The sequence below is a fragment of the Falco rusticolus genome, chromosome 3, assembly GCF_015220075.1.
Source record: "Falco rusticolus isolate bFalRus1 chromosome 3, bFalRus1.pri, whole genome shotgun sequence".
NCBI classification, from domain to species: Eukaryota; Metazoa; Chordata; class Aves; order Falconiformes; family Falconidae; genus Falco; species Falco rusticolus.
Genome location: NC_051189.1, coordinates 85304470 through 86457902, shown reverse-complemented (window position 1 = coordinate 86457902; position 1153433 = coordinate 85304470). Strand labels below are relative to the sequence as shown.

Here is a 1153433-nt window from a genome sequence, read left to right as displayed (position 1 = left end):
TGAAGAGATTTAACTGAGGTCACAAAATCCATTGAAGCCAAGCCCAGAGATAGAACTTGACCTTTCTGCATCCCTTTGAAATGGTTCCTTATGGCTGCCTCCCTGTAGCATCAGTTCTCAAGGCTGTAAGACTGAACATATTTAAGCTTTGCACTGAAATGTTCTTTAAAAAAGAGAGTTGTGGCTAATAGCTAAAGTGTCTTTCACATTAAGCATGCAGAGCTAAAGACATGGATGTAATGCAAACATCAGGTGCCCAGATTTTTTATAAATATAGGTACTTATTTAATAAACAGAAAACTATGTCCTCATCATGGACCTAGGTTTGCAATTTAAGAGTTCAACTGTACAAAATAATTCTTTTTGGGCCAGACTGTAAGAATGTTATGGACAAAAATCTTCTTGTTTGCACAGTGGAGACTGATACACTTATGAGTAGGATAAAATGTCCTTGTGATGGATTCAGTGGTCATGGAGAACCTTTCCATTTGGAATACTTCCTATTTTTGTGCTTGCTTCCTTCTTTTTCAGTGATTTGCAGAATAATCAATAGTGGTACTTACCTATTGGCACCCCAGTTTCTCCGTTCTTAAAGCAGAAATGAGAGACAACTCTCAGAACCTTTTAAAAATTAGTTGTGAAAGGCAGATGTACACTACTGCCTAATTTTTCATGTACCTTACTAAATTTAGAAACTTGGCTGAAATTTCAGAGGATAAAAAAGAACTTGCATGTGAATCCTACCCTAAAACAAAGAAGTGGAGAATAATGCATTTATATCTTCTTTAAAAAGATATTTTTTTAAAAAAAAATAATCGGTGCTTAATATTTTTTTATCAGCTTGAAGATGAGAAATGGAGAAATCTTGCTCTTTCTTCTGTTAGGTGGTATGGAAATCCAACTCAGCAAGATTGAGCTCATTTCTCAGCTTTGTGCATCTTTTGACTTCTCTTAACACTTCTAGGTGTTGTTTCCCCATGTATGAAATTAGGAAAAAACCCCAAACTACCCTTTTCCTCCTTGATGTATTTTATCTGCAAGCCCTTCCAGACAAGCACTTTTTGCTTACCGTGGATATGTTCTGTAAGCAGGAAAAGGGTGGAGTTGAACCCTCAAACAGACATTTACCATCAAGAAATTTACCTCTGTCCATTAGATATAGCCATTTTGTTATATAATTCAAATGTAAGTCAATGGGAGGAAAAGTCTGTGGCAGGTGAACCAGGTTGTAGCTAATGTTTATGGATATATATAACAGCCTGTCCCAATCTGGTAGCACCAGCTTTCTCCCAGTCCAAGATGGCAGGCGTGAAATGGGTGTTAATATTCTGAAGATGAAAAGCAGACAGAGCAAGCCAGCAATAAATGTGGAATAAATACGGAGCAGCCTGGTTCTACTGTGGACTGATTTTAAGATTTCATCTGCTTTTCAATGAATTGCAAAGTTAAGCTGCTCTAGTAGCAATTGGGAGTGTCAGAGAGAGATGTCACATCTGTCCAGAAAATCAAGGCCACATTGCATTTTGTGACCACAACAATATTTTTTCTAATGATAAAAGAATGTTTCTCCACAGAGCTTCGGTGCTGATGGGACCCAGTCAGCCTCCAGAGGCGATGGGGATATGAGATTTCACAACAAGAGGTTCTGAGCACAATGGTTTCCTGCTGACGCACCGTTTGCCTCTTGCCACAGTGTGACTTATGCAGGGAATTGTGCTCATCAGTCCTGGTTCGTTTCACATCCATCTCTGGACAGAGGAGGGTGGGATCCCTCTGACAGGTTGATTTTGAATTGCTTCCACAGCCTTCGCTGACACCCAGTTTCCAGGTGATTTATACAGTAGCTTGGTGGCAGCTTGTTTATAATGCAATGTAGTCTAAAATGATTTTGCTTGCATCTGAAAGGGAGCATTCATCCATCAGTGCACCCACGGTCGCTCCCCTGGCCCCTACAAGTGCATCTGAAAGGTGTCTTTGCTATGAGGTGTCTCAATCCTGTTCACACACATTTTTTAAAATATTGAATTAGAATTAGTTAGAATGCCATATTTTCAGCTGGAGTAACACTGAAGGAGTCCATCACAAAGGATCTAGGTCTCTGAATCCTTCTGTAATTACATATCACTTGCTGGGGAAATCACTTGAATCACGTTTTTTAAAGTGGTTTAGGGTATCAGGGTGCCTCATCTTTCTACTAATTTTTCAGATGTGCTCAGAGAGAGAGACAGATAAGTATCTAGACACAGAGACTGATAGTGAGGATGTACCTGGCTGTCAGAAGTATTAAAACTTCTGCAAAGTCCACTGAAAGTTACACATTTGAGTCCATACCACAGCTGTATGCATTTTTATCAACTCTCTTCTATCAAAGAAAGATAAAGACTGAATCAATGCATCTGAGCATCAAGATTGTAAGGTTATTTCAAAATCAACCAATTTAGCATGTGGCTGTTCTGCAAAGATTACTGCCTAGTGGAGTTCTTGTTTGCTATTGCTTAAGAGTCAGTCTTTACAGATTCAGAACTTTCAAGTAATTGACAAGCATTTTCAAACAGAGCCATATCTAGGAAGGCATTGTCATGACAGAATATCATCCTGGCACTGAATGACTTAGAGTTTAAAAAAAAATGAGCAAAGGACATGAATAAAAAAATATACAAATTCTTCCTGTAAGAGCATGTCATTCCTCTTCTTGTAGCTGACCACCAAATACAAAGGGCAACTGCTTGGCAGAAAACATGAATTGGAAACTCTGCTTTCCCCCACCAAACTACACACAGCATTCCCGTGGGATACCTGCCCTGCAAATGCTCCTCTCAGCTGGGATGGGATGCAGTGGGCTTTCTTTTACCATCACCAAGTTCTGTATGTGGCTCCGCACATGAAGTATCACAAACTCCTGTAAACCTCACAGGGTCTATCATGCCCGCTGAAGACTGGCTTGACTCTTTTGACTCTGTGGAACCAAAATGCCACTCTAAACTTGGCACTGAGCACACTGAAATGCCACATTTTATCTTACTCCTTCCATTAAAAATGTGATGGTCCAAACAAGAGAGGGTGCTTGGACAGTGGGAGGTAAGTGGGGAAAAAATGTGTATCTCAGTGTACGGAGCATTGAGGATTGGACAAAATATGGGTTAAAGCAAAATTTTTTGTGACACTGTGAAATGTTGAAGCCCTGTGGTGAGGCAGGAGCTAATTTGCTGTGCCAGGCTCTAGTCAGGGCAGAATTACATACTCTAACTGTACAGAGAAGAAAGTCACTTTTCATGCTCATGCATCAAGGGTTTCAGGCTTCTGTCAGTAAGTGAGGAGCTTTACCTCTCTGAGAGAGCTGAGAGAGCTCATTTTGCACGCAGAGCTCCCCAGCTGGCATACTGTACCTACCTCCATTTTTACCTCACTAGGAAAAATCAGGGAAATACCCTTGTTGTCCAGTTTTGTGGAGACGAAACAACTTACAGCTTCCCGGTTTGTAAGAAAACTCTGTGCAGACCCTTTCTGAGTAGAAGAGATCACTGTTGCTGTTCAGAGCATTGTTATTTCTTCCTGACAGATGCTGCTCTGTTTATTTTGAAGATGGGTGGAATTTTATCTTTTATCTTTCACATTATTAGCAAGAACAAGTTGTCCATTCACACTTACAGAAGGTAGTTTAATCAGTTGTTATTGACTAGATAGGTAATGCTAATCAGTGTGTCTGGGTGTCTTTACCCAAATAAACTCAGTTCTAGTGGAGTATGTGGGCCCCCTCATACTTTCCTCACTTCATACATATATGTGTATATGCTTCTGTATATAAAGTTTATATGAATTTAACTGTGTACTCTGAGTTGGCTAACCCAGGGGACCTGTTGTACTTCCTACAGGGTGAACATAGAACTGGAAAAAAAAAAAGGCAGAAAAAAGGAAAAGCATCTCCCTACCCATCCAACAAGACAGTCCGGAACTGAAACTCCAATGGCTAATGTCAGGACTGTGTGTGGGAACACACAAAATACTCCAACAGCCTTCAGAAAACACTGCCAGAATTGCAGCAAAAATTAAATCTCTCCCTTGTGGATGTCTGAAAGGGCTGTTTCTGCAGCAGATGTCTTTTAGGGCTCCATAACTTATCCTGTCCCCAGTCCCTCTGTGGACACAGCTGGAAGAAAGTGGTGCTCAGTCTAGTCCCAGGGTAGAAAGGGCAGTTGTCACCAGGGATGATGCCTCCAATAAGACTTGCACAATTATCCCTACCTTCATAATTTTGCTTGTCCATAAAAAACTTGCTTAAAAAATCATTTGTAATTATTATTTGCCTGGCTGCGAGTACTATAATTGTTAATCAATCTTCATTTTTATGTAGTGATGTGTACTTGCTTCCGGGCTAATATTTTAAATTGATATTGTGATGTTTTGTAATTTTTAATAACAATATTTTTATTTGAGCATGATGATTGTGATTAGAGGTAAATGCAATTTCCCAATGGAAAATTATTAAGCTAAATATACCAGCTTCGTCAATTTCCATAATTTATGGGGACACCTTTGCAATTAATTCTGAAAGTGATACTTCAAATTAAAATATAGGATTTATATGCTAGCTTTTTTCCAAGCAGAAACCTCCTCTCATTGTCATAAAATCTAAGTAAGTGAGCTGTTTTAAGAACAGCTTATTGGTCATACTTTGGATCACTGTTGCTAACTGATATGCAGAATCATGTTTCTTTTCGAACAAAATATGTTTCTAAAGGAAGACAACTGTCAGTAAAAAGATCAGAAAACATGAGGCCCCACAGCTCGTGCTCCACCTTCTCTCAATTTGTTTACCATACTCTAGACCATCTCTGCAATACTCTGCATCGTGCAGTGACATCTGGTGTCTGGACTACATAATGCAAATAAACATATAATTAAAGGCTTTGCCTAGGACGTTAGGCAAAGACCAGAATAATTTTCCAGTTTTCATCAAATGTGCCATGAAAAAGGAGAAAAGCTATTAGCTCTATGCTCTAAATTAATGTTGGCTCCTACTTTTTGAGATTTTGTGGAAAAAACTCCTAACCATGGCAGAGGCTTTTTCAGTCTCTATGACTGATTCAGCTCTAAATCTCGTATGAAAAGAGTAAAGTTTACATGATGCATACTGGTAATCAGATGCCGAGAGTTCTTAGATATACCAGATTCATAATATCTTTCATAACTCTCAGGCTCTGAATTGCTCTTCTGGTCCATTCAAGAGGTCTGATTCACTTGAAGATCATCTTTCTTCTCTCCTTCTTCTGCTTCCATGTGTGTGTTTAATATTTTATAACAATTGACTGAGAGAAAATTTAATATTTCCCTCTGCCACCAGCAGGATATTAAGTTTTCATTAAATATGTCAATTAGTTAATTCTTTGCTTCATCAATATGCATTTGTCACTGGAAGCATTCACTAAGCCAGACCAAAACGCAATGAGGACACTCGCTGTCTAGAGAGTCTTTCAGCCTTGCAGCTGTTTGGATTCCACTATAGGAAGCTTAGACAACATATTAGAGAAATAGGTTAATTAAAACATAACTCCCAGATACATGGTGATAGATACTCAGGCTTGCCGTGTTACTTCTGCTTTTGGGTTAGTAAATCACTGCAATGATAAAATTGTTTTCCTCAGCATGTGTGGAGGTGAAAAGATTTTTGTAGTACATTTATTAAGAAACACTCCTTCAGAATTCAACTTGCTTTCTCGAAATCCTAGTAACTTCAGTTTCCAGGCACTGAACTTGACTGAAAGAAATTCTGAATCCCATTTGGTCCTGTGAATGGACATAACTGGTTGGCCAGCAGGTTAGGCTTAATTTATTAATCAGCTGCACATAACAGATCATATGATGCAACTACTGACACTGATAATTGCCTTTTGTCAGGAGGTGGTGGTCTGACTTTGTTCACCTACTCTTCATTCAGAAACCTTCCTTAAGAATCCTCAGAATGTGTAAGTAGTTATTTATATGGCACTTCAGACATTTACATAACAGTCATGCACAATTTATCCAAAAGCTGCAACACCCTCACCCCCTGAACAAATGGGTAAATATCATGGCCGCCAACCATTTTACAGATGAGGGAAGTCAAAACCTAGAAGGTAAAGCAAGGACCCTAAAGCTGTCTACCAATTAAGCAGGTGAAAGGAAGCATCTTGTTTTTCTTGCTAAAAAACAAATTCTTAAAAAATTTAACTTTCATGGTGACCACAATTATTAGTGAATGGATTGACTTCAGCAAAGATTGCCACTTTAAAAATGTGCAAGGAACATAATGGAAAATATATTTAATTTCTGCAGCTCGTAAAAGGTCATAATTTTTTTATGATTTATTTTATTTTTTAGGCAGAAATGATGTTTTTTCTTAGGCATTGATTATTTTTTGTTTAGGAAGAAAGGAGAATACTTAAAAATAGTCTGAAAACAAAATGCCATATCCCAATTTTCATCAAAAAGAACATTTTATTCATCCTGGCACAAGAACACGTAATTTCATTTAGATTTTGTTAAGAAACAAAACAGAACCAAAATGAAACCTTTCTTATCCTTAAACACCAGTTGGCTCCTAAAAAAAGATTTCATTATTTTCCTGCTTTTAACAACTCTTGTTCCATCAAAAGGATTGCTGAATGACAGTTTCAATGTTTGCTGCTCATCATTGAAACAATAGGCAGTTTTCTTTCCATCAGGATGTTCTTGCATCAGATTGATGCTTTCCTGACTTTTCCCCTTCTGAAGTTTAGACGTGTGTAAATTATTTCCAACTCTGTCCTGTCCAGGTAGCAGTTTATAGAGTTGGATAATTTCAAGTCCTTCCTTTTTGTTTACTGACCCATTAATTTTAAGCCATGTATTTTCAGCGTGATGCCCTCTCCAACCCCACTCCTGCCCTGGTACACAGCAAGGTTTGTAATTTATAGATAAAGGTGTTCAGCTGAAAGTTAATATCTGTGAAGGAGCCACTGGACAGCTATTCATCTTGGCACTGGCCAAGCATGCAGCTGGGCCTGGCTGGGCCAGCAACTTGACACTTCATTTTTATAGATGCTACAAAAATTACCTATCTAGTCCTCTTTCTTCTGCTTCACAAAGCAGTAAGGGCTTGTATTATTTGCATGACCAGATGCCTTAATAGCATTGGGTGCACCTGCCTTGATTTTATGTTCTTCCTCTTTTCTCTGTGGGCCTCAGATCAGCTCTTGAGTATTGACCTAAAAGAAGATATTGCTCCATCTGATTTTCACCCTTTCTTCCCTTACATCCTTGGTTCCACAAGAAAGTGACTGCATGGGGGGATCTTTTCTATAGAAGGTTAATAGAAATGTATTATATTTCCAATATCTATTTCTTCCATATGACTAGCATTTTCACAGATTAATCAGACACCATGTGAAGAACTACGTGTTTGTGTTTTAAGTCTGCCTCATGCTATCTTAATTGGATGCTTCCTGGTGCTTGTACTTGTGAAAAAGTGATCCTCTGGCCCTTACTCCCTCTCCCCATGTAATTTCTGATGTTATGGGCCTCTGCTTTGTGATCTCTGTGCATTTAAGTGTATAGGTATGATCTATACCTTGCAATCTGAAGAATCCTAGTCCACTCAGTGGTTCCTTACCTGAAGAACTCTACCTCTCTGAGTTCCCTGCCTTTCATTTCTATCTGTTGGACTGTATGCAAGCTGACAAATCAAGAAAATAGTACTGAGTCTGTGTTTTTGCACAGACAAGTGGCATGTAATAGACACTCCATCCCATGGGTGTGCAGCTTGCACTGCAAAGCATCCTTTTAACTATTAGCGTAAATAATCAAAAGCCACAGAAACTGCAGCCTGCTAAAAGAATAGCAGAAGAGACACTGTAAATACATTAATTAGTGAGTTATTTTACTAATATTATTCTTGACAGTAGGTTTCTGTCTGGGAATTACCAGACGTGTGTCTGTGGCAGGGAGCTGTGCTGATTTTCTGCCAAACTTAATAATCTACAGTGATTTTGGGGACGTGAAGTTTTTTTAATGTGTTTGTTTTCACATTCTTTTTATCCATTCTCTAAAATGATAGGCGTAGAACTAATCCCATAGACTGATGGATGCCGGAGCAATAGAGTAAGAGTTGTTCATTTTGACAGACTTAGCCACTATTTTTCTGAACTCAATTCAAACCCATCAATTAAAAACTGCTCTGCTCAGGGAGCCCAGATGTAGTACTGTGAGTCCATACACTCAAGCCATGCATAAGAAGTTGCAAGATGAGATAAAGGTGAGCAGTGGCTTTGTGTGGTCAGTAGTTATAACAACCTTTCAGCAGCCAAGTAGAACAGAGCTTGTTCGCAAAGGTAAGCCATTGTAAAAAATCTCATGACAACGTTACAGATTACTGGTGGACAGGAGACCTTCGAGCATTTGCCCAGTCCCACCATATAAAAGATGGTCTTTGGTGGTCATTTACTCCTTTCTTGCATTTGAGCATCACTTTTCTCTTCCTTATATGCTCTTCTTATTGTCAGAAGGGTTTAATCAAAACAGTTTCAAACCACTCTGGTTTTATATACCCCTTGCCTGCAGTTTCCACTGGGAGATTAAATAAGGTTCATGAGATAAGGCAATGCTTGTTACCGGCTTAGCGGTGGGAGAATAGCCAAGGTGAAGCCTTCATCTTGAGTATGCATAGGTCTGGGAGAGGCACTATTGTGTTACACTTTGCTATCCAGCTAAAAGACCAGCAAAAGGCTTTCTGAAATGAGGGGTATTCAGCAAATAGTTTTGTTGGAGTTAAGTGATATTTTCCAAAACAAGGAGAAGTTTCATTTCTACGTTTTACGAATAAGCCTTTGCAGTGTTTCATTCTAAAATGACATATTTTTCATGTGCAATTTGACTGAAAGGGAGAAAGAAAGAAGGAAAGAAAGAAAGAAAGAAAGAAAGAAAGAGAAAGAAAGAAAGAAAGAAAGAAAGAAAGAAAGAGAGAAAGAAAGAAAGAAAGAAAGAAAGAAAGAAAAGAAAGAAAGGAAGGGAGGCAGGGACGGAGGGAGGAAGAAAAAAGAAAGGTTAGATGAGAAGGGGAAAAGTTTGAAAGAAGATTGAATGACCTGAAAAAAAATTTGGTTGTTGGTGAATAAAAAATGAAAGACAAATCAGGTAGTTAACCTGTCCATTACTACTCATTCTCCATGAGACTCAGTGAATTGGCCCTTCTCCTCTCCTCTTTCAACTGTCATGCCACCATGTCTGCATTATCCTATGTTCTTGGCCAAGGGCCATGACATTGTTCCCATTCCAGCATGGTAGTGTGAGAACACAGAGCAGAACAGAGGAGGCAGTCTGCTGCCAAGCAAGACCCTATGCACTACTCTGAGCCACAAATTTCTGGCTCCGGCCCAGCATCAGCCTTTCTCCCCATTGTAACTGAGTCAGCTGCTAAGGCATCTGATATCCAGTATCAGCACATGATCTGACATTTGGCATTCCACCCACTGGGACTTCAGGAACATGAGAGGCATTTCCAGCTCTTAATCATTCTCAAAAAGGGGTGCTAAAATCCTAGTAAGGGTATTCATGGTCAGGGGAAATAGAGTATGAAATGGATGGTTTGGGATTTGGAAGTCTTGAGGAGGGGTCATAGCTTAATTCTGAAGACAGGATGCATGTAGCATTTTGGAAGATCCCCCAGGTCCATTGTCAGAAAAGCACTTTAAAATGTTAATACTGTTCTGTTTTCTCCTTGTCAATGTGGCTTTGCTACAACCAACAGCAAGGGGTGTGGATCTCCATCTGTAGTGTATAATAAAAGGGTGTTTTACATTCAACAAACAATATGATTTATATCCAAAAGGAGAGAGATGCCACAGATCCTTGTGCTCTTAGGGACTTTAATTTATTGCCTAATTAAACATTTGCTGCCAAATTGTCCGTCCTGTCATTTTTAATTCCTGGTCTAATATTCCAGACAACAGAACACTTAAGGAGGCTACCTTCTACAAGCGAGGCTTAAATGAAAAAAGATGTTCATGTGTGTTTCCTAATCAAAGTAAATAGTCTATCAGGAGTAATTATTCTTTAGCAGGTCTGTTCTGGCACCATGCAATGTGTATGAATCTGCCAAGGTCTGTTGACACCTCATCTCCTTGCTGCAGAGGCAGAAGTCAAGGCCAGCTCCTCAAAAGTGAGGGAACCCCTTGGGAAGACATCACCATGCACCACTGTGAAGAGCCTCTCTGTGTCTTGATGATCTCCCCACAGGTACGGACATGCTGCTTTTAGGTCCCTTCAAAGTTTTCATTTCTCTACTGTAAACAAACCCAGTTCTCTCACTCTCTCCTCACACCATGGGATCATCTTCTTGTCCACCTTCTTGTCCTTCTATAATCCCTTATAGATCATATGAGTCTTTCCTCTGTAATTGCCTCAGGAAACGAGGGGAGGCTGACCATCTTGTAGTTCCCTGCATCCTCCTTCTTGGATGTTTTGAGGACAGACATATTACTTCCTTTCTCCAGGCTTGAGTAAGGTCGATAGCATCTTGTCTTGGCTTTCCCTTCACTGCATATCCCTTTGCCCAGTGTCTCTGTGGACACTTGTGTTAGGTTTGCATGGTAGAGATTTTAGTAACAGGGGGGCTGCAGGGGTGGATTCTGCGAGAAGCTGCTGGAAGCTTCCTCTATGTCCAATAGAACCAATGCCAGCCGGCTCCAAGACAGACCTGCTGCTGGCCAAGGCTGAGCCAGTCAGTCATGGTGGTAGTGCCTAAGGATAACATTTAAGAAGGTGTGGGGGGGGAAACTTAAGCAACTGCAGCTGAAGAGAGGAGAATATGTGAGAGAAAGAACTCTGCAGACACCAGGGTTGGTGAAGAAGGGGGAAGAGTTGCTCCAGGTGCCGGAGCAGAGATTCTCCTGCAGCCCATGGTGAAGACGATGGTGAGGCAGGCTGTGCCTTGCAGCTCATGGAGGACCTCACGCCAGGGCAGGGGGTGCCCGCAGGGGGCTGTGACCCGCGGGCAGCAGCGCTGGGGCAGCTCCGGGCAGGGCCTGTGGCCCCACATTGGGGCTGGAGCCAGCTGGGCCTGAGGGGCTGCGCCCACAGGGGAAACCACGTTGGGGCACGGTGTGAAGAACCGTAGCCCATGGGAAGGACGGTGAGTGATCTCCCTGTCGTTATCTTGACCCACAAGCTTTTTGTTATATTTTCTCTCTCCTGCCCAGCTGAGTTGGGGAGCAATAGAGCGGCTTTGATGGGCACCCTGCATCCAGCCATGGTCAACTCACCACAATACTGTATCCAGCATGTCAGCAAATGCACGTTCAGTTTCTGTGCCTCGAGTTTTGAGGCTGATTACCCATTGTGAAAACCTCCTTGCAGACTCTCCCACCCAAACAGGAAGGAGTCTGGGAATGCCATGGCCATGGACTCCTCTTTGGATCCAGCATATCACAGTAGCAGGAAAAGAAGTTTGCAATGCCTATGAAACTGTCTCCAAGTTCAGGGACAACACAGCTGCCCTGTATATTAGTTTTTTGTGAGGCATTCATCTCCTGTATGTCTCTTTCCTTCTTTATTCCTCCCTCCCTATTTAGCTTTTATTATTTTATCCCTCAAATTAGTGAAATAATATTTCCTGCCTCTGTTTTGTTTCACAAGCCAGCCTGAAAACTGGCAGTATGTGGATCTGGTGTATGCTGTTCTAATTAGCATCCTCCGATAAACCCAGTAATATCATATGACACAATTTACATCCCTATTATAACCAATCCCTATTCATAGTACCTCTTAGTAATTGCTGCCTGTAGATTTTTTGTCAAAAAGGTAAGCAAAGACCTATATATTTGTGTCTGTGTGTGAATGTGTGTATGTGCACATAAATAGATGTTATTTATCAGGATTTTCTTTCCTGTAACTTTATTTGTCTAATGACATTTCAATATAATAAAATAATTTTCTCCCCACTATTTATATTATTCTTTGTGACTTTTCTAATCAAAAAGCTGTTTATTTTTTATGGTTTTTAAAGCAGCAGCAGAAAAAGCCAATACCACTGTTACCTTCCTTACTAATGGCATGCAAGACCTTTTTCAAACAACGCTTTCTTTCGTTCAAAGCTTGCAACATCCCTTTAGGTTGGCAGACTTGGTGCTCCCTTTCTGGAGTAGGACTATTCAGCATGTCCTGATCCATCCTTCTACCTAAGCAAATGCAAGTGTCTGCTTAGGGTCAACTGAACACTCACTGAATGGGTTTCAAGTCTATTGCCTGAACAGCAGCAATTAGCTTCATTTGAAATGACAGAGTATCACCTCTCTCTCCTAGTTCTGAGGCCTCCTGCAGGTACTTTGTCCTGCCCATCAGCTCTATGCCAGACCTTAGATATTTTGTCTCGTATGACTATGGCCACATATGCATGGTTGGCTGAAGCAGGCACCCTGTCTACACTGCTGTAATGTTCAGACACCTAACACACTTGCAGACCCTTGTGTTTAGACACCTGTTTCATGAGTATAAGACTCAATGTGTATCCCACTTAGATACTTAACAGCAAAAGAATACTGCTCCACCAGTTCCTGTTGTATCCCGTTTCCCTGATCTTATATCAGTTTTGCCTCTATAAGACAAACATTTCAGATTATGATGTTCTGCTCTATTCTGAACAGTATCTGTATAGCTATGACAAAACAGAGCCTCGACTTTAGCTGGCATTACTGTAATAGAGACGTTTCTTCCCAATAAATTCTTTGTTCTACCCTTTGTCTTCTCTGTTCTGGTGCAAGCTCCCCCTTTTACAGTAAGAAGTTTATGAAACAAGACTTGACATGTCTACCTTTGGGACAACAAGGTGCTATTGAATGAAAAACAGATTTCCACAGGGAATTAGTTTTACCTTTCCTCCTTTGCTGGTTAAAAAAAAAAAAAGAAAGAAAAAATATTTAATCTTCACCCTTAGCCCTGAGGACCCCATCCAGCAAGCTACAGAGAGAAACCAACTGTAAGGACTTGCAGAGGAATTAACTGGGGAATTGTAGAGAGCAAGATAAAAGAAGAGATGTCATGGAACTGGAGCTGTAATAACTAGAGGAAAGAAACTGTGTGACTTTGCAGAGACCTTTTCCTTAGGTCCAACCTGCCATTCATTGCAGGTCCAGTAGCTAAGCACTGTTGTATGGATGGAAGCAACGTTTAATTGAGCTGCTGCCTGTGGGTCCAAACCAGCCTTCTTGCCAATGTGTTTCAAAAGACACCTGTGAAGTTCAAGTGTTTTCTCCTTACTTCTTCTGCATGAATTTTGCTCGCAGGTGTAATGAACAGACACAGTATTCCAGCCCTACAGTATATGGATGGATGCAAGACTTCTGTGCTAGTTCAGAGTTGTGCATCCCCTTGGCATCTTGCTGAAATTCTAAGCTTATCTTTAAAGCTTTTTTTTCCCCCTAGGTGGTTAGCTTTGTGTTTCTACCTCCTGTGACCCACTCTACATCACAGGGGAAGAATATCAGAGCAACCCCATCCGTATCTGAGTGGTACTACATTATGCCATGTACACAGGCATGAAGATTTGTATGGGATAGCATTTCTGTTCGCTAACTTTAGGTGTTTACAACGTGTACATTACATCTAAATTACATAGGCCTCTGTTTGAGTCAATGGAGAACCAGTTACTATACTGAGTGGACTTAGGTTCCATTCAGTTTACCAAAAAATGTGTCTTTGTTAGGACAAGGTGTGATGTCACTCACTGTGTTGAATCTGTTGATTTGCTGTCTGACTTCCTCAGATGTAGATGCCAACGTTGCAGACCACTGCATTTAATCAGTTCAATCATACCTTTCATAATGAGCGCAGTTGGGGTTTGCTTTAGAAGGCAATGAAGACATGGTACATCCAAATTCATTTTCCTGATGCCTGACTAAACACTCATGGGAGGGCTTTTCTTCCCTTTATTGCCAGCTTGTGCTGGAAGGCCAAGAAGCCCTGCTTCTGCTATGCAGTCCCTGGAGGAAGAAGAAATCCTTTTAGAGCTTTGAGAAAAAATACCTTTCTCCACAAATTTGCTAACCCTTTACAGGAAAACTGTCTTTTTTTGTTCATCCTCCAGATGCAGCAGCTAGTAAAGGAATGCCTAAATTGCCACTAGTCTTTGATGTTTCTCGGTGTCTGTAGTACAGAGATAGGGAACGCTGCAAGCACCAGATTCATGCACTTGTAAATGATCAGTATTCAGAACCACACATTTTCCCTTGATATTTTTACCTAAATGGTGTTCCAAGGATAGACACAACAGATAATATTTTGCTCTGTTCTCTCACCACTGAAATGATGCTCCACAGACTTACAAGGAACAGGATAATATGGAACTTAGAAAACAGCCAGAGTGCATGAAAGAACTGTGAAAACAGGTGTATTAGGACTTGTGAAGTACTCAGCAAAGTAGCTAGAGAAACCCCAAAGAAAGGAGAAGACTAAACTAGAATTGCAGTGCAACCTTTATTGTCCTCTGGAATATAACTGCATAACACTGAGAAGATTAGAGTTATTAGTTTAATTTACTTTTGTTTTCATTGTCCAGAAGAAGTTCTTTTGTGCTAATAGATTGTTTTCATTCATGGCTGCTACAATAATTTACATAAGTTTTAAAGTATTAAAAAGTGATGTAGTGAATAAGATAATCAGAAATATTAATGGAGTCTAGAGACAACAAGACCAAAGCTAGGAGGAAAACCCCAAGACTCAACAATGTGACACTGGAGAAGTAAAGCAAGTGTATGGAAGTTTGCAGAAAAGTGTAGAAAAGGAATTTGAAGCAGTTAACTTAAACCTGAGCATGCATAGAAATCACGTGTAAAAAACCTGAAAAAACATCCCTAGTTCATAATTTTTCCAGGGAATTTTCTTTACTGTGAGGGTGGAGAGACACTGGCACAGGTTACCTAGAGAAGCTGTGGATGCTCCATCCCTGGAAGTGTTCAAGGCCAAGTGGGATGGAGTTTTGAGCAACCTGGTCTAGTGGCAGGTGTCCCTGCCCATGGCAGGGGGTTTGTGACTAGATGATCCTTAAGGTTCTTTCCAACTCCAACCATTGTGTGGTTCTGTGAAATGCTGCTTCTCTGAACCATTCAAGAGAATTTTTCTCCCTCCTTCCAATGCACATCAAAGCTTTCCCATGCCTCCCAGAGTTTCTCTTTTAGGATTTCCTTTCCACTCTGTTGCTCCCCAACAGCTTGAATCCCTTGGCTTTCAAGACATGCTGCAAAACTTAGTTCTATCCAGACTTTGGGATGATTTTTTATAGATGTAAGGACTGGACTTCCACATACTTTGTCTTCGCAGTAGATGCAGAGATACTGTGAGCATAGTACTACCTCCAGGAACTTGGCAAGACTTACTTACAGGAGTAATTAGCTGCTAGCCAGGTTTAATAGGTCAGGTGCTATTAAACTGTGTGCTGACACAGTTTTACTACTTCCAGACTGGAGTTAATTGCCCAGACCTTTCTCAGTGTCCTTTGGATGCCTAAGTCAGACATCTTTGCATGTAAAACTATTGCATAGTAAAGATCTTGTCTGTCTTTTTTTTTTTTTTTTTTTGGTAGGAAACATCAGAGTCTAAGAGGTATCAGACTGGACTTAAGGCAATTCTGATTTTGTGCTGTGCCCTATTTCTCATATTAGTGAGAAATGGACATTTCAGAGGAAAGTGTAAGAGACACAGATTTCCTCATAGTATGTAAACTAGGCATGGGCCTCATGTATGCTCTTGACTTTCCATACATGACTCATGGACATTAAGGATGATGGTTTTGATTCTTTAACTGACAGAATCCTGGAGTACCTTCAAAAGCTAAACAAGAGAGCAAAGAAACTTATACCTATTGTTTGTAATTCAGCATAGAACAACTTGTGTTCTCTACCGGTGAGTCTGCATACCACAAGTGGAGCTTCTGGCACTCTTCCTCCTGACTGAGAAGTGTCACTCTGTGATTCTCCACTCAGTAACTCTCACTACCCCCAGAGGGTCTAAAAGATAGAGGAGGCATGAGAGGAGCAGCCCTTGCCACAATGTGAAGATGGGATTATAAATGGGTGGGAGAAGGCAGCAGAGAGGCACATAGGAAACAAGAGCATCCTCAGAGCCTGAAAGAAATTTGAAAGATGTGTAGACATGGTGCTCAGGGACACGGTTTAGTAGTGGACTTTGCAGTGTTTGGTTTGTGGTTGGACTCAATGTTCTTAAGGGACTTTTTCAAACTAAATGTTTCTGTGATTCAGTGATGCTACGGAGAGAAGCAGTTGGGATTTAGCTGCTGGCGGTTCATCTTCCATGAATTGATGTCCTGTCCTCAGCTGGACATCATTCTCCAAGGACCTTTAGGTGGCTGAAGCTTGTCTTTCCCTCTCTGGGTCATGATTCTTCCCCACCTGAGGAACAGCAACAGGGCGAATCTCATGTCTTCTCTTTCGGCCTCAGTTCCAATACCTAAATTGGTTAAGGAAAGAGGGGCCCTGGAGAAGGGCATAAGTGTCAGTCCAGGGATAGAAATGGATGTTGCCACATCAAAAAATCTAGCACATGAGATAAAACCTAAATTATGGTAGCTGGAGCTTAAAAAATCCTCTCTCTAATATATGGTTGGGAAAATCCTTTCATGTGCACTTACCTGTGGATGCCCTATATAAGCAGGAGAAGAATTTTGAAGTCTGTAAAGCTAGACTGGGTTTGGCTCTGGATTTCTCAGTTTTAGCAAATTCTCAGTGAGCTCTCCTTTCACACAATGTGCCTTTGTGGACCACTCTACCAGTGTTAGATGAAGATCCTGACTCAAGAAAAAGCCTGTTAATCAATCTCTTATGGAAGGAAAGCAGGTTTTGTGGCAAAGTCATGCCATGCCTGTGGGTTCATTTGAAATCCTAACTTTAAAGTCACATTTGAGAAAGCACCATCTTGCCTCCCAGCTGTGGTCACGTGAACCTAGCCTGATGAGTGGAGGAGAGCAGATTTTTCAGCCCCAAACACCATTCCTCTGCAATTACTGACATGACAGCTCTGTGGTTATTGAGATGATGGCTAAACCCCATTATGCCATGAAAATGCCATTCATTATGCTCTACCAACTTCAATTTTTGCACTGTTCTCAGAGGAATGACGTACCAGGGTGCATCTCTGTTGTGAAGAGCAAACAGTGCCATTACCTCCTGGGTAACAATAAGAAGAAAACAAATAGAGGCTAAAATATGAAGTGCCATTATAGGAAATTGTTGATTATTAGCCCGTATTTGCTAGTGCAGTTATAGAGCTCAGCTCTGTACAAAACCAGGAAACACAAAGAACAGAAACACAGTTTGTGGCTCAATTTTCAGATGCATGCTGGCAGCTTTTGGTACCTGTGTAATTGTCAGTGGAGTCCCCACGGACTTCCAGCCTTGGATTTTCTTGGCAATAACTTGGCTGACCTAGAGGCAGTGGGTTAACTTTGATTTATGTGACTCTGCTTCAGTTGTTACTGTAAATTAAACATTTTGTCTGCAAAGCTGAAAAGAAGCTACCTGTTTCAATCAGAAGTTTTCTGGGACAAATAGTATTTCTCACTGTGTACCTAGCACAATAAGCATTGATCTTAGATGGTGTCTTGCTCTAATACAGTAATTAATGAAACAGTAATGATATTTCCTTTGTGCTAAGATCAGTGAGCAGGTTTCCGTGGCAACAGTCCATGCACAAGCTTCTGGCCTGTAGCAAATGTGAAGTTATTTGAATCATTTAAATTCTTTTAAACAAAGAGAGGACTGGTGTAACTCTAACTCAGATTTACCGCAAGATGAAAGTATACACAGGGGCAGTTACTTCAGGTCTGCTGATGCACAGAAACTTTTTACCCTGCATTAACTCACTGGTGTATTTGAATCCTTCAAGCAACCATAGGGCTTGTATCTCAGAAATATATGTATTTTCACCACATTTACTTTTTTTCTCTCTTGCCATTTTCTGCCAATGGAAACCATGCCCATTTTACACTAGGATAGTAGTCTGCATCAGATCTTCATCTTTATAGTCCTGAGAGGGAAGGAGAACATATTCTTGCTTGACTTCTTCAGTGGCTATAATGAATGAGCAGACAATCCCCAGGCTGAATAAGAGGTAGAATAAACAGCAGGAGGAACTCTCTGCTGCTTCATCATTTCTTTGTTTCTTTAGGAACCAAGGTCTCCTTAGAAATAAAATCGTACTGGCCATGGGTTTGCTGGGGTGGAACATATCACTGGAGTCCTAAGCTCAAAGCATGCTGGGTATATGAAGACTCAGTGCAAAAGGTGTGTTTAATTTGAATGTGTGGAAAGAGACAGAAAATAGCCAAAGAATTTTGTATTTATGGATGACAAATGGCTGGACTAGTGGACCTGCTGTTTTGACATACTGGTAAAGCCTCTCTGCCTGCCCATTTTTGTTGGTCTACTGCAGGGGCAAAGAAGGATGAGGGACATGGAACCCCATGCAGCATGATCCTTTTTGGCTGCTGATCCCCATATGTCTCTTCTGCCAAAAGATAAGTTCCTCATGAGCAGATGGTGAGGCAGTTCTATAAGAGAAAGTTTGGGATGGGGAGAAGTATTCTAGGCCTAAAGCTTTTTTATAATTTATTTGCTGTATCAGTGAATACTTTCATAGCCAAAGAAAGGCAAAGAAGTAAGTGGTTTCTGGAGAAAAAGGAAAAGTATTAATTATAATGCAGATCTTTTAGGCATGCTTTTTCTAATGCATGAGAAAGTGCCTCAGCAAATCAAGAAACAGACAATATCACTAATCACTTGATTTCCCTTCCAGTAGGAAATTCTGGTGAATTAATCTTTACAAGGCTTCAATATCCAATTTTTAAGGAAAAAAACCCAGCAAATACTGCTTCCACTGGTTTTGTTCTTGTATTCATCCACCATCATAGCCTAGAATTGTTGCTTGGAGATACATATATATATATATATATATATATATATGTAAGGCCTGTATAGACCTGATACTTTGGGCAAATCGGTACTGCAGGGATGTGAAACATGTTGAACTAATTGGGATATCAGCAAAATTCATGACTGGGACCTGGTCTAGGATGGAATATTAGATGTGGATAATCTAATTTTGTCCATTGGTATTTAAAATAAAAACACAGGTTTATCACCTTGGCAGCTTGGTGGAAGAAGATTCTTGGCCTTTCCTGAATGTAACGACATCTTCAGCTAAGTATTGAATTTAAAGCCAGACTTGGTAGAGGTCAGAATGAGACTTCTGATACTATCAGTTGAATTCTAGTCTGTGAGCCATGGATGTCTTACACCACTGTTGTTCCAATGTTTTAGTTCAGATCACTCCTAGAGACAAGGCATTGGGCTAGATGGACAATGGAACCCAACTACTAGGCTCATTCTTCACCCATGCAACATCTGGAAATGTGGCCTACTAAATTTGGGCCTGGAGAAGGTCCACATGGCAATGTCCCTAGAAGAAAAGAGAAAGCTGAGTTATTCAAAAGCTCCCGCATTGTTTACTTTTTCAGGTCTAAAAATACTTTTATACAAGAGACTTCGAACTGTTTTTTGTGCTAAACACACAAATGGAAATCTCACCACACTACACACATTATTTCATGAAAATAAATATTGTTGCCTTTAATATTTAAAAAGATTTTTGAAATAGCCACAGAGGATGAAAAATACAAGCCAGCTAAAGCACTCCATGTCTTGGAGACCCACAGAGGCATATTTCAATTCTTCTGCTTTAATTTCCTTAGGTCTCAAGGAATTCTGAGGTCTCTGAAATGGCATGCTGGGCAGGGAAAGGAGAGCTGTTGTCCCCAGGGCTTCTTTGGCTCTGTATTATTCACCATCACAGAATTTTTGTTCGGTGTAGGCTGAGAAACTGCATCAAGTACTACTCCTCAAAGCTGTTGGAGTAGCAAATACACTATGCCCACGGTATCCCAAACACCAGCAGGCACTAACTCTTAAGGTAGCCCAGGGGACATGGGATTTCCTTAATTGTTTGTGGAACTCGAGCAGAGTTCAGCGTCTGTTTTAGGTAATAGGAACTTTGCTGTTGGCTTTCTTGGGATGAGGGGAATTGATATGAGCAGAGAGTCTTGTGCTTCACAGGCTCATTTCAGATTAATTTTCTTGTCTTAACCCTATACCAGATACTGCCAGACCTGTCCCTCTGTGATGCTGAGGACACAGTCAGGGTGCCACACAGTAAACAGCAAACCTGTACTCCAAACACCTGCAGCTCCAGGTGGATTCCCTGGGACACTCAAATTTTATGCATGTCAAACTATACAGGTGGATGATAAGCTTAGAAAGCTGTGAAGGAAGCACGTGGGCTAATTCTCAAGCAGTGGATGACAGGCTAAATCCAGAATGATACTGAGTGTAGTTCACGGATCCTGCAGCCAGAATTGCTAGCCAAAAAGCAACCACCAGTTCTCTGTTGGATGCCCCTAATTTCTTTTATGTTGCATATAGTAAAAGGAGGGAGAGATAACCCATTGCTAATTCTGAACAGGTGAACTATGAGAGCTGCTGTCATCAGAAAAAAAAAATCTATTACTTTGGAGACTAAGAAAAGTGGGAATACCCATATGGCTCAAGTTCATGGATGCATACACATCTGTACCTGTGCTTGGCCATTTTTGAATTCTGTATTTCTGAATTAATATTCTGAGACTTGATTATTCTCTTGGAGTTCTCCCAATGTAACACTGGAGTCACACTGTGATGAATCAGATTCTTTCTGTGCACAACACGCACAATCAAATATAATGCAGGCATCATAGTCAGTGAACGTAGGGCTGCATTGCAAAGTCCATTTAAAGCAGAATTCAAATGCCTTTGCTTCCTCAGTCTGTTTCTCAATTATTGCATTTCATTGTATCAGTGATTATGTATATTCCCCACATCTGGCACTGTAGTCTTTCCTAAGGATCATTTTGTAATGCCCTCTCCCATTTAACTGGAAAATTTCCTCTCTGTTGAGCAGCAGAGGAGCAGCAAAGGAAGGATTGTCAGAAAAGACTCATTGGGGGATTGTTCTTCTCCGTTATTTTCTACGGACTTACATTCTCACAAAGTCTTATCTTACAAGCAGTCAGAGAAAAGAGGGTTGAAAGGCTGCTGGTAAGGTTATCTACTCCAGAAGCCTGCCCTAGGGCAGAGTAGACTACCTTTATGGTTTGTTTAACTATTCTTTTATGTAAATTTCTCAGACAGTTTTATCACATGGGGCCAGTAGTGCCAAGCACACACTCAGGAAGACATTCCATTCAGATTTTCACTGCAAACCCCCCTCTTCCTTCTCAGCCCCTTGTAGATGCTCCAGATGATCTCCAGCACTTAGAGATCACACATACCCAGAACCCTTCTCCTGTATTGAGCTCACCAGGCAGAGGGTGGCTTTTATTCTCATCACTGAATTGTCTTGCTGGCCAAAGCAGGATAGATGCATCCAAACTGCCTGTTGGGAACAGTCCCTGTCTTGCACCAGTGCTTCAGCTTTGTGCAGAAATTGTGCAGGAGACAGTTAGCTAGTCCAGGCTGCAACAGTACCAGGGACTGTTGTAGTGGTTTAGCAGAACAGATAATTAAGTTTGAGTGTTTAACAGTGTCTCTGCCACTGTTTATTGCTAGTATAGGTTCAGCTTTGGAGTTTTCCTTCACTACATGCTGAGCAGTCTGATCTTGGTCCACACATCATCATGCTATAAGCCCACCCATGTTATGTCAGTGTGTGGCTAGGAAATACTCAGGTTTGGTGACTTCTTAGCTAATTTCAGTTGCAAAATGTAAGTTTTCTTTTCAGTTCCGATCGTATTTTACTGATCTGATTTTGCTGAGGAACAAAGGAGAGGTGTTCACCACAAAGCACTGCCTGAAAGGAAATTCTGTGGTTAAAAAGGGTGTTATATCTTGGGACAGATGCGGCTGCGTTTGCCCTGTGCAATGATGTAATGCAGGGTCCGAGCTGATTGCATTGCAAGGGAATATTGTTTGCTGCTGATGTGACAAGAGACCTGAGCTCTTTGGGGTTGGGGATGTCCAGGCTGTCTCCCTTGTGCTGCTGCTGCAGCAGGCAAGCACTGGCATGCAGGGTGCATACTGAAGCATTTTTCAGTGCTTGCTGCATTACTATTTATACAGCAAGCATGTCCCCATCGCCTTGCTGTTCTTCGATCCTGCTGCCACAAAACGATGCCAGAGAAGGGTTCAGCTGGTTATTAAGAATCTGCTTCCCAGCTTTGCTTTCCCAGCCTTTGCCTTTCCTGCTAAGGGGGGCCTCTCTGCTCTCGGTGAAATGATGCAATTAAACCTCCTCAGCCTTCTCCTAACTGGCCTCTTGGTGGTAGTCTTAACACAGCATATTCACTAGCTGCTCTGCCTGCCTTTAACTAAAGGCATCGATCTCCACCCTGCTCTAGGAGAACTAACGTTTTTTTAAGTAGATACTAAATATATACAAAGTTTATGGGCACAAAGCAAGATTTTAAAAGGATTTTCCAGAGATACAGAAGCCCTGCATCGCTGATCCATGCTGACCTACTTCAGGGCTTCACCTGTTATGCAAAGCCTGGTGCCGAGATCTGTCAGATATCCGCGAAGAACAGATATTTGGATCCAGTGCATACAGCGAGGCAACGAAGGCAAAAGGAATAGGGAGGTTGTCATTTGCATACTTAGCAGTTTGTTTAGTGCCAGGCAAAAGGAAAAAAGAGTCACACTGCTGTCAGCAACGTGCTCTAGTGAATACCGTGGCAGGATTGATTCAGTGCCTCCTTTCTAAATGGAGTCCCAAATGGCCAAGGAACAGCCTAACAGAAGGAAACACCATGTGGAGTCTGAGGAATTCAAGGTGTATGAGATTTGTTGAAGCCTTCCTGCAAACATTGATCCTGTATGTCAAAACACAGTTAAGGTCTATGTACATATTTAGAAAATCCCTGAGAAGCATCTAGGTCAGGATGACAGTAAGGACAGTTTCAACTAGTGGTTAGAGTCAAAGTCTAAGTATGGGATCTAATCTTGTGGTAAGGCCATCTTAAGTGCCCCAAGCTCAGCTTTTGATCACCAAAAGGCCATTGGCAGATAGATAAAACTGAGCTCAAAGTTTGAGGCATTTGATTAGAGTAAGTAGAATTATGCATTGCAAGTTAAGTTACTCAAACACCCTGTGGATCGGCTATAAGCTGCAAATAACGTATTATTTCTTTTCCCTAAACATTTGTTGATGGGTTTAGAGCCCAATTCATGCTATGGATCTTCTCACAGTTCTCTTTGGTGGCTGCCTTGGCCACTCAAACTAAGTACAGCTTTGCTCTGCAATGAATTAAATGAAGGCTTTTCTAAAGAAGAAAATAGTGACTAAGGAGATAAGACATAGCCAATATGTATATATCTATAAAGATACGTGCTAAATACATATTATATACTGAAGATATTTAATGTGGCTGCATTTAGGCTGAGGGAATTGCTGCCCCTTTCAAACCAGGCTGAGCAGGTATGAAGCTGGATGGCCCTCAGTGCAGGGCTCCTCTGGCAATTGATATGCTCCTGCAGTTGCAGCCTTTCTGACAGATCTTCAGTCTCTCCCATGTTTCAGCTATGCTTTTTACAGGTAACAGCAGATGACGGTTAACAGCTCTTATACTGGTGTCCACTAGCCTGAACTGTTAGATTCCCCAAGATTTCCCAAAGATATGACTCAGTTTTCCCATTCTGAGATCTTGGTGAATAATTTCACACATTTCTTCCCATTTACCCTGTAAGGAAGAATAAAAAGAAAGACGAGTGGAGATGAGAGAAAGAAATACAGTCAGACATGACTATCATGAGGTAGACTTCACAATTACAGAATTAGAAGCAAACAGCATTACAAATATACTACAGAGTTATGTCCAACCCCTTCTCTTCTACTAGCCCTGTCAGGCAATGGTTTAAATGAAGATAAGTGGTTCTTATAATCTTTTGTCATTCTCTTAGACCACTAAAATAGAAAGTGTCCAACATCTGCTGCAAGCATTTTAATAAAGAGGTGAAAAATTAATCCCTACAAGTCTTCAGAGTTAACTCTTCCCTTCAGCCATTTTCAACTAGTAAGAAAGAAGAATGCTGCAGGGAGAAACAGAATTTCAATATCTGCCCCACGAGGTCCCTTTAGAGATCATAATTGCTGGCAGGGTAATGATTAGGACATGGGGATTTTGCTTCACTCTGTAGTGAAGCACGGAGCGCTGTGTGTAAAAACACTACCTTTGTCACTAGTAGAGCAACGAGGTGTGGAAAGGGGCTGCAAAGACCCCTTCTTCCTTGTGCATTCAGGATAGGCTACCTTAGTGGCCCAAGCATCACATATGGGAGACAGGAGATCTGGTTTCTGTCATTTTCTCACTAGCTGGGTCGGGTTAGCCAGCTGTTATCCCATGTCTCTGCCTTAATTTCACTTACTGTAAATGCCTTGAGTAGGACATCATTTTCAGTAAATGCCTTGAGTAGGACAGATTAAAACTGCTCTCTTTGAGGTTTCACCTCCATTATTTATTGTAAGCTAAAAAAAAATCAGTATTTTTGCTTGTCTGCTGTTGGTACTTTAATTCTTCAGCCGTTCTGAGCTCAGTCTTTAAACCCGCAGCATGTTGGCTTGACACTTGCCCACTGCAGAGTGGCTGCACTGACGCCAGGGAGGCTCAGGCACTGCCCCCAGGTCTGTATTGCGGTGGCCTCTTTGGAGACAGCATAATCCCAAACACCAGCTCCTTTCTCAGGATCCCTTCTTTTCTCCTCCCCTATTGCTGGCTCCAGGCATGTCCCCTTGGAAATATGAAGAACCATGGTGAAGGCAAGAACAAAGACACCAGGTTTAGCACAATACCCCCAAGGACCCTTCCTTATCTGCTACTTGCAGTCTGCCTCTGTTGCCTTGGCACACCTCGGGCTGCCCAAATATGAACAATGTCAGCAAGACTCCATTGGAGCAAAGGAATCATTTTTACCTCATTTCTCTGGGGAAAAGCTCTTTTTACCTGGTGACCATCCATTCCCTTCTATGTCTCTCCAGCATGGAAACAGCTTTGAGTGAAGCTTGAAAGCAAAACCTCTCTGCTGTCCCTCAACACTGTTGGCTTTACCTTTACAAGGGAACAGGGCAACAGCTCTCTGGGGCCTCACTGGGAGTGGAGAAAGGCCTTTTTCAGAATTACATTGTGAGCAATGTGGGCACAGGATGAAATCCAGCAACTTCATGCATACCCAGCTGAGCTGTTGTAGAAATGAAAAGTTGATCAGACTTCTTTCTCTCTCCTTCTTCACTTTCTTCTGCTGGAACTTTGAAGCTCAAGCAAATGGGTGCTATTATGTGCTCCAGGTGATTTACAGTAGCAGAAATGAAGCAAACTGCCAATTAAGGGTTACAACTGCTGGAATAATGGAGTCAAAATAGTATCTTCCTCAGGTACCTCACTTTGTGGCAGCAGCAATGTGAATATATCCCTGCAGACTGCCACATCAGACTGTCTTACTCCTCCATGGGTTGCAGGGGTTGTGGCACAGGGGAGCTAGCAGGCAGGTCCTGGGTTGTCTTGTGATGCTGCTGACAGTTCCCACATTGCGTCTGGCCAATGTCAACGGCAGCGAAGAGTTTCTTTAATCAGTTGATGGTTGCTTTGCTGTCTGCAAGTGGGATGAGCTGTCCACATTCAGGTCTTGGCTCTCCTATAAAAATCCTTATGTGAACTTGGTAAGGCAAGTGCCTCAGTTTCTCTTCTGTGCTACAGAAACTATGCTTCAGTTGTCTGCTGAAAAAAAGGGGCAATAGCATTGCATATACTTTGCTGGAATAGTTAGTTTGAAAATGCTTCCAGAGTATGAAATGTGACTGTATTATTACTTGCCCTCTCTGTGGTTAAGAATTTTTTGTTTGTTTGCTTGCTTTGTATTAGTTTCTGGCTGCAATAGTAATAATTCCACATGAGACCCCATTCTGAGAAAAGTATTATCCCTTATTTAACTCAAGTTGGCTGGGAAAGATAGTCTTGGAAGGGTCTGCCTGCACTTGGCACTCTTCAAATATTGGGCATTTGGATGAATGAAAAGTTGCTGAAGCTAGGTACAGCTCTGCCAGGAAGGTAGAGTACATAAATGTTGCATTGGTATTTTATTTTATTATTCCTGTTGCACCATTTTTCATTTGAGTTTGGCTTTCTATAGATTTCTGACTTGAGGGCTAGCTCTTGTGTGGACTCTAATATATAGTAAAGGTTGAGCTCACAGTTTACCTTTTCCTACAATGTAGGAGTTAATAAGGACTTTTTTGTCTACCTGGCTGCTTATATTCATGAATCTTGTAAGACAATATTTTTGAAGTCTCCATCCCTGTGCTAGACTTGATTTATGTTCATCACAAGGTGAAAAAAAAGTAAGACATATGTATGCATAGAGGCGGAGGGCTCGTGTGCAAATCCTGATGTATCTAAAGGGAAAGAAATCCTCTTTTTGCCAGATTACAAAGGAGGGAGAAAGGGGAAATGTGCTTTTTAGGGAAAGGAAATCTGGTCTGCAGCACAGCTGTCTAGGAAAACGGAGCCAAAGTCTTATCCCAATTCACAAAACCATGCTTCCTGACATAGCTGCTGTACTGTCTGAGTGGCAGAAAGGTGTGCTTTTTTCTGGAGAGGCAGCCAAGTGGAACAGGAAAGTTTAAAATGTAGTTGACTTACCTACTCCTTGTGACCACATGAACATCTTGTTGGTGGCACTAAGAAGTTCCTGGATATCTGCTTTTCAGGATTCTCTACCCAACCTTGTCCAGTAAGGACAGAGATGTCTCCCTAGAAATGTTCTTAGAAGGATGCTGAGATGAGCTCATTATATTTGCTATTTCAGTTGGACTTCCATCTCCAATTGGATAAATAGTGCAGTTAAATGTTGGCTTGATACAATGTATCTCCAAACCTTAAAGAAGAGAGGCTTAGAATAATTTAATAAGGCACCACTAAAGCACCTGGTAGGGAAATGTTTGGTGATACAGCTACTGTGACCGAGGGTCTCGTTTCAGCTTTTAATACTGCTTTTACAGTAACAAACCTAACATAGTTATTTGTTTTCCGAACATGCCTAATTTTGCTCCCAGCAATTTATGAAGCCTGTTTTGTTTGATAAAGAAACCAGTTTGTTTGGGTTTTTTTCTTGCAGTACTATTTCTTGGTGAATATTTCACACTACCGTAGCTGATGTGATAAGCCAAATATCACTTGATTGTACTCTATGGCAGACCATGGCATGCTATGGCTGGATTTTCAGTCTATGCCCATATCTGATAGCGTAACTGGTCCACCAAAACACTTGGTGGTCTTATGATCAGAGCCCTTTGGTAAAGATGAGTCTTAATTTGTTGGTCTTTTTTCCTAAATAAAGTATTTAGTAATGATTGCCAATAAAATACAATAATTGTGGACAAAGGTGTTACTCATATTCAGCTATGACCCTCTCCACCATTAATTTTCTTCTACTACTTACTATGCAGTGACTTGATGAGAAAGGTGTAACCTAGTTATGAACTTTTCCTCCATTTTACACCTAATAATAAAATGCCCTTTTGTGAGCAGTTTGATAAAGTTATTAAAGGCATGTTTGTGACAATCTGTAGCTTCTGCAAAACCTGATGTTCTGAAACTTGCACAAAAGCCTTTAGGGAGCAGACCAGTGAAAATGAAATTTCTGAACATGAATGAGTGTATCAGAGCAGCGGAGCTGGTGTGCAACCAAGTCTCTGCTGCACTGTTCTCTGTAACCACAAAGTAAGGCAACATCCATTCATTGAAGTGTCCATTCATGGGCACACAAGGGAGAGTTATGGAAAGGAATGAGGCTATGCCAAACAAGAAGATTGGGGGACTGAATGTTGATCTTTGGAGCCCTTGATTAATCCCCAGCCTGGCTTGCTTTCATAGTCTTTTTATATTTGCACAAATGGATTTCTACATGTATCATTATCCACATTTTCACAATTAAAGATCCCTTTTCCAAACTCTACCAAATCAAACAAACTGGGCTATTAAGAGAAAATACTCATAATACCTGATAGGGATGTAAGTAATTGAACTTTGCATTATTCTAGGCTCATCCATTATTTCAAGGATAATTCCTATTTGCCTTAGCTTTATTTTTTTTTTTAAAAAAAACACAACAAATGTAAGATTTCAAAATATATATCATCCCATGTCAAGATCTTTTTCAAGGATTTTTTACAGAAAACATTCATAGAGTTATTGCAATTTTCTATTAAAACCTTCTATTAAACTATCTTTTTCTAGCCTGGAATTTAACGAAGCATGTATATGTGCACTGCAAGCAGTATTACAGTTCCTATTGAAAGTATTTATGAACAGTATTAACCAAATCCTACCTAGATCAATGGTACACACTTGTGTGTGCTTGTACACATTGTACATACTTGTACACACTGCATATGTGTGTGAACATACATTAAGTAAGCCCAGTAGCTTCTAGAATTTACATTTCATGACCTTGGTTATGAGCTGCCCATTTGAAGAGCAAAAGAGAAATGTTCTCATCTGTGAAAATAATAAAATAAACAAAATGAAACAGAACAAAACAAAACATTAAATGTTATACCTGTTTAATGATCAGTAAAAAAAACCAGTGAGGATAAATCTTCCTTTTATGTTTGGTCTACTGCACTCATTGTATACACATATATACCTATTGCCATCTAATTTTAACTTATTAAATCACTTTCTTTGATATTTCCATTTCAGGAATAATTTGCAAGTGATAACTTTTGAGAATGCCCATCATTGTTTGCATGGAAAATGTTCCCTGACTTGAAAGGTGGAAAGATCATCACACTTCTGGGACCCACTGGCTTCTTTAGTACATAAATTCCCCCACTGTTGTGTCTCCAGAAGGAAGACAGTGAGTCCTTCCAAACCCCTGGGAAGGAAGATATTGGAAAAGGGATTACACCTGAGATTTCAGCTTTTCAGGTGAAAGGAGCCCAGGCTCAGCTGGTGCCCAACAAACCAGCTCCAGCAGCAGTGCTTTCAGCAGAGCTTTGCTGGCTGACATCAGCTAAGGGCTGGAGGCAAAAGCAACATCCTTTGCTTGGCTAGCATTTCAAGAGTAAAAGCATCGGGTGTCATTCAACTTTATAATGTTATACCTAGAGTGGGGAGCAGCCAACGCTGTTTTTTCCATGCATATTCTGGTGACATTATACCTTTTGCTCTTGCAGACAGCTTCTGATGCCCAGACTGACCAAATAAAATATATGTCTCAATAGTTCCTGGTACACTCTGTGACATTTCTGTCCATCTTGACTTTAACTGAAGTTTATTTCTTCTCTCAGATGGAGGGCTCCTGGATGACTCAGAAAACTGTTTTGCTTTTCATTGCCACTGTTGCCAGCTGCTGCAGGCTCACAACACAATGAAGGGGCTCTGAGCCTTGTGATCTCTTCTACCTCAGCTTTTTCTCTGTGTACTTGCATGATGTTAAAGGCATGTTTAGGTGAACCAGGATAAGAGTTTCCCTGCAGGATTGATGAACAATGTATTGGAGAAGTGTCACCAACACCACAATATCTCCTGTCTGCGTAGGTAGTGGAAAATTCACGGCAGCAGGCAATTGGCATTCAATTCCAGTGTCCCACATCCTATATGAGACTGCTAACCCTAAGAAACAGAGACAACCTTTCTAGACCAATGGTAAAAAAGATTATAAAATGGTCCAACTCCAGCATGGAAGGCAATGCAACTTGTTCCTGAGAGCTTGTAATGTAAGTGAATTGTTTCTTAGGATGGATGAGGACTCCAGGTAGATGCTGAACTTTATGCTCATCCCTTGTTCTGCTTATTTGATGGACAGTATCTGTTTTAAGTGATGGGGGGTGCTGGGACCTCAGTTCCAGATATTTATCTGTAAAACCATCCCTGGGCTTACCCACATATTTAGCAATGACTCAGTGACAAGCTGTATTTGTCCTTCTTACAGTATAGAGGATGTCTGTGACCCAGTGTAAAGTGTGACTTAGTGTAAAGGATCTCCTGTGCTTGGGCTAGAACATGGAAAAGGATGGGAAATTCCTCACTAAAGAAGGCTGTTTGGTCACAGGACTGCATTGGCACCAGCCAGCTTGGTGATGTTGGACACTGGAGGTCTGTGGTCACTGGTGGCGAATCAGACATTCCCGTTGGCATCTTTCCAACTTAATGTTCAGTAGAGAATAAAGTTGCCTCTACAGTCTATTTATTTTTCTCTGCAGTTGGGGGGGGTGGGGTGGCGGGGGCATGGGGGCAGGGAGGTGAAAAGTATGTCTTCACCCAAAGACTGATAGAGATTTTAGAACGGGATAAACTTCTCTCTGGAGACATCCATTTGTCTCATTGACTATGGCAGGAGCTGAGGGTGTCTTTTCAAAGAATCTGTTTTCAGGTGAACCCTCCCCTGAATATGTGCTAAAATGTGGTGAGATATGTGTTACAAACCCCAGTTTTTAAAGGCAAATGGGCCGTAATTGTTGGAGGCCAGTACTTAGAATGGTGTTTAAATGTTATCTTTTGAAGATAATCTCTAGTTCCTCAGCTCCCTTCTTCAGGGTTTAGGTAGTACTGTTCCCTCTGCCTATTTAGATTTTCTCTTGAGTCAAGAAAAGTGTCCTGCTATGAGGAGCTGCTACAGTGTTTCTGCAGGGCTCATGGTCGCAGAGTAAAGCCAGCTGGGGGGGGGGGGTGGGGGGGGGGGGTGGTGGGCGTGGGGCGGTGTGAAGCAGCAAAATTCTTTGTCTTGGCAAAACTGCAAAACCTGCAAGGACAGGATTAGATCAGCGCTAAATAATTCAGGCCTGAGTCCAACTGTCTCTCAAGTGTGCAGCTTTAGCAGAGTGGCTGTTCTTAACTATTCTTGAGATATTGCTTTAGGTGGCATGCTGATTATCATAAAGGTTTACACTTTCAGCAATGAGCAAAACTCCCAACAATTTCTTGGGCCTTGAGTTTGAGGCACTACTAACCTGCTTATGTTATTATCTTCTGTGGGTTTTTTTTGTTTGTTTGTTTGTTTTTTTAAATATTTCTTCAAGCATTCATGAGTCTCACTTTTTTATAGTAGATATCAGTGATTTCTGTGATGTGTGTGTTTCCTATTATCCACTTTGCAAAATACCAGACAGTCAAGAAAAAGTTACAATAAGTTGTCCATGTGACCCATATGCAGATAAACTGGCCTGCCTTTCAGGACAGGCAAGGAAAGATTGTGTAATTTAAAGGCAAGTCTGAAGTTATCTGTTAATTCAAATAGATAGAATAATCATCTGCTAAAAGTTCATGTGCTATTTGTGCCAGGGAATTGTCAGTCACCAGGGACTGGTGGTGGGCTCATACGTAAGAGTGCTGTTTATGTGCTATTTTCTTTTTATAGCTTAAATCAATAAGCTGATTGACCTGAGCTGGATCGATCCTTCTGAGTTTTATTTACAATTATCCTTTAATGGTTAATACAGTAGTGCTCTAAAACTGAACACACTACAGCAATTCTTTTTGAGACAATGTATCTTCAGCCCAGTCTGAATCCTGCTGAATTCAATGTGTTTATAGCACTACAGCTGTGTTTAAGCCCTTTGCTAAATCAGGACTTACGCAACGATTTGCGAGGTGGTGAAGGATACTAACAAAGGTTCACGTTAGTCAAAGAAGGACAGCCACACAATGTTCTCTCATTAGTGGATGGAGAAAGAGCCTCCTGCAGAAGGCAAGACAGTGCAAGGCTAATTTTCTGAAAGGACTTCTGTTTGTTATTGGATGAACCCAAGAAAAATCTGCTGCACCCAAGCTTAGTCTTTTGTAAACACCTTTCTTAGCAGAGAGCCTCTCCTTAATGAACAGCCTCTCCTCTCTTGCCATGAACACCTCCCCTGTTTGTCCAAAGCCATCCATGCCTGCAGTCCTGTGTTGATGTGCCAGCAGTTAGGGATGAGAACTGCTTATGAGAAAAGTAAAACAAGAAGTTGAAAGCAAGCATGAAATAGCTTGCCTTTCCAAAGGTCCCCATTTCTTTCACCACCACAGAAGAAGCTGTTCAGGATGTTTGTGGGAAAGGGTTGTTAAACTTCCCATCACAGAGCTCTCTTTTTAAAATGGTTCTAGTGTAACCTTTATTAATTAAAATGCTAGGTTAGTGATATTCCAAAACCACAAAAACAGATACTGAATTCAGTTTTGTGTATAGAAATCTGGGTTACATCCACAGGTCTCAGTTCCATAAATGTATGCTACTGAAGATGAGACACTTGTCTATGTTCTCTAGATATGCAAGGAAGATGATTGCCTGAAGTTAACTAATGTACAACTAGTATTGAGAATCCTCAAACTTTTCTGTAAGTTTGAACTAGTTTATTCACATATGCTATAAAATGCACAACATCAAGATATCAGGTATCAGAACCAGAAGTTTCCCATTTCATGGAGAATTAAATTTCAGCCTAATGAAATCGGAGACAAACCTCTTCGTGCTTCCAGCTGGACTCAAGTACCATCTTCTGGAGACTTTAAACACCTTGCCAAGTACAACTTGTAAACCAACAACAGCCAAGAATAGACTTAGAAGGCCTGAACGCTGCTGCTTTTCTTTTGCCATTAAATCTTATGTCTTTCATAAAGGTGAAACCATTCTTTATTTTCATAGAGTGGCAAAAGAGGTGAGTCTAAAATACAGTTAAATCAAAAGGAGTCCAACATTCAGTGGACAAATCCCTGGTAAGGCCTCTTCAAGTCAACAAAGTCAACACAGGAGATGGCCACTATCTCTTGGCAAGTGTAAGGACAATACCAGCCACTATTTATGCCTTTGTATATAGGAAGAATAAAAGAAAATAAATGTTGGTCACACTCCCAATGAATTCAGTGAGAAAAAAAAGTCCCATCAAGGAACAGTTTCCCTTCAGTTTCTGGAAAACCAAGAATTCTTCATGGGAATGTGTCAACTGTGTTAGATTTGACAGGATATTAGTAAAATTTTACAATAGAATCATTTAGTTTGGAAAAGACCTTTGAGATCATCAGGTTCAACCATTAACTCGGGACTGCCAATTCTATCACTAAACTATGTCACCAAGCACACCGTCTCCACATACCCAAACTAAACCTCCCCTGGAGTAACATGAGGTCATTTCCTCTCATCCTCTCACTAGTTACCTGGGAGAAGAGACTGACACACACCCTGCCTACAGCCGCCTTTCAGGTAGCTGTAGAGAGCAACAAAGTCCCCCTGAGCCTCCTGCTCTCCAGACTAGACAAGCCCAGCTTCCTCAGCTGCTCCTTACAAGGCTTGTGCTCCAGACCCTTCACCAGACATGGTGCCATTCTCTGGACATGCTCCAGCACCTCTACATCCCTCTTGAAGTGAGGGGCCCAAAAAGGATTCGAGGTGTGGCCTCATCAGTGATGAGTACAGGGGATGACCAATTCCTGAGTCCTGCTGGCCACACTGTTTCAGATACAAGCCAGGATACTGTTGGCCTTCTTGTCCACCTGGGCACATGATAATATAGATATATCCTCAACAACAGAGATATATTTAGTTTTGATTTCATCATACCATATAGTAATTGAAACTAGAAAGTCAGGGCTAGAAAACAACAGTTTCTGGGTTGTGGTTTTTTTGTTGGTTTTTGTTTGGTTTTTTTTTTTAGTAGTTGAAGCTTTACAGCTTGTTTTCATTTTGCATCTGAACAGATGGCAACTTTTGCTGTTATAATTTTTCATCACAAAAGGCTGATTGATTCTCTACTTGTTAGGGCATTTACCTCTTACGAGGAAAACTTAAGTTCAAATTCCTGCTTTGAATCAAATAAGGCAGGTTCTTGAACCTCTGTCTCTTTCTGTGCTAACCCCTAAGCTATCATTTTTTAAAATCTATTGATTTTTTTTTTGAGTCGGTATCCATCTCTATTAAAATTCTGTTCCATATATGAGAAACCTTTCTTGAGAAAAGTTTAACTGAATTTTGTCATATACAACCTAAAATTTCAATACTGGCTTTTTCTGATTGGAGGATTTTATTTTGATGATGATCATGTAGACCTCTCCCTCTGTTTAGGAAAAAAAAAAAAAAAAAAAAAAAAGAGCAAAACCATGGCCAATTCTATCCCTTTTTTCTTTTTCCAATGCCCACAAAATTACTGTCTTCAGTAAAAATGAATATGAACATGAGAATTATCTAGGAGAAATTTTGGACAGCAAGTAAGTTCCAATCCATAATTTGTTCCAGTTTCTAAACCAAGGTCTGAAACTCATTTAAGCTCAGTAATTCAGGAGCTGAAACAAAAGGGAAATGGAAAGAGCATAAGCACGAAAATCTACATGTGGCTTTTTCATTTCACTTGCTATAGCAGTTTCGTTACTGCCATTTTGCTTTTATGAAATGAAATACCTGATATTTAAGATTTAGCATTACAGGAATTCTCATGTCAGATGTTACTGCAAATATTGTCTGTCATGCTGATGTTACTCCTATATCCATCTGCTTTTTTTCTAGTCCTTCCTCAGTATCTTCAATTGTTGGGTAGGTGTGTACAGGTAGAGACACTTTCACAGCTAAATATCAGAAATTTACCTCAGCTTTCCCTTCTGAATATACCAAGGAACTATGAAAATAATTTGCTCTTTTTATCTGCTATTTAAGCAACTATGAATTCGATTTCTAGCTTTATTTCTAATCATGAGAACTAGAAATATTTTTTACTATTTTAAAAAGAATACTAAAATTGTTATATAGTAATTTGGTTCATGGGAACTGGAGATTTATGAAAATAATAAAGCCAAAGCCAACAAGGTAAGCCTGCTCAGTTGGGATAGCTGTTAAAGCTGCATGCACCTTTTCTTAACTTCAAGGAATTCCCTGGTATGCTTGAGATGTCCCCTCTCTAAGAGGAACTGCTTGCTGTCTCCCTGATGCCTTTTACGGAAATTGTCTAGAAGTTTGACCTATTGAAGAAGTCCCATTAGAAAGGCCATTGGCCAAATTAATCCCTGAGGTCTGGGGGTTTTATCTTTTTTTCCCCCTCCCTTTGCTTTCTGATAACACAAGGAAGATGGTCTTTGCCAGGACAGGTCAGAGAAATAAGATAGGAACTTTCTTTTTAGAAACTTGCATTTAAATCTTGCCGCATGTTTCTAAAACACAGGGGCCTGGTGTAACCTGCACTGAAGTTGGATTTTTCTTTGAGAAAGCTTTGAATTAGACCCTATTGATGTATAATTGCTTAGAAGTTGAGTAAAGCAGTGTCTGCCCAGGACCAATTCCAACAGGATCCTGTTTCCTGAGAGTCGCTCAGGACACTCTGGAGGAGACAGTTTGCTTTCTGATCTCCCAGCTGTGTGATGTTTTTAACACCTTCAATAAATTGTCATTTGCTTACTTGTTTATTTTTGGAATCTGTTGACACATGCATATAAAACAGAGCAGAGCATGGGGTGTGATCTGTAGGTAAGAACACAATAAGAATCATAGAATCATTTAGTTTGGAAAAGACCTTTGAGGTCATCAAGTCCAACCATTAAGCCAGCAGTGCCAAGTCCACCACTAAACCATGTGGCCATACACCACATCTATGCTTTTTCTAAACACCCTCAGGGATGATGATTCTACCATCTTCCTGGGCAGCCTGTTCCAATACTTGACCACCTCTTCCATGAAGAATTTTTCCTAATATCCAAACTAAACCTACCCTGGTGTAACTTGAAGCCATTTCCTCTTGTCCTGTTGCTAGTTACCTGGGAGAAGAGACTGACACACTCCTGCCTACAGCCTCCTTTCAGGCAGTTATAGAGAGTAATAAGGTCCCCCTGAGCCTCCTCCTCTCCAGACTAGACAACCCTAGTTCCCTCAGCTGCTCCTCACAAGGCTTGTGCTCCAGACCGTTCACCAGATACATTGCCATTCTCTGGACACACTCCAGCACCTTTATGTCCCTCTTGAAGTGGGTAGCCTAAAACCGAACACAGGATTTGAGGTGTGGCCTCATCAGTGACAAGTACAGGGGGACAATCACTTCCCGAGTCCTGCTGGTCACACTATTTCAGATACAAGCCAGGATGCTGTTGGCCTTCTTGGCCACCTGGGCACACTGCTGGCTCATGTTCAGCCAGCTGTCGACCAACACAGCAAGGTCCTTTTCCTCCAGGCAACTTTCCAGCCACTCTTCCTCAAGCCTGTAGCATTGTGTGGGGTTGGTGTGACCCAAGTGCAGGACCCAGCACTTCTTGTTCAAGCTCATACAGTTGGCCTTGGTCCAGATCCCTCTGCAGAGCCTTCTTGCCCTCAAGCAGATCAACAGCCCCACTCAACTTGGTGTCATCTGCAAACTTACTGAGGGTGCACTCAATCCCTTTGTCCAGATTGTCTATAAAGATATTAAACAGGACTGGCCCCAGTACTGTGCTCCAGGGAACACCACTTGTGATCGGTTGCCAGCTGGATGCAATTTCATCTACCACCACTCTTCGGGCTCAGCCATCCAGCCAGCTTTTACCTAGTGCAGAGCACACCTGTCTAAGCCATGACCAGCCCATTCCTCCAGCAGAATGCTGTGGGAAATGGTGTCCAAGGCTTTATGAAGGTCAGGTAGACAACATCCACATCCTTTCCCTCATCCACTAGGTGGGTCACCTTGTCACAGAAGGAGATCAAGTTTGTCAGGCAGAACCTGCCTTTCATAAACCCATGCTGACTGGGCCTGATCATCTGGTTGTCCTGCATGTGCCACGTGATGGAGCTTAGGATGATCTGCTCCATAACTTCTCCCAGCACTGAGTTCAGGCTGACAGGCCTGTGGTTCCCCAGATCATCCTTCCTGCCCTTCTTGTAGATGGGCATCACACTGGCAAACCTCCAGTATTCTGGAACCTCCTCACTTAGCCAGGACTGTTGATAAATTATGGAAAGCAGCTTGGTGACCTCTTCTGCTTGGTTTTATTCCCTTCCCCCTTGAAATTTAGTTTAAAGGTCTCTTGTTGAGCCCTGCTAAGTCCTGACCTAGAATCTTTTTCCTGCTTTGTGACAGGTGAACCCCATCTGTTGCCAGCAGGCCTGGGGCCATGTAAACTGACCCATGATCAAAACCCCCGAAATTTAGCTGTTGACAGCAGCCCTGGAGCCAGGTATTGATTTGTGTGGTCTTCCAATTACACACCCCACTGTTCCCTGCAACTGGCAGGATAGAAGAAAACACTACTTGTGCTCCTGATCCCTCAGCCAGTAGCCCCCAGGCCCTGAAGTCTCTCTTAATTGCCCTCAGACTTCTTGTCATTTGGACTTCACAGTTGCCCACTTGGAAGACCAGTAATGGGTAGCAATCAGAGGGCTGTACCAGAAAAGGGAGTTTTCTAGTAACATCCCTTACCTGGGCCGCAGGTAGGCAGAAGGCTTCCCTATGGGTTGGATCCGGTGGGCATAGGGGGCCCTCCTGTTCCTCTCAGAGTGGAGTTGCCAATGACAGACACCTTTCTTTCCTTCCTATAAGAACTGGTCATCATGTGTGGGGTTGAATGAATCTCCCTAGGCTACTCCTCCAACCTGGATGGTCTTTCATCCAGATCATCGTTTTCCTGGCCTTCAGGTTTCAGAGCCATATACCTATTGTTATAGGGGCACCTGGTAGGTGAAGTAGCCCAAGGGGTGATGCACCTGCTGCCCCAAGCAAGGACCTCTTTCTATTTCTCCCTGTCACTTAGACACCCTCCATCTATCCGGTGGTGAGTAGGTAACGGAACATCTGCTTCCTGTGATGCGTCCATGCATTTGTCTCAGTGATGGTAGGAAGTGGCACCACCAGTCTATCTCCCTCTCACACTCCTTGATACTGTCATATCCTTAATCTTTCTACTTCCTGTTTTGGCTCTGCCACCAGGCTGAGCAGATCACCCACTTGGTCACACCTCATGCAGGTGTCATCTCTGCTGCCCTCTGCTAGCAGTGACAGGCTCAGGCACTCCCTGCAGCCCATGACCTGGGCTGCTGCATGTTTATATGGGAGCTCTGTCTGGGTTGCCACATGCCTTCTGGTGCAGTTTCTTGGCCGAGTGGACACCATGGCTAGGTTTCTTCTGGGAGTGCAATGATCACTATTAGAACTTGCCTTTTTGAGCCATTAGGGGGAAGGTGCCCTTCCTGTGTGAACTGTTGTGCCATGCCTTGGCTGATGTGCCATGCCCTGTTTTCCTGCTCCGTTCACTTGTGCTCCCTGGGGGCAATTGGGAAATAGCAAATTATTCCTGGCCAGTTTATTGGATCTGGCTTTCTAAGTGTTTTTTAAAGAGATTTTACTGCTTCAGCGGTGTGGGTTCAACAGTTTTGATATGTTTTTGCTTAAAAACAAAGAAGGAAGGAAGAGCTGTGCACTCTGCGGGTGAGCATGCGTGATGCTGCCCTGTTCAAAGACAAGCAAAGGAACCTTTTCACCTCTGGTTCCTACACTTTGATGAAATCTCCTTTACTTGCTGCAGATTTCCTACATGTGGAAACTGCCTCACCTTAGACAGGATGAACCAGAACAATTCCTTCTTTCCTATTCTGTATAGTAATATCTATTCTTCTATTCTGAGAAGGAGGGAAATGTTGCATGAGCTTGTATCTTCAATGTGTAGAAGCTTTGTGGAGAATGCATACCAGTAGGTAAGGTACCAGAAAGAAGATCTCAAACAGCACCAGAGAATGAAGGAAAAGAATTGAATGCAGCAGAAGGTGCTATTTGAAGATCTTTGACAATCACTGCCATAGGTAGCAAGGTCTTTATGTCTTCTTGTGCCTTTATTGCTTCTAAGTCTCTCCTGCCTTACATGCCTAATTCTGCCTATGTCATGACTTTTTGAGATGTCTTTTGGGATTGGAGCAATCCACTTGCCAAAGAGTTCAGTTCAGTACAGAACTACCTCAAAACTGGAGAAATGACAGTGACATTGTGTGGATCCTTTTCTCTCTCATCTTGCCTTAAGACTTGCTGCATGTTCTTGCAGCCCCCAGACTCTGCATAGACTTGCCTTCTCCTGGACAAGCCTGAGGTTCACCCTTTTGGGAATTCCCTTTATTCCGGGCATCCTGATATGTGTGTGAAGCCAGTCCCTGCTCACCAGACTACAACTTTCAACCACAAATCTGCTGCCCCCACTGACAGGAGAACATTTTCTTCTGAAAATAAACATGAAGAATTGAAGAATTGAAGTCTGGAGTCATCTTTAATATGGTCAATAAATCCATGCCTAACTAACTTCCTTTATTCATCTTTACACACTTCTAGTGAAAGAGTTTTAAACTCTTATGAATGTGCTCTTTGTTTCCTGTGGGTTTAGATCTTGGTCTATGATAAAGTAATACTGAATATAATTTAATGCCCCACTGAATAGCCATATTTATTTTCTCCTCTGGTAATATCTGTGGAAATGGTCAAAATGGGAGAGCTGTACCAATATTTCACTGCAATTTATCATCATGGGGTTTTGACACTGATAATTGGAGATCTCAGGTCATTTCTCACACCAATAGCTTTACACAATGAAAGCTGTTTCTTGGTGCTAAAGAGTCTATTTCCTCTCTTTTTAATACAGTTGTGTGGGGTTTTTTTTTCCCACACTGGTCTTTTCCAAAATAAACCCGTAGCTGAAGTTCCCTCCTTGGTCTCTTCTTCGTTATTTGCGTTCAGTCTTTGATTTGGGTCTTTTCAAATCTGGTCCCACATCTGATCTGTTTCTACAATCATGGTACATAATCCTTGAGGAACTCCTGACTGCATTAAAGGTGTCTTTGTTCTTTCTGGGGCCAAGACTTTGCCCTACATACCCTGTTACTGATAAAGCATGTGAACTCTTTTTTCTGCTCAACTCTCTTACTGCTATGTGTATGTGGCCAAGTTCTGAGCTTAAATGAAATTGAAATTAAAAAGTTACCTCTTTTCTTCTTCTTCTTTTTTTTTTTTTAATAAATTCCCTGATATCTAGAAAAGATTTTTCACATCACTCTTTTACTTATCCTGTGTCAGATGCCTCGTCTTTCCTCCTTGGCCTTTCTTCTTCAAGTCTCCCTGCGCAGACCCATGAAGTGCCATGTGCCATGTGCCATGTGCAGAATCATCAAGTACTGTGTATTTAGCATAAAGTGTCATAATTCTCACATTACTTGCTTGCTAACTTTATGAATACAGATGGATAAGTATAGAAAAAAGGAACCCTGCTAGTGCTTCCAAAAGAAAACTGCAAAGTGAATTCAATATGCATAAACCAGTACAGAATCAGCACCAAGAGAGATGCTCCTAATTCATACACTCATTTTATGGGACATGAGAAAAATGTAACCACAGGACAGACATTTATTTGCAAATCCCTTTCAATGAAGCTTCTACTTTCATCAAATATCTAAGGTTTTGTTTCTCTCCCCCCCCCAACATTGCTTGCTCTTGAGCAATGTAGCCGTATTGGTGTTGCAAATTCTTTTACTTAGACCATAGGAACATTGTTCCCTGGCTCCAGCTACACCAGCTGAAGAAGCTGACATCTTCAGCTGTCCCTGTCCAGAGTTTGCCATCTACTCTTTTCTGCCAGTTGTGCTGTTTAAGTGTGATTTCTAGTCCTTTTCTGTCAATGTGAGCCAAATTAGGAAAGATCTGTTAGCTACTTGCTTTAAATTAGCTTTTTTGACTGAAATTTGTGGAGGAAGTCAAGTACCCCACTTAGTCAGCAAGGGGTGGTTGGAACATAGTGTCCTACCACCTTTGTGATACCACAAAGCAAATAAGAGACAAAATTATGAACACATTTCAATATAACTAGCTTGTGATTTAGACCGAGCTCATTGAGGGGTTATAACTTCTTTCCCATTCACTACTTCAAAAAACTACAATTAAAAAAGTGGAGGGTTTGGATATTGATAGTCTGGGCTGGAAACCAGGACAAAGTGGGGTGCAGGAGGGACAACAAAAGTCTGCATCTCTTATCAAATCCAGGATCCTATCCTATGTTGTTCTTAGAGCACCAGCAACAAGAAAAGTGGGATAGATGAAGCTTCCATACCTGTGATAACTGTTTTGTACACTGGCCCTCTGAGATCCTTTGCTGAAAAGCACTAGGTGTGTTTATCCTATTTTAAATCTATGTGAATAATTTTCCCCAATATTAAAATGATGAGAAAATAAATATTTATAATGTACTCGCCTCCTTTTCAGGTCCTTCAGGATATGGTCTGCTTTTCATGCCTGTGATGCTACCTTAGACTTTGAACACTGAAATAAAGACTGTATTTTGGATGCTGGCAGAGTCAGCTTGAAAAACTGATCAAGCTTATTCACCTCCTGCTTAGAAACCTATCAAAAAATGCCAAGAATTAAACTATAGGATTAGGAAGCTTGCCATTTCTAAGATTTGTGGCACTAGCAATTGACTTAATGCCTTGGCGGGGATCAGGCTGTGCATGGATTCACTCATGTGGCTTCTCTAATTGTTTGTCAGGGAAAGGATTGCCTCAAATCCTTGTGAAAAACTGGATAGAGTATCACAGTGGACCTCAGCTTTAGATTCAATCTGTGCCAAACTCAGGAACACTTTAACACCAGTGACTGGTTATTGGATGCTTTTCATGCCTAAGGTGTTGTACAAAGATCCTAGTCCTCATACCACATTTGTGACACATGTTTGACTGCAATTTTTGGGAACCCATTTCCAGAGGCAGCAGAGCGGAGAGGTGCACTGTAAGGAAACGGTAGACTTAGCTGTCAGACACCTGCCATTGACATGGTCCACAGCCCTAGGTTGGGGATTTAACTAACTTTCTTGCTAGGCCTTGCTAGCATAAGGTACTCCCTGTCAGTTTTCCGTGTCAGCACTACAGAGTTCATTTGGTCAACATGGCTAGGAAGACACTGGCTAGGTGGAGCTTGACATGCTCACATCTACAGCCTTTTTTGTCTTCTGCTTTCTTCTGTTCAGTTCATGCTCCTCATGGATATCTCAGGCTAGCCTTACTGTTATCTTAGATTTAATCGGGGCTTGTTAGGAAAGAACATTCTGCCTACAGTTCCTCAGAGAAACCTTTGTGCAGAGCTGGCAAAGACACTATGTGTTCAATTGGACTTATGCAATCTACTGAAAAAGTGGGAGGCAGATGACTGAGGAGTTATTCTGCACTGTCAAACAGTCCTCTTAAGACCACATCTAAAACTATAGGGTGCATATAAGAAGACAGTCTGCACCTCTGCCTAGGGTTAGGCTATGTAAAGACACTGATGAAGCTGAGCAACAGCACCATAAGCATGGATCTGGCTGCTATAATTGGCAAATATTTTTGATATAGGCTTCAACCCACCACTCATAACAAAAATGGTGTGCTTCTCTGTATGAGACTTATCTTGCAAGAAAATATTTTTTTATTAGTTTGGTTTGGCCTCCTGAGTTCAATTCTATAGCAGAACCTCAGCAGATAAAAGCTAGTGTCATCCTACTGCACCGTTGGTTTACACCAACAGTGGTGTAGCCCTTTGCATATGTGCTCAGGGAGATATATCTCCAAAGGATAGTGTTCCCAACCTTCAATGTTATTGTGGGGTGGAAATCACTGATTATAAAATTCCTTGAAGCTGTGGGGCTGAATAGACAATATCTGATTTTATACTATTTATTATAGCTTACGTCCATTCTGTCTTGACACTTTTCACGTTTTCCAGTGAAAGGCACAACTGAAGAATGCATTGAAGAGTGGGCTTTGGGGAGGTGGGGAGGAAAATCAGATCAAAGTGAAGCAGAAGTAGACTTTAATAAATTATTTCAGTAAAATACACAGTAAGAAAGTTTGTTTTGTGATATATGTGCCCACTGTAGCCAGACCTCCCTGTACATAACCATAGATACATGAATCAATTTCTTTTAATTTAATCTCTTTCTTGCAGAAAATTGAACAACAGCAACAACAACAAAAAGAGTCAAAATGAAACAAACTACAAAGGAGGCCAGAACAAATGTCTCCTAAACTGGGTGCCACTGAGAGTTTTTCTTTCTTCTTGACTACACAGTGTGATATTTTTCTCCACGTTTTCTGCTCAGATTAAGAACACTTTCATCTTCTGTGATGCTAGTAGTACGTGGGTCTGTACAAAAGCATGCACACAAATGAAGACTAAAGCTTCATCTCTGTTCAGTAGTGCTGGCAATTTACCATCAATCTTGTTTCTGTATAACATAAAGAGAGGGACAAGAAGGGATGTACCTTTTCAGCAATTCAGGGCATATGCTTTCAATACCCAAGTTAAAAGAAAGGCAAAGAGGTAAAAAATCTGGATCCAAAACCCAGACGACAAATAGAATTTCAATAAAAAATGTGGATATTAAATACTCTAACTAAGCTACAGCATCATTGCAGTGTCATGTTGTCATGTGAAAGTGTCTAAAGATACATAAGCACCTGAAATTTTAATGCATGGGTACACACTAAAACATTGTAGTAAGTGTTTTGCACTTTCACCTTTTGTGTGTGTGTGTGTGTGTGTGTGTGTGTGTCCCTGTTCTTGGGAGTTACTGCGTAAACTATGAAAAAGAACCAGTCTTGTCTGGAAAGCACTCCTAAACACCTGCTGTTAGTGTTCACCCAAGAAGTAGAAAACCAGCTTCCACTCTCTCTCCAGCCACCCAAGGGAGTACCTTCCCAATGTTATAATTTAATTGCTTGCTTCTAAGACACAACTGATTAGAAAGGTACTACATTGTTTAGACTAGAATTCCCAAGGTGCCTAGAGCTTCTTGTATGCATGCCTTTCAGATTACTAACATTTACCATTTACAATTGCTGAAGGCACAGTTGTACTTTTGGAACAAAGAGCACAACCTGACCTATAAGGCAGTGAGAAGCACTAGAAAGCAAATGCACAGCACAGTAGATGAGCCACTCATCTAGCATTCCCAGGGCTGCAGCGCTAATGGAAAAACAGTGCTAATGAGATCCTGGGTGCACAAACAAGAGTCCTGCAACTAGAAGCTGCTGTTATATCCCAACCTGTAGCTGTGGCAATGAGGATACCAGCTCTGGAAGTGACCCACAGACAGGATTTGCAGTCTGGATCCAATGCTGGCCAGTGACCAACTTAAAGAACTCAATCTTTTCAGTTTATAAAAGAAAAAGAAAAAAAAAATACTAGGAAGTGCTTTGATTGCAATGTATAACATGCTTTTTTTAAGAGGAAATACTGGGTAATAAAGAGTTCTTTAACCTAGCAGGGAAGCACGTTGCAAGAAGGAGCAGTAGGCAGTGACAGCCAGGCAAACACTAATAACTGGCATGTTTTCAACAGTGCAGGCTATTAGTCACTGCAACAAACAAGCAAGGGAAGCTGCATGTTCCCTATCTTTTAATATTGTCAAATCAAGTAGTAACATTTTTGTGGAAAACATGCTTTTGTCATGCAGAAATGTGAACCAGTTCAAGTTAGTGGGGGTGGAGAGCAGGAAGCAAAGCTAGAAAAAGATACAGAGAAGGACAATTCACTGCTGATGGAAAGAAAACGTTGCTTAATGGGGAGAGATATAAAACTGGGGGCTCTTCAGTTTGGAGAGGGGGAGGCTGAGGGGGATATGCTTAAGGTTATTGAAATAATAATGGTGGTAGACAAGGTTATGGAAATAATAATGGTGGTAGATGAGATCAATTTAATCTACTGACTAAGGAAAATTCCCTGGAATCTTAGGAGACTGATTTTAAACAGAAAAAAAAAAAACAAACCCAAACCTTATATATATGTATATGTATATTTAAACAGAGTAGCAATAAACTTTTGGAGGTTTGTTGCCACAGGAATTGTGAAGACTGAAAATGTAAAAATATCATGGCCAAAATCATGTCAAGGAATATCTGAGGATGCAGTGAATAGGCAGGAGTTATACTCTTTATTGTCTCTAATGCAAAAACTGAAAGTTGTAAGACTACAAGAGGAAAGGACTGCAGATAGTGGCCAGATTTGTGCATCCTCCTTAAACAGCATCTACTTTTGGTGCAGATTACTGGTCTAGCCGGACCCAGCCTAGCAGGATATGGTTTATGTTCACATATTCTTGCATTCTACATAAGCACAACATAGGAAGTGGGGACTTCACCTATTCCTACACGTGGTCAGATGACGTCAGGCCTCTTGAAGTGTTGGCTGTTGGCCTGTTCAGCAGAGTGAGGCTGAAGCAGCCTACCTGCTTCCTCAGGTTGTGCCTTTGGGCTCTGTGCTGGGAGAAGTTATGTCAGTACTGGGGCAGACCATATCCATTCAAACCAGAAGGAAGAGTCTAATGTCCTACTTATCGGCTTGGTTTGGGAGAGACAGTTCTGCTCATGGCCACTACTCCATGATGCAGATATTCTAAAGGCAGCAGTGCATCTTGTATCAGCAATAGAGTACAGTGGGCTCGATCCTCAGATGTTTTCCTCCTGTGCATGTCTCATCTTCAGAAGTGTGGTGGGTTGACTGAGCCAAAGGGAGGGACTCATCTGGGAGAAGACCACTCCATAATGAGGAATTCAGGAGGCAGAAGGAGTGGGGAGAGGCAGCCCAAAGCTCTATGAGGTACCATCCTTTTGCTTTAGACACCAAAACATCTTGCTAGTACCTCATACCGAGCAGCAACATTTTGCCCTCACATCAGTCAGGGCAGCCTCTTGACTCCTTGCTAGCATATGAAAGTTATATCCTCATGTGAATGATTAAGGATTCCTTCTGATTTTAGGCTGTATAGATTGAGGAATGGAGAGCTGTGTAGTATGCTGGTGTCAGATATGGTGGGGAAGAGGCAAGCCATTCCAGTTACATTTCTCTTTTCCTTAAAAACAAAACCAAAAAACCCCAAGATTGTTCTAGAAACACACGTCTGTCATAATATTAACTAGAAAAGGAGAGGGTGCTCCTCTACATGTCCATATCCCTGCAAAAGGACTATTATTCCTGCAGGTATTTTTCTCTGTTTTGTCTGTAGAATTGCAAGCACTGTTTCCTAACAGCTTTCTCATAAGCATCCAAAACCATTTGAGTTTAGCTTCAAAGTCTATCAAGTCCAAGATTCATTGATGTTGTACCAGCACTCTGACACATGTGGTTGTGAATGTTTTCTTTTGTCTACCACAGAGCCATCATGTCACATTTTGCTTCACATTAAACCACTGAGACGAAAAGAGAATGTTCTTCTGGATTAGCACAGGACTTAGCCCTAGGAAATACTGGTTCAATCCCCATCTTGGTCACATATGCAGCAAACCCATCACAAGCCTCTTGATCTATCTGGAATCAAATATACTGGCAGAAGGGAAATGAAATCTGTAGGTCTCATTTCTCTATTTGTATAATGAAGCGATCATGATATCCTAGTCCCTTAGGGAGTCTGAGGATTAGTCACCCTAACACCCAGAATACCCTGATATTCCCCTATTGTGTGTTATATAAGACTCTGGAAGGAACGACTAATCATACATGAGGTAAACAAGTAGCAAATGGATTATATGAGAGTAATTCTATGTGCAGTATAGTCTAATAAAATGAACATTTGAGTGATGACAAATAGAGAGCCTTTGGGGATGAGAGTACTAGAAACAAGGAAGCAGCGAAGAGATTTCTAAGAGGTGAGAAATAAACCAAAATGGGCTCTATTTTTAACCCCTGTGCTCTTACACTCAAAATTTTGCTTTCAGGTGCTGAATAATAAATGGTGCAGACAGAAAGAAAATCCATCTGTGTCTGTGCCAGGTTTCATTAAATGTTGGCCACAGAAGTTAATAGAGGCATAAAGGTGGAGGAATGGTAAACTAAATAAAAAGCACTGAATAACAGAAATGGCATTTTATTATAGGCAGCATTACGAGAGGTAGTTTCCTGTTTGGAGTGGTAATGAAAGCACTGACATCTTGACTTCAGATGTTTCCATGAGTACAAAAATCCCACAAGTTGACTTGTATAGAGGGAGGGAAAGATTTCCTGGAGTCAGAGACCAGCGCCTGCAGGACTGAGAGGGATACAAACAAGACCTATTGATGTCAGAAGAATAATCTTGCACAAACTTGTGCTGCAAGCAGTGCTGACCTGACTGTCTTTCCAGTACAGCCCAGTGCTCAAGTTCATGTTGGAGGTCTCTGGACAAAAGCCCACATATAAGTATGGGTTTTGTGGGCATGGAAGGAGACAATGTCCCAGCACCACTTGTACCAATGCTATATGCCAATTCTTGAAAAAAATTGTCTTACAGACCTTCCTAGAATGTTCTTGTCACGTAAAAATAACGGGAGACATGGAGAGCCTGGACACAGTATTAGTATACATGCATTAAATCCATGCGGCTGCAGAAAGATGGGAGCATGACAAGCTTCTAGTCTGCTCTTCAGCTATTGCTCAATGAAATGACATAGCTGTAACCATGTAGTGCAAGGGAGACATCCAGGGAGGAACTTTTCTGCTGTTTGTTCCCAATCCCTCCTTAAGATCCTTTGGTCCAGACTTTAGAACACTGCAAATTACTCCTGCATTACAGCCAACCATTTCTCAAGGCATAGAATGAAGAGGTTAAGTTCTGACCCAGCTTGGAGAAAAGCAGGACTTCTAGCATGATAAAGGCTGGCTGTGAAAGGACATTTCACAGAAGCCACATGAACTCCTTCTCTCTCCCAGTCTCTGCAAGCCCAGATGCTGTCCAGAAATGCAGAGTTCTGTTCTATCAAAAGATGGAGGCATCAAGATTTGGTTTTGCTCTGTATTAAAATTAAAGGAACAGCATTCAAAATCTTGGAGAGAAAGGACAGTTTGTTAAGAAAATGCTGGTTCTTGTCTCCTTTCAAGACTTAAAGGTAAGGCAGGAGAGGCTTTCATTTCAGCCAATGTGCAAACAACTAAGCCACTGATTAATCTGGGTGTGTATTTAGTCTTATCTTACAGAAAAGACATCTATGATACAGATAAGCATTTCCCATTTCCATACTTCATTAAAACATAACTATCTGAAAGAAAAACAAACCAACCTTGAAGAAATTGGTGGTTTTTATCAAAGCAGAATTGACTAGTGCTGCAGGTGGAACCTAAGAAAGGCAAAGGACTGTTGCCCTATATCCTCCACTGCTTTTATATAGTTACCTTCATCTTAGTTAAGTCATCTAAACTTCATCTAAGTTAAACGATCTTTATCTTGCAGCAGGAATGACTTCAGTCTTGTGGAAGAGAATGTGAGAACTAGGCTGGCTTTGTTTCATGGCACTTCCCCCAACCAAATTAAGGCATTTACTCAGCAATAATTACTAATGCACCTGACTTGCTCTTTAGTGAGTACAGGTGGAGCACAGGGTGCCTCACTTCTGTGTAGACTCCTTTGCTGTAGGTGATCATGGTTACTCAGATGATTGCCAGAAAGACAACTACAAGTCATCTGTGTCTTTAAGAAGCTCCCCTACTGACTGTGTAGCTTTAAATATCCTGAGGGGCCCCAGCAAGTCTATACTCTCTGCTAAGACATCTCAGCACAGAGGGGAAAATGTATTAGTTGATGAAAAGATATTAATAATGCAGAGAAAGGTAAAATTATTTCAGCTCTACTGTAACATATCCAAGCTGTTTGGAATATTTGGCTCTGATTGTGTGTGTATACCCAGTGATGCGTTTACTTTGATCAAGATGTTATGGCAACAGCTTCCACTGATAAAGTGTGCTTCTGTTAATGAGATCACCTGGGCCAGTGATTGGAGAAATGACAACTGTGTATTCATTTCTAGGTTGTTCAGATATTCCCTGCTTTGTGTTCTGCTTCCAGTCACAAAGTCAAAGTAAATATCCATCAACTCGGCAACACTTCTTGTCTGACTTTCCCCTTGAAATCACAGTTTACTTGCTTTGGAGAGCTTGGCATCAAATAAGAGATAAGACAAGCCAGGGGAAAAAAAATGTGCACCCTCCCCCAGCTTGCTTTGTGCCCTGAGAAATAAATGAACTTGAAATAGTGACTTTGACTCAGATGCTGATAAAACTAGTGGTTGCTATTTTACCTTTCCAGGGGGTGGGTGAAGTCATGGGAATTTCAGGGCTAAGAGAAGCAAATTCCCCGTGATCTCACTCCCATACAGGTTACAGGCCAATTGAGGGCGAGAACAGCTTGAATCATAATTTAGAGTTGCTCTAAATTATGTCAACAGCCATCATCAGAAAGCTCACCAGCAAGTGGGAATGAGACTGAAATGGAAATGTCAGTGCAACTCTGATCACAATGTTTGCCACAAGAAAATTGCCAGGAGGATAAAGTTAGTAAAAGGTTTGAGTATTGAAGTTAAACCCTCGAAAATATATTCTTAATGTTCTCATTATATCAGAACAACTCCTAGTAGTGTATTAAGCAATATGGTTAAGTATGAATAACATCTGTGGTGTTAGTTTCCTTCTTTCTACTGTCCTTTTCCAAGAAGAACTGTTTGGACAGCACAGAATTTCCTTTTGGGCTAGATTGATTTTCTTATGTATTTATGTAGAAGGAGGTCTGTGCTTGGAGAAGTCAGTAAGATATATGAGGATCCTGTGTTTTGGTGGAGATCATTCCACAGTCTTTGACAAGCTTTTCTGAAACCTCTGATAATATTTACATGAGAAGGTTAAAATAGACTCAGTCTTTCTCCACATCATGCCATGCTAAGCCAGCAGTCTGGACTCCTGGTGCCTGGTTCTTGCTGAGGATCAATAATCTTGGAAGGGAAGACAAATACTTTTGGTATAGCATGGCATATAATAAGGATCTAATGTTAGAAGCTCAGCACCAGGGTAGACTGAGCTCGTTTCTGCCTGTATGGCCTTCCCCTTAGGTAGAAATATCCTTCCAGTTCCTACATGGTGAAATCTTAAGCATCAAGTATTATCTTCCTTTTTATCATGTACTGGATTTGCTGCTGTCCCTCCTGGAATTGTAGATATGAAGATAAAGATCCAGAAAGATGACAGCCTTTAATCTCATTCAATATCATGAGAATAATAATAATACTGCAATAATATTACTCCTCCTCAATAATAATCTGTGATAATTCTGTGATATGCAGGATAAATGCTGCTGTGACTGAGTCTCCAAGTCCATTTTCATGTCTCTCCTTTTTCTACAGGACTTCATAACAGTACTTGGGGTTGAGCAAGAAGCTGCTGCTGAGAGAGGAAAGTTAAGAGTGGAATCGCCACCATTCAAGACCTCCCTCTTTGTTTCGATTACTTGGCCTGTGCGAGGGTGACAGCAGAGCATTGATATTAAACAGAAAGGCTGCCAGAGATTTTCCATTCTGAACACTGATATCTGACTATCTACAACCTTTTACTCTTTGTTAGGTTAACACTTTTTCACCCTAGTATCTATCTTAGCAGATCATATCTGATTTGCTTTTATTTTTAGAAAATGTAACCCAAGTGGGTTTGGCCATTTTCAGGAATGAGGTTAGTAAAATATTTCAGTTGTTTCAGCATTTCTGAAAAATTCTAGGGACTTTTCTATTCCTTTTGCTTCCAGTGAGCATCTTGAAAGAGCTTTTCCATCCCTGAAAAAAACCAACCTAAATCTGAACAAAGTGCTAGTCCTTGAAGATTTGACCAACACTGACAGTGAAATACCCATATACTATATCTTCTGGATGTCTTCCAGCCAAAAACTGAAAAGAATTTTCTTTTGGATTAATAGTTCTGGACTATAGCAGGTTGGATATGCAAGATGAAGAGTTTTAATTACAGTTCATGAGGTAAGGCTATCTGTACGCCTGAGAAATAAGGGATCATGTTTTGCACGCACAAGGGCTTGCACAGCTTTAGATTCCGATATGAGAAAAATATGATTCTGAGTCTTACTGTTCTCCTGCCACCATTAAATAACTATGAAGTTTCCTGGTGGAGTTTCTCAAAGAGAAAAGTAAAAAGATATTTATATGATTGAAGACTATATGAGTAATAATGTAAATGCACATAGGATCTAAATTATGGTGCCACGTTGGATTAACAGTGCACTAACAGTTAATTTTCATTGTAGCATTTCCAAAGCTAGGAGTACTTAAATTAGTGACCATATCAATGTATTTTTATTGTTATTTTTTAGCATGTAATTATAGTGTAGGCAAATGGGAAAACAGAAAAAAATGAGAGTTGCTGGATGACGCTCGTTCCTGTTGACATAACTACTTTGCTCAACAGTAAGCAGAGAAAACCAAGTTTTTATTGTCCTACTTTAAAATCTTCTCTAGTAAATAAATAATGTTCCTCATTGTAATACACCTTCTACAGTCCCTCTGCTCAAGCTCCCGAAAAAGCACTCACATTGCATTGTACCTTGATAAAGATGGCTGACAAAGACCTAGCTCTGTGGCTGGTAAATGTTCAAGTCAGATGGGTAAGACAAGTAAAGATTATCATTCACGTTTAGAAGACACCTGATCAGGACAGGGATCTGACATTTTAATAAAGAATTTTCACTTGCCGTACATGTACATTGGGAAGGTAAACAAACACACAGAGAGGCGATGAGATATTCCCACAGCTGGGTTTTGCAAAACAGTGGTGGACTGGGAGGAGAACTCAGTTGTCCTGTCTACCATGCTTACATATATGCCCATCATTACAGCACATCTGATGGGACTCTGAAAGTTTGCCTTCGAGGGTTTCCTCAATCCCTAAATAGTCAAGGGATCACTGTATTTGAAGAGAAAAAAAATTTACCTCTAGCTTTGCAATGAGACATGAACTGTTTCCCCTTCAGCTCACACCTTCTCAACATTATGCCTCCCAGGAGACTGGCAAGATGTTGCTTTGGTTTCTAGTGAAGTTGGGAGGCTTTATTTCCTGGTCTCAGGCACAAACAAAGCAAGTTTGGACTGTTAAAGCACCTCATCATTCTCACAATGCTCATCGTCATCATCTGTTCTTTTTCCTGGGAAACAACAAATGAATGTGATCATGGATGAAAGCTCCTTCATGGGGTGCAGGCTGGTTCCCTGGCAGACTAAGGAGGTAAGAGGACTTTGTGGATATCCTTGTAGCACCACTCACATTGAATGTTACACGCATAGCAAGGGTTTTACTAACCTCAATATGACCCTGCTCAAGTACTGTTCAATAAACCATAAACCCAACAGTGAGGCCGAGGGAGGGTGATGCAGGGAGAGAGCTGTTTCATCTGAACAGTCTGTTCTTAGGCCCCCACATCTTTTTATTCCCTAAGTCCAGGGTGGTGCCTAAAATCTGATCTTTGACGATATGTTCATTTGTAATGTGAGAGAAGTGGGGTGAAGTTCTGTTGACTTCTGGAGATAAAAGTCCTTGAGGGAGGATGAATCAGCCCTCCAAAGGTACTGTTTGCATATCAAAGTGAAACCATCATTGCTTTAGCCAGAGGTGCTCCATCTGCATTTGTGGTAGACAGGAGGCAGCTAGCAAATTTTGCAGCAGGATAAGGTTTCCTAAATTACAGGAGAGCCTGGGGAATCCTTAAAATCTGCTGAGAAGCTTCAGTGAAACTTATTCATAGCCAGAAAAGCCTTGCATGTCAGTGAGGGAAGATGTTTAGGGAGGTTATCAATTCTGAATAGCAACACTCAGATGGAAGAAGTGTTATTGGATCATGACCTTGGATCCCAACACAATGGTGTCCTGCAGAGAAATCCAAAGTGGCAGCTAGAAAGGGAGACAGCGTAATCTCACTTCACCTTTTATTGGTTTTTATGTTTCTCTGTTTGTTTCCAATTTTGCTATCGTGTTCCTAAAGCTTTTTTTGGCAAAGATAAATCTCTTATCTTACTTACGTTTGTCTGCTGTCAGAAACAATCTCAGGTGAATCTGACAAGCTCAGGGCCCCTCATTTCCCCAGAAACTAGAAAAACACAACTGACAAAACAAACCCTGAAAAGACACCTCCTTCAAACCTTTCTGATAGGATATGTTTGAGGACTGGCAAATCCAAGGGAGAAATGTTCACTGTTGAGCATAAACCAATGGGTTTTACAGACAGGCAAGACTGCTCTCATTTCCAAGCGGCCACATCTCTAACCAAAGAAGGATGTCCAGAGCCTGAAGCATTATAGTGAGGAAATAATTTTCAGTTTAGGAAAAGGAAAACAAGGGAACTATCTGTGTTTCTCAGGCAGAACCAGGACCATAGTACCAAAGCTTTGACAGTCAGAGAAGCAACATCCAGGGATCAATACTGCCTATTATTTGAAAAACAATTCCAGTTTTAAGCTTTAAATTGTGAACAACATTGACTGTCAGAGATAACAGCAGATATGACTCTGCCCCCTGTATTCCCAGAAGCACTGGGGACGGAAAAGAGACAGGAAAAGGAAAAGGATTGTCCTCTGAATCCAAGTCACGCTGTTAAGAAAATCATGTCAATGACTTCTTTCAAATTGTATTTTGAATAAAAGACCATACATCTACACATTGTGGGAACATGGGTAACTGTAACAGAGTTTGGGGAATTCCAGCTGAGTTTTTCAAAAACCAGTGTCATGAAACCATCAGTTACACTAACAATATTAAGCCACTCAAGAGATGGGGTGGGGAAGGGAGTCAGTGAGTTTTCTGGAATGTGGGATAAGGAAAGGGTCTTTATTTCTTTTTCTGCATCCCCTTCTACACTCATTGTACAGCTTGTGTCTGCCTTTATGCAGTTGAGGCTTGTTCCTGGGAACTTCATATGATGCTGAGGCTCCAGAAGAGGGTATCAGTAGGGATGCTGGTCCACTGGGAGGCACAAAACCATATCCCAGCACAACTGCTTCTCTCATCCAGGACGTTCAGTCATCTTCCAGGACTCAAGACTCTTTCCTGAACCCTGTGTATGCAGCAATGCTGCTCTGGTTCACCCTAGGAAGGAGGAAAGGAGGAGGATGAGGAACTATCAGAGGAGGAACCATTTTTTTGGAAAAGGAGAGATGAGAGGAGATGTTCAATAATTCAAACAGGAGCAGGTGTGAGCCCTGCAAATTGGCACAGAGTGGGGTGCAAATCTAGTGCTCCTGAGACTGCAATAGAATTGCCACCTTGGTGGGGATTCATTTCACTAAACATTCTTGTACATAACGGAGAAGATTCAGTCTGAACAGACCACATCAAGCTCCTTGTATGGTCAGAGTAGGGCAAGTCATTAAGCTCACTGAAATATAGAGAATCATTTGCCATCATCTAAAGTATCGATGTGACTCATCCTGTATGTGCTCTGACTATTGGTTAGATCTCTGCTTTTCATAATTGTACCCAGATAACTACCTTGACTATAGATTTCTAAACTTCTCTATTGGGTTTGGCTGGGGTAGACTGAATTTTCTTCATGTAGCTTGTATAGGGCTGTGTTTTGGACTTGTGATGAAAACAGTATCAATAATACAGGGATGTTTCCATTATTGCAGAGCAGTGCTTACACAGAGCCAAGGCCTTTTCTGCTCCTCACCCCACCACACAAGCAAGGAGGCTGGGGGTGCACAAGGAGTTGGGAGGGGACACAACTGGGACAGGTGACCCCAGCTGACCAAAGGGATATTTCATGCCATATGACATCATGCTCAGCATATAAAGCTGGGGCAAAGAAGAAGGAAGGGGAAGGACATTTGGAGTGATGGTGTTTGTCTTCCCAAGTAACTATTATGTGTAATGGAGCCCTGCTGCCCTGGGGATGCTGAACACCTGCCTGCCCATGGAGAGTGGTGAATGAACTCCTTGTTTGGCTTTTTTGTGTGCACAGCTTTTTCTTTAATTATTAAACTGTCTTTATCTCAACCCATGAGTTTTCACACTTTACACTTCTGATTGTCTCCCCCATCCCACTAGAGGGGAGTGAGCGAGGTGCTCTGTGGTGCTTAGTTGCTGGCTGGGTTAAACCACAACTGCAAACAACTAAAGGTAGGGGAAATGAACCCTGGCCTTCATCACTGCATTTTAGTTTTGATTAGACTCACATATATCAACACAATATTCCAATGATATTCAGTGTTTCATACCTTCATTTGAGAGCATCCATTCTGTGACTTAACAACACATTATAATGAAAATAACTAAGACTCCCGTCCACAATTTCTTTTTACAAGTTTCACATTATTTTTTTACGGTGAATTTGTTGTTATTCTTATTATTATTATCCTATATTCATCTCCAGGAAGAACCCTGAAGACAGCAGGAGAGAGCACAAGGAGAGGAGAAAACAGAAGCCCCACAGGCAAATGCAGCCTCCACATAGCTCACAAGAGATTGCAGAACACCTCCCTATTTTAATGTGGGCAAAAAACAATTTTCAGCTAGAAAAAATAGCCAAAATAAAGCAACAAACCCAATAACAAGCACCAAAGTCTGATGATCCTGAATTCCACACTCATGATCTAACCTCTAGGCCTCACCAACAAAAGAAATATCTAATATTGGTGGTTTGAAAGTCTGTACTGAGTGCATTGATTTCTGTAAGCACTGCAACATAACCCATTTAACATCTGCCTTTAATTCTCGCCTTCTTAAATTATTCCTTGTTCAGATTTAAAATTGAACAAAGAAGCAGCTTCCTGGTGTGTACTAAGGACACCTTGCCTATGTGTCTGCTTCTGAAAATAGCTCCAAGAGCCTTGAGCTCCTTAAAAATGTGTGGACCAAAAGAATATCTCAGGGGTATGAGGATCCCTGATTAAACACCCTGTATTACTGGATATTTCCAATCCATGACCAGCAAGCCTTCAGGCAAACATGAATTACCAGCAGTCAGACTATATATGAGAAACCAAGTGCTGAAATGATGTAAGTGAAGCAAGTAAGCAGATATTATTCAGAAATTAGTTTCCAGATGCCAACAGGGCACAAGACATTCCAGATAAGTATTTTGTAGGGAGAGAGGGACAGAGTTTGTTAGCTCTCTTTTATTTTTAATTTCCCCCTCATCCCCATCCCTTTTCTTTTTCCATTTTTCCAGCCATTTTTCCAGCAGGATCAAAATGTCTGCAAAAATATGAAAGTGTCTTTCAAATCTTGTTTCGCTCTTGCACTTCAATCAAATTAATTGCCTGTGCTGAGTGCCAGAGTTCTCATGTGGTGCATTACCTTTTGATTTTTGTCCCAGGTGTCTTTTCTGTCACATCCAGATCCATTTCTTTACCTTATTCAGATACTTGCCAATTCCTCATTATGATGTGGCTTTTCCCGTGCAATCAAAACCACCCCTGCCCTAGTTCTCTCCTATGCAGAGCAAGGATTGCACAAGAAATGGGATACCTCAGTTCACTGACTGACCTACAAACAAACAATTTCAGTTCAAATTGACCAGAAATGAACAATTTTTCATCCCTGTGGGAATGTCTATGTATCCTTCTAATCAGAGCAGACTCAAGACAGGATGGACATACAGGACAAATTCCCTGGATCAGACAAAGGATTTTAATCTCTGTTTCCCATCAACAAGTTTCACAACCTCTTGTTTTGAAGGAAACTGTTTTCCTGCTGCATACATGAACTGATTCATGCACACAGTTTCTACAGCTAAGAGTTCTGAAGAATTTAACCCAGAATCGTAAGTAGTCTAACTTTAGAGATCTACTTGAACCATTCCCAAATAAACTGATTTAGAAAACTGTGGATAAAGAGCCCAGTCAGAAGAATTACAAGGTTAATTTAAACTGTTACTTGAATTGAATAGCTGCTGAGTAACCTGATGATTTTTATTTCTTTTTAAATTAGAAAGTATGTTGTTCTAACTAAAATAAATTTCAATTCTGGAAAAATGAAAACAGACCAATTATAATAAAATAAAACTACAAGGTACTTATGTTTCCAATCCATGTGTTTAACTTCCAGAGAACTAAACAAAAGATTTAAATGGCTTAAACTCACTCTCCCATTTCCACCTCCTTCTTCTTCCTGCTGTTAAAGATGACATTTTCCTTTCAAGGTGGATATGACACAGTATCTCAATTTCACCATGCCAAAGAGTCTTGAAGAACAAGTTTGTAAAAAAAGAAATGATTCAACTCAGAAATCTGTAAATACAATTTTTTAGAAAAGTATCATTGAAGAAATTGTAGTTGTAGTACACCATCCACACAAAGGGCTGCTTAGTGCAATCCCTACCAGAGCACTTTTTCAGGAATAAGTCAATGGACAGCTTGAGAGTATGTCAAGGAGGTAGTTTGTACAGAGTAGTAAGGGGTATCCAGCTGGACGTTTGCAACCCCCATTTCAGCTGTTCTTTGTCTGCGTGTGCAAGGTGCTCTCACATGAGGCTAATCCCAGCCTTTGCTCTTCTATATTTTTGAAGGCCAGGGCTGCTGCTGACACTAGAAGTCATCCCAGAGCAATAACTGGTCAGGCACAAACACCAGAACTGCTGGACATTGAAGAGTTGCTAACTATTCCGCTTCCCTTTCCATACAAATGAGATCTGTAAACAGGAGATTATTTGACAGGGGGCAAATCATAAAGAGGAATTAAGAAGTTTCATTGGTGAGTCCTAGCAACCTTCTTTGATTTAGAGCACAGAGCCTAATCAAACACTGCAACATTTTTGGAAAGGAGTTCTGGAGTGATTAAAAGATGCAGTCTTTCTCAAACTCACCACTAAGCCTTGGTATCCCCTCCAGCCTGTTATTGCTCCAAAACTTTGTCAATGAAAACGGCTCCACAGAATAAAAGGAAAACTTCCAACCTCCTCATGTGCATACTGAATTTGGTCTTTTCCTCCTTTAGAGTGGTAAATGAGAGAGGCGATCCTCAAGATGAATTACTCTGAGTTGTGAGTCAGCTCACAGCATAAATACAGCTGGAATACACACAAATGGTTCTGCTCATTCCAGTGGTGCAATTTCCCATTATGCTAATTAAAGCTTCCCCTGAAGAGATGTAAGCTTGTGTTCCTATTCCTACAAAGAGAATTGTAGTGTAGACCTGTGCTGCCCTGTTCCCCTGAACACATTCAGCCAAGCACTTCCCTAGCACTAAGGGATGTTACCTTTTGAGGATCTTGGTTCATTCATGTGAACAGTCCTTTCTCACTTTGCTTGTGTGCAGTGGGATTCCCCAAGTGAGGCAATGTTTGTAGCCTTTCCTTTCCCAGCTGTGATGTGAGTGAGGAGGGAATAAAGCTAGAAGAGACAGAGATTGCAACTGGATATGCCGATACATTTTTGCTACATAGCAGGAAAAAAGCAAATACTTGTCTAGCAAGACATTCCTTGATTCTTGTTAGTGTACCAACTGGTGTTCCTCACAGAAACTGACTTTCTTCTTCCAGGTCTGTTCATGAGGATACACAAGGGATCAGTCCAACTGTTTTTACTCATTCTTCTCTCCTTTCTAACAAAGAGATACCAGACTCATCCATGATATATGAAGGCTGTATGCTCTGTTGCACCTTTTCAGGACCTACTGGTGCCTACTTTTTTCCACGTTGCCCCTGGTGGCAGCAGATGTGGGCTTGATACTCCTGATGGCTGCTACCAAGCTTGATGTTTTCCTTGATAATCTGAGGACTGGGATCTCAACTTGGTCATCACTAGAAGAAACACTCTGCCCCAGATGTGCTTTTCATTCTCTGCTTGGGGTTAGGACCCCAGGAAAAGCCAAAGGAAAATACAGCTCTTTCTCTGGGCATTAAAGCAATAATATCTTTTTGGTTAAGAAGTCAGCAAACATCTCACTAATTGAAGTGAGAACATTCAGAGGTAAAAGTGTGAGGTGCCACTTCTCTTTTGCCAGGGCAAGAACAGATCAAACCTCTGCAAATCAGGAAGAAAAACAGATTTTGCAGAGCAATCCATGGCAGGGACTGCAGAAGGGCTTAGCCTGCTGTGCACATCAAAGTTTCCCTTGTATGCCTTGTCTTATTGCTGCTTTAAGAAATTCCTGAGGAAGGGTGCTGCCTTAATAACAAGTTGTACCACTTTTAAAGCCGCATTTGTATCGCTCACACAGCAAGAGCTCTTGTCACATGGAAACCATCGAATCAAAACACTGACATGGCAAGAGAATAAGGCGAGATAATGAAGTGAGAAATTAAGAGCATGAAAAATAAATGCTGTAGAAAAGCTGACACTTCATAACACTCCAAGTGAACACTTGCCTGTATTTCAAAGTCAACCGATAAGAAATTATTTGCTTTTCTTATATAACAGAAATAGATAAAGGATTCCATTTGGATAGGAGAAGATTCCACTAGGCTGCAATTTACGTATGAATGCTCAATATTTAAGGAAATTGCTTCTTTCACTTTGTCAACTGGCATAAATGTATGCTAAAGAGGGATTCATTAGAAAAAGCCATGCAATGCATGAGCTCAGCTCAAATAATCCTGATCTCGTCAGGCAGGTGTTTTGCATCCTATTAGGAGATGGCACATTGAGCTGCAGGAGGCTTGCCGGAGGGTTGTGTTGTTCTGTGAAAACAAAGCACAAAGATCTTACCTCTCTCTTTTAAAACAAGTTGCCATTTATTGCGTGTGCATTTGTTGTGGAGGTAGTCATCCTAGTTTACAGGTCTGCAGTTGTCCTGAGACTAATGCCTCTCACTTCGCACCCTTGTGGATAAGTGGGGAGCCATGGGGCTTTTCTCCTGCACTCTTTGACAATTGATTCTCCAGGCTGCTGCAGACTCCCATCAGCTTCTGATCAGTATCAGCAGAAGTTCCTTGTGCCCCAGAGAAAAGCTGAGAGCTTTGCAGGACAGAGCTGAGTGTGACTGCTGAGAGAGACAACTGTTTCCTGCTTATTACAACATGAGAGCTTTGAGGAAATCTGAGGTGAGAGCTATAGTAGCACTTATGGCAACTTATACAGGATTTATATGTACAGATTTAAAAGGATGATCCAAAATAACCTGTCTAGTCTGAATAGTTATCTGGGAGTGTGAAGCTCTACATGTCTTGTTTTGCTGCTTCTCTTGGAAAATTGACTCAGTCCCTCAGTTTCTGCTATTTGCTGTATCCAGGTATGTTGTCACCTTTGCTGAGCTGAGAAGCATCATTTCTCCATCTTACCTAAAACTGCTTTAACTGAAGAGAGTTTACTTTGACTAAGCTAGACTGAAGTAGACAGGCCCCTATGCCCCTGTAAGGAATCCTTCTGGGTTCCTAGGAGTTCCTAGGAAAGCTCAGGTCACCCGACCTCAACATTTTCCTTCCCAGCCACAGCAAGGGGATTTGCACCCTTTAACACACAGAATATTAGTGGTAAGGGCATTCACTGAGGAAATGGGAGACCTTGGTACCTTACTTTCTCTAGCTGAAGAGTTTGAATCTGTACTTTCATTTCCAGGGAATACTGGGATACAGGCTAAGTCAATGGAAGTGTTCTGTTAATTAACCCATAGAAGCAGGACCACAATATCTGTAGACTATTATTTTGTGATTCTCTGGAGAGAATTGTATAGCAGGTTTCCTTTTTAATGCTCTTGGTTGTTCATCCAAGCCATTTTCAAAGGATGATGTGGACATGTCACTGCTCAGATAGCTAATTTTTTATTCGCATCTACTGGATGATCTTTCTGATGTGATGTACTCCTATTACTGTACACTAGAACCCACAGGACACATCTTCTTTATAGTCTAATTTTAGGGTTATACTTAGTAATGTGGATACTTTAGTTACTGAGAAGATCTGATCTTTATCCATTGCTTTTAGCTACAGCAGCTTTCCTAAGCTTTAAGGAGATGGCTAGGTTAATCCAACATCTCAGATTTTCTTCCATGCCATATGAAAGAAAGGAGATTGTGCCACCTGGATGACACTTTCAAGTGTTCTTGGAGTGTTCATTACTATACCAGTTTTTGACAGAAGTCCTTCTGGTGTTCATGTTCAAGTTTTGTAATACCAAACACAGGACATTCCAAAATGCCCTACTCCTGGCTAAGCCACATATCGGCCCACACTCCAGTTTCAACCACAAACATTGGGAAAAGGTTCAGTGAGAAGATTAATGAAAGGAAGATGATAATAGTCGCTAGATGGAAAATAAAGCATCTTCCCTGATGCTTTTAGAAATAGCTGAGATTTACATGGAAATAGGCGTTGCTAGTCTGACTCCTGAACTTTAAATGTAGATTGAGCATCTGGAGGGCTTTTTATATGGGCATTTGAAGCACAAACAGAAATTATACACTTGGATGACTTTTATAAAGCCCTTTAATAGCCATTATTATAAACTTTAAAAATAATTATAAAGGGCATGGGCTGATCAAAGGTCTCAAGAACAATTTTGTGGCTTTCTCATTTGTATCTTTAAAGTTCAGTTCATCCCTCAGCATGTCTTGGGTGAACTTAAGTACCTTGTGGGCAGAAGCTTGACCGGTGAAGTGTGTGATTATGCAAAAATAACCACCATTGCTATCTCCTTCCACTTGGACTCAAGAAGTTGGTGTGTGCCATAGTTAAATGTGGATCTGAGACTTCTCATAAAGGTGGCTGCCTTGCAAACTCAATACAGTATTTTTTTCCCCCACTGTCCTGCTTTTTTGCCCTCACTGTTTTGCACTCCCTTCTGTGGGTGGAAAACAAAGAAGAGCAACGAATCTGCTCAGAGGAAAAGCAGAAGTGATGTCATTTAATGGTCAAGAAAGGGCTTCAGTGCAGATGTGATTAGACATCAATGTTTCACTGTACCCTTTTGTTCCCAAACAAACTCAGCAGATGGTCCTGGGAAAACAAATATGCCTTGTTGGTTTGCCTGCAATTGCCCACTTTGTATATTTAGATGACAGACTTTCTGAAGCATATTTTTATTCTCACCTTATGTTTACAGCGTAGCCAGTATGCAAGGGGCTCTGATCTTCCTTGGGAACTTCAGGCAATGCTATTATCTTGCTCTGCTTGGTTTCCTCTCTCTGTGGTTGCTACACAGGGTTCAAAAGATCAGTTCCAGCTGAGGAGTATTTGATGTTTTGTATCACATTGTTGGAGTTGAATCTGGTGAGGGATGTGAAGAGCAGCAAGAAAGGCTTCTGCAGGTACATCTGCAGCAAAAAGAAGACCAGTGAAAGCACTGCTACTGAACTGGGCAGGGACTCTGCTGACAAAGGACATGGAAAATGTCAAGGTACTCAGTGCCTCCTCCATTCTTATTGGTAAGGCCAGCCTTCAGGAATCCCAGGTCCCTGAGTCCAGAGGACAAGTCTGGAGCAAGTAAGATACTCTCAGTGGAGTAAGATGTGGTGAGTTGACCTTGGCTGGATGCAGGTGCCCACCAAAGCTGTTCTATCACTCCCCTCCTCATCGGGGCAGGTGAGAAAAAATATAATGAAAGGCTCATGGGTCAACATAAGGAGAGGGAGATCACTCACCAGTTGCTCAGGGGCAAAACAGACTCGACTTGGGAAACTAGTTTAATTTATTACCAAACAAATCAGTAGAAATAAAACTAATTCTTAAAACATTTTCCCTCCACTCCTCCCTTCTTCCTGGGCTTAATTTCACTTCCTATTTTCTCTGCCTCCTCCCTCTAAGTGGAATAATCCCAGGCACCACTACAGACTGAGGACCCACCCGCTGGAAAGCAGCTCCACAGAGAAGGACCTGGGGCTCCTGGTGGACAATAAGCTGACGTGAGCCACAAATGGCCCTTGCAGCAAGGAAGGCCACTGGTCTCCATGCACTGGGCTGCATCAGGTAAAGCTTTGCCAGCAGGTCAAGGGCGGTGATCCTTCCACTGTGCTCAACGCTGATGAAACACATCTGGAGTGCTATGCCTATGTCCAGACATGTCCAGAGTTGTCAGGACAAGAGAGACATGGTCATACTCAAGTCCAGTAAAAGGTGATAGAATAGACTGAAGCATGTTACATATGAGGAGAGGCTGAGAGCTGGGACTATTTGGCCTGGAGAAAAGAAGGCTCAGGGGGGCACTTATCCATGTGTATAAAATACTTGATGGGGAGGAGTAAAGAAGATGGAACCAGGCTCTTCTCAGTGGCTGACAGTGACAGCACACTAGGCAATGGGCACAAACAGAAAAATAGGAAATTCCATTTCAGTACACACAAACCCTCTATTTTTACTATAAGGATGGTTGAATGGTGGAACACGTTGACTAGAGACATTGTGGAATCTCAATTGTTGGAGGCATTGAAACCCAACTGGACACAACCCTGAGCCACTTGCTTTGGCTGACCGTGCTCTGAGCATGAGGTTGGACTAGCTCACCTCAGTGACTATGATTCTGTGTTACTGCCTCATCAGCTCCCTGGAAAAAGATGGATTCCTGAATAACGTTCAGGAGTTGCATTCAAATTTAATTTCCAGACAAAGCTATTATATTCCAAAGCAATTTTTGTTTTCTCTGCCATGGGGGTTTTATGCTTAGGGACTCGGACATACTGGGTCTATATGCAAAGGTGATGCATCATAAACATGCATATAAACATTCTACCATGGTTGAATGGCAGCTAAAGTGATCTGAAAGCAACACTTCCACCTCTGAGCTTGCCATGGCAGATGGACTTACTGACTTTCTATCTTTGTTAGCTCAGGGTTTGTACTGTGCAACATAAATATACCTCTCAGTACCCTGACTGTAAATCAGTGATAATTCCTCCTTATCTTTCAAGGGTATTGTTAAAACAAATTTGAGAGATTTCTTGTAAGCTAACTAGATCCCCTGTGCTAACCTGCAGGTCATACAACTTCCCATGGTTGCTTTGCTATAACAACTAACTCCTTCCAACTCTCTGAATGAATATTCTCCCAAGAGACACTTCCTTTGAGCGGAAGTAGAAGTGAGTAAAACTCAGAAACAAAGGGTACAGCTACTTTCTTCCAGGAACAGCAATAATAAAGGTTGCATGGTGCCTTGGTTAGTTAACTCAGAGATTCAAGAACTTTTGCCTTCACGTTTTCCTCGTGTCCTTGCTTTCACAAATGAAGCTTATCATTTTAGCTTGCTTGAGGATTTGACCAGCTGCATCCATTGATAGCTGGGAAACAAGAATTTCCATCAAAACACCATCTAAAATCTCCAGGCATTCAAGGCACATGGAACTCAAGCTGTGGGATTTAAAGTACAAACACATATATGTAAATATATACATGTTATAATTATGCTTATTTGTTGGCTTCTTTCTTCTATATTTAGTGTACATACTGCATTGCCAGGTAAAGTATAATGCCCCTCTCATCACTCAGTCTCAGCTGCAAGTTACCTAAAAAATACAAAGCATTCATTTCCCTATTTCCCTTGAGAATTACACATCCTGACAAATGGGGCCTTTTTTCTTTGCTTTTTCTTTCTTTTTTTTTTTTTTTTGTTTGTTTTTGTTTTGGTTTTTATTGTTCCATTCTTGCTTGCCTGCTTTGGAAGTTGAAGAGAATGACAAGGGATAAAAGTTCCCATCAACTCCAAAACTTAATGTTCTTCTTTAATGGTTTAATATGTTCTGAATTGGTTAACAAGGAGAAGTAGTTGGAGGCTGAAAGAGTGTCTTGCATGTTGCTGTATATCTTTTATTACTGTACAGCATTGCCTGCACAAAGAGTTGTTCTCCAAGCCATCTGAATGCTTGATACCATGAGGCAGCAGCTGTCCCCATTGTAAAGAAGAAGCCAGAGAGAGACTACTTTAAATTAATTCATCTCTAGCAGAAAGGAAACAAAGGAAAGAATCATTAACTGCTCTTACCCATGCTTGGAAATAAAGAGCCACTGTTTCAGAAAGACCTGAAAAGTAGGTACATTGCCCTGGAAAGTCAAGTAAAAGTGCTACAAAGCAGAAAGTCATCTATGCGTATTAGTAATATCTTGATTATTGCATATTAATATATACATATACTAATTTTTATATACATATTAATATATAAATATACTAATATATACATATTAGTAATATCTTGCTATTACTAATTCAGTAGTAAAGCACATAGCAATGAATTTTTTAAAGGTGGTATTTCTTAAAGCCACCACTTGCAAAGGGTCCAAATCGTGGATAACTAGTATTCTCAGGTCTCTGTTATGCATCCAGGTGGGCTACAGGATAAATTATAGGAAGACTGATAGGAATGCCACTGTAAGCTTAATATAGATGTCTCCCTTGGATGAGGTGATAGGTGCAAGAGATGTAGGAGGAGCACACAGCAGGTCACCTCCCAGCAGGTGGGACAAAGCATATCTTCTCCTGCTGTGGGACGAAGCTGCAAGGGACATGCATGTGGTCATGGCTATCCTAGTGCCTGCTGAGGTTTGCAGAGGACACTCTGGCTCAGCTATCCCAGAGCAGGAGACTGAGCTCTCCCTGCTGGTTTGAGGAGCTGCAGGTGGAATCTGTGTGTGCGCTTTGGCAGGAATTATTTCTTTGACTGCTGCCAAAAGGAAGCGTTAAAAAAAATCCAGGGGGATATTACCAAAGAGAGTTCTCTGGAAAATAAACTTCAAAATTATTTTAAAAATTTCTAACAACTAAATGTCATAGCAGCCAGGTCTGTCCCAGCATACACTGCCTATGGCAAATGAAGACTGGAGAAGGTTTTTCCTGACTTGATCTATCTGTGTATTATGAGGTAAGCAGGGATGAGCTGTCTTCACCTGTTTTAACCAGGAAACTGGAAATGTGGGAATTATGGCACAGAAAAAACCTGAAGCTGATGGGCATAAGCCTCATGCTTCCACCTTATACATCCATGGGGTAGTATGCTTGAGGAGAAGAGTTTATTAACTGTGGCAGTGTTATGCATGCACAGGTATTTTGTTGCTAGATTTTGAATGCCAATATCTAAATATTTTGTAGACTTTCCAGGTCAGGCCTTTATCAGCCAAGGGGTCACTCAATTGTTCTCATTGTGAGGCAGAAATCCCCTGTTAATCTCATTAGTTATGGCAGGAAAATTATCTCCAGTCTAGCAACTTAAAATATTTTGGGGTACCTCAGGTTTCCTCTGGTCTCACTTCTTGTTGCTGCACCTGTCACCCCTTCCTTTTGCTTTAGAGAAAGTCCAGGAGCTTCTGACCACTATGAAAACCTGCCATGGGGCAGGAAGGGGAGATCTTTAGGTTCCTGGGAGCGTCTAAATAAACTCAATAGAGCAGCTCATTCCCCCATGCTGAACTATCCTTAATCATCTTCAGAGACCTTGAACTCACTGAGGATGGTCTGCATTTCTGGCAGTGATATTTCAGCAGTTTCACCAAAAATTCAGGGAATGGGAGAGATCAAACCAGGCAGAATCACCTGATTAGTGATGCAACTACTATGACAGGGAAAATAATCACAATCAAAGCAATGGGCACTCCTAAAACCCCTCTTTGTTCAGCCAAGTTTGAGAACTAGAACAAATACTGTGGAAGTGAACCACATGAAAATGAATATTTACCGGTTTCCACTCCCTTGATCGCTTGGAGGAAGTTATTTTTGCCATTTCTCTGAGAGTTAGCATCTTATACATTCAGAGCAAATAAATTTACCAGACATGAAAGCAAATTATTACAGTGATTCAATCATGTTGGATGAATCATTTTAGATACTGAATGGGTCATGGGACAGGCTAGAAGGTTAGATGACTTGCCAAGGTTATTTCCTGCTTGATTTTCTAATTTTTATGATTGCTAGCATTGGTCAAGTTCATCATTAGCATTCAAATGTATTACTTTGGTTGTCTTATGGGCTTGGCAATACCATTCTCTTTCTATGTGGCTAGCAAGTCCTGACTAATTGGAGAAGTTTGGAAGGACTGGGTAAGTTGATTTTTAATTAAGACTTCTTTTTTTCTGCTTTGATCAACAACAGGCAGTTTGTAGTAATTCTTTCTCACATATGACTTAGTCCATCCCCTTTACTGGAATTTCCTTAACAATTCAATCTTCCAGGACACTTCTTTTCATTCCTTCTCACACTATTTTACACCATTCTCAGCATATATGAATGAATTTAATTCAGGAAGGTGTAAGAAGCTGCAAAGAGAGAGAGAGGGAGGTCTTATGGGTAATGCACTAGGACTAGTTGTTTCACATCTGAAGCTTTGCATATGACCTTCAACAATTACTAAATCTCACTGTTAGCACATTTCTTTCATCTCCCCCAAAACCTACCTCCCTGCTACATGGAGATGTTGGAATAGATTCAGCTCCTTAATCAAGGAGGGATGGAATTATCACTCAGGAAAAAAAAAATCTGGAAATTTTGTTCTTTTATTGAAGTTTTATTTTTAATTTCTGTTTCTATCTCAGTATTTCACGTCCTTCGCCTTTTTTTTTCCCCCATAGCATCTCTCTGTGTTTATTATCTGGATGTCATGTTTTGCACTGAACTGGTAAGTGAAAAGGCTGCATTTGATGGTCTTTTCCAGATGTGTGTGTTTGCCTGCAGCTGGTGGAATTTTTTCACGCAAATTATTTCCTCTTGTTCATGTTCTCTCACAATGAGCTACAATATCAGTTTCCAGCTCTCAGTCTTCAGGAAAATTGGCACCTCTTTGAATTTCTGATGGCTGTCAGCTTCAGGTAGACATTGAGAAGATGAACATCAGGAAGTCAGTAAAAGAATCATTTAAGGATATTGAAAATGAGAGATGGGAAGTGTCAGGAAGTAATTTGTTTTCTCAAGGCATAATAAACCTGCAATATAAAATTTCATCTCCAGTGATCACAGCAAGGTGGTGGTGATATTTAAGAATGGACAAACAGATTTCAGTGTAACAGAATATTGCTGAAAGAGCTAAATAAGAAGAGGTACTTGGCATTACCATCCAGGCCAGATAACAGGGCAGATCTTCACTGAGCTGCAAAGGCAGCAGGAGCTTTGGCAGGTGTAAGTGAAGTTGAAACTGAATATTTATGAGTAATTCACTACACCTTTCTGTTTTGCAAAAGGCATTGCTGAACTCTTAAAAGAGACCTACATACACCATAAAGACCTCTCTGTATGTATCCAGGGCTTCTATTAAGAAGTTTCAGGGAAAATACCAACTCATCAGCCCTGCAGTGTTTCCTCTGAATCTTGTCAGGCTTGATGAACTTTCCTGAATTCAGGACAGGGTTTCCATGGAAACTTTGCTGGTTTTTTATCACTGTGCTGCTGAGGTACACAGCTCTGAGGCAAATCAGCTACGTGAACTAACAAAGGACCAAGGTCTCTTTTCCTAGAACCATAGAATCATAGAGTGGTTTGGGTTGGAAGGGACCTTCAAAGATCATCTAGTTCCAACCCCCTTGCCATGGGCAGGGGCACCTGCCACTAGACCAGGTTGCTCCAAGCCCCATCCAGCCTGGCCTTGAACGGTTCCAGGGACAGGGCATCCACAGCTGCTCTGGGCAACCTCTTCCAGTGCCTCACTACCCTCACAAAGAAACATTTCTTCCTAATTCCCAGTCTAAACCTACCCTCTTTCAGTTTAAGCTTGTTGCCCCTTGCCCTGCCTTTACAGACCTTGGTAAAAAGCCTATCAAAAAACCTTTTTCCTTCAGGGCTTTCAGCTCCAGGAGGTACCCTCTCTCATGGCTTCTCCCAAGACAGAGAACAAGACTTCTGGGGGAATGAGATGTTCCTTTCCAAAGACCTGGGATGGCATTTTTACTGAGTATTGGTGTAGGGCTGAGGTAACACATGTGGATTGAAACCAATTAAAGTGAAAAATAAATGGTCTCAGGTCACCTTTGAATCTATAAGCTTTACTGACATGACTAAAATGTCGCTTAGGGAATTCAGTATTTAAAATGATATTCTGCTTTTATCCAAGTTTCCACAAGGCTGATTTTCCCAAGAAGTGTTGGTCCAGGTGACTTTTATCAGTACTGAGCTTTCCAAATGAAAGCACAGATGTGGGGGGGCAGGGAAGAAAAAAAAGAAAGTGATTATGGGTTAATGCTGTCTGTCAACATGTATTTATTCTATGTACTTTAAAAAAAAATAGATCCCATTTTTAAAAGGCTATATTTGTTTTAGTAATTGACAGTCAGCTTCTCATTTTTTAGTTGGAGTACACTGGGTTAGGGAGGTTACTGCTGACTGACATCTTCACAGAGTGGAATTACTGATTTATGGATGAAAGCGAGAAGACAAGGGGTTCTGAAGACTCTTTCTTGAGAGATCACTTCATGGGATGAAGTGATGGTGAGAGGAAATGAGCAAGTCAAAGGGAAAATAGTGTTATGATAGGGCTAGTGAGTGTTTGCAGAGCATTTTCTGATGCAGTAGTCACGTGCAAATCATAAAGTCCCTGATGTCACACCACTAGGACTGAGGGACTATCCGTAACACTCTGATAAGGACACTGAGTCTATATCTGTATGAAATGAACTAGAGGGCAGTGGGCAAAGTTGTCTCTGAGATTAAATCCATTCAAGCAGTATCTTTGCTGGGAATTTCACCTGAAAGCATAACCTTAAGGCAAACAATTACAATGCACAGGTAAAAGCTAGCTAAATTCTGGGCTCTATACAGAAAAATAAAAAGGAAGTTCTGCAGCGGAAATTTATTTTAGTTCCATCAGGAAACTTTCCCTTCATATAAAGTTTTTCATTCTATCTCTGAATCTTTCATTTGGCCAAAAAACTTTCAAGAAGCTTTGCCTTCAACTCCAGCAAAGCAGAAAACAAAAATTGCAGGGACAGAGCAGATCTGAAAAATCAAGATGACAATTTTGGTATCTAAGATAACAATTAGGTTATCTGAGACAATGCAAGTCAGTGAAGATTGCCCAAAGTCTTTCTATACTTAATTTCCCTCATCTTCACTATGAGAATAAATAACAAAGAATGCATTTTGCCCATTCGTTGGTAATGTGCTTTGAAATCTATTAATTATAAAATCTATATCTAAGTATATCTAAAATAATTTTATTTCGCCCCTTCCTCAACTTCTAGGCATTTCATAGCTTGCATAGGAATTGTAAATGTCTGCTTTGGATCTCTTTCTAATATTGTACGAAACTCTATTGCAATTAGTTTTATACAAAAATGGTGAGGATGAGATCAGATTGAGCTCCTTGGTTCATCCTGTCTAACCTGGGTACATATTTAAGCAACATGGTCATCCAAGGATTCCTCAGGAGTCAGTGGAAGAAAATATTTCCAATGGACAATACAGTCCATCTACTACCCTAATCACACACAGAAGATAAGCCGATCCTGCCTCTGTTGTGTAGGAGGAATTCAGGATATACTTTGAAGGAGGAACAGTGTTTAATGAGGTGCTGTTCCATGGGGAAAAAGATAATCAGACTGTGTAAGTCCTGCCAGAGAGGGAGAACTCATAGCATTGCATTTGCCATATCATTCATATGTTGCACTAGAAACTGAATGGCAACACCTTCATTATTAATTACAAATTTAAGAATAAAAATAAACCCATTATGTTTTCTCGAACCATTTTGCCTGCAAGTAGCCATGCCAGTGACTGGCAGGAGGGTAATAACTCTACTGCTGTTCATTATAACTGAATGTTGGAAGTTTTCTCTATGTCTTCTGAACACAGAGGGGGACAGGCTTTCTGATTTAAACAGCTATACTGATTTTAAAAGTTGGTTTTTGTTATTGGAGGCACTACACTCAGTAGTGTAGAGGAGCACTGCTGAAGAAAGTAATATTTATGAAAACAGAATTCATTTTTCCACTGAGTCTGCCATATATTATCTCTTAATCCAATTCAATGTTGAGACCCATAAACAGTTGGTCTGGCAAGTTAGCATGCTGCTGTTTGTAAGTGGGATGGAAGGAGAGGTAAAAAGTGGGGTCAAGAATAACTCGAGTTTCACAGCTGAATGCTTTGGACTGTGAAGCCACGGTTCAAGCTGCAAATGAAAGCTATGCTATTACTAGCTTGGGAAAAGCAGTATAATCATGGAGCATAGTCTGAGCTCTTTTGGTCTAAAATGATTGTCATAATGCATTTAAGAAATTTAACGATGTCAATAAAAGGCATCTGTGCATAGTATATTGCATCTCTGCAGAGGCTTATGTCAACTTACACTGTTGCTCACCTACTGGCCATACATGTGCAGTGGTTGCACTTTGTCCCTTTTGACCTATTTTGAGCTATAGGTAACTCATTTCAGATCTGAAGTGTGTGTGAATATATGATAATTTTGGGAGGTAAAGACTGAAGGGAGAATAATGTAGCTATGATGCAAGCAAAGACAAGTATTATTTTTTCATTTATATACATACATAAAAATCAAAATTCTGGTATAATTAGTTAAATTTGTGCAAATAGTAAAGGTGTATTAGACTTTGTGGCTCTGAAGATTTCTGTTTTTCGACATGCTGTCCAAAAAGTAATAGTGAAAAAAAAATAATAATCTTTCAGCTGACTCACATTGACGTCAGAGGCATTTTCCCAAGAGGGTAAAGCTCACTACAGGGCCAAAAACCAGCTGAAGGCTTAGCATCACTTTAAATCCCTCCAGAAAATAACATTTCACTGATGGGTAAGTCTCAGAGCAGGCTTTTACACAGTGGGGATTTTCACAGATGTGGAGGTTTTATTCTTTTGTGCTTTCTCAGTGACCTTTGACTAAATGTGTCGTTTCTGGAGCAATCAAGCAACATTAGGAATATAACAGGAAAGATAAAAAACACCTTGAGAACATTTGTTTTTTATTGCAAGGTGTCCCATTCCCTGCCATCCTGGGGAAATGGAGCCTGGGAGGGATAGCAGTAGAAGCAGCGCTTTATTGAATTGGCTCTTACTGTTCCCATTTCATAACAATGAAGTATGAAACACAAATTTTAACACCTAGACAATTCATTTTGGCATAAATACACAGCTTTAAAAATTAATAAAAAGCTATATCAATTACAAAAGTGATTTACCAAGCACAATAAATTTTGTCATCTGTCACTTTTAATGCATGCATACCTGCTCTCTCTCTCATTGACTTTTATGCTTTCTATATGCTAACTACTCTCAAGAACCTACAACAGACCTCACAGGATTTGACAGCCAGCAAGTTTTGTTAAATTATTTTCTTTTATTTTTCTTCTTTTTTTTTTTTAGTTTTGTTTTCTTTAGGGAAATAATTCAACTCTTTGTTTTATTCTACTTTCATTTACAGACACTTGCAGTCAGTCACCTTGGGTATTTGTCTTTTTCATTATTTATCATGAGATGTGTGGCAATGTTTAATGCCAGAAACAGAGATGGGTTCTTATTTGCCATTTTCACACACAAAATAGGAGAAAATATCTCAATTCTTTTTCAGGGAATACTGGAAATTTGAAGCTAGATTGAACTCCTGTGTGATAAAATTCATCTTTATATAGCCCAAGTGTTCTGTAATATTCTTTGATCTCAGTACAATGTAAGTCTAAATGGTTTTGAGCTCAAATTTTTGTAAACATCTGCTATTCTTTCTTTGCATTTATTTTAGGATTGCAAGAAGAGGAACTGGAGGTGTTAATACTCCATGGAGAGCTATTTTTCCTCCCCATTAATGAAACTAAGTGTTTTTGATGCTGGAAAATGTTCTCTCAGAAAGACAGATTGCTAGCAGATGCTATATTGGACTTTGCTAAGGAAATTTTGTATTTCTTACCTGTACAATAACTTTAAAAAATAACAGGTTAACTTAAAAAAATTAATTCCCTCTGTCACCAGACACTGTAACCTAGAAACACAATATAGATACCTCTACAGTGGTGGTATTTATGGATATTCCCCCACCCCAAGTTATGTTTGATATTATTGAAACTAGGCAAGCCTGAGCTCTGGCTTTCTTTTTTAGAGAAAATAATTTAGAAGCACCAGCCTTTCTACTGCCTGTTTGAGATTCCTTTGGCAGCTCTGACTGATGTCTCAATGACATTGCACAGGAGCCTATTATAAAAAAAGGGTGAAAGTTCATCCTGAGCATATGTGCATGCAACAAGTCCTCTTTGATAAGAATCTGGTATAAAATGCAGAAAACTAGTGGAGGAGCATTAGTAAAAGACAGATTTATCAATTTCCTGAACCCCAAAACTCTGAAACCAGCTTGAAAGAGTTTCACAATCACTGGATGACCTAGTGATTTCTGGGAGTCAGCGGAGCTTTTTCCCAGGATAGTAAGTCTGAAAATATCAAAAAAACCACCATTGGTGACATTTGGTACTCCAGGTTATGCTTGGAGATAATATCTGCTTCCATCCTTGGAGGTACTTTTTCAGGTTAGATGCTGAAGACATGATTCAGTAGCAGGATCACATGGGTGTATTCCTCTTGTCTTTTCTGAGCCCCTCCTTCTGTCTGCTCTCCTTCCACATCACATTGCACCTATGCATGTGAAGATGAGGTATTTCTGAATGCCTACTAAATCTATTATTTTTAGGCAGCTAAAAAAAAAATAATATGTGAGATGTCAGCATCTATCTTCCAGAAGTTTGATGCTTAATGCTATTTCCTCACATCTGAGCTATTACTTCTGGATGTTCTGCAGAGGACTCAGTCCACCACTATTTTAGATCATTCAATTGATAAAAAGCAGACTACAGGACCTTTATTTAAAGAGAAGGGAATTTATTCACCTCATTCCACACCCTGGAACTGCTCAGTTCAACCACTGCTAGGTAAATCCTTTCCTCAGCTTTTGTCAATGTAGAGGTTTTCTGCCAAAGCGATTTGGAAACAGAAAATTAGTCTTCAAATATCCTCAAATGTAGCTTGATGCAGTGCAAATTTTGTCTGTTTGGTGACAGCTGCCTGCTTAACCAGATTTCTTATAGCAGCAGAGGAAATGTATGCCTCATGGTATCACTTCCCTGTAGTGACTGTAATTGTACCAAACCTCAAGGGGCTCCACTATAAATACGGAGGATCCTACTGCTGGAAAAATATGTTGACTAAAGGTAGGGAACTTGTATAAAACCACTAAATCCCCCTCATAAAGAGGACTCAAGTCAATTAAGGGTTCTCATCACAGTTAGAGCTAAACAGTTCATGTCCAACATATATTTTTAAGTCACTAGCTTCAAAAAAGCTGGAGCAGGAGGGAATGTATCTTTTAGTCCTGGAGGTAAAGGAAAACTAAGTATTTCAGGACATGTTAACTGAAAAGGGGATTCTAGTCTTCCTTTACCACTTTCTAGTAACATTTAGGTATTAAAATTAACTAAAGCTTGGGGGCTGGGGCTAATGAAGTCTGAACTTGTTATTTCAACAGTGCCACTGAAAAAGACAGCTCTACAATGGAGTAGGAGAGTAATAGATACAACTGGGTACTCCCTTAATGCTTTTGGGCATAAAGCCTTAAGTTTTCACTGCTTCATTCAACTAACCTCAGAGGAGGAGACAAAATGTAAGAAGCTGTCAAAATTTGGTACTACCCTGTCAAGGTTCACAGCAACTGCTCTTTGAAGTGAGCGATCAGGGAAAGTGGTGGTTCATTGCATGTTCTGAGGGACACAAGGACAGGGAAGAGTGTTTTCATGCAGATACTCTGGGATCCCAACTAAATCAACTCTATTACCTGTGGTGAATTTGTGATTTTAGAAAACTCATATGAACCTACTGGCTTGGATTCACCCCTTGGCCTAACGTAACTTTTTACAAAACTTACATTCAATATTTTCAACAGCTTTCATACAGATCTTTGTTTAGAAATTATACCTTGTATATTGAGGAAGACAAAGGACTAAGGAAGCAAAACACAATTCCTGTTTTTTCCCATTTATATATATCTATGTAAATGTGAACAGTTCCCTGAAAGCCACCACCTGGATCTGCTGCACACTCGTGGTTAGATTTTCAATCTCCATGATACTTCAGGCAAAATAAGTTTTGCCAGTTTTTCATGGGACGGTATTAAACACTAGAGCAGGAGCAAGAAGGTCTTACAACAGCTTTGTTTTTCCAGGACCTTCATATTCTTAGTGATTTTCAAAAACTCAGATCTTTAGACTGGGGATACTGTTAGAGTCTGGATCAAATTTTTTGCAGTCAGGACTCCTCTTACAGCTCCAGATACCCAATCATTTTGCTTTAAGCATATTTTGTGAATTCTTATGTTTCTATTGATATTAGCATCACATAGGCTACAAGACTCCCTCAAATCTTGTGTTTATCCTAGTGATAGGCTGTAGATTTTCTGTTAGCATGAGCTTTTAATGAAAAGTAAATGCAAGGAACATAGTTGAAGAGCATGCAGGGAACAACATGAGATGCCTTTATGGGTAATTATGAGTGCCCATAAAAGCAGATAACCAGTGGGGAAATCATGAGCAGTTTAAATCTGACTATCATAGATTACAGGTTATCTGCCCCCACCCCCAGTCCCCCATCCCCCGTGCCCCAAGAAAACACCATTAATTTTTTTAATCCCTCAAAATAAGTCAGTGTGAGAGTCACGTACGGCAGGCTTTAGGCCAAAAATATTCTTCGTTTCTGTGGGTGTAGCCCCTAGTTTGGGGGCTGTAAAAGATCTTCAGGATGGGTCCTCAGCTCTTGAATATTTTTTTATGTGATATTTTGCCAGATAGATTGTGGACTGTGACTTGTGTCACAATAATAAATGCCAGATATTTCTCATGCAGATAGTGTCTCATGAACGCTCTAACAGGAGAAATTAAAGTCTAAATGTATGGGCACTTTAATCGAGGTCAGGAATGTTGATCTTTAGCAGAATACAAGGTGACCCTATTTGTCTGATGGAAGTGGAGACTGAAGAGAAGTAAAATGCTTTGTCTCATTTTTTTCCCTTTTCTCGCTTTTTTAATTTGTGTTTTAAGGCTGCACTTCCGAGGCACAAATGTAATACCTGTGCATTTTCCACATGGCTATGTGTTTGAATATAACCATACTTTCCATTAAATGGAAGCCATATTGTTCAAATTGCAACAATTTGGCAACCTTCCCCAAGTTATTGTTTGGCAAGGGTGAAGCAAGGGCATTTAAGATTTATTATGAAATGTATTCCCAAAAGGTATTGAGTGCTGTAGAATTTTGATCCAAACACACCTGAATCTGTGGGAAAAAATAGGACTATTATGATGCTTTTGTGATCTTTCTAGAGTGGAGAATCTCCAGCTGGAGAAACAGTGAGTACAGGTGCCATGACAACTAGATTCCTCAACAGGATACCAGGAAGAAATGTGCTTTGTAATCATATACCACATTTTGTGACCTACAAGACACCATTTATTGACATGTTCTATAGTTTAATTTATTTTTTTAGAGGTGATTTTTTTTTAATCAGCGTTCTAGAAATATGGTCCCAGCTCAGCAAAGTACTTCACACATGCCCAGCTGTAGGTACTATAGCCAGTCTAGTTGGATTGTTGTTGTTTGAGTACAGTCCTTCAGAGTTTGAAAAATTCTGCTGTGAAAATGTTGTGGAGTTTAATGGCTTCATACTCAGCTTGCTGACAGCAAATACTCAGCCACGCAAAAACCTGAGCCTCTAAGATTATATAATAGGAGGAAGATATAAAATGAGGATTCAAATGGGGGGGGGGGAGGGAATTTTTGTGAAGACACCAATATAATGATTGCAGTACCTACAAGAATGGGTTCCTACCCAGGAGTCATTCAAGTTATATTTAAAAGAAAATGGTATTTTCCCTCCTCCCTCAGAGTAGAGGTAGGCAGGGGAAAAGTTCCACTTAAAGGAATTCTGTAATTTCAAACTATTTTACTATTTGGACACAGATCAAGTATATTATCTCTCAATAAAACTTCCAAGGAAATGAAATTTTAAAGGAAAAAAATTAATTCAGTATATTATAACCTTTGGAACTGCTTTTTAAAAACAATTTCTTGTGCACAAAAATGCATTTCCAACTTTTCTTTCTTCTTTCTAAACAGAATTTTAACTCCCTTTTCTTATTTCAAAATGTTTTCATTTAAATGAAAATGAAACTCTATGATGAAAACAAGTCGACTAAACCAGCTTTTCCAGAGAACCTTGGTAAGGCTTTTGAAGGTTTCATTCTAACCCACACATTGAAAGGAGCTTTGTGAACTTCCTTTAAAGGGTGACCTGAAGAGCTTGGATGAATATTGGATGAATTACTGGATGAATAACAATACATTAGACTTCTAAACCCACATGTTATCACCTTTCCCAGTAGGTTGCAGCTATTTCTTTCAGCTCTCTGTCACTGAAAAATATCTAGAGAACTTCACCTTCAAATTGGCCAGAAAGTGAAGCTATTTGGAAAGAAACAATTAAAATACTGGTGAAATGCAAGGCAGGATACCATATCAGGAAATTTGGAGGACTGTGACTGCAAATGACTATTCTGCAGTTGGAGAGGCCTTGTTGGTGTCTGAGCCACAGCCTCATCACATCAGAGGGATGCACATGTGGACATGAATCACTTCCACCTTTCTGAGACAAATGAGAAAGATGTACTGCACTGAGCAGGAGAAGAACATCTTAGCAAGGTCTCAGTCCCTAGGAATATAGCAAGCCTGGTCCCTTTCCAAAGCACAGACTATTACATCTCATGGAAGTTTTGAGGCAGGTGGCAAGGCAGAAAATACAGATATATCATGGTGACTGTAAGAACAACCTTCCAAGTTAAGCTGGTTAAAATTCAGCCACAGCAGCATCATGACTTCAATACGCTAAAAGGAGAGAGGCAATCTTCCAGGTGAGAGGAGAGTGTCCTTGACAGAGAAGTGGTACTTTTTATTAGCCCCTGTGATGGCTGGACACCAGGTGCCCAGCAAAGCTGCTCTATCACTCACCTCCCCAGCTGAACAGGGGAGAGAAAATACACAAAAGCCTCCTGGGTGGAGATAAGGGCAGGGAGATCCCTCACCAGTTGCCATCGTGGGCTAAGCAGACTTGACTTGGGGAAATTAGTTTGAATTATTACTGATCAAATAAGGGTAGGGTAAGGAGAAACCAAGCCTTCAAAACACCTTCACCTCACCCCTTCTTCCTCAGCTTAACTTTACTGCCGATTTTCTCTGCCCCTCGTCCCACCTTCATCACCGCCGGCCCCCGGCGCTCCCCCCGCCCCGCCCCGCGCGGGTCCCCCCGGCGGGACACAGCCCTCCCTGCCCTGCTCCAGCGGGAGCCCTTCCCACAGCTGCAGCCCTTCCCCCCCTGCCCCAGCGTGTCCCCCCCGCGGGCGCAGCCCCCCCGGCCCAGCCGGCCCCAGCCCCCCCGCCCCCGGGGGCACCGGCCCTGCCCCGGCCCGGCCCCGGCCCGGGCTCCTCCCCGCGGGGCCACAGGCCCTGCCCGGAGCTGCCCCAGCGCCGCTGCCCGCGGGTCACAGCCCCCTGCGGGCACCCCCTGCCCCGGGGGGGGCCCTGCCCGGGCTGCGGGGGGGGAGCTGCTCCCCCGGGGGCTCCGCGGGCCGGGGGCGCCGTGGGCTGGGGGGGAAGGGAATCTCTGCTGCGGGCCTGGAGCGGCTCCGGCCCCTCCGGCACCGCCCGGGGGCTGCAGAGATGTTTCTCTCATGTTCTCACTCCTTTGTCACTGCAGGACCCCCCCGTGTCCCCGTCACCCCCTTTCTTAAATCCGTTACCCCCGAGGCGCTGCCACCGTCGCTGATGGGCTCGGCCGGGCCAGCGGCGGGTCCCTCTCGCAGACCTTGCAGCCGGCTGCGTTGGCTCCATTGGACATGGGGGAAGCTCCTGGCACATCCCACAGAGGCCACCCCTGTGGCTCCCCCGCTACCAAAACCTTGCCGTGCCAACCCCATACAGCCTATGAGGTAAAGGATAATGTTGTTTCACATGCATAGCTGAGCCCTTGGAAGCAGTTCGCGGTATCTTGCTGGTAAGAGTAGAACGATGTTTATGAATTCTTGCATGGAAACCCACGCAAGCAATGCAGTGCTCAAGCATCATTGACATGATGGTGAGCGTAAGGAGGAATGTTTCAACAAAGTTGCTGTCAGGCACTACAGAATGTTGCATATTAGGCAAAATCCGAGTTCAGCATTTAGTTTAAGATGCTGACCTTCAGTGGGATCTTTCTATAATGTTCTGGCTTTGTTGACCATCCATAAAGTAGAGGAAGCACGACACAGGAAATTCAGCTCCTGCATGGTCAGAGAAAACAAAGCCCAAATATAAACCTATTTTGTTCTAAATTGTTCTTGCTTTCATTGATAATGACCATAGTGATCTTCAAAAAAAGAAACTAGCGAAACTACAAAGGAATTTTGAAATAGTATAAAACATCTATTTGAAAGTAGCCGTTCATCAGAATGAAGAGACTTCATGGAGATATATAAAAATTGTCAGAAAAAAAATCTCTAATCCAGGATGGAATTAAACTAAATCGTCCAGGACAGAATTAAATTAAACTAAGAGAGGAAGGGAAAAACATTCCAGGAAAGAAACCCCACAGATTCTGTGAGTACAGTATATTTGGCTCTGGGTCCTTAGCAAATTCCTTTTTTTCCTGTAGTTGTTTAAAATAGAATGTGTGAGACAGGGAACAATCAGAAAAAAAAAAAATGCATAGCATGGTAGCTAAGCTGTTTTGCCTCTCAAACCAAGCTCAAAGGCTGTCCAAGTGAAAATCTGAAATTAAACCTCCCACAATCTAGATTATTTCATGACAAATTCTCTGGAGTAAGACAGCTGCATTTTCTTGTATCTCATGTTTCAAACAGTAGATTGACAGATGCGGAGTGAGCTGCACCATAGTCTAATTTTTGCTTTGTTTGATATGGCAACATTTCCCCCTGCCCCAGCAAAAGTATAATCTTCCTTGGCTCTGGGTCTAGTGTGGCACTCTCTAAAACGAAATAATGACTACATCCTCTACAAACTGTGCCCCAGTGGGAAACTCTCCTGTTATTTAAAAGATCTAAATACTGAAACAGTACCTCTGTGTGAGCCAGAGACACTGCTTTAGAGACTAACTGCCTGTGAAGCCCAAATGCTGATCTCCTTAGTCAAGCTAATGATATCTTCTAGTTCAAGGAGAGCTGTTCTTTTTATTACCACTATTACTGTTAGTGTTGTAATTATTTTGTTCATCTCACTGTCTCTAGAAAAATTCCGACTAGTTATTAATATCTCAAGATACAGCTAAAACTTTCATCAGCTTCATTTGAAAGGAAAAGCGAGGGTTTTGTTTGCAACTGAGCCTGCTATCCTTTCCCATTTCAATTTTAATTTCACTAGAAAGTGTTAGGTTGCCATGGCAAAGCTCATATCTTCACTTCCTTGTCTCAGTAGGTGCTTTGAAGAGGGGAGGTGGTCAGAACACGAGGTAATTTGTGCTAATGAATGGCTATATTGTAGTAATGTGCTCCTATTGGGCTCACTTTCAAGTTCCTCCAAAAAATACCCCCACAGCCAATTCAGTCTATTCTCAGCACAAACAGCCATGAGGATGCACAGAATTTTGTAGAAATTAAAGCCAAGCATTAAAAGTCTTGGATTTGATATTCCATCTTCCAAGCTGATAATAACAGCAGCAGTAAACATCAGAATCAACAGGTCAAAACTACAGATCTTTACTAGTCTCTCACTGAGGTTAAGGGAAGAGCTTGTGTGGGGCACTGAGCTGTGTCAAAACTCTGAGTTAATTGGTTAAAAGATGCAGCAGAGAAAATCCTTTGCAATACTGCGTTCATGTAGAGTCCTTACTAGCAGAAGTTCTGCATTGAATTACACTTTTTAGGGTGACTTCTAGGATGTAGCTGGAAAGAAAAAAGCATCTAACAACCTATTACATACTTAGGAGGAACATCTGGCTAATGATTCAACTTAACATGCAATGCTGTACTACTATTAGTTTATAAGCCCTTGAAGGCATGGAAGTACATTTAGAACATGCAATGTTGGAATTGATGTGTATTTTGATTTCTTCCAATAAAATATTCCAGAGTCTTTTTTTGGTCTTGCTTTCAATACCTTCATTATGACCAGGGAAAACGAGGAGACTCCAATCATATACGCTAATGCCTGTCCCTCAGGTTACTTTGGGTGGCTTGTAAAGGTGAGACTGGGATCTGTAGTAAAACTTTGTACTTGGACATTTTGTTCTCCAGCTCCTGGGATGTCTGTGTTTTACTCACTGCTACAAGTCACTGGATTCTAAGCAGAAAAGTCTGTTGTGGGAGCTTTCAGACAAGTAGTACCAGTGTTGTGAATGGAGAGCCAAATTCTTAGCAATGTTTAATTGCTGAGTTACTCTGCAGGCCAGTGGGGGATCAGAGAATCATTAAGGTTGGAAAGGAGTTCTCTAGTGTCTTAAGTCTTCTGCTAAAACGAGGGCTTATTTCCAAATTAAACCTCCTTCCTCATGGCCTGGTGCAGCAAAATTTGAAAATATTTGAGATGTCACAGTCTCTCTGCCCCTGCATGTGTGCCGAACCATTCTTGTGATGAGGATTTTTTTTTTTCTGATTTCCAAATAGTGCTGACATTTGTGACCACTGCCTCTTGTCCTTTCACGGCCCACCTCTGAATGGAGCCTGTATTTGTCTTCACTGTAACTCCTCTATATGTTTTGGGAGACTGCAGTTACACCTTAGCCTTCTATTCTGGCTAAACAAGTCCCTGACTTTTAGTTTCTCCGCATAACTCATAACCCCCACTCTTATAATTTTAGTGGACCTCTGTTGGACCTTCTCCAGCTTTTCAATACCTTACTTCTAGTGGAACAGTCCTGCAGATGCAGTCTCCCTGCTGTTGAATGGAGTGAAATCACCACTGTGCTCAGCCTTCTGGCTGTGCTATTGCTAGTGAGGTCCAGTATGCATTTAGTTTTCATTGCTGCAAGGGTACAGTGCTGACCCATCTGCAACTTGTTTCCCAGCAGAAACGCACAGGAGAGAAGAAAACCCTACCGCCATCCTCCCTGCCTCTCCTTACAAAATGGTCTGGCCATCACAGTGCTCCAGCAACGTGAGTTTTCTCCATAGCTCTGTAATTCCAATGTCACAGTTGTTGTACCTGCACATAGGCGTCTCATTCCTCCTGTTTGTTTCTTATGCTGGGTGTTTTCAGATATAGGTACTTGAGGTGCACTTCAGTCTCTCTGAGAGTCAGACTTCATCCTATGCTGCCCGGTACTTTGCTTGCTCTCTCTCATACAGGCTTTCTTGCTTACCCCAGGCTGTTGCTCTCCATACCCCAGAAAACTGAGTTCAAAGCCCTCCGTGCCAGGTTTGCAAGTGTCTTGGCAAAAACGCTCTTGTCTTTCCTTGCTCTTTGAAATGGATTGAGTTGTCACAGACTCTCAGTTGTTTAGGGAAGACTTTTTCCCTGTCTTTTTTTTTTTTTTCTTTTTTTTTTTTAATTAATCCTTTGTAAAATGCATATGTAATTCCAGACAGTAGGGCTGAAGTACAGTCATTAATGAATAATGAAGAACTGAGGACTGACCTGCAGGAGACCTCCAAATTGAATATTTTCTCTTCAGATTTAGCATGATTAAGCAAATTGGTTTTGTGTCCAATCACTAGCTTTACTAGAGAATTATTTTCCTTGCTGTTCTGTCCAAACCCACAGAGACTAATTTAGATAGCATTAATTAGTAATTTCCCAGATCAAAGCCCTTAATAAAATCAATAAGGATAGCCACTGTGCAGTGTGCTGATTATCATTCACAGACATAAAATATTATTTGTCATGTCTACCTTGATAATGACATCAGAGGAAAATGAAGACCAACAAGGAGCAATGCCCTGATCATTTAATATGTTGATAATGCAAACTGTTTCCCTAAATTATTTGCTTGCTGAGGCATGGGAGTTCTCCTTGCTGTGGGCTTCCTTTAACTCAAGATTTATTGGTAGCCTAAACATATATAAATTACTATCAACAACCTAGGTGATTATTTTTGTAAAAGTTGCAATTCCTGTGGAGATATTTCAGGAGTGAGTTTATTATTTGGTTGTGGAGAAAGGGGAGGGAGTGGAAAGGCTTAGCAAGAAATGGTCATTTATCTTGGGAGTGAGTGGTGTGAAAAGTGACCCAATGGAAGGAGCAGCTGTATAGCTACATGGTTTTCCTATATCAACACTTAATCTTGATTTTTTTTTTCCTTCCTCAAAGGGAAAAGTTTGGTCTGAAAGCTGTTGGTTCACTAGTAATGATGCATCTTGCTATAAATAGCAACTAGTTAATGCAATGAATCCAACCCTCTCAACCTTTTAGCGGGAAGTAACAAGGTCATAGGGAAGGAGGCAAAAAGATCTTTTGTACAAAACAGGTGAAAGTAAATGCTGCTGGGGAACATTTTGTACTCGGGACTGATTATATGTGACATTTTGGCTGAGGGTTTATGGTAGTGAGACCAGTTGTCCCCTTTCTTGCTTAACCTGCCTTCATGATCAGTGAAGGTGCAAGGAAAGGACAATATGACCCATGTAATTCTGGATCCTCTGATGTAAGGTGCTGGGAAAGATGTGGGTAGGAAACAGGCAAGTCCCTTGTCCTGTTCCCTCTGGCTGATGAGGACGAAGGTCTGTTAGTTGGAAATATATGTACACATGTACAAAATGGATCCCTCCTGGATCCTAGCTGGACGCAGGCCCAGTCTACCCAGTAGCTGCCCGTGGATCCTGTCTCTCCAGCTGTGTCCCTCACAGACACAGACACAGACACAGACACAGACACAGACACAGACACAGACACACAAATGGGCCTCCCAGTAAATCCCAAGGCCCCGTGGCAGATGATTTGATAGTGCTCAGACCTTCCTTTGCGCACTTGTGCTTATTCCAGTTGCTGGCATAGAGGACTGCTTCTCCAGCTGCTGCAGTGCAAGCCCTGTACACACACATGCACACAGAACAGAGAGTCCTTCACCCAGGAAATAGTTAGAAAAGGAGATAACCAGAGGCCAGACTAGACTGCGCTGATCAGGTGCAGAATAGGGCCTGATGAGCAAACTGTTTGCATGTGACCTGCCCTTTCTATCCCCTTAGACCTCTTTTCCCACACTTATTTCTCCACAAAGCACCTTTCCCTGCCTTATGGTGTTCCTCACCTAAACACACTATAACAAGCCTTGTGCAACCCAAAAATGTTCTTCTCTTGCATCCCATAATGTGTCCTATACCCATGAGCAGTGACTCCGTTGAGTCTGTAAGGTGTCCTGGAGATCTTCTACCATTGACCCATCAGGTGGGTGACCCCGCAACCCATGGGACAAGTGGTCTTCTGGGACAGCTTGAGGGGGGGCTGGGGCAGGTGCTCCTGTCTCTGACTGGTATGTTGTGGCTGCTCCCCTATTTGTTCCTTGGGGATGAGGGGTCAGGGGATGGGATAATAAATGGGGTGATGGCTCCTGTGATGGGCCTAGGAGTAGCTGGATCAAGGTACTCTTTGAATTTCCCTATCTGCAATTATGCCTCTGCTCTCCTTTGTGTGAGCAGAGATGAGCTTTTTGTCACATAGCATTTTAATTTTTTTCTAGATCCAGCATCATCCATAATTGCTAGCTCCTAGACATTGCTTTCCACCTGTGGATCTCAAAGCACAGCTAGCAAATGCCTAAGCCCAGAAGCCAAGGGAAGGAAGGAGGGTAACCCACTCATGACATGACTCCTTCCTTAGATCCCAGCTCAGGAAGCCCATGCACACGTTGCATCATCCAGTTATTTATTGCTTCATTATCTAGTCTCACATTTATGAACTTGTCAGTGAAATTCCGTGTTTCTTTGGCAAACCTGCACAAGTGGAAGAAAGTGTTTTTTCTGCTTTGTTTTTCTTTGTTTATGGATTCTACATTGGGAATGGGGTGGGGAGAGGGGGAATCAACAGCCCTGTGAAGACAGCTGCTTGCAACATGCTTGTCGTGTAGCTTCCCATCAGAAATCTGACAGCTTTAGTTATTGTGATGGAGAAATAATGAGGTGAGAAAAAAGTTGTCAAAACCAGATTTGTATTCTTCTTCTTCCAAGGAAGTAATTTACTTTTTTTTCTGCTCTGTGGTTCCTAGAGCCAAGGAGGTGTCTGTAAGGATCCCACTTACAGACAAAACTCTGTGTTTGCCTAAACCAAGGCAATTACAAAAACAAAATGGAAGAAAATGTAATTTATCAACAACAATGCCTATTATTTATGGTATGTTTCATTTAATTAAATGTGGGTGTTAACAGCATTTAGGCTATAGGTGGCTATAGGTGAGCAAGTCACCATGGATTTGTAGTGATAACCCCCTTTATAGTTAATGGGGAAACAGATTACAGTGTTAGTGTATTTTAACGTTAATTCACCTCATCCTAAACAAACTCCTACCTTTGGCCAGGTGAATTTTCCCCTAAATACATTGACTGTATTAGTCAGCACAGATATATGGTGCCATCTGAGATACCTGCAGACCTTCCATTGGAAACTGGCAGATATGACACAGGATCTCTTCTGCACCAATAACTGGATCCAGGAGGGATACCTTAGCGAGTCACAAATGGCAGTAAAAATCTGTTTATGCAACTGGAACACACACAAGATCACCATTGACTGCTGTAGAAACCTGGGAAACTGCCTTGCATGTATATTTTTCTTTAGCTATCCAGGCTGGTACTACAAGGACAGAAGTCTCAGGACCTGGATGTTCCCTGTGGATGTCTTTTATACCCCAGACATTCACAGGAAAAACCTTAGAGTATCTCACATAGCACTAGGTCACCTTTCCTGAGATGACTGAGTCTCCCTTAGCCAATACGGGGATGTGGTTTGGAGAACATTTCAGATCACCTGAGGCAGACAGCAAGGGTGGGATTTAGTGACCAAAAACTAGTGGGCTAGAGCCAATTCAGAGACCTTAGGTATCTGAAGCCATTCCCCTTCACCTGACAAATATGACCAGAGTTTTTGGAGGTCCATGCCATTCTGGGGCCTCAGCTGAAGGTTGGGCAGTGTAACATGGGACACCTCAAGTCAGACTAAAAGCACATGTTTAGACACATTAATTATGTCCCCAGTGATTTTTCAGATTATTAACTTTCTAGGTGCAATGGACTGTACTGGCTGATCAGTTCTCCACTAACTACAACACAAGTTTATGCACTGATGCATATATGCATATGCTTCTGTATGTCTACACACCTAAGTTTAATTTATGTGATACAGAGCTGGATCTAACCCCTGAAAATTATTTATTGTAGTTGACTGGATCAGCATAGTTGCCTACACTTAATATAGCTAAAGAATAGTGAAACATTTTAAAGTTTCATTACTAGGTTTTTAGACATATTCACCTTAGTAAAAGAGTCCTTTTATAAATCTGGTTATTTAAATGTCGTAACTCTGAGATTCCCCCTTGAGGAGATGGAAATGTAATGTTAGAGAAATAAGTCGACACGTTAAATGGTGCTTGGATCTTGAGCCACCCTCCAGTGGATCATTTATTGCTCCATGAAATGATGTTGCTAAAGGTAGTTAGATGCACATTTTGCAAGAAGTTCCAACACTTTTTTAGCATTTGCAACACTGGACAATGCAAGACAGGCACAGTTTTTGTTTGGATCCTCTCAATTTGGCATGCTACATATGAAATGAAGATACACTTTTCATTTACAAATGAAGTGCAGACAGCTTTGAACATGCAAGTTTCCTACATATGTGCTGAACTATTGCACAGGCATGACTAGCAGGGCCTTGTGCTTCCTCATGCTATACACACAAACCTGAGAGTGGCACTTGGACTCTTAAACATTCCCTGATGCAGTATTTATGCTCGTAAGACAAGCTGATTGTCACTAGCCTACAAACCTTATACACAGCCAAGGGATCATGGCTGGTGGAAAGAATAAAATTGTTTCCTATTCTCCACCAGCATGATGAATTGTAACTGTATCTTCAGTTTCCTCTTCTTTTTGTTCCAGGACCTCTGAATAGATTTGGCTGAAATGAAACCCCACTCCTTTCTCCACCACTTCTTCAAATATAATGTTTCAAAACAACCTAGGACACAGAAAATCAGTAGGTCACTCAGAATTCCCCTATACAGTATTGCTCTTGCCATTTTAATGTGTTACATTTTGAAATAATAAAATTTTGATTGCCTTGCATGGGTGATAATGCATATATGAAAACTTCAGGTCATATCTTGTTTTGTCATACAGAATACACTTCTTTTCTTTCTTGTCATAGTTCTTGTCCCCTATAAGAATTACATGCTTGACCCAAATTACAAATCAGAGCATCTGCCTTGAACCAGCTGAGTATTCACACATAACACAAATTCATCCCTAAGGCCAGGCTGGAGCATGTCAGCACCTGATTCTCTCCAACTTACGGATTCTTTCCAACTTCTCTCCACTAACTGCACTTGGATTCAAGCCCACATGTATTTGAGGAAATTAGTACTAATACTCTGGCTGAGATTATTGACACAATGAGTTATGTGGTGTCACACAATATGTGATCTTGTCTGTGTGATGAACTATGCTTATCAACAACATACAACCATCACCCACATGTCATCAGACAGTGCCTGTCAGCTTCATTCCAGCTAAGGGCTGGATGCGAACTGATGACATGCTTGGGTCTTGCTACCTATTCCTTGGAAAGCCACTTTTATGGACAATTGATGGGACTGCTAGTGACATTTCTATTTCTAATTTTCTCTTTTGCTCCTCCCCAGCTTTACTTAGCTGCAGTTTTGGAAGATGTTGAATGAGCACAGGAATGAGACATACCCTTATGTTCCAGCACCCTGCCTAATCACCCAGCAGCATAGCTTTAAGTGATATTACACTGTAATTACATTAGCAGCAGTATTGGATGCTTATTATCATGCCTTAATTGTGCAATAATTTTGATCAATATGTAATTTCCTTGGTGCTGACTGTTGTGATTGCAAAATAAAAACACAGTTTAGGAGCTGTTGCATGTACATCTGCTTAGTGATTCCTTCAGTGCATTTGGTTGGGCACACACATATGTGTTTGTGTGCGTGAGAGAGCCAGACAGAGCGTGAGCAGTCAGGGCAGCTGCCTGCCAAAATGTTCTCTGCTTGCAGCTGGAGATGACTGACAATGGAGCCCTGGCTAATCTTGCTGCAGTAGTTTAAGAAGTCTCCTCTGTCAATCATCCGCTCATGATCAAATCTATCACCTCGATGGCAGTCAGAGGATGGATGCCTGTGTTAAGGTGAAACCTGGCATTTTTGCTTTGCTGTCGGCTCATGACTGGCTGCAGCTTAGCAGATGGACTTTGGACCCAGGGTTGTGTGTCAAACGCATGTTCCTTGCTGTAAGCCCTGCTATGGGTGCAGCATGGCAAAGTAAGGTGGTGCCAAGCTGTTGCTGGAAGAGCTGGCACAGCTTATTTGTTAGTGTCTGTGGTCTCCCCAGGGAAAGCACTGCGTCCATTTGCTATGCTTACATCCAGGCGAAACCACTGAGAAGCAAAGGGAGGAATAGGTGGTAATGAAGGATAAATGAGGGTAAACACCAAAATAGCATAGACATAGGACGCTGACCTGGAAGGAGGAGAGAGCCGAGCACGAAAATCAGTTGAGATCAGTTTACACTCTTTCAAAGGTGACACACCAGGTGGGTGCACTAATTCTCACCTGTTGCAGCTTCTTTACAGAAAGTCAGTGGTATCTGCTCAATCCAGTGGCAACAGAATGTAAATGTAACTTTAAAAATGCCCTTTCTCTCAGAAGAGCACCTCACTAGGGCTCAGGATGATGTTTGAAAAAGAAGTACCATCTCTTGATTAAAACATCCCAATTCCCCTTGAACTGAAGAGCCATCACTGTTTTCTCAATCTACTTAGTAGAGTTGAGAGAAATTCAGAATATTCTTTGTATGATAAATGCTGCTCTGTTTTCATGCAAATCATCATTTCAGACTGGAATGGATGTTTACAATGAAAGTATAAAAATCCAAAAGGGAGAAAGAAAGTTTTGAAAATGTATGGCATTTTTTTTTTCAATTTCCACTTTGCAACGTGATAAATTATATCCTTACGTGTGATGTATTATAATGAGCAGCACACATTTCAAAATGAGAAGTAATTACAAAACAAAAACAAACAAATCCTGCAAAGAGCTGTTAAAGCTGAAAATCTCCCAGCACAGCATTTTCAAACAGCTGTACTGCTAAATTGCCTGTTCCCTTGATATCAAAGAACAGACAGAAAACTCCTGCTAGAGAGTTCAACCAGTAAAGCCTCAGGTAATGTGCAACCACCAGAGAAAAAGTGGGAGACATAGCTGTAGAAAACAGGGCAGGCTGTTCAAACACATGGATGCATTGTGTTCAATGTGTTCAAACACATTTGGTACAGGTGTGTAGGGGTTACTTGAAAAATGACATCCAGCACAACAAATAGATTCATGAAGGAAACCCTTTTAGAAAGGATATGAGTGATACGCAACAAAAGAGAAAAATAATAACTGACATTATCTTCTTAATCCATGAAACAGATCTTTTCTAGCTCTGTATTTACAATGATTGCTTCCTTACTGGAGAAACTTGATCTTCAAATGTCAGATGTAGACGTGCCCCATCATAACATAGGATAAGCCTCATGTTGGATTCCCTGTTGCAATGACCCCACCTACTATAGGGCAAGCATCTGAACATCTTCCCTCACTCCACAGTACCCGATGGATATTGCACACCACCTTTGCTTGTGCCATGACGGTTTGTTCCTGTGTCCGTACCCTAGAAAATACCAACAACTGTGTGAACAAGTTTGGTGGAGAACACTGAACCAGATAAGTGAGGGAGAATTAATAATGCTAACACCTAGAGCAAAATTTCATTGTTGGCAAAGGCACCCGAGCTGGAATAGCTTACATCAAAAACTAATAGAAGAAAATAAAATCTTTCATCTCTATTGTTTTCCTTGGCAGGACCTTAGTTTTCAGCATGGGCTAACGTGACGGGGAATCAATGTAATGACTTCCTGGAAGATAATTTTCTTTACAACAACTACAACAAAAAAGAGGAATGTACGAAGAATGAAGGCAAAATTTAGCACAAAGACTGATTCATATAGTGCACAGGTTGTATTCTTTTATCTCTTCCCTGAAATCCTGACCCCTTTCAGCTCTTGCAATTCTGTCTTCTCAGAGCTCTCTTAGTAATTTTCCGGTTCACCTTTGATGGGCTCATCATCTGTCCTTCAGGGGCTCTCCCAAATCTCTAAGTGGGTTCACGGGATTCATCCTTCTGCTCTTTCCCTGGGCATCAGCACACCCAGTCACAGGATGCCCTTTTTAAAAAAAAATTAGTTGACACTAATGACCCGAAAAATCATCCCCAGTATTCTGGGTTTGTATCAACACCACACTGTTTCACAGCTCAGCCCATCTTGACATTTCCTCTTCCATTTCCAGCAAGGACATTAACATCAATAACACTTCTTAGGTTTTTTTCCCCCCACTGAGATGTTAAGAATCCCTTCTACTACTGACAAAAACAACGTTATAATTATCCAAGCCAACAAATCCATTATTCGAGTTCAGATTAATTTTCTAATAAAACAAAAAATAGCAAAACCTCATTAATATTTCCTTTGTTGTACTTTCACGATGAGTCTTTCTTCTCTTTCTTCTGTGCCTTTCTTTTGTTTTGGTTTGTTTTTGGGTTTTTTTCCCACCTAGCAAAATCTTGCTCATTACAAACAGATCTCAGTGGAAAAAAAAATTATTATTTAGAAAATGCACATTTTTCTTAGCTTTTTGTGGGAAATCAGAATTCCAGTATAAAAGTGATCAAGTGGATCACTGTTTCTTTTCATTTTGCTAAGTAAGTTGAAGGAATTAATCTGAGCTATCACTTACTTAGGATTTCTATGTATTTTTAATGTAATTGTAATGCTATATTTATATATTGTTATAAGAGCAATGTACATTTACATTATGACAGTAACAAAAGGGTTCACTTCTTTCTTGTCCGCATGGAAGGAAAAATGATCTGCCATCATCTCCTGATAAGTTTTCTTATTTCCAAGGCACTCTTCTCCTGCTCTTATGATTTTGTCCATACTGTTAGTACTTTGCCTGCACATTCTGATGCCCATCCAGGACAGATGGCAAGGTCTTGGAGTTCTTTATGGTATGAAGATTCAGTTTTATGACCTCATTAAATTACAGTCTTTTCTTTGACCTAACTTTCTGATACTTTGTCCTCTCAGCTTTCCTTAGACCCTCTGCCTACAATATCTTTATGGCTCATTGCTCTGATTTTCTAACCCTTTTAATGGGGGTTATGAAGGACTTCTACATCGAATCAGTTTTCCTCATTATGTCTAAGGAAATTAGAGCTTAGGTCTTTTTTTTTTTAACTTAGCTGTTTTATTAAGTCATTGTCACAGGAGATGCAACGTGTCTCCTGATCGTCTTCCCACTATCTCTGTCTCTGTTTCACCTTCACTTTTTCTTTTTCTCCAGCCATTATGCATAAGATCCTCACTCCAACGCTGGCAAAAATCTCCAAGGCTACTTTAAAAGTCCCTTAAATCTCATATTTTTGCCTTTAGGCAGTTACTAGGACATGGATTAATAATAAAAATCTCAAATACACCAAGCAAATAAAAGCACATGACTGGGATCACATTTTAAAGTAGTGTTTAATTATGTGATCACATAAACCCCCAGATTCATACTTTATTTTGTGCACAGAACACAGTGATAATTTAAAAAGAAGACAGCCAATATGTTGGTTTGTTTTCCTGTTCAGGGACTGGCAGCAAGTTTATCCTTGAACCTTACTCAACCCTGTTCTAAAGATAAAACTAAAAATACCAGCTTAGGCTCTTCTCTTCTGCTTAATACTGTGTCTTCTGAGAGTTTTGCAAATTTTTGGGAGCTAATAATCAAAATGTTACTATTTTGGGGATCATGCTAATTTAAGCGAGAAATATCTGATGCAGAAAATTAAAGTCAAATATTTCCTCTAATTTTTGGGTGCTGAATTCCAGTTGCTCTGTTGTGATAATAACTGCAGCTGAGAACCCAAAGTAATAAGATTCCCAGCACAGTCTTGTAGTCCAGTGATAAAAGAGTTGGTTCCTCTCTGATTTGTAGGAGCCGTGTAGAGAGGTGGCCCCAGAACCAAAGGTTAAGGATAGGGATGTGTCTCTTCCAGTGAAGATGTCTTCTGGATGCTGGAAGCTTTCTGATATGCAGAACATAGGAGGTTATATCCATGAATCTCATATACATTGGGAAGGATTTACTATACTGGAAGTGAAAAATCACCAGCACCTTGGCACTTGCTATTTGCCATGTCAAACTATGGTCAAGACCTTGAAATTTAGGGAAGGTGAACTTTACTCATTGTGTACTGAGCAACTGAGTAGCATTTGGAAGAAATACTCCTTTCTGCCCTCTGTAAGAGTCCTTCTGTCTTAGTTGGTTTATTGATCCCATATGGGTGATGAATACATCTCCTGAAGCATGTTTTCTAACATCCCTGAGGGTTCCAATCCAGTAAGTGGTGCAGAATCAATTCACACTGGACAGGATTTAAATGGCTTGAAAGTGATTTATGATCCAAGTGCCATGAACAAGTTGACAGATAAGCTGTGCAGTCCCTACGTTGTCAGATTTCAACCGGATTGGAGAAAGCTGTGAGCAACTGGGTCTGACCTCACAGCTGACCCTGTTTTGAATAAAGTGTTAGGCTACACATTTTAATTCTTTGTAATTTGTAGGGAAACATAAATTTTTGCAGACCATTAGAACACAGAAGCTTGCCTTCTACTTGGAACCAGCCTTGTAAGAAACTATTTCTCTTCATTGACTACAGAAGTAGCCAAGGCTAAACCAACCATTGTGACTATGACCCTCATCCTTCTACCCAGCTGAATATAGATTTGAGATTAGACTTTTTCTTCCTTTAGCTGCTGTGTCAGTATTTTGGTGCTGGTATTCAGGAAGTGCTAAGGAAATCCTCTTTCCCCAACAGTCCCCAAATAAGGAGCATCACTGTATTTTTGGAATTAGCTTTCTTCATGGAAAGGTAGAAGCAGCTACCAGCCTTATATTCCTGGGGAAAAGAGCTGGGATACTATTTTTGGATTTGCATTCTCCTGTCTTCAATAGATCCTAATGGATTATACACAAAACTTGGACCCAGACACATAATTTCTTCATTCATTTACACATCTAGAGTTCCACATTTTCTTTTTCCAAATCACAATTTGAAGAATATGGAGGAAGTCCCAGAGGAAAGCTTTCTTTTATGCCCTTCATCTGTTTTTTTCTGGAGGAGGCCCCCACTAACTTGTCTCCCCAGGTGGCAACTCCAGAGGAAATTTTTGTAAACTTCAATGCCATTCTGCAACCCTTCTAGAAACGCTGAATGACTCTGTACAGTTCCAGTCCTTTGTTATCATGAGTGTAACGGCTCTGCTGTGGTTAATTGCAGTAACTGTTGAAAATAGACAATTTGCAGCTTCTTGAGAGAACAATAGAAGGAATGAAAAGACTAATGACAACAGCCAAGATTTGTGGCCTGGGGAAAGGAGGGCAACATCATTTTCCTATATTCAAAGTTGTACAACATGAATCCAATTTTCTTCCTTTCATCATCAGCAAATAATTCGGATGTTTCCCATCCCTTAATTGTGCCTTTGTTTCTGTGATGATGGGAAATCATTACCGTGATGATCTGTTGGCTAAATTTTCCCCACATCTGCAGAGCATTTCACCAAGTGGGCCATTTGCCCATTTGCAGGCTAATGAACAAGAGGAATTTTGGATTCTTGAGATGGAGGCTATACCAGGAGGCTGGGAAACATCACATTTCAGAAAGCAGCCTGGCTTGGGCTAGGAGAAACATTTTATAGATCCTGCTGGAATCTGGTTGAATTATGACAGATGCAGTCTTCCATTGTAAATTTTAGTGAAAAGATCACATCCTTTCATGACCATGAGACCAATTTCTTCCAGTTTTCACAACAGGCCATTGTACTGTTCCCTGTCTGACACAAAAGCCATGAGGATTTTACTTAGCTGTCACTCTTAAGGCTGAGAGCCACCCTCAGAAAATCTTTCAACAACCAGCACAGCAACATAGTGTCTCAACAGCATCTGCCCTGGTAGCAATAAAAACAACAGACCTCTCCATGCTTAGTTTCATTCACCAAGGCTTTCACACATAATAGCCTTTCTTTTCTCTACTCTGGGACAAAAAGAGCTGTCTCAAGGTCAAATTTTGGTGAGCTGAACCCTGCAGCTTTTTGTTTCCTATCCTCAGAACTGCTGGAGAGCCTCAGGAGCATATAGGATGCCAAAAAAGGAACAAAACTCAGGAAATCTGTGGCTAGACTGGTCTTTAAGGTGTTGAAGCCATTCACATCCACCTGCCTGAGACTGCAGGAAGGGCAACATGGACCTACCCTAAGGTGCTGGCCAGACAGAGAGCAGGGTGAAGGTTTGCAGACTGGTTGATGGGTTGAACAGGTCTTCACTGTGGTATGGAAATGTGCTTACGGAGGTACAGTGCACTCAGGCAAAGCCAAGCCCCTGACAGCTCTCTGATCCTTTCCATGCCAATGTGGAGATTACACTCAGTCACAGCTTCTTTCAGAATTTATGAACAAAGCAACTCCTTTGAATATGTGGTATGGTTACTGGCCAAGTTAGAGCTTCAACAAGAAAGTGTCTTTCAATCTTATGCTCTTATCTATCCATAAGCACTTCCATATTGCAATCCATATTGTGGGTTGCAAATAAGTCACTAAGAAGGTGTGCATCATTATGTTGAATGGGAGGGACTGGATCATTCTCTGGACCAGAGAGATATAGGGATATAGAAACACAAGGTCCTCTCTGAGATAGCTTAATGCAGACAGAGTTTGGTCCCACTTTTAAATATTTTCTAAACCTGAATCAAAATCTGTCATTGTTAAAAAGCAAGGAAATAAACAGGCCCTCTGTGCATAGTATTGTTCCATGTTCTTTTTTGGGTGACAGGTGGTTTTGAAGTCATAATAACGTGAATTGAGAGTTCAAAGTGGCCAACATTTTAAAGCATGGTCTCCATCTCTGCATGCCTTTCATTTGTTCTCTAGCCCTGGGATATAAAGGGGTATTATTTGCAAGAAGCCGCTATGCCAGCCTACTGCATGTGGCTTTGCAGCTTGGGTTACACATACTGATCTTATGTTCTGATATTCTCTACAGGATATTGCAAATATTTCCTTCTAGGTTTTTAATATACTAGGATATCTTGTATATGATTTCCCTCCTCCCCTCCCCCCCACTCCCATTCCCCCCCTTCACAGACCTTGGGTATGTGTTCTTTCATCTCAAAAGCTTGGACTGACATTTCAGCCAGGAGGGAAAAGTCACAGGAAGTCATTCATTTCACAAGAGAGAAAACTAATTTCCTACTGTTTTAAATTTGTGAGACTGTTTTCAAGAAATATCCCAACTGACCTCCAGTATTTCAGGCAGCAACAATTGCTTTCAGGCATGTCTGATCTTAGATTTGCATCTTCATCAGGATTTGAACCCGGATGCTTCTCTACTGAATCACTGCCGTGCAACGAAGAGAGCTACTTTGCTCATGTAGCTAACAGGCTGTTATCCTGTAGCAGATTGATCACTGGAAGTAAACATGCTATTCACTCTGATCATCTGCAATCTAAATACATCAATCATGTTAAATCTGAGTGTTTTCCTTTCAATTCAGAAATGGCAACATTAAGTTCCTAGTTAGCAATCTTTATAACAGAAAAGCAGAGCTAGATTTCAAGTTTAAATTAAATATCCAAGACATTTTTTTCACTATGAAAAAGGCCCCCTTAAAAAAAATTGAATGTGTTTTCCTGTGTTTAGCAAAAAATGAATAGCTGAGTACATGAAATATCGTAACACAGAGAAATGTGAATTTGATGATATGTTTTGTTTCTGCCTGGTAGCTTTTTAGCAGTAATGGAACACTTTAAGCATACAGATTTTTGATGCAGCAATGACCGTTTTGGAGTGCTTTATTATAACACCACTAGTAGCATGAAAAAACATGATCATATCTCTTGCTTTGTAAGACGTGATGAATCTTCTTACCTCTCATCAGCCCTATGTGTGGCTGATGGGGACTTAATTAAAGGCTTAACTGGGTGATGGGTTGAATTGCAGATGCATATCCAATGTGCTCCACAGAACAACGCTTTTATTCCACCTTTTTCAGGATGCCAGGTAACACCATCACAACTGTCATTGCACATAGTGCGCACACTGCCTAACAATATCAGATTGACTCAGGATGTCTGGAGATGGTTCTGTCCCAGAAAATCTGTCTCAAATGAAGCTCTTCAGCTTACATTTTTTCTGTGGAAAAGCATGAATAAGTTTAGACTTTTTTTTTAACTGCTTGAAAAGAGGTGACTGGAAAGTATGTAATTTATGGGAGATGTCACAGAAGTTTATAAAGTTGTGAATGATGGAAAGAGTATGATCAGGAAATAAATTATTTTATGTCTTCACTCATCGCAAGAATTAAGGATTGACCAGTGAAACAATGAGACCAAGCAAAGAGACACAATTTCTTAGGCAGCACTCATGTGACACGCATCTCTTTTGCGTAGAATACAGTAAGGTACAAAAAGCCCTTGTAAAGGAATGAACAGACTCAGAACAGATAAATCTGTGACTGGCTGCTAAACATTGAAATCTCCATGTGCCTTGTGCATGCACGAGTCACCTGCCAGAAGGTGGGAGGAAGAATTACTCTGTTATTTGCCTGTTTACTATACACTTCATCAAAACAGCCATTCCTGTCTTTTGTTGGAGGAAGTATGCTGCCTAGCTAGACCATTGGTCCATGAAATACTTGTATTTTCTGACATAACTCATATTGTCCCATGTAAGGTTCTCATCCTGCCAGGGGCAAAGCACTCTCAGCTTCTGACAGAGGTCTTCAGCAGCCACTGACAGGAAGCATAGGACATCCACCACCGCTGAGCCATTAAACTGTTACGCTGCGAGGGGTAGGGATGAGGAAGCCAAAACTTTCATTTCCATGACTACAAACCACATGAAAAATATCCCATTGCATAAAAAAGTGGGAAAGAAATGAGGCTGAGGAAAATGAAACCCTAGTTCCTCAGTCACTGGAAGCTAAATCATAATCATTACCATTAATCAGCAATACTTAAGAGTCTTAGTAATGAGTCATCTTGTCGGTAGCTTTAGTGGGCTGAATAGCTGAATGATAACAGATCCTAAATCTGAGCATCTCCACCTGTTCTGCAGTTGTTTCTTCCAGATTAGACAGGGCTGCATCTTCTGGCAGTGTACCTTTGCTGTGGATAAACAGCAGCATTATCCCTTCAGGGCCATCAATCCTAGATCTTTTAAGCAGCATTACATTAGTTTTAAATTAAAAAAAAAAAGAAGAAAAAGACTGCAAACTAAATCATAAATGACAACGCAGACGAAATCAATGTTTGAGGATGAGCTGATTAAGTCAGAAAAGAGGCTTTGTGCATATGTAGCCACAACTGGAAAAATGCACACACACACATGCACACACAGAAATAAATTTGAATTGTTTAAGGAATTAGAGTGTAAAGAAATGATATTTTATAGTACACCAAACTGCCAAACATGCCATAACCCTGTGAAAACAACTTACGTAGCTGAAAGGAATAAAACTGGCAAAAGAATAATTTCCCTGTACACTCTGACATCAGAGTAAATTTCCTATGGAAATAGTGCTGTTTTCCTCATTGACTTCAAAAAGGCCACTGAATAGGATGACTTTAAAGGTATTTGAGTTTGGTTTGTCAGGGCAGTATATCTTGGCTTGAAGAAGGCTGGACAGATTTTTCCAGTGAAAGCTTAACAACTGAGGATAATAAGCAAGCAAGAAAATGCTGTCAACACTAGTGGAACAAGTGGGATACCTGCTGTGGAGAATTTTGGTTGGCAGGTGCCTGGGATAAAATCTACACATTTAGGAGATGGAATAGGAGTTTATTCATATCTTAGTAATCTAAGGGGCCAGCCATGCTGCTTATAGAGTTCAATCTCCTTTGCTTAATGGAAATCATGCCATAGATGCTGGATCCCAAAAGATTCACTGTGTGCACCTCCAAATGCCACAAGCCATAAAGCAGCCTCCCCAGCTCACTGTAGCAAGACAAACACAATATATTTCAATATTTTAAAAGACACAAACTTACATAAATAACAAGGTGCATAGGAAGCAAGCAGGAGAGACTGAGGACAGTGCTTTTAGAATTTAATTTTCAATAACTGGAGGTTTTTAAGGTGGAAAATAGCCAGATGCTCCTAGGATGTGGCTCCTGCCCTAAGGAAGAAGGTGACCCCTCCTTTCCATCAGGTCCTCAAAATTCAGTGTTCTTTGGTGTATGATATGGATTTTAGGTCATAATAATATGATGAGAGGAATAAAGGACATCTACAGTCAGAACAGAATATTCTTCAAACCATTAAACGTTGACATCCCCATTAACTTGAGCTTGCCTGACAGTCAGTAGAGGGATAATTAATATAATCCCTAGAGCTACGGATGAGAGTCATGTCTTCCTAAGGTCTAACACAGGTCATAAGGTAGATGAATGAAGCCCTTAAAACACCTATTTCTGTCCGTTTACTATAGAAGAAGTCAAGGGTGACAAGCTCAGCAGTAGATTTCATATTACAGGCATCTAAACTTAGGTTAGATGAATCATACAGTAAATGCCCTAACAGTGAGGACACTCATTATTCTTACATGGAATAATTGACCACAGAAAGGGGGACAAACCTGCCCATTGCTTGATACCTTTAAGAGAGAATGGATACATTATCCTACAAGCAATAAAGCTAGACATCTACTGTACCTTCTATTGTTTCCTTGATCACTGATTTTTATTACATTATCAAAGCAGGTGAGACAGTATGTTGGCATTATATGAGCCTTACACACATTCTTCATATTTCCATCATTCTTAAACTCCCTTTGCTGACCCAATGCTGACAAGACCTGAATAAATGGCATAATACTGTGTCACTTCACACTTATGTGAAGCAGCAGGAAAAATACATGAAGTCATGCTGGTATTTGCAACGCTTCCTTCATCATCGTGATGAGTCCTTGAACCTTTCTAGCACTCTGAAGATCTGAGTGGGGCTTATTTTGACATATGGCTATATGTGAGTGCAGGCTTCCTAAGCAATCTTGTGTGAATTATCAGTCTTCAAAGCCTTGTCTTCCTTTGCTTCACACATTCCCTGACACAGGTAGCAGAGCTGTAGGCAGAAAGAAGTGGTAGCAAAGCAGAAGGTGTTAAGTGTTGTCTTCACTAGAAATGCCTATCTTAGCCCCTTTTCAGACAAAAGATGCAGAGCCAGCACATCAGCACCTGCATGGCTTCGGGGCTCTCCACCTGCACTGCCATTTATCCTCCAGTTTCATTGAGATTAAGAGCACTGCCAAGACCAAACTAAAGGCATAGAGCAGTCTTTAAGGAATTAATCAACTCTTCTTTCATCAGCCCTTTTTTCTCCTTGTCTTTCTAGCTGCAGGTATTAAGCCTTCATTCATCTGTCTATACCTGCCAGAATCATGATGCTTATGTACTGTGCAAACTTATGCATTTCTGTAGAATGACTGTATTGATACCATGAGTGGTGGCATAAAGTTTGGTTTTGAGTACGTCAGGAGACCAGTCTTCTATTTTTGCATCTCACAGATGGCCACGACAGTTCAAAATGTGCCTCAGCTTCCCTATTTTACCAAAAGAAAATTCTTTCAGAAGTCCTCTGACGTTTTCAAAAGTTGTGTCAGTGCTGCTGGAGCTTCTAATCTTGCACTTATACTATGACACACATCATGTTTCAGAGTTGGGTAATGGGCATTGTGTTATCTGGACAATTACATGGTGAAGACGAATTGAGACTACCCAACCAACTAATTAGTGTGATGAACTAGCTGGTAAAGACATCTTGAAGATTGCAAGTCCTAGTATCTCACAAAACTTTTGAAATCTGACTTTTCTACAAAGCAAATATTTTCACCTTTCTTTGGATGGGGGCATTTAAGGCTGTGCCATGAACTGTAGTGCTGACCCTAACCTTGCACCAAACATATGTGTACGTTTAAAACATGCAATGTCAAGTCCAGTAAAGGTCAGCAGGCCCAGAGGCTGTATGGATAGTCCCAGAACTGTATTAAAGTATCTCACTGCTCTCCAATGCATCTCTGGAGTACCCTGCTAATGCTATCCTTTTTTTCCCATCCCAGCTGCTCACTCACGGTTCTCTCTATGTCTTTCAGACCTTTTTCCCAATGGAAAAAAATTAATAATGGGATACAGACAGTTTGGTTGCTCTTTGATGACTCTAAGGTGATTGCTGGGTGAAAACTGCTTGGCCCTTAAAGCAGCTGTAGTGACTGCCTTAGGGTGGTACTCAAATAATCTAGCATGGCTTATCCATGGGTTCCCATTTTGATATTGGCTCAGACAGGGTTGATCTGGAGAAGCTCTGCTCTAGCCTTCATCACATGCCTCCTCGGTGTCATGTTTAAAACAAAAGGGCAATGACAGAGGAACAGTGGCTTTCCTAGAGTCCCCATTTTTAATCTCCTATTCCATCTACTTGATTTCACCCTCTTGTGCTTATTTGACTGATCTTCAGCTCCCACCTGTGCAAAGTACAATGGAAATTTCTATGTTTCCTCCCATAACATCTTACAGGTTGCTTACAGATGATGCCTCAGGTTTAGACTTTTGGAAGATGAATCAAAACTTGGTAAAACTGTTGTGAGAGTTATATGGTCACTTTATATACCTCAGCTGTGTTGCCTTTAAAATTTCAAATATTACATGAAGGAGGCCAAAAAAGTGGAAATAGACGAAGATAAGTGAATACATCCTTTTCACTGTGAGGCAACTTAATCTGTAGTTTCTAGATTTTTTTATCCATAACTCTCTTAATATTTTTGGACGTTCCATAGCAATTGGGAATATTGGTTCTGAGTGTCCACGACAAGGTTTCATACTACTATCAAAAAGCACAACTGGAGTATAAACCAGGCAACTGGGCAGAACAACTGGTAAGACCCCAAGTCTTACCTGTGCCAGGGAACTCTAGCTGACTAGGAGTCTCCCAAGGATTTCTGAGAAAAACCCAAAGGCTGGCACTGGCCAGATCTATTCCCAACAGGGAAGAGATTTGAACAAGGAAAATGCTTCTTAGATCTCTGGACACAACTGCGCTGCTGACTTTGGGACCAGAGAACAGTAATGGGACCAGAGAATGGCTCCAAGGCCATTCTATCTACAAGTGTAGGTACAACTCATAAGTCTAATGCTAGCTCTGCTTATGTATGGTGTCCATAAAATAACTCTCTTTTTGGTTGTCTGTGGTTGTCTACAACAAGAGAGAATATGCAGTGTTTGCTTCATCAAAATTCTTCTGCATTATAGAGTCACAGATGTAGGGTGCACCTGAGTGGCCATGAAAGAAATGAGTCACCCAAAGGGTTCCTGCCCCTCCTGCCTTACCAGACATAAGGCCTTTCTGAGACCCTTGTAACCTTTTATCGTCTATGGACCAACATTTCTATCACGATTCCTCCATATTTTCATCAGTGGTGTAAGTCTGGCTTTACATTTCTAAAATATTTGAATGGTGCTGACTCAAGACAAAAAACAATCCCACTGATCTCAGCTACATACAGAACTTTTTTTTAAACTTTTTTTAAAATTTTATTTTGAAAGAAGCAAATTCACACGCACACAGTAGAACAGGGAAACAAAGTGTTACAAGTGAACCTAACCTAGCAGATAAATAAATAAGATTGGACAAATCAGATATACTGTGGAAGCAATAAAGAGTGAGAGCAGGTCTGATGTAAAATAAAACCAGAATACACAGATACAGCAATCACACCAAACAAACCTGAAAAGTACCACCAAAGTATCAGAAGGGAGAAGGTCCCTGATCAAAGCTTTATAAAAGCCAGTACTAAGATGTACCTTAGAAAGGTCTTTCCTTCTCCTTCCCTGATCTTCCAGTAGAAGACTTTTATAATCAGAAACAAATCTCAAACAGCTTTCAGATGAGTTATGTCATTGTGTGTTCCTACACTTATTAGAACTTTAGAAACTTTCTAAAGTAGGACCCAGCTGCCCTTTCTGTAAGGGCTTTTTCTGAGAAAAGTCTTTGTTCACTGGCTGGGTGCCAGGTTGCAGAGTGATTACACCTTACAATGTAGTGAGGAAACAACTCACACTCAGTCTGGCTCTCTGAGCTCACCTGCAAACCAGTTCTGTGCACACCTGTCTGCAATGAGGGGCTGCCCAAAGCCTCCCAATGAGGGGCTGCCCAAAGTCCCCCCACAGCTTAAATCTTGATCTGGGAAGAAGAGAGCTCCTCAGGTGAGCGTGGAGGGAGTAAACAGCTCGGTGGAGTGTGAGCTGGCTGCAAAGGGGCTTTGCTGCGTGTAGGCATGTTCCAGGGCAGAACTTGGGTGGATAAGGGATTGTATATAACCAGTGCTTATGGATGCAATGGGGGATCTCACTTGGGGTCTGAGCCTTTGTATGCCATGCTTTCATTTTCCTTTTTTCCTATACAGTACCTTTGTTACATGATTCTAAACTTTTTTTTTTTCCTGCCAGAAAGCACTGCATGCCAAATACAGTGGCACAAAATAGGTAGCTGAATGAAGACTGAAGAAGTCGGAGAAATTTAAGGTTTCATTGTAGTAAACTTCCACAGTTATTGAAACGTGCAATGGTATCTTTGTGTTAGTGAGGCTTTTTTCTTCTTGTTTTTTCTCACTCAATTTTCCTCATCATTTATTAAAAGGGTATATTTTCAGTCTTTCTTAAGAAGCTAAGACTGTTAGAATGTCTTACATGTTTTGATTCAGTGTACGTTACAGATCTAGGATACAGGTTCCTGGTGGAGAGCTCTGCTTGCTACAAATAATATTTCATGACAAAACAATCCTTGAAAATCAGTTATGTTAATTCTCTAACTTCTGCAGGAGAATCTGGATTTTTCTAGAGAAAATGCTTATTCAGTACATTGGGAAGAGCAGTGAACCAATTTTTTTGCTTTTACTAAAATACTGCAAGACTTGGAGTTGAATAGAAAAGAATTGTGGTATGAAGGCATGTCCTATTTTCCTCCTGCATGAAAATGTGGATTGCTCTGAGATAACAGGTTAATTCCTTTCCTGATCCCATGTTTGTCTGGAGAGCAGCAAGGAAGCTAGTGGACCTTGGCTTTGAGAACAGGCTTGAGCATTTGCCTGTGTGACTGTATTGACAGAACCAAAGAGGCTGGATAATGTGATGATGCTATCTCCGAGGGTACCCAGAGAATGACAGAAGAGCGTACTCTGGTGAACAAAGCCTTACTCCAGAATTATTCAGCAATACTTGTTTTCAGTGGAGATGACAGAAAGAAATATAATTTACTTTTATGTGGTGTCATGAATAGCTGTGGTCAAGATTACAGCCAGGACCAGGGCAGATCTCTGCGTGTGTCCCCATGCTTCTTTACTGTGCTTAGACACACAAAAGCTAACAGAGTGTGAGCAACACTCCAGTGAAAGAGGAGGGAAATCCTGCCTTGCTGACTCTATGCAGGCAGCTATTGCCTTCTCAGTCAAATGTATGGGCTGCAAGCTGCTTTTCTCCCTGAGGTGTTCGGTGGGTAGAACAGCTCAGCTTTTAAGCTCAGGTCTGTTCCAGACCGTGACAAATTTGTGCCCTGAATCCATATTCTTTTTAATCTAAATGTCAGGTAGGAAATTAAAGCCCTGCTGAAATGGAGTGTATTACTAGCATTTTATTAGATCACAAACAATTTAATAACCAGATAGAGGGAGAAGGTCATTTTGTTGTCAGTCCAGCTTATCTCATAAATTAGGCATCAAGTTTTGCACAAAAGCCTCTCTCAGCAAATAAAATTATCTGGTTTGATGAAGGGCCTCTGTCCACAGCAAACAGATAACACTGATGAAAGAGGGAGTCCTGTAATAAAATTATTATCCAGGAATGTATGAAAGGGGATAGATTCTTTAAAAATACTTATCACACGTGTACCCTATTAACAGTAAGTAAATACCAAAGTAGCAAAGGACACTCCTTCCTGGTGAATTCATGTGAAATAGTTTCAAGGTCAGTAAACAAAAGGGATGGCAGATGAAATTTTGATTATAAATAGGGTAGATCTTGGTGACTTCATTGGCTAGAAAGGGAAGAAACCTAGAGTATTATCTCTTCACTAGAAATATTTATGGCCCAGAAATTACAGTCTTCTGAGTAGGAGCAGGGCAATGAGTGATGTGTACCAACATGGCATTGATTTCAATGTATCGTGCTACAAATCTGTTTCTGGGATGGGGGAAAGGAGTGACGAAGAAATGGTTTGATTAGAATAAATTTTTTTCTGAGACTATGAAGGTCTGTTACAGTTGCTCAGATTTGTCTGCCTGCAGCTCTCTGGGGCACAGGGGTTTCTATGCCCCTGCCTGTCTCAAGCTATCTTCCTTTTTTTTAGCCTTATTAGAGTGAATTTAGACTGGTGCCTTAAGTGTCCTGCTGCAATGTGAGGGCAAGTTGTGGTGCTTTACCTCCTGAGAGATGCTGCAAGACAAACGTGGCGGCAGCAGCAGAAACTTCCTACATGACAGCTCACTTCTGCTGCCACTGTCCAGTTGGAGAAACCACCACGGTGAGGTTAAAATAGGGCCTTTCCCTCCTATGACAGTTAGCAGCTGACCTGTATCTCTTTTAGCCTTTTCTGTCCGTATTGTGACATCGATCTCTCCTCAAAGCCTAGCCATGCAAACCTTCTACCCCTACTTCATGTGGGCCTGGGGATGCAGTGAACCAATGGCCTTCAGAAAATGAAGAACTGGAACAAGATTCTGCAGAAAAGGAATTCTTTAAATTGCTACCACCTTCCAAAGTAGCAGTCTCTGAACTCAATGTGCAAACCAATGCTTACTTTGGAAACCTCTCAGTGAGTGTGTCTAAGAGCCTGGTCTGGTCCATGTGCCAGAGCTCTAAGCTCCCCCAACAATGCCTGTGGAACAGCCCATCTATCTCACTATTCTGCTTCACACAAAATTGTTCTAATTAATACCTACTCTGATGTGATTTTTATCTGCCCAAACTCAGGCTCTGAGAGGAAGCACCACACCTGATAATCTAAACTCTATTTTTCTTCATGCAATACAGCTGGGTCAGCCTCACCTGATACTCTTCTGTTAATGAACTGCCCCTATTCCCCCTTCTCATTCTGGAGTGTATTGCTGACAAGCTCAGCCTAGTGATCACTTAAAACAGATAAGAGACACACACAGTGTAAGAATTGTTTAGAAAACAGTTGGAGGAGCTTTCCCAGTGTATGGATGCCACCAGTGTGAAACCATGCTATTTCCAACCACTTTGACTCTTTGCCTGTGCAAGTGAGAGATATTCTTGGTAAGCTGTTTAACTTTCTAACAGTGAGACACAAAACAGCAGAATTATTATTTTTTTTTAAATAGAGGAAGTAAGGGCAAAGAGTATTTTTTTATTCTTGTTTTCATAAGGACATAAAAACTTCTTAGAAATGGGAATACTTAACTGACATCTGCTTTGTGTAGTGGACTTCCATTTTGTCTCCTGCATGAGAAGTCAGGAGCTGGCACTACAACTAGCTGTGGATTTCTAATGGGTTCCCAGTGCTAGTGGCCCAATGTCATCCAATTTTTTGGCTGCTGATAGACTACAGCCTTATTCCTGATAATGGTTACATAATGCATGGCTTGATGGGGTGCAAAATACTAGGTCATTTATTCATAGAAGATGGGAATCTCTTAATGTGGATACCATTAGCCAAGAACAGGCTTTTTATTGCCAAATGCAAAGGGATATGCATTCCCACGCCATGAAATAGTTGGGCATCTTGACAAAGAAGGAAAGCTGTGTCTCATGAGAGATTTATGGATCACTCAAGGTTAAAAATAAGAAAAGCGCTCAGCATGGTATTTCAGCTGAATATTTAATCCAATGCTTGGATTTATTTACTGTCTTTGTACAGATTATTTTAGCGTTGGTGTCAGCAAGGATGTAGACTTCAATAAGATCTCATAAACTTATTGCTGATGAAGTGTGTGGTTAACCAAAAGACTTGCAACAGGAGAGTAAAGATTAGGATAGGACATTCATGCTATGCAGTATGAATCCATTGGTAGGTGGAGTACATAAAAACATGTGCTTTAAGGCCATGAAATGCAAAATCCTATATATGGACAGAACAAATGCAGCCCTTACTGACTGGACAGGAGACAGTACAATTTCCTTAGAAAGGCTAAAGCAGTGTGTTGGGGTTTAACTTGGCAGCCAGCTGAAAACCACAAAGCCATTTGCTCACTCCCCCACAGTGGGATGGGGAAGAGAATTGGAAAAAACCCAGGCAAAACTCATAGGTTGAGATAAAGACAGTTTAATAGGATAGGAAAAGAAGGAAAAATAATAATTATAAAAGAATATACAAAACCAGTGATGCACAGTACAGTTTCTCACCACCCACTGACTGAGGCCCAGCCAGTCCCCAAGCAGTGGGCACTTTCTTTCAAAGTGAAGGTCTTTAAGTACCAGCTATCTTACGGCAAAGATGGTGAGAACTGACTTGATGCTGGGGAGAAAACAGCAGGCACTACAGGACTATTTAAACCAGTGAAAAAAGCCAGAATTTTAATGTCAGACAAGTTCAACAGAGGGATACACTTATTTTTAAAAAGTGAGGATGATTTGTTCTGGTGGTTAAACCACCACAGAAAACAATGAAATTTCCATTTCTTGTTATCTTTTAAAAACTTGAACAGCTTTCCTATGAGGTAATGCTATAGCCAAACACCCACAGTTGCTTTTCTGTAGGACAAGCTTAGTAAAAACTGTGCACTGTATGATATGTGAGGTCAGATTGCATTGCCAGTGTACTCTCCTGGCATTAGAATATCTGCATATAAAAGTAATTGATCCAGGGCTACAGACTCTACATCCCAAGGAGAGCAGTGGAGCAGAAGGAAACATCCCCAGAAGCTAATCCCAAGTAAAGCAATACCTATTCTTCACTACGTTATCACCTTAGCAGGAGATCATACAGTTTTATTTTCCAGCTTTTACTCCCTATTTCCTTTATTTCTTCCTTTAATATATATATATTTTATTTTAAAATTTATTTCTTTACTGGATATAGCCATAAGGATGGTAGACATTAAGATGCATAAGAAGATGTCTAGGATATGGTCTGAGATTAAGTCAACTGAAAAGATTGTGCAAAAAATTTGGACGTGACGTGAGAAACTGGAAAACATAACATATATACTGTGTGTGAAGCTGATAGAAGTTACAAGTAGCATTGTGAAGAATGGACAAGTTTCACAGGTGGAGTTATGAAAGACAATCAAACTTCACCCCTAATTGAAGGGGAATACTGGGGATCTTTGGGGTGTTCCAAGGCCAAGAGTGCCCTGATAACCATATCAGTAATACTAAATAAGGCTGAGATTACATCAGTAATGGTATCATGACTACAAGATTTGGATGTGACTATAGCAAAACTGGGACAAACGGAGAAAAAAATAAGTAGAGGTGAATTGTTTATCTGGGAGGGCAGAAGGGCAGCGAGAAGGAGGTGTCAGGATGAATGGGGAAGAGAAAGAATGGAGAGGAGATGAGGGTAAAGGGCTGGTTGCATGGAAGTGGTTCAATATTCCTGCTTAGCCAAGTCTACCATGTGACCAAAGTCATCTGTCCTGTTGTCTGTTGAAGTCTATTTCTGATTATTTTTCCTGTGTGAATATGCATATGTGGGAGCTAGTCAATAGAGAGACCATCGGTCTAGGAGTTGGGTATTAGTGTCCTGTTTCAGATGGGATAGAGTTAATTTTCTTCTTAGTAGCCGGTGCAGTGCTGTGTTTTGGATTTGGTATAAGAACAGTGTTGATAGGACACTGATGTTTTTAGTTGTTGCTGGGTATGTTTATACTAAATCAAGGACCTTTCAGTTCCTTGGGCCCTGCCAGCCAGAGGGCTGGGGGGCATGGGACTTTGGGAGGGGACACAGCAGGACAGGTGACCTGAACTAGCCAAAGAGGTATTCCATACCATATGGCATCATGCTGAGTATATAAAGTGGGGGAAGAAGAAGGAAGAGGGGGGGACATCCGGCATTATGGCATTTGTCTTCTCGAGTAACTGTTACGTGTGATGGAGCCCTGCTCTCCCGGGGATGGCTGAGCACCTGCCTGCCCATGGGAAGTGGTGAATGAATTCCTTGTTTTGCTTTGATTGCGTGCACAGCTTTTGCTGTACTTATTAAATTGTTCTTATCTCAACCCTCAAATTTTACTTTCCTTTCTGATCCCTCTGGGTGAGGGGGAGTGAGCGAGTGGCTGTGTGGTGCTCAGTTACCAGCTGGGGTTAGAGAAACCAGGGGTCTGAGACTATGTGTTCTGTGGGGATGTTTCAAGGGGATTCAGCTGGGACACCTGAAGGTGCTGGCATTCAGATTTCATCTGGAATGGGAAATGTAAAGGAAAAAGTCCTGTGAAAATGGGAATTCCCATATTTTGAAATCAAATGGACTGAGAGAAATTCTCATCAGTTTGGGGTGGTTCCCCCTGCCCCCTCCCCTCCCAGCTTTTCTAAGAAAGAACTCAAATAAAACCCAGCCATGGGGTCACCTACAACTAGTCATAACTGCAGATAAGCTTCAAATCGGATGCCAATATCCAAACTCTGACAGTTTTGGAGAACTATAATCCATTAAGCAATTAGGCAATTTCTCTAATTGAGATTGTGCCAAGGTCCAGTGTCTGACCCTGCATAATATTGGGGAAAATTGCATTCTGACCAGTCCCAAGAGTCATCTAATTAAAGGCTAATCACAGTAATACTGATGAAAGCTTTTTAGTATGTTCTACAACTTTTGGTAACACTTTGACTTCAACATGGTGCCAATAGTGGAGCTGGTTAATTACCAGGGCTTACTGCTGCCAATGTTTGATGGAAACGAAAGGCAGAACTTCTGCTAGATTTACGAAATACTCTTTCACTGCTATTGAAAGATAAATATAGAAAACCATACAGAAAATACAGACAGATGATATTTAATAAAATAGCCTTTTCAGAGATCTGAATATCCATTACTTGGAGGCAATGGTTAACAGGATAAAAAATTCAATCCGTCTCAATCTGCACTTAGGCAGAGCTATATCCCTGTTGTTATTTACCTGCTCAAATTTATCTCCTTATTTGCCTTCTTATTGATACACACATCTCTCTCTATCATGTTTCTAAAGCACTTGGCATCCTGTAATCTGAGTGCTCAGCTTCTGGTTTGGGGATCATCCTGTACCAAGGCAGACACAGAAGCTCTGAAAGCAATGGCTGGCAGGTAAAGCTCCATGGTGCCAATGGCAATGAACCTTGCAGAGGTAGCTCTGAGAGTTTTTTAAACTTAGGATCCACAGGAAAAAGAGGGTATGAATCTTGTGTCACTGAGTTCAGTCTTTACAATGGCAGGCACAACACAGAAACAAATTCAAAACCGAGCAACCACCAGCAGAAAACTGGGAATTTGGGGCTGGAAATCTATGGGGACACCTTGTTTTAAAATCAAAAACATGTTCTGTGAAATGTCCTCAGGCTAGCTCTCTATTTTTACCTATCTTTATTTTCTTATGATCTTATTTCTTTATTTATGGATCCATTCATTTTTTTGTCTTTTTCTGAGACATTTATCACCTCAGCAATTGTATTCTCCTTTGATCTCATGACAAGAATGATGATTTCTTTAAATCACTGTCTTCCACTACAGAAAGCAACCATTTAGCCCGCCACAAGTACAGCACAAGGAGGAAAGGAGTTTCTTGCTATGCCTATTTTTTTTTAAATAAGTTGTTTCACATATCAGCTGAAAAGGCTCTACTGTTGGGTGAATATGGTGAGTAGATTAAGCCATCAGGTATCTCAAAGGTGGTTTTAGCAGAAAAGGTACTATATATAGTGACGTGAGGTCCATAGCTCACTGTGCCTCACCATGGCAGGCCACAGTACTGACCTTCAAAATAACTGTTTTGTGAATCTCTGTCTCAAAAGCCAGCCAAAAGGAGGCCTAGATTCTTTATAAAAGGTTTATTGTTGTTATTATTGCCTGCTTCAGCTTTCCCCTTGAGGGTCTCTTTATCACTAAACCCAGGCAGCAGATTAATTCTCTCCTAAATGCAAAATCTGATGACATTTTTTCCATAAATCTAGACACTATCAGGGATTTACTCCAGGGCAGCAGCTCTCTCCCTGACTTTACAAAGATTTCAGTTTAGAAAGGTTTCCAGCAGAAGCTGTCTCTGTCCCCCAAATCTTTCAGTTGCTGGAAGGCAGTGCCAGTGAAATGCTGTGTATGGCAGTTTTTCCACAGCTGGTTTTAGGGTGAGAAATAAGAACAGATGGAGCAGCTGTGGCAGAAATAATCTCCACGGTGGAAAACTCATGTCTTCTTACTGTGAGCTGATAAACTAAAGCTGGTGTCTGTGTCTGATTTTTCTCTCCTATATGAGTAGAATCAAGCAGGGGACATTAAACATGCAGTTTTCCAAGGAAACTACTGAAGCACAAAACAAATAAATTAAGATAGAACAATGGATTCAGATGATGTGTTAAATATGAGTTTTAGGTAGACTCCTAGCATGTATACTCAAGGGGACTGTGCGGATTTATATGTATGTCCTCAACCAACTTCAGGCCTCAGCGTTATTGTTAGCGTTCGTCCCCATTTGTAGAAAGTGGAGCCACATAAATACTTTGAGTGTGCATGCTTTACAAGATAAAATTCTCTTGCCTTCTGAAACATTATTTGATAAAAAAGATATGATGGACAAGTTTCCAGTAACTCTAATTTTTAACTATCATGGTTCCAAAAAGTAGGTTCTCCTTTAGGAATTAGTTTAGCAGAGATAACAAGCACAGCTGGGGAATATCATAGTAATTGTCTGTCTCCATATGAGCAGGACTGTGTTTGCAATATTGCGGTCCTTACTCAGAAGGAGTAGAGTGCCCAGGACAAGGAAATGTCCAGGCTGCCAGTCTGGAGAAGTCAGTGAACCCCTTTATAGTTTTAATATTACATTGTTTACTGTAAACTCCATTAATGCCCCATGTACTTTCATCCTACCTCATACAAAAGATGCCACACAGCTGTATTCCCTTAGAATAGCAAAACTAGCATTCTCACCATCATATAGTCATTTCCATTGATTTTTTGTTTCCCCCAGTAGAGACTGATTTCCCACTCTTCCCTGGCTTACAAGTGCTGGAAGACCTGAAAAGAGGCAGAGGTGTAGCCAAGCAACAACAGCAAAAAAAGTTTTTCTTTTTACCTGGGCTGGTGTCCCAAGAGGTCATCCCTGGGTTTGAAGGGCTGGGCTTCAATTTATTGTTGTCAACCAGCTGTGTCACAGTGAGGGGAGCTAGGCTTGTAGTGAGTAATTTCTGGTGTATATTTCATCCAGGCTAGGCAAATTTCCTTTCACAGCCACAGTTGCTCAATATTCCAACATCACAAAAAGCTTGGTTTAAATGATCAGTACTACTGAAACAAAACTGAAGAAACACAAGAAGAAAGATTTGAGGAGGAAGTAGACTTCTGATTCTTGTTTGAGGTCAGTAGCAAATAACGATGCTGCTGATGAGCCAGAATGATGGGGAACAGAAATGGGTGCTGGACATTGACTGCCAAAGCAGATTGCATTTGGTTGCTTGAAGTACTTACTACTCCTAGAACAAGAAAAACTGAACAGTTCCCAACAAGCTGCTTGGGCAATACTCTGATTTAGCAGCCAGATGGATTTATCATAAACTGTGATTGGTAATGATTTGTCTTATTAAGTAAATTGTGATGGCACAGGAGATGATTTCTACTGTAGATGAGTGGTGGAAGGGGCCCTTGGCTAGTGCACCCCTTCAAGCCCTGGATTATGCTGCCTTGCAACTAGACCAGCTGTAAAAACTCATGTTCACATGAGCCTTGATACCACTGTACATTCTGCTGAATAAAAGCTGGTAGGAAGAGGCTTTAAGCCAAGTTAGAGGTCAAAAAAAAAAAAAAAAAAAAAAAATCACAGCAATTTCAGAACTGAGAAGCAAGTGAAAGAATTAACTCCACCACAAACAAAAAAAGAGGAAAGGCCTGCAGTTATAAAGCATTTTTCTGGTTGTTGGAGGATAAATGTTTCATTCTGGATGTAATTACTGTTTTTTGAAAAGATAAAGTTAAGGAAAGTGGTTAAGAAGAAGGATTTAGTGCCACAAAAAGGAACAAAGGCAACCCTCTAAATCAAATAATTTTTACAAGCACATTGCAAAGAGCTAGAAGAAAAGATGCAGGAAGTAGATTGAGCATTGCCTAGAATATCACTGAAGGCACAACCAAAATGTCTGGGATATGCTCTTAAATACAAGGCAATTATCATTGATTTTATGTTTCAATTATCTCAGACTCATTTGCTCCTTTATGGCTCTAAAATAAATATATTAGGTGAAAGTCCTTTGGGATTTCATGCATCTTGAGATCAACTAATGTCTTTAACAAGCCTTTCCCCTTCGGAACCACTAGCATGAGCAAAATTCAAAGACCTGAAGAGGGGAAGATTAGTTTTGTCAGAGAAACTGGTCAAAGAACATAACCCACACGCTTGCAAAAATCAGCAATTTGGAAATTAAATAAATTAATGGTATGTGGAAATTAAAGCCAGCAATACAGGTTCAGATTTAACCACCTTCTGCATATGCTGCAAATGACACTTTAGAAGGATTTTGATGGGCTGGTGAACAGTACTGAGGCAGTGAGCGTAGAAAAGCAAGCAGCTTGCAGAGGTACTAATGGCAACACCCTGATTGATTCATCTCTGTAATTTCTGATATTGTGCTAAGGCAAACGTAGATGGTCACGCTCTGGGTTGCTGAAATCAAACATGGGCCCAGCTCTTGTGTCATGTGGCCTTGTTTGTCAAAGGGGGCAACCCATCTTTGTGAACTGTGTTTAATTAGATTTTGTGATTTCCACTTGAAAAAGACCAAATGAAATAATTGTTATATAAACTGTCACTGTATAAACTCCCATATTTTTGTCAATCAAGAATTTACGGCTTTGTGACAGCCCTCAGAAAGACGGATATAGGACTTCTAATCAAATTCTGGAAAACTTTCAAGGTTTCCTTGTCACATTGTGTTTCTCTTTCATTAATTAGGTGCTTTGGGGGAAAAAGGAGACAGTGACTCTCTAAAATGCGGACTTTTCCAAACAGTTAATTAATGACATCTTGTTCCTTAGTAGGCAAAATCTTCTCTTGAGTTAAAAACTCCTTCAATGGCAGGAGTTATGAGCTGCTGTCTTTGTTGGATGTCTTGAGAAGATATTACAGATTTAAACCTGCTTTTTTTTGCATTTAAAATCTGCCTGTGTACAGCAGGACACTGGCCCTAGCCTTCATAACTTGGAGTCAGGGGGTGGATGCAAGCTGCAACCTAACAGAAAAAGGGAGCACAAAAATAGTAACTACCATTGCTAGTCACAGGGGCAATAGCTATTTGGACTAACTAATCTGGGGTAGTGGGTAATCTTTTCCCATTTCAAGTACTGTTGTGATAGATGTAAATGATAGAAACAAAGCTCCTTCTCCAGATTTGTGCGTTATTCTTTGGTAATGTGTTTCTCCTGCCTTCAGAGGAAGGATGACTTCCTCGGAAGTCTGGATTTGAATTAATGATGCAAGAAATGAATCCACCTGACAAAGGACATTCAAGTGGCTTGCTTTCTTAGGCTCCTTAAAAGAAAGAAAAATAAGCAAAGAGGAGAAAAGCAATTATTTCCGTTCCCATGGCATACTGCTGTAAAATATCAGCCATTGCAAATGGGTTCATTGGGGCAGACATAACATACTTTGGACAAAGCCACCAGCCCTTTTTCCAAAGGAATCACGTAGCACTCCATTTCCTACCACAGCTGAAATGCAAATATCTAAGGAGGAGTAGTTAATTTTTATGGTTCAAAAATAAATTAGTATGTTCCCACTGTATTTTTTATCCCACCCAAAAAGATAACTGAATGGGAAATGTATATGCAGTGGGTTGCAACAAGAGGGCTTTTGGGTTGAATGCTTATTTGGAGGCCAGGTGAGTTGGGTTCCTGTCTGAGATCCACACCTTGGACCTATGTAGTTTCTTCTTTGGCAAAGCTGTTATTCCTTGATTTCTCTTTTTGTTATCTCTCTCTTTACTGAAGTTGTGAAAGACGTACCCTGCTTAAAAATTGTAAGTCATAGGTTAGGTGATTTAAAGACAGACTTTGATGTTTGTAACACGTATGATTGTTACAGCTCAGGCATGGTAATTGGATTCCAATCTTTCCCTTCCAGCATTGTCTATGTAAGTAACAAAAAACCCTCATGATTTTGTGTTCTTGGAGGAAAATTTCACAAAGTAAATAACTGCTACAATAATAATAAGTAAACAAAAAAACCCCAACACCCCTTAGATCTGACAACAGTGCACCATGCCCATTGGGGGTGGGGTGGGGGGGAAGACAAGCATTCAAATAGTCTGAGCCTTAGCTGCATAATTTCTAACAAGAAAAAATTTCCCCTTGTTTTTCACCCATCTTGTATTAAAAGGGAACTGAGTTGTATATATGTTCACATCAGCATTTTCAAAAACCTTTCTCTTGGTAAGTCTGCTTTTTAAATTTTTTGTACTCTGGTCCCCATACAACAAAGTATTTTGTGAGGCTTAAGTATGTTCTTAAAGTTAAGTGTGTCTTAAACATTAATTGTGCTCAAAGGAGGTGAAATAAGCTTGTGCTCATATGTTGTGTTGAATTGGATCTTTGACTATCCATACAAAAGTGTAAAGTAAATATGTCATTTTTTACAGTGTGCACAATGATTAACAGTTGGAGAAGGGTAAGGGTAGGAGAGGGGATCTGTTATAAATTACCAGTATGTAAGAAATAACTGCTTTAAAACAGTGGGCTCAAAGCATTTCTCTGTTTCTTTATTTTTAAGAATCTAAAAAGGCAAAAACCTATTTAAAAAAAGAAAGGAAAAAAAAGGAAAATAAAGATCTCCTTTTAGATTATTAATGTTGGTAGGATAAAGTGCTTAGAGACATGGACTGAAAAGTTATTTCATTACCTGCACTGCAATCCAATCCATGTACTTATTTATCCGAATTTGAAAGAAGCTGACAAATTCAAGGCAATATTAGAATGCAACAACACTTAAATTAGCCTCGACAGCATTAATAACAATGATGTACCACCTGTGTCTGCTAAATGTTTTACCATCGTAGATTAAATTAATTAAAATTAATCAGGAGCACAGTGAGGGGAACAAAACTGAGAGAAGTTTTTAAAGGATATGATGGGTTCATGTACTCAGAGTTCACCTGATGTTAGTGAACAAAACATGCATTTACATATCATGAAGCAATCCAAGACAATTAAAAGTCATATGTTTTTTCACCTGTTCTAATAGGATATATAGAGAAACATGGACAAATTGTGCAAGTATTGGGTTGGTTCCTTCCATGCAGTATCCCCAAGGAGCTGACTGTAATACCTATCCATCCACCCGCAAAAAGATAAATATCCAGGAAAGAAAAAGCATTTGTCTGTGTCATCACCCATTTAACATCAACCCCGGATAGCAAAATAGCTTGTCTTTTCCAAACCTTTAATGGGCTATACATTTTGAGTAGGGATTTCTTTCCCATCTTTCTGCATACCTGAAATCTGCCACTAACAGATACATTTTACATGTTCTTTCTGTTTCATTGAGGCAGACGATTCCTTCTGTCCTTCCACAGTCGGGTAATGGGGTTAGTAATCTCACAGCAGTTATCTGGGGCTTCATGATGGGAAGCAGAAAGATCAATGGATCTACAGGTGACTCCCAATTGACAGGAAGATGGATGTATAAGCAGAATATACCAGTTCACCACTGAGTATTTTGGGGCTCGAGTCTCTTCTGGAAATTTCACCTGTCTGAGCATTTTTTTCTAAATCTAAAGGAAGAAGGAGCAAAGTAGGCACAAGTCATATGTCATTGACAGAAATTTGATTTGCAATGTTGGTAAAATGCCTTAGCACCTCATAGAAGACTACTTTCTGTCTTGCTAGAAGTGATTCAATTTCCCTGTCAAATATTTCAGGGACAAAGAACCATAACGGTCATTGTATTCTTCCTTTTGCTATCAGAAGCAATTATACAATCCCATGTGGGAAGTTCTACCTAAAAAATGTAAGATTTCTTTACCACCACTGTTTCCTTCCCCTCACGTTTCTTTAAACCCTGAGTGACTTTGTCCAATTTTCCAATAACCAGGAATATAGAGAACATACAAAAGCAGACATGACAACGGAGCCCATATATTGTGTGATGCTGACCATCCTCTGTGGTGCTGAGGGGTCGAGACTGTTTATCTCACATTACCTGTGACTCATTTGATTAAGTGAGGTGGTGGACAGAAAGAGTGATAGGCAGTAGAGCACGGCAACATGGAGTAGATGTTGTGAGGTCTTGAGGAGGAGTGATTTAGGGTGGCTTAAAGAATTACTGTCAAAGGTATTGGCAAAAGTAGGTTCAATATAAATTTGTAGAACAGTGACTTAACAAAGTTCGATGGCAAGGTTCTCTCTAAGACTTACTACATGCATGAAACATACAACAGAAAATCAAGTTAGAATGGTTTACACGGAGACCAGAAATGCAAAGGGTAAGGGAGACCCTCCTGTTGAGTCACGAGGTTCAGAGTGGACCACCTTGCTTTCTAAACTCTTGATGAAGCTTAGGCATGGCTAGGTCCAATCTTAATTGCAGAATTGGTCAACAGTTTTATGTCTAAAGTAATTAGCTACATGGATTTCATCAGTATTAATTTAGCATGCTATCAGTCACTTAGCAAAGATCTGTTTCAAATAAGTGTCTCTCCACCTTGGATAAGGATCTCTTGGTCTCAGGTAAAGGAATCTCAAACCTTGAGAGGAGTCACTGGCGTGTGGTCCAGTTGCAATTTAAAGAAAGCTTGAATTTGGCTTATCAAAAGATCTGTCATTGGTAAAAAGGTCTCTGCCTTGAGGAGCAACCTTGAGGGGCATCAGAGCTCAAGGGGAGATCACCACCATGCAGCCACACCTCCAAGCAGGGAGAGCTCAGAGGAGGGTCTCTTAGGCTGTCATATTTATGGGATAAAGCAGCTGGCTTGTAGTCAAATTGCATACAATGGGAAATGTATGCATGAGAATCCCTGTACCTACAATTTTCCTTGTTCCTTGATATATGAGTCTTGGAAAAACCACCCACTATTCATGAGTTAAACACATGGCTTGTGTTCCAAGCTCATGACCATCGATGCTCGCTGGGTCACTCCGCTCCTTTGTGGATTTTCTGGAAGAGTTTTTGGCCCGCCTGTGGTTCAGGTCTTTACCTCCTTTGGAGCCTGTACTAAACTACTGCTCATTTGGTTAAGGGGGTCAAGTGCATGCATCACAGGTCTTTTCTCAGTCAACATGACAAGACATAGGTCTCTGCTCCTGCATTTGGAAAGTTCCCAGCTTGAATTGAAACATTTTTTTTCTGTGTCTTTTGCCAAATCAATGCAATAAAGGCACATTGTCATCACCCATTGACATCAATAAAGACAGGATTTCAGCAGTGGGAAGGCATACCATGGACCCTGCATGTTCCTCATTACCTGGGCACCACTTACTCATTGATGTGTTTATATTCTGCCATCTGGAGACATACGTGTTGTCCTCATTTTGCATGTGGAAGTTCCTAGACTTAGCAGTTACACGACTTGACAAAAGTTAGCTAAGAAGCTGGAGAACAACCTGTGTAGTTGAAACTGGATCTTTTAAATCCCTGTTATCCTGTTAAGTCAAGACACTGGTCTTAACCTAAAAATACAAGGCCAGAAAAGACTAGGAGTGACTGAAAGAAATTAGAATTGCAGTAACATTTTCATTGGCTTTATCCTGATACCTCTCTTTCTTCTGTTCTCATTTTTACTTCTTTGAAAAACTGCACATGAACTTTGTTTCAGTCTATTTTAAGCAGCACATGTGTGCCAGCAGCGTGGGTGCTAAAGGTCGGCAGAGAAACCTTTCAAAGCTGACATGGTGAACTCTAATGAGACCATCAGAAGCAGCTCCACTCTCTCCTGCTCATATACAACGTGCTTAGTTGAACTTGACATGTATTATCAGGCTGTAATTCATTTAGGCATTGGTCAAGGGATAACTTCCAACATTTAGAGAAATTAGTTTTCAGAAATATGAGAAAGATATAAAATCAAAACAACTCAGGAGGTAGGGGTATTAATGCATGTGTGCATAGAAGTGGATATTATTTAATCAGGATGGAGATGAGCAGAGATACATACCAAACGTCCTACTGGCCTGGAGGAACAACAATATTCTTTAATCTGGAGTGATTTTTAAGGGAAAGAGAGGAAAAAAACACCAGTTTGTTTTTTAATAAGCCTGGTAAAAGGTGTTCTTGGAGCTTCATTCCTCAGCATGCTTTTCCACAAATAGAGTCAGATGTTGGGCTATCACTTGTTTGTGTCTGAAGAGCGATATGTTCTTGAGCTAAAAATGAAACACTGAGCAGATGCTGACTTGAAGTGATGTGTTCCTAAAAGCAGGCAAGTTTGATGCTGTTAACAGTCAAACACACATAAACAAAGGCAAAAAAGAAGGATTAAAAAGAAGAGGCAGTAATTAGACACAATAACCTTTGACAGGGGATTAATGAACAAGATTTATTGAACAGGTATTAGTAAGCCCACACACCAAATTCACGTTTCCAATTTACAGGCGGAGAAAGTAAGACACAAATCAGTGTAACCACATGCCTCATTGGGAGAACTGATGTGTTTGCCCTCACGCCCCTCCAATGTAGGCATGTGCTTCTGCAGAGCTTTTCTTGCTGCAGAAGGCAACTCCTCTTCTACTAAGCGATCTCCAGACTTATGGTGCCCTGGGGGTTGCAAGTCTGTGACTGATGCATGCCAGGCAGCCAGAGATAAGACATTGGGGTCCAAAAGTCAACCACAGCCCATCACAGAGGTAAACATAGGAGAGAAATGGAAAGAAAAAAGCCAACCAACCAACCAAATAACAAACAAACAAAACTAAACCAGGGAATGATTATATTCCTCTCCTTCCTGCTGGATTTTTTTTCTCATCCCCCTCCTGATGGGGTGACGCTACTTTGGAGAAAAGACCTTTCTTCTTCTGTTGAGCAGTGAATGATACAGAGACAACTACTCATGGCCTAGCCACAGGTCATCAAGAACTAGGTGGTGTAAAACCAGCAAACTAAGCTGGATAGGTTACATAGTCTTCTAAGTGTGAGATTTTGAAAAAGTTAACAGGTCCCCAATGCAGTCATCAGAAATGTCATTAAAGCAGCTTGTTTGTAAAAATGTTATATTGTTATAGTCACCTAAAGGGAAAACTGGAAGGTGACATGAAGCTCTGCTGCACTTTCTTTGTGTATTTTTGCAAGATTTGCTGATACTATAATTTCAGACCAAGATGCCTTACGTGTGTGAAGGTCACCTGTCATCTTGCCTTCATGCAAACTTCTAAAGAAATTTTCTTCCAGGCACTGCTATTAGTTATTTGTAAAGATTAGCTTTCCTCCTCTTTGGAATAAGTTTTCTATTTAGAAGGTTTCTATATTTTCTTATCTTCAGAGTATAGTTTTTGATGCTGTGCCTTCAAGGACATAAAAATTTCTATGAGCTTCAGTGGTTTTTTAGAATCTATTTCTATTGTACTTCTAAAGTCTTCCATTCTTTTTCTGTGTCTTAGCAGGTAAGTGAACAGAGGAAGACTGATTAACCTGAAATTTGTTTATTCATTGTATCTCACTACTGCGTTATCATTTTCTCTTTCTAGTAAATGTGTAGGTGCAGGGAAGTTTTAATTTTCTTTATTTGTACTTTTTGTTTAATTGCTTTAGCATTGCTAGTGTTTTGTGTCCTTATGATGTCCTGTAATGATATCAGGGAAATTTAATTGCATTTACTTTTTGAAGGAAGATATTTATATCATTTGAAACAATTACCATCTTTACTTCAAAGAAGTAGCACCCTTTACAATGACTGCCTGATTTTCTTAAGTTCTTTCTAGATTTCCCATCATTTAGTTGTAAATTTAATTCCACTGTGTTGGATTTTGGACTCTTCCTTAAGGAAAGAAAAAGATCAGAAATGGTAGATTAGGTTTGAAAACAAAGGTGACATTTTCTACAAGCTGATAGGAAATTATCACCAATTTCTTTTGATTTCTTTGTCAAAAGAAAAGCCTCAAAAGAAAAATGTCAACATTTTGGAGAGATGTAGGGAAAAATAAAAATATGTGAGGTAAATAAATATAAGAGGAATGCCTTGAGACCATACTTAGCTTTTCTGTGTAACAAACCATTCACTTTCATGAGTACTTGACCACTCAGAAATATTTTGGTCTTCAGTGGGTATAGGCTAAGCAGTTTTATAGCTTTCTTCACAACAGCACGCAACGCACTACCAAGGACTGCACATATATCTGGTCTATCATGGTCAGTCATTCTGTACTTTTCTGTAAATTAATGTTCTGTCTCTCTACCCACAGTAATAGTCACATCACCAGTTCAGGCTCCTTGATTAAATATGACAAGCAATTATTGAAGTGCCATTACAAACACAGATAGCACATCCCAGTACATCCCCAGATAATACTGCTATGTCTCTGCAGCTTCAGCGCAGCTCAGCTTTACAGTAAGTGGAACATTACAATACAAAGCAAGTATTTATGAATATCATCAATGGATAGAGAATTCATGCTCTGTAGTATATAGATTAAGTAATCTGCATATGATGGAAAATTGGGAGGGTGTAATAATTTCTGGATTTGAATTAGAACAAATTTAAAATTATAGGAAAACCATTGTATTCCCATGTATTATGTTTAACACAAGCTAGAAAAAAGAAGTCAACATGTTGAAGATTTCAATGGAATGAAAAGTTCTAACAAAACTGAGAACAAAACTTCCCATCTCAGAGCCATTTGCTCTCTGCTAAGAGCTACACAGAAACTGTAGTCCTGGTCAGTCATAGTTCTTTCAAGCCTTACATCCTGGCCAAACTAGAACTCCAGGATTCATTATTTTTGATGGGCTCCCCCAAAACCTTTGTATTACATTTGAGAAGACATTTCAACTTTCCCAATGGAAAATTTTGCAAAAATCACTCTTTCCTTCTACAGCATTTCTATTTCAATAAAACATTTTTTTCAACAGAAAATTTCTGGCATTTTCCAACAAGTTGTAGTGACTACTACAGTAATGGCCGGTGCCTCAGATTCAGGACAGTATCAGGGCAAAGGCGATTTTTTGATGATTATCAAAAAAGAAGACGTGCTCCGTGTCTAAAGGTGGCTCCAGTATGACAACCAGACCAGTGCCTTAAGTTCTTATATAAAATATCTGACTTTCCATTAACTCATGCAGCATGGCTTTTTTTGAGGTAGGTGAGGGGCAGGAGAAGCATAGATGACAGGAAAGAGGTGAAGTCAAGAGACAGTCAGACAATGAGGAGAACAGGGTTATACTGACTTGGCAGCAGAGAGTTAGTGAATCGAAAGAAATTGCATTAAGCATGGATGCATTAATGGCAATGACAACAGAGACAAACAGCTTACAGGCTAAATCCTCTCCTCTGTGCATTTCACTGTTCTTATGCTGCCCAGTGCAGAGATGTCACTACTTCTGCCTGGTGGCTGTTTGCCTCTTTTTCAGTTGAAGTGATGAGCATTTGCGGGCAGAGATGAGATGGCAGAAATCATTCAGCAACAGCTCTAGTGGGTGATCTCAATTCTTCCCCCAGCACAACCACCACCACATCCAAAGGGGTGGTGCAAAAAGGACAAGCAAAGTCATAGATATGAAAGATCATATAGAAGCTTCCTGTATCCCTTGAGACCAAATCCCTTTCTGCTGCATTGTGATTTTGGCTTTTTTTCTTAATTAGGATGCAGTGGCGTGACTAAGAAGAGAAAAAGTTGCTCCAAACAAAAGATGGTAACAACCGGAGGTCTCTCCAGCTTCTCAGCCAGCTGTATGGTGGAAAGGTTCCTTGCCTTGAACAGGCTGCTCTGGCTATAAGGGTGACTTTCTTCCACTCCTTCCCTAACCTGAAGTCTTCTGACTCAGTGAGCATGACAGTTGCATATAGGGCTGTGAAACTCTGCTGTTTACCTCTGCATACCAAGTATGTCTCCTCGGCCCAGGCACACTAAGACCTCATGTGCACCTTCCCATGAATCCATGGAACTGAAAACTCATTTTAGTGAATGTCTGTTTTGTTGGATGGGCAGGGAACTTGTTAAGGATGATGAGAGCCATGTGCAAACCAGCTCTACAGTCTGATATTAATCTGCTCACACTTTTTGTCAATATGCTTTTCTTTGAGATATTCCTGGAGAAACTAATGGCTGAGCAGCAATTTACTTCACTTCCTTTTTCATCTGAGGAGAAACAATTAGCCTTGAAAGAAATCTCTGCTAAACAGTGCTGGGCAGCTTACACATGGCAAACCAAACTGTACCCTTGAGAGGACAAATTGAAGCCAAGAAGATCCCAGTCCAACAAAACCCGTCAGTCCACAGTTTACTCCAACAGTAAGACTCCAGTGCTGTATTTAAATCCCATCAAACATTTCACTGATGTTTAGAATGTTTTAAAACTGGACTTTCAATCCATAAAGGTCACATTTTTTCAAAGCTCGGACCATAACATTTTATAAAAAGCGTGGAAGGAGTGACAGGATGGACTTGTCCTTTGAGGACTGAGGGCCACACTGTGTCATTAAAGTAAATAGCTCAGCACCTAATCTTACAGTAACCAGTCACATATCTCTCCCTGCATCAGATATATATATCTGTTAATGTTCATATTCATAACTACATTAGAAATTTATAAGTTATGTAAGTATGTGTAATAGAGGTATATTTACCTAATGCAGTTGTCAGAATTACTATTAATAAATATCTAAATATATAAAGAATTTCTTTATTCTTGAGTTGCTGTGCCCATGATGCCTTTCATTTAAGTTTAGCTAGAGTGTGATGAATTTTTCAATCTAAAAAGCAGTTCTACTAACATTGGATCAGGGACTGTTATCATAAAGTAGTCAGTATAGCTATAACTGTTTATTACATTTGTGGATTGGGGCTCATAAAAGAAAAAAAAAAAGTTAGTTAAAACCAAGTCAGGATAATGTTTAGAAATGAGACTATTCATTAAAAATCACTAGAACTTTTAAAATCCCTGAGAATGGTAATTCTGAATCAGAGCTTTAACCAGGACTCATGTTACCTCACTTTGGGTATTGAAAAGCTAGGTGTCTCCTTGCAGCTACTTGTCCACACACCTTCAGTAAGGAGATACAGAGATGCAGACATTGCCAGAGCACATTCTGCTGCATCCTTTTGTGCTGAAAATATAGAAGTTAGCTTGCAGGGCTACGTCAGATGAGGTATCTCATTTTCAAAGAACCAAATTGAGGTCAGAAAAATCCTGCCCACAAATCAGGAAAAAAAACCCCAACAAACAAAAAACCCCACATATTTTAACTTCTGTCTAAAGGAACAAATGATTTACAATAATCAACATTTGCTGTTAATAAACTAGTTAAAGTTAGGTATGTGGAGTTCAGTTTTCTCATACTGAACTTAGTCTGTATTTACTATGTATCTGCTACAGTTTATAGAACTACAAGTTTCCATGGCCATTTATGGAAATACGTGGAGATTTTTCTGAAGAATAAATACCTGCTTTTGTAAGAAAAAGAAAAAAAGAACCTCAATATCCACCTGACCTTATTACGTCCTGGAGTGCCTCTGAGCTGAGAAGCATTTCTGCTTTGTTTAGGAGTCTTAGACTTGAACTATTAAAAGGTCTATTCAAACAGATACATGGAAAAAGGACAACAGAGTAAGATGAATGCCAAAGTAGAGCAGAAATGCTTTAGTATTGAAAACACTATAAAAATGCAATTATGCTGAGGAGAAAAAAATATAAACATATTTCTGAACATTCTAAATATTTTAAATATCTAGAAATATTCATTATGTATCCATCCCCCATACATATTTAAAACCCAAAGTCTCTGCTTTCATTAAGTGAATGCTACTGGAGATAAAAGTATGCTTAAAAGAAATAGAACAATTATTGTTGGACCAGCTGTAGTGATAAATCACAGCCAGGCAGGGAGATTACATTCCAAAAATGGAAATATATGCACATTCACACTGGGTTTACAGCACAGAGGGAAAGCAAGACAGAGAACAGGGGTTTGAAAACCTGTGTTATATAGCTAAAGAACTGAAAACGGAGTATTGTGAAATGATGGACAAATATTACTTATGGCTGCTTTGGACTTTGATATTTTTGAAAACGGAAAGGAAGGACAGCAGTTTAAATTAATTAGTCCTTTAAATTACAATAGTAACTCAGAACTCCAGGCTATAAAACCACTGTTTATCTTTTTCTTGTGCCATTGTTTCTTTGCTTTCCTGCCATTCATTGTCTCTTGTGTGAAAGCAATTTGGTGGCAGAGCCCTTTGTTCTGTGTTGGAAAAGGCAGCTTCCTAACCCAGAGATTAATATCTGAGCAGTCACTGTAAACTTTACATCAATTTTGCAACACTGAATAATGGTGTTACGTTTACATGTTGGAAGAAAAAACAGGTGCCTGATACTGACAGCAACATGGTTTATAGACATCATTGGAAACCATGTAAGTTTGTCTTAGAATCATTGTTCCTCCTAACTTCCTCCTCTGCCAAAGGTCCTACTTCCCATGAGCTCCTTTAGCCTCTCTCACGGTGATTCCTGTCTTGTCTTTGAGCTAATTTGAGTGCAGGTTATGTGAGGTGCACATTACCTGTACCAAATTATGGTCATAATATAGGTATAGCAGGGGTAACAAGACACAGACTATTTCCCAAAGGACAATCTTATCTACAACAAAGGAAAAAAGAGTCAAAAAGGAAACGGAGATAAAGCATTTAAGGATTTGATCCACTAGGTCATTTAAATGAGGCAGCTAACAGATGCAGCAATCTGTGCAGGAGTTTGTGCAGAAGGATGTAAAGAAGGGGGCATCTTTAACTGATCATAATGACTGCTAGAAGTGCCTAAAGACTGGAGGAAAGCAAATATCATACCCATCCTCAAGAAGGGCAAGAAGGTGCGCCCAGAGAGCTACAAGCTGCTCAGCATTACTTCAGTTCCTGGGAAGGTGGTGCAGCAGCTAATCCTGGAAACCATTTTCAGGCACATTAAGGACAAGAAAATCATCAGGAGTAGTCCGCACGGCTTCACCAAGGAGAAGTCATGCTTGATCGACTTGATAAACTTCTATGATGAAGTGACTGGCCTGGTAAATGAGGGGAGAGGAGTGTATATTGTCTACCTGGACTTCAGGAAGGTCATTGATACTGTCTGGCATAAGAGCCTCATAGTAAAGTTGTTGATGCATGGGCTGGATGAGCAGACAGTGAGGGGACTGAAAACTGGCTGAACGGACATGACCCAGAGCGTCGTGTTTGATGGTGCAAAGTCTCGTTGGAGGCCAATGACTAGTGGTGTACCCCAGGGTCAATGCTTGGTCCAGTCCTGTTTAACATCTTGATTAATATGGGTGATGGGGAACAGTGTACCTTCAGCAAATTTACAGATGACATCAAACTGGGAGGAGTGGCTGATATACCAGGGGGTCATGCTGCTATGCAGAGGGACCTCAAGAAGCTGGAGAAATAGGCTGGCAGAAACATCATGAAGTTCAACAAGGTGAAAGGCAAAGGCCTGCACTTGGAGAAGAACCCCATGCACAAATATACACTGTGGGCCACCTGGCTGGAAAGCAGCTTGACAGAAAAGGGTCTGGGGGTCCTGGTGGACACCAGGTGTGCCTGTGCTGCAAAAGCATCAATGGTATCCTCAGCTGCATTAGGCAAAGCACTTCCAGCAGGTTGAGGGAGGTGATCCTTCCCCTCTGTTCAGTGGTGAGGTCACATCTAGAGTCCTGTGTAGAGTTCTTGTCTCCCTCTGTCAAGAGAGACATGGACTTACTGGAGAGTTCAATGAAGGATGATTAAGGCAGTGGAGCACTTCTCCTATGAGGAAAGACTGAGAGAGATGGGACTGTTCAGCCTGGAGAAGAGAGGCTCAGGGAGGATCATATTAATGTATGTAAATACATTTTGCACCTCCTCCTTAAGGGAGGGGGCAAAGAGGATGGAGCCAGGCTCTTTTTGGTGGTGCCCAGTGCCAGGATCAGAGGCAATGGGCACAAATGGAAACACAGGAGGTTCCATCTAAGCAGGAAACATTTTTAACTGTGAGGGTGACTGAGCACTGTCACAGGTTGCCCAGGGAGGTTGTGGAGATCCACTGAGATATCACAAAAAGTCTGGACACAGTACTTTGCAAGTGGCTTTAGGCGGCCCTGCTTGAGCAGGGGTGTAGGACACAATGACTCCCAGAGGTTCCTTCCGAAGTCAATCATTCTGTCATTCTGTGAAAACCTCTCTGTGGGGCAGATTAAGGCACTATGGAGTCCCCTATTTATTTTCAGTCATATCTAACAGTAGATGCTTGTGGACATGTATATATCAATACAGCAATCATAAAGTTGCCATTTCCCTCCATAGTCATGCAGTTTCTTCACAGCTGCAACTAGAACTGCTTGTACTATGACGGTACTGTACGTTCCGGTGAAATTCAGGTGTCGGAATTTTCTTTAAATCTGGGCCTCATTAGTTTGCTGAGGAAGGAATCTTTCTGAGGCAGTACCATCATGAGTTGAAAAAGCTCAATGTAATGATACTGTGCAGATTAATCAGCTCACCTTCACTGCTGGGGGTCTCCACCACTTAAGGGACCATGTCAGCAAGAGCCAGAGAAAGCAACTGAGAAACATGGAAAGTTCCAGAGAGTTAAATTACTTTGAAGAAAAATCTCAGCTGGAAAAGTAATGTTAAAATTCTCTTAGTATTTGGATTCAATGTTGCATATTTTATTAAGCAACAGTGAAATATTTTCATAGACAAATAAATATAAATGGCACTTTTCATCAATGCAGTTCTATGAACTGGATAGACTGAGATTTCTTTTCTGGCTACTTCCAGCATCTAATAACTCTACCACAATTAATGTTAACAATAACAATTAACAATCACCTTTCTCATATATCTAATCAATTTTTACTGCATTTGGAAATACTGTGAAAAATCAATCTGCTTTTTAAAAGCAAACAAGGGTCATCTGAAATGCAAAATACTGTAAGCGTATGTTTAAGTACAGTATTTGGGATTTTTGTCCTGATCAGACTGTTTAAAACACTTGATAGTATTAAAGTCTTATGATAAGCACTTTAAAAGTTGTGGCAAGGTGGATTAGGTTCTTAATATTATATTACATTTGTGACAGGTCAATACATATATATACTAAGAAATATAATCAAGAAAATACTACTGTAAGAAAAAGAGAGGTAGAGAAACTTATTAAAGAGGTACAGACTACTGGTTGCTTGTAGGAAAAATATAGAAATAAGCATTGTTTTTTTCAAAGCAAAAAGTACATTTCCAGCCTCCAAACTAAATGGAAGTAATTCCAGGGAGGTTCATGTTCTCATGTCAATAATGGATTGAACTCTACAATGTTAATAATGCTTTAGTTACTTTTCTATTTTCTTGATACGACAAATACCTTTCCTTTGCCATATTTTAGTATCTTTCTCTTCAGAGATTTTTTCCTGACACATATAATGGCATCCCTGAGAATTACTCTAATGGATAATAGGGTTAAAAAGTGAAACAAAGTGTCTTTCTACACAGTGCTAGGAAATGAGTAAGTCTGATTTCCCTTGATGAGAATGCTCATTTTTTACAACAAAATCAATGCCCGCTTCCATGTGATGGAAGAAAAATGATGGTACCTGAAGCACCTTCTAGGCTACCAGCTGTCTCTGTGGTGCTCACCATAGGTCATGTGGGACAGAAGAAAGCATGAGTGCGACTATTAACCCTACAACAAAGTATTGTCACTGGTAGTCATGGGCCACAAGCTTTGTACTAAGATTACAAGTCCTTGTCAGATTTGCTCTGTCTGAGATTTTCTTGACCTGCTTGCAACTTTGTTTACATGGTTTAGCTATAACAGCAGTTTTTCTAACTGCACAGGTGTCTATGGCTTCTGTTTGTATAGTGAAACCACAGTTTTGCATAGACAGCAGTAACAAGGGATTATTCCATGTAGAATGAGATATTTATTACTCTAACATAGTGATGTAGTATAGAGAAGTACAGGCTTACCACGGCAGCAGAGGCCTTGCGAAGTGAATACACAGGATGTGACATACAAGTACAAGTATGGGATGATGAAAGATGGGACATGGGCTTGGCACTGGAGACCCAAATGGTCACTTATAAAGACCTGGAGTGATATGAAACTGGTTTTAGGGGTAACAAGGAGTACAGGGAGTAGTTATCAGGGGGACCATATGTAGCATATATAGCAAATTTGGCTGTAACATGCAGCTATAGAGCAATGGTGGCAGAGTGAGGGAGATCAAATCCTTGAGGGAGGGAGAAGAAACCATCAGTATCTTATTCCTCCCAGCAAAAGACCCTAGAAGCTCTCCAGACTCAACATAACAACAACCTCCCTCAGCAGTCTGAAGCTAACAATTTTAAGACCCAAAGGAGCAGTGGAAGGATGGGCATAACACCCAGAAAAGGCACAAAAAGTAAGAAGTCAAGGTGTTGAATTTTTAATTACATTATTACTATTATTGAGACTTTTCCTGAAGTATTCTTTCTTCTTTCTGCAATTATTACATCTAGACAAGTAATGATTCTTGAATTAGACTGTTAGGATTTCAATTATACTAACAATAAATTCTTGGCTTTATGTATAACGTGTGTTTCCTCTGCTCATAGACAACAGATATTGTAGTAGTAAGTACGAGGTAGTAGTACCTCGTATCGCATCTCTAGAGAAAGAAGAAAATGGAGGAGGTCTCTCTGTAAGGTGGACAACCTGTGGTAGTGGCCCCTAATGATTTCTCACATCTATAACAGTGTGATGTTGTGCCTTTCCCATCTCAGACTGAGAATGCATCATGCTTTTCTGGAAAAGTGAGCTGTTTTGGCAAAGCCCTCAGTTCTTACTGATTAACATCTTGCTTGCTTGACCTTTTTGCAAGGAGGAAGACCTGAAGAGGAGGAACCACTGATCACATTCACATGGAGGAGGCAATGAAGCTTCTTTTCTGCACTGCCCAGGAAATGCTAGTTGAGACCCAGAGAGACCAGGAGCCTGTTCTGTTCTTCAGCCACCTGATAATCATAGAATCATGGAATGGTTTGGATTGGAAGGGATCTGTAAAAATCATCTAGCCCACCCCCCTGCAGACAGCTGCCACTAGACCAGATTGCTCAGAGCCCCATGCAACCTGGCCGTGAACACTTCCAGTGATGGGGCATCCACAACTTTTCTGGGCAGCCTGTTCCAGTGTCTCACTACCCTCATTGTAAAAAAAATTTCTTCTTTATGCCCAGACTAAACCTACCCTCCTTCAGTTTAAACCTGTTGCCCTTTATCCTGTCAGTAGAAGCCTTGGTAAAAAATCTTTTTCCCCTTTATATACTCAAAAGTTGTAATAAGGTCTCCCTGGAGCCTTCTTCAGACTGAACAACCCCAACTCTGTCAGCCTTTCTTCATAGGAGAGCTGTTTCAGCTCTGATAATTTTTGTGACCCTCCCCTGGGAAGACCTCTAACAAGTCCATGTCTTTCTTGTGCTAGAGGCCCCACAGCTGGGTGCAGTACTCCTTGTTGGGTCTCATGAGAGCAGAGTAGAGGAGCAGAATCACCTCCCTCAACCTTCTGGTCATGCTTCTTTTGATGCAGCCCAAAATACCAGTGGCTTTCTAGGCTTCAGGTGTATGTTGCCAGCTTATGTCCAATTTTTCATCCAGCAGTATCTCCAAGTACTTGTATGAAAGGGCTGCTCTCAATCCATTCATCTCCCAGCCTGTATTGATACTGGGGATTGCCCAGACCCAGGTGCAGGACCTTGCACTTGGCTATGTTGAACTTCAGGAGGTTTGCATGGTCCTGTTCCTCGAGCCTGTCGAGGTCCCTCTGGATGGCATCCCTTTCCTGAGGTGAATCAACTGCACCATTCAGCTTGGTGTTTACAAGCCATACGATGTCCTGTGTTGTGGGTTCCCTGGGGAAATTCATGGGTGACTCAAATGTCTGCATTTCATCTGAGGGTTGTGTTATTTTGGGTCTATGCTGATGTGGATCCTCAGGGAAGGACCATGTGATGTACTCTCAAGACCAGCTGTTGAGAGATGAGATTATCCTTCACTAAGAAGAGGAAACCAAGCAGCGGGAAGAAAGGTGGGGTAGAGCTTTCTCTGCAGAAGGAACAGCAAAGCCCAACCATATAATAATGTACTGCAGCAGATAGAACCAATCCTGAACCATTAGCAGAGGTGGCAGCACATTTTTGTTCTGCCCTTACTGAATTACCCCAAAAACATTTCTGCCAGGTTTTGGGGTATATTTTAATTTACACATCTGCTGTCTCTCAGACGTACTTGTGCAACCCACAGAAGTTGGCTCCTTCTAATGATCTATGACTGCATCTAGTGAAAATATGTTTTCAATTTGGCTCCTGAAACATGGATCAAGTGATACTGCCAACACAAATATCCTTTGCTGTCAAACATATTTCTCCTCTGCAGAGTGGAACACCTGCACAGCAGCTCAGAAAAAAAGAAAAAAAAAAAAAAAGCTTTACAGTGATATTTTCTTTTGCTTTCAGTGTTTCACTTGAATTTCATTTAGCAATTAGTTGAGGCAGCCATGAAACACTTTTATATATTGACATTGCATATACAAGGCCAAATTCCCAGCTGGCAATTTACACCCACTGGTTGACTGGCCTTGGGCGTTGTCTTGCTAAAAAAGTCTTACAGCCATGTCACCTCTTTTTAGACCACAGGACTTGGGCTGTCATCCTCTAACATAAGCCAAACTAGCAGCGTGCCTTCTTCTGCCTTTGTGTTGAACCACAGATCCAGGTCAGTTAGCAGAAACCAGAAATGTTGAGAAATACAGTAAGAATTGTAAGTGATATTTGTGGATACAATTTTTTTCAGAATTAAACCTTAGGGCAACTGTGTTTAAATTCCTGATAAGTGGATTGTCACTAATGCACTACTCAGCTTTCGGACTGGGAGTGTTCTTCAGCTTGTCCAAGAAAAAAAACCATTAGAACAGGTCAAAAGAAGGAGTTGTATAATGCTATTGATCAAAAAACACTATGAGGAGAAAATACTGGTGATTCTCTCAGAGAATTCCTTATTTTCTTGATGTTTTATGTATCGATCTACAATACATAAATGCATACACATACACAGGGACACTATATAAATATGTTATATATAAAGTGTTATCATCTATAGATATGTATGTAATATATATTATGTTATGACATATCTCTATATATCAATGCTTCTTGCCTAGGTCATTCTACAACACCAACACCAGCAGGTTAATTCAGGAATAGTCTCAGCTAGCAACTCCTGCTCTTGGACTATAGGTGACAGAACCACAGCTCTTGGCAAAGCTGGTGCCAGTATCCAAATGGGGACTGGAATCGAGGAGGCGGGTGGGGGAAGTATCCAGAAGGATCTACATACTGTTATTTTCCTTCCGTGAGCATGGCTAAACTGGGCAGGATGCTGCAGGCTAGGAGGTTGGAAACCAGTGTTGTAATATATCTGTAAATTACATGGGAGTAGAGTTGGACACATAAACAAAAGACACCTATATGAAGAAGTCCGTGGGGGGTTGCGTGTGGCTATTGTCCCCTCAGTTTCTTTGAAAATACTTGTCTTTAAAGTTTATTTTGTCATGAGTAAAACCAGCATAGCACTTTGCTATATTCTTAAGGCGTGTATGTTTTGTTAGATTTTCTTCCACACCTGCGAGTTCTCTGTGGCAAAGTGGATTTAAGTGGTTTTCATCTTTCCCCACTCCCAGTCATTTGTTCCTGTCCAGGACGATCTTTTACTAACTCTATCTATGTTAATGCAGCTATAAAACAGGTCAGTGAAATAAGCTGGCTCTAAAAATAAGAGATTGATGCATTTTAGGGGATTTGTGGGTGGGTTTTTTTTTTTGTTTTCCTCCTTGCAGATGTTTAGTTAATTCAGTTTGCGACATGGCTCCATGAAGAGACAGGAATTAAACTGCTGCCTGCTGTCTGAAGGGACATGGGAGTTTTTGATGCTGACTGTGCTGCCAAACGTGCTAAGCTGGATGGTGCTCTCAGCCCTGCAGGGATGCCGTACTGGGAGCATCTACTTGCCCATGACTCACTGGGACACTTACCTGGCCATGCACACACATCCAGGCATCAGTAGGTAGTCAAGGAAGATTGACTAACTGGGTATGGACTGAAGACAACAACCTTCAAGGAATGCCCAGTAACTGGGCAACCTCCCGTAACAGGATGTTTCTGGCCCCACCAACTGAATTACCTCTTGTGTAGACACACAGGTGAGTTTTTTTCAGATGTTGGTCACGTCTCCTTTCTGCTCTTTGCTTTTTCTCTTGGACCAAAGTCACAGTTTAGTCCTGGCCACAGGAAGATCTACCCCAATAACCCTGGCCATTCAAATTCAGTAGTGGTGGTCTGTTCTCATTGGAATCAGAAGCTGCAGCCTTCATATCCTCACTAAATACGTTTTGATTATCTCTATCTGATTTCCTGTCCCTTGTTGCAACAGCAAAAAATATTCCTCAGTTATTCTTCAGGCTGTGTCGTGGCATTATTGACTGCCCTAAAACATCCTCCTGGAAGTAGCTGCACTTCTGCACAACTAATGGAAAAACAACTTCACACTGAAGCTGTTGATGTTGGAAAATAACATAAGAAAGACTGAATGAGACCATTGACTCTTGTCCTTCAGCATCCTGTCCCTGATGTTGACCGGTTGCAGATGGTTAGGGAGGAATATAAGGGAAGGTCACTCAAGTGCTGTTTCCCCATAACAGCCTCTCAGTCTCCAGTGATTTGTGGCTCTTACACTGAGCAGAGGCCTCCTGTGGATCTTGGTGGATTTTTCTTTTTCTTAATATGTCTTGTTTTCTGAGGCCAGGCATTAAAGATGGTAAAAAGGACATTCAACTGTGTACACAGCAGAAGCTTTCATGTGATGGAAGGTGACTGAAGTAAAATTGAAGTTTGAAAATTTTTTTCCGGAGTTTTTCCTCTATCATTTCTACATGTCATTTGCTTGCTTAAGGAGCAGACAATTCCCTTTCAAAGACAGGGCTTAACTGTCACAAAGGCATCATCATGATTGTTCCAAGTGCTCAGGCTAACCAAAAGCAGAGGAACAGTGGGTTTCAGGGTAAACTGGGGGGAAAGATTAGCCTTTTATGCTTATTAAACCTCCCCCAGACTTCTAGATCTGACATGAAATCCCATTAAGAGGCACCCTACACACAGTAAACCAGAAAAATAGTATCTCTGCTCCCTTCTGCAAGGAGGTGTCCTTGAGGAAGGTCATGGGAGACACTTGTTAAAAGCTGTGACATTTGTGCTCAAGCAGCACCAAGTGCAGGCTGCTCCTGCAGCCGAGGAAAGCTGCACCCTTTCTGTTCTCCCCAGCGGCCCAGCAGTTCCCAGTGGTGAGGAACACTTTGTTGTTACCATGAATAAACACTGAGGATGTATTTCTTTTTTAACAGCAAAGACTGTCTCAAGTACAAGAGATCAAACCCAGCTTCTTCAGCTCATGACTGGATACAGACTGATAAGCGTGAAGAGTCAGGAGAAATATTCTAATTTGCAATAGATTTCTCCTTCCCATTCCCCCGTAGCTTAGAGATATATTTAAAAACAATAAAACTTTTTTGTTGTTGTTTTTAATTACACTGATTCCCGAGGCTGGTACTGGAGGGTGGCCGTTTTGCTGAAAAATAATCCCACTTTGACAATGGAAACTTGAGAGACTGGTGGAACAGATTGCAAACCATTTCCATGCCTGGTTTAACTGCTTGACTGCCAGCGTGTGTAACTAATTTTCTGTAGGCATTTATTTACATATACAGCTCGCTCTAATTTCACCTTCCTATTGGACTAGAACTACATCAAAGAAAAAGTCTCACATACTGCTCTGCACAGGCATAGATGAGAGGCAGGGAGATGGTAAGTGACTGCAGAGATGAAGGTTCCTGCATTCCCCATGAGGAAAAAAGAAAAGTTTGAAAAGATAGGAATTTAAACAAAATAATAATAATTAAGAACAAAACAAAACAAACCAGGAATCTGTAGTAAGTCACCTTAGCAATTGCTTATACTTCCCCATTGAGTAAGGGAGCTGGGGAAAGGGGAATATCAGTTCTAAAGAGCAAGTGTTTCAGATTTCATGCAAATATCTTGAGTTTAGGTTCATTGCCCTGAACTTTGACCACGTAGAAGACATGCAGCTGGTCTAACCTAGACGTTAATTTAGTCCTCAGCAGCAGCTCACTGAATGTTGAGAAGGTTGCCCATAGGCAAATTATTTGCTTACTGCTGATGCTCTGCTCCAGAAGTGACTGTCTCTCTCCACTGACACTTGGGGGTGGGGGATGATTTAGCTGCCCAAACACATTGTATAAATTATTTTTTAACTGCAAAAATGAAGGGAGATGAAACTTTTCAGAAGTATCTAGGTAAACCTTGTGTACCTGTGTAGGATGAGTGAATTTGGCAGTAACAGCCTAGCCTACACCTGGAGGAGCGCCAAGCTTCATCTTCACTGTTGGGCTGTTGAAATTGTGTCTGCCTAGCAAGTTCAGAGTGAGACATGTGCAACATGTCTACATGGTGGTGAAGCAGTGATTCTGGCTGCGGTGGATACATCAGGAAACTGGTATTCAGTGTATTACCATGGGACATATGCCACACTCCAGAAAACCTCACACAATATTACAATAACCTGATCAAGACAGCAATGAGATGGATTCTATGAAACTATTGCTTTTAAAGAGGCAAATTTTTTTATTATTTTTTTGATTTATTTTTTTGATCCAGAACGAGGTTAAAAAATACAAAATTTGCACACCCTTTGCTGGGGTCTTCCCCAGTGCAAAGGCACTTTCTGGGTTATTTTCTTTCTTATTGTCTTTATCTAGACATTTCTTTTTCCTTCAATAGCTTCCTTAGTATTCACAGCTTTATCAGGACTGTTACTGACTTAAAAAACCTGTATCATGACAACATGCCACTGTCGTATGAAACTACTTTTACCTCATCAACAGTTTCCAGAAACTGAACATATAATAGCTAGCAGGACTGATGTCAGGGCTCATTTCTCATTTAAGAGTGTGAAAAACTTCCTCTAAACTCTCCTACATTTTGTCTATCACAGAACTTTTTATTTGTAAAGAGGATGTATGTATGTATGGGTGTACTTTAGATATGAACCAGTTTCATCTGGAGATTTAAATATGGTTCCTAACTGCTGAAGAAATGGGGATTTAAAGCAACAAGATTCAGCTTCTTTGCAAAATATAACACTTAAATACTGTAAGATGGAACTAGAAATTATTTCAAAGGGGGATTTATGACATGTGACATAAGATGTCCTTTCATGTTGCCACTTTATCCAAAAAGGAAATGTCAGATGTCTGTCTGGATCCTATAGGAATAAGCGGAACAGTGAACTTACATACAACCTTTGGAAAAATCCAGAACTCTCTGTGCAGTACAGAAGAACATGGATTTCAACACTTTGTTACACCCCTGACTGCAGGATTCAGGTGGACTGCTTCAGTTCTCTTGTATTCACTCACAAAGCTTCAGAAAGCTACTCCCCCAACTTCTTACTTTTGAAACTTGCAAAAAAATTATAAATTAAGATGACAAAATTTCTTCCTTGAAGGATTATATATTTCTTGTTAAACTTTAACTTCATTTAAAATCCATCCTTGATCCTCTTAAAGTATTTGCGTAAGTGAATGAGGGCTGTAAAACATGACTGAAGCTTTCCTCCTTGGGGAAGCAGCTTGACCAATTTACATATTTATTAAATATTTTATATTTTACCAGATGTATGCACTTCAAAATGTCACATCTTATTTTGGTCTGAGAACTGTGTAACAGTAATGGCTATTTCCAGTCCCAGGAGAAAAAAACAAAGTAATCTGCATCTCCTGATTTGATCACTTCTTAAGAGTTTGCGGTTTTATTTCTATGTTTTACTGTGTTCTGCAAAATTTTAGCTTTTAGTGTTATGAAGTGGTGCTAGTCCTATGCAAATGAATCTCCTGTGAGGCTACATGATGAACCTCTCATTTTTCTTCTGGAATGAGATTCAGCTTTCTAAGCATCCAAACTGAACTCCTGAACCTGTTTGATGGTAATTTTGGGTTTAAAGAAAATAAGCGCAAAGCTGTTGCAAGCCAGAAACACATGTGAAGATGTGCTTTCCCTCAGGGTACAAGGATCTGTCAAAGCACTGTTGACATTTGTGGTGTAATTCTGCCCCCCTCCCTCTTACAGTTCAGCTGTCAGCATCCGGAGCAGAGACTTTTTCCTTTGTTAATAATGTACAAGACTAGGGTGTGCATGAGATATAACAAGGGCTTCTTATGTGCAGTCTGGAGTCTGGAGACAGAACGGAGTAAGTCTCCACAGGGGATGCATGAGAAGGCGGCACATGCCCCATTTTGCTGCTGGATTCCTGAGTGCTGTGGAACAAACTCCTTTCCTCTGTGTGTCCCCATGTCTAATGTAACCAGACTCCTTCACAGAGTGCTTTGAGGTGCAGCTGCTGAGAAGACAACTAGAAAATAACTTTATTTAGAAGACAGGAGAAATTTCTGTGACTACCTTTTCTGATCACCTCTACAATGAATTCCTTCCCTGGACTTAACTCTGCCTCAAGTATATTAATTTTGCCTGTAGCAGGATACATTATTTAGGGGAAAAACCCAACCAACCAACCAACCAACCAAAACCCTCACCCCACACCAATATACAGATTTAGAGATGAAAATATCTAACAGTTAGAACATTTGGTACATTGTTCCAGTGGCCAATTATTTTCAGGTCATATTGGCATTGTCTACATTTTCAGGCACTGGATTCTGTTGTATTACCCTTTCTGTAGAAGACAGTATTACTATTATAACTTTTGTCCCCATTGGAATTTTTGCACAGCCCTGTTATACCATTCCTTGACCTTGTCTTGACAAAATAAAGAGATCAAGCTCCTTATTGAAATATCTTTTGTTTCAAATGCAGAATCTTAGAATATTTCAGGTTGCTTCAACAGGGCCACATCCTTGAAGCATAAATATTAGTAAATGGAAAAGATTTTCCAGTTGCAGCCAGAGCATGTAAAAAATCGTAGGTTACAGACCTTTTCTAACCCTAAAAAAAACCCTTTAAGCACTCAAGGAACCCTTTGCCCTTTTAGCCATCAGACTTGCATTTGGGCAGGGGTTAGAAATTCTGAATGTCCTAGCTGTTTGGTGGAATAGACTGTGGTCTGAAATATCCCTCTTCAAAAGAAAAGCCAAGCAAGGGTTAGACCCTGTTACTATTTCCTCATCCTGGTTGTGGTAGGGACAAGTCTTTTTCAGAGTCCCATCTTTCCTGGGGAGACCTCACATTATTCATCCTTTCCTCTTCATGGGTCATCTGACAGCCTTATCAGTGCATGGGTCTGGCTGAGCCCCACGGCAGCCCTCACGGTGCTGTGCTTGTACCGGGAGCTAGGAAGGTGGTGATAACGCACCAGGAGGTTGGCTGCTGCTGAGCAGCACTGCACAGCATCCAGGCTGGCTCTCCAGCATTCCCCCCTGCCTCACCAGTAGGCTGGGGGTGGGCAAGATCTTGGGAGGGGATATAGGGATATAGCCAGGACAGCTGGCCCAAAGTGACCAGTGGAATATTCCATGCCATATGATGTCTGCTCAGATATACAAGCTACAAGAAAGGAGGAGGAAGTGAACATTGCTTGCTGATGGGAAAGAGAATAGCATCTTTTGTTTTCCTTTGCTTCTGCATGCGTGACTTTTGCTATTGCTTCATTAAACTGCCTTTATCTTGACACACAAGTGGGTTTTTTTGTCTCCACCTTATATTTTCACCCCTGTTCTGCTGAGGAGGGGAGTGATAGAGTGGCTCGGTAGGCACCTGGTGTCCAGGCAAGGTCAACCCAGAACAATCAGTAAGGATTTCTTCCAGGTCACTGCACAATGAGCATGAAAGACAGTCTTTAAGATTCCACTAGAAGCATATCATGCTAAAAATAGTTTTGCATTATAATTGCAATATAAAACTATCTGCTGACCAACAAGTGCTCCACCTGATCTGTGCCACGGCGCTTTCTGGATTTTCCACTTTCTTACTCAAATGTTATAATAAAATGTCTTACAGCAATTAGTTATGAGATGTGGAAAAAATCATGTGGGGTGATATCAGAGGTCCGTTTAGCCCAGGGGTCTGTCTTTAACAGAGGCAGTGGCAGATTCTACTTAAACACATACTGTAGATTAAACTCTATTGTTTTTCACACATTATAAACTCACATTAAACTGATGGTATTTCTTTTCCATAGATTTATAATCTTTTTATTATCTGTCTTCAACTAGAGATGCTGCATGACTTTGACTGGAGCTGACACAGGTCTTTTAATATGAGAGTTAGTCAGGTGTGGACCTACACTCACAGCTGCTGTCAGTGATAAAGGTAAATTATATGCTAAATGAGCAGAACCGCTCTGACAACATCAGAGCAAGTAAAGAGAAAGACTATTTCACACGTTCCTTTCCACCACACCTTAATTTCCTTCATGCTGATATGATATGTTGCTCTCAGAAGATGGCAAAGGACCAGACAAAAATTCAGACCCACTCGAGGGCATGAAAGAGCCTAAGCCATTTTTGTAAAAAGGAACTATACAGGTACTCTAAGGACCTTGTGAGTAGTTATGGATACTCTGCTTGCTAAACACTATGCTTTCAAGTCAATACACGGAGGAGCACAGGCAAAAGAGGATACTGGCAAAGATCACCTTCTAGGCAGCACCACTGGGGAAAGGCTTAGAGAAACACTGCTGCCTTTCAGTTTGGAGGAGAGACTGTTGCTGTTACAAGGTTAAATTAACATGTAATTGTGCCCTGCACCCTCCAAATATATCAAGAAGTTCTACCTTTGGGGTGTTTTTTCGGTTTTGTTTTGGTTTTGGTTGGTTGTGGGTTTGGGTTTTTTGGGGTTTTTTTTGTTTGTTTGGTTGGTTGGTTTGGGTTTTTTTTGTCTGTGGCAGTTTCAAACCTGTGTCATCTTTGCCAACAAATCTGCTTTTTGCTGACACCATGCTTAGTAATCCTTCATTGCTTTAGTGCTGGCAAAAGCAGGGGCAGAAAGATAAATGGAAGCTTGGGATACACGGCCTCCCCTCTCTTACAGCAGGAGCAGTCTCAGTCCATGAACTCAGGATCAGGAACCACTGCCAGAAGCACTGCTGAAGTGAATGGGCTTTTCCCCGGTGTCATGTAAGTCGAGTGTTTCCTTTGCATTTAATATCTTACTGTTAACAGAGGAGGTGGAAAGATCGATTTTCTTTAATTGCTGAGCACGTGAAAAGCACAGTGTCTCATAGTGAGCTGGGTAATAGGTGCAGGCAAGCGTTTACCTTGCATCTGAGTTGTGATCCTTCCAGGTCTTGGCATTGGCGCACAGTTCTGAGAAGAAGGTGGGAATCTGGCTCTGACGAATGTTTTTATGGTTCTGCATGTATGGAATCTCAGTGCCTCCTACTCACAAGACCCTTATAAGACCAGGACCTACCGACCCTTCCTTGGAAAGCTTTAACCATCTGTCTGAAAATCAGCATGTAGTTTGAACCAGTTTAGGGTGTTTGCAATATCTCTGCAGGGCTGGCACGTAGAACACAGGTTGTAAAGGAGAAAAACCTTTGTGGAGCACCAGTGGGAGGTGAGTCAGGAAAGATAACCTTGAGCACTTCCAGTGGCTCCAGAGAGCTCTGTCCAGGTATATGAATCATACCCAGAAAGGATTAAAATAATCACAGAAATAATTTTGTGCCATGTTGTACACCTACGGTGGGCTTCATTTCAAAATGAAGGTACTAGAAGCTTGTTCTTTCCACCAGCTTTTTAAAACAAAGATAAGGTCTTGTGCATTTGACCTGGAGCTTACTGTTGGCATCCAAACCCCAGTACCATCATGTGGCTGATGGACCCAATGTGCTGCCTTTACTGAAATACCATCAAAGTTTGCAACCTTAGAAATGATAAAATGATCTTGTTCAGGCCTATGCAGAGGAAGTACCTAAGGTTGTGGTTGTGATTCATGACTCCCTCTTCATTTACAACAGCAGAAACTTAACTCAGGTTTTAGACTTTACAGGGCTGACAATGAAACTATTCTGACTGACAGGCTTTAAAAAAAGAAAAAGCAAAAGAAGCACAGGAGTACAATACTAAATTAAATTACAATCCTGATTTAGGAAAGCATTTATATACTTGTGTGACAACAACCATGCAAAAACACCTAAAGGTGTGCAGGTACCGAAGGAAGATCTGAATTAGGGACTATTACATTAACAATTGGGAAAACATGGTCAGCATCAAACAGTTACGTAAACTATCTTTCTACTGTCAGAAGCTTTATTCAACTTGGTTTTCTCCTGCAGACAGCAGGTTTGTCAGATTCTTTTCCTGACTGAGAGATGTAGTTAAACTTTGCCATGTCTCCCAGCAGTGCAATGCCGCATTTCTTCAAAGCGTTTGTTCCCAGGTGGAAGATACACACTCCCCTTAGGTTCCCCAGATATTCCCATATAACTAATACAAAGAGAGGTTGTATCTCCTCCAGCCCTAGAGAGCACATGAATTAAATGTCAGTATACGACTTGATTTTTCGTCTCACCTGACTGAAAGGCAGCCAAAGCTTTGATAAAGGGATCATTGTCTTCTGTTTAGGAAGCATCTTCCACAACTACCACCATTAATTCAGATGATATAAAATGTATCAACTATTTATCCAGCCTCATCACTGCCTTGATGAGCAAAAGCAACCTTGCCTATTAGAGGGAAAAATCTTCTGGCCTTGTACCAAGGTGCCCTCAGGCTAACTCAGCCTGCCTTCATAAACAAAACTCACCAGATAAACCCTTTTGCCTGCTTCATTTTCCCTTTCTTTCAGGTAATACTATAGAGCTCAACAAAATGAGATTGTGAAGGTGATCCTGTTACAGCCAAATCTGGGGCAATCATTTTTCTAGGACTCACTTTAAAATAATCATAATATTATGGAGAAATCTGGTGCTCCTGGTAGCTGCTCTTGCCTCTAGTGTTTTCATGGACCACTGTCAATTATTCCTGTGTATCTGTATCTTTTTTATCTAGGCTAAATCCAAAATTCGCATCCCAGTTGCTTTGCAGGTGATGGCTTTTGTGCCTGGGAATGACACGATGTGAAGAAGTTAATGCTCAGCAAGCGTGCACGCAGGGCTTTTACATGTTAAAGTGTGTTTTGAAAACTGGCCCCAAATATCACCGGAGTGATTAATCTGTCTGTTCTTCTCAGTTTCTTTAGTAAATGCTCTGTGACACACTCAATTAAATCTCGGTAATAAAATATCCTCCACTGGGATGTCTGACATGCCTGAAGTTAACCCCTTTGGAGGGTTTCCTTAGCTTATGGACCTGTTACATATTCATGGTGTTTACTGTCTTTCAGTGAAAGCTGCAGGAGCTCAGTACTTGTCTTGATGTGGCTCCTGGCATTTAGAGATACACAAAAGAACACCCCTAAAAATGAAACAAAAACTACCCCAAAGCAAAACACCCCCACACCAACATCACTAGACCATCTACTTTATTCCTCAGTCAAGTCTGGTATTATTTCTGCCAGAATATTCCCTGGTCCTGTGTCCAGATCAGTTTTAAATGCTTTAAGCGGTGATGTGTTCACTGCTTCCATGGGGCCATCATCACTCAGGCTGATAGATCAGTCTAATAGTGCCTAATGCCTGTCAGCATAAGCTGTGTTCTCAGTTTCTCAGCCTTATCTCTGGTGAAAAAAAATGTACTTATCCTTTTGCCTTGCTAGTGGTTGACAGAAAGTTAATTAGAGCCAGAAAAAACCTTTTTTTCCCCAGAAAGTTCACCATAAATGGTTTTGACTGAGCAGGGAGTCCAATGAGTATTTCAACACTCTCCACATAGGGAAAAATGATGAAGTTTCTGATACACATATTTTTGAAGGAAAGCTTCCCTTTCAATATTAAAATGTGCATGAAATTACATGTAGCATCTCAAGTCCCCTGGGAAAGTAGGAGTCTGCAGAATCAGTCTTTACAGTGCTGCATGGCTAAGGATCAAGTTATTTCATCTTCCTCTTCCACTTGCTGATTTCATTTTTAAACTGTAGCTTTAACTCTAACCAACTTGGTTGTAAGCATGATGCTGTCACTGCATGCAAATCTGCCAGGAGACTGAGGCACCTGGGCTACCTCCACTCATCCATAAGTCCTTCCAGGACTGGTGGCTCAGGCCAGCTGAGGCACCTCATCCTCATTTTTCATAGAATCCTAGAATGGTTTGGGTTGGAAGGAACCTTTAAAGGTTATCTACTTTAACCCCCCCTGCGATGAGCAGGGACATCTTCAACTAGGTCACGTTACTTGGAGCCCCGTCCAACCTGACCCTGAACATTTCCAGGGACGGGGCATCTATAACCTCTCTGGGCAACCTGTGCCAGTGTTTCACCATCCTCATTGTAAAAAAATTCTTCCTTATATCTAGTCTGAATCTACTCTCTTTTAGTTTAAAACCATTGCCTGTTGTCCAGTCACTGCAGACTTTTAGTAAAAATTTTTCCTCACCTTTCTTATAAGCCCCCTTTAAGTATTCAAAGTCCACAATTAGGTCTCCCCAGAGCCTTCTTTTCTCCACGGTGAACAAAGCCAACTCCTTCAGTCTGTCTTCACAGGAGCAGTGCTCCAGACCTCTGGCCAGTGCTGGACATGGTTGCCTCTTTCCATGGGTGCATGCCCCATGCATACATATGTCTTGCTGTTGCAAGGCAGAGTCTAGAGAGTGCCTTTGTAGCCTGCAGTGCAGGTGTGACTCAGGTAATTACTGTATTATCCCCCAAACTCCTTAAAACAACCTTAATATGTCTTAGGCCAGCCTCTCATTAGTTGGACATGCATGGAAGACGGATCCATTTTCATTTTCATCAAATTATTTGAACATCTCAAAGACTTGGCAGGTCACCTTGCAAGGCAGGTAATGGAGATATAAAATGATGGTCTGGTGATTCAGTGGTTCTGTTGGAAACCAAGGAGATCTGAGTGTGATTTGTTCTGTCACAGAAGCCTGTGTAACCTTGCCCATGTCACTTCATACCTTCAAATATACATCATGGTACGGTATGGTGTGGTGTGGTACAGTATGGTATGGGAACCAACAAGGTTATTTTATTCTTGTCTTTTTTAAAAGGTCTTAAACCCAAATAGGGTTACTGGTTCTTACTAGGTACTTTCACTATGAACGTATTCACAGTGCATAACAGAGAGCCGCCTCCTGCTTGGGCCCTGCAACAATACCGAGGCAATAACAGCTTCACTTTTGGGAACCATGGCCACTCTATATTTGGGAATAGTTTTGCCAGATGGAAAAGCAAATGCAATAGGTGGAAAACAGGCAGAAATGCCAGGAATTTTGAGCAATCCTTCCACAGACTGTGTTGTAAGAAGTCCTTATCACCCCAAGCTCCTACCCCAAGATACATTCAAAGGTGGTGTGCAGCAGCCATACGCTGCCTCTCACCAAAGAGCTTCCAGCTGCTGCCAGTGTTTGCACCAAAGGGAAACATGCTGCATCCCCTCTACTTTCTGCTGAGGAAGCCTGAACCACCTGTACGAATGCGATGTTTCTGTGCAGAAGAAGAAGAGAGTCTTGTAAAGGAAAAAAATTGTGATAGAGGTATCAAAGTGACAGCTGAAACCTTCTTTTTGAAGGAGAAGTGTGGTGAAAGTAGGCTCATGAAATCTTTATGCTTAACGCCATCTGAGGAAATGCCACTGATACCTGCTCTGGTTCCAGAGGCAGGGATCATTATCTTGCAGCATCGCTGTCACTCTGTGACAGTCTGGCCTCTGCTGAAAGTTAAAAGGACTGTTCGTGTTCTGTTGTTTTTTGTTTTGGTTTGGTTTTGGTTTTAATTTCTGAGATTTAAAGACTCCTTTTTAGCTCTTAATCACTTTCCCAGACATAAGAGATATTAAATTAATTATGTAAATCTCTGGGCACAATATCTAGGTCAGCTCCTGATAACCACCTGACAATAGGCTTGTTCCCTAATGGGTGCTGTTCAGAGGAGGTTTTCAGTAGGTTTTGTGATTTTCAAGCAGGATTCTGGACAAATTCAGTACTGAGGCTCTTTTTCTGTCCTGGCAATTTATAAGGAGGAGATACACCAGAATGCAGATCGGTTTGTGGGTTTGCCACTAGCAGGATCAGGAACATCTAAAATCAAACCAGGGGAAGACAAGATGTGCGCTGAGACCTGGAGCCACTGCTCTAAGACAGGAGTTGAGTGTAGCCATGAGAGAACATACAGGTGAGAGATGGGCTCAGAGGATATGAGAAGCAAACTCAAAAAAAAAAAAAAAAAAAAAAAAAAAGAGATGGCCATATTCAAAGACCTTGAGGAAGTCCTGGCAGCTGCTTGACTGTGTTTTCTGCAGACATTGGCAAAAAACATGACATTACCGATGTTCCTTACGTCAGAACTAGCAGTCATGTTGCACAGTGAGTTGAGAAGTAGCAAGTAAGAGATTTTTCTTTTTCTCTCCTTCAAAACCTCAGGTCTCTGTGAACTCAGGAGTTCATGCTTTTGTCTATAGCTTGAAGATGATCTTTCAGAAATGAGGATAAAAATTACAGAAATGATGCCTAGAAGTCACTTTCCCTGAAGTTTTTCCACGTGGTGTCTACTGGATGTAAAATGCTGGCTCTGGGTTTGATTTAAGAGGTCAGATTTAATATCACAATGCTGATGTATTTCTTAAATGTCTGCCAGCTTTTATTAAGGTAGATTTTACTATTTACAATCGGACATTGCAGGTATGCGTCAGGGAGGTGTCAGTTTGTGAGAAGGCTGTGTGCGTGTCTCTTATTCCATCAGCATCTGCCAGTGCTGGAGGGCTAGTGCTATCATTCTGTAATTCTGCCATTCAGCAGTATTACTCCTCAGGCCAGTAATCAATCTGGCCTTGAGCATCCCAGCATCTATTTAAGCAGCAGACCATGGAGAAAGGTGAACTCCCCAAAACTTATAAAGAAAAGCATTCAGGGCTGTATGGGGTTGGCACGGCAAGGTTTTGGTAGCGGGGGAGCCACAGGGGTGGCCTCTGTGGGATGTGCCAGGAGCTTCCCCCATGTCCAATGGAGCCAACGCAGCCGGCTGCAAGGTCTGCGAGAGGGACCCGCCGCTGGCCCGGCCGAGCCCATCAGCGACGGTGGCAGCGCCTCGGGGGTAACGGATTTAAGAAAGGGGGTGACGGGGACACGGGGGGGTCCTGCAGTGACAAAGGAGTGAGAACATGAGAGAAACATCTCTGCAGCCCCCGGGCGGTGCCGGAGGGGCCGGAGCCGCTCCAGGCCCGCAGCAGAGATTCCCTTCCCCCCCAGCCCACGGCGCCCCCGGCCCGCGGAGCCCCCGGGGGAGCAGCTCCCCCCCCGCAGCCCGGGCAGGGCCCCCCCCGGGGCAGGGGGTGCCCGCAGGGGGCTGTGACCCGCGGGCAGCGGCGCTGGGGCAGCTCCGGGCAGGGCCTGTGGCCCCGCGGGGAGGAGCCCGGGCCGGGGCCGGGCCGGGGCAGGGCCGGTGCCCCCGGGGGCGGGGGGGCTGGGGCCGGCTGGGCCGGGGGGGCTGCGCCCGCGGGGGGGACACGCTGGGGCAGGGGGGGAAGGGCTGCAGCTGTGGGAAGGGCTCCCGCTGGAGCAGGGCAGGGAGGGCTGTGTCCCGCCGGGGGGACCCGCGCGGGGCGGGGCGGGGGGAGCGCCGGGGGCCGGCGGTGATGAAGGTGGGACGAGGGGCAGAGAAAATCGGCAGTAAAGTTAAGCTGAGGAAGAAGGGGTGAGGTGAAGGTGTTTTGAAGGCTTGGTTTCTCCTTACCCTACCCTTATTTGATCAGTAATAATTCAAACTAATTTCCCCAAGTCAAGTCTGCTTAGCCCACGATGGCAACTGGTGAGGGATCTCCCTGCCCTTATCTCCACCCAGGAGGCTTTTGTGTATTTTCTCTCCCCTGTTCAGCTGGGGAGGTGAGTGATAGAGCAGCTTTGCTGGGCACCTGGTATCCAGCCAGGGTAAACCCACCACAGGGGCTGTTACTTCACAGTAACTTGCTGAATTTACATGCCAAGCATGTAGGGTTTTTGAAAGAAAAAAAAAACCAAAACCTAACAAACCCTAACAAACAACAAAAGCAGAAAAAAGTTTGCCATAGTTTATCTGGGAAGGATTCCTCACATAATGATTCATTACACAATGGTACAGCTGGAAGATGAGACACATTTCCCTGAGGGCGCTACCTGGGAGGGTCAGATGGAGGCTGAATAAAGGCCTGTGAGGATGTAGGCAACATCTGGGGCTGATGCCAGGGAGAGGACGATGCAGGATGATGTAGTAGGCAGTCAGGTACCATGACCCAGCACTGTCCTGGGAGCAGTTCATGCCCCACTGCCTGGCTCATGCTTTCAGTTCCATGCTAGAAGTATGTGACTGTGGTGTGCTATTACACAATTCTTAAATTATTATATACACTCTGGACTGAAAGTAAAACCACATGAAATATGCTAACAGATCCTAAACCCAAAGTGGTCCATCAAAGACTCAGAGGAGACCTGAAGTCAAGCATCATCTAGTGTGGTGTAGCTAGTGTGCCCTGCAAATATTTGGCCCTGCACAATGAGGACATGAATACACTTCACTGCCAGACTTTAGGGTCATCAACCATCCCTAAAGCGGGTGAACTTAAAAAGATGCAGACCCAGACAAGGCCAACAATATTCTGCAGCTTTCTGTAAAAGACCACGCCTAGTTGTACCCCATTTTGGCATATGTACATTTGACTCTTGGTCCCCATGCATATAGACAGACCTTGCTGAAAAGTTTTTGATCAAACATTTTTTCTTACATAAAAAAGCACTTTTGTTGAAATCCTACAATTCTGAACTGTAAAAACAGATCAAACCCCAATACTATTTATTTTTATAAAGGCTGTCTCATTCTGCTAAATGATTTTAATAATTCTAATTTTGTCTAAAAATTACATTTAACATAATTTCTTTTTCTGGATTAGCTGTAATATTCTACTTCACAAACTAAAAATGTTTGATGATTGAATCAGTTTTGCTGGGCAATTCACACTATGTGGTAAATTTTGAAATTTTCTTTGACAAATGAAAACTGCTCTCTGAGAGGCTGAAATTTCCCAGAGGACAGAAATTCTATTTCCTAGCCACCTCTGGAGGAAAACTCATGTGAAAATGACAACTTCCCTTGCACTGTAATAAACCACTCTCAACTGAGTGCCATTTATGACCAAGCCTACAAACTACAATTCTTTTGGGAAACATAAATAGGATCAAACAAACAAGCAAACAAAAAAAAATCTTTTTTCCTTAAAAGTGGACAACTTCCAACTGATTTTTATATTAGTTGGGGTCTTTTTAAAGAAAATCCCTTCTCTGCTGTGGATTGAATTATAATTTTCCTATGTTTTGTTTAACTGTGTGAGCTGTTACAAGTGAATAACAGAAAAATGTCCATACCTAGGTCAGATAAAAGTCTGGTATCTTATCTCTGATGTGGGACAGCAGTAGCAACTTCAGAAGACAGGATAAGAACAGAAGATCTCAAGCTATTTAACCTTTCAGCAATCAGAGACTTGCACCACAGTTAAACTAACAGAAAGTGGAAAGAAAGAGCAGCAGGAAATTCAGTGTCTCCTTCCTTTCCCCAAGCTCCCGTTGCTTTATTTCACTTTCTTTCCCCTTTCAGGGTGAAACAGTCAGTGGAGAACATTTCTTACCTTTATTGGTACAATCCCACCATTTAAAGTTCCAATTCAGAAAGTGCCTAAGCACCTACTGAAGTCCCAGTTGCACGCTCAAAGTGGAGCTCCTGCTCAGAGAAGGTTTCCGTAATTGATGTGCATAACAGAGAGACTGTTCATTACAAGGTCTGAACTACATACAGAGTCAAGAAGGGGTAATAGTAAGAAAAGAAGTGCAGAGACAATGTCTGTAGAAGAGCAAATGAGGAATAAACTGCCCATGAATAAATTTAGGCTGGCAATTAGAAGAATGTTCCTAATCATTAACACAATCATGTTCTGGAAACAGATTTTCAATAGGAACAATGGGGCAAAAGGAAGCCAAAATGGGGCTTCATGGAGCTTGGTAAATGCAAGGAGACAAGTGATATAGGTTTGCAATAACAGAACTAGATTCTGTTACCCCAAGGGTCTCAGGAAATTGCCAGAAACTTCACAGAGAAACACCTCTGGAAGCAAATCAAGGTGGTACAATATGGTACCTTGATGCTGAACGTGCACCAGCTGAACTAAATTTCAGCGAAGTTGTAAGTGGTAACAGTCCACATAAGCCAGTTTACAACAGCTGAGGATCCAATTCTATAACGTAGAGTTTACAGATCCAGTAACAAATACATTGAAGAAGAAAAATATGGAACATATTTCCTTGAAGCTTTATTGATCTGCAGCCTTGTCTTAATTCAGTAGCCAGTACAAATGGCACCTTACTGACAGGCAAGACAGAAACCAAAGGTGGCTTAGTACAGAAAAGAAATTAACTTTGTCAGCTCTGTGTGTGAAACCTTTGAATCCCATAATTTACCTACCTGGGCTGGTTACCTCTGAAGTCAATGACTTTTTTTTGCCAATTACTCTTTGCCCAGGTATGGGACAGTAGAGGAGAAGTAAGCATCATTTACCTTCATTTGTCATATACCTTAAAGAATTGAAACAGCGATTTTCAAAGCATAAAGATAAAATACTGGGGTTGGAGGTATACCTAATGACCTGTTAAAAATCAGCTCACCTCTGTTTTCTCATGCAAGGGAAATAATGTGAGGATGGTTGCCTTATTTCCCTTAATAGTAGAGTTTGCATAGCTACACAAGAATGGGCATATTGAGTAAAATCAGCTCAGCTCGTTCTTTTATCTCTGCATCAGAAGAGCACAAGCTCATACGCTGCTTCTTCTGAGGGAATAGTCATTCGTGTCTCACAGACTTTCTGGATTGAGTGTGATTTCTGTTATGTATTTACTACTTCAAAATTGATTTTTCTTTCACACCTATATTGTTTTCCCATAAGCTCATATATCATTTGCGATGACATCCTATATCAAGCCAGTCGTTGGATGAATGATGCATGTATGTAATGAGGGCGGTGTGTGACTAAGGTAACACAGTATCCAAATCCTGATCTTAGCCTTTGCCTTGAGTTTCGCAGCGTGAATCTCCCAAATTTTTTTTTTTTCTAGGCATTCACCATTAGAGAGTCTAGAAAGGTTCGCTTTTGTTATCTTCAAAGCGTTATGTGTCAAATTCACATTTCTGGAGTCCAGTTGTCTTAATGGCACTGTTTTACATTCTGTATTTCTTTATAAACCATGTAGTGCAATGTCTGGAGATACGAAGTACAAGAGACTTCAGGAGCATCTGATCATGCTGTGATCAAAGTGACTTGAAATCCATTATAAAATGTACCATGGAGGGTCATGCCCCAAGTCACTTAATGAGCCTGAGGAAAAATCCCGCTGCAGGCCGGTGCTTTGTCCTCATGGCTGCCGCCTCTTTCTCTCCCGTGAAAAATCCTTTTGTTCAGGATTAGAAATAAATCTCAGGGTTGTGTGGAATAAAGCTATCAGGATCATAAAATGAACACAACCTATGCTTAAAATAAAAAACATAGCAGGTTTCCCCAGAATGGGATTATTTTACAGGCAAACACAGTACCAGATAAAACCTAGAATTCCCTGTAGCCTCCCTAGCTTAGTTTATGTATAATTCCTCTGCTGATTAGTAGAGTTAATAAAAAATAAAAATGTCTCCCTTTAAAGCAGGAAGAGACTCACATACTTGCATATACCTGTCTCCAGGATAAAGATTTAATTACCTTGAGAAAAAGCTGGAAGAAAGATGAAACTCAGGCACCTGTTACAGCTGGGAAGACAGTAAGGAGGGCCAGCATGCAATAATTAAATCTTTATCACCCAGAAAGGAATCTGCAGCCTGCAGTGTCTTCCTAGTGAATATCACCATGTTTATTTTTAAAACTACTCCCTGCCAGCATGTCCCAAAGTCATTTCATATACACAGCTGGCTGGGAAGAGGCGGGCTGGAGCTTGAAAAAGCAAGAGCTAAAAGGAGAAAGAAAGGGGCTAGCTAAAAAGTTAGCAAAAAAAGGGTGGGGATGGAAGCCATCCAAGACCAGCAATAGGTGGCCTACATTCAGACCTGTCTGAAAAAGCTAGGTGTTCCAGATCTGGGTGTCGCTCTTTCCTGAAGGTGCTGTGTTTTTTAACTTTCTGCTTTTCAGGCCTTCTGGAAATCATGCTGTTTTAGACGAGATGAAAAAATATGGATTTAGGGATCGATCACTCCCAGAGGAGGAGCAACATGGCCACAGCTGAATTTTGCAAACGGTGAACAAACTGGTTGGAAATCTTCTGCCACACAAGTGAACATTGCAGTAGCTGCACCTTATGGCCCCATCATGCTCAGCGCTGCCTTCCCCAGCATACTGATGTGAGCCTGATCAGTCCACAAGACTTTGGTCTGTTGGTGACCCTTGACTGCAGCCGATCCCACAGGCTCTTTTTGATCCAGATACTGGGCTTCTCTTGTAGTGAAAAACAAACTGTGGAAACGTTAATTATTCTTTTGATGTTTATAAAGACAAGTGAACATGCATCACATTTATTTATTCATTCATGTGTCCATCTGTCCTCAGAAGACATGAAGTTATGTCTGTGTGTATGTACATTGATGTGTGAAAGTATGTGTTTGTTTAAAAATTCTGCTGGAGAAGTCTCAGTCAAGTAGCTGCATTAAATAGCCCAGCATCTTAGGGCAAAGGGAGACATATTCCCTCCTGTCTGTATTTAGGTTTTCTCATGGAACCAAGATGCACCAAGGAGGGACGTGAGCTGTACATAACTTTGAAGCTGGCCTGCTTCATGTGATGGGTTGCATCAGAGACCTCCAGAATTCCTTTACAACCCTAGCTATGTGATTCTCTGGCTGGTTTTTTTGATCAATGAAATTTGTATTAATGATAAGGGGGACCTACATAAGATTGCATGGGACTGCCAAATAACTCTGGGCTCCCTTAAAGAACAGCCATATTCATGCCCTGAGCATCTGAATCTCAGCCAACTAATTATAAATTTGTTTTCTTCTGACACTTCCCCACTCTTTGCCTCTTGTGCACAACCCTCCTTCCTTCAATGATGCCGTCTACAGAGAGCGAGAGGAAGGTCCTAAGGCTGTATTTAGATTCAAACTGCAAATGGCACCATGAATGTCTGATAAACCTGAATGATGAGCTCTCTTTCCCCACTCCAGCTTGGTCTGGTCTTTTAACTCACCTCTCCTCCACAAGATGCCTGTGTTGGTTTTTGGTGGGGTTTGGACATTCGTTTATTTAATTTCCTAACAGAGTGGTAAAATACATTTATTTTTAAAATGTGCTTAAAATGGATGGGCAATTTACAAACTGGAGGGGCTATCTATAATCCTGAGTGTGTATGCCAAGAGCTGAGTATGTTTTTAAGTATAGCTATGTTGTTTCATTCTTCACCTTCCTCTGTGTGCGTGTGGGTATATGTGTGTGTATGCGTGTTCTGCAGGGATTAGTCATGGATTCACAAAATGGATTTTCTTAGAAATGATTCTTTCTTGTCTCATTCTTTTGATACAACTTCAACATCTTTTTCAGTATAAATTTTTCTCCTCCTCCTCTATGTACATTTGTGTGTGCATGCTTGTGGGTGTGTATAAATATGTACATATATTGTCGTTGGCTGGCAGTAGGAAATCCATTTTCTTTAACAGTCATATCTCTGAGAAACAGGCTCACAGAAAAGCTTTTAAATACTAAACTAAAAGACTTTAACTGCTTGGCTTTTCCGGTCAGCTTCTCCTTAATTCATTTCTCTCTCCTCCTTGCTTCCTCTCTCATTCTTACCCCTGTGCTGAATTTTCTGTTTAATTAGGGTGAAAGAAAATAGTGACTTCAAGTCAAGGACACAATCTCTTTCCAAACTGGCAAAGTCATAGTTTAATCCTCCTGGCATAGTCCCATCCAGAAAAAGGAAAATTCCCTCTTAAGATGTGAAGCTAAGAGTTAAGTCCTGATGTACCACCTGTTGTTGAGGACTGTGGAAATCTTTCTATTTATATATGTTGCTTTAGATGCTGAATCCCTTTGCCTGTGAGTACATCAGTCCCCTGTTAAAACTTCTGGAAGGTGAGGATTGACATAACCAGAGGTGTTCTGGTGAGATGTCTGTGCATCAGAGGGCACAATCTTTGCGACTGCATCAGTAGACCCTTAAGTAGACTCATAATAATGCTCTATGACTCAGCCACCTGGAGAGGGCAGGACTGTACTCCTTTGTAGTTTTCTGTCTTCAGGGTGTGAGACAGCTTTCACCATTTACTCATGCTGTGCTACAGCAGGCTCCTTTTTCATTTTAACACCTTGTGTTTTGATTCATGTTCAAATTTTCTCCACTCTGGGTACAACTCATCTTACCCAACATCAGCAACGAGGAGTTCAACATCTTGTATAATTTATCTATAGTAACTTCAAGGATTGGACAGTATATTTACATTCTTAGACACCCATCTTAAGAAGGGATATTTTACCTATGAGACTCTTGCTCTGCACTGATGGCAGAGTAGATCTTGAAACCTACCTTAGATCAGATGTAGATCTTTTAATTGTCTACAATTAGATAAGATGCTCCCACCCCATGAGAGAATAAGTTATGCAGATGAGGAACATAACTTCCACCTTGAATTCCATGTAGACAATCTGAAAAGATACTAGGAAATCTCCTCTCATCATGCTGAAGGTGAAGAGGACTCAGATTTCGTAATAGACACCAATGATAATATCATGATGCACTGTGTGTTTATAGGAAAACATTTTTCTCTGAAGTCTCTATGGCCATTTTGCACTTCTGAATCATTTATTATACTGCTTTATCAGGAAGGAAATTAGTGATATGATCTATTAACTCTATTTACCTCTAACTTTCTAGCTACAAACTGTGGCGACCGTAAGGTACCCATATACAGCAAATGACAAATGACTGCAGTTGTGGGTTTGTGAACTATAGTGCAATAGTCTGTATATTTCCTATAGAATTCAACTGTATATAGCATATATTGAGGGTTTCACCCAGGTGTATACTGTGAGCAAGCAGCTTGTATAGTGTGTATTAGACTCAGGTGCACATTGTAGAAGTCTGAATGACAGTGAGTCTATAGAAAACACTTACTTGCACTAAAATGCAGCTATTTCCTTTCTGCAATGTGGCAGCTGAGATCACGGAGCAATCATTTCCAGGCAGAGAAGTGTGGAACAATGTCTCCAAATGAAATTATAGCTTGAGGAAAGGATTTCTTTGAGACAGGACAGAATGTAATTACCCAAGTTGGACTTTTGCCAGGACACTGACGTTTAAAACACTTTCAGCTCTTGTGGAAAGTGCCACAGGATCTTTTAATGACTGCAAAGGAATGGGCTTTGGATTTTTTTTTTTTTGTTTGAGTGTCTCATCCAAAAGACAGAATAATAAAATGAGAAAGAAAAAAAAAAAAAACTATCAAAGAAAAAGCTAATCTTTGCAAAGTGATGAAATATGTAAATCCCACTTTGAAATGGTAATTTATTAACTTCTTTTTAAGATAAAAATGCAATTAGTTCATTCTTTCATTTCCCCCATCCCAAAAACGCACATATATTGTTATCACGTCTTTTGCTGCTGTGTCAAATCTATATCATTTGATTTTGCTACAGTGAAACTTGTGGGTTTTATAAAAGGTTCTGGTGAGGATTTTTCCACCTTGTTTCACTCCTGATTGTAAATAAAAGAAAATATTACTAAATTCAGAAATGATCGCTGTCAAAAATCTGCACTTTGTTGAATTTTATAAAGGCTATGGGCTATTTTTATATTAGATGCAGTGTCAGTAAAGAGTAATCAGAGAGTGAAAAGGACTTTTTATCATTCTCAATTTATACACAGAAATACTCTCTTGAGCTCTGAAGGAAAAAAAAATATTGTGTGTGACAGAAGAGTAAGCATGCCTTATTTTCCACTTGATTGTTGTTGGTAAGGGAATGAATGTAGCTGCGACTATATCTATGCATCTCTATACATAACACGCTGACTATTCCTAGCTAGTCAATCCAGCATAACTTTTCCGAATCCACTGTATTTTTGTCATCACGTTTTTACATTTCAGCAAGATTATATAAAGCTGGGTTTAACTGTCTGGTCATCTATATTTGGGTAAATACCTGTAAATGTCAAATAAAAGGTATAAATACATAAATTAATCAACTATTGCATCAGGGGGAGAATTTATTTGATAACAGGAAAATCTGGAGAACTTGTGTCTGTTAAATTACTAATGTGGATGTTCACAGAGAGTGCAGTAGGTGTTGGTTCAGACTCTTTTTTTACCTGTGGGAACCTGAATTTACATTTGGCTCCAAAGAGAGACCTCTCCTCACAAAGCTGTGGAATAGTCTGTGCTACTGCTCTCATAGTCCATCTTGGCAAAGCTGCTTCACACTGTTTAGGATATTTAAATAGGTAACAAGTCTAAAAGAAAAAGAGTGAGACAGAGTCACTTGTAAAGAATTAATACATTTCTTTGGCAGTGAGGACACAAGGGGTGGGATTCACCCCTCCAGTTTTTAGATGTCTATAAGGTAAATGTCTCCATCTGGTTTAAGTTGTCCAGGTTCCCATTATAATCAATAGAAATCTATTCCATAGGCTTGAGGGACTGCAATTCATCTCACGCTAAAGTAGGCTCTTGCATTTAGAGCAGAAAGACACATCTTTTCCTTCCTCCATGTCTCATTTTGAGCTCCTACTCCTCACTGATGTTTTTAATCCTGAAACACAATGCAAAGAGATATTTATATGCTATACGTGGGGACTGAAATGAAGAAAAAGCCACAGCTGGAGATGTGTCTCTGGGATTTGGTCCTGGGCTATTACTGTACTCAGTAGAGAAGGCAGCCTAAAGATACTGCTTCTGACGAAGTTCTGAGGTGAGATTCCAAATTTGGCAAGAAGTAGCGCACAAACCCATTGAGATTTGAACTCAATGTATGCCTGGCTATGCCACCAGTTATGGCAGCAAGATGTTGGGTTTGGGAACATCAGGGCTGGCTGGTTAGCAGCAGTCTCCAACCCAGAGTTCACAAGATCTGTTGACTTTCAGCCATGAGTCCTGGCAGCGTTCTGTTACCTCCAGTCAGTTGACCTCTGAGTTGTCAGAAGAAAGCAAAAACTCACAGAGGTATAAGTAAAAGATTTCTTCCCCCTCTTCTGGGTGTCTTGTGTTATTTCACCAACCAAAGAAAACCCTGGATGGATGGTATAAGATGCACACCACCTGTCAGAAAGAAAACACATTAAGTTCAAGTCCCAATTCATCCTGCTGCTGGAAATTCATAATCCTTCTAATCTAACACATGATAACTACCGTTTCACGGGCAGGATTTTTAATTTCCAGCATGATCTAAACATCCTTTCCTCTTTTGCTGGTGTGACTAAGGCAGAAGAAGAGGAGTCGGGAGGTGGTGTGTGTTGGTAAGCCCCTAAATGAGAAGTGAACCAGCTCTGTTTCTAAGGGCTGTGTTGGTATTTTAGTAATTGCCTCAGTGAGGAGATGGAAGCCTACTTCTGGAGCAAGGATACAAATCACTGATTATCCCACCAGCTCTGGTGGTGGTGAAAGCTCAGGATTTGTGCTCCCCACCCTCATGCATAGCACTGCTGGTAACCATGGTGTCCAAAAGCCTGTGAGCGAACCTGGCTTCTTACATAATGCTTGCAGCACAGCAGCACCACCAGACTTACCAATTAAAGATTTGTCTTGGCAAGCAGGGATTAAACACTTTTCATTAGCAAATTTAGAGATTCTAAAGCCCTATTATAGACATCTGCCACCCGCATTGTGAGCAAAACAGCTGTACAATGGGCGATTATAAAGGAAGAAGATGAAGTGACGTTTTGGCTAGGAACTTTATTGTCTGTATACTCTCAGCCCTACAATCCCATGGAAACAATTATGTTTAATAAGAAGTATTGTTATTTCTTTCTGAGCGGGTGGGCTATTTGCTCTGTCTCCCCATAAAGGTTAAAAATAACAATGCATGACTCTTTGTGCTTTGTTAAGATAATTCACATTTCCATCACATTAAAAAAAATCACATAGAATATTCATAATATTGTGCTATATAAAGCTCAAGACACAGGAGAGAGCAGAACTGTTATTATATATTTTCACTATTTAACAATTACTACCGTGAGAGTTTCTAGAACAAAAGTTTGTGGAAAAAAATTGAAATAAAATAAATAGTCGCCTTCTTTCAAAGTTTGACTCTGTAGAGCTTTAATTCCAATCAGCTATAACAAAAGTGATGACAGAAAGGGCTTTCAGCATGTTAATAGCATAGCAACATTCTGGATGTATTTGCAAATCCATTTGCTTTGAGATGCTTTGATCACTTAGTGTTCTACATGGAAAAAGGAGTGTTTTATGAAGGCAACACCCAGTATATGAAACATTTATGAAAGAAAATAATCTCCCTCACTCTTCAGAAATTCTCCATTTGCCCAGCAGAATTTACAGTCACCAGGCACTCCTGAAGCCCAGAGTTTGGCAAGATTCACAGGCAGGCACCAGGCCTTGTGCATGCCAACTCAACTGGTTGTTGCAACTAGTGTAGCACCTATTTTCAAACAAATGTCAAGTGTTACAGGTCACCTGCTACCAGGGTGTCCAAAACTCAGGTCCTCATACAGTGAGGCTGTAAGTGGACTACTGCTGTACTAGGAAATAAAACAGTGTCAGGAAAAGTTGCTGGGAACTGAAATTTGCTAAAAAACATTTTTACAATTCCCTGGTGTGGCTTTAGCCTGGGCACTGTCCTTACAATTCCTGGACACCAGCTGATAGCTGGCAGAGCCGCGAAACCATTCCCAACAGGCAGTCTGGACGCAGTGACTTCACTTTACAAGACTAGAAGAGTTTAATTGTATAAACTTGGGGCATTGCTGTCCTCAGTGTTGGAAAATGCTCTCAGCCTTCCTTAATTTACTTGCAGAGATGTTGTCTTATCAGAAAAAATGTGGTTACTATTTTCAATGCATGCAGGACTGAGTTTTAGCTACAGCCCCTGGCATTAGGGTATGCAAAGGCGTTACTGCTGGAACTGGCACAAAGCAGACACAGAACACTCCCCCAGTGACCAGAAGGGGCTATAAAGTGCCTGCTTCATGGCAAAAGTCAGTCTCCAGGGATGGATGTTAGAGAGTGCTCTTCCTTCAGGGGCTGCTGTTCTGCAGCTGCCTGCTGGGAGATAAAAGCCATGTGTGGGGGTGTATGTATTTACAGCACTGAGATTTACTGCTGGGACACTGAGCAGCGCAACCCGGAGCTCAGCATCCAAACAGGGAATGAGAGCCTTTTTCAGTCCATGCCACCTCCAGGGATGAGATGGCCAGTGATGCAGTGCAGACACTGGTTGGAGCCTGCACTCAACCTCATAGCCTTTACGTGTTACCCAAGAGAAACGAGCCTCTCAGTCAGGCTTATTAACTTGGGCTTAGAGATGGTAACATGGAGGGAACCCAGAAGAGCTGTCTTGCATTTGACCAGCCTGCAGTGAAGTCAAAACAGACACTCAGTTCCCAAGAAGCAGAATCTTAAATTAGCCCAAAGTAGGACTTTTTCAGAAAAGCTTATGTATTTCATTTTAGCTGTGCCACAGAAGGTTCAACAGGTAGGGAAAGATCTCATCAGTTCATCCTATTACCCAAAAGACCAGGTTTTAAAGGGCACTTTGGTTCTTAACTTCCTTTGTTTTACACTTCTATAGTGATATACCTGGCCAGAGGACGCATAAGGTTCTTTATTTTAAACAAAGGGAATACAACGAGTCATTAAAATAATATAATTAATCATTAAAAAAAATCAGTCTAGATGTTTAGGATACCAGATAAATACATCATCTACATTCCATCGTTTACAAGGCATGAAAGTTGGGATGTTTTATCTCTGGAAATACCTGTTTCAACTCTCTGGCTTGTATCAGACTAAGGGTTACACATCACCTGAGTTTAGGTGTCTAAATCTAAGCTCCCTTTACAGTTATAAGAGACTTAGTCACAGTCAGTGTGCTTTTGTGTTTGATTAAAATACACAGAAGTACTTAGGGAAACCAGGCATCTCTCACTTGTTTCTACTGACATAGGGAGTAGTATCCAGCTGGCGGTAGGAGGATCCTAAGGTGGCTGTTGATGTCTATGCTGTAGACAGCACATGTAGCCATGTGAGAAATAGGCAAGGTCCTTAGGACTTTGTCTGCTAAGATGGCCATAGCTAGCTGAGATGAGTTTTACTGAGGCTGAAATAGCATTTAATTCAGCACCAACTTGACTTTGCATAATGTGAGAATATAAGACATCAGGATGACAATATGGAGTGCAGTACTCAGTTACCCTATGCCTGACTGTGGCTCATAATAAATACTTGCAGAAATATGCATAGGAAGCAAGGCATGTTTTGAGTATAATATTCCTTCCCTGGTATAAAGCCTCTGAGCTCCTGCATGCAAATGGCCTGGAGATTTGTTCAGATAGAGATTTCCTTCAGACCATGTAATAGAGTCTAATGAGCTTGCCCTTCACTGTGCTTACTCTTCTGTAACCAGACATGGATGTAAAGAGGTTATTTTCATCCCAAATATACACAGTAACTTGTAGTGCATCTTCATTTGGGGGGTAGTAACACCAAATACTGGCACAGCAACAAGTAGGTTTAAGGAGAAGTTCATGTAAATGAGGGAAGCTGGGGTGGATTTGAGGCAATATGGGGGCTGGTGACTAAGAAGGATGAGTGGGATTTTGGACAGATAAAGATTTTGTATTTTATCTCTCCCTTGTCTGTCTTTCTGCTCCCCAGAAATAACCTTTTCCCAAAATCTCACTTCCATGTTTGACATCTCTTCCACTGCCACAGGGCCTTTCTCATCAGCCTCTCAGTTATTTTATAAAAACAAAACAAAACAAAACAAAAAGGTCCATTTGTTGAGTCATTTTACATGGACAGTGTGATTTGTTGGTCTTTCATTGAGCTGACTTCTGAAATCAGAAATGTATGGCCTTAAGTGCCAGTATTATTGACTGTGTATATGGGAATGGAGACAGATGTACAGTTACACGTACAAGGGTGTTTGTTCTTGCTGTCAGCTTAAGTTAGGTTTCTATGAGTAAAGTGTGCGTAATGCCTTCATTGTATGTGCTTCTTATCTTGTGCAGTAGCGTTAAAGAAAACAGTCAATACTTCAGCAAACAGTGGAGGTTTGCAGTATGTGTAATGTATCCCATTGCAAGAGCAAATGGGTTACATCCTTCACTTTGAGAGTTTAAACAGCAGATTACCCTCTGCACTTGGGTGTATTTCAGTCTGAAATTATTATTTGAATTTTGCTAACACTAAAGGCATGGTCAGGGACTAGGCTGCTTTTGTGTTGGGTGTTATACAGACAAAGGAGGAAAAAACAGTCTCTGCCGGAAAGATTACTTCCAAACACATTTTTGCTATTGGAAATCATGTCCTCAGTAGTTTTCATCCAATTACAGGACGCAAGCAATGCTATGTAAATGTGCGATGCTAATCAAAATAAATATCTGGTTTTATCTCAGCTGGTCACATGACTTTAAGAGATGTTAGTATCAGCAGAACTCTACAGATAGTTACACCACTGCAGCACATGGAGCATGAAAAGGCACTGAATTATTTATAACAACTGGGTCAGCTTCTCAGCAGGAGAAAACTGGCAGAGCTAATTAACTGATATACCCCAACTGATGTTCTACTCCATATTTGAGGAATAACTCCAAATAACAGAAATTCAAGGAAATCGTAAGTTGCTTTGCTTGCTACAGACTGCTAGCTCAGGTTTGCTATCAAGCTTGCAGGAGGAGTGCATGGCAGGCTATAAAGAGCAGGTCGTCTGGGTGCTTTGTAACCAATATGTACATGTGCAATTCTGTGCTGAAGGAAAATCAGATGCATTACATTTGCCTACCTTGCCCCACTACAGAATAAACCTCAAGTGCTGAAATAAAGGCCATATTTTATAGGAAGTATATTGCTAGGGTCATTAGCTTTCCTATTCAACTTCATCAGATGGCTACACAGCAGGATGCGTTCCAAATTTATTTGATAGCTTGTCAATAAGCAGCTGCCTTTTAATAGCTCTTAACTTCATGGACTTGAAAAACAAAATGCCTCACACTCACATTAAACGAAGTGGTCCATCACAGGGTTCTCAGTTTTTTCTGCTGTACAGAGCAGAGCACAAAGTAGCCTCTGACTCCAGCTTTCACCATAAGTTTTCTGAACACTCATCACCAGGGAACAGAGACAGAGAGACTTGCTGGACTGGGAATTATTATAGTGAGGAGAAGAGTGGTGAGTCCTGCTAGCTATAGCTAAGCTGGGGAGCAAGTCAGGAAGGAGTGGGAGTAGGGTCAGGAATGGGGACTTCAACATGTCCCCTCTATAAGTGGTGACAAGAGGGTAAAGTGCTGAGCTTGTCAGTGGTGATTTTCTTTAGCACTATTATTTCAACAGCTAATCTTAGAGCCACTTCTGCTATGCCACCTCCTGCGCATTCTGGAAATGTTCAGGCATGATCAAGACAAAGCATTTCAAGGGAGGATGGGAAGCTCTCCACCGTATCCTGCCCCATCCATGGACAGGAGAACCTATTCTGCTTCAGTGCATGTGCAAGTAGTGCTGGGCTGGGTGGCTGGATTATCACAAACACCTTGTCAGCTGGAAACTCACCACCAAGGGGTCAATACTTATGAGGTCGAAACGCAAAAACTTGGCATTTTGTTATAAAGGGGCCAGATGGTTGCAGAACAGTGACAGTACAAGGTAACTTTGTAAGATATACTGCTTGCAGGCACTTTTGAGTATTAAATTGTTTCCCTTTATTGTCCCTCCAGTCTCTTAACTCTTTGAAGACAAGGGCTTCTACCCTTATGCAATAAATGTCTCTGAATTGAATTTTTCTCCTCATTTTACCCACAGAAGAACCTGAGAGATTTGACAACCTGTGTGACTAGTACCTCCTCTGTTACCAAAGTACTATTTGAATATCAATCAGGAGATTTGAGAGTAAATTCAATTTTCCTTCTGACAAAAGACTTTACATTGCTTTTATCAAAAAAAGACCTATAAACAGTAAAATTTGATGTAGGAACATTTTATTTCAAAAATAAAATATTTAAGCCAGACGTCTCCGAAGGACCTAAATGGCATTTCTGGTTTTGTTTTTAATGTTACTTGCTAAGTAGAAGTGGAGGTGTCAGGAAACACTATGCAAGCTGTTGTGAGCCATGATGACTTCTGTTGCTGGTGTGCTTGGGAAGAAGAGAGTAGGGAGGGCTGAACATGGCATTGCTGCCCATCGCTGTACTGTACGGTGCCCAGACCAACAGCATGCCCGTGACCCTACAGTGACCTAAAAACCTGAACTGTTCCAGTGCCATACCCAGTGTTCTGTTCACTGAATTGGGAATAACCTACAAGAATACTTCAAAAAGATACTTCCTGGTAAAAGGGCAAACTTCTGTTCTTCTCCCCTTCACGCTCCAGTCTGACTGTCAGTGCCTGTGTAGAAATCATGCAGTTAACAGCAAATCGTGAATCTGTAGACTCAGAAACATACTGTCTCTGTTGGACTTCATTGCTGTGAGATCAGAGCTGTGGTGCAGCTGGCTGGCATGAAGTACCGGCAGAAGAGCTTGGGTTTGAATAGTCAGGCCCCTCTAAGCCAGCTGTGTGGATTTCTTTTAGGCTGAGTTTTTGCTTGCACGTGCCCAGTTGAAGAGCAAATTTGTGTTCTTGAGTCTGCAGCATGCTAAGTGCCTTGATGATGCTTCGTAAACACAGAGGGACAGGAAAAAAAAAAAGTAGAAGTGATAAAAAGATGAAAAAAAAATATTAGCTTCATCTAAACTATTCTTCTGCTAGTGTTTGAGTACTTTCCAAATTATTTTCTTCAATCTCAGATTAAATGACTGTAGTAATTGGCATCCTACCATTTCCATGGGGTATGTTTTCTAAAAGGGAAGGGAAGGGAAGGGAAGGGAAGGGAAGGGAAGGGAAGGGAAGGGAAGGGAAGGGAAGGGAAGGGAAGGGAAGGGAAGGGAAGGGAAGGGAAGGGAAGGGAAGGGAAGGGAAGGGAAGAGAATGAAGTAGAATAGAATAGAATAGAATAGAATAGAATAGAATAGAATAGAATAGAATAGAATAGAATAGAATAGAATAATAGAGTACAACAGAAGAGTTGCAGTTGGAAGTGACCTATAATGATCACGTAGGTGAACTGCCTGACTATGTCAGGGTTGACCAAAAGTTAACACACATTATTAAGGGCATTGTACAAATGTCTCTTAAACACTGACATGCATGCAACATAAAACAATGTCATTAATTGTGATCTTGTTTACATAATACATATATTTTTATATATGTAATTTTTTATATATATATCAAATAATTTTATTTATTGTGTTTTGTACCTGTCATTTTTTATAGGCATTCTTACCCAAACAAAAGTACACTCACTGAAACCATCTATGTGTCAAGGGGGGAAAGTGCCACTGATGTGCCCTGTAGCAGTTGTTTTTCCACAGATCAAGTCACTGTAGAACAAAGCCATGGCTGAATCAGCAGCAAAGCACCATCTGGCTGAGGTTGTGCCTGAGCTGCAGGTGCTCCTCAGGCAACTCCAGCACTCCTCAGAAAGGATCTGTGCTGTTCTACAAGCAGCGTAGCTGCATAAGCCTATAAGTAAACATGTATATGGCTTTTCTTCATTGTTGGTTTGCTACCCCCAAAGAGCTTCGTGCTGCTTAGGTCACATCACAAGCAAGGCTCACATGGAAATTGGGTTCCTTTTTTTAGGGTGGGGGAAGGCATGATATGGGGAAGAGTTGTATGTCCATTCTCTAGACCATCAAAGTTTGTACTATCCTCACATGCTGCAGAGAAGAAGCAATATTTCATCATGTCATGGGCTGATGTTTCAGCTAAAAACTGTGAAAGTTTAGCAGCATCACTTCTTTCAGTGTTGCTTGATGCTACTGTAGTAGAGGGAAACTTAGACATATGTTACTGACTTTGTGCTGCAAAGCTGGGCTCTTGGCACATGAAAGAGAAGGGAAGTCACCTCACAACTACAGACTTTAAGTCTTGAGGCCTAAGTCCTTTTCTGCCCGGATGTGGTGGGCCAGGCATCCTCCATCCCATCAATGTAGTTCCCTCCTTTAACTGTGAATTAAGTACAAAGACACAAATTCATTAAAAAGCCATTTGCAATCAGCTGAAAGAAATACACGAGGGCAAAACTGTCATTTTTAAAATGCAGTTCACATTTCCATCCTCTTCCCATCGTATCCAAGTAATCAGTTACTTATTTGCCCTGTAGCTGCAACCCCAAAGACACTACTACATGGCCTGGTGGCATGGGCCTCAGTGAGACCTTGACCGATACAGAAACAAAGAAACAAACCAAAGTGTAGTTGAGGATACCTATGAAAGCAGAATAGGGGAATTACCAAGGCTTTGTAAAATGGTATATGATTGGTTTCTTGTTCCCCCTAAATGACCACCTAAGATTGTAGAGCATCTGTTTTTCTTCCAAGCTATCCCTCACCTCAGTTTCATTCTGCTTATTCTTTCTTATTATACTGTGAATTTTTATCACCTCTTTAAATTGACTCTGAATAGTCTTTTCCTGAAAGTATAAACTTACCTATGCATTTATTTGTTGCTGTACTTTATAGCTTCAGAAACATCATAAAATAAAACTCAATTAAGCTTCAAAACAAACTCTACTGTCTCCCTCCCATGCCTCCCCTCTTTGCTCAGTCGTCTCTTTCCACTCCCTGTGACCCACCCAGAGGCAAGTAGTATTCTCACCTGCTGTAACCAGGGTTAATTTAACTTTTAATTCTGATGGGCTCTGACGAAATAGGAAGCTTATCAAGTTAAGTAGGCACAGACCAAAGTGCAACTATTGCAATTTAAAACTGTAATTTACAGTGTGTCCTCCCCTTTTGGGAGGGTGAAACCCAAGCAGATACCAGATGCCCACTGTGAAATGGGGCTTGAATCTCTTTTTGCTTGAAAGCAAGTTCATGACTATTTCAGCTGAGCTGGTTGGAGAAAATTTAGAAACACACTCATTAAATTTCCATGTAGCAGGGACTACTGATGATGGGTTTTTTCCTCTGCTGTACACCGTGACACAGGCAACACAGGGAGGCATCATTGAGCTGCGAAGTGGAGTTCTTACAAGGCCCTGCCAAAGGGAAAAGGATCATGTCAATATTTGTTAGACTTTCCAGCAGCTTAAGTCAGTAGGAAAGCTGAATCCCAAACAAACTCCAATTAGATTTAGTTTCAAAATGAAAGTCTCTTCCTGAACTATTCAACAGGGAAATGCCACTGACACTGGTATGGGCTTCTTTCTTGGGGAACTTTTTAACCCTTTATTACCTGTCATTATTCCATTGGTCAAGGTTGTGATGGTGCTAGTGTAGGGAACATTGCTATCCAGAGATTTGTTGCACAGATATGTATAAAGTGTTTGTTAAAACCCCCTAAATTTGGGGGCATAAGATAATGCTTATGTTGGAAATCTATCCTCCCAAAGAGGCTGGTCAATTGCTGCATAGATGGGGAGAGGTGTCTTGGTTGCAAAGGTCCTCGCAGCATCATCTTCAGCTGGATTGAATGAGACTGGAAGTAAACAAAATGCCTCTACTTGTGGACATTCAGAGCAATCCGGAGAAGCCCAGTCAGATCTCCTTTTCTGGTCTTGTAAGCTGCAAAGAAGTGATCTTGGAGCTTTACTACTGCTGCATGAAGCTTGCATGATGAAGGAGTGGAGCAGATCTTGAAGGAAGAAACTAGTATGAGACATCTGCTTTCCAGAGCACTTTCAGAGCTTTGATGGCAAATGGAAGACCTATTAAGCTTCTCTTCTCATCTTGCAGCTGAGGTATAACAGGAATCCAAACACAAATGCATTTAATTTGGAGACCACTGTGAATTAATTGCAAAGGAAATAGTTGGGGAAAAGAGAGACAATAAAGTTGCAAGACCCGCTCCTCAAAGTTACCCCCAGGGAGACCTTTAGGGGTGAAAAGCTGCCACTTTGCTAAAGCTGTTGGCAGAAGCAACACTATTCCTTTGTGTATTAGCAAGACAACCTTGGCATCCCTGGGGAAAGTAATAATGGTAATAAAAAATTAATTCAGATCAGCAGCCATTTCTTCTAGTCCTCTCTGCCATGTTACTGAATCTTTATTATATGCAGGTCAATTGTCAAAAATATTCCAATGAGAATTTCATGCCTCAATGCCCAAAAAATCATATTTTCATCAAAACTGCCTAGATTCCATGCCAAAACCTATTCGGTTGCCTTGAAGGTTTAGTCCTAAGTCACTTTTGGAAGTAAAATGTTGCCATTTCAGCCACATGGACTTTGCATTGCAGACTGAAGTTATAATGAATAGTCCTCATGTTTACACAATGGGCCCTTCAGACTCTTACACTAAATACAAGCTGGGGATCTAGATTCATACTTCCCTTTCTTGGCCTTTCATTTACATTACTATATCAAAAGAACGACTACAGTAAAGAGTAAAACCTATATTTCTTTTGGAATGTCCCCATTTTGTGATTTAAGACAGTTTTACTTTACTCCAGGAGCAGGTATTTAAAACTGGATTGAAAACCATTTATTTGAAGTGTGCTTGTTGAGATTGGTTTATTCTGTTCCCTCTCTGGGAGTGCAAATAGAGAACATAATCCACCTGGGAAAAAGATTTCTATTGATAGCTTCATTTAGCAGTAGTTTTGCAAAAATCCACTTCTTTTACAAATCAAGTTATGTTCTTTCACAAAGTCTCCAGTTCATATGCTCAGAATTTTAGATGTGTAAATAAATCAGGCACCTTCATCTCCTCATGCCCTTCATATTTTCCTTTTCCACCTCTGACCTTTTCTTGCCTACAAATGTGATTACTGAAAAAGCCTTATTAAAGTGCATTATTTTCTTCACAATGGTAATGTTATTTCCTAAAAGGAAATTTTCACATAATGTCATGTTCAGAGCAAAGAAGTTACTGTACTTCCCTCCCCTTTGGACAGTGATTTGTGAGGAGGGATGAATAGGAGAAAGTAATATGATAGAAGTCTTTGTGGAAGAAAAAAAAAAAGGGGGGGCCTCAGATCCTGGCACCGATCTAGTAAATCTGAATTCAATTTAACAGTTCTAGCTATTGCCTGTGGGAAGCATCATGTTGAATTTTAGCTGCTTGACAGAATGAAACCCCAGGTTTCCTATTCTCTAAGGTTATTTTAGCCTGAGTTAAGATTTTTTTTCCTTCTGATAGCATTCATGACCTATGAAAATTCATCTCTGGCATGATAAAACAGAAGAGAGCAAATAACAGAGCTTTGCCATCTCCTCTCCAAGGCCTCATCATTTTTACTACAATCATCTTCTACTTTTGGTACATTAATTTCCTCCCCAGGATTTTTGTCCCACCTTTCACTGCTGCTTTCCCTGAAATATTGCAGAGCCTGGTAACCTCTCTCTCACCCTCAGTCTGCATCCCCTGCATCCCCAAAGATTTGCTACATCTTGAGATGCAATGACTCCAACCCTCACAGCACTGACAAAACATGACTGAGTCATTTGAAAGCTGGCTAAGGTTTAGGACTAGATGACTCAATGCATTATTACAAGACGGACTCAAGGTACTGACATAAAACATGGGACAGAATAATAGCAGACCACAATAATGGGGTATGCAGCTGAGTTGCAAAACTCCTGAAGGTCCAAGGACTAAAACAGTAGTGAAACTGTACAAAGAGATTTAGCTCTGTACTTTACCAAATTACAAATCTGAAAAAATAAATATTGATTCCACTTACAGTAATTTATTTTTTTCCCTAGTTGATGCTAAGGTGTTTAATCAGAGTAAGCTGCTGCTTATTACCTTGATTACTGTGAATATTGCCACTCTCATTTACAAGATGAAAGGAACCTGTCCCAACTAGGTAGCATAGTTCTGCAAAGGCACTCTCTTACCCCATGGAGAAGTAAGCAAAATTATTTGCTTTGTTTTTCTAATTGGTCATTGCCATGATAAGTTTTCAGCTTGGTGACTGACCTCTAGCCTACAGCACAGTGATACAAGAGGAGGTGCCTTGAGAAAACGACTGAATGAGCTTGGAGTAGATTATTATTATTTATTATTTATCCAGCACCATTCATAAAATGAAGCTTTTTAATAAGTAGCAGGACAAAAAGTATCTCTCTACTCCAAGCTGTTGTGGCCCAAGTAGACATAATGCATAACCATGCTCATCTGTTTTTTTGTTTTGTTTTTTTGTGTGACAGGGTAGCATGTACCAGAGCATCCTCTGGTGTCTGATTCAGCAAGACGGTAGTAGTCTACTAGTGTGGTTGGCCAGTGGGATTTCTTCTTCAGTTTGCACAACAGGACTGACAGCTCTGGGCCTGGGACCTGCTGTGCACACAAAGTGAAAGAGTGCAATAACTCCCCAGAGTCATCTGGATCTGGGAGTAAAGACACAGAGGCAACAATCAGAAGGGAAACTAATAGGAACAACAGCGTGGTTTCCTTACCACAGTGTCTCAGGTTTTCAACTGACATGTGCAGGTGAAGTCTGCAATATCAAGAGTGAATTCAATGGTATTTTTTTGGACATGTTTTACTGTGTGCTTGAAATTTGTAACATATACATATGTAGATGTAGATGTATTTGAATGCTGCATATGTATATGTATTACCTATGCACATAAAGAATTATTGCATGTGTTTCTACCTGGGCATTTTCGGGGCAGTATTTTGTAATGGAGAGAATCAAGCCTTGAACCTGCATTTTCATTCTCAGGGCAGCTGGGTAGTCCCATAAGCCATCATGTAATAGCAAACTGGTGACATTTGTGGAAGAGCACCAGGACCTTACAGAAAGACACCTGAGGTAGTCCCAAAGACCAGAACTTCAGCAACATTTGAGATGCCAGCAATGCATTGTCCAGTTTGGTAACACAGAGCTAGTTGGAGCCACAACCATGGCAAAATTCAATAATGCCATACAGATGCTACTTTCCATCTCAGATTTGTGTCAGCTACTGTTTTGGCCCCCATTTGGGGGGAATAATTCTTCCTCTGCACTTGCAAAGCACTTTCCTTATGCTTCAAAATTCTCCATTTTATGAAACTCAAAAAACTTGAAACTAGCAGCTTGTCAGCGCATTACAAGTCTTTTGTCTCCAGATAAACATTGACTTCTCATCCTTACCCGGTCTCCATCTCTACCTGTTTGTCTTTTATTAAGTACTCAGTCTATTAGATTTCCAGGACTGTAACTTTCTTTTTATTTGATGTTTGTACAGCATCTTGCACAAAGACTTTGTCCCAAGGTTGGAATTCTGAGTTAGTGCAGATAATTTCTTTTGTTCATTTTACCTGCAATACAGGGGATAAAAAAGGATTTGCCTCAAGGCATTTATTGATATTGAAGTTTTCTTATGATACAGTTTCTCACTGTTTCTGCACAGCAGACATTTATTGGTAAACTCCAAATGTTCCAGATAAATGAATTAGCATTACAATGGAACTGCTGTTTCCAGTTCTGGTCTTGCCAGAAGATAGAGGAACTGCGTGTATTTCCTGATGGGTTGATTTGCTATAGAGATAACTGGGAAATAACCTTTTTCCCCTTCAGCAAGTGTCACTGAAATAATTCCCTAATTTCACCAGTTTGGGTTTATGAAAAAAAATTAACAAATTGGGGTTTGTGGCATGAAATAATAAAATTTGGGGTAAAGTGCTAAGCAGTGTTTTCAAAGCATGTCTTTTTTTCAGGCACTTAAAGGCACATACTTCGTCTTTTCATGTACATTTAGACATGGGACTTTTTTCCCTATGCATCTCCCATGGTATATCCCCCCAAGTGTGATCTTACCAGCCCTTTGCAGGAAGTGTGTCTCTCCAAATAGCACCTCTGGGTAGCTGCAGTTCAGGGGAGAGTTCCCCCACTTCCACCGCAGTCAGAGAATTGCTGTGAGGCATCAGCTTTGGCCAACTTTCTAACCAAAATAAAATTTTTTGTAAGGATATTTTCAGCCAGGCTTCTCCTTTTTAAAAGCTTTCTGCTGAGCTATCCTATGTGGATTTTTGAGTTTGTCTAACATTCTGTCTTGGGATATCCCTACCTTCAAACTGTACGTCTGGAGAAGGGAGAGCATGAGAGAAGGATTTGGCCCTGGAATCTTAGGTAGATCTTCAAATTCCTGTTCCTTTTATTTTGTTCTGCTGCTTTTGCTTGCCCATCGAGCTGAAGATTGATCAGAGCAGACTCAAAAGCACTAAGCCCGCTCTGCTCATAGCAGAAAGGTTCAAACTTCAACAACCAACCTTCTAGCATAAGGGTCCAGACCCTAAGTAAATGTGGCTCTGGCAACGAAATCAGTAGATTTTTTTGAAAGGGATTTTTAACAATAACCATACTCAATTGTTTCTTTCTACTTTTTTTTTTTCCTTGGCTTTTTTCTCAAAGTGGAAGGTTCTTAAAGATTAAAGCCTTGTCAGCTGTGAAATTCTAGTCAATTTTGTGAGAAACATTATAAGATCACAAAAAAGGGTTATTCAGAGGATGAGGTTTCAATTTTGTTTTGAGATACAGAGCATCAGAGCAGACTTTGGCTCTATTTTCTTTCTTTTAACAGGGGTTTCTTGTAGGTGAGGTGACTGCTTAGCTCTTAGATTAGATATAAACTACCAGCCTGTTTCTGATTGATGTTCAAGGGAAAAAAAACCCATACAGCTTTTCAGCCCTTTGCATCAGACTTAAATTCAGAGTCAGCAGTAAAAGAAAGATGTTCAGAAAGCTGGGAAAAGATGCTGCATACCTAATTGCAACATTAACCAGTGAAATATTAGCAAATTTATTGTTTTTTTTCTATTTGAAAAAAAAATAAAGTTAGTTCATTATGCTCTGTAATCCTGCTTAAATATTCATCATGTTGTTAATGAACCACATTCATTTTTAAAATGTTCAACCTGAGACGCTGTCTAACATGATCTGATAATAATATAATTTCTGTATAACCATAAAAGGGACAAGAACAGTAAAAATAATTGTATCTCTAAACATCCTACCCAGTTTTCTCCTGACTAATGAGCAGCTGTTTTTCATTAGCAGCATCGTTTTATCTCTAGCCTATCAACCTGCACAGCTGGGCATATTAGAAATAGCTCAGTGCACTGTGGAACGTATGTTTCCTAAATTGCAGAAACAAATGAGAACGAGGTATTGCAGCTTTTAAAAAAAATGGTTTGGGGATGAATTCTCTCTCACTCTATTATTCACCATGGTGTAATATCTGGAGGCTTGCAAATGGGATATTACTGCACTGCCTGCTGTAGAAATACAGAAAAGATAGTTCCTACCTTACAAAGCCTGCACTACAAAGAGCAAAAACTGAGTCACAGGCAGCTGAAACCCTTTGCTGAAGGTTATGCAGCAAGTAAGAAACAGCACCTAAAGCAGAAATTGTTGCATTTGCCTTTCCCAGGCCTCTAACCTATCCACCACTCTGTATTAACCAGCAATTCAGTTGAAAGAAGACTCATAGGTGAGTTTGGATTTTGAGCACTGTAAAATAAAAGAGCCTGGTCCTAAATATTTCTTTGTCATCTTGCAACTTTCCAGGGAGTTATAACTGAAGTCCAAGAGATACCAACTAAAATGTTTTATAGTTTTTGTAGTCTAATTTGGCTGCTGTCCTGCAAAACAGAAACGAAGCCTAAGGCCAACTGCAGATGACAAAAAATAATATTTAAAAAAAAAAAAAAAAAGAAAGAAGTTAGGAGGTGGTGCTACATCAATCTTTTATATTTTATTTATTTCTCCTTTGCCTCCCTTAGTAACTGTAATGGTGCAGACTATTCTAAAGGCCCCAAGGCATATTGTGCTCATTGGTAGACTGATCTGGAAGGCAGGATGTCCTGTTCAAAGGTCTCCTTGTGTTGCTAGCTTCCTTCAGTCCAAATCAGCTCATCCTCCCCCGCTCCCCTCCCACCACCTCCCCACCCCGCTTTTTCACAGTTTTCCACAGATTAAAAAAAAACAGGTGAAATATGCCCTGGTAAACATTAAATAATAACAATTATAACAGTAGTAATAATGATAGCAGGAGTAGTTGTAATAATAGTAGTAACAATAATAACAATACTCCTTGACAAACCCCTGTCTGGTGTTTCTGCAGTGGTATTACAATGGCAAAAGGGAACTGGCAAGAATGCATGGAGCAGTTGCCTTCCACTTTTGCAGTAAGGAAAGCAGGAAGGATTCAGGGGTGGATTGCATAGTATGTATCTTATTAGGAAAGAGCACAGCAACCCTGTTTGTCGGTTAAAATGTAATGAAATCCTGTTGTTTAAATGGTCTGAGCAGTTTGGTGTAGTTGATTTTGGTTGTAGCAAAGTGCAGAGTTATGCTGTAATAGCACTAAACCCATGGTAATATGATGCAAAGTGCTGGTGTATGTTTGATTTCTGTAACGAATAGGAACTACTTAGCCAGTGGCTACGTGATGCTTAAGAAAAAAATACGCTAAATCAAATAAGGTAGGAAAAGAATGGTCTCTGATGTTTTCCTCAGATATTGTCCCTGGAATCATATCCTGCTTTTACCAGCTGTTAGAAGAAACAAACTGTACAGCTATTCTAAATTTGAACTATAAAATATAGCAATTCCCTTTTAAGGTATAAATTTATGATTTTCTGTGACAAGTGCTGTGTGACTGGCAGCAGTATATGTTGCGATGGTAACTTTTGCTGGGGTCCTTTTTCATCTCAGCTGAATCTGACGTGAACCCTCTAAACTTTCCATTGTGATAAAGAAAAAAAAAAGTTTTAATTCCCTTAAAATGTTACAGTTCTACCCCAGCCCTAGTATCACACAGTATGTGTGAGGAACACTTCTAGCTGTCTCTTCATACACATGCCTCGGGTTCCCCATCTTTAATTTAGAAACATAGCTTTGATACATAGAGCTGTTGCAAGTCATTAGTGTTTGGAAAAGATCTGCACCCCCAACTTTTTTGTGAAAGAAAATTGCTCCCACCATAGGAAAAGAAATAATAAAACATCAGGCTCTTCAGTATGGTGGATTAAGTCCATAGCTGCTCTCAAATGCACCCTACTTGGGAATCTGGCTTCCTATTTGGAAATTATTCATAAAGTATTGGCTGAACAGGAAAAAGACTGCTGAGTGTAAGGACCCTGTTTTTGCTAAATTGCATGACCTCCCTGGAAATGCTAATTCAGGCAGGCTCCCACCTCAACCCAAGGAATGCCTGGTATCCTACCATATGTCCAAATGTACTGTATTCCCTGGAAATGGATGGGTAGCAGTAAATACCCTTCCACTCCTGGGACTTCCAAGCTGCACATGTAGGAGCAGAAAAACCTTCCAATAGTAACGAGGAAGTATCTATGGAAATGTTCACACGAATACTTAAGGAAATGCTGCATGATTCTCCTTCCAACATGTAAATAATCTGTATTAATTGCCTCCAAGCAGTCTTATTGTATCCTGTCCTCCAAAGGAAAAATTTCCTCTGTCCTGGGTACTAAACTGGGATCCAAACAATCCTTGCTAAGACAGTGGCTTGACAGCAGACATTTTGTGTTGAATGAAATGGAATAGTGGGATAGGGAAATAAAGCTACCTCCTGTCAACACACACATGGTTCTGCTATAGATCACAGCACTGGAAGGAATCACTGGGCCTCAGAAATTTAGATTACCGAAATAATCCTCTGCTTAAAAGGAACCTCTGGATATCCCTAGCCAGGTTTAAAATAGGATTATAGCCAATGTTAAATGTGGTCAGTGGTGGCCTCGTCCGGATGAGTCCTGAAAACCTCCAAGGGTGCATGTTCTACTGTCTCTCTGGCAACCTGTTTCAGCATTGCCTTTCCTCCTAGTAAATCTTTGCTTTCCTTACATCCAATGTCAACCTTCCAGGCTGCCCAGAAAACCTCTCAACATGCTCCAGTACATGTTTTCATCTGATCACAATGACAGCATGCTGTTGGCTTGCAGTCAACCTCATGTGCACTATACCCACCAGATACTTCGTTGCAGGGGCTGCTATACCAGCAGTTGTTTCCCAGCCTCTTTGAGTGCATGGGTGTACTGGTTTTGGCTGGGATAGAGTTTCTTTTCTTTAAAGTGTCTTGTATGGGATGATGTTTCGGATTTGTGATGAAAACAGTGTTAACACAGGGATGTTTTGTTATTGCTGAGCAGTGCTTACACAGATTGAGGCCTTTTCTGCTTCTCATGCTGCCTGGCCAGTGAGTTAGTCTGGGGGTGCACAAGAAATGGGCACAGCTGGGACAGCTGACTCCAACGGACAAGGGAGATATTTCATACCATATGACATCCTGCTCAGCAATAAAGCTGGAGGAAAGAAGAAGGAAGGGGAGATGTTCAGTGTGTTAGTATTTTTCTTCCCAAGTCACCATGGATGAAGTTACATGATGGAGCCCTGCTTTCGTGGAGATGGCTGAACATCTGCCTGCTGATGGAAGGTAACAAATGGATTCCTCATTTTGCTTTGCTTGTGTGCGTGGCTTTTGCTTTAGCTATTAAACTGCTCTTATCTCAACCCGTGAGTTTTCACACTTCTGTCCTTCCAGTTCTCTTCCCCATCATGCTGGAGGGGAGTGAGTGGCTGTGTGGGGTTTAGCTGTCTACTGTGGTTAAACCACACTGTGGTTGTCACACCCGGGTGTGGAGCTATGCACTTCTACTTTCTGAACCTTAAGAAGTTTCTGTTGGCCCAAGTCTCAAATTTTTCAAGGTCCTTCATGATTAAAACCCTATTTGGCGAGTCAGTTGTTCCTCCTAATTTAATAACTACAATTTTTTTGAGGGTACGTCTGGTGCTCTCATCTTGATCAGCGATAAAGATAGTAAACAGTATTTCCTTCTGTAACAACTCTTGGGCTCTGATGATTGTAACAAGGAAAGACCTTCCATGGAGTCAGATGTAGGTAGGGAGAATGCATTCCCTATCCGTCTTGCAGAATAAAGTACCTTTACTCTTAATTACAGTGACAAAGCAAGTCGCTACTTCGCAATATTTTGTTCCAGAATAAATATGCTAGTCAACCTCCCTGTTAAAAAAAACAACAAACCCTAAGCAAAAAACATCTCTACTTGTCAGTAACCCCTCTTGCTGGCTGCCAGTTTATTACCGCTCAGTGTGTGAAGTTAAGTTCTCATTATTTACTTAATCATTACTTAATATTCCTATCTTTAAAGATAAATACATTTAAAGAAGACCTTGAAATAAGTCTTCTGCTTTCAGTCAGAAGTGTAATGTACTTGTCTCCCTTTATACTCCCTGCTGTAGGAAAGCAATCAAAATCTTATTATACTGAGTTAACTACCAGCTGCCAGCCTTGTTGACCTTGTTTGTTTGGAAATTAAAAGGCAGGCCATGGCAGAGCTGAATTGAATAACCTGGTAGCACAGAGAGACAGAATAGAGGTGCTCTGCTTATTTACAGAGTGTCAGGCGGATTACACCCCACTTAGGCACCGATTTTGGGTGGGAGTAGTATTTGAAATCAGTAAAGAAATGCAGAAATCTTACATTTGCATGTGCTTTGAAAGAACAGCATGGTTTTGTTTTGTTTTCCTTTTTTTTTCCGAAGGACTCATGAAGCTGGGTTTATGCTGGGCTTTATTAGCACTCACTAGCATACTTATAGATCTATATATACATTCTGTTGCTAGATGGCAATAGTTAAAGCGACTACCACACTTACATTGTCAGGATTGCCACAGAGTATTGCACATAGCTCTGTTAAAGACTGGCATCCAGAAAGATACAATACTGTGTTTTGAGAATTGGCAACTGATGATGTATAAATAAGAAAAGATTTAAGGAGGTAATTTATTATAACAAAGCAGAATAGTAAAGGGCTCCAATACATTAACCATGTAGTAAGAAATTACCTTCTATATTATGTGGGAAAGAAAGAAGAGGAAGTTACATTGATTTACATCAAAGAACCCACAGCTTCTCTCGAATGGAAATCCAAATGCTATGGTGGTCCAAATATTAGTTTCAGATAGAAATGTATCCATTCTGCCCAGTACTAGTTAACGCTTTGTTCATCTTGTCTCATGTCATTTCCCTTTGGGTATGGCATGCAGATCTATATGATAGTCATCATCTGTCAGGGCTTTTGCTGACTCCAGACACCGATGTACTCACAGTTTCAGCACTTGCTTCCCCTGATAAGTCAGTGTCCTGATTCTTCTCTCATTATTCAAGTAAGTCAGAGTTATTTCCATGGAACTGGTATGAGGGAAAGAATATTAAGGATCATCTTTTTGGTGTAGGCCAGAGATGCTCTTCTGGAGTACTGCACAGAGACTTTCCTGGTCCATCCCTGTCCCAGAATCTGGCTGCAGTCACCAGTCCCCACAGATTAAATTGGCTGAAGTGGCACAGGTTAAAGCAGTGAGGTAAATCAATTTATATAATTTCATTCTTTTTCCTCCCTTTTTAAAATTTCCCATTTCATTTACCATGGAACAACAGGAGTCCTTTATGGAGCAGACCTGTACAGGCCATAATTCCACCCTGCACCACTGTAAAGAGCTTTCTGCTTTTGGTCCTTTCCTCTTTCCAGTCACATTCATCCTATGGAATGTGGAATCCTACACATGCACTGGAAGCTGATTCCCCTTTTGGTCAGAGAGGTCTAATGGTTACAGCTAAGGTGCAATGAGATGTAATGCATCCTGTTCTAAGGTTGATGTGCAAAACAGTTCAGCCAATTTGCACCCTGAAAGGGTCTGTTTCTCTCTGTTGCCTTATAAAATGAACCTGGGATGACTACATCAAGTGTAAGTATCTGTATTACATACACGTGAGGTTATGTTACAGTTTCACTTGTAATGTCAGCTTTTCCCATCCAAGGTATCCTCTCCTTATACCTGCTTCTCTCCAGATTACTCGGGTCAGTGGCAGCTGGGGGCATTTGCCATCTCAGAAGACTTAACAGCTGGCAAGGTCAAGAGGTTGGTGAACGTACTCCAATGTGACAGGCACCATTTGGAGAAAGGAAAATTGTCCTGTTTTGCATAAGTGAAGTGGAGGAGAGGAAGATGGCTCATACCTAAAGATAGAGGGAGGGAAATGAAGCAATGCATCACAGAATAAAATCTTTCTGGAATAGCAGTTTCTCCTAAAAATTTCTGAATTATATTTTCCAACCGAGACTCAGAATACTGGCTAAATCCTCTTTATGACTCCCACACTCATTTTCTCTTTTAGATGAGTAAAAACTTCAGTACAGGAAAAACTCAATGATTAAAAATTACAAATATACTGAATATGCAGTATTTTGATGCAAACATTTTTGCAGTAAAAGGCCAGGTGTTATATTAAACAGTGTTTTAAACTTACCCTCATGGAAATATTCCCTCTAGAAATCTGGCAAACCTTTCATTTTTCAAAAACCTGCAAATTCTGGAATTATATGGTTGCAACAACTACATTCAAATGCTAATACAGCTTTGGCTAAAGCTGTGGAATTGCCTTCAGATTGACAAGTTTATATGGAGACCAATTCTCTTCTGACCTTTCAGAGTTCCTTACAATAGCTGAGTGCAAGACTCCAAACGTCAACACTGATAGGCCTTGTCCAATGATATTTAATTAGAGGTGATTTGTCCTCAGTCTTGGCTGGAAGCATTGGTCATATACATATATGAGGGCTGAAATTGTCAATTAATCTACTTATTATTAGTGATAATTCTGTCTTTTTGCTTCCACCATGTATATATTTTATAGCTATACCCACCAGAAGAATGATTGTCTTAAACAGCAATATGAATGCTCCACAGAAGATCTTTCTAAACGGATTATATTAAAAAGCAGATTTATTTATGATAACTTCTTATGCCATGTTGCCTGCATGGTTTGCTCAGATTGACAAAAATCCAATTTTCTTGGGGGAAAAATTGTATTTAAGAAATATTTTTAAAAGATGTTCAAAATTGGAGCAGATTTTCCTTTGACAGTTTTAAGGAAAGTTCTTCTGGAGGGTGTGTAATGAAGCCCATTCATTAATAGACCATTCACTGTCACAGAAGGACATGAACGGGGCTGTGCACGCATATACATGCCAAGAGTATGAGGCTTAGGTCCACTCCAAAAGTCAGTCTCTGACATTAGGAGAAAATTGTCAAAAAATGGTCAGAGAATAACTGTAGAGTTTTGAGGGAGCTTGACACGTGGAGTCCTAGGTATGAACTGCCACTTGCAGTAACACAAATGCCAGCATTTACCATCAGCTTTTAGTAGTGCACGAGGTGTTGTTCACTAAGGAAGCATGTAAGATTAGCTGGGAGGTGGCAGAATGGTATGGAAATAGAACAAGGGCTCAAACTCACAATCAATATTTTCAGTGGTGTGTTAACTTCTCACACCTCTGTTAATCCCAGTAACTGGCTGTGCAGCCAGTCCCAGTGCCCGGCAAAGACAGAAAGAGACATGTTAGCTAAAACCCCCTCCACCATGGGCCAAAGGAATTTACATTAGCTCACAGTCACCTTTGGAGAGTATCTGCTAAACTCTGAGAGTTTGGTGGTGGATTTAAGCACCCTATTTTCTTTTTTTCTGTTTTCCCTTCTCTGCCTTGTCAGTGATTCAGAGCTGGGACTGGCAGAGGAGGCGAAGGAAAATGAAGTACCACAATGTTATCTTTTGAAAGGCTTGGAAATGGTGTCATAAGTAGTGGCATTTCCAAATGACCTCTTATTTGCTTTCTTGGGTTTTTTGGTCCCTAATCACTTGTCAGTAAAAATGATCAAAATTCAGCATGGATGAAAAAAACCCCACATGGATGCGATTGCAGCATCAGCTGTGAAGCTGGAGCTGATTGTGAGATCATCATGAAAGCCTGGATGGAGACTGACCTGACACCATCATGAAGGCTCTGACCTGCAGACTGTGGAAATCATTTGGAGGAAGATCACATTTTTGAAGAGTCAGGCAGAGGTCACCATTGAAACCCCTCTTTGTCAGTCCTGCCTTGCACTTGTGTCTGTACGATTCCCCATCACAGCTGACCAGAATGTAAAATCGGTGATACTCAACCAGTGACCTTCAAAGGGTGTCCATGGCAGCCAAAATCAGTGCACCAATAAAGAAAAAGGTTCAAGCACCTCAGGACACTTACAAATAGAGGAGAGAAATACATGCTAAATAGGAGAAAATCCCCTCTTTTGGGGGAGGAATGTGATAGTAATTTGCCACTAAAGCTTAACAAAGTAAGATGATTTCAAGGCTTTTTCTTTTAATTTATTATAAAAAAATAAATAAATAAAAATCAGCTGGGGTGGTTTGTTTGTTTGTGGGTTTGGAGAGTTCTTTGATTTGTTTGGAGTTTTGGGTTTGGTTTTTTTGTTATTAGAAGTGTCTGACAAACACTGGCCTTGCTAGTCTCTGAAGTCAGTCACTTGGAAGGAGATTCAGGCTTTTAAAAGAGCTGGTTTTCCTCAGCACTTATCTCCATTTCATAAACTGAAGCACAGGCTCTGCAGGCACACAGATTGTGTGGGAAGGTGAAGCACTCACTGAACCAGTGGAGGAACTGCTCTTCCTGGTGCAGATGTGCACATATTATCTACCTTATTCTTAGATATGCTTATAAAAGCTTGCACATGCTTTTTAACTAAAAGCTCAGATGGGTGTAACTTGTCTGCTTTTAGCAGTATTTTAGCAGGCTTAAAAAAAATTATTCAGTTTTACTGTTGCAACTGTAAGTGACAGATGATAAAAGAGCAGGAGGGCTAGCAGGAAGATAATTGTAGGAGTCTGTGTGGATATAAATACCTAGCTAATAAATAAGGTGGAGGTAATAATGCTTGTGAATATGTATTTTAAAAAAACACAAAACAAACAAACTGGAAGCAAGCTTGTTAATATCTCTCTTATTTTTAATAATGATGCCTAAATCTAGCAAAGCACTTTTTGTAAGTATATTTGATGGAGGAATCACTATGTGTTGCCATGGTGTTAGGTCTTCTTTTTCAGGCCAGAACCATGCATTTAAAAAAGAAACCTTTACCTTGTTGCTATGCAAACACCACATTGTGGTATTACATGCCCAGAAAGTAGCACAACAATATTGCAAGAAAGTCAATATCCTGATAAGATAAATGCACCCTTTCTTTGGCCTTTCACTCAAATGCAACGCTGCGGTAATACTTAAATCTGATTAATCCTCTGGAGGCCAGGCTGCAAAATTTCTAGTGTGCATGTCATTTATGTAAAAAAATTACCTGCTAACATCCTATCCACAACTGTATTCAGACCCAAACTCCAACCTGGTGATATAAAGGTTCACTCCCAAGCAGCAAGCATTAGTTCATGTTTGATGGGATTTGTTCCAAGTGGTTGGGAAGCAGGTCTTGCTAAAAAAAAAAATTACCAAAGGCTCTTCTTAAGTGCTGTGTTTACACTGAGCTATGAAACAGCTGACTATTGTTTCTGTATACAGCAGCCCACAAGGCAGTGATGTGGTTGCTACCATATCCATCATGTTGGGCTTCCCCTGCCATCTGTACTGAAATGTGTGCAGTGCCAGTTAGCAGCTAGTTCTGGCCAAAGCCTTATGCCCTTTTTCCATAGCCCAGTTCAGCTGAAAGATAAAATTAATGATACTGACTTACACAGCTTTTCCACTAGCTTATGCATGAGAGACTTACAATGCTGTATGTGTGACTTGTGCCTGGGAGGTGGGTGGCTTGTTAAAGTTCCTGGGATGGAGGATCACTGGCTGAATAGGGACTGTTTAAGCAAGCAAAATTGAACCTGATCCTCGTTTGGACTCAGTCAAATTGCTGTGTCTTTAAGCCTGCTCAGATGGGAAAAATATTTACTGTGCAGTTTTGTTCAAATTCTTAATTATCAGAAATGTAGAACAGCAGTTGATGTACAGTATCCACACTGAGAATCAATTTAGTACAGATACAGAAAACCAGTTTCAAACATAATCATAGGATAGTGCTTCCAGCAACCATTTATAACTGGAATCCAATGGAAACTGGAGCATTTCCTCCTTTTCCTTTTTAGAACATAAAAAGCTATGTCATACCACATTTCTAATAATACAGCATTATACTATACCATAATGCATCTGCCAGGGCAGCATGTCATGAAATGTGTCACCAATTAGCCCAGACACTAATTATATTTTTCCTCTTGCTTTGTACAGGGACAATAACCAGGCCATGAAGAGAAACATCTCACCCTGTTTTAGGAGTTAGTGAAAGCAATGAATTAGATTGGTTCCATAGCCAATCTCCTTCGATTTACTTCATTAACCAATGAGCTAATTAGATTCCTTCCTTCTAAAACCACTTTCTGAGAATCTTATCTTGACAGTTACAGTCTGTCATGAATTTTTCAGCGCCTCTTTAACCCTTTAATAATGGATTAACATTGAAATGGTTGAGAAAAATAATCAGTGTTCAAATAGTAAGTACTGTGGAAAAAACCACCCATCAGATTCAAAATTTTAAAGCTCATCCAACTTTTTTTTTTTTTTTTTTTTCTGCAGGGCAAAAGTTTTCACAGTGAGGTGTTTATTTCTTTTTCACATTCCTCTGAAGTGTCTATTCAGACACATCATCAGAGTTGCTGGGCTGCTTATCTGAATTTAACTGGCACCTTTTTCCTGGAGAAAAATATTGTAAAAATTAGAAATTGAACATAAGCTTCTAAATCTTTATGTGTTTGGATCAGCTCTCTTCTCAAACAGGCTGCATCTTGTCCGTCCTGAAACGACCTGCTCAGGGTCAGGGACAGCAACCCAAGGGTCATCCTTTGCGGTAAATTAATGCTAAGATATTGTTGTTGGATGTCATTGCTTTTGGGATCTCAGAAATTCTGAAGGCAAGACGAGCAACAATTTCTCTCAGCTAAAAGCTAGAGCAAGACACAGCTTTAGTATGGCTGGAAAGGCTTGTTCAGCCCTGAAGCCAAAACACACAGTCTGGGAGCTTTGAGCTAACACGAATTCAGAAGACAGACCTCAAAATGTGAATAGGCCCCTCACATCCCAGTTGCACACTGGTGGGCTGTGAATTCCCTGTAGGATATACAGTGGCATTTAACCCAAGAAGACAGTCCTTACTGCCTTGCCTTTCTCCTTTTTGATATTTACAGTGAACAATATCATCACTCATATGTCTGTTGGCATACCCCATCTATATAATTGGCAAACATATTTCCAAAGACACCTCCTTCTAATCCAACCACAACAAGATCCTTAGAGAAAGAGGCATTTAGTCGTGTTGCTGTCTGTTCAACTATGAAGTAAGATGATAGAATATATAACAATCCGACTAAATACATAGGACAATGTCTTTTACTGGAGGCGGTGAACACACAGGAAGGTCTGACATCACCCAGCCCCCTGTTTCTCAGCTTCATTGATCCAGGAAGTATCTATTTCATTGATGAATATATCATATATAGCTTCCCCTCCCCCCCCCCCCCCTCCCCCGGGGAGTTTTGGAGTTACATTTACTTTCTGCATTTGAATTCAATTAATTTTCTGCAGATGATGAACACCAGAACATGACTGGTTTGGTGTATGCTACGCATTGCGGTCCAAGCAAGAAAAATAGCATTTGAATGCTTTTTTTTACAGCTATCCACGTATTAATCTCTCTGATAATTTCTGCACACCATCTCTGTAATTTACAACAAGAGCCATTCTATAGGTCTGTTTCTCATCCTACGAGCAGTCTATCTTGAGCAGATTTCTTTTCACAAAGACTGCAAGATACATAAAGTCTTGGATACCTTCCCAAACTTAAATCATCTATTCAGAGAGACTGTGAAATAAAATTTCTCTTTCTTTCTGTATTTTTAATAAACAGTTTAGATCTTTCATATGAGCTGCCTATAAATTCAAGAGTGAATGTCATGGTCTTGATTCCAAAACTTACTGGAAGATGAACAATTATCACTGCTTTATAAATCCATTTCTTTCTCCAGGACAAGCTCTTTTGGCTGCTGTTTCTCTTGTGAGATTTTATCTGTTTGTCCTGTATCATTGATCTGATATTGGCTTAATTAAGTAATAGGAAGGTTTGGTGCTAATATCAAGAAGAGTAAACAAAAACAAAGCTCTGAACCCCAGTGCTGCATCTAATTTAATGCTGCATCAGTGACAACAAACCTCCTGGAACAGGGTCCAGAAAAACAGACAAACAAACAAACAACACCGCAATACATAGGAAATCTTTAAGCATGGTGAACATACAGAGTATAGGGTCAGCAATTTCCTTCTCCAAAGTGTGTGAGTGACTGCAAGACCTTTTTCTATTGAATTCAAAACACTGACAGCAACTTCTAAAGAGTGTCTGGCCTCTCTGAACCTCCGTTCTGCTGCTCTAGGAGAGGACTAGTAGCATTTCCTTTCCTCACCAGAGTAAAATCTGAAGGTTTTGATACAACACTAGAGGATTTATTTGTTCCTAAGCCAAGTGGTTAAACTTTGGGTCTATGCTAAACCAGTAAGGAATGGTCAAAAACTTGGCAGTATGGCATAAAATACATCATGGAGAAAATGCAATGGAAATCAAAAAAAGAACTTCATTTCAAGGTGCTAAGTGCAATATATATATATATATATATATATAAAAATATATATATGTATTTCTTTTTTTCATAGAATCATTTAGGTTGGAAAAGACCTTTGAGATCGTCAAGTCCAACCATTCACTCAGGACTGCCAAGTCCATCTGTAAACCATGTCCCTAAGCACCACATCTATGCATTTTTTAAACACCTCCAGGGATGGTGATTTCACTGCATCCCTGGGCAGCCTGTTCCAATGCTTTATCACCTTTTCCATGAAGAAATTTTTCCTAATATCCAATCTAAACCTTCCCTGGCATAATTTGAGGCTGTTTCTTCTTTTCCCATCACTTTCTATCTGGGAGAAAAGACCTACCCCGATCTGCCTACAGCCTCCTTTCAGGTAGTTGTAGAGGGCAATAAGATCCCCCTGAGTGTCCTTTTCGCCAGACTAGACAACCCCAGTTCCCTCAGCTTCTCCTCATAAGACTTATGCTCTAGACCCTTCACCTACATTGCCCTGGTCACTGATAATTATCCTAATATTGTGGTACCCACCCCATAGTTAAATCAGTGGTTATTTTGAAGCATCACTTCCTTAGCCAAAGGTTTTAAATTGGTACCCTGAGTTCTTTTAAAAAACAATAGATACATAAATGTAATTGTGATACAATCAGATAAATCACAATAAGGAAATTAACTTTGAATTTCTCTTAAGGGTTCCCTAAAGGCTAGTTTGGGCATATTTTACTATACAGATTTCCTTTGTGGAGCAACTGCACTTCTAATGACTGTAGCTCAGCAAAAGTCAAGGGGAGGTTTCACATCATTTTCTCTAAGGTTTTCAGAAGTGTTATCCAAAAACTACAGGCTGCAGAGTGCTCTCAGCTACACTGTGCCCAGAGGAAAAGCCTGCCGTTTCCTGAAGAGAAAAGCACTCTTGTTACCATGCACAATGTGTCATAAATGATACACCATCCATGCAAGCGTAGCAATGATCCAAGTCTGCTAATGAATGCCATGATAATAAAACAATCTGGCTGTGTCTCAGCATGCACATACTGATGTCAGTGGATTCCCAACCATTTAAACCAATTCCATTAAGTGACGCTTTTATTTATTTTAAATCACTCTACTCACAGAAATGAAGTTTAGCAGAGTAAGACAAGAATGCTAGCCAGCAATTAATAGGCTTACTATTCTGTGGGAAGACTGGAGCAAGAACCTTCTGATACTCTTGCATTGAGTATTTCAGCACTGTGGGTAGCAAATATCCGTCAATGATAATCAATCTGTTGTAAGGAGTTCCTCACCCACCAAAGGACACCATGAATTTTTACAGTACTTGCATCAGATTGCTTAAAACAAAGATCACTGCAGTTGTATCTTTAAAAGTCCTCAAAACCTGAGAAATGAGATTCATCCCTTGCCCCAAGCAAAGGGACCCTGGCTTCTCTGAAGCCCTGTTTTGCTCTTTATTACACTAAGGAGAATTTTTCTTCCTGGAATTTGGAAGGATATTGCTGAATAAAAAATGAGTTATGCTTTGGGGAGCAGATTTTAGTGCCATGGTTCTATTTACATGGCCCTGTGACCATTAGAATGATAGGAGACACATAATAATCTATTGTGCTGTGTGAGAACCGTAATATCACAGTATCACTATTACAGATAAAAAGAACTTCCTTCATCAGTCTGTACTATCAGACATAGCAAACTTTAATGCCCCACCGCTTAGTCATACAAAACCTTCCTTATGCTAACCATTAAGAGACCACATCGATCCCGCTTTTAGTGTTTTCACATGTGTAACCGTCTGGCGTCAGGACAGGTGCCAAAACATGACTTGCATATTTGCCCAACTGAGGGACAGACATGTTTGGCTTTGAGCTGAGCCAAATTTTTGTGATACATACAAATTTTGCTTCTCCCTACAGCTTGGAGAGCATAAGTTTTCACAGAGGTTGTTAACTCAGCCCTCATCCCCTGCATTCTGCCCCTGCTCTGAGCCGTAAAAAGTCTTTATGTTTGGCAGGTCAGTAAAAACCAGAGCATCATCCTGTTTATTTTATAGCTAACTTCATTAGCAAGAAACAGCAAGGACTGAAATACAGGGCTGTAAAAACCCAGCTTAGGTTTGTAATGTAATGTAATTCAAGTAATTAGTCCACTTAAACTTTTTAATGTGGTCTCTTGGTTTCCAAAGTGCTAAAATGCTGTTTAATGACTGTTCCACAGTTTTTCATTGGTTTGGCATCCTGGCTTTAGTCATGAAAGAACAGGCCATATCTTAATATCTCTGTTTTTTATGCCAGAATTTCAGCTGGTACTTGTTGACGTGACACCCACGGAGCCAGCTGAAATATGTCACTTTTCACCAGCAGAACCTTGTCATGCTTTTCATTAACAAGTCTGAAAGAACATAACTACACTACTAGTTCACACAGTCTTCATTTTTTTGCCTAACGAAAGAAAAAAAAAATGAACTAAAGAAACAGATTCATAACTTTATAGTGATTTTTTTTTGCACTTGTGTTGTGCAGTCCCTCTGGGTGTGCTTAACAGACGTGGAGCTTTGATCATTAGACATAGTGCTCTCATCATGTTCTGGGATTTCTGGATTCATTCTAATCTAATATGCCTCCCTGGCCATTCACAGTAGTAGCTGACCTAGGATTTCTGGTCAGCTGATCACCACAGGCAAATGGATAAAAGCTTCAATACACACTGGAAAATGTGGTCACACAGAAGAAAAAGCAGGTATATGCTAGTTTCTGTTGTGGCCATGCATGCAAATATTACTTAGGGACAATTTCAATAAACTACAGAAACAATTAAAAAATCCATCCCCAATCTGAAGTTCTGGATCATTTTGCTTTGATTAATTAAATTAGATGTTTACCCAAAATTCCATGGACATTCCCACTTAGGCAGATTAAGGATTTGAAGACTTTTTTTCCTTAATGAAGCCTTATTTACATGTCAAAGCCTCTCAGGCTAGAAAACTCATGAGAGCATTTTCACAATTTGTGTATTTTATGGCCAGGAACAATAATCATCTGATTCCGTCTCCAGTGTAGAACAAAATTTAGAAATGTTCTCTTATGTTTATGGAACAGAAGAAATATTTTCCCTTTAGAATATTTGACTCAGTTAGACCACGTATGCTAAACATGTTGAGGATAACTATCATAACTAGTAACATACCCTTTTGGCTTTCTCCTGAATTTGTTTGAGAGAGCTGATAATGAATTAAAGGATATGTCTGGACATAATATTGGTCCTTTGACAAATTGTTTCCCTATATAATGTTTCAATAAAGCTGAATTTCTTCCGCTGTTTACTCAGAACTGGCCAGAAATCAATTTTCATTCTGTGGGGGAAGGAAAAACAACAAAGCAAAGGTATTTCAAAACATTTTATTTTTAATCAGATTGAATCTCATGGCAATTGTATGCGAAGCTTGATAAGAAGTGTTAATGTACCCTAGACAACTTCCAAAGAAAGAGAACTACATATCTCCTAATCAGATAAACATTTGATGTACCTGGAAAACACTTAGAAGTGTTCAAAGCATCCTACATAACCTTTGGAAAAGTATGTGCAACTTTCAGACAAAAGTTTGCAAACAGTTTACATGGGATTCATGTCACCTAACTTTATCTGCCAGGAAGATAAGTCTCTAGGCTAAACTGAACTCTCTCAACAGAGGAGAATATTATTGTTGCTGTCATGACGGTTTAAAGATATAACCAAGACAGAGTTTGTAAGAAGAGGTAATACTTTCATTATGGCATTTTATGCAGTTGGAAAAACCTGAACACATATTTCAGTCACTCACACTTCCCTTCAGTTCTGAAACCAAAGATGGAGAAAGAAATGCACTCAGGAGTGGGTGATTCATTCCTTCCTAAGATAGATAGGTTGACTCACCCTCTGTAGGTGCCTATTCATCTCTATTGACCATAGAAGGATTCTGGTTGACAAGGTAACAGTAAACACCTAACTTTAAGACAGAAAAAAAATAGATAGATGACATGGACTGTACCTTGCAGTTACAAGGGTTTCTCATATGAACTTTCTTCCTTCCATTTTTTGCGTGAATTCAGGGGCAAGTTCTAAGTGTAATATTTACAATTCATTTCTTTAGATACTGACAATCCGTACATTCCATTCTGAACTTCATTCTGAGATTTCTTGGTGTTCAGAGTGACTGAATTATCTGTCCCCAGATAGGAATAGTAGCTTTTTTGTTCTCTAAACAATTCAGAGCTCTCCTGGGAAACAGATCTAGGGAGCTTCAGAGATTAACATCTCGTGTTAATATCTGGTTGATTTTAGTTGACGATAAAATGACAGTGTAGTTATTGCTACAGAATGATATAGTAAAAACTTTCAGCATATGCTGAATATGTTATCTTGATATCTCTGAGGTTCTAAATACATTATCCCATATTTTCCAGATGACATAAGGGTACAAATATATTTTCTTTTTAATCTCCAGCTGTTCCAGTTGCAAAAGCCAGTGCTTGTTGGAGACCAATCCTAAATCATTTTGGCAGAGAAAAGTGAGTGTTCATACAGGGTATGATGATACACCACCTAAACTGAAGACTTAAAGTACATGAAGTACATGAAGTTGGAAGTATAGTCACTCAAGACCAAGTGATAAGGGCAAGGGTATTGTCAGAAATCATATCAGCTGTTCGTTTAGCTGGGCTAGAGGCAGAGATTGATTCCTTTTCTTCCTCTGTGGTGGTGGTGGGCCTCCTGCAAAGAAAAAAGGCAAGAGGAAGGGCAAGACAATCCATTATCAAGACCAAGTAAGAATACCACAGTTCTCAAGAGATCAGAAACATTAGACACTCAGCTTTCCCAGAGGCATCTTTAATAGTCTATTCAGGAATGAACCAGATATGGTTTTGAGAGGCAGACCAGGTTGAACTGACCCAGCAGAGACTGGATATTGAAATCCAGCCCTTGAAACATAGACATCTCTGCCTCAATCAGGTTGTTTTTATTTTCCAATACTTATGATCATTTTTGCCTCTAGTTGGTTCAATCCCCAGTTGCTGCCTGGCTGCTGAACAAGAACATCCTTTAAAGATTCAGCAGTTCTTCAACAAAATGTTTGGAAACTGCCTTACTCTATTTCAGGTCCCTTCTAGGTAACTTTGCCTACTCTGAACATGCATGATAAAGGCAAAGATATAAGCACAGGGAGACTACATCAGTCTGTATGGGACTGAAGACAGAATTACATTTTGCATAAATGCTGCTGGAGGGGAGAGAAGCCAAAGCAGGGCAGTCAGAGTTTCTCTTTCTCCTCATCACTCATGATAGTAAAATGTCTTCACTCTTCCAAGCCTGCTTACTGGTGTGCACTCACTCCAACTGATTAGGTTCATACACCCTAACGAATGTACCTGCTGAGAGAAGCCAAATGCTCAGAGTGTTATGTGGTTCACTGGAGAGCCAAGCCTGGCACACACTGACCATAGTGGGCCCATTTGTAATTTGCTTAATTTTTTGAATGATGTGGATAACTACCAGCTAATTGCTAGGGGTGCACATATATTAGAGACTGGCAGGGGTAAGGATGAGAAAAATGTGAACAATTAGTTAACTTTGGTCTTGACTCCTTTATAATTAGATAATTTGCTATTACTGACTAGGTACCCTGACTGTTGTTTTTCTTTTTTACTTTTTTCCACTCTTTCCAGGTAACCATTAAGCTCTGAAATGGCTGTGTTTTGCTGCTTCTGCAAAATTCCCTGAAATTTAGAATGTGTGCTTTGCCAAGTGTTGAGGGGGCAAGTAAATCTATAGGGAAGGTATGCAAATTGTGAGATGCAGAGCACAGCTGTGAGCAGAATGGCTTTATGGTTAGAGCTCTGGCTGTGGACTTAGCGGGGTATTACTCCTAACCTTGCTTCCTATCTGCTTTGTGATTATTGGCACATGCATTAATCACTTCAGGCTTTCTTCTGTACCCAAAGCAGTAGATTGTAAAGTATATATTTTTCTAGGCTGTCTTCACTGCCTTCACCATATTTTCATTCTCTTCTTTTATTCAGCAGATGCTTGTCGTTTCCTCTTTCTAGAACCCAGAATATAAGCCCTGCCCTCCACCCAAATCACAGTGTACTCTTCTCTATACTCCCTACGGACACTCAATAGCTCCTCTTTCTCCCAGGCACACCACGAGCTCCTGTGATGGCTGCGGGAGCTGCTGTGGCCTCCTTGTGCCTGCTCCCTTGGGCTCTGTTCTTTCAAACAGGGACAGGACTAATTGTCTTGTCCCACTCACGCCTTTGTTTTCCACCAATTGCAACTTCCTCAGGTTGGGAGAGCTCTTCGCTATGTATAGTGACAAAGCCTGGCACAGATGAAATTCTTTTATGCAAGTGAAAATATCTCATAAAATATCTTAACTCAAGCTTCATTTGGATAAGACTAGAGAGTTTGGGAGGTTGATCCTGTGCTGAAGAAGCTTAACCTTCTCCAAGTACACTAATTTAAAACTATCAAAACAGCACTTTCTCTGTGAAGACTATGAGAATATTACAAAGAAAAAGCCTTCTGGGTTTCTTGCCCTCTGGATTGACTTTCAGATTTGAACATATATATGAAAAATCAGTATTTGCAATCAAGTTACCAAGGACCAGTCAGATTCTGTCTGTCACCCTTTTAGAAAGTCCCTAAACCTCTCCATTTTAATTCATATCTGAATAGAAGTCCAGATGCAGTCATACATAACTACAGAGTTATCACTTACATGTGCGCTTCTTACAGTTCATTACAGCTGAAGGTAAAGCCTCCACCTGCAGAGAAAGTCTGATTACCACAATTCATTGAGCTTCCTTCATCCCTTCATCAAGAAGATGAAGGCACAGTTCAAATGTATTTTGGGCCCCAGTGAAATGTCAACCCCGTTCATGTCTTTGATCCTGAACATCAAAGTCCTCCAAAGAATTAGCCCATGTCAGCTGAGAACTTGTTTCCTTGCAGCCCAGATGTTTTCCAGACACTTAGAGGCAAATCCTTTGTGTGGTAGGGAGATGATTGTGAACAGGGGTCTCAGGGGCATTTAAACTTCATGAAATTTCTTGCAATGAAACTTTTTGCAAGTCCACAGATCTCAGCAGTACTTAATGGAAAGTTCAGTAATGTGACACAAAATAATTACCCATGGAAGGAAAAAAGAAACATAAAGACCCCCATACCAACATTTTATGAACTGATGGGCACCAGCTTGAAAAATACAGAGATAAAGCAATATGTGCTAAATACATAGTTAAATACATTAGTTAAATGCATGTTCCGTGTTCCGCTTAGCTAATTACAGAGCTGTGCCTGCTCTTCTGGGTACTTGCCTGCTTCCAGGGAATATTTTTTTCTGACCCAGTCAGACAGTCCCTTGATACCTGGACTTTCTGTCACACAGATCTGCAAGAAATGTGTAATCCTTGAAATCAGTAAGTGTGCAGGGCTAAAATCACTAGTTAAAAGCCAGAGATATAAGAGAGTCTTGAACTGGTAAATGCTGACACTGACTTGGAGAGATGGCTGTTCCTACAAATTTCTTGGTGATCCAGGGCACAACTCTGACTTGGGTTTGGTGATCCCGATGTTGTGATTTGAGTCTACTGCATGTCAAGGAGGTGTTCTATTCCTCAGATTTGGCCCTCAGGCAGACAAGCAAGTGAAAAAAAGAAGAATTTAAAGACATCTGTTTTGAGATATTAACTAGTAAATAATGCATAAGTTGGGATGTTTTGGCACCACAGCACTGCACAGCTGAATAAAACAAATAAGAGAACCATGATGTAAAACTGAATTTTACATTTGGTCTATTTCTTACCAGCTAAAGCTAAATAAATTTAGGAGATAATAAGCAAAGGGGAAATAGGTTTTATTTATTTATTTATTTGTTTGTTTGTTTGTTTGTTTGTTTCCTCAAAGCTATCGTTTCCCTAAAACATTGTATGGTCATTCCCACAAAGCAATGTGAGGGTCCTGTCATATCTGACCGGATGGGTGGCACAACATGGTATGGCTAATGGGAAGGAACCCTCCAGTCATCCACCCTTCCCTCCCTTTGTGCAACACAGCTCACATTTCTAAGTGACTTCAGATGCCAGCAAGAATTCCAAGAAAACCTCCTCTGATTTGGGATTATGTTGAAATACTGTGCTATAGCTTGTGGCAGTTCAGGCTCACCAGTAACTCAGATATTGGTCCACTAGGATGGAGGAAAAGGTGCGGAGGGAGCTGGCAGCAATAACATCCTCACCTTCCTCTGGTAAAGATGGAAGCCAGTGTTTCTTTTATTACAGTTACTTTGTGCAGAAAGGAACCCTTACTTGCAAGAACTAAGTTTTCATCTCCATCTGTGTTGAAGTCACCAACTGGCCCAAATGGACATAGAGTTTAATTACAGAGCAGTTTTACTAGTCAGAAGAGCTGAAAACTTTGCCATGCTCTCTAATGAATTTGAAACGGAATCAAAAGCTGTGGGAATTGTGTTACAGGCTTGAGTGGAACCCAGATTTGGTTGGGTTTAAGCATTTGAAGGCCAGTTTGTGAAGTTGCTCAAGTGAGCACTTCCCAATATTTGGGTTTAATCAGAAAGGTTTCATCTGTCTCTGTGAAGAACATGCTGTGAGCATTGCTGTCCCATCATAGAGTCAGGGATTGCTTTTGTGTATGGCATAGCACTTTCTTCATGTATAAACCCACCTATGTGTTCTTTTTCTCCTCACTGCCGTTGGGTTTTCATAATTAAAGCACAGCTTGTTTATCATCTATATTTCAGTGGTACCCACAGACCCACTCAGAGTCAGTGCTATTGACCTACCCATGACCATGTTTCTTATTACCAGTTTCTGTCTTTGACTGCTCTTTTGGATGCTGCAGCAATTGAAATGGTAACATAATAAGAGTGGACAAGCTCATCTTCCTGGCAAAATGAGGACTTGACCAGAGAGCAAAAGGAGGTCAGCAGAGTAAGACCAGCAACCAAGTGTGCATTTCTAAAACCAAATTTTAAAAGCTGACTTCCCCAGGGTATGTCATAGATATGTAGGTACATGTGGGGCTGAGCATGATTCAAGTACCACGATTCATAGAACAGTCCTGGTAGATGAAGCCATGATATGTACTTTGCAGGTGCTTCACCTGATAGAGAAGAAACATCAGCAAATTAATTAAATGCACCTTTTATGTCAAAAGCTCACACTGATTCAGCAGGAATTTTGAGCATTGATGGTGCTGGTCCAAAAAGCTAGGAATCTCTCTTTTAAACTATTACTCAGTGCTGCTTGTCACCTGAGAGCCATTTTCTAAACCTTGTCTGAATGGATTTCATTTGGATATCCATAAACTAATATAGCCTGTAAGGAAAGAAAAAAGCTATTCAAATCCCAGATATTTCTAAAATAAGCATCCCCTGTCTGTCCCGGAATAGAGTACTCAGTGAAATGGGCCTTTTCAACAAGATTTAGAGTCAGTGGAAACAAAGAACATCCCAAAGTGTAACTCCAATGCAGACACTGTGGTCATGCTGAACAATATTTATCTGTGATACTTTGCTTTTATTTGCAGATACTTGCCTTTCACTACATTGTATCAATATTTATAAAATCTGATGGGCCTTAAAACATGCAAAAAGGGATTAAATTAATTTATCAGAGATCTGAGGAGTATTTTGCATTTTGTAGAGATTTAATATGTCCCTCTGAGTTTAGTATATCTCACCCATTACCAATCCATGAAGCGTCTACCAGAATTAGTAAATCTCTTTCATTTACTTACTTAGAAGAAAATGTTTAATATATGCCACATGAATTTTGCAAATTGTTCTCGTTCTGATGCTGATTAATAGGAAACCATGTAAAAGGTATAAATAATTTCTAGTCTTAAATTAGTGTTCTCTCCTACTTAAATCTGGAGGGTAGATGGAGGCTCAGGATGTTTTCTTATACCTGTTTTAGTCATAGTTATTTCTTAATTGAGCTTCATATTAAAAGCGAAATAGAAGCATATTAAAGATGGAGATGAGAGTGTCATCGTCATTATCTCCAAAGGACAAAATAGTGCACGTCTGTAAAAGCATTTCATCAATCTCAAGTTGACTTGATTAAACAAAAGCCTGAGAAATACTTTCCTTCCACAGTTTTAGGCTAAATAGCTAAAATCAGAGGAAGTGGAAAAGAATCTAATAAACAGTGTTAAGTGGAGCACCTCTGAACTCTGAGTGAAGGCTGACCAGCTAGTAATTGTCTAACATGAGTTGAAATTTAAATTAAGGTATTGAAATATTGTTCCTTTAAAGTTTTAGCTCTCTTTTAAATCAATCAAATACTTCTAGAACTTTTTAGGAGCTGATGCTTTTTGTATTGGTGCTACTTGAGGGCACTTATTTGAGTCATGTATTGCAATCGTATTGATGCTGAGGGCAACATTTACTGAAGCTCAGTTGAGAGGTAGGAAATTCATCATATTTGGGAAGTCATGGCAGTGTGGTGAAGTTCCCATGGGCTGGAAAAGGGGAAACGTAACGCCCATTTTTAAAAAGGGAAATGAGGAAGACCCAGGGAGCTACAGGCAACTGTTAAAGCACATGGAAACTAAGGAGGTGATTCACTAAGGGCAAGTAATGCCTGACAATTTGGTGGCCTTCTATGACAGGGTTACAGCGTTGATTGATCAGGGAAGAGTGACTGACGTCATCTACCTGGACTTGCACAAAGTTTTTGACACTGTCCCACACAGCATCCTTGTCTCTAAACTGGAGATGGAGACAAGGATTTGATGGGTGGACCACTTGGTGGATAAGGAATTGGCTGGATGGTAGCACTCAAAGAATTATGGTCAACAGCTTAATGGCCAAGTGGAGACTGGTGATGAGTGGTGTTCCTCAGGGGTCCATACTGGATCTGGTGCTGTTCAACATCTTTCTCAGTGACATGGACATTAGGATCGAGTGCACCCTCAGCAAGTTTGCCAATGATACCAAGCTGTGCAGTGTGGTTGGTCAGCACACTGGAGGGAAGGAATGCCATCCAGAGGGACCTGGACAGGCTTGAGAGGAGGGCTACAGTAAACCTCATGAAGTTCAACAAGGCCAAGTTCAAGGTCCTGTGCCTGGGTTGGAGCAACCCCCGGTATCAATACAGGCTGGGCAGAGAATGGATTGGGAACAGTCCTGATGAGAAGAACTTGGGAGTACTGCTGGAAAAAAAAAGAAAACATTGCCTGACAATTTGTGTTTACAGCCCCAAAAGCCAAACAAATCCTGATCTGCAACAAAAGAAGCATGGCCAGCAGGTTGAGGGAAGTGATTTGAAATTGTTTTACTTCTGGGTCACTTGACAGAGAGGGCTTACAATGTGACTGTAATTTGGAATGTGCATTCTCCTAAAACCTGCAACACATAAGAAAGCTTCTGTTCATGTTTTGCTAGTTGGTGGAGACATTGCTGTTATTTTGTTGATCACATCCATTGGGATCTGACAATGTCCATCCTGCCATTTTATTCCTAAAAACTGGATCTCCTGTGCAGGTGCCTTGACCTTACTTTTTCTAATGGCAAAACTGGCGTTCAGAAGGGTTTGGACTATTTTCATCCCTCTCTCCAAAAACCTCTTCTGCTGTGTTGCCCCATGATATCATCAGTGCATTGCAGATGTTCCAGAGCTTCACCCCATTCTAGTGCAGTCTGGATCAGTCCGTGGCAAATGGTAAGGCTGTGTTTCCACCCCTGGTGCAATCAATTCCAGGTGTATTGGATGCCCTTCCAAGTGAAAGCAAGCTGTGGCCCACACTTAGCTGCCAAAGGCATTGAGAAAAATGCATTAGCGATATCATTGCTGGCATACCACTTGGCTGCCTTCAACTCCTGTCCATGTTGAAGTTCTAGCATGTCTGTCATGGCAGCACTCAGCAGCAGCATTACTTCATTCAGGCCATGATAGTCTACTGTTAAGATTCCACATTCTGTTAGACTTTCACACGGATGATCACCCCTTGGATCCCCAGTTGATGAATCAGCTTATGGATAGGAATCAGGGAGTCTTGGTTGGTGCGATATTGCCCTCGGTGCACCATTGTGGTAGCAATTAGCACCCACTGTTCTTTAACCCTCAGCAAACCCACAACAGAAGGATCCTCCAAGAAACCAGGCAAGGTAGACAGCTGTTTATTTTCCTCCATCTCCAAAGCAGCTATAGCAAAAGCCTACTGGTACTCATTTTAGTCCTTGAAATACCTTCTCCTAAGACAGTCTATGCCAAGGATGCAGGCAGCCTCTGGGCCAGTCACAATGGGGTGCTTTTGCCACTCATTCCTAGTCAGGCTCACTTTGGCTTCCAGTACAGTTAGCTATCTGGATCTCCTTGTCACTCCAGAAATACAGATGGGTTCTGCCCCTGTATAGCTTGATGGCATTAGGGCACACTGTGCACCGGTGTCCACTAGATCCTGCTCCTGTGGGTCTAATGTGCCAGACCATCAAATTCACACAGTCCAATAAACCCAGTTATCTCTTTCCTCCACCTGGCTGGAGTCAGAGCACCTGTAGGTCTGATCATAGTATTCTTCACCCCCTTCTTGCAACTGCAAATCAGAAGTCCCTTTATTAAGATTGGAAGTAAAAACAGCCCTTCTACTCTGTCTGGGGAACTGCCCACTGGAAACAAGTGGCAATTTTCCTCGAAGAATGCCCTTTTGTGATTGTTTTTCCTTGCAACCCACGTACATGTGCCTCTAGGGTCAAGGTAGGTTTCCCATCCCACTTCCTCATGCCCTCTCCATGGTCCCACAGGTAAAACTACAGGGTGGCCTGTGGTGGGTACCCCCATATCCTTTCTCTTGAGCAGAAGAATGCTTACTGCCAATAGCTAAGATATGGTCTGTACAGGTGGGGAGTAGGACATATCCTTTTTGAACTGCTGGAACTCCCGGGACAGTTTCCCTACAGCCGAGACACTGTCCTGTAGGGAGAAGAGAGACTTTGTTCATATTGCCGGAGCTGGCCAGCCAATTCATCCACTGTTTGTTTCGCTCCATCTTTCCAGGTCTTTACAGCCAATGAGTTGGCATACAACAATGGTGTGCTCCGTACAAACTTTCACCATATGGGTTGTGTAAACTTGACTTCACCTAGACCTTTGGATAACTGCTTGTTGTCCAGGTTGCCATAAATCTCCTCCAGCATGGCTAATTCCCCTCAGGTATTGGATATCTCTCCATGGTGGTCTGCTTGCCTGGGTGACACACAATATCTTTCTTGAAGTGATACCTTTTCTTCATGCTTGGCAGGAGTTACCTCCAGAGACTGAGGGCTTGTGCCCCTGTTCCAATCACTTTGTCAATGCCCCCTTCCCTAGAAAGGGATCCCAACTTCTTGGCTTCCCTACGCTTTAATTCCAGGCTACTGGCCCCATTCTCCCAGCATCGGAGCAGCCAGGTGACAATGTGCTCACCTGGACAAGGGCTGAAATGTTTTTGTGTATCTCACAGTTCACTCAGGGACACAGATTGCATTGTTACAGCCTCATTTAATGAGTTCTGCCTCTTCCTCCTCCCCTTCTCATGATGGCCCTGCTTCCGAGTAGCCTGCCTCATCCACTTCTCCTTTCCCTTCTTAGTAGGAGTTTCTTCCCTTACTAAATGAGCTAACTGCGCATCCAATATTTCTTCTTGTGTTTAGGAGCAAATGGTACCGGCACGTGTTGGTTCTCTGGTTCAGCTGCAGTGCCTCTCAGGGGGGTTAGAGTAGCTACAGTGCTTGTCACAGGGTTTGGAGTGGCCGCAGTGCCTGTCATTTTGTCATCAGATCCAGAGGCCTTCTCTTCCCCTTGAGGGTACCGAGTGTGAGTGTTGAGCAGGGCTCGGTAGGCACTGGCCAGGCCCTAGCACGTTGCAGTGATTTGTGTCTCTCTGCGATTGCCAGGGTGACAGCACATTTTTTCAAGTATTTTATTAGTTTTTCAGGATTCTGCATTTGTTCAGGGGTGAAGTTCCCAAACATTGGGGGTGTCCACTGCCCTAGGCACTTGCCCATACTATCCAATATACCCTGCCACTCTTATCTATCCAGTGTCAGGGCAGATCTCTGGGTGTTATTCTTATATAGTTGTTTAACCTTAAACAAGACCTGAAACATATTCAGGAGACTTAGCATTAGAAACATGCTGGTTTGAGCATCCCAAAGATATTCAAAATTTTCAAGAGCTATTGTAACCAGCCTGGAGAAAACGAGGAAGGTGAAGGAGCACGTGAAAGTGCTCCCCCTTGTCTCCCCCATGGATTGGCTCTCTGAGGAGAAAAGGTAAAGACTGTGCTGTAATTATTAATATTTTCCAAGAGATGGTTTCCAAAGTACAGATATGACGACAATGCTGAACTCAAATACAAGATTAGTCTCATGACCAGTAATTTTATCAGTTGTAAGCCAGTGTTACACAACACAGCAAAATGATAACCATAATCCAGTCCCCAGAGATGACAAACAGCACAACCGGGAACACATACAGCGAGTCAGGTGTTACCTAACACAGCGCAGAGAACAAGCACAACAACTCTGACTGCAAATAAACCAATGCTGGGACCAGCGACTATTAAACTAATATAATGAATGTTCGTAACAAATCTGTTTTAACGTGCTCTGGTCAGATCTTTCATTACCTCAAGCCTCTGTGCCCCATGCTGGGCACCAAAAAAGCACTGTCATGGTTCAAGCTGGCAGGCAGCCACACAGCCATTTGCTTGCTCCCCTGCAGTGGGATGAGGGAAAGAATCTCTAGAAAGTTAAAACACATGGGTTAAGATAACAACAGTTTAATAGGACAGAAAAGGAAGGGGATATAATAATACTGGTAACAGAATACACAAAACAAGTGACGTACAGTGCAATTGCTCACCATCTGCTGACCGAGGCCCAGCCAGTCCCTGAGCAGTCGGCCGCTGCCCACCGGCCAGCTCTCCCGTTTTCTTGTTCAGTGTGATGTCATATGGTCTGGTATACCCCTCTGGGCACTTCAGGTCAGCTGTCCTGGCTGTGTCCCCTCCCAGCTTCTTGTGCACCCCCAGCCTCCTCACTGGCAGGGCACTGTGAGAAGCTGAAATGTCCTTGATTTAACTAGCACTGCTCAGCAACAGCTAAAGCGTCAGTGTGTTATCAACATTATTCTCATCCTAAATCCAAAACACAGCACTATTACAGCTACTAGGAAGAAAATTAACTATCCCAGCTGAAACCAGGACAATACACGCTCCCTCATTTGTCATTTGTATTCACAAAGTACTGAAGCTTGCGCTGATTTCAATAGTCACTATCTACATGAAGTGATTGGTCTGTCTCATCATGTTAACAGTCATCCAAATAGATGACAGTTCAACTCCTCAGGTATTCTCTCAGTGTGTGAAAATAATGAGTGCAAATAAAGTTATATGTGATGAATTTCACCCTCAGGCTTTATCCTTTCTTTTAAAGTTAGTAGTAATATGTTTTCGCTTAACTATGTAAAATATATTTTGGAGGACACTTTCCGTTACTGAAAATATTATATATATTTTTTACTGTTTTAATTCTTGCTATCTTAAGACTAAGCACCCTGTTCCAGTGACTGTGAAGACATTCCTCAGACAACAGGATTTCCTGATTTATCTGTAAAGTCTCTCCACTTTTTTCAGTCAGGACCACTGAAATCATACATGCATAAATGGGCTTTTCTGCACTGTTGTGGCTCTAATTGCACTGGTTATTTTTGCTGTTGAATGGTTTCATCTTAGAAATTAATGCAATTTGCCAAGATTTCACTGGCCATAAGGTCTTAGCGTGACCTTTGAGATAGCCCTCTTGCATACTCCAAGCTCCTGCTTTACACTCAATGCATTGTGCTTAACCTCACAAGGTCCAAAATTTGGAAGCTGAAGACAAAGTGTAAACATAATCTAATCACGAGCTTCAGATGATACAACAAATTACTGAAGGAAATGTTGAAGCCTTTATTTATGCGTATGCCTATGGTTTATCTTGCCTATCCTTAGGATTTCTTCCTTTTTGTTGACATTTCCAGTCAGTGGAGGTAGACTTGGATAATTCGCATGGGCAACTGAAGCGATCTAAGATATGAATAATTCTGAAGTGTAGATTCTTCTCCCTTAAATTTAGATGGAGTATAGATCACTAACCCCACTCATTAGGTGGCCTAACTTTAGTTAGGTACTGAAAGTTAAATGGGATTAATCTGTCTGAATAATTGTCTGCGTGCTAATAGTTTTCCAAGCACAGGTTTTTGGATAAAGACCTGCATTAGATAAATAATCCTAAGTATGTTATTTCCAACTGTTCAATCTATTTGGACCTTAAAAATATTTTGATAAATTTTGGCACGCAAAGAACCAGCGTCTGACTCATTCTGTACAACAGAATGGTTGTTCAACATCAATGAACTATATCAGTTCTGAGTTGTGCTTGGACTAAAGTATCAGCTCCATGGATTGCACAAATTCTACTTGTCCAAATTGTCCTAATGTTTAAAAAAATAACTCCTACAAAACTCTGCATTTGCAGACTATGATTTTAACTTGATGTCACCTTGTCAACTGGTGTAGTCTGCTAGTTATCAATTTATCTTACCTGTGACCTTATAAAAAATAACATAACCAAACAAAAAATCTCAGCAGCCACTGAGATTCCAGTGACTTCAGATTAATTTGAAACCCCACCATCAGTTCTAGACCTTCCAAATGTTGGCATAGACGTTGAATCATAGAATGGTTTGGGTTGGAAGGCACCTTAAAGATTACCTGGTTCAAACCCCTTTGCCATTGTCATGGATACCTTCTATTAGACCAGGTTGCTCAATGCCACATCCAACCTGACCTTGAACACTTCCAGGGATGGGGCATAATGGGGACATAATGCAGACCTCTTTTCTCCAAGCTTTTCAAAGAAAGAAAGAAAGAAGCTCAAAGCTTTCTTTTATGTTCTTCTTTCCAGTTTTTTTTCTTGACAGTCTTCATTGTCGTTTTGTTGTTCTGTAAATATATAAATATTATGAATACCATGCTGTTATCCTTCTACCTCTCCTTCCAGCCCTATCTCTCCCAGAAAGATTGTACCTACCTATAAACTGACATTAAACAGTAAATTAAATCAGTGACCTCTAGATCAACATGTCTATCCTTTAGCTCTTTTACTTTTAGCTCTTTTTCCTCTTTTTATTTGTCCTCATCCATTGGCACATAAGCGCTTACCTGAGTCTGAAAGCAAAGGAAAAAGGTATTTTGTACATTCGTGTTTGAAATACAATTAATTTTATCTAAGCTGAGAAAACACTTCCTTTTTTTCCATTTCTGTCTTTAGTTTAAAGCCTGTTGAATCTGTTAGCCTTTACAATTTTGCATGAAAGAGTTTTGTATTGCTACTGCTTAAATAGAAAACATTTAATCACAGACTCTATTAAGAGACTAACTGGAACTCGCTATTCTTTTAATTTATTTGCAGACTTGTTGCTCTTCCTAAGTGTTTCTGGTTTAGTGTTCAGGCACTAAATTATTAACAAAGGTGCTCAGTAAGGCCTGGGGGAACAAATGACCTGTTAAGGTAATTTGAATGCTATTGTTTTAATACTTTTCAGCTGTGTGGAGGCAGGGTGGCAACTAAGATAAGGAATTTAGGAGATATACCCATTCCTGAAAGTTTCATGGTTTGACTGTATGGTCTTAGTTAAATTATTTGAGCCAACATTTTCTAATTTGTATTACTAAACCAAGGCATCTAAAAAGGACTTTGTTTTTCAGGGGTTTAAAAGCTGCTGCTCTTACTTTACTTAAAAAGGAAGTAATCCTGAAAAAAAGTGTGTGACTTTCAATAGAAGACACCAATAGTGTAATTTGTATGTCTCTGTGTGTGCCTATAGAGTATAAAAGCTGTGCACCAGGAGCAGTAATTCTTTCATAAACCCCTAAAACCTACAAGATATGCTACACTTTGCTTATAAACTTGTCCAATATTGAAAATATTTCTATCACTTAAAATTCAATCTGGAATTAATCCAAACTTTTCCAGTTTTGAAAACTGATGTAAGGCTGCTTTCCCCTCTTATTTTTCCTTCTCAGAAGTAACAGAGTTTATCATTCTTGAAAATGTTATTACACACCAAACAGGAGAGTGGTTTTCCATGAATGTCTTACCTAGTAGTACCAGAAAGATAATTGTGATTTCTATGCCCAAGGGATTTAAGCTAGAATAAACAAACATCTAGTATCAGAAGGTATCTGTGCTAAACTTTAAGTGTGTTGCAGATTCAGCTGGCAAATATAAAGTAATACAAACTGTTTCCATCCTTGTCTTCCTGGTGTGTGCAGCCTGCTCTGCTTGCTTTCCCTGACAATGATTCCATTGTTATGGTCTTTACAGCTCTGACCCCTCCAAAGACATCTAGTAAATCATACTCTCTAAAGCAGCAAAAATAGGCTACATTTCTATATGAAGTGTGAAATACACTTTAGGTACAGAAACTCATTAGATTTAGATTTAGTTTTAGATTTAGATTTAGACGTGGAAGCTTGACCTGGTAGGTAGATTAATGTGGCACTGAGACTCTTAAACTTGTAACAGGAAGGCCTTGGTACTGTTATTTGTATTCCTGACCCTAAAATAGTTTAAGGATTGGTTGGATGTATTGTTAGGCTCATCTGAGGAAATATAGAGGAACAGAAATAATATGAGGTGCCTCAGAGTTTCAGGAAATAGCATGAATAGAGGCCTCTAGGCTGCTAGACCAGTGTATTTACTGTACAGCCATAAGCCCACTCATTAAAAGGCCATTAAGCAAATTAGAAAGTGGGTAACCACTCCTCACAGCCGGTTGTTTATTTGCAGGTCAATGTAGGCTAATAGAGCTTTTTGTTCTTCACAAACATTTCTCACGACATTAACAGATTCCAGTAAAAATCTAGTTCATTTATTACTATTTCAGGCTCACTGGAAGAGATAAATAGGACATTAAACATGTACAGAAGTTTAAATTGGCAAAATCCCATCTGTTCTCATCCTTCCTTTAGAAATGCAGGAGCCTACAATCCATCAGTCTTGTGGCACCAGCCAAGCAATTAAGGCTGCTGACACAGTCCTTTGAGAGTGACATGTTTGTGCTCAATGCAAAGTGAATTTTTATATGCAGTGGATGCTGTATGGTAGGGGGGAAAAATAACAGATTTTTTTCAGACCTTTCCCATCCCAATAGAGCATTGAAACTGCAGTTGTGAAGCTGGGATGATAGTTTGGCTTGCCCCAAAATCCAAATTTACTTAGTTCTAAACCTGAATCCAACTCTATTGCAATAAGAATTACTTTTCTATGGAGATATAATTGTGGGGTAAAGTAGTTAATATTCCTGTCAATATAAAGCACACCCCAAAGTTTGTCGTGACTGAAAACTATGTGGCAGGTATCACATATGAAGAAGGATTCAGGGCTGAAGCAGCTACAGTAATGGCTTTAAGATGGGCTATGACAGTGACTTACCAAACCCAGCAGTCCTCTGTGGGATTATGCAAGATCTGAGCATGCAGCTAAATCTCAAGAAAATCAACCGCGTCCACAGTAGCAGATTCTTGTTGCCTCAGTTTTCCTGACAGCTGGAAACCAGGATTACAATCATCACCTTGCCATCACATGAGACAGCCTCAGGAGCTGAACTTGAATAACTCAACTGATAATATATTTCATTCCAGTCAGGGCAATTTGTGAGCCTCTATTTTGCTTTCTACAGAAATTTTGACACACACAAATAATCTTTTCCTAAGAACAGGATTATGGAATACTACTACTAATGCATCTCTGTTAAGAAATAAATTATATCAAGATGATCTGATTTGCATAGGTCTGATTTGATTTAGGTATTTTAATTCCTCCACTCTTTTGAGTGAGGACTTGAAATCTAGTGGGTCACCTCTGTCAGAGATTTACCTGTATTTCTCAGATGACGATTTGTTGAACATTTATAAGTTTTAGGTATTAGAACAAAAGAAGAGGAGGTAGGCTTGAGGAAGGGACAGACTTCAAGGCAGAAGAGGATTGATGAAGGGAAAGAATCTGGTAGAGTAAGATGGGCTTGATGTAACTTACAATCAGATGGGCTTCTAGTAGCATGCCATCAGTGAAGACAGAAACTATTTCATTGGCTCCAGGGAAAGGTGATTTTGCTGGTGAGTGAAATACCTAAAGATTGCTGATGACTCCTGCAATGTTTAGAATAGCTGCAAAACTCTTACCATATTTGCTTATATTACTTATTGGTTGTTTTTAATGAAAATAAGTTTTATAGTAGCCCTATTGTAAAGGAAGGTACTCAAGCACTCAGTAGTTATGAAGTATCTGAAATCGTACTGCTTCTATAGTAGGAATTTGTTTCTTCTCTGAATCTGTATCATGATTTCTTCAATGAGGCTGTCATGATCCTGCTTCAGTCCCTCCACTGTTTTCTAGTACAAAAGGAAAGTGGGGAACAGAGGGACCTCTGACTTCTTCCAGATCTTTTATCCTTACATGAAAGAATTATAATCCTGCTGGTACGGTTTTTTCTCCTCCAGATGACACAACTATTTTAGAGTCCAGCAAAGAGAGAGACAGTTTCTATTTATAACCCACCAAGGGAAAAGTAAAAAATCTCATTGGTCAGAACTAGTTTGGGCGACATTTCAATTACCATTTAACTTAACGATGGTCAACAATGATGTCATAGGAAAGTGATGAGTAAATCAGGCAGGCTGGTACTTAAAACAGACAAGCTTTGGCTCCCTGCAGAGGGGAACGAATGAGAGAGAATGGTAGGCATTTTATTAAAACCATTTAAGAAGAATACTTATTTTGTCAACTTTGGTTCATAGTAAACAATATCAAAATAACCATCATGCTTATTAAGTGACCCATTCAACTTACATGTTTCCTTCTTTGATAGCTTGGAGTGAAAGTGCCATCACTATGGGAAGGGGGAGATATGAATATTTTAGTCATGCCCTGACATTAGATGTGGTAATGCCTCTGGTGAGTAAGAAGTTGGAAACCATCTGAAGAGTTATTTAAACCTGTCTACATCTGAACAAATCACCTAAGCTAAATTTATTGCCAGTGAAAAGCTTGGCCTTAAATCAGTTGGGTAAGCACTGGGATCTAGTAATATCTGAAGTGTTTTAAGGTACCTGAGGCATCACAGTTAGAACACCAGACCTTTGGAAGACCCAAGATCCTCTGGACTACCAAATGGACTTCAAAAGCGATATGCTAGGGCATCTCCAGTAGCACTGGATGCTTTTGCTTAGCTACCTTAACTGAGTCTGTGGTCAATAGAATTTATAGATTTTAGTGTGTAATTCAAGTCTTCCTAATGTAGTTACCTGCACACTGAATCAGAGGAATTGTACTCCTGCTATTCTGTTGAATCAATGTCCTCCAGCTAACGCAGAATCTCAGATAACTTGGTTTAACATAAACACCTGTACTGCAGGCATCTGAATTCAGTGTGGATGAATCTTGCTTAGACTTAATTCAGCCAGTATAAATATGTCCTTCTGAACAACGGTCAAATGGAAAACTCAGCTCTAACATTATCATCCTGGCTCTGACTTGTTAATATTGCACCCTTTTGGTTTTGCTATTGACTGTTACCCTTGGTGGGTATCCTATGATTAATACGGAAAAGTGTAACTGTTGCTGGATTAACTTGTTCAGATCTAGGGTTTGGCTCTATTGTATCGGCTTTTCTGCCAGCCCCAAGCAAATATTATAAAAGATGTGCTGGAAATGATGCTGTACCCCATAAAATAATGTGCTTCTGTTTCATACAAAGCACATCTGAGTTGAAAATATTTGCCTTCTTAGATAGACACTGTATTTCTTTCCTCTATCTTGCCACAAGCCGGTTCAGAGGGATAATGACCCTGGCCTTAGAAGGCCACATTATTCACCTTGAACAGTACCAAGTAATGCCATTTCAGTGTGCTAACTGTACGGCTTTTGAGACTTAAATTACCTAGCAAATACAGATGGATGAGCAAATGGTCTTGAGTGTGAATTGATTCTCCCTCCCAGAGCTTTGCATGTTTGTGTCTCTGTGTGTTCAAGTCTTCTACCTTCCTACTGATTACTGAAAAAAACCTTTTTCCTCCTTATAGTAGGACATTTTGCCAGTGAACTGAAAGATGGATACCTAATATAAGATGAATGCAATGCTAAAGGGAAAAGCTTTCTGATTATTTTGTGGAAGAAGAGAAAAATTATTGAGCATCAGAGTCCCTCTTCTATACCCCTTAGAGGACAAATAAAACATGCATACTCTCTTACATGATCTGAATGCATTTTTCAAGTCATTTTGTAGTTTTCCCACATGCTTATAAAACACACAGCAAGAACTAACATGGAATTGTGTTAAACAATGTTGAAGAGCAAGTCTGGAAGGGGATACAAACAATAGGAGTTCCATAGATTGCATGCACCCCCCATTCCTACAGGTGCACCTATGGGCAAGCACATAGACTGTTTTTTGGAAGAGTTGAAGTCAGAGAAAGTGCCGGAGAACTGGTAGTCATGCACAGGGGACACTATCAAGGCACTGACTGCTCAGAGAGGTGAGGTGTTAAACTAGCACAGGTTGGATAGCATATAGTGTATGTGGTACCCATCTCACAAGTAGGCTTGGCTCCATGCTTGCCTAGCACAACGATGACTTGTCCCTCTGCTCAGGTTCTGGTACGTTCTTCCATCCTGCCAATACCTTATCTACTTGCAAATCATAAGTATCCTACTGGTATATGTCTCTCCTTTCACTACAATGCTTACTACTAACTGAGATTTTAATGCAAGTTTCATTTTTTTGGGTGCTTCCTACAAGGAATAAAATCTTTTTAAGACTTAATTTGTCTTACAAGAGGAAATGTTAAACTCTGAACAACCATTTTCAGCTTTTCCATTCATAAGCAGGATGTGGCAATGTAGATATAACATCACAGACCCATCACAGAGTAATTTCAGTTGAAAAGGATCTCTGAGGGTTTCTAACCTAACCTGCTTCTCAAAGCAGGACTTTCTTGCACTCTGAATCAGGTTTCTTGTCCAATGAGGTTTCAAAATCTTCAGGGATGTTTCAGCTGTCAACATGCTTTGGCTTTCCTGAATTCAGCCCAGTCTTAGTTGATGTTAGTATGTCCCTCCCTAGCAGCATGGCCTCCCTTCCACCTCACACCTGCTTCTTTTCTGTGTTTTATGTCAGGGGTCCTCAAACTTTTTAAACAGGGGGCCGGTGTGCGGATGAAGTGGCAGGCAGTCATCTGCGGCTGCTTGGTTTCCCCCCCCAACCCCCGGCGGGGGGTGGGGGGTGGGGGGCGCAGCGGGTGGGGGGTGTCTGTAAATACCGGGGGCCAGATTGAGGACCCTGGGGGGCCATATCCGCCCCGTGGGCCGTAGTTTGACGACCCCTGTTTTATGTTCTGTTAAGAGTTACTTGCCCAGCTTTCTGTTATGCCAGTCTGCTTCTCTCATATCGGTTTGGACAGCTTCTGGACTTTTAAAAGGTTGTCCTAAGAGATAAATCAGTTCACCTGGACTCCTTTGTCCTTCAGGGCAGCCTCCCATAAGGTCAAGCAGACAGGCTTCCATCTCCCAGCTCAGGGAGAACATGAGAGCTTTTCTCTTGCTCTGTCCTATGCACTCTGTCCACCCCAGTTTCCTGCTTATTCAGGACTAAGTGCCTCTTGACAGGTATTTATGCACAATTCCTGTCTCTTTAATAAAAGAGTACTGCCCTCTTAAAATTCCTTTTCCATACTACTTTGACTTGGATGAAAAGGCAGGCTAGATATTAGCCAAAACATTGCCATAAAGGATCTCACATACTGAAGCAGATGGGCTGTGTGGTATCCTGTCCCCACCCCTGTAGTTTAATCAGAGAAGACTACATAAAATACTTCCTTGGTTTTGGTTCTACATTAAAATGTTTCTACTTACAGTGGGGTGATAGATTTTATATTTTCTCATTTGTTTTTCTGTTCCAAATAAGCATTTTTTTTTCATTCCATAAACAAATAGAAAGGTGAGTGTCTAAAGTTCCTCAGAAGAGGACCTTGCAGAACATATTTTCTCCCTCACACCTGTTGGTTGCCTTCAGACCACATCAGCTGGAAAATAAAATGTGGAAGTGTACTCACAGCTTTGGAAGGTGTTGCTCTTCTGTACTGGGAGGCATTCACTGCTCTCCACAAATGAAGAAGAAAACCCCAGAGCAGCTAAGCAACATGACCAAGGACACCCAATGCTATCTGTGGCTACTGCAGTGTATTCACCTTCCGTCTCACTGCCTCGGTCAGAAAAGCTTTGGATGCTTTAGCAGGAGATTTTATAGCTGTGTCTCCACCATCCTGAAAGACTCATTTCCAAAACAATCACCAATCCTGTGAGCTTGGCCTTGCATTCCTGCTTCCAATATGCATTTATGTTCAACATGTACTGTTAGGTTTAAAACAGCAGAGTCAGCTATTCACTTCTTCTTAAGTGAAAATATGTAAAAAAAGTATCTTCCATGATAACACCTACTTTTGGCAGCTGGCCAGGAAACTCTGAGATTGCAAGGTAATGTCTGCGTACTGTGAAAACGGAACTATGCATGCCAGCACTGTCAATCCTTCCTAAAATACTCTTAATTCCCAGTAATTATGTCCAAATTCTCACCCAGTTGATTCTTGGCAATTATCTCCTGCAGCATTAGTTAAATGCCCAGCCTACTCAGAAGCTGGTTTCACTGTTATATTCAATGGACTTTTCATCTTATTTACTGCAATTGTGTCCTTTGGATTTTCTCTAAAAATTAACGAGGGCAAAATTGAAAATACAATGAGATCACTGGTTATCAGAACATCCCTCTTATCTAAGAGCTCTAGAATCAGTTACATGACTACAAAATCTGACATGCTGAAAACTCAGTGCATACATTTATAACTGTGGGCACCCATACCAATCCTCCAGCTCCAATCATGTTCAGATAAACAGCCTGAGGCTGCATTATTATATTTTTAAAGGCATGGATTGCTTTTCAAACACAGCCAGTAAAACAAGTCCTTGCTGCTTAATTTCCCTCCTTATACTGCTGGGAACATTTTATTAGGGGTCAGATTTTGATTACATTAGTTTGGATTAACAGGGGCAAAAGGAAAGGATAGGGCTGAAGAGCAGTCTGGGCGCACATTGAAAAGACTTAGGTGAAAAGTCTTCGCTCTCTCACTTTCTGTAGAGAAGCAAGGGAGCCCAGCCCATGTTGCATTAACCATCTAGGGCTAATGACTGACCCTTCTACTCCTTCCACGGAAGGAGAAACATCTTCTGTGTGGCTGAGCCTGAGCTGGTCAGCTGAGTTAATGAAAAGGCATTGCTGATTTCAAAGGACCTTGATGAAGAGAATGTGTTTTCCTATTGCACTGACTCTATCTATATCCCTTTAAAGAATAATCTGAGGAATTTTTAAATACCCTTATTGTGCCACATTTCTTGCCACATCCTGCTAATGTGTCCAGGATTAGTTAATGCTAATCCAGGTGTCATGTTGATTTGGCAGCCTAACACACCCCAGGGAGATGCTCCACTAGTGCCTGTGATTTCAGGCATGCTTTCTACAAGAAAGAAGACATTCTCAAGGACCACATGTAAGACCATGAATTTGTGAAGGCTCACCAAGAACAGTTAAATGCTAGCAGTGATATACCTTGCATGGTCATTTTACTGAGTCCTGCTTCTGCTGCTTAGTATTCTCTGGAAGCGTGCTAGTTCACACCTGTCTAGCACCAAGAGCAGATCAAAAACCACACCTTTTTCTCCAAAATTTCAACATGGCAAAGTCTGATTTCTTAAAATGTGAAAAAAGTTTATATTTTCCCCATGAGATAAAAAATGCTGTTTAGTATCATCAACTATGTTTCATCAGTGTACATTTTATTCAATATTTTCTGCACAATAGAAAGAAATACATACAACTGTAATGTTGAGATATTCATTTAAATGGAAATTAAAAGGAGTGTTTTTGCTTTATTGAAAAGAAAACATTTTGACTTTCCAAAACTAAAAGATGAAGTGATGATGGTTCATTTATCATTTTCATGTTAAAAATGCCACTGAAACAGAACACATTACTTTGAAACGTTTAGATTAGATTGAACCTTGTGCTGCAAAATTGTCTTGTCAATTTTATTCGTGGCTGACTTTCCTGCTACTTTTCTTCTTTTTGACCTATGTGTAAGGTTCCCAAGACATCCTTTCCACATAAAGATATCCAGCTTTGGGGTATGTATTTCAGCAGGGAAGAATAATAGTTTTTAGTGCTGTTACTCATACAGTAACACAGCTTCAATTGCATGATGTGAGAAAATATTTGCACAGCACTTATTCCCAGGCCAGCTGTACCAACTCAGATTCTTAATTTATACCATCCAGACATGGACCAGGAGCTCATTCTCAAAGTAATCTATAAGTAACATTGTTGTTTGTATCCACTTCAGCCATATTTGGAATATGGGCCAGTTTCAGACAAATTTAACAGAGAGGCAGGAGTCAGAAACATTATATTCTTTAAAATTTTGTGAAAACAGAAAACCTAACGGAAGAAAGGATTGTATTAATGTCCCTGCCTAGAGAGAGATTGCTCCATATACTGAACTCTCAGCAGACATCAAGGGATCCCTTCAGGATTGGTAAGTCCAGAAGAAACCTTTGGCACTTGGATGTTTTATGAATCGTTTACCAAAAATCATAAGACAAAACAGTTCCCCAGTTGCTTCTATTTATACAGCAGACAGACTGGCTAATCCTCAGGAATGTCATACTCGCTTCTCCAAAGTTACATAAGAGTATAATTAAAATTGAACTATAAATTATATATAAATTATATATAAATTATAAATATACAATAATGTATGCCTAAAATTGCCCAGAAAGTGTAGGTATTATATCAACATACACAAGTCCAATAGGGAAGGCTAAGCAAGCCTCAGGCGAGTCAAATATTCTCCAGGACATGTAGGTTATAGATGCTGATATATAATGACGTAGGTTATAGAGCTGAATAGATCATTTCCTGGAATACTCTGAGAATGATGAGGAATTACACTAAGACAGAAGAGCAGGTGGGAAAACATGACATAAAAGACTAATTTTAAACACATTTTGCACACAGCAGCTTTACACATACTCACAGGAAATTGCATTGCAGAATTTGCGATGGCAAAAGTGAACAAACTTTTCTGCGAGTAGTTGAACATAGTTCCCTTCCTTTTCTGTGCAAGTTTGTACCTAACTTTGGCATAAATTCCTAAATAATCAGGCAGTAGAATTGAAATAAATAAAAGAATTTTACACAGTTTTACAGAAGATTAATAAATTACATAGTTTTACACAGAATGCATGAATCAGTCATGGAATTCATCATCAGTGGCTGTTACAGAAGGCAAATATGCACATAGGCTCAAAAAAGGTTAGGACAACTTCAGAGAGAAAAGGTATGTCAGCAGCGGTGAAGTATGATGATTCAGATACAATCAGCTTCTTGGGTAGGTCTAAATCTCTGACTTACACATAGAGTAACTTTAATCTATACTTGCTTTGTTTCTGATAATTATTTCTATCCACATCTATTACGTTCTCCTTTCAGAGATGAATATTGGGCAAAAGGGACTGCTGACTGATCCAGCTGAGCAGTTCTCACATAGTTTTATTTGCAAATGCAATCCTTTGAATTAAGAGAAAGAAACAATTTTATGAACAGAGGCAGCATGACAACATTACAACCAATTGTGAAATGTTTTCCACTAAAAAGCTGAAAATTAAGAGTTCTGTTGTTTGCTTTCTAGCAACTAAATGTTCAATTTCAGTTGGAAGCTAATTAAAGACAAAAAAAATTCAATCAAATGAACCGGTGAAACAGTTGTTTTCCAAAAAGCACACATTGTCCCCCCAAAAATATTTTTTTCTTGCATAAAATAAGAAAATCCAAACCAAACCAAAGGAACTACCATGTATATTTTTTTCATGTAAATACCTAAATGAAGTCATAATAAATTTGCACTTCACACCCCTCTCTAAATGAATGTTGAGAAAATTTGCAAAAATGAAATAATCACTATCTGCAGAGTGTCGTGGTTTAACCCTGGCTACTAATTAAGTACCACACACAGCCGTTTGCTGTCACCCAAAGGGATGGGGAGAAGAACTGAAAAGGAATGTAAAACTTGAGGGTTGAGATAAGAACAATTTAATAACTGAAATAGAATAAAGATGAAAGAACAATAATGACAATAATGACAATAACAGTTACAATGAAAAGGGGGAGGGAAGGAATAAAATCTAGAGGGAAAAGGAAGAAGCATGTGATACACAACGCAGCTGCTCACCCCCTGCTGAGTGATGCCCAGCCAGTCCCCGAGCAATGATCTGCCAGCCGAGCCAACCTCCCAAGTTTATATACCAAGCATAACATCCCATGGTATGGCACACCTCTTTGGCTAGTTTGGGTCAGCTGTCCTGGCCGTGTCCCCTCCCAGTTCTTTCTGCCCCTCCAGCCCTTGTGCTGGCAAGGCCTGAGAAACAAAATCCTTGACTTAGTATAGACAATAGTGAGCAACAACAAAAACATCAGTGTTTTATCAACATTGTTCTTACATCAAAGCCAAAGCACAGTACTGCACTAGCTCCTAAGAAGATAAGTAACTCCACTGAGCTGAAACCAGGACACCAGACAATAGGGGGGTTATCAGAGACAGCCAACATTGCTTCACTAAGGACAAATTGTTCCTGACTCATCTAGTAGCCTTCTACAATGGTGTGACTGTGTTAGTGCATAAGGGAAGAGCAACTGATTTCATCTGCCTTGACTTCTGTAAGGCCTTTGACACAGTCCCACACATCATTGTCATTAAACTGGAGAGATATGGGTTTGATGTATGGACTAGTCAATGGGTAAGGAATTGGCTGGATGTCCGCATCCAGCTGGAACAGATGTCCTATGAAGAAACATTGAGAGAATTGGTCTTGTAGCCTGAAGAAGAGAAGGCTCCAGGGAGACCTTATTATAGGCTTTCAACATAGAAATGGGGCTTATAAGAAAGGTAAGAGTTTTTACCAGGATGTCTGGTGACAGGACAAGAGGTAACAGTTTTAAACTGAAAGAGGGTATATTTAGATTAGATATAAGGAATACATTTTTTTATGATGAGAGTGATGAGACACTGGAACAGGTTGTGCAGGGAAGTTGTGGATGCCCCATCTCTGGAAGTGTCAATGTCAGGCTGGACAGGGCTTTGAGCAACCTGATCTAGTGAAAGATATCCCTACCCGTGGCAGGGGTGTTGGAACTAGACGACCTTTGAAGGTCCCTTCCAGCCCAAACCATTCTATGATTCTATGTTTCTAATGCATATGTAGAGTGGATTGGGCTTTTTTTGCAAGGGAGGTGGCGTCATGTGTTGAATGAGAGTCTCCATAGATGAAATATTAATGATTGGTGGTTTGTAGCCATACATAAATAATTGTTGATGAAATCTCATAAAAGATGACAGAGACATCAGTTAAAATGTCCCAAAGGAAAGGCTGTTCAAACACATAATTAAGTCCTCTATATTTCTTAACTCCTAGTTAATACTTCTATATTATGTAACTCAAAAGTAATTGAAAACCTGGTGTTCAGGCCTCATTTGACCCTTGCATTTTAAAAATTAGTGAAGTGAAAGAAGCACTAATAAGAAAAGCTGTAGTGATTATGAAAATTAATCAATAATGTATTTAAATCTAAAACAATTAAGATCTATTGTCTTGCACAGAGAGATGTATGTAATTTCAGTGATTAAACAAACTAATTTCTACTTCTGGCAGTCAGAGCAGTGAGTAGTGGTGATGGTCATTGGCTGTATTTGGGAAAAATCCCCTTCAAATACTCTAAGCGTGTAAACTCCATTCTGAGAATTGACAATAATGAGAAGGGATTCCAAGGCATAAGATGCAGCCACCACAGCGTGATTGCAACTGTATGACCTCCAAGTCCTGCCTATTAGTCTTTTGCATTGCCTCCACTGCCAGGCTCCCCTCTGTTTCTGCACATTGTGGGGTTGGATCAGGGCTGCAGCTAGTTTTGCTCTGTTGGGGGGAGGAGGACATCAGGAACATCTAAAAGCCACACAGTGAACTATGAGATATGTGTCCTGAGCAATTCCCACACTGGCTGTTGATACGTATTGCCTATACTTCATGCCTTATGTGCATGCCTTTGCTGTTTAGTGGACAACTTGAAGCTGTTGTCCAGCAGTATAGCTTTTGAAGGTTGCCTCTTCCTTCCACTGACAGCTCAATGTGCTCCTATGACAACATCCAACTGTCCACTGCTTTATCTGTGTGCATCCAGGAGAGGGTTCTCCCAGCCCTGAGTATTGCATAATTCCCTTTCAACATACTCCTGCTCCTTAGGGACTCCAGTGTGTTAATCCACATTTTCTTTACAAATTGGTTGTGTATCAGCTGCCTTCTCATTACATTAGAGCATCTTTTTTTGGCAAGTCTTTATTTTCAGTGGTGTTTGGGATATTTCAGGGCTCCCATATGGTTCTGAAAGAAAATTAAATGTTAAGGATGTTCATGTCAAACTTTCTTCTTCTACTGACTCTGCAAAAGAGCCGCTGATCACCTCAGCTACTTTTTGGGGTTTTGTGTATTTACTTTAAATAGTATTATAGAATTTCCCTGGTAAAAAAGAATTGGTATTTGGGGTGCAGGGAAAGGAGCAGATGTTAGAATTGCAAACACAAGTAAACTTAAAAGAAAGACTGCAAGATATTTATTTTCTAGGTGGCTGGAAGAAAACAACTGTTAAAAAGAGGAGAATTTTTTAACAACTTCTTACATTTCTAAAGTTTTAAACTTTTCAAAAGCCATCAGTGCAAACAAGTCAACCTAGGAGCTATTCAGACTCAAATGTCTAAGGCATCCATTTCAATAGTTAGCGAGTCTCATGGTTTGGGGACTTTGTCCAAAACTTTGTACTTAATGCTGTATGAACAAAGAAGCACAAGAAGTATGGCTGTGCTGGACTCTTGCTGAGAAGGAGTTTTAGAGTGAACATGAGATGGGTAAGATTAAGAGATACAGTGTTGAGTGGCAAAGGCTAAAATTACTCTGGATGAAGTAGCATAACTGAGAGGTCTCAGAGGCTGTGTTAGTCAGCGGCATATAACCACCCCAGCTTGGTAATCAGTATCCTAAGTTTTTGCATGCTTAACACACTCATGATCAAGGTTATTCTGCAATAAAAACAGCAGGAAATATTTTTTAAATTCTTTTATCTTACGGTCTCTCTTTCTGGTCCTTACTCTATCATCTTTCCACTCTGATATTCAGCTTTAATCTGTCCTTCATGATTTAACATGCCTCAGCATCCCAATTCCTTGAAAATATTTTTCAAAAAGAGAAAATTTTCACACCTCAAAGCATGCTGAAACCTGAAACAGGACCTCTGTGCACAACAACAGGTTCACTCCAAGATGAATTAACGTTATTTATATGCATGGAAAAACATGGAAAACATGCATAAACAGGCTATGCCTAGAGCAGTGAAGCTGTTGAAGCCTATTTTCTACTTGATTTGGGTCCTAGGTTCTTGGTTACCTCATCAGTCATGAGGAATGACAAAGTCTTTTTCTAATGTTTAGGATATTTATAAAGCTCCTTCCCTGTATGGATTCTCTAATTCAGGATGATCAGATATCTCATCTTTCTCTGAGTAGGAGCAGTGATAAGCTGTCTCATCTCTCTTGCCACCTTTCCCCAAGATTTTCAAATTACCTAGCTTTGTGATTTTTGTCCCTCTGTCAAATATGTCTGACCAAAGATGATGATTGTGGAAGAAAATCAGTCAGAAAGGCTGAAAAAGCAGAATTAAGGGTGTTTTTATAGCCTTATTGTTGGAGTTTCCTGATTTATGGAGATCTGTCTTGGAAAAATTGTTCCATCATGGGGTAGATGTGAGCTGATGCATGAGATCCAGCAAGAGTAAGACGAAGACGAAAGCCAGTAGAGCTGGATTCCTTAGATGATAAATTCATGTGTCCTAGTTTCATCTGGGATAGAGTTAATTTTCTTCTTAGAGGCTGGTAGTGCTGTGTTTTTGAGTTTAGTATGAGAATAAAGTTGATTGCACACTAAGTTTTCATTGTTGTTAAGTAGTGCTTACTCTTAACTCAATGACTGTTCAGTTTCCCACGATCCGACAACGAGAAGATGCACAAGAAACCGGGAGGGAGCAGAGCCAGGACAGCCCACCTGAACTAGCTGAAGGGATAGTCCATAGCATAGAATGTCATGGTTGGTATGTAAACTGGGGGGGAGTTGGCTGGGAGGGACTGACTGGGCATCGGTCAGCAGGTGGTGAGCAGTTGTATTGTGCATCATTTGTTTCTCTGGGCTTTTATTTCTCTCTCTCTTATTGTTATCTCCCTTTTCATTGCTGCTGCTGCTGCTGCTGCTGCTGCTGCTGCTACTAGTACTACTAGTACTACTACTATATTTTAATTTATTTCAATTATTAAACTTTTTTTACCTCAACCCATGGGTTTTACTTTTTTCCAGTTTTCCTCTTCATCCCATTGAGGTGAGGTAGAGAGTGAGCAAGCAGCTCCCTGGTACATAGTTGCCATCTGGGATTAAACCATGACACCATGGTTCCATTAAAATCAATGGTCTGGGAGCAGCTAGATGTGAAACCTTAATATAACCACTAACTCCCACATGCCTAACCATCTGAAAAAGCCAGGAAACAATCTTTCTTTAAGATCTGGATGCATTCCCACCACATTTTAGGAAATAAAGAAAGATGTCTAAGTTGGTTGTGATCACTGTTAGGCATCTCCAGAGAATAATTCAGATCAGCTGGGCTAAAACACCTGCTGAAAGTGCTTGTTTTTCTCCTCTGAGTATTTGGGAAACATCGCTAACTAATTTAGGCTAGGCACACCAAAATTAGTTGTCTAAAGTTAGGTGAGATAACTCCTAAAGTAGTCTATGTTTTATAATGAGCCACCTTGCATTATGCACAGGAATGTATATCCTTCAGGGCAAGAAATTCAAAACAGGTGCTAAGAATAACAATTTATCAGCCCATTATCTGTGACTTAGAAGGAGTGCACATTACTATTTGTGTCTGACTTCCCCTGAAGAAAAATTTTATAAGCAATTTATTTTGTACAGGGAGAAGTAGTGTCCTGACACAGCTTGAGGGGATGACAAGAATTGTAATATATAAATAATGCAATCTATAAAGATGAAATATTTAGAGGGATTAAAAATGCAATAAAGGTCCAGAAATAGCCATTTTTTTGGCATGAGAAGGGAATTTTACATTCATCTTTTTTATATATACAGATCAAATGTGAAGACTGATTCACCACTCAATTACTGTGGTTTTATTCTCCTATTGAGAGAAGTCCTTAAGCATGTGACAAACTTCATGAACCTGTGTGATGCCACTGATCAAAAGAGACTCTTGTGCTTTTTTTTTACTGAATGTGACCTTGCAGTAAGGCAGGTCTAAAAGGCAGTTCAAGAGGTCATGTAGTCCAGCATTGTTCAGCCTGTGGACTGTGGCTTCTGTGAATTTTGTTGGTCGGAAGGTGACCTGAAAAACAAACACAAGTAGATTAAACACTTCTCTAGCCAAGAAAAAGGCTAACAGAATGAAGGTCAAGGGTATAAAAGTAATGAATGAACTTTCAGTTATACCTGCTGGGGAGGGTCCAGCAGAGGGGTATGAAGATGATGAGGCGACAGGAGCACCTCCCGTAGGAGGACAGGCTGAGAGCTGGGCCTTTTTAGCCTGGGGAAGAGAAGACAGAGAGGGGATCTCATCAGTGTCTACAAGTATCTTAAGGGTGAGTGTCAAGAGGATGGGGTCAGGCTCTTTTCAGTTGTGCCCAGTGACAGGACAAGGGGCAATGGGCACAATCTGAAAGTCAAGAAGTTCCATCTGAATATAAGGAAAAACTTTACTTTGAGAGTGACAGAGCACTGGAACAGGCTGCCCGGAGAGGCTGTGGAGTCTCCTTCTCTGCAGACATTCAAAACCCACTTGGATGCAACTCTGCAACCTGCTCTGGGAGAACCTGCTTTAGCAGGGGGCTTGACTAGATGATCTTCAGAGGTCCCTTCCAACCCTGACCATTGTGTGATTCTGTGATTCTGTGATTTGCTTTGATTAATGGACCACTTTGGCAACACAGCATAAGACAAACTCTTTTTCATTCCCCCCTGCAAAATAATTTTTCAATAACATCATTGAAATGTTCCACCTCTTGAAGTGATATCATCCATAGCTAAATAATATGTAGATGGCCAACTTATCAAAACCACTGATCAAGATTCAACCACCTTATAGGCAATCTCCCCTGGTACTTAAACATCCTCACCAATTAAAAGATTTTATTTAGATGTAACTGAATTTTTGTTATCAAGTATTTTCTCTTGATTCACCTCATTTTTTGCAAAACCAATGCCAGCTTTTTCAATGTTCCCTTAAAAACCATGTGTTGTAGACTTCTGCTCACTCCTAGTGCTATCTTCTGGATGCTTTCCAGTTGATTTACATTTTTATTTGAATTCAGTGCCCAGAAATGTATGCAGATGTTGAAATGACAGCTTTCCAGTGCTAAGCAGAATGGAAGGACTAGCTCTGATGTCCTCCCTTCCTTGTGACAATATAACACTCTGATTCCTGTTAAGCTCTTGATCCATTCTAATCCTCAAATCCTTCACTGACAAACTGCTGCCCAATGTCACTGCTTTACTTATATCCCCTAAGTTAAAAACAATGGAAAAGATTCACTCTATCATCATCAGCTCTAGAGTAGCTAGAATCTAGCATCTAGCCCAGTGTAACATGCTTGTTGGTCTCAGTGGTCATGCTGGAAAGGTTTACGCATCTCAAAGGGTAATACTATACCTTGCTATGACAGGTATCTTGGCTGGGAAGGTTGATTCACTTTTTTTAGGAGTCATTATTCATTAATTGTAAGGTATCCAGATGACCAAATTGGACTAGAGAAAATGCTTTGGTGATTCAGATAAGGTAAGATTAAATCCAAATTCAACTGTATTGTCTTGTACTTGCCCTTACTGAATCACTTTATTTTATTCTTATACCAGTTCAGCAAGGTCATCTTGACAAAGAATTATGGCTAGCTCTTTCCACTCTGCACCAGTTTCATCAGGAGTCCTGAAGTGAGTGGGATATTTCTTTGAGCTGATCACACAAGAAACAAAGGTTGACTGCTCAAGACATACCCTAGAAAGGCCTTTGCTCCCTTCTGTCTCATTGCTGCTGACTCTTGTTGTGCCGGGGAGGGTGGATATCATAAACATAATGCCCTGGATTTAAGCACTCCGTAAACAATGGTATTCTTTTAATGGGGAAAGTAATAACCTCAGCACTGTCAAAAGTATGTATTTTAAGCCAGACATACAAAAATAAATCTCATTTTAGTAGTACTGGGGACTTCTGTAATATTTAATCATGGCTTCCATGGCAGCTCTGCCATCAGAAGGGCTGCAGAACTGGGCCCATAGATGGCAGTCATAGGTTCCTGTTATTCTATTATTAATTTTTAGATAGTAAATTACACAGAAGAGATGAATGCCCCATTTTATGAGGCAATAACAGCCTGGATTTTAGCACAGAAGAAGTCAGTTTGTCTAGATTTCAGGCAATATATCAAGGCCCAGTTGTTCGGCTATTATTTATAATATTTTATGGATACTGCCAGATAATTCAAAACTGTGATTAACGCAACCTACTTCAGAACCTCTCTATTGTGCCAAAGCAAATTAGCAAGGGTCAGTCTAAGCAGGGAAAGCTGACATATGAGAGATGTCTATCTCCCATTTTTTCTTCCTAAGGTATTAGAATGATCTTAAATATCCAAGTTTCCTTGCTCGTTTCTTCTTCTAAGGGTGCTTGATCCAACAGCCCTGAGAAATAGGAAGTGTCATGCAGGGACTGATCAGGCACTTACTGGGACATGCACAGGACTTACTTTTATTTGACTTTGCTGTAAGCTATTTCTGCTCTGGAAGTGCAAGTCATTGTGTTGCTTTCAGTGGCACACAAGAGGTCTGCATCTTTTTTTCAGATTTCCTCAAATCTCCTTGCAAGTGGCATAATTCCAGCTATTCTTTTCTAGTTAAACTTTCTATTGTGGAGCAAAACTACAAAATTTGTCCCAAAGTCCAAACATATGCACAGAGTGATAATAAGCTTGTAGAAAACATGGGCAATCAATTTTTCTCCAGATGACAGCAATACCTGGCTGAGAAAGACCATGGATAATGGAAGAATAACCCCTAATTTACTGCTTGAAACTTGGATAAATTTTAGGAAGCTGGCGTCTGGTATGTCTTCTGACAAAATGTTCAGAGATTTCTGCTTTGATATATTTTACATTCAGATACCCATTTGACCACTGAATTAAACATTCTTTTCAGTTCCCATTTCATTTCAAAATGTCTTAGATTCTCAGATATGCACAGATTTTTTATCTGCAGGAAATATTGCTTTAAAGATATTTTCAAAAGCCATCACATTTACTTTTTTTTTTTTTTTTTAGTGAATACTTCTTATGGGGAATAGTATCAGGATTAAGACTCTTGCATTGACTGAAGATGTAATAATTAGTCAGTTAGTAATTTCTTTCCCTTCCTTCTGTTCTTCCTCCATCCTGATTCATACATCAGAATAAGGAATTTCTTGAATTAAAAATTAATTTTTTTCCCATGTAAATGCAATATTCCCTTAATTTACAGTTTTTACCGTCCTTCCATGATGCTGGAAATGTGGATGGGAACTCAAATGGGAAATGACAATGGGTTCAAGTACATGCTGCTGCACAGATCTTCCTCACCGTGCTCACAGCAAGTATGAGTTCAAGTATGTAACCTGAACAATTTGAAAAGCTTCCCATTATTTTTGTTCCTGTTTTGGTGAATAACTAAACAAAGCAGTGTCAATGCATTATTCTGCAGCAGGGGGTATGATTCCTCCTTGACCACAGCAGTAGAAAGTCTTAGACATCTGGATAGCAAGTGATGATTTTCCTGTTGTCGTTTGGAATATTCTGGAGAATAAACTGTTAGGATACAGGATGCCCAGACAAGCTCTGGAAAAGCCAGTCTGAAGCATTGCAGTCACTTCACAATTTAAGCTGGATAAACAGAGAAGACATTGCTGATTCAAGTACATGAAGTCGTTTGTTCTGAACCTTTGCCACAATTAATCAGAAGTAGATCAGGCATCTGCTTCACATGATAAATCCTCAATAGATTTTCTGAAATATTATAGCAGGGGGCTAAAAAAAACATGAGTTATATATAGAATCATATAATTATTTAGGTTGGAAAAGACCTCTGAAATCATTAAGTTGATATATGTGTATATATTTTATGTACTATATAATTATATATATAATATGTATGTATTATATCTAAGTATACATTCACGTTATATAATTTTTATCATATACACTTATACATTATATAATTAAATATCATGTATTATATTACATATACACATATTTTATATGTGTGCATATATATTTTTAATATATTATTTTAAAGAATCATGTTATATTTTTTTTTGCTTCTTGCCTATTAGATTCTGAACAATTTTTCCTGAGGCATTCCATTACTTTCTTTCTTGAGGCATATATGAAAATAAATGATATTAATATGGATCTTAAATTCCAGCATGCATTTTTCCTCTAAACAGTCTTAATACAGTCATCAGTGCAGTGAAGCCCATGGCACTCAGTTCTGCAAAAGCATTCTAAGCCTTTAGCGAGGGTAATTACAGTTAGTTGTTCCGCATTTGCTAGCTAATGGCTTAATTGAGTGCTTGGAACATGTGATACTTACAGAAAGAATTCATCATTCTTATAATTGACTTTTCTGTCTGACTCCTCCTGTCATTTTGTGTGTTCTCTTGGGCATAGGAATGAAAGCTACTTTTTTTTTTTTCTTACAGAAATCTATGCCACATTTAGGCAACAATTACAAATTCTGTTTCTACTGCAGCTACATGACAGTAGCATTGCATCATTCAGAGAATTACAGATATGAAGTAAGATCACTAATCTACTCTTGCTAACAGCATAGAAGCATACAGCTGTAAAAAGGGCTGATAACCTGGCATTTGCTCTTTCTAATTTCATATCCGTATTCTACATGACTTATTTTGCATAAATTTGAGCTGTAGTAGCAGGAGTTTGCCTTCCTTTGAACACCTAAGCTAGATATATTCCATATAACTGTGCCAGAAGAGACAAATGTTCTGTACATACTTTCATTGACTCCCAAGAAAATTTAGGCATTCAAAACATTCCTTTTCTTCTTGTTTTTTTTCTCCTTTTCTTCATTTTCTATCTTTTTTTTTTGCTTTCACCACCTATTCAGTTAAAAAAGAGAAAGTGAATAAAAGAGGTTTGAAGTTTTCCAATAGAACAATCTTCCATTTGATAATGCCAAATCAACAAAATGTATATGGAAATATACCCATTTTAGCTATTTGCTATAGGTTATTACCTACAGACTTTGTAAAAGGACTGTTGCTTTGACAACACAGGTGCCAAGGATTCTGATCTAATATTAGCCAGCCCTGCATTGCCTTGTGGGTTGGAACAGATGTCCTCATGAGGTCTTCTGTAACCTATGTCAGTATACGCATCTAAGATTTATGCTACAAGAATAAAGCAGATAAAAGATTGTTGGAAGTTTTCTCTAAAGCTATAGGATTTTGATTTTTCAACAGTTTACTTGTATGAAACTAAATTTGAAAATATCCATGATCCTTGTGGTATGCCAAATCCATGCTGAATGGGTTTAATAAACAAACTTGTTACTCATTTATTCTTTCTGAGTATTATTTCTGGCACAAATAGACAGATGCCATTTAGCTTTAAAGGGTTTAGGATATAGTTTAATCATGGTCTTTGGGTATATTCACAAAGAGAAAATACTTAATGTTAGAGCACGCTTTAATCTAATAGAATGCAGCAAAAGCCAGTGCACTGAATGGTCAATCAACAACAAGAAAATTGAAGCTGTACAAGGTAAATGGAAGTAAAATGTACATTGCTAGTTTTCAATAGTATTGGTAAGCACAATTTACAAAGACTGTAGACTTCAGTATCTTTCTGTGCTCTTAAACACAGATTGTATGTCTTTCTGTTTAAAAATATATCTTGCACCTTAAACCCACATTGGTAGGTTGTGTTCAAGAACCATAGTATAAGGCTCTATGCTGTATAATATACCAGAGAATGGCTATTTATGATAATGGTCTCTTTTAACCTCAACAAAGTGCTCCCTCCTTGAGACATAAAATGTCTGCTCATTCAGCTGCCCAGCATCCATTTATCCACCTGAAAAAAAGTTTATGCAAAAAGAAGAAAACTTAGTTTTTTAAGACATTTCTCCCACAACAACTTCCCTCTTTTTATAGCCTTTCCTCTGCTCCAAATTATTATTCACATGCCATACTGTATTTCACACCATAACATGTTTATTAGCAGCAATGTGCAATGTCCCAGGCAGCACAGGAATCTGTAATTTACTGACTCCCTTTCCTTCCAGTGAGCATTAAAATGATGTGCCAATTGATCTCACAATGCTCCTTGGTGGCCTTCAGGCTAAGCTGATTAGCTGCTTGTCCTGTTGGTGCCTGAGGTTTGGGCTAAAGTGCTGAAATGAACTTGTCTAAAACTCATAATTCTCTGTGCTCATCTGATACTTCTAATTTATGTATGCTTTGCACAGATTGTGTCTACACTTAGGAAGACCTATGACTTTTATCCTGAGTGCTGTTCTCAAACTAACAGGCCAGCTGCCTATTTATATAAATTCTCAGGCAGCCCCTGCAGTCAAAATTACCCAGGGACTCTGATGATGCTTTCAACCTTCTGATTTTGCAAATGATTTTCCCCAGGGCCACTTGGTAGAAATGGGTTGGAGTGACTTCAGAAAGGCTGGCATGTCTTGGATAATTTAGAGAGTGCTTCTCAAGTGGTGGGCCTGCCTTAGTGGTAAGTAAAAGGGAAATGCAGATACATCTTAAGAGCATCATTTCACCCCCTCGGAAGCTGTGTCAGTGCATCAAGAAAGACGAGAAAGCAGTCCAGGTCAAAAGGCAGTGGCTGTCCATTTTGAGCAGAGCTGAAGTGCCCCTTGGACTCTGTTGGCTATACCGTCATTTATTACAACAGGACCTTACACTTGTAGTACACAAGTAGACCCTTTAACTTAGGTGCCTTAATCTAGACCAGAATCCTTCTAGTAAGAGATCAACTTCATTGAACACATGGATATCTAGTGCCACTGGAAGTGCCATACTGCATCCAAGGCACCTGCACAGAGCAAGCAGATATGACCAGGACCTTTGGGAATCCACATCCTTGTGGACAAGATGGGAAGCTATGCAGGGTGGCACATCGATGTAATCTACAGGGTGAGATTGTCGGTCCTCTGACCAAATGTAGGAATCCCCTGTGAAATAAGATACATTGCATCTACACTTTAATGACTTTATGACTATCTGTCCTCAACTATAAAAAGGAGTACAGAGTAACTTGTTTAAAAGGTGATGCCCACACAGAAAACACCCACATTAAACCCTACCTTCAGGGTCTCTTTACAATCAGTGAGGAGGGACAGACACCTTGCCTGAGACTGGAATGAGATGCCATCTGGAAATGTTCATCTTTATCTGCATTGACTGCACATAGAGTCTAGAAACTTTCTAAGACTGCATGTATAACTAAATGGATAGAACTTAAATTTCATCAGCAAAAATACATTTTATAACATCAGCTCTTTCTTTCCTAGCTTATTAGAAGGGTCCATGTCCTTAAGCCAGATCATAGTAAAAACAGCAATGCAATTCATGAGACAAGTGATTTTTAACATCCTAGATGTACATGTAATTTAAGAAGATATTTAATCACTTTGTTCCCTAAATAAATGTTCTGAAAACTGTTGTGTTTCCTTGCAATGCTCAAATTAGGAACATTCTTAAGCATCCAGAGATGTTATATAATAAGTGTCAAAATACAGTTCTGATTAAAGGGATATCATAGAGGGATTTTCCTAACAATTTAAAAAATACTGAATAGTTCGTGGCAAATTATGAATGTCGTTACTTCATAGTTGTTAGGTCTTCGGGTGATTTTAGAGGTCTTTGTATACAGCTGAACTATCTGGTACAAAGAGAAGAAAAACCTATAGAAATGTGGTAATATTAATTTAGAAACATACCCAATGATTTAAACTGGGCACATCTGATACATTGCACTGACAAGTATTTATCCCTATGCACAGGGCTGTGAAGCAGTAATGAAAAAGAAACCAAAACAAAGTGACACCACCGGTCTTGGAGGAAACTTCCACCTCTCCTTTCTTCTAGGATTTTATGCAGCCTTTATCACAAGTGCCTTCCCTAGTGAAGTTAAAGTAATATTATTCTTACTGGGTTCTTGGTATTATGTAGTCTAAAATTGATTTTATTGTGGTAGTCCCTAAAGCTGAAAAAGACATGTTATAATATAGATTTGTCAAAGCTTACAAGGAAATAATCTCTAGAAGTTTCAGAATCACTATCACATTATGCAAAACAGGAGAATAATAGCTTGCAAAATTTACTTGAAGTATATACAGAGCTACGTGAACCATAGGAAACATTGTCCAGGATTAGATTAGTCCAGCTGTTCAAATACCTTGCCCCAAATTTTGGTCCAACCAAGTGAATCACAGAAGCTTTTCCTGCATATTTGTGTGTGTTCAACATACTAGCTACAATTCAACTTCACCCTTTATATCTCCAAGAAAAAAAAGTTTGCATTCTCTTAACATGTGATGTTATAAAATAAAATATATACGCAGGTACTAAGAGTATCCTGGATGCTTCTTTAGTCTTGATAAGCAGATTACATTGACAGTATTTCATCCAATCAAATTCACAACTCAGTTGTGCATTGGATAAAAACTGTATTTGATCAGTTCTAAATTTTTCAGCTTTCGGTTTCCTGTAAAATTTCTTTACATATGCAGAAGGAGGAACAATGAACTAACATTGTCTGCCTTCTGTATAATATTCACAAACATATTCTGTCACTTTGTCCTCTCTTATTTGTCATCTTTCTAAGTAAAATCTGGTATAGAACATGTTTTTCAGTCTTCTCCCACCTGATTTCAGATCTGTCCTTGCATTTCTCTGTCCATTGACTTCTGTATTGTAATAAAGGGTCTGTCTGTTCCAGAATGGAGATGCTGACTGCGCTGCTTTCTTGTACTTTAATGGGAATTATGTCTGTTCCCCTCACTTGAATGGAAAGGAGGGAAAAATCCATGGAAGTCCCATCTCCTTGATGGTCACTATATCAAGACCTCTTTGCATCACTTCATTATCCAAACACCCTCCTCTTTTTCTGAAGTACTTTCACTTATTTTCCCAACATTTGGTGTCAGTCCCTAAGACTTAGGCTATGTATTATTAGTCGAAGAGTGATTTTTTGGGTTGTAGTGATCTGCATTCACCCAGTTACAGAACACTGATGTCAACAGAAAAAGGGCAAAAAGAAGGCATAATCAAAATATACCTTAGGCAACACAATTCAGAGCAGCTAAACTTGTAATCTAAAAGCCAGAGACATAACGTTATACTATAAGATGCTTGTAGGGTATTGACATTTACTATGCATTGACAGGAGGGAAGAGTTGAATTACTTGTGAAATCTAAATTTGGGAAACATTTTTCTGTGGAGAACATGGTAGACATCACAGATTAGTTTCCTTGCAATTTCACAGAGATCTGAGCACACATCCTTTCAGTAACAGGTAGATTTAATCCATAGTTTCTATTTTCTGCAACCTCCTTTGCAGGCACTGGATGACTCCTATTACATAGCAACTTCCTTTCTGGTTTTGGTTTGGTAGGAGAAATAAGAAAAAAGTCCAGTCCAATTCAGCTTTCTCAAGATGAAGGGCACTGAATTATCCCCAATCTAAATGAACAGACGAGAATAAATTACCTGGTTTCTTGAAATCTTCATACTTTATATTCTCAGAAATCTAAAAAGAGGAGCTGTTGTTGCTGTTGTGAGCTACTGCTTGATTTGTGGTCACAGATGTCCACTTTGTGTTTATGAAATAAAGGACTGTGAAAAACTGTGATGTTTCTCTTTCTTTTCTCTAGCTAGCAGAGCTCCTTCATTGGTTAGGAAACAATATTCTCAACTCATCTGGCACAGAGACCAAATATTAGCTTACAGCTTCTTAATTTCCTCATTGCTAAATAGAAGATTTATAAGTATTAATTTACTTCTTTTATATCTGTGCTGTTCCCATTGAAAGGGAACAATGTGTCTGATACAGTGCAAGCCTGTAAGAGGTATAGAAACTATTTGGACCTTGTCAGACAACACATTCCCAGAAAGAGGAAGAGTCATATGTCCAGAGGTATTGCACCAGCCCTTGTCTGCAGCTTCACTATTTCACTCTCCACTTAAGCAAAGTATTTGAGGTACAGCCAAGGTACACACAAGACACAGCTACATTTCAAGGAGGTGTGAAATAATTCATATTTGGGTAACTTTCACAATTGCATAGCAACAAATCTTTTGCAGTCACTGCAATTGATAGTCTCTGTTTAGCATTCTACCAGCCGGTATCTAGATGAAAAAATCTGTAGAGGTAAAAATAAAGTCTGAGTAGAGTGGAGTATTAAGTTCTTCCAAGAATGTCTACAACATGCACAGCTACAGAAGTGTAGCACAGATTCACCTTTCCGAATCATTGTCCTTCTAAAACCAGGTTTCAGACTACATTTTTCAGCGGTAGCCACTCAATATCCTTCATTTAACATGCTTTCCCAATCCTGATTCAAATTTATCTAAGCCAGAAGTTTCTGCTGTGCCACAGGATACTGAGTCCACAAATCAACATATTTCAGTGATACTGAATTTCAGGTTAATAGTTGCCACACTGTGAACCTCCTGGTTTTTTACTTCATCAGCTGATATAAATCGCTGGGGCTTTCTGTAGATTTTCCTAAATATCTACATAGTCAAATATCCTTTTTTATCTCCCCCAAGAAAATCATTATTTCTTCTCTTCGGTCTGAACTGCTTTAGGAGTACTTTGCAAAAAAGTTCAATGAAGGTTTTAATAAAATGTTTATTACAACAATGTAATAATACTAATGAAATGTTTTTGTAATATTGATCCTCAGTGTGCTCTATCGTTTAATATTTGTTTTTCAGTTCAGACTAAAGTGATTTTATTATTTTAAAGATTAGAACTTCACCTTCAAAGAGTAAACCAGCTATGTATATTGAAAACATAGCAATATCTCTATACCTCATTGATTTCCAGTAGTTGTCCCAGAATAACTTCTTAATTATTTTTCTAGTAATTATTTTTAAATCTAATTATAAGATCTAATTTGTAATAGTTCCAGAGCTGGTGTGCTATTATTTCCCTAAAAAAATAAAAAAAAATCAAAAAATCAGGCTGGCTGGCTAACTTCTAATAACAGATGAACTTGTTAGTGATTTCTCGCTTAGGAAAAAAAAAAGCCCTGATATTTTTTTGCAATCTGATCTAAACATTTATTAAAGAGTATAGTCCTTTCTCCACATTGAAAGACAAATGAAAAGAAATTACTGAGGTCTGAATAGGAGGTTAGTTCTTGGAAGTGAAAACTTTTAGACTATTATTCTTTTATATCCAAAGGACTTTCCATTGCTTAGAGCATTTCAGAATGTGGGAAATCCTTTGGGAATACACTTCTCAGCTCCGCTTCAGTAACAGAGCATATCATCTCTGTATCTACTCACCACTGTGCTACCTAGGTAGTTGACAAAATCAGTGAGAGCTGCTCTTCACAAAAAGGAGAGGCACATTTTGCTCTGTAGTTGCTGAGATTTGTGGCAGTTTTCTGAGATGATGTTGTAGGTTCGTGGACCCATTTGCCAAGAAATTTGCTATTCAAGTGATAAAATCTGTGACTAGCTGCCCACTATGTGAAGACACACACACACATGCACACCATTATCAAATTTAAGCTTGATCTCCAGCCAAACACCAAACCATCCCTGGAGCCTCTAAGAACAGGTCCATGTGGTGAGGTGCAGAGCCTTGAGGTTTGACAGTATTGTGCCGTGTGTCCCCATGCTCTCTGCCCTGCTGTCATTGCCATTTTTCAGACGTACCACAGAATAAAAGCATCTATGCTGTGTTTGGGAAGAGACGAACTTGGCACATCTCGCAGTGTAGCTGCGTGGTTATGCTGAACCCTTATTCTGGTTTTCTTAACCACATGCATGAAAGCTGAACCTCAGCTAGAAAATCAGGTTCACCTCCTACAAATGGTTCTGGAAGCTGAGTTGAAGTAATCGCTGGGTGTAGACTTACATTGTGGGAGAGGAAGAAAAACTAGGCTTAAAAGAGGCTTGAGATATGCCTTCTCTTGTCACTGTATAAACCTAAAATGCTGAATATTGGCACACATATGTGAATCCTCCCATCCATAAAACTATGTGTTTCACTGAAAGGTGATATTTGCTATCTCTGTGGTTTGGGGTTGGTTTTTTGTGGATTTTTGTGGTTTCTTTTTGATTATTTTTTTTTTACATGATGCTATGCAACCAGGAACTGCTTTGACAAATATGTGGATCTGAAGTTTATTAGCAGAAGCTTCTGCCTTAACATTTAAACTAGCCCACTGATTGGGACTAGAATATTACCGTGTAGTCTCCAAGTTCTGCAAGGAGGCAAAACCAGCACATTGAGCATATAGTTAAATGGCAAAATATGTCCTATAATCCATTTCATAAGAAAGATTTTTGATTCTTTTTTTTCTTTTATAAGGCAGCTGATGATGCTGCCTCTAAATAAAAAGTATATAAAGAATGGCAAAGAACACCATCAAATCACTTTCCAAACACAAACTGAATACGGCCATTTTAGAGAGCCACAAAAGTATTTATTTTTCTACTGCCCTCTCGTGACAACCTTTAGCGGGTAAGCAATACATCATCAGAGGTCTGTGCTTTCAGCAGCACATCTATTACAGTAGATTGCTTTGAAGGAGCAGTGTAGAAGAGGGAGCCACAGTCATCAATTGCAACTGCTAGAAACATGTTAACAGGTTCACATCTGAGATTCCTCTCTAACCTTTGGAAAGTAGGAGTTCAAAAGGTCTACTAGCTGCAATTTCAGTGCCTTTTATACAGGAGGAAAAGTTAGAATTTTCCCAAACTTTCTTGCTCAAGGCCACCGTTAATTATGCAATGAAATGCATTTCTTACTTTTAATATACCTATACATAAATTTAAGATGTTTTTTAATGATACCATGAAAATTGAGTCTTACTTTCCCTACAGACCTTGATGTGTTCTGGCATAATTCCTCACCTCCCTAAGGCTCCATGAAATTAGTGTTGTTATTTATGTTGTGGGGCTTCAAGCAATCCAACATTTCACTAGATATAGCACATAACCTGGAAAGGCAATGGGCATCTCTGGGGAGATGTGAGTATGTGAGGGGGAATTGGATCCAAACTCATCGAAGGCAGTAGAAGAACAACCTTCCCCTCTCAGGCTCAGGTTCTCTCTGAGACCACTTCAGACCCTTATGTGCCTCCCAGCCCAAGGACTGACAACTGCCATGTCTGTGACAGTGGCAACAAGATGACATTCAAGTCCTTATTGAGACAAAAATATTTATTTTTTTAAAGTTTGATTTTCCTCAGGCTCCTCTACCTGATCAGTGCAACTCCAGCTATTTGCCCCTAGAATACGGATGTGAATCTCTCTGTAAATGAATGCAACCGTGGTGAAACTGGAGTGATTCTTTCTTAAAACGATTTGGATTAGGTTAATCTTGGTGGGCTGCAAGACCCCTAATGAGCAGCTCTGTCACTCCCCTTCCTCAGCAAAAACTGAAACACCTTCCCCCCACCTTCATCTTCCCGGATCCCAGCTGCCCCCCGGCTCCCGGCCCCTCTGCCCCCGCGGGCCGGGCCGGGCCGTGCCGTGCCGTGCCGTGTGTCAGCCCGTGCCAGCCCCTCAGCCCCGCTCCCGCCTCCTGCCCCGTCTCCCTGCGCCAGCGCGGGCCCTGCCCCGGGCTGCGGCCCTTCAGGGACCCGCTGCTCCCGCCGGGGCTCGCCAGGGCCGCAGCTCCTGCAGGACAGAGCCCCCAGCTGCGGCCTGGGGCCCTCCCCGGGCTGCAGGCTGGGGCTCTGCCCCGGCGGGGGCTCGCCAGGGCTGCAGGGGAGCCCTGCTCCGGGCCTGCGGCACCTCCTGCCCTCCTCCTGCTGCGGGCTGGGGCTGCCGCTGCTGCCGCTGCCCCCTGGGCTGCCTCCTCCTCGGCCTGGGCCGCCCGTGGCCCTTGCGGAAACCTGTGTCCCCGCTCCCCGGCGCCCCCGGCTTGGCTGAGGGGCTCAGCTGTGCCCTGGGGGCAGAGGCCGCCCCTGCAGACCCTGCTGCCACCACCCTGGCATGTACATTAGGTCTTGGATTTGCAGAGGTGAGTAAAAGCTAGTAATGCTGTTTCCTCAGCAAGGTAGCCGCAATGCAGCCCTGGAGTTTGGCAGCCCCTGAGGGAGATGACCAGATGCTCTGCTCAGGTGTATCAAAATGGCCCTTTACTGGCTTCTCTGATGAAGCTGTTATGCAGGGTATGCAATTGCAAAGGTGCTGCTGAAAGTGATGTAATTCTTTTTTTTTTTTTTTGGTCACAGGTAGGAGGGAATTTCCCAGCTACCCTGTTTGCTGCAGGAAAAAGACATTTTGGCTGAGTTGAAGCATGATTCTCGAGGACCAATCAGACTCATTTCTGTGCAAAGTTTTAATTTTTTTCAGTTTCATACTTGAGCTGAGAAACTACGCCTTTCATGGGTTTCATGCTCCAGAATTGTGTGCAGGACATGCTAAAATCCCATGGTAAATCACAAAGGTTTTTTGCACATTCAGTTCGACATTCCCATGATGCTGAAAGCATTACAGATTTGCCTTTCAGGTCTGAACCTCTGAGTGTCTGGAGACGGTAGAAGATGAAGACCTTTAGCATATACAGAACTGGAATCTGTGGCTGATGAGAGAGCCACTTGGAAGATCTTTGTAGCAAGATACGTGATAACTAAGGAAATTTTGCAGCTTGACTAAGTTCAAAACACCTTGCATGTTCTTCCATCATAAATATAAGCCTTTCTCCCAACCTGAGCACCACTGAGGTTGATCACTATCAGAAATAAAAGCCATGTTCTCCAATTCTTTGAAAAGGTACTAACTCAGAGGATCAGAAAGTCAGGAATTTCCACTTTTGTTTAACCAGCAGGACTTTCTGAAATTAGCTTTTAAGCCTAGCTGGAATGCATTTACAGAAAGATTTTCATTTTTTTTCTGGATAGCCAAGGTATCTGTGCTTCAAATGCTATTCCCTTCCTGGTGCATGGTAAAGCAGTTTTCAAAGTCCTTGACTTATGGAAAAGATCACTGCTTCCCGTATGCACTGGAATGCTGATTGAGATGACCTTACATATCTGCAGCCCATCAGCCTTTTGTCCTTTCTCCTGGGAAGGAGACTTGTTTATGAAATTATGCTTTCAATAGTAGTAGCCGGCAGAATTCTGATTAGCTAGTGGTTTGTCCCTTGGAAAAGGAACACGAATGACACAGAAGCCAAAGTTTTAATTGTATTGGCAGTTTTCCTCATTCATAAAAGTTCAAGAGAAAGAAAGATTCAGGACAGGGTCATATGCAAGTATGCCATGCATAAACAGAGCTGTTGTGTAGTCTGTTGTTTAACAGACAGTATTGCAACGTACTGTTTTTTTCCCCCAAGTGTACTTGCATTGATACAGAAAGCATTCTTGTCAGCCAGTCACAGATTAACAACTTCCACTCCAACATATAACTCATGAAGGTGACCATTGCTGTTCTTCAGTGCATTTCAGAAAAGCATGGGTGACTTAGCTGTGATGAAAACCCAACTTGTATGTTGTGCTGTGCAACTATATCCCACCACAGGATGCTGTGCCTATTAAGGCATCTATGCCAAAAGCATTATAAAAACTGTGGGGCAGATGGAGAAAGAAAGTGATTCTTATCCTCTCTGCTATTCTGAAGAGAACTGAGAAAACTGACTTCTGAAAGAAAAGTAAATATCAGAGCAGATTTGAGTATCCTGAGCTCTTTTGTCTGCTGATCTCATTGCTAGCTGGCAGCCTTGATGGACCTCCAGTCCAATGGATTCAGTCTGGGACAAAAAGCCAGTTTCTTATGTGAGAGCTGGACAGCAGATCTACTTTGTGGTGACCAGTCCAGACTCTGTCAATGACAGCCTGCAATGAATTGTCAGGAGGCTTTGAATCTCTACATAAAGCTGTCCTCTGTGCCTGGGTGCTGGCAACACAAGAGAGGGGGTGGATCAAGGTATGAGAACCAGCATATGTTAACTGGCAATGTTGGCATATGAGTGGTGAAGGCAGAGCTCTCAGAAAGTATGCATCAAATATGTCCCTTGAAATCATTATGAATTGGTGAATTACTGCTGCGGCTGCTGTTATTAATAAAACATAAACAACCAAGTGTCATTAGATAAGGTCTGGGAACAGCAGCGTGTTATACCCTTACATGAAAATGCCAGTTATTTACAATATATTTAAGGTTCCAACATGAAGCCTAATGCAATTAGTCAAAATCATTTTGAAAATAGCTAAGAATCCCTAGGATATCTCAACAGGCTAAAAGAAATCTAAGTAGAGTTAAAAAGTCACTATTAATGACCCTGCTGTGATGGAATAAAATAGAAGCTGCTGCTTCTTGCTAAGCAAATGAAACCAAGGAGACATTACTTATCCCTGCTATTAATCCTATGGTCTTAATTCCTGATGGAAATTTTCTGATTTCCGTCCCATGAATACATTTTCCTCCAGTAATTTGACTTCTGTCTGGAACAAAGTGCCAGCTTGCTTCAAATAGCTCTGCTCGTTCCAGGTTTCTCTGTAATTTAGTCAGAGCTGTTTTATATTCCACTCAGAATGTTTTTTTCTATGTTTTGGGGAAAAAAAGGGCTTGCTTTTTGCTTTATAAATTGAATAACTGAAAATTTCATACGTTTTGAATATTTATTTGGAGGGGTTAATTAGAGAAATCAAGGCCTTTATTCTAGGCACATTTGACAGATGCTTGATGGTTCAATTTATAGGAAACATATGCTTAAGGTCAGTCAACACATTACAACATGTACTGCATTTGAGTTTCTTAGTATCTTTCTAAGGTTTCTGGATTTAGTGTTAAGTTTTTGGTTTGGTTGGTTGGTTTGGTTTGGTTTTATTCCCCAGGTAGCCTCTGCCTCAAGATGAAATGTTTTGTAAGGTTGACTTGCTTTGGTTGTTTTTTTCAGATTTTCACCTAGGAATACAATAACAATTTTAAGCAAGGAGGTTATGGGAAAATGCATTATTTTTCCACCATTTTAAAAAAAGGCAGGGGGGTGTGGGGGTAGGAGTTGTTTTCACTGTTTCAATCTGTGTAGGGGCTTGGAAGTTGGCAGGAGTTTTGCTGCTGTTTCAGATGTGTGACTTTTACCTGAAAGTAAAATTTAACTGAAAATTAATTATGTTCAGACAGTTTCTTAGCTCCCCATGAGCAGAAAAGAGCTGCCAGGTACTTCATTTCCATTTCCACTGAGTAGTCAGTAAGTCCCCACAATCTCTACGTAACACCAATGAAGTTGCAAGCGCTCTTTCCATATAATTCCTACTAGAAAACTGGAAAGACCTATTTTTCTAGTTTGTCCAATAGTTTGGGGGTGCTCAGGTCTTAGAATAAAAAGGAAGAGGCATGAATGGATTGATGACAAATAGAATCACAGAGATATTGGTTAAAAAAAGACAAGAGAAGGCAGAGTAAAGGCTAGGAGAAAGGAGAGAATAGGTTAGATGTATATAAGGGAGGCAGAAATAATTCAGGTACTGGGGCAGGAGTGTCCTGTACCATATGAGAAGGTTTTGGTACAGCACCGACCCAGCACTGAATGCAGGTGCCCTCAATTTCAATTCCTTTACCATCAGCAGGGATGGGTATCAGCTCCAAAGCATGGACATGTAGATGCAGGTCTCTACTTGTGCTTAGAGCCCAATTATGCTTTACTATATTCTCTGTAATCAGATGGCTTCACAATTTCTTCCACAAGATCACTGGTCTCTTCAGTGGGAAACATATGGATCAAGTTTGGGGATATATCAGGGACATGTATTAAAGGGTCTGTTGTCTGTGGGAACCTCATAGTATTATTTACAGAATGTGGAATTTAAATGAGGTGGTGGAAAGAGCAACATGTATAGGAAGAAGGGGACTGTTTTTCATATATGGGAAACTGGAAGCTATTCCGAAGGATGGGACTGTTTTTCTGCCTCTGCCACTGAGCACATCACTTGAATTGCATAGTCACTGCTGTCTACATCTTCATTTTCTGAATGGAGAGCGTAAGACATTCAAGGACAGATTTGCTTTTGATTGAGCTCTCCCAGCTGTAACAAAAACTCATTGGAATTTATATTTGAGTATACCAGATTGCTAAATACTCTGGAAAACCAATGTGTCAGCCTCTCAGGTCCAGTACGACAGAACAGTGTTGTGTATTTGTAAGTATGACATTAATAATACCCTCCTCGATGATTGCCCACCCCATGTTGATAAGTGATCTGGGAAGGTTAAGTCAGGAATACCTCTGAGAAGCTGCTGAGTGCATTAAAGAAGTGGCCTTGGGGAAATGAATGGGGTTGTGATCAGCACAGGGTCTATTCAGTGAGGAGGAACCAGGGTGGGTGAGTGTCTGTTATCCCTTGCTTGCCAGAGCAGCCCTTTAGAGCATGTGACCAGTCAAACATTTAGTTGCAGAAACATTTGGGTCTGCCAGCACAGAACAGGATATAAAAAAGCTCCTAAATATTCCCCAAATCCACATCCAATTATCCCACTCTGTCCTTCTCTTTCTTTGGCTCTGCACTATTTGACTTGTCCTAAAACTCCCACTCCAAAGCCCTGTTCATTATTCTGGTTTTTGACCCGAAAACAATGTCCACATCATCCAGTCTGGCTCAGGATATAGTTTCTCCCTGTTTCAGTCTGCCAGGGAACACCTTTAGGCCACAGATTCATGTGTGTTGCAATCTTTCCACAGCAACTGCCTTCTCTGGAGTGTTCTATGTCTTCCAGCAGAATGAACTATGTTTCCTGGGGGTCTGTACATCTTCCAACAGAGTCAGCTACCTTTCAGGGGGGCTTTCTGTCTTCTAGCAGGGTGTGTGGGACATGTTTGGTGCCGAGATGGCAGTGCTGGGAATGGTAAGCACAATGCTGAAAGGGAAGAGAGGATGCAGTGGCGAGCCACGTCACTGTTTTCATAGTAAACACCACCCACCACTTTTTTCTTTTTTTTTTTTTTTAACTCCCCACACCGCCCCGATGTTTGTGTTCACTACGTCTATTGGAAGGCATGGAAAGATTTAAAATATAATCAGCTCAATACTTTCAGAGAAGTTTCAGTTTATCTTTTTTCATTTTAAGATGTCTCTATGGAGAAGGCTGGTTTGGGAGCTCCTGTCTCACACAGAGTAATGAAAACTGAACTTTTAATTTCAGCTGTCAGCTGGAACTTGACTCTGACTCCCATTGAACACTGGATCCAAAGATGGCAGTAGATAGCCTAACTCCCTCTGCATCCTTTTTGCCATTTCCTGTGAGGAACTCCTCTCTGGTGTACATGCTGATCCTATCTTCAGTCACAACAAGCACCCCCCAGTTTCACTGGTTCTCCACATCTAAATATCAGGGATATTTAGATGAGCTTGTTCCCTGATTTTTTTCCCCTTAGATTGCTCTTTTTTATTCTCATGCAGACAGTTCAACAGCTTTGGAGTCTGTCATCCTGGAACCTGTGCCTGGTAAGGAATCAGTGGTTCAAAAGCTTGATGCCACAGATCTATTTTTGTAAAATATCTCCCTTTATCCTACCATTATTGTAGCCGCAGCCTCCATTCCAGAATCATTAACCTGATGATCAGGAAGGGAATATTCAGGGACAAACATGCACAAACAAGCTATTCCTGACATGGATCTCCAGCTTATCATCCCATGTCTCTGTTTGGGAGCCTGTATTGACTGTGTATATTCCAACAAGATAACAGTGTTACAAAAGGAGCATTTTCTAACTTTTCTAACCACGTTTCTGTTTGTGTAACAACATTGATGGTGTGCATTGGCTTTTTGCTACTTTCTTCTCCCCGTAAAATTACCTCATGGCCTACGTGCAAGTCTATATTTCAAAAGAGTCTCCAAAAGAATCAACTAAAGAAAGGTAGGGAGAACAGGCAAATGATTTTAGAAAGACTTGTGTGTAATTTCATTTATATTAAAACTAGGAGGGGTTCAGAGTATAGTAACAAGATCATAAAATCTCAGGAGCAACTTGAATCTGAGGAGCGATTGAGCAGACTAGGCATGTTCAATCTAGGAAAGAAGTGACTGAAAGGAAAGGTGCTATAGGTCTGCAGATACATGAATGGCACACAAGGGTTGTGTAAAGGATGAAAGTGAAGACTGAAGATTGCTCTGTTTCTTTAGATCAGAGGTAAAGTGAGACCTCTGGAGCACTTCTTACCCTTAGTGTGCCTGACCCAGGTTTGTGATATAGGCAGAATTAAAAAGAGATCATAATACCAGCAGAGAGGTTTCATTAGGTACTGTCTACTATTGATTTCATAACAAGGTGGAGAAGTCATTTACTGAAATGTAGATTTTTACAGTGCAGGTGTCTACATCTGAACTGCATCCTCCCAAAGCGTTTTTTATAGTGAATGGAGAGTGAGCCAATCAACTTACTGAAGTTTAAGACGTGATTCATCTCATCCTAAAATAGATATATATATAATAGATCAGACTGATTGCACCCTCAACAGGCCTGTTTCATTCCATGGCATGTAGAAGAGAGACCAAGGTTCAGGTGTAGAAATCTGTGCTTTCCATCATGTCTGACAGCCCTGGAGACTGATTTCTGTGGCTTTTACTGGCTGCTTGACTTCAGCTGTCCTGGCAATCAGCTGCATAGAATAGGAGTCACGAAGGCACCAAAACTTTAAATGTACCCTTCACTTTGAGTTGGCCAGCTCCAAGTCAAGATGAGGGATAGTGAGCACTGCTAGCTGAGTGGTGTGTCTCAGCTAGAAGGTAGACTATGATCAGTCATATTGTCCTGGCTGAGCCTGGTTAAGAGGTTCTATCCCTCCTTCCATACCATTTTCTTAACACCATCTTCCTGCTTCTCTGCTAGAAATTATTGTACCTTCACATCTGCCTGTGTAACTTCCCATGGAAGTCAGTCTCCAGCCAGTTCTGTCAAAAAGGTCCAGGTCAGAAAACCCAGAAATTAAAATTATTGAGTGTAGAAGAATGAAGCTGGGTTAATTAACATTGATAATATACAACTGTGAGTTGGCTTCAGGGGTAGTGGGTTGGCCAGTGTAGATAAGGTGCAGCAGTGGCTGGTTCTGTTAAGTGGTTGAGAGCCAATGAAGAGAGAGCAGCTGAGGAAAAAGAGGGAGAGGAAGAAGCAAGAAAAGAGAGAGGGGGTTCTAGATGAGGTGAAGGCAGCAGAGGGGCTGTATGAAGAGTATGCTGGTATGAAATGGTAAAAGACCTTTTTGCAGCTGGCTAGTTTGCAGAGTGCTGTGACATTTGAGGTACAGTTAGCTGGAGCAAAGCTGATAACTGCTTACCCAACTTCATTTGGAGCATTGCAGCATCTCTGATCTTGGAGTTACTTGTCTGTATTGTGTGTCTGTTTAATGCATATGTGAGCATAGCCGAAAAACTTAGTCGAAAGCAGTATCAGCACTAGAGGGAAGTGACCATCTGCTGTCTTTAGAGAAAAATCTGTCTTATCAAATATTATAGAAGCTGATTTTCCTTTTTCATGTGTGCTGGACAACCTAAAAACTACAGAAACCAAATATTTTTGAGTATGTATTCCTGGAAGGTAAGAAATATACTGTATTACTCAGATGATAAATCAATGTTTCAAAAAAACTTAAGTATATAATTGCACATACAGAGAAAACAATCAGCCGCATATTAGTTCACAGTGATGCTGTAGACACTCAAACTTGAAAAGCTACAGCAGTATATGCTCATGATTTTTCTCATGCACAATAAGACCTTTATAACTTTGCTCTTCCAAATACTCCAAACACTTGAAAGGTGCCCATGAATTGCGGCTGCCATCCACTGCAAGACTGTTTATGTTGATTTTCCAAATCAAGTGCTAACTTCATAGCCTGGACCATACTTACCAGGATGAGAATGATGAAGTTATGCAGCAAATGATCATATCTTGTAAGAAAAAAAGTGCTATGATTTGATTTGCACTAAGGAATAATTTCTGAACTCCTCTTGGGCCTGCAGCCCACTCCAGAAGAGGCATTTCAGGCAGTAGCTAATCGTTCATCCCTACCCCCATTCTATCAAAACCTACTCATTCCCCTTTTAAAATCAACATCTGTTGCATGCAGATGACATGTATAGATTCTCTCACCTTCATGAGCGACTTGCAACCCAAGAGCCAAAGATCAACTGTTGCAGAAGAAAAAAGACATTTAATCAAAGTAATAGGAAGTAAATGTGAGTCTCATTTCCCAATTGACATAAGGAGTCAGAGCAGGATCCACAAAGGCTTGAGTATGACTATAAGAATTTAGGAAAAACCCAGTGTTAAGATTCCAGCCTTATCAATAACAAAGGGCTTCTCTGAACCACTCTTCTTTCCAGGAAGGCATTTCAATATATAAAGGGGGATTGTAAGAAAGGCAGATAGAGACTTTTTACCAGTGCGTGCAGTGGCAGGACAAAGGGTGATTATTTTAAACTGGAATAGGGTAAATTTATATTTAAGATAAAGAAGATTGTTTGGTTGGGGTTTTTTAAATGATGAGAGCAGTGAGACACTGGCACAGGTTGCCCAGAGAAGTTGTGGATGCCCCATCGTTGGAAGTAGTCAAGGTCACATTGGACCGGGCTTTGAGCAATCTGATCTAATGAGATGGCCCTGCCCATGGCATGGTGGGGTTAGACTAGATGATCTTTGAAGGTCCTTTCCAACACAAACCATTCTATGGTGCTATGATTCTCCCAAAGGCAGCAAATTTGCTAAAGAAAGAATATCTAAGATATTGAGTAATAACTGTGAAGTGTCACCAGGGTTGTTGCATCTATCAGGACAGCTTAGGTTTACATCAGGACCCAGTTCTGAGAAATGTTTTCTGGCAGCTTTCAGGTTTTCCAAATAAGGTTGAGTTGACTTAGTTCCTGACCAGGTCAGGACCTTAACAAATAGAAGCTAGCAAAATCTCAATCTTTCTGTTCCAGAGAAGGGATGATCTATTTTTAGTAAATTTTCTTGCTACTAACTTCTTACCTTTTCTTGTTATCTGTTTGGCTATGACTAGAGAAAAAGAATAGATGGTAAGTACCAAACTTTTCATTCATGTAATAGATATCACTATTTCTTAATTTCAATGAATGAAGAATTCAGGTTCCACAATAACTGAAAGCTCCCCCACCCCATATTAGAATATTTTGAGGATTCAAATATTACAGTATTAGGAACCAATGATGTATTGCTCTGACTGCTCTGTATAAGAGATTCTAGTGATGAATCCCAACAGGTTCTTGGTTTAATTAATCCTGTTCTGAGGAAAAGGAATCATATAGTCTGAGGCACTTTTAAAAATAAACTTCCAATATGCTGACGTCTTAGTTCCTTTCCAAACTTGGAAAAAAGTTAAAATTGTGTGCAAAACAATGGCATTCTTATCTACTCTAAAAGCCTTTTCTCACCTAAAATTAGTCAGTAATTGCAGAGTATCAGATAATATCACTACCTGTTCTTACTGACAATGCTTCAAAACAAAGCCAATTTGTGTTAATGAATCACAAGCAGAGTCACAGGGCCAGATTTGTAGCTAGTGGAGGTTTCAATCCTGCTTAGCTGATTTACACCTACTGAAGTTTCCTTCTCCATACCAAAAACTTTTCTGAACATGTCTGGTGTCTCTTCATTGCTATTAACACCTTCCTACACTAGAAAGCGGGTGTCTGAACCCCAAAGTGGATCTCTGTACTTTATTGCCCCTAATGGATGGTGGTAGATGACTGTGGTATTTGCTTGTTCCTGATAGTCTCCAGAAAATATATAAGGAACAGCTTCTCTGGTCTTTTGAGATATTCAGTCTCAGCAAGTGATATGCCAGTGCCAGTGTGTCATAATCATTGATTAGCTTTCCTCCCCCACCCCGACCCCATCTTCAGTTTTCTTTCATCTGAGATACCTTCCTCCACTGTGGGGACTTTCCCCATCCAGAGACAAGTATTTAATCTCTTATCACAAGATGTGATCTGGATTGTGTTTGGTTTCAGCATATATTTTCATATATTTTCAGCTGGGTTTGGACTCTGCAGAGATTCCTAGAAGGTGGTAAGAGTCAATAAGAATAGTTTGAGACCATATGTTGCTATAAAATTGAAGAATTAGACACAACCCAGCATACAATTCTGCTGCATGATGTGCAGACTTAAAATAAGAAATGTGGTATAACCCAATCTTCTATACAATTTATATATGAAGGACAAGTTAAAAACACAATGAACATGGATCTCCAAAGAGTCTGATTTATGACTATGATCGCCTTTCTGAGTATCTCAGACTCAAGCTGCAACTACTAATTAGCATCCCCCAGGAAATACAACCATTCAATTGTTGATTGTTAAACTGGCTTAATGGTCATTACATGGGGAGCTGTTCTTCTAAGGAAAAGAAAATACTGGAAAATTCAGGCTTGTGATACTCATATGTAGTGGAGCAATGCGTTCAAAAGCTGTTACGTTCACTAAAAGCTTCATCTTTCTGAAGCAGAGCCATACATATTTGACCTGGATTCTGTGGGGTGCATTGCCAAAGAAAGCTCTAAATGAAGTCTGGTTTCTGCTGTGTGAAGTATATGAGAGGGTCTTTTCAGAAATTAAGATACCATTTCAGTGTCATTCCTCCAGATTTCACCTCTGTCACAGCTTAATTGCAGCAATCTATTCAGGTTGTGCAATATGTTTTTAACTAAACAGGTTTCTGACCAAAACCCATGAGAAATAATTATGAATCACTCTGTAAATCTTAATGGACTTTGGGCAAGTCTAACAGAAAAGAAATGTGTATGTAAATTGTGATTCTTAACATTTAAAACAAATCTGGCATCTTTGAATAAGTATTAAAAATCACTAAAAAATCACTGTTTGCGGGTAGTCCTTCTGCTGTCTTTCTTCTGTCTGATTCCGAATCTATGACTCAATCAGGCATGAAACTTTTCTCATGTGTCTTGCTCTTCTCTTACAAATTCCATGTTCTTCCTCTGCTGCTTTTTCCCCCATTTAACAAGCCTGGAAATAGTTAGGTTGCCTACAAAATTTAGTGTCGTTTCACATATTATGCTCTATAGAGCTGAATAGTTTTTTTTTTTTCTTTTCCAGCTGTATCATTAACAGTAAAATATTTTGTATTTCTCCCTGTGTATATACAATATGGATATGCTCACCAGCTCTCTGTAGAGTTATAAAAAGCCTCCACTTGCCCCTTGTGACCTTGTCACCACAAATTGCTTTTAGATTCTGTGCCATTTGAACAAACACAGCAATTCACTTTCATGTTCCTGGAAATGCTAAGGGGGGGGGGGAGGGAAGGTGCTACTACAGTATGCAATATATGTCCGGGAGTCTGGGATCATTCTCACTTTGATACACACTTTTCCTCACCTCTCTTGAGGTTTAAGTTCAGGGAATTTGTGCTACTGACATACAATGGTTTCTGTTCACTCTCACTCTGAAACATCGGTTCTGCTTGGACTCAGAGGATGAACTGAGCTATGCTGTGCTTGAAGGAGGAGAATGTAGATGGATTTGGTCTTAAGTGAAGTTATTTCAGTGAACTGGTAAATGAAGGGGCACTGGACTACGTGATTGCAACATCAGGCTGAAAGGAAGCCCACCAGTGTTTTAGCTGTCCAGCAATCCACTTGAACGTATTTGTGATATGCTGTTGGGAAATTTGGTCCATAGCAAAGTACCAATTGAGCTCCTTCTCCAGAGAATGATTGAACTTGGGCTAAATCAACCTTTTAGCAAGGGCCTAAGGATTTTCAGGGTTGACAGCAGAAAGGTCCTAAAGGCAAGCTTGGGCTGATGATTATCTGATTGAATTCGATTTTTCTTTCTGTGCTGCTTTGGATCAGTCTAAGGACTCCCAAGCTTCTAAATAATGTGGGTAAGGAGCTGAACATGAGTCGCTGGTGTGCTCTTGTGGTCATGGGGGCAAATAATATCTGGGGCAGCATCAGCACAAGATTAACCAGTAGATCCAGGGAAGTTATTAGTCCTTTGTATTTACCATTTGTGAGGCCACATGTGGAGTAGTATGTCTGGTTTTGGACCTCACCATAAAAAAAAAGTATCAGCAAATTATAAGGACTCCAGCAGCAAGTAACCAAAGATGGTCGGGGGGTGGGATGAGGGGATCTTAGACAGCTGGGTTTAGTCTTTCTGGGGACAAGAAGATGGTGGGCAGACCTAACTGCTGTCTTCAATAGTCTAATGGGTGGTTATAGAGAGGATGGAGCCAGACTTCTCAGGGATATACTATGAAAAGTCTGGAGGTAAGGGACACAAGTGGCCACAGAAGAAATTTTTGTTTAATATAAGGGAAAAAAATTGTCTACAAAGTACATAGTCAAATATTGGGAAAGGGGCCCAGGAGGCTATGATGCCACTTTACTTGGACATTTTCAAAACTGAGCTGATGAGGCCCTGAGCAACCTCATGTATGAACTCAACCAAGCTTTCTATAGAGGACTGGTCCAGTGATGTCCAGAAGTCAATACAACTGAAATTATTTTATAATTCTGTATATTAGGATAAATTAATACCTTTAGTTGAAAACACTGGCTGTTTGGCAAAGCAGACTTCTTGATCAACCAGAGTTAGTAATCTCGTAAAGACTTGAAGCTGAAATGACCGTTCAAGGAAATATTTCTGTCCCCATTGCATTTCACAGAACACATCAGTCAGTTAATAGAGTTGCCCTGGCTTCACAGAGGTTTTCATGAGAATCTAGGTAAGGACTGATAAACCAGCATCACTTCATACAACACCCTGGATTCTTCTGGGTTTCCTGTCTGTTTCTTGAATTTCCTCTGATAAGTGATATACTCACAGGCTGGTTGCTTGTAGCTATAGGTTTTATGTAGACTCTTCTGTAATCATATTTCAGAATTCACCAAAATCCTATGCCAAGACTTTTATTTCTTCTGAGTAAAATTTGTGGGGATAATATTGTGTAAAACACAGTGTTAATTTTATTTTTTTTTTGTTAAGAACTCATTCTGAAATTGGACTTTTATAGCCCGTGATGTCAAGAGTTCTGATAAGGCACATAATGCCTAAATTAAGGAGAGTGAAAAGGCAACATTTTGGGGGCTACACACAAAGGTATAAAGATAGGCAGCTGTCATATAGCTACACTTTTAAATACAGTAGCCAGATACCGTATGTATTTTCTTATAATGCTGAAATATATAGTTCATGTGAAAATGAGAAATTACTGGTGCCATTTTATTTTATGTTTAAAAATCTTAGATGAAAGTGAGGAAAGAAAAGGTTGGGATTGCAAAAGCAAGTTGATTCCCATTGTCTTACTGTTAACAAATCTGGACAGAGTACAGACTAGGCCAGCTTCGGGCGAAGTGGACATGGACATGTATTTTGGGCAATGAAGTCATGTGTCAGTGGTGTGGCTTCCTTTCAAAGCTCTGCTCTACATTGTCTTGGATTTCTTTTTAGTTTTCCCTGTATTTTTAGGACTATCTCTTCACTGGTTGAAAAAGTGTAGTGTAAAAGCCCTTAAACTGGCATGTTTTGTATAAGCTCCTTAACTGACTTTAATTAATGCATTAATTACCCTGCTAGAGAAAAAAAAAAATTAATAGCAGAAATGCTCCTCTGTGCTCATGCAGCCACATGAGTATTATGCATACTTCCCTGCTGTGTGTGGACATTGCAGACTGGAGCTGGCTCAGGGATCAACGCTGTCCTCCCCTGTCTAGTGGAGACAAATTAGTTCTTCATCCAGAAAAATTATGATGATGCTTCTGTTATACCCTTTGCCTGTGTTTCTGGTATCAATGTATTCTTCTGCGTGCTCACAGACACCTGCATCAGGAATGGATTCATTCATTTTCCTATCACAACTTAAAATATTTGTGGTCTTCTCCTGTGATTATACCTTCTGGACTCAGGCTAAATTCCCAGTCTTTTTAGTTTCTGGCCCTTCAGTACTCAGGGTTTGCCTAAAATGGTAGAAGTTCAACCCAGGTTTTTTTGGCTGAGGGGTACAGCTACAAGTGCCTGAGTGATACAATGTCAATGCAGATGCAGCCAAGAGCATCTTCTAGCTCACATCAATAGTCTGTCTAGCCCCATATTCTCTGTGACAGGGGAAATAGGAGATGATATCTAGGAAAAGCCCGTAAGTCTATCTACTTTTTGTCATTCATTCCCATTGTATTCTCTGAGCATGATGTATTAGAGACACCAGAGGGTCTGTCTCTCTGTAATCTTTTTAGTATCCATTTATGGACCTGCTGTCCATCAATTTGTTTAACTTAATTTTGAACTTCTGATCCTGTCTTGTCTCTATTCTGTGGCAACAAACTACAGAATTTCACTATCCATTGTATAAAAAAGTACCTTGTTTTACCTAGTTTACATTGTTTTATTGAATGTTCCCAACTCTAGCATTGAGGGATTTGTTATACTCAGCTTATCCACCATCTTTATGATTTTGTAAAGTTGAATCATTTCCCTTTTCTGCCTTGTCCATTCTAAACTGAAAGATCCTAGGCTTTATAATATTTTTAAGTCATCTGTCTCTATAAGGCTCCATTCCCTTTATCATTTCAGCTACCATTTTCTATACCTTCCTTAACTCCACTGAGATGCTCAGACAAGAATCACAGAATCATAGAACAGCCCAGGTTGGAAGGGACCTTGAAAGATTATCTGGTCCAACCTTTCATGGGAAATGGAGCCAAGATAAGATTATCTAGCACCTTTTCCAATCCCATCTTGAAAATTTCCAGTGATGGGAACTCTACCATGTCCCTGTGTGTGTGTGTGTTCCAGTGAACAGTAGTTCTCACTGTAAAAAATTCTTATATCAAGATGAAACTCTCCTGTTGCAACTTGTATCCGTGGTCCATAGTCTTCTCCATGTGGCTTCTGGGGAAGAGAAAGTGTTTGTCCTCTTTGTAGCTGCCTTTTAAGTACTGGAATACTGTGTTGAGGTTCTGCCCTGAGCTTTCTCTTCTCCAGGCAGAAAAAAACCCTAACTTCTTCAGTCTTTCCTCACAGGGCAGATTCTCCAGCCCTTTGATAATCTTTGTGGCCCTCTTTTGGACCCTTTCCATTCTGTCCACATCTTTCTTGAATTGTGAGGACCAGAACTGGACACAGTACTCCAGGAGTGGCCTGACAAGGGCTGAGTATAACAGGATGATCACATCTCTCTCTGTGCTCATAATGCCCCTGCAGGTGCAGCCCAGGATCGAATTTGCCGTTGTTGCTGGCACAGCACACTACTGACTCCTGTTCAGCTTTCTGTCTGCCAGGATCCCCGGGTCCCTTTCAGCAATGTTGCTCCTCAGCCACACAGGTCCAAACCTGTACTGGACTCATTGACTAGGTTGCCCCGGGTGCAGGACCTTGCATATGTTTTTGTTAAACTTCATACCATTCCTGCTAGTCTGTTCTTCCAGCCTGTCCAGGTCTCTCTATAAAGATGGCTCTCTTGTCTGACATGTCTACCCGTGGTGAAAATTTATTAAATTGATTATTGCTTATGAAAAAGTCTTTGTCTTTAATTAGGGATCACTTAACTTGGACAGTGATCTCAAAGGACAACTTTATTGAGCAGGTGGTGTTTGTCTTGAGCCCCCTGAACTAGCAAGATATGAACAGTACCATACAGACAATAAATAATGTGTGCAGCTTTGTCATGATGGTAACTCCACCACACTCGGGCATCTGGCCAATGTCCCTGGCATGTGTGAACCTTACGAATCGTGAGATGGTGTACACCTGCACTTAGCCTAAACTTTAAAGTTTACAGACATTGTGTAAACTAATTTTGTTTTTCACCAAGCATAAAGGCAGGCAAGCTCTGGGACTGGGCCAGAATCCTCACCTACGGGTAGACACACCATGCAGAAGTTTTCCCAGTTACCAAGAGATTCTGGGCGCCATCTGCAACAGGGCTTCCCAGCTGAAGTGTGGGCCTGAATGATGTTAAAATGGTAATTGATGAATCTTTCTTTCTTTGCCTCTGTAACAACTTACAGTAGTGATTTGATGCTTCAGTCATATTGCTTTTTTATCATATTGTGCATAATAACTAGTACTGTTTCCTTTTATCATATTGCATGCTATTTTTCCTTTATTATAGTGTAATACAATAAACTGCATTAATTCTATATTTGATTTGAATAAATTTTTTGCTTGGTATCCAGTCAATCAGCAAAACACTACCTTACCACCCAGTTTAGTGTGATCAGCAAACTTCATGAGGGTGCTTTCAATCCCATCATTCAGATTATTTCCGAAGAAGTTGAACAGTGTGGGGTCCAGTGTCAATATGTGGGGGACTCCACTTGTGACAGCTTGCCAGCCTGAGTAAAAAACATTAGTCACCAACCTCTGAGTGTGACTTGTTAGCCAGCTTCCCACCCATCTCACATACCACGTCAAGTCTGTATATTGCCACTTTGACCAGGAGAAGGCTGTAGGAAACAGTGGAAAACTGTTGAACACTTTGCTGAAGTCCAGGTAACCAGTATCTACAGCTCTCCCCATGCTGAAAGAAAATATCATTTTGTTGTAGAAGGTGATCAGGTCAGTCAGGCATGATTTGCCTTTGTTAAATCTGTGCCAGCTTTTCCCAATCACCTGCTTAAATTGGTTTGTAATAGTTTCTAGGAGGACTCATTCCATTACTTTCCCAGGGTTTGAAGGAATACTAATGGGTCTGTAGTTTCCAGAATCCTCTTTTGGGCCCTTCTTGTAGACGGCTATGACATTTGCCCTCTTCCAGATCCCCGGACCTCCATGAATGTTTGAAGATTATAGACAATGACTTTGCAACAATGACAGTCACTTCTCTTAACACCTTGAGGTGGATTTCATCCAGACCACATATGACCCAAGATAAGGGCACACCCAGATTTTTTAGAATGACAAAAGGTTACCTTTTGCCTTGTTTGATGCCTAAAATTTGGGGCATTTTTAAAGGTACTGCAGCATAAACTCCTGATTTCAGAGCTGGTTACCTGTAACTTCAAGGTCTTTTTCCTGGGTTGTAACACCTGGTTCTTGAATTCAGCATTTTGTAAACATGGCTTAAATTATTTTTCCCCCTGGATACATTTACCTTCATTGTATAGGGTTTCTATCACAAGGCTTTGGTAGTGGGGGGGTCTGCGGGGGTGGCCTCTGTGAGAAGAGACCAGAAACTGCCCCTGTGTCAGAGCCAGTTCCAGACAGAGCTCCAGAAGGGACCTGTCAGTGGCCAAAGCTGAAACCATCAGTGACTCTGGTGGCACCTAGTGATAACATACGTAAGAAAAGGTAAGCAATGCTGTGCAGCAGCTCTGAGAGAAAGGAGTGAGAAAAATGTGAGAGAAACAACCCTGCAGACACTAAGGTCAGCAAAGAAAGAGAGAGCTGAGGTGCTCCAGGTGCCAGATCAGAGATTCCCCTGCAGCCCGTGATGAAGACAATTGTGATGCAGGTTGTGACCCTGCAGTCCATGAAGAAACATAGTGGAGCAAATATCTGCCCTGCAGCCCATGGAGACACCACTCAGGAGCAGGTGGATATGCCCTGATGGAAGCTGCAGCCCATGGGGAGCCCACAAAGGATAGGCTCCTGGCAGGTACTGTGTCTTGTGGAGAGGAGTGCATGCAGGAGCAGGATTTCTGGCAGGACCTGTGACTCTGTGAGGGACCCATACTGGGGTAGTCTGTTCCTGGAAGACTGTGTTGTATGGACAGCACCCACACTGGAACAGTTCTTGAAGAACTGCAGCCTGTGGGAAGGACCAAGTTTGAAGAAGTTCATGAAGGACTATGTGCTATGGGAGGGACCCCACACTAGAGGGTGGAAAGAACATAAAGAGAAAAGAACAGCAGGGATGAACTGGCTGCAGTCCCCCAGTTCCCCCCGAGTCACAAAATGAAGAGGTAGAATGAAGAAGTGAAGCTGACCCAGGGAACCAGGGAAGTGGGAAGAAGGTGTTTTTATTTTTGCTCTGCTCACTATCCTCTCTATTTTTAACTGGCAATAAATTATTCTTTTCCAAGTCAAGTCTGTTTTTCTCATGGCAGTAATTGGTGAATGATCTCCCTGTCTTTATCTTGACCAACAAGCTTTTTCATCTTATTTTCTCTCTCTGTCCTGTTGAGGACTTGTAGTGAGATACCTGGCAGCCAGACAAGATTAACACACCATATTCATCAACAGTCATATATCAGATCTCATTTGCATCTACAGAAATCAGCCTTTTCTTAAGTATGTCTGATCTCGAAGGTGTTCACAGAGCAGGGAGATTAGTGCAGGCTTTGCACCAGGGATCAGGAGATCATAGTGATAAGGAGGTGATACACACTTAAAAAGACTATCACAAACGGTCAGTATTTTCATGAGTATATCCCAAACACAGTATCATAGAACAATATAAAAATTATTAAAATGAAGATTATTTGAATTTTAAGCCATTGCTTTCATTCCAGTGCAAAACAAATGTAGGATTCTATGTTCTGAGCACTTGAAAGAGCTAATGATCGATACTTCCAAATAATAATACTAAGGGAAACCAGCACTTTAAGGGCAGACAAGCAGTGGGCAATGGAATGTATACAACATGCAAGCTGAGAAAGAGAGTATGAGCCATAATCCACAAGAGGGAAAAGGTCAGACTGTGCAAAAGCAAGGTAAACTCCATCTTTCTTCTTCCTTTTTTTGTCCTGTTCCTTTCTTTGCATCTTCTATCCATTGCTGTCGCTTCTTTCTCCCTAGCCTTACCACTAGCTCCAAATCCATTTTTTATTGTATGACAAAAATATATTGTATTACAATTTGAGGTCATTAAATGGGTCAGAGAGCATAACTGATGTTAAAAATTCTAACATCCCCCAAAACTGCAAAAAATCACACAATTAATTTGCCTCTTATGCAACAGTATTTAACACCTGAGCATTGTTATAGCTTAAATTCTGATACTGAAGAAAGAGACCAATCTGGGAGCCCTTGATGCTAGCTTAATTCATGTTATTTAACTAAAACCTGTTAACCTTTATTAGCATTAACCTTTGACTTTTGTTAACATAACTAATTGAAATATGAATGCACAGATAAATCTCTATGGAATAATATATGTTAAAAAATAATTTCAAAGGGAAATATTTAACCTTCTCTAATATGTCAAGGAAATGTCTAGATTATGTTGCCCCTAAGTGATCTCTGAATTGCTGAGGAGCAAGGAAGTAATTAATGTCTGGTTGTAATGGCAAGGGGAAGAATGGCCACTCTGTACTGAACCAGATGCCACACATAAACGTCTCCTTTCCTGTGGATATTTTCATAAAGCAAAGTAAAGCACAGACTCTCTGGCCTCCCCAGTTTGAGCTAAACTCATGTATGAAGGACAAAAGCAAAAAAAAATAATAATTATTTATTATTTATTAAGATAATTGCTTGGATTAAAAAAAATTAATCTGAAAGTTGTTAAAATGGTTGCAAAGAACTGGGAAAGTGTGCTAGAGAAGCATTTCTTTCTAAAACTAAGCAGCTAACTGTAACTAGAGATTAGATTGAGTGCATCCTCAGTCTTCCCTAGAATTCCTGGTATTACTCTAGTATTAGGTCATTTTGTGTCCCTTGACTATCCTAGGAGCACGCCAGGCATAGAGGCTTGAGCAGAGAACAGGCTCGCCAGACTGCCATGCCCATGTGGAAAGGGGCTTACTCTCATCTTTCCTCAGATGTGTGTTTGAAAAGTGTGCAAAACTGTTGAGGCCAAAAGAAAGTTTGAAGAGTGTTTAGAGATAGTTCCCTGGTTATTTCAGACCGAGGGGCTGCTATGGCACTGGTATAGCTCCTTTTCAGCCTGCACCTTTGCCTTTTCTTCTGATGGGGAATGAAGAATACTGTGTGTGGGAGGAGTGGAACTGAAAAGCTCCCTGGAGTTTACATCCACGCTTGAGGGGAACAGTCACCTGACTCCTCTGTGGAGGATGAAAAGGTGGTATAAAGTCACATTACAGAGTTTCTGTCTGTAGATGCCTTCATCTTTAGATGCCTGCCTCATTTGTTGAAGCATTTTAGTGAGGGTTTATGGAGCGTTATTACAAATATTTTTCTTATCTCTATGCCTATAATATCAGTTCCCCTTACAGCTTTGAAAACTGTACACAATTCCAGAAAAGAAAAATGTTAACCAATAACTTTTAGAAAACACTAAAAGGTACATATCCACATTCTCCTCACTGCATCTTTAAACAACCTTAAAACAAACTATAGCTATAGAAATGGCTGGATCTGCTTTTCGGTAATTCCTTTAAAATTCTTTTCAACAGCACTTGTGCTATTTCTTTCATTTCTTTTCAATATTTATTTTTTTTTTAACCTTGAGATTGTGTTCATTCGTCTTGTAAGCAAATTTGGGCTAATGTTTGTCCAGAAATTGTTGTGTAGAATATGATGACACTTTTGTATGCTTTTGGTGTTTGCAGAATTTCATTACATACATTCTACACATAACATTACATATCATTTTAAATCCAAGGCCCAACCCAAACCTGTTTGTCATTTATGATCTCTTCAGAAAGCAATGTGAAGTTTGATTCAAAATGACAGGGACAGAAATCTTTTTTCAAAGTTGTTTCTTTTTCATTCTTTTAGCTATCAGAAAATACAGGTTTAAGTAGATCACATCTCCCAACCCAAAGTTCTGATTTAAGCAGTGGGCTTTTTTCCTGTATGTGATGGCTACGTTTATGTATTTTCGTTGACTCGTTTCTTTCACTGTTCAAGCCCTTAGGCTCATTCTTGTCACGAACACAAAGCCCAGATGCATCTTTCTTAAAGGAGTTCACAAATAATCAGTGATTCAAAGCCAGAGCTTATATCAGAGTAAGGGAAAGGCAAACCGAAAAAAAGACAGGAATTTCAGGTAGATCTGTGCAGACAGAGAAAATGAGGACATTAGGAAAACCAGAAAAGTGGGAAATGTTCAACTTGGAACTGTCAGTTGATGAGGAAGTGGGCCTGGCTACTAAGATACCAGATAGGTGCTCAAGGGAGGGGTTGTCTCTAGCTCGTTCAAGGAATGTATGAATAACTGCAGAAGGCTGTCTGTCTGTTGTGTGACTAATTTTTTTGAATGTGAATCTGAGTTCACAGTGTAATATTTTTTATTTCACCTGGCCACAGCTGTTTGGGTGTCTTTAATTACTAAACGTTTGATAGTGTGCAGCACAATTGGACAGCAGTTTCTCTGAGAAAGAGCAGTGGGTTCTTCCATGTTGCCACTACACTGCCAGTGTCAGTAGCAAAGAGTTATTCTAGTTAGGTACTAAAGATACAGTGAATTTGATCTCCACTTGGAGGACTTTCTGCCAAAGTCTTTAGTGACAGGACAAGGGACAAAGTTTTTAAACTGAAAGAAGATAGGTTTAGACTGGACAGAAAAAAGAAATATTTTACAATGAGGGTTGGTAAAACACTGTAACAGGTTTCCCTGTTACGGATGGCCATCCCTGGAAGTGTTCAAGGTCAGGTTGGATGGAGATTTGAGCAATGTGATCTAGTGGGAGGTGTCCTGGCCATGGCAGCGGGATTGGACTAGATAATCTTCAAGTCCAAAGAAGAGCAACTGGTGAAGGGTCTAGAGAACAACTCTTATGAGGAGCAGCTGAGGGAACTGGGGTTGTTTAGTTTGGAGAAAAGGAGGCTCAGGGAGAGAGACCTTATTCTTCTCTACAAATACCTGAAAGGAGGTTGTAGGCAGGTGGATGTCAGTCTCTTCTCCCCAGTAATGAGTGATAGGACAAGAGGAAATGGCCTCAAGTTGTGCCAGGGGAGGTTTAGATTGGATATTGGGGAAAATTTCTTCACTGAAAGGGTTGTCAAGTGTTGGAACAGGCTGCCCACAGGTCACCATCCCTGGAGGTATTTAAAAGACTTGTAGATGTGGCTCTTGGGGATATGGTTTAGTGGTGGATGTGGCAGTGCTAGGTTAACAGTTGGACCTGATGATCTTAAGGGTCTTTTCAAATGTAAATGATTCTATAATTTTATGATTTTATCTTTAACCATCCTTTCCAACCCAACCCATTCTTTGACTTTATGATTCTATGACTCTATGACTTCTATTTCATATTGATTTTCCAGAAAAGTAAAACAAAGTCTCCAGCAATGTAACATCTCATGTTCTGCTTAGCTTGTTGACCTAAATCAAGCTGGCGTTGAGGCAGGATTTCTGCTTCTTTCTTTTCAGTACTTTCTCTCTTTTTAACCTTCAAAACTTACCACCTCACAGCACACTTCCTGGACTGTTGCAATGGTGGAAAAGGATTGCAAGAGGATTCAGGGGACATAGGAGTGGCCATGAACATGTGTAAGACTGTTTCTGTGACTAAGTACTGCCTTTTTCAAAATTTTCTTAGAGCCTGGCAAGGAAATAAGAGGGGTTTTCCCATGTGAAGGTAAGCTAGTGGGAAGTACTGCTTGTCACTCCAGAACCCCCAAGAGTGCACATAACAGAGAGACAGAATAAAATAAAAATTAAGCAAATAGATACCCAAGCTGAAATATCTTTTTTGGTAGTGTTGTGAGACAGAAGTGTGTGGACAGAGGAAGATCACCATATTTATTAATCCCAAATTCAAAGCTCCAGGAGCAAGTTATCAGTTGGAGTACCCATGCTGAGCCAGGGTATATATGGAAGAACTGTTTCCAAGGAGGTAGTTTTTAAGCTTATTGAAATCTGCATAACTCCAGTGAAATCCAGAGAGTCAGAGACTTAAAGAGTGAGAATGTAGCCTTAACCTTCTCTAAGGGAAAAACTACAGCCAAGCAATGCTAAAATAATTTTCTCTTGCTTCCTGCAGAAACTGCAAGTGTTTGGATGTATCATCATGTGATTAGGTACCCACTGGGCCTGCTTTGGTATTTGGAGACAGCATGTCCTGCAGGAGCAGAGAAAACAGAATTGAGTGGGGGGAGCAGAAACAGACCCCTGTGTCTAACAGGCACCTTGGGGCCCCTCTTGTTGGGATTGCAAAGGATGAAAGAAAGGGAAAAGTCAATTTAACTCTACGTCTGTGTCTCTGCCTTATAAACAGGATTTTAGAGAGGGAGAGGCGGGTGGAAGTGCTGTATTCTTCCCCTACAGTTACAAGTTATCTGTACATGAGAACAGAGAGAAGATGTAAGACCCGTCAACTCTTCTATCCTATGAGAATTACAGGGATAAAATTTCACTTTTAAAGATGTTGATTAAATTGTTAAAATTTCCCATCGGCTAAGTTTTAATATCTTTCAGCTTCCGATGTTGTTCCTAATTCCTGAGCTTCAAGGAATATGTATTATAGTATCAAATGTAATGTTCAAATGTCTGGAACATAGGATTTTCCATGGCACATCATGCCATGAAGTGACACTAGTCCATCGCCTGCCTGGTGGTGTGACCATTGCCTCATAGTTCAGAGGTGGCAGTAACCAGGCAGACAGTCTAAATGCTGAATTCTCTTCTTGCCTGAAAATAGCATAGACTTGCCTCTGGGCTCCTGAAGTTGAACATATCCATTGATAATTTGCTTGCCGCTACTTTTGAGTTTTTATTATAACCAATATTCTTGGGTAAAAATTTTACACTTCAGAGTGCAAAATTAAAAGCTTATTATACTGCATGGTATATACATATATCAGATAACTCTCTTATTGATGATTCAGTAACCTGTTTCTTTAAATAGTTTAAAAGTTGTCCTCTGGGGTCTAAACATTTTAAATTGCCATAAATAGGTAATAATGAGTAATCATAGTAAGATATGAATGGGTGCATGTGTATTGATGTGTAGATTCTCACCGCAAAAACTCATGTTCAGTTTCCCAGTGTTAAAACTGGTATGGAGTATCCTAGATAAAATATATCTCTTTGCAAAGAAATTGCATAAGAGCCTTTGCTCTTCCAGCCATGGTCTTTGAAGGATGCAAGCATTTGCTGACAAGCTGTAGGGCTTGAACAAGATGATAAGCATGCACTTAAGTGCTTTGTCAAGTAAGTTGGGATACTGATTTGATGTCTCAAATGTAAGTAGGCTTAACAAGAAAAATAATGAACTCATATGAGATTAAGACAGTATAGTATTTATTAGGTGCTAGGTATTTGCCATAATCCTTTATTTCAAAAGACTTGACCAGCAAATCAAGGAAAAAAAAAAAAAAAAAAGAAACAAAATATATCCCTTTGCCTGTGGTAACTATTCATGCAGCAGGGAGAGCAAGTCCTGGGAAATGACAGTATCAGCTATGTAGAAGTCCCATTGCAAATATGATCCAGGAAACTGTCTTATCTACATAAACCCTCAATGTACAGGTCATTCATGTATAATTTTGTTTGACCCAGATACAGCACATTTATGGGGGTTTAAACAGTCAGCAGTTGTCAGCTTAGCTGCAGTAACTGACCACATGCACATTCTTAGCATCCAGCAAATATGAAATAAAACACATTAGTTTGCATCTCAGTGAGAAAGAATCAAGACACAGTGAGGCATCACACTTTTTACATAGGGAGTGTCCTTAATCAGTTATCCAGGCTCAACTAACATTCAGAAACCTGTTAAGCTGTGGTTACTTATTTGAAACATGATTCTAGTTCAAATCAAAGTGTTCCAACATTAAATGATGATGTGGTTATAAGAACAAACTTTTTTTCACAATGAGGACAGTCAAGCAGAGGAATAAGTCGCTCAAAGAGGTTGTGCAATCTCCGTCGGAGGTTTTCAGGAGGTGACTGCTGAAAGCCCTGAGCCACCTGCTCTGACTTCATAGCTGACCATGGTTTGAGTAGGACCTTGGACTGGAAATCCTCTATGACTCCTTTCAGCCATTATCCTATTGGTTCTATGATGAACCTATGAAACTGAAGAATGAAGGTCACCTTCATAATCTCACTCTGACGTCGGGAAATATACAGGCAATGCAGAAAATTCTTTTTTCTATAGAAAATTCATTTAAGTGGGTGAGTGAGAGAAGTAGTAGATTGTGACCTTCTTCCAGTGAGGCACTAAAATGGGTTGAGGTGCTCTGTAAGGGCTTTAAAAGATACTTTCTGACTCTGTTTAGTGTCTAAAAACATTTTCAGGTAGATAATATAATAGAATTATAATATTTTAGAATATAGGGCACTTCTCTGAAGGCCAGCACTGCCATTGCCAGATTTCAAATCTCAGCTCCAATGCATAGCAGAGCTTCTTGAAGAAGAGATCACTGGTATTGTGCAACTGTGAGAAAAATAGATTTCCATGGTCTTATGCTGTGATGAATCTGAACCATTTTATCTCCCATTCCCAGAATCACCCCGTGTAAATCATATATCTGATACAGAACACCTTGTTGTTATGATACAATTAAGTCCTCTTTTTCTGGTAGGTAGAATTTCAATAGGTAGTCTAAATTATTCCCATAAACTCCCTGTAGCCTTGGTAGAGGGACCAGGGCACTCTTCAGCTTAGGTGACTGTGCTATTTGAGATGGATCACCATCTGGGATTTCTGTTCTCTCTTTATGCAATATAGAAGCAGCTTACCTGACAAGTATAAATGCCTAGCTTCTTGATGCCTAAAGTCAAGAGGAACACATCCTCAATTCAAACAGCTGAAAGTCTACAAAGTTATAAACACTTGAAAGCAGGTTTTATCTGGATAGCCATCAGCATCTTCCACCGTGAATAATTCCATCAAGTCGAATTTTAGTGTGAAGACACATATGTTTGCACAAGCTACCACCAAAACCCTTCTAATTTCTTCGTATTTCATGTAGCAATGAGTTCTCCCATTTTCTCTTTAATATTTGATCAATGACCAATGAGGAGTTGAGTGCACACTAAGTTTGCAAACAACACTAAATTAAGGTGGGCTGTTGATTCCCTCAAGGACAGAGAGGCTTTACTAAGAGATCTTGATAAGAGTGCTGGGCAATCACCCGTCTTACGAAATTCAATAAGGACAAATGCCAGATTCTGCACCTGGGATGGTGTAATCCTGGATGTATGTAAAGATTGGGAAGCAAAAGGCTGAAATGCAGACCTGCAGAAAGGGATCTGGGAGTTTTAGTTGATGGCAAGTTCAATAAGAGTCAACAATGTGCCCTGGAAGCCAAAAGGACCAGTTGTACCCCGAGGTATAGTAAGGACAGTATAGCTAACTGGTCAAAAGAAGTGATTGTCCCATTATATTGGTGTAGTCTCACCTCAAGTACTGAGTGCAGTTTTCACCTCCACAGTATCAGAAGGATATCAAAATATTAGAATATGTCCAAGGAAAGGCAATAAAGATGGTGAAAGATCTAGAGGGCATGACTTAGGACCAGCTGATCATACTAGGTTTGTTCAGCTTAGAGAAGAGGGGTCTGAGAGGTGACGTCATTGCTGTCTACAATTTCATGATGAAGGGACACAGAGGGAGGTTCTGTTCTCTTTGCTCTGGTGTCCAGTGGTAGGATGCAAGGGAAAGGCTTAAAGCTGCATCAGAGGAAGTTCAGATTGGATATTAGGAAAAATTTCTTCACTGAGCGGGTGGTCAAACACTGGAACAAGCTCCCCAGGGAAGTGGTCATGGCCTCAGCCCTGCTGGTGTTCAAGAAAAGTTTGGACAATGCTCTTAGATACATGGTTTAAATTTGAGATTGCCCTGTGTGGTGTCAGGAGTTGGATGCAATGGTCAGTCTTTTCCAAATCCAGATATTCTATGATTGTATCATTCTGTGATTTTATAGTTTTGGCTAAATAATAAAATACTTCATTTTTCATTTCAAGCAGCCCTGCCTTATCTTTTCTTACTGATACACAGTAAAAAGCAATGGAGTGATTTCCCTTCACCCCATTTTCTTTAACTTCCATGTGTTCTTCTTGTAGTTACTCTTCTTGCTGCCATACAGCCTCTCACATGAAAACCTCTTGGGGCTCTAATCTTTTATAGTCAGATCTCCTCTATTTATGGTAGAACCTATGCTGAGATTGGATGTATAAGCTGAACTTTGTGTTCCAGAACATAATACAGAACTAATACAAAAAATGATATTAACAAGTTTCTGAAATATTTTCCACCCTGTTTGCTTACAGAATTGGGTTTGGTTGTTGTTATTGTTGGGTTTAATCTCTGTGATGCACAGAGAAAGGTACTAATAGAAATTGTATGAATCTGCAAAGTGGTACTAAAGCAAGTAGATGTAAATCAGTTTGCATGAGCTGAAACTCTTAGCTTTTAGTATTGTTTTCATATGTAATTGTGAGTTTTTCTGCATGCATATTGTGTTCCTATATTTTTAATTCTCTTTTGGAAAACACGATCGACCTGATGCGTTTACATTAAAATGTAATATTCAGCTTCTGTCAACAGTCTTAGAAAAGCTTATTGATATTTGAAGCTTCTGTCTGTCTTTTCTCTTCCTTTTTAATTGATCCAATTTAGAAAAGAGAATTTAAAATTAGAAATTTTTAACTCTCTTAAGAAGAAAAATGTAATGCACAGTATATTTATTCTGTCAAATATTGCTGTCAACTAAAGCTGACTGAAAAGCAGTCTGCACTAAAGGAACTGAGAAGTGGCTAGATCTATTTCTGAAATTTCTTCCCTCATGTATCTGACCTTTTTTGTGTTTTTGTTTAAATCACATGAAATCATTAGTGACTGTTTAGAACGCCAATAGCCAGACGTTGGCATTAAAGGTAATGATGTTGCAGCGCTGTAAAACATCCTGCTATACAAATGTGATGGAATTGCTGATTTGCCTCTATTTTGCCAGTTTCTGTTCCAAATCCCTTCTCAGATCAGTTGGATATTGGTCTGGTGGGTTTGAATCTAGCCTTCATCTCCACTTCTGAAGAAGGCTTATATAATCCTTTCCTTAAGAACTGTCCTTTTTTTTGAATGGGCAATAAAAAAGTCAGTGCCTTCTATGGGTAAAAGCTAAATGGTGGCTTCTACTGTTTGGCTTTCTCTAAACCCATCTTATCTTTACAATTAAATCTTGCCCAAATTCATCTTGTCAAATGCATATTGACACTCTTGGATAAATCTGATCAACTATCAGCTTCCATGCAAAGCTCTCCGATAGCCTCCTCTCTCTCTCTCTTATTGCTTTCCTTTCCTCTTCAGAATAAGCTCTAAGGTAATGTGGGACTATTTTGTGGCACTGTAATCAACTGACATTAAGTCTTATGCTTTAAAAATAAAGTATCTGTGTCCAAGCTGCATACTGGGAAGAGCTTAGATAAGTCCAGAATGATCAAGTTTCATTGCTGATGATTTTCTCTAAACAATGAATTATTTCTATGAATATTACAATATGGTACACTGAAGATCTCCACATCTTTATTATTTATTGGATCCACAACTCCTCAAAGTTTTTTTGCTCCTACTGTTACTTCTCTAAGCTGACAGGAGGACTAACATCTTTTCTCCAAACTATTTCTTTAGCTACTGTCAAGCATGATGTCTAGATTTGATCCACTCCCTGAATCCTCTTCAGCTTTGATTTTATCAAGCCCATGAAGTGTTGGGCACGGAACATGAGATTTGTTCCCCCTGTGCACCTCTTACAGACAAACCCTGGCCTTCCTCCTGCTCCATGATCCTGTGGATAGTGTTATGCAGTAGCTGGAGTCATGCTTAATTAGTAGGGTCTCACTTCCCACAGATAAATTCTTCCACATCTTCTGGTGATATGAAGGTCCTTGGGCCCTCTGTCTTCCCAAGACCTTCAAAAGCAAGAAAGCCCTATTGTGGTGAGTGGTTGTTTGAGAATGTCAGACTGGTTGTTTGAGAAAGTCCAGCAGTTCCTCAAAAAGCGGAACTAATGGATTCATTTGTTTACATAGAAAAATGCCAGTATCTAGTAGGAGTTGGGATACATTATTACATGAAGCTCATGGGACTCCTTTAGTATGAAAGTTGCAATACAAATATATTATTATCTATCTCAAGATACACTGAAATAATCAGTCCCACACTCATCACCATGGTATCTGAACACCTCTGGGATGATATAATAATGTAATTGATCTAAAAAAGGTAGTGTAATTATACCTCTGCTGCAATATTTCACACATAGAGGCTGTTTATAATGTATATCCTTTTACTTACTTTTTGAAAGGATCTATTTTCTTCAGAGAGAGACAGTGGGATAATTTATAGACAGGAAGGCTCTTCAATTGGGGAAAGTATTAGACCTTAAATGGAAAGTTCAGTGTTTGCATTTGAGCAATTGATTGACTCCTTGCATCTCAGGGCTTCTCAATGAGAAAAGGTAATGAGGCTCTTTTTTGTATTACTTTTTTTTAATTCCAGTGCGTCTTCCCTGGTTGGATGCTCAAGACTCAGAAATGTCCACTCTGGGGACTCTTCTTACCCAAATTTAGCACCTAAAATGTAAGCTTCTAGTCCAAGACAGTCATCTTGGCTCCTTCTGTAGCCAATAGGGAGAAACTGAGAAACTGAAACCACCAGAAAGAATGAGTTCTCTCATACCAGGAAAAGTGTCTGGTAAATGGGACAACTGACTACAATTACAATTCCTTGACAACAGATGGAACCTAAATAGCCAATTTAGACTGGTTCCTGAATGAACACAAGCACTTCACTACCTTTGTGAAGTTGGATTGTAGTGCATTAGGGCATGGGTTTTATCTTCTGTACTGCATTTTCTCTTACTGTATGTGAAGCCCAGAAACGATCCAGATTCCACTGGGCCTGAAGGCACAGTTTTACATAGTATATTGCTTTATATATATACACAGACATGTGTGTATATATACACATAAATAAATATACATGTTATAGTCACTAATTATAACAATAGTGATACTACATCATACATACAAGTCTATCATTGCAGTGCTGAAAGGAGCACAAACAAAACTTCTGCATCTTAAGCAGCAGAAACAAAAGAGGATATGAATTTGTTAATACATAAATATGTGCCCATTTCTGCTTCTTGCCCGAGAAATGTTTTCCAAAATAAGGGAAAAATCTTCAGTAAAAGCTGAAATCCTTCTTAAGGAAAGTATTTTATGGAGGAATATTTTATGCATGTATTTTAGTCTTGTTGCCTGCAGGAGGACTGAGAAATGTGCAAAAGTTAAGTAAATGTCATCATGGTAAAATAATGCATCTATCTAAATCAGGAAAAGTGAAATGATGACAATAATTGATCGGACTCTTCTCAAAGGTCAAATGCTTCTAAGCATTGGTATTTGGGGTTTTTTTTGTTGTTTCTTCAACTGACTTTCCCTTTTGTAACACAACTGTTAAAAATGTTAAAATGCAACATTTTAATTCACAAATTTGATTATAGTTCAAGCACCTGCAAGCAGTTACTAAAGTTTCCCTTTAATCAGATTATTTTATATTTTATGATCTTAACACACACACAACCCCCCTAATTAAATATTGTTTGTTTTTATGTCCAATTTGCACTTTCTGATTTTCACTTTCTTCATTAATTAGAAAAGGAAAAATCCATAGGGTTTTAATTACTCAAGATATGTGTGAATGCATCATCATTTTCAATTTAAGGTGAGATAGGATGTTTGAAAAGAAACTAACCAAGATAGTAATTTTTCTTTTATTATCCTGACAGAAAACGTATATATCATGAGATGTTATCGGCAGGACTGTTTGCAGTTCTTAGGAATCTCTTGGGTATGTCTTAAATTAAAAGAAATTCAATTATAGGAGGAAGAAAAAAGCCCTAAGTTTTCAACAAGATCTGTGAATGATTGCAGCATTTCTGGTTTCCTTTAGCAGGATCATTCCCAGCCAGACATATCTAATTTCACTAGTGGATTTTACTGGAGTAATCTGGCATTTGTTATACATACCCTCCAGTGAAAGAAACACCGACTTCGGTGAGTTCAAAGTCAGGTTTAACACATACTGGTAGTCCATCTTCCTAATTTTATGAGCAAAATATGTATATGGATATGTATGAATTGCTCATTAAAAATCTTTCTAAAAGGAAGGAAAAGTCAATAAGATGATAAATGCCAATGAGCAGAGAATAAAAATCTTGGGAAAGACCACAGGCAAAGTCCATAATAACTCACTGCTCATGTCCGACACTAAAGTGAATGAGGTGGGTGAGTATCTAACATACCTTTGTTAAGACACAGTTTCCTAAATCACCAAGACATCGGCCATACAGTCACACTTCTCACCTTTGCGTTATGAAGAGCTGGTGAGCACCACATCATGGCAGTGTGGCAAGTCATACAGCAGCTTCTCTGAATTCTTCGTTCTTCATGAACGACAATGCCTCTGCATTGTCTTCTTATCCTTCCCTCATACTGAGTGCCATACAAACCCCTTCAAACCTGTCACTTGCTCTCTGTTCTGAATAATGTAGAAGTGGGTGTCTACACTGAAGTTGTCAAAATCATTTAGAGATCAATAAACTGCATAAAGGAAACAATCTGTCTATGCTATGGATTAAGTTAACCTGGTTTTTAGTGAACTGCAGATATACCCATGACATTAAATGTTTTCTTCTTTATAAAGCATGTAAAGAAGATAATACCAACTTTAATGGAGTCATCTCTCCAAAATGGAGTAATCTCAAATCATCCACACTGAGTACGTCCCAGCAGTCCCACAGACAGATTTTCCTGTTTCTTTTTGTTGTTTTTGTTTGTTTGTTTTATTGTTGTTAGACCAGAGATCTTTTGAGACTATGAAATCCACCCTGGCTTTAGATTTGCAAACTCACAAGTGTAAAGGAAAATCACACATACTGTCATTTCAGCATTTTGCAGCACTGGACTGCTAATCTGCTTAAAAATTAAATAGGTTAAATCAGATGCAAGAGACATAGTTATGAAACCTCTCATAGCTTTGAGTAATCAAACAGCATCCTCTGTGTTAAGCAACCATGTATGTAGGACTATGGATAGTATCCCAATGCTTCTGAAATGCAGTTTAACCTTAGAACTGATCTTGATTATACTTTTTAGGTATAGGCAGTCCAGTTACCTAGGCAGTGCTCAAAAACCTTCTAATATTTGGAACAGTCAAGACATACAAATTTATGGCCAGTAACACAGTTCTTGGCTTTTTGTTGTCACTGCACTCTAAAAAGACTTAGGATTTACAAAGTCTTAGGGATAACACTGGTGTGGACACAAAGACCATAAATTTGACAGTGTTTGGGCACAGACCCAAGCAGGTGAAGTGTACCATTGACGCTGTTAAACTATCTGAATGGTCCTGGCAACCTTTGGGTCTCATCTGCCTTAAAGTCTCCTAAATAACAGCAAGGCAGAGATCAAGAATTTGCCCAATCCAGGAATAACAGGTGGTTTGGATGTGGCCACCATGCTGAAGGCTTGGAGAGTTTGACTATGTGCATATAGGAAGACTATTTGAGAGGATAAGCTTTGGAAAGTCTTTAGTTGAGATGTAACTAAGAGGGTGACAAAAATGAGATTTTCTTTCCCTTGGACTCGCCTTAGATGGGGATTCTCGCCCTTGAGGGGTGCTTGGCACTGTCAACTGATAATAAAGGGAGCCTAGGTGGTTTGCTCAGACTTGCCATGTATCTTCAAGGCTAAGGATAAAAGAGGCAAGTAATACCTTGTGTAGGATTCCTTGCGTCATCTTGCATAAACCTTTTAGACTTTGTGTTGTTCATTTTCCCCAGTTAAAGAAAATTTACAATATCTTACAGACTTTACAAAAGAGTTGTAAAAGGCAGCTTTGCTGTGACTGACATTGCTGCTGTTTTTAATGGTTTGGTTTTTTAAAGCCCAAAGTCTAGGTAGAGACAATTAAACTCTTTCAGATCTAGTTCATTAGCACTGTACTACCAGTCCTAATGACTGCTTTTTCAATGGGGAGATTATTTTTCCCAAATTTCCTTCAGTGGTTCTGAATTCTAAATGTAGTCACCTAAAATACGTGCTGTGATTTTCAGAGGGCTAGGCATTCACCGCTGCTGTTTAAATGAACTGCTGAGTCCTCACTGCCATAGGAGATGAGAGTATTTATTTGGAAGGATTTACATTGGCTGTTAAGTATCAATGAAGCCAGGATTTCTGAAAGACATTAATAATTTTGTGTGCATCCATTTGAAAGGTGGAGAATTCAGAGACATGACAAAGGATTTTGGTTTCTGAAAAGTACCATGCAGGAGCCCTAAGAAAATAAGGTCTTTTTAAGGTGTTCCAAGTTAGACATGCAGAATGAAAGGTCACATTTAAAAATCGCCAAAGATACCCACAGGCAATTATCACATACAGATTTCTCCAGTTTTAATTAGCAGAGAATGAATTATTCCATATTGGGTGAGTTAAAAAAAGAAAAAGAAATGCAAGGTGGGAGTGAGAGGAAAATCAAACTAGGTTTCAGTAATAGACAAATACTAGTTCAGGTCCAGGAAATATAATTATTTGAAATCAGACCCAAAGTGAATGGCAAAAATGCAATGGAATTTGGTTTTCTATAATGCTTTTCAAGCTTAAGGTAATCAGAAGCCTTTTTTCTTTTGCCTTTTTTCTTTTTTTTTTCTTTTAACAAAGTAAATACATGAACTGCATACTTAAGTATCATTAAGTGTTGTAAAAGATATTTATGGATTTATTTGGCAGTTAACAACATGGCCTATAGCAATTAATATTTTTCTTTTACAGAACTCAGTACTGATAATGGACAACTAACAGGCATGCTTAATTGGCATTTAACTACTGGTATCTTGTTATAGTATTTTCCTCTTTGCCCAATGGCAGCAACGTTTCTGAGGATTTCAATGTGTTTAATATGTTGCTGATTTTTAATTACATTTTTATTGCTTATGCAAATGTGTGCTCATTTGTGTGGCAAGCCAGGGGTCAGTAACAAGGACAGTTCTGGCACATTCCTCTGTTCAGTGCCTGCACACCACAGCATTATAGCTTGTTCCTGTTCATTTTTCCTCAGTGTGGAAGAATTGTCCTCTTCTACAGCTCCTTGCAGGAAGTACCCAAATAGCAGCAGGGTTCATGTCAGGTGTCATGAATACTGACTGGTGGATGGTGATGCAAGTTTTGATTGAATTATCACAGTAAAAATCATTGTCTTTGCAAGTAGAAGCCATAAAGTAAGGCTAGCATCACCCTGAGTTACCAGCTTGTGTTTGTGAACTGACCTCACTATTGCTGGAGGGTAAAAAAAAAATTGGCCAGGTAGACACAGAAATTGCCATTGAGACTATATACTTATGTCCTTAAAGCTGAAGAAGCTGGTGCTGTTAGCTTATGGTCTATTTCTGTCTTCTTTCCCTGCTTTCTTGTGAATAAAAATCTCATGAGCCAGAGCAAAACCAAAACAAACGATTGTACAGAGTATCAGTTTGGCCATAATTGCAAAAGTAATCTCCCTTTTTTAAGTTAGTAGCCAGTGGAGGCTAAGACATGTTTCCGGAGACTTCTGAAAGAAATTAAAAGCTTGGACATAGAGCCAGAAGGGAGAGAGAATGAAAGTTTTACATGAAGCAGGACAGATGTCTGGGAAGCTGTCAGGGATCTCCATGGCGAAGGGAAGATTCAGGTGGAATAGTCATCTTGTCCTAACAGACTCCCACTCCTGGAAGCGTGTAGTCTGTTCCTGAGAACTGGGTAGTCAAATAAGTCCTCGGAGGGGTCCATCAGCGGTGGCTTTATTGGTCCCAAGTAACTGAAGGAAGAGATGACCTGTTCTCACGTCAGTAGATGGCACTGTTTCTATGAACTACTGGCGTACCCACCCAGAAATGCAGCTGCAGGTATCGCCTTCAGTTATTCTCACAAGGAGAAAACAAAACAAAACGAAACAAATAATAATAATAATAATAATAAAAAAACCCAAACCACTCCCCCAAACATACAAACAAAAAATAACAAATAACCTTTCAAAAGTTATAAAATTAGTACTCCACAGTTTGAAAGTGCCTGAATTAATCTAAGGTTGGTCATTATACTTTATCTTATCCTTATAGTCATCACTCAAATGCTCGTATTTTCCATTTCCACAGGGCATCTGCCTCAGTTAACGCAATGAATACAGTTGATTTGAAAATAAGACAACTGTATGGAATAAAGAAAAACATCCCTTATGGAATTCCAGGCTTCATTGGTCTTGTTTATGGAGGAATGGATGGAGGTGTTGAATTTCTGTCTGAGAAGGGAATCTGTGGATGTTCACTGCATTGCACACGAAGAGTGAACTTCTTGCACTCAGGTTGAGCTGGATGTAATGTGTTCATGCAGTGGCTATTCACCTGGTTATCTAGCCACACTGATGAACTTCTGGAAATATTTAAATAACCAAACTCTTGAGATGCCCACTGGACAAAATTTCTGCACAGGACAAGAATGAAGATATATTCAAGGAACATGTCGTGATTGCACGGGTGTGAGTATCCCTAACAGCATCACTAGACAAGATCCATCAGGTTAAGACATCTGTGGTATGACTGATAAGGTTACCTTATTTATAGTCATTTAAAGTGGTTTTAAAACATGATTTCCTAGGTGTTTTTTTAAACAAGTTCAGAAATACAATCAAACACATGGAACACCTGTCGTGCGCCTCCCTGGCCCATCACCTGCAAGGGGTAATGCACCAGCCTCTGCCACTTATACTAGCAGCGGGATGGAGGTTATTGCCAGCCATGGGGAAGCAGCAAATGAGGTAAGATACTTTAACAGATCTGTCCAGAGAGGAAAGCACAGCACTGGAAACTTTGGGGTCCCTTCTTATCTTTGAAGCACAGGTCTCAATGGCTGCAAATTCTCCCACTTAATCTTACAAGCCTCATTTACTTCTGCCCTCACCCAATTTTTCACTCCCAAACATTCTACTCTTCATTTTCAGCATTGTTTGGACAGGTTTCTTAGCTGAATCCTTGTCTTTTTTCTTAACTAGTGTTGACCCCTACTTCCTGGCTCAGTTCGTTCTCACATTTCCCTGCTAAATCAAATCCCCCATTTCCATATCAGTGCTTAATCTGTCCTTCTGCTCATTCTCCTTTTTCCCTTCCCATTCAGTTTTCTCAGGTTTTCACTCCCTTACCTCCCTAGAATTCCCCACCCTTTTTTCTAGCTGTCTTGGTCCCTTCTGTCCTACCAGACGCTATTTCACCATGAGAGTGCAGCTGCTGTTGGACGTGTTACTTGCAACTTATCCTTTCCAAAACTGGCTTCACTTCCAGTCTGCCCCAGATTCATCTGTCCACTCAGCTAACCATCCCCTTCATCATCAACCTCAGTCTGATATTCTCCAATCCTCTTTGTGTATCAGCAAATTCTGATTTAATCTACTGTTGGGTGTATTCAGTTTTATTCTTCCCAGTCTACCCTCTCTATGTTTCTTTTATACTTACATCACAGCGTTTCCTCCTTTCTGTGTCTTTTCCCTGTTACTTCATGGGAGTATGGAAGGACAGATGTCAAGAGGACATGAGAAGCATGGTCATTAGTGTCCTTTGATACCAGCCAGCCTGCAGTAGGTGGGGAGTTGAAAGGAAACTTTGCAGTGTCATGTTCAGATAAGTCCAACCACTCTGTAGTGATCCTGGATGAGCCATTAGATCAGAACAAGGACAGAAGATGTAAAGGCTGTAGAGCTATACCAACTGAGAAGATGTTCTTCAGAGCATTTTGAAATAATGTTCTTTTCTGTTCACATGGACCAAATAGCATGGTGTGATGGTGCTCTACTGCTTCAGAGAAACAGAGGCTTTTCTTGACAAGAACAAGTGTCTCTGAAATACATGAACAACAGTTAAGAATTTTCTAGGAAAACTGAAGGTAGATATCTTCTAAGATAAACGTTTACCAAGTGAGAAGGTTAGACAAAGTTACTGGCAACTTAAAATACAACTTCAAAATGCATCAAGACACTCTGTCTTATTATAGGTAGAATTACCATTTCCTGTACTTTAACAACCTTTATGATTTCTTGTTAATATTTGATGTGGAAAGGGAAGTAGAAAAATCAGGGGTGCTCTGAGGACAGACAGAAGGTGTTCTCCTGCCCTTCCCAGAAACAGTTCTCATTTTGCCTCCGATAAGGAACAAAGTTACTTCAGACTCAGTATTTCAACCTCTAAGATGTCTCATTGGAAACACCTCTTTGCTTTAACCTGCACAGTGAAAAGTAACAGGAAAGAACTGAGTCACTTCACCTGCTGGTTTCCAACTGTGACATTCAGTGCATCTTAGGGACAACATTTTTCTGAAGAATATATCTGTCATGGGCATACACTATCTATTTTCTAGACCTGCTTTAAGGTGCTGGCAGCCCCTCCAGGATGTTTTTCTCCAAAGCCACTAACCTGGAGTGATCCCAGCCATCCTTTGTATTTTGGCAGCTGAGAGATGCCTTTGTAGCAGTCTGTGTAAAAGCTGTCACACCTCTGTGCTGTTGGCCTTTGTCAGACTGATTTAAAGAAATCATTATCACAAAAAAAAAAAAAAAAAAAGACATGAAAAAAGTACTTAGCTGATAACTTTATATGTGCATTCCTTTATGTGTTGACAAAACAGGAGGGGAACTATAGTGACACCACACAGGTTTATGTTATCTGTGTTAAGAGAAGATGCCTTCAGGCTCAGCGGACCCATGGAAGACCCTGAATCTCATCTGGATAACATGTTCAGAAGCCACCACAGGAAACACTAGACTGAAATTGTCAACCTGATGAAGTTTCCTAGAAACAGAGCAGTTTTGACTGTAGCAGAGATTGAGCACAGTCGGGGGAAATTATTTTTTGCTGCTTTCACATGAGGGTCCAGCTCTTCTTTCCTTCACTAAACTCAAGAGAAGTTGTTGCTTATACCTAGTTAAATGGTATGTGATCAGTCTGTTGTTGGAGGGGTTACTGAAAGCCAGTGATGATGTTTATCTATCCGAGGGCAAATCCTGCTTGCAAGAAAACCTGATTCTCTGTATTTTGTGCACATGATATACAAAATAATTGGGAAAATGCACTTCCATAACATCTTACTTTAAATACTACTTGAAATTATTCTGGGGTTTAAATAAGTCCTCCAGTAGCAGTATAATAAAAACACTTTGGGATCATTGTGGTTGAATATTACAGTGGCTTTTTTTATATTTTTTAATGACAGGCTGAAAGAAGGAAATGCTCTGTACTTTCCTCCTTGCAAAGCACTTTGGAATCTATGGATTTACCGAGCTATTGCAGAGATGAGCATTACTATTATCACTGTGGATTGCTATCAGGGAAGATATTGTGGAACTGATCTTTTTTTAATGATGTTGTACTCAATTACTACCTATTCTAGTCTTTCCCCTTGCTGTGTTTCTATTTCTGTATGTTTTTTAAAAGAAGGTGGGGGTCTAGGGAAAGGGAGAGGCATTTTCCCTGGTAAATCAATTAACTTCTCCAATCCAGCAAACTGTGAAAAAATACAATAACTCTCTTTAAATGTTCCATTAGGGCCCAGTAACAGCTCATTAGATTATACAAGGTATGTGTAATTGCCCAGAAAAGATGCACTGCCTTCCTGCAATGCTTAATTTAATCTCCACTCTTTACATACAACTATAACCACCCACTAAACAAGATTCATGGCCTCATGCCCAATGGTATGTGTGTATGAGTGTGTGTTTTAAACATAAGAATGTGTTTAAAAGTCAAAACTGGCAAGCCTTTATTTCCAGTTACTTACTATAATCTTACAAAAGAAGGCTGTGGAGGACAGGCCTTGTCCAGGCAGAACATTTTCAAGTTGATTGGAAATCCCTCACTGTATTTTACCTTTGCTGCATAAAGGGGTTTTCCAGCCAGCTCACCAGCCCCAGGTCTGATCATGTGAGATCATGAAGACACCGAGATCTGTTGATGAAGTATAGATGGAAGATAAATCTATGAAAATGAGGTACTGGCTGTATGTCTAATTCTACTGATTCTGCTGTTAGATTTCTGTGTATTAGAGGTCTTTCCCCTCCCCCCTCCCCTTCCCCCCCCCCCCTTAGCTGCCACGCAGAAGAGTGTTCCCAGAGCTTTGTCTTTTCTCCTTTCTGGGTGCTTCCCCTTAATACTAAAACATTATCTACTAAATACCCTTCCCTCCAGCACAGAAATGAGATCTCCGTGATCAGCTCTGCCTTTGTTCACCTCTGTAATCTTCATAGCTGAGTGCTTGAGCACCCCAAAGTCCTTAGCACCAGGGCAATTCACACTTCCATGCTTGATAGTCACAATACTTACTAAACCCTGATTTCATCTGAAAGGGATCATTGGGGTGAATTCCTGCTTTTCCCATATTAAGAACTCTTTCTTCATCTTCAAGTGACTCAGGATAACAGGCAGTATTTATTTTTAATTTTTTTTTATATACTTCCCTGCAAATATTTCTGACAGACACAGTATGGCAAAAGAGAGGTGAAATACCCAAGAGTACAACATCCACTGATACCTCAAGAATAGGCAAAATGTGAGATACAAGGAAAAAAATCTCATGGAAACCTGTTGCTTCTCAAGCTCCAAACTTGCTGTGGAAGGTCTAGAACATCCGGATGCTGCAGGTGTATATGGGAGAGATTATCTGGCCTGGAGTTCAACTTGGACTACTGGCATAGGCACTCACTGCATTACTAAAACCATCTGTATTTTTGAAGAATTGGTAACTAATATACATAAACCAACAACGCAACACAGAGCTTTTATGGACAGGTTGTTATCTTTGGCCTGCTAACCCACTATCACAAACCCTACCTAGTCTATACTTACATGAGAGTCCTGTTCCTAGAAATCTCACAGGAAAGCCTGTTTTCCTATGATTGATCAGGTAAGAAAAGGAGAAACAACTAAAGCTTAGGAACCTCTTCCTGCAAGAGGTGTGCTTTTCTTTTTTTTAAAAAAGTAAACATGTTTTACTAAAAAAGCATCTTTCTTTCATGTCTCTTCCATGTTTGCTGATGACTAGAAAAAAAATACTTTTTTCATAAAATCTCATTGTCAAAATCTTGAATAGCCAGAGCTCCAAGCAATTCAACAAGATGGTAGGGGTACAACATTATGTTTCCAATCACAGTTCTCTGAAAAGTGTCTTCTTTGCTGCTCTGTTTCATTCTGTGTTTTCCTCTTACTGATACAAGGCCATTTTTCTTTTTGTGCCAGACTGCACAGCACATCAATCCTTATTTGTAGCTCTCATGATTTCCAGACTATTGGTTTATAACAAACAAATAGAGGTTTCAGGTTCTCCCTGATGTAGAGTCTGTGGGACAGTCATTGATTTTGCTGGGATCAAGAATGTTAAAATGGCACTGTGGCAGAAAATACAGTACTTTCTAAAGTGACATGGTAGGCATGTATCGGCTATACAAATGGGGAAGGGAAATTAAAACAGGCCAGAAAGTATTATTTTACTCTCTGAAGAAACAATTCTATAGAAGCTTAAAGCCTTCTTACAATTCATCATGTGGTGATGGAGGTGCCATGAAATGTTTCTTCTAGACAGCTGAGATTTGCTGAAGCAAAGCCAGGCACCCGGACAGTAATACATACTCCAGTTGGATTAAGGCAAAATGGAGTCCTCTTGCACCTGGAGTAAAAATGAACACTTTCACAGGACCTAGCTGTGAATATTTTCAGATATTTCTGACATTTTAATTTACAGACTCTATATTGAGAGGTAAGACATAAGAAGATGACTGATTTACAGACCCTTACTATTCTGTCTGGACACCTCAAAAATTTCATATAGTTCAGTGAGGACAGATGTTTGTAATTCCCCAATCAAGCTGAAAATATGGGAAAAGTGGGAACTGTATTGAAATAGACTGATGAAATGAAAAGGCTTTGCTGTTAAATAGTCCCACAAAATGAGCTTTCTGGTTTCACAAAACCTTTTTGTTTGACTCCAATAGAAGCATCTGGGTTTAGTGTTTGCTTAGAGCTGATAAGTTTTTAGGTAAAATTTGGAAGGAAAAATAATTTCAGAAGGAAACTACTGAAGAACTTGATTATGAAAGTTCTTTCATTCCTGCTTTCCTGTACTCTTCTCTCCCTTCTCCTCCCCCTCCTCCCCTTCCTTTTATTTCTCTTAATTTCTCTCTCTTTCCCTTGCTCTTTGTCATAATTACTATCAATTTGTAAGATCAGCACAGAACTTTACATCCAAATCAAAATGCAATGAAAAAAATGTTCTGTGGTATATATGGAAGGGAATGTACAAACTCACATAAAAAAAAAAAAAAAAAGGAGTTGGTAAAATTCACACAGAAAAAACCCAAGGAGGTTCAGTCCTTTGCAGTTTCAGTTTAATATTTTCCTGTTTTTGTTTTCTTCCTTTCTACATGACACAGTAACAGTACTGAGACCAGTGAACTGGGGTGTTGTTTTGAAAATCATTCTTTACATATCTGTTGGGCTAAACTCCCTAAGACTGCGCAAGAAGAGAGAGGTGTTAGACACTTCTACATGGAAAGTGCTTCTGTAACTCTTTCCAGCAGCCTTTGGGAGTCATTTGGGCCTAAGAAGTCATCAGAGTGCCACCCCACAAGGCTATCAGAGCATTTCCACAAGTACCCTTTGTAGTGGTCTGCTAGGTGACCGCTGCTCTTCTGTGATGAAGCATCCATGAATACCAGTGCTGCAAAATGCAGCACTATATAGAGACCTTACCTAGTAGGAGTTTGAAAATTCAGGTAACACATGCAGTGAGATATGGGAGGAGATGGTTGGTTGTTTTCCCAGATGTGATGGCTTTACAGGGCTTATTAACAGAAATGCAGCATCCATAAAGTGTGCAGATCTCATTTAGCATCTTTCCCTCCCTTGCTTTCACAGCCCTGGAGACAGTGAACTAGAACCAACTCTGATTTCTTTGAACAGTGGAGATATAAATTGATTGAGGAAAGCATCCCTCTTCTAGTCCACATTTAAGCACACTCTTAAAAGCTAGCAGAATCAGGGAAATGCCTCACTGGTCATTTCTTGAATGAATGCCATGAGAAACAAGAGGATTGTGAGGGGTTTTGCTTATAACTGAGTTATTAATTAATATAAGTAATGTCAGTCTCTTTACTAAGGCATAGATAGATAAGACTCTAATACTATAAATTGATCTGACTCCCACATGACCTCTTTGAAAGGCCAAGGCTACTCTGCCAAGGCCAGGTAGCTCTTGGCAGTTTGATATTCATAACCAAAATCACTCCTAAGTTAACTCATGATCCTGGACAAATACAAATGTAGTATACTGCAATGGATGTTAGTGGTGTTGCTTTACTCAAACCTAAGTCTCATCAAAAGTAATAGAGCACAGTAATGGAGAGACTGTTCTCTAAGACAAGTGACAAGCAATCTCTGAGCCAAACTTATATTTCCATGCTTGGTATAAAAACACAATAATAAAAATAACAATAAAAAATAATAAATATTGGGAGCATACTGGTGACAAATTGAGCAGCATTAGGAATGAGATGGTGGTGAGAAATGGGAGAAATGACACAATTGAAATTAAACTTTAAATACAGTTTTATTCACTGCAAGAGATGTTTGGACATAAATAGCTTCTTTCATCTAATCTGACATCCCCCTCCCTCCAAAAATGTTTGAGAGTGTTATTTTCCAACTCTATGGGAGCATAAAAATGCAAAGGTACATTTGTGCAGGAAAAAGTTTAAGATCTGTATTTGGCTAAAGTTTTCCATAACACCTCAATATCTTTATTGTTCACCAAACTGTGAATAAACACTACCTTTTTTTTTTTTTTTTTTTTTTTTTCCCTTCCTGTTTTTGCTTGGCAGGAAACAAAACCTCAGACCTGCTGGTGACTTGAAATATTACATGACCTAGGATGAATGGACAGATGAACTAAGTATCTTATGGGAGCAGTTTTAAAAATTTGTAACATTTTTTTCATAGTAAGTCTTATCATCTACTACTAGTAATACTAATACAAGCACTTATGGTAATAATAACGCAAATTTAATAACAAGGCAGCAATAGTAGTTTGCTCTGTGTATGTGTTCAAACCACTTTACATACATTATAAAGTCATGGATCATTTGAGAGTGCCTCAGGGAAAATAATGTGGTAAATGTTGTATAAGTATTATCTCGATGTGTTGAACCGATTTCGCTATGAGCTGATGCCACTTTCAGCTCATATTACAGCTTAACTGGTAAAAAAATAAAAGAACAAGGAATTTTAAATGGGACTTGCATTACTTTGACTTGACTGGGTGTACATTTGCAATTCATGCACATAATTAGGAAGCAGAAATGCCACAAGTGACCCTTGTCTCGTCAGAAATTCAGACATCACGATGTTGAATGTGAAACCCTTACAGTATTACTCCCCAATGAGTCAAGTACCATGCTACGAATATTACTAAAGCACGTTGTTCCAAATGTAGTTGAGACAACTAAATCACCATTTGTGATGAGAAGAAAGGGGGAAAAAATATCTAAGCATCAAAGAAACTATTTTAACTGGGACTTCTTGATTTGTTTGATATAGGTAACATGTTGCACAGGTGGGGGAGCTCAGGTAAGACAGGGAGGAGATCAGCATTTCCAGGCCTGTGCTTAGGTAACAAACCTAAAGTGAGATCCACTGAGGACGCCCTGAGAAATGAAGAATTCTTTAAGCGTCAATGGATGGCAGGGATTTAAATCTAAGTATTTCAAGAATGCAGCCCAGGTCTCCCAGCTCTGTGCTCTGTACATCCATCATAAGAACTAGATACTTAAGTCAGTCCAATTACTTCCATTTATGTCCTTGAGCTTGATTAAGATCTGAGTTTTGACTTTATGTATTGTATGCTCAGTGGGGGAGCATTTAACCAATCAAGACTGGATTGGAAGAGCAAATAGATGATATTGTGAGAGTGGAGACCAGTTTGCAGGGCCTGGGGATTGCTGACTACAACGAGTCTACTGTACACTGACTGTTGAGTACTGTGCAAACTTCTCCAAAGAGACAGGGACTCAAAGGCAAGAATACACAGCATTTCCCACCTTGGCTGTTAGCTACCCTTCTGGAGTGGGTGGTATGGGTTTTAAGTCCATGAAGTAACAGGAATGCTCAGATGGGAGCTTGGGGGAGTGCTGTAGCCCAAAGCTGGTCTAGCAGCACAAATTTTGCATTGGAGTGTGTTTTGAAAATAAAGCAGCTATCACTAATTTCAGTGAGGGACCTGGTCCTTACTGTGCCTTGGATGTGCTCTGAGAAATTTCTGAGGTGCACACGTCCTACTTTGGAGCTGATCCTTTCCCTTCCAAATCATCTCCATGAGTAATCCTTCTCTCTCTCTCTCTTCAGCTGAGAAGGGCAACAGTATTGCACTTTCTATTCCCTTTCATTTTGTTTTCATATTTCCACCTTGAGGATGACCATAGTGCAAAAAAACTTCTTACCCAAGACATTGATCCACAGCCTCATCTGATGTAAACTGATGGGTCTTAGAGACTGTCTTAATGACCTCAAAGGCCATCAGACACAGGGGACCAGCTTGTCCTGTAATGTAGATGAGACAGAGGGAGGGAGGTTCTGTTCTGATGTTAACATGGGAGAGGCGAATGCCTTGCGGCTGTGGTTCAGTGAGCACTGTTTCTTTCAGAAATAGCTGTCAATGAAAAGAACAAAACTGAGTTGACCAGTTTAAGATACACTCTGTGACTATTTTTTAACTCTTAAAATAGAAGGACAGAATGGCACAAAGTTTGGAATAAAGAACCGTGCACTGGCTGTTGCCATCACAAGACACCTGAGTTCCATAGCAACTACTGTGAGGGAATTTACACAAATGAAGTGCAAGGTAGAGAGTGGAACCAAACATGGGATTGCACATGCTGCTGCTGCTGCACCAAACAGCTCTGGTCCATATTGCTGGCTGTAGCTCAACCTAAGTGAACCCAGTGTTTAGGAAGAACCAAAATAAGGCTGTGAGTAGGGCACCCTGATCAACTTGTTCCCTTTCTAAAAGCCAAACGATTTGAACAAGAAGTTATTTCTGGACTAAAGCTCTGAGTGTATTTGCACTCTCTCTCTCTGCAGTTGGGACCAAGTCCTCATTTTGGTTTCTTCTTGCCTGTAGATGAGGGCATAGAGGACAAATCAAAACTTGTGAATTAAGCTGTGACTTTCTGACTGTTTTTACAAACTCTTAATATCTGTTTTGACTAAAGCTTGCATTTTCTGAATGGCTGCAGAGGTGCTCTTGCTCTTACTGTCATATCCCAGCAAAGTTAAATGTATCTTTTATTCTGTATTGTCCTGAAGAGAATGTTTGGTATTAGCTTAGGGTTCCAAGAAACTTTATTCATATCTGGGGTGGAATTCAGGTACCTACACAGAAATGTCTAAAGGCAATTTTAAAACCCTCAGTATCTGCTAGTAGATACAGTATGGAAACTGCAGGAGACCTGTGCTCTGCTGAGTTAGCAAACAGATACACTGAGACATTTCAAATGGCACCAGAAACCAGTGTTGAGGCACCCAATTTTCTTCCCTGGAGGAACAGAGCCACAGAATATAAATTTATAGCAACCTAAGCAAAAATAGAAATTAAACTAGTGTTCCAGTAAAACATGAGAATTAGTTCTGTGGCAGTGTATTGCTCTGTGAGATCTGTGAGAGTAACAGAGGACATGCATTTAATGAATCCCACAACTTCGATGTTTAAAATACCCATTTGAAAGGTGGCTGAAGCAAGATGCCGGAGAAAGGCTTAATTCCCTGAAAACCAAATGACAGCTGGAAGGGTGACCAGAGCTTGTTGCTCTGTTTTTCTTTCTCCACATCATCAAGTCTTCCCATCTTGGTGCAATTAAATAGCCAATATTTGGGTTCATTGAAGTTATTTTGACACAGATAGTGCCTTTAGAGCGTAGCATGCCATCTTGTTGTGATCTGTGATCTCAGCTTTGTTCTCTGATTTGCTGTGGGTTTGGGTGCAGGCTCATAAGCTTAACCACTACGTGACCATGACCTTTTCTTTATCAAATAGAAAGATTTCTACTAGGCAGTGAAATACATACCTGTAGAGGAATGAAGGCAGTGGGTTGATCAGCACTGATAACATGCAGCTGTGGCCTTGCCTCAGGGGCAGTGGGTTGGTTGACATGGCTGATGTGCAGCTGTAGCTCGTTCCTGCTAAGTGGTTAAGTATCCCTGAGGAGTGCGGGAGAGGTGTTGGATGGAGGAGGAGCATTGTGGTCTGGTCTCTGGAGGAAAGACATACAGCATAGACTGTAGAATCTGACTAATGGTAAAGCTTTGTTGCAACTTCCTAGTTTGTGCTGCAACACACACCTATTGTGTTAAGTGAAGCTAGAGATGAAAACAGGGTTGTTGGGGAGCAGTGTGGATATTGGAAGAGGTTCTCCCAAAGGATTTCTTTATTTGTTTGTTTACTGTTGCATGAACCTTGTGAGACAAATTGGAAACAGCTGGGAATGAAGAGCAGCGGAGGGGTAAGTGTTCTTGGAAATGCCACAACAACTTAGGATGACAAGGTCAGGCTGTATGTGCTCCCTTTCTTCTGTTTGTGCTTGGATCTAATTAGCTGAATCTAGGCAAGGGGAAGGAAACCGTCCCTGCCACAAACACTCAATCTGTAAACTCCTCCACTTCCTCTCAGCTAACAGGGAATGCTATCTGAACCACCAGGGACTTTTTCAGGTGCCAGGATGCATGTTGTCATTGCCAAGGCCTTAGTTTTCTTTGACCCCATGTCAAGGTGGAGAGAGAAGAATGGGGCAGAATGAATGGAAATGTGTCGTAGAGAAGGAACACCCTGTGGGAGCCCTCCATGCCTGACTACAATTTTGTTTACTGAGAGTCAGAAGATACTGAGGTTTCTGTTCGGGTCATGGAAAAATGGAGCTTGTTCCTATTTCCCCCCCTGTAAAGCAGAGCTCTTAGTAGAGTCTCAGGTCTACCCATTAGAAGTAGCCTAATTTTGTATTGTTTCAAGGCCCGGTTCATGGAAATTGTTGTCCAAATTATGTGTAGTGGAATTGTGTATTTTCCAGTCTATAGCCACTGTTGGCAAATAACCCAAAACTTGGCATGGTATATAGTGGCTGAAAGGCACATTTTTATGAAGCTTCACCAGTGAGTTCACCTGAAGAGGATAGACTGAGATAAATTGCCAATGCTGGTATTGGTGAGCATCTGTGTGGAAGAGACCTCTGGCATGCTACAGGTACTGCTTGCACTACAGTAAAGAATGAGCAGATCTAGCACACAGGAACACTGTGATTGCAGATAATGACAGAAACAGAAACAGCCTTGTGAACAAGAGTTGAATGTCCCAAGGAGACCCAAAACAACTAGTTTGGAATGTTGGAGCTCCATCTGGTGAACGACGGAGCTTACCCTTATTGTGTGTTGGTGTATCACTTATCAGTAAAAGAGAAAAATCTGTAGGCAATGGCCTATGTATTTTTGTTCTCTGACTGCCAAGCTTATGTTAGCTTTTTCCAAGATATAAAAATTCATTAAGAGGATCTTGTCTTCATGACCATTCTTTTGTATACTGAAACATCTTTAAAAAACCCTCTCTTACTGTCCTTTAGAAAATATTTGGGAATGTTACCTACACTAACAATAGCTAATGGCAGTGAGATCCAAAGGTAAATGGGGAGCTACTGGGAGAAAACTGATGACAGTCTAATAGTGAATGAAGGAGCTCCTGTGTAAACCTCAAAATTGTGCTTGCTGAAAGAAGAGGTACCTTTTTGCTCATGAAGAATTCCCCTGTGACTCTTAGATTACAGAATTCTGTAATCTCATGAGAAATGCTAATCTATGGGGGTTTATAATTTTTGTCCTTATCTTAGAGATATAGAATTAATAGTTATTCTATTTAGGTTGGAAAGGACCTCTGGAGGTGGACTAACACATTATTAAAGTATAAGCAGCTTTGAAGTTACACTACATTGACTGGGTTTATCTAGTAAATCTTTTTAAAATGCCTCCAAGTCAGTCTGTGCCTCAAGAAGAAATATATGCATATACTAACATCTTGGTTATGGGTTCTTGTTGGTAGGGTTTTCCACCTAGCACAGGGAAGCCAGCAGATTACAAGGAGGTCACCAGAGTTAGCTATGGACAGCTAAGCTGTGAAATAGCAATAGAGTTGTAAAGGAGTCTCTTCCTCACAATTAATTTATGAATACCTTGTCTATATATATATATATATATATACCTATATATAGGTATATAAATACCTATTTATGAATAGACAAACACCTTAATGAAAGGTGACAACATTGCACCTAAGCCATTGGAGCAAGAGGTAGGGGAGATGGCAAGTTTAGAAGAAAGTAAGAGGCAATTGAGCAGAAAGGTGAGCTTTACAGCCTATTCCAAAGCATGAAATTATGAGAAAGTTTGGTGCAGGAAAAGGTATAGCTACTGTGTGAAGTAAAGAATATCAGAAACTGTCAAGACTATGAAAGAACTCTAGCACAAGAAGGAGTGGGATTCATCTCTTACTTCAGGGGTGAGATTCAGCTGATTTAATGAAGGCACTGATAGCACAGACTTGAATAGGTCACCTTGGGCTGCCTTTATAGTCAGTAAGAGTCTAATCAATAAAGTAAAAGGAGTTTAGGATGCAATTTGTGTCACTTTATGGAGACATCTATACTTTATCAGTTGAAATGAGGCCTAAATAACACACATTCTACCACCAAAATCAGTACTGGACAGCTTGACATCTCGGAGACAGACACCTATGTCGTGAACCAAGAAAATATTTTCATTAGTTTAATAGTATTTCATTTAGGCTATTAATGGAGAGAGTATAAAGAAATTTCTCTATCTCTGCATAAGCTGTACTCCCTTTCTGCACATGACAAAATGTCAAGATCCACACATTGCAGGAAAGATTTGCCAGTCTTCCTTCCTTATATAAAAAACTTCCCCTTGTTCATTGATCAAATTTCACGGAATCTTAAGATGGTTTTTGGACTCCTTCGCTTGTTTCATCTTAACCTCCTAAACTCTCCAGTTCATCCCACCTCGTTCTTCTCTGTTTGACTCATGTCCTCTTCCCATTGTCGATTTTGTGAGTTTAGATCATGCTATAGCAATATTTCCCCTTTTTGCTTATGCTCCTCCATCATCCTGATTTCATGACAGAGTTTGTACTCCCAAGCTCCTTGTCAGTCAAGAGTCCCATCTGTTAGTTTCACTGTATCAATTTGCATATAGTGCCATTGACCAGGGCAACTAAATATGACATATGGACTTCTGCTAGCCATTCTAAGTCATCATAATTATATTGGTTTTATTCGTAGTTTTAACATCTTCGTGGCATTGTTGTCCAGAAGATTCATGGGATAAACAGGGCTATATTTTGAGCTCTAAAGAAACTTAAATCTAATTAGAAGAGTGATTTATTCACAATATGGGCTGATGCTAGCAACATATGGCAATGGAAACATGGCTTTGATTGACCTGATAGAAAAGAGAGGATCTATTTTATATGCATTAGGGAGATGCTACCAGTAAAGATGAGAAGGACTAAGAAGAGAGAGCTCTCTAAGTTCATAGCAATTAAAAGGAAGAGACACACTCAACTACTGAGTCACATTTAGTGGAACAGAGTGGAAAAGAATGGCATTTCCCATGCCACTTCTGTATTTGCAGGTCTTCTCCACCATACTTCAGTTTTCTGCCTGAATAAATCATTTCGGAAGTCCCAACAACAGAAGAGTGATGAATGGGAAGGCAGAATTTGACTGAAAATGAGCTAATCTCCCTAGCACATTAGAATAATAATTCTTTGTCAGGCCTAACATTGAATGAAAAATGACTCTTGCTAACACATTAGTCTAGAGAGCAGGTTTTGATAATACAGTAGTGTAAAGCTAAGACATTCATCTTTGAATCGAAGGAAAGCAAGAGGATTAGAGGATCACTTAGAATAATTCAGATGCAATGAAATACGGTTCATGGCAAGAACTAACACAATAGTCCCAATCAAATATTATTTAGGCACAGTTAGAAGTAGTATTCTAATTACCAGCAACTGATTTAACTAAAGAGTTTCCTGCAACTCTATTACAGAGTGAAAAAAGGGATGTTTTTTTGGTTTTGGTCTTTTTGGTGTTTTGTTGTTTTTTTGTTTGTTTGTTTTTTACAGTGACAGCCATGCTTTTCCAAAGGTTTCTTTGTGCTAAGGAAGAAAACTAGGAAGCCTTTAAGAAATAAATCAGACATTTTGGCATCAGTAAACCATCAGGTAAAGAAATCTGTTTCCTAGAAGGTGGCTTGGGACTGTATGTGAACAAGTGTACTTGAATGCCAAGATAAATTGTGTACCTTGCTTGGTTTTAGTCACTTAAGAGATATTTTTTTTTTTTTTTAGGTAACAGAGATTAATGAAACCAGGTTAGGTGTTGTCACAACTTCTCAGAGGTTAAGTGATTTAAATGGAGAGTTTGTCATTGCTGATACAAAGTGCCCTGAGTTGTAGGAATTCCTTCAGGAAATATAAAATATCTGCAGGGAGACAGGCAAGAAGACTGGAGGCCTAATTGTCCCCTTGTGTATATAGTTTAACATGTCTTCCTCAATTTATGGGAGCCAGACTGATGCTGCTGCATGTCCTCTCTGTGAAGAAGACAGTGAGCCTTTCAGAAGGGGAACAGGTAGCGGAGAGATTTGAGACTTTCACCTTCATCCCATAGCACACAGGATATGTATGGTGGATGTCTGAACATAAATTATGCCCTTTGCAATTTTGAGTCTAGATGCATTCAAACTTCAGAGCGCTAAGCAACCTGTTGAAGTAACTTTTATTTTTACCCCTATACATGGAAGTAGCTGTTGTAAATAACCTAAAAGTACTTCAGCTAGAAGCAGAAATTTTGAATACTTGTAGCATTTGTTGAAACAACTAGTTACTGAGCTTCTGAAACTAAGTGACCTGGGGGATTTGTGCATGTCTACTATTGAAGGGAAGAAGCACATATGTACTTTGAGGGATACCAAGTGCTCCATTACAGCACTGCCTTGGATAGCAAAACCTGATAGTGTCTTCCGCTGATGGCTTGTCCATTGGGGACTTGAAAGTAATACAGTGGTTTAATGATGATGCAGTGAAGAATGATGATGCATAGTGCTTGTTATTGTGAAACATTGATGAAGAGCAGAACAATTGAGAAACACAGTGTTCTTCCTGTGAAATAAGTTATGAGAACACAATAGTAACCATAATGTTGATATAAATATATAAATTTAAATAAGTGAGAGAGATGTGTACATCAGACCATGGTGCCGAAAGGATAGTCTTCAGGATGTGTCTCCCTGAACTCAATTTTCACCTGCATCACCAGTTCTTTGGGTTTCGCATTGCTCGTCAACTTTCATTCCAGATTGTCCAAAGTTTTTTGTCATTGGCAGTAGTTACTGTCAATCGACATTCAAACAGCTGCTTTATCAAAGGTACCCTTCCAAATAATTCAACTGCCAGAAGCCACATACAAATAACACCATTTCAAGGCTCGTATTAACCTTAAGTGTTTCCTTTTAAATAAGCAGTAAGGTAGCTAGGAGAGGTGGGCACCTCTACCTTGAGCACAAGATGAAGTAAAGATCAAGATAATTTCTAAATTGTTCTAATCTTATGCCTCAGTGCTTTAAAGGAGCCCTTTAGAGCCAATTTACTTTGACCATTGACCTAATAACTTTGACAGCAAATGAGGTGTGAAATGCTGTCAAAAGCATCTCAATAATACCTTGTGTAATACTAAACACTTTCAACTCTGGTAAAAGTCTGTAGAAAAAATGCAGCTTATCAATGAGTGGCTTTAGAAATCAACATACTTTTTCAGTGATAAATATTTGCATTGTGAAAATCCTACATAATGACAAATAAATTGATGGACCTTTATCAATATTTTTTTTTCTTCCAGGATAATAAATGCAGTCTTAATGAAACAATTACAATACTTTATCAATGTAGTCTTCCACTTACTTAAGGACTTCCAGAGATATTTTTAGTAGATATTAATCTGATATCTCAGACTTTTTTGTTTGTTTTTCATCCCAAATAAATGTTTAAGTGCCTTTTTTTTTTTTTCCACAGGAGATATCAAGTAATGGACTGTAAGTAATAAAACCCAAGTGTCAGCTTCCCTGTTCTGCTTTATAGCTCAAATTATCTCTTGGGGCTGTAGCAAACAATGTATGTGTCAGCTTGCATGTAACATGGATAGAAGATTGACATTTGTATTAAGGAGTCCTACACTCTTTGTTCAGTTTTTCCTCAAATCTAATGTGTGACTTAGTGCATTCTCTGACACACTGTTTTCAAGATGTCTGAAGCCTGAAGAATAACACTGTCTGTCTGGCAATGTTGCTGTGTGAAAGAATTAGATGATATGTATGAATACAGATGGTTGCAGACTTTCAACCAGATAGTCTCTCAAAATCAAAATTTACATAGAAGTCCTTCAAGTTTTAAATTGATATTTTAATTAAAAATTATTTTTATTTTTTCCTCTGAACTGAAATAATTTTTGTTCTTCAGAAAGAATAAATAATGTTGAAAATTCCTTTTCCTCTTCTCTTCATTTTATATTTCCCCTTCTTTTACACTGATCATTAATACTTTATACCTCTTTTTGAGTTTTAGGTCTTTTAAGACACAATGTAAGCATAAAGTACTAGGTCATGTATATTACAATTATAGTATTGGACAGAACTCAATAAGCAGAGGGCATATCTGATAATGCCTCATATTCTGTTAGAATAAGGAAAAAGTACATGATAAAGCTTAGAGGTGACCCACAGGGAAAGTAATAACTTCTAACAAATCTGGCATTTGTTCTCAGTAGAAAAATAATGAAGTAAAGATGAAGAGAAATTAAAGAAAAAGTTATGTCTTGTAAAGTATTTAGACAAGTTCAATTTATACTGAAGAAGATAGGAACACTTAACAGGACTGACATTTTACGCTTAGTCTTTGGTGTCTGTTCAGATAAAAACAGGAATTGCAGAATAAACCAAAGCCATTTTTATTGCCCTTTGTAGCAAAGGCAACACAAATTTGTAGCCAAACTTGAAATATAGCTGGTTTTTTTCTCCACTTTAGTTTGCCTCCATATCTAAACAAATATAAATGGTAGGTTTTTTTTTTAAAAAAAACACTGATCAATGCATTTCTTCTTATACCGAACATGATCCAATGTATCTATTCTGAATTCCTATAGCATGCAGTGGATGGAATTCCACTGTGTAGCTCGTGTCTAAACAGTGTCCAAAGATTTTTAAGGTGATGGACCAGCTGTTCTCAGAAAACCTTACAAAACTGGAAACATTTTTTGCTGTTGGATAAAAAGAAAAACTCCCCTCAAAGTCTTCCAAGAATATACTAAGCATCATATATCCTGAGAGAGAAACTGGTATAACCCAGGTGCAGGGGGTAGTACGCTGCACAAATAGAAATGGGCTGTAGGGTCTCGGGGAAACAGCAAAGGCAGAGCTCTAATTTCTCTCAGTAATAAAGTTCTTGGGGGTTTTCCCCTTACAAAGACCTCTGGGGAGTGTAAACAGATTCATTGCAGTGCTACAGGAAGAACCAACCTGCTCTCCCAATACTTGTGAGACCATGGCAAGAAGGAAGTGAAATATCTATTTCTTTTCCTCATAGAGTCCTTCTGCGCTTCCAATTTACTCTGATTTTATGTCAGTGTTCATTTTGTGAGTGATTTTGTGTGTATGAACATGAAGGATGAGGACAAAAGTAACTTTCACTAGCCCACCCAAAATTCAATGGTCTTTCCAACCCAGCATTCATCCTGATTTCTCTTATGTTCTGTGAAGTATCTGTCTAACTTTCAAAGTTACAGTGTCGGATGAGCAGGAATGAGTGAAGGTTTGAAAAAGCTCTCATAGGAAGAACGAAGTAGATCAGTGCTTTTCAATCAGGAAGAGGTGGTTGAAGGAGGAGGTGTAAGAAGTCTGTAAACATACTAGCAGCATGTAGAAGTGCAAACTGTATGTTCTCTGTAGAACACAGTGGAATTAAATAAAATGAGATATCAAGCAAAACACCTTTTTTTTTTTTTTTTTTTTTTTAATACAGTGTAAGCATAAGCTCCATAAGGATTTCCTTACTACAGTATACTGGAAATGTTAAGAACTTTTGTGGATTCAAAAAGTAGTGGATAGATCAACAGATTTTCAATTAAATTACAAAATTTAATTGATAATTAAATTACAACAAAAATTAATCATGCCTATTACATCAGAAGATACATCAACTGTCTTAGGAAGTCCAGAATCTACAACTTACTGGAGGGTGGGAAGGTATTCTTGGGATGCTCCTCTTGCTGTCATGTTTTCTTCTCAATATTCACCCTAGACATGATTGGAGATGGTATCCAGTGCTGGATGGATCAATGTCCAGGCTGTTAAGCCAAAGTGGTCGCTTGTTCTGCCTTCTTCCCTTCCCTCTGTAGTAGATGGGCTGTTCTTTTGCTTCCAGGAGGCTGTTCTTGAATAACACTCACAAGTTCCATTACCTTCCATGAATGTTTCCCATGGATTCCCTCACAGCTGGGCTCTGAATATGGTGAAGCTGGCTTTTCCCACATCCAAGGTCTTTGTCCTGCTACTCGTCTTCAACGTGCTCAGCAGGATCTTAAACTCCACAATGTTATGATCACTGTTCAAGGCTGCCATTGGTACTTATGTTGCCAAGTTAAGTGTTCTCTGTTTGTGAGCAGTAGATCTTGCACAGTGCTGTTACTTGGGAGATCCAGCACCTATAGCAGGAAGCAGCCCTCAATGCATTCCCAGAACATGATAGATGACGTGTGCACTGCTGTGTTGCTTTCCCAACAAATGTGCAGGTAGTCACTCCTGAGGAGCAGGTTCTGTTGACACTAGTCTTCCTTGAGTGCTGAAGTAAGGTTTTGTCAGCTTTGTCATCTTGACTGGGGGGAGTTCAGTAAGAGATATCTAACATAAGATGCCCCTTTGATGACAATCTATCTAATCTTGATCAAAAGGCATTTGATAGAACTTTCAGGTCTCCATAGCTTACATCCATACACTAAAATTTCTTTTTTACATAAAGTAAAATTCTACCTCCTCTTCTTCCCTTCTTATTTTTCTGGAAGATTTTGTAGCCATCCATTGTGATCTTCCAGTCATGTAAGTTTTCCCACCGCATTTCTGTGGTTCCTATGACAACATAACTCTCTGACTGGGCATGGAGCTCCATTTTCTCCTGTTTGTTTCCTAGACTACATGCGTTAGTATAAGTTAGTGGCTGGCCTTAAGCTTCTTGTCTTTGGAGAGGGTTAGGGAGTGTTCCTCCCTACTCTGGTAAGTGCATTTAGCCACTTTTTTTCTTATGAAAATACATATGTCCCAGCTTTGGACACTAACCCCTCAAGTGTGTTTGTTTAAAGCATGATTCACTAAGTCAGCCAATCTGCTAGCAAAGATTCTCCTGCCTCTTCTGTGTAATAGAATCATAGCATGGGTAGGGTTGGAAGGGACCTTCAAAGATCATCTAGTCCAACGTTCCTGCCTTTGACAGGAGCATCTTTCACTAGGTCAGGTTGCTTAAAACCCCATCTGCACTAACCTTGACCACTTCCAGAGGTGGGGCATCCACATGTGGGCAACCTTTCTCACCACACTTAGCGTAATTTTTTTCATACTCGTGTACCATCTAGATCTACCCTCTTTCAGTTTAAAACTGTTGCCCCTTGTCCTGTCACTACAGGTCTTGGTAAAAAATCTCCCTCTGCCTTTCTTATAAGACCCCTTCCTATATTGAGAGGCTGCAGTAAAGTCTTTCCAAGATCGGTGGATCCCATCACTCCCCAATAGGCTGTATTCATCAAAGAACATTCTGTGATTGTAGAAACCAAAACCATGGCCATGACACCAGCCATAAAGCCATGTATTGGTCGTGCATGATGCATCAGCTTCTCTGGGCACCCTCACCTCTGATTGGCAAGACAGACAAGATTGCATGGGCATCTGCACCCTTCCTTTGCATCCTGAGGCTCTGAAGCCCTGGTTGCTTTTGCCCAGATTTTGCTCTACTGTGTCATTGGTGCCCAGACTGAAAAGAATTAGGATCTATTAGTGTGTGTTTTCACTCTGGTGTGGTAGTCTCCCTGTGACATCCTAGACCTCGGCTCCTGGCAAACAGCAGCTTCCCTTGAGTGTATACCAGTCCAGAAGATGGGTGCTTCGGTGCATCTCAGTAGAGAGCCACCCACTACTAGCACTCACTGCTTCCTATTGCAGTTTTTGGTATGCGTTGCTGGTCCCTGTAAATCTTGATCATTGGCTTTTTCCACTGCCAGGGATCCATGTCTGTTTCTGGTTGGTACATACAAGGAAGGGAAGTGATGTCCCATTGCTGCAGGTCACAAAGACCATGGCACCTCCTTCTCCAAAGTGGTCTGGTCACTGTTGAAGCTCTTTGGTAGCCCTTGAGGGTCAGTGGCACAGGGCTGTAGTACTTCTTCTTGAAAAGGCTCAAATGATACTTTATCCATCTGCTGCCTCAGTGGCTCCACCAGAGCACATCTTGCAAAGGTGGAGCTTCTGCTGTTCTCCACCCCAGAGGCAGAGATGCAGTCTTTGCAGCTCTCCACCTGAACAGCAGCTGCCCTGATTGCAAGCTCTGTCTGGGTGGTTGCCTCCACTCACCCCAGACTAGGTGAGGTAGCTGATTCCTGTCTGCTGCAGAGTACAGCCTTTGGCTGGTCTCTACCATGATGCTTCTGACAACATCAGAGCACCTCAAACCCCACTCAGATACTTTCCTGTGTACCTGGCAAGCCTCACATTCCCTTAGTGTGCAGCCACTGCTGCTGCTAGTGTTAGCTTTTAGGAGTTTATGCTCAATTTCTGAACTCAAAAATTTAATATCAAGTTTTCCAGTAAAGCAGAAAGATGGCTGTGCTCAAAACAAAAATTTAGCTCTGTGGACTGCCACAACATACTGCCCAGTCCCACTCACACAGTGTGCCGCTCAGTGCAAAGATAACTCAGGCTGTCCTGAGTAATGGTAGTGGTATAATTGGGTGAAATTAAACCCTGTTAAGATTTACAGTTATTATTATTATCATCATCATCATCATCATGATCATCATGGAGGAAGGTATATTGAGCTGATAAGCATACTGTCATGCTGAAGTTGCTAATATTGCTCTCTGCACCCATGGCAGCACAGAAGATGGCTGTAGTGCTGCTGTGCAGACCAATTACTCATTTCATGGTCTGTATTTCAGATCATGAAGCTGGGTCCCAGAATTTTGTCATTTCTACTCCTATCAGCTTGAAATGTGGTTTCAGCATTTTTCCATCCTTGTTATTAGTGCATTTTGAGATTGATTCAGCTCATGCTTTGCTTTTGAGAAGCTGGCAAGTCTATAACCTAGAGCTGTGGTTGCACTAGATAGAAAGACCCTTTAGGTCAGACTGCTGCTTTCCTATCACCACCCTGTTGCTCCCCAGAGCAGGTCCTTTTCTATTTAAGTTTCCCAAGTGATAATGCTGCCACTGGTTCTCCAGTGAAGATGCTTTATAGTCTGTCAGATCTTACCAGCTGGGAACAATTCCCAAAATTTAGATGACTTTTTGTATGTTATATATTCATTCAGTTGTTCCAGATTCCCATTTCTAATGCATGATTCCCGCCTCCCCCCCTGCCCCCAATATAGCCAAAATAATTTGTGTCTGTCTCTAGTATATTACCCTTTCAATTGAGTCCTTCTGAATGATTAATCCATTACACATATTCAGGCCGTGATCTTGCTAAACAGTTAAGCTATTGCTTAGATATGAGAACATGAATAGTTGCCAGATCTGGAAATATGGTTACAGTTTCTTTCAAGCCTATGTCAAAACATACTCTGAGGTAAGGACTATTAATTTAATCTTTTCTCAAAAAGACAACCTCTTTTGTTTTCTGACCACTTTTTCTTTCCCTTACTTTTCTCTAAAGTCCCGTTATTTATTTATTTATTTATTTTAGCAGAGGTCCCTACCTCTAACCAATAAACAGTTCCCTTTTTTTGCAATCTGTTCAACATTTCATGAAGTAGTCCTTTCCTGTTTTAGACCAAAATTAAAGTCTAAAACATAAAATGAAAATATCATGTCATCCCATACTAACGATGGAAGTAAGATCTACTAACACTGTTTGACTGTTCAATGATTCTGATTTTTGTTGCTGCCCCAGGGGCCTGTAAACTCCTACACGTGCTGTTTGCTTTCCTATCTTAACCTTTTGAATTCCTCAGTGGTGCATCTGTCCTGATGAAAACTGTGTGTTCGCATCCTGCATACCCACTGATCAACAAAATTGTACTGCTTGTTCTTCTATCTCTTCCTTACAAAGCAAAATAGAAAATAAATAAAACATAAATAACAGAAATTTGTGCACTATTCAATAAATGCCACTCCATAATCTCATTACTGGCTACTTGCCAGTGTGAATACATTTTTGAATATAATGTGATAATGACACACTTTATTAAGCATGAAATAAGACTGCTTATCATGCTTCTTTCATGCATGAACATACACATGGAAAATCCCACTTCTTTGAGTAACTCAGACCTACCTCAAATAGACATTTAGTCATCCAGCCATGCATTACATGCCACCATTCACATTTGTCACGTGATGGCTGGTCTCTTTCTGAAGGTCTCAGGAAAACAACCATCTATTGCAGTGTTTTACTTTATTATGGTTATTCTTGCTTTACCTGTGTGCACTACCTGGAGTTTGTTTCAAAAAAGAAACTGCTGAAGAAAAGACATGCTACAATCAGTTGGGTGGCTGATCCCATTTTTCTACCATTACTGTGCTTTTGTGAACCTGTCCACCTCATCACAGTGTATGATGAGGAGTTGTGATGGAGCTGAGAACTTTAGTTCCTGGGAAATGTAATTGCTTTGTCTTGTTGGTTTCTCTGGAAAGGGCTGCCTCTTCTCTTGTGAGATTAACTCTTGAAATAGAGATGTCTACTCTTACAGGTTGAGAGTTATTTACTCCAGAGATATTGATATTGCTCTAGAGGAGCAGTAGAAAGATTAGCATAGTTCCAGGAAAAGTGGTAGAAGCTAAGAAGTGTGTAGATTACCAATTTTAATTATATTGCTTCTATTTTAACTAGCTTAATTTCCTTTTATGACAAGATCACCCATCTAATTGACCAAGGGAAGCCAGTAGATGTAGGGGGTTTTATGAGCTTCCTCAGTGGGCTGTGGAGGGGGAGGTGTTGTTCTTCTCTCCCTGTTGGCTAGCAATAGTTCACATGGAATTGTTATGAAGCAGCATCAGGGCAAGTTTAGGTCGGACATCAGGAAAAAACTGGTCACTGAGAGGATGGTTGGTCACTGAAACAACCTCCCTAGGGAAGTGGCCACAGCACCAAACCTGTCAGAGTTCAAGGAGCATCTGGACGATGCTTTTAATTGTATGGTTTAGTTTTAAGTAGTTCTTTGAGGAGCAGGGAGTTGGACTCGATGATCCTTATGGGTCCCTTCCAACTGGAGAAGATTCTATTATTGTATTATTCTGACCTTCTCTGTGTACATATGTATTTTATTCACATTTTTATCTTTGTTTTCTTGTAATAATGAGGTCTAGACTAATGAGGAACCTTGGGTTTAACTGTTAAGATATAAATTATACTAACAGTCATGGTTCTGTTTTTCTTAAAGTATATGTAAGGCGTGCTTCCTCTACGCCCATGAACAAAACTTGAAAATAACACCATTTAGTCTTCCTAACCATGGCTGCTCCTTCTTCCTTCAGACTTGTGTATCATGTCATAACTTCTAAGTAACACATATAGATAGGTAGCTGGCTTTGATTTGGGCTATAAAGCATCTTGGAGACAAGGCCGTAGACCTCTTGTACTACCTGGTGTTTGCCAAAATATTTATGTACAGAATAGAGGAGAAGTTTGATGTCATCACAGTAGCCTGTGCTCTTACATCAGTGTTTTAGTTTCAATCAAGAGACAAGTTTTCAGAAGGATCTCACAGTAATTCCCACATGTCGTGTTCTAGTTTCTATTGCAGAGCTTGGCAGACACCAAACTGAACACCGTTTGGAAAAAAATTAGAAGATGTTTGGGGTTCACCCAAAGCAATCAAGGTGTAAATGGGCATGCAGACCACACCACTGGGTTAGATCTAGCATTAAGCAAAAAAACCTCAGATGTGTATAGTATGAATACAAGGTCTTTAAAAACAACTGTTTTCAGTGCAGATCTACTGCTGCTGGTCTGAATTATTTCTTAAAGTAGAAACAGCTTGTATTTCTGAGGAAAACTGGTGAGCTGGGAATCAGAGGTTGGTGCTCTAAGCAGGGACAAACAATGTTTCCCGACAATCAAACTCAAAGTGACATATGGGGTATCTTTCACCAGCACTTTGAGGTTGTGCTGACACTGGAACCACTGGAGGAAGTGGTACACCTTTCAAATCTTCAGCTATGCCAGGAATTCAAATAAGCCTTTTCCTGTTTCCAGAGAGCTGGGTATTTTCAAAGTAACACAGCATACTAGTTATGAAACTTGAGCTTGAAAAACACAAAACAACCTGATTTCTGAGAAAGTTTTAAGTGTTTCAAAAACAATATCTGCACTGCGGCACTTTAAACTTGACTAGCATATTCCCCATGCAAATTTTTTTCGTGAAAATATTCTACCAAATACTGTCTCTTTGACCTTAGTCTTATCTGAAAACATTTTTAACCCAGAGTTATTTGGAAGGGGAAAATATCACTGTTATGACTTCAGTGATCTAAATTACTGTTTTTCATGGGGATAAAGAAAAGAGGAACTTTTTCTAAAGAGGCAATAAGAGTAGGATACAAACATTGTTGCTTTGCCAGCAGTACTCATTCATTTTCACCAAATGCTTAAAAAAAAGAAGAAAATTCTTTGAAATTAAAAGAAAGAGAAATAGAAAGTAAATGCTACAAAGCTTAATTTAATTTTCAACATTGTAAAGAAAAAAAGGAACAATGAACAGGCAAAATTATGATAATTCCACCAAATTCAGTGGTAATAATCAGGCCCCACAGATTTGGTTGCCAGAGAGTAGTGCATATACATTTACCCTGAATATGCAATCCGGCACAACGTCTTCATTGCTTGAGCTAAGGGCTGGCAGTGCTTATACATGTTGAATGCCAAACAGCATTAGGACATGTGGTTATTTTGTATAATTTTGCTTGCAAAATACCTTGAAACTTGTTCTATCAAGGATGCTTTATAAACATGTCATAATCTCTCCACTCAGAAGAAATGGTTAAGTATTAAATGTTTATAGTTGCTATATTCATTTTGTAATGTGAAATATTAATGCTAGGTTTTCTTCCATAGATAAAAAACATTTGCTTACAAATATTTTCAGGCTTTATATTCCAGCAGCTTTTGAGTGTACATGCTGAAGTGGCCAAAAAACCTATTTGATACAGTTGTGTTTGCATTAGATGTCAGTCAAATTCTCTTAATCCAGCTAAATTGTTGTATGAATAGGGAATGGGAGATTAAATTGTTCATACAGTGGAGTAAAGCAGGAGAAGACACTAAATATTTAATGCACTGGCAGGAGGACTTCAGTAACATTTCCTTCTTTGAACAAACCAGCTGGCTCACCTCATATGTAATCTAACATGCAATAAATTCTGGAAAATCTGTTGCAAAATTCTGATGAGATGCATAGGTCTGGGAAAGAGCTATTGGGGAGGTCTTAGGCTAGAAGTGTCCAGCTCATTCTCATATCTGAAAAGACCCCTGTGCTCATGAATATGATGATCAAAGAGGCTTCTGAAAAAGTACCATAGGCCAATTTACATGAAATGACATTTGGCCTTCAGATTTCCCCTAGTCACACTAGCAGTACTGATGGACAGATTGGGAGATCAGAGGCCCACATTTTCACTAAGTAAGCTCACTTCAGAGTTCAATAGGACTTCAGCATTTCTAAGATTCCATGCAGCCTGTGGAATGCTGAGCACATTCAAGGCTCAAATACTTCACATAACAAACCATTGTTCAAGCCCTGTAGCAGCAAGTAACCATTGACTTTAGAAGCAAAATAATGAATTACTAGTCCAATCTGCTACATAGATCCAGAAGGATAACGTTTTTAGTCCTTCTATGGAAAATGCACAAAAATTCCCCTTGGTTGATGTTTTAACATCTTGGTTTTGGAGCAGCGATACACAATCTCTTGAGATTTGTCATACGGCTGCCCCATGTTCTCATTCTCCCCCGCGTACTGACTGACCCCGCCAGCCTTTACTTTCTCTAATATTTTGTTTTCTTCCTGCAATATTGTGTGGGAATTCAATAGCTGCTTGGCACCCAGCAAGACTTTGTTGGCACGCTTCAAGTGGCTTCCAGCAGGATACCGATTTCTATGGTTGTCCAAGCATCTGTGTTGAGACCTTCTAAGTTCTACCAGATTTGATCTTTTTTCCTTTTACTAGTTATTATTATTCAATAAGTTTGTGCATTCAGACAGTTCACTTTCTCTTAGTACTATCATTTCCCTATAAATATAGATTATTGCCCATTGCTGGAGACAGGAACCCTGGGCTGAATTAATAGTTCATCTAATCTAGTACTTATTCAGTTACAGTTCTAAAGTTTCACAAATCTGTCATCCGCAGCTCTCTTCTAAGGTGATAAAGTCAGATTATTGTCATGGCTCACGTGCTGTATCTTCTCTGGACCTCTTCCTACAGTAGTAAGTAATGAAAGAATGTTTTGTTTTGTATAGCCTTTCTTTGCATTGATTTTTGTTCATTTATGTGCAAGAGGGTGGGGAAAAAGAGGATAGTGTTTTATTTGGAGCAGAATATGATGAGTTTCGTGTGTGTTTCCTACCAGCACCATGCAGCCCTGAAGAAACAAACCACGATTATTGAGTTCCCACAAAGTTGGATCTCTGGGAAGGAATATGAAAAATAGATCCTCATCATGAAGAAGAGCCACACTAGTCTTGAGCATGGTTGTCCTTGATGATACCAAGAAAAAAGTCAATATTGTCACTTAATTAGACCAAGAAAGTTTGGGTTACTACGCTTGGGTGAGCATCTCATAGGCTGTATTCCAATTAAGGTGTTTGATAAGGTCTTCCCCACTGTTTCAAGTACTGCTATAGGTATCAAGGATCAATGTTATTGAGTAGCTTGCAGAGAAGGAGCTAATCTTTATCCATTAGATATTTAGGGTTGTGAGACTCCTATCCAACACATCTAAATTGGGCACACAAAACTAGACAGGCTGCTGTATTATGAAAACATCAGAATGAGTAGCTCTAAACCACAGGCTTGTGTAAACAATCTTGTTCTGAAGTCAGAGTAGGTTTTTATTTTTTTGTTTCTTTTTAAACTTTTTCCTAAATGACACAAACTAAGCTGGAAAAAGACATTTTCATAACAGAATAAAAGCAGCTGTCAGTAATTACCCTGCTCTCCTGTGAAACAAGAACTGAAAGGGAAAACAAAATGTCCAAAAGATAGAGGAAAATTATCAGTGATGGATTTGTGGATATTAATGCTCTTTCTCATTGCAAGCAGGTGAAAGTGCTCCTCTAAACTATGGCAATAGGTAGGCCTCAGAATACTTTGTATTCAAATGTTTTTCTCTTCAAAGATTTCTTGCATAGAAGATTATGCAAAGTAGATCTGTGCCTATTCTTCACTTGGTATTTAGGTTATATAAAATTTCAGTGGTATTTCACTGTGCATTCCATTTTGACCAATAAGGTGAGTACACATACCTAACGTTTCCTTGGAACAGATCTGCGTATAATGTCATCCAAAATAAATTCTGCTTTGCCAGGAGCAGACAGTGGTTCTCTTCTGCTGTGAGCAAAAGAGGGGGAAGAAAACCTCAGCTATTTGTAATGCTTCATCCAGACTAGGACAGTAAGAGAACTTGACATTTCTTCCAGCCTACGTTATGCACTGGAGGTTAGAACTGGAATGAATCCTTCTGCACAAAACTTTACAACAATCCAATGGCTTGACATGTAAAATTTGGATTAAAACAGAATTTCAGTAAGTTTCAAAAGCTAATTTGTAGTTCTGGAATCGAAAACTGAATCCTACCTTCACTCCCTAGCTGATCATATCCCATTTAAGACCTCAATCCTACACAGCAATCAGAATGACCTGAGGTGGGCCTTGCTTTATTGTGTAACATTTTTTATCTTCCCTTAATTACCTGACTGGGCAATGAGATATTTAATATCTTGGCACTGAATGTCTCGCTTTCAGTCATCAATTCAGTACCAGTGAGGAGATACACAGTGGTTTTATTTTCTGGACAGTATTTCAACCTCACTGGAAACAAAGGCGTTCCTACACTGGGTGTAGAAGACCAGCTGGTCAGGTTTTCAAAACATACTTTGTGGGCACAATGACTAGAACTGCATTTGGTTTTCAAATCAAAGCTGAGAAGTTCTTAGGGCAGGATTGGATAGGTGAAAACACATGGTCTGTTGGGATATACTTCTGCTAGACTGGCTGGCTTAGAGAAGGAGATGAGCAGTGCAGGAAAGCTTTAGAAACCCAGCTGAAGTGGCCAGACCACAGTGGGTACAGCCTGGTATTCCCCTTCCAGCTCACGTCTGGGACGCCCTTGGGCTGGGAGCTGTGGGCATACAGCAGTACACAAACACAAGTGCAAGGAGGAGTCCAGCATTTGGAACACAGTAAGCAGATGACCTCAGATTCATTTTCTTAGAGCGTCTGGAAGGATAGGTCTTATTTTTTTTTCATTCTATGCTAAGCACTGTGTGCAGGAGGGCAGACATGCCAACGACAGGCATTGAACCAATAACTGAAATTATTGGAGAAAACACTGTTTGGGGTTGTAAGCTGTGGCTGCAGCTCCTGGCCCTGCCACAGACAATCCATGGGACCTTGGGCAAGTTACCACGTATTCTACATGTCTTACTTCTGCAGCTCAAAATGGGAGTGCTGAAATTTCATTTTGTCACTGTTTGCCTTCTTTCCCTCCATAAACCAGCAAGATCTTTCATGATTCTGTCCCACTACATTTAAAAAGATTATGGTCTTTCACAGAGCTGCCTGTCTGTTGTGAACAGTCAATAATAAATGTGCAATTCTGTAATATGAGAGAATAAGCTTTATCTTCCACTTTACATTGCTATTCAAAAAGTCCTATTGGTGTTTCAAAAAGTCCTATTGCTGTTTCAACTGGAAAAAGCAAGCATCAGTTTTTTACACAATAGTGGGACAGAGATCTCTTCTGCATTCTGCAAGAAAGGGGATGACACTCCAGAGACACCTGCATATTCTGATTACTGCATGGCATGAGATGTGCCTAGACACTCTCCAAAACACTTTTCTACCTGCTAGGTTAGCTATGTGCAAGAAGGGCATACACGCTGGGGCTCAGATAAATCCACTGCATTTCCAGCTTAATGGCAGTGTTCAGCTTGCTTTCATTCCCAGTGCCAGCAGTACTTTTGTATCTAATTGTTGAAGTGTTTCTGCTACCGAACAACTGATGTCAAGCGACCCTTGAAGTAAGAACATTGCAGGTGTGGAAGGTCTCATTTTTTTATTTATTTGTCCCCCTGCCAAGACTCTCATAATGAATGTGATATCACAATTAAAAAACAGTGAATTCACCCCCAGGATTTTCCAGATGTAAGAGATGACAGCAAGATACACAGCTTTCACTTAGAGGACACAGCTCTGCAATTCTAGACCTTGATTCCTCTCCATCCTCCCCGTATACACACACATGGCACCAGCTCATGCTTCCCTTCACACTCCCTCCTCTCCACCTCTGTAATTTAAAGACTTAGAAGTTTTAACTGAAAGTTACTATAAACCCTTTCACTGCACAGACCATCAATTAGCTTTTGTTCAGACCTGAGTCTAGACAGAGGTGTTTGGAAACACAAGGATGTGCTAGGCTGTAATTCTGTCACACTCAGAACTGAGCACAGCAGGAAAGCAGAGGAGCCATCTGCTGTAACTTTGTCCATATTGAGTTCACTGAAGAATTATATATATTACATGCCTTACCTAGCAGCTCCCAGGTTTAGTTCCCCTGCACATGCTTTATAACGAATTCCCTAGAAATTTCCATGGTAACACTGAAAAATATCACAGTGAATCCAGTAGCCACCTCTGCTGGACTTTGTTTTGAACAGAGGCAGCTCACCACGTCACACGAGTGTTACCTGTCCCTGGACATCTCTGGATCAGCATAGGGTGAGGTGGGGATGGAATACTTCCCAGACTGCACTCCAGAGAAACCAAGCACTGCTCTTAGCTCTGTCACTGGTCCCTGGGATAATCGTGAGCTAACCTATCTAAGCACAGGAAAAATTATTTTATATTACATATGTAACTTACTTTTTTGTTTATAAATTAATTTGGAATGGTACAATTATAAAATAATGAAGTAATTTGATAAATTGTTTTATATTGCTATCTATTAGCACAGGTATCTAGAGACATCTGAAGTACTCTAGGGTAGTTCTAGTTCCAGTTCCAAAAATACGTGCATATCTTACAGGACCTTAGTCATACCTGCCAAACCCATGCAAATGTTTTGAGTACCTTGGGGCATCTCAAATCACATTGGATGCATCCAGTTAAACAACTGAACTGAGCTCTGCATCCCTTTTTTCCCTGTTAGCTCTCACCCTATCAGCATAATGCTGAGACCTACAAAATACTGCTGCAGTGTACATAATAACGAAAGGATCGTATAAATTTCTTCAGAAAAAAAAGAGAAAAAGCTGTATGCATCAAACTATCAAACCAGGCTTGTCTCTATCCATCTTGGATTAATTATTCTCATTTGTATACTTGTCAGTGTTGCATACAGGATTATTTTCCTTTAAAATAGGAGCATGTAACTGCCACACTGTATCCCTTCTACTCTTAATGAAAACCTTCCAATCCCCTAAAACTTCAGAAGACAAAATTAATGCCACAGCATCTGGATTCTATAGGTAGGAGTGACAACATGCTCCACTCTTTCTTTCCAGTCAATTGCTTCCCAATAACACAAAAAAAACCCCAAACAAACAACCCTGAGTTTCTGTGGCAGCTAGGCAGTTAGTCTGAATGTAAAGCAAAATGTAGTCAGGAAAGAGCAAGCTCACCTGGATGATTATCCCTTTCCCATGAAAGGATTCAATCAGGCCAAAGAAAGCAGAATTTCCTTCCAAGATGAATTAAAGACAGAGGCAGAACCAAAGCTGTCAGAATAAATGGTCTAAATAAATTTTAGTGTCTTCTAATACAGTTGAACCCAGAAGTGTGTGTGTTCGTGCTTTTTGTCACTTTTTGTACATTTTAGAAAGAAGTAAGGTCTGTCTTCCGACATCTGAGATTTTTCAAGAACGGTTCCACACAACTAGCTAAGTTTGGGGGGTTTCCCCCACAAAAAAATCACATCCAACAAAAACAAACAGTGTTTTGGGTAAATGGATCCATTTCAACTAGTTTCTACCAGAAAGACATCAGATCTTGTCAGAGTCTCAGGGAAAACTTACTTTTCAGGAGAAGATCCTGGGGTTCCCATGCAACCCACCAGGGAATATAGAAACAAGAATTCAAGATACACCAGCTTTAAATTGAGCTCTCAGGTCCTACAAAGGATTTTTTTTGTCCTAAGGATTCTCTGGATTTGACATTCATTGACCTCAGCATTCTAGGAGATTTCCTGATTGTCCTTCAAATTTGGGATGCTACCTGTCTCACTTAGGGAGACAAACCTTTTGTTCCATTATTTTTCATAGAAATATTGGGCACGGTGAGAGAAGATATTTTTGGGGTTTTTTTTTAGTTTTATTTTTTCCTGAAAGGTAATGAGGAGAATTTCTTTCAGTTAAGAATTCATAGCATTTTGAAAATAAGGAGATGAATTCTTCTTAGAAAATGAAATGTGTCTCATAAGACTGACATTTCTCCTGAAAACCACCCACCAGCTGGGTATTAGCTGAAGCGTGTTGGCAGTATGGATCCTAAACGCAGCTGTGGGAGTCATGCAGCATCATAGAGAAGATGCAGAGGACAGTGTTTTAAAACTCCAGTTTCTCCTGTGATTTCTACAGCTTTGGATGGTGAGGAAGCATTTGGATATGAATGGGCAGGAACACACTAGCAAATCCATCCACTCCTGTACAGCAGGCAACTTTTCTGTATGATTCATAGCATGTGTCTTACAGCACCTCAGATCTTTACACCTTCTTTAAGCCACGTACAATTTTTCCAAGAACACATTTATTGTTATTCACCTGGATTTCACATTGCCCACATAATTATATGACAGTCTTCCAATTCATTATTTCTTTATTGGGAATTTCATTCAGGAAGTACCTAAACTTAGTGTCAAAACAGGGTTTCATCTTGTGATCGAGCCTGTGTTGTTTCATGGAAGTTGTTGGCAAGATCTCCGCTGATCTTGATGTGGGAGATCTGGGATATGGCAGTTAAAGCACTGTGATAACAGATAGTCTACACCGCAATTCCGGCTGCTCAGTTTTGCTTTCCAGTGAGGATTCACCAAAAGTAAAATGAGTCTCCAAAGGAAATAACCTTCCCCGGGATAAGTAAAAACGTTAGGAACACTGACTGATTCCTACTAATTCCTGAGTTTGAGTAGCTTATGTTCTTCCAAGTTGTTTCCATGCAGTCTGGATTTCTGAGTGTTTTTTTTATTTTTGTAAACTAGAGCCTTTCTACTGTACAGTGTATCTACACAGTATACACTTTCCTAATTGTTTCTGTAATTGGCAGGTGCTTCTGTATACCCTCTTTCAGGGTCATAAAATAAACATTATTGCAAATATTACAAACTGTAGTTGAAAATCACTATTGAAAAGAATCTTAAAACATGTTGTTTCCCACAGCAGAAGACTACTGGACTCAAATGATTCAGGACCTTTCCATGTGTGTTATATTCATATCTGCTACACATTTATTTATTTTTTATTTTGCACACTATGGGTTCCTCCAAAGATTTCATTATGTGACTTCTATTAACATAAAAAAAGATGAAGTTACTCCCACTGACAAAGGACTAATTATGCAAATAGGCAGGAGACAGGGAATCAGCAAGATTCTGCTTCAGAGGCAAATCACCAGGATCAATTTCCTTTTTCAAAATTAGTGATTGGGAATTTCCAATGTAACATCCAAAAGCTGTTTGTCCATTTGCTAGGCAAAATGCCCACCATAGTGGAACTAGCATGAGAAGCTAATTAAAGCACTAGATTGACTCAGCAGAGGTAGAACAAATCCCTGGGAGCTGTGAACTTGCCTGATGACCATGACGATACATGGTAGAGAGACTGGAGCCCAGGTCTCTCCTGAGCTGAGAGAATAACTGCTGAAATATTAAATAAAGGCAGAGAAACAACATCAGCTCCTCTTTCAGTGTTATTTTGCGTAGTGTCCCTTAAATTCTTTAATCTGAAGAGAACTCAGAGGTTGGGCTCTAAAATCTGTAGATGGAAAGGTACAATTAGCCTTGAGAGGACTAATGCAAATCAGATAGTCACAGCATTCATGTAATTCTAGACCTTCAGAGATATTGTAGATCCACAGACTGTCCCTGGAGGAACCTGAAATGTAGGTGAAACCCGCTCCTTCTGCCGAACTTCAGGCATCTCAGATGAGCCTGTTGGATTGAGTTTCTGGGTAATAAAAGGACTACTGTCATTAAGAAATTCTAGACAAGACTCATCATCATAAAAAGTTTGGAGTAAATCAAATGAATCACAGTCTAATTGTGCTTCTCCATTCGTTATAAAAATAATTTGAGCAACCAGCTCAGATGCAGACTTCCTGCTCGGTACACCTCTTAACTGGGAAAGGAGTTTTGAAAGCTTTAAAAGCTCTCTAGGTTTCTCAGTGGCAAATCATATCAGGTATGTAAAATGGCAGTTTGAGAGCAGGTAGTCTCCCAGGTCTTTTCATGTACCTAGCTATTAGCCTTTCAGACCTTGTCTTCATTAATAGAATAAAAATAATAGTAGTATCCAGGACCAGAAAGATGCTGTGAAGATAATTACATCAAAAACTGCAAGGTCATACAATGCTAAATAAATGGAACTATATCTTGCATGCTCTAGATCATCAGTAAATAATTCGTTCATCAAACATGTTTATATGATGTCCTGGAAAATCCTTAAATACATCTAAAATGTGACATTGCTTTCTTCCCTCTGGCTCTCAGTCTTTTTTAAAGACCACATGTGCTCTGCTTGTTCACTGCTGATCAGTGAACTAATTTATTCCAGCCTGCCAGTTCCATCATGGTGCCAGTCCATTTCTCATCCTAGGTCCTATATATTATAATATATAATAATATTATATATTATTATATAATATATAATAATTATTTATTATATATTATTATGCAGTCTGGGATTGCCCAGTGGAAATACTATATTGAATCAGGCCACCTAGCCATGTCTTCTGCTTTGAATGAGCTATGTCTTACAGGAAATCGAGAGAGAAATTTGTGAGGACATTTAGGAGAAAAGAAAGGAGAAAAAAAGAAAAAACATTTGTATTGCATCTAGTTGATTTTGCAGTGATGCAAGTAAAAAGAAATGAAAAGGGGTTTTCAGTGGTAAAGGAGAGGATGTGAGAGAGAGGTCATATTGTCAAGACATCAAGTTAACATTGTTAACTCACTGTAAAGCAGAAATAATGCCCATGCTGTATGTATAGACAGAGAAACAGATAAATTATGTCTAATCAGTCCTGGTGTGAGTGATTTAATTAATTCCTATTCTAGCAGTTCCAGATATTTGATTCTGTCAATCATTTATTTTCCTTTCAGTTAACAAACAAGTTCATTAGCTCTGTTTTTTCACCTGCTCCAGGAACTTTGAAACTTTTAAGCTACCCTTCTCTCAAAAAAAGAAAAGAAAAAAAAAGTGAAATGCTTCATTTAATTTTTGGTTGAATGCTTCATCCACCATTTTTAGACCTTGTTCCAGATGGACTGCTCATTAGTGAGTGAAAACCATTGCACACCTATATCCAAATCAAATTGATGAATCATCACTGTCAAGTTACCTTGGTATTAATATATAAATACTGTGGATTGATACTTATGGTTTTGTGACACAGTTTGGTCAAAGCAATTTAGGAAACTTTGGCTACTCACAGCTGCTTGGGAAGGCATTGCTCCTGTACCTTAATGAGGTTTTGGAAGTTCAAAACCTAAGCACGAAAATGTCCTTCTTCATTCATAAACAACATCTGAAACAATCTGCTGGATGCTCCAGAATTTTTTATTCATAGTGTCTCAAGATAATAAATTCCTTGAAAAGCCAGTTGGATTTTTTCATTTTTCTACATGTATTGATTCTCTAGTTGTCCATTTCTTCCCTTGAGTCATTTCTTCATTTTCCCCATTCTTTCCAAGGTTGTCTGAAGGTTTTCTCAACTAATATAAGAAATGAATTCGCTTTGTTTTATTTGTTCCCTCAAAAATAGACAGACCAAAACTACTACTTTCAGAAATCAACTTGTCCCTTCCTTTATTCAGACTGAGAAGCAGACTTGCTCAACAAATAGCTTCAATTTATGTCTATCATTCACAGTGTAAGGTAGTTGTCAGTGTGGGAGAATATAATATAATACAGCTCTGTCTGCTCTGTTTCCTGAGCTCTAGGGGCCTTTTTGTGGTGCTATTGACCTTGGCAGAGCTGAGAAGTTTTATTTAGTGTTGCTGTTTTCTTCACTGAAGTTTACATATTTTAGCTGGCTTGGAAGATGTGTGTGTGTTTCAGACAATAAATGACTTCAGGCATTCTGATTCTATCAGTCAGTGAGATATATCCTCCCTTGCTCTGAAGGCTACTACATTTTACAGTGAAACAGTTGAAGATATTATATGCTGGTTGTATTATTGGAAATGCATATTATTTCAAATATGTACATATAAAAAAACTTCGTAATTTTGTTGATGCTTTCAAAGCCCTGCTTTGTACCCAGGTGTACGTTTACTCAATGAACAAGTAGATGATTAATACTTAGAGTTAATAGTTTGAAATGTACTTAAGCAGTAGATGTTTGTAAAACTAAATGCCTAACCCATAGATACTTTAGTTTTTTCAATCATTAGGTAAAATAAAAAATAAATACAGGAAAAGAAATGCTTGTCAATAATCTTGTATGGAAGAGCATCCCTACAATGACAAACTGCTGGATGCCAGAAACAACTTGGTAAATAGTGCAGCCACCTCTAAGAATATTCCTGCAAGATTCAACCAATAAGCACTATCTGGCATCAGTCTGTACCAATACAGTAACTTTAAGAATCTGCACATACATAAAAAATAGTATTTACCTATGTAAATAAATTAAAAGTAGCCACAGTGTTTGGTTATCTCTGGAAAGAAACTTCCTAGTCTGAGAAAAGCATAAGACAGTTATCCACAGATCTTGGATATGTTTCTGCAAAATCTGTTGTGTCCTTAGGTGTCAGATCAGTGCTTGACCAAGTACTGAACACAGCAGATCTGTCATGACTTTGGGAAAGGCGTTTTTGGCTGGAACAGGAATGTGACTGAATTAACCTTTCTGAATGAAGAAGAGCTTATGTGGCTAATTTCCCTAGAGCTGTCTGGAAATTATAACCTACCAAGGTGTTAACAGACTGAAATGGACAAAGAAAACAATCGGGAAATGCCTACAGAGAGACAGAACATTTCCTCTTGTTTCATCAGGGTTTTTTTCCCAGAGAAATGTTTGAGGTACTCAGTTGTAAGCCATTATATGACCAAATAAACATAAGCATTTCGAACATGTATTTTCCAGTACAGCCATGATTTCAGGTTTGGCTGTGCCCATAATTATAACGAGCGTGTTCAAAATGGTGTGAAGCAAACTTTTTCATATTTCACAACAGGTATCATCAGTCACAGTGTAATTGTCACCTTCCCTATTTTTTTTATCAGAATATGCACCTTCAGCTATCATTATTTCCGAAGAGGAAAGGTGGCAAAGATATCGCAAGGAAAAATGACTGTTCTGACACTTCCTTCCTCAGGTGCAATACCGGTCTTTTTGTAGCTGTGAATAGAGGTGAGGCAAGGTCAGTAGAAATGGGGGGAAAAAAAAAAAAAAAAAAAAAGATCTGCAGGTGCTTTTAAGCCCCTTTCTTCAGATCTCAGATAGAAGCAGCAGCCTTCAAGATAAAATCCAGCTTGAAAACAGTAGTTCTGAATTCCATTCCATCTTTCATTTCTGTGTCTCTGAGGCTTTCCTGTATAATTCTACAACATACCTGGAGAGGGACATGGTTCTCAACAGTTTTTCGACTGTAAAAACTTTGGGTGAAGATACATTTCTCTTTTGAAACTCAGGGCAAATGTCTTCATGTTTCAGTGCTTGGATCTTTCCCTTTTGCCTATCTTTAGCCTCCTTTGTTTACTACAATTCTGAAAACACATCTTTCTTCACTTTCTATTTCTAGTGCATTGATGCTTCCTTCAGAGCTGAGTCATCTCACAGACAAAGCAGAAAGACCAGGACTTTAGGGTACTGCTCTTCTGACTTGTATATCTGTTTTGGGATGAGATGAGTCACACTTGATGGGTCTTATTTTTCTCCCATTTATTGCAGAGGGAGTTGGGAGGACTACATCAGATGTAGGTGTCAAGATGGAAAAAAAATATGACTGCCATACTAGGCTACTTAGGAGACTACCCATCCCTTCACTTTTGTGTGTACTGTATTTGTTCAGTGATTGCACTAGAGGATCCAAGAAATCACCGGGCTCATCCTTCATTTTCAGGAGTCTGGAGAACAATACGATTTTTTTTTCCTCTGCAGATTTTATTTGTCATTGAAGATCAAATGATAAATGTTATTTCACCATATAGTTAAAATAAAAGAAGTACCCAGAAGGCTTGCTAACAGCAAGTGTAAGACAGACCTCATTCAAAACATGCCACAATGTGTTCAGCTGCATCTGCGGGACTAGTAGCCTTTGGAGCTACTTTCCTAAGGAATCTCAGCAGTGTTGTGTGGATCATCCATACCCTCCTGGCAACAAGAACCATGATGTAGCTGAAGGAGTTACTAAAATGCCATCCAAACATGTTTCCTTTCTTTGTCCTTCTCGTATGATAGGTGTTTCTCCATGACTGATGCCTCATTGTCCCTCGTGTGCCATAGCATAACTCTGCAGCACTCAGGTTAGACGGGCTCCCATGCAGTACAGATTATTGTCTGCAATACAGAAGAAACTATTACAAGTATGATGTGGTTAAAAATCAGGCGAAGTTTCAGAGCCCTCCAAAATGGACCACAATAGCAGCAACAGGATCACTGTTGGGTAACTTGTGTATCTTTTACCTTCATTCCCAAGCCTTTATTTCATTAAGCTCTTCTGATAATAATACTCCTCAGCTTTGTATCAGACTGTTTGTGAATACTGGAGAAAATGTTTTACTAATAGAGCAGTGTTTGATGTTTGAACACTTGTTACAATCTCTCCTGGGGAAAGGGCAGGGAAACAGATGATAACTTCTACTTGGCTGCCTCTGGTCTACAATTTGCTTTCTGCCCACCCTCACTTCTCCTGCCCAGTCTGTATTGAAATAACATCCTGCTAGACAAAACCCACAACACTTCATTCAGTTGTTCTTGTGCTGAAATCAGGAGCCTGTAATTGGACTACAGTCTATCTTTAGAACAAAAGGAAAGTAACACCACCAAACCCCTCAACTCCAAATTTGTAAAGTTCAGGTGACAGAAAATATTCCTTCTTTCATCAGGAGTCTGTTCCGCTGGCTAACTTACTTTCACTGTTAACTTTCCAAACGTAAAAATAAAAAAATTCAAAAAAAAAAAAATTTCATCTTGAATTTTGCTGGCTCTGACTCCCTACAGCCCCATTTTGTAAAATAGCTGTCTGCTTGGTAAAGAGCCCTGTGGCACCATTTCAGAGAATATCTTCCTTAGACTCAGGTTTTGCTGTAAATCTTTTAGAACTGCACACAGCAATGACATGCTTCATCCCAGATTTTAGCAGCCCACAATCTTGATGTTATGCTTTAATTAAACTTAAATTACATTTAGTCAGAGCTTGAAATTTCTGATTTGTTCAGATGCCATTGTTTTCATACATGAAGCTCTTGCTCTGTACTTCTTTTCCCCTCACCCTTTCCCCCTTGAATTATTTAGCATTTATAAAGCTGAGCTTTGCCACTTTTATTTCCATCCGCAGTTTTATTGCTATCTAAGTGATTTACAAATCAAGCCTTGCATCTAATGGCACTGTGTATTTCCATTTCCAGTGCTCTTCTTTACTGTCGGCTCTTGTTGGATGGTGCAAACCTCAGACACAAATAACTGAAATTAATGTCAAATTGCATCATGTGCAGCTTGAATTTCAATTATGAGATCTGAGTAAAAATGCATGTTTTCAGCAAATAGCAATAACACTGTGAATTGCCTGGCCCCAGAGCACACATTACTAGAAAGCATCCTACTCAAGACAAAGATGCAAGATTTCAAAATCTTAAAACAAATCTGCTTGGCATTTAGTTAAGGCCAATAAGCTGTGAGAATGAGCAGTCATTCAGACCTTCAGCTTCTGTATTCCCTGTCCTATGGTATGTCTGTGGCTGTTGAGAGCCTGAAACTCAACCACGTTCTCTCTGAATAATATGAAGTGAGGAGGGATTAATCTAGCCCCCAAAGCCATGGTGCATCCTAAATATGTGGAGGTCTGCATCCAAGGCTTGTGGCTCAGCCTGTCTTTAATTCTCTGTTCACTGAAAGACCCAGTAGAAGCCTGTGCATGTGAAGACACAACAGGAAGTTGTGTTTCTCTAGTTGTTATTTGAGGTTCATCTGGCTGTACAAACAAGATAAACTTTAAGGTTCTGTTGTAGTCAGTGGAAAGAATTAGGTGCTTTGAGGGCAGATCCATTTTATCTTCATGCAGATGTCTAAATGGGTCAAAGAAATCACATGCTTACACGCCTTTTCTTCTCCGTTTTCTTCAAAGGATATTGAGGCACAAGGTTATATTTAGTCTACAAGGTGCAGCGCCCCTGCACTGCTGAAATTTATGTGGCTTCAAAAGCTTCAGCCATCTGAATGACCTACATATTCCCTCCAAACAGAGATCTTGCAATGCAGTTACATGTTTTGTCTCTTCAACTTCCTGAAGAAAGTCTCTTCCATCAGAGATTGACTGAAACTTTTAGATATGCTACCTAAGAGAAAAATATCATCATCTTGTACACCTGTCGCTCTGTGAGTACTGCCCTCAGAGAAAGATAAAATAACTTTCCATTAGCATAAAGAATAACTTTTTCTGAATGCTACATACTCAGATGAAGTTAACAGAAGGTGTCCAGCAGTCACTTGAAACAATCAGATAGATCACACTTAACTTTTTTTTGTGTGCAAACACTGTCTAGAACTTGATGTGCAGGCTAAAATGTCAGCACCTTGTAGTACTGGAAAACTGCTTTCTTATAATCTGGTGCACATCTTGCTGTCACAATCAGCTCTAAGCAGACCTTGAATAGCTTACCTAGCACATTATTTAGTCAGGTGAACTGTAAAAGTCTTATTGCTTTAAAACACAGAGAGACTGTTAAAAACACCTAATGGGGACTGTGGTATGGGTTTGTGTTAGATTCCTAGTGATTAAGTCTTCCCTTTATATGCATAAGAGAAAGAACAAAGTCAGATTTCTATAATTATTCCTCTGAAAATATATTTTAAGCACAGGAAAAAAAGATAGCGAGTTGGCTTTCATTGTGTCTGTCAGTTCCCACCTTAGGATGTTGGCTTTTTGGTTGGCCAGCCAGGCACTCAGATCTGAGCTGAGGCCACAAACACCATTGGTATGCCCCATCAAATGCTTACACAACTTAATTGCTACTTAGGGCTGTAGAATTGGAAGGAACTAGACAAGTCCAGTCTCTCTCTTCCTGTAGGCACCATATCACATAGGCTCAGCTTTTCGTGTGTGCAAATGCTTCTGTGCACATTATGGGTTCCCAAATGCAAAATGTCTGCACCCTTAACTCCTTCCAGGGAACTGGAATTTCTTTGGATGAACTTGGGTAAGCTGCAGCTGTTACTGTTAGGGTAATCGTTCAGGAAACCATTTTTTTTTTTTTCATTTATTGTATCTGCCTAAGAGTGATGTGCCTAGTCAGTGAGGTAGGCTCTCTCTGTAGCTGCTGGACTGACAGATTCAACACAAGAAAGTGCTTCATCCCATTTTGAGACAGAGCTGAGATGTCCTAATAAATATACAGGAAGTTTAGACAACTGACTCAGGTTTATTCAGCTTTTAGATAGTAAAGTTAGGTGAAAGCCAATTCAGCCTCATTATAAGCCTTCAAAATTTCTGGCAACCAAGATTAGTTATGTTAAAATCAAAACACACAACTTTAGCAAAGAAGACTTTATTCTGGAAATGTTCCTGCAGAAAAAAAAAAACAAAACAACACAGAAAACAACCTATGAGGTGTAGACCTTTACAGAACAAGGTAGAGGGGGCAAAGCAATATGTAAGAGCTCTTTTCCATGGCCAAATGAAAAACAATGTCAAAGGCAAAATAAGACATCTATATTTCTGCAAGGCTGCCTGGTTCGTTGTGGGGCAAGAGCTTCTGAAAGTCAACAGACAGGTCGACCGGCAGGATGGAAATTTTATTAAAAATATTTAGACTGGATTTTATTACCAAACATAAATGAAAACCAATTAGATAATCACATTAAATGTAAGTAAATGAATGGCATTAATACTCCCAGAATGTAATTATCATTACTAAGGAAATGTATTGTCCAGTTACTTGCCTTTATAAAGGGAGGGAAATCAAATATGTTTCACCTTTTAACTGCCTTTTAAAGCCTTGTAGAATTGATTTCATAGAACATCAAAGATACAGTAATAAAACAGGGGGGACAATAAAGCAAAAAGTGGATAATAGACAAAGGATGATGTAAAGCACCTATATATGCTGGTCTGAAAAAAGCAGGCTCCTTTTCTACTTGGGAATATGGGGTAAGTTGGTACTGCTCCATTACAGCCATGAATGCAGTGCCAAGCTATTGCAGTAGTGCCTGGTCTCCATGGGGTAAGTGGTACGATTCCTGCAGCGTAGTCCCCCTTTGGAAGATTTGGCTTTTGATCTTGCTGTGTTCTATTCTCCAGCAAATAGCAATGAGCATCTTCAGCTCATGACCACAGGAGGCCACATCACAGCATTCAGTACATCCCAAAGCTGTGATACACATGCCACAATTATGTACCTTGAGGTAATCATCTGGATATCAGTCTTGTCTCCTGTGCGTTTTGAAGGTGTACATGTTAAAGGTAGCTAAATGATGTGGGATTCAGGACCCAGTAGGTTCCTCCTCTGCCAGCTGTAAGGTTGCTGTGGCTCTGTGTTCCCAGGTCCAGCAGCCACAAAGTTGAACACATATTCCCTATAAGTACACACACACAAACATACACGCACAGTACACACATGACCAGCCAAAAAGATGAGCACAGACAGAGGGCAGTACATTTACCAGCACCCCATAAACACACACAGCAGGCACATAAACATTAACAGCACAGATGACCGACCCCATTGTCTTCCTCCTCCTCAACTGACCAAGACTGAAGTTGCTATAGAAATATATACACACAGTATAGGTTTATTCAGCAGCTGGCTTCTAGGTCCTAGTCCTTCCCCAAGGCTTGTACCAGGATTCTTAAACCCCTAAGGCTGGTAGCCCCAGTCTAGCACCAGATCTCCTATCCTAGCCACAGCAAATCTGGCTTGCAGCTCATCACGTTTACTGACTTATAACAGCAAGTTCACTAGCACAGGAGATAGTAATAGGATTTAGTAAGAAGATAGGATAGACTACAGTGACCAAGTGAAGGGCTCAGCCAGACAAACATACTGACCACCAGCCTGTTCGCCCATAACCCTTTTCCCTCTGTTTTCCCCATCTTTTTTCCTTCCTGATCCACCTTGGTTCCTCCTTGCCCTTGCTTTTGGTCCTTCTGCTAAACATCCCATCAGAAGTCTTGCACATTCTCACAGTCTCCTTAAAACCTCCTGTACTAACTTTTAAACAATCTTCAAATTCTTTCCACCTCTGCATCCCATAATAAGTCCTAACCCCTTCCAGGCAATAACCCCTCCAGTTTGCAAGGCATTCCTGAGAAGGTGTTCTTTGGCTGACTCATCCACCAGAGGCAGATTCACTGATAAGGTTACAAGGATTCCTTGGCCTCCCTGGGTCTTTGTGTTCAGAGAGATTAGCCCTTAATCACATCACCTGGCAAAGAGAACATGACATTTCTTTCACATCTTTTTCTGTACTTCATTGTTTCTTTTCACTTGCCCTTAGTGTTGTCCTCCATTCCCTGCCTTGTCTGCCAAATAATAACCAAGTGTCAGCAGTTTTTGCAACAAGGGGAAAGTTTCCATACCGGTTAGGCCATACAGGGGACTTTCCCTTTGTGCCATGGGTCATTGTGACATCCAGTTGTGTCTCTTCAGCTCATGAAGTAATGCCGTTAACCCATATATACAGCAAGTTATTATGTTCTGGTGGGTCAGCTCATATTTCTCATGAACAATATCAGAAATGAGTCTTCAATGGATCACAAACTCACTCAAAATACAGTATTTGGGGTGGGAAGTTTTTTTTTCCTGAACTGTTCCTGTGGACCTACAGGGAGGTGGACAACTTGTCCTGTTTTACGTTTGGAGTGAGTGCACCTTAGTGGTTCTAAATTGAATATATGCTTATTCAAGTGTAAAATCATAGATGTGCACCAATACATTCACTCAGATATATTAATACTCCATTACAACTATTCCACATAACTGTCCACATTTCACCACAGAAATATTTATCAAAATGTTTTTGTGCTATTATGATTTTGGGGCCAATTATTTCAACAGGTTTTTTAAAGTTTGCAGTACTTAGTATTTTCTTTCCCTCTCCTGCAGTTCTATATAGGTCTCATGTTTGCATGATTTTATTAACCCATAGTGGGTTTTGCTCTGTGAAGTGGAAATAAACCACCCTGTAGTCCAGTTGTTTGGTCAATGTATTGGAAGCTGGACATTAAGTGAGATTCAGATCAAAATCTAGTTTAAGGGCATTGGAGCTTCTTGACTCAGAGATGGCAAGAAATACATATTATCTTGGAATAACATGACCTAGTCTCAGAATCCTTAAGAGCAGAGAGTGATTTTTCTTGCATGCTTTCAACACCAAAGACCACTTTTCCGTGGCTTGGGAACCAAGGGAAATATATTTGGGCTATGGAACTGTTTCCCACAGCAGTAACTAGTTTGGCTGGAGACACATACTAATGAAATTGGCAACTTGGAGAGAACTTTGTGAAATGCCACAGAACAGTTTGTATGGATCAATGAGATTACCTTGGACACTGAGCTCTGTCCTTATGAATTGCTAACATATCAGCAAGTCAGCTTGACTAGCCAAGACCCCAATTGCACTTCCAACTTTTCCTGAATTACAGGAAAGGTAAGGAAAATGTCAATCTCTACTTTGTTGCAATTTGGAGCCTAGTCTGGCCTCCAGACTAAGATAATCCGTTCCACTCTATTAAAGGAAAGGAAAAATCCATTCCATCTCTACTAATACATACCATCTCTATTAAAAGAAATAGAAACTGGTTAAACAGTAAGGTTTTTATCTCTGAAGTCAAGTTCTTAGACAAGCTAGCTACTGGGACCGGAGGAAGCAAACTGAAACATGGAATCTTCTCTTTCACAGTCCATTTTAGCTTTTTCTCAGTGCTTATTACTATATGTAAATACTTTCACTATCACATCATTAATGGCAGGGAAGAATACGTAGCATAGTACCAGTAGTGCTTCAAATCATAAAAGCTTTGTTTAAACAAATGGCTTTTAGTACAAAATCATCCTTCAGGTTATATATGATGTCTTGAAGAATGGTCAGAGGCAAACCTTTTAAACCCAACTAGAAAATAGGTTTAAAGACAGTGCAATGCTATTCCTTTCTTATTACCTATTACTTGCACTACAGGGGATGTGAAGGATACAGCTCATCTCTCCAGTCCAAGAGAGCCTTATCATGTCAGATTCCCTTTCAAACCCTTTCATTTGTGTTATTTAATTTAGCCAAGAAACCCTGTAAAACTGCTGCAAGACACAAGATTTTTCTACATGAAAAGAGGTTCTGTCCCATCCTTTACATCCTAAACCTCATTCCCACTTGTCCTGTCCGGGATTCACCAACATTTCCCATGTGTTTCTCCTGAATGCTCACCCTAAACAGCAATAACTCAAATTAGTGCAATTGTCTTCAGCATATAGGAACTTCATTGCTGCTGTTATACTTTGCCTCATTCTTACAAGAACTCAGCTTAGAAACATCGCTTTTTTCCCCCCTCATACCATTAGATGTTGCATTCTTTACAAAACAGCATCCTCAGGGGCAATTAAAATACAAATGCCGAATACATCCATGCATCCACTTCTATTTTCCTGGAGACAGTAAAACACAGCTCCAGCCCAAAGGCTAAAGAGAATTCACTGCTGTGCATGTTGTTATCCTCTAATGTCATCATAAATTAGTTGGAAGTCTTTCCTACCAAGCTAAAGATCAAAAAGATCCTTTGAGGTTAAAGTTTTGTTACAGCAAGAATATGTCTTCAAAGTATCCTCTTTTCAGAGACTCTGCGGGCTTGAAACTACCCATACCTCGAAGGTCCTCATTTTGAGTCATGCACATTTCCCTAGGCAGCAGTGAAAACCAGTAATACAGAAGATTTCATTTCTCAGCTTTCCAAGTCTGTTCTTATTGATCAGAATTTGGAAAGCTCACCTTCTTCTGTGCCAATAACTCACTATCATAATATTTTGCAAACATTTCATAATAATAATAATAACAACAATAACATGTTATAAAATATATTTTTATTACATATTAAGAATTGTTATCACTTTCTGTTTCAGATCCCTTGCATTGTCTCATTCAGTCAATGTTATTTAAAATTTCTATTACATTAGGGGACACAGATCCACCCAAGCAAGGAAGTTTCATTGTGTTAGGTACTGTGATCTAACACATAATAACAGAGAATCCTTTCTTAGAAAGGGGAAAGACAGAGGTTGGAAAAGGACAGGATGAGCATTGCCAAGAGCCAGGGGCCACTGAAGACTCCTAGTTAATCTGATACCATTTGAAGCGTGCTAAGGTGTCCCACCTGACCTCGAGCCACTGTTGCTCCAGAAAGGAGTGGCTCTCTTGTGGGTCCACTGGTGTGTTCACTAGCCCTATGGAGACATTCCAGACAGCCTGCTGTCTAGAATAGCACGATTAGAAAGAGGAATTGAGGCTCTGTGGTGCAATGCAATTCCACTTTAAGACATTTAAATGTAGGCATATGCAAAGTTGCCTCCATCTATGTAAGGTGTCCAACCTCCCATGACAGCAGATGGAGATCTAGGCAGTACAGTCAATGTAACCTAAGGACTAATTCAGCTGACAAACCAGTAGGTATTTTTTTATGGTAAGTGCAATGTTCTTTAGTTTTTATTGACTGTGTTTACTAGTGGCTTAATTCTAACACGTGAGTAGCTAGCAACATGTGATATCCTTAGGGATATCTTACCTGGCCTCCAGCCCTGGTCAAGATGGACAACCATTCACTGCAGTTCCTTTGCCATATCCACCAGACTCATGTTGAAATCTCAGGTACTCTGTAATGGTTTTAGATGCATACGTGTGAGCTATTGCATTGAACCTTAAATCACCGTGGCCGTAGATACCGCAGGTGTACATAGACAACTGAATCTTGCGCAGTCTTTAGCAGAGAAAGGAACTAATTTTCTGCCTGCTGATCACTGTGCCCTAACCATGAGGCTTCACTCTCAAACTTAGCAACATCTCTATTGTGTGGAGGTCTGACTAGACACTTCTGTTGCTGACAGTAGTCAATAATATGCACGCATAAAACCTGTGAGGACAGCAGAAATGTGTGGTAATACTTCCCAGAAGAATCTCCCAACGGCTTAAAACTTAGGGCATTAGCTCTTGTTGATTCAGAACTGATGGTTTTGTATTTAATGAGTTTATCAGAAGTGCTTTAGTTCCATGCAAGTTTTTGACATCAATGAATTTTTGTGGTAATTTGTGGAACACTTATGGATTTCTTATATTATTTTGATTTAATTGCTTTTTGTGTGTGTGTTTGCTTGTTTTTGCAAATCATTAATTTTTTAAGTCTGTGTCTCAAATCTCACTTTGAAAATGGGCAAAATAAAACCTATTATTTCAGTTTCACTGCCTAGTATTTCTTCTGGGTAATTATGACACCTAAAAAACATATTGAGTAATTTTTTAGGTGTTTAAACAAAGCTTATTGTAGTTACAGAATACCCATGCCAAAACCAGCAATCTGTCAACTGAGTATGTGAAGGTGATATCAAGGATTTTCAAAGGACTGCTGATTTGTTGTGTTTCTGAATTAATTTTTGTTTCTTTTTTTAAATGTGTAATGTAAAGCACTTTAGAGAGGTCTGGTTTTCAGAAAGAGTGTGAAATCCATTGATCTCTTCAATTTGGGTACCAGCATTATTATCTTGCTGGTATGTTTGATGGGACTAGCATAGCAAAAAAGCACTGACAGTTTCTCATGTTTCCCATTGACTGAGGAATTACAGCACTCAGTCATTCTGAAGAGTGTTTCTGTTCCGATTTAAGATCTTTCTCCTGGATTTTAAGATAATATCTCCAACTGAAGATAATTTCTTATCCAAGAAAATGCCTGCAGGATTACAGTTTCAGACCAGGAAATAATAATGAGAATAATATACTGAAAAAACAAAGATGAGTTTTCTGCAGCTTTATCCATCATGAAGACAAGTAACTTCTTCTAGACTCTGGTATTTGGGAACCAGTTAGGTTTGTTTAGTTACACACCTTGCTTTTTTTGTGTGCTTCCAGTTGGAGATCAGAAAGTGGGTAGTATGTCTTGAACCTGGAAAAAATTGTTCCTGAGATATTGGAAAATTGTAAAGGCTGGGGGTTTTTTTTCTGTTGTTACTGGTGGTGATGTGTTTTTTTCCTCTAAGGTTGTGAAAAATTAAATATCAGGATCAACTTCTAGAGCAGTAGTTTGTTTATTTTTCTTTTGCAGACTGAGATACCGATAGGGTAGGTGGCATGTACAATTAGCTCCCAGGTGCTTCTAAAGATAATTGTTGCTGCTCCGTGGCATCACATATCTTACTTACCTGACATGTACAAAAGACAAGAGGGGAGAATACTTTTAATTCTAAATGCAAAAATGAGGCAGATCTCTGTCATGGTTATTCTGCTCTTCACTACACTTGTGCTTAAATTAGGTAATTTTCTTATCATGAGATTGATCCCAAATTTGAAGGTGTCTTCTGGTTACTAAAGGAGTTTAAAGAAAATTAAACTATCAATATTTTCTGATAACTGAATCCCCAAAGTAATTAGTTTCATATTACTTTCAATGTTTTCTCCTAAAAGAGAGGTGTTACCCAAATATTTTTGCACTCTGCATCTTTGCTGTTGCAATAAAGTGACTTTTCTTTCATTTGTTGGTTTGGTTGATGATGATGATGATGATGATAATGATGATGCAAGCTCTTATTGCAATCACTTACTTTAGCATCATGTGTTTAAATACTTTGGCCCCCAAAATTCACCTTCAGGCAACAGAAACTTTACTTTCAAGGTGTCTGACTACTGATGATCTTTCTTTTACTGCTCAAAGTTCAAATTCTCCCATGGTGATAGAAAAAAAATATCATAAACCTTTCCACCTACTTTTCCTACAACAGCCCTTTCACCCTGATACTGCATTTGATGAAACACCGATATCTTGGGGGTAAACATTGAATATGATTCAGAAGCCTATTAAGGCAAACATCTAACTTTTTCTAGAAGCTCTGCTCTGTAGAGTATTTCAACCCAGCAGCTGCTGAAAGTCTGAAGCTATTATTGCCATATATGTAAAATGAATCAACAGAGTAAGTTGTCAATAAAGCAAAATTACTTGTAAAGTCATTAGTAATGGTGTTTTTCTTCTGCTTAAACACAATTGCACACTTCTGAGTTACAAAACCAGATATTGGGTTTTTTCCCCCCAGAACTGAAGGAATCAACAGAAACTGGCATTTCTAGGATGTGATATATCTGACTAAAGTAGACATCTAAAATAAATCAGATGTGCTGTGTCTGTTCCTATCCACTGACTCCATAAAAGGAACTGAAGCTGACTGTTCAGATGTAGACTTCTGCACTGCAGAATTTATTTCAACTAATTTTAGCAGTATAATCCATTTTGAGATGAAGACATCTATATGTCTATGAGTGCATTAAGGGTCTACAGTACCATATGACAGTAAAGTTGAATAAGTAAGGGAAAATCTTTCATTAGAACATCAGATAGGGAAAAGACAAGACTTTCTGCATGTGCCCTTTTTTAGGCTTGAAGCAGAAGCAGTAAACTTCAGGATGAAGAATAAATTGCTGTGACAACTTAATTCTGTTAATCAATTAGACAATTCAGGAGAAAAAGGTGATTACTGAAAGCTGACAGTGTGTTGTCTGCAGAGGAAGACATAAAAGCAAACAAACAATCATGCCTGCCAGTTTAGCCTGGAGGGAACACTCACATTCTCTTCTGATCCCAAATCTAAGTAGCAGTTGAACTTTGAGCCCAGCAGCAAGTCACATCAACCAGCTGTTTTCAATTCCAGACAGGATTTCACTGTCCAGCCTACTCTCTAGCCTGAAAGATGTGAGGATGTGCTTCCAGCAGCCATTCATCAATTTTTCTACTCTACTGCAAAGATGCTCAAAATGCTGGAGGTGTACTTTTTTATTTTTTCATTAATTAATTCCATACCTACCTAAAAATAGAGAGAATTAATAAGCTTTGTTCGGCATCCAGCCTGCCAACCCACTAACTTGGATCATCATTTTGGGAGTGAGAAAGGGTTATAGAGTAACACATTCTGGCTGTTGTTTACCAGATAATAGAAGCCATCACAGAAAGAGGAAATTCCGAGTGGCACTTTCCTGACAGCTAATCTCTGGCAAGCTGTCAGGTGCAAACTGTGTGCAGTGCTTCCCCGGCATGTGAGCAGACCCCACCGACAGTTCAACGAGCCATTCAAAGCACATTGCTCTGCAAAAGCCTGACCTGCAGGGCAGTCTCCTGTCAACTAGTCTGATGTGTACTAATTGTGTACCCAAAGTATTAAATTGGCAAAGCAATCGTCCTCCATTTGCTTTTTCTTCTTCTCTCTCTGTTTTATAATTTGCTTGAATCATGCACTCAAGAGGAATTTTTAGACTAGGAAGCTTGTTAGCTAAAATATATTTCTCCATTCACTTGATTTCATCTGCCAAAAGCCTCAAGCAAAAGTGCAAGTAAGGACAGATAAAAGGGTAGTAATTAGAGCATATCGTGATTATGGTTCTTTTTGAAACATTTATGTGATAAAGAATTTGTTTTTATCACTACTTATCTGTCATGTTGGAAATCAGAAAGGAATGATTCTGTAACTTCTGATCTAAGGTATGTGAAGACTGAAGGTTCTTCTCCTTGGTGTATGGATTCTTGAGGTGTTTATGAAATTATTTTACTGTCGACTGTTCTTCAGATTGTTGTACCTCCAGTAGTGAGACAAGAGTTCCTGTGGACTTAATGCAGTAGTCAAAGATTTGGAGCCTCTTCCATCTTTTCTAGAATAAATAAGATCTTCAGTGAAGTCAACAGAGACACACCAGTATTACCTCATGGTATATATGCAGTGCAGTTTGCATGTATTTATGTTTGCATATATGTGGGAAGTTTCCAATTATTTTCCTCATTTTGTTGTCTGTCTCAATTTAAATACCAGATGGATACAGATTCTTCCAAAGGCAAATAAAATACAGTGAAACAAGGACATTGGATTTGAGGAAAGGAAATTCATAGTCTTAAAAAGAAAAACCAAGAAAGGGAGAGGAGGAGAAATTGAATTGCATGTGTGTGAACAGGTATCCTCATACCCATTGATTCATGATCTCCATACCTACGGGTAAAGAATAGCGCTGAAATGCTGTATTTTTTCCTTTACAAAAAGTATAAGATGATGGATGAGGTGAAGTCAGAAGGAAAGAATCATTCTACTGATATTCTAGTTATTTTGCCTATCTCAAATTTGATGAGACACTTGAAGTAAGCAGAGACTGGAACACTTTAAGCACAAAGACTTTCAATTCCAGAGAAAACAGCTGTGAAACACAGGCAGCTGCCTGAACTGGAAGAGCCTTGTTTTAAAAACTGGGATACTGCTCCCTGCCTGCAATGAGGGGTTTTTCACCCATCCAGCCACCAGACAGAAGGGCAGTGTAGCATCATGAGAACAGTGAAGGGAGTTTCTAGATGGTGTTGGTCAAAGTTTGCTAATACAAATGTCAGATAGGCCAATCAGGGGTCATGCTGTCTTTGAGCTGCTGCTCACAAACAGGGAAGAATTGGAGGCAAATGTTGCCACAACAGTGAACATGAGATGATTGAGTTGATGTTGTGGAATGCTGGGAAGAAGAGCAGAAAAGCCAGGACTGGTTTAAGGAGAGCAGATTACAATTTACGTAAGGAATTCCTGGCAGAATTCCCTAAGAAACTTCAAATAGGGAAAAGGCAAGAGAGTTAGCTGATTTGCAAAGAAAACTGACGAGCAAATGTTCCTCATTATGCAGGGATTTTGGGAACTTCAGCAGAGGACCATTCTGGCTAAGCAAGATACTCCTCAATGACCTTAAATACAGAGACAGCATGGAAGTGAAAACAAGGACAGGTGGTAAAGAAGAAATATCAGAGCACAGTTTAGGACTCTAAGCACAATGTGAGAAGGCCAAAGGCTAGATGAAGTTTGGCAAAGATCCACCACTGGCAAGCAGTAGCTTAGAAACTACACAGAGAAAATGGATGCATACATATCCATGGGGCTGGATAGGATAGACCCAACAGTGCTGGAAATGTTGTCAAAGTGATTGTGAGGCTACTGTCTATAATTTGTGGAAAATTGCTATAAGCGGAAGAAGTTCTCGACCATTGCAAAAAAGCTAACATTGCATCCACATTTAAGGAAGTGAAGATGCAGGAATTATGGAACTTCTGGAAGCTGGTCTATCTTACATCCAACACTGGAGATAGGATAAAGCAAATACTCTTTGAAACCATGTCCCAGCACATGAAGGAGAAAATGTTAACTAGCAGCAGTGAAAAATGGATTTACCAAAGACAAATCATTCTTGAAGATTCCAACTTCCTTCTGCAAATGTGCAAGTAACTTTTTGAATGGTGGTTATACACACTTTGATTACCTAAGGCTTCTAATGCCACCTCCCCCAGTATTCTCATTTAGAAGCATGGCATGGAAAGGAAGACTGTAACAGTGTCCAAGTTGGCTGGACCAGTGGGCACGGGAGGAAATAAATAATATCCTAATATCCCAGTGTTGGCAGGTAACAACCAGAGTAACCAAGAGGTGGTTATGATTATTGCTCAATGCCTGCATCGATTATATGAGCAATGAAGCAGCATGTAACCCCAGCAATTTCACAGATAATGGTAAATAAATCAGAGTCAGTGCCTGTCTTGCTATAATGCAGAGCTTTAATCCAGAAATACATTGTGAGAAGGCCAACAGAAACCTCATGGAGTTCAGGAAAGAGTGAAAAGTTGTATAATAATGCTTCTCATAAGACTTGTGCTCTAAACCCTTCTCCAGTTTCATTGCTCTTCTGTGGACACGCTCCAGCACCTCAATGTCTTTCTTGTAGTGAGGGGCCCAAAATGGAACACAGTATTTGATATGTGGCCTCACCAGTGCCAAGTACCAATGAGAGATGCTTTTTGCTTTTCAAGGGCTGCTGGTGTTAGTAACAGCACCAATTCAATATGGAAAAGCATGAAGACATCTGAAGAATATAGTCTATACTGTCATGCTTCTATAGTAACACTGGATTGATAGCTGTGTGGCTTAATAGCTAAGGAAAGTAACTATGTAAACATTTCAGACAGATAAAAGTATATATGCATCTTTTTCCTGCTTCCTTCTCAGTAAATTGTCCTGTACTAGAAGTACAGTATAAACCTGAAAACCCAGGGCACGTCTCAGGACACAGTGGGCCCAGTCGAGTTTCTCTTCTACCTGCATAACAAAGATTGTCATTGTACCTGGAATTCTGCTTGCTGTTTCAGCAGACAATTATTTGGTTCAATGAATGCTTGTTAGGTTGGACATTAGGAAAAAAAAAATGCTTTCAACCAGCAAGGGTAGTTACCCACTGCACCATGCATGCTTTTGTGAGCATGAAATATCCTCCTGCCCTCGCTGCAGGTTTTAAGAATGGGACAGTCAATCATATGTCAAGAATGATTTAGATAAAGTTTGATCCTGCCTTAGGTCAGAAATATGGAAGAAGATGGTCTTTTGAGTTCTCCTCCAGAGAGCTGCATCTATGAATCTAAACTTCTACTATTGGATTTCTATGATTTTCTATGAATATTAAACTGCTGTCTGGGTCCAAGGCATATTGAGATAAAAAATTACATTCCTAGAGGGTGATTCAGTCCATCCTGAACAGAGGTGAGCATTTTACTAAAGGAAATGGGTGAGGGTGAATAGATCTGAAAAAGATGCCCCAGAAAATTGATTTCTCAGTTCATCTTCTTAGCAAGAAGCCATGATGATTGATTGAATCACTGGGATAAATTATTTGTTTTGCCATCACAAGTGTTTTGATGTACTGGAGATAAAAAAGCTGCCTTGTAACTAAGAAACTTTTCCCAAAACAATGAATTCTTAGACAGCAAGGAAGGGAGCACTAAAAAGCAAAATCAGTGTTTGGCATTTTCAAAATTATGAAATAGTAGGTTTATAAAATTAAAATTACATATTAGCTTGGATTTTTCAGAAACAAATATTCAATACCACAAGTCATCAAAGTTTTCCTAGTAGTTGATTGTAGATATCCATATTAATTCTACATTAGAGACAGTTATTCACCCAGGAATTCTTCTATTTACTCTTTTTAAAATCTCTTAAATAATTTAAGCTATCTAATAATGATTAAAAGGGGGGGGGGGAAAGTGTGACACACTCATACAGCTGCACACGACTGTGTGGTTTTTTTGTTTTTTTTTTTTTCCATGAAAAGGAAAGTCACATTTTGATACCATAAAAGAGTGGTTGTATGTCAAAGTAGGAAATGTACAGCTAGCACCTTACTGGTGTCCAGGACTTGCATCTAATGTTATTAAAATTTCTATAACGATTTCTACTCTCTTCAGCGATGGAAGATGTGCATTGCTTTAGAAAGCATAATATTCTCAGAAGATTCTCCTTCCAGACTAAAGTCTTACATTAATTCATGTAAAAGTAATTTTCACATAAGCAAGCCCATAGTGACACAGCTAGGTTTTGCCATCTCTTGCACAGCAATTGAGGGCAGCTGCCATTCACCAGTAATGCCAGTCAATAAAGGGAATATCTTCAGTGAGCTCAACAGTGGTTTCTCAAAAAGAAGGGCAAATAAATTCTGTGTTAGTAGCAAAGTACTTGGGTTTGTCATGACACTGCAAAGTATAAATGGAGTGTCACACTTAGTAATTTAATATACCAACAGCGGTATTGAACTCTTTGAACATCTACTGCAGCTATGCAAATCTTTGGTTAAGTGACATTTGATCAGAATATATGCATTGCAGTAGAGGAATTGAGGGTTTTGTATTGTTTCTTGTGACCTTGTGCTGTTCTTTGAAGTTCTCTCAGCACCATTTCTTGCTTGCTTCCCCAGTCCTCTGTCTCCACCAGTTATTTTTTGTACGCTTCTGGGTTCTACTGGGAGCTGATGTCTTCCACCCTGATAAGAGTTTTCATCACATCTGCCACAGATAGTCAATCCTGATCTGCCTGCCTGCTGTAGTCCGTACAGTCTCATCACTAAATTCATCTAGAAACAAGTAACAGTCATTGTTACGTGATGAGCCCTCCTTGGTTTCAAGCTTTGCAGCTCTCAAGGCAAGTTGTTGAGGTGCACGACACCAGCCTGAATTGCATTGTCTCTCACTAATCACATATAAAGAATTGCAACTTGTCACAAGTTGCAGAAGTCTTTTAAGAATCTTTGCCTGCAAATCCATCTCCTGCCTATCTAGGTGCCGTACAGGTGCATTAACTGGTGCTGTGCCCAAGATAATAATTCTCTCTGGAAGTCTAAGGAATGTTAGGTCAATCCCAGTATCACACTAACCATATGATTATGCACGTCCTGTGTCCAGTTGGATCAACGTGCCATCAGCTAATGTTTTTAGTGTTTCCTGTGCAATCATAAGCTTTGCCAGCCAGTTAGCTAGAATTGGTCAGGAAAGATCAATGGCTTCACCTAAGGACAAGTATGTAAATTATGCATAGGTGCTGGCAGACTGAAAAGCTGTGCTTCTAAGTAATTAACGTTAATGAGTTTAATTAACGTTTAATGAGTGCTGACTCCAAAAGAGGAATATTTTTCACCATCTTCAGCTACCTAAATTTCAATGCTTAGTCTGTGAGAAATTGTATCAGACTCTCTCTGTAGCCAGAGCAGACATACAAGCACATTCCTAACCTGAATATTTCCTTCTCTAAAAGGCTTCTAACAAAGGTGTGCTGCATTATATACTATAACGCAAGGGAAAGGTTACTTAGAGGAACCCCAACTTTTTAAAAAGTTCCACTTAGACTATATCTACTGAGGACCAGGTGAAACTGGGAGAAGCTAGATACAAATAACTGCAGGCAGAAATGTCCCATCTGTGTGTTAACTTCAGGCTCCTCATGCTCTGGGACTTGCAACCGTGCCAGATATGAATTCCTGTCTTAGACACTGATCCCTGGCATTATTTTCCTTGTATTATCTTGTCTGTAGTGTAAAACTCCATCCTCAATTTTTTTCTCCCCACTTTGCGGATGTCATTAATGCTAATTGTGAACTTGGATGTGATTGCATATTGCTTAGTTTGATGCTAATGAATTTGAATAGTAATTTGTACTTTATTGAATTAGCAACATATCCCAGAGACCATGGAGAATTGAACCCTAAAGCTTTCATCATCCCTTTCTTTTCTTTTCTTTTCACTAGCCAGCCCTTGTAGCTTTTCTGTTATTTGTAAATCATTTCACAGTCTGCTTAATGCCCAGCTAAGATGAGATCACCACCACTGACGAGAGCACTGCAATATCTTATTACCAGCTAAATATAGACCCCTTGTTTAAAAATCAGAATGAGTTAAGGTTAGTGTTATTCTTTGGAATATGTTAATGTATTAATTATTATGAAAATTTGTGATCATTATGTTAAGTGAATTTATGTGGCAGAAAATGCATAATTACCCACAGAAGTCTAATTGTTGCACACTATCAAAGAGGCGTGTTTGTTAAGGTCACAGTTCTGAAGACTATTACCCTCTTGCTTTTTAGATCACATGCAGAATTTAAATACAACCCATGTCCTATGGGATGACATAATTAAAAGCAAAATTAAATGCATATAACATAAGAATAAGGTGTGTGTAAAGACATTAGCCAACAAGGGAATGTGACTTTTATGCATGTATCACTATTAACAAAAATTATATGCTTCAGCTGAATTTTTTAGAAGCAGATCAAAAATAAGTAATTTCTTTGGGAAATTAAAGATTTTTTTTTTTTTTTGACATCTCACTAGCTTCATGAGAAAAAAAAAAGATCATTCACTGAGGCCAAAGACCTTCCACATTTAGGTGAAGAAGAAAACTAGCCAAAGACGAGAATATACATAAAACATATTGGAGTTCAGATATAATTTTCAAAAACACAGTAGATTTCAATACACTCTGCAAATTGTTGGCAACAGAAAACCCAAGGAACAACATTTTTTCAGGCTCCTAAGGAACTAGAGTTAGTTATTTGCAGATATCTTCATAAGATCATAAATGCTTTAATTTTTCAGAGAACTTATGTTTGAGCCATAATAACACAATGTAGTAAATTTAAATTTTACAAATGAAAAATAACCTTGGGTTGCAAATTAAAAACATTTTTAAATGTATTTTTTTGTATTTTCTATACAAAATGTATTTTTTGTATATTTGTAAATATACAATAAAAATTGTATATTTTTACTTTCTTGCCTGAATTAATAAAATAATGTATTTCACATTCACTTAAATTATTTTCTACAAAACAAATCACAATATTTTATTATCTTGCTATGTAATATTTAGAAAACAATAATCAAGTGAAAATAATCTTCTAAACGATACTTCACAACACTTCGAAAGAAACTATTTTTTTTCTTTTCCAAACTAAATGTATAGGATAAAGCAATCCAACCCCCCCTGCATTTTCAATTACAATTTTCGAATGTTAAACTCAAACATTCAAATCACTTCTTCCTTGCTAAAACTTTCCAAAAAATCCTGATAAATTCATTTGTTTCCCCAGATCTTGAAGTGATGCCTTTAGAACAGTGAGAGGCCATTTCTAAAGGCCTCTAATTCTGGTCTCTTTAGGACTTGCAGTCGTACTGGAGACTGATCTGTTCCTCATTGCCTTTGTACTCAAGGACATGAATATTTTTCAGTCCTTCTTTCCTCAGTCTCAGTGGTCTCAGAGCTATGTGAGATTTCATACATATACATTCTAGAGGTTACTCTGATATGCCCCGTAATAAAGAATGAAAATGTTTGAACACATTCTTTAGGGTTGTAAATAAAATAAAGGAATTTACTGAGGGGGTTAAAGATTTGGTTTGGTCATGGCTGTATCTGTGTGGGGGGTGTGGGGTGTAGGCTTGTATGTGATTTTCTCTACTGTTTGGAAAATAAGGAAATCTATGGGCACTGGGTAAATCCACGTGCGTTCCTTTCCAAAAAATAAGATTTATTCCACAATCAGTCTGTTTTAACGGATGGCAATGTTAAAGTTTTCATCTTTTCTCCTTGGATGCAATATGCCAGCTTAATTTGCCTAACATGATATTCACCCTGATACTCATTCTGCATTCTCCCACTATGACTTTTGCAGCTGACTTTTTGTTTTATGACCTTCAACTAGTCTAAACAATCCTCTGACAAGCTCATCAGTGATTCATGATTGCTCCAACAGAAGTAGAAACAATAGCTGAATGAAAAGGTTGAATTAAATAAGTAATCTGTAAGATATTTTTTCAAGCATAAATCATAGTTTCAGGCTTAGAAAAACACACATTGCTTTCAGATTTTATTTTTTTTTTAATCTCCCACTGAATTTCTGAATTAAAGAGTAGAGTTCAATATGACCAAAGCATCTGTGACATTTCTGTATCTATTTTAAATTATTTTGGTCTAGAATGAATACAACTCATTGAACTAAACCTTCAAGGGATGAAACTTGAATTGTACCATCTGAAAATCTTAGCTACATATACCATATAAGTTCAAATGTCCTCATCAAAAACTGAAAGAACATTGGGTATCTGTATCACATTGTTACAAATATTTCATTCTGTTAACGTAAACCTGAAAACTGAGTAGGACCACTTCAGGGAAGGGAACAGATTTCAAAGAAGAGAGTATCAAGGACAGTACATCCAAAAGCAATAGAGGAACAGGCTCCTCAGAGGTCCTCAGATGTCCAAAGGTCTGATATCAGGAAGATGTCCCTAGATCATTCTGTCAGAGCATTATTTAAGGGCTCAGTGACCAAAAGCATTAAAATTTTGAGTGATATGAGTGGCTTGGAGACTAGAAACACCTACAGGAAAAAAATGTGCAATGCAGCAACTTCCTGGTAAGACATGAGAGGTGGGAAATGGTATGGTCCCTTCAAACTCTGCTCCGCCATGTGGGGTTTCAGACCACGTTCTTGTGGAGGGTTTAGGTAAGTCTAAACTGATGTATGGAGACATCCTGATTTCCCTGTTCTTATTTGCCAGCATTATATCATGATTCTCTCCTACTCCATGGTGCAATGTTTGCTTCCCAGGGTCTGAAGGCACCCAAGAGAGAAAAGGGGGTGCAGGAAAGCTGGGCAATGTGGCCCAGGTCCAGCCCTAACAGGAAGTCACAGCATGGCTGAGACATACACCCATAGGAAACAAAGAGGGATCCTGAATCCCACAGTTCAGGAATGTTTTTGTGTGATGTACGGTACCATCCATTACTTCCCTGATCACTCATGCTCTGTCCCTTTCATGATTATGTAGCACTGCTGGTTGACTCCAAGACATGTGGCAATTCTCCGCTATAGACTTAACTGAGTCCTGTATATTAAACTTTCCAATATGCCATCTGTCACCTATTTAAACCTTTTAAGGATTAGGGTCCTTTTTTAGTTTCCTTGTCTCTCTATTCTGTTTTAGTAAAAATGGGTAACAGTATTACCCTACCTCACAGGACTGTCACAAAGATTACTAAGTTGAAGTGTATGAAGACATATTTAATGTATCATAAATGTGTTCACAGCACGTGCTAATACAGGATTGAGGAAATTAATCTGAAGTGCAGAACACATCTGCTTTGCCCTGATCTTCAATAGGCTATTTACCACAGTTCCTCAAGTCAGACTGCAGTATGGTGATAAATATAATCACTGAAGATGTCAGACAGCAAATAGCTATTAGTAATACAAAGATAATGTGTGGCATCAGTGAAAACACTTCTAAAATCCACCCTGCAAAAAAAAATAAATTAGGTTACTAGAAAGGGCTTAGAAAACAGTAATTCAGCTTCCTTAAAGTGTGAAGCTCATTGAACATGTTGAAGAGGAGATTAGCAAGTAACTTGATTAAGGTCTATAAGTTTGTGTTAAGATTTCTTCAGTGGTTAGATGATAGCTTAGTATCCTGCAGAACACAAGATCCAATGAAATAGTGAAATGCAGGAGTTATTTGAAACAAGACAAATTCTAATTCTAAATAAAATACAAGTATTAAACAGAGAAAATGATTAACCACATGCAGAGAGGCAATCAACTCACCTTTACATTACGACAAGACATCAGTAATGCACCCTCTTGGGAACAGAAATGAATGAACTTAAGTATTATGGCTTGTGTTATACAAGAAAACAACTTAGCTCAAAGTGATCGTGTCTCACTCAAAACCATAAATACTTATTGCCCATCAATCTATAAATCAAAGTATTCTCACACTATATTTAGAAATACCATGAAACAGTTGTGGCTTAATTTCACCAGCATGACAATTTATTGTCCCCTGTAACACAGAACTATAGAGAAATTCTACTCAGAATCGGAGTTCCTTTCTGATAGGCCAGCACTAAACCTATGACAATCTGCCTACAACCAAGTAACATACCTTTTGAGTTACATCTTTAATCCTAAATGGCATCTTCTGCTGCAGATCTCCTGCATGTGATAGCACAAAGTTCTTTGCTACATTTCAGGTTGAAACATTAAATTAATCTTAGCTGAGTTTATGTCTGCAGGCATATTTCAGCAATTTGACTGTACATGCCTTTTGTCAAATAAATTTGTCATAAAGTGGTATTTTCCACAAACCTTCCAGAATAAACAAAATATTTTGTTTTCAGAAACAGCCTTGGGTCTGAAGTGGAACAAAAATACCCTGATACTTTCTGTTTTCAATAATTTTTTAACAAAGAACATTCTAAAATTATTGGAATTTTCAATACAAATATTTTTAAACTGAAGGGAAGATTGCCAAAGAAGCCTTGTTAGCTGTGCCTTGCAGTTTTAACAGTTAACAGATATTTAGAAATCCAAGCTATGAAGAATTTTTTCTTCTTCATTCACATCTCAGTTTCCACTATAATAAATCTGTCCAAGAACAGATAAACCTCCCAAATTCTTCTATATAATGAAAAGAACAATAAGGCTTACTAAAAGATATAAAATATTTTAAGAATATATTTAAAGAAATGCAAAATAAGATAATGGAATAAGTCTGTGGAAACAGATCTTCTTTCAGAATCAAGGTTAAAATTTCATTAAGGTCTAGGTGACCTGAAACAATAAAGTGTGTAATTTTCAACACCAAGGAAGTGGTGTGGCCATCTGTTTCAGATTCCCAGGGTGCCACTTAGAGATGCAAACACTGTGGCTGGTCTTTGATGCAAAGCTTAAACTTTTCCACATTTTGGTTGAGATATCTTAAAGCCTCTTCAGACATATCCTCTATTTTTAACATAGATGCAGTATGTTAATATCACAGAGGAGACTCCTGTCTTTGCATTCATTTATCACATGCCCATACTCAATGACCCACTTGTCACTATGTATGTAAGGTGACAGAAAAGCACTAACTCTTTCAAATTAAAATTAAATGTGTTGTCTGCTCTTTTTACTCTTGGTAATGTGGTCAGACATGAAAGCACCATGTGCTCTCAATTTACAAATATAGCTAACAGCAATTCTCCATAAGTGTATGGCAACATAAAAATTGTTCCTTGGGAACCTACAGTTCACATACATCACTATGTGGCTAAGCCATACATCATTAATGAAATGGATGTGAAGTGTTGTCTCTGTTCAATAGATGTCTTAAGATTTCAGATGTTCATTCATGCTCTGTGGACTTTATTATGATAGTAAAACATTTATCAACAATGGGGAAAAAACCCCCACAAAAAACCAAGCAAAACCCCAAACTTTCAAGTGGAATTCAAGGCTAGGCATTCACTAGCAAAAAGCAGCTCATAAATCAGCTTTAAAATATTACTATTCTTCTGTGAACTAATTTCTTTTGCTTATACATCCAGGGAGCTTGTTGACTTCCATACACAGAGTTGCAAAGGAAATATTACACACTCCTTCATCAAAGTGGAACAAGTTTCATTGGAATGACTTGAAGCCAGGATGATGATTTGTTTCTGATTAAAGATATCTGGACCACATAAGATATTCCTTGAACCCAACACCCTATCTAGTAATGCTAAAGGCTTCAGAAAGAGTGGTGGAATTCATACTTTGGGTGATTATGGAATAAGAGATATAGTCTTAACAGCTGCAGAAAGAGCCCTAATGGAAAGCAAAGTCTTTATGTGAAACTTAAAGGTCAGATAACATGTTAGTGGCTAACTGAAAATAAGACACAAATTTCTAGTATTTTGTCAGATGAGTATCAATCTCTATTATATTCTTGAATGCATTTATACTTTTTTAGCTTCTACGCTGAACAGAGGTTATGGAAACCGAAGAACCAGCAAACCCCAGGGCTCTACCTAGCTTATTGGTTGAAATAATCATTGAACAGAGAAAAACAAGTACATTAAAAAGTATAACATAATGTCTTATCAGTTTCATTCTCTAAGGGCGATGGTAACTTCTTAGTCTTTCAACCTTTACACACACTATCAGTGACAGATCAGATGATCCAGAATACCTGTTCCTGGGTGCTTATATGCCCTTCCAAAAGACAGCTAATTCAAGCTAGCTGAGCCCTTTTTCACTGGGGAGGAATTATTTTACAGTTGTCCTAGATTAAGAGTTCACAGGCAGACAAGCACCACAGAAGTGCTGGCAAGTAATGAGTGGCTTCCTTGGCATGCATCAGAGCCTTTAAAATTCTTAGAATATACCAGAAGAATATCAAAAGAAGCTCTGTATTATCAGTCATTTTGGTTTGCAAAGGGCCTTTGGTAAGGTCACACAAAAAAGACTGTTAGAAAAATCTTCTTAGTAGTCATTATCACAGAAATACTGAGTTTGGCATGTTGCTCTGGAGATCATTTTGTCCAATCCCTCTGCTCAAAGCAGGCTCAGATAGAGCTTGTTGCCCAGGATTGTGTTCAATAAGGTTTTGAAAATCTTTAAGGTTGGAGACCTCGTGGCCTCTCTGTAAAATTCAGCACTTCTCCAAGTTGGTCAGCAGAAGTAGTTTAGGATTCTGTTGACTAGATCTCTCTTGTGTACTGTAATAGGAGCTCTGAGAATTATCTTAGAGAGAGGTTACTAAAGCTGACCTAAAGGCAATAGTAAACCCCATTTTGGAAGTTAAGAAGTCAAACAGGGCATTAATAGGCGCAAGGAGTAGAATACTGAGTGATGCCCTAATGCAAATCAGTAGTGCAGCTGCCTTGAGACAGACCTTTTTACTGATAAAATTAAGTTGAAGACAGAAACTGTATAAAGAGAGTGGGCTGGATTGAACACTGGGATGATTAAGGCACTGCAAAAGCACTTGCATACTTCAAGGGAAAGAAAAACTAAAATGTCACACATACACACAAAAAAAAAAGACAAAAAAAAAAGACTGAATGCAGCAGAAGTACAGGAAAAGAATTAATGGTTTAGAGAAGGCAGATGTGAAGTTCTGTTCTCTTCATCTCAGACTGAATAAAAAGGCAGTGGAGTGAAATAAAAGTAGCAGTTCGTGCTTTTTTTCACAGATGCTCCTAGAAGTTAAGTCCATTCAGTCTCTGCTTCTACTGTGGAGCTTTTTGCTACAGCAACTCCTTAGGGACAGAAAGTTACCAGGATTAGACATGCAATTGTAATTTTTAAAACAAATAGCTTGAGCTAATTAATGGTACTAATTCTCAATTGCCATAGCCATAAAGCTCAGGAGATGATATTTTACCTAATGGGTTGGTGGTTTACTACACTAGATTCACTCTGTTTGGTAAAGTTATGTTGCTGAAGAGTCAGGGTTTGTTTTTTTGTTAATGAAAGTTCCTTACCAATAAATTTAATATTAACTAATAAGAAATATTCCAGTGTTCTTTCACTACGCTTTTCATAGTGCTGCTTTCTGCACTGGCATGAGTGGTTACCTTATTCTGAGCTATGTTACTGTAGCTCAGAAAGAGTTTGGGCCATCTTTGTCCAAAAACAGGCAATATGAGATAAAATAACATTACGATGAGTTTAATGGTTTATTATATCCTCTTTTCTACAATAGCTGGAGCAGCCTGGTGAAACTATTCAATATTGTTTAAAGTATCTCTTCCTTACCTCCACTTCATCTTGCTGTTTCTCCCATCTTTAGCTGTCTCTCCTCTCATTTTAATGCAGGTTGGCCATTGTTTTTTTTCTAGCTCTGTGTGTCAGTGCCATATGTAATTCATTCAATGCAATAAAAAAAAATATCTTGCAATTGAGAGGAACCACTGGCTGCTATGAATCAAATGGAAAGGTATCCCAGATACGCTAAGGGAAGGGCATGAAGCCCGAGAGAAACTGAATTCCTGGCTTTTTTTTCCTTTTATTCTGTTTGTCAGTGTGCAAACAGGTCCTGGCTGGCAGAAGGTGCTGCAGAACAGAGCTGAATTCATCCACTATATTTCCTCATCCAAAATCAATGAGGATAATTAGCAGATGAAAGATCTGCTGGGAACAGGTTATTTTGCATGTCAGCAGGTAGATGAGGAATCAATGAGGTAGTCTTGTTCCTCTTATTTCAATGAATTTGTTTCCATTAGAGGATGTAACTCAGCATGTCTAATGCAAAAAATATTTGTTCGTTTGGGGTGCTTGCGTCTATCTTCTAGGTAAAAACACACAGTATGAAGTATCTGAGCCAACAGGACAGATTCCTGGGTATAAAAGTCCATTTTGCTGTTTATACGAGAGCAAGGATCTGACCCAAGATGCACTGCTCTCAGGCACATCCAGCTGTCTTGAAAATGGATACAACGCAGACTGTACAAATTGGGCAGTGTCCTCATTTATTCCACAGGATCTCAGTCCAGACTGGATCTACAAAACACTCATTCTGAATTCACAGCAAGGTATCTAGGAGAAGATTCTCCTCATTTATGTTCCAAAAAGGTAAGTATCCATTAATCCTCTCCACTGGACAACTGAAATGGAATGGCCACAAGATGGAGAAACAAATAGTTTGGCTGGGATGTGGTGGAAGCTTATTAAGAGCAGGTCTGAAAGACTTTGACTCAATTAACATATGGACTCAGCTGATGATCTGCAGCAGTGACAGGGAGAGGTAGAGTAAAGGAGCTGGAGATCTCAATGTGGGATAAACCACAATGCTTGCAAGTGAGGTGTGATGAAACTCAAGTGTGGTGTTTACTGGGTGAACAGAGAAACCCTCCTCCTCTTCCCTGCTCAGCCAGGCCTGGCCGTAGCCTGCAGGAGAACTTCTACCATCTGTGACTGGTTTGCCACTTCCTCCCTTCCCTTCCCTTTCCCTTCCCAATCCTCTTCCTTTCCTGACACACACATTTACATGGGCACTTAAACGTACATGAATCCAAGCACTCTGTGTTTGCAGCCGTAAAATTTTGCTTAAAATCATAGCTATTCAACTAAATTTACTTATGTGCATACAGCTCCATTTGAAGGATGAATTTTACTAGCTAAAAGTGAGAGAAAAGATTTTCTGTACCTGTACTGCTTTAAATGTAGAAGTTCATTTTCATTCACCATAGAAGGCTGAACCTTTTGGAGTCATTATAGTTAAAACAATGGAAGATGTTTTATTTTCACAGTTAATATTTCTCTTTGTGAATACGTTTCTTGGATGTTTAACCCTTCTTCTTTTTCTCAAGGCAATACACAAACACTTTAATAAATGTATGTGTTTATGAAAATGTTACCAAAACCAGATTTTTAAAGATCAATTTTTGCATTCACCCACAAGTTTTTAAAAAGGTCACAGGAAACATAAATTATTATTATTATTTATTTATTTTTATCCTTTCTTATTGCTGGTGGTAAGAGAACAGGGAGCTTAATTGCAGTTGTCATCATTATGAACAGCAAAATTAAACATGCATATGTAATGTATTTAAATTTACATAAACTGATTATTAAAAGAAATGGAAAGTCTGCGTGAGCAGGTCTCCTTTGTTCAAAGTAAGCCCTGCCCTTTTCTTTTCCTGCAAGGACTTTGCAAGTAATTATGAGCCACTATTTATAACTAGCCTGGGTGCACAATTCAGCCTCCCTCTCCTTGCTGTGACTTAAAGGCAGAAGACATTTCCTGGTTAATACATTTTTCCTTAGTTAAAAGAAGGGGCAGCTGCTTATGGTCCTCTCTTTCCAGGCTGATAGTGACCTTCGCGCAAAAAACTCTTCTCTTTCCTCTTTCCTCTTTCCTCTTTCCTCTTTCCTCTTTCCTCTTTCCTCTTTCCTCTTTCCTCTTTCCTCTTTCCTCTTTCCTCTTTCCTCTTTCTTCTTTCCTCTTTCCCCTTTCATCTTTCCTCTTTCCTCTTTTCTTTTTGCTTCCTCTCCCCTTCCCTTCCCTTCCCTGCCCTGCCCTGCCCTGCCCTGCCCTCCCCTTGTTTAGGAGGGATAAAGAGGTGATTCTGCTCCTCTGCTGTGGTGGTGAGACCCCAACTGAAGTACTGTGTTCAGCTCTGGAGTTTTCAGTACAGGAAAGACATGGGCCTGTTGGAGCAGGTCTGGAGGAGGGCTACAAAAATGATCAGAGAGATGGAACACCTCTGCTATGAAGAGTAGCTGAGAGAGTTGGGGCTGTTCAGCATGGAGAAGGCTCCAGGGTGACCTTACTGCAACCTTTCAATAATTCAAGGGCGCTTATAAGAAAGATGAAGACAGACTTTTTAGCAGGTCCTGTAGCAATAGGTCAAGGGGGAATAGTTTTAAACTGAAAGAGGGTAGATTGAGACTAGACATAAGAAACTTTTTATGGTGAGGGTGGTGAAACATTGGCACAGGTTGCCCAGAGAGGTGGCAAATGTCCTATCCCTGGAAACATTCAAGGTCAGGTTGGACGGGGCTCTGAGCAATCTGACCTAGTTAAAGATGCCCTGGCTCATTACAGTGCAGTTGGACTAGATGAACTTTAAAGGTCCCTTCCAGCTGGAACTATTCTATGATTCTATGATAGGTCTGTCAGGTTGTTCCTGTCATTCATTGTACCAGACACCTTATTTCCTCTATGAGCTGTTAAAGCTTAAAGAAGCCCGTCAAGTTCATGTACATGCAGTGCATCGCACCATGTGGCTACCAAGAACCCTAGCGTTCATTCACCAAGGAGGAATTCTTACCATTTCTTCTTTTGTTGTTTCTGATTTATCTGAATTCTCAACAAAACTTGAACAGACCTGATCACAATAATCCACTAAGGAAAAAAGTTTCAGTCTGTTTAAAATTGTCCTTCTGCCATCTCTGAGAAACTATCTCTTGAATCCTAGAAGAGATGAGAAGGGGCAGGTATTGCAGCTGAGGAGGGGTTGCAATTGCTGATTATAGCTGTGGGCGTCCTTCAAATGGAGTCCTTTCAATCAGGGCTATGACAGTCAGTGTACCCCCTGACCACTGCTAGATAAAACTAATTTTATTAATTCTGAAGAACAACAGATCAGGAGAACAACAGGTGTCTTAACCTGTATGCTTCTTCAGCCCTTCAAAACAGGCATTATGCTGGATGAAAGATACCCCATCAACTTTGGCACAAAGGTGAATATCATTGCGGAAAAGCGAGTGACCTCAGACTGTTCACTTAGCACAGGAAAATCCTTGTTCACCTTGTAAATGCTATATGATGGGATCTGGAAAGGGCCAATAGAGAAGAAAAAAAAAAAAGCTTAGGACTCTGCAAAAATGGTTTTTTTCTTCTCTTTGATGACAAACACACAGCACAGTTAATGTTGCTTGATACAATTTTATTATGATCCAGAAAAGGAAATTATCAAGGCCAAAGAGATGGCACTTATTGAGTGAAATTGGACAAGGTTTTTGTTTTTTTGTCTGTTTGGTAATTTGGGTGTTGGGGTTTTTTTTGGGTGGGTGGGGGTGGGTGGGGTTTTTTTTGGTTTTTTTTCCTGGGACTTGGTCTGGGATTGTATTTTAACTTCTCATCACCTTTTAAAAATGATCCTGCTAAATAGAATTAATCATGAACAAGCAGCAGACTTGTAAACAGAAAATGGAAAATAGGGATGCTTTGTCATAGTGGGTGGATGAATCACAAGACCAGAATCTTTATCAGTTTATCAACAGCAAAACTGGCCTGAAATATTAGCTCCACATGTCTTTCCAGGGCAGTCTTCCATATAACTGCTAACTGAAGAGTTCCTGTCCCTCTCCCAGACATTTAGCACTCGGCAGCAGTAGAGGTAGATGCTGGGCTCAATCTGTCACTATGTCCACCGGGGCAGCTTCTAGGTCCTTATGTCCAGAAATATTTTAGATTACAGAAATGGTAATGATTATTGAAGCAAACTTATTGACTTTTAATAAAAGTGTAATTTGATGTGAGCCTTGCATAGGTTTTTTTAAACAATTTTTTAAAAAAATATGATCTAGAACTCAAGAAGTGATTTCTCAATTCTTAATGAAATACTTAATCAAGACACTTCATTTAAAACTGGTCATGCAGGTTTTTGGGTTTTTTCCTGCTGGTTTTTGCCCTTTGACTGGGTAAATGAGCTATGCTTTGTTCTTAGAAGTTGGTAGATGTTGGCTGAGTGGTTGAGAGCCTGCACTTCTGATGAATATTGTGAGTCCCAAAGTGGTTCTGACAAGGTGCTCTTAATGCAGGGACCTAAGCTAGCCTAAACTGATTTTTTGATATTAACTGCAATGGAAACTAATGGCTAGAAAAGTCAGTTCTGTAAAATTAAATTTTAATTGGAAAATTCAGCGATCAATCTGAGTGTTTCTACTCAAGGCAGATCAAGGAATAAGGGTTTCTTAGACAGTCTTCTCAGCCTTGACAACTCAATACTTCAGTGTCTAGGTTTGAGGACCAGAAAGTGAAACTGGCCACAAAGCAAAAATAAAACCAACCAAATTGTCTTGCTTCACACTCCAATCTCACGGAAATGCAATATGGAAATGAGAAACTTGAATGGAAGAAAAATAATTAGAATTATCAAATATATTTATTTTCTAACAGTTCCAGTACTTAGAGCACTGCCTTGTTGGCAATGAAAACATACAGCTGTACACATAGATGCAAAGCAGAAAGGAAATCCTGTTCTAATCATTGAATGAAGCCTGCTTAGGTTTGCTTGTCTGCTTATAGCAGCTATCAACCTTCACAAATACAGACACGTTTGTCTCCGTTTTCCTACCATCAGTTCAGGTTGTCAAAACTTTCTTTCATGCTGTGGTGCTTGGCACTTCCTTTGCAAACATACTCATTCAGCTTCTTTCCGTTTCCCTGTCTTTATGCCTTCCCCTTCCACATTTATGTCAAGAACTCAAAAATCTGTCGCTGGAGCTGTCAGTCATTATTCTGAAAAAGCAGCTTGTTCTCATACTTGTAGTGAGTTGCTGGGTAAAGAGGACAGAAAAAGTTGTCAGAGGAGCCCCTGCAGTAACAGCAACATTTCACCAGAAACAATTAAGGCACCATCTGAGTTCTGCAAAGGGTGTCCAGGCTGTGTTGAGCACTGTCTCCCTGTGAGAGAGGTAACTGGAGACCTAGCAGATGCCTGTATGCGACTCGGAGGAAAGGCTCTCCTAAGATAATATTGATGCTGCCCAAGAGGTCCAAAAAGATTCAGTGACAGGTCTGTGCAGGTTGTCAGATAGGATTTGTGTGTCTTGCTTGCCTTTGACAAGGAATATACTTATTCTTACAACACTGACACTTGCCCAGAATCCTCTTCGAGCCTCTGGGCTTTCTACTGATAAGTACAGCACAAAGAGAAAAAAAACCAACAACAAAAAAGAAAAGACAGCTCTGTCCCCAATGAGTGTTCAAGGCAAATGGACAGGCACAGACGGCGGACAAGCCAACAGTGACACTGTGACTCACCCCTGCTCACACACACACTGAAAACAGACCCACAGTTTCCGAAGCACCATTTCACTGTCCTACCCTGGGCACACCAGGGCTTTTCCTGTACCTCCACCCAGCTGGGTCCACTGATATCTCAGCCCTCCTGCTGCTGGTGGCCTCAGCCCAACTCCTAACACACCAGTGTCCATTCTGCAACTGGACAGCACTAATTGCCATTTTATTTGAATAAGAGTCAATTGTGGCTATGTTGGTCTCCTACATCTCACCACCAGTGCCAGCAGAGGTCCCAGGGCGTCAAGTCACCGCTGCTGCTGCTATGCCAAGTTTGTGCTGTGGGTAAATAAAGACTCCTCTCTCTGGGGTTGATGATACGGTGCTTTTCTGTAGCTCTAAATCAATTATAACAAAACAAAACACAAAAAAAAAAAAAAAAAAAAAAAAAAAAAAAAAAGAGGGACAAAAAAAAGGAGCACACATAGCAAATGCCTGAGAGACTTACTGCATTTTCAGCATCAGATCTGATATTCCGATGAGGTTTGCTTTAGCAGCCCTCTGTCTATATCCACAGGCAAAAATCAACATTCTTTTTATAAGAGAAACAATTGCTTTGGTGACTGCTAGAATTTGTTTTTGTTATTTTGGGTTTAGCGAGCAACAGCGACAAGATTCACATAGCGAAGTGAGTGGAGACTTCTGTGATTTCTAATTCTCTCCTGGCTGAATCAGGGGGAGGGAAGGGAAGGGAAGGGAAGGGAAGGGAAGGGAAGGGAAGGGAAGGGAAGGGAAGGGAAGGGAAGGGAAGGGAAGGGAAGGGAAGGGAAGGGAAGGGAAGGGAAGGGAAGGGAAGGGAAGGGAAGGGAAGGGAAGGGAAGGGAAGGGAAGGGAAGGGAAGGGAAGGGAAGGGAAGGGAAGGGAAGGGAAGGGAAGGGAAGGGAAGGGAAGAGTAGAACAGGGGAGGGGAGGGAGAGGAGAGGAGAGGAGAGGAGAGGAGAGGAGAGGAGAGGAGAGGAGAGGAGAGGAGAGGAGAGGAGAGGAGAGGAGAGGAGAGGAGAGGAGAAAAATATAAAAACAATATATGCCCCAGACAGCAGGTTTCATTTTTAATAATATCCTCTCAGGCTGTTGGATAGGACTCTTTTTGAATTACTCAGGGAAAATTGTACTGTAATCATATGCTTGTTAATACTGCTGCTTGCAACGTTAATTTGAAAGAGTTTAGCTTCTTTGCGCTGGAGCTGCTACCATCAAGGTTAGAGACAGTCTCTGTGAAACAATCTGTTTCTCAGCACTGTGCAGAAAACAGCAAGATGCTCTGCAAATTGCTGTTCAGAAAAAGATCAATAGAAAGCATGTAACAAGAAACGGGCAAATGTCAAAAGGCTCCTCTCCTCTATTCAGTAATGTTGGTGCATTTGCTATATTAGAGCATTATGAATTTTAATTTGAATGAAAGACTCCTTATTTATAGTTGAACAGACTGAGTACAGCTTGTCTTAGTGTCTACCACACTGGCAAGGATAAGGGCTATGCTCTTGGCTCTTCAATTCCCTGGAAATGTAACCCCTCCATTATACCTTCCCAAAGCAGACTATATTTTTCCCCCTCTGTAGAGTCAAGCAGAAGTTGCCCAAGGCTGGAGTCCAAACTCCGTCCTGTCTTTGTCCTAATTACTTGCCCATATTCAGGTCAAGAACTGAGGTGATATAATTTCTAACTGGGAAAACTGATCAAAAGTATCCCATTATTAAGGGTGTATTTACCAATTATGTGAGAAGCCCTTTCTTTCAGCATCAGTAGGTCTGCATCATCTTCTCCACAACATCTATAGGGCATGTGAAGGAGGAACCATAAAGATTTACAATCCTGGGAAAAAGGGCTTCTTTTTTTTTATGATCAGAGGCATATATTATAATTTAATGCTTCATTTGAAGACTGATAAAATACAGGGCCTTACAGCAACCTCTTAGTCATTCAGTTTACCCCATATTTTCTCCTGCTTCAATTCACCAATAGTTGACACAGCCAAGCTTACAAAGCCCTGGATGATATTTTGCAAATCTAAATTGTTGAGACACACAGGGAGCAAGCCTCCCATTGAAATGTCAACACATTGAAATTACAGTTTTAATGGGTAGCTTTCCAGCAGCAGCTTTCACATGTCAATTGTGCCTCAAAGCAATAAGAGATAGTGAGGAAAAAAAACAACCCAAAACACCTCTGTGTCCACTTGAGATGAACGTCAACTGGCAGGTGACACCGAGTGATGTTGCCTAATCAAGTTTGATTCCCAGACACTGTGGCTGTTATTGTCACTCTTACTGTTTCACTATTTTTATTACAGAAGTAGCTAAGTGTTCTACTTGAGGTTAGGGACACAATTTTTTTCTGGCAATGGTACAAATTTTTAACAAATCAGCTCTCATCCCAAGAATTTATAAACTAAGGAGATTTAGAAAGAAGCAGAAGCAGAGAAGGTGAAGAGATATCTCGTAAGCCACTGCATGACTCCAAGATTTAAAAACTAATGGGATTTCTGGTTTGGGGGACCAAACAGGAAACAAAACCACCCCAAACCTCGAATCCTTCACACTCCTCCCTGCACACAAGCAAAATAAATAATTTTGGATCCAACTGTTTATATTCAACTTATAGATGTCATGATGAAACAAACTAGCACAATGAAAAATAACAGAAGTGTTTGCAGAAAAACAAAGCATGCAATCATAGTGGTTAAGCTTTTTTCTTTTTGTTTTGTTTTTTTTTCTTTTTTTCTTTCTTTTCTTTTTTTTTTTTTTCCCAAAACTCAGTTTGTGTTCACTTCAAAGCAGAAAGGTACTTTCAAATGAAACATTTTGATTTTTCTGACTCCTGTATTTTTTCACTGTGTTTTTCAAGCATTCTGTCTCATGTGACCGTCATAATTTCCACATGTTGCAAACCACCTCTCATACACTTCCAAACATTCTTTTAGTACCTTACGATATCTTTGGAATTCTGATAGCCTTTGATGAAAATTGGCATAGAAAATCTTTTTAATGCTTGACATCTTTATCTCATACCTAAGAAATCCGAAACAGAGTCTTGCCTTTGTAAAGCTTCCACAGCAAAAATGACAAATAAAGAAATCTGCTGCTGCTCCAGGAGAGCGAAATCATGCTGCCTGTTTGAGTTTTATAATAATTATAAATGTACAAATAGAAAAGAGTTGAGCTGGCTCAGACTTGCAGTCTCTAAATGCATTAGAAACATCATAAGGCACTGTTCTTCATTTGAAGATATCCTGAGTTATTAAATTAAGTGGTTTGTTATCCCAACATCAACAGATGCTCCTGGGTTATATTAAATATTGAATACTTTCTCATAGGTGCTTACACTGTGGCTGGTTTTAAAGGTGGTTTGCTAGCATGGGCAAAGCATGGAGATCACCTGCAGAGGAAGCAGTGGAGGTAGGGAGGGTCTACCAGGCTGGGAGTTTTTTCTGTCTTTTGGGAATCTGGTGGTATATATTTTTTTCTGTCCCTACATCTTTCTCATACTGCAGTTTTGACAACCGTTTTAGTCCATGGCAGTGCAAAAGCCACAGTAAATGAAAGAATGAATAAACATTCTACCTTCCTAGTGTATAATTAATGGAGTCTGCACAAGAAAGGGTCAAACCTCAAAACAGTGTAATAGTGGATAAAAATACATTTATTCTCACTGAGAAACTGAGGCTTCTTTTTTATTACTATTTTCATTGAAAAAAGAAACAGACAAATAAACAGAAACAAAAACACTTCCTAACTTCCCCCCACCCTGAGGAAAAAAAAAAAAAAAAAGCTTTAAAAGATATGCAGTTTTCCAGAAAACAAAGGTTAAGAAGAAGCAAGAAGCTGCTGCATTCTACTTGGCAAGTGAAAAGCTGGGGGAAGATCCCCTGAGTGCTACAGTCATTTACAGGCCGAGACACTGGAAGAGGTAGTGAGATTCTGTTTAAAATGCCTGGTTGAGGGAGCTCCCCATGAATTTGTTGGGTCTGTTCTGTTGGAAAGGGGCAGCCAAGGGTCATGGTGGTAGGTAGTAGAACCTGCAAAGAGGCAGTCATGGAGTGCTGACTACCTGTAGAAATTTTAGGGAGTTTTATCCCTCCCTTCAGTAACTCATCAAATATCCAGAACAAGTACCAGTTCAGTCTGGTGAGGATGAACCAGGTCTTAGCATGTTGCAGCTTCCTCCTCAGTTGTACTGTGAACCATCCATCATTTTCTGGCCTTTAGATTATGACAGAGGAGCCTGGATGTTGCTTTAAACTAGCTGTTAGCCACCAGTCCCCAGGCAGCTGGACACCAGCTAGGGTAAGAAGCATGAGATGTGGGGCTAGGGAAATTTATATTCTTTCTGTGCCTGTCCCTTGACTTTTCTCCTCTGCTATGTGTCGTGACAATAGATGTTTGAAGGGAGATTCTCATGAAAAAAATCAGGACAAGGGGAAAGTCTAAACAAGCAACAAGACATAACTAAAGGAATAAATTATATTCAAAATGAGAAGTTGCATTGTTTAACATATTGCCCAGTGAAAAATGTCATCCCATGGTTGCTTTTCTCAGTCTTTTGTCAATGGATGGTTCTCAAGGTTTTACCAAAGCCTCTGAGGAAACTCTCCAGTTTGAAGAGGAGACCTAGTTTGCACTTCTTCTCCTTGTACTCATCAGGACATGGCTATGCTTTTCTAGACTTGTAACACCCTGGTTCATCCCTGTGTTTTATTCAATCTGTTAGCAGTAGAGCTGTGTCAGTAATCAATATTTTAGTTCACTGAGAAAACCATTTTTTTTCATTGTTTCAAGGCCAACCTGCAACATTTTTTTCCACAATACCATAAACCTCAAACAAAGAATCTTTTCAATCAAATTATTTCATTTTTTAAGGCATGTTTCTTATGCTTTCTGGGTTTTGTTATTATCACGTTTAGGCAAACTGAGAAGAAAACTCACTGGGAAATAGAAATTTGATTTTTTTTTTTTCTCTAGCAATAATGAAACAAAATGTTTCAGCTTCTCCGAATTTCCAATGTTTTTAATTTTTTTCTGTTCCAGTGAAATAATGTGATCAGGAATTAAACAGGCTTTCAGGGGTGGGGAAACATAGAAATAATATCTTCAAAACAAGGTCCAGCTCCATAGACTTATTCAGTAACTAATTTATATTTATAAATCTGATTGTTATTAACTCCCATTAATTTTAATGGCTTATGCATTCAGATAGGAATTGTCAGCTTAAATGTGTTTGAAAGTCTCTGTCTTTGAACTTTGGCCCATGGGTCAGAAATAGTCTTGTCCTATTTTGGGGAGGGATTGTCTGCCACTGCCCCCAGCAGAACAAGGTCATTGAGGTCCTTTTATCTGCTCTCCAAATAGTGATGTGTAACAGACCTTTCTCTGAAGGGCAGCTAGGAGAAATGCATGCAGACAGAAAAACATGTTTTATTCATGGCACTCCCCAACAGATAAGTTCCATTATCTTGTATTTCAGCTGCCTTTTAAGCCATTCCTACAGGCAGCAGAGTGAATTGTATTTTCCTCTGCTCAGCCCATCAGTTACCTCAAAAGAAAAAGGGGAGAGTGAGTGGGCACATGGGGTTTATCAGAAGGACTTTTTGGCTCAGGTTTTTCTCCCGATGAGGCTTGTCTGTGCAGGAGGGACATAAAGTACCATCTGTGATAGGAGAACCTGATGTGACTTCGGTGTCGGATCTTGGTGTCTGTTCTTGTACATTTACACTGGTTTAATATCTGTTTTGTAGTTCGAGGCTCTTGCTGTTCAGTAGTTTCTTCTCTTGTTAGCAAATCACGAGTCATCTTGTTCTGTGCTGCTGCATTATTCTTGCCATTCAGAGCTCTCTGAAGGCTGAAGGATGCCTCTTGCTCCTTGAAACTGATTGAGACTGCAATTAGCATGGGAGCTATAGAGTGTTTCATGACTGTTTCATGACTAGGATGCTGGCTGATTTGTGAACTCAGGAAGCAAGTTGTGCTGGGTACTGGAGTAAATGGTGCTGGAAGGACTGAGCAGCAGCCAAAGGTTTCATTCCCCAGGCTAGTTATGGCTTGCCAAATTTCCCAGCTCTGTTGCTGGGACTTGCCAGCATAGTCCATGACTGAAGGTACATTTTTATCCAAAGTAATCAAAGATATTGGTTCCAAGTGAAGTTGTAACTTTGAAAGAGTGAGATGTTTGGGCATCCTGTCACATAAGGACTGTCTCAGGTCAGATTAGTGGAGGTCAATTAGAGAAAGTTCAAAACCTGAAATTCAAGGTCTCACTTGACTTGCTGGGATGGAGTGATTTCTTCTGCAAGTCTTCAGGGACTTGAATCTACCTTATGCACCAAGCCGGATTTTTTGCCAGGTACAACGTTGATTTTGGTTTTCAGTGAAAAGATGGAGCAAGAGATTTAAAATCTACAAGTGATGCTGGAAAGTAAGACCACTGACTTCTGACCAGCTCTGTGCCCATTCTTTGAAGGCAGTTCAAATCCCACATTTTGGAGAGTCAGATACTCAAAGCAACCTCCTTGGACTCTCTGCATCATGCCTATGCTGTTCTTTGTGTCCTTTGCAATAATTGGATGCAAGCTACAACTTCTGTTGCAAAACCTGTCATTAGCTATTAGACATAAACACATCTGATTGATTAGATATTCACAGTTGATTCTTCTTTCTCTCTCTCAGCCAAAGAGACAGCAGAAGAAATTTTTGAATCCCAGAGACTATTCAGTTATATTCTCAAGTCATTTATTTTGTTTTGATCAGTAGCAGAATCTCTGTATACATAAAAGCTTCATAACTCAATATTGAGTTTGACCTCCATGTATCCAAAGAGCTCAACATTTCAGTCAGGCTTAGTGATGGATTGTCTTTCTTTTGCTTCGTCACACGCACATCTTTACTTATACTGGATACTCAAATATGTGATCTTTTCTTCCACAAACATATATACTACACTAGAATCCCATCTACAGTGTGCTGGAGAGAGCAAAAAATTTCTTCCTGGGACACTGAACTGCCAATGCTACATAAATGCTATCTGAACTTGAGAGACGCTTCTCTGGATTCTTGCACTAAATTACTTTATATTCTTTCTCTTTTCTTCTAGTACATTTTCTTCTCCCATGTTGTGGTTAAACCCCAGTGGGCAGCTGTCCCACGCAGCCACTTGCTTACTCCCCTCTAGTGGAGTGGAGATGAGAATCAGGAGGGTAAAAGTGTGAAAACCCAGGGGTTGAAATGCAGTTTGATAGCTAAAGGAAAAACCGCACACACAAGCAAAGCCAAACAAGGAGTTCATTCACCACTCTCCATGGGCAGGCAGGTGTTCAGCATCCCCAGGGCAGCAGGGCTCCATCACACATAACGGTTACTTGGGAAGACAAACGCCATCACTCCGAATGTCCTCCCCTTCCTCCTTCCCCCAGCTTTATATGCTGAGCATGATGTCATATTGTATGGAATATCCCTTGGGTCAGTTGGCATCAGCTGTCCCATTTGTGTCCCCTCCCAATTTCTTATGCACTCCCAGCCTCCTCGCTGGCTGGGCAGTCTGATAAGTGGAAAAGGCCTTGTCGCTGTGATATCACTGCTTAGCAGTAACTAAAAAATTCCTGAATTGTCAACACTGTTTTCATCACAAATTCAAAACATATTCCTTTATCAACTACTATGAAGAAATTTAACTGTATCCTGACCAAAACCAATACATCCCATCATCATGCTTTGTTAATGCCCAGATTTGTCTAATAATTACTTCCTAATGAATACATTAGAGAAGGTTATTTGTCTGTATAAAGCACTGATGGCAAAAGCAGATGAATTTACCAGGTTGGTGATTTCCCAGCAAAACCACACTAGATTTTAAGAATTGGGTGTAATTATTGCAACCGAATATTAATCTAGTTGGATCACAAAGGATATTTGGGAACTTCAGCATCTGACAAATAAGTATTTGAGTACTTTGAGTAGTTTTGTACATGTCAGAAATTTGCCACTCAAAAAAGGCCAAAGGATTGCAGAGACAAAGGGGAAGAAAAGAATGAAGCACTGACACTTTCAGTGACATAATGTGATTCTTTTCCAATTCATGGCACTTGAACTCATGAAGGCTGATCCTAGTTCCTATAGAAGCAACACACAATAGAAGAAAGCACAGCCTAAAGGCCAATGGCAGTGATGGCAAATTAAAACCAGATGATCTGAGGGTCAGAGACTGGGTTCTCTGTAAATAACTTAAGCCAAGGAGATGCCAAAGGTAACTTTGCTCTTTCCAGCACACTTCCTGTTGCTGAAGTTTATTTCCAGGAGCCTTGGGTTTCTGGCTTCTTTCTCTGTTTTAGGTGTTACTTTTCAAAGATTCCAAAGGAACCATTTCCCTTACCATTTCTCTCCGCATGCTCATACAAATTTCTTAACAGAGGTACAATAAGAAGCCATTTTTCTGTGCTGAGCAGTTAGCTGGATTTAAGTCAAGGCAGTTTGAGGTGATGCTCAGTGGGACAATCTGACCCAGGAATTTCTCCTGACTTGGCTCCTCTGCTGCTAAAGGACACTGAGTCCCATTGTGAGGGTTGAGCCTGGTGTGACTGCACTGTCAGCTCCTGGTAAATTCATATATATTTAAGTGCATTAAACATCTGCTGAATTAGTTCTGGGAGGACTGTTCTGTTAGGCAAGCCCTCCTGCCCTTGAGAAGCAAATCACAAGACAGCTTACACTGTGCTCTGACGTTGGATGAAACCAGAGGTAACATTGCCCTCCTGAGAAAGGATGGAGGACACCCAACATTATGATACAAATTCCTGACATTATATGTCCTAGGCAATATAATGAAGCCTTGCAGCACTTCTTCCCTTGTGACCAGAAATATATCCAATTAGACTCAGCTATGCATGTTATTTTGTAAAGAGTACATGCAAGGTGAGCACTTCTGCTTGCCCCAAACTCTAGGTGGGAAGTAACTATAGAGGATAATATTTATAAGGTGTTTCACTGCCTGGGAGAACCTAAATGGCACTGGTATGTATAAAATGTTCCAGGTTTTTTAAACCTACAAGGCTGCCATGTGGCTGCCAGGACGCTGGTCTTAGTTGCTGGGTCAATATTCCTGGAAGGCTAAACGGTGATGCTGGGTAGATTTTTTTCTGTTTTGTACATTCTTATTTCTGTGGTTTATGAGACATACAAGTTCTCTTGGAAATACTGTCCACAGATGTGCTAGAGCTACAGCTGGCAGAGAAGTGGTAGCAGGGAGAGACTGGCCAGACAGGACAGAGGAGAGGCAAAGTAGGTTGCACGATGGGTATTTAGGGGAACACGTCTGTCATGAAGAGTTGTTTGCATCTGTATCTTACAGCAGCAAAAGTATAAGTTGTGCAAGATGCAAAATTAACAGTTGTTTGAGTTTCCTGTACATCCTAGGGTAGTGGCTTGCCAGCTGTTTGCAACATCTGCACATTCTTTAACAGCTGGTAATTCAAAACTTTTTTTTTTCTTTTTTAAATGGTATTTTTAAAAATAACCGGAAAAGCTAATGTTCTTTTTTCTGTAAAAGAGCTAATTTTGGGCTCCATTCAGGACAGCCTTTAAGTATGTAAGAATATTCAGTTGGTACTGCTAAACTAATGTGCTTGAAAAGTTTGTCTTCCCACCCACAGAAGACCAGAGAGGAGCAACTGGAGATAGATGACCCCAAACAATATCCTGCCCTGGCTGCTTCCAGGCCCCTCACAGGAGCCTTCAGCTCAACAGAGGACAGACAGAGGAGCCAAGAGGGAAAAGGGCAGTGGGGGAGGCCCCAGTGAACAGGTCACAGACATGAGCCACCGCTTGGGGACCCCCAGAGCTGTCCCAAGACAGCCTCAGCTCCATGGGCCTGGGGGGAGCACCCACCCAGTAGGTCAATGGGAGAGTCACCTCACAGACCAAGAGTGATAACCGCCTTGGGGGTATGGGAAACATTATGGGGTACAGAAAAGGAGCATTTTGGGCTTCCACAAGTTTTATTATGTGATGTTCAGGTGAGAAAGTGGTGTCAGGGAAAGGAAGATGTCTAGGTGATATGGGAAGGAGCAAGAACTGGAAAGTAGAGGGATAAGGGAGACCGAGGTCCAAGAAAGCTGTATCCACACTCTACAGATGCATATGTATTTAAATATATATATAGGTGCATATACATTTAAATAAATAAATATACCTCCTACTAACAGATCTTCATCCTGAGCTGCCAAAAGACAGCAACAGGACAAGATTGTCAGTGAATTTTGCCCACCATAACTTCAGTCCATTATTATCTGTCTTAGGAGAGAAAGCCCAAACCAACTCTGTTTTAACAGTGCTCAACACACCAGGAAGTCATTCTTTAGCAAGTTCTTGTTCTTTTCACATTCACCACTTAAATGCTTGTAATTTTTTTGTCAGAGTATGAAATTTTTGACATGTATTTGGCCTTAGATCTACTATAATCCCCAGATTCTTTACAGAAAACCTTCTACTTTGCCAAATGTCCCCCCGCTTGCATTTTGGCAATGAGTTTTACCAAAATTGAACATATATGCTGATCCAGAATAATATGCAGCCACAAATTTTTAGACCTTTTCTTACATTTGTCAAGACTTACTACTATGTCCTGCAACATATTAATAGTCCTTCCCAGGTTTGTAACTAATAAACCTAATCTCTGTTCCACCACCCAGGACATTAACAGCAGTACTGAGCTCTACCCAGCACAGATGTCTCAAGAACCTTGTTTGATACGACCATCCCCTTGTCAGTACCACTTTGTCCTGTACTCTGGACAGAAGTTTTAGTCAGGTTTGCCTGCCCTCAGAGTAATTTTTTAGCTCACATTTCTCTCTCTTACTGATGGGATTGTCATGTCATACAGTTGCAAAGCTCCACTGAAGACAAGTATTGAAGGCTTTCCCCCCCTTCACAATGCTCTACAATGTTTCTTATCTTGCCATACAAGGGAACTACATTTGTTTGTTCTTGATAAATCCATCTCTTTGTCATCCTGTGTACTTAGACATTGTCTACTCAATGTTGTTCTCTTGGATTTTTACTAGGGACTGAATCTTTCTTCCCTGCCCCCCTCCACCCCTACTCCCTTTATAAAGACAGGCTTTGTGCTTTTTTCTTTTCCAGTCTCCTTTTCTTCCATAAGGTCTTGAAGATCTGAGGCAAAATGAGCCAATGAAATAAATTACCCAGAGTGAAGTTTAACACATCCAGTTGATTTGAAAAAAGTTTAATTTATTTTGACTAGTATTTAATGTTCTTTTCCTATTACAATCTGAAAATTTGGGGGTTTGTATTGGTGTTTATTGGACTAGTCACTGCTCACAACTGACTTTTTTTATGAACACTGATAAAACATAAGAAGGTAATACTCTAACTTTTCTGATATGATCCGCTGACAATTTTTCCATGCTACAGGGTGATTTGAGCCCACTGAGCACTTCCCTTATTCTTGTTCTTTACAAATGGTGCACTCACAGAAGGTTTCCTTTTTCCCCATGATGTCTTTTGGTAAATGAGCTCATGTTACCTCTGGGTCTTTCTTATTTTGCTCAGTCTATAGTCAAGTTATAAGGAGCCAGATTGCCAGAGTGGTCTCACAATGCTTTTCCTCCGATACTTAAGTTTCATGAATCTTCCCACAAAGCTAGATTTTATCTTTGCTGTTCTTTCTGCTGTACCCTAGCAACATATCCATAAGCTCTTGGCTGGGCCTCCCTTAATGGCAACATCTTACTTATGATTATTAGGTTATCCATCCAGGAATGCAATAGCAGAATTAGTTGCGGAAATCTACTTTTACTGGCATTTTCTATTCCTATACTAGAAATCTAATATCAAGATATACAGAGGGATAATATTTTTTGTTATGATATTTTGCTTGAAAAATGGTTAAAGCTCCTTTCAAAGAGTGACACATTTCAAGAGTATTATATTTGCTCACTGATGCAGTCATCCTCATGGACCATGTAAAAGGTATGAACCCATCACCAGGCAGGAACATGTAAATATCTCTTTTGCCTGTTTTTGCAGTGGAATTAATTAAATTCATGGAGTGGCTTAATGGAAAGGAAAGTCTTTTCAGGACTGAGCTGAAAGGAAGATGGGATGTGATTTGTCTAATCACCTCCCTGAAGAATGAATTTCACTGAGGAGTGAATTCATTATTAAGCATCACCAGCAGAATATAGATGATTTTATTATCTGAGAGTTTTGATGCTTAAAACTCCCATCTTGAATCATGAAATGAACCTACAAGTACTACCTGTATCTACTTTTGCATTTATGCTACAGGGAAGGAAAACTGGTACCTGAAGGGATTGGAAAGATCTTCCCAGGAGGTTAAGTACTTAGGATCTTGTTTATTTTTGTATTCATAATTTGTACAACAAATAGAACTGTAGAATCTTAGGCCATGGCCAGAGATTTGAGGTGTTAGAATGATGAAGCAAAAACAGTAAAGCCAGCTGTCAGACAATCTGTAAGCCAGGCTTGGTAAGATACAAATAGCAATGAGGCTTAAAAGTGTATAGAACACAAAACAAGTCAGATAAGGACAGAACAAATAATCATCTAATGTGGATGCTTAGAGTATGGTTAAGTATCCATAATATTTCTTCAAAAACCTCTCCAAAACTCCAGCAATTTGGAGCTTATGGACTCCCTGAGCCAGAGGTCATATCTTTGTGTTTATTAGTCCTTGGTGAATTATGATTATGACAATATTTTGAGATATTATTATTGTTCTACATTATTGTGATATTATTAATAATAAATGTTTATTCTTCCTGACCCAGCAAAAGAGGTTCTGTAAAACTGTACATATTACTATGTATTATGAAAAAATATCTATACAATTATTTCTATCATTTTATTTCTTAGCAGGACTTGGATTAAGTCCATCATTTTACAGAGAAAGGTGTTCAGAAAGAGAGTGACATGGTTCCGACTGATCTTTTTAGTGTTTTCCTGTGGCACTCAGCACAGTAATATCCAATTCAGATTCTGCGATACTATTGTGCTAATAAATCACGACCCACATCCTTTTCACTCCATCAGAGACTCTTGTAAAAAACCAATCACAAAAGTAGATCAGAAAGCCATCTTTATTTTTCCCCCTGTAATCATTTGTCAAAAGAGAACATTTCTGACTGATTCAAAATTGTTCTTAGGAACTGTATTTTGTCTGAGGAGAAGCTGATGCATTTTCACATAAAATTGATTCTATCCCCAAGAAAAATGAAAAGTCAACATTTGCTCATGCAAAGAAGATGTTGATTGTTTTCAGCTCTGCCATAAATGCCTTTGCTTATCTGGGAAGGGAAAGGATTTTCACTTTCTCTCTTGTCACACAGGGCCTGGAAAACCTAGACCTTCATATCCTTCCCCAGAACACACTGCAAGGCTTGAAGGGATGAAATATCCCCAAACCCACAATATATCACAGAGGTACAGTGTGAACAGTACATGCAATGGGCGTAAGAAAAGAATCAAGTTGATTTAAATAGAACTACCCAGTATCAAATGGGTAAAGCACAAGTAAAGCTGTCCTGAGCCCAACTAGCAGTTGTGAACATTAAAAATCCCATAGCGGGTTTATCTCCAATACTCTCACACAATTCCAGCTCATCCTTCCTGGCTTAGGCTTTTTTCATGTCATATTCATTAGTTTATGAGAAAGAAGGACTGTTTTTTCACCTGATGCTTTGCTTCAGTTCCGATTTCTGGATGTTTCTTGTTTTAAAAATGTTTTGGAGACACTGCACTTAGGTAGCTGATCCCAAACGAATGTATTCCTGATGCAGTTCTGAACAGCTGTAATATTTCACAAGAAGTCAGGCTGGGTGCATGGTATTCATGCTTTACTGTCTCACAGACTTTTGTTTCTTCTGCTTAATTTTTCCCCTCTCCCTCAACTCCTGGGAAAATGATTTGTGGTCATTTTCAGCAGTAAGAAGACAAGCAAAAGAGTAAAAGAGGGCTGGATGCATAAAACTGAAGAAAAGCAGAAAGGGAAGGAGTTAAATAGCACTCAGTGACAAGAAGGAAGTGACCATCAGACAGGAGTCAACCAAGACAGAGCACTCATTTTCTGAGATTGCATCTTGTCTCCTTAGATAAGGGGATGCCATTCCTCATTCATAGAAAGGCTTGCAGGTGCCCACCACACTACATGCTTTTAAGCCTTAAAATCAGTATGAGAAGGAACTAGAAGATGGAAGGAGTTTGTGTTTGCTTCCACCATTCCACCACTGTAGCACCATTCATTTTCTTGAGAATGTCCTGTTTCCCATACAGTGCTTCTGCTTCGCTCTGACACTGGTAGGCTGGGGAGAGAAGGAATTCTATCTGCACAGAGGTGCCTGATTTAGGGCTCGGATTAGGTACTTCTGTAACAGGCATTGCTCATCCTTTGCCCGTTTCACTGGTCGGAGCATTCTCCTGAGACCTGCTTAGCTGGACAAGGCTGAAGGCACTGCTCATCCTCCCACAGTCACGTAGTCTGGAGGAAAGCTCACTGGCAAAGTGAAGTCCTGTGGGGGGTAAGAGCCTTTAGAGGGTGTCCATGTCCTTGTGGGGGGGCTGGAGAGGGGGCTGCCCCTGGCTGAACCTGGTCCCAGCAGCCCCACCAAAGGGCACCACTGAGGCCCTCAGCCAAGGTGGGGGTGTTGGGGGGAAAACGCATTTTAAGAAAGGGCAAAACCACTACATGGTAACTGCATGGTAGTATGAGAGCAAAAGAAAAAAAGAGGGAAAAAACCCCAGCCCTTGGAACAGTAAGGCCAGAGAGAGGAGGAGGAGGAGCTGCTGGAGTGGAGGGGCAGGTTTGAGCCACCTTAGCCCTGGCCAGGTGCCAGCTGCACACCTATCTGTTCACTCCCCCTCTTCCACAAGTCAGGGGAAAAATAAGATGAGAAATGGTCACTATAAAGGCTGGAACCAGTTATGCCTGGCCCAGGGCAGCCCCAGCTTCTCCTCACAGAGGCCACCCTGCAGCCCTCGCTGCCAGCACCTGGGCACAGCCAGCCAGTGCAAGTGATCAAAACACAATTCACAGGTTTACAGTGAGAGCAGCCAGTGTCTCTGACTGACATTTCACTGGGAGAGCACTGAGCTAGGAAAGGCCAGAACATGAATTTCACTCCCTTCACCTGAATTGTTTCTAGTGTCTACCCAGTATTAACCGCCCAGGCAAGCCAAAGTCAGAAGGAAAATGTGTTAACCACTCAGCTGTAGTCTCATCTATTCCCAGACTACTGAAAGCAAAACATAGTCTTGTCTAGATATGCTTTATGTTGATTTGTGTTGCAAATTTTACTTCCTATTTCTAAAACTTGTTTCACCACATTGCTTCCATGGGAATAAGCCACGACTGACAGAATTAAACCAGTACAGCTTTTGTATGCAAGCAGACTCTAAGCAACCCATCTTCTTACCTCGAAGCTAGCAAACACAAACTGCCACATGCTGTCAAATGAAAACTAGGAAATGTCAAGAAAAATGATGTGAAGAAACACCTGATTTTTGTAACAAGTATGAGAGTAGTAGCCAGGGAAAGAGGAATAACAGAGGCTGAACACTGTCCTGTGGGTCACCATTGGCTGTAATGTGTATCTTGAGAATTAGGCTGGATTTCCATTGCTATGGATTTGCCTAGGTGTTAAGAGGTACATTCCCTGATTGACAGAGTTGTGTGGTGGTGGCAGCTTCCAAAAAAAACACCTTACCTGTACTGGTGGTGTGCAATTACCAGAGCATGGTACATTTACTCCACTGGTTCAAAGCAGGGTTGGTTTGCATAGCTGCATCCTGGTCTCAGAGCTCTTTGACAGTCTGTCACACCTCAAAGTGTTCCCTTAAGTGTTGACATTGTTATAGGTATGGGGTTTTGAAGAAGGGAGAATTCACTTTTAGCTGGAGCTGCAATTTGGGCTGACCTCCTCTCCTCCCTCCTCAGGCAATTCATACAGTCTCTACTACCAGCACTTCATGCAAACACTCGGTTAATTATTCATGAGGAACCAAGGCCTTTAAATTCCATTGATTTCTTGTATCTGGCTCTTGATTGCATCTGGTAAAATCATTCCTGTTTGATGGCATTAAGTATTTTGAATAATTAATATGGTAATTTATCCCAGGCTGAGGCGTAAATGTTACCTTCTGCTGGGAGGACTGTTGGGAGGGGAATACCCTTTAGGGCACTTTTCCCAATTTCTTTAATGTCAACATGGTACTTAGTGTAAGTGCCTGTCTGACAGCTATTGCTTCTATGAGACTCCAGCGCAAGCACAAGCAGGAGAACAAGCATTACATGCACAAGCATTCATTGCTACTGTATGCTTCTAATAGACTGAAAAACAATCAAATTGTCTAAGTGACATTAAATATGTGGGGGTGGGGGTGGTGTAAGGAAATCTCTGACCAATCATGGTCTTCTCAAATCAATGGAAATTTTTGTTGCAAGTTCTTCAGGAGTACACTCCTGGAAACTTAATCCATTTTGGATTTAAGAGATCTAATAATGACTTCTGGACCTTCATGTTGAACCCACAGGAAAGTAATCCCTTCCCTAATGGATATCAGCATTGGGACATATTTGTCTTTTCTTGTTATTTCCATTATAATGCATCTAATAATCAGAACCATTTATTACTTATGGTTTTACTTTCTTTCTATCCTCTTAAGTTCTTTTCAGATTGGTATTTATATCCTTCAGGTACTCATATAAATCCCCAGACCCTGAAGTCATCAGTAAACTGAGCAGTTACACAAACTAATCAAACACCTTAAATTGAAACAACACTTCCTTTGATTTGCCTCTGACATGAAGACTATTTTGTCTTGTGAGGTTATGCCAATACTAAGCATTCAGACACCGGAATAAAAATCATTAGGGCAAAGAGGGACTGCTAAATCACTTTTCATTAGAAAAATATGTTAAAGAAACAGGGTACCTTCTAAGCAACAGACAGAAATAACCACTGGTGGTTGTATACAAGACAAAGCTTAACTCTACGAAGTGTTTTCCTTTGTTTCATGACTTCCTTTTGTGGGTTTGGCTTCTGCTAGAGAGGTTCTTTTCATCTAAGCTGATCTAATTTTCAGTTATTTTTACTGGCACTTGAGTCTATTTCTGATCTGTTTTCTTTAAGACTGTGTATAGTTTTTGAGAGCAGAAATAAGAACTGAAGAGACCATTTGCTTTTACAAAACTATAGAAATGGAGGTGATTTAGTTTTCCCTACTTATTGGGTATGTTCTTCCAGGTATGGTTTGAACCATATTATTTCTGATGTTAGACAGCAGTACTTGATGACCAACTATAAAGCTTTGATGTCTGCCAGTGCCAATAAAGTAGTTTCAGTCCCATGACATGTCTTCAGTAGAGCTAGACCTAGAATATAAGCTTCAGCTAAACAGTCATCTTGTTGACTTGAAGCTAGCTACCTAGGGCTCAAAAACAGTGCAACTGTGGATTATGGGTAATAGTTCTAATTCGTGTTTCTTTTGTCCTTGCTATCTTCCAGCTCATGCAAACCTCCATTCTGTCATGACTCTTATAATCTCCAGGAGCAGAGGGGTTCACTCAGTGACAAAATTACATAGCAGGTTTGGGCAGATCTGAAGGCATCTGTGTCTCCATATATCTTCCAGCATTATTTCTTTGCTAGAGGATGCCCACTGCTTTCCTGGGATGCCCATTTGTATGTAGCTTCTGAGGTGGATTCTCTTGTATAAACAGTTGAGCTGTGAGGATACAGTAATTTGTTAGTTAAAGTCTCCTGGCACTCCTATTAGAAGATAAAAATTCTGAAAGACATTTCTTTGGCTGTTTGCCAATAATTCAAAGCATTTAATATCTAGTGCTATCTTAAATAATTCATTAGTACTCAATATGCTTAATACCTCTGCTGAGAGTGCCAGTAAATGAGGTTAAATGTGATTCCTGTTGATTTCTTGTATTTCTGTTGGTTTAAACTCTGATAAATGTATGTTTTACCAGACATGAAAATAGCATTAGGGAACAAATACCTTTTAGTCAGTGAGATGGGTGAGAGGCATTTCCCTTTCTCTGTAACAGCAAAGATAGTCTTTCTTCTTAAGCGTACACGTTTCTTTGAATTACAGCTGGTGAATCCATATGAGGGATTGGTCCTTAAGGACAAAGCTCTGACAATCAGCTCCATGGCTTCAAAATTCAGCTTAAAAGACAGCTTTTAGAGGTATATGACTCTGTATGTGCAAAATTGTTTTTGTGCTGCTAAGCAGCTAAATAAAAGAAATGTTAAGCAGATAAATTAATGTCTCAAAATAAAAGAAAAAAAACAGAAAAAATACTTTTCAAATAAATATAAATAAATACCTAGCTACCCTCATTTTAAAAGCATCTGTCCCACTGGGTACTTAAGTATATGCTTAAATGAATATCCAAACATTGACTGAGTATCCTGCAAATATTTCAGCCTGTAGTTTGTAGCTGTCCAGGAGCATAAAAATTTTGCAGATGATGAGAGTGTGAAATGTTTCCTGTCTCTTAACCTATGCCCCTCCTCGGTGTCCTCAGAGCTTTCCTAATATGCAACATGATTCCCACACAGGAAATTTATTAGACCAGCTTCTTGTTTCTGACTTCCCACCTGCTGCTTGTAATTAATTCTGACTCCAGAAGGAAAGATAACACATCCTTGGAAAGGTTCACTAGGCAGTCTGAGAGGCACAGTGTATGGGATGATAAAGAATAATATATATTGGAAAAGACCTCTGTAGGTTTTCTGATCCAAACTCCTACTGAAAGCACGGCTAAATTATACAGTCTGCCTGCCTTCTGCTATAGCTCCTTCACTTGGCAACCAGGCATCTAAGCTGGGATGCATCTGTCACACATGAAGCCACCAGCACCACCTCCAATGCCAAATCAAGGCAGCAGGCACTCATTCCCTGCAGTGTGAGACCTGGGCTGCTGCATCCTCCAGCCAGAGCTTTGCCTGAAACCAGAGGAGCTTTCCAGCAGGAGGAGGCTATAGGAGTTCCACCTATTTCCAGAAACCATGTCTGTGTAGACTCTTTCAATCTCACACTATCTTAATAAGCAGTTCAAGACCCACCACAGCATTGACTGCCAAAGTCCCTGATAACCAATCCTGAGAACCGTGCTTCTGCTTGGTAGTTATTGTTATGCTTCCCAGTAGCATCTGGGTAAGAGCCTTGATACTATCTAATGAGGAATTATGTCAAGTTAAAAAGGGCGGGCACTCCTTAATCAGAAAACAGCCAAGCAGGAAACAGCTGGCATGATCTGTTAGGAATGTTTGACTCTATAAGCAACTCTATAAACTGTAATTTATCTGTCAGAAGCAAACAGTTGGTGTGTTACCTGCTGAAGTTCTTAGCTCGTCTTGTTCACCATACTCTGTCTTATAAGATGCAGAACACAATCTATTACGAGCAACTCCAGTGCCATAAGCTATTGAAAGACAACCTCCAGGTTGAATTGTAAATGTCAGGGTATGAACGCCCTTGTTGTGTTTTGCGTTACATATTTTGAGGTTGACCCTGCTCCTACCAAATATGTACACCTAAATTAATGTCCTCCCAAAGTGGACTCAATATAATTGTCCACATACAAGTACTTTGTGTTGTCTGGGATGCATTAACGTATCAGAAACATCAACACAAGACATTCAATAAAACAGGACTTGAAGATACCTGGACACTTCTGAAGCAAGAATGAGGAATCAAGCAGAAAACCTAGAATCTGATGTCTTATTATGGCACTGAATATCACTCCATTCTAAATTGCAATATTGTTCCTTACTGCTTTCCTTACTGGCAAGTCCAGTAAAGACCCTACAAGCTACAGAAATTTGACACTTAGGAACCCAGTTATAGGTTGTTCTGGGATAGAAAAGTCAACTTATATTGTGAAAGCATTACTTTTACAGACAAGCTGTCATAGTTGCACTATGTAGTTCCACCATACTTTAGTTCGTAACAATTGTAAATATTTAGGTATGTGTATTTGCAATAATTTATGTAAGGGCTCTTTCTGAGAAAAGTCTTTGTTCATTATCTCAGTGCCAGGTTGCAGAGTGATGATGCCTTAAAATGTAGTGAGGAAGCAATTAGCGCTCAGTCTGGCTCTCTGAGCTCACCTGCAAACCAGTTCTGTGCACACCTGTCTGCAATGAGGGGCTGCCCAAAGCCTCCCAATGACGGGCTGCCCAAAGCCCCCCACAGCTTAAATCCTGATCTGGGAAGAAGAGAGCTCCTCAGGTGAGCATGGAGGGAGTAAACAGCTCGGTGGAGTGTGAGCTGGCTGCAAAGGGGCTTTGCTGCGTGTAGGCATGTTCCAGGGCAGAACTTGGGTGAGTAAGGGATTGTATATAACCAGCACTTATGTATGTAATGGGGGATCTCACTTGGGGTCTGTGCCTTCATATGCTGCAAATTTAGGGGATCTGTCTATACACAAACAAAGGATTTTAACGCATGCAAGAAAGCTCTGTATCATAGTAATATAAGTATCTCCATAACACATTTTTGAGCACTATGTCCATTATATATATATATATGAATAGTATCTGTGACTCACAGTAGAGTTGTTGAGTTTTGGTAATTCCACAATCAGACAAGAATACACTATGCTTCTGAGATAGCTGAAGCATAAGAAAGTCTCTTATGGGTGTATTTAAAATGGAAAAAAATTCAAGAACATAACCAAAAAACCTGGGTGTTAGTATGTGTCACCATGTGAAGAAAACATTTAGCAAACGTAAATACTTTCTTCCTAATGTGATTATAGTCTAAACGCAGAAGTCAAAAAGTGAGACATGCTGTGACTACACAATGCCTCATAGCATTCTTGAGTTAACAGTACAATATGTCATACCAGTTTTATAGCAAAACAGGGAAAACACTTCCAGTCCTCTGAGACCTAAATGAATTCTACATCCAAGAACCACCACATGGAGAAGACACAAACATTCACTTATTGCTGCATTTCAAAATTGAAAAAAAAATAATTTATTCTTAATTTTGTTTCAATCACAACATTTGCTTGGCACTTGTAGTGTGAAAATCCAATGAGGTAAGTGATGCATTTTTTTTTTTTTTTAATCACAAACAGGCTTTTCTTCTCTGAACAAAGTCCTTTTTGCTGGAGCCTGACTGCAGTACTTCCAGTAAAAGTTGCCAAGAGCAAGGGTTAGAGAAAAGAAATAATATCACCTCTATTTTACAGGTGATAAAACTGAAAGTATGTGAGACTGAGCAATTTATACATAACAAAATCTAAGAAAGGACTGAATTAAAATCTCTTTAATTTCCATTCACTGCTTCAGTGGTTAAAAGACAAATAAATAAATAAAATCTCTTTCAGGAAGTAATTTGGTTAAAAGTTGTTAAGCATTGAGACTAACAAAATTATTCTATTTTTAAATGCTATTAAGAATATGATTGAAATCTCAGTAGTAGTCATTTCAGTATTTTAAACATTTTTTTAAAAGATATAATTTCTTTGACTAGTATCTAACCATACAGCATTTTCATGTATCATAAAAAGATAATTTTACTCAAAAATGTGTTTGCCAGTAGTATTTAAATTAGATGTAAACCAGTGTTTATGGTCCCATCCAAATAAAGTGAAATCTTCCGTTCTTTTGCTACTGTGCTGGAATAAACAAGACAATTCATACCCCTTGAAAAAGCAATTTTTCAGCAAAATGCTGATCCTAACGCTAGATTTGCAGAAGCTTGACTGTTTATCTGCTTCGCCCACAGACACCATACGGGGCATATGTAGGACACATTGAGTGGCTGGAATTAGCAGAGTTATTTATGAACTGCATATAAATGTATCATTTGCACATAATTCTCTTTGATAATAACCAAATTAGAGGAGGTGATAGCACCATCATCTGTTTTCAACTTGGTGTTTATGGAAGTGATTACTTTATCCCATTCTTGCTTCTCAGAGCAGAAACAAAACCAGAACCAAGCTGTCTTAAGACATACTAGAATTAAATGGTCAAAACTCTAAAATTCATTGTATATTGAAGTTATGGGAAGTTTCTTTTTTTCGAGAACTAGAAGGGATATTTTGCTCACACCCACTCTAGTTTAAAACTCTGATTAAGGCCTTCCTTAACCTTATGTATGTCAGTGGATCCAAGTGCTTGCTGAACTGTTACCACATAAGCTCTTCTTCAACCTCAAATGCATTGATGTGGCTTTGTGCATGCTAAAATGAGATCATATCTTTGCTCCAGAACACTGGAGTCTAAATGCAATGAGAACCTGTCCCTAGGAGACTAGACAGACTCAGTGCAAGGAAATGAGTAGGATAACATCTTGACATGCCAGCTCAAAGAACATCTGTTTCTGCATTTCAGAGAGAACTGAGCAATTTTAAAGGCAGTGAAACCCTTTGTCAGTATCCTGCTTAGTCCATAATTGATCTGTAAAGTTTTTTTTCAAAGTGCCATCAGAGGAAACAGACAAATGGGTTCAAAAATTTTGTGGTGCTCTGGGTTCTTGTGTTGAAATTCAGCTGAACCTTTCTTAGAAATAAAAACAACAGCACTCCAGGACTGGAATTTTCCAGATCGAGATGAAAATATGGCAGCAGCTTTGCCTCTCCCTCTTCATCCCACATCTCAGGTGGGATGACCGAAGACCTCAAAGGGAGTCTAAACCATCAGATATAGTAGTCAACAGCTCCTCAGTTTCTACAGAGACCAAATGTAAGAGAAGCAAGTGTAGGCTGTGATTGTTGTCTGCAAAATTTTGTGCTGCTTTTACTTTCTAGCAGCTGCTCAGTTCCTTGTGGAAGTGAATGAGTGCCAATACTTGCAGAAATCAATTATAATTGCTTTTCTTCCTGAGACTTGAGGAAACTGAGCTGCTGCTGAGAATAATGCTGCACAGAGACAGACGAACCAAAAAAGGTTTGTACTTCCAAAATTTTGAGAAACACTGGCATAGCATTAATCACTGTCATTTGCTAGCAGAAACAATTATTTCAGTGAAATCACTTCTTGATTACTAAAGACATTTTCCTTTGCCTAAAGTACTAAGGTTTGATATTTTTCAGCAGAAATACCTGTTGCAGCTGCCAGCTGGAACCACAACTGACAGTAGAAGCAAACAGATATTTGGGTATTTGGGTGTTTGTTTACAAACATAAGCCCCAAAAGTCAGTAAAAAATGTGTTTATCACAGAATACAGACACACACATATATACTAATATTGCGCATATGTAGTCATATCTATGAATTTCTCTCCTCTGCTGGGACCTATATTACCGTGAGAAGTCTAGCTACCACTCACAAAAGACCTGTCTTCATTTCACTGAAAGAATGCATCATTCTAGTTTCCAACTTTTCACCATATGTCTGGAGCAGAGGTAGGGCTGCAAATGAGATAAGTATCCTCTGAAATGAGACTTCCTCTTTCTGCTCTATTTCACTCAGTCATGACTGGTAAAACAATTCTGCACTGTGGGCAAGTAATGTCTTTATGGGATGTTTTATCATGAATCCTCACCAGGCAACTATTAATCTTAAATCTTACTTTTATCAAGGGTTTATTCTTTTATTCCCCTCAGGCTTTGTGATATCAATATCATGCCTGTCACAAACAATGACAAATGGCATCTTCCCCATTACTGAAAATAAAGATGCCTGAGACAAAGTAACTTAGCAGGAATTCAAAGAGATAACACTTGATCTAGGAATAAGAGTGAAAGTGTCCAGGAAAAAGGCATTACATTGTCAAGCCCCTGTAGATATCTCTGGCAAAGAAGAGCAGACCAAATGTGTTAAGTTGCCTTCAGATGCTGTGAATGCCCCACCCCTGGAAACATTCAAGGTCAGTTTGGACTGGGCTCTGAGCAACCTGACCTAGTTGAAGATGTCCCTGCTCATTGCAGGGGGTTGGACTAGATGACCTTTAAAGGTCCCTCCTAATGCAAACTATTCTATGATTCTGTGAACATGGTCAAAGAGCTTCATAAGGCATAACTATTTCTAAAATCACCACTCCACAGCCAGACAATATGCATCACTTGCACATAATAACTCATTGAGTGTGTGCTTCAGTTCATGCCAACATGGATTAAAATGTTTGCTTTTCCAAACACTCCAGTGGTCTATTTCAGACTTTAAAGGCCTAGAGAAACACATATGAAATTATTGCATGCCTGAGTCACTTGCATCTCGGCTGTAGGAAGTTACCTTCTAGCACCTGAGAGCCAATAAATTACGACTTGAGGGATTGATTGATTCCAGCCCTTACCAGTATTTTCACCTCCATTATAAGGAATTAACTTCCTACAGAGACAGCAATTACAAGAATGTGAAGCTTGAGCTGGCTGTCAAGGAGTTTCTCAAATGACCTACAAAATTAGGTGTCCACCTGCCTCCTTCATCTGAGATGGAAAGCCAATAACTGGGGTAATAAGTGGAATGAGTTTACTCCTCACATGAGTTTTCTGTCATATTAGTCAAACAAGAGTGTGATTCAGGACAGCTTATTTTCCAGAAGTTTAACATGGTGTATACCCTGGACAACATATCATTTACTGTGAGAGAAATCTTGTTCATCTGTTGCTTTATCAGTCAAACACCCCCAAACATAACGCATAAACTCATCTCTCAAATTAAAAACATGAATTGCATAGAATCAGAAAATGAGTATAATTAAATGTCAATAAACCAATGGCAGTGGATATTAGTCTCTATGGGAACTTGTGATCACATAACAAGAGTTAAAGAAGCAGGATTTGAAGCTGGATGGGTGATAAAGAGACACAGAAATCCTGGCAGTGTTACTGGCAGGAATGAAGGAGTTAAGAACAGAATATTAGAAATATCTTTACTTTTTTTTTATTTTTTTTTCCTCTTTCATTTATCTTTCTGATATTCCAAAGACTTGGAATATCGTACCTGTTTGCATGTCTCTCCTAAAAGCTTTTTAACCATTAGTCAATTAAAAAAAAAAAAAACCAAAACAAAACAAAACCCAACAAACAAATAAATTGGGAGACATTCAGAATAACTTAAATTTTGTCATTAAAAAGTTATAAAAACAGGTAGCTAAGAGAACTGAGAACTCGAGAGCATGCCACTAAGGAAAAAAATCATAATGCACATACCTTCTGAGAGACCAGAGAACTCATATAAAGATCTCTGGACATGGTTAAATTGTTATTTTGAACATAAATATTTATTATTCATAGAATCATAGAATATTTTGGGTTGGAAGGGAACTCCAAATATCATCTAGTCCAACTGCCCTGCAATAAGCAGAAACATCTTCAACTAGATCAGGTTGCTTGGAGCCCAAACCCATAAGAAAACAAGCTTCATGAGCTCCAGTGTTTACAGAATAATTTGTGCAGCTAATATGTTCTTATGAGCAGGACTTTAAAAGAAGCATCTCTTCCCACCTCTTTTTTTCAAAGATTACCTCACCCTTCCCGGACTTCTTTTTCTCCTCTTCTGAGCTTTCTTGATTAATCGAAGACAACTTTACTACCTAACATTTTCAATCTGCTCTTATTTTTCTCAAGGTTTCAAAGAATTTCTGCACCTTCCCTTCCATTTAAATTCTAACTAAGGAAATTATTTCTGAAAATTGAATGAGAGCAAAAAGAGAAATAAATAAATATATAAATTCACAGAAAACTTTGATTTAAATTCAGTATGCAACAAATGGAAGATGGATGGCATTCCCAATCACATCCATTATATTTTCATTATGATGGCAACATGTGAAGCTCTGACAGTTCTGGACTGAATTTCCTACATTAATCAAATGCTGTCTTCATTGTCTCTCTGGCACTTTTTCATTAAAATAGTTGCAGTTGAGCTGTAGTCCTGTAAGTTATTCCTAAACTGGCTCCTTTTCAAGTAAAAATGCTATCTTAGCCCTGAAATATCTGTGTATTTCTAGGCATCTATAGATTTCAAAGCACAGTAGGGGGGGTAGAAAAGAAATTATACCTATGTTGTAAGAGAACGACCGTAACAGAGGATGATATCTAGTGTGTCTGACAGTGATCATGTGTTACTTACTGTACTTACTCTAATGTATGTATAAACACTTTCTTACCATTATCTCACAACCTTTTATAGATTCATCCTCACAAAAGAACAGGTTTTACAGAAAAAATGGTGAACACTTGTACTAGAGTGGAGCCAAGGCACAGAAGAAACAGCTTACACAAGAGACAATACAAGAAATACATCAGGGATTGGATTTGACTCTTCTTATGTATTAAACTATTCCTTCAAAAATGGGGAAAATTTTTCCTGCAGTCTAACAAAGCATTCAGGAACCATCCTAGATCAAATATTATCACGTTCATTTACATTATTGAACAACTCTCAATTTTTGCTTATCAATTCAGTTTGCTACAGCTAAAGACATCTGCACTGGTTCAGGCCATCACTGTCTTCTAGAATAATCTGTCTTCAGGTTTGGAAATTGGTGGACAAGCAGGGCAGAGTACAAACAAGGCAAGCATATCACACAGTATTAGAATAAGTCAGTTTGGAAGAGACCTCTGGAAGTCTCTAGTCCAAAATTCTGTGCAAAGGAGGCCTGACTTCACCCAAGAATGGAGGTTTCACAGCATCTCTGGTAAACCTCTTCTGGCACTTTACTCCAACTTCTTTATCCTTATACCTAATAGGAATATTTCTCGCTGTGCAGTGTGTATGTTGTCTTTTGTCCTTTCACTGTGGACTTCTGAGAAGAATTTGGTTCTGTCACTGCGTGGGGGGGCTGAGTGAGTGGCTATACAGTGCTTAGCTGCCTACTGGGATTAAACCACAACAGCAATAAGTTTTATTAAAGCACATGGTGACACAAGGACTAAGTATCCTTCAGATCCCACAGACCATTCTCAGTAACAATAATGGTCAGCATGTTTCCTCTGAGTTTTTTGAAAATAGTAACTTTTTAGCAGACTTCTCAGATGCCTCTCTTAAAACTTTCTGGTGAAAGTTTTTAGGACCTGTCAGCGTTTACAGTAGCCACTGAGTATCTACTCCAGCCACTGCTGGAATAGCATGGGGAATCTTTTGTCATCCTGAACTTCTATCTGTATTATTTAGTTATTTTCCAAATCTTTCTTTATTTTTACGTTGATTCTACTACCTTCATTCATAAAGGACCTATTATTACTGCTTAAATTGATTTTGGTTTCTATGCAAGAAGAATATGCAAGAAGAATGGCTCATACCTATCCTATAGTTCTAATAAAATGTTTCCCTGTGTATTTTGTTTCCTTCACCACTTTCCCATTTCCTGGCTTCCGAATTATATTAATTGCTGTGACTTTTCCATTCTTCCATTTGTTTACAGATATATATTTCTATGTCTATCTACAACTTTTCATCCTTGTATAGCTTGCTATCATTTTCATGTCAGCGCAGGATGACTAATAATCATTGTGGCCTTTCTTGAACTGTCATTTCCTGATCATCCATTCAAAATGCACTTATAGTTTTTAATTTTTCATTGTATCTGTGTATTGTTGGGTTTTTTTTATTTTTTCCTAAAGCAGATTGGAGCAAAGTAGACAGTTATTACCTCCTCCTGTCCAATAGGTCATATCATAGGGCTAGAATAAATGCAGGCACATGGACCTTCAATAACACAGTTTTCCTTCTCCTATATATTGAAATAGTTTTGTGAAAACCAGTTGTCTTTCTTTGTCTTTGGTTGAAATATTTCTGAAATACTCCAGTTCACACCTACACATGGAGCTGTTCCTGGGACACAAAATAGAACTGGATGCTGCACTGCCTTCCAAGAGACTAAATAGTGAACTCAAGTTGATAGTAACTTTGTAGGCTCTGTTTATAGATCCCAATATTGACTATTTCAGGTATTCAGTGGAACAAGTCTTGTTTCCAGTTCAGTTTTATCAACAACATTACTTGTGCCTGTGATGCAAGGGCTCATAAATGAAGGAGACAGACAAAACTTCCTCTTTCCTTCAGGTTTTAACTTAGTTTTACCTGTGGTATGGCAGTGTCAGCTAACAGTATGAAAAAGAATGAAAAAGTAAGGCTGTTTATTTTATTTATTGTTTCAAAAGGAGATATACCAACAAGAACAACCTGAGTGAGCTCACTTTGCCTTTAATGCAATAAAACTATGAAAGAAATTTTACTAGATGTTCCATTTAACATAGTGTTACAATCATTGCCCATCACAAGAACCAGTGGCTACTTCTATTTGGTGACACATGAATTAAAGGCATTGCAGAAAAGGCTTCTCAGATCCTTTGGAAGCACCACAAAAGCATCACCTAATTCATATGTTTACTACTGTGGCTTTATAAGGAAAACCAATAATAATGATTTTGGGTAATTGTTTAAGACTCAGTCCCATTGCTCCCAAATTTTGTTACAGGCACTGGTTTTACTCTTGAGAGCTCTTCAGGTTTTGGTGAAGCCCCCACCTGATGGGCATGGGACACAGCTGAATGCACAGAGACAGTAAGTCGTTAAAGCTCAAACATATCCGCATCTTCTACTGTTGAATGAAATGTTCTTAAACACTAAGAAGAAAATTTAACAGATTATTAAAACTATAATAATGAAATAATTCTGTATGTAGATAGTATTCCTCCAGATTTCCCATGAGTGAAAGAACAGCTTTCCAGAATTTATATCAGCAGGACCATAGTATTTTCAATATATCAGACTGTCTCTCATGATGTTACAAACGCCAGCTGTTGTATATGCCTTAGTTCCTAATCTACTGCAGTGTTTTTTGGCCTGTGGTGTGGATGAAATCAGGCTTGCAACAACTGTCCTCACTCCTAAAATTGAAGTGTTGCCCTGTAGGCTCCTGAATGGACCAAAACGAATGTGTGTCTGAAGAAAAGCAACTAAGCTGGTGAAGGGTCTGGAACACAAGTCTTATGAGAAGCAGTGGAGGGAACTGGAGTTGTTTAGCTTGGGGAAAAGGAGGCCCAGGGGAGACCTCCTTGCTCTCTACAACTACCTGAAAGGAGGTTGTATCAAGGTGAGTGTCAGTCTCTTCTCCCAAGTAACAAGCAATAGGAAAAGAGGAAACAGCCTCAAGTTGTGCCAGGGCAGGTTTAGATTTGATATTGGGAAAAAATTCTTCACTGAAAGGGTTGTCAAGCATTGGAACAGGCTTTGAAGGAAAGTGGTAGTCACCATTCCTGGAGCTATTTAAAAGACATGTAGATGTGGTGCTTAGGGACATGATTTGGTGGTAGACTTGTCAGTGTCAGGTTAACAGTTCGACTTGATGATCTTAAGGGTCTTTTCCAACAGAAACAATTCTATGATTTTATGTTTAGGATGAACTCAAGAAATGGATGGAGAGTTACAGGCAGAGATCCCGAACATAAACCTTGCTTTGGACCCCCTTTTATGATGAAACCTAAGGACTGGCTCTTTCCTGAATGTTTTTGAAGCAGCCACCAGTATTCCAGTACCAGCATCCTATTGCTGTCTTTGGTCTCTCTCTCTGGACAGCTCCCAAGACCATTCCCTGTATCTGAAGTGCTTCAGCATTTAAAGAAATACCCAGTTCAATTTTCTGTAAAGAATTTGATGTATATATTTTTATATACTATAAAGAATTTAAGGCAAACATGCTAGTTCTTACCTCCCACAGTCTAGATTTAGCACAACACAGGTTCAATTCAATCTCTGAGAGATGAGAGACTCCACAGATATTGTTTTGAAGCTGTGCTCTCCTTCTAACTTTACCCATCAGGACATTTCCCATTTCATTCTGAAAAAGTTTGTTAGTCTTTCTGTCTCTGTTCTCTGCAGCCCTGTGAGCTCCTTCCCTTATTTGTTCCCAGTTAACGGAAAACTGCAAATGGCTAACAATTTTCCATAAAAAAAGAGGCTGGTTTCCTTAAGCCATTCTTCAGTTTGGTGACTTCACCTCCCAGGTAGGGAGACTGAGCCAAGTATATCTGCAAGGAACTACTTTTCCACTATCTTTCTAAAGAAAGTGTATCCATCTATCTGTCTCTATATATAGATATATATGCAGCTATGTTGTCTGTCAGTCCATGCTAATCATGTTTAACTCTGCTTATTCAGCAGAAAGGTACAGTTCATGAAGGTAACAAATACCAAGAATTGTAATTGAAATGGATTACTGAACTCGATGAGATAGCCAAATTAAGGTCCCTTATATACTGTGAGATGAATCATCTCAGCAGATACTGGGGAATCCACACAGCAGAGCTAGAAGCAGTCAGATCTCATAGCTCCTCTAAACATATAACCCTATTTTAAATTGCATTAGAGTGCAATCCTTTAAGAAGGAAGACTAGTTAGCTATGAGTTTGTTTAAGCCACCATTTTATTTATTTGGTTCTTATTAAAGTGCTTTATTTCCTGATGTGTTAAAGTGGTTGTTCATGGAGCAGACGGAGATAACAACAATTTTTATTCTGGTATTGATTAAGTAGCTATTTGCACTGATAACTCTTTATCTTCTCAATCGCCACCATACTGCTGGGATCTTGTTCTTGGAAAGAAAGGAATTGCACCTGATATGCTAATTCAGGTTGGTGGGTGCTCAAGTATCTCATGAAATTTCTCCTCTGCTTTTCTCAATACTTCTGTGCAGGAAGGATCATTAATCCTGTGACATCCTTGGCTATCTTTGCAAAATATTTACAAAATATTTACCTGCATGGAAGTATATCTGTCTTAATGGGCTCTTTTTTTCTGTGTGTAAGGTACATAGTACAGTGAATTAATTGCTTTTGTCTCATGTGAGGGATTGTCAAACGATGGTCCAGAAACAAAACCCAGCCATGAATCTGACCCTTGAGGATGCAGGCTGGTCAGCAAGCTGGGGGTGATCTGCATGCTGTTTTACTCTACACAAAAGGCTGCACGTGGGTGGAAATCTGCAGTGGTTTATCAGGTCAGATGCAGCACCATGCAACAATGGTGTAACCGTGCTCTGCACAGACTTTGCTACCAAATACCTATAAAAGCAGATCTTTAATAGCACAAAGAAATGGTCATCTCTGGTGCAGATTATTTAAACCCTACACATGGAGATCAAAAGTGCTTAACGGGACAAAAGAATAGCTACAACCATATACAGAGCTGCATCACTGAAAACAGTTACAGAAAAGAGGTTCAGGATCAGGAGCTCTTCAACACTTTTTTTTTATTTATTTGAGTAATATTATCATACATATGAAATTTACAGTGTGACAGTACAGTTCTGTGAAGAGAAAGAAGAGATTTCATTTAATTTTCCCAATAATAAAATCAGTGATTTAAAGGCTGCTGTATCTTCTTTTAAACATTGAATTCCTCATCTCAGTTCCTTCAGCAAAGGATAAAGCAAAACAGATATACTGGAGAAGTAACAGTATCCCATGAACAACCAATAAACCAAAAAGTAATTATTGATGAAAATATTTTTCTTCACAACATTGAGAGGATCTGTGAGTTTGAGTTCAGAAGCAGAACATCTCCTCCTGTACCCCCCTAATCTCGCTTGTAGATCATGTCTAGAGGGCTAAAATACCCCCTCCATTACAATACTGATTGCACTTTGTTATTCTGCTTTAGTGATTAAATACATCAGCCACACCGTCAAAGCATTAAGTCCTGATTAATTATTCTCAGAACCCTGGGAGTAATACACGGAGCATTTATTTAAAGTGTAGGTAGCAAGACCAGTTCAGGTTTTATTCTTAGGCCAACTGGAAGAGTTTCTTTGAATTTCCTTAGGCTTCAATTTCTTTGCCTTCCATTTCTCCCAATTCCTTCCAGTTCTTGTAACTGACAGCAAATAAATCACCGTGGGGCCAAAATCTACCATTTGGGAATGGTGGATGTATTTACGGGTGAGGTGCTGTGCTGGTGTGGTGGGTTAACCTTGGCCAGCTGCCTGCTGCCCACCCAGCTGCTCTCTCACTCCTGCTCCTCAGCAGGTCAGGGAAGAAAATCAGGTGGGAAAGCTCACGGGAAAAGCCGCCAGGGAGCAGAGCTGCCGATTATCACCACAGGCAAAACAGACTGTACTGTTATTTTTTGCTGGCTTGAACACTTTTGGATAGTGAGAAACAAAGATTACCACTAAACCAACACCTTTGACATCCCCCCACTTCCTCCCTGCACCTCACCAGCCCCCCGGCCTTTTTTTATCCCGGCCCGCGCTGCCCCCCGGCTCCCGGCCCCTCTGCCCCCGCGGGCCGTGCCGTGCCGTGCCGTGTGTCAGCCCGTGCCAGCCCCTCAGCCCCGCTCCCGCCTCCTGCCCCGTCTCCCTGCGCCAGCGCGGGCCCTGCCCCGGGCTGCGGCCCTTCAGGGACCCGCTGCTCCCGCCGGGGCTCGCCAGGGCCGCAGCTCCTGCAGGACAGAGCCCCCAGCTGCGGCCTGGGGCCCTCCCCGGGCTGCAGGCTGGGGCTCTGCCCCGGCGGGGGCTCGCCAGGGCTGCAGGGGAGCCCTGCTCCGGGCCTGCGGCACCTCCTGCCCTCCTCCTGCTGCGGGCTGGGGCTGCCGCTGCTGCCGCTGCCCCCTGGGCTGCCTCCTCCTCGGCCTGGGCCGCCCGTGGCCCTTGCTGCATTTTCCCACTAACCTGGGTACTCTGTTCAGATGGAGAAAACCTGTATGGAAATCAGTGGGCTGGAGTAAAGCTCTCCATGCTTGGATTTATTTCACAATTGACGTGACTGCTCTAGTCTTCATGGGGTTTTAAGTCTTGAGGAAAAGTTCATGTCTCCCCAAATCTTCTCCCTCCCTGGGCATTGCTCACAGAGATTTGCTGGAAAGATCTGCTTTCCTTTACAGCAACTTGCTGCTTCTTTCTTCCCCTGAATTTTAACCTCTTAGTCCCAGCTCTTGTCTATTTACTCCAAGCCATGCAGATTTCTATCAGAAGGGTAACCTCCCACTCCCTAAGGAAATCTATTGCGATTAAGAGTTGGGTAACACTAAAAATCTGCTATTAATATTTTTCTTGCAGCTTTTGTTTTCAAAACTTGAAATATTTTGGACTGGAAACAAAAAAGCACCAGAGAACATTCAGTTATCATCTAAAATGGCAATATTGAAAAATGTCATTCAAATAGCAAAGTAGATGATGCAAGAAAAATGTGTACAGACATTTGTAAAAAGGTCTGAACTGGCTTTTTCTATCCTCTAGGCCACTAAGATATAACCATACTCTGAGGTGTCAAAAAAGATTATGACAGGGCAGTACTCAAACTGGTAAACCCAGATTCCAAATAGGATTTATAACCTCCAGCCCACTGTTTTATTAACAGAAATACAGGCTCAGTATCTGATTGAGGTCCCGTCAGCTGTGATCATGGGAAGCCTGAAGTTCAGGCTTTTCTGAAAGAAGTCTGGTTAAGGTTTTGTAGCACAGAGGGGAAAAAAATCATGCTGATTTATATAGAAATTGTACAGGAAAAAAAATGTTGCACTGGGATATTTTTGCTGGTCCTACTGTCTTTAAACCACATTTCTTAACCATCACTTGCAAAAGAATAAATTAATAAAATAGAAATCAGAAAGGCTATTCCTTGTCAGTGTAGGATTAAACTACGACAAGGAGGAATAAATGTTTGTCTCTATCTAGGACAGTTACAGAAGAACAAACAGCCACAGTTAGATTGCTGCCTCTGAGCAAAGTCTTTGCCTGGGGGGATAGTCTTTGTTTTGAATGAAAAGAGCACAAGCCAAGCTGTAAAAGACAAAATAAGCCAGAAGGAAATTTCAAGCAGGTTCTCCAGATGAGTGAGATTGTAACAAATCCAGAGCCACTAAGGACTTCTTGGTTGTCATTATTCCACACAGTCTAGCATTTTCACAGTGATGCATGCAATGCTCTGTCTGGCAGAGTTCTTATTTTCTTCTTCCTTGCTCTTTTGCTATGTGTTTTTAAAAAATAAATAAGTGACCTGTGAGTTATTCTAGGCTTGCTATTTGAGAGGTGATAATTGCACGTGACTGAATTGTAATGTTTGTGTTCAAGATTTCCAAGACTATTCTCATACAATGCAAAGAAGTGTTCCATGTCACAAAAAAAGCTGTGCCTCTCCAGTTTATTCAGAAGAAAGGACTGGTGTGCACACACAGAGGTAGACATACCTGTATAGGTATATGAATACATGGAACAGTTCATACTAATATCTGTACTCGGTTGGCTATACACCCTGCATCATGCAAGAATCTGTTCCAGTGAAAAATGAATAAAAAAATTACATTAGAAGTAGAACTAAGATCCTGGATAGCGTGTCTTCCTCCTCTTAGTACAAGCTAGTTTCTTGTGTCATACGCTCTCTGTTGTTAATACTCACCTTGAAATTGCATTGCTTCAATGTTGAGCCAAGTCTCATGCTGCACAGACAGTCCAAATAGATCCTGTGGTGAGAAATGCTTCCTGGAACACATTTTATTCTGAAAACCTTTGATATCACCACCATAGAAATGTCTGTATAGTGTATAGTTTACCTGGCAGAAGAAAATGATGTGTCATCTTCTTGAAAATATGTACAAGGGCTATAGGAGACCGAGTTGTTAAATTCCTATCTTTCTGACATGTATTGTTAAAGGTGTAGCTTAGGTAGCTTCTGGTTTTACATGCTGCCTTCCTCTGGTATGATTTTAGGAGTCTAAACACACCTCGTGATTGTGACGGGGCATGGGGGAGCCTCAGTAGCCAGACCAAAATGATGAACATCTCTAGGCAGGAAGGTCTGGGGAGACTTTTTCTGCAATCCTGAATTCCTATTGCAGTAGTACCTGTACTGATGGAGGTATCTGTATATTAGGTAAGAAAAATGGAAATAATTAATTTCTTTGCCTTTTAGCCCTTAAATAAATTGTATCCGAAGTCTGAAATAGGTAGAGATTATCAGACCTTGAACAGGTTTCATTTTAAATAACTTAAGAGGAAATAAATCATTTTTAGCATCTGATAACAAATGATTTAATAAGTCTACAGTTAAATGGAGTCATAATAGAAATATAAATAATGTCCCTGTGAATAGCAGATGGTTTTACCATGATGGATGTCATTAAAATAAATGATAGGAACACTTCTGCAAACAAATAGACATAAATTAAATCTTTATTACAATATGGGCCTGTAGAAAAAAATATTACACATGTCCGATATGTTAAAAACTGGTTTTCCTCTCAATTAATACTGTATTAAGTACTAATCTTATTTTTTTTTTTTTTTAGAGTGTAGCTAACTTAGAAAAATAATCTCCTGAATGTAGATCATTTCTTCATTAGCCACTGGAGAAAATTATTCTCTCCCTGGGGATGAGTAATCTATATTCCTTCTGTTCTTCTGTAACTAGATTGTGTTTGCAAATACAATTGCATTAATAAGACTCCCATTTTCTCAGAGTCTTAGAAAAGTTTAAATTTAGCATTTTGGTAGTGCCTTTATGATGAATGTATCTATTGCTACAGGCACTCCAAGACCTATTTTTTCGGACCTATAGGCATATAGTTATTCAGGAAAAAAAGCGTCCACTATGTCCTAGGGGAGTTTAATCCATAATGACTGCCATTCTCTTCTCAAATTAGGTAAATACCTGTGCAAAGCAAGTTAGAACTGCAGCTAGCCATTTCTTCAAGCAATGTTTCCCTGTACTTACACAATAATAATTGCATGTGTAACTCAGAGGCATCGTTACACTTATGTTGCATGTGCAACTGCATGAATCCTCATAATAAAATATGGAAAAAAACCTGTTGTCCTGGAGTATCTTGATCCATCAGGCTAAGCATGGATCACCACATTGCTGCTTCTTCCACTTGTAGATTGTGTACTCTGGAGGCTTTTGTCCCAAAGGATTATGCGATATATCAAAGCATTGACAACAGCAATAAAATATCCTGGGAAGTGGAAGTGAATCTGTAAAAATAATTCATTGAGTTAGCAATGGTGTCCCAGGGAATGTTTGGTGTGACAAGAGCCTCCAGAAAGAACAAAATTTAAAATATGGAAAAGAAAGTCTTAAAGCCATGGATTTTTTTTGTGAGCTTGTGACCTCTGCATCAAGGGGTTCAATTTTCTTTTTTCCTTTGTAGGGTGGAAAAGAGCTACAGGGTGACCAAAGCAGAGCAAGAGGAAACAGAACATATAACATTGCATGTGACCAGTTTAGGGAGCAACTCCAATAGGGGCAATCTGCATTTCTTTCTATGTGACATTTGTCAAAGGAAAGAAAAGGAAGGCAAGACAGACTGCAACCTTTATTGGCTCATTTCTCTTGCAGTAACTGCCTTTGTTCCAGTTCACAGGCTAAGCGAAGCTCATAAGCAAAGACATGTAACCTCTTTGCATTTTATGGCAAAGCACTGCATCCTGAATCTGGGGAGGCTCTTGATTTACCCAGATCTTCTTTAACCTTGAATGAAAGGGACATATTTATAGGTTCAGTCTACAGAACTGCAACTTAATTTAAGAACTTGCTATCATTGAGATCTCGATGCACTGCACTGTTAAGCAACTCCAGCACAAAACTTCAATCTTCCCTTTCTCCCTGTGATAAAAAAAAATAAAAAATTCTTACTCACTAGGTAGGGAGCCAGGAACATACCCCTTCATTCCCAGAATCCTAATGAAGTTTTAAAAATGGGGAATATGCACTTTCTTTGTAAATGCTATAAAATGGGTGCACAGCTGGCTATAATGATCTTGAGGAATTTAGTGGGAAAATTAAGTAGCAACTGTTGCTGGATTTTATATATTCAGTATTTTCACTAGGATTGCAGAAGATGGTATAGGAAAAGCACTTCAGGCATTAGAAAGAAAGAGGTAATTAAAAGATTTAAAAGAATAGGATTAAAATTCAAAATTATCTTGAGAATTTAACATGCGGAGCTGAGATTGATAGAGTAAGTCTCTTAAAGCAAAACGAAAAGTCATTCTTCTATAGAAAATGCAGTCCAACATAGAGCTTTGGCATCGAAAAAAACTGGAAAAGCAGAGCAACAGGAAGGAATGCACCAGCATATGGTGGAACATGAGGTATTAGTGTCAGTTATATTTGTGAGAAAATATAGAAAAAGTTGGATGCATTAGTCAAACATCACTCATGGAATACAAAGAAATAACTGGCAGTGTGAAGGTAAATGGGAGATGTGGCCTCTTTACCAAGAAGGAGGTGCAGATTTTCTCAATTCGTCCCATGTATTTCCACCAGCGTCAAAAGGATGAAGGAACTCATGGCTTTTGGGACATCAGGCAGTCATTTTTCCCTTCTTAAAATCCTGTCCTCAGCTCATGAAAAATTTCTTTCCAGCTATTTTTTCCTTTTTACCATTTGCTCCCCACAACCTGAGGAATGGAAAGCTGAAAGAATCTGTCTCAGAGGATCTGCATGTTCTACTATGTGGTTTGTTCTTCACCACCAACGTGGCCCCAAGTATTCTGGTAAGGCTTCTGACTGATTTATTATGCTTTCCATAATCTACAGCATCTGAGAGCTTTCGTCCAGTATTTAAGCAAAAAAAGTAGAGATCAAGTGCAAAATGTGAGCATACCCATATTTTTGATCACAGGATCAAGTAGCTACGATAATGCATGCATCAACCCACCAGTAGTAGAAGAAGGGCCTCTTGCAAGGGCTCAGCCGACATAAATCTATGGATCTGTACAGACTACACCCCAAGGTATTGAGAGTAGTGGCTGTCATCATTGTTGCAAGGTCACAGTTTATAAACTTTGAAAAGTCATGGAGATCAGGGGATATGACTGGAAGATGGCAAGAGTCATACCTATCTACACGAAAGATACAAAAGAGGGTCCAGGAAATATAGACCTATTAGTCTTGCTTCAGTCCCTGGGAAAGTAATGGCTTGAGTCCTCCTAGAAGCTATCACAAACCAAATGAAGTGAGTGATTGGGAAAAAACAGCATGGGTTTACCCAGGGTAAATGCCATGTCAGACTGACCTGATCACTTGATACAATAAAAGAACATGATCTGTTGACATGGGGAGAGCAATGGTGGTGGTGATCTGAATTTCAGCAGAGATTTTCCAACAGCTTTCTCCTGGACAAAGTGAAAGATACAGACTGGGTGGTGGTCTGTGAGATGCGTAGGGAAGTGGTCAACAGGCCACACACAGAAGGTGGTGATCAATGGGTTTTTCTTAGGCTGGCAGCCTGTCACTAGTGGAAACCCCCAGGGATCAACCCTGGGCCCCATGCTGTTCAACGTCTGCATACTGCTTTGGATGATGAGATTGAAAGCACCCTCACCAGGTCCACTGATGACACTAAACTGGGCAGTGAGGTGATCATGTCAGAAGAGAGAGCTGTCTTATAGAGGGACCTAATCAGGCTTGAAGAGTGTGCTAGCAAAAGCTGTATGGATTTTAACAGTCAAATGTGAAATCTTGCACCTGGGACGACATAACCAAAGAACCCAGTAAAGTTTAGGACCTGTGTGGCTGGGGAACAGCCTTTCTGAAAGAGACCTGAGGGTCCTGGTGGACAACAAGCTAAATATGCATGCCGCTGCAGCAACAAAGCCAAATGGATCCTCGGCTGCATCTGCAGAGGCATTATTAGCAGAAGTAGAGATGTGGTAACCCCACTCTACTCAGCCTTTTCAGGCTACACATGGAGTATTGTGTCTGGTTCTGGCGCCCATAATTCAAGGAATACATGGACAGACAGGAAAGCGTCCAAAGGAGGGCTGCAAAGATGATCAAAGTGCTGGAGAACCTGCCCTATGAGGAGGAACTGAAGGAGTTAGATCTCTTCCCCTCATCACAATAATCCAGTACTTAAAGGGTGGCTACAAAGAGAACAGAGGTGCTCTCTTCCCAAGGAGTGACATAGAGAAGACAAGGGGTAATGGGTACAAGTTGTACCAGGAAAGGTTTCATCTTGATATAAGGAAGAAATTTTTTATAATGAGAACAATCAATCAATAAAACAACTTCCCCAGGGATATGGTAGAGTCCCCATCACTGGAGGTTTTCAAGATGTGACTGGACATTTCAAGAAATAATTTCATCTAGGCCCCCTTTCCCATGAAATGTTGGACCAGATGGTCTTTTGAGGTACTTTTCAATCTAGACTGTTCTATGAGTATATGAATTAATATCTGTCCTACACTATTTTTTCTCTCACCCACTCCATATCCAGAGTGAGATCTGGGAGCAGGATGGCCCATATGCTTTTGTGAGATTTGTTTTTTTCTCCTCAGTGTGCCTGTTTCTATATATTTCTGTCAGAGAAGACAAGTTGTGTGTGTATGTGTCACATACAAATTAAATTTGCTATGACCCTTTATACATCAAGTTATCTGTCTCACAACTAAGTTCCCATCCTGCTGTTGTCAGTTTTTCTCCTAATATCCATAGCAACAGTATTGTCTTGTTGATCAAATATTTCACAAGTTTTGAGGCCTAAAAGGATTATTAAAACGTCTTCTCTGGCTTTGTGAAGAATACAAGCTCAAGAAGTTTTTCTTGTTTCTCCTGTGATAAATCCAAAATGTATGTTTGAAACATGGCTTCCAGAAAAAGTACCTATATGTGGCCTGTAGAGCTTAGGAGGATGGACCATTTAGTCTATGCTAATTTTTTCTTATATTTAAGAATTCGTATCTTGTTTCTAATTTGAATTTATATGTTTTTTGCTTCTGGGTTCTGTTTCTTGTTATGTCTTTCTCCACTATATTAAACACCCATTTACTACCTGGTATTTCTCCCTGTGGAGATATTTAGACTGTAATAGAGTCACCTCTTGATGGTCCTTTTTTAAAATAAACAGCTTGAGCTCTTTATGTCTGATTAAATAAGTCTTTCAGCACACAATCTAACAACTGAAAAGCAAAAAAAAAAAAAAAAATCTTCCTCTGTCTTCCTGAAACATCCAAAATAAAATTACACGGCTACTCAAAAGGGAGTACTTATAAGAAAATATAATAATAATCTATACAACAGTAACTAGTTAGACTCCAAATACAGAAGATATCCCAATATGGGTGGTTCTTTAGAAGATAGGTGAGAGGAGAGATATGAGATAAAGGTGACAGCTTTGGATGTAGATTTCTGCTAATTAAAGAGAGGTTGAACAGCCTCTGTTTAGAGAAAAGGATGTAGTTGTTGCTTAAAGAGTTGGTACAGAAAGGCCCAAGCATCCCTTATAGTCATCACCATAAACAGAACGAAGTATGTTGTGCAAAACTGGAGAGACTTCTCTTCAATAAGAGTTTGGATGTAACATTAAAAGAAATATCATAACTAAACAATCATTCTGGGATTAGAAGTAATTGTCAATGAGGGTTGTGGGATTGTCATCAAAGGAGTTATTTCAGCCTTATTTTGAGCTTTCAAGATAATACAGTGTGTTAGAAAACTACAGGGAATGATTAGAAAACCTGTAAGGTCCCTTCTGAAACCAGAAATCCATGTTTAGCTATTTTAGGCCACATCAAGCAAGCTTCCTTCATTTGGATATAAGTAGAGTGATGATATTGTAACATCTAAGGAGTGTCAGTAAGCCGTATTAAAAGCCAGTGTTCCAGTGTTCCCAATGATCTGAAACAACATTTTTTGTTTGCTTTGTTTCGTTTTGTGTTTTTAATTAAACCCCAGAAAATCAGCATCAAACTTGGACAATTAGGTTTGGAGCAATCTGCAGTCCCATCATCCCATTGTAGACTGAGTGTATTGGCTTGAATGAGGTATCTGACTGTCAGTAACACCAGATCAGCAGCTGCCTTACCACTGGGCATCGCAACACTGTTAGTAGTAAATCAGTAGAAATCAATCAACCAGTGGAGATCAGCAGGAGAATTCTAGATCTGTGGTGTTGTAAAACAAAGGGCTGGCCATGAGTGATAGGGAAAGGGGTATTGCTGATTGGAAATACTGCTTCACTATGAACAGAGGAAAGGTACCTCTTGCTCCAAGGATGAGACTCTGAGGCTGCCACCTGCCTTGCAGTCCTTATCAACCAGGTCACTAACTCAAAGACCACTCAGTTTCTCTCCACCCTGCACATGTAGCTGGCCAATCTGATTTGTGATCCAGCAGGTATCCAGTGCAGGATACCCCAAATGAGGGAAGGGAGGGACAGTTGAGACAGAAATGTAATGGATCATCTGTGGATATTAAGACTAGAAAAAGCATTGACAGTTGACATTAAGCTGATCAGGATGTGAAATTCCAGATTGCCAGAGACTCTTCATGTCTGTGATTCAGCGTTTTAACATTTATTTCTATTTTGTGTGCTTTAGGTTTATATTAAAGGATTAAATAGCAACTGTCTTTCCTTTGAATCAGGGCTTTGTTTAGTCTATTTCTATCTATGGTTACAATACTGGTAAGTCTGGACAAATCAAAACCAATTAAAAAAACAGTAGAAATATAAATCCCGATCCATTTACCTAGTCCCTTAAAATAGGACACGGCTTCCTGAATGTCTGATTAAGGTTTTACAAAAGTGATGTCACCTATGGTCATCGCTAAGCAAGGATATGCAGAGAAGAGTAAGTACAGGTAAGATCCAGAAGGAAAGAAATAATAGGATGTAGGAAATTAATGTTCTTGCAGTACAGCTAAGGGTGTATCTTCCAACATCATGTTATTCAATCCATTTGAGATTTTAATCTAGTTGAGACTGGCTTCAGAAAATAGGAAATTCATGTGTCCATTCAAGCTGTGGACACTTCTGAAAGGAGTTTACTTTTTTTTTTTTAAAAAAAAAAGTATATTTCTTGTGGCACCTATCCTTTTCAGCAGGGAAGTACTATTATTAATCTTTTTTTGCTCTTGTTATTGCAAAACCATATTGTTTAGGAAGCATTTTCAGAAAAAAATAACAGAAAGAGCCTAATTTAATGTCAACGTTATTTCTGATCTCACCAATGCTTTTATTTGAGGTGAAATAACTTACCTGAAAGCAGGAGGAATAAAACAGCTTAAAATCCCAGAAAATGGATGGTTTCTAGTGCTCCATACAGAGAGCAGATTCTACCTCTCTGACTTGCACACCTCAGCCAAACCCAGAATAAACGTCCTCGTGTATGGCCTTCATCTCTTTATGCTTGACAGGATTCCTTCCATGTTCTACATTCTAGAAATTTGTCATGTTTGGTGAAAAACTTGTTTTCCTACTAAGGAAATATCAAGGATATATATTGTGGGTGCATGTATGTTGGGGTTGTGAAATAAGGGGAATCTAACAAAATCTAATCTCTCTGAAACAAATCAGAACATTTTTTTTTGTTAGTTTGTTATTTTTAAGGTAATTAATGAGTCTCAGTTGTCTGCAGCAGTAGCTATAGCAATTAGTTCAACTTAGCACAAGTCTCATTCCATACATCAATAAATGTTACATCAGGGCATGATCACTATGAACTGTAGTCATTGTTTACAGCATATTCATCTTCATAAGCTCTTGACTATAAGCAGAATATCTTTCCATTGAGGTTTGATTAAAAATATGGATCAGTATGCCTTAGAAATACTGGGAAATACTGGGGGGAGAAAAAGCAATACATCTTCTACAAGGTTGAAAAACAAAATGTCAGTGTAAGACATTTGCTCTGCTGCTTAAGTACCTACAAGAGATAGAAGCTTTATGGTGCTAGGTCTTGTACAAGCAGAGTGAGAAACATTTTTGTCCCAAAGAAGCTGTTGTTTGGAGAGGAAGGGTACAAAGTGGGGTTAAACATGGGAGACGTGAAGAATGGGGAGGGAATGGGAGAAACGAGTTTCTCTGGAACTTAGTGGTTAAGACAGGAATGAAAATCAGATGTTCATCTACAAACCACTAAGGGATAGGATAATCTGGTCTCCAATCCTACAAGAAATCTGTGAGGGAGGAATAAATCTGAAGGAAATGCCACTTTGCTTCCTAACAGAAGACCTTGTACTATGTCCTCTACTGTGATGAGGTACTGACTCTACCAGTCTTCCCTAACAAGCAGTAGCGAGAATTAATCTACTTCATCATGGGAGCAACTCATATTGAAGGTAATGAAACACCATGAAAATACATTAGTTTCTGTAATAAGGTATGCTCTTAGCTCCTCGATAGTGGTAGCACTAACAGAGCATACCCAAGGAAGAACCTCGTACTATAAGCATATATCATTCAGTGGGACTACTGCCACCAACTACACTGGTAGGATTTATTTATTTTTATTTACATTACCTGGATTAAAAATAAATCTAAAAGTGTATAGGGGGAATTCAGATATTTGTTTTTATGGGACAGGAAGAATATCCAGTGTTTAAGGAGGTAGTTGTTAACAATACTTAAGACTTAGAGTACATTTCTTTTATGGGCTAGTACAGCAGGCCTGGGACACCACAAAATGGTTCTGACTCCCACAGTTTTGCCGTTTCACATTGAAGATAGCTGTTCAGCTTTGTTCTGCAATTTTTTAACACACCTAAAAAGTGCCCTAATAAACATGTGAAGCACATTTGAAGATAACCAGAAATCTATCTCCTCTTGAGTTTGTTAGATTTAGACAGTCAAACACACTGGACGTGTCGATATGTTCGTACTCCACATACCTGTATTAGGTAATATTATTAGGTAATAAGTTACTCATTACCAAAAGAGGCACTAGAAAAGAGGAAACAGAAAACACTAACACAATTTTTTATCTTTCTCTTCCCCAAATAAGGAAAAAAACTGTTAAGCTGACATTTGTGATAATGTATTATGACAGGTGAATTAGGCAAAGAGTTAATTAAAATCTGAGAGTTAATTAGTGAGATCCGCTACACATTAAAGATCATTACTCCATCTGAAAAGAGTAATTAGAGAGCAGGTTTTGGTGTGTTTTATTCTCCTGGGAGTTTTTCTGACATGCCACATAAGTCATTCAATGCTAAGCAAATAATCCACTGATCTCCGTATTTACTGTGATTGTTGTATAATTGTGGCAAGTTAAGCTGTAGCAGGGAGATTCCTCTTTCTAACAGACCTGTCTCTTTATGTCCCTTAATTAAGTCATTTGTGACAATAATAATTATTTCCAAACCTAATTTTAACCAGCAAGCTAGGTGGTGGGTGTTGTTGGTTTTTTGGTTTTTTTTTCAAATCACCTCAGGTGATAGAGCATGGGGCTCAGGAAATCTGTCTTATTGTGCTGCTTTCACTATTGTGTTGTGTGGCAACAGGCAAAGTCATCTCACATCAATTCCTAACCAGCTGTCAACTGAGACTATAAACTTTTGGAACGAGACCTGTCTGATGGTTGGGATGTCAGCCAGGAGCCACAATAACCACTTATAGGGATAACTCTGAGCAAATGGTTAGTTCTCAGTGAATAATGACTCTTCCATTTTCTAAGAAGCAGTTCCTTGGAAATTTCAAACCTTGAATCAGCATTGATTGCAACTGTTACTTCTGAGAAATGGTGAGTGGATTGACATTTCTCTCTTTGGTTGCACCAATTCACCCTAGATTTTGTCAGGGAAGCCTTTGTAAAAGTAGTTTGTGTTTTCCTTCACACAGTGGCATAGCAAATATGTGAGTGGGGGCCTGCAGCTTGCTTTCAGATTCATTAGGTTTTGCCAGATTGTTATTTGTGCTGCCTTTATTTATAAACACCCTGGAAGAACATTGTTTGCTTCAGTTAAAGCTTAAAATTTCACGTCTTGCCATCACCATCTGAGAGCACTGTTCCTCTCTCCCTTTATGGGACCCCTTCACAAACACATTTTTCCACATCTCTCCTCCACCTCCTTACCCCACCCAGACTCTACACCTTCCCTTTTCCCAACCTTGCTCTCTCCTTCACCTCCAGCATTTTCAAGCTGTTACTTTTCTAAATCTGGACTAAACTTCCAAATTCACCAGATGTTTTCCATCCAGCAGTACTCCAGGTCAGGGGCTGTTAGCTGCAGGTCTCTGAAGCTGCCCATTTCGCATTTAGCTTCAGCAGCTAATCTCAGGATTTCTGCTATGAAAGAGGAAGGTGCTTCCTGCAAATCTTTTTTCTTAATCTGAAGATCTCTTCAGAAATCAAATTAAGACTCAACAGAGACCAGACTTGTATATCTTAAACTGATGTTTCAAGTGAAAAAAAGTTGAAGAAAAAAATTAAGAGGTGTATTTTGGCCCTCCCTGTTAATGTAGCAAACTCTAGAATGATCTCTTATCTCTTTTAGTTTCATTAAATGTTTTTTTATTGTCTCTCATGTAGGAATTAACAGTTAAAAATAATTGCTGTCTTCTCTGCAGACCAGTGATTTCCCAATTTTCTAAAAGAGCTGACCCCCTATAAACTTTCCAATGACAATACAGTGCTCTGAAGAGCAAATGTAAGCTTGCTGTCAGCTGGTGTGCTTCTTTTGTGGCTTTTCAAGGATTTTTTAGACAGTCCACTAGATGTACCCCCCATGCTACCCTCATACTACCCAGAAATCTGTTGTTCATAATGACAAAACCTGTCCTGTGTGCTGGACATATACTGACAATGAGCCTTTTCCCACATATGGTAAAGAGTTGAATAACCAATGCCAATATTATTCACCTCTCATTCAAAAATCATGATTAAATTATGATTTAGCTTATGGAAACATAATGGAATCAATTCTCAAGTATTATGCCAAGTTTTGATTTTGTTTGAGTTACAATTTCTGTTCTGGCAGACTTGGCCTGTTTCTTAGAATTGGGCTTCCATTTTTCCAAAGGGAGCTCTGACTCTACCTACTGTTTTTGTTCTGCTTCAGAAAGATGAGTGCTTAATTTATTTCAGGAAAGAGAAGCTCTAATAAAACATACCAGAACGGCAGAAGCAGTAATATTTACTGACTAGTAAACATGTGCATGTCTTACTGTAGCTGACAGCTCCACTGAACTAGAATCCTTCTTTCATCCCTCACTACCTGCCCACCTCCTTGCTGGATATACCTGATGATACTTCTGTATTAAATTTTAGGCTATGCTAGGAATTAATTAAAATAAAAGAACTTCGGAACTGACAGAATACTGTATGTTAGAAATTCTTAATAATCCAACTATATCCAGACAACAGGACAACTGCTCTTCCCAAATGCATTAAGCAGAGACACCATGGCACAGACAAATGATTTGTAGAATGGTTTGAGCTGGAAGGGGCCAGGAACCCCTAACCCTACCCCCCTACCATGGGCAGGGCCATCTTCCATTAGATCGGGTTACTCAGAGCCCCATCCAGCCTGGTCTTGAACACTTCCAATGATGAGGCATCCAGACCTTCTCTGGGAAACCTTTTCCAGTGTCTCACCACACTCACCATAAAAAATTCCTTCCTTATGCCTGATATGTCTACCCTCTTTCATTCTAAAACCATTTACCCCTTGTCCTGTCACTACAGGCTCTGGTAAAAAAGCCTTTGTCTTTCTTGTAAACCCCTTTCCTATATTGAAAGGATAGAGTAAGTTCACCCTGGAGCCTTCTCCAGACTGAACAACCCCAACTCTCTCAGCCTTTCTTCACAGGAGAGGTGTTCCAGTACTCTCGTCATTTTCAGGGCCTTCCTCTGTACCCACTGCAACAGATTCATGGCTGTCTTGTACTGGGGACTGCAGAACTGGATGCAGTACTCCAAGTGAGGTCTCATAAGGGTAGAAGAGAGGGGGAGAATCCCCTCCCTTGACCTCCTGGTCACACTTCTTCTGATGTAATCCAGGATATGGTTGGCTTTCTGTGCTGCAAGCGCACATTGCTGGCTTATATCTGGTTTTTCATCCACTAGTATTCCCAAGCCCTTCTCTGCAGGGCAATCCATTCATCACCCAGTCTGTAGTGATGCTGAGGATTGCCCTGACCCACATGCAGAACCTTGCACTTGGACTTGTTGAACTTCATGAGGTTCACATGGGCCCAGTCATCAAGCCTGTCAAGGTCCCTCTGAATGGCATCCTTTCTCCCAAATGTATCAATAGCACCACTCATCTTGGTGTCATGTGCAAACCTGCTGAGGGTGCACTTAATCCCACTATGTCACTAAAAGAGATTTTGAACAGTATCAGTCCCAATATGGACCTTGAGGGACACCACTTGTTACTGATCTCCATTTGGACATTAAGCTATTGACTGCAACGCTTTGGATATGGCCTTCCAGCCAATTCCTTACCCATCAAATACCCCATCCATCAAACCTGTATCTCCCCAATTTAGTGACAAAGATGTTGTGTGGACCTGTGTTAAAGGCCTTACAGAAGTCCATGTAGATGACATCAGTTGTTCTTCCCTTAACTACCAATACATTTACTCAATTGTAGAATTTAGTGAGATTAGTGAGGCATGATTTTCCCTTTGTGAAGCTATGTTGGCTGTCTCTAATCACCTTCCTGTCATCCATATGCTTTGACATATATTCCAGAAGAATCTGTTCCATGATCTTACCAGGCACAGAGGTTAAGACTGACTGGTTGGTAGTTCCCAGGGTCCTTCTTTTTACCATTTTCAAAAATGGATGTGATGTTTCCCTTTTTCTGGTCACTGGGGACATCTCCTTGCTGCCATGACCTTTCAGTTATGATGGAGACTGTCTTAGTGGCTACATCTCCCAATTCCCTCAGGACCCTGAGATGCATCTCATTGGGTCCCATAGGCTTGTGTATGTTCACATTCCTTAGATGGTCTCAAACCCATGATGATCTGCTCCTACAGTGGGTGGGACTCCATTCCTCCAGTCTCTGTCTTGAGATTCAGGGACTCGAGGGATGTGGGAAGAGCAATTGCCAGTGAAAACTGATGCAAAAAAGTTGTTGAGTACCTCAGCTGCCTTCATGTCAGTTGTCCCCAGATTCCTTGTCTCATTTATTGTGAGGGTGCATTTTATTTAATCATCCTTTTCTGACTAATGTACCTGTAGAAGTTCTTATTATTCTTCATGTACCTTGCAAAATGTAGGTCCAGCTAAGCCTTAGGTTTCCTGATTCCATCCTTACACTCCTAGGCAGTATCCCTATATTTTTCCCAAGATGTGTGTCCCTGCCTATGCATTTTCTTCATGTGTTTCAGTATCATCAGGAAGTCCTTACTCAGCCATGCTGGTCTCCTACCTTCTGTGCCCAAATTCTTGAATGTTGGAATCTAGACTTCTTGTGCTCTAAGAAAAACATCTTTGAATAGCTGCCAGCTCTCTTCTGCTCCTTTACACCTGAGGGCAGTTTCCCAGTTCAACTCACATCTTGTCTCAAGATAGACAAGAGGCATCCAGGGCTGGTATTCAGTCCCAGAAGGGTAGATTTTACCAGCTTCCACCGTGAAGAGACTGATTCCTTAAACTTAAAAGGTTTGTTGTTCTAGGGATTTAGTACTTTCATGAAGGTTGATTTACAATCAATTAGGGCTAAAGAAAGAAGAAATAGCTTCCAAACACAATTTCCAGTGAATGTGGATTATTATCTTTCAGCTTGAACTATCAGCCAGATCCCAAAGCTATGAAGCAGCAGATAAAATATGTTTCTTTATCAGATGATTAAAAAAAGAAAGGATATTTGAGTCAGTTTTAACATCTCAATTTCCATCAGTTATGTTTCTGATAATATAGTGAGAAACTATGAGAGAACAATAAAAATTATTTTGTATTGCAGAAAGCTACTGAAGGGTATTAGAGGCAGTGATGGCACTTCTAGATTTGGAAGTTCCTTTATAGCAAGTCACCACAGGCTTAAATACTGTTCTAGAGGAATATGACCCAATTCTTCATCTGTCCTTGTAGTTGTTCCTAGGGAACCACTGTTGGCCACTCTGAGACATAGGAAATGAGTTAGGTAGACCTTTGGTCTGACCTGCTGCACTTGTTCTCTTTAATAGCTACTTGTGTGAGGCTTTAGCTACCGTAGTCGAAGCCAGTAGCTGTAGAAGCTGGGACACTGCAAAGTGATAGAAGGATGCTCAGAAGCTGGAGAGGCAGGTCACCTCTGCATATGAACATAAGGCAAGCATTGAGATTTCAGTACTCACACTTCCACATGTGTTTTAACCCAGTCATTGAGCTGAGAAGGCTGACATATAGTCCTTGAACTACTTTGTTCCCTGATAATATAACAGTGCTACATCATGGCACATGAGCTACGTGACTCTCCATTGCAAGGTAACATCATGGGGGCACCAGCAGGGATATCATGGCCTCGAGCTTGCCTTCTTTCAGATTTTCAGGCTATAGAGGTTGGTCTTGTTGCTCTTGGCCAGGCAAAGATTTTTGGCCTGTAGCTTGCAGAACCATCTTTGCAGAATGCAACATCATTTCTTCAACAATCAAGAAGAGACTATTACAATTTTGCATGAATGAAGACAGAAGCCATCAAGTACTGCTGGATGATGTCCCAAAACAGCTCTTAATGTCTCAAAGTCTTGAATACAGCCCTGCCTTAGTCTCAAAGATTTAGCTGCACATTGTATGCCCATAAGTCTTCTGGTAGCTCTTTGGTGCTAAGGAAGGCTAAGAAAAGTGATTGCTGCACAGGCAGTGAGAGTCCTAAAAGCCCTTACCACAGAAATACTGGCATAATTTATTACCAGTGCAAATGGGAGACGTAAGTGAAGTCACTCAGCGTCTGAAACATTCCCTGTTGTCATCCAGCTGACAAGAGAGAAAGGGGTAGCTAATTGGCTCTGAGGATAGGGCAGGCAGGTAGGATATAAAGAAAACATTGTAACACTCCCCCCTCCCTCATATTTTCATATGTCTGACTCTAAGCACCCTTATTTCTCCCATGCTGTGCTTAAGTGGTAGCAATTGCATGCTCAGGCAAACCTGAAGAGGCAGTCAGTCATGCTAATACTCAAAGAATCTCCCTGTCTTTGAGACTTCACTCGAAGCAAACTGGTTTATTCCTTCTGCAATCCCTGCCCAGATCTTCTCTTTCCTTTCATTTCATGACCATGCAAAAGGTACATGAAGATATAAGCAGAGTCTTAATCAGTCTGAATTAAGCTCTGTATACCTTGATGGTAGCCAAAAGAAAATACTTCAGGAAAAACTGTGGAAAAGGGCAAGCACAGAATGTACTGGCCCCACAGTGTCCTCAACCCAGAATCCAGCCACCCTACTTGTACAAAAGTACATCTATGTTTAAAAAAAAAAAAAAAAAAAAAAAAAAGAAGTGTTAAAAATAATACAGCCTTTCTGGGGCATAGATCCAGTTTTCATTCAGCCTATGTGGGCCAAGTTCTGATCTGTCATAAAGATTATTGTTGATAATTAAAAATAGACCTCTGCTTCCTGCAAACTTTTTGTTTTTTCTTTTAACCTTTCCACCCTCCACATGGCTATTTCTGATTAACCGAAAGCACCTTGTAAATCACCAGCTGCTCACAACCCATCTTTTATAAAAACTCCAGATGCTTCATTTGCAATGTAATCTACTTGCCTTCCAAATGTACCTGCTTCTCTTTTACTTTCTTCTATTTTCCTGTCTTCTTTTTTCTTTTTTTTTTTTTTTTAACTCATAGATGGCTCAAAGCATGAATTAGTTATAATCTTCTCATGTCTCACATCTTTATCAAATGGAGGCACAGCTCATCCCAAGTGCAGTGGTTTGTAAACAGTGCCAATTAGACTTCTGTTCTACTCCAAGCCTGGGACAGAACAGAGAGATTGAGAGAGAGGGAGATGTGCTGCATTACAAATGGGACTTACTAAATTACGCATGCCAAGACTCTATAAAAGCCTTATCAAACAAAGTCAGTGAGGGGAAAGAAAGAGAGCTAATTATCAGGCAGCACCAGTAAATCAAAAGGAGCAGCCAAATGTATTTTAAAGTCAGATAATTAAGCCATGGACTAGTAACAGAGGGATTCCTGCCTGCACGTTCAAGACTTTTTTAAACTCAAGTTTAAAGGCAAGATCAGTGTCATATGTAAGTTACCATTATTATTCTGTCCTCTGGTGAAGAAAAAAAATCACAGCAAAATTGCTTGAGTGCCTTATAAGAAAAAGACAAGCAGATCACAAAGGGCAGCCTGCCATCTTGGTTGTCTCATAGTTTGTAAGTGAGCGTTTCTGGCAAACATGTTGGGAGAATTAGACAGAATGATTTCTTCTGTGTGGTTCTTTGATCTAAGATAACATTTCTGATGCAGGGGACTTTACAAAAAACAACAATTTACATATCAATCAATGTATCAAGGTAAATCTGCTCCTAAATCACGCAAACATTTGAAAACATGCCCAACCAAGCATTACTGGGTGTAAAAAGCTATGTGTGAATGTAGGTATTTTCACTCCACCCTTTAACTCTGGATCATAAGGCCTGCCCATGGGGGACTTGGATGTCAGAAGAAAGCAGAGAGTAGGAAAAAGGAAGAAAAGTCCAGAGAAGAGAGATTGAACAGTGCTTATAGGGCTCGTTCCTTGTCTTAAATTTCCCAAAACTATCAATTTCTTTAGTGTGGATATGCAAGAATACAGCCGACCTACGTGTACAACACACAGTCAGTCTGAACACAAGCAGTAAAGCTGTTGTGTTCGTGGTAACAGCAACTGTGCCATAAGTCTGATCTATTTTGGCAACAGTGGTCACTTTTCTCATATATTCTGCTCTCTTGTCCAGGAGACTACGCTACTGTCATACAAGTCTAGGGAAGACCTATTCACTGAATAACCTGTAGATTTGCCGCCTAGAGTGTTGTAACATACTTGTCTCTCCAGCCTTTTAATTTAAATATCTTTTATTTTTTCATCTTCCCCTCCCCTGCTGAGTTTCTGCACTTTGTGAGACACCAAGATCTACCTCTCCATATCTGACTTAACTCAGGATAGAAAATGTCAAGTGTGGATACTGATGAAACTCCTGAAAGCTGTGCATTGCAACACAAACCCATTGCAAACAGTTTTAAAAGCAGCACTAGGAGCCTGAGTGTGTGCTGCTTTCAGCATTGGTTTTCAAAATTGTAAAAGAACATTTACCAAGTGGCTTTTCTACATAAAAAAATAAATATTGGCAGGAGGCATACAAATTCCTAGTTATTGGCTAGAGTATCTCTAGAGTAGTGTTAGGTTAGCAGTTTAGCATCAAATTATGTTTATTTTTCCCTTCTATGGGGTATACTTGTGTATAGCTGAGAATATTTAGAAATGTGTACACATTATAATATCTGGAATAAAACAAGCCAGAACTCCATTACAGTTGTGACAACGAGTCATATTAATGAATTCCAAAAGGGTACAGAAGGTGGAAGATAACCTGTGATATGAATGAGAATACAAATACTATTTTTTTTTTTGCAGTAACCACACCAGATCTCTAGACATGATGAAAATGAGAAGCAGCCAGAAACCAGATTTTAGCATCTGTTTTGTATGAAATGGATTTTTAATGATATATCTTGTAACCTCAAGAAAACAGTGTAAAATGAAGATGGATGGGGATTTTCAGTCACTGGGGTGGGGGATTGCTTCTGGTAGGAGAAGACTTTATCCTTCATTACACATGGATGACTGGCTATAATAAAAGTAATTTTAGATTTTTTTTATCACTGATAACAAATTTCATCCTCATCATGTTAGCTACAGGATGTCACTTCATAAATGGCACCAAAAGTAATAAATTTTAAAACCCAAATAATAAAAAAATCTTCAATTCTAGCTGTGGTCTCATTACAGAATTAAATTCTCAGCAAGGACAGATTTCTTCAGCTAAACATCTCTTGTACTGTGTTAAGAAGTTATGTGGAGAATGAAATGTAGAATTCTAATTCTATCCATTCTCTGTCACTGATTTATTGTCAGCTCTATGGCAAAACCCTTAACTGCACAAAACACAAGGGGTGGGGGGACTGCTGCAGTCAACCAATGCAAAAACTATGTCAGCGGCTCCTAGCATGATAGGCCTGTCCGGATTGCACAGTGGCCTCCTCTAGATGTGCCATTAGAATGTTTTGTTGTTTTGAGGTCAAAGAGTGAATCTTATCAAGAATGGAAAAATGCAAAGATGGACAATCCACATCTAGCATTCAAACACTCTCACAATATTCTTTTATGTTTAAATGAAAATTTCTGTATTTCAGTTATTACCCATAGCTTCTTGTACTGTCACTTCAAATAAAATTTGAAGAAATAATTTCCATATTTATCCCCCCAGAACAGCTCTGATTGCATGTAAAATATAAGCAATATTTTATAGTGAAGATTGTAATGAATTTCTGGCAGTCTGGACTACCACTTTGATGAATATACTTTTATTGGACTTTTCCTCTTTTTTCTAAGTTTTTTTTCAGTTGTTGGTTTTGGTTTTGATTCTGTGGGGGTTTTTGGTTTTGTTTTTGTTTTTAATGTGTAGATCATAAAAGAAAAGGACAAGCTTGGCTTTTATGCCTGTCTTGCTTTCCTCAGAGAAAAAGCCTGAAGGTAATTTTTACTACAGATAAAAATTCTTTAACTGACAAGAAAAATGCTGTAGAAAAAGGCAAGCAGAGTTCAATGTTAAGGGAAAGAGGTTATGGCAAAAAAAAAGGGACTTGCTAAAGCTCAAGGTTACAGGAAAGGAAACAGGTTACACGGACTGGTTCCAGAGAATTTTCTTTTTAATCTGAATTCAATTTATTGGTCATTCCAGAATTTGGCTTTGCCTTCCAACCCCACAAGCAACACTCTTTTTGTGTCTATACCTCTGTGAGATTTCTGCTTCAAGTCCAAGATCAAACCCACAAGCTTTGTATCCAGATTTTGGGTAATAAAACCGTTTTCGTGGCACAAGAACTTCTGGTATTAATAGTCTGTATCTTCCTCCTCTGTTCTCCTCACCCCTCCTCACTCCTATCTCCACATCAAGCCGCTGAGGAGTCTACATGGCTGTCTTGTAAGGCGGTTGCTGGTGAGCTATACACCAGTAATACACACATTTTCAAGACGGAAAAGAGAAGCAGGGAGGGGAGAGAGACAAAGAATAAAGAGAGACTCCCATTCTTTGCTGCTAAACAGGGATTCAAATGCTGTTAAATTACTATTTTAATCATGTCTAATTATTATCTGTACTATGACGATAGCTACAGTGAGGAAAAGTGGGGAGAACAAGGGCAATTTGTAAGCATTTTCACTGCCCAGGCATTAGTTCAAGAAGGGGAGGAAGAGGGCAGGCATTTAACTCATTGTCAGGGAAATATAACATTGCCTCTTGAGCCAATGGCTTCCCTGAATTTAACCAAAAGATATACATCAGAAATTTTAGTGTGCAGCACTGTTGCAGGGTGCATATTAAGCTTTTATGAAATGGTGCTATGTACACACAGTTTCATTCACTGGTCATTAGGAAAAAGACACAAAGAAGCAAAAAAACCCAACACAGCCAAGAAACTCTTACAACACACAACGGTTACTTGCTTGATTGTTTTTCATATAGATATAGCCTGAAAAGGATAAAATCTTGCTTTTAAACCTTAAATCTCAGTTGGTTTTAGCACTACTTCAGGTTGCACGTCTCTGGTCTTAACTGCTGGCCCCACACTCCTGGAAGGTGAGATCTCACATGTTGGGTTCAGGTTTCAAGCAATCTGGGGATCTAAGTGTTAAGCACTTTTTAAAGTTCAAGAATGGGTTGAGTACCCATGTAGTCATAATCCCAGCAAAAATCCTTATGCTGAAAATAATCACTACCGCTGCTCCAGCTAAAGCACAAAGGTTTTGTAATGGTGTGCAGCAAGCTCTGTTATCAGCTTTGATGGGAACTCAGCTCCTGCTCTCTGTGCACACTCAGCACCTTCCCAGAGGGATTCACAGTTTAAATAAATCAGCACTGAGATAGACTATTTTGCACTACATGATAACTCATTATCTAGCCACCAGCTAGATGAAGGCATCCAAACCTCCATTTCAAAGTGTAAATAACAATTGAGAGCTACAAGAAACTAAAGAGCTACATGTGGGAAAACAATATTCAAAATGCTAGCATAAAAATAATGAAACCAGGGAAAATGAAATTAGAAGCTAGAGGAAAACCAGGGCAAATGTAGCAGGCAACTATAAAAGGGGTGGAAGATCACAGGTAAAGTAAAATAGACAGCAATATAAACATAGTTGAAAGCTCCTAGAAAGTTGTGGAAGAAAGATGTAATGATGGTAGAAAAAAATAAATAAAAGTGATAACACAAAGTAGGGGTTGTGGGCATAAAATTAAGGTGTTAAAAGTAATTATATGCTTACGCTTTACACAGAAGGAAGGCCCTTTTCATAAGTGACAGCATATACTTAGAGAATTTTCTCCATAGTATCACTGCTGAGGTCACAGACCAATAAAACCTGCATTCTGCATATAATTCTAAGTGGGACAATGAAGTTGCAAGGCATGATTTAAAACTTCTCCTTCCACTTCCTCTGAAGGTGCCCTAGACCACATTGCTTATCCTGATGCATGGTGCCTAGCAGAATTTTCAGTGTTTAGAAATGATGGTAGCTTGGTAGAAGTAATAGGTAAGAGCAAGTCTGAGTAAACTAGTGGATGCAGCACTCACCTGGGATGAGGGACTCCTAGAAGCTAGTCTGAAACAACCAGTCGTACATTTACATGTAAATGGTCATTGTGATAATTACCGTGCACTTTACTTCCAGCATTATTGTCATTATTTCTTCCTCTGGTCAAATGTTTGAAGTCAGAACAGCCCAAGCCCCAGTTCTGACAGAGACATTGACAGTGCCATGACAGTCCTCCTGGTAGCACTAAGTAACACACATGAACAGCAGAGAAGAATTGAGAACACAGATGTATGTTTTGCTTTTCCTCTTTTATATCTTCCTTGCTGCAGATGTTCCTTTCTGTGTCCTATGTTTGCAAGTAACTACATGCATGTTTATCCAGGAGAGCTCAGGTATCTCCTTCTGGATTTACTTTTTGCAGAGCTGAGAAACCCTTTTTCCAGGTGGACGGAAATTACTTTGTCACAATGCTTCTTCTCAAGAGAGAAATCTGGAAACTTTTTCTGTCCACTTGGTACTTGTAAAGACTAAGTACTAAATACTAAGTGTTTAATCTTTATAAATGTAAGACTCCTGATTGAAACACTGGTCTGATATCTCTGGCAGGCAGGAACTCAAGTGTTGAATTCAAGTTTCAAGAAAGTTGGAGACTCTCCCGTGTACTGCCAAGGTACTTTCATGCACCTTCCTGAGTTCAGGAGGTGGTAAAATTTATGTGGTACCTGCCATAGCAGATGCCTTTTTATTTATTGCGACTTTGGAAAGCTCAGTTCAAAATGAGATGGTAAAATAACATCAATTGATTTTATAAGATACTTGACATGCAATAACAGGGCTGTTGCTGTAAACATTATGGAAGAAACCTGGGAAGACGGTATGTCGATCAAGCAGTTTTCCACTAAGAATGCTACAGGGTCAAAGAATGGTAGGGACTGGAGAATATAATTTATATCATAGATTAGTAATGGCCTTCCTTTTAATAAAAAATAACCTAAATAAACTTCATCATCATAGCCTTCCAAGCTCAGAATCTTATTAGACATCTTTGACAATCAACAACTAAAAATAAAATGACTGAGAATTGGTTAGGGAAGTGGACCACGTGGAAAATCTAATCTGTTAAAAAATGGTAGATCAGACTAATAACAAAGAGTCAGAAACCTGTCAAACATACCAAAGCTAAACTCAATATATTCAATTAATCTTTACCAGTGATCATTGCATGATAGCTTCTCTGACCGTGACTCACTGACTCAGGAGTCATGTTGCTTTAAACGCTGTTTGTGTCTTCCTTGCTTTTGTCACTTTGACAACAATTTAAATTAGATTAAGCATGAATTGATACACAAGAAGTCCAGGAAATCATTAGGTATGAAGTGTTTCTGGTGTACAGGATTAATTTAAAAAGCGGCAGAGTATGTGCCAATATAATTAACAAAGCAATGCCATAATGCCAGTTAGTATTTCCTCGAGTGAGAATTTTATGCTGCTGCATTTCAGCGTGGAAAAACTAATTTACTGCATGTCTGCAACAAGCAACAATAAAGCTCATGTTTGTTTACAAATAAATCTTCCAAGGAAATGAAATGCTTGGGAAATTGCAGGTAATGCTCTTCCATTGTTGAGTGCACATTGAGGGCTGTGATTTAGAGATTACTATGGCCTTGCAAAATAGCACTCAGAGTGGAGCAAGAGTTAATCAGCTACAACAGTAACTGAGGCATCATCTCTGCAACAAGGACTGAGGCAGCAGGAGACTATGAGGAAATACTGAATGGTCATTGCTCCATAGTAGTCATAGGTAGTAGTCCCTGGCAGGGTTCAGGAGGTAATGCTGGAGATACAGAGCAAAACATGATTGCATAAACTTCTGGGATTCTGTGTATCTCCAACATAAGCAAACAGCCATTTCACTTGGCAAAAAATCCTGCCTAAAGTAAGAGATAGCAAAGCCTTCCAAATACAGAATAGGAGAAAGAACTTGCTTTCCCCAAAGTTTTAATGACCTTCTCTTCTCAATATAGGAGCCAAACTTCCCCCTGTGGTACATGACCAAGTTCTCCAAAAACACTCTTGCTGAGCAGGTAGATGTCAAGAGACAGTCAGGAATGAGGACTCTGGAGAAAGTGACTGACTGAGGAGTAAGGGTGGGGATTTGTGGGTCTTGGGCATTGATAGCTTTAAGCCCAGTATGGAAACAGTGTCTACTCTTTTGAAGAACTGAACTTCTTTTTGAGAACAGCAGGTTGTGGTAGAACTTCTTATTTCTTTACTAGGGACAGTTTCTTTATATTACATTCAGAAGTTACTGAAGAAAGAAGAATGGAAGACTCCTTGAACAGGGCCTAGGATGCAGCATCCCCCTCTAGAAGACATGTGATTATTTACACAGCAAAGCCATGGTTCTTATTGGAGTTTCTCTCTGTGTCTCTCTCATACAAAAGAAGTTTTATTTCTTTGCTACACAGTGAAGATTTTTTTTTCCCCCAAGTGGGGATTAGTAAACTCTCTTGGATCAAACTCTTATCTCTCCCTGAGTGCTCCAACTTTTAGACCGCTTTATAAGAAGCAGTTTTTTCTCCCTGCATTGACCAAATGGATGAGAACCACAAATGTACTTTACAAAATGTCTTATCCTGTTGTTACCTGTGAAACCTGTTTTGAGAACACACAAATTAAAAACTTAAGTGGAAGAAAACCTTTTCCCAGGTGCTCAAACTAGAGCACATACATCTGAGAAAATCCCAGGAAATCAACTGAAATTCCTTCTGTGATGTTACTACAAGCAACATCCTAAAAAATCCCAACTTCACACCCTGCTATTTTTTCTTGTCTTAATAAACAGCATAACCTTTTTGTCTTTTTCTATTTCCTCTGTGATTGGCTTTACACACTCCCACCCTCAAAAGTTTGCAGGGGCTGTTCTGTCCTCTCTTACTTTTCACATTTCGCGCAGCCAGCTACTTCCCAGTTTAATATACTGTCTCATGCACTTTGTTGCCAAGATGTGTTATTTAATCTTTTATCCTGATGGTAATGCCAATACCTCAGTACTCTGGGGGATTTATGGAACAGGCTGCAGAAAGCAAGGTTCCCTTGGCAATTAGTGGGCTAAGCTCTTTTCAATGCCCTCAGTTCCTGAAAGTCTGTGCCATCAATCCACAGGATGGCTTAAAAAGACATGCAGATTTCTTAGGACATTTGAACATTTTTGGTCCAACAGTTTTCTCATGATTTTCAAAGGCTATTTCAGCTTTAGAAAAGCAATGATTAAAATAAAGCTCTGTTGTATATTTATTTATTTAATTAATTAAAACCTGAAGGGAAATATCTGCTTCTAGTTGGTGCAGGCCTGATGAACTGTAATTAAAGTGAATAGTGAATTTTTACAGGAACTTGTTTAGCTTGACGAAGAGATATATCAGGCCCCTATCATTACAACATCTGATCACTCCAAAATTTGTAATGTCTTTATTCTCACAGCAGCCATCTGAAGTAGAACAGCATTTTAATCCTTATTTGGCACTTAAGATTATGTTTTCATGCATATAAAGGCAACACAGAAACCATAATGAGAAGGAGACCTGCATAACATAGACTCACATGGAACCATTAGGCTGCTGATGCTCCAGAGTGAAATTGAACCTTTGTGCTAAAAGCATATATAAAGCACAGGAATAGATAAGTGCTCCAAACCAGGTTCTCAGAGCTGACCTGAGACTGGAGCTGCCAGTGGGAAACAGTGAGAACTGAGTGAAGTACACTTTAAATCCTGCTCTTCTCTGGACCACTTTGCTTCAAAATTTATAAACCATAGCTGAAATCTCTCTCTTAAAAGGCAGCCCTACCCTTTCTTTAAATACATAAAGAAATACATATATACATTTATACAGTTTTTCTCTAAAAAATCCTATGGTGGCATATGATTTGCTTACCTGATCAATATGATTCACATGATTTATATGATTTGAATACATAAACTCACTTTGGAAAACACAGATAATACTGTTATTGAGCAATTTTACTTTTCTCACCTCCCAATTCCTCTTTGGCAATCTGAAGTAGGAGTTCTTCCAGCTTTTTTTGGAAAAAAACCCCAAAAAACAAAAAAACAAACAAACAAACAAAAACCCAAAAAACAAACAAACAAACAAACAAACAAAACCCCACAAACCAACCAAACAAACAACCCCCCAAAAAAACCCAAAAAAAGTTCCCAGGAAAAAGGTGTAAAAGTTTATCAGGGCAGATGGAGAGAAAGGCAAAGGAATAAACCAGAAGGACTGTTTGGAAGACTCTGACCTGAGCTAGTCTGGACCAGATGGGCAGAAATGGCTCAATCATTCATAAAATGGCTTTAAATTCCAAAAAGTCCTTGATTCATCAGTTTCAAAATTTAAACTTCTTTCCCACAAAGCTGGAAAGCCACCTGTCATCTGGTAAAACTTCCATTATTTCCTATACGTGTTCAGCTGGAAGGATGGAGAATTTCTCGCTCTTATCCCTCTGAATACCTAGCGCCTGTTTTTTGGAGCAGATAATCCAAACCTTAAGGCATTTGGCTAACCTTGCTAAAGGAAATTAAAGGCATCTTGTTCTCTCAGATCTTGTGTGAATGTCCTCTTCCCATACAAAAGGCCCAACTTCTTCACCTACACTTAAACAAAATATGGTGGACATCACCATACTCTGGGAGAGCTTAGTCTGACTGGAATTTTTCCTCAACTGAGCTACTGATTTGATGGGTGGAGTGGTATCCAGTCTCTAGTCTTATACAATAGTTAGCTGTGGCATAAGGAATGGAACCTCTGCTGTACATCTGTGCATTCAGAGAAGAAAAGTATCTAAAGATGTTAGTACCCAAACCCTCATCTCAGCAGAAGGAATTTTCCAAGAGAAATTTCTGGGCTTAGGAACTTTGAAGCTTGGTGTAATAAAGGCATCTAAGGTAAGCTTAGGCATCTGAACCCCTCTTCAGCTCTTGCTCCAAATCTCTCTGCAACCAAGAGTGATGACAGGTTGGAAAATTTTCTCATGAATGATTTGCCCAAGGACACAGAAGTTTGTTGTGGAGGACACCCCCATTCTCTGAAACACATATGTGTTACTTTAACCACTGAGCCAGCCTTCCTACAACCTTTAGAAGGAAATTGAATTAATACATGGAATAGTTCCTTAAAATAACTGCTTTTTTGCAAGAAGACTCTATTGGGTCTGGCTGAGCCCCATGGCAGCCCTCACAGTGCTGTGCATCAAGGCTGTCTCTCCAGGCTCCACACCCTCTCAACAGCAGGCTGGGGTTGGCAAGACCTCGGGAGAGGACACAGCCAGGACAGCTGACCCAAACCGACCTTTGGCCAAAGTACCATATGACATCTGCTCAGATATAAAAGCTAAGAGAAATGAGAAGGAAGAGGGGACATTTGTTATTTATGACATTTGGCTCTAGAGCAACCTCTACATGTACCAAAGCCCTGCTTCCTGGGAAGTGGCTGAACATTGCCTGCTGATGGGAAGTAGAGAATAACATATTTTGTTTTCCTTTCCTTCTGCATGCACAACTTTTACTATTGCTTCATTAAACCTCCTTCATCTTAACCTACAATTTTTTTTTTCCATCTTATTTTCTCCCCACTCTCTTCTGCTGAGGAGGGGTGTGACAGAGTGGCTTGGTGGGCACCTGGCATCCAGCCAAGGTCAACCCACCACAGAGACTCTGAATTCCCTCTCATAGCAGGGCAGCATCCACTCAGTGTCACTGCCTTCCTCCTGTCCTCTGGTTCAAATGATTGTGATATGCCTGGAAGAGATGTCTTACTGTGAAAGCACAGGTTCTTATCCTACACAGTGTTGAAGACTCTTCTAGCGCAACTTTCTTAATATTTACATCTGTTCTAAGCATTTAAGAGACATCTATAGATATTTATAGCATGTGCATGATAACATGAAAGCACAGGTTCATATCCTACAAAGTGTTGAAGACTTGCGGAGCAATTTTCTTAATTATTATTTACATCTGTTCTCAGCATGTATGAGAGAGCTATAGATATTTATCGTATGTGCATGATAACAGATGGTATATACTGATTCTATGATGGTTTCTATTGTGGCTTTGTGAAGCTGCTTTACTTGTATATTGCAGTTAATGCAGAAATCACCACTGTAGCAGCCTCATGGTTACAGTGCCAACATCTATGGAGCTTTCTCAAGGAAAAATAAAAAAATTCTTCTCATGCCCTTTTTGAAACAGACAATCCTGTTTTCTATGCCCAGAGACAGCAGAGTTCTGCCTGGGGTTAAAACTAAGGCTATGAGTACACTTGCTATTTTTTCCTCTCCTTTTTCCAAAAATCACTGCCAAATCCAGAAAGGAAAAGTCTCATAATGCTTATATCTCTTACCAAGGAGAGAGGACAATCCCATTTATTATGGAAATATAACTCATTTAATACACTTGGAATTTCTTGCCAGTGTTTCAAATCAAACAGATTAGAAAGCATTAAAAGAAACAACCAAACAAACAAAAAAAAAACCAACACAAAAACCAAAACCAAAACAAACAAACCAACAACCAAGGTGAAGGAAAAAAAGAAAGTCAGAGCAAAAATACTGTGGAAAGAGAATGACACCAAACATTGCCTTTTAATCCCTGCTGGTATTGCTGTACAAAACTAAAATGCATCTAATGTATACCATCTTAGTAACTCCTTCATCCCATCAGGACATTTATCACCAGATCCCTTTGGCAGCTTCTACATTCCCTTTCCCTCCTGTAAGTAGTCAGTCTCCCACATTCTCCCCAAAGGGAAGGAAACACGTTATTTTCTGTCTCTCTCACCCAAGCAGCATATGATTGCATTGTCTTGACTGGTTTTAGGAAGCAGATGAGGAAGCAGGTTCAGGTGCAGGTTGCACACAATTCCTGCACTCCTATTATCTGTGGGATGACTGCAGATCAGCTGGGACTTGCTATATCAGATCAACTACAAGTCTCCTCTCGTTGGATTAAAAGACTGCATGGCTTTCCTTAGGCAGGCTTGCTGCTTACAATTACATTGCCTCCAAGATATGTAGCCTACAGAGACATAACAGTACCCCCAGCAGCCTGGCTTCTCTACGAACACTTAAGTGAAGTAGTGGTCCCAAATTTTCTTTTAGCCTTCCCTAAAGGTTGCCTTGAGCAAGCATTTGAATTCACAGTGTGGAAGCAAATCATGCTGGGGTTTCAGTTCTGATTTAGGCATATAATGGAGACAAAGAAAACTAGACTATCCATTTGTAAAATGTTCTATGGCTGGAACGGACCAGTGTAAGCTATGGTGTTCTGTGCTACCTGGTATATGTGTCCTTCAAAGGACACTCAACTACAAATCCAGTTAAAAAGATTAGGGTATACCTTTTGTGCAGCACACAACAAGCCCTGTGTGGGAGATGCCCATGTCATGCTAAGTGTGCAAAGTCTAGCTACAGGAATAACAGAAGTGTAATATGTGAGATATAGGTAAGCCCACTAAACTCATCTCCACAGAGCATGTCTACATGCACACACATACACACACAAAGAGAAAGACAAGCAAAAGGAAGAGCAAGAACAGAAAACAGGTGGAAGAGGTTTCTTTCACAGAATTATAAAATCATTTAGTTTGGGAAAGACCCTTAAGACCATCAAGTCAAATCATTAACCTGGCACTGCTAAGTCCACCACTAAACTCTGTCCCTAAGCGCCACATCCCTGGGCAGCCTGTTCCAATGCTTTACCACCCTTTCAGGGAAGAAATTTTTCCTGATAGCCAATCTAAACCTCCCCTGGTGCAAACCTGGGGCCATTTCCTCTTGTCCTATCACTTGTTACTTGGGAGAAGAGACCAACACCTACCTCACCGCAACCTTATTTCAGGAAGGAGGTCTCCCCTGAGCCTCCTTTTCTCCAGGCTAAACAAACCTAGTTGCCTTAGATGCTTCTCATAAAACTTGTGCTTTAGAACCTTCACCAGCCTTGTTGCCTGTCTCTGGACACGCTTCAGCACCTCCATGTCTTTCTTGCAGTGAGGGGCCCAAAACTGAACGCAGGATTTGAGGTGCGGCCTCGCCAGTGCTGGGTGCAGGGGAACAATCACTGCCCTGTTTGCCACACTATTTCTGATATAAATGAGATCAATTGCTTACTGCCAAAACAGGTCTCTGATTCTAAGTGGCCACTTGGAGGATGTTGTGGTTTAACCTCAGCTGGCAACTAAGCTCCACACAGCTGCTTGTCAACTCCCCCTGGTGGCACGCGGGAGACAATTGGAAGGGTAAAATGAGAAAACTCGTGGGCTGAGATAAAGACAGTTTGATAGCTAAAGGAAAAACTGTGCACATGCAAGCAAAACAAAACAAGGAATCTATTCACCACTTCCCATCGGCAGGCAGGTGTTCAGCCATCTCCAGGAAAGCAGGGCTCCATCGCATGTAACAGTTACCTGTGAAGACAAAAAAACATTAACGCCCAATGTCCCCCCTTTCTTCTTCTTTCCCCAGCTTTTTATTGCTGAGCATGACGTCATATGGTCTGGAATATCTCTTTGGTCAATTGGGATCCGCTGCCCCAGTTGTGTCCCTGCTCAACTTCTTGCACACTCCCAGCCTGCTCGCTGGTGGGGTGGGATGAGGAGCAGAAAAAGGCCTTGGATCTGTGTAAGCACTGCCCTGCAATAATGGAAACATCCCTATGCTATAAACACTGGTTTTAGCACAAATCCAAAACATAGCCCCATACTAACTACTATGGAAAAGAATAACTCTATGCCATTGAAAACAAGCACAGAGGAAATGTTAAAACTCTTTTATGGAAAATGCTACTGTCCACTTTGCATTCCCATATCTTTGTAATTTCAAGTCCAGTTCTGAGATGATCTAATTTCCGAGCTTACATCTAGGCTGTGCATTATATTGTATTGGGGAATGTATCCAAGCACTATAATTCAACATCCATGATTAAATTATTAGAACAATCCTTGACAGTAATTGTATGTGCCCTGGTGACTTTGGCTTGAGTACCAGACAACAATCTCAGAATAAGACCATTTAATTTACTAGAATAAATAAATGTAAACTGAAAATAAGCCTAAACTTACACTTTCAATTAACTTGGTTCCATTCTTATAGCATTCATGTTCAACCAACATCTTAAATTTTGTAGGCTGTGTTCATGCCTAGAAAAGATAAAAAAAGTACTGTGCTGAACAAAGGTACTGTGAGGTAACTTAGATAAATTTGTTAGATGCCAGTTACATGAATCCTTTCTTGGGGTGAATGGAGAAGATCTTGTATGGGGAAGCCTCTGGAAGGAGGAATAAATCTTTTTGTGTCTGTTTGCTAACTGTTAAAATTACTGCACATGATAAGTGTTTCCAGTTGAGGTCCCTGAAGGCTCCACTACCTTCTGCTGCTCAGTTACTACCCCAGACTGGTTAAGGCTGCTACTCTTTCTGCTGTTGGAAGAAGGGTTAGGTTAGAGTTGAATCAGAGCACCTGATTTCACTGCAGAAGAGATTATATACCAGGCCCACGAGCACTACTGTCTTCATTTGGATGTTTTCACAGATCCAAAGAGCAAAACCAAATGTTCCCGACTCCATCATTTTCTTCACCTTTATGATAACACAGAGAGAAACATAGGGTGTAATTATGGTAGAAGGAGCTGTTCACAAGCTGCCAGAAAATTAAAATTGCAGTAGAATTAATTGTTTTGAATTTCCTTACTCTTGGATAAAAGATCTGTCAAGCAGTAACTGGCTGCATCAGTGACAGTAAGGTATAAGCTCCCAGGGCAGTTCCCAGGTGCTTAGGCTAACTGGCCTAGAATTGAACATACCTGTAATTAAACCCTTTCATGTATCGAAATAGTATGGCCACATCTAAACCACCTGTAATATCTGCCTCGTGTTATATCTCAAGTCATGTTGGGGAAAGTTCCTACCTGTTCTAATCCAAAAAAATTCCAGGAACTGTTTTAGCAATACCATAATACAGACGTAGAGATCCAGTGACTGAGAACATAACATAGTGTTGCTTAATGTGACCCTACAGACACAGCCATTTTTGCTGCAGCCAGGTGAAGTGTCTATTTAATAACCTTTCCTCCCCATGATGTGTTCAGACAGATGAAAACAAACTTTTTCCTAACACAGATGAGGCAAATACAGCCATAGAGCTCTCAGTAAAGTTGGACTGAAGTTTTTAATTGTTTACAGTATCTGAAGCAACCCTTTCAGACTAGTAGAGCTGTGTTTTGATACCCCTGAAAGCAACCAATACATTTTTTGCCTGTACAGTGGCCATTTGCTTGCTTGATGGTACTGGCATAGGATATTTGAGGATGAGAACAGAGTTTTAATCAGAATAACATTCCTGCCCATTATGATTCAAGTTTTAGGCATAATTGGCTTAGGTACCTGAATTTTTCAAGTTAGTATTACCTGTTATCACCAGAAAAATTAATGTAAGGGAGCCCTTGAAGTTATATCAGTTATTTAGAGTTCTTAATTACCCTTACTACAACCATTATTTCTTGTTATTATACCACAGGTATACACAGCCCACACAAAAATTACATTCTAAGCTCTCTCTAAGATGATGATGATGTAAAGCACTATGCTGTCCTCTGAGATGCTGGTCAGGTTTGTTCTTTATGTCCACACTATATTGCTGCAAAACCTGTCACTGCCTCTCTCCTTAGGAAAGTTGCCATGAAGCAAGAGAATTAAGGGGTCCTTAGAAATTAAGAATAGACTTTAGCATACACATGGAATCAATAATGCGCTGAAAATTCATCCAAGGAAAAGATTTCAAGTTTTGCATTTATAACTGTGGCAGGAATTATGCAGTGTTGCTTAAGCCCACCTATAATATTCAAATGATAAAATTCACAAGTCTCTACTCATGCTGAATCTGTATGAGGAATGATGATCTGTGAAATCAGTGTTCAGATGGTGTACACCTCAAATGGTCAAGCTCACAGCGCTGTTTCTGCTTGCAATGGATACATTCTGCCTTTGACATGTGTGGTTTCAGAAGACTTCTGGGGGAATGTAGGAGTTCCTGCAAAAGGAGCTCATGAAACATCTCTGCTCCTACCTGCTGCTTTGCAGATAGTTTACCCCACGGCATGAACACCTTGGAGGCACCTTAGATGCTTGCAGACTCCACCTCTTAATTTATCTTCAGTACTTCCTAAATAGATAGTAATGAGCTTAAGAAGTTGTCAGAGAAAGGAACAAGCAAACTCTGTGTCTCTGTATCAGTGCCAAGATAAAATGGTAACATGCATGTTAAGGAAAAAAAAAACTATCTATGTAGATATATAGAAGGAATTAAATACATAATTTAAGAGAAAACATTATTAGAGAAAAAAAGCATTGAGACTGAGTGCTCATTATTTCTAGTTCATTAAAAAGTAATTGTTACATTTTACTCTTCTTATAGCTGAAGATGTTAAAACACTTTGTAAACATTAGTAAATTAACTTTCCCAGAATCCCAGGCAGAAAGTTAAAGCTTATTATCTGCACTATGTGCATGGAGAAAGAGACTGTAGTCTCTTGGAACTCTTATTTGTACAAACAGCACCATATATATCCATGGAAATCATTACATTTACAATCATAGAATCATTTAGGTTGGAAAAGGCCCTTAAGATCATCAAGTTCAACCATTAACCCAGCACTGCTGGGTTAAACCACCACTAAACCATGGCCCTAAGCGCCACATCTACACATCTTTTAAATACCTCAAGGGATGGTGATTCCACCACTTCCCTGGACAACCTGTTCCAATGCTTGACCACCCTTTCAGGGAAGAAATTTTTCCTGATAGCCAATCTAAACCTTCCCTGGTGCAAACCTGAGGCCATTTCCTCTTGTCCTATCACTTATTACTTGGGAGAAGAGACCAATACCAACCTTACTACAACCTCCTTTCAGATGGTTGTAGAGAGCAAGAAGTTCTTTCCTGAGCCCCCTTTTCTCCAGGCTAAACAACTCCAGGTCCCTTATCCACTCCTCGTAAGACTTGTGCTCCAGGCTCTTCACCAGCCTTGCTGGCCTTCTTTGGATGCACTCCAGCACCTCAATGTCTTTCTTGTAGAGAGGGTCCCAAAACTGAACAAGTATTTGAGGTGCAGCCTCACCAGTGCTGAGTATGGTGGGACAATCACTGCTCTAATCCTGCTGGCCATGCTATTACTTATATGGTTGAGCTGAAATATAGTTGTCTTTGTTAATAAACAAGATGCCACCAGACTTGATTTGTAATCTCTCACTACTGGAAAGATAGCATTGGCAATAGTTTTTAAAGTAATGGGAACTGAAGCAGATCAGCTTTCTTTCCATTTTTCTGAAGATTCAGCTATCCGTCACTCATATTTGAAGACCATTCTCTAGGTTGTGAGAACTAGAAACATCTTTTAGTTCTTATTTTACTTCCCTACAAGTAGAATTTCTATGTGGGATTTGTTTTAATTTTTTTTCTGGAAATTTTTGACTCTCACTAACTGTATACTTGTGTGTAAAATAATCTAGAGCTATCAGCCACTGTTGCCAGAAATTGTAGAATAATTATTTTCTCCCTTGAAAATTTTCAGGCTTTTCCAACAAGACACTGAAAACCAAATTGACATACAGCAGTGAAAACTTGTATTCTACTGAAATTTCAATTTCCTGACAAAGTTCAAACAGAAAATACTTAACTACTTCTGTCGAGGACACAGGTCAGTCTTGGCACAGGTGGGGGTTGTGCCTAAGTTCACTAAGCAGCAATGAGACCTTGTGTAGTAGTTACACTGCAGAGACCAGAAACTTTTTTTTTCACACCTGTAATACCATACTTTTAAATGTAGAATCAAACTTTCACATGTTGAAGCAAAAATAATCTGAAAAAAATGAATTCCCCTGCTGCAATGGAGAGACGGGATGCTGCTTGATGCAAGCAAATGACAATTTATTGTAAAAGAAGCATGAGTTTATATAGACTTTCATAAGCTGCGCGTTTTAAACAGATTGGTTCTTTTAAGCTAAGCCTTGCATACTAGGCAATCCCCGATTGGTGGTTAACTACCATCAATTAACAGCAAGGTGTTACCTTTCCTTGGCGCCATCCATCCCCCACTCCCCTATGCTCTCTCAGCATGACTCATCATGTTAATTGTTGTGTCTATTCACACTCCTTGTCCTCCCAGGGTCAGTGACCTACAAGCTCCCGCACATTCCCCTCAGGTAACTGATTGCCACGCATGGTCCTAATTTCCAGACCGCTCCTGCACCTCCCCCTTCCTGTTGCACAAAAAGAACCTTTGAAACCGAACGAGTCATTAGTTTTCATAATAGAACAAATAAAAAGAGCAACTAAGACGTATTATCAATGTCAAACCAACCCACCGTCTCTGTTCTGTACAATTTTACAATTTCCCCTTTTTGTTTTTGAACAGCTAGTACCAGGTTTGCCATGTTCTGCCGGGCCCTTGCAAACATGACAGCAACCAAGGCAATAGCAAACAAACAATACTGCCAATTGAGTGAATGGATGCCAAAATGGCTGACATTTTCTCAGATTTTGGTAACATGTTGCTGCAATGGGGCGCCTAAAATCCACGCAGCACATACCATCAAAATCCTCACAGCCATGTCCCTGAACCAACAACAAAAAGTAGTGGCGATTTTGACTCACATTCTGAACTGCCTAACAAACAAGGTGATTTAACTCTTTAATGCTTTCCCTGCTATTACTCCGGATAAGAGAAGAACCGCTGCGACACGTTCCCATCATAGCCTCCTACTACACTAGCATCTACAGAAAGACAATTATCGACATTCAAAGTGTAAACAATATCAGCTTCTTTTGGATTAACATTATACATAGGTAATCAATTATCCCAAATATCAAGGCTTTCAGTGAGATTCCTCATTCCCCACATACATTTGAAACATAGCATGCTTTCTCTGAACATACCTCTGGGGTCATTCCCTTCATTCCCTCTTTTTTTTTTTATGCAACCAGAGACACTTTACCATAACAGAGAAGCCCCTATTTACACCTCTGAGCCCGGACACAAACCACAGCTGTATGCGCCACCAGGCTCAGGGCAAAAATCATTCATGTAGTTACATAGCTATATATCTCTACAAGCGTGCAGACACCTATTATGCCATAGCGACTCCCAAAACCCATCACTGAAGTGTTTCCCACTTGCATTCCTGCCAGTAATCCCTCAGACCCCCTTTCACCCTCCTCAAAAATACAATCAATGTATCGAGAGAGACGAGGGGGGGCGGGGGGTGGGGGAAAGGTCTAGCTCCTTTTCCAGATCTACAGGACCTGGATTAAAAGGTTCATCAGTGTCAATGAAATCATTGTCCAAGTTGTCCTGTTCCCGTGCTTGGTCCTGTGTTGTGAGGGTCGCTGCAATCAGTGACAGAAGCTTTGGGGGCAGAGGAGGTGTGGACGGAATCGCCATCGTTGACAGTGTGTTGAGAAGACTCGCGCTGTCGGTGGAATTTACAGCTTCCTCTGGTTTAGCACCGTTAGTAGAATTAGTCCACACTTGGCAAAGAGTAGTCAGAATTTGCCACCAAGATGTTAAATGCATTCCCGACATGGAGTTCCCCTCTGCGGCAGCATCATACAATTGTCTTCTGTATGTACACACTTTCATTTCTTTCAAAGTCTCTAAAGTTTATTGGCTGCTCACCTGTCTCAATGCATACAGGTGTTATCCTCGGGGTTTAGGTTGTCCGCCTGGTCCAGCCAGCAAGATGATAGTTCAGCCAAGACGTCTTCTCCGGAACGCAGCCCTTTTCCATGAGCTGTCTTTTTTATCGACCAGTTCCGTCCTTATTCTTCCAAGGATTCGGAACACCACCATAGGGGTCACCATTTGAGGAGACTGAGGCACGGACTCCCGGATCTGACTAGAAGACCCTTCATGACTCCATATACATCTCTCATAGGGGAAGACACCTGATTCCCAAGTTTCCCACAGCTCACCTCTCAATTCCAGAGGGACTTTTTTTTTTTTTTTCCAATTCCTGCTTCCTTTCAGCAGCTCATTCAACGTTCTGTGGGACTCACAGCCTGCCGCTCAGACTGGTGGTTCATAAACCCATCATGTCGGGGTCACAAGTTTGCTGCGATGGAGAGACGGGATGCTGCTTGATGCAAGCAAATGTCAATTTATTGTAACAGAAGCATGAGTTTATATACACTTTCATAAGCTGTGCGTTTTAAACAGATTGGTTCTTTTAAGCTAAGCCTTGCATACTAGGCAATCCCCGATTGGTGGCTAACTACCATCAATTAACAGCAAGGTGTTACCTTTCCTTGGCGCCATCCATTCCCCACTCCCCTATGCTCTCTCAGCATGACTCATCATGTTAATTGTTGTGTCTGTATAAGCTTGAGCACATTCCCCTCAGGTAACTGATTGCCACGCATGGTCCTAATTTCCAGCCCGCTCCTGCATTCCCCCTTCTATCCTCCAGCTTAGAGCAGCAGGAGAGAATTTTTCTCATCTTCAGCATCCCTTTAGGTATTAAAAGTAAATAAGAATTAAATAAGACACCCTATGAGGCTAACCTGAACAAAGAAATTTTTTTATGATAGGTATTATTAACCAAACAAGTCTGCGACTGGGGAAGATACTATCTAAAAATAATGAAAGGTCTCCTTTTGTGTTCAATTTCTAGATACCTTGTGATTAAATGGAGGTTGTTCATGAAATAATAATAAAAAAAAAAAAAACCCTCTGACATTGTAAATCAACCAGAACCAATCTTCTGCTTTCCCAGGCATTACTGTAAGAAAATTAATTCTCTACACCCAGGAACAAGCTTTCTATCTGAAAGTAAATTGATAAACTGTGTTTCAGCTCCTGTGTAATTAGGAATAATGGTTCCCATTCTTTTGAGTGAGTAGCAGAAGTAGGACTGATGAGTTACCATTGTCTGTTGGCACCTTGTATTATCGCTGCTGATATTTCTTTGCCATATAACTCTCCTAAAGTAAGCAGTATTTTTTTTGTCTGGCCTTTTTTGAGAGCACTTGACCTTCATCAGCCTCTGCAATTCCCTTGACTGTGACACAAGGGAGAGGCCTTCTGTCTTGGATGTCAAGACGTGGTTAGAAGGCATGACCCCAGAGGAACATCAAGGCATGGCTACCTCCTTCCCATTGTATGCCATGCAACCCCCACAGAAAGTTGTGTTGGATGGGCAAATCAAAGCATCTGCTCACCTGTAACCTTCCCCCTATGTTCATGTGGCAGGAGAAGGAATATGGCACTATGTTGCCAATGCGTAAATCCTGGCTGATCTGAGATGGAAAAGTGAGTACTGTGTTCAGTGTTGTTGGTCTCAGAAATTTATGCTGTTTTCTGGCACTTATATCCATGAATACTGAGGTAGTTTCTGAGGGATCAAGCTTGCCTCTATCTCCTCTTCAGCATTATCCCCACCACAATGTGCGCAGCCCATATGGTGTTCGGCATTGACCAAAGGAACTGGGCTGATTATTCAGGTAGTTTCATGAGCCCAGTAGCATGTGCTCACTTCATCCTTTTCATCTGAAAATTTAGGAAGAATAATCAAATTTCACCCAACACAATTCTTCCTTTACAAACCCAGGCAGCTTTCCCTCTCTATGTCTGTTCTTCAGAAGGCCATTTAAGCAATCAAAAATAGTGGACTTTCATTACTCTAGAAATGAAAGCTTAGCATCTGAGGAACATACTGTAACAAAATGTATGGGAAAGCCATGAATTCTAAATAAGATTGAGATTGTAAATCTTCACTAAACCATTCACTTAGCTAGTAAATTCTAGCATGAGCACAGGGAGTTTGGACTGGGTCTTTACATTTTAGTTTCTGTGTATTATGGTAAAGTACATTTATGGGACTTCCTAAATCCACAAAGGCCTTGTATATAGTAATGGAATTGCTGCAAAACTTCAAGGCATATTTCCTACTACATTTTGCCACTGTTTTTCATCTCATTTTCATTTGTGAATTTCTGAATATTTTCCAATAGATTTCATATTCCTTTAAAAATGTCTTAAATATATATTTTCATGTGGCAAACTGAAACTCAAATACCCTTTACTTTTTTAATGTTATCCCCAGCAGTCATCTTTAGACATACTCTCAGAAGCCATCAGCCAGTCTGCAAAAAATGTTTGCAAACCACTACTAATTAAGCGTAAATTTTCATTGAAAAGAGCTGGATGTTCGTGTTTTCATTCCTGTTTTTTTCTTGGTTTTATACATCACTGAAAGAAGAATATCGTGTTATTGCAAACCTACTAAAGACTGATTATTCTTATAGTAGCATCCAAAAAAGTTAAAAAAATATAACTTTTCAAACCAGTTTGTATGTGGACTGAGATGGTACAAGATCCCTGCAGTTTATGAGACTCACCAAGCCACAGACTATGCTGCAGAAGTGATGGTCTCACTATTCTCAGTATTGGTTCAGCCTCACTCCAAGTACTGGGAACAGTTTTGGGTTCCACAATATGAGAAGAATAGGCCATGAAGATGTTGAAAGGCCTAGACAGCATGACTCATGAAGACTGGCAGAAGATACTGCATTTATTCATATTAGAGGAGACTGATGGGTGAACTCATTGCTGTCTACAGTTTTCTTACGAGGGGCAGCAGAAAGGGAGGTGCTGATCTCCTCAGTGACAGGACATGAGGGAACAGCTTAACGCTGTTCAGACTGGATATGAGGAAAAAGGTCTTCACTGAGAGCTTGGTCAAGCACTGGAACAAGCTCCACAGGAAAGTGGTCGTGACCTTAAGCCTATCAGTGTTCAAGAAGTGTTTGGGCAATGCTCTTAGATGTATAGTTTAACTTTTAGGTTGCCCTGTGTGGTGTCAGACAAAAGTTGGACTTGATGATCATCATGGGTCCTTTCCAGTTCAGGATATTCTACAAAAAACTCTATGAGATCGTCATCCTAAGTGGCTATATATGTTTCTGCTGTGAAACTACAATTCTAGTATGTTCTTTGAAACCTTTGGCATTTTGTCACTGAAGTTATCAGTTGGACTGAGCTCTCCTGCAAATCAGGATATTAGTAGGCCTGCACAACAATTTCTTACTAAAGCCTTCTATTCACTCACGAAAATGTTGTAAGACTGCAGCTGTAATTCTGCCCAGTGCTGGTGTCAAAGTAAGCAAAGCCAACCGCAGATTGGAGCTGAGAGATAAAGGAGAACAGTTTTTAAATACATCTGTGCTGTAATTTGTCTCACTTTCCATTTGAAGTTGAATCAGCCCTGTCTTTGACCTTAGCATCTCCATCTGGGGATTTAGATCACAGACAGATGAGGTGGTTGCATAGAGCTAGGGCTCCAACAGCTTGAACAGAAAATGTGACAGGAATTAGACCTAGGTTTTATATGCAACATACCTAAAAACACAGCAGCTGAGGCCAACAATCTAACAAGATTGTCAGGTCTCTGGGAGCCAAACATTTCCAAATAAGGACACTAGGATTTGGAATGTGACTTTCACTTATATTCCAAGTAGCAAAGATGCTCAACTGTGGATAAAACAAAATACCTGAGATTTACTGTTTCGAGTTGAAGAAGTTTGCCGTGGGGATTTCTTAGGCTGTGATAAATAAAAGCCCATTAGGTTTCTCCTGGTGTCTAGAAAAGATTGACTGATGTTGTACAGCATAATGGAAAGCTGGCTAATCAATACAGCACTATTTTTCAATTTAACTATATTAATCGTACACACTGTTCTCATTTGTGTCTGAAAGAGAAATAAACAGGTGTGAACATTGATTCCTGCTAAATAACATTATGAAAGTACATTATTTAGATATGTCTCAGTTCCTTGCTATTGTTCTATAGTCAGCTTTATGTAGAGACTTCTTCTGCTCATTACCCATGAAAATGAAGACTTGTTATCTGTGATGTCCATCATGCTCTGATAACATAGCAGTATTTCCATGGACCCATGATGACTGAGTAGCAGGGTGGAAAATTAGGCCATACCTCAGTGGGTAGTCATTGGTTCTTGGCTGTAGGCACAGAGAAATGACTCACCCCTTCCAATCCATGGGAAATGATCCCAGCAACTTAAAAGTGATGGTCCCCTCGCCTCCAGAAGGCAGCATGATATAGCAGTTAGACTCCTTCCAGTTCTTTCTTTGTGCTTGAGAAGTGTGCAGCACATTATTATTTGCAAACACCCCACCCCCCAATTAAATACATGTCAGAGGCAAAAGAAGGTGCCACAACTCATGCCCCAAGTTATGGCCAGAGAAAACTCCTGAAAATAAGCTTTTGACCAGTGAGATTTGACAGGTCAAATCTCATGCTTTCAGTGAGAGATTTGTGCACCTGAACCCTACATCAACCACTGATGTAACGAGCTTTTGCATCACTATAGCCTCTCTGACCATTGCTACATCACAAGATATCACCAGCTTACTACCACATCCCTATGCACTGGATGGGTCCTAGCCATTATCCCTACTGTGGCACTGCCTCACTGTCAGTCAATTGTATGTAACAGATTCATTCTGTTATGCTTTTTAGGATGTGAACTGATGAGGTGTCTTGAAAAGGTCATCCAAGCTTCTTCATATCACCATTTTTCCACCTTGTGGGTATAATGTGAGTTTCCAAAGCCATTTATGTAAGGAGGATTCATAATGCCTGAGGAAATAAGCCTGATAATATATAATAGTAATAATAGTAAGTTACAAATTAATAACGAATAATGATAATATAAAATAATGCCTAATAATTTAGATGTTTATCTAACATGGATTGCCATTATTCTGTTGACTTCATCAGAGGTTCACTATTTCACTCTGCTAGGAATTTGCCCACAGATTCTATAAAAGTTGTCGAAGTGTGAAGTAATGTTATAATCAGAAAATACCAAAGGCAAAGATGCAAGACAGGTAGCACCTTTTGCAAAAGAGAATCCTACTGCCTTTAAAAGCAGTGCTGAGAATCCTTGACCTAGTGGTACATCAAAGGCTCCCTACTTCAAGCACTTACTAACCCGTACATTTTATTGCACTAGAAATTGAAACAAAGTCAGTCTATGGATTCATTGACTTCATGTAAATACTCTGGGGAGAAAAGGAAATGCAGTAGAAGCTGTTGTACCGGACAGGAGTAAGAAATGGTCACGGTCTTAACATGCCAATGACCATAACAGAGAAGGGAAATGAAAAACAGATGAAAAGACAAACCAGGGCATAAGGAGGCTGAGGCACAGGGTGAAAAAACTGCTTTGCTTCCAACAGGCAGACCATGAGGTTGAACTGCAGTTCAGTGTTTTATGCACAAGATTGCCTGTGGGACTTTTCAGCGTCTGCCCAAGCCTTGGCCATAACTATATATAATTGTAGCAGGGGACAGAGAAAGCTACAGACTGCACTAGAGGCATTGAGAACCCAAACCAATATACACAGGGAGTGGGTCTACTGACAGGCTTTCAGGAAGTTTTCAGGCTCCCTCCAGGCACTAAGCAACTTTAACAGAAAGGAAGATCCTGAAACTTTAACATACATTAGCATAATTCACAAATATTCTGCCAGCCTTCCCTTCTCTGACATTAACTCATAGAGTCACACCATATGCAGCTCTCCACCTTTGATAAACTTATAATTTATGCAACAACTTGCTGTGGGACCAAACATTGCTGTAGGACCCCGGGATGTTTTGGGTGGGTTGGGAACGTTCATTATATTGCAATCCCTGCCAGGGTCTGTAAGTCCTATTATTTAAAGTCTCTTGTGACTGACAATATTCAGACCAACAGAAGAGCTAATTAGTCTTAGGTAGCTTGGGAGCCTTTCTGCTGCATTCTGGCCTTGGGATCAATCAACTGGGCTTTGTGCTGCCAGGAAGAGATGCTTGCCCTGGGCAGCTGTGATGGACTATTTCAGTGTTGTGTCTGAGTCATAGCATTAAATTTCCTCTCCTGTTCAATGACAGAAAAGTTCATTTGACAGTCATTTCTCATTGTTCTGCTGCATCAAAATCCTTTGGCAGGCTCCTCTGAGGAGACAGGTGTCCAAAATACATATTTTAAAACCAAGCTCCATGAAATCCTCAAATATTAATAGCTGGCTCCCACCTAAAAAAATACTAAGCTCTCATTTCCTAGGGCCTCTCAAACCATATAGCCAAGACTAATACGCCTCCCACTCCTTCTCAGATGGCCGTTTCAAGTCACATTAATTAATTTCCTGGGTATCCCAGGAGAGAAACAGGTCATAAATTATTATTATCCCTAAATTAAAAATTAGTAAACTGAGGCATAGTCACATCAAATGAACTGCTTTAGCAAGGTCAAGATTAAACAAATAACTACTAGGCCACCAACCCTTCAAAGGAAACCGGCAAAATTAACAGTTGCAGGCAAATCTGACCAAATAAGTGAACACTTCAGACCCTATGCAGGATGAGAAGGAACTCATATCACGTTAATGTCTGTGTGAAAAGGATATGACAAATAATTTGGAAAAAGCATTTTGATTGTTTATTCTTGAAAGGAGAATATGAAGAATTAGTTGCCCCAGGCACTGTACAAAATCAAAATTTGTAAAATACAAAATCTTTAGAGAAACTGGTCAAAACTGAAAAGGGGAGATCACAGTAACTTGAGAAGAAACTGTGAAAAGCTGGAAGCAGATTCCAGGAATTATTAATCTTCCCCTGAGCACAAAGGAGTGTTTGAAGCACACAAACTCTCATTTTAAAATTAAGATAATAGTAATCTATAGCAGTAATTAAATTGCTATTTCTGCAGTGGTGTCATATTAAAGACCAGCACTACCTTGGGAGTGCTGGAGTCAAGGATAAGAGTAATTGTCTAAAAGGTGAAGTTTGCCTTAATCACAATGGCTGAATCTAAATGCTGTGATTTTATATTATGGCATGTCCAGTGAACCTTTCCTCTTGATCGGCTGTGTGAAGACATAGGTCAGCTCATACCTCATCCATATATGGGGGTTTCTAGACCACCTAAATGAAGGTTCAGGTGACATGGGAGTGGTGTGCCAGTTTCTAAACCACACAGAACTGGACTACAGCTAAAACACAGGCACAGGATCTTGGAAGAACTACTAACCTGGTTCTGATGTTTAGTAGGCATCTGTGCACTGCCTTCAACCAGTTATATATATCGACTTCTTACTAGTCAGCCTTTTCTTCCTCTTCTCCTTTCTGCTTTTTTTTTTTTTTTTTTTTTTTTGAAAGATGCAGGCAAGTGAGAGGAATTCTTTTTAAAGGACAGCCATCAATGAGTAAAAGATCAACAGAGCATGAACATGTAGAAAAAACATCAAAATACTAAGATTAAAGAATAGAAAAGTGTCAGGCGTGTAACCTTTATTGTGAGCATTAATCCAGCAAACCCTCCTTTTCCAACACTCTTATTGTCTACTTGAGATGTGTAAGCTTACGGAGAGTCACATTTCTGTATTTTTTAGTCTTGTCACAAAGTCCATTTTAATGGTTGACTGAGAAAAAGGAGTGATATTTCCTAGTTTTTGGTCTCCAGACACACTCAAACAGTCCAGTGTGAACTGCTTCATAGAGTTGCCTTGCAGAGGTTTTGTTGCAGCTCCTTTTAATCTAATGCCATGGTCTCCCTTGCAGAGGTGTCTGATCCCTTGCAATCAAGAATTGTTATATCTTTATAAGTCATATGACATGATACAATTTACATTTTATAGAAAAGGAGCAATTTTGGCAGCCAGAGATAAATCATAGGTAAACCACTGAGATACAAATGTAAAACTAGAACTCTCTATTGCACACTTTGCAAAGGCAGCCTCCATTTCCCCTAAATGACAAGTTAAAACCAAAAAGTTAAAGTTACTCCAGAGTGTATTAATGAGTATATAATTAATTAAATCATCTCCACTATTTCAATGCAAAAAATAAGCATCTCTGACAAAACCTGCTGATACTCTGGGAAAATGGGGGCCTGAACAACTGACAGTAATTGCTGGATTTGGAAACAGACAGTGCTTTACTAGTATAAGCGATTACAGCTTTTTTGTAGAAGTATATGTTTTAGATGCCTTAGTGATGGATCAGCTTAAGATATTCCAAACAGAAGAAAAAGGGGTTGTCCTACAAAGCATCGAGTCTTCAAAATAAGAAAAGATACAAAGCATGGGTTTGCAGCGCTGGACTTACCCTGAATCAGGACTGCAGCAAAATAGAAGATGGGAAACCTCTATAGCTGCAGAACTCCATCAGATGTGCTAAGAGCACATGTCCTTTTGCAGCTTTTCTATTCAGCTCTCACCAGAAAATTTATCCTCTAGGTTGTTCTTAAGATTCAAAGGAACCGATAGTTAGCGTTTTGCACAAAGGTAACAGGTTTTAAGCCATCAGATGCCTAGCTCTCACTTAACTTTTGTGATAAGATTATAGCAGATGAGAATCTGTGGTAATTTTGGAAGGGAAGAGGGAAGAGTGAGCTATGTTTCCAGCTATTTACCAGAAAATCCTCCCAAGCGTGAAAGTTAGCATAGAGAAAAAGTACAGTCTGGTTCCAAAAGTTAGGCATCAAAAGTGAGAGGTGCCATTACCATTATAACTCAGAAATGGGATAGGAACAATAATTATGCTATAATTAAGCACTCTGTCAGTAGATGGGTAGGTATAGTCACTCTTAAAATATCTAATTTATGGATGAAACTCTTGCCTCTTTGCTAGATTGGTCAAGCTCTAGGTCTAATCCAACCATGGCCTGAGAATGTCATATATGTCACTGAAGGCTAAACCAGTGGATAAGAGTAAGGACTCCTGGGAAGTTGGCTTTGGTCATTATCATCCAAGAAGGATTGATATGGATACACTTTCATAGAGTTAATCTAAGTGCTACCTGATCAACATTCACCATCTTTGAGATGAATATTAGGTGTTTTAAAGCTAGACATCTGCTCCAGTACAGTCATTGCCTACATTACATCCTCCAGTACTGGGGCCAGTTCCATTTAATATTTTTATCAACAATCTGGACAAGAGGATCAAGTACACCCTCAGGAATTTTGCAGATGACAGCAAGCTGGGCAGAAGTGTTGATCTGCTTGAGGGTAGGAAGACTCTGCAGAGGGATCTGGACAGGCTGGATTGATGAGCCAAAGACAATTGTATGAGGTTCAACAAGGAGAAGTGCCAAGTCTGGCACTTGGGTCACAACAATCCTACGCAATGCTACAGGCTTGGGGAGGAGTGCTGGAAAGCTGCTCAGTGGTAAAGGACCTGGGGGTGTTGGTCAACAAGCAGCTGAACATGACCTGGCAGTGTGCCCAGGTGGCCAAGAAGGTCAACAGCATCCTGGCTTGTATCAGAAACAGTGTGGCCAGCAGGACCAGGGCATTGATCGTCCCCCTGTAATTGGCACTGGAGAGGCTGCATCTCGAATACTGTGTTCAGTTTGGGGCCCCTCACTGCAAGAAAGACATGGAGGTGCTGGAGCGTGTCCAGAGATGGGGAATGAAGCTGGTTGAGGGGTCTGGAGAACGTCTTTTGAGAAGTAGCTGAGGGACCTGGGGTTGTTTATCCTGGAGAAAAGGAGGCTCAGGGGAGACCTTATGGTTCTTCACAGCTACCTGAAAGGAGGTTGTAGCAAGGTGGGGGTTGGTCTCTTCTCCCAAGTAAGAAGTGATATGACAGGAGGAAATGGCCTCAAGTTTGCACCACGGGATGTTTAGATTGGATATCAGGAGAAATTTCTTTCCTGAAAGGGTTATAAAGCACTGGAACAGGCTGCCCAGGGAGGTGGTGGAATCACCATCCCCTGAGGTATTTAAAATGTGTAAATGTAGTACTTAGGGAGATGGTTTAGTGGTGGACTTGGCAGTTCTGAGTTAATAGTTGGACTTGATGATCTCAAAGGTCTTTTCCAACCTAAATGACTCTATGATTCTGCAATCAAAAGGAATAATCATCTGCAAAGAACTTTACACCGTGCAACTTGCCTCAGGCAACTATTTTCAGATGGATGAATCACGCTTCCCCTTTGAAGTACAGGCTATGGTGCCTAGGTTCAAACTTGACTTTTGGCTTTTTTGATAACTAACATCAAGTTAATTAAATCAATTATACCTATGGGTGGGTTGGAGTTCAGTTCTAGCTTTTGTCACGTAGTCTATCATTTTCCAGTACACCTGCTTATTCTTTCAGGCCTTCACTTTAGGACAGGGATATTTTGTCTTGTCTGTTTAGCTTGCAGTCTCTCTGAAGCAATGTCTGTTTCCTATTTGGTCATTCAAAAATAACCTTTTATGATAACATCGGTGTGATTCCACTTGGAAGTCCTGTGTCTTGTCATGGGCAGTAGTAAGGTGCATTCACCTTCAAAGATTAGTTACGTGTCCTTAAACCACTGTAACCAGTTGGAATCTGTTTTCCTCTCCAGCCTCCCATTTCCAAGCGTTGCCTTGAAAACAGTCTTGGCACCTTTTCCCTTCATCATTTCCAGGGCCATGGAAAAATCTGAAAGGAAAGAAAAATACAGCATTTGTAGGGTAAAATAAATTAACGCAGAAAGTGTTTGCTTCAGGTTTCTTAATGTTCATTCCCCCAATGTAAAGATTTATGATTTAAATAAAATAAATTAAAAAAAAAAGGCAAAACCACTGAAGTTGCACTTTTATAGATTTGCATATTGTTTTTTTGGAAGAAGACTCACATCAGGCAACAAAGACTGAATAAATCATTAGGTACAGACAGAGGAATGCTTTAAAAAGAAATGATTTGCAACAGATATACTGTAAAACATTACCCACGGCAAATGTTGGATCAGCATTATATATAGAGCTGCCACTTATGAATTTTATGGGCTTCTTGGGAGGTTGCTTACGAATAGTAGTATGGTCTCTCCAGCACAGGGCTACGAATCAGGAGATCTGGATTCTATTTTCAGCTAAGTCATTGCCCTTACAATGTCAGCTAAATAAATTACTCGATTTCTCTGTTTGCCCTTGCAAAAAATAAAGGTGAGCTATTAATTCACATGAATTTTGAATCTTATTTAGGAATATACTTCAAGATCTTCAGGTAACAGTTGCTACACAAATGCAAAATACAGTTTGTACTAAGGATTTTTAATTATTTCTAAGGCAGAGGAATTTGGAAACACCTTAGGACTCTGTATACTGTATGGCAAGATTCAGTCCAAATTTACTGGGCACAAAATGACAATTATTTGTGGTAGAACAGACTATCAGAGCCCATGAATTGGTTTGTAAGCAGATTATATGGATAACATATATTGCTTGGGTTAATCTTTTCTCTTCAGCTCTAAGAAAACCAGCAGTAAGAAACTTACTTCAGACTGATATTTTTCTTCCCCTTTCTACGTTTTTTTTTAGTTTGAATGGGAGCTTTAGGGAAGAAAAAATCATTAAAAAAAAATCTGAGGGCATTTTATCCCTTGACTGCCCGTGATTTCTAATCCACCTAGACTGGAGTGATGGAGGATTCTCTAGCATACATATACCAAAGCTCTGAAGGAGTTCCCTCAGGAAGTCTAAGTAAATTGGACTTTGGGTTTATGAGGTTGGTTTTATTTTGGTAGCAGACTTCTCTGAGAGGTCTGTAGCAGCACTAAAAGAGACTGGAATCTCTTTTCATCTTGGGAGCACATTATGATTTGAAACCTTGCACCATTTAGGTATGTGAGTTAGGTCAGATATTTCCCTTAGCTTGAAAATTGAGTTTAGCTCAGAAATCTCCTTCCGCCTCTGACCAGGAACCATTATTAGATGATTTTCTTAATGGTAAGATTTTTAAGCAGGTAATTTTATTTTACAAATGTGAGGCTGTTTTGTTCTTTAATTAACCTTTAACTTTATTTTCCATGGCTCCTAATCAAAGATTATAGGATGAAAGAGTGGCCTAGCCAACATTTAACTGCTTTAGACATTTAATAGTTTGCACATTTTACATGTTATGTTTTCCTAACTGTAGTGAATCATGGGTGCAAGACAGAAACCTAAATGCCTTCTGCTGTTGCATATATCAGCAACACTTTCTCCCAGAAGGGTTTATTAGCTCTATCTTACTACCCTGTAAACAGTGACATGCATAGAGAGATGGCTCGCATTAGCAGTACAGAGAGCAAGCACAACAAGCCTGTTTGGGTTGCAAAATACTACAGAGTGCTGAAAGCTGCCATGTATATTCATCTTGAAGATGGTAGATCACACACTTCATGGACAATTGCTGACTGCCTCTATCAGTAGTCAGAGACTGTATGGCCGCAGTGCTAAGAAAAACAGTAGAAATAGGTGACCCAAATGCACCATCTCACAATTTGAGGAGACCAAATTCAGCTCTCACACCAACTATAAGTAATCTGCAGAATTGGGTGGATGGTCATTAGCAGGGTGGGAGACTAGCTATTTGCCTATTCCTGTCAAACAATGTGGGGATCAAAGATAAGTCCAGTGCTTCTGAGCTTTTCTTCAGAAAAAATGCCTCATTGTTTCTTCAAACTAAACGAAAATGCCTAGGTACAATTGAGATACACAGGTTTTGAGACGGTTCCAATGCAACGCTATTAAATAAGGACAGGCTTGTGTAGGAGGGGAAGTTTGAGCATTTGCTTTATGTCAACTGCATACCTGGTACTGTCAGGATGATGAAGAAGTCTCCTGCATCTCCATATGCCCAAGTATTGAAGTATACCCTCACCATTATGTTCTTATGTAGGTCAAATCTTTGCCTTACTGTCATTGACAACATCTCTTTAAATCAAAGATGAATGGTCTCTTTGTGATCAGTGTTACAATGAATTTCAGGAGAAATGGTAATAATGGAGTACTTAAAAGTAAAGAGCTAGCACTTGAGCTAGCTAGCTATTAATTATAAATGCCAATCTCTATCAGGAATTCTTTTTTATGTAAAAGTGATCTGTTATGAGTACTATTTTAGTGTTAATTAGAGAGAAGCAAGATGAAGTGTTATCCACTGAAGAACGTTCATCGCAAGGTCTGCTGACCCCTTGTGCTTATTCCTGGAGGTGCACTAGTAGAGCCCCTAGTATTAGCAAATGCATTTGAGATGACACCCTTTTGGGTCTGGCCCGGGTAACTGTAGGGATGACGCCTACAGAAGCTTCTTGTTCCAATACGAGTGCCTGTAAGCGTTCAGTTGCAGCACAGACAAAATATACTTCTGAAATAATAAGGTCCATATTTTCAGCAAATATAGAAAAGAATAAGCATTTATTGAAAAGCCTGAGAAGGGAAACAACGAAAGACACTGACCAAGGTTTTGATATATTTTGACAGTGCATCCATGAGCCAGGAAGCAGGCAGGTAATTTGAACATATGTGAATGAATCTTCCTTGGACAATCTCTGTTGTCAGAGAAGCTGACAGTGGCATTGAAGTTCAGGAGTGCCAGTAGCCATCTGGTTGCCAGGTCTCCAGTCTGTGGAGTCCCTGACCACTCTATCTCAATAGGCTCATCAAGAGAGCCCAATCAGCAGTGCAGAGACTACGGGTCAAGCTACAGCAGAAATTCACACTTCTTCCCAGACCACCTCTGGGAAGGTTGTTTTTCTGTCCTGCAGGCCTGATAACACTCCAGTGTTTGTAACTGGTGCCTTTAGAACCTTGTGGAGGATTGCATTGTTTTAAGCAACTCATGTACTCATTCCACAGGTAGGTCAGATTGATTCAGATGGAATTTTAAAGCCGATTTAATCTTTTAAGTAGAAATGAAATAGACAGAAACCTTTATTTTGCTGCAAATAAACTTGCTGCAGAAACCTTTTTTGAACCATGGCCAGTTTGACTTAGTTCACATGAAGGTGTGAAAAGACATCTAAAAGCCTAATTATGATATCTTGCCTACAATAAAGCTTTCTGAAGTTCCTATGACTTGTAAATTCAACCATTTCCAGAAGTTCTCTTCTTTACAGATGTAGACAGATACTCTTAGAAACTACAGGAAAGTGAATATTTACTTTAAAAATGTTGTCCACATCCAGATTCAAGTGCGGGATATAACCTTTCCTAGTTCCTGAATTTTCCTAAGTATCCCTTTAATTTTCTCATGCATGAGAATGAGCCTCATTTCTTTGCTGACTGCTGCCCTTATGCCTCCTTTTCTGCCATTAGCGAACTAAATGTTTGGAGAATGTAATTGTAAAAATCATTCTTTAACATAAAAGGCTCTAGAGACAAATGTCAGATTTTATTTCCACTACAGACAATAATGGTACTTGATAGAACCATTTATAATTTCTTAAGAGGGAGAAATAATTCTCTTTAACTGATTTATTCTTATGAATCCATTTACTCTTTCCCTGTATGCACTGGATCAAACTGAGTTTTGTTTCCTAATTGGCTATTGATACGTGGGGGGCAATTCTAACAATGCCCACCAACATCCTCTTTTATAACCAGTGATCATCAGATGGGCCTGAGACCTTGGATAAACCAGCTGGAGACCTGCTGATATGTACTCTCATTCCCCAACCTCTTAAAATAAAGTCATTCTGTACAAAAGAGCTATAAAACATACAGGGGAGTTGAAGGCAGTACTCTCTCCTATCCTACTGGGATATGTTCTGCTTTAGAGGACTGAGGGTTTCCAAAACCCACTGGGTGCTGACCTTTTGATTGCTGGTTCACCCTTACTAATGAATCCACTGTCTTGAGTGTCCTGACTGAGAAGACCTTTGCCAGGCAAAATAACCCAATGACTACATGTCTGAAAGGAGTGAAGAGGTACACTTTGACATCTTCAGTTTATAAATACGTACAAAGCATGGCAGGGAAGCTTTAAAAATAACTTTCTTCTAAGAGAAGGGAAGATGAATGCTGAAGATGAAATTTTGACCCTGCTGAAGTCAATGGAAATTTTCTGACTGATTTCAGTTGGGCCAAGGCTTCATCCAAAGCACTGATCCATTTTGATGGGCTTACAATAGTTGCAGAAAGATGGAGAGGGCCTTTGAAATTGTATTCAGTGTTCCAAGGCAGCTGGGAAATCACTAGGTCCAGAAATCAGGGAAAATATCACAAGTGTCAATTATTTCAGTGTTTGCAGATTTGTTAAGGGAAGTAACCAAATCACATATGCTAATTCCTGTTTTAGCTTGTCAGCCTAACCAGTAAGAAACACTTTGTATAGGCTTGTGTATGTTTGCATCCCTATAATTTTATGCTGCTCTTGTTTTTTTAGGTGCAGACAGAGTTTTTCTGCTGTGTTTTACCACAAAGTCTATTGATAAAGCTAGTAGAGATTTTTCCTCATACCAAATTTGTTATAAAAAATGCCACCCCCTCTAAACTTCACAAATATTATGGATTTCTTGGAATAGTGCATTCCATAGTAAGACGGTGTCATTGCCTCCCGAAAAGGATGATTAGAGTAAATGTGAAAACTAACCATTTTGTTAAGGTAGGGCAGATAGTTTTGCTGATAGTTATCAATTTAGCTTGAATGGGTGTATGCTGATTTATACTAGCTGATGATATTACTATTGTAATATATCCTTGTTTTTATAAATGTTAAAATGCTTCTATTGCTTGCTTTACTGTTTCACTTCATGCGTATAACTGCCTCAAATGTAATACACAATTTTTCTCACCTGAGAAGCTATTCCCATACATCCCTGTACTTCATACATACTCGTTTCTCCAAATGGCTTTTTTTCCCTGTGTTTTATGGGAAAATATTGCCCTTCTCTGACTTTCTGTATAGCCCACTGATTCTTTCTCCTTAAACTAAGTGATCCTCAGACAGGGTTTGCAACAGTACAATATTTAACTTTAATGGAAATTCGGCGACAAATTCCCAGAGGGCTCTTTGAAAATTCATCCTTTGGCATTATAATTGCTTTCTACTGTTCATTCTCCCTCTAGTTCTTTTGTTTAAAGTTCTTCCTGGACTCCACCACTAGACAGACTCTGTATGTGCTCCTAGCAAATGTACACAGCTCGTGACGTGCACTTTGTTTTGCCAGATATCATTCCTAGCTTTCCCACAAAAGGTTTTAAATCTGGAAAGGAAAAATACTTTTTCCATTGGTCATCATCATTTTTTATGCTTTGAAATAATACGGAATTTTTTTGAAAGGACAGGAATCAAGTAAGAAGAATAGAAAAAGGAAGTTGAATTGGCAGAGAGAATTAAATTAAAAATTAAATTTTTACTAATATAGGAATATCCCTGTGCACACAAATCTATATTCCTATACTTATCTTCTCTTTCAAACCCTTCTGATTTAATAACCCACTGTTCACACTGCTACTGACATGTGCTCTGCCTACACTCTTGAGGAAGGGATTATGCATCTTATTAATGATGTTGTGTCAGACAAGACTGGATACTTGCACATATTACATGCCTAGCTTCTACTTGCAAGTTTGCAATTACTTCTAGCAACTAATTGCATACGCTGTACCCACAGCAGTGGAAAATTACAACTGTAGTCACCACAATATCACTGAATCTTTCATAAGCAAATTTCAGCCTGGTCATTAACACATTTCTGAAAAAGTTTGCAGGCTGTGGTTTGGCTAGAGAGGTTTTTCCACCTGAAATCCAGTTAGGCCCCAAACATACGATGGGCACCACAAAATTACATTGTTATTTCTTCCTTCACTATATCTTAACTACATAAATGGTATATCAGACACAGTATCTCAGGAATACTTGAGATCAAGTCCATCCCTGCACCCCTGGCAACGTGTTTCCTGTGTATGACTTTGGCCAGTTCACTTGATCTATTTTGTGCCTTAACTTTGTTTTACAGATAAGGATTTCACAATTCCCTGGTGCAGAGGATTGTTAGGATGTTTGGGCTTTTTTTTAGCATAAATAAGAAGTCAGATACTACAGCCTACCCTATGAGGAAAGGCTGAGAGAGTTGGCGTTGCTCAGCCTAGAGAACAGAAGGGTCTGGGGGCACCTTACAGCAGCCTGCCAGTACCTAAAGGGGCCTACAGGAAAGATGGGGAGGGACTCTATCAGGGAGCATAGTACAAGGATGAGGGTTGTTTAAACTGAAAGAGGGTAGATTTAGATTAGATATCAGGAAGAAATTCTTTACTGTGACATGGAAACACTGGAATAGGTTTCCCAGGAAGGCTGTGGATGCCCCATCCCTGAAGGTGTTCAAGGCCAGGTTGGATGGGGCTTTGAGCAACCTGGTCTGGTGGCAGGTGTCCCTGCCCATGGCAGGGGGGTGGAACTAGACGATCTCTAAGGTCCCTTCCAACTCAAAACATTCTATGATTCTATGATCTGTGCTCTATTACGTCTCAGGACTCAAGCAGAAGAGTGCTTCAATACCTCGGCTTTCATTTTCACATTGCTGATCTGGGTGGGTAGTAAGAATGCTGTAAGGGTTAAAGGTAGCTTATACAGGAAAAAATCCAGTCCCACACTGCCTTTCCAGTCTCCAGTTACCTAGAAGATATGCCTACACTGACCCTAGCTTTTTAAAGTTGCACTTAGGAACTGCTTGAAGATATCTGCAGACTGCAAACGTGGAGGGTAAAAGTAGGACGATGCAGAATGGGATAATATAATGAGATTAATTTCATTGTAAATGTAAGGTGACTATCAGGAAAGGATGTATATGTAACACACTGAAGTCTGTAAATGTTATTTTTAACCATGGTTGTGGAAGTTCTATAATTTACCTTGAGAATTTACCTCCCTTACCCACCAACACTGTAACCCCCTTATAGAAGGCCACCAAATTTGTCAGGCATGATTTGCCCTTAGTGAAGCCACTCTGGCTGCCACCAATCACCTCCTCAGTTTCCATGTGCCTTAGCACAGTTTCCAGGAGGATCTGCTCCATGATCTTGCCAGGCACGGAGGTCAGAATGACCAGCCTGTCATTCCCTGGGTCTTCCTTTTTCCCCTTTTCAAAAAATGGGTGGGGTTTCCCCCCTTTTCAGCCAGTGGGAACTTCACCAGACTGTCACAGCTTCTCAAATACGATGGAGAGCGGCTTAACTGCTTCATCTGCCAATTCCCTCAGGACCTGCAGATGCATCTCATCAGGTCCCATGGACTTGTACACCTTCAGGTTCCTTAGATGGACTTGAACCTCACCTTCTCCTACAGTGGGTGGTTCTTCCTTCTCACAGTCCCTGCCTTTACTTCTGTAACTTGGGCAGTGTGGCTGCAGCACTTGCCAGTGAAGATCAAGGCAAAAAAGTCATTGAGGACCTCAGCCTTCTCCATGTCACAGGTAACCAGGTCTCCCGTTTCCTTCTGGAGGGGCCTCTCATTTTCTGTAGTCTTCCTTTTACCAGCAATGTACCTATAGAAGCTTTTCTTGTTGCCCTTGACATCCCTGGCCAGATTTAATTCTGTCAGGGCTTTAGCTTTCCTAACCTGATCCCTGGCTGCTCAGACAATTGCTCTGTATTCCTCCCAAGACACCTGTCCTTGCTGCCACCCTCTGGAAGCTTTCCTTTTGTGTTTGAGTTTGTCCAGGAGCTCCTTGTTCATCTGTGCAGGCTTCCTGGCATTTTTGCCTGACTTCCTCTTTATGGGGATGCATCTCTCCTGAGCTTGCAGGAGGTGGTCCTTGAATATTAACCAGCTTTCTTGTGCCCGTCTTCTATTCAGGGCTTTATCCCATGGTGCTCTACCAAGCAGGTACCTGAAGAGGCCAAAGTCTGCTCTCCTGAAGTCCAGGGTAGTGAGCTTGCTGTGCATCCTTCTTGCTGCCCTAGGGATCTTGAACTCCATTTCAAGGTCACTGCAGACAAGGCTGCCCTTGAGCTTCATGTTTCCACCAGCCCGTTCTGATTGGTGAAAACAAGGTCCAGCACAGCACCTCTCCTTGTTGGCTTCTCTGTCACTTAGAGACATACATTATCATGCATTCTAGGAACCTCCTGGATTGCCCTGCTGATACTGCTGATATGACTATCAGATAATTTTGATAATTTATCCAGAAATCTATTATGCAAGAGATTTCAAAAAAGAGAGTAAGTAATTTCTAGATTAAGGGGAAATGTTAAAGAAAAACTTGAGACTTTCAGGTACTACAGATCTGCTAAACTCTGCCCAGTCAATTATTTCTTTAACTCAGCAGAAAGTTTTCTGAATTCATGGTAAGAACACAAACATCAGCACAGAAATAAGCACAATACTCTGAAATTCATGAATAGGCTGTATCTTGTCGTTCTGAAATACAAGGTCAAGTCAAGTTTGGAAAAGGGCATTTTTTTTTAGTTCTGAATGTAAAAAGAATTGAAAAGAAATTACACCACGCCTTTTGTTTGAAGAAAGAAAAAAACACACTATAGATATCCTTGCAAATGAAATTTGAGAGCAAGCAATGGAAAAAAAGCAGAAGATATCATAGTTAGAAAACAGTTTTCAAATCTTTTGGGTCTCATGAATTTCATGACAGGGTACTTTAGGTTGAAAGCTGAAGTAACTGCAGATTTCTTAGTGGTATTTTTGAGAACTTATGAAATGCAAATGAGTTCCTAGACAACTGGCAGAAGAAAATCTGAATATTTCATTTTAAAAGTCAGAGATAAGAGAAATCCCAGGGAACTCTAGACCACTTTAACTTCACTTCCTGGAACAATGCAGGAACAAATAATCAATCAAACTATTTGCAAGCACTTAAAAGATAACAAAGGGATGAGTTGTAGCCAAAATAGATTTGTCAAGACAAAATGTGCCAAACCCTCTAAAATTGTACGTGACAGTGTAAAAGCCTTGAAGATATGGAAAAGAACAGATGTCATCTGTATTAGATTTAGGAATGCATTTGACACTATTTCTCATTATATCTTTTGGGGGGAACATGATCTAAACAGAACTAGTATGATACGGGTGCATAACTGGTTGAAATACCGTGTTCATATTACGTTTATCAGTAGACCACAGTCACAGGAATCCCCCACTGAACTGCCAGGAGCTTACCAGTCTTCAGAGTACAATGAGTTAGAACATAAAGTAAAAGTTATGCTTATCTGATTTGTCAGTGTTGCTGTGCTGGGTCAGGCTACCAGAAGGACATGGTGGAAGACATTTTAGCATTAACTTGACAAAATTATCTTGACAAACTGGAGTGACAGTCTCAAAATATTGCATTGCAATTCAGTAAGGGCAAATGCATATTTTTATCCTTAAGTGTGAAATTTTTATTATTTTTTTTTTTTTAGGTACGGAAGAGAAATGGTAGACTAAACAGCCATTCTGTAGCAGAGTATCTAGACTATCATTGGTTCACAGTCTGAATAAGAGTTTAGAGTCACACAGTTAAAAAAGCAGAGAGGCACTGTGCAGAAGCATGATAGGTTTTGTTAGACATGTGAAACAATCCTTCAGTTTTGGCCGCAATTCCAGAAAGATGTAGGTTTCTTGTAGGGGAGATTTTGTCTGATATTAAGCCATTTAGATGCTATGCATAGAGATCTTTATCTTCACTTAGTTTCTGTTTTCTTCAAAAGACAGCTAGACCACACAGTGGAGGGAGCATGGAGAGCACATCATGTCAGCCTGAAGTAGGTCCTTACTCTCTGATCAGCTGAAGGATGGACTAGGCTCCTCAGCCATCCAAGTTAGATCTCCAGTGACTGTAATGGAAGCTGTGGGTATTGTTCATCTGGAGTAGTGCTTCCAGTCTTATGAACAGCCAAGTGCAGCATCCATATGAGCTGTGGATAGGACAAGGTGGCTCAAAGAGCAGCAAGGGAGGTTTTCATTAGACATTAAAGTTACAGCTCAGTGAAACTTGTAAGGCATTTGGCATCCCTCATAGCATTCGAGATTTCCTACGGTGTTTTGCTTGGCCTCCATCCTCTTTACAGAAGGGTCTCCTCTGGCTTCTGTGTCATACATCTCAGTGGCTAATGCCTGTACTTCAGTAACTGAGCTGACATCCCTAGACAGTTAAGTTTTAGCATGCCCTGAGGAAAAGGTAGTCTCAGGGGGAAGGTGAAGGTGCATGGAAGAAGATTTCACAGAGATGACAGATGGATTTCATGGCTGGATGTTCCTAGAGAAGTGGTCAGGCAGACATTTGGTTATAAAAAGATGCAGCAGGGCTTATGCTGCCTTGTGGCAGAAAGAAGGGCTATTTAACGCTTGAGGTTTCTTCCAGCCTTGCTCTCTGTGCTGTTGTGTATAGGACTGAAGATGTATGTTACTTCTTCTGTTGTTCTGGAAATGAGCTTCAGAGCTCCTGATTGTTCACTTACCAGCTCAAATGTAGCATAAGCTGACTGATTGCAAAACCTGTACAGTGCCATCCATACTTGTTCTTTTTTGTTTTCCCCTCAGTAGTTTCTCATTGTGCTAGTCTCTCTTTAGGTTGTCTGAGTATGTGTGAACTCTTTCTAAAAAAAGGCCATGAATTTTTATGAGAAAGTACGTACACTTTGTCTGTCATCTGCATACTTCCCTCCATATCTGACTATTACTTGCCAGCTCTGTGGCTCCTATTCTGTCTGTCTACATGCCTGTATATAGCTCTCTCATCTTCTTGGTCCACCGAGCTTATTCTATTTATCATTTCCTTCAGTGATCATCCTTTGTTCTTCCCACCGATCAAAATTGTATGTAAACTATTCACCATTTTGGCTTCCCCTCTTTCACTAAAATAAATTCTTAATGCCCAAGGCTATGCAAGATGTGGACACTTGCCCTTTTTCCCTGTTACAGATATGTTTTTCACCCCTCTGCTGCTCTATACACTCCTTCGACATACTTTGCATATGAGGGGTGCTATGAAAACCCAAACTATCTTCTGTATTTGTTTATAGTCTCACCTTTCATGACAACTGACATGATCTATAATTGACTCCAGTCACCACAAAACATGACAGTTACTCCTACAAACAATGAGAAACCTTTGGTTTGTACAATAGTTGCAACTTACAGGTGTCTAATGAGGCAGTTTCTTTGCCGTGATTGAAGAGTTTGGAAATCTCTGGGTTCAAAAAATGTTATAACAGCTTTTCACCTGAGCTCTAATTATAAAGCAGTTTGAAAGCAGGCCAAAAATACAATCTTTAAAAACTGTCTTTCTCGTTTAAATTGTTATCTGACATTTTTAGGACATCAATACTGTATTAAAAAAGGAAATAAACAAATGAAAAGATCCAAACAGACTAAAAATATGAGATAAATACTTTGCAGATAATGTACCAGTGCTTCAATCATGAAATGACTATTGAGTCATCATAACTGTTTCTAACATCATGTAGCATATTAGAAACCACTGGTTTTATTTTATTTTATTTTATTTTATTTTATTTTATTTTATTTTATTTTATTTTATTTATTTTACTTTATTTTACTTTTACACACATTCTGTAGCCCTGAAACATTTTGTAAATACACATTCTGCCATTTAATTTTCAAAGTGAATTTGAGACATACTGAAAAACTGAAATTGTTCATTTTCTGAATCAAATCTTACACCAAAGTGAAGTGACTTGGTTGGAAAACCCCCTTTTCATATACCAAAGCAAAGGAATCAAAAACTTTCATTTACTGGAAGCTTTTTAAAAAAGTTAATTTCAAATTAGAAATTATTTTCCCTCAGATTTTTAGATTTACTATAATTTTTTTTTTAAAAAAAATATTGCATAAAGTTCAAAGCCATGTGGTAGTAATTTTCTCATTATCACTGCATTCAAGAAGCAAATACAGAATATCCTCCTATTCCTGCTGAAAGAACAAAGCAAAGCATGACTTCACCTTGTAATATCTTCTGTGATCCTCTATTATACCCGTAATTCCTCTATATTAAGACCTTATGCCAATAATAATGAAGACCACAACCTACTCTCATGGCTAATTTTATTTTACCATTCTGTTCAATATACAATGTGGAACAAAAAAAAGACACTCCTAATGCTCCTTGAAGCTATTTTCAGTTTGTCTTTGGTTTTCCCCAGTGAACTGTTGTGTCCCCCCCCTTTTTCTTTTTTTTTTTTTTTTTTGCTGAAGTTTGATAGCCATCAGCTACATTATTATTGCCTCACTAGAGCAGCATGACAGCGGGATGCTAGATGCGCAGCCGCCATATGCCTATCTGTGGTTCAGTGTGGTGACTGTTGATGCTGGTTTACGCCAGCCACACTGGAGTTACAATCACTCAATATCTCCTCTTCCAGTTGTCATTTTTATTTTCCTCCATAACTGAGCCCCTGGACAGAAGCAGCTGGACTGAGCTACAGATCTTCATTCATCAGTATGTTGTGGAGTACGAATGGATCAGGGGAAGCCATACATGCAACCACAGGAAGGGAAGTGAGGATAGAGGGATTTATCTATTATATCTTTCCTGAGAGATGCAGCAGGCTCCTTCACTATCAGGCCCAACTGCAAAGCATCAGATGTCCTGAATACCAGCCCATATATTTGAATTTCTCCTGATATGACTACTGAGCTCAGCAGCTCCATCTACAAATGTAGAGGAATGAAGGCAGTGGGTTGATCAACATTGATAACATGCAGCTGTGGCCTTGCCTCAGCGGCAGTGGGTTGATTGACATGGATGATGTGCAGCTGTAGCTCAGTCCTGCTAAGTGGTTAAATAGCCCTGAGGAGGGTGGGGGAGAGGTTTGAATGGAGGAGGAGTAGTGTGGTCTGTCTGCTGGAGGAAGGAGAAACAGTACAGACTGTAGACTCTGACCAATGGTAAGGCTTTATTGCAGCCTCCTAGTTTGATTGTGCTGCTACATACAAATATGAGGTCTTCTCCCAAGATGTGTGGATAGCTGGTGAAGGCTTTGATGCTGCAATATGCTTGATGTTTCTGCACCCAAGCAACCCTCATCCCATTCCTCTTAGGTGTGCCCTGTGAGGTGGTTCCTGTATTTGCTTTTATCTGTACACAATAGCAAAAATGTTTGGGACAGGTCTGTGAGTAAAATCTGCCTTAGTGTGTGAGCAGTGAGAAACAGGTGTTAGGAGCTAAATTTAGAAAGAAAAGTTCCTGGGAGTTATAGATAAATCATTGTTTTTCCTGCTGTCATTTGCCTCTTGGCTGCACCTCAGATTATGTATCAGAGAAGAAGAAATGATGTCGATGAAATCTTGGCTGAAATTTTAGGTAATTGCATCAGACAAGGTGAAGGTTGTTGGAAGCAGGTTACAGTAATGTCTCTGGATTCCTGGTTTCATAGGTCAAAACACCAGTGTATTTGAAAGTTGTGGTTGCTTTTCTAGCTGATGGACTAAGGCAGTGCTGTTGATGCATTAGCCAGTAGCATGGAAGATTAAGAAGCTCATTTCTCAACAATTAGTAATTTCCAAATCCACTGTATGCAACGCTGTTAAAAAACAAATTACATGGGCTATGAGCAGTGAGGGGCATCTCCCTCTCCAGCTGAGGTGCTGTACTACGGGCTAAGTCTAATTCCCCGTTACACCATCCATCATATTTCAACAGTAAGGCAGAACAGACAATTTTTAGCTCAAAAAACCTTCTCTGGTGTCTTTGCTTCCCTTGAATGAAATGCATTGCTTATGAAAAATTCAAGCATATTGAAATCTAAGCAGTGTCTTTTTTTTTTTTCTCCCCCCCCCTCAGGAAATACAGGGTAGGTAGCAGAGTAAGCGCTGTACCTCCTTCCCCACAGTGTCCTCCAACCCAACTCACTTTCTTCACTAAGGAGAGAGTCACGACATGAGAAGAACCCTACCAAAAAACCAAGCCAAGATCCACATCATGCAAGTAGTAATATCTATATAAAGCAAGAGGGGATAAAACCTGCCCCTTTAAAGATCAAATAGTTTTGGTAGTGATTTCCTCTGTCCCCTTAATGTGGCAATCCAGATCATCTGGAAGCAGATCAGGTCCCAGATCAGGAACTGATGTGTGCCTGAACGAAGGGGCAAAAAAAGACATAAACCCACACAATATTAATCAACTGTGAGCCAGATTCTGCATCTCCTGTGCTTCCCTCAGCACTTGGACCAAGAAGCTTAACTGCTGGAATCATAAAATTAATTATTAGGTAGGAATTTCAATGTAATACTCCAATCTTAATGTCTGAACAAAAAGCCTTTAGTGTTTTGAATGCATATTTAAAACAGCACAGCATAAATTTTTAAAGTAATATCCACAGCAGATGACAAATATGTCTTGTTGTTGTAATAACTTCAGATCTCTAAATTAAGGATTGTGGTTTGAAGTAATAATAATATTTCACATGTGGAGGGGCCTTTCATCTACAAGGACATAAAAGTCCTCATTCATGGCACAAGCATATACACACAAGTGTAATTGCCGCTGCAGAGTTTGATTCAGCGGTCATTCAAATAAATTGAGGTTATTAGTGCTTCTGCAATAGTTACAATTTAGACTCCCCAGCCAGAAAGCTGTGCTAGGGGCTGCATGAATGAATAAATACCAGAAATAACCTGCAAGCAAGCTAGAGAAGGAAAGGGATAGAAGAGAACTGTCCTCCTTTAACATATAGATAGCAGAGACATCAAGGTATTTGATAATAATCTGAAGTCACAGAGGTAAATAAGGAATCTTTCCTGGCATTTCATGTCTACTTACTGATAGAACTTGGAAAAAATGATATGAGATTTCAAGCCAGAAAATATGAGAGGTATGTCCCAAACCATTCTTGCTTGTTTTAATGCTGGAATGCCTGGCAAAGTAAAACACAAAATATTCATTCATCTGTTGAACAAAAAAATTCCTCTTTCCATAGGTTACTTTAGAGTAACTTTTAGAAAAAAATGACATTAAATGTCAAGCAGACTCTGTAGGATATTCTTTAATACCACTTAACTTTTAGTCATCTATAAACTCACCTTCCCTGTTCTTCTGCAGCATCAAGACAACATTGATGAAGAGATATTGATTCTCACCTAAAAAAACCCCCATGAACTGTGGAAAGTTTATTGAATGAGCATGATCCAAGATCTCCAGCATATTAAAGGTATATAAAGCTGTTATTTGTATTCCATTGATTTACCAATGCAAGACTTAGCTATTTTAAAAAGGCATAGTTGTATGGTGGATTTTCAGCAAGGATCCTTTCACACACTAGTCCAAGGTATGACAAGCTAGCAGCGATAAAGCTGTAAAGCAATTTTGCTGCATTTTCAGAGAGACATTTTTGCTGAAGGTCTGATTGTAATAGACTGGAGGTAAAACTATTTGAATGTAGGGCACACAAATGGCAAAGAAGATCCTACACTCTGATGGAGTGTGAGAAAAGGAGGTATGGTTGATCAAGAAATCATGCTAGACATGCAAAAGGCACAACTGACTGAGCGTGACTGCATAAACAATTTTTGCTCTCTTAGCTCCACGTAGGCTACAGTAGTTTGAAGTGAAAAAAGACACAAAAGTCTTTAAACAGAAGCAGCATGCCTTGGACAGGCTGAAATGCCACAGCTGACATGTCAAACAGCACTTACTTTCTGTAATAAAAGGGAGTTATTTTTCTTAGGGCTCTTTAGTCACCTATGCACCCCCATGCCCGAGCCAAACACACACACAGCAGTAGTGTCAGGTTTGTATCCTCAAATGAAAGCCTGATAACAATGACGAATGCACCTCACCTAACTCCAGGTATCTACAATGGGGTGTTTATATCAGAGCTTGTTCTCCAGGCCCTTAGAGCCATGACTTCTTATAGCCAAAGAAGAGCTGGTCAACAGAATTTGTATTGAACAAAATGTAGGTGCCTATTTAAGGAGATTAATCACATCCTGAAGTCATTGAATACACAAATGAGCTCTCTGTGATCTAAGACAGGAACCCAGGGTGATTTTCTCAGATGTACACTGTAGATACTAACTCTTGAAAATCCTGATTCGGTATATTCTACAATCATAGTGACTTCTCATTAAAGCTCTTTCTTCCACTCTAAGTATTTACATGATCTATCCAGGTTTCAGATACTAGCTCGCAGCTACTCTGTGTGCAAGAGATCAATGGGTAATTATCATTCAGTAGGCATAGTAAAGTTTGGTCTGTAAAATACATGTTGGAGAAGTCAATGTATTTGCATCCATTTATGCCTGTACTAAGTGAAATACTTCTATTGAATTGAAATATTCGCTATTCAGCATATGCATCTTGTGGCCAGTGCAGACATCAGTATCTGTAAAACAGCTGTGTTAAAAAAGGACTGTTTCTGATCACTCATTAAGCCAGTACTAACTCTCCTTCAGTCAATAGAGTCATAATAGTATAAAATTTATAGGGGAATGGAAGTTGCAAGAATAAACTTTTTTTCATGTTTTGTAAACTGAAGGTCCCTTTTATTCTTGTGAAAAAAGGAGTATAAATGGACTGATGAGTAAGGCAGTGAATAAAAGACATCAGATTTTATGTTGTCCTGCAGTTTATCAAGTCTAGTTAAAACTGAATGCAATTGTAATTACAAAAAAAAAATAAAAATTGGGGGCATTGAGAACTTGAGCACAAGTGGCAAGTGAAACCCCCACACTTTTGCTCCATAGTGCAAATTTACACCACTTACAAGAGAGTTTTTGCCAGGCAACACCTCATGGTGATTTTAGATGTTATTTATAAACACAAAATCTCTTTTTGTCATCTTCACCTCCATTTGAAATTAACTTACATAGCATTTTGCCAACTGAATGCCTACAATCATTAATATGTAGCTTGTGCATATGATATTATAATGTGCTTCTGAGGAATGTACTGTCTTAAACAGGAGCAGTAAAGGCTACTTGTTCCGTTTCAGTCCATGAACTGTTCTCTAAAAGTTGTCCCTCCCTGCTTGCCTCCTCTCCAAAAAGGAAATATTAACATGCTTTTATGTTCACTTCGCCCATTTTTGTCCAGTGGTCTTCTGATGAATACATTGAACCCTCCCATTAGCATTTCTTTGAACTAAAGAGGCAGATATATTCTTTTTTTTCTGACAGTAATTGAAGATAAGCACACATGACTTTACTTACGCTAGTAAAATGAATGTGTGGTTTTAATGGCTGTATGAATTGTATTGCGTAATGAGGTATGAGTGAGTACAATACCTTCATTACACAGCAGGTGGGATATTAAGTCCTGGAAAAGACAGTGTTGTAGTTGAAGAGGAAAAAAAAAAAAGAAAAAAAGAAAAAGAAAGATTAATGAATTGAAAGAACATTAAGTGGCATCTAAGCTAGAAACGATAGTTGGCTCACATCCCAGAATCTCTGTGAATGTCTTTGCATGAGTTTTCAATCCTACAGTAGGCTTTGGTTGTTAAGAGCCATGAAAAGCAGGTAAAAATTGAGAAAAAATCAAGTGAACAAACTCCTGCATGAAGCAATGAATAAAGGAAGGGAAGTGGTAGGTTGCTATGGATAGTGGTAATACAATTGAAATTCTGATGAAAGCAAGAAATAAAAAAGGATTTAAGCCTACCGTTGGTCATTGACTAAGTAAACAATGTCTGTATATCAAAACAACTTAACATAGGAATGTAAGAAAAAACAGAGCTGGTCAGAACAAGTATCCACCTTGCTCAGTGTTATCCTGGTTTTGAATGGAATAGAGTTAATTTTCTTCCTGGTAGCTGGTGCAGTGCTGCGTTTAGCATTCAGGGTGAGAATAATGTTGATAACACACTGATGTTTTAGTTGTTGCTGTGTAGTGCTTACACCAAGTCAAGGACATTTCAGCTTCTCTCACTGCCCTGCCAGTGAGGAGGCTGGGGGTGCACAAGAAGCTGGGAGCGGACACAGCCCGGACAGCTGACCCAAAGTGGCCAAAGGGATGTTCCAGACCACATGACATCATGCTGAACAAGAAAACTGGGGGACTTGGCCAGGGAGGGTGGCCAACTGCTCAGGGACTGGCTGGGCCTCGGTCAGCAGGTGGTGAGCAATTGCATTGTGCATCAATTGTTTTACATATTCTTTTATCAGTATTATTATTTCTCCTTCCTTTTCTGTCCTCTTAAACTGTCTTCATCTCAACCCTTGTGGTTTAACTGTTTTGCGATTCTCTCCTGCATCCCAGTGCAGGGGAGCAAGCAGGCAGCTGTGCGGTATCTAGCTGCTTGCTCCGTTGAAGCCCACCAAGCCATCCTGTCTTCAACAGCCCCAGCTTCCTAGGGAGAGAGGGTGACACAGGGTATTTACCAGATGAGCTTTCTGTGTACCATCTCACAGGAGTGTTTTGAGCAATTTAGCTCACTCAGGGTAGGATTCAGTTCAAGATTCAGATTTTGAAGTGTGAGTACCCATACATAAGCAGGTTTTCCACGGCAATCAGGAAACATACACTCATTACAACAAACAAAGATTAGAAAGAAGTTAGCTGGAACAGCTAGTCACTATCTGTTTTAGAATGAGGTGCTTCACTTTCTAGGCTCTTGTGGGCACACGGACCAGCTCTCTTCTGAGTATCACAGAAGCTTTGACACCTCGTGCACATATAGACACCTATAAGCAAAGGTCTTAATTTAGGTGTCTTTACCTGCAGCTGAATCCCACCATTAGTAGTTACTGCCTGTGGACCCTGTCTAGCTATAGGGTCCTTAATGAGAAATAGGGTTCATGATCTTCTGATAAGAAAATTTAACTTTGGTGATGTTTGTGCCTCTCTGAGTTCAGAGGTCTAGGTTCATCCCAGGAGCGATAGCTGTAGTCTGAAAATAACCTTCTGTACACATTTTTGGTTGGCAGGCAGTTAGCAGAAAGGAATTGCTTATTACATTTAATAAGGACCCATTACTGGGAGGAACACTCCATAGTGTTGCCATAGGGCATCTGTTTAGAGGTGTTAGATTGGTATCAGGCATCACTCTTTTTCAGTGCTTCTTCCAGAAAACTTCCAGACCCCCTCCTGGTCAGGAGGGTAGGTTACCCCTTGAAAGCAAGACAGTTTTCATGTCTGTGATGCACAAGTCATGACACCATATCTGGGCCATGGCAATATTTGCTGTCTAGTCTAAACGAATTGTTGAGTTTCCTCACTACACAAGGGAAAGGGAGAAGTGCCTGCAGCATGAGATTCATCTCTGCATTACAGACCTATTTTAAGATGGGATATAGGAAACAGGAGCTCACACATACTTTGCTTTTAACAGCTCAGCCTGTCTGTTTATCCTAGGACTATCATTATGGTCTGTGCTTTATTACATTAACTCAGCAAAAGCATACACATGTGTCAAGTGCTTCAGTGAATAGACTTAAGCAGATGATTAACTTTAAGAGTGTGCTTAAGTACTTCGCTAAATCAGGGCTTCTATGTTTTTTCCTCTCAGTACATCTGGTCGATTTGCATACATTTTCCATATAAAGAAGTTCATATTCAGAACAAAATGAAACTATTTCCCTGCTTGCACATTCAGTGGTACTGCTGCTGAAGCTAACTTAAGCAATTCCCTTTCAGTCCCTTTCACCTGTCCCCCAAGTTTTCAGCTGGTTCTTCCAACAACTGCAAGCATTGTGCTGGAATGGCTCTGTGGGCAGCCATTCGGCAAACCGGATTAAGGCAACATTTAAACTGAAGAATAAGTATAGTTTTGGTGAGTCATTTTATTCTGGATTAGTTTATGATATGCTATGCTACTTGGCTGCACAAACTGTTGATAAAACAGATACAGGAATGTGTGATCAGATTTGGAAGGTGCTTAAACCGGCATCAGCCAAGGAAATACATGTGATACTGTTACATTGCAATGTTTGGTGCTATGGTAAATTCAGAAGACATTGCATTACACGTTTCTTGTAGAAAAGGATTTTTTTGTATAGTGTGTTTAAGTGTTTCAAAAAAAAAAATGACAAAAATCAGTAGTCCATTTTCAGCCATGTCTCTAAAGTAAAGCAATGTATCATGCAGAACATCCTGTAATTACTTTAATTGTCTGAAATTAATATGATGAGAATGAAACATGAGAAAGCCAGGTTGGATGGACCTTTGAGCAACCTGGTCCAGTGGCAGGTGTGCCTGCCCATGGCAGAAGGCTTGAAACTAGATGAACTTTAAGGTCCCTTCCAACCCAAGCCATTCTATGATTCTATGATGAAAAGTCCTGTTTAGAGTAAAATTAATTCTAATTCTAAAAACATGTTTTTATTTTTCCTGATTTAGGTGAACCAGTTTTCCCATAATAATAATTTTGCTATCATCAAAGACAGAGGAGCAAAAAATGAGAATTCTTAAAGCTAATTTCTATCTCAGGTCATATTTGACAAAGCTGAAAAAATTAATCATTGCAGAAAAAAAAGAAATATTTGATAGCAGTACAACGCCTCCTCTGCAGCAACCTAAGTCAGCTGGATCAACAAAATATTGGATTGGGACAGTTCATGAGAGCTGGGTAGGTCTAAAGACCTGGCACTCTTTGCTCTCTCTGTAGGAGTAAAAGGGCAGTATGCAGCTAGCCTGACTAGCCTCAGTTCCTTGGACTATAATTTTGCCTACTTATAGACTGTCTTTAAAAGAGAATCTAGAAGACAAATATGCACTGTTTTTTGTAAAAACATTTTTCCTTGTGGAATTTCTTTGCTGTCAAAAAGAGAATCAATAAGATTAGATAAAATAAGATTAGATGTGAAGCTGATGAGAAAAATATTGTTCAGTTCTATTGTTCAGTTTAGTATATGATCTAATAGCCTATTATTGCTCAGTCTTTTACTTTTCTACCAATTAAAAACCAAGAACTCCTTCATCAGTGACACATGAACTTACTCCACAGCCTCATGTATATGAAACTTGGCACTCAAAATATTTGTATAGATCCATTATACTGTTAATATTTTAATTCCTGACAATATTTGTAAGGATCTTATTAGGCCTAATTCCCTCAGGAATCTGTGCTATTGGTTAGGACTTGTGTTTCTTCATTTACCATCCTAGGTATTTAGATGACTTCCCAACTTATTTTCTGATGCTGGGAAAGACATTTAAGCCCAAAATATAAAACCTGAGGATCTTTCTGGGAACTTTAGTTTCAGTTGCAACCATCCAAAGGTAGCATTCTGTCTCTCAGAAGTTCTGAGTAACTTATCTGCCCAAAAATGAGACAAAACTTTTATTAAATGGCTCAGATAACAGGGCTTTGCACATGATTAACAGATTATAGCAGGTTAAAAGAAAAAAAAAATCCCATCTTCTTATAATTCCTCTCAACTGAATGGGATGCATATATTTTTAGCTGCTATTTTTAATCAATGTTCTTATTGATTAGTTATGTGTATTACATTCCAAAGTGTCTGTTCTGCACTTTGAGGCCTTTTGTACCAAACACCATACAAAGACTAACACAAAATTCCTACACTTATAGCTCAGAGTATAAAGAGAAATTATGGCTGGCAGATTGATTAAACAATACATTCTTTCTGTGTGGCTTCCAAGCAAGATGATAAGCAGATAATAGACGAAGTAGTTTAAGCCTTAATTACTGTCTACAAACCCATTTTAGACAAAGCCTACCAAAGAAAATCCTGAAAGATTTTCCTGCTCTTTTCTTCAAACAACACTTTTACACCTCTTGATGCAGAAAAAGTGGAATTGATTAGAACAAAAATAGTTTGGCTTCTTGTTTGATAATGTGGTCCATTGGATTTGTTGTTGTCATCACAATAATAATATTTATGAACCATTACCTACAATAAGCCAAGGTTTAGGTGTAAAAAAGTTCCTTGACTTACCAGTTACCATAGTTTGGTACTAACAGGCAACTATTGTTCATATGTGAAAACTCAGGGAAAATAAATCACAGACAAAGCTGGATAATATCACTATTATTGTATCTTATGATATGATTAAGCTTATCGCATTATTCAGTAAATTTTCCTGGATTTTACATTTTTGTTTACACAGCATGCAGAATTTATCCCCTTTGCTAATTTAATTACCTCCTGTTGTATTTACGCTGACGTGATAGAAGAATGAAGAGTAGTGTCAATTACTTTCAAAGACAAAGGAGTTAATCTAAGTGGATAAGGGAAAAAGTGATTGAAAGATGTATTGTTCAGGAAAACAATTAGCACAAGCACCTTAACCCCTAAATAGGTTAACTTTTGTAAATCCTTGAATCATAGTAAACAAACTGAGTTAACGCATCATTATTTAGTTCAGCTCAATTAGTGTCCAAAGTAATTGCTAAGAATATGTTTTACATGAAACAACATGCAATGCAAATTGATATTAACTTCCAAGACTGTATCCCACCATGAGCAGTGAAAGAATCAGAAGGGCACTAATATACTGTGGAAAGGGAGAAGAAATGCATGACCCTGACTGAAGCAGCTGATGATGAAAACTGATGTTTTCACTCACCTTACAAAGCGGTGTTCCTCTGTATTTCTCTGAAACTTCCAGATTGTAGTAAAGTTATGCAAAACTAGAGTATGAGCTACTATGTGCAGCAATGGTGCTTTGTCAGTGGTAATAACACCTAACTGTAGATTTGCTCATATTTGAGATTGCTCTCTGAAACAGCATTCCTTCCAGTCTTGCTGTTCTTTAAAAGCAATCAAGGTCAGTATTCATGAACACCACTCCACTGAGTTAGGGTAGATAAGGTTCTGCAGCATGACCCTGAGATTCCAGAGGAAGTTACAATGACAGTACACTTCTCAGTGTGTCGACTGCACTAAGTGAGTAATATCTCTGGATCTTTTCAAAGATTATCTCTGATTTGCTTTGGGTTGCCCAGAGTCATAGTTTTCCCTTTGAAAAATTAGATCCATTCTTCGTCTATGGAAGGACCCCGACCATGAGAAACTTAAAATCACAGGGAAGTGAGAAAAAAGTTTGGCTGCAGTCTTACAGAAGAAGAATTCTGCAGAAAAAGACAGAAAGGAAAGAATATAAATTATTGTGGAGCCATTTTCACTGTCATTATTAATATGTTTTGTACTTCACCATTGAATTTAGAAAGACAAATTCTCCAAAACAGAACTTTGACCTAAAATATAGTTAAACTATTTAAAAAAAAACCCACAATCTGCCTTTATGTTTTGTTTTGCTTTGGCTAGTTTTTAACCGATTAACCCTTGATGGAGCAAAAAATGAGAGAAAACCTGCCAGTTTCCTTTTAGCCTTATTTATTTGATGTTTAGTCTTTCGGGATGTTAGTGAGTAAGTGCATGATTGGTCATGAGATTTTTACTTAACTTTAACAGTATAAAACTCAGGTGGCTATTTTGTGTTAATTAATTTGGGGGTTTTTGTCTTGTTGATGATGAGAAAGAAATGCAGCTCTGGAGGACACAATGTCCAGACTCGAAACAAGAGTCTTAATTAGGGGATGCATCACTTCCTAGAAGTCCAGTTCTCACCATCATCTTATAAGGGCAGTGTAGAGAGACAGATATCTACTTCTCAGCTCAATTAGATAATAGGAATCCCATCTTCCCTTGATATTGTTACTTTAACAAGCATATCACCTTGATTTTTTAATTCTCATTAAATGTTTGGGCTGTGGGGCACCATGTCTGCCAGGAATAAAAAAGTGAAAGAAAAGAGATAGGACTAGGAAACTGGACAAAGATGTTGAGATTAGTTCAGTCACTGCACTTCTCTTCTATCACTCAGGTATAGACAACGTAGTTCAATAAGAACTCATGGACAGCAGGTCCCCAGAAAGATGTGTCCAGAAAGATGTAGGTTTAGACTATAGCCTTTTGCAACACATGACTTCTCCGCTGTGTTTTTGCAGGACATCAGTCCAGCAGAGTGGCCACCTTAATAATAATAATCTTCTTCACTCTTACCAGATTTAAGAGATGTTGGAGAGAAGTTCAGTGAAAGTCCCTCCTGCAGGGTTAGAGATAAATTGAAAAGCTACCTCTCCACCCAGTACCAAAGTAACTCTCAAATCAAAACACGCAGTTCACCTCATCCTGGCAAATGGTGTTGGAGAGACAAAACAACTTTTTACTCCCAGAATTATCCACCCACTCCAAAAACATTTTTAGGAAATGACTTGAGGAAAATACACTGATACTGATTTATATGTTGTAGTGTGTGTCATAAGCTATGGTGCTGTGCTGTTAACTTCTGACATTTCTCAGTTCCTAGCCTGAAACATTTAAAAATATATTACAAGGACACTGCAACCCTTTCTCGCTAACACTCAATGACCACAACATGTCAAAATTTTCTAATAACTTACATATACCATATTCTTTTTTTATTTAGGGTATGACGTCTAGTTTCCACTTTTTGAGAACTTGTTTTCATAGAGAATGCAGGGAATTGAATACTGCAGGTAAGCTGGAACTTCAGAGTTCCTTGTCATAAAAATACAAAGTAAAAAAACAAAAAAACCCAAAAAACACCACACCCAGAAATCAGTAATTTTGCCTTTGGGAGTACATTAGAAAAATGATCAGTTTTTAATTCTTTCAGCCTTTTTAACAATGTGGTTTTAATTTAGCTTCTGGTAGAAGAAATTAAAAAATTAAGAAATTTAAAAGTATATATTTAGCAGTGTAAGAAAATTATCCACCTCCACCCACAAAAGTATTCACCATTTTATAACTCACAGTGTGGCTCAGTGCAGCTAGGTCTTTATGATGGGACAGGTACTTCTACAGTGGAAAAAAAAAATCAAACAGTGCTTTAATGAACTCTGAAAAACACAAGTGGAAAGAGAAGGCTTGTCAGTTGGAAGATGTCATCTTGGCCAGATGTAAAGCAGGCACATCAGAGAGTCAAGGCAGGTGCAAAGGGAAGATGTGGTGATATTTGTTCCCTTTTCAGGATAAAGCACTAGTCAAAAATTCAACATGGACGTTGTGTAGATGTTTGACATTCATTGATGAAAGAATGTTTAATTTATCAATGCTACCTCCATCCCTCTGCCTTGTGGCTCTTCTGATCATTTTCATACCTGGTCCTGGTGGCCTGGCAGGAAAAATCTTCAGAGACATCTTATTACTCATCTAAAATGTCTAGCACCTTGACAAGTAGTCTCAGACAAAATAGTAGTACTAAAAACGTTTAATTTTACTGTGTTTATATAGGTGGATATTCCCACCCTAAAGACTACTTGTATTTTAATTTGCTGCAAAATATCAGGCTGTTCATCTTCCTCCTGCTTGTCCATGAAAATATTGCCTGAATAAATCTGAAGAAATATTATTTCAGAAAGCGTTAGACTGCTAAGCATACTTAAGCCTGGTAGTCAAGTTACACACCACTGCTACAGGTTGCTATTTAATCATGGTTATTACATACCTTTGTACAGATGACAGGAGGGATGTGCGCAGTCTCAGGGTCTGGCATCAGCTTGTGGTGCAGCCACAAGAATCCTATGTCGACAGGCTGTTTTTCTCAGGGGTTGTATACTGCAGGTTTGTAACACACATGTAGGAAAGTTCAAAAGAGCGACAGTACTGAGGACATGAAGCGTGAATTGCCACAAAAGTCAAAGCTTCTTTTGTCTTTAGAGATTTGCTATAGACAGTGTCTGGGGAAGATCTGCGCAGCAAAGGAAACCAATACAAAGAACACACAGCACCTCAAACTGTGGTACACCGAGGACCTGGGTAGTGGGACTCCAAGAGACCCAGAAGGGGGTCATGTCATCGTGGCTAATCATGAGTGTTCAAGCAGCCTTGCAGTTTTGGACTAATTTCGGAAACTAACACCTCTACAAGGCACTGTTCAGTTCAGTATGGACATACTGTTTTACCTAAGCATCTTCACACGCTACCTCATAATTATCTTGTAATTTTTTGGAGACTTTGCCTTTCAGTTTTGGAAGCTTCATCTCTCCAGACCTAGATTCAATATTTTTTCCATGAAGGAAAAATTATACTCAAGTACCTTACACTATGACTGTTTCCCAACTGTTATATGAAAACAAGTATTGTAAAGTGTCCTTCATCACATATTTGGAAAGTCACAAATACATCTGGTTAGTGCAACATCTCCTTGCATAGGTGTTGCCTTCACTCATGTTCTCCCACAGAAGTTTGTCTAAAAGATGAGATGCCAAGGGAGATATCAGGTAGGTAAACAGTGATGCCAAGATTTGAGTCCCACAGAGTATTTTAGAGGTGGTAAATCTCCAGCTCAAGTACATCCCTTAAGGAAACTAGATTGCCACTTGCAACTATTACTACTGTAGCTATGTTGTCAGTTAACTGAACCTCTGGTCCTCAGAAGCCAAAGCTAAGAGGAAGTATTTTGATGAACATGCCTAACTTCTGATATAGTGCAAAGCGCAGAAATTCACACAGCCAAGAATAGTCAAAACCCAAGAACAGAAGAAATAATTATTGTCTGAAACGTAAGTAAACAAGATCAGTGCAAGACCTCCTTGCCAAATCAGAAGCGGAAATACTGTCAGAATTTCAGCCGAAGTGAGGTAAACATCTCCAGACTAATACAAATTCAATCTTCATACTTTCTGCATTTTAGCTACGAAATAAAGCCAGGACTTAGTTACATTAAAAAAGATTGCTATATATTTTATGCCACACATTAAGAATATTTTACACTGGAGATTTTAAACAGCATATTAAAAAGTACTGAAATCACTCATATCAATTGGCTATGGTATAATTGAGCTCTATAAAGATTATTGAAATACTTTTGCAACTATAGGAAGTAGTATAAATAATAAGGTGAAATAAATCTCTCCACTACCCACTCTAGAAAAAACAAACTTTTTAGCATTAGCCTCTGTATTTTTGCCAGCCAAAAATATCAGTGGAAAAAGACACATTTTTTGTCTTAATCTGTCTGCAGACCATAAGAGTGATTTTTATATAAAGGAAAGTAACAACATTTCTTCCATATTTGTGCCTTCAAAATTCCCCACTTCCTATTCACTCCTTATTAGAATTTGTTTCTTTCCAATTTCTCTTCACACGAATGTCCATGTATGAGAAGTACTACACTCAGTGACTAAATAAGAAAGGGGGTTTATTTTGATTTTTATTTATTTATTGTTTGTTTGTTTTTTTGTTTATTTGCTTGGATTTTGTGGTGGTCGTTTTGATGTTATCTAAAATGAATGTGATCCGTATTCAGACCTGAAGGGAACTCGATATGTCAACCTATACACCAGCAGGCGTCTTCCTTGTGAGGTTGACAAGGCTATGTTAGATGTGACCATGGGCTTGGGAGGAGACTCGTCACTCTCTGAGAGACAGACTCATCCTTTCACTTCAGTGACGGCAAGGGCAGTCAGTGACCTGACATACTGTGGTGCCAATATATTTCCATAAATGACCTAGGTATCACCCTTGTAAAGCAATTATACCAGACATACACACACACAATAACAGAGATTCTTTACACCCACAAATAAAATGTCATGGTGGCCCTGAGAATTCAATACACCACCTAATACGCTCCTGCAATCTAATATATTTCATTTATAAGCCAATATATTACCCAATTTATAACCAATCTGTCATGCACATGAATCAATACAAATCATGAAAACACACATACATAACACACTTCACATAATTGAATTTTGTGCTCCCTAGCCTCTCATTACCCTGCCACAAACTGCTTGAAATAAATACCTCTTATTACTTTCAAGGTACAAACACCATCAGGGACACCAGGCTGGTGTTAAAAAACTTTAAAGCACATATATATTCCAGGATCAACTTTCAGAAAGACCATGAAACCTGGAAAGTCTAACTCCAATTTGCAAACTGCGTAACGGATTTCTCTATGTACCCTGGCATAGCCTTCGTTTTCCATGGAGAAAATGAAAAAACACAGATCATTTAGACTGAACCAAACTCCAGCACTTAAGATCTAGAAGATTGTGATTGCACTTGATGTCACTTGCATGATGGTGCTTGATGTCACCATGAGCAATTTCCCATGTGATGCCACACTTGACTGTTTCAGATTCATGTGAATGTGATCAGTACCTTTTAGCACGTCATACGTAGATCAATAATATTAATCCTACCAGGTTATCTGTGTAGATCTTGGTTGAGAAAGAAGTAGATGAGCCTAAAACAAATTATCTGTGTCAGAGGTTGGGAGTACATTTATCAGTCTGGCATTTTCACCAGATGGAAAGACTTTAGAGCAACTCTCCAGTACAAAGTTTGATGTTTCTGCAATTGCTAAGTGAGGCTATATAACAGAGTGGGATTTTAGGCATGCGTATGGATTTATTGGAAGTAGAAGATAGTTCTCATTAACAGTAATCTCCATTTGAATGAATTTACTTAATTATGATTGGCCTTTCATTGGAATTGTAAGAAAAAAGAAAAAAAAAAAAGCAGCTATAATGTAACAACTCCTCTTTTTGTTTGAACAATTAGAAGCTTTAGCCCACTGAAAGCAGCCACAAAATTGTAGAAACACGAGCCCAAAATGCATGAAGTTCAACCAGCAGCCCCAAGGCAAGATGAGCGTTCCATGAGTCTTTTCTGACAACTGTTGCTGTGAGTCCAGTCCTGCCAATTTGGGGTAGTCCCTGGATTAAGTATGCCAATGCTTCATTCTCTAAAATTTTATACCTTTTTTGCTACCAGACTTTCCTGTACAATTTTTTCCACTTTCTTTCATACACACATGACAGGCTTGAGGTAACTGAAAGAAACTCCTGTCCTCTTTGAGGATATATTGTGCACTCAGAAATACCAACTAAGAAGGACATCTCATCTTAGAAGTATAATGTATGTGCTAGCAATTGAGAATTAAGCTATTATCTTCTGTTGTATTTCTCAAAGAACCTAGCTACTATATACACATGACAGACATTTCCAGGTATATTCATTGTTTTTGTCAAGTCTTATTGAAACTTTTCTCTTAATTGCAATTTTCCAGTCAGTTCTGTTGTAGTTATTTATTGCATTAAAAAATGCAAACTGTGCTTAAAATCAGAGATATCAAAGCTTGTTCTGACAGGTTTACATGTAACATCTTTCAAAAAATGATTACACCGCATTTATGTGTATGTGCTTAGAAGCTGGTGAACAACACTGCATTGACAAGCGTGAAAATTGAATTTCTCTATCTAAAAAGATACAGAGCAAGCAGTGACAGTAGGCTTCTTTCACAATGCTTAGCCTACGTGCTACCCATATGATGGAGTCTGAGGTTGTAATGCAACATTTCTGAGCTCAGCACCCATTTTGTCCCCAATCCTTGTGCTTCTTCCAGGTCATTTTTTGGCATATCCCTTTTCTGGTTTTGCAGCTTCTCCTACTCCATAGCAGGAGAAAGCAAAAGAGATCAGACCTATTCACTCTCATTTAATGTATTCCCTTTACTTTTTCCTTGCAAGTGCTCTGTTGGTGGGCTTGAGGAATAAAATCTTGCTTTGTTCCTGTGAAGGTCATTACCCCAGCCTGTTATTTTGACTATCATTTGTCAAATCTATTCTGGCTCCCTGTTCTCCGTATTCTCTGAGAGTAAGAGGCAGTAGCTTCTTATCTGCTGCTTTCCAAGGCTCCCAGAGGCTATCCCCAACATTTTCGCTGTCCTAAGATGCAATTTCAGCCTCTCTTAGCAGTCTTGGATATTTCATGTGGTTGTCAGAGCTGTCCCACATCTTGGGGGAAGGATCCATGAAAGCGTGTCCAAAGCAGCTTCCTTATTTACCTTCAGATCTTATCTTTGTTTAATCTGTCATGATGACCACTCAAGAAGAAAACAAAATTCAGGAAGTATCCCTAACTGCATTTCCCTAATGGTCCAGTGATACTAATAGCATTAATACAGTAAAGTGAAGAGATGAAAACTCTCTTTGCTGTAGTTACTTTAGTCATCCACATCTTTGCTGTAGCATCATTTATTGGTAGTATTCTAAGATATTTTGGTAGATTTGCTAGCATTTAGAGGAAAACTTGTTTCTGGCAGCCATCTAACCTGAGTATGTCTAAAAGACCTGCAGATCAGCAGGCACAATACTGCAATAAAATGGAAAAGACCGGTTGGTCTTCTACTAAACAGCTTGGGAGATCTGGGAACCACTCTTGTAAATTAATCATTCTGTAAACGCAGCTGTCTGATCAAAAAATATTTCTATCAATCAGCATTAAGAATTATTAGGTGCTTCTAAGCATGTTCTTAGGACCTTTGTGTCTAGTTTCTGTCCCATTTATTTATGCCTGAATGCTGTCTGATTTTCTTGCACAAACCCCAAGCCAAATGAACCCTTTGATGATTGAAATGTTGCTTGGAATAGACATCTAGAGGTCTCCAGTCCAACCTCCTGCATGTCACAGTAATGTGTCCAGCAGTAGATCAGATCAACTACTGTTTGTCTCAACAAATCCTAATATCCTCCATGGGTGAGATACAACTACATCTCTGGATGATCTGCACCAGAACTGTACTATCCTCTGAGTGAAGGGGTTTCTCTTTTTTTTTTTTTTTTTTCCTAATGCACCATCTGAAGCTGTTGAACCTCAATTTGTGGCCATTACCTCTTGTTTTAGTAGTAGACTCTGCTGAGAAGTATTTGGCACCATTGTGTTTTTAACTCACTGAAGAAAATGAGGACTGCAACCAAATCCCATCTTCCTCCTCACCAGGCTAAAATAGGCCTTGATATATCCATATTCAGTGTTCCTAATTACCTTCTCCCTTGCATGTTTGGAAATGGATTGCAGGAGGATTTGCTCCATGGTTCTTCCAGTTCCTGAATTGCTGGAGATGTCTTCAGTCCTCTGGGTACTCCATCATCATTTTCATCAAGATGGGCATAATACTAATCTTTGTCCAGACATGAGGGACACACACAATGACTGTTTATAGAGAACTGTGAGTGACCTTGCAATCATACTGGCCAGCTCTTCCAGCTTTTTTGAGAACAATCCATTCAGTGCCATGGATGATACACCAAAGGTATTAAATATTTTATATACTAAACCCAGACTCATTTCCTACTTCATAAATATTTCTTTTTTTTGTAACTACACATGCATGAGGTGTTAGTTGTGTTTGTTATTAATTATTCCTTCATATTGTACGTACGTTGAACAAATATGCTTTGATGCTGTAATACTCTGAAGCAAGTTTACAACATAAAACCAAATATTTATGGATTAAAAGGATTATATGGACAATGCAAAATGGAAAAAAAAAAACTTTTTATCACCAGTTTTAAAAAAGTTACCATCATAATCTAATAATTATAATAATATATCTAATAAAATGAGTCACTGTTCTACTGGATGAAAACACAAAAGTCTGGTCCAAGTTCTTAGCTGTGCTGCAGACTTTCAGCATGATGTTAAGCAAGTCAGTTAATCTCTGCATCTTAGTCACTCACCTATAAAATCAAGCTAATACCTCAGTTAAGAGAGTGTTAAATGAGTCCATTAATAATTTTCAGCTGCTGGGATGTACTGGGGTAGACAAATACAAGCAACAATGCTAAAAGTCACTTCCTGAGAACATTATTCAATATCACTTTTAGTTAAAGGTTGATGAAAGTAGGCCTACTCATGAATGTGCCAGAATATTCATTTAAGGCTGATGTAAGAAAAAGAAATCAAAAGGTCAACAAAAAACTCCTGCCCAAAACTCTTCTTTTCTCAATTAGAAATTGCAGTTTTGTTATCCAAAATTTACACTGATTTTTTGATGTTTACTAAATCATCACAATACATTAACAGTAATGTAACAATAGTAGTATGTTCACTATAAGTTTAATTAATATTTTGATTCTAAATTGAATCAAAATGATGTTAGTATTTCCAAATTTTTGCTTTTGTAAAAACCTCCAGTTTATCAGGATACATGAATGAACTGAATCCAGACTAATCAGATGATTTCTTAAAGTGCATTCCACCCCAGTATTCTGTGAAGAAAAGTTCAGAAGCAAATAAAAATATATGGAGCCAACACAAAGAGTGTTTCATTTTTGAAATTATTAGTATTTCATAAAATTTATTAGGTCAGTGAAACTGTTTTTCTTGTGGTCTCTAAATAGAACTTGAAAATTATTTAGTTCTGATAATGTTTATCAAATTGTGACATACTGCTTTAGAACAAATGTATTCAAAACACTCCAGCTTCTTGAAAAGAGAAGAGCAGTTCATTTCAATATTTCCTCCAAACCAATGTCTAATGAGGTTTCTCATAGTTAGAGTCTGCTGCTAGTTTTTTGTTTGTTTGTTTTTTTAAATGGGGTCTTCAAAGGTGCACGACTTCTGTTTTTCTTTGGACGTGGATGTACCAAAAGGTATTTGTGCCAAAAGATGCTTGTTGTTTCAGGGCCCTTTACCACAAGCTTTTCTGGACAAAACTCATCTTAATGAATTGGAACATGAAGAGCTGCTCTGAACAGTTCCTGAATCTGATTTCTGCATGGTCCTGGTCCTATATATTTTAAATAAATCACTCTTTAAAGAATTTCAATTTTTAGTGAGATATGTAACCTGATGTAATTCAGAGATTGACCTGTTGTTCAAATATCAAAGGACATTAAAGCTGAAATCTTTAGGTAAGCCGCCAGGATGTTTACTTTTGCTAACAACACCCAGCTGATAAGAAACACTGTGGAGTGTCATTACCATGTGAGACATATGATAGTGACATTTTGCTTTTGATTTAAGACAGATAAAGCTACAAGCCTCTGGGGAGATGTCCACGTGGCCTATGGGTCTAAGCTTCTATTAAAGGTAACAGAGCTCTAGAATAGCGTCAAATGAGCCTAGGGTACATTTGCAGTAAGACTGCAGCAGACATTTACAAGCAAGTCAACTGAAAGACCCACCAGGTCTCAACTGTTCCCTTCCAATCTTTTTCCCAAGCCTTAACTTTCATGTCACATACTTCTCTTCATTTCTATACTCACTGCATAAGGCAGATTTAAAAAAGACTCCCTCTGAGTCTGAAGAGGCAAATTTTGACCTCAGTATTACTGAATTTTGCTGTTATTATGCTGTTATTATTGGAGATACAGCAACACCAAGAGTTTTAGTGAAACTAAGTGGGATTAATTCTGATAGCTGTTCAATTTGCATGCAGAAAAGAGTGCCAGTAAATGAAGAGATCATTTAGGTCACCAGCCTTTAAATATGGAAGTCAGCAATATCTGAGAAGTCCTAGCCCTCCTTATTTAAACATCATTTTGCATGTATTTAAGATGAAAATCCTTCAAATAATAATAAAAAAAAATATTTTAAAGCAACCCCCCCATGGGTCTCTTGAGAAGCAAATGGCAATGGATACATTTACCATAATAACAGACAGTGCTGCTTCATACTCACTTAGGAAGTGGGAGGCATGAACTTTTAGGACATCTTTGGCTTCATGTGTTTAAAACCATTTAACATCCTAACACGATGGCTTGCCCTCCAGGTTAAAAGATATTATTGTTAAAAGCATTTTCAAACATTTTAGCCAGGTAGGTTATGTGGCTGAGCTAGTTACGTGAGGTCAGAAACAGGCAAATAAAAAGTAAACTATGAATATGATTATTGATTTTAAAAAGTCAGAAACATACCTAGAAATTTGCTGAAGTGTGTCCTGGCACCAAAAATTCAGTGTTTCTATTTTTATACAATATCGGACCGTACTAAAATGCAAATGCTTTTGTGTTTTTTTTACTGTCTACACAAGGACTCAAGGTGCCTAACAGTAGCCTTAGCCAAAGTGAAAAGTCTAATATTTGATGTAATTTATGGCTAAAAAACTGATGATAAAGGTGCTGTGGCCCTTCTAAAATTGATTGTATACCTGGGAGAGGAAGTGGCACCTCATTTGTCCTTGTTCATTTCAATAAACTCAGAATTAGTCACACAATTTAGCCTCAAATTTCAATGTGTTCACTCATCATGGTTATGGCAGTAGTGGTTTTAGGGTATATTGGAACATATCTGATCACATTACTTTGAAGTTTCCATTATAACCCTGTGAAATCAGCTACATATTCATTTTGCTTAGCTTCTTAACCCCTTTTCTCACTGCGGCAAGCAGCAGAGAGCAGAGGGAGTTTTAATGCAGCAAAGTTGACTAAGTGAATCAGAACAAGATAAAGTGTTTCTTAGGATTCAGGAGGTTTCTTTCATGTGTTTGTGACCTTGGCAGACCTAGGAGGGCTTGCCCTGGGACTGTGTTTAGATAAGGAATTTTTTAGGCAGATCTGGAGGCAAGTGGTAGTTTTACAGACCAGGAAGTTAACCAAGTCAGGTGTCTGACTGACAGCAATACAGAATTGCACCACCAAAATTGTTCTGGCCAGGAGACATAAATGAGACATTAGGATATTTTTTTTTTTTTTTCCCCATGCAAAGAAAGATTTTCTACAGTCTTTGCAAATATAACATCACTGAATTTGGTCTGCTGGCCAAACAGTTTACCCCACTTAAATTCTCTTTTCAATGTCAAATAGATATTATAGTCTTCAGTCTTGGGCTATTGATAAATATTGCAGTACACCAACAAGAGCCAGGAAAATCCACATGCTCAGGTCACAGGTGAAAACTCATATCTGGGCTGTAGATCTGGAGCTGTAATCTTTGGGCTTCTTGTCTTTAATACAGTAGGGTCATGATTAGCTCAGCTATCTGGGCAGTTGGCAGAATTCTCTCCACAGCCCAAAGAAAAATTCTGAGTTGCAGAAACATACCTAAACCAACCTTAAAGTGGAAAATAACTGCTTAGTTTAAAATGCAATAGGTAGCCATAGTTCAGGCACCTACAAAAAGAAAATTTGGTGTCCTGATCCTTGCACTAAATCGTCTACTTTCATAAAGTTTTGTTTCATTTAAAGTATATAAGTGGTTATTAAGAGAACTTCATTCATATAAGTCTTACAGTTTTTTGTATGCTTTATGTTACCTTCTTTTGTGAACATTTATTACTTGATGATTTGGAATGACACACTGTGTTTAAGCAAAGTGAGAAGAAGAGACACCATAATGCGGTCATTATTTTTCTCTTTGGCATGTATTTGTAAGTGTTCCTATTTTTTCCAAACTATTGTCTTCACTTTGCAGATATATGTCATGAAAATAGGAGTGCCAGGCAGCCCTGAACTTGTTATGGAGAATGGAGTATAGTGCATGCTCTTGATGCCAAAAATAGTCAGTGTAAGAAGCAAAAAGTAGCATCAAATGGAAATGAAAATCCAAATGCAAAGCTTCTCAGAAAATCTTTCACAAGATTCATATAGCTCAGCTTTAAAAAAACTGTGGATGAGGTCAGAAACCTGACATCCTGCATTCTCCATATTTTATCTCTCTCATAGAAAAGAAGGCAAGAAATTTCTAATATCTTCTGACTGAAAGTTCAGCCCAGCTCTTCATGATCCAAGTTGTTCATATTACCATGTGGACAAATCTCCAGGCTAACATCTGTGTCCAGAGTAGCAATTTGGGAATTAGACATGCTAACCTCTCTTTGCCAGAGATCCTTGTTCAGACACTTAACTTCTCTAACTTTCAATCTTCGCATCTCCAAAATAAAGCTAATCTTACTTGCAAGATTTTTAGGGAGTGTAATGAATAACTGCAAAATGTTTTTTTTTTAATTTTCAGATCAAAACTCAGCAAATTATTATCAATATTATGAATAAATATGAGGAAATATGCTCATTGTTCACCTTGCCCTGTACCATAAAAGGCAAAATAGGACAGAAAATTTTGGGGAGTGGAATTTAGCTGGATGAGGCAGAAAGCAGCACAAAATATTTTATCAAGCAGTAATTTAAGCAAGTTCAGAGTGCACTAAAAGGTGAAGTATGTGTGACAACAAGGTGAGCAATCTGTAAGAACCACTATACTCTATTGAGACTGATATGTGGTGTGGGCAAGGTAAGGGGGAGTATGAATAAAAATGTGATCCACTGTGCCAAAGTTACAACGTATTTTAAGTTTTAGCCCCATAGAATTTATCAGACAGCACTGTGGGTCCTCTCAGAGAAGCAAGAGGCATGGGTTCTCTTACATTATTCCTGAAAACATTATGTAACTTAATTTTCTTTACTCAGCCACTTTTTTCTTGAACAACGATAACCAAAACTGGCTAATCAAAGTGAGTTGGGTGGTTGTTTTATGATTTCTGATAACAAAATACCCTTATCACAGATTCCAAACCAAGGAAGTAGAAATTATTTCTAAATTGAGCTTCCTATGCTCTAAGCAGTGCCTCTGTCTGCAAACTTGAACAATGATGCACTACTGTTTTTAATCTCTTGGCACAATGGTAAAAAATAATCCCAAGCGCTGTGCTTTTCTGGGTCCTCAGAACTCTGAACCCCTGAGGCCAGTGCAGTGCTTATTAGAGCAATGAATTTGACTCAGAAAGTTAGGACATAAAATCCAATAGTTGCAATATTAAAATTATTCATTGACACAACTCTTATTGAATTAGAAAAGAAAAAAAAACCACAAAAACCCTAATCTTCTGGACATGGTTCTTTTAGGGAGTTTGAGATAACTGTGTTTCAGTTAATATTTTCGCTAGATTTTTGGTGGAGAGAGTGTGTTACATCTGGAGGATAATCCCGGTTTTAAAATGAACAGGCTCATCCTTTTGTTGTGCCTGCCTCTTTCCAAAAGCCTAGAAAGGGAGCATAGGATGATTAGGCTCTCATTTGAGGTTTCTCCGTTATGTATCTAAAAACAGACTGATCTTTAAAAACAAACAAACTTAAATTTTCTGCACTAATGCAAAAGAAGACATCTGGTCTTTGAAGTACACATTATTTCAAAAATAGCATTGCTTCTTGCTGTATGTAGACTTAAGGAACAGCTATTAATAACCATCTTTGGGATTATTTTTTTCCTGAACCATTTCAAGTGTCATCACTACTGAGAAATGTTTCTCTCCAACCACGTCAAAATATGGAATCCAGACTGATTAAATAATAATTTCTTATATAAAACATTTCCAGTCTTCTTGATTATGTGCCCTTCATGGGACTCAGCATTAATTAAGAGCATAAGGCTGGAGAAATTGCCAGTGTCATCAAATCCAGACCCAGTTATTGTAGACAGCTACCTCACAGGACCCTGTTGACAACTCTTCACATTCTGTCTCGAGGCAGTCAAGTTTTTTTCGGTCATGCCTCTGATCAGAGGCTACCCTAGCATTTTATTGCTCTAGAGTTTAGAAATATTTTTTGAATTTCCAGCTTACATTTATTCTCAAGCTGATTTTCCTAGGTCTGCACTGCCCAATAACTAGAGGACTGTGTTCCCTTCCGTGGTGAATTAGATGGGGTAATCAGCCAAGGATCTGAATAGCTGGAGTTGAATTAATGTGGGCTGTGTTGCACTGAATGTCACGCAATCTGAGCACAGTAAGGCCCCCTTCTGACATACAATACTGACATGAATCTTTGTTTCTGAGTTGACTTACTATTCCCTTTTTCACAGGAGCAGATCCCTGATCCTTTAAAGATCCTGGGGAATATGTGACCAGCTGTTTCTAATCCCCTGTCCACAGGAATTTTCGTGTACTTTGTCAACAACAGCAAACACCGCGTTCAGTTTGTCAGCTTCTGGGACATGTTGCATAATGCATTAGAAAACCTTAAAGAAATGTATGGCCCAGACTCATAAAGACAACCACTTCTGGTCACTGTTCCATGCAGTGAGGGGGGGGTGGGGTTAAAAGAAAAGCATCTTCTCTCAAGTCCAGCTGTGTCTTCTTTAGGAGTATTTGCCTCTGGAGCTTTGGGTAGAAATAGAGAAGAGGAGTAGGGATACTTGAAGCCAAGCAGCTAAGAGAATAAAAGAATAAATATAGAAAGAAAATAATGTATTTGTACTTCCCACAAGCACTGCAAGGAGCTTCCTTTTTTCTCCATTCCTTTCTATGGTATTTAAATGGTTAAAGATGTACCACATGCCCTAATTAAGAGGTCCTCCTCCGTTCAGGAAAAAGGAACATGAGCTGTCCATAGTGATAGTCCTTTGTTCAATACCTTTCTGTTGGCCTGTTGTATGTGATGGTTTATTACAGCAAGTGGTATCTGGGGATACGGGATGAATCTGAATAGCAGGACCTATAGAAAAAATAAATAAAATGAAATGTCATATTAAAGTGACTGAATTTTGAATTTGGTTGATTGCTTTTTGAAACACAAAGCAGACTGTCAGGCTTGTTTGGCTCGGTGATTATGCGGTGGTTGAGAATATAATTGCAAAAAAACGATTTTCTTGTTAAGGAAAAATTACACCAGAACAGTACTTTTTGGTAATAAGCATGTTGAGGGATTTGTTCCAGTTCTACCCATTTTATTGTAGGAAGTGAAAATTTAAATAATATTTTTAGGGCTGTCAAGAACACAGAGCAACATTTCTCAAGCATCATGATATCACATTTTATTATGTGAAAAATTCCCAGCTTGCTCCGGCGATGTACAGGATCACGTAAGGAGGAGGCTGTATCTCCAGGATTCACTGCAGCCTTCAAGGGAGGTAAGGTTTATCAGGAAAGGAACCATGGGAAATCAGAGAGTGGCTTCCTCTCTAAGAGAAATTACGTTTGTTCTTTTTCTGGATGGGTTATGGTTCACCTTTGGTCATGGCAAGTCTCTTTTTCTGTGATACCTATTCCTTATATGTTCTTCATTTTATTCCTTACGTATTCATTTTGTGGGTGTTGAACTTTGAGATCCTGAGCAGTGCATGAAACCTGCGGCAGAATGACACGGAAAAGCTCAGAGTTCCATCGAGTTGTGCTCTAACTCTGAACGATTCTTCTCTTCTGAAAGCTGTATGGTCAGGCAAACTTTAAATCAACAAATTACCTCATGGGTGTGAAAATGAAAATCTGACAAATACAGGACTTCCTACCAAATTACTAAGTGGGTACTGGTGGATCAAGACCACCATGATAAACCTTTGTCTGCTTCAAATTACAGTTTTTGCTCTCAACCTCACCAGAAGCAATTAGAATTAGCACTTATTTCTCTCATTCATTTTAACTAGAAACTTCATCTGGAAGAAGGGGGGGAAATTACATTATTATAAAAACTTTAGTCTTGGAGAAAAGGTACTTCAAAAATGAATAGTCAGATAATTTTGGAGAAGCTTTGCATGTGACATTTTTGTAAATAGATTACAAAAGTGCTACAGAGGATTTGACATTATTAACACTAAAAATATTACGAGAATCTAATCCTGCAAGATGCTGAGTCTATGGGAACATGCAACATTTGGCAGCTCTCAGGAAGCTCTCAATAACTCTTAGATTCAGGCTTAAAGTGCTGCGATCCTGAGTTGCCCATTAAAGATGCACTAAATGTTTCCACTAAGGGAAGTCCCAATTATGTGGTTTTATATAGAAAAAGGGAAAGTTAATGAATGGAAATGTGAGGGCTCTGACGCTGCTGAAGCACTGAGCTGTCATCCTCATAACTTTCCCAGGGAGATAAATATGCTTTTTCCAGCTTCTCAGAAGTTATTATTGCATCTGATTTACAGGCAGTATAAAGGTAGAGAGGGGGGAAATCAGTGGGAACTTTCTGTGTTATTTCATAATGAGAATTTTAAAAGCTTTTTTTTTTTTTTTTTAAATGAACAGTAGGGAAATACCGTATTTTTATTAAAGAAGAAAACACAGATTATAAACTGGTTTGTATCTAATAAAGTAGTCGTGTTGGCTAACACACCAGCATATCATGTATAGAAAATTTGTGAATTCAAAAGCACTCTTAATTTCAACTCGAACTTTTTGAGGTTCACAACTGTCCTGTGGAACACTAAAACCACACAGCTTTTAGCCCTTCCATTTGGAAAATGGACCAAGATGCACTGGAGGTGGACAAGATTATAGGCTGAATTTTAGGCAAGTTGGTACTGAAGTACGTGCAATTCGTACCCTGTTTTCGTTATCTGAATTACAGTGAAAATATTCGCCTTCTGGAGGCTCCAGTCTGTTTCAGTTGTCTACTGAAGACCTCGTTTAGGTTAGAAACCCAACTTTTATACAACTAGAGTGTGTTAGATTAATGCTACTGATCCTGTCTGTTGTTTCCACCATCTGTCTCTCTGCTTGTTTCCCTCTATTTTTGTTTTCCTGGTAGCAGACACATAAAGAGCTCCCCTGTTTCCCTCTACAGCTTTTTGCGATTATGATGATACAGCTGGCACTCTCCACTGAGATCAGAGCACTGTTGTGCTACAGGTTGCAGACACACTTTCTAAAAGGCAACTTCAGCCCTAAGGACTGTCCTGTGCAAATAGAGCAAGGAAGGAGGGATTAAAAAGTGACCATGGGAGGACATGTGAATTTGACATAATCCTCAGCCATCTGCATTGACAATCCAACCCAAGTTTCTTGCTGTCAAAGCCTGCCTGCAACCCGCTAAACTTTCACATCTCTGTGCATTTCCTGGTTTTAGTGTCATTTTGGAAGAGTGACAGTAGTGATGCAGATGAAAGCAAAGCCCTAGTGAGAGACACAATACAATTTATTAGGCCCCAGGCAGATACTATCTGTACCCATCAAAGCTTGTAAAACCTCAATGTTGTTTGAACGTAGGTGTCTGCAGTGTAGGTTTGTCCCACCCCAAGTGTGTGTCACCCTGGGGCCCCTGGCACTCATGCACACAGGCAGTGGGTGAAATTCACCTCATCTTAAAAGAAGATGCTAGTGTTTGTTGGGATCAGTCACACTTACTTCTATTGGCTCTACTGACTATAGAGTCTATTGCCTGTTAAATATAATGAGAACCTAACCCTTCAGCTCATATAGAGATGGCTGAATCGTGCATTTCCAAAATAGAGCAGAAGAATCCATTTTTAGTTCTTTTATGTGAGACCAAGCTGTACTTTATGGAAGACCTTAGTATTTCCATCCATATGAGCTTCAGTGACTTTTTTGTACGTGTTCAGCTGTTTTCTTGTATTTTATGGAGAAACTCAGTGATTTCACCTTCCTTATATAGAAATTTCCCTCCCACCCCAGGTTCTCAGGTCATTTGATAGCTGACAGTTTTATGCCCTTTCACTTTCTCTGGGGGAGTGGCAGGTGGGGAGTAGGGAGATGAAGGAGAGAAGATATCTAAGAAAAGGAGGTTGTTTTTTTTCCCATATTTTGCAGGGACCCCAAATCAGAAAATGAAAGTCTTTGGGGTTGTTGTTTTTTTTTTTTTTTTTCCCTCTATAACCCCTGATATATTACAACTGCCTTCTGCAGGGTGATCTGCTTGCAATTTGTTTCTGCAGACCCAGCAGCAGACAAAGTAAAAAGTGGGGAAAGGAAAATATGCACAGCTACTCACTGTGTTTGTATTTCCTATTATCACATTTTAGGCATCCAGTCTTGGCACATAAAGAAACAGTTACCAATACCTAAAGGAGTCAGGTGTTCAGCATCCTAGTGTTTGATAAGTAGCAAAGCCAGCATGCTTGGCAGGAAATATGTTTATGGATCAGACAGTGCTCTTGAAACACATAATGTATCTCTCACACCATCATTGTTTGAAGTCTCTATCTTTGACAAAGAGATCAGAAAGAGTTCATAAAGGAAATCTTCATGTAAAGAGGATAAAGCACAGTGATTTTCAGTAGGAAAGGAGCAACACGACTGCTTGTCTATATAATGACTTTATTTCTATATAATGTCTTGTCTATATAATGACTTGTCTATATAATGACTATATTTCATAGTAGAGCCCATACAGGCAAAACAGCGTAGATAAAAAAAGTGGTGGTGGTGGTGGAACCCCAAAATTATAAGCAAGCTACACCACAAAGCAATCTGCTTTAGGACTCCCCCATTTTTGTCCTCTGTTAAAAGGTATCCACTGATGATGTTAATATGCAACGTGCCTTGAATCCTAACAGGCAGAGTAGGTTAACTGAATGTAATTTCAAGTTCGTGTTTTTCCTTCCAAGCTTAAAACTTCCTACCTTCCCTGAGATGCCTTGCCTTGCAGCTACCTCTGGAAAGTATCAGCAATTACATAAAACCCATAAACCATTGAAACAATGGCAGATATATTAAAAGACTTATTGTTTAGATCAAGGCTTTTTACAACAAACGCTAATGCAAACAGAAACTGGCTATTCACTGGAGAAACTGTTAATTTTTATAGCAGATAGGATAATGCATTGACCTTGGACATAAGAGTTAAATGAGCATGTAGTGGTTTGCTCTTGTGGAGGAAAGACTACATGATTCCTATAAATGGATTAATAAGAGCAGGAAACCTTGTAACAAACTCCTGTGTTTCTTTAATTTTTATTATTTCTTTAATAAGACCATGATGGTGTTTTCACATCAAGTATCTTCTAATGCGAAAAATCAAGGTATGTTTTCAGCTATTTTCAAACAATGTTTCACAGTATGATGTCTATGAATACAAAGTACTACTGTTCAATGCTAAATGAAGCACCCAACAAGCAGGCACAGCTAACAAAAATAAATTATGCAGTAAAAATCTTATAAATAAAACTATAGATAAAAAATAGATGATATAGATAAACCAGAGACAAAAGCGGTTTTCCCTGAAAAAAAAGCCTTACCATCTGTCTTTGATCTTGTTTCTACTATGCCTGAGATTGAGGTAAGAACAGCTTAAGTCTGGTCTTCCTTAAGGAACTTAAAGAGTGTGTATTAATTTCATAACCTACCATTTATCTTGGTTTAGTGTACAGAAATGTAATATTTTCTAAAACAGCTTTTAATATTCCATGTAACTGTTTAAAAAGATGAAATTACTTAAAAAGTTATTATCTATCTGGCCTATCTTTAGCTCTATCAAATGTTAATCATTTCAAAACAATTGTTTCCCATTATTTGACTGCTTAATGACATTGCCACCACCAATATATTTGTCCTTTACAGTCTGCAGTGAGGTAAAGGAATAGTCTTAGTCTTAAAGAAAGAATTAGGGCAAACCAAATGCAAGTGTCTTTCATCACATTAGGGAGTAACTTCAACTCTCTGTGGTTCTCACCCTCTGTTTAAACTGCAAATCTAACCTTCAGGTTGGGGCTGGATTTGGCTGTTCAGTTGAAACTCCTCATCCACAGTTAATGTACTTTTAATAGGCACAAATCTAATGCATATACTGAAGAAACTGTAGAATAGATTAACACCACATTCAGCCCATATAAAATTCAGTAAATACAAGAAAACCATTTCAATTTTTATATAAATGTTATATTTCACTGGGAAGTATCCTTACCCATACTTCATTCGAACAATGTCCCTTAAGCATATTACTGAATCTACAATAAATAAAGAGCAATGTTTTATTTTTCATTCAAGTGAAATAAATAAATAATCAGTTAAATAAAATTGTTTGCTCTGTGAATAAAAAGATCCGTCTTTAGGGATGGATTATGTGGTTTTCACATAATTACATCATTAGCCTGAAGGCAAAATGCTCAGATGTGGAAGACTGTGCATCACATGAGTTGTTTTACTGCCTGTCAGTCTTATCTCTATGCCAGGGAAGGTTATGAGCAGATCATCTTGAGTGCCATCACATGGCACCTACAGGACAACCAGATGATCAGGCCCAGCCAGAATGGTTTTATGAAAGGCAGGTCCTGCTTGATAAACCTGATCTCCTTCCATGACAAAGTGACCCACCTAGTGGATGAGGGAAAGTTGTCGTTGTCCATTCAGGGATATTGGACTGAAACTGTCTGGACTTAACTGCTTAGCATTAGTAGCTACATTTCCTGAATCCTTAGGCCTCAGACTGTGAACTTTCACCTTGATACGCTGAAATGTTTGCCTACTTAAGTAAAACAAGGTCCCTGAGCTCGTTCATGGCAGGAGATAGGAAAGCAAAGAAGGCCACTACCCTCATCAGCAGAAGTTGCAACTTTAGAGACAAGAGAAGAAAGGTCCACCTAGAGGCAATTATGAGACCTAATGAAGAACAAGGAGACTCCAGACCCTAATATTATTGGACTGAGCTTTTGCCTGAAGGGTAGGAAAACCTAGATTGTAAAGGTACAATTGCCCCAGGATTTCTTTGTTCAGGGTCCCTCTCTGGAGGCATCCAGCTTGAGCCACATCTCACTGCTGTACCAAGTAAATTAAGTAATTAAGATTCTGCCTGAGACTCTGCTACGGGATACCTAGGGTGGAGAAACTTCTTCAATATTGTCTACCCAGACTTTTGTAAAGCCTTTGACACCATTCCCACAGCATTCTGCTGGAGAATCTGGCTGCTCAGGGCTTAGAGTGTATTGTTCATGTGGCAAAAATCTGTCTGGATATCCAAGCCCAAAGACTGGCGGTGAATGGAGTTACATCCAGTTGGGTGATGGTCACAACTGGTGTTCTCCAGGAGTCAGTACTGGGGACAGTCTTGTTTAATATCTTTATCAATGATCTGGACAAGGGGATTAAGTTCATCCTCAGGAATTTTGCAGACAACAGCAGGTTGGATGGGAGTGTTGATCTGCTGGAGGGCAGGAAGGTTCTGCAGAGGGATCTGGACAGGCTGGATTGATGGGCCAAGGCTGACTGTATGAGGTTCAGCAAGACTCAGTGCCCGGTCCTGCGCTTGGGTCACAACAACCTCATGCAGTTCTACAGACTGGGGGCAGAGTGGCTGGAAAGCTGCCGGGTAGAAAAACATCTCGGGGTTCTGGTTGACAGCCAGCTGAACATGAGCAGCAGTGTGCCCAGGTGCCCAGGAAGGCCAATAGCGTCTTGTCTTGTATCAGAAATAGTGTGGCCAGCAGGACTAGGGCAGTGATCATCCCCCAGTACTCAGCACTGGTGAGACCGCACCTTGAATCCTGTGTCCATTTTTGGGCCCTTCACTGCAAGAAAGACACTGAGGTGCTGGAGCGTGTCCAGAGATGGGCAACGGAGCTGGTGAAGGGTCTGGAGCACCAGTTTTGTGAGGAGCAGCTGAGGGACCTGGGGTTGTTTAGTTTGGAGAAGAGGAGGCTCAGGGGAGACCTTATGGTTCTTCACAGCTACCTGAAAGGAGGTTGTAGCAAGGTGGGGGTTGGTGTCTTCTCCCACATAACAAGCAATAGCACAAGAGGAAATGGCCTCAAGTTTGCACCAGGGCAGGTTTAGATTGGATATCAGGAAAAATTTCTTCACTTAAAAGGTTATTGAGCATTGGAACAGGCTGCCCGGGGAAGTGGTGGAATCACTATCTCTTGAGATATTTAAAAGACATGTAGATGTGTCATTAAATTACATGATTTAGCGGTGGATTTGACTGCTGGGTTAATGGTTGGACTCAATGATCTTAAGGGTCTTTTCCAACCTAAACAGTTCTATGGTTCTATGATTCTATAAACACAGTTTTGGGAAGGTCCAGCCAACCATGTGGCCTGAGACTTAATTACTGAAACAGCTAGGCAGTCCCAGCTGCTTAATTAAGGAGTTATTTTCCCTGGCCCAAAGAGAGTTTCCATCTAAACCCTAAGAAGCCTGTGCAGGCACTTCCTGAACAGCAGTGGATGTATATAGTTTTCAGGAAAGAGAAGGCACTGTGGGAATACAGTGTAATCAGTAATAGCTCTTAGCGAGGTGGAACTAAGACATTAATTGTTACCTCCAATGGTGTGTTACACTGCGGAGACCCAGATGCTAAATCATGCAGGAAGACGTATGTTTTCTCTGATGAATTAGGTCTGCTCCCTAAAAGACATAAACTCTGTTTCCTATCATTATATTAAAGATGTTAATGCATCTTGCACAACAATGAGAAGTGATCTGCTTTAGAAGAATCTTGCTTCATGCTTTCTTGTTCCCTGACGCTGCTATTTGGTTCTTTATTATTGTGATGATTTATTATTTGTTACTAAAGCCCTTTCCATTAAAAACCTCCAGCCTCCACTGTGGGTAAGTGCTTTCTGATTGATTTGGGGATTTCCTCAAAGTAAAGTAAAAATATGGAATACATCAAAGCCAAAATTAACATTTCCATACTTGACTATCTAATGGTTGACATGGGGAGCTGCAATTCTTCAGATGGGTCTCCAACAGTGGAACTGTATTGAAATAGGCCCATATAGACAAAACATGTTATTCAATAAAATATTTCCAGTCAGAATCTCCCAGCAAAAGTGGAGGTGGCTGTCAAGGGAAATGACTAACATTAGACAATTTCTCTTCACAGCCCATTTTGGGATTCACCCGTTATTAGTTCTGACAAACCCTTTTTCTCCCCAGCTCCAGGGAAATTCAAAATTAGAGGCTGCTGTTTTGTTTGGTACATTGAGGGAATTGTACTCTTCAAATCCACGTTAAGTTCTCATGCATAATGTCAAGCCAAAAAATGAGAAAGCAAATGAACTGGTCCTTGAGGGAGTGCTGCAGATCCTGTTTTTTCCATTCGTTGATGACAGCTGCAGATAGGCATGCTGTCTGTGTTGGCGGATACCTAAGCGGGCTGTACCAACTCACAAGTACTTCCAGTTACAGAAACTATTTTGGCTGCACAACTGTAGGGTCCTTAACCCACTAGAAATTTTGTTGTCTTTGCATTTAATTAAATGGGAATAGAACTAGGAATCCAGTCTGATTCAAGGAGCCATCTGTCAAAATTTCCAGGGCTAACTAGACTCATTGTCTAAGGTTATGTCTGCAGTGTGAGGCTGTTGTTCAGGGGTAACATTGTCACATTTCATGCCTGTGCCAGGAGGCTTTGTGAGTAAGCAGCAATCTCCACCTTGCTCTGATTTTCTTGCAAAAAAACTAAAAAACTGTAGACCATAGGAAAGCCATGGCATACAGTAAAGTATTTTGCAATCAGCAACATCATCAGGCCAGGATTGTGGCCCACATGGTATGTGTCTTAAAGCCTACAAAAAGCATTGGCTGCTACAACAGTTGGTTAGCAGTGAGAGGAGGGATGCAAGAAACATGGAATAGAGGGCTAGCTTTGCCAAAGGCTTCTGTGTGAGCTTGTAGAATTCACTGAATCTTGTCACCCAGAGCAAAGAGCGGGGACTCGGATCTCATCTTCACCTGTCTGGTAAATCTTTCAGGCTAGCAAGTGTGGTTTTGCACTGGCCCAGTACTGGAGGCTGAAGGGTATCAGGGTTCATAGTATCTGGCATGGCACTGAAATCAGTTCTGCTATAGCGTATATCCAATTTACAAGTTTGGTGAGCTTTTGTTGTGAGATACTAGATACTTTTAAGAAAGATTTATCTCATCTGCCTCGGGTGATGTACAAATTAGTTTGAGCAGTTTATCAAAGTTTCCAGCCCATGCGATGGTTGATAACCACAGAAGTTTCTGTAGAAAAGAGGGGTGGGGTGGGGGTGGCAAGGCGGGTTAATAGAGTTTCATTAATAATGGTAGAGGCATTTGGGGGAAGAAGGGGAGTATCTGTGGTGAAATGGTCTTCTTCCATCTTCTTCCCTGAGCTGTGCACAGATTTCTTGATGTGTACACACACATTTATTTAGCCATTGACTAGATTAAGTAGTGTCTTCTTAGAGAAGGAAGGGAAATATATAGTAGATAAGTGGGCCCTTTAAGATTTAATCTTTTTTAGCCCAATATTCATCCTATGTTTTGAATAATTTGGAGACCCAGGGACAGGACTAAGCATATAAATCCAGTAAGAATTGGGACCTGTTGCTTTCTTTTGCCCTTTGATTCCAGAAGACTGCTGAGGTACAACCATACAGACATCATCTCAAAAGCTTTGAAAAATCTGGAGGTGCATAGAAAGATGTGGGAGTAGACCATGTCATGGGTGTGTCTTAAAATGTTCCCTCAAAAATTGATAATTTCCACCAGCTGGGTGGCACAGTTTGAGTGCATTTCCACCAGCTGGGTGGCACAGTTTGAGTGCTTATGTGACTTTGGGCACTGAAGATATCTTCAGTGATCTCCTCTAGCTGATACATCCAATTTTAAATTCCAGTTGAAGTGGGATTGTGTTGAAGCAAAACAGCCTTCCCATTTGTGTCTCTTGCACAATGCTATTGGCTTGCTGAAATACCCCTCAGACTCCCAAGAACACATTGCTCAGGACTATTTCTTAAATTGTGAAGTTCCCCTCATACAACATTAAACTGCTGAAAGCATCACTGGAATTCCCTGTAGGTGAGTGTTTCCACTACACACAGTTTTCAGTACTGTTTTCTGCTTCTCTGTCTCATGGTTAAAATCTTTATGACAAATCTGTCAGTCTGTGTCTTCTCAGAGGGATCAGTTCTCGAGCCATAGTTAGTGCAACAGCGAGAGGGAGGGGAAGGAAATGCCTTTTCTCACTCACTGTAGGATATTGTGAAACCAGAGGAGATGTGGCTGGTTGCAAGGATCCAGAGGGTTATTTGGTCAGTTGCTTACAGGGTCACGTCCCTGACAGACACACGTCTTTCTGACACATTTGTCAATGCTTGCTACTCTTGGAATCACTCAAGGACAGGGGCTGCCTGTACACTCCTGAGGGTAGAGCGTATCTTCCAAAGCCTCACTACGCCTCCTATCATCAGTTTCTCTAATGTAAAATCAGGTGTAAATGTTCCTTCCTGGAAAGTGTGTACATTGCTTCCCATCTATGGAAGTGGAACGGTTTATTCTCTTCCTCTCCAAGGTATCTTCTTGCAAATTTGAAGACTGTTTAACAATCTTTGACTATTTAAACAGCCCAGATTATTACTCAATTTTTACTTCTAAAAAGACCTTTGATTTCTACCCTGCTAAGCACACACAGAGCTAGTCTGTGATACTCTATAATCCCATCGTGGGTACATTCATCCTTCCTGGCATAGCCTCTTCTGATTTCTTATAACCATTTGTCACACCTTCATTTGCCTTGGGGCGCGTGCGTGCGTGCGTGCGTGTGTGTGTGTGTGTCTGTTTCTGTGTCTGTGTCTGTGTGTGTCTGTGTGTGTCTGTGTGTGTGTCTGTCTGTGTCTGTCTGTGTCTGTGCCTGTGTCTGTGTCTGTGTCTGTCTGTGTCTGTCTGTGTCTGTGTCTGTGTGTCTGTCTGTGTGTCTGTGTGTCTGTGTGTCTGTGTGTCTGTGTGTGTCTGTGTCTGTGTCTGTGTCTGTCTGTGTCTGTGTGTCTGTGTGTGTGTGTCTGTGTCTGTGTGTGTCTGTGTCTGTGTGTCTGTGTGTGTGTGTGTGTGTGTGTGTGTGTCTGTGTGTGTCTGTGTCTGTGTCTGTGTGTGTGCCTGTGTGTGTCTGTGTGTGTCTGTGTATCTGTGTGTCTGTGTGTCTGTGTGTGTGTCTGTCTGTGTGTGTGTCTGTGCCTGTGTCTGTGTCTGTCTGTGTCTGTGTCTGTCTGTGTCTGTGTCTGTGTGTCTGTCTGTGTGTCTGTGTGTCTGTGTGTCTGTGTGTCTGTGTGTGTCTGTGTCTGTGTCTGTGTGTGTCTGTGTCTGTGTGTCTGTGTGTGTGTGTCTGTGTCTCTGTGTGTCTGTGTCTGTGTGTGTGTGTCTGTGTGTCTGTGTGTGTCTGTGTCTGTGTCTGTGTCTGTGTGTGTGCCTGTGTGTGTCTGTGTGTGTCTGTGTGTCTGTGTGTCTGTGTGTCTGTGTGTGTGTCTGTGTGTCTGTGTGTCTGTGTGTGTCTGTGTCTGTGTGTGTCTGTGTCTGTGTGTCTGTGTCTGTGTCTGTGTGTGTCTGTGTGTGTCTGTGTGTGTCTGTGTGTGTCTGTGTGTCTGTGTGTGTGTGTCTGTGTCTGTCTGTTTGTGTCTGTGTGTGTGTCTGTGTCTGTGTCTGTGTCTGTCTGTGTCTGTGTGTCTGTGTCTGTGTGTCTGTGTCTGTGTCTGTCTGTCTGTCTGTCTCTGTCTCTGTGTGTCTGTGTCTGTGTGTGTGTGCGTGCATGCGTGTGTGTGTGTGTGTGTGTGCTTTTCAAATTATGTGATAATGCTTGGCTTGTCTCTTTTACAATTTACTTCCAGATAAGAACCCCCGTTTTTTGTGATGCTATCCTAGCCACCAAGAAACTTGCAATCAGACAGAAATTAGTTGTCTACATTGTTTGTAGCTCTCTGTCTCCCTGAAGAAAGCACCAGTCCTAGTGCCACTCATATTTGGATTAAACCCACCAAATGCATTTTATTTAGTGGAGCAGGCAGATAAATAATGAATTTTGGATACTACTAAACCAAGATAAATGAGAATAGATGACTTAGACCTGGAAAGTTACATAGCTCATCAATAGTCCTTTGGTATCACCTACTGCCATCGTCTACCAATTGCTCTCACTACAAATTTACTTCAGCAGAATAAGAACACTGCTGTATGTTGAAGAATGGAGACAATAAAGAGTGGTAGTAGAATATTAGAAAGCAGCGACAACTTATGGAAATACCTTCAAGTTGCCAGCAGGTGCTGCATGTTAAGGCTTAGCAATGGTTCAGACTGCTCCATATATTGTAGGTGGTGATCCAGGAAGACAGTGAAGATGTCCATTACTAGTGCAAAGATCCATTCAGAATTAAAAAAAAAAATAAAAAAATAAAGTTTATTAAAGATGGGATCTGGTAGTTCAGGATGAGTTTTGAAGACTAACATCCCTTTGCCCAAAAGGCAGATTTTCAAAACACCAATGAATGCTGTGACCAAAATCACTAGACTCTTTAACTTCACACACAAGGTTACCTTGGCGTGGTTATCTGCTGTGCCTGTTGAAGTGAAATATTGCATTGCATCGTTGAGAAATCATGGTGGGGTCTCTCATTTTGGAGCTTACTCTGTTGTTTTGCATCTGTTATTACATTCTGCAATGCTCTTGGCAACAGTTTCCACCTTACCCTGTCCTTTCTGTGCCATCCATTCATGCTTCCTGAAAAGTGCAACTCTTCAGGATATACAGCTTCATTTCCCCTCCTTCTCTTCTTATCAGCAGAGAAATACTTCAAAATATCAACAATACATCAACATATTGATTAAAATACATCAATAGTCAGTCAAAAAATCCTTGAAGTGAATGGGATGTTTTATGTTCTTCTAAGGCAGTTTTCCATGATGCTGCAGACTCAGGTGTTCTGTCCTTGTTTTGGGGATCTTGGCCTAGATGATGAAGATGACATGTCCAGATTGATAAGTTCACCCTGCAATACTTTTTCAGATTCAACCTATAATCCAACACTTTAGGAGTCCCCAGGTTTTGACAGCAATCTTGGTCTTCATCTTTTTTCTCCCGGAAGGGTGCCTTTTTTCCTTCATAAACTTCTAGTTCTCTTTAAGGGAGGCATGATACTGACCTCAGGCAGCAGTGATTATTCTTTGCCTAAATATCTATGCCTCTAAACAGCAATAGAAATATGAAAAATGAGTATCAGTTGAAACCACAACCCCCAGCCTCCCTTGGGATATACCAACTTTCTTAATGAGAGAAACAATAACCGTTCTAGTCCTGAGAGGGTTGAAGATAAATGACTGTCAATTGTTGATATTTTGATCTATAGGACAAATACGGTGTTTTTATTGAGTGTTTATATGAAGCAAGCTGAAACCCATAAGCTGTGTTCTTTGCAGGTAAACCTACTCAATTTCACTAGCAGAGAAAAGCAGAAATATGGTCTTAAATCACTACCTTCCAGTAGGCTCAAAAAGGACCTTTTTTTCCTTTCTTTCTTTTCTTTCTCCACCCCCCCACCCCGTTTTTCATTAAATAAAGAACCACCTAATGGGTGGAACAATACTTGGAAAGTCATGTTATAAAATTTACAGCTTTCTCTTAAACTGTCCTTTTGACAGCCACACACAAAGGCTCTGAAGGCCAAAAATGTTCTTGAAGGTCAACAAAATATTTGAACAGACAAAAAAAACCCCAGACACATATAAAGAGACTTTCTAATGGATCTCAGAGATAGAATTACAGTAATGTCTCCCAGTATTTCCAGTAATATTGCCATTTTTTCCTTTAGCTTTCAGACTGCATTGTCATACTCTGTGATGTAATATCATTATATCATGTAAAGACTGTACATCATACTTCCTTTAATTAACCCAGACAACTAATTTCTGTCTGATTGCAAGTTTCTTGGTGGCTAGGATAGCATCACAAAAAACGGGGGTTCTTATCTTTTACAGATCTTCATGACATTACTGATACACTTCTGTTGTGGTTTAACCCCAGCTGGCAATTGAGCACCACACAGCCACCCGCCCACTCCCCCATGGTGGAATGGGGGAAAGAATCAGAAGGGTAAAGGTGAGAAAACTCATGGATTGAGATATAGACAGTTTAATAGGTAAAACAAAAGCTGTGCATTCAAGCAAAGGAATTCATTTGCTACTTCCCATGGGCAGACAGGTGTTTAGCCATCTCCAGGAAAGCCGGGCTCCATCACATCTAACAGTCACTTGGGAAGACAAACACCATCACTCTGAACAACTCCCCTTCCTTCTTCTTCTCCCAGCTATATATTATAGAGCATGCTGTTATACAGTACGGAATATCCTTTTGGTCAGCTGAGGTCAGCTGTCCCAGCTGTGTCCCTGCCCGTCTTCTTGCCCACTCTTAGCATACTTGCTGGTGGGGTGAGAAGCAGAAAAGGCCTTGGCTGTGTGTAAGCACTGCTCAGCAATAATGGAAACATCCCTGTATTATCAACTCTGTTTTCAGCACAAATCCAAAACATAGTCCAGTACAAGGTGCTATGGAAAAAATTAACTCTAGCCCACTGAAAACCAGCACAACTTCGAAATCTAGCTAACTTGTAAGTTTAGTCTCTCCAAAAAGGTGTGGCAAGTCATACCTGATCACAACATGCAGACTCTATCTGACACCATCTAAACATATGCAACCAGGGACAACCAAGAAAATCATTAGGATGCCTTTGGCAAGGAGGTAGACACTGGACAAAATTTAGGAAAGAACAAATCCATTCAGTCCTACACAAAAACAGACCCTCTGGGCTAGGAAACCAAAGGAGGCTGAGATAGTACGCTGGGGAGTTACCATTTCTGCTTGCCCCCTCTCTTATAATCCTCCATGGACATACACTGGTGGACATTCTTGGACACATACTAGGTGGACATTGTTGTGTCCTAACATCATTCTTGTATTCTCATCTTTATGTTCATTTGGGACTTCCTCTATACTTTTTTTCATTCCCATCCCAAAGACAAGCAGATTTCTAAAGGAAGTTTCTGACTACCACAAATGTCAAACTGTTTAAGCAAAAACATAATTGAGAACTTAGTTCATCTCTGGTACCTTAGTTCATCCTAGGTACCTAATGGGATTGATGGAGAGACCATATCTTCTACAGAGGACAATTTATCCTCTCCTATCTGCCCTTTGCAGCTGCTAACTTTGACTAAAAGGATTTCCCATGACAGCTAAACCACTAAGCCAGGTACCTGACACAGATGTAGCAACACTGAGTCTAAGTGCTTCTCTTCGTTGGGACCTGTAATGTGCAGTATTAGTTGACATCAGCACTGTGGGAACAGTGCATGTTGACTCATTAAAATCAATAGGTAGTTTCTGTGACAAAAAAGGGGAAAAGCATCATGATGTTCCGCGTAAAACTTGTATCCCATTGCGAACACAGTTGATAGGTCATCTTGCATCAAAAAAACCCAACCAAAAATATGTGGATGCTGGCAACAATCTAAACACTGCAGAGCATTGCAGTGTCTGGACTACAACATATAAGTTGTCAAATACCTTCTTACCACTTGACATGCTTTTGTGCTTCCTGGTTATCACTCATACTGTTTTATACCTTTTGGACCTAGGAAAAAGGTTAAAAGGATTCAGTGATGGAAAGTGGAACTTATGAAGAGGAATGCAAAAAGATTTGTTTTCTGCACCTTACTGAAGAATTGTTCACTTGTTTGCCATCTTTGGGGAACAGAAGCATGACAAGAAAACTGCTAACAGGCTAGGTACAATACTGGCAAGTTGAAGCAGGCCAACTTTTGGTAGGGGTTTTTTTTGAGTGAGGAATTCAGCCTCTGAAATAATTTACCATATTGAATTAGCCACTTTCAGAGAGTTTAAAATGCAGAGTAGTATCAGTAAGAGCACACCAGACTCCTCAGCTAGCTGAGGAGAAGCACACCTCTTGTCTGGCCAAGGGAAAGCCTACAGCACAGAGAAAACAAGTACAATTTCTGTGTTACAATTGCCAAGTTCTCAGAAACTGGAAGCCACAACAAAACCAACACAATGCAGGAGGTGTGCCATTTTGGGATCCTGCAACCAGCTTTTTCCAGAGTGCATTGCATGCCCCAGCAAACAGATTTAAAGGGGTAAAGTAAAGGAAAAGAGATATATTTTCACTGTGTCACATGTGTGTGTGTGTGTGTGTGTGTGTGTGTGTGTGTGAACTGTATTTTTAGTGTCCTCCTCTCCCATTTCACTTCTCACTCACATGTCCTTTCTCACTTGCTTACTTGGGGTCATTTTATCCCGTAGAGTTCTGCCTTCAACATCTGAACTTTATAACATCTTTCCAGATTTTCCCCTCTATGTAGCTCAGATGTCAAGGTTTATTAAGCAGCAAAATTGACAGGGATTTTAACAGTTGTGCTGAGTTTTGAGGTAGGTCTCACCTCAGGGATTTTATAAATGTCCGCTAAAATCAAAAGGGAAAAAAACCTGCTAAGAGAAAGAGAAGCATTCTTTACAAAACTTTGTTTTATAGAACTACTGTAGCACAGCATTGCTTACATATAACTCAAAAAAAAAAAAAAATAATGTGAGTTTAAGCCAGTAATGGAGTTTGTAGGGCAAATTAGGTCTCCATCATACACAAGCATGTGTGGTCAAGGAAGAAACACTAAAGGACTTCCACCAACACTACTGAGACTTTTGTGGCTTACCAACTAAATTACCTCTTTCTCCTGATCTCATGACCCACTCCAGAGGTTTGCTTCACCTGCAATCATCCCTTCAGACCTGCTGACATGGCCCAGCCAGTTCCCCTGGTTTATATGTTTTTATATTATACTTATTGGCTCTGATAGATACCAGTAAAAGAATATTCTCTCACTCCCAACCTCCTGCTCCATGTAACTTATAATTGGGTTGTGGTTGGGGAACATTAACTCTCCAAAGGTGTATGGAAATGTTTTCTCTCACTGGTGATCTTGGAGATTTTATTGTCATGATTACCACCTTGCATTTCTATTCTTAGCTCCTAAGTTCTTTATTTTAATGCTTGCCATATCTCAAGAGGTTTTACAGAGACAGAAGTAATTTGCTGGAGAAGAATGTGAAAGGTTCCATGTGGTACAAAGTATGCAAAGGGAGCATGGTCAAGTGAGTAACAAATCAGGGTATGAATCTAGGACTGCTAAAATGAACAGGAACGTTATTATTAACTGCAGGGGCTTTGGGTCCTGGGAGGCAGACTATATCTTACAATGCCACTGCTTAGTGTTGGGGTCAAAAAGGTAAAAATAGCACAGTTGTTTGCAGAGAACTATGTTTAATAATATGTGGGAGGGACTGCTAAGAACGTGAGAGGAGCGTATTTATCTGTTCTTCTCTAACATGTTTTGGCCCTTTCGGTTATCAAGGGGTTTACTGGGAGATTGAATATAATCCCTAAATCCTTTAGTATCAACACAGTCTGAGTCCAAACCAAACAATCCATAAATCAGTGGCAAGCCTTTACTCATGATCAAGTTAGGGATTAATAAGATCAGAAGCCAGTGCCAGGATTGCCTCTCTTGGCTGCACGTAAAGAGAAATCTCTGCTCCCAAAATGAGCATCTGTGTTGTTGGTTGAACAGATCAAATCACTAATTACACTGTCATGAGCATGGGGGAAATCCATGGGAGAATGCAAAGAGGGAAAAAGTGTCAATACTGTGGACAGAGTAGTGGAAGGGAGAAAAAGTGACTCTTGAATAACACCCTTCTCCAGAGGCCTTTCAAACCTTTACAAACCTCGTCCCCACTCTAAACTCCACTGGATCATCTCCCAAACTCCTATCTCCTCCCTCCATCTCCCCTCTGCAGTTCTACCTGTACTTCTTGGAGGTCTGGCACCATTTCCACATCTCTTCCCTGGTATTCCGCCAGCTCATACACACACACACAGTGCCTTTAAGGGCTGGAAACAACAATGAGAATTCCAGGAGGTGCCAAGCAGTTATTCTGCCTTTTGGGACTGCCTCACAGCTACTTTTTGCCACAGTTGACATAACGATGCACTTTTTGACTCAACTACAGACTTTCATTTCCCCACATCAGTCAATTTTAGGTAAAAGAAAGGAAACCCCTCCACCCACACTGCTCAGCAGTGAAGCAGGAAAAATCAAACTAATTTATAGCCAATGACTCACCAGCTGTGAAGAATAACAACATCCTTTGGTGATGTGTGGTGCAGTTTGGCTTTTTGGTGCTTGGATGTTGTCCTTCTGTCTTTGGAAACTGCCCTTGCCCCTCAGAAGAGGGCAAACTCCAAAATTCGATAAACTGTAGCTTAGGGTAAAGGCAGAATCCTTTAACTCACATAAGAAGCCAATGAACGTGAAGTAATCCTTCATTCCACCATGGTTCTTCTTCAGCTTCTTATATGAGAGAAATCTTGAAGAAGGTTTTTATCCTGGGGACACTGCATAGATGTTGTGGAACACGGAAGAGCGGTGACTCATTGACAAGAGAATATTGTAGACCCCACTCATGTTCTAAAGCACAGATTATTTGGCAGTATTTTCTGTCATTTCTTAGTAAAATCAAGGATTAGAAACTGACTTCTATTTATATGGGGACAAACTTAGCCCTGGTCATACCTGGGATCCAACTGGATTGGAAGAACAAAACACACTAACCATAGAATTAACAGCATTTTCCACTCCTGTCTATCTATCTGGCTCCAAACATGGAAAAAAATAAAGCTGTTTTGTCTTTACTATATATTCATATCATCTAGGTTCTCTTCAGCCGATGTTCGATTTTCTCCACTTAGATGTATCTGCCCTCTGAGTGTTATCCCAGTAAGTCCTTTCATACTGTCCAGTACCAGAATTTTGTGACCATACCCCATGGACATAATTCTTCTGACATTGTCTATAGCAAAGGTTTTCATAACAAAGTTTTCTGATTTTGAGTAATATATAAATCCATCCATGAATCCTCTAATTGCCTTAAGGAATGGAGAGTGACTTCTTTTCGGTCTTTGCTTTTTGGTGCTTGCATTTTCTCCTTTGGGGATCATAAATATTGCAAGAACCTGGAAGCATTTCCAGGTTGCTTTCTTCTGCATTGCCCTGCTACCTCTGTGGACTATTTTATTTGGTCTTATGTCAAATGGAGATGCAGGCTCAGAAGGTTAGTAACACTTAAAAGAATACGAAAGATCAATATGAGATTTGGAAAAGTGGGAAGAAATAGCCCTGATGAAACTTTATAGCCCACCAGAGAGTGGTTTTGTATTGGAGCATTGTGAAAGGAAACTCAGCCTGGACTCACCCTACCTAACTGAGGCTCTAAATTTTGAACACAGCAACCCTTGGGAAATATAAGCATCTGTGGAGGGTATTACAGCCTATCCCAAGATCTCTTTCCACTGACTATAAAAGGAACTGAAAGTGGCTGTGCTCCTTTTTTAGATGCTTAAAGTAAGATGAGGCAAATAGTGGCTTAGTAGTGAATCCAACTTACCTGTAAAGAAAACAAGCTCTAAAACCATCTTGTAGACTGAAGAATTGCTGAGTTTGTGCTCTGAATTTGCAGGACTCGAGGATGCTGGCACAGTTTTCCTGTACTTAGAATTGACGCTGGGCATTTCAGAAACACCCCAATGGAGACATAAAGCAAGGAAAGAAAAGACAAAGGACAATGCAATAACATACTTGTCTGCTGTTTTCCTACGTGCTGCTGTCAGAAGTGTCAGTCATCACTGCATGCATCTGTGTTTTGCTAACTGCCTGTTTGCCATGTACTAAAAAGCTGTTCCAGTATGTCAACGTACTCCATCAGGTTCTTTTGGGGTTGGGTTTTTTTTCCCCCATTTGTTTCTTTATCCAGTGTAATAGGAAGTTAGTACCATAGCTAGACAATTGCAGTAATCACTCCTGGGGTCCTTTTCTCAGCAAAAACCTTTCATGATCTCACATTCATGCATTATCTTCAGCCAGCATTGGCCATAACAGACAGAGTCCCCTGTGCCCTCCAGCTTCTCTCTATGTGCTTCCTTCTTCCTCCAGGGTTAATGTTCTGTGGTGATATTACCACACACAGCATGAAAGCAGCCTACGCAGCTACACAATTGCATTCATACTCTGTAGAGTCTATAAGCCATGTTTTCAACCACACCTCCCACCTATTCCCTGAGACATACAGTACCCAAGCAGTTGCTTACGGGTACCATGCGATGACCTTACTTACAGGTTTCCCTCAGGTCCCTCTTGGGCAAAACTTTTCTTTGCATTCTCATGCCTGCATGAGAATTTCTTTCGCTTCAAAGAAATTACTCATGCCTTCTCTCCGACAGCGCTGCACATTGTCTTGCCCATTTTGTTATGCTCAATACACATCTCTTCTTCCTATGGTAGTAGTGTCTCATATAATGCCTAAGTTTATCCAGTGGATGTTTGCTACAGCCTTTCATTCATGTCTACAAGCTCTGTGAAGAAAGGAGGGAAAAGGACACTTCAACATTGCCTTTCAGGAACTTTTTGGCTTTTTCCCCTGAAAACAACCAGATTCAGCACAGGGTTTATTCAATATAGCCTATGGCACTGGTGTTACTCCTGAGTCAGGAGTGCTTACCTTAGGCTGTCAAAGGGAGCAAAGTGACCAGGCAGAAGTTGCAATAAGAAATTGAATACTCAAGCAAAACATTTTGAGAAGTGATTTCAACAGCAGTCTTAAGGAAATTCCTCAGGGATTTGGTAAGGCTTCCTCACTAGAGGTACTTGGAGGGAAATTTCTTTTTAATACATAGATAAGCTAGGTGAGAGGTACTCCATCTGGTTGTCTTAAGTTGATGTTAGAAATCTCCCATATGCATAAACTCCTTCAAGCTATTTTAATCCTGTAAAAACTTTGAGCAGAGGAAGATCCTTTTTCCTCTAGGATTACAAGACCTCCAAACGAAGATTTTGAGGATCCTACTGACTTAGCAAAAATGCTGAAAATGCATGTTCTCAAGGCTTAGAGCCTGCCATTCAGACTAGCCAATTTACCAGTTTCAGCTGATTTCAAGTAGCAGCTCAGCTGAAAGGGAAAGGGTGACTCAGGTTGACGTGTTGAGTCTATATTGTACATCACCATACAAGTCACATCGTCCACGTTTCATAGCCAGTCCAAAAAGCCTAAAGGCTGCAACATCTGGAAGGTTGGTATACTGGGGTACAATGAGGTGATAAGATCTTTGTAAATCCAGACAAGAGATGAAGGCAGGGCTGGGACCTGGAACATCAGATCATCAACCATTACTCCGACGGGCCTCTGATTTCATATTCATCTTGGAAGCTTCATTTTTCATAAGAAGACAATGAGGATGGATGGCAACTGTGCAAACATCTACCTTGCTTTCTTGCTTCCTTTTCTATCCATGTAGTTTTATCTTTCCTCACATGTGCATTGACAAATTGCTTCTGAAACAGATTGGTACCACCCATAGTCATTAAGTAAATTGACTGTTGCACTTTCTTAAAGCTACAAGACTTAAGAGATCCTGATCATCAGAGATGATAGGGGAAAGTGCAGCACTTGACTGTGGGACTAGGAGCATTGAATCTGAGTATCTCAGTATGGCTAAAGAGAAGATTTAAGCACTTACAGAAACAATCAGGTGTATTAGAAATTTTCAAATGTATACATGCATCAATCTGCCTTTAATGTCATCTTGCCTTCTATTTGTCAACCCCTTCCCTTATTTGTCATCCCAGTCTTGTGGTTCGTTGAGCTTCTTTAATCCTGAGCATTTATATTTTTGTAAAAGCTACCAGTTAGCTGAGATCATGCCTATAACATGTTCAATAATATATGTATTAATTTCCCTGTCTCCTTCCTTCTCTTTGTCACTTTCTCTCCCAGATCTGTACCTTAGATCAGTGAAAGTTCCTAACATATTTTTAAAAGTGAAATTCCCTACAACTCTGGAAACACCAATTATTTCTATGTTTTATGTTGTACACCTTGAGAAGTCCAGAAACAAAAGCAAGGCATGCATAAAGTGTGGAAACCCAAGACTTATGTGATGATCTTTTCCCATGATCTCTCTGTTGCTCTGACATCTAAACCTCATTGGACGTTATTTTAGTCCAGCATCCATCTCCTAACTAAAGCAGTTTTATCCTGATACTGTGTAGTCAAAAGTATTTATTTTCAATAGCATCTGTTTCTGGTTCTTCAACTATTCCACTGCAGGGGCAAAAGAATGTCACTTTTAACTTTTACAGTGGTGTCGAAGAAAGAAAGAAAGAAATGAAGAAAGAAATTGGAAGGAAGGAAGAAAGAAAGAAAGGAAGAAAGAAAGAAATGGGAAGGAAGAAAGAAATGGGAAGGAAGAAAGAAATGGGAAGGAAGGAGGGAAGGAAGGAAGGAAAAAAGGAAGAAAGAAAGAAATAAAAAAAAGAAAGGAAGAAAGAAAGAAAGAATGAAAGAAATGGGAAGGAAGGAAGGAAGGAAGAAAGAAATGGGAAGGAAGAAAGAAAGAAAGAAAGAAATGGGAAGAAAGAAAAAAACTGGAAGGAAGGAAGCAAGGATGAAAGAAAGAAGGAAATGGGATGGAATGGGAAGGAAGGAAGGAAGAAAGAAAGAAAGAAAGAAATGGGAAGGAAGGAAGGAAGGAAGGAAGGAAGAAAGAAAGAAATGGGATGAAAGGAAGGAAGAAAGAAAGAAAGAATGAGATGGGAAGGAAGGAGGGATTAAAGAAAGAAATGGGAAGGAAGGAAGGGAGGGAGGGAGGAAGGAAGGAAGGAAGAAAGGAGGGAAGGAAGGAAGAATGTAAGGAAGGAAAAACAATCTGAAATTACTAAAGTAAATATTTTAAATACTTATTTTCCTACACATTTTCCTAAAACCTCACCACAGAGGTTTCCTTGCCCTGTTTATGTCAATCAAAAAGCCTAACATGCTAACCTTGGTGACAGGTCTTTATTTAATTTATATATGTGCCTATAGTTGCTAGCTATGATAGGGATTTTGGCATCGGTCATAACTCCATTTCACCGGAACACAGGTTACAAAGCAGCAATGACATGTCTTCTTTCCTAAATGTTACCTGTTGCTCTTAAATATGGCATTCCTGTTATTGACAGCATCCAAGGATCAGGAATTCCTGACTTTCATTGTGAAACTCACCATTTTCTGCCATCACTGTGTGTTACCATCAGCCAAATTACCACTCATCATCATATGTTGTATTCATCTGTTTCCCATGGCAATATGAGGTGGAGCTGGTCCACTGTCCAAAGAAAAAGATAAATTCTAGAAGCAGTAATACGAAGAAGCAGCCAATTAAACTACCTTATTACATTTTACTAAGGTGTTCCAGACCAATTATAACCATATTTCTTTCTGGTCTAATTATGTTCAACTCTGTTCCACAGTGTGGAAGCCTATAATGAGGAAACACATGAGAAACATGGTTCAGACTCCATGTGAGGGATCATTAATATGCTCTGGGCTTCTGCTTTGAAAAAGGCTGCACCTAATTATGTGGGTTAATGCACTTAAACTAAATGGATGAACTGCAGCCGTTTTCAGTGTTTCAAGGCCCCTTAGACTGGCAGAACTGTAGATTAATAAGTTGTTAGAGAGTGATTTGTTGACCTGCCCCATCGTTCTTCACTTTCACTCCATATGCTCTTTACAGGCATGAAATATAAAGTGGAGAAATGTGCCAATCACTGCCATTTCAGTTTTGTTGCTTTCTGTGGTACTTGCCTAAGAAATGATCAGAAGTGGTGAACAGCAAAATACAATGCCTGGTATGTCCAATAAGCTCAGCTGACTTTGGATGAAAATGCACCATGCACAGTAGATAACAAGTGCCTTGCTAGCACAAACCAACTTAGATAAAAGACTGAACTCCTTTCAGATAGCTGTGGCTGTTTAAGAGTCAGGCATATAGTCTAAAGCTATTGTTTAGGATAGCCCTTTAGCCAGCCGAAAGAGTAATTCATGCAGACCAGCAAGTTATCTCAGTATAAAAGAAAAGGTCGAGTCATTGGAGACTATTCACCTCAAAAAAAGAGACAACTTAGGGGGTATATAACAGAGGCTGCAAAATCATGATGAGATGGAAAGGGTGTATTAAGTCAGATTGTTAGCCACTTTTTTTGATGGAAGGAAAAAAGGGATATCGAATTACAGCAGTAGGAGCCAAATTCAATGAAAAAAACCCCAAAACCCTGGGGTTTGGGGAGTTTCTTTCTTTCCTTCCTTCCTTCCTTCCTTCCTTCCTTCCTTCCTTCCTTCCTTCCTTCCTTCCTTCCTTCCTTCCTTCCTTCCTTCCTTCCTTCCTTCCTTCTTCCTTCCTTCCTTTCTCTTTCTTTCTTTCTTTCTTTCTTTCTTTCTTTCTTTCTTTCTTTCTTTCTTTCTTCCTTCCTTCCTTCCTTCCTTTTCTTTCTTTCTTTCTTTCTTTCTTTTTTCTTTCTTTCTTTCTTTCTTTCTTTTTCTTTCTTTCTTTCTTTCTTTCTTTCTTTCTTTCTTTCTTTCTTTCTTTCTTTCTTTCTTTCTTTCTTCCTTTGTCTTTCTGTCTTTCTGTCTGTCTTTCTGTCTTTCTGTCTTTCTGTCTGTCTTTCTGTCTTTCTGTCTTTTTCTTTCTTTCTTTCTTTTTTTTTTTTTTTTCTTTTCTTTCTTTCCTGGTTGGTAGTAGATCTTTAAAACTCCTTTGCAAGCCACACAATCATCAGGAAATCCCCATAATGGAAAAATTAAGAAAGGACACAGAGAGATCATGAGGGTGAAATGATTGTAGGTACTTTTTTCTGTCCCCTAGATACCTCTTTATGGCCAGAGCTCAAGACAGAATACCAAGTGATACAGAGCTTTGAGATGAGTCAATAGAACTGTTTTTATGTCCTACCTTGTGATGATTAAAACATAGAGTGCTCCTCAAGTTTTTTCTTCTGGTTATCTCAACAACTATCTTCCCAGCACAGTACATTTGTATATTCCATAAAAGTTTTCATATGTATTGTAAAAGGGGCCAAAAGGTCAAAAAATTGTTGAATAGTAGATGGTACGTACAACACTACCTGTTTTGACATCTATATCCTTTTGTAGACCTAGCTTTGGAGAACAGTCCCCATCTGCAAAGATCTCAGATCTGAGAAATTTCACTGGCCCCCGATTGCTTTGTCTGTGACAGAAAGACACATGCCAAGGAGGTTTGTTTTCTCATGTTCACAGTTGTCCTTAAGGCACTAGAGGCAAAAACTCCTTCCTATTCCACTCCTGAGCAAGAGGACCTGACAACAACTGAACTGGGTATTTAGCTCACTATGTTTCTGATGTGCCTCTTCTTAATTTATTTTGGCAGGGTCTTTTTAACTTTTCTTTCACTACTGCCAGTATGCTCTTAACTCCTTATAATGCCCATGAAAATAGGTTTGATTAAAATTTTCCCCTCTTATCCTGTTCTCATGTTAGCCCTCTACTCCACGGGGGCTTGCAGGATCTGTCCATATTGAACCTCCTGCTGCTGGAAAACTTTGAGCTCTGTTTCTCTGTCTGATACTGTAAAGAAGAACAAACTAAACCAGTATTTTCATCCAAAGCATCAGTGGCATAAGCAGCTGTTTAATGTCATTGTCAGGTATACCTGCCACGAGGAAGGAGAAGGCAAATGTGACTGTGACGTGAGCAAATGAATAGAAAACGTATCTTCAGCTGCAGCTGCAGCTGAAGCTGCAGTCAATGTTGCAGCCAGTGGTTCATTGTCCAAATGGAGATTACTAACAAGTGGTGTCTCTCAGGGGTCCATACTCTTTATCAATGACAGAAAGCAGGATTGAGTGCATCCTTTGGCAAGTCTGTTGATGACACTAAGCTGACTGGTGGAAATGATACACTAGAGGGAAAGGATGCCACCCATAGGAACCTTGACAGGCTTGAGGAGTGGCCAGTGTGAATCTTAGAAAGTTAAACAAGGGTAAGGGCAAGGTCCTGCACTCAGGTCAGGGTAGTCACCAGTATCAGTATGCGCTGGTGATGAATGGATTGAGAGGAGCCCTTTGGAGAAGGACTTGGATATAGTGGTGAATGAAAAATTGGACATGAGCCAGCAATGTGCACTTGCAGCCCAGAAAGCCAACCGTATCCTGGGCTGCATCCAATGAAGTGTGGCCAGCAGGTTGAGGGAGGCGATCCTGCCCATCTGCTCTCATGAGACCCCACTTGATGTGCTACATCCAGCTTGTGGTGGGTTGACCCTGGCTGAATGCCAGGTGACCATCAGAGTTGCTCCTATCACTCCCCTTCCTCAGCTGGACAGGGGAGAGAAAATATAACAAAAGGCTCGTGAGTTGGGATAATGACAGGAAGATCACTCAGCAACTGCCATCATGGGCAAAACAGACTCGACGTGGGGAACTTAGTTTAAATTATTAGCAATCAAATCAGAGAAGGATAATGAGAAAATAAAACCTAACTCTCAAAACACCTTTCCTTCACATCTCCCTTCCTCTCTCACCCAACTTCACTCCTAATTTTCTCTACCTCCTCCCCTCCAGAGGTGCAGTGGGATGGGGAATAGGGGTTGTGGTCAGTTCATCACACACACTGCTCCAGCGTGGTTTCACCACTGCGTTACGGGCCCTGCCAGCAAACCTGCTCCAGCCCAGGCTCCTCTCTCCATGGGGCCACAGATCCTGCCAGGAGCTGCTCCAGCAAAGGCTGCCCACAGGGTCACAGCTTCCTTCAGACACAGCCACCTGCTCCAGCATGGGGTCTTCCATGGTTGCAGGTGAGGATCTGCCCCACTGTGGACCTCCATGGGCTGGGGGCACAGCCTGCCTCACCGTGGGCTTCACCACGGGCTGCCAGGGAATCTGTCCAGTGCCTGGAACATCGCCTGCCCCTCCTTCACTAACCTGGGGGGCTGTATGGTGGTGTCTCTCACATATACTCACTCCTCTCTCCAGCTGCAATTGCTGTGGTGAAACAAATTTTCCTCTTTCTTAATTATGTTATCCCAGCGGTGCTACCACTGTCACTAATGGGCTCAGCCTTGGCCAGCAGTGGGTTGTCTTGCTGGCATTGGCTCTATCAGGCACAGGGGAAGCTCCTGGCATCTTCTCACAGAAGCCACCCCTGTAACCCCCGTGCTACCAAAACCTTGCCATGCAAACCCAATACACAGCTCTGGGGATCCCCATCTCAAGACAAACATAGATCTGTTACAGCAGGTCCAGAGGAGGCCACAAAGATGATCAGAGAGCTGGAGCACCTCTCCTATGAAGACAGGCTGAGAGAGTTGGGTTTCTTCAGCCTGTGGAAGAGACGGCTCCGGCAAGACCTTAGTTTAGCCTTTCAATATATAAAGGGAGCTTACGGGAAAGACAGGGAGAGACTTTTTACCAGGGCTTGTAGTGACAGGACATGGGGCAGCAGTTTAAACTCAAAGAGGGTTGATTTAGACTGGACATAAGGAAGACATTTCCTACAGTCAGGGTGGTGACATACTGGAACAGGTTGCCCAGAGAACTTGTGGATGCCCTGTCATTGGTAATGTTCAAGGCCAGGCTGGATGGGGCTTTGAACAACCTGATATAGTGGCAGGTGTCCCTGCCCATGGCAGGGAGGTTGGACTAGATGATCCTTCAAGGTCCCTTCCAATCCAAACTGCTCTATGATTCTATGATTTAGCATGAATATACTGTTTTATAGCAACCTCCTGGAATGGTGTTTTTTTTGAAATAGCACTTTCTATTATAACCAAGCCTATAATACACAACAGGGGGGAGTGTGTCCATATTGCCACATGGAGACTTCATGCCTGCTTAGGACAGGCAGCCTCTATACTTTCAGTAGAGAAGTTCTTCACCTGGGTCACCCATGCCAAATGCATCTGCTGAGTAAGCTGGCTCATTGAAAGCTCCATCAGTCTGTCTCTGCACTGCATAACACTAATGAGGTAATCACTGAGCTTCTAATGAATGAGATTAGCAAATGGGCCAGGATTGTTTGTTCTGGATCCCTTGTTCAAATGCAGCTCAAAGCTCTCAAAATATTTGCTTGCAATCAGCTACATGCTGGGTTCGTTTCAGCTCTTACTAACTAGATGAAAATCATTTTCCTCACTATAGGATTTGCCAAATGTGCTGATAGAAGCAGTCTGCAGTTTATAGCGGATATAAGTAGGGAATTCTATTTCAGAAGTACACTCTGTAGTAAGGTGAAGCAGTAGGCATCATAATTTGTAATTTCATGCCAGCACTATGCTTGGCTGGAAAACAGGAGTGTTCTTCTATTAATTAGGTTTTCTTAATTGCAACTAATGAATATTTAATATTACATATAATGATCCAGTTATGTAGATTTTGTAGGATAGAGCTAGAGAAAAAAGTCCAGAAACTCTGACTTTTGTTTCTTCACCAAACCTAACTGCATTGATTTAAGAACTTTTACAGTTTTGACCCTGAATGAGCTTAAGCACCTGCAAGATTTCTCTGATCATTTTCTTTGCTCAACCTTTACCGACAAAACATTGTGTCAGCTTTTTGGAAAGGAAGCACAGAATTGAAACCAGTGCAGGTGAGAATCTAGTTTAATATTTGTTTTTTCTAAATCTTCACAGTAACCAAAAATCCATAACATATAGAGGTAGCTGATTTTTTTTTTTTTTCTGGTGAGAAACATTTTTGTTAAAATATATAACTTTTCATGAAGAATAAAACCCATATTCTGTGAAATTCTCTTCAACAATTCCTGTGACATTTTAATTAAAACCATTTTTTTAAATGCTTTATTTACTGGAGGAAACCTGCATTTATAGTACATGACACATTTCAAGAATTTAAACAGCATTTTCAATCATGTTTTTAGCAGAAATTATTGTGGGTCAAAATGGAACAAATTCCCAAATGCTGGTTGCATTGAAACCTACGAAATGAAATCTAATGCAAAATTTCACATTTTTCATGAGATGCCTTGCTTGAGTTTTTTAACAGATTAAAGGTCTTTTCCTTTAAAAAAAAAAAATGGTAGCAATATGTCTCAATGTTTATTTGTCCTGCTTTTTCACTAGTGATTCTCATAAGTAAGTGTGGTGATCTATGCATACAATGGGCTCAAATAAGCATCTAATTGATATGGTTGTAAATGGCACATAGACTTGTGAAATTGCTTAGCTCAGATCCAGCAGAGCAATTCTAAAGCAGCAGTGCACAGTATGAGAATCTCAACTAGATTATTTTTTAAATGTACAGAAACAACAACAAAAAGAGTCAACCAAAACACGTTGACTTTCATGGCTTTAAATGAGCAGAACTGGAGATCAGGAGCATGTTAAAACCACAAACGATAAAGATGAATTAACAGCTACATGTCTTACAGCACATTCTACACCAAATCTGGAGGCAAACAGCATTCCCCAGATACACAGGAGGCATAATTAAAACCTGTAACATAAGGTAAAACGTCTGCAATGAAGGAGGGGGGGGGGAAAGGAAAAAAATATTCATAATTACACTAACACACAGTATAAAACTTAGCTTTTCTTTCATACAATTAGTGTTTGTTGTCTATAGCAGTTTTAATATGACGTGATCAGTAAAGCAGACATTGACGCAGGGCCTGAATGTGAAATGCCTTGAGAATCCATTCCACTTCACAGGTGATCACAGGCTCTGCAAAACCAAGAATAACTGATAAGTATTCACAGGATTCCCAGAGTCATGCTGATGTAAAGTACTGATGGAGGAGTGGCTACTCAAGGTGGCCCCAAAATGCATAGTAAACAATGAAGTCAATGTAAACTCAAAAAAGTGTATTTTCACCAATTCCAGTCTAAGGTATTGTGAAATGGAAGAAGTGGGAGGCTGAGAGTACAGACAAAGTAAATTTAAAAAGAAATACAGCGTATAGCCTGCTGCAGTAAGGAAAAGAGTAGATTTTATGTTCTCTTCAATGCCAGCAGTTCCCATACCTGGAGGACGGTGCATTTTGTTTTCAAAATACATTTTCCTGCAAAGTGGACTAAGTGTAGAAGTCAGAGTGTGACACTGATGCACTTTGCAGGAGACAATATAAGAAATCTTAGTCTCTTTTCCATTTTTCCATGCAACGAAACCACTAGACACTTCCTCTTCGTAGGAAAGACTCACTATACCATGTGTAGAGCTCTAAAACATAAAACATTTAGTATTTATGTAGACAGTTAATAGAAATAAAGAGGCAATTTTGGTGAAAGTGCATGCTTCTGTCCAATTACTGTAAAAGACGCTTCTTAGGAAAGACAGCAGCAGCAATATATTACTTCCAAGACAGACATCAGCACTACAGACTTCTGAGGTTAGACAAATTGTACTTTTGTACTCACCACCCATGAAGTAAGTCTGTGTGTTTGTAGTAAACATCACTATGAAAAATATAAGCAGGCTTTTGCAGTGTTTGTGCTTATTCTACCCCTGTACTTCCTTAGCAAATATTATTTGTATATACATGGTATGTTAGAAAATCTAGTTAAACTTGATAACAAAGGAAAGGAAAGGTATGGAAAAATAGTTGTTACTATTGTTACTATTATTGTACCTCTAACTGAGAACAACTTTTTTTCTTTTTTTTCTTTTTTTTTTTTTTACTACAGGTGAAAGCCTTTGAAATTCTCTTTTAATTATGCTTTACTGTAAATCAACAAGGTGTCAAAACAGACCAGTGATCAGACACCCCCTCCCTTAAAGCAACAAAATACAAAGCCACACAGGTATTTTTGTTCATTGTATGCTGTACTACATACATATACAAGCACAGAAGACAGTTCCTGCCCTGCATTCATATGAACACCACAAAGAGTTAACAGGAACACACTTCCACTTCTTTAATGAGAAAAGGTATCCTCCTGAAGATGACTTTCATCTCAGCTAATATAAGGTGTAAGTATCTCCATCTAAGTACAATGGCTCCCAGGCTCCAGGATCCTGTTACAGCAATTACAGATCTAATCAATACAGATTTTTAGGATGGAGGTCATTTGAATAAAGTCATCAACTTCAGAAAGACCTAAATTTCACTGGCTGTTATTGACTAGCATTAACTACAAAGGGATCTTCAGGATGATTTTCTCAGATGCAGAAACGTACACTGTGGACACCTAAATTTAGCTGCACAAATTCCGTAGTAAAGTCCTTTTAGTATCACAAAAGGATTTGCTAGAATTACTCTGACAAGTGAAAAGGGGATGGACATCACTATTCATATAAACTTTTCATCCACTTTGGAACCATTCTCACTTTCCCGTTCACTTAATATTTCATGATCTTTTTTTAAAGAGGAAAGGCTGCAAGTGGAGTGAAATGAAAACTATCTGGAAAGGAAGAAACACCTTTACTTTGTTCATACTAATGCTGGCACTGACACTCAAGGCATCGTGGTGCACAGACCCATCCCAAGTTGAGTAAACAGACAGGGGGGTCCTGCTGTCTTAGACCTTCTCAATTGACTAAAGGGAGGGCAGGGACAGGCAACACGATAGTGCGATCTGCTACAGGCCACCTGACCAGGAAAGCCAAACAGATGAGGCTCTCTATAGATACATAGGAGCAGTCACAAGTTCACAATCCCTGGTCCTCATGGAGAAACTCAATCACACCAGTATCCGTAGAAGGGAGAACACAGCAGGGCATAAGCAATCCAGGAGGTTCCTGGAATGCATTGATAATAAATTCCTTCTCTAAGTGACAGAGAAGCCAACAAGGAGAGGTGCTGTGCTGGACCTTGTTTTCACCAATCAGAACGGGCTGGTGGGGAATATGAAGCTTAAGAGCAGCCTTGGCTGGCTGCAGTGACCTTGAAATGGTGGAGTTCAACATTCTTAGGGCAGCGATGAGGGCATACAGCCAAACTTGCTACCCTGGACTTCAGAAGAGCAGACTTTGGCCTCTTCAGGTACCTGCTTGGTAGAGCACCATGGGATAAAGCCCTGAATAGAAGACGGGCACAAGAAAGCTGGTTAATATTCAAGGACCACCTCCTGCAAGCTCAGGAGAGATGCATCCCCATAAAGAGGAAGTCAGGCAAAAATGCCAGGAAGCCTGCACAGATGAACAAGGAGCTCCTGGACAAACTCAAACACAAAAGGAAAGCTTCCAGAGGGTGGCAGCAAGGACAGGTGTCTTGGGAGGAATACAGAGCAATTGTCTGAGCAGCCAGGGATCAGGTTAGGAAAGCTAAAGCCCTGACAGAATTAAATCTGGCCAGGGATGTCAAGGGCAACAAGAAAAGCTTCTATAGGTACATTGCTGGTAAAAGGAAGACTACAGAAAATGAGAGGCCCCTCCAGAAGGAAACGGGAGACCTGGTTACCTGTGACATGGAGAAGGCTGAGGTCCTCAATGACTTTTTTGCCTTGATCTTCACTGGCAAGTGCTGCAGCCACACTGCCCAAGTTACAGAAGTAAAGGCAGGGACTGTGAGAAGGAAGAACCACCCACTGTAGGAGAAGGTGAGGTTCAAGTCCATCTAAGGAACCTGAAGGTGTACAAGTCCATGGGACCTGATGAGATGCATCTGCAGGTCCTGAGGGAATTGGCAGATGAAGCAGTTAAGCCGCTCTCCATCGTATTTGAGAAGCTGTGACAGTCTGGTGAAGTTCCCACTGGCTGAAAAGGGGGGAAACCCCACCCATTTTTTGAAAAGGGGAAAAAGGAAGACCCAGGGAATGACAGGCTGGTCATTCTGACCTCCGTGCCTGGCAAGATCATGGAGCAGATCCTCCTGGAAACTGTGCTAAGGCACATGGAAACTGAGGAGGTGATTGGTGACAAGCCAGCGTGGCTTCAGTAAGAGGACATTGTGCCTGACAAATCTGGTGGCCTTGTGTGATGGGGCTATAGTATTGGTGGGTAAGGAAAGAGTAACTGACACCATCTACCTAGACTGGTGCAAAGCATTTGACATTGTCCCACATGATACCCTTGTCTCCAAACCGGAGAGACATGGATCTGACAGATCAGTTGGTGGATAAGGAATTGTCTGGATGGTCACACTCAAAACTTGCAGTCAATGATACAATATCTAGGTGGAGACCAGTGATGAGTGGCATACCTCAGAGAAGAGTATTGGAACTGACACTGTTCAACATCTTTGTCAATGACATGGACACTGGGACCGAGTGCAACCTCAGCTAGTTTGCCAGTGACATTGAGCTGTGTGGTGCAGTTGACATGCTGGAGGGAAGGGATGCCATCCAGAGGAATCTTGACAGGCTTGAAAGGTGGGCCCATGCAAACCTCATGAAGTTCAACAAGACCAAGTGCAAGATCCTGTGCCTGGGTTGGGGCATTCCTCAGCATCAGTACAGACTGAGTGATGAATGGATTGAGAGGAGCCCTGCAGAGAAGGACTTGGGAGTGTTGGTCAACAAGAAGCTCAGCGTGGCCCACTAATGTGTGTTTGCAGCCCAGAAAGCCAACCGTATCCTGGGCTGCATCAAAAGAAGTGTGACCAGGAGGTGGAGGGAGGTGATTCTTCCCCTCTACCCTGCTTTCATGAGACCCCACTCAGACTGCCGCATTCACCTCTGGGTTCCCCAACATAAAAAGGACAAGGACCTGTTGGAGCTAGTCCAGAGGAGGGTGGTGAAGATGATCAGAGGGCTGGAGCACCTCTCCTATGAAGGCAGGCTAAGACAGATGGGTTGCTCAGCCTGGAGAAGTTAAGGTTTCAGGGAGACCTTATAGCATCCTTCCAGTACCTAAAGGGGTCTACAAAAAAGCTGGAGAGGGACTTTTTAGAAGGGCATGTAGGGACAGGACAAGGGGGAATGGCTTTAACTGAAAGAGGGTAGATTAGATTAATAGGAAGAAATTCTTTACTGTGAAGGTGGTGAGGCACTGGAACACGTTGCCCAGAGAATTTTCAGGGATGTCCCATCCCTGGAAGTGTTCAAGGCCAGGCTGGATGGGGCTTTAAGCATTGTGGTCTACTGGCAGGTGTCCCTTCCCATGGCAGGGGAGTTGGAATGAGATGATGTTTAAGGTCGCTTCCAACCCAAGTCATTCAACAATACAATATGTTTCTATGATATTTCTGCAGGTGCCCATCACCAATATGTTCACTGCTTGTGCAAGTCACAGAATCACAGAATGGATGAGTTGAGAAGAGACCTCTGGAGATCATCTAGTCCAATCACCAGCTCAGAGCAGGGTCAGCTGAAGCAGTATGATCAGGGATGTACCCAGTTAGATTTTTAATAGCTCCAAGACTGGAGACTCCACAACCTCTGTGGGCAACCTGTTTCACCGTTTGACCACACTTGCAATAGAAAAAGGGTTTTCTTATGCTTAAGCAAATTTTCATCTATTTCAGTTTGTACCCATTGCCGCCTGCCCTTTCAGCGGAAACCACTAAGAAAAGCCTGGTTCCATCTTCTTTATACCCCCACCAGGTATTAACATAGATGAATAAGATCCTCCTGAGTCTTTCCTTCCCCAGAGTACAGTCCCAGCTCTCCCAGACTCTCTCCAGATGTCAGATGTTCCCATCCCTTATTCACCTTCATGGGTCCTTGCTGGACTCACTCCAGTATATCCATATCTCTCTTTTGTCCTGGAGAGACCACCACTGGGCACAGCACCCCAGACATTTCTCACCAGTGTTGAGTAGAGGGGAAGGATCACCTCCCTCCACCTGCTTGCAATGCTTTGCCTAAGGTGTGTGTGTTAGCATCTCAGAACTGCCAGCTGCTTGCCTGGATTTCAGCACTGTTCTCAGTGCAGCCTCATTAATGCCAAGCAATCAACTACTGCATGACACAAATGAGATCAACCAGTAAGTGACAAATTCAAGTCAATCACTAACAGAGGTCTGCCTTAAATAAGCTGGCCATGCTTCTTTATGATTAGTGTATGGATGTTTGCGTGTATGCATGTGTATGCACCTAGATATGTGTGTGTGCACAACTGAGTGAGAGCTCTACATGTAGGCACACACATGCCTGAGTACAGGCGAGAAAGAACACAGTCTAATCAGATCCGGTGGACCTTGCGCAGGCTTTTTCTCCGAGGACTAGGATGAAGGGCACCATATGTTTGACATGAAAGGAAACCCTACTACCAGCACAGGCCATTACTCTTGGCAGGCTCTACAGCTACAGGGGATTATGAATCCTGATTTGCAGGCAGAGAAAATATTCACCATTGCAAAAGCCATTTAAATTAGAAATAGATAATCTACAGACTTGGCTTTTGAGGTAACAAGAGATTCTCCAGGCACAATTTAACTAAAAGATATATCGGGCCAACAAGCCAACAGACTTAATATATATTTCTGGTTTAGTTGAGATAAAAACTAGTTACTTTAAGTTACTGAAAAAGAGTTCTGCCATACTCTTAGGTTTTAATTAAAGAGGTTCTTCTATGATTTGCTGCAGTATTAGTTACAATGAGTTTAGCTGTTCTAGTAACGTACTGTAGAGTCTTGTAATAGCTACTGTACAAATAGAGGACTAAATAACAATCCCTGGGGAATAAAAATAAAAATTATGTCGGGGTATTAGATCTTTGGGTTGTTTATCTGGGGAACTTTACCAGTGGAAACCTGGGTGACTTGAGGCTTTGTTCATCTTATTTCAGTGAGTCATTTCTATTACCATTTTAGTCAAAGAAAGGAACCAGGCATATTTATCCTGATTTTTTTTCATGCATAAAAAGAGAGGGCAAGAAAGGAAAGGGCAAATGAAAAAAAGACCCTGCTGCTATTTGGGCTGCTAAAATTACTCTTCTGTGCAGGCTAACAGACCTCTTTACTGTGAACTGCAAAAACAGACTGTAAAGAGCTGCTCTAGTCACATGGTAGCTATAAGTTGCAATAGAAAGCTGAGCTATGGATCCATCCTACGGCCCTCCTTGACTTCAGAGAAGCATCTTTCACCCCTTTGTGGTTTACAATGTAGACTCCACTCATTTATTTAGTCTAGGCTGTTCTGCCTGTGAATTACAGAGCTAGTCTCATGGGAAAATAAATTTTCCAGAATAATAAAACAATTTGATCCTACCTGCTGTTGTTTCAAATCAAGTGAGATCTGTCTTTTTTCTAAGTAAATGTGATGACACACATCACATTAAGTTCTGATGATACAACTTTTGACTTTTTCAATTTTACACAGATTTAAGTTGTTTTCACAGACATGAACCTCAACAAAATTCTCTGTTGGAAAAGGCTCATCCAGATAAATTATTGATTTATTATTTTATTAACTTAAAAGAGTCCACTATCAATAGTAGTTGACCATTCTATATGCAGAGGTTTTTTGCCAGTTGAATGATTCCTTGAACGTGTGAAACAATGACAATCATTACAAGCTGAGATGACCAAAGAAGGCCTATCAAGTGGAAGTCTGCATCACTGAAAGTGGAGAGGTGATCCAAAGCTCACTAAAGTCAGTGCAAACACTCACTGACTTTACCTAGCTTTGCATCAGGCCCATATGAGAGTTCTTACAGTCTCTCTGCAAAGTCATAGTCTGTAAACCCACACTGTTGAAGTAAGTCTGATGGATTGTCCAAAGGATGGAGAATATAGGACAGAATGAACAGACGGATGTTGGTACTGAGCACTAAAGACTTGGACATGGAAACAGCTCCCCAGAAATATTTATAGCCACCTTCTGAACATGTCAAACTCACGCAGGGAGTGAGCACGTGACAGAGCTGGACCTTCAGCACAGACACCTTGAGCTGCAGCCCACAGAAAGGAAATGTTAGGACCTACTCTCAATTTTGACGTTTTTGTTTAAATCAGCATTTTTCGTTTTTGTGGTTTTTTGGGGGTTTCCCAATAGTTGTTCCAGTTCATGTTCTAATGAACCTGTTTTCAAGGCACAAATGCCATTTAGTGTTTTTGGACTGAACCCTTCACATATGCAAATCTACACTGATTAAGCCCATGTCCTCTTACAATATATCGTATTTATCTGCTTTCCTCTGAAACTAGTGTATACTCTACACCAGTTTCAGATGTGAATTGGAAAGTAGCTTTCAAGTATGACAGTTGAAATCCTACAACACCATCTCATTCATGATAGAGAAGCCCAGCTCATCTGCAAGGTTTATAGAGGAGATAGCACCTTGGATCATGAGGATCTAAGTTTTCTGTTTCTGAAAACCCTCAAGAGAATATTGACTAGAAAGTAGGAAACCTCTGGTTGTTTACATCTTTCTGCCTCTAGTCACGTAGTTGCTAATGTTCTTTTTCCTGACATACCAGAAGACTGAGAAAACTGCAGAGCATGGTAGTTCTGAGAGGTATAGAAAATTCTCAGATTTTCCAGGTACGTGTGGTGGATTGACCTTGGCTGGATGCCAGGTACCACCAAGCCACCCTATCACTCCCCCTTCTCAACTAGATGGGGAGAGAAAATACAACAAAAGGCTCATGGGTTGAGATAAGGACAGGGAGATCCCTCAACAATTGCCATCGTGGACAAAACATACTCGATGTGGGGAATTTCGTTTATTACCAATCAAAATCAGAATAGGATAATGAGAAATAAACCCAAGTCTCAAAACGCGTTCTCTCCATCCCTCCATTCTTCCTGGGCTTAACGTCACTCCTGATTTCTCTGGCTCCTCCCCACCAGCAGTGCAGGGGGACAAGCAACAGGGGTTGCTGTCAGCTCATCACAGGCTGTCACATTGTCTCTGCACTCCTTCCTCTGCGGCGGGAGGGCTCCTCACCCCCTGCCCCGCCCCGCCCTGCCCTGCCCCGCCCTGCCCCGCTCCGCCCCGCCCCGCGCGGGTCCCCCCGGCGGGACACAGCCCTCCCTGCCCTGCTCCAGCGGGAGCCCTTCCCACAGCTGCAGCCCTTCCCCCCCTGCCCCAGCGTGTCCCCCCCGCGGGCGCAGCCCCCCCGGCCCAGCCGGCCCCAGCCCCCCCGCCCCCGGGGGCACCGGCCCTGCCCCGGCCCGGCCCCGGCCCGGGCTCCTCCCCGCGGGGCCACAGGCCCTGCCCGGAGCTGCCCCAGCGCCGCTGCCCGCGGGTCACAGCCCCCTGCGGGCACCCCCTGCCCCGGGGGGGGCCCTGCCCGGGCTGCGGGGGGGGAGCTGCTCCCCCGGGGGCTCCGCGGGCCGGGGGCACGGGCTGTCTTGCCGGGGGCTTCCCCCCAGCCTGCCAGGGAATCTCTGCTCCAGTGCCTGGAGCATCGCCAGCCCCCTCCTTCACTGACCTTGGTGTCTGTATGGTTGTGCCTCTCCCGGATTCTCACTCCTCTCCTCCAGCTGCTATTGCACAGTTGGATTCCTCACCCCTCCCCCCCCCCCCCCCCCCCCATTTTTAAAAAAAATATGTTCTTCCTGAGGCACCACCACCATCACTGATGGTCTTGGCCTTTGTCAGCAGTGGGTCTGTCTTGGAACCAGCTGGCACTGGCTTTATCAGATATAGGGGGAGCTTCTGGCATCTTCTCACAGAAGCCACCCCTTTAGCCCCCCCAGGTACCAAAACTGTGCCACACAAACCCAATACAATGTGGTAGATCCACTTTGCTGATGTGCTCGGTATTCAACAGATCACCAGCTTTCAGCATCAACATCCAATGTACCCCTGTGTTGGACAACCTTCCCCTGCAGTTGGGGTGCAGTGCGTGACTTAGCTAATTTGAACTGATCTCCTCTACCCGCGATGGTGGGGAATGGTCTCTGAGGGCTCGTGTCTTACCTATCTGATTACCTTGATGATATTTTCAACATGGGCCTGATATAATTAATTTACTAGATATATAAATTCTTAATGATGCATTTCCAGGATAGAAAAAATAAAGGACAAGGAAAAGAAGACAAAAGTCACTATACTAAGAAAATGTGTGGTGTTTCCTGTCTTTTAAAAGCTGAAGCTGATAGATACCAGATTAGCCTGGGAATTGCATTACTGACATTGTGAACCTTCCACACCTAAGTCTTTATCTGGGCCTTTGTTCAAAGGTATTATATGATGATCAGACTTCTGCCTTCAGTAAAGCCTCCTTTTTCATCAGTTAAAGTTATTCCTTTTTAAATAGTCCTTCCTACTAATTTTCTAGGGAAATAAATGATACCTACTTTTCATTCTAGAAATGTTAGACACAGGCACGACTGCTCACAGCAGAAAAGCTGCTGTTCTTACTCAGTCACACTGGCCATTTCTGCTTACACTGGAATTTTCACAACAGCTTGTTAAGGTAGGACAGACCTAATAACCCACGAATCTTCTGTCAGAAAGAATGAGATAGCAGGGTGATGATATACCCCATGCAACATTGCTTCATATTCATTTAGCCATTTATTTCTCCTGTGCCTTCTCTTAACTGCGTTAATGGGGCCTTTTAGCAACCACCTTTGATTCAACTTCACTGAAATAACTTCTTTTTCAGTTTAGAAATATGTCCCAGTAGAAATCCTGATTCTTTGGAAGTACAGAGGACTTCTGGCCTTGACACCAATGGTTTTTATTTGGCAGCTGCAGATCATTGGTAATATGGGAGTTTCAGAGGCAACTGTTAATGCAAGTACATGCACATCTTTCAGGGACCACCTCAAGTACACAGGTATATCTTATGGATAGTATGGGTTGTTCCTAAAGCAAAAACTAAATCAAGAAATTAGATAATACTAGACACAAAACAAACAAAAAAAAAAAAAACAAAACAACCCAAATATCCCAATAACAACCACAAATCCCAAGCCCATACTGCAGGCACTGTGTGATGGTCCAAGAGAGATGTTGTCTCTGTAAGCCATCTTCTTGGGTTTCACTACACTAAAAGACATCCCAACCATTTTCCATCTTCAAACTAGAAGACTGGCATGTGCCTAGTAGGAATTTACCCCCATGTATTCCTACATCTGAGCTGTAAAAATGTGTCTTAGCAATGCATTCCCTAACAATGTCACAGTATGTAGGAAAATTTTTAAGAAACATTCAACTGATATGGTCACGTAGACCTATCAAAAAGGTCTGTAGCACTGTCAGAATCTGCACCTAGGATCCAAAATTGCAGAGTGTAATATAATTATGGCAAGAAATGTAACAGGTGATATCACATTTCAGAACTGAGTATTACTAGCTGAACTTTGTGGATCATGAGAAAATACATTTCACAAAGGTGGAATGTCCAGGGCCTGCGAGGTGACACATAAATGAGATAGGAAGTGGAGAACAGGAAGCAGTAATTTTGCCCAGCCTCTTAAAAACAAATGCTGCTATAGAAGTAGCAAGACTATGAGTATAAGGATTTTTAAATTATCTGATGTTGAATATTCCATGATTCTATAATATACACAATGTCAGATAATGACATCACAAGCTCAACTCTGATTAAAAGCAAGTGAATAGCAAATCTCAGCAGCATTGTCTTATCAGATTAAAACAAGGGGAAAATCTCCTATTTATGAATGAACTGACCTCAATTTTTCTCTCAAGGCACACTGTGAATGTCAGAGTTGTGTATGATTGAGAAGTGTCCTGTTTCAGCTGGGATGGAGTTAACGTTCTTCTTAGTAGCTAGTACAGTGCTGTTTTGGCTCTGATGTGAGAACAATGGTGATAACCACACTGATGCTTTTAGTTTTGCTGGGTGATGTTTATACTAAATCAAGGAGTTTTCGATTTCTTGGGCCCTGCCAGCGAGAGGGCTGGGGGGCCACGGGAAATTGGGAGGGGACATGGCCAAAACAGCTGACCCAAGCTAGCCAAAGAGGTATTCCATACCATAAGACATCATGCTGAGTATATAAGCTGGGGGAAGAAGAAGGAAGGGAAGGGGATGATGGAGCCCTGCTGTCCTGGGGGTGGCCGAACACCTGCCTGCCCATGGGAAGTGATGAATGAATTCCTTGCTTTGCTTTGCTTGCATGCACGGCTTTTGCTTACCTATTAAATTGTTCTTATCTCAACCCCTGAATTTTACATTCCTTTCTGATTGTCCTCCCCATCCCTCTGGGTGAGGGGCAGTGAGCAAGCGGCTGCGTGGTGCTCGGTTGCTGGCCAGGGTTAAACCACTGACAAATTCTCCCAGTAAGTTTTGTCAGGATTCCCCAGGACCTACCTGACACACAGACTTACAAGCTAATATAATACACCAAAGACTCAATGACATTTTGCCAGCTTCCTCTTTGGCCAGTTGTTTTGGTCCATGGAGCTTCAACACTTCCAACCATTTTTCTACACTTCTTGCTTTTGACTATTAACAATGACCTCACTGCAGATGCTTCACCACCTTATATATGGCTTGTCCTCATGTGTGTTGCTTCACCCGCAGAGTGCTATGGCAAAGCACTGGTGAAAAGGTGAAGACAACCCACAGAGTGCTATGGCAATGCACTGCTAAAAAGGTGAAAATGGTGAAAAGCTAGGAAAAATGAAGATTTGTCCAGAGCTGACATACAGAAATATGTAAGCAAGAAATTCCATTCTCTGAACAATGTGAGTTTAAAGGAAGAACTCCTTCATGCCTATACTAAAGCAAGCCAGGAGAAGGAAGCAAACCCACTTAAAAATAAGGCCTTGCTTCTTCTCAAGTTCACAAATCACAGAAGATGCTTCCTCCAAAAAATGCATACACATTTTCTCCTCATATTATCTTTCTTGCAGAAGCATTATCAACCTACTTCTCAAAAAAAATTAATCACTGTCATTTACGATTTCCTTCATAACATTCCAATAACAAACTAAAGAAACTTATCTGGAACCATCTTCATTAGAAGAATGAAACGCAAAGAGTGAGGCTCAAGGTGCAGAAGGGTTACGACTTCATTTTGTTGCCTTGAAAAAAAGATTAAAATTGCCAGCAATGTGTGATCTAAATCTAGGTGACATTAAACAGATGGCACTGAGTGACCAAGGAAAGAGCATTGGTTTTTCTCCATCCATGAGCTCACTTTGCACTTTAAGCTGCATTAACTTTGCTCAGCTACAAAATGCAGCCTTTTTCTCACATCTATCTCTATTTAAAAAAAAAATAAATCTGGAGAGTTTCGGGAGTGGAGACATTGTTAGGTTAATAGTGAAAAATCCTGCTTCTCACGAGGAGGATGTAAAGGAGAAGACAGCACAGAGGTGTCAGATTTGCCAGTGTTTCAGGACAGGCTGTTTCTCCCTGTTGCCACTTGGAACAAAAAGGCGAATGACTTTGTTCACCCTTTTGCAAGTGGTATGGTTGTCAGGTAAAAGCTGCTAGCAGAGAACAGTAGGGACAGTGCTCACACTGCACCTCTTTAATCAGACTTCTACAGTAATGGAGGCAATTTGAAGATTTTATCTTCAAAGATAGAGGCACCACCACTTACAGAGCCTATTTTCTTCCCTCTTACCTCACCTTCAGAGTGCTCCAAGGCAATCTGAACATTCAGTTGGGTTTTTTTGTTTGTTTTGGTTTGGTTTTTTCCTCTTTTTTTTTTTTTTTTTTTGTTGTTTTGGGGTTTTTTTGGGTTTTTTTTTGTTTGTTTGTTTCTTTGTTTTGATTTAAACATGCTTTAACCCCTGTCTCCTCAAGTGCAAGTTAACTTTGGAACCAGACAGTACGCAATTCCGTTCTCCAAACTTTATGGCCAAGTAACTAGAGTCTCACTTGCCTTGAAACAGACCACATCTTTCTTTGTCTGTGCAGTCACTGCCTATCTTTCCCTAGACAGACAGGGCTCCCAGAATCACATTTGACAACTCTTGTTTAGTAGAAGGAGGAAGGACAGAGAAAATCAACTTTATAAATATACTGAATTATTCTGGGAAACACTCAGGATAACACTGGAATGAGAGACATAAAACACTGGCCAGATAAGATATCATGTGCTGGAGACAAATAGAGAGATTAGATAGCAGACCTGATGAGTCATCAGTTTGCACTAAGGGTAGCAAATCTTACGTTCCTTTGGGAACATGCAGAATTACTGGAATTTGACTTTCAGTTTGGATTAACTATCAGGAAGAAAAAGGCTGACTCAGATTAAAATATTTCTGGTTGCAGGAAAAGACAATTTCAAGGAGACGGATGCTTAAACACTGGAGTATGTAGCCAAGGCTGCCTAGCGTGCAAATCACTCAGTACCAATTCCGTGTATCATTACTATTCCACCATCCCTGAGAACCTGCCAAGAGCCATGGGGAAACACCAGCCTTTCACCTTGCAGCAGCATTTAACTACAGAGCAAGCAAATCAGAGCTGTAAAAGGTGACAGAAACCCTTAAATTCTCATGCACGTGTTACTGGAAATAGAGCTGATAAACCTTAAAAAGGCTCACAGAAGACACACAACGTGGTTAGCATTACACTCTCACTATCTCAGCTATGGGGGCAGGAGCTGTGTGCTCTGTTTTGCTTAAAAGTAACTGGTGGACAAGTAACACTGTGCAGAATGAGAGAAAATGAGAGTAGAAAAGCTCACCTGTCAGGAAAGAAAACCGCAATGGGAGACTGTCTACGCTGCATAGCAGTGTTGCTGTCCTACGCACTGATGAACGTTTCAGTACAGCAGCCCTGCATGTTTAAATGTAATAAGGACTTAGCTGAGGGTTTTGGGGTTTTGGTTGTGGTTTTGTTTGTTTGGTGGGGTTTTTTTACATTTTTTCTTTTATAAAGGCTATTTAACTCTGAAGGGAACAGAACTGATTTTAGTCAATGAGGACAGAGATAGAATGGATAAAACTCCTAGTACTAGAATTAGAGCTGCAACTTACAATGTTTTCATTAAGAACAGCACTGAAAATAAATTGCTGCACAGAGAACTAATTACAAAAAGAACTAATGAATTCCATAGATGTATATATAAATGCAGTTTTTGCATCCATCTGAATACTAGCTGTTATTAACTCCGGGTGATGCTGTTCTACATACGTATGTTGGTGTTATTCATACAGATGGTGCCAGGGCTGAAGCACTGAATGGAAGTATGCTTCACATGGTTGCTTCACTTATGCTCTAGTAATAAGTACTAGATTAATGCAAAAACTAATCTCATCAGAAAGGTGATATTTTAGTAGAAACCAGGGAAACTAAAGCAGTTGTGTCCTCCATCAGAGCAAAGGCTTTGGCAGGAAAACACAGATATATAAGCAAATTCACTCTGATATTTTGTAGATAACCTTGATGTGTCTTTTGGATACCTCCTCGTTTAGTCCTTAGTTGGCTGTTCGTAAAGGACAGGGTAAGAATAACTGAGTTGACTTTCCCTTTGATCTCTCCCATCATCTTTCTGGTGTAGGTGGCTGAAATATTCTGTCTGTTGCAGGTTTGATACTTTTTCTACTGCCCCAGACAAGTAAATACGGAGCAGGAGTGCTACAGATGAGATTCTTTTCATCCAAATGCAAATGTTCCAGATAACAGAAGTCACCCTCATTTCTCTTTAGAGAGTAGAGAGATATAAGCATTTCTGGAGGATAGCCCAGCTCACCTTTAACTAACCTATTCAAAAGCCCAGAAAAATTGCCATTTGACATGTCTGTATCTATACATTAGCCTGAAAGGGAATATTGGGTGAGTAGTTCAGGTTTATTTGTCTAAACTTAAGTGAAATTAATCCCACCCTGCTTGCTTTATATTTTACTTCTGAAATAAAAAACTTTTGTATTATCTTACTCTGTTCACAAGTTTTAATGGTTTGCCTTGTATATTTTCTCTATAAATAAATTTTCAGTGACAAGATAGACTAGTGTTGCAACCAGTAGTATAAAGAAAAACCCTCTCTTCATAAAAATGTGCTCTGGAAGTGATAACATCTGGGGTGGGGGTTTTTTTGTTTCTTTTTTGTTTGTTTGTTTTTCTTCTTCCTTTTTTTTTTTTTTTTTTTTTTAACGTACACACAAAGTGTTCCCATTTTCATATGGAAACCAGATCATCCTAATTTCCTTGGGCAGTATTATTGGAAATACACGTGTTAACTGTCAGGCTAGATCCTACTGGCAGCCATCTGATGAAAGTGTCATAAATTCTTTACTTACTGCATGGATATGACTCCCATCTTGTTTTACCCATGATGTTCTTCATACACAGAAAAGCAACCCTTTCCCCTAATATGTATACGCTCCCACAATCCTCACTAAAAAATGAAAAAATAAAACAAAATCCACAGTTTGAAGGGAAGAATGGGAAAATATTTCCAAGAAAGATGTCTGAGTTACTAAGCAAACAATGGTGTCAGAAGTCCCTAAGCAGGAAATAATCCCATACTTGCATGGTACCTGAGGGAACATCCTACGTACATCATCTGTTATTACTCTTCCCTGGGTGAGTACTTATGGGTGCTGCTGGAGGCAGTAAAGAGGTGAAACATCCCTTTTGTACTGGCAAGAGTGGGTGTCCTTACATCCCCAAAATCAGGCCTCTCAGATATATCAGGGTGCTGCATCTATTTAACTCCTCTCTGTTTATTTTCACTATCAAGAAAAGCATCACTAAAGGGATTATGATGACTTCCAGAAGTGTCTTCATTTTCTTTTGAAAAGAAACAGAAGTTTGTTGGGGAGGGAAAATAATCATGAGTAGTCACTGAAGAGCCAGGTAGACATTATATATTCTGCATTGTGCTCTGGTTCCATTTATGTGAACAGAAATGATTAAGATTTTACTTACTCTTTAGCATGCAGTGGTATAAGGGATTAACAGACAAAAGAGGGGAGATGAAGTATTTAAGGGCTTTGGGAGACAGAGAACTTTTGGGTATCAAAGAAGCCTTTTTACAGCCAAAGTCTGTTAAACAAAAGGAAAAGGAAGAAAAAAAGGGATATCCATTTAGGTATTTTGAACAGATCTTGGATACAACAGTGACTGAGGTCTTTGGCATGCTTAACATAAAAATGAAAAGCTAGTCTAGATAAAATACAAGAGAGTAAACTGCAGGGAATTGCTATGAATCCATGGAATGGAAAGAGATTTTTCAGTTATCTTTATGTCTTTGGGGTTATTTGAAAAGCCGAATAATTGTGGTAGCTACTGCACAGTCTTCTCCATCCTGCACAACCAAGATCTCTGAGACAGTAACAGTTAGCAATGAATTTTGGCACTGCCCACTGACTTTTTCAGAGTCATGTTACAGGACATCACATGTAGTGTGACTGAGCAGAAGCCTACACACCCTCACACGCACCAAGCAGGAGAAAATCCTCTGTCCTCAGATGCTGAAATGCATCCACAAGAATGGTGGTGGCATTGAAAAAAAGCAAGCAAACAAGCAAGGAAAAAAAAAATATCTGTAGTATTTATTGCCAGTTCTCTGCTCTGTTCTTGACCTGCCATTGGGAGGATCAGCATAATCTCATATTACCCTCTGCCAAGCTTCTCCTTAGAGGTCTTTCGCCTTCACTGCACTGGATTTCTAGTTTGGAATTCCTTGTTTGGAGGTGGTAGATTTCTGCAGCAGGACACCCTAGCCTGTCACTTTAAGGGACATCTAAAAGCACACAATTCCTCCAGCTCTCCCCCCTCTCAATAACGTTATATTGCACCTGAATATTGAAAAAAACCCAGCTCCTTCCTCCTCTGTAACAGATGGTGCTGTGTAGCCCTGAGTACACGAGTATCTGTAGCAGCAGCAATGAAGTGGGAAAGCTGGGCAGACCAGGATGGGAGGGATCATGCACACTCAGGAGATCACTTTGCCTGTTATCCTCAACAGTGAAGATGAAAGAGATGTGAGTCATTTATGAGAAGGATGGGAAGTCTCATTGATACATGTCAAGCTGTATTTTAGACCGGCTTCATCATTTTTTTCTTTGCTGAGGAATAGTAAATATTTAAGGGGAAGCTGTGATGCTACTTAAAAAGCACTTACCTAATTAAACCTCAAATGCAGAAATCCCTGTTCACTCAGAGATGAACTCTGTGATGTTCACCACCTAAGGCTACACCTCAGCCATATGGCGCTTTAATAGATAGTAATGGAGGGAGCCCTTTTTATATTTTAACAGATGGCTACATGCTAGATACTGGGGTTGGAGCAGAGGGGAGAATGAAAGAAAACACAAGGAAAGAGAATCAAGAAAGAAAGACAAAGTTCAAAGGACAAATTCATATTGGTCTTTTCCATTTCAGCTCAAAACAGCTTGAGGTCTTGTTTCTTCCCTAGAAATAACTTCTGTTGATTCCAAACCCTTGAACTCAAGACTCATTGATCACAAAACTTTTCACAGCAGAGTTACAATGTAAGGGGTTGTCCTTACACCAGAAATACCACTACTGATTTCAGCGTTTGCTGGCTCAACAAATAGTTGCACAAGTTTGGGAGTAGGATTCAAGTTTTTAAAGTGTTTCTTCTGCTGTACCTTCCCCACCTCCAGGGTCATTCTCACTGCGTGTAATTGCAACCTCATCAAGTTTGGGCTGCATAAAAGAATGGCTAGAAGACTTCAGAAGAGAAAGTCAGTGCCGGAGTATGTTGCAGAGGAAACATGGTAAATATAGACTTCAAGTAAAGAGTCAGAAAATCTACGATTTTTTGAAAATAAGCAATTTATTGGAAGATCTAGCTTTCAGATAGGTCCTGATGTGGAAAGGTGGCAAATTTAATGGCTGGTATTACATTCCCAAAATAAGACTAACAGCCAGAGGGACCATAAAGCTTAAGTAATACGGTTCCATTTACATTATGGTTGCTACATGGTTTAATAGTTTCCAAATTTGTTGGCATGGCTGCCATTTCCTCTTCTGGAGGAAGTGTGAAGTATCTAAGATGATCATGGTTTTGGTGACTGAGCCAAAATGGTACGTGATACCTGTCACATCTTTCTATCTTTGCCTCACTGTACTTCCATAAATGCCATTCCTGTCATCATATGCATTTCTTTCCCACTTCACAGGGTAAGTTTAATTTGTCTCAAAAGGCCTGTGGGAACTTGGTGGCAATCTTTCATCCTCCGTGAATTGATAGGGTCCTCATTCTCAGGCAATGTGAAAGCACAGCATGCGGAGCCACTGGGTTCTGCACTAAACGGAGGAGATCTGGAATTAGCAGCAGTGCGGCTGCATCATTCCGCATGGCACTCTAGGTAACCTGCTCTGCTATACACTACCGTGCTGATTCTGGGACTGCATCACCCAGGGTTATGTATCAACAGCAGCTCAGATATCCTTGCTGCAAGGACACACAACATGCAAGGTTGCATATGTGCTCTTGATAAAATGCAGTGTTTATTACCTTGTTCTACAGAAACAGTGAATCCACAGGATATATATGAAATATTTACTCAATCAGTGATTTTTTTCCTATTTGTTCCAACTTCCAATGTCCATCTGTATAGCATAAGAAACAATGTCCTGTGAATATATTCTCAGAGCATTAATTCTTTTATTGAAAAACTCTTGTTATTTTAATCGTTCATCTGAATTCCTTAGGAAGAAAATTATAATTAACATTCTTTTTTTTAATCCCCATTATTATTCACTACTCTCTACAATAGCTCATTATTTTGAAAAAGGCAAAGCTTGATGTTTCCAACAAAGCACAACTTTTATATTGGATTATATGGAAATTTAACTCCAAGCAATACTAAACAGAACTTTATTAAAATGTTTCTGTTAATTTCAAATTTTATTTCCCAAACTATCTATAAATCTATGTCAGACTTGAATGCTTGTGTAAGAAAATTAGGTCTACTCATGGCTATCACCTTACAAGTCTTTTAATGAGCCCAGTAGGTCATGCTAGACATATTATCAATTCATATCCTTAGATCATCATCAATTCTTATATTAAAATTGTCTTTTTACCTAACGGTTTGAAGACTTTTGTCTGAAGCTACCTGGTTTATTTGTTTTGTTTTTTTGCTATTATTTGTGTTGGTGACTAATTTAGAGTTTCTCTCCCAAACATTCCTGATTTTCTGTCAGACTAGTTTAAAACACTAGCTTCTCCAAGAGGTAGTAGGGCAATAATACATGTGACTACTACTGTCTGCCTTCCTTCACCTCACCCTTGATCCATTACTTTGCCTGAGATCAGACTTTGCTATTAGCTCGAAAAATCACTGCATTCTCCAGATACAACGAAATACTGAAATATAACACGGTGTTCATTGCTTCCAGGATTTTCCTAATAATTGATGATATAAAGGCAGAGGTTACCCTGTGAATTTTCCCAGTGACACAAGGTGCGCTCTTCTTTCAGTCATTCCCATACGTGGGATTTAGTTTCTATGCCCCCATGTGGAAAGCAACAGCAGAGAGGTATGTCCCTGTATGGCTGACCTGGCCAGCCCTGTTTTGATTAGGTTGCACTCGATAATCAAGAAGAAATTGTTAGGGATCAACTGTATGCAGAGGTAGGATATCTCTAAGTCCAGCATGGGGCTGATGCAGCCAAAAACACAGTTTCAGCAATGCATTTGCTTTTTTGCCTTAGAAATGCATTTGCCTTTTTTTTTTCTTTCCTTTTTTCTTTCCTTTTTTTTTCTCCCCGCCCCCCCCCCCCCAGTATTCTTTTCATGGGTCCTTTCTATCTTGTCCAGCATTATGCAAACTGAAAGGAAGAAGCAGTTCCAGCCTGAGAGAAAGAAGGCAGCTGTGATGAACCCTCTGTAACAAACAGGAAAGGAAGCATTATTGTGGGAAGCATTGCACCATCTTTGTGAGGTTGATTGTAATACTGCTGTAAATACAGAGGGTCTGGTTCTCACACTAGAAACATTTTATGCTTAATGTAATTCAGTTTATGGCCCCAACGCACTGCAAGAGAGGTGTAAAATGGCATTAAAGTTAATGACAATCAGACCTAGGGATTCTAATATTTGCTTTCTACTGTGCTCGAAATTACTGCTGTTGTTTTATAGCAATGTTTAAAAAGTTAGTACAGAGACTTTATACATAAAAAATCCGGGGTCACATCCATCCATCCATCCATCCAAGAGAAATGCAGTGCAGCAGTTGTTACAGAGTCTATGCCTTAACTGTATTACAAGTTGGATTAATTTGGCCTTTTAAATTTAGGTGTTGATACAGTACTTTCTCTAAATCCATGTTTTTCAATCATTTCAAATCAGCAACAATTTATTCAAAGGCAAAAGTTTTCATGAGCCTCATTTTACATTTCTTCTGTCAGTAAAAATAATGAATCAAGGATAACAATGATAAACCTAAATAATGTATCATGAATATGTCTCAAAATGCTGACAGATAATATTTTCCCTTGCATGGATGAAATGCTTAGGGAAAACAGAAACAGACATTTCCTTTACCTTCAACTGTAATAACTTTTTTAATGACTTGTGAGCCATCTGATTGTTTGTGATAAAAACTCCCTGTTTCTGCTTATGTAAGGATTTTATTTATTATTATGGTAGTATTTGGTTTTCTGTCTCCAAAATGGGCTGGACCCCAAAGGAAGGTATGAAAAAAGAAATCCCAAAATTCTAATATTTCATCATTTCAACAGTTACTTTATAACAAATATCCAGATCTCTCAGGTACTTTCAGAGCTCTATTTTGCAGAGGTATTATACTTCTATAATGCTGTAGAGAAATATAACAGAAACCAAATAATACAAATGCGTTGAGACCGTCCTGCGCTTTGGAGGAGTGAAAGTCTGCATGACTACAAAAAAGTAGTTGCAACACATGCAGATATTCTTTGCACATATCCCTGCATTTTATTACTAAAAATGAAAGTGTTTACATATACCCAAATTAAAACAAACAAAAAAATATTCAAGCATATTTACTACCATACAAGTTGCGAAGGCAGAGGGCAGCAAATAAACCTTCAATTAATCAAGCACTTGGAAGATTTCTTGAAAAATGTTTTCAGTTTAGTGTCACCTGTCCTGAAAACCACGTAAGACCACAGAGTAGCATTCGAATGACATGGTGAAGGAAAGGTACTCATCTTTCAATATACCTATATATTTTCACTTCTTGTAAATGTTATAGATATTTAAGGTTGGTGACTATAAAGTATAAAAATCCTACTGAAGCAAATTTTGTAACATGGACTATTAGTTTGGGATTAATGTAAATGTTAGAATATATGTCACATGGGAATCTCTGCACAGCTCAGTGACAAAATTATATGCTCCAGGCTTGAGGCATCTTCAATATAGTGGAAAAAGGACACACAGCAATCCCAGCAGGAAAGAAAAGACCATATTCAAAATACAGGTTGACATAGAAAGTCTAGTCCAGAAAACCACACAAAGACATAAGCCCTTACCAAAAAAATGGAATAGATCTTTTGGAAACCCAAGAAATTCTTATTCACTACTTAGAGTTTGAAACATTCAAAACATATCTAAATATAATTATTTAGCTTGAGCTAATTTTTTTTTGACGGGCAATACAAAGGATGTTTTAAGACAGGACTTGAAGAACAAATGGGAAACAGACTTCCCTGTCTTTCCCTGTCTGAGGATCAGGACGGCAGAAATTCTTCCCTGATGCTGATGTGCACTTCATGCCTTGAAACACAAAGGTTGACAATTATACTTTCTATTTAGAAGTTTGTGTTGTTTGCTCCCCCCAAGTATAAGCTAATCAACTCTGGAAATGCATAACATGTTTGTGTCACTTGGTGGCTTCTCATTTTTCAAACTTCTCTATCAGCAGGACAGAAATTACTAGTAATGCCATACTTTTGCCTCATGCTTTTCTTTTTGTTTAAAGCACTGCCAGTGGAAGAACTATATTTCCTTGGTAGAATCTGTTTCTAAACCAAATAGAGGGATTTCCAAACTCTGTAAAAGCACGCTTTGGCTGGGGGGGGACAGGTGGGATGGGACACATGGGGTGGAGGGGGAGTGCACACGGTTTGCTGAAGCCAATTATCCCTTGAAAAATTCACAACTACATGAGCTACCCTCACCAACATCACCAGAGCATCACAGTTTGACGTATTTAAGAAATGTTACATAAGGAAAAAAAAAGCTAACTATTCCTTTACTAGCACATCTATCTCTTCTGCCATATGCCACTTCCCTCCTCATATTTGCATTTGAAAGCCTTCTACTGTATTGCCTTCATATTGTATTTGAGTAAGAGACCTCAGAAGAGACAGCTTGAAAGAGAAACATCTGTCATGGGCTCTGGTGTAACATGCTAGAAATGGCTTTGTGGATTTGACAGTTCATTTGGAGTTGACAGGCACGTTTTTGCTACTTTCACTCCCTTTCCTGCACTGCTTATGCTGTGCCATGAAGCCTTGATGGACACTAAATATATCTTCTGGATTTTTTTTAGCCCATGGACACTAAATAAATACTATGTGCCACTATTTATACAAAACACATCTGAACATAAATGAAAACTTGCTGGTCTTAATGGTTGGAAGGAAGTCTGGTCATTGGGCTATGTCTGAGCAATATAGCTCCCTATCTGCTACTCGTTTTAGGGATGAGATGGGCTACAAAATGCGGGAGGACCTCATGGAACCTGGAGTGACAAACCTGAAACTGGAAAGTCCAGGTCTCATTTAAATGTTTTATAATTGGGAACACTTACAGTGCTAGAAAAGTTTTAGTGATGTTCTGCCAAGAGTTACTGCCCCCCAAGTTGATTTAGAATCACAAAATCAAAGACTATCTACAATTGGGAGAGACCCATAAGGATCACTGATTCCAACTCCCTGCTGCTCACAGAGGACTACCTAAAACTAAACCATATGACTAAGAGCGTCATCCAGGTGCTCTTTGAACTGTGACAGACTTGGTGCCATGCCCATTTCCATGGGGGACCCTGTTCCAGTGACCGACCACCCGCTCATTGAAGAACCTTTTCCTAATGTCTGATCTGAACTTCCCCTGACACAGCTTCATTCCATTCCCTTGTGTCCTGTCACTGCTCACCAGAGGGAGGAGTCCAGCATCTCCCCCTCCGCTGCCCCCACTGAGACAGCTGCAGACTGTGATGAGGCAACCCCTTAGCCTTCTCTTCTCTGGATTGAGCGAGCCAAGAGACCTCAGCAGCTCCTCATAAGTCTTGCCCTGGTGACTTTTCACCATCTTGGTCACCCTCCTCTGGACACACTCTCACAGTTTTATGTCCTTCTTATACTGAGGCACCCAAAACTGCACAGAGAACTCGAGGTGGGACCGCACCAGTGCCATGTAGAGTGGGACAGTCACCTCCCTCCACCAGCTCGCTATGCTGTGCTTGATGCACCCCAGGACACCGTTGTCCCTTTTGGCTGCCAGGGCACACTGTTGGCTCATATTCAACTTGCCATGAGGCAACAGGGGAACAGTGTATGCCATTATGGTAATTTCCAGCTAATAATTTAATCTATGCATGAGAAAATAGAGCTGTAATGTAACAGAGACAGTAATAGCAAATCCAAATGGGGCCAGAAATCTCCAGATGAAAAGTGGAGATGAAGATCTGGAGTAATTAACTCTTAAGCTTTTTGAAATAGATACTCAAGCCCACATTCCTTAACGCCTCATTCTGAAGATGGAAGTGCCTGAAAACCTCTCTTCTCCTACTGAAAATCCTCCAAAATCCTGCTGCAAGAGGACGTGGTGTGACTCCCAGGGTCTCTTCGAGGGTGTTTGTCCTTTTAAAATAAGTGCAAATTGTGTGATGCTTTCCTTTTCATAAAACATTTAGAAGGAGGAGAGAACAGTCTATTTCCTTTTAGCTGTGTCTTGTTACATATAAAGTAATTAAGAACAATTAAGTGATAATGTTGAACATTATAATAATGTAATTAGAAACCTGAGAAAGTATGGGAAATGTATAATCTCTATAATTCGGGCCCCAATTTTATCCAGTTCTGCTGCTGTTACTGCTGATGTAGCTTCATCACCGCAGACTGTATGGTCTCTGTGACCTCTACCTTGGCACAGAATGGTCAAGACTTATTTTGAATTCCACTCCATTTGTGAGAATAAATGAAACCAGTGGGTTTTAATATTAAATCCCACTGATAACAGGATGGATTTGGATTTCATTTGTGTTCAGTTCAGAGAAGGAAGCCACGATTTTCAAAATTACAAGTAAGAAAAAGGAATAACCCCCCTGAAATATTAATTATAGCTTGAAATGAAATTATTAGGATAACTCTTTCAAATTTCCTTTTGACTATTGAGTCACTGAACTTTTACAGATGTGGAAAATGTTGTGTTACAAAACTAGTATCTTTTTTTATTCCTATTCTAGTAGGATCTGGTGATCCGCCTTAGTGGAGTACAGGACAGGGATCTGTGATTTGTTGTAGATCTTTTCAAAGAAGCACAATTGTTTGGCTTTTGATTTCAGCTGTGAAAAAGAAGACTTGGGTTTATTGTGTTTGCAGCATCACTCAACCCTTTTGGTACCAAACACCAACTGGCTGCAAAGTTCATTAAAAAAAAATATCTTATCATGAGTAGTTACATCAACACTCAAGCTGAAACTAGTCAGGAATGGGACTACATTATTTTTTTAACAGCAAAACCAAAAAAAAAGACAGGAATTTAGTCAGATGAATATTTCATCACCTAGTTTACTCCTCCACTTTGAACGCAAAATGTTGCTTAAGTAGGACCAGAAGGCAGGCAGCCACCTACAGAACTTCCCCAGGCAGAAATCATACGTACTTTTTGAAGTTAAACAGATATAGGACAGTGACATTTTTTTCCATTTTGTTCCCTTAATTGCCAGACAAAGTGCAATTTTCTGTTCTGTTCTATCAACCAGATGCCCTTGTCATCCACCATCATACTACAGTAATGGAATTTGACGTCCTCTTTGTTGTTTCTCACTGCATTTGTGTGACTCACTGTGCAAAATAAAAATGTACTAAGAATAGCAGAGTTTGTCTTAATAGCAAAACTATGAAAAACCCTTCATCTAATTGCTTTCAGCTTATTTTTTCAGCACTAAGGCTCTTGTAGTTGTCTTGGTATGCTATAAGCATTCAGCCATGAAGTTATGTACCAGCCAACACATCAATTTCAGTAGAAATCCTGCTAGGGTAAAGTTTTGAAAGGTACTTTGGCACCTAAAGGAGTAAGTAAAGACCTATGCAAACTTCCCAAAGGTATCAAAGCTGCAGAATTGCTTTTGAATACTTTACACAGTTGAAAAGCTTTCTAGAAACAACAAATGGTCACAAATTACTCCAGAGCATTACAAATCAGTTAAAGTTGTGGTCCTAACTACTTGAAGTATTGGAGCACAACAAAAGGTTAAGAGGAAAGGAAGTAACAGCGCCATTGGTTACTGTTGTCAAAGCTAAACTACACAGATAAGTATACGTGGGAGAAAAGACTTCCATTTGTTTAGAATTAAGAAAGCAAATCACCCATTCCACAACTGCTTTACAGCTCTGCATCAGTAAAAACCTCAGAAAAATATTTATTTGCAAGGCCAGTCCAAAACTGAGAGACCAATTTTACTTAGTAAGATACGACATACTGAAAGATTAGAATAGAATAGAAAATTTGAATAGAAGAATAGAATAGAATAGAATAGAATAGAATAGAATAGAATAGAATAGAATAGAATAGAATAGAATAGAATAGAATAGAATAGAATAGAATAGAATAGAATAGAATAGAATAGAATAGAATAGAATAGAATAGTTCAGTAGGAAGAGACCGACAGTGATCATCTAGCCCAACTAGCATGTGTCCTCTTTTAAAGTCCAGATCACTTCTCCTCTTGACACCAAAGTAGGTGTGCAAATATGAAAACAAGGACAAGAAATACTAAAGCAAGACTGGGGGAATGACTCACGGGAAAAAATGAGCAGTGGATTGTCTTTAGTTTTCCCAAATGAATTTGGAATGTGGGAAGAATTGTAAAAATGGAAAATTAAAGGTGGCAGGTCAATCATTTCTGCCAGAAAACAGAATGAGGTCAAGAGATGTGTGGTGATGGAATGACTGGTAAGAGGCAAATACCCTCTCAAACAAGAGAAAAAGATTGGGAGGTTTATTATGCAAATTCAGTGACACAGTAATGTAGTTAAAAGCATGTAAAATAATCATATTTTGCTGAAGTTAATCTATCACTTAGAATTAATTCTGAATTGTATAGAAATACAGAGTAAGAACAAATTTTTTTCTACTGAAAAGCTCCATTCAATTCAAAATGACTGCTGAATTCTACACTGAGCACGTCCATCTGGACTGTGAAACCCAGTGCCCTGTAATGCCATTCAGGCCTTAGCAGAGCAATTGACTAGAGGTGTAGATAATAATGTTATCCACCTTAATGCAATTTAGCGTTAACAGTTTTAAAACCCAACTTTGGGAATTAGAAATTAGTATGAAATGATAATTTGATCAGGGTGGGGGAGGAAGTATTTTCATCTTCTATTTAGAGTGGCCTGCATTTGATTCTGAGTGTCTGCATCACAGCTCAGTGATGCTCTTCCCCTGTGTTTCCAGTCTAACTCGAGCCAAGGAGGTTATAGGCTGAAGAGTAAAAATAAAAGTTGACATGTAGATCGATAATGTTCTAGAAGAGAGGTGAAAATGCTGCAGCAAGATACATTTATAACAAAACTAGACAAATTATTTCACAACAGCACCTCAGTCAGACAAGAGCCTCTCTCTGCAGCATCGTGCAGAATGACTGCACTGTGCCAGTGTGATGCCCTTATAGATCATTTTCCACCTTCAAGTCTGGTATAGAGTCTTATTTAAAAGGATGATATTTTTTCTTTGTTTCTATTATTTGCCCTTACATGCTGCTCTCATAAGATTTTACGTAGGCCTGAGCAAGTCAGACATTACACAACCTTTTCTACTCTGGAATGGTGCTCAATGCAGAACGAGAGTCAAAGTGGAAGGAAAAGCTACAAATTTAGTTATTTTCACAGTCAAAGGACTTTGCAAAGAAGAGGCAAATTTCTTAAACCCGAAATGATAGCCTCTGTTTCAATAGAGGCCAGAAGGTTTCCTCCGCACTCCAGCTCCCATAATCAATGTATGATTCCAGGTACACTGAGCTGTTAATAAAAAACTTTGCCTGAGTTGGGGAATGACATACTTAGATTTTCATCCCAGAGGAATTTTGCTGTGGTTTGGGTTTCAGGTGGCTAAGCTAAGAGACAATTTAAGACTCCTTACAGGTGTTCTGAAGACAGAATCAAGCCATGAGAAGTTCAAATGGCTCATGCAGAGTTGCACAAGAAGCAGATGATAGAATCAGGTTTTCCTCACAGAAGTGGATAGTATAGAGCTCAAAATTCTGTTACAACATCTCTTGAAAACAGTAACCCATGAATTTTAGTACCATTTGTTTTGCATGCATTTATTCTATATTTAGACAGTACAGTGTTCCCACCTTTTATGCTGAAGTTGCCTACATTTATTTCAAGCTTGAGTTTCTGCTCCCCAAGGATTTATCTCCATTGTCACACAGTTTATCATAGATGTTTGATCACTGGTTATCTCTGAACAGCCAGAGGAATGAATTGGCTTTGTCAAAATCTTGGCATTTTTTGCTTTCTTTTTGTCAGTGTTTTGCTGACATGTTTTTTTGGGTTTTTTTCTTCTTTTCTTCCAGGTTTGTAATGTGCTAGTTGTCCATTGCTCTCAATAACCTTAGCTTTAATAGCCTCATTGATGATGCCATAAGGGGGCACATAACCATTTAAATGAGCTTACCCAGAATTACTGGCTACCAGAAATGCTTGAAACATCATGTGTATCTTTACCTCCCTTTCAGTGAGGGTCATTCTTTGCTTGTTGATTACCATAGATCACCTTATTGAGATGCAAACACAGTGAACTGCTGAAACTTCTTTTTTTTTTTTTTTTCTTCAATACTAAAATATTCTTTACATACTTTGCTGAGACATTCTAATTAACTGTTTTCCCATAGGGAACTGATCCTGGCAATGACATCAAGAATATGGCTTTTGTCATTCATCTGAAAAATGCAATTGGCCATGATTCAAGGCTATATTTGCCTATGCTCAGTGTAAGCATAAGGATGTACACTTCTGAATTCTTCAGGAATTTAAAATGCTTTAGAAATGTCACCTGCAGGAAGCATGATCCATCCAGTTCTCCTTTCTTCATCCCACAAGTTCACAGGAGATGTAAGCAAAGGGGATGGCACTTCCATGCTTCCCTTGCCTTCCACTCACAGGGCAAGAAATCATCCCAACCTTTGCGTTTCTCCAGAGCTTCTGGACCTGCACTTCTGCTATTAACATCTGTTCTGAACATACAGACTACCATCTAGCTCAGCTCTCTGAAAAAAGCCCAGTCCATAAGCATGAATAATTTGGCATCCAAACATCGCTTCTGACAATAACAGCTCTGCACTTCAGGTCCTCATTCATAAAGTACAAGCAAAATGTCTTCCCACATAAAAGGGACATTCAGGAGATAAATTCAGATACACTATGGTTAAATGAGACACAGAATCTCATAATGAAGTAATTAACTTTACATTCAGAACAAGATTTGACTAGTGTGCAGTAAATAAGACCTATGACCACATGTTGTTGAAGAGAAGGACAAATGATTTTTCACTGATCACTCACCATCCTGTGCGTTATGTTGTGTGGATTAGATCACTGAAGTTTATATCATACCAAAAGATACACACAAGAGAACTAAGTTATATAAGCAATATTAATTTTTATGTTTGCTAACTGTTCGATTAATTTTTTTAAACTTATAGTTCTTTTAAACTTCTATATCTTTGCATGTATAGATTATACTCACTTCACATGAAACATACCCCTTCATTGTTACTGAATTACATGATTATTTTTTCTTAACAGATAAAAAACAGGTAACACAAGTTACATATAACTGAAAAGCGATAACTTTCACATGTCAAGTACTGTTTCATTTTAAAGTACCACCATACCACACTGAAAGTCAAATTGTGAATGCAAAATGCTTCATTCAGACATGACAGCTCGCTCTGATAGTTTTTTTAGGTGCTTTACAACATGCTACACATTTTTGGAAACAGCCTATATAAATCCAAATGCCAAAGAGCTCCTCTCTGGTTAGATTACAGTTTGGGAAAGGATTAGACCTAATACACAGCTGGCTGCTCTTCGTTTATGAGGCTCATCTTGTTTTGCAGCCTACTGCTGAAGGCTCATTGCTTCTCCCAGTGTGTCAGATATAACACGATAGGATGTGCCTTTAGGGGGTTCTTACGCTTCACGTTGGTGGAATCAGTTGCCATTGGAGGTCAGTGATTACAATACGTTAGTCTTGTCAAGCCTGCTTTAAAAATAAACCAATTCGTCTATTTCCATGGAGAAGCTGAGATACCTTTCACATTAGTGGCAACTTTCTTTTGACTTCTGCAGAAGGTTCCCTGTGGCTTAAACAACCCCATTCATATTACGTTTAATGTGTTTTCTTAATGTAGGACTCATTGGCCTGATGCTTCCCTGTCACTGGTCTGACCTCTGCTTCCCTGGTGCTGCTGAGCAGGGACAGTGGGAGTACTGTAAGGAGTCAAAAGCTCAGTGTCACTGACGGAGATACAGGGGGATTTTGCATTTATGCTCATACACCCTTTTTCATTGTATGCTGCAGAGTGCCTATGGACAGGACAAGTCCCTAGGTGCAGACAGAGAGGCTGTGACAGAGATAGAGTCACACAGGAAACGGTTATGGAGCCCGACAAAGTTTTGCAGTTTCCATAGTGCAGGAAAATAGGAAAGAACAGGAAAAAAGGTGGTCCAAAACCCACACAGAAAACAAGAGGACCTACGTCACATAAGTCAGGGCAGAAGGTTGGTTGGGAATATGGCATGGCTCTCACATTCTTTGGGGCCGAGTCTTTCTGGTCTAAGCTTTCCAATCAGTCCCAATAACTCTCCTCAGGTGACACTTTGGACTCACATTGAAATGACACCACAGATTCTCAGCCAGCCTTAAAAGAGGGCTCAGCTGCACCCACAGCACTGGCTCAAGCCACTTGACTGTTCAGGCCTCAGGACTGTTACAAACAGGCAGCATGGATGAAACCACCTCGTTTTGGGGAGAGAAAATGAGTTTAGCTGCAGGGACACAAGCCATACTATGCCACTTGAAGATCCAAGGATATTTCCTGGCCAGGTATATTTCCTCCCATGGCAAAAGCCTAGGAAATGTCAGAAAATAATTTATAAGAGTTAAGGGATCTATAATGCATATTTTCTATGCCATTTGGTTGTCTGTTTCAGAACACATTTTCTCCTCACTGTACAAAGTGACAACAGAGTCCACAGTAGTACCACAGCTGCTGGTGATACCACCATTGTCACACAGGGCCAACACAGGCTGTAACTGCAGGGCTCCGATTAGGGGCAATCCCATCTGAGATGTGCATATCAGTTGCATATCTTGGCTGGCATCAGGGGGAAAAAAACCCCAACCAAAAAAACAAACACAGTATTTTGTGACCTTCTGAAAAAAGTATCTTTGTGATTGCGAGAGATGGACAACTGCACAACATCACTTAATAAAGTCACTTCCCAGGGTAAGCTCAACCAGTATCGAAGAAATTTCACAATTCCAACTAATATGACAAAGGTTGTTTTGTTTTGCTTTGCTTTGTTTTGTTTTAGTATGTGTATAGACTTTTTCCAACAAAATAACAAGACAGACTGATGTGTCCATACACCTCCCCCACTCTCTAGGATATGGACCTACCAGCATCTTCAAGGAGGGCTGATAAGCAGCAAGCCAGCAGGGACAGGAGCACATGCCCTTTTCTCAGACTACCTCATCCATTACAACTCTAGCAAATAGAACAACCCATGCCAGGATGAACTGCATGAGAAAATGCAAGTGAAAGTTAATCCATTGTAGCAGCGTTTGGGAGCACAGCAGCAGAGCTCCTGCCGCAGACAGGAGGGCCCATTGGATAACAATAGCCTTCAGATGTATCTTCATATAAAGAGGTCATTTTATCTGCCTCCTGCCAGGTAGGCAAGTGAGCAGAAATTTAGCAGCATTTCTTCTAAAGATGCTCAACAGAAGCCTCGCTGCAGAGATTTAGATGAAAGCAATACCACCTTCTCAACACTGGAAAGTCCAATTTGCTAGCAGTCACTTTGCAGCCTCTCCAAAGAAAGTCAATGGTCTCATCACCATTCCTGGGGGCCTTGATGGTTAAAGCTAGCAATGACACTGGCTGTGCTGCTAATACCTTCTGGAGACATGTCAAGCGCTCAATCCTTTCTGTGTCTTAAAGGTTTTAGTACCTGACTTTGAGAGGCAGTATGGAGTCTTGTATGACCTTAGGTGAGACAATTGCTTCATGAGTTTTCTGAGCTTTGATAACATTTTCTTCCTCAGAGAGGAAATATGTGCACTTATATATACGCAGACATTTTAATCTGTTTTATACAAATCTGCAGTTCAAATTCAGGATGTGAAATGGGGAGGATGCAAATGAGGATGTGAAATAGTCCTCTTGAATGACACACCGTTCATACATTGAACTGGGATCTGGAGCAATATTTTTCTCTCAGCCTGGGAAAATGTGCTTCCTCCCTGTTCCTCACTTTTCCCTCCTCCCCATGTAGCATTTCTCCTAATCCATTACCTCACCCTACTCTGTGTCAGCGGCAAGGAGACTGGGGTGACCTTAGGTGCTCCCACTGTGCACAGGCACAGTTTCAGGGTACCCCTTTTTTCAGGTGGTGAATAATCACAGTCATGGGGGCTGCACAACTGTGGGTGCAGCACAGCTGATCTCTTGGGACACGGTGCTGCAGAGAAAGGCATCAGGAGGCTCCTCCATACTCTTCACACGTGCCAGGCATAGGATCTTACCACCGCTCCCCTTTAAAATAAATACTGTATCTACACATCTAAGTACGGGGATTTTTGTGGTCACAAACTTTAAGCTGCGTTTGCAAAATTAATAAAGACAAAAATAATTTTGATTCTTCTTGTTCTACCTTCCCTTCTGATTAAGCCTGAGAAAGTTCCTAGATGTCTCTTAGAAAGAAATATTTAAATTTATTCAGCATGGGAACTTACAGTCTTATTTACCCTTGTAGTTATGCCTCTCATTGCAGCTGTCCTCCTGATGTCCCAGCTTAGATCCCCTTACGCTTTGTCTTCTTCTGAGACATTGAAGAAGAGGGAAGATCTGAATAATCTATGGTAAATGAATGCACTTTAAAAGCAGCAGATATACAATGAGAAATCAGATGTCAATATTTCATCTTAGTGTCTGCAGACAGGAGTGCGAAGCAAAACACATTGTAGGATGTATCAAAGCTGTCTGGCTGGTGGAGTTCGCTATATATCATCTACATAGGCATGGCTTTGTTTTTTCTAGATAGCACTGCTTTTTCTCTGAAGTTCTTCCCTGGAGCTCTCACATTCATCTATCTAGATTTTTAATCATTAAACATGAAATTTTATTATATTAAATTTTACAGGTTACACGGCTTTATTTTTTCTCATCCTTTCACTTGTTACCTGGCTGAAGAAATACAAAATGATTAAAAAGAAAATGCTTACGTCCTAGTATTTCAAGGATGTATATAAACAAGAAGGCATACCTAGATGTTCTTATCAGGCTTTAAAGGTATTTGTCTTCTGAATTTGTAGATGAAAAAAAATAAATAATCAAGATCTGCTAACAACAGCAAAAAAGGCACTGTGGTTTCGCCAAAAATAATTAAAACAATAAATTAAAAGAAGCAGGAGAACAAATATCTATGCTTTGATATTTTCAAAACCAAATAGAGGGAATTGGAAAGTTAAATTACTTCCATTTAAAATTTCAATGTTTTGAAAGAAATGAAAATGAAAGTGAAGAATTTAGCTTGACTTCAATTCTTACATTTATTTTGTAGCTTTCTACTAGTTATTTTGTTAAACTTTGTTTTGGCTTGATCTTATTGTTTGTTTGGTTTGTTTGTTTAGATCTATCTTGACACTAAAAATGCCCAGGATTTGTGTAAATGTTAGGAAAAGAATTGACAAAAGACTTAAACAATGGGATCAGTAGGATCCCATACCAAGAAAAAACTTTGCTAGTGAGCTTGAGCAAACTAAGAAATTAAATTACAAAAAAATACTTTTCTAAGCTTTCCTTACCATGATGTGTCTGGGGGACAGACTTCTACAGGTGCTAAAACCCCACCATAATTTCAGCCATTTAAAATCAGACCAGATACAAACACAATTAGCCTTAATGTACTGAAGTTCAAAAACTTCCTACAATTCTAGTGATGGTAGAGGGAATTTTCCTGGGACCAGTCCTCCAAATTGACTTGTGAATGATCCCCAGTTTTAAATTCATTGCACCACAACTTTTTTTTTTTTAGCTATAATCTCTATTACTTGTTTCTGCAGTCACTGGAATTGCTGCAGATAGATGTATTTTTTCCTGTGCATGTGTGTAACTCTGTAGTTTGATGTGTCAGCTCCAATGTGATCAGGAATCATTTGAGTAAGTATTTGCTACAGAACTCCTCTTGACACCTCCCAAGCTACTCCAGATGTCCTACAAACTTATCTTCACTACATAAATAAAAAAGCTGACACCTTTCCTCTACAGCATCCTGCTTTAGAATTTAGTGTGCTATTTTTATAACTCAATCTTCCCTTCCCCAGTGAAATCACTGTGAGTTTTGCCATTTATTTCCATGGTCAGAGGACCTGGCCTGGAGGCTCGATCATGCAGATCTCATTCTGGATGACATCTGATCCACGCTCTAAAGTGCAAAGGCTATGGTGCCCTAAAATTAAGGCATTTCTGGGTAGTCCTCATTAACGTCTTTTCCAATGTTTCTCTCCTCTAAACCTTAGCTCCTTAAACACAGCATCTGTCACCGTTGGCTCCACTAAATCCACAGCAGCTGAACTTCCAGGTCAAGGGCTGGGGCTGGAGAGCAACATGATTCCTAAATGCTTTAAAGCTTCACTATCCTGTGGACATTTCATGGAAGGTTATACACCGCATGTTGTCCTCTTTGAGATAAAACCAAAATGTTAGGCTTTTACTTTTTAATTTCCAGTCACTAGTGGGGATCTTTGGGGGTTTTTTGGTGGCTTTCCCCCACTTCTTTACATATGAGATAATTTAGGATAGGTAATAGCAATGAAACCATCTTTCAACTGCTTCACGGGCAGTCCTCAGATGTGAATGACATCGAATAGAAGTGAGACACTTGTCCCCATAGATGCTCCAAACTCTAGTTGTTTCTAAGAGGCTAGCAAAATGCCGCTGGCAGTTATGATGGGGTCATTAGGTGTTTGGATGAAGATTTTCAAAAGTACAAAAGCACAGCCTCTTTCTTACTGAAAGCCAATGAGATATAGCACATTATACCTGCTTGGAACCTTCAAAGGCCTCTTCTTTCTCCATTAAAATAAATGTCTTCCTGCTGACTCATCCTGTGTAGAACTCCTACCCAAATACGCCCTAAAACTCAGCAGAAATACACACAGGTAGACAAGTTCATTTTATGCATCTCCTAAAGTAACTGTGACTCCAGGTGTTACCTTGAGACCCCCAGCATATGTCAAACAGCATCTAGGCAAATGCATCAATTGCAGACTGAGAAGGAGAAAGATTGTGTGACTGCTCCTGAACCCCAAAGCTTTTTGGGCTGCAACACCTTTCCAGATCTCCATTCCCTCTGTTCCTGCCTAAGGTATTTCTGAATTTAAGCTAGCTTTTCAGGTAGCACAGCAGTAATAACCAGTGATGGAGAGCTATGAAGTTATGTGAAGAAAACACTTGCAAAAACCATAATCTCCAGGAAGTTATGTTTTTTGGTGTGGGTTCTTTTTTTTTTTTTTTTTTTCCCTTCCAATGCATATAGAAGAGGCACAGTGTGCTATCCTGTGTTGGTCATCCATTTGTTTGCACTTTCCCCCCGATTCCTAAAGAGTGTGCTTAAAGTAAGAAAGAACTTGCATGAGTGGAGTGCTGGCATTTTTCCCAGCAAGGATCTGAGTACTAGCAGTTTTCCTGAACTAAGAGGGACATTTCTATTTTGTCCCTTTCTACTTCACTTGAAGAAGGATAAAAAATGTGCAGCAGTAAAGCAAATTGAGAAACCAACTGATCCTGCAGTTCGTTCTGCTTCAGACTGAGTCCTGCTATTTCACTCAAACACATGCTACAGCATTCAAGCCACTCTCATTTTCCTGGCTGTCTCTCGCATCACACACGTATATGTTGTAGACCAGGTGGTGAGTATGGAAAACAGCTGTGCCCAAGCCTCAGTCTGAGTAAGCAGCTTCATTATCAAAAGGTTTTGCATGGGAATCATTCCCTATCTGTGATCAGCATGGTTGCCTTTCTTTCGATTTTGTTTCATGTTGCTATAACTTTCAGTGGCAGAGCAATTAGACTGGCATGCAGCTCTCTGTATGAATGCATATTGTAAATTTACAGACTGGCTTAATGATGTTTTCTGGTTTGTTCTCAAGATGTTTTCTAATAATTCCTATCATTATAGTTGCCCTTTTGGCTGGCACTGAGCACTGAGCTGGCATTTTCAGGTGATGACTGTACAATCACTTCTGTAAGCAGGAATAGCTAATTCAAATTCTGAGTACACATGGTTTCCACAATTTTTTTCCTAGGCATCTGGATTTATTTTTATCAACAGAGAATTTTATTCTTTTACGCAGTCACTGAGATCATTTGAAGACTCTTTAGTTCTAAATAATCTGAATAATTCTCTGTCAGCAATAATTTTACCAGATCATTACCTCACCCCCTGCAAGAGCATTATGCACAGCACAGCTAAGGCTCCTGCTCGTAACTTTCTTCATCATGAAAATTAATGACCTTGTTTCTGATCTCCTTTGTTACTAATCTTTTTCTCATTATTAGTTATCAACCTTCTCTCTTACTCTGTCACATCTTTAATGTGGGTGTGAAGCATTCCTTTGGTGCAGGGCACTATGGGAACCAAAATACCCTGTGCTGACCACTTCTTCTTGCCTGTGTATTTTGGGCTCAGGTTCTCTGGATCTGACCTTTTGCTCAGTTTCTTAAAAGCCCCTTTTCACTGTGCTTCGCTTATCCGGCACCGCTGAAGATCCCTTTGAGACATTATCCTGATGGATTGTCACTTAAAGTTTGTAACACTGAAATTATGCCAGCCAGGATGAGAAAGACTCACAAAAGGAGAACAGAGACAGAATAAGAGCAATGCAGAGGATATGACAAAATCCCTGATAACAAATAGCATATGGCATAGCACACTTGTGTTGAAATAAAAACAAATGAACAGGCAAGGATGCATTTTCAGTAAAGCTTCAAGGATATGATCTCCAGTTCTGTAGGCCATTCTGCTTACACTTGCATCCAGTCACAGCTATCCGAAAAAAACATTGTTTTGCTCATCCAAATCTTGCCTTAAAACATCTGACAGTTTTTATAACATTAAGCTGAGTTTATTTGTTTGCTGGGCAGGAGCCTCTTCTGAAGTCTAACAAACTGAGTTATGAGGACTGACTGGGTCAGTGAGATATTCCCATTGCCTCAGTGCTATAAACGATAAGAAGGATTCTGTTAGGGCAGCATGGTAATCAATGTAGGACTCATCCTTTAAAAGAGAAGTCACTGAGAATTAAGACCTGCACTCCTCGATTCCTAACAACATATGCTTTCATCTTCCAAAATGTTTCAATTTGATTTTACATGAATACAGGGCTGCTATTTAGTGCTGGAGGTATAGTACTATAAATAAAGGGTACAAAAAAAGTATATTGTTGTCTCCCTGGTTATTCCAAATTCCAGTGTCTGTATTGTGTGCCCACCTAAACAGGCATGAATGTATCTTGATGTTTCCTAGGGTATGGAATTTTGTCTGATTAAAAATAAAGGTAATTGTCATTTTCAGAGGCAACCATCAACCTCAGAGGAATTTGGCTCAGGCTTTCTCAACAGGCTTTTTCTTCTTGCCTTAGTATGAACAAGTTATTTTTGTAAAGCACTTACGAGAATAACTACAAACGTGAATAGGACTTCAGAACTCTCTTTGACAACAAACACATGATAATTGAACCTTCAGCTCTTTGCTTTTTTAATAATTTTACTAGATCCATGGGACTGTTGTGGAAATGGAAAAGTACGTGATCAACCTTCCAAATCTGTTGTGTTTGCAGTTGTGTTCAGTTACTATTTGAAAACACAAAAATCACATGATTTTAACTTTGTGATCAACAATACTCTGACAAAGATGGCATGAAAGTAATTTATATGAAATTATTTGGAACTCTGAAGCTGAGTAATTATAATGCCTTCAAATGAATATTTTTGGTATAGGTCTAAATAAAGAACTAGAAGTCATCTTTGTGTGTAATTAGAATCACAGATTCATGGAACAGCCTAGATTGGAAGGAACCTTGAAAGATCACCTGGTCCAACCTTTTCTGGGAAAGGGAGCCTAGATAAGGTCATCTGGCATCCTGTCCAATTGCAGCTTGAAAACTTCCAGCAATGGGGGATTCTACCACATCCCTGGGAAGGTTGTTCCACTGATTGATTGTTCTGACTGTAAAAAATTTCTTATATCAAGATGAAATGCCTGGTACAACTTGTACCTACTGCCCCTTGTCTTCTCCATGTGGTTCCTTCTGAAGAGCCTCCATCCTCTTTGTAGCTGCCCTTTAAGTACTGTAATACTGTGAAGAGCTTTCTCTTCTCCAGGAAAACAGAAACTAACTCCTTCAGTTATTTTCCTCATTGTTAGTTTTTCCACTTTTATTAGGGTACTAATAAACATAAGGCTATATTTGATATTATGCTGCTCCTATTGGCACCTCTGTGAATCTGCCACCACCATCACAGAGTTATAAATACAGTCTGCCTTGCTCTTTTTTAGCCAGAGTTCCATCCCTGCCATGAAAAGCAGCTGTTAATTCACTTCCACAATTTCACACATCACGTTTATCGCTTCTTCACCTTACCGGTCTAGCTTACAATGAAACTCTCCTTGCAGACATCTTCATCCCCCATACTGAGCTGTGAAATTAAGAACACTTTGGGGAGACTTTGTTCACCTTATATGCTCTGCAACCCCATCTTTTTGCATGGCACGTTAAATTTATGCTAATTAAAGCTGAAAAATTGCTTCTGCTGCAATTAAGTGCTTGCAAGATCCTTTTCCTAATGTTTCTTTCTTTCTTTTTTTTTTTTTTTTTGAGACAGAAAGTAGTAAATTGTACTAAAAGGAGAGGTGGAAGTCTTGCTGAAAGGACCCCATCAAGGGTAGCATGGGTGTTTCTCTAATTCTGTAGTGAACCAACCTAGCTGAATGCCATTACATCCTCATACTCCTACCCCACCAAACTGGAATCAGTATTACTTAGGACAACATTTCATTAGAATTTTATGCTTCTAATTATAATATATACTGCAGCTATTGGGCTGCCTGTTCTTTGCTTGTCGATTCAAAAGTGCCCTTGCCAAGGTAACCTGTAAACTGCATTATACAGGATTTATTACATAATTTCCTTTGTGAATATAAGGTGATTATCACCTTCATTACTAGTCATAGATGTATGCACTATTGTATTTTAAGTGTATTAGTGCCTTCCACGTGGCACATGGTAATTTACAATTACAATCGCTTCCCCTTAATCACTCTACTATAGTCTTTTAGCAAATCATGTTTTCTAAAGCCTAGAAACAGTTTTGGTTTTTTTTTTTTTAAATCATCCTTGAAACAGAAAGTTTTTGGTTTCTTAATGGCAGATTGCTGTTTCACTTCTACACCAACTCCTAAACGTTTTTTCCTAGCCTGCTATCAACCTTGAAACCAGTATGCTGAAGGTATTAACCCAGCAATGCCTACCTTCTTATGCTGGAAAACTACACAATACTAGGACCTAGGACCTAGGATGACATTGAAATATAAAAATTAAGTGAAATTTCCCCTTATCTTCCTCTTTCAAATGGAATTATTTGATTCCATGCAGACAGCATCTCAGCCACAAAGCGTGTGCAAAGCAATGTCTGAACAAGATCTAGATGGGAGAGAAGCTGGTACTTCATGCCCTCAGGTATTTTTCTCAGTGTTTTAAAACCCAAGGCTATCAATTAATCATCACTGTCATCCAAGTGACACACTCTGTACAGAATGTCACTATGCTCATTGCTAAAATGCAAGCCCCTTCCCAGTGGAATAGAAAACACTTTTAGAGGAATAAAAAAATCTACTGTCTGTGTGATAACATATTTCTTCACCTTTCTCTTCATCTTCAGTCTTCTTCCCATATAAGAAGTTGTCTCAGATTCTTTTTTTTTTACTTTTCTATGCACATGCACTGCTTTACTCTTCAATTTATCAGGCCGGATTTGAATTGTCTGTAGATTTTCTGTTACTCAGGGGCTTGGATCATATCACAGAAGTTAAAGGAAAAATTAAAAAAGCTCTGAATGAAAAAAAAAAAGAAGAAAAAGATAATTTTAGAACATAATTATCTATACTCAGATTTGATCCCTGGGAAAATGTACAGGGATCTCTTAATGACTAACAGTTGGATAACTCAATCTGAAACACCCATGTTTCCTGAGAATATTCAGTTAATATTGCTGCAAAAGGGAAAAGAACATATTTTGAATCCAAAGCAATACTCTTCGATCCATTCTCCTCAAGGCTTTCTGGCAACAACAGCAAGGAACAAAAATATAAGTTCTAACCTGAGGCAGCATGGAGTAACTCCACAGTCTAAACCCAGCTGCATGCCTGAACCTAAGAAATCATCCTCTGAAGCCTTCTACATGACAGTGAGTAGATCTTCACTCATGAAGATGGTTTGGAAAGTAATGGCAGAGCTGAACAAGCGCTGAATTTTGTATTCAGACCTATGTGTCTCCATCAGGAAGGTTCTGAGTGAGTGAAGTTGAACAAATGAGCCCTGAACAGATATTCTGGTTCACTTATCTCCCTGCTGCAGTCTCCACTTAGCTCCATAGCAGATTTTCTAATCTGTTTCACCAGCATTAACATCGAGGAATGATGGGATGCTTAGTCAAGATTACAAGGCAGACTTTTCCTTTCTCTCCCTTTAACATTTAGATATTTAATCCTTTGCAATCTGTGTGTGTCTCACTGTCCACTACAAGGTGTTTTAACCCTTTGCTAGTGCAATTCATCTTTTTTGAAACAGGACTGAAAAGCCAGGGAAAAAACCAAAAAAAACAAAGAGCTGCAGAGTGTTCGAACACACAACCCAATTCACGGACTGTCCAAGGGTCTGTAACAGGCACATGAAAGGGAGAGAAATTATATACAAAGAACAACTTGCATGTGGGCTAATGCATTAATTCATTCACACTTGCAGGAACTGAATCTGCAAATCTTTATCAGCTGGAACCTCCCTTGGAAAGGAATCCATCTTTTTGATAGATTTATAGTGAGTAGTTGGATCCAATCTCAGACTCCCCTCTGCAAAATGAAACACCACAGGCGCCTTGTGGGTTTTGCCACATTTCTTTGCACACAGGAACATGGAAGTGCTGAAAGAGAGGACTCAGTCATTTGGGAAAACCATTGTAATAGCAACCTACATTATCTCCAAGTCAGACCAAGTGCCCTCATGGTCAAGCTGAGCTAACTCGGGTTCCTGTAGAGCTCCAGGTAATGGTAAAAGAACCTCATTAGTCTCCTCTTATAAGACAAGATCTCTGCTATCTTAACACTCCTAGTAATCTGTTTCTGCTTCTGCTCCACCTTCCCAGCTCGAGCTTATTTTTTGAACCATAAGTACATGCCTATATTCCAGAGGGAAATCCTGTCATCACCCGTGCAATGTCATTATTGTTTGTGTATCTCAACTGGAAATGGATTAGTGGATAAACCCCTCATGAACACACCACATCAGTGCCTCACAGCTACTCTCTGATCAGTTGAGTCACCGGATAATGGAAGAAGGAGTGGTATCATTTCTCTGAGTGTCTTTGCATTTTACTGGCAAAAATAAGCTTCATTTCTTTTAAGTATCGCTATAAAGAAAGTAAGATGGATCCTACATTACCTCCTATATAATGTGCTATATATTTTATCTGAGTACCTATGACAGGATGTACTGTTAGTAATGATAGGTGATTCAGAAAGAATAGGTGGGTTGTCATACACCAGGCATGATCTGGTCTGTATGAAATAACAAAACTTTCAACTGACATGCAGAAATTTCAGTTCATTTTGTAGGAGTGATCTTCCTTTCTCTTTGCAATGGAGATTTGCTACCTTTAGATTTCACTGCAATGTAATGTTATACACGTAGCACTTAAGAAGCAACTGCTCTTGTGAGTAGGAATAGCAAGTAAAAATGCTAAATGATCATTAACCTTGATGTTCTTTTGAAGTTTTAATTAAGAGGAATAGTTTCTATTTTCTTTATTCTAAATAATACGCTTTAATACTTAAATAGTAAGGTGGGATCGAGAGAGAGTAAAACTATATTGTGCACCTGTTCCAGTAGTATCCTCTGACTTCACGTAAAGAGGGAGTGATTGATAGGTATCTTTTAAAGGCAGGAGATAAAAGGCACTATCGAATGTATATGTTGCATAGTTGCAACTATTTTAGAGTATGCAGATGACCACCATGCAAACAAATGGTTGCCTGAGATCCAAAAAGTAAGAGGGAAGATACTAACAAAGTGCAAATCCACTCTCTTACATTTCAAGAAATAGCAGTAAGATCTCACTAAATCTGAAGCAAGCCAGAAACTGCTGTCATTTTTCACAATAACACTAGAGATATTTATGAAGCTTTTCATAAAACAGTACTACTGAGTTTTCCTGGCCAAACATAAAGAATAAAAATAAAAATCCTGGTGCAAATGTAACTGATTTTTAACGTTCCAAGACTAAATTCCATAGCTTCTTCCACAGGAGAAGGCAGTCCAGTGCTGACTGCTCTGACAGAATGGCAAGGAAATAAAGATCAGATAATGTATGTGTACAAATGCCAAATACTTTGCCATGTAGGACCAAGGAATTCTCTCTTAACAGAAACAGTGCAACCCTCTTGCTTTTTTCTTATAAAGCTGGACTAAATAAACAGTTGAAACAACCTTATATTTTAGAGTGTAACGGAACAGATGTTCTTTTTTCATCTCTAACGCCTTTTCAAAACAGGGTTGTGTAAAGATAGCTTGTAAGCAATGGAACATCTAGTACAGTGCAAATATATGGAAACACATGTTTAAGAAGAACACCACAGTATATAGTAGGATTATAAAGGTATTTAAGTTTACATAGCTATCACATCTTCTTAGTAAAAAAAATAAATAAATAAAGGGGCATTTTGGAAATGCATAAAAGACTCTGTCCTCATCCCTTACCAAACCACAATTTTATCCCTTTAGAGTTTTCTTTTCGACCCCTAAATTCCTATTTCTTTGATAACCCTGTTTAAGAGATTCATTCCTTGGAGTACTAAAAATTAATGACTGAATTTAAAAGCATTCCTGACTTCAAGAGATATATAATAGAGATATATAACTGAGGAGCGTATCCTCCCAATACTTGTGCTGGTGTGACTCCCTCACTCCCATATTACTGATTACACTTTCAAGCTACACAAAATATCCCAAATCCAAAAGTTCATAAAAAGAAACAAAACCTGAGGTAATTAGAATTGGTGGAAGCTGTAGCATTATCTGAAGAAGACGGCTGACTTCTAAGGAGTTACTGGAGAGGAAAAGGCGATTACAGCAAATCTGAGCTCTTTGAGCCAACACGTGTTGCTGGGCAAGAGGAAGGTGGTACAATAATTTTTGTGCATTCATGAATTTATTTAGATTATGTGGGCTGAAGGGCATTGAAAATGCTGTTCTAGTTTCCTGTTGGCAGGCAGAACCATCCCAACACAATTAACTCCCAAATCCATTTAATAAAATCACCAATCACATTTAAAAGCAGCAGTAGGTATCCCAGATACCCATGGAGCCAAATACAAAGCACAAAAGCCAAACACAGCTAAGGGAATTTGTTGAAGGAAGTTCATGTCACTCACTACCCACTTGCTAATGAAATTTTTGAGAAGCTGCAAAGTTGATCACACTGATGTTTGAGGATGTTTGGCTCTTCTAGGCAACCATGTGTCCATTTTTCTCTTTCTAACTATTAGCATTTGGAAACACAAATCATGGAATGGTTGAGGTTGAAAGGGACCTCTGAAGGTCAGGTTGGACAGAGTTTTGAGCAACCTGATCTAGTGTAGGATGTCCCTGCCCATGGCAGAGAGGTTGGACTAGATGACCTTTAGAAGCCCCTTCCAACCCAAATCATTCTATGATTCTAAGAGGTCATCTGTTCTAGCCCCCCTGCTCAATCAAGGCCACCTGCAGCTGGCCACCCAGGAGCACGTCCAGATGGCTTTTGAGTGTCTCCAAGGATGGAGACTCCACCACCTCCTTGGGAAGCCTGTGCCAGTGCTCTGTCACCCTCACAGTAAAAAAGTGTTTCCTGATGTTCAGAGGGAGCGTCTTGTGTTTCAGTTTGTGCTCTTTGCCTCTGGTCCTGTCACTGGGCATCACTGAAAAGTTCTGGGTCTATCTTCTTTGCACCCTCCCTTCAGGTATTTATAGACATTAATAAGATACCCCCTTCAGCCTTATCTTTTCCAGGCCAAACTGTCCCAGCTCTCTCAGTCTTTCCTAATCGGAGAGATGCCTCAGACCTTTATCTTTGTGGCCCTTTGCTGGACTCTTCCCAGTTATGTCCATGTCTGTCTTGTACTGAGGAATCCAAAACTGGAAACAGTACCCAGCTGTGACCTTAACAGCACTGAGTAGAGGGGAAAGATCATTGCTGGCAATGCTTTGTCTAATGCAGCCCAGGGTATCATTCACCACCCTTGCAGCAAGTCCTGTTGCTGGCTTATATTTAACTTCATTTCCACCAGGGCCCCCATGCCCTTTTCTGCCAAGCTACTTTCCAGATAGCTTTTTAACTTCATAAGTAGAAGGACTGTGTTTTCCTGAAAAGGCCAACATTTCCCTTAAGGGCATCCAGATCTTGGTTAAAAAGTAGGAAAGATGCAAAACTTGAGTTCCAGATTGGAAAGGGCAGTAAGACAGCCAAATTGTACAACCATGTGAGGAAGTCAAGTTGTGTGGAAAGCATTTGATGGGTCTTAAATTGTGTGACAGTCAACAGGATGGTTGGTTTATGGACATGAATCGTTACCAACCCATAAAATCAACACGTATTCATGACTTGTGAATCTCCAGCAGCGTATGTACAGTTTTGATTTACCAGTTTATGAAAATGCATTTGACTAAAAATATTGTATCTTCTTGCACTCATAGTGGGAAATGAAATTCTACTTGAGATAATTCTTACAGGGACCTCATTAATGTTACATAAGCTTTGATGAATTTTAAATTATCAATTTGTGGACACAAATTTCAGGGGTTATTAGTGTGCATGAACTCTCCCCACAAACCACATAAAACTGAAAAAAATGTGGTTTTTACTCAAGTAATGCAGTCTATACTCAAAATTATATTGCTCCCTATTTTAAGTACTGGCTGCATTAGCACAGAGGAGACAACAAGTCTAGCTGCTGGGTAAGGTACTTAGTCATTTGATGAAGATTATTAAACTATCTAGTCATTACTGATAATATGATTTACCATGCTATTATGGTCATTATTATCAGTATTTATGTTGCTCCTAGAAGTTCAGATCATGGACAATGCATTCACTAAGCTGGAGTCTACCTGAAGTTCCCTGAGCTGCTGGGACTGCAGCTACTACAGTGGAACACAGTAGGCTTTCTCATTTCCTAGCACAAGTTTGGCTTGGGCCAGCTAGTACTGCCTGGAACACATAACCATGGCTGGATGGTAGCAGGGGTCACGGACAGTGGACCATTCCCTATGTGGATATAGAGCCGGTAGAGCCTTGGCACTCCTAGAATGGATGCCATAAGAGAGATTTGCTCTTCCCTATCTAGGAGACAAAAGCAGGAGCATATGTGAAAGGCAAAACAGAGATCTAGTGATATTATTGAGTTCAGTGCCACATGACAGATACCACTGGTGGCAGAAATGGGTCTGTGATGTGCCTCAGGAGGGGCAACCCTGGCTTAGTAAAGTATCAGTCCTAATAGTAGTACTAAAGCTACACAAAGAAATATGTATGTTTGCATTGAGTGTAGTACACCTGCTATCCTTTATTTTACATTTTCCTTCCTCTACCATGAAGTCCAAATGCCTTTTGCAAGCCAAGCCTGCTAAGCAGGACTCAGCTGAATTCACCTGAGCTGGTGCAGGGCACTCTTTTGCAAGCTGGCTGATCACAGTGAACCCAGTGTGGATGGCCCCTCAAGAGCTCCAAGGATACTTCAAAGGAAACACATTGAAATGGGGAGGAGGTGGGAAGGAATTTGCATTTTAAATGTGACACTTCCATGAATGAATAATCAGGGATTTGTAAGGCTGGCCACTAAGAATTAGAATTTTAAAAAAACCCTTTGCATTGGTGCTACAGCTAATTCTTCAGGCCTGTTTTTCAGTGATATTAACGCACAGTTTCTTCCTGCAGAGGCTTTGTGCAACCACAACGATTAAAGAGGTCCATCAGTTAAAGAACAAGCTACTCTAGGGAAGGTGGAGCTAAGAACTTAATCTTATGACACTTGAAAGCTGCCAAATTGGGTAGCTGGACTTCCATGTGAGGTCTTCAGGCTTTCTTAGAAATGCACTGTATAGGCTTATATTATGAAAATTGGGCTATCTCAATGAACAAGATACAGAGTGAACAAGTTCACAATATCCCTTTAAAACTGAAGTGCTGGGGATTTTTGGTTTGGTTTGATTTGATTTCTTTCCTTTAAAGTTTCAATGCTCAGTGTGCAGCAGGTTAGGATGCTCATCAGGAGTAAGTCAGCGGCACCTCCTCTGTGCTCAGGCCCTACAGTGATGTGAGAGAAATGGAAAAACAGAGGAGTGGCACATTCACTGCGGCATCTATCCTTCATTAGTAATGGCCTTATCATTGTAAGCATTTTGATGACCTACAGGAGACAGGACTCCTTGCCATATATCATTTACAGCCCCTTAAATACTGGCCTTCCAGCAAACAATGCTCCTATGACACTGCCTATGCAGAGAAACTGCAGTGATGAGCACAGCACAGGCACCCCATCAGAAATCAAAAAAGACTTCTTGCCCAGTTGAATCTCATCTCTGAGTCTCAGGCAACTCCTCCCTTCAGTGGCCAAACTGCACCCTAAAACTATGTTCAATTTGAAAGAGAAAAGTTTATCTCCTGTCATCACGGTAAAAAATAAAAGATGGATTCATCATTAAATCACATCTAACCAAGTGCTACTGGGTGCAGGAAATTCAACTAACACAGGATGGAAACGGTGGAGAGGTTACGGAAGAGCTAAGCACCGGGGAATAAAACAAGAGGAATGTGGTCCTGTGCTTAGCATCGGAGTGGTGTTTCACTGTGATACTGGGAAAATCACTTAACTATGTGCTGCCGTTTCTTCAGTCACTATAGCACAGTTAATATCACATACTTTCAAAAGCATCTGGAGATCTTCAGATGATAAATTATGCTGCAGAGGTAGACAGAATGCTACTCCTGCTGATTATTATTATTATTATTATTATTATTGGAAAAAAAGGACAGAACTGAGATTGTTTCTTCCTCTAGATTCCAGTATCATTTAGAAAGGAAAATAGAAAGCTATTTCTGGAATCATGCAAGGCATGAAATAAATAGCATAACTAGTATCTCACATGAATATCAGAATTATTTTGAAGTTTAGATGATAGAGAGATCTGATAAATACTTAAGAATTTATTTTTAGACATCTTATTCTAATATTTGCCTTATTTTTATTTTTCTAATATAACAGAGTAAATAAAAACACTTTTCTGCAGAAATGCCATTTGCTTCTTGTGAGGCTGGACTCCTGTTCATTATATTGAGCAGAAACACATTACAATGAAAAAGGTAGCAGTCTTAGTTTCAAGTACTGGCTCCTTGAATATGGAGCTGGATTCTGTAAAATAGCTAAGCATTTAGTTAAGATATCTTGAAACCAGTTTAGTAGATACTACATTATTGTTCCTACTCTCTGGTGTTTTAGCAAAGCCAAAAATAAATGAACGCAAAGCACTTGAACAGTTGGAACAAAGCAAACCACAAATCTGAATTTCGCACTGGCATGTTACAGGTATTTAAGGGCTATTTCAAAATAATAATTAATTTTTGCTTACCTGCTATCCTGACTCTAACACTAAGGCTGAGGAAAATGACCAATAGTTTGCAAATATCAATGAACTAGGTAGTTCTTTTTGTTATTCACTATCTATCCATTCTCCAGCCTACACCCATGACCAGTTTTTCCTGCTCTCTTTTGTCCTCAGTTTTATCAGTGGGCACTTCCCAAAACTCTGGGAGGAGCTATGATGGCTTTATGCACTACACCTACATCCTCACTGTCTAGTTAGGTCAGTTAGTGGCAGTAAACACAAAAAGCAGGGTGAAGCAATGTGTCCCAGGTGGATCTTTTTTTAGACTTTGTAATGCTCTAATTTGCTTCTCTAAATGCTTCATGTGCCTTTTTCTCATCAGTTTTCTTCAACAACCCTAAACAGCTCCCATCAAAAATCAGGGTAGTGGACTGGATGGGTTCCTCCCCTCCCCTTCCCTATTTTCTGAAGAACAGCTACCCAGTCTAACACAATATTAAAAGACAGGCAGGACCCTTCAGTCTCTGGTGATACCTACAACTTTTGACTGCCTAGAGGGGAGTTCAGAAAGCTCACTTCGACTGAAAAATCTAACTTTTAGATAGATGAGATAAAGAAGATGAATCTGTCTTTCTTCATTTGACTTCAGCGTGCTGCTTCTTTGGGAATCTTACAGATGGCTCACACAGGGATTTTTTGGATGAAATGAGGTATAAGAAAGAAAATCTGTTGATGTTAAACATCAGCACCTTCCTCACTCAGGGGATAGTCACAATCAATATTTGACCCAGATACCACAGTGAAATTATTAGCAGAGGTCATCGGTTGGGGGATAAATTTTCACCTGAAATTCCTTAGACAGTGGAAAATGTAATAGAGTGGAAAATAATGGAGCAATACTAAAACCAAAAGAAATTATCAACAGAAGACTGATGATCTACTGTAACTCAATGCAGTCAATTACATGGCAGCTCCAATAGACGGGATCAGTGTGCTTTAAACACACAAAGCTGAGATCCTGGTATCTACCAAGAAATTAGCAGATCAAATTAATCCCCAAAGCACTTCTACTAAAATCATCAGATATATGCCACAGATATTTTTGCTTCATTTATCTAAACACACATTTTGAAGAGAGTGAGGTGCAAATAAAATCTCTTTGAGCTTGAAAGGTGAGAGCTTGGGAGCAACTGACACAATTGTGCTCCTCTAATAGCTTCCAGTAAGTTACTTAACCTCTTTATATCTCAGTTTTGCTGCCTTTAAAACAGGTGTATTGATAGCTCTGCACCTCAGAGGGGTGCTTGGAGTGGTAAGTTAAGACCTGCTGGATAAAAGGCATGCAGGGCTTTTATTAGCATCTGTATTATAACATCTTCAGTTCAGCATACTGTTTTACAGTCCATTATGAAAGGTATGTGAGGCATATAACATTTGCGTTTATCATTAAATGCTTCAGCGTCTGTTCATTCTAATGAGAACAGTACCTGGGTTCATCTTGAGCTCCAGAACTGACAAGCTGGGTTCACTTAATACCACCCTCCATAATATCCTTTTATAAATCCATTTTAATTTAAATTTTTTTTTTTTTACACTTGGCTACATGCAATTCGACTGTCAAGCATCAAGCCCTTGGTCTAAGCCTTTGTAAAACCTGATAATGTATTTGTTATTATGTCCATAGTATTTTCAATTATTTTCCTTTGTCTAAGGCTTCCGTTACGCTTTGATGCCTGTGGACGTTTTAAGTAACTACCATTTTTTATGGGCTGATTAAACACATGACAGAAGATTATTCTGTTCAGTTCTTCTCCTAAGGTCCTTTCATCAGCCAAAGCCCTGATATGACCTCTCTTAATGTTACAATAGTATCTGCAGGTGTGGAAGCACTATAGTGAATTTGCCCTAAAAACACACCTTTGGGTTAGAAAAGGCTTCCACCCATTTTTAGCAGAAGAATTGACCCAAATAACATACAAATGAAACAGACAATTAATCCAAATGCCATTGTCCAAACCTGGGGAAGGGGAAAAAACACAAAAATGGACTGAAGGTTTTCCCGTAGCAGAGATGTCAAAATCAAGAACTAAGCTAGGATAGTCACTTCTCCATCCATTTCCTTATTAGCCATCAAATCAGTCCTTCAGTACAAAGTCTGAGAATAAAAATAGGTTTTGTCATTCTGGAACATAACAGCTTAATGGTTTCTTGGGTTTTTCCTTCTCTAGAAAGAGAAAGATTGAAGTACTCAGCTGGGGCCATTCTTCGAGGAGTATTCTCACTTTTGTCAGTGCCTGTGTCTCACACTGAAAATAGCCAGCAATGCTGGCCGTCCTCTGTAATACCACAGCAGTCAGATATGTCAAATCTGTGTTACCTGAAGGTTTCCCTGGGATAAGACTGACATTCTCAGACAGAACCCACCACTTTCCTTCCACCCAACAGGCTTCCTAGAGAGGTGGTCAATGCCCCAAGCCTGTCAGCGTTTAAGAGGCATTTGGACAGTGCCCTTAGTAACACACTTTAACTTCTGGTCAGCCCTGAACTGGTCAGGCAGTTGGACTAGATGTTCATTGTAGGTCCCTTTGAACTGAAATGTCCGTGTCCCTGTCCTGTCCTATCCCATCCCTTTACTGGCCACCACCAGTGTGCCTTTGAAAAACCTTACCACAAGTCCGTATCTACTTGCTGTCTCCCTGTGGATGACTCGAACACAGGAGGTTTGGGCAGAGCCTACCACAGCTATTCAAAAGGCTTAGTGACTGAAGGTAAAAAACCTCTACATCTTTTGTATCAAGTTCTGTGACACATCTCAGCTTGAGCTTCAGTCTTCCTTAGCAGAGTGTGATAGTGCGGGTACTTCCAGAGACAAAACCCCAACTCCCCCCCCCCCCCCCCAAAAAAAAACCCAAACAAAAAACCAGCAAAAAAAAAAAAAAAGTAATGTCTTAGGACCACAACAGAACCACACAAGACCCAGAGTCAAGTAATATGAGATGCTATTCAGCACTACAGGATTGTAAGGTATGCTTAACCAACACGGACTTGTAACTTAGCCTTGAGGCTACAGAAAATCTCTTGGCACTTTTAAACTAAGCAACACATGTGAGGCACCTGAAGGTCTTGCCTGAGCTAGAACCAGGGCTGTGGATGGAAAGCACATGAGTACTTGGATTCAAGCATGCATTAGTATCACTTTCGCTTGCATGGTAGGCAATTTTCATTTTTGTATCACTGTCACACTGTGTTTTCATCTCTTCCCCCCAAGAAAAGCAACTGCAAACAAAGTTTGTGTCTGAAGGAATCATTAACATTCCAAAAGAAGTAGGGTATAATGTGACACTTCCAGGAGATCTTTGTCCCTCTGGGATTAATTTCTCCAGGAATTCAAGTCAGAATGTACAGAAAGAAACATAAACTCCAATGAGTGGCTCTTCCTTCAAAAGAAAAAAAACCCACATAAAACAAGTCCTTAAACTCTCAAACAATCTGCTTCACAATGTAAGCCTTCTATTCCTTCTGAAATAACATTCTCACCTGAAAATGGGCTCAAAGATAGGACTGTTTCTGCTGTCTCAGGTTCTGCGTACTGTGAGTCAAAAAAAAAAAAAAAATTGCTGAAACTAATATTAAGTGCAGAAACAGGCTCAGTAATCTCACTAAATGCTAATAGAGTTTAATGCTGTTTTCATTAACTTTGTGCCCTTTCATATAAAGCTGGAGGGCTACTCAGTGATAAGAAAAACCTCACCAATACAGTGGTATGAAAGGATGCTAAATGAAAATTCTGGGAGCACTGGGCAATGCTCACAGCAGGGCTTTGACAGGATAAAGATTTTACAGTGGCATATCAGGACTTGTTGAGTAGGCTGAACGTCAAGAGTAAAAGCAATGGCAGGAAAAAATGAAAGCAAGAAGATCTCTGAAGTGATGGGGTATTTTTGTTGGAAACTGCAATTAAAAAAAAATAACTTTCCTCTATAAGTAGCTAAAAACCCAATAGGAAGCTCATCAAAAGGAGATTTAAAAAAATATAAAATCTGACAGAGAGCAAAACCTTGCCTTTCACTGGAAAGCCAGACACAGGCTGACAAAATATTTCTGGCAAGCCTAAACTTTTCCAACACATTTCAGCATGGGGTTTAGTTATCTGAGTTGCAGCATCAAACCTGATACTTTGGCTGTTTTGTTTTTGGGGTTTTTGTTTTGGGGTTTTTTTTTTTTTGGTTTTGGGTTTGGGTTTGGGTTTGTTTTTTTTTTTTTGGTGGGGGGTAGAGGTTCACTGTGAAGTACTTTCAATAGGCTGGGGGGAGGAAGAACTCTCATGAAAAGGATAGCCTGACAAAAAGGAAGTATGTTTCTACTGGGAAATGCAAATATAAGGGCAAGAACATGAGTTTTATTCCCAGTTCACTCATGGACTCACTGTGTATCTGATTCACTGAAATCCCTGCAGTGAAACATGCACCTAAAGCTCATGATGAAACAGAACAAGGTCTTGTGTTGAGAAAGGAATGTACTCTGAATAATTAGAAAAGATAAGGTGGGCACCTGAAGGAGATAAGGAGACCATCAAGTCAGGAAATCATTGAACAAAGAAAATTGAAAGGTCTACTCCACCTAGATCCCACCTATTGTGAATGGAATGATTAGGTGTCAAAATGAAATGAGTATGTATGTGAAGGTGTTGTGTAACCTCTCATGAAAACTGTATAAAATACCTAACTTTTCACTGAAAACTTCGGAGCTAGTTTGTCCGGTGTGAATCGGCTAGCTCCCCACCGTTGCACGAAATAAATACCTTTGCTGCTTAAAGACAAAATTTGCCTCTGAGCAGCTACTCTGTGCCATTTTGGCATCAACAAGCAGCTTTATGAGCTCCTACAAGACAGGAAGGTTACACCTGCTCATCATTAAGCATGTGCTTAAGGCTCTCCTTGAGCTCTTCCATCCCTAAATGTTTGTTTTGGGTTTTTTTTCCCCTGTCTGTGAATATGGGTGGGCCATTACACCCATTTCTGTACGTACTGCCCAACACACATAAAAACTCTCACCATGGATGTTAAAGCCAGTATTTCCCACGCTCATCTCAGCTATCAACCCTCTATCAGGAGAGAAACATCTCAAGCATGCAAGTTGTCCAACATTAACGCGAGTCTTAAAGACAGAAAGGCGTGAGTTAACTTGTGCCTGTGGTTAAGTTTCACCACTGATGAGAGAGGATCACCATCACCTTTTTGCCATAAATGCTTAGTTTTCAGAATTGCTGAAATGAGGTAACATCCTACTTTGCCTTGTTCTGTAGTAACTGCCCACAAAATCTGGGCTCAATGCTCAAAGTCTTTGCAGTGAGAAACCATGAGAAAGCATGTTTCTTTGTTCTTTTGGAAAGGCTATCACTAGTCTTTTCCTTGGATGCCTGATGCACCTCAGATCGGAGCCAGACTGTCCACTGAATCAGCATGAATTACTGTAAAGGTCTGAGCCACTTAATCCAATTGAATAACTCAACAGCAAGGAAACACTGAAAACAAGTTCAGCCATGTGGACTGCTGAAACTCAGCAGGTAAATTAAACTTACCTGAACTTACAAGAAGTTAACATTTACTTATTATCCCATCTAAGCAAATAAAACACCCTACATTAATACAGGGATTCCCCTGTGGCTACTCAGATTGGAGCAGTTTCTCAACTACTTCAGGCAGGTTGTATGAGCTCATTTGGCTATGCAAATGTTTCTTACCTACTGCAGAGTACGACAGGTACTTTCCTATTTTCCCTAAGACAGTCAGGATGGTTATTGACAGAAAACAAAGTGGCAAATTCAGTTGCCCAGAAACTCAGGAGGTGTCAGGGATTCTGGAAAAGACTGAGTATCCTAGGGTTGGATGGATGGACAGGCAAAGAAGCTGCAGGAACCAAAGCAAGGGAAGGTATGTCAATTAATTGGTCAGTTCCACCTTTCCTTTCCCCACTAGCCATGGCTGTTGCTGGCTTCAACATCTTTACATCTTCCTTCCCACAACTGCTCCTTTGTGGATAGCAAGGACAAATAAATTTCTGGCTAAACAGAGGCAAGATGCAAGAAAAAGAGAATGCAACCAGAGATCTGGAGATACACATGACACATAAACAATTCTCATACAGAACTCTGCTAGCACGTGGGCTTTGCATCATCTTAATTTTAAGCTCTGGGAGGAAGAAAACAAAATTGTCAGCCCTGTGATGAACCACCAGCCCAGTCCAAGTCCCAGAAACACCTGGGAAGGCAATACCGGCTACTGCCTTCAAGCTGTCTGGTGTGCATGGTGTGTTTTTTGACCATACTAAAACATTATGCTGCTTATAGGGGAAAAAAAAATAAATTGGTTAGTTCCCGCTGAAACAACAGATCCACATACTCTGGATCTCTGCTGCAAGGAAAAGATGTGTATCAGGGCTGCTAGATGAGTTAATGTCATTTTAGGTGCAGCACCAGCCTGCAAGTCCTTTTACCTTCCTCTTTGGCTAAGATCAGCTGAAATGTTTCCAAACTCTTCTTCAGTATGAAACTCTGGAGCCTGGAAGCAGTGTGTTTTCTGCAGAAGAATCGCACTTGGCATGTACAATCCTTAACAGTCCAGCTCATGCACAGACACAGCAAACACCCACAGTGACATTTCAATGGAACTCTACAACCAGATCATGTTTCACATAATTCCTTTTGCTAAATCAAAATGGCACTTCCACTTGTGTCCTGGTTTTGGCTGGGGTAGAGTTTCTTCGTAGTAGCTAGTATGGTGCTACGTTTTGATTTTGTGCAGAAAACAAATGTTGATAACACAGGGGTGTTTTAGCTATTGCAGAGCAGTGCTCACACAGAGCCAAGGGCTTTTCTACCTCTCACCCTGCCCTGACAGCAAGGAGGCTGGGGGGGCACAAGAAGTTGGGAGGGGACACAGCCAGCACAGCTGACCCCAGGGATATTCCAGGCCATATAACATGCATGCTCAGCATATGAAGCTGGGGGAAGAAGAAGGAATGGGGGGACGCTCAGAGTGATGGTGTTTTTCTTCCCAAATCACTGTGATATGTGATGGAGCCCTGCTCCCCTGGGGATGGCTGAGCACCTGCCTGCCCATGGGAGGTGGTGAATGAATCCCTTGTGTTGCTTTGCTCGTGTGCACATCCTTTGCTTTACCTATTAAAACTGTCTTTATCTCAACCCACAAGTTTTCTCGCTTTTACACTTCCTATTTTCTCTCCGGTACCGCGAGGGAGAAGTGAGCAAGTGGCTGTGTGGGGTTTAGTTGCCAGCTGGGGTTAAACCACGACAGTTTGTGACTGAAAATTCAGCTCCATTTCAGGTATCAGCGCGGCTGTCTCCCTGTGCAGTGGGTGTGCAAGCTCCACTTAGACTGAGTGGCCAGACAGTACATATTCCTCTTCAGAACCAAAACAATCACTACTTTTTTTTTTTATTATCCCTGACTGGAGTCACTCTTGTGAGCTTGTTCCACCCACCCAAGTTCTGGGGTTCTTTTTCTGTGGCTATGCACCCCAGGTTTTGGGGGCATGTGTGTGCACATACGTGTCTATGTAAGCTTTAGCAAAGGATGAATGTTTGACTTTAGCAAGATGGAATTATTACAACGGAAGATTGTATTGAAAGTACCTCTTAACACAGCATGTAAAGCCAAAGATGCCAGCAGATTATAAAACTCCATAAATTTAGAAAAAAAAAGTGTCCTAAGATGACTACCTTTCCTTGCCTACACTTTTCAACAGTTGAATGAGACTCAAATTTTGCTGTATTCCTGTGCAAATGAGTGACAGAAATGGCTGTGCCTTTGAGTATTCCTGTTACATTGGTTCCTCTAGTCCCATAATAAGGGAGTAAAACTGTTCAGTAGTCCTTAAAAGTATTCCTTCTGTTTAGTCTTAAATGGTTAGATGGGAAGTCAAGCCCAGATCTTTCCCTAAACCCAGAATAAGGATCTGAACCATGGTTTTCTACCATAAATCAGGAGGGCATAAGACATGCAGAAGGATTTAATCTGGTTTGTACTTGCTTCGCTGTTCTAAATGTGTAATGACTGCTCAGACAGACATAAAACAGGCACAGTTCCATCACTTGATAGCAAAGACATAGGAATGAGAGGCAGTATGCTCCAATTCTGGTCTTTTCATCAATATATACTTAAATATTCATTGAAAGTAGAAAAGGCATAAGAAATAGATTCCGTCCTCTCCCCCACGTCTGAGCTGATGTGGGTGTTCCCTTCACCAAGTTGTGTGCATCAGTCTCTGAGATAATCTGATCATATTTAAGGTAAAGTTGCTTTTTAGTTTCTCTTTGCATTGAAATCAAGAAGCATTACAGATGGAGAATATTCCCTCCTGATCTGTTGGAAAACTTGAGTCATGAAAAATCTATCTGTGGCAACGCAGTACCTGTCAAGCCCATATCTGCCATGGAAAAGCCAGGTACCCCTGGCTCAGTGAGACACCGAGCAAAGGGCAGGGGAAAACTCTGTATTAAAACAGCTTGTTACAAACAGCAAGGAAAGAATATATAGCTCAAATCCAGCCTGGAAAATTGACTCTCCAGACTGGTGAGTTTAATCATATGCTAAATTACTGTGGTATGCTTTGATTGTATTAAACAATAGACTATACATTAACAGTTCTAGAAACTATTTAAAAGACATTTACTAATACTATTACACTATAAATAAAAATAAAATACCCCCCCCAACCAAAAATAAAACTACCTACATTCCTTTTTACTCCCATGGTACAAATTTTTATGTGTAAATCAAACATATTTTGGGCTTAAAGGCACTTACCGAATAAAGTTACTGAAATTTTTGATCACATGTATACATTAAGAGAAATTTCTGTCCGTAAAGCAAGGTGAACTTCCAGTGTGCTGGATCAAGAGATCACAGTTCATACTAATGAACCTTTTTGACCCATGAAAAGCATACGAATGGAATATGTGCCTGACTGAAGATTAGCATCTGCTACCGCCCAGCAAAACTGTTGATTAAAAGCCATCACTAGAGTAGTTCACAGTAAACCGAGTTGCAAATTATCTAGGACCAAAGTAGAAATTCAGAAACTATTGCTAGCAGTAGGTGGCAGAGAAACATAAAAAACAGAGGCAAAAATGGCTAGTAAAAGATATTTTATACTTATAAAATTAGCCTTAATGAACTATAAAATAAATAAGCCTTAATGAACTATAGCAGCCACTTACAATTATTTCTGTACTAATAAGCTTGGAGCATATATACACCATATACAGGTCATTAACAAGATATTATTTGGAATATATCATTTAATAATGAAGAAGTTGCTAGAAATTAAAGAGGTTCCAGGAAATTTGTGTCTGTCACCCCACAGCAAGGAAGTGTCAAAAAGAGAGAACTTCCTAGTGTCAAAAAAGAAAATTTCCTCAACCAATAAATACCCAAATTTGCTCAAAGAAGCTGAAATGCAGGGTTTATAGCTTCTCTCTTGCATTAAATTTCTCCTCTACAGCCTTTTTAATGCTGTGTTCTGGAAAAAAATGTAAATAAATACTGGTCATTGGGATCTCCCTTGTACAGAACATTTAATAGGAATCCTTCACTGTATGTTGTAAACATAATACAAATGATAGTTGTAAAACTATGAACAATTTTGCTCAAAATAATCAAGAATACCTCTTCATATAGAAAACTCTTACAAGGCATAGTACTAGACAGCAAAAAACAATCTTTGCAGGAGTTGAAATAGAGGAAATTTTACTTTTGCATAAGAAAGAAACTCTTTTTCACTATGAGGGTAGTCAAACACTGGAATAGGTTGGTCAGCCAGTTTGTGGAGACTCCATCCTCAGAGGTGCTCAAGACCTGACCAGACAAAGCCCTGAGTTCTGCTTTGATCAGGGGCTTGGGTGAGATGAGCCTGGAGGTCCCTGACAACCTCAACCATTATGTGATTCTGCAAGGCACTCACATTTAGGTCAGCAGATGTACAATCAAAAATCAATGTGTAATGTGGACAGTCATCATCAGAGCCTAAAATTGGGTAGCCTTTCTTCTACCCCCCCATTTCAAAAATCCCCCCAATTCAAAGCTGTGGAGAGGGTGCTCCAGATACTGCTGTTGTATGGCTCTTCTATAAGCACTCCAGAACTCTCAAACTTTAAGAAGAAAAAGCAGATGCCTTGAAAATATTCCACAGATGATATGGCTTTTTTTATCTAAAGACTAGGCAGACAATCAAAAAAGATCAAATTACTGCTGTTTAATGAGTTACTGCTTGTCAGCTGAGAGGCAGCAATGGATGGGATGTTATTCTTAGCATGTTTTGATGACATGACATCAAAACTAATGCATTTTACTCTGCACTCTCAGCAGGCTGTACATGGACAGCTATGGCAGTTCAGCTAACAAGAGATAATTCAATCAACCGCAGTAATGTGAAAATTGCAATGATCTACCTCCACTCCGTCTTGTTCATCGTTTCAGTGACAAGAAACTTTACCCGCCTTCTGAGTTGGAACGATGAGATTCATTTGAAATGCATAGCTGTAAATACAGTGTCTCTTTGTGCAAGCCCTCAACTCAGTAATTCCTGATGACCTACTTGTGAGAGAAATGAAATGGTTTACGCACCGTATAGCAAAGTCATTCAACACTGTAATGTAAAAAGCCCATTTCAGTGTTAAAATATGGCTATTAATTGGGGAACTAATAATCTGTCAAAGCTTAAGCAACTTCCTTACCAAACTCAGAAGTAAAAAAGCCATCTCTTCCGCAGTTTTTTAGGAAATAAAGGCAGTTATATCTTTAGTGACTACTAAAGTCAAAGGACTCCTTTCTCAGATACATCTAAAAAGCCTATTTTGAGAGCTGAAAAACATTCCGTAAATGAAACGTTGTGGTAAAACAGATTCCAACTCCTATTAAAGCCTAATGAAACTACAAGGGATATTTCAGAAAATCGACGGAGTACTGTGGAATTATAATCCTCTTTTTAAAGATGGTTTGAGAATCTCACACCAGAGAGATAAAGGCAACAAGGAGTTTATTATTTATATATTGAACAGATTACACATTATCAAAATGTGGATATTTCTAAGATCTACTCAAGGAGGTGGATAGCTAATAAAGACATGGCAAACATTATAAGATCAGGTCTGAAGTTATGTGAGACTTCCAGATTTTTTTTATTTTTTCATGTTAATGAAGGCCTAGGAAGGAAGCCACAGAAAAAGCCTTGAATAAGCTATCTGTTCTTTGTCCGATTTCACTCTCAGGTTTAAAGAATACCTCCCAGATCATTACAGTTGCTTGGAGATATTAACTTGGTTGCAAAGGAGAATGTAACAAGCTACAGTAGATGATGGATGAGAGAGTCTTCCAACTAGGGCTTCAGTGGAGATTGCTGGGGTAAAGCACAGCACTTCAGTGGGAATATTTTATCATTTGTAATTACTTCCTTACAGCATCAAAATGCTAACCAACCTGATGAACATCAAGTGTTTAGGCCGCAGTTGCCCAAGATAGAATTTGAGGTTTTGGCACTGCAGAGACAGAACAATCTTTCCTTCTACATCACTGCATGTGAACCCTCTGAGAGGCACAACTAACACCAAACACAGTTCCTTCTAAATACATCTTTCCTCATGAAGAGGTAATCACAGATGTACTGTTCTTCTAAGGGTCTGACCTGCTGGGACACAAGTTTCTCTAGCTGAATCAACAAAACATTTCTTCTTTAACACAGTTACCAAAAAAACCTTCCTGTGCTGTTTTTTAGGTTTTCTTCCAGAGAACACTGATCCCAAATTGCTTTGCTTTGACACCACCACTAAGGATAATAATCAACTAACATTTTCAAGCAGCTTGTATACCAATGAGAGCCATATTCTTCCATTTAGTGAATGGCACTGACGAACTATGTGCTGCCCTACTCCCAGGAAAACCCATAAGACACTGTGGTGCATTGACCTTGGCTGGGCAGCTGCTCTATCACCCCTCTCCTCAGCAGGACAGGGTGGGCAGGGAGAAAGTAAGATGGGAAAAAAAACTTGTGAGTCAAGGTAAAGGCAGTTTAATAAAGCCAAAGTGAAGGCCACATGCAGAAGCAAAGAAAACCAAAAGATTTATTCTCTACTTTCCATTACCAGATGTCGTCCAGCCACTCCTTAGGAAGTAGGGCATCAGTACACATAGTGGTTGCTTCAGAAAACAAACACCTTAATAATGAATGCCCCCGCTTCTCCCCCTTTCCTCTTAGTTTTTCATACTGAGCAGACATCACACGGTATAGAACATCTCTTTGGTCAGTTTGGGTCAGCTGTCCTGTCTATGTCCACTCCCGAGGTCTTGCCAACCCCCTAGCCTACTAGCTTTTGGGGATGGGGGGAGGGAAATGTTGGAGAGCCAGCCTGGATGCTGTGTGAGCGCTGCTCAGCCGTAGCCAACCCCCTGGTGTGTTATCACCATCTTTCTAGGTACCAATACAAGCACAGCACAAAGGCTGCTATAGGGAAAACCAGATCCATCTCAGCCAGACCCGATACAAACTCCCTGCCTTAGGAGACTTTTTTTCCTCCACATTTACGTTTCAAGAACACAGATAGGTAGAGTACCCAACTGTAATATAATCTGATGTTCTCAGAGCTTGTATATGATACTTCTGTGTACATATCCACAGAAAGGGGAAAAACATAGAGGTTCCATCTTTTCTACTGATTTTGGAGCTAGAACATTGTCATAATATCAGTGGCTGTTCTGTTCCAATAGAATAACAATTTTGTTGAGATTTGATTTCTAAGGTACTTATAGAGAAAAGACAAAGAAGAATAATAGTATTTTAATAATATGAGTAGGGAAAGTAAAGATCTGTTTATTGTTTGCCAGCAGAGACCTCTTTTTTGAACTTTCTCTTTCACATGAAAAAGCTTTAAAATATCACAGAACCAGTTAGGACTGAAATGGTAATGAAACACACAGAGTTTGTGGCTTTTGTTGGATCAATACATGCCAGCACAGAACTGGCTACTCAGGGCCTCCTGGTCCCCCCGACACCAAACTCCACATTCATTTGTGGCAACCTTACCCATTTTCCTCATCAACCCCAGGTCAAGAGAAATTGCCTTCCAGAGAAGAATAAGCTGGTTTAACCTTATTAAAGAACCACACACCTTCACAAACCAACCTCATTGTAAGTCCACTCACCCCAGAGCCAAGGGGCACCAGGATGAATGATGGATCAACTAACTTAGGCTGCTCTTCTCTGCACTTGTCCCCATCAGGACACTGAAATACCACTGTATTCTGGGGGCTCGATGAGACATAAATCAAGTATTGCCAACTGAAAATGTCAGCTAACAGTGGTGGAGTGGCATGAGAGCAGTTTATAACTTTGTGTCATTCTTTCAAAGAGCCTAATCCTCCCTTATGGGGCTACTGATTTATGCCTCAGAGAACCCTCCCGAGCCATTAATTGTACTGTAAATCAGCTACTCCCTCCACCCAACATCAGTGTTCCTGAAGAAACTAGACTATTCGTAGGAAAGAGGACATTGGCCACTGACTCAAAGACCTTAGACATATACTTGTGACAAACTTTTCCAAATTGGAACCTAAATTTTAGGCACCTAAAGCCATACTTATAGACAGTTAAAGGAACAACTGGTGCTTCATCCTCTGCAGGCCAGTCCACCCTGCTTCTTGCCTCTACTATGTCTGGAGTCCTCCTTCTCCAGACTGCTCTTCAGTCAGCCTCTCCTCATTCAGGCTCCCTTCTTCTCCCAGGGTCTCTCCTACATCCAGGGTGCTCTCTTCTCCTCCTTCCAGATCTCTCCTTCATACTGCCCATCTCACCCATACCCCTTAGAGCTATTTAACTACTTAGCAGGAACCAGCCACAGCTGCACATTATCCACATCAGCCAACCCACCACCCCTGAAGCCATCCCACAGCTGTATATTATCAATGTTAATTAACCCAGCTTCATTCCTCTATAATTCCTCTACATTTTCACATGGTCTTTCCTTAAGTACCTGTGAACGACACAGTACATGAAGCCAGAGAGACCATTGGTCTGAATCAACAGGGCCATTTTTGTGTTGTTTCTAGCAGTTCAAACTGAAGGTACTGGAGATCAGCCTCTGCTGTCAGGTCCTTAGAGGTGTGTCATTATGGCTAAAGTTTAAAGGCATTGCAAAGCTTCAATAAGTAATGTTTTCAGATTGCTTTGGGAAGCTCAGATCAAAGACTTGCCATCCATCTGAAGGGTCTGCACTGTGCACAGCCATTCAGTGGGAGTACTCCATTTTCCTACCAATTGCAAAGAAACAGTGTAGAAAACCGAGACAGGACAAAGAAAGCTGCTAACTGCTCAAAAGTCCTACTGACTTTGGATTCATATCAATGAATTCATGTTACTCCTTGTTAATTGAGCTGCAGGAACTGTATACATGTGGACTCGAGCTGAGGCAAAGGCAAAATAAATGCAAAGGCACCCTCCCTTAGCTTTCTTTCTCAGTAGAATTAATGACCTGGCATTATGTGATGCTTATAAAGACCAAAGAACATGCAGATGGACAACAATTCAGGTCAAACCGAAATACATTCAATCACAGTAACCCGATCATGTGATGTCCCGTCAAAACATTCATCTGAGGGTTTGGAAGATAGATGTAAATGTTAAAAACTCAGAGAACTTCATAGAAATTAATCTACCTTCTGCCTTTCTTGCCCTGTTATCTTGAAGGATTTTTTTGCATAAAGCAGACTCTTGACTCTTAATTTTATTTTTTTTTCTACTGGTAGTCATTTCTCTCTTCTCTCTTCTACGCATCTGTACAAGAGATTTTAACTTGCTGTCAGGAAGAAGAGAAGTGCAGACATGCCATTGGAATCAGGAAACTCTTCAAGACTATTAATGTTGGCTTAATTTTTAAGAATGGGTCAAATCTTAAACCCAGATCCATTATATATTAATAAGTGAAAAATATTTTTGACTCATTTAAATTTGAAGCCTAAAAGTTACCGCAGAAACAGGATGTACCCGTCTTCCTACGAGAGCAAAAATTGTGCAAGGATGCCAGGCTCTCAGCAATTAATTATAGACTAGAAGACAAAAATTGAAATGACAAGAATTGACACCTGACTATAAATGTAGGAACCTTTTCAAACTAATAGGAAATGGGGGGTGGGGGGGGCAGGAATACTGCAGAGTTATTGATTCCTGATTGTGCTGTAGAGCAAACATGGAAGCAATGCCACAGCCAGGGCAGAGGGGTGAATTATTTTAGAATTTGAATGACAGCTGTCAAAAATATTATGACCCTTACAGGGCTTGATAGACTGATACAAGCTTGAAAATTGAGCCACTCAGAGAGTTATTAAGCCATATATAGATGTGTGGTAAAACCAGACACTAAGTAAAGCCAGCCCTGTGGTATCAGTTTAAAGGCAAAAGCAATACCATCAAATATCCTTCTGTATTTTGCCCTTATTTACAATGTTCACATTATGTTGAATTATTGCTCTTTTCAACACTGTATAGGAACTACTGTGTTCTTACAACCTGTCGTTGCCAGGCAAGAAATGTGCTGGGCAAATGTCAGAATTTCTCTTGTGTGTGTCAGAAGAGGATGCCCAGACTTGTCTCTGGCTGGGAAGGAACAACAGAACTGTAAATGCCAAGTACCACAAAGCCACTTGTCAATCTTTCTCTCCCTGCCACCTACAACCCTTATGACTGTGACAGATACAGGCTCTGGTTGCATTTGCTAGTGGGTTATTGACGTCCCTTTCCTTGGAAGAACTTTCTTTTGGCTCCACATGGTACTTTATGCCCAACCTTCTAGTCTGCTGCTATGAGGGAAAGGTGCAGTATTTGATATGACATCAGAAGGGGCTAAATCCCATTTTGAAGAAAGCTATGCTGCTGTCCTGGTTTCAAACCTCAAGATTTAAAACTGTGAGATGAAGATGATCTTTACTTCCCTGGGCCAAGTCACATGAAGGAGCAGTCCTCTGCTCCTCCAAGCAGACACAGGAACTACAAGTGTAGGCTTTATGATTTCTATTGCATTGCAAGGAACCAGAGGTACAGCACACAGCAACACTATAGTGCATAAGGTACTAAAATAACCCAACCAAACCCCATGAAACTTGAGGTCTGAAAGAAAGGAAAAAACCAAAAACTAAAGATGGACTGTGTAAAATCAGCTGTCTGAATCTCATCCTCGTTGGTCAGGTTACAGAAAACATTTAACCACATAATAAACCCGTAAATGAATTAAGACAAGGAAAACCAGTTGCAAAGGAGGGGAAAAAATAATCCAAATTGAAACAACATTTTCTAGTTTTCTATAATAATTAATTCAATTTAAGTTCAAAACAAGACAGTTGCACATTCAGGAAACAGATACCTGGAGCCTAATTATTGCTTTTTCATATGGACTACAGCCCCGCTCTGGAGATGCTGGCCAAGATGGATTTGTAGCTGTACTTTAAAGATTACATGTTGATCGTAATCAGAGTGGAACTCCTTGCTCAGGACATTTCCCATTTTAAAAATTTAGAGCGGTTGAAACTGCATCTGGTCACATTAACAATAAAGGAATGGATCAATGGCTGTTAAAGATTAAGTAACTTCTTCCTGGATCAGTATGCCTTTGAGCTTCACGTCACTGAAGGGTGGGAGAATATTCTGCTGAATGACCACTTAGACACTTGCCTGTTGTTCTACTCTTGCATAGCTGAGCATCGCTGTCACCCATTGCATCAGCTACCAAGAAGGGAAACGCCATTTTACCCCTCTGGGCTCTCGCCTCTTTATTCACTGACAGATTCTAAAGCTGGAAAGAACAGTAAGTCCACAGGGTTTAAGGAATCTATACGAGAAAGTCCATGTGCTCAGTCCAGCAACCTTTGTCTGGCTGAAGTGTGTCTTGTAAAGAGGGACAGCACCTTCTGCTGCAATGACTTCTGCCAAGAAAAGGGTGCAGAGTAGTCAAGTCATCTTTCATTCTTTCTTTCTTAGGCTACATCAAGATGATTAAGTTGTTCAAAAGTCTATTTTCCAACCCTCAAATACATGTAGCATCTACTTCAAAGTTTGTCACCTCTCTTTTCGTATAAAGAATGCTAAGGCTTAGGATTCCAACTTGCCTTGATTGTCGCTTTCTGTAATTGTGCACTCATCCAAATGAATCAAAAGGAGGAGGACACAGAAGGTCTATCTAGGCTAGGAAATCTTGACACTATACAAAGATATTGCTAAAGGAGGGACTTCTCTTAGACTGCCACTGCAATACTGTCCTTTTCAACGGTTACTGATGTTGTACTGTAACAGCAAAAAGAACAGCTGCAGTGTTGCTACAATATGAGCTGTGTGACCCAAAAGTTCCCAGGCTACTTTCCTAAGGTGTCAGCAAACAAACATACACACAGAAGTTCCCAGGAGTTTCTCCATGACTTCCATCAATGTTCTTCTCTCTTTCTGCCAAACAAAACTGCCCCAGGGGAGCAGTGACACTTACAGCGGAGGCCTTGACAGGCAGAAGTCAGGGCTCCGAGCTCTCCTGAACAGCTGGTCTCTCTGCATGCACCGAGCAAGCAGCCAGTGATGCCACCACAGCTTGAGAAACTCACAGGAAAAAGTGCTTTTTACTTTTCAAGATTCATAAAGCAATCTTTCCTGTGGAAGGAATGGGCTTCTCTGTCAAAGTCATGTCTGATTTTCAGGGTGTGTTTGTGGTTTTTTTGTCCTTTTGAGAAGAACTATTCATTCAGTATCATTATTGCAAAAGTAGAAACAGGAGGAAAAAAAAATATGAAGACTTTATGTTAATGACATAATGATCATTAGTGATCATAGATACTAATGGTATCCTTTCTTTACCTCATTGAATATTGACCTTCAGATTTCTCATTGTGGCTGCACTTGTGAAAGCTAAAGCAGCCTACCTGGAATATCATGCAAATGGGACTTAAACCAATAGAATGGGGTGGCTGGTGTTGCTTCCTTTGGCTCCTTACTGATCCAGCACAGAGCAAACTCTTTGATGATATATTAAATGGAAGTTCTGGCCAGTCATTACTGAACTTGGGATCTTACTCAGTTATGTATCCTTTGCCAATCAGAGTACTTTGCAACTAGTTCCTAGCTTGCTTTCTTCGCTTTATTTTTCTCTGAATGGACACGTAGAGCTGCTATACATTAAAACCCACTGTTCTCTATCTCCCTAAAGTATGTAAGACAGCTTTATATGAAACAGTTTGTTGAGGTAGTTGAAACTTTAAATTCACTGATATTTTAAAATCTACTTGCATCGCAATTTAGAATAGAAAAAAAATGTTCACTATGGACATGGAAATTCTGAAAACATTCTGCTTCAGAAATCTTCAAATATAAATGTGAAATCTGCTGCACACCATTTGGGGTCAACTTAGATTCAGAACAGTGTATAACAATCAAAAAGTGTATGTGTTCCATGATAACTCAATGCAGGTTTTGTCTACATTTGCACTGCTGGGGAGTAACTCATGTTTTAGAATCTTAGTAATTAGTTTCACAAGTGATGATGAAAAGTAGAGCATTATATTTTCCCTAGGGCTTTCATTAGTATCTCCAGGTTCACTTCCCTCAAGACATAGATCTCTTAACAGAATATTAATTCCAGTTTTCCAATGGAGTTTTATTGTAAAAAGATTGTGGTTTTCTGACTTTCTTCACTTAAGGGATTTAGATTAAATTGTGTCTAGATATAGTCAACTGTTGATAAGATTTGTGATTTCTAGTAGATAGGAAGATTTAACTATAAATAAAAGAAATTTTATCATATAATAGATTATCATGATAGATCACATTTTCAAACCAGACTAATGCAGAGTAAAATCAGAGTAATGCAACTAAAATTACTGTAGTTGCTCTAGATTTAAATCAGCAGGACATATCATGATCTGCACCCATAAGCAGTGTCTCTTATGTAAAAGAGGGATAAAAATATATGTAGCATTATATATATAATATATATCTATATATGCACTATAAGAACATCCATATGCAGTCCACCTCACTGATACTGTCCTCGCTTCCTCGCTTCAATACTGGCTGAACACTTAGGTAACCACGTTAAGTGTAGAAAAATATTTACAACTATTTATCCTAGCAATAATGTATGGTTCATAATCATCCTCATCACAAACCAGTGAAACGGTACTTTGGTACTTGCCATCCTTCAACAATTTTTTTTCTTTCATGGATTTGTACAATTCCTTTTTGTACACATCCACAAAGTCATGCCAGAAGGAGTTCCAAAGCATAAGTACATCTTGTGTGAAGAATCATCTTTCTCTGATTGTTTTCAACCAACCTCTGCTAGTTTCAGTTGAATGACTTCATCCTTAGGTGGAAGGATAGCATTGTCAAGTAACACTGAACGCTTGTAAAACAAAACAGTAAACAAAATCTATCAATCCGTTGTGCTTTCTCTAGGGTAGTTCCAGAGGATAGCTCAGGCTAAGAAATCACAGCTTAAATTATTGTAAAAGGTCGTAGTGAGCCTCAGTGTAATGTGGTACCTACTAAGTACAGGAGTGGTATCACACATGCTTCATGCAAGTATCTGTAGGACTTGAGAGGTCTCTAAATCAGCAGTTGTCCCCACCCTCCATTGCTTTCTGCCTCAGGGCTCTTACTTGCTGTCTGCAGGAAAAGTCCCATTGATGTGCTTGGGATCTGGCTTTACCAGTCAGCACCGCTGCCATGGCAGCAGGCATGCAGAGCTAGAATGCCTGAGTCCTTTTGGTGCTAGAAATTCTGTAAATCTGATAATTCCTCCTTGAAAAATGGCCTGGTGACCTTCTAAAGAAGCAGACACCCAGAGATGCTTTCTATCTGACAGAGATTATCAGAAATAACTTATGAGTCATTCTCTTAATGTAATGAGGGGGAAAAAAAAAGGAAAAAATATAAACCTTATTTGTGTTTTATGCTTTACATTTAAAGCACATTCTTTACAAAGAAAACATACTATAGCTTCAACTTCACCAGTGGGATGAAGTTGCTTTTATGTCTCACCTATTTTGGTAAGTTTACAGCCCAGTTTCCCTATTACAGACCACTACTCCTTTTAGAGGTGGATCCAGAGCAAAGATGACCAGAATTTTTGTCCATACTGCAATCTCTAGTTGTTTATCTTCCTGCTCCTCAAGACAGCCTGTCTCCAGGATGATTCTGGAACATCTCAGAAGGTAGGTGCACTTTGGAACATCCAGTGCTGTGGGCTGTTGGATTGCCCCTGACCCTGCTTCAGTCTGGGGTCTTTAACACCGCTTCTGCATCTCTAATTCATATGGATTTAGGATTCATTGATTAGATTTGCTATGAGTTCCATATAAAATCCAACACACCAGAAACAACAGAGAAAATAGTAATGGTAATAAGATCTTTTGTTTGAATATCATCTTGGCTTACATATAAGGATCCACTAAGGATGTTATTTCTGAGCTCTTTAAATAAACCCTTTAAAGAAAATTATTTTCATAGGCCAGACCTGAATCTGCAAACCAAGATAATTTTTTCTTACCATAATCAGCTTCCTAAACCATCTCCCAACCATCTCACAGTGTATGATAAAAGACTTAGTTAAAAGCTTTTACCTGTGGAAAGCGTAGCCAGATCAGCGCTTGACTGAGACTGCGATAATTATAACGATGAACAGCAGAACAGCCAGCGCAACAGAGAGAAGGCAGCACTTCATCTTCCTTGCTCGTAGCTAAGAGGAGAAAAGACAAAGAAATAAATACATAGACATTTAACCCAAAGATGGACAGTAAATCCACAAAGAAATGTTGCTAATTTTCCACTGGAAGGACTATTTGAAACAAGTCAATACAACATGGAGAATTTGTATATTTTTTGGACTGACTCATCCTGGGCAATCCAGATTCTTCCTTTTCAGTGAAAACTCCCCTTAATTACAATCACCTTCTCTACACTACTTTCTTCCTGCTTAAATCATTGTTTGTGTGATATTAAAATTCCAGACTGCTTGGAGGGCTGGACTTGGGTAAGGCTTTTCAGTTTGGTTTTGGTCTGAGTGTGTCAAATCTGTTTCTGGCTGCCAGGAGAAGATGGTCTCCTGTAAGATAAAGAGGTCTCTCTCCAACCTGCTGTGCAATGAAATCTAGCCAAGCAATAAGGCAGGCTCCTTACAGGGCAGGCAAATGTACCTCCAGCATTATCCACCCTGATTTCATTCTAAGATATGGTAAAAGAGGTTCTACAGCATTCTAATTTTGACATCTGTTTCTACTTAAACCCATCAGCCTTCACAGTGACCTTCATAGGACATAATGTTGTTTGTTCCCATTTAAAAACTTTTGCAGATAGTTCAATTCCTCTTCCTCCTTTTTGGATGGATTAGAAGAATGGTGTTTCTATGACCCCGCAGCGTCAGTAATCCTCTTATGCAACACAGACACACACAAAAAGTAACTTCAATGAAACAGACAATTTGCTTGAGACCAGATTAGCCAGTCCTCCAGCCACCAGACTTGATAACACCATCTCGACAAGATAAACCAATTGCTTTTGCCCAGAGTTCTTTACGTTTCATACAACTGAAGCAGCTCTCTCACAGGACAGATTATGTCGATGTTACTGCTGTTACCCACTTTTCCTTCCTTTCTTCCCCTAACTGCTGTAGTCAGGTCTCCCAGCCTGCCTCAGATCCTTTACTAACTGGTTTACACCACTCTGCACCGCACTGCATTTCCCAGAGAGACACAGTTCCCCAGTTGTTTTGTTCTACAGATGTTTTGGCTCTTATACAGCAGGTGACAGAAGAGTCATCTCTTCCACCGGTGCTCAAAAGTGCAGTGCTTCATTCCCTTGCAACCCTCCCAGGGCCCATCTGTTTTGCTTTGCAGAGCTGGAGAAGTGCTTCCAGCAGGGAACAGTGATGCACGATCTGTCCTCTCCTCCAGAATCAACCACCAACCAAACTGGTGCTCTTTATTAAAGCGTGGATTTCCAGATGATTATTTTAAAAAAAAAAAATTAAATGCTGTGCTGTCCTGCCTCCATAGCATATAATCAGTGATTCATCTTGGCTCTCTACTTTTGCAATTACTCACACAGAATGTTTCCTTTGGGTTTCGTTTAAAAAATAAAATAAAATAAAAGGTGTTTTAAATATATCATTCCATGTACATGTGTTAAGAAGAATCTTTTTGTCAGGTATGCTTGGAAGAAGTGTGCAGAGGGACACTATTCTCCCCTCCCTAAAGTCCTACTTGGGGTCACTCATTTGCTCACACTTTTCAAGCAGTCTACTGTGAGTTTTTGGGAGGAGACTACAGGTGCACAAAGGTGATGCTCGCTTTAACAATTTTTTTTCAAACACAAAGTGATGTTTCTTCATAGTGGTGCTGCACTTGCAGCCTTCGTTTCTAGGGGGGTAACTACAATGCATCCTGAAAGCTGAGTGCATGAGAAAACAGGCCTGCTACAGCATCCTCTCTTCTTTTAACCTTGATTGATTCCAAGACAAAACAGGATCCCTTTGCTTCAAACTGCAGACTACCTTAACACACCTAGATGTCCTTGTCCACTTCTAAAACACCAGAGCCTTTGTTTGGTCAGCAGAGGATGCTGATGGGTCATTTAGCATCAAGCAGCATTCTCAAATATTCCTAACGAGACTTTCAAAGGCTGTACAGTTGCCACTTCAGCTGGATTTTCCATCAGTCCCTTTGCAGAGAGATTCCCTTGGTTTGCTCCTTCTAGCATTGTGAAGTCCTGTTTATTCTTACTTTGCACTTTACATAGTCTCTCCCCCCTCTCATTTTTTCTTTTTTATAACTAATATAAAGCAAGCATAAAACTCCATCATAAACAGACTAACAGACTAATCAGAGAGTAGAAGAGATGCAGCCAAACCTTCATTCTGGTATTTGGTTCACATTTTATGACCTTGTCCTGGCTGGTAAGTCAGGATAATTATTCCTGCTCTGTTTACAGCATCTCTTAGTGGATTTAGTATTACTGTCCTTCACAGCCATATAATCTGTAGCAGGACTCTCCTGTTAATTCCTAGTTCTTGCTTTACTTTATATTTCAATAAGGAAAATGTTTGGTTCTTTTGAGTCCCTTTAGTCTCCAGTCATAAATTTGTACATGCTGGAAGAGCAGTAGAAACACAGCTTCTGAGCCCTGCCCAAGCTTTTCTACACGCACTGAGGAAGAGCGGCCCTATACCCCAGCTCCTTTCGTCACTCAGGTGGATTGCTAAACCGAGATTATAAATGGTGTCTTAATGCCATCACTGTCATTCTTGAGGGAAGCTGCAAGACAAAAAGAAACACATCCGTATGTCTTTAATAATCCCAAGGCATCAACACACACTGGAAGTACATCAGCATCAGAAATGCAAGCACTCAACAGCTAGGAAGTGTTAGTATGTTTCCCATGTATGGATATATAAGTAGCACTTCCCCCCACCCCCCACCCCCTGCCATCTCTCTCAAGCAGGATCTCTGCCTTATCCTGTAAATGGGTAATTATTAAGCTATGTACATAATGAATTATAATTTTTACTTATCTACTCAAGTTTTCTGGGAATGTCCATCTAAAGCCATGTTCACATGAGACCACACAAACCTTTCACTTAACATAAAGATTCTAATCTTCCCATGTGAGTTCCATGACCACAGAATAATATAATTAATACTCTCCATCTCAAACATTAATGCAGTGATTGGTTTATGCTCACTTTAAGTCAAGGAAGTGGAGACACAAGCCATGGGTGGAAGTATAGCTGATATCAAGAGAATTCCAATTCTCCAAAGGAGGGAAAAAAAGAAGAAAAAAATGTGATTCATGATGCCGTTCCTTGTGTCAAGGTTAATCTATGCTTACATGGAAATGTTAAACCATTTGCAAATCTATAACAGTATCATTTCTCACCAGGGCAAGTTCCCTATTGCCCTGAGACAGATACTACTAGGTTTCTGCCTCAGAATTAGTAGTCTCACAACAGCAGAGCTGCAGCCACAAAAAATTTAAGGAGGAAGGAAAAAAAAGCAAACGCAACAAAAAACCAAACCACCTGTAAAATGAATCATTTATTTTACAACATAATTCTTCAGGGAGCTTTGCATTTTTATAACCTTTCCATGCATCCAACTAATCCACAGTTGATTTTGCTCAACTTTTTCCAGCTCTTTTTTCACTCAGCTGCTGAAGACTTTTCTTTCACGCTAGGGGATAAAGCTATTCCCTATTCTCCTTGACTTTCCTGGGCTCCAGCACAGGAAGCTCTGCAGCAGTGTGACCTCTTCTCAGTTCCTGCAACTTACATCCATGACTGCTTGCAGGAGCAATGGTAAGATAATTTTGCCTAGCATCTTCCACTTGAAGCATACTTAGTTGCTTACCAAAGAAAAGACATACCTAGGGCTATTGGCACAGCACAAGTATCAACAGCTGGAGTGTACTCTTGGTACAAACTGAGCTTTGAGGGTCTCAAACTTCAAAAAAGTATCAAGAAAAACTGAGGGAGTAAGAAATTTGTCAGAGACTTGGAAGTTTTGCCAAACATTCCTAGAGGTCAAAAAAAGGTATGACTGCTTTCTCCCATTTTCTTCCTGCTAAATTGCAAAGCCCTGTCCACATATGAGGCACTAGAATAATAATAATAATGATGATGATAATAATAATAATAATAATACCAAAACACAAACAAACCAAAAAACAAACCAAACAACCAACTCCTAAAAACCCACATTCCTCCCAGGGAAACTGCATTTTGGGAAACACTGAGTCCCTTTAACTATCACTTAAAATGAGTATCTAAATAGAGATACAGAAATCAATGCAACAAACAAAATTTCAGGCTGAATATGGGAAAAGTTTAAAGCTACCAGAAAGTACTATGTTCTGCTAGAAAATGTACGAGAAATAATTGTAAGTGGTACAATCTGATTACATTTTAAATATACTAGCTTATCCTGAACTTTGCATGGTATGCTGTTCCCTGCTCTAGTTTTATAGTTCTGTCCCAACCTGTTGTAAGCCCATTTCCCATAACCAAGAATCTGTTGATTACATTGGAGCTAATCTGTTTTCATTGTACACATTCTCCCAAGATGAAAAGAATACAGCGTGGGACAAAAACCCGTAATCCTGTAGTAAGAGGTAATGGCTTTTTACAGTTATTTTTGCTAGGCTCTCTGGGTTTTTTAGTAAAACGGTGTAGGTAAAGATATATTTTAATCTTGACAGAGGCTCTTTAAAGAGACATGTGAAATAGGAGAGAAAAGCAGGGAAGGAATGAGCAAGGCTATTTAGGGACACAGCTGAGAAGCACATTATATTGACAGGCGAACTGGTTGTGACTGAGCCTGGAAGAATCCTGTCCCTCATTGTTTCATAAAAATAAGCTGCACGTCATATTTTACAGCCTAGAAGATATTTATTTCTTGGGGGTGAAATGTGAAATGTTGAAGGACATTCTAATTATGTCACAACAGAGAGTTAAGTAATTAAAAACTATTAAAGCCCATTACAGCCCCAAGCCCAGAAAAGCGAGCTTCATCTTGGAAATTCCTAAGCAAATGCATTTACAAGGAGGGAAGAAATGTTTTCTTGCCGAGGATTCAAATGCTAGCTGTAGCAAAGCATAAATAACAGGAGAGGCTAGAGGAAACGTTTTTTCCTGTATTTATATAGAATAGGAAAAAATATGTTTGATTCACATATGGAAAAACAGCACTGTGCTTCTCTACCCTCCATGGATTGGTTACAGCGTACACGGCAAGGCAGGAAGGTCGAGACTTCACAATTGGCTCTACTAAGGAGGCGAAAAGCCCTAGAAATAGGCATTTTAGTTCAGGCAGGGATTTGTACTAGAAGAGCTGCTCTATTCTTGGAACCTCAGAGCATGTGACACTGCTTCAGAGTAGAGACATACCCTACGACTCCACGGTTGTAGTATTTTCTAGGTCTCCTGCAGGACAAAAGCATTAGGCAGGTTGCTGTCATTAGCTAAATTAATTTCACCAGTACCTCACCTCCTTATTCCATCTGTCCCTGTTCTTAGTCCTTGGACTTGGATAAGGATGATGATAGCAGAGAAAGAGCATTGCCCAAGATGGTTAACCCAAGACCATGGTTCTATGTACTTCCCTCTCGCAATGCCAAATAATGTATGCAGCTGACACACCGTAGGGTTTTCGGTTAGGTTGTAGGGGCAAGAACTTGTCTGCAAGGAAAGGAGGTCCATTTTTCAGTCATTGTTTTTTAGCTAGGTTATTATGGTAAGCAAGCAAAAAGCTACCCTGTACTCAATACTGAAAGGCTCAATAAAACTACCCATTTTTACCTACCATAAGAAATGCTTATGCTTGTTTAAAAGACAATTTTAAAATAATGAACAAATCATGAAACATTTTCCAACAGAGCCGGGATTACAAACACTTCTGAAAGTACAGTTCTACTACTTGAACAAAGACACCGTTGAAGATTTATCTGCCATGGAGATCTATTTCCTGCAAACCCATCCAGCAAATAAAACCCCAAAATGATTGAATTTAGAAACCACACAGTAACAGCCTCCAGTTATCAGGTCAGGTACTTTTAAGAGCCTCTGCTGGGCAATGAAAACCCACCTTGATTAATTTTCAAGTACTGTTTCCTTCATTGTAAGATTAACAAATCTGTTTGACATAAAATGGTACACTTTATATGCAAATCTCTGTAGAGAGTTTTGTGACATTAAAGAGGTTTGTACAATTCTGCTCACCCTGCCCTCAGAGGTCATTTGGAATTGCATGGAAGCATTTGTCTATGCCCTTAATATGCATTTTGAAAGCTAATTTGAGGTCTGCTGGATTGAGAGCCCAGGTCCTTAATTACGTTTGGATGTGTTTATACAGAGATTATATTAGGAATCTGAAACTACTGTCATTCCAACACACACCAGCAGAAACTCTGCTGAAAGCTGTGGAGTTCTCATGGGGGACGAAGGAAATACTGGAGTAACACAGCAGAAAATCAGACCTTGCAGATGTGTGTTTACCTCCAAGCATTATGTAAACATACAGAGGGAAAAATTCCCCCTACACTTGCACCAGTGTTTTCATCATTATTATTTTTGTTTTATATTCCGTTTACATTTATAAGATCCTTTAGCTAAGTCATACACAATCACCTCTGATAAGAGAGTAAACACACTGTGTTATTGGAATGGAAGTGAGGAATATGACCTTTAACGTGTGTACAAATTAAAATGCACTGACCAAATTTGGTGACCTTTATGGTAAAGCTTCCTTATAGAGTAACAATGAATTTGCTATCAAATATCACTGCTTCTGCAGACAGGCTAGAAAAGGCCAGTAATATTATTAAGCACTTTTGGTGTTTTTAAATGAGAATGAAGCAGACAAGTTGCAGATGAGTAAAACCCACAAGATATGACAGCAACAGGAAAAGGCCAGCCCACTCCAGCAAGGAAATATCACTTTGCTTTGACACATTTTGTGCCTTTACTTCCTCAACATCTGGACTGATTTCAAACCTTCCCTTATGACCCTGCGTCTATGTATCTGCTACTCTCCCCTAATTCTGTGCATTCTGTGCACTTCCCATAAGTCTCTTCACGATTCCCTTCTCACTCATTTATCATCTTTGCATATACACTAGGTAAAGCCAACTGCCCTCCGTAGATATGGTTCCTCAGCATATTCTATTGTAAGACTATTTTCTGCCGCATAGCTATTTAGCCAGTGATGACCACTCAGGATTACATTTTCTATGCCTGCAATCTACCTCAGACTACTTCATTTAAATGAAAATATTGCAGCTGAATCAAAGAAGAAAACTATTGAAAAATGTCCAAGTGTCACATCCTGAAAAAGATAATGCAAACTTTTTCTCTAGTGCCTCCATGCTTTGGAGAAAGATGGGGAATGTGAGGAGGAATAGGGAGAAAGGAGTTTTTCCCAAAAGTGAGGGTGCACTTTTTAGTGTTTCTAGGAAATTTGGCTCAGCTTCGGACAGATATGACTTCTCTCAAACCCTACTTCATGTACTCATGACTAGCTCAAAATCTGAGATAATTTTCACCATCTGCAAGTGTCTCCTATCAGGATGAGCACAGAAGCACAACAATTTCTGTGTTGATTTGCCCAAAAGCTGACAGGGGCTGATGTTAAGCTTGTACACACAGATTTCATTGCTGCATTTTCTAACTTCTGAATGCTTGAATTAGCAATCTTAATATTCCCTTAATATACTTGTTTTTTTTAATGGCTGAGGCATCATTTGTAATAACACACGATAATGGCTTACATTTCTATCATGTCTTTCAAGGCAGCAGACCTCCAATCTGTTTTACAAATTCACTATAAAGAGGATTAATTTTTTTTTCCCCAGCACTGGAACAAAGCCACCTACCTCTGGCAGCTGTTTAAATTCTACATAGCAAATCTAGCCAGCAGTTTAAAGCAGGTAATGACTATTGTGTGTACCTGAAACACCAGAGAGCCTGCATTTTCCCAGAACAGAATTTGCCCAAGGTAGAAAAGCAAATGCCCTTATACTTTTCCAGAAACCACATGACGCTTAATAGCCCCACACAGGCAGCTTCTCAGAGACCTGAACTCCCCCAACAATTCAAATGCAGAAACACAGTTGCAATGGAGCAAAGCAGAGAGAGAGTGATTCGACCGCATTAAAGCAGTGCTGTGCTCAGAGAGAGGCTTCTTGCTGAGCTGTGTTTATTAGTTAGATTATATTATTGTATGAATAGGACTACTTGGCTGGATTGGAAAAGACAATCTTTGGGTCACGGTGCTGCTGATCTCAAGCTTTGAGCCCAGCAGTTCAGCCAGCTTTCAACCCACCCCACTTACCCAGTCTTCCCATGAGAGGGTTACAGCATCCAGTGCAGAAAGCTGTAGTTGTGGAACCAGCTGAGGAAAGATTTAGCTCATTCTCCATCCTGAAAAATGCCTGGGCTCCCCAGATTGGCTCTTTTTGCCAATAACAACTAGATTAAACTTTGCACAAGCTTAAAAGGACCAGAGCTCAAGAAAGTGTATAGTTTGGCTTAACTCTATTGGTTTTAATGGAACTACTCCACTGTACCCTTATGAAATTCTGGTCCAAAGGAATTCATAATGTCTCCTTAGCACCATGTGTATAGTTACATGGCACATTTTTATTTGAAAATTCGAATCAAAATAAAATGCCTGGTAAAGGGTGGAGTATAAGCCAGGAAGGATCTTCAGACCATCCTCAAAGAAATGCAAGTGTCAGATAAAGAAAAACAAGGTCCTTCTGGGGTTAGAGGAAAAAAAATAATCATATAATAATATTGCTCACATTGGGACTGAAAGAAGGGATTTTCTGTTTTCAAAGCACAGTACTTTGTATATAGGACTTTCCTTCAAATCTCAGCAGTAATTAAGACAAATGACCCTCATTTCAAGTCTTCAGGCACTAAAGAACAGACTGAAGGTTTAAGCTGGTCTGCTTCTATCACCAGAAAGCATCTACGCATATAAACATTAGCCAGTACATTAGAGTAACTAATCAATGAAAAAGCTCCTTCCAACCTTATGAATCGTAAGTAAAACCAAATTTTGGAAGGGGTTCCAGGAAGTACTGTGTCATCCATGTCTCTGGAAGTTAGTGTTAGGAGCTGATGAATCTCCTGAGTGAAAATGTCACAGAACAATAATAGGCAGTATACTGTGTTTGTGTTCTCATTACACCAACTGATATGATTGGGGGGGGGGGGGGGAGCAACAAAAAGCAGAAAATGCTTCTGTTGCTTTGTTTGAAAGCCTATCTGATTTTTCTTTTCTGTGTCCATTGATTTAATACAGGACATTACGACATTACTTCTCACAAACTTTGCTCACTACAATCTCGAGACCATCATTGACATCACTCCTATTCTAGTAGTATCTCTGCTACTGCTAAAACAGTACCATCATTAGCATGTAAAGCAGTGGCTGACAGGAACAAACTACCATGCATTACTTCATAGTGTTGTAGAACAAAGCTGAATTCTGCTACACTGAACTTTAAATAGATCTCTAAACATCATAAATAGGGCTTTTCTGGTGTCGAAGCCCAAAGAGTGTAGAAAAAAAGAAAATGTTTCAATAACAAGACGAAGAGAATGTTTCTTAAAAAAGAAACCCCAAGACAACTACCAGGTTTTTCACCAAAGAATACTATTAAAGCTCAAGACTGATTTTTCCTCCCAGGCATGCTGTTTTTCACCAGTTTACATGCATCCACCATGTCACTGCTGCTCCTTTGCAGTATGCAGAGTACTGGGGAGCAAAGTGCTAAATAACAGTGAGTAAATTAAATTGAGACCAGGCAGGAAAATCATATTTCTGAAAAGTGACAAATTGTGTGCTAGGAACTCAAGGAACACACACCTCCACACTCTGCCTAACCCAGCAGAGATATACAGGCAGAGCAAAAGCTATTTTACAGCTTCTTAACCCCATATATATCTATATGTGGGTCTTCACCTATTCAAAGTAAATCTCACAGAGATAAGATGCAAGTCTTAAGTAATTCCCAAATGAACATCATTGAAGGACCAAAGGATATTTACTTTCTACTACTTATTAGTGTCTGTCACAAGAAGTGGATGAAGTCACATCTAGTGACATAACACCAGTGAAACTAAGAAGAAATAGCAGTGCCTTCATATCATTTTATCGGGTGGGACAGAATTAAATTTGAGGTAGCATGTTTTTCTGTAGAAGCCATGGAGAATTGCTTAGGCTATCAAAATTCCTGATCTAAGCTTTTGTTTAAACCCAAACAAGCTTTTCAAGGTTTGAATAGTATTTTTATTCTCTGTTATTTTTTTCATTTTTACATTGGCCTATAAGCTAGCAGTTTTCTGATGGATTAAATGCACAAATGTCAGGAGGTAGCCTGAATTGATACTGCACTTCTGCCTCTATGAGAAAGCACAAAGTATTGGAAACTTTTGTGTGAGATAGTATTCTCCTGAGATTTTTGTCTCAATTTTGCAAATGGAGATCCAGGGAAAGTCAAACAAAGAGCAGAGTTCAGGACTTGTAAGAACAGCATTCAATATAAAGAAAAAAAAATCCCAAAATAGCAGGCAATGCAGAGAACTGTACAGGCAGATATAGCATCTATGCCTCCTTTTCTTGTTGAATTGTTATGTGATGCTTCATAAGTTATTTAACCTCTTCATTCCTTAATTTCCCCTTTTATAAGATTAGGGATGCTACTTCATTAAATAAATGGAGCAAAATTAGGGACACCTGTGATAACGGATGTCATTATTTGCTAAGACCAACACGCAAGCACTGTTGGTGTTGGTTTGTGGTTTGTTTATTTTGGTTTGTTTTATTATTTTTTTTTTAATATCCAGTTTGTATGTGGATGGGTTTTTCCTTGGTTTTGTGTTAGGTAAGCCAGTTCAGCTGAACCTTTAACATCTTCCTGGATGACAGCACTTCTTGTTAATTATGTAGTCACAGTACAGAGTTCCATGCTCATATTGCAGAGGAATAAAATGTAGTCCCTTCCTTCGTCTCTCAAGCAACACTTGGAGCTCTCTGCAGCATTATACTTAAATGCATGTCCTAAACTGTAGTTTATTCTGAACTAAGCTAAGGTGAACAATGTCTGATATGAACATTCAAAACCATCACAACTCTAAACTACTTACTGTTCATGTGTTCCTGGCAAAAAAAAAAAAAAAAAAAAAAGGTATTCAGAAGTATGCTGCATTATTCACTGTCATCAAAGCTGCATGTTTCTGCATGTGTTAAAATCCTTATGTATTTACAAATTGTAATGGATTATGAATAAAAGAGGTAATTGTTACAAACAGAATATCAGCATTGCTTCACAAATGGCCTCCGAGCCTGACTCTGCTGGTCAAAATCATAACTCCCAGGTCTAGGTGCAGTCTAGTCAGCACTGCCAACACGGAGGACTTTTTATGTGAAGTGTGTAGTAATAATTTGACTGTGATAGACAACATAATAGAGCTCTGTGAATGTCACAAAGCATAGTGTCAACAGTCTGTCCTGCAGAGCATATCCATTACTAGCAGCAATGAAAGCACAACCTGCAAAAGAAGGAATTAAATGAGATTATGAGTCTTTAAGGGCAAAAGTAAAAACAGATTTCATATTTGACTTTTATCCCATTGCAGGGATGGAAGGGGGCAGAAAGCAACAAAATATATTAAACCCACCGTATCTTTAAATCTATGTGCATGATTTATGCCATGGTGCCAATTTTTAGACAGTTTGCAAGGTTCACATTAAAAAGCACATCTACTGCCTCCATTTATGGTGTGTAAAGAAAAAACAATCTGTAAACATTTCCTCCAGTGAACAAGACAGCAGAGATGTGATCCTCCAGCCAGCACTGCAGAATTGGGGGCATTCAGCTGAAAGACATGTCGCTCGACTATACCTAAGTTTTTAGCCAAGAAAAAGAAATTTCAGTTACATACCATCTAAAGAAATCTTGGTAGAGATGCAAAGCCAACCAATTAATAAACTGTCAAGTAGGGTAAGTGTACAATGTTTTTATGTAGTTCAGTTTGTAGTGATATGGTTTTCTTAGAAATATGCTGGGTGGTTCTCCTAGGCTGCTGAGAAAATGAGGATATTAATCAATTTTCAGGAGAAGGCTTATCTGCAAATCCTCCCAAACTTCTCTACAAATCCTCTCAAACTCCTGAAAAGTGAAATGAATGACTGGTTTGAAGCGCTGAGAAAGTTTCTGAAGTAGTTCTGAGCACTTCCACTTAAACTAAAACCTCCATGGGAGATTATGCACTGGTCCTATTTGGGGAACAATTCAAAGGCAGACATCTCCAGAGAGGTCCTGCTTGTGGAATTTTTTGAGGTTGGCATTCAATGGACCAGATATTTTTGAAGACTCTGGAGAAGTGAAGGGAACCTCTGAACTTGTTAAGTGTCCCAGCTTTTTTTACATGCAGCTGATCAAAGCTTTTAGCTCTCAATTTCTCTTCTCCCAGCATCTATGACAAGAGCTTAAATAGCTGAGCTACACATGTAAAAAAAAAAATAAAAAAAATCTGTATGGGTGTATGCATATTTCCCCCTTCCTGCTTGTCAAAGCCTCTGTACTTAACGTATTAATTTACTGACTTTAACTTTTTAATGCTAGCTCCTTTAAGTCATTAGAGCTCCTTTTTTCATTATAATCCTCTTATTTGCTAATCAGTCTGAGTTTGCCTGTATTTTTTAAGAATATTTTAAAGTTTCTGGTGGAGATCAAGGGAAGTTTTCTTTTGCTCTACTTCACAAACTCCCATTTATTATTAGTTAGTGGTTCAGTGCAATACTTAGGCTACAGTAGTTTTGTTGCACTTCTCTGTTTCTTTTATTGCCCTTTGTGAATGGAAGCATCACTTTCTTTTAAAGGCATTTTGGCTGTTATAGCAGAGAGCTACAGGAATTAAAACATTTATGGCAAAGATAGCGATAGCTACTATAATGTGCTTCAATTGGAAGAGCCACCTTTTCTTTAGTGAGTTGTTCCTAAAATAGTTCATAATGCATTTCTTAATACTCTTAATCATTTGATATGCAAAACTGTCTTTGCACAAAAGATAGAAGATGAACTAATCTCAAGACACCAGGCAGATATTACATCATGAACAACAAACTTCCAGTCACCTCTGACTCAAGTTTCTATTTCTAAAGGTAAATAAATCCACCCCTCACCATTACCAGCCTTCCTGCTGTTCACTGTATGTACTTTAAAAGGCAGAGGAGCCATTAATGCAGAGCAACATCATATTCCAGTTCAAACGCATCAAGGAAAAGTCCTTATAATCCCTTTGGACTCGGCTATGGGGCACAGTAAAACTCACTGAAGCAACAGGCAACAACAGACTCTTAACAGAAGTTTAACAGCTCTACTATTCCCTCTGTGATCTTTCAAACCCTATTTTAAGATAGAACTTCATTTATCTACTTAAAGCAAAAAGCTGTAGACAGCAAGCTGCTTATCCTTCTTTCTCAAATCTAATGTTCAGCAGGGGAGGGGGAAAAAAAGGAAGAAAAGAAGTCAGCATAAGGGCAGTCCCACACCAACTAATCTCTGCAGCAAATTAATTAAACAATTATATTAGCCAAGCCTTCACTTCCGACATGGCACAGCTGACATTAATTGGGCCACAATCAAGATAGTAATTCAGGTTAATTGGATTTCCACTGTCAGCAGCTATCAGCTTGTTTCAATATGCTGTTGTCATTTAAGAATAATTAATCATGGATGACTTTATTGGATGGCACGGGTTGACAGCTGATGGTGTAGTGACGCTTGAAAAAGTTGGTGATTGCTGTAGGCCTACTGAATAGGAAAGCTGGTTTCCTTTGTAGAGATGTTGAGACCCAAAATGTGCTATGCAAGTGAGACAGTGATATTTTCTGACTCTTGCACACATGCAGGGAGAAAAGAGTGGGCCGGAGAAAGAAACAGCCATTCCCATTGAAATAGCACTGCAAAAGGTCAGAGGGATGTGCATGTTCCATCGCACCCTTCAGGCACGCAGTTATTGTTTGGCTACTGCTACAGCAACAAAGGATTCAATAATACAACAGTTCACATGCTGTAAGAGCTGAAATGCCAAGCTTGATCTAGTGTTATTTGCTTTTCTCCATTCATAATAGGCCATTGCTTTGGTTAACATCTGATAATATAATTTGTTCCATCAGTTGCCAGAATGTCTGCAAAAATGTCAAGGAACGTACGAAGCCAAGTCTTTATTTATTAATAACTTGAAGAAAAGGCAATGAAACTGTTGCAGAGAAGTGTGGGGGGGAAAGCTAAAAATTAAAGTATAAGATGAAAATAATTTAGAGTGTTCCGTAAGGAGTAGTAGGAATACATTATGTGTCTGGAGAAAAATATATGCAATTTAAACTTCAAGAAAGGAAAAAGCGTTAACACCAAGTTCTATTAGACTATGTAATTATTCCCCAAGGGGAAAAATATACATATATATTTAAAATTAAAGTACAATTTTAGATTATTTATGACAGAGTGCTAAAAAAATCATATGAGAAGTGGAAACACTGCTTTGATAGCTGGATGGAGAAAATTTTCTATCAGGTATATGATGAATTTATTGTCTACCTACTAGAAATAACTTCTAGGTTGATGGACTACCCAGAATCAAATTTCTAAAGGAAAATCTGACAACATAGCTGATGAATTTTCCTCCCGCTCTTTTAGCAAAATACTGGACAGTAGACTAGCATGTACACTAGCCAAACAACAGAGCACAGATCCTCGCTTTGAAGTTATTTTCTTGCTGTGAGTCAGCAAATTCTGATTAGGCAGAAGCATCCATCAACCAAAGTGGGAGCGAGGAAGCCGTTTATTATGACCTCTCTTCAGAGCAGTCTGACAGGGCTGTAGATACAGCTGAGCCATACACATGAAGTTTGTACCTTGTGGGGGTTTCAGTGTACTTCTCCAGCTTTTTACCTTCAATTATAGCCAAGACCTGCTTGCTGCCTTTGTCTTACTTTCTTGGGAAATTCTTGGTTTTCAAACATGCTTCTCTTTTAGAATGTGAATATAGCAGTCTCTTTGAAACCAGAAGAATCCTTGCTGAAATCCAACCTAATCTAAGCGACAGGCAAAAACATCTCAGTGCATGACTTTATTATGTTAAATGTCTCTGATTCAAACTGAGTCCCGCCATGCAGTAGGTGGTTGCTATTTAAGAGAGGACAGATAGAGAATGTCAGCGAACTGTTTTATTTTGTTTTGTTTTGTTTGCTGGTTGCTGGGTTTTTTTAAACCACTAAATCTTATCATATGCTTTATTAAATTGTGGATGCAAAATACTTGTATAACCAGGGAGTCCCTAAATAAATATCCAAAATGCTGCTCTACAAATGTACATGACAGTTTATGCTTATAAGATTATCTCTATGATCATTGTTGATAGATAAAAATTGAATCTGAAACTACATGATTTTTAAACCTGTTTTTTTCCTTTTAAACATATCCTCTAAAAATAGGATTGATGTGCCCTGTCTTTAGTTCTGTAATTTGCGAGAAGGTAGGTATTCTGTTTGTCAGTCCCTTTCCTTGCTCCCAAGAGCTCTGAGCATCTTTGCCAAATTCAATCACATCTGAGAGGGGAACAGAAGCCTGTAAAATACTTCTGTTCTCATGATACTTGGTGCCTTGTAGAGGAAACACACACTTCTTTGGTTTGGCAGCAGTAAATTGGTCAAACCGCAAATAGTGCAGTTTCTGGAAACACTATGTTTTTTCAATTTATGCATAGCGGGTTTTAGGCAAAGGGGAGAGACATGAGAAAAAAAGAAATTTAGGGTGACAATGGCCACAACTGATAGTAAATTAGACATTATTAAATCTGCTGCTTGCAGAAAAACTTGGGTTTCAGTCCAAGAATTTCAGAAAGTGCTTCTGTGATACAGTGAAATGTAATTGCCTATTACCCATGAAAACTACTGCCTGGCCAAAAGGCTCGATTGCAGTGGCAATATTTGAGGAAAAGCCTGTAGCAGGCAGAGATACAACAGAATAATAATTCATTTTTCACTCTCCTTTTTATAATACAAAGGTCTCTTTTGGATTTGGTCTCAGATCACTTCTCTAACCAGGAAATATGTGACAAAGCAGAAAAGCCATGCCTCTCAATCAAGCAGAAAACATGCTGTATGAGCACAGGTTCGACAACGAATAGTTACCAGCCTTTTAGCAGCAAGGAACCAAAGACCGAACCAATCATGGATATTAGACTATCCTCCCATCTCCAGGCATAAGAAAAAAAATGAAAGACAATGGAAGCAAAGGTTGGCTTCACAGGCCACTTTTTCTGCACTGGAGGTTTTGCTCTTGAATAGAGAATTTTCTTCTCGATAGTCCCAGTCCACCATCCTTCAGAAGCCCTTAAGTTACTACATACATTTGAAGAATAGCAGGAAAAGACTCAGCAAATAGGTGAGTTAAACTGCACTCACCATGTGAACCGTGGGACTCTATTCCAGCAATGTCAGAGCAGAGGTAACAGTGAGTGGACAAAAAGCTCAGTGGAGTTGTAAAGTTTTGGACTGCTGTTGCCTTTCAGCTGTCTACTAACATCTGATCTCTCATGCTTCAAGGAACTTGTATGCCATGCCAATGCAACAAAGGGCTGTCAGCTTTAAAAACTGTCATTGGTATTGATGCCAAGAGGTGAGAAAAACCAACACGCAGTGGAGTTGGAGTTGTAACTCCAGTGCTGGTTTTGGGCATTAATCCATACAGTTTATTCTTGCTGAATTTTGTTTGATTTTTTTCCTCATGGTTTTAATGCAAAGATCTTGGAACTGTTTTCATTTTTTGTTTAAATAAGGCTCAGAAGACAATCCAGATGGCTGGCAGGTGAATGCAGTGATATTTTTTCATCTTGGAAAGACACACAGATGATATTTCCAAGAAGGAAAAAATACTCATAACTTTTGCTCCACCTGTTCAATGGAACCAAAATTATATTAACAGATTGGTGGGTAAATTTTTCATTATTTGTTTGTTTCACACAGCTAAACACCATGAGAGTGGAATATTTAATTTATATTTTTTTAATTGCCTGCACTCGTAGCTTAATCCCTCAGAGCATATTACCATTGATAACAGATCACAAAGACTTCAGAGCTCTGAAGCAGACAATAGAAAAAAACAAGGTGCTTTTCCTTGGACGCTTATGTAGAAATATTACCTGATGTAGCTTATTTGTTTAAAAAAACATGAATGCACCTCTCAAATTTACAGGTACCTAGTACCTGGGTGCTGCTGTATGCAGGAAAGACAGGATCAGGCTCCTCCTTTTTAACCTCCTGTTGGAACAGCAGCATACAAGAAGGAGAGGTGGGTAGGGATCTAGTACCTAGCATTTTCTGAGGTGAGCAGGAACGTCTAGAGCTTCACTTAAATTCACAGCCTACACACTTAGCCTGTAAAATCCCTGCAACTGGAGCCTTTTTGGATACATTAAGCTATGATGTTCAAACCAATGGAGCTGAAATAATTACTGTCTTTCTGTAATTAGTTCTGTTAATCTCATTAGCTGGGCTCATGTGTTGATCTGTTGATTGTCATCCTGTAACTGTGGTGAATGAATAAATGAGTGTGTGGGTGTGGTGGTAAAAGAGAAGTGAGGAATTACGTTTTTCAAAGAAAGGTTTGCACAGAAGTTCTGGGTAATCAGGCTCCAAAACCCCAATCCTTTCAGAGGAAAAAAAGTGCCACAATATAGGCAACAGCACTTCCACTTCCCCATCATCTCCTACCTCAGCTTGGGGTGGTATTGCAAAAGAATTACACATTGCAGGGGAAATGTTCTGAGCCCACAGCCTGTTCAATGCTTAATCTTCATCAGGACAGTCAATGAAGATGCTGATGCAGTTCTTAACCAGTTTTTCTGATTAGGGGACTGGCTTGACCTCTTCTTTGTGTCTAGGTTTTCCACAGCAGCTCAGCTATAAGGCAATATTGAATTTTGAAGTGCATCCCAACAGATGACACAGTCACATCAATAAAAGGCCAAGATGTGTCAAAGGTCTAGTACCAGAACAAATGCATAATGTTGTGTGTTTGTTATGCCTGTGCACACATTTCTGCTATAGAGATCTAGAGTACTCCAACTTGGCAGATGCTGACCCCTTCCACTGGAAGATGAGTGTGTAGCCTATGAGGAGAGGAGGGCAACGGATTTAATCTCTATCTGGCAGTTGGTGAGCTGGAACCACATCTGGGGATTTTTACCCCTCAGTTTTCCCAGAAAGTCAGTATTTGGCCTTGCACACATCCCTTGGTTTCATTGCAGCTTTGTGTTTTTACTTTAAAAGTGCATCTGACACATGCAGAGGAAAATAAATCTTTTCTGGTCGAATGCTGTCTGACCAGCCATGCTCAAAATTCAAAAAGAGAATGTGTAAAAGGCAGACGTGCTGCAAAGTTTACCTCTACAGTGCTGAACTGATCATCCTGACATGACAAAGAATGCTTTCAACTTGCTTATATGCTTCTGCTGGAAGTCTGGAAAACAAGCAAAAATTCTGGAAATTCTTACATATGAAAACATGTACCTAAAGTGAAATAATTAAATTATTTCTGGAAGACCAGAAACAAACACTTCTGATGCTAAGTACTTTCTTATTTAACAAGGCTCAAGGAGGTGAGAAAGGTGTAGAGGGGGACAATAAGAACTCTTTGTCAAACACACTGTTTCTTATTAATTCAGATTTGCAAAATCATGGGTGAGCCACCATTGCAGAATAATTCATAATTTTGAATATGTAGTGCTAATAAGTAAAGCCCGGGAGCAGACACAGTGGTGGAGATTTGTTATAACTATCAAAAGAAAACAGAGAAAATGAAGTTACTCCTTAAGCACCTGCCTGTTGATGAGAAACAACTAAAAAATTAAAAATTGAGTCTATGTTGTGAAAGGAAATTTCAGTTTGTGAGGAATATGATTAAGGTTGCAAGGAGCCACTAATAATGCATAAAAATTGCAGCTGCTACTTTTTATGTCAGGCTAGAGTAGCCAAGCTAACATGACTTGGTTGCACCTGATTATGATGGATATAGATTAATTACTTACTAGATTGGAAATCTGTAGTTTCCAAGGGATGAGTGATCAGAATTTGATTACATTCAATATGAAAAACAGAATCAATCCTCAATCAGTAACATCTTATGCATATAATTGGTGCCTCAAAAGGGCACATCGTCCAAAATTGAGAAAGTCCCGAGAAAAATTCTCAGCAGAAAGCAAGTAAATAGAAAAATGAGAAAGAAAATTGAGAGAACTTGAACAGCCTATTAACTGGCCAGCATGCCTTGATCTCACAACTGAAAACCTGAGAGTTTTAGTTAAAACTCCATCCTGATTCAGTAATAAACTTTCAGTAGCAATTAGAAATCGAAGGACTTGTACTGTGAACGTGGGATGAAAGCCCTCTGCAATCCTCTCGTTTTTAGTCCAGCACACTGTATATGTCCATGCATTGGTAACCACAGCTCTTACAATGATGTCACCAATGGCAAATCCATAGGCCTGAATCCCCATGTGGGATAGCCAAAAATCCACCTTAATCTGCAATATCCTCAAGCCTCAGTGATGATAGACGCTGACAGACAGATTGATTAAATATGTCTCATTTACTTAAGAGATAAAGCTTAAAAATATAAATGTAATATAAATAGACAGAATGTAATGTCAGCTATGCACTATAAAAAGAAGCTAAATGCACCAATACAAACAATTCCTGTCAAGGATAAAGAAAAAGACTTGTGGAATTTTTGGGAGAAAGAAATTAAATAAATCCTAACATTGTCACACACCAGTTAGGGTGGAGAGAGAACACTGCTATTAAGGACAGAGAAATACAAATACATTCAATAAACACCTCTCTTGCATATTTGGCTAATGAAGGATGTTGTGCTTATATTCTCTGATGGTTTATATTAGGAACACACAATGATTTTAAACTTCTGCAATCTTTTATCAGCAAGTCTGGACAGCCTGTTCCCAAGGGCTCCTAAAGAAACAGCCTAGTAGACCCACTCCACTGCTGTGTAAAATATCAATAAATCTTAGTATACAGGGGAAATTCCAAAATGCTGAGTGAATGTTTAGGTTTTACCCCCACTCAAAGAAACACAAAAGTGGCAAGAAAGATAACAACATGCTGTTTGACCTCAGAAGAATACACAGCAATCCACTGAGCATAAGTTCAAGTATGGGGTTGGACCCAGTAGCAGCCTATTTATTAATTTATTAATTAATTTAATACATTAAATATTTGGATTAATTTATTTGCATTCTAAAAAGTTACATAACTCACTGCTGATGCTGACTGTGAAGATCCAGTTGTCAAATAGGTGGTGTTGGACTTCCACAGCCCATAATGCTCTGATGGAAAATACAGCACTGCTACATTTCCCATGAAACACAATTTCCATTTAAATGAAGAAGCTCGTGTATTTCCAGTATATCACTAAGGAATCGACTTCAGGAAAGGCAAGGAAACTCTGTATCCTCCAATAATCCCTCATGATCCATTTTCTGGGACATGGTCTTAAGTCACAAAGCCTTCCACTTCTTCATGTTTTTGTTGAGAGACACATTGAATGGAACAAGTTGCAATCTGGTTCTCAGCAACAGCCACTAGATCTTTTGCTTCTGATCTTTGCAACAGTGAGCTGAGACATGTCAATGAACACAAGGCAATACACATGACAAAAGAGATCCATCCAAATAAATGAATGCATTTCATTGTAAACGTGTAAACCTAAACATCTGAGAATGGCAAGTATATACACTGGAAATGGGAAACTATTCTAGTAAGCAGAGAGTGCAGGAGACTTAAGAGTAAAAATAAACATCTCAAGGTGAGCTACTGGTGCAATCACATGTCCACAGGTCTGAGGTGAACCTTGGCCACACACTGTGGCAACTAGGAGTAAGATGAGATTACATGACTGTGTATGACATTGTGGAGATTAGTACTAAAATGATGAATACATGGTTTAAAATGGATGCTAAATAAAACAACATGGATCAGAAAAGGAAAAATATTTGAAGGCTGGAAAACTGTCTTTCAGTGAAAGACAGAAGATCATAATTGTAAATATGTGCATGGACAGAAAAAAGGTTCCATCTATTAAAAGGCTCTTTAACGTGACGGAAAAGATTTCAAAAGAGTGTGTACTTGGAAGCAGACATCAGTTACATTCTAATTAGAAGCAAGGTACAGTGCTTGTGAGGTTGGTTAACCACTGGAACAAATGGTATAATTTCTGACTCTGGTCTGCTAGTTAAGCCTGGACACTTTAGCATAATAGATGCTTTTAAAACCCCCAGTTATGAGACTCAATGGACGAGTAATTGAGCTGATATATAAGCAATCAGACAGATCATCTAATTACTTACGAAAATTGACACTATCAATGTCATATTTAAAATTCTGTGAAGTTTCAGAATTGTAGATTTCATTACTTTAACTCAAAGAAGGGCAAAAGAGAGCATCTGAGGCAGCAAGGTTGTATGCTTGTGCAAAGTGAAAGGAATCTGTATTGCCTACATATGGCACTTGTCCTGAACATAAACTGCATCATTTCCACACAGACTTAACAAAACTGTCTAAATATATTATATGTAAATATACTCATAAAATGTCATTTGAGATAAAACTATTTATTTATATTTAGACTACATTTCCGATAAAGTACTTTAGAAACATGCAATTTAGATAGATCCATGTGAAATGTATTTATTTGTTAAGTGGTGCTGTCTACAATGCTACATTTAAAAAACAGATGTATTGCTCTGGGGAGGGATAACAAAACTATGCAGATGTGCAAAAACCAGAACCACATTTCCTGAGGAATTAGAATTACAGAAAGCATTTATTAGTGCTCCAGTAAAGGTAGTTAATGACACACTGCTTGCTTTGCAGGCAATGCACTGGTCTCATGAACAACTCTTTATAGGCAGGGTGTTCTATCCACACAAAGCCCCACTGACTCCTGTAAGGACCCAGATACACACTCCCTTGTAACATACCTAGGAGGTAAGGCTTAGCGTTACCTTCAGTGGTGCTTTGTGTGTGCAGCAAAGTCCATTCACGAGGCTTAAATGTACTTAATGGTGAATGCTGGTGATCATCCTCAGACTACACTTCAAATCCTGGGTTCAGTTTGGGCCTCTCACTACAAGAAAGACATTGAGGTGCTGGAGTGTGTCCAGAGACGGGCAACAAATCTGGAGACGGGTCTGGAGCACAAGTCTTACGAGGAGCAGCTGAGGAAACTGCGGCTGTTTAGCCTGGAGAGGAGGAGGCTCAGGGGAGACCTTATGGCTCTCTACAACTACCTGAAAGGGGCTGTAGGCAGGTGGGAATTGGTCTCTGCTCCCAGATAACAAGCAACAGGACAAGAGGAAACAGCCCCAAGTTATGCCTGGGGAACCTTAGATTGGTTATTAGGAAAAATTTCTTCCCTGAAAGCGTGGTCAAGCATTGGAACAGGCTGCCCATGGAAGTGGTTGAGTCACCATTCACCATTCCTGGAGGTATTTAAAAAAAGTGTAGATGTGGTGCTTAGGGACATGGTTTATTGGTGGGCTTGGCAGTGCTGGGTTAATGGTTGAACTTGATGATCTCAAAGGTCTTTTCCAACCTAAAGGATACTATGATTGTATGTTGTTATGAAGAACTCTGTGGCTATGTCTAAATTATGTCTATTAAATCCCAGAGCACTTCCACATTCTTGGGAAAGGGGAGTGCTCTAGTACATCCCAACATCACAACAGGGAAGAACTGTCTGTGTATCACTACTTCATATATTTCCAACAAGGAGATGTTGGTTCACATGGAAGCCATAGATTGTTTTGGAAAATACTTTGTCTAGTGGTTGAGGGACAAGGCCCTCATGGTATGGTGAAGCATGCTCTGTACAGAGGCAGTTCCTAGAAAGCAAAGGCCTCCGTTTCAGCCTGGATTCATTTAACTTCAGCTATCTAGAGTGTGACTTGGACATCTAGGTCCCTCTGCAGCAAATAAAGACAGTGTATTGCCAATAGACACTGGAAGTGTTGGCAGAACACAGCTGCACGGAGGTCCCTGCCAGCCCCCCCCAGGGCACAGCTGAGCCCCTCAGCCAAGCCGGGGGCGCCGGGGAGCGGGGACACAGGTTTCCCCAAGGGCCACGGGCGGCCCAGGCCGAGGAGGAGGCAGCCCAGGGGGCAGCGGCAGCAGCGGCAGCCCCAGCCCGCAGCAGGAGGAGGGCAGGAGGTGCCGCAGGCCCGGAGCAGGGCTCCCCTGCAGCCCTGGCGAGCCCCCGCCGGGGCAGAGCCCCAGCCTGCAGCCCGGGGAGGGCCCCAGGCCGCAGCTGGGGGCTCTGTCCTGCAGGAGCTGCGGCCCTGGCGAGCCCCGGCGGGAGCAGCGGGTCCCTGAAGGGCCGCAGCCCGGGGCAGGGCCCGCGCTGGCGCAGGGAGACGGGGCAGGAGGCGGGAGCGGGGCTGAGGGGCTGGCACGGGCTGACACACGGCACGGCACGGCACGGCCCGCGGGGGCAGAGGGGCCGGGAGTTGAAGCGGTGAAGTTAGGCCTTATAAAAAAGTAGGGGGAAGACACCATTTTAACAGTTGTCTTAAAAAAAACATTTGAAGATGGTGGAAATATCAAGCACACTGTACTTACAAAGTATTTGAGACTGCTCTGACAGTGAATTGTATATATAACATTTGGGGCTGTAAGACTTTCCACGTCCACAAAAATGATGGAAGGTGACATTCATAAAAGATGAAGAGAATGCACATACAGCATCAGTAAGGACAGATCTATCAAAACAAGAATTAGCTTAAAAAGGACAGACATGGTCTCTGAATTGGAAAGCTTTCTGATAAGATCTGCCACTCTTAAGACTAACAGCAGACAAAAAAGTACACAGTACTCAGTTCATTTCAATGAGGATACATAGCTGTGTAACACAAGCCACAAAACTCACAAAGACTCTGCAACTACTGTTACCACAGCTAGTGACCAGGCTGGTGCAGCCCAGAAAATGTCAGCAGACACTCTTTTGCTTTTATCACATTATGAAAGAAGAAAAAAAGATGGATGGGGAAACCAGCAATAGCAACTTGCCAACAAGTTGACGAACAAACTATCTGAATTTCTCTTCCTGTGAAGGCATTTCAGGAGATGAACGGTCATTGCTTGCCCTCCAAAAAGCTGTTGCACTGTTAGCCCATGGGCATGGTTTTCAGTTGCTATTCCACTCCCTGCTTTGAGAAAAAATAGTGTGATTTCTTTTTCACTCATTTTAGTGTCACCTACAGCAACTCAGTGGGATGTAAGGAGAAAAACAGCTCCCTCCCCCTTCCCCCTCCCCCACTGTTCAGTAATCACTTGGTGCCAAGGTGGCATCTGTTTGCTCCAGAGCTGATTGCAAACTCCCAACAGTGATGTGCATTCCAGATTGCTCCCACCACCACCCGGGACCCTCATTACTCTGGAAGGCAGCTGGAATCTGCCCGCATCTGTATCATCAGCACATTCCATTTGCTTACATACATAGCTTCATATGGCGGCAAGACTAGTCATTGTGAAAGAATGGCTTTTTGCAAGCACAGTCTCCTATCAGAAAGAATTGAGGAGGGGGCACATACAAACCCCATGAGGTTCGACAGGGCCAAGGGCAAGGCTCTGCACTTAGGTCCAGCCAATCCCCAATATCAATACAGGCTGGGGAATGTACGGATTGAAAGTGGGCCTGCAGAGAAGGACTTGGGGATACTGGTGGATGAAAAGCTGGACACGAGCTGGCAACGTGTGCTTACAGCCCAGAAAGCCGATTGTGTCCTGGGCTGTATCCAAAGAAGCATGGCCAGCAGCTCGAGGGAAATGATTGTCCTCCTCTACTGCACTCTTGTAAGAACTCACCTGCAGTACTGTGTCCACCTCTGGGGCTCACAGTACAAGGCAGACATGGACCTGCTGGAGTGAGTACAGAGAAGGACGGCGAGGATAATCAGGGGGCTGGAGCACCTCTCCTACGAAGACAGGCTGAGAGAGTTGGGGTTGTTCAGCCTGGAGAAGAAAAGGCTCCAGGGTGACCTTATTGTGGCCTTTCAATACTTAAAGGGGGCTTATAAGAAAGATGGAACAGATTATTTAGCAGGGCCTGTAGTGACAGGACAAGAGGAAATGGTTTTAAACTAAAAGAGGGTAGATTTAGATTGAACATATAGAAAAAATGTTTTGCAATGAGGGTGGTGAGACACTGAAAGATGTTGCCTAGAGAAGTTGTGGATGCCCCATTCCTGGAAGTGTTCAAAGTCGGGATGGACAGAGCTTTAAGCCATCTGGTTTAGTGAAGGATGTCCCTACCCACAGCAGGGTGTTTGGACTACAGGTCCCTTCCAACCCAAACCATACTATGATTCTACGATACAAACAGAATCACTTTAATAATGCAATGACCATTTCAGGTAGTTTTATGGTACGTCTGGTTCCTCTCTGGTGCCATTTATTATTTAGTACTAAGTCAGTGTCAAGAATTCTGACTGGTGTACCTGGCAGTATTGTGCCCACGACTCAACAGCCAGTTTCAATCAGCTCTGGAGAGGAGGGCTGAACACTTCTGAAGAGAGAGAGTATGCAGTACTGCTCCATTAGCCATTTCCAGTTCTTGGCTTCTTAAGAAAACATCAAAGGCAAAAATACTCTTCATGTGGAAGTAATAGACACATTCCACCACTGAGTCCACAGCTGAGAGAAGTATTCCATGTTGCAATACAATAAACTGTGGAGAGGAATTAAAAACGCTAAAGTCTCTACTACTTTCCTCAGGGAAGAAGTGCTTGCAAGTTCCCTATTTGATTTGAAAACAACCAAAGTCCATAATAGTGCAAGCAAAAGGGAGGAATTGTTTGGTTTCTGGAAGATCTGTCTACTTACCTACCTTCATGTCTCCAGAATTGTTAAGCAGGAGAAGGAAAAGGTACTGACTGGGCCATTTTTAAGAGGCATGTTCCTTTCAAGAAATGGTAGCATCCCTCTGTTTTAATGGAGCCTGTGCTACTGATGGTGTCACTACATAATTTTCCACTCTGCTATTCTGAAACAGCAAGAGTAATCAATCATTTACTTATCACAGGAGCAAAACAGACTTTTCTTGGAGGGAGTGTAAAAAGTGCTACAATAAAGTAATTTTGCCAATTTGAGTGTTCCACTTGACAACTATTTGCATAATAAGGTTTTGCCAAGATAAGAAGATTGGTAATTTTCAGCAGCATGGAGGGGATTGAAGTTTTTAAGCTTTTTTGCCCACTATCTACACACTCACAGACCTCCGCTCTTGATGTATGGTTCTTTTTAAAGTATTCCATCTGTCTCCGTTGTGTAATGAATTCTGTCACTCTCAATTGTGCTCCTGAGCAGTGAGCAGTGGAAGGGAGTTTGCATTTTGATTATAAAAAAGTACCGTCAGCTCTTATTACAATGGAAAACCCATCTCCATGTGAAATTTTAAGGCACTTATAAGCTTACTCTCCCTCTCAGAAGCCGCCTGTAGATCATGCTGTCACCATCTGACAGGGTGTGCAGGAGAGCAGAGGGCTGTGCTGCACTGCCAGAAGAGAAGTTCAGAGAAATGGAAGTAAATCCAGTTTCCTCCCTAAGAAGCTCATGGGAAGGATACAGCAGTACAAATGCTGTCATGTAAAAGTTGTTCCACATGCAGCTTGACTGGAGCTCTGAAGGGCTGTCTGGAGGAAAAGGATGGCAGGAGGAGATCAAGGCTGTCAGCTTAAGTCTCTTTCCTTCTCCTCACCCTCATGAGCCAGTTTATTTCATCCTGAGACTTGTCAGCAATTTTCTATTTGGGATGGTGGGAGGGCAGGAGGAAGATAAGCAGAGATTTTACAGGTTAAGTATTAACATACTTTTAGGGGCTTTGATAGCAAAGTGCTCTAGAAGGATTAGGATGTTAGAGAAAATGTAGAACACGTCTACACCGTGCGGTGGAAAGCACTGCAGGCTGGCAAGAATAAACTCCAGGAGTTATACTGTCATTCCTGCATGGTGTGATCCTCCAGCTAAAGGGCCCAGCAAAAACAATGGCAATAGATGAGCTGCTAAACATCCTAGAAGCAGGTTTTCAGATTCAAAGTGTCCCACGTCCAGCCATCTTGATGGGCAACTTGCAGCACAGTTTTAGCTCCAGGTGTGGTGCAGGTGGACTAAGCTGTGTGAAGCAGACAGGTGATAATCAGTAGTAGTCTTGGCCGTAGTGAGCATTAACCAGTGTAGTTCAAGATCCTGAAGGGATGAAGAAGAATAGAAGCCCATTGCAGACCCTGGCCTTTAAGAGAGCAGGTTTTGATTTGTTAAGGGAACCGGCTGGTGGATCCCACGCAAGGACACTCTGAAGGGCAATGGAATTCTGAAAAGCCAACAGAATTTTATGGACAGCGTCTTGCAAGCACTAGAATGGTGGGAACACTGCATCCCAATGCTCAGCAAAACAACTGGACACATCAGGAGACAAGCTTGGCTATGCCGACAACCCAAGACAGGGCTCCGATGCAAAAAGGCAGTACTTGGGAGGTAGAACCAGCAGGCTTTAAGCAGGAGGTTGAACTACAGACCTGGTGAGGTCACCTCCAGCCCGAATTATCATATAATCTTATGTCATTTCCCTGGTAACCAATTGTCACTGTGCATTTTACTTACCCAACTCAAATTAAGAGCTAAACAATCTTGAAAATGAAGACACCCTTTATTTACGGTTCAGGATTTATGTGTCCCCTGGTCTATAGTCCTTCATCTGGGGAGGAGTAACCCCATACACTGGTTTGGTCTGGGAGCTGACTAACTGCAAAGTGGCTTTGCAGAAAAGGACTTTGGGGTCCTGTGTGGACACCAAATTGCACATAAGCCAGCCATGTTCATTCACAGCAAAGAAGACCAACAACCTCCTGGGGTACATTAGGCACATAGACATTGACAGCAGGTCAAGGGAGGTGACCCTTCCCCTATTCTGAGCCATGGCAAGACATATCTGGAGTGTTCTGGCCAGTGCTGGTCTCCACAGGAAAAGGTGGACATGGATATACTGGAACAGGTCCAGCATAGGGATCCACTAAGGGAGTGGATATCTCGTAGAAGGAGAGGTGAGACAGCTGGGATTTTTCAGCCCAGAGAAGGGAAGGGTCAGTATTATCTTATACATGTGGATAAATACCTGGAGGGAAGAACAAAAGAAGATGGAGCAAGGCTTTTCTCAGTGGTATGGCAATGGACACACACTGAAATACAGGAAATTCCATTTAAACACACAAAATAACATTTTTTTTTTTGCTGTGAAGGTGCTCAAACAGGGGAACAGGTTGGCCAGAGAGGTTGGGGAAATTTCCACCCCTGGAAGTATTCAAACCCCAGCTGAACATAGCCTTGAGCAACCTGCAGAGATGCCACAATCCCAATTATTCCGTGATTCTGTCGGTAGAACCTCCTGATGTGCATCCCTACACAGCTCCCAGACAGTCATGGCCTTCATAGTCTAGACCCAACAATGTGTTTATCTTTGTCATCCCTCTGACCTCTTATTATAGTTTATATATATATTTATATATATATATATATATAAAAAATAGCTTTTATATATAGGTTGTTATATCTTACAGCCCAGAAAGAACCCTTACCTGACTGCAGAGGAACAGTCTGTAGACCCCTGCGCAGTTAAACAGCAGTTGTACCCAACAAGTAGGCAGTGCAAGGTCACAGAGCAGAAGTGGCAAAACACTGTCAAGAGGCTACAAATGCTGCTGTCCTCTGTACTCCAGTCCGGACTACCAGCTGCCATATTCAGGTGGGAACTGGCACGCTTACAGTGTTAAAACTCCCTATTAAAACTATATTTGTGCCTCCTAACTATTTCTCCAATCCCTCCCTTTTAAATCCCTTGGTAAAACCCACTTTATGGATGACAGCCTCTTATACACTTAGCAATAAAGAGGTTTAAACGAAATAATCACAATAACTAACTAATAAACATTCTTCATTATTTCGAAGATGATAATAATCCCTAGCACTTGCATTGCACTTTACATATTCAAGCACTTTATAATCATTAACTAATTAGTCCTTGCAAAGCTCATCTAAATATTATTATCCTGTTAATGCAGAAAGAGAAGCTGTAAGAGAGAAGGTAGAGAATTTACCTAAGGGCATACATCAAGCCATTTGCAGAAACAAGATTGGAACTCAGCTCTTCGGCGTCCTAATCCTTGGCTCATATCCCTCTTGCTGTCTCTGATAATATGGGCTAAATTATACAACAGTAGGATCATTTTCTTTAATATTCATCCCCAAATGCATGACGTTGAATATTACATTTCATCTCTTTGTTGTCCTCAGGATCACTTATTTCTTTCTCCCTCCCCTTCTGCACTGATTTTGCCTCCTGCCTTTATATCATGAGCAAACATTAGTAGCACTTAAGGTCTAGCCCCCATTTATGCAACAGCACTGAGATAATCGGCTTGGCCATGTTATCCAATGAATACACAGTACAAAATTCAGATATGCACCTTTGAGCATTGGGGTAGGAAACTCTATGTCTTAAGGGAACATCTTTATCAATGGTGCCTCAGCTTCACAAGGAGGGGTGCAAGCCGATTTACCTCAACACTGTTTATACCTCCACATTAGTGTGTGGATCAGCTCCTTCCCATGTTCTTTTCAAATAAACTGTGGGTGAGGTTTTTAGTGTTTTTTTCCCTCACCTAGATCATTGATACAAAAATGACTGACCATCACATGGAAGTATCCTATGGCAAGTCTGAAACAAGAGGAAGGATTATTTTTTTTTTTTCTGTCAAATGAATCCAGACTGTGGAAATTATTACCACAGCAGAAAGTGGATGCTAGATGTCTACATGCATGCAAAATATGAGTAGAAAAATAATGGAAGGAAAATACATATTGGTATATTTCAATCAGAAAGTATTAAACACATGGACAACATGGTTAAGAAACTGCCTGAGCTAGGGAGCACTGATCACTAGGAAATTGGTGTTGGGGTTGTATCATTACATGCCTATTCCTGTTGTTCACCAGCAACATTAAAATTATATGAAGAAAGTCAAGTCTTCAAACCCAAACATAGTAAACCCCTATGCAGAAACCCTACACAATGCAACCAAATTTGAGATAGTGTCTGATCTACTACTGTACTCTCTCAGTACACTCCCACCCTTATTTTATTTCCTGAAGCTGTCATCCTAATTCCCTAAAGTCATTTTGGTTCATTGAAAAGGAATGATTGCCTTTGAAGGCACTTTTCCTAGTGAGGTAAATAATGTTTTTCCCTTTACTTTAGTGTGCCTTTGGATTTTGTTAAAAGCATTTAGTTCTTTTTAATTATTTACCTTTTTAAATTGAAAAGTAATAAAAATGTAATAAATGGAATTACTACTTTCCACCTGTAGAGACAATTCTCCCAAAGAAATTTAGGATCTGAGGCTCAGAATCAGCCAGCAGCATGCTAGTGTTTGGTACAAATGAAGTTGGTTTCTGCCTGTGGCTGTTCTCTCTTCCATCCATGTCTGCAGTAACTTTCAACATGCTCTTTAGCCTTCCAGTACAGTCACCTTTTGTCATTGAGGAGGAAAGAAAGATCAAGCTATGATCTGCAGTTCTCAAGACTAGATCTGGATCACAGCGAACAAGGTGGAATGTACCACCATGTTTCTATTGAATTATTCAGTGAAACAGAGCGCATGCCATCTTCATGTGGTATCTACTTTAACAGAAACTTAGAATAACCAGGCTGGATACCCCCCAGCTGATGTACAGGTTGTCATGGCAAAGTTACTCCAGCCAATTATTGAACAAATTTTGATGAGATGAATGTCTTTAGACAACAAATACACTGCATTACATAGACACAGCTTTTTTTTTTTTTTTTTTTTTTTGGCATTAATAGTTTAAAACACAAATTTCAGAATCACAGCCTAAGCTTTTCTGCAAGTTACAGTATACCTTTCTTTGAAGCTCATGCATGTATTTAGTTTACTTCCAATGACTCACTGCAGATAATGACAGTAGTGGCTAATTCCCAGGTAAGCTATCCTCAGTTTTATTACAGTCTTTACACGGTGTAGATTTACATCGAGAGTATATCCAGCATATAGCCTGGTATTCTCCATCAACTCTCTATCAACCAGTTCCTTCAGACATCTCAGCTGCCCCGTGAGCATCCACTAAGGAACAATTATATTTGTGGTTAGGTACCTTCTTTTCATAGAAACCAGCGAATTTGTTGTTCTTGGGTCCTGCTTGGTGCCTCCTCAGCTAAGATGCTGTCCCTGTTACTCTTCATGCTGGAACAAACTGGGAACACTAACATGTTCATTTATAGCATCTCATCTGAAAAGTGTTAATTGGAAGCTGAGGTGTGGTAGATTTTTCAGCTGCTCTAACTTGACTGCAAACCTATATTAAACTAGCATTCCCTTTAGCAATGGAGAATCCTTCAAATATGCATTGGGCAGGACTCAAAACTCCTGTGATGGTTCCTAAAACTCAAGGTCATATCAGTAAGCTCCAAGCAGATTATGGAAAAAGAATCTGTGGTGAGAAACAGTAGGGAAGTTATCAAAATAATATTATTTTGGTTTTGGTGCACAAGCTTCCCATAATAATGGACTTGCAATATTTAAATATATTATATCAGCCACTTCAGAGAAACTTTCCATCTCAGTGCTGTATCATGCACCTTTCATTTTCAGTTGTGCTCCATGGTGATGTCCATACCACCATAGAAGCTTTACAAAACCAACATAGTTTTTTTTCAGTGGAAGAAGCCTGCGATGAGGGAAAGCAAGGGAAGCATAAGTCCAAAAAAAGCTGTAGTAGCCACTGCAGAAATTATTAATATATGCAAGCCAGAGGGGCTTCTGATTACAGATGGAACAAATGTCTTTACTGAGTTCCTAAAGCATTCAGTCACTTAACATTTTTGGTCATATAGACTCTTCTTTCTTTGCTTCACATCAAATGTCTGAGTAGCCTAGTTGCCATGTGTGGTATGTCATACAGTCTGCATCAATAACCAGCCTCAAAGACTTGCCACAGGATGGGATGAATCTCTAACTGGGGGAGTATTTCTCTTCCTACTAGGAGCCTCGATGATTTAGTTTAAACTAGATATATCATATTTCGATGGTTAAAGTTAGGAAAAGCAAATCCTACTGCTTTTTACAGATAATTCATGAGGTGTTTCTTAAACTGCAGTGACTCTCCACATACTTGCAACTTGCATGAGGACTGTGTGACTATGCCTTTGCATACCACGTACTGTGACCGAACCTGCCTTCCTTAAAGATGTGGTTACAATGACCACAGGACATTTCCCATCCTGATTTCTGAGGGATTGATTTTATGCCCCATTTCATTTGGTCTCTTTTTTAAGAGCAGGCTGCTAGGATTTAAAGAAGAGTGTTTTTCCAAGTGGGCTCGTTACAGATCAGCTCTTTAATTACACCTACTAAAGAAGTAATGCATAGTGATATTCTGAATTTGTCCCTAATTAAAAATACTGTACTTAAGGCTTGCATGATTCCCTTCTGCTGAAATCTTTAATCAGGAGATGAATAAGGCTCTGGCGCCTTGATTAATAATAGGACCAAGTGCTCTGTGGCTGAAAATGCCAGGGTATTAAATTTCCTTAAGTCACCTGGTGTTCCCATCTAATAGAGATCCTGGCAATGTTACTTATGCAATAGTACAGAATAATTGAGGCATAAAGTTACAGGTCCTGAATGAGACAAATGATACTAATTCTCCTGAAGACAAGTCTGACGTGGATGTGGGCACTAATGTAATAAACAAGATACCTTTGTAATTGCATCATTAAATAAAATAAATGGCTTTCTTCTAAGTACTACTCATGAAATCTAATGCACAGGTAAGACATGCTGAAATCCCAACAAATAAAAGTACATGGGAGCTTGGGAAAACACATAGAGATAACTATCCTAAACAAAAACCACTCAGATATGACAATCTTGAAAGTAAGATGAATTTTAAAAGTAACAAATTATGGCAAGGAGAAAAAGTTGTCAGATGCTTTTACTAAAAGTACTGGTTTTGCATCACACAGAGAAACAAAACAAACATAATCCAAAGCTCATGTATATGAGCCATGTTTTCTTTAGGCTGGTTTGAGAAGAGCTGGTGGCAGAACAGAGTCACAATTCTCAGTAGCTGTGAACAGTTCAAACTACAATATTAGGGAAAAGGTACCTTCCTGAATTTTTGGGTACAACTGCCTCTTCTCGAAGAGAACTGTGGCACATAATCATACTTCTTGTCTATTTTACTGTGAGACGTTGTTCTTTCAAATGCATAAAGGCATGAAAGTGATAAACAATTCCACAGCAGGTCTCAGGTACCACTAAAACTATATGGGGACCCCTGCCGCAGGAGCACAGTTGAGTCCAGCAGAATTAAGAACTCAAAAGGGGAGGCTGAGGTACTTTTCCCTGAAATGTGCTTGTTACTATGATTTATTTAGGAGCACCATTTGCATTGGTGACCTATTCCCTGCTACTGCCAGCTTGCCAGCTGATCAGGCTCCACCTAAACCCTAGTCAGATGGTCACCTCTGGACAGTCCTAATCCAAGTATAGCATGAATTTATTCATGAGTATGTTACCACTGTTTATTCTTACAATATTATCAATCTTAGCAAAAACCAGTTCCTCTCAGCCTTTATTTTGCTATGCTGCTATGTCATATAGAGACTAATCATACCTATTAGTGACTCTGCTGAAGTGCCAGGCACAGGAGCTCTGTTTTTGGCATTTTACTCTGGAAAGCAAACAGGCAAATTTCTTTATCTGTGCACTGCCCGTATTTCCATTATCTGAGCTAATGCATAAGAAGCCAGCTAGCATGTTTCAGTGCTAAGCTGCAGATTGCAGCAGGTATAAATGCCTTCTTCAGGTAGTATCTTCCCTCTCCCCATCATGGCAATACCTCTGTTAAGCTTTGCTCTTACGTGAACTCACTTTTGTTGCTCAGAGTGACGTACAGTACTCTTCACTGAAGTCCCCACAGTACCTGGTACAATGGCAGTAGCCCCTCCTTAGCACTAGAAATATCTTGACTACCACATCCTGTGGTCACAAGCATCTTTTCATGATCCTGTACATTAACAATTTATTCTTATCCTGGAATGCACAAGCTATTTTTCTGTCTCATTTTTAGTTGATGTAATATCGTTTTACAGTGGAAATTATTAGTGCCTAACTATAGAACCTGGTACTTTCTGTTAGGAAATGTATTTGCTGCTTCACTAATATGGCTAAAACTATTCTTCCTATGTGATAGCCTTTTCTTCCTCTGAACTCCCGATACCTCCTGACTGTGCACCAAGGTAAAATAACATATTATGAAATTACTAAAAAAGATTAGTCCCAGTTTGTACTGCCAATTCAAATCCAGCAGCTACTGATCATATCACAACATCTTCCCTTAAATCAGTTTCACCCACTTTTAAGCGTCTTCTGTAATCTCTAGCTTTTTCAAATTAAGTATTCACTTTCCATGTGATAATATATCAAAGAGCTTACTGATTTTTACATGTACCTCAACAGCTTAATTTCCTTATCTAAAACCTCCTGAATGTTATCATAAAAATAAATATTTTTGTAGCTGACTTAGCAATTGGATGTTGGTCTCTAAAAATAGATTACATAGAAAAAGGCAGATAACATACCACCACACGATTTTGACCTATAATTTCCAGTGGGTAATTCCAATATGGAATGGTATGCGAATTAAAAGCTTCTGGTTTCCACCCCAGAAGTAGCTGCATACCATTAGCAAGGGGTGCAATCCTTGCACATTCAATCTGAATGTGATCCCTGGGAAGAAAGATGAGTGGAAAAATATTGTGCAAGCAGTTGTAGCCAAATAAAAAGATCCCTTGTGACTTCATCTACAGAAAATAAAGTGTTATTGAAAAATAAAATGGTGGGGTTTTTTTTGTTTTGTTGGTGTTGCAGTGTAATAATTCTTATGTTGTTTTAGCTTAGGTGGAATTCTAGTTGAAATGCACGTTTTAAAGACCATGGATTTCTAGAAGCCTCATAAAATGCATAATATAATGTGCACTTATAATAAATATTGTTAATCATGCTTATGGTAGTACTTACAGGTCAGGAAAAAGGAGTCTGGAATAGCAGGCACTGTAAAAATACTGCCAGTCCTTTGCTAAAGGATAGTTGCTGAAGTGCTTGCAAGGAGATAAGTGAAATCAGCAGAGGCGAAGGTCGGCTTGGTGTATGGAACAACAGAGTGGACTATCACTTCCCTCCCCAGTAGTCGTGGAAGTCATAACGCCACATCGGAGAATAAACCAGGCACCAGGACCCCTTTGCCATGCTCTGCATGGTGCCAGGCAGGTCTCAGACCTGAGGTGGGACATGTGGACCGACCTCTCACAACATGACCCCCTGTTTTCTGCCACCTCTCACTGCCAGGCTGCTAAGGCTCTGGTAGTCACTTACAAGATGTCCTGCCTACTAAGGCAAGAAATAAACAAAAGAAGAGGAATTGCATAAATGTTTCTCCTTCACCTTGCTTATCACTTTTAATAAGAAGTGAGTTTTATGTAAGCAAATTCATTTGTGTTTCTTCACTTATACTTTCATTCTGAGCCTTAAATCAATGCCAGATTAAAGGCTGAAAATATTCCACTCAATAGTTATTACATTTACTCTTTCTGATTTTTTATGCAGTCAGCTTAAATACATAGATCAGTAAGGAATTTAGCCAGTTTTTAAGACAATAAAGTGCATGAAAAGTGGAGTAATTCTGCAAATGGATGTGATAGAAAGTTAGTATCAGAAGCCCTCTTGTAAAAAAAACAACAAACACACCACCACCACCCCAAAAAAACCCACAACAAAAAATCCTCTAAAAAATCAAAATATACTAGGACAATTTGCAGGGAAATGAAATTCCAGCAAAAGCAAAATAACCTCTGATCTTTATCTCAGGAAAGGATAAACATCCTTGGGAAATATTATGCTGCAAAATCTTCTCCTTAATTATGACAGCCGGGACTAAACACTTCACTTAAGCAAGGAAAAAAATACTGATGGCTTCACAGAGAGAGAATTGCTGCTCAAGTAGGAACTGAATCAGGCCATGAAGATGTTAATCTGCACCGCTATGGGCCATGGACAAGTGAGAAGTGGATGGAACCAGAGGGAGGTTTTCCCCACTGCCTCCAGTATTTAGGTGAAGGTTGGTTGTGGTATCTTATGGATACTCCTCTTTGTCTCAAATTTTCTCCTTTCACTCAATCAAACCTTACTGACAGAACCCCACTGATCCTGAATGATGTCTGTATTCCTGATTTCTTCAGGGAGGAGTGGTGCTATGCACAGATACAAAGGTGAGCGAGCTCTCCTGCACCATAGAAAATGCTATGCTGCTTCTCTTACCCAAATTTTGTCAAGTACTTTGGCAGAGCAGCACATTGTAGGTTGCAGTTGTTTCCTTAGGAGGATTTATAAAGTTACTTAAGCTTTCCTATATTAAAAACTGCAGCACCTGAACCTCCAGCAACACTCGGGGAAACATATGCCCCTCAAAGACAGGGCTTTGGCATCACCCAAACAGTATTTCATGTCTTTCATACCTTCAGTTTATAATACTGCCTTCACCTTTTGCTTCTCCAGTATATGCCAGGTCTCAAGACGTGAAGGGAGGAGGCATTTCCTGACAAAGGCAAATCCTGACATTTAGATGACACTATGACAACTTGGGGAGTTGAAACTCATGGAGTTTTCCTGGAAAGCTTAGCCACGGATTTCAGTCAGGAGGCAATCAATCAGTGGGCCATCGTTCCTTAATGGAGCTAGGCTGAAGTTTGGTTGGCTAAAAATTCTCCCAGTGTAAGTGCAAGACTGTATTTTGCCTGACTTAGATTAGAACATAGTTTACCGTACGGTTTTTGAGGTCTGATTAAACCAAACAAAGAAATCAATTTAAATTTCATTACTAACATTATTCTGAATTAAAAAAAAAAGAAAAAAGAAAAAACACACAGATTTTGCTTGGTTTTAGCTTTGTGTATTAACTAAGTCTAACCTGAATTCACAGTTTTTTTCCTAAACAATGTGTCATCTGTCATCTTGTCACACCTCCCCCAAAGAGATTATGGTATAGTGAAAGAACAAACATGATGAACCAGAAAAGTAGTATCTTTAATTTGCATAGAAAATACCGGCACAACTAAAAAATATACAAAAAGACAGATAAAGGTAAACCACTTTTCCCAAGATCCGCCAGACATGTGACATCTTTCAGCAACTGAAAATTAATTTCCAGTATCCAAATTATAGTCCAAATATCTAAGTGTGCCTCCAAACAAGTATTACATGTTTGTCTAGAAGAATAGAAAGTTTCCCTTTTCTACAGGAGGAGTAGAATTTAAACATTCCAAGATTTGACACTGTAGCTGGCAGAGATGAGATAAACCAGGATATCTGTAATGAGAAATCTGTCTATTCTAATATAATCTTACATTAATCACTTAACAAATTAATAATCTCACCATAATTGAACTCTCCATAAAGAATATGCAAGCATTGGAGAAACTAACTGATTTAATTTTAGTTTCACATTCCCTGATGCATTAATTCCCTCTGAATTTGTTTTCCTCTCCATTTTGTAATATTGAACTTAGTCCTGTCAGGAATGTTTTATCTCTCTGCTTGTTTGCTTCCCTGACTTTTGGACATGAATGTCACAAACCTCTTCACTTATAAATTTGCTTTTTTCCCTGAAGATACAGTGCAGATAACGACAACAAAAGGCTCCCCATGTGTTCAGTGAACTAGAAAGCAAGATTTTGTACCTTAAAAAATCTCTTGTTGGAGCATAAACTCCTGGATGACTACAGAAGGTTAAGTAAATTGAGAGAGGCTGTCAGTTCGGCAGGGGCTTTGCTTTCAATACCTGCGAGTTTTCCTGAAAACACTGGCTTGAGATTAGCAAACCATAACAATGCATTTAAGTTCAGTTAATTCCTTCAAATTTTAGCCTCCCTGAAAAAGTAAAAAGCAGTCAGAATCCACACAAATGAGGACCTGCTGTGCTTTGCATTTGGGCATGAAATCCTACGCCTTGAATAAAAAATGGTAGCTAAAGATACACTGTATGACGTTTTTCCTTCCTTCCTTCCTTCCTTCCTTCCTTCCTTCCTTCCTTCCTTCCTTCCTTCCTTCCTTCCTTTCCTTCCTTCCTTCCTCCCTTCCTCCCTTCCTACCTTCCTTCCTTCCTGCCTTCCTTTCCTTCCTTCCTCCCTCCCTTCCTCCCTTCCTCCCTCTCTTCCTCCCTTCCTTCCTCCCTTCCTTCCTCCCTCCCTCCCTTCCCAAAAGACCCAAGCATACTTAATGATGAGCTGGTGAGCAGTGGACTTGAGGACATGAACCTTCTCACCATACCACAGATGTTTGTACTTTCCGAGATGACTTCCATCTTAAATGTCAGTGACTTGAATAGGAACCTAGATACCTATGGGTACCAGGTACAGACACCAACACTATAAATACCTAAAGTTAGGTGAGATATGCCCTATTCACAACATTTTTTTCTGAAGACTGCTGCACCATATGGTAGGTGGGAGCTGTATGGACAACAGCCATTTTTGTGACCCTTCTAGCCTGTGGACACCTTCATGTGGAAATCTCTTCCCTATGAACTTGAAAAGCATCTGTGTTACTCTGTCCTACAACCATTAAATTCCTGCCCAGCCTAACTCTTAAAATACGATGTGGAAGAGCCCCGTGTGACCATGCCTGTAACATACTCCTGAGACCACGAAGGCAGCATCCTTCCATGCAAGGCAGAGCAAGATTCTGTTGACTGACTGATATCAAATGGTTATTGAGTACTGGAAAGAAGTTACAAATATGTGACAGAGTGCCCGCTCTCCTCATAAGAGTTATCTGAAATGTGCAACTTTGCTTGCAGAATGTTGTATTTCCATCCCCTCTTGCCAATTACTGAGTTAAGTGGTGCATGGAGCCTTTTAAAGACTAGAATTATTTTCTAAAGACTAAGAGAATGTGAATCAAAACTGCTCATTACATATTCTCCTAACTTGGATGGTGTCCTCCACAGTAGGCTGCAGCTACTGGTTATTACACTTTTTCTGTTAGCAACAAGAACAAAGGGCTCTGAGCCAAAAACTGGAAATATCCAACAAGCAATTATAAAACCCCATTAGGAAATAGCTGCTGGTTGATTCTGCTTATTATAGCAACTCCTAATAACAACAATGTACTTCTAAAGTCAATTTGGGCACCTTTTACTGGGTGATGAAATATAAAAACACATTTTGGAATTTTCCAGGATGCCTCTCATTCTTGGATGTGGCCACAGAATATCATCTTCAACATTCCTTTTGCTCATTTTTGTATCTATTATAGATGTATAGAGAGACATAATTTCACCAGAATAGATTCTACCTATCTTTCTATTCTAAATATATATTAAGGGGGGAAAAATAATTCCTGTGTTAGGCAGATCATCTTTTGGGAGAGGTGTACTTCCACTTTACACTGAGCAGTGGAGATGGTGATCTATTATTGATCATGACACAGGGAGCAGAAGTTTAATGTGGTAGTTCTATTACAAACTACTCATTGACTTACTTGCTTAAAGCACCACTATTAAAAAAGTATGTTAATATACAGTCTTAAAATTAATTAAATAATCTGACACAAATTCTGAGTTGGAGGAAACAGTCATACCCCCCACAGACTTCAAAGGCTGCTTTGCATTTCTGCAGTAGACATACCTTTTTTTATCTCCGTGATATGTATTTAATCCTGTCTCATCTCCTCTGGAGCTTCAACAAAGATCCAACAACAGCAAATCAGCATATTAAATACATATTAGTTATCCTGAGTATCCCTGAGATATGTTTGGGGTAGATCAGTAGACACATCCTCCTTGAAGATGAGAAACTGAGAAGGGTAAGAAAGTATTTCTCTGTGCATCAGCTCCTTCTTCTCCCTTGTTCTTACTAATAGCCAGCCACAAATGAAGCTACTCTGTTAAGCATTCCAATCTTTAAGGCAAAAGGATCTGTGGCAGAAGACACACATGTGCATGTATATTGGTATAGATATTTGACAGGATTTTGAGATCTTCCTGTGGGAAGTAGAAGGAAGAAACAGCACTGCAACTATCAGCTTGCAGAAATGGTTCTGATGAACGTTAAGTGGAGCTGCTGAAATAGACCTATCTACAATACACATGGGGGCTTTTCTGGTGTTTTTTTGGTTTGGTTTGGGTTTTTTTGTGGGTTGGTTGTTTTTGTGGGGTTTTTTTTTGGTTGGTTTGAGGTTTTTTCCCCAACAACTCTAACCATGAGAGGTCTAAGGAGACACAGGACTTGTAGTGTCCAGATGTACTCTTAGCTATATCACCTGATGTATGTGCAACTAAAAATACCTGGGTAGGCCACAGCTAAACATATCCTCTCTCCCCAGAAGCAGAACCTTAACATTTGTGTTGCCCTGTGATTTCCCTTGAAGAGGGTGTTCTTTAAAGACTTTACACCCCTGCGGACCTAAAATAGCATCCCCTTTTAAAGGAACAAACAAGACTAAGTTGAGTGGTATCTGGGGTAAAAATATGAAAGCTTGAGTCATGAACTTAGTTCATACAAAGCTCCTAGTAAAAACCTGAGGAGCTTTGCCTCAAATACCTAGAGTGCCTTGTTGTACTGGCTTCACATTCAGATGTTAAAGCTGTGGACTAAAGCAAGGCTCTTCATCCCAAATTGGTAGGCTAGTGGATTTAAATTTGATCCCACGTCTCATTATCTTTAAGCTAATGAGCATAATTGAAGGTCTTGGAAAACTTATTTACACTGCATTATTTGTAATTGCTGATAAATCCCTTGAAAAGGGACATCTGTTTTATATGCCCAGTGGGAATTGAAAGTAACATACTTTGTATGTAGGTAAATCACAGGATATTAATAGATCTCGGGAAAGGACTGGCTGTTGAAGGATGGGGTGGAGGGAAAGAGTGGGCTGGTGAGATACAATGAGAGCTTAACGAAGAAAACTTAGAAATCATTGCTAATTGCTTCTTCATGGGCTCAGTGCTGCACATAGATCTCCTTCTGTGCCCCTTAAAAATGTAGCATGTGCATGGCTGGGCAGCTCTGAAATGGAGAAGACACTGACTCTGGCCCCCAGCAAGTGCCTGGTAGCCCAGGGAGTGCGAGCAAAGAGCTGGTCTTGCAGGGCAACCGGGCTGAGGTTGGGGTTGTATGTGGGAAGTAGGGCAAGGTAGGAAAGCAGACACCTGCACTCTTATTTTTTTTTCTGGCATAAACTGGTATATGCAGATCCCTTGGGTCTGATCTAATCTACAGGTTGTCCAGATACTTCATACTTTTGAAAGGAACAGAGAAGAGGATATAAATCCATACCAGCATGACCAAACTAACCAGCCCTCCTGCACGGGCCCAGATCTTTCCCTTCTCCAACTCAAAAAGTCTTCTGGCACTATCTGACACACGGGGACTAGAAATGTCCCACATCCCATGCTGCTGTGAAGACCAGAGACTGGTCCACAGTTATTGCTCAACCTTCAAGCTGTGGAAACTATTCTTTCTACCAATTCTAACATTTTAAAATTCCCACTAGTCCAGGAACCCTTGAATTTGGCCATGTGAGCCCAGCAACACTACTTCACAACATGATCCCATGTCCTTCTTCATCAGAAATATCCCCTTTTCCACCCAGGAATGGAGAAGGTTTCTTCGGCTAAACTTTGACAGACAGCTTGTTGAAACACCCCCATTGAAGATTTAGTGCTTAGTGTAGCGCTTGCAGTTCTGGTTTGTGTTTTTATTATGTTGCTTTGATTGGATTTTAAATTTTCTTTAATATGTACTTCCAAGCCCTTCAATCTCTAAATTGTCAATAAGGGCTTCCGCCACCCAGAATGATATGAGTAGACAATCAGTATGTCAACATCTTTCTGGAGCTATTTACCATCAGGAGGGAAACATGCTTCAGTATGAGAAAAAACAGCAACTAGCTTTTAGTGTCTTGCTCTGTGGCAATCAATCCTTTTACACTCTGAAATGTATATGTGTGTGTGTGTATATATATATATATATGAAGGTTTAATATTCTCCATCTGTTAAAACTCCAGAGCTGCAGCAGAAAGCTCCTATACTTCATACTGAAACAGTAACAAACCATCTTCTTGTAAGCTGTAGAAACAAACCCAACAACAACAAAAAAACCCAGAAAAATCCAAAAATGAAAAAAAACCACCTACAAAACAACACCCACACCTAAAAAAACCACCACATCACCCAAAGGGGATCCTGTGACTAAGTGTGTGTATACTCATGGAAGCCAAAGGCAAAGGGCTATTAGTGCACACTTGAGATCACTTAGAGAAGCCCATGGGGAAATGCTCTAGTATTACTGCCAAAATAACACACAAAGAAACTATGTCTCTGAATACCCTGAAGGGATGAAAAAATGTTTAATAAATGAGTTCTTTCCAGAGGTCAAATATTAACGATTTGTGTGTGCATTTTCTGTTGAGATTTCATTTTCTCTGTTCCAGCCTGGACAGGGAAAAATATCAGTAGGCAAAACTTTGATTAAAATAAACGAATCAACACAGAGCTGCATGCCTGGGTAAAGCTAACGCATGAGATTATAAAGTGCGACAGCTGCAATATTAATAAGGTGAAGAAGAGGAAAAAAAAGTGATAGAAACCTCACAGGCTGATCTTATTTGGCTTGATTGTTTCTGTATTATCTCTAGCAAAGAAGCCAGGAGAACTGGACAAAGGATGATCTTTATTGTGCTGGATACTCTTTATTTTCCATTTCTCTGCTATGATTCAGCAGAGACGTTGGGGGGAGGGGGTGGGGTGAGAAAAAAAAATTAAAAAAATCAAAGAAGAGCTACTCTTGGAGAGGGAAGAATGTGAGAACAGACGGTAAAAGTGAGGTCAGGGAGAAAGAGAGGAAGGCTGGAAACTGGAGATATTCAGGATGACAGGCAGATAGCAGAAGAGGAGAGAGGGATGCTGCATCCAAGCTGACTGCCTTTGCAGAGCTCATCTCGAGGATTCTTCTTCTTTGTGGTGCAAGCTATGTCCATGCTGTTACAGCTGCAAGATTTGTGGCCGCAGAGGGCTGACTGGCAAGGTCTCCCCATACACTTGGCGCTGCTTGGCAATTTGTAATAATGAGATTCATTAGCGCTATATGCTCTGCTGGAAATACTTCCAAAGGTTTAATCTGAGCCACACAAATGACTATTTACTTAGGTAGCACTTCATTAGCTGCTCCTGCCCTGCTGTGTAATATGGTATAAATTACTAGCTGGTGTTGCTAGCATCACACCCAAACTGGCTGTCTTGTTCATTGTAACATGCTGCTGGCAATCAGCTAAAGGGGATTCTGTTTCAAAGCTGAAAATATACCATGCCTGGCAAAAATATTAATATCCTAAAAGTGCACAACATTTCAATTTCCAGGCACAAAATTGCTGGCCTATATAAAAGAGAGTGGTATGTACTGGAGAGCAAACAAAACTTTCTATGCATGGCATGGAACTTTTCACAAGCAGAGCTCACAAAGCATAACTGCCTTTCTCAGTCCCTGCCCCCCACTTTTTCTCTTTGCTTTTGTCCATTTATTTTGTGGAGATTCCTCTCGACAGCACCGAGATCTCAGTGCTGACAGCTGGGAGAAACAACAGGCCAGGCAAGATGCTCTTTAGTTTGCAAAAGTCTCAGACCCAGAGCTTGGACCTGTCCTGCTAGGGGGACCTGGGACCCAGATTTGTTCAATGAGGGGGCCTCAAAGGCTGGTGACAATGTCTCATCATTTGTCTATGCTCCTCCAGTCTCAGCTGCTTCAGCTTCCAGAGATGCCAGTCCCAGTGGCACTGCAATCATAGTACAACACACAATGAGCTGTTTTACACCAATGGGTTAAAACTGAATGTCAAGCCATATATGTTTTACTTCTCTGTTAAAATGCAGCTGTCCCTGTCTGTGTGTGTGTCTGTAATTAACATTGCATGGCCCCAGTGTGTGAAGCACAGCACATTTCTTGTCATTTCAATTGCAAGGAAAAGGGTGGGAAGGAGAAATGTCTGCATGAAGATTTGGGCCAAGACAAGTATAAACTCCAAATCTTGCAAATTGCTTCCTGTGGGATTTCTAATGCCTAATAACACAGTCTTCCGAAACTAATAAAACATGAAGACATAATCACAGCCTTTATTATGAAAGACAGGTGAAAAGTTTCAGCTAACAATGATGCATGTAGCAGTCTTCCCTCCCTTGAATCCACAGGGAGACCCTCCCTGCAGTGGCAGTGTTCTGGTGGACAGACAGGTGCTAGACCTGCAGTCCTCATGGGCTGCCTTGTCAGCAGGGCCCATGGGTAAGGTCTATGTGCTCCAGAAATTCATGGATCCATTAACCTTTACACGAGGGCAGAAACGGAGAGGGCTGTGAAATCCTGCTGTGTATCGAGTGATTTTCCCCACAGCACCAGCTAATCGCCCTGGCTTTAGACATAACTACTCAAGCATAGGACTCAAACATTTCCTGAGGCTCTTCCATCCCAACAGCAATTTTGCTTTACACTCATTAGCTGGATGAGAGGAGACCACAGGACAGGCACAACCTGTCACTTAACTCTTTATGCTACTTCACTTAGCTGTGAAGATCTCTATTTCCATCCTATTTGCACAGCACCTTTTACACTGTTCAGCATAGCCTCTGACAATCTTCATTTGGCAGGTGACAGAACTGAGTCACAGAAACCTAGACCCTGTCTGAAAGACTCAGGGAACTGGGGAGATCTGGAGTGGTATCGTCAAAGTCCCAAAGCAGGAAAGTGGCCAAGTATTTTAAAAGCTGTAAGAAGCTGGTTCTTTTTACTATCTTTTAAATTTGTGGTCCTCTGGATTCAAATTTGCTTCAAGTAGAGCACCATGGAGGACAATGCTTGCACACAGAATTAATCAAAACATAAAGCAAAACTACATTCTAAAAAAAAAAAGGTAGATATGACAGTAAAATGTGACGCAACCATGACTAAAATCGACACCATCAGTGTAGGCTGTCAGGGTTATTTTCCATGTTCTTGATGTAAAATTCTGGGAGATCCTAAATGGGTACCACATCATGCCATAAAGGTATGCCACCAGCCTAGATTCTCTCCTTGTAAAATAAATCTGCACACTTCCAATGCAGGCTACTGACTTCAGCAATACTGAATCCCAACACAGAGAAATCTGGGATGCAAACACAGATGACAAATGATGCATGTTAATTATCCATAATCAGTCACCAGAATTTCTCTCAAGCTTTGGCCAGACTGGTACAATCCTAGACTGGACCAGGAAAAGCACTGATCACCACTTTCAACCCAGAGAATCCCTGAAGCTGCCACACATCACCTAGCAGCTCTCAAGGGATTCCCAGCCCAGAGATCTTTATAGTTCATATCTGCCTCAAAACTCCAAAATATCAAATGATTCGGCAATATAAAAAAGCAGAGCATCCCATACCTTGAAAGCCATCCATCTTCTTCACCCCCTCTCTCTTTCTCATCTTACAAACATATTTCCCAAGATTCCCCATTCAAAGTACTGCTACATGCAGTCTTTTATGCAAATTATTTTGTTTATTTTTATGATGTATGCAAATGAAGTCTTTATTCTGAACATTCTTTATGATGCTATAAATGTAAGAATAGATCTTGAATTAGCCCTTTTCATTGTCAAAGTGGCACTAAAACCAACTGAGGGATTCAGAGGCTTAAATGTGTAAGCAGTTGGGCATAAAACAACTTTTATATCTTGTAAAAATTAAGGGTCTGGGCTGAGGTATTTGAGTATTAAAACAAGATCTCTAAGAAGTTAGAAAAATTGCATGTTTTTCAGAGCTAAATGAAGATTTAGACAAGAAATCAGTGAGTGAAGCAACCTGTGGTTTCACCACCTCTTTCTTTCTAGTATTCCATTTCCGATATTAACTGGGAATTTTCAACGGAAGCTAAAGATGGCAGTTACCGATTTCAGCAGGAACTGGATAAACTGTGTAATGTTGTATCACTTTTGTTTTGCCTTACACACTCCATTTGCTGTATTTTTTCATGCTTAGCTTGCACCCTATAGCCCATGCTACTCTAAAAATAGGGTTACTTGGCAAATAGATCATCAGATAAGCTCCACTTTCACACAACTGGGAGAAAAGGAGGTGCAAAGGTAGGGAGGAATCAGAAATAGGGAAGAACTGGAGTAACAGGAGCAGATGACGGGGGGATCAGAGGCCACGGACTGCTGGGGAAGGGGGAGCTCTGGGGTAAACACGCTTGGCTTTGCCTCTAATTGTGTGTAACTCATACTGCTGCTGAAATGCATTTTCCCCCCACTTAATCTGACTGTCCTCTTCATGGAAAAGTGGCAATTAAAACCCAGCTTTAGCCCACAGAGAAGGCTATAAATTCCTGCAATTGGGATAGTGGAGTACAAAGAGATAGCCAAACAGGAGAAAACTCCCAAGCTGCAGTATCAGCTAAATAAGCCACATATTCTTCCCAGCAGATACTACAGACTTAACAAGTGCTTCTTTAGTGAATGGAGGATAGAGGTGTGGGAGATGCTAGCAGTTGCACAAGGGTATTTTCCATGGTTAAAAAAAATCTCTACATTTATAGATGTGGAAAACTATTTTCTCTTACTCTACTGATTTACAGCGGAATGTGGAAATGTAAAGGTCATTCCATTCAAAACTTCCCTTCCATTCACAGACCCATAAAAGCACTGTTGGAAGTATTTTCATAAAACCAGCATTTTTAAACCTACTGATAGGGGAAAACAAGAAACTCACTGCTCTAACTGTCTCGAGGAATCACAAGTCTACTATATTTTTGTATATCACTGATGTTTTTCATGAACACAATACACAAAATTAGCCTAACATGTAGCAAGGATTAGGAGGGATGAAGGGAATCTATTTATATAAACTTTGTTCTCAAATTGTTTGAAGTAGCCAGGAAAGCTCTGTGAAGACAGAATTGATTGTCTGTGCTTAGGCTTTAACTGCACACACCAGCTGGGATAAAAATGATGCTAGAACTGGGAAACTGCTTGCTGTGGGAACAGGTTTAACACACAGTAAGAGGGAAGGTATATAGCAGGCTTGACAAGGGGAATGAGTTTAAGAGCTGTATGAAAATGTCCATGTTGACATGGTGCCACAGTGTCTCCCTGTCACTTTCAAGGAGTAAACATAAACCAAACCTCCTCTGAGGAGACTTGATCTCCCTGCCAGATGCGCGGCTGGCAGAAATTTGCCTTTACATGTTAATAAAGTCAACCTGAATAAAGTGCTGTAGGATCTAGTTTTTAAACAAACAAACAAAGAAAGAAAGCCAAACCAAGAAAGCAAGGCTTATGTATATAGTAATTCTAGAGCTTTCTGCCCCAGTATACCAATATGTCCAGATTTTCATCTGTTTCCCCTGGACCACAGTATTACAACTTCCTAGAAATCTTGGTTTTCTTCAAAGCAGCCCAAGCCATGCTACTTTCTGCCTTGCTCGGCAGAACTCAACATGCTCCTGCTGATCTTCCCAAATAACATCCTTTGCCCACTGACCACTGACAGTCATTAGAAATTCATTAGAATTAATTTAGACTTGACTGTGCAACCAGTTTCTGCATTTTACTTCCCTAACCCAGCAGAAGAGATTAACATATCTTTGCTTACAGCATAGTTGCTTCTGAGACCAGCCCTAGAGAAGGTCCCCCTGGTAATGTCCTGTCCACATTTACACTGCTAGCCCCTAAGATGCCTCCACTGTATTTACATCACACCTACACTGTATATCCTACAGCATCCTACCATGAAGGACAGAAGTCTGATGGCACTGATGAGTGAAGAGGCCAAAGATGTGCTGGGAAGAGTCTCATGGGATAAGGTCCTACAGGAAAGAGGGGGTCAGAAAAGCTGATTCATATTCAAGGAACACCTCCTCCAAGCTGAAGAGAGCTTCCATCCCAGTGAATAAGAAATTAGGTTAGGAAGTGTTTTGTTGATGGAGAATAAAAGCACAGCAAGGCAAAGCATCTTATTCAATATCATTCTGTGCCAGGAACTGACCTGAACTCAGATCTAGATTATTTCTGTAGCGATGAAGAATCTTTCTTCCCTAGACCTCCAAGTCCCCTACAATGAAAAACAGAACAAAACAAAACAAAACTATTCAGCCTAAGATCTCTGTACAGCTAGACAGCCATTCTACCAATGTTTCCATGGAAAATAAGAGTGAAGATTTTGTCTGCTGAACTACATCTCTGAGCTTGTAGTACAGCTGTGTGCAGTAACCTCTTTGATACTCTCACATTCTTCCATTCAGAGTCCAAATGTGGACATTTCCATGAATATATCTGCCACATCCACAATGGCAGTTGCACAAGAAAAGAAAATCGTATTGTACAGAAAGCATGGAACTGAGAGTAACGCCTAAACTAGCACAATGCCATTATTTCATTTAATGAGATGCCCTCACCTTGAATATTGTGTTCAAGTTTGACTGTATTGCCTGAGAAATGAAATGAAATGAAATGAAATAAAATGAAGTGCAATGAAATAAAATACAGTAGGTAGTAGAAGAGAAGGAGGCAGGAATAGGCAAAGAAAATGATCAGAAGGCCAAGAGGACTTGTGAACAAAGCAAGATAGAAGAGAAGAGAAGAATAAGCTATTTCATTTTGAACAAGAGCATGACAGATTTGTGATTGGGATAGGGAAAGTCAGGCAAGTAAGAGAGAGGGGAAGCACAGGGGGAAGGGAAGCTTGGAGAGCTAAGACAGTACAGCACAGCACTGTGGGAAGAGGACAAGGGACAGAAAAGGAGAGATGAGCATTTTGCGTGATAGACTACTGAGTAGATTTCCTAAATTACAGCTTATGCTTTTGTTTTGTGAAGGTTTGAAAACCTCCTGTCTCTCTGCTTCTTAAATAAGCAGGTGAGACAGATGGAAGATGTTTTACAAGTGTGACGACTTCTTGTAAGAAAAGCCAAATTAAATTAATGAAGTTAATGGTAAGGAAGAAAAGCATCTATCTAATGTACATGGTTATACTGTTCACATACATCAGTGGCTGAAATAAAGTTTTATTACAGATAATAATATGGCATCATGAGATACGCAATTAACCTGAAGACTTCTGGCCACAAGATCTTCCAGATTTCCTACTAAGCTTTTGTATGTACCAGAAAAAAGCGATCTTCCTAAGCTATCCAACTAAATTTTGTATTTTGCTGGTGCAGCCTGTTAAGAACTTCAAGAATTTAAAGAAAGACACAGTACAGTTCACCACATCGCAGAACATCCCATAAAGCCTTTAATGCCTTCAGCCAAGTTCTACAGCAAGCTGCTGGGTCTAGACGGCTAGGAAAAGCCAATGCATTACAAAGGAGTTTGGGGGATTAAAGTGATTCCTAGGCTTTGCAGAAGACCATCTGATCACCCTTAATGCACACAGAACAAAGCCTTGGGGCTGGGAGCATATATGTGGTGTGGAAAAACAAAATGAAATCTTTGTGACAGACTCCTTTTTAATCTAGTGTTTTCACGCTCCCACTGTTCCTGTCAGCTCTACTGCTCAACATGCTCTGATTGTATAGGCCATGCTGAGGACACAGGGGTGATACCTCAGTCAAAGGATTCGGGCTTGTTTCTGTTGTATGACCTCTGGAGTTCACCTGCACAACACTCATCTGTTGACTTATGGACCTGAACCTGAGCTAACGCCATAATGAAAATACAAATTCTCAGCTCTAAAAGTAATCAGTTATGCACAAGTTAGAGTACTTAAAATGTCTGAAAATGTGCTTGGATGTAATTGACTTTTGGTGTACATTACACTGTCAGGTGTCATCGGTGTGCCTGGCTTTTGCCTGCAGTGCTAATCCTGCTCTTTGATGGCAGTTCAGGCTTTCCACCTTGCGATCACCCCGTGGGAAGATGCTAGACTTACATCTTCCCTTCATCCCCCTTTCTCCAAGGTGTGCTCAGTGGCAAGACAGTTGGAGCTGGGAGCAGGACGCTGGGAGTTTAATAAACTTTTCTGCCGTGGGACTACATTACGGTTATAATTACACTGCTAAAAAATGTCTACTTTGGGATTTTGACTACATGGAACAGAGTAGCTGCTTCTCCCCTGTCCTGGACTGGCCCCTCTGAAATGGATCAGCAGGGCCCACCAGTGACCGTGTGGGCTCTCGACTTACAGTGCCTCTGCAGCTCTAAGATATAATTATGAAGATTTTGTGGTTTGGGTGTCAGTTTTTTTTCTTCACATCAAAGCAGCCTGAAACACATGAAAACTCTGCTGCTGCCCACCAGAGCTGGGTTTTATGACATGATTGGAAAAGGATGGATTATTATGCTTTCACATTGGAGGCTCACAGTATAAGTCTAGTGGAGCGTCGGAGGGCTCTGGATGGTGTAAGGAGCTAAACATGGTGTGTTTCCATTCAGACAGAGGTAATTAATTGCACAACCATCCAGGGTTCACCTTGGAGTGGACTAGTTGTTTCACTCAATACCACTGCCCCCCCAACAAACAAACACAAGCCCCCCCCCCAAAAAAAAAATAAAAATCCAAAAACAAATGGCAGAGAGTTAATACTTATGCAATGTGGATGATCAGGGGACCAAGATATGGGAGTTATTTGGCAATATAGACACATCTTCTGTGGTTGTCTTTGTTTATTCCTCCATCCTTTATCTCATATGGCTATTTACAATGCAAGCTTTCTGAAGCAGGAACAAATTCTCCCTATGGAATTGGGTAATGCCTAGTATAAGAGGTCTGTGATCTCTGCTAAAAGTTACTGTCATATCAACATCAACACTCCATCTTATATATAGAATTATCTCACAGAACATTGTAATTTTAAGTGGTTTACATAGGCTGGGATGGTTGTGTCTACTCCTGAAATGCCGCAGTCTCTGGGGGAGAAGGTACTGGCCTATAAAGAGTATACAGCCACTGCATGAGGGAATTGGGATTGAGTAGTGATCTCTCTCTCTCTCAGAAACTTGTTCCTCAACGGCCTGCACTTAAAGGAATTTAAAATGCAGACCATAAAATAGATGCTAAGTATGGAAACCAGCAGTCTGCAGAATAGGTTGCACATACTCTACAAAAAGCTATTGAGGGAGAAATATTGTCATAAATTGTGTTAAATACAGTGTGTTGAGTCAAAGCACAGTTTTGATGAAAATTACAATAGCAGTTTGAAGGCAAGCCATTTCGTGTCTCGTACAATGCCGAAGAGTTCGTACAAAGCCTGCTTGATGGACTGGGCAACAGCAGCTGCCGGTGCTTTACTCTCCCACAGTCATTCCCCAGGGGATCAACCCCTGCTGGAAGAAATCTGGCCCAGTTTGAACAAAGCGGGTGTTAAAATCATACCCACTGATTACAAAGAATCCTTGGGGGTCACTTTTTGGCCCTCACTTCTCCCAGCTCGCTCAGGTTTGGACCCAAACCCTCTTGCTCCTGACGCTGCCTCTCTGTGTTCACTTTAAGGCAGGGTACTTCACAGGTGCCTGGTTTTAGATCACCAGCAACACAGCGCCCGGCAGGAGTGCCAGGATGCAACCCATCCTCCCCGTGCAGGCAGTAGGTGGCATAAATGCTCACCAGCTGATCGGGCTTAGACCTTTCTGGGCTGGACTGTTCTTCACATCATCAAAGCAGGACTTCCACAGCTTTCAAGAGAGGCAGGCGTTTGCACACATGGGTGAAAATAAGTTAATAACAGCTGGCTTAAAATGGCCTGAAAATATACCAGCTCAGACTCAAACTGGATTTGCTTCCCTGTGCTCTATTGGTGGTAAGGGGAAAATATTTAGAGCAATTTGCGGTTAAAAGGTAGGGAGCTTAGCAAGCTCAGAGCTTCTTGAATATAGAGAGAATTGATTTTTCCCAAAAATAGCTGATGGGGAACTTCTTTGCCATCTATACAGCTCTCATGCTAGACAACTGCTTCTAGCTTGACATAGGAAATCTGCTAAGGAAAAGATAAACAGAGGTGTGACAAAATATGGCTCTTGTGCTTTTTCTGTAGTGTCAGCATCTCACTCTAAGTGCAGCAACCATCCTTTTAGGGTTCATCCCCATGTTTTAGTCCTCCCATTGCCCATGCTGCTGGGTTCACTGTCAGACCAAAAGCAACTACTCACTCCCTGCAGGCACTGGTGAGCTTCAAGGGCATTGTTTCAACTTGTTTGCTCTAGATAGTAGGGATGTGGATCACACTGGGGGATGCTTCCTAAAGCAGGTCAGAAAAAGAGACAGAAAAACCTTTTTTGAGCCTCTGATATCTCAGAAAGGTCATGTTGACTCAGGAGCTCCTAGTAGATTCCTGGATGTCACCTTCTTTCAATACTGAAAACATCACAGATTCAGCATACTATTTCTGGAGGCCAAAAGCAAACAATGAACTTAAACCAAATGAAACTGGATTTTTCTTTTGATTCCGATTCAAGAATAAGCAATGTCTAAATGAAATCTAATTTTGGACTACAGACTCCTTTCAGTCACCAATATTCTTTTCATCAAATCAGTGACCGATTTTTCTTCATGAGTACAAAACTGGGGCTGCTAGTAAGTTTTCTGGCTCTTTGCTGGGCGGAAGCTTTTGCCCTGAAGTACTGCCCAAACACATTTCGCACTGGACCATAATCCTCGTTCAGTTCTTTTTTGGTTTTCCCTTCACTGATAGATCAATACAGAAAATTCAGAAGTGGTGAAAAAAAAAGTGCAAGCAGGTTTCTGAATCATAATGCATAAGACATGTGTTTGCCCCCTGAGCAGCAGACAGTGAGGATATAACTGGCAGATCTTCTTCTTCTTCATGCACTCTAACGTTGCCAAAAGCAAGCTGACAGGGAAGCTGAGAGAACAGAGAAAACTTCTCAGGTTTCAGAGAAAATGATGGTCTGCAGCTTAGCCCTGGCTTACAGGTAATACGTAAAGTGTGATGTTGGTCCTATTAGGAAGGCCAGACTGGTCCAGAATATCACCTTCCTTGGGACTGCTGTAACGAATGAAATGTGAATAAAACCACGGATGCACAAATCTGAGACCTGCCGGAGAATGAGTAAAGGCCCTTCTCTGGAAAGGATGACTTCACCTGCTGCTGAGCAGTCCTTAGAGAAGGAGAATGCATGAGATGAGGATGTCAAGCAGGGCCAATATGACCTAGGCCTAGCCCAGGCAGTTTAGCAATTAACCCTGTAGCTTTCCTAATGCAACTCCCCAAAATGGGAGCCAATGCTGTGACAACAGATGAGGACAGCAATGGATAAACTTCTGCACTATCGCGTTCTTTTATTGCTTGTGCCAAGTCCTAAATTCTCCAAAACCCCATAAGCAAGGAAGAAGAGGCCAGATCCTGCATGACATCCTGCTCTAGGGTTTAACCTTATGAAACCAGCTCCATCACTTGCTTATTTTTCTACAGAATAATGATATTTTCCACAGAGGAACTGGAACAGTTTGCTTGGTGTCAGGAGAGAATATTCCAGTCGACTCTTTAAAAGTCACTGCTGCTTCTGGGGGCCTGAAAGGAGCAATATCACTGTCACAAAGCAGAACTCTGGAGTCTTAAAGCTGGTCTATGACTCGGGAGATTTGGACTATGGTGTCCAAAACCAATTTCAAATCCCATGAGAGATATTTTGAAGATGGCGGGTTTAATTTTGTGTGTGTGTATACCATCCGTGGCTGGTTTAGACTGCCACAATGAAGGGTGAGAAAAGGTATGACCACTTTCTATAAATAAAGCAGGGGAGTAGACAGCAGGGAGGGAGACAAGCTAGTTAAAGTAACTGAAAAAGTTGTCACGAGAAGAAATGCTTGTAAACTGGCCATAAAGATATACAGACTGGAAATGAGAATAAGGCTGTCAGCATAAGGGTTGTGAAGCTCTGGAACAGCCAGAGTGGGAAGTGGTGAGGGAAGGAACAAACTGATGGGTGTGAACATAGAAACTGATGCATTTATGTTCCTAAATAATAAATAAATAATGCTGGCTGTATGGACTAAGCATCAACCAGCTCTCCACTCCCTGCTGGCACACAAACTTCAGGGACACAAGCATGGTTTCATTTTTTAAACTGGCTTATTTTCAACGTTTTTTTCTCCTCCAGAGAATCAACAAATAAATAACTCCATAAATAATAAATCTGAGGTGGAGAAAACAAAACAAAAATGAAACCATAGAGAATGGGCCATCCTCTAAACCGAGAAGAACTAGGAACTCAGTTGCAAAGAAAGCCCACCATGCACAAGGACTGTATGTCCCTGAAGCCGACTGTAGATGTTTCATCTCTCCTTCCAACTAGAAACTAAGTACATTTAACAAACTATATATTGCACACAGATCAAAACCACTGACATGTGACAGACACATGAGAAATATTTGGTTCAATTGGGAAAATAGTAAGAAATCAAAGTTTCCTTTCCTGTTTTTCTTTTTTTCCTCAGAAGAAAATCCTTAAAAAAATTCCAAGCAAGTTCCACAAAAAGGAATGTTCTTTAGAAGAAGACTGACTCACTTAGGTTTATTTTTAATAGATCTGGAATACCAGGGAAATTTCAGAGACTACAAAAGTAAAAGCAAATAGCAACCTTGCTTTACTCTGTAAATGAGATGAATACTAGAATACTGCTGTCCTTTAGCGGGGAAAAAAAAAAAATCAACTACAAAACGAAAAAAAAAAAGGAAAAAAAAAGGAAAACAAAAAAGAAAAACTAGATAATGGGTGGGAAAGATAAACAAATATTATTTTAAAACTGAAGGAAAAGCTTTAAGGAGGCAGACTCAAAGACTTAAATTAATTTCTTAAGGTAGCTTTCTGTTTCAGAAAAAAACCAAAACAGGTTAAGGTATGTGCCTGGGAGTATGACAGAATACTCTGCCACACTAGGGATTAGTATCTGGATCTGTATTCGGGCCCCACTTTCTCATCTCTGTTTACTTATAACACTCAGTTTGATGAGCACTGTGATGTACTGCTTTGCTCTAAATAGCAACGGCTGGATCCTGCCTGCAGCAGCACCTTCATGCTGGCTGTATCTTGAACAGTTTCTATGTCCTTTATAAAGACATTCATGCCAACAATTTACTACCGTATTTACACTTCAGAGCATAAACAAAGCAAGAGCACTGAGTTGCCCAAAATATAGAGAACTGCCTACAGTTACCGTGGCCCAAACTAGCTTTTCTCTTCCCCTGGCAATGGGAATGGAGAGCACCCTCTTCCCAGTTCTTTCAGTGGAGGGTATTACACCTTTTTAAGATTTTCTTCTTCTGCTAGCAAGCCCAGAGAAAAGTCCTTGTTTCCAGGAAAACTTGCCAGTGTTTCTTTCCGCAGCAACTGCAGCAGTATAGCCATTGACGTCCACAAATAGTGGAGAAGTGGAAGAAAAGGGCTGTAAAGTGCCTACTAAAAGACAGGGGAGTAGAAGTCATCACTGGCTCCCTGCTGATTCCTTCTGTGACTGAGATAATGCCTGGGGCAAAACCCGTGTCTAAATGCAAAGAAATCTTCCTTCAACTTTCATCCCTCCTTCCTACAGAGCGGAAGATGAACACTCTTAACTCTTCACCTTTTACATCTTAGTTTCAATGCTAAAGTTGCTGCTGATTATGCAGAGGAAGCCCTTTGTTTCACTGTCATTACACACTGTACACAAGACAACAGTGAAAAGAAAAAGAAAAAAGCAAGCAGAGGCTGTAAGTGAAACCCTGCCACATTTATTGTCTTTTCATGGGATGCTAACCAAAGAAGAGACTTCTCAAAGCTATTAATTTGCTCAATTATGGCTGATAGATGTTGGCTCTTTCATTCTCGAGAATCTATCTCTTGCCTCAAAGCTTGTCAACGAGTCCCTGAGTGACACTACAACCTTCACTAGCAACAGATCTCAGGGTTTCATTATGGAAGATTTTTATATTGTTCAATGATTTGTGTGTGTTGGTAGGTGCGATACACTCACAAATCTACATGCACAGACAAGAGAAAGATGACGAGAGGGTTTGTTTTCTGAGCATTTTCACCTGTGGAGTAAATAAACGTGTGGTTCAATCTTCATAAAAAGAGATTTGGTAACACAGTCTGTTTTCAGTGACTCAGACCAGCCAGATCTAAAATGCTCGTTAGCTGTTCTAGTACATGACAAATTGTCTACCTACTACATTACTTTACACAGAACCTTTCATACCAGTTGCACCCATGAAGTGGTCTAGAGTTAAATAATATGGTTATAGCTAAATAGTAACAGAGGGAAGGAGAAATTAACAGGCAGAAGCTAGGGAGAGATGAGCTGTTTTCAGCTTATGTTTGAAATGAGTCAGAACAAATGGGGCACAAGGATAAAGTCAGAGCTGTAGGAAAGACTCACCACCAGCAGAAATACTCCAGAAAATGCCTGTTAATAACGAAAAAGAGAGAGAGAGGAAAATTGTGGCAGAGGCTGGTCTTCCTTTATGGTGGGTTTTAGAACACAGAAGGGTAATTTTAAGCTGGACAGTGTAATGAATGAGGGAGTTCAGAGGAAATGGTTAAGGCTGAGGGGAGGGTGGGTCTTTTAAATATGTAGAAAGTAGCAATAGCATCTGTGCTTATGCCTGATGAATTGGAATAGCAAAAGATGGTGATAGCAATAATGAAGACCAGAGGAGAACTAATTAAACTCTATTTGTTATTATTATTCTCTATTTTCCTATGTTCCACACTGATTCTTATGTATCTATTGCATAACTATGCTCTCCCTGCTATGCTGCTCCCTGCTTGGCTAAGCTGCATTTGGATTTTTGCCTGCATTTGGAGTTTCTAGGATGCACCAGGTAAAATCACTTTGGGGTTAAATATTCAGATTGTAAATTGATTGCTAATTTCTGCAAACTGAAGTATGAGAGTTAGCCCACAGGGAACTGACCAATTCCTAAATTATCATAGAAATCAGAAGTAACCAAAGCCTAAAGTCTCCACATGGGGCACACAACTGAGGATAAAGGTGACTTTGTATTGCAAAGGAGGTGGAGAATATTTTATATGTGATCTCACATTGCTAGAGATTGCACTCTGCCTATAATCCTACAGAGATGCCAGCAGTTTTCTACCAGTTCTTACCAGCAGAAATCAGTGAGATGCTGGAGCACAGAGCAAGGGTCAGGAGGAGGACCTGCCTACCACTGTGGAAAGTCTCCTAATTTAGACAATAGCAGTGAAGTTGGAAGGAAAATATGATGAATCATAGATTCACATGGAAAGATAATGGCTAGAATATGCCTTGACAGTTCACAGGCATACTTAGCTTTTGTTTTCTTTTGTTTTGGTTTTTGAATTCTATTAAGCAACATTTCTAAATGAAGGAGACAGATTCCACTGGATTCAATAAACCCGCTCGAATTTATCCAACCTAAGGGTCAGTCTGACTTTCTGCTATGACCTACCATTATCTTTTCCATTCACTACCCTTTACTGCTTGATTCATTTCCTGACACCAAGACAGAAGCAGTTCTTAAAGAAGGAGGTGAATGTGATATATGCAGTGAATTGATGTATTAATTCACAGGAGGGGTGGGATTAACTTCATCTCACTGTAAGGATTTGATACAGGCGTCCCACCTGAGTTTCTTGTCTACTCTCCCGTTGAAGACACTGGAGGTATAGTAAATATAGGCAATGGAGTTCAGAGTGTGAGTCATCTGACCAAATGTGGATGCCTATTTTAGGATGTGAAATGACGCCCTAAACTCCACTGACTCCACTGACTCACTCTCCATTGACTATGAACAGAGTCCAGGGCAACTTGCCCAGATGCAGACGCCCACATTGCAGATACCCACAGTTAATCTGATGACTCTCACCAAATGTTCTCCAGGTGAAGAGCGTAACCTGTAAAATGTTAGATGAAGGGGATAGGTGGGACAGAGGGACAAAGGTGGTTCTGCTACAGGGAGCAGGATGTGGGATAGCAAGAAGCTTTCTGTTGGCTTGAGGATATAAAGGAGGGGACAAGAAAGATATAGCTGTTAACATATTTTCACAACATGCTGATCATTGTGAGTCTGGTTTTCAGAAATGCTGAGCAGCCATAACACCCACTGAAGACAATGGGAGCTCAGCGCTTTCGACAGTCAGACACTTGCTTCTTAGCACTGAATGTAATCTCTAACATTTACAGGAATAAAAGGTGCTGGAGTACAGGTGTGCAGAGAAGTGAATAAACTTCCTCCTCAGATGCTTTGCATAGCCCTTTCCATCATTCTTATTACTGCTTCCAGACATTATGTATAAAGCAAAACTACAGCTGGAGATTACATGGAAATTAAGATTGCCAAAGGTCAGGCAAACTCTGACTGCTGTACTCCTAAGGGCTCAGCCGAAGATTAGTAAAGCCTAAAAGACACCTATTGCAGTGACTGTTGGAAGACAAGTTTTATCTGGCTGTGAAGACACTGTAAGAGGTTTCCAGTGGTCCATGTCTGCCAATACACTGTAGTTCTCTGTCCCCTCAGGGAGAAGCTGTGCAACTTGGTTGAACTGATGCAAATAAAACATCACTCAAGACAGAGGTGTCTTGCTCCTCAGTGCAAGTTCCTCCTTACCCACCCACTGTGCCAGTGTGAGCCAGTTCTAGTGCTGAATTGACTCTTCCTGGAGCTATCTGAATTCACTAGTGCTGAAGAATTGCAACTCCTTCCTTCCTTTTTGAGTTGTTTCTCTACTAGGTTAGTAAACTGCCGCTACAGTGCTGAGCAACCACCACAGCCAGTGAAAAGATAGATGAAGTATGAGACCTGGGGAAGAGGGTAGTGTGCCTTCTCCCTTTTAGAGAGGTAACATGGTCACCCAGAGGCACTTCATCACATGTAGCCTCACCCTGCTGTGCTCTGAAGGAATTTATGCAATTATGCAAGGGTGGTGGTGAGAACTACTTTTTTCTTATTTCTTTCTTTGTTTAAAACCACCTGGATTATTTCACTGGCACAGTTTTCAGTGTGATCAAAGCGCAGTTGTAGCAGCATGATAGGGATGAGGCTGCTTTGCCACCATATTACAGATCTGCTAATAAGTTAAGATTGATTGACTTTGATTGATTATTTGATTTTATAAAATCAATTATGTAATGGAAATATAGAAGGATAAGAAATATATTTTAATGAAACTTATAGTTATACAGTAAAAGCTGCTATAAGAATCCTCTGTACAGCCCCGTACCAAGGCTGCAGGAATTGGTCAGAATCACCTAGTAGGAATGTTTAGAACTTAGATAACAGACTTAAGATTCAAGATGATTGTTTATATGTAACTTAGGAGAATGTACTAAAATGTCAAAATGAGAATTAATGTGAACTGGAGAGAGTCAAGTGAAGCAACTCATGGTTACCTGCCAAGAAACAGTTACATTAAGTGAAAGGTAATTCTGGCAGGGGGAGATCGAGACCACTGACTCATGTACCACCTACCCAAATCGTACCCCAGACCTATTTCTGGGCCTTTCTAACCTTTACTGCGCAGAATCGGATATGGGAGGAGAGTATGTTAATGATTTATGGGAAATATTATGATAATGCATGAATACTTAATGAATATGTATGAATGAGTTCTATATAAGGTGTATGATTTTGAACCATGGTGTGCGTCGATCGTGAGAGGACTCACTCACACACCCGGCCGACAATAAAAAAGTGTCTGCTTAACTACATCACATTGGTGTCGATAAGTTCTTCATTCCGAGATTTCGGTAACAACGGTTGAGGAATTACAGACTGGTAGGCCTAACTTCAACTTGTGGGCAGATGCTAGAAGAAATTACTAAGCAACCATTTGCAAATACCCAAGAGATAATCACCTTATTAAAAATAAATAAATAAGATGTAGATGTAATATAGGAAATAATTCCAAATAAGAAAATTTAATTTCTGGCTTAGTAAAAAGCCAGGTGAGAAGGAAGGCAAAAGAAGATGCTATATTATGCTAGAAATGATGTTTTATCAGTAAGGCTAGGAAGATGTAATTGTAGTAAGATAGGACTGATTGGTAAATCACTTTTGAAGTTTAATTGTCAAATCTTCTTAGCGTAAGACTGGAAGGGGATCTTAAATGAGATATCTCGGCGATGTTTCTTAGGCCTGGTTCTATTCAGACTATGAGCACTGACTTGTTTTAATAAAACATGTAACTAAATGCTTGTGAATGACAGCAGGCTTGAGTAAATGTACAAACACTTTGGAGAACAAAGGTAGAATCCAAAATTGTCTTGAAAAAAATGGAGATATGAAATTAGGAGGAAGAAATTTAGTGTATGGTCATGCAGTGTGCTATGCCAGGGACGAAGAAGTTAAATACACAAATATTAAAATATCTGTCTGGTCAGCAGGCTATTAGACAAAATTCTGGTGCTGAAAGGGGACTTCAAACTCCATGGAAACCAATGATGTAATGTTGTACATGAAAAATAAAACTCATTTTGGAATGTCTTGATGGGACTGTTATCAGTAAGGCAGAGCAGACTTTGCAAGCGATTCAGTGCCAGCAAGTTAAAGTGCTATAGCTGATTTTAGACACTGCACTTCACAAATTGTAGATATAAACTGGTAATAGTCCTGCTAGAGCAACAAGAATGACAAAAGGGTTTGAACACTTGATCTATCAGGAGAGGTTAGATAAACAACCCTCTTTGTCTTGACTACTTCTACTTCTCCACCTTTCAGACAGTTCACTGATTCCCAGAGACAAAGTGATGCTCAGATCCCATACTTGATGTTTCGACCATCCTGTCTTCCTCCTTGAAGACCTTCCTCAGAATACCAGGGCAAAATTCCTTCCTCTTGTTTCTATGGAGGTCTGCATTCACTGCTTCTCTGCACTCACCTGCAGTGACTCAATTTTCAATCCCCTCTGCTTTCCTTTTTATAGGATGAGGGTCCCTTCTGCCAGCTGCTAACCTAATCTCCTCTGGGGACTCTTCCATACTTCTTATTAGGCCTGACTGGAGTGAAGAGTCACTTCTTAACTCACCTCTTAACTTCAGGAATCAAAGTAAAACATCTTAATTAGACCAACATTTACCGAGACTCCCTCTCAGCCAAAAGAAAGAGAATAATTGCTCCAGTAGATGATTTGATACTGTAAAGGTCTGAGCTCTAATTTGGGTACCTCAAGTAAATGGATAAAGTCAAGTGCTGTAACTTAACCCCAAAATGTCCTCCCTGAAGTCACCCACAATGGCCTTCCTCCTTCAGCAAAATATTCAGAAAAGTTCATTTTTTTTTTAATTTTTTTTTTTGCAAGGATGCTTGCAAGGAATCTAGAACATCATCACACAGACCAGGATATTCCCAACTCCTGTAGCAAAAATGATTAATAAAGAATACTTTCCTGCTCTAGTATCTATGCAACAGATTTTTCTTTTAAATAATAAGACCTTCTCAAGATAGGGCGCTTTCAAAAACTGGCACCTCAGAAGTATAGGTACATATAATAAGCAGCTAATTTCAGAAATGCCAGTTTCTCCCTTATGTTAAGCATTCTTGTCCACATTAGATATATGAACTGTTTTCTATGTCCATTATTATTCCCTATAAAAGCTTATTTTCCATTACCAACCCAGAATATAGGTGGTTTGACATATATTTCAAAGAATTTCAGAATAACCACTCTGAGTTGCAGTGAACTTGAAGTATTTACCCAGCCTTTAAGATAATCCCTTGCTCACTGATCAAGAGCTTTTCTAAATAAGAAATGACTTTCCCAAAGCATCACACACATTTTTTTTAAAAAATACATATATATTCCCCACCCAAAGGTTTTGCTAAGTGCAGTAGAAAGACTTTAACTTTGTGTAAACAACTCTTCATCTGCAATCTTTTCATCCTCAGTAAGAAATGTAGCCTTCTGGACATGGAGAAGTCAGGTTTCCACCCCAATTCTGCAAATGATTTACTGTCCAGTCACTCGGTTAATTCAGTTAGTCTCTGCTTATTTCCTGTTATGTAAATCAGAAGGAATATGAACCTAAAAATCTCAGTGGGGGTGGAAAGCTCTCCATGGTAAAGGATTTATTATTTCCACACTGCCATTACCCCTATCCAGTTTTGTGTTTAATCTATTATTGTCTAGATCTGAATTAGATGCCTGTCCAAAAGCCACTAGAATTAATGACAACTCATCCCTGAGCTTTAAATCAGTAAATTCAGCACCTGAATATAAAAATCTGAATCTGAAATTAAATTCTGGCAATACAAGAAACAGAAAAATTCTGAAAAGAAAACAGACACCATTAGCATGTAACCTAGATTTTCCTAAACTTTATTCATGAATGTAGGAACATCAATTGTAACTAAATTTCGGTTTTCTACCAAATTGTAATTTGGACCCATTGCTTTAAATGGACTGATTTTCCATGCTTGTCTTTTCTATTGGGTTTGATCACTATAAATGCTCAGGTATTTTGAAAACAGGGGGAAAAAAAGAACGTAATATAAATCAGAGGATAGGAACTGAAGAAAATTCATCAGGTGAGCTACAGGGCATAAACTAAAAACCTGTGACTGGCAATAGGAGGGATAAGAAAAGAGAATTTTCCCGGTATCATAAAAGAAAAATCCATCATCAACTAGAAATTATTATTGCAGGTAAAATGAAAGACTATTGATAATAAAGTTGGAGGTGGGGTAGGGGGTGGCAGGGAAGTGAATGAATTCTATGAAATTTTTGTCCACTATTTGGGAAGAAGTCAGATGATGTAGGCAGATAATAAAAGGGATGACCCAGGTAATTACAGACCTGCCAATCTAACACTGATCTCAGCCAAAATAATGGAGCAACTGATACAGGACTTTTAATGAAGAATTAAAGAGAATTAATATAAATCAGTGTCAATCATTACTGGCTTCTGGAGAACAGATCTCATTAACTTAAAGTTATGTCCCTTTTGGTGAGGATACAGTACTAGTTTGTGTGATGAAGCCAATTATGTAGAATTAGTGTCTCAACTGGTGCAATGCATCCCCATGACACATACGATACGAATCAAAGGATGGCCAAGAACTCTGGTCTCTGGCTGTTCCAGTAACTATGAAAATACTACATGAGAAAGCATTTATATGTTTTTCCTACAAACTGCCCCATTGACAATTTCTATTAGTAACATGAAAAATCTATCACGCTGAAGCTGAATCCTTGTGGGATCCTTGTTACAGAAGTATCAAGAGTCCTCCATAAGATGAAAGCAGTCAGTGGGCCCAAATGTAAATCCAAACATAGATGAACAAGGAATTCAGGCCATACTGATAGGATGCATCGTGATGGGGATTCTTGTCTGGGTGACCCTAAAAAGTGTTGGGGAGTAGTATGGATAATCAGCCTCACAGGAGCTGCTGGAGGAATGTGGGAGTCCCAAGTAGGAATAAGAGTTGGTTTTCAGCACACTTTCAGATTCCTGAAGTGCTGAGATCCACATCTAGGATCCACAAGCCACAGAAGATCATGACAAATGAGAAAGAGGCCAGAAAAAAATCAGTAACTGAAAGACTGAGGTAAAAACCCCAAACAAACCACAAACAACAAAACCCCAAAGCCACACACCCGGTCTCTCTTGGAAGAGATTTGGGCTCTGGAAGTTGTATCATCTGTCCTTATCAAAGAGAAATTAAGGCCTTTCATGGTCACAGGACATGGTTACCTGGGGAATATGACTTTCTAATGGGGCCTTTAATGTAGCATGCAAGGGAAAAGTAAAATCCCATGGTAGGACCCGTAAGATAGATGGGTCTTGGAATGTGGTGTGGCTTTTGAGCATTAAATGGAATTACTGTCAGAGAAGCAGGATGCAGGTTGTGGTTCAGCCTTCTCATTATTTGAAATCGGACACTGTAATTCCTCCCTTTACTTCTTCTTTTGTCTCTGAGGCAAACTAGTTCAAGCCAAACCCGATCTGGGAAAACATCACTGGCTAATGGTCTGTTTAGGTGATCACAGAAGTTCCCTCTGCTTTCATAATTTATGATATTATGCCTGAATCTAGTCACTGATAAAAGCTTCCTAGGTACTTCAGTATGTTTCCTCCCCTTGCAGTGTGCTTGCGTAGCGGGACATCTGTTGGCTGGGTGCACGACACAATATTCTTACTATTAGAAAGTAAAATTAAGGGAGCAAGGAAAACAGACCTTCCCAGGCCATATTTGCCTCACACTGATGTGTGTTTTTCATCCCATAAATTTGTTATGGCTCCAGCTCCCAAGCTTGAGTGAACATTCATCTTTCTTCCTTTACATATATACCCAAACAAAGCTGAACTGTGGGCTGGCAGTAAAGAAATGAGACTCACATTACTGGCTTTGCATTAGGTTTGTTTATAAAAGACAAGGCATATTAATCATAGATATCTGCACCCAGAGAAGCATGTGGCAATGCAAGAAATGTATTCATTACAAAAAGCAGGATGCCAAGTAGACTAGGAGGTGCTATGGATTGATGCACTAGTTTCTTTCTCATAAAGCAAGCTAAACAAGATTTTGCTCTAGCCCAGACAGAAAACACAAATTAACCCTGTCCATTTCTGGGTCCCCCAGGAGCATTATAAAGCTGCCTTTATTCCTTGGAGTTGCCAATTAGTTGAGACTTTGCACTGGTGAGACAGCTGATAGGTAACATTGAAACAAGGGGTTGCTCCAAAACATGATCCCTATTACGCTCCTAGAGAATATGCCTTCCCTGTGTGGATGAGGAAATCACCACCTGAAGGGACAGGCTGGCAAGTCCATTTGCTTCAATTCTGGTTGCTTCAAATTTGAGGGCTAATTCTGCCTTGACTTTAATTCCATGCAGAGTCAGTGATACTCCACAGGGAAATATCTGCAGCTTGGCAGGAAACCTGCCCTTAAAGCAGGATTTTTTCTTAAAACCATATATAAGGAAACATTATCCTATTCCACATACAAATGCTTGGGCAAAATTACTGGGGGAAAATATTTTTATATGGATCCACAATTATGAATTCACTGCTATTACAAGACAGCACAATTTGGGCAACTACAAATTGAAGGCAAGGAAGGGACTCTGTCCCAAGGAGCTTTGTTTTTTAAAAACATTAGCCACCGGGGGTAAGTTCAGATTGTAAGAGCTTCAAAGTACTATGCAGGAAATATGGATATATAGTCACGAAGAAGAAAAATTTTATCAAAGGCAATTTATGGCAACTTGTTCCTGAATTGCTTCTCTAAGTTTCTGCCTAGAAGTGTGACTGAAAGAGTCTATCACCTAGTTGTAGAGACACCTTCTAGTGAATGCATATGCTATCAAAGATTGGTTAAAAGACATGGCATACAGTCACAGCTACAATGCTGAAATAGAACATTTATCCAAAAGGCTGTCGTGCTACCGTGTGGTAGTGTGGCAAGGTGATATACCTCAAACCTTGGTTGTCTGTTTAGCATTGAGAAAAGAAGGACTGACAAAATCCCAGAGGAAAACTGAGCTCTTTTTGGTTTTATGTGTTTGGGTATGTTCAGTGACCCTGGAGTTGTTAAGAAACAGCTGTTGATAAAGAAAATAACAAAATATGGCTGCATGACTGTCTTGCATAGAGGTGATCTTGGGAAATCAGCCACAGGGTATTTTTGCAGTGTCAAGGGGAACGCCACAGGCTGACACCATGATATCCAGAGGCAGAGGGTTCAGAACAGATCAGGACACCTAGGATATTTCAGCCACAGGAGACAAAAGCAGCACTGTTAGAATGGGAAATGAACCCCCTTACACAGAAGAAAGTAGCACAGACCTCCGTATTTGTCTCTTTGCATAAGAAAATAGCTAAACAGCACAAGAAGCAGACTGCCAGCTGACTGTGGCCCTCTGAAGTTGGCAGATGCCAAGAAGAAATGGTTTTCGCGGAGAAGCAAGGTGATGCAGAATGAATGAGCAATGGACTTCCTCCTCCAGACAAAACACTCTTGCACAGTCTAAATGGGAATCAAAGACTGGGAGCATGTGAATATCAATTTATTTATTTATTTATTCCAGATCAGTCAGGATCTTGATCTTATCATGCCTCCAACGTTCTCTGGAGGATTTTTCTCTCTCTTCCTTTACAAAACCAGCTATACTCACGGAAGACTGAAGTTTCAGCTGGTCATGTAGTTTTGAATGTCATAGATAGTTGACGGTTCCCTTGGGTATGACATGGAATGATAAAAGGGTTGAAAAAGCAAATGAACTTATGCTTCAAAGATGAGACATGTTGCCCCATAGAAAACCACAACATGCTCTCTGTTTCCTCATATTAAGCTTTCTTGGGTGAGCACTGTACGACAAATTTGACCTAGCAGCCCCAGCAGTTCCAGTGTAACATGATTTCTTTCCATAGCATCTGTTCTGTAAGGTAAGCAAAGCAGAAGAGACAGTCCATAGGACAAATAATAAAATACTAAGATACTCCCCATTGACAGGTATATCTCACAAAATCACAGAACAGTTGAGGTTGGAAGGGGCATATGGAGGTCATCTGGTGTAATCTCCCACCCAAGGAGGGCCACATAGAGACACTTACCCCAACACCATGTCCAGATGGCTTTTGAATATCTCCAAGGGGTGAGATGCCACCACCTCCCTGGGCAACCTGTGCCAGTGTGAGGTCATCCTTACAGTAAAAAAGTGTTTTCTGATGTTCAGAGGGAGCGTCTTGTGTTTCAGTTTGTGCCCTCATTGTGTTTCATTGCACCCTCCCTTCAGGTATTTATAGATATTAATGAGATTCCCCCCTCACCATTCTCTCCTCCAGGTTGAAAAGCTCCAGCTCTCCCAGTCTTTCCCAATAGGAGAGATGCTCCAGACCTTTAATCACCTTTGTGATCCTCTGCTGAACTCTCTCTGGTATGTCCATGTTTCTCTTGTACAGAGGAGCCCAGAACTGGAAAGTAATCCAGGTGCGGACTTACCAGTGCTGAGTAAATAGGAAGGATCACGTCCTTGACCTGCTAGCAATATTTGGCTAATGCAGCTGAGGGTACCACTTGCCACCCTTGCTGCAAGGGCACATTGCTGGCTCATGTTCAACTTGGCGTCCACCAGGATCCCTCAGTCCTTTTCTGCCAAGCTGACTTCCAGATGAGTGGCCCCCAATATATATCAGTGCATGGGGTTGTCCCTTTCCAGCTGCAGGATTTGGCACTTCTTGTAGAAGTTCACAAGGTTGCTGTCAGCCCATCTTCATCACTTTTGCTTTCTATTCACATAAATTAGATAAAAAAAATACAGATTTCATTACGCAGCCACCAACAGCATTGTCTTCCCAGGACGCATGGCAGCTGGACTTCTCATATACTGCAGTGACACCATAGATGCCTCCTTAGATGTCATAACATGTAACCTCCAAGTACAGCAGTGCTGTCGCCCTGTCCAAATTGATGTGGGAGTGATGACTCCCCTCAACCATCCCCTGCTTTCAGTCTCTGACAGTCTAGTATTTTCTTGATCTGTAGATCCTTTCAGTTGACATCACAGCACGCATGGCCTGACAGCCACCTCAGCAAGCCCCGGCAAAGAAGAGGGTGGTGGAACAACAGAAGAATGAGTCACACCCCTTCTACTTCACACCCCATACAGTCAACAGCAGCTGCAGCCCAATTCAGCTCAATAGTTTACAGGTGTCTTCAGGAACAACTGTCATAAAAAGCTCCCAAAATATGCACTTTTTCCTTGTTTTCCTTTTTATTTCTTTTTACCACTCTTAAAATTTTGTAGAGCAACAGTTACCCAATGAAAGCAGGAATTAACAGAAACGAAAGGAAATGAGAGACACTGAAGGAAAAACAAACATAATCGCTCCAGCTGCAGCTCAATTAAACAACCGTTCAGAGAAAACTACTCATTCACAATTTACTCACAGAAATCCACTTTCTTACATTCTCTTCAGGATTTCGGAGCCACAGAAGCACACTGCATTTTAAGGCTCCTTACGAAGTAATTTAAGGCCCTCCAAACCACAAAGGCAAATGGCACTGCTTCATTGGCCACTCTCGAAGAAGCTGGTGAGAAGTGAGGCCAAGAGGTGATGTCCCACTTGTGTTTGAAGGGAGAGGTTCATACCCTGCACTGGCATGGGCAGAAAGAAATAAAGCTGAGTTTCTTCTATTCCGGGGTCCACAGGTCTGCCAGCATCCTCCTCTTTGTTTCTGGCTGTTGGTTTTTTGGGGTGTTTTTTTTTTTTTTTTTGGTTGTTGTTTTTGGTTTTGTTGTTTGTTTGTTGTTTTTTGTTTGTTTGTTTGTTTGTTTTCCGAAGAGTGTGCACTCACCATTTTTCTTTATTCTTCATCCTTAACTCGTGTCCTCCTTGTCTGATACAGTCCTGATGTCAGTTTGCATCAGAAATGCCCTGTGAGCCCAGTATGGCTACAGTAAATCTCACTATGCTCAGCTGGTGTCAGATGTCCCAGGAACACAATTTAAGGTTTGCTTTTCCTTCAGACTGACATTCAAGTGTTTGTCCCTCCAATGTTCTTCCCAAGAGATGTGGACCTGCTGTTCATGCATTTGTCTCTTCCCAGGAGAAATCGGTTTTTATTCCAGCATTAGCACAAATGAGCTGTGCAAGCAGCAGCCATGAGAACTCTCAAACTGGAGAAAGGTTCACGTACAATATTGCTCCTTCTCATTTTAAACTCAGCTGCAACCGTAACTAAACAGTGTCCTGCAAATGCTCCTCATATTGCCCTTTGTGGGAGAGTAACTGATCCAATGGCTAAAGAAGACTGCGGATTCTTTCCTTGCAGCTTTCAGCTTTTTTTTTTTGTAACGTACTGTGGTTTGCAAAAGCATAAATTCAGAACACGGATGTAAACAAAGTTCCTCCAAATATTTCTCAAACATAAGTAGGGCTAGACTACACCACATCTTTCCATTAAAAAAAACCCACAAACCATCTTTTTAACAATTTTTAAAGGCTAGATAGATAATACAGAGAGGGAAAGAGAGAAAGTATCTTGTTTAAAATCTCCCTGTGTCTGAGATACCTGTCAAGGCTCATAATACAGTTTGTGTTGGGGGAAGGGGGGATGGCACTAGACTACTGACAGGCTCATAAAACACAGCCTGGGAAGACCAAGACTGGCATTTCCAAGGTGGTACGTATCTATCATGCCTTCATTTCCAGTGTTGGGACACTGGATACTACTGTACATTCAGCATATGATACCATGATTTCCCCAGTCAAGCACAACTGAATTGACATTGCTTTGCTCCTGCTGCTCATAGATAGTAACTAATGAGATTCTGTTCCTATGTTTCTATCAGAGAAAAGCAAAACCTCTAGTCCACTTAAAATGGTAAGGGGATAAAGGATTTATAAAAGATGAAAACAAAACATCCACTGCATAATCAGTCTAATTACCACTATTTGGAACCTCAGTTATAAAAACATATTTGTGCTATTTTCAATGTCTGAAAACCACTGAAGCCTGAACACTGCTCTTTCCCCAAACACGCTCCCTTACTGGAATTGCCTACATGCTGAATCACATAGTTCTTTCATGACTGAGTACAATTATCTCAATTACAGAGCAGGATGTGGGAGTAAATATTGTGTGCAGTTTCCTTATTTATTAACTTCAAGTTCACCAGGGAATGGTGTTGAGGAGCACAGTCGCACATTGACTCTATATATGGGCCAATGAAGGTGTGACCTACCAAAATATACCACCACGCTCTAGACATGTTCTATTACAAATACAGCTTCTGTCCCTCCTCCTCACCCTTCGTCAGTGCACATTCATCATCAGGTTTAATATCCTTTTGAAGTATATGTAACCGATTCAACCTCTGGTGAATTGCTCCACAGCTCAAGCACATGGCTGATGTCCTGCATCACATGCTGAAAGACCCTTGAGGAATATGCCGTAACCAAATGGGCCGTGAGAACATCCCTGTCTTCAGTCCAGCCCCAAGCCTTGAACTGCTGGCTCCCCATGAGTTTCTCACCAGCAGACTTGCAGCTATTCTGGGAGACCTGTTCTGTCTTCCTCTTTGACATCTGCAGCAGTGTAGCACATGGACTGCAGGAGATTCTGTCCATCACCAATGAATGTTTAATTCTTGACCAAAACCTTTCCCTGCTGCAACCACCAGCTTTGTTGATTAGGCTCTTCCCTTGGGATACACAGGAATGAGAAGTAATGACTAGACCCTGGATCACCTCCACACATCTAAGGGTGTCCTGGGCATGAGCTTCTTGAGTATTTGGTGTTGAGAAAGGTGGTTTTTTGCAAAATAGTTATATTCACTACAGGAAAGCAGAGAACAAAACCATAAATATTTTAGATTTGCTTTAGAGTAAATTTGGAATAATAAATTAAATCTTGGAAAGTTTCTGAGGGAAAAACAAAACAAAACAAAACAATATTGCCCAGTTCTAATTCAGAGCTCTCTGTCCTACACGTAACTCTACCTCACATTATTTTATTTTTTATTTCTAAATTAATCTTCCTTGGCTCAGAGCCTGAGATCTAGCATTGCCTTCCCACAAATTCAACCATGCTCTTTCTCTTTCCATTTTAAAAGCCATGAAAGGCCAATCAGGACACCCTGGACAGAAAGCTCCGTGAGATTTCAAAGGCATTTCTCTGACTACAGTGTCTCTTTGTCCTGTATGCACTGACAGCTGCAGTTCTTGGGGAAGCGGCTGTGGTGCCTGGCAGGCTGACCAACAGGAACGTGCTGCGCGCACCTTTTGGAGCTCTGTAACTGACAGATAAATATTAATACTAATGTGACTTAACAGGTGTTTTTTTTATCTCTAACTACCCTGCTTCCATGCAGTAAATTGCAAGACCATAAAAATGATTGGAGTGAAGAGAAATTTTAAAGAGGCATTATCGATTAATATTTCGGCATGAAGAGCTGAGTAATTCTTGGCAAAACATCTTACTGAATTTATTCACTTTAAATTGTGTTCAGTGCTAGTAAAAGGTGACCAGCTGACAGCACTGGAGACAAAACCCTTGAGAGGCCTACCTTAGCTGAAGAAATACAATATGACTTAGCAAGCCAGTACAAAAGGGAAGGTGTGGAAGTTTACAGGTTTTAGACTATCTAGACAGCCATAATAAACCCAAAATTACTCTGTAATCACTAGCTCGAACTCACAGCTGACCATTGTGATAAGGCTTTTTTTTGTGGTCGAGTGCAGGTTTTTCTCCTTTTAATAAGAATGGAATAATGAAAGTAGGCACAGAACCAGTAGGGTGGGCAGGGGCAGGACAAGCTCCTGCAAGCACACATTTCTGTAAAACGCCTCAAGTGTCACACAGAGGAATGATGTCCAAGGACAAAATGACAGCTTGATCTTTGTCATTGCCAAGGAAAGCCATGAAGAATTACGTTCTTTTTATCAACATGGACCTCTGCTTTCAGACACATGGTTTTCTCTCCCAGTTTCCAAGAGACTGGTGAGAAATCATGCCCTAGCCAGCTCAACATGGCTCAGTAAGGTACATAAAGCACCCCAATCAATAGCCAACATTGACAAGGGGTGGCCTCTTCACCATCTCCAGATCAAACACAGGTATGTCTCAGTTTTTTGAGCAAGCTGCACCATGCAATGTGACTTCAGTCCATGCCCTTCAAACTCTCCATAGATCATAATTTGCTTTCCAAATGTCCTACCTCATGGATGCATCATAGTGTGCACCTCCCTGAGAGAGGGATTCAATCCCTGAATATGCCTGAGGGACACACTTGGATCTGAAAATCTCATGCCGCTAATATCAGCCAGGCATATTGCCCCATTTTTTGCTAAAAGAGGTGCGAGACACATCAAGAAACCTTAGGTTGTCTCTGGATGAGAAGACATCCACAGGCACTGGCATGCTGGACCCTGCACAGAAGCTGAAGCAGCAATTGGTGCAAAAGATGCAATTTACAGTGCAGGTATTGTAGTAGCCACAAGTGCCTGACACTTTCCAGAGGCTCACCAATGAGTTAAGCATTCTCCAAGGAGCACACAGTTCAGGGCACATCGTTTCTGTGATGTGCAATGGAAAACTGCATACCTTTTCCTTCCTCATGGGGCACAGAGCGCAACACGTTGCATGTGATGGGATAAGTGGGAAGGAGCACCCACCCCCTTAGCCCTTTCCTTTACTAAAGTGGCGCTTGCCCATTTTCAAGAAACAAAATTTGGTACACTGACATGCTATTCTATACATTTTGAGCCACATGACCACTGCAAAATGGAGCACGTGTGGTTTCTAAAAAGGGAGTGATCTTTGGATGAATGCATGAAGAGTCTCATACAAGTGGCAAAAGTCAGTGCATTGTGTATAATCTGTGAAGAGATGCCAACTTACCCAGCTCTCCAAAAGCTGCAAGAAGGTACATAACCTGAGTTACTAAACCCTTTCACATAAGCACAGCATTCCTATGCAAGTTTAGGTGGCATATAAGTTCTTGTATTTCTGTATAATGCTGTATTGTACCATGGGTACATTTTCCTTATGACGTATCAGTATATTGGGAAGACAAGTGGAAAACAGAGCTTATAAAGAACTCCTTTAAATGGAGTCAGTGTTTCCGAAAACGCTCAAAAAACACTTCTGTAAATATTATATCCAGAAGTATGAGATGAAAAAAGGCAGAGACCACTGCCTGTCCCACCTCATCCAAGTACCAGTTGAGCTGAGCAGCCTCTGTGCAAACATTTTCAAATGTTGCACTTGGAAAAGAAAAACACAATTTGGGAACATGAATGAATGAGAATGGAAATTACATGGCTGCCTTGCAAAATAAGTGGAAAACAATGGAGTGAAAAATAAGTAGAGCTACAGAGAGAGAGCAAGCACAGAGCTAATGATAAGGCGAACTTTTCCAGATGTGAAAATCAATTTTATTCTAAAACTTCCCAGCCTTTTCATTTAGAAAGCAATAAAAATTCTATTTTTCCCCTGTTCATTTTCTACATAAAATGCCACTAAGCTACTAGCTCTCGGCAACCACACAAAACGTAATAGGTTAGGACTGCAGCCTTAAAATATGTTAAGGTTTTTTAATGAAACCAATTTATATCAGTTTGTGCCAGTGAAAGGGCTGAAGCAACTTAATTTAGTTTCATTTTCCACACATTTGTGGACAAAGCTAGGATTCACTTATTTCTAATTCAGCCCTGCTTCCACATGCCTGCCTAAGCTGTTTCTAACTGATTTAGCTGGTGACCTCTATTAAATAGCCAGGTGTTTGGCTCTATTAAATGGATAATCTCTTGGTACGTACACATCATCGCTACAGCCACCTCTTCATTTGTACAGTTTTTATTTGCACATGTGCTCAATCAGAAAGCTGAGGACTTTTTGCAAGTGAGGGGAAAAAATTATAGCCATAAACCTGACTATTCTTGTAGCTAAAACTTGGCTGTCTGTCAATGCTGCATGCAACATCACCATAATCTTTTAAATATTTTAAAAGACCCAAACAAACAAACAACCCCCCCCCCCAGTTTTCAGGGCCTGATTCTGAAATAACTAAAAAACTTTTTTTTTTCTTATTTTTTTTCTTTTTCCCTGTCTGGACACTGTTTCTTCATTTCCTCTTTCTCCTAATCTAGATCCGTGTGATGTCAGCCAAACAAGTTTTGTAGGAAGAGCATGTATCTTTTATTAGAGGGATGGAAATAGATGAGGGAAGAGGCAGAAAGCCTGCAGGCACATGAGCCATTCTCCAGGATACTCCAAGGGACTGTGCTCCTGAAATTGTCTCTGGTTTTCTTCCAGATATATGGGTCAGCCTAAGAAAAGACATGACCTTCACTACAAAGCCTGTCTGGCTTTCATCTCAGAGGACCACAGCCACCACACATCTGGTGCAGAATCAGGTGTGCACAGTTCGTCCATTTGTTCCGTGCTCCCCACTGTAGTAATGGTGGCTCATTTTGAAGCTTACTTCAAAATTTTGTAACTGAGAGAGCATCAACCGTATCAAAGCTCTTTTTCACAAGCCTTCTGTTGTGTGGGTTATTTCACATCTAACAGGGAATAAACTTGCCCTGTAGCCATTCCCTTGGTGGAGATATTAATAGTATTTTTCCTCTACCTGGGTACAGGTTTTTGCAAAACTTTGCAGAAATGTAAAACTGAAGACTTCCCTTTGGTCTATTTTGATAGAAACCAGCCAAATGGGTGTAAATTTATGCAGCGCAGACAGGACCCACAGACAGGCAGACCTGCAAATGGCCGGGGCATAAAACCCACATGTCTGTAGATAAGGTGGAAGGGAGTAGAAGGGAGGTTTAAAGAAAAAGAACCGCCCTGATTGCCAGAAATTCAAATCCAAAGGGCAAACTGGTTGAAAAAGGTAATGGGATAGAGGTCTTTCCATCAGTCCTCACCCATTTGAAGCTCTGTCTTGGCCACAGGGATTAAGGGATCTCTATCCAACGGCTTCTGTGGATCTGTGAAGGGAGTTTGATTTTACATTCAGTGGTAAACAGGCAAACAAACTCCTGTGGTCATTTCTCAAAGAGGTGATGAAAGGCTTAAGATCTTTTCACCCTTCAGAGGATGCTTACCTTGCCCATATTCCTTAGAGAATTAGCTTGGGACAACACAGTTAACAGTTATACAGGCATAACATCTTGTCTGCAGTGTCCCATAAATTAAAAGGTTTGGAATAAGCTTGATTTTTCCAACACCTGGGAGCACTAGATATGTGAATGAATGATGCTTTACTTGCAGATATTTTTTTTGTTTGTTTGTTTCGTTGTTTTTTTCTCTGTCCAAATTTCACATTCTCTAATCTAGGACTGTATTTGAGATCAAACGTGATGTTAGAATAGAGGATTCTTTCATACCTTATGCTTTTACAGTGAGACAAAAAGTATGTTGATTATTCTCTTTTCCCTTCTACAAAAGGACAGTGGACAGTGATCTAGTGGGCAACTTCAGGTTACTGCTACACAGACTGAAATGTGGTCTTGTCAAAGTGTTATGGGACTCATTCCATACCTAATGGATTCAAGTGCCTGTTCAGTGTGTTTGGAAAAACAACGCATAGCATATTTGGCTCCTATTAGACTGATTTCCTTTGCAGAAAGGTATTTTCAGTAGTTCTTTCCCTCTCATTATGGTTGCAATCAAAAAAGCGACAACAAATACAATCTTGTTACTTCCCACATTTCTTTCTTCATGTGGGCCAAATTCTATCACTGTATATGGCAGGCTTTTTTTCTAAGAGCCAATACTATAAACTTCACCAGGGATTTGATTATCAAGATGTCCATCCTTTCTCCTTCAAGCATCCTCATCAATCACATAGATTATAAAAAAGTATTAAATGACTCTGTTGTTGTTGATGCACAGTGCAGAATACTACGACATCCACCTTGCTGCAGCGTACCTCCATCACAGTCCGACGAGCTAAAAGGAGTAAGAAGAAAACTAATGCATTTCAGTAAAATCAATCTGAGTCAACGTCACAAAGGACATGACTGTCTAGTGGTAGATGATGTAGTGCCATAGGCTGAGTCTTTGCCAAGTTTTGCATCTGAAAACCCAGTCCAAGGGGAAGAAGCTAAGGGATAAATATTACTTTATCTTATAGAACTTGGTGACACTTCATTAAGTCTGAAGGGACAGTGGCGAGGATGTCAAATCTGACATGCTGCTTCGTTTCCTTAAATCTGTTTGCAAAGTTGAAAATCTTAGATTTACTTTTCTTTGAAAATTAAAACTCTCTTTTAAAACTCTTCCAGTGCCTCTAGATTTACTGGTAAAATGCATTCCTCTGCTTCAGGATCTCTGGTTTGATTTCCCTTCCTGCTCATTTGAACTTGCTTGTTAGCCTTTCTCCTCACAGTACAGCAACTCACTTCAATTAAAGCTTCATTAAAACTACATTGTCATAATGACCATATGTTGCTTATATACTTTTAAAGCGTAACTGTTACCAACTGATGAAAATACAAGTGGGTATTTTATATGTTTATATGATATCGTGTACTTATATTATTTATAGCATACTTAAATTTTCACCTCTCTCAGCACGGGCAAGAAGGAATCACTGAAATAATTTCTGCATCCTGTTCACAGTTATATCCATTTGTGGTTTCTCCACTTTGCAGTATCTGTGTTGCAACTGCTGTAGCTTCAAGTTCAGAAGACCTCAGGTAAACAGCAGTTGGGAATGGTAAAGATTAAAAGGACAAAACCGCCCAACTTTCTCAGTGAAAGAAAAGAATTTCTTTGATCTCAACAGTATCAGGAGGCAGAAGACTGCTGGCAAAAAGCACTAGCTCCTGTCCACCTGGGTCTCTTTCAGAAAGCCATCTGTATAGGTTTGTTATCCCCAGGGCTCACCACTGCGGCCAGGCTTGGGGAAAAGTGGCTGGTGGGAAAGGTCCTGGGGTTGTTAGTCAACAGCTGACTGAACAAGAGCCAGCAGTGGGCCCAGGTGGCCAAAAAGGCCACCAGCATCCTGGCTTGTATCAGCAACAGTGTGGCCAGCAGGACCAGGGCAGTGATCGTCCCCCTGTGCTCAGCACTGGTGAGGCTGTACCTCGAACCCTGTGTTCACTTTTGGGCCCCTCACTGCAAGAAAGACATTGAGGTGCTGGAGCATGTCCAGAGATGGGCAACGGAGCTGGGGAAGGGTCTGGGGCACAAGTCTTGTGAGGAGAGGCTGAGGAACCTGGGGTTGTTTAGCCTGGAGAAAAGGAGGCTCAGAGGAGACCTCCTTGCTGTCTACAAGTACCTGAAAGGAGGCTCTTGCAATGTGGTTGTCAGTCTCTTTTCCCAAGTAACAAGTGACAGGATGAGAGGAAATGGCCTCAAGCTTCTGCCAGGGGAGGCTTACACTGGATATTAGGAAAAAGTTCTTCCTTGAAAGGGTTGGCAAGTACTGGAAAAAGCTGCCCAGGGAAGAAGCTGAGTCCCCATCCTTTGAGGTATTTAAAAGAGTGTAGATGTGGCACTTAGGGACATGGATTAGTGGTGGACTTGTCAGTGTTAGGCTTATGTCTGGGCTCAATGCTCTTACAGGTCTTTTCCAACCTACGTGATTCTATGATTCTGTGCTTCTGTGTTCATTAGTTTCTAAAAGCACCATTTACTAGTGATAATGGCACCCAGTATCCATGATCCTGACTGCTCTGACACATTTCAGTTCTTCAGTTCTCTGATTTTTCTGCCATCAGTACTATGCAGTCCAGAGGGCAAGACAGGCAGAGGAACTTGTAATGGGGTAGGGTCTGTGGGACAGGCAGGGTTTCCAGAGACAAGGAGCTCCAGCAGTTGCAACAACCTCACCACAGGTCCACAGTCTGTTCTCACTGGCACGTGCAAGCTGGATATTGTGGCACCAGTCCAACAGCCATTTTGGTGCCCATACAAAATCATTTTCACAGCAGTGAAGTCCAAATGAAGAGAAGCTGGTAGAAATGACTGGGATTTTCCTGGCATACGTTTCCAAACAGCCTGTGGTTATGTGCAGATGGGCCAACTGATCAGGTCATGCATTTCATATGATGTAGAAGACGATAATGATATACAGTAGAGATGTGTTCAATCCACTATGTTTATACCTGCATTTATTTGTCATTTTCCTGGGGCCTGACTGTGTTAGAATCAAGAATATGACTCTGGTATATTACAAAAGAGGGAACACTTTCAGATCCAAAGCTCCCCAAAGCGTTACGGTCTCATGGATCCAAGACCTTGGCTCAGACCCTTGTGTGATAACGTATCACTCCTGAAGCTCAAAGATGCTCAGGGTTGGATAGGGTGCTCAATTAGGACACAAGAGAATATTTATCTCCATTTTCCTTTTCCCCCCTAAAATAACATAAACATTAGATTGCTACGAATGTCTACCACATTCACTGTTTAGAAGCCACCTGTTCAAGTTCAAAGGTACTGACAGTCTGGGTTCAGAAACAGTTAATACCAAACAGATACATTTATTTTTTTTATTCTTTACTGATGAAGGTCATATAATGCAGTCCTGACTGCATTCTGCTGGTCTTCCAAAGATTCAGTAAATGACACATATGAATTATTCTACTGCTATGAAGAGTAGATAAAGATTGTTTTTTTACAACCTGATAACTTGCTTTTGCTCCTGCTGAAAACTGGCATTACGTGCTGTATCTGGATTCATTGCTGGTATATGGAAAGAGTCATTTCATTCAAAGTGGAAATTTCCAAAAGATGTCTGGGGTAGCCAAAGAGAACACATATATGTGAGGAGACAGACAGAGAAACAGAAAAAGTAAAAAAGCCAGGAGAAAATAACAAGTATACTAAAATCTGGGAAAACTAGTCCTTGATGTATTAGCTGCATTTAGGCACACATTATTAGTGCCTACTGTTTGTGTTCCAAAGAAAACACTAACAGATAAATTATCACTTTTTGTATCTTCCAAAAATGTATTAAGCAGATGAACAAGGTACATACTAAGGCAACAAAGCTAATTGAAATTGTACTCCAGATTAACTACAAAGCCTAATGGTTATCATTTTTCTTTTGCATGGTGCTTCATATTTGTATCACTGCAGAGCATCCTGCAAAGTTTCACTCATGCAAGAGCCATCCATAGGATCACAGAATAATTCAGGCTGGAAGAGACCTCAGTAGGTTTCTAGTTTGTAGTCCAACCCCTTGCTGAATGTAGGGTCACCTACAAGGCCATACGAGGTTGCTCAGGGCTTTCTCCGTTTGGGTCTCAAAACCCTCTGAGAATGCACAACCTCTGTCTCTGGGCAGCTTGACTGTACTTAGGGGAAAAGTATTATCTTTGATGCAGTCTGAACATGACTTGTTTCAGTTAGGATCTGTTGTCTCTCGTAGCCACATAGGCACCAGTGTGAAGAACCTGGCTCGGTCTTCTTAATGACCTTCCCCCTAAATATAGGGAGCTGCTGGTATTAGGCCCCTCCAAAGCCACCCCTTTTCCAGGCTGAATAATCCCCATCCCACACAAGGCACCAGACAAGTGCTCCAGCCCTGACTATCTTGATGGCCTTTCAGAACTTGATCCAATTGATCGATGTCTTGTACTGAGGGTCTCAGATCTGGACAGATTATTTATAGTCTAGCAAGTGTTAAGTAGAGGAAGATGATCACTTTCCTCAACCTCCTGGCTGTGCTCCTGCTCACACAGCTCAGGATACCTTCTTTGCTACCAGGGCATACCTCTCATTGACGCTCAGCTCACTTTCCACCAGTACTCCAGGGCCTTTTACCTAGAGCTGCTCCTCAGCCAGCCAGTGACAGTGTGTTCTGCTGCAAAGGCTCAATCCCTCCCATGTGTAGGACTTTGCATTTTTCCTTGCTGAACTTTGGCAGATTCTGGACAGCCCATTCCCCCATCCTGTCCAGGTCCTTCTGGATGGACCAGTGTACCGACTAGTCCTTCTCCGATTTGGAGTCATTGGGAACACACTCCATCACCTCTTCAGAGTTATTGGCAAAGATGTTCAACAGGACAGGTCGCAGCACCTGTGGCACTCTTTTTACAGAACTACAGGTGTACTTGGACCCATTAGCCACTACCCACTATCCTCTGAGTCCCATCATCCAGCCAGTTTTTACCTATCAAGTTGTCTACCTATCCAGACTGTCACATCCTAAATTGCATACAATTGCAATTGTATCCAAGAAAGCCTTGCTAGAGTTGAGACAAATAACATCCACTGCTCTTCTCTCAACCCCAAATTTCATCATAGCAGGCAATCAAGTTGGTGGGGCATGACTCACCCTTGATAAACCCATGCTAACTGTTACCAATCACCTGCAAACATCCATCGCTGAAGTGGAATGTAAAAGTGTTTACTGCCTGTTTTCCCCTTGAAATGAAACATGACCGTTTTACAACACATACAGTAGCAAATGCTTCTTTAGGGTAGTGCTAATATATCTAGAGCATGAGATCTGCAGATCTTTGGCTTTACCTACACAATTACCCGAACTGTGTCAAAGGCGGCACACATATTATTTGCTTGTCTCTCTCATCCCACAGCCTCCGAATGCAAACGGTTTGAGGTCAGTTGTCAACATATTTCTTGGTTAGAAACAAACCACAGTTGAACATGGGGTGGGACGTTTTTTTCTTTGTTTGCCCAGAAGCAAGATCAGATGCCTGTCACATTCAACTGCTTAATCCATAGTTATCGTCAACATGATAGGAATAAAAGTGCTTCACAACCAAGCCACAACTCTGAGTTTGTAGTTCAGAAGGGGTCACAGAAAGACAACAAGGGAATAATCAATGTAATCCAACCCTGCACTTGAAGACTGCCTTTCATCAGAAGGCTATGAGAAGTCAGATGGAAAACAGAGTTAAAAGGACAGTTCCACACAAATCAATGCAGAGCGACTGAGGAACAGCTTTTAAAACTGGATTAATATTGCTTCTCTCTCTCCTGTTGAGAAGCTATAATGCCAATTTAAACCAGGAATTCGAAAGATATTAAGGTGCCAAGTGAAGAAAATAAAGCATTGAGAAATGTATGATCGGTAGAGGAAACAATCCAAAACCTCAGGAATGTAGTACACAAAAAAGTATCTATCTATGCCATTGAAAACTGTGACACCAGAGCATCAAGACAAGGTATCCATAATGTTTTCTTATCAAGGTATTGGTTAAGAAGTGGTAGGGAACAGCATGCATCTGGGTAGTCAGCCCCTGAGGCAGGACCATGAGGAAAAGGAGCAGGGGTTTGAATTTTGGGGCTCAATTTGGATGTATAGGAGTCTAGTGCCATTTGAAAGACCTCAAGGCATCCCACCTGGCCTCCAACTGCTGATCCAGAAGAGCACGAGTCTGCCCTAGGTCCTGTATCCCATCTGACACAGATGGATATAATTCTGGGTATCTTGAAACCACTGAAATGCTTCCAGCAGCACTGAAATCTGCGTTCAGGAACTGAATTGATCTTCAGCAATCTCTGCCCTGCACTGCTCTAATACTGATGAGACATACTGATTACTGTTAAATGCCACTATCTCTTTTGATATGTCCAGTTTTCCAAATAAACTAGGAAAAGAAAAAAAAAAACAAACAAAAAACAAAAACCAAAACAACAACCAAAACAACAAAACCCACAACCAAACCAAACCAAAGCCCAACAGAAGTACAGGAGCTGAAGGCTGAATATCCATTGAAAGCCCAGGACCAGGATCCAGTGGCCACATCAGTAGCAGTAAACACACAGCTCTGCAGTTGTTCAGAGAAATCAATTGTTAGAGTAGTCCCAGCACAGCTTCGGACTGGGCAAAATAACCCCTTCCCAGACATCTCCTGAGCAAAGCCAAATGGTTCATACAGGTCAGTGACCACCGAAACGGGCATACACGTTGCAGCCACTCCATCTGCTTGCAGGCACCCTAAAAGGACACATGCTCAACTACAAAGGATAGCTTTGGGGCTAGAGAACAGTCCCTGCCCTATATTGTTTACCAGTAAAGGTATGCCCAAGACGACTGGTGTTTCTCTCCTGGTGTGTTACAGGTTCCTTACACAACCTTTGTCATCCCATTAGCTGTCTGTAAACCAGAGCTGTTTATATGCCTTCCTTCTCGTTTGAGTGTCTAGTCTACTTAAACTGTGAGTTCCCTTAGGAGATTTTCTTTTGTAATATATCTACCCTGATGGAGGTCTAGCTTTGTTTCAGAAGTGCCAACATATACTGTTATGTAAGAAATTGAGAGAAAAAGAGCATTTCTTGTATATTGTATGATGTGGACAGCATGCAAAACCTGTTGTTTCTCCAGCTCTTCAACAGTATATAGCTCCTATGAATCACAAAAACATCCTTCTGCATCAAAATAATAGGAAGCTTTCCATGGATTGTCACCCCAACAAGAGTCAAAGGTCCAATATCGAAGAAATTTATCTTGCAATCCCTCAAAATCTGAGAAACTACTCATCCAAAACGATTTCATTTTCCCTGTAGTGCTCCTCCATTCTGCTCCAACAAAAATCAACACTTTATCTTTTCTTCTTGTCCTTCAGATACTGGAAGCCTCTGGAAATACTACGATGACGTCAAGAACGAACTTACGAGACTTAGATGAAGTCTAAATCACTTACATACAACACAAGAGGTCACAAGGGATCACGATATCCCTTCAGAGAGGGGTAAACTGAGGCACTTAAATGACATAGGAGGATATGTAAGCTACCCAGAAGACCATGCACACTCTAAACTCATTGTCCACTGTCCTATATATTAGCGCTTTTTTTTTTTTTAACGCTCCCCTTGTCTTTGTAGAAAAAGAGTTGGTGATTTCAGCTGACCTCCAAACTGACATATAGCAGCCCAAACTCTACAACAAAACGTTTCCAGCAGTAGCCAGAGCTCTTACTTAGCTTGAACCCAACTGGCTAAAACTTAGCTCTGAAACATTTGTCTGTGTAGAATGTATTTATTTTGTATTTAAGGAGCAAAGCCAAATAATTTTTAGACCTTGCTCAATATGAGAACCTTCCACTTATTGCTGGCAGTGTTTACAATAGATATTGTAATGCTTTTTTCGCTGAAAAAAATAAAATAAAATAAAATAAAATTCCACAACTTTAGCTGAATAAGGCATTTCCTAATGGTGGTACAGGACCTGATAGCATTACAGCTAATTGAGTTTACTGTTCATAGAGGAGACACACAAAGGTCAGGTTGGCTTAACAGCTTGTATCCTATCAAGCTGTATTTGTTCCTCAACGCATACATCAGTCCTTTCTACCCCAAGTAGCAATGACTGAAGTGTACCAAGCTTCAAGAACCCTACTTGAGCCAACTCCTTTCTTACGCTCTAGTAAAAAAGAAAAAGGCAGGCAGCAAATACCAAGTACACTTCAATCACCACGTAAGATCTGTCTGCACAAAAAGAATTAGGCACATGGTTTGTGTTACTTTTCTAAAAAATAATGTTAAAAGCCATTGCTTTGGGTTTGGTTTGTTTTTTTTTTTTTTTTTTGTTTTGTTTTTGTTTTGCCATGAATTCCCACAGATTCGGGATGAGAATGAACAATTAGGTCATCTTAACTAATCTATGCTGTCTGCCTTTGCACCACATGCTTCTTATGCATCAAGTATAAATCACTTCCTTAGAGAAATCTATCATTAAGGCAACCACCCTGGACTGGAATCCATCAGAAGATGAAAAACCTACTGCTCCTTTAGTAATTTACACCAGTTTTTCATTACCCTTACTGTTAGAAATAATGAAGTAAATGTCTTCCCTCCACCCAGAAAGTGTCTGGCTCCAGCTTTTAGGCATTGATTCTTGCTATGTTTTTTCTCTGCTACATTTGAGAACCCTGAATGCTGAGTATTTTCCTGTGAAGACAGTACAAGCACAGTGTAATGAAGTTTCCTCTAAGTCTTAATTCCAATAATCTATATACACTTCTAGTTCTTTTCATATATGGTTTTGATTCCAACTTGGAATTTTTTCATGCCCATTTTAAAATGTAGCAAGGAGAGATGTCTATTCTTGACCATTCTGATGCAGAATTAAAACCTCATCCTGCATCTTAAGGAGGACTCACCTGTCCTAGATTTCTATGGAGTGGAAGTCTTCTTCACAACTAGTCAACCTAGGCTCATTTTTCAGTCAGCGGGAGCAGACAGGCAATAGCAGGATAAGATTGTTGCTGCCCCTCTCAGCCAAGGATAAATGTTGAAAATAGATGGGACAAACTGTGTCCTCAAAGTGCCTGTTTCTGTTCTATAACAAAAGCATTGACTATAGAAGTGAATGTAGGCACTTAAAAAGAAGGCATCTAAGTCAGTGAGATAAATTACACCTGTTTGACAGTAGTCAAGGGAGTATATCCAAAGATACAGGTCCTGAGTTACAATAACGTAATAAGAGGCAAATAATGGCAAAAAAACACCACAGTCACGAGATTCAATAACAAAGTTAGGCACTCTTGGGAAAACTGCTGCTTCCCTTTTACTATAGCACAGATGTGGAGAGACTTGTCCGCTGAACTATCTCAGTAAATGAGATGCTTTAGCTGAGAGGTAATTAATCCTTATAGATGTAACATTCAGGATCAGGATGTATCACTGGCAACCAACCTTTATTCTGCTTATGTTTAAGCCACGGTTTCTTTGGGGCTCCCTTCTATGGCTCAAAGTCCCTTCTCAACCCTTCTGAACCTTTAAGCCAGACCAATCTGGTAACTCAATCTCCACACTTGCAATTGCTAAGTTGATTATCTTCCCTTACAGGTCTGGAAAGGCATTATTTAGCTTCTTTCAAACTTTAGCTCCCTCAAATTGCATGCGAAGCTGCCCCTTTCTTGAGCTATTTCTGTTCCAGCCTGACAGGAACAGTAACTAAAGTGCAGGTCTATTGATTAAATATCCTTATTTTTTTCCCCCTGTAACAGCCTAAGGCATTTAATCAATACGGCAATGCCCCACATCATGGGCCAAAAGCACAATATCCAGTGATCATAAACTGCGTCGAAGAAGTGGTATAAAGTGATTTTATGACCTGACACCTTCTGAAATGTCCATTTGTAGTGGAATAGATACATACATTTCCTTCTGCAAGCCAGTTACATAAAAAGAACTAAACATCGCAGGGAGCAGCTGTATAGTTTCAGCTTGACAGAAAGGGCCCCTATGGTATTATGATTTCACATACATCAAAAGGACACAGATTTTGCAAAAGCACATCTATACAACATGCTGTTTATTTCCTGAAGGTGATGCACAAACACATCCCAAGAGGAGAACATGGCAGTCTATCTAACATACTTATATGGATCCTGCTCCTATAACACCTGAACTGCTCACAAGTTTATTATCTTTCAAACGTAATTTTCCTCACAACCTTTTTTTGGAACTGGGTGGCATATTTATCATTAGGAAGGTAGACCTGATCTGAATTGAAGTAGTTTTTCAGTAAAATAATACCACTCATGGTCATTGTTCTTGGGGTATGTAGATAGTGGTGAATGCCTTACTGAAGACACACCTGTATTCAACCAAACTAAAAAACAGCACTAATTACTTTACTTGGAAAACCACTAGGTACAGAAAGGATTTGTTCTGTAGCTACGAGGTACGTTTAATCAAATAAATGTCACGAGTATAACCACCTATGCCTTCACACATTAATTTGCCTATCCTCAAACAAGTATAAACATACAGCAGCAACTTTATTGACAAGTCTTTCCCACTGAAGATCTGCTTCGTGTCACTAAGGTCAAAAAGTCTGTAGCACAGAAATTATTTAAATTAAATCCCCAGAATTTACCATGGAATTATTTATCCATTTTCCCTTATCTGCCTTCTCAAAGAAAACCTCTTTGGCCTCTGTAGATGATATAAAGCGAGGCAAATGATGGAAATGGGATAGTGGCAACTGTTAAAAGTGAAAATACCTCTGAACAGAAGAACATTTATCCTTTTTTTCATTCAGGACATGGTAAAATAATGGACCTTTGTAGTGCCAGTGTTTAAGACCATGGTCCATATGGCTACAATTTTAAGTGGTCAGAAGACATAAGCATGTCCTAGTTGCTTGGTGGGAGTCTGGTAACTGAGACTGCTAATTATAAAAACGCAGTGATCAGCAAAACACAATATTCATCATCTCAAGGCTCCTGAAATCTAAAGGTCCAATTAATTTCTATGGAAATGTTAGGACAGAAGCCAGGGCTACTCATCTGATATAAGACCCATGAAAGAATGGGACTCAAAAGGCACTGACTGTCACTACTAAAATCTGCATTTTCCTGAAGTTTGTCAGTCATTTTTTTCACTAAAGACATGGAAAATAAAACCCGTAATTATCAGTCTTGACCATAATTATGATCCTCTTCTGAAAGACATTTTTAAAAACCTCTGCACCTAGTCCTATTTGGCTATAAGGAAAGGTGTATATTTATAACATTCCTCCACTTCTTTCCATCTCCTATTTCAGACCTCCAGGACAACAATCTCCAAGATTAACCTAATTTGTTTGGTTATAGCATGGACTGTCTATTGAGGTGATATTCGGCCACTAAAAGAGAACAAATTTCATCACTAGAATGTTTCCTTGTAAGAGCAAGAGGTAACTGCCAGCTTGCAGGTCTTCTGTTAGATCCTTGGAAAGCCACCTTGCAAAATCCAAGGTAGCAGTCCGTGGAGCTAGCATATGCCAGTAGTTCAGCAATCTGCAGAGATATCAGTTAGATTCAGGAGGCAGAACAGCTATGTCGGAGGCATAAAAGGTATCTTGTTTGGCATTTCAGAAAAGCATAGTAGCTTGGACACAACTAGTTACACTGATCTTGCTGCCTTGCCTCCAGTATGACAATGAATGTAAGCGTCTGCACATTGATTTGTTTTACAGAGTGCAATTTGGGGTACGGAAAGCCAAAAGTTTCGCTGTGCAAGATTCAACTCACTTGACTTCAGACGTCTACAACCCAGGTAATTAACCAAAGTATTTCTTTGATTAATTTCCTTAAGAGAGCAAGTAATTGAATCCTGAAGTAGATCTTTAAAATGGGGGAGGATGACTAACCTTCTGAAGGAACTGATCTTTCTCAAGTGGTTAAGAAGGAAAGCTTGACAAGTGGTTTAGCATAGGTTCAAAGCGAGATAGATGTAGCCAACCTAGACATCCTCAGCTCTTTAGAGCCAGGGAGAGGAAAAAGGTTTTTTAAAACAGCCATTCACCTGATAAATTTTAGGTATCTGCTGTAGGATGAAATTAATTTGTAGAGCTTTGTAACAGAAATACTGAGTGGTTTGAACGACTGGAAATTTCTGTGATTGGAAGTACCACAGCAAACATTAGAGGAAGGATTACAGAAATGGCACACATTGATAATCATGGACACAATGGATAATAGTTAAAGTGATAAAGACTGGCTGATGTGTCTTTATACCAAAAAAGGCAGTCTGAACATTATTTTGTAGAGGAATATGAGACATAGCAAGGATTTGAGGTAGTGCTGTTTGTCCTGGCCCACAGAAGTCATCCTGGCCACACCACCTGATGCACATATCTCAGTGATTATGGTATTATGGTTATATAAATTATGATATGCGGATGCATGAGTGTGAGCAAAATCTATGAGACAGTGAGTACGACTGAAAATGTGTCACTAATAGCAATTTTGTTTCAAATACGTATCCCTTACATGTTTTGTTTCACTAATTTCGTACAAACTGTGCTGTAAGTGTACCTATTTCTGTTCCTTAATTAAAAAACAAGAATAGGTAGCTATTTCAGATTGAGACACCTACTTGAGTAGGTCTGCTTCTGACCAGGTTAATCCCATTCCTCCTCTACAGAAAAATAAGCTTACATGAACCCCACCTTTGTAGGCCAGTTTTTTGACTCTGTGGTGGGAGAAACAGTATTTTCTTTTGTCCTGCTCTCAGAATGAAAGCCACCAATATGCTGATGTGCTCCAGTAGTTTGTTATGTGGCCCATCACAGTGGCTGGAATAAAAGAGGAAACTTCTCTCCTTACAGCTGTTCATGGCCTTAGAAAACATCACCCATTCTGGATAAAGAAGAGCTATTGATACCCCAGTACAGGATGACTGAGAAACAAAATTTACAAAAGACAGTGACTTCCTTCAGATTATTTCATACTTAACGCAGTTATAAGGAGTGTTAAAGGAAATATATCTATACCTTTATATGTAATTGTCAGGCTGGTGTGATATAAAGTTGAAAAATTATGTATGATACATTTACATGCTACTTGGAACGATCTCTTTCTCCTTTAAACATTTTGCAATAGCTCAAACATTCCCTTTCCACCCTACCCTTATAACTATTGTGGAAGAGCATACTGGTTTAAATTTTCGGTCAAGGTTATTTTCCTATTTTGCATTAATGTTAGCATATAATAGAAACATCCAACTACTGTATGTGAGGCTGGGGGGACAAAGCCACATAGATTTAAGGAGCCTTGACAGAAAACCAGCACTCTACTTTTAAAGAGGAAAAAAGCAATGACTGAATTTACAGTTCTCAGAAACACAGCGGGGAAAATACATAATGCCATGACTGTACAAATTTATAAAAATCTGATCAACAGAATGACATTTGCAAGAATGCTGCCTTCAGGGGAGTTTAGAGTTGTTAAGGCCCATTGTAGTCTTTAATGAGATAGTTCCTTATAATTTAATTTTGGGGTGCATCAGATTAAGAGTGTAAGGACTTTGGGGAGGTGGTTGTTGATAGTCACAATAGGTGAAGTTCTGCTCTCACTGCCCTGAAGATACTGTTGGAGTAAGCACTGATTTCAGCACTTAGTCCATCTTTACTGTGGAAGATGCTGGAAATAAATTTGTCACAGTGAAACAGTAACTTAAACCTCCTCCTCCTCTTTCTTCAGTCACCCTTTCTTCCAAGAATCCACTTTCAACAGGGCAAAAAAGGAGCAAAACAAAGCAAATGAACAAAGTATCCTTGTCATTTGGATGTATTCCAGACTGAAACTGGGAAACCAGAGACCAAAATTTACCTTTGTCCAGCTCTAAATATAACCATAGAAACCATCTGTAGTTTGGCTTGGTCACTAGATCTGGACACACAAGAGCAAACACCTCTTCAAACAAAGAGAAGGAAATTTTTTGAAGCTTGCCATTTCTGGACCATTCTCTGTTGGGAGGTGAGTTCAGCTGGAAATTGTCAGACTTTGTTTTTTAGATATGATTGTAAATGCAAATAAGCACAGGCAGATACAAATATGGAATTTGTGCGAGGAAATAAAGGAGCTGCAGGATAAAAGAGAAAGGAGGAATTGTTTCAATTGTATTAAGAGCCTGATTAATGCAATTAAAGAAACTATGTTTCAAGTTGCTTTACCTAAAGGCTCTTTCCCCTGAAGTACCATCCTTTAGCGTACTAGATATAACATCAAGCTTTGCACTGGTAGTACAGTCTTTCTGTCCCACTTAATCCAGCAGTAATTAGGTCTTCTACGCTTTTCATAATTTGGGCTAAAGGATTTAGAAGTGCAGAATATGGGTATAGGTAGAATATGTCACAAGGCCAGATTTCTTCATTTAGGGAAAGAAATACCCCACATCATCAGTGTTCTTCTGTTTGGAGGCTGCAAAGCAAGCAGAAGAATAAATTTTAGAGAGTGCCAAAACAGGCTTGTGTTTGGTCTGCCAGAAAACCCTGAAATTTTTATGTTTTCCTGTTTTTGAAGAAAAGGAGGTATGTCCCTCTCGCCAGGAAGAGGAAGGAATATTTGCTGAGGCTTAAAAACAAGCCTCAAAAAGCCAAACTCTTGCCAGTGAATCATGGCCATGATAAGGATTAGTGTTGGTGGGCTGAAGGGGCAGCGGACACCTGGCCTGAGGAAGAGGAGGCAGCTGCCTGTTTTGCTCAGTGAAACACTCAGAAAAGTGTCAAGGGGAAATGTAGATTATTGTGTTCCATGATTTGCAAAGCCCATTGCTGAATTTTGGACTATGAAAAAATAAAGCAACTGTGCAAGCAGAGGGAATAATTCAGCCTTGATGAATCCTTTGTTCACCAAGACCAAGAAAACACCCAACATATATAAAAAGCACTTCCCCCATTTCTAATTCAGTTTGGCACTCTGGACGTTGTTTCGTAAAGGACATCCTTAATTCTTCATGGCTGTATGGAGGACTGGAAGCTCCCAAATTGTCCTTTCCTGTAAAAGTAAAACTGGGATTTCAAAGGTGAAACATACTGAATTTTGTATTACCACCTCTCAACTCTCCCTGGATATGGGATAAACATCTGTAGAACTTCACAAAAGAAAGAATGTGAAATGTTGATTGTGAATGTGAGAAAAAAAACTTAGGTGACGAAATTATATCAAGGAACTTCTTTCTGCCCAAGTGCTTCAAAAAGACACATTTTACAATTGATTCATCATGTTCATTCCTCAGTTTGAGGTAGATTTGAGAGTAAAAGCACAAAAGGAAGGCAGCTTTTCACCCTGAAAAGCAATTTTCTGTTTGGCTGGGGAAAAGGAAAGAGAAAAAAAAACGAAAGGAAGTAAAGTGAGAAATTGAGAAAGCAAGCTATGTATAAGTTAAACCCAAGAGACCCCACAGACCTGGGAATGAAAAATTTTCAATGAACCACTGATGTGCTCTGATGGAGAATGCTACGGAGGAGAAAAAAAAACCCCAAACAATAAACCAAACAAACAGGAGTGAGCTTCAGCAGAAGATTGGCTTGTTGTCAAGAGCAGCATCTGCTGCTGTGCAAACAGAACAAGAATTACAAGGGCTACCTCATAGTCAGTGCTTCTGGGTACCGGATACTCAACAGCTGAGGTCACGAAGACATCTTCCCCACAGGGCGTACTCTAATCATGGATTGTGTACACATGAATCTCACTGGATTATAATGCATTTGTCCAGAAAAGAGAATTTCATATAGGAATTGAATATATTTGTTAATTTAAGGCAACCTGAAAGTGTTGACAGCTGAGCAGAGGCAAAGATCTGCTGAAATGAAGAGCTACTAGTGTTAGCCATGCTCTCCTCCCCTATCCTGGAGATGATAGGGATGGCTAAACCTTTCAGGAAACAGATCTTGACTTACAACCATAGTGGCAATGCAAGAAATACAACAGGATTCAATAGTTGTGTGGATCAGTGGTTTTGGATTTGGGGAAGATCATCTACCACACTGCCTTAATTTGGCCATGTCTGCGTATCAACAACCAATCCTGTTTCACACAATGTATGTGGCAGGACAGTGTCCCATGCCACGACGCTGTTCTTCCTGCATTTGCTGCCTTCATATAAAACTGGCATGATGGACTTGCTTCTGTCGTCTGCTTTAGTTTTGAGCATCAAAGGGCCACAGACTGACTTGCTTTGTATGCCAGAAAGTGAGTTTGGAGGGGACCATCCACACTTAGCAAACAAGTTCCACTACAGATGGAAGTCTTAGGAAAAGACTGGAAGAAAATATGGCCTGGGGAAGACAGGTTAATTGCCTATAAATAATAATAAAAAAGTCTTAAAAAAAAAAAAGGGACATTTGTTTTATCAGTTAGTGAAGTCAAACCAAGTAGTATTAGACTAACATCATGGCAGGGAATATTTAATGCTTTACAAAATACTCTCAAAAAGCCATTCAAGCAATTGATCAGGCTGCCAGAGAGGAATGAAGAATAATTTTCACAGGCAGTATATAAAATTCTCATCTTTTTCTCTGAACCATGGAAAAAAAAATCAAATCCAACTAGCTAAAATGAAAAGAGAATTATATCAGCTAATATACTTGGGTACTGCTGAACCATTCCCAGCTTGAGGTGACCTGGAGGTTTCTCAGATGTTGGTGGAATGGGTGATGAGCTTTGCAACACAGTCTGCCTCAGCTGGCTGGAAGACAAACAGAGCATACACATGCATATTTATGGGAGGTAACTAATGCCTTTACCGTTCTCAAATCCAAAGTGTATAAGGTGGCCCAGTGCTTATTCTAAGCTTAGTCCTAAGTGACAGATACGTTAAGAAAACGATATATTGTCTGGATGCCTTTTGAATGCATCTAGGCAACAAATTCAACCCAATAATAACTGATTAAGCCTTATGGTTTTTTGGGTTTTTTTTTTTTCCTTTTCACAAACTTTCAGGAAGATTGAAATTAAGTATTTTCAGTGATTGCAAGGAAACTGAGAAAAATGCAATGAATGTAGATACTGCTTTTGGTTAGAAGTGCTATATCTTGACTGCCAGTCGCATCCAGTGTGGACAACCCACAGCAACACAGGAGCAGTATGAACTTCCCACCACTTGCCGCCTTTCGGGCGTAGATATCCATTTATCCATTTCCTCCCGTAGACTTGCTCTGCTAGCAGTCACTGCCAGTGGAGACATCTACATTGGGAATGGTAACGTATTATGCCACCACAGCTCGATTCAGCAGAGCTTAATTGATGTGCAGCTTTTACCAGGTTGACATTTGATGTGCTTTCAAGTACTGGTACATTTTGTTAGCAAGGCATGAGGCCAGCGCCAGCTCAGCTGGCAGCAGGGTACAACTTCACTGCAAGCAAATTTACCTGTTGTGTTGGCAGACTTAATGAACCTGCAGCAAGCACTGTGCCACAGAGGTTAGGGTGCTTTGGGCCCTTGTGTGGAAGCACTTCTACATCATGTTGTTGTCTGTTGCATAGTTACAATCAAAGTCATCCAGACTTTGCAGGCTGTACAGCTACTTTGGTTGTTTCCTGATGCTGCTCTACCCCTGACATATCCCTCCCCATCTTTAACCCTGCTACTGGTAGGTTCAGCCATGTAAGAAGTTGGTGATGCCAAGGAATCTGTGGGAATCTTGGCTCTCAGTTGGATGAATCTAGGCTCAGTAAGAATTGATGCTTCAAGGGTTTTGTTCGTTGGTCCTCCTCTCCTTCTAGTAACAAGTAAGAGAGGAAGTGACATGACTGCAGCATGTCTTTGACAATCCCTACCTACAACGTCCAATTGTAGGTCCATTAAGGGGAAATGGACCTATAGTCCATTAAGGTGGAAGTGACCAACGCAAAGGGAAAGAAGGTTGGCTACATTATTAAAACAGTAGGTGGGAAGACAAAGGTTCACAGATCATAAAGTCAAAAATACATCTTCCACCTTCTGGAGATGAGTCCTTCTTTCACTGCTCTCCAGCAGTACAGCTGAAGTAATTTTTTTTTTTTTTTTTTTTTTGCCTTCTGGAGTTATTATGAGGAAAGGCTGCTGACTCCTTACCTGTTCCTTTGGCATTGGAACTGTATTTAGAAGACGAACCAGAAAAACCCCAGTCATGAGGCAAAGCTTTGCCATACCAGTTTATGCTGGTTTCTCACTCAAGAGCCATCTGTGGATGGTTACATGGTGGCCAATATTTTATCCATTTCTACAAACAAAACATGTACACCAGAATTTTATAATCTGCTTGCGAAGAGTCATTCAATAACCTCTTTCTATTGTTCAATCCTAATAAGCTTTGGATGCTAAAATGCAAGGGAGGCCAGAGAAAAGCAATAAAACAAGACCCACACTGCCTGTCACTGAAAGCAATGCTGCTGAAGAAGACTGGGAATACATGTTGCAGAAGTGATCTAATTCCTGGTAGCCACTGGGTGTATATGGTAATGGTTATTGATGCAGCAGGCTGCTGTGCAACACAGCGTGCCATAGCCAGCAGACACTGCAGGCATTTCACTACAGTTCGGTTCAGCAAGGCAAACAGTTTTGGGGGTGAGAAAGCAGAAAGCATCCTTCACCTGGTCCAGAACAGCATTGTCAGAGTGCGGGACATACTGCTCTCTTTATACCAGATTATTTCTGGCCTAATTCTGTGACGATTCTCTGGATTCATGACAATGACACCAAGAGCAGAATCTGACTTTGTGGCTCTTTTGCCACATGGTGGAAAATACTCCAAGTAATTAAAGAGAAATGTAAATTAAAAAGAAGTAGGCCCTGATCTGCTAGAATTCGCCTCTCACCTCCTTCTGCTGCTTTATATTGCTCTGTGGTCAGATCATCTGCTGCCTGGTCTTGGGGATGCTGCTCTCATTTCCAAATCCTTGGACTTTCAGGTCTTTATTTCCTGCTGCTGATCCTCTGCTATGTTTAAACCTTCTCTAAGTGCAATACCCAGAAATTAATGTCTCCCTGCCAACACAATTTGGTTTTATGCAAGCAGTACCTATATTCAGCATTCTTTGTCTCTCTAAAATGAGCTTCCAGGTAGGTATAAAAATGTTATCCCTCGCCTCCTCAGTCCTCCAGCCTACCTATTCCTAAAAAATGAACTCTATGAGCCCCTATAAATGGCAACTAATCAATTAATGACTATCAACTTTATGATCACAGTGGAAAAGATTCGTTCCCAATGCATTATTCGGGATTAGTTTCTATCACAGCTTAAGGGTCCAAGTAGCATCTCAGTCACCTCTTCATGCTGTCTCTGTTATCTCTTCTAGCACTGAAAAAAAACCCTGTCTTATTAAATCAAGAATTCCTTTAAGGCCATGAAAAAGTAACGCTAGTAGTAAAACAACTTTGCAATATCCTTACTGACCACACTGCAACTATTTCAAAACCTATGGGTACAAAACTTGTTTATTCTGTTTATAAATACATCTCAAAAAGTAAACCAGGAAAAAAAAATATGCACTGAATCAAACAAGACCCCAAGGAGCACACAAAGTTAATCTCTGACTGGACCATCAAGAATAAAATTTAGGTATCTTGTGACTCCCAGCACAGCTGCCAGAGCTGGTGAACTGCACTGATATATCTGCATCCCTATGAACGCTGGACTCAACTTCCATAAAAATCATTCCAAGGCTAATGAAGTTTATGCTTCCCTAGGAGAATTTTTATTTTAATAGAGACCTGCAAGATACTCTTCTGGGCAAGCCAGAAGAGAGGGTGCCATCAAGGTGAGCTGGGGCAACACCCTCACTGGCGAGGGCTCAGTCCCACAGCACTCAAGCAAGAGTAGGGCAGGTCTAGTGACAGTAATCAGGGTCAGCTAAAGGTTCAGTGACCTTTAATCTCATCTGTAGAAATAAGGCAGATCCAAAGCCAAGCCAGAAAGTCAAACCGGTGAGTTGGGTCAGGTTCAGCATGGTATATGGCCAGGCAGAGCAGACCTATGACATGGCTCAGGGAAAGACCAAGAGCAAGGGACTGAGCTTCATTTTATCTCCCAAGCAAAGGAGTGCTGCTCCCACGGAGCCATCCCACAGCTCTTTCTCACAGCAGCGTAATAGAAGGATACAGAGCAGTGTGCATCATGGGTCACCCAGACCCCTGGAGCAAGGGGAAGATAGGCAGATAGTGTCAGTGCACTCAGGTTCCTGCAGAAACTTTGGCACAAAGCAGCTACCTCTATACTCATAACTCAAAAAGGAATGAGGCATGGCCAGCATGACAAATGCTGGCTTTCCATCACCCATACATGCTTTTTGATGCAGCTTTGTCCTATTATCCCAAAGAATGACCCAGGTTCAGCACAGCACATCCCAGTGATCATGCCTAACGGACAGTTTGGATGCTGTCACCTCCTTCCTGCATGGGAGATGTCTCTGCTCTTTGCAGAGGGGGTGGATGAGATGACCTTTAAAGGTCTCCTCCAACCCAAACTATTCTACAATTCTATGATTCCATAATTTAACCCTGGGGACATGACCAGGCCTTGGATCCACAGGACAGCCTCTGGCCTTATTTTACTCAGCAGGGTAGACGCATTCCCTGCTGAATTCTACCAGAACATTAATTTTCCCCTCTTCCAATAAATCCTCCTTATTTCCAGCCTGATGCTAATCAAACATAACCAGGACTCAGAAACCCAACAGTCTGTTAAAGTGAAATGTGATGATTATCTGTTACTCTTGAAGGCAAGTGCAATGCCAACCCAGCTCCCACACACCTCACCTTTCATGTCTGTGTGGCTTAACTACCTTATCCAAAGGACTACCGAGGACAAACGTTATAATTTTATTGACTCCTCTCCTGTGGAAATAATTTGGAGAATAAGCAGTGCTTGCAAACCAGGTCCAGGAGACCTGGAAGCCAGGTAGAAAATATTTGGATAAAATAAAATGATTTACAGGTTTTGTACCCAACAGCTGCTCTAACTAAAGTTGACAGAAAATGCTGAGTCTCATCACCTCTGTCAAATTAAATCAGTGATTTTGGTCCCTAAAGCAAGTGCCTAACAGGAACACAACTTTTTTGAGGGGAGGAGGCAAGGGAGGACGAGAGGATGAGAATGAAAATCAACGAATGATTCATAGCTGCAACATTTTCTGATTAGATAATGATGGCTTGTGATACAATATGAACATGTCCTGTTTACATTGCACCTTGCAGCATGATCTGACAGGCAACAGTAAAAGCAATTATAGAAACACCATTCCTGAAATATGTTTCACGAGATACTGTAACAGATATCCAGTGCTGGAGACTCTCAAAATCTCCCCAGAAAGTGTTTCAGTCTCCTTATCATTAGACAGCTTTTCTTAATATCTACCCTGATTCTTTCTTACTGCAGTTTAAGACTATTACTTCTTGTTCTTCCCATCTGTAATAAACAAAAAAGCAATTATTACTGTTTTCTTCTTTGCAGCCAACTTATGTACCAAGAGACTGTTATCTTCACCTCCATCTTTTCCTTTTTTAGCTTAACCAACTCTTTTTGTAATCTCTCCTCTACAGTCAGGCTGGCAAGCTTTCAGATCACTCCTACTGCTTTCCTGTAAACTCTCAGTAACTGACCCGTGCCTCACAGTGAGTGCCCAACACCAGACAGCACATTAAATTTTCCTAGTCTAATGTAATAAAGACTCTCACCAAAGTCACATTAAAAAATATTTTTAAGGAACCTAAAGCACATGGTCTCAACCCAGACACCACCCATCACTGAAGTAAGAACTCAGACTCAAACAATAACGTGGCACAATAAACTGCCCTGCAATGGGATCTGTCCAACCAAGGGTGGATCATAATCCAGCTACATAAACACAAGCACGTGGCTATGGGATGCCCTGTGGTATATGACACATCCACATAGAGTTGAGTAATGTGGCACAGGCCAGGTTTGAGACTGTAACAGACCTCAAAGTCAGTGGGAGTTGATCACATCATTGATCCCATTCTCGAATAGACTTATACATGAATCATAATGCTTCCTAGACTGGTAGTGAATATGCAGGGTACCTAGACAACACATCCAGTGATGCATTCCTAAACTGGATACACCCAAAGTTAGTTGAGATGACTCCTATTCCATGCATCAACTGAGCTATAGTGAATTCTATCTTCATGTTCTTCGCTTGTGCCAAAGATACAGAGTACTTGGATTTTCTTTTGGTTAAGATGTAAGGAAACATGGCTAAGATGTGTCATCCTGCATCGCTGAAAGCTCAGCGGACGTCGGTGATTCTACTCAGAGCTGACATGCAGCTATTTGCCAAGCAGCAAGAGACCAGTTACGATGTTCAGGTTTGTGTTTTACACAACTATAACATGGGTAACTAAGCCACGCAAATAGTGAGCAAAAACTAACCTTAATTGTTTCTTCACTAGTTTCAGATATATTTAAATCTTGCACAGACACGGAGAAACATTGCTCAACATCAGCAGGATCTCAATCCCTGAGGTTAGATTACACAGATAACAGTATAAAATAAAATAGAAAAAAAAGTTTTAACACAAAAGAAAAGGGTATTCTGAAGCAGAAAGTTCATTCAAAATAACAAAAAATACTTATTATGGACTGTATTATTGGACAGGATAGTGTTGAGTTGATTTAGAACAAGAAGCAAGCAGAGATTTTGTTTCATGTCCATAGCTGCATGGTTGCACGTCCAACAATATTACTGAAGAAGAACTGGGAAAAAAAAAAAAAAAAAAAAAAAGAAACTTGAGTCTTTGAACCTGAAATGAAAGTAACTAGAAGGAACTTCATGGTACTACACTTCTGTCTACTTGACGGTTTCTTACATATTTCTCTGAAACATTTGTGTTCAGACCTATGCTATTGAACTTCAGATGTCTAATTCAGGAGCTCAGAATAGGAAGCCAGCTGTTCCACACTCCCTCTAAAAGCAACAGAGTGAAGCAGGCACCTTCAGACAATGGTTCAGCCCACATAACATCAAGATCACAGAATGCCTTGGAAAGATGGGATTTATAAATAAAGGCAGGAGGGTCTCATTTCGTTTTTCGTTTCAGAGTCTTGGGGATGTATGCATTGCGTGCTTTCCCAGTAATAATAAAGAATTAAGCAAGGTATATTCAGTTATATGAATATATGGCATTTATATTCCTTTTAGGTCAAAGAAAGAGGAACTTGAAGAAAAATATGATCATGGCATATTTTTTTATATAAGTGTGATAGCTGAGATCAGTTGTTATTACATCCTTATACTGCTAAACATTCAATAATATACCCTTTCTCTTTTAAAGAGACAACTGGGAAGACAGTCAGGGAAAGGGAGATTATGAGTAGAATTTAAGATTACTTTGCTTAGACGAAAATAAACTCACCTGTATTAAATCAGCAAATATGACCTGCATAGTGAATCGAGCTCTATTCTACTTCCATTAATGACAATAAGTGTGCCTTTGATATCAGTGAAAGCCTGAAGTTACAGATTATTTCCTCTTCTTTAAACTACTTAAAAAAAATGTTTCAGGAGCAGAGTAATGCCCTCTGGGACAGACTCTAAAGAGTAAAGAAATACAAACAGAGTTTATTTTTTTTTTTATATGTTTCAGATCTGTGTAAGAAAAAAGTCTTTACAGTAAAAAGAACCAATGCAAGAATTGTTTCTCATAAACGGACAGCACTGTTCCTATAAAAATAAAAAAAAGAATGATACATCGTCACTCACTAGGGAGAAAAAGCAAGCTATGGAGAATATACACAAGATGGACCCACTAAAAAAGGAGCTACTGCAGTATTGATTGTGACAAAAAAACTGCTATTAATCTTTGACCCACTGTATAAATTGTTTCTTCTAAACAGTCACCTTAAAAAATGTAATAATCAAGTTGTGGTTTATGAAGAGGACCTGGTTCCTTTAGATGTTTCCTGGTCTTCTAAAATCATTTCACAGAAGATCTTAATCACAATCTGCTCCACAAGTCAACCCAGTACCAGTCCAGGAAGGTATCTGGACAGCAGTAGTACAGCCTGGCATTAAAACTGTCTCCCTGCACGAGCACCAGTAACCCATCAGCCTCCCCAAAGTCTACTCAAGGCACTCTGCATTTTTTGTTGGCCTTTTCTGTTCCACTGGGCCCTCCAGGATGAGCTTCTATTGGACCAAAGAGAACTTTGATGTTTGTACCAGTAGAATATGAGAATGTTCACCTGGTGGTGGGCATCTAGCGTTTGCTTCTTAAACTTGGAGACCTCGTGTTTGTGGTGCTGAGTACTTTGGCACGAACACCTTTCAAAGACTGAGGAAGGGAGGAGGAAGACAAAACCAATCTGTGGTACTCCTAGCTCTTAACGCTTCCATCCCAGCTGGCAGAGACATCACAGTTGTCTTCAGAGGCACTCATGTGTAACAAAGCACTTTCCTTGCCTGCGTGTGTGGGGTCACAGTATCAGAACATGAATTCTCTATGTTTTAGCAACACAACAAGAAGCCCCCGGCAGCAGCGCACTGAAGGAGAAGTGCTTTCCTTGTCATCATACTTGTGAACTCTGGACAAGCATTCAGGAGCTTTGTTTCTCCTTGCACTTTTTCTGGATAAAAATGTCTTTACATGTTGCACACTGTGCACTAAAGGGATTGCTTTGTCTTTGGAGCACATACTTGGAGAGAGTTTGATGATGGACTTTCACCAGAACCTAGAAATAATTTAATGAAATGCATGTGGTTTCCTGATGTTGACCAAAGATTAGTTAGATACAGTACACAGGAACACAGAAAAAGATATGCTGGTGCCGATGTTAATTACTGATGGCCTCTGTAGGACCATCAATAAGAAGACAAGCCATGACAACTGGTTGTACTAGGTTGTAATTTTAGCAAAAAAGGTGTTAAAATCTTAATTCCAGAAAACCGCACACATTTACACTACCTGAGCATCAACTTTAGAGGCTAAAACTAGCCCAGGGTTAGATTTTCTACATACACCAAAACAATCTTTATAGACATCAGAAGACTCATGCTGCTAGAAGTCTGAGCAGAACCAGGCAAATGGTACCTTCCATATTCAGGAGAAGATTTTCATTTGGACGAATGTCTGAAACAAGCTTCTCCCCATTTACCAAGAACGATAATAAGACTTATCAAGTGCAACCTCAATCTCCTACATTTTTAAATTATTTGAATTGCACGGAGATCACTGATGTAAGTTTTCATTACATCAGTGTTAATTGTAATATAGGAAGTAAGCCTACAGAATGTGTTAGCTAATGATTTGTCTATCAAGAAATACAAACAACAGTAATGATAAAGACACTATTGTAGAGCCTACTAAGAGAGAATTAATAACTGGTTTACTTGGCAGGACTGCCTGCATTTATGACTACCTAGGAGTATTTGTGGGACACATTGGACAGTACCGTTTCTAGGGAAAAAATTATAAGAGGTCCATGAAATTATTTTATCCTGTAGCGAAAAAGCTTAACTGTCACAAAAGCACTAGGGCCTTAATGAATATGTATGACCTATGTCTCTTTTGGCCACGTATGTTTCCGGTTCTTCATAGGTTTCATAGCCTAATTCAATAGGCTCTACATATATCCCTCTCTTTGCCTGAATGAATTGCAAAAAAGGAAGCAACTGCACCAAACCCAATTAAATATTAACTTCCTACAAAACAAGTGCAAGGCCCATCTGAATGTTTTCAAGCTTCCTCTGTTTTAACAGTCTACAAAGTAGCTGCCAGTCTTTTGTTGACCAGAGGGTCCACAGGGAGTCTACAGCTCCAACTTTGCTCTTCTGTTAGATAACAGAAATCTACAGCAAGCTGTCTCTGTGTCAGACAATCTGTGTCCAAAATATCTGCTTTATGTTAGACAAGATTTACAAATATGTCTAAGTCACTGATTTTTAGCTTGTTATGTCCCAGGTTTTTTTTTGGTGTTTTTTTTTTTTTTTTTTTAAAAGTCAATTGTAGGATTTTCACTGTAAGTTTCTCTAATTAGTAACTAATGTTTACTATATTATGATCAACAGCCAAGAGGTAAAATTAGTTCTCCTGATGCTTTCTAACTATCAAGCATAATTAAAAGAACGGGCACGCTTGATGTTAGAGTCCAATAAAAATATGATGAATAATATTTAGCATTATTTTTTCCCCTCAAACTTCTATACAACTATTAGCATATAACTATGTACTGGGTGTCTCTGTCCAGGAATTGACACGAATCTTCTGTGGGAAGAGGCCATGGGCTGCCCTGTGCTTGACACAGCCAGTTCCATTCCTTTAAACCTGACAGTTCAGCCAACTTTCCACCCAAGCTTTTTCCCCACTTACCACCAAGTCTGTATCTAAACCACTTCAGCTGCATGTATCCTTACCGGACACACTACACATCCACACATATACTGTGGCATATGAAGGCACAGATCTCATGTGAGATCTTTTACTGTATATACAAGTGCTGGTGATACATAATCCTTTACCCACCCAAGTTCCACCCTGGAACATGCCTACACGCAGCAAAGCCCCTTTGCAGCCAGCTCACACTCCACTGAGCTGTTTACCCCCTCCACGCTCACCTGAGGAGCTCTCTTCTTCCCAGATCAGGATTTAAGCTGTGGGGGGCTTTGGGCAGCCCTTCATTGAGAGGCTTTGGGCAGCCCCTCATTGCAGACAGGTGTGCACAGAACTGGTTTGCAGGTGAGCTCAGAGAGCCAGACTGAGTGCTAATTGCTTCCTCACTACATTTGAAGGCATCATCACTCTGCAACCTGGCACCCAGACAGTGAACAAAACCTTTTCATTATTTTCACACCCAGGGCTTGGAAGCAAGCAGGAAAAGCCTGCAGAGATTTCAGAAAGAGCCCTTAGCATACACTTTAATGTCTAAGCTTTTATTTTAGTCATGGTAGAACCACTCAACTTCCCCCATAAAGACATGGGAGTGTATCACATAGCTCCAAAGTACACATTCACTGGGAGGCCAGCTGAATCTTCTTCCAGTCTCTATTGACTGCATTGAGTTGGCCACACACAAGTATCCAGTGCCATTTGAGATGACCTCCAGCTGCAAGCCCAGGAGCCCACAGGTTTCCTGTAGCAGGGACTACTCATATCTGTCAGCCTTACATGTCTATTTAGGATTCCCAAGTGCATCTCAAATGGCCCTAGATGCTTGTTTAGTGCAACTGAATTGTACCATCTGTATCCACCAGACACAAATGGGAATTTAGACACTCAAATCAGATGTAGGTCCCTGCAGAGCAGACAGGTGTCTTTACTTCAAACTAAACCCAGCCAAGCTTACTCCTTTAGCTGTTAAGGGAAGCACTGATACATGTCATATTATTGTGGAACAGGTCTAGACATTAAAAACAGATTTTCTGAGGCCTACATCCACTCACTGTGCCATCTGATTTAAAAAGTCAGTGAGAGCTATGCTTGGTCACCATACTGCGTGTGAGAACATGATGAGGAAGCCTATCACAGAAATGCACATACACATCAACTCAGTCAGGAATACAGGAATGGCTGAATACTGCCAAAGACTGGGCTGAGCTGCCCAGCCTGAACTCATAACAGTGATGTAGAACAAACTGAAGAGACAGCAGAGCTGACCACGCAAAAACAAGCTATGGCCTAGCAGCGGCAGCTCTTTTCCTATAATCTTCCAAATAAGGACAATCCTTCTGTGATATAATTGTAGAAAATGTTTCTCTGAAGACCAGGAAGTCAAGCCTTTCTTATCACTTTTGTCTAAAGAAATCCTTTATCCTCAGAATGAAAGGTATGCAATTACTTTTTCGAAGTAAAGAGAAAACCCATTTTGTCCCACTGATCTCCATGCTTTTAATTCTTCATTCCAAAATGTCTTCAAGAGCTTTGGGTGTTGCTGAAGTCAGATTTAGTGAGAGTATAATTCACTCTCTTTTATCCTCTCGAACATAAGTTGTACTTAACAATTCCTGTTCTCCACTTCTGATAGTGCCAGGCCATGACCTGATAGCTGTACAACAAATGTGTCCTACCAGGCCTGTGATTTCTTTCAGGAATATGGAAAAGACCTTTGATTAAAGTGCTTCAGGTTCTGTCAAAATGGAAAGAAAAGCAATTTAATCTTCTGTAACTTCTTTCTCCCTACATGTAATTTTCCCTTCATGATCAATATAGTTATTAAAACACAATAAAGGCATAAGAATTTACTTTCTCAGCTACTTCAGACTGTTCGAGATGCCCCAGGTTCCCTGTAACATTTAAACAGAGCTGGCAGAGGTGACTTGTGATTTTGGGAGGCACAACAGACTTCCGCAGGGGAAGCCAGAAACACAGCAGGATTCTTCACTCAGCACAAAGGGATACTAAATATTTATTTTTAGGCAAAGAAATCAAACCCTAGCTGCCTAGTAGTTAAGCGCTTTTTTGAAGGTACTTGTCTATCAGCATGAAGGCAAGACGTTCACCTACAGGGCACTCCTCATCACAGACTAAGGCACTATATCTAAGAGAAGCAGGATGAACCGTCTTCCAGAGGTATGTGCAAAGGAAGCTGAGCTTGTGGTACTAGCTGCCTAAATTTTAAGTACCAAGTCAGATGAGATAACACTACACTGACTATGGGTCCCTGCACTGTCCCTATGATAAAGATGAGCTGATAAACTGATGCTTACGACAATCAAATAAAAGATCAAGGCACAGAAATCAGAATATAACTCCCCATACTAGAATTCAACTATTAGTTTCACTGTGTCTTTGCAAACCAAGGTGGCATCTTTACTGAAATTTATTGTCAAAACTCAGTGAAATACCTCACGAATGGTGGCACTGTTTGGATGGTGCCCCCATGCCAGAAAGGAGTCACTCAGAAAGCGAACCACAAAACACTGCTACCTGCATGTGCAGATTTCCAGCAGAGGTTTCCAGAATGAACACTGACCAAGCTTGACCATTTTGCTACTTGATGAAATCTGACAAGCTCACAGCCCAGCATAATACCTCTTCAGGCTATACAGCTGTGACTCAAACTGGGATACTTAGTTTCTGCTCCTGGTTTTCATGGATCCAGGTTAGCTATACGTTTCCAGTGCTAATATTCCTAACTTCCTGGTATTCCTAGCCCATTAAGAGGCAAGTTTAATACCATTTCTCCAAGTTTTGACCTTTGGGCAATGCAATTGATTACATATGCCGCCACTGGGCACAAGGATAACTCTAAGTGTGGTTTTCCACTCGGTAACCAAGGATTTCTATTCACTTCTCTGTTAAATGAGGCCATTAAGAGAAATGTATCTCACTAGTTTATGCTGCTGTCAGCAAGGGAAAATTGCTTTTTAATCTCTGACCCTCAAAATGAAATTGTACCCTGGAAAGAGATTTTATTAAACAAATGAAATAGAAAAACAGAAGAGAGTATGTGATTTCCTTCTGGCATCTCTGAATTGTCACAGATCAGACTTGTTCGGCTTTCACACACAAAATCCTTGCCTGTGAAACACTGGATCCAAACCATCATGAATAATTTAACCAATATTCCCACAACTTGCCTTAATACAGTCCCAGTGCTGCATGACAAGGTGAACAACTGGTAAAGGCTACAGGTTACCCGCTTATCTCACCAGCCAAAGCAGCTTCATTAGGAATGCCTCAGCACTAAATTTGCTCCTAACCCTTCTGTCATATCCTTCCCTTCTCCTCCACTCTTGCCTTTTCCATTTCCTCCTTGAGTGATTTGTGCTTAAATAAAAAGTGAGCTCACTATAGAAAAAAGTTAGGGGTTTTTTTCCCTTCCTAAAATCCTACTGGGCACGGTTTATAACAAAAGAACGATTAAGCTACCACCTGGCGGAGTCGACTTTCTCTTTTTGATGGTACAAATGCAGAGCTGTTCAGCTGTGATCACAAATAACCTGAAAGATTTTACCTTCACATGCAAGAGCACCTACCTTCATGACTTCCAAAGCTCTAAAAAAATCCCTTACCCAATAAATATTTGATCACAGATCTATTATTTACAGAAAACAAAGATAGGTTTAAATAAATGTTATTGCTCACACCTCACTGAGGTTAAGTTGCTGCATTCATGCAGCTCATTTATCACTTGGACTGCCGCTGACTTGAACACCATTTCCTATGGTAAGCAGCTGTTTTGTAAATGGGCTGCATTACAATACAGTAAAAACCCACGCACAAACAGAAGTTACTTCAAAATAAAACGCTTTTAAATCTGAAACCTCAGCCTGTCTTTCACAGGGAGCAAGTGAAGCAAGGAAAAAAGGAAGTGTAAGTTTTATCCCAACGACCTGCTGCTGCTGCTGTTGCTGCCTGTTTGTTGAGGGAACATAAAGGGTGAACAAATTGAATTGTTTGAAACACTGCTCTCACTCACTGGCCACAGCAGGTTGCCAAGCCAAAAGGATCCTGAAAGTAGGGGCAGGCACACAGCAATGAGTTGCTTGAAGGCTCTGTAGCAATACAGACCATGTGGGAGCATATCTGACAGGTGATCCAGGCAAACATCCCTATGTGGAAGGTTTTGAGCAAGCTGGTCCAGCAAATTAGCAGGATCATTATAAGGGAATGGAGTGTTCGAGGCAGCAGTGTTGCTGACAGCCATGCATCAACAAGGGAGGACTGAGAGACTGGAGTTGAGAGTGAAAATGAAAAGTTATGGCTTAATGGGAGAGGGAAGGAGAAGAAGGAAAACAAGTACTATGGAGGAGAAATTGCTTTGAAGTTGATGAAATCAGTTCTTAGTGGGAAGCCCAGGCAGAGATTTCAGAATGGAGCTGGTGTGAAAGTGTTGCTGCAGGCTGAGAAACAGAAAGTAGAAAGGGACTGCAAATTGGTTGGGGTTTGAGAGATTCAGGCAATTTGGGGAGGACTTCTTTTACTAACTGAAGATCATGGCATGGAATCATGAGGACTCTGGATGGCAGCAAAGTTTCCTTCTGCTGCTGAAGAGGGGGATTAAGGCTCAGTCATGTTTTTACACAGTCACTTCAGTAATGGCTTTTGCTTGGAGTCCTTACAGAGCTTCGAGCTCCTATTGCAGCTTTACTTCAGCTCCCATCACTTTCACAGGCAGAAATAGCCAAAAGAAAGAATAGCTTCATAATCCCCCAAATAAAACTTCCAAGTGATAATTACCCAAAGAAGCAGCAAACTCAGCCACACTCTCACTGGTGACAGACACAGCTAAGCAGCAGAAACATGAGGTTGATTGTATACACTGAATCTTATAGTTCGCAGTAGGCTGCCATTACATCTCAGTCATGAATCTGCCTTACGAGCATTTAGCCTCTTCTCGTCCTAGGAGATTAAGTAGTTACAAAGCTGTGTTTGCATCGAGATTTCAACCATGCCAGTCCACCACAGCTTCACAGCATGCTGAGTGGCTGTGGCAGGAGATGTCAGGGTGCAATCCCATCATATTATGGTGCTAACTGACTGTACACAGTAGTTTTAAAATGATTAGCTTTAAGCAACTTAATGGCAGCTTGTCAGCATCTTTGGGCATACCCATAGGGAAGAGGAGAAGACAATCTTCATTACCATAGTATTTATAAGGAGCAACTGCTTTAAGAGGCTGGCATGACAGGAAATTTCAAAGACTCTGAGAAGGTGATTTTTGAAACTCAAATATTTGTTTTTGTGCTTTTTTTTTTAAAAAAAAAAAAAAAAAAAAACAAACCAATGAGATGTTTGTGCAAAAGTGGAAGCCAGTTCTTTATTAGTGGTCCCCAGGCAGTAAGATCTCTTTGCAAATGTCACAGATTTACAAGGCTTTTTTCCTTAAAGCTCCAGCCTTCAAAGTGCCCCTCTGTGTATTGCTGAAAGCTAGACCCAGGAATTGCTTCTTTGCAGGAAAAAAACCTCATTGTTCTTAGACTACACAAGTGGGTCACTGAACTATTGCTGGCCTTTATGATGCCAGTGAATCCAAATTAGCTTGACTTCCACAGAGGATACAGGGAAGCAAAGCAACCTGCATTAATCAGGGCAACACAAGCAGCTCTTCCAAAACAAATTAGCTTCAACAGTCAGCACACAGAGTCCTTCAGTCAGTGCGGCCAAGCTGAATTTAGGCCAAAACTTCGCGTCAAAAAGAGTAACTGGTTTAATATGTATCCTCAGAGTCTGCATTTGTTTCTTTTTCTTCCTCTCAATCCATCTGCAGGAAGCTATGAACAAACCAAGCAAAAACTGCTCATCTCACCGCCGCCAGTGCCTCTCTGTGATGTCCAGCCCACCTAAGCTAATCTCAAAGGCAGGTATTGAGGCCATCAGGTGTCTACATCTCCCCTTTTTTTTTCCAATAAAGGGATGGGTGATAGGCATAGGAATAACGTTCCCTTGAAAATGTTTGTGACGTAATTGCTGTCATTTGGATTTTAATACACAAAGGAGAGAATAGACATGGCCGGAGAGGCAGTCACCAGATCTATGTCAGACATCTCCTGTGAGATGAGACAAGTTGCATGCTGGAAGCAATTCCTCCTCCTGGCTGGTACGAAGGGAGTTCAGACACAGATATACATGTCTCCACCAAACACACTCACATTTGTTCCAATAAATCCCTATCTTCCAGCGAGCAGTTTGACCCATGTTAAAACCATTTTCTCCAGGGACATTTCAGGAGACAAATCTGGGCCATTGGTATCAGATGGCAAGGGTTATTATTTCTGCTTTAGGTCTGAGAGATAGGAGACCCTCACAGAAAAAAAGAGACCCTGAAGCAAGTTTACTGCAGGAGATTACTTCTTCTGGCTTCTCTCTGCCAGACTTGTTTGACTCTCAGTTGGTTTTTAAACTTGAATTTTCTAGTGAGAAGCAGGGCAGTAAAGTAAAACTGTCAAGTTTCTGTGACCAAGAGCAGTTTCATGTGGAAACAGGCCTCTGTTCCTCTGCTCTTGGTATCAATATCCAACATTTATGCTTTCATCTGCATTTTGACGCTGCATGTTCCTACAGATAATGCAGTGGCCCAGCTTAACTGTTACCTATAGTAAAAATAAGTTTAAGAACAAACAATTCTTCTGTAATGATAATAATTTAAAATGAGAGGGAAAATCCACTAATAATTAAAAAAAAAACAAAACCAAAACCAACACCAAAACTACTTCTTTCAAAGCTCTGACAGCTCCCACTAAACCTTTCACACCTATGGGATGTACCCTTTTTGCTCGTGATTAATTACAAGTTCACCTACCACATTCTCTGTTGCAGCACAGATAAAGCAAGTACCTCGCACCCAGTATAAATCAAGCAGCGCTCAAATCAGAACATATACAATGATTTACAACAGCAGGGAAAATTTATGGAAATAAAGTGAATATGACATAAGAAAAACTTTTTCTGCATCATGGATAGGCATAATGGGTATTGCTACTTTTCTATATAGTCCACAGGGTCTCTGCAATATCTGACCAACACGGAGTCCCTAGTGAATTTACATGGTGAAGCAGGGAAGTGCGACTGTTGGGGAGTGAAGCCCACAGCTGAGAAGACAGACTACAGGCAATAATGACTACAGGCAATAATGTGGCTGGCTGCCAATGATGGTAACCAGCATGGACCCAGGGACCTCCTACGGCATCTAAAGACCAAGAGCATAATGATAAACTGAGAATATGTGTTTTTCTGACCTGTCTGATTCTGCCTCTTGTAACAACAGTACCCAACCCTTTTGCTGAGACAACCTGCCTCATGTAAGATGGAGAAACACAACGGCTGGAATTTTCATTTTCTGTTTTGCCTCTATGGTGACCAGCAGAGTTACACCTATGTCATGATGTGACCTCCATGTACATGTGCATTGAAAAGGGGGAAGATGTGCAGGCCCATGGGACAGGAGATGGCCGATGGCCGGGAAAAGAGAGGAGGGAAGCAGAATCATTTGCACAGCCACCTATCGCTCCCTTCCCCAGGCTGAGAGCAGGGGCTGGCTGCGGGCTGCACTGACCCACCCCACAGCCTTGTGTAGCTGGAAAGGTGGTGACCATGACCTAACTTACCATGTGTTTCCATCACATGTTCTTTATTACCCTTGTATGGTTTTGTGAGGGGCAAGTTGTTTATTTGTTTGGGTTGTGGTTGTTTTGGGGTTTTTTGGAGGGTTTTTTTTTTTCTTTGTGGATTGGTGAAGAGTTTAAATGGGGGAGATGAGAATTCACACAAAGTAATAAAACACTACTGTTCGCACACACATCTCAAGATGAAGGAGAACCCTAAAAAATGCAGAGGAAAGAGCTCAGCAAGAAGATATTTACATTTGTTTAAACATTTATATCATTTCAGGGAAACGAAATGCCTTATTTTGTACTAGTTAAAGAAAAGTTATTTACTGATGCTTTGCTATGTTAATGTACAAGTTGGGACTGGTGCTCCAAGTTGTATTGCTGCATTGCATTATATGCAAACATTATGTTAAATAACCAGTCATTTAATCTTCATTCCTGACAGAATTCTGTTCATTAAAGTCTACAGTAGGTCTTAAACTTGAATGTGTCAGCGATGTTGGCATTTCTGATTTCTCAATTTACGTATACATTTGTCGATATAAAAGTACTATGTACACATACACATATTTACGTACATATATACATATAAATAGGAAGAAATAACAAATGTATGTAAGTCAGTCCACATCTACAGGACAATCAGGCTGTACTAGAGGCTGTAGGTAACAGCCAAATACATTAATAAATTGGCAGTTTAACAAAGGAAGGAAAACTACTCAGTAACATTTTAAACAGTCTGTGCTTTTGATCTCTGAACAGAAGAGTAGAGAGGAAATTTAAAGTATGCAAAACTATGGCAGCTTGAAAGCAGTTCACCCACAAAGATACCTGGCTGAACATTCTCCCAAACCCATCCTAGATATTTCTGAAGCAGTCAAAACCAGACATACAAGCTGAAAGAGTGACCTATATGTGCACTGCATTAACCGTATGTATGCAAGTGGCACCAACATTGCTTCCTACAAAAGCCCTTGAGGGCTGCGTGATCAGGACTCTTCCTGTCACATTATGGAGAAAATGTCCTCTCTGATGTAAGATGAGCAGATATCACAGCACATAACCAAGAAGATGCCATTTGACAAAGCCCAAACAGCGGGCCAGCAATCGAAGTCACAAAAACTTCACCTCATTTTGTGCCCATATCTCAGGGAACCTTGTGAAAGCGGTGACAGATAGCAAGCTGGGGTTGCATGCATTTGTCTAGGGATCATCATCCAGCAACATGCAGGGTAGCTACCTGTCCTCCACAGGCCATCTGGGTTGCACATTTTCCTTGGCCGCAGAATTTTTCTGGTATTTGTCTATAAAGGCTTGTTTCAAGGGCAAGGGAGACTCCAAAGTGTTTTCCCATGAATACCAGTTAGTACACATTTATGCCCTTAGCAGTGGTTGACTGGCTATAGCTTCATCTTGATCAACATATTTGAAGAATAAAGGACCTCCTAACTGGGCAGGCTATTTCAGCAGCTCCTGCTGGCTGAAGAAAGCAGATCCTTTACACTGTGCTGCATTCATTTTCTGCCTGACTACTCTTTGACCTTCTTAGCCAAAATTGTCATTAGCTCATTTGCAGCTTTGTGATAGGCTCTACTGTCAAGTATTAAATTTATTCTAGTCTCATTTTAGACTTCATGCAGTAAAACCGCAACAGGCTATTTTAAAAGCAAATGCGGCATTACATGCAGGGTGACACACACTGTTTTGAACAGATATACTTTTAAAACCAAAACAGAGGTGAAGACCATACTTAGGTATCAAAGTTCTACAAAAATTGTTCCTATTACCCACAATCAGCAAAGTAGGTTTCACCAGAAAATGAGCTGTAGATAATTTAAAAATCGTATTAATCCCATTCAGTGGAATAAAATGTCTGTGGCACTTACTCCTTTGATCTAAAGTCCTGCTCCAGACCTTCAGAATTCATTGTGTCCAAGAAACAACAAGGAGGCACTGTGTCTATTCACACAGAACTCAGCTACAGTTTGTCACAAGGCTCCAGATACATGAAACTCACTTCAGACTTCAACAAACCAATTCACAACTGAGATAAAAAGGAAACTAACAGCTTTTCTTCTGTCAATCCAGTGCAAGCAATAACAATTTTTTTCTTTGTTCACTTCGCCCTCCCCTGCCCCTTCATCCCTAGAAAGCACTGATTTTAACCATTGAAAAGTTCTCTCTGGTCAAGCTATTTTCACAAAGATTAATATGTGTGTGTGTGTGTGTTTTATTCTTGCTCCAACGTAGACAAAGAAAAAAAAGAAAACAACCCAACACTCAACACCAAAACCCCTACCCTCAAATTGCCTTTAAAAAGTGCTGAGCACCATTCCCATAGCCATTATTCACCAACCACATCATGTCTTTTGACAACTCAGTTGCTTTTGAAAAGCACTGTTGCCTGATTATAGGGAAATACTCCAATAAGAAGCACATATACACTTAAATGATACACTTTTCGTGATGTCTTTCCAAGAACAACAGTAGCTAATTGTTGAGTCTCCTACTCGGAAATGTCTTTTTAATATGCAGATCTCTTAATGACTACTCTAATGCAAACTGTCAATGCTACAGTAATTTAATCATATATATATATATATATATAAGAATATATATATATATATATATATATATATAAGAAAAAAGTTTAGCTCTTAGAGTATGCTTTATCATCTTTCCAGGTAGCACAAATCCAACACAGCCGCCAAGTGTTGTCTTTAAATACTATTACTCAATGTATCTGTAGGGTTTTTTAGACCCACTTACTTGGTGCTGACTGGCTTTTGCCAACTGCTCATTGGCTGATTCTACATTAGAAGATGCAGTCTCAATGTTGGCTTCAATACTATCTGCAAATTAAGATAATAGAAGATAATTACAGGGTAAAAATGTAAAACAAAGAGTTTATACCAACAGCAACTTACTCGTGGGAATAAAGAGATGAGCATCCTCTTTTTCAGAAGCTGTAGTACTACAGGGAAATAGGAACACCACCCATTTTGATGAACAACTAATCCGTCAGAGGCAGTATGGCTGACAGGTCTCTGTGTGTCCCCAGATTGGATGGAATTTAGCAGCTCATCCCATTCCCAGTGAAGCCAGTGGGAAGACTCCAATGGGAAGACTGATAGGAATTCAAAGGAAAACAGCTCAAGACTGGCAAATTCACTAGATTAGAGTTAAACTACAGATGGGACATGGCAGACTGTATCTGAAACGATCTCATTATTAGAGCTCAGGGATAAGGTTCATCTGAGCACATGTGGGTTATTGACCACCCCCAGGTGTCTGTACTGGAGCAAGTCACCAAGGACACTATCACAGTCAACAGAGAGCAAGTCCGTATTGTACAGTTCATCCCACTATACTGTTGCCTGCTGCCAATCAGATTAGATGAATAACAACCTAAACTTCTGGGTCACATTTCCAAGCTTCAAGGGAGGTCTGTACAGCTGGCTCTGACAGATTGATAGACATTGCTGGTACCTCAAATTAAGGGAAAAGTATCTCAGCCGAGATTGCTAGCTCTGATGTTGGGGGAAGTTGAAGGAACCATGAGGAATTAAAATATGACTAGAAAAGAAAGGTAATCAGCTACACATTGCAGCTGGCAGCCCATCCCCCACCCCTCCACTTCATCCAAGACAAGTATTAAATTTGACTCCAGGGCTGTGCTTAGAAAGCACGGCACCTATGGTATAAAACCTGCAAATAGGGATTTCTGTTTCTAGCAGAAATCTTAGAAATCTTGACCAGCTTGTCCCCTAAGAGATATGCAGTCAATAATTTCTGGCCACAACAGAAGGGTGTATCCACTTGGTCTGCTTCTGTGTGTTTTTGAGTAGATACACCATGGATTATATGAAAATGGTCAGGAGGAACTCAACCACAGCAAGAAATCTGAGAATAAGGTTCCAGGGGTTTCTGTAATCCTTGATAAAATTAATGCAAATTTTTCAACTGATGGTATTAGGAGTTAGATTAAGACATACTACAAAAATTTTAAGTAACGTATCCTTTTGTATTTGAAGGAAAAAACATTAATTATTCTAGCCACTTTCATGATGGGTAGAGAAATGAGGGTTTAGAGATAAACTGTGGAAAGTGGTTGTGTTCAGGTTTTGCCATTTTTCAGTGAAGTGTTGCACATCTGTTAATGCAATTTTGCATTTCTGATACCGCCACTTCAAAACAAAGGAAAAGAGCAAAGAAACCACAAATCAATAGAACCATGCAATAAACAAACTTGAGCTTAACATTTGGGAACCTCTTAAAATACTTATATTACACCTGGGAGACATGGTCTTCCATTCCTTTTATTTTAGATTATGTATGCTGGACTACATAAGAAAAAACCTACCTGGCTGGCACTTTTATAGATTGATATAGCATAATTTTACTGTCTATATCCAATGATTCTCAAACCATTTTTATTAAGACATAACACCATGGACCTCGGTTGGCATTGCTGACTTCTGCCCAATTGCTTTCCTTGCATTCACGACTCAGCAGGAAGAGACAGATCAAAAGGTTTCTAAGGAACTCAACCTCTGTCTATAAAGAAATATTAAATTTTCTTCTACAGAGCCTTAGAAGAGTTCCAACCGCATACATGCACACATCAGCATGACAGCCTTGAAGAGTTTACTTCCAGCATTGCCTGGAGCTGAAGGCATTCCTGGGAAAGTGTAAGATTTTTTTCTTTTTGATACCAGTAGAAAAATCTGGTGCTGAACTACCAAAAATGATGAACAGAAACATGGCACAAGAGTACACTTCACTAAGCAGCATTTTTGCCACGTGACTGGGTCTACCCAGGGTCCACCTCAAACAGGAGTGCCTGAGAAACAAGGTGTTTCTTGTGAGTGAAACATGGTAGACAGATTTCAACCTGTCACTTGATAATAATGAGGTCCCTAGGTGAGTTTACAAGGAAAAACCTACTACCACATCTCCACAAGTGCTGTCACTGTCAATTGCTGTCACATGTCTGTTTAAAAAGAGTAGCTGTCCAAACTCCAGAGCTGGCCCTGACACCTTTCCTGCCAGACACTGAGGCTGAGCCACAAATCAATAATTGGTCATTCTACATATTTTATAGGAGTAGCGGTAGAGGGACGTTTGACATTTTCTGGTTAGAATTGAGAAATAGCTGAAAGGTGGTAGATCTATGGGCTGGATTGGCTGTGTAGGACAGGGGAGTGTTTTCTTTTTGTGTTTGCAGGTTAAGACACTGCTGCATAATTGCCAGCTTTCTAATTTCCAGTACTGTGTATACGAGCCTTTCTGCATATGGAAACAACAGGGCACAGGGCAGAGAAACCAAAAGAGTTAATATGGCATTAACACAGACAGGATACATCAGCCAGGATAACTTGTCACTCACTCGAAGTGACAAATTCTTCGTTGCATAGTTGTTGAAAAGTTATGGTTAAGCTTGACTACATAATGCATAGTTTACCAGGTTGATTTTGCCTAAAAAAATTTGTAAACATTCTGTGGAAGTGCATAAGAAATAGCCACTGGAACATCACCAGTTGGCATCAACTGAAAACGAGATCCTGACCACTCAGAGTTTCAACATGCCATAGCTTTCCTATAGCTAAACTGTGACACATGTTCGGATGGGGAGAAGAATAAAAAATCAGGTGAAAAAAAATGGCTAAAACCTAAGAATATACCCTTCTGGGACACCTGTTAATTTTAGAAGTACAAAGTTTGACTGTGGTTTAGGTTATGAAATACAACTTTAAGTAGGAAGGCACCTCCACGTTTTAAGCTACTTGGTGATGGGATTTGGAAGGGATATGGGGATTTGAGAAATCTGTAAGGGGTGAGGGTAATGTGCTGAACACATTGACAACTGCCTAATCAAAGTAACAGAACTTGCTCATGTATCTGATGTTTCCCAGGATCTTACTGCAAACACCCTTCACTGCTCAATGCCTCTTGAACGTTGAATGTCCTCAGAAAATTAATCAGTTAGGCACAGAAGAGCAACAGAGGGGAATTCTATGACAGATATCCTACAAAACCAAGAGTAATCTGTCTGTACAGGGGTACAGGGAAAGCACAGGAGCTTAATTTAGCTTCCTTAAATGGCCCTCCAGAGAAACCTAGCACTTTCAGCTGCCTGCGGGGGGGCCTAAGGAGATTTGCTTTCGTTAGATAAAATTAAACACTGTGAACGCCCCCATAGCGCTGCATGGAATGGGCTAATCATATGTTATCCACTGTGTTTTGCAAACATCATCTACATTTTTCCCAGCACAGGCTTTCACAAGTAGGATGGATGTGTGCTACGTGTCCTATATGAATTGTTGTGATGTTACAGGAGGAGGTTGGACCCTGGTGGCACTGTTTCTGCTCACTTGTTCTCCTAATGGGGAAACACCAGCCTTGAGATAAGCAAACCTTCTAATTAAAATAAATAAATAAAACTATATATATATAAAATCTAAAGCTACTTGTAATCCTGAGACACTGGGGAAAAACTAAAACAAACAAAACCCCATCAAAACAGCTCTAAAACTCTATAAAAATGAGGCATAAACATGTAAAACAATTTAACTAGTTATTTCTGGTGATTAACACCAGAAAGCAAGGGAAGGAAAGAGAATTTGGGTCAAATCACAAGGAAGAAAGTATTAAGTCAATGTTGTTAATCAGTCAATGATGAATGTGCCACTCAAAGCTATTTTAGTGCACTTTTGCTGAACACTAGTGATGGTTCACAGCTTCACCTTGCTCACTTTCAGGCTTCTTGCCAAGATACCTTACTTGGGGTTGGAGAGGCAAGTATTTCCAGAGGGGCAGTACGATCCTCAGTAGACTGAAAAAAACCTGCTTCTTTCTCTTTGGCTTTGGTATCAAGGGACAGTGACTCTGTTCTCAAACAGGTGAGATAACCCAGCCCTGAGTCTGGGATTTTCCAGCGAGCCCGAATCCCACAACAATTTTCTGTTCTCATCCTATGATGACAAATTTCTGGTACAGCTTGAAAAGAAACAAAAACCTTAAGGCGATGTGATTGCTGGTTTATTAAACGGAGGGACAGTAGTGCACTAAAGCAGATGGCAGTTGCAAATAAATGCACCAAGGAATTAGGAAAAGATTTCTGATTTTCCAGCTAAAACACATCCTTTCAACAGGAGTAGTGGAGGAGACAGAGCTAACCAGTTTTTAGATGCAATTTGATATGATTTTATGACACACCTGTCACAGAGACAGCAATCACGATGACCCCCAGAAGTGTCTTTCAACCCTATCTATTTACGTGTCTTCTGAGATCAAGCCCTGCTTGTTGACCAGCTGGAGTCACATGTGAAATTACTGGAGTGACAGTGGCTGGAGTGGATTTTTTGTCCCAACATATGAAGAAATCACACATATCACCTGAGTCTTTATAATGGCAACAATGGACTGGTTTCACAAGGCAGCATTTTCAGTAAAATTGCTTGAAAGACAAGAAAGTGAGCTTGTGAATGAGAATGTTTAAAATACTCCCACTTGGCAATAACCAACATGGGCCCTTCAGGTTTCACAGTATGCTTTTGTTTTTAGCACTTTTAGCTTAACCGTATTTTATCATTACAACTTCTGGCTAAAAATAATCAATATAACATTGAGAAGCACAAGAATAATAATTATAATAATTACAATAATGATAATAATATTAATAATATTAATAATTATAAAGAGCATTTTGGTAATGTATATAGGTTACTTTCCTAATTAAAAGCCAAGTTTGGAATGAAATTGCTTTCAGCATGAAAATGAATGTTGTCCATTCTAACTGCCACGTACATGGAGAGTTTTAAGTGAGTGTCATCCCATGAACAAAAGACTCTCCAGCTTTCTACAGGCACAACTATGGATGTTAAAGGGAAGGAAAGCTATGGCAGCTCTTCTGGAGTAAAGTTTAAAATTGTTTAGGGTTAGTCATTTGCAATGTAAACGCCAAGTAGAAATTCTGCACATGAGAGGATTTATAAAATAATCTTGCCCATATGCTAAATTAAGGCTAAATGGGTCACACTGGCTTAGACTGGTGCAATGAAATACAATTTGCAGCTCCATGAGTCATCAGGAGCTGTGGTTTTTACTTCCAACAAAAGGCAGATAGAACCTATTTGATTTTAGCAGGGCTCTAATTCTTCCACACAGTAAGACACCACAATCCTCAGAGGTAAGGACTGAAGCACTGAACAGCCACTCACCCTCATTTTCCAGGCAGGCCTGGAAAGACTATTTAAACTACCTAAAATGTCATAACCAGCTCTTCCTGCTGGTTTTCTTCGGCCATCAGCCCAAAGCTCTAGTCTATATGAATAAAAGCAGCTATAAGGCAGTGGCCGAACACCAGCATAAATTTAGAACACTTTAGCTCCTGAGTGACTTATATCGTCCTTGAAATGCATCTTGGAAATGTCAAGTATCTGCTACATATGTATGCACTGAAAAATGGTATTGCTTTGCCAGAGGTTTGCCACGCCTGCCAGGATACATCTTCCAGGGATTTTAAATTCAAACACTATCCTATGTACATCTATTGGAAAATAGCACATCCTACCAGAGCATACGGTACCTCACACAATCTGCTCTGTGCTAGATGGTAGCATGCAGAAATATGACCACTTCAGCAGATGCAAAGCCATTTAGTGTTCGTTCTTACAGGGACAAGTGGTCTCGAATGGCTGATATTTACCACAGGACAGGTCAGCACATGAAGAGTTCCCTGAGGGTTCATGGCATGGTCTCTGCCTTCATGGCCTGCTGTGGGCTTTCAGCTGCCTGTCTGAGGTATCTACAGGTCCCTTATGATGCTCCCATATGGCTCTAGGTAATCCAAGGCCCTCATTTTAATCCCATAAAATCTGCATGAGGGAGGGTATTATATCATGGCAAGAGACCTGATTTAACTTTTATTTTTTCCATTTCCTTCTTTTTCTGATGAAAATAAAGTATTTCAACAAGACCGGTTTTGTGCAGAAATTTATGGGCATGTCAGGTTTTTTGGTTTGTTTTTTTTTTTCTTAAAAAATAATCCCTGAAAGTAATTTAAAGAGGAAAACAGCACTTAATCTAGCTTTGATTGGGAAATTCCAGTCTCTAGCACTCTTTTTCCTTGTGATGTAAACTCAGCATGTTTTTCTCCTATTAATTCTGTATCCAATTCAAAGACAATACTACATCAAACTGCAATAAAGTATGTTCCTTTGAAATGACAAAAAAAGAAAGAAAGGAACAAATTAATTATATTTGTTTTTTCCAAATTGAGCTCATGAGTTGACACAATTTGGATAAATACTTTTATTTATTTACATGAAATAAATAAATGCATTTGCATTTCATTTTTCAGAAGTCCACTTTTACCTACAATTACAACACACTGACCTGCCATCACGCAGCTCAGTGCACAAACTATCGAGTCCTACAGCTCAGACAACTGATGAAAGAAGTGTCACTTCTGAGTTTGTCACAAGAATGAATGAGGATGATGGGGGTGTTGATTCATAGAAATAAATACACTTTATTTCTGCTTGTTGTGTTGGAAAGACCGTATATTTTACCTACAAAGTCAAGTCACTGATATTTACAACTTGCTTGACCCCTTTTGCTTTACATGGCTTGTTTGATTTACTTAACCCACTGCAGCCATCGCCTCCCAAACACAGTCTGTCTGTAGTAGAGTATAACACCTCCCAGCAGAAACAAACCCACCACCTGGGCAGCTTCTGCCTTTATGACATTTACTGCTCAATTGCAGCATTACTAGAAAGTGAGGGCACGGCAGCTCCAGCTTCCCCAGAATGACTTCAGATAAATCAGTGTGAGAAGCATCCTACTGGTGGCAATAAACCTCATAGAAGGAAAAGCCTTGTTTCTTGTACAAAATTAGCTGGCTCATTAGCTGCAAGTATACCAGCCCAATCACATTATGAGGGTCAAATGCAGAACAGCAGACAAATCTTTAGGAGTTAGTAAATTTGCAAGTATGGAGTCAACCATTATTCTCTTCCTTATAAACCAGCATGTGCTGTCTTACCAGCACTGTCAGCACTAGAGCTAACTGTAAAAGCCCACACAACCAGGGAAGACACAAAACCCACACTCACAGACGGCAGAAACAGGAAAGAACCTTAAAACCTCATTCATCCTTTGTGTTACTTACTATCTCAAGTAAAATTAGCTGGTCAGAGATCATGGTAGCCCACACCTGACTCAAACAACTCAGTTGTAGAAGTGGTCATCAGCTGGTGCTCAACATGACATCAAGCCCTTTACAGGCTCTTCAGCACTGTCCAGAGCCAAGGGCATGTTAAAAACCATAGTGAAGGCCACCACTGCTGCAGTCCAGAGAAACAGGAAGAGCAATGCCAGTAGTATACTAAACTGTGACCTTAAAATTGTTGTCTACAAGGCAACTGAGGGTAGTAATTGTATGGCTCTGCACCATAATGTAAACGTAAATGTGAGGTTCTGCACCTGGGTAAGGACAGCCCCACACACCAGTACAGGCTGGGGCTGACCTGCTCAAAGGCAGCTCTGTGGCAAAGGACCTGGGAGTGCTGGTGGCCAGCAAGTTGCCCATGGGCCAGCAGTGTGGCCTTGTGGGGCCCTAGTGGGGCCGCATCCAGAGTGCTGTGTCCAGTGCTGGGCTCCCCAGTTCAAGAAAGACAGGGAACTACTGGGGGGGGGGGGGGGGGGGGGGGGGGCGTGTCCAGCAGAGGTTGTGAAGATGATGAGGGGACTGGAGCATCTCCCTGATGAGGGAAGGCTGAGAGAGCTGGGCCTGTGTAGCCTGGAGAAGGCTGAGAGGGATCTTATCAATGTCTACAAGTATCTTAAGCGTGAGTGTCAGGAGGACGGGGCCAGGCTCTTTTCAGTGGTGTCCAGCGACAGGACAAGGGGCAATAGGCACAAACTACAACATGGGAAGTTCCATCTGAATATGAGGAAAAACCTCTTTACTTTGAGGGTGACCAAGCACTGGGACAGGCTGCCCAGAGAAGCTGTGGAGTCTCCCTCTCTGGAGACATTCAAGACCCACCTGGATGCAGTTCTGTGCAGCCTGCTCTAGGAGAACTGCTTTAGCAGGGCGTTGGGCTGGATGGTGTCCAGAGGCACCTTCCAACCCTGACCAGTCTGTGATTCTGTGAATACTATGCAGTTTAAGCAGCTGGGGTGGTTTACAATAAAGCTTTGTTAGACTTACTTAGATAACAGAACAACAAACTGGTAACAGGGTATATACCTAAGATGAACAAAGACATTGGAGGTTTCTTGGGAAGTGAATGGGAAGTGGAATAGATTATCACTGATTCGGAAATACCCCAGTGTACAGTTCCTGCATGGGCTGTCCTCTGTACTGACATGTACCTCCGTGTCTCAACAAGTGGCTGATAGCAAGAGAGCCAAGAGAAGATTTTCCAATTCATCAGGAACCAATAAGAACATAAATGTACCGTTCACATAATAGCCTCCTCTGAGATCACTTAGGAAATTTAACCAAATGAGACACTTTGCAGACCACATTCAATCGAACATAGATATTAAAGCTGTACATTCAGGTATTCAGGGACTATTCTCAAGATCTGTTAATTTTCTGCAGATGTCCCAACCGAGACACATAACTCAGGAGGGTTTAGTTAAGAATCCAGTTGAATGGTTTTCCAGCTCGGCGTGCATTAGTGCATCTGACAACAGACTCTGGGTTGTGTCATTCAGGCAGTCAGACTGGAGGAGACATGTGTGGAAGGGTGCTGAGAGGCCCTCTTGACAGTGTCTGTGTGTTAAAGCAGCCTTCAGGTCAGAAAGGCAATAATGATAAAACAGGCAACAAAGCTGACCTGATTTCTCAGGAAAGAAAAACAAACAAACAAACCAGAACTGAAAACTAAACCAAATAATACCCCACATCGAAAAGCTTCCAAAATAAGAAATTCATTTGCATTGATGGAAATACATTTTACTTTGAAGGAAGATTATTATTATTGTTGTTGTTATTATTATCATCATCATCATTATTATTGTTGTTGTTGTTACTATGCAATAAGTGACAATGTGGTATATCAGTCAATATCAGCATGGCTCAAGGACTGAATATATTGACCCCATCAGGACGTTCCTCGGAGACTGAAGGAAGGAACCAGCTGCCATGTTCATACTTGCCAGGTCTCACAAACACCAGTTAGTGATGCTCGTGAAGTGAGGGAACACCCACCTCAGATCACGTTAAGACATTTCACCACCATATTATTTTCAAATAGAAAACGCCCAAACTTCAAGAGCAAAGTGAAAGGTTAAGTAACAGTAGAAAAAGACTTCTGAGGAAGTCTTTTGCTTGATGCAGTAAGGTCTTATTTCAGCCAGCGGGATTTGCTGTGTGAAGATAGATCTGTGTACATTTGGTAAGGGCAAAGAGGTAGAGGACTGATAAATTAGTTCCTGTGTCTCTGCTGCTGTAATCTTAGATGACCAGTGTGTGATCTTAGGATCTCTTCCCATTTTAGAGAGCTGGGCAGGTTACAGATACGCTGGCAGAAGACTGGTTCCAGAACTGTCCAAAAGAGGAAGAAATGTGATTCTCTTAAAAGTGTAACATGTTTTCAGAACCACATGGTCTTACCTTGTGGCTTTGAGAAATGTGATGGAGCTTCAAAGAGTGATATAAGTGGTGAAAGTTTAATTATAGAAGTACACATAAGGGATGTAGACCTTGTATGTTATTTTGGCATAACTACTAAGGTTACATAGAAAAGTAGGATGGGAAAACAGGTCTTCTAGAACAAAACAAGAACAGCATTTATTTTTTTTTGCATCAGGGGAAGAAAACCGATAATGATGATGATATTAATATTAATATAGGTATTAATATTAATAATAATGATAATATAAATAACTATATTGTTCAGGTCATCTTTATTCTCTGTTACAAGACAAATCATAGAATCATAGAATCGTTTAATTTGGAAAAAGACCTTTTAGATCAAGTCCAATCACGAACCCAGGATTGCCAAGTCCATCGCTAAATCATATCTCTAAGCATAACATCTCACATTTTTTGAACACTTCCAGGGATGGTGATTCCACCACCTCCATGGGCAGACTGTTCCAATGCTTGACCACCCTTTCGGTGAAAATTTTTTCCTAATATCCAAGCTAAACCTCCCCTGGCACAACTTGAATTATTTCCTCTTGTCCTATCTATTTTTACCTGGGAGAAGAGACCAGCCCCCACCTCTCTACAGCCTCCTTTCAGGTACTTGTAGAGAGCAACAAGGTCCTCCCTGAGCCTCCTTTTCTCCAGGCTAAACAACTAAATAGAAGCCTACAGAGGTGGACAAAAAAAACCCCCAAACAACCTTGCCTTCATCAGGTACCAATACAGAGACCGGCAGCTGTGTTGTTGACACTTTCCTCAGAGGAACTGGGGGTTGAAGGATTCTTTTTTTCCTAACACCAGTTATAAAACTGATTTCATAGAACTGTGTCTATTTATCCAAGTACGGCCAATGAAAGAAGGAGCTTGCGCATGCAAAATAGTGATTTTCAGTATGAAACACTGGAAATGTTTCAAGCAGTTGAGACACTTATAGTTCAGTTAGGTGGCCATCTTGAGTATGGAAAGGAGTGACTGTTGCTTTAGCAATCACCCTCACAGAATGTATTTCTCACAATATCAAGTCCTTAATCCTTGCCTCTGATGTTTTGGCTGAAAAGCCCTTCTGCTACCATGACAGTAAAGGTCAGCAGTGGAGATGGCCCTCTTCTAGACACCTGGAGATCTTGCTGTTTACAGATCAGATCCCCAAAGTTGTCATCAATGCACTCCAGAACTTCCTGAATTATTTATGCCCTGCTGTATTGTCCCTCCAACAGATATTGGGGTGGTTGAAACCTCCCATGATCAAAGCCTGCAAAGAGCCTGTTCTATCCATCTGTAGAGAGCCTCATCCACTTTGCCTGTCCTCCTTTTAATCCCAATGCACAAACTCTCCATCAGCTCCTCATCCACCCCCAGGCACAGCCCCATACACTTCAGCTGCTGTCTTACATAAAGGACAACTCTTCCTCCTTGTCTCACTATCCTGTCCTTCCTGAGCAGCCTGTATCCCTCCAATGCAACACTCATGATGGGAGCCAACCCACTATGTCTCCATGATCCCAACAAAATCAAAGACTCTTCATGTTTATTCCCCATACCATGTGCATTAATGTACAGGCACTTTAGAGACAGACCCCAGCATGTTCAGTTCCTGGTTCAGTTTGGGGTATTTGTCCACAGTGGGGTCTTGTAGGCACCTCCCTGCTGACATGCAAGTGCTAGAGGCTGATAATGGACTTTGTAAACCCCTCCTGCCACACCACGCCATGCCTGTTACTCATCAACCTTGTCTATTGCTCCCTCCGCAGGACTGCTGGTCACCACCTCTGTCCCCCATCATTCCTAGTTTAAAGCCCTCCTTAGGAGGTTAGCCATCCTATTGATGAAGATAGTTTTGCTCTGCCTAGCAAGGTGGATCCCATCACTCCCAAGCAGATACTGATCTGCTAACAGGGTCCCACGGTTATAGAAGCCAAAACTGTGTTGCCAGCACCAATTCCACAGCCAACTATTGATTTCACCTATTAGCATCCTCCTCGCACCCCTTCCCCTCACCAGCACCCTGTGTGATGAAGCTGCATAGCGATGCCTTTGCCAAGAGCCTCTGTAAGACTCTGTTGAAGAGGCTCCTTCTGTTGATTCAAAGGTGACCTGGGCCAATAGCTTTGTTTTGGCTTTGAAGGCTTTGTCTCACTGATATAGCAATGCTTAGTTAAATATTCATATCAAAGACATGCCATGGCTAGGAACACAGGCATGGAGTTTATTTGCAGAAGACAAAAAACCAACAGATACGCTGCCCCAAGTCTGCATTTCCCATCATCTGTTTCCTCCTTGCATGACAGAAATTGCTCTCTACCCTAGGAAGTGTTATGTATGTGTTCATTAAGGAACTGGCTCACATGCTAGCAGAACTACTTTTAGGTTTTTATAATAAATATGGGTTACGCTGCCTGTGCCGTGCATAGACCAGACAAGCTCTTCCCATTAATTCTCCCCAGTTCAGGTGAACCAGACAGTGGTTTGCTCTACAGCCCTGGGAGCATTTTGCAGAGTGGCTCATCTCACGTTCCTTGATTATGTATTTTCCCTGAGTTTTCTAAAGAAGCACACAGAGAGCTTTCATTTCATGCACGTAAGAGGAATGCATTAAAAAAAAATAAAACAAGTGCCAAGAGAACTGTCTCTTGTCATCATTGCTTTTAAATTTTCATGGTGGGATTTCAAGCCCCTTTGCCTCCTGATTCTTCAGCTCACTTACTTCTCTCTAATATGAATGTCAAAAGATAAATAGCGGCACCTTTCAGCAATTGGTTGGGAAGACACCTTGAGTGGCTGCCAGGCTGAAAAGATACTCCTAAAGAAACTACTAAAAATCTGCTGCAGTGAAACGGGAAGAAGAAAGAACATGTCAGATATAAAAGCAACAAAACCCTTATGCTAGCTCAAAGACAAAGGGTCCTACTTAGTCTGTTTCTCATAGGCAAGTTAATACTGTGGTTGCTTCTGTGCATGGGCAACATCTTAAAATAATAAATATTGCCTTAAGAAAAGGAGTTTCAAAAATCTGGAAGCTAGCTGATGTATGTTGTCAGGTCCCTCAAGGCATTAGCATCTGATATGCTTTTAGGAGATGAATCAGGCTCCACAGTTACACATGTACAAAAATAAGCTTCCAAACAAGCATGCATTAAAGAAAAATATATTAAAAAAGAAAAAGTAATAGAAATAGTAAAAAGTTGGGTTTAGGTATCACTTTGATTTTCTTCTGCACCTGTGAACCTGAGTGGTGTTTCTCAGTGGGATGCAGCCAGCTCATTTCTGTGTGAAAGGAGGTATCTTACGCTAATGGAAACTTGCAAAGGTATGAGCTTGGCAAAGAAATCCAGAGTGATTAATAAACAGCAGAGAAGAGTTTCTTCTTTTATGATCTACATATGGCTGTCTTAGGACTTGATCCAGCTCCCAGGAGCTCCAGTAAGAACTCCAGCTAAGTGCTGCAGGCTAGAAATATCTCCACAAATCTTGCTTCTCTGGAGTTTAGGTCCCTCAACATGGCTTTAGGACCATTAGCTCTCATATTTGGAAGTAGACAGTTGCTTCTGAAGCACTGCAGAGTTTTCTCATACATACACAAAATATGAGATGCAGAATAAAGTCTGATTGTTCTTAGCTGCATTCAGAAGACAGCAGTGACAAAGAGTCAGAGGGAATTTAAAAGGAGCTACTTACTGTGTTTTATCTCTCTGTTCACAAAACGTGGTGGCTGTCAGTGATGGGCTGCTCTTAAAAATTCCATTAGGGCCTACTCCAATCTCTTTTACGAAGTTTTCTCTACCATGTTCATAGCCACCAGTAGCTGGAGAGCAAGAGGAGGTCAACTAATGGCCAGAAGCTTAAGACTATGCATGTGAGCATATCATGGTGTTAGGCTACGGTAAATTTAATCATATGCACCATACAATTTAAGAGAAGCAAGCTGCTTAATTTTCTCCACCACCATCAATAATCATAACAATAATTGCTACTAATATTGTTTTTTAATTACAGTTCCAGGTAGAAAGGAAGAATTTAATTCCTTTCCAGTTAATTTTATATATCCTCCATCTTCCTTTTTACAGTGAAAAGGGAATGGATTATCTCCCTGTGAATTCTATTTTATACGAAATACACCAGCTCAGTGTCCTTAATATGAGAACCTTATTGCACAGATCAACTTGTCAAATCAAAACATCACTGGATGTACAAAATGCCCCAAACACAGGAAAAACAATTACATCATCAACAAACAGCTGCTCATGAGGGACCACACAAAATCACATTGGAATGGTGCAGGAGGGTAATAAAGCCCATTCTTTAAATGTGGTACCTACCTATTGTGTCTCCTTGCTCATGCACCATGGAGGCCAGGTCTTTAATGATCTGGTTCACATCCAACATGTCACTCTGAAATGACAGAGAGTCTAACGTTAATGATGAATGGGAAATATGCAAGCATAAAAGGGATGTTCTACGTTCAAGCTTCGCAAGGGAAAAAAACAAAATCAGAAAACTCCATCTACAGAAGTAAAAGAAAAAAAGTATAACACTCCCACAGCAAATCAGAAATCCCCTTAAAGCCATGGTTTGCTGGATCTAAGTCAGCCAGTTGACTCAAGCTTTCTGTAAGAAACAGGTAGAATGATCGGCTGCTTTCAGAATTGTGGAAAACTAAGAGAGGAAACAACAACAACAACAAATCCTACAGCAGCAAACCCTTTTCTTTTTGAAAAAAAGTTATTGTTCATGCAGGCCATTCATCCCAGAGTATGGATTCTTACATAGAAAAAGACCATCTTTCAGCATAGCAGCCATCTGATAAAATACTGTTTGTAAATTGAGGGAGATATGATCAAAACCTCACTGAATTAAAAATCTCCCTATTGGTAAAGCAGTAAGGAAAGATCTATTTGATGAATGGAATCATTTATATGTTTTCAATTGTAAAAAATAAACACAACCCAGAAACCTATAAAAACCCAACCCCCCCCCAAAAAAAACCCCTACATTCAGCACTGAAACACAGCAAATTGCCAGTTTGTTTGTTTCCCTCGTTTCTGAACACTTACTATATAAAAGCAAATGCGAGCATATGTTGACTTCATATGATACTGTCTCTTATAAAAAGAAGCTAGCAATAATAGACATAATAATATAGACACTGATAAATGCACTACCAGTAAGGCAACTTTAGCAGAGCAGAAAAAAAAAGACACTCACACAGGGTGTGTTTTGTTAAGCTGTACAAACCACAGAATCACAGAAACATCAAGGTTGGCAGGAACCTCTGGAAATCATTTAGTCCAACACCCCTTCTCAGAGCAGTCAATTAAAGCAGGTGGCTCAGGGCCATGTCCATTTGTTTTTTTCTGTCTCCAAGGACAGAGATTCCACAAACTGTGTGGCCAACAGTATGCCCACATATCCCTGGTACTGGGGAACGCAGCATGGGATGCTTTCTAAAGTGCTGAAAACATTTCTGAGGAATATGCTTCTCCTGAGGCTAATTGTGTGGTGATTAATTTATCTGCTTGGGTCTTGTTGCAACTTTAGCCCATCATGCCAAAGGTCCAGTTTCTTCCACCCCACTTTTAAAGAACTCAGCTTCCCTGCTGGTACATTTAGAAAATGGTACAGAATGATTCCACATCCTCCTACTGAAGTTTGTTATGAGAACAGAACTGGTGTAACATTTAATCATATAACGCAATAGAATTGCAATAATTTGCAATGGAAGCTGGGAGTTCTATTGTGAATTTTACAATGTACCAAATTGTTGAATATCTGAAGAACTGGGAGAAACAAAACGCTTAAAGAGCTGTGAGAAATCATACGCCCCCCCCCTCAAAACCAAACCCCCCAACCAAAGACTGGGTAATGCATCACAAAATGCACTTCATTCATTCACTTGTCAAGCATAATGAAGCTTTAATTATGTATGGTATTATTCATAACTTGTAAATACTGCAGAATTTTTTGTAAAAGCAATGAAGTGTAAGTTACTTGAGATTGCACTTGAGCACTGTGGTAGTAAATCATTGCCAGGAAATAAGGAGAAATTAATTGTGACTTTTTTTTTTTTTTTTTTTTTTTTTTTTGCAGGGGGGGAGTTTTGTGAGGTTTTTGTAAAAATCTTTGAAAAGACAAAGCTAAAGTTTAGCAAAATATGAAGAATTGAGAATTCAGTTTAATGTGTTGTCCTGCTCTCATTTAACTGCTTAGTAAGAGATGATTACAGAAAAATTAAACAAATAATACTAAAAAAAGCCCAAAATGCTCATTTGTCTCTCTTGGCTAAATTACCACAGACATCAATCTTTGGTTTTTGTTACTTGCTACATAAACAAAACTGTTTCTACCCTTCAGCCAGTCTGGTGTATTTTGTTCTGCTTCTTTTACAGCAGTTTTAAGTAAATGTAGCTTAACTCATGTTTTTGCACATATATTTGGTTAGATAGAGGTTATTGCGATATATTGAATTATACACACACACACACACACTCCTCCCAAGTATTTCCATTGGAGTAAAATAAGCAGGCAGTTCAGTCTAAGAAAGATCAGATGATATATTGACTCCTCATAGGCTCCTCCTCATCTAATTCAACAACAAGGGGTTGGGCTGTCTGCCTCCTGAGATGCCCAGGTATTGTAAGAAGGGAAGAATGAGAAGGGAAATGCAATGCCGTATATGAATAGTGCTGTTTCAGATTTACCGTTTATATTCAGGTACTTGGGATGAAACAGCGATCTGCTGCTGCAGAGTACAGACCCTTTTCATAACATTGCAACAACACTTAAAATTATTGTTTAGAAAATATGCATTAGTTAAAGCCAGCCCCTGAGTTGTTAGGAAGGAAAAAAAATGTGACGACTGTATTTAAGGAAAAACAAACAGGCAAGTTGTAAAGCGCCAAGCACAAAGCAATCTGACCTGAAGCAAGGAATCTGTTGAATAATTTAACCTGGCAATGTGAAGTTTCAAAGTCCCTGATATATATAAGCAAAAGAAAAGAAAATATGGAAGAAAGAAAAATAGCCTGAAATAAAGACCTTCCATAATGGACTATACCTAGGAGCTATGTTCCTGTTCCTTCTCGCCAGGTTAGCTCTATCATTACGCACTTCTGAACTTGCCAGGCATCAGAATTTGTTAGCAAAATCAGATTGCCTTTGGTTTCCCACATTTTCATTTACTACGTGGAATTCACAGTGAAATACACCTCCTCATAAATCTCTTTGATTCCACAGAAACCAGGAGTACAACAGCCAGCCACCACTGTCTCCTTGCCAGCTAACTAGGCTGAGGTTTCTTGGGTTTTAATCAACACCAGTCTTTCCTGTCTGGCAACAATTCACTCACTACATTCTGTAGCAAGAGGGAGACAGATTTGTTTCATCTAAATCCTCTTTTTTTTTTTTTTTTAATTTAATTTTTATCCCCCCCCCCGGAGAAATCCATTGTTCAGATTAGTAAACAGGATTTCACATCATCCTTGCTGGAGCTAAATGAGTTAAACTAGTCAACACTAAAATCAGAGATGGCAAAAGGAAATGGCAGTAGCTAAAGACGACCAAAAAAGCAGAGAGGTGCCAATAAAAGTCAGGCAGATGAGAAACCCAAAGAAATGAAAGTGTTTGGGACACTAAAAATCTGGAAGATTAACTCCCACTTCTGAAAGTTGGTTTGGAAACTTCTTAAGAGAAAGTACTAGGTTCAAAGGGCATGACTGTTTGAGTCATTTAACCTGACCTGGTAAGTGAATGATGTCATTGCAAAGTACTGAGATTTGGGGGAAAAATATCTGAAATTTCAAACTCTGGCATAGAAATGGTTGGAAATATGATTTTGCAGATAAACTAGACATTTCCATTTTGCATTTTTTGCTTTAATAAGACCACAATTGCAACATTTTGAAAATTAATCCTGGGGCAAGTTGGGTTGTAAAACCCAGACATTGTTACCCAGATGGGACAACCTAATCATAAATCCTAGTAGCCCACTTCCCCATGGAATGAGCATTACTGAGGTATTTGCCAAGACAGTAAATAAGTAAACCTCCACTCGCTTCCACTCTCATACTAAGTGGGGTGAAGATATATCCACACTGAAAACTTCTCCTTCGTTGACCTTAATGACATCCTAAGGACAGTTCCATCTTCCAGCCATGAGAATGGTGTTAAATAAACCAGAGAGGGGAAACACGCTCTCCACAAAAGGACACAGAACAAGCACATGCTGTCAATAATTCCTCTCTCACATTTAGCCAGATCCCAGCAACCTTTATCAAGGGAAGAGTCACGATTATTTCTAAGAATGTTTGCCTTAGGTTTGTATAAAAAACAGGATCAGAAGTATCTCTGGTCTATCCTGTTTAGCATGTGCTTTTGTGTGTACTCACAAACAAACCATCTTAAACGACTACAAATTACCATTTAAGTTAATTGCTGACTCAATAATCAGGAGATGCTGAATTCTACAAGTGAGGTTTCATTCTGGCCCACCATCTACTCTGCAACAAGGAGCCAAGAGAGCTATAAAATAAACCTGAACGAGGTTCTGAAAGATGTAATATAACTTCCATGTGTGTAGTTCTGCATATGGAAGCACTCCAAACCAAAATAAAGCAAAACAAAACTCAAGTTCTTGTTACCTTTGGGGAAAAAATAAAAACCAGAAAGGAAGTAAAACTCCTTTGCAGTGTCTGGTATGTTTTACCAAAGAGATGCTGAGATGCTTCTTGTGTATTGTCCCATCAGCAGCACACTTGGGTCATCTCCTGCCCTGTGGTCCACCATGTGTGAACCACAGATATAGAGCACACAAAAAGACTAATCAAAGCACGGTGTTCGTCTATCCCCATTCTCTTCTGTGAGATAGGGGAAGGAAGGAACAGAAAGGGAAAAATAATATAAAAAGTGAGTAAGCGTTGCTGATGCTAGATGGCCAAAAACTAAATCTTGCAGCAACAGCCTTTCAACAAATATTTTTCTCTTGTCTATGGCTGGGGAGAAAAAATGACATACTATAAATCAAACTGATTCAGCCTAAGCAACAACAGACCAGCAGAAAATTGTTTTGAGGGCAGAAGCTATCCAGAACAGCAATTACAGACTGAGTTAGCTCTCCTCTGGGACTGAACAACAGCCAGTGTGGGGAGTTTCTCTCTCACTCTTGCTTGCTTGTGTGTGCTTCCTCTCTATTTTGCTGTCGTGGCGCTCTGTGTCATCTCAGGGAGTGTAGCACTGCAATGCATAATTAAAATAGTCATGCCAAGTTTCATCACACTAATCCAGCATGTACCTGGGGACAGCGGGCTCAAGAAATACAAGGAGAATGTTCCTGTCCACCAAAAGCCAAATGGAGAGGCTATGGAAGGAGAGGTGCCTCAAGCTTATCAGACAGAGGTGAGACCATTGCAGAGGGCACCCCAACAGGGATGAATAGAGAGATCCTGGAACCAGCCAGCTAGTGATACTATTCATTGTGCCTGTGGTGGATTGACCCTGGCTGGACACCAGGTGCCCACCAAAGCTGCTCCATCACTCCCCTCCTCAGCTGGACAGGGGAAAGAAAATGCAACAAAAAGCTCCTGGGTCAACATAAGGACAGGGAGATCCCTCAGCAGTTACTGTCACAGGCAAAACAGACTCAACTTGGGGAAATTTGTTTAATTTATTACCAATAAAATCAGACTAGGATAATGACAAATAAAACCAAATCTTAAAGCACCTTCCCCCCACCCCTCCCTTCTTCCTGGGCTTGACTTCACTCCTGAATTCTCCACCACCTCCTTGCTGGTGGCACTAAGGGGCAGGGAATGGGGGCTGATGTCAGTTCATCACATGTTGTCTCTGTGGCTCCTGCCTCCTCACGCTCTTCCCCTGCTCCAGCGTAGGGTCCCTCGACTGGAGACAGTCCTCCATGAAAGTCCTTCCCATGGGCTGCAGTTCTTTGGTAACTGCTCCAGCGTGGGTCCCTTGCACAGGGTGCTGTCCTTCAGGAACAGACTGCCCCACCATGGGTCTCCTGCGGGGTCCATAAGCCCTGCCAGCAAACCTGCTCCAGCCTGGGCTCCTTTCTCCATGGGTCCACAGGTCCTTCAAGGAGCCTGCTCCAGCGTGGGCTGCCCATGGGGTCACAGCCTCCTTTGGGCACCCTCCTGCTCTGGCATGGTGCCCTCCCTGGGCTGCAGGTGGAGATCTGCTCCCTCGTGGGCTCCACAGGCTGGGGGGCACAGCCTGCCTCACCGTGGGCTTCACCATGTGGCGTGATCTCTGCTCTGGCATCTGGAGCACCTCCTCCCCTCTGTCTTCACTGACCTTGGTGTCTGCAGGGCTGTTTCTCACTCCTCCCTTCCAGCTGCCATTGTGCAGCAGTTTCCCCTCCTTCTTAAATATGTTATCCAAGAGGCTCTACCATCATCACAGATGGGCTTGGCCTTGGCCAGCAGTGGGTCCGTCTTGGAGCCAGCTGGCATGGGCTCTATCAGACATGGGGGAAGCTTCCAGCATCTTCTCACAGAAGCCACCCCTGTGGCCCTCCCCAGTTACCAAAATGTTGCCACGCAAACCAAATACACAGGAGAAATGACCCAGTGACATGTTCAACCTGCCACACCATCTTCAGTGAAAATTTCTGTGTAGTGAAAGATGAAACGTTGTTGGGGGGGAAGATCAAAGTGTTTGGCATATTTGAAGAAGAGGCAGAAACAACGTCTACTGCAGGACTGGCAAGAGTGGAAAAAATGGAAATGTATTTACTGCAGCTCACTTGACTTTGGCCACTCTAATGGACACCTCAAAAATGAGTTACAGATGTGGTTACTACTTATTTTAACCCATTTAACTATTTCTTTACTTGAAGAAATTGGAACTAAGGCCTCCAACTCACCTTCTCTACCACCCCCAGCGTGTATTTTTCCACCAGCAGCAGTCTGAGCGTGAGTGGGTATGGCAGGCAGCTCCCTTAGAAAACTCTCTCCTCTTAGCTGTCAAACTGCATTTGAAGACATCTTGACCGCATATGTTGATGACAGGCATCATTATCTCTGATAGTATCTAAAATGGCTGAGAGGCACGTGGGGGCAACAGCACATTACCGTGCGCTCTGTTAATATCTTTTAGCCACCTTTTGCACTACGCTCTTTCTCTGGAGCTTCACAACCATACATCTGGATTAGATTGCAAACAGGCATTGCTGTCACTATCTCCTGTGTACTCTATATCCCTCAGTGTTTGCCTTTATAGAGATTGAAGACTGTTTAAGGCAGATATTTTCTTTTGCGGGAACTTTATCAGTTCCAAGTTTGTGCTGAAGGTCAGAACTGGACTGTAGTCTAAAGGAAATATAATAATACAAATGATAGAAAGAGATACTTTGCCCTTTTAAAACCCTTTAGATCTGGAAATTGGAGATGTGTTACTGGAGGAGACCAGCAACAGTTCTGTTTTTAAGTAGGTATCCTCACTTTGTATTTGGGAAAATGTGATGTACAACAAAGTGTTAAAGATTGTGTAAAAAGTTCTTGTCGCTAACAATGATTTTGAACTTTAAATAAATTTACATCCAAGATTTCATTTAAATTCAGCAGTTTGTAAAGGTAGTGACTTCACATATGCATGTACATGTGAGTATTTATACAGGCAAGTATACATATGTATTCTTGTGTACCACAAACACAACCACCTGTATAAATAGTACCTGTATATATAGCTACACTAACAATTTTAAGATCTACCTTACCCCCAACATACACCAGGTGTTAAATGAGCTTTTGAGGCTTAGCAGATTGCAGAGATACAAACACAACCTATTCCTGTCTACAGTAGCACAAAACAGAACTTAAATCTCAGGCTTTTTTTTCTTGGCTAAACACTCCGGTGCAAGCTAAGCATGAACACCGATATGTTCTGATTGCAGGCAAGCAAAAAAATAATATATTTTAAAAATAATAATAATAATTGGTTTGCTTTGCCTAGTTTTGGGGAAAAAAAAAAAGCTTCAATGATTCCATTTTGCCTTCAGGTTAATGCTGCGATGGTTTGATATCAGGCAGAGCAAGGGCAGGAATGGCTGTCATCAGAAAACTTAAAGGCAATGCTTGTAAGGGAAACAATTATGCAACAAAGTTAAGGTGCAGAACAAATGAGAATTTGAAAAAAACCAACCAACCAAACAAACAAAAAATACCATGAAGGAGGAGAGCATGTGCATTTACATATTCCGTAGTGCACTGTGCTCCCTTCATCCCCACCATTCTCCTCCTCCCCAGACACTCATAAAGACCCTGATAGCGAGTTGCCCACGAATAAGCGAAGTTGAAGGGAGGTCCATAAGCCAAGTAAATGAAGAGGGAAGTGATGTCATTACTTTTCCAAGTCTGAGGGAGAACATCACCTCTGCCCTCCAAAAGGGTCATGCCACAACTTTATTTCCTTTGCTTGGTGCCTAATGTTATGGCACTTTGTCAACACAGTTGATGCCAGCCTCTGGGATGTTATAATACAGGGGTCCTCAAACCATGGCCCGAGAGCTGGATACGGCCCCCCAGGGTCCTCAATCTGCCCCCGCGTATTTACAGAACCACCCACCCCCACCCCACTCCCCCGCCGGGGGTTGGGGGGGGGGGGGGGAATAAAGCAGCCACAGATGACTGCCTGCCACTTCATCCGCACACCAGCCCCCTGCTTAAAAAGTTTGAGGACCCCTGTTATAATGCATATTTAGAAGCAATAACACGCAAGATGCATTATACTGGTCACACTTAATACTTATTCTTTACACTTCTTAGGTTACGCATTTATTTTGTCAATGTTACAGAAGGAATTATCTGCACCTACACTACAAATCCAACCTTTTGCTCTCCTACAACCAAGTTTCTAGCTACTCTACCAGTAAAGAAAGATCAATATCCTCGTGTTTCCAACAAGCCCTTGGGATGTATATGAAATGGATTTGAAGGCTAGAAATATTGTTTCTGTTTTCTGCGATTCTAGAAAGGTTTTTTGTGGGATTTTTGGCCAACTCAGCTGCCCCAGCTTCCTGGAGTTGAATTAAGGAGTCCATTCTGAGATAAATTCAGTTAACGTTTGTGGGATAATCAAATGGCACAACAATAAATGCATGGAAGTGCAGAAGCGGGCTGCAAACTAGGACCATGCGTGGCAATCAGTTAGCTGAGGGGAATGTGCTCGAGCTTGTCTAGACAACAATTAACATGATGGGGCATGTTTACAGAGCACAGGGGAGTGGGAGACGGATGGTGCCAAGGAAGGCGCCAAGGAAAGGTAACACCTTGCTGTTAATTGCTGGTAGTTAACCACCAATCAGGGTTTGCCTAGTTTGCAATGCTTAGCTTCAAGAACCAATTAGTTTAAAACGCGCAGCTTCTGAAAGTGTATAAAAACGCGTGCTTCTGTACAATAAATTGACATTTGCTTGCATCAAGCTGCGTCCCGTCTCTTCATTCGCCGCAAATTGGTGACCCCGACGTGATGCGTTTAAGGATCTAATGTGAAGGGCTCTCGAATCGCCTAACTGAGCGACATGCAGCGAATCCCACAGAACTTTGAATGATCTGCTGAAAGGAAGCAGAAGCCAGCCAGAAATCCCTCCGGAGTTGAGAGGTGAGCTGTGGGAAATCCGTAACGGGGAATCAGGCTTCGTCCCCAGAAAGAGACGTATATGGACTCATAAAGGGTCTTCTAGTCAGATCAGGGAGTCCGTGCCTCAATCTCCTCAACTGGTGACCCCTATGGTGGTGTTCCGAAGCCTTGGAAGAATAAGGACGGAAAAAAGACAGCTCGTGGAAGAGGGCTGCGTTCCAGAGGAGACGTCTTGGCTGAACGATCGTCTTGTTGTCTGGACCAGGCGGACAACCTAAACCCCGAGGATAACACCTGTATGCATTGAGACAGGTGAGCAGCCAATAAACTTTAGAGACTTTGAAAGAAATGAAAGTGTGTACATACAGCAGACAATTGTATGATGCTGCCGCAGAGGGGAACTCCATGTCGGGAATGCATTTAACATCTTGGTGGCAAATTCTGACTACTCTTTGCCAAGTGTGGACTAATTCTACTAATGGTGCTAAACCAGAGGAAGCTGTAAATTCCACCGACAGCGCGACTCTTCTCAAGACAGTCAGCGATGGCGATTCTGTCCACACCTCCTCTGCCCCCAAAGCTTCTGTCACTGATTGCAGCGACCCTCACAACACAGGACCAAGCACGGGAACAGGACAACTCGGACAATGATTTTATTGACACTGATAAACCTTTTGATCCAGGTCCTATAGATCTGGAAAAGGAGCTAGACCTTTCCCCCACCCCCTTGTCTCTCCTGATGCATTGATTGTATTTTGGGGGAGGGTAAAGGGGGTCTGAGGGATTGGTGGCAGGAATGCAAGTGGGAAACACTTAAGTGATGGGTTTTGGGAGTCGCTAGGGCATGTTCAGTATTTTATCAGACAGATCAACCTCGAGAGTGGCAGCCTGTGCAATACGAGGCTGTTAAAGAGTTAAGCAAAGCAGTGGCGGAAGGGAGGATTCATAATGAGAGAACAACTAGGTATTGTGAAGGAGACTAGGAAAGATAAACATGGTTATCTAGTGTTTAATAGGTGTCTGCATGCTTGTAGAGATATATAGCTATGTAACTACATGAACAATTCCTGCCCTGAGCCTGGTGGCGCATACAGCTGCGGTTTGTGTCCGGGCTCAGAGGTGTAAATAGGGGCTTCTCTGTTATGGTAAAAGTGTTTCTCTTTGCATAAAAAAGAGGGAATGAAGGGAATGACCCCAGAGGTATGTTCAGAGAAGGCATGCGACTTTTTGACTGAACCAGTTCTTGTTTGGTGTGCCCTTCCACCTATGTATAATGTTAATCCAAAAGAAGCTGATATTGTTTACACTTTGTCGATAATTGTCTTTCTGTAGATGCTAGTGTAGTAGGAGGCTATGATGGGAACGTGTCGCAGCGGTTCTTCTCTTATCCAAAGTAACAGCAGGGAAAGCATTAAAGAGTTAAATCACCTTGTTTGTTAGGCAGTTCAGAATGTGAGTCAAAATCGCCACTGCTTTTTGTTGTTAGTTCAGGGACATGGCTGTGAGGATTTTGATGGTATGTGCTGCGTGGATTTTAGGCGCCCCATTGCAGCAACATGTTACCAAAATCTGAGAAAATGTCAGCCATTTTGGCATCCATTCACTCAATTGGCAGTATTGTTTGTTTGCTATTGCCTTGGTTGCTGTCATGTTTGCAAGGGCCCTGCAGAACATGGCAAACCTGGTACTAGCTGTTCAAAAACAAAAAGGGGAAATTGTAAAATTGCACGGAACAGAGACAGTGGGTTATTTTGACATTGATAATATGTCTTGGTTGGTTTTTTATTTGTTCTATTACTTGTGCCTTGTTTTTGCTTGGTTTCAGGGGTTCTTTTGTGCAACAGGAAGGGGGAGATGCAGGAGCGGTCTGGAAATTAGGACCATGCGTGGCAATCAGTTAGCTGAGGGGAATGTGCTCGAGCTTGTCTAGACAACAATTAACATGATGGCGCATGTTTGCAGAGCACAGGGGAGTGGGAGACAGATGGCGCCAAGGAAAGGTAACACCTTGCTGTTAATTGATGGTAGTTAACCACCAATCAGGGATTGCCTAGTATGCAATGCTTAGCTTCAAGAACCAATTAGTTTAAAACGCGCAGCTTCTGAAAGTGTATAAAAACGCGTGCTTCTGTACAATAAATTGACATTTGCTTGCATCAAGCTGCGTCCCATCTCTTCATTCGCCGCATGGAAGACCCATAAAGAATAAATATAAATAGAGACATTTAAATGCCTGACATTGTGGCCTTCATATTCTAGAAATAAAAATGCTTAGTGAAGAAGAAAGCTTCTTGCAATAGAGAATATCCATTAGTATTTAGAATACAGGTTGCAGCCTGGGGTTTGTGAAATTTGCTGGCTTGATACCCTAAGAGCAAAAATAAAATACAACACAAAATGTAAAAATAAAAGCCACGCCAACCACAGAAGAAATGTCCACTCACAATTATTCCCATCCTCTTCTGAGAAAAGGCTTTTATGAGCAACAAGTCACTCGGTTCTTTCTTCAAGAGTTGGACAATAAACACACTGGATAGATGCAATTGCCACGGACTGGTTCATGATGTGGGTACCTGTCTGCCAGGACCTATTAATCTATTTCATATATTTGTTTTGTATCAGCTTCCAAACCACTTAATAAACCGTGAGTGTTTTCAGTAACAAACTGCCAAAAGTAAGTTATACGAGTTCTTACAGCAACCGATGAAAAACAGTTGGGTTTTTTTAATATATACATATATATAGGTGTATATATATACACACACACACACTAGGTGTGTTTGTTTGGGACACTTAGACTCTGTAAAAAACAGAATAAGGGTGCATTTCATATTTACAGCTAGACTTTTTTGTAGCTGTTCAGAAGAAGGTCTCCTGAGTACTAAGTCACCAAAGACATGGAAATCCATTAGCAACCTCCAAACTCAGTATCTTACACACTGACTTTAGCATCCTCTGCTTTCTGGCCCAGGCTCAATGTATAAACTAATACAAGCAGTGAGGGAAGGAGCTGTAATCTATCACACTGACTGATACCAGCCCCAGGAAAGGTAGTTTATTGCAGGTGGTATGTTATCTTCAAAAATAGAAACTGTGCAAAGATTATGACAAAAACTCCAACAATTTTACACTTTGTTTGCAGCACTATTAATTCTTCACTCCGGATTTATTTCCATGAGGGTCATGCAACCAGAAAAATACAATGCAGGAATTCATTTCCTTTTCAGGAGTGTTCTGGGAAACGAAGCAATTAAAACAATCTTAACCCGTGATGTATTATCAATTGCCACTCAATTATTTTACTTAAATAAAATACTGATTCCAGAGTCTGATCTGTAGCTATCAAATGAGTGATTAATTTAGGTGTGCTATTTATTCTTGAGAAATTAAAAAAAGTATATAACTTTAACTGAAGGGGGAAAGACAAAGGGACACGGAAGAGGAGAAAACTGGGAATATATAGCATCTTTCCACCACTCTCTGTTACGTTGCCAATTCTCAGTTTAGAAATAAATGAAATTACTGTATCCGGAGGTAAATTAGCCCTCATTACATGTGGAATCCATGACTTTGGTGCAGAGGAGAATTTGTAATCTCTTAAAGAGGTCACTGAAGGTGGGAAGCTCTTGTCCACTGTCTTCAGGAGACCGAAGGGGCACAGCCAAGAGAAGGGGTATGGCTGTCAAGGTCTCCAGGGGCTGCAGATAGCACAATCTCCATGACTACCTACATATCCTAGGTCTACACAATGTTCACAGACACCTCAACGGTACAAGCCGGGCAAGGAAAAGACACGTCCCATGCAAGTGAAAAAAAAAAAAAAAAAAAAAAAAAGGCTCTGTCCTATATGTCCCTATGCATTTCAAAACCAAGTTATGTTCTATGTTCTTTGTAGACTATTGCAGATTTTGGCTCTGTGGACTGCTGACTATGCTATTGACACTTACCTCATATATTTTCAGACAATAATGCAGGTGACCTAAAAGGCACAAATGCTGAGTAAAGGTATCTAAGGGACAATTAATTACAACTACAGCTAAAAGGCTTCTAAAAGAAAGTGTTCATGGCTAACACCTCCTGTAAAAATCAGACATGCTGGATCTGACTTGTCAGAACAATCCTCACATGGTTTTATTCTCCATTCTGTGTACGAGAGCACGGCTTTTTTAAAAGTATCCATTATATCCAAAATGATTAATCTCATTGTTCAAGGATTTTTTCTTAATGTTTAATTTATACCTATCTGTCCATAGTTACTACTTGGTAATTTGTTACTACCTTCAACCTTAATATTTTAAATCATTCTACCCTTTTTTCCATGCTATAACACATCAAATATTTCTACATAGTCATCATGGCTCAGCTAATCACTGCTGCACTTTCTGAGCCTGCAGTTGGTAAATTCCTGTAATCTCTCTTCATAAATTATACTTAATACTTCTCCCTCATTTCTTTCTTTCTGGATCACCTCCAAATTTCTAATAGAAAAAGCATGCCAAAAAGCTCTCATTTCTTACATGCCTTCCTATCAAAGATGCCAACATCTAAGGCAGACACTAAAGACAGTATGACACTTTGCTTTACTTTCCAACTGTCTATATTTACCTGCCAGCTAAAATTTTCCAATTTCTGGTTAAAACGACACCATTGTCTCATGCTGAATCTTGGTCTTCCCCTGTCTCAGACATAAAAACAATTCTTTGGTAACACAGTCTGAATGATCTAGAAAAGTTGTTCTAGGTCGAATTTCACAATAGGCTTTGAGATTCTCATGGCAAGACTTTGGTTTGTGTCTGTATAAGGAGATAAGAAAGGTGCAAACCCTTAGGTCCCACAATTTCAGAGTCACCCAGAAAAGAAGTTTCTCTAGCTTTCTCAATAAGCACAAGAGGAAGGTAGGAACCTTCCAAAATTAGTTCACATCTTTGGTATTTAAACATAAGTGGGATGAATCTGAGACACTGCAAAGGGAGAGAGGCCTCTGAGTACTTTTTCCCAGAGTGAAAAAATGTGCTTCAGAACATGCAGTATGGCCACCCAGCCCTACAGACATCATAGCTGTGTTTGCACCCATGAGCGTAACTGTCCTGGGCTGGATACCATGAGCTTGATTATGATCCTGTGCCAAGCTAAAATTACATGCAACTGATTCCACAGTTTCTGACAACCTCCACACCTTCTGACTGAGGTATGCTTTAGTAGTCATAATACGTAGTGCTGTCCAAGACGACATTTACTTCCTATATCTCAATCAGTTCCTGAATATCTTTAATGACCTTCCTTAAGTAAGCTTTTCAGAGGGACCTGGAGAGGCTGGAGAAATGGACAGGCATCTCATGAAGTTCAAGAAAGGCAAATGGCGATTCCTGCACAAGGGGAGGAATCACCCCATGTACAGCTTGGGGACTGACTGGCTAGAATAAACTTTAGCAGACCAGGGTAGCCCATCAGTTGCACACCAGCCAGCACTGTGGTAAAGAAGGCTAACAGCCTCCCCAGAGGCATTAAAGTGTAGCCAACAGGTCCAGCGAGGTAATCCCTCCCCTCTATTTGGCATTTGTGAGATTGCATCTGGAGTACCATCCAGTTTGGAGCTCCTGAGTACAACAAATACATCCATTTTATTGGATTGAGTCAGCCAGAGCATCATCATCATATTCAGGGGTGTGGAGCACATGACACATTTCAAGAAGACAAGAAAATCTGAGAAAATCTGAGTTTGCTCAGCCTGGAGAAAAGAAGAAAAGAAGGCTCAGGGGAGACTTTATTGCTGTATATAACACTGAACAGGGGGGTAGGAGGGTGGGGGGGTGGTACAGGTGGAGCCAGTCTCCTCTCAGTGATGTACAGTGGAAGGACAGACAGCCATTGAGCACAACTTGGAACACAAGAAATCCCAACTAAACATAAGAAAAAAAAAATATTCCCACGAACGTCTCCAAATACATGCCAATGCCTTTCTCCTCTAAAATAGTGTGAGTTATTATTTCATACTAACTGGGGTCTTCTTTGCTTGAAGGTCTCATGATGCTGACCCTTTCTCAAAGCAGAAAGGAAAATACCCACTCCAATCACATTGTTACCCATCCATATCTAGATCAGTTATCTCTAGTAACTAGTAACCTAGATCACAACCGAAGTCTCAGGAACCTAATTGCAATAACCTGGCCCGTTTTGCAGAACTGTCACCAGCAGACTATCAACAGGTGCACATAAAAGTACGTATCTTATCTACAAAGAAACTAAAAGCAAGGAGAGCCTTGAAGGCTTAGAACACTGCTAGTGTTCCATGCATCGAAGAAAGAAAATATTGGATCTCAATTATGTGCAAAGTCTGCATCGTGACTCTTAAACCAGACACAGCCAGGAGCTGTGTGAAGCTCCTCAGAACAAACTGTGGGCCTTCATGAAAGGGCCAATCCCCAGGAAATGAATCACTCCAGAACATTAAGGGGAAAAAATAGATCTTTTTTTTTTTTTTTCTTTTTCTTTTTCTTTTTAAGAACTAAGAGAGCTCCCAAAGAAAGCAATACAGATTTAGGGAAAATAAATATGCATTTTATTTCCTAGACAAGCAAAGGGAAGAAGGTTTAAAGACTTGAATGATACTTCTCATTTATAATCTAGACAATAAAAGGAAAAAGTATATTTTATAAACACAGGTGCAGGACCCCGCACTGAGCTTTGTCGAATGTCATGCAGTTGGCCTCAGCCTGCCCAGATCCCTCTGCAGAGCCTTCCTGCCCTCAAGTAGATCAACACCCCTCCCCACCATCCACTCCCCCTGCCCCCAGCATGGTGCTGCCTGCAAACTCACTGAGGTTGCACTCAATCTCTTCATCCACATCACTGATAAAGATATTAAACATAACGGCTTCCAATACTGAGCCCTGGGGAAAACCATTTGCGACCAGCCACCAACTGTATTTAACTCCACTCCCCACCACTCTTTGAGCCTTGACATCTAGCCATTATTTTGCCCAGCACAGAACACAACCTTCCAAGACCTGAGCAGCCAGTTTCTCCAGGAGAATGCTGTGGGAAACAGTATCAAAGGCTTTACTAAAGTCCAGGTAGACAACATCCACAGCCTTTCCATCATCCACTAAGCAGGTCACCTTGACTGAACTGATTGAAAGCGGCAAGATGAGCACTTCCACCAGCTCCCTCAGTACCCTCAGGGTGGATCCCACCTGGCCCCATAGATTGGTGTGTGTTTTTGTGCTGTATCAGGTCACTCATCACTTCCCCCTGGATTACGGGAGCTTCATTCTGTTCCCTGTCTCTGTCTTCCAGCTCAGCAGGCTGGGCAACCTGAGAAAAAACTGGTCTTACTACTAAAGACTGGTGCAAAGGCGGCATTAGGGACCATTTTCCTCACCCTTTGTCACTATGTTACCCCCCGCATCCAATCCAGGATGGAGATTCTCATTAGCTCTCCTTTTGTTGCTAATGTATTTATACAAACTTTTCTTACTGTCTTCTATGGCAGTAGCCGGAGTAAGTTCAGCTGGGCTTTGGCACTACTCATGTTCTCCCCGCATAACCTCACAACATCCTTACAGCCCCCCTGAGCTGCCTCCCCTTCTTCCAACGGTCACAAACTCTCCTTTTTCCCCTGAGTTCCAGCCAAAGCTCTCTCTTCAGCCAGGCTGGTCTCCTTCCCTGCCCGCTCGCCTTCCCACACATGGGGACAGCCTGCGCCTGCACCTCTGACATCTCCTCCTTGAGGGACGCTCAGCCTTCCTGGAGCCCTTGGCCCTTCAGAACTGCCTCCCAAGGGACTCTGTCAGCCAGGCTCCTAGACAGCCCAACGCCTGCCCTGCAGAAGCCCAAGCCGGCAGTTCTGCCGACCCCACTCCTGACTTCTCTGAGAAATGGAAACTCCAGCGTTTTGTGGTCGCTGTGCCCAAGGTGGCCGCCAACCATCACATCACCCGCCAGGCCGCCTCTGTTCACGAGCAGCACCTCCACGGGCACCTTCCCTCGCTGGCCCACTCACCCGCTGGGTCAGGGAGCTCTTACACACACTCCAGGGGTCTCCTAGACCCTTTCCTCTCCGCTGAACTGTACTTCCAGCAGACACCTGCTAAGTTCAAGTCCCCCACGAGATCCAGGGCTAGCGATTGTGAGACTTCTTGTAGAGTATTTCATCTGCCTCTTCATCCTGGTTGGGTGGTCTGTAGCAGACTCCCACCAGGACACCTGCCTGGTTGGCCTTGTCCCTGACTCCTACCATAAACACTCGACCCTATCGTCACCATCATTAAGCTCCAGACAGTCAAAACACTCCCTAACATACAGGGCTACTGCACCGCCTCTCCCTCCTTGCCCATCCCTTCAGAAGAGTTTACAGCCATCCCCTGCAGCACGCCAGTTGAGCGAGTCATCCCACCATGTTTCCCTAACGGCAGCCACCTCATAGTTTTCCAGCTGCGCAATGACTTCCAGCTCCTCCGCTTTGTTGCCCGTGTGGGGTGCATTGGAGCTCTTATGTATGCAGATTACCAGTACAATATTAGATGGTGTCTAACATCCCAAATCCAGAAATCTTATGTTCATCTCAGATCAGCACTTTGAATTACAATACCACCAGTAATTAAAATGACAGTTATGAACAACAAGCAGCTTGCTCTCTGACCAGAGAGCAATTCAAACAATTAATAATTCATTTTACTTCATCGGTTTTGCCTATGTGTCATTAGTACATGGGGGAGATGCTCTCACAGAAAAAAAGTCAAGCCCATTTATCTCTCTAAAGGAATGTGCTACTCCTTATAGGCAAGAGTTGGTGGATTTACACGTTGATGTCTGCTACACCTACATTTATGGTTCAGTAAATTGCCCTGGGCTCCCTTCAGAGTTAATGAAGAGCTAACCATGGGCTTGAGGAGTTTAGTTTAAGGCTTAGATATTTTCAGATAGTCTGGGACTAACATGAACTGTCCAAAATACTAAACTGATTTTTTTTTTTGAGAAATACGTGAAACAACCTTAGTGTGGTTAACTCTGGAAATTCATGAGGAATTGGGTGAATTGCCAGAAGACCAGAAAAGAGATTGTACAGTCTGAACAGAGCAAAATCAAAAAGTCTGATAATTTACTGCCAGTCAACTTAATGCCAGCTATGTGCAGCCCCCAGTGGTATGGATGATGGGACAAATAATCAAATGTATGATTTGCAGTTGCACAAAACTCAGAAGGAGAATAAGAAGCAACAGCTATGCATTCGTCAAAAGCTACCTAGTATTCTTCTGGGGCAGGGTAATACACCTGAGGAAGGGGAAAAGCAGCAGACCAGAAATACACAATAGGGCAAACACAGTCTAGATGAAATAACTGTAAAATTGGCTAAGAAATCATATTTAAAAAATAATTCTCCATCAGTTGTTCTCTCAGATAACAGAGTGGATGGATGCACTGAAAGGAATTCAGCCTTATGAAGTTCAATAAGGCCAAATCCAAGGTCCTGGGTTGGGACAATCCCTAGCATTGGAACAGGCTGAGGGATGGAATGAGAGCATTCTTTCAAAGAAGTACTTGGGAATACTTGGTGAGTGAAAAGTTTGACGTGAGCTGGAAATGTGTGCTTGCAGTGCAGAAATCCAATCCTATCCTGGGCTGTATAAAAAGAAGCATGACCAGCAGGTCAAGGAAGGTGATTCTTTCCCCCTGTTCCATTCTTGAGACTCCACCTGGAGTACTGTGTCCAGCTCTTGGGGTCCCCAGCATGAGAAAGGCATGGACCTGTTGGAGTGGGTCTAGAGGAGGGTCATGAAAGTGGTCAGATGAATGGAACACCTCTGCTATGGAGACAGGCTGAGAGAGCTGGGGTTGTTCATCCTGTGGAAGAAAAGGCTCTGGGAAGGCCTAACTGCAGCCTTTCAATATATAAAGGGAGCTTATAAGAAAGACAGAGAGAGACTTCTGACCAAGGCCTGCAGTTATGGGACAAGGGGTAACAGTTTTAAACTAAAGGATAGCTTTAGATTCAACATAAGGAAGAAACTTTTTATTATTAAGGTAGTGAGGCACTGGACCAGGTTTCCCAGAGAAGTTGTGGATGCTCCACCACTGGAAGCGTGCAAGGTCAGGTTGGACTGGGCTTTGAGCAACCTGATCTAGCAAAAGACATGGCCCATGACAGGGAGTTTGGAATGAGATGGTCCTTGAAGGTCCCTTCCAGCTCAAAGCATTCTATCATTTTATGATTCCCTGAGTTCTTGGGGTTTTCTTGGGAACCAGAACTAATCAACATTCTTCAGTAATAGTTTAGGTGATGGAGTAGAAAGGGCAGTTACTAAATACGAAGATGCCATGAAACTCAGAAATATTTTGAGCCTGTTAGACGACACAATTCAAATTCAAAGTGGTCTTCTTAAATTGGGGAAACACCATAAGAAAAAAGAGTAAAGTCAAATAATGAAAATACAAAGTTCTACAGTTAGAAATAAAGAATAGGAAAGAACTTTTCAGGCAAAAGTTCATTAAAAAAAAAAGGCACTGACGGCTGCTGGGGGCAAAACTGGTGCTTTTAAGATGAAGTACTGTGTCCAATTTTGAGCAATAAATCTCAGGTGGACCATCATATGAAAGTTCATAGAAAAGCCATGGGAATGATCAAAGGTGTTGGAAACAGAGCCTGATAGGAAAAACAGCAAGCAGTGTGTTTTCCAGTGTAGAAGTGGGGGGTGGACACACACATGAGAAAGCTTTTGAAATAAATGCAACTGTTGCAAATAGGAAGGGAATAACCTGTTCTCCATATCCACCACCCATATGACAGAAATTCATGGGCTTAAACAGCAAGAGAAGACATTCAAACAAGAAGTTAATGATTTGGGTAGTTGATCCTGTCTTACAGTCAAGAGATGGATTTGATGATGTTTAAAGATTGCTCTTAACTCTGCTTGTCTAATATTCAATGCAATCAATACAAACCTTCAAAATCGGAGCGAGACAGACTGTTTCAGACAGCAGCCACAAACTTCCTATCAACTCGAGTCACTAAACTGATTAAAGCACACACCTCTCCTTCTGCTCTTATGCATTCAGGCAAGTTCAGCAAATCTCTGCTCTGCTAAACATCTGTGTCCACAAAAATAAAAGGCAAAACTCAATAAGCTTTAATCAACTTATCAATAACAACAAAGGCATTTTCTGTCATTAAATAACTACAGATAACAACCAGACAGCAGTGTGTCCTTTTTAGCAGGGAACAATAGCATCTGCAGGCAGGGAATGCTTACAACAGTGTGCCATCTATCAGCTGTGTGTAAAAACAAACCACAACCAACCCCTATCCCAAAGGCTGCATTTAGAAACCATCAAGCATGTCTACAGTGGCAGAGCAGATACTCCTGTGCTTATACAGCCACTAGTCATTTAGCAGAGAAGTAAGTAACCCCCCCTTCATTCCCACGTGCGTTGGACCCCCCAGTGAAATGCTAATTTAAAAGAATTTGGATTAATCTCTCCAGTTTATTAGAAAGTTTTAAGCATTTATATTCAATCATTGTCGGCTTGTGTTTCCTGAATTCATATCATCTTTCAGTGGACTGTTTTAAATTTGCTTTAATTTGCAAATGAGGCAGGTGAGAGTCTAGACTTGAAGGGGGGATGGCTCAGCCTGTTCCCAGCAACACACAGGTGCTTCTGGCTCAAAAAAGCTGAATGGAGCTAGGGGTGTAGGATGAGGAGTGGAACTGGGGAGTTGCTTTCAGAATGAATGTACCTTGAAAAGGTCACTGTTAAGACCACGGATAAGTATTTTTTCCCCATTCAAGGCAGATTGGCAAAATAAATAATTTTTCAGCACAGAAGACTTTAAACACTATACCCACCATACCCCATAATATGAAATGTCATAGAGTATCATATAGATACATATATATTTGATTTTTTATTAACACTAAGTAGTATCAGCATACTTATATCAGGCCTTGGTGAATAACATTAAAGAGCCACTGAAGTAGTTCAAACACTTTTAAAGGAGGGAGGAAACATTGCCATCAGTTTGGTTTTTGGCTGGTGACAACGATTTCTCACTGTTTGATGCCTATTTGGCATAAAGTGGTGGCTTGAGCTCTCTGTCCAGTCCTTATGAACCACTGCCCACCTCCTGCCAGCAGGACTGGTGGAGTATACTAACAGGCAAACACAAGCGCAGAATTTCCTTAGCTGCCAACAAAATAAGGCCATTTAGAACAGAAACAGAAAAAAGTTTTAGTTTCCTTAAGCAACATGGAAAAAAACCCAAACCATAAATTGCATGTGTTTGTATTGCCTGGACAGTTATAGATACTGACAGCAAGCTCATTTATCTGATGAAATCTCTTACAGAGACCCTCGTCCTGCAAGACCCAGCCCATGCCTTCCCCAAGGCACACTGGCTCATTATTGCTTTCATGCAGGAGGCTGTGTAATCCTTGGCTCTTACTGAACTTCAATGAACTAATCCTGTTTGCTGTCCCACACAAGAGAGATGTGCTTCTTCACCTTTCTGCACCTGAGCTGACCTCTGCAAACACTGGCGATGTGCTCTGCTTCACTGCTTTTGTCCTCCAGCCCTCACACATTCCCCACCTGAAACTGGCTGAGCTTTGCTCACTTGCACCCATACGAGATCTCCCCTGTGACATGGTGATCAGAAATGGTGGAGACACCTCGCCCACTGCAGCTCATCCTTCCCAAGTTCCAGAGGCCGTGAAAGCACTAAGAAACCTTTCCTTAGTGGGTGCACATACCCAATGGCACATACAGTCCTTCAGCTCCTCACCAGACGTAAAGGATCCTTTCTATTTGGGCTACCTCCGTGAGTGGTTACTTTCCAGCCAGCCTCAGCTCAGCAAAAAAACCCCAAACTAATATCCCTTTGCATATTTGCAAACTAATTTCCATATTTGCATATATGGAAGACCCAGAGTCATGCCTGTAGAGCGGCTTCTGCCTTTGCAAAGCATTAACCGTCAGGAACCAGCGCCCCCCACCCCCCCACCCCCCCCTGCCCTTCTCGGCATCATTACGCACTGCCACATTTCGATTTACTGGACTTTCAAAATGGTTTATTACAGCAGAGTGTTTCTGCTCTGATTCCCACCCTTACATGTGCACTGAACCCTCAACTCTGTCTGAAGCCTCTTTGGGTTTAGTTTTGAATGTCTTCATTGTGGTTTTTATTTTTTTTTTTTTTTTCAACAGAAAATAGATTGCCATAAATTTTGCCCTTTCAAGTGTTTAGTGACAGAATGGAGTTGCCCTCAGTCACATCTGTTTATCCTGGTAAGCACATTTATAAAGTGATTTCCCATCCTTGTTATTCTGTCAATGGCATTTCACACTGTAGCTACTTTAATGTAGCATTTTATCACTTGTCCTGAGGGCTGCTGACAGCTGCCAATTTCAAGGCTTCATTCCAATCTTAATTTTCCTTCTTTCTTTTTTTTTTTTTTTTTTTTTCCCCACAAATACATTATTACCTCCATCCCCCACTTCCCTTATTTCCAAAGCCTGAGGGGCTTTAGGAAGAAAGGGGATTTAGAAGAGTGTCCCCAATGATGACCATTTCCTTTTAACACAAAGATATTATAATCTCATAATGTGAAGTTGCATTGCCAAGGAAAAGTTAAACTTCAGGAAAAGTGTGGTTGCTTTTAGTTGGCTATTAGACTTCTCACTTTCTCCTGATAAATTCTCCATTAATGCTATTTCGTTTAAATTTCCCTGCTCCCTTGATGTGCAGAAATTGCATTGTTCATCTCCCAGGGAAGGTACTTTGCATTCTTGCTTGCTGTGATCTTTCTGCCATCCAGGATTACCTAAATCAAACCAGAATAGGTGACAATCCAGCTCATGCCACAGGAGAACAGGAATCTTACCCAAGGAGTTATAGATGCATATTAGCCTGTTTTGAGACAGTTCCCTTCTTGCCATAACCCTTGTACTTCCACCCAACAAAACCACGACCAACACAAGGCAGGAAGAACTGAACAGTTGGTTTTCACCAAAGGACTGAAACCTGGTCCTTTTGAAGCTGACAGCCACATTAAAATTAATTTCAGAAAGCTTCTCCCCACACTACCTCACTACCCCAAAAGTGAAACATCCAGACACAAGCTTGTTTTCCAGTGGCCACAAAGAGATATTGCACTGTTCCAGCGGTCGTGTTTTGCAGCTGTTTGAGCAACAAGCAAGAGCTATAGAATGAAAGAAGCCACAGGGTTAAACCCTTCACTGGGGCTAAATATTTCTGTTGTTGTCTCAGACTGAGCTTTGCTTATGCCTTAATAGGTAGCTTCTGGTTTGCTCAATGGCTCAGCAAAAAGGCATGTAAGGAGCAAGACAGCATCACCACCAGAAGCCTTTGAAAGATTTAGATTATAAAGACTCAGTCCTTTGGGGAAGTGGGACCAGTGCATGCATCCAGAGTGTGCACAAATGTGCAAGTGAACAAGGCTCAGAGGCTGCACTCTGAACCACGTAGCAGACATTATTCATATAGACTGGCTTGCAGACACTGTCCCACAACAGCTCTGCCAAATCTGGATGTGAGGGCTGGACCAGGGGGTCCCTTTTTGTATATGTATTTCCCACCTTGACACTCCACTTGGAAATTATATATAGGTCTCTGCTGTGTATCTTCCAGACTTTGGATATACATATATTCTTCACATGCAGAAGTGGGGACAGATTGATCTTTTATTTGCTGAAGTGAACTCTGAAAATTCTTTAGATTGCAAGTCTTTTAGACATCAAACCCACAGTAGAAAAATGACCAGTTTGGTCAGCTCTGGAAATCTTAGTCTGATTTGAGATACTGTCACCATGTTGCAAGGTCATATCAAAGGATGTGCTGCATCATTCTCCAACAAAGAACCAGATCTGAATTTCATCCTGAGGTGGGCTAACCATTCTGTTACTCACATTTTCACTTAGTTTTCCCAAACCATAAAAATAAATTTCTTCTTCTGATCTGCAATTAACATTAGATTCAAGTTTGTTTTCTTCAATAGAATTGACTTCCCCCCCGCCCCCCCCCATTTTATTGCTGCAACTAACTGTCACGTTGGGCAACTTGCCAGAATATTACATAGATAACCCTGGCATGACTAAATGGAAAGCTTTTCATTTCTTCAATTAAAAGTAAGCATCAAAATCAGGACATTGATTTTCTTTAATTTCATTATCCTGACTGATGGCTTATAAATGCATTTACTCACAGTCATCAGTCCATGATTATCAAGAGAATACTATGCCTCTTCTCCCTAACTTAGAGAAAACCCAAAGTGATAAGTTGGTGTAGGAGAAGATGGGGATGACAGAAGCAGGGATGAAGCAGTGCTATTCAAAGAAAAAGAAGAAAAAAAATAGGCAAAAATAGTGTTTTGTCCGGTCTGGTCAAGGAGAAAAACATAGGTATCAGTGACTATGGGTGTATGCCTGAGCTTATGAGGTAAGCAGCACTTCTAGTAAATGAAGAGAAACAGGCTGATCATGGGTCAGCTCATGGTAGAACACATGTCTAAAATCACATTGGATGAATTATGTTCTAAAAGTGTCTTCTCATTATTTTGAGACCTTTAATTCAGGCGGGGACACCTACATGCTGGAGACCTATGGCTAGGGAAAAGGTACATTGCTCCAGGTGACAAGAACTCCTAATGACCTGCAGTATCCAACAGCTGATTTGCTAACAGGAACATCTAATCTCTGTTTAAGAACAACCCCTGTTGAAGATTGCCAGTTACATGTAACTGAACTTTACAAAAAGTCTTGGCTGTTTGAATGATGAATAGAGTAATAAAACCTTACACATCATGGTAAAATGGCTAAAACAGAACAAAACAACAAAAAACATGCAAGGCTGTGATAGCCTGGTCTTTATAAGGAAAATCACAGCTCACTTATCCCTTGCAATTCTTTGAACAAGTCAATAGCTCAGTGGAAATGAAAAGGAAACTGTAAAACAGTTGTTTTAATTCTTTTTCAGATTGTAAAGGTCTGTGATGTTGTCACTCCTGAGGTGACTACAGAAGTTAACTACCACGGAGTGAGGTACAAAGCAATGTTAAGTGCAAAAGCAGGTCAGGAGAAAGAAGAAGGAAAGGGAAAAAAAACCCAAACCAAACAAAAACAAACCACCATCCCACACCAAAAAAACCCAGCAAAACAAAACAAAAAACCCCAAACCACAACTAAAAGTAGATCAGTTTTCATCATGACAAAAGGTTAACAGTCAGCTGCCTCCAAGCATATTGCTGGATGCCATGTTGTTAAATATATTTATTAGCTCCAGGCAGGGGAATCAATGGTGGAGGGAAAAAAATAATAATTCAAAAAAGATGAAGAAATCACAATCTGTCATCACGATGATCCTGCAAATTCCAGGTTAACATGAAAGCTCTATTCAGGTGCAGAAGACTGTAACCTTTGGTTAGCTTTGTTGGGGCAGAAATCTAATATACAACTATCAACAAACCCAGGGCCACTTGAACAGCCTCATCTGGAGGATACATAGGTGGAGTAGACTTAGCTATCCAAGAACACATGGTGCTACATGGGTTACAAGTCAAGCCACTGACTACCCTGAGCCCTCTGCCAAAATCTCCAGGCAAGCCTTGAGACTGGAGGATGGATAAACCTGACAAAATAGATGAAACCTGGATGTGAGTCACTAACTGGCTGTCTAGTGAGAAGCAGGGTGTCTCCAGACCCTGGGGAAGTCTAACCAGGTCTTAAAATATCTGAAGAGGTGGCCAGGTCCAACAAGACTGAACTTGGCCAGCTCAGCATGGACTTTGTAGGACAGGCCAGATGGATGATAAAGCCAGATTGTACTCGGAATACGCCGGCCAGTGTGTAGGGCAGCTAGGGGACAGTTATCTAGAAAAGACAGAATCATGAAGAACATGGATCTGGTATGCAAAAGATGTACAAGTCATGCACTGTGAGCAATGCATAGGGCGAAACAGACTGTACTTCTGTAGTCAGGCTTGCCAAGACTGGAAAGGGCTGTTGCAAACATCAGAAAGACCTAAGCACTTTCAGTAATACGACAGTGAATGATGTTCAACACTGATGAATGCAAGTGTAAGAGGGGAAAATTAAAATGGCTTGTACAGCTCACATGACTCTACATTTGGCACGCAAGTTCAACCAATGGACTTGAGCAGCCCAAGGAAAACCGCTGCTTAATGCACTGATGCCTTCCAAAATAGCAAACAAGGTATTAGGAAACACAATGAGCTGGGCAATAAATAATACAAGGTTGCCAGCCTGGCACCACTTACCAGCTTGAGCCTCACTTAGAAGGAAAGGACTAATTTATCTCTGTGCTAATGCAAGATGGTCAGTGAGTGCCAGCACCTTTGTTGTAGGTGGGAACAACGTGGCAGAGGCAGGTGGCACTTTGGTGGCACTGCTGCCCCTCGGATCTCAGTGGACGGCATCCTGGCTCACCTTGCTTGAAGGTCACCAAGCATCTGAGAGCCTGCAGTACAAAGCCATCTGCTCAGCCACCCCCTCAGCTCAGCCCGCCACAACACAGTGCTGTCCTGACGCCCACAGAGAAAACCCACCTGTGAAACAAAGCGCTGGCTTCTCACAGCTCTTCCAAAGCTATTGTGGCAGCCTTTTTGATGGCACACAACAATAGACACTCTAACTCCACAGGCATGAGGAGAAAAAGATTAGCAAAAGCTATTAATATAATAGTGCTTAACCCAAACCTCACCACTCCCACACAGAGCGCTGCAAAATTAATTAATACCACTGTTTCAGGGCAAATGGAGGGATGGAGAAAAGAAAAGAAAGCTCAGACAGAGATAAATTTGAAGCCAAGACTGTTTACCATGGTATAATAACTGCATGTGTGTTATGGGGATGTACTGGTGCCCTGGGGATATCAGCAACGCACTATATGGCACTGTCCCAAATTAGGAGGTGATGATGGGACTGTGATGTTGGAGATATCCATCCTGTCCCTCAGTCTGGTCCATAACTCCTCTACATTGCACAGCTTCCAGCCCCCAAGTCTTTCTGGCTGCCCTCTGCCCACAACAAGGACTGCTATCCCATCAGGTCTTCCCAGCCCCAGCAGGAAGGAAACATGAAAATGCTCCATCTGATTGCTCCCCCCACCCCAAGCAAATGTCCAGACTAAAGTACTATTGTCACAGGCTTGGGAATGGGACAACAGGGAAGGATTGCTGCACCCTGATTATATAGGGGCATAACATAATACTTTGAGGGAGGGACAAAGAGAGAAAAAATTTGAAAGATGATCTAGTGTGGCAGGATCTGTTTGAGCATGGTTCTAAAATACCTTGTGCTTCTGCAAAAGCACCCAGGGGAGAGGAAAGCTGTGCATGAAAGAAATGCTGTTCACACTTTTCTTTGGAAGTGTTTGAAAGTCATTCAAGATGAGACACCAGTTCATTTACAGCTTGTAGAAATCAGCACTGAAGTCAGATGATTTATACCAACTTCCAATAGCCGTGGATCTATCCTATAATTAGCTCAGTCACCAAATTCCTAAAGTGTGTTTGGGGGAAAGCGACCTATCTTTAATCCCCACTGATTTGTAAGAGACTCTCCTTGGGTCCCACTCCTATGAGGTGACATCTTAGAAGTAGTAATAATCTTTCTACTGCGGTCCAAATAAAAGGAAAGAAGTTCCTCTCTATATCTTAATAGGTGAGTTGTAAAAAGTTGTGACATTCAGCACCACCTGGAGTTAAATGGGAAGACTCAAGCCTAAAAGACGCGAAGTCCTTAATCCTTAGATAGGGAGACAGGTGACTGCTAGAGAAATGCACAGCTAGTTCCCTGCATTTAAAGCTCTTCATTCACTGGCTCAGCAATTCCGCTGTGGCATTTATTTTTAATGCTTTATTTTTGCAATTTGACTTTCTAATGGCAAAATCTGAAGTCACCTTCCTTAACCCTTCACAGTGATATAAATTGGAAAGAACAAGAGAGGAAACAACGGAAGGAACACAGCTTATCCCTGCCAGACCTCAGTAGGAGCACCAACGTGCAAAGATGCAGGATTACCTTTTATTTCCTCCAGGTAATAGGTGGGAGGACCTAACCCCAAAAGTACTTGCATCCCAATGCTAAGACTCATATTTATAAGCATGAGCTGAAATCAGAAAGGGAGAGAAGTCATGGGGTTTGCTCTTAATTCCCAACCCCCCCACCCCACTCTTTTATCATTCAGCTGCAAGTAACAAGGAACAAAGAAGGAGAGCAATGCCTCCTATGACAACAAAAATGCTCCAGAGAGTTTATCTTTAGGACTGTTTTAAAGGATAAAGCTCAATACAGGGGCTGATGCTAACGGAGTGACTTTTGGGCTCAGACTGCTGGCAGCGCCTGCTAATCAGATCAGGCTGAAGAGCTGAAATTTGCACGGCAGTACGTCTATAGGGACATACAGTTGAAATGAGACTAAATATGACATACTGCTGAATCACTGCAGATCCAGACATCCTTCACTTTACCTCATTAGTCACCCACCCTCCCTTCAATATCACTCCCCACTGCCCTACCATATGTATAAAATGCCAAGAATAAGGAGGTATTTCTCTCATCTGAGCTGTGTTGATAAAGGTCTAAAACTCCAGAAACCACAGGGATGGAGACTCTCCAGGAGCAGTTGCTGAGTATGTTTTGGGCAATGGGGAGAGCCCATGGGTTACTTTGTGCAACCTTCTTCTGCTGCTACAAGCAGGGACAGCCAAGTTCTTGGCTGAGACTAATCCACCAGATTAATTTCATGCCTGACAAATTGAAATTTTCCGAAGGCACTTCGGTTCACCAGAACCCTGGTCAGCACAGAGGACAGGGAAGCTGAAAAGACTCCTTTCTGAAGGGAAAAGAAGGCCCGATATGCAGACTGACCCACTTCTCTGGGATGCCTGCTGCCTCCCTGAGCCGTGCGTTAAAGATGGGAAGAGAAAGCTTCCTACCCTGGTACAGCCCTCAGATTACTATCCATGATTGATTTTCCAGGTAAGTAGTGATGAAGTTGCAACAAGAAGTCCGAGGGCAATCAAGAGAGACTTCAGGGCCTTGGGACAACTGGTTAAGGGATCAGAAGCAGAAGTAGTGTTCTCCTCTATCCTTCCATTTGCAGGGAACGATGAGGGAAGGAACAGGAACACCCACAAGTTCAATACCTGGCTCCAAGCCTGGTGTCACCAGCAGAATTTTGAGGTTTTTGATGATGGGTCAGTTTACATGACACCAGGCCTGCTGTTAACAGATGGGGTGCACCCATCTCAAAGGGGGAAAATTACCTTTGCACAGGAGTTATCAGGACTCATAGCAAGAGCTTAAAACTAGATTTGAAGGGTGAAAGGGATAAAGACAGGCTTGCTAGAGATATGCCGGGAGACAGCACACCAGCATTTGGGGGACCATGTGCTAGTGAAGTCCTTTGGTCTGATGTCTCAGTGGTAGTAGAGGATGGAGATCCATGTGGCAGCAAAAATGCAGGGCTTATTGATGTGTTGAAAACCATGCAAGTACCTGAAAACGGTCACATAGGAATTAGGGCTTCTCCCTACTGCAAAAGGTGATGGGATCAATAGCCCAACTGAAGCACATCTACACCAATGCACGCAGCATAGGCAACAAAGCGGAGGAGCTGGAAGTCATTGCGCAGCTGGAAAACTATGAGGTGGCTGCCGTTAGGGAAACATGGTGGGATGACTCGCTCAACTGGCGTGCTGCAGGGGATGGCTGTAAACTCTTCTGAAGGGATGGGCAAGGAGGGAGAGGCGGCGCAGTAGCCCTGTATGTTAGGGAGTGTTTTGACTGTCTGGAGCTTAATGATGGTGACGATAGGGTCGAGTGTTTATGGTAGGAGTCAGGGACAAGGCCAACCAGGCAGGTGTCCTGGTGGGAGTCTGCTACAGACCACCCAACCAGGATGAAGAGGCAGATGAAATACTCTACAAGAAGTCTCACAATCGCTAGCCCTGGATCTCGTGGGGGACTTGAACTTAGCAGGTGTCTGCTGGAAGTACAGTTCAGCGGAGAGGAAAGGGTCTAGGAGACCCCTGGAGTGTGTGTAAGAGCTCCCTGACCCAGCGGGTGAGTGGGCCAGCGAGGGAAGGTGCCCGTGGAGGTGCTGCTCGTGAACAGAGGCGGCCTGGCGGGTGATGTGATGGTTGGCAGCCACCTTGGGCACAGCGACCACAAAATGCTGGAGTTTCCATTTCTCAGAGAAGTCAGGAGTGGGGTCAGCAGAACTGCCGGCTTGGGCTTCTGCAGGGCAGGCGTTGGGCTGTCTAGGAGCCTGGCTGACAGAGTCCCTTGGGAGGCAGTTCTGAAGGGCCAAGGGCTCCAGGAAGGCTGAGCGTCCCTCAAGGAGGAGATGTCAGAGGTGCAGGCGCAGGCTGTCCCCATGTGTGGGAAGGCGAGCGGGCAGGGAAGGAGACCAGCCTGGCTGAAGAGAGAGCTTTGGCTGGAACTCAGGGGAAAAAGGAGAGTTTGTGACCGTTGGAAGAAGGGGAGGCAGCTCAGGGGGGCTGTAAGGATGTTGTGAGGTTATGTGGGGAGAACATGAGTAGTGCCAAAGCCCAGCTGGAACTTACTCCGGCTACTGCCATAGAAGACAGTAAGAAAAGTTTGTATAAATACATTAGCAACAAAAGGAGAGCTAATGAGAATCTCCATCCTGGATTGGATGCGGGGGGTAACATAGTGACAAAGGGTGAGGAAAATGGTCCCTAATGCCGCCTTTGCACCAGTCTTTAGTAGTAAGACCAGTTTTTTCTCAGGTTGCCCAGCCTGCTGAGCTGGAAGACAGAGACAGGGAACAGAATGAAGCTCCCGTAATCCAGGGGGAAGTGATGAGTGACCTGATACAGCACAAAACCACACACAAGTCTATGGGGCCAGGTGGGATCCACCCGAGGGTACTGAGGGAGCTGGTGGAAGTGCTCATCAAGCCAAATCCAGTCATTTATCAGCAGTGCTGGCTGAGTGGGGAGGTCCCAGAAGACTGGAGGCTAGTCACTGTGACGCCCATCTAGAAGAAGGGCAGGAAGGAGGATCTGGGGAACTGCAGGCCTGGCAGCCTGACCTCCATGGCAGGGAAGGTTATGGAGCAGATCATCCAGAGTGCCTTCATTCGGCACGTACAGGAGAAGGAGGTGACCAGGCCCAGCCAGCATGGGCTTATGAAAGGCAGGTCCTGCCTGACTAACCCGATGGATGAGGGAAAGGCTGTGGATGTTGTCCACCTAGACTTTAGTAAAGCCTTTGACATCAGTACTGGGGCCAGTTCTCTTTAATGTCTTTATCAACGCTCCAGATGAGGGGATTGAGTGCACCCTCAGTAAGTTTGCAGGTAACACCAAACTGGCAGAAGTGTTGATCTGCTGGAGGGTAGGAAGGCTCTGCAGAGGGATCTGGACAGGCTGGACCGATGGCCCGAGGCCAACTGCATGACATTCGACAAAGCTCAGTGCCGGGTCCTGCACTTGGGTCACAACAACCTGACACTACACTGCAGGTTTGGGGAAGAGTGGCTGGAAAGCTGCCCAGTAAAAAAATGGACGTGATGGTGTTGACAGTTGGCTGAAGGAGAGCCACCAGTGTGCCCAGGTGGCCAAGAAGGCCAACAGCACCCTGGCTTGTATCAGAAACAGTGGCCAGCAGGACCAGGGCAGTGATTGTCCCCCTGGACTTGGCACTGGAGAAGCTGCACCTTGAATCCCGTGTTCAGTTTGGGCCCCTCACTGCAAGAAATACACTGAGGTTCTGGAGCGTGTCCATAGACGGGCAATGGAGCTGAAGAAGGGTCTGGAGCACAAGTCTTATGGGGAGAGGCTGGGGGAACTGGGGTTGTTTAGCCTGGAGAAAAAGAGGCTCAGGGGAGATGTTATGGCTCTCTACAACTACCTGAAAGGGGCTGTAGGCAGGTGGGTGTTGGTCTCTTTTCCTAGTAAGAAATGACAGGATGAGAGGAAATGTCTTCATGTTTGTGCCGGGGGTGTTTTATATTAGATATCAGGAAAAATTTCTTCACCAAAATGGTGGTCAAGCTTTGGAAGATGCTGTCCAGTAAAGTGGTTGAGTGACCATTCCTGGAGGTATTTAAAAGATGTGTAGATGTGGCAGTTAGGGACATGGTTTGGTGGTGGCCTTGGCAGTACTAGGTTAACAGTTGGACTCAATAATATTAAATGTCTCTTCCAACCTAAATGATTTAATGATTATATAAAAATTAAAAACTGAGGAATCCCAGGCACTTCAGAGTAAATCAGAAAGAGAAAAAAAAAAAAGAGGGGTGGGGGGTGGGAAGTGCTGCTCTGTGTGGTCTTTCTGCTTCTCACCATAAGTAGTAAACAGCATGTGTCACGTTAACAGTTGGACTTGATGATCTTAAAGATCTTTCCCAACCTAAATTATTCTATGTTTCTATGTTTCTGTAATTTCTCAAAACCTCTAAATTTGTTCCCAATACCTAAAACCAGCCACACAAAGAGACAGTAACTGCTTTCCTCAAAAACTCATTTCTGATGCTAAGGTGAGCTTTTTTTCCCATGAGAAAATAGCTGTTTTCTTCTTAAAGAGAGTGCAAGAGCTCTCACCACTGTATGAAATTTAAAGTTGTTCCTCCTCATCACTGTCAGTTTTCTGGGCTCCCATTGTTTCCAGGGGAGAAAGGTGCCACTGAGAAGCTTGACAGGAGCAAAATGCCCCTGTAGGTACCAGGCCTTTGAACACAGACTCTGTTGTGGATGCAGCCAGCAGCAAACCATCATTGATAAAATCAGCATATGCTAACAAGTCTCTAGCATTCAGCTCTGAGCGCCACACCTGAATCCCCCATGGACATCTGTCTGTCAGTCCCAGGACACCCAGAAGATTACTCATCTTTTAAGAGCGTAACAGCATGTTGCCTGACATAGCCAACACTCCCGCAATTCTTCCCGCAGGCATTTCATGTGTACAAGTATTGGAGCAGGTCTTTCCCTCCTTGCCCGCCCTCCTATAGCCTCATCTTCGTATCGCAAGATTTTTCAGAGGGCAAGAAGTTATCTCTCTCTTTGACAGTGCAATCTGCTATGCATTCACGGAGAGACAGGCTGCTATTTAGCTTCTCTTGATAAAGTCGTGATATCATGGGTGAAACTTCAGAGAACAGCAAGCTCCCCCTGTAGGGGAGATGTGCCTTCAGTTACAAATGATGATTAGCATTTTCCTTGAGCTTCATCCAAGCTGGATAGATGACAGTGTGTTTTGTGAACAGAAGCACGTTCCATCTGCCTAGCGATTCAAATAAGGGGAGAAAAATTAAAAGCCAAATATGCCAGATCTTGTATTTGGATCTCCCATCGCAACACACAGAAGGGAATTCAGCGCAGAAGTACAGAACAAGCAGCATTTTAATCCTGGCACTGATACTGGCTCTTTCTCAGGTCTTAGACGAGGCATTTACATTTCTATGGAGCTCCACTGGCAAAGAAACAATCTATAATGTCTCAGCTTCCCCAGCTGTGAAATGTGGATAGGAGCATGGTAAGAAATCTGCAGCAGCTTTGATCCTTCGTGTGCTGCGTGGGCAAGAACTGACAAGGAAAGATGGGACTCAGAACTTTTGCTCCAAAAATCACCAGCACCGAAAGCAGAGTTAAAGGTAAGCAGATGTTTATTGCTGTAGCAGCACTGCCTGCTACAGGTACATGGAAAGAAGGAAGTCTTAGACATTCACAAGAATGCTGAGAGTGATCCAGAAAAGTCCTTTCAGTCCCTGACAGCTCAGTAGAAGATGTTGAGAGTAAAAGTACAAAAGTTTAGCTGGGTATGTTTGGATCATTGACCCAAAGCCCTTCCATCTCCCATCCTTCAACAGCAATCCCTCACCCTTAATTTAGGAGATAATTCAACTTCATTCTTTGTACCAGCAAGAGGCCACAATTCCAAAAAATGTGGGTTTTGATGCCTACATGAGCAAATGGATTTTTTTTAAGCATTAGTTTCCAGTTCCCTTCCTAAACAAAGCAACTGAACTTTCACTGCATGGTTAACCCCACCACATCTGCATTCCACTTGCTGCTGGAGAAGATAGATCTGAATTCTTCTGAAAACATGACCCTGGTTGTAAGTGCTTCAAGTCTCTGCATCAAAACAGTCCTCTCCTTCACTCAAAATGAACTTACAATACATGTTGGAAATACATACAGGAGGACAGTGCGACAACCCAGGTGCCTGTATGTTTACTACATTTCCAGGAAGGGAAGGAGTATTTAAAAGCTATTGTGTTTTGGTGCTTGAGGTTTCACATTTCAGGCTATACCATGTGCTTCTACAAGTTTTATGGGACTAGCAACACCATGCTGAGCACTAGAAATGTTTTTTGTGGGGTCTTGACTTACTCAGGCTTCTGAGGAAAATTTTATGCTATCCATTCTTTGCTGCTTTTCTCTACTTGACTAATGAATTAATAAACATGGTAGGAAAGCAATGACTCCAACATACTCTGTTGGGATCTATTCCTCAGAAAGGAATAATGCTCAGGAAAAAAAAGTGCTTAAAGAAGTGCTCAGAAAGGATGAATTTATTTGGCCTAATCCAGCAAGTTCAGTAGTGTTAGAACTATACAAGCAGTCTGCTGAATCTTGGTTAATCTCCCCTTAGTAAGTAAGGGCTCCTGCTCCTAATGGCTACAGGACTTCTGGTAGGCTTGATGTATGGGAGTTTGGTTTTGTGTCAGCTGAAGGCACAGGGAGAGCAAATTCACGCTGGTCTGTGAAAGACTCACAAGAGATGCAGCAGCATGGGGGAGAAAGCTGCACAAGAAACATAGAGTTCATTACAGCTAAGAACTGGCAAAAGGGGCAAAAATTGAAAGAATACATATAAACGCTTTAGGAAAGAAGGATAACATGGCAGAGAGTTTCAGTGTCCTTTGAAAGCACACAATGACCCACAATCTCAACTGACATCAATTTAGAGACACTCAAGTTCCATTCTTGCATTCAGGACACTCCCAGAGCCTAGTCTCATCCTATTTCTATTAACCCCTAACCCTTATTTCCTTCCCTTTGAATATAAACAGACTTTAAGCAACAGTTTATGCAGAAATGCCTACTCTTAAGACACCTGCACCTGGTCAGGTGAATGCCACCATGAGGTACTCGCCATTTTCTTTCCATGGCCAGTCTTTCAGATATTTCTTTAATGGTCTGTACAGCAGAGAGCTGTCTGCCTGAGCAGCAAAGGGCAGCTCCAATGGTTACTCATAAGATCATCATTGTTACCCACACTCACAGCAAACATGTCAGTGCAGACTCAGGATCAGCCAAAGCATACGGACACATTGTCCATGGGATGTCCACAGAGAAACCCCACTGATGGGACATAGACCCATTGGGCACAGGGCCATCTCAGATGGGTACTCCTCCAGGGAGCTGCAGACATTGACATGGACACTGTCCTGTATACCAGCCTTTGCTGACTTCTATCCATCCATCTGATGGAGAAAAGGATGCTGACATCCTAATACCAGAACTATTCTACCAAGTAAGTGACAAATGTGTGTGAAAGTGGAAGAAAACCATGAACCCCTGCTGTGGTGGCAACAAATGGAAGAGGAGAGACAACAAGAGTGACTTGGGACCTCGCACAGACATGGAAATAGAGATGTCTTGGCTTTAGATTGAAGCAAGATTGACATGTGAACTTATGGTAGCCCTCAGTGGTGCAGTCAGAGGAGATGGAGAGATAATGGAATCACAGGATCACAGGATAATTCAGGATAGAAGGGGCCACAGGAGAGTCCCAGTCCAGCCTCTCACCCACAGCAGGGCCAACTCTGAGGTCAGACCAGGTTGCTCAGGGGTCTAGCTATAAATTTGCAATGAAAAAAAAAAAAATGCATTAAACTATTTACATTAAAATTTGCATTTCTCCATAACACCTAAGTGAGTCTTAATAATCCTTCTGCTTCAAGCGTGCTGTCTAGCAGCCTCAATACAAAGGGGAACAGGAGACTTCAGCTCTGGGAAGGAAATGACAGCCAGGGAAGACACACAGGGTAGACAGATGGTGAAGAGGGTGGTGGGGAAATACAGTTCTATAACATCTTTTATAGAGGAGCAATTAAAAGTATTAAAGAATACCTAAAGAAGATGAGCCTGCATAGTGCAGAGGGCATAAACTAATACTGTCTTTGGCAGCAGCCTCTAAAATTTGACATCCATTGTTAATACTGTTAACATTATCTGTTACTTTCCATCTGATTTCAGTGAGGATATAGAAGAATACTACTGTCGAGGATAATTTATAAAGAACCAGGCAGCTTTTGGTAAATAGGAGGGAACGTGAAATGGGCTTGCTGTGAAATGTGGATTTCAATCACCCTGTCAGTGATCTCTCCCCTTGTTATCTCTGCAGGGTCTTTTCGATACACTTGGTTCACCCTCCCCTCTCCTGAGCTGCTCAGGAAGGGCTGACTCCTTCTCCAACCAGTGCGGTCTCAATGGGATGCTCCAGGGCTTGGCCATGTGAGCTTTTATCTGTTTACAACATAAGACTAACCTGTTGTTATTCTCTCCATCTGGATTGGGGAAAAAAGAATTATTTCCCTACCAAAAAGAAATAAAAAAGAAAGCACAGCACTCAGTCCTGCAAGGCAAGAAGTCAAATCTGCAGTAACAGCTCTTGAGAGCGCTGCTAGGGGATCTCGGCTGGTTGATGGGCTATTGATCTACATTGCTATTAATTAGCACCAGAGAACTAGAGAGTGAACCTCACTAACCTAAGTAATAGGTGAGAGTGGCAATTCCCCTTTGGGTCAGCAAATCACATCCACAGAAATAGCTGTATCAATGAGGCATACGGTGTTGGTACTGCCTGTGCTGACAGAAATAGGAGCAAGGCATTACCGTTATTGAGACAGTCATCATCTGGCAACATCAAAAAAAAGGCAAAAGTGCAGTAAATGGAGGAGGAAAGTAACAGATCCTTTTAACAAAGGAAATATTAACACTTAAGCGAGAGGATCTGCAGAAGCTAAACACTATTTCATCAAAAGTGCTAGAGATCTCTACCTTATCAAGGTACACTGACAGTCAATATACGTGTCTTTTAACTCAGCTCAATTTCTGTGGAGATATATATACATATATGCAGAAGTGTCTACCTAAAATTCAGATTATTAGCAAATAATGTGAGTGTCAGCACTATTTTCTCCTTCTGCAGAGGAAATACTTCACTTTTAGTAGGTGCTAAAGTCCATCCCTATTCAGCAAAGCTCTTAAGACATACATAAGTGATTTGCTGAATCAAGGCTTTCATTACTAGTTTCTTCATGCAAGCTCACTGCAAGGAAGAGTGCATGAAGTAAAGCGTTTAGGGCAAGACTCTGACACCAACAGTTGTTGGATAAGGCACTGGGAATCTAAGTCAGAAAAGGCAAATTATCTCTAGCACACAGTGGAAACCTCTCTAATTTAGTTAAAAGCACTTCACTACACACAGTATTGTCATAAGATTACACCTGAGACATAAGAAGTGTCTAGGCCTAAAAATAAATGTTAGTGTTCCTGAATCCTCTTTGTCTTGCAGAGTGAGATCCTAGGCTGTACATATATCCCTGATGAAATACTGACTGCAGAAATGGACAAGCTCGAGTCATTTCTGTGAGGAGAGGGAGAAACACAGTTTTAGCCAGCCAGTAAGAAGTCTGGACTTTTGCAAGTAGTCCCAGCAAAAACGATGTGTGAGTGGAAAGCAGATGATAAGAGAATTTTCACAACTTATTACCTGGTGGTATTTCATCTCTTGCCTCTGTGTCTGCATGCGTTGGGTTTACGGGCCAGATGGATTCATACAGATATTCTTATAGCAGTAGCATTTAATAAACAGTGGAGATGGAAAGAGAAGGAAATAGAGCAAGAACTCTCTTTGGGTGCGTGTGGTTTTTGTGTTTGCTGTTTTAGTATGTAACTCCCATCTATACCGTTCTGTAGGTTGTGACTGAGTTGTCACACTCCGTGGGCTGCCACAGGGAAAGGATCCTGACTCCTCAGCCATTTGGTATGGACTGGTCGAACACCATACTTGGCAGGGCTCACAGAGCTGACCAGCTATGCTTACATTGCAGAACCCTTCACTTGGATCTCCTCTGGTCCTCATGTGACGCCCCTTTAGCCCTGAAATGTAATCTTACCTTAGATTTCTCTGTGCAAGGAGGTAGGTATCACGAGAGATGTGTCACAGCTGGTTGGACAATTTTGTTCTAGCATGACTGTGAAACTCCTCCAGCATAATGACATTCTGGGTTCCAGAACATGATAAACATAGCACTTTCAAGCCGCATTGGAACCATTCTGGATGGAAAAAGCCAAACTTCAGGTAATATGTAGTCGCACTGGCTTTCTGAGGAAGACCAAGAAGCAGATCATCTCTCAGCTGCTTTGGAAATAACCAAGTCTGTACCTGCATTGGCAAGTATTGCAAAGCAGCAGGCATAGATGTACAGACCAAACCAACTGCTCCTGAGGATCCAATATCCAAAGTATCCATGAAGTTTTACTTTACTTGACTAAGCTCCAGACTGTTCCTGTGGACTGTATGTCTGTTATTAGTAAAAGTCCACAAGGTGGATGCATGCAATATATCTTCTAATGGGGTTTCATCCCACATGATTTTAATTTCTGAGCTCTAAGTGTGCTTTGAGATGTGAGCTAGAAGAAAACATGTGAGCACAACTTTGCAATCACCACTACAATATGAGTCAGAGAGCGAGCCCAGGTAGGCAAGAAGGCCAAAAGGATCCTGGCCTGTATCAGAAACAGTGTGGCCAGCAGGACCAGGGCAGTGATCATCCCCCAGTACTTGACACTGGTGAAGCTGCACCTCGAACCCTGTGTTCAGTTTTGGGCCCCCCACTACAAGAAAGACACTGAGGTGCTGGAGCGTGTCCAGAGATGGGCAACGGAGCTGGGGAAGGGTCTGGAGCACAAGTCTTGTGAGTAGCAGCTGAGGGAACAGGGGGTGTTTAGCCTGGAGAAAAGGAGGCTCAGGGGAGACCTTATGGCTCTCTACAACTGCCTGAAAGGGGCTGTAGGCAGGCAGGTGTTGGTGTCTCTTCTCTCAGGTAACTAGTGACAGGACAAAAGGAAACAGCCTTAAGTTGTGCCGTGGAGGTTTAGATTGGATATTAGGAAAAATTTATTCACCAATAAGGTTATGAAGCACTGGAAGAGGCTGCACAGGGAGGTGGTGGAGTCCCCATCCCTGGAGGTACTTAAGAGGCATTTAGATGTGGCACTTAGGGACATGGTTTATTGGTGGGCTTGGCAGTGCTGGGTTAATGGTTGCACTTGATGATCTTAAAGGTCTTTTCCTGCTTAAATGATTATACGATTCTATGATATGATTCTAAAACTGCCTTTCTCATAGAAGCCAAAACATTTGAACAGACACACCTCAAGCAGACCTGCTCCACAAAGAAGCCTGGAAGTTAACTAGCTCAAGGTTAATGACAGTGCTTGAGACAGGTGTCATCTGGAGTGCAACAGGGAGCGAATCAAAATGACACTGAAAGCACCAAACCAACACTGGCCCATTTAGGGCACAGCCTCTGAAACTCCAATTAATAAAACTTTTCAGTGTTGACTGGCATGACACTGGCAGTTTGAAGGCAACATGTTAAGGATGTGGAGATTGCCTAAGGAGGGATTTGATGTGAAGACAAGTATTTGTAGTTTGGAGCAATGCACAAGTTGTGGAAGGCACGAGGGGACGGAGAGGGGAGGTACAGGCAAATATGAAAATGGTCACTTCATGAGTCTGCTGGGATAGACTGCTTTTTGTTCTCAACACTTTCTAAGGCTTCTCCACATTTTCAAAGAGAACAGCTGTCACTTTCACATATCCCTTATTTTGCCCTCAGGCTTGCCCAGTTTCCCACATAACTGCCCCTTAATTTGCCTTACTCCTCCTCTCTCCTAAATGTCCATGAAGACTAAAGGAAATTTTTTGTGATCAAATCATTAGATCAATAAGGCTGCAGCTGTACATGGACATGGAAGATGCCCACTCTCACACACTGGAACTGCACATTTGCACTTCATTGCATTCACATCATTAATTCCCCTCACCCTCCAAACAGTGTGGCTGCATCAAAACTGCTTACGGAGAAGACGTCAACTCTGAAACTGTGTCAATATTTGGGCAAACATTGGCTAATCTGGGTCAAAAGTGTGCCAGGATATGCTCTAACAATTTAGAAGTACAATGAGTGAGTTCTAGTGTCCTTGGTACTGCTTAATTTACTGGTGTAGAAATTACCTAGCTATTTTCCATCAGCACTTGTAACGTCTGAGTTGGATCCATGGGGCGTTTTACACATTTCTTCTGTTCAGCTTTGTTACAACGCCAGGATCCTATATACGGTCTGCTGCTGTAGGAGAAAGGACCTAACAAATGGGAAATAATTGAGAATAGAGCACTGAAGTGACTGAAAAGCAAGGGAAACTGACTTGTGAAGAGGAGGATAACTGTTAGCATTTGAGGAGTTTAAAAGCCAAAGGGGAAGAAGAATTATTTGCAGGGTCCAGTAGAGTTTCACTAGGTGTAAAGAGCTGAGAATGAGAAAGGGATCTTTAGCAAGAACAGAGGGAAGTACTTCATCAACACCGAAGCCTGCTGGACCGTGAAATAGTCTCCCGAAATAAATGGTGGCAGTCTTACAGATCAGGTCATTTTAAATTATACTGGCCAAAGTACTGGAGCGGATTCTTTAGGGAACAGCTCAATATTGAGTCCCAGGGATGGCCATGTCAATCTCACAGGCAGCTCTGCTGCTCATGATAATTAGGCTCCACCATGCTGCCATGAAAAGTGTGCTGTTTGACAGTCATGGAGCACCAGATCTTTTACTTATGGTGCTTGTCATGATATGGTGTTATTTATACATTACTCTGAGTCCAAAAGTCTCTGCAAAGAGGGAGGCAGAGCCCTCATAAGTCAAACCCCTGGACTATTGAAGCTGATGAAAGATATAAAATAACTTGCATTAAACCTTCTAAACTGCTGGCATCAGTGAGAGATTTTACTGAAAATACCCCTCAGCAAGAAATGATATGTAGTAATGTGTGACCAAGGAACAGGTTTGAACTAACAAGTACACTCTGACGGACTCTGTGGGCATTTTTGTTTTGTTTTGTTTTGTTTTATTTTTATTGTATTTAATTTTCTGTCTGCTTATAAATGCTTGACTGACGGGCATGGAGGCTGCCGTCTAACACTTCTCTTCAAAACAGATAGGGAATGAACATCAACATTACTCAACCCAACCCAGAGGGAACAACCTTTCCTAAAAATAAAAGCATTTCCCTCACACCTTTTACCCCACCCTGTCCAACTCTCCTTCTCTTTTGCCAAGAGAAGCAACAACTAAAATGAAGCTCTGCTAATGCGTATTGCTTGCTTCAGGATATCCTCCGCTGATGATTAGAAACTGGATGGAGGTATTCTTGTCATATACTCACTTGCCAAATGTTAGCAAAGCATCCCTAGACAGCATCGTCTCTCATGCTCTGATGACCACATACTACTGGAGGAATCTGCCTACCTTCTCACATCACCCAAGATAATGCTTGAGTTCTGTACAAATACCAAAAGAAAGAGATGGAGACTTGTGGAAATACCCCAGGGAGCAGGGGAGAACCTTCTTTGTGTTTACTGTGTCTTCTGACCAAAACCAGGAAGGAACATGCTGAACAACTTATTCCCCCCATTCCCTTTGAAATGCAGGATGAAGCTTTCAGCCTTGTTTTATAGGTAAGTGGCTTCAGATCAGTATGATCAGTGCCCAGGGCCCATCAGGAGTTGATGGCACAGTTGACACCTGAATTAATTTCTCCGAACATTTTCCTAGCAGGGACGCTCCATGGCTGCACAGGCATCTGCAGCTGATGGTCTCCAGTTCGCAATGCCTGTCCATCCAGTAGCAATTAATCATTAAACTGCTTCAGCTAGACTGACCTTGTATTCGTTTGATCTCTATGACTGGCTTCCTGACTGCTAAATAATATGGTAACTGCAATTATCTGCATCAACTGACTGGCACCTGATGGTTTCCAGAGCTGAGAGGTGATGTCGTTGGTCCTGGTAGCATCACGTTTGGTAGCAGACAAAATGGGCAGCTCACTACCTCCATGGGCTGAGCTCCTATTGCCGCTGCTCCTCCTGCCGGGGTGGGAAGATAAAGGGGTGTAGGGAAGTCAGGATAGATGAAGTGAACCTTATTTCATGGACAACTGTTCCCAATACCAGGAGCAAGCCCAGCTCTCCAAATCTGCCCTTTCCCTGGTATACTTCTGTCTTGAGTATTCCCCAGCTCTTCATGGTAAGACAACGCCTGCTGCTGTGTTAGCAGCCTGGGAAGCACAGGAGTGGGACAGGAGACTGCTATGAGAAAGGAAAGAGGGCTGTGGAGGCAGTGGGATGACTTGGTGATGACTCCAAGGAAATGGTGGTGGGGTCTGGGAGGGGTTCACCTTACCTTCCTTTCTCTGGAAAAGCTATCTGAATGGGGAGGATCACTGTAGGCTTTGTGATTCAATATGGCACTTAACATCTTTTTTATAGGTCTTTCCAGTCACCAGATGAAATTCTGAAGTTCTCTATTCAATGGTTACCCATTTCTTCTCAAAGTTTTATCTCCTTCCATTTTTTTACATGACCACAGGATGCTAAATTACGTATTTGTGGACAGAGCTTGTGCCAGCACTGAGCACTGACAATGCACATTACAGTACAGCTCATGTATTTCTGATGGCACATTTTACACTGCTATATATAAAGTTGTTATGGCATTTATTATTCACTGCCAATACAGTTCAAGTTAAAATAGGTTTTATATAACAGTTCAAAGCAATATTTTAAGAAATAACACTCGTGTCAAGGCTGCTGTGTCCTACCAAATTTTGACATTTCAAAGCAATAAAAAATCTTTATCCAAAATGTAAGGTTTTGGTGAGACATCTCCCTTGCAGACTTCTCTATTTTTAATCTGCAAGCAACAGCGAAATAAGGACATTTAAATAAAATGAACAGCCAGCTGAACTTTTGACATGGCTGTTATCTTTCTAGGTGGAAACTGTGAATGCTGAAACGTGCCTCAAGGGATGTTCATGACAGAGAACAATGTCCCATTAACCTGAACCTCTAAAGAGATTCTGGAGATGCGGAAAACACACAAGTGGGAGAAAGTCATTGGAACATTAAGATGATGTCTATTATGGGCACAACTTTATATCTGTTTTTCAGGACACAAGACAGGAAAAGAATTTATTTCCTCATTTCTTTAGCAGTGAAAAAGGTTTTATATCCATTCTTGCAAAAAGGGCAAATTCAAGTCTCTTAACAAAACAAAATAAAACAAACAAAAAAATAAAGCCCTGATACTGGCACCAGCACTATGGGCTCCTCTAAAGTTGTATGCTAATCTGTGGCCCAGAAGAGACAATATTCTAGCAATGCTCTGTGACCTCTTCTGTGCTGCTTAAGATCTATGTGTTTCTGGTGCTAGATATGCAGAAACATAAAAACCCCAGAAAGACCAATCTACTTGCACAAGATATGCTTTGCACAGCTCTGTTCTTCATTCTGGTCCCCAAAGAGCAAAGGAGAACAAATGCTATACATCAAATTGGCAATAAATTTAGTTTATTAGATGTGTTTGACAGTTAGGAATAATGTTCCTTTTAGTCTTCTTGATTACTTATTGGTTTTGAAAACGTATTGGAAACATGTTGTAAGGGTGACTATGAGCTCAGTGAGTCCCTCCTCTGTATGCCCACAACTTCTAATGAAATCAGGGAAGTTTCAATTTGCAAGATGAGTTCTTTCACAAGAAATATGTTCATGTGGGTCAACAAACAGAAAAACAAAACCCAGTGAAAATGAGCACCATCTGCTTATTCAAATACAATTAGGGAGAGGTATGACGCAGTCCAAAAATCCATTTCATTTTCATTATAATTCTTTCAAAGGAGATGTTAAATAAAATACTGTTGGCCCTAAAAGTTTTCCTCCTAAGGAGAAAAGTTTAAGATACATTTGAAATCATGCTTGTGGAATGCAGTCCTCCTTACAAGATGAACACGGATCTTGGACAGCAAAGCAAAATAGATGCAGGACATGGGGAAAAAGAAAGTGCACACATTCTTAGGAAGCAGAAGGCTGAAAAAAATTAACTGCCTCAGTTGAATAAGTTAATCACAGGTAAGTTTGCATTTAGGCAGAAAGGTATACAGCATCTACCAAATCAATAGGTACACAGCCTGCCCAAGACGTGTTGCATTTGTTTAGACATCACGCAGGGCTGTGACTGGATTTACTTACTTGCCTGAAGTACCCCCACCAGAGCCACGTGGGCCAGTGCAGCTCCGTGCAGAGCTATCAGATTATGGCCCAGAAATGGCATTTAACCAGCAAAACAATGATCTCTGAGGAGACATGACTGCACCTCTCGATTCTGCAAAGTTGGTGTGCTTGGGGCTGGTTTGGGGCTGGTTGTTCTCCACTGCCTAATGGGCAAACACTAAATGTGGTGGTGGATTTTGTGTGGGGTTTTGTTTGTTTGTTTGTTTGTTTGTTTGTTTGTTTTTCTGGGGAGGGCAGGGGGCAACATAAAGACACAAAGAAAAAGGCAGTGACTATTTTTCAAACAGAACATCCTTTGTGTCCACACACCATTTCAGAAATACTTTTGCTACAATCTTTCTTGAATATCAAAGTGCAGGAACATCCCAAACCATGCATTTTCTTGCAACAAAGTTCCCTAGAGTTTGTCCTGGTGGATGCAAAGAGATTTCTCAAGTATGAAAGGTCAATTCACACCCAAGGATACTCAGTATGAGAATATTATTTAAAAATTTCATCTGTAGTAATGCACGTAAGTCCACAAATCTCAATCGCTTTTATTCAGCAAACAATAATAGAAATTAGGCATATGCTAACCTCCTCTCACTCCTGTAAAACTATCAAAATTTCTTTTTTAAAGTGTTGAATGACATGTAGCTATCAATGTTTGCAAACAGAGTTCAAAGCCTCAATGTGTCTACATCTGGAACGTTTGTTCCCTTTTCTCACTAACTCAATCACAGTTCCTGCTGTACCACAACCAAAATCTATTGTGATAAAATTAGCTCAATCCAATTAAAGGACAAAGTATAGTTCTTAATTAAATGTTCTGATTATTCTGAAGCCTTCTTTTTTTGGTTCATCCTGAGTTTAGGACTGTAAAAGCACACAAATTAGAAAGATCTTAAATGTTCTGGTTTTACTAATGTATTGCTTAAATTTGAGTAACAAGAGTTTCCCAAAAGCATAAAAAGAGAAGTATAAAAAGAAAAATGTGGGATGTTTAACTTATTCAGACCTCTTTTTGTTCTTTTTTTCGTATTTTATTTATAGCACTTCTTAAAAAAAAAAAAAAAAAGAGTAAAAATAGTACATCTTCTTTTAACTGCATTAAGAACTTCCAAATACTTTGGTAAAGCAAAAATATTGAATTGTTTGAAAAATGTTAACAAGTTATTTCCTTTTGTCTACCTATTCTCTCTAATGGTAAAGCTGAATATTTTCTCTCTGTGACCAATTCCAGTTTCAAGTTTGCATGCACCCAGAAAGGTGCTTTGCTGCAGAACCAAGCTGAATTAAACTACCTCCATACAGACTCTACTATGGCAGACTCTACTATGGAAGACTAACTGGAAAAAAAAAAACCCAAAACCCAACAACCAACCAACCTCAACCTCACTACATTAGCCTGTGAATGTTAATTATTTCTTGTCATTTTCATTACCGGTCATACGGATTTCTAATTCTTCCTTCTGCCACTGATTTCCATTTTGAGAAACACTTGATAATCGCTCCCATTTTTAGCAATACTGTACTGGCAGCAATGTAAATCAGCATTTCTTTCATCATGTTGAGCAACGCACAACACAAGAAATCTGCACTTCCAGCTCGCAAGCCCCTGATGGGCCAAAGTTACTGACCTCAATCTGCTGAATGGCCTCTTCCCGCTGACGGATGGCCTCCAGATCCTCTTCTGTGATTTCCGAGAGCAAGGCTTGATCCTGGCTTTGGTCCTGCCACATGCCATCTCCTCCGTTAAAGATCTTCTCACCATCAGGCAGGTCAGAGAAGGGGGTCCTCGGGCTCTGCTGAGATGGGAGAATGGAAAGAAAGCAAAAGAAGTGTAAATGTTGTCCAGTTTTACATAGCCTTCTTATGGGAAAAGAAAATATTAATATAACAGATTGCATAAACAGTGGTGAAAAGGTGAAGAGAAGAATAAGTTACATGCGAGGAAACATCAGGTCTTGAAGAAAGCATTGGGACCTGAAGCTACATTTGAGCCCCAGCAACCAATTTCAATTTTCCAACAGTTCTGACAGAACAAAACATTTACATGCATCTGAAAAAGGACACATCTACCTTGTTGATTTTCCTACAAATCCTTCCAAAATTAGATTTCTCAGGCAGACATAAAGCTTACATATTTGTCTAGAAGACTTTATGATCCAACTTGCAACATAACAAAGGATCCTACCTTGTCTATTTATGAGATAAACGAAATACAGCTAAAAAATAAGAAAAATCGTTATAGTGATGTGACTGCATTGTCATCAGTTTGAGCAACTCAACAGTTTCATGGTGTTCACTTGGTAGAGTTAACTGATTTTGCCGACACATCAGACACCACTTTCTACATAGCTAGATGTTCATACCGCCTGTAGGAAATGTGCTTGTATTCAGATCCAGATTGTAAGAGCCTGTGCATGATCCACCTGCATCTGCAGTGCAGGTAGGGGCAGAGGTTTAAACAAGGGCTTCTCCTCCCAGCCTTTAGCTTCTGTGCTTATAGAGATGTTAGGTTCAGTCTAGGCTGGACTCAGAGAATGAACTGACACAAGGTTAGTTTGGAGAATCAGGAGGCTAGGCTCAAGTTCTAAACTAATAGGCACTGCTGACGACTCCAATCCTACAACTACCTGAGTATTTCACTTCAAACCATGCACACGGTCCTTTAAACTGGCCCTGAGCTGAGCTTTGACTCCTAATCATAAGTTACAATAAAAAAAAGCAATCCAAGTGCTTCCGATGCTCTGAAGTTGAAAGAAGAAATGGCAGTTGCTACGCACGTTCTTGACCCGAATGTCTTCCAAGTCTCTGAAAGCTACGAGGGAAAACAAGCACAAGAATGCAGAGGGATGTTCAGTTCTCTGCATCTGGGCTTATCTGAAGCGCAAACACCAGGACTTTGCAACAAGTTGTGCCCCCCCAAAAAAGGCTTTTTTGGTCATTTTGTGGCTACGTTTTCAAAGATATTAAATGCCCTCAATTCCCACAAAGTGAATAGAAAGCAAGGCCATCAGGCAGCTTACTGGAAGGACACGGAAGGACTGGAGAACTCTAAAGACGGGGCTGGAATGACTCGAGTGGAAGTTGGAGGGGAAAGGATGCCAAACCACCAGAGCAAGAATGAGAAGCCTAACCAAGTATGCATGAGGGAGACTGAGAAATGAGGGAAAAAAGCCACTTACAATGTGTTTTACTTCTTGCTTTTTTGCTTACAGATCTGCCTTGGAGGAAGTGTGAAGAAGACACAGAGAAAATGGGTAATATTTAACCCTTGCAATCACATTCAGACCCTCTATCTGGCCAGATTTTGAAGAACATCAGGCATCTGAAAATAATTATTTAACTCTTTAACTCTTCTTTAGTTCTTCAAAAAGTGTATAGTTTCTGCATTTATAAAATACAGAATTTTTGCCATTGCTAAACCTAATTTTGCCTTACAAAATTAATTAGTTATTATTATCGCCACCATCTCGTTGCAGACAAGGAAAATTAAGCAATGTGATGAAGGAAGAGGGGTGATGGAAGAAGTAGAGGCATACAGGCAAATCAGCAGCAAACAGTCAAGCATCTTTCAAAAATATAAACAGGAGATTTAAATCTTTGACACCATTGCCTTACTTTGTTTCATCCTCTCCTTCCCTGGGATCTGTTATCTACACAGAAAGGGTATGTTACAGGAAGAAAATCATCATTTAAAATGAGGTTTAAAATTCATTTACACTTTAAAAGACACAATTTAATAGGATTAAGATACTCTGGGGGTGTTTTATTCACTAATTATTATGTGCCTTGGACACTAACTTATCTGGTAGAGTGTTTCAGTGCCAAAAGCATGTATTAATGGACTCAAGAAAAAAAGCCCTTGGGGTATTCTAATGCTTCATTTATAGTGATAGAGGTGTCCCCTCATCTTCACCAGTGGGCTAAGCAGGACGTGCAGAGGCAGTTATACTGCACAACACCAAGTAGGCTAGAAGACCTCAAGTGCCTGCCTTCTCAAGACACAGGAAAACACTGATCTAATGAAATTCTTGTACTGCGGTCACAGCAAGGAAACCGTGCCATGGACCTAAATGCAGATGAACGGACACTTATAGCCACGCTTTCCCATACTGATATACATTTCAGTGGAAGATGGCAAATTTACAAGTTTTCAAATGTTTTCTGTTCTGTTCTGATGTGGGAGCACACAGGATTAACACAACAGCCAACAATACAACAATACAGCAACCAACTCTTCAAATTACATGAGTCCATCTGATACCACAGTTGTACCACAAATATGCTTGACCTTGGCCTGTGTCAACTCTGTTAGTCATCCCCACCTGTTGTTCTGGTATCCGTAAATAAAACACACACCCCAAACAGTCCAGATAGTGCAATGCCAGTGGTGCTGCTCAGTCATCTTTTACAAAAAGCAAAGCTATTCATGTGTTTAAGTAGATAATGGTCTAGACAGAGATGGTTTTCTCTAAACAAAGTCATGGCTTAAGTTAATTTCGGAGCTGCTGAAGGCAATTACTTGACTTTGTATCCTTAACATCTTTCAAGAAAATCCAACCATGGCTGCTGAATGAGTGCGTAAACCAGGAAACAATGGGATGCAGGGGAGCTGAAATTTCCTTCCAGACATAAAAATAGCTCTAAAGTAACATTAAATATAGTGACCAGGACTTGCTATTGGGGTATGTATGGTGGCTGGGTGTGCTAACAAATTAAAAGTACTTTTGTGTTTGTTGATTGTACAGAGCCCCTCATTTCTGTGATCAAGTGAACAAATCCTCAGTTTGGAAGTGTGAAGAAATCTAATTACTCTTAATTCTTCTGATTGAAAATTGCATATAGCTTGGATTATCAGTGGTCTTCATTCCCTTTTGAGTTGTGCTCATTGCCATGTCTGACAAAATACTTTACTGATAGCAAGAAAAGATATGATGGAGGGCACTCACTAAGCCTCCACCGATAAAGTTCCTTTTGACAATGCACTGGAAGGGGCCATAACTCCCTATACAGCCATTTCTGCATTAAATTTGATTTAGCGCCAAATTTTATACCCTGTGAATCCCTGTGTAATTTTCTGTTGGATTTCCTTTCATAAATTGTTAATTGGATGTGTTTGAAGTTGTTCTGTTGTTAAAATTTGCCTGAAGCAGATTTTTGTCAAGACGTATCTATAAACCAAACTCTGCCTCTGAAAAAAAATGATACGAGAGAAAAAGTTGAGTATATCTGATATACTCAGTAGTTCTTTTAAAATTAAATTCTTAGGACTGAGGTTCATACTATGCTGTTATTCATCATATCTGAAAAATTATGCCTAGGCACAACATTTTTTTCTGTTGGATAAAATCTTTTCACGAGGATAAAATCGTTGCTGCTTACAACTACATTTTTTATCAGATTTATTTTACAAATGGGGAGATGTTATATGCAGCTGCTGATAAAGTGGAAAAAAAAAAAAAAAAAAGAAAAGGTTTTATCTGGATGGTGACAACTTCTGCCAGTATCGTACTTTACCAGCATTAAAATCTTTACATCAGAAATTGCATGTTGAGACCTCTCCAAAGATTACCCCCTCCCAGCCCCCTGCCTGCCTCGCTCCCCATTTGTATTTTAGAAGGGACAGAAGAGGAGCATTAACAGACACAGTTTCTTCTCCTTGTACACAGCAGTATCACAAGTTTTACAACCCATGCCACATAAAATCACCAAGCAAGGGACCAAAATGACCTCTCTCCTAGTTCCCATATGGTCTTTATTCCACACAGAAGCAGAAATCTAAGGTGAACCTTACATAATATAACATTCAATCACCCCTCACAGTTCATCTTCAGAGACTTAGGCAATCTCCTGTAGCAGCAAGATGTGTGCTGGTACCGTCTCAGTCCTGTAGCTCCCTTTTACATTTCTAACGATGCCATTTCTAATTGCTCAATCCAAGATTGTTCCCTTATCAGAAATTAAGGATGTGAAATGCTGACTGGAGATGGATGAGAAATGGTTCTTACTGCTGGTGAAATGTTTACTGATTTCAAAGGATTTTTTTTTCCCACATCTCATCAAAGCCTGAAGATACAGAGAAAAATTATATGATAGAGAGAAAGAGGGAATGACACACATACACTCCCTCCAGCTCAGGTAAGTTACAAGTCAGATAATAAAGGTGCCCAATCTCAGCTGCAATAAGATGAGCCTCTCACTGTCTCTCCAAAAAGAACTGTAAAAGTTGATGTAAATAATTAAGATATATCGGCGCTGCATTTACAGACTCTGTTCACCAGACAAATGACAGACTGCAGGGACAGGAGGATGAAGGGCTGAGGAAGACCTTCACACATGTCTACCTTCAACTTTGGTACAAAGGAAGTTGAAAAGGAGACTTAATGGAGTGCAGTGCCTGGAATTAGACAGTGTGACCCCATTTCTACAGCATCTTCCTGCACCCCAACTTCAACCACGAGTTCTGGAGAAGGAGGGTTTCATTTCTGACTGTGTGTGAATACATGGGAAGAGGATGTTAATGCACTATCTTAGGATGGATGTGACACAGCTGTTGGTACATCAAAATGGGGAAAGTGAGTCTCCTAACTGGACTGAAAACCTAATTCTGGAGAGTAAGAAGGAACGCAAGTTCCTTCTTTTCTGACTACTCCACTCGCATGCACGCTTCAATCAGTTGGAGCTGTCCTCATCATCACTTGGCTGTAAAGACACTTGAGGCTGCCTTTGATATGCACAGGACGGTTCACAAATTCATCATTACCTCCAAGTTTATATGAGCACAGGTAAGACAAGTCTCACTCACATAAGTGAATTTTGTACTACATGCTGCAGGTTGCTCCAAGGAAATCTGCAACCCTGAAAATAGGGTATTTTAGAGGTCTGACATGACTCAGATAGTAAAGCAAGGAAGGTTGCTCTCTGCCTTCTCCAATTTCCAAAAGCCTTGTGCACCTCTAGCAGGGATATGGCCAGCTCAAGCCGTAATCAACACACCTCCCACGCCTCCCGCAAACTATCATATCTCCTTGGGTAACATTCTGGCTCTGGCTTTCAAACAAAATGCAAATGCAGAGATGTTTATCTCCTGCTTTATAGTATGTATAGATATATAAACAGCCAGGCTACACTTTATGAGGATATCCTATTCTCACTAGCATCCAGGCTTAGAGATTCACGTTTTATTGCATGTGGAATAATGAAGCTGGAGTGCCTGCATTAAAGATCAATAAAATACTTTACATGGAGGGCCACTGTGCAGAATACCGCTGTAGTTATGCTGCCTGCCTGTGCCTGACACATTTTTAATAGCATGTTGGCACTGCAAGCTGCCCAGGACAAAAATGGCAAGGAGAAGCTAGTTTGGCCTGCCTATCGATAATGTACAGCTAGGTTAAGAAGACAGATAAATTGGATTAGATGATCTTTCTCAAACCATCCTTCCAAAACAACTAACCTTGCAGACTCAATGAGATTTAGAGCTGTATCTCGCCAGGCAAAAGCCCAAAGCAATTACAGGTAGAAAGGCCTTAGGCAGGCACAGAACAAGCAGCCTGGGACTTCTAAATCTTTTAGAGGAGTGAAATAGTGATATTACAACTTTGCATTATCTTTCACACAGAAGATCGCAGCAGTGATTGGTAATCTCAGCTCTGTTCTCCTATGAGGAGAGCTTCCTACAATAATGGGGGAAGAAATGCAATCACAAATTAACCATTGCTTGCTCTTCCTTTTCACTTAAACATGGCCACATGTAAAACTACCGTAACAAGGACAATTTTAAATCAGGGTATTTCTAATTCTTCCTTCATGCATCACTAACATGGGCAAATACAGAAAGGCATTCAGCATTTTCGTCAAGTTATGTAAATTTAATTACTCTGCACCAATGTAGCATAAGAAAAAAACAGCATGGGGAAATTAGCATAAAGGGAAGAGCTGAAGTGCATTTTTATTTAAATTAACTGGAATCTCTCAAGTGTTTCTGTCTTCACTCTTGATCAAGTTGTTTACTTTTGAATGACGCGAACTTGAAATTGAGCAAGAAAATCACCATTTCTACCAGCTTCCTGCTACTGAATCTGCAAGAAAGTATATATTTTAGGGAAAATGTAATAGCAGAACCTATTTTGCTAGTTCGCTTCTCAGCATTTATAGATTTAATCGTTCAAGTCTCTGCAGTCATGAAGACTAAGAAAATCCATTTAGTTTCCTGGAACTAGAAGAGACTTAGTAACAGAGTACCTAGTTCATACCTCCTACAGTTTTCTTCTTCTTTATTTTTCCTTCAAGACTTTATTACTTCACCAAATTCATTCTAAGCAATCCTGACCTCATCACCTAGGGCCGCTCTAGTTCAGAGTCAATCTTACTGTACTCAGGGTGAGAGAATTAAATGACCTGTCTGTGGTAGATGAAGAAAAATAAAATAAGCCAGGAGGCTGAGGTTTAGCTTTCCGATAACCAACGTGCTTTTAAGAAGCACAGCATATTCCCAGCCCAAGGTGAAGACAAAGTTTAGGAGAAATACCCTTCCTACCAGGCTTAGATGGTGGGGCTGGCACTGCTATTTTGTACAATTTCTAGGGCAAACTTCAGTTATCGTGAGGGCTACATTTTGTCATGTATTTTCACCCTGCATAATTCTTACAGATACCCTATAAGGGAAGGAAGGAGCAGTTCTTCCTGCTGTTCTTTTCAGTCCTTCTCTTTTTTTCTCTTGATTTGGCAATTTTATCTACCATGCAAATAGATGGTCCCATGGTGATGTGAGTGAAAGGAAACAGCAACAGTGAAGAGAGGTATAAATTTCCCCTCTCTTTAATCTAACATTCTTTTCTTTTTGAACCTATTTCATTGAATGATTTAAATCTGATTACACATGTCTATACCCATCCTTCTCAAAGCCAACTGCGTGTGCTATCACTAGCTTCAGGTGGCATCTCTGTAAATGGAAAGCAAGTGGATAAACACTCCTTTAAGACTGCCATGAGGGAGAACATTCAATGGTATTTTTATAGCATCGCATCACATTCCTAAAGCTGTTTCTGCCCTTTCCTAGCTGTCTGAATTATATTCTCATAATTCTCCATCTCTGCGCAGCTCTGCTGCTGGCACTGTTTTTTGGCTGGCACTGCTGTCTGAGAACTGCACTGTATGTCGTCCCTGGATCCTGATGCTAGGCAGAAAACTCCCCTGCTTGCAGCTCCCTCCCTGAACATCTGAAGTACCCAGCGTTTGTGTAAATGGACCCTGCTTGCAAGAGCTCACAGACACATCAAGACTATCTAGAAAGGACTGTGTTGTCTCTGCCTCCTGACATATGTGCCACACAGCTGGTGAGCAGGTTCCTGCTAGAAAGGCAAACAAGAAGGAGAATGAGTCACTGCCTCGCTTGTTAACAGCCATCTAGAGCAAAAAAAAGTGAGAAGTCTTTTGCTTGGGTTCACATGGAGGCAAGAACCAAATTCAGCTTGACTTTCTGCACCAGAGACAGCCTCTAGCATGGGCACGGTGCCACTCCGTAGTGTGGAGCACTGGAAAAGTAGGAAGATGCTGGGAATAAAAAGGATGTCTTTCTCTTTCAAGAAAATGACTGCTTTTGTATTTTGCATTTTGCTTTTGGAGTGCTCATCCACTTTTTTTTCAGAAACATGGTTTACTCCCACCAAACCTCTTCAGCATCTATCTTTTAACCTCTTTTTGTTACTGGCCTTTCAGGGTTTCATTGGACTGCTTGGTGTCCAAGCAAATGTTCACAGTCTGTGATTGAGGAACATGCTCATGTAGTGACTGATCTACAAAATACTTGACCATTTTACAGCCCCTGCACTGTCTGTGTTCACCATATTTCAGCTACTGCCCAAAAGCCAGATCCCTAATTAGTACAAAAATTGGAGGCAACTTTTCACCATCCATCTGGAGGAGCTTCGCTGAGCCTTGTCAGGGTAGGTGGCCAGTTGGTAAGGATGGGGATGGGGAGACAAGGTTCCTGCCTGTTTGTGAGAGTAGCGTCCACTTTTGCAGGAGAGGAGGAGAAAAGTGGGCGCTGAGCTTTGAGTGGTGTGATGGGATAACACTCGTTCACCCCACAACTTCTGGCACCATCCACAGAAGAGCCCCATCTCAAACAATGTTAACATTGTACAGAGAAAAGAGCAAGGTACTGCAGCACAGAAACGACTAGCTCTGCACTGGGACGACAACAGTCCTGCAGGAAAACATAACCTATTTTCACTTACAGGCTTTTCTCAGCAGCCTTCTATTATCCATCAGATTTCAACATAAGGCATCAAGACGTAAATGGTCTTCTTTCTATCGCAAAGGATGCTCAGCCTTTTGGTCCAGTTCACAGCATTTTTTTTCCAGCACTCAGAACAAAACAGGAGGGTTATCACAGGCTAGTAACTTTAAAGTCAGTGATTAACTCAAAACAATCAAGCAAAAGAATAAGAGCCATGCAGCATCCATCTGCGTAATTAACTGGTGACTCCCATGTGGCAACTCCACCTAAGAATTCAACCTCTCAATAGAGAGAAAATCAAGTCAGTGGAGTCCAGGGCAGGATTTGTCCCACCCAAAATAGACACTCCAAGCAAGTGTGAAGTCAGCAGTAGACACTGCATGGCATGGCATCAGCAGAGAAACCAAACAAATCAAAAGCAGAAGTTGGGAAGTTCAGCAAGAAAGTGTCTTTGGCAGACCCTTCGCTTGCGTAACTGCGATAGGTGAAGAGAGAACAAAAGTTTATGCTTCCTCAGTGCCATGTAATTTTTTATTTTTTACTTAATTTAACTGTAAATTTGCTCCAACAAAGCCTATTGATCCAAGTCTGACTGCAGGCAGCTGCTTGTTAGGTATTTCACTAATGCTATACACAAACCGTTAATTGTTTTTCTTCAGGACATTTTTGGTTATATTAAAATACAAACAAAGGTAGTAAAAACATTAAAAAGACACAAAATGACAAACGCCTGCAGTGGCAGACACCAACTGAATCAAAATGAAAATATTGAAAAATCTAATTTGGGGGCTATCTAGTAGCACTGCTATACAACAGGTTGTTATGGATCAGAGACACGAGCGGTGGCCAAGCTCTGGTGAACTCATTCACAATGGCCAGACAGCACGTAAAGGGCTTGCCCTGGCTTCTCTTTTCAAGAGATTTGATGAAAACTTTCTGTCTCTATGGAGATCTAATTAGACTGAGCTTTTTGACCAGAACTGACCAGAACTGAACCCGTCATGAGCATCTCAACTAAAATGACATTTAGCAAAGCAAAGACGCCGTGAAGATGATGGAGGAAGTCATCATTAACAAAGACTAGAACATTATGTTGGGCTACTTCCCCAAACAAGTAGCACTGAAGATTTGCCTGCCTCTTTTCTAGGGTCTCTTGTTAGATTATTTAACAAAGTATAAATGCAGGCAAGTGACGCTGGCAATATAGTTTTTGTGAAAGCCCCTTATCACACATCAGTTATTACATGCAGATGGCCTTAAAAACAGGTGGTTGGATATTTCTCTGCTGGTTTTGCTAGAGTCAGACATGGGAGCTATCACAAACCCCACCCTGTTAGGAAAGCCATGAAGGCAATCCCAACACAGCTTGTGTGGGTTGTGTTTTCAGCCATCTCAGCAGGATCTGTAGGAGTGCATCTGTCTATGCTTATAGAGGTTCTGCTCTTCCTTTAGGGTCAAGAAAATAGCTAAAGCCAGTCTTTATGGGCCTTTTCTTAAACTTAGAAAACAAATTAGGGCTTTAGCAAAACCAAGTAGCTTTTTTTCTAACATTACTTGCTGCTCCTGTGTGCTTCAATCAGCAGGTGCTTAGGGAGCAAGTTCCTTGGTCTCTTAAGTGACATATCTGCTTAAGCTAACAAGGTGTGAGATGAAAGTATATAAATTAACAAACAGAAATTCATAGAATCATATCACATCATTGAATGATTTAGGCTGGAAAGGACCTTAAAGATCATCTAGTCCAACCCCCCTGCCATGGGCAGGGACACCTGCCACCAGACCAGGTTGCTCCAAGCCCCATCCAGCCTGGCCTTGAACACTTCCAGGGACAGGGCATCCACAGCTGCTCTGGGCAACCTGTTGCAGTATGTCACCACTCTCATAGCAAATACATTCTTCCTTATATCTAACCTATATGTACCCTCTTTCAGTTTAAAGCCATTCCCCCTTGCCCTGTCACCACATGCCCGTGTAAAAAGTCCCTCTCCAGCTTTCTCATAGGCTGTCTTTAGGTACTGGCAGCTGCTATAAAGCTTCCCCGGAGCCTTCTCTTCTCCAGGCTGAAAAGCCCCAACTCTCTCAGCCTGTCTTCACAGGAGAGCTGCTCCAGCCCTCTGATCATCTTTGTGGCCTCTGGTCTCGCTCTGACATGTCTAAATCATTCTTATGTTGGGGGCCCCAGAGCTGAATTCTTATCTCCCCATGCTTCCTACCGTATATATGTATATTTTTTCCCTCCAAGCACGGTATGTTCCAGCTCATGGACACAATCATCCAATTGACAATGCTGGGAGGAAAGGCAACTACTTGGAAATTAGCATTCGATTCTAATCTTTTACTCTTAAGTGTATAATTATGGCAGAACATGCACAGCAGAGCCTAGTTAGACAGGGACTTCTGCAGTCAAAAGTTTGTAGCATGTTCCTAGAGACATAAACTCAGTGAAATAGAGATGACTTTTTCCACTAAGTTGGTGAAGTGGCTGCTGTCCTTCTAAAAGTGCTCTTTAAAATCCAGAAACATCAATGGGGATTTTCCCAGTGGCCATTCCTCCTCCATGCAGGAGGGGATGAGTCTGGTTCGTTCTCCTGACCAGTGACAGTTGCTTGCTAACATAGTCTTATCTCCCAACCTGTAAATAACCTTAAAAAATAAGTTCAGTTGAAGGGAATTAAATGCTTGACTGACTTCTACGTGCTGTGACAGCAAGGAGTGACATGGATCAGAGCACACTGTTTTCCTGGAAATATTTAACAACTAGTCAACTTTATTTGGAGGACATGAGCTTCAGTCTCAAGAAAAATGAAGAGTGACAACTTGAATTTCAAGTCAAATGAAGTTAGGATATTTACTGGTTTAAAGAAAAACACAAAACAGCAGCAAGAAAATTATATTCTTTCTCAAGAACAGCGATATAGTTATTACAGATCCAGACAGTGTCTCGAGAAAGAGAAAGTAAAGACATTAGGTAAATTTAGTCACTGATGCATATTAGTGACCAAAATGCCTGCAAAGTGAAATAATGACGATTGGAAGTGTAAATTTTGCTAAAAGGAATAAAATCTTGTTTCTGAATTAGTTTGTCCAGGGAGAACGAAATAGGAAGAATTTGGCAGTTTGCTAATTTATCCTGTATGAGTTCTTTATAGGGCAAGACAAAGTGAATTTAACCTTCCAAACAGTGACAAGAAATAGGAAGTGCCAGCAAAGGAAAGCAATGCGGGCCAGCTTTATTATCCTCATGTGCTCCAGGCTGTCTCTGTGATATACATTTACAGAGACGCTAACCTTTCTTTAGCTCAAGCTTTTAGTCCCATACCACACGATTAGCATACAGGCTTGATGAAGGCTTTCATGAGGATTGAAGAGCTACCTAAAAAGTTTGCAAAATAAAACATCCAGGAAAAGGATTAAGATAAAAAATGCTGAAAGGGTTTCCAGCTCAGTGTCTCTGCAACGTGACATGTAATGAAATTGTCCTAAATCCGTTTATGTTTCCAGTTAACATCAGGGCAATGTCTTAACTATGTCAGAGGCAGAAGAGGCCACAGATAAACATTCAGATAATTTCTACCACAGATTTTTATTGGACTGTTATTATTATTTATTTTATTTATGTTTCAACTGTGATATGGACGTTCCAAACTGATGGGACATTAACCATCCACACAACTGTTCTTTATTAGCTTTAGCACTTAGCCTACATGTTTCCTTCCTAACATCAAGCCATTCTGACTTCTATCATTTAACTTGGTGAATAATTCACCAGGTCTTCATTTGTATTTTCACCTTGAAAGTATTTATAGACCGTAATCACGTCTCTATTGATACTTTCTTCTAGACTACTTAATTTAGCTCCCTCATTTTCTCATCTAATGTTTATAGACTATATACCTGATGCTATTTTACTTGCCCTGTTTGTATTCTTTTTTATACTCTCTGTATATACCAATACCCTTCCCAAGCCATAAACTCCACGACTTCATTGCTTGTGCCATAAAAATACATTTCCGTTGGAAACTTTCATCCAAACACAGGAGAAATTCTGTCACATGTTAAAGTCTTCTCCGAGAACTGCTGTACGGGGCTTTGGCTGGTTGCTTGATTGGTTGCCTCTTGGTAATTTCCCTAACTATTTGACCTAGTCTCAAAGGACTCATATCTGGACATTTTCCATTCCTAGAGCAATAAAGGACAAATGAACTCATTCTGAAATGCTAGGACGCACTCACTGAATTAAAATCATATTTCACTCCCCAAAACAGACCTCTGGCTCCAAAACCACAGTGGAACAGGATACTCTCCATCAACAGATGACAGCTTTCTGCTATTCCTTTAAAGACTAGATTACACATCAAGCTTCATAATGCCTCATGAAGTCACTACGTATTACTTAAAACACTATTTTTTTATTTACTCTTTTTGCAAACCAGGACCTACAGCCTCAGCAATGAGCTGCTCCAGGTCATAAAGCACACGTGGGAATGCAGTGGTGCACAGTATTTTCTAGTATATAACTCAATGTTCCTTGGTGCTCCTTTGTGTGTTTGGAGATGAGCTTTACATCACATAACCTAAGACTCCACACTGCCAAAGAAGCACATATGGATGTGTGCATGGGTGCAGGCACACACCCACTGGCACTGTCCCCTCTCTCTGTCCAAGGAGCCATAAATGTTTGGGGGAGAAAGGGACCACAGTGAACCACAGGAAGGGTGTCTGCACAGAATTTACTTCCTTCTGCTCCCTGTCTACTCAAAACAGTGAAGAGGGTTTCTCTAGCAGGTAATTCAACCCAACAAAGTTATGTCCTTGCTTCATTCCCCCTCCTTTTCTCTACTGACTTTCTAAGGAGCCTGCCAAGGAGCTGTATGTTGTTAACAGAGTTACCTAAAGTTAGATGCTAGTTTGTCCCATCAGATATCAAGTGTCCCATTCAGAGAAAGAAGGATAAATTAGGCAGATGCTAGCTCAGGACTGGAGGTATAGATATGTAAGTGGGATCCCTCTTAACACTAATTTGAGATGTTTGTACAGTAGATATCTTCATTTGAATTCATCAGCCAAACTGAACTGCCAGAAATCCACCCTGACCAGCTTTACATACCCATACTGGAAGCACTGACCTCCAGGTTCCTTATTAAGACTCCCATTATATTCAGTGGAGACCTGGTCAATAAAGTCAATGGAGATAAGAGCACTATTCTCCAAATTAAAAAGATTGACAGCTACTTAACATGAGATTGTGTTGTAGACTATAAAGGGAGCCTTGAGTGTCAGGCTCAGAAGCAGAGACCTACACTTCACATGTCCAGGTGTGGCCAAGGAAGTCAATGGAAAAAAAAGAACAAACAAAAGAAACAATTAAAAAAAACCTCAACAAACACAACAAAAACAAATACCGCACACACACACACACACAAAACCAAACCCAAAACCAACCAAAAAAAACCCCACAGACTTTTAATTTTTTTTTTCCTAGAGAACAATTCCCCCTACTTAGCTCAGATGAGTACACTAAGACATGTCTGTTTCAGCTGACTGTAGAAAGCTGCCTTCAGACTGCAGTCTTGTTGGCTTCAGAGGTAGAAATCTACTTTGTGGAATAATTAACTGAGATTCCTTTAGCATGCATGGTTTGAAATCCTACTAGATTTATCTGATACTGGATGAGGACAGCGAGGCAAGACAGATCTGTGGTATCTGTGGTGGTGCCCTAGAACCTGCCTAGATTCCTTTTCCATGGAGAAACCCTGTCTTCCCCAAAATGGCACATTTAAGAGTAGAAAACATGTTTGCAACTGTCTGGTCAGTGTAACCAAGAATTTACAAACCCATCATTTTTACTGATGTGTTGTTTGTTTATTTGTTTCACACAGGATGACCTTCTGTCTCACACATAAAAGGCTAAACCATGTGAAATGCTGAATTTCTTTTGACAAGTTTCCTCCAGCTGGTGAGATCTGGAGGCAACCAGCATTTTGCTCACAGACCTTAAGAGACTTAATAATACCATGAGGATACGAAGTGATCTAAGCTATATATTCATACTCCATGAGATCACACTGCATCAAAACTTTGATAGATGCCTCTGCTATTTGCTCATCCTTAAGGAGCAATGACCCAAACATTAGCATGTCTAGTAAATTGTTCTAATGTGTGGTGAAAGGGGACTAATGGACACAGTAATTGATTGTTTGATGGATAGCTGGGGACCCCTTTGATTATGAGTTTTTGCTACGGTCCAAGACTTTTTCATTCTCCCGTTAACCCAGAGCTGATTGCTTGCATGAATTATCTCCTTCTCTGCCTGCAAATATCATTCTCTTAATAAATATTTCATTAGAAACAAAGCAGTGATGGGGAGAGAGGAGAAAACAGATGCTCAACGCTGTGTCTTTTAAAGACGTTACAGGGTGTACGGAACAGACACTGAGATTATCCATGAAATGTGCTCAGGTCAGACAAGAGGTCTTTGCTTCTCCAGGATTTAGTGCTCAGAACAATACAAGGGGCAGGAAGAAGCCTGAAGGTCAATTTAAATCAATTAAGAGAAGCCCAGTATGAACCAAGAAGGATGCACTGCGGTGGGGAAGCCACTCTGTTAAAGCTGGCTTCCTCATAAATCCCACCTTGCTCTCTCCCAAGCTCCAGGCTCAGCTTTCATGTCACAACAGAGAGGGACCCTGACCAAGAAAAAGAATATCAGCAAGAAAACAGTTCTAATTCCTGGGATTTAGATGCTGAGGGTTTAATTTGGATCCTAGTGAAGCTTATGGCAAAGTTCTCACGGATACCAATGATGTCTTCTTTTGATCCTTTATCTTCCCGTGATGACTCCTCAGAAGTTAGCTACCACCTCTGTTTAGCTTTATGATATTTAATGGCTTATTCAAAACACCTGCTGAACCTGTTTGTTTCATTCCAGCTGGTCAGTTTTTAGCATGACATTCAGCTATACTTCTGGGTTACAAAGGTTGCTACTGTCTTTCCAAACAGGTTACGCTGTTCTCCTAAAGGAGTGTAGAAACAAGGCAAAACCAGACTCTGTTTTGTCATTCAAACTCTCCAACCTGGATCAACCCTGTTCCACATCCCTCCGAATTGTGAAATATGAAGACAAGACTTTGGGCCTCCATTGGGTCCGCTGAGGAGAGAAGCTTCATAAACTAAGCTTAAGTCAGAAGGAGTTTGCTGCAACACAGGAAGGAGTCACTACACAAGCTGATCCCAATTCACTTCAGTGCCACACACTTAGTATGCTGAAAACTGCTGCAGTTTTTAAATGGTCTTTCATTGAAAAATTGTTGATGAGCAAAATACATAATGTTCCCTATTACTCTCCACCCTGTGTACACCCCCCGGGCATCGAGACACTCTTATCTTGTTTTCCTAGCTGTTCCTTGAGCATATTGATATTGTTAGCCTCACAATAGGTATCATTATGTCAATAAGCCCAATTTAAACATTAATAGGATGGTTATGGGCAGAAATGCAACTGATTGTATCACATGCTATAAAAGGGGTACACGTGTCAAGGGAATGGCTTTGATGCTCTGCTCCTGCAATTCTATTCCAAAATTTCTACAGAGGGGAATGGCATTAGCAAAGGACAGGGGAGCAGAAGAGACAGTGACAGAGGGACAACTAACCAAAAAGAAAGCAGAGACTAGCAAGAGTGAATGAAGAACACAGAAGGTGCTCGGAAAGGGGGAGAGTGGGACAAAGAAGAAATAAATTAGGGAAGTGAATGGAAAGGAAGCCAAAGGCAGACCTAGCATGCTTCCAACATGCACAGATCTCCCACTCAGGTGGGACAGGGTCTGAGACAGGACCGTCAGCAGATCTTCCTCACGGAGAATGAAACCCTCAGCAGTGCCAACATATTTCAGAAGCAAGTATGGGAGAAGGAAGGCAGGGAATTTTTCCAAAATCAGTGTAGCATCAGGCAAGCCTATGCATTACTGTTGGTGCTCCTTAGTTGCCATACACAAGAAAACTGCTGGGGAGTCAAGTCCACAGTGCTTGAGCAGCAGATCCCATTTAGAGACAGAAATCTTTGTCTTCTCCTGGAGAAGTATTTGCCACTAATTTCTGAAGATAAATCAACAGCCTGCCCACCTTCAGGAAAGGAAACTTTCTTGCCACAGGGGACTTCTAGTAATAGGGAACAAAAAATGGGTGAAAGAAAAGCCCTGGAAAAAATTCCTTCTGGTATAATGCTAAACTCTACTCATCTGCAATCAGATCGTGAAGAAATTGTTGACATGGTTAATGTTGGACATGTATTTCCCATAGCAAATTACAGAAGGTGGTTGAATCCATAATATTACTGCATATTTTAGCATAATCATTAGGCTTCGTGTTGATTTTCTCCATAGAAAGCACTCTATGAACCACTGACACTGCCTGCTGATGGAGGTGACACTTTTCACCACTAAAGGTGCATTGATCTGGCTCAGCATTTTAAAGTCCCTGATGGGTTTACATTACCTATCTGCTGGAGTTTTTCTATTCGCTTCCACCACCCATGCTTTTACCCCTGCTGCTGCTGCTTAGCTCAAACACAGCTGTGCTAATACGCCAAAGCCACATATCTAATCCATACCTTTTTCATCTATTTTCGGGTCTCATTTGGCAAACAGAAGGGGACAAAACCAGTCTGATCATAACTAAGAGACAAGTTCTTGAGGTATATCCTGGGCCAGTCTCCCAAGGACATTATGCCCTTTAATTTTGTAGGAAAATACATTTGGCTGAGTTTTACAAAAGGCTTTGAGCAGTGGGCACCATCCAGAGTCCCAGGATTTTTTCCAGGAGGAGTCATGCTAGTTCAGTTGCCCTGGATAAGCTTCATCATTGATAACTCCATCCTGCTAACCAAAAGATGTCTATTGGATTGTAGTGACTACGGTGGTATTCTTCTCCACCAGTCTCACCCTGTCATGCAGTGGCAGTGGTCAGTCTGGCGCTCCTCAGAAAATGTTGACTTTTTCAGAAAGAAATCTGAGCCCTTCCACCCCAACTTATTCTAAATATGCTTGGTAGGTCTCATGCGTAATGTACCTACACCAAGAGATCTCAGAAAATGTACAGGTTGTGCAGGAACATAAATTTTGACTGAGTAAGTGATGAAATGCAGAGCAACATCCCCAGATTTGGGGTAAAGACTATATAATCATTCAATGGTGTTTGCGAAACATGTCAGGCTCTGTCAGGAAGAAGTGTTATAAATAAATGTGAGGTAGATACTTCAATAACGCTATTTCATATACATGCGATAATGAACTTTAATTATTTCTTTGGGCTTCTTTCTTCTTTTACTGTAGCAGATGAGTCAAGCCCAGATGTGTAATGAAACTGATACTGGCATCACCACATTTTCTTTAGAAGTGGCTGAAAAAGCTCTATGGATCAGCTGCCAAATCATTTTTTCTCCTGTGGGGTTTCCTTCATGCATCTCACCCAGAATTTAATTCCCCCACATATGGCATGCATGAATCATAGTGCAAGGAATTTTCCTGACAGAAAAGATCTTGCAGACAAGCAGTCTTCTCACATCGCCTGTCCTGAAATGAAGCCAAAGTCACCTTTATCATACTCAGTGGAGCAACCTGCCAAGAGGAACCAGTTGCCATGGTATGTAAGGAAGTTCATATATAAATTTATATTTGGGAATTATGGAAGCTAATTTAGAGCTTATTGGTAACCTTATCACCAAATATTTGCACCAGGGAACAAGCAGATTGATTTGTTTCCTGCTGTGATGCTGGGAATTAACAGAGGATATCAAAAAGAAAGCTCAGAGATGTTAAATGTAATGATACTGGATAAATATGAAATACCTCACTCATTCCTTGGCTCTTCAGTAGAAACTCCGGGAAATGAACAGAGCAATGCGGTACATCACTCCTTTTGCAAAATGCCTTCCTGTCAAGGTCTGCAATGCCTACGTGACTTTCATGAAGAAGAAGTCACAGGAGATGAATCTCACTGAAATATTTTCATTCTCCCTTCCATCTTACCTGTAGTGCAAGCAAGGCCAATGACAACACAAGCCTACTGAAAGCAACAGGCTATGTTCCTCAAAGCCCCGCACCATGGAGTCACCACGGCCCAGTTTCTCTGTTCTCATAGACAGGAGCTTTCAAACTCACTGAGGGGCTACCCAAAGGTATCTGACTTGTCAGGTCTACTTCCAATCCCATAACTAATACCCCAATGTTAAGGAGTGGACAAACAAATCCATGAAAGACATGAATGCTGTGGATTCCTTGCATGTCAAAAGTCCTTGCATTTGACAGCTGCTCAATCTATTCCTTTTTGTACATACCTCCAGACCCACCAATCTCCATTTTCTTCTGAGCATCATGCAAAACAAAACAAACAATCCCAAAACCCCAACCCCTCAAGACTTAACAAAGCCGATAACCCATGGCATGGGTTACTCTGGGAAGAAAGACTGTGTTTACAGCAGTGACAAAGGCAAGTCAGCTGAGCTCAGTATAAGTCGCTGCATGACCTATAATCTCCATCCTACCTCTTCCTTTTCTGTAAAATGGGGAAGGGTTCTTAGCCCTATAAAGTTGAAATATCTTAATTTTCAAAGTGTTTAAGATCTGCAGGGACATTTGCTAAAAATCAGTATTGGAGAATTCCCAACTCATCTCCCCCAGCTTCACATCGAGTCTTATATACAATCATCTGTTTTTAAACAAAGAAACCTAATAAAGCATTTCCAAAAACACACCACACACTTCTATAGCACAATTCTTTAAACCTGCTCTTTCCTTTTGGTGGCCAATTTACATTCTGTAACGTTTGCCAGCCTCTTACAGCTGGGAAGGGTGAGAAGCACCACTGGCAAGCTGTGAGATGCAAGAGGGCAGAAGGGGAGAGTCAAGCAGACAAAAAGGTGATTAAAGGGCCTTTATGTGAACTCATGTCTCTAGAAGGGGACAATGCCTGTAGGCTTAGAAGCAACAAGCAGTGCTAGAAGGAAAACAAACAAAAAATTATAAGGTTGGGTATCATCAAGCTCAAAATAAAATGCATCTCAAAATAAGCAGGACTGGTGGTGTAGGACCAGAACAGAAAAAAACATTAAGGATGCACCTTTGTAAAATGAGAGGTATGAGGGACAAAACATTTAAAACCAAAAGAAAAAGATTCCAAACTCAGCATTTTTAAACAACAAATGTGGTTCTCTGTAAAGAAAGAGTCCTTTCCCCCCTCTACTCTTCCATAAAACCCTCCCTCATGCCTCACTTTTTCCCAGCCTGGGACTGCCTGGTAGCTCTGCCCAGGAAGGCAGCCAGGTGTTAAACAAGTGAACACCACTTGATATCACCTCTACCTGTAGTCACACACATGAGCTGCACTCCTCATTAATTTAAATGATTTTGAATCCTTTAAACTGACAGATAGCAGATTAGCACTACCCTAAGCTGCACCTGTCATAGGTCACCATGCCTCACTCTCCCATTTGTCATACACACACTGCTGGAGCCTAAGCAAGATGCACTGATGGGCAATGCCTGCTCCCACCTTTGCGGTGACAAAATGATGTCAACTGGGGAGAGGAAGAACCTGCACAGCCCTGTGGACTCCACCACAGAGGAGCACCAAAGTAGTTGAGACTAAAAACTGGCAAACTCCCTGGTGCTGCCCAGCAGATGTGACATAAAGCTAAAATTTCTGCTCCTTAGGAACCTGAGAAATTATATATGTATAGACACAAATGCATTAATATTATATTTACTTCCACTCCATTTAATATGTATGTTCTACCTAGCACAGAGAGGGACATCTAGCAGGTGGTTACCTCCTGCATTTTTCCACCTTCTAGTAAGCAGGGACTCTGTCTTCAACAGAAGCATAAACCATCTTATTCTACCCCAACTCTGTACAGATTTTATCCTCAAGTCAATGATATTAATTGACCACAAATATCAAATGGCTCATCAAGGGTTCCTGGCTGCTGTTCTCGCCTGAGCGCTATGAAACGAGGCTCCTGTGTCCAATTAAATGAGTCCCATGGCAGCAGATGGCACTCCAAAGTGTGCAGCATCCGCAGCTTCCCTCACCCCATCCTCAGCAACTGCTGAAAAAGGCTTTTTTTTTTTTTTTTTTTTTTCTGTGCCTGGCTCTTCATTGGTACTTTTAACCATGATTGAATATAGGGGTCATGAAGTAGCTCACAACATAGGGCCATCAACATTCCCAGTCTTCAGCTTCCAGAAGAGGTCAGTATGTCCTGCTACACACAAAAGCCACATTTCCACTTTCTTTCCCTAAATCATCTCCCCAGTTACAAACTGCTGGGCACTGAAAGGGAGAAAACACCTTCCTCATTCATCAGAAATCAGTTGTGATTGCAAGAAGGTGGTTCAATTACTTATTTTTGTTTACACACCCCCTTATAGAAAAAGAAAACAAGAAGGAAAAAAAAAAGAAAGGGGGAGGGGAAGGGAGGGGAAGGGAAGGGAAGGGAAGGGAAGGGAAGGGAAGGGAAGGGAAGGGAAGGGAAGGGAAGGGAAGGGAAGGGAAGGGAAGGGAAGGGAAGGGAAGGGAAGGGAAGGGAAGGGAAGGGAAGGGAAGGGAAGGGAAGGGAAGGGAAGGGAAGGGAAGGGAAGGGAAGATCCTTAAAGCAAGGAACTCTGCAGATCAAGAAATTCAGTTGTATCAAATGTAATAGTTAAAGGTTTTAGGAACCATCTCAATTGTTTTATTTCATTCAGGAGTTTATAGGCTGAGTCAAGGAAGAAAATGAAATACTGAAGCTTTTCCTTTTACCCAAGTGAAGTATGAAAACCACAACCCACAACATACCCAGGACTTGCACAGATCAAAAGCAGGATCTTCAGCTTTGCCCCATGGAAAACTGGGTTCATGGAAATCAGCCTTTTTTGTCCAGTCAGTTTTTCCATACAGAATTATAGTCTCTATAGCTTTCTCCATGCCTTGGTGTCTATGCCAAGGAAGACCTTGGGGACCTCCTGCCTGTGGTGTGAGTTTTGCACAAACTGAGGCCAAAGCTCAGCTTCCCTTCGCTCCAACCCCTTGTCAGTGCTGCACTGACCGCAGTAAAACTGTCTGTTTTCACAAGACTCTGACCCATCATCTGTAAATAAATGAATAAATAAATAAAAAATGTAATAGTTTATTTTCCTTTCCCCATGGACAAGACTGCATTTGTGTAACATATCTGAATGATCCATGGGGGGAAATGACCCAAAAGGAAAAAAGCTTCCTTGGTCTACCATACCCAGCTCCCTTCCAGCATCTGGAGTGGAGATGAGAACGCAAGTTGAGCACCGAGACAAGCGATGAGTTATAGGCCTTAGCTGATTTAGGGAGTAGGGAAAAAAAGTTCTCTTGCACCAAATTCATTTGATGCAAGGCTCGCTGAAGCAACCAACTGCCTTATTCTCATCCCTGTGTACCACACAGTAGCACAGCTTTCATTAAACCAGGATTAACGAAGGGGACACGGCAAAGCACTACTGTGTTTTACTGCAGGGGAAACAGTAAGATGCATCCTTGTCATCTTGCTGCTAAAATAAATTGCTCATTTGAACACCCACAAGAGGACAATACCTGTGATAGCTTCGCTGCATCACTTCCCCCAGGATTCATCCAGTTTACAGGTGTGAAGAGGCACATGGGTGATGCTAAGCAGGTACCAGCCATACAATGTTGATCTGCTCCTGACAGCAGCACTGATGAGCAATATCCATGGCTCTGTTTTTTCTTTCACAGAAATCACAGAATATCTCAAGTTGGAGGGGACCCATAAGGATCAATGACTCCAACTCCCACTTCATTCCCATCTGTGGGAGCATATCCTGGGAATTTTCATCAGGGTTTGCCCATGGCACATGTTATGAACCACCACTTCATTTCAGATTTGGGACAGTCGGACACAGCTGAAGAAATCTCTTAAACTTTAGGGATTATTGCTCAATAGCTGTCTTCTCAAAATGAGAAGTCTGTGAGAATTATAAGGAAGAACCACTGTCTGTATTTATGTGAACACATATATTTTATTTATCACATAGACTTCTGCTATCAGCTAAAAAATAACTATTTGAAACATCATCTGCTGCACATGCCTTGTCTTACAGATCCTGGTGTACTTTATAAAGAGACTATATATAAATTACCTTTCTGATATATGTTCAGATTTATGTTTTATCTCCAAAGGTATTTAAACATCCTGGGTTATCATTAAAAGTGAAGATGAAACTCCATAACAAAACATCAGTGGAAGTTTAATTTGGCAAAATAACAAGAACTTGGATTACAGTTTTCAGCTAGGCAGTAGAACTAAGTAACAGAGTAAAGAATCCAAATTATAATCCTGGTCCTGTATGTCCTTCCGTTTGCAGTAAATCAGGAATAATTGTGATTAACTTAATGAGTCTGAGATAGCAAGTCTTACTGTGCCAGGTCATTTTGGGGGCTGGAATATGCAATAGCTGGAGCATCACACGGCATTTCATGGATGATGTGCAGTACAGGGGAGATAACAGCACTGCCCTCTACACAGCAGTGGAAGGGGTTAAATATCTTGGAATTAAATGGTGGATATAACAATGGTTATTGAGACCCTGAAAAAAAATCAGATGGAGCCCTTAGAAAGGTCATTAAGTGTTATTCTTGTCTCCACCCTGGTGAAGCGAGGGTTAACCTGTTTCCAAATATTTATTTTTTTTTCATGAGAAAATACCATTGCCATTCACATTTAATCATGTGATAAATGCAGCCATCAAAGTGGGTTTAGAAGAATACAATTTCCTTCCTTTCAATAATCCATCTCCACAGGGGGGTTTAAATGTATTAAATAACACTGCATTCACTTTGGAGCAAGGTGACACACTCAGTAAGGTTTTACATTTGTTTCTCTAGTTACTGCATGATCTTTGCCAGGGCAAAAGTCAATTTAGACTCTTGCAACGCAACTTCTCCAAGGTGGGATTGAAAGAGGGGAGGTGGATGAGGTTGTATGAGCTTCCCCGTCATACCAGCAGAAACCACTTCCGCTTGCAATGGGCAGAACCACTCACTATATCATCAGGTTCCGGCACAGGAAAAAAATATAGGAATATATCGGGGAGAAAAGTCCATAGAGTGAACAAAATTCAGGCTCGCAGACTGATGAAGAGGTTCATTTTTTTTATAATTATATTACTGTTACCGCAGCCACGTGTGTCCTGCAGACCCAGCCTACATCTCACCAGCTCTGGGATCTTGTCCTGCATTTGCTCTCCTCTTACATTGCTGTCAGCACAGCCCTGACACTGCTGCCAAAGGTGACCCTTACTGCCCAGAAAAGCTTCATGCAAGGACAAAGCTCTCTAACCAAGGTGAGTATCCATCCAACTGGCCACACCTGTCACTGTGTTTATTAATATTGATGTGAATATTAACATTTATATTTATGTAGATATATACAGATATTTCCATATCTACATATGTGGATATGTAGATATATACAGATATTTCCATATCTACATATGTGGATATGTAGATATATACAGATATACCTATACACATCCATGTCAGCAGTGCTGACCAGGACCATGCAGCGATGCGCTTCCCACATCACTTTTTTCATGGTGCAAAAAGCAGTACTCCTGAGCACTCAGGAGCCAGCACCCCTTGACATCATGGCCAGAGCTAATGCAACAGGTGAGAAAGGCTTTTCCCATCTTTACAGGCACAGTGATCCCCTCCATGAATGACCCTGATTTGGCATGAAGACATGTGTATTTGCAGTATCGGTCAAATTTAGCTGCTGAGAGAAAAAATGAGCCTTCAGCTACCCAGGCAGCTACCACAAGCAATGGGGAAAAATATTTGCAGAGTTGTTGCTGGCTATGGAAGAATAATAACGTGGGTACCAACAATGTTACGTTATCTATCCGAGCCTCCGGGCACAATATAGATTTGCTCTCTGTGAAAGCGCTCTCTCCTATGAACAAGGCACATTCATGCCAACGTTTCATCCCGAGACCCCAAACACCCCCTGCAACCCCAGCATCACCATTTCCCACACACAGCCTTCCCAGCAGGGTCCTCACCGTTGTGGGATGAGAAAGTGGCCCCAGGATTTGGGAGCCTAAAAACAAGTGCTTGCATAGCTGGCTGGTGAAACTGGCTCTATCCAGACAAAACAACATCTCTGGTTTGTGAGACGGCTCTGGGGGTGACTCAGAGCTGGGGTAGAGGAGAGTGGCATCAGCACAGCATGTGAAGCCAGCAAGCTGCTGTGGAGGAGGCATCATACAAAAGAAACCCTTCCCTTGCTTTCATCTTCTGCCCACATTCAAAAAAGAACAACAAAAAACAGCGAAACAAAACCAACAAAAAACCAGTTCTTTCTTACTCAAACAAAATAGAAAAAATAGAAAAATAAAAACCCACAAAGAAAGAAACAAACAAAACCCCCTCAACTAACCAGAAAACACAGCTAATGAACACAAAATCCTTTCCTTGGGTGCTGATACAGGCAGTTGTTCTATCTAGCTACATCAGCAGACACAGGTAAGCAAGGCAGGCTTATCTCATGACAGGCATTTGATAGGGGATTGCTAAGGAAAATCCACAACACTCAAGTTGTTTGGGCAATTTTGGAAATGGCAAGTTCCCCCAAACCCTGGTTATACAGATTTGTTCTTTAGATAGATCTGGTATTTTCTTATTTTTCTCCTTTTGTAGAATACATGGCTACAAGCCATTGGAAGCTCATGCCCCTATCCTTTGCAAATTACCTCCTTTAAAGATATAGTAAGACTCGAAGGTTTTCTTACACGTTTTTGCATGCAACACTGAAATCCTGAGCATTCCCATTGCCCCATAAAACCTGCGCGCAGCCACAAGCAGCACAGGCATTTTCCCAAGGGCTGTGGTGCAAGTTTTATTGCCCGTAAGGATGGAATATTCTTCATCTTAACTCTTACAGCTGCAAAGTACTGCATCCCTGACATAGCAGAAAGGGAATTTAATGGTTAGTTAGTGAAGTACTGTACCTATAAATCCCACTGGCATTTTTTTTCAGGATTGTGGGCATGCTGAGCAGAAAAGACCTCCCCCTTCCAACCCACTGGAAGCAGTGCAAGGACAGTACTTTGGGCCATTCAGAACTGATTCTACCTCCCTTGGGAATATAGGGAAAGATACAGAAAGAACACTAGATACGAATCTATTTATCTATTTCCATCCACTTATTAAATCCTTGTATCAGAATCTATTTCCCTATCGACAAACAAGCGGGGTGGGGGGTGGGGAATAAAATTTAAAAAAAAAAAAAAAGGAGGAAAAAAAAGGAGAAAGTTAAAAAAAAAAGAAAAAAGAAAATTGTCTTCGGAAAACTGCTTTAATGACTGCTTTAGAAAAGCCCACAAAACAAACAAAAGCCCACACTTAAACAAAGTCGAGAAAAAATAGCTGTGTGATTTAAATGCTCCATATTGACAGCTTTAAGAACAGAGGAGTGGGTTCATTAGAATATGGCTTTTAATGGATGCACAGTCATTAAAACCAAAATTGAAATTATTGAAATAACACTTTTTACAGAAGTAGTTGCATACCAAATGACCTTGAAAAGACATAGCAATTACTACCACACATGCAAGATACATTATCGCCAAAGCTAAGGCTTGATTCCCTAAGATATACCAGCCAGACTGGAACATTAGGAACTGGGATGAGTTCTCAGATAAGATGTTAGAGTCAATAAGATAAATGCATAAATAAAAAGCTCCATTTGTCGGGGCAAAAGCTGTATTTTGATTGTGAGAAAGTCAATTTTGCATTTCAGAAAAATACACACTACAACCTCTCCCAAACGTTAAAGCCAGTTTCAAACTGAGCTTTGGGCTTCCAACACAGAAAGCACCTACTGCATTAAACCTCATCGTTAATTATCGTTCAAAACAGCCTGTTGGTGTTTGCTTAGCCTGCAAGATCCTCAGGGTGGCACAATCTAATAGCTGTGCTTATACAGCATCTACCATGATAAGGACCCTGTAAAAATAGAAGCCCAAATAACTAGAGTCATTACACACACACACATACATATATGCAGTTTATGCAGATATTATTGCCAAAAAATTATTCTCCCATAAAGACAAGAATTGGATCTTGCTGCCCCAAAATGAGAATTTTACTCTAATCACATAAAAAGAACAACTTCATAAACACAGGAAGAAAGAGAGAAATTATGCTTCCTGTGAGGAGGAAGTCCATTTAAAGCACGAATAAATTGATGCAGTCAGGAAAAAAAAAGCTTGTATATGCAAATAGAGGTTTATTACCCATCTTTGTGCTCCTAAGAAACATAATTTACTGACCTTCGAGAGATGGGTCAAGTAGGCTTACAGAATAAGAAACAAAGGCATCTCTTTTGGCAACTGTCATGTTCCAGAGCAGTAATTATCCTTCCCTCTCCCCATGAGCAGCAGGAAATGAAGAGGGGTGCCATTACACTATGACAATTACTGTAATTTTAATTTCTAAAAATTGCCAGGAAAGTTTCCTCTTAAAAAAAAAAAAAAAAAAAAGAGTTTTTTCAGATTTTTGGTGTCATTTTAGTTTAAAACTCATTCCTCAGCTAAAACAGAGCTGTGCGTCTCCCACTTCCTTTGGGGAACCACCCACAGTGTCTACATGGTGAGAAAGCCCACTTGCCTCCTCACTGGACAAGAAGATAGATGGCTAAGTGTGGTCAGTGAGGATACAGGTAAGATGGAGGTGGCCCAAAGACACATCACAGATGCCATTAAGGATGTAGAAACTAGTCTGTCCCTGCTAGGCACTGCCAGGGATGGATCTCCAGGAGCCCTCAGCTTGCCAGCCTAGTCTGCTGATGGGTTTAGTATTACTTGAACTTACTCAATCATGGGCTCAATAACGTATTCTTTCTATGGGAAGCAGAAGATGCAGAATAATTAAGAAGAATTAAAAAGAAGGGTTCTTTTCATCTTCCATGCTCAGAGGGATTATTGTTATTTTGTGGATCTTCTGCAGGCTATCGTTTATTATTTTAACATTATGGATAATCTATTCTGTGCTATTAAAACATTATCATATTTTATTATATCCAACTGTTGTACTTGGGGATGGGCTTGGCCCAAGAGGACAGGTCTACCCAGCTGTCCAACCTCCCCTACCACTGACCACACTGTCCCAGGCTCTGCACCACTGCTGTGGGGGACACCTGAAATAATCCCTCTCTGACACTGGAGTCTCTGTCTGGAAGGAGGAACAGTGCAGGGGAAGAAGGAGGGATTTGAGGCACATGCCCCATACAGGATCAGAAGCCAGGGGCGACCATATCACCTAACACATTGCTGTCTCTGCAGTACGCTGCAGCGGCAGTTCTCATAAACGAAAGCTGCTTTCCAGGATTCCCCTGTGCACTCCCTTAACGAGACTTCTGAGGTCTTATTTTGGCCACCGGGTGAATATTTAAAATTGCTTTCAGAGATTCAAGGAAAAGGGCTTGTTTGTTTGTTTGTTTTTCTAAGTAGTTGCCACAGCTCACATTCAACAATGATTATTTCGCATGGTAAAATTCTGTGTCTTTTAATGTATGCAGTAACACACCTATAGAACTATATTGATTTGTTTACACACAAATACATTTCTACAAACACATATTTGATTAAGAATTTATATAACTTCAGGCTTCAAGGAATTCTGGATCAATGCCTCTATTTTGCTTTTACGAACAAATAAACTCAATTAAAGAGTATTTACAACAAACCGCAACGGACAGGAGAATAATTTCCCCAAAGCTTCACTTTCCAATTCTTACCTTTCATGTGGGTCTAGGGAATCAATTACTCCCTAAAGGGAAGTTATTGGAGTTTGTGTTACCAAACCTCTTACCTTTCCCACTCACCAATGGAAAAGAACTATAAGGGCATGCTTACAAAAAACTAGCATTTGTCAAACCTCTTATAATTTGCTGTAATAAATTAAAGTATAAATAAAATAAGCCAAACCCCTGCAGGCAAACAGTATTCGAATGAAGACTGGATCTGCAGCAAGTCAAGAAGTTGACTATGCAGTTCAAAAGACCCATAAATCAGGTTCCCCAAACATATGTAGTATTTTGCATTACTGTATTGGGTGTTAACATTAATGCATTAATATGTGCATAGTGGTCAGCTTACAGTTCCTGTGGGAACTATAATTCTGCCATGTCCTCACCAATCTGCCGCTGGAAATAAATAAGTAAAAAGAATAAGTAAAAAACATTCACACCACTGCATTCCCTTCAGCAGGCTTTATATTAATTTTTCTCTTGTACTTCAAGGAGGAAGAAATGAAGATGTGTGAAGCTGCAAATGTATAGGGAAGTTGAAACAGATGTGAATTAACTTTCATCCTTTTCAAGCAGTTTGCATGAAATCTCATGTGTCCCCCAGCGCAAGCGTCACTGCATGAAAAATATGTGCTTTTGGGCATGATCAAGCCTATTTCTGAAGTCAGAAGCATCTCACCAAGAACATACTACAACCTTCTTCTTTTTCATAATGCATTGAAGTCAACCATCAGCATTCACATGCAAGTGAGAACACGGATAAACAATCTGCAGCGGCAGTTTAACACAATTTGTGCTGATGCTGCCTGACCCACACCAAATCGTTATGGGCTACACTCTCCTAATGGTTGGATTCTTACCTGTTGGAAAGTAAAGGGGTTTGTCTCTGACTCGTTCCTCCTCCAGCCTCCCCTTACTTCTAACCCCAGCATTACTTATCTCCAAGATTTGAGTATTTTTGTCCAACACCTTTGTTTTCCCCCCCTATTAAAACTCTGCTGATGTTCAGAGAAGGTTATTTTTGGAGTCATCGACCATTGCCAATATCCTACAAAAGCTGATTGCATCTAGGCTTACTCTAGGTGTAGGGATGCAAAACAGCTATGCAATAATTAGTCCTCTTCATCCTATTCACAGTGGTTAATGGCCGGAAGGGTCCCACATCATATGGAAAAGTCACGGCCATGCAACCATGCTGGAGTCCAGGCAACACCAGAGTTGTTCCCGCTTTTTAAATCCACTCCATCAATAGCAGTCTAACTAAGTTGGTTAAAAGCATAAGAAGTGAGGTAATATAGACGGCACGAAAACAAATCATAGCTAATTCACACAAAATAACCCCCCTTATCTCTGAGCTCAACTATCAAAACCAATAAATGTTTGAGATCTGGAGGATCTGACCACCATTCAAGAATAAGCAATTTGTGACCATGCACAATACCCACGTTTAATACAGATCATGAGCTGGTGGACAAAAATAAGCTGTAACACTTCTAGAAATGCATAGCTGAAAAGCAACATCTGTCCACCACGGCTCCAAAGGTGGTGGTGGGAGCTCTCAATAAAGGTAAAGGAATTCACCAGCCTTTTGGCACACACAGCTTTAGCTTCATTAGCACTACCACCTGACACCAACTAAGGGACAGGAAGGTCCGATGCCGAATTGTAATTGCTTGAAACCTAGCTAATGCTAAAACGTTGGTCCACTGACTTGCCCTTTGGTGGTGTCATTCCACCCTTTTTACAGAGAAGGATTAACATTACAAGGAACAACTATTTTTTACACACACATTAAGGAGGATATCGAAAATCAGGTGGCACAACAAGGTAAGGAATGAAGACTCATTAGAAAAGCAGAAAATCTACTGACTGCCCCTTAAAAACAAAGACAAGAAGATCAAGAATACCAGAAATAATCACTGAAATTAGACATAGAGTTCCACGGTGTGGTGGCATGATGTCAGCTGCAAATATCGAAAAAGCTTTTTAATGTGTAGGACTTGAAGGGCCAAGCTAATCTCTGCTGGATGTGTACCACAGCTAACTGATCTCCTGGCAGCAAACCTGCCATTGAAATCTGTGGAGATTTGTTACACACACACACATATTACATATATAGCGTTTTGCATTACTATTTGTGAAAGACTACACACATATGTGTATACACACACACACATACATCTTTACAGTCTTAACCATGTTACATATGTGCACGGGCACACATACATTTAATTATATTTTAAATATACATACACATGCATGTACATATGAAACTAAATATATGCACAAGACTATAATGTATATACTGTGTTTACACACAGTATTTATTCATTGACAGAGTTCCTACTATGGGTAAAAAGGAAAAAAAGGCTCTATTTGCATAGAATAGCTAACCCCCGTGTAATGTATCCAAAGAATGCAGACAATATGATCCCTTTTAAAATGGATGACAAAGGTTTAATCAAATCTCCTCTCACTTCCTTCTAAGAAATTGCACTTGGAGTGTCATTTCACTTAGCTTACAAGCCCAGCTCCCAGGGAAGGGGATACAGGACTGCTCTTCGATATATTTCCGAGCAGACAAGACTCCCATCAAAAAAAACCCAGCTTCATGAGAACAGAAAAGCAGAGAATAATCAAACAGGTCTTACACATGTCTCATTTCCCTGGGTCCTGTATCTTCCACCAGCAAAGATGGCATACATCTCTATTTCAAAACCACCTCACTGGCTTCAATGTAGATAGTGGGGGAGCACCATGCCCTTTAGCATCATTAGTGGGGTTAGAAAAGAGCCCTTTTTAAGCAATGTCCTTACTGTCAAACACAGACACACATGAACTTACCTGCTTGATACTTCTCTGCCCAGTAGGAAGCAAAGCTTTGGATTTGTCTGCTATTTTCTGTAAAAAATTTAAAAAAAAAAAAAAAAAAAAAAAAGAGGGAAAGAAGGCTGAGAAAACAGAATCCAAGTATTTACGGAAGGAATCATATGAAGCTATTTCTTCCCCTTTGCAAAGAAAAGGACATAGAGAAAACTCTTATTATTTAGAAAAAGAAAGGGACTATAACCGTATTGGAAAGTTTGGTCTTGCAGGAATTAAAAAGTCTTCAAAGCTTCCAAAATGACAAGGTTATCAAAACTGAAACACGCATTTAAGAAACGACAGCTAGGACGTGGATAAGTAGCAATTTACCACTCAGATTGGTTTCCTGACGCAACTGGGCATTCACAGACTGCAGTGGCTAATTTTGGCACTTCTGAATTGATGATTTTTTTAAGAAAACAAATCAAACCTACACATACATTTCAGATGGATTGTACTCATGAATGTAAAACAAAAAAAGGCATTGAAAAGGTGAGTGTATATGGGGGTGGAGCCCTTTACCCTGACTACTTCCAAGTTCTCAAATACCGGTTAAAATAATTTCATTTAAGGACTCCACACTTGTGGGGTTTTTTTTAAGAGGACAGAGAAATAATTAAAAATACGAGATAGCATTAGAGATAATGTACGGTTATTACATAATATGCATGATGCTGAAGTGCAATTTTATGTACTGTTATTTATTTATTTGTCTGTTTGATGATTTATTTTTTGACCACAGGCAGCAAGTGTTAGAAAATCAATCGGTAGAGTGTTTCTAATAGAGATACATTATTAAGTGCATGTTGCCAGCCAAATTTCATTACACCTGTATAATTACAATATATTCCTCCCATGTGTTGCAGGCATGGGTCAAACTCACTAACATAGTGTAAGTAAGGAACCAGAGTTCATCCAGGTTTTATTTCCATTAATCAGGATATGTGTTCATACTTGTTACGGTAGGGGAGAGAGGCAGTTTGAAGAATTTAGGGAAATTTAAATCATTATCACTACAGCGTAATCTGTTCATCGGTACAGCCTCCCCAGGGTAAAGTGGAAGAGCAAGAAGCAAATGAAGGAGCTGAAGTTCAGGTTTTGTTTGTGTTATTAAACAGCTTGATCTTGGTGACAGGTCGAAACCACAAGACATGTTTGGAAACAGGGGCACTGTGCAATCACTTCTTCTCCCCTGAAAGTGGGGACACCCCAAAATAACATCATGCCTAAGTCAGGGGAACCACTGAAAGTCCTACCAGACACACAGCTGGCAAAAGCACAATTTTTTCTCTTTTTCCATTGCTGCTGAATTGTTCTGCAGTCACATGCGTGTGCATATTCCAATGTAACAATACACTGCTTGACTGATAAAGTAAGAAAGGACAGAAAAAACCTACACATAAGCAGCTCTGTGGAGATGCTCCACACTCTTGGGAGCCATGCTCGCTCACACTTAACACATTCCCAAACTCACAAAGGGAAGAGTGGAAGCAAGAGAGACCCTCACCTTCTGCACAGCTCCGTATCTCTGGATGGCATCTGACAGCTGGTTCTTCAGCCTGTCCAGCTGAAGTCGCTCTTGCTGTTTTGGAAAAAATAAAAAGAAGCCTAGTTAGCAGGTCTGTAGAGGTAAATTGAATAGTAGACTGTCTGGGACCATAGGAAATAGCCCTGGTGGGAGACACCAAATAAACCAAGTAGGCACAAAGAATATTCAAAAAAACTCAGTTTCACTGGAGCTGCCAGGTGGCTATCAGGTTTTATTTTGGGAAGGGAGCACAAGATGTTTTGATCTTTCAGGCCAAAGCAATTAAAAAAAGGCCACTTTTGATATTAAAAATAGCACTCCAGTCATGACTTCTGTGTGGTCTGCTATCTGAGCCAGACACCTTCTGGAGCAGGGATATATTGTGGGACATTCTGCTGCCCTGCTTACTCCACGCAGGGGGTTTCATTCCGATACCAGTTCTTAAAGACTGAGCAACACACACAAATAAATACCCTACTGCTATCAAAAGAACAGAATGGTCATAGCATGGTATACTGCTTCTGCTTTCTAGAATCCAGCCTTGGATTACCTGCTGGAGAACCCCAGGTGATCCTCCTCTAAAAAGTCCTTTATACCATGACCGAGTTCATCACTTCATTTGATGGCAATGGGTGATTTACCAGACCTGACAGTTCCATCAGCCACTACAACATTCTTCCCACCTGGCCTTGCACCTGGTTGTCAGAAACCAACCAATCTCCAATTTTCCAAAACATGTACTCAAACACCACCACCTTTCTGTCTGGAGTGTTCTCAGAATAAGACCCCAGTCTAGCCTGAGGTCATTACTCGATACTTTGCAAAATCACCGTTCTCAGATGGAGTCACCAAACCCAAACACTGTCAGGCAATGGAAATTCTCCGGGAGCTGTTCTACCCCTTTGATCTCAGATTTCAGGTGTGCAGGAGCTCACATCTCCGGGATTTATGGAGAAGAACGAACTGCAAGGAAGTGGGGTGTCAGCTTAAAAAACAAGTATCAAGCAAAACCCAATCTACGCTAAGACACTAAGCAGAAATATTCATTTTACAGCAATTTCAGCTACTTTAGGCAACCACTTAAGAATACAAAAGTAGGTTTTAAAAAGAATGGGATAAACATCTTTGATTTTTAATGGTAATATTTTCATACACAGAGTATCCCAGCCTTACAGCTCTTCATCCAAAGATTTAAAACGATTTTTAGAACAGGGCAAGTATCGTTATTCCCATTCTACATACAAAGGTCTATAAACCTTATGTTTGTTACGTATGCAAAATAAGGTAAGATTGCCACCCTGAAAAGCTGACCTAATGGGTCAGCACTCATCCTACAAAAACCTGGAATTCCAGATAGGCCTCTCTATTTAAGTCCTTTGGGGTATGTTTGAAAGGAAGCCCTAAAATAGCCACATGCTATTTTACAACAGTCTCCTGCCTTGTATCACACTGATTTACACCAGTATCTCTGCCCCTGAAATACTATCAATTTGCTCAGTTGGACATCCTGGCTCCAATAGCTCCAGCAGCACTCGGAGCTTCCAGGGAAGCCAGAGAAACTCCCACAGTGCACCTTGTTGGCACTGCAATACTGCTGGAAAATAAGAAAGAAAGAAAAAAAATTCTCCGTGTGTGTATGCAAAGCAATACACAGAATAATGGTTTGGAAAGGACTGACTGTAAACCTCTAAATTAATGGAAAGCTTTTCATGCTGTGAGAAATGTTATGGGAGGAAAGTTTGCAATTGTACCGAGATCCCCAAGAGGGACACACCAACCAGCAGCCAATACCCACCAGAACTACTTATTTTATATGAGGGACAAGAGCTACAGGCTTCATATCAAAATTTGTAGGTTTTATTACTCCAACTGCACACTGTTAGAAGAGTTAAAAAAAAATAAAATCTGTTACATTAATTGACCAGGCAGAAGAATAAGTTATTACCAATAGAGAGCAGCAAATTTATTCCTAATTAGTACTTTCACCCAAACTGAGGGAGACCCTGAAACAGGTGCGAGCTAGTCGAGGCTTTGTTGCTGAGCTCTTGGTTTCCAACTCCACATGATCCAGTTTTGGAAGAAGAACTGGTTTCTGCAGCTGTTTTCCCCACTGGTCATTTATAAATGCAAGCTTTGCTTATTGTGTAACAGGAAAGGAAGTTATAACAAGACACGGAGCTCAGCAGCTTTAAAGCACCCACTACCGCTTCTTTATTTCATTATTTCCTCCTCCATAAGACCCAACACTCCTCCCCAACAGCATCATGAATGACACATACCCTGGATGAGCCTCTGACAACCTCAGACAGCTGCTTGATGGCTTTGGTGCTCGTCGTGATGGTTTTATTAGTCTCTTGCTGGGTTGCGTGACTACAGAAGAGAAGAGAAGATGGGAATTGTAACTGAAATTAATTCATAATGAGACACTCACAGAAATTTATCAAGCTGCGGAGCAACTGAGACAACACAACACACAGCACATGGAGCCACAGTAGGATTATGTGAGTCCAGGGTCTTGACCAGCAAGGGCAGCCAGAAGGCTGTAGGAAATATTAGCAAGGAGCTGCCCCAAACATTCTCCCTGCGATCAGCACAAAGACAATGGCTGGGTGCCTGCGTAGTCAGGGGGAGGTGATAAGATGAAAACAGGAGAGACCATCACACATGGTTGGTATTGCAAGTAAAATAGTCAAAAGAAGAGTTCCCTAGCAAAAAGAGACGGGACTGGGGAAATATCTGATGGCTTGTCCCGGAAAACTTTGGACTCAGAAGAGAAATCTGAAGAGACAGAAACTGAGTGGGACAAATCTACTTACCGAAACGGTCTACCTGCTAATGACATAATACCTGAGGAAGGCACCATGAACACGAAGGTGCAGTGCTGCTTTATGAGCACTGAAACAAGCCAGCAGGGAGCCACACCAGTCCCCTCTCCAGTCACGGCTGTCCTTCTCCGTTACACCCTACGTTCCAGTACCATTGTTTCTTGCAAGCACAGGTTGCTGGCTTTGCTCTTCGGGACCACACAAAGCAAAGGGAAGAGACATAAATGCTGCCCAAAGCTATTCATTGGCTCAACCCAGCAGTTCTCCAGCTTTATCAGGCCAACAGGGAATTTTCTGCACCCTAAGCTTCCCCAGGGAGTTCTTCACAAGGTTTTAGTCATAAAGGGGTGGTTTTCCATAATGCTTCTGTCAAAAACTCCAGAAAGACACGAGGAAGACCAGGAGAAAATGATCTTTTTTCCCCCTTGGAAGACACATTTGAGCTACAGTTGTATTGAAAAGATTCATTTGCCAGTACTGGTTTTTTTTTTTCAGAGTGGGTAGAACTTGGAGTGAATGGAAGTTCCTTGATTAATAAATGTTAAAATGTTTATTTACAGCCCCTCTGTTCTGAAGACCCATGGACCGACCTGGCTGTTCAGCTCCTTCCTGCTTCTCTGTCAGTACTGATGAAGACCAGCTCTTTCAAGACTTATGTCAACCTTTTCAGTACCTCTTTTGAGGAACAAGGGCACCCCCCAACCAGTCTTTACCAACTGTAACCTTACACTATGTTGAGTACACTCAACAAGCAATACAACAACTGTCATTTCCACCTAGTCAGGGAAGATGGGTATAAGCACCATGAACTGCGATATTCACCCCCACAGCAAAGATTTCTTCCACTTAGGTTACACCTCTGTGCACACAGCTCAGGTGGAAAAGCTGTCTAGGATAAAAGTGCACTTAATTTTATGCATTGTACCTACCAGGTATACAAGCGATAACTTAGTGTATCTTGAAGATACCATCTCTTGGCTGCAGAACAGTAATTCAGATGTGTGTTAAGGGTTGAACAAGCACACAGAAGGCATGGACTCCTTTGGCACCACACAGGAAAGAGAAATAATCTCATAGAAGACAAGACTGGATTCAGTAGCTATTCTCAGGTCTCCTCAGTTAAATTAAGATACCATTTCTATATTCATTCATCAAAAGGCATTTTATTTATTTATGAACCGAGGACCCACTGTACCAGCTGACTAAATATATCGCTTTAAATCTGAGATGGAAGAGGTCATATCTACCACAGACACGTATACCACACTGTCATCACAAGACAGGGAGCTGGGAGTTGAATCTTTTCGCATTGCCTACCTTGAGGAGTACACAGTGAACCTGATTTCCCATCTTTTAATCAAGAAAATCTTGCCACCAAGTGCATGAATGCCCTAAGCAGCAGTTTCAGAACTGAGGCTTCAACAAGTAATTCCTCTTAATGCAATGCAAGATGCTGGGGTTGATGTCCAGATATTTTGCAGACCTCATTAAATTATCTGCCCACAGAAACAGTCAGGAATTTACATACCAGCAATTACCCATCTCCAAAATAAAACGGCTTGTTAGACTCACACATCTGATCCTTCCCAATTTGTAAAGTTAAATAAAGTCTCCTTCATTTACATTCTAATGTAAATTTTGTTAGAAGTCTTATGTAATAAATCTACACTGTGCACAAGCTTTGCACAGAACTGCTGCAAAGTAACTGGGAGCGGAGTACAAAAATAAAAAGTTCTGCCTTTCACCTCTTCATTCAAAATGCACTTTAACCAACATGCTCCTGCTTGACCTTGGCACTTCCCACCATGTTGTCAGCACAATTAACATCTTATTCTTCAGCCTCAGAGATAGGCTTAGGAATCAGACAGTAATTATATTTAATTTACATTAAATGCTATTAAGACCTTCATTAAAAAAGAGGCACTGAAACTCCACTCCCTGCAGCATTTTATTTTAATACGTAATGGTAACAAGATATGTCATCATCATTATTGTTACTGTTGTTGTTATTATCATTATTATTAATATTTGTCTCCCCATGAAAGTGTGGAAGTTAATTAAAGGGGTGCCTCTGATGAATAAAATGTGCTTCTGAAAAAGTCATTATTTTAATAGTAAGTTAAATACTCAGTCTGTGGAGATACCATGTGACTAAAATATAAATAATGCAGCAGACTGTTTTTTTCTACAGCATTACTCTGAAAATAAGCACTCTAAGAGTAAAAACAAAAAGGGCATCTCTTAGGAAGAGTCACATCTCTTGCTGTGCATTTCCGTGTGCACAAAGATTGGAAAAACAATGCACTAAATAATACAGGAGCTGCCACACTGCTGCCTAGGAGTTTCCTAAGGCTGCTATTTTCTTTACCAGAGAAGTATGGTCCACCGGTCCACCGAATCCATAATCCCCAGCACACAGCTGCCTGCAGTTTGTTCTCTGAACAATCATATCTCTAATTTATTTATCCAGTTTTAAGATGAGCGCAGTAAAGTGGCAGATGCGATGACGGCTGCTTCCCTTCTCCGCAGGGACAGAAGGAAGGAGCTTAACTACTGTTTGCACCATTTCTTTGAGACACTTTGATGAATGACCAAGGCAACAAAAAAATAATCAGACCCTAAATGCAACAGCAAAGACCAAGAAGGGTAAGACTTCTCTCTGCCTCACCGTGCCTGCTGCCACTCACAATAATCCCAAAGAGGTTTGTTTTCTAGTTCCAGCAGGAGAAAGGCATTTCCATTTATAATACAGGGTATATCTTACTTTACTTTCATCTGATAGCTAATGTAAGAGCAATAATAAGCTTCTCAGGTGCAGATCAAAGACACCTTTACTGTACTGGCTTCAGCATCATTAGATTTATATTCCCTTTGGCACAGTGCAACTGCATAGCACTGGAGTAGTTCTATGCATTTAAGAGCCGGGTGGTCAAGTAGGTTTGGCTACAGTTAAGCCAGGTAGCTCAGCATAACGTAAGCTGCATACTTGTCTGCTGCACAGCCACAACACTTACTGCCGTTTTCTTGTACAAAAAGGGGAAAATCATAGTATGCAGAGCAGAGCACTGAGCTGCATGATCTGTGGCTTAAGTAGAAATAGGTTGAGTATCTGCATTAATATATATTCCATTGTTGTTGGAGACATAAATATGTAAGTGTGCATCCAGTATGCACAAGGAAACTGCTCACACTGTAAGATTTTAGCCAATTTCTTCCCTGTCTTACAGCTGGATTTTGTGAAGCACTGATGTCTGTGGGAGCTGATGATAGGCCTCAGCAAACTATAAATACATGTATATAAAACTTCATGCACTGAATGCAAGGGACAGCCATGGAGTAGCAAGGGGTACTAAGTCTCTGTGGCTTCTGTTCCTCTTTCTCCACTTAATCCAGGTGCTTAACTTCAGAGCAAAACCAGCAGAGGTCCTTCATGGTCTGTGGAGAGGGGCACCTCCAAAGGTGCTGCAGAGGTAACCCACCACTTTTGGGTGTCTCCTACACAGCCAGGAAAATCCTACAGCAGAGCTAATGATATTTCAGAAACAGATGATCCAGGCCGATGTGTTCAACAGTTGCATTAGCAAACACTTACCTATAGGATGGAAATTTATGCTGCATTAGACCACTATAACTTACTGCCCATAGACAGCCCCACACTTCATCCTCTAGGGCTGCCAGCTCTGCCTGTGCCTGACTAAGGCAGTGGGCATCTCTCCTCTATAAGTATTTATTGCAGATGTAAACAAAGCAGAAAGATGAGCTAGGAGGAAAAGTTTCACCAAGATGCCCTACAGAATCTTTACTGTATCATTACAGTCACCAAAGGAAGAAAAGCTAATTCTACTTGTACTTGTTCCAAACTGAAAATCACAGCTCTAACTATTATTTTTTTTTGTTTCCCCCTGCCCCCTTTTGTCTTTAGGTCCTGGTTGTGCACATTGAGGAATCATTTACAACAGAGCAAAATAAGGGCTCAAATTCTTATCTGTCAGCAAACCCCTTTGCATAGATGTAAATCATCCAGCACAGTAAAAGTCAGGAGAAAAACAAACTGCTACTTCCAAGTTTCGAGACACAAAATATTATACCGTAAAAGCATCATAGATGTCCAGTTTTCCTGCCACTTGAAAGTATTAGAAGCGGTGCTATTTTTCTCTAGGGGGATTAGGGCATGTTCTGTGGTCGTGGAGGGAAAGAAGGGGAGGAATTTCAAATCCACCTGGCACAGGTGCTGCGTCATCTCTAGAGACAGGCACAGCTATAGGCTGCAGCTATAGCAGCTATGCTGTTCAGTGGTTCTGGATTCAACATACGAATTGCAGTCAGATAGCAGTCCCTCACAAATTTCATCACAGAAATGCAAACCTTAGCAAAATTTTCCACGCTATTTTCAATATCTATCAGGCACATTTTTTTTTTCTCTCCATTGCTTCTTAAAAATAAATAATAAAAAATTAAGAAGCAGTTATTAATAAAATAAGAACACTCGACACCTGCAAAATGCGACCAGTCTTTGCAGCTAGTTATTTATTGACCTACTACCAGCAATTCAAGTTTGTGTTTTTCAACTAAATTATCTCCAGGACAGCATGTAAGACCCCCTCTTAACCCCACATCACCTACAGATTAGTTCAGCATCGCCTCAGACTCCATCTGTCAAGTCATTACTGACAGCTCAGAGAGCACTCAAAACAGGACCCCACGGGAAGCAGCTTAACAATGTCATTGCCATTAGTCACCTCTCAAGTTATTTTTCCTTCTCCCACCCATACTATTCCTAAGTAAGTTTTAATTTTACAAGTTTCACTTTATTTCCTAATGAAAGAGCCCCTTGGATCCTTTGCAAACGCCTTGCCAGCACTGAGCTATATTACACCTCCTCTCCCTCATTATCCAGTAAGCCTCTTAGCTTATCAGAGACAGAAATTAATTTAATTCATCATAATTTCATTTTGATGAACCCTGGTGCCTACTGATCATGACAGTAATTTTTTCCCCCCTCCAGGTGCTGATAAACTGCTTATTTCTTTGTAACTATTCTTGCAACTCAGGTAGTACAGAAGCAGACCATCTTCCTGCACCAGATTTCTGCAAAAAAACCCAGCAGGTCCCTCCCTTTGCAGCCCGAGGACCTCAGCTGCCCTCTGGCAGCTCTTCATATTTGCCAGCGTTCCTGGTATTGCCCCCATAATCCTTTTAGCGCCCTAAGATAAATGGCATCAAACCGTGACTATTCTGATTGCTTTGCCTGTGCTTTCTAACTCTGTCGTGCCTTTCACATTTCTGCATTAACGAGTGGACCACGGCTTAACATCTGTCACGGAAAGGTTACCGGGATGTATCCCTGCAGCAATTCTCAGAGGCACAACCAAAGGTGTCGGTAATAACACCAGAAAGCAGCTAAGCAACGTACAACCTGCAGGTAGTTGTTACCACCCCTTTCTTCCAGTAATTTACTGCAGCTCTTTGCTGAAGCTGGGATCAGAGCTGCCTTTCCAGGTTTTTCAGAAACATGATGCTTACCTAAGGCTGAGGGTTGCTGCATTTAGGGCTCTGTAGCGGGAGTTAGTGGAGCCAGTCAACTTGCAGGGGGAGGTGGGGAGAACTACACACTTTGAGTCCTGCATGTAGTCCACGAACACAGAAAATACTTTATACACCATAAAAGAGCATTAGAACCCATCTCCTTTCCTGGAAATTTGCAGACATGGATGCTGTCTTACGTTTTTAACCTATAAATCCCTTTGGAAACACTATGGATGTGGACTCCAAAATATGCAAACTTTCTCTTAGAACTTGCCTGTTGCAGAACACAGGCTGGAAGCTACAGACACAAAATGCAATAAACAATACACCAAATCACAAGGACTTTCTGCAGATAAAAAAGACTGGTGTATCTGCTGAAATACATTTTCAGAATTTATACTCCTGTAGAAATCAGCTCCTGCATTTCAGGGCAGGACCAGAAACAAAAGAAGCCCGTGTCTCCCTATTTATGAATTTACCAGCCATAAAACCCTCTATGGCAAGAGCTTACTGAGCGTGGGACCGAGCCAGGGACATGCACAGGCTCCGCTTGTCACTGCTGGAGATGGCAGGCAGTCCTACCTATTGTAATGTTAATCCCAGTGGCTACATCCCAATTCTAACCAGCAGCCCTATACAGCTGTGGGGCCACGGGTGGTGTTAAGAGCAGCACTTCACACTACGTCAGGTTTTCTGTCGTTGCTGGATGTCTGTGTTTTTAAATAATATGATGGGTTGCCATGATATCAATCATACAGCAGTGCATCCCCCTCACTGTATGCACCAGTTCTAGCTGATGAAGCAAACTGGATAGACTTGATGAGTGAGTGTGGGTGCACGGGTGTGCAAGAACATGTCATACACACACGTATGTAGGGAAGACAGGGACAAATGGACAGGAGATAAATTGCACTGCAGATTAATTTAGCCTATTATCCTTCCCACACTCGCTCTCTTGGTTTTAGCATTTAAAGCGCGTTTAATACTCGGTATGGCACTGTGAAAAGTAAAGATGAAGGGCACTTTACTGATGTGAATGAGTGATCGATTGCTTTAGCTCTCCTTGAGAAACTATGCTGAAACCATCATTAATAAAAGAGCCAGCACTTTGTACCTTGGAGTATGGAAAGTTTTCGTGAAAGGAGATGTAGATCTTTTGAGGCTTTATTCTAATTTTAAAAGTTGTTTTTGCTGTTTCATGTGTTTTCTTGCCACCAAATTTTTAGGTGGAAAGAGCATCCAGAGCAAACATCTGCAAAAAAGGGAATAAATCACACAAATTTCTGAGATGTAGACGTTTTCACCCTGGAAAATACATTTCATTTAAAAATAAAGCCAACTTTGCTTAAAACCAGGCAATTTTAATTGAAAAATGAATCCATTTCATTCAAACGACTGTGAGGTGTTTTGTTATTTTGTGAAGTGTGCAAGAAATCAAAGACAAACAAACAGCTTGAGACACCTTTCAGCTTGCTGTTATTATTTGTGTATTTCTACTTAGGGGTATTAAAGCACAAACACTCCTATGTGTATACTTAAATTAAGTGATGTGCCTAAACCCAGTTCCTCTATCAGGATTTAAGTGAGAATGAAAAGGCATTAGCAGCAATTGTACCACTGAAATTGTCAATGTGTAGCAAACAGGCTGTCTTATAAAGCAGTGAAATATGTCCACCCTTTGACTAGCGAGAAATCTAAAAGAAAGGCAACAACCAAGCAATTCTTTTGCAGTCTGAAGTGCAAAAACAGGTGGTTTATCATCTCTGAGAAGTTCAGTTTCAAGACTCGACAGACAAACATCCAGAAAGCACTGTGGCAGGGCACAAACATGAAGACTTTGTTCAACCATGGCAGGAATCCAGATCTACGGGTTTCAGAAGGCAGCACGTCGGCAAAGGAAACGCATCTGAGGAGGTTACGCTGACCCCCTACTCCACTGCAGATGACAAATGAAGGAATGTCACCATAAAGGTCATAGACCAGCTTGGAGGAAGGTATGATACACGCTGATCTCCTTAACGGGTAATGTGAAGACACTGTTCCAAAAGAACAGCACCAACATCCAGTGGGACATCAGGTCTGTTAGAAATACACCTTTTAGGCACTGAAGAAAGCCTTTATTAACCTTCACATTGAAGTTAATAAATGTTGCACTGTAAATACCAATTAGTTAAGCTGTCTGGACAATGCAAATGGACTGGCATTTACAACAGATGTTGCAGACATGCAAAATCCACTAATGGTGAAGTATCACGCAAAGGAACTGAAACTCCTATTTGATTTGCTTCAGTACCGTCACTGGCAGAGGCAGTGGCATAGCTTTTGGCTTCCAAGACAGATGTGTACGAACCCCACAGCATGGGCTTCTCCTGACATCTCTTTCATTTCCATCTGGGAACTCCATTCAGATGGGACATGATGATTTTGGGTTTAGTCACAAGTCTACTTGAAACATGGCTGCTCTGTAGAGTCCATGAGCAATGCAACTATACCATTCCAAATAGATAAGCATCTTTTTGACCTCATGGGTATCATACAGTACACACACACATACTTTTCTGTCCACAAAGACACGATTTTAATATGGTTCTTTTATGTGCTGAAACATGCTCACGTTCCCCAATCAGAGCCTAGAACCCCTGTGCCACTCTCCCACACCTCACCTCCCTGGTCTCAACCATCACTCCTATGTGTCCTACAGAGAAGAAACTAAATTTTCTCTCCTTACAATTTCCGCGCTCCCAAAACTACACATTTCACCAAAACCAAATACCATAACAATGGTCTCCAATTCCTAAAATAATAATAATTTAAAAACCATTCACACCAACACTTTGCTATTATAGTTCTACTGTATATCAGTCTCCCTAAACTCCGATGCTCCATTGCAAATCCATGTATTCCCAAAACATGACCCTGTGGTGGGTTGACCTTGGCTGGATGCCAGGTGCCCACCAAGCTGCTCTATTACTCCCCTCCTCAGCAGAAACAGTGCAGGGGTGGGGTGGTGAAAAAAAAACCTTGTGGGTCACGAAAAAGGTGGTTTAATGAGGCAATAACAAAGGTTGTGCATGAGGAAGCAAAGGAAAACAAAAGATGCTATTCTCTACTTCCCATCAGCAGGTGATGTTGCGCCACCTCCCAAGAAGAAGGGCTTTGGTATGCGTAGTGGTTGGTCCCGTAGACAAATGTTGTAAATAATGAATGCCCCCTTTCCTCCTCCTTTCTCTTAGCTTTTATATCTGAGCAGACATATGCCATTGGTCACTTTGGGCCAGCTGTCCTGGCTATATCCCCTCCCAAGATCTTGCCCACCCCCAGCCTACTGGTGAGGCAGGGGGGAATGCTGGAGAGCCAGCCTGGATGCTGTGCAGCGCTGCTCAGCAGCAGCCAACCTCCTGGTGCATTATCACCACCTTCCTAGCTCCCGGTACAAGCACAGCACCGTGAGGGCTGCCGTGGGGCTCAGCCAGACCCAGTGCAGGCCCCAACCACATCCCCTGATTAGGACATGATCTCCTGCCCCATTATACCTCCATGCACTTATAAAGCACGGCCACTCACACCTCACAACTCCAGCAACTGAGACAAGATATCACGACCTCTCACTCTGGCCCTCTGACCACATCTCCTGTGATATGGGATGCCCAAAGCACCTCCTCACCCACCTAAAGCTCATCCCACATTTATACCTAACAATATCATTAGCCAGAAGTGTAGCACTCAGCCTCCCTGGCACAATGATACTGGGACCATACTGGGAAGCTGCAAACTGCTGCTGCTTCACACAGAAGAAAACATCACCTTCACAGCTGCTTCCAAAGGTGGCCACATGCACTGCTGCTGAGCATGACCCCTGGCTACTTCACATAGCGCGGGTTGGGGACCTCTGTTCTAACTAACGGCATTTCTCTTGATGCTGGGTATGTTGCATCTTTGTGACCAGCTCCATTAACTCCCCAGCAGGAGCAAACACAGAGGCATGAAGGGCTGCACAACACGGTCAGGTTTCCTCTCTGTTCCTCCTCTTCCTCTCCTAGAATGGATTTTGGAGTACAGCGGTATGCAGATAGGGGACCAGCTGGAGGAAAGATGTTTCAAAGTACAAAGCGTAAAAGTTGAAGTTGGTAACAGCACTGGCACTTTCTGAACACACTCCCTTGAGGCACTTGTGCCAAGATCTATTCTCTGATTTTTTTTGAGTAAGAGACAGGATGGGGAAAAAAAGTGAAAATAATATATTGCAGAAAACAGTTTTAAAATATGTTTGCTTGAGAGCAGAATTTTTTTTTTCTGCAGCTTTATTTGTTTTCATATTGCACTTCATTCTCAAAAAGCACAGAGATGACTTAAAGGAATTGTGCTGGGAAGAGAAATGAATCTCAGCAGCCTACTTACCACCTATTGCTCTATCCCATATACTTCATACGCCTCTTTAAATCTGACATCTCTGCAACTTTCTGAACATAAGGGCAAGCTGTGAAGTGCAAGGGAAATTAATATATTTATCCTGCACAGAGTGCAATACACTCAAAATACAGAATTCTTGATCTCTAAATGCTTTCCTTCCTAACTCCTTCATTGTCCTTTCCGTTCAACTTATGTTTCACTCTGCCTTGCATTGCCTTTCTAGTAACAATTTAATTTAGCAAGCACAAAGATGTCTCTGTCTCTTTTTAGGAATGATTAAGTTTCAAAAAAAGAGACAAAATCTTAAAAGAAATGCTACTGGTGAGGCTTCTCTGCTCATCAGCCCTACATTTCATCAATTTAAAGATCCTCCAGACTCTCAGGTGACAATAATGCATAATTTCCAATGTACCACAAGTCGCTCTTCCCCACCACCCTCCAACTGACATCAGATCATAAAGCAGTGTAGCAGTTAGAGTACAAAAACACAAGGCACTTTATTGGCCCATAAAACACTTGCAAGAGCAGCCATGTGAATGAAGACCCCATTTTGTGGGGCAATAAATTTTGCACTAGCACCCAAAAGGCATTGCTATTGCAGGAATTGTGCAAATCACCTTACACGGTCCATGACAAAACATCTTAGGTTGTGTCCAGAAGGACATATACCTGCAGACAGAAGGACATATACCTCCAGAGGGAGAGCAACAATTGAAATGCACAGCCAGTGGTCCAAAAAATTAAACTTCAAAGAGATACTTCCCTTATAGGAATGGTGTACAAATATATAATAGAAGGATAAACAAACAGAAAAAAAAAAGAAGAAAAAAAAGAAAAAAAAAGAAAAAAAAGATCTGAGGAAGTTCATTATAAATCAACAGGCTCTGAAGTTTATTTCAGGTAAGGCAAGACTATCTTTTTCTGCTGGAAGAGGGCAATGGACCAAGCATGTAATGAACTCAGGTACAGAGACTCTCTGTTTACAGTGAGGGACAAGGGGAATATCCAATTGTTCCAACCCATTCAAATGTGAAAACTCAAAGTCCTGACATCAGAAACCCCTGCTGCTGATAGCGAATTTGTTCTCTAGAGGGAAGAATGGATTCAGTTTAAGAACTGCTGTGAAGAGTCCAATGCAGGTACTCAAATGATGAAAATTACCTGATGAAAGATCAATAATATTTCTCCTTGCCCTGAATTGAGGCTTATGTGCAGACTAAAATATTCCAGGGACTGATTCATTGTCGCCTTGCTTCAATGCGAGCTACTGTAAATGTAACTAAGCTAGGAAATTATGTTATGATCATGTTGTAAAAATCACACTGCATTTTTGCAGGTAGGGGAAAAAAAAGAAGAAAAAAACCCCAAACAACAACCTTGAGAAAGTCACACTCCATGCAATGTAAAAGCAGAAAAATCCACCCAAACATCTTTCCTTGCAGTCTTAGTGCTTAAAAACAGATTTTTGTACAAAATGGAAAATATGCAATAGCTGCCAAAAGGTTGTGCACATGGATCCAGTTGACGAGTTACTCGATATGGCAACAGTATCCATTAAAGGCCCAACGCACCACAGGAGAGGTGTTACTGAGGCATGTGACTGACTTCTCCTTTTAAAATAAAGGGATCTTACATCAATACAGAGTCAGGGTGAAATGCAAGAAGCTAAGGGGAAGGATCTGAAATACGTATTTTTTTTCCCTTTCTTTCCCAAATGGACAGAAGAGTTTGTTCAGCTGAAAATTGACTTCTTGAGTACCGTGAAAATCTGGAAAAATTCAGGGACATGAGATCTTGAGTAAATGATGATGGCTTGGCTCATAAGGAGCAGAAAGAGATTTTTCCCTCCAGTGTGGCCAGCAGGACCAGGCCAGTGACCGTCCCCCTGTGCTCAGCACTGGTGAGGCTGCACCTCGAACCCTGGGTTCAGTTTGGGCCCCCCACTACAGGAAAGACATTGAGGTGCTGGAGTGTGTCCAGAGATGGGCAACGGAGCTGGGGAAGGGTCTGGGGCACAGGTCTTATGGGGAGCGGCTGAGGGAACTGGGGTTGTTTAGCCTGGAGAAAAGGAGGCGCAGCGGGGACCTCCTCACTGTCCACAACCACCTGCAAGGGCTGTAGGCAGGCTGTGGCAGGTCTCTTCTCCCAGGTAACAGGTGATAGGACAGGAGGAAATGGCCTCAAGTTTGTGACAGGGGAGGTTTAGGTTGTGTATCAGGAAAAAATTCTTTCCTGTAAGGGTTATAAAGCACTGGAACAGGCTGCCCAGGGAAGCGGTTGAGTCACCACCCCTGCAGGTATTTAAAAGATGTGTAGATGTGACGCTTAGGGACATCGTATAGTGGTGGACTTGGTAGTGCTGGGTTAATGGTTGGACTCAATCTTAAGAGTCTTTTCCATCCTAACATTTCTGTGATTCTATGGTTAGGAAGTGGACTCTCATGCTGAAAAGAAACATGTCTTCTGCCCTTGTACCTTTAATCCTGGACTGCCTATTAAGACGGTACAGCCACATTCATTAAGTCCTCTGGCTTTCTGGGGACTGAGCACTGAGCATCTCTGATATACTGGATTCTAGGTCACTTTGGTGTTATCCCAAATGGGACTCATTACCATCCAGTGTTAATTCTTTCACTGACATCTAATCAGCCAGATATCCCAAACCAGTCCTTGGTTCTATTTTCAGGACTCTGTTCAATTGTACAATGCACAAATGGTAGATGAGATCCATATTCATAACTACTAATGTATGTGACATCCAAGCCAGCCATCTAACCACATATCATCCAGGACTGCATCAACCTGTAGGTACCAAAATACAGGGTGTTGCTTTCTTTTTACTTAAAGGCCTGTAGAAACATATTGTTTGTTCATTCCACAGGTTTAGAAATAGCAGCACAATGGAGACTGGCAGATGTCCTGCTCTTAATGCTCTCCTGGTATCCAGGCTGATGGGTTCCTACACAGAGAACCCCCAAAACCAGTTCTGCTGCTGCCAACCCACAAGTTGTACCATGTCTTCTGGCTGGAGAACTTTCCTGGATCTCTTCCCCCTACCCCAAAGTTGTTGAGATGTGAAAGTAAGCCAGCTCAAGGCATGAAGTCAACATAGGTAAGTTCTAAGACATAATGAACCCCACCATTATCCTTTAACTGAGGTCTATGTCACACAATGAGGCCTCTAGAAGACTGCTTAGAGTTGGCCTTGCTCTTGAGCAGGGCCTTGGACAAGATGACATCTAGAAGACCATTCCAACCAACACTACCTTGCAACTTGATGAGCTCTGTTCAGTTCACTGGATGGATGCTTTTCCCAGAAGTTATCACCCCTTTCCCAACCGCTTCACTCCAAGGGGAACTTTTGGCCTCTGAGGGTGGTCTACGATCAGTCATCAGAATTTATCAACACGTTTGTAAAGCCCTGAAGCAATCATGCAACTGAAAAAAAAAATTAAGAAAATCACTGCCTCCTGATTTCCTATTTTCCTGTATTAACAACAAAAAAAGTACAATAAATTAAGGCATTGCTACATTAAACTGCTAAGAGAATTGTTGATATTTTTAGCTGCACTTGCCAAACATAAATATTCTGCTCACATATTTCCTCCCATTAGCCTAACATTAGTTGGATATTTTTTGGTTGTAGGCTCCTCTAAGCAACTGCATCAGACCATGGGCTTATGCATTGATAGATCAAATGCACTGCCAGACCCATCTTCACGTCTGCCTATCAGTCCTGCACTAACGGTAGCCCACGGTGGTCCTGAACAGTGCTGCAGCCATTCACAACCCAGCATGTCACCGTGACTTTGCTGTCACAGGCAACCTCAATTTCAGTTCAGCAAGGTGTTGGCAAATTTTACACCATTGGTGAGATATAATTTTCGGCCGCAGAGGTGCCTTATAATCTGTGCTCCTACCTACCACCCAGATGGGTCCTTGTCAACTGCTTCTCATCCATCTGCAGACACCATGCAGCATGATGCCGTATCTCCTCTTCCTCTTCTCCCCAGCAACAAGGCCACTTTGGTGGCTGTTGAAGACAGCACTTAGAGAACAGCTCGAAGGAGCCTCATGCAGCCAGTGTCATCTCACAGTGTGATGGTTGGATGTGCCTCTCTGACACAACACCTACTCTGCCACACTGACAGGATCTCATTTTTAGTCCTAAAACACATTCTCTACCAAACAGACTTAAAGGAAGGGACCCTTTTACTGTCTCTACAGAAGGAAAATAGTTCCTATCAGTGAGGATCTTATCTGCCCTAAGAACTTCCATAAAAGGAACTTGTTAGATCAGATGTATTCATTTGATTACTCCATATCAATCTCTTACATTAATGTATTAAATTAATGTCACTTTGGAAGGGTGCTTTATTTTTATTATTGAGGTTGAAAGATGTCAGAGATAACTGCACAGAAAGGTCTTGTTGACTGTATCCCTGAAAACAGAAAATAAACCCAGTAATCTGCAGCGGCAGCAACAGCTTTCGAGCAATGAAACAAAATCAACTTCTCAAATGTCTGCATGTGTTGCAAGGAACCTGATGAGGAAGGAGACTTCACTCTCACCTTCTCAACCAGTCCTTATGTCATTCTAGGGACTTTTTTATTAATGGAGAAAAGAGTATTGCACAATTGTTCCTTGCCCCTTCTGCCTCCTCGCCCTGGATAGATGTCTTTTAAACGCTCTGTGTTGGCGTTGCAGCTCTCCAAATGCAAGGTGCTTGAAAAACAGCAAGCAAAATTGCTTGAAAAGAAGGCTGCCAATTAATCTACCAGTCAAATCACCTACTCTCTTTCATAGACCAAAGTAAAATCAATCTTTTAAACAGACAATACAGTAATTTATCAACTCCTCTCTTAATATCAAAGGCAGCATGTCTTCACCTCCCCGTGGCTCACAATTTCAGCTCCATTACCTGGCACAGGAAGCTGAGACTTGCCCAAATTTTAATCTGTACAGCTACACCTACTATTTCTCATCATTAGGCTTTAGTCCAAGCTATAAGAGTTGCTACCTCTATGTAGTTGGGAATTAGCCATTAAGAAACAGTGATACAGTGCTAAGGGAAGTCCGTAATTTTATTATAAAATCAGACTGAAATATCATGTTATGTTTCCTGTGTCCCATTGAGAGCCCTGATAGCCATTTAAGTCAAAACAACTCCTTTACTATTCCCCAACCAGCCTGGTACTGTCCAGAACAGTAAATTAGAGATTATAAAAACTTTACCAGAGTTTAGAAAACACTTTTTGTTCAGGAGAGCCCAACAGCTCAGTAACAGCTGTCATGGACTCTTGAGAAAATCTGCTTGCAGATGGGATGGTTGGGGGAAATCCAAGGTATTCCGGTTCATTGTTAAAAATCCAGAGCATCTTAGTGTCCCTCTGAAGCCACACAGATGTTAAGTAATGATAATAAAAAGTAATAAAACTATTGTGTTTAGGAGAAAGCACTGACCATAACAAAACCTCTTTCATAGATGCTGGCTTTTTCCATGTTCCCTATTCAGCCAAATCAATTTCTTTTGTTATAGAGAATAACTATTTCTTACCTGCAGGACAAGATAAAATTTAACACTGTGATTGTACTAGCTGATACAAGTATTCCTTCAGATGTTGACTGAAGGAAGAAAAAGATTTTTAAAAAGCATCAGGAAAATAACCTTAAAAAGGAGATGTTTTCTTACCCCACATTTTCTGCTGGTCCTTTCTTTATACAGCCCAAAAAGCTCAGGTCACAAAAACCTGCTGCCTTCCAACCACACATCCAACTGTTTCACATCAGGTGACCCCTTCTATGCTCTTTTTTCATTTTCCATTTCATGACTGACTCCAAGGACAAGCTTTCCTCCACACTGGTAGTACTGGTCAGGTGCACACTGATCCCACAGAGAGTAGGGCACTCCTTTTTCCTTTTAAAGCACTATTTTTAAAAAGGCATTAATAAGCCAGATAGCTTCTATATTACCATTTTTGCTTCTTCTCTGCTTCAGATCCCTATTTTGTTTTAAACATAACTAATTTCTCCTTTTCTCTTATTTTGTGTACATTGCCTATTGGGACAGGAGGTTCTTGGGAGCATCATCCAGTACAGCAGTAAGTTGCTCTCATTTGGGCTCTCACTGCAATACAAATACTAGCAAACAATATCGAAATCTCATTTTAGGACCAAGATGTAATTGGCTCTGAACTTACCTCCGGTCTTACGCTGCTGTAATTCCATTAGCTTTAATGGAATTACTCTTGATTTGCACTGGTGTCTTGAACTGAGTTTTTGCTTTTCAGGATTTATATATTCTGTTTTCCTGTTGTTATGGTTTAACCCCAGCCAGCAACTAAGCCCTTCACAGCCACTCGCTCCCTCCCTCCTGATGGGATGGGGGAGAATCTGGTGGCTAAAAGTGAGAAAACTCATGGGTTGAGATAAAGACAGTTTCACAGGTAAAGCAAAAGCTGTGCACACAAGCAAAGCAGAGCAAGGGATTCATTCATCACTTCCCACCGGCAGGCAGGTGCTCAGCCATCCCCAGGAAAGCAGGGCTCCATCACGTGTAATGGAGACTTGGAAAGACAAACACCATCACTCTGGATGTCCTCCCCTTCCTTCTTCTTCCCCCAGCTGTATGTGCTGAGCATGTTGTCATACAGCCTGGAATACCCCTGGGGTCAGCTGGGGTCAGCTGTCCCGGCTGTGTCCCCTCCCAGCTCCTTGTGCCCCCCCAGCCTGCTGGCTGGTGGGTGGGGTGAGGAGCAGCAAAGCCCTTGGCTCTGTGTGAGCGCTGCTCAGCAGGAACCAGACATCCCTGTGTTGTCAGCGCTGTTTCCAGCACAAATCCAAACCACAGCCCCATACGAGCTACTGTGGAGAAAATTAACCCTATTATCCCAACCAAAACCAGCACACCCGCCATTAACAGAAGAAGCCAGCCAAAGTAATTTCCAAGTCATTTTTTCCCCATTAAATTCAAGCATTATTTTAGTTTATCTGTGTGACCTCCACTTGCTCTTGTACATCAGCCATCTAATTATTCATGGTTCCTTCAGGACGTTGCATTCCATTATCTTCTATTTATAATCCAAGACGTCTGAGAACAAAAGGGGACCGAGTACTCCAGTATATGCCTTTATGGCCTTGCTACAATTTTTCTTACTCACTTCCAGGTGCTCTCTGCATATACCCTCTCCTTTAACCTCTTGAAATTTGCATTCTATCTTTTAATTATAGTTTCCCATGATCCACCTCATGGCTATTAAAAGGAAGATTCAAAGAGGCACCACAGAAAACTTGTGGCTTAGCAGAAACTTAAAGAGGCATTTTACATCACCCAGTTTAGTTCAGCCAAGGTGGGAAACCCTAACTGGTGAGCTGGTGGGTGATCCAAGAGCAAGAGGTGGGAGATAAGCTTCCAGTTCAGTCCACTACTGCAAACTGTTATCTAACCCACACTCTGTACGTAACACTGAATTGTTTACATCTTGGCAATGCAGTGCTGGATTAATTTTGCAAATTAAAAAGAAAGGGGATGGATAAAATAAAGGACTGAACATGTCTGGATACAGTCACCAGATGGGAATAATCCAATCAAATTGAGGCAACTATATGTCATAGAAGTGTCTATTGATTGACTAAAGAGCATTTATGTGTGACCAGCTCAGTGAAAACATCTCTACTAAAATGTGTGAACCTGTCCCAGCGGAAGAGACCTCCTCACCTCCAGCAACTGCCCATCTTCACAGGGTTGGAGAGTTTCCTTCTGTTCTGCTGTTCTGTGAACATCTCCTTCAAGAAAGTTCAAAAGCCTTTCAGATACCTGCTCAATCTCTCTTTCATTTCACAAGTGGAGTCAAATGTAGCACATCAAAACCTCAGTGTCTGGTTTCCCCACTTAAGCATACTCAAGACTATTTTTAATTGCATTTCCTCTTTAATTTTTTTTCTGGTGTCCACTCCTTATCATCTCTTTTTATGAATTCTCTTCCTGCTAGATTTAAGAGCTCTTGACTGCTTTCCCCCCTTTAAGGTGCTTTACACTGTAATCAAGTAACTTCTCAGCCTCATTTGTGATAAACAAAACAGACTGTGTTACAAGTCTCCTCAAGAAACACTTCCCCCCCCGATCCTAATCATTTCTTGTGTTTCCTTTGGACCCTTAGTTATAGTTTTGCCACAGTCCTTCAAAATTGTGAACACTTTAAATTATTCCACTCTGTCCTGGTGCACAATGCCTTAGTTATATAGAGAGGAAAAAAATCATCTTCCCACTCCAAACTCATTAGTTAAATGTTCGCACACCTGTGAATGCCTCCTCTGGGAATTCCTGCTGAGTTCCTTGATGTACATTGGGTCACTGTTTTGCAACATACATCCCTGTTTTACGAGCATGGTTCATATAGCTTTCTCTTAGCAATAACTTTGTGTTTCGCTATACAGAAACATGCTGCTAGGAAGGGCTCAGCCTAAAACTGTGTACAGCTCCTCCAGCATGCTAAGTAGCTTCGCTGATCTTTGTGCCAGCTCTGAATTTTAGTAGATATATTTTTATAGCCACTTAGTTTTGACTAGTAAAATCACTTATTGGTATCAGGCCTGAGAGCAAACACAGAGAAAACCCATTAGAAATGCTCAGTTTTGATTCCCGTTAACTTTGCAACGAGCTGTCACAGCCCTTATCTTGCTTTTCAAGCTCAGTAGACCGTGGAGGAAAACTCCTCTTGGGTGTATGTAACTGTGTGTGTACTGGAAGAGAAGAGGCAGAGAGCTGTGAAATACAGATGATGTTTTTAGGTGACAAGGGAGCAGCATTTAGTTCTTCATCAGGCTGAGACCTGGGCATTAATCATTCTCCCTCCAATCGCCTCTTCCATCAAAATGGAAACAGAGATATAAGTCAGAGGAGACACAGTACATGCCAGCCAGATCCTAACCTGGACATGACTCCCATGCAGTCTATATATAACCAGATGGACCCTTGACAGCACCCTTACCCAGCCTCACAGTGCTCTCCATCACTGAAGTTCATCTGGGCTTCCCAATGGAAGTTAAGGAGGGAAAGACGTCATGTTAGGAGATGAACACGTATGCAAGAGAAGCCCTTTGCTGGCAGGCTTCAGCACACACAAGCGAGCAGTCATGTAGCTGCCAGTATCAAAAGAAATAGCGCAAAACTTCCCTAGCTCCTGTCTGAAAAGGCAAACCCTCAATTTATCTGCATTAAAAAATCCAACACCAATAAACAACCAACAAATAACCAACACAACTTTCCTGAATTTCAGCCCTGAACACTATAATTACTTAGAAATTATTTATAATTACACTTTTGAACAAGTACGATAAAATTCAGTTAAGAGATAATTCTCCCTGAATGTGAGAGTAATACACGGGGACACCATCTACACCAATCCACCCCACACGGGCGACAAAGCGGAGGAGCTGGAAGTCATTGCGCAGCTGGAAAACTATGAGGTGGCTGCCGTTAGGGAAACATGGTGGGATGACTCGCTCAACTGGCGTGCTGCAGGGGATGGCTGTAAACTCTTCTGAAGGGATGGGCAAGGAGGGAGAGGCGGCGCAGTAGCCCTGTATGTTAGGGAGTGTTTTGACTGTCTGGAGCTTAATGATGGTGACGATAGGGTCGAGTGTTTATGGTAGGAGTCAGGGACAAGGCCAACCAGGCAGGTGTCCTGGTGGGAGTCTGCTACAGACCACCCAACCAGGATGAAGAGGCAGATGAAATACTCTACAAGAAGTCTCACAATCGCTAGCCCTGGATCTCGTGGGGGACTTGAACTTAGCAGGTGTCTGCTGGAAGTACAGTTCAGCGGAGAGGAAAGGGTCTAGGAGACCCCTGGAGTGTGTGTAAGAGCTCCCTGACCCAGCGGGTGAGTGGGCCAGCAAGGGAAGGTGCCCGTGGAGGTGCTGCTCGTGAGCAGAGGCGGCCTGGTGGGTGATGTGATGGTTGGCGGCCACCTTGGGCACAGCGACCACAAAACGCTGGAGTTTCCATTTCTCAGAGAAGTCAGGAGTGGGGTCGGCAGAACTGCCGGCTTGGGCTTCTGCAGGGCAGGCGTTGGGCTGTCTAGGAGCCTGGCTGACAGAGTCCCTTGGGAGGCAGTTCTGAAGGGCCAAGGGCTCCAGGAAGGCTGAGCGTCCCTCAAGGAGGAGATGTCAGAGGTGCAGGCGCAGGCTGTCCCCATGTGTGGGAAGGCGAGCGGGCAGGGAAGGAGACCAGCCTGGCTGAAGAGAGAGCTTTGGCTGGAACTCAGGGGAAAAAGGAGAGCTTGTGACCGTTGGAAGAAGGGGAGGCAGCTCAGGGGGGCTGTAAGGATGTTGTGAGGTTATGCGGGGAGAACATGAGTAGTGCCAAAGCCCAGCTGGAACTTACTCCGGCTACTGCCATAGAAGACAGTAAGAAAAGTTTGTATAAATACATTAGCAACAAAAGGAGAGCTAATGAGAATCTCCATCCTGGATTGGATGCGGGGGGTAACATAGTGACAAAGGGTGAGGAAAATGGTCCCTAATGCCGCCTTTGCACCAGTCTTTAGTAGTAAGACCAGTTTTTTCTCAGGTTGCCCAGCCTGCTGAGCTGGAAGACAGAGACAGGGAACAGAATGAAGCTCCCGTAATCCAGGGGGAAGTGATGAGTGACCTGATACAGCACAATAACACACACAAGTCTATGGGGCCAGGTGGGATCTACCCGAGGGTACTGAGGGAGCTGGTGGAAGTGCTCATCAAGCCAAATCCAGTCATTTATCAGCAGTGCTGGCTGAGTGGGGAGGTCCCAGAAGACTGGAGGCTAGTCACTGTGACGCCCATCTAGAAGAAGGGCAGGAAGGAGGATCTGGGGAACTGCAGGCCTGTCAGCCTGACCTCCATGGCAGGGAAGGTTATGGAGCAGATCATCCAGAGTGCCTTCATTCGGCACGTACAGGAGAAGGAGGTGACCAGGCCCAGCCAGCATGGGCTTATGAAAGGCAGGTCCTGCCTGACTAACCTGACCTCTTTCTACAATAACATGACCTGCCTGGTGGATGAGGGAAAGGCTGTGTATGTTGTCTATATGGACTATAGTAAAGCCTCTGATACCATCTCCCACAGCATTCTCCCAGAGAAGCCGGCTGCTCATGGCTTGGATGGGTGTGCTCTGCGCTGGGTAAACAGCTGGCTGGGTGGCTGAGCCTGAAGAGTGGTGGGAAATGGAGTTAAATACAGTTGGTGGCTGGTCACAAGTGGTGCTCCCCAGGGCTCAGTGCTGGGGCCAGACCTGCTTAATATTTTTATCAGTGATCTGGATGAGGGGATCAACTGCACTCTCCTTTTGTTTGGAAGCAACACCAAGTGGGTAGGAGTGTTGATCTCCTTGAGGGCAGGCAGGCCCTGTAGGGGACTCTGGACAGGCTGGATCAACGGTCTGAGGCCAGTTGTATGAGGTTCAACAAGGCTCAGTGCTGAGGGTCCTTCACTTGGGTCACAAAAGCCCATGCAATGCTACAGGCTAGGGGAAGAGTGGCTGGGAAGCTGCCCAGGAAAAGAGGACCTGGGGCGGTCGACAGCCAGCTGAACATGAGCCACCAGTGTGCCCAGGTGGTTAATAGCACCCTGGCTTGCATCTGAAACAGTGTGGCCAGCAGGACCAGGGCAGCGATCGTCCCCCTGTACTTGGCACTTATTAGGCTGCACCTCGAATCCTCTGTTCAGTTTTGGGCCCTTTCACTACAAGAAAGACATTGAGGTGCTGGAGCGTGTCCAGAGATGGGCAACAGAGCTGGTGAAGGGTTTAGAGTATAATTCTTATGAGGAGCAGCTGAGGGAACTGGGGCTGTCTAGCCTGGAGAAGAGGGGGCTCAGGGGAGACCTTCTCACTCTCTACAACTACATGAAAGTGGGTTGTACTGAAGTGAGTGTCAGACTCTTTTCCCAAGTAACAAACAATAGGACAAGAGGAAATGCCCTCACGTTTTGCTGGGGGAGGTTTAGATTGGATGTTAGGAAAACTTTCTTCTCCATAAGGGTTACAAAGCACTGGAAGAGGCTGCCCAGCAAGGTGGTTAAGTTACCATTCCTGCAAGTATTTAAAGGATGCATAGATGTAGTGCTTACGGACATGGTCTAGTGGTGGACGTGGCAGTACTAGGTTAATACTTGATGCTTTTGAAGACCTTCTCCAGGTTAAAGAATTCTGTGATTCTATGACACTACACTTGTAGAAGCCATACCAGACTGCTAATATATAATGTACCATAAGGGCAAAATGCCCTCAACAGCCCCTAAATAACTCCTCCCAGGTGTGTGTGTGTGGCTGAACATCCTCCATGGGTTTTCAGCTTCACAGAAATAATCTTCTGCATCCAGTGGTGTCAGGGACTTGACAACTCAGTAGCACATCTTCACCTGCAGCAGGCAGAGAGGAACATCTGGCACCTTGTCCCCTCCACAGATGAGTATCATTCCTGGTACTAATGAGGTAAGTTGAAGTGTTTGCTATTGGCAGCAACAGACATGAGAAAACAACACAGCTCACTGTGCACAACACAGTGTTAAAAAGCACTGGGTTACGGACAACCAGCCCAACCCGCAGCTACAGCTTAATTAAAAGAATTTAAGAGTCTTAATTAATGTCATTCAAAACCTTAGGTATTAAAATCTATTTGCAGAACAAGGGGTGAAAATTCTTCATTTATTCCACGTTTCTTGCTGAATGTGTCTAAGCTCAGCCTCCTATGAGCTGACAGCATCGATCCTTGCCCACTTTGCTATGCTGCTTCACCAGCCTCAGCCTAAATCAGAGTGACCTGCCAAAAACCACCAAAAACTTCAATGTGCATGTTTTACTGGATTTTGCAGGGACAGGGAGACACTTTCATTCTACCTACTGAAAATAAATGTTTTAAAAGCTGGTATGCTGCTGATGCAATCCTGCTTCTTTAGAAAGAATATGCACAAAGACCTGTTCCTCAAGGGTAATAAGATGAGAAGAAGAAAACCCACAAAACTACTAAACCAGCCATCAATTCCTTTTCTAAGCTGCCTCTCTGGCAAGCTCTGTGGCCCACACCCTCCCGTCCATCCCACAGCCACCCCTCCAGTTGTTTTTCTTTTGCATTCTGCAGGGTGAGAGTTTTTATCATCTGCATAATGGAGTTTAACCGTTCCTTCTGGTTAGCCAGAAGAAAAGGCATCCTGCAACCCAACAGCTTTGGAAAAGGGAGGTTATCACTAAGCAGTTACACTTACGGGAGCCAGCCAGCAGATTTCTAAATACTTCAGAAAATAAAGAGCATTACCCCTGAATCCTTTGGTTGCTCTTTGTTGCTCCAATTACTGACTGTAGAAATGAAGGTGCTGCTAACACTGGGGTAAACTGTGATTCCACTTCTGATTGACTTCACATTTCTGCATTGTCTAGTTTTTGTTATTTTTTTTTTAATGCTCTCCCTTATGCAAGACCTTGAGTATTTATTTTGACAGCTTACATTATTCAGCAAGCAATTAAACTTTCAAATGTATTGTGTTCTCATAGCTTAAAATAGCTTTGGCGGTATCAAAAGGGTTTCTCAATCCCCCCCAGAATGAAGATAAAGAACATCTCTGTTGATTTTTTTTTCCAGGTTGCCTTTTTTTTTTTTTTAGAAAATACAGTATTTTAAAGAGTCTTCCTGTTTTGACATCCTTACACAAACCAAGCAAATACTACTCGTGGAATTTCCCAGAAAGTTAAAATAGCAGCAGGTAAACAGAATATGTTCTAGGATGATGGAAGTAAACAGGAGGACCCTGATGAATAAACTAACTCCACAAGTTCTTCCTGTTCATGGCCCTACCCAATCCTTGCACACTTATGTGGAAGGTGGTGGGAGACAGAAAAATATCTCCAGGATTCAGTTAAAAGACAGAATTAAACTAATTGTATTGCTAAAAAACTGTGTGATTAACTGCCACAATAACAAAAATATTCTCTGCCTGTCCACATGGGACAAAGGAGACACAGGGTGGGGATGTCTCCAGCCACCGCAGCTGGTTGTAAGTCAATGCAAAACAGAGCCCTGAACCTCTTCTGAATTGATCCCAATCAAGCCATCATAACTTTTGTTTCAAGAAGTCCTTTCAAGGACACAAGGAAATATAAACTACCAAATCCAAAAGCTTGCAGTTCCTCCACGTTTCCAAATACAAATCCACTGAGGTTTTTTTCCCCTTCTTTTATTGCCTTCCTCCACCTCTAAGTTTTCCTAACTGCAAAATGAGCTCTTGTATCATCTGCTCTTCCTCTTATGCTGGCAATCATCACCCACGTAAGTGGCACCTCTGCTCACTGCCGGGGCCGGGTGTGCAGATGCACATTAGTGCTAATGTTACTGACCTGCTAACCCACAGAGGCAGCCTTCAGCCCGCAATTTGCTGTCGAATTCAAGGACAATGTTAGGGTTAGTCATTTGCTTCTCCCATCAGATGGTGCTTAAAGAGAGTTAGGACAGCTTTTAGTCATCCCTGCAAGCTTTTAAATGAGACCCAAAGCATCAGGACAAGTTGTATACCAGGAGTTTTGCGTTTGTTTTCAGCTCCGCAGTCCTGGCAGGAGAAGGGAGGGGAGGGCAGGGGAAGGGAAAGGAGCAATGGAAAGTGCTGCGTGAGATTCACATGATGATGTCCTATGGTTACTAGTATTTATTCTGCCATTTAATATCCCATTGGCATTAGACTGAGGGACTCATACCTGGGAGTGTGCTGTAACTGGTTATTATACTTGTCACCACTCCCTGTAAACAGACCTTAGCTGTCTCTGCTCCATAGATCAAGGATTAGCTGTTACCTTTTCCCTCTGCCATTTAACATGAGACAATCTCCTTTCCTCCCTCAGGTAATCTATACCCTCCAGTAATTTATTGTCCTACTCCCCCTCTTGGTTTTTACCACCCAGTCCCAGAGAAGAAAGGCATGCAATATGTCAGCTGACAGCCTTAAAATCTAAAATTTGCCTTAGGTTTTCCATCCTAGAGCTACAGTGCATATGAAGGATGTATTTGCAGAGCACTTTGCAAGCAGAAGTTCCCCAAAGGGATCTTCTTCAGTCCCACTAGGGAAACACAACAGCTCCAACCATTTGCAGAAAAAGGAGGATTTTTCTCCTAGAATACCCTGGATGATCTCCCTCCTTTCCCAAGGCAACACAGTAGTAATTTGCTGTAGTTGCGATGGTCTGAGAACACATGTAAGACAACATTTTTGGGCAGAGGTAACATTTTTTATCAAAATGTGTGGTAGAAGTGGAAGAAGCTTTAGGCCTACAAGACAGCTCTTGTACATCTGAAGAAAGCTTATCTATTTTTTCAACTCTAACACCTGGTCTGATAAAAGATTCTGACTCTACCTACAAGCCCAACGAAAGCAACCTGAGCTCTTTAACACCCAGTTTGAGCTAAACCAAGTCCCGCGGAACAGCACAGTACTGAAATACCTGCCTTTGCAAGGCAAAGCCTAAGCTTGGTCTGCTACCACACTCCTCCTCCTCATTTTAAACCCTTACGTGCTGAGTACAAAGTATTATTTTTCTGACTTGCTTTGCCAATTCAGCATTAAGGCTGCTAAATGCACACAGCATCAAAACTACTATTTTCCTTTCCTGTAGCACAAGAAAAAGAACGCACAAAGATAAGCCGCCTCTAATTTGAGGCTCTGCAGAGGAAGCTCATGGGCAAACTGCACTGCCTTCTACCCTGCCCGACCTGCGCAGCAGGTGGCAAGGCGAGGGAGCACGGATGTGAATGCGCGTGATGGGGAGGAAGGGGCACGGCGTGCTGAGGACCTCAAATTTGATCTCTGAAAGGCCACCAAGGACACAAAACCTCAGCGTTTCGGATCAGCCACGAAATGTATGTCCATCTATGTTGGTGTGGCACAACCTTTGAGGAAGTGGAAGATGGTGAGAGACATTGGCTGAGGGGGCATAGAAATATCTAGTTGCTCAAGCAGGCATAGTTGGTTGCTTTAGTCTTATTAATTATTCTTTGCTATATTCACTGCTCTGTACACATTAAATCCTCAGCACCACCTCTCAAGTAGAACAAGCTTTACTCCATGAAGAGCTGCATTTGGCTGACAGGGCTTGTTTCAGGAGAAACTAAACATTCACAGGGCTGGAGCTGGCTTTTATCAATCTGTGATTTCAGTAAGACACACTTCTTCATGGAAAAAGCCACAGTGACTAAGTGCATTGAAGGGTCCCTCTTCCCTCCTCTTCAGAGATCAACACCATCCTATTTGACTTTTGTGAATACACACCAGGGCTCTCAGTTCAGCGTTGCATTAGCTCACACTGTGCTTTCAAGTAGCCCCTGGGGAGGAAAAGCCTTCTCCTCCCATATCCCTCAAACACTGGATTATGGAGGTCAGTTGCCACAAACCTGTTTACATCCCAAGGTGATTGATCGCCACCCGGACAGTCCTCAGACAAGTAATGAGCTGCAAGCATTAGTCTAATGTACGTGACAGAGAAAGTCTAATTAACAAATTATAATTTTATAAGAAATTTAAGATTCAGTGTGTGCACATGATTATACAGAGCCTGAATACCACCCTGCCAGGCAGAGAAAGACAAAATGTTTTAACTCCCGTTAGCTTAATAACTTCCTAATAGCTTAATTCAGTGTCAGGGCAATCAAAAGTCCCAGGGGAGGACACTGAAAGATCCTTCGGAGTAAATCAAGAAATACAGGAGGAATTGGAAGAAGCATTGACAAATGTAGGAAACTCCAGAAGACTCCTAAAAGGGAAAAAACCCCCAAACAACAAAAAAACTTTCCAAACAAGCATCAGCTGGTGGTGACAGCAGAGAGGCCAAGGACAACCTCTTCTTTTTCTTCTGCAGGGGAAATGTTTGGGAGAAACAAAGGAGTCAGATGCTGAGTTAAAACAGGGGTAAATGAGAAGATGTGTGAGAGACAAGCAGCCTATTGCCCAGACCCCAAGATCCCCATGATTCATTTCCATCATTTTATGACTACTCGCCATTTCTGAAAGCAAAGGCAAAACCCAGTGGGAGAAGGTGGGAAAACACACAAAAGCACAAAGCTGAATCTACAATAAAAGGGTGGGGATAAACCAGATTAAATCTGTGTTACTGGAAGCTGCAAATAACAACCTTTCCAAGTGCGCTTTAATTACTCCACCTTCAAGGAGTTTATACCCATAGCTCAACATATGCATCATTAAAACTTTAAAAAATTCCTCTAAACGTCACTGTTCTCCCCATCTATACATAAGAAAAAATGGCCAAACCATTTTAAAACCCATCCTATCTACACCATCTAGTTAAATCCAGAGCAAAATTTATCATCGAAACCAACACAACCTGTATACATCTTCAAGGTGCTTCAACAACCTCCCCAATACTCCTTCACACATTGTGAGAATTTTAATAAGGGTCAGATAGCACAGTGACGAGGTATATCAACTTACCCGGGAGGACTGGATAGATTTGCAAAGATTAAAGTTAAAAGTGCCAAATACTCTCTAATCACCCACAAAATTCTGGCTGCGATTTTACTTCCATACCTCAGCCATGCATAATCAGGATAACCCTTTGGTCAAGAAAATCCTATAAGGTGGCCTCATAAACTTACATGCGACAGAGCTTCTCTGCAACATAGTTTTATCCATGTGTATGGGCAACAGAGATGAGGCCTTATGGGAAAATACCAGCATTTGATATTTTATTTTAGAATCATGGAATAATTTATATTGGATGAGATCACTGTCAGTCATTTGGTCAAGCTCTCTGCTTGATGTAAGTCCAGATGCAAAGATGCACAAGGTTCTTCAGGGCTTTACCACCATCCCTATGCATCACTCACAAGAGCAGATGGGGCTGACTGCTCAACTACAAGCACTTATTGAAAATCCTGATAGTATGCATTTGTAAAGACCTGGCTCTCACGCAGGAAAATCAGCACACAGCACCCATCTCCTGCACTCTCTTCCCCACCCCCCGCCCCCTTCCCACCACCTTTTAGTTGCATAGTTTAAATGACCTGATATGAACAGAACACAGACATCTTCAGGCTAGACTTTATAACCACAAGTATACACTGAGGTTTATATCTCAGCTTTTCTTCACCACTATATCAGACTGAGGCTGTATCTAGGTCCAGCTGATACAGAGAAAAAAGGGGAAAAAATAAATAAATAAACAGGTTGAGGGGAATCATACTATGCAAAAACTACAAAGCTGAAATTTTCTGTTTCCCTTTGATATATTTATTTTTAATGGAAAGAATCTGAAATTTATCAGATGTACAAAAATCATCGAATCATAGAACGGCTTGGGTGGGAGGGGTATTTAAAGATTACCAATGCTCCTGCCATGGGCAGGGACACCTCCCACCAGACCAGGTTGCTCCAAGCCTCATCCAGCCTGGCTTTGAATACTTCCAGCAATGGGGCACCCACAACTTCTATGGGCAACCTGTTCCAGTGTCTCACCATTCCCGTAGTGAAGAATTATTCCTCATATCTAATCTAGAACCACCTTCTTTTAGTTTTAAGCCATTCCCCCTTGTCTAGCACTACATGCCCTTGAAAAAAAACTCCCTCTCCAGGTTTCTTGTAGGCCCCCTTTAGGTGGTGAGCATTGTCTCCATCCCAAATAAAAAACAAAAATAAAACAAAAATAAATCCAGTTATAGTTAAACAATGTAAGTCCTCAACACTTTTTCTCTAGTTCACACCCTTCTCACCCTGTATGTTCAGGGATACATACATGTGCCAGTATTACACGCATGTGAAGAAGAAGAGGTTTTGGACAGTAAAGGAAGCTATAGAAGAATTTTTGGCTCCTCGTGCCACATATCAAATAGCAAGTACCATTTGTTTCTTGTCCTCATATTTTAAAAAATAACCCTGGAAAAAAGGGCTACATTCCAGTTGTGTCAACATTAGACCTTCAAAGAAGTATAATGCCTGGTTCTCTCCAGACATGTCCAATTAGGGACACATTAGTCACTCAGAATCATTACTTCCCTGTTTGAAAATCAGTTCTCAGATCTGGAAAGACTGGGCATAACACAGTGTCATTTATTATACCAACCGTAACACAGTCTCAATTGTGTTTTCTGGTTCAATCTTGGTTATTGCAATTTGCCCACTAGTCATGAACAAACAGGCCACTTGGGTTTTTTATTATTATTCACACCAACATTTGTTTTTTTCTGCTTGCTGCTCTGACAAGAAAGGTAGGCAGAAAACATGATTTTGTCATTTTTTGTAAAAAGCCACAGGCTTTGGTCTGACCTGACAGTGCAAGGTCTCAAGGACTTGTCTAAGCTTGTCTTGACCTGACCACATCTGAGCTTATTTTAGCTTCAATAACAATTGCCTGGACAATTGTCACTGCCCAATTTGTTCTAGTTTAGCATCAGTTCATAATAATAAAAAAAAGCTATTTTGTCTATGATTCTAGAGTAAAACAAGGTATGGGCGAGTGCAAACATGAGATGGTACCAAACATCCCAGTCTGTAAACACAACTCATCATGGTTCATCAATGGTCATGACAGCAGTGCTTCCTGGTTAACCAGGTAAAACCAACTTGAGAGAGACAAAAGAGAATAGAAAGCCTGAATAGTTGGAAACCAACAAGACAGAAGTGCTGGTAATAACAATTATAACTGTATTACTAATGAACCTTCCTGTAGTCATTAGATAACTAGGACCACCAGACTGCTAAAACATTAACTGGACTAACAATAAAACCATGACTCCATATAAAATGGTGTGCTTCCTTCTGCCTCAGCAAAGTTAGGGGGAATAACAAAATGCAAAATGTTGTGGTGTTGCAAGGTTGGGGTCACCGGAAGATGCTGGGGACACACTGCCATGCAAATTGACGGTCTTGATGTATTCTGCTTCATCCTTCAGTCCCCGGACTACTGCTATAGTGCTGACCTGAGAGAAACGGCCCTGTTTTGAAAATGAACTACTGATTCTGACAGCAACTAAAATACCTCCCAGCAATCTTTCCCATTCTGATTACTATTACAACTGCTTCTAGCACAGCTGTTGTCCCAAAGAAGTAAACATTGTAGGAGTTTTACATACCTCGTTTTGATGTTCAAAGGACTGCTGACTAAAACTGTAATAAATACCAGGAGGCTGGACATCAACACAACGAAGGAAAGATAGACATAAATTTAGGTATATGCCAAACCCAACCGCTCAGGCCATGATGAATTATTTTAGGCTTGGAACTTTACTTGCAATTATTTCACCAAGAAACACTGGTTTTAGCCAAGGACTCAAGTCAAAGACCAAATCTAAGCCTAGCCACTTCACCAGGCTGAAGGGTAGACCCAATCCATTTTTATAGAACATTTGTTGCCACATTATTATATAATTTATCTCAATTTGAATGTTCTTTAGTTGTTTATTTGGTTGTAGTTTGGGGGTGGGTGGGTGGTGGTTTTTTCCCATTTTATTTATTTATTTTTTTAATATACATTTACACAACAAACTGTTGTCAATAACAGATTTTTATCTCAGGAATAGGAGAGATGCATGATGGAGCAGGGACACCGCAGAGGGACTGCAACCACACTGGCTTTTTGCTGTGCACATTTTCAAACTACTCAGGTTATTTATTGAAGCAAACAAATGAATAAACCCACCCAGTAAACAAGCAACTAAATGACAGCAGGCCTTTTTTAGGGTGTTTAAATCGGGCGTCCCCTAATTACCACATCAAGAAGTGCTGCACACCCATCGTGCAAATCGATGGTGGAGTGTGTAGCAACACGTATCGAACTCCCTTCTGCGGCATCTCTGTCTATGCAAAGTCTGCCAGAATAGGGCAAAGAGGCTCCTCTTTGCTAACTTAACAATAATACTGCTGGAAGCATTTCTGGTCAAAAGGCAAAGAGCTCAAATCTGGACGGGAATGAGCTGCGAGAGGGACAATGAGTTTCACATGTCCTTCATTACCCATGCATTCTTGTTTTTCCCTTATAAAGGTGCTGGGAGAGTGACTGGCTAAAGTAATGTGGATCACTGTACCTACATCTTTAAAAAAATCTAAAAGCTTAAAGCCTGAACTAGTGTTGGTTCATGTGCTTTGTTAGGGGCATGCGGGGTAGTCAGGGCTCCTCTGCTTCTCTCCTGGAAAACGCAAGATCAAGAAGGAAGGTGGTGACACACTGAATTAGTAATTTTGCACTGCAGCATTTGTAAGACATTGCTACAAATTGTTTAGTAACAAAGTAATTCTGGGATATACACAAAGATGCACTAAAGCATCAGATTAAAGAGATTTCAGAGTGGAATTACTTTACTACCTTTCAGTACCACAGAGGTACAGAACATTTTTTCTTAAAACCTTTTCCCTGAATAAAATGGGTATTGGGATGGCCTTGACACCAGTCTGCAAACTTTGTAGGTAAACAGAAAGGATTACATATTTGTTTTTGTTTGTTTGTCCTTATTTTCACCCATCTAGATTTCAAAAGTCAAGAGTTAAATGTTCTACAACACACAGAGCTCAGACTATGCAGCCATGTGATAACAGCACAAAACTAAAGAGGCTAAAAACTAAAGAGGGGAACATGATTAAAAAAAGGATTAAAAATAATCTGTTCATTGCTGCTTCCCATAGAGTAATCACAGCTGTGACAAGTAAATTGGATTAAAAAAAATAAAATACTCTAGTCCTAAGAAAACCCCCATCAAACAAACCCACCAAAAAACTTTAACCCGGAACTGAAGAAAAACACAGCTCATGACAAACAGTGTACATCTTTCCCAAGCCCTTGGACATTTATATACTGACCAGCTCCTCTTTAAATACAGAACAATCTCACTAATATATTCTGATGGCTGCATACAAACAAAACCAGGCAATTGCCAGGTGAACAGACACCTACGTATATACATACACTTTGATCAGATCTTAAAGCTTCAGTTAAGTGAACCAGCGGTCACTGGGAACTAACATATCTATGAATTCAGCATTTAATTAATAAAGCCGTAAGATGTGATTATATTAAATCTTTGAGTCAAAAAGATATCAAAAAGTGTGCGCAGGAAAATAAAGCAAATTCACAACTGTTACATATAACAATGGGCAGGAAACAAAGGATAAGGCAGGTAGATTAGAGTGCAGATGTGCTGCTGCATCCACCAAGGTGGGAGGCACTGGGCTGTAAAAGATGTGCAGTCGTATTTGCATAAGGCAAGAAAGTTCACAAAGAAAGGGAGTAATTTTTGTTAAGCCAATTGATGAGGGAGGGAAGAAGGGCATGGAAAAAGCAAACATGAACGCTTATGGGTACATATGAAAGGATGGAGTCAGCTTTCTGTATTTTATTCAACTTTATTATGTATCGCATTCTTTTGAAGTCAATCCTGTTCTTCATTTCACCCAGGAATTATTCAGAGTTTGTGTTTTCTAGGCATCTTTGCAATTTTACAATCATCTTACACTGTGCCAAGGGTAGTTTAAAATGTAGTATGAGGTTCTTTAGTTACGTTATTTATTTTTCCTGGATTCTCTGAACAGTGCTTCGTTCTTTCTTAGGCAAACTTTGATTTCAGCTAGAAACTCTATTCCTCCATGAAAACAGGAGGCGATGGGAAAAACAGTGAGCCGTTCACACGCTCATCATAAATCTCTCCTCTCTCACAATAAACAGTTCATCATCTTCCAGCTCTCCCTCATGCTGATGATTTTCCCACTCTACAAATGCCAGATTTAATGCCTCCTTCAGCTCCTACTCCCCTCTTTGTGCCTCCATCCGCGCCATCATTTATGAATAAAACGCTGCCTGTATCATCATTTATTAAGCTACCACATTTTCTTGATAGGTCCAACAGCTCAAGTTAGTAAGACACTGTCTGTACAGAGAAACCTCAGAGAGGAACGTCACATCAGAAACTGTGGAGCCTCTCATGGGAGACTCAAGGGAAGCCTTCTTTCTAGGACAATATTCACATATAATGCACCACAGAACTGGTAAGCTTGCCTGCTTGCACTCCTCCTCTTCCCATTTTCTTTTTGTAAGGGAAACCAAGCTGCTATACCCTGATGTTATTTGGGTGTATTCTGGCTCCTGTTGAGATGCATCTGTCTCCATAAGAACTCCTACTCAGGTGTTAACCAACACGTAAAAGCAGCAGATTTGGCCATGACCCAGCAAGGACTGCTTCTTGTGAACTGTTCAGATCATGATACAACAGAACCGTTAGCATTATACAACAGAGGAACCAGCTCTTTGGACCACATCTTTATTCTCGTTGTTTTTTTCTTTAGCCCTAATCAACACTGAATAATTCCTTAATGCTTTAGAAAAAGTAAGACGTTAGGGCTCAGCCAACTACTTATGTCTTGAACTTGACCATTCCTTGCCAAAAATCTAGGAAAAAACATCAATTTGAATACAGTTCAAGCCAAAATTCCGCCATGAGAAGCAAACCTCTAAACAACAGAAGTACACTCCAGCAATTACATAGCAATAAGTTACTTTGCTCAGGGGTACTTGTCCCTCACCTTGAGTCCTGCCAGATACCAAGGGAAGAGTCTAGAGAGGCAGGCCACCAAGGTGCACTTCTCAGTAACGCTACCCATCTGCACAGGAATAATCTCCTTTTGCTGAGAAGGCACAGCAACTCATGCATAAACCAGATCTTCCCAGCGCTCTCTATCTTGCAGCCCCCGCTGAATGCAATGAGGGAAGCAGGTGCATCTATGGTTTTACATATATTATTTGGATGGGTAGATTGGAAAAATTGCTCAGGCCAGTCTAGGGAAAATGTACTTTCTCTGAAAAGGAAATTTGGACAACTGCAATAAGAGATGCTCTGGCTTTCGAAGAGCTGCACAATCACTCTGTGATCTAGCAGCTGGATTAAGGAATATCTTCACAAGCAAATAAGCGTTTTGCTTTTAGTGGGATATAAGCATCACTGACAAGCATGAGCATCTCTTTTTTCCGCTTTATCCATCATCTTGCCAATTGATAAGTGTGAGAAGTGTACTGTACATACTCATTTCACTTCTAAACAATAAAGAAAAAAAAGTCAGCAGTCTTGAAAGAGATCCCAAATACTAAAATATTCAACATTTAATGCATTTTACACATTTGAAAGAGAAGAGGCATATAGCTATGACTGTATATCCAGGTCACCCACATAAAGTGATCTCTGCTCTTATTCTTATATATGTTACCTGTGTGTTGCAAGACAGAGCTTGAAGAAACCTTCTCAGTGGCAGCAGAAACTACTGCAGCAGGATCAGGCTCTGTAACTGCTCCACTGGCCACAAAACTGTGTCCCTGAAATGACAGCTGCTGAATGACTGTTTAGATAAATGAAAATCCCAAATTCTTTTTTTTTTTTTTTTCTTTCTTTTCAAATCCTTCCATGTCTCAATTCTTGTGTCTGTCTGGAAGACAGACACTCCTCATGCTGAACATAAAAGGCACTTGGAAACACAATACAAGATTATAATTATATATAGCTAATAAATTGTTTAACGTATTTACATAAAGGTGTCTAATAGTGTACATAGACACAGATATATATATACACCCACATACACAATTTATCTATAGTTATATACTTGGAAAAAACCAGTTAAATGCTAAAGTAATACTTGTTGGTTACAATGTTTGAGCAGAAAGAAGCTGAGCCCCAGTGGCTTCATAAAAATTAGGATGAAATATAGCTGATGTTTCCTTGGCTGTGACTAATAAGCACTAAACAGCATATGTGATGTCTACTTGGAGCACTTCTCTCTAAGGCAATGGCCATGGCTCCATGAGTATGACTGGGATTACTGGGTCCCAACATTACACCCCATCTCCCAAATTCTCCTGGCTAAGTGTGCAAGTGACCTTAGACTTGGGAAAAGTTGTCCTCCAAAAGCCCACAACTGTCTATACAGAAGGAACCACAGTGGGAAGAGCTGTATTATAGGAAACAGGTGGGTTTGGACATGACTTTTGCTAAGAGGCAGTTGCCCAAGCCAAGGTCAGATGCTGGCATTAAGCTGTCTCACATGTGAGCCCCACAGAAAAAGCAGCTTGGATACGAGAAAATACATGATGAATATTGCCCTACGTCTTTTAGCTTATTTCATCTCCCATAGCAATGACCCAAGTGACTTTTCCTACAAGGCAGGATAGGGAAAAGCCACAGTCCTAAAGTCCATCACCTCCACCCAGAGCATCCCTCCCTCCCTTGTTTTGCCAGAGGTAGAATGGGCAGAAGCATCCTGACACTTCCCAGAGGCTGTGCGCCTGCTGTGGGAACCATGTCAGGTGACATGTGCCCAGTCTGATGCCCAAAAGCATTTCCAGTGTCAAGACCCAACCACCCATCCCGAGAGCATCAGCAGCAAACTGCAGAGATCAGCTTCCCATCAATCCTATTGGCAATCCATTTGTTAAATATTTTCCTGTTTACACAAAGCCAGGCAGCTCAGGAGGCACCCACAGAGCTGACAGTTTTAAGAAGAGAATATTCCAAGTTCTTTTGCTTTTTTTCTTTTTTTGATTCCTTATGACCCCATTTTCCCTCCCTAATTTTCTTCCCCTGTGTAGAAAACAGCTACAGCATGTAAAACGCCAGAGGCACAGTCCTCTTGCCATGAAAACAGATGCTTTTTTAATTGTCCATCTCTCAGGCATAATTGGTTGAACGGAGACACATATAAAATAGGCTGCAGCACATGTGTCAAGGGAGGGAGCTTTCCTCAGCTGGTGTGAGAGGAAAAAATCTCCATCTACCAGCCTGAGAAATGCAGTAATTTAGCAGGATCCACTCACATTCACTTTTCAGTGCCATAATTAGCATGGTCTGGTCCCATAATGTAGTAACCTTCACTTTGTGACCCAACCTTCTCTTTTTATGGCTTGTTAGCAGCGTGGTCATTCAGGTACAGCCCGGAAAAAGGAAGAAACATATATGAAGCTACGGGACAGTTGCCATCCATGGTAAGGGAGCACTTGGGTAAAATGCACAGGCATCTACTCACCAACTTTAAATATTTCTTGTCCTATTCCGATCCTATCTACACAGGAGAAAAAGGTTATCCCTTTTTGTGGTCATATCCTCATTGATAGAAACCTTTTCTCTCATCATTCCAGTTAACTCCAGATTTAACCAGGGTGCAAAGACCCTGTGCTCCCAGCTCTGTTTGAAATCGTATTTAATAAAGAAGATTAACAACCACGATGCTGGTAAAAAAGGATTTAAAAAGAGAAGAAAAAAAGTGTCTTCTTTTTAATTAAACTTGGTTTGCTATTAGACTGAACCTTTCATACAAGATTGCTTCCCAACTTTGTGATTAATTCACTGTAAACCCCTACAAATTCACAAGGCTTATTTTGTCTATCTGCAAAATGGAGAAATAAAACTAGGACCTAGATTTCCAGCATTTCTACTGAGGCTTTTAAAATGCCTGTTGCTATAGTACTGTGAAATCTTTTTACAAATGAGCCTGAAATATTATCAGCATTTCAATAGGTAATTACAAGGGGGCGGGGGTGGTGATGGGGTGGTGGTGGTGGAAATCAGTATTTTTTCCTGTGTCCTTTAAAACCTTTAAACCTAGATTTGTAATTGAAGTGCAAACTGACCTTTATAAACTGTACAGCATCGCTAAAACACATTATGCTGCAGGGCTTGGGGGAATTTGCCATGCTCAGCAATTCAACAATCTTACTTTCTTTCACTTGTGTTCTTCAGACAATGTGACATAGCCGGATTTTCCCTCTATTCCAGAAGCAAATCAAGCAGGAGAGGTTAAGGAGCTTTATCAACACTATAATCTAAATCTCCTGTCAACTTGCTGCTGTAACCTGCTTTTTGGCAAATAACACTGCTGTTTTGCCCACCTTCTCAAACATTTCATCAGCTAATACTAACCCATATTAAATCCCATTTGCAATCTGCTGGCTCAGATGGTTAAATGGTCTACATACAGAAATGATCCATCCACGCCAGTTGAACCATCTCGGATGGTTTTCTCTCTAACCTGGTCGTACCGTAACGTGACTGCAAACACGTGCGTTCCCATAAACACGCAACAGAAATGCCAGGCGCTGGACTTTGCGAGTGGATGATTCTAGTGAAAGGAAACAAGTGCGCTTAAAGCTTCACACGGGAAAACCAGTGCAATCCTGCACATAAGCAGGAAGCCCTCACGGTACGGATTTCACAAATTTCTTTCAGTTCTTAGGAGTCCATCTGCAGACAGTAGTTTTAACAGCACCCAAACCACGTCAGCACCACTCTCTGCCAACACAAGCCCAACTTGTCCTGGTCCAGCTGCCTTTGCGCTGTCATAGAATCATACAGGTTAGAAAAGACCTTTCAGATCATCAGGTCTAATTGTTAACCCAGCACTGCCAAGTCCACCACTGAACCATGTCGCCGAGCGCCATGTGTACATGTCTTTAGATACCTCCAGGGATGGTCACTCAACCACTATCCTGTTTCAGCACTTTACAACCCTTTCAGTGAACAATGCTTTCCTAACATCCAATCTAAACCTCCCCTGGTGCAACTTCAAGACATTTCCTTTTGTCCTACCACTTATTACTTGGGAGAAAAGACCAACAATTCACCTCACCAAAACTGCCTTTCAGGCAGCTGTAGAAAGTGATAATGTGTCTCCCCTGAGCCTCCTTGTCTCCAGGCTGAACAACCCCAGGACCCTCAGCCGCTCCTCACAGGACTTATTTTCTAGACCCCTCACCAGCTCTGTTACCCTTCTCTGGACACGCTCCAGCACCTCAATGTCTTTCTTGTAGTGAGGGGCCCAAAACACAGTGTTCAAGGTGTGGAACCTGCATATGCATCTGCAATGTAAGGCTGCCTTTCTGCTCTCATCTCCTTCCTTCCACCAGGGACAGGTTCACCTGAATGAATGGTACTAATTTACTTCCCCCCATCCCACAGGCAGCAGCATTTGTTTTGATCAAACTTATGTCAGCTTGTATTGCCTCTTTCCTTTAACATCTTTGCTTAGTCATCTCAGTCAGCTCCCGCTGGTCCTGCATAAGGCTGTGACCAAAAAGGCATCTAGAAGTAGCATTTTGGCTCAAAGGCAGAGCTTGACAGCTCCTAGACAGCATAGATCAGGTACATGCTAATTTTGGTCATACCCAGGATTTTTCAGTTTGCACCTCTTGGGAGTCAGCACCAGAAACAAAAGCTGTGGCTCCTTCTCCTGCCATGTTTGTATTCCTCCTCCACTCCAGGTTTCACCTCCAAGCAGCAAGACGACTCCAGCCACAATCACTTCCCCTCAAGGCCACAAATTTCTTCATTTTTTTTAACACCATCTAAAAAGGTGTTACACAAGGCTTTGGAGCACAGGGTTACTGTTTCTTGCAGCTTAAGAGAAAGAGAAGGAGAAATACAGTTGAAACACAACACTTGTTCAACGCTCTGCATTTCAAGTGCTCCAACAAGTTTGCTTTCTTCATCTGCACCTTTTGTAACATGGTTGTTGCCATGGGACCAAGTGGCACCAGCACTTGTGATACTCAAACATTCAAATTTTATTGAACTGTTTACTATTGCAAAGTGCAGGGGGTCATGTGTACAGCCCTGACCTTCTGGACTGACTTACTTTATATTAATATTAATAGAATAACTTTTAAAGGAGGATGAAAATTCTTCCTCAGCTACTTTAACCCCTAAGGACGTGTACTAGGGAACTAATACTTTTTTCCCCCTCATTATCTTAAATCTATAAAGAAAACCACCATTTTCTGACATTACGATCTTGGAAAGAAATATGACATTACTTGTTCATTATTCTGCAAGACTGAATGCATGAAGATCACAAGATGCGAACAGGCAAGCTCCCCATGTACAAATTGCATCTGTGTTTTGTGAACAGAAAGAGCAAGTAAGGAGACAGCAATATAAAATGTCCTGGTAAACACATATAAACCCCTTGAGGTTTTACTTTCTTCAAAATAAAACACATATGTTTGTTGAACACTTGACCTTCAGCTTTGTTATTCAAGAGGAGGTCATGGACCCACGGCTAATCACAGGCATTTTCTGCAATAAATCTGCCAAGTTACATGCTAAATTCCAAATGCTGAGATATTAGTAACAACCAGTCAATGGTGTATTAAAATTATCATTCCTTGGCTTCTCTTTTCTTTTCTTTGTAATTTTCATGCGGCACTACTCAATTCTCTTCTTCCAATACATCTTCCCAAAAAGCATCCTCATCTGGCTTACCCAGTTCTACTTCAAACAAGGTAGGGAAAGGGGCTTATTCCCAATCCCCTGAGAGACTTCATTTTGATGTCCCATTACTGCTCTGTGGAAGTGTTACTTGCCCCAAACCATCTCCTTACTCAGTTAAAACATCCAATGTCCACACAAACCACCCAAGGATTTGATTAACCCCTGGTGATACCACCTGCAATGGGAAGATGGATGGTTGTCTCTGTGCAGAGGGTTTATTATGCTCCTGATTGAGCACGGTATGAAAGGAATCACCCATTAGAGCGCTGCAATGAACAAATGCCGTGATACTAGCAATCCAGAGCAACTTCTCCAGCAAGCAACAGCTTGGCAGATCCTCATACTCTTCTCCGAGATTAGACTCTATTATTTTCTTTCTTTCCCCCCCCCTCAAACCCAGCAAATCTTCCAGAGGACGGTAATTGCTTCAACAGATAGCCTGCAGAAATGTGACCGAATGGATCAGCTGAAGCCACAGATCACAACAAACATCATTCTCGTTGATGGGACCGCTGCTCCTGGCTTTATGGCCAGTGTAAGACTCACAGAATAAATGAGACCTTACACAAAGCCAATAGAAGTATTCCAATAAGCATTAGCATGTTTGGATCAGTGTGTCAGATCCCTGAAGGACTCCATGGCAGAATGGATGCTCAGCCCTGACAACGGTGCACTCCATGGCTGCAAACATGAATTATTAAACAAACTTCATCCCACAGGTCCCTCCAGTCAATCAATAGGCTCTGCATCACTGAATGTCTAACTGTGGGCATAAAAACTTAGCATAAACACGTAGCCATCCTGTCCCCCCTCCAGGAATTTTGCTTTGGTCTAGAAAAGTTTACAAAGCTTGTATGTACAAATCCAGAGGCAAGTCACTCCAATCAGGATCTTGAGTCATTAGATAAACTTCCTGCCCATGGATATTTCAACAGAAATGAAAAAAAAAATAAAAAAAAAATAAAATTTGCCCTCTGCAGGCTATGCTAACAGAATGTGAACTCATCTTTCACTATCTCTAACTCTGTGGGAGAAAAGAGGCAAAATATCTGAAGTTAGTTTGATTTCTGAGGTGAGGGAGGATGAACTTTGCTCTGTTAACTCAAAATGCCAATCTTTAACCTAGTACAATTCCACTCCACATTTCATTTCTAACACACGAGAATGGCAAAAGAAGTAAACCCCCAATTAAAAAGCTGGTATTTTGGCTAATAAAAGGCGGGGGGGGGGGGGGGGGGGGGGGGGGGGGGGGGGAGGGAGATCTTCATATTTTTCAGCTATTAAGCTCAGAAAAGCTTCTGAAAAATTAACAAAAGTATTGCTGTTATAATGGTGGTCCAAGAGATGAAAAGGAAGTAGCTTATTCTATTAAGTTATTCCTCCTGCTGTCACCCACAAAACAAAAAATAAAATAACATCAGCGTGAGTTCAGCATTTCCAAGATAAATATCTTAGAATAAATGTATGAAAAGACCAAGCATGGCAGTATTTTTACACACAGCAATATGTGGCTACACTTCTGGTAGTGTCATTTTTTCTCGCTACAAATAGAGCGCTTGCTCGAGGCGGCAGTTGGCTTCCAAAATGGGAGCGTACACTTTTCACCTGAGGCACCAAACCAGAAGGGGTGCGTGAGGTGGGGAGAAGGCTTATTTATACAATATCTAGTCACTGGCAGAAGAAAAGAGTCATCTCTCTGTTTATCCAGATCTGTGCTCTGAATGGGCGGAAAGACTGCAGAATGATACTGCAGAGCCTGCTTCCTTGGAGTGAATGTGCAGACCTGGGCTCACCCTGTGGAAACCAACTTCTGTTCCTCACTTCCCCTTAAGATGTTACAGCCATAGCGTTTAGCCAGCCCGACCTAAAGCTGATGGGCAAATCTGCAAAGTGGAGATGGGAACAAGAACATGTGGGAAGGCTGGGGCTCCCATGCAACGCAGTTTTCACCTGAAGAGACACCAGCACTGAGTGGGATGCCATGGTCTTGTTTCCTTGACTCACTGAGACACCAAGGAGTGATCAGAAACTGCAATCCAAGACATGAAAGCATGAAAAAATGAAATAAAAAGCAGCGGCATTAAGAAATCTTCCAAAGGAAAAGAGAGATACTTGGTTATCCCACAGGTGCCATCTTTCTTTGTCCCCATCTTGCATCTCCTGGAGCATCCATCACTTGCCACAATTGCTCCATCGCTTCATGGCTTAAAATTCACAGCCTGCTTCCAAAGGCTGCCTTGATGGGGGGAGATGCTATTGCTTTGGCCAAGGTTTCTGGCCACCTCAGACATCTGGCAAGGGCAATCTGGGAGGAAAACACTGAAAAGAAAAACTTCTCTGACAGATTGATTTGTAGTGACCATTAGAAACTGTTCAGGCATGTGAACAGATACTCCAAGGACCTCTCTAAGCAGGGAAGGTGGTCAAAAGCAGATGAATTTATCATCATTGGAGATTTCTGCGGTTCATCACCAGCTTTTGTAATTTATCACAGAGATGCCATTTAGCTGGAGCTCTGGGATTCTTAAGGGTGAGATCTGTCACATAAATACAGCTATTAATGCAGCAAGTGTATTACACAGTTAAATGCAAATGTTGCAATCTGGCAACCCATTTTTACTGCCAAACCTAGAAGGTTTTTCATGTCAGAAATTGATGCCAGCAGCGATAAATGGAGTATAGATAAAGTTAATCCGACCGCTTTGAGTTGAACAGGGAAGGTATTACTTTGAAGGTTTAACATATTAAGGGAATCAAAACGACATTTCAAAATATTTATGGATTTTTTTATTTTTTATTTTTAAAGCTTATACAAGCAGTATAACAAAATCATATAAAATATTATTAAATCCTACCCTTAATTAAACATGCTGACAGTTAAAAGCTTCTGTCTGAATTACTTTAAAAAAAATCTTCTTTCAGTAAATTACAACTTTAAAATATCTTTCTGCTCTAAATGAATCTGCATTCCACAGGAATTAAAACCTTTTTAACAGAAGCTTTAAAAATAAAAAAAATGGAAAAAATTAAGCTATACCTCCAACTTATCAAATGTAAAGGTAAGATAGTGAAGAAAAAAGGAAACAATACCCATAAATGATAAAATGAACAAGCAAGAAGTCTTTACTGGTTGATGTCAGCTCAGAAAAGCTGAGGGGCACAGATTCATCTGCCACCCCAGGAGGTCGGTGAGGCTCCTAGCCATGAGGACACCATTCAGCCTCTCTTGACCATACACAGATGAAACAGGGTATGTCCAAAAATCATTTCAGTCCCGCTAAGTTACAAGCAACCCTACAACTCACAAAAAAGCCTAGGGTCACTCTGCTGCTTTGTGAAATATTTGTTGGGTGGGAACAAACTGAGCCGTCTTAATCATTCACCCTGAAGGTAAACTATCAGTAGTAATTCTCTCATTCGATTCAGGGGGGCACCTACTGCCACTTGAGCTGTCCTAGCATGTCACCATGCCTAATGTTGTTATTTCAGTAGTGAATGAACTGAATTCACAGTCCTGTGCCGAAACTTCCAGCCCTCCTACATGTCTCAGAGACTCTGGGGCATCTCAGTAGCCTCAAGAGTCACCTATCTTATCAGGATGAGCTGAAGCTTGGCAGACACCGTAGACCGAGCTCACATAGATGCCTACCTTTCGGTGTCTAATCCATAAGAAGGCGATTTGAACAACCTGTGTCAAGCAAGTGCCATACCTGGGTCCAATCCATCATAAACTTAAAGATAACGTTTCAACAGTGCTTCTACAAGTCCAGCAAACCACCTCAGACCGACCCCGAGTGCACTGACCAGCTCACTGCCATTCTATATTTGACTCTCACTGTTCATAGAGGCTTCAAGTCTGGATAAGGATGCTTCTCTGCAAGAGCACCCCAAATGGTGAACCCTGCATAGGTCACGCTGGAAGTGCTTCACCACAGGTATCACTTGATTTCAGGGTTGTGTGGTGGCAAAGCAAACTAATGAAGTGTTTTTACTCTTCACCCACCACTCACCCCCACCCCCTGCTGTTGTGGCAAATTGCCTGGGAAGGGTGAGGAAGATGGAGTTCCCTCTAATCCCAGCAAAGAATATGGCCAACTACATATGCGTTTTGGCATAACTTGTGTGCCAGGGAATACAAGTGCCCTGTGAGATTAATGTTTGGCCCAAGGGCAGGTACGAGTAGCAATCCAAAAGCTGCACTTTTGGCCACTTCCAGAATCATTGCCTTTGCCTCACCCCAAAGCAGCTCAGATCTCAAACTGAACATTCAATTTGTAAAATACTTTGAAACTCCTTTGCAGTCCTGAATCATAACCACTTCTGCAGCACAGCCCTAATCACATCATGAAAGACTAGACATCAAAAAGCATGCGCTTTGCCAGTGCTCTGCAGATAGTGAGCGCTTTGTGGGTGTATATTCACTAATACCGCTGAGATGGGACACTCGGGCTGTAGCCATATGAATTCTCTGCCATGCACCATCTTACCCAGGATAGCTGTACCATTTCAATCAGAAAAACAGGTTTATTTTCTCACACCTTGCAAAAGTAGAGCTCAGCCCTCTCTCAGTTGCAGAAAAAAGCCCTATGTATTTCAATAAGCACAGTTTAAATAAAATAATTAATGCAAACGGAAGAGGGATGTGGAAGCTAAAATTTGGACTTTTCCTCAAATCAGGAGAAATCAACGCATTTTGCTGTATGGATGCACTCAAAAATCTCATCAGTATTAAAAGCTCTTAAAATATCCTTCTTACAGCTCCTCCTTAAACAGGCTAATTCTTCTGCTAGTGGCTGGTAAAGTATCCAAAAAAGTCAGGGAGTGAAAACTCATGGGCTATACCCCAGACACACTTAAAATTGGGTAGTATGCAATGACCATAACTCAGTGCAATATTTTTCTTGCCCTTGCACATGCAATGAGCTAAGGTCAAATGTCCAATAAGGAGATGTACTCCTTCCTGAGGAGAGCAATGCAGGAAGCCTGGTTTGAGGAGCACTGATGGCTGCTATGGTCAACCAGCCTCCACAGAAAGGGCATCAAGGACCCTTCATGCCACTAAAACCTCAGTCACATGGTTTCAGCATAGCCATCAAATGATACTTGCAACCTGCATGACCACTTTTCTTTTCCTAGAATCGTTTACCTTGAAAAGAACTTTAAGATCATCAAGCCCAACTGTTAACCCAGAACTGCTAAGTGCACGACTAAATTGTACCTCTAACCACCACATCTACACACTTTATGAACGCTTCCAGGGATGGTGATTCCACCACCTCCCTGGGCAGCCTGTTCCAGTGCTTTATAACCCTTACAGGAAAGAAATTTTTTCCTAATATCCAATCTAATACTCACCTGGCACAACTTAAGGCCATTTCCTCTTGTCCCATCACCTCTAACTTGGGAAAAAAGAGTGACATCCACCTGTATTTACAAACTACTTGCTGGCAGCTGTAGAGCAGGGGTCTTCAAACTACAGCCCACAGGCCGGATACAGACCCCCAGGGTCCTCAATCCGGCCCCCGGTATTTACAGACCCCCCCCTGCCCCCCCCCCCGCCCCCCCCCCGCCGGGGCTGTGGGGGGGAAACCAAGCAGCCGCAGATGGCTGCCTGCCACTGCATCCACGCGCCGGCCCCCTGGTTAAAAAGTTTGAGGACCGCTGGTGTAGAGAGTGAGAAGGTCCCACCTGAGCCTCGTCTTCTCCAGGCTAAACAACCCCAGGTTCCTTAGCCGCTCCCCATCAGACTTGTGCCCCAGACCCTTCCCCAGCTCCGTTGCCCATCTCTGGACACGCTCCAGCACCTCAGTGTCTTTCTTGCAGTGAGGGGCCCAAACTGAACACAGGGTTCGAGGTGCGGCCTCACCAGTGCTGAGCACAGGGGGACAGTCACTGCCCTGGTCCTGCTGGCCACACTGTTTCTGATACAAGCCAGGGTGCTGTTGACCTTCTTGGCCACCTGGGCCCACTGCTGGCTCATGGTCAGCCGGCTGTTGACCAGCACACACAAGTCCTTTTCCACCAGGCAGCTTCCCAGCTGCTCTGCCCCCAGCCTGTAGTGTTGAGTGGGGTTGGTGTGACCCAAGTGTGGGACCCAGCACTGAGCCGTGTTGAACCTCACACAACTGGCCCCAGCCCATCAGTCCAGCCTGTCAGATACCCCTGCGGAGCCGTCCTTTCCCTCAAGCCGATCAACATCCCTGCCCAGCCTGGTGTTGTCTGCAAACGTACAGAGGGTGCACTCAACCCCGTCATACAGATAATCGATGAAGATATTAAACAGGACTGGCCCCAATTCTGAGCCCTGGGGAACACCACTTGTGACCCAGTCACAACAGGACTGTGTCAGGTTGTTAAGAAATGCAAGATTCCCTCATCCCACCCCACCCCTAAAAAATTGCTGGGTTTACATTTCTTAAATCAAATTCTGTTCTCAGTAAAAAGAAAAATAATCTGGTGTCACACAGGTAAGCCTTATCCTCATAGCAACATTTTATAGGGGATACCTCTGGACCCAAGCCTCTGTCTGTCACTGGGCAAAGCCATGCTTCACCCCTGGTGTGCTTGGTCAGTAATGAACAAAACATAAGCAAGACTGATACAGGGGAGCACACCACACTTCTCAGAGAGCATTGCCAAGGTTACAGGGATGCTTTCAATTCCAGGCTCTTTCTTGAGGGTGTTGGAAGACTAAGCAGACATACCCAATCCCAAGAGCAGAGGCTAGTTTTCACTGCCTTTTGCAGACAGCACCTTATCTGAGCGTTTAATTTTATTTACCTAAATTAAAAGCCAGTTTCCTTCAGTGCCTAATGTTGGAGAACTCCCTCATCCCACACCCTCTGGCTAAGGAGGCAGATAAATGCCTTGGGAGCTTGGATTATTAAACCAAAGGTCAGGAGGAGAAAAAAGAAAAAAAAAAAAAAAAAACGAAAAAAACAGTTGATTTTTCCTGCAACATATCAGTACTTAACAAGCTCTTTGTAGGCAAACATCAGTGGAGAAAGCTGTCAGCATTGCCTGCTGGCCCTAGCTATTCACCCTAGCTACATGCCTCTTTTTTTCTTTTGCTCCCATTTCCTTCCCAGTTAAATCCAGGGTCAGGTTTCCTTCCCAGTTAAATCCAGGGTCAGGTGCATTCCACCAACTCCATGCAGAGCTTCTTAGGAGCATTTATGTTTCCCTTGCCAGGAATTCCAGCTCCAAGTGCATAGCACACAAATATTTGTGCTGGCTCTGGGAAGAGACTTGACCAAGATTATTCACTGTTGGGTCTCATATATACCCTACTCACACAGCAGCAACCAAGACTGCTTGGCTGACTAGAGCTAGCACTCCATTTGGGATGAAATCTCCCAAATTCACTTGCCACAGATACAGTCCTTATTCTGAATGACTCAGCTATCAAAGGGAGATAAACCATTTCAGAAATGGGAAAGGCCCAATTTGACAGTAAGAAGCTTGCCTTCATCTGATGCCTTTATACATCCTGTGCATAAGAGGCAGAAAGTCTGCATGAATTTGAAAAGGAGTCAGGCAATTCTATTTTCTTCTGTTTTAGCAGGACCCTGAAGCTAGGTAAGCCAATACTTTTGCAGTATACGGACTATGGTAGCCAAATGTCCCATGCGGCAGGACCACTATTCACCAAGAATCCCTAGTCACAAACTCTGCCTCCCTCCGCCTCCCTAACCATCTCATTTTAGGCAGAGCCTTAGTCACCTAGTTAGCATGAAAGTAGAAAGCGTGGCATTTTTACTATTTAGATACTCACAGACACTATTGTTTTCCTAATAGCCAAGGCTATAAACCTATCAAACGTTCCCCTCATTGTTCCCCAACCATCTCCCAAGTTAGAGGATATTCAAGGAGAAACATGAATCAACCTTTGAAGGAAAGGGGTCAAGTGGCAAAGAAGGAAGATTAAGCCATGATTTACAGCTGGGGAAGCAGAAAATGCTGCCCTAAAGGTCTCACCTGAAGAGCTGACCCTCTGCTTGCTCCTGAACATAGAGATATATGCAGCACTGCCAGGTCTTGTGATTCATGGCATGCTGCTTTTCGCTGGTGCAGCTCTCATGAGAGACAGGCAGAGATGCTTGTAGAGCATTCAAGGCTGCCTGCATGCATCTGGTGACTAAATAGGGGCAACACAAAGGACACATCAGTGTTAAGACAGGATGAAAAAACTGGAGGACTGAGGGGCAGACAACTGCTGGTCCTCCCTGGGTTGGCACCCTGGAACTGTTTGGTCCAGAGATTCAACAAGCCAAAAGGGAGAAATCAGGAGAGACCTCCTGCTACAGCACAGGGAGAGGGGAGGAACCAGGAGGGTGGAAGGAGACAGCTGGAGGAATTCTGGGGTCGATGACAGGGGCAGGGAAGCACAGTTAAAATTAAAATAAGCTGCATTTAGCTATCTGGACAATTAATGATAATTCTGAGATGAAAAATAATTACTGCAATTAGTGCATTATGCATCTATTTATGTAACTGCTCAAGAAAGAAGAAAATCATGTAGCCATGTTTTTGAAGTGCTCCAAAGAGTCAAGGAATTGATTATTAAATTACAAAAAAATAATAGTTTATAAGTGCAAGCACAATCGCTGCTCTGAATGACAAAGGCTTTCCTGGGTTAAGGATCTCCATCACTTATTAAAGTGGTTTATGGTCCAAATAGTTTTGTACATGTAAACATCTTTCATGATTACATCAGTCTCCACAGACTGAGTTTTTACTCTTACATTCTCTCCAATCTCTTAAATTTAGTTCCAAGTCTTCTGACTATTATTACTATTACTATTTTTAACCCCCAAGTTTGCAAACCAGAGTGTATGTGAATTAGGGCAGATCCAATTCACTGATGAAGGCGATGAATCGGAAAGGGGATAGAGACTGCAAACCAGTCTGAGAGTTTATATTGCTTTGAGAAGGTCAGTCAAGTCCATCAGGCAAATTATAATGTATAAAGCCAATATAACAAAATAGAAATCAAATTCTCCCCTTTGTTCACAGCCCAATCGCAGCAGGAACTACAGTCATATTCGCAAAATCAGAGCCACATTCCAAGTACTTGGTTTTAGCATGCAAGATGCATTAAGGGAAGCAGCTTTAATAAATTGTGCTACATTTGGAAAAGCCATTTTAATTCTTTAATTAGCATGCATACAATGAAAACTAACTGCACGTGTTTGTGTATACACATATATAGAAGAGTGTGTAATGAACTGTAACTATTGCAAGTGAAACTGAAGTTTCCATTTTCTTAGTGTTGTGCCACGTGACGCACGTTTCAACACCACAACATACTTCTCCTTCTATAAAATATCTTCTTGCCCTTTCCTTTTTTTATTCTCCTTCTCTTGGGTCCATGCGTTTTGGCAAAGTGGGGAGCAGTGGTGAGAAGGAAAAAGCTACACAAGCATCTGTGGTGTTTAACTAATTCCCAGCAGCCTCATGCTCATTTTACCCTAACCTACCTCCCTCGGTGGGACGGGGGAGAGATTCAGGAAGGTAAAAGTGAGAAAACTCCTGGATTGAGATAAAGACAGGTAAAGCAAAAGCCACACACACAAGCAAAGCAGAGCAAGGGATTCATTCACCACCTCCCATGGGCAGGCAGGTGCTCAGCCATCCCCAGGGCAGCCGGGCTCCATCACACATAAGGGTGACTTGGAAAGGCAAACATCATCATACTGATTGTTCCCTCCCCCCCTCCTCCTTCTTCCCCCAGCTGTATGTGCTGAGCATGTTGTCATACAGCCTGGAATACCCCTGGGGTCAGCTGGGGTCAGCTGTCCCGGCTGTGTCCCCTCCCAGCTCCTTGTGCCCCCCCAGCCTGCTGGCTGGTGGGTGGGGTGAGGAGCAGCAAAGCCCTTGGCTCTGTGTGAGCGCTGCTCAGCAGGAACCAGACATCCCTGTGTTGTCAGCGCTGTTTCCAGCACAAATCCAAACCACAGCCCCATACTATTATTAATAATATATTAATAAAATTAAGTCTAATCTCAGCCGAGACCAGTGTAGCATCCTACACTGGCTACACATTAAAAATAAATAAAACTAAATTAAAAAAACAACAAACAACAAAAAATAACAACACATACACAGCCACAGAAAAGCCATTTTTACTGTGGCCCATCATTTTCTGTTATCTACCTACCATTCTCTGCCACCTGAAACCAGCACAAGCAAAGCTTTATATGATCAATACACATCCTACCATCATTAATCACCAACAGAAAGGAAAAAAAAAAACAAAACAAAGTAAGCCTGACAAAAAAGTGTCCAGCTATAAAAACAAGACAGAAGAAAGGGTGAGGATAGGTGAGGAAAAAGAAAAGGCTGAGAGAAAGCAAGATCTGCAGCACTTCAAAACAAACTCACAGTCCATCCTGCAGCTCTTGAGTATCTTTTGAGGTCCCCAAAGATCGGAGGCTTCTTTCCAAAGCAGTCACTGTCAACAGCAGAGAATAAAACCATAAGGAATTAGTACAGTTCTACAGTGAAAAAATATTGGATTTTTATTCGTTTGTCTTTTAATTTTATTTTTTAAACAATACAGTGAAGTAGTGTTTGGACAAGGGACACAGGAGACAAAGGGGAGAACATCTAGCAATAGCTGTTACCCCAAAATGGATAAACTGGGTTCCTTGGATGCATAAATGGTGAAGCCATGTATCATGTACTATGACATGATGGGGTATGACTTCTTTTAACAGCAAGAAAAACTCTGTCCCATGGACCTGGCACAGATCTCTGACTCCTCCAGTCTCAAACTTTCTAACTCTTCATGTTACAGCAATGGCATGGAATTCCCAGGGCTGGAATTGTGCTTTCTGCCAGGAGACTGGGGGAGCACTCTTGGGAGTGGGAAGCCGCTGCTTATCATCCTCAGGGGGTACACCCCTCAGGAGGTACACTGCCCCAGAGAACCGTGTATGGAGCACCTCCAGCTGGAAATGTGCCCTAAATGAAGAGGCAAGAAATTGCATAATAATGATTAATTCCTCTGAAAGGCGATTAAGAGGCAGAACACTGTTGTCCATTCTGATGTCTTCTATCTCATTATTCAAGACTTCAACACTCAAAATCTTTTCTGTGTTTTGGCTCAGATAAAATGGAGTGCTTCACTGTGATCACCTCCTGTGTTTAAGCTAGAGAGCTTCTTGGGCTTTTCCATCAGGAGAGGAGAATACTCTACCCTAAGAGCAGCTTGAAGCTGGAAGCATGGTATGTTTTGCAATACACAGTGACTTCAGATTTAAGAAATATATGTTTGTGTATAAAAAAGTAGCTGAAATCTAGTACTGTTGCATTTTTACACCCTTACACATTCACTGTCTCAAATTCACTCTCATATTAACAGCAGGTCACTACTTTTAGACTTTGCATATCAAGTATGCAAAGCACTTCAGGATCTTCCACAATGAAGGATGCTAAATAAATGACATTCTTGATATTTACATGTGGGATTTTCTCAGGACGATTCCAGTTGCAAAAACTCATAACTCCTTATCAGTCACGCTTCAGTATTTCAGGAAGGAAAAAAGAACAGATTAGAAACATGGCTCAATTATTTCCATAGAAATTTAAGAAATCCTCTGTTTTAATGACTGTGCAGACTTGGACTTGGCCTGCAACTTTGAAGAAGTCATAGAATTATACTTCATCTGGCAGACAAAATCCCTTTTTCTCTTTTGGGCTTCATTGGGTTGACACTAAAAGTCACTAAACAGTATAAAAACTAACTAATGTGCCTGAACAACATGAATATTCAAAACAAGCTTAGATACCACTATATATTTTCACCCTACTTGCTAGATCGCAGTAACAGATTTTAGTGTAGAATTTGGCAATTCAGTTAGATAAAGCCTCAAGGAATTGTCTACAACTGAGCTAATAATTATTATCCTTTGCTGGATACACAATGTTTTAAAGAATAAACTTAGATCTCACAGATATTACATTTCCCTTTCTTCCCTCCTCCCTGGTCTTAAGAAATCAATCTCCCATGCAATCTATATATTGTCCCTTTCAAAGACAATATTTTGCATCCGTGGTGGGTTGACCTTGGCTGGACACGAGGTGCCCACCAAGTCACTCTATCACTCCCCTCCTCAGCAGAAGAGGAAGGGAGAAAGTAAGATGGAAAAAACCCCACCTTGTGGGTCAAGACAAAGGTGGTTTAATGAAGCAATAGAATAAAGCAAGAGCAAAAGTTGTGCACAAGGAAGCAAAGGAAAACAAAAGAAGTTATTCTCTACTTCCCATCAGCAGATGATGTTGGGCCACTTCCTAGGAAGCAGGGCTTTGATACGTGTAGTGGTTGCTCCTGAAGACAAACATCGTAAATAATGAATGCCCTTTCTTCCTCCTTTTTCTCATCTTTTATATCTGAGCAGACATCCTATAGTATGGAACATCCCATCGGTCACTTTGGGCCAGCTGTCCTGGCTATATCCCCTCTCAGGGTCTCGCCCACCCCCAGCCTACTGGTGAGGCGGGGGGAATGCTGGAGAGCCAGCCTGGATGCTGTGCAGCGCTGCTCAGCAGCAGCCAACCTCCTGGTGCGTTATCACCACCTTCCTAGCTCCCGGTACAAGCACAGCACCGTGAGGGCTCCCATGGGGCTCAGCCAGACCCAGTGCAGCATCATCTAAAAATATCTCTGGGCCCATCAACCCTTCGGAACAAAGTAGAGTGTGGTCCTTGGAGAACAGATATCAAGTCAAGGTAGAGGAAGCACTTGTGCAGCCATTGAATTTCTAAGAATGTGTTAAGACGTGTGCAACTCCAGAAGGGAAAACCGCAACTACAGCATCCAGGCACCTTTCTAAGCTGAGCTGCAACATCAGGGCAACTCAAAGTGAAAGCTACTCTGCCAGTGTCTTCCTACAAATGAATATGAGGTCAATGGAAGACAGATCTGATATGCAAGCAGTTCTTTGCAAAAACAGTACAGACCTTTGCTATTGCCTACTTTGGAGAAGATCAGAGTAGGAAGCCGCTTTCTTATTGCACAGAGGTGTTCCAGACTTCACACACACACCATTTTACACTGAGGCAAATCCAAGAGCTTTCACATTTCTTAAATATTTTGGAAAAGAGAAATGCAGGCAAAAGAATCCAAGACAGGAATGCAAAAGAAGAGGTAAGTGCTTGTCAGTCAGGTGACAAAATGACGGAGATGCAAGTCCCTATCCTAAAATCTGATCTAATATTATAATGTGAGCATAGTATTTACATACTTACATAAAGGTCAGTTATCCCAAAAGGACAAGGTACGCACTCTGGAACAGCCACAGGTAGGCACATGATATCACTTCTACCTGGGAAATAGCAGGACTGAGACTCCAGCTTGAGTCTACTGGTTCTTAGGGAGACTGAGCTGTTTTGGGGTAAATCTAACTTGCTTTGACCAAGAATCGCTCTATCAAAATCTGTGTCATTCCTGTGCTCGATGAAGAAAATCCCCCCAAAATTTACCAGTTCTGACCACGCCAGCAGTAACTCTACCAAAGAAGCACCATGTCAATCTGTGCTGGAGAGATGCTGTGAAGCCAGTGGTGTAACTGACATCTCGCTTTAAAAGCCTTGTACGCTGAATTTTATAAGGCATGCGCTAGTCCTCCGGGCTACGGCACTCAGAAGAGCTCACTGCTGTTGCAGCTGCAATGATTTACGTAAACTGAGAGTTTGGCTCCATTTGTCTATGCCATCACAATCCCTAAAATCAATGGGGGATAAGGAACCATCCTCAGATGGCAACGGAGATGTTATCACACCTGGGGGATGCTGAAAAATCCTTTGCTCAGCCTCTCAGATCAAGGTAATGGGACTGCGCATGGCACCAACCAGTCACAGGGAGTCATTAATGAGCAAGTAACAGGAATTAGAGAGGGAAGAGGCCCATTAGAGCACTCAGATTCTCCATCTGGCCAAAACAGGCCTGATTCCTCCAGTATATCCTCCACTGATCAGCCCTGTAGACAAGATGCACCAAACCGACCCCTTTTACGAGGGTTATTTCACTTATTTATAAGGCATATACCGAGAGGCAGCTAAAAGCTGTACACTGGAAAAAATGCAAAACCTTGATAAAAATAAGTAGGAAAAAAGGCATCAATAAGACAAATTCAGAGAGTATTTGAGCTTCTTTTTGTGGGTTTGGTTTTTTTTGTTGGTTTTTTTTTTTCCTTGAAAGAAAAAATCAGCTAAACAAAAAACTCCATAAAACTTGCATTAAGTCAAAGCACTATCAGATAACCTTCCCTACACTCAACAGGGACAGTCCCCAAAGAATCAGAGAAAGGCGGCAGATGCAAAGAAGAGGAAAAACCTCACCCTACCCCTTGACACTGTTGTAAAGGGGAAGGGGGGAGGGGGGGAGTCTGTGAGCTCACAACCTGGCAGGAGAGTGATCCAGTAGCACATAAACAGAACCAGCTGTCCTGGCTAAGATTCTTATTCTACACATGAAGACGTTCATTTTCACAGCAGAAAAAGGGAGCAGGAGATATTTATACGTGAGATCAGCCAAAATCAGCTCAGAGCTGCGAAGATCCCCCTTGGCCAGGAGGAAAGTTCTGAACTGTCCAAGAATTTAAATCACCCCAAAGGCTCAGACTTCAGCAAAAAGAGTAGGGAAAGCAAAGACAGACAAAGAGTGCAGTGATTATTACTTCTGTAGTGTTATTCAATTAAAAAAAAAAAAAAAACAAAAAACAAACCAACAAAAACCCCAGTGCTTTACAATCCCAGTACAAAGTTGACTTGTTTCATTAAAAATAGTTCTTAACAGTTACCCAAAACCAGGAAAAATACAGCCAAGGTTGCCCACACCCTGGTATTCTGGGAATCTAAACAACACACAAATAGCACTGGGAGCTTGTGACATCTTCATCATCCCAAGAGGGAGAAGAGCATTCCAGGTGCATGGTTTGGTCTCCAAACACCATGGGGAACCTGGAGAACCCCAAAAAGGCTGCAGTAAGGCAAGAAAAGAAGGAAAACGGGAGTGGTGATTTAATTTATGCAATCCTGTAGATCATTCAACGCATCATGCCCAGCACAAGAGGAGTACAAACCAACCTCTGGTGAGCATCTGCAATGCAGCTGCTCGTTCCTTGCTCAGCCGCTCGCGTGGTGGTACACAAACAACGACACTGACTTTTGCTGCATGCTCTCAGACAGGGCTTACTGAATTTCCTGAAAAGACCATACAGTATAGCTGTATAGGGCATAAAGGATCAAGGGCATCCTTTCCCATTTTATAACCGTGCCAAATTCTTTACCTAATGTGGATTAGCTCTTCCAAATCTTAGCACTGCACTCAGCATTCCTCTCCTGAAAAGATGCGCTTTTTTGGGAAAAGGCTACGAAGAAGTCACATACAAACTGAATGGAACTGACCTGAGCAGACAGAAAAATAATATGGGTGGTGAAGAGAGCAACAACAGTAGAGTATCTTATGGGCATTTCTTCAACCTAAAAGCACTTTAAAAGGCATTATAAATTCATAGATTCATAGATTTTAAAGGCCAGAGAGAGCAATTCTGATTATCCAATCTGATTTCCTACCATAAAATTTTGTCCCTTCAATCCTACATCAAGACTGTAGAGTGTAGCTGGACTAAAGTATATCTTATAAAAAGACATTCGAATCTTGATTTAAAGGTTCGAAGCAATGCCAAATCCATCACATCCCCTCCATATAGAGTTCTAATGGCTAGTTATCCTCATACAGAAAGATTGAATTTGTCTAGCTTTGACTCCTATCTCCTGATCTTGTTATGTGCGAGAATGTTAGATTAATGAGCCCTATGCTATCTATTTGACGTCTTTCTTCCCAGAGAGGTACTTACACACCATGATCAAGTCCTCTTAGATGTCTCAAACAGAAGTTCAGATGGCATGCATTTTAAAGTCTGATTTGCAGGCTTCAAACAGTTGTCGCAGCTCTTCTCTATACCCTCTCCAATTTTTCAAAATAGTTTTAAGTACAGGCACTGTCATTACCTGCTTCACAGAGCACTCAGTGCAGGTAACTCTTAACAGAAAGCACATCATCATGCACTCTATGTCATCTCCAGAAGAAAAACAAAGACCACCTGAAATTGCTTAAAACCTAATTGAATGGATTAATGCAATTCTAACAATGAATAAAAATAGAAATTGGACCACGGCACTTCAAAAAAGATGCACCACTCATCTTAAGGTCTTCTCAAGATAAATTTCACTACAGTAGGAGTTTATTACAGCACAGAGATGTATCAAGACAGCCCTAACCTGGCTAGTTTGGATTTTAATAGCAGACACAGAGTCACAAGCAGGTTGCAAAATGTCACACTGAGCCCTTGGTTTGGCAGCAGAAGTGCCGCTACCATTCATCACTACCATTGTCAAAAGTATTAGTGCTGGAGCAACCAAGGTTGATACCTAATCCAGGTATTTCTTTCTGTGTGTTACAATGTGGTTATACACCTGTCCGTAATCCAACTACCAAGGATCACAGTTAGGAGGTCCAAGCTGCCACAGGGGCCCCAAGCTCAGGTCACCACACTGGAGTTTTCTCAAGGAAAAGCCCAGAAAAAAGTGGGTCCTGGTGGACACCTAGTTAAACATGAGCCAGCAATACACCCTTGCTGCAAAGAAGGCGGATGGTACCCTGGGCTGCATTAGGCAAAGCATTGCCAGCACGTTAGGGGAGCGATCCTTCCCATCTGCTTGGCACTGGTGAGGTCACACCTGGAGTAGTTTCCAGTTCTGGGCTCCTTTGTACAAGCGAGACATGGACTTACTGGAAAGAGTCCAGCAAAGGGCCACATAGAAAATTAAGGGTCTGGAACATCTCTCCTATTAGGAGAGACTGAGACAGCTGGGACCGTTTAGCCTGGAAATGACAAGGTGGAATGGGGATCTTACTGATGTTTAATACCTGAAGGGAGGGTGCAATAAGAACAGAGCCAGGCTCATTTCAGCGGTGCCCAGTGCCAGGAGCAGAGACAACAGGAACAAACTGAGATGTGGGATGTTCCCTATGAAGATCAGGAAACACATTTTTACTGTGACGGTGACCAAGCACTGGCACAGGCTGCCTTGACAGGTCATGGAGCCTCCATCGCTGGAGACATTCAAACACCATCTGGACCTGGTGCTGGGAAAATCAGCTCTAGGTGGGCTTGCACAAGCAAAGGGGTTGGACAAGATGACCTCCAGAGGTCTCTTCCAACTTCAAATATTCTATGATTCTATGATTTTTTTCCACCTTCTGCAGTGCATGTTTGTCCTTCACCCCAAGCAATGTCTATCCCACCAGTATCTCCAGTCTATCTCCAGTATCCCAGTGGACAAATACCACTGGCAACCCAAAGATGACTTTCAATGGCTGAATTTCTCAGATTCTGCCCTGTGAAGAAAGCTGTTGAACTTGTCATATCCAAGCAGTTTGCCAAAAAACTATGAATAACAAGTGTTTTAAACAACTTTAAAGCCTCTATCAGTAACTCCTTTGAAAAATAATGAACAATAAATATTTTTTTGTGTTTGCATATCTCCCATTTTGCTTTTGACCCATTCAGAATCATCTTGTATATGCAGTAATTGAAGTTCTGACAAAATACTGAAGAATCATAGACTTATGCAGGTTGGAGGGGATCTCTGGAGGTCTCTAGTCCAACCTTCTGCTAAGAAAAGGTCCACTCAACAGCAAGTTGTTGAGGGTCTTCTAAAGCTCCGAGTATCTTGAGAGATAGAGATCTCACAGCCTTTCTGGGGTCCTGTTGCACTGGTTGAACACCCTGATGGGCAGAGCCTTTTTCCTCACATTGAGTTGGAATATCCTGTGTTTCACTTGCCCTTTGCCTCTCCTCCTTCCACTGTGCACATCGGAGAGGTTATGGCTCCACCTACTTTACAGTCTCCTCTTAAGTAATTAGACACAAGAACATGATTTCTGTTAACTCATGTTCAACTTGTGGTTAACCAGTACTCCCAGGTCTTCTCTTCAAAACAGCTTTATAGCCAGCCAGCACTCATCCTGTCCTGTTGCATAGGGTTATTCCAATTCAAGGCACAAAGGAAAGTGTGAACAATTATTTTCCTTGGGCAGTTGCACAACTTCATGGAGCCTACATTGCTTTCAGGCCTTCACCTTCTGGGATAGCAGAGAGCAGCAATGAGGCTCACAGTGCTTCTTGGGGAAAGGTACATCCATGTTGCAGGAGGTCCGGAGCTCAAGGTGATGATAGCTGAAAGTAAACTCAAACTTACCAATCCATTCTAGTCACAGAAATGGTGCTTGAATTTTCCTGGCAGATGGACCATACACAACTCCTCTAAAGAAGAGACAACTATGTTTCTCTAAAGAAGAGACAACTATGTTTTGGAAGTTTTACTTCCCATCCTTCTTCTAGCAAGGATTCCTTGCTACAAGGACCAAGGCCTTAGCCCTGGGACACGTGGGGGAATAATTACAGAAATAAGGAGGCAGTAAGATCCTTTCTTTATACCTAGGCCAGGCACCTCTGTCGCCCAGCCAGTCTCCATAGACACAGAAGAGACTAGACAGAGAAGCTGTCCAGGTGATTCAGAAGCAATTTCAGGGACCACTGTAAAATCAGCACCTGATAATTTTAGATTTTTGTCTGATACTAGTGTATTTCAGAACTGAGATACCATGACATTAACTACCATTCTGCAATGTTAGTTTATAACTGTGTGCAAAATACATCCCTCCAGCCCAACACAACAAAACTGATGAGCCAGAGCATGTCTCCAAAGGGGAGAAGCACTCTGTATCTCTAGGGTCCAGGGAGACATGAGCAGGAATAGCATCCCTGCTCATTTTACAGAATGAAGAATAACAGAAGAGTTTTGGTGTTGGTGTTTTTATAAGGGAGATAGATGTTTTGCAAGCTCATATGCCAGGCTCTGAATGCAGTAGTGCTGCAACACATTAGAAAACGAGTCTGGCTTGTTCCACCTTTCTGCGCTCTAACTCCCTATTGTAACAGATGACACAATTAAAAATAGAAAAGGATATGGTCTCAGCAAGGATTGGAATATATCTGTGCCTATTTAATGGAACATATGGTGGAATATTTTTACATCTTATAAAGAACTGTGTATTGGACATGTGCTGGTGCTTGTGAGATGCAGCAGCAGAAAAAACTGTATTAATATTTGCTCCCTGACAACAGGAGCTGCCATACACCACGTATATGCACACGAGTTATCAGCAGGACAGCACACAATTGACTAGGAGACCTTTCATTATACGCACCATTGGAGTTAATTCGGAAGACATTGGCTGAAGTCTCCTGAAAAAGTTCCTGTAGTTCGCTGGGATCAATCTGGGTGGCTGTAAAGACAAAAAAGGAGAAGATATATTAATACTGGGGACCACAGATCACTTTGAAAGGCACTCACCTCCCAGCTGATCTTTTGAAGGAGGATGCAGGTTTTTCCTCACTGCAGAAATTCAGCCCCAGTATATGGCCTGATGTAGCCTCACACCATATCTAATTGTGCCGCTGGCACTGGACAGGCAACCCAGCACCATCAGGACAGTAAGGATGATGCTGCAAAGCAGCAGACATGGCTCACATGGATTGAGGCAGCATTTGTATGAATTATTAGCAATTGGAATATAAATTATTTCTGCTCATTTATTACATGGAAGTATCAAAGCCACAAACGAACGAGAAACCACAAGCACAACAGGATGGTCAACCATCGCTTTCCAGAGCAGGAAGGCATACAAGTAGGTCCTGCCTTCTTGAAAGGGAGGAAGCAGTGAGCAGAGCGTAACTGCTCTGTGGGCTCAAGGCTTTTCGGGCAGGAGGGAGATGGGAGCCCAGCTGGGTACTCCACACATTCATCTTCCAGCCCCCAAGAGAGGCTTCCCTTCTTCCTGGCAGCCCAGCTGCAAGGGTCAATGAGTCAGTGCCAGGAACTGCTATTGCCGTTGCCCAGATGACCTCTCAGCTTCATGCCCAAGGTCCCACTTTGGCCAAGGTACCCAAACCTGCTCCACATGGAGAACAATGAAGTGAGGATTTGAATGTTGTAGGGCTTTGTGGTTTGGTGGTAGGGTTGGGTTGGTTTTGTTAGCTTCGTTTCCCAACTTTGAAACTATCCAGGGCTCCTCCACAGCTTCATCATCCCCAAAGAAGAATTGATATGAGTTTGGACTGGGCTATATTACAGAGAAAAGGATGCGTGGTTTAAATAAGCTTTAAACAGGTGTTTGGTTTTAGATTGGCAATAGTCACCAGAGCAACAGTCATTTACATCTGCGTCTTTGGCACCAGCTTTACAATAGATTTTCCTGTGGTTTAGCCCTATTCTGCCTCCCACCCAGGTCAGCTTTTGTACGTTTCCCAGAAGCTGCTCTTACCTGAAACTCTAGTCAAGTCCAAAAGCACTGCAGGTCTTGTTCACCCAACACACTACAGTCCATTCCAGCAGCCTCTGCTATTAGCAAGCTGCTCCTCTGAGCTGAAGCATTACAGAAACTCGAACAGGAGCTACAATTCCTAATTTCAAGTCAGCAGACTGTAAGTACGACATATCCTGCATCCCTTCACCAGATTTCCCTAAGCTGGGAATATACACCATACATCCATCCTGCTTTTGGAAGATCAGAAAGTCAGCGATGGAGCAAGGTGAAAACCATGAATATTGAACAAAATGAGAAGCCCCTTTGATGCATTGCTCAGGTTAGTCCTGAGGACGCATCTCTTGGTGCTTGAGAACCAGCTCCACCTCCAAACAGTGCAATTGGGGGATCTTCCACTGCTCCTCACACGTCTCACTCACAGCAACACTCATGAGACAATTCAGCCCTGTAACAACCATAAATAAAGTCTTGGATCAGTCTGCCACATTGACACAAATCCGGGGCATTAAACGGTGTTAAATCCAAATGCACAATGGATCATTGCTAGAGATTTTCCTGCTCTTCTCTTCCTGCAGTTCCTCCTAGATCAGCTGTCCGAGACACTCCTTTCCTTTGCTTTATATATAAGGCTATATAGCACGAGATATTAGCTTGGTTTTACCCATCCCCCAGGAATTACACTTGTTACTAACAAGATCAAACTTTCATTAAATCACTGGTAAAAGAGCAGCACAGGATAAGATTTTTAGATCTTCACAAACTGCGTTGACCCCAGTATCAGGAGGTTTTTTTCCAGGATTTTCAGTGTGCCAACATGCTTAGGTTTAGTAATTCCAGAGGATGGGCGGCCAGAACATGGCTTCAGCTTGGCTAAGTTTGCAGATGCATGCCGAGAGGACTGGTCCACACGTTTTGTGATACGAGTTTCTTTGGATGGATGTGAGTTTTTTTGTGGGAAAGAGAAGGGTTTATTTACCTATTATTTCCATTCTTTCCTTAGAAATACTGAATTTGTCTCAAAAGATTTTTAGCCTGGCCCAGTGACCCTGCGTTCATATGCACTTAGGTACTTTGCTGAATGAAGCCTCAGATGGACCACGATGCAATCAAAGTAAGGGCTGGAAATCCTTGATGTCCTGAATTACAAGCACATAGCTAACAATTATATTACATGAAATCCCCCCAAATAATATGGACTGCAGACTTCAAAGTGTTCCCACATGTGAACACTCCTGCAGATTCACAGCATACAGCAGCGACCTCTGGGAAGTCACTTAAAAAGCCAAAAACACCCCAAAAGCAGAGATGAAATATCCCAAATGTTGCAAAAAGCAGGAGAAATACCCATTTAATTGCATGAACTATGCACACCTCGGCTTCAGAGTCCCTGCAACACCATGAGAAAGAAACACTGAGTAACACTGTGCTTCCAGGGTTGGTCCATAAAGATAAAAACTACCCAGAAATACAGGTACTTATTTAGGAGGGTGGGATTTATCCAGCCCTCCCTGGGGAGACGAATTTGCTTACCCTATACCCCATTTCCCCAATGGAAAAAGAGGCAAAATGCAATAAGACAATGTGTGAGGATCATACTCTGAAGACGTGGAAATAAACTTTTTAAGCTTCAGCATATTTATTTGAGTCAAATGCAAGAGGACTGTGAGATGATGAACTCCCCTGTGAAGGCCTGAAATCTCAATCCATAACCGTCTAACAGAGCACGCCATATCACCCCCACACCTCAAATAAGTGTACTGTCATTTAATTTGCAAAGGCAGGCGCAACCTTTGGACAGAATTTCCAAACAATTGCTTTGGGAATGCAATGATTGGAGAAGAGCATATCTGAGAACTGCATCAAATCTGGCTTGCAGTTTCCTGCCTCTGGACTTTTATTTCATGTTACAGCATGCTGTCAGTTCTGGATTTATTTTGGTTTTGGTTTAGGAAATAGAATAGTAACAAGGAGGTTGCTTTAACTGCTCTGATTTCAAGGTTACACACATCGAGCAGAGATGTAACTATTCATGGAGATTTCAGCAGTTCAAGCAGACAAGCAAAACAAATTACAAAACAGCAGCACAAAGCAAAGCAGAAGTGCATCTGTACTGCCAAGCTAAGTGAAGACATACCAAGACTGCAAAGAAAAGTGAATGTGAAGTACATTTGTGTCCAATAAAGAATTAAATGTCTTTGACTATATCCAAGTGAGTGCTAAAATATTATGATTCCCCAAGAAGGAGTAGAAGTTTGCTGATACCCAGTAAATACTTTGCATGCCCCAAGGCTAACAGAGTTCAAGGCCACAACTGGGAAAAGATGACTTTTACTTACACTTTGGGTCCTGAAAGCTGTGAAGGTTTTGCAGTGGATGTGTTACAGAATCCTACATGCACATCATTTCTCCTCAGCTTCCTTAACTAAACATTTCCACAAACATTTTTACAATTTCCATTTCTTTTCCCCATTCGCTTTCCAGAAGAATCCTCTTGGCAAGAGGCAGGACAACCTAACTTTCTCTGCTATCAGCTCAGCCTTCTCCCACCTAGCACGTACTGATGACCTGTTATATTTATTACAATTGCTAAAGCTTCAGCACCTAACATTGGCACTTCTGATATTTAATTCTTCTTTCTTTTACCTGAATAGCTACACAGAAACTCAGGTAAGTGCCACAAATGGAAAGGATGGGCTTTTAAGTACCTGCTCTACCAAAACAAAGGGTTTTCACACATGCTGTGGCCAACTGCAATGAGAGCTCAGCTGCAAATGTGATGTTAAGGAACTACACAGCCTGAGTGTGGTGGGTTGACCTTGGCTGGATGCCAGCTGCCCAATCACTCCCCTTCTCAGCTGGACAGGAGAAAAAATAAGATTAAAGGCTCATGGGCAAGATAAAGACATGGAGACATCACTCACCAATTACCACCACAGGCAAAACAGGATTAGCTCCAGGAAACTGATTGCCAGTTAAAAGAGTAGGGTAATAAGAAATAAAAACAAATCTTAAAACACTTTCCCCCCACCCTGCCCTTCTTCTTGGGTCAACTTCACTCCTCATTTTCTCTACCTCCTCCCCCTGAGTGGTGCACAGAGATGGGGAATGGGGGTTATGGTCGGTTCATCACACCTTGTCGCTGCTGCTCCTTCCTCCTCACACTCTTCCCCCACTCCAGTGCAGGGTCCCTCACACAGGAGACAGTCCTCCGCAAACTTCTCCAATATGAGTCCTTCCCACGGACTGCAGCTCCTCATGAACTGCTTCAGTGTCCTTCCCACAGGGTGCAGGCCTTCAGAAGCAGACATCTCCAGCATAGGCTCCCCACAGGGTTCACAGGTCCTGCCAGGAGCCTGCTCCCTCGTGGGCTTCCCATGAGGTCACAGCCTCCTTTGGGCATCCACCTGCTCTGGCGTGGTGTCCTCCCTGGGCTGTGTGTGGGGATCTGCTCCCTCGTGGGCTCCGTGGGCCGGGGGCACGGCCTGTCTCACTGTGGGCTTCATCACAGGCTGCCAGGGAATCTGCTCTGGTGCCTGGAGCAACTCCTGCCTCCTTCTGCACTGACCTGGGGGGCTGCAGGGCTGCTTCTCTCACATGCTGACTCATCTCTCTTGGTTGCATAGAGTCAGCTTCTGGCATCTCCTCACAGAAACTACCCCTGCAGCCCCCCCACTACAAAATCTCGCCACGTAAACTCAATACAATGAGACAGAGCCACTGCCTTATAACCCAACTTGCCGCAGTCCTAGAAATGCATGTATTGGGTTTTCAATGGGGTTTGTTTTGCTGTTGTTTATGCACTTATTTTAATTATCACACCAAAAATCCCTTTCCTTCACAAGAAAAGTAGTTGCAGCCATCACCACTGAAAATACTGTCCTATCACAAGATGTGGCATATGAAGGCACAGACCCCAGGTGAGATCCCCCACTGCATCCATAAGTGCTGGTTACACGCAATCCCTTACCCACCCAAGTTCTGCCCTGGAACGTGCCTACACGCAGCAAAGCCCCTTTGCAGCCAGTCCACACTCCACCGAGCTGTTTACTCCCTCCACGCTCACCTGAGGAGCTCTCTTCTTCCCAGATCAGGATTTAAGCTGTGGGGGGCTTTGGGCAGCCCCTCATTGCAGACAGGTGTGCACAGAACTGGTTTGCAGGTGAGCTCAGAGAGCCAGACTGAGTGTGAGTTGTTTCCTCACTACGTTGTAAGGTGTAATCACTCTGCAACCTGGCACCCAGACAGTGAACAAAGACTTTTCTCAGAAAGGGTCCTCACAATGAGATAAGTGCATGTGAGCAGTATGAGATATTCCTTGTCTGATGATGCTGACAGTACACTAAGAAGGGTCAGAGAGAGAGGAGGAGGAGTAGGGGATGCCATCACAGCCAAGCTTTGGTGCCTTCTTCATGCTGTTAACCCTTCCCATCTTGTCATCCCAGAAAACTGCCTCAAAATAAAACTTGACAAGAATATGTGTGCTAGTAAATAAAAGAGACTGAGGGAACAAACCATGTTTTATTGTTAGCTGGCTGCCCAGCTCTGTATTGCCGAGACAAGCCGAGGAGCTGTTTCGGGCATAGTTTACCCCAGAAACTGCTTCCTCTAGACAAAAATCAGTGAGACCACAGCAGGTTTAAATGCAGACACACAACGCCATCCCACAGCTTTCTGCTACATTATCATAGAATCACAGTGTCAGTTAGGCTGGAAAAGACCTTTACCATCATTGAGACCAACCATTAACCTAACACTGCCAAGCCCACCACTAAACCATGTCCCTAAGTGCCACATCTACAAGTCTTTTAAATACCTCCAGGGATGGTGACTCCACCAGTTCCCCGGGCAGCCTGTTGCAAGGCTCAACAACCCTTCTGGGGAATAGATTTTTCCCAGTATGCAATCTAAACCTCCCCTGGCACAACTTGAGGCCGGTTCCTCTTGTCCTACCACTTGCCACTTGGGAGAAGAAACCAACACACACCTCATTACAACCTCCTTTCAGGCAGTTGTAGAGAGTAGTTGAGAACCTTAAAAATCCATACAAGCATTACACATGATTTTTGCAACGATTATTCCAGTGGAGATTCAGAGTACACTGATTTCCATGTTTCAATGCTATTATAATCTCCAATTCATCACATGTCTGTCTACAGGAGACACTTACGATGAGTACTGGCCAGTGGAGGGATGTGGTGCTTGGAGCAAAATACAACCTTGGAACAAAATATAACCTGGGAGCTTGTGGTCTGCTTCCTCCCACCCTGCTCAGGAAGGAGAAAATGCTGCTGATGCACGTGGCCATCCCTGGGCCTCTTGGGCTCCGTGACAGTCATTAGCTCCAGCCACCACCAACAGCAGTTGTGGCAGGGGAAGGACAAATCCAAGCAAGCTGGCAAGAAATGTCTTTCAGTTCCTCTTTAAGACAAGCCAAATGCAAAGCCTGAGCAGGCTTACAGGGGTCTTGTCTCTAGTGATCTGGATATAATTATTGTCCAAAGGGAATAGCTAGACATCCAGGACAACATGCATGGTAAAGTTATCTACAGGAACATCCTTTCGCTTAAAGTTAATGAAAACTGCCCATGTTCCCCATGTTAATCTTCCTTGCCTATTAATTATTTCACACTAATTTGAAGCTCCTAATGGCTTTTCTGCAGCCAGGTGAAGTCAATTGCCTCTCTGAACTCAATTTTGTAGCAAACCCAAAATAAATCAAAAGTTGCAGAAAAAAAAGAGGCAATAATTACGGTAACTTCAATAAAAAGGGAGAAGAGGAAAAGCAGGACAAGCACTCAATCTTTCTACTTACAATACTTAATGTGGCTGTAGTAAAGCAGCTCAAAAGCTCAGAATTGCAATGCATTTATCCCCAATGCAACACCAAGAGCTATGTCTGTGTTCTGTAAAAGGCAGCCACAGATCTCCTGCATCTGCATCTTCGCTTCTTTGCAAGCTTTAACTGAAATTATAACATCATCCTTTGCTGAAGAAACTTCCAGCATAAAGTACTTTGTATCTAAACTCCTCTTTTGTACCATGAAACTCCTGCAAGGAGTAAAATGCAGGTAGGGAGAAGCCTGCTCACTATGATTTCAAACCATCCACCCCACAGCCTCAGTTTACCTCTCTCAGTAAGGATGAAGTACAACTGCACTCAGCCCTGTGGCTTAACCCCTTCACAACCCAGCTGAAAGGGTAAGTCTCACCCATCACGCACCTTGTTCATTCCTAAGGACCAGGGGAGCCATTGCAGAGCTTCAGTTCCCCCCCTTGAAGGCTTTTTATAGTATTGACCTTGACCTACGATATCCGAGAGAGTAACTCTTTAGTGAAGACTATGATCCACAACAAAAGCCATGTGCCTCTGACACTGGGAAGTGAACTCAAGGGAAAGAAAAAGATTGACTTCTGGCTGCTGGCCCAAAAGTAAGAGGTTTGTTCTAGAACAAAATGCTAAAATCATGTCTTTAATTTAACTTTTCCAGCACAATTGACATAAAAATGAAGAGGTGGAAGAAGATGAAGGAGGCAAAGGGGGAACGACAAAGAGGCAGATCGTCATGGGAAAAAGAAAATGCTACAGAAAACAGACTGGCAAAAACTGGCGGATGTACAGCCACCTGGGACTACAGGACAGGCAAGTCCTCTAGCCACCAGTACTCAACAGCTTCCCAGGGTGCTCCTCCCTGTAGACTCTGTGGTGTCTGATCCCATGCTTCGTACCAGTCCTCAGTCTCTTCCACAGTGAGAACACTCTTTTGGTCTTCAGCTGCCTTTCCATTTCATACAAACCCTAGGAAACTCATTTAACCTCCCGACCTCTGCTCTTCTGTTGAAAATGGTCAAAAATGCTTCAGCAATTACCACCATAGAAAGGACTGCCAGGAGCTTGTTTGGACAAGGCCCCTTTCCTCAAGGAAAAGAGCTTAAAATAGAAAGGGAAATGACAGGAAGGGAATGAAAGAAGCAGCATCGTGTGTAATGTTGCAAAGTTGCTTCTGGCATGCAAGCTTAGGAGGTTTTTATTTTCTCCTGTTGATGTTTGAGTGAAATAAGTGATAAAGGGAAATGTAAGCAAAAATCACGCTCATCAGGCAACACGCTTTTCATCAGCCTTGAAAAACGTGATGTTGTTTCACATGGCGATGCTCTGAAGCCTTTTGCTACTGATTTGTGCAGTGACTTGTACAAATGAGCTGGGTCTCCTCAGCGTGGCCACAGCACAAAGAGGGGGCACCACGGGGATTAACAAATGGGATGAAGCTGGTGTTCACAACAATCCTCTTCCAACCCGCGTTATCACACAATGGGGTCAGGGCACTGAAGAATTCCATTACCTATGGGTTCACTTGGGGTCTCTGTTTGCATTAACGTTTACAAACTCCAGTTCATTTTTTTATTTTATTTTATTTTTTAAATTGCCTTCCTGGTTTGGCCAAGTTCTCATGAACATAGGAAATAAAATTTTCCTGGTTTTAGAAATGAAGCTTAACCTGAAGGCATCTCAGCTGGAAGGACCTGTTTTGTCCCAACCATCTGAAAGGGTGATGTGTTTAGGTAGTGAAGTAACTGCCTCCTCCTCCTCTCCCCAAGAGAAAACTGAGAAGCGAGGAGGTCTCACCCCACAGCTTTGTCTTTAAGAAATACCTTACTCCCACCTTACCTCCCCACAGATCACCAGCAGAAAAAATACAGAGAAAATGAGAGGAAAAAACCCCACATCTACTTTTTTCTCTGAAACACTTACCACAGCTATAGCAAATTAACCAGAGGAGACAAATTTTATAACTTCTAAGTCAAGTGCAGGGCCCAAATTCAACGAGTGGACAAGACCAAGGAGGTAAAGCAGGCAGGGGGATCATTTCAGGGTGGTAAGGATCCCACCTAAGCATGCATTTTTTTCTTGGGCTTTGTGGAGTTTCAATAGATTAACCTTTTCAAAGCCTCTGAGATTTGTGCTTTAGTTAACAAGTCCCCAGAGGAGGAACTACAGTGCATGGTGTGCCCAGCACAAGTGCTCCTGGTAGAGCTAGTAAGTTTTAACTGGAGTTCAGCATGGCTCTTTCTTGGAAGAACTTAGGAAAAATAATGAAGCTATAACTCTATATACAATACATATCTCTGAAAGGAATAATAAACATGGAGCTTGTCCCAAGGAAAGCCTAAGAAGTCTAAGAGCTATAAAAGGCTATTCAGACAAAAAACTTGTGCAGGTGAGGTCTAGCGTGGTGGGAACAAAACTTTGCAGCTTGGCAAGTGTCTGCTCTGGTGGCACAGGAGGCATCACCAGGGACATCCCAGGCATGGAGAAGCACCCTTACAGAAATCAAGAGAAGGTAAAGGGCGAGCATTAACTTGCAGTGAAAGTCAGCCTCAGAAATTAAATAAGATATAGACTTAAGACATTATCTTCTCCATGACCTAGCTGAGGAAAGCGGCTGAACATAATCTGTGCACCTCCATTTTACATCAACCAAGAGAGAAGTTTTTTTCCTAAGCCACTCGGACGGAGCATTATACCCAGGGGTGCTATGCCATATTCCTATCCTCTCTGCCCTACCCTGAGGGAAACCTCCCCCTGCAACTCTAAACACAGCACCAAATCCTCAGCCACAAGAATGCAGATCTGTGTAAACCAAAGAAGTGGTTCACAGAGAACAGGAAACATTAGAGGGTGGTGAGGCACTGGAAGAGTTTGCCCAGAGCAGCTGTGGATGCCCCCTCCCTGGAAGTGTTCAAGGCCAGGCTGGATGGGGCTTGGAGCAACCTGGTCTGGTGGCAGGTGTCCCTGCCCATGGCAGGGGGGTTGGACTAGATGATCTTTAAGGTCCCTACCAACCCAAACCATTCTATCATTCTATGATTAGTTGTCTTTTTACAGTGCAATCAAGATTCAATCAGATTTGTTTTGCATTATTTCTAGTTAAGATGCTCTTATTCTCCTCTGTTTCTTTCTTTAGCATATATGCAAATAAGAAACTGCTGAAGAAGAAAGCAAGGAGACACTCTAGGTGCATAGCTAGTGCTGGTATCTCCTTTGCCTGGTAGCTCACTCTGCGTGTCCAGGAGAGCATGACTGCAGACAGTGCCAGCGTGTAGGGAGCCTGGCCAAGGTGTGTTCAGCTTTGCTGAACCACTTCAGGCTTATGTCCCAGAGGGTAGATGTAAATCATCCTCTACAGCAGTCATCAACGAAAACAGCCCTCAAACCCCAACCACACAGGATAAAAGGCAAGTGAGAGAAATATCCAAATAGTTCACCAAGAGAAGATGTTGGCTCTAGTGCCAACCCCAAGACACACACATTCATTCTGCCCCCACCAGGCACTGACCCTTGGCCAAGCGGAGCGATGTCCTTGGTGAGCACTGCATCGTTCCATGCAGCCAGGCGTGAGCCATAGCAGCCCTGCCCAAATCTGCTCTGAAGGCAGGCTTTGTGCCTGAACGGCAAAGCTAGGACCAAAAGCCTGGAGAGACTGTGTGTACAGTCCTTGACTAGGTGCAGAGAAATCCCACGCTGCATCAGAACGGCATCAGAGCAAGCTGCTGGCATGAAGCGTCATCCAGAAGATGGGCTGCGTCACACAGCAAAGCGGTGAGATGTAACAGGAATGCTGGACAGGGCTGCTTCCAGCTCATGGGCTGGGGGGGACAAATATCCACAAAAACCTCAACAAAGTAGTCCCAACCAACCAACAGACTTTATTACATTACTACCCTACGAGTTTATTTTAATTTATTATTACCAAGTTCCCTGCTTCTGCAAGGACACTAAAAATACAGAAGATCGTTTCCAGCAGCAAGTTACAGCTTGTGGTTTTTCTTCACGTTTTTTCTTCTCAAGCTTATTGAAGATGCTAGAAAAGAACAGTGGCCTGTAGTACAAAACTGATAGTTTCTGTGTCTGTATTAAACCATACCACTGCTAAAAAACCCCCTGTTTTCATACCTATACTCCCCTTTTTAGGCAACAGAAAAAAAATAATAAACTAAAAGCAACCAACTAAACAAGCAAACAAACAACATACTGCCTTCTAATTCTATGAGAAAACAGCAGCTCTTGTTGATTTAGCAGAAGGAAATGCAAAGACTCACAAGACTGTTACTGGAATGAAAAGCCCATCATCACTTCATGGTGGCTAAGGGTGATCTGAAGGTCAGGCCAGCTTGGCAGCTCATGGGAAATGAGTCGGTGGGATTCTCAGTTCTGCTTCACCCGCTCAAATCTATATAAAGTTAATAAAGTAATTCAGAGAATTCCTTCCACCACAGCCAGCCACATGGGCTGAGGTGCTCACAGTCGGGACTATCAGGGAGAATGTTGATTTTCAGTGATGGTTAACTGCAAAACTGACTGAAAATTGTAAGCAAAATTTTATGAAGAGTAAGTGCAGAGCAGAACTTTGCAATGGATTAAGATGCTTCTAATTCTGGCAGAGTAGAATTTTGGCTTTGGTTGGAGAGTTTTACAATTAAGAGATTTTCTCCATTTTTAAGCAAAGGGGAAGCAAACTCTAAAAGGTTTTGCATAAATCTGACGTATTACCAAGACGCAGTTAAGTAACTTTTAAATAAAACAAAGCACTTTGATTTTTTTTTTTTTTTTTGCTGTTAGTGGATTAGGAAGGAGTTATAAAAAGACAATTCATTTTTGATTGAAATAAACCAATGTACTGGAAAATACCAATTCATTTGCAAAATTTCCCTATCGAATCCAATTGCTTCCTGCTTTCCAAGGTGGAAAGTCTAATCATGTTCCCTTCTTCATGCTCCAAAGCAGTAGCATTATGGCAGTGCTGGCCTGTGTTTTTAAAAGGATACCCAAGTAATTTTTTTTTTTTAAAAAGGCAATTTAAGATGTCTAACAGTTTTGCTTTGTTTGGTTTTTTTTAATGATGATGCGATTGGAGTATATAAATGAAACTTGAGTGAAAGCAGGTTTTTGTTTGCACTGCTATATTCCTAGGACAGTCTGTAGTCCTGTGCTAATGCAAACACAGACACCAGCGCCAACAGTATGTGAAAATGTAAAGGCACTGACTGAAAAACAACGTGGAAAAGATTCATCTTACACTCTTACACTGCCCAAACTGTTGGGAATGCGATGTGAAAACAGCCAACAAAAAAGATGAAGAATCCAAATATTTTTGAAACATCGTTATTTAAAGATTTATTGCTGATATAAATTACAAAATACTGTTTTTATTTTTAAAGTAGCTCTTAATCAGTCTCTCTTCTGGTCTTATTAATGCATTCAGCACTAATTGCCTTGGAAAATATCTTTTAAAAGATCCAGGCTATTAATGATAAAATGGAGATTTTTAATTTCTTTTTCTTCTGATTAAGTCCATGAGATGCAAGGAAGTGGTATCAGAAAAATCAGCCATACAAATGAAAGACAGAAATCTTTAAAAATATTACTTTACCACAGCTTTCCAGGTGAAAAATCCAGGTAAATGGGTATTTTTTTCAGTCCTTGTAGATGATGGAGTCTATAAACAAAATCCTGAAATGTAAACTCAATTACCAAAAAGACCCCCAAAGCATACTAAACAAAAGGTTAAACAAAAATGAGTAAGAATGTGTGATCCCAGCAGACAATACGTATAATTCAGAGGTTCCAGGATTAAGATGAGTCACTAATCTAACAGGAACAATCGTGGATGACACTCAGGTGGAGACAAACAGTGGGGTGGGAGAAGGGAATGCTCTCCTTGCTGCTCTGACCACTGGCACCTAACGAGGTCAACCAGCCCCTTGGCATTTGCAAGTCCATACAGAAGAAGAGTTGTAGGAGGACAGGAGCGCACGTGCATGAAAACTCTGCAGGAAGAGGGTGTGATGCTGGACCACCAGGTTTGCTTCAGAGTCAGCCATGCTTGTTCCAGTACAAGGCTGAAGAAGCTCTAGCGTAGAAAACTTTCCCATTTCCTTCCTCTTCATCCCTGCCTTTGCTGGTCAGGACTAAAATTGCAGACCATCTCAACGATACAGAAGACAAGCTGCACTTGCAGTAAGTAAATGCAACACTCTTGGAGAGCCCTTGCAGCATCATTGAGAGCTGCATGAAGAGTTTTTACAAACCAGAAACCTCAGAAAGATGAAATGAGATCTGGGATGACAGGATAGCAGAAATAACGAAAAACAAGGCAAAGTGGATGCAATGGGAAACAGCAATGGAGCAATGCAGCAGCTGGCATCTAGCTACAGGAAAAAAAGTGTTTTGTGGATGGATTGCAAGTGCTGGAGATGATTTTCACATTCACAACAAAAGTACCAACCAATTCACCCCCCTCTCATGGAGAGCTTCAATTCCCCTGCAAAAAAGGAGCAACATAACTTATCAGATGTCCTAAAGATAAATTAAAAAGGCCAATACACCTTTTGCCATTTATTGGTAGTCTTTATTTATGTGTTTCAATAAGAAAACTTACTGATAATTTATGCATGATAATCTATGCACCTTCCCAACATTTACTGAATGGAAGAAAGAAAATTACTTGTTTCCCTAAGATTAATCATAATAGAAACCATCTGTCTCAAGGCACTAGCTAGCTCTTTTGGAAGAAATCATAAAACTCATACAGGATTTTATAATCCATATGTACAAAAAAACATACGCCATTCAGGGAGGAAGATGAAATACCATCTGCCATAACTTCTGGAAGTCTCCTGGGTTTGTTTCTGTGGGACATTGTATGCAGATCTGCTTCTCCATGGCTTATGGGATCTGCAGGTGGTCAGCAGAGGTTGTAGCAATGGCCATAAAATGTCCTGTTTCTTGTACAACTACTGCTGTAGCTATTCACTGAAAAGACTAGAACAAAAAACATAGGCTGTTCTCTCTCTGGGATTCACATGGACCAGATTTTAAGTTCTCTGACCCTAAGCAAGTCACTGGCAAGCCTTCATATTGTTTATTGCTAGTGAGATGGTCAATGTGGGCTAAGATTAAAGAATAAGTCTTTTATTTTTCATATAGAGGCACACTCACTCAGCAACAGTCCTTCCTCATCTACTAAGACAGAAGTAGAGGGGAACATCACCTCACTGCTATTTGTTAATTAGAAAAAAAACCCCACTTTACTGTTTCAAAGACCATTTCAGGCATAATCTGGTGGACCTGTTAATGTACAAGGCAACCTCTAACCCAGGCAGAACAACACAGCCCATGACTGTGCTAAAAAGTAAAATAAAAATAAAAGAGAAGTCCATTAGAACTTTATGTAAAGCTACAGAAGAAGTGTAGTTACCCCAAGTGTAAAGTGATTTGGACAATTAAATTTATATCCATGCACAAGAGGGGGGAGGATGGGATGGGACAGGGGGATGACGACAGACAGACATGATTGCATGGGTGATAACTTTTATTGCAGATTATTATATCACCCTCTGCACCTCCACGAAAGCAAGAATATGCTTCCCCTACGGGTAAAGCAGTAGCATGTGCAATGCACTGGGGCTCAGCCCGAATGTGCAGGAGGACTGAGCCATCCCCAGGCGCATCTGTGCATTTGGTTACAAGACAAAACCTGGCCTTTTGCTATTTAATTCAGCAGAGCTTTGCTCTCATTCTCAGCATGACTCATTAAATATCTGCACACCAGATTTTTCTCTTCATCTAGATCGAAAAGACTCTCTTATGTACTTGAACACAGACTTTCTCCCTTTCTTCTAAAATAAAAACTGAGACATGGGTTGAAGTATTTGGGGGAAAAAAAAATCCACCACACCGAGATACTGATGAGTATGAGAAAGTGGAAATGACAGGAAACTGATGAAGAAAAGGCTGAATTAATTTTTTTTAGACAACTGGTTTATTAGCTAAAGCATTTTGGTTTAGGTCAACAGGTACAGATGCCAAACTCAGTAAGCTGGTTTTCACTGATTTTTTTTTTTCTTTTCTTTTCTTTTGATGCTTTGGACCAAAATACTGTGTATTCTCAAAAGTTGCCCACATTTAAACCCCCAAAAGAACAAGAAAACTAGAAGACATTTTTTCTCCAACTATCTCAGTCAGTGCAACTCTTCTTTCTTTTTTCCATTTTCAGATAAATTCTAAACATATTTACCATCCATAAGGAGAAAAAAACCTTAAAAAGTAAACAAAAATCAGTTAATTGCATCACCCCACCGAGTACCAGAACCAAGGCTCACACAGAGAGAAATACACATACAAGACACAGCAAAGTGGTGAAAAACAAAATACATCTGAAACATTTTGGGTCCAAGGGCAAAACTCTTGGAGATGCACAACCTCCATGGGAGCTAATTGTTTTGTCCCTTTGGAAAATCTCCAGGGATCCCAAAGCAGACATTCATTTTAGGGCTGTAGCAGTCATTCTGTTAATAAACCTAAGAATTACTATTTTGAACTCTTCCATGACCCTCTTCCTCGTGTAGCGTCTCTTCAAACATCCTTGCAAAGTGCTGCCATCATCTCCTGACATTCCTTCCGTGACTTTTTGCTGCCACTGAGGTCAAAGAAACCCTTCCTCATGCACACTCCCTATCAAACAGTATGAAAGACTTTACACCCTGATTTTCTGCACGCATACAACCGTTGCTTTTTTTGTATGCCATTATTAATGGTAAATCTAAACATGCTAGCAGCGCATTGCCAGCAATGGTTCTCTGGATTTTCGTTGACGTCAGGATTGCTATAATAAAATACAATGTTCTAGCAGAAGAAACAGGACTGCTGCCAAATCCCTGCTCCCCCATGGTCCCTTGTGCTGCTGCTGCATCAGCCAGTGTTAAATAGTTGGGCACAAGCAGCTAGAGCATGTTTCTAGACTGGCTGGGGCAGGGGGTTTATCCATCCACTAGCCAATACCAGTCACTCGACAGGGACCTATCTCAGGTGCCTGTCTGGAGATGCTGGACTGCCTTCTCCTTCCTCTCATCTCCTTCTGCCTTGTTCTCCTTTCCTTCACTCCCTTAGTTTCTTACTGAATGCTTTTTCCACCCACCACTTCTGAAGTCAGCAGCAGCCACCACCATGCAGCTTTCATGAAGCAGCTCAGGGACACTGAGATGTGCCACATCCCCCCTTGGACAAAATCTCCTCCTTGCTGCTCCTCAGGAAGAGTAGGTTGAAACCAATGAGCCCCCCAAACTTCCTCCCTCTCTGTTGCCAGGATGGTGCCCTCCCAGTGCCCGTATTCAGCTGCAGCAAACTTCAGCCCATTCTTCCACTTGCTATCTGGACACGGACTTGAGCAACCTGGCCCTGCTTGAGCACAGAGGTTGGACTATATGACCTCCAGAGGTCCTGTCCAACCTCAACCATTCTATTGCTCCTCAAAAAGCCCTTCATCTTCCTCATCAAAAGAAATACTGATGGAGATCCCAGGATCAGGGTGCTATAGTCTTCTTTTGTAATCATATACTGACTCCCTTCCTTCCACCCCACTGCACTATGCAGAGGGGACAGGCACTGGGCAGAAGAAACTGCAGCAACTGGGCTACTGCTCGAATGGGTAAAATGGTGCTGCTCAGGGGCAACCAGCGATCCTTAAGTGGTGAAAAGTTGCCTCCCACAGACTTTTCATCATTTTGCAGCTCCCAGGTGTTATCCTTGCACCAGCCCCCCTGGGTGGCCACAAGACAGATCATGTTGACCAGGTGGGGCACATGGATCTGCTGGGAAAGGAGATAGATGCTTGGCAGACTGACTTTGCTGCTGCTGAGCATTGGATGAATGAAGTCCAGGAGAGCATGGACAAGACCACACTGGGCTTGCAAAAGTCACAGTAGCCAATTCTCTCTGAAAACAGAAAGTATCTCCTGTTGGAGACAAAGAAAAAACTCCTGAGGGTCTTGAAGGCTTGTGTAGAAGGTAGGGATGAGCCCCTAAGCACCCATTCCATTCCAATGAGTTCACGGTCTGGTTGGAAAGTTCATCATCTGCTAGCTTCTCCCAGAACAGGTGGAAAGCAGAGTCTGGCAGTCTCGCTGGTACTCCTGTCCCACTCCCTGCAGGGTGCTAATTCCACACTTGAGATGGTTTAACATCCCCCAGAGATCTGAGGAGGTCAATCAGCACTTCTCTTCTAGTTCATTGTAATGAGCAGCCCAGGCAGTTAACATCAGTTAGTTTAAGTGAATTGATTTTATCTGAAATTCCTGCTGCTGCCTTCATGCCTGCACACACATTGTTACAGCTTCTATAATTAGAGCACACTAAGAGAGAAGCAATTAGTAAGGAGAATGACAACTCTAAACCACATCTTTCTTGGGAAGGTGTTGTGTGCGTGTCTGGGGGGAAAAGCTTGCACATTCAGGAGGAAAGCCTCTGTAATGATGCCACTAGGCATTAACTAGAAACCTAATTGGTTCTGTCTTAGTGTCTAACAGTCTCAAGTCATAAAAAGGAGGGTTGGGGGGGCGGGCATGACGGGGACAACACCACCCAAAACACCACAAGCACACATAGGTGCACACATGCATGCACCCCTCAGCCACCTGTGCTTAATCAAAGGTAAGATGCGTAGAAAATAATCAAAATATTAGCCAGCATGCTAAGCATGGTCTCTCTAGACACTGTGGATTTGTTTACAGTGCAAAGGCATGAGACCTATGGGAACAAGCCTGGTGTAAATTTATATAGGTTTAGATTTAGTAACAGTGTAGCACATAGTGCTCTGGTCCCTGCTGGTATAGATGTTGCTGCAGAGCAAGAGCATTTTGGTGTACCAAATCCCAAACCTCTTCTGTTCACAAAGATTTAAATGAGGCAAGATATGTTTGCTGGGGAGTTGCATCCACCAAAATGCACAGCCAGCCCACAGCCAGCGCCGGGCTGCTTTGCTGGGTTTAGTCCAGCTAAAATGTGTGTGCACAACCTGACTGGGGTCTCTCTTGAGTCCCCAGGGCTTCTTTTGTGCCCCCTTTCCTCCCTGCAGACCCATACCAGGGCACCCACAGTAACATGAAGCAGAACTGCTCCAGTCTGTGAGCCACAGCACATGAGATTTGGGGTTATTTTTGCCAGCAGGAAGAGCACCAAGACCTCACTAGACCATAGGCCATGCTTTGTGCAAGCTGTGGGCAAGAGCAGAGTGATGGTCCCAGTCCTGGTCCTAGCCCCGCATGGGCAACCTGCAACATCTGAAGCTCTCTCCCCACTCTGTTGAACGCCATCTCCTATTTTTATGGAGCTTGGAGGGGGAAAATCCACCTGATCCTACCTGCAAGTGTGTGTGTGTGGTCCCAGTTTCCCTGGCTGAAAAAGGGATCGGCCATCTCCCACCCATCCTGCAGATAAATTGAGACAACCTCCTGATGCAAAGAGCTGAATATGCATTGAATAATACTGCAGTAAGTAATTAGCATACAGGTATGTTTATGTGGTTTAACCCCAGCCAGCAACTAAGTACCACGCAGCCACTCACTCACTCCTCACTGTGCCCTCCCTAGTGGGACGGGGAGGAGAATGGCAAAAAGGTGATCCAAAAAAGACTGACAAAATAATCCTATGATCCCTTCTAGCCTTAAAATCCATAGCTGCAAGAGCTGAAAGATATGCAAGAAAAAAAAATTACAACATTGCTTGCTGTTAATGCCAAGACAAGACATATTTCCACCCCAGATCATGGCTAAATAAAAGAATTTCAAAACTTCCAGTAAACTTTTGCACATATAAACTGGCTGAGTAGGTGGAAAATTACACTTTGAAAAGGACCATCTTCCACCAGGAATGCATCATTAAAAGCATGCTTTCTATAAATTACCTTGGATTCTGCCTGAGGAGCTCTGTGGCATTGTCTTAAAACATCATAAAACAAACAAACAAACAAACAAAAATAATCAAGCTTCACAGACAAGGAAAGTTAAAATTCTTCTGACTCCATTAAAAAGCTGGAGGATTACATTTCTCAAACAGTTTTTGCTTTGTTTGAAACGCAAAATCTATCCATGCACTGGCATCCAAATACCCTGCCCTTGTTCACTTTTTAAGTTTGTTAATTCAATCAGAGTTCGATTACAATCCTTCTGCCCCTACACAGGAATTGGCTGCTTAATGCTCAACCTCAATGGCCATAAGCAAGATTCATCTGACTACTACAGGGTAGCATTTTGCATACAATAATTAAAGCATAGATATTTAGTGTTGCACTATAAGCCATGGCATGAGGTAAGGCACAATCCTATTTCTTTTTGAATGCTGAGCTCCTGTCATTACTAATGATACTTTGCACAGCAATAATGAAAGTCTCCCGAAGTTTTGTGTACTCCTCCACTACACAGTGATGTGATGAATCACCAAAAATCTCTCTTCCCATGCAAAAGAGGTTCATAGACCCAGTGTACACCAGTAGCCCATAGCATCACGCTGGTGGGGGACCAGATTACCCTGGTTCTCTTCAAATCGAGCCCTTGGGATGTGGCATCTGTATCAAAGATGCTCCAGAAGACCCCAAGGGTTGCTCAGTGCTTACACTCCACAGCATCAATTTTCACAGCTACAACAAAATGCCTTTTTTCTTGCACTGATGCTAAAGCCTTGGACGCAGACAGGGGTGGTGTGATGTGGAGAGCAGACTAGTCCCAAAACAACCAGTGCATCTACTCTAAACAGGGGAAATCTCAAAGAGTGGCTACAGCAAAAATCACCGCAGTGAAAATGATTATGTGCAGGTTAGGCACTGCCTAGAAAACCCCTTATTAAAAAAACAAAACAAAACAAAACAAAAAAAAAACAGTACCAGAGAAGAAATATGTTTGCTGCATGCATGAAGGAGCCACAGTCCTACCTTCTTTGGGTGCATTTTGGTATTGCTAGAAAACAACTCCCAGTGACTGGTGAGTTCCAAGACACAGGATGAGACAGAAGAGCTCTTTAACCTCTGGCTGGCATCTGAACCCAGGTCAGATGTTAGCTATGTCAAGGTTAGACAATCAAATGTACAGTGATGTGGTACAGCCCAGGCTCCAGCACACAGACATCTGTATCAAATGCTGAAGGATCCCCCAAGAAAAGATTTCTGTAAAGATTTCCTGTCCCTTGCTTAGCTAGCATTTGACTGCACATCCTCTTGACCCATCTCATGGAGGGCAATTTTCTTGAAGAACCCATCCCACCTCAGACAGGGTATGGAAGACACACTGAGCCATGGAGAGTACTAAAATGCATGCGCAGGGCAAATATCCCCGAGTTGCGTTGTCCACACCATGCTGGTGGGTCTCGAAGTCCTCCAAGTGAACATGCCTTCAGGTTGGTATGGCCAGCTTTCCCCCTACTTCTGGGGCTCAAGAGCTGCCCCTATCCCTCCCACCCACCCAGCACTGGCAGCGCTGCACAGAGCAGCATTCAATTAGGAAAGCAGCCTGCAAGCCGAGAGAGCTGAAACACAGAGGGAGGAAGAAGCCAGCTCAAATAAATGGGTAATTGCCATTTAATTCCCGCGTATTAGATTTGGCAATACTTGCATTACAGTTAAGTCAATAAAGCAACTTTGACTCAAGCTTGATTTGACGATGGGACAGACTAATCAATCTGTCTGTGATGCAGGCTGCCAGCCCTGCCAGGGAGACCTCAGGATGGGGGCAGAGGAAAGGCCACCGCCTGTCTGCCACGTGTTGAGGGAAATGGTCCTTTGTGTGCCAAAATGAGTATTAAGTAAAGAACCCATTCATGCTTTTCCTAGATTAGGCAGCCTTGTTCATGGACAAATGCAGCCCCTTGTTCCTATGGCTCAATTATGTTCTATAGCAACAACCTGCCACCTTGCTGGAAAGGTGTTGCTGTGCCAAGCACGCCTGCCCATCACATCCATATGAACACAAATTAGGAGGCAAGCCCACGTAGGAGGTTCACTGTCAGGCAATCAGTTCAAGAGAGTCAGCTAATTAAAGCTGAAACAGAGAGACGAAAACTTCCCCGTGCTGACTCTCTCACAGTTTGTCACTCCAACCTGGTTGCCCATCGGCAGGGGGAAGCCGCGCTGGAAAGGATGCCCATGCAACCTGCCACTGACAACGGGCAACAGCCAAGGGCAGTGAAGGAACAACCACTGCAGACATCTGTAGTCCAAATCGATATTAATAAACACATTTCCTGGCACCTGACATCAACAGATAAAAAATAACTCATCTGGTTTACAGGTGCATCTCCCCTTCCTTGAGACATGTGAAGCCCTTGCTTTTTTGGCAAGCTACAGTCTCCTTTGGGATGGACACACTCTCCCTCTACTGCAACACACGGTGGTTCATAAGAGTAGAGGGAAACCAGGTGAAACCACAGGAGTCTGAGTTCAGCAGAACACATACCAAGACAGCAATGCAACCAAAATAGAGATGTGCATTATTTTGTATTACGTCGCATTGTAGACGATGGAATAAGTAGATGATATGCATTACATACAGTTGCTCTAGTGACTTGCAAGACATCTGCCCTATCCAATAGCCACAGGAAACTATGAAAAGCAGAACAGACAACTGTGACAAATCGTTTTTGCTGAGAATACAGCCAGGCATTGTACAGTCTCTCAGGCTCTATATTCTGATAAACCTGGAAGTGCCTGGAGATATCGCTATTAGTTTCAGTGGATTTAACATAAATAAGGCACAGGCTGCTGCATTCAACAGCAGGATGCATCATTAAAGTATTTATACATACAGACTGAAACCTCACCACTGTGATGTAAGGACCTGTTCATCCCCTACTGCTCTAAAAAAGAACCCCAAAGAACCCCCAAAACCCTAACCCAACACTTTATTTTATGAATTTCAAAACAAGGCAGTATATTAAAGAAAATACCTGAAGTCCTCTCTTCATTTGTTAATGTTAGAATATTAGTGATAATTCTTCATCTTATAGTAGTTATATGCATGTCATGTGGCTATGTACACACCCAGATACATGTAAATCGTGTTTTATATCATATTACTTTTCCATTGCAAATGTTTTCTTGGGATGTCCTAGAATGAGAGCAGATTAAAAGCACCTGCTATTAAGTCTTTACAAAAATCTCTGAATTTCTCATGAAAATCCAAAGTGTGCTGTTAATGTAATTGTTGAGTTTCTAATGTACATGTCATTTTGATGAATGTAGTACATCATTTCCATAATGTCTTACATGTTTCACACACTTCTAGGTATTATACCATCTTCTTGATATCCCAGGAAAGCAGATTATTAGCACAAGTAGGAAAGAAAACAGAATGATGGAGCCATGTACGGCTACAGAGAATTTTTTTCAAGGTAAGAATCACTGTGCAAAACTTCCCGAGCACTTGCTTAATTCTCCAACTACTAGATTAATACTTTCCAATCCTTGCAATAATTTAATTAAAGTGATCAGCAGATGAGAAGTAATACCGCATCACTGAATCTAATTAAACTTCAAGTTTATCCTCTAGAAATCAAGAAAAATATATATTTCCTCAAGAAAAGTCATTTATTTTACTCTGACAGAGGAAACGATAAAAGAAAAAAAGCAATCAGTTTTGTTGATAACATCTCTCTCTTCTCTCCCCCGCCTTCCAAATGACAATGCTTGCCTAGCTAAATAATAAAATAATACGCATTCTGCACCGCTAATCTTCCTGTTCTGAGCTATATGAGCCACTTTGTCCCTTCCTACCAATGCCATTGTACAGCAAAACAATAGTGCCTTTGTAAAAACTACAACAAAAACCAAATGGAGGGGAGGTCTCTACCGTGTTGGAATCTGCCAAGAAATAAAAATTTAGACCTTCTATTTGTCAATTGTACATCTTACAAAAGGCTCCTCCTCCATCCCTGTCCCATGCAAGTATTAACCCTCTAAGCTTGATTGGAGCTGTGTGCAAGATTTAAGTAGGGATGCTGAGGGGGAAGGTGATTACCCCAAGCAAGCAGCAACAAAATGACCTATGGAGAGTATTCCCACTTTCTGCTGCCCAGACCTCTGCTGCCAAAGCCAGTGCCATGGCCTAAATCTAGGTGTTTTCCAGCAACTCTTCCCTACGGAAGCATGCACGCACGCCTGGTAACGAGCTGTGCTTGCAGACAAGAACTTCATCCCTCCGCTTAGTTTTCTTGAAAAATCATGCGAAGAAGTTTTATTACCATCAGCACAACGCTGAACATTGTTAACTAGTGCAAAAACACAGAGCACTAAACATTTAACTAAATATGTACGATTCCTGAAGAAGGCTTGCTCAATTAACATTTTACTGCAGTGACCTGCAGGGCATACTGTCTTGCTAATTAAGTATTTTCCTCTCTATTCCCTTCTGGTTTTACTTCCAAAGAGAAAATAGGTGGGTAGTAAAAGCAAAACAGCTGTATAAAAGGGTTTGTATGGCTGACTCAGACCTTCCCTAGCAGCACCTTTTCCTCCTGATGCTACATCCCCTTGTAGGCAGCACCGTGCCCAAGCTACTGCATCAAGTGGGCGTGGCTTGTGCATCCACATCAGTAAAGTTCTCAACACAGCTGGTTGCCTCTGGGGACAGGTGGCCAGGAACCAACTCAACTGATCTATAAAGAATGAAGAGGCATGCTGGAGAAAATCAGAGGTCTACAGCAGTGGTGAACAGCAGATGCCTAGAAAGAGCAAAAAGGTGGAAAGCACACATTCCACTACACAACACCTTAACAGCTACCAACCAACCGCTTGCATCTCCTTGGGCAAAAAGTGCTTTCTGTGGAGAACTCCCCCACATTTAGTCTCCCCTCAAAGCCAAATACACTTTCAGGACTGGTAACAAACTACAACAAGGGGTTCAATGACACAATTTGAGCTGATTGAGGCTCCACTCGTTCTGTTTGTTCTGAACATGACACCTGCTACCTTCGTATGATGTGTGGAGACCTGGCTTCACAGCCAGGAGATGGGCTTAATACCAGAATAAAGATGAGGTCGCTACCCAAAAACTGTGCAGAGAACCACTTTGTTAGTGAAGTATCATTGCCACGAATCTTGTAGCTCTAAATCCTTAGTAACTCCTCAGGGGAGAAAAAAGGGAATGAAGGAAAGAATAAAAGAAAAAGGTTTGCAACATGAAGGACTTCCCATGGCTTTTGAAAGATGTCTACTACTTCTGCCATACGGCTGCTGTTCTGCACATGATTGTAGGGCAAGCCATACAACCACCTGAAGGAACATGATTCAACATCTTTCTGAGCCAACAGGTCAACAGTACAAATCCCAGCTGAGCAACCTACTCAATGAATCATAGAACAGAAAGTAAAAGACTCTCCACATCAGCTAGTCCCTTCCCAAGGACAGAGACAGCACAGAAAGGCCCCTCCACACACCTACTCTCATTGCCTACTCCCATTTTAATGTTATTCAAGCTGCAAAGCTTGTTCTTAATCTCTTAAAAGACTATTCCAGTGTAACACATCTATCCCAGAGACGATTCATTATCACTGCAGAATGGAGAATGACACTGATCTCTCCACAGAAGTCTAAGTTTGCTCAAGGGCCTTTCTTTGTAATTGGCCTTAACATTTTTATTGTGGTGCTACCCCCAAAAAATACACGCTGTGCCTTATACACTGAGCACTACAATAACTCCTTACCAGCTACTGCTGGTAGGTCTGCTGTGGCCCTCTTGGTAGTTCAGATGCACCCTCTTTGAAAGATTTCACAGGCACCTCTTTATTTCCCAGTCAAGACCTGAAAACAGACACCTCCTTACCTACAAACTGGTAAACCCCCTTCTGGATGTCTTACAAAGAGAGAAGAACAGTATATTAATCTATAGACCTATAAGTCAAAATCTCCCATATTTTATTCCTGTCTGATAGCACCTCAGGAAAATTTATTCGCTTCTCTCTAAGTTGGCCACCGCATCCATAAGAGTGATGATAAATACTGGACTATTGCTCTAAGGCAGCATGAAGGTTAAATTCATTAGCGTTTGCAGAGTGGCTGAGATGTCTGGATGAAAGGCACTAACCATGGGAAAGTTATTATTATTATTATTCTTATGGAGGCAGACCACAGCTTCATTAACTCCCCTTGAAGACATACGTTCTGTGGCCAGTGTAGGCGCAGCTAACTCCTGCAGTGTTCAGACACCACCCGTGCTCAGCCCAGCCAGCTCGCTTACTGAAACAGAAACCGGGCAGAAAATACATGCTGCCCTTGGTTAGGATCAGCCTGCTGTCCCAGCAGAAGGAGCATGGTCTAACACAGAATGGCAAGATTACATTTGATCTACAGATGCATTTCTCCCTATTTACAGAGAAAGCTGTCATCACACTACTGAAAAGAATACATGGAGCATGAAAGAGTGGAGACTGCCCTACTATTGCAAACAGGCAGAGTTGCTCACTCCTACATCAGTTCCTGCTCAGCCACTGATTTATTGCCTGGCATTGGGAAACTCACCTTTGTACTCGTTTTCAGTTTGCTTTTGTGCAATTCCATGGACAAGAGCAGACCCCCACGGAGTGCAAGAGAGAACACATAAAAACCCAACAACAGAAACATAATTCTCATCCTGGCCACCACTCACCAGCAAAACATCTCTGCGCAGGGCATACAGCCAGCTTTTTGTACCTTCTGCCAAGATGCCATGTGAATGACATCAAAAGAGCAGAATCACAGACTCACAGAATGGCTGAGGTTTGAAGGGACTTCTGGAGGTTATCTGGTCCAACCCCCAGCTCAAGCAGGGCCACCTAGACCCAGTTGTCCTGGACCATGTTCAGACAGCTTTCAAATAACTCCCAGGATGGAGACACCACAAACTGTTTGGGCAACGTGTGCCAGTGCTCAGCCACCCTAAGAGACCTCTGGCTTCATGCAAGACAGCAGGTCCTTCCTTCCCCACTCAGCATTTCCTCCATTGCCTGCCACACGAGCCCAGCATGTGGCCCATCTTCATCTCTTCTGCTGCACAGAGGATTGGACCATACTCCGCCTTGGGCAAAGCATCGGCCTGGGAAGCAGGACTACAAACTCCGCTGCCACCTATTTATTAAAATGGACACCGGAACATGAGGTGTAGCAAATGAGAAGATCTTTGAGGAAGGCTGAGCCCATTCAGGTCTCCGACAACATAACTTCCAGATTCAGTGAACCAAAGCTACTTTTCATTATGACACAGTGAAGGATAAACACCACTGCATTAGTCAGCTCCCTGCAGTCAGCTTTTGACGGACACTGAGTGGGTGGCAGAGAAACCCTGAAAGCAAAGAGAAAAATCAGACTCTGCAGCACAGCATTAGTTGGAGCTGGTCGTCTGGCATGCAGTGCTGTTTCTGCTGTTGTCTGGAGGCCTCTTCTGATAAATTGTATCATCATGCCACACCACCACTCCCCAGGCTCACCAAATGCAGTCCGGCAGTGCCCAGCTTTACTTCTCTCTGTTGAGCTCCTCTCAGCCATTTATCCATATTTTATTAAGAGTAAAGCACATAAAATAAAATAAAACTGCATTTTTAATGCATCACTTTGCAGAGGTAAACATGGGCCATGGCCCCTTCTCCACTAAAAGGGGTAAGAGAGCTTTGCAGCAGCCAACACTACTGCTTGAACTTTTTCAGGGGACCAGTGTTTTTTTCCTAAGACAGAAGTGAGCATCCATCACACCACACACTTTGTCAGAAGTGCCGAAAAAGAAATCGGAGCATGGTTTCCTGGTAGAACAACTGAGCTTTGTGGAGATGAGCCTGATCCTGATTTATGCAAACCGTGGCTGGTAAATTGTTAGCGCTACTCCCAGGCAGAGATCTTCCTAGCTAAGATCCTGCAGTGCTGGAGAAACACTGCTCCCACTGAAAGCCAAATAACTTGCACGGTAGAGGCAGACAAAAGCAGAGCTCCAGGAGTGCAGCTCCCTTCCCATGCTCATGATGGACAGCGATCATCATAGACCCATTTGTCCATACGCTAGAGCACAAACCTCTCCAGTACCATCTTTCCCTGGTAGTCATACCCCAGTGGGGCTCGTTCTGGCGGTGGCAAACCACTGAGTGATGCATTTGTTGGTGGTGTATGGGGTTGGCATGGCAAGGTTTTGGTAGGGGGTGAGGGGGTACAGGGGGACTTCTGTGAGAAGATGCCAGAAGCTTCCCCGTGTCTGCCAGAGACAAGGCCAGCCCACTGCAGGATGGACCCGCTGCTGGTCGAGGCTGAGGTGATCAGTGATGGTGGTTGCGCCTCGGGGACAACGTATTTAAGAAGGGGGGGAAAAAATGCAAAAACCTGCACAACTACAGACAAGAGCAGAGGAGTGGGAGCACCCGGGAGCCGCGGCCTTGCAGCCCGGCCGGTGCCGGAGGGGCCAGAGCCGCTCCAGGCCCGCAGCAGAGATTCCCTTCCCCCCCAGCCCACGGCGCCCCCGGCCCGCGGAGCCCCCGGGGGAGCAGCTCCCCCCCCGCAGCCCGGGCAGGGCCCCCCCCGGGGCAGGGGGTGCCCGCAGGGGGCTGTGACCCGCGGGCAGCGGCGCTGGGGCAGCTCCGGGCAGGGCCTGTGGCCCCGCGGGGAGGAGCCCGGGCCGGGGCCGGGCCGGGGCAGGGCCGGTGCCCCCGGGGGCGGGGGGGCTGGGGCCGGCTGGGCCGGGGGGGCTGCGCCCGCGGGGGGGACACGCTGGGGCAGGGGGGGAAGGGCTGCAGCTGTGGGAAGGGCTCCCGCTGGAGCAGGGCAGGGAGGGCTGTGTCCCGCCGGGGGGACCCGCGCGGGGCGGGGCGGGGCGGGGGGAGCGCCGGGGGCCGGCGGTGAGCGGAGCGCAGCCCCAGCGCCCGCAGGTGGAGGCAGGACGGGGGTGGGGGGGCTGTGTTAAGACTTTGTTTCTCTTAACCCTGCTCTGGTTTGATTGGCGATAAATTCAGTTCATTTCCCCAAGTCGAGTCTGTTTTGCCGGTGACGGTAACTGCTGAGGGACCTCCCCGTCCTTGTGTTGACCCAGGAGCCTTTTCCCTCCCTGGCCCAGCTGAGGGGCGTGATGGAGCCGCCTTGGTGGGCACCTGGTGTCCAGCCAGGGTCAACCCACCACAGTTAGTATCCAGTCCAGTACCTTTATGGATTGTACTTCATGCAATGTAAAGTGCTGCAAGACGTTCTGTTCCACCTCGAGGACGGACAGCCCTGCAGGACCAAAGCTGTTGCTGCTGCCTGCTGAAATGGATGTGCTGGAGCAGCTCACCCCCACTGAACTCACACACACTGCCTATCTTCATCCTAACCAGATCCTTCAGAGAAGCCTCCATCTAATGTGTAAAGGTAAGCTTTGCTGCTAATACACTGGGTAGAAAGAAAAAAATACTGAAAGCAATACTTGTATATCTGAAAAAAAATACACAAGTTGAGGATTCTGCTGCTGCAAGAGAAGTAGTGCAGTAACATCAAGGAAAGGTTTATTTTTCTCAATTAATATTAAAGCATTTAAAGTCTATTCATTAAATGCCTACAAGCACTGAGGCAGACAGCATCACCGCCTCATCTTTATCAGTGTGCATCTATGTGCTTAGACGTAAACCTCGACCAAGGATGAATAAATTCAACACATTTGCTGAAGCTCTGCACTTTGACTGGTAGCCTGACCAGTAGCCAGTTAGTCTTGCTTTTTTGGGCCACGTTCCCCTCCAAGAAACAATGCTTTCAACACTCCTTTCATTATTAACTATTTTACTAAAGAGAAACACCTAGTAGGAAAGCCTCTGGTGGGCCTTTAGCAGCCACAAGCTCCACTTAAAACGCACACCAAACAAAAAGCTTCAGCTTTGACTAACAGCCTGTGCTACCACTATCCAGGAAACGTGAGTGCAGCCTTTCTGCATCATATTCTGCCCAAAGTCTTTCTAGAAATTCCTCCCTTAAAGGAAGATACTCTTCCACAACCAACAGAAAAACAAAGATGAGCAAGCACCAGAGACTGCCAGGGTGGCTGCCAGATAGCGCAATACTTTGCAACAATAATTGCAAGAATGAAGAGAAAAAGTAGGAGGGAGTTCTAATCTTACAATATCTGAGTCTGAAAATCAAACTACACTTCCAACCCTTACTTTCCAATGTATCTCAGAACTGTGAGGAAGGAAATCCTTAATTTACTGAGGGAACTGTAACAGAGAGAATTAAAGGCTCTGACTCGCACGCACCAAAGCAGTGGCTGGAGCATACATTGTTTTAACCTGGCAAGTGCTGGCCCACCAGTGTGTCACCCTCCAGGTAGAGGGGTGGTGCCAGTCACTGCCCAAAATATTCATAAAAATGCTATTTTATTGGTGCTCTAAGATAACACTCAGGTGCAAGCCACATGCTATAGTGCTCACTTGGGAGCGAGCAACCTGCAGAGCTGAGGTGGACACGTGTAACCAAGCATGCATCAAAACATGGTAAAATTTCTCTGGTGTCAGTCTGAGCCCAAAATGATGTGTGAGAAGCCATGCAATTAAATATGGAGCATGGCAATGGTGAGCACACCAAGTTTCCACGCTCCTCCAAGAGTTTGCAGGTCTGTCCAAAATGATCTTCAAGACTATGAAAGCGCTCACCATGAATTCTCCAACTACCAAAACAAACGCAAACTTGCAAGTTTCCATGGTTGTTGGAGCAGAGATGTTTGACATACCCAAGTCCCCAGATTTGCTGGAAATACTTAAATGTATTCACCAGGTTCTCAGCTACCATAAAAAGTGGCCTGATGGGAGGAGGAGTGAAAGACATCTGAGGGCAAGTAGATAATAGATGTTTTAGGGCTTCTTTTGTGCTTTCTTGAACTCGGGTGATTACCTAAGAAATAACTACCTATCTGCAACCTAGGTATAAAAACACATTTTAATTTAACAGGATTTCACATCACTTCAGACTAGAAAAATATGTCTTTTTGATAGGTTTTCCCATCACTTAAGACCTGAAAAAAATGTCTTTTTTGTAGTCTCCCCCACCACCATCTTTTCCACTGTAGTTTTTCCATTGCTTTTATCTCTCTGCAGCTCTTATACAAATAGGCTGACTTCCATGCTGTTGGTCATATGCACAGGCTGGGACAATGACTCAGCCCGTGTGCCAGCCAAATAATCAGTCAGAAGTCCTGCCAGGGTCTGCAGGACTAGAAACAGGAGCTTTAATACAGTGTTCCAGGTAATTGCATCTAAACAAATTCACAAAACTAGAAAATGTATGACAAACAAAGACAAAAAGACATATATTCATACTGCACAATTATATACACATATAAATGCTCTATAATGTCAATTTTGGGAACTGATTCTCAACATCTTACATATATTAAAGGAGGTAACAATGAAAGTGAGCTGTGTGTTCATGACTAAAGAACTACAAGGTGAGGCAGAACAACTAGCATCACACACAGACACAACAGCACAAATGACCTACAGCAGCTCTTAATGACAATCACGTTGACTCTTGCACCATGTGATGACTCTAGGCACCTTCTCCTACCTCTGAGACCAGACCTGCAAAGACACCTCCTCTGCTGGGAACGCCTTTTGCCAGCAGAAGCAAGGCTGAGGTATGTTGCCCTCCTACAAATACCTTACTTCCTCAGAAATGGGTCAAATTAACCCTGATTTATTTAACTGAATTTCCAACTCAAACTCATTCGGAAGCCCAGGAAGACAAATTCATTCTTATTAAACAGCCAGTGAACAGCTCACCAGAAATTTCACTGTTACGTCAAAGAATCCAATATTTTATACTAAAAGAGACTGTTGATCCTTTATATTAAAATATTTTCAGAATTTGCTAAAATGATGGCTACCAAAGATCTGAGAAAAAGAAACTAGCACTCTTCAGCTCCCCAAAACAAATCTGTGGCTTCAGAGGAGCACCAATGGTACCATTGGCTTATTATAAGAAATAAATCTCTTCTATTATCAGTACATCTTTCCCAGAGATTTGACTGAACTAAAATATCCATTCGGAGTTGGTCTCAGTATCTTCAATACCACGCAGAGAACATCAGTGCATAAGAGCCTTGTAACTATTTCTTTCTTATATCAAGACATATGCAGAATTGCACCATTAATGATGTTGCAACTATTCCTTGCATTTTGCCCCCATCCAGAGATGACTGATCTTGCAAGAAACTACCGAGAAGGCAAAACTTATGTTGTTATTCTAAGAGTACCAAAAATACTCTTAATGCCTATGTAAAAGTCTTTCATTTAGCTAGATAGCTTTCTTAAAAATCAGGAAGTCTTTGTCCTTGATTAGTAAAAGAAGCTATTGTCTGTTCTTCTGAGCAAGAAACTCATCTTCCCAAGTCTAGCAAGGTATTTCTTAAACATTGACAAAGTTCCTCGCTTCATATTAATATTTTTATACTTAAGCTGTACCCCAATATAGTAACCAATTATTTCTTCAAACACTCTTATGAACTGGTGCATAAAGTGCTTGTTTATCCAATAATACCACAGGGATGTTACTAAATTCAGTCTTGCATTCAGAAGAGATTTCCAAATATTTTGTATCTCTAAAAGAAGCTTGTATCAAAGTAGACTTCTGAAGCCGGGAATGACCCGGCTTTTGCAGAAGGATGTGACCCAGACACCACACACATCTTGCACGACGCTATGTCCAACTGTAAAGACACATTGGAAATGTAATAATCACCCTTCCAAAATCAGATTTAGCAGGGATATTTGTGAATAGCCTGTGCAGTTTTAAACTGAGTTCTCACAAGAAACGAGAGCAATCGCTGTCAATATCAAGGACTGCGACTCTGATACACAACCAAGTTACATCACTGAGCTGATGTAACCAGCAGCATGTGTGCTCTTAGCCAACAGCAACCCAAGATAAATTAGACTTGCTTACACCCATGTGAAAGATTTAGGTGAGTGTTTCATCTCACATTTACACCAGGCTCAGCGGACAAACCACATCCCTGCTAATAAACAGCAACTTGTTAAACTGATGGGACTTTCCTGCACTTCAAAGCCTTTGGAGAGCAATGGGAACAAGCGCCACGCTCTTCGATCTCGGCAAAGAGCATATCCATTCCTTTTATTCACCCAGGCCTTTCTTCTAGATCAGAAGTCCATTTCCTTGAGGCAGAGATCACACACACATAAGGATCCACATTGCTGAGAAGAGTTAACTAATAACCCAGTGAATGCTTCTTCCCCACAACCAAAGTCCTGAATCCTACCTTTATTCGCCATGTCTGAAACTCAGCAGCAATTAAAAGCTATCTATGAGACACACCATGAGCAACACAAAGCTGTTTCATTCACCTTTCAAACTATAAAAGAAAATTGTATCTGTTGTTTCGATTTTGCTATAATATTCAAGACACATCACACAGACGTTGTGCATGCATTGCTTTCTGGTCTGATTTTTTTTAATAGTAAGGTACAAGTTACCTTCTGAAACACTTGGCATATATTCCTGGTTGACATAGGTAGGGCTTTCCCCAAGTATTTCTTAAACTAACTTGACATTTCATATAATTAAATCAGCAACTAGAGAGTAAGCATTTGAGCTATCATATTATCCAAGCTTCACACATATGAAAATAATTGTACTATCTTGTGAATCAGGGAAAGACACAACCAGACTGGTTAAAACCTAGTATTAGAAGTATAAATGGTTATAATTTTATTAATCACCATTTTTGCACCGATGCTGAGAATGAATTGCTCCCTGACGTTCCATCACACCAAGAGCTGCACAAAACATGCATGATTAAACACTTCCTCCCCAGAAGAGCTTACACTGGATGTTTCTTTGTTCAAGCAACTACATGAACTTTCCATGCGTAAAATTAAATCTGCTCTTTCGAGGGGGGGTGGCTCAATCCCGCAGACATATGTCTGTTAACAGTTCCTCCAAGAATAACAAGCTTACTTGTATGTGAAGCAAGACTGGGCCCCCAAAACAAATAGATGGGGTTAAAGGCAGGTATTCAATAAGATGGCATTTATTCCTTTTAGGCAGCCACACCTGTCTTTCTCTATCTAGGCTATGAAATCTGTTTTCTCAAAATGGAAATTATAATCACACCACACTGGTGTCCTTGCGAGGGGGATATAGACAACCCTCTCCTGGAGACCACAGTTTGAAGAAATGTGTGACCTTCTCTATTTCGAGCACAGTTAAGTCCTACCAGTCCTTCTATGTAAAGAAAGAAGTCTAATATCTGACATACGCAAATATATGCATTACATATATTTCTTTGCCTGCCTCTTGGCTGTGGGTAAATTACAAGTAATGGCAATTTTTTCTCCTCCAGTGTGGGAAATAAATTAAGCCTCAAAACCATAGCTGTTCTTTTGACCTTGTACTTTTTCCCAGGTTGCTGTGATTAGTCTCTAGCCATTTTTTTGTATTGCTCAAGCACGGGGAAGAAGACTGGCCAACTCCAATGACACCTCTGGAGGCTCCAAAAGCAAAGACTTAGTTTTATTGGCATAGCTGGCAGCACCAATGCAGACTGCAAGGAAGCACCTGTACCAAACAGGTGCTGCTTTTCTTACCTCCCCTTTTTCTTTCCTTACAATATGTGATAAATGGCTCTGACTCATCAATCTTTTCACTGTTTTTAGACCCGGCTGAACGCCTCTTCTCCGAATCGACCAGTTATCATTTGTTATTAAAAATGCTGCTGGGCAGATGAGACCTAAATATGGTCTCTTCTCCACAGAAGAGACACAAACCTGCCCGATGCAGATCAAAGCTTGTAGCCACATTAGGACAGCGTATCCAAGCTAACCAACCCTACCCATACTAGCTCAGGAGCAGCACTAAACTGAATGCAACCACCCTAAACATGCAGCTGAGCTGGTGGCTCACAGGGTCTCATGCCTCGTTAGGGGAACATACCAAATTAGCCTCTGCAGTGGCTAAAGACACGTGAAGATGAGAGCCAAGAGCTGTATGCTCTGCAGTTTCTTAGAGCAACCCTCCAGCAAATTGCACAAAGTGACTTGATACTGCTTCTTGTAAAGACACTTACACCTCTGTTTTCTTCTCTCCAGGGAGGGAGAAGCATTTGCCTTCCTTTGGTTGAGTGCTTAACACGCATGGTTTTCTTAAGAGTTAACAAATACTGCTGAGCATATTAAAAATAAAAATAAAAATCCCCCTTCTCTCTCCTCTTGCTATGGAACAGCACTGCAGGCAACGGAAGGGGAAATTCATCCCAAAGCTCCCTTTACTGCAGCTGTCCTTGTAGAGAAGAAAGACTTATTTTCAGCACATAGGGATCAGATATGCTGAGGGGGGGGGAAGTAATAATTTCCTCCAAAGGAATTCAGCTAAATCCACTCAATGGTCCAGGAAATACCTGATGGAACAGATCACATACATTACATTGCCAGACTTCAACAGACCTCTATCGCAACAGCACACCTTAAGCATCAGAAAGAACTCTTCTGTATTTGCCTTTTCCAAAAGACAGCACTACCCATCCTACCCTGTTTTCACTGCCTTCCCTTTGTGGTGAGAAAACACAACTTGCAAGTGTAAGGCCTTGCTGAGAATATAAAGCAATGGATAAAAGCACCAGTGGCTCAGCAGAAAAGGGATGGCAGAGGCAGCTATACTCCCTGTTTTCCAGAGAATGAATACTGATCCCCCCGATAGCTTTGGTTACCGGTTCACATAAGTATTAAAACAGTTGTCATTTTCTTATTTCTCAGTTTATGGAAGTAGGCCCTTTGAGGAAACTATTTTTCCCCTTTCAAAACTACACCCAAATTTCCCAGCTGGAGCTGTAAAGCAAAAGCAAGAAGGTTCCCAGAAAGCAAATAGCTCTAGTTGGGGATTTTATTGGTTTGTTTGTTTTAACCCTATAAAATATGGGCACAAGAGGTTTCACTCCTGAGAAATCATGTTTTTGCCATTGCTTTCACTTTACATGAGACAAAAAGACGGTAGCGGGAAGAGATGATTCACTGCAATGGTACCCCTCTCACCATGTTAGAAGTCAGACAGCAAGCAGTCTTGCTGTCTTTGTCTCTTTTTCAAAAATTGGAAGATTTCTCGTTTTCTGTTAAGATCCCCAGGCACTGTCATCCCTGCATCATGCCATACAACTATCACTCTTATTCCTCTTGCCATGGGACGCTTGCTCTCACATTCTGCAGCACACAAGGCTAATTTGGGCTAATGCCATTAGAGAAAAAAGGGGAATCCAAAGACCTTTCTGCAGCCACACTTTGTTATGCAGACATCATGGGGAACAAGTAACCTGGAGAGGATCATAGAAATAAACAGTAAATATGAAGGAACAAAACTTAAAGGAAAGAGTGGGTTATACTTCAGGGAGTATTTCTCAGTGTTGAGACCTGAAACAACCTCACTAGAGAAGTAATTGAAGGCTGGTGATGAGGAATGCGTAAAAGCACGATGGACAACTTCAGCGAATGGACCACAGGGCTGGTCTTGGCCGTGAAGATGCCTTTGCTTGAATAACACCAGACCCCTGCACTCATCCCATCACCTGACATTGTATCCATGTTGAAAGGCCTCATTTCAGGTCTCACTGAAGTTTAGAAGAACATGGGAAGGGAAAGAGCTTGGTCTTCCCATCAACATCTGGTGTCCTTTTGGCAACTGCACACAATGCTCAGTACCTTGCCAGGACCTCACAGTCTGCATCATGTTTTATGAAGCACTCAGTCTTTAATTACCTTTAAAATGTGGAAAGCCTCAATTCCACACTGACAGATTTAGTGACTAATAAAAACAGCATATGATCATATGAATATTAAACCACTACCAATGACTGCGACCCCTGTGCGATGTCAGGGTGGCTTTGGGAGCCATCTACCCTCTTGGCAAGGCTGTGGCTCTCAGAAACCCCAGGGTACAGCTGGAGATAAACACAATGTCTTCTTCCATCAAAAACCAGGCAAATTAGCTGTAAAATCCTGGTAGCACTGCCAGAGACTAGCTCATGTACTTGTCTTGTTCAGAGAGGTGTGGTGGGCTCCCCAGGCCAAGGGGCAACTTGTTGTCCCACTCTAAGGCTGGGATAAGGGCCAAAGGATGCCCAGAGAAAGACCAGGGGAATGATCAGGGAAGCAAAAGAAAACAAAACAGAAAGTGGGAACTGAGTTTCAGAACTACTGAATTCTTTATGTATAAAGAGAAACCAAGGAAAAGGTAAAATGATGCAATGTTTGCAAGGAACGCTTCCTGAGCAGTCTGAGAAAGGTGCTACTTACACCTGAACAGATACAAGTGGACAAACTTTCTCAACATACATGCAATCAAGTGTTCAATAGCTTGAGATTCAAAGAAGGAAAATCAGCCATTGCTACAAACTGGTAGGAAGCTCAGGACACACACATGAGTGCCCCATCAACTATATTCAGGGCGGGGGGGGGGGGGGGGGGGGGGGGGGAAACAACAACAACAAAAAAAAAAAAAAGAAAAAGGCCAATAAACCAATAAACTCATTTCCCACGGTGGAGACCAGCTCTTCTCTATGGCACAAGAAAAGCAGCGGATGGTCAATCACATCCTCCCTGAAACACTTCTGGAGAAACAGAAGGTGCATGAAGTCCTCGGTACTGTAAATTCAGCTCAAACATTAAAAAGCCATTAGAAATGGATAATGAAATTAAGAAGTGGAAAGCTAATAGGAACCACTGCATGGGGGGAGCCCTGCCAGTGCTCAGCAATGTGGCCAGCTGAGCACCGACTAAGAACAAATTGAGTGTTAGGAGGAGGGAAATAAAGCAAGTGCCATAGCTCTGCTTGGCAGGAAAAGTGTAATAGATTCTGTCTCAGAGATGTATCAGCATCTGTGGCTTTTAAATCATGGAGGAAGGCAGAGGGAAGCAAAGCTTTTAGCACTCAAAGCAAAATCTGTGACGAGACCTTTATGATGATGAAACACACTTGAGAGCCATGGAATTAACAAGAGGCAAAACATCCGGCAGGAGACTGGACACACAGTTCTTCCCCCATCCTTGAGATCCCAAAGAAGAAGAAAGTAGTTTTTTGCCTCCTTCCCTGTTGCCCAGTCTGACAGCTTGGAAACACATAAATAATTCTTTGCAATTTTCATAATCACAGCAAGATCCTCAATATGCTTCAAAACTACAAACGAAAGAGCAATGTATAACATGAGTTATCAATTGCATTAGGGAAAGAAGTGCTGCTTCACTTTTTTGCCCAGAAATGGCAAGGGAGGTAGTGTCAGGGCTGAGGCAAGAGCTTGGGATACCCAACTCTTCAGTTCAGTTCAGGACAAGTCCTGCACACTAGGACAAGTCAAGTTTCTAAATTTCCCATACCCCTCTTCTCCTCTCCCTATGGAGGAAAAGAGGGAGACCTTCTTATCAAAAAACAAGGAGATTTCTTCCAGACCCTAAATATTTTCAGACAAGCTGCAGACCCAAAGTGAACACTTTGGAGATAGCTAAAAGCATCGGATTAAGGAATCACCTATTCAAAATAGTTTATCTTCAGTGACACATCACTGTGCTACTTGAACTGAATTTAATCTCCACATCAGAGGGCAGCTTAACCATCTCATCCTCCCCTTTGTCCACACAAACAGCAAATCAATTTGGAGTTAATTTTGCATCTTTTTCTGCATGAGCATCTCCCTAAGAAAATCAACACTTGCACTCCCACTTGCACTTAACTAGGCTGGTTATGCCAGAGGACAGCACTACACTAGCGAAAAAGAATGCACAGTGAAATTATCCACCTTTACAATGCAGAACCTTCCCCCCTGCCCCGCCTCCAATTTACCCATTAAAATACCCTTGCAATGGTTAGAAAGTGGGGTTTGGTCATCTATATCTACACGTATGCCACTATATACACTGGCAAAGTGCAGCTGCCCCTGACATAAAGCAAGGGAGCCGCTTAACCCCAGAGCTAAAAGCTCACATGGAGCTCTCTGTCAAAGACTGAACAAGACCTTGAGAGTGAAATAATTAACAAAGACCAAACGGCACACATTTCTGCCTCTACAAGGCCAGAAAAGGTGAAGCAGCATCATTTTCCAGTCTCACTCAAGGTAGCTCACAAGTAGAGAAAGGTGTTAAGAGCCTACAACATTAATTAAGTTAATAGTTTGGGATTTAAGACAGGACATCAAACATGCCTGCTATATTACAATCTACTTCTGTGTGCCTGCTCCAAAATCACGGAGCAAAATTATGTCACTGCAGATGCAAGGACACAGGTTATGCTTTGCAGATTTCAATCAAGCAAAATTTACCATTCAGCTGGGTCCTTTCCGGACACAAGAAGAAACTGACCTTGAAGAATTACTGTGAAAGCTTCAGAAGATGGTCAGTATTTGATTCTGCACAAAATGTAATCACTGGGGATATCAGGAGATCATGTCTAAATGGGCACTCTGCTCTGTCCCACAATGGTCTTGTTTTCTTATTAGCAAAGTAAGTGATTTATTCTTGCTCCAGTTTCAGGGGTGGGAAAGTCACTGTGCACAAAGTATTTCTCCTCTGATTTTCCAGATAGTTGCATTCAGACTGGACAATCTTTGCACAATTTCTCCAGGAAAGTTACTTTTACCCAAGTGGGGCTGCAACTTTACCTTTGTCTGTCCCTAATTACTACAAAGTAATTAAAATATGCAGGCAAGCCAGCCTGCTGTTTTTCACTTCTTCTGCCTTGAGGATGACAGTCCCATTTCCTGACAGTTTTATGGCTGTGCTGCACTATGGGGTTGCCGTACTCATTCTCTCCCTCTTTCTCCTCCACCCTCACTTCTTTCTTTCTGCACACACAGCACTAATGTGAAATCCTTTCTAAACCTACTCATGAGCACACCAGTGAGTCTCATAAACTACCACCAGATAAATCTCTGATGAAGGCACAGAGGAGGTCTTCTGCAGCCTGCTTCATTATTCATTAATAAGGTCCCACCCAGATACTGTAACCACTTCTGTAAAACTTGGCGTTTTTGTTTGCCTTGTCTCTAATCTCCCTAAATCTACACAATCCTTTTCCGCAGACATCCGCTGATTCTTTATCATCTTTATCCTCCTTGGCCTTCCAAAGCAACTTCCAGCAGAGAATTTAGAGAGCTTTTCCCCAAACAAAACTTTTTCCCAAGGCAAGCACAGGTATCATACAAGATCTGAGCCAACGGACCAGATCAGAAATTCACGTGTTTCAATATCTGCCTCCGGGATCTATGGACAAGCTACAGAAATGGAGAGGTAGCCTACACAGGAATGGTCCTTCAAAGCCTTCATTTTTTTAGGAGAATTCTTTTTATACCTTAAATCAAAAGGGTCTAATCTCCTTATCCTTAAAGATTCACCATTACACTTGTGCATATTTTGGCGGGGCCCAGAAACAGTTTGTGCCTCTTTGAGCTCAGATGAACCTTAGGCCATGGTGATGTGTTTCCATAGCATATTTCACACATCGATGGGTAGCTTGAGTCTCCTGTGAACAACTCTGCATCAAACAAACAAAACAACTCCCTAACAGCTATATTCCAAAGCATATAAAATAATCTGTCCACATGGTTTAATGCTAGGCTATGCGATTATAGAGCCTAGTGTTTTAAGGAGCCTCATGTGTGCAAGTCATGAGGGAAAAACAAAGTGTCTACAAACATGCTCAAGTACTTTGAGCTATTTCTCGAGCTTCCCTGCTCCAGCTCAAACGTCCTTCTGGATCCCTGAAGCAGCAAGTTTTACAAGTTACTTGTTAGTAGGGCAATCACAAGTTTGATATCTATTTCAGCAGGGAACAGCAGCTGCAGAGGAGAAAGAGGAACAACGTGAATAATCCATATCCTTTCCCGCTGGGCACACCAAAAGGTGAAGCAGTACAAGAAGCTCTTCGCCTAGAGTGGGTAAGCACCATCTCCCATCGTGGGGTTGTCAAATAAATGGAAAAGGCAGTAAACGGATGTGTTTGCTGCCAGATCCACCCCTGCAAGGAGCTTTGGGGCAAGGCATAAACCAGGGTGTCCCATGAGAGCTGCTTTAATTTGCTTCATTGTGCTCTCCATCCACATGTCATCACCTTCTGAATCACAGCCACCCTCGACATACCCAAGGTGGTTTGTTAGCCATGCACGGGGCAGCTTCATAATGAAAAGTCACCAAAACCCCTGCTACTGCCCTGGCAGCTGTGCTGACCCTCAACTTGAGATGACAAAAATCGCAGTTTCACAGAAAATGAGCTAAAATACAAATCTGTGGTGTCTGCAGGTGTCAGTAGGCATTTTACCCTTTCTAACATTCAACCTGGGACTGGAAACATCCTTTCTAAAAGGAAGCAAAGCATTTAGCCTGCCAGAACATCCCAATGCAGAATTAATTTCAGCCTTCCTCTAAAGCACTGAAGTTTGAAGACTAGGTATGATGCATATTAAAAAAATGAAAGAAAAAGAGCTGCAGAACAGCTCCTGCATTAGTGCACACCAGCCTTCACTTCTTTATTTTTACATGACTGCATCTTCAAACCCAGTGTCGCTCCTCCCAGAAGACACAGCCAATATCCTGATCTATTTTTTGATCTTCTAAATCTGGGCACAGGCAGAGGAAGCTGAGCTGAAGCTGGTGGGGAAGCATTCACATGCCACAGCCCAGTAACCAGCACTGCAACAAGGAAACTCTGGTCGGGTCCCAAGCTTGCGTTAATTGCACGTTATTTCTCAGCGCTTGGCTCCTGCACAGCCAAGTTCCGTACGTGACTTTTGCTGCAAAGCCTTTTATCCATGGCTACATGTTTCTGCAAAGCTGCAGATGAGATAAAACTGATCCTGGCCACTGGGGGTCATTAAAAGGCCTGGTAGAGCCTCCTCCCAGGAATGGAGCTGTTTCTCATGCCGGAATCTGGTATCTGCTCCTTGGAAGTATTTGTCGGGACCTCTGTGTTACAGCCCATTAGGACCAGCAGCTACTAAATCACCTTCATCTTCTGTCACTGCAGAGATTTCCCCTCCTCTCCTGCTTAACTTAGGAGATCTGACACAGACGCTGCTTAAAAGCAGACCAGCACCCAAAAAACATCCCAGACATTTAAAGGCATAAATAAATATGCCTTTAAAAAGAACAGCACAAGAAATGTAACAGTCTGCAAAGTCTCCCAACCCTTCAGCTGGTCTCCTGCCCACTCTCCTGTCAACAAGGCAGGGCAGGGAGGGAAATCTTCCAGGGAAGTGGTGATAACACTCTCCTCCCTCCACTCTTCCATGTCGAGGACACAAGGCACACAGAAACACGCTTTTGTAAACCTTTTAACAGTTTCCCACAGCACAGGAAGCATTGTCCTGGAGAAACTGGCTGCTCACAGCTTGGATGGGTGTGCGCTGCGCTGGGTAAAAAATTCACTGGATGGCCGAGCCCAAAGAGTGGTGGGGAACGGAGTTACACCCAGCTGGTGGCCAGTCACGAGTGGTGCTCCCCAGGGCTCAGGGCTGGGGCCAGCCCTGGTTAATATCCTTATCGATGACCTTGATGAGGGGATTGAGTGCACCCTCAGTCAGTTTACAGATGACACCAAGTTGGATGGAAGTGTTGATCTGCTGGAGGGTAGGAAGGCTCCGCAGGGGACTCTGGACAGGCTGGATCAATGGGCCGAGGCCAGTTGTATGAGGTTCAACATGGCTCAGTGCTGGTCTTGCACTTGGGTCACACCAACCCAATGTAAAAATACAGGCTTGGGGCAGAGCGGCTGGAAAGCTGCCTGGTGGAAAAGGACTTGTGTGTGCTGGTCGACCGCCAGTTGAACATGATCCAGCAGTGTGCCCAGGTGGCCAAGAAGGCCAACAGCATCCTGGCTGGTATCAGCAACAGTGTGGCCAGCAGGACCAGGGCAGTGATCGTCCCCCTGTGCTCAGCACTGGTGAGGCCGCACCTCGAACCCTGTGTTCAGTTTTGGGCCCCTCACTGCAAGAAAGACATTGAGGTGCTGGAGCGTGTCCAGAGATGGGCAACGGAGCTGGGGAAGGGTCTGGGGCACAAGTCTTATGGGGAGCGGATGAGGGACCTGGGGCTGTTTAGCCTGGAGAAAAGGAGGCTTAGGGGAGACCTTGTGGCTCCCTACAACTGCCTGAAAGGAGGCTGCAGTGAGGTGAGCTGTCTGTCTTTTCTCCCAAGTAATAAGCAGTAGGACAACAGGAAATGTCTTCAAGTTGCACCAGGGGAGTTTTAGATTGGACACCAGGAAAAATTTCTTCACAGAAAGTCTTGTCAAGCATTGGACCAGGCTGGCCAGGGAAGTGGTGGAGTCACCATCCCTGGAGATATTTAAAAGATGTGTAGATGTGGCACTTAGGGACATGGTTTATTGGTGGGCTTGGCAGTGCTGGGTTAAGTAGTTGGACTTGATGATTGTAAAGGTCTTTTCCAGTGGAAATGATTCTTCAATTCTATGCTTGACTGACTGAAGGTAATCCAGTGAGCCACAGTCATACACTTGAAAACACAAGTCAGCAAACTAGCCGGTAAATACCATCTTTAGGGTTTCTACAGTTTCATGAGAAATAGTTATGACAACCTTGGGCAAGAGGACTCTCTCTACAGGACAACAATGCCCATGTCCTTCAGCAGGCAGACAAAGAAAAAACCTATTTACCATGCTAAAACTGCAGCTCAGTCACAAGTCCACCACACCAGGCATCTTTTGCAAGGGCTTCAAGGGATGACAACAACATATTCCCACACACAGTTAATGCGGGACAATCCGTCTAAGTTGACAAGTAATGGTCTCCATCTTAGATGAGAAGATGGAATGGACTTTCTAAAACCAACACGAGTGCAGGGAAGGGTTTGTGTTGGTGGTTGAGGACTGCACCACCCACCCTTCCTATGGAGATGCAGCTCAGAGCCGGAGCCCGCTCCAGGTGAGCTCAGATTAATGGCTGGGCTTGAGCACAAAGCCTTTCTGCAGTCTGCACCGACAGGGATGCCGACATAAACATACTCATGCCAAACTAAGGAAAGTATTTATACAGCACTGTAAAACAATGTCATTACCTTCGCTTTGGGAAAACTGGCCAAGAAAAGCAGCAGAGGCATGTGAGGAGAAAGGGGCTGAAAGAAGGAGGAAGAAACAACCGAGGGGGGAAAATAAAAATATTGGAGCGGGGGGTGGGGGGGTGGGGGGGGGGTGGGGAGACCATGCTGTGCCTAAACCAATGGATACAGAGCAGGGTGGGATTTTTATTTCTCCCCAGAGCAGGCTGGCTTTTGTTTTCCGCCAACAGGAATTCACAGTGGGCTACGGCAGCGAAATCCCTCAGCCACTGGCAGGGAATTCCTTCTGCCTGACTCACAGTCACCCTCCTGCAAAGGCCAAGGCAGAGAGATGCTACAAGGACTGCTTTATTATAAAGCTTTCTATTGCAGACATGCACTGCCACCATCTAGCGTGATGCTGAAACGCTGGCCTGCTCCTCCTCCCTCTTGCCTTAGCTTTGAGGAGGTCTTGCAAATGCCTGGAAGAAGTAAAACACGGCCATAACAAAACAGAGATGGACCAAAAAGCTCAGGATGCTCAACCAGAAACAAAAGAGTTGGAGAGCAGCACCAAGACAAGCAGCCCAATTAGACATCATCAAAATAAAACCCAATAAAATAAAATAAAGCAAAGCTGGATTCTTACCACATCAAACCTGAGGGTATGGAGGGGAAAAAAAGCACTGGGATAAGACACGCTAACAACTCAATTAAAAGCCCTCATCTTGTTAGGGGGCGATGCCAGGCATCCTCCAAATCCAACGTGGTCCAAACTCTCTGATCTCCAGGAAGTTCAATCTCCCAAAAGGAAACTCTTGTTTGCAACAGTGACTGTTTTATTAATATTGCACATAAGCATGCATTTTTTCTCCCTGTCATGATGTCAACAGGGCATGGTTTCTTCTAAGCAGGATGTGTGAAAACCCCATGAAGAAGAAAAAAGAAAAGAAATAAATCTCCATGAAAAAAACTGAAATTCGGTTAACAATCCAAAATTAAAAAATATATTAATAGACAGCACTTTGTTTTAGCAGTCAGACTGTAATAGGAGAGGAATGGAATGACAGTATGACTGAAAGCTCCAAATTACACTTCAAAAACATACTTACACACACGCATACATATGCTGCACATCCATACCCCCTAGGTATGCACATTCTATATAGTTTTAATGGTTTTATTGTTATTAGATCCTGGCTTGGTATTATCTATGTATTGTTCAAAGGCACAGCCATCTGGCTACTGTCTGGCTGGTAAAGCACTTCAGGAAAAGCAGCAGACAACTCCTCTTTCCAACCTGCTTAACTCTTGCAGTACCTGAAATAAATCTAAAACACTGTCTACTATATGATTGCAATAAAGGGGTTTTTGCAGCATTTTGTCATAAACCCAAGTTCTTTGCAAACTGTACTTTACAGCAAATCCTCTTTATAAATCTCTGCTTCATACCACCTTATAGAAGTGAAAATAACAATAAAAAAGAGGTGTGGGGGGATGAGTGGGAGAAAATGATACAGAAGGTTCATTTTCCTCAGCCCATCACTTCAGTTGCCTCCATACATGTGGACAAATATGGTAGGTCTGAAGTTCTGAGGCACCCAGGACTGATTTTTTTCCTTCAAAACCTCTGTTTTGGGGGAAGGGGATTCCCACTAGTCTTATCTCCACAAAACTTCATACCCAGCAGACCCACTTCACATGCAAGTGCACGGCATGTGCTCTTCCCAGCCCCAAAAGAGGGATTTATGACTTCTAAGAATATTCTTTACATATCTTTGCCCCTCTATGTTGCTCTGCTTCCATTTCTGTATTTCTGTTAGGAAAGGAGAAGGAATATAGTATTTTATGCAGCATGCCTGTGGACAGCTCTTCAGTCATCTTCTACACGCCTCTTAAGGACCTGAGCAAAACATTTTGGAGGGGGAAAAAAATAAAAACTCCCTACCTAACCAAAGTCCCTGCATGTGTCTGCACAACAGGAATGTATATCCCTATCTATGGGAAGATCTTTGTCTCTGTGAAAACCCACTCCCAGATCTCTCCGGGTGAAGCTTTCAAAGTAAGGAATGGCCAAACACACTGAAATATTTCTGTGAAATATCCTGTTTCAGCACATTTCTGGGCACCAAGGGATTTAGGGGCTCTCAGGTTTGACTGGCTATATAAACAAGCCTTTCATTGAAAGATAGTATTTCAAGAGATCCTTAAAAGCCTTCCAGAGCAGAAAGCAGCCTTGGACTATCCACTCCCACATCCCTACCTGCATCATCAAGCACCTGGAGACCTGTGAGATCTGACCTTAAAAGTATTTCTGAAAATGCGATATAGGCTGAAACAAAGCCCACTCTGAATATTTTAATCCTGGTACTGTACTTCCCAAGAATTATCCCTGCCTACCACTTCAGTGTGCTGCAGGCTTAATTCCCATTAAAAATACTGTGTTTAGAAGGAATTAAAGCATCTTTCACGTACTTAGGATACATTCACATGGAAAGAAAATAAAGTCTCATCATCCTGTTCTGGCCCTCAGCAGCCAGAGAAAGGTAAAGAAACACAGACATCCCAACAACATGTTTCGACATCGTTCATCTAAAGATGCTGCATGAAACCAGCCTGGGGTCTGGATAAGAGGACACCCCAAAGCCAACCTCCTGCTCTCCCAGCACATTTCAAAGACAAGGACCTTCTCTGTGAGTCCCATCTGCTTATAAAGCAGCTGTGGGCATAATTTCCATGACGTTCAATGAAATTACTGCTATGTGGGGCTGGATAAAAGCAGGCACAGGAATTTTGTCAATCCCTAGGTCTGTTTTAAGCTCAAAGCGGGTGGTGACTGTCACCTGGGAACATGTGCTGCCAAGCAGAGATGTGACACAGTTGTGCTGGTCACTGCCCCGCCAGCCATCTGGCAAGATGGCAGCATGCCTGGCTGCTGGACATGTAGGTCTGTGGCAGGGGCAAAAGGATGAAATTTTTCAGATAGTCTAAGACCAATTAAAACTAAAAATAGCACATTAGCCCAAGGAAGCTGCTCTGTGATTTGGAAGAACTGGGACATTCCCCAGTGTCACCAGGGGAGAGCTATTCTTTCTATCCCCTGTGTCTCTGTGGACTAGGACGGATGACAACAGCAAATAGTCTTGACACAACAAGAAGTGTTAGTCTTTGACCCTGACCTTCTCTTAAAAAAATGAGTTTTTTGGGGCAAGAAAGCATGTGCATTGCAGAAAGGCATGGAAACCACAGAATAAAATGCATGCACTGCTTGGGATGTCACAGCTAAAGGTTGTGAGAGATGTGTCCCGCTCTTCACAGCTTGAAGAGTCATTACTAACAGCACGATCCATGTTTCATCAAGACTGTCTACAAGTCTTCAGGACTGGTTTCTCCAGCCCTGACATCCATGTACGGAGAAGTAGTACCCTGAAGGGCAAAACCTGCCTTACTTCCCTCTCCAGCTGCTTCATTTCCAGCTCAGCCAAGGGAAGAAGTTGCAGACAAGTCGAAGTGTCCATGATACAACATGTACCAAATTCCCACAGCTACAGGACAGAAGAAATGAGGCTTTCTTCAAGTGCTTCTCCAGACTAAGAAACCATCCTTGCAGAAGACAGAGGTAGATCCATAAAAGATAGCTGCTAACCAGTTCTGCTAAAAGAAGAGAAAGAAAACCTACATAACTGTCCACTGCCAAGTTTTGCTTTATTCAACTACCTCCTTTAAAATTTAAAAGCAAATTTATACCTTGTTGGGTTTCTACTGTACAGATGTTCAAAAATCCCAGTAGCAAAGCTGAAGGTTGAGCCCAGGACAGAAACAACTTGGCTCAAAGGATGGACAGCGCTAGACGAGAGCAAGTCCTGCGAATTGCAAGCCAAGAAATGCAGTGGCTATCACTTTTTCAAGGGAATAACCAAGATGTAAGAGCAAAGGGAGTCTGACTAAGGAAAACACTGCAGGTCAGAAATGGGGAGGAGAAAGCCTTTTCCCGGAAAACCGTGCCAGCTTCAAACCTTAGGATATAATCTCCAAGGGAAACACAGCAGGCAATGGGTATGGTTTGTGAGCAGGAATCCTTCCACAATCCAAATCCTTCATCCATCAAATAAGGATAAAACTCATTTTCTGCAGGGGATGAAACACGGCAGGGACAGGACAGGGCAAAGCCATTCTCCAGCTGCTGCAGGGGCAAGAGACTGTGAACTTTCCACTTGTTTTTCCCGCTGCCATGCCATGGTTCAGCAGCATGAGGCATGAGCAGGAGGGGAGATGTCAAGTGTGGCCAACTTTGTACTCTATTCCTGGCTAAGCTCATTGCATTTGGTCCTTGATGTATAAATCAGCAGGGCCTTGATTTATTCCTCCTTCTTTACCCTGTCTTTTCCAGCTTGGGATCAGGAAGCGATGGAAAATTGGTTTTAGAAACACCTACACAATCACTTGCACACCTCAAAATCTATGCAAACCACTTCTTCCACGCATAAACCCCCAAACATGTGTAGGACTGTCACTACCTTCAGCCACTTCACCAGACAATAAAGGTGCTCATGAATCCCAGCCATTAATATCCAAATCACAGAGAGAAATTCTGGGAAGATCTGGCACACATACATCCTAACATCCAATTTCAAATCTTTCCTTGCTCTTAAATGCTTTCCATCCACACTAATTCGCCCTAATCCCCAATCTACCTGCTTACATCTGGCAAGGCCTTCCTCACTGTTTATCTTTAATCCCTGCCCACTTCTAGCTGCCAGTGTCTGGCTCCAAGTAAACATCATCTTGGAAGAAGACAGTTAGCAGTGATATTTCTGGATTGACAGTACAGATGAAAGTTTTATTCCTTTTTTTCTACTCAACTTGAATTCCATTTGTATCATACATATTTGGGTCAGCTGTGTCTACTCCTCCAAAATGTACAGAAGTGAGTTTGTATATGTTTTGCAAATAAATACATCACTGTAGTTAGGTGGCAGAACAGAAATCCACAACTACGGTATTTCAGTGTCTATATAAATCTCCATAAGCAAATACAAAACTCCACTTGATTCTTCAAAGAGAGAAAGGAAAAAGCACACATACACAAAGGATGCTAAATTCTGTTCCTCTAATTGATTAAGACATATTCTGCCTCCTTCAGAATTTAATTCATTAGATAATACTCGACAGCAGGAGGGGAAGGAAACAAGAAAACAGGGAAGTTAGTTGATAGATTTGCTCAAGACCTCACTACAAACTAGTAGCAGAGGTGACAAAGACTTGGAACTTTACAACTTGCAAGTCCAGAACCTTAAAATTCAAAAGAATTCTCTACTCATGTTTAAAAAATAACAATAATAATTAAAAAAAAAATTGTTCCTCTTTCAGTATTGAAAACCAGTGGTCTGCAGCTCCCAGACTCAGTATTTTTGATGTACTTTCAGGAAAGAAAAAGCGATAGATGTGTCAAGCATATTAATCCCAGCTGGAATTACTCCCAGAACAATAAATTTTGCAATAGATTGGCTATTAGGTACCACCTAGGTTTAAAACAAATTTGTGTTTATCTATGTGCTGGTTTTGGCTGCAATAGGGTAAATTTTCTCCACAGTAGCTCGTATGGGGCTGTGGTTTGGATTTGTGCTGGAAACAGCGCTGACAACACAGGGATGTCTGGTTCCTGCTGAGCAGCGCTCACACAGAGCCAAGGGCTTTGCTGCTCCTCACCCCACCCACCAGCCAGCAGGCTGGGGGGGCACAAGGAGCTGGGAGGGGACACAGCCGGGACAGCTGACCCCAGCTGACCCCAGGGGTATTCGAGACCACATGGCATCATGCAGCACATGGGGGAAGAAGAAGGAAAGGGGCGGGGGGGGGGGGGGATGTTTGGAGTGATGGCGTTTGTCTTCCCAAGTCACCTTTAGGCGTGATGGAGCCGGGCTGCCCGGGGGCGGCTGAGCACCTGCCTGCCCATGGTGCTCATGGTGAATGAATTCCTTGCTCTGCTTTGCTGGCACATGTGGCTTTTGCTTTACCTGTGAAACTGTCTTTATGTGAACCCAGGAGTTTTTTCACTTCTACCTTCCTGATTCTCTCCCCCATCCCACTGGGAAGGAGCGAGTGAGCAGCTGTGAGGAGCTTAGTTGCCAGCTGGGGTTAAACCAAAACAATCCATTTAAAAATGCATACCTTAGCTCTCTCTTATAGACAGACAAAGAAGTATGTAACCTTTTTTTTTTTTCTTTAAGAGGAGCAGGTGATTCAGCCAGATATTCCCAAGAGATGCTGTGGGGTTTTCCAGGGTCATGCAAGCAAAGGAGGAGAAAACTCCCACCTCCTGAAGGCTCAGAGATCTAGAGGTGGGATCACGAGTGACGGAGCAGGGCCTGGATGCGTATGTGCTCTCCAAAAGGTTAATGACTTGCTAGGCTTCAAGCTGCATTCATGCACAGAGGTTTTGCTAATTTTTATATACATATATATCTATTTTTTGCCTATAACACTGGATGTGCATACGCTCCAACCTCTCAATTACACAGAGCTGCATCTCACCCAGTGTGCCCTGCAGCACCCACTTTTCCTATCACAACAGCACAGGCAGCACAAGTTAAGTTTTCCCTTCATAAACTTCACCCCAGGTTTCAGATTCTTTGGATTTGCTCAGTCTTACAGCCAAAACTCCAAGAAGAAGTTCTGCAACAACAACAACAAAGAAAGAATCCTCAAAGCAATACAGTTAATATAAATTTTGCTTTGCAGCCAAAAGTTGCAGCACAGCATCACCCCTGCTAAAAACCAGAGTTGTGCTAATGCCCAACTCATAACAGGGGAATTCTTGGGCCAGTGTAAAGTCACACTAAATACTGTTCTAGCTCTCCTTCAACAATCAATAATGTCTGTTCCCAAATTTACTGGGGCTACTACAGCAACAGCAGAGGAGACAGAGCATGCACTTGATCACTCACTGCACATTAACATCCTTGCAATCCCACCTAGGACAGAGCAAGTCAAATTTAATTTCAAACTGACTTGGTTTCCCGATATGCACATAAAAAAAAACCCCAAAAAAACCCCGGAACCTAGATAGCAACAAAAAAAAAGAAAGAAAGAGGCCTTTTAGCAAGCTGCAAGGGCAATAAAAACTGCCAACACCTTCTGATAAAGGGAGTACAACGTGGAGTGGATAAACCTGTGCTAGCAATGACAGCCTCCTCCTGGAGATGTTTTCCAGTGAAATTTGTGTGTGTGTGTGTGTGTGTGTGTGTGTGTGTGTGTGTCCCTTAACATTGTACAAAGGAGTTGCATAACCTCAGAAAAAACCCTGGCTGGAGCATTTAGCCTGGCTGGAGCCTGATTCTGCTTTGTCCCTGGGGAGCCAACTGGATGGAGCCAACTGGGACGCAGACACTGCCCTGGCAGCCCTGGACGTGGCACACTGAGAGCAAACCTGGGAATAAGCTCTGTGCTGCCCTGCCACTGATTTCAGACCGTAAGCTCCCTGCTAGCACATCTGTATGGCACAGCAAGGCATAGGTGAGCATCGGGACATGCATGGTGAGCCAGCTCTGATGGAAAAGCAAACAGCTGCCGAAGAGGAGCTCCAATCTCAGCCTATTTCCCATGGATCCCCATGCAGCAAGCACGGACAGATGTTCATAGCAGGTTACAGAGTAATCCTACCGCTCAGTGTCAACTATGTCTTGCTTCAGGTAGACTTATTTGTAGGCAGGGTTTATTAAAAAAGGCTCTTGATCCAAGCATCTGATACTGCCAAGATGCAAAGAACAGGATGCAAAGCACAGGGTACAAGACCAGGGATACAGAAAACTTCCAGGAAGCCTTGCAGCACTCGCAGAATTTCATAATACAGCCAAGCACTCACTCAAGGCTTGTTGGACAAGGGCTCCAAAGCAAAGACCCCTCTGCCCTCCTAACTAGAAAAGTGCTCCTGTTGTTCGCAACTGAGAAAGCTGGCAAAGAAGAATTGGATGGAACCGACAGTATTAAAGAAATCCTGGGAGCGCTGACGTCTTGTCTAGGTCGGAATAACAAGAACTAATACAAACTTTGTGTGAGGCAATAGCTGAGTTTTATTTTTTTCAATAAAACTTAACTTTTCCTTGCTCTGCACCTGAGACAAGGAATAGCTTTTCCTTCCTGGCTCTGCCAGAGCTCAGCCAGCTGCAGGAGCAGCCAGAAGCACAAAGCATTGAGCTGTATTAATTTCAGGAGCTGAAATTTAAGCACAGGACATTCTCCCCTCCTTTAGGGAAATGCATCTACCTGTAAAGACATGCCAGGAGGACAGCCTCCGGTCTGGGGTTCACCGCTAGGCACTCACAGGGAAACTAAAGGAACCAGCACCACATTCCTGCTGCTCTGCATTCCCTATCAAGATACCTCTACATACAAGCAGCAGACAGGCGGGAGATGATCTTCTTAAACTACTTCCGATTTGACTGTAATTGAGTGGTAAATGCAGCAAACTATTTTGAGACAATGAGCTCTTTAAATGCATTTCCAGCTGAACAATGCCTAAGGACAGGCCAGCTCTTTGCTTTCTGCTTTTCTGTTAAACATTGGGACCACCAGCATGATTTTTCCACGTTTACAGTAAAATGGCTTTGAATGACCAAGACTAACAAATAATATTGGTAAAAAATATATCTTTACCCAAGAGGCTTTTCGTCTATTTGTTTGTTTAGTTTTAGTGGTTTTGTTGTTGGTTTTTGTTGTGTTTAAAAAAATAAATAAATGCTATGAGGTTGTCAACTCACGCTCACGCATTTCATTACAACATTTCTTCGAATGGTGTCTTCTGGTTTTGCTAGTTGTATAAATAAATGCCTAACGACTCAACTTCCCTGAAATACTGAGACTACAGCAAAACGTTTATTATCATGTTAGAAGTGCCAGAAGGGATGGGGCAGAGGTTTTCAAAACAAACATTTTCAAAGTTAATTCATGTATTAAAGTTAATTCTCCTGGCAATTCCTTTTACTATAAAGCATGTTGTTCATTATTTTTTCATGTTTTCTTATGTTTAGACTTATTAATTCATTAAATCACTGCTAAAATCTCTAAGAACTGGATGTAAACCAGAGAATATCCTCTAAAGTTAGTGAAACTGGACTAAGAAAATAAATTTATAATGTTTGGAAGTCTTACACAACAGCAAAGAAACAATATGAAACAATTCCTCAGTAAATGCCACAAAAAAGTTTTGTGAGGTTGTCTAGTGGGCGAGATCATCTTACTACTTTTTTTTTTTTTTTTATTGTTCGCATCTGGGCTTTGACATGCACTTTATTTCAGGGAAATCAGTGACTTACTTAAGACAACCCGAGTCCTCTACTTCTGTATCCCCATAAATTGAAGAAAATAGGACAGGACCCAAGACTTAGAAGTAAAAGTCAATCACTGAGACTCTCAGAAGCTTTTACACGCCATTTGAAAAGCCATTTTATCGTTTAGTGCTGTATCCAATAGAAGCTAGACCACCCTCTTTAGAGTCCAGGTGGTAACCTTGGAACAGTATTTGTAAACCCATCAACTCCTGGGGAGATAAAAAGGCGCATTTCAAGTCCTTCCTTCCATTCTGCACTTGATGGGACTCCGTTCCAAGAGCACGCTTCAGCTGTATTACTGAACGTGACCAAGACACGGTCTAATACTTCAGTTTTAAAGGTTACAACTTTTGAATGAAACCCCCTTAATATTGCATAATAGCTTTAATACTTCAGTTTTAAAGGTTACAACTTTTGAATGAAACCCCCTTAATATTGCATAATAGCTTTGAATCTCCCTAAAAGATTCAAAGATTTTGTTCTTCCTTTCTTTCACTGCTTCTGACTCTTTCTAACATTTAAGTGCACGGTTGGGTCCCTCATTGCTCCAGTAGGGAACAGCTGCCACAACCAGACCTAGACTAGACCACCTTCCAAACCCTTTGGACAAAGGCATACGCTGCAATGACCAAGGGTTGCAGTGCCCCTTTAACAAAGCATTGCAAGTACTGGAAGTAATTTAAGAAGTTAATGCAAAAAAAAAAGTATTCAGGTCCTAATATAGTCAAAGGATTAACCACCTGCTTAATGCTAATTCACCTCATGGGGACTCTTTGTGTACTTAAGAGTTTCTTGTGTGTTTCAGCACTTTGTAGTATCAAGATGCAAAGCTGGCCGTAGATCCCTTCCCACAGTTTGCCATCAGACCACGTGGTGGTCAGGCCACAGCGCCGGTTCACAAGTGAGTGTTTGAGTGAGTTTTGTCTACAGAACATCTACCGTGGCTTTAGCCACTGGACCTGGGTCTCCAGCAGAGCTCCTGCCATCCCCATCCCTCCAAAGGGGTCACGACCACTGTGAACGTCTCCTCCCATGCAGCACATAAGCTCTGTGGCTTTGCCAACCTGAAGGCAACAATGAAGCCCATGATGGGATTTTTGAGGACAAATCACTTTCCAAAGCTGCTAGGAAAAGAGAAAAAAGGATTGAAGAGGACAGAAGGATGGGTCCAACTGCTAAGACAGGACAGAGACAGCACTGCCAGCACTCACATGTGTCTTTCCACTCCAGAGGCAGGTGGGTGGGAGAGAGGGAAGGGCAAAGAAAATGACAGACCCAATTCCTGGAAAAATGTTAGAACAAATAATTTAACAATTGCTAAGTATCAAAATGATAATTAGGTGACATATACCCAGTGAACACTGCCAAGAACAACTTACATGGACCAATCTAATTTCATTCTGTGACAAGATAACCAACCTAGCAGACAAGGAGAAAGACACATGTGCAATATATCTTGAGTACAACCCTGGCCAGCGTCCCACACAGTATCTTCATGAGCAACCGAAGGAAAAATGCTCTAGACGAAGTCACACTAAAATTAAGCACTGATCCAATGGTCCCTTGAGCACACCTAGAAACCCTGCACCTCTGGAATATGAAATTATCCTCACCTGTTCAAATCTGGCATTTAATGTCCAGGGCACAGTAAAGTTAATAGAACAAATGTTAAAAATTTCCTGGCTTGCAGTATTTTAATTCAAGATATTTGAATTCCTTGACCTGTATGCTTCCCTGTGTGCAGCACGTTTTGTTCCCTTTCTCCACAAGATGGTTTGGAGAAGATAGGTTGAACGTGGTAGAGGATGCATGTTGCACACATCAAAATGGTGAGAATTCAGGGTTTAATTCCTACTACTGCACAGTGTCTGGTCTCTGTTTATTTTTGACAAGTCACACTACTGGAAAAAAACCAAAACCCCCTTCTGAAGTAATTTCAATCTTTTTCATTTCTCAGGTTAAAAAATGAAAAGAAAAATAACAGCTTTCTACTGCCTAATTTACAACTTCTCCATGCAACACCAATGCACAGCTGAAGCCCAGCGAAGCTCCTACAAACAAACAGGGTAACACTTGGGTTTACAGGGATTTTTGGAGCAGAATGAGGACATGAAACATAGACACCGCTGGAGGAGGGCATGTCATACAACTGCAAAGCTTACTCTTCCACTTGCCACTCCTTGCTGTTCTTCAGTGTCTGTGGGATGACACAGTCAACCTCCTAAACTGCTATACTGCAAGTAATCCTGGTGGTCTCACTTATGACACATCTTTGGGGTGGTCCCTGGTTAAGACTACAGAACATACGAGTTTTGCTGGGTGCAATCTCTCTTTCCTCCCAACAATTTCCAATAGGGGGGGAAAAAAAAAAAAAGTATACTTTGGAGGTGTCGGAGCATTGTCCCCTAAGAAATTCTGGATATCCAGCAACACCATAAAAGCAGAGCCTGAACCAGAGTTGTCTGACACCCAGGAGTCCCAGGCAAACCAAATTAAAAAAAAACCCTGCCTCCAGGATTCTTCCCAAAGCTGCTGAAAATGGAGCCTGCAGATCTCTCTAATTAGGCTGGTCAGCAAGGGCAGCCGCCACCTAGCCCTGTGATGGGCTGTAAGTCCATCCATCATCCCGTTGGCCCAGGGCCAAGGGAAAGCACCTTCCAGTAATTAATCTTTCCCAGCCTTGGCAACACGTTCAGATTGAGCACAGAAGAAATGCAGCTAAGATGGACAGGTGGGTATTAGGACAGGGGACACCCTCTTGCCTCTATTAAAAAAAAAATAAATCCAACAACAAAACACAAACAACAACAACAAAACCTCCCCAAAAAACCAAAACCTAAGCCCTATTTTCTTTGCCACTTTTCATGCAAATAAAGATTTCAAAAATGAAGTCTCCAGGGGGGTTGGTGGGGTTTTTTTCCCATTTCACTGTCTAATCACTTGCTGTGACAAGCCTCCAGCTTCTTGGGCGAGCTGGGGCTGGGAACCTGTTTGGTTTTTGTACCTGATTTCCATGCCGATTTATTACTGGAAGGTTATTAAGCAGTGCCATCCCCATCACTTTTACTGTTGCAGGATCTCAGGGTTTTCTATTGGGTGCCTGAATTACCACTGGACCACACACTGCCGTTGGACAGTAACTACTTGCTGTATAGGATGCTGGTACCTGTCTTTATTTATTTATTAGCTATAAAAAGAAGAGGAGGTTTGGAGCACATGCAGCACATGCCCAGCAAGGTCTGCTCCCCCTGCGAGCAGACATACGCATGCCAGCAGGAAGGCCACGCTCTTTTGTTCCAGCTGTACCATGATCTAATACAGCAGGCGGATTTTCTCCACAAGCCAGTCATCCATCTTTCAGAAGCAGGAGGGAGACGATTAGTGTTGCATTCCCCTCTCCCGACACTTAATCACTGACAGGATTTGGGGATACCACAACAAGAGACATGCGGCATATTTTACTCACACTCCCATGGTAAAGGAGCATGGGGAGCTACACAGGTTCAGATGAACATCTCTGAGATGCACAGAAAGGAGAAGAGCTTCTCCAGGCTGCCCTTGGCCAACACAACCAATTGTTCCTTCCCTTGCAAGCCTTTCCACAGCAATGCCCAGCCAAGGAACCAACTTGGTATTTAGCAAGTCCACAACTGATTTTGGTTTGCTGGGAAAATCAGTCCTGGAGGACCTCGGAGACGTGTCCATCACCATGCCACCCAAGATGATGTCGGCATGTATGGAGGGGAAGCCAGCACTCAACTCAAAGACGTAAGCCAACATGTTAACAGGCTTTGGCTGGGCAGCCAACAGACTGTAGTTGTCTTGAGAAAGCTGATGTTTCTACATCAGCTGCTTTTTGCAATCCACTGAGGGTGGCTTCAGCGTCACATCAGTAACTGCTAAATGATGGGCAAGCTGGGCACAATGAGGTAACTCCTCAAATATTTAGAGATTGAAAGTGTCTTGAATTATTCTGTGCATTTGCATTAAAAAAAGTGGTCCTTTCATACAGCAAAATGAGTATTCAGGCTTTTTTAACATCACCTACAATGCACTGAGATTCATCATTTGCCTAGTCCACATTTCAATTCTCTTTTCATACGGTTCTTTCATTGTGCCCAAGTATCCCATTCTTTCTTGCTTTTATGCCTTTAATTTTGCCTTGTAGAATAGCCTAAAAATCACTATTTACAACTGAACAGACAACTCGTGCTTAATTCAATACCTTCTCCATCTTCAAAGAAAAAAAAACAATCACAATTCAACCCAAACTCATAAAAAAACAGAAAAGCAAGAGAAACCTCTATGTCTTTTTTTCTATTTCCATCCAGGGGGAATACCTATTTGCAAAACAATGTTTCCTGAAGAACTTTTGCAAGCCTCAAAACCTGAAAACCAAGTTAGGCTGCATTAACGAACAGCCCAGTCAAAAGGCAACTGAAGAGAGCAGTGGTGGTGTTCCCTTGTGCAAAGTGCTAACACAGCCCTTTGTCACAACGCTACAAGATCCCCTCTCCTGATGCTTCTGCAGAGGTCTGAACTCCCACTCCTGCCTACACTGCAGCCTCACCCTGCAGCACAAGCCAGACCCAGGTGCAAAATTAAATGCAAAAATAATACTCCAGCTAACAAGGCTCACTAAAAGCCACACTAGATTAACCCAGATCTGGCCCTACAGCAGTTGCCCATATGGATTGGGATCTGGCGCACATCTGGCCAGCTGGAGATGTGATCTTATCTACCCATGCCCACATGGGCTGGCCTCTCAAACAGCAGCTCAGAAGTGGGCAGGATGACACCTACCTTCCACCTCCATGCACGAGCCAGCCCCACGTCAACAGGGACAAGCGTTGCACTACGCAGTGTCCTTCTGCCAAAGGATGCCTCCTACAACTTGCCTGTCTCAAGAAGGGGACATGGTAGAGTCAACGTCTTCAACCCGCTAAAGCAGGAGGTTATAATGATAGCTACGCTCCACATTATGACAGTTACATTATGAATTTGCTTCTATGAAGCGCGGCTTTGACTTGGACATTTGAGACCATTTCAGATACACAGGTGGACACCTGAATGCTTTTCTCATGCTGCTTCAGCATTTCTAGAGGCCTTTGGGGCAAGAGGGCTACAGGTAAGGAAAACACATCTGGTCTTTACTTAAAAACGTACCACAAAAATAGAATCCACAGTCATTTGCAAGACGCTGTTTATAGCTTCAGCACGTCCTGAACAAGTTTTTGACCCTGTTGCCACATCTGAGCACACTTCCCAGATTCAAGCAGCCTCCACAGCATTTAAGTTACCCTCTGTGGAAGCACAGCCCACTGCCCTTTGCACATCTTCCCGTCTACTCCCATCATCTGTGTGCCTGCAGCCCACCGCAGAGCAACCATTCAGACAAACTTCTTGCAAGAGTGCTGGGTAGATGACGGAGGTCATGACCAGGTCTAGAAAATGTGCTACTTTTCTTCTTGTATTTCCCCCCAGATACCTCCAAAATCCTCATCAGTGCTGCTGTTCCATGTTGTGGATATGGTGCCTCATCATACAAACTGAACCCAGTGAAAGCTTGGTTTTCAGAAATGACCTCTAGGAAGATGTTATGTTTATACATCAGCCACACTGAACATAGGCGAGTAAAACTTTAGTCCTCAGCGAGTCAAGCAGAATAAATTACAGCAAGGGATCAATACTTTACCGAGAGGTTGATAGCCTTGTCTTGAAGGGCCTCCAAATGGATTCCTGCTCCCAAATCCACTCCCATCAATGGATCCATAAGACATTTTCTAGATAGCAATGGATGCAGGATTATACTTCAAAGCTAAGAAAACAGAAAAAGACCAATAAAACACCGTTAAAAGTCAGTTAAAGCCCAGTATTCTAAGAAAAAAGGAGAAAGAAAAAAAAGGGGAAGGAAAAAATTTAGGACTATCTCCATACTTCAGGCCACCCACCTGTGAAAAATAAAATCACTAAAATCCAGGTCTCCTAGACTACAGCTGATCTTGGGGGCAAACAAATCATTTGACCTCCCCATGCCTTATTTTCTCCAGGGATAAAGGGCAATCACTTATCTGTTTCAGCCACGGCAATACTTTAATTCCTTGCTGTTCACAAGGTGCTTTGAGATCCTGAGCTGGTAGGCAAAAACTAGGCACTCGATCAAAAAAAGGTAATGCTGTCTTCTGGAACATTACCACTACACAGCTGGCTAGGAGTCTATCCATCATACTGCAGTCTTGATGAGCTCTCAAAAGAGACAGTTTACTGCTATATTATAAGCTCCTGGGCCTCTAGTATAAATATTGGAGCCAGAGTTATATTTCTTTGCTGTTTAAAAAAAAGCAAACACAACAACAACAAAAAAAAAACCCACAACACTGCAAGACCCAAGGTAGCGGGAGCAGAATGAAATCAATGCAGTGCTGACAAAGAAAGACTACTTGTTCCCCCTTCCCACCTCCCCATCCACAGGCGTCGGTGCACCATGGGGCCAGATAGCCTCCAGCATATCAGCAAGGTCCCAAGACTTTTATGTTAAAAATAGTTCAACCCTAAGGGAGATGACGAGGGCAAAGAAAAGAAGAGATAAAGGTGCTGCATCAGTTGGGGTATGATACCGTACCAACCCTGTCTGCTGCCTCCTTACGCCAAGGCTACGAAAAAACACCCCAAAAAAGTGTGTCTACCACCTAAACAGGTAGACAACCATGATGGCTACTGGGTAACCCTTCATCAAGCAGCAATGCAGTAATGCCGCAGTTTAGCAGCACAGGAGAGTCCCATGGAGAGGACACACTGGTGTGAGATGACCAAGAATAACACCCGCCCTCCATGTAGGGAGTTGCTCTGTCTTACAAATGTCATTTGTTAACTGAAGGACAACCAAAAAACTGGGCCAACAAACCACCCTCACCAACAAGTATGTTGCAACCTCTTTAGTGCAATGGCAGAATCACAGAATAGTTTGGGTGGGAAGGAACCTTTGAAGGCCATCTAGTGCAATCCCACTGCAATGAGCTGGGACATCTTCAACTAGATCAGGTTGCTCAGAGCCCCGTCCAACCCGACCCTGAATGTTTCCAGGGATGGGGCATCTACCACCTCTCTGAGCAACCTGGTCTATTGTTTCACCACCCTCCTCGTAAAAAAATTTCCTCCTTGTATCTAGTCTGAATCTCTTTTAGTTTAAAACCATGACCCCTTGCCCTATAGTGATAAGTCCTACTAAAAAGCCTGTCCCCCATCTTTCTTATAAGTCCCCTTTCAGTACTGAAAGGCCACAGTAAGGTCACCCTGGACCCTTCTCTTCTCCAGGCTGAGCAACACCAACTCTCTCAGCCTTTCCTCATAGGAGAGATGTTCCAGCCCCCTGACCATTTGTGGCCTTCCTCTGGACCCACTCCAACAGCTCCATGCCTTTCTTGTACTAAGAAGATGTTGGGGTATAAGGCTGGATGACATGAGATGCAGTGCTCCATCCTGGGCTTGGACACTCAAACTGTGCACGGCCTGGACCAGCCATCCCTGTGACATGTGAAGAGCTGGGAACAGCCTCCAACTTGTAAGAGCTTCTTGACACATGGCTACATGTTGCGTGGTGACCTGATGTATGCATTGACAGATGCCCCAGAAAGGGCTGAAGTCTCTTTTGGGGTGCACTGACACAGCGGTGTACTTGCAACTATTCCTTTGGTTTGTCCTCCATGGAGAGAAAAACACCACAAATTCCCTGTTCTGGACTGTACTGGGAACAGCCTAATGGTCTCAGACAATTTTGTACTTCATTCTCCTTTTTTTCTTTCAAAGTTTCAAAACCAAGCAAAAAATTACTGCTGAGATTTGGCAGACAGGGAAACTCTAGGACTAAAGAAAATCACTCACCATCCTCCCTTAATTGGGTAAGACACTTAAAAAGATGATGAAAGTGCAACTGCTTTGAGAGAGCAAGGGATGGGAAGTAAATCCATTAAAAGTGGAGAAAATCCCGAGTATAGCTTGCCTACCCAACCTCAGTGTACCATGTACACCCATAATTAGCATCTGAGGCTGCAGGTGCCCCTGGGCCATAAATCCTTCATTTTACGAGAATGGCCTTCAGTCCAAACCTACAGCAGCCACCCTGCAATAGCCCAAGCTTCCAGAGAGGGAATGAGTGTGTGTATTTGTGTGCGCGTTGAGGAGACAGAAAATGAAGCAAACAAGAGAGGAAGTTAAAAGATGCCATCTACAAACCAAGGGTTTCCAAGACACTCAACAACACAACAATCAATCACGTCAAGCATGTAGAACAACAAGCACCACAGAAGTATAATCTACGATGTCTTGATTTAAGTTCTTCATCACAACCCCTGAACACTACAAGAAACAGATGAAGATTCACTTGGGAAGCCTGTAGTAGACTTGGGAACACATCTCCCCTCTCCCAGGTCTCAGGTAAGCCCATAGCTCCCATTACCTGGGAAAATAAGGGCGCATGGAAGATAGTTGCAAGAACATTTCTGGGCAGGGGTAAGGTATTATCTTCTTTTATTTACCTCCCAGTGTGGCTACAGATTAAGAGTGCTGTAAGCAGGGAAGTGGGAAAACCAAACAGCTTGAAAACAGCCTCTTATACAGAGACTGATCCTGACTCATCCTTCCTTTTTAGAGATAAGCAAGTAGAAGCATTTGCTGCCACGACTTCCCCAAGGCCACATAAAACAAACGTGGAGTGAAAGTCTACACCACGTTGTAAAATGACTTGATTACAACTGGGCAAGTGTTTCTTTGGCAAACAGTGAATGCATCTATTTTTTCCCCAACAGAGTGGTGTGAAAGCAGGAGAGAAGGAAGGCTTTTAGAGCACTCCAAATGTTTTGTGTTGATTTATCATTTTCAAAGCATGCTCCCATTTTAAAACTTTTTCTCCCTGTAAAGGAGAAAATAAGAAAGAACTGAAAATGAAATATTTTCTTTTCATTTAACCAATCTTTTTTGCAACAATCACCTCGCACCCCATCCACCTAAGCCATTGAAATATCTCTCATTAAAACAGCTCCGGAACCACGCTCCTAGCCCACAGTAATATATTTACAGGAAAATTTAAGAGCAGATATAAATGCATTTAATTTGATTGGCAATAAAAGCATTTTCCTCCCCATCCCCACGGGTCCTCCCAAGTCTTTTTGTCTATTGTTCCTCAGGGAGACTTGTCCAATTTACTGTGAAGGCAGTTTGTACAAACATACAAGCATTGCCTAACATACTAGATACAGGGGAGAAAAAGGAAAAAACAAAAATAAAAAGAAAAAAAGATTTCACTACAGCTTTATCCTTATCACCTAAAATATAAATGGAGGAAAAACCACACCCAAGCCAGACTAAAAGGACATCCATCCTGCTACAGGCATGAATTTGTATTTTAATGACATGCAGCTACATCTTGCTTTGTATATCCTGTAGTAGTCAGTCATGCAGTGAATAGAATAGTAGAATGTAGGATCTCAAGGCAAGGGTTGGTTCATGTTTCTTGGATCGGGAAAGATACTGGCAGGCAAAAATATTTAAAAGTTCCCCTATACACATCAGTCTCCATTCAGAGGGACATTCAGATGGCCAGCATTATTAGTAGTAGGAATGAAAGATAAAATTTCAGCGTGTAAGAAACAGGTTAGAGAGCACTTGTGCTGGTTTTGGCTGCAATAGGGTAAATTTTCTCCACAGTAGCTCGTATGGGGCTGTGGTTTGGATTTGTGCTGGAAACAGCGCTGACAACACAGGGATGTCTGGTTCCTGCTGAGCAGCGCTCACACAGAGCCAAGGGCTTTGCTGCTCCTCACCCCACCCACCAGCCAGCAGGCTGGGGGGGCACAAGGAGCTGGGAGGGGACACAGCCGGGACAGCTGACCCCAGCTGACCCCAGGGGTATTCCAGACCACATGGCATTGTGCTCAGCAACAAAAAACAGGGAAGGCTGGCTGGGGGGCTGCTGCTCAAGGACTGGCCAAGCATCAGTTGTTTGGTGATGAGTAGTTGTTTTCATTTGCATCAATTGTCTTCTTTAATGTTTATTTTTCTCTATTTTTCTTATTTTCCTTTTCATTACAATTTATTATTTATTACTATTATTATCATTTCGATCCTTCAACTGTTCTTATCTCAACCCACAAGTTTACACACTTCTACCCTTCCAATTCTCTTCCTCCCATCCTGCTGGGGGGGTGGTGAGCACACAGCTGCGTGGTGCTTAGTTGCTGGCTGGGGTCAAACCATGACAGCACTTCAGACAAGGCAGATGGTTTTAAAGTTGAGTTTGACTGAGAAAGACATGAGCATACTGGAAATAAATGGAAAAGGATGACAGACATAGACATATTGAAGCAAATCCAGCAATGGGCCATGAAGATGATTAAGGGACAGGAACATCTGATATGTGAGGAGATGCTGAGGGAGCCGGGACTGTTCAGCCTGGATAAGAGAAGGCTCAGGGCAGGGGGGTGGTAATTAATGTGTATAAACATCTGACAGGAGGCAATAAACGTGACGGAGCCAGACTCTTCACAGTGGTGCTCAGTGACAGGACAAGAGACAATGGGGATGGACTGAAATATGGGAGATTCCACTCAAAAAAGAAAATAAGCTGTTTCTTTTGTTTGGTGTGGTGTTTTGGTGTGTGTCTTGGGGTTTTCTGTTGTGGTGGTGGTGTTTGGTTGGGTTTTTTTGGTTGTGTTTTTGTTTTTGTGGTGAGTGTGGTGAAACACCAGCACAGGTTGTGTGGAGAGGTTATAGAGTCCTCATCCTTGGTGACAGTCAAGCCCTGAGTGAACACAGGCCTGAGCAACCTGCTCTAGGTGACCCTGCTCTGAAGAGAGGGGTTGGACAAGATGATCTCCAGAGGTCCTTTCCTACCTCTGGTTCTGGGACTCTGTGATTTTCCTCCTATGACACCTGAAGCAGCTTGAGAACCATTCACGGCCCCATTGGCAAACTGGAAGATCCTTACTGTGCATATTTACTAAATGGGTGGAGAAAGGAAGAATAAGAAGAATTGCAACCCATCAGTTCATTTCCACCTCCTGCAAAAACACTGGAATAAATTCACTAAAAGTACCTGATGATAAAAAACAGTAACAGCCAGCATGCACCTGGCAACATGTCACATCTAACCAACGTCAGCCTCTTTATGCAGCAAGTTAGCTGGCAATAGAGTTAGCAGAGAAACAGGAGATACTACAGCTTTATGCTATTAGGGGTTTCCTTGCATGGGAGAAGAAATGGATTGGAGGTGCAGGTGAATTTTTTTATTATTATTATTAGCAGAAAAATACTCCCAGTGGGCTGTTGTCATAACCAAAGAAGAAACTGTATCAAGCCCACCAGTCTCTGCTCTCTCCATTTGTAATCTGAGCAGTGAGCTGTGTGATGGAACAGGGATTAGCCTCATTAAACGCACACAGGCCACCAAACAGGGAGGTTAGCTGACAACTTCAGCATTCAGAACAATGCTAACAAACCAGAAGTGATGTTTGACAAAAGACGCTACATAATTTGCGTCAACTGCAGGGAGCTGAATTCAGAAGCAGCAATCAAGTCCATACACAGAGGATGGGGAACAACTGGCCAGTGCTGCAGAGAAATATGGATGGATGCTATAGACTGCAAGCTGAACAGGAATCTGCAATGATGTTTCATGTAAAGGCGGCAGACATCATCACAGGATGTTTAAATAGGATTACAATCTTTAGACAGGTAAAATAAACCTTTTGCTCGACCCCACACTGCAGAGTCCTCACCTGCAGGCAACAAGCTCCAGCAAAGATTTTGCCAGAGACTGATGAGAGTCTAAAGGGAACTTGGAGAATGACAACAGGTCACGAAAACATGACCTGCTGGGAAAGACTGAGTAAATGGGGCTGCTTTGGCTATAGAAGGGAAGATTGATGGAAAACTTGAGCCTTCAAATCTGTGCAAAGCTGCTGTGAAAAGACAGGGAGGAAAACATTCCTTTCATTCCTGTTGGCTAAGACAAGGGAACAGCTCTAAACTAAAGCAGGAAAGATGACATGAGACATTGGGAAAGCCTACAAGGAAGGATAGAGCACCTCAGGGAACAAGCAACATGGGAAAGGTCTTCTTACACCTAGAGGTGATAAGACCAGGCAGTACTGGTCACTGGTTAGTACTGGGTCCAATCCTGTTTAACATCATTCATGATTTGGATGATGAAGCAGAGTGTATACTCCGCAAGTTTGCTGATGTCACCAAACTGGGAGGAGGGGCTGATACACCAGAGGGTCATGCTGCCATCCAGAGGGACCTGGACAGGCTGGAGATATGGTTCAACATCACAGTATCATTGAGGAGACCACCTAGGCTGACCACCCCAGCTCAAAGCAGGATCAGCTTGCCCTGGATTGTGTCCAGTTGCGTTTTAAATATCTCCAAGGATGGAGATTACACAACCTCTCCAAAAAGCCTCTGGTATTTGACATCCATAAACTGGAATCCCTCCTTGGTATCTAACTACCTGCATCATCCAAGCGCAGGTGGCGGCTGTTTACGTGATGGGAGGAAGAGGTCACACAGGCACTGTGATCTGTTGCATAAGTGGTTGCAGACATGAAGCTTCCAGACTCACAACAATTTCCAGTCTTGCATTTGCACGCATCCCAGGCTCAGCATTCAGTCTTTTCAGGACAGGTCCATCACATCATAGGGAAGACCTCCAGATTCCTTAGGAAACAGCATTAGGAACTTGGCTGTGGATTCAGTGGCACTTCTGGCAGGCTAATAGCCAGCTGAAGCCAAGACCAAGAATCCAGGTGAATTTCTTGCTCTGAATTTCACACTGGCCTGTTGGTGCTGCTGAGCTCCTCACCAGGATTTCTCCTGCCTGGGGAATGGCACCGCTACCACAAAGCAGAATGTTTCTGTTTACTGTTCAGCTTAAAATCATAGACAGGTTGGATAATAATTACCTGCCATTCATGAATGTAAGGGGTGCTGAGAGGGACAGCACTCCTGTACTCTATTTCCAGCTCTACCACCACTTTGCTGATGGAGAAGTGCCTTCACTGGGGGCTGCAGAAGTGATTAGCGATGATGGCACCTCCCATTTCTGGGTGAGCAACTAGAGATACATTTTTCTGATGTTTTTAATCCAGATAAAATCCAACCAGCCTGACCTTCTTCATAAAGAAAGGGCAGATAATTTCACACAAATCATCTTCAAAGACAAATACAGGCTGGGCAGAAAATGGGTTGAAAGTAGCCTGAGGAGAAGGACTTGGGGGTGCTGGTGGACAAGAAGCTCAACATGACCCAGCAGTGCGTGCTTGCAGCCCAGAAAGCCAACCGTATCCTGGGCTGTATCACAAGAAGCATGACCAGCAGGTCAAGGGAGGTGATTCTCCCCCTCTATTCTGCTCTCGTGAGACCCCACCTGCAGTACCGCATTCTGCTCTGGGAGCCCCAATGTGAGAAGGACATGGACCTGTTGGAGCAAGTCCAGAGGAGGCCACAAAGATGATCAGAGACTGGAGCACCTCTCCTGTGAGGACAGGCTGAGGCAGCTGGGGTTGCTCAGCCTGGAGAAGGCTCTGGGGCCACCTTATGGCAGCCTTCCAGTACTTTCTAAAGAGGCCTACAAGAAAGCTGGAGGAGGACTTTTTACAAGGGCTTTTGCCAAGCTTTAAACTGAAAAAGGGTAAATTCAGATTAGATATAAGGAGGAAATTCTTTACTGTGACACTGGCACAGGCTGCCCAGAGCAGCTGTGGATGCCCCGTCCCTGGAAGTGTTCAAGGCCAGGCTGGATGGGGCTTGGAGCAACCTGGTCTGGTGGCAGGTGTCCCTGCCCATGGCAGGGGGGTTGGAATGAGATGATCTTTAAGGACCCTTTCAACCCAAACCTTTCTATCATTCTATGATTTTCACGCATCAACCTCCACAGCCTCTGCTTCAGACCAGGTCACCTCTTTCCCTAAGACTCTCTGTGAGGCTCCAGTTAATGAAGGATCAGCCCCAGCCACTCCATTAGGAGAGCTGTGTCTTCTCACTTCTTGAACTTTGCTGTTTGGTCTCCCTGTTGCCTCTTAACCTTCCCTCAGATGAACCAAACAGATTGACCTTCTTTCATTTCTTGCTAGAAGACTGTCTGCCAGTACACACAAAAAACAAGGAGAGAGAATGCTCAGCATCTCCTTGCTTTCCATACATCTGCCTCTATCTCCCTGCCCTTAAAATGGACAGGCAGATACAGAGTACCAGGATTAACTTGGTTAACATGGAAGATTTTTGAAGCTGTGAGATGAAAGGGCATATGTGCAAAGCATGCTGCTTTTCCAAATCCCCTCTAACAGTTTGTTCCCCAGACATAACTCTGTCACTCGAATCACAGATATGCCGCCTCTTAGCTTCTCAGGATCCTTCTCAATTATTAAAACCAAAACTCAATAAACCTTTATGCTTTTCACCTGAAAAAACGCCTCTTTCCTCTTTTTTCAGAGAACCTGAATATATGAACAAGCCCTGCTGCTGCTCACTTTTTTTTGTTTGTTTTTTAATCAATGGTTTTAATACTGAGTCGATGTAATTGCACAAATCCCTGAGTGCTCGCTGAGCCTCGTAACACGACTGTCAGAGGTCAATCAGAATAGCTGTAGGGGATGACTTTCTTCTTTTTCAGCCTGCGCCTCTGAGGTAATTTATGCTCCTCTAGATCTTTTGTGATGTTTGTAATATTAACGTCATGTTCTCGGGTGGCTTTGGGCAGGCAAGGCGAGGAAACAGTGCAGGAGCTGAAGAAATGACTGGCAGGAGAGCAATCTAGCAGCAATACCCTGCACGCAGCAGGGCCGGGCATGCAGGAATATGAAAGCTTCCTCCCACTTTTCTTCCCAATTAAGTTCTAATACTGATGGAAGGTCCTTGGAGAGTGAAGTAATCTCTGCCTCCATGGTCTGAGGGGCACACCGTCTAGCCTAGGTTGACACGGTACAAAATATGGCAACAGCAAGAACAAGAACAACAACAAAAAACCCCAAACAACCCAGGACATTTTATCTATAATCAGACCTTGTACAAATCAAATTGGCTTCCAGAAACTTCTAGACACATAGGTAGTACTTGATAGGCACAATGTCACCTATGACTGTAAACAACCTTATTCAACTGAAGCACACTCTTGTCTACCCTCCTCCAGCTGAAGTGTACTACAGAGCAGAGCGAACGCCCACTGCCTTAAGGCATCGTGGAGTAGGTGCAAAGCGAAAACAGTGTGGATTATCTCAGAAACGAGCTGCTGCTGCTATTCTAGATATATGCTAAGAAACAATGAGAAAAATTCTCTTTTTGCATTCTTCCTCGTCAAAGCCTTATTTCAGGAAAGCATCTGAGCACTTTCTAACAGATTGCGTTTTTCTTCCCTGTGGTATAGCTGCCATTGTAGATGCCTCCAGGAGCACAGCAGTTTGGATCGGGAAAAGATACTATCAGGATAGGCTGTGAAGTCAGAGATAGTGAGATAAGACACCCATGACATTTTATGGAGATATATACTGAGCCACTAATAGATGGTTTGCTGTCCTTCTAACTGGGATGACACCAAGAGCTCTGCCTAGTCTCAGCACACCTGAATGTAACCTTCACTTAATCTTGTTTTTTCACCAGCTCAGCAACACCATGCAAACCCAACAGCAACAGCTGCTGCCTACCTCCTTCTTTCATCAGTCAGTCATTCCCAAGATTTGCAGCTAACAGCACCCATCAGGTACACCAGACCCTTTCCTGTCAATCACAAGGCACCTCCACCCTCACCAACTTCATGAAGGCTCCATTCTAAGACCTCCTATTGATGTTAGAGGACTTTAGATTTAGATGGACTGTCACACAATGTAAAGGAGAAGGAAGCCATAAGGAACAGAGATGGGAAGGAACAAATGCCTTCAAATCATCTGTATACATTTCACGCTACACAAATGTCTGCGTATCAGACACCAAGAACAGATGTAAGGCAAGCAATCTGGAAGCTGTCGTGCTCCTTTCATGTCAATCCCAGTTGCCACTTCAATACACAGACTTTTCTTCCACGTCAACCTGACTGCATGTCTTCTCACAAAAGAACCAAAGGCAGTCTTCAAATCCTGCTAAGCGGCACCAGAGACAGGTTGGCCTTAGGCAAATGCCAAGAATAAGGACTAGATATATTTTGTTTAGTTTGGGTATCTCAGATTCACAGACCCCCCATTTAAGCCATACAAACTTTCTGAGAGCAAAAGTAGCGGTTCAGGGCTGTTAGAAAAAGTCTTCCATCAAAAGGATCTCAGATGCCATGGAAAGATGGATGCCTTCCATCTTCAAAGCACAAGGCTGCACACACTGCAACGGTTTGGTTCCCAAAAGCAGCAGCCGAGTGTGATAAATGACGAAGTGATTGCACTAGCAAGGTCAGCCCTCAGGACCCAGATATCTTTTCACCTGAAGAAGCAATCAGGCTTCCTTGATTCTGAGGTATTTAGGTCAAGAGGAAAGAAGGAAGACTATCTTTGGGAGACCAAACATGTTTTGGAGTCTACCGCCACTGAGCTGTATGTAACATTTCCTACTGTTCCACTCCAGGCTATATGGATGGCAGTGCTTAGATGACTTAGTGCCAGGTCACTGCTAGCTCATTTTGACCGAGATGTGATACCACCCTTTCTATTCTTTACAGTGACATTAAAATAACAGTTAAGCAGCATTTCTTCTGGCTTCTGCAGGAGAAGATGATCTAGACAGCTTCTAGCTCTGAATTTCCCTAGTACAAATGCTCTGAAACAGTGCCTGTTCTAATCCACCGAAGGTTTTCTGTTTTTGTCCTGCATTGCCTTCTTCTATTTGCTGTTTTGTGCCATGTTGTCTACTTTTTGTGAACCTTGCATGTAGAACAGTCTTAATCTATCCATATGCCAGACAAACACAGAAGTATTACATATTTCAGTGAACAGCAGAATTAAATTTCCAGTCAGTTCAGAATCCAGGTTTCATCTGCCTTTTCTCCGGTTACAAAAGATGAATATTAATATCTATTTGCTGTAACAAAAACTGGGAGGAGGAACACAGAGAAGAGGGAACTAGTGTCTAGTTTGCTACTGTGAAGTTAGAACAAACTTACTAATTATAAAACATATACATGCACCAATGGACAAAGACCAGCTGCAACACACTAGGTGAGCTTAACAAAATTAGAAATAACATTTATGAATTTATATTGAATTTCAGCAGAATAAGAAAAAATACATCTCAAGACAGCAACCAGTTCTGAGTCCACAGGAATATCTTGATTGACAGTCCTGCAATGCTGCAGGGGAAGAAGACGCAGGGTAAAATGGGATATGTGAATTAGTCAAGTAATAGGTTTTCAAATCCCAGGATCCTGCTCCCCCATAACCCAACATCTCTTGCTTCCTGTGTACCAATTCCCAAAGTAGAAATACTGCTATTCAATGCACAGGATCAGAATACACACCAGCCTAAGTTCTCATCTACACCAATGTTCACCACTAGTTTTATTATAAATAAATCCCGCAGAAGGCTAAATGAAAACCAGCATGATCTGGTGAAAAGACACAGTACACAGTGGGAAACTGAAGAATCTAATTCTACTTTTGGTAACGATTTGTCGAGAAACAGAAAAGAACTTGGTATCTTCATTTCAGGTTTTCTACCAAGACCATGGGAGATGACAGAAGTTAGTTAAGCATGGTGTAAATCAGGGGTCCTCAAACTACAGCCTGTGGGCTGGATACGGCCCCCCAGGGTCTTCAGTCTGGCCCCCGGTATTTACACACGCACACACACAGGGGTTGGGGGGGGGGAAACCAAGCAGCCACAGATGACTGCTTGCCACTTCATCCGCACGCCGGCCCCCTGTTTAAAAAGTTTGAGGACCCCTGGTGTAAATCAAGTCAACAGATGGCTGTGGAGAGGAGAGAATTAAAAGCTATCACATTGGCCATATGATGGACAGCAGTCAACAAAACCTAGTGTCTGGGGGGGGGGGGGGGGGGGGAAGAGAAAGTTTGGGAGGGGTTATGTTCTGCTTGGTGGGGGTTTTTTTGGTGTTAGGATTTTTTAATTGGAAACTGAAAAGAAAACCGATGAGATGCTGTGCAGCAGTTTCCAAGATTCTTTTCAGGGAGAGGTCACCACTCAGGAAGGCAAAATGAAACATGTTCAAACATGAAATGTTGATGAACGTGGGCAGCCCAGGCCAACCACCAACTCAAGATGCTGAGACCTTGCAGGAGAGCATAAGGCTGGCTTGGGGCTTTGCCAGAATGCCCTGGAAGCAAAGGCCACCTTTGAAAAGACAAAAAGACGGAGCCACAAACCCATGCAACAAAGGTGAGAAACAGAGATATCTGCAAATATTTCAGGGATACAGCAAGGAGGAAATAGTTCAACACAATCCCAAGCAGTGAGTAGCTACAAGGTGGGCATGGAGACAACTACTATGTAACCATCACCTAACTGTGAAATCATTAGCCCATGCCTTCCCCCACAAGTATAATCTCAAATGAAAGTAAAAAAAACCCACAGTGGCCACATTTACTGTGGCAAAACATCTTAGGAATACTGCATCCAGATAAGTACTCATGGCCTTCCATTCTTAATACAGATCATCTAGCTCTTGAAGAGGCGAGGAGGGCCAACTGGTACACACCACCAGCCTCTGCTGCCCAGAGCCCTTTTGACATTTCTATTCCTTGCTCTGCCCATTGTGCTTCTACGGTTACTCCAACTATGTACCTTCACACAAGACTACAAAAGACTTCCAAACAATGGCCATGCTGTGAGATGAAGTAAAACCAAGTAACATAAATACATGTTCTCCAACAATGAGAAAAAACAGAAAGATCCTCAGGATTGCACTGTGGCCACCCATCACAAATCACAGGCTGGAGTTGGTAATGCCGTGAGCCAATTTTCCTGCCAAATTAATTTGCTGGAAAATCTCCAAGCTGCATTGGGCCAACATACACAGTGGAAAGACAAAAAAAGAAAGAAAAAAAAAAAGAAAAAAAAAAAAAGAAAGTTCAATATTCCAACTCATTCACCCTTGCCAAGATCCCTCACTGATGGAGTACATGGCTGATCCCTTAACTATTTGTGGTCCTTAATATCACACCAATCTGGTGTTCACAGAAAGACTTTCTGTCTGTATTTTTAAACCACAACACAATCCCCCTAAGTCAGGAGGGAGGGTGAGCACATACACTAGCTTTATTTCAACTTTCCTCCTCCCCAAACATAAGTCATCAAATACAAAAAAAGGAAGTTTTTAAGGCAAGGGATGCTCCTCAGTGGGTGCAATGTCACAGCCCAGCAAGGAATTGATGGGGTTACTCGTAACAAGGCAACAGGATGAAAATTACGTAACATGGACTGAAGAAGAAAAAGCAATAGAGATGCTTTTGACCACAGGCATTTACCACAGGGATGCCACAGAAAAACACAGCTACAAATATGCCTGAATCCTAGGAAAACATGCCAACAGCCACCTCTCACCAGCTGGGGAGGGGAGGCTCTCCAGGATGGAGCAGAGCCTCCCACCACATCTCCTGCCTGCAGCAGGGCACGGTAGGCAAGCACAGGATCGACATAGCAGGAGAAAAGAGATTTCACTGCACCTGAAAGGCTTACAGGGAAGGACAAGAAAGCGCTCATGAAGCACGTGGATGTGTAAATATGTGCTGTCAAAGGAGCTTGTCTTCTCCAGACCAGCTCCACTCAGAAAGCATTTGCCAAGCAGGCAGCAGAGACTGCTAACAGCGCAAGGCAGCCGGCGGAAGCTAAACTCATTGCCTTCCCAGCCTTCTTTCACCCTAATGACAGATATATTTTGGGGTATATCCACCATCATGCTGAGAAAACCATATTGGTCGGGTCTGCTCTGACATGGCCTCCAATCAGTTATGAACCAGAGACCATAAAAAGCCCCGTTTCAGCTCATTTCCCAGCTTCAGTATCATTCGCCACACACTTTGGGACTCCTCCTTCCTGCTGATAAGCTCGTGTAGCACATGATGGCACCAAAGGGAACCAAGTGCAAATATCAAGTAGAAAAAGCAGCTTCGCTTCAGCGCGTGACTCATGCGAGAAGAAAGCCAAGCCCTGAACAAGCCAAAGCGAAACAGCTGACTATAAAATTCTGCACGTAAGCACAAAGTTGCCTTTAAAAATGCAGACTGCAATTTTTTTTTTCCACCAAAAAAGGAGTTAGTATTTTTTTTATACAATTAGCCATGCATAAGAGCCTGATGAAGACAGGACACAACGTGGGATGCTCTTGTCTAAATATAGGTGCCAAGTACCATCTGAGATGGCCTGTGAGGCAAATACGGAGCTAGCTGGTAGACTTGGCTGGTGATGCTCAGCCTTCTGGACTGGCAGAAGAGTGGGAACTGCCTCCAAATTACAGCACCGAAATCTCAGCATGTGCAGAAGGTACACCCATGGCTACTGGTAGACACTTAAGCCAGCAGAGCCAGAAGACTGAGGAGCAAGCCAAAATACACTGGAGGTGCCTGTGTAAGTAAGAAGAGGGAGTGGAGGAAGAAGGCAGCTTCTGGGAAGGACAAACATACAACAGATTAAAAAAACCCACAAACATTAAAATTACCTTTAAATTTCTCATTTTCTCCTCTCTTTTCTGTGCTTTAGGTCTACCACTTCCCTTCTAATACAGCAGAACTGAACAGGTAAGGTCTCTTCAGGCTGGGAAAAGAATTATGGGGTGGGGGAAAAGCCCATAAAATAACATCCTGTGAAGTCCTGAGTCACCTGGAATAGGCAAACTCCCCCCTCTCCTTCCAGTCAAGAACTGGGGAGTAAGGAAGCAAATCCAGAAGGAGACAGGAAAGAAAGAAAGGAGATACTCCTCCATGTAAAGTCTAGGTATGAGAGAACTCCATGCCACAGCTGCTGTGGATACTAAAATCTTCCACAGGCTGAAAAATACCACAGAAGTATGAAAAGAAGAAAAAAAAGAAAAAAAAAAAAAAAAAAGAAAGAAAAAAAAAAGGAAGAAAAAACAAATCCATCACATGGTATCAAATGTACCAACTCTGACTCAGGGAACGTGGGAAAACACCAGGAGAAGCCTTGCTCTGTTTGCCCTGCTCTCATGGTCTTCACAAAGCAGCCACAAGTAATCACATAACTGGTCTGGATTTGGTCCACCATGCATAGACATATCGCTACCTTGACCCAGTTTGTCGCTTCATGAGAGAATACCAGAAGGAAATCCTCCAGGTAAGCGCAGAAGTGGACAGTTCACGAGCTGCCAGGATACTTGAAATTTACCTCTTTTGGTCAGCTGCTCTGCCTTGCCTCTTTCCATGACTGTGGTATGCCCCAGTATCTTGGCCTTATAAATTAGTTAGGCCCAACCCCAAGATCTCTATTTCAAGATAACCATATTATCACGAATCACCAGATCTCTACCACCTGAGAGTAAAGAGAAACACTTGGCAGAAAGAAGAATGCAAGACCACCACCAGGGACCCATCAGCCACCAAGGGCTGGTGGCTGAACATCCTTCTGTGCTCAGTCAGGCTCAAATCTAAATCCATCTGGGCACTTACGAAGGTGAAGAGTCTTTGGAGATTAAAGTCAGGAACAAGCGCAAGGAACTACCAGATGCTAAATTCACACCTGATGAAAAGCGTGCAAAAGATGCATCTGTGTTGAGCTTCGGTTTACTGCTCTTAACAGAAATACTGTAATTATGTTGTATAATTGCACACCTGTAAAGGATGCATGTGAATCAAGGTGGTTATAAGGCATAAAAATATTTAGGTCTTCAATAAGGTGAGGTGAGGTGAGAGAGAGACCCTCTTCTGCTGTACCTGCTCTCAGCCTGTGACGGTAGTGCTTGCTGCATTTTCATCACGCAGGCATTCCCTTTACATCGTTACACGGAACTGCAATATTGGATAGAAATACATGCTCCCACACACGACTGTTTTTTTATTCTCTATCCAAGCTCATCTAATCTTGCTGGCCCAATTTGTGTTACTGTTTTTGGCTTCTTTTTTTGTTTTTTGGTTTTTTGGGGTTTTTTTTTTTGGTGGCTTGACTTTATGGAAAGGATAAGATCTCCATTTGAGGAGAACTGTTTCTTCAAGCTCTTTGTATGCATGCAGTCGGTTTTTCACTTAAATTTTTTGTCTCACAAACTTTTTCAGCCTGAAGAAAGCATTGTTCTGAAAATGAAATAAATAAAACATAAAATGAAGGAGACTCTGTAATGAAGTTGGGACAGGGACCAAAAGAACTTGTATTTCAAATGTTCTGTTGCACCGTTTGCTTGTGTTACATTCAAAGCTTTGGGAAGCCATCCAAACCTACACAGACAAAAAATAATCCATGGAAATTAGAGCTGCAAGGTGCCAGTGACAGTGAAAAGCATTTTGATCGGAAAATGAAACTGAAAACTCAAGAATGAGGTGAAAAGCATGAAACAGCTTGTGCAGGAAGAGAAATATCAAAAAAAAGAAATGGTGAACAGAGGAGTTTTGACACTGTAACCTGTCCCTGTAGTGTGTCCTCCCTGCCCCAGTCCCCCCTCAAAAAAATAAAAAAGTGACATGAAGAATGAAAAAGTCCCTGTGCAAAAATAACTGGAGAAATGGAGGAGTTTCCACCCCTTCCATAGGTTTTTGTTTTAATTTCCCCTCTTATCTCAGTGGAGGATCTAGGGGATCTCAAATGGGTTTGGCTACTTTCTTCACTCTGTGAATAAACCACAGGAAAGTCCAAACTCCTGAAAGCAAAGGAGAACTGGGGACCATATGGGCCTTACATGGCTTCAGACCAGACAAATATCCTTGGCTGAACCAGTCACAGGCATGTGGCATAGCTGCCCAACATGGATCTTCCCAAGGAGCATAAGGTCCACATTCCCTCCCACCTCTCCTCAAGAGCTGCACCTCTTTGGAGAGCTCTCAGGAGAGCCCAAGGAGGGGGGGGGGGGGGGGCGGGGGGGATACGACACTGTGGCTGGTGAGTCCCAAAGCACATTAAGCTCTTCTGAATACCCACCACAGAAACTCCAAGGACACATCTTAGTTTCCAGAACCACTCACAAGCTCATGGCTCTTCTTCTCCAACATTTATATTCCTTTTGGTAAATAATCTGATTAAATCACAACTAACTTGAGGGAGAAACACTGGGGGAAAAAAAAACCCAAAGAATAAAAAACCAAAAAACAACCAACCCTAAAAGTCAGCTATGCAAAGATGAAAACTCTGTCTTTAAATGTAAATAAGATAGAAAAGCTTACCCATTGTACCTTTCAAATCAAAACCCAATCTCACTGTAAGGAAGGAAATAAAACCACTGCAACTAGAGCATAACCGAAATAGTTTAAGGTCAAATAGAAAACCCCAAACAATTCCGGCAATTAAGTTCATGGGAGCACAGGGAGGGTGCACGGAATTGTGTCTAATGGGTTCATTCCACAATGAGACCAGAGCTATTTATTCAAATTGAACAGCGCTTCCCTTTCTGTGCACCCTTAATCAAAGGATTAAATGTTATCCACGAAAGGTATAAGAATCTGTCCCCTAATGATTACATGCTCATAAAAATCAGGAGATATCGTTGCTATTTCAACCAAGTATCATAAATAACTGCATCAATTAAATTCTGCCAGGCACTGTACATATTGCAGATGCTTCAAAATAAATCGTTTCATTGCAAAACAGATTATGTGCAAGTTCCAGCAGGGATTGGTAGTCCCTTCAATTGCTGTAAATAAAAACATACCTCTACCAGGCCATTTTTTTGCAGGAAAATGTTTTGAAAATAATTTTCAAATATTCAGTTCAAAATGTTGAGGTAGCCACTCACTGCAGATGAAATTAAGGGAAACTATAAAAGAATGAAAGGCTAAAAAAAGAAATCTGGTCCAGATGGATTCCCGGCTGAATTCTATAAAATATTTACAGATCTTCTGTCACCAAAACTTACGCTTCTTTTTGATGAGGTGGAAACCAAAGGCCCTCCACCTGTCTTTTTTTTTTTTTTTTAAACCCTCACAGAAGATATAATACTGTTATTTAGGGAAAAAACACCTACAAAACCCCAAACCCACAACAGACTTTAACCTCGGCTGTAATTACTGCAAGTGACTCCAATTAATCAGTGTTGATACTAAAAGCCTGTGAAAAGACATATTGTCCCTTTGCTTAATTTAGCCCAAAGTTGTTCCCTAAATTCCAAGTTCAAGGGTTTGTTCATTAAAATAGGCTTAGCTCAGATAAGCACAGGCTGATACCACCATCATTCACGCAATAAATTAACAGCCTAGTCCCATGACAGTGCTGTCTCTAGATACCAAAAGATACTTCATCATGTGTCATAAGCGTAAAGTATCCACTTTTTCATTTAAGATCAGCCAAAAAGTTCTCAGTGTTCTGCTCCTAAAAATGTATTTTCCATTTGCCAACACCCAGACTGGCAGAGCTCAGCTCCTTAAGAAGGCAGGAGCAGTTTCTGTAGACATGGCATGGAAATCGACTTTACATTTGTTGTGGTCCTGCAGATGATGGAGCAGCGGAACATGGGGCAGCCCTTTACACTGCAAATAATCCTGTTGGTCTTGGCAGGACTTTTGCAGAGGGATGTGATGAAGCATCAGCAAGGGTATTAGTATTCAACCCTTTTGTTTCAGGGCGTGCGTCCAGGCAGTACTTGGTACTTGTGGATCTGATGAGAAAGGTAACAAGGTGAAGGCAGTGGCTGAAACCAGGGGATGAAGGTCCAGGTCATGGCTCTCAGATTTCTTGCTCAAGGCTATGCATCTTTGTTGTTCTCTCTGTCCTCAGCAAGGGAGCCTAAGATCTTAAAACAAATTCCTTCCATAACAATGCACGTGTTAAACCTGAATTTTGATCTCTGTTGGGTGTTCCTGGCATTCTGCAGCACACAGAACTATCTCCTCTCATGTATTTGCAGATTAAAAGGGGAAAACAAACAAACATAAAAAACCCCACACTGTGGTCTGCTTCCAAACCCATTTCACATATTACCGCATGAAGTAAGAATTTACAACACATTAGAGGTTAGGGGTGTATCCCAATTTTTTTTTAAGCTGACCTTGGATTCATCATTCAATGCAGCATTATGCTTTCTACAAGCAAAAGAGACTACATAATGAATTGGTCTCCACTGGATGTTGACTTGATAAGCACTACAATTAATTCAAATTAGCATGCTGCCCTTCCTTTCCCTTCACACTTTCAGAAATGTCTCTCTAAACCAAACTATGATTACCAGTCATACATAAAAGCTTCACAAAAATACTCCTCCACAAGCATATGGCAGAGCAAATTTGTCCAGCACTGCAGGCTTTTCATGACATTTATCTCGAAGAAGGTATTACACAGTGGTATAGATGCCTCTACACATTGACTATGCTCAGAAAGGTACAGAGCTGTTCCTTACCCCACTGTGGCGTGCACCATCCCCTTAGGAGAGCATCCTGCTCCCCTTAGGTGCTTCAGACAGATGAGGACTGTAATCAGCTATCCAGGATCTCAGCTGCAACATCCATCCTTAAAAGTCAAGGCTGTGCTTTCCAGGAGCTGTACTAGACCTCAGCCACATGCCATGGCAACCAAAATCAAGCGCATTTCTTCAAAACCATCATTTACTTAAAAAAAAAAAAAAAAAAAAAAAGCAGCAAGCTTAGCTGAGCACTTTATGAAAGATCTAACTCCTATATACAACGGCCGCAATTAAAAACATGACAATAATTGGCCTGTTCCCAGCGCAGCCACACTGTTCATGATCTTCCCCTACCTAAGGGTAGGAAGAGCACAGCGAACAGAATGTTAGCTGTCAAAACGTAACAGCAGCTGCTGGTATTAGTTAACCTTACCCATTAAGACATCCCCCCTGTATCAGGATATTGTCTCGGAACACGCCAAACCAGTTCAGCTGCCCTGATTTAACAGCGTGACACTAGTGTTCAGGCACTGCAAGATGAAATAGCTCCTAAAATAACAACCTCAAACGATGTAATTTCATTAAGGCAGGCTGACCCTTGCTGCCTCTGCTTGTGTTCCTCTGTGGTATCGTTTCTCAGTGATTTAGTTCATTCTCCTGCAAACTTCCTTCTTCTTTCCATTCTCCTAGTTGTGCATATATTTATAAATATAGAAGAATAAAGATACACAGATAAACCCTTACGGCGTTTCTCTCCATGCTGTCCAAACGAGAATACATGAAAAACAAGATATTCTAGTGTTACATTCAGCAGTTTGCAAGAGTGTGCACAGCCTTCCTTTTGTGGCTATTTAATTTAAAAAAGAAAAAAAATGAAAAAAAAAAAGAGATAAGAGCTAACAGTGCCTGACGTATACATAGAAAACTCTTCAAGCTCAACTAGTGGCTCTGAGAATTCAAGGTTCAAAAGTTATGAAAAACTACAAAATCACCACAACAAAATCCAGCTTTTTAATTTGCAGGGTTAAAAATCCTCCCTATACAGACATCATGCGCAGTACCGAGGTCCAGGCAGACAGCAGACTCTCAGAGAAGATGCTGGTTTTTCTTACTCCCTGCATCTACCCACTATTTTAAGGAGCCTCACGCCCTATCTCAATGCTGCTGCAATATCCAGATGCTGCTCTGAAGGGGCTTTAGTTAAAACAAAGCACTCACATATGCCTAGTCCCTATGTTACTGACACCACCACAGATAAATTAAACGTGAAGGACTCTCAGGATCTGGAAACTTGAGACTGGTTTTACTTCGCAAAACCTGAATGGTCTGAAAGCTGCATTTTCAAGAAAGGGGCAGGAAGACCTGTTCAGCTTTCCAGCATTTCATTCTCTAGCTCTTCTCCCGCAGTTCTGCACATACCAGTTACTCGTTCAGTGAAAAACATTTTGGTTTTGCATGTATGTGAATCCAGACATATTTAAAATCACAACATACAAACTTATATTAATTCTGATTTTACAGGTGAATTAACTTGGAAAATAACCCCCAAATGAGACACCTTTTAGCACCTCTTTAAAATAGCTGGATTTCTCACAGGAATCTCAATACATTAACTGCAGTATGTATTTGTTCCTCTCTGAAACAAGCCTATAATGAACTAAACAGAGGCACAAGAATCCCAAATCAAGATAAGCCCCATCAGCCACAACACACAATCCTCTGGAGAGGGTTAACACCAGCCTGTGATTTCAAGCTGTGGTCTCCAGAGAGCTTCCTTCCTTCTTAGTTCTGCCAGAATTCTCTAGTATCGTAGTCCAGCCCAACCTCTCACGCTATTTTACCCACAGGGAAAACCAGAAGCCACCTCCACCATCCTTTGCAGAAATCTGTCAAACTTTTTCACTTAATGAAGTAAAATTCTAAAGCATTTGGATAATTTTTCTGATACATGACATGACTTAAGTCAACCAAGACCTTTTCAGCCAGCGTTGTGGACAGGGATGCAAGCTTCATTACAGTTCAAGTACAACCATCAGAAAAGGAAAGAATTTCACAGAAAGGGTTGACTCAGTAGCTCAGTGTCAACTTTTCAGAGAGGACTGAGTTATTTCACCCACCAGCTCCTCAAAAGAGCAATCAGATGGTCACAATTTCTGTTCACAATCTAGAGTGAAGGTCAGGTCTCCCATTAGGCCCTTGATGGCCCCATATGGATGGATCCCATCAAAATGTGGAGAGGACTTCGCATACTCAGGACATGACTTTTCCAGGCTACAATCTTTTCAAGAGGGACCAACAAAGCAAAAGCATTAAAAACCACAAGTGACAGTATTTCCACACCACTGACAAACCAAGCAGCGTGCCGAGTGAGACGACACACCAGAGAAGACCAGCACTTGCCTATAAAGTGTAAGGAAAAATGTTCTCTTAAGGGACTTCAGTCTGACTGGCATATGCTTGAAGTCTCCTGCTGCCAGGACTAAAACATCCCTAGAATTATTTAGCATTACAGCTGACAAGTTTCCTACCTCTGAAAGCATTGTGCACTGCTCAAGGGAATTTTGCATTAGGCCTCATCTTCATATAGAGGAATTGATCAAAGAACTGAAAATTAGTGGCTTCTTGGGTAATCGTGACTCGTTTACTTAAAAAAAAAAGTATTAAAAAATAAATAATCTAGAATAGTAATATAAACCCTCGCTGGTTTTAAAAGCCTGCTTTACAAAGGCATGTAAGTAGAAAAAGAGAAGGGTAACTGGATGTGTAAGAGGTGATAAAGTGTAGGAATTTCACAGGTACCCCTTCCTGGATGTCCACAATTCTCAGTTATGGAACACGGCAACCCTTCTTTCACAGGACAAAGGATTGTACAAAATAATCCAAAGCTATATGCTCATACATTAACTTAGGGAACAAAGAAGGAAAACCAACCAACCAACCACCCCCACCAAAAAATAAACCCACCCAGATGCTGCCCCCCAACAAAAAAGTGATACAAAAAATCTACAGCCAAAAACCCACAAATAAGTAAGAAAAAAAAAAAGGAAGCAGGGGAGTGGCAGAACATCTGATTTTCCCAATTGATGCAGGACAGGAGAAATGGAACTCAGAAATAATTCAGAAAAATGAAAAATCAGGAACATTTTTAACTTTCTTCTACCTTTGGAAAATATCTGGAAAACGTTCAAATACGAAATTTCACTGAAAGCCAGTGGAAATTATTGTTCACCCCATCAATTGCTCAGAAAAGTTCAAAAATAGCAGCTCAGATGTGATTAAATCCAGCAAGCCTCGGTAACATAAGCACCAACACTGTGAAAGAGCAGGGCAAGCAGCGATTTGGCTCATTAGCACTGATTTGTGACACCATTTGGAAAAAATCAAGGGAATTCCAGAAGAAAAGCTAACGTTGAATCAAAGATAAAGGGTAAAACAGATAATACAGTGCTCATTAATGGCCTGCCAGCCTAACAACAAATCCAGAGGATGAAAAAAAAAAAAAAAGAGAGAGAGAAAAAAAAAAGGAAAGGAAAAAGAAGAAGAAACAAGTCAATTATTAAAGAAGAATATTTAAATTTCCTGATGCAATAGGCAATTTAACTCTTGCTTTCTCTCCAGCAAGGGATAGCTCAATGTATTGGTTCCAACTACTGGTAACCTAATGCTCAGCCATGAGAAAGTTATTAAATATTCAACTCAGTATGGATTTATAGAAATTTTGGCTTACTGAACTTGGTGACATGGTTTGGTCCACAAGATCACAAGTGACACTGACAAGGATGACAAACCGAAGCCCGCGAGGCAGAGCACCAACCTGAGTGACCAAAGAAAACCAGCGTGTCCCAGAATAAACCACTTACGCACCACAAAGCATCAGGCTACAATTACATGCCTGCAACTACCAGAGATGGCACATGTTTCCAGAACAGTCCAATGGAGATCCTTCGTAGAATCAGTTTAAGGTCATGCAACGATCAGTTGAATTGGTTAAAAACGTTGTGCCAACAGGTCACCAACACGGGGAGGTCACTTCCATGCTTCATAGTGCTGCACCCAGGCACGGCCACATCGAGCCCAACTCTACTGCCAAGTTCTATGGAACATTGACCAAGCATCAAAAGAGAATCCAGAGAAATATTCAGGTACTGGAAGTGTAGATTTTTTCCATGACTGTGATACATCCAGCTTAACCAAAGCTACGTTTTGGTGCAACTTGACCTAAATGTTTATGTTCCCATCATCACTGAATAGGAATAATCTTTAACTGATTATTTGATTAGCCAAACAAGCCAAGTTACCATAGACTGAACTTTAAACCTGGTCACAAAGTAGAAAACAGGTGAAAACTTCCATCAGGAGACGTGGTTATAATTAGAAAAATCTACTGTGGACATTTAAAAAAATTTAAAAAAAAAAGCTATGAGAGAGAATCTAAGCTCAGATTTCCCTCCCCCATTTAAAAGATATGCTTTAGTTCATAGGGAAAATAACTGAAGGAAAAAAGACTTAAGGTATTTGCTATATAAAAGATCAGACCAGATAATGAGAGTGATTCTTTCTGGCTTTGTAATCTGTTTCTCAGCTGCCACTGAAATGACTGGAGTTACACTCGGTCGCAAAGCTCAGCCCATACATGGATGCCTTGGTGGATTTTTCTGAAAAGAGAGATAAAAAATCTGGGCTGGCTTCAAGCAGTGTCACCCAGCCTTTAAATGGCTGTGAAGTGGGCAGCAGCATCTTCATTAGCATCTGGGTGCTATTTCAACAACATTTTCTCTAGGACGATCAGTCTACCACTGATGTTCCTGATCTGAGCTAACTTGTTTATTCTCTGGTAGCCCAACATTATTTTGAATGAAACACATGAATTTGGGGCACAAATTAATTCTCTTTGGGATCAAGTTTCCCCAGCATTTCCCTAATTCTCTTTGCAGTGTGGTAGGCTGATTGCAACTGCAACAGGTAGGTTTCTCCATCTCTGTCCTGACCTCTCATTTCACGTCTCTGCCTTTGCTTCTCCTCCTACTTCTGTACAGTCGTTACAGATACCAAATTAACTGCTTAATTCCAGTGTCTCCCTTTAGGCATCTTGGGGGACAAAGCACACTAGCTCTGAGCTTGCACTGACAGACCTTCTTTTGGTACACAGAAACTACACATGAACACACCTGAAGTGTTTTACCAGGTAATAGAAATAGAAAACTATTCTTAAAAAAAATAATCCCTGAAGCAATCACCTGTCTGGGGCAGCTCACTAACTGTTTTGATAAATCACCTCCCATCAACTCCAGCATCTTGAAACTTGCCCAATTCCCATTTTCAACAAAATTATGAAGCAAAAGCCTTTGAGAGGATAGCACATCTTCCCCTACTCTTCTTCCCACCTTCTTTTTTATAGTATTATCTCCAAACTGTTTTGTGATACTCTTTAAATCCAGTGTCAGAGTTCAGTCATCCAAGTCAGGAAGGGCAAAAGCCTTGGATCCCGAACACATCCCAGCACGGAAAGGCTGCCACACACTTCTTTTCAAAACATTATTTTGGAGTCCATTGCCAACACTTTTCTCTTGCAAAATCATTGTTTCCCAAGGGCAGAGGTGGGATAAAGCCGCTCCACCTCAAACGTATTTCCATTCCTCTCACCAGCACGAAGTAGGAACCACATAACGGACAGTAAAAGCACTCAAAAGCTCCATAAAATCTCCAGTTGACAAGCAGGGATAAGAGGTTAACCTAGACTATGTTAACGTGACCGGTTTGGAAACTTGCTCGCTTAGCATGGAAAACCTGAAGCTCCTAAAAGAAAGAAACATCCCCTTCCTCCACATCCCCCACAAAACCACAGAGCATGCACGTCTTCTATCACAGGCTTCCTGCTTCACTAACATCCAGAATGTTGCTCTTCTTTCCTCGCAGCAGTAAAGACAATTTAAGTTAAAACCTGATATTCAGTAGAAAATGATAAGCTTATGTCACATGAACCCATTAAAAAAAAAAAAAAAAAAGGAAAAAAAAAAGTCTTCTTTGCCATCACCCTTGTCAGGGTTTCCCAGCCGTGCTCTCTGGACCTGTAACCTCTCATCTGGAAGTTTCTCCTGAACTGGTGGCTGGAGTCAACAGCGGTGCCTGCCAACACAGCAGCTTTTCTGTCTGAAGACCATAAAAAAGAAATCACCCTTTTCCCTAGGAGCTACCTGCTTTCTACCCTTGCTTCTGTCTTTGTGGAAATGTTTTAATTATACAAATAAATCACATCCTTACTCTCCTCCACTGAATATTAAAAGGGGTTTTTTTTGTTGTTTGTTTGGGGCATTTTGCTGTTAGACAGTTCTTTAAAAAAAGAATCAGAAATAGAATGCCATGCTCAACTATGCATTAGTGCTGTTCTACCTAAATTATTGTATTACAAGCATACACCTTTCTCATTTTCATCTAAAATTTGTTAGATAATGGGAGTTCACAATATTCTGATATCTCACCTAGTAGAGTGATTCCTCCAGGAAAGCACAACTGCAAACAAAAATCTCTTATGCAAGAATATATAAAAACCTTAACATTAGCTAGTGTAGTAAACACAGCTCTGTGCGGGGCCGGGGGGGGGGGGGGGGGGGGGTAGAAAATAAATCTTTAAAAAACAGGAAAAAAAAAGGAAAAAATAATAAAAAAGAATAGATGCATTAGAATGGGGATTTACACATACAGAAACTTAGAAAATTTGGAAAGACAGATGCTATTTTAGATCACAGCTTGAAACGAGTGCTGGTTTTCCTCATTACAGCAGCTCTGGGACCTAGAAAGGAGTCTGAGATATTGTTACACAGGGTCTGAATTTACAGTAGAGGTAAAAGGGAAAAGAAAGAACAGCCTTGTCACTCCTTCTATAACCCTGTGTCTAAAGGTGCACAGAGGATCCCAACATCTGTATTCGCAAAGATCAAAGAAACACCATCCTGACACAAAACTCCTCAAAATGCAGCTATACCAGACAAGGGGCAAAACGTGATCCACATAAAAAACTGTCGTCAGCAGGACCCAAATGTTTCTTAAGGACACGAGGAACCACAGGTACAGAGGTGGAAGAGCAGAGGAGTTGGCTGTCTGTAATGCATCAGGCACCAGGAGAGCAGCAAGGCCCCAGTTTGCAAACTACTGTGCAGAACCACGAATGGATGGGTCCCATCAACAGGGCTCTGCCAACTGTCAAACCCATCTTTGCCTTCACTCCTATTCATAGAATAATTTAGGTTGGGAAAGACCTTTATGATCATCAGGTCCAACCATAAATCTTACACTGCCAAGCCCACCACTAAACCATGTCCCTAAGTCCCACATACATCTACACATCTTTTAAATACCACCAGGGATGGTGACTCAACCACTTCCCTGAGCAGCCTGTTCCAATGCTTGACAACCCTTTTGGGGAAGAAATCCTTCCTATTATGCAATCTAATCCCCCCCTGGTCCAACTCAAAGCTATTTCCTCTCATCCTACGGCTTGTTACTTGGGAAAAGAGACTTATACCTACTTTGCTACAACTTCCTTTATGGTAGTTGAGGAGAGTGAGGAGAAGGGCTCCCCTCAGCCTCTTTTTCTCCAGGCTAAACAACCCCGGTTCCCTCAGCTGCTGCTCATCAGACGTGCTCCAGACCCTTCCCCAGCTCTGTTGCCCGTCTCTGGACACACTCCAGCACCTCAGCGTCCCTCTTGCAGTGAGGGGCCAAAACTGAACCCAGGATTCAAGGTGCGCTCTCACCAGTGCTGAGTACAGGGGGACAATCACACACCCCACGTGTCTTCACTAGCCTCCTCATCAAACTTCTCATTTCTAGGTCAAATCAACTCCTTTCCACGTTTTTCCTATCATCTTCCACCAACAAATGTTTGAGTCCCCTCTAAGGAAATCTTCCCACTCTGCTCTCCCACTTTAAGGGCACTCATTTATTTTTATTTTTTTTTTCCTGGTGGTGCCTGAGGCCGCAAAGCCACCCACAATCCAGGAACCAAATCCCAGTCCACCATCCAAACCACGCTGATGACCCTCATCTAAAAACCTTGATCTCCTATGCATTCTTATAGAAAGATACGGAGACTGACAGTAGAAGAATTATTAAGAAAAAATAAAACGCGAGACCCAAAATATATGGCCAGATGGTGAAGAACATGCCACTGGGAAGCTGTGTGCTCTTGGCCACCAGCCTGGGAGACCACTAGGTCCTTTCCATCTGCCAAAACCCACCGTGCTCATGCCCAAGTTAAGGGCTGTTGCTCTGGTTTTCAGCACAACAGCTTTGAGCTCGCTGCTCTGAGGAATGCCATGGGATACTCAGAATCTGAAAGGTGCAACATAAAACCACCATCTCATTTTATTCATTTTACAGCTGGACCTGCTTCTCCAGAGATTTCACCACGTTAAGGCAGCACGGGAGCAACAGCTCGTCCAGGGAAGGGAGGGGGGCCTTAAGTACTCAAAAAGAGAAAAAGGAAAGACAATGTTCAGCCTTGTAGAGCCAAAAGAGCAAATGAAAGCAAGTCAGAGCTCTAGATGCCTGTAGCAAGTTTCACCCAACCAGGCAGGAACAATCATCTAGGAGACACGGTCACATCAATGGATGCTTCAAAAGCAAACGGAGCAACTTGTAGGTAAGGTTTAAAGGAACAAGTTTTGGCCTCTTGCTGATGCTCTTTTTATTTTCCCCATTTTCTAATTTAGGTAAAAAACAGCCCTCCTGCCTCTTGTAGAGGTGTTCTTGGCATCCTAGGTCAGCCATGGGTGTTGCACAGCAGAGCCAGGACTCGGTGCCATCTCTGCTTCTTTCAAACCATCCACAGAGGAGGCAGAGGGTTAAAAACTTTTGGTTTTAAAACCACTTTGTGGTTTAAAATATATTTTAAATAACGAAAATTTAATAATTCGGGAAAAATCCAGGGAGATTTTTCATATGCCTCAACATATTAGCAGGCAGGTCCTGCCATACCTGAACAAAAAGGATGATGGAAAAGACAGTATTTCCAAAATAAAGATATGGGGCATGAAGCTTAAAGGTTCTTTGTATAGCATACAGTGAATCAGGTAGAAAGGTTCTAAAGGCCGTCCTTTCACATAGAGAGCTGCAGTTCCCATGGTATACAGGCACATCAGCCTTCTCCCTGCTTTCCCCAAGAGAAACCACAGAGTAAAACTCCCTCAAAACCCCCTTTCCCCCCATCAGGGCTACTGCAAAGCTGCATTAGATGCTGTTAACACCGAAGGGCACCTACTGGGTGTGTCCAGGTGTTGGGGGCTCTGTCCTGCAGGAGCTGTGGCCCTGGCGAGCCCCGGCGGGAGCAGCGGGTCCCTGAAGGGCCGCAGCCCGGGGCAGGGCCCGCGCTGGCGCAGGGAGACGGGGCAGGAGGCGGGAGCGGGGCTGAGGGGCTGGCACGGGCTGACACACGGCACGGCACGGCACGGCCCGCGGGGGCAGAGGGGCCGGGAGCCGGGGGGCAGCTGGGAACGGGTAAAAGTCTGGGGTATGGAGGGAAGGTGTGTTTTCAATTTTATCTTTGCTTTTCACCACCCAAATCTATTTTATTTTGCAATAAATTAACTTTCCCCAAGTTGAGCCTCTTGTCCACAACAATAATTAGGAAGTGATTTCCCTGTCTTTACCTTGACCCACAAGCCTTCTCATCCTATTTTCTCCTCTCATTCAGCTGGGAATGGAGGGAAGTGAGCGGCTGGGTGGGCGCTTGGCTGTTTGAAGCAGCTAATCCACCACAGGCAGCAACAGCTATAAAACACAGCAGCTGACAGGTGAAATTTGGAAGTTCAGGTTCAACAACATCCAAATGCTTAACCCTGTTCCTATGACTCATCTCCTGATGTAGCTCTTGCTTTACACATTCATTGAGTCTCTTGTTGTGACCCACTCCTGTTTCTCAGCTCCATCCTCTCTTCCTCTCCTGTTGTTTCCATTCACAAAGACACAAACCATGCCTGCACCTTCCAGATCCACTTCGGTGTATACAGCTGCTTCCCCCCCCCCCCCCCCCCCCATTGTGATCATCTCAAATGATACTCAAGATCAGAGGATGTTTCCTCTCATTTGTGCTCCTCAAGGACCCACCTCCAGTTCTGGCAGCACCCTGGTCACCTCCTCAGTACCCTTTGGGTTTGTGGGCTCATGGCATGGGAAAGGAGGGCTGCTCCCACAACATCATCTTTCAACTATTGCAGCTGGTGTTTCTCCAGCTTTGACATATGCACTTCACCCTGCTTTAAGAAATCCAGAAAGTTCACACAAAAATCATTTTTCCCTTCTCCTGAGATATAATCCAGCCCTTCTTCCACTTGCTCCCCATTCCCTTATAAGACAGTATTTCCCACTTGCAAAGCTCTTTGCAACCTATCCCTTCCTCTCTTGCAACACCAAGATACTCAACATATGGGCACCCTTTAAAACATTCCTCCACCATCTGAAATGACCACTTTCACGTGGAAGCTGCTTTTTTTCTCCTGTCTTTATATAGCACCTAAGATCCCCAAGCTGCCTTTTAAAACAAATGGCAAAACGAACCTACAAAGAATTGCACACAATGAAAAATGCTGAAAGACCATAATAGCAGAAAACACCGGAGATACAAAAAAAAACCAAACAACAAAACAACCAAACATATTCACAAATCTGCGTTCAGCCCAGCTTTGAGTTCAGCTACTAATGTGCAAATGATGGCTACTCAGATCTGTTCTACTGCAAATTGTTCAAGTTCAGATTCAGCTACCTTAAAACCATGTTAATAAGAACAACTTTGTTATTCATCTATGTTATGTTTACTTTTAAGTGATGATATGGCCATGATGCAAATGCATATAAAATCACCATTTTTTGATTCTTAAAACATGGATATTTAATGAATTATTTAAGCACTATTCTAGATACGTGCAGCACATCTTCCCTTGCTCCAGTGAAATTAGTGTGGGCATTTTCACTCCAGGATTTAATGATCTTAAATTTAAAATAGACAGTTGAGTTTGCTCTCTTCTAGCACATTAAAAGGTTGCCCATTCTCATTTATTGCCTTTTAATTAATTTGTGTGAACACAAGGTATCTTCCAAAGAAAAAGTCCAGCCCCATGAAAGAGTATCATAGATTACTGCATCCATTAATTCCTTCTGCCGTCTGGCCTACCAGTTGTGATGTTCCCTGCTGGAGGTGCCTGAATGCCTTCTCTCTCCTGGGAATTTACTGGTTTCCTGTTCCAGGATGCCACTGTCACCTTCTTTCCCTGAACCGGCATTACTGGACAGTTGTATACTAGATTATCTATCTAGCATGAGGAGGCACAGAATTACCTTGTGTAGGTTGTAACACATTTTCCCTACTAAACGTGGTAGTCTATGGTCTGCAGAAACCAGTGAGAATTATTATTGACTACAAAAAGATGGGAGGGGGGTGGCCGGGGGGAGGGGCTTGTTTCATGTTTTGGCTTGGGTTTTGTTTTCTCTTGCAGACTACAAAGAACTTGCATAACCTGCTTTGATTTCTCTGTCCCCAGAAATCCCCAGATGGGAAAGGTTGAAAAACCCCAACCATAGCAATTAAGATCTTGCAATTTTCAGCTCAAACTCCACTGCAAGTTCTGATTTCTCTGACACACAGTACCTTCCACTAGCCTTTTATCTGCTCACTCTTTGCTAAGTTAGTACCATGTCAACGGGTTTTAACATCCCCATCAGGTGAGTTATCCAGTCCTACCAAATTCCTTCTGAAAAGCAGAATTCCTCTTCTTCACCGCATTTAGCTCCCATGCACCACCACAGTGTGACAGACAGATCTTTAATTTTTTGGCAGTAGTTCATTTTATTGGCAGTGAAGACAATTGGAGATAGGGGACTGGGGAAGTAGGGCATTAAAAATAAAAAAATAAAAAATGCAGGAAGCTGCTGATCGAGCAACGAGGACAAAGCTCCAGATGTTCACATACTGTTGCTGGCTGGAGAGCTACCCCTATGAGATGGTTTTCCAGCCAGCAAGAGGACAGCAAAGCAAGGGGCAAAGACCACAGGGAGTGGTGAAGCATCCCCATGGGGGTGCATCATTAGCTCCCTGCTGCACCAATATGCCGAAGAGCAAGACAGGCTGGAGACCTGGGGCAAAAGTACGATGCATGTCTCCATCCTATATGTCTTAGACCAACACCCTCTTGGCGCACATTCCTCCCCACCTCCATTTGGCTTCCCATGGAGGAAAAGAAGAAAGGAAGAGAAAGGGGAAGAGAAAATTAAAGCAGGGTAAAATTTTCCTGAGGACATTTATCTTTTGTCCCACTTCGCCCTACAGACATTGCGTCTCCACCATGCACAGCCTGCTCTATGCAACAGCACTGCCTGCCCGAGAGCCGCTCACCAGGTTATGGAGCACAGGAAGGAAAAGGAGACTTAATAAAAACCCGTATCATGAAGATGCCACCTTCCACGTCAACGTCATTCAACAAGTCAATGCCCTCCATGAAACAGCATTTCATGCAAAGCTAAATTCATTTGCAGATGTTCAAATAATTACGCAAATGCATAAAAATCAGTAGTTTTACCATCCTTTAATGCTCAAAAACCCCAAAAGACCACTGTGGAAGCTAAATGCTCAGCTAAACAGAGTATTTTAAATCTGTAAAAAGACACTGAGATCACAACACTCCAGACAAGCCGTACCTAACTCGTCAGTCTCTTTTTGCTGCTATATTTAACGCATGCTGAGCGGCTCCATTCCTGCATCGCTGCTCACCTAAAGGTGCTCAGAGATGCCAGTAATTTCCCAAGCAGCAAAATGAACCCAAAGACCGCACACAAACTAAATCCTTGAGAAAGCAGACACAGGGGTAGTTGAAAATGAAATTAGGAAAGAAAAGAAAAAAAAATAGGAAAAAAAAAATAACCCTCCAGCCTTCACAGGTTGTCACTGTATCATCCCTCTCTCCCCTCTGCCCCTGTAAAAATCACAAGTTTTAGCCATGCTCAACAATTCATGTTTATAAAACTATCAGCCTTTCTATGTATCATTCCATAGTTGCTCAGAAAAAAGCTGTATTTTGGTGGGAAGAGGGCAGTAGTGGGTGGGTACACAGAGTAGTCAGAAAAGCCAAAATCTCCCTATTTCACTTCCATAAGAATCTTTCCAGAATTTCAGAATGGAAGACTAGCCCCAATATTATTTTGTATTAGCAAACAGCTCCATTTTACGGTCTTTCTGCATACACCTTGGATTCCCACATGGCCATCAAGGAGCTCCAAAATGTCACATATGTTATTAAAAACAACAACCAAACACATTTTTCTTAGATCATTCATGACAAGAGGTGCTTCTTTCCAGGTGAACTTTCAGCCGGCTTCAGCAAGCAGAACTGGCTCACTTCTCCCACAAACTACTGCATCGCTTTTCCATTATTCATATTCCAAATTGCTATTTCTCTGCATTAGCAAACAAGAACAAAATGTCCAGCATTTCATTTTTATGTCTCTCAGTGAGGTGAAAATGCTGTTGATGGATTTCCTCCTCAAGCAAAAAGTTTGCTGGACCAACAGCCTGCTGTAATTAAGGTTAGAAACCTCAATTAAAAGAAAACCCAGCTTTTGGTATGTTGTTTCTTCCCCTGACAGAATCTGTGTATGATGGGCGAATTACAGAACGCTGCCAGATAAAAAGTGTCATATAAATACAGAATTACAGGGATTATTAAAGATTATTCTGAGTTAAAAAATCAACACACTGCAGCGGCAGATTCTTAAAGGTGCTGGACCAACACACAAAGAACTGAAGATGGAGAAGTAATTAGAGGCAACTCCCATCCTTGGCCTGGCCACCATCCCAATCTTCAGGGCATTTTTCATGGCCTGAAGCTTTCACCAATTTTATACTGACAGATGGGGAGTGGGAAAAAAAAAAAAAAAGGGAAAAAAAAAAGCAAAAAAAAGCAGCAAAAAAGCTTTATCTAGGACCTTTCCCATATTAATTAAAAACCTGCTGATGAGACAGAAGCAACAAAGCAAGTCACGTTGTTGCCCATGGAGCATCCTCAAGTGATGGCAGGTGCTGGCAAACGCCAGTATTTCTTCCTTCTGGGAAACTTCTTGAGATTTGCTCACGTTCAGAGAGGCTGCGCTTCCCTCTCCTTATTTTAATCTCCATACAAGAAAAACCAAGCCAACCAAACAAAAAAAAAAATACAAAGCAAAACTGATGACAACAGACAAGTCACCAAAAATAAGGAAAAGTTCTATTTCTCAAGCAGTCAGGCTGCATCAAACAATCACCTGTGATTTATTTTGGCTCCAGTTACCCTCCAGCTATACCTCCAAGCTCAATGTACATCTCAGGTAGAGCTGCACAGAAGAGCACGCTGCAGAGAAAGACCAAGCAGCACCAGCATACGAGTGGATTCAAATCAACAGGGAAGGGAAGAAAAATGAGTAAGTAAATAAATGTGTGCAAATATAACACAGAACCTATATATAAATATGTAATTGGTAAAATGTGTCTGAATATAAACACATATTTGGGTAACTTCATACCAAGCACATTTGGCTTAACAGTTTAAGCACCAGCAGGTTAACCAGATAGACCCTCTGCTTCCCACTTACCCTCACCCTTGGTCACCTGTGATGCTCAAGCACAAGGCAACATCCTAGCTCTCCTACCCCATCCATTGGCTGCATTCACAAAGCCCTATTTCACAGCTAAAGACATGTTAACTGTAAGATCTTTCATCCTTTCCTGAAAAACGGGTAGGAATGATGGAAAAAGCAATGGGATTTCCCTCCTGCCTTTACCACTTCGGTGGCGGTGGTTTTATTTTTTTGGTGGTTTTTTTTTTTATTTTATTCTGAGTTTCCTTTGCAGCAGAACTTGCATATATTAAACACTGAGGATGGGTGGAAGGAGCAGGGAGGAGAACAGAAAGGGGAGGGAGGCGTAATGCAATTATAACACCTAAGCCAATCTATTACAGAGCTGCAGGGGACAAGGACAGAACAGGTACTCAGCAGCACACGTGTGCCTTCAATAAATCCTGCTACTCCCCTGGGCTTCACCAGCGTAGCTCCAGCCTCCAACCCCTTTGGCACCAGGGGCAGGAGCTGCCTGGCCCAAGCATCATGGCTTACCCCAACTGGGCAACGGAGGGAAGCCATTCGGGTCCCCCTGGCCACAAGTGATGCAGCTGAAGCACAGCAGAGCTTGAATTAGACAAGAGGAATAGATAAGCATGTCAAGGTGTTGGTGAGTAATTTTTTCTGCAAAGGTGAGTTTTGCAGGACATGGGGCTGGTGCTACATGTCCCTCTTCCATCTGCACCCACCGCCGCAGGTGTAACCCTGCAGCAAAAGCTGGGCTGTGTATAACACCATTTACCAAATGCACCTGTTTCCTTTCAGTCAGAGCCATTAACTTTTTCGATGAAAACCGGCGCTTGCTCCCATTGGAGGAGAAAAAGTGAATGCCATGATGGAGAGAGGAGCTCGCTCTGCCTTCAACTTCATCAGAAGTGCCAATATCTCAGGGTGGATGTGGAGGACTGACATTTTAGAAAGGGCGGGTGGGAGAATAGAAATTAAATTCAGATTTTCATTGCACAAACAAGGCACGCTTGGAGAACAGAGAGGGATGAAATCCTCGACTGCATGCCACCGTGTCACTTCCAGAGAGTCACTTTTCTGACTACCACCGTACTTTAGATGGCAGTTTTAAAGGTTATGGCTGAAGGGGCTCTTCCAGCAAAGCCTTCAATGAACTTTGAGCAAAACAGAAGTACACACATGAACAAGCCAACGACAAGAGTAAGGCAAGGAAAAAATTTCTGAGCCATCACTGCCAATACCCATAGGGCCGTTGCCTTCCCCAAGAAGCCTTCCTGCCCCCCTGCTTTCTGCCGCACTCTCCCAAACTCATTTCCCAGCTGGATCATTCATAGCAGCATTCAGGTGGAGCAAACAGCAAAGCACATCCTACCACAAGGTCAAGAGCAATCTAGAACTGTAATTCGTATCTGTCCAGCCCGGCAACACAAGTGTGCAGCATCACTTGCATTTTTGGGCAAAATGTTTCCATTTTCAGTTACTCATTACAGGCAGTGAACCACGCGAGAATAATCTATTACAATATGAGCTCAGAAAACTTTTTAGAGGAAGCAAATGAGGATAACCAAGCTCAAATAGGGTTTAAAGAAAAATCCTGCTAATTCACGCTCGGGAGAACAGCAAGCAAGCCATAAATTATGAATTAATAAACCCAGCCAGCCACCTCTCTCTTTTTGGCTTGGACAACAAAATGCTATGAGTTTACATGGTTCTCCAGTCATCACCATTGTCTCGCTGGTGTCTACGTTACAGTTGTGGGTCCTGCAAGATGCACTCAAGCCCCTCTGTGCTAGCTGTCATAGAGACATGAAGATGACAGGTCACCTCCCAAGGAAGCCAGAAGCTGGCACGGAACAATGAGACAATGGATGCCTCCTGGGAAATGGCACTGCACACGGGAACAGCCAGACACACAGGCATCATGAAGGCATCTCAACGGGTATATGAGGTCTACCAGGGCCTGTATCTCCAGATGGATCTTCCTACCTCCAGACTTCATCTCCAGCTCAACATACTTCTTCCTAGACATGGTTTACCCCAAAGGACGTTCCACAGCTCCACCCGGTGAGACCATTAGTGTTACCATCACAACCTGATGGTTATAAAAACGTCCACAGGTAGCATAAAACAAGCTGTAAGCTCCTCGAGAGAAAAACAAATCTCCAGAAACACCACCCAGACAAAAAGCCATGGCAAGCAGGGAAAGGATGCTCACTCTCGATGCCATTTCTTGGCTTTGGGGGCCAGTGGTGTTATGGAAAGGATGTGACTGAGAGCTGAAGGACTCCCTAAGGGTTGACGGTGAAACCTCTCCAGCTGGTCAGAGACAACAACCTCGCTGCGAAATGTGATTCTCATCTGGTGCTCTTTCAGATGAAGAGATGTTTGCATGTTCCAGATCAGCTGGGTCCTCCAGTCCTATACACTGGAGGAGATGAGTGAGGGAAAAAAAATCCCCAAAAAACTAAGATGATGTTCATCAACTAACAGGTTGATGTGGAAAGAAAAAGATACATAAAACCTTTGATGAAATAAGTTTTGACTTTTCATATGGGTGTTTTCCTTTTGAAAGACCATCCTGAAGCCAGAGGAAGCACACTGCGTCATAGACTCATAGAATCATTTAGGTTGGAAGAGACCTTTACAATCATCAAGTCCAACCATTGACCCAGCACTGCCAAGCTCACCACTAAACCATGTCCCGAAGTACCATATCTATATGTCTTCTAAATACCTCCAGGGACGGTGACTCAACCACTTTCTGGGAAAGCCTGGTCCAGTGCTTGACAAATCTCAGGGAAAAAAATTTTTCAAACATCCAATCTAAAACTCCCCTGGTGCAACTTGAGGCCATTTCCTCTCGTCCTGTTGCTTGTTACTTAGGAAAAGACACCAACCCCCACATCGCAACAACCTCCTTTCATGTAGTTGTAAGAGAGCCATAAGGTCTCCCTTGAACCTCCTTTTCTCCACGGTAAACAACCCCAGGTCCCTCAGCTGCTCCTCACAAGACTTGTTCTCCAGACCTTTAACCAGCTCCATTGCCCGTCTCTGGACATGCTCCAGCACCTCAATGTCTTTCTTGTAGTGAGGGGCCCCAAAACACAGGATTCGAGGTGCAGCTCCATCAGTGCTGAGCACAGGGGGACAATCACTGCCCTGGTCCTGCTGGCCACACTGTTGCTGATACCAGCCAGGGTGCTGTTGGCCTTCTTGGCCACCTGGGCACACTGCTGGCTCATGTCCAGCCGGCTGTCAGCCAGCACACACAGGGCCTTTTCCACCAGGCAGCTTTGCAGCCACTCTGCCCCAAGCCTGTATTGTTGCATTGGGTTGGTGTGACCCAAGTGCAAGACCAGCACTGAGCCATGTTGAACCTCATACAGTCAGCCTAGCCTCGGCCCATCAATCCATCCTGCCCAGATCCTTCTGCAGAGCCTTCCTACCCTCCAGCAGATCAACACTCCCAACCACCCACCTCCAGCTTGGTGTCATCTGTAAACTGACTGAGGGTGCACTCAATCCCCTCATCAAGGTCATCAATAAGGATATTAACCAGGGCTGGCCCCAGCCCTGAGCCCTGGGGAGCACCACTTGTAACCGGCCACCAGCTGGGTGTAACTCCGTTCCCCACCACTCTTCAGGCTCAGGCGTACAAGCCAGCTGTTCACCCAGTGCAGACTGCATCCATCCAAGCCATGAGCAGCCAGTTTCTCCAGGACAATGCTGCGGGAGATGGTGTCAAAGGCTTTACTATAGTCCATATAGACAACATACACAGCCTTCCCCTCATCTGTTCAGGCAGGTCATCTTGTCATAGAAGGAGGTCAGGTTAGTCAAGCAGGACCTGCCTTTCATAAGCCTGTGCTGGCTGGGTCTGATTGCCTGGTTGCCCTGCATGTGCTGTGTGATGGCACTCAGGATGATCTGCTCCATACCTTTCCCCAGCACTGAGGTCAGGGTGACAGATCAGCCGTTCTCCTACTCCTCCTTCCTGCCCTTCTTATAGATGGGCATCACACTGGCTAACCTCCAGTCTTCTGGAACCTCCCCAGTTAGCCAGCACTGCTGTAAAATTATGGCATCCCTTAAACCCAGGAGCAATTTAGCATTTTTGTCAGGTTGGGCTAATGAAGAAACCTTCCACATCACGGGGCTGGTGGGACAAAGAGGCAACACTCCAGCAGAGCAACCCAGGAGCCCTTCTTCAGGGAGGGAGTTGTGGAGCACAGTGTACACAACCAACCGTACCCACACTGCAAACATCTCCCCAGACACCAGCTGGGGATGCAGAGATGCAAAGCACCAATGGTCAAACCACAAAATAACCACACCTTCTGCTGTGCCCCTTCTGTAAGTCTCACAGAAAAGCCCGTTTGTAAGGACAGCCATGTTTATTTGCATGCATCGCAGGGAACTGGACAGTCCCCGGCATCAACGTGCATCGGAAATACGTTGACTTGCAATTGGTGTCCTGGAGCTGTGATAACCTTCCCACCAAGAAATCAGTTCTACCACTTAATATACAAATTGAAAACTGTATTCTTTCTTTTCTGGGTTTTTTGTTTGGGGGTTGTTTGTTGGTTTTTTTTTTTTTTTTTCTTAAATTGAATCCCACTTGGTTTTTATCTCTTGGGTAACAAGGATGCTTGATGCAATAGAAACATCCAAAATCAGAATAGCAAATTCCTCATTCCCTGAACAGTGGATAAACCCCGCTTTGACTTTTAAACTGAAAAACAAGTGTTTCTGTTGTTCGGCTGGGGCTCTGCGTGTGTGTGCATGTGTTCTGGTGGGGGAGGGATAACCACAAAGACATCCCACATGGAAACAGCATTACAACGTTCCTTTAATGTAGATTCTTCTCCTTCTATGAATAACTATTTCACAGAATAACCCCTCTAGCTGACCACACCACACAAAGCATATAAATACATGAGCCTATGAGTACGAGAGCAGAAGGTGAATAATATCAGGTGGTTTAAATCTTGGCTTTCTTGCTTTATTCCACTGGTTGCAACCTTTGATGGAGTCACACACCTTATTTTGGGTATCTGCTTTGGGATGAAACTAATAGTTTTCCAGACCAAAGAGGGACTAATAGCCAGATGCACTTTAATCCTGCCTGCTGTGGGTAACAGCTGGCTATTTCCCAGCAAACTGTTTTACTCATTTCAAGGATTTTTATATGTAATTGCTTTTAGATATTAAAAAAAAGCAAAAAAGGGACTAGGGCAAAGGGATGGTGAGGTAGAAGGCAAAGGGTTCAACAGCTGCATCTCCAAGGTGTACCAGTGGCAAGAAAGCCGATCCATTACCAGTTTTATTTCCTCAGCTCAAATATCAGTGAATAAAATCTTCACCGCAGCCACATGAACACTTACAGACCCACAAACACTTTCAGTACAAATTAAGTTCCTGCATGCCAACACGGAGCTACAGGGACCTGCAGATGTGAGCTTACACCTGCCCACAGCAGCATTCTGCCCGGCAGACACGGTGCTTGGGATACAAGGAAGAGTTCTCAAAAAAAGCCCAAAAAGAAATCAAAACAATGAAAAAACCTCAACAGCTACTCAAGTGAACACAGAAACAGAGTCTGCACCTTGGTTTGCCCAGCAAATCTTTGCTTACCTCTCTGCTCCAGCACTTCAACACCCAAGCTTCAATCTCCAGCTTGTTTGGGACCTGCTGACAGAATCCATGTCACCACAGGATTCTAGCAGCATGCAATCACCAGATGCCCCCTTTATGTTCTCTATATAAGCATTCCACCCCCATTCATCTCTTGCTGGGATAACTCACTCCCAATATCAAGTTTGCAATTGGCGACAGGCTAATCCTGATTGATGACCACCAGAATTATCTTTTTCCAAAGCCCCTAGCAAGGCACAAGCATGCACCATGCCTGTCCAAGTTTGCTTCTTAAGCAACCACTAGCAAGACAAACCAAGGCAGAGCCTCCCTAAAGGCAAGTAAGAATTTACATGGCACATAGGACATCTGACACTGTACGAGGTGTAGGAGGAGGGATGCAAATACTTGTATAAGAAAATACCAAGGGCAAGGAAAAGCTGGCATTTATGTTTCAGGGATAGCAAGAGAAAAATGTGGATTATTTGCAGGATGAGAACATCTGGGGGGGGGGGGGGGTGTGAGAGCAGTATCTGCTTGCAGTAAGCCTTCATCACCTGCCCTCGAGCTTATCGGCTGTCACATAAAGGTGGCTAAAAAGCCATGTGTTTAACAGGAGGAACAAGCCTTTTGCAATAGGAATTAAAAAGCAAAGATATTATAACAAAAGCACTATATACCCAGACATCAAAACCATTTCCCTCCTGACAAACATCCCTGGGCTGAGTATTCATGCTCTGAAAAAAAACAGAAATCTGAGGGAACTCAGATGGGAATCTCTCAGCCTCCCCCTTTCGCCAAGCACAAAGACGATGCTATTTAAATCGAGTGACAATCTACAGCACACAAAGGACAGAGGAACTGAAGTTTGGGGAGTGGTGACGCAATATGGTGAAAAATAATAATCAAAGGCTGAATTTGGCTATTTCCAACAGGCAGCTCAGCATCCATCCGCCTCCTTCGGTGGCTCCGTCCTTCGCTGTGTTCTCTGAGAATAACATCCTGTCAAAAACTAACATTGAGTTTCTACAGCCTATATATAGTGGTGACATTTTTATTCTGCTAATTGATTTAAAAAAAAAAAAGGGCAAAAAAAATTTCAACTTTTGAACTACCTAAGAGCAGTAGCTTTTTTGCATGGAGTTATGTTACTCAAAATGAGTGCAGAGTCTTTAAAAAAAGCAAGTCTGACACGGACAGAGCTCTCTGCAGGCACCTCCTCTTGCCTGCAAGGATGATAATTATTTTCGAAGAAATAAATCTGGCTTGTGGTTTGCAACCTCTCTTGCAGCCCTTTTAAACAGCATGATGTGTATTCTTTCCAGTGCACCACGACTGACCTTCACATGTATAGTATTACACTCATTAAATATCCTTATTAGACTTGTTGCTGAGATGTACCACTCTGGACAACTATTCATGTCCAAGACTGTAACTGTACACAAACGAGGGACAGGACCACAGGCAGTACATATCTCAAAAGAGTCTGATGTTTCTGCTTTTTATTCCCAAGCATTAACGTTCCAAACGGATTAGATATAACTAGCAAACTTATTAATTTACACTGCTATGTCCCACTTCAATTGCAACTACAACTCCGTGGCAGAGAAAAGCAAACTTCTCTGCATGTAGTTATTTACCATTCAATTTATGAACAGAACTGTAGTTGTTTACAATTTGTAATTCTCTAAAGATTTTTCACCTTGGGAGAAAAGGGGAGAAGACCAATTTTAATATGCACATCCAAACAAAGCGCATTTTAATGCTTAACAGGGACATTTTGATGCATCGGTAGAAGTCACGCCTTTGCAATTCGAGTAAGTGCATGTTCTGGGAATCAACACATCATGACTGCTTCTAGAAGCAGCAGAAATGGATCAAAAATGGAATAGACGTTGATATCTTTTGGCCAGAAAACACAGCAGATTGCTTCTCAGGAACGCATTTGGAGTCCAACTTTCCAACCTAGCTGCAAGTAGTGGCATATAGTTATTTACAGGCAAGAGGGACCTACACCAAAATTTACTGAGAGCACTAGGCACTTTCCACTGCATTTCAAATAACTTCAGCTCAGTGTTTTTCAGCCTGCGTGCTACGGGCTACTTTGCCTTTTACTGAAGACACCATGACACCAAGTCTTCCTGCACAGCAATCTAAAAATGTGTAATTTTAAAGGCATCTAGAAGTCCAAACGACTTCCACGTAGCTCCTCTAGATGACATATAAAGTCCAATCAGATCAGAGTGGTCTCATTCAATCTTGTAAATCCTCTTCGGTTGCCAGATTTGGAGCCAGGCGTTTCAGAGAGCGTGAAATGGGTGGGCTGCTTGCACAGTCTACATCCTAAATTCCTCTGGAGACCTTCCTCTGTTATCACATGGACATGGGACCCTTTGAAACACTCTTCTCATTCCTTTTGAGGGTAACTGTGAGGTTAGTAGCATGCAGTAGGTGGAAAAAGGGTGGGAATAGAGCACAACCACAGAAGTAGACGTTCTTGTGGATGGCTCTTGTAAACACCCAACACAGTCTACAAAAACATCATAAAAGTAGCTTAAAATGGGATATGATGACCACAATCAACTCTACCATGTCTAAACTGCTAAAAATTTCATATAAGTCTTTCAATCTGCCTATTAAATGACCACCCAGAACTACTCCTCAGAGAATACCATGTTTTTGTGCCTAGCCAGGTGCTAAACGCACCAAAATGTTGTCTTCTAGTTCTTTTTCCAAAAGACCGGTGCAGAGTGCACCACAGATGTCACTTTTCAATAAACCCAAGCCTCCTAGGTTACAAAAAATTATATAGAATTATATAATTAGCATTATAAAACACAGAGTACTCTGTAGGGCATCAGAGTACCTGCACAGTATCAAGAGAAAATCAAGAATACTGATCCTTCTAGGACGGCATCTGCCATAAGCAGGTTATTTTCCAATATCTCACTTGCGATCCCCAAGGAAAGGCAACCACTGCTTTACTTCTGCTGAAGACTCTTGCAATATGCAAGGGAGGGAGGAGGGGCACGGGGGCGTACAGAGATGGGGGAGGGGGCAGCTGAATTTAGTGGTAGACCACTCATAAAGGATAAGGGTACTTCAATATGTGAACGTGATGGAAGCAGGCAGCTTGTGGGTAAACAATTCAAAATTATTTTTGGCAAATGAGTTTTGGTAAAGGCAATGAATTCAACAAGAGCAAGAGTTATAACTGGGATTGATACAAGCCCTTCTGCAGCACTGCTCCTTCATCTCGAACCAATGGATCAGCCTCTCCTGAGCTAAGAACTTGAAAAATAATTACAAAATGCAAAATAATACAAACAGAAGGAAAGGTCAAGTTTAATTGCTGCATTTGAGATAATTTTTCACATTCTACTTCCCACCCAGCGCAGTGCTGAGAGTCCCTGGAGACACAGATGAAGGGATTTTGTAGAGAACAACAAAAAAAAAGCCCAATGTGCAAGTTAGGTACCAGCTGATACGACAGCAGGCATCTCCTCAGACACCTCAGAAGTAGTTTGCAGTTGCACAGGGGAAAGGAGAGGAAGTTCACAACTGCAAAATGAAGTTAAGAAATCAGCAACTTGTCCACAGCCAGAGCCACTTGCAAACAACAAAACACTGGTTACAGAGAAACCTAAAGATTCAGCCTCTATATTATAAACCAGAATAACACTGACCTACTTTCCAGCGGACTTGCAAAGCTGCTGGAGATGCTACGATGAAAGACACTACAGAAACCTAAAGCAATATGGTTTCAGATACACAGGAATAAGGTTATCACTGAAATGCAGCAATGCGGTTTCTACAGTGAAGGTAACAGATAAGAGATCAAATAATACAGAGCTAGACAACTTTTTTTGAAGAAATATCGTTTTAAAAAAGTATTTCAGGATATACACTTGCAAATGGTGCCCCAGATCTTTAATCACCACAAAAAGCAAAATTAACTTTTTTACATGGTAAGGATTGTCTCTAGAAGAAACTTGCGATAACCTGCACAGCATTCAATTTATTAGCTTAAAATATGGTGATGAGTTGGATCCAGCCAGGATTCGCATCTATATGGGAATAAGGGATTAATCAGGTCTTGCGTGATTCAAAAGAAGCTCTCCACGGTAAAGTGGAGCACTGTATAAAGAACAGAAAATTCTCTGGTGCAGAAAAAAAGAGGTCTCGGACACTCTACAATACAGTTAGCTTTGCTAGGGAAAAGCAAAGCTGGGCTATTGAGTTCTTTAGAAATTACATGGCTTCTTGCTTGCATTGATACAACCATGCAAACGAAGCTCAAGCCTCCACCAAGATGTACATTAAAATCATATTAAAAAAAAAAAAATATGCTGAATTTGCCCTTACCATTTATAGAAACAACCTTTCAAATCTGCTGCTGCAGCATTTATTCCCCAGCATTCCCAACGCCTATGAAAAGACATTCTTCCCTCAAAATGGAAAAAGAAAGTCAATCTTTGCAGGAAGCGGGCTTTGGTAAGCAGAACTTGAGTGTGCTCACACAGACTGCACAAAAATGGAGCTAAAAAGTAGCGCGTCCATCAGGAAAGCCTTGAATCTTTGAAAAATAACCATCAGTTTTTGCTTCAAAGAGCTGTATTGTACCAATCAGAATTCGGTCCCTCCACTTTGGCCATCAGATCACCACCTGCACAACCCCTTAAATCCCTGCAGAAGTCCTCTTCAGATACAAAAATGGGCACCCAGAAACACCCTTAGGAGCTCACCTTACCTCAATCCGGACTGCTCTCCAGCATAAAGTAAATCACATTTTAAAACAGTTGAGTGGTTAGCAAACCTTGAGCAACAGGTTATCAGAGCACCTACTGATGCTCATCAAGGCTGTGCTATTACAAAAGAGAATAAATATTGCCCAGCTCATTTGCACACCAACTTGTTAGCCTGGCAGGGGTGAAGATGTGCTACCTGTGCCAGCTCTGCTACGGAACACTCAGCTTTAAGCAATCTCTGTCTCAGCTGCCTCACTGAGAAATCGGTGAAGACTGCACAGAAGCACTTGGGAATAATATGGTAAAAATCATAAAACATTTTGGGTGGGAAGGGACCTTTAAAGGTCATTTAGTCCAACCCCCCTGCAATGAGCAGGGACATCTTCAACTAATCCCAGTTGCTCAGCATGGGGCATCTACCACCTGATTGCTGAGCAACCTGGTCCAGGGTTTCACCCCTCTTATCATAAAAAATTTCTTCCTTGAATCTAGCCTAAATCTACCCTGGTTTAGTTTAAAACCTTCCCCCTTGTCCTATCGCTCCAGACCCTGCTAAGAAGTCTGTCCCCACCTTTCTTATAAACCCCCAGTAGATACTGAAGGGCTGCAATAAGGTCTCCCCAGAGAAAAGGGCAATTAAATCCTTTGAATAAGCAAAGAAGCATGCGTAATTAACCATTTAGAAGCCATCAATAAATGGGAATGCACCCCGCAGTCCAGCAGCACACAGCGGCTTCAGCTGTTTTACAGGAAACACATCTCAAAGACATTGTGAATCCAACAGACTTGTTATCCATAGCCAATTCTCCTCCCAGCAGGAGCCATCCCTCCTGTGAGCACCTGCACCTGGAGAAGATGACCCCCAGCATGAGCTAATCCATCCCAGCCAGGTCACCCAGACATCAATGCCCCCAGGGTTTATTTTGCCATCCTCTGGACTGTTTGTTTTGCAATAACTCAAGCCACGGTTCTTCCAGTGCCTCTCCTCAGAGACTGTTTCACACCTTCATAGATCTCACTCTGAAGGCATTTTTCCTTCCAGTCTAATCTTTGGAAAAATTCGAAAGCTACAAAATGTAATAAACCAACCAGTCAGATTATATATATATATATATATATCACAGTTCGAAAAAAGATGAAAGGCTATATTGTTAAGGATGTAATTCCAGTGGCTTCCAAAATGTAGCCTGTGCATACACAGAAGAAGAAAAGGAAATGAAGCAGATTATATTTTGTCTTATAAGTCTCCTAAAATAACCCAGCTTCTGATCCTCAGCTCACATCAGGAGAATGACACTGAAAAGGCTAATAAAGACCTGCCAAATATCTCATCAGGACAAGATACCTGTGTGTTCATACCAGCTTTTGCCAATGTATAAAGTGAAATGATATGAAGAGGGGAAAGGAGGTCCATCTGCTTAAAAATCAAATATTCACGAGCAGAAGGAAGCGTACCCAGAGCTCCCATGTCATTTTGAATAGAAACTACTGCAATCAGGTTACGATGAGCAGTTACTATACCACTACAGTACCACCGCAAATACTCTTGATTTGATTTATATTGGTAGACATTAAAAAAAACCCAAACTATTCTGTCTCAAGGCAAACAAAATAAAAATAAAAATCTGAGGCTTAGTTGGAGGAAGATAAATTGTAGCTTTTATAATAACAATAATAATTTATTCTACCATGGCACTGGACAGACGATGATTAAATATGAGCAAAGGTCTCCACATGTTTGGATTTACATCAGGCCATTCAATCCATTTAGCTCCAGAAGCAGTAATTAATCATTGCTGGAGAAGGGAGAAATCTTAAGAAATTCTTACGCTTTCCAATTTCAGAAGCGAGTTGTAACACCTTTAGGAGAGCAGTTCATCTCCACAGGAGCTGAGACATCTTGAAAAGCTGGTAGCTTACAAGATTTTAGCTTGCCATTTTACAGAAACTGGTATTGCCTTTTATGTTAAGGAAAAAAAAAAAAACCAAACAAAAAAACCCCACAAAAACAGAAATTCACACCACAACAAGAAGCTTTATAGACCTACAAATTCAAACGCAACCACCACTCGCCAAAAAGATCAATGAGACACATTTGAAGACAGTGCTGAATATAATATAATTGCAAAAGTCTTGGAGCAAGAGGATGAACGCTACTGCACACCATCAGTTCCCGGATCACTCTACAGAAGACATCTCTCTTGTTTGATAACCCATTTTCTAAGTGCTGTCTCATCACCCCAACAGCCATATTTTCACCCAGCTTCCAATCCTACGTACAGAACTGACACTCCCAGACTGGGAATAGATGTTCATCAAATAAATCTCTTCCATAGCTTAAGGGAAGAATTGAAAGAATAATTTCACAGTTATCATCAGAGGAGTTCTGGAGACCAGCAATTTCCTACTGAACACTGGGTAAATCTCTGCAGATTCACTTCATGAGGTAGGAACACCTTGACGTTCCCCCGCTAAAATATGACAAAGTCACAGAACAATTAAGGCTGGAAGTGGCCTTTGGAAGTCTCTAAGACTCTCCTTCTCCTCAAAGTAGCTCCAGTTAGAGTTGTTCAGGCCTTATCCAGAAAATTTTTGAGTATCTCCAAGAATGGAGATCTCACAATCTCTCCAGGTCCATGCTCCAGTCTTCAAACACAGTCATGGTAAAATACAGATAAACAAAACAGAAAGTCTCCCCTCTGACATCTCCTCTTCAGGTTGAACAAACCCAGTTCTTGACGTCCCTTCTCGTATGTCTTGGGCTCCAACCCCTAGATCCCTTGGTGGCCTCCCCTAGAGGTGCTTCAACATACAACTGTCTTTATTGTACTGGAAAGCCCAAAACTGGACAATGCGTCCAAATGCAGCCTCACAAGTGTCAAACAGAGAGGAAAAAACATTTTCTTGGACCTGCTGGCTAAGCCTTTATTAACCAGGGACGTGGTTTACCGTCTTTGTCACAATGCCACTCTGCTGACTCACGTTCAGATTTATATTTAGGTCTTTCACTGAGTTTGGGCTTAAAATTCACCGATTCAGACTTTCATGTGAATAATGACCTTCTAGTAAACCAGCTGGGGGTTAAATCACTGTGCCTCTTCTTGCTGGTGGGGCTCACTTTGGCTCTGAGTCCTCCTGCTGTAAGTCAGTTGTCCAATACTCTCTCAACAAAAATCACTTTCCCCAGTCTACAGATTAATACCTCAGATCACAGAGCTAATATTTAGTCTTTACTATGTGGGGGTAAATAAGAAGGTCCTGTGAAGTTTTGACTACCAAATATATTAAAAGAGACTAATTCATTGAGTTGAGGTTAGGAGCTCAATGATATCCACTTTTTTATTATTTTCTCCTTTTTTTTTCCCCCTGAACCAAGAATTCTGCAAATATAAAGGCTCTCAAAAACTGTATTAAAATTAAAAATTACAGTATGAAAGAAATTGCACTGAATTAAAGCATTCAGGAAAAAATGAATTACACCACTGGAACACCAGTTTTAAGAATCCGTATTTTGGTTCGGTTCACTTACAGCCACACATCTGCTTTCACAGTCTATCACAAAGATGATGGAAAACCCAAAAAGCTGAAAGAAAAGCAGGATGGGAAACAAAAGTTAACAGAATCAGAGCACAAACTAAAGGATACTTGGAAAAAGATTTCACAAACTTACTGCTTGAAGAACACACAAGCCACCTCCTATCCCGCAATATAATATCCTTGTTCGTCATTCTTGACTGCCACTCAACTCCTTCCCCTGGTATCCCCCTCTAAAAAATGCAGTACGACCTGATCACAAAAGGTTAGAGAAAAGCCACATGAATTCACACCTGCACTCAGATCTCCAAACGGAAGAAGGAACTCCTCCTTCGCAAGTATTGTTATTTGATGATGTATTTGAAAACACATTAAAGAATAAAATGCAGCCAAACAAAAAATAACGATCATTGAGCAAAAGCTGCTGCAAGCAGAAAGACGACGCTAACTGGGAGATTGATTTTGTGTCATTTATTACATACAGAAGAGTACTGCAAAGAGGAAGTTTGACAGACAAAATAAATTTGCTTTGGTTTGACTCTTCCATCCCCATTCAAATACTCATGATAGATGGAGCAAAAGAAAACAAAAACAACCCCAAAGACACAGCACTAGCCCCCAAAATTAAATTCTGTCTAATAAGGATCTGAATAATAAAGGGTCCTTATAAAAATTATAAATAAAAAAAACAACTTTATGCTAGATAGAGAGATAGTAAATAATAAAACAAATTCCATCCTACATCAACTAGGAAACTCCTTTTCCCCGAGCACTCAGAGGGCATCTTGGCTGGGAGGCAAAGCTCAAAGGTCTCAACTTAGTCCTTCTTGACACCACTTCACAGTGAAAACCCCTCAGGAGCGAGGTCCCTTGTCTACGAACCATTAACATTAGTACTTGACAGTCCTACAGAACCTCCAAGAGTAAAAAAAAAAACACCACAAAAACAGTGATTTTGGCGGCATCATTCAGCAAGGCACTGGAAGACGTTCTAGAAGTTCACACAGAGACCCACTCCTGCCTGAAAATGTTTTTCTGTACATTTAAACACCAGCCGCAACAGAGATAAAGAACTAGAAGATGTTCCTAGAGCTTCAAAACGTGATTTTCAGTCATCATCTCTCTAAAACAATCAAGTGTTAAAAAAAGCCACGCCAAGAGGGTGCATGCAAAGACGTGGGGTAAGCTAATTAATAAATCAGTAAATCCTGTCCCACCTAGGTTGACATAGGAATGATGAGCCTGCAGGGCAGAGAAAAGCTGTGTGTCGTGGAAGGAAAGTGGTGCCCAATGCAAGGGTAACAGACACTTCGCCCACAAACCTGAGACCTATAGATTATGGATGTATGTACTTCAGACTTCATATGAAGGCCTTTATGATGCTAGATGATTTTTTTTTTCCCCCCTTTATCTTCATGGAATCTGCATTAGACCCTGTGTTTTAGGGCTGAAAGGTTCAGTGCAGAATTTATTTCACAGCTATTACAAGGTACATTACACTAATTACAATGCACATTACAGCCCGCTATGTAGTGCGCTGTGATAAATCAGACGGTGCTATGGTCTATTGTAAACACTGCCATACATCTGTGGACACTACTGCATGTTTGACCACTTTCATAAATATGAGTGTTTCCCTAATACAAGTCTGATTGGCTACAGGGACTAATTTACTACCATTTTCCTTCAGCACATTAACAGTGTAGTAAATTCTGTAGCTTCTAGGGGTGAAAAAAAACCCCAAAAACAACCCAAAAAACAAGAACAGTGGGATTTCCTTCAGTAATGTAGCATCAGTAGTACTTTCCCTTCAGTAATATACCAATTGTTCTTTGTTTTCCAAAAGCATATTCACTGTGTGAGATGTTCAACGGCACGTGTACACATCAAATGTGCCATCATGAACCTAACACCCATTCCCTGGGTGGGAGAGCACTATTCAGACATGCTCAGGCTTCATCTAGAGCAACAGGAACAGTTGCGTAGGCTGTGTCCTTCCCTGTGATAAGAAGAAGTAGAGTTGGAGCATCACCCAAGGGTCAGAGCACCACCCAACTGGAGCGACATGTGGGGTCCTGGGACTGGAAGGATTTGATGCCAGAATTAGATACCCAAACTATTCCAAGTTTGCTGCTGACATGCTATCCAATGACCCATCTGTCCTTCAACCCATCCACTCAAAAAAACAGTAAAAAAAAAATAATGTGTGGGACAGTAAAATGTTCCACTCCAGATGTTAGCCCTCACAGAAGATACTGCAAGCCAGGCCTCTGTTACCCTTCCTATAGCAGAACTCACCAAAATGAACCACCACTTAAATAACCAAAAATACTTCCTTTACTAATGGAAAAAACATCCTGGAGGACTGCAAGACACTGGTCGGGGTTTTGTCCCTCCTTGACACTCTGCAGTCACCGCTGGCACAGGAATTTCTGCCATCCATGTCTCTACCAAAACTTTTCTCCTCTGGCAACTTATACTGCCCTGCAGACCACACAGTGAGTCCCAAACTGCTTTTACCAGGTAAATGACGCCAGCACAGGTCTGGCACGATGTTGTTGAGTCTGCATGGAGAATCCCACAGGAAGGACAACTCTGCTGCTCGCCATCTAGCATGGAGCCAGCAAACCGCCCTAACAAACTTCAGAAAGTGACTGCAACTTTGCCTCCAGCTCTGCCTTACCCAGAGCGAACTGGACTCCAAAGAACTAAGGAGCCCAAGCTCTCAGAAAAGCCACCAAAACACGAAACAGGTTTAAGGTCATGCAAATGGAAGGTAAGGGAGAAGGAGGGGAAAAGGTGTTTTGAAAGGGCATCAGAAAATGTAGTAACACGGAGCCCCAATTCAGTAGGGAACACCCCGACAGGCAGACGTGACAGCACATACAAGAGATCAAGCAGGATAAAACAGCTGCTTAAAACTTCAAGGAATTGTGATTATGGCTTAGATCCTACACAGTTATGGTCTGGAAATAAAGGACAATAAAGGACATTTCCATGTCCAACCTGTTGAGGGATATCTCAGAAAGGTCTACAGCCCCTGGCAAATCCAAACAAGGGGATGTTGACTAGCCCAGACTGCAGACGGGGAAGGAAATCGGACTGCTCTTCCCACATACCACATATGAACACTGAGATCCCCTCAATCCCAGCAGGAGTCCTGCTCCATGAACTAAGAAAGAGGAGGATCCTCACAACACAAACCAGCTTCCACAGCCTGGCGGAATGGGACTTCATAGAATAACCTGAGGAAACATGAACAGCATCATGTACAGGTTTGTTCTTCAGACCTAAACAGATTCATAAGATAGCATCTATATGTGCTTTTACCAGATCATTCTTTGCAGTGTGACCAGTCAGGATTAACATTTCCACTACACTGAATTTAACAGTCAAGAGAGAAGATGAACATCAGCAGTCCAAGCAAGCAGACCAGTCAATGCACAAAAGCCAGATAGCTCAATAAGAACAAAGCCCCAAAGGTTTTAGCTGTTGTCACTCCATGTCCACTGCCTAGGTTCTCCATGGCATTTCAGAGCTCAGCTGCACCTTGAATTGCTATTAAATGTGAATATTTCAGAAGGTGCCCTACCAACCGCTGCTCCCTACAGCCAGGAGTACAGCTGCATGGCACTGCTATAGCAGCAAGCCCTTAGCTTACCCAACATCCTTCAGAAAGGTCTCAAATATGTCTCAAATAGGAGAAAACACCAAAATTGTGGGCTGCCACTTCACACAGCTCTCTGCAGCAAATCCTAGTAACAGACAGAGCAACGCTTAACCGTGAACAATCATCCAATACCCCAAAACAGTCCTGCCGCAGGTGCTTCCACCCGTAAAGGGTCAGCAAACCACCGCACCTCAACTCAACAGGAAGAGCAAAATGCAGATTAAACCAACCTGAGATGACGAACATTGAGGATGGGCATTCCCACCTGCACTCCCAGGTGATGAGGTTGGACCACACAGGCCACAGCAGTACTGTAGATACACCAAAACATGCTTGCACGTAACCACACACCAGTCCCAAAATAGCATTTTTCCAGCTTTTGGGCACTGATACGTAGGTTTGCAGTTTCCAGCTTCTCTTTCCCAGACACCCTAGAGACCCATGAATTATTTTGGGCAAAGAGTCAAGAAAAACAAGGCTATTGCCCAGCCATCTCTACTGAGCACACAGGGAAGACCAGAAAATGGTTAGAGGCCTGCAAACCAGAAATTTGTTCAGAAAGAAAAAAATCCACAGCCTCAAACCTCCCACAAGAGTTGAGTTCTTTCCTCCTCTATATAAATTTATGTTGTGTCCAACTGCAAGGCAGCAGTGGTCAAGTTGGGATACGCAGGCGGAAAATTAGAGAAACAAGACACCACTGTGCCTTGTGCCCGTGTCTGACGGGAGGCCTAAGGGGTGGATGGACGGTCCTTCCTGGCCCACACAGGCAATGAGCTGATGCCCAAGTGCCCATGTGCAGGTGGTGACTTCAGCTCCATGTCCAGCTCAAAGCATCTCCCCCAGCACCTCCAACCACCTCACTCAGCCTGTTCTACCTTAGCTGGAGAAGATAAAATACCTCCGACACAGAGCCAACTGACACTGGGTTCAACACATCGTGGAGGCTGAGTAAAATTAAACTCGTGGAGCACATACTGCCACTAGCCAAAAGCAAAGGAGTTCATAAAATAGCACTTTGCCACAGACATCCAGGCAGAACAGCTGCCCTCATCCACCACTGCCAAGAGCTGCTTCCCTCACACTGAGTGCAGGGCTGGCAAGGAGCTATAGTATTTAAAAACTGATTAAAAGTTCTATGTAGTTTTTAATGTACCTCATCAGACTATGCATGGCGAATGGCTGTGTTTCTAGGTCAGGAAAGGAGCTTCTTTGCAAGCTGAGAACCAGCAAGGTTCCCAACAGCCAACAAGCAGAGGACACCCTGTCCATCACAAACATGGAAGAGACCAAGAGGACCAGGACACCTTTTCAGCAACAGATTTTTTTCAATGCTGCAACAGAGATGCTTTCAGCTTGGCAGTAGTGAAGACACATTTAAGCACCAGTGGATGAGCACGCACCTGGTCAATCAACACACTATTAACAGCCCAGTTATTTCCCAAGGGCTGGTCTAATCTAACAACAAGAACATGAAGATCTGGACCTGTGAATGCAATCACAAAGGCATAACCTGAAATAGCTCTACCATGATCATAACCCCAGTTATAAGATATACAAGATGCTGGCTGGGGACATGCAGGAAAACGAGACTTTGCCAACAAATTTAAAAATTCACTAACAGCAAAAAGATCCACTACCGTGCCAAACGCCTGCCAACTAAAAAACAACCCAAGTGCATACTCTCTAAACCTCCTGAGGCTCTTTTCCTCACTCTTTCAAACGCTCACTGATGTCTTTCCATAGGGGACAAACCGTCCCAGTTTTCCATTTGAGCAGTGGGATTGAAAAGCTGTCCTGGTTTCAGCTGGGATGGAGTTTAATTTCTTCTTAGTAGCTGGTGCAGTGCTGCGGTTTGGCTCTGATGTGAGAACAATGTTGATAACTGCACTGATGTTTTTTAGTTGTTGCTGAGTGATGTTTATACTAAGTCAAGGAATTTTTGGTTTCTCGGGCCCTGCCAGCCAGAATGCTGGAGAGGCACAAGAGACTGGGAAGGGACACAGCCAGGACAGCTGATCTGAACCAGCCAAAGAGGTGTTCCATACCATGGGACATCATGTTTGGTATATAAACTTGGAGAGCTAGCTGGGGGGGATCATTGCTCGGGGATTGGCTGGGCATCAGTCAGCGGGTGGTGAGCAATCGTACTGTGCATCACTTGTTTTCCTTTCTTTCCTTTGGATTTTACCCTTTTGCCCCACCTTTCCATTATAATTGTTATTGTTATTATTGGTATTACCGTTATTGTTATTTTTATTCTTACATTTTCATGCCATTTAAATTATGAAATTGTACTTATCTCAACCCTCGAGTTTTACATTCCTTTCTGATTCTTCTCCCCACCCCTCCGGGTGGGGGGAAGTGAGCAAGTGGCTGCGTGGGGCTTGGTTGCTGGTAGTGTTTGGTTGCTGGCCGGGGTTAAAAAACGACAAAAGCTCATGCAAGCATGCACGCTTAGAAATAAAGCGGCCCTGTAGCTTACACTTCTGCTCAGGAATGAGATTAAGTGCCACCAGTAAAGCTATTACGTTATCAAAAGGTCTGCTGAACATATATATAGTCAATATATTACACTAAAGGTGTAATTACTTTAATTCAAAAGAGCTAGAGTTTTTAGAAAAACACAGGATTGTATTTTTTACCAGAGCTCAGTGTTCCTCAAAACATTCGCAGCAAGAAACAGGACAATAAAAGCCACAGAAGAAATTAATCATACAAGACAGAAAAGTCAAGGTTAGTTTTATCCAGGTCACGACTTTTAAAAGTTGGGATTTTGTTTGTTTGTGCTCACTAGAGGGAGGTGCTACTGCAGAAAACAAGGGGAAATTATAGGTAGGTTCACAGCACAAGTCTCTGCCAGCACACTTCTCCTTGGCTAGATACTTAAAAACCTCATCACAGCACTGCCAAATCTGATTTAACTGGGTGTGACAGAGTCAGAAAGCTCTGCCATCAAGATTAGTTATGACATAATAGAAAGTCTATGAGCTTTCAGTCCTGTCAATATTAACTTTCAAAAGCAATTTCAAAACATGCTCATTGGGGTTTTTCGAGGGAGAAAATTGCTTATCCTTTCAATACCATGAGTCAGATACTCTGATTACTACCCAACTTTTTTCCTCCCCTTGTTCTCTTATAATTAGATTAAAAAATAAAGTTATTAAAGTATATTGCAAATAACCCACCAGCCTATAGATTGTCCTCCCCCTACCCCCATTCCTCTTTCACTGTATGTAACTACCTGCTCATTTAGACAGTAAACTCCTGTGGTTTGCTTTTAATTATGGCTACCCTATAGCAGCAGTAGAGATTACATAGCTTACTGTACATACAATTCTTGGAAGTCAATCTGAGCTCTTTATCCTTTTTTATTATGTCATGCATGAGAGTGGTTGTGAGAGAAAAGAGAAATTATGCCAACTAGACCACTTTGCCCAGCCAAGGCCACCAGCCTCTAAAGAGCAGGTCTGGGCAAACTGCAGATGAGTCAACGAACAGCATTTCAACCATCATCTTCTAAAAAACCCACTCCATCGACTTCCACATCCAGCATAGCCCAGTGAGTATCCACCATGGAAGCACGGCTCAGCAGTATGTGTTAGGAGCTCAGCAGAAGCATTTGGGAACCACCACTGTGCAGGAACAGGTTTCCATGTCTTGTAGAGCTTTCCAGCATTGAGCTGCTTTGTTTAACCTGCTTTCACTTCTCCTCGCTGTAGACACTGGGAGGTCTCCCCGTCCTAAGGAAGCACACATTCAAAAAGGGCAAGGGAGGGGAGCACTGGTGAAGGACGACAACATTTCAGTGGAACAGTCCTCAGATTCCACTGATGAGAAGAGTAGCTCTGCCTAAAGGAACAAACTGCCAGAAAATAGTCCCAAGCCAGGAGCCAACAAACCAACCAACAGCTGAACCAACGAGATGAGCAATGCTGTTCAAAACAGCCTTGTTTTATACAGCACCTTGCACACCAGCTATGACAGCACCCTCCAAGCTTTTTTCTTCCTTCAGTTATTATTTAGGAAGCAAAAACAGAAGATAAAAAAAAGGCTTTGGGATAATATCTGAAAAGGAGACGTCTAGCCATTGGCATATGGAAAATACCCGTTTACCATAACAGCCAGTAGGAATGTCAATGCCTATAATGAATCACCTGTTGCCTTCAGCCGGCTTTTTCTCAACAGAAGAGGTTCAAGGAGGACAGGTCCAAGGATTCCCATGGAGCTGAAGTCCAGAGTCCTCTCTGGATGGAAGACAACAACCATTGGGGACAACATCCATAAGGCCAGTATTGTTTTATTCAGGTCATTCCCCAGGTCTAACAAAGTCCAACCCCACCAACAAGACCTTGCTGACTAAGACACCATTCACTCCACTGAAACTTTAAACATGTTGTTTGGAAAAGCACTCACACCTCCTAGCAAAGGCCAAGAGCGCTGTGAAGAGATGCGACTTAGAAGCTGCCTCAAATACCCAATGAAAGCAGCACCTCAAGACCCCGTCCAGAGGGGTCTTGAGCATTTTCAAGCTCCTCATGCAGACTCTGGTATTGTAACTTACACCACTTATATTATTAGATAGGTGCAACACATGGCAAATGCTTTGGGAGCTGCAACCTTGTTTCTCCTACAAAAAAGATTTTGCAGACCCAGGAAAGCATTAGCACAGCTGTATCTCCTCAACCCCACAGGCTGCTCTGACTCCTTAATGCGCTTTTTGTAGTTGTTGTTTTTTGGTGTGGTTGTTGTTATTGTTGTTACTCTATGGCAAGTGAAAGAAAAAAAAAACCCACAAAAAAACACACGTAACACATGTTTTTTCTGGTCCAATTTAAGGGGCAGGGAAAGAATGGAAATAACACCCTTTCCCTAACTGGCACTGTGCGGGTCTGGAGTTATTTAAAAATATATTGATATGTCAATATACTAATCTCTAGAGAAATCAACATCCCCAGCTGCACACTTCTGTTTGCCAAGGGAGTTCCTCCACTTGCTTTAGTTAACCGAGCTTTGGTTGATACACGATGTTATCATAAAAATGCCTACAGCGTGACAATAGGCTCGTTATAAGCGCAGAGGAAGACACAGACTGTTTCATGCCACTGGCAAAAGCTTAATGGGAAAGTGCAGATATTTTAAATTACTTTTTAATCATTTCTAGATATTTCCCCCCAAAATTGTAACTACCTACTGAACAACCACACCTTGTTGAGAAGCAGTAATGCTGGCGGGCACAGACAATACTTTGCATTCGGCAAAGATGCTTTGATCCCATTGAGGGCTTCAGAATATTCACATGCAACAGCACTTAAGTCGAGCATTTTCAACTCTGTTTGCAGGTTTTCTTTATTTCTTGCTATATTTTTTTTCCTTCTCAAAAAATGATGGATTTCTTTATTCTGCTTCCCAGCTGCTCTCTCAAAAGAGACGATCACATTTTTTTTTCTAACTCAAAAGTTTCGAAGACAAGATCTTTCCCAGCTGGCCAGCTTGAGCCACAGCAGATCATCTCAGGCAATTATCTTGTTGAGGAGACAAGGACTGACATAAGCCAACCTGCAAAACTGCCTTACAACAGGAAACATTGATTCAGACCATCTTTAAATGCAGAAATGCTCTCTCTCAATGACAGACATCATGCCATCACCTCTCTTCTTCATTTTCTTGACCCTGCTTGATTTTAGGAATTCTTTCCTGCTATGTACCTGGCTGGAAAATGAGGGTGGGAAGAAGAGTTGAGTCAGTAAGTCACTGAGAATTTCAAAGTTTCCGCAGTATTTTAAATTTCCTAGAAAAAAAAAAAAATATGTAATTTTAGAAAAGAGTGATGTCCTTTCCCTTGGAATTAGTGTAGCAGGTTTAGATAGTGCCACAGGGTGTTCTTGTCTTACTGTTCAATGCTGGATCAGTATTTTGGGGGTTCTAGAGACCATTCCTGTGCAATCACTGCCTGTCTCCCTTCCATCTGCTCCATAGCTGCCAACAAAATCCTCTTCCAAACTAACATGCAGTTCAACTTGCGATCCACATCCCATCCCTTAAAGCACCTGCTCTAACACCACCCCGCACACCATATCTCTATCCTTATGCACTGCAAAAGGGGAGAAAAAAAGAGGAAAGATTCCCACCATGGCTTCATAAAATAACATTGAATTTGCAGCAAGCAGGCAGGAGAGCTGCCACTCCATTCTGCTAGAAGATAAATGCATTTGGCCTTTTGGATCTCTAAACGCAGAAGTAATTCACATCAGCTTCTTCCTCACTGCTTCAAAAAAAGGGGACATCTGGATTTGCCTCTTTTGCAGAAACCTCACACGATGCTCAATGCACCAGCTGTAGAAATGCTGGCTGCCATCCCAAACCAGCACAGGAACCTGCCCGTGTGTGGAGGAGGTGTTTTTAAAACACACAAAAAAATCCAAAGCTGGCAACGAGGAGCAGAGAGAAAAGTTCTAAGGCCCAGGGATGCAGATAGTCCAAAATATGCTGATGTGCTTTGAGAAACGAAGGCTGCAGCCAAAAAGTCTGGCCTGACACAGGAGATTCATCGGCAGCTCCCAGCAGAAATTAAGGCGCTTGCACTTTGCTTTTAAGACAAGGAGGCACCCACTTCTGACTGTAGAGCCTGAGCTTCTGTGATTTCCAGGTCAAAAGAGAAAAATCAATCCCACTACTTCTTTAAAAAATAGATACATAAATAAATAAAGCTAAATCATCAGCCCCGTCATATTTCCCCAACCTGAAGATGGCAGCCATTTGATAGAAGGAGGGCAAGGACAGTCTCACCTCCCCCCATCCCACCCAAGCTGCAAAAGAGGACGTCGATAAACTGGAAAACAGGTGATGGTGGCAGCCACCAGCAGACTCATGATGCTGCAGGAGGGTAAGAGGTGGGAACAACATTGTTTTTCCATAGTTCATGTGTTTTTAGGTGCCGGTGCTTGGTCCAAACACCTGCACAGCACAGGAAAGCTCTCTTCAACCCCTTAATATGCAGTGGAGATGAAGCTCCTTTTTGATCCAGGAGCTGCCCAGCTGTCCTTAAGGAACAGCTACTGTATTAACTATAATTTCACTTCCTTGTATTGCTGGGCATCTGAAAAAAAAAAAAAAATCCTTTCTTAACACCCAGGTTTTCCCCATCTGAGAAGCACTCCCAAAACACAAGAAACCCTCTTCCCATGTGGTGCACGGCAGACACCTCCCGCGGCCAGACAGCAATGCTGGCATCCAAACATGGGAAGCTTTCCCTCTAGCTGCATGCTCTGCTCTGCCAAACCCAAACCGTGCTGCTGAAGTGGGAGAACACCTTCCTACTTCTTCGGGGAAGACCAAGGAATTTGTGCAGATCCTGGGTTACTCAGAGGCGGTGTTTCTCAAGAAAGACAACCCAGGAAGCTTGGAGCGGCAACTCTCAGTGCTAAGGAGATTAGGACGACAGCCCAGAGAATCAGCAATCCCAGCACACCACATCAACACACTTTTGCCCACGGTTGTCACTTTGAGCAGAGTTTGCTACAAGAGCAACACAGCAGTTATCTTGTTCACAAGCATTGAGATGCAGGGAAAAAGCAGCAAGACAGGAGCCAGAGACTTTGTGAAAGCAAGGCCTGCCCTGCTCATTGAGCAGGGACCACCATACGGGTGAAATCTGGCCAGAAACCACCCCAGTGCTGAAACACTGGCCAAGAAACTAGTTTGAGCAAACAAAATATGCTAACTGGCTGACGACACTGCCCACTGCTCTAAGACGGGTGGCATACGGGATGCTAAACATCAGGACATCCAGATGAAGGTAGGCGTAGGTCAGCACCAGATTAACCCACCACCCAGGGAGCAGCTTCTTTGGATGACTACACTGTTCACATCACATGCTGACAGCCAGGACAGCCACACAAGGAGGCTGCATAATGGCTCGGTTTCCCTTCCACACTTCACAGATTTGCTGCAGAGCAACACCACAGCCGGGAACTGCATGTGGGATGAGGATATGGAGCAGGACACTGGGAGAAGAGGAACAGCAACCCAAGCCCACGCCATTAGCTTTGAACCCTTGTATGTGCCTTTGGACAAACAACACTCCCAATTCCTTAGCAACCCTAAAGACAAAACCAGTATCCACATGGAAAACAGCATTTGTGAGGTTCAACAGCAACACTCACAAAGATCAGAAGGATGGGGATAAGGAGAAAATGTAACAAGGTCTAGCAAGGACCTGGGCACAATAAGGGCATCAACATACAGATGTTACTTCTCCATCTGCTTTAGCAAACAAGGTATCTTTTACATATAGTTGTGCGTATGCATATGTATTTTTATGTACTGATATAAACACTATTTTCCCAATCAACATGCCTCTACCTGAAATCACAAATAACCAGAAACAAGAAGAAAGAAAACCACTTGGTCACACAAGAAAAGTTTGAACACTGAAGCTGATGCTCACTGCTCCAAGCTGGACAAAAATCCAGGCACAGGCTTAGCCCCAGTCAACCTCTTACTCGCATCACCTAAATGGCTGAAGCATGGGTCAGGCCAGTAGAACAAAGTCCCCAAGGAGGACCTGCTGGTGGACTAGCATGGGGCAGCCTCTCCAGACCTCAGCAGCCTCTGGCAAATATTTCGCCATGTGCATGACGTGGGCTGGGGCCAGAGAGTACACTGTGCTTGCACCCTGTACACTCCTTCCAGCAAAAGTGCCTTCACTAGCGCTCGCTTAGGGCAGATCCCAGGCAGGGAGAATCAATAAGCTAAAACCAACTCTGCTGCCTGGACTTTAAGGGTATCAGGAGGTGAAAAACAGCAAATCTGAACAGGAAGAGATACAGCCTCTCTGCTGCAAGAGATATCCTTCCTTAGCTTTGCTCCCAAAGGACCAACATGTACCTACCAAACAGCGAGGCTTTCAAGAGCATCCCATACCCAACCTGCAGCTGGAGTGACCCTCCCCAAAAAGCTCCCACCCACCTTCCTCGTCATGCAGCATGTACACGGGCAGAGCACCAGACCCATGGTACACAGAGTGGGGAGGGAGAGGGGTGATGAGCAAGTGTCCGAGAGCACAAAGAAACCTCAGAAACAGTTAAGAAGTTGAACAGGTCAACAAATCAATGGGGCCAACATACTGTCAACATAGCCAGGGACAATCATGACAGCTGGTGGGAGACAAATATCTTGACCCCGGCTTGGCTGACACCATCAACACATCTCTCAAAGCACGAAGGGACTTTCACATTCATCACGTTTGGTGTTCTTCATCATTCACACCACCAAACAACACTCTGCACCAGGCTCATAACTCCAGGTCCAGCACAAGCAAGATGGGTCAGGGGCACAGAGGTGCCACAGCAGTTATTTCCCCCCTCGCTGATAAAACAATCTGCCCCACCACCTGGTCAACTACAGCTTTCTAACCCATCAGGCCAGGCAGCTCACAGAGGCCATATTCCCATGCAGAGCCCTTTCTGCCATGCAGAAGAAAATGCATGTCAAAGCAAGAGATGGAAGGGGAAAGCTATAGAGCTGAGAAAAGACGCCTTCAGCAAAATTTGTTTTAAGGCATGACTAGCTCATACTGAAAGCCAAATCCTCTAGTTTTCAGCCCATATCCTTGTAGGAGGACAATTTATGTTATCTCACTCCAGCCAAATGTGGTGCTGGGGGACTATTCAGAAGTAACACCACTAATGCTCTTCACTCTACTGCTGCAAGGAGATCCAGGGGCAACAAGCACTGATATTTAGGAAAACATCACCCATATCAGAAGGGACACCTGTCCCAGTGATTCAGCATGAGTGCTGCCGCAGGTAACATGAAAATCACACAAAGCTCTGCTCTCTCCCAAAACATGAACCTTGCAGGTGATGAATCAAGAGTTGCTCTCCCAAGGGACACCATGAGGAGTCACATAAATCCACAGCAGCTCCCTAGACCTCCAAGTGGAAGTAAACTAGCTGGGAGGGGAAAAAAAAAATAAGTCCCAGGAAAAGCCAAAAGAGCTTGGCTTCAATTGTCCTACCCAAGAACAGAGCTGCCACTTGTGAATCTGCTGCTGGAGCAGACAGCAAGTCCTCTGGGAGTGATCAGTGAGCATCCAAGGGATGCATGCACATCCCACCAGCGTGGCATGGGATGATGCAGGCAGAACTCCCCTGCTTGCATTTCACACCGCACAGGAGACCAAGAAGGCTTTACTCTCCCTGGCAAGAGCTTCCAAGATGATGAACATGAAGTTAAACCCAGAGACCTACAGAACAATATGGTTCTCAGTGGTTTCAGGGAATTTGTAGTTTCAGGAACAGACTTTTTAGGAGGGCTTGTAGCAATAGGATAAGAGGTAATGGTTTTAAACTACAAGGGGGGAGATTCAAACTAGATATAAGGAAGAAATTTTTCACAGTGAAGGTGGTGAAACACTGGCACAGGCTGCCCAGAGAGGCTGTAGATGCCCCATCCATGGAAACATTCGGGGTCAAGTTGGACGGGGCTCTGAGCAACCTGATCTAGTTGAAAATTGCAGGGGGGCTGGATAGATGACCTTGAAAGGTCCCTTCCAACCCAAACTATTATATGACTCTAATTCTCCATGTCATCTTCAAGCACACATCTTTCAAAACACTGCCACTTTCCATATTTCATTTTTTTTCTGCACATAGCTAGTTCTGGAGATCAAAGACACAAAACTATCAAAGAAACAGCACAACAACGTGGGGAGAACAGGAAAATACGGCCAAAGCTCTGAGACAGCTCTTGGATAAGGCTGCTCTCCATAGCAGTGAGGCTAAGGCACGATGCACAGGACTCCCTCCCCAGCCTCACCACCAAAACTTTCATAAACCAGCTCTCCTTTTCCACAACACAGTCCAAAAAAGGGTGAAACTTCTATATATGAAAGCCAGGGAAAAAAAAAAAAAACCCACAACCCAAGGGAAAAATTTTATATGCATCTGCCCAAGCCCCATCCTTCCACATGTAGGTAACCCTCTCCTGCAGAGGTGTTCTTAATAACTGCTTCCCAAGTCCTGTTCTCCTGGTCACACAAGACTTTGTTCTAATCTGGAAGGAAAAGTGAGACAGATGATTAGTACTGGGAAGAAAACTATTTCATTATCATGGCTAAAGGACACCAACACCACCAGTGCCATGAGCTCTGGTGTCCAGCAGCAACCTGCAGCCTCTGAGCTGGCCTGCACAAACAGGTACAAAAGCAAGCGTTTATTCTTCAAAACATACTGCTCAGTACAGGAACAGCACCTCCTTTTTAAAAGAAAGGGGATATATCCCTCTAAAAATGCTGAAGGGTTTTAAGATTTCCAGATTAGCAGAGGTGCAAAAGTAGAGTATTATAATTGGTTGCAAGATGCCTGCAAAAAATAACAAATTAAAACCTGCAATGAGGATGGGGAATCACCTACTTAACTGTCCTGTCTGCTTTAAGATACTGAACCTACCATGGGAGGAACATGCTGGCCACAACCCCGTTAAGTACTTCAGTTTATGTCAAATTTGAGACAACAAGGAGAGCCCTGCTGAATCAAGATCTTTGCATTTCTCACCAGCAGGTTGTTTCTTTCTCATGCTGGCTTGCACGCACATACACACACCCCTGCCTTTCAAGTACTTCCATTTTTAGGTTTTATGCTAAGAACCATCCTTCTAGAAACAACACCTTTTGGCTATAAAAGCACCCAATTCCCCTGCAAGGAAAAAGTGCTGGTGCAACCCTGAGAGGCAGATCCTGCATTCGCTGAGCACTGGGCATCTTTCAAGATGCCACCCAGAGCAGCACCCAGATGGTGCAAGATGAACATTAGCCAGATAAACCGTAGGTTCCTTAGTATACACATCGACCTTGCAACAGCTACTAAGAATACTGTATTTTCTAATCTTTGCTGTTACAAAGAAAATGCAGTGTCCATTCATCAGTCTGTTATCACAACAGGCCTTTTAATTAATGCAGCTACTTGCCTTGTTCAATTAATGCCAACATGGAAGCCCTTCTTCACACACTGTGTTTAGCTCCTATACCGTTCTGGTCACCGTATGCTGAATACAGTAGTATTTTTAAGATATTAATAAACACTTCCTATAAATGCTGTATATGTCCTATATGCATGCTCTATACACAAAACTCACTAAAAAAAAATTTAAAAAATGCAATAGCCCCAGCCAGAATAACTCAGAAATAAAATTGCAACAATGATTTGTATCTGTCTAGAGCAGCAATCCCAGCCTTCGGTGAACTCCGTGCAAACATACCGAGCCAATTACATCCCGTGACAGCAGCCTTTCCCCCCCGCCCCGGACCAGCAGCTACTTGTAGCTGCCTGTGAGAAACATCAAAAGGTAGGGCAACATATATACGTGTTACCAAGCAGGCTATGGCCAAGCAGCCTAGAGGTTTAATCAAGATGTGGATCAAACTGTGCAAGGTGTTTTGTAAACATTGATCTTACTGAGTCGTTACAGCTAAAGGATGTAATTCCCAACTACCTGCCCATTTAACCTAAGAAAATCACCATCAGGCACCTCAACTCAATCCTCCCCCTCCATCTCCTCTTGTTTACCACAGCCTTCATTAGCAGATGAGTGGTAATCCACCTCATCCCTCAGCATCCTACACCTGGGACATCTGCAGCACCACTCTCAGGCCCTCTTAGTAATGTAAAACTAGCCCATGGGGGAAACAAACTTTTTTAAAAAGACTCCAGCCACAGCTAGCAGCTGACAGAAGAAATGTTATCAGCCTCCTAGACACCAATGGGCAGGACAAGGAGATGCGCAGCCTGGCCATTTGCCCTCTATTGCCTAGAACAGGGGGCCTCAAACTACGGTCCCCCAGGGTCCTCAATCCGGCCCCTGGTATTTACAACCCCCACCACCACCTCTGCCCCCCACCGGGGGTTGGGGGGGGAACCAAGCAGCCGCAGATGGCTGCCTGCCATTTCATCTGCACGCCAGCCCCATGTTTAAAAAGTTTGAGGACCCCTGGCCTGGCCTAGAACACCCTAGTTCCAACTTGTTGTTCAGCAAGACCATCAATGCTCTGCTGATAAGCATGCTTTTTCTGCTGGGCATTCCAAAGCACCTTTGCTTCACCCCCTTTATTTAGGAAGGAAAACAAACAGCAGGAGCTGACAGCTGGGAATTCGTGAGTTCAGCCGCCAGCCTCTTCTGCTCCAGGAAAATAAATTTAGAAAGAGTATGATGATGAGTGTGCTGGTTTTGGCTGGGATAGGGTTAATTTTCTCCACAGTAGCTCGTATGTGGCTGTGGTTTGGATTTGTGCTGGAAACAGTGCTGACAACACAGGGATGTCTGGTTCCTGCTGAGCAGCGCTCACACAGAGCCAAGGGCTTTGCTGCTCCTCACCCCACCCACCAGCCAGCAGGCTGGGGGGGCACAAGGAGCTGGGAGGGGACACAGCCGGGACAGCTGACCCCAGCTGACCCCAGGGGTATTCCAGGCTGTATGACAACATGCTCAGCACATACAGCTGGGGGAAGAAGGAGGAAGGGGGGAAGGGGGGGGGGGGGGGGCACAAGGCGGGCATTTGGAGTGATAGCGTCTAACTGTACCAAGTCACTGTTAGGCATGATGGAGCCCGCCTGCCCTGGGGATGGCTGAGCACCTGCCTGCCCGTGGGAGGTGATGAATGAATCCCTTGCTCTGCTTTGCTTGTGTGCACGGCTTTTGCTTTACCTGTGAAACTGTCTTTATCTCAACCCCAAGTTTCTTCATTTTTACCCGATTCTCTCCCCCATCCCACTGAGGGGGAGCAAGTGAGTGGCTTCATGGGGCTCAGTTGACAGCTGGGGTTAAACCATGACAAGCATGTAAGGGACACCTGGGCTTCTGAATCTTAACATCAGTGAGAGATGCACTTAGGCCTTGATTTCAACTGTTGCATGCTCACAATCCTGTTTACAGCAGGACATTGTTAAGAGCAGCTAAAAGACAGGTGATTCTCCATCAGGAGAGAGAAATACAGGAGTGTTTCTCTTATTATGCACTTAAGAGAGCCTGAAGCCTCACACGGACTCTCCCAAGCAACAAGATCCAAAAACAAGCTCATCCTGCCAGTGCCCACGAGGGCACAGTAACTCCAAATCCCATCTGCTACCCCCTCCTCCTGAGATGTTTACAGGGGGAAACCACCTCAACCACCCAGCTCACCAGTCACCCAGGTGCTTTGAGTCTTCTCCAATCTGCTCCACCTACACTTGCACATGCAAAACAAACCCCAGGGCAGCTGTGTTTTCTACAGCAGAGCAAAACAGCAGACTTGGAGAGGGGAGATCCATCTGGAAAGCAAACGTTGTGAAAAGCATCCCACTGTTCCACAAGGATGAACGCGCCCAAGGGCAATGCCAGCCGTTTGTGGTGATGGCCAAGGACTGGGAGCAAGAAACTTGGAGATGACAGACAGAAGCATGTTAAAGTTCAATGACAAAGGCAAGGAGAATGGAGAAACCGCAGGCTGAAGCTTAGATGGCAGGAGGAAGAGCAGCACTAATGAGGCCAACAAAGTTGCAACAGACTCAACTCCTAAATGCTGATACACACAATGACGACAATACCATGGCAATCCATCCAGGGCTTCCCAGTGATACACTCCACCTGCTTGGGATGAAGACAACCTTTTCTAAAACCCAGAGTGAATGCAGCCATTTAAAAATTGTACTTTGGTGTTGTTTTGTGGTTGGGTTTGCATGTTTGGTGTTTTTTTTTTCTTCTTTGTCTGAAGCATTCAGCCACAAAACAAAATTATTTCTGCCTGCACTGATAGAGGAAATGCTACAGACTGTTTAGGTGAGATTAATTTCAGGATTGTGGCCAGGCTGAGGAAATTGGTGGAAGAAATCCTTCATAGCTGGATAATAAAGTTGCAGTTTCATGAGTAATTCTCCCGAGTTACGTTCCCAGCACCCTGAGTGTGGGTGAGGCGACATGTTCATTCCTTCCCTCCCTTTTTGAATGGAAAATGCCATCCAAGCACACAAACATGGTATTTATTAAAAAAAAAAAAAAAAAAAACAAAACACGAACACACACAACAAAAAGCATGAGGTGGAGGCACAGATTGTGCCTTGCTTGTACAACATATACAAGTACCAATACAGCTGCTATCTAGAGTTGTTCACCTGGTAGATTCTCCAGGAACGTCCCCAAGCTGCAACACAACCAATCTGTACACCACGTCCCCAAAATCTAAAGAGCCTCTGTGGCGGAAACCAGGGCAGTACCAAGACAAATCATCAAAGACACTGCCCTGTACACGCATCTCTTGATGCGGAGAGATCAACCCATGCTTCCTCACTCCAGTGTTCACATCCTTGCTGCTGGGCCATCTCACATCTTCATGCACGGTCCTACATGCACCGCAGGGACCAGCTGCCTGTCCCAGTGCCATATTTTTCCCAGCTTGAAATGGTATAAGTGGATTGCAACCAGCTCCCCCTTCTGAGCAAAGCAAAGGCTTTCATCAGGAAGTTACCTTAAGTTTTAACGCTGCCAAAGCTCAGTTGCAAGGAAAACAGGGGGGAGGAAGAAGGGTCTTTTTCTGAAGATGTCTCTGCTCCATCTGGACCCATCACCTTCCATTACTCAACTGCCTTTCTGGGAATTCCTCCATGCTTTCCCCTATGCCATGCCCAGGCACTAGATATGAAAATAGCTTACGACAGTTCCTGCTGGCGTGACATTGACTCTGTTTCTCCTGGAGGATGAATTAGCAGATGGGACCAGTGGAAGATGGCCGAGCTAGAGAGCTGGACAACTGGAGTCTTTCCAATCCAGTAACTACAATCCAAAGGACTGAGGACACAGAGATCCTTCAGGGACAGAACCTCTTCCCCAGGGGTAGGAACAGGGTCAGGAAAGACATGCAGGTGGTTACTGACAGCCTGTGCAGGCTAACTTATGTCTGCGTGGTTGGTTTTACTGTTCCCCAGATTCCTGCTTTGCTTGCTTATTTCCCAGCCAACTGTATTATTCCAGCAAAATAACCACAATACCAAAGAGTTTTTGAAATTAATATGATGGGCTCACAAGAATCTTCCATCATGCAGAACTAAGATTAAAATGTACACCCACCCTCGCCTCACTCCCTGAAATTCATCATGCGGAAACTTCCCTGCATCATGTCAAGAGACTCCCGACAGCTGAAAGAGCTAATGGGAAGCTCCAATCGCAGCAACAGCAAGAGCATCACTCTGCTGCTACCAGACTTCAAAGCATGGTTCCAGCTCCACCACTATGCCTGTTCCAGCAGACCAGCTGCTGCTTGAAACACAAAAAGGCTGCCTTTAGAGCACTGTCCTGTCCACGCACATGGCCAATAGTCCTTCTCCTATACAAATGGACGTGGGAGGACGAGGAGAATACAGGTTTCTTGATATTTTAGAGCAGCAAAAGGCAATGATGAGTGTTTTCTCAGAAACCACTACTGAAGGTCTCACACATTCTGGCTTTGCCACCACACCAACACAAGAGAAGTAACACTATAAGCCAAGAGAAAACCAAGAACCACCTCTGTAAAATCCTCAAGGAGCAGTTGGGAACAAACACAAAGTTAGGGGGCTAAACCATCACAACATCACAATGTTGGGCATCCCTAAGTAGAAAGAGCTTCTGAGAACCATCTGTGAAAGCATCTCCACCCACTGCGCACATCAACTGCTTACTCTACACAGATGTTTTGGCCAAAGATGTAACATTGCACTACCAGACCAGGGCAAAACCCTGACATCCACACTACACCTGGCCTTAGAACCCTGCAGCTCCAGCTGACATGAGCAATTCTGTAAGAGGGAACATAAGGACAGATGCTGACCCACAGCCCTCAAGGCACTCTGATAACCTCATTCAACAGTGAGGCACCAATACATCAAGCCAAGTCATTTCCAAGGTCTTGCTGTGAACCCCAGCTGTTGGGTTTTTTTTCAAATTACCTCCCTTGTGCATGTGGTTGACAATTCCTTCACGGCTCATTGTCGCAGTACTCTCCAAACTAGCCAGCTGCAACAAGGTCTTTTACCATCTCATACCAGCATACTCTTCATACAGTCCCTCTGCTTTCTTCAGCTCGTCTCACCTCATCTAGGGAGTGTGCTCTCTCTTCTCTTGCTTCTTCCTCTCTCTCCTCCTCAGCTGCTCCCTCTTCATTGGCTGCCCAACATCTTAACAGAACCAGCCACAGCTGCACCTCATCTACATCGGCCAACCCGCTGCCCCTGAAGCCAGCCCACAGCTGTATATTATCAATGCTAATTAACCCAGCTTCATTCCACTACAGCTCATCACACTATCAGGACCACCACAGGAAAACCGACAGCATCTCAGACACCTTCTGGTGCAACAAACACAGCTGCCTGCACTTGATGCATATTTTGGGGTTGAAATTGAGATGCAAACTTCTGCAAAAATAACTGCCACGGAGGAGTGGTTGCTTTTTCTCTTGAAATACAGAAACATTTTCCATTTCTTCCCTCCCTGTCCCTTGACTGATTTTACCAGCCTATAGAAGGAGACAGGAATTGCATGACTCAGAGGGAGAATCATCTTCTACTCATCACATAAACACACACATGCACCCAAGTAGCTGGGTGAGATACTGTCTTCTGTCCCAGGCCACCTGCATCACACTACCCACCAGCAGCACAGCTCTGTAACATGCCCATGAGAAAACACAGAAAAGAAGCAGCAACAGTACCAAGATCCAGAAGCTAAAATTGCAGGACTGTCCCAGCTGTGATGAACAGGATGTTTCCTCCATTCCATCACAGCATCCAAGGAGCCACCAATCCAAACATGAAGGTCCTCATCCCGTGTGCAGAGGAGATCATGGAAAGAGAAATCTAAAATTTGCTGCATGGAAGAGGCTGTGTGGGATCAGGTGAGAATGATCAATGTAGTCAAAAACTATGCCTAGGAACAAAATGAAGGCAACATCCCTTAGAAATAAGCATCATACCTCACATACTGTACTGGCTTGCCTCCTTCATAAGCTTTAAACTTTTGGAACACATCTCCAGAAAAAAGTTATAATTTACTGGCACATATTTTCCATTGCCTCCATTTTTACTGCATTTCTATTGTGGTGCCCAAACATCCAATTATTGAAAAAGCAGAGTGGGGATTAGCAAGGCACAGAGGCACCAAGAGAAAATGTTTTCTCTGATGCAGGAAGACAGATTTGAAAACATCTTCTTGCTCTGCAACAAAAGTCCTACCACAGCAGCAATGCCAGGTGTCAGAATATGACCCCCTGCAAAACTGCAAAATTCACTTGACGGTGTATAGATATTACAGCCCCCATGGCACATTTCCAACACCAGCTCTCTTCTCAGTTATGAGCCTTCAACCCCATACAGCTGACAGCAACACGTGTAGGATCTGGACTTTCAGTGCACAGGAAGATGACTCTCAAAGACATAAAAACATCAGTGCATTTCAGTAAGGCCTTTAGAGTCAGTTATCTGATGCTTTAGACTCCACTGATGGCATTTATGAATTTAAAAATGCATGTAAGGCTTCAACATCTTCTCCCAGTTGCTCTCTTCAGGATGCAAATGCAATTTAACACAATTATGCAGGACAGAAAGCCCAACGTTTTTACAGGATCAGCTGCATTCCAGTTGACTGGCAAGATAAAGAGACGCCAGCTCAACAGGCAGGCTGGACAAAAGCACATTACCATCTCTGGATGGTTTTCAGATCAGTACTGGACTTTGCAAGGAGGAACAGCACTTTTCCAAAAGGCATCGAGCCCAGTTACAGCTCTACAGAGGGGGGGGTGGGGGGGTGGGTGAAGAGTGTACAAAAACCCACCACAAAACACCCACCAGGTAATCCTCAGTTTGGTAGCAGGAAAACAAAAGCTTCCATTCACTAAAATAAATTAAAAAAAAAAAAAAATCAAGACTGGAAAAACCCAAAACTCCAAGAAAGGTACCCCATTTACAGATGTGTTATCTGAAATTCTCAGCATTAGGGCAGAGAAGCAAGAGAAGAGAGAGCTCTTGGTGTGAGGCTTCAGGACACTAAAGGCATTTATCTCCATTGCGTACGTTTCAGATTTGAACTGAGATGCTGACAAAGCGTCTGGAGGTACCTTGAAACATTTCCCATCACGACTGCTCTTTGCAAAGGAGAAGCAGCTTAAAATTGGCATGCAGTAGGTATTTCTGTATAATCTGCCATCTTCCACAGAAAAATCAGTCATCCCTAATTCTGGGCATTTTTTCTGTTAAAAAACCCAAAAAAAAGCATTTTTGTTATCACAGACCACAATTGAAAAAATAAAGTAAGATTTTTTTAAAAAAGGAACAGATTTATTAAGCAAATCCTCAGGATTTACCCCATAACTCCCAAGTGATGTCAGAGGACCTTTAAGGTGGTAACAAGGATCTTGACAATATGTTTCCAGGAGACATTCACGAGCTCTTCACTTGTGTCTCTCGTTTTTTAAACAATGTGGATCAGCAGGATCTCAGAAGTAATCACTTCATCAGCTCTACCCTTGTATGAAGGAACAAAATGGAGAAACGACCTAAGCACAGGTACACGGGGTCGTACATCCAACACACTGCAGGTGCTTGGGCCAGTCCCAGATCCCCATGCCTTCATCTCCCATCCTAAATCTGGCCCAACAGCACTGGCCTTTGTAAAGTAATTTGAGATCTCTGGGCCTGAGAACACAAGTACAGGTGTTGCTACCTGGAGTCCAGGTAATCCAAAGCAAATCACTGCAGAGTGCTAATGGCACGGTCTATCTGAAAATAGACAGAAATCCCCACCGAAAACATCTAAGTCGTCATGATAGAAAAATAAATCCCTGCAGATTGTTGCTAGCATTATATGAATCATCATGTTGTTATAGCAACTTCATATCTGCATTGAATCTGAAAACTAAGCGCAGCTGAAATAATATAACAGCATTAAGTAAAAATGATATATAACAAGATAAAAATGGATCGGTTCGATCTCAGAGGAGCACCCACACTTCTTTCTCACCCTCTTCCCTCCCTTTGAAAACATTGCTTTCCTGTATTTAAACAAAGAGAAGAGACTCGGAGCTTATGGAGAAGAAGCAGAGCACTAGCAAGCTTCTGAATTCAAGGAGAGCCTTCAAATTGAAGATCCATATTTAAATAAAATGAAGTGTAATTCCCAGTTATTACCACCAGCCCCAGCCGACTGACTGTTGTTTCTATGTACTGCAAAATTCATGCATTGCATTAATTGTATAAATTATATAATTGTATAAATTTTATAAATAAATTATATCTATTTATATAGTCCATGCGTTGCATGAATTATATAAATATATATGTACACTGTCATCCCGCTCTGTTCGGGAGCGCCAAGCAGAGAGATCCCAACAAGAACTGAAAATGCAGAAGCAAGAAAGGGGATGCACAAATCTATTTTTAAAACTGCAGGTTTATGTGGTCATTTTATTACTGGAGAAAAAAGTGAAAAGTGTCACCACGGTTCTTTCCATCAGAGCAGCAAAGGAAAAAAACTAAATAAACATATTTATTTCAGGGACCTGGCAGAAAAGCATAACTCCTCTGAAAGGCAAGAGGCTCCTATCAACCTCCAAGACACTGCAGGTGCCTCAAAAGATGCCGCTTTGCTCCGATTAGCGCCAAGGATGCTCAGAAAGCACCGCAGGGCGCTGAAATGCTCCTCCTCCCCATGGGGTACTGCCAGCATCAAGGAAGTTTAGAGAGGGAAGAATGGAAATAGCTATAAAAATAAAACATAGAAATAAAATACAGAAAAAAAATTTGCAAGTTTTGCTCTTGATGCTTCAGACAAATTAAAACTAAATAAACAGCCACCAAAAAAAACCCCAAACCCACAGCTCTAGTCCCAAAAATTCCTATTAGTGTTAACAACAGCACTGAAGTAACTCAATTAATTAAAAGCTAATAAAAAGAAGCAGCCTAACTTATTCTTTCAGAGTTCAAGACAGCAAAAGCATCACTCTGCCCCAGACAGGAGAACTGTTGTTTTCTTTTTTCTTTTCTTCTTTTTCGTAAATGCATTTATTCATTGAAGTTTCCTTGTAGGCTGTGTAATGAGTCACTTTGTGCTTCTCTACAAAGTGCAAAGGGATGGAGAGGAATGGGTTTTAAAGAGAGGATGGAGACACTCACAAAGCCTGTTAGAAAAGCTTGAAAAGCTTTTGAAGGAACCACAGATAAAGCGAGGCAGCTCCTCACATCGGCTCTAAAACCTTTTCTCTCTCTACATAGCTTTCCCAGGGTCTGAGTCTGGCTGTCTCCTTGCTTACAGCCAGCACAGAAAGCCACCCCCTCTCCTTCACCCAAAAATAACTTGCTGAGCTTTGTTCCTCCCCAGAAGAGCTTGCGAAGATAAGTCCGGAGGTCCAAAAGCAAGCACAAAGGATGCTGCTCCTCCCACAGATCTGGTGGTTCACAGGTATGGACAGGGCTATCTCTGCACCAGTGAAGAAATAATGATCAGGGAGGTCATACTAGCTTGTAGCACCAACAGCACAAGGCATTTTTTCTCTCTTAGCTTTGCAGCCAGAGAAGCCCCAGCAGCCACCAGCTCAGAGCAGGCCACATTTGTCCATGTGGGTGGGTGAAGACTGCAAGCAGCTATTTTGCAATTGTTTTTCTGGTGCAGAGGAAGAGTCCATCAGATCAGTAATGCCAAGCTCAACAAAAAGCCCAGGATACAAACTCTCCCATCACAAGCCTTTTCTCAGACTGGATCTGGAATGTCCTGGTCTGGTCCCACCATAACTGCTCTCAGGACACCTGGCTCTCCAGGAACTTCATCCACCCTTCAAGTCCTCCCTTCATCAACAGAAGGTTTGAGGAAACAAAGCCAGCATGGAGGGGTGACACGAGTCTGCAGAGAGGCTGGACAACAGGAATGGCACATGTGCCAGTGCAGTCTTAATTTACATCGAGTGCTGATGGGTCAGGACCAAAATAATCTCCACCATGAAAGCAAAGTGAGGGACTACCCTAGACAAACTTAGAATAATACTCCAGACACACCTAGGGCCAAGCTCATCAGCCCTTGAAGCTCAAACTGATGAAATAACTTCCTAAGCCAAGAAACACTCAGGCTGGCAACTCAAATCTCTTTAAGGATGGTGACAGCACACCACCACCACTGAGTGGTTTAGGTAGATTTTGACCAAGACCCAGACCCCTTGACTGACCACCTGTGCAACATCCACTATCCAAGGATGGCAGGCAAAACCCCAAGACACCACACAGAGCATGCTGCACCATCCATCTTCATGTCTCCAAAAGCTACCTGATAACTACCAGCCAAGTGTGCTGATGGCACATGCATTCCCTTGAAGCTCTTGCCACCGTGTTGCTCAGTCCTTGGGTGAGAAGGACCCTAACCCTTTGGAGCTCTCCAGCACTACTGAAATATACAGAAGTCCCCAAAAAGCACAGCCTGAGCCCAACTCCACTGCTGCCACAGTTTTCCAGCAAGGCCTCCCATCTTATGTCTAGCAGCAGAGAATATGAGATCGCTGCAGTGATGGCCATGATTATGTCCCATACCTCATGGCAGAGATCCCCCTTTACACAGAATGAAGTGTCTCACTTTTCTAACACGCATTCTGTCTGAGAAAGAAAAATAATTAAAAAAAAAAAACACACAACAAAAAAAAAACCCTCAAAGTGATAAAAAACCCCCATAAAATGTAAAATAAATTAAAATAAAAATTAAAAAAAAAAACCAAACCTGCAGACAGAAACTAGGGAAACTTTTTCACTGCCACCTAGACTGCTTCCAAAGGGTTCACACGCCAATCTAATAATAAAGCTGTCATATGGGGTGATGTGATTTTAGTTTTCAAGCTGAAGGTTGCTATGGGAGGCTGTTCTCAGTAGCAGCACTGCACAGCATTTGTAAAAGGCCTTCCCAGCACCAGACACTGGTCAGATTTTTCAATAGGAATAAATTCACTTTTTTTTTTTTTTTCCCCCAGTTCCAGAAAAAGCCAAAGTCCTAGAAAGAGACGGGGAGGGGGAAAAAACCATAAATAATTGAGCTGTAATTCAGATCCTATAGAAGTGCGGATGCAATAAAATCCCCCTCCCAAACCTGAAGCCCCAGGAGAACCTCAATCTTGCAAATCAGCTCACATCACCTGAGCCAGGGTTGCTGCATTTGCCAACACCAGGTTTGCTCAGATGTGGGAAAAGTGAAGAACCATCAGGGAATCTCACATACCATACAAACGAGGAGCAGAAACAGCAACGCTTATTGCAATGCCTCTGTAGCAGTGCATTGAACTGCAGGGTACGTTGACTGTGCGTTTAAATACTGACCCTGATAAAAATAAGGCATCACTTCAAAACAGGTTGAGGAAGTTTACCTAGCACAGGACAAGCTTTTCAGAATTTTTTATTTTATATATGTATATATGTGTGTGTACATATATATATAAGGAGGTGTGCAAAGAATGGAAAGAGTTGCATATCTAGAGAGAGCTGTACAAAGCTGGTCAAATACAAATCACTCTTAAAAGCAACAAACAAGTAAACATAGAGGGTATTTTCTACACCACATTGCAAGATTTAGGAGCCTGTTACAACCTGCAGGATTTAGAGAGGGAACACAATAAGAAGGAGGTTTACCGAGGACTTAACACAAGGACATAGCCATGAAGCAGCAGGGAGAAGGGGGAGACGCAGGAGCTATTTACCTTTACACAGTGTGCTGAACGCTACCAAGTACTGATTTATAAAAGGCTTTTAATTCATGTTGTGAAAGCTTCCAGCCATTAGGGGCTTTAATTCTTTGCAGGTTAAGTTAAGCAGCATTGGTAGATGAGATATATGGATAGCAATGAATACTTACAGAGAAACGCACTGCAATTCTGTGGACGTGTGCCTATACGAGGTTAATGTAAAGATAGATACGTAACTGAGTTATAGAGGTGCCAAGGAGGAGATGTGCTGTGCTGGACCAACAAGGAGGGGCTGGTGGGGAAGCTCAAGGGCAGCCTTGGCTGCAGTGACCATGAAATGATGGGAGTTCAAGATCCTTAGGGCAGCAAGAAGGATGCACAGCAAGGTCACTACCCTGGACTTCAGGAGAGCAGACTTTGGCCTCTTCAGGGATCTGCTTGGTAGAGCACCATGGGATAAAGCCCTGGGGGGGAGAGGGGCACAAGAAAGCTGGTTAATATTCAAGGATCACCTCCTGCAAGCTCGGGAACAATCCGTCCCAGCAAAGAGGAAGTCAGGCAAAACCACCAGGAGATCTGCATGGATGAACAAGGAGCTCCTGGACAAACCCAAACATAAAAGAAAGCCTACAGAGGGTGGCAGCAAGGACAGGTAGCTTGAGAGGAGTACAAGAGACATTGTCTGAGCAGCCAGGGATCAGATCAGGAAAGCTAAAGCTCTGAGAGAATTAAACCTGGCCAGAGCCATGAAGGGCAACAAGAAAACCTCCTATAAGTAGGTCAGTGATAAAAGGGGAAAGGGCAGGCCCTCTCCAGAAGCAAATGGGAGACCTGGTTACCTGTGACATGGAGAAGGCTCAGGTACTCAACACCATTTTTCCCTCAGCCTTCACCAGCAAGTGCTCCAGCCACACCACCCAAGAACCAGAAGGCGAAAGACTGGGAAAATTAAGAACTGCCCGCTGTAGAAGATCAGGTTTGAGAGCATCTAAGGAACATGAAGGTGCACAAGTCCACGGGACCTGATGAGATGCATCTTCAGGTCCTGAAGGAACTGGCAGATGAAGTCATTAACCCAGTCTCCATCATATTTGAGAAGTTGCGGCAGTCTGGTAAAGTTCCCACTGACTGGAAAAGGGGAAACAAAACCCCTGTTTTTAAAAAGGGAAAACAGGAAGACCTGGGGAAACACAGGCCAGTCTCACCTCTGTGCCGGCAAGATCATAGAATGCATCCTTCTGGAAACCATGCTAAGGCACATGGAAAATAAACTGGAGATTGGTGACAACCAGCAAGCCCTCACTAAAGGCGAACCATGCCTGACAAACTTGCTGACCATCTGTGATGGGGTTACAGCACTGCTAGATGAGGGAAGAGCAACTGATGTCATCTACCTTGACCTGTAAAAAGCATTTGACACTGTCCTGCATTACTTCCTTGTCTCTAAACTGGAGGGACATGGATTTGATGGATGGACCACTCAGTGGATAAGGAATTGGCTGGATGGTTACACTCAAAGAGCTGCAGTCAATGGCTTGATATCCAAGTGGAGACCAGTGATGACTGGTGTTCCTCAGGGGTCGCTACTAGGACTGGCACTGTTCCACATCTTTGTGACACAGATAGTGGGATGAAGTGCACCCTCAACAAGTCTGCCAAGATACCAAGCTGTGTGGTGCAGTCAACATGCTGGAGGGAAGGGATACCATCCAGAGGGATCTTGACAGGCTTGAGAGATGAGCCCATGTGAACTTCATGAAGTTCAACAAGGCCAAGTGCAAGGTCCTGCACCTGGTTCAGGGCAATCCCAAGCACAAATACAGGCTGGGCAGAGAATGGGTTGACAGCAGCCCTGAGGAGGACTTGGGGGTGTTGGTGGACAAGAAGCTCAACATGGCCCAGCAATGTGTGCTTGCAGCCCAAAAAGCCAACTGTATCCTGGGCTGCATAAAAGGAAGCATGACCAGCAGATCAAGGGAGGTGATTCTGCCCCTCTGCTCTGCTCTGGTGAGACCCCATCTGCAGCACTGCATTCAGCTCTGAGGCCCCCAATATAAGACAGACACGGACCTGTTGGAGCAAGTCCAGAGGAGGCCACAAAGATGATCGGGGACTGGAGCACCTCTCCTATGAAGACAGGCTAAGACAGTTAGGGTTGTTCAGCCTGGAGAACAGAAGGCTCCAGGTAGACCTTACAGCAGCCTTCCAATACCTAAAGAGGGCCTACAAGAAGCTGGAGAGGGGCTTTTTTCAAGAGCATGTAGTGATAGGATGGGGGGAAACGGCTTTAAACTGAAAGAGGGCAGATCTAGGTTAGATATCAGGAATGAATTCTTTACTATGAGGGTAGTGACACAGTGGACCAGGTTGCCCAGAGAAGTTGTAGAGGTCCCATCCCTGGGAGTGTTCAAGGTCAGGTTGGATGGGGCTTTGAGCAACCTGCTCTGGTGGAAGGTGTCCCTGCCCATGGCCGGAGCATTGGAACTAGATAGTTTTTAAGTCCCTTTCCAGCCCAAACCATTCTATGATTCTAATCAGCATCTAAGTCCTACACAGCTGGGAAGTAGGTGGTGATGAGTTTACTTGTGCACCTTCCCCGTTTTCCAGCACGGATGTCTCTCCTTGGGTGCAGATTTAGACAAGACCATGAAGAAAAAATTCACCAATGCTTATTAAACTGGGTATTCTGATGTGACTTTCAGCAAAGAAAGCGTGAAGCCTTCTGGCTAGAGATCTCACACAGCCCTTCCCATGCAGAAGAAATGGCCAGCTCTAGCATTTACTTGCAAAACAGTGTCTTCTAAAAGGAAGGGCTGATCACTAAACCGGACGATAACCAAAATCAACCTGAGCTCATAAGAAATATTAAGCAAGCACAACACTATGCCACAAAATTGTTTGGGTTTGGTTTGGGGTTTTTAGCAATTTCCACAAGAATTTGGAACAACAGATGTTATACCAATCCACAACATCTCCATCAGAATTGTGCACATGTGCAAGAAGGAATCTTTCTTGCCTGTTGAGTCTGATATTTAGAGGGCTGGAGCACCTCTCCTATGAAGACAGGCTGAAGACAGTTGGGTTTGTTCATCCTGGAGAAGAGAAGGCTCCAGGTAGACCTTACAGCAGCCTTCCAGTACCTAAAGGGGCCCTACAAGAAGGCTATAGAGGGAATTTTTACAAGGGCATATGGCAGCAGGACAAGGTGGAATGGCTTTCAGCTGAAAGAGGGTAGATATAGATAAGATATCAGGAAGAAATTCTTTACTGTGACATGGAAACACTGGAATAGGTTTCCCAGGGAGGCTGTGGATGCCCCGTCCCTGGAAGTGTTCAAGGCCAGGCTGGATGGGGCTTGGAGCAACCTGGTCTGGTGGCAGGTGTCCCTGCCCATGGCAGGGAGGGTGGAACTAGATAGTTTTCAAGGTCCCTTCCAATTGAAACCATTCTATGATTCTATTTATAGGAAAAACTGAGAATGCAAGAATATTAATGGTGACAAAAATAAAAAGAGTAGCTAATGACAAATTTGAGCCCCTACTCAGATGTGAGCACACAGTCAAAAGCTGGTGTACCCTGTAGTCCAGATATTAACAGTCTTTTCCCTTGCAACTTGACAACTGGAGATGCTATTTTTACAAAAATACATCCAGTTACAGCAGAGTCAATAAACCAGAAATCCAAATTCTTTGGAGCTTTCCGTTTATAAGGTTTTCAGAGTACATTTCCCTCTGTTTCCGAAGCCTCTTCCACTTGTGTCTAAGTGAGCTGCAATAAATAACTCTCACCCAGAGCTTGCTCACTGGGAGTCCAGTGCTCAGGTGGTCAGTTCAGAACAAAGGCTGGAACTGAGGGGGTTAAATTGGGTTTATAACAGGTAGCAAAAGCCAGAAATCAATTTGATTTAGTGCTCCTCTATTTTGGGCAATTCTCCCCTGTTGCTACTTTAACTTGTCAGTGCAAAAAAGCCACAGTATTATAGATTGTTATACATAGTTTTATATATAATATATATAGTTATACAAACACACATATTTTCATATATACACACACCATTAAAAAAATTCCATATATATGTTTTCTTATTCTACACTGTTGTAGTTGTGAAAAAATAAACCTCTTCACTTTCAACGTCCCCTAGACACAGACCTAGATGTTAGCTACAAAATCTCCTCAGATCAGGGAGATGATTTTCAAAGGCTGTCAGTTCAACATTGGCATTGGCACCAGCACCAGCCAGCAAAAAAAGGTCAGAACCTTGTTTCTAGCATGGAAAGATCCTTCTCCCCCTCTAGCTATGATGATACATCTTGGTTTAAAAGGATCATTACGGATGGGCTGTCTATATGGCTGAAGGAAATTTGGGTGATGATGCAGGCAGGAGTCTTCAGTTCAGTGGATCAGTGGAGCATCTGCTCTGCATGGAAAATAGGGTAACCAAGATGGGCTGAAAAAAAAAAACAACCTGGGTCTGGCATCACAAGAAATAGAAAAGCACACAACCATGCAATGTAGATGTATATCTGTAGGATACAAGACAGCACCCACTGTTCTACTCAGCATAGCTACTCCTGCTGAGATGCTGCTTCTTCATCAACACCAAGAGCTAGCAGGCAAGGGATCCTCCCATCTGGTTCACAGCCATGAATTACTGCGACGTCAAAGCTTTCAGACCTGATTTAAACTATGGCAAAAGTTATACGTAGATGCAATCTTAAGACAAGAGAAGGAAAACAGATTTAAACCTAATTTTCAGATACACAAATGAGATGCTGCAGGAGAGAGATTTCCAAAGCATGGATCCAGATTGAGTCCTGCACATCACTGAGGAGCATTTCACAAAGTCTGGGTTTGAGAGAAAGTCCTGCCATGGACCAGAGAATCTTGTGCCAACATAATTTTTGCCAGAACACACAAATAACCTAAAAAGATGTTTTTATCAATAAATCAGTATTTAAGTGCCCACAGCCCATTTTTTTGCTTGAAAATGCTTCACCAGCAACAATCCTGAGCCCACAGTACCATGCAAAAAAAAAAAAAAAAAAAAAACCCAAACCAGAAACAGACATTGACATGCACCAACTACAGCAGCAGTACCAGGAACACATTCAAGAAAAGTCATTGTTATTAACTATTTTCTTAAAAGTAGACCAAACTATTGCAGAAGACCTCACTATTAGACCAAGGCATCAAAGCAGAGTCAGCACCACCACAATCTACCTACTCTTCGTGTCTTGCTCTGCTCTCAACGCTCCTCCTTCCCCTGCACTCTGTTAATAAGGTCAGGGATGTCCTTCCCAGTGGTCTCAATGCCTTGTCGGGAGAAATTCAAATCCATCCAACCCTGGAAGCAGCTGCACCATATAACTTGATCACATTTATCATTTTAACTTATCCTATTTATGAATCAGGTCAAGCTTGAAAATGCCATTTACATTATCAACCCTCGTGATATTAAGATAATCATGCAGAGGACTGATCAAAGGTTCCTCATAACTTTGGAGCACAAGAATTACCATATGGGAACACTTTATCTGTTCCAGCATCCCTTTTTGACTACGAAGAGTACTTTCTTTCCCAGAAATTAGGACAAGGGACACCAAGCTGAACAAGAAAGTGCTGACGATACTAAATCTGAGCTCCTCCATTCGGTAACAAGGCAGCAGGTACCGTATGTACATCTCCAAATAACCACGAAGAACATCATGTTTTAAAACAGAACATCTGCTGAAAATCTCTGAGAAAAGAGATATTCAAGCTCGCTTGAATTACCCCTATTTTACCTAGGCTGGCTGGAAGGGTGTTCTGACTTTTCCAGATTGACTCTGAAAACAATAAAAAATGGTTCTCTCATCCGCATTCATTTCTCTCAGCCCTACTTTGATAGGGAAACGAACCCTGTAGCCTCTCAAAATGCAGAAATACTCTGCTCATGCTCTTAGAGCCCTTTGCCTGTTGTCCACCCATGAGCCCAGTACTAGCTAAAGCACCTGCACCATCACAGTCACAGCTGGTATAGATCTAACAACAACAACAACAGAGGAAAAGGAATTTCTATCTTCTCAAAGAAGAACTATCACTCTGCTGTTCATCTCCAGCCTATTTTTCTTTCTATAACAAATAAAATGTTAACATCATTCTGTTATATTTGGAAATAGATGCTTTATCCAGAGTATGGGCAGAGGGAAAATTTGGATACTAATTTCAGGATTATTTTAAGGGGGGAGGGAGCGGGGGGGAATGTATGGATGTAAACTAATAAAGAGTCTTATATGGGGAAAAAATAAATTCAAAGTATTTTAATTGAAGCAATTCACTTCTGATACCAGCTATTAAGGATGCAGATACAATCATTTATCTGATATGCAGCAAGAAAACTTTGCAAAAAAAAAAAAAAAACCAACACATGGGACATAATCCAATGACAGTCTTCCCTGTTAACTCAAGAACAATGTTCTATTGAATATTTCAAGTGTGATTACACTGTTAACAAAATGGCACCATGCCACAGAGTCCTATAAATTATTCTCTCTCAATACCTCCCTTCCTCACAAAGATGCCAGGAGGCTAGATAAAAAAAAGTGCTCCCAGATCAAAGTGAAAGGCACTGAAGAAAACTGGAGGATCCTTCAACTGACCGCCTTTGTGCCAAAGTGGAAAGATGACCTTAATGGTTGGTGTTGCAACTTCTAGCCAGGATCTGGCTTGGGAATTATGGTCCCAAAAAGATGCTTTCTGCAAAGGAATTAAACACATAGGGTTTTAAATAATGGTAGCCTGCTCCAAGTCACAACTTTTAAAGCAGTTCATGCTGCTGGCTTGATTTTAGAGCTATTAATGGCAGAAAATTTTCCACTGAGTTTCTCTAATGTGGACAAACTATCACAAGTAGCAGAGATGAAAGCTCAAAGCTGCTCCATGGGTGATGCATGAGCTCAGGGATAGCAGGCCCCATGCTCACAACTGGTGAGCTTCAACCAGGAATCCCGACCCTCCTTTCTCCAGCCAGGACACCAGTTTAGAAGGAAGCAAACATAAGCAGAATCATAAATATTGCCAAGTCCAGGCAGTGAGACTGGAACACAGATAATTAAACGCTTTGTCAAAGATTTTCTGATCGTTCAGAGGATTGGGATGTGCAAGGAAGAGGTTTGCAGAGGTATGAACAGCAGCCAGAGAGCCATGTAAGCACATTTGAAAGCAGTAAACACTAACATGAATTCAGTTTAAATTCCCTGAATATGTGAGGAAAAAAAGGAAGGGAGAAAAAGCCATTCTGCGGCCAAGCTCACCCACATAACTGAAGTGTTGTGTCTAGGAATCCAGTTTGGCTTCTCTGAAGTCAAGGGAGAAGACTGGAGCCTCCTCGAAGGAGCTCCACTGACCATGGAAGGAGTCACAGGTCTCCACTAAATTCTTCAAGTCAAGTCCCTTGGGACCAGTGTCATCACCACTTGAACCTGACACAAACTGAAGCCAACAAAAAGGAACTGTATGTCACCACCAGCACCTCAAAAAGTAACTTAGCCCAAGGCAACTACTTTCAGGTAAGCAATAGGATGCACAGGAAAGATGACAGAATAATACAGAGATTCTTTTAATGTAAAATATAATTATTATTGGTTATTGCAATGTAAAATTATAAAGTAAAATTAGTAGTGCAACGTCATTTGGATCTTCTTTTCAATAGAGAAGGAGCTCACAAAAGTACGGGGGAGAGATGAGCAGCAAAAATGCTCCTTGCCCCATGGCAACAGGGGAGAAGGAAGGAGACACACCGAAGGAGTAAGTTTGACTTAGAAAACAGACTGGTACCAAATACAGCAGAAATAAACTCAGTAAGGAACAGTTTAGAGAAGACATTTGGAACCTGTACACTTCCTACCCCATAGCAGAAAAAAAACCCAGGAAATCTCTCCCCCAAAAAAATGAAAAGTCAGGAAACTCTCAAGAGATAAGTGATTTTTTTTTTTGAGTAATTTAACTGTAGCACAGGTTGCAGAGGCCAAGAACTCAAGCATCCAAAGGCACAGGGAAGTGTATAACAAGGCCAGCCAAAGTTGTCATAACTAAGTTGCAGCACAAATGCTTAAGCCAGCCTTAATGATTAACCATCAGGAGAAACCCAGGGAGAAATTATCACCACATTTGCATATCAGGACATTACTTTCTCTTCTTTTGAGCATGCATATTACTGGTCACTACCCAAAAGAGATTCTTGAGCTAAATGAACCCTGTGTCTCACTAGGCAATTATTCCTAGACTACTTTTAATTAAAGGCACCATTAAGCCTTCAGAGAACCAGATGCCAATCCATGTCAAAAGTTACACAGCTGAACAGGGTCCAACTACATTGCATTCAAGGGATACACCACATCCCAAAGAGATACATTTTTACAGGAAACTTTTTCTGTATCTTACAATCTTACAGTCATTCCAGATGCTCTTGTTTGTATTATCCCTTGTTTGAAAAGGCCACACCATCCCTAGCTATCTGCCTTAATCCAGCTTAAGATGGGGTGACAAATAAAAGAAAAAGCCCATCTAATCACCAATACTGTGAGGAAGGTAATTTAAAAAATGAAAAATAATTAAAAAAAATTTACATAGAGTAACAATCTCTTCCTCCCCTTTTCACATTTTTTGAGGGTAGAGGAAGTATGATATTTTGGGGTCTCTCTTTTTTCATGCTTCTTCAGGGTCTGTACAGCCTAGCGACTGTATGTTCTTGCAGACTGTAAATCCCACAAGCCCAATTCATCGATTCTTGAAAAGGCATTTTATAAACAATGTAAAAGGGTAACAAAGCACCATGAAAAGGCCCCTTGCACAACCTCGTCTGGGTGACAGAACACCCCAAATTATCTTTCGGATTAAGACAATGATCAAGCTTTCTTCTCTAAAGTTAAATGGGAAAAGAAAGTCCAAACTACAAATCAACTCAGAAACAGCCATCATGTAAGATACTAAAAATATTATCATCTAAACACAGGAAGGTCAAAAAATAAATTCTTAGCTGCCTTCTCAACATAATGCAGAAAGCATGTCTATTCTTAAGCATACACCAAGGCCAGTGAATTCGGGGAAAAAAGACAGATGGGAAAATATGTAGGAGAATATGTTCCATGAACACTTCCACAAATAGGCTACCAAAAGTCAAGAGAGATGCTGTGTCACAAGGGATGCAGAAGTCACAGGAGATGCATTTTTCGACATTCCCCACCAGGAGATCTTCTGGAGCAGACAGAGAAACCTTTACTACTTGTTACCATGGCACTGCCTCCAGACGCTCATCCTATAGTTTTCCCATATTTGCAAACAAAATGGCCAGCCTCCCATGGTCACGGAATGACAGATGCCACTTCCTCAGCCTTTCCCAGCAACATGGTGATGATCGCCACAAAGAATTACAATACAAGAACCATCAATGGTCTACCCTGACTTTCCCATGTACTAGTCCCACTCTCCTGCCCTTTCAGCTGCTCCCTAACTTGAAGCTCTTGGACAGCTTCAAGGAAAATGGAGAAAAAAGGGGGGGAAAAATCCTAAAACATCATACCACCCTAAAAGTTGAGTGAAATATTAAGGGCTGAATCAAGGAGAGAAAGATAAGTGAACACCAGTGTGGAGTAGTTCAAATCACAACACTTGCAGAAACTACCCAGCATGCGGATTACCCCCGAGTAACTTTATTTTATATATAAATATATATATATATAAATAAAGTAATTAAAAAATGGGCACCCAGCCAGAGTCACAGCTTGTCTTGTGGTGGGGAAGCAACTAAAGACAGCAAGGGGCAGAGAATGTGTCAGGAGGTAAAAGGCACACCTGTAGGAAACCAGGTGCCTTCTGCTTGCTCTTTGGCAGACGGAGATCCTCCTTCTGAAGCTTGCATTTCAGACATTTCTTTTGTGACATCCTGGCTCGTGTCCCCACCAACAGTAAGGCCAATCTTGGTGGCGTAGCCAACAGTAGTGCAGCCAGCCACTGCTCCTCCAGCCCTGAAGTCACTTCAGCCACTTGCGTTTCTTCACATATACGTAGTCTGAGAAGCAGCAGAGTATCAGTTCATGGACAGCAATATACCTCCTCCAAGGAGCAGATGTTCCACAACCAGAGACCTGAAGACTACTTTCTTGCTCCCCAAGTATACAGTGCCCAACCAGCAAATTACACAGTGTGTTTCCAACATAAATCTGTCACAAATGCATCCACCAGCAGATGCATTCACCCATATTACCCTCCCATTTGATCAAGAAATCAGGACCACAATTAAGTATTGCAGGGTGCTAACAAAAATTTAGTACTTCAGTTAAAACAATGATCCAATTTTTGTCACTTTACTCCAAAAACTAATGTACATCATTCATTGCATGAATTTGCTTTTCTATTTTAAAGATTTTTGCCACCTAACACACAGTCTTGTTTGCAGTTAAGCAAGAGCAAAATTGATGAATGCCAACACAGCTGGATCTCAACAGCCCTTCCACTAAACTGCAGTGTAAAAATTAAGGGAGTGCCAGAGATTACTAAGAAAAATACAGCAACTCACCTGTAGGTTTCCAATCAAAAGTCATCTCATGGAGGTGGAAACAATTCCAGGTGCAAAAGCATGCAAAGGCAAGCACACATGGCAGAGTTTGCACTAGTCCAGCTTATCACCAAGTCACAGCTGCCTTTAATGCAATGACCTGAATTGTCATTTCTAGTTGTGGGACAGGAAAAATCAACTGACCTGAACATCTTTGCCTAAAATCCCAGAAAACACAGGAAAAAGATGACACAGAGACAGGACAAGGTGGAATGGCTTTAAACTAGAAGAGGGTAGGTTTAGGTTAGATATCAGGAGGAAATTCTTTACTGTGAGGGTGGTGAGACACTGGAACATGTTTGCCCAGAGAAGCTGTGGATGCTCCATCCCTGGAAGTGTTCAAGGCCAGGCTGGATGGGGCTTTGAGCAACCTGGTCTAGTGGCAGGTGTCCCTGCCCATGGCAGGGGGGTTGGAAAGAGATGATCTTTAAGGTCCCTTCCAGCCCAAACCATTCTACAATTCTATCATGAAGAGAAAAAAAAAAAAAACAAACCCAAAAAACCCCCACTATTAAAAATCCATTCTTCTTTCTTCTCCACATATTGAGCCACCTAAAGGAGTCCATGTTAGCCAGTTTCTACCACAAGCATTTATCACCCTCCTCAACTCTGAAAGCAAACTCCAAGTGATAATGCACGATCCTCCTGCAAAGCTAAACTGAGATGGATGGGGGGCAAGAGGTATAATTTAAGAGAGTTTATATTGCTCACAGTACCAAAAACACTGCATTCAGGCTGCAAGAAAGGTCACTGGTAAATTGAAGTCAGTGGAAGGCAACAAAAAATTTACAAACAACATCTCCACAGAAAAAAGAGCTAATTTGGGCATTCAGGGAAAAGAGCCCTCAGAAAGCAAGTCTGGGTATGCAAGAACCTTCCTCACCTCAGACACGAAGGCATACTTATCTTCAGAGGCCCAGAACATCTCATGATGAAGCATAGAAATTTGCATTAGTACCATGAATAGTAGCACCCAGCGCGACAGGAACCTCCTCCTTGGCAAAGTCACACATACCAACACAAAAGAACAGTTTGGAGTTATCTCCCATCTGCCAGCTGGCTTTCAGTGCAGAAGTCTCAGTAGCCAGGATCCCCCTCCAGCAAAGTGCAAAGGATTGCTGCCCTGAGCTGGCTAGCCTTAAGCTTTCAGCCCTTTTGCTTATCTGCTGTTGCATTTGCAATGTAAAGACTTCACTTCTTCCCCTCTGAACACCATCATCCAATGAAAACACAGTTTCTCAAGTAGAGGAGAAACTCTTTATGTGGTTTTGTTGGAAGAACAGGACTGAGGTTTGTGTTGCATGTCATCAAGCAGACAACTGATACACAGCACTATCACTAACTTCAGTGGGCCCTTCATGGTCCAAACTCCAGTTGCGAGCTTAATGCCAAGCCAAAGGAGAAAACAGGAAAATATGAAGAAGCTCAAACTAACAGGACAGGTTGAACCTCACCCCTACTTTCTAACTGTGGACATAGACACACTTGTCATAAAACAATTCAGCAATTCAGGATCTCTAAAACAAAGATAGCCACCCTGACTGTTACAGAGGTGCTATTTTTCAGAATTAGGTTCCTTGATGTTACCATTTCTTTGGTTCCACCTCCAGGGGATTTACCAAGTGCACCAAATGCCCGGTGACTCAGCTATTTTAGATCAGGAAAACTACGTCCTAAACACCCAACTTTCAGAACAGTATCTTGAAAAAAAGACACACTTCCCTTCAACTGAAGGGTCTCTAAGTCCTTTTTGTTTGCTTAACGTGCCTTAGCAGTGATAAAACCACACATTTCTACACTGCATAGCACTGAGCACTGCAGAGCAATGCATTCTCAAAGCCAACAGTGGAGCTGAGCATCTCTGCCCATGTCCCGTACAAAATGCTTCCTGCCATGATAGCTCTGCTCCCTTACTCTGTGTCACCATGATGCTTCTGTCACAATCTCTCCACATACTGCCTGTGTTCACGGGCACTTCCCCTCTGCAGCTTCAAGCCCCATTCATGTCTCAATTCATTCTCCAAAGCATCATCCCAAGCACCACACAGACAGCAAGCAGCATACATGGGTAATCTAGACCAGGACACGTACTAACTGTTTGACTGGATTATACCAAAAAAACAGGCAAGTCAGTGAATTTTCCTGTTTTCCTTGAGGACATTGAGATACTAAGTCTTTAGGTGCTTCCTTAACACATTCATTGATAGTTGGACAGAAGAGAAAATCAGCAAACTGTACTCTTTTCTCTGATGTGGTTAACTCAGCCAGCCTACTAAAAGGCAGAAAGACACCAACAGGAGAAAGCTTTAAAAGAAGTGAGAGACTTCCAACTACCATTAAAAAAAAAAAAAAATCCATTTCTGCAAACAACTTAATGGCGCTCCTCTGTTCCCACTTTCATACCTGTGCCCCAAACATTGTATTTATATTTCATTTTCTTGTTCACCTAGTAGAAAAACAACCCATTCCTCTGGCTTGCAGCTATTTACACACTTGGTTAGGGCTAAGCTGAACCCTCAAACCTGTCACTGAAGGTTTCAGGTGCTCCTAGCTCTGGGTTGCAGTCACCATGTAGCAAAGCATCAGCGATGGAGGCTTTGCATTCCACGTCACAGACAACAGTGCTGCCCAAAAGGAACCACATTCCACCCTGCTGCACCAACCAAGGTCCCACTATATCCTGATGCCTGGCACTCAGCCTCTTCAGCTGGGGTTGCAAGCAAAATTCATTCAACCCAAGCAAGAGCAGCAAGCTGCCTTGCAGAGCTCAGACTACATCCCACCATCTACCTAAAATCTACATGTTTGGTTTTGTGGGGTTTTTTTTTCCCCTAAGTCTTTTTATTATTATTATTATTATTTCTGGTAGGGTTTTGTTTTGAATCAATCAGGCTCTGGAACTGGCTCACCACACAGACACCAGCATACCAGTGCCAAAATGTTGCATAGGGCTGAAGTCCATGGATCCACTTAAAAGAGAGTGGAGCCCTGACTTTTATTGGCTTAGAATGATGCAAAAAGGCATCTTTGGGCTGCAGCTCTGCGATGCATTAGCTCTGACAAGAGAGATAACTCAAGACCTCCCCACACTGCTTCTTCCCTGCCCCACACCATGGCTGGCTCTCCTCTCTCTTGCTAATATAGCAGCCAGCAGCTCATGCTGTAAATCAGATCAATGAAACATTCAGTTAAAAATAACAGCCAAAAACTCCTCCATTGCAGGAGAGCCTTTAGTATTACAAATGATGCACGTTACTAAAAAAAGCAAGCTGAGTTGAGAGTGATTTCTGAGAAGGTAGCAAAAAACCAGCACCAAGCCCAGCCAGCAGACCAAAAGCTGGGCTGCTCCAAGCATTGCTGGATCACCAGATAACCCTGATAGTGGGAAAACGGGTGTCAATACCCCCAGCTAGTGGCTACCTAGATCAAAGATGTTGGCTGGCTCCTATCCTGGACCTGTGTGGTGATGCTGCAGAGGCAGGACATACAGAGGACACCACCATTCTCTGCTTGCAAGCTACTCCTTGTGCATCTCCTTTCCCAGTGGGCTGCGTTACTCCTGCCTCGTGGCTGAGAGCAAGGGGGAAGATGATGGGATGCAGCTTCTGGGGTCAAGAAACAGCTTCCTTGTGGTGAGCACAAGCATTTGGCCTGTAGCGCTTACTGAAACTGTGAGAGAAAAGAAAAGAGATATCCTTGAGGTTTTTTATTCTTTTTATGATTGATGCTGGGAAGCATGAGGGATTTTGAGGTTCGTTGTTAGGGTTTTTTCCCCTTTTCATCTGATCTTAGCACCTTTCATCTAAGCACACTCTAAACAAATAACCAGTTGTCTTCATCCTGCAATCCAGATGCATGTTGCCATGCTCACACCAGACCTGTGCTTTACCCACAGCAGCCAGGTCCATCAGCAGGAGGATCTGCAACAGGACAACGAACCACAGCATCTTGCCTCCCATTTCCAGCACTGGGATGTAATCCAGCTACAGCAACTGTGGCTTTTAATGCCTTTTACAAACGCCTAACTCATCCTGTACTAATCCTTCAGAGCAGCTACTCCTTCATTTTACCCCTGGAAAGACCAAGCTAAAATATTCGTTGGGTTAAACACAAAACCCTACAGCTCTAGGCAGTTGTTCAGGACAGAGGAGTTGCTGTTACACAGTTCTCTGATATAGTACAGCAGTATAACACCATCCTTGCAATAAAAGTACAGAATGAGCTTCTAAAGATGCCCTTCTAAACTAGGTATTTCTAAGTGAATTTAGTTTCATGACAAATTCTTTTTGCTTAGTTCTCACTTTTTTTTTTTTTTTTTTTTTTTTTTTTTTTTTAGGGAGTGAGAGGGCAGACAGGGGCTCTTTTTCTCAAGCTCAACTTTAAATTAAATTGAGAGACCCAACAATACATTGAAAAGGTACTCTTAAGGCATGGCACACGGCATATTTCAAACAAATGCAGCTGAACACCTCTGAATTATTGAAAGCTATTTCAACAAGGTGGTTCAATTATTTGAGACATTCACGCAACTTATAGGAAGTTGAACCTCTTGCACGGAGAAACTCACCAGCATGGAAAGCTGTCAACAACCCCATGGTCCACATCTCCTCAGTCTTCCTAGGCTCCAAAGGACTTCCCAAAACTGTCCTTGTGGGACATCAGGCTTCCTTCAGGAACTACTGCCCTGAAACACCCTTGCTGTGAGCTGAGATTTGCTTCCAGCCTCTCAGCTGGCTCTGATGCTGATCATTATCTCCTCGCTTCCTTTTACTCTCCAATAAATTTTAAGTTAAGCAAGTCAGGAATGAACCTTCTTGTCTTGCGCTGGCACATCTTCCAGCTCACAATACCTATATCCTACAGCAATGCACAAACTCAATGATTACCAGCTGGACCTTCAAGAGCAGGACACCTGTTTGTGCGGCTCTAGTCTGGCTACATGCAAGCAAGAGGTTTTCGATGGGGGCTTCAAGCTCAGTCCCTTCTCCATCACTCCTCTGGCACGCTGCCATACACCTCCAAAAAGCTCTGCTTCAGCCCACCATGACAGGCTACAGCTCATTATTTTAGTGAGAGCTTGCAGACACAGTCTCTCAGTGACTATTCCAAACCATGTCCAGATATCCCCAGAAGTCTTTAGTACTGAAAAAGCAAACCATGGAGGTGTGAATTAATACATATGTTGTCCACATCTCAACCACCACAAATCACAACCACTGAACAAGACCTGATACGCATTATTTTAGTTGACCTTTGACTACAATGGAGGCAAAGCAAGGTGAATCCAGCCCATAAATACTTCTGACTCAGCCAGCATGTGCAGACTGAAGAAGCTCAGACCTCAGACCTTGAAGGTAAGCACAGCACTGCATCTCCACAGGTGTTTCACATTAAATAGACAGGAGGGAGGTGTTAACACTGAAGCGATGCTCTGCAATTCAGGCAATCTGTGTTCAATTGCCAGCCTTCCATACACCCTGTAATGCAGCATTGCGTTATCTAGGAAAATTAAAAGACAAGGCACAGGCACCTCACCTGCCTCCAAAGTGTCCTAGTGCTGCAAAATCCATAGGAAAGACTCCTGGTTAAATGGGGTGTTATTCTGCTTTAGTACAGCCCAGCAAGAAATGGACTTGCATCATTTTAATTTTTAACCTTCACGTAGTTTCAATTAAGAAAATGTAAGTCACAAACATAAAAAGATACAATTATAATCAAGGTGGCAAGAAAGTGGTACTGTGTTTATCACTGGAACATTTTGGGAGTTATCCTGAACGAGTTCATACCATTGATCAAAGCATTTCTTTGCATCAGCCTGCTGCAGTAGGCAGATAAAACATAGCTGCACTGTGTGCATAAAATGTCTTCAGATACATAAATCTTAGCAAAGTGGCTTATTATTTTGAGGCAAAACCAGAAAGAATTACACATTGCATTAAATATTTTCTTCTCTGTCCTATTCTCAACAGTCTGAAAGATCAATTAAAATGCTTTTCAATAAAACAGGAAGAGAAGCGCTTTCCCTAAATAAATAAATAAATAATGAAGCCACACTTTGCTTTTAGTGTGATTTCTAAAGAAAACAAGTGTAATGACTTCAAGATTTCCACAGTGAAAAAGAAGAAAATGTGGAGGGTTTAATCATCCACTTATAAGATAACAAAATAGATTTCTCAGGTTTTAAAAGTCTCTTGTAAAATTTTAAGCATTCATACACAAATATTAGTAACATGCTGCAGCAACCTGAATAGTTTTCCCTGCCGTTGCACAGGAATATGTGCAAGTCCCTCCTCTGCACTAACGTACACCCATTTATGATTTCCACCACTTTTCTATATGCAAAGAGATCAAAATAAAACCACAAGCAATCATGCTGTGGCTTTTAACAGCTTCCTCCTCCCTCTTATGAAGGTCTTGCTGTCCTCCATATCAGCAAGCTCTCTGTCCAACTACACTGCAACATCTGGAAGCATCAGCATGAGCTCTCTGCACGCTGACCAGTACTGTGACTCACAGCCAAAGCCTCAGCACTGAGAGAGCATCACCGAGTTTAACTGGTCTCCCAGTTATAAACCATAAAAGGAACTGTGGGAAAGTGGAGAAAGACCATCCCACCAAGCAAACTCAAGAGCTACTTTCTTCTCAGACTGACCTATATCGCGTCTTCACAAGGCAAGGGAGAAACTATTCCCATCAAAACCCCATCTTCTCAGTTTCCAAGGAACACATTTATTACAATGAGGATGGTGAAACAATGGAACAGGTTGCTCAGACAGGAGGTACATACCCTATCCCTGGAAGTGTTCAAGGTCAGGTCGGACAGGGCTCTGAGCAACCTGATCTAGTTGAAGACTTCTCTGCTTATTGCAGGCATGTTGGACAAGATGACCTTTAAAGGTCATTGCTTTAAAGGCCATCCCTTCCAATCCAAACTATTGTATGATTCTCAGTTCTTAAAGAGCAGCAAATCATTAAACCACCACACTGAGATGAACCCAGAGGACCTTTACAAGCTGTGCTGCTGGACAGCAATTTGGTGGAATTATATCTCCTCCCTCCCACAGCATTGCAGAAGCAGTCAAGTGCTCTTCCACTTTGCCCAGCCAATGCCAAGATGTTGGGCTCACTTCCAGCAATGCAGTCTGGAAAGGAAATCTCAGCTGTGGGCAAAGCTGTGACAGGGCACAATCACAGAATCATAGATTTTTTTAGGTTCAAAAAAACCTTTAAGATCATCAAGTCTAACCATTAACCTGGCCCTATGAGGTCCACCACCAAACCATGTCCCTAAGTACATCTGCAGGTCTTTTAAATACCTCCAGGGATGGTCACTCAACCACTTCCCTGGGCAGCCTGTTCCAGGGCTTCACAACCTTTTTGGGGAAGAATTTCTTCCTAATATCCAATCTAAACCTCCTCTGGTGTAATTTGAGGCCATTTGCTCTCATCCTATCATTTGTTACTTACGAGACTGACACTCGCCTTGCTACAACCTCCTTTCACGTAGTTGTAGAGAGCCATAAAGTCCCCCCTCAACCTCCTTTTCTCCAGGCTGAACAACCCCAGTTACCTCAGCCACTCCTCAAAAGACTTGTGCTTTAGACCCTTCACCAGCTTTGTTGCCTTTCTTTAGACATGCTCCCACACCTCTGCGGCGAATGAAGAGACGGGACGCAGCTTGATGCAAGCAATTGTCAATTTATTGTACAGAAGCACGCGTTTTTATACACTTTCAGAAGCTGCGCGTTTTAAACAGATTGGTTCTTGAAGCTAAGCCTTGCATACTAGGCAATCCCTGATTGGTGGTTAACTACCATCAATTAACAGCAAGGTGTTACCTTTCCTTGGCGCCATCCGTCTCCCACTCCCCTGTGCTCTGTAAACATGCCTCATCATGTTAATTGTTGTCTAGACAAGCTCGAGCACATTCCCCTCATCTAACTGATTGCCACGCATGGTCCTAGTTTGCAGCCCGCTCCTGCACACCTCAATGTCTGTCTTCCAGTGAGGGGCCAGTTTCTCCAGGACAATGCTGTTGGAAACAGTGTCAAAGGCTTTACTAAACTTCAGAGACAATACCCACAGCCTTTCCCTCATCCACCAGGCAGGTCATGTTATTGTAGAAGGACGTCACGTTAGTCAAGCAGGACCTGCCTTTCATAAGCCCATGCTGGCTGGGCCTGGTCACCTCCTTCTCCTGTACGTGCCGAATGAAGGCACTCTGGATGATCTGCTCCATAACCTTCCCTGCCATGGAGGTCAGGCTGACAGGCCTGCAGTTCCCCAGATCCTCCTTCCTGCCCTTCTTCTAGATGGGCGTCACAGTGACTAGCCTCCAGTCTTCTGGGACCTCCCCACTCAGCCAGCACTGCTGATAAATGACTGGATTTGGCTTGATGAGCACTTCCACCAGCTCCCTCAGTACCCTCGGGTGGATCCCACCTGGCCCCATAGACTTGTGTGTGGTTTTGTGCTGTATCAGGTCACTCATCACTTCCCCCTGGATTACGGGAGCTTCATTCTGTTCCCTGTCTCTGTCTTCCAGCTCAGCAGGCTGGGCAACCTGAGAAAAAACTGGTCTTACTACTAAAGACTGGTGCAAAGGCGGCATTAGGGACCATTTTCCTCACCCTTTGTCACTATGTTACCCCCCGCATCCAATCCAGGATGGAGATTCTCATTAGCTCTCCTTTTGTTGCTAATGTATTTATACAAACTTTTCTTACTGTCTTCTATGGCAGTAGCCGGAGTAAGTTCCAGCTGGGCTTTGGCACTACTCATGTTCTCCCCGCATAACCTCACAACATCCTTACAGCCCCCCTGAGCTGCCTCCCCTTCTTCCAACGGTCACAAACTCTCCTTTTTCCCCTGAGTTCCAGCCAAAGCTCTCTCTTCAGCCAGGCTGGTCTCCTTCCCTGCCCGCTCGCCTTCCCACACATGGGGACAGCCTGCGCCTGCACCTCTGACATCTCCTCCTTGAGGGACGCTCAGCCTTCCTGGAGCCCTTGGCCCTTCAGAACTGCCTCCCAAGGGACTCTGTCAGCCAGGCTCCTAGACAGCCCAACGCCTGCCCTGCAGAAGCCCAAGCCGGCAGTTCTGCCGACCCCACTCCTGACTTCTCTGAGAAATGGAAACTCCAGCGTTTTGTGGTCGCTGTGCCCAAGGTGGCCGCCAACCATCACATCACCCGCCAGGCCGCCTCTGTTCACGAGCAGCACCTCCACGGGCGCCTTCCCTCGCTGGCCCACTCACCCGCTGGGTCAGGGAGCTCTTACACACACTCCAGGGGTCTCCTAGACCCTTTCCTCTCCGCTGAACTGTACTTCCAGCAGACACCTGCTAAGTTCAAGTCCCCCACGAGATCCAGGGCTAGCGATTGTGAGACTTCTTGTAGAGTATTTCATCTGCCTCTTCATCCTGGTTGGGTGGTCTGTAGCAGACTCCCACCAGGACACCTGCCTGGTTGGCCTTGTCCCTGACTCCTACCATAAACACTCGACCCTATCGTCACCATCATTAAGCTCCAGACAGTCAAAACACTCCCTAACATACAGGGCTACTGCGCCGCCTCTCCCTCCTTGCCCATCCCTTCAGAAGAGTTTACAGCCATCCCCTGCATCATGCCAGTGTTTTAGTGACAGCAACTATGCCAACATTTTCCAGCTGCACAATGTCTTCCAGCCGCTCCTGTCCGATGCCTCATGCTGTGCGCCTTGATGCAGATGCACTTTGGTGGGGCTATTGATCCTGCCACCTTTTGCTGGGGGAAGAAGCCCCAATTCCTATCTGACCATTCTCAGGCACTTCTATGGTTTCCAACACATCAGTAACCCCTGTGAATTTTCTGCCACACAGATCTCCATCCTCTACCACCACCGAGACATCAGACTGAAGGAACTCACTAGCACATTGTCCCTCAAACATTGGCATGCCGTCCCCAGGCATATCTCTTTCAAGCCTGGTTTTATCACTTTCACCCTTCAAATCTAGTTTAAATCTCTTTCCATGAATGCTGCAAACTCCTGTGCAAAGGTCCTTTTCCTGCTTTGAGACAGGTATACCTCGTCTGTTACCAGTAGGCCTGGTATTGTGTAAACTGGCCAGTGATCAAAAAAAAACAAAATTCAGCCAGTGACACCAGGCTTGGAGCCAGGTATTGATCTGCTGCCTCTTCCTGTTTCTTCCCTCATTGTTCCCTGCAACTGGAAGGATAGAGTAGAACACTGCTTGTGCTCCTGATCCCTTAACCAGTCATTCTCACACCAAAATGTAAAAGAGCTGACAGGAGAGAGAAATCACTGTCCTACTCAATTGAAACCTGAAGGAAGTAACTTGCAATACTAAAAAAAAACCTAAAAAAAAATCAAAAACAGCACACAAAAAAAACCCCACCAAACCCAAACCCTAAAAAATAAAATCAAAAGCTAAGAGGCAAATAATTCATGTAGGCAATATGCAGTGCCCATACTCTACCCGAATTGTTTAAATTGAAGGTTCATGGTTTAATCAGAACCACTGTAAAAAGAAAAGCTAGGGTCATAAGTACAAGATTTATCTTCAGTAAACAAAACAGGTTTCTCAGTAAGGCATTTTCATTTGAAATATAAAAAAAACAAGTTGCAGTTTGTCAACGGACCAGTAAGGGGAGTTGGTGCCTAGAGCTTTGAGTCAACCACCCATATGCAGTGTTGGGTGGAGAAAACTCAAATAAATATAATTCTGAGGTAGTGACATTGAGAAAACATTGATGACTGCCAGAAGATGCTAGAGGAAGATGGACAGAAAGCACCATGTCCAGAAAACCCACCGACCTGGAAAAGAGAGAGGGCTTGAGTGATACTACAGTGCGGGGGTGGGGAAAGGTCATGTTTTTACTTGGAAATCAGTCTTCCTCTCCCTGCAAGACTTAATGGAGAATATGTGATGGAGAGCACTTGGAAGGAGGAAGGCAAAGGACACTGAAATCAAGTCAAGATCAAGCCTGGAATAAGAAAATAAGATCTACATCTCAATGCACTTATGAGTACAATATTCTGACAGTAGCATGTTTCCCAGAAAAGACTTGGGCCAATTTTTCCAGAGGCCATGAGGAGACATCTAGGAGGGTACCAGATGCCTGGGAGAAGACTTCAGAAAATGGCTAATCAGCCACCTTATCACCGAGCCACAGCACTAGAAACAAATAGCAAAAAATACAAATAAAGATTTACTTTTAAAAGAAAGAAAGAGGAAAAAAAAAAACCAAACCCCAACACTATAATCCTCTTGCAAGGAGTGGGATTTAATAATATTATACAGTAACTAAAGAAAATGCCAGCAGTAGGAACTCATTAAGTATTGTATGGGGAACAGCAGCAAAATCACTACTGCGTCTACAGCCATGCTGGGCTCGTCAACAGAAACAGGGCTGCCACCGGCTATGGGGCCGTGGGGAGGTGCACTCAAATACTTAAGTTCCTCTTTCCTGTTAATCTCATTAACCTCGTATTTACTCTGTTGTTGGTGATTACTCAGGATGTTAATAGGCATACTTTCTGCATACTATTTACTGAATGTTACAAATCTGTTTAGCTCTGTATATGAAACAGGGCAGGCACATGCCAATGCTCCCCATGCTATGGAAAACAGACATACGGAAATTAAATCCTTTTTAAGGACGTGTTTCAAAGATCATGAGTTCTTGAATAAGAATTAAGTGTAAGATAATCAATTGATTCAGATAAATATATAAAAGCCTTCCTTTTTTCTAATTCTAGTATACTTTCTAAAGTATTCTACGAAGGAGAAACAGATACCAAGCCAAAAATACCCAAGAGAAGACTTATTTCCTACTATTAAGCTGGAGTATATGAAACTACTATTCTAACCACGATACAAATTACCGTTAACAGTATTCCAGGTGGGAAAAACAGATGTAGTTTAAGAAAACCATTTCTGCTGATAAAAAAACGCTATAGGTTTTACAGACACAGTCTGTTACACCTTGAAAACTGATACTTTCCCTGACCATCTGTTCCTAGCAGAGCATACCCATTAATACTCGCTTTGGCCAGAAAGCCCAACTCAATGTCAATACACTGTGAGTGCAGGACATCCCAGAGCTTAATGAATCAGCCAAGTCAGGAAAGATCAGCTGTTAGGGGAAGAATTTGGATGGAGCTCACCCAATATTGATCAGTTAAAACAAGGAAACCACCACAAGAGCAGAAGATGCCATCCAGAGGTGAACATACGCAAGCACTGAGCCCACAGCATTCCTGCACACCCAAGTCCAGAGGGTGGGTCTACAAAATAGAGCATCACCTCCAACAAGTTTAAGGGATACGGAGTTGGGGAAAAAGAAGAAAAAAAAAAACCAAACCAACCACAAAACAAAATAACGTGGAACAGGAAGGATTATCAAAAGAAAGAAAACAGAAAAAATCTCACCCACAATTTTATTTCCTTGAGCTGTGGATCCACTAGCTCACCACCACGCAGCAATAGCCTAACAGACCCAAGGCCCGTCTCAGCAGTATCGTCTCTGTTCAGGTAAAAGGAAAATAAATAAAAATCAAAAGTGAAAAGTTCATACAGGTTTTTATCTGCTCTGTTTCCCCCGGTCTGAAGTGCAGGCATTCCCAAGACTGAGGTTTTAGCTGTATCTTTAGCTTTGACTGCCTTTGGTAGTTTTAACACCATGTGAATTTGTTAAAGAAAAATATATGTATTAGGCAAGCTTTGCTTTTGGTCTACACAGTATCTCTTGACAAGGTAAAACACACATAAAAACACCTACCACTTTCAGGGTTCAAAAATTAGGGGATGCTCAGTGAAATACAGCAACTAATTTTCATCTTCTGCAATTCGTGATTTCATGTAACTGTCACTACCCCCTGCTTAGTGGTCTCATATTTTATATTCACTTTTAGCCACTTTAGCAGGATATGTCACCATTTTTCCTACATCCCCAACAAAAAGAAAACCCATGCAACTAAAGGGATGGCTAAGCTAGAAGCATGCAACTGGGACAACCAAGTGGACTCAGCACAGAAGAGTAAAACCTTTGCTAGGATAGTGTAACACAAAGCTACACAAAGGACTCATACCTTTTTAACACCAGCCGATCTGTTATAAAGCAGTTACCAGAAGACTGAAAAATAATTGTGGTATCTTTATAACTGATTTTTAATTAAATTACATAGAAAGAGGAAAAAAATAAATTTTTACTTTGGGGAAGATTATTTGTACAAGAGTGCATGTGCACATGCTGTGTATAGAGCAACAGACAGAGATATATTCATATAGAAAAATACACAACTGCATATTTTAGAAGAACATCTGTAAAGATCCAATAGCTTACACAACTCTGAAGACTCTAGTTAATGATGTAATAAATCCACTTCCCATACACGCATTTTAACAGCTCGAATTTTTTGTCCCAAATTTGGAAACCGATGCTTCAAAAAGTATTTAACATGCTTTTAATGCAATTTATCATGCCTTAATAAAAAATAAAATAGGAAATAAGAAAAATTATGGCTTAGGCAACTCAGGTAGAGGCACTTTTACGCTGTATAAAATTAAGGACATACAAGTATTACGCTGTTTTTACAGCAATTATTCCTCAAAGAAAATACTTTAATCAAACTGTTGAAAACTTTGGTTGGTTGGTTTAAGAAGGAGAAGCATCATCATGCAGGACTCAGTCTTCCAGACTTATCAACAAAGCATTCTAATCCCTCCTTGGGATAGGAGACTACAGAATGTCAGATCACATGGGATGACACTGGGGCTGGAGAGAGCAGCAAAGGATGCTCAAAGAGCTCCTGCCCTGAGTTTTCGTACCCTTAGAAAAATCACACAATTACCCATTCTTCTTCTTTGATGAACACAATGTACTACAACACCCTCAGAAGCCAAAAGCAGAAGCTCCAACACATGAAAACAAAAAAAACCTTTAGAACCTTTAAGTTAAATCACAGCAGTCAGCACCAGCTTTTGATGACAGGGTAAGACAGACGTTTCAACTTTAGGATGCTGCCCAGCAACGTACTGTCATGCTACATCACACAGTGCTCCTTCCTTGTTATTTTCTCTGGCCAAAGGTCAAAATTAATCTTCCCAAGGGACAAGCCTTCCTATAGAAAGAGTGATGAAACTCCCACATCCAACTGCCTCATGAACAATCCACATCTCCATTGTGAGGACCTTCCAAACATCAAGCCATGCTGTGATTTCTCAAGGAGGCAACCTTCCCTCTTTGTAATCACTGTACAGTGACACACAAAGCATGTGCACTTTACCACAGAGACGCAGGACACCCTGTACAGATCCCATTCCTCCTCTAACACAGCTAAGGAGGCATCAATATGAAGTACCACTGTCTACTGGATCACATCTACACATTGAAAACCAAACAAAGTCTATGTTTCAACGTCCAACAGTCTTGGGAGCATATTTTCTGGGTTTTGTGCGACACTGGTTTTTGGGGAGGTTTTTTTGTTTCTTTGTTTTTAATCTACTAGAAAATCATAAATCTATTAGATTAAAATCTAATAGAAAAACAACCTATTGTAAAGCAGAGGTAACGGCTTGGTATACAGCTAAATTACACATCAACCTGCTCTAGCACCAGGACTGCACTTTCCCCTTCTCTGATGCACGCTCCATCTCAGCGCGTTCAAAGGTCCCAGCAAATTGCAAGCAGCAGAGGATCCCTCCAGCCCTGCCATCACGTCCCCAGGAAAGTCACTCCTTAACAACATGTATTGCTTCCATGTGTTACCAAGTTCCCATAATTAATTCAAAGAGCAAAACTGAGGGAGTTATAGAGAACAATGCTGGCAGCTGCAGTTAACTACTTTCATCTGATCAATTAACCCTTAAATTTGTAAGGAAAAAAAAAAAAAAAAAAACCCAGCAATATTAACATGACCGTGCAATTTAAGGTGGGTGGGACAGGGAAGTCAGAAATCTTGCCTCAAGCAAATCTCACATGGAGCAATCTTGCTCCAAATGAAAACAACATTATTTGTCCAGCACAGAGAGTCCAGAACTGAAATCTCAGGATGCTTATTGCCTCTAAGGTAAGGGCTTCTACCACCTTCATGAGGCCTTGGGTCAAACATTTTTAAACTGCCTCTACAAGCAAAAATCAGTAATTGTTTTAGTTTTTCACAAGTTAAGCCATGACACATCCCACCCTGCCAAGTGGGAACTTGGGTCCTTAAGCAGAGAAACATGGTGGCCCAGTTCTACAGAAGTATCAATATTACGCCCATCTCTCAGAGCGCCCAATGGTGCAGGCAGCCCTAGGAGGATGCAAACCAATATTGAAGTTATCTACATGCACTACATTGCACATGAGACTGCTTCACGACCCATCTTCTCCTTATCTCATCCTCCCACCCTTCCCATCCCATGGATGTATCTGTTTTCTTCTCTGAATCAATCCTGTCAGGCTGTTTCTCCACAGCAGGGTCTCTCCTGCTGGACACCACACAGGAATGCAAGAGGGACATGATCTTTGGTTGGCATCTGTAGAAACGATGCCACTATAGGGAGGAATTAATGACAACTCTGCGACCTGCAGGTTTTGTGTTGGGTTTTTTTAAGCCATCGTGTATATAACTCACATGATGTCAGTACAAGAATATCACACTAAAGATCTGGAACGTAAGGGGCGGGTTCTCCTCGTTTCTATGGTTATAAGCAATTTTAATGACCAACCTAAAAAAAAATCTGGAAGAGAGAGAGAAAGTAGGAAGGAGTGAGGTAGGCGTTTAATTTTGATTGACAAGACATAGCATAACTAGTTAAGATCTGTCAAATGCCTGCTGAGGATCACAAATCCTCAGCACATTGTATGGCAGACAGAATTAGTCTAAATGCATAGCTTTACAAAAAATATTTCTTACCCGGCAAGATCAGAGTTCACCATTTCATTTTCTCCACACAAAGCAGCTAATACCATAACTAACAAAGGAGCCAAGGTAGGAACAGGAAAAATACATGGCTTTTATTATTTATGAGATTTTCAAATGTTAGTATGCTACAATGTGTTAACTTTTGTCCCTAGTCAATATATATATTTTATATATATTCATACATTTATATATATTATATGTATATATAGTGTATATTTATATATACACACATAAATATATATAAAAATGGGCAGCATTCCCAAAACTGTTAACTACCACAACAACAATTTGAAAGGTATTATCAACCTTTCATAGCATCACTTTGGAATCACATCTGCATCACATTAAAAGCTGTACAAATACAGAGTAAGCTGATGACTCCTGTGTTAAAGACCTTAAAATAGGAGACTGAATGCAGAAACTTGAACATAGATTGGATGGGAAATATCAGAAATGCAGATACAATCTGGAGAGACAGAAACACTGGCATGACAGCTGCGAAGTTTTCTGAAGATATACCATCAAAAAAACAAGGTTTGGGGAAAATTAAGAGCATCCCAACAACCATTCATGGGTGATGTCATCGAGAGAGAAGAACGGTGAGACAGAAACGTGGAGCATTTCAAAGTCAGGAACAGAGATTCATAACCTTGGAGGGAAGAGTCAACATCTCAACAAAGCATAAGGCAGCAAAGAAGGGCCCTGGAAGACATAACCAGCTTAATGCAACAGAGGTACAGGATGCAGCAAAGGACAGACACAACGAAGATTCAAGATGTGCCTGAACCAAGCAAGGAAGATGTTTTTCTTCTACTCACTCAGCACTGTTGAGGACACTGTGATCTTCACAGGGCCATATACTCATGAGACCATAATTTTCTGGGTTTCTATGTACTTTCTTTTAATGTTTTAAAAGGCTCTGCTATTTTATCAAATTTTGTTTGACTTTTAAGGAGGGAAATCTAGGCAAGAGAGGACAGGGCTACGAAGGAGGGAAGTCAACAGATCCTGAGATGCCTGCCAACAGGATCTGCACTTAAACCATGCAGTTTTGGCAAAGAACACCCTCAAAATATGATATTTAAAAGTCTTATGGTGTTGGAACATATAATTAAAGCAAAAGGACACAAGTGAACTAAGAATTGATCAACACCAACTTGTATCAAAGTCAGGAGAACGTGTTCCCACAGTCTCAGCCACCTGGTTCTTCCATGCTACGCTGAAAGAAAGAAAAAGTAGCTACCAACTACTTTCATTTCACTGAAGATTATCCCTCTAAAAGCTACAGATCTGTACCGATCTCTAAGAGCTAAAAAAACCCAAAACCAACACAAACAAAACCCTAAACTCATAAGAAGTTGCCTTGTACTGCCAGTTTCCAATCCTAGAGCAACATATTAATTGTGATACAAACTTTTCTTTCCCCCAGCAATGCCCAGGCTTCACAACAAATGATCATGAAAACACTTACAAATCAGTATTTCTTGAAGAGCCACAGGACTCACTCCTCAAGAACCAGAATAAATGGAATGACTCAAATCCACTTCCCAACTAGTCACCTCACTGGGGCAAGTCCACTGACCTCGGTCACTTAAAACTCTTATTTTACAAGTAGTTAAACTAAACCTGTACAAGATTTATTCAGCAGTTATACCCTAAACAAGCACAGTAGCACTCACACACGAAGTTACTCTTACTACCAGTATCTAAATACTTAAACCATTATACAAAACTTGACAGATTTGGGCACAGATTCATCAATTTCCATCAAAAATTTCAACTGATCTCTTAAGAAGTCAACGAAGACTTCTAAAAAGCCAAAGGCAGTGTGATGTGCAACAAGGAACACCAAGCTCCAGGACACGTTCTCGCACCACTCCGTTGGGCACACTGACTTCACTGAAGTCCAGCCGTGGCCCATTTAACGGGGTGTACAAGTCCAATGCACACCTCAGCTCAGATAATTTAAGTCCCTGAGAAATCACATGCAAGAGAGAAAAGCATTGCGGATGCAGTCTTCCAGCCTTCCTATCCAATGGCTGAGGATGCTGTCATGGTCCACAAGCAAATACATTTGGTCAGCTCTGCCCAGGAAACCTCTACTGAATATAACCCATCACCAGCACACAGGAACTGCTCAGTAACTGTGGCTGTAGTCTAGTTATGAGGTGTGTGAGGGGAGGGAAAGGACCTGAGCTCTTGCAAGTGTTCCAAATCATCAAGAACATCTTCAATGCATCAGTTAATGACACAAAGAGACACCACACATCAAATAAGGTTCAAAAGTAGGATCAAGGATAAAACAGGAGTATTAGGCGAGAATGGGAAAGAAAAGAAGATATGCCAGCGCAGAAGGTACTATCAAGAGGGTAAAACTGCCGCCTGCTTTTCTGTCCTCAAGTATTAAATGGGACAACATTTGGCTAGTGGTTCCATGGCATGTAATAGTTCCTCTCAATCTCCCTCAGTGCTTCTTGTACTCACTGAAGCAGGATAACTGCTTTAACCTACCTGAGAACTCGCACAGCCACCCAGTTGTACCTGCTGAATACAAGCAAGCCTGGCAGCAGAAAGAAGCAGTAGTACCTCTGACAAGTACTGATGGACGCAAGACCAACCTGGCCAGTCACAAAGTAAGAACCATGAAATCACTGCTTTTGTTCTCCTAATTTATTGCTGTTTCCTTCCCAATAGTGCCACCATGAACTCAATAAGCAGGAAATAAAAAATGAAGTGATTCATATTTTATCCAGTTTCTTATTGCAATATTTGAAACAGCCAAGCCACCTATCACCAGCTTGAAGACAGAAGTCAAACCAGCACTGAGGCAGCTGGCACAAACTCATTTATTACCAGATAACGCGTCCAAACCTCCCAAACCAACTCCGCAGCCATCAAAGCCACCTCTTTCCTGGACAGTGCCCAGGAATGACTTGCAAATGAAATGCAACCAGATTTATTGCTTCTGCAACCCTGGAAATTTAAGTTACAGAGGTGACATTACATTTTGTTTTGCCAATGCTAATCTAATACCTTTTTGAAGGTGCATATGTTTCACCCTGCTGGCTTCCAACACTGAATTACCAGCTCTGCTAAGCTTCAGAATAAATGAGACGAGCGTGCCCTCTGGGCAAAATCCCTTGTTGTAATCTTTATTCAAAACACACTGCTTCGGAGCCTTGCATGCATTGCCAAAAATCGCCTTGAGGTTTGCTCTTAAGATGGCAATTTGCATATCAACATTTTGCTGCAGAGCTTACCCAATGTCCCCGCTATTATTTTAATACTCAACTGTGGGCGGGCCCCTGAGCGACGCAAAGAAATGCACACTAAAAATACTCCTGCTTTCCCCACCGGCTCCACACATGACCACAGCTAACGCCGGCTTGGATACAAAACCAGGAGCTATGGCATCCATCCGCCTCTTAAGGAGGATGCATAGGCTCCAAAGTGCTCAAAAAACACTCTATGAAGCAGAAAAGTGCCTCTGCATGGATAGAGGAAGGATGCACACAGCAGCTGGAGGAGGAAGACTGCAGAAAGAGCCAGATTTGCAGTCTAGGAAAGCAGGAGAGGTTTATCCAAGCGCAAGACATACTTGGGAAAACACTTCAAGAGGTAATAAAGCAGGCAAGGGAGGCATTGCCTGGGACATGAATTTAAGATGATACTGAGCAGAGGAAGGGAAAGAAATCTCATGCACACAATAGGAGTGATCCCCAGCAAACGCAAGCACAGCCTGATTCATGCCCCAGAAGGGAGATCCCAGTCCCACTGGCAGCACCACGTCAATGAAAGTGCGCGAAAAAACATGGATTGCAGGTTTTTCTGTGCCTTCCTCCCCCTCACCCAGCAAACCCCAGTCTCAGAGGTTGTAATTATTTTTGGCAAGGTGTAAACAGGTCCAGGAAATGAAACTGAAAACCAGAGTTATTTACAAGATGTAATGCAGGGTGCCAGCATCAGAGCCCAGCTACCAAATCAGCAAGTGTAAGGTCACCCCTGTCCCCTTCAGAGAGCAACTTTGCCTGGCTGGCTGCACATCTCTTTGCAAAACAACCAGCCTCAGTCTGCCCAGAAAGGCAAGTAATGGAAACGGAGCTCAATGAGCCACCGGAAAGCATTGCTTCAGACAACTACAAGGGCTTTATCACAGGGCTGGTAAGTTTTGAGATTACATCCATCAAGACAACATCCACCCAGTCCTTAAGTGACCATGACAACTACCTGCCTCTCTAGGCTGTGGGAGAGCAGCAAGAAAGGCATCAGGTCTATAAGTCTTCCTCCACCAAAGCTGTTGTGGAGGGAATCAGCCAAGGGGCTCTATCTGCATGTAAAAGACTGGTGAAGACCACTCATTGCCTTACACTGAAGGCCACCACCTGCTTCCAAGGAGTACTGCCCCAACCCAGGAAGAACCACAGACTTTGAAAAGCAATTTGCTTGCAAAAAGGAAAGCTTTATATTCTCACTTTCCTTCCTGCTGGCAGAGAGAAACAGCAAAACTTGAACCTTCCCAGCAAGAGGATATTGCACCCCAATGGGGCTGAAGAAGCCAGCAGCATCTCAAGCCTGAAAAGCAACCACCAAGGAAAACACAAAAGCTCTTCCTGGTCTTACCAGGAGCCAAAGGAAAAGGGATCATAGAATGATAGAAAGGTTTGGGTTGGAAGAAACCTTAAAAGATCATCTAGTTCCAACCCCCTGCCATGGGAACAGGCAACTGCCACCAGACCAGGTTACTCCAAGACCCATCCAGCCTGGCCTTGAACACTGCCAGTTGACGTGGCATCCACAACTTTGAGCAACCTGTTCCAGTGCCTCACTACCCTCACAGTAAAGAATTTTCCCCTATTATCTAGTCTAAATCTACCCTCTTTCAGCTCAAAACCATACCCCCTTGTCCTATCACTACATGCCCTTGTAAAAAGTCCCTCTTCAGCTTTCTTGCTGGCCCCCTTTACAGTCAAAACCAAGATGTGCAGGAAGGCAGGAGACGAGTGCCCCAGGAACAGGAGGACCTCCAGACTGCTTTCTGCACACTCTCTTTAGAGTCTCTGTTCAAATGCCTTGCAAACAGGACTAGGACCCACAGCCCTATTTCCAAGTATGGGATTACACTAAATTCTAAATAATTTTTAAAAGGATGACAAACACAATGCATTAGGAAAGGAATTGGACCAAGAGAGAAGAGCAAATCTATAGACCTCAGATCCCATGGGACATTTCTATATACAGAAGGAAACAAAGGTACATCTGAGAAATGTGCAAAGGAAAAAAAAAAAACATAGCAAAAAAAAATAAACAACAAACCAGATCTTTGTTTCCATACACAAAGAAGACGATATTTACAATAAACTGCAGGTATTTCCATAAATGGGGGAGTGGACAAAACCAAAGTCAGAATTGAAATCTTTTCCATCGCCTTATGTTTGGGGCAAAGGAGAAGAAACCTATCTGTGTGAAGCTTTAAAGATTATATTCAGGAAAATATCTGTAGTGAGTCTGTCAATCTGCTTTTTTTCAAATTCAAAGGAGAGTCAGTCGCAGCATCCTGCTTTACTGTAATTGCAGTACTGTTTACACCACTCGCTTAAACACATTTCCAAGGGATCAGTCTTGGCACTTGAGCAGGATAGCAATCCATTATATTTTTAGAAAAACAACCTATACCTATGAAACTTCCCTGTGATGCATGATCAATACTTAAAGAGGGCTTTGGGAAGCTCACAGTTGTTCTCTATAACAGAAACATCAAAAAGCTCAGAGGAGCATTTCTGGAGCTTCAACACCCACATTTTGCCACCTACTTCTGTCTTCAGGCACTTGCAATTAATGGAAGCTGAAGGTCCTTGACACCAAGAAATGGAGCCACTAACATACAATGGCCTCAACACAACTTTAGGCACCCCCATTTCAATTATTTTTTTTTTTACATTGTTGCTTTATTTATCATTAGTGAAAGCATCCTAGTAAAATGAACTGATTTTTCACAGCCACTACAAATCTGGATAGTTTTACAACATGTACATAACCTGTATGTAAAGTGATGTATGATGGTAAGCAGCAAGATGGGCACACTTCCCTGATCACAGCGATGCTTATTTGCTGATCCTGTCTGCACTGATCCCAACCCTCTGTCCACAGTGGCTTTAGCAGAGATAAACCCAACATCTTTAAGTCTTTAAAACAAAAGCAAAAATATCAGAGCATACAGCAATCAAAAACAAAGGCACTGTTATATATGTTAATTTTACTGTATGACCTCACGTACTATATTATAGAAATTAATTGCTATTTAAGAAGAAGTATATGCTTGTAAGTTTAATTTCTCATACTTTTTCACTGAGTATCTGCTCCTGGTCACTAACTGCAGCAGAATATTTGATAGGACTGACATTAGGGCCTCTCCAGCAGCGACAGGTACTCAGGTAAGACAGCGGCTGGAGATACATCAGGCAAACAGAAGAAAGCAAAACATTTGTGAAAGATATATCACATCTCAAGCTACTCAACAGTATGTTTCAACTTGTATAAATTAGGTATTTTAGAAATTAGGAGGTTCTCATGAAAGTCTAGAAAGCTGATAGTGTCACAAGGGATCATAAATCACTTGTTATGCAAGGGGAAAAAAAAAAAAGTCAAAAGCTGTATTAAGGTTTAGCTCTTGCTTCACTTTGCAAGAAGGAAAAGCTCAAGATCTGCAGCTCCCAACAGAAGGATGCAGCTACATGGAAGATGGTAAAAAACAATGTAGATTGATCCACAGCACCTACTCTTATACATACATGTGATTAATTTTTTTTATTATTAGTAGCTGGGAATAGAAGATGCAGTTCACTGGAGTAAACTTCAAGTTGCTGTAGCTATTACCATTTAAAAACAACACACAAAAAAAGTTTCCTTTCTCATTAATAAAGATTCCATGGCAAACAGAAGGGACAAAGAGGGATTTTCAATCACTGGTGGGACATTGAACAGTGCCTGCGCACAACCAGCATTTTAAAAAAATAATCTGCATTATCCCCCTTCAAATAAATCAAGCCCACATACTGGAAAAGGGAGGCTTCAACAGAACCAATGGCAAAGTTACGCAAACTCAAGGGATCACTGTCTGCAGCTCCCATTTCCAGGCTGATGAAGCGCAATAAATAGCAAACGAAGAAAATCCTTCATGTACAGCGTTACATTAAACAAGGAGTTACCCAGCGAGTCAGCACAGTTCCTGCAGCCTCATCGTCCTTCCCCATCACCAAACAGATGCACGACAGCGTTTTTTCTCCCCTCTCCAAAATTAGAAGAACTTGGAGCATAACGAGCATCTCCAGGCTAGGACATGGGATGCTGCAAAGCATTTGCTAATAATTCAGCTCAAACATAGTTGCAATTATCTACAATTAGTTGCAACCACTGCTCCCTCTGATAAAAAGCCCTTATTTTAGCCGCTAATATGTTTTCCAAACAAACTATTCACGTTAAAAATTTCAATACTGGTTATCTAACCAAGCACTAAATCCCAAGAGGAAATGCAATGAGAAGTGGCGTGTTTTTTGCATTAAAAACTCTGCAGAGCACAGGCTGGACTTTTCCTACAGTTAGCTTTGCTGAACTTGAAGCCACCGTTGCACAGCTCACAAACCTGGTGAGACATCAGCCACATTTTCCCCAAACAGACCAGGAGAATTTTGCTTCCCCAAGACATCCCAAAACTGGGGCACAAGAGCTGGACAGTGAGCACCATTGCACAAGGACTGTGGTCACAGTCATGAGATGCCACATACTGGTAAATAAATAAGGGAACTTCAGGGGGGAAAAAAAGAAAACTTAAGAAAAGAAGCATCCATGGCTGCATATGCCTCCACTACAGCCCTCCTGAGCTATCTGCTCATATTAAGTTTTTTTACAAAGCAGCCTTTAATAGCAAGTTTGGGAGTTCACTTGTACTATATTCAAGTCTCTAGCATCTCACACTGCAAGGAAATGGGTTAATTTAAAAATTTGGGACACATCACCTCCAAATCTGTCTGTTTTCCATATGCAGAAAAATGGAGGCACCTGCCTCCTCCATGTAGAAGTATCACAAGAAGATTTATTATAAACTGGAAAAAAACAAAGCAGCAAGCTTCAGCAATGAGGATGATCAAAGCCCCTCACAGAAGAAGAAAATATTTGAAAGAAATAAGGAGTATGGCAACCTACAGCACAACAGTGTTAGAATAAAATCATACAGCATGGCTGTCACCTGCACTATTTTGCTCCATGCACCAGATGACAGAGGAGTCCTACCGGAGGGGGGGGGGGGGGGGGGGCGGGGGGGGGGGGAACACTACAAACATGGCCAAGTCATTTAAGACTATAGTCATAATAAAGGTAGGCAGCATGGGAAGAAGCACAAATAAAGTCCCTGATAACCTCAAGGAATAAATAAATAAATAAATGTATCACAGTTTTGCAACATGTGGCTTTGCAGCGGGGGCAATAGCAGAACAAGAACAAAACAAACGCTACACAATGAGGAGTATAAAACATTTTGCAGTTATTTTGCAGTTATTTCTGCTTTTATTTAGGGAAGAGAAAACAGAGACAGGAAAGAAATCACAGCCTAACCCCATACAAACATTTACCTTGTTTAAAAAAAAAAAAAAAGGTAAAAAGTTAATTTACTAAAAAAAACCCTAAATTTAGGTATTGCAGCCCAGTTCGATTTCATTCAAGGAGAAGCTGGAAAATGTTTCGCAGATTTTGTTTGCAGTATCCCAGCAGATGAGCAGCCAACACACCTAAACTGCCCTTGGTAGGGCTTCTCCCCAGAGCTCTGCATCCCAACAAAAGAGCATTAAAACACCTGTGCTGATACAACACTTCTGTTTTTTTGAACCCATCTTCAGAATATTTTAAAAAATGCAACTGATCACCAATGCAATCTTCACTTTCTAATGGTGCTGCCAGCAAAATGGACAGGGAAAAAACAATAATCCACCCTGCCCTTTTATTTTTAGTTAAGTGCTATTTTTTCCATCATCAGAAACACAGAAGAGCAGAGATGTGCCCATGCTCTACAACAAAGAGATGGCACCTGCCTACTGAATTTCCTGACTAGTGACACTATAAAGAAAAAGAAGAGTTTTAAATAGAAACCTCCCTGCAAGTGTTAAATCAGATTAATTTAACTCTTTTGCATTATTTTAATCTTACCATCATTCGCAAGGCAAGCAGGAAAAAAAAAAACAAAACCAACAAAAAACAACCACAACACAGTAGGATTCTTATCTGGACCATATTCCTTTGGAAACACAGTGTATTATTAAAAACCACAAATAACCTTTCTGACAGTAAAAGACACACACTTCTAGCTCCTCTGCAGTAGGGCAACAGCACAAAATTCATACTACTTTTATAGTTTTCTGGGCATTTAACATCAAGTGATGGGCACAAGCTTCCTTCATTCCTTGTAATGCTTAATGCTGCTTCTGGCAATGCCACCCCAAGTTTGTGGACAGATTTTGTATTTGCACGTGTCAAAAAATATGTGTTTTATTCTTTTGCAGCAATTTGAAGGGTTGCTGATGCTGCTGAAGGACAAGCTTTGCAGTATTTCCCCAACAAGCGCTGGCAGGAAGCTCCGATGCTTCGGTTTGCAAGTAAAGTTCATGCTTGAATATCGGGATGAAATTTAGACCAAATGTACCATGCTGTAGGCAAACACATCCACTCCCATGGTCAGGAAGGCACCACCAACCATGTCATGGGTGGAAGGACCAGTCCTCCATCCATCCAGTCTCATGGGGATCAGACCTGGGTGAAAGTCCTCTCCAGTACAAGCAGCCTTTGCCCCGATGACGGTGACTCCAACCCTACATAAGACACAGGCAGAGGCTCCTCCTGCCCACACAAAGCTCTTGGGTGTCACAGATTTCCATAGCCCCCTGCAGGACCAGGAACCATCAGAAGGTTCATAAAAAGCCAAGCAAGAGCCACCTACCCACCCTGCCACCCAAACTAGCTGAAGTGTAGGTAGGAGGACAACAAAGATGGGAAAAGTAAAATAGATTTTTTTGAACACTCTTTCCATTTTCATCTAGCAGAATGTGTTTATGGCACAGGCAGGGAACTGAAAGTATTATTTTTATCCTGATATTATTTACCCTTTCACACTTGCTATTTAAATATCTCTGAATTCCCAGAAGAACCAGCAATTCAAAATACCATTTGATATATATTTATAAGCAAGGGGGAGCACAGACTCATTCATTTTCAGCTTGCCTACTTTTTTTTTATATTAGATTTTAAGTGCTGTAATATCGATGTGCAGATTTATCAAGACACAGAAGTACTATTTCTCTTCCACTCTCAGTAAAGAGTCTCCAGCCCCAGGACAGGCATCTTGCTGTCTGGGAGACCCAGTCACACTGGAGAATCATGTGGTGAGGAGCAAATGATGAGAGGTTTAAAATAATCATTAAAAAAAAAAATAAAAATCAGGAGCTGTGAGAAAAGGAATTAAGTTTCTTGCACAAGAGAGGATGGGAATAAAATACTTCTATTATTAAAATCTCTCTTCTACCAGTCTCTGTAGCCAACCTCAGCTAAATAACTTGCAGTCGTTGCACAAGAGACAGCTCTGCATGCCAGGAAAACCACAGCAGTACAGGGTTATACTGTGAAACTCCCTTGAACCAAGCAATTGCCAACACCCTTCTAGGACGGCAACATCGCACCCGAAAGCTCGGTTGTGTTTAGGCAAGATGGCAGGAGGAAATGGGGATGGCGATCTCAACCAGGAGCCAGGATTCCAGCAGGACGCATGGTTGCACTGCTCAGCCTCTTCGATGTCCATCAAAGCCACATCAGTGGTGGCTGTGTTAATTTTTAATTGCATTAATACACACAAGCAAACCAAGGAGGCAGGAAGCTTTGGAGAAAGCACTAATCATTATTTGTTGCTCAGCTGATGGTGGGCGAGGGGATCAGCACACCATTAGCACCCTGGAAAAGGCCCAGAGACCGAACTGGAAATAGATGAGAAAGGATATCACAGCTGGAGAAAGAGCAGGAAGGCATCAAGGGGCCAGACAGCAGCTGGCCTGAGTCATCGATGATTTAAAGACCTGAACCATCTGCACTGGCTCCTTAGACCAAGGCAATACAGAGACCAACAAGGCAGGACAGGACATTGCATAGTCACAGCCCCATTGCAAAGGGAAATACCTGCCTGGAAAAAGGGGTAAACACTGGATAAAATACACACCTTATTGCTATTGGATGAAAATAAATAAAAAAAAAGGGGGGGGGGGGGGGAAACCACCCTCCTAGTTCAGTGCAGCCTTCCCAGTGCCAGTCCACACATGACACAGCTAATAAACTTTTAGTATTTAGCAGGACAAAGCACAGAGAGCAACACTTCAGACCACGGCCCCACGCAAGTGTTATACCGGGTTTGCAAACAGACAACAGCTTGTTTATGTGGTGCTCTCAGACACCAGATCCATCTCAATCTGCAAATGTCACGGAACACTTCAAATGCAAACAAGCAGAGGTTTTGCAGCATGGCTTCAGCGTGACTGTGGAAGAATGAAAGCATGCTTTTAGGTTTCCAAACCCTTTGCTTTTTGATATGCACACAAAGACACTGAGCAGTTCAGTGGAAACACAAGATTTCCCCAGCGAAGTCCACTCCAGCGCCAGATGCTGCAGGTTAATTGTACCACGCAGCTAGGGTGAACTTTTATTAAAAGCTTCAAAGTACAAACACTTTGAAGTACAAAAGCAACAAAAAAAGTTTCTGCAGTCAGGCAAGGACTACTGCAGAAAGCGGCACTTTACACATTTAAAAGTAGTTTTATTTCCTCTCCTTGCATTCGCAAGTCCACCTCACTGACTTATTTATGGCTAAAGCTTCCTGAATTACCTTGGCAGGAAAAAAAAAAAAAAAAAAAAAGAAAGAAAAAGTACCTTATACTCTATGCGAGGTTAAAACTGAGCCAAATTTAACTACAAAACAGGTCTCAGAGCAGTTCCCAATGTCACCATTGCACTGGAGATCAACACATCAAAGTTTCATTGTGTTAGGCAACCACCAGACAGTGTCACAGTGACTGGCGGTGGCAAAGTGGGCGCAGGGACCTCCCATCTTCGCCCAGTCACTGGCCACCTGGAACACACGCTCTGCCCTTGGGAGAGCGCAGAACCCTGACCCAGGCCAGCCCTGTCCCCATGTCACACACAGACAGCCCTGTCCCCAGGCCAGCCCTGCCCCCATGTCACACACAGACAGCCCTGTCCCCATGTCACACACAGACAGACCTGTCCCCAGGCCAGCCCTGTCACCATGTCACACATAGACCCTGTCCCCAGGCCAGCCCTGTCACCATGTCACACACAGACCTGTGCCAGCCCAGCCCTGTCCCCATGTCACACATAGACCCTGTCCCCAGGCCAGCCCTGTCCCCATGTCACACACAGACCTGTGCCAGCCCAGCCCTGTCCCCATGTCACACACAGACCCTGTCCCCAGGCCAGCCCTATCCCCATGTCACACACAGACCCTGTCCCCAGGCCAGCCCTGTCCCCATGTCACACACACACCTGTGCCAGGCCAGCCCTGTCCCCATGTCACACACAGACCCTGTGCCAGGCCAGCCCTGTCACCATGTCACACACAGACCCTGTCCCCAGGCCCGCACACCCCCGCACGCCCCCCCCCCCCCCGTACCCAGGCCGCCTCCCGCGCAGGGCCACCAAGTCCCCAGGTGACACACACGCCCCCAAGGCGGGACCGCCGTGTCCCTCGCACAATCGCGCGCGCCCGGAGGGGGGGAGGGGGGAGTGGGGGGAGGGGCGGGGAAGGCCCGGCACGCGCCCTCACCTGTCGCCGCGCGCCCGTCGCCGCGAGGCTGCGCCCTGCCGCCGGCACCCAAACATCACGTGACCGCTTCGGCCCGCCCCGCCCCGCCCCGCCCCGCCCCGCCCGCCGGAGTCCTCAGCCCGCAGGTGGTGCCGGCCGCGGACACCACCCCGCACTGCAACTCCCGGCTGGCACCGCGGAGCCGCGTTCCGCCCCCTGTCCACGGCGGCCAATCCGCGAAGGGGACGGCAAACCCCGCCCACCGCCGTCCCGCCCACCGTCCCTCCGCGCCAGCCCCGCCCGCGCCTCCCTCAGCCCCGCCCGGCCGGGGCTGTGGCGGGGTTTGTCCCTCAGCTTCACCGCCCGCTCCACTCCCCCTGACCCTCACCCTCCCCCTCCCCCCCCCCTCCTCCTCCTGCCCCTATGTGGGGATGCGCCAGACGCCGTGCGGGATGCCGGGTCCCGCCTTCCTCCTAAAGACGCGCTCCCCAAGGCGGGCTTCCCTTGCCTGAGGCCCGCCTGTCTGCACCCCCCCTCAGCCGCCTGCACCGCCACGGGTGCCCGGCTGCTCGTCCGCTGCCCGGGCATTCCCCTGCCCAGTCTCCTCCGGCCTGTGAGGTGGCAATGTGCTTCCCCTGCCGTCCTAGCTCCGTCCCCTCTGTCCTGCCGTAAGCCACCAGCCCTGGCGCTCCCCTCCTATGTTCCGTTACTGAGAGCAGCGGCCCGAACATCTCGGCTACCTTCCCTCGAGCGACCGGGCACAGGGACCCGTCCAGCCGCTGAGGAGCCCCGGGCTGGGGCTGTGGGGGCATCCCAACACTGGTTGGGATGCGATTGGGATGTGGTTAGCCTGTGGGGAGGGTGGGACTGGCAGCGGTGGTGTTCCCTTTGAATTCTTCAGCTGTGGACCCCTCAGACTCCAGCCCTGGACGAGCCAAGTCTCTTAAGATCATGAACAGATACTCTTGGAGAGCAGCGTAAGCTCTTTGAGGACAGGTTTGTGCCCTTCTTTTAGTCGTACAGTGCCTAGCACGCAGGAACAGAAAGAAATAAATAAAAATCACTGACTCACTGCTACTAAAGCTGCTAATGCTGTTCAAAACACCACAGATTGCAGACCGAGACTGGAGGAGATTGACCAAAAAAGTGCTTTGATAGAGCAGTTTAGCACACAAGGTGTTTGTCCAGCACACACCCTACCTGGGAGGGGTTTGCTTCTTGTTTGTGAAGTGGCAGCAGCTTTACTTGGTGGTTGGCTTTGCAAAAGGAGTTATAAAGCAAGCGTTTTCTTGATAGGGCCTTTAAACAACAATTCATTTTAACAAGGGGTTGACAAGCCAGCTGTTTTTTTCAGAAATTTAGTTCTGCACCAGTAGCCCTGCTAAAAAAAGCTTTGAAAGGGCTGGAGGGGCCACCTGAGCCTCCATAAACTTCAGGATTTTACAGCACCAAACTGCTATCAGAGCAGTTTCCTCGATCTTTTGCTGCATTGATAATCATTTATTTCTGTGCGACTCTAACAAAAACCCCTTAGGAAAGGGGACATAAAAATGCATTGATAACGAAATACAGCTGTCTTCTTGCCCTCTGCAAAATCCTCTGACTGCAGTTACATGTGCAACACTGTGTCTTGCTGGATGTTTTTTGAGGGGAGGTATGGGGGCGAAGGAAGAGCAGGTTAATCCTGCAAGAGGCATAGATTACGATTCAAAACCACTGTGCAAAATTTTCAGTAAAAATCATATTTACTTCCAGTATAAGTCTCATGAAAGTAAATAAGAAAAGAAATATATAAACGTGCCAATATAGGACAGATAAAGTATTCCAAGGGACAGCGATCATAAAAATTACAATGAGATAAAACTCATATGATTGTTTTGGTTTGCAGCCTGCATCTTGCTGGTTTTGCATTTTGTAGCTGAAGAAATACTGCTTAATCAATAAGTGTGTTATTCATGCAATAATAAGGCTGTGCATTCTCTCAGGACATTTTTCTTCTGGGGGATTTGGGCTTTTGCAATCCTTTGTATTGTGTGCATCAGGACTGGTTCTTGTTATTACCAGTTGCTTATTGATCGTTACAGCTCTCAAAAGGAGCAAGGGTAGGTTCTTGGCATGGTATAGAAATCAGACTTTTAACATAAGCAGGCAAGGCATCTTGCATCAGGGAAGATGGCACTTTCCCTGAATTAAGAAAAAAAAAAAAAAAAAGGGAACAATTAACAGCTTTGTTCCATCCCACAGCAATTGCATCTATAAATCTGAAAAATACACAGTCAGCTATATGGGGATCAAAAGCCCTAAGGGCCAAAACTTTATTTAAACAGTTTAACCTTCATGTTTGTCATCTTTTCCTGGGAGGAAGTTGCCCGTCTGCCAGCTGCTGCATGGCGTTTCCCAAGGTGGAAGCAGTGATTTCATTCCAGGGTGAGCAAAACTCACAGAGGTCAGACCTGCATACCTGGAGAAGTTTGGCAAAGGTGACTCAGGGGTGAAGTTGTCGGCATGTTTTTCCTTTGGAGAACTCCCTGATTCTTTCACAAAGATGAAAAGGGATGCATCAGAAGATCTCCACCTGAATTTAAATAAACTTAGCAATGATGCTTTCACCTCTTTCCTGCTGAGCTGATTATCCAGTTAGGCTGAGTCTGTCTTTAGGGGATTTCTTCCATTCTTTGGAAGGAGTTTCCTTTTGGCTCTCTAGTTTGTTTTGTGAATCATCTTAATTCATAACCATTTAATAGATATGCTATTAAAGTATTTATAGAAAGGTTGTCCTGTTGTCCTTTCTGTTACTTTTTCCCAAGCTGTGTTGATTTGGTTTCACTAGAATGATGCCTGCTGGCTTTTCATCAATCTCTATTGCCACTGCCATTTCTTTATGTCATCTAATGAGTTTCTTTGACATACAATAAAGCAAGTCATGCTCTTATGAAAACATTATCAAGGATTTTATAGAAAATTATAAACTATGGTAGTCAAATATCTTAGAGAATATTAAAAGAATTATATCTCTCCTATTGAATTTCAGTTTAAGAAAAAAAAATATAACAAACATGAATTTGTGCTACATCCTATTACATACTTACATATAACCCAGTGGGGTTTCATTCCTATTAACTATTGCAGGACTTTTCCACAAAGCAGGAGAACACAAAAAATAACTTGCATAAAAAAGTAAAGATTGTCATGTGGATTTCTTAGGCTGTGATTTCTTTTGTGATCTTAACATAACTTCTTATAAAATCAAAGCTACTATTAATTTCTCTCCTGTTTTGGATTAACTGGCAGTGTTGATAGGTTCAGGAAAAGAGAGATAATTAAATTACATATCACAAGAAAGCTTCAATGCCTGTTTAATTTATCCCATTAGTGCACAGTTGCTATGTCACTCCCAATATCCATGTAAACACACAGCAAAGCTTTTCTGAAACAGCAATAAGGGAAGCATAAAGAACAACATCACTGCAATAACATGAAGGAGAAAGCCTGAAAACTTCTCTGGACTATGTACAAATAAATATTTCCAGATTTTACAATAGTCCAGGGACTATTTATTTAGAGTAGTTTTTCATCTTTTGTGCTTAAATTTCCATGTATTTTTTTTTGTTTTGTTTTTGGGGGGGAAACTAAAAAAAAAAACACCAAAAAAACAAGAAACCTTCTTTTCAGAAGTTTCTTTCTCAGTTTTCTCCCACTTATTTTAAAATGTCAATGAGAAATTACACCCACACCCCGATTACTACCTCCTTTTGCTACTTTCTCCTGCTAATTTCAGTATTTGGCCTGGGGTTACAGCATTTCTGAAAACTGCTAAAGAAAATATAGCTGTTTTTTTAGCAGTACTTAACTTTTCAATCCTGGATTAACTGGACAATTGCAGAGTTGAAAGAGTACTTTTTCCTTTGGTAAAAAAGTTGTTTTCCATTCAAATGGCTTATATACCAAACCAGTCAACTGCAAGGAGCACAGGAACAAATAGAAGTTAGTGTGAATGCTTCACAAAAACAAGGCTGATTCTTATTTCCAGAGATCCATGACGGTTACCCAAGATTCCCTGAAAACAGTGCAGCTTGGAGAGTTTATCACAGCATATCTGTATATTGTTACCTGTGAGCTATTTAATAAAAAAGATATTATAACAACAATAAAAAGAGGCTGGAGAATGCCAGCCAATCCCTGAACAACCTTATTTCAGTCTATTTAAAGTCCAAGAGAGACTTGAATTTCGGGACCTAGCAGGTTCTGGCATAAACCCGATGTTTACATTAAGCACTGCAATGGCAGCAGTACCTGTCCCAAGCTGGTGACTATCCGGCAGGTCCAGTACGTCACAAGGCGGAACCAAAAGCCGTAACAAGCTGATTTTCACTACTCTGCACTGCATTCCTAAATCAGTTACACCTGGCTATGTCTGCAATAGCTGTGGATTTTAGTGGCGTTATGCCTGGATTTATCTTGGCATCGCTAGCTTTGACCCTTCCTTTTCTAGAAACTTATTGTTGTGCCTGAATTAGGAAAATAAAAGCCCCAAGCCAATAAAAAACACTTTGTATCCGAGGCAGTGATAAGTCAGTCACCTCATCAATAAAGCGTGTCTGATACTCTCAGTAATCCCAGTGATCAGCTTTGCTTATATGGAAGCTGGAGATACTAAGCTCCTCACCACTCTGAGCAGGGATGACAAGTGACAATTGAAACTAATGTTGACAGAGCTAAAGGGGTACATGCTGAGTGCGACAGATGTAACACAATGGAGAGGGAACAAGGCTAAACCAAGCTGGTGGGGAGGAAAACTTGGAGGTTGGAACAAATCCCTCATTCTGCTTAATGACAAAACACCACTGATAATTTGCTCAGTTCAGTAATGCAGTTCCTGCTGCACCTGGATAATCAGGAGGAAAAAAGTGCCTGATGTAGAGGAGCCATGGTACAGGAGTTACAGTTATGAATGATGCAAGGAGAGCATCACAGAGAGTGAACTAAGGGAGGTTTAGAGATTTCAGCTCTTGAAGTCATAGTATCTAGTTCTTCCATATGACATCTTAGGGCATCATGGTATCCAAAGCACAACTGAAAACCTGCTTTTTATGATGGACTTGTGAAACAAGTAAATGCATCATGCAAAACAAGGAACCCTGAAATACAATAAGGAAATTATCTGGATTAAAAATGTTTATTTCAGGTTCGATTCTACAAACATAAATGTTTGTTTTATTGCCTGGTTTTAAGGCTAAATTCCCACTACCAGGATCAAGTCTCTATTTGGTTACTGTTGCTAGAACTGCAGTTGCTACCATTAATTAGTCAAGAATTGTACTTTCTGCCTCTAGTCTCATCTAGTTAATAGGTTTTATCCCAAATTAAATATTTTGGAAGGAAGAAAATATTATTGTTTTCTACACTTTTGTGCTACATCTCTCACAACAGATTCCCACTCTGTTCAGTATGCAAGTGCCACTGCACAATAATTTTAAAATAATAATCCTATACTATGAAGTGTAATAAAATATTAAGTTTCAGAAAGAACATTTTTTAAATGACCAAAGGCAAACACTAGGTTTTGGGGATTCATTGACAAAAGAAAATGTACTTTTCAGTGTTTATAAGGACTCATCTGAACTTCCAAGCTTTTCATCCACACTGTAAGACAGCAAGAGATAGTCCATGAACAACAGCAAGAAATATCCATGATCTAGACAATGTAATTACAAACAAAGATTGAAAGGGATGAGCTTGTTGAATCTAGAAAATAGAAGATCTGGGGAAATGGGAGTAACTTCTCAGATCTATGAAGAATTGCTGCAAATAGAAACAAAACACTATTCTCCATGCTGCCAACTAAGAAGCAATTGGATATTGGCTTGGATTGCTGGGAGAAGATTTAATTTAGATATGAAAAAGTACTATCCAATATTAATGACAGTAAAGCACTTGTACAAACTACCTGGGAAGGCCTGGACTTGCTGCTGGAAATTTTCAAAACCAGATTGAATCACAAGTCATCTGTGGAAGTGTTTTACATGATGATTCAGACAACTTTGGGGATAAACAAAATGATCCCATGAAATCTCTCCCTGCCCTATATATTCTGTCATTTGGGAAATGTCAGGGGGAAGGGCTGTATCAATTAAGCCAATAAGAAATTCAAAACAATTCTGTTTTCACATAAGATTTGTTTTTAAAAAAAATCAGTGTTGCTTCAGACCCAGGTATATTTAACCCATCTCCTTCTACCATCACCCACAAATGGATGCCAAAAAAGTAAGACAAGGGAGATGTTTATGACCATTCTACCAGTTTCCAACTATTCTCGGCTCAGGGATTTCCTGACCCTGTTTTGATCCTCACTGATTCCTTCTTCCAGCTATCCACCCACATTTAAGCCCATAAAAATGTTCATTCATATTTTTCATCTCTGCTAATTGCTGCATGAAGGACCACCACCTTTGTTTTATTTTGAACCCCATGAGATTCATATGAAGACAGTAGTCCTCACGCTAGAAGAAACTGAATTGTTGCTGCTACCCTCTGCTTCCTGCCTTTGAAAGATTATTCATCTTGGTCCAGACCAGATAAGAGAATAGTTTTGTCCCATGGCTGCTTATTTCATAGAATCACAAAATCAAAGAACGTTTTGGGTTGGAAGGGACATGGGCAGGGACACCTTCCACTAGACCAGGTTGCACAAAGCCCCATCCAGCCTGGCCTCGGACACTTTCAGGGACGGGGCATCACAGCTTCTCTGGGCAACTGGTTCCAGTGCCTCACCACCCTCACAGTAAAGAATTTATCTCTTATATCTAACCTAAAGGTACCCTCCTGTAGTTTAAAACCCTTATCTTAAAACTCCTATTGTTAAAGTCTTTTTGGGGAAATCCAAGAACATTTTAGTTACTGGGTTATTGATCTCCACAAGCCTTTTAACCCATTAAAAAAACCAAGAGATCTGTAAGGTGCAATTAACCAGAAGTAAAATCTTTTTACCTTACTTCACCAAAGTTTCAGCTAATTTGTCTGGTTCAGATGTCAAGTTTGTAAATTTGTAGTTCCCTAGATTTCTCCTGGATCCTCTCCAGTCTTCACATACCAGGGAAGTTTTAAGGAAAACATTGCACATTGGTGTTAATAATTCAGGTATTTAATTTTTTATTTTCTGTTAAACTCATGGGTAAATACATCTAGCCCTGCTGTTTTGTCTTGTGTTTATTCTCTCCTTTTAATCTGTACCTTTAGTTTGATTTCAGGCAGGCTCTTTGCTGAATCCTTTCCTCAAAGAGCCTGGGATGTTTATTGCTCTGTTTCTTCTGTAGTAAACCCCAGTGCACAGAATTGACTTGGGTATTCTGCAGTGACCTTTTTTCTGCGAGTGATTCTTGTATACAGTTGCTATCAATTGGTCTTACAGGCAGGCTTTTCACTCCTGATGTGTTGAAAGAAAAAATTAATATTAGTGTTGTTTGCTTTCATTTCTTGCTCCTCATTCTCCTTTGGCCTGCCTTGTTATATTTTTACTTTTAATCTGCTGGAGTTCCTGAATCTGTTTGCTTTTTTTGGATACAGTGTTAGCTTTTTGAAGGATGCCTTCTCATTTCTGGTAGCAGCCTTTACGTTCCTGTTCAACTGTGCTGGCTTACTTTTTTCTCCAGGCTTTTTTAAGAGAAAAAACAGCGGTACACCAGTGGCATGTTTCCTACTCAACACCTTTCAGTACTTGTCACTGTCAGCACCTGTAAGGATTTAATTCTTCTGACTTCCCCTTTCAGGTTTTTTTTTAAGAGCTTATCTTTACGTGGTCCTGTTGCTGATTTTGAACAAACCTTTCATGGACTGCGCTGCCCCTGTTTCTCCCATAGGGATGTTGACGCAAGGGTCATTGTGGAACCTGCTGGAGGATGTTGACTTCATGATGAGTTTTTGAACTAGATTTTTTTATCAACCCAGGGGTTACATATCTTCTTTGGGGATCAGTAGCCAGCTGCTCCTTCAGACTCAGATGTGGCCTTTGCTCACTCTCCATGGAGGTAACTGAAGTCACCCAATACACTTTTATTTCCTGCCTTTCCTACCTCTCCCCCCCCTCCCCCCCCCCCCTTAGCATCAGTCAGTGCCACTGTACTGGTGAGCAGTAGGGTCTATTGACCCAAGGCTGTATTGTTCCTTCTTGGCCTGGAGTTTCAATTCATAGACATTCTTGATGAGGTGTTTTGCTCTTTCTCGGCAGTGAATGGCTTATCTGATATAGTTATATAGTTTGCCTTTAACTGTTTTCCTTCCACCAAGTTTTTGATACATGTATATCCATTTCTTCATTCATGCTTAGTTTTACTGTCTCTGTTCCTGCAGTTTCCAGCATTTGCGCGGTAACACACATATTGCCACTTTAGTTCCTGTCTTGACAACCTTTTCAAATGTCAATCCAGTTGTTTTCCATTTTCTGTTTGATAATTTACTTCCTGTGACCTCTTCTTCATTGAGGTGTACCTCTGTTTGTGTCTTTGTCTTTAGAAATGTCAACCCAAACCCGATACTCTTGTGTACCCATTGGTTTCCCTCACTCCTTGCTTTAGAAGCTCACTCACAGCCTCCTCGATTTTAAGTGCCAATGCCTCAGATGAAATCTGTCTCTCCTATACTGGCTTTCAATGCTCCACATATGTCAAATGAGCATGAAACCATCTTACATTCATACTCCACCTTTCCACCACTTTCCCTGGACCTGCAAGAGATAAGGGAGCATTTCAGAGAACATTACCATAGAGCTCCTTCTTTTGGTTTCTTTTCCAGGAGCTTAAATCTTGCCACCACAGACAGCATCTCCCTTGCCTGTGTCATTGATACCCATTTGGGCCATGGCCCCAGACGACTCATCACTTGATTCTTCTAATCTTCCAACTACCTTTGCATGTTTTAACAAAAAATGCTATTGTCTGGCATTCTCTAATCCCTTTAATAGGTGATAACTTCTTTCCTGATCCTCCAAACATCTTAATTTTTCTGTCCTCTTGAAAATGGTCCCAGTATCTTATTGATGAGTGTTTCTGCATGATTTCTCTGGAGGAAGTGAAGAGGGGGCCAAAAACAAATTTTAGGAAAAAATTTTGCATGATAATGAAACAAGAACCTTCCAACATGGTTTAGACTTTGTGATGACCTGGAAAGGAGGCAAAGTGAGGGAGGTTTAAGAATATTCAACTGCAAAGCCCAAGAGCATATGCTTTAATTAAATTTAGCAGCTTGAATCAGCTCCTCCTCTCCCATCTGAATGGCTGGCAGATAGTCTGTGATCATGGAAATATGCTTTCCTTTGCCCTTATTTATGTTACTAAATTTCTCCTAAAATTTCTCAGTGTCGTGACTGCACATAGCAATAGTAGGAGCAAGAAATAAGACAAGATATCACATAGACCCACACAAAGCACTTTGGCTAACAAGGTGCTCGTAGTACAGGTTGCCAGTACTGATTGGATCTCTTGATGCTTCTAGCACTGGAGATGAGATCCACATTAAGAAATTTTAGCAATAAGGTCCTATTTCATGAGGAAGATTGGGATGATTACTCTACAAAACTATCTGCAACAAGGTTTCTTGGGGCTTTTTGGGCACCTTTGTCCATAAACACCAATGCTTTTGCTGTTAAATGTTAGATATTTTAATATTTCTCCTGTGCATATCCAGAGGTGCTGCTGTCTCAGTGGAGCTGAGCCATGCCTTCCCAAGAACTTCATGAGATTCATGTCATTGGCAATCTTTTCTCAAACACTCTGGTGAAGCTCATCTCAAAAGCATGTTCTGGGTGCATGTAATGATCACCAATGACACCGTCCTGACTGTCTATTAAGGAAAAATCTGTCCTTTTTGTAATAGAATAGGGATTAGCTTGCTTGCTTAGGAAGTGGGTGGCTTCGGCTCAAGTCTCTCAAGTTGGGAGCTTTCCAATCTACCATTCCCATGTCCTAGAAAAATGTGCTAATCATGCAGCTGGGTTAAAGCTGCTTTCTATCCTGCTAGGCAAAGCTGTGCCTTTGTGCAGAAAAAAGGCCTTCAAGCTTCATAAAGCCAATGAAGGAACAGCCAAAAAGAAACATGACATTGTAGCTCATTAAAGAGGGAATCCTAGGCAACCTCTTGGTAGAGAGGGTAGAAAGGGTGTAAAGATGTACTGCAGAGGACACTTTAAAGTTAAAACAAAACACTCGTGTTTGACATAAAGAAGAAGGAGGCAGTGGGTGCAATTTGCTTTAATTTCCCTAATCCTTGTTTTGAAGAGCTTTTTTCCTGGAGGGTGTCCCCCCAAATAATAGAGGTTACCTCCATTGGTGGATGCCCTTTGTAACATTGCTGTGCCTCATCCTTGCTTTTGAATAGATTGCCTAGGGATTGTAAAATTGTTTTGCCTTTCCTCTTAAAAATGAGGATTTGCTAACCATTGTGGTGAGATACAGCTGTATGTTTTATAGGAGGGGGTTTATCTCTGATTCTTTTTGGACTGACCATCTCTTTTAATAAATGAAATAAATGCTAAGTGCAGATAGATGCTGCCTAACATTATGACAACTTTGTAATTTTTATTGTGTGAGTGGGAGAGATGAGTACAGGTCTGTGCAGCGTATCTTACTGGAGAGTACACACAGTACCACTGAGACTTGGCCTTGCAACCTAGGACCTGGATTTGTGCCATAGTGTCTGGGTGTCTTTTGTACCTCATACCCACCTTTACTAAATTTACTTCCTTAAGATGTACTAGTTATTTATCCATTTCAAAGCTGTCATTGATGGCAGACCTCTGAGGAAAAGCCTGGATGCTCCAAAAGAAGCATCCACAAAATAAACTCCTCTGCTTCAGAACTGAACAGATGCTCCAGTTTGTGGCCAGGAGGATACTATGTTATAGAGAATCCCTCCATCCTAAACTGATTAAAATTCCTTATTGAAAGTGTGACCAACAGGTCAAGAGAGGCAATTCTCCCCCTCTACTCTGCTCTGGTAAGACCCTACCTGGAGTACTGTGTCCAGCTATGCGTCCCCCAACAAAACAAGGACATGGACCTATTAGAGCAGGTCCAGAGGAGGCCATGAAGATGGTCAGAGGACTGGGGAACCTCACCTATGAAGAAAGGCTGAGAGGGTTGGGGTTGTTCAGCCTGGAGAAGAGAAGGCTCCAGGAAGACTTTACTGCAGCCTTGCAGTACCTAAAGAAGGCCTGTAGGAAAGCTGGAGAGGGACTTTTTACAAGGGCTTGTAGTGATAGGGTAAGAGGTAATGGTTTTAAACTAAAAGGAGGGATATTCAAACTAGATATAAGGAAGATTTTTTTTACAATGAGGGTGATGAAACACTGGACCAGGTTGCCCAGTGAGGTAGTAGAAGGCCCATCACTGGAAACATTCAAGGTCAGGTTGGATGGGGCTCTGAGCAACCTAATCTAGTTGAAGATGTGCCTGGTCATGGCAGAGGGGTTGGACTAGATGACCTTTAAAGGTCCTTTCCCACCCAAACCATTCTATGATCACTTGCAGTCAAGAAGGACAGATGAGGATGGTTAAGAAAGGGCATGTTAGTCTTAGGTTTAGGCCAGGTAACAAGCTGAAGAGTTACATTCTGCCCGCTTAAATTTCACCAAGAATTCAAATTAACAATGTAGCTCATTAAGATAATGTGTCTCAAAGTTTTACATGATGACTGGCGTTGATACGCTGTCAAATAGCCCCTCCACCATTGATCAGAAGTGACTGTACTTCAGCAGTGGGTCAGCTACATTTCAGTCCTTGTCCAAAGTTAATGTGAAGACAATGGAAGGACTTCTACTGAGTCAATAATCTTTGGATAAATTTCCTATGTCAAGTACAAAGTGCTTTTAAATAATTTATGCTGAAGGCTTTGTATAAAATCGAAATTATTGTTTTCATTTACTTGCATATCATAAGAATAAAACTTTTTTTTGGAAATTGTTTTACTTACTTATTTATCTGTTTGGAGATTGGAGCTGAAGTCTATTGATCAGCCTGATTGAAGAATGTGAAATCAGAGTGAGGCTGGCTCCCTCATTTTAACAAGTTAGTATATCCATTTTATTTTCTTAGGCAGCTCTGATACAGTGAGATACAAATCTACCCGCCTGCAGGCCATTGAGCTACTTGGGCTAAGTACGGGAAGAGAAATTGTTGTAAGGATATGTGCATTCATCAGAATAATATATACAAAAAGGGAGAATTATTAACGTCTCAAAAAGTTTTTCATAGTCCGCTAGTTTAAGATATTAATGAACTGCTGGTTGCATGAGCCAGACCTCTTGACCTTAAAGTGATAAATTTTCAAAACCAACAAAAGTAAATATGGGCCAACTGATCCATTTACTTGAAGTATTTTCAATGCCTCTGATTTAGTGCACTGATCTGCACTATAATCTGATCTCAGGGTGGTCTACCACCAGAGGAAGAGCTGGTCCTGCTCCTTCCACTTCTGAGCTGACTAGGGCTACAAAGATGATGAGGGGGCTGGAGCATCTCCCTGATGAGGGAAGGCTGACACATCTGGGCCTGTTCAGCATGAGGAAGACTGAGAGGGGATTTTAACAGTGTCTACAAATATCTTAAGGATAAGTGCCAAGAGGACGGGGCCAGGCTCCTTTCAGTGGCTCCCAGTGACAGAAGAAGGGGCAAAGAGCACAAACTGCAACATGGGAAGTTCCATCTGAATCTAAGGAAAAACTTCTTCACCTTGAGGGTGACTGAGCACCGGTACAGGCTGCCCAGAGAGGCTGTGGAGTCTCCTTCTCTGCAGATATTCAAAATCCACCTGGACGTGTTCCTGTGCAACCTGCTCAAGGAGAACGTGCTTGAGCAAGGGGTCGGGCTAGGTAATCTCCAGAGGTGCCTTCCAGCCCTGACCAGTCTGTGATTCTGTGTTCACACACACCTGGCTGCAGATTCCTGTGCCTTCCCATACATTTCACTGAGCAGTTATGTAGGCAGGGGTAGCAGAAAGGACTTGGATGACCTCTTTGGCAGCAGCCTGAAGCAGAAGCCTGAAATTAGGCATGACATGAAACAATACCTTAACATTGGCGATTTTCTCTGAATGGCACCATAGCCCCATATGATTATGGAAACTTCAATAATTAGAAGGTCTTACATGGTGCACTGGTAATTGATCTCAGAAGCAATAAAATCTGATGTGTTCATAAGCATGAACAGTGTTTGCTTTCCTTTTTACTTCAAGCTAATATCTGCTCTGAAATAATTAATTTATTTTAAATGTTTGTATTAGACTTCAGTGAAATACAGGAGGTAGTATAACAGGAGAGGATAGAGGAGATCTGTCCCATTTTAGGCCAATAATTACAAGGGCCAGTAACTCTCTGTCTCCTGGCAAGTGAAAAAAAGCACCCCAAAATCAAACCATAGGTAACTAACCTGTGTTTTGCAAAGACAAAGTTCATTAGGCTCCTCAGAAAGTGGACTGCTCCATCTGAAATCACCTTAATAGGAAAGTGGGAGTAAGCAGAAACCTTACAAAGAGCAAAAAGATCAGTATAGGAAACTGCATTTTAGAGCTCAGAAATGCAGGGATAGCACAAGCATTGCTAAAAGTAAATGCAAATCAATCCTGAGAAAGAAAATTAAAATAAGGAGCAAGGATTTCTTCAGTACTTAAACAAGAAAACAGAAAGAAAAGGTGGAATAAGAAATATAGGGCAGACATTAAAGATAATGGAACTATGACCCTGCAGTTAAAGGTCTACTTCAGCCCAGTTTTCTGTAAGCACTCTGATGTAGAACCTGCTAAGGAAAGACAAGATGATTAATGGGAAGAAAGCTGTGGACATGGAAATTTCTATTACCAAAGTGGAAACAAAACTCTCTAAACTAGTTTCATTTAGCTAGGGAGAAGGGAGGAGATATGGAGCTGGGTAATCAGCATTCTTGGTGTTTGAGAGAGCTGGCTCAGGAAATCAGTGCTCCATCTCAAAACTCTTTAATAAATGTATGAAGTTGGGGGTGGTTCCATCTGTATGTCAAATAATAAATTTAGCGTCCATATTTGAGTGCAGAAAAGCAACCACCCAACCCCACAAATGTGCAAGCTTTAGAATAAATCTTCAAGAAAACAAAAATTTATGATTAATTAAAGAAAAGAAACGACCATAAGGAAGTGAAAATAAATCAAGATGGGAGGAAGTACAGATTTATCAAAGACCATTTGTGTCTGGTATCTTTCTTAAAAAGGATAACCAATTTTTATGCATGGGGAAAATGCTTTAGACATAATCCACCTAGACTTCAATGAATATCAATACTGTGCCACATGGGGTATTATTGACTGCAGAAAATGTGGATCATTTCCAAAATACTAATGTGGTAAATATCTACTAAAGAGAAATGACCTCTAGGTTCTGTAGAGAAGAGAACTTGTAGTTTGCAGGGCAGTTTTTAGTGGAGTTTCACAATGCTTTGCCTTTGGACTAATCTTATTTAATGTTTCAGTTGGTGACCCTGGCTGAAAAAATAGAGATTTACTAATGAATTTTGTAGACAGCACAAAGCTGGGAGGTATAGGCAATTCAGAAGAGGGCTGGTGTATTAGTGAGGTGAATTGGATGGAGAACTGAAAAATATAATGGTACAAAGAGTAAGGTCATGTATGTGGGGATTAATGACAAGAGAACTGGCTGTAAAGCTAGAGCTTGTCAGTGGAAAATGAGGGAGTAAAAAGGGCATGCTGTGTTTTGTTGATCACGGAATGATACAGCCCTGGAAAAGCAGACATCCTAGGGATGCTTCAATTGAGGTGTTCTCAGGAGACATCGTTCTTTGATAAGACTGAAGTGAGGCCTCTTACAGAACAGTGTACAAAATCCTCAGCTCCCACAAACAAGAAATGTGACTTCAAGCTGGTGCTGTGAAGTTCATCTGGGACCATCAGTGGCACGAAGAGGTTACCAGATAGGAAAAGCTTAAAAGTGTCTTTTATACAGCCTAGGAAAATGAAAGCTGAGAGGGAATATGATTGTTCTTTAAATATAACTAGACTGAAGAAACAGAGAAGGACTCTTTAAGCAGAGGGAGAACACTGATGCAAGAGTAAATTGGTATATATTGGACATATGTGATTTAGTCTGGAAAGTCTTAAGAATTAAAGTGTCCTAATCCAAATAATGGCAACAAAAGACCATACTTTCAGGTAAATTTGTTAAGAAACTGAAAAATATCATCAGGTATGACATCAACCATAGTACAGAATGGGTTCTGATTGCCCAGAAAGATTCTGGATACACTAAGCTCAGCTGTGTCACCTTCAGTCCTAACCTGGGATATCTGCATGATGCTGCATTTACTGATCTTTATCTCTGATAGCTTGGCACCTTTGCCTTGTTCTCTGTTGTGTGGTACAACCCTATCTTAGATAAGTCATGAGTGAGACTTTGAGGTGTACTGTTGGTTCCAGGTAGGAAGGTTTCTACTGATCTTTAAGTGGAGGAGATGTCTGTGCGGTTAAATGAGCCAAACCATGTTCTGAAGGCAACTCTTTTTCTACATGGAGACTCTTGGGACCCTAGGGTGATTCCAATTTTAGCTGAAACACTGCCATCAGATCAAAAAAGAGCAAGGATGCATCAAAGCAAAGCCATTAATGCCTAGGCTAGGTCTACATAAATGAGGAGAAAAATTTTTTGTTTGTATTTTGTATTTGTACATGCTGGACTAAGACTAAGCATTACAGGCAACTGCAATTGCTATCACAAGGCATTTGTCAAACAAGAAGGGAGGACTTCATGTCCTTGTTGACTGTCCTTCTCCAGTTTCTCTGACTAAACATAGCAGCAGAACAAGGTTTTCAGTACAAGGCTAGCCTGCTGTAGTTGCACAAAACGATTTACATGCTCACTCACGTGATGTATCCAAAGGAAATGTTCAGAAACAGTCAGGAGACCTTACTCAGCAGTCACATTGCGCTCTCATTGTTGTAAGGGATAATTTACTCAACCCTTGTCTCAGTTTACTGAGTGATTGAAATACAATATAAGGTTAAACACCAAGAGACATATATAGCCTCCTCATCGCCCTTCTGAAGTCACCAAAAAACCCTACACTGATAAGGAGAAAATGCATTTCTTTAAGGCATTGATAGTTTGCTCAACAGTCAAATAATGAATAATAGACAATTTTATAAAAGAAACATATTTCTTTTTTTTTAGAAAATCTGAACTTAGATCTTCTTACGCTGTAATATCTTATCCACATCAATGATATATTTCACAGGTTATTTGAAAGGAACCTGTTTGTCCTTGCTCTTGACAGTTCATCGCACTCATGGGGTACTCCTCATGGGGGTTCAACTATGAAAAGGCAAGGAGAAAGGCTCTACCCTTGTGAGAGAGATCAAAATGTTGGGGTTTGAACTGTTTTGAAAAATACTTTGTGGTGTTTCCAGAAGCACCTCAAGAAAAATTATCTCTCTTACAGTTGCTGCAAGCTGAGTGCCACCAGGTCACTGTGACCCAACAGTCACAGTCAATGGGGGAATGAAATGGGGGAGTGACAACACAGTCACCCTGGGAAGATTTCAGAGGGGTTCACAGAGCAGTCAAAGAAACTGGATAAGTTTTCAACATTGATTGCAAAAAGGAAAAAACTAAAAACAAAAATAGTAAATGTAACTTAATATTTATATGTGATTCATGTTTTTCAGAAACCCACATTTAAGTGACAGCCAGTGATATTAAATTCTGCCAGTACTTGGGACATGTCATATAAAAAGAAGTGATCCATTGAACAGTCAGACTGAAAAAACTGCAGAACATCAGTCCTTGTTTGGAGAAGAGGGGATGTGGAAAAGAAAACAGTCATAACTCCCTTGAATTCCCATAGTCATGAAAGAGGACAGTCCTTGTATCCATGGTGTGTGTAAGCAAGGATATTCCTGATACGCAAAAGGCTGAGGGCTGCTATCAGAGAGTTTAGTAGTTTAAAGGGAAAGCTAGCGATTAAAAAAAATCAAAAGCTCTACACACATCTATATTTATTCTCATTTTGGTGAGTCAAGCAGAAGGATGCTCTTTAGTGGGAGGACTTGAAGAGCACAACTGTGTTCTCCCCTGGTTCAGCTCCAAGGTGGTACCTGGTTACAAGCCAAGAATTCCATGCAAAAGAGAAGAAATAAGAGCAGGGGGGGGGTGGGGGTGGGGGTGGGGAGTTGGGGGGATGCAGAAGACCAGCGGAGGGCTGAAATTTAATGAAGGAACCAAAGTGATGTTACAAAGAAAGGGGAGATTTTGCCATTCATGGAATCAGGTGTAGTTCAAACACGATATTGCAGTGGAATTGAGACTAACACAAAACATGCCTTTGACCTTGCTAACTTGGAGCTGGTCTTTGGAAGGCAGTGATGGATTCTTTAATTTAAATCACTAAAATAAAGCCAAATCAAAACAGCATCTGAGCATATATTCAAAGAAAGCTCTCTTATTGTGCCAAGAGTAGCCTGTATGCCAGAGCTCTAAATAAACAGTCTAAATATACAGGTTCATAAATCTTGTGTGTGAAATTAAAACAAGGGAAAGGACATTGATTTATTATATGTTTGTTGGAAAGCTTAAGACTTAGTCTTTAGTTATAATAACGGTGTCCTCCATGCTCCATAAGGGGACAGAAGTGCTTGACTTCAATTGTGCTTTTGTTGGTTTTGGTAATTATAAGGTCAGTAGCAAGCATTCCCAGAACAGCAATCTTTTTGGCTCCACTTTTAGGTTGTTTCTAGACTCCCATTAAAAGTTCACTGCTCAGACTAAGTTCCCCAAAAAGAAACTGACCTCCTGAACTTGAAATATAGTTCTTGTTTCAGGGAAAGGATTTTGTGGGAAATGCCATAAAAATCAAGAGAAGTATTTGAGAGCTCTGCAGTCAGATTGTGACTGATGTACATCACATAAGCTTTGCTTCTTATTAAGAGTCAATGAAGCCATAGTAATTTTACACCAGCTGCAGATACTCCTGGTTTATTAGAAAAACATCTTTTTGATTATTCTTAAAAATATGGGGGTGAGGGGGTGTTTTCTCTTTGCTTGTGGGGTTTGGTTTTTTGGGTTTTTTTTTCCCCTTGTAGGTACTTGTAGTACCTCCACAACATCCAGACTTGGGTAGCTCCACTGTCTCTTGTACACGCTGCGTGGAGAGAAGGGGATGTATGGGCAGGAAGGCTTTTCGTTTTAGTGCTACTCAAAGTCCTAGCATGCTGAATTGGGCAAGGTTTGAAGATACTAGTGAGTGTAACAAACGAGGAAATAAGAGGAGTAAGAAATAGGAATGGAGGGACAGATAGTGGGTGCCATTGAGGATCAAGCTTCCCTACTGGTGTATGCTAGTAAGCTCTATGCTGTAACACATTAAGTAACTCTTGTGCAACACATGATAACACATTGTCAACATTGTGGCTGTATGCACTGCGGAAGAATGGCTTTTTCTGTAGTCCTTCATTTGGAGACCATGTGGCTACCAAGATTCTTTTTGAGATGTGCAAAGTCCCAGGATGTCAAGAAGGGCAGAAGCTGACAAAGGTTGGCTCCATCTTCACTCCCTACAATCAAGGACAAATAAAAGATGTGACAGGTGAATGCACAGAAAAAAAGTTTAAGAATGGGATAGATGTAAAATGAAGATACTTTGTCCTCTGGCAGTCTGTGGCTTAGGGACATGCTTAGCCAGTATATAATTGTGTCTTTGTGATGAGTAGCCCTCAACAGGCCTTCCTTACATAAATGCCTCTGATTGCATTGGGGTCTACTTTCATCTATGCAACAGCTTGAGGTGTTGATTTCCACAGTTCAGTCACGCAGTGCATGAAAAAAAATAGTCCCCTTAACCAGCTGTCTGTTAAAGAAAGGCAACAGAGGAGGGATTATGATGCGTGCATATGAGACTACTGTTTACAGGAGCTGTGCAAAGTGTATCCCCTTCCTCTTCCATGGCCGCCCATCCTCTGGGTCCTTTGATATAGCAGTTGTCCTGTACTTTCCCCTCCAACCACTTGAGTGCAATTCCATCCACTCTTGTAGGTTATGTCTTTCTCAGAGCCCGCCAGCGTGCAAAGTCACTTCACAGACATCTTAGCTGGAAGAGCATCAGGTTCCTATGTCACCGGGCAGAGTGCATCTCTTCCAAAAGTGCGGATCAGGATATGTTACAGAAAAAGCTGTTTGCACAATCAGCCTGTGCAAGCCAAATGGCTGATTCTAGAGTTTCCCAGAAGCCTTTGATTCCTCAGGCACCGGTGCTGGAGCTTCTGTGTCACCATGGCCTCAGCAGTGACACCTCATGAACATCTTGGTCCTATCTTTCTTTCCTTGCGTGACAGAGGTGGTAGGAGATGACAGGATGACTAGCTCTTCCACTGCACCTTATGAACTGGAAGAGCACCTTCACACCTTCTCTGTCTCTTGTAACTCTGGTGGCTCAGAATCACTGGCTTTGTGTCCTTTTGATAGCCATGCTGCTGGAGGACACACACAATGCTCTCTGGAGAGGCCCTGAATTCACCTCCCGTGCAATTCTAGCTGCTCAGGGATGTCCTTACTCCATACCAAACTAGATATGGAAAGAAGGTCCTGATTCACAAGCCTCTGGGGGCTCCTCTAGCCTCTGCAAGGTCTCCCAAGGCCTTCCTGAAGGTAATCACCTGCCTTGCAAGCATCTGCTCCCTTCACATGTCCCAGCATGGCAGGAGCCCAAGTAAAATGGCCTGACCTCAGCTTCCTGCTGATTCTTCACCAGCTTCTGGCAAGACTACAAAGAATAACCAGTGAAGGAAGTCCAACCCTGGGTGCAGGAGAAGAAGAGAGCTGTGAAAACTGCTCTGTGCACAAAGCCATGCGTGACGGGTCTTTCTGTAAAGAAGGCAGCTCATATTTTCTTGGGACATTCATCACCAAGATGTAGAAGGCCTGTTAAATGGTACAGCTGTATTTCTTCTGAGGAGAGTGCAAACTCTGCTGTTTTAGCCATGCATCTTGGCTTAATTTCTTAACTGTCTCTTAGTGGCTAATTAAATGACATTTCCCATTGCATCCATGGCTTCCTTCTTGCCATCCTACAGTAACTCACTCAGCGGGGTTGTCAGGGAGCAGCGAGGGTCAGCTGCTCCCTAAGGCGTGGGGAGATGGCTGCTGAGCACCATAACGTGGCTGGCCAGACAGGAGCTTCACCAGCCCCAGCCCTGAGCAAATTGAGCAGGACAGGTTGTGGTCAGGTTCACCCCAAGAGCCCAGATCACCAGACACATTTATGGGGATAAGGCAGGTCCCAGGAGCCAGGAAGTCAATCTCCAGGACAATGTACAGATCAAGTCTTATGATCCCTGGTAGATATTTTTTTTTATGTTCACATGTAACCTTTCCTCTCCACCTTCTCCTGGGATCTCTGCATCTCCCTCCACCAGAAAGTGTACATCGTTTCTCACAGTTGCTGCTTTCCGTACCAGTCCTTAAGCACGATTATGATGATTAGATTTTATAGTTTTATAGCCCCAAAGGATTTCCTACTGCCCAATTCTTTGAAAAGTAGGAAGAAAGACTGATTAATTCTCAGTTCTGCTTTACGCACATCCTCTAAAGGGTTAAATCAACTCCCTACGTCTTTATGAATCACAGCCTTGCTGTCCTCTGCAGTGAATAGGAGTTGTTGACTCTGAATTCAGGATGTAGACTTATCTTCCAACTCTGTCATTTTTCATGATCTTTATCTCCCTAAAACTTTCATGATCCAGATGTTCCCTATTGGCTTAGATAGCTGTGCTGGTAACCATCCCCACTTAGTACTTCCTAATGCTTCTGACACAAGTCTGTGTACAGTAATCAGAGAAAGTAAATAGTATCTGCAGAGCATACTAGAATTTAATTAAAAAGAATAAGAATATCTCAGACTTTGGCACAGTATATCACCATTGTGGTTTGCTGCCTGTACAGACAGTGCCACAGAACAGCTATTCCTACTCCACATACCTGTAGGCTGACAGGCTTTACCTGGCTTATGGTACATACTTCTGAGGGACTTAATAATAAGAAATATCCTACCAGGTTGGAGGAAATCAGAGAAAAATTATCTGGGGAAGGAATTTCCTTAACGTCACTCAGTGTCAACATCTGAGAAAGGTTTTAGGAAACGGTCTTCATTGCTTTAAATAGCATCATACTAGATTGATACTTTAAAACACCTGGGACAACTGATTTATTTATTTTTTACAGATGGCTGACGAAAAGCTTCATGCCATACATGGACAGATTTTTCTGTCAAGTTGTTTGTTGTTGTTTCTTTTTCTTTTTTCTTTTTTTTTTTTCCTAAGGGTAGGGACTGCATTTGAAAATCTCTTTCCAAACTACCCTTCTCTTACATAAGCTATTATAACTCACAAAAGACACTGAGAACAAGGAGTACGCTTAAGCCAGCAACTTGCAAAAGGCATTCAGGGCTTTGACCATCTGCTGGATGGCATATCCTTCTCTGTTATATCTCAAAGGCAGCACCAAACAGGATGCTTTAGAAAACTGATGCCTGTCTTGAAGAAAAAAAAATCTTCTATTTTTGCCTTCAAAATTTTCTTCTATTCCCTTAAGGATTTCTTCTAAAGCTGGATGGCTAAGAAAAACCTTTCTTTTCCTGCAATACAGCTTGTATGGAACTCCCTGTGAGACAATACTTCGGTTAGCACAGTGGCAATGAATACAGGTGTTTGTGGTTTTGGTAGTGGCAGGATGTTGCATTTATTTTTTCCCCTTTAATGGGAAAGGCAACAACTCTTTCTCCCATGGGCTGCAGGCTGCCTCCTTGGTCTAGAAGCAGAAATGGATCTGGTCTGGAATGCCAGGTAACTACCTCCTACCCAAAGTTTGCTGCTGCCAAGCAGGGAACTTTAAGCTTCAGACAGGTGCTATGAAGACTGATACCTGTGTCTCAGTGCAGCTATGGACGTGATCAACAAAATGCAGAATAAGTCCTTGCATTAATTGACCTGATGGCCCAGAAGACTGCTCTATTTCACAAGACCCACCTCTGGGCAGCCTAAGACCATAGGTCAGTGATTTTGCAAATCCTGCAACTGCCTTAGTAAAGAAGACCTTTCTCAGGGTCAAAAATTCTCTACACAGAGACCTTGAGGGACATAAACATGAGGAAGATCAGAACTGGTGTCCCACTCACTGAGCACAAAGGCACTGGGAGAGCAACACCATTGTGGTAGGCACTGGTAATGGTACTTCCATCTTTGGAGTGAAGAAGTCTGTCCACATCCCAGCTTTGCTCGGGTTCCTCACTGTAGAGGGGCAAAGAATTTACCTAAGACTGTTGAGCTAAGGGAATGGGACAAGTTGATTTCTAGTGAGTTTGGTAGTTCACTTCTCCATCATCTTAGTCCAATGTCTCTAATGGGAAGCTCTCCTTTGATAATTTTTCAGGCTTTTCAGCAGTCTGAGCAAACAGATAAAGGAGGAGTTCATCCAATGGGATTAAATTATCTTCTCTTTCCTTAGAAGTGACTGCTAGAAGTTAAGCTTCAAAATTCTCTAGAGGTCAGTGTCCTTTTTCTTCCTTCTTTCACTGAGTAGTGGAAAGTCACAGACTTCAGTAATCTGATAGATTTCAACAGTGGCAGCTCCCTGAGAGAAGGTGCAGTAGAAATATAAAATCCACACATACTGAAAACCCCCTGGAGAACAACAGTGAAATGAGAAAAGGATATGAAAACAACATGTGGAAAAAGAAATGAAGCAGTTGGATTTGTTTAGCCTGGCAAAGAGAAACCTAAAGGAAGCCAGGTATGTGTTCTTCCAATAAAGGAGAGGGAGAGTATGGAGATCAATAGTTCCATGCCCTTAGTGACTAGAACAACAAGAAATCTGTTCAACTTCCAGCAAAGAGGACAAATTAAATGCCATAAAAGAAAATAAAGAGTGGAGTGAATATTGTGTAGAGAGGCTGTGAAAACACCTTAGATGTTTATTAGAAGACCTGAGGCAAACAAGCTCCTGAGTGGTGTAGGTATCCTCGAGTCTGCCTTGGTGCAGAGGAGACAGCTAGGGCAGAGGTTCACACGTTTGGGACAAAGAATGTACCTGAGAAGGTGAGAAGCCCTAGAAAATTACTTTCAGCCTTGGTGTCTCCCTCTACACTTGTTCTTTACTGCTTCTGTCCCCAAAGGCTATCTTGTCAAAGCTGTAGAAGTAAACCAAACTACCACCACCACTACCCTTTTCTTTGACCAATGCAGACAGCAAAATGAGAACAAAATGACTTCCAAGGGAATTTAGGAGGAAGAGTTAAGCAGAAGGCTTGTACATCTATTCTAAAAAAGAAACATAGCTCAATATTAAAAAGTCCAAAAGCTGCAGGAGCTGATGACCTTTAGGTCCATTGCATTTCCTGGAAATCCACTTCTACATAAATATTCATTGCTGACGCATGCTCTAATAAAAATGGCATATTGCAGTCATTTGCTGGTTGGTGCATAGTCTTGTCAGCTCATTCATAGCACATTTACTGCCAAATCATTCCTTTAATCATAGAACAAGAAATGTTACACACGCTGAACAAATCTCCCTCATTAACTTGAGCGGGTTACTACCGCAGTCTGTTATACTTCAGCTTCTATTTCCAGAGAAGGTCTTGTAACCTATTGTGTGTCTGAGTCACAGCTGTCACCACTGGGCTTTGCCAGGACGAAAACTACAGGCTAGGACTGTAATAGTACTAGATGCCTGCTTCTGAAGAAGTCTTCAGTATCTCTGCCCTGGGACAGAAATACCTGCTCTTCATTTTTACTGTGTATAATGATCCATTGAAGGGCGCTTTTTATCCCTAGCAGTATCATTGAAATAATTAAAGTCCCACTCAACCTCAGTATAGTGTTAGGATTTAGCCCTTTATAATTGTCATACACTGAAGAAAGTAAAATAAGAATTATGGCTGCAAATGCCCCTTGTGCTCATCACTCTCAGCCTGCCTTCTGAAACCTCAAATTTTTGCTGTCAGCTTTCATAGGGGCAAAAATAAATTGAGTTGCCATTAATATGTGAAAGAAAGTTTGGTAAGGCCTAAGGGCTTTTTTCTGTATGGGCTGTAGGCTATGATTTAGCAATGCACATAAACACATGTTTTCCTGAATTAGGGCCCCTTGCAGGCTTTTGCAACCAGCAAAGCAAGAGCAAAAATCCCCATCAGCTTGCAGAGATAGAAGCTGCAGATACAATATGCTTTTTTGCTGGGAGGCACTGTCTGCACTCAAAAATTAAATGTACTTGGAAAGTATTCTGGGCAATAAGGGCAACTGGCACATCACAAGCTACCTCCATGCTGGTAACCTGTTTAGATGCAAGGTGGCTGCATGCAGGCTGCCAAATGGGCATGAACCCTGGCACACACTTATGCCTGAGTGTAGCCTGGGAGGTGTTTGGAGAGCCTCATTGGCACATACCAAAGGCACGCCAAGGACCTCTCCAGCCTTTTGCTAATATGGATAGATCATGTTCTGGTGCCTGAGGACATTCCCAGACAGTTCAATGTACTGGTACATAGTCATCCAAAAATGCTGTCCCAATCTCATGTTCATCTTTACAACTCCAGCAAAAAGAAACGGATTTCGTTCCATCACATAACATTTCCTGACAAATTACCATCATCCTCATTTTGGTGGGCTTTTTTAAACAGTCTTTCTGTCATCTGAGGTCACCAAAGGAAAGGCCAATCACTTATTTCATTTTTAAACTACTCAGGCAAACTCACATCAAGAAAAAGAAAAAAAGAGTATGGAAGTTGTATCAGTTAAGCTTAATAAAAAGCAAAGGTCTCTAGTATAAGGCTATTTCACTGTGCTACCAGCTTTGGCTCATATTAACAACTGTTATCACACCATTCAGTCACTTTTGACCCTCCAATCCAGGCTGTCATTTTCCATATGGGTTAGCTAGTTGGCTGGAAATCCAGACGAAACTGAACTTCTGCTCTAAATTCCCTTTTCTCATACTTTTTAAGAAAAGGTTAATATCTTATGAGTTTCTTCAGAGAATTTTCATTCTAGGGAACTCAAATAGGTGGTGATATATATCATGATCACATATTCCATGGCAAGAATATGTCAGTTAGAAAAAACTTGGGGAACACATTTTCATCTTATAACTCACACTGTCACTATGCTTGTGCAGTATTATATTTTATAACCAGATTGATTCTGTCCAGTACAAATATAGCTGTTTCAGCACCTGAAAATCTTTGTATTTCTCATCATAATTATTTGTTACGTGGATATCAGCTTTATCTGGTGTGCAATTACACATTTCTACCAGACTTTGTCTTACACGTTAAACCTTACTTTGCCTTACTTACATTCCCTCACAGTCACTTCACTTAACTGTAGAAATCTGCACCTGGAAAGATTTGTCCAAATCCAGGGGGCTGCCACCACAACATCAATCTACTAGAGAGATCTCTTTTCTTCAAAGTCAGGAATTTCCATCCTAATTTGACATCCAGAAAGACATAGAACGGGACATTCAATCCTGAACCACAAGAAGTCAGACCTTCCTCTTTCACACTATAAATAAGAGAGCTGTGGCCAACATATCCTGCTTTACATACTTTTTGTTTTATTAATACTCATTGCTACCTGAATACATTATCTATGGTTTGGAACATCTGCAGCTATACTCTTAAGGAGAGCTGTGTATGTCCTGTACCTCCAAGAGGTAAGTTAAAATATATAAGTATGCATCCATATTTTTTTAATGCACAGGTTAAAGCGCATAGAAGAAAAAAAGAGATTTCCATATGAGTCATGTTCATATGCATGCATACATTTAGTAAATTTTATTTTATATACCTTTTAGTAACAGAATTACAATAAAGAGGCATTCAAATGAAAATTTCTGGGTTATTTAAATGACCTTTTGTACATGAAAGGCATAAAAACCCACAGATGGAAGGCTATATTATAGAACAAGAATAGTGTATGATAACAGTGTATTTGCTCCTATTTTAGTTTGTTAAAGGGAATCATAGTTGGTATATGAGCTGGTTTGTTGACAGAGGGAGGAAAAAAACATCAAGCCAAGCCAAACCACTCCACCTACAATATTAATTAACTCCAATATGACAAAGCCATTCATTTTTTATCCTTTTTTTTAAAAAAGGGGGTATTTAAACACTGTTTCTTAGTGCATTTGAGCCAGTTATACTGTTAATATACTGGAAGTTTAGATGTAACTTAAATGTTCACATCTCCCATCCTATTTGTGAATCTGATCCATAACACTAAAGATTCCCATTGAGTATAGGGGCTTTTTATCAAAATGTTGCGAAGTGTCATGATAAAATCCTGCCTCTTGTAACACGCTCAGCTTCTACTAAATTAAATAAGAACAAAAATTAAAATTTACATTTTGGTGGAAAGAAGCTTGAAAGTGGGACCTGAATTCATCAAAAAGCTAAAAACAAAAGTTGAGGAAAAATTATCTTTGTTGCTTTTTGATCACAGGGTTTTAAACCTATTGGATGAGAGTCACAAATACTTCAGGTCATTCTAGTCTTCCTACCCACCTTCCTCTAAAGGTCAGTCATAGGAGGAACTTGGCAGTGTCTGGAGATGGTCTGCAAGGCACTATGCCATATGGCAATGTCCACGCAGATGAACGCGTCCCACTGCCAGTGGTGCCAGAAACTCCCAAACATAACCAGAACTGCTGAGATAGATACAACCAGGGCTGCACGTGTGTGAATTAGTTTCCTACTGAGAGGTTCCTTGACGTTGCTTTCCTACTATTCCAAGGTATATGTGGGAAGCTACTGCTGAAGAGGAATGTCTGAGGAGGTGTTACAGAGGACAATATCCTCAGTGCTCTCCCACAGGAGCATTGAACTGTGGTGTTAGCAATTAGAAAGAATGCCCACTGAGTAGGGCCTCTGATGAGGAACATGTAGGTACAGGGCATCACACAGGCTGGGAACATTCTGCAAGTCCTCCAAGACATTATATTTGAGAATAAAATACATTACTATAAGCTTCAGGAGTCTTTAGTTAGGGAAAAAGACATAGAAAACCATCCTGCTTTTAAAGGGTTGTTTCTTATTTCTGGAAGACCTCTGTAAAGGTGGCAAGCTCTCCCTTTCTTTAAATAATAACTGTTTATTTCATTGGTTTCTTCTAGTTTAATCATCAATGAAACTTTTGCAGAACAGAACTGAAGTAGAGTGGCTGTTCTTGGCACTTTTCAGTGTAAAATCTGCCTTGCGAAACCTTTTAACAGAAGTGAGCCTTTTCTAAATTGTTTCTAACAATTTTAGAAAAGTCCATTCATGTTGTCCTCAGCAGTACTGAATTACACTCTTGAAATGAAAATAATGGACTTTGTCTGTCAAAATGTGGTATTACCCCATAAATCTCCTTTGCATTTTTAACTCAAGTAAAGAAATGGCATGCAAGGAAGCAGATGTGTGAAAGGCCCGTTAACACCTTGGTAGGCAGCAGATGCCCACCAGAGATGCAAACCAAAATGTCTCATTTCAAAGATGCAATAAGCTTATTTGTTGAATAAAGCCTCAAGATGTTGTGGCAAGTGAAATCTTTCTGATGGGTCATCAACAGCTGTGGACAGGAGCCTTATCACAAGTTCCTGGAAATATCCTTCCAAGCCCAGTAGCTGCTGGATCTTCACTCTAGTGTGAATGCAACATGGATTAGCAGGAACATGTCTGAGCTACCAAAAGGAAGTGATCTTGATGAGAAGGTCTGGACAGAAGCTCTGAGATGGACAATTTAAGAAATGCAGGACTGGAAAAAGTCTTGTTATTCAGACTGCACAATGGAGTTGGAACAACTGGAGTAAGAGAAGCCCATAGGGGTGTGACTTGCATTCGCATGCTGACCATGATCTTCTGTAGGGTGTGAAGGTCAGTGTGAAGATAGAGGGGTGTCTTGGGGGATAGTACCTTGCACAGCTTAAGGGCCAAGCTCCACCAGGCTTGGCTCAGGGCTTAAGAGGCTAACAGTTGTTGGGGTAGCAGCACGATCAGGGCTGCTCCACAAGGAAAGGCAAATTAGGGGCTAGCAGTGACAGCAAGATAGACACAGATGTCTTCAACACGGAGCCCAAGCTCACAGGACCCAAGGAAAACAAACAGCTCCAGTGACAGTGACCAGGTTCAGCTGAGATCTCAGATCACCAGGCAAGACCATAGTCATGAGTTCAGGTCCAAGGTCAATCATTCAGGAGCAGTGAGGTGCCCAGCTGAACACAGACTTACTCACCATCCCAGTCAAGTCAGAATGTAAATCCAGCTCTTGGGGCAACAGCAAGATGTGTGGGTGAAGGCCCCAGGCAAAGCTGGTCGGGGCAATAAGGTCTGTTGCTGTCTGCAGGCCCTCAACAACAGTTGGTCCAAGGCTGGCAGCGTGATCATTGTCAACAGCTGTGTTTAATTATTACTTTTGTGTAGATTTACATAAGATTATTACTTATGTATAGATTTAGTCTTGGGCATAGTGATCACAAAATGATAGAGTTTTCATTTTTTGGAGAAGGGGGGGTGGGGGTTTAGGGGTCAGCAGAATTGCCAGCTTGGGCTTCCAGAGGGTAGACGTTGGCCTGTTTAGCAGCTTAGATGGCAGAGTCCCTTGGGAGGCAGTCCTGAAGGGCCAAGGGGTCCAGGAAGGCTGGACATTCATGAAGAAGTCTTCAAGGCACAGGTGCAGGCCATCCCCATGTGCTAAAAGATGAGTCAGTGGGGGAAAAGATGGGCCTGTCTGAAGAGAGAGCTTTGGCTGGAAGTCAGGGGAAAAAGGAGAGTTTGTGACCTTCAGAAGAAGGGGCAGGCAGCTCAGGAGAAGGATGTCACAAGGATATGCAGGGAGAAAATCAGAGAGGTGAAAGCCCAGCTGGAACTCAGGCTGGCCACCGCTGTAAAAGATAACAAAAGATGTTTTTACAAATACATTAGAAACAAAAGGAGGGCCAAGGATAATCCTTGTCCTTTATTGGATGTGGTGCAGAACATTGCCACAAAGGGTGAGGAAAAGGCTGAGGTACTTAATGCCCTTGCTCAGTCTTTAGCAGTAAGATGAGTTACCATCAAGGTACTCAGCCTCCTGAGCTGGAGGAGCAAAATGAAGTCCCCTGAGAAGGAGCAGAATGCAGTCCCCATGGTCCAGGAGGAAATGGTCAGTGACCTGCTGCTCCACTTAGGCACCAGTCTATGGAGCTGGATGGGATCCAGCCGAGGGTACTGGGGGAGCTGGTAGAAGTGCTCATCGAGCTACTTTCAGTCATTTATCAGCAGTGCTGGCTAACTGGGGAGGTCCCAGAAGACTGGAAGTCAGACAGTGTGATGCTCATCTACAAGAAGGGCAGGAAGGAGGATCTGGGGAACTGCAGGCCTGTCAGCCTGACCTCAGTGCTGGGGAAGATTGTGGAGCAGATCATCCAGAGTGCCTTCATTCAGCATGTACAGGAGAAGGAGGTGATCAGGCCCAGCCAGCATGGGCTTATGAAAGGCAGGTCCTGCTTGACTAACGTGACCTCCTACAATAACATGACCTGCCTGGTGGATGAGGGAAAGGCTGTGTATGTTGTCTATATGGACTATAGTAAAGCCTCTGATACCATCTCCCACAGCATTCTCCCAGAGAAGCCGGCTGCTCATGGCTTGGATGGGTGTGCTCTGCGCTGGGTAAACAGCTGGCTGGGTGGCTGAGCCTGAAGAGTGGTGGGAAATGGAGTTAAATACAGTTGGTGGCTGGTCACAAGTGGTGCTCCCCAGGGCTCAGTGCTGGGGCCAGACCTGCTTAATATTTTTATCAGTGACCTGGATGAGGGGATTGAGTGCACCCTCAGTCAGTTTACAGATGACACCAAGTTGGATGGAAGCGTTGATCTGCTGGAGGGTAGGAAGGCTCCGCAGGGGACTCTGGACAGGCTGGATCAATGGGCCGAGGCCAGTTGTATGAGGTTCAACATGGCTCAGTGCTGGTCTTGCACTTGGGTCACACCAACCCCACGCAGCGCTACAGGCTTGGGGAAGGGTGGCTGGAAAGATGCCTGTGGGAAAGGCCCTGTGTGTGCTGGCTGACAGCCGGCTGGACATGATCCAGCAGTGTGCCCAGGTGGCCAAGAAGGCCAACAGCATCCTGGCTGTTTTATCCAAACAGTATCCAAAACAGTGTGGCCAGCAGGACTAGTCCAGTGATTGTCCCCCTGTGCTCAGCACTGGTGAGGCCGCACCTCGAACCCTGTGTTCAGTTTGGGCCCCTCACTGCAGGAAAGACATTGAGGTGCTGGAGTGTGTCCAGAGACGGGCAACGGAGCTGGGGAAGGGTCTGGAGCACGAATCCTATGAGCGGCTGAGGGAACTGGGGTTGCTTAGTCTGTAGAGGAGGAGACTAAGGAGGGATCTTACTGCTCTCTACAGCTACCTGAAAGCAGGCTGTAGGCATGTGAGGGTTGGTTTCTTCTCCCACATAACTAACACCAGGATAAGAGGAAACAGCCTCATGTTTTGCCAGCAGAGATTTAGATTGGATGTTAGAGAAAATTTTTTCACTGCAAGGATGATCAGGCACTGGAATAGGCTGCCCAGGGAGGTAGTAGAATCACCATCCCTGGAGGTATTTAAAAAACATTCTTGGTGAGTGGTTTAGTGGTGGACTTGGCAGTCCTGGGTTAATGGTTGGACTTGATGATCTCAAAGGTCTTTTCCAACCTAAAGGTTTCTATGATTCTGTGATTCAATGAGTTACATGGACCATGACTCAACATTGCTTTAGATGGTAACACTCCTCCAACAAAATGAGATTTAGTGATTATAAAGAAGAGACTTTACACTCACTAGAGATACAAATTTGCATGGATCATCAGCAGTAGTGATTATTACTCTGACTACTGTAGCTGATGCAGAAAACTTTTCGTAATTGTTCATACTTGACCATCAGATGGAGGGCAGCATGCAAACAAAGTAACTTATTATACAATTTTTGTATGGTGTCTAAGCACTTGAAATGTTCTCCCTGATGAAGATATGAAGAAAATTACACATTGTGGCTTTGACAGAAACAACTTATGTCCCACAATGGTATCTACAATCATTCATATGGGTCATTAGATTGAAAGAACAAATTAAATAGAGTTGTTCTGCAAAATTCACCGTTGCTAAATAATATATCTTGGTAGAATAAAAGCATTACATATTTCTGGTAATATGCTAGCTCCATTTTCAATCAAAAGACTCATTAAAAGCTTGGTTGAAAAGGGTGTATTTTTCTCTGTGGCCACTGGTGCTTTAAACCATGAAAATGTTAAAATGTTTCTGGCAGATGTTCATTCCTATACAGTAGAAAGAGAAGTGATCTATTGTCTTCTTATTTCCAATACATGAGTAAAATTCATTAGAAATGCTTGAAAATGCAAGAAGTATATTAAAGTCAATTGACTTCACAATGTGTCATCATGAAGATGACCAATGACTTCCATGGTACGAGTAGTGTTGTCATCTGAAAATATGAAGTAAACAAAGTTTGTATTGAGATATACCTGGTCTTAGGCAATGTGACATAGAAAAAAAAAAAAAAAGAAAAAATAAAGAAACAAAACCCCTGTGAGCTTTTAGGCACACAAAGTCTTCTTCAAATAGAATCAGCAGCCTTCCAAGCTAAATAGGAGTGGGGAATCATTAATCAAAGTTAAACAGACTTACGTTAACCAACTAGAGAATATGACAGAAAAGCTAGCAAGTGTCTGGAGCTAGAGTGATGTGGGAAGCACTAGAGGTGATAAGGTGGTTAACATCTCCTGGACATAGTGAGATGATGTTAATTATTCATGCAAAATACTGAAGGCTGATATCTGGAAAGTTCCTAATAAGTGAAACTTTTAAATTTATGGACAGAAACTAGTGTGATTTATCTACTGAATATTCAACATCATCATCTGCTACATTTATGAAATCAATCCCTAAATTAATTTTATAAGAGAATTTTGGTTTTCAAGGCTCTTAACTCCATTTCAGACTTTGTTTGCCAGAGAATTTCACTTGGAATTTTGCTTGGAAGACACTCGTGGTAGGCACCTAGTGCAGCCTCCTGCCTGAAGCGGGACTGTTGCCAACACCAGATCAAGTCAGCAATGACTTCTAGTCAAATCTTGAGTCTTCTGTGACCTCTCTAGTGAACTGTTCTGGAGTTGCACTACTTTTCTAGTGAGGGGGGTGGTTTTGGATTTGGGTGGGTTTTTTTCAGATGCCAAATATGAACCCTCCAAGCTGCAGTATGAAGACATTGTCTTTCATTATATTATCCAAACCTACCAAGAATAGTTTCTCCTCATCTGTATAACTGTAGTTCATACAGTTATGGACAGCTACTGGGCCACCCTTTAGCCACCTCTTCATTAGGCTGAAAAAATACCAGCTCTCAAACTCTTTTCATAGGATCTGTGTAAGTCCCTGACTGCCGTAGGAACTGTCTGCTGGACTCTCTTCAGTTGCTCCACATGCTTTTGAACAGAGAATCCAAAACTGGATGCAGTATTCTGGCTGCAGTCGTACCAATGTCAGGTAGAGGGGGATAAGAACTCCCCTTCATCCTGCTGCTTAGATTCTTTTCAATTTAGTGCGGGACATGGTTTGGCTACTTACAATGAGTGCACTGCTTGCTGATGTTCAACCTGATGTCAACCATAACTCCTCGGGGCTGTACCCAGGCAGTCAAGTCCCTGTCTGTATTGAGGTGTGGGATGATTTTGTCCTAGATGCAGAACTTTACACTCTTCCTTGCTGAACCTCATGATGTTGGACCGGTCTGCAAGTTCATTGCATTCTCTTTGGGTCAAGGCTTTGCCACATCTCAGCATGTCAATCCTTCCTGTCAGTTTAGTGCCATCCTTAAATTTGCTGAGGGTGCACTGTTTCATCATCCAGGTCACTGAGGAAGATGGAAGACAATATCAGCCCCATCTGTTCTTATTATGAGCTGCCAGCCAGACACTCAGTCATTGATAGCTGTCTTTTGAGTAAGAGGGTCCGGACAGTTTTCAACCTACTTGACAGCCTGTTCACCCATGCTTCAGCCTTCAAAAGAGAGTGCAGTGGGAAGCGACATCTAAAGTCATATTAAGTACAGACATGTGACACCTACCAATCTTCTTCTACCCACCCAGCCATCCCTTTTTTCAAAGAAGGCAGTTAGGGCCCTCAATCACCTTTTGCCCTTGCTGTTGGACTCCATGATTTTTCCAGAGATGGGGGTGACATGGAGTGACTTATACTTTCTAATGTTCTCCTTACTACTGGGGTTTTTTTGTTGGGTTTTACTTGGGTTTGGTTGTGGGTTTTTGTTAAGATATGCCCTTTTTTTTTTTTTTTTTTTAAAGATCAGTCTTTTTCCAGTCATTGGGCATCTTCCCTGATCAGTTATTTTTCAAGGATGATAAGCAGAAGCCTTACAATCACATCAACAAGGCCTTGAATGCTGTACAGAATTTCTTAATGACTTTTCTTAATCTTCCAAAATGAGTTTAAAATTTACAAGAGATATTTCATCAAGTGATTCTGGAAACCAGGAAAATGTTTAGGCACATCCACAAAAGGTGGTTTTCTTTATGCCTTGCATTACGACACGTTTCTTGCCATAAGCCCTTTCTTTTGTATGTTATGGGAGAGTTGCTCAATTTAATTTTCTAAGTTCTTTAAAGAAGGCAAAACTGATGAGGACAGAGTTGTTTAAAATCTCTGAGTGTTAATGTGTCTTGAAATGTGTTAAAAGTCTATTTTTTTTTTTTTATGATTTAGCATTAAAGCTTTGAATAATCTGACCCTGCATTGGACTTCAGGTATAGCATAGTAGCTAAAAGAAAAATTATAATAAATTATTATGAAAAAAATCATAATTTTTGATGAAATGAAAATGAAATGAAAAAAAATATCATAAATTTATCTCTTACCTGGAAAGAATGTGGTAGCAAAGAGAAAGTTTTATTCAGCAACATAAAGTACTTCTGAAATCCCTGACATTTGTTTTCATGGAACACCTTGTTAATATAAATTATCTATGTTCTTAAAAAAAAAATAACTTTTTCAGGATGTCATAAAAATTATGAAGTATGTGGGATCAGCAAGAGGAAAGAATGAAGTGAAAGACTGAGTGTGTTTACATGCTTCAAGAATCATGCATTCAGAAATGTTCAAATGTTTTTTCTTCAAATCCCATTTTTCCCATTTTTAAAAATCTGGTGGAATCTGTTATATCCATTTTTATTTTCAAGGGAGCTATGAAAATAATCTTTGTTTAAACAAACAAATTCCAGAAGCTGAAAAGGTTAAATCCCTCATATCTTAAAAAAAATAAACATTAAAATGAATATTTTATGAAATATCTTAGAGAGAGACTTTTTGTTAGAAAAGTGGTATTTGTTATAATTCAGTGGTATATTTGAGGGCAGTATAAGGTTCACTTTAAATAAAAATACATATTAACAGGAAAAGGAATTTCCCTAAAATACTTCTTGTATAAAGTATGGCCCTTTATTCTGTATGTTTTGCCTGGAGCATTGATTAGTACATGTAATTACAGAAAAGCTTTGCTGAAATCATTAAAACAGGCTCTGTAGAAGCTGTGACCAATAGATGGGCTGTCTAAACTCAAATGGGCTAATGAGGAAGGGAGGATGGAACATGATGAGCAGCCCTGTAAAATCATACAGGTGGGTGATGTTTTGTCTGTATCTTCAATTTAGCACCTTGTCTGCTAAATCACAGGCATTAGGGCTGTTCCTTACAGACCGTAAACTTGGATGAGCCTCTGCCACTGATCTGAGCACATGGTCATTATTCACTGGAGTCTGCGGATGTCATATTTTGCAACCCCATGGCAAGGGTTTGTTGTGTTGACAGGACAGACACATGACAAGAAACAATTTCTAAGCATGAAAGCTGCCAAAACACAAAGGGAAAGTATTTTTGTTATAGATCTGTCTTCTTAAGTCTGCTGCATCCTAGGAGGCATTGATGAAATGTACAACCATGTTTCCCATTTCCTTTGTCTATAGCATATCTTGTTTTGAGCAAACTCCTGATATCCCTCCTACCTGTAACTTTGCCTTATACTGGGTTGTCTGAATGATTTTCAGACATTTAAGAAATGCTTATTTTTTTGGAATACCTCCTTTTTTAGGTGACTGATGTGAAGTATCCTAAATTAATGCAGTTGTAAGAAGGTGGGACCTCAGAAGTCATTTAGCTAGTTTACAATTATACTTCTGATTCTGTTCATTAGCTCAATCTTTTCTAGTCTCAACTAATCTTAGATAAAAATATATGCCTTTGGTAGCGTGCAGTCTCAACTGTTTTGCTGGATGCTAAGGTATCTGTAACAGCTCATGGAAAGTAACAGCTCCTGAGCATCTTTTTTACTACTTAATGTTTTCCAGGCATTTTTCTAGAAATAAAGTTTGTGAGGGACCCCATAAACAAGCAGTGACATGCTCAAAAAACAAGGGTGGTCCTGGTCTTCAGGAGTTTCTCATCTAGGTGCAGGAGGAGGGCTTATGGAGAGCTAGATCAAACAGTCCTGGAAAGCAAGATAGCAGTGACTTGGCAATGACAATTATTAGAGTAGTTGAGTGGTGCTTATATATAACAAGGCTAAAGCAAACAATAAATACGTAATTTTCAAGCCATCTGCAGCAAATATCACTTTCCCTCTTTTCCTTCTCCAAGACATGATATTGTCCCCTAGAGTCAATGTCACCTTCTGCTTCCTCATTTTCTACCTTCCTGACCTTCCCCTTCACAAATGCTGACACATTTCTGTTAGTCTTTTCTGGTTTGGTTGGTTTGTTTTTGTAACAATGAAATAAAAGCCTCTGAAATCCCATTTTTTCTAAGTTGTCACAACTGCCTTCATTAATGATACTTCTCTTTGTTAGAAGTAGCTGATTTATTTTATTATATTTGCCAGAAATGTATCTGGAAGAAAAATAAACTGTGAGAAATAGACATCATGCCATGCACACCTGACTTTCAAACTGATTTTACTGGAAGCTACATTACGGGGACAAAGCTGATGCACTGGCACTCTTCTGAACCTCAGAGACACAGGGAATCTTGACAATCCTCCAGGAGAAACTCTGGAGCTAGCAGTGTGTCCATGGAAATTCAAGGAAATGCCTTCCCTTTCTTTTCTGGCTTCAGACTTCTGATTTCACAGAAATGTTAGGCAAGTCTTTTGATTTGGAATGATCTTAACCTCGTGAAGGTGGGAGTCATCTTGGGTACTGAAACTCAGGCATTCAGCTTTAGCATATAGCTACAGGACATTTGTGTTCCAGGAGAAGAGCTGAGCAGACTGAAGATATGAAAGATGTTCTCGCCGGCTGTCCATTTCTACTCATCACAAACTGTAAAATCCCATGGGAAAACTTTGCTTTAACTTAAAAGAAATATTTAAAAAAAAACCAACCAAACAAAAAAAGCGTTGCTGGTTAAAGGCAGCGTAAAAAATCCCAGCAAGGACAGACCCAAAATAAGACATAAACACTGAAAGTTTCCCACCCAAGGATGAATCTCATCTGGGTTCATCAGGCTTATCTCTAGAATAAGAGTGCAGTTTGAACATCCCAACTAATTTCTGGTCAATGCAGAATACTGACGATCATGCTGCTGGGTCTTGTGTCACTGACAGGTTTCCATTTCTGTGAGTATTAACCTTGTGATACTGGTTTGGGAAGGCAATCTGCCCCCAAATACAAGGATGTTGCTAAGTCTTTCCAAAACCACAGTCCGGGGTCTTTGGTTTCCCACTCCTCTGCTTCCAGTTCCCCTCTTTGCACACACATCCACCCTTTAGCAGCAATCCACTGAGACAAGTCTTTTCTTCTAAAAAACAGTTTCTGCAGTTTTATGGGCTAAAGGAGTATGCTTAAGAGGGAAATATGGTTTGGATATAGTTTTCAGCATCAAGTTGTTTTTAGTTCTCACAGGGTTTGCCAGGTGAGAAAACCAGATGGAAGTCTCGGCCTGGTCCTGGATAAGACATTGCCCACTTAAGAACTAATCTAGAACCATATTTAATTTTGAATGGTAACAGAGGAATGTTTATTTCTGGTTTTGCAAACACATTTAAAATCCCCCAAAAGGAGAAAAGGGGTTGTATTTGAAGTTGTGATTTGAACCATTTTAAGGATAATTTTCCATAATTCAATTCTGGGTTCTAAATTATTTCCCACTAACTTCCTATTATTGAAATCAGCATTAAATAACACTGCTTTTACCATGTGCTTTGTGCTTGGCATTAGCGTGACCTTCAGCTGTGACTTTTGTCACTGTCTTTATTAACTCTAATATATTTCAGAGTTAGCATTCTAAACCAGTATATACCCAAATTAGTTAGTAAGAAGCTGTATGAGAGCCAGGCAAAAGTGATTCACCTGTTCCACATTGACTCAAATAAATACAAATACTTTTGATTTTTTTTCATAGATAAATAACTTCCATTAACACTGTTATATGGGAGCGTGATTCTTGACTAGCCTTATTGTCACGGTGTGTCAGTGATGAAGCAATGACCAGATTCAGGTAATATTCAAAATCTGTTGTAACTTATAGATTCAACATTTGCTGTGTTTTCTTGATTACTCACCACCCTGCAGTCATCAGATGGACTTTATGCTTCTTGTTGGGGCATGTCTGCAACCAGCACAAAAGCTAAAGAAGGTCTGCATCTGTACTGATGAGTTAAATATCCACACAACCAGACACTTGAGGACCTCTGCCTACCAGTGAGCTGCTGAGCAGAAGACTGACAGTTCCATTATCTTCTAATTTACTTATTTTACTTGAAATTAACCTGGAACTTTGGTCAAGATTCTTAAAGCTTTTCAGTGTGACCAAAAGTGCAATGGGTAATGTGTAGGGGAGATAAAGAATAAGCAAAAAGTCACTCAGTGAGAAAAAAACTAAAAATAAAATAAATTGAAATAAAAATCGGCTAGCCCCACTTACGGTGCCTGCGGTGTCCTGCACACCAACACCTCTGTCTAAGTTTGAACCTCCAGAGATATTAATATTGTGCTAATAATAACCAGCTCTGTATCTCTACCGCTCTGTGTATTCTACATATGCGTAAGATATTCACTGCTAATTTGTCTCCAGGAAGGTCTGAAATCCTCTCTGAAGATTTAAATGTCTTACAAGTTTTATTTTTACATTGAAGTTGCTGAAGGTGAGCCCAGTTTCACCACCCACGCATGCACTGAAAAATAAAGCTTCTAATTTGCTAGGAGAAGGTCCTCAAATCCCCACCCACAGGAGGATGGTATTTTAAATTTTCCCAGAAGAGTTGATTATGGCGAGACCCTTAAATTACCACCTACATCCATACACCCACATGCATGTGCACTTGGGTTTCTGTAACATGAAGCCCCGGAAAATTGACTTTTCGAAGAGATCTGGATGTAGGTTTCTACATGTTTGTTGACAGAGCAGAGGTGAGAAAAAGAAGTCTGTTTGCAAGCTCTGCACTGCAGCTATAGTTACAGGGGAGTTTTCACCCCTAGAAAGCTCTGTCTCTTAACTTGCACCTGTAACTGTTTCTTTCTTTGGATTCAGGCTTGGAGTTAAGTTAATTTTCTGTGCTCCTGCTGCTGTCTTATATCACGATGATGTTTCAGCCTGGGTAGATGTTATTATCCCTCTAAAAACCAGAAAAATAAAAAATATATAATCACATGCTCCTCGATCCCCACATCAGATGGAACAGGGTAGCTGCAAATATGCATGCCACAGATTTCAAGGCAGCAGATCCAGCATGGGGTGAGAAGTGTTGGCACTCATAATATTGAGCCTGTTGATAGACCATTTCATTGGGGGGAATGTGAGCAAGAGAAGGTCCCTATGAAACTGGTGCCATCCCTCTTTGCCAGGCAGAGGAGCGGAGGCATGGGAGGGATGAATGCCCTGACTGATTAATGCTCACTAGCTCTTGCCATGACAGATTTAGGAAGAGATGCTAAATCTCCTGATTAGCAGTTTCCTGTCTCAAGTACTCAACAGTACTTCTGCGTATTTTATTCCCTCCTGTCTCCCTGTCTCCTGCCATGCTGTCTCTACTGAGCTCTGATCTGCTCCCAGAATATAATCCTGCAATGTCTCGGCACTCTCCCTGACAAGGAGGTATACAGGTTGTGGTTTTGTTTTGGCCCCAGATCACCTGTTAGGCTTCTTTCTGGAATCATAAGACTTTCTGTTCCTAAGCAATACAACAGTTTCCCTAGACCACCTCTCTATGTCTCTGCATAGTAGCAGGGATCCTGGCTGGAAAGGCCCACTTTCTAAAAGCAAACGAGGTCATTAACATCCCAGCTGAGATTCTCAATATGCAAAAAGCCAGGGCATTGAAAGATGTTCAGCGTCCTCTTAACTGCGGTGCATTGTGTGTTGGCATTTCAAAACTCATGCCTGGATAGCACGCTCATAAATGGGCACAGTGCACTCAAAAAATGTGGATGCACTATCTGTATCAGGACTCACTGGTTTTCTATATGAACGTGTATGTGACAGAGCTTTCCTTCCTCCATCTGTTCCAAGTTAGAAGCCAAAGGCTGATTGCAAAGTATAGAAAGGGCTATGATGGCCCCATGTGCTAGGTCTGAGATTTGTCCTGACAGTGGGATTCTTAACAGCTAAACAAAGTGTATTGGAATGTCAGACACTCTTCTGTGTGTTTTCTCAATGTTAGGTATGCAAAAGTGCCCTGAATTACAAGGAACAGAGTTCAGCTCCTCTTTCCCACCCCAAGGAGGTCCAGAACAGCAATCAGAGATGGATGAAGAGAGGAACTCCTGCCATTGCTGGCAGCAGCTACGGAGGGAAGGCAATAATGCAGGCTAAGCTGTCTTTAAGACAGTAGGCTGCAGTGATGTGAGGCTGTAAAATGAGAAATTGGTTGAAAAGTACCATAGAGATGCCAGTTCTGCTAGCTTGGGAAGGGGAACTCGACTCATTTAGTAGTCATCTCACCTTCATGTATCCAGGATAGACTCAGTTTTTATGGTTCCATGGGCAGGTTGAGGTTGGGTGTGTCCATCTCAGTGTATGGAGAGGTGCCTAAGGACTGAGGGACAGCCAGTGTCTCTTCAGTCTTCAAAAAGGGCAAGAAGGAAGACCTTGGTAGCACATAACAGCATGGCCAGGCCATGGCTGGTGATGGGAATCATCTCAGCATTAGTGACAAGGTGCCTATAAGAACAAACATCCCCATGAACGGGACAAATTGGGCTCCTGGCTGTGAAGCTCCTCAAAGAACTTCCAGGGATGAGCAGTCCTTGTGCTGCAGGACTCAGGCTTGTGAGCTTGGAGAAAAGAGTGACGTTTCCAAGGCTGATCCCCTTTGAATGCTAAACAAAGTATTGATCTGTTCTCAAATTCCTTGTGGGAGGGGGGAACATCTGGAAGTAAAAGAGGAATTATGCAATTAGCTAGGACTTAGTGGTTCTGAGTTGTCAGACTGTGGCTGAGTGATTGCTGGGTAAATGTGATTTTTCCTTTGCTCCCTGTTCTTCAACTTAGCTCCGAACTTTCCAGCGATGACATATTATCTAACAGCCAGTTTCTCACCTCTGCAGACTGTGACTGACACTGTAATGAACTGAGGGAATAAATCTGGAGGTTTTTTCCTCTTTTCATTTGGACTAGAAACAGCACATCTCCAGCATATGCATGATTCAGTCATGGATATCTTTGATGTCCTTATTCCTGCTGGGTTCTTCAGCTGTATGAAGTGGCCTCGGGTCTAAAAGATGTAATAGGTGGTGGGATTTCTTCCATCTCTTTCATAACACAGAAATTGGTAATGGAAGTTCCACCCCTCAGTGAAGTTAGCTCGTTTGATCAGATTTTGGCTAGGCTTGAAGTGGCATGGACTGTGGAAAGATGCATCTTTTCTCGTCTCTGGGTTTTAACTTAAATTAATTGAAGAAAAAAAGAGTGAACAGAAGTACCCAAGTGTATGTCTATCCTGTCAACTGCATGAAAGTCTGAGCCCACAAAATAAACTAGGAAGCCTTAGTTGGGGCATGAGATCTTTTTGGGTGAAGACCCAAGGTGTTTGATGATCCATAACATTACGTACAAACCCTACGAGCCCGAGCTAATGCCAAGTAACAACCAGAAGGGAAATGAAAAGGTGACAACTGCATATACAATGATTTGCTCTAAATTAACACTCACCCCTCAGGAAGGAAATCTTGGAGTCACTGCAAATAGTGCTTTCATATGGCATCTCCGTGCTCAGCAAGAGCAACAAATGTGAATAAAATCTTAGAATTTACTAGGAAATGGATAGAAAAGAGCTTCACTTTAAAAGTGCATATATAAATCCCTAGTGCACCTAAATCTGGGACACTGTGTGTACTTCCATTCATGCCATATAAAAAAGGATGTAGCAGACTCAGAAAAGTCTAAAAAGTCTAAAAAGAAGGATGATCAGAAGTGTGGAATAGTTCTGGTATAAGGAATGGCTAAGTAGGAATTCTCATTGCAGCAGAGAGCCATTCTGTGTACCAATAGACATCTACAAAGTGATGACGAGTATGACAAGGGTGAGTAAGCAATGGTTATTCATTATTTCTCATACCATGAGAACCCAGGAGCACTAATGAAATGATCAGATAGCAGGTTTAAAACAAACATGAAGAAGTTTCTTTACACAAATCATGGAACTTGTCATGGGAATTAAAAATGTAACTTTTTTTCAGAAGGAGCTTAGAAAAATCAGTAGAGAAGAGTCTCAGGGCTAGCAACTAAATACCTAAATAAGTAACGAAATAATCTAACAAAAGCACTGAACACTGGGGTGTAGGAGAGTAAAACAGATGAGATTCACTTTATACTCTCTTAAACTTTCCCCAAAAGCCCTATTATCAATCTGAGACTGGGTAAGGTATATTCAGGTCCTGACGATGGTGGCAAATTTATAGCAAGGAATTAAATGTTCCCACCTTCACCCTCTAGCCTGGTTTCCTTTCCGCATGGCCTTAGCCAGTGTACCTTAAGGAAGTTTAAACTCAGTGATTTCCTAATTAATTTAATTAATGTGGATCCAGGGCTGGAAACAAATCAGAAATCATTTCTCAGAAGAAAGAAAGAAAGAAAAAAAAAAGAAAAAAAGATAAACAAAAGAAAAAAAACCCACCCCACATGTGGAGGATGTAATAAATCATAACCTGACCTCAAATTAACATATCATGCTGCTGTGAAAAACACAAACACTGTACTACTCTGTGTAACCTGCCAGTGATGCTCTGCTCACTCATGGGAAAGCCTCGGTCGAAGGGGAGTACATAAAGTGGGGCACTCCATTTCCAGAAAGATTTGTCCTACTTCAGGGGTATCTGGCAGAAACCACAGAGCAGCCAACAGAGAAAAGGTACCTGTGGGAAAATACTGAAATCATTATCTCCCTCATAGGGAAGCGGACTGAGAAGAATATGGTGGCATAGTTCAAATCCATGAAGGACTGTTTTATTAGACGAGAAGAAATCCATAGGAAAAGATGTGATGGTAATGGGTTTAAACTGCTATGGGGAAAATGGTTGTTAAATACTGGGAGACATTTCACAATGGTCAGGTCTGCAAAACACTGGAATGAATTTCCTGCAAGATCTCCATTGTGGGAGGCCTTGAAAAAAACAGTTTAAACAAAGATCCATCAACAGTGACCTAGAAATACTGTATCTTGCTTTGGGACAGGAAAATAAACTGTGCAACCTCTTGAGATCTCTCCCAGACCTATGAATTTGTAATGCAGTTTTAAACCTTTCCTGTAGGCTTGATAATTTGGGTGAAAACACTTTAGGTGTTTTGAATTAATTACACAGCCTTTTACCAGACAGTGGATTGGGACTGGCAATGTCATTTCAGCGAGGTCCATGAAACACACAGCTATTTCAGCTTTCTATTGCTAGAGAGATATCTTTGTTTCTCTTCTCCGCAGCAGGCTTCAAGAAGTATTCAGGCTTTGCTGGGATTTTCAGGATAGAAATTGGGGGAGAAATGTGAAAAATTTAATCCTTATTTCTTGAATCATAGCTGGCAGGAGCACGATGTATGGTTTCCTTGTCCTGCTTTCTGTTTTTTCAGAATGAGTTAGCTGAGCTGACCATGGGTGGGCAAAACTGTCACCCACAAGGAGCTGTGGTGGGTGATTAGAGAGGAGAAGGCTGTGCCACAGAGGTAGTGGCAGAGGTTGCTCAGAGCAACACAGCTTAGGAAGCAGCACGAATGGATGCATGGATGAATTCAGCCACCAAAAAGCAGGACTGGTCTCTACGAAGCTCTCCAGCTGAGCAGAGGATGAATTCAGCCCCATGCTGCACACTTCTTGCACCAGCAAAGCTGAAAGGCAAAAGCTGCTTTTACTTCACTCTACACCATTGCAAATGTCTTTGGATTCTCCTCTGCTGTGTGTGACCTAGGAGAAAAATATTTGTGGTGCAGGCGTCAGGCGAGCTGCTCTCTGTCATGCCTGTATGACTACTGCAAGCCCCATGCAGATGCCACCACCAAGCAGTACCTGGGGCAGCTTTTGGTTCATGCTGTTGTCTGTTCAGCTTGCAGGGGGAAGGAGGCACGAGAAAGACCTTCACATCTTTGTCTTGCCACGGAGATGAACAACTCCCAGATGTCTGCTATGGCTATACAAGATGTAAATGTCAGCCCTGTTCATGATTGAAATCAGCAAGAGATGACTTGGAGACTGCTGGCATCAGCCAGGAAAGTCTGTGTACTTTATGTAACTAATATTGCAAGGCCAATGCCTTATGAACTGTAACTAAGTGAAAAAAATTGGAAACTAGGTGTCATTTTGTTTATTTATCAGATTACCTCTCAGCCCAACAGTGTAGTCAGCAAACATTTACTACGGCTTGTAACAAGCAGTCAGTAAAATTTCCTGCGGTCTGGGAATTCTTGTTTTCTCAGGGAGAAACTTCCAGTTGGAAAAAGCTTTTTTTCCCGGCTGAATACATATATTTTTGTGGGATTGGTTGGGATGTTCTTTGTGAATTGTTCACCAGATGAGCAGATCATTTACTCTACCCACTGCCTTCAACTTGTGCTGTTAGCCAGGGCTGCTGCAGTCACCTTTCCATGATGTTTCTCTGCTGACTCCTCTGCCTTACATTGGCTTTCTGGCATGACTGCAAGGCCACGGGGGATATATGGCAAAAGAGCTGTCTGGGGAGATCTGCCCAGAATGAAGTTCAGGATTTGCTTGAGCTTCCCCTTCCTGGACATCACCAAAACCTGTTTATGAGCTGCTTGGCTTTGTCCTCCATTTGAGAGGTGGCATATATCTACAGCAGTTCATCTCAAATGGAGGACATCCTTGCTTGGTACCCAACCCTTGCCTCCAGACTGTGTGATAACACTCCAAAAGTGGAGCAAGGACCACCCGGATGTTGTGTGTACAATGCTCGGTGCCGTGACATCTGATACATCCCAAGGTTTCTCAATGCTGCAGCACCAAACACAGCAACTTGTGTTTAGAGGCACATTCCCACTACATGAGAATGGGGAAGGAGACCATTTAGACACAGCTGTTGTTGGCTTTGGGTCCCTAACAGCCTGGAATGGGTTCACATCCAAAACGTACCCCATACTGTATTTTAATTAAACTGAACAAACCAACCAATCATGAAGCCATCCAGCAGTGCTAACTTTGTGTTGTTGCTGAGCTGGACCATACACCACTATGAGGAGGGAAATTATATTCACGCAGCTTCTTCTTTCTATTTGCAGCCAAGAGCTAGCGCATACTTTCTTACAATAAAAAGCTGTTGGAAGAAAAAAAAAAAAAGAAAACCCAACAAAAAACCACAAAGAAAATGGCTTCAGGACTGTTCCCCTCTTGCCCGTATTTATTCAAGCTGTCTTCCTCTCTCTGCAAATTTGGCAAACAGAGCCTGGCATCCCAGCTCAGGGGACACCTGTTAAATAAATAGGCTCAGTCTCTAACTGCTGCATTCATGGCAGAGTTTCCTGGTTCCCTTAGGCAGCTAATTTTTGTTGATTATCATATAGTACAGAGGGATTGTTTGTGTTTCTGCATCCCATCCCGGCACTGCCGCTGGTAACAGGCATGTCCATGTGACTCGAGCCTGCTGCCTGCGTAGAATAAAGAATGATTTTTTATTCTGACGTTTAATGTGGATCACGAGGCAGGGAGAAGCAGCCAGGTGGGGTTCTTGTGGAGGTGAACTGAGCTGCTGTTGATTTGCTTGGTTTTCCTGTAACAATGCCTCTTCAAAGGAACCTCAGCTGAACCAAGGCTTAACTGGAAGCAGAAGTTGTTGCCTGAGGCAGAGATACAAAAGAACTTGCTAAGAGGCAACAAATGGGCTCGGAGGCCCTCAGAGAAGGAATAAGCAACAGAGAGGATTGAGTAGTTGGATTTTAGTATTGAGGGCTCCAGGATACATGCGGAAATTGAACTGTCCAGGACATGCCTGCACACAGAAGCAGACCTGCACAGCCAAGGATCATTGAATCGTTTAAGTTGGAAAAGACCTTTAAGGTCATGAAGTCCAACTGTTAACCCAGGACTGCCAGGTCTACCACTAAACCATGTCCCTAAGCACTGCATATATGTAATTTTTAGTCACTTCCAAGAATGGTGATTCCACCACCTCCCTGGGCAGCCTGTTGCCATGCTTGACCACCCTTTCTGTGAAGAAATTCTTCATAATATCCAATCTGCACCTTACCTTACAGCATGCAAGCCAACATGGAGAAGGCATGGAGCCAAATCAACATGGTGATGTCCGTCACCTTGGGTCTATATTCTCTGAGCTGGACCTCAGAATTTACATACAGCATGGGGCTAGCATGTTTTCAGAGGTAGAACTTACGTCTCATCACCTTCAAATACAAACAGAGAAAGCTCATGCTATATTTCCTCAACCCTATAGTTTGGCTGTCTGGCATAGCAATCTCCAGCAATTGATTCGTTTATATAGTGTTAGGGACTTAAAGTGAGTATAATAGTTCATTACTTTATTAGTGTTGTTTTGTAATTGTAAGGGTTTAGGGGGCGTAAGAACATAGATATGGTTCCTTTAACTTGAGTTCTGCCTTAAGGGCTTGTCTTCGCTGCAGTTTCTTGACGGGACTTGGACTGAAGCCTAAAACCATTGGCCTTGGAATAGAGGAGAGGAAGACTCACATTTGCAATGCTGGTGGCCACACCTGGATCTTCAGGCTTTAGTGCCCAGCAGCTCTCCTTCAGGTCTGAAGCTGAAGCAATGAACTTCAAAACTCAACCACCAGTGGAGGGCATGGTGTTTCTTGTCTAAGTTTAGGAGGTCAATGGCACTGTTCAGTTTGGCTGGTTCTCCATGTCTTGTAGTCTCCATTTCAAATTCAGTCATCTCTCATATCTTCCATACGCAAATGATAGTACTTCTGGGGTATTCCAGTGCTACTATCCATGTTGTAGACAAGACATAAGTTGCAGATGGAGGCAATAGCCTTTATTAAACAAAGAAATAAGTTGAAAACAGTAGAAATGTATGTGCACATACACACTTTTTTCAGCCTAAACTGTTCTGCCTTCCTGAGAGGGCTGCAATTTAGAAAGGGGTGCATTCGCTGCAAATACCATTGCATTAGGGGTGGGATCTCTGCCAAGGATTTAACTGAGAGGAAAAGCCCATCTATTGCTGTGCATTTTGGACTCCTGTATGAAGTCGTACTCTTGAGGGATCCTCCATACTGGCTAGAAAGATTCACAGTTTATTTCTGAGCACAGGATAAACTACGTCTATCTATAGATTTGGCTCAAAACCTGGACTCCTTGGGAATTCCACAGAAAAATACCCTCTGTTTTCTTTTTAGAGATAATTATTCTGAAATGGAATGAATTTCTAATCTCCTGTGGAATGGGAACTCTCACACCCAGTTTAGATGAAGTTGTGAAGGGATTCCTTTTAAATCTTTTTGAAACATGTCTGAAGCTCACTGAGGAGCCTGAAACCCAGTCTGCCAGATTTGGTAAAGATGGGAACCTAAGCAGTCCTGAAAATCCTGAATGAAAGCCAAATACAGTGCTGTAGCAGAATACAGATAGGGGTTTTTTTTCCTCCATAGGGAAATAGTTGATATTCCAGAAACTCAGTTTTCTCTGAGAAAGTGAAAATCTCAGGTATCTTTTCTGATTTCTAAACCAGTGCACATTAAAGGGAAATTATGTTGCTATCCCATGTAAGAAAGGCCATGAAATCCCACTCATAACATGATAAGAGTCCAGCCTTCCAAAAGAAGCTATAAAAAATTCACAGCCTGAAATCCTTAACTGCACCAAACATACAGAGAAGGGAGAAGAAAACTTACTTTTTATGTCCATGCATGTGTTGAATGGGAGACACTCACCTCACTCCTGCCGTGCCTCTACCAAAACATCCTCAAAACAGAGATGTGCATCCACACCCCTGGCAACAGGTCCAACTTAAAATGCTTGACAGGGAGCTGCCTGAAGGGAGCTGTTTCTTTGTCTCATCCAAAAGAGGAGTGCAGGGTGGTTGGTTTGCAAACACAGATGATCTAATTCCCTTTTTCTTTCAGTTTTTTTGATCCCTCCAGCTTTTCTGGTCCTGCCTTACTCTTCTTGGTGTACTGTGAACCCATTCCAGTTTATCATCCCCCTCTACAGCAGAGGTGCACAGGAGCAGACACAGTATTTTAGAGCTAGTTGCATTAATGACTTCATCTCCACTTACGGTTTCCCTGATTGGACATCCAAGACTGTTTTCTTTTAGCTTGCTACCATTCAACAGGACTCTGCATGCCTGGCTGAATATCACGTAAGGCTCAGTCTCCTTCCCTGTCTTTAATTTTCATTCTTTCTTTAAAACCTGACCTTGCATTGAGACAAATTGAAACACATTGTACTGGGATAAACCCAGCTTGCCTCGTTGTTCACCAGCTTCAGTCTCAGCTGCAAGGAGCCAAAGCAATCCCATATTTTCCTTGTGTTCAAAACTGATCAAGGAAGATAACTGCTTAGCACTGGCTGCAAGATAGAGTCTTAAAATGTCATTACATACCGGGTGTCTTGTTTGTTTTGCTTGAGGTCTATCAGTGGATCAGTTAAGGTGTATCTGAATAGCAGCTAAATTCCCTGTTGTGCAAATACTTGCTGTGCAGCCTCAACAGGCGCTCAGGTACTAGAAATTCTTTGCCTCATCCTCTCGGTGCAGTCTAATTCCTCCTCACTGTGATTATGCCTCTTTAATAATTCGTTTTAATGGGATTTATTTTTTTCATTCACATCAATTTTAACATGCATATCAACAAGTTGCATACACTTTTGATTCAACACCTTAAAAAATAATATATCCTAACCTGTTCATTTTATTGGTGTCATTTATCTTAATTCTAACTTGGACAATATAGCTTACAGGGATTTTGAAATATAATATACTAATTTTATTTACTGTACCCCTGGTAAGTCTGAAATATAACAACACTCTTTTTCAGCTTATTAGAAGAATGACACATCCTGATAATTAGAACTTAGTAAGTCATGTCTGCATTTTAATATCTGCCATTCATGCTGTATGGTATATGCAGAATAATTTAAACAGCAGTAATTACCTAGTAGACATCTTTGTGTTGGAATATGGAGCACAGTTTGGCTGCCTCTCCTGAATGAAGAATAGTGAATTTTTTGGGGAAGCAACTATGTAGGAACAGAAACTTCAGATGATTACTAGCTGCATCCATTATTCAGTAGAGTTGTGTCTTACTTTGTTTCATTTCCTGTGAATCAAGTTTTACACACTGAAAATTGACATAATTTCTTTGCTGGAATGAAACTGAGATCAGAAATCAGGCTGTGCTCTTTATGAATACCAGTGACAGAAGGCAAAGAAAGAGGTGAGGCATGAAACTTAACTCAGGAATATTGACTAAGCTCTGGTTCACATCCAGATTTGGGGTCTATTCCTAACTATGCTCAGACACATCACCGCACTGCACAGATGAGGAAGGTTTTGGAAGCCACTGATTTAGGGCATGTTTATGTAAAGCTCTTCATTGGCTTTTTCTGGACCTGTTCAGGTGAGAAAAGTTACTGAAGAGTTTGCTGACTCAGGCTTTGGTGTTGCTGCAGGGGTTTTTTAAGCACTGTCAAGCAGGAATGTCCTTCAAAGCCCACAGATGTTTTGGGAGTCTGTTCATCCGACCTTTTTTCCCATCACTGCGGGGGTGGATGAAGCACTCCCAGTATGTGCTTTACGTCTTCTTGGTACTTTTTGAAGCTGGATCATGAAAGATGCTCCATGTATATGAGCTATTGTTAGCACCGAAAGCTTCCTGATGCAGTGTGTGTATCACTCTGTTTCGCCCAGCCGCTGCTTGCTTCCACATGGGTGACTCAAGAAGCTGTAAAATAACTAGCTAACTAGCCTGGGATTCTCGCCCTTCTACATTTTCAGGCTGCAGACTAATTTCAGCTGCTGCTTCTATGCCAAAGGATGTGTATTTTTTATGCATTGGCTGCTCCGTATCATTTGAATGTACCCCAACAGTACAGGGGGTCTGGAGAAACACTTCCAAATAGATGGGAGAGGCACCAGGTGTCGTGGGAGTGGGTATTCTGTTCTGAGCATGGAAAAGCTGCTGCTAAGGGGATGAGAAGGCACAGTGGAAAGGTAGGTTTTGAGGCTGCCTAGAATGAGAAATTGAAACATTGAATATCTGAGATACTAGATCTAAACCATTTTTGTTACTGGTCTAACTATCGTGACCATAATGGGAAAGCAAAGTGGAAAGAAAAAGTCTTTCCTCTACCTGTTCTGGTTTCTCCCATCACTAAAATGTGCAAACAGGGAGGCTACGAAGCACAGGAGGCTTGCTGGAGGCTATCTAGTTTTTGATGCTCTTCAAGCTCTTCCCACACCTCAGAGGTGGTAAACTGTTCCCCTCAGTCAGGCACCTTCTCCTGTTGACATACATTGCATACAGATTATTGCAGTGTTTCCTTGGCCTATGTGCCTCCAGCCATCATTTGTAAAACAGTTGGCAGCCATGAGTGCTCAGATTTGGACAGGCTTTCCAAAGATGTGGTGGTGGGGAGGATGGAAGAGTAATTAAAAACCCCCTAATGATTCCCTTGAAATCCTGGAGCCCATTTTAACAACAGGATGTATTGCAGGGTGGATGAACTTCCTAGAAGCAAGAAATGAATGCCCAACTTGTTTCTGGAGGGCTGTAGATGCCTTCTTAAAAAGGCTGACTGCAGAAATGGGATGTAGCTTTCATTATAATCTCTTTCCCCTTCCTCAGCCTTTTAAAGAGCTTCTTAAATCCAGACTGTGTCTAAGCTCTGAAGCAGCAGCCCTGTTCTGTATGGCCCTTGGTCCTGGTCATCTCACTGTTCACACTGGAGCTGGAAATTGAAGTAAACTGTCCTTCTTCCACGTCTGGTTTGGCCTCCAAAGGCAGCCAAAGGTTGTGAAGGTGGTTTGGTCCCATGGAGTCACACCTGAGATCCATGCTCCCCCTTCAGAGTGTTTAGATCTCATGAGAAAAATTCCATGATTGCTCATTTCTGGTCTTGTTAAAGTTTTCTGCTAACCAAAATGTCAGCAACCTTATGGGGGTTAAGTCTAACACCTGAAATCCCTCATGCTACATAATGATGTAGCCTTGGGCGATAGAGGTGGACAAGACAAGCTTCCTTTAGCCACTCTTTCTTTGATCATCTCAAGTAACAGCTCGTCAGGAGTGTTTCCATGGTTTCTGTGTCTTGAACAGACTGTGTGTGGTTCCATCCCATGCATTACTCATGACAGACACTGATGCTGGGGTGATTCCGGTGGGCTTTGGGAACTGAGAATGATTATTTGAATTGAATTTTTTTTCCTGATCCAATATGCATCTTGAAGTGGAGAACCCCCAGGGAACAGACAAAGCATGAAGAAAACAGAAGCATCATTCTCAAGAGCAGGACAAAAATGATGGACAAACTACTTGAAGGACTTGCTTTTGCAGTGACCACTGAGGGACCCTACAGTGTGAAGACTCACCCCACTGTTGTGGGAAGAGCAGGTTGCAGCTTGGGGTGAGATACTTGCAACCTGAAGGCTTTTCATGCTCAGGAAGAAAACTGGCTGGAACAAAAGTCCAAGCTACAATGGTATATCCAGGAAGTGCTCCTCATCTTTTGTGTTTTGCTTCATGTTGTGGTATCTATCTTTTGGACAAGAGCATGCCATGTAGGTGTGAAGCAGAGAAGAAAAAGCATGCCAGTCTTTAGGCATGTATTAAAAAAAATGAATCAAAAGACAGAAACTCAGCCTACCTCCCTGCCTTGGAAATATAGCATGGACCTCCTCTGATGACAGAAAAATGAGTAAATGAAGGACTGTGTAGATGGAAATGGAGTACATAAATTATTTTCTAAGATCTGCTGGAAATTGAAAGATTATTTTTTCCAATAAGATGCTCAAAAATATACCCATAATAAGTAATTTTACAGATCACCATCTGGCCACCTTGATATTTTCTGGTTTTGGAGGGTTGCTTTTTTTTGGGGTGGGTGTTGCTGGTGTTTCCCCCCACCCCCCACCAATAAGAACATTGCCAGTGAAATGATTTTACAGGACCTTGTCTGTGGGTCCCAGACCATGAACTTCTCGTTTCTTTAGATATCAGCCAAAACCAGATCTTTGAAGAAATATTTTTGAGAGAAAATTTTAGTATTTGCAGTGACTTTTTTTTCCCAGAAAAAAACCCCAAACAAACACCAACAAAACAAAAATGCTACCTCAAATCTCTCCCCATCTGCCTAAGAGTTTTTTCAGCAAAGGGCCATCATTTTCTAATCAGTACAATTTTTAGCTGTCACAAGAGCATCAAATGCTCTCTAGTTGGCATGGAGATTGACTCCATTTCACTGGACTTGGAAACTCTGACTTAAAAAGACCTTTAAAACCTCTTTCTCCAGTATAGCAAGAGATCATTAGCAACTTGGGTTCAGGCAGGCTCCAAGGGCAAGGAGGGAGCCAGTTCTGGTGTGCTCTGGGTTCCCATCCTGGTTAGGTCCAGTAAAGTATAAACATAAACCAATGGAGAGTAACAGACATTCAAAGACAAAGTCCATCCTCCGTAATGTTCTGGGCTTAAAAAATAAGATACCCAAACCAAAAATATTCAGAATTTACGTTTGTGTTCTGAGTCGATCCCTTGACACCTCTAAGGCTCACTGCAGGCCCAAATAAAAATATTTGCATAAGAGACATCTAGTTTGCATTTTGAGGCTTCTCCCTCACACCTGTTGGCATTAAAAATGGATGTGGCTTGTTGTTTTAGGGAATGGAAGGCGGCAGGCTGAGAGACAGCTGCAAGTTACGCACCAAGTACTGAGACCAAACTTGATTTGGTTCTCATCAATCTAATATTCCTTTTATGTGGCCTGAAAACACTCCTCTCTTTCTCCTTCTCATTAGTAGAGGTAAATACTCTTCTCTGATTGAGGCTGGAGGTTTATACATTGATTTTTGTACCATACACAAAGCATTGGTGTTGTCTTCTGCTTCCTGCCAGGCTGGACTGCATTAAATCATAACCAAGAGGAAAAGAGAGATCGTTTCTGCTGCATCTCCTCATCTGAGCAGAACCACGTGATATTTAATGACCATCTGCTGATTATTTTTCTCTTAAAGATTGATGGATGTGATTCATGGCCCTTTCAAAACAGAGCTGCTCCCTGACAAAATGAGAAAGCCTTTGTGAGCATAAAAAAGGGGGTGACTTCCATCGCAAAGGAAGGAAGAGTGGCAGATAGATCCATATCTTCTGCCTTTTTTTACAGAGGGTCTTTGGGCAGTCTCGCCAAGACCGCTGCAGTCTTACTGGGGTCTTCTGGGAGATTTTCCTATATACTCTTGAGCTATTCTTCTGACAAAGGGCTGCATACAGTTTTTTTGTAGCTGGGATTGGCAGTGCATTGCAGGACTTCTCCAAGAGGCTGGTATAAGGGCAAGGAAAAGCCAGATTTCCCACACCAATGCCAGATGCTTCCTATGCCTGGGATCTTGTCAAGGTGTGGGAATAATCCCCTCTTGCTGCAATCTAGCCTGAGCCCATAATTTGGGTTGTGTCAGCTGCTCTGAGCTGGGACTCCAAAGAAGCAACTTTGCCTCTGAGCCCTCTACGACTTCCCCTGGGACTTCATGCAAAAGATTCCAACTACCCTTTGCCACCATTTCCCTTCTTTCTAGAATAGAAATAATACTTTCATAAATAGTTGGGATGTTACAAAGGTAAAATTGCAAAGGAAAATTGAAAGATAAAATTGAAAGGGTAAAGTTGAAAGATTGGCTTTTTTGAAAAAGATAGGAAAAAAACCCACAAGTTAATTGCTGATGAAAATAACTTTTTGCAGCTCAGGCACATGATGTCTCTGTTTACTCCCAGAATGTGTGGAGGATAAGCAACAGCCAGATAATCTGGAAATTAAAGAAAGAAAAATCAACAAGTTGAAATGATGTATTGTAGTCATTAGTAACAGCATTGTAATAACCCAGCTCTCAGCACATTTCCAAACGCCCTACCCTGTATGCACTTTCTTATAATGAGAATAATTTTCCTACCTGTTCTACCAAATCCTTTTAAGCAGTGCTGGGGCAATGTTCTTCTACTTCCCCTGGGGTGAATCATGCATTATTACTAGAGGGGGAACAATATGAAGATAATACGGTCTTTTATAGAAGCAGATCTCACAGGCACACTTTCCCCATGGAGGATGCTCTGACCATTGCTCTTTCAGTCTGTGCACCTCGTGCTCTGTTAACCAAAGTTTTTCAGTGACCTGCTGTGTAGAGAGCTATTCTGTAATCCCTCCACAGAAGAGGAGATGTGTCCTTTTAACACCTTTACACCTAGTGAAACAATTGGCACAAGCCCAGAAGAGCGGACTAATGTGTGTCTCTAGTCATTTGCCTTCAAATTGGACAAGCATAGTAAATATAACACCCTTTGGCTACCTCTTCCCATTTATGCAGTCATCGCTCTGTTCTGAATTTTTGACATCAACTAAGAACGTCTGAGAAGAAGCATTTGTCAGGCCAGGAGAACCTAAGGTTCTTGAGTTCAGCTCATGCTGCCTTGTCAATATCCGCTGGTGGTCACCTGCAGAGAGGCTCCCATTCATTAAAATGTGTGGCAGCATTGGACAAGACTGAGCTGTCTCTGCAATGTCATGTAGCCTGCAAGGCTTCTCCATGCACCACTTGAATAGCTGTGCCCATACCAATGTGCAAACTGGCCCCCAGATTGTGGCACTTACTCTTTCAACCACAGGGATCTCTGTGGATGAGGTCCTGGGGATCTGAGGACTGCTGTCCCAGCTGCTAATCATGAGGGAAAGCATGGTTGTACCTTGCTTTTGGCATTCACCTTTATCTCACCTACCAGCTTTGCAGGTAGTTTTACCACCATGTGAAGCCTTTATCTACACTTCTGGTGAAATCATCAACCAGAAGACATGACGCACAGTTCTTCCTTCAAGGATTCTTGGGGTCCAACCTGAAAAAGCCCTAATATCACTTATCTCAAGGGGCTAGATTTGTAGGGACTAGATTTGTAGGTCACTTAATCTGGCTACATGGAAGGATTTTATAGTTCTCTGGGGCAATGAGTTGGGAGTATTCAGATTTTCACTGTGACATTCTCTGACATGCAGAGCAAACACAGCTACTCAGATACTTCAGTGGAAACACACAGAGTGATCTGGTAAATCAGACACTTCCCATGGAAATGAACTGCAAAATCACAATACTGCGTTATTGCTGTCAGCTGGCCAGGTTGTTAAAGTGCTTGATTTGACTGCAAAGCTCAAACACCCATCTTTAAATAAGACTGCACTGTGAGGGATGTGGGGGAAGAAAAAAAAATCCACAAAAAAAAATCCACAAAAAGAAAAAAAAAAACCACCCCTAACCAAACAACCCCAAACCAGAAGAAGTGGTGTGTTTGAACCAGAAAGGATCAAACACCAGGTCTCCCCCTAAGTGGGAAGTCAAGTGGCAGTGAATTTTACCCAGAAAATCACACACCTAGGGAAATTTGAGGTCCCACCCTGCCTTGTTGTTGCCCTTGTGTTTTGGCTTGCCTTCCCTTGTGGATCAGCCCCACACTTTGGCTTCCTGACAGCATCTGTGAAGAGTTTTGGCATTATCTTACTGTACTGGATCACTGGGCAATAAAACATCAGGTGAAATTCAATGACATTAAATATGAACAGTGCACACAAGGAAAACAACAGTTCAAACTTTGCCTGCACACTGATGGACCCTGAGCTGATTATTGCTGCTGAAGAATGACATTTGGGGCTTACAATGGACAGTTGAATGAAATTATGAGCTTATTGCTCTATAGTAATCAAAAAAGGAAATTAAATATTAAGGATTATTAAGGAGAGAATAGAAAACCAAACAGAAATCATCGTAATGCCACTGAGCAAATGCATTTTGGACCTGCATCTTGAATACTCTGTGCAGTTCTTGTTCTCCCCTCTCAAAAGGCTCTAGTGGCCATGGAAAAGGCTCAAAGAAGAGGACAGAAGAGTGGTCAGGAACAGCTGCAGTAGAACAGAAAGGGTTTACATAGATGTGCACACTTCAGTCTTAAAAAGAGACACTTTGGGGAGGGTTGTCAGGCGGAAATCATGATAGATGTAGAGGCAATGATGGGGAATGGAGTCAGTTCTTCATAGGCAGTGTATGGTTGAGCTGTGGTGCTCCTTGCCACAGGACAATGCTGTTTCTAGGGAAGAATTCATGGGGAAAAAAACCCCAAACAACAAAACATTGAGGGTTATTAATGTACTGGGCAGTATCAGTGTCTTCCTACCTTGTTTTTGTACTCCTCTGTAACCCCTCTCAGTCAGGGCATGGGCTGAAATTGTTTTTTGATCAGACCCAGTATTCTTATTTTAATGTACTTTTATTTAATTTTTTCATGCTGAAGTCTTACAGATTTATTGAGTGACAGGTGACTTCTCTTCACTAGGTAGGAAAGGAGAGGAAAGTCTCATTGAAACCACAAAAATTATTTATTTGGTAAAGAACAGGAAATAGAAATACCAAAGAAAACTCCTAACGTGAAGATAGAACTACACAGATAGCTTCTAAAAATGCAATTATTGCTATGAGAGGACATCATCGAATCTTTGGACAATAAATAGGGGAGAGAAGAGTTGATGAGAATGTCAAACTAAGCTGCTCCCATGAAAAGCTCTGAGGAATTGGTAATGCCTATAATATGAATCGTTGCCAGGCCTCAGCAGCACAGCCAGCTGCAGGAAGAATAACCTATTTAAATAAAATAAAAATCCCTCTCTTTTCTCACTTTGTGCTCTGTTAATAATAACAATAATCATTTAGGTTGGCTTGGACAGGCTTAGAACCAGTGAAGCAAAGATTTAATAGAGTTCAAACAAGTCTAGATTTTTAAAAAATGTACTTTTTTTCTGCAGAGTGCTCACGGCTGTACCCTTTTAACAGTGTCTTACATATATGGGAAGGTGGGGAAGGGGAATTTCCTGGACCACTGTGTCAACTTCTCACCTTAGCTATCATATCTTAAAAATCAGGCACGTTGTGACCCAAAGGATCTTCTTTTGACTTGCTCCCCATTTTAGACTTTCTTTTCTCTTCCCACTTGAATGCCTCTTTCTGGAATATGAGTTGTCAGAGCTGTACTTAAGGACTGGGTGTTGTCCCGAGCCTTTGTGCAACGATGTCAGCACTTCTTTGCCTTGACTGAAATAAAGGTCAGTGAATCACAGTTTTTCCAAGGAGGCTGTTACAGACACAAATGTATGCCAGGTTAGTGGAGCTCTGCTCTTGTGACACTTTTAGCGTGCATGTGCATGGATAACCTGAAAGGAAGACAGATGTGAGTGGTTTCTTGCTAGATTATCCCCTCTTTGATTAGATGATGCTTTTCAGCTTGATAGGCAGTTGCAGATCTGGAGTTTGCAAACAATAAGCATCAAGTGTCAGACAGCAAATTAATCTTCTGCTGAAATATACTGCTAAGTGGAAAACGCTTATTTTTCCTTTCTTTTACACTGTTTTATGTCTCTTGCAATTTGCAGATGGCAGTGCTAGTAGCTTTTGATGCTCATGGCTCTAAAACCAAAGAGTTAAAATCATAATCTCCTTTAATTTCATAAGCGAATCAATCAGAAGATAAAGTAAAATTAAAAAAAGAGAGAGAAAAACAAGATATGCTTCTGGCAACAGAGCTGTACTGTGGTGGATTTCAGTTAGATGGGAAAGTCTGCTGGCTTTCTTTGAGCAATGACATTGAAAACTCTCCTCTTGGGGGAAATAATATTTTTTTGCACTTTTATAGAGCTTTCCATCCATCAGTTTATGAAGGAATAAGTACAAGCTATTGTTAATGAGGATGGCTGGGACTAATTTGTAGACTAGACATTTAACAGACAAATTAGAGAGCAAGTTCTGTGCTGTGAAGAATTTACAATGTCAAAAGGCAACAAAGATGAGGGATGGGTGGTGACAGAAGCCAGCAGTAGGAAACAAACAGCGGTGGTGTAGATCTCTATCCACACAGTAATGATCACAATTAACTTTGTTCCTTTATTGACATGCCCACAAGGACTGAGAAACTTTCCAGTAGGGCCTTAAACATCAAGGAGCTGAAAGTATGACATTTAGGAAAATTTGCAATGAGACAATGGACGGGACATGAAAACTATTTTGCGATTGCAATCATGAGCATCTTCAGCCCAAGGTGATGTACCCACAGCAGACATAGCCATTGCCCTCCCAGAAAACAAGCTGCTACTGCCTTACCTGTTTACCTGGGTTATATCAGACTTACTGACCTCGGTCTATTCTCACTGAGTCCATACAAGATAGATGCGATTGTACAAACGAGCTCTCCCAGACAGTACACGGTCTAATCTGCTGTGCATCACAACCTCAACTAATGGGGACCCTACTAAGTTATGAAATACCCTGACAGCAGGAGTAGGAGATGGATTTTTGCCCCCATTAATATCTACCATAATAACTATGCAAAAGTGTGAGAGAAGCAAAATGGATAAATAAGGGCAGATACATCCTGTGTGGTGTGAAAAGATGATGGGTTAAGTGAGTTGAACTTGCTTAGGGCAGGATTTGAATGATCAGGCATGGTTGCCTGTACTGGAAGTGCCAATATCATAGGCTGCCACTGCTGGATCCCTTTATGGTCAAGGAAGAGTGAATCAGCAGGGTCAGGGGTTCTTAGGACATTAGTCATCTCATCTCCATCTTTATTTGATCAGACAAGACCTGTCCCATAAGCCAGGTGAGATGAACCCCACCTCAGAACAAGTCTGCTGTGCTACCTCTGCAGAGGATTGTACCAAAGTGACCTGCTCAGATACAGAAACTGCAACAGATGCAGTGACACTTGCTGGGAAAAATTGAGTGATTAGACCCACACTGAGCTCACACTACCACAGACACACTCCTGGCTGTATCCAAGTGAGTTATTTTAAAGGTATTTTGGAAAGGTCTTCCTGAGCTGCAGTAGAAACCATATGCATGGGTACCTTGTCTCTAGAAAATCCTCTAATTTTGATCGTACAGGTGTTTTTAACCAAAATTTTCATGTTGGAAAGGAAGGACTACCACTTGTTTGTGCAGGGAAGACATGTAAGTTAAGCATCCATCTTCTTTGTTCCTGGTTTCTCATTTGCATACACAAATAATTAGCTAAAAAGTTTCCCTTGCATGGCGTGTTGGCAGCAGTAAGAGCTGGATGCGTGACCATAGCATGGCCATAGGACTGTGCTTCTGCCTTCCTGTTGCACTCATTCTGGGTGTGACAATGCTGTCCTAGATCTTGAAGTTCCTGTAGCCAGCAGTCTTGGAGGGCTTTGGGGCCATTTACAGAAGGGTGGTATGACATTAGGGTATGTATTAGGAAGGCTGGCAGACCCCTTCTAATGAAACTTTATTGTTTGTGCCTATCTGTTGGATTATTTTGTTGCATGTTTAATTGGATTTACACTCTGAACCATGTTTATCTTATATCTTGCAATTAGCTGGCACAACCAGCACCTGGAATGTCTGATTCCAGTGCCTTTACACCCAGAATTACACCCTCAACCTGTATTACCCACTGCAGAACCAATGAGGCAATGACAAGTTCAATAGTGTGTGACAACCAAAGATGCTCAGAAAACCTCTGAGACAACAGCTGCAATACTCAGCACAGGTTACCTAAAACAGTAGGAGCCCTCATCACTGGGACCATAGATCTGATGGTTTCCATCACCTCCTCCAGAGCTTCCCAGATTAACTTCTCTAGTAATCTCACAAATGTGAAAATTTACCAGGTTTAGATTATGTTGAGATGTGTGGTTGGACTAACATAAGTATAGATGAATAGTGTATGTGCCATTTGTGCCATTATCTACCAGGCACCTACTGAATGATTTTTTTAAAAATCTCTTTTTTATTATTATTATTATTTTATTTTTTTTACTGCAGGAACCATGCTATCTCCAGGTCTGAAACTCATTTAGTTCAAATGGGTCCTGCTACCTCTGTGTAACAATGTATTATAAACTTCAAACCCCATGCAGATTAACTTTCCAAAGGTCACTGAGATCATTTTAGGCCAGGAGCAGATTACAAAACATCCCACAAACTCAAAGGACAATTATCCACTGGCCCAATAATTGTCTATGTTTTAACCTTTAAATACAGTGAACCTCCCATTTGCAAAAGAAAATATCAAACAAAACCAAATATATTCAAACTTTGTCATTAAAATCAAACTGCTGACTCACAATTTTATCAGTTGAAACTCAGTTTAATCATTTTGTTTTGCAGGAATGGGGTATAATTAGAGAACCAGTGAGCATGTAACTCTGAATTTATTATGCAAGCAGCTACAAAAATGACTGTCTTCAGCACAAAATGATTGAATGTCATTAAGAAGAGTGAATCCAAGGGTGAGACCCCAGTGGGATGCCCTCACATGCAAAGTGTAATTGCATAAAGTAGCATGGGGCCATGAAACCCAATTTGCCTCTTTCTGATGCTTACATGAACTTCCTCCCCACATCTTCATCAGCTGTGGAACTGGGAAGTCAATGAGGTAGATAAATCATTGGGATGATCTCTACCATATGTAGGCAAGCTATTTTGGTACAACCCTCCTCCTCCTCCTCAAAACAAAACAAAACAAAACAAAACAAAACAAACAAAAAAAACCCCAATCCAAAAAACCCCACCTAAAACAAAACACCAACAAAACAAAACACTAAACCCCCAAAACCCCAACAGTTAAAGACAGCATATTTATGCTAATATTCCCTTCTGCAGCTACCAACCTATTTTAGCTGTTTTGGAGTTGCTGAATGAACCAAGTGCTGGTGAAGGTAATGGACCCTGCACACTTAGGAATGACCGATTCCTTTACTGAGTCACATTTCAGCATCTCCTGCAACTTGGGTACGTATCCACAGAGACAGCTGAGGTCTCTGAGCAGGCCTGGTCCTCAGTCCCAGGGGAGCAGTGAGCCTCTGAGCGCAGCAGCAGTTACTGGTTTTGAGTGTGCTCTTAGCCCAATACCACTGGGATTTACTTTGATGTAGCTTGAGCCGCAGTGAACGCAGGCAGCATACAGACTGATAGTTACCACAGCCCAGCTGACAGGTGGGAACATACTGAAAGGACCACAGATCTGAGCCTTATGTTTCTTAAAGAAAGCAGTTCTTTTAATTACGGGGGTTGAAGGAGTTATCTCAGCCGGTGCTGTCCATAGATGAGCATCAGCTTGCTTCTAGCTTAGCAAGTCTGTAATTGACAGACTTCTAAAAGAATGAGTCTGACTAGTTATTAGAATAAATCACAACTTTCTTGAAAGAAGCTCCTCGTGTTTGAATAAATCCCGCATTTTGAGGAAGTCGTTGACTCGGTTCTTACTATTAGAAAAAGTTTCAGTTTCCCCACAGCCATGCAGCTGCATAGCAGACGTCCAAGATTTTGCATTACTGATTTGCATCTTTAGCCAGGGATTTATCCTTACCTCTATATGACCTTGTGAATGCATTTTTTCAGGGCTTATATGTGTTCTTATGCAAACATTCCAATATCCATCTGCATGCACTCTTACATGTAATTGTGCATTGATGCTTGTGAGCCAAGGCGTGTGAGTGCTTAGTCTGCAGACTTTAATTTACTGCTGAAAATAATAAGGTGATTTTCACTAGCACATAAATTCACTGCCTGCCTGTTGCCTCTTCTGCAGAGTGAGGACACAGACACTTGTTAGTTTGAGCTACTGCTCCAAACTGTCAAGTTTCTCTCTGGCCAAGCAGTAGGCAAACAAAGCACCTCCTGAAAGCGCTGCTTTTTCTGAACCCAGACAGCGTGTTTTGGCTGATTTAGGACATTGATTATGCAGGGCTGGGGGCACCTTGTAGCCTCCATTTTGTATCATTGCAGTCCTATCTTCTCTGCTCTACCTGTCCCTCTTCTCCTGAAATTCTTTGCCTGCCCAGGAAATATCTGGTGGAGAAAGCTTTCCTGAAGGGGGGGTGGGGGAAAAGCAAAGACAGGTTCTCCCTGCAGAACAAGTTTTGGTGCTATTTCATACTCCTCATTATACCAAATCCCAAAAGTGGAATGTCAGTGCTTCCCCAGTCCTTAATGTTCTGGAATCAGATCAAGCTCCTAAAGACTTTTTATTTCAGGTACAAGAAAGTTGCCTGAGACCCTGTCTGGAAAGAACAGAGTTATTACCTTTGTGGAGAGAGCAGCTGGAGCATAATTGATGTTCAGCCATATGATAAAACTGTTACAGTATTAAGCTCTTTGGGGAAGGGCTTGTCCTTTAGCAGTATGTTGTTATAGAGTCTGGATGCTACTGCAGTCTGAATGCAATGAATTAATATAATAGCAATGTGATGCAATACACTTTTTTCATGCAGAGTATACTGGAAGAATATTTCTAGATTCCATTTTGCTCCTGGAATTACAAATTATAGTTATTCTAGCATAGAAACATTCCCCTTCAGTACCAAGGTATAGCTTTATAAAAGGTATCAAATGAGCCTGGGACAGGCTACCCAGGAAGGGATGATTTCCATAGGAGGAAAACCAGCTGCAACAGTGCAATCTAGAAAATAGGCAACCTGGAGTATCATCTGGAGGGGACAATCATATCTCAATAATCAACGAGGATCACTTGCAAAAGGCTGTGAGATGAAGTCCTGGTGGATTTACCTGGATTACCAAAAGAGCCTTGGGGTGTCTTGTATGAGGCTATTGAGAAACTGTGTGGCCATGAGTGAAGTGCTGCAGTGCTATCATGGCCTCAAAGATGCTTAAGAGACTGAAGTCAGATGAACATGCCCAGTTGTGAGGGCTGTGTTAACGAGGGATAGGTTTCAAGAACATGGATGATGTAAGTGGCCTGGAAAAAAATAGGTAGCAGCAATATGACAAAGTATGCACCTAATGTGCAGTTGTTCAACTTAGTCATGATGAAAAAACTGCGAACAGCAGAGGTCTGAATGCTTTGCTGAATAAATGCCTATTCAGTAAAGAAAGACTTTTCTTTTTTTTTTTCTTTTTTTTTTTTTTTGTAAACAAGCAAATGAGCTTTCACACTTAAAATGACTGAATACTTCTACATTCTGAGTTATGAAAGATGATCATAGCTGGCAAATATCAACAGATAAAAGTTTGGAAGATCTCATATGGGATTGTCTGGAGCAATAATTCTCATTAAACTTGCAGTTAATTTGAAAATTTAGCAGGAACAAATGACATTTTAAAAACTATTTTCTGTCACAGACACTTTCACAGGATGGAGGTAATTTAGAAAACAAATTTTATTGGATATTTTTAGTAGGAAACTATATAAAAAGTCATTTTTAGCAGATAATCATGATATCAGGATATTCAAGTATTGGTATTCAAGGAAACGCATAGACTGGAAGAGATATATCTCCTAGGGAACCCACTAAAAATACCTTTAGGATTATTAACATTATAGATAAAGAAAATTAAAAGAGCAGTGACAGAATGAGAGCAGGTGGTGAAGAAAGAGGCCCATTCCCTCGTGTCTTCTATAAAAGATTTAGGAAATAACCAGTTTGCTGCGGTAGATCAGACTGTGGGTCTGTCAGGCCCTCAGACATTCCTTCCCTGTGATTACCAGCTTGAATCTCTGCATCGCTTGGGGTCCCACCCCCAGCCACAGCACTAATTGTGCAGAGCAACCAATATAGTGCAAAAGCTTCTTTCACTTTGTTTGTAAGTCCCGTGGAATCCCCCACTCCCATCTTCTTCTCTCTCACTTGGTTTTCCACCTCCCCAGAGAAAGGAGGTATGGCAAGTACAGGGTCATCCCTGGCTCATCCCAAAAATGTTTGCCCTGTATCAGAGGAATGTCAGTTTTTTCCTGGAAAGCTTCTACCTAATTAGTTGGCCTCTTTACTTGTGATTTTGGGTCTTTTGCCCTGGGGGACAATGTGTGCTGGTTAAATAATCAGTTTAAAACGTTTGATAAAATAGGACTGCAAGATTATTTATTTATTTTTTAATACAGTCTTTCTTTGGCTTAATCTTTCTCCTCTTTTTTTTGTTGTGCAGAACCAAACCTGAAGAGCAGAGTTTCTGAGAACATTTCCCGCGGACCTCCCTCATCCCCTTGATTCTGAAAACATTTCTGTAGAGGCTTCCCTGGGTGACGTCCTGTGAGCCACAGATGGAAAGCCACCTTCAAAAGGCTCAAAAATGTGTTTGGATTAAACTCTTTTTGACATCGTACTTTCCTTCTTAAGCAGGATCAAGCTCTTCAAGGAGGGTGTGGGAGCACTGGTGTTTTCAGGGTGAGGTAACACTGTTAGAAGGCCAAGCACCACACGGCCAAGACACCTGGAAGCCAGCTTTCCAGCACCTAACTCTTCTCCCTGCTCTCCCCTAACCAGCTTTTGCCAATGCTCCACATTTTTTTAAATGTGATGCTCAGAACCACAGCTGGGCGGGAGACCTTGCGAGGGCTCAGAAAAGTGGAGAGGTAGCCTTGGGCAAAGATGAGCATGTGTCTTGTAAGCTATGCTCCTGCACCTATATCTGAGCAGACTCCTGCAGGTGCCTGATAGATGTATGCATTCATTTTGACAGCATGATATGCATCATCCCTCTGCAAGTACCCTTATTTTCACATTCATTTTCACCATGCTTCCTTATCTTGCTCAGGAAAACGTCATATGAAACCCTGACCAGAGCCTTTCTAATGCTGCCATGTAACCTCTGCTGCTTCTCTCCTGCCCACAAGACCCATTACCCTGTCTTGGGGAAAACAACTGCAACAGTCTGACATAACAGATTCTGATAAACGGAAGATTTGGAGCTAGCACAGGAGCCAGAATAATAACACAAGTCTGAGAACTAAGCAGGGACGAGAGAAAACAGCAAGGGCTTTCACATAGCAAACACAAGTTGAAATACTGGAAGTTCTTGGCCAGTTGGAAGGTTACTGCTCATGTTGTCTTAAACAGTTATGGAGACCACCACCAGCTCACAGGGGACAACCATACTTGCTGGTACCTTGGTCTAGCTGGCTTTTGGTGTCTTGCTTTTCTTGTGCTTGTTGGAAAGCCTCAGCTGGGCAAAGCATGAACAGAAATCAAGATAAAGCAAAATGGATGCCTGTTGAAAGGAGACCCTAAAATGATTTCTCTGACCGATTAGCCTTACCAGACCTTCTTCCTCCCTCCTCAGCTGTTGCTGGTGTCAGCACAGTTTTGCCATAGGGCTACAATTTCATATGAGATGCCCCAAATATATTCAGAGACTTCTTGCCATGCCCCACCTTTATTTAAAGACAAGAGTCCTGAGTCAGATAATACTTCACCTTGCCGACTGCTCCATCACTCTCTAAACATCAACACCCCAGCAATCAATCCTACTGCTTCCCCGCCCCCCACCAACTGATCCTCTTGCCAAGAGCAAGAAGAGCTTCCCTGTTCCCAGCATCCTGCCACTCTAATTTAACAGGTTTCTCACAAAGTCTAGACATCTCCTGAATTGCATGTAAAAAGCTTTTGCTCCCCTTCAGCTCCATTAATCCTGCAACTCCAGGCCCAACAAGGCTGACGCTCCTCCATCGGCTCTGGGTGAATTACAGTTTAAATGACAACCGTGCAACTCCTTGGCAGGGACTCTATGCCCTTCGTTCCTGTATTTTTCTGGATGGAAGGAAATAAATGATAAATTCCTTTGAGACTGCTGTCTATCCCACTGCAGCAGAAATTAACTGAGCTGGGAGAGTTCAGTGCCAATTGGATAGCTTGTACTATAGCTATAGCATCATCCTGCAAGCGAGCAGAAAACCTTTCTCTCAGACTCTCAGGGTGCCGGTGTTGATTGTGTCATAGATGTAAAAGATGAAAGAAGGCTAATGGGGCAATTATAAAGTCTTTTGGTGCTTCATTTACTTTCTACAGAGCCTTCCTTGGCATTAAGTTCAGTCTTGTTTCCAGAGTCCTAAGTAGAGCTATTTGTAATCTTTTCTTTTAAAGTTTCCTTCCAGATAGAAATGACTTTTTTTCTCAAACAAAACCCTCTTTGTTTGTAATTTTCAAATTTTCCTGATTTTAGTGATATCTGGAGAAGTCTTTAGAAAAATCCATCAGCATTCAATTTACAGTTTTTCTGTCCTTTCCCTCTTTCTACTTTTCTGTATTCCTCTTTGCCTGCTGACAAAAAAAAAAAAAACAACCCTGAAATAAAACCCAAACAAAAACAACAAAAAGAGAAGTGAGAGAGGAACAGGGGACATCAATAAAAGTTTTATTCATATTCAGTCCTCTGTAAAACAAATGACTGAATTAAGTCTTTTTGCCACAGCACTGCATTGCGAGCTCATGGTCACTGGCTCGCCCAGCAATAAAGGGATCTCTCTCCAAGGCTGGGCATTCCCTTCTGGATTTACCAGTTCACTGAATCAGGTCACACATTTGCATTAATGCTATTGCTCTCGATGTACATCCTGTATAGATCAGGTGTAGAAATCACCCATCTGTATCCCACCAGAAGCACCTCTTTTCCCACTGATGGCTAGTAGTTAATAATTTAGCTATTTAATCTATTTGCCTTGTGCTTTACCAATATCTCCAACTGCTAATTTTGTAATCACTACTAAATCAAAGGCTCTGGGGGTGTTTGCTGCTCTGTAGTAAAGGCAGAAGAATGCATAAGGCAGCTTTGCAACACCAGATCAGTTTAATTCCAGTTCAGCAGGCATGTGACATCCATACTCCTACAGATTCTGCATTTTCTCTCACATGTGACGATTTCTCAAAGGCTGACCACAAAAGGTAATGCAGTCATTTGTCCTGTCTTTCAGAATTTCAGGGTGTAAGTCACTCTGCCTAAACATTCCATGTATTTCTATCAGTAGATATGCATGACAATGCTCTTGTTTTCTGAATGACTGCAAAAGGCTTTGACGCCCAAAGGTGATACTAATTTTCCCGGGTTATTGTTATTCCAACAGGATAAAAAGAAATACTCACTGTACACTTTTTCTTAGATGTTATAAGCAGAGCACCTCTATCTGGCACTGCACCCCATGTCATCGCTATTTTTTCCTTTCTCTCCCAAAGTGCATGGCCTTATAATTGATGTCTTCGGTTTTTCCTGTACAGCTTCTCAACACTTCAGATATCATTATTCAGCTCAGTTGTTAGCACTTTTCTTTTTCATCACAACTTATTACACTGCTTTTTGAGTTTCTGATCAGCATTTCCAGGTTGCTCACAATGCAAGGTATGTTGTGTTTTACCAAACATCTAGCGCAATAGCACTGACTTTTACAATCCTGTGTCACTGAGGAAGAAAAATAGACTTGTTACCTAACTCGTCCTGCATTTAGGATTCATCCTGACTCCCAGCTCTGCAGTCTTTCCTGGACTGCTGTCTGTGCCTCCTCTGAAGGGAGGTTCTGGTGATGCTCTACAGAGACTACCAAGATGGGCCCTTCACCGCAGGTAATTTTTCACATAGGCTCAACACCTCACCTGTAGAGCCCCAGGGACTGGTTTTTCTCACACATCTTCCCCACTAGCAGGCTTCCTGACACAACTTTAGCCACTGAGAAGTTAAACCCATTTTGCTCTTTCCTCCCTTGCGTGCAATGTCCTGATCAATTTCTGTACCAGTCTCCAATCCATAGTGGCCATTAGGATTCTCCAACTTCTTTCTTCCATATTGCTAATAAGGCTGTTAAGCAGATTGATCTGTCATTGATCCACACTGTGATCCAAGTGACACCTCCTTCTGACTCACATGTACCTTATATCCCAAAGTAGGTCATGCTGCTATTAAGGCACTGGATTTGGATTCTGGAGATCTGAGCTTTGTCCATCTCTCATTTATCTTCTGGATGTGTTTGCACAGGAGATTTATTTCCTTTGAACTATTTCTCCCTCAGTACAGGGGGGTTAACAGCACTGTCCTTCTCCAGGGAAGAGTTTTCAGGGCATATTTATTAAAGATCATGTGGGTATGGTGTTATTTTGGGCCACATGAAAATATCTATACTAGAAGGTGGAGTGTATGGTTGGCTGGCCTGGGCCGGTCTGGAATTGACTGTGTGTGTGTAAAAGTAGAGGTTTCCTTATCCTGTGATTTCTAAGGAAACAGCAAATGAGAAATTTTATCATCTCAGGTACTTGCATGCAGCACCTCATTCAGTCACTATAGCTAATGGGACCAGAACTGGGGCTCTCCATCAGTCTTCTGCTGTAACTGTTGCCTCAGTCACCAGGGCAGGGTAAATGTTGCAAACATCATGTACAGTGAATTACTTTACATTCCCAGGAGCTTGATTTTTCTGTGTTCTGGTTTAAGAACAAAACAAGCAAACAAAAAGGCAAAACAGACCCCTGTTCTTTACTACTTAATCAAAGACATTATTAATGCTTTTTACCAAAACTGTTTTTTTTTTTGAGGGCATTCTGCAGCTATACGCTAACCTGGATAAAGGGTATCCTTTGTTTTCTATACATCCACCAATTTTAAACTCAGCAGTCCTCTCAGAGACAATATCAATTAATATAATGAGCAATACTTTCTGAGAGACTGTTTCAAATGCCACATCATTAACTGGCATATTAAATCTGCAAATTTCCTTTCACCCAATAATTTTATAATTCTGTCAAAGAAGGCAATTTTTCATGCTATAATTCCTCTCACCCCTTTGCATCCACCCTCTGCTGCGTGCCACTCATGATGCGGTGTGTTTTATGGTGTCTTTATTATTTCCCCCACCCCACACACCTGTGCATGAGGGTCTCGTCAGAAAGGCTGGACTGGTCCTGGCCACAGAATAATCATAGTGTGTCCTGTTGATGAGTCAGCCTGCCCCCTTTAAAGAGGTCTGTAAGACCAACTCTGGTGGATCAGCCTGTCCATCAGCCGAACCACGCTGCCTGTGACACCTGGTGCTCATGAATACTTAGGGTGAGAGCATAAAATAGGAGGTATAAAGAAGTAATTTCTTACATTTCCTGGGTTGGAATATATCTGATTAAATAAACATCTTTGTCAAAACAAATGGAGAATAAATTGAGTCAGTAAATGGAGAGCTAGTCAACACAGACAGCAGAGTTCAGGACGTGATTCATCCGATCCTGAAACAGATTTATAAAAAAGGTCAGGTGACTCACTCCCTAAAAATGCCTGTATCTCTCCATTAATTATGAAGATAACTTGCTTTGACATATTCAGCTTCGATTCTGTAGCCATCTACAACTACATGGCCTAAGCCAAACTCAAACTGGTGTTTTACTTCTTGAAGCTGGAGAAGTGCAGAGGGATTATTCCCCTTAGATATGCAGCTGGTAGATGATGCCTGGGATGGCATAGCTTCATGTATTTGATCATCCCACAGACGTTTTCTTACCTATTTTCTGTCTGAGGGAGCTGAGAGCATTTAGGACAAACATCTCTGACGTTCTCTGGTGACTAGCCAGAATATTTTATCACTCCTGAATATGTTCTGGACCTTGGATAATATTTCAGTTTAGTCCTTTTCAATTTTGCAGTTCAGATCCCTGTGCACAAACTGACATGTGTGACTGCCACTCTGGCCATGACATAGGAAGCTGGATATTCTATCTCTTGGTTTTGCTTAGTTGTTTGGTTTTTTTTTTTCCTTTTTTTGTTTGTTTGGGTATCTGAGTTTTGTGGTTTTGTGGTTTTTTTTCTTTCCAGATGTATGAAACTTTGCAACCATGCCATTTTGGGGATGCAGAAGTCTGGGAAACTATAAAGTCTCAATGATACAAGATTGCCACTATTCTGGAGTAAAATCTTTGAAGAACATTTTGTATGCTTGACTTCAAGCCCACCTTTGAGCTTTCAGTACTGATCTTACCCAGCTGAGCTTTGAAATCTCCCATACTGTAGATTCCACAACATTGCTGTGCATCCATTCCAGTGTTTGTCAGCCATTATGGTGACTTCTTTTATTTTTCATAATATGTAATAAAAATGTCCTTGTTTCAGCACACTCTTTTGTTGTGAACCTTGGAGAAGTCTGATCCTGTCTATGCTATAATCTTCTGTTAAGTGGTTGAAGACAGCAATATTCCCTTCACCTTCTCTTTTTCAGGTTGAACAAAAGCAGTTATCCCAGCCTCTCCGTATCTGTCATGCGCTTCATCCCCTTGACCATCTTGGTGATCTCCACTGGACAAGCGTGTGCATGTCTTGCACTGGGAAGTCCCACACCTGACATGGTAATCCAGGTGCGATTTAGTGAATTAGAGAAGAATCCAACTGTCCAGCAGGTGGATATCATCTAGCTGACCACTACCCTTTGAGCCCAATGGTCCTGTCAATTTTCTACCTGCCTCTAATCCTCTTATCTAGCCTGTATCTCTCCAATACTTCTACAAGAGTATTATGGGAGACTGTTGAAACCTTTGCTAAAGGTAAACGACACCTAATGCTCTCTGTGTCCTTGGAGCTAACCATATCTTGAGAGAAGGCAATCATGTTGGTCATGCATGACTTGCTCTTGATAAATTAATTCTGACTGTTCTTAGACACTTCTGTCTGTTGTATTTCCATACTTTCCAGGAGGATTTGCTCTGTAGCCTTTCCAGAGACTGAGGGTAAGGTGACTGGCCTGTAGCTACCTAGATATTCCTTGTTGCCTTTCTTGAAGCTGATTGTGACATTTGCCTTCCTCCAGACATCAGGAAGTCCTTTGACTGCCTTGACCTTTTGAATATGCTAAAGAGTGTCACCATGTCAATGGTGAACTTGCTTAGCACATTGAACTTGCAGTTGCATGGTTCCATGGATTTGTGCATATTTGATTTGCTCACATGGCTTCTAATTATCTCTTCCTCTACCATGTGTACAGAAAACTGGGAGGTCTGATGATAAACCTTTGAGTAAACTTCAAGCCAAAGACAGCACTGATTAGACAGGTTTTATCACCTAGTATATAGGACAGAAGATGGAGAGGAAGTTGCCCCAGCTCTTCTCTCTCATTCCTAGCTAAGCTCCTCCCATCCTTGCTGCTATCACTAAAACTGTCCCCTAATAAATAAAAATAAAAAAGAAGTAAAAAACTAGCACCATTGTATAAAATGAATAAATAAAGGTAGTAAAATGAAAGTGATAAGGTCCCACCATGAAAAATATATTGCCTGTAAGTGAGGAACAAGATGCTCCATGAGTAAGCTGAACCATTCCAGCTATATTTCACTCTTCCCTGTGAGTGCTGCAGAGAACAGACCTGGGACAGGATGCCAAGATCAGCATGTAAATGGAAAATCTGGCAGCCATGTGAGACCCAAGGAGCAGAACTGCGTAAAGAAAACAAAAACAAAAGCATAAAAAGAAAATCCCCAGGCTGGATCTGTGTCAGCAGGTGACATTATAGGATCACCTGGCAGGGCGACTTACTGTGTCCTAGTGTGGTCACTTGGATGGCAGGGAGGGATATCTGAAAAGCAATAGCTTCCCCTTGCTGCATGCATGGGGCTGAATTTCAGCTGCTGACAGGGAGCCAAAATATTATTTGGGCTAGTATGTCTTCTGGCAGGAATGGACACGGCTTTGCTCACCTCACGAGGAAGGTACTTTATGGCAAAGCAGATTTTTGTACCTCCTGTTCCTTTTTTTATTCAGATATGAGGGAATCCTTTGAATCAGTTACAGGTGTGAAAACAAAGGCTATTTCCACCATTATAAGTGATTCTTGTAAGAGTTCAGGTTATTTTGGTCATAAGAGGTCCTTTCTAAGGACAGAAGAAGACTGTTTACAACAGTTGGGGCTGGAAGTATACTGAAATTATGTGGAGAGGTTCAGCATACTAAGCTAAGACTTTGGAGAAAGGCTCAAGTCATTTTTGAGACAGGTTTTTGGCATGACTTGTCTCTATGTCCTCTGAGTCCCCGCTGTGAAACTTACTGCTCAGCCCTACCGTGAGAGCGCATGGATAAAGATTATCAGGAGCGCTCATGCTCGGATTTATCAAGTCAAACAGATGTCCAGTGGAAAGCACAGAAGGACTTATCCAAGGCATAATGCAATTAACTGATAAAGAGGTGTTCTGGGCACCAGGATACCTAGACCTTCCTCTAACCAAGGCTTTATCCGCATGTGGAACATTACATATGTATGTATATATGACCCTTGCATAGGAAAGACATGGACCTGTCAGAGCAGGTCCAGAGGAGAGCTACAAAAATCAGAGGGCTGGAGCACCTCTCCTATGAGAAAAGGCTGAGAGAGTTGGGGTTGTTCAGCCTGAAGAAGAGAAGGCTCCAGACTGACTTTATTGCAGCCTTCCAGTAGTTAAAGGGGGCCTAATAAGAAAGATGGGGACAAACTCCTTAGTAGGGCCTGTAGCAATAGGACAGGGGTTAATGGTGTTAAACTAAAAGAGGGTAGATTTAGACTAGATATAGGAAGAAATTTTATACATTGAGGGTGATGAAACACTGGAACTGGTTGCCCAGTAGAGGTGGTTGATGCCCCATCCCTGTAAATGTTCAAGGTCAGATTGGACGGAGCTCTGAGCAACCTCATCTAGTTGAGGATGTCCCTGCACATTGCAGGGGGGTTGAACTAGATGACCTGTACAGGTCCCTTCCAACTCAAACTATTTCATGATTCTACATAGCCCCTGTGGAATTTAGGGAGAGTACTGCATCGCACAGTTCTGGAAAAGCAAGCCTTTATGGTCCATGGGCACTCAGGAGCCTCTATGAACTACCCACAATATAGCTCTTCTGCTGAAGTAAGTTTCTCTGCAAGAAGACCATGCAATTCTGGATTGTGAACACCATCCCTAGTACCTCCTTTTATTTCCCTTCTAAGCATCTAACCCCTGCTTGGTGTTGACTGTGTGATAAAATCCTACCAAGGTGAGGCTGTGTGATAAAATCTTACCCTGATGAGGATATCCCTGTAGGGATTATTTTTTTTTTTCCTCTCAAGTCCTTAAAACTCTGTGCTTACTCACCTCTCCCTACTCATTCCAGAAGCTGAGAACTTCAGGTTATCTTTCCAGAGGCTTTCAAAATGAACAGCACAAAAGTATCATTTAATTAACAACTTGCCACCATCAGCAAGAGTTAGTTTTAGCACAGACCAATTCATTTTGGAATTGGATATTTCTGTTACAAATAAGGCAGCAGTGAGCGTGATCTACAGTGCCTGTAAATTTTACTGGCAATAATTTTTAGTATTCTTTGAAAATCAATTCCAAGTTCTATTAGTTTACTCCCCTCTTACCTCTCCCCCACCATTCAGATTTAGATCATGGTACTAGTAGTAGTTTTAATTCATTACCTGAATAATTCCAATTATCATTCCACGCTCTTTCATGACCTTTACTTTTACTGTCTTTTTTTTTTCCTCTTTTTTACCCCTATGGCTAAAACCACAGAGCTATTGCCATGGCAAGTTAAGAAAGCAAGTGGATGCTAAGGAAAATTTCAAGTCTACACCAGTGTGGGCAAAACCAACTTTCCCAGCTGCTTCTGTTCAGCTACCTCCATCTATCTCTCTCACCCGTCCTTCTGTCCAGTCTTGACGATGCCTTTCATGCAGGTGCATGGGGAGTTTGCAGGTGGAGGCGATTGTCGGGAGGAAGGATATCGGACAAGCAGTGCTCCACCTGCTCTGCTTTCTCACAACAGGGGACCATCCATGCGTGAAGAATGTTAATTACCCATTGTAAATCAAGAAAAGTCAGTTTGATGTGCTGAATTTTTATTACCCCTCTCTCTGCCTCCCCCCGCCCCCTTCTTTTAGCAGGATTAATATTCATCCATATGTACATGGAGAGAGGCAGAAGGAGAAAAAAAACTTTTTAGTAAGACTGCAGGAAATTGGTTATAGTTGTTATTTATAACATGGTGCTTCCAGGACCTCAGGTGAGATCAGGATTGTACTGCTCTAGAAACTGAAATAACCCAGAGCATTTCTAGTCTGAACAAGCAGGAAAAAGGACATAGGCTGACACCTGTTTAGCAACTGGAAACTGAGGCAGAGTGGTTTTAATATATTAAGCTGATACTACAGAGGAAATTGATGCCACAGCCAATAAGCAGGTTAACATCTTTTTACTCCCAATCGGGGTTTTCGCTGACAAGGACATTACTAAAAACTGTTCCCAAAACTACTGAAAATATTGCCAATGACATCCACATTAGGGACCATTTGAACAAAGGGATGCTGATAAAATTTGAAAAATCCATTTTATGTTTTGGGGAATTTTCTGCCTTGTCCTTTGCCCAAGTCCAGCCATTGTTCCAGAATCTGGCACACCCTGTGGCACCAGTGATTTTCAAAAGGTGAGCTACTGAACAGAAAGATGGTGCCTGTGCCCGACCACACTTTTATTTATTTGTTTACTTACTTGTGATATGTATTTTTGATAACAGATTGGAAGGCTTCAATTTTTTTAATTGTTTTTTTTTTCCCCAAAAGGAAAAGATCCTTCATTTGTTCCCACTCATCTCCAACCTCCCTAAATGTTTGTTTTCAAGGTGTGGAGCTCCTCTCTGCCAGTTCCACCCACAACTCTGTAGTCCAGTGCTTGCCCCAAGCATTGAAATGACTTTTTCAGAAGTCTCCAATGACCAAAGTAAAGCTAAGGCTCAGCACTGCACCTTACATTTGACACGTTAGGGACTTCTCTTGTCCTCTTTCTGTTTTCATGACTGTTGTCTTCTACCCCTCTTATGGCTCTTGTGAAGGATTCTCCTTATACCGTAGCTGGCTGGGGATTTCTACCAGCTTGTGGCCCTGCTACTGTCATTGGCCATTTCAATTGTCACCCCTGTGTAACTGCTTCAAGAATTTCTCTTTCATCAGATGGTGTCCTAAGGTGGAATTAATCTTGCTTGATTTTATAAAGATACAAGAGACACTTCTGCATCTAAGCCATTAATGAAAATGCTTTTTGTATTTAATGGGAATAAACAGGTACTTTGGGGATTTCAGATGTACTTCAGAGGTCTCTCTGAGGAGGTGATGAAAAGCACTGAGAAATACTTTTCTCTCCCCACTGATTGTAGGGATTCTCAATACTTAACTGTGAGGGGGGCAGTCTGTAGTACAGATATTTTCAGCTAAATGAGATGATTGTTAAAGCTTTTGTCCAGGCTAGTGCTCTAGTAGTACATACTGTCTCCCTCTGGCATCTCCTTGTGGATAACCTCAAATCAGTCCATTATGACCAAACCAAATCTTTTATATCTTCCTCAGCCACAACCCTCCTCATTCACTGTATTTTTAATGATGGGTATCAACATCTTGCATCCTCCAGATCTGAATTATGAGTATCGTCATCAGCTTTTGAATCCTTACATTACAGTATCTAAGTTGTCCTATGCAACATCTCTTTTTCATATACACAGAGGCTACTCTGCACATCCTTGCGAGTCCCACCGTGTAGCAAAGAATGTGACATGACATTTGGCTTGCTCCTCTTGCTCTTTGCCTATCAGGACATAAAGATGGGATATCCCTGCCTGAAATACTAGAAAGATGCTGAAACATGGAGGAGAGGTGTTGAGGAGACCAGGATAGCCTAAGAAGAGTCAAGGGATGTTAGATGAGGTACAACACTGACCACTTGTGTTAGCCCATCTCTGGATCTCAGCTGAACATCCCTATAGTGCCTTCCCATTATTGTTTCTTCATCATACTCTTACATGGCACTAGACATGTGGCAATTTAATCACAGAGAATGCCCATAAGTTGTCTTGAGTGCTGATTTAGCTGCTGCTGTCTTTCATGGATATCTCTCCACCTTCTCTTGCCCATGAAGAAAAATGTCTGCCTCACATCTGTAAACACACGTTGGTTCGCTGCTGTGTTGCTTCCATTTCCAGACACCCAGTGTAAGTAAAATAACAAGTAAAATAAAGAAGTAAAAAATAATTTAAAAAAATGTATAAAATCCAGTTGTTTTAATCTTTCAATCAACACCATGTCAGATTTTCAAGAGGGGAAATTTGATATCAAAAAAGGAGGCTTCTGGTTAAGCCAGAAGAAACCACTGTCACCCAGTTGCCTGACTACAGCACTGTGATGGATTTTAAGCTTCACCTGGTTTCTTTTGTGGCTTTCAGCTGATAAAGACAGAGCAGCATGGATGATCTCTGCCTTCTGCCGGCATGAAGGCAGGCAGAAACCCGTCTAAGCAACCGGGGTTTTGTTGCGCACAGTATAATTCCCTCACCATGAAGTATTTGATTCGAAAAGATATCCAGATATCCAAATGAATATATATCAGCACAAACCAGTTAAAGGGAGTGAAGCCCAGGCCCTAGGAGATACAGACCTGCAGCTGCATTCTTGGTTTGTGATGCCTTCCTGTCTCACAGGTCTCTCCACGCCTTGTTCCATTTTCTTGTGTAGAAAAGTCAATCTGTTTCCCCTTCACTCCCTTCTTCAGCTCTGCTGGCCATGTGAAATTGCTTTTAAAGCTTGCTGTAGGGCGAAAGTGCTTTGCAGCTTTGTAAAACAGGCATGCGGCAAAGCAGAGACAGTTTAAAGGAACAAAGAATGAGAACAAACAAACCCATTTTCATATGTGCTGCTTAAATGTCTTCCAGCCTCCAGCCTTGTTATTCTTCCTCTAGAATTAGAAAAACCTGTTAGCAGAAAGTGTGCTTGCTCTTTGACAGTTAACAGCATATTATTTAGATCGATATGGCAATTCTCTTCTCCCCTTAATAATACCACTTTGCATTTATATAGTAGTTATATATTTATATATACATTTCTGCAGTAGATAGCTAAACTGGGTTTTGCAAGAAGCTGTGAAAGAAAATGTTATGTTCAACAGTACTGATATGCAGTAATCGAGTAGATCTCTAATCTCAGACCTACAGTCAACAGGTCTGCAAAGAACCCATCTGACGAGAAATAGGAGCACTTAAATGCCCCTTCCACAGCTAGAGATAATAGAATCTACTTCCCAAGTCACTGATCCACAGGATATAAAAAAAAAACCAACCCAACAACAAAAAAAAAAAATCAAAACCAAAGCACTCATAGGCCAATCAGTACAGAAGGACTAAAAAGGGGTTTTGTAGGACTGTTGGCAAAACTGGCATGACATATTTGGAGGGGTGAGAAAAATGGAAAGAGAAAAGCCAGGGAGGAAGCAAGAGTTGCAGAATGGGTATGTCCCAGGGCAGAAAAAGGGACCATCCTGAGCACACAGCTCCCTGAAAACCCAATGTGGGCTTCTCAGGGGTGAAGAAACTACCCTTCCATTGCTTTTCCCATGCTTGGAAAATAGGATGCTCTTTGAAATAATCAGGGCTTTACCAAAGAAGACACTGACATTCATTTGTTGATTTGTCACCCTCACAGAAACTAACCCACAATGCTCATATACTGGTTAGTCCAGTTCCTCTAATCCAGTATAAACTTTGGGAAAATTGAGATGTGGCAGGCTGTGCCGTTTGTGAGAGATACAGAACTAGAAGCTAGGCATCTTGAGGCTTTTATTTTCCTGATCCACCATTAAAAAGAGAAAGTTGAGTATAGTGGAAAACGTGACTTTAGGATCTGCCAGCTATGATGGGACTTGTGGAAGGTGAAAATATCCACTTGTCAGGCGGGTGAAATACAAATCTGTATGGAAGGCCCATATACTCCTTCGTTCCATCTCATGCCTTACTCAGAGGTCTCTATGTCTCCTCCAATGACAGCTCAGGCCTCTGCATGCTAATTATTTTTCCCTTTAAAAAACTAATCCCAAAGAGATTTGATTTGGTTGTGACCAAAATATAACTATGCTGAGTTGTTCAAGAAGGGAATGTAAATCATATATTTTGAGCATGCATAGAAATTGCACAACCATACACATATAGTCAAATAGCAGTTCACATGTCTGGGGGGAGATTTTACAACGTGCTGAGCATCTCTAGTCTCCAGCAAGCTGCAAAAATACTGTCCACAGCTGGTTTAGCCTTCTCCTGCTGGAGAAAGGTAAACAATCCCACATACCATATAGAAAAGTCAACGAGTCCTTATTGTTCCTTGGAAAAGCTGCATCCTTCCTGGGAGTGTTTTCTTGCACAGGTCTTCTGCTGTGGTGGGGGTCTGTGATCCGGGCAGGGGAGGGAGAGTGATGTGCTCTTCATTTTACTTCTGGGTTTGTTGGGGATTTTACTTGTTCTGAAAATGGCAATCTTTGGCAAAGCACACGGGTGATGGTCTGAAAGCTGCTGGGTTCCTTTTCCCATTGGCTTGCTTCCAACTGCAGCAACCACCTTCAATCAGGCTGTTTTCATTCACTTATGGCTCCATCCTGAGCATTGTCCAAGGGAAGAGCTTTCAGGTCTGATCTAATCCTGTTTCACACCCAGGAGCTGCATCACACCTGGCAGGTGCTGGGAATCCAGCCAAGCCAGGAGGTATCAGGGTTGGACCATGGCTCTCCCAAAAGTGTAATTCTGCAGTTGAAAGAGCTGTGCAAGGCCCTGAGCATCACGGCGTTCATGTGTTACCATTACCACTCCATCCTGTCCGTTTGAGACTGTTTCCCCTTGATTACCTCCTTAAATCAATACTAATGGATTTTCTCAGAGTTAATTTTTTTTTTCTTTCTTCTTTAACTCTTTTCCCATCACTCCTCCCCAACACTTTCCATCTCTGGTGACTGGAGTCCTTGCCAGCTCCCCTCCCTTGCATCAAAGCACCATTTCATAGCAGGACTGTAATTTATACAATTTCTCCTGCTCGCTTTGCTTAATTGTCTCATTTGTAATATTTTATCCTCTTTCCTTTTCAGTTCATTCAGAATACCCAGGCTGGTTAAAATAAATATGTATTTTTAATTTTAAGCAGCCTAATTCAATTTTGGTAATGCAGGATGAGTATTAATCAGGACGGCTTCTGAATCCAAGGCGCATCAAGTCTCAGCCAGCAAAATAGCATGTGTTGCTCAGTTTCACACCCCTCCTGTCACTTTTTATTTTTTTCCCCCATGCAAATCTCTGAAATTCTCTGCCTGAGGTTCAGATGTTCAGAGGACTTCCCAAATTCCAGGGGTTGTTAATAGTTAAAAAGTGGTGGGGGCAGAGTGGAAGATAGGGGGCTCTAACAGGCATTTTTCTCAAGGTCAACACACCATCTGCTTTAGGAGGGGAGTTGTAGTAGCGTCACTTAGTAGAAGACTTACTTCCCAAGTATCTCCCATGGACCATTTTTCTCTGATACTGCTATCCCCACCAGTCCTCATGTTTTTTCTCCATCACTGGCTTTATCCCACCCACTTGAAATAAGCACCCAAACAACTGTTTTTCTCGCTGTACCACTACCCATGAATCACCACCAAAAACCTTCTGGCTGTGACTATTTCAACAGATTCTTTCGGTTAACAACAGGCTTGAAGGTTTTACCAACTTGGTATCAAGACTTTTCATAGAAGTCTATTTTTCATCTCTCAGCTGAGACTTCAGTCTATCTGATGCGTATCCCAAGGGAGCCATGGGCCTGTTTCATACCAGGGGGAAATAAGAATGTCCAGGGAAGTGGCAATTTATGACCTTCTAAAAACATGTCCAGAGAAGTGTAGACCTTCAAAAAGTTTATAAGTAGAAATTGCTGGTGAAGGCAAGTTTTTCTGAGCCACGTCTAAGAGGCCTCTCTGTGCTGGTCTATGGTTCCATCTGATCCACCAGATATAACTCTCTTGTGCCTGAGGACACCACCCTGGAGCTGTGTGGCCATTTCTGTATTCAAATAAATTAGTTCATTTTCTTCTATGCACTAACTGCAGACAAAGAAAGACATTCATTCCTTCCCTACACTCCTGTTCCTTCCACTTCTCCCATGCTTAAACTCTTCTGACTGTTCTCTTGCTGACTGACACCTCACCCTATTGCATAAAGGCCTCCAGATCTTCAAATCACATTAGTACCGAGCCACAAACCATCCAAACGTTGCTGTCTGGAAGGCCTTTGGTGATGAGGTGCATTCCCACCCGTTCCTGAAAGCTCCTTTTTTATGTGATGGTGAAGGCAGACAGAGGGAGTGAGGGCCAGAAAGACTCACTTGGTAGGGGAAACACTTACCACCCTTTGCAGAAGTCTGCATGAAAAAGTCAGAATGAGTTTTATGAGGGAATCTAAAGGGACTGCAGCTCCCTCCCCAAAACTTCCATTTCTCTGTTCAACAGCCTTGAAGGTTACTTTAGCCCTTCCCTCATTTCTGCTGATGCAAGAAGGAGGGTGTGGGGGGTGGGGGGGGGGTGTAAGATGTAAAAGCTGGGGCAAAAAAGACTCAGGTCTCAGGTACCCAAATGGTGATCGTTTGATGGCTGTTCCTTACCAAGACATACTCCATTTTCCCCTATCCCTACTCCCAGGCTTCCTTTGCCTTTCTTGTAGCAAATCACAGAGCTGAGTTTCCAGACATATCGTGCTAAAAATGCACACCTGAGATGTTTGCAGCCATAGTCTTGAGGCCTCCCAAAGCTCTCATGGTGGCAATGCAACCCGCCATGTCTAAGAACACAAGGTCTGAAATGGAGTGGGAGGTGTTAGGTTCATGGCAGGAGCTGGAATGATGCTCGTGCCACTTGCCTGCATCCAGCACCTGACCTCTTTAGCAACTTGGGGTGGGCTTTGCAGCACCCAGGTGGAGGTCTGCTTCGAAAGACTTTTCCTGGACACTTGCATGTCTGCTGCCCAGACACTTGCACATAGCTGCTGAACTGTAATACCTTGTCTGTGTTTACCCAGCTTTGCACTAAACCTGTAAAAATTCATGTCAGTGCAGTGTGACAAGAAGAAATTTATACTGGAAGCTATAAGGTTTCTATTTGCCAGGAAGTTCAAGAAAGTTCCAGTACATCCTTGTGCCTGGTGTACACAGGAGAGATCCCTCTTTTCTTTCTACCCTCTGCTCCCCAGGACTCTCCCAGGCTGTTTTATGGTGGGATTTTGTACTGTGAACCATTACCAGAAGGCAATAGGAGCAGCCAGTCTTAAACAAGGTATATGTAAAACTCAGCTCAGAGAACCACTTCAGTTCACAACAGTAGTGACTGTCATTTTGAGGACTGCATGAACTATGCTGCGTGTTTCTGGAACATCAGTTCTTGTCATGTTATCATTGTGTATTTTATTGATGCATTTTTCTTTCCTGTTTTATTTGATGGTATTCTGCTGAACACACCTGTAACAGTTGTATAAAGCAGGCATGAAGGTATCTGAGGTCTTTGACTCCCTCCTGTGAAAATGACTCCCAAAGTGTGTAGTGGATTCAGGAGGAGTGTCAGTTCCAGACAGATGGCACCTCTCCCTGCTACAGTAAATCAGAATGAAAAGGCTATTTTAAAAGCAATTTTTTGCCCTTGGGTTATTTCATACATCTTAGGACTGCAAATGGAAGGACACTCACTCTTCTCCTACTGGCTCCATCACACTCATTTGGAGGGGTAGGTGATTCCTGGTAGACTACCCGCTCTCCTGCATCAAATTTGAATGCTTTGGGAGAGGGACTACACCTAGATGTCTGCCAGGATTCAGAAGTGTTTGAGGTTTGGTAAGTTGCCTTCAGATGAACACAGGATGGATGGGCGTCTATAGTGCTCATTGTAGGGGTTAGTGAGGGATGCAGCTATGTAATCCCAGAACATCATCTTCTACAGTGATTACTCCCAGTGCTAATCTCAGGAGTGCTTCTACTCTGTGCTGGGAGAGACCATCAGCAGGAATAAGGCTTCAGGCTTTATTTCCTGTGCTGTCATGCATGTGAATTCATCTACTGAGCCTACCCATGCAGCACGGAAGACCTGCACTCAGAATCACTCCTATTTACACTGCCCCTGCTTTGTCCCAAGAACCTCTTGTCCATGGGAAATACTGAGCCTGACTTTGTTCATGGTTAGTCACTTCAAATATTCCCCACCAGATGAGGTGGTAACCCAGGCTGCAGTTGGGAGGAGGATACTTCTCTTCCCCTCTCCATTTGAAAAAAATATATGCACAGGATGATAGTTACTGAAACAAAACTTGTAACCACCTACACACATTAAGGTATCCCTTGGCAGGATTGCAACCAACAAGTGTGTGGAATTAAAAATCTGAGAGAAACTTAAAATGAGGCCAAAGTTGGCAAATTCTTCTCAGGTTGAAGGATCTTCCATACAGCAATGTTGTGCCACTGTTGGTGGGCTGGCAGACCCCAGGGGAGGTGATGATTTGATGGACAGCTAGACCTCTGCACCCACTGCCTCAGAAAGTGCTAACAGCCACCGTGTCCTGTTCCCATCCCAAGGGTACTGCAAATAAGATGGGCACAACCTTCTTAGGCCAGTGCTGAGGGACAGGGGCAAAGCACTGGTGGGACAGTTTCTGGGTCCTCTATCTCAGTGAAAGCTAGATATGAGGGGGCTTAGGTGGGTGGAGCAGGTGGGGGAGGTGTCCCTAACAAGACAAAAAGAAGTATCAGAGGCATGGGCTACCCGAAGTGTCAGAGGAAACAGAAATGGGCAATGGGTCAGATCATGTTCCAGGTTTCACACTAGCACTTCTAGCCCTATTCCTTCTCTCTTTCTCTCCCAGTACATACACAAGATGATCTTGGCTTAGAGACACAGCAATTTCCCTTGAAATGGCATTGACCATCACTCAAGGCCTATTTGTGGGGATGAGGCAAAGTGCAACAAGGCATGGCAGCGCTCTGGCCAGCTTTCTCTGCAGATCCACCACAGCCTGAGTGCTAGAGCTGGCATGACCACCATCATATCCATCCAGAGAGAGTGTGCCCATGGAGGCAACGACCTCACCCAGCCTTAATGCATACATAACAGACTCCTGCCCATGCTGAGACACCTGCAAGATCAACTAAAGGAGCATGATCATTGTCATTGAGAGTCTTTGCTGGCACTAGCTTGACAGTAGCCAGATTTGAAGGACATTCCATGGCTCCCAACTGTGTCAGTAGCCCACTATGAACACAGTAGCCACTGGGTCTCCCGCAGAGAGACCTAAGTGTAAAGGGTTTTGTATTAGCTGGATCCCCAGATTTGTGGGCTATGTCACTGGGACACACACGAGGATCACATCTAGATATGGGCCTATAATATCTCACAAAACCTTTTTTGTCAGTTTAGGCTGTTTCTGAGTTGCAGTGGTCATTGTGGTGGCTGGGGACAAGGGTTGGAGGCTGACATGAAACAGCATTCATAAAGTGGCATGGGTGACATGAAACAGCATTCAGATTTAAAAACAAAACAAAACAAAACAAAACAAAACAAAACAAAACAAAACAAAACAAAACAAAACAAAACAAAACAAAACAAAACAAAACAAAACAAAACAAAACAAAACAAAACAAAACAAAACAAAACAAAACAAAACAAAACAAAACAAAAAAACAACCAAACAAAAACCAACCAACAAACAAAATCCCCAAGAAAAGACTTTTTTCCTCCTCTGAGTATTTTCTGTAGGGCAGTATGACCTTAGCGCTCTATTTTACAGACTGTAATAATGGACACATTTTATTGAGTGCATGGGCAACCAGCCATCAGTCTGGTCTGGAGGTCTGAAGTCAAAGGGCAGAGAGGGCAAGTGTCCCTTATTTTGTTTACTTCCAGAGACACATCTTAGCACCACGGGGCAGCATTTATTTCCTCTTGCTTAGAGGGAGCTGAACTAGAACTTGGCTTTTTAAATTACTTTCTCTAAATAAACTTTCTAAAGCCCTAGCCCAGAAAAAGCTGTTATGTGCATGTATTTTGACTAGACTCTTACTAATTCCATACAGCCCTAAGAAGAGAAACCTATTTAAAAACATTCATTAAGAGAGCTGTGACTAATCTGAGCTGACCTAATTAACCCCAAATGTCCTGTGTGGAAATTGTTGTGGATGCTGCATAAAAGGCCCAGGCTGAAGGCACATAAATTTTCTGCATGCACTTTCATTCCCAAGGAACCAGTCGGTTCTTCAAGTGTTATTTCTGGACTGGTATTCATAGCTTACACCTTGCCAGTGTCTTCTTCCTGCAAGGAAGCTAAATTCTTTCACCTCACCATGGAAAAAAAAAAAAAAAAAAAAGTTTTGCACTTGACGGCAAAAAATTCTTTTTACACTGAGTAATTTAAGCAAGTTTCATCTATGTATGATGCCTTCACATGAAAGAGTTGCCCTCAGCTCGGCTATAGGTGGGGGAGATACAGTCAATATAGTCAGTGAGGTGTTGTAGAGCTGGGTACAGTTCCTCCTGTTGTTAAGAGCAGATGTCTCAAAACAAGTGGAGTATCTATTTTTTCCCTCCGGTACCTATATAGGAAACCTCTAAGCAATGTACACCTCTAAGCAGTGGTGTAGATGGTTATGTGATAGGCTTCACAAGATGGGTAAATCTTGTGAATTCTGCCCTACACATCAGGACTCGGTAATTCCTGAGCAATCAGGATGATGCTCACACCAGAGAGGGACACAGGCTACTGGGTAGGGAGGAGTTTGTCCAAGAGCAGTAAGTTTGCACCTTGCCAGAGAGATGACAGCAGAAGATCAGGGAGGTGAGGAGCAGGATACTGTTTAACAGACTGCACAGTATGTTTTATATACGCGGAAGGGAAACTATTGGAGTCAATAGAGATGTGTTAAAATATCCTGAGAAAGTGACTTTCACAATATTATATGTGATAGAAGCACGGATAAATGCCCTGAGGAAGATGTGAGAGACCTTGGGCCACTGGTTTAGCAGCAGGGGCCAGAAAGGTGAGATTGTACAGTTATCATTCAAGATGAATCTGCAAAACCAAGACGCACCTTGGATGGGTGGATCAGAGACTGATCTAGTCTGAAGCCGATAGACATTCAGGGTCTATGTGACAGTTGAGAAAATGGTGTTTACCACAGACATTAAGGAAAGAGACAATAGACAATACTGTGTTGGTTTGCTGGTGTTTGGAATTTTCAGCTGAAGCGTACAGAAGAGAGAGGAAGCCCTGGGATAAAAATTGAAAACTAGCTTAATTTGTGGGGACAATAGGATATTTATGGGTTGACATCAAAGAGAAAGGATAGCTACCCTTTTGGTATGTAGCTGACAAAGAAGAGTATTTTTATGGTGCTCGTGCATAAAGATGGTGGTTGAATGTGTGTCTGCAGATTAATTTTTCTTTAGAAAAGTGGTGAGAAGAGGTATGGGGACCCTCCACCAAAAAAAAAAAAAAAACCAACAACCAAACCAAACCAAACCAAAACCCAAAAAACAAAAAAGAACAACAACAAAAAAAACAACACAAACACACAACAAAAAAACCCACAAGTCCAAAACTAAAACACCCCCACAAAAAAACAGTCTAGAAGCTCAGAAGAAACAAAATCTTAAAACCACAAAAGATCTCAACCCTGTAATAATAAATAGTGCAGAAAGGAGACAGATGAGATAAAGAACAACAAATGGGCAGTCTCAGATCTATCCACTCCCTAAAGACAGAGAACACACCAAGTTTAAAATATGAACAGGAACATGGGACAGCATTTCTTTTGTAGGGAGAAATTATTGACCAGGATAAATTGACAGAACTGCTATTTGGGCTTTCCAGCAGAAAATGCAGGCTGAAATTACTTTCTTTGAGAAATAATATCCCTGTTATTGTAATCACTGACTAGAGGCAGTTGTGGTGCTGAATTGTCCCTTGCTAATGTAGGACAACATGATGAATGATGCTTGTTTGGGCAGCAAACAGTGGAGGATACACACTGCTGCTATCGATGCATCACTGGTGTAGCCCTCTAGTTACAGTTCCTGAATATTTTTGAACAGATAATTCTTGAATTATAAAGTTATCTTTCTCCTCCAGGGTGATACCTTTATGGGGACATCACCCACAGACAGGAGGACTTCATTCCACAGCTAAACCATCCTATTTTAAAGATGATACTTGATCCCAGTGTGCAGATACCACTTCACTTACATGTGAGCTGAGCATGTGAGTCAGGCTCCCGTGAGATAATTTTCTGCTTCAGGGACAGAATTACAAAAGATTCCTGAAAAGAAATCTTATTCCTCGTTATAGAACGACAGGGATGAGAAAGAGAATTGTGGGTAAACCCTGCCAACTTGAATTTTGGTGAGCTTTGTCCCCCTCCTCCCCCCACGATGACTAGATAAAAGCATTTGTCAAAGAAGGCAGGAGGATGAGACTCTGGGTAAAAAAGCATCACACACCACTCAATACAGCACTAACAGGTGTCATGTATGAGGCTGGATGAGTTAAAAGAGTGAGCTGAGTTCAATGGCAGGATGAGAAGAAAAGCATCACTTCTCTAAGAAATGCCAGCCACTCCGTCCTTCCCCTCTTTTGGTGTGGAAATGGCATCTGGCTGGGCTGGAGGGATGCCAGGGAGAGCAGTGGAGTCCTGTGTCATGGAGTAAACAGAGCAGGGGACAGAGACAGGCTTCCTCTTTTATATATATATATATTTTTTATTTTTTTTTTTTTACAATAGCCTACATAATCTCTGCTTGGGAAACAAGAATAATAATACTTAATTTAATAATAGTAATAATATACATTCATAGTAATAGTAGCAATAATGAAATAATAGTAATAATAATAACAGACTTCTTCAGTGTGAGAAAATGTGAGCTCCTAAGCTATACTTTCCACTGAGAAGCAAATAAATACTTTTTCTTGGGTTTTTTTTTGTGTGTTTTTTTGTTGTTTTGTTTTGGTTTTGGTTTTGTTGTTGTTGTTGTTGTTGTTGCATTGTTATTCCTAGACAGCCAGCTGTTGGAAACCACAGTCCATGATGCTATTTTGAGAAGGTGCAGCAGTTCTAATCATCTCACAGTTGTCTAGTACTAGCCTTTCTTTCTGGGTGCAAACTGTTATCTTTGCAAAGAGACCATCGTATAATTGGTGGCGTTTGTGTGGATCAGTGGTCTTGTGTATTGAAAACATATTGGCCTTTCTTTAAAAGGATTAATAAGTGCAGAGAAATGGAATTGCACATAGCCTGTGTTTCAGCTGTGTTCCTTGTTGGCTAGGGACTTCAGCCTGTCAAAAAGCCTAAACACATCCAAGCATGGGTAGCTGAATAATGTAACTGCAACTCCTGAAAACGCTCTCAGGAAGCCTATAAATATGTCTTTCTGGGATCCTTGTTTGCAAAAACATCTCATCATCAAGTTTTTTCCAGGTAACATGAGGTGAGGCTACTGAAAAATGTATCTGGTGTTTATAAAAGTTAGGGTAAACTGGCAAGATTTCTGTGCAGGATTATCTTCTCCCTTCCACCCATCATCATTTATCTATTCTATTCTATTCTATTCTATTCTATTCTATTCTATTCTATTCTATTCTATTCTATTCTATTCTATTCTATTCTATTCTATTCTATTCTATTCTATTCTATTCTATTCTATTCTATTCTATTCTATTCTATTCTATTCTATTCTATTCTATTCTATTCTATTCTATTCTATTTCTATTCTATTCTATTCTATTCTGTTCTGTTCTGTTCTGTTCTAATTTGATTTGATTTCTCTGTGGTTGGTGTGCATAAAGGTTGGCTCCTCGCTAAGGGCAGTTATCCACTGGCGAGGACCCAAAGAACAAAAATTTACACCACAAGCTCTTTGGGGCAGGAACTGTTTATTCAATGTATCCCATACAGTATGTCACATAGTGAGTCTCTGACCTGGTTGAGACTGTCACAAGTAATAAATAAATCAGTATTAATCATCATGAGCAGCAGCCACCTTGGGATGAAAAAATGATTCATTACTCCAATCTGCTGAATTATTCACTCTTCTGGTGCAAAAATGGCATGAAATATGAGCTTTGAAGATGTGGAGGTTTTTAGCATGATAGGGATTTTATGCTGGTATTAGAGGTAAACTATAGCTGGTGTAAAAAAAAACTATCTCAAATTTGTGATGAAAAATGTGGGAGTATTTTTATCTAATAACGTATTTTATTAAAAATATCCCTTCTTTTGTCTACACTTTTTTTACATTCTAACACAGAAATAGCTTGCTTAAACCTTCTGTGTCCAAAATTATATTCAGCACCATGCAACATAAAAGGAATTAAAAAGATCAATAAGTTGAAATTTTGATTTTTATTAAAGTTCGGCGTTTTTTTACAAAAAGGGAACAAAATATTTACTGAATAGAAGAGTTTCCCTGTAAAATCAGGGATTTTCCAATTGACTGTGGTATGAACTTCTAGGAATAAGGGTTTCTTTAAAGATATTGAGAAACTATATGAATAGAAAAAAGTGGAAGAAAATCAGTAAGGCAAGTGTCAGGGAGCACATGGATGAAAGCGAGTACCTTCTGTACTAGTCTCCAAAGGAAAATTCTGCAGAAGGTTCTCATTTGCCCAGAAAATTAAGTTCCACTCAATGTTATGGTCTAACTACCTTCACCTAAGGGGCCAGTGAGAGCATGAAGCACAAAAATATATTTGGAGGTATTTCTTTTTGAAAATTTCTTTTTGAAAAAAAAACCCACAAAAACTTTTAACTTAAGTTCCCCTTTCAGTTTGACACTGTGGATCTTCTGGAGCATCATGGCTCATGGTAGCACCTTCACTGCTTGAACAATTCTTTGCCCTGACACTGTTATTCCTATTCATAACGTCATATGATGATTTGTACCTTCACGTGTCCTGTGAGGCAAAAACCCAAAACAAACAAACAAACAAAAAGTGGAGTTTCACAGAGGGAGATATGTTATTTAATGACAATAAAAAAGAGTATCTCATTCAGAGAGATGAAAACAAACAGTATGAGTACCTTCCCTCTGCTAGTCCCCTTTTCAATAGCTGGAGTGCTGACTGACATGTCAGCGACAAGTGCTATCAGTGCTGCTTTTCTCATACAGACAGGTTACTTGTGCTCTGGTAGAAGATGGATTTATTTTGGTGAATTATTGCATTTCCATCATCTCATTCTTGGATGATGATGATGATGATGAAGATAACTACCACAATAACAATAACAACAACAACAATAATAATAACAATAATAATAATGGACATTTTTTATCTATTTCTAACTCCAGTATCATCTTTCTTGAGGGCACTTTCACCTAAACAATATTGGGTTTACTGCCTTTGTAAGAAAGAAAACCACAGTACACAAAGAACAATATAAATTAAATAAACCAAACCAATAAAGTGCCTTAAAACTTTTACCTTATTGGAAGTACTTAGGAATGTGAATGAATTAGGATATTGGTTTTCCTGTCCACCCCAGTCTTTCCAAAGATTGCCAGCAGGGGATACACCTTCAAGAATGTAAATGAATGCTGACCTAATGAGATCCCATTAATATTATTAAATTACCCAGAAAACACTATTCATCACTGTAAACTCATTTAGCAGAGAAGAAACTCAACCAAATTACTGTAGGGTCCTTGGCAGTTACCCAATAACCATGATGAATAAGGCTAGTTCCTGACAGCTTATTGACACTGATGCTGCTCTCAGAAGCTCCCCAGCACCCCGTCCTCAAATTGGACTTCAGGAGGCTTGTTGTGTCTTGAGGAAAAGTTGCAGAGAGAGAAGAGATCCACTTCCAAGATGACAGAGAGAAATGGACATCCCTTTACCCTTTCTATTCTGCCAGACGGTCCCCCCTCACCCTTGCCCAGAAGGTCTAGCCCTACTCACCACCCTCTACCTTCAGACTGCTGGAGGCTGCGGGGTGCAGAGTGAGGAGCACAGCCCTCCAGCTTCATCCAGCCGCTAGAGCCCAGATGATGAATTAGCACAGATGCAGCAGACAGATTAGCATAACTCATAAAATCCAGTGAACTCACGGAGCAGGGCAGGGACATGAACCTGCAAGGGAGAAAGAGAAACCTTAAATTAAAATCAGGCTATGTAAGCATGAAGAAAAAGTTCACCTTCCAGCCTGGGTGATCACCCCAGCATCAATCAATTTGCTATTCCAGCAGAAAATATGGCATGCAAGAGAGTGAAGGCTGGCAAGGAGGTGGGTGGGTGGGTTTATTCTTGTGTTTTATGCAGTTGGTTTTGCAGGGATTGAGCTCCCTAGTACACCCCCATTGAACTGCCAAGGCAGTACGCAGTATGCCTGGGACTGGTGGTTGCTCACCCTTGGTGGTAGCACAGTCATTCCAAAGAACACTGTGCAACTCCATCGAGCTGAGGAACCAAAGTATTTGTTGTTGAGATGCTGACAGAAATGGTGGGGGAACTTCTTGGTAACCTGTTGGTGTAAGGATTCTTTCTGAAATCTGTGCAGTCTTTTCCTGCTTGCTTTCGAGCCCTGGGTGTGCAGATGAAAAGTCTTTGTTCATTGTCTGGGTGCCAGGCTGCAGAGTGATTACGCCTTAAGACAGGGGTCCTCAAACTTTTTAAACAGGGGGCCGGCGCGCAGATGAAGTGGCAAGCAGTCATCTGCGGCTGCTTGGTTTCCCCCCCCCAACCCCCGGCGGGGGTGTGTGTGTGTGTGTCTGTAAATACCGGGGGCCAGGTTGAGGACCCTGGGGGGCCGTATCCGGCCCATGGGCTGTAGTTTGAGGACCCCTGTATTAAAATGTAGTGAGGAAACAACTCACACTCAATCTCTGAGCTCACCTGCAAACCAGTTCTGTGCACACCTGTCTGCAATGAGGGGCTGCCCAAAGCCTCCCAATGAGGGGCTGCCCAAAGCCCCCCACAGCTTAAATCCTGATCTGGGAAGAAGAGAGCTCCTCAGGTGAGCGTGGAGGGAGTAAACAGCTCCATGGAGTGTGAGCTGGCTGCAAAGGGGCTTTGGTGTATGTAGACATGTTCCAGGGCAGAACTTGGGTGGATAAGGGATTGTATTTAAACTGGCATTTTTGTATGCAACAGGGGATCTCACTTGGGGTCCATGCCTTCATATGCCGTGTGTTGGTGCTGCTTTGGGGAGGCCCTAACAGAACAACGTAACTCTCTGGGTTACTGGATGGACAGATCCCTCTTTTCCCATGTTCTAGTTATTTCAAGGTTTCTTAAGGCCTCTCTGCTTTTCAGAGAAGCTGTTCTCATTGAAGGCATCCTTTGTATGGATCTAGTATGCAAGTTTTTTCTTGAACTTACACCCCTCTAAACTAAGTCTTTTCTGAAGACTTTTGTGGCTAGAAAGCTGCTTTGAGGAAAAGGGCCTGGGGGTGCTGGTCAACAGCAGCTGAACATGAGCCAGCAGTGTGCCCAGGTGGCCGAGAAGGCCAACAGCACCCTGGCTGGTATGAGAAACGTTGTGGCCAGCAGGACCAGGGCAGTGACTGTCCCCCTGTGCTCAGCACTGGTGAGGCCGCACCTCAAACCCTGTGTTCAGTTTTGAGCCCCTCACTGCAAGAAAGACATTTTGGTGCTGGAGCGTGTCCAGAGACGGGCAACTGAAAGGATCTAGAGTACATGTCTTAAGAGGACTGGCTGAAGGAACTGGGGCTGTTTAGTGTGAGGAAAAGGAGGTTCGGGGGGGATCTTACTGCTCTCTACAACTACCTGAAATGAGGCTCTAGCAAAGTGGGGGTAGGTCTGTTCTCCTAGATAACAAGCAATAGGGCAAGAGGAAATGGCCTCAAGTTGTGCCAGGGGAGGTTTAGTTTGGATATTGGGAAAAATTTCTTCACTGAAAGGGTTGTCAAGCATTGGAACAGACTGGCCAGGGAAGTGGTTGAGTCACCATCCCTGGAGGTATTTAAAAGATATATAGGTGTGACGCTTAGGGATGTGGTTTAGTGGCGGGCTTGGTAGTGCTGGGTTAATGGCTGGACTCGATGATTGTAAAGGTCTTTTCCAACGTAATTGATTCTATGATTCTATGAACTGTTGTTTTTTTATAGCAATAAAACTATATGAAGAGGCTGACAGGAGCTTACAGCTTATGTGGTGACTTTCCATCCATATTCCTAAATTTGAAGATATTTAACTAAGTTCAAGAGTGAAGGGCTAAAATTTGGTCTGAAGTGAGCTATATAGCACAAAGCCAGAAGAAATTTTCCAAAAATTACTGTGATGATGTAAAGCTGAAGTCTACGTACAAGAGTAAGGATATCCTCTGAGCACGGTAAGCGGTTATATGATATAAACCCAGATCTGTATTTAACACAGTGGCAACCTTTTACCACTCTTCATCGTCTGGCTTTCCATCAGTGGCATGATGGTGGCTGGCAATTGCTAGACTAATTGCAATAGTCATCGTTATACTCGCTCACAATAATTAGTCTTCCCAATGAACCTTTGTTGCAACACTGATACGTATCAGTGAAAAATGCAGGTGCTCGTTATCAGCACTGGTGATAATTAGGCACAGTTTGATATCTGGGTATGATTTGATTTATCTTGGCAGGATTTTAAAAATCAGCTAGCTGAAAATGCCTGTCCAAGTTCTCCTCATATCCAGCTTGCTAACTAATCATTATGGACTGGTGATTTTACACTGAAACGCATCTGGTGACATACAGAAATGGCGTATGTAATTCATAACAAACCATTTGGTCCGTTTATCTACTTAGAAGTGGCCCACAAAGAGATCATAGTTTTCTGAAGAGCAGCATATTTGCCATACGCTGCCTGCCAATAACTCTTGGTTTGTAGATGGTTCAGGAGGAGTTGGCTGTGAACATTGAATGTTTTGGCCTATGCCCATTTTGGAAAGTCTGTGCTGCTTTCATCTGTTCTTGGAAATGAAGCCATTCAAGGCCTGGCTAGTATTTAGGTGGGAGACTGCTTAGGAATCCTGGATGGTCTACTGACAAGCCAAAGAAGTTGAGGTAAACGGCAGACACCAAACCAGAAAGCTAGCACCTAAGCAGTGTTGACAAATGGGAACAGGACAAATCAGAATCCAGTTGCTCTTAATTAATGTTCAAATCCCCAGAATCATTCTGTTCCCAGCCTGCCAGGCTGAATGCTATATATTGTTACAGGGCAACATTCTTGGTGGTGATTAGCTAGTTAAGGGAAGAAAGAGGCTTAAAATGCTAATTCTGGCATTATTTAATAATGTCATAATAATAACAATGATGCTATAATTTTTGGCTTTATATAATTTTCTTTGAGTTTATGTTAGCATAAACTAAATTGTGCACAGATACTTTATGACAGCCCTTAATATTTGTGCTGCTATGAAAAATACCAATATATGACTCTCTTCACCTAGTCATCTGAACATATCCGCTACCTTTGGGTGACCATCTGGGACATCTTCAAAGTGATATTTCTAAGCAATGTTGAGCACTTAGACTGAAAAATAAATCAGACGTTGCATTCAAATTTTGCAATAAAGAGGAAGCTGAGGAGATTTTACTTACATTTGAGTGAATATCAATTTTTTAAAAGGCTTCCAGACAAAATGACAGGTGTGGAAACATACACTGTCTCAGATCAAAGATGTCCATAGGTCAGGACAAACTCCCTAAGGCAATACGAGAATAAAAATCAATGTGACATAGGAAAAGGATATTTTTTTGCCCTTCATTTGTCAATTAATACTCAGTCTTTGTCTGGAAGATTTTTTGTGCTTGTTTGGAGGTGTCTTATGCAAATGTACCTTGATTCTGATGTAACCAGGGTGGTTCTCATTATCTCTGTAATGACTGAATACAGCTAATTAGATAAAGATTCATAGACTTACGTCGTTAGCCTTAGAATAAAACAGAATAGGGGTCTTTAGGCCACTTTTTTGGAAAACTTTCTTAAATTTTACTGGTACCTCCTGTATTAAGGCCAATAGCATATGTTTACTGAAAGCATCCTGCCTGAGAAAGCAAATAGATGTGCTCTGGAAACATCAGGAGATGAAGTTCTGCCTCTTCCCTAGATACTTTCAGTGATTAATTACCATTAGTCATGTATGCCTTTCCTCTAATTTGGATTTCTCTGTCTTCAGCTTTCTGCTTTTAGTATTTGTTTTGCCTTTCTCTGCTAGATTAAAGAAATTTGAGCACCCACAATTTTCTCTGATGCAGGTACATCTACGCCACAACCTAGGCACGGCATTTTTTTTTTTTTTTTTTTATAAACACCATGACCTCTTTATGTCTCATTTAATAAGGAACCTTTCTCTGCATCTTAACTTATAGTGCAATGTTTTTCAGAACCTCCAGTGACCTTTTGAAAAGGATGGGCAACAGAGTGACGCAAATTCAGCAGCACCAGCTTGACCAACTCTATCTGTAAATACAGCATTGCTTTTCTCTCCCACTCACTTCTCCCTCAGTTGTCCAGCCAAAGGCTGGTCTTGCCACAACACTGTGCTGGGAGGTCATGGCTGGATGCCATTCAGCTCCCAAAACCCTGTTTGCAGCCCCCGCAAGATAGAAAACCACATTCTGTTCCGTAAGCACAGCCCATGCTCTGCGCTCTTAGCGTTTGGTTGGATGCATCTGCATTTTACTGGCATGGGCACAGCTGATTGCTGGGTCCAGGCTGCCTTATGGGACTTCCCCATCCCCATCATCCAGCAATGTTTTTCAACATACTGTTGTCAGAAAACTTGATCATAATTATTTTTATATTCATTTTCAGACTACTGATGAAAATAGAGGATCAAGTGCCAGCCTAAGACTGATCCCTGCAGAATCTTTTAAGAAGCAGATCTACGAAACAATGATTTCCCACTGTCTGTCAGTCAGCTATCTTACAGTGCATTTAACATGGTAATGATATTGTTTGTGTCTGGTTTTTAATGCCAATGTCATCCATCACTTGGGTCTTCATCCACAGAGATACTACAAACTTGATGGGAGATGAACCCGGGAAGCCCGCTTTAGCTGACCTTGCTTGAGTGGGTGGTTGGACTAGATGATCTCAAGAAGTGCTTTCCAACTTCAGTGAATGATTTTGTAATCATTAATCCAAATTCCTTAAAGATACCCGTACTTCTTCCCAAATCACTTCTAGAAAATACACTGAAAGAATGAAATCAAACAGATTTTTTTGCAGTGCTTCTTTTCCACAAAACTGTGTTGACTGACACTAGTTATATGCCTGTCCTTCTGTTCTTTACCAACTAACAACTGTATTTCAAAGCTGTGTTTGGGACTGATGTCAGGTTAAGCAGTCTATAATTTCAAGTTTGCCCTTTTAGGGTGTGAGAGTAGCCATAAATCTTAACTGAGCCTTCTGAAATGTCTCTGGGATTGCAAGGTGTATGAAAATTTATTATTTCCAAGGCTGAAAATCTCAACAAGTGTTGAGATCTCCTAATAAAGAAAAGAAATATTTATTCAGGGCTTATCCTTCTTCTGTAATGCCATTGGTTGGAGGTGGTTAGATGGTTGGCCTTTGGCATTCTTGGCTTCATTCTTATTCTGGTATATTTAAAAACCTTCTTTCCACAATCCTTAATTCTTGCCAGTTTGGGATTTCCCCCCCTTACTTATTAAATCTGAAAACTTTAATTGACCTGTTTGCCCTCTGTGATCTGGGATTTATAAGTAAATAAATAAAGGCCAAGTAAAGTAAATAAGAAAATAGTAGATAAAAAGGCCAAGTGCAAGGTTCTGCACCTCAGTCAGAGCAATCCCCAGTATCAATACAGACTAGGTTATGAATTGATTAAGAGCAGCCCTGTGGAGAAGGGCCTGGGGACACTGGTGGATGAAAATCTGGACATGACCCAGCAATGTGCGCTTGCAGCCCAGAAAGCCAACCGTATCCTGGGCTGCATCCAAAGAAGTGTGACCAGCAGGTCAGGGGAGGTGATTCTCCCCATCTACTCTGCTCTCATGAGACCCCACCTGCAGTGCTGCACTCAGCTCTGGGGTCCCCAGTACTGGAAAGACATGGACCTGTCGGAATGAGTCCAGAGGAGGGCCACAAAAATGATCAGAAGGCTGAAACACCTCTGCTATGAGGAAAGGCTGAGAGAGTTGGTTTTTTTCAGCCTAGAGAAGGCTCTGGGGACAAATTAGGGCAGCCTTTCAATACTTAAAGGGGACTTATAAAAAAGATGGAGAGAGACCTTTTACCAGGCCCTGTAGTGACAGGACAAGAGGCAATGCTTTTAAACTGAAAGAGGGTAGGTTTAGAATGGACATAAGGAAGATATTTTTTATGAAGAGGATGGTGAGACACTGGACCAGGTTGCCCAGGGAAGTTGTGAGTTCCCCATAATGGGAAGTGTTCAAGGTCAGGCTGGATGGGGCTTTGAGCAACCTGATCTAGTGGCAGATGTCCCTGTCCATGTCATGGTGGTTGGACTAGTTGATTTTTGAAGGTCCTCTCCAACACAAACTGTTCTGTGATTCTATGAAAAATGAAATATAGAAAATGCATATTTTTCCTCTGCATGAAAAAAAACCCACACGTGTATACACAAAAGTAAGGAAGCAATTAGACATAATAAATGCACACAGACACAAAGATAACACGCCTATATATAGATATTTCTACTTGATGTTTTCACTTTGTCAGAAATTTATAATGGCTTTTTAGTCAAAGTTATCCTCTGCCTTGATTGCAGATTCTTGGCTTTTGGCCATCTAATAAATTATTCCTTAAAGACTTTCAATTTTCATTCATGATTTCCTGTCTACACTTATGTCAATTTCTCTCAAAATTTTTCTCAGCTTTGAGAAATTAGCCCTTTTAGCGTACAAAGCACATATTTCATGTTTTAGACTGTCCTTTCTATGCCCATAATAAATGTAATTACCACAGGGAAAGTTATAGCAAGAAGGGAGAAGAAAATTTTAAGTCTACAGCATGTATATTTTTCAACCTTGGATGGAATTTTCAAAAGTTTCTAAATCACCTAGAAGAAATTATCAGAGATCTGTTGCAGGGAAAGGTGCAGCACAGTTAAAATACCTAAAACTGTATGGGCAAGACTGGTTTGGTGTTTTGCTCTGTTATGCATAAATTATTGTTAAAAGTTAAGTTTAGATTTTAGTGGGTTTTAAGGAAAGCACAACTGGAATGTATTTGTCATGTTCAGATTCTCAGAATCAGGAAAGCTGCTTTTTCTGATGTTTAGGAAATTCTACAGCATTCAAGACATCATCAGGAGAGGAAAGGTGACAGTACAGTGAAATCAAGCTCTGAACACTGAGTAACATTTTACAGTGCCCAGGTCCCGTTGCCTCTCATCACAGTCTGGCATTCAAAAAACTGCAAAAAAAAGTCAAGTTTGTTGCCAATGTTTTCAGGTATCAGCTGGGATTTTCAATGTAAGAGTTAGTCGTGGAGCTTGTTCTGCCTTTCTGTTTGCTGACAAAAAAGCTCTGGACAAACGGTCTTGTTTAAACTGACAACATACTCAGTGGTGTATGCAAATGATTCATTATCATATTATTAATATTCTTCTCAAGGTCATTTGCATGGAAATTACTCATGCAGAATATCGGCAAATTACAGTGAAGATCAGTCTCTGAAGCCTCTGAGTCTTACCTCATTCCCCAAAACGTGATCTCTGCGTAGCTTACGCCAATGACCGCAATGAAAAACAAGCAACCCATTGGCTCTCATTGCCAAAAAGTTGATGGCCTTTCCTTCCCCATAGCTCTCAAAGTTATATTGGCAATATCAAGAGATCTGAGCTATGAGCTGGAGTTGCATAAAGTCATGCTCTTCATGTGGGGATGGGGTTCTGCTTGGACTGGAGGCTGCTCCTGCCACCTGGGGTAATGCTGTGATGTGGTAATCCCACCTCATAAACCCAGAAAATCCATGCCCCAGATGGAAAGAAACCACCATGGCAACCAAGTCATCATCTAGGCTGGATTTACACTTTTAGCTAAGAGTTTGTCCTGGGTTTGGTGGGGATAGAGTTAATTTTCTTTTCAGTAGCTGGTACAGTGCTGTGGTTTGGATTTAGTGGAAAATAATGTTGATAACACACTGGTGTTTTAGTTGTTGCTCAGTAGTACTTGAAGTCGAGGACTGTTTAGTGCCCCGTGCTCTGCCAGAGAGGAGGTGCACAAGAAGCTGGGAGAGAGCAGAGCCAAGACAGCTGACCCAAACCAGCCAAAAGGATATTCCATACTATAGAACATCATGTTCGGTATGTAAACTGGGAGGAGTTGGCTGGGAGGGTCCAGTTGCTCTCTGGGACTGGCTGGTCATCAGACAGCAGGTGGTGAGCAATTGTACTGTGCATTACTTGTCTTTCTTGGGTTTACTCCTCTCTCTTTTTTTTTTCTTCTCATATTATCATCATTATCAACATTACTATCATTGTTGCTGTTGTTGTTATTATTATTATATTTTAATGATTAAATGGTTCTTATCTCAACCCATGGTTTTACCTTTTTCAGATTTTCCTTCTGTCCCACTGTGGGCAGAGGAGGGAGGGAACAAGCAGTTGCGTGGTACTTAGTTTCTGGCTGTGGTTAAACCACAACCGAGTTATATCATTTATTAGGACAGTCAACTGTGTTTCCTCAATATAGGGTGATTAATCCCAGCATAAGCTGGGAAGGGGGTCAGAAATGGGGAGAGAGGAAGATGAGTCATCTCTATAGGTGCTGATCTTGTTCTGCTGAGTGAGGAAGGAGCCAAGACCAGCTATAGTGGGTGCCCACTTCACAGGTAGGTGTGTTGAAACCAGGAAGACTAATCACAGGTTGTCTGCAGGCAACTGACACCTCTGTTATTAAATTGGTCACAGCGCACCCAGCTTCTGGGTATAATTGGCTGTGGACAACATGAAAGATTCAGTGTGTTATTGTTAGAGCCAACCACTGGTTACTCCGCTAAAATGGAAAAAGGTAATTTTAACACCCACAAAAATTCACATGTCTCTCTTGTCCTGATGATACATCTCCTTCTTTGGTGTTTTGTTGGGTTGTGGTTCAGTTGTTTTGGGGGTTTTTTTAATAGTTGTTCTATGCTTCCTGACAAAGTACAACATTATTTCCATGGCCAAAATTAATTTCTGATCCCTCATGATTCCTGGGAACTGTGGTCCCTTGCCCAGCATCATCTGAACACATCACGGAGCTGCCTAACATGAGCTTTACCGTTACGAACTGTCTTCTCTACCCTTTCCTCTTTCTAAAAATCAGTGTGGCTGTTTTCCTCCTCACTGACCACCTCCTTTCATCGCTGTTGGGAAGTTTTTCTCTTTCTTCCTTTAGTTCCCAAGCCTTTTCATAAGAAATCACTATCCTCCACAGTCCAGACTTCAGACCATGCTCCAGTCACCTCCTGTTTTGTTTACTGCAATAGCTTGCATTACCAGCTACTCTTTTTTCCTAGACTTTCTCCACTCTTCGTGGCTGCCAGGGTTTTTTTAATTCTCCATCTGATGAGTCTTTTCAAAATCTAATCTCTGGCTTCCTCCTTATAGAATCACAGACTCGCAGAATGTTTGAGGTGGGAAGGGACCTCTGGAGGTCATCTTCTCTGACCCCCTGGCTCAAGCAGGACCACCTAAAGCCAGTTGCCCATGACCACATCCAGACATTTTTTTAACGTCTCCAAGGATGGTGACTCCAAAACTGCCCTGGGCAGCCTGTGCCAGTGCTCAATCACCCTCACAGGGAACCTCCTGTGTTCCAGTTTGTGCCCATTGCCTCTGGTCCTGGCACTGGGCACCACTGAAAAAGATCTGACTCCATCCTCTTTGTGCCCTCCCTTCAGGTATTTATAGACATGAATAAGATCCTCCCCTACCCCGCTAGTGCCTTCTCTTCCTCAGAATGAACAGACCCAGCTGTCTCAGCTTTTCCTTTTAGGAGAGATGCTCCAGTCCCTTCACCATCTTTGTGGCCCTTTGCTGGACTCTTTCCTGTATGTCCATCTCTCTTGTACCAGGGAGCGCCGAACTGGCCACAGGACCCTGGCGGTAGCTCCACCAGAGCTGAGTAGTGGGAAAGGATTACCCACCTTGCCCTGCTGGCAATGCTTCACCTAATGCAGCCCAGGGTACCATTTGCCTTCTTTGCAGCAAGGACACGTTGCTGGCTCATGCTCATCCTACTGTCCATCAAGGCTGTTCCCCCCAGTTTTTTTGCTGCCAAGCTGCTTTCCAGCTGGGTGACCCACAGCTTCTACTGGTGTATGGGGTTGTTCCTTCCCAGGTGTAGGACTTCGCACTTCCCCCTCTTGAATGTCATGATGTTCCTGCCAGACCATTTCTTCAGTCTGTCAAGGTCTGTCTGGATGGCAGCACGACCCTCTGGCATACCAGTCATCCCTCCCAGTTTTGTGTCTTCTTCAAACTTACCTCCTTTTAAGTCCTTTCCCTCCACCTCAGCCTGCTTGCACAGATGATTTTGTTTTGATTTTTCTTTCCAAAATATAAGCTCTGTCTCAGTGCTTCTTTCTTGTCCTGGCAGCCTCAGCAGCTCTGGGTGTCATAATTCACCACTGATGGGTTCTTCTCAGCTAGATTTAGTTAGCTGAGATTGCATACTTAAGCCTGTCAGTTGTTCTTTTCCCATGACTTTGAGTCCATTTGCCATTTTAAGTAAAATCTTTCAGAAGGAAAATATTTGGTTCTCACAAGCTTGGGTGAAAATGGATGGACTTCCAGGTAGAGAGGAGTGGCATAATTTGTGATTCCACTGGGAGAATGGTCCTGGCTATCGTAGACACCATAATATGTTTTATTTCCTGTTCCCCTCTGGTGGGTATTCAGAAAATATCTTTCTCTTTCTACCTGACCTCCCGATAGGGTTGAATTCAAAGTACAATTTTAGCATAGTCCTCTGAGATGTTGTGAGATATAGTTTCACAGGAACCTAGGTGTCAATATTTCCCATGTCCGTGGAACCAGTGACTTTCTCTTCATATAATGTTTTGAGCTTGCTGATTTATGAATTTCACTTCTGTCTTAGGCGGGGAGTCGTAACTTTTGCCCTGTGGACCACAGACCGACTGTGTAGTACTAGAGGCAAAAAAACCATTGTCCTGTACTCTCATGGCATGGACAGCCTAATCCAATACTCATCGGCTTTGGTCCTAGCACCTATAGGCTTGATTCCTTGCTGCTGCTGCAAAGTTGGGAAGAACTTCGTGGCGACCAATCTGAAGTCCTGGGTGGCCATTGATTTCTTAGCTTACCTCGTTCATAGTGGGCAATTCACTTGTCCATTTTCTTGTGTTTTACACATTTTTATGTAATTTCTCACTGTCCTCCTCACCAGACAGATGAGCAGCATTTACTTCTATTGTTATGTTCAACATTTAGATTTCACTGTTATTAACTTAGATGCTTTCACCCTTTATTAATTCTTTCAGTTCTTCCCATCCTGGTAGTAGATCAGTCTGAGCAGTAGTGGTACCGGTTCGTTTTTAAAGCTACTGGCTCTCTGGAAATAAAGCCACTTTCCTCTCTGGAAATCTGCTTAAAGGAAATCTGATACATGTGTCTTTTAAGCATTTTGTGATAAAGCAATATATTATAATGCTTTCTGAGGGGAAAAATATAAAATCAGAGAAGTAATTCCAAGTAGAGAAGGAAAGAAGAACTAAACATTTTGAGGGGGGAAAGGTACCTTAACTTAATGGGATAGCTTAATATTCAGGCTCAAAAATCAAGGAATATTTTGAAACAGACATGACTTCTGGTTATGGGTTTTAGATGGACAGTATGTCATCTTCATTTAATGTTTTCAGTTCCTGTGGCTGGGAAGAGTTTAACCCACAAAGGCTAGCATGAGACAAGAACTCTAATTCCCTAAATAACCAGCGTGATTTGGTAACTGGTCTGTGGCGCTCATGAGCTGAGGTCAATGGTATGTTCTACTCCTGGCTGACTATAGCTAATTAAGCTGTCTTTTGAGCCCTAAAAATGAAGTGCTGTATTTCTTTTGGAGCCAAAATTAGTGTATGGTGTCCCTTGGAGAATTCAAATCTTTTAAATTTCCTCTGGTCTTGCAAAAATAAAAGTGATTTACAGGGACTGATGGTAGCATTTCTCTGCCCTCTGAACATAGTGCAGAGGCACTGCCTGGTGTGAACTTTCTCAGCCTGGAGGAGATGTCTACAATAGGTTACCTAATACCTTAACAATATTTTTCTCCATCAGTATAGAGTGGTCTGACCTCTTGCAGGCTGGGGGCAGCTCCTGAGCTATGGGCTCACAGCTCCATGCTAATAAGGTGTCTAAAAGTCCAGAAAGACTTTGTTATAGTAATGCCAATGCAACATTTGCAAGTTTTTCTGCCTTCTTCATGCAACATGTTGGGGGTAGGGTGGTGAGGGGTAGGGCAGCTTCCCAAGGAAAACTCCCTGACTTCCACTTAACATTATGGAAAAGCTGGAATAATTACATGTTTTCAATATCTCTTTATGTTTCCTCACAGGTAAGTACCTCTGTTTAAGGTAAAGCTTCTATGGTCTTATGTTCTGAGCTTTGCTGCTTGAGCCTTCTGCTGGTGACATCTCTGATCTGAATGCATTAAGATCACTTCTCCCCAGATGCTTACTGGCTTCTGTTTTATTTAGTGCGCCTCGATGGTTTTCTAGGACTACATCCAAGGTAGTCTCTGACCTTGCTGGTCTTTTAGTTAGCTGTGGTGTACACAGAGCCCTCCAGAAAGATGTGGTCGGTTCCACAAGCCTTTCTGCAGAATGTGTCAGGTGTACTAAATTTACCCATGCTCACCCTTTTTGACAGGCTACACATACAGGGATGCAACAGTGACACATTTTTCACAGATGCCTGTGTAAGGCCAAGAATAAGTTCTCACATTCATAAAATCAGCACAGCCTACCCTCAGGGAAGGAGGGAACTAATTTATTTTGCCTTTTCTTATCATTATTTCATCTGCTTTCTCCTCTTTGTGGCTGAGACAGTAATGTGCATTTCAGCCATGTCTTCCATTTGGGGAATTGCAAAGCACCATACAACATGAGTGACTTCAGCCTCCTATCACTTCAGCAAAGGTTTTTATTTTCAGGTTTCTCTTGTCCATATTGCTGGGATGGCTTTGAGAACAATATTCTTCTCCACATTGAAGATTAAGCCATATATTTTTAAGGAGAAAGAGATACAGGCTTGAAAAAGAAAAGTCATGGTGGAGGGAGGAGATGCCTCAGCTAAGATTAAAAGTACCAATCCAGTTACCACAGCAGTGCAGAAGAACAAACCCTGCCTGAGCTCATTATACTTGTGTCTAAAGCCTCACAAATCCAGCACGGGGCAATTTGCTCTGCATTTCTGCTGGGTGGGTCATTGCACAAGAACAAAGAACAGTCCTTGGGAAGAACAACTAGAGGCTTCCTTGGCAGGTCAATACCTTCCAGTAGCCTCAGAGCTTCAGAGGACTTTTTATGTGAAAACTACTAAAAGGCTCTTCCCCTTTCAGCGTGTTTTGTGGCAAGAGTGCGTACCGCATGGATGCATACTTTGTGCTAGGTGCTGATTATTATTGAGGAGCTGTAATGCATGGCATTACAGGATCTACCTCCCGTTCTGGATACTAAAGGAGAAATCCATAGAAAAGCCCAGGAGGTAATGATTAATATTATAAATCCTGTAGTTTCAGTTGTCACATATACCAGGCTACACATTGCTTCATGGGAATAAGGAGATGGATTTCAAGAGTTTCTTTTTCTGAAATTGCCAGCCAGTGTCTGCACTGGAACTGTAAGGGGTCAAGTGGAATAAAAAAAAAAAAAAAAAAAAAGGAAGCAATTTTGAGATTACTCCACACTAAGGCCTGAATTAGGTATATTTCCTTACTTTCAAGATGGATAAAGGTTAGTAATGTGTTAATGATTTTGTATCTGTAATGAATGAATACGGCATTGAGATGCTCTATCAGGAGTCACCTGCATAAATGGGTTCCCTCCTGAAGTATGACACCTCTAATTTTCTCTTGATGATTTTCATCTGTGACCTCACATCATCTTAACTGTAACTGGCATGACATGATACAAGCAATACCTGCTGTTTATTTCGCTTTAGATCAAGCATAGATTTTGTGATGGCAGCAAGAGCAATAAGGACTGAAACGGGAACACTATCGTGGCTGAAGGGCATTTGCTGCTGGAGATCCCCCCCAAAAAAATATTTTTCCACTGCCAGGAGAGGAGGTTCCCTTCATGCAAGGCATTCCTCTGCTTGTGTCGCTTTCCTGCCTGTAAGTTACTCAGTAATTACATCATTTCAGGAAGTATTCATTAAAAAGCTGGAACCATTAGCAGAGGCATGGTGGCCTCCTTTGTTTTGCGGGAAATTAAATCCCAGTGCAAAACCCAGTTCTAGCTGCATTCATGTTCGTAAATCAACGTCAAGTATTTCATTAGAGTGTCTGCACTGTATGTATATAACTCAGCAGCAGAGTGTCTGCTAAGCTTAATGTGTTGCATTTAATTAACATTTAATAAGATGGTTTTGGTGGGAGGTGCGCAAGTATTTGCCAGGAGGCTCATGAGCATGAATCCACATCTTGCTGGGTGGATGGGGTTCTTGTAAATAAAGGCTGCAAGTTGAAATCACCTTTTCTATCTAGGCAGATCCAGGCCCAGGATTCTTTGAGATTCATATGTGACTTCAAATTTCAGAGAGTTTAATTGTGTATTTAATTTCTCCTCTGGTTTTCTTTTACTGTTCTTACATATGTTGTCCTCTAAAGACTATACTTACTCCTCTTTTACTCAGTTGGGTGGTGAGTAGCTGGGTCATACTGGAATAAATTGTATGTCTTGTAAAAAAAAGACAAAAAAAATTAAAAAAAAATTGAATCCTTTATTTCAGGGATAAACCCTTCCCTGTCAGTTCTGTGAGACTGGAAGCCTTTAAGGTGCTGTGGCAGATACCTAACAGTTTAGGTAGTACAGTCATTTCCATGTGCAAGGAAGGAATCACAGTAATTTTTCCCAATAGAGTCATTACTGAGTGGTATTTGATGGCTTGTGTTATATCAGATGTCAGAGGGATGAGCTCTGATTTTAAACTGATGTTTGCATACACAGTCCTGTATCCAAACAGGAGTGTGTATCAGCCAACTGGTCACCCAAGGTCTCCTTTGGAGACATTGGAGTAAGCTTTTCTTCAGAAAAGTAGAGCACACCCAGACTGGACGCCTTCTCCAAATAACCTCCCATAAGTAGAAAACTTCTGACCTAGAATGGACATCTACAATATAGGTGTCTCCATCTGAGCAAGTCACCCCAGGTTCTCTTTACTGGGTCAAGTTCAGGGCGTGATTTATCTGACAAAAGGTAGGCATCTACCCTAGCATGGGTGGACCTGTGGCATTCCCTTTATTGACTCTGTTGACTAGATCTCCACTTGTTATAGGAGGCCAGAAAATCAGTGCACAGGGAGACACCTGAAGACAGATAAGATGAATCCTGCCTATATAGTTTCTCACCATCAGCTGTAGAGGGAGAGCACAGAGATCTGTTGACTCAGCTCAACAGAGGTTGGTGAGACACTGGCCAGGTTGCCCAGAGAAGCTGTGGATACTGCCTCCCTGGAAGTGTTGAAGGCCAGGTTGGACATGCTTTGAGCAACCTGGTCTGGTGGCAGATATCCCTGCCATGGCAGCGGGTTGGAACTGGATGATCTTTAAGGTCCCTTCCAACTCAAACCATTTTATAATTCTGTGATGTAATACCTAAAGTTGTGGTATATGAATACCTTTTCCTCAGCTATCATGCCATGGCTAAACCAATCTTCAGTGTAGTGACCACTGCATGGACATCCTTCTCTCCATAGTCTGACAATTTAGGTGATGCCTTTCTGCTCTCTCCCACCCTCACAGACTGACTGAACGCAACTGTGAGCACATATCTGGATTATTTTAAGGTATAGATGTGACCAGTGTTGCAAGTAGAACAGGAACATAACACAGAGTTGTGAACTCATGGGCTTATTGCTGCAATCATGGCTGCAGGCTCCTGGAAAATTACAACCAACCCATTTCATTTCTCCCACAGGTTCATTTCTGAGCAAGGATTCGCCTCATCCTTGTCCTATATGACTTTTACCCCATGCTGTTAATCAGCCACTGCTGTGCTCACCCTTTGGTAGATGGGAGAAGTGACCCATTTGGAGTGTTGCTGTGGTAAGGAGAATCAAACCGACATGACAGATTTCCTCATCCTGGACTAAACACATTTTCTGGCTAAAAATAAAAAGAAAGAAGAAAAAAGGAGGGGGGGGGGGGGTTGGTTGGTTGGTTGGTTGCTTTTTTTTTCTCCACCTGACCAGCTGCCCAACGCTTTGTATTATGAAAAGCTGTTGAGAAGGCCTCAGCTCATTGCTTCTCATTTTTGTGGATGCTTGTGTGAGAAATGATCTCTCTCATCCTCTGCAGGTTAGCTGGTTTTTCCTCTTGTATCCCATTCCCTAACTGGTTTTGTTTCATCCCCAATTCAGAATGTCAGGGCAGTGTTGGGCCTTCAAGGGAAAGAAAAGCAGGGGAGGAAATGGATCCTATTTTTCAAATAGAGTGCCAGATTTTTTTTCTCTGCCACAACAGTGTAAGTCCAGCACAACTCCAATATGGTAGAGGTGGTGTTGTGTAAAAGAAGAGTAAGGCAGAATGAGTACAGTGAAGTTGGGTGTGATGTACAGAGTACTTTCCTACCTGGATTAGTGGGTCTAATGGACTGTTGGAGGCCAGATCTCAGCTGGCACAATTTGTGTAGCTCCCCTGAAGTTAATGGAAGTCAATGCTAAATTACACCCCCTATGGTCTAAAAGACCACTGAGTCAAAGGGTTTTTAAATGATGCAGTTCAGTGAGGTGAAGCAATAGATGTGTCTGGCAGGAGTGTATAGAAAGCTGCAAGTTGTAATAACCTCTCTATAACCTTCATCAAGGATTCTCCCACCTCTCAGGGAATAAATTACATCAGCTTACACCGCCTGACCCTTCCCCTCTGCATGTAGTTTGTGTGATTCAGTCTCACAATGACAGCTCAAAGCAGCAGCCCCCAGGCCCATGGGGTGACGATGAGTTACACCAGCAGCAGGCTGGGCTCTCCCTTGTTTGCCTCTGGTGGGTTTCTCATGGGAATCAGAGGGGGAAGGAGGTAAAACTCAAGAAAACAGCAGAAGTTTGATTCAGTTTGGAGGTCTCTAAGTTTCCACTGATCAAATCCAAGTGCTTTCCTTGTGTTAAAAAAGATTGCTTCCATCAATCTCCAGGAAGGTTTCAAGTTGAGCCTCCCTGTTGTAGGTGTCTTCATCCTTTCAGATTTGGGGCACATTTTTCAAAGTTAATTTTATGGATCTTTCTCTTCCTTTCAGCTTCCTCCTTTGCCACAACCTGTAGAAGATTCAGATACAGGCAGCTGCTGAGTTAGCATTCAAAAGCACCATAGCAGTGTTGCTTTTCTTTTTCTTTTTTCTTTTTTTTTTTAAGTGTTGCAACTTTTTGTCCTCTCCACTTTGTGGCTCCCAGTTTATTTTCCAGATTGATAGATAGTTATCTTTCTTTTTATTCTTTTATATTAATACTTGACCTACAGATAAGAAGGGAAACATGACAAGAATATGAGGGAGGGAAATGTGAAGCCATAGATGGCATTTGAGGAATATTCACCTTCCACAGCAGCTGCTTTCTCTGGGTTTAGATGTAATCCCTTCCACAAGTAAAATATAAAATCTTTCAAGAGAGTCATTTATGGTTGTGGCATCAAAAAGGGCGAAAGACAGGCTGTCACCATTTGCTTCACGATCACTTTTCAGACCAGCAGGTCTCTGCAACATACTAATAGTGCTCTAGCAGCATGACTTGGCTTACTCTCAGTTTACATTCACAACACTGTACGCTTCACTGTTCACTGGTTCCGTAGATGTCCTGCAGACTTATACCTATGAGGCTGTGGATCACACGGGATCCAGATCACAGAATGGGAATCATTATATCAGAATATTTTACACAGGTGTGCCCAGAGGTAGAGACATGCAGTGGACATCATCAGCACTGACACTGTGAATGTACACCCACGCTGATGCCCATGTTCGGATTTGACTCCTTCAACCCCAATCTCTAAATCTAGCCTCATCCAGTCTTGCCGTTGCCTGTGCCCACAGCAGCAATCAATCCCTGTGATCAGTGCAATGGAGGAAAACCTTAGCTGGAACCATTTTCTAAGGGGGAAAAATTTTTTTTCAACATTTAAATTTTTGCGTGGCTATTTCTTGTGCCTATTTTTGCAGCAAAGGCATGGTTTATCTATCAGGAAAAACTGAAGTGATGGTCCTTGCTTGCCAGCCTCCACGATCTTTGCCATTTATACTTTTGCCTTCGGGCACATAGCTGGACAGCAGGAGCCAACCCGAGAGTGGGAGAAGACAGGTATGCAGGTATTCAGCCATGTGGGCAGGCAGCTGATCAACTAACATACCCTCTCCCAAAATGGAATAACTTTGCAAATTCTTAACAGCAAAAAGAAAAAAAGAAAGGGAAGGGGAAGGGAAGGGGAAAGCAAAAGGGAATGGGGAAAGTAGAGGGAAGGGAAGGGAAGGGAAGGGAAGGGAAGGGAAGGGAAGGGAAGGGAAGGGAAGGGAAGGGAAGGGAAGGGAAGGGAAGGGAAGGGAAGGGAAGGGAAGGGAAGGGAAGGGAAGGGAAGGGAAGGGAAGGGAAGGGAAGGGAAGGGAAGGGAAGGGAAGGGAAGGGAAGGGAAGGGAAGGGAAGGGAAGGGAGGGGAAGGGGAGGGGAGGGGAGTTTGCTGTAGGGCAGGATTACTTGTTCGTCTGCAAGATGTACTGTCTTTCTGGAGAAGGAGCTTCCCATTTTCAGTGTTTTCACCTACACTGGTTGACAACCACTTCTGCCCTGTGCAACCTTCGTGTCCTCTCCACCCTGCATGGGTTATTTGTGACCCTACTTGCACTTCAGCCTGCAAATCAAATGTCTTGATTGATTTCTGGCATTAGTCCCAGCCCCACAACTCTTTGATGCTGCCTTGGGGCAGACAGAAGTGTTTTCCACACTGTTAGCTGGCTCAGGAAAGCATATGTTTCAATGTATATGAATGCTTCACCTTGGGTTTTCAGTTATATTTTCTTTTTAAGTGTGATCATCAATTCAGATAAACTGATTTTGGTCCAGTTCTGCTGGACAACATGAAGCAGAAACACCACAGAATGATTCAGACTCACCCCAAGGAAAGAAACTGTGCACAGGACTTATTTTTCCCAATTTGGCATGTGATTTGCCTGCAAAAGGTCCAACTTCAATATCCTTGCATCATCCTAAGAAACAGCAAGGTGAAATCTACCCCAGGCTTGTGTTTTGCTTCAGCTCTTAATCAATCTTAACAGCCATTTATTGCTCCATATTTTATCAAGGAAAAGAGTTTATATCTTAATTATTTCCTCGTGTGCCTTTGAGGGTTGCAGGAATAAGGAAAACAGAGTTCCAGTAAAAATAATCAGTACAATAAAAATTAAAACATCAATTTTTCTCTTCCGTGATCCTGTAATTAAAATATGCTGTTCTTCTCAAGCTTCCTGATGTTCACACAGCTTAATTTCCCTGTGTGATCAGTGGAAGGAACAAGGTTCCTCCAGAGGCGGGTCACCCTACTTCTCAGAAGTAATGTCCAGAGGTGACTGGCTGTCTCTGCTGACTGCGTAGAAGCCTGCCTTACAGCAGATGCCTAATTTTTAGAATTAGCTACAGGAAATCTGCTTTTAAAACAGAATTTCACATTTTTTTACATATAAATCATTGCTGAGAAGATGCTTTTAATCTCCTACCTTGATTCTTCTTTACAGGGCAGCGGGGAAGGCCCCAGAATTGTTCTAGAAGCATCTTGAATTATTACTGTGAATTTATCACTGTGTTCAGCATTCCAGATTTACTGCCATATGTTGCCCTTTAGTGTAACTCCCTCCGTCCCCCACATTGTTAGCAGCCTCAGGTGTGCAGAATGGCTCCATGAATCTGTGAATGTGATAAATGCTATCCATTACTGGCAAGATTGTTTCGAATCTCTTTGCAGTTGGTTTCACTAAAGAAAATACTCCAGTAAAACATGGTTTGTTAGGGTTTTTTTAATATTTTATTTTATTTTTTAATTTTATTTTATTTTGTTTTATATATTCCAGTGATTTGTGTATCTTCACAATTGCCCTGGCCAGTGTACCTTCCTTTAGTTATTTGTTTTTAAAAAGTTGTACAATGTTGTTTTCAAACTACATTTTCTGCTGTCCTTAGGAATCAGACCAGGAAGATGACTTGTGATGGGTGCTTGAACTCCTATAGCTTGGCCAAGTAGATGCAAATCAGGAAGGCAGAGGAAGTTTCTTCTTTAAGTCTTGCTGCCACATGGTCTCCTAGAGGGAGCACCATGTGCAAAAAATGACCTTTGAGGGGTGGTTGTAGTTGTGAGAGGGCATAAACCATGCCAGCGACCACTGTAGTGACCTAGTGGTATAGATGAATAATTTTCAGGGTCCTTCAGCATTCTGTGCATTGGTTAACATATCACTGTATATTCAACTGTCCCATCCTTGTGTGAATGCTTTGGAGTTGCAATGTGTGCTGTGGAGTTGTTTCAAAAGCCACCAGCCGCTGTCTCACTTTGAAAGCCACTGTACTGTGAAGGTAAGAGCATTTTTCTGATTTCAAAAGGTGCACTGAAACTCCCAAATCCCTTTACACCAGATGTAATCGAATTTTTAAATGCAGGTAAGTACCAATTCTGGTTGAAATTCCAATGATTTGGCACAAGGGGTTGGCAAAAAGGGAAACCACAATGGTAATTTTGATGCATCCAAAACTTCATTTTGCTCCATACTTGGCTGGAAAGATTCCTCTAACTGGGCAGTAACACATCCAGATAAGGCTTTAAATTTTACCTTGACAAAACTTGGAGGAGGAAGAACAAAACATCTGGGGAGAGACAAGTATATTACCGTGTAATTACATCATCGATGGAGGTATTCTTTCAGGAACTGGAACTATGATCAGGTGTCTTTTGTTCTGTGCAAAATTAGATACTAGTGAGAAACTAGTTTTAAGTGTGTTTGTGTTTGTAAATCATGCTGAGATATTTCATTAGTGTCTGCAGTGCATCCTTTTAACTAAGCAGCAGAAGGGCTGCTACGTTGCAGCTAATTAATGTTTAACTGGAGGTGACTTTTTGGAGGGGTCTGAATATGCCAAAAAGATATGCCAAATGTTTTTACTAGGTTTAAATGTGGCTCCTGGGGTAAGGCAGTGCAGTCTACATTGGAAAGGTACCCATCAAAACCATATCGCTGTGCTCTGCAGATGCCCTCCACCCTTGGCCTGACTTCTAAGCAATCGTAGTGATGTGATAACTCTTCAAAAAGACTTTTAATGATCTCCCTGTAACTTTTATTTTCCCTAATCATATTTAATCTGGTTTTATACCTACCTGAAATAACAAGGAGACCAAAAGCCCTTGTGAGAGATGTGTGTAAATGTCAGTGTCCTATAAAGGAAAAGACCTAAAAAGTTTCAGCAAGGAAACTTCTGATGAAACCATGAGGATCTTCATGGTTGTTCCAGGCTTACTGATGGTACATGTTGCCCTTTCTTTATGGATTTGCTTGGATCGTGTTCATTTAATATTATCTTCAAAGCTGAAAGAGCCATAAGGTCTCTCCTATGGCTTGGAAGAATTTATCTCACATGACTGCTAACTGACTAGCATGTTGTAGGAGCTCATCCAAGCCATGCATGATGAGCTCTACAGAAAGAAACTCAAAGATTCGGGGAGGGGGGGGCGTGGCGTGGTGGTGTGTGCTGCTCTGGGACTTTAGAGGTGCACTGGCTTCATGCTATTTCTACTGAAGAGTGCCTGGTAGACACCATGATGCTCAGGGTTGTCATGGTTTAACCCAGGCAGGCAACTAAGCACCACTCAGCTGTTTGCTCACTCACCCTCACCCAGAAGGATGGGGAGGAGAATCGGAAAGGAATGTGAAACTCAGGGTTGAGATAAGAACACTATAACAGGTAAAGCAAAAGCCTTGCATGCAAGCAAAGCAAAACAAGGAATTCATTCACCACTTCCCACCAGCAGGCAGGAGCTCAGCCATCCCAGGAAAGCAGGGCTCCATCACGTGTAACAGTTACTCGGGAAGACAAATGCCATAATGTCGGATGTTCCTGCCCTTCCTTCTTCTTCCCCTAGTTTATATACTCCACATGATGCTATATGGCATGGAATACCTCTCTGGCTAGCTTGGGTCACCTGTCCTGGCCGTGTCCCCTCCCAATGTCCCGTGCCCCCCCAGCCCTCTCACTGGCAGGGCCCGAGAAAACAAAAGTCCTTGATTAAGTATAAACGTCACCCAGCAACAACTAAAAACATCAGTGCAGTTATCAGCATTGTTCTCACACCAGAGCCAAAACACAGCACTGCACCAGCTACTAAGAAGAAAACTAACTCCATCCCAGCTGAAACCAGGACAAGGGTGCTCTTGATTTCAGCAAAGCAGGTGGCACTTTTTATTGGATTAACAGGTTCCTGCAGGAGCTGTGATTGCACACCACTGAGAAATTACATCCTACCTGCTTCAGTTTTCCCAGCCAATTCATTTCTATGCAGAATTACTCTTTTCTGCCTGGCATGGGGTTTTTTTGGTGTTGTTTTGTCTTGCTAAACAGCTGGTCTGTTCCACCTTTAAGTAGGCCACCCCCCATTCTAGGAAAAAAGCCAGAATCTGTGGAGGGTATGGTATTCACTCATGTGAAGCATTGCTGTCCTCATTTGAGTTTGCAGGGGTCTCTTACAGAGGTCTCTGAAAATGTCTAAACATATATTGCTCCTTTTTCTTTTCTGTTCCTCTAGCAGCAAGGATTCACACCCATTCCCATCACATTTTCTGTCATTCAGTGGGCACTATGGTTCTGCCTGCATGAGTCCATCTGCAGAGCAATGGAGAGGAGGGGAGAAAAGCTGCTGTGTTTTCTGTCAGATGGAATTTAGTAAATGAGTGTAAATAAGGCTTACAGAGCCATCCACAAGTTTAAAAGGATCCAGCCAGGAATAGCAAGCTGGCAGGGCGAGCTCTGCTCAACAGCATCACCCTAGCCATCAAGTTTTGTTTGAACATTTTTTCTTCTGTGACTGAAGCAAAAGCTGATGGAAGAAAATGTGCGTAAAGGTCCATGAAATGACCTGGAAGTGCAAAAGCAAGAAAAAATGCTCTATTAAATTGTTGTATCTCAGTCATGGATTGGGCAGCTTTCTTTACTCCTACATTTCCTTTTATCTGTCTGTGAGGTGCTATTATTTTTGCTTGCAGAAGAGCATGGGAGCTCATCTGACACTCAGGCCCATTACGTATGTGTTTTTTGTAAACAAATGACAGTGGACATTTTCGGTTGCAGAGAGGGCTCCAAGGAATGGCTTGACATAAAATCCTCCATCCAAAACCTTTCCATGAAGCCTTTTGGAAGGATGTCAGAGATCACTTTGGACATGCGCTGACCAGTGGGGCTTTGGTCCATGATCCCAGCTGATCCAAATCCTGTATCAGTAACTGCAGTTGAAGGGCATGCTGAGCCCAGCTCTGAGGGGTGGAAAAGGACTGTCTGGGTCTTGGAGTGTAATTCCTGCCCTGTTGTGGGTCACATTTAATTCAATTTGAGCCACTGAAAATTATATATATATATATATATTTGAAATGGTTATCTAGGTTTCCTCCATAGTAAGTGGATACAGATGGGCACCTCCAGAGGATCATTCAGCTCACGGACAGCTGAGATACATGGGCTGACTGGCACTCCCAGCACGGGACCTGAACTAGATGCAGATCTTTCAAATTAATTGAGGTGAGAGAAAGGCCACCTACTCCACAAAGCTCAGAGCATCTACTGACCATCCCCAGAGGCACAGTGTTATTCAGCAAGCAGTATGCAAAGGCACCTTTATATGGTGCTTGAGATACAGTGCAGGAAATGTTACAGTCCTCTTATACCTCTCAATAGGCAACAATTTCTTTGGGGACACCAACGAGTTGTCAGGGTGAGTTTGTATTCAATTACAGCATGTCTGATATAGCTGGGACTGTAGAGGTTAACAGATACTCTCATTAAAATTCAGCCATCTAAAATGAAATATCCTGAAATCTGCTGCACTTCACACCACATGAAAGTGGGTGTAACAGCAATGGAATAAGTTGGACTTAATCTCTACTTAAAGTGTCAGGCAATTTGCAATGCAACATGCAGTATTTTGGTGTGAAGACATCAGCTGGCCTTTCCCAGTGCAAACTGGGCACAGATTTAAATTTACACTAACAAAATACCTGGTCCCAGGAATTCAGTAAATTATGGGAAATGCCCAAGAACCACAGTGCTCATAAGAGTGACAGAAACTGTCAGTGTGGGTAAAAACAAGCTTTGAGCATTCCTTTGCAACACAGTTTCTTAGTTCCTGCCAGCCCCATGTATATCTATTTATAATTGCAACTTTCCTCAGTTAATCATGTCAAAAAAATGGCGTTTGTACCTCTGGGAACCATATCTGATGTAAAAATTTTTGCAAAATTGTTAATCCCAGAAGAGAATCCCCAAGTAAACTGATTACAACACTGGCAGCACAAAATAAGCTCAGACCTTCCATTAATTGCTGCACAGACCACAGCAAATTCTGAGCTGAATTTAGATATATACGAATATTCCTGGTACTTAAGGGAATAATTTACAGACAGCTCCAGACATCATGTGAGTGGGTAGCTGCTGAACACAGAAGCCATCCACTAGCTGGTGGTAATCCGTGAACCAGAAGCTCCTGTTAATTTTCTCATTTGCTCATATGGAAGTAGTTCATGCAGAACTAATGAGGCTAGAAAATTGGAATATGTTAAAAGAAATGGCACTCAAGGAATATTTTGCTAGTGGTTGTCTTGCCTTTGCCACGGAAGGCTGCCCAGACAGGACCTTCTCTCGTCTCACTGCTGACTGGCACCCATCAGATACAGGGCTGAGCGTTTCTGCTGCATTTTTGTTCAAGAAATAAAAATTATTAGAGATGCCAACTGAAACAACAACTGAACGGCAGAAACCCCAGGAAAGCAAAGGACCATGTGGAGAAGCTGAAATGACTGTTAGATACCTGGAGATTTCAATTTATTCAAGCCTTGGCCTTCCCCAGTCCACCTTGGCAGGGAACAAGAAAATATTTTGCGAGAAAAAATAACATGAGTGTTTTCATTTTACATCTAGAAGGGGAAAAAAAAAAAAAAAAGGTAAAGATGTTTGAGTTTTACAGTGTTCTTGTTCTCAAGGCAAAACCTTTCCGCTGTTAGGTAGCGAGGAGAGGGGGAACCCCTCTCATTCATACACCCACCCCTACTTCCAGCTACCTGCAGATCCTCTGTCTGAACAAATACTGTGAGTCCTACCCCTGACTCAGTCTGTGCTAATGCTGGCTGAATGGGTAAACCGCTTGGGATCACAGGAGGCTTTCCACCCTACCAGGTGTCAGCTCCCCAGTTTATTCCTGAGTCCTCTTAACTCCCTGTCTTGCTGTACTCCTGGACTTCTTGGGAGACAACCCACCCGTTGCCTCCCACAGCAAGACTTGCAGTAGTTTAGGCAACACTTCCCTCCAAGGACTGCTCCCAGGTGACAGAATGGATGAGGCTGCCGTGTGGGTCCTTTCCTGGGACAGGTGAATTTGGAAGTGGAAATGTGAAGCAGTGAAGCAGCTCAAAGGCATCTGGGTGGAACCATCAGCAACATACAGGAGATGCTTTCTGTCAGCTCATTTTGCAGGAAACTGCACTGCTTCCTTGCATATCTGTCCCTGCTGGTCCTCATTACGTGCTACTCAATTGCTTTGGAAACAAAATAGCAGTTCCTTAATGATCCATCACCCCTCCTCCTCTTTACTGGTGCATGTGCCTGAAATTAAATGCAGATTTTAAATCACAGGATGTTTTATTGCCATTTTCTAATGGTCAGCCTACCCCTGGTTAAACAGATGATTTACCAGTAGCTTCACCCCTCAGGGAATGAAAATCTTGTGCATTGAATAGATGATATGGGACTCTTTGTTAGAAGGTGGTGGGCAGTGGAAAAGTCCCTGGCTCATAGGATTTCAAACTCAGTATGCACGTCATTTAAGTGAATTCTTACTTTCTTTCAAAGTTGTTATGAACTGTCCCCATCTTTGCTCAGTGCTGGGTTAGGACCTCAGTGTGGTCACTGTGACCCAGGGAAGTGGTTGAGTCCCCATCCCTGAAGGTATTTAAAAGACATGTAGATGTGGCACCTGGGAACATGGTTTAGTGGTGGCCTTGACAGTGTTAGGTTAACAATTGGACTTGACCTTAAAGGTCTTTTCCAACCTAAATGTTTCTATGATTCTGTGATTTTGCCTTGCTAACTAATCCATCCCCTTTGGAGAAGACTGCAGCCAAATTGCACCTAAGGGACCAGGGACCAGGACTGCAAAGTAAACTGAGAGCTCTGTTACTTGACGGTGTGGCTTAATGCTGAGCAATTGATTGGGTTTCTCCATGATCCAAGTACTCTGAAAGATGAGGGACATCAAGGCAAAAAAGGAGGTAGAAGACAGCAACGGAGTACGTATATACTCGGTGCAATGGCAGCACTTAGGAGCAGCCTCCACCTACCAGATCCAAGTAAATGGGAAATTATCACTGTGGTAAATTTAAAAGCATGCTCACTCTTCCTGTGAAAAATAGTTGAGTATGATTCAGAGCACATGAGACACTTCCACAGTGCTGAGGTGAATACAAATACACAACTCTGCTAGGTGAGGTAGGATGTAAATCAGTGTTAATAGTTCGAGTCTTTCACAGTTCAGGGCACCAGCCTGCACCAGCTTGGGACTGAAGTGAGCAATCCCCACAAATTAATGCACAGTTGAGTGCCTTTTGTAAGGACTCCTCCTGGGCTATTGTGGGCAGGTGACTCCAGTTTGTCCTGGGGAAATATTGCCAGTGGATCAGATGGAGCGAAGAGCGGCTGGTGTGAAAAGCGTGGCTTTGAGAAATGGAAACGGAAACGTGTCAAACACATTTAGGAGTTCTCTCCCCAGGCTGGAAAATAAGATTGAAAGAGGAGGCACAAATAACCTCTGCATTAAGCTGTCCTCACCGCTGCTGGAAACCCCTGCTGCTTACATTAGACAGTCTTTGTTGAGCCTCTGAGCTGTGGGAAGGTATTTCTGCAGTGGGCACGGCTGCTTCTGTGCAATATCGCTCCTCCCTTGAGGCTTTGGTGCTTGTTTTTATGATTTTTGCTGTCTTTCCCCATTTCCGTTTTGTCTAACATAAAGAGGCACACCTTTCCAAATGACTGTAAGGAGAGATCTAACAGAACATGGAGGTTTTTGCAATGACATGTGCTGTACACCATGCTGCCTCCTTCACAGCCAGCTTTGCGTTGTAGGTTAAACCCTTGTGCGGAGGGCTGGGCCTTGCTGGGGAAGTGGGAAAGGCACCTCCAGATATACCATGAGGCGTGCTGTGGGTGCATCAGAGCCTCCTTCCCTCCCCACTCACCCAGCCCATGCCCATCCTCTGAACCAGGTACACCCCTTTCCCCAGAGAGTAGGAACCGTGGTGCAGGCACTGAGGTAAGTCAGGACCACCCTTGCCGGCTACTGCTTGCCCATGTTGGGTGGAAAGAGTCATGCAACTCCATCATCAGTTCATACAAAACGTCTGTGGCAGTTGTCCGTCCGTCTGTGCCTGTCTGAGATCCTCATTGTAGTGATGTAGGAGTGCCTGGATGCTATCTTTACTCAGCAGCTTTTGGGAAGGGGCATTTCAAGGGAGATCTGAAGGAGGTTAAAAAAAAAAAAAAAAAAAAAAAAGAAAGAAAGAAAGAAAGAACAACAGGATTCATTAGTGCCTATGAAAAAGGAGCGAGACCAGGAGAGCCCTTGCAATAGCCTGTCAGCTGGAAGCGGCTTTCCTTGACATCTTTCTGCATCGATTCTTCCCAACATTCAAGTTTATTGGCTTTTCAATATCTGCATAAAGTTTAGTGTTTCATGAAACAGTGTTCTGTATCCAGAAAAGGAAAGCAAAAGCAAACCAAAGCACACATCAGCATTGATTAAGGTAATGAAATAAGACAGTTTTGTTCTCTTGTCTCACAGAATATTGTGAAAAAATGCTTATGTAAATACCACCAAACTTTGCAAATCCATAACGGAAGGAAAACTGATATCAATTATATGTTTAGTAATCCTCTCAAAATATAATAACAACAGGCTTAATGACGTCAGGTCTATCTGCTGCAGTGAAAAGACGTTAAAAAGCAATCATAAGCAAGAGCAGATCTCTACCTAATGCTCTGTTCATTGGGATATAGGAAGGCAGATTACTGTACTTCAAGGGTTTTGTCTGAGCCTGCAGTGTAAGGAAGGATAAACTGGAGACAGGTTTACTACACACATTTTGGTTAAAACACTGGTGATGTATGAATCCTGACTGTCACCGAATGCATTTGTCAACTAAATACGTGCTGAATAGTTACAGGCGAAGGAAAGCTTTCATGCAATTGTTGTTGTGTGGTTGTTCTCAGACTTTTATTTCTTCTTCTGAATTTGCAGTGTATAGCTAATCAGCAAAATTTGCATTGTTCTGCTTCTTCTCCCTTCCTGAGGAAAATCAATGTTCTCAGCCCGAGGATAAGGAATAGCAAATGCCACATATGTTTATGCAGTATCTGTGTGCTCTTTAGTTCTAACAAGAAGCAGGATGTATCTAGAATCAGATTGAAGAGGATTCAAAACCAGTGAGTGTAAACATTCAACATCAAATATGCAGGCATAATAATGATATAATTTAAAAAAATCACAGCAAAATGGAGTGTTTATTCACAAAAGCAAAAATATTTGTAAATCAATTTTTAATGTCATAACAAATGTCACTATTAGAAAAACAGACTTTTATATTTGGGTGATTAAATAAATATATCAGCATATCTAGTGAGCTGGTAGAACTATCAAGTCAGCTTTATGAGAAATTCAGTAGTTCTTTTTTTTTTCCCCATTTCAATCTGAAATATAATGCTACATTTTGATTTTTGCCTCTCGTACATTTAAAAAAACATCACGTTTTTGGTCAAGGAGAATATATCACTAAAACTATTTCAACATTTATTTTTGTTTGACTTCTAGTATTTCATTTTTACTAGATAAAACTGTAGAATATGGAATTAAAATAAGAAAGTGAATATAAAATTAAACATGAACATAAATGTGGAATAAAAGAGAACACAATAAATAAGCTTATAACATAAAATACATCAGAATAAACAATGTATCTTAAAATACATTTCAAATGGAATAACAACTAAATGCTAAAATGTATTATGCAAAAGCTTTTTTTAAGCAACACTGAACTGAAATCACTGCATTCTTCAACAAGGCTTGAGATTTTGATGACTTTTCAAATCATGATGGAAAAATATTTTGCCAAAACCCTGTAAAACAAAACTAATATATTTTGAAAAGCATATGTTAAGAAGCGGTTTCAGATGACATACTAGGGCCAAATGGATAACAAGACTATTTCCAGCTAGTTTCAGATGGGAAAGCAGATGGGGCTGTTTCTTGCTGTTAGACTTCTGTGGTCACAGTCTCTCAAGGGCTGAACTTGAACATCTGAGTTCTTGTAATTATTATCATCACTAAAATTAATGTGACCAGATCTGCAATCCTAACTTATAGTCTACTGTCAGTTGCACTGTGCAAAGGACAGGAAGATTTATCACTGCCTGAAAAATCTTTAGCCCAAGAGAACTTTAGGTGCCATGTAAGTGGTGCATCTCACCTAGATTTAGAGGTAGGGTTCACTTGCAAATACATGGAAGTTTTGCACTCTTTGGGAATTCCCAGGGTGTCCAAGGCATCTGCACAGGGCTGGCAGAGATGACATAGAACCTACAGAAGACCTGCACTCTTCTGGACTGTCATCAGGTGCCATCAGTGTTTGAAGTGGCACCACACGCCTATGTTAAGGCAACAACATCCCATATTATGTATTCAGAAAGTAGGTCTCTCTATAAGTGAGGTTTCAAAGCTCCAGACACAGTCAGTGGGGAGTCTGTGGAAGTTAGTCTATGACCTGAGCTGTTATATACATCTATGTTAGGAGCAGACAATTTGCCCTGAGATTCTGCTGCCTGTATGGGGAAAATGGGGTGACCTGCACACATCAAATCATCAAATGGTTTAGGTTGGAAGGGACCTTAAAGATCACCCCATTGCCGTGGGCAGGGACATCTGCCACTAGATCAGGTTGCTCAAAGCCCCATTTAGCCTGGCCTTGCACATTTCCTGTTATGGGGAACTCACAACTTCCCTGGGCAACCTGGTCCAGTGTCTCACCATCCTCTTCATAAAACATGTTTTCCTTATGTTCAGCCTAAACCTACTTTCTTCCAGGTTAGAAGTATTGCCCCTTGTCCTGTCACTATAAGACTTAGTAAAACCTCTGTCTTTCTTATAAATCCCCTTAAGTGTTGAAAGGCTGCAAAAAACCCTCCCTGGAGCTTTCTTCTCTCCAGGCTGAACAACTCCAACTCTCTCAGTCTCTTCTCATAGCAGAGGTGTTTCAGCCTTCTGACTATTTTTGTGGCCTCCTCTGGACACATTCCAACTAGTCCGTATCTTTCTTATGCTAGGGACCCCACGGCTGGATGCAGTGCCCCGAGTGGGGTCTCAGGAATGAAGTAGAGGGGAAGAATCACCTCCGTCAACCTGCTGACCACACTTCTTTGGATGCAGCCCAAGAGACGATTGGCTTTGCAGGCTGAAAGCACACTTTGCCAGCTCAGGTCTAATCTTTCATCCACCAGCATCCCCAAGTCTTTCTCCATAGGGATGCTCTCAATCACTTCATAACCTTGTCTCTATTGACTTGGATTCAACAAGGCTCAGTGCTGGGGGTCCTGCACTTGGGTCACACCAACCCCACGCAGCACTACAGGCTTGGGAAAGAGTAGCTGGAAAGCCGCCTGGCAGAAAAGGACCTGGGGGTGTTGATCAACAGCCAGCTGAACATAAGCCAGCAGTGTGCCCAGGTGGCCAAGAAGGCCAACAGCACCTTGGCTTGTATCAGAAACAGTGTGGCCAGCAGGACCAGGGCAGTGACTGTCCCCCTGTACTTGGCACTGGTGAGGCTGCACCCCAAATCCTGTTTTCAGTTTTGGGCCCCTCACTACAAGAAAGACATTTTGGTGCTGGAGCATGTCCAGAGCAGGGCAACATAGCTGGTGAAGGGTCTAGAGATCCAGTCTTGAGAGGAGTTGCTGAGAGAACTGGGGTTGTTTACTGGAGGGAGACTTAGGTGGGATCTTATTGCTCTCTACAACTACCTGGAAAAGAGGTTGTAGGCAGGTGGGGGTAGGTTTCTTCTCCCACATAACAAGCAATAGAACAAGAGGAAATGGCCTAAAGCCGGGGGGGGGGGGGGGGGGGGTTTAGATTGGATAGTAAGAAAAATTATTTCACTAAAAGTTTTATCATGCACTGGAACAGGTTGCCCATGGAGGTGGTGAAATCACCATCCCTGGAGGTGTTTAAAAAACATATAGACATGGTGCTTAGAGACATGGTTTAGTGGTGGCCTTGGCAGTACTGGGTTAATGGTTGGACTTGATGACAGTAAAGGTCTTTTCCAACCTAAATTATTCTGTGATTCTATGATAGAGGGGATTGTCCTGATTACAGGCATGGGACCTTGCATTTGGGCTTGTACTTCCTGTTGATCATGGAGCTACCTGTTACTGACACCTATATGCAGAGTGACATTTTTCACTCTGATGTTTGCTGGAGTGCTGATGAGACATTTATCTAGATCTGGGACCTCAGAGAGCTCATCCATGAGTGGCTGCAAAGCAGGCAGCACGTGACCTCTTGGGGTGGCCTCTATCATATGACACCATGTAAAATGCTAACGTTGGGTAACTGGAACAGATAGCTACCTGGAAGATTTCAAGCTGTTAAATGGTGCATTTGCTTACATCCATGCTTACCCTTGAGATCTGCAGGGATGCTCCTTTAGTGTGTACCGACTGGAGAGGGCTGCACAAGGCATTGCTTTTGGTTGCCTATATTGCAGGTTATCACATTGTACAATCCCACTGGAAGTTGCACACATCCAAAACCATTTAACTGCACTTAAACATGGACTGACAGGTAGCTAAACCTTTGGTTACATTTCAGCAATGGTCCTTTACCTTGATTCTCATTTTTAGCATGATCACACTGTAACTGTCCACCTGTCTTAGCTGACTGTCAGTCCTGCTTCTCCCTCTTAATGCTGTTTCCATTGGCTTGCCAGTTTCAATGAGAATAAAAGAATGACTCAGAGTCCCAAAAATTTGTTCTCAGAAATGTAAAGAGCATGACATTTGTGGGCCTGTGGAGGGAAGTGTTGCAGCATGAAAACCAGAGTTACCTGTTCCCCTTGGCCTGGTGGCACATCAGTCAATGTGTGTGCACCCTGATGGCATTGCTGCCTTTTCTGCTTCTTGCTAAACTGGGAATAAAGGGACATGAGAGGAGCTGGAGACAGCATGGATGGGACTTCAGGGGTTATCAAGAAGAACTGGAGAGATCTGGGGAACTTCAGGGTTGTGGAGGACTGGAGTGTTAGGATCTGCAAAGTAGATGCATTGACAGACTTGGGACTTGGGACGGTCCTTAGCGTGTCTCAGTAGGTGGAGAGCATTCTGTACATGAGAGGAAAGCTGAGACTATTGTGGTAGGATTGTTTACAAAATATTGTGCATACAATTCTGTAGAAAATCTGTCTTCATTTAATTCTGCTGCTCATGAATAATATTTGGGTGGCTTGTAATCAAGAATATTCACTGTTCCTTTTCCAGAACTGAACACTATGGTGACTGTTACATCCTGGTCCACAGGGTTGTCCATTTGTATTTTCCTTTTGTGCTCATTTTTGCAGCTAATGTGAGTATTTTCCTAATCAATGCTAGTAGATTCGTCTTTAATTAATAATGATGAGTAGGAGACAGAATGGCATGAACCACTAGCACTACTTACCCGTGGCTGTGTGTTTGAGGGGAAAAAAACAGGTTTGTAAACCAGAAATCATCATGGAGGGACATGCCACAATGAAGACCCTCAGCTGGACACCTGTTACCGTTTAGAAAAGGGAAGAGACATGCCAGAGTCATTGGTGTGAAGGTGGAGAAGATAGATTAAGGAGGCAGGGATGGTGAGAGCAACAGGAATTTTAAGGCTGGGTGAATCTGTAAGGCTCAGATGGTGCTTCACTTTATCTCTGTCTCCTAACATGCACTGGCACCAGGAAAAGCTCTGCTGGGGATTTGGTGCTGTAAGTGATATATCTCTGCCCCTGTGACACTGCAATACAGACACCCTTGGACACCAAGATGCAAGTGTCTTCAGCAGGCTTCAGTGGGCTGCCCACATACAAAACTCTTTACATGCAGAAATAAATACTGCCCAGAGTGCTCCCTCTGATAGGAAAACTCCATGTCAATACGTCCCAATCTCACTATAGCACAAGGCTGGCAAAATAACACTGATTTTCCCTGTTGGCTTCACAAAGAGGAGATCTGGCAATGTGTCACGGACAAAATAGATCTGTTCAAATGAAACCACTCTGACAAATAGCATCCTTCTTAAAATTTAAATTAACTCCCCCCCCCCCCAATATCAGTCACAGAGCCAAATTCTTAGCTGTGCTTTCCCTTTGTTGTTTTTTGTTTGTTTGTTTGTTGATTTAATTTAATTTAATTTAATTTAATCAGCCACTTGTTTTTGGAGCTGTCTTTATGAATCTGTTTAAACGTACTGAGTGCTACTATGGAAGTAGAGATTCACTGACCTTTTTTGTCTTTTTTTCCTCCTGGTTAGCACTCCTCCTAATGAGGTGCAAAGTCTACAGTTTAGAAGATTCTTTTTCATGTCTCTTCTAAGCAGACAATCCAGTCTACTTGAATGAAGACTGATCAAAATTTAGTTGAGGGTTTCAGGATTCACCTTGATAAGAAGTGAGGTTAGTCCAGTGCCCTAAGTCAATAAACTCCCCAGGAAAAAACCAAAACAAAACAACTTGTAGGAAGGAAGGGTTCATGTCCTATGCTCAAAAGTTGAGCTCCTTTTCCTTGTAGTCAGACTTTCTTTCTAGACCATGACAACAACTCTATTGCAAATAGTGACAATGAAGACAGCTCTTCCTCAGCACCACAAGCAAAATCAAAGGTTGTTATTCTGAACGATGAATGAAGGCTAGGAAGGAAGGGCTGAATAGGGGCTGCCAGGGGAAGAAACAGGGTTGAAAGAAGGACAACCAAGGACAGAGGGCTGAAGTGAGAGCCCTGAATGGTCAGGCTTGTCTCTGCTATTTGAAGGGGTAGGAGATGCAAGTATAGCAAACACTGCTGCATGGAGGAGCTGAAAGGGAGGATCTTGGGCCAGCCTGATGGATGCTCGCTCAGCAGTGGTCACTGTGGCTTTTCATAGTTCTGGCACAGGGGGGAAAAAGTGTGTGCATTGATGACTCCACAGTGTTTGACCATTCCTGTTGTCCATCCCACTATCCTACTTTGGGCAAGAGAGAAGGCCACAGTTGTGCATGCAATGAAAGCTTGATCTCAGCAGCAGCGGGGAAGGAGAGACCATTTAGCACGGCTCTTCCAAGCACTATGTCCTGCCAGGTGGCATCACAACAGCTGTAGCTCCCAGCGCTGTCTCCTGCTCTGCACTGTCAGTTGGGGGCTCAGGATGGCTGCAGTGCAGAGGTAGGACAGTGCTGGAAGTGAGTTATACACCAGCCAGGCTGCTGGGTAACTCAAGGTGAGAGTCAGCAATATGACTCTCTCATTCAATATATGACTTGACAGGTCTGAGAACCTCGAGTGCTCCCCAGCCACAGACTAAACAGGACCTGTCAGATGGTCCAAAGTGAAAAATTAGGTAGGTTTGCCTGAATATGAATGAAACAAATGGGGCTTATCAGAAACTCAAAGGTCAGAGCTTGTCACTTACCAAAAAGAGTATCAGATGGGAGTGACTTGTGAGTACCACAACAGAAACTGTGTGATGAGAATCAAAAGAAATACTTTACAGTATTGCCTACAGCATTTTCCTTGTCCATACTTGGGACAATCACCTTTTTCAAGTTGGGGGGGGCAGGGGGGGGGGCATCTAAACAGAATACCCTAAGGGGCTGGTATAAGGGATGACTGTATTATAACCATTTATTAACATTTTCAGCTCTTTGTAACAAATCACTTCTAGAACTTAACTGATTCAAACCAGCCATATACTTCCTTTTCTTACTATTATTACAATTTAATCATCATTTCAGACCTGTCATTAAGTTTCTGCCAATTACGCTGAGTGACACAGCAAAATCTCAACAGAAATTCCCTCTGTGTACATTATTCTTTACCTTACTGCAGATGTTATCCAGCTATGGAGCTGGACATAGTCCACCTACAGTGACCCCATTACCCTTCCCCATTATCTCTTATCAGAAAGGAGTAGAGGAGCCTTAGGAAGAAGAGGGAAAAGGTGTAAGGAGCAAGGAATCTTCATGCCACAGGTTTCTTTCTGCCTTCTTATTTCCCTACTCCCTACCTGCCTCCCCTGAGAGGCAACCTCAAAGCACACAGGATGTCCCTGTTCCATTTTGAAAGCTTTCTGATTCAAGGTCTCAGGCTGCTATAACAAGAGGTAGAAGCTCTTGTTCATGCCCAAGCCTCTTAGTCAGGACAAAGACACAGAGAAGAACGTATAAAGAGGGATGAAGATTGTGAGTACCAGCAGGGAAACTTTGGAGAAGAACAAATTAGAGGGGGAATGTGACCTGGAAGGACAGGCCATTTATGGATTTTAAGGTGAAGGGGACAGAGGAATTACTTAGATGGGATAGAGGTCTAAGGGGACCAGATGGGGTAGGGAAAATGGAGGGGGAAGAGGAGAAGCTCCATGGGGCAAATAGCGTTAAGGGAGAGGGACTCCTTTTGAACCTATATAACCCCAGGAGATGTAACTCTCTACCCTCATATACCCAGATTTTTCCCTTGCTAATGCTACGGCTGGTTTTGGAAGGCTATTTCTTGAGGTAAGGGTCCTGGCAGCATGAAATATTCTTGTGCTTTACTGTTTTATCTGAGATTCGTATACATGGATACAATCCCTTGAAAAAAGGCATGGGGAACAGGAGCTTTCCAACAAAAATAAATTTGGGACCACATATGAGACACATGGGAAGGTGGAGTCCACATCACCTCTGGGTACCCCAATGCAGTCTGTCCAGCTATCTGTCTGTCCAATCTCTTAGAGATCTCTGGAGGAATCCTGCTTCAGCATCCTGAGTACATCTGTGGGACCAGCAAAGTCAGAGGTTGCACCAGTGAACACATTAGATGTTTGGTGCTAAGCCTGGTCAAGACTCACTGACTCAGGGCTGTGTTTGCTTGGGTGGTGCAGGCACCATTAATATTGGTAAGCAGGTCCCCATCCCTTTTGCTAAAGCATCTAGCAGGACTGGTCAAATTGAAGATTTGGGGTCTGTTACTTAGATTCCCTTGCAAATTAGATTAGATCCAGCTTCTAGCGGAAAACAAAAACAATTTTTAAAGGTATGGAAGATGCACCAACATTCCAATCTTTATGTTATTGATTGCAGCATAGATGTGTTCAGGTGATCACCAGTGGCCAGTCAGAAAGGTACTTGACAAAAGCCACATGTAATATGTAGACGTGTCAGCTAATGGGGCCCAGTTCTGATTAAATGCCTGGTCAGAGAGGAAAGCTTTGCTGTATGTTAATAATGAGCGCATTCTTTATCAAACCAGAGAAGTAAGAATTTATAACACTCACTCACTATTTTTGGAGGATTTAAAAAAAGTCACAACACTTGAAATTGTCCCAAGTCCTGTTTCAGGAATGTGAATGAAGTATTTCATTTTCCTAAAGCAGGAACATGCAGTACTTAGCATTTCCAATTGGAGTTTATTTTAGTCTAATGTATTTTCAACAGCTTTCCCCTCATCTTGAGTGCTCTGAGAAAAGTTAAAGATAATACATTCCCACTAGAGACAAGGGATAAAACGACATCAGAAAAAAAAAAAAAAAGGTACATTGACTCAATGAGCTGAGATTTCAGCCAGAGAAATAGGAGCAGGAGGGTTGGAGATTCCAGGTGTGTGAGGTGTGTTCTCTCATCCCACATCCAGATAGATTTTGGCTAAAAGGGTTGTTGGATTTTGGTTGTAGACACAGTTGAGACTTGCTGATAACTGGTAGCCTCCCTGTTTCTAGGAGACTTTTTTGGATAGGAGAGTTAGAGCTGATATTTGGATTCCATTTCAGTGTTTCAGTGTTTTCTTCTGTCTTTGTTTAGCTGGGTGTATTATTTTTTTCTTAGCAGCTGGTTTTCTGGAAATCCTTAAAAAAAATAGACAGCATCCCTCTTTTCCTCCTGGAGGACTACTAACACTGAGCATTTGATTATGATAAATGTTCCTGGTGTAACTAATTTAACTGTTATGTCTGCAAATTGTCAGCTTATATCAGCTCGAAATCTAACAGTTTGGCCTATTTGTTGTACAGGTTTGATACTCCTGTGTCTTGCTTTTATAACTATTCTAGGATTGTCTGGAGAGCCTGGCAGATTTTGGCAGTAAGGTGTCCTTCCTCTAATCTGAAGGTTTGTTTCTGACACAAACCTTTACGTGTAGTACTTTGCCCACTCACTGGTCACTTACGCTGGCTGCTAGTATTTGTTATTTATTTCTTCATTTTTAGACATGTTTTTCTATTGCACTAACTTGTCATTTCCCATTTGACTATGCTCAGCAAAGATGATTGTAACAGTTATGACACAAAACCCCTCTCCACAAATTAGGCTTTTAAAGATTCAGTCTCTGAAAATCCTCTGCAAGAACTGAAGGCTGCTTATTCACAGTGCTTGTTGGAGATGTTTGAATAGATGCAGCATCTTCTTATTCTTTAAAGGCTCTGCAAGCGAAGCAAAGAACACGCTGTCCGGGGTTAATGGTAGGGTGACAACTTCTGAGTTGTCTTGGTATGAGTAATAGTTACATACAGGGATTTGTCAAGGCAGCTGGCATACTTCAAGGTTAAGAACTGCGGAGCAGTTTGTGGACTAAGTTATGTGAGCATATTTCTGTTTGTCTGCCCTGTTTTGGTTGCTTCATATTGTATTACATAAAGAAGTCAATGGTAAAACACAACCCAATGAGCTGGCCTTAACTCAGGTCATTTGAGGTTGGAGGTATGTGTGTTAAACACTGAGGTAGTTGGAGCCCTTTTATGGACAAGCCAGGACTTCGTGCTTCCCACCTACATACGTAACACTGCTGCCTAAACAGGATCAGTTACCTGCATCCCTCTCCTGAACAAGGTATATTTTCCATGGACTGCAGGGGAAGGTAGGGACAGCTGGGCTCCCACCTAGAACTGAAATTAAGGTACATATTTCACCAGAGTCTTCCTTGCAAAGTTACTTATGACAGGGAATAGAAACTCTTAAATTGCCAATATCTAAAAGGCAAGGTATAGAAATGCATTTTGGGACTGCAAAAGTTCTCCCAAACCTTTATATCTTTCAGAAATCGGTGATATCCTAGGCAGGAATTTATGGCCTTTGGTAGTGAACTGTTCAAGAGTTTCACTTGGAAAGGTCTGCTTTTCCTCTAGACTATCTACAGCCAAAAAAATTCCCTGGAAAAATGCTGAGCAAAAAGAAAATCCAAGGTGGACAGGAATGTCCAACCAAATACAACTTTGCTTCTGTAATCATGCACTGCCATTCCTCTTTGGCATAGCAAATTGTGGTGTGCTGGGCTTTGAGACAGGACTGAAGTTTTGTACCCAGCTGTGGAGATGCGGATTAGAAACAAAACTCAGCAGAGACCTTTCTCCATGTTGCTGGTTTCATAGGGAATAAAGTATCTCTGCAAGCAATATCATACTAACAGGGTAACTTCTCCTGGCACTGATATGGAGAAATAATGTGAAATGGGGATAATGGACATGGATTGTGATTGTATGTGTCTGCTTAAGGAATGTGGGTATGGTGACTAGTCATGGGTGCGGTGACAACCACAGTTTTGAGGAGACGCCTGCCCCTCTTCCTCTAACAAAGGGGAGACGCCTGCCCTTCTTCCTCTAACAAAGGGGCTATTTAAAAGAGAATAAGAAAAGATGAGAGACATTCAAATGCTATCTAGAGGGAGGGAGTGCTAAGTCTCCTTGCTGGAAAAGATCGGGTGGTCACAAGGACATGAATCACCTGAAGAAGATCGGATGGTCACAAGAACATGAATCACCTACAAACCTGCAAGACCACCACATTCCAGGAAACGGACTGATAAGCTAATTAACATACGAAGCGGGGTTTAGGTAACAAATATGTATAGGCATTAATTGAATATTCATTTGTTCATTGTATAAATGTGAGATGGTTCGTCACTTCGGGTATGCACGCTTGTGGAGGAGCGATCCCCCGTGCATCTGCGCGCAATAAACATACCTACTTTATAACTTTCGAGTTATAGAGTCTAATTCCGCACGTCAGTTTGGCGAGCCAGGCAGGAGGATTTCTGCTCGGCTGAGGGACCAGCTGCGGAGCGGACGCTCCTAGGCGCGCCCCGGGAGATTTCCTCGGAGGAGCCTCCTCTTCTCAGCTGTTCACCCGGGAGCAGAAAAGAAACCCCTGGATCCACGGATAAAACGGTATGTTTAGTAACGGGGCGGCTGGTGAGACGCACGGAGACGTCCGGCGCGCAGCGTAGTCCCCAGGAGGAAAGGTACCTTGGGAGGGGGTTTGCTGACCAAGGGGTGGCCGCTAGCGATCTTGAGGGCAGATCGAGCAAACCCGAGGTTACTGCCATTCCTAAAAGCCCGGAGGCCTCGTGACGGAAAGCGGGGGGCGGGACGGAATAAGGCGGAATCTCACAGGAACAAGAGGGACCTCACAGCAAAAGTAAAAGGGAAACTTTTGCGTAGGAAAAAGAGGAAGCTAAAAACTTCCTTTAGGTTGTCTTAAGAATTGGGGAATTCCTGGAATGTAACAACTGAAATAGCGCTCTGTGTCTTGTTTGTTCTATGTGTTGTCTTGTTATATGTTCAAAACTCGGAGTTATGAAATGTATGTTGAAAAAATATTAACATTCTGGTAATTTGTGGCAAATAGCGGAAAACTTAACACTCTGCTTAAGACCAGGAAAAATTGGTTTTTGTTTGTTGTTTGTTTTTTGGCAATTGTTCATTGAAATGCATACTTTGTGAACTGTTAGTGTTCCTAAGAGTTTGTACATAAGTGCACGGTACCGTATAACATACTGCTTGTGTGACTGCGGGCTGCCCGGAGAGTGTGAATGGTGTGATTGAGATGCGCATTTTGATTTTCCGTGTATAGCTTAATTATTTTGACTAAGTGTGAGTGCAAGAGTGCTTGAGACAGGCGTTTGAGTGCAAAACGAGTAAAAAGCTCTATCCGCGTTTCCAACCTTGGGTGGCTAAGGCGGCCGGAGAAAAACAAAGTAATTAAAATTGCAAAATGGGAAATGGAAGGAGTAAGCCCTGTGAAAAATCGCCTTTGGGTTGTATATTAAAACATTGGAGTGATATCGTAGGACAGGGTGGTACCGAAAATAGAAGGAAATTGGTTAAATATTGTAATCAGTGGTGGCCTTTGTATAAATTGGAGAGCGATGCGAAATGGCCTCAGGAGGGAGGAACGTTAGATTATAACACTCTCCTTCAATTAATGTTGTTTCTGAGGACAGAGGGAAAATGGGATGAAGTATTATATGCAGACATGTTCTTTGTCCTCCAGGACAAACCTGAGTGGCAAAAGGACTGTGGATTAGTACCCCCTCGGGATCCTATGGTACTAGCACTAGAAAGAGTGCGGGATTAACATCACCTGATCTTTGATTGTGGCTCTAGAAAAGGATGTTCTTGTTGAAATTTTTGTGTTAAAAAGCTCAGGTTGCGGTTCCTTCTGTGGAGCAACCAGAATGAAACACGTTGTAAGATATAAAAACTTGTACTGATGTATGTAAAACCTGAGGCATGCGTGTGTGTGTGAAGAATCAAAGACCCTGTGAAAGTGTTGAAGTATTGGGGTGAGTTTGTACAAACCCCTGTACCCCCTCGAAGGTGCGACTGAATCATGCTGGAATGCATGGCAGGATGTTTTCTGTTTGCCTGCAACGGCATGATACGTAATAACAACAGACTTAAAGCAACAAGTAGCAGATTTGCATTCAGGGTAAGAAAGAGTTAAAACAGAAGTGCTGCTGCAGAGGCAGGCTTGTGTAACCTGCAGAGCAGGAACAGCATCTCCTGCCCCGAACCCTTCTGCTGGTGAGGAGGAGGGGTTGCTCTTGCTGACAATTGAGCAGAAGGACCTGACAATGTCACCCCAATTGCTGCAGCATTTGCAGTACAACAGGACCGGTAACGGCCCCTCTAGGGCAGGGAATGGGTATGAGGTGGAATTTTAGTGAATACAAAACCAACTTACTTGTTAAACTTCAGTAAAAAAAAAAAAAAAAAAAAAAAAAAAAATTGTTACAGTTGTGGGAGCTGCTGGCCACCAGGAAAACATCCTGAAACCTTTAAAGTACAAACTAAAAAAAAAAAAACAAATAAGAATGCCAAATTCACTAAAATCTTTGTTGGGATGAGATTTATTAGAACATCTAGACGTTTAAAGAAGGGGAAATGAAATTAAAAGTTAAATATGATCAAGTAATTGAAATATTGAGCTTATCTTTAATTCAACAGAAAAGAGGACCTCCCTGAAGTAAAAGAAATTTTTAACCAGGTGTATCTGAAAATAAATTCCAGGAAAGGTGAAAAATGCTTTACCTGTTACAGTAAAATGATAAGGGGGAGGCTTGCCCAGTTCAGATAAAAACAATATCCCTTGGTCAGCAAGGCTGTGGGGATATTGGCAGAAAAACTGAAATAAAATACACTCTGTAGTAGTTCTACTAATGTAAATCTGTGTGTTTTGCCATGACAGTGACTTGTTATGGGATGTGCAGATGAAACTGCATTGACAATGAAGTACAAGGAATAAGGTTGGTCAGGTGCCTCCTACCATAGTCAAGGGCAAGACTGGGTTGGCCTCTGTGTTTGCCACCAAGAAGAATCTTGAGCTCCGCTGTTGGCTGCAACCCAGCAGGCGTTGAGCGGTGGGAACAAATGCCATGCCAGACCTTGATGTGAGGCATGGCCCACTCTGAGGCACTGATTTGGAAATTGGAAACCGCCTGGCCGACCATGAGGCCAGACGAGTAACAGAGGAGGTAGGAAAAGAGGAATTATCCTTAATACCAGATGATAAAATCCAAACTGTAAGTACAGATCGAGAGCCAAACTATTCTAAAGAAAACTTAAAGGTAATTCAGGACATGAATTATAAAATAAAATTAAGTAAGTGGACTTATTTAAGGGATGGTTGTATAGTGGTACCATCCAATTTAATATGGACCACAGCCCTATTATTAATAAGACGCATTGGGGAGCTGATACTTTATATAAAAGTCTAAATCAGAAATTGAAAGGGTGAAACTTGTATACTGTAATAAAACAGGTGACTCAGCAATGTGAAATGTGTTTACGCAATAATCCCAATACAGCAAATAAAATAAAACTAGGGAACATTAGCAGAGGGAATGTTCTAGGGCAACATTGGCAGATCGATTTCTCAGAACTTCCTAGAAAAGGGGGGTATCGATATTGGTACTAATGGATACCTTTTCAGGTTGGCCAGAAGCCTTCCCATGCAGAACTGCTTAAGCCCGCGAAGTGACCAAAATACTACTCCAAGAGATAATACCTAGGCTTGGAGTCCCAGCGGTAATGTCCTCGGATAGAGGACCACATTTTGTGTCCAGAATAGTGCAACAGATCAGCCACCATCTAGGAATAGATTGGCAATTACATACCTCATACCGACCACAATTGAGTGGCCAGGTGGAAAAGATGAATCATCTAATCAAACAACAGATTGTCAAGTTAGGCCAAGAAACAAATCTAACTTGGCCCCAGTCTTTGCCATTAGCTCTTACACGAATTCGAACTAGGCCGAGAGCAAAAGAGGGGCTTAGCCCATTTGAAATTTTATATGAACGACTCTATGGGGTACAAAAGGGGATGTCTTCACAGATTGGTGAAGAAACAATGACTTCCTATATGGTGGCACTAAACAAACAATTAATAAGAATTGAGAAGCATATGATGGGAACACGCAGTAGGGGTCTGGATGGACCTGTTCACGATATACAACCAGGAGACTATGTATACGTTAAGTGTTTTGCAGATAAAACCCTGGAACCACAGTGGACCGGACCTTTTCAAGTCCTACTCACCACCTACACTGCAATCAAGGTTGAGGGACAGAATTCTTGAATTCACCATACCCGGATTAAGAAAGCCCCTGCAACTTCTTGGAAAGTAACCCCAGATAAAAAAGAACTGAAACTCAAATTTACTCGGACAAATGGGAACAATGTGGGTGGCAAGTAAGTGAACCTGAGCAGTTGCGGATTCACCATATGGGAAGGGCACCACAACAAACAATATAGAACAAGAGTCGGGGACTGAGCCAGTGGCCAGGCTCGCCCAACTTGTTATTAGTAAGCCCCAACTCAAACAAAGATATTTTTGATCAAAACAGATTTTAACGTTTAGATTCTTAAAATGATCAATAGTGGGTTTAAACCATTTGTGTTTTTTTGTACCCTCTCTCTTGCCTACAACCAAGAGCCTGATAATTGGCCTTGGAATCATGCTCAGAAAAAACACACTGGAATAATGGGAAAGGTGGACTCAAAGACGAAACTAGCTATGGTGGTTTTTTCTGAAAATGAGGTGTACCAAAGGAATCAATGGGATCGGGAGGATGTACACAAAGTCGACCGATTATGGGGAAAATTAGGAGATAAGATAAAAGTAGGATGTCAAACATATAATGAAAAGGATAACACCAAGATTTCGGGAGACACCCAGATTAATGTCAGAAAGGTAGATAAGGAATTTACCCTTCTAAATACAACCGTGTGCTTTAATTCACGGGAATGTTGGCACAATTTTACCTTAACCGAGCCCATCTTTATAATATGCCTAGGAAAGGAATCCCCAAGAACAGCTCTGACTTATAAGATCAAAATAACAATCATGCTAACCACTGTTCCTACCACCACCACAGTTACAACAACCCCATTAACACTTGATCTTAAATTAACTAAACCAGATCCAAAGATTTATACAATTGGACCATATGTAATCAGAAATACAGGTCAGCAACAAATGTTGTTTAACCCAGAATGGTCTCTCAAAAGAATAGAGTTAAAAATACAAGTCAATGTTTCTGATGTTAAGCCATCCTGTTCCCCCTTCTTACGAACCTCTTATGAGGGATGGACAACTTGGTTAAGAAAAAGGGGAAGTATTTATCGAAACAGAATAGTGAGAGATGTAACTGGAATGTTGGGAACAGGACTCTGAGTATTAAATTCCATAGACTCAGAGGTGATAATGAATAAACTAGCCGCCACCACGGCCGATCTATCAAAACTACAACAACCACTAAAATCTTCATTATTGGCATTAGGGGCACATCAATGGTTGATATCGAAGGTACTCCCCAGGTGGGAACAAATAAACATGGAAGATCATCAACTCATCACTAAGGCATTAGGTGGTTTACAGGATGACGTCGCCCTGGCTCTAAGTTGCATCCAAGCCCAAATGTGGATGCAATCAATAGCTGCATCCATAATAAGAGAAGGAGAGGAAGGCATATTTCCTACAGAAATTCGAAAGATGGTTTGGGACAGTGCTACGGAGGTAGAAAGAAAACTCCAGTCATGGTGGAATATGGTGAACTTTACCTATGACCCCAACACACACACCATCACAGCTTTTGTGTTGACCATACATAATGCAGTAATAATTACCATACACCCCATTGTAGCCCTTGGAATTAACCATAATGGGGTGCTCCTATACCCTTTTGAACATAGAACATGGGCCAGAAAGACAGGCGACAAGTGGCAAACAGTAGATTTAGAATCTTGTATTATGCGAGAACAGCAGGGCTTCCTCTGTGAAAGCAATACTATAATGGCTCAGGATACTTGTTTAGATACAGATCAGAAAATATGTCATTTCGAGGCCCGACCAAATGCAAACTTGAAAACAGTAATTATATATGCAGGGAAGGGATGTGCGTGTTTGAGAACTAAGTGTAACACAATAACCATAGATGGGGAGGTAAAAGAGACTGCACAGTATTCAAATTATTGTATTTGTAATTTTACTACTATCACAGGATGCGATTTTAGTTACTCAGCCCCAGTAGTGTCTCATCAATTCTTAAAATCCAGTTTTACCCTATCACAGATAATAATTCCTACCCCCATAGGACTAAATATAAGCAGTATAAAAGAACTATTAAAACATGCAGATTTACAACGTATACTGGAAGAAACCAAAGAAAAGGGACATGAAACTCTTCTTATGATCCATCATGATGTAGAGGGGATCAAGAAAGTTTTAAAAAAGGTAGAACAGGATGGAAACCATAATTGGTGGGATACTCTCTTTGGCTGGTCACCCTCTGCAACAGGAATTCTTAACACTATGGTACACCCCATTGTGATCTTATTGATCAGTTTAGGAATTTCCTTAATACTAACCATTATGTTATATTTGTGGATTTGGAGAATGTTTAAAAGAGTAATACTTATGTATGATGCTTTATATCATTCGGGAAGGCTGCTTAAGTAAAAGAATTTACTTAATTTAATAGAAAAGGGGGGATTGATATGGAGAAATAATGTGAAATGGGGATAATGGACATGGATTGTGATTGTATGTGTCTGCTTAAGGAATGTGGGTATGGTGACTAGTCATGGGTGCGGTGACAACCACAGTTTTGAGGAGACGCCTGCCCCTCTTCCTCTAACAAAGGGGAGACGCCTGCCCTTCTTCCTCTAACAAAGGGGCTATTTAAAAGAGAATAAGAAAAGATGAGAGACATTCAAATGCTATCTAGAGGGAGGGAGTGCTAAGTCTCCTTGCTGGAAAAGATCGGGTGGTCACAAGGACATGAATCACCTGAAGAAGATCGGATGGTCACAAGAACATGAATCACCTACAAACCTGCAAGACCACCACATTCCAGGAAACGGACTGATAAGCTAATTAACATACGAAGCGGGGTTTAGGTAACAAATATGTATAGGCATTAATTGAATATTCATTTGTTCATTGTATAAATGTGAGATGGTTCGTCACTTCGGGTATGCACGCTTGTGGAGGAGCGATCCCCCGTGCATCTGCGCGCAATAAACATACCTACTTTATAACTTTCGAGTTATAGAGTCTAATTCCGCACGTCAGCACCATTCTGTAGGAAACTCCCAGCCTGCCATTTGGGACTTGGGTCTGGGGGTTTCTGGACTTATTGGAAGGTGGGGTTGCTGGACATGTCAAAAGACTGATTCAGGTCATATACCAGAAATACAACCCCTGTACTTCAGTCCCACTTCTTTTACATCCACTACTGCTGTTTAAAAGAAGAGGGTGTGGTGAAACCCCATTGAGTAGACCCTGATTATATCAGGTCTCCTGAATTTAATCAACCTTTTGCCCCCCACATCTCTTGGGTTGTGGGTTGGGCTGTGATCATTTTAACTCCAGGAGGAATTTCAGTGTTGTCTCCAGGCTACTTGGAAGACTACTGCCTTTACTGTACAGCAAAGCACGGGTGGTGCTGAGCCATGCCAAGGATTCTTGTCTGGTTTGTCCGTCACAAGGACCACCCCACTGCCCTCTTAACAAGGCTTCCCTTTTTCTGCCATGCTGAATCTCCCTCCAAGCCATGCATAGAAAATGCATCGTTCCCTCCCCACCTCCCACTCTCCAGCACCCTGGTAACCATCAAAATGTCATTTTGGCCACCAATCAGCAACCTTGTTTTGAGGAAGAAAAAACAATCCAACAAGGGGCTTAAATGCTTAAATGCTCAAACCTCCTCTACTTAGTGCAAGATGCTTGCATATCCTTTATTATTCCTTCCTTCTTTTTTCCTCTCTCTGGTCCTCCCCCATCACTTTTCCACCCAGGCAGCTCGGTCCCCTTTGTATACAACATCCTTTCCCTTTCAAATACCACAAAGACCCGGTGGGGAGGCGGACACAGGAAATGCTGCAAGCATGAAAAATCCCTCCCCTCCCTGTGACACCAGAGCTGCTGGGGAGGGGAAGTATTGGCCTTTTTTATGTGTGGTTGTGTGTGGGGAGGGTTTGTGGTTTTTCCTTTTTTTTTTTTTTTTTTTTTTTAAAAAAATTCTCTTTTCCACATTTCCCTTCTTGTTGATTTGAAAGCAACTGACAACAAAACCTGCAAGAAGAGCATTGTCTCCCCCCACTTCCCGAGCTTTCCTTCCCTTTACTTTCATAAGCTTCACTCCTTGCAACGCTTGAAGAAAGAGGGGAAAGATTTCATCCTGTTGTATCCTCTACATTCACATGACGCCCACCTACGCCAATGCAGCAGGGCACTTAAGCAGGCCTGCTGTGACTGAAATCCTCCATCCTTACTATATGGGACCTGCACGTGTAAACTCCTACTGATGTTTTCCATACTACTAACTTCCTGCATGACTGTGGTGACTGTGTGAGCACAAGGGGATCTAGCAGGTTATTTTTGGAGTGGCTAACATTGCACATGGGATCTTCCCTTACATCCCATATCCAAAGAAAGGACTACTGAATTTGTTGACTTACATTACGTTGTCAGGCTTAGGGTCAACAAAAAAAAATAAATTAAGTGGCATCAAGTAACAGGACATCTCACAGGACTTGAGTTTGCAGCTGGGCTTATTCTTGGCCATGTGGTTTTGCTGGGGCAGGATTATTTCATCCAATTTCAGTACAGGATGCTATTTATCTGCATGGAATATGCCATAAAATAGTTCAGCTTTTGCCTCTGAAAAACTGAGGCTTCACGGAAGGATGCATTAGCTCTGCATCGTACTTTTGAGACATTCCTGTGTGAGCCATGTACTGACACCTGGGCTCAACTTTTCTAAGGTTAGGCCTGGTACCAGTGACTGGAGAGAGGAGCTTGCACTGGAAACACACACCAGTGGGCAGTGTGGAGGTGAGAACCTGCAACCCCTGGGATTACTTGCAGGCAAGTTTCTGTTTCAGGAGAGTTATACTATAAAATCATTGGTGCTCCCTTTGGGGGCTAGATTAGGGAGACTGTCTGGGGTGAAGACCAGCAAGAGAGGAGACACCTCTGCTATGGAAGACCACATAAAAAAGGCTTCAGGCAACACCTCCTTATGGACCTTGCTCAGGTCCAACTTGTTAAAGATGAGCCTTGATCCAAAATCTTGGCCAACCATGACACCATAGGGGTATCTAACCAGCAGCCTGCCCTTCTGCAAAGGTTAGATCATGAACCTACAGGCTGGCAGCATTTTTCAGGCTGGTAAGAAATTAAAGAGCCAAAGTCTTTCCATCCATCGCAGAAATGTGTTTAACATTAAAAAATAAAAAAGGTCTAACAACCTATTTCCCAGCACCAGCAGCTGCACGTATCACAGTATTTCAGGCCTTATATCTCAGTTTGATCTCTTCTTCTGGTGGCTTCATTTTCTCCTTCTCCAAGCTTGCATTGTCCTGTACCTCTTCCCCGACTCTCTTTCCAGAGACTTGTGATAACCATTGCCTAGGTAACAGCATCTTGCCTGGTGTGTTTTACTGACTGAAATGCGTGTGGGGGTGTGTGCTGTGCCTGCATTCCCAGTGGGATAAGAAGCGGAGAGTCGAATGCTGTGTGTGGGAGAGAAACTTCTTATGTTGCTTCTGACACCAGCAGAGGCAAGAAGGTCAGCTTCTTGCATCCTTCTGTATTGCTTGGTAGCTGATGCTGTGGTGGCTAATGTAGGATTTATTGACTTCTTGGGGTCCTGGTGAGAGGGCTAGGAAGGGAGTGACTTGGTAGGCTTTCTGCCAGTGTGTTTGCCTGGGACATCTTTGTCAAATGTGAATTAGTTATGCATGGCTAAAGCTTTGATAATTCAGAAGCCAGCTGGTGGGGAAGCTGACTGACACTTCATTCATACCTTGGGTTTCCTCTGGAGCAAGCTCTAAATCTGGAAGAAAGAAAAAAGCAAAATACCACAAGATCCATCAATAAGGACAAAGAGGAGGACCATCAAACCATCAAACTAATCTAAGAAATATTTTTATACTACATGAAGGGTTAATCCAGACCCAGGAAATGTCAAAACCTGTGTGTTTCATGAAACTTCCTGAAAGCATTAATTTAGGGAAATTTGGATATATTGCCACTGATGTATGAATTGCAAACCAGGTGAAAAACCGCAAGCAGAAGGTCAGGCTTAGCAAAGAGGATGGAAAAGAAACAGGACCCATGGAGGCTTTAATTATCTTAGTTATAAAGTCAGCTCTTAACATATCATAACACATTCATGACTTCTTTTTTAAAGGTGCCTGAAGCACTAAAAGTTGAACCAACCAGCAAAGGAAGAAAAGTAGATGAAGGAGGCTTAGAATTTAGAACTGGTGGCAGAAAAGTCTAAAATGAGGTGGTATGTGGAGAGATAAGAGGAATAAATTCAAATGTGTCTATATAACGTAAAAGAGAATTTAGGAAGCAAGTCATGCTGAAAGAGATCTGTAAGCAAGGATGGACAACAATATAGATGGTAATTTGGCCCCACAACTCGGGACTTGTGACAGGAAGAAGGGAAGGGAAAGGCCCTCTAACTTCACTGCCACTTCTTTATGAACCTGCTGCTCGCAGATTTCCTTGGAAAATCAGTAACCAGTGGGTTCATATTGCCAGACCACTCAATGCATTATTGAAAAAGGTTGCTGGGTCAAAGGGTGAATGAATGCAGAAAGAGGGGTGCAGAATGGGTGACCACAATCCCACACTGAATAGGACATGGCTGCAAAGCCAGGGGGTGATTCTGCTGGAGCGAAGGTATGAGCTGTGAGAAGACAATGAACAGAGAAACACTCAACCAGGTAGTGAAAGTAAGTCCACGAGTCTCAAAAACATACTGTTTTTCACCTGCATCACAGTTCCTTTATGACCAGCTTGGTAACACATCAAGAAAAGGCCTGACCTGTGACTCCTTGAAGAAAGGGCAACTCTGGGGCAACTCTGCTTAGCAAATTTGACTGTTGGAATAAGGATCTAATCAAAGTGAACTATTGTGCTGCCAGCCAGGGTCTTCCCTCCACTAAAAATAACTTTTCATAGCATAGAAAGGATGTAAAATATTGACATGGGGATACTGGGCTCTGGAACAATTCCTGTACAATATAAACCATGGAGTTAGCACAGAGGAGTATGGGCATCTCCCTCAGATGGGGAAGATGAAAACAGGACCTGGAGAGGAAAAGGTTCAAGACGTCATCCAGCAAGGCAGAGACACAAACACTTGTGGCACATAGCCAGAAAAAAGTAGACCTGAGTTAAAATGAGTTGACCTCTGGCCACTAAACCACACTCCCCAGGCTGAAGCCATCTCCCTCCTTCTCCCTTTGCCATGTGGTTGCATCATCTTCCTCTGTTTGAAAGGTTGCTCTTTACTTTGACTTTTCTCAGATGCTTTTGTTTCTCTCCTCTGTGCAGAGTTTCCTAGCCAAATCCAGTGTGTCAGAGGTGGAGGGAACAGTACCAGCCACCAGAAAACACTCTTGAAATGATTTTCCAGCGCAAGCTAAAATTACTCAGTGTAGTGTGCACATCAATCCTGTGGATTTATTCCCAGCTCAATATTGATTAGAAATGAAAGGACCAACCCTTGGAAATGAACATAAAGCTCTCAACACTTCTCCAAACTTTTGAATTCATTTGTAGTGTTCGCCTCATTCCATTTTATGATTTTTTTCTTTTTTTTTTTAATTTTTTTTCTTTTTTTTCTTTTTTTTTTAATTTTTTTTCTTTTTTTTTTAATTTCCCTTTTTTTATATATAATTTCTTTTCCTTCCTTTTCCTTTTGCCAGAAGTGAAACCTGGCCAGTTTGCAAAGTCAGGCTGGATGGAACTTGCAGCAACTGGTCTAGTGGCAGGCATCCCTGCCCATGGCAGGGGTGTTGGTACTAGATGATCTTTAAGGTCCCTTCCAACCCAAACCATTCTAGGATGCTGGGATTCTAGGATTCTATGAATCAGCTGCAAGTTTTAACCAATCATTCTTGTGATACTCAAGTCAGATTCAGAAGCAAGGCAGCAGACAAGGCCTCGGGGTATAAATCAGCGCTGAAGTTCTCTATGTAGGGAGAAAGCAAACAGCTTCAACAAGTACTCACAGTATTGGAAAGGGAAATAAAATTCCTCTGAATTAATGGTTTCATTCATTTCCCTCTCATTGCATTTCTGTTTGTGTTGGATGGATATCCTGTGGTTTACAGCTTGTATACTATTAGATTTCTTCTTCTGGGATTTAATGTCCTGAATAATAATGTCTTTGGGATTCCGATGCTTTCTGGTTTGTATGAAGACTGTAAATGAAAGGATATTATAATTGATAATTTGTGTACACTGTAATAGATTATCATTCTAGCTCCTATTAATCTGGAATTGGTTAGGAGCTGGAAACACACATGAAAACCACATTTGTGTGACCCCAGGCCGCAGCCCAAGGGCTCATGGCAAGGGCAATAGGTGCTGTAGCCAGGCAGGTGGTGGAACACCAGAAAATGATACTAGTTATCATCACATTTTCCTGCTAATTAGCTTTTGCCTTTCACCCCTCTGCACCATTGATGTTCTTTTGTCTGATCCCAGACCTAGAGGCATTTTACCTTATCATTCCTTACTGATTTCTTGATAATCCTTTATCAAACCACAGCCTTTCCATTCAGTGCTACATTCACTCACCTTCAGAGCAGAAACTGAATCCTTTGAGGATGTCATTAATGGTGAGAGGAGCTCTGAGCAGTAGAAAAAGTTTTAATGCAGAAGTTACCTGCTCATTAAATAAAGTGGAGGAAAAGCCATAGGAGTAATCACCCTTTTCCCCATTTATTTTCAGATGATTAGTCAACACAAAGGGCACAAAGACTCACGTGTCTGTTTTCATACAGGAGACTTACAAAAGCAGGAGGAAGCAGCAAGGATGGAGGGAAGGATATATGCAAATGAGCTGGAAGAAGAGTGGTGTCCTGGTTTCGTCTGGGATAGAGTTTATTTTCTTTTCAGTGGCTGGTATAGTGCTGTGCTTTGGATTTAGTATGATAATAATGTTTATAACACACTGATGTTTTTAGTTGTTGCTAAATAACGTTCATACTACGTCAAGAACTTTTCAGTTTCTCAGGCCCTGCCAGCAAGAAAGCTGGAGGGGCACAAGAAAATGGGAGGGGGGACATCCAGGATAGCTGACACCAACTAGCCAAAGGCATATTCCATACCATAGAATGTCATGCTGAGTATAGAAGCTGGGGGGAGTTGTCTGGGGACAGCCAATCGCTGCTCGGAAACTGGGTGGGTATCAGTCAGCAGGTGGTGAGCAATTGTATTGTGCATCACTTATTGTTATTTTCTCCTTTTGGATTTTATTCCTCTCTCCTCTCTCTTTTCCATTACAGTTGTTTTTGTTGCTATTACTATTATTGTATTTATTTTTATTTCAATTATTAAATTGTTCTTATCTCAACCCATGAGTTTTACCTTTTTCCCAGTTCTCCTCCCCATCCCACCGGGGGAGTGGGGAAGTAAGCGAACAGCTGCATAGTTCTTAGTTGCCAGGTGGGGTTAAATCATAAGGAGAGGCCAGACATGGCATGAAAAACAGCTGAGGGAAAAGGAAGGAGGAATAGGATGACAGGAAGAAGGAGCAGCACCCAGGGCAGGAAAAGGAACTCAGTGTCCTGCCACCTGGTTCCCTGTGGTCCTAAAACACTGGGGAAATTTCCAAAGAGAAAAGATAATTGGTAATACAATGAGTGCTGATTTTCTCCATTGTGTGCTGGAATCACTCATGGATACTGGAAAGGGACCTTGAAGCTTCTGTAGAAACAGCCTCAGAGTTTGTCTTCTGCTTCTGTATTCAGGGGGAAGGATGGCAATGGCTCCCCAGCCACTGACGGGGGATGGTCACAGTCAGCTCCTGGTGAAGACAAAGTGCTCCAGTCCCAAGACTGGGTCCATCACCCAGAAAAACAGTGGTGGGCTCCTGCACAGCTCCTCTCCCCCTGAAAAGTGATGCTTTGATGAAGTAAGGCAGCAGGTTAGATAGGACAGTTGTCTTTCTTCCTTTGGATTTCCTTATGCTGTATTATCCTGTGACTAATGTGAAGGGGCAGCTGAGAGGGGCTGAGAAGTAAGCTGAGTTTTTGTCCTGCTTCTGAATTAAGGAGGAGACTGAGTGACACCCACAAGGCACAACATGTGCATCTGTGGGGTAGAACCAGGACGGGAGGGTGTGTGTGGGGCTGACACTATCCCTCCGTCTGTCTGTGGGGTGTGCATCTTCCTCCATCCCCTGCCTCTCCCTCTCCCACTCCTCCCGAGGTGCCTTTCAGAGCTGCTGCTGTGGCAGGTGAGTCAGTGTGACAGCTCAGAGACGGGGCAGCCCCCTCAGCTGCCGAAATGCCAGCCAATCTCCCAGCAGACTCAGAGCCCACTATTATAAACGAATGCTATGCATTATTCCCTCCCCCCCCCCCCCCCCAGCTGGCATGGTGAGTCAGTAATCAAGGTTCCTTTGTCATTTTGTGGGGTGGTGGGGGAGCTGGTGGTGCTGATGGGTACAAGCTACGTGGGGCAGATTAGCCGCATCCTTGTATGGGTCTGGCTTTTCTTTCCCGCTGTGGCTGCGAAAGCCCCACGAGCTTCAGTAAAGGGCAGGAGTGGGGAAAAGAGGCAGGGGGGGAAATGAGTGGGGGAGACAGCCCCACTCAAATTTTAACACTCTCCTTTCTGATTCGCAGCAGTCTGAAATAGAAAGCAAGATCCTTCCCTGTTAATGACAATTGTTCAACGAAAGGCAAAAAGGGGGTTAAGAGGGGAATAAAAAAATCACAGCAGCTGTACTGCCGAAGTCCTGGGAGCACTTGGAGAAGCTGGCAGGCAGCAAGCATAACGTCAGCCCCTTTGTTTGGCGTCTCTGCTGAGGTGGGCTGCATGCTGTGGAAAACATGACAGCAGCAAGGAAAGGAGAGAGGGGGGGAAGGAAGGGAGTGAAGGGGAGGTGTGGAGATTCACTGTTGGCAAGGGAAAAGGAAAGAGAACCTGGGCAGAGGAAAGCCAGGGGTACTGCCAAGGGGAAGGGGACAGCCCAAAGCGTGTTGTGGGACGCTGTGGAGCGGAAAATCAACTAGTTCCTTCTGTGTGATCCCTCAGACATCAGTGAACAAGCCTTTGCTTGGGACGGCACAACTGTGGTGAATAGTTGGAGCAAAGGATGATGCAGCACTGAGCAGCTACAACAGATGTCAAGGGGAGGGCAGGAGCAGAGCAAATGTACTAGAAAATGTCCCTGGGGTACTCCAGTCCCATAGGGCTCAGGGGCCTTCTGAACGAGAGCTGGTGTGATTATACCAGGCAGCACCATGTGGGTTTTTCTCCTGTGAATTTATCCAAACGCTCCTTAAACCTATACATGCACCAATGGCATCACCCAGCAGAGTACCCACAGCTTAGCACAACTTGAGTGAGAAAGCACCTCCTTAGGTTTGAGGTGGTCTCCTTGTTTTCTTGTATTAGAAGGCAGTATAAATCATCATCGCCTTATCCAGCATCTCTTGGCCCCTCACGATTTTGTAGCTTGCTCACGTTTCCCCTCAGTCATCCTTTTTTCCAAGCCAAAAAGTCCTTTGACACACCATGGTGGTCTCCCTTACACTGCAGGACACCTCATGACAACTGAAGCATCAGTGGTGTTCACCATAGCCTTGAGGTTTGTGTTGTGCCGAAGGGGTGGGCAAGCTGACAGACCTTCCTTGCATGCCGAACCCAGCACCAGGGCAATCTCCCCACAGGAATCAGCATGGAGAAACAACAGAGAGGGAGTTGTGTAGATAGGATGCAGTCAGAGAAGGTATGGTATGAAACGCCACTGGTCCCAAGATGTTCCTTCTTCTGTATCAGCCCCACCTTCAAGCACTTCTTCCCACCACTTGCCCTTGTGTAAGCACATGGCTTTGTGTAAAAATGTTTTTACGAAAAAGGAGAGCAATCATCGTCCAGAGCTTGCAGATGACTGTCAGGTTGTAACTTCACATTTGGCTGAAGCTGCTGCCTGCCGCACAGCTGCCAAAGGCACCCTGTTCTTCCCAGGGATGTGGGCAGAGATGGGCTCACTTTTCTCTCTGCCTCTTCTGTTTGAAAATTATTATCTTTTCCGTGTTGGTTTTCTGCTGGGTGAACGAGTGGAGCAGTCATTGTGTGTGAGCACTCTTGCCAGAGTTGACATGTGGGAGGCTGCATGAACACACCACCAAGGACACTGGAGCAACTGCGACTGTCCCTTATGTGGCTACGCAAATGTAGTCTTTTCTTTTCTTAAGCTGGCAGCAAACTGCACCTTTCTTTGGTGAGTAATGATGAAATACTGGAGGAAGATACTGCAAGACCATAACTTTTTGATCAGTGAACACCCCTGGATTTGTCTCTCTTGATGGGCCTGGGGTATGATGAAAGTTTTCCATTTAGTTGTGAGCATTCATAATACCTTTCTGATAATACCTCTCAGAATTGGACTCATTATCTAATAAAAGCTGACATGTAACAGCCATTTCTTTGGATGGGAGCACTGACTCTCCTCCGACTGTACGTGTTTGCTGAGAGTGGTCTGAAATTAGTCAGAGTTCAGAAGCTACTGGGGAGATGAATCAGCAGAAACAACCACAGTCTCACCAGCATGAGCTGGGGTTTCCTGGGAAGATGAGTCCAAAAATGTTGATAGCGGACGGGAATATGACTAGAGAAGAGAGTAGCAGAGCTACTGCAAAGGACAGCAAGGACTACCTGGAACAGTGACCACAGGAGTTGTTCAGAAGGAAGGAGGGGACAATAAAATAGTATGGGTTTCGCTGCCCGGCATGGAATAAAACAAGGGGTTTAAGACTGCATGAGGTATAATGAAAAGGGGTGAGGAGCAACAAACACTTGACCCTCCATAAGGAAGCTGCTTGCTGGGTGCTAGAGGTGTTGGCATATTTTTTGGTCTTTGGCTCCATTCCAGGGGAAAATTTATACTTCAAGTTTTCTAGTGCTGAAAAGAGTATTTTTATTACAGTGTATTTTTAGGTAGTTCTGCATTTATTTGCTTTTTTATTCCACAGTAGAGATTAAGAGACAATTCATAGTTTGCTTAAATTACAAACTTCTGTAACTGCTAAATGTTCTAAAGCGAGAGGAAGATCCTGATGAAACATCCTCTCTGTATATATCTGAAGGACAGGTGGGATTTTTTTCATCATCTATAAAATTATTCTAACCTATAGCTCACCTCACCTCACTTGTTGATGAGAAAAGTCTAGAGCATACTTGTGCCAAATAATACTGTGCTCCAGTGGGTGCTAGTGACACCATGGCCATAGCAGAATCAGCTGTTGAGTGGCTTCTGAGCACAGCTCAGGGGTGGTCGAACGTTGATTTCTTTTCAGTTTGCTCCTTTAAGTAGTTGTCTCTTTATTGGCCTATTATGTATTCTTTCCTCGACTCTTTCATCTCAGAAGCACTCACCTGAATTACTTTCTCTGCCATTTTGCTATAAGTTTTTGTATATTGCTAAAATGTAGTGGTAAACATGCTATGGAAGTCAGTATTTTTGTTGGGTGCAGGACTGGATGAGTGCACACCTGCACCCAAGCTTCTCTAAGGCTGCCCAGGCAGGTTTTCAAGCCACCTTTTTCAAGACACAGAAACAACTCTTAAACTTCCAGGGTGTTTGTTGGCAGTTTTCTGATTTATATTATTGAATGAAATGTGACTATGTTATGCTTTGTGCCACTTTGAAATACTTAGTCAGAGATAATTCCTTCCCAAGAACCCTGCAATCTGACGAGACAATATGAACACACACACAAGCAGCGACGGGGAACTTTTTATCCTTTTAGTGATCAGGATTTGAGGTTTTCAGTAGAAAAGGTCAATGTCTTTCAGGGGTGACTCAGCCCAGTTTAGATCTGAGTAACTTCTCATGCCCATCTCTTTCTATGGAAAACAGAAGCAGCCAAAGATGATGTGGTTTCTCCCACAGACATCTCCAGATGTATCTTTAAAGACTGGATCCTTAATATTTGTGTGCAGCTCAGTTATGGAAGATGAAAACAGGTCTGAAATTTCCTCCAGGCTTCTCTGTGCATCTTTGGGCACTTACACACTTCTCTTGAACCACCAACCAACCCACTCCCAAGAGGAGCAGGGAAAGACATCAAAAGATGGTGACAAGAGACTGCATGTTGGAAGTAAATGTGCTGTTCTGATTTAATGCATAATTTTTACCCATCAAACAGTTAAAAATATCCAACATTCTTCTTTTTATTTTTTCCCCTCCTTTGGCTGGAATCATCATTTATGTGCATTCATCCACATAACACACTTAACAGAGCTGCTGAGCTTTTTATAAAGATCAATAAAACTTAAAAGGTGGAACAACTGTGAGTTTCTGAAGTCCTTTCCAAAAGGTTTACCCAGGGCTGGGGTTGCTGACCCCTTTGGGGTGATTGTTAGGAAAATAAAAGCCTAGGCAAGGACAAAGACAAGTGAGTATAGGACAGAAAAGGGTATTGTGGAACTTCTAATGCAAGAATACGCCACAGATGTTGAAGATGCTGAAAGGTCAAAGCTACAAGCTGCATAAACACAGGGGTAAGTCAGGCTGATAATGAGCAAGGGCATAAATTGATGCATCTTTGTACAGGGAAGAGAATGAAAGGGTTGGGAAAGTACCTGGCAAAGCAGCTGATGGGTGGATCCAGAATTGTATAATGGAGTGTGTGGGGAGGTATTGAAGGCTTCATTTCCTCATGTAAATGGATTCTTTTTCTCTAGGAGTTGATTTAGTCCAGAGAGGAAAGAATGACCTTGGGAACCTTGATGACTTTGGCAAAACCAGAAGCCAACATGGTTTACACTCATGTGTCCCTGCTACCCCTCCAGTCTAATGCGGATTGTGGCTGCCCCTTTGCTCACCAGCTTGCTGCTGAACTATTGCCAGCTGCATTTTAGGAGCTTTTGCCCTTTTATTAATTTCCCTTGGTGGCAGATGTATGGTCTCATGCAGTCAGATAACTCACATAGTGGTTCTGTACTTCTGTGGAGTTGCTCTGAAATTCCAGGTACGCCTGTGGCCAGAAGGTACTGTGTGAATATGAGAGAAGCATCATTACCTAAATGATGTTTGATATCGCAACAGTAAAATCAGATTTGAATTAGCTCTTAGAAGCCTGCCCAGTAAATTGCAGTGACCCCAACACAAATGTCACGCATGCATTCATCCATCCATCCTCACCATATTGCTGTACAGAAGAACTTGGTATTATAGACCCAGAGTTATCGGTGCTGAGGAGAAACAAAGGTCATATCCCCAGACATCCAGACCATGAATCCTTGAACATTGTTTAAAGGAATGGTAGTGAACATAATATACTTATCAGAGGGGCAGACAGCAAGAACGTGGCAACCAGAACAGGCAATTTGATGTTGTGCAGAAAAGCAAGTTTGATTAGATGAGTTCAACTCATCTAATTCACTTCCAGATCTCAGCAGTACAGGCATCCTTCCTTGTCAAATTAAGAATTTGTATGTGCATGGGAGGGAAATGACAGTGAACTTCAGGACCTCTACCAAAGGTAAAATTTAATTTCAGGCAGAGGTTCAGACTATCTTATTTTACGTGAAATACTTTTTCCTCCATGGTGCAGTGTAAGGGCCCTTTCTGAGAAAAGTCTTTGTTCACTGTCTGGGTGCCAGGCTGCAGGGTGATGATGCCTTACAATGTAGTGAGGAAACAACTCACACTCAATCTCTGAGCTCACCTGCAAATCAGTTCTGTGCACACCTGTCTGCAATGAGGGGCTGCCCAAAGCCTCCCAATGAGGGGCTGCCCAAAGCCCCCCCCAGCTTAAATCCTGATCTGGGAAGAAGAGAGCTCCTCAGGTGAGCGTGGAGGGAGTAAACGGCTCGGTGGAGTGTGAGCTGGCTGCAAAGGGGCTTTGCTGCGTGTAGGCACGTTCCAGGGCAGAACTTGGGTGGATAAGGGATTGTATATAAGTGGCATTTTTGTATGCAACAGGGGATCTCACTTGAGGTCTGTGCCTTCATATGCCACAGTGCAGAACTCTTAGAACAGAGCTCAGGCTGCTTGGGCCATTGATCTGAGCATAAAATTCAGATCACGCTTTTCTGAAAAATGCAGACCTGGGTCAGAATTGGAAATGTCAGATCTGGAGTTGAATTCTTCTAAAATTTCAGAGCACCCAAATTTGGGATTCTTCTTTTGATATTTTTTAGAGAATACCACTGAGGCTGAAGCTTCTGCTTCCTTCAGAACTGACTTGCATTTGGAATTGTTTTACTGTTTATGGTTTGGCAAAAAAAATATGTCCTACCAAGAAGTTTAATCACAGCTTACAAATTAATGTCTAAATCTTTTGCAGATTCAGGGGTTTTTTTTATTATTATTTTTGTGCATATTGGTAAAAGTAATAGTTCCAAATCTGCTTTAGAATAGGTTAAGTTGAAATGGATAAACATGACTACTTTTTAAATGATGTAAGGCAAATATATGTTCATGTGATCCCCTAAGAAGTATCTCTGTATGGAACATTTTTGACAATGCCCTTTTTTTTTTTTTTTTTTTTGCTCTTTCACTCTTGTTTCCCAGCAGCAAGCTGAGTAAGGTAAGTCAATGAAAATACATCCTCCAAACAGTTGATGACCTGAACATGCTCTTATTTTAATTCTGGAAGGGGTTTGTTTGTTTTTAAATTGACCTAGATAACATATCTTCTTAGACACCAAATGTTGTAGTTACCTGGACATTCATGTGGTGCCTACAGAGAAATATAATTACATATTCATACACCAGATGTAGCCTATCCACAGAGATTTGCACCACCATTTGGTCTAATGAGGTAACAGCTGGATTGAATGAGAGTGCAGTATGAAACAGCAGACAGACATAAATTATGAAGCATTCTCATCAGCTAAGGTCCTGCTGATGTTACATCCCACATTCACATCTTGCTTAGAACCTGGAAACTAGTTCTTATTAGAGGAAATGCCTGCTCTTCTCCTGGTGTTTGAAGAAAGCTGCTTTCTGCTGTCTTCCGTTGTTCTCCCAGAGTGGGCTTCTGCCGTTCATTTCTTATCCAGCTGCAGCCAGACCCCCAGAGCTGTATTCTAGGAGAACAGCATTTCTATCTGACTAGTAGCCCCCCAAAACTACAAGGCGAGAGGGGAAAAAACCAAGTGAATCTTTAATTTTACCCTTTGGCTTCTTTCCTCTGACACTGGTTCTTTGGTATAACACATTAAAAGATTTTTACTGGCTCTGGTTATCATCTTCACAGCCTCAGGACTATCTTGAAGTTCTCCAGATCCTGGACGATGTGCAGAATTCAAGATGAAATACCACCAGTAGCATTTCTTAGACAGTTACTTACCCAGGACAGGTTTAGATCATTGTTCACTTGCAATGATGCTACAGGAGGCAAAACAAAGTGCTCTGTAGGTTTCCTCAGATACTACTGACAATGCATCTTCCTGTGGTTTCACTGAAGGCAAACTGTGGTTGAAAAGCTTTCCTTAAAGTTTTAAAGGATTCTCCTGAGTTTTTGGTGGAGAAAATACCAAAGGCAAGCAGGCTGCCTGTTGCACAAGCAAGAGGGATACGTACATTCCTATGACCAAGGTAAAACTTTTAAATATGAATGACCTTGAGTTGTTCTGGTGTGCTGTGCAGATGATCAATGGGGAATAGGTTGAGCTGACTCTTGTTAGTTTTATAGTCCCATCATTATGGGACCTGAGTAACCATCACATAAATCAATAGCAAAAGTCTAGTCAGTGTGGCTCAGACATACCCTACGTGACTGTAAGTGCTTACCTGAAACACTTCCCAGGTGATCCCAGGACCTCCTGTAGAGCTACAGGACAGTCCTATGTCCCCAAAAGATATTTTTCCTTGGGTGTGTTGGGAACCTATGTATTACTAAAATAGAAGACTAGATTCCTAATTTCAGTGCCTAATTTAGCTGACTTGAGGCTAGGGAAACCTCATGTCTTAGATTCTTCACCAGGTGAGATTCATATTGTCTGGAAACTCCCCCCCCCCCCCCCCCGACTTGCACTCTCTTTTGTGTTTACTTTTTGATTCTGAGCATTTGCTTTATGGTTGGTTTTTTGGTGGTGGTTTGGGGTTTTTTTTGTGTGTGTAGCTTTTTGTTGTTGGTTTTTGTTTGTTTTTTTTTAGTAGGCTTCTATAGTGTGCTGGGGCAGAAGAGCTTTCAATATTAACCTTATCCTCACTACAAAAACTCCAAAAGTTTTTGGCTTAATTGACCTCTACCCCAATTTCTTTTAGACCATGATGCATCCTTTCCACCAAAACTGGAAGTTGATCGTGCTGTTTTATATGGCCCTAAGGAGCAGCTGGGAAGGGTTATCATTGACGCAAGTGCTAATGATTCTCTGCATCACCTCTCTAGGAACTGCTGCTCTACTGGGAAAGTGGGATGATTTTTTTCAGAAAGGAGGTGGTTTAGTGCCCCTCTAGGCTGTCAGACATTGGATTGATCTGCTCTGGTCTGGGAGACTTTAGTTTTCCCTCTTCATTATGAACCCTTCACTGCAACTCTTCCATTTCAACTGCCTTTGAGAGAAAATGCTGAATGTCCAAATTGGATGAGTTTGGCTCATCGATGGCCATGGTAGCAAAGGTAGTAGTTTTCCATTGCTTTTTAGCACAGGGGATATGTTTGAGTCTAGTGTGTGTCTGGTGGGTAGTGCAAAGGAGAAGGAAGACACCCACTTTCTGAATACTTGGGAGTGTCAGCATGATTCTTTTCTTCAGCTTCATGTACAGTGAAAATGTGTTGTTCATCCTAGGATTAAAAAAGCTAATACCATGCAAATATCAAGGTTCAGCTCTACTAGCTGAAAAAAGTCCTTTGTAGACTTTAACGATGTTAGCTGCCTCTCTTCAGTGAGAAACTCAACTAGTCCTGAAGACTCGACACCTATTTAATAAATGGGATAAAGGCTTTTAAGTAGGGGCATAATCTTTTTGAGCTTCTCCCAGCATCACTTTTCATGGCTTTGCTAGAGGTTTCTTTGTGCCAAAGAGCTTCATTCCCTTTAGTGTCTCTTCAAGTTTTTAGATTACTTTTGTATTTCAGTCTTACTGTTCACTTAGCCTTCAGTGAATGCCTTTAAACTCTTTGAACTAAAGAAATTAAACTTCTGTTGCTGTTGTGAAAGGCAAAGGAGTGGTTATCGGTGGTGAAAATTGACTAGAGTGTGTGGCAAATTTAGCAGCGGTTTCTGTCATATAAGCACCTCTGCAAGCCTTTAGGAAGTGTTTCAAATTAATCTTGACACCCTCTGGAGTTTTGCAGCTCTCGTGAAGGTGTTAGGTTATGAAAGCAGGAAAAGAACCAGCACAGAGAGTTCTTTTGTGCTTGCCCTTCTCAGCAGCATCTCTAACAGGGAGTGGGTGAAGCAGAAATACTTATATTTTGTAGAGGAGTGAAATGGGTCATCAACATGTAGATATAGAAAGCAGTAAGAGAATTTAAAATGTAAATGTTTGGGGAAAACAGGGAAAATAAAGGCACTCTATTCCCAACGCAGTAACTGTTGGCCAGTTCCGAAAATATGCTTTGATGAAGCATTAATTCATTCTTGCATTGCAGCTCCTGTGTTCTGGTCTGGACACCTTAACTCAGAGGTAAGTGCAGACACATAGATCTCCCATGAATGCTTGTGAATAGATAGCTCCTGATGGGCTGGTCTTTCTGTCTCACAAATATTGGCCACCCAAAATAATTATTTTACCTTCCTCACACCAAACCTCTTGCAAAAAACCTCTCCAACTTCTTCAGTGGAAGGCAATGCTCTGTTAAAATGGAGAATTACCTGTGGGTGGGTGGTGGTGTTTTGGGGTTTTTTTAGGTAGATTTGCAGTTGGACTGCAATCAATTAGGGCTCCCTTGTATAAGCAAGAAACTCCTTCTCCTGTGAATTTGTAGTGGTGTGCATGTTTCTGCCTGCATGCATGATGGTCTGAAACTATAATGAGCTGTGGAGATATACTTCCCTGTCTATGAAGCAATTTCTAGCCATGTTTAAGCTGAAGGAAATGCTTGTGATGTTTCTTCTCCTCCTGAGATCTCGTAACCTCTTTTGACCCAGCTGGTGAGCAGGCTGTTTCTAGTGGGAGTGGTGTATTTTGGGGTGTGTTCCTATTTTCAAAGAATGGAACCAAAAGTGAAGAATAATGAATTTTTGAGTCACCTTCCATGTAGATCTTGAATAAAGAGAAGCTTTTTTTTCTCCTCTCTCTGAGGTCCTTAGCAAAGCACCAGGTCCTTTCTGGAGTCCTCTGCCTTTTCTGATTACTTTTGCTAGTTTTCCGCTCCAGCCAGGCACTGAGCAGTAATTCAAGTCATTCTCCAACACTGTGTTGTTCCTTAGTTTCCAAGGAAATGTCTGAGCATCCACAGTTAAACTTGACCTTCAACTTTGCTAGGATGAGCCAACCATCAGAAAGCACCCTCTATGGTTTCAAATATCACCAAATAAGAGAAAATAGCTTCATCCTGTGTTCTGAATGAAAAATAGCTAGCATGTCCACCACCTCCCATGAGCTCAGAAGGTGCCCACAGATCAAGAGATAAGGCTAGTGGCAGCTGTTTACAACCTCATGCAAAACACCTGAATTTCTTGGAGGTAGAGGAACTCTATCTTTTCCAACCACCTGGCTCCTGGCATTCACTGGAAGACTGACACTGCTCCTCATCATGGTCCACTGTTCTCCTGGTGTTTGTGGACAGCAGAGATGCCAACCCATGGAGAACTTTCAAGCTGTGTTTTCAGCCCAAGCAGCAGAAGCAAACAATATTTAATACAGATCTGATTATCATGAGGCTCATGGAACGTTTGCAGCTGTCCTTTGTCATTGTATTGAGTGATGTTACTGTGCATTTTACAGTTACAAGGACACTATGATGCAAGTAGGGATGGATTACTGGTTTCTGATCAAACTCCCCTCTCTCAGCAGGTTGCTCAGGGGCCTTCTAGATTGACTACTATCTTGCTGAAAAAAGTTTTTCATTATGTCTAACCAGATTTTCTTTGTTGCAGTTTGGGTTTGTTGTCTTTTATAGACCTCCTGGGAGGTTCCTGTAGCTATTAGCCATTTGTAGTGATAATGGTACTGGTGTGACTTCCAACTTACTTTGCCAGTACTGGGGATGGAGAGAGACTGCAGGTAGGTATAGAAAAACATCTCAGTAGAGATGTATGCTGTGTAACATGTAAAGCTTTACTGAACTCTAGAACATAAGGTGGAAAAATCTCCTCTTTCCTCTAGCCCAGAGCTTCCCAAGCTTTAGGTGTTATGGTACACCTACCTCTGAAAATCTTTCCCGAGCAGCTGTCTACAGAAATTAGTGCCTGCAGAAAACTGCAAGGAGGGATATCTTGAGCATGGTCGCACCAGATTGTCTCATGACTTGTTTGTGCTACGCTGTTGGCTTATAACCATCTGTTGCTTCTTGTCTCGTCTTTCATCTAGTGAAAAGGACTTGGCGATATGGCCTAGGGATCAGACCTTCATCCTGAGGCTATGGAAGAGATGAAAGCTAGGTGTAATGAAAGGCACAAGAAGAAGTTAAAGATGTTGTCAGTCTGAAATGTTACCAGAAAAAGAACCAATTAATTTTTCCTCTCCCCTATTGCTGTTACAGGGTGACTAGCCCTTTGACTTTTTCTCCATCAACTATTTGAGCATGCTGGTGATAATCTCTGATGGTTTCTCTAACTTCTTCGCTAAAATCTGGAAAAATATATCCTACTTTTAAAGCTTTCATTTCTTGATGAAGTATTTCCGCAGCTGTATGATCAATACTCCATGCTCCTACCCTCTTTTCTGAAATGTGTTAATGAGCGAGTAACAGAATGGGAAATTCATGTAACAGGCTTTTCCTAACGTGTGCAGTCATTTGCCTTCATGTATCTAATGCAGCAAAGCACTTAAACATATCTTTGTCTTTAGGAATGTGAGCATATGTGCATCTCAGCATAGGTGAAGATTGATTGATGATATTAATAATGCCAAATTATATTCCTCCTTTCTTCAACACTCTTGAGTTATTTTACAGATAATGAGTATGAGATAGGTGCAATGAGTCTTAGGATGTTATAATTTTGCCTGATTCTTTGCTTCTAGGGGATTTAATTGTTTCCAGGAAGAGATACTTGGGAAATTTAGACTTATGACACCAAATTAACCTTGGTGGCAATTCCACAGAGAACCAGAAACTGTTTTGACATGTTGAGAAGACACATTGCTGAAAGAAGGTGACCTCCACACTTATGTCTCCTGAGAAACTAACAAAATATTCTGGTTATCATTTTGAGGCAATCAGCCCTCTGTTGGGTTGACCTATATTTTTCTGGTTCCTTGTTCAATCCCAGCCTTTGATCAACAACAAACCCAGATTATTTCTAAGTGAGGGCTGACAGTAGATGACGTGTTGTGTGATCACAGAGCATGTAGCCCTCAGCCAGGGTAATATTAATGTGTTTATAGTACACAATGTAGCTCCTGCTCTTGGTCCTTCTCTGGAGGAGCCTGACATCTGAATTCCTGTTTGGCAGTCTTGGGAGAAAAAAAAAACAAGAACTGAAAAGGTCATAGAGACTTGCCAACCTCTGCTCCCAAAAAGGTCAAGCACAGTGATGGGACTGTGTAAGGAAAAAAAAAAAAAATTACCTTTCTCTTGTCTTCCCTACCAGAAACTTGGAAACCCAGAAAATCTGTGGCTTTTGAAACTGTCCTAGGAAGATCCTTCACCAGTAATGTTCCAGTTATGTAAGACCTGGTAAATGTACATTGAGCAGGATGCCTCTGACATTTCTATGGGAAAACATTTGCCATCAGCAGTGGCCTGACCCCTTCAATACTTCTTGTATCAGATGAGAGTGGCTTTGAAATTCTTTGCATTTGTAAGGTGAAATATACAGAGAGTAAGGGTCAGGTTTTCATGAGTATTTAAAAAGATATCTTGGTGGGTTTATGAATGAGCAAAAAACAGCTTATGATCTTTAAATGCAATGAAAGGAAATAGGAGTCAAACAGTAACCTATTTTTCTGTGTTCCTACCTGTATTGTGAAGCTGTGTTTTTCAAAGGTATTCAGGCACAGGAATAGTACTATGAAAGGGGGAAGTAAGGCAGTGGGACACAAAAGTTAGAACACAGACCCTTATGGCCCGGGGGGACCAAGGAGGAAGATTAAGATCCCTTTGCTTTGGCAGGATTTAGGGTATGCAGAGCATGCCTAAACTTCCTCTGACCTTAGCAGATGTGAGAAGGTGAGGCATACAGAGGGAGGTTTAACACTTCAGTACCTAATAACCAAAGTTGGTGCTACATTCAAAGCAGAAATGCTGTTGGTTTTGGTGCAGAAGCCATTCAAGACAAGAAATTAATCAGAGAAGGAAGGAAGAAATATCAATCTTTCTTTCCTCTAACTGAATAAGAAAGTTGAAAAAAATCACAGAATGGGTTAAATAATTGAATGTGAATTGCCCCCTCCTCCTCTCCTCCAAAATTTCCAGAGTATGGAGTTGTGGAGGTTTTACTTTTGCTACCCGTCCAGCTAATTAATACCTGCCAGTTTACTTTTCCCACTCTTACTATTTTTGGACTACTATTTTATTGAGGGGAAAAAAAAAAAAGAAAAGGGAGAGAGAGAGCAGAAAGATAAAGAGGAAAAGAAAAAAATAGTTTAATTTCATCTCCTCTGACGAAAGGAATGCACATCTGACTTTGAAACAGATTTAATATTTGAATTAAACTTTCCTCACATTTTTTCTCCTTATTTAAATCTTTTTATGCTTTTTAAGTCATGCTATGCATGGTGATCATTCTATTCATTTTCTCCATAGCAACATGTTTGTATTGGTTCCTTCTTTTCTTTTCCTCTTAGGTACCCTGGCTCACTGAAGGGAGTCTATTAGTGACCAGCTTGATGAAGTGGTTTTATAGATAGTGTTAAATCCAAGGGTGAGGCTATGGATTAGTGTTGCAATAAATAGCAGATGCAAGCAAGCTCTTGGTACACAATGATAAAGGAAGTTTCTAAAAAAATTAGTGATGAAGGCAGTTTCTCAAGGTTGAGGGGGGGTTTTGTTTGTTTGTTTTGGGGTATTTTATTGTTTATTTGTTTTTAAGCCAGGATGTGTTCAGCCTTGCTAGGCTGAGGTTAAGCCAGATGATTTTCCTTGTATGCACTCTGACAGATTACTTGTGGGGTTGGAAGCATCACTGCAAGGCAGTGGAGCTGATCAGCATATTGCTGGCAGCAGTACCTGAGTGTGTCTCCATCTTTCCAACTGATCATCTGTAAATGAACAGTAATAATCCAGGGTTGAGTTCACAGTCTCAATCTGTGGGCATGAACCAAGAAGTCTTCACTGGTTGAGTTGAATTTTTCTACTAAAGAAGTAGCCAAGCCCTGAAAAGAACAATTAATATTGATAGATCTGGATGTGCAGGCAGAAATAAAACCCAGCATTTAGCCAAGCCATATGTGACCCTGGAGTAAATCAGAGAAACAAGAAAACAACTAACACTCAGGAGAGCCCCACACATTGCTGCTGTGCCAACCCACGTCAAGCTGGTGAGCTTTGCAGCATGTCTGACAGGTCCACAGATGCAAGATGGTCTGGGCCATACAAATGCTGTGCACAGAAAGGAATGTCTGATGTCAACTTTGTTCCCTTTTTCAGTCAGATGAGCATTCAACTCATGTTCCTCTCTGTGTTGTGATGGTGGACACAAAAATGACATCTAATGTACTAAGGGCCTGTAACATGTAGGACCTTGTAGGTCAAGTCAGACCTCTCAATGTTTTCCAAAGCCAGCGTGGAATCAAGACAGGTCTGGGGTATGCTTCAATTTAATGTCTATGTTTATAACTTGGCCTCCAAAATTCCAAGAGGTCTGAGACTGATAGACCATTATAGAGTTTCCCAAAATCTTTTCCACAATTGCATTCAGCAGAAGTGGCTACAGTTCTCACTGACTGGGGCATTGTTGCCTTAATAACAGGAATGCTGTGCAACTACAGCAAGAGAGCAAGTGCTTCAGCATATCTGAATACTAAAATGGCAGCATGTTTGTGGCCAGGCAGTGAAAATTGACCTCAACTCGTATATTAAGGATGGTATTCATCTGATTTATCTTTAGGGATGTGATATCACAGAATGGTCAGGGTTGGAAGGCATGTCTGGAGATCACCTTGTCCAACCCTCTGCTAAAGCAGGTTCTCCTGGAGCAGGTTGCACAGAATTGCATCCAGGCAGGTTTTGAAATCTTTTCCAGAGAAGGACACTCCAGAGCCTCTCTGGGCAGCCTGTCCCAGTGCTCAACCACCTGCAAAGTAAATAAGTTTTTCCTCATATTCAGATGGAACTTCCCATGTTGCAGTTTGTGCCCATTGCCCCTTGTCCTGTCGCTACACTTAAAAAGTCTGTCGCCATCTTCTTGTCACTCACCCTTAAGATATATGTAGACATTGATAAGATCTGCTCTCAGTCTTTTTCAGGCTGAACAGACCCAGCTCTCTCAGCCTTCCCTCAGAAGGGAGATGCTCACGTCCCTTAACAACGTTTGTAGCCCTCTACTGGACCTTCTCCAGCAGTTCCCTGTCTCTCGTATTGGGCAGCCCAGCATTGGACAAGTGCTCCAGATGCGGCCTCACCAGGGCAGAGCAGAGAGGGAGGATCACCCCTCGACTTCCTGGCCACGGTCCTCCTAATGCACCTCACAATCCCATTGGCCGCCTTGGCCATACAGGCACACTGCTGGCCCATGGGCAGCTTGCTGCCCACCAGCACTCCCAGGTTCTTCACCACAGAGCTGCCTTCCAGCAGCTCAGCCCCAGCCTGTGCTTGTGCGTGGGGCTGTCCCTCCCCACATGCATGACCCTACACGTGCCTTTGTGGAACTTTATTATGTTCCTCTCCACCCAACTCTCCAGCCTGTCCAGGTCTCACTGAACGGCAGTGCAGCCTTTGGGTGAATCATCCACTCTTCCCAGTTTGTATCACCTGCAAACCTGCTGAGGATGCGTTCTGTCCCTTCATCCAGGTCACTGATGTCGAATGGGACTGGACCCAGCACTGACCCCTGTGAACACCCCTGGTTACAGCCTCCAGCTAGACCCTGTGCTGCTGGTCACAACCCTCTGAGCTCTGCCATTTGGCTGGTTCACCCACCTCACTGCCCGCTCATCTAACGCACGTTTCCTGAGCTTATCTGTGAGGATGTTATAGGTCCCAATATTTGTGGGTTTCCACAAGGGAACTACTTGTGCCCTAGGGAACACAAGCAAACACAAGTGACTACTGAAAAATTCATCCCAGGCTCTCCGTCTTTCCACAGGGGAGTGAGTCAGTGACATTGATGAAGCTCAGGACAAGATTTGTTTTATCCTAATGAAGGTGCATCTCTCGGGTTCAGTGAATCATGTGCCCACCCTCACTGAATGCATTGACTAATTCTCTATTACTAGAATGGGCATCTGATAGAAATACTAAATATGGACAGCTAAAATTAGAAGGGTGAATCCCAGACAATTTGCTACAAGTCAGCTAATGGAAATACTTGCTAAAACTTCCTCTATATGTGCATCTCAGAATGTGATTAATCTCATCCCATGATAAATGTCTAAATGAGGTGATCAACCATCTAATAAATGTGTCCACCTGTCTTACTGTTGGCTAGATGGCTTAGTTTTAGACAACCAGGGTTAGCTGAGTTGAATTGGACCCTGGAATATGTATCATCACACCTCTGTTTGGAAAAGCATCTCTTTGTACTGATGGTGCTAAAGACTCAATGTCAAGTTCTGGGTATTTTTTTCCACAGATTTTACAACAGGAAAAGGCTTCAACTGAGTCTTTCCAGTAATAAAACTCAATCAGGTGATGATAGGGCACAAACTCTGGACTTCATGGACATTCATAATCACAGGGACTTTGCAAAGATGAAGGACAGCATCCAGGGATCATGGCCCCATGGCACTAGGCGCCTACAAATACCATGCCTGATGGAGTTTGTCCCTTGCTTTATTTTTCACAGAGTGCTTTGGAGAAAACAGTCCTGTCTGCATTCCTTCATGGAATTCCTGTCTGGAACAAAAAAAAAAAAAAAAAAAACCCAAAAAAAACCCAACAAAAAAACAACCAAACCCCTTTATGTCTGTCATTAGAGGCTTTTTGCAATGCTACTATCCCCACAGCAGGAGCTTACACCCAAACTCATTGACTTCCTGTAGGCCAGAAAACACCTTGTGGTTATTACCACTTTGCACCATATTCCTGCCACTGACCTTGATGGGAAAACTCCTTAACCCACTTACTAAATCCCCAAGTCATCCTGAAGCCAGAGAGTAACAGTTAATAAAGTGCTTTCCAAGTTTCACATCGTTTTTAGCTGACCTGTATTTTGACTTGTTACATGATTCTCCGTGTAAGAAACCCCCCTGGGTAACACTCTAATGCTGAGCGCTGTGAGGTGGCACTTGAGAGTAAGACTGAACTGTAGTCCTGCCCCTGATCTACACCTGTAAAAAATCGAAGCGAGGAGTGGAGAGGGGAGAAGAAAGAGGGAAAGACAGAGACGGGGGCAGGGGTGGGGGGAGAAAGAAGGACTGAAGAAGGAAGGAAGGAAGGATGAAGGAAGGAACGAGCAAACAAAGGAACAAAAGAAAAGGGAATTAATGTGAAAATGTTATTAAGGGAAGGAAGGAAGGATGAAGGAAGGAACGAGCAAACAAAGGAACAAAAGAAAAGGGAATTAATGTGAAAATGTTATTGAGGGAGGGAAGGAGGATTCAGCCTTTTCAGCAATAGGTTCACTGCATTTCTGAGTTCCTCAGAGCAAGATCACATTGTAAGGCAGGCTGAGTTGTGCACTTGTTTTGGTGTGTGTTGCACAGGGGACGCTGAATTCATTCACCTTAGGGAACAAGT

The 1153433-nt window shown here is 41.3% G+C and overlaps 1 protein-coding gene across 7 annotated transcripts; it reads right to left on the bottom strand.

Annotated features, from left to right (window-relative positions):
- Positions 1 to 484412: 484412 nt before the first annotated feature.
- TSNARE1 (t-SNARE domain containing 1) lies at positions 484413 to 992784 on the bottom strand. 7 transcript variants are annotated; one of them, XM_037380780.1, is made up of 13 exons: positions 992698 to 992784; positions 976354 to 976447; positions 877652 to 877774; positions 819682 to 819759; positions 810783 to 810852; positions 760656 to 760746; positions 758356 to 758430; positions 756828 to 756884; positions 725538 to 725705; positions 679227 to 679299; positions 665010 to 665092; positions 553469 to 553584; positions 484413 to 485429 (listed from the first exon to the last, which is right to left on the bottom strand). In XM_037380780.1, exons 3-12 carry the CDS (start codon positions 877734 to 877736, stop codon positions 553489 to 553491), a joined length of 876 nt encoding a protein of 291 aa, XP_037236677.1. In that variant the 5' UTR covers positions 877737 to 877774; positions 976354 to 976447; positions 992698 to 992784; the 3' UTR covers positions 484413 to 485429; positions 553469 to 553488. The 7 variants fall into 7 exon arrangements, with proteins under 7 accessions (XP_037236677.1, XP_037236676.1, XP_037236681.1 ...); XM_037380779.1 differs by having other exon boundaries at positions 976358 to 976447; XM_037380784.1 differs by having other exon boundaries at positions 725538 to 725702; positions 976358 to 976447.
- Positions 992785 to 1153433: the final 160649 nt, after the last annotated feature.

Coding starts and splice junctions, on each gene's coding strand:
- TSNARE1 (XM_037380780.1), bottom strand. CDS start 877,736: ATGTCTTATGGATCCATTGATGGGAGTGGATTTGGGAGCAGGAATCCA. Junction 819,760..877,651: donor ACAAGGCTATCAACCTCTCG/GTAAAGTATTGA, acceptor TTGTCTTTACAG/CCACCCAGATTGATCCCAGC. Junction 679,300..725,537: donor AGGCCATTCAGCAGATTGAG/GTCAGTAACTTT, acceptor CTGTCATTTCAG/AGTGACATGTTGGATGTGAA.